Source organism: Eurosta solidaginis, chromosome 3, assembly GCF_040869045.1.
Source record: "Eurosta solidaginis isolate ZX-2024a chromosome 3, ASM4086904v1, whole genome shotgun sequence".
NCBI classification, from domain to species: domain Eukaryota; kingdom Metazoa; phylum Arthropoda; class Insecta; order Diptera; family Tephritidae; genus Eurosta; species Eurosta solidaginis.
The window spans coordinates 228,671,170-229,824,602 of record NC_090321.1 but is presented as its reverse complement, the minus strand read 5'-3'; the positions used below and the strand labels follow the sequence as shown (position 1 = coordinate 229,824,602).

The 1,153,433-nt window shown below is 36.0% G+C and overlaps 5 protein-coding genes across 12 annotated transcripts; 3 read left to right on the top strand and 2 right to left on the bottom strand.

The window, feature by feature from the left end:
• Positions 1 to 27,902: 27,902 nt before the first annotated feature.
• On the top strand, positions 27,903 to 132,835 carry LOC137245184 (uncharacterized). Of its 2 annotated transcripts, none has more exons than XM_067775439.1 (5): positions 27,903 to 28,034; positions 28,626 to 28,758; positions 114,114 to 114,501; positions 114,570 to 117,906; positions 131,675 to 132,835. In XM_067775439.1, the coding sequence occupies exons 2-5, from the start codon at positions 28,738 to 28,740 to the stop codon at positions 131,868 to 131,870; spliced, it is 3,942 nt and encodes a 1,313-aa protein (XP_067631540.1). In that variant the 5' UTR covers positions 27,903 to 28,034; positions 28,626 to 28,737; the 3' UTR covers positions 131,871 to 132,835. The 2 variants fall into 2 exon arrangements, with proteins under 2 accessions (XP_067631540.1, XP_067631541.1); XM_067775440.1 differs by having other exon boundaries at positions 27,954 to 28,169.
• Positions 121,986 to 123,238, bottom strand: LOC137243626 (uncharacterized). The gene is made up of 2 exons (XM_067771515.1): positions 123,164 to 123,238; positions 121,986 to 123,112 (listed from the first exon to the last, which is right to left on the bottom strand). The coding sequence occupies exons 1-2, from the start codon at positions 123,219 to 123,221 to the stop codon at positions 121,986 to 121,988; spliced, it is 1,185 nt and encodes a 394-aa protein (XP_067627616.1). The 5' UTR covers positions 123,222 to 123,238.
• Positions 132,836 to 190,498: 57,663 nt separating the features above from the next.
• On the top strand, positions 190,499 to 308,586 carry LOC137245182 (uncharacterized). 7 transcript variants are annotated; one of them, XM_067775436.1, is made up of 6 exons: positions 190,499 to 191,702; positions 270,761 to 271,233; positions 303,446 to 303,666; positions 303,741 to 303,862; positions 303,917 to 304,291; positions 305,418 to 308,586. In XM_067775436.1, the coding sequence occupies exons 1-6, from the start codon at positions 191,423 to 191,425 to the stop codon at positions 305,897 to 305,899; spliced, it is 1,953 nt and encodes a 650-aa protein (XP_067631537.1). In that variant the 5' UTR covers positions 190,499 to 191,422; the 3' UTR covers positions 305,900 to 308,586. The 7 variants fall into 7 exon arrangements, with proteins under 7 accessions (XP_067631537.1, XP_067631535.1, XP_067631534.1 ...); XM_067775434.1 differs by having other exon boundaries at positions 190,500 to 190,729; positions 191,078 to 191,702; positions 303,741 to 304,291; XM_067775433.1 differs by having other exon boundaries at positions 190,500 to 190,729; positions 191,013 to 191,702; positions 303,741 to 304,291.
• Positions 308,587 to 317,719: 9,133 nt separating this feature from the next.
• On the bottom strand, positions 317,720 to 1,083,469 carry Stacl (Stac-like). The gene is given in 21 exon segments (XM_067775429.1): positions 317,720 to 336,439; positions 336,525 to 336,719; positions 352,686 to 352,781; positions 354,188 to 354,321; positions 361,589 to 361,810; positions 427,523 to 427,981; positions 450,430 to 450,585; positions 453,820 to 453,944; positions 528,522 to 528,667; positions 814,678 to 814,824; positions 817,493 to 817,618; positions 818,908 to 819,090; positions 825,960 to 826,205; positions 850,033 to 850,149; positions 850,715 to 850,820; positions 854,382 to 854,490; positions 951,266 to 951,457; positions 987,938 to 989,959; positions 990,142 to 990,249; positions 1,067,791 to 1,068,318; positions 1,083,155 to 1,083,469. Coding segments are annotated over 18 exon segments (6,924 nt in total). The 5' UTR covers positions 989,487 to 989,959; positions 990,142 to 990,249; positions 1,067,791 to 1,068,318; positions 1,083,155 to 1,083,469; the 3' UTR covers positions 317,720 to 333,823.
• Positions 388,497 to 389,439, top strand: LOC137245183 (uncharacterized). Its single transcript, XM_067775437.1, has 4 exons — positions 388,497 to 388,736; positions 388,810 to 389,032; positions 389,098 to 389,251; positions 389,307 to 389,439. Exons 2-4 carry the CDS (start codon positions 388,988 to 388,990, stop codon positions 389,423 to 389,425), a joined length of 318 nt encoding a protein of 105 aa, XP_067631538.1. The 5' UTR covers positions 388,497 to 388,736; positions 388,810 to 388,987; the 3' UTR covers positions 389,426 to 389,439.
• Positions 1,083,470 to 1,153,433: the final 69,964 nt, after the last annotated feature.

The window sequence follows — 1,153,433 nt, the reverse complement described above, 5'->3', positions numbered from 1 at the left end:
AAAGCTCACAAAAAAATGTCAAAACTGACAAACCAATGCCAGTGCCATATAAAACCCACAAGAAGTGAAAATTTTTCAAGTCAAGTTGTTTCATTCTATTATTGTTGAAATTTCCTCTCGTATTATTTAACTTTCCAGCCATAACCAGATCTTGATAGATTTGTTCATTCCATAAATTTGTTATACCTGCACTTTGCAAATTAAAAATCATGTCATTGAAGGCACTTTTAAAATTTGAATTAAGTTGTAACGGTATTGCCATTGGACAATGTTTTGTTAAATACATATTTTCGCTAATATAAAAGAGTGGTTGTGGTAAATTCGATTGATATTTAACTAAAATGGACCACATTGAACTCAATACAACATAAGCATAATTTGTATCCAATGAAATGCGTGCGGCTTGTACTTCACCAAATGTTGATGAAAATTTTATAATTTTACTAAGTGTTGCTAGTTCCTGTGGGCTTATAAAACGCATTAGTGTTACATATTCATCATGGCTAATTTTTAAAATTGTATCAGAGTTTATGAGTTCTTCAAAGGTTTCAATGCGTGGATAACGTATTGGACTAGTAAAATAAGATTGAAAATAACCGCTAAATAATGTTGTCATAATTATGCCACTTAAAAATAGTAATGTAAGTAAACCACGTTTAACATATTTAGTTTGTATATAAATATGTATGCAGGATGATTGCCCGATAACACTACGAAATACAATATTTGTAAGTATCCATAGGGCGGAGTAAACTGGACATGATAACACTATATCACGACTTAATCTATAACCAAGAGTAAGTGCGAATGTAAAACCGCATAAAAGTAAAATTATAAGTACACCAAACACTGAATTGAGTAAAAACCAAAGTAAATCACTACCGGATATAATGCATGGCAATGGTATCATAATTGTCCAATCTAAATATATTATTATTGTTGAAATGTCCACATCAGTTACTTTCTCTGTGGTCGTTATGCCACTTAATATATCAATGGTTTCATTTTGTAAAAGGCCCAACCAATAAGGTACACTTGGTACATCGTTCGGATCAACTTTTATTGGATAAGTAAGTGAGGCATTGTGACGTTGTGCAAATTCATTTAAAAATTTTGTTACAAAACCGCCGATTTGTAAACGACCCTCAGCATCATGCCATACCAGTGACCATGGTTCCAATTGATTTGGCAACGTTCTAAGAGCATATCCATTTAAATTCCTTATGCGATCAGGAAAATAAACTTCATTTAAACGCTTACGTTCCAATTGAATTTCAGGAAAGGATGTGTAGGTATAGAAATGTCCATCGATTTCGAAATCTTTATATATAGCGATAGCATTAAGTAAACATTTACGCTGACAATAATGAAAAAGTAATTGTTGTTGTGCTTCAAACATTTTAAGTTCTTTTATAGAAGCATTCGTTTTTCCTATATTATTTACGAAGATAATTGGCATCGAACGCTTGACTTTAATGCAAGGCATAATTAAATCCAATGTTTCTGGTCGCAAATTATAACTCGATAAACAGCGTACCATGAGTACCTTTTCTGAAAAATTAGCAATATTTTTGCAAGACGTATTCGATCCTATTATCTTAATTGTACTATTCATGGTAATTTCTTTAATATCTTCATCGCACAAACAACTTCGGTTTGCACCATAAGCATTTAATATGATTATTTCTTCAATAGTTTTTTCCAATCGAATTCTTTTAATGATTGTGCTTATCTTACAACAATCGGATTTATTCCAATTTAAAATTAAAGAAGCGCATAGTAGTGGTAAAAAGATGATGAAAAATTTAATGCTTTTCAAAAACATTTTTTTCTTTTGTAATTCAACTGCACTTGATCGTTAGACTTCTATAACTGTTGGAATTTATTGACATGAAATCCCTATATATTTGTTTTAGTTTTGATTTTTGCATACTAAATGCAAAATCATCGTCCACTCACAATTGTTTTCTTAAAAGAATGAACATTAGACTGATAAAAAAAAATTTATTAGATTTTGATAGACAACCTGCAGATTCTAGAAAATAAACGGAAAAAGACCCTCCGTTGTGGGACTTTCAAATTCTTGAAAGTCTTGACAAGCGCACACATGTTCAGAGGAGATTTTTATTTTGTGGACGCCTTTTCGAGATATGACCATAAAGGTGCACCAGGGGTGACTCTTGAATATGTTTGTACGATAGGGGAATCAAATGAAAGGTGTTAAAGAGTATTATAAAAGGGAGTGGGCCTTAGGTCTATAGGTGGACGCCTTTTCTAGATATCGCCATAAAGGTGGACCAGGGGTGAATCTAGAATGTGTTTGTACGATATGGGTATCAAATGAAAGGTGTTAGTGAGCATTTTAAGAGGGAGTGGGCCTTAGGTCTATAGGTGGATGCCTTTTCGAGATATCCCAATAAAAATGGACCAGGAGTGACTCTATAATGTGTTTGTACAATAGGGGAATCAAATGAAAGGTGTTAAAGAGTATTATAAAAGGGAGTGGGCCCTAGGTCTATAGGTGGACGCCTTTTCGAGATATCGCCATAAAGGTGGACCAGGGGTGACTCTAGAATGTGTTTGTACGATACGGGTATCAAACGGAAGGTGGCAATGAGTATTTTCAAAGGGAGTGATCCTTAGTTCCGTAGGTGGACGCCGTTTCGAGATACCGCCATAAAGGTAGACCAGAGGTGACTCTAGAATGTGTTTGTACGATATGGCTATGAAATGACTGGTGTTAGTGAGTATTTTAAAAGGGAGTGGGCCTTAGTTCTATATGTGGACGTCTTTTCCAGATATCGCCATAAAGGTGGACCAGGGGGCCTCTATAATGCGTTTGTACGATATGGGTATCAAATTGAAGGTATTAATGAGGGTTTTAAAAGCGAGTGGCCCTTAGTTGTATATGCGAAGGCGTTTTCGACCAAAATTTGGACCAGGGTGACCCAGAACATCATCTGTCGGGTATCGCTAATTTATTTATATAGGTAATACCATAACAGTATTCCTGCCAAGATTCCAAGGGCTGTTGATTTCGCCCTGCGGAACTTTTTCATTTTCTTCTACTTAATATGGTAGGTGTCACACCCATTTTGTAAAGTTTTTTCTAAAGTTATATTTTGCGTCAATAAACCAACCAAATTACCATGTTTCATCCCTTTTTTCGTATTTGGTATAGAATTATGTCATTTTTTTAATTTTTCGTAATTTTCGATATCGAGAAAGTGGGCGTGGTTATTGTCGGATTTCGGCCATTTTTTATACCAAGATAAGGCGAGTTCAAATAAGTACGTGGACTAAGTTTAGTAATCTGTTTTTGCTCTAGTTATCGTATTAACGGCCAAGCGGAAGGACAGACGGTGGACTGTGTATAAAAACTGGGCGTGGCTTCAACCGATTTCGCCAATTTTCACAGAAAACAGTTGACGTCATAGAATATATGCCCCACCAAATTTCAGAAGGATTGGTAAATTTTTGTTCGACTTATGGCATTAAAAGTATTCTAGACAAATTAAATGAAAAAGGGCGGAGCCACGCCCATTTTGAAATTTTCTTTTATTTTTGTATTTTGTTGCACCAAATCATTACTGGAGTTGAATATTGACATAATTTTCTTATATACAGTAAGGATATTTTTTGTTAAAATGTGACTTTTAAAAAATTTTTTTTTAAAAAGTGGACGTGTTTTTCTTCTGATTTTACTAATTTTTATTTAGCATATATACAGTAATAGTAGTAACGTTCCTGCCAAATTTCATCACGATATCTTCAATGACTGCCAAATTACGGCTTGCAAAACTTACAAATTACATTCTTTTAAAAGTGGGTGGTGCCACGCCCATTGTCCAAGATCTTACCAATTTTCTATTCTGCGTCATAAGCTCAACCTGCATACCAAGTTTCATCGCTTTATCCGTCTTTGGCAATGAATTATCGCATTTTTTCGGTTTTTCGAAATTTTCGATATCGAAAAATGGGGCGTGGTTATAGTCCGATATCGTTCATTTTGAATAGAGATCTGAGATGAGTTCCCAGGAACCTACATACCAAATTTCATAACGATACCTCAAAATTTACTCAAGTTATCGTGTTAACGGACAGACGGACGGTCGGACGGACATGACTCAATCAAATTTTTTTTTCGATACTTGATGATTTTGATATATGGAAGTCTATATCTATCTCGATTCCTTTATACCTGTACAACCAACCGTTATCCAATCAAAGTTAATATACTCTGTGAGCTCTGCTCAACTGTATATAAAAATCGGCGCCAGGTGGCGCAAGGATCGAGATATTCACAAAAATCGTATTTGCGGTCCGATTTGGCTCATATTTGGAACACATAATACATGCAAGAATAAAAAGCGACCTATGAAAAAAATCGCCGCTAGGTGGCGCAAGGATCGAGATATTCACAAAAATCGTATTTGCGGTCCGATTTGTCTCATATTTGGAACACATAATACATAAATGAATAGAAAGCGACCTATGAAAAAAATCGCCACTAGGTGGCGCAAGGAACGAGATATTAAAAAAAATCGTATTTGTGGTCCGATTTGGTCCATATTTGGAAAAAATATTACATACAGTCCGGCAGAAGTGACATCAAAATATTTTGGAGTTGGAGCAGGGACAAGCATACGTGGCGCAGAGTCGAGTAAAGTCTTTGGAAGGATTATGTATTGAGGACTTTAACAACTTTGTAACAAATTGTAATTTGTAACAAATTTTCAGGAAGGGTCCTTGTAATAATGAGTCACTAATAATAGGCAATTAAATAAAGACTAAAATTTTAAAATAACTAAAAAAAATTTTAAGTTAAACGGTTTTATTGAAAGCAATACTTACATGAAGTAATAATAATAATAAAAGCTATAAAATAATTTGGTAGGTTCTAGGTACTAGTAATCATACTCCTCATCAATCTAGGGCGTTGATCAGACAATTAAATAAAAGCGTTGGGCGCGTTTAATAAGCGTTGGACCGTTTAACTTAAACAATTTTTTTTTAAATTATTTTATCTTGTATCACCCTAACATAAGGTCATAAACAGCAGCGAACAAAAAATTAGCAGTGGCATTTTTTATCGAATTTCGTGAGTAAAATTCTTTTTGATGTATCTTAGTTAACTGTATGGGGGAGTCCTGAATGTAAACATAAGATGTAAGTGTAAGCGTAAGCGTGGTCTTTGTAAGGGGCATGCTATATGGGCGAATTATTAAATTTTTTCTTATTATTTAAGAATTCATGAGCTTAACACCGGCGTATAATAATTGAATATTCAATATAGAGACAGAATGTCTCAATTGTGTTGATGGTGTAGAAATGAGATAAACTGAATTAAGCAAGGAAACAAGTACAATCATGGTGGTTAAGGCAACTGCAGTTTCACCGTGTGATTCGCAGCTCGAATCTCGGTGAAACATTTGATAACATTACGAAATTGCCGTATAATGATAACGTGACTGTTTTCGAAATGGTACATCGCAATGCGCCAGTAAATGTTTCTTTTTTTCTTCTTAGTTTCTCTTAGAAAAACATAATAATTGAATATTCAACACTTACAAAATTAATGAAAATTTTTTCTTGAATTATAAAATATTGGGCCTTGACCTGGAATTCAAACCAAAAATCAATTACTATAGAAAATAAAAAAAGAAGAATTTAATTAACGAAATTTGATAATAGTGCCCCTGCTATTTTCATGTTCGTTGCTGTATTCAGCCATGTAAAGTTTGTTAATACCGCTTTTGGTCTGTGTTGTCTTTAATGAAAGCGTGTAATTAATTTCTATGAAATTACTAAATTAAAGAACATGAAGTCTATTGGCTAATTACAAAGTTACCAGGCACAAGTAAGTGGTTGTTATCGTTAACATGCGCTTAAACGCTTAGGTGATTTTTAAAGGCATGAGAAATTACAAGAAGTTCGTCAAATATGACAAGCCGAAAATAAGTAATTATTAATTAAATTATACCGAATCATATAATACAAAGTGTAATTAGAAGCTTTCTATATACACGTTACCCTCCTTATTTAAGCACCAAGCTTTTGTTTAAAACGATTCAATTGCAATAATTAATTTTATCCCATTTAGTACACGGACCACATGTGCTTTGGTTGTACTGACAGCGTAAGAAAGAACTTAATACAAACTTTAATATATGTATCTGTAGAAAATTTGTTAAAAAAGTTCGAAATGGCGTACCAAAAACCCAATTTAACCAAATTTTAGTATGTCTAAAGTTAGAGGTAACTTCACCATTGAAGGGATTTTTTAAAATATCCAACTGGCGGATATTATTTGTTTATATTCAATCGGGTTGCGGCCTTAACGGATCGACCGATCATAACCAAATTTTAAATACCCACCAGAGACTTTCCAAGGATGATCATATGCTGAAAATTTTTATACTCAGTTGAGCAGAGCTCACAGAGTATATTAACTTTGATTGGATAACGGTTGCTTGTACAGGTATAAAGGAATCGAGATAGGATCAGGATCGAAAAACAATTTGATTGAGCTATGTCCGTCCGTCCGTCTGTTCGTTAACACGATAACTTGCGTAAATTTTGAGGTATCTTTATGAAATTTGGTATGTAGATTCCTAGGCACTCATCTCAGATCGCTGTTTAAAATGAACGATATCGGACTATAACCACGCCCACTTTTTCGATATCAAAAATTTCGAAAAACCGAAAAAATGCGATAATTCATTGCCAAAGGCGGATACAGCGATGAAACTTGGTAGATGAGTTGACGCTATGACGCAGAATAGAAAATTAGTAAGATTTTGGACAATGGGCGTGGCACCGCCCACTTTTATAAGAAGGTAATTTAAAAGTTTTGCAAGCTGTAATTTGGCAGTCGTTGAAGATATCATGATGAAATTTGGCAGAAACGTTACTATTATTACTATATATGTGCTGAATAAAAATTAGCAAAATAGGATGAAGAACACGCCCACTTTTTATAAAAAAATATTTTAAAAGTCAAATTTTAACAAAAAATTTAATATCTTTACTGTATATAAGTAAATTAAGTCAAAATTCAACTCCAGTAATGACATGATGCAACAAAATACAAAAATAAGAGAAAATTTCAAAATGGGCGTGGCTCCGCCCATTTTCATTTAGTTTGCCTAGAATACTTTTAATGCCATAAGTCGAACAAAAATTTCCCAATCCTTCTTAAATTTGGTAGGGACATAGATTCTATGACGATAACTGTTTTCTGTGAAAATGGGCGAAATCGGTGGAAGCTACGCCCAGTTTTTATACACAGTCCAACGTCTGTCCTTCCGATCGGCCTTTAACACGATAACTTGAGCCCAAACCGATATATCTTTATTAAACTTAGTCCACGTACTTACCTGAACTTACTTTATCTTGGTATAAAAAACGGCTGAAATCCGACTATAACCACGCCCACTTTTTCGATATCGAAAATTACGAGAAATGAAAAAAATGCCATAATTCTATACCAAATACGAAAAAAGGGATGAAACATGGTAATTGGATTGGTTTATTGATGCAAAATATAACTTTAGAAAAAACTTTGTAAAATGGGTGTGACACCTACCATATTAAGTAGAAGAAAATGAAAAAGTTCTACAAAGCGAAATCAACAGCAGGAATACTGTCCGTGGTATTGCATATATAAATAAATTAGCAGTACCCGACAGATGATTTTCTGGATCACCCTGGTCCACATTTTGGTCGATATCGCAAAAACGCCTTCACATTTACATCTAAGGGCCACTCGCTTTTAAAACCCTTATCAATACCTTTAATTTGATATCCATATCGTACAAACACATTCTAGAGTCACCCCTGGCCCACCCTAATGGCGATATCTCGAAAAGGCGTCCACCTATAGACCTAATGCCCACTCCCTCTTAAAATGCTCAGTAACACCTTTCGTTTGATACCCATATCGTACAAACATTGTAGAGTCACCCTTGGTCCACCTTTATGGCGATATCTAGAAAAGGCGTCCACCTATAGAACTAAGGATTACTCCCTTTTAAAGTACTCATTACCACCTTTCATTTGATACCCATATCGTACAAACACATTCTAGAGTCACCCCTGGCCCACCCTAATGGCGATATCTCGAAAAGGCGTCCACCTATAGACGTAATGCCCACTCCATCTTAAAATGCTCAGTAACACCTTTCATTTGATACCCATATCGTACAAACATTCTAGAGTCACCCTTGGTCCATCTATATGGCGACATCTGGAAAAGGCGTCCACCTATAGAACTAAGGATTACTCCCTTTTAAAATACTCATTACCACCTTTCATTTGATACCCATATCGTACAAACACATTCTAGAGTCACCCCTGGCCCACCCTAATGGCGATATTTCTAAAAGGCGTCCACCTATAGACCTAATGCAAGCTCCCTCTTAAAATGCTCAGTAACACCTTTAGTTTGATACCCATATCGTACAAACACATTCTAGAGTCACCCCTGGCCCACCTTAATGGCGATATCTCGAAAAGGCGTCCACCGATAGACCTAAGGCCCACTCCCTCTTAAAATACTCATTAACGCCTTTCATTTGATACCCATATCATACAAACATATTCTAGAGTCACCCCTGGTCCACCTTTATGGCGATTTCTCGAAAAGGTGTTCACCTATAGAACTAAAGCCCATTCCCTTTTAAAATACTCATTACCACCTTTCATTTGATACCCATATCGTACAAACACATTCTAGAGTCACCCCTGGACCACCTTAATGGCGATATCTCGAAAAGGCGTCCGCCGATAGACCTAAGGCCCACTCCCTCTTAAAATGCTCAGTAACACCTTTCATTTGATACCCATATCGTACAAACAAAGTCTAGAGTCAGCCCTGGTCCACCTTTATGGCGATATCCCTAAATGGCGTCTATCCATAGAACTATGGCCTACTCTCTCTTAAAATACTCTTTAATACCTTCCATTTGATACCCAGTTCATACAACCACATTCCAGGGTTACCCTAGGTTCATTTTCCTACATGGTGATTTTCCTTATTTTGTCTCCATAGCTCTCAACTGAGTATGTAATGTTCGGGTACACCCGAACTTAGCTTTCCTTACTTGTTATATGTAAAACAGGCGTGGCATCTCCCATACAAATGGAATTTTTGATACCGCATAACTGTGGAAGTATTAATGCTAGAACCTTGAAATTCAGTAAAGGGTTATATGAGATCAATCCCTAGGTTAGGTTAGGTTGAACTGACCGGCTCTTAAAGATCTCTCTGGAGTGAATGTGTCCATCATCTTACCAGAATTCCTTTTAAGGACAAAATGGAAGATTCCAAATCAGGTGCCAGAACTTATGTTATAAAACGACTCTGTTCTCTTGGAAAATACTAGGTTCTAGCTTAAATGCAGCCTCGAGATCTGGCAACTCTGCAGCCCCTTATAGCTGGAGCCTGGACCTGGCGAGCGTAAGACACGAACACATGCTCAACCGTTTCTTCCTACAGCTTGCACTTCCTTCATCTGCTGTTACTGACGTAGCCTAGCTTATAGGCATCTGCCGCCAGAAGGTGTCTAGTTAAAATGCCCATCGTGAGCTATAAGTCTTCTCTTTTTAGAGATATTTAGTCACTTTTTGAATCTAAAATCGTAGGCCTTACCCATGACTTTAGACATTTTGCATCCCCGCGCTGCTGTCCACGCTTTTCCTGCTTGATGGATAATATGCTCCTGCCCCCTTTTGATTTCTACCGAACGAACTGTGCCGTCTTTTGTCGACTCAGCGAGTGCTGCACCCTCCTTTGCCAACTGATCGGCTTTTTCGTTACCTTATATCCCTATATGGCCGGGAACCCAGTATAGACGCTTCCTCCAGAATCTCTGCTGATTTCTTCATCGCTATAATTTCGGCCTGAAAGATGCTGCAGCAATATGACAGCTTGTAGGATCTACTTATTTCTGGATCGACACAGTAAACAGCAGCCCAACCCCTTCCATAAATTTGGAACCATCCTTATACACGTGTATAATATGTTCTTCTATTTCTGCACCCTTCCGGCTCAATTGTGGACCCAATATTTTTTTAATTTTAAACCTCCGTACTAGTAAAGGTTGACTTATTGCTGACAAAAAATATATTTCAATAGCGAGGACATTGAACGATAACTAAACGTCAAAAATAACAGGTAGTAGCAATTAATAATTTTAGAACAAAACACTTTTTGGCTGCAGTTTGATGGTTGTGTCATTTTCATGTTTGTGTGTCACGGCATTGCCTGGTGCCAATTACGTGCTCTACATAGATGTCCCGAGTTCAGCGGATGATATCGCTTATCATGAGCCACCTCATCAGGCGCAAGAAGGTTTATCATTTGTTCGTTTGCGGGTTCCATCCGCACAATGCTCACTATAAACGCCTCCACTATGACTTCGTAGCCAGGTGTCGTCAGCTGGTCAGCAAGAAGCTGATATTTATGTAGCTTTTGTTTCCGAGCTTCCTTGGAAGCATCGCGTCTATTTTCGAACGGATTAGCCACGTCGACAAGGGTGATGCGTCGGCTTACTTCGTCCCGTATGACGATGTCCGGTCTTAGGATACCAGTAGTACCGTGGAAGCCCCCTACTATTATATTCACTCTCACGTTGCCGGGGCAACTCAGAGTTCTTAGGAGTGTGCCTTGGACGTCGTTGTGGCGCCGCTGTCGTGCCGAGGAGTGGGGGTGCAGCGGTTAAGCACATAGGGCAAGGTCTCAAGGTTCCTTCCGCATTTGCAACAGCGCTTATCTGGGCCTATAAGCCCCAGAAGAACATCCGCAGATTTGAAAGGGTAGGAAATTTTATCCTTGACAATACTTTCAAAGATTTTAGAAACTTTAGTTAATTTAAAGAAAGATATGATTGTTTCATTGTTCCAGTCATTAATAACAAGTAAGGAAGGCTAAGTTCGGGTGTAATGGAACATCACATACTCGGCTGAGAGCTTTGGAGACAAAATAAGGGAAAATCGCCATGTAGGAAAATTAACCTAGGGTGACCCTAGAATGTGTTTGTATGACATGTGTATCAAATGGAAGGTATTAAAGAGTATTTTAAGAGGGAGTGGACATTAGTTCTATAGGTGGACGACTTTTCGAGATATCGCCATAAAGGTGGACCAGGGGCGACTCTAGAATTTGTTTGTACCATATCGGCATCAAATGAAAGGTGTTGATGAGTATTTCAAAAGGGAGTGGGCCATAGTTCTATAGGTGGACGAGATTTCGGGATATCGCCATAAAGGTGGACCAGGGGTGACTATAATGTGTTTATACAATATGGGTATCAAATTAAAGGTATTAATGAGGGGTTTAAAAGGGAGTGGTGGTAGTTGTACATGTGAAGAAGTTTTCGAGATATCGACCAAAATGTGGACCAGGGTAACCCAAACATCATCTGTCGGGTACCGCTAATTTATTTATATATTTAATACCACGAACAGAATTCCTGCCAAGATTCCAAGGGCTTTTGATTTCGCCCTGCAAACGTTTTCATTTTCTTATACTTAATATGGTAGGTGTCACACCCATTTTACAAAGTTTTTTCTAAAGTTATATTTTGCGTCAATAAACCAATCCAATTACCATGTTTCATCCTTTTTTTCGTATTTGGTATAGAACTATGGCATTTTTTTCATTTTTCGTAATTTTCGATATCGAAAAAGTGGGCGTGGTCATAGTCGTCTTTCGGCCTTTTTTATACCAATACAAAGGGAGTTCAGATAAGTACGTAAAGATATATCGATTTTTGCTCAAGTTATCGTGTTAACGGCCGAGCGGAAGGACAGACCGCCGACTTTATATAAAAACTGGGCGTGGCTTCAACGGACTACGCCCTTTTTCATAGAAAACAGAATCTAAGCCCCTACCAATTTTCACAGGGATTATTAAATTTTTGTTCGACTTATGGCATTTAAAGTATCCTATGCAAATTAAATGAAAAAGGGCGCCGCGCCCATTTTGAAATTTTCTTTTATTTTTGTATTTTGTTGTACCATATCATTACTGGAGTTGATGTTGACATAATTTACTTATATACTGTAAATATATTAAATTTTTTATTAAAATTTTACTTAAAAATTCTTTTTTTTTTTAAGTGGGCGTGGTCGTTCTCCGATTTTGCAAATTTTTATTGAGCATACATATAGTAATAGGAGTAACGTTCCTGCCAAATTTCATAATGATATCTTCAACGACTGCCAAATTACAGCTTGCAAAACTCTTAAAATACCTTCTTTTAAAAGTGGGCAGTGCCACGCCCATTGAATTTTACTAATTTTCTATTCTGCGTCATAAATTCAACTCACCTACCAAGTTTCATCGCTTTATCCGTCTTTGGTAATGAATTATCGCACTTTTTCGGTTTTTCGAAATTTTCGATATCGAAAAAGTGGTCGTGGTTATAGTCCGATATCGTTCATTTTAAATAGCGATCTGAGATGATTGCCCAGGAATCTACATTCCAGATACAAGATACCCCAAAATTTACTCAAGTTATCGTGTTAACCGACGTACGGACGGACATGGCTCAATCTAATTTTTTTCGATACTGATGATTTTGATATATGGAAGTCTATATCTATCTCGGTCCTTTATACCTGTACAACCAACCGTTATCCAATCAAAGTTAATATACTCTGTGAACTCTGCTCAACTGAGTATAAAAATATCCCAGGAGAGAGATTTATTGACAATTAAATGCAAAGGATATGACAACACTGGACGCATTTCGATTGAAGTAGCTGTCGGTCCATCAGCGTATGATTGCGAAGATGGCTGCAGGGAAAGCATTGCGCTTAAAACTTCATCCGAAGAAATCTGCAAGGTCAGCAAATTAACCGACGATGAAATTTCAGATGCAAAATCCGGATAATATAAGACATCTTCCGGGGAACTTTTTTCTTCAACATTCCAAGAGCCATATCATCTTTTATCGACACAGTCTATGATTCCGAGTCATACATTAGGACAGGTAAGATGAGCGACTTTTAGAGCGTGTTTTTGTTCGCCAGGAGAGGACTTTACTTTTCCAATGCCTCCTTAGTCCAAAGTAGCACTTATTGGTAACGGTAATTCTTCGTTTCGGATTCATATCGAACTCCTAAATTAATATGAGGATGTTTGGAGAAGGGTAGGATTTCAATTCGATTTACAATCGATTTAATCGATTTTTTTCTAGAATCGTTCGATTTTTTCAGCCTTTAAAGTTTTGATCATCTTACAGTTACAGTAGGTACAATCGATTGGGGCTTAGCCGCCTAGGCGATTTTGACGTTGCACAAAAATCACGCCAGCTATCCCCAAAACACTATAACTGACACCAAGGGAGATCAACTCTTCTTGATGAAGGTCTCCTCCTTCGTATGCTTTCAAGTACGGGTGCTGATAAGAATACTATCTTTATTAGCTGTCATCACGAAGAGAACCATAAATCATCGACAGGACTTTTCTCTTTTACACTGTGGCAACCCATTGTTTCTCGACAGGGTCCATGATTCCAACCCATACACCAGAAGAGCTAGGTTGAGTTATTTATAGAGCGTTATTGACAAGAGTTATTCTCTATTTGATTTTTAAGCTAACATTGCAGAGAAGGCAGAACTTTCTGAACAAATTTCTGCGCTGAGAATTGGAATATCTGAAACAAAAATTGTTAATGCTTTTTGGTACCCGTGTCCGGCTTCTCTATCTCTGCTAGAAATAAATTAAAATAAAAAAACATAAAAATTATGATAATCCAGTATCAAATACACAAATAAGCCCACTCCGATTGGAGGACCAAGTGAAGAACCATGTGGTACCCCTTTATTACGAATTAGCGCTAGTTAACCAAACGAGGAAGAAACTGCACACGGGATGTATCCTTAGGACACCTGAACACCACCTACACAGTGAGGCCAAAGAGCTCATCATTAAAAAGCACAACGAAATGCTGAACAGGCAGTTTTTGCTAAATTGTCACAAACCAGGACACTCTAGCAGACAACTGCTTGTTCTAGCCTCGCCTCCGCGCTGGTTAAGGGAATATATCCACTAAGCACACATGAGCGCTTTAATGAGATATGACATCTGCAAACACAGTCGTTTGATCCAAATAAGCATTAGGAGGATCTAGGCAAAATACACGTTGAGTCGGTAACCGCCTTTGTCAGGACACGCCCGGTGAACCGTTATCAATATAAAATATATAACACTTGCAAAAGAAGGGAGCCACTTCCAAGTGATACACGTGACACCCAGGTGCAACTTCGTTGTGGATACTGCAACAGGTTATACCCTTACTTTTTCAGCATCAACCCCGACATACGTAATATATATGTCTTGCGTGCGATGTGTCCGCACGTGACACCAACCATCTTTTCAATTGTTATGTGGAAACTACGCCTCTGACACCAATCTGGCTATGGTCCGCCCCTGTTGAAACTGCAAGTTTCCTTGGACTCTCGTTAGAGGGATGATGACAAATTGCGAGTGGTCGTGCCAATTGAATGGGGCGAAGGACTTTAGACACAACAACAATAGGAAGAAAATGCCGAGCATTTTTAGACGATTAAAATCATGTAAACAATTAAGCAGCAATCAGTTTTTTTCGACTCGATTTAATCGACTTTTTTTTTCAAAAAATTGTATCGCCTCCAGTTATAGTTTGAGGTGTAATAATAATTTTATTCTTGAATTATCTAACATATTTTCGATAAAAAGAAAATAGAAAATAAATTTTAACACATTTAATTTTAATACTTAGGGTTAAATTATGTATAAGGCAACAAGTAATTTTTTCTCGAGTGAACTAAAACTTCTATCATATACTTCACTGAGTGACTGCGGCGCAAATTGTCACGGCGTCTTACATAATCTGACCCTAAAACTCAGTTTAAGGTTTCTTAACAAAATGCTAGTGTTTGCGCAGTTGGTGTCTAATGTTGTTGGCATTATTTTGCACTGAAAAGTTTACTTCTTTGAATTTTCGTTGCCACTTTTTCTATTGCCCATTTGTAATAACAAAATTCTAGGAAAAATACAAAAACTGATATACCAATACCAATGCACCACAACCACCAAGCTACTAGAAAGTCTGCCAATTTCAATTGTTCATTTTTCTCAATTTTTATTTTTGTTGTTTTATTATACTTGTCTGCTCTCAACATATCATTAAAACCTTGGCTATACCATAAGGAAATCAAGCCGAAGCTTTCTATTTTGCGAATATCTTTTTCGACTGCATATTTGAATATTGAAAATTTTTGCATTGGTAGTGATTGTAAATGACCTTTGGCTAGGTAAACATTTTCGTTAACATAGAAGTGTGGCTGCATGCGATATAACTGATATTTTGAGATAACATTCCAAGCAAGACTTGTGGCTGGGTAAGCGTAACGTGCACGCAATGAATTACGTTCTGATTGCATATCATGCAATGAATTGACTATTACGGCTACTTTTTTAATTATTTTCATGCTATTATCATCAAGATATGTTGATAGAGAATTAAATTCAGGTTGAGTTAGTTTTAAATTGATATTTGATGTTAACATTTCATTTATAGTTTTTATGCGTGGATGACGCATTTGACTGGTTAAATATGATTGTAAATTTGCTGATATTAATGTGCCCATCCAAATACCAGTTAGAAAGAGTATTATGTGTATGAAACGATTTATCAATCTAGTTGTTGCACATATATTAATGCATGATGATAAACCAATTACACTGCGAAATACAACATTTATTAAAATTGCTGAAAAATTATTCAATATGTTGCTACTAGTATGTAGAGTCATATTTGATTCATCATTTGTTTGACGTCGCTGTTGATTTAGTATAACGTGATACAGTTTTCTTTCCATTATTAATAAAATAGTTAAAATTAGACAAATTATGAATAAAGATAGTCCCAATAACGAACTAAGCATGTGCACTAATATTTCACCCATAGACAATTTATCTGGCAAAGGCAATAATATCAGCCAATCTGATATGAACAATACTGCACCAGATGAATTGAATTTTTGTAATTCTGTCATGCCAATTATTACATCGATTGTGTCATTTTCCAATACAGCTTTCAATTCTTGTTCGATATATCGTTTATGTGGTTCAACAGCTATTGGATAAGTAACAGTGGCATTATGTTTTTCAACAAATACGTTCAAAATTTTTGCGGGCAATCCTGTGATGTGTACACGTTTACGCTGATCGCGCCAAACAAGAGTCCAAGGTTCGTAGCCATCTGGTAATACTCGCATGGCATACCCTTTTAAATCTCTTAAGCGGTCAGGAAATAAAACTTCATTAAGCGTCTTACTCTCCAAGTGAAATTCAGGAAAAAAGCTGAATGTATAAAAATGTCCATCTCTAATAAAGTCTCTATAAATCCCAATTACATTTATTAAACGCTTTCTTGCACAATATGCGAAGAGCAATCGCTGCTGTCGTTTAAGCTCTAGACGTTCGCTGTAATTTGCTTTTGCAAATGCGTCATTCCAGATGAATACGATGCTTGTTTCACGTTTTGTTTGTAGCCCAAGTACCATGTTATCTAAGGTTTCATTCGTAAACAATTTTGGTAGGCAACGTATTAATATAATATTGACGCCAATATTGGTGTAATTGTACTCGAAATCTCCTTGTAGCAACATAATTGAATGTTTGGCGCTGAGAATTTTTATTTCTTCATCAAGGAGACAGTTTTGTGTAATACTATGCTCATTTAAAACCACAATTTTTTCAAATTTAATATTCAAATGCACTTTGCTTATGAGTAAGCTCATGTCCATAGTATTCGTGTTGTCCTCAGCGAGTCCCACACGCAGTTGTGCGAAAATGCTATAAACTAAAGCTGCTATGCCGATTTGAAGCATTATGCCACGAAATATAAAAATGCACTTTACAACAATGCGTTGACAACTGTTATGATACATAAAGGGAGTTTTCTTTTGAATTTATATTACAATTCTTTGATTAGCGTTCGAATGGTAGGCCAATAATTTTTATTTGTCAAGCAAGGGTTTTCCAATAAGAGCGCGATGACTATTTGATAGTTCGGCATGAGTAAAGTTGACCAGAATAATGCAGATACAAATGCATACCATAGCATTCGAATGCTTATAAGATAGGTGAGATTTTCTTTACTTTATTTAAGGCATGGAGAGAGGATTAACAGAATTTTATTACGGCGCTGAAAAGGGAGGTCCACAGCTTGCCCTGGTTATTTCTCTATCTCCCATCTATATATACATACATATCTATACATATTGTGACTAAAAGTATCACATTTTTAGAAGTTGTAAAATCGAACACTACTTAAGGTATTGAGCTGCAATTTTCTTGAAAAATATCCTTAAATTCAGCTCTACAAAGATAGCTTTGAAAAATTTAAGTTTTCCCATCTATTTCTAAAATATAGAAGTGTCAAATTTAAAATTTTTTTACACCACGCACAGCATTGCTACGAACCAATGCAACCCAGTGCTGTAGCGGCAAGAAGTGTGATTGCGTGAGTCGTCAATCAACTGCCTTTCGTTTTTTGGTTAATGAATTGATTTTTCGTATGTGTTGGTGATGCATTGAGCCCCTTACAGCTGTTAAAGTAAGGAGGTATTGTGGCTATCATATACATATGTATGGAGAATTTTTTTTAAACGGAAACCCAGCGGCCGCCGTGGTATGGTGTTAGCGTGATCCGCCTACCACACCAAAGGCCATGGCTTTCAGTTCTGCGCAAAATAACATAAACAATAAGAAGAAAGTATTTCCAAGCGTATTCGCATCTCAGCAGTGGCAAACTCTTTGAGTTTATTTCTGTTAAGAAACTTTTCTCAGTGAAAGTTCATCTCTCTTGCAGCTGCTATTCGGAGTTGGCATAAAAAATATAGTGCTGGGCCCAAGAAAAAATGAGCAAATTTAAAAAGAGCACGACGCAATAATTAAATTTAAACATGTTACAGTAAAATATTTGTACTTGGAATGGAATAGTAATGGAATACGAGGTCGAGTTGTGTTGCGGTGGGAGCTTGGACAGACTCCATATCATAGAAAGGTAAGACCATGTGATCGAAACACCCGATTTCTAACTAATTTTGTACCAATGATTCCGCTATGAAGTGTTTAGGATAAGGAGCATGGTACCGATAGTTGGGCCCATTCATCATACAATTAGATCTGTGTTTGAAATCGTCAGGTTGTGTCTTCCCTTGACAGGTACTCACGTTAAAGTATATTGAATAATCTTTTCGGAGGTTAAATCACGCCAAGTATTTTTTTTGATATGCTTAGAGCAAAATAGCCGAACAACTGTGTCGATTTTTCTAATTAAAGTTCTAAAATGGCCCATGTGTGCCCCAGAATAAAATTAGGCCCTTTTTAAAAAAAATAAATATAAGTAATTTTAAAATAATTTTTTAGGTTAACAATAGGGCCAAGCACTACGTAAACTGCTAGCCATGCCCTTGGTCATGCTAGAAGAAAACAATCATACGACATTTTACTCTCTTACCGTTCAATTTTAGTCGGCAAAAAGTTTTATTTCATTTAAAAAAGTAAAAGAGTAGGGAGCTGGGCAGAGGGAGTGATAAACTGAGCGCTATGAAGAAAGAGAGATAAAAGGAAAGGGGGTTTTAAAGATATTAGGTCACGAAGAGGGACAGGAAAAGGCAGAGGTAGATCCAAATGATACAAAAATCCTGGTCAGGGGTAAAGTTCTAAACACCCTGTCCAATGTTTCACAGAGTTTTTCAGAGCTTTCTTCCTACTCTGAATGTGTACATTGGTTTTCGAGACCTCACAAAACGGAAATAGTTCTTGTTAATTTCCGAAGCACTATACACAAAAATTAATATTAGTTGCTATTGCTAAGCGGTGAGTGTGCTTATTGCCTAATATAAGAAAACTGTTTTAAACCAATTTTTAATTTTTAATTTTCTTAATGTTTTGAGAAAAATGGAAAGGAGGATGATTCCTTGTAGATCTCTTCAAAGCCCTTTCTCCCAGGAGTGAGAATTAGTCCCATTTGCGAGGAAATCTAAGATAGCTTAAAGCCTTCCTGAAAAGAAAACTGTATTGAAAACCTAATATCGAGAGTCGCCTTTCGGTAGTGGTTTGGCAGACACACTGAGTGTATTTCTGACATGCTGGCAAAGCTTCACAGTGAAAACTCATCTGCCTTGCAACTGACTTTCGGAGTCGGCATAAGACACGTAGGTCCCGCCTGCCCAATTTTCAGGAAAAATTGAACGAGCATGACGAAAATTTGATGAGAAGCTCGGTGCTAAATCGCATCAATTATTTTTGTTTAACTGCAGTCCTAGTCTGAAACATAACACTGCCAAATGGGTAACGACAACTCTCATTATAACAGGGATCGATCAAGGTGGGTGAACAAAGTCGTTAATCTAACCGTATGTATTAGCATACAATGTCCAATCGCTCAAAATAAAACACCCTTAATTGGAAATTTTGTTCGGATATCCTATTCAAAGTGCGTATGCTGGCCCTTGTATGCGGGAGAAAGAAATAAAATATTCTTAAGGAAGGGAAGGAAATAAGTAATCGATAATTACTTCATAAAATATCAGGTATACCTACTTAATGAATTTAACCTAAGCAGATAAGTGCTTCCAACAAATTAGGCGCTAATTAAAACGGTTGAGCAATATATTTACATAAATATAATTGAATATCAAGAAAACAGGCAGTGGGTAATTTAAATTTAATTAAAAAACTATTTCATAGATTAACTAATTAATTAATATTAGGTATAAAATTTCTACTTGTAGGCATAGATTTGGTACTCCATTTTTAGATTGACATAAAAGTTTGGAGTTCGCAAAACTATCTTACAAAAATGACTCGATACATAAAATACAGTTTAAATGTATGTATATTTTCCAAAGGTGTTTTCCCAAATTCGGCTTAGAAAATCTTTTTGCATTTTTGCAGCCAGTGAAAGTTTAGTGTCCAGAAGATACTTACGCAATATTCGATTGATAGATGAAGATGAATTTAATGATGTAAGTTGGCATTGGAAACATATGTTTATCTCACTCTGCACCACTTTTAATGATGTTACAAAGTGGCAAGTGGAGCGGAGGGAAAAACAAAGCCTAAACCGAAATAAGAACACCAAATTTATCCTTCATTGGCTAGCTTCTCGGGAGCTGAGAATTGAAGTCGAAATCTCCAACATTCATACTTTATACTAGTATAAAGGCAGATGCTTTTAACCATTCATCCATATGAATGCCCCGCTGCTCGCTTTGTTATTGGTCTCTAAGTATTGCCTCTTTCTATTCCTTTATTCACCAATTCTATATGTTATTTAATCCTAATTGTGTGGAATGTTTTAGGATCGCTTAAGAGCTTAGTAACAATGAATTTTGACAGTTATGCCTTTTTATTAGCAGAACTTCCGCTGTTAACTATTATATCAATAGGGGGACTCATGAAAGCATATAAACTTATAAGGTGTAAAATTATATCCATTTACACACGCGGTTATATGAACGCACCTAGTAATACTCTTGATAAACTTGATTGTTTATCAGCTGTATTATTGCGAAAAAAAATTTGTTTGATTGTTATACAAATTAAAAAATGCCAAGATTAAGTGAAAAATCAAAACTAAAACGCCTTTACTTGCTGATGTTGGAGATTTCTGATGAAAATGCCTGCTGTAATGTCTGCAAGGTTGCATTTCTTTGAGTTTACCGCGTTTACACAATGAAATGTGCGCGTAAATTTATACAAATTGTGTAAATGATTTTTCATACAAAATTTGACAGCTCGTGCGTAAACTAGATAAATTTATACGTTTACACACTTTATAAGGCATTTATACGGTTATATGAGTCCCCCTAATATTATCATCTGTATTTAATTAGCAAGACATGCTCATGTCTATATATATATAAAATGAATCGTGGTGAGTGTATGTTTGGATGCTTAAAACTTGAAAACTACTTGACCGACTTTTATAAAATTTTGTAGGTATATTATCTAGGTACCCGAATAGGATATAGGCTACATTTCATACCGCTGGGTGGCTACTGTCCTGAGACCAAAACGTGGACCCGGGTAACACTAGAATGTGTTTATACAATATTGATATTAAATGAAAGCTGTTGGTAAGGGCATTCGTCAAGAGTATTTTTTATACCGTTAGGTGTCTAGAAGTAACAAGAAGGTTCAAGACATGCTATGAAGCAATATTTCATGCCATTATTTCGCCGGTATGGTATTAACCATGCTATTTTATATGAGAAAAATTTCTTTCCACGTGGTGAATCTCATGCTCGCGTATTACGCACAGTGTTGAATAGCTGCAACTCTCGATTACAGATGTCGCCCGCTCATGCTATAATATTCGTAGGTGGCATTATATGACTAGCAGCAAATACTCTTTAAACATAAGATGGTACATTGTAGAGTTCTAAAACTTTGTGGAAGTTGTACGACGGCTGTAAGAGGAATTCACTATACCTTTTGCTATGCTATCCGCCTGATTTTTTAAGGCTGTATAACTCTGTAATTTATTTTGCCTTTGGAAAAATTACCTATTTGAAAATAAGCTGGCTGAAAAATATTGGCATAACAGCGTAAGTTAAATCAACAATTGAAAATTTCAAACAGCGGTTTGTAAAAAAAGCTAATTTGTCTTTTTGTTTCTTATTTGCTCGATATAGGGTGTGTTCGAGCTGCAGCAGTGTTACTTTTTATGACAGCGCATAACGTTCTTCAGCAAAATTTGAGCGCGTTCTTTGAACGAAATGTTGACAATTTATTCATCATCGCTAAGAAATTAGCGTTATTCCATCAAGTAAGCAGCACTTTAGCTATATTAATGTTATTATTTGGCTGCTCAAACACATCCATATTAATTGTGCATTAAATCTAAAATATAAAACTCAAAAATGACTGCGGTTGTTATGTAAGCAGGATTTATTTGGTTCAAAGTCACAGCCAATAATAGCCAAAGCCATAATAATTAACATGGGTCATCAATTCTTTCTCTGATTCAAAAGCTGGACTACCAGCGCTACCGTCATCACCTCAGTGTCATCATTGCCAGTAGCGCCAATAACACCAAACTCGTGCGTGACACACAAAAACCGTTTCACCCAATAGCGCAAGTGAAATGTACTAAGCACTCACTACTGAGTAGCGTCAACAATTCGCTTGAAGTCATTGAGCTACCATTGAGCTGGCACCGGCATTGGCGCTGGCGCCATGCTATTTATATCACTAAAATTGCGCGAATGGCCAGGCTTATGACTTTTGTAATCCAGATGGTGAAAATGAAGCAGGGCAAACCTTATGGTGAATTTCTCTCGCAGCCGTCCCACTTTGTGGCGAATGAACGACTCTACAGTGCTCCCTCTTATTAATCTACTCTCTTTGATGAAAACTATCTTAACCTAACTTGGTTGAGTGAACGCGCAATTTTAACAGCCAAAAATAGTGATGTTAATGAGTTAAATTGGACGATCCAAAACCAAATTCCAGGAGAATTATAATCCTACATATCAATCGAACGAATTGATAATGAGGAGGATATAGTAAATTATCCTACAGAATTTTTAAATTCTTTAGATTTGCCTGGAATGCCCTCATCATTTGCGTCTCAAAGTTGGATCCGTAATCTGCATGCACCAAAACTGTGTAATGGAACAATGTTGATTGTAATCAAGCTTATGAGAAATTTGATAATGGCATAGCTTTTAAAAAGACCCTTCAAGGGAGAGCCAATGCCTGATTCCGAGAATACACTTGACCTCAAATGATTTGCCGTTTTAGTTTAGGCGCATTCAGTTTCCAGTGAAACTTGCATATGCGATGACCACTAACAAGTCACAAGGACAGCCGTTCCAAGTCTGTGGCATAAATTTAGAGATGCCATGCTTTTCAGACGGCCAACTATATGTAGCGTGTTCCCGAGTTGGGAAACCATCAACACTTTTTATTTACGCTCGAGATCAGAAAACTAAAAAATGTTGTGTATCGTGCAGCTTTGAATTGAGCAATTTGATTACTCTGCCCTTTTTATAGGATTCAATAATATGAATGAAATTCAATGATACAATATTTAATTTAATTTTATTTCATGAAACAAATACACTTAGCGTTGTGAATATAATTCAAATCATAATTTTAATAAATTTATAACCTAAGTTATTAGCAATCACAAATTTCTAACCAAAACTAGAAGGCTTGAAATTGATTCATTAAAACAATATATTTTGGGAAAAACGAAGTTTGCCGGGGTCAGCTAGTCTATAATATAAAAATAAGTCGGATTTTCCTTCCTGACGCTATAACTCCAGATCGCACGAACCGATTTCCACGCTTTTGCATTCGTTGGAAAGGTCTCCGTGAGGTTGGTAGCAAAGAAAATTCATGGTCGACGCAGAGGATCTCGAGATATAGGCCAAAACGTGGACCAGGGTACCCCTAGAATGTGTTTATAGAATAAGGATAACATGGATAACAAATGAAAGTTGTTAATGAGTGCTTTAGTGGAGGGTAATTTTCATACCCCTGGGTGACTAGGGTCTCGAAATATAGGCCAAAACGTGGGCCCGTGAACGCCTAGATAGTGTTTTTACATTATAGGTATCAAATTGAAGCTGTTGATGTGTGCTTTAGTACAGAGTAAGTTTTACACCGATGCGTGACTAGGGTCTCGAGATATAGGCCAAAACATGGACCCGTATACCCCTAGAATGTGTGTATTATGGATATCAAATGAAAGCTGTTGCTGCCAGCTTTAAAGTAATTTTTATTGTGATATTCGATTTAGTCGCATAAACCTGGAAAAACTGATAAATATGCATGCGAAGCGGAAATAAAGACATGAATTAATAATACCCACATACCTACTTACATACGTCCTATTCGATTTGCCTGAAATTTGGTATATAAATTTGCCTATATTAGTACTTACGATGCTTTTTTCCGGGAAGTAGACGAGAGACGAACTGGGACTAGGATTATGATTAGGACTGGGACTGAGACTGAGACTCTGAGTGGGACTGGAACTGAGACTCGGGATGGGACTGCAACAAAATACATACCACCCTCTGTGACGGGCAATAAGATATGAAGAAGAATGAGAAAAAATTGAGGGAAGAGAAAAGAGAGAAGGAGACTGAGAAAGAGGTAGAATGAGACGAAGATGGAGAGAGATGAAGCGAAAGATACGGAGGGAGGAGTGAATACAAAGATTAAGAAAAAGTGTAGAGGGGCGAGGGCAGAGTTATACGGAAAAAGCTTATTAAAATGTATGCAGCTAGACCAAATTTAGGGCAGAACAACGTCTGCGGGTCTGCTAATTGCTTTATATAATTGTTTTGTTATTGATATTAGAAAAAAATTTACAAAAAACAAAAGTTTACAAACGGCGATGGTTACTAGGACATGTTTCTGAATTTCACTTCTCCTCGGTAGCTGAGTATTGAACTCGAATCTACGATATTCATACTGGTGTAAAGGCAAATGCCTTTAACCACTCAGCCATATGAATGCCCCGCTGCTCGCTTTGTAATTGGTCTCTAACAATTGTCTAAAGCAATATGAGGATGTCTCGCTATTTAAATACATAAAGTTCAGTCGCAAACGAAAGTGGAACCCAGACGCGGAACAAACGCCAATACAGAAAGCGACCCGAACCAAGACCTGGTCCAAAGCCAACTGCTGGTGTAGCGTTCCTACCAAAGGAGGTGAAGATCAGTCATTTGTATCCCAGGCCCATTAGCTTAATAGAATTTCTGCTCAAAACCTAGATGTGTACATAAGTCCAAAGTGGATGAAAACTGCCAAAAGGAAGTCGGTAAAAACTACACACTAGGGGCTTTCTAAGACATTTCCGGGGCTTTCAACAATAATTCTAAACGGGAGATCATGGATGGTTTTAACTACACTAAAATACATCCAACCATAACCAGATGTAACGACTGCTTGTTATATTACAGAAAGATTACTTTGCAATGATATTGCATGAGGCCTCGAAATCAGTAGATATGGGCCACAGGGTGGGGTGTTATCTCCTCCGCTGTGGACACTGGTCATCAACCAACTGCTCCGGCGGTTCGATGGGGGACCCGTAAAACTTGCGGCTTACAAAGATTACGATGGAATTGTCATAATTGAAAAGTGATTTCTAACGGTTATTTTTAGATGGATTGGGCGCTTCGGGATATTTAACCTGAGCATTTAATGTCGCGTTGACAGCCAACCCAGAGAAGGATATGGTTATCATTACTAAGTGGTTCAAGGTCCCAAATTGGACCAGGCCAGAGTTAAGAGAGGTGACCTTGCAGGAGAACCCTTGCACAAAATATCTAGGAATCATTCTAGACAGTAAGTTGTCGTGGAAGCTCAACGTGGAGAATAGAGTGAAGAAGGCCTCGATGGTATTTTATGCATGTATAAGAATGCTCGGGTGGACGTGGGGCTTATCGCCCTCTCTCTTTCTTATTGGGTATTTTCAGTGATTGTAAGCCCTATCCTATACTATGGAGTGATTGTTTGGTGGACAGCCACACAAAAAAGAACCTATGTCAAAAAATTAGAGGAGTATGTAGGCTATCAATGCTTAGCATTACGGGAGCCCTGTAAACAATCCCCGACTGCTTCCCTATATGCCATTCCGCCCATGGCAAATAACATAGCGTTAACAACTGCAACGAGGCTCAGTGCTTCTGGGTAGCTTGATCGCTGATCATACGGCCATAATAGCATATCGTCATCAATTACAGGGCAAACATACTACCTGATCCCCTATCTGCGCTCCGAAGGGGCTCTTAAAGCCACAATAGAGGTGGATGGTTGGCGCAAGGGTGTCCAAATGGCGGAAGAGTTGATACGTGTATACACCAATGGGTTCAAAGTAGTGTAAAGAGTAGGGTCTGCGGTAAACTGTGCTGATCCGAAAAAAACAGATCCTGTAGCTGTAGATCACTGTAGCGTTTTCAAAAGGATAGGTTAGCCCTAATCAAAGCAGTAGAAACATTGGAAGAAATTAGCTTAAATTGCCGCTGTGCCCAATTTTATATTGACAGCTAAGCAACAATGAAAACCTTCGTAGACGTCCCAATTGGATTGGGCGAGATTAAGAGAAGGCGAGTGGTGCACATGATCGACCAAGTGGTAAAGGCGCGGGTCCAAGAGCTGGGCTGCATCGAAGATTATGTGTAGGCCTTACAACCTTAGACTAACAAAGTTGCTTCTATCATTAAAATGAGAGGACTGTAAACCCACGACGGGAATTCTGGCTGGGGACTGCCTTCTGGAGTCACATATCTTTAAATTAGGCTTGGTCAATGATAGCAGATGTAGGAAGTGCGGGTTGGAGGAGGAAAATATCGAGCAATTCCTGTGTACATGCCCTGCGCTTGCCAAGCTAAGATTTCAGCTATTAGGAGTGATACAGCTGTCAGATCTAGAAGAAGCAAGTTGCAAACTTATAGAAAGCTTCTAGTATTTGCCAGGTGGACGGAGGTATTTTATAACAAATATCCAGGTTTTTGAAAGAGTTTTTCAGTTTGCTCGTTAAACAAACTTCTGGTAACACTACGGACTCATTCAGTCGATGTGAGGTCCTCATGGACCGGCCAGTTCAACCTTACTTAACCTAACATGAATTAAGAGCAGTAAGTAAAGGTAAGTCCACCTTTCACTTCCTTTCCCAACTAAGTGTAGGTGTCGCCATTCTTCCACCTCCAATTTGTTTAGCTAGCGAAGCCTGTTGGTTTCTATTCGCTGAAATATCTTTATATCTATGTAAAGCTTGGTTGAACTGGCCGGTCCATGAGGACCTCACATAGACTGATTGAGTCCGTAGTGTTCTATGTAAAGCTTACAAAGCTCATCATTATACCTCCTTCGATTCACACAGTCGGTGTAAGGGACTTGATCATAAATCTTGCGGATAACTTTTTTTGATACACTCTAAGAGCCGTCTCATTTTCTCTTGGCATCGGCCATGATTCCAAGCCATACATTAGGAAGGTATGAGTGACTACTTGTAGAGCGTGATTTGTTTTTCGTCGAAAAATGATTTTACTTTTCAATTACCTCCTCAGTCTATTTAGCAACATGTATCGGCAAGAGACATTCACTCAAATCGTATTCAAACAGTTTTCCGGGATTCGAAAATTGGAGCATGGCCGATAAACTTTAAAAAATTTGAATTGCTGTGCTTTAGCAAATGTAGGCACTTCCATATTGTAATGAATACTCCCGGATAAACAAAACTTTTTATCATGGTGGGTTGCTTTTGCGCCCAATCTGCACTTCTACAACAATACAAACTCCATTGAGTAATCAGCGTTCAATGGTCAACAGAGAAGATGCTCAAAGCTTGACCGCCTCAATGCTATGTTAACTCAATTGCTTGTGCGCCAACACTCAATTGCTTGAGTTCGCTACTATACCAAGGGAGTGGGTAAAGCTGCAGTGGTAACACCAAGCGAAAAATTTGCTAAAATTTATGCCTTCACTAATGTTTTGCTCAGTTGGAGTCATTCATGAAAGCGCCAGTCGTTCCAAAACCATTGCAGATCCATTTCACTCAAATATGGTAAGCACACTTTGAGTTGGTTTTAACGCATCATATGAGGCTTTGTATGCGCATGCGTAACCTACTGCTGATTGCGCTTTTTCACTTTTTACTTTGTTTTTGCTTTTTTTTTTGTCTGAAGCTTAACACCTATTTCTTTATTTATTAATTTTTGTTGTCTTTTTTGGCTTACTTTACATAGATGTGGTGATGGTGACTGTCTCTTTTGGCGCTTTGACGTTGACCGTGCGGTGGTGGTTTTGTTGTCGTCGTCTTTTCGTTGTCGTCGGTGAAACAAAAGTGGCAACATATCTTCATGTACAGCCTGACTAAAATTTTAATTTCAGTGAATTCAGTTCAACATTAACCATAAAGTTGTGCGGTTCGGTTGTGCGCTGTGAAAACCCCCAGCGATCGAGTGACAGCCGTTCGTAGCGCACCTATTTTTTACAAATTGTATGTGTATATTAAATGTAACTGTGCATGGGTATTTACATACCGAAACAAAAAAAATATTAACCAGTGGAAAATAAAAAAACCAAAAAAATACTTTCTGCATTTGGTTGCTAAAAAGGATATTTTATTTTCAGTGTATGTGTGTTAGTGTTTTTAATTTGTGTTAGTGTTTTTAACCACATTAAATTCGTTGCAATTTAAATGAATTTTTATTGTTGTTTTTTTTTCAACACTTTTACTTTCTTTGCAATTTGAGTGAGCACTGCGCAAGCGCGCTTGTATGGGAAACTCATTTGACTCACTCTATGATTTATTTGATTCATTCGTCATTCATTTTAATTTATGTGACACCCAGTGAAACTTTCTTCATTGTGCAGTTAATGCAAAATTTAATATTGCATAAGAAACATATAAAATATTTCCCAAAAAAATACTGACTAATCAAAGACGTTAAGTTAGTTTTGTATTTAAATTGCAAATTTTGTATTTTAGTGCTTTTTTTTAGTTATGAGTTTTTTTGTTTAGTCTTGCTTACTGTGTCATTATAATTTAATTAAGTTTTCTCTTTATTTTATTTTCATTTGCGAAAAGGTGTAAAAAATTGTAAAATAATATAAGTACAACGCAGCATCCATAAAAAGTGAAAATTTTATTGGAAATAAATTTTTATTCGCATTTGGATTAAGCAATTTCGAGTGCAGCCATGAGGATTCAAATTTTGTTGGTGAGTTTAAAATTTAAGCAAAACAGAAACTAAGGCGAAAATTATGTAAAGCCCAGCAAGTCAATTTTTCTCGTGCGCTACAAAATTTGTATGATATTAGTGCATTTAATCACTTCAGTAAACCTGAGCGCATTTGTGAAATTTTTGGTGTATATGAATGTGAGTGACTTCGACGCAAAATTTTTCGGCGTCATACATAATCTGGCCTTGATATCATAATATTAAATTAGGTTGAACTAGCTAAAAGTAATAGAAGTAGAAAACAAATGTAGCCTACAAGAAATTGATTAAACAAAACAAAAAATGACACGGACACCGTAGCAGTAACGATGACTGTTTGAAACCGTTTAAGTTTTCAAAACTGAAATCGTGATCTTTCTTTCGATTTAGACGAAAACAAAATGGAAATTATTTCAATCACAGGAACCGTTGTTTATTTAATTTTTTAAATTTAAAGAACCAAGTTTTTTAACTGAAACTATGATAACCAATTTCAAAAAAGTCTTCGAAAAAGTTCGACTTTTTTTAGAGTAGTCTGAATTTTATTTGAGTATGCAGTTTTGTAACCAAATTTATTTTGTACAATCAAAATGCAAGTTATATGTTAAAATATTTATAGAAGTTTTTTTGTAAATTACCGAAAATATAAAAATAGGAGCTTAATTGGCGAAATTTGATTTTGAAAATGCCAATGCTCTTCTTCTGTTTGCTGCTGCATATACCATCAGTAAATTTTCGATGAGTGCTCCTTTTTGTATGGCGAAGCATTAGCAGGGAATGTGAACCGACGTTTCATCCTCCATCTCACAGAAGCGACAAATTTGGGTATCGCATAGATTTAACTTATTTAGGTGATATCGTATATCACAGTGTCCCCTATAGTACCCTGTGGGAGTCCTTAAGTCCTCCCTGCTTAGATTAATGAGTTTGGCTGATATTTTCGTTGCCGGAAGTATAAACAGTTTGACCTATCTTTGCACTGGGCAGTCAATCCAGTGACGTCTGGATTGTCTAGTTTCCCAGTTACTTATTTTTTCCTTGGTGTGTGCTTTTGTAAGTCTATAAAAGTGCTCTGTACCATAGAATGATGATATAGCACCCTGCTTTGCTACGTAATCTGCATATTCATTACCTTCATTTCCCTCATGTCCGGGAAACCATCCTAACAAAACCTTGTTTTTGGCTCCTAGGTCATTAAGGATTTCAGCGCAGTCATCCACTAGCTTAAATGTAAATGTGTAGGATTGCAAGGCACGCAGGGCCGCCTGGCTCTCCGACATAATGTAGATTGTTGTTGCTAAGTGGCAAGTGTACTTGTTGGTTAAGGAGTGAATACGTTTCGAAGAGTTTTTGGGCTGTTGTTGCATTGTTTAAATTTGTATTTATCCTAACCAATAATTTTGTTTAAAAAGGGTACACGCTATAGACCGAAATGTGGACCAAGTAGTCGTTTGTTTGTGCATATAGTTATAGGATTAAAAGAGTAAAATGAAAAAGGCCCAACAAATCCTAATGACATTAATAAACTGCCATTTGAATGAGATAAACCACTAGCTTGTGCTGGTAATAATACCAATTACACAACCTGCAAAGTCACTTTGGGCGAAAAAAACTTCATATAAAACCGTTATATGAAGAAATTTATTTGCATAGTCGCCATAGTCGCATGTGTGAAATTGCTTCCGGCAACCTTTTTTTGCAAAAAATAAGAAAAGAAGTACAAAATAAAAGACAAATGAAAATAAAATAGTAAAAATGTGAACTCAGCGTAACACAGAAGAATGCATTCCAGTCTCTTTGCCTTGGTTTGCGTTATTAGTGTGTGTGTGTTAGTAAAATTATGCACGGATGTGTGATATGGCTAGTTTAGTAACTTTACTTTTAAGTTTTTTGTTATTTATTTATTTATTTATTTACTTGTGTAAGTGTGCCGGCGTGTGACAACAATGGGTTGCACGAAGTCTCGTGGTAAGACGATACTCGAAACCGCATGGGCTAAATGCCGCAGCGTAAATTCGTGACAGTAGGTGCAAGTGAAATATGACAAAATTTTTAGTTTTTTTAAGGCGCTCACAGAACACAGTGTGTTGAGAATATAAATTAAGTTGAATAATAAAACTAAAGAAAAAAAAAAACTTTCTTAAAAATAAGCTTTTATTATTGGTTAATAAAATTAACTAAAAAACTAAAAAGTAAAAAATAAATTGACTGTAAAGAAATATAACACTTTATAAGTTCAACGATAATTAGGCTTCTTCCTCTGCGACAAAAACAAAATCCATATTGTACATAATTGTACAACTTTTAGCATTAAAACTTTAAAACAAAATTATTAAATCTTACAGTTTATATCACAGTCCTAATTGATCTAATAAAAGGGTGTTACATTGTGATAGCCAGAAAAGGAGGTCCTAAATGTTCTTAGTTATATCATCAAAATTTAACACGGTTTTATTAGAGCAATTAGGACTGTGATATAAACTGTAAGATTTAATAATTTAGGTGTAAAGTTTTAATGATAAAAGTTGTACAATTATGTACAATATGGAGTTTTTATGTCGCAGACGAAGAAGCCTAATTATCGTTGAACTTATAAAGTGGTATATTTCTTTACAGTCAATTTATTTTTTACTTTTTAGTTTTTTAGTTAATTTTATTAACCAATAATAAAAGCTTATTTTTAAAAAAGTTTTTTTTTAAAATTTTATTTTCTACATTTTAGTTCGTTTTATTAACAAGTAATAAAAGCTTGTTCTTAGAATAGCTTTTTCTTAAATTTAATTTAAATATCATTTTTTTTTTAATTTTTAATAGGGTAAAATATTGTTTAAATTAGTTATGTAATCTTTACTTAGTTATTTGTAACGTTTCTCAACCTATCCATTTCTTTTAATGTATCAACATTACAAGGTTTATTCGAAGTCAACTTTGAACAGTCAAGTTCTTCGATACGAAGACCTGCTAAAGACCTAACTCGGCTTAAAGCCACATAAGCTTGACCAGCAGCAAATAATTTGCAACCTAGATAAACAACAGCAAGATCTACGGTAGTTCCCTGCATTTTGTGCATAGTTGAAGCCCACGACAACACAATCGGGAACATTCTGCTTTCAACTGTGCCGTGATTAAATTTGGAAGGAAATTGAACTGTTTTAGGCTGTATTATGTGAACAACATCGTTACCAAAGTCTACGTGAACCGATGGTATATCGTTATGGTATAGTTGAGCACATCTGTAATTTGGCCATATAATTTCAGTGATGTGACCTATTGCTCCATTTCCATGTCCCTTAGCAACGTCAACGTTAGATCTCAACATAACTTTAGCACCAACAAATATTTATAGTTCTTTTGGAAGACCTCCTGTTTTGTTAATGTCTGAGTGTATTATATTATTAACATTAATCTAATCATTGTTTTTTGTTCCATCAATTTATTGATCTAGCTAATAATCAGTTATCAGCTGAGTGAAAGAAATTGTGCTTTTGAAACGATACGTTGAGCCAACTGTCAACAACCAATCGATAAAAACGTTGAGTGAATAGAGCGGAACATTTTTATGCTCATTAATTTGTCGTAAAGTTGCAACTGTGCGTTTCAAGAAGTTATCACTTATCAACTTCCCCAGCAGTTGTGCTTTTGGAATGCGCCCCATGCTTTGTTCAACTCATTCAAATGAATTTGTATATATGTGTATACACATGTTCGTGTGTTCTTGCAACAACAAAATGTTAAATACATACATACATACATATGAATATACAGATTTTCGAGAAAACATATCGTATGTGTTTGCCAAAAGTGGCTTCACTTCGGATGTCAGCATCCTCGGTTGTCAGATCTTTCGCGTTTAACGCTAACGCGGTGTCAGGATGAAAAAGACTCTCAACCAAATTACTGATACGAATCGCTACGCTTAAATAACCCTGACTGATTATGAGTACACGATTTTTTATATCATGATGCGAATATATTGGGGGGCGTATTCATAATCGAAATAAGATATGACTAAGTTAGTTGAAGCATTTTTGACAGAGAGCACATATAAAATTGTTTCAAACAGTGCTAACTAACTTAAAATCATATTTTATTGTGACTATGTCTATGTCGCGTTCAGTTTACAACTACTCATTGCAGATCTCTGCTCTGTGGGTTAAATCTGTAAAACGAAATCAAGTGCGCAGAAAACTATGCAAAATTGAGGAATAACAGCCTAACTTCTATGTTCGATGTATACACAAACAAACCGAAGTTACCACGTTTTTGAGCAGCTGTAGATTATTCACTAGGGCGGGTCGATTAGTGGGGAGGCAAAAAAATCGCCCATTGCTCTGTGAAAATCATATTCTAGGGATCAAAATAAGAAACTTTGCCGAAGGAACCATACCTCACCATACAAACATTTAAAAAAATTGCCGGTTTTGCACTTTACATGCACTTTACCCCCAGGAGTTCCAGGGGGTGTGCCACTGGTATCGGTGGGTCGGGCCTCCAAAGTTAGTGGGGGTCGGTCATACATTTGGACTCGATTGGAGCACTCTAAATGGGTCAAAGTGGGATTTTTCAAAATTTACCCCTACCTGGGGGGGGGGGGGCGGAAATGAGAATTCTTTTTAGAGGTATGGTTCCTTCGGCAAAGTTTCTCATTTTGATCCCTAGAATACGATTTTCACAGAGAAATGATCGATTTTTAAATCGACCTGCCCTATTATTCACCTTCTTTTGTTTGGAGGTGTAAGGCTTTTATTCCCTTGTGAACACAAATCTTTACCGATAACTCTGTTATCGATTAATTTATCGAATTCTCGCAAGGTGATATTACATTGTCATCGGAGTTATACATGTGTGCAAAATTTCAGCTCAATCCGACACCGTGAAGTGTATCAAATTTAATTTGCAAAATTTGATTACAGACAACAGCTAAGTGAAAGTAAATAAAAGCTTATAAAAATTTGGATTGTCAGATTAACTTTGGACCACTTCGTCATTGGTTTCGCAATTGATGCGGAACTTCTTTGCAGTTCCGTAATGATCCGTAAGATAATTCTGTATTAGTTCGAAACGTCCCAAAAATGTTTTCGAATTGGTGCCGTAAATAGTCTTCAAAATAATCACTTACTGAAGCGAATTTATTTGAAAAACAAGTATTACACATGTGACTGAAGTAATACCGACATGGTCTCAAAATTATACTCTAGCTATTAGACAAAAAGTAAAAATGATCCAAAAGACCTCAGTCATTACACTAGTAGAAAATCTATTTGGTTCAGGAGTGGTGCCGGAAAGATTCTACTTCAAAACATTTCCGATGACGGCCATCCCTTCATGTTATTTTGTAGTAGGTTTTGTAGCGCATCTATTTAAAGGGGTTGGTAGTGCATACCTTTTCCAACCCAATTGTCAATCTGAACTACCCAAGCCTCTGGCGATACTAAGTTCTACACGGAAGGAGGGCTTGGATAGCCTAGAAGGTTCAGCTTGATCACATAAAATTGTTTCCGATCAATATCCAGCAAAAGATTATGGACATTGATACATTTCTCCAAAACTTTCTGGAAGTCTCCTCATAGCTAGAAGAAGAAGATACCGGGCCATCTCGGGATATAACAATGAATTTACTAAAACAAGGATCGGAACGGATTTTGTTGTTAGTTATTTTTCCTAAATTTCATATTAGACTTATGCACCCACTTTTTTGGTCGCTTTTTCTTAAAATTTATATTACAGTTATCAACCCGCTTTTTGGTCGTTAGCAAGAAAGCTTTTAATGACGATAAGCAAGGCCTGGGAAGTGCTGCTTACCTTGAGCACATGGTAAGTGTGAAATAACTGAGGTGGGGCAAAAAAAATATAGTTGAGCACTAAACGAGACGAAGAGGCGAAAAGAACCTACATCCAATATCGGGAATTATGTAGAATTGTTCAATGCTTTTCTGCCGTACTCTGCTTAACCAACCGCATTAACGAGGGCTTAGCGTGGGTAACGTAAGAAAAGCAGTTCATAGACAAAAACTTTGCGGGGAACAATTATCATTTTCGCAAACGGCGGAATAACAAGATGTGGATCTTAAAATGAGGCACCGATCGACAATCCGACAAGATTTTTTTTAAAACCGTAACAAAGGATAAATGACCATAAAATCTTGAAGACAATCACCTATTTCGATAGCTGCAAGACAGAGAGAGGGCAGTATGCCAAAAAGAGACAATGCGGTTGATAAGCTAACACGTTGTAATGGGGAGTATTATTATAAGGCTCGATATACTGCGACATCTATTAAGAAATATTGTGCTCATACTTTCTGCATATTACCGTATATGAAGGCTTTTAATGTACCTAGGTACCTCTATAGGCTTTTGACTCTATATCGCGAGGGGATTACGAGACACACCACCTAGCTGGAGAGTCTCCGCTTGCCAGAGCGACGCATTTGCGAAGATTGTTAACCGGCATATCATCCTACAGCTCACAAAAGCAACAGATTTATGTATAAGATAGATTTAACTCACTTAGATAATATATTATCCCGTATAGTACCCAGTGAAAATCCGTAGGTCCTCTCTGCTAAAATTCATTAGTGTTATTGATACTCTCTTTACTCAAGCCAATATTTTCTGAACTGCATTGTTTTCCATTTACTTATGGTCTCCCTAGTATACGCTTTCGTGAGTCCACGAAAGGGCTCTGGATTATAGAATGCTGCTATACCGCCCTGCTTACAAACGTTGTCTAGCCTGTTCATTACATTCATGACTGTGATGCCCGGAATCCATCCCACAAAACCTAGTTTTTACCTTCCAAATTACTTGGGACTCAGATGCATTCATCCACTAACTTAGAGGTAGTTGTGTAAGATTGCAGGGCACGCAAAGCTGCCTGCCTGTCTGACCTAATGAGGATACTCCTCGAGCCACTTCGTAGACATCCTTCACAACAAATTTCTATTGCATGCATTTCTGCCTGGTATCGATTTCTTGAATGTCGGGCTTATAGATACCAGCTGTAATTTTTCCGCCATCACATTTCGATCAACGCGTGAACAAGACCTCTGAGTCAGGGTTAGTGCATGGGTTCCTTGTTTCGCAAAGAGTTCTGTCTGCAATGGACTCCTCGAAGATCAGTGAGATTCTGAATGTAGGGCCATCTCTGTCGTGCTTATTAATTCGAACTTGATGTATAATGGAACGATTTCCGTCATCCCTTGTCAAATTTGGTTTTGAGACAAACCGGTTTCGGCGTTGTGCCATCGTCAGTGTCGATTTTCGTTCTGATCTGTTGTTGTCGTTTGTCCTGTATTTATAGTTCGTAGGTATATGAGCAGGTATTGTCAAATTGATGCTTGTGTATATTTAGTTATTTGTATGTGCTGTGTGTTCATTTAGAACCGAGGGTGGTTTACTAATTGATTTGTGTGGCTGACTGGGGTAGGTAGAAATCTGTGAATTTAGTCGTTTGACCTTCTTTGTCGGTTTTTTGTTTTGGTGTGTTAATTGTTTTGTGTTTATTTGTTGTTGTGTGTTTGTCTGCTGTACCTGTGTGATTAAATTGTTTCCTGTAAACAAGTTTTAAAGGCTCAAATATTGTGTCAGAAATTGTGTTTATCTGTTCGTTTATTATTCTACCGTCGAATGTTTTCTGTTTGTAGATTTCCATGTTTTCGAGTACGTTGAGACGTCGGCCCTTTTCCTGTATGTGAAGAACCCTAACTGTTTTATTGATGTTTGCTGGGGAACATTCATTCTCGACCATGTGATTCGCGAAGTTAGACTCGGGTATAATGTTTGGATTCCGTATTTTTTTGTTGTAATTTCTAATATGTTCTCTGAACCTTGTTCTTATTTGCCGTCCTGTTTGTCCTATGTAACTATGCTGGCATCCGCAGGTGAGCTTGTATACGCCGTGGCTGCTAAACCGATCCTCTGAGTTAATGTTAGTTCTTAGTTTTCGCCCTAGATTGTTCGATGTTTTGAATGCTGTGTTAATGTTGTATTTTTTAAAGAAGTTTGCCAATTTATATGTTGCTTTTCCAGTATATGTCATAGTCGTCCAGCTATTATTTTCCTTTTCATTATTTCTTTTTGGTTCTCCATTTGTTCTTCTGAGCTTATCTACTAGTGCTTTTTTATATCCGTTGTTCGCAGCGATATTATATATGACCTCAAGTTCTCTCTTATATGCCTCTTGTGTAAGCGGTGTTCTTTCAAGTCTATGTACCAAGTGCCATAATGCTGCATTTTTATGCTGTTGAGGGTGATTTGAGGTATTGTGTATTATTGTATCGGTGGCCGTTGACTTTCGAACTTATTATTCGATGCGTTTGGAATTTGTATAGGGTGGTACGAGAAGGGGTTGCAGAAAGAAAACTAAAAAATGTCTTAAGTTATGCACCAAAGCTCGAGTATTTTAACCACTTATGGGTCTGCTAATATTAAATAAACTACTAGACGTACTAAACAAATATTTATTTAATTGTATTGTCGTTAAATATTAAATAGCTGAGTACATATAAACACACATTAATATATATTTACATACAAGTAAACATACTCGCCGTTGCCACATAATTATTTAACACTTGGCTGTCAAATTAACACCTCAAAGGGTGTAGAAATATTTGTACACATTTACATGTGTGTATATATGTAAATATCTATTTACATATGTATGTTTGTAAATAGTACGACATGCTGCGGACAATTACAATTCAATTGTTTGCTTTGCATTGTTGACGGTACTGATGATGGTGGCAAAGACAAGTGGAACTCATTTTGACAAAAAGAAAATAAGTAATAAAACTTCGTTATAATACGAAAGTTCAACAGCAAAAGTAAATAAAATCAAAAACAAATAAAAAATTGCAATTTATATACAAAGAAGTAGTACTTGCTAACAAAATATTTGCACCACAGTCTACTGATTTCCATTAGGTCAGTTATATGGCGAGTGTTTGCTGAAGCTCATTGTGAAAATATTTATGTTACAGCTAAATTAGATACAAAAGCAGTCAATTCAGTTAGTATATTCTTGTAAGAGTAGTTACACATGTATGTATGTACGTAGTTAGTAAAATTAATATTTTAAAGGTGTAGTGCATAACCTTGTTTATAAACTTTCTATATATGACCATAAAATATATTTATAATAAACACACAAGAGAATAAAGTGCAGAGAAAAGTATGTAGAGCTAATAAGTATAAATATTTTCACTAGACTCGATGAATGGTTGAAAGTTTGCATGCCACCTGAATATTAAAATAAGTTAATAAGAAACTTTTGTATAGATACGAAGTATGAGAATACGTTGGTGGTAATAACTTAGTTACATCCATGAACAGCATAGCTTGTGGTGCAAGATATATTTGAGGAAAGATAATGGAGCAAGAACTTTTGACTGCCAGGCCTTCGTCGTTTTCTCAAAGCTGAAATTTCGTCAGCGCATTCCCTCAACTGAAGTAGGAAAGATGTTATATAATGAGCCTTAAGACATAGTGGCTTTAGCGGATATCATGAAAAAAATGTAGAAAAATTAGTCTTAATATCGTCATGATATAAAACCTTTCTTCATATTGTAACGAACTTTGGGAGTTCCTGATAATTTTGCACCTTCTGCTAGCGTTCGAATCGTTGAACTGTCCAATAAATAGCTCCAATATTCATTATTGCAAACTGGTCGTGATTTAGACTACTTTGGGAGTAGTACTTCACAATTATACTTCACAAGTAGCGTGCTTAAATCAAATTAATTGATTACTGCTTGCACCGCGCTGCTTTTATACTCTCAGTTAGCCATGTTAACCTATTTCCGTTAAGTTCCTAACTTTTCACAAGCATGCCTTCTGGAACAGTTGTATCTCATACTTGGTTATTTAGCTATGTGCATACATGTATAGCTGTAGTTTATGTTTTTCTTCTAGCTATATGCGTGTGTATGTGTGAGTAACAGCTTCTGCTCCTAGCTGATGATAACGTGATGTGTGATTATTTCTCTTTCTTCTTCGCTCTTATCTGCTGACTACATACATATGTGTGTGTGAAATAATCTCTTCGCTTCGAGCTGCATATAAGTGTGGCTGCTTGCTTTTTTTGTTGTTGTGTTTATTTACTAACAGCATAGTGATGTAAGAAATGCTAATATTCGCCAAAATATATTCAGGCCTGTTCTAAATTCCGACTCGGAATGAAAAGTAAAACGACATTGATTTCGACTCGGTTTCTATTTGGTGTTCTCAATTCCGATTGTAAAAAATCGATTCGAAGTCGATTTCGAATCGTTTTCATTCCGATTCGGTAACCAGTTTAATCAGCTGTTTTCGTTTATGTGTTTTGGTTTAAGTATCATAAAATTTTATTTTAATTAAAAAATGCCTGCAGATATGGTTTTTGATGCGCAGACGCAAGAATACGTGCTATTGTGCGTGCGAATCATAAAAATGCGCTGGATCGGAATTCAGAACAGGTCGACTTCATTTCGATCAGCATCGATTTGTTTGCCTAATAGATTTCTTGATAGAAGTTTTTAAAGAAAGATTTATTATGCCAATTTAACTCAAATTTAAACAAAAAATACACACAACTCTTCCAAATAAAATGAAGAATTTAAAAAAAAATATTTGAAAGACAAATATCGCAACATTTGTGTATAATCTGCCAATTAATTTTCATTCCGACTGCTCAGAGGCAATACTTTTCAAACCGATAATTTTGAGAACACCAATCCATTTCGATTCCGAAAAAATTGATCGGAATCGGAATCCAGAACAGGCCTGATTGTCTTCTCCACAATATAGGAAGTCACAAGCCTGATTACCAACCACCTTCTATAGTGGCTTAGTCCAGCAAGACAGTGTTTGTAATATGAAATTGTACTTTTTATTCTTACATTTTATTTCCTGCACACAAAGGCTTAAGTTTTTTCTTGAAGAACTATATTCGAGCTCCATTACAAAATTGCTTGAAATTTGTTACAAGATAATGTTATGATAATCGGCCTTTATTTTGCGAAATGGCGAAACTTATGTCCTTTTTGCAAATTTTCTACATGATATTTGCTAAATCCACTATGACTCAAGCTTCATTGTATACCACCACTCCTACTTCAGTTTAAAGAATGAGCGGACGAAATTTTAGTTTTTTAATGAATGCCTTATAAGGTGCGTCAGGCAAATTTTGGCAGTTACCCTAAAAGGGAACTTGAACTGGGAAATAAGGCGCGCATTACCACTCTTTCCACTACCATGAGTCGTTCTAAGAGTGGGTCCATATTCAGCAGATTTCTTCGGCTTGCAGAAGAGTTGCCTTTATTTTCCTGATTGCTTCGGTTTTCGGCTTACCTCATTAGATCTGTTACAATTTCATGGATATTGAATCTTTAAAAGCTTTTGGTATCCCTGAAACTACAGTAAAATAAAAACCTGTTAAATTCAAACGAACAATGAAAATTTCATAAAATGTAAGCCACAGTTTTATAAAAAAAGGTACAAGTAAAAACGTTTTTCTAAAGTCTTTGATGTTGTTTTTCCAAGCCTTTTGGTGTCGTAGGTATAGCGCGCTACCATCACACTACGTTGGGCGTTTACAATGTCAACACAACAATACCAATATAACTGCTGATATTGCAACGATTTCTAGATCAACAGTGAAATCAGTTAAATTTGCTGAGGATTTGTCGTTTTTGCAGAATATTGTTAACTTGAGATCAGAACAGTTTCCCTTTTGTTGAAGTTACAACAAACTAGGTTGAATTAATCATAGTGCGATCAGTTTTACTGAATACGGGTTATTTTAAGAATAATAAACCCAATTTTGTTGATTTTATTAGCTTCATTTATGGCGGTGAAAATATTTGTAAAAGAAAGCATACTATCCAAAAACACACAAGTTCACAAAAAATCTGAGTACAAAAACTTGATTTTTAAATTTTTATATTAAAATTATACATGGAAAAATTATATCTATTTTTATATTTCTATATATTTTAGACTACCGTTAAGTTTGCCGTTACTAAAATAATCTCGAAATTGTCCAGTAATAGTTTCAAAATAGGTAAAAATTACACCAAAAAAACTCGAAAATAATTCGGAAATAATCCTTAAATAACTTCGTGCTAACTTTAAACTATGCAAAAAAGTTTCTTAAATGATCACGAAACTATTCGAAACAACCCTGAATTTATGCCAAACATTCAGTAATGATCTAGGATTAGCCCTGAATATTAGCTTGAAATGGTTCTTGGAAGCGCCAGAAACTACACGAAAATACTTAATGTACAAAAAATCAAAAATGTTTTATGGCAAAATGGTTTTTTTAATTTGGGTATGGAAACGGCGGTCCCTTTTGCTTGTAGGGGTTAGTTGTTATACTTTTCATTAAAATGAAAAGGTATATTAAGTTTGGTTTGCATCTACGAAATTGTAAGTCCTAAAAAGAGAAGAGATAGGCAGATCAATAGGTGAACCGGCAGTAGAGGACACCATATCATATAACTCTCTCAGGTGTAACGAATTTTAAAATTTCATTAACTTCTGTTCAGCTGCGAAAGCTGTGTGTATGAAAGCTCACGGCCTTACTTGTTCAATATAAAGTTATGCAATGGCAAATTTGGTAAGTCCTACTCCCTTAAACATTTCTATTCAACACAATTTACAGTAAGTAAGACCTTTTCCGTTAGTGATGATTTACACCGTATAGTAAGAATATGTTTTTGAAATTTTCAAATTAGGTATAGAGACAGGCAAAAAAAAAGGTTTGTATACCGCAATCAATACAAATAAAGATTTGTACTTATGTATTAAACTCGACTCTTTCCCATTTCTGCATCACCAAGTACCAAGAAATTGAGGCAGTACACCTCTTTAAATACTAAATAGGAGGAAACAAAAAAGTGCAATCATTTCCTTGTATAACAAAAATTACGCGACTTTATTCGGCTAAAATTTGGCATGGGAAATCACAAAGTTTTCCAAACTGAGCCCAAAAGCATTTCTTTGAGACGCGTTTTGTAGTTTTTTATTAACAAAAAAAAAAAAACTTAAAAGGGGCATACCCTAGTGACGGGAGGCATATTTTCACTAAAATTTAGCGCTAACTTTAAGTTATTCTCCTTAAATTCAAGTTTTGAAACTGTATCACTTAAAGTAGTATATTCATTTCATACGAAGCTAATGAAATATAAAACTAAGGCCCTAAGAACTTGCTCTATTTGTTTCCTCCTCCAACCCGCACTTTCTACATCTGCTATCACTGACCTAGCCTAATTTGAAGGCATGTGACGCCAGATGGCAGTGTTCAGTCAGAATAACCTTCATAAGTCTACAGTCTTCTCTTTTTAATGATAAAATCAAATATTAAAAATACAAAAGAAATTTCTGAAAATATAGTACCCCAACAAATGTTAAGTTATTGTTGATCCCTTGTAAATTGTCAAACCACAAATTGTGTTATGATTTTGAAAAGAAAACAAAAAATATAAATGTTTCTAGCTCTACTTTCAAATGTGTTTGAAAGACCTAATTCAATATATATATAAAAAAATTTTTTGTATAAAGTTTAACTCAACCATTATCGCTAATTGTGAACATATATATAGTATATCGACCAGCTATGTTGAAAGTTTCATTCAAGTATCTTCTGTTTTATTTGTCATGCCAAGAATATTGATGAGCGCTAAAAAATATAAACTTCTTACATTACGCTTCACATTATTTTAAACATTGATTTTGCTAATAAATGCTATGCACATAATTTATGCATTCAAATCACACATTTGCTGTTGCACTTTAAAGATTTCTGGGTCGATTGCGTACTTCTTTGCAATTCTTTTACGATACTCTTTATATTTATAAAAAAGTTTTGCTACTTTCAAAAATCACATGAACACTTAAAGCAGTGGCGTAATGGGGGACATCTTGCACAGGGCGCTACTCACATGGGGGCGCCAACTGCCAGAACTACCTGGATAATTTGTATTTTTATTGTAACTGATGTCTGGAAAGAACTTTCTATACTAAAAATGCATGCATATATATGGAACACTTGAAAGCATATATCTTTTTTTCTCACTTTTAACGTTACGATGGGAATTATTATAAAATGCTTTAAAAAAACTGTCAAACGTGAATCTGAAACAGGATGGAGCGCCAGAATACAAGCGATTAGCATTATCGTCGATGGGCTAGAAAAATTAGCAGAGAACACTGGCTTCACAAGTGACACCAGAAGCAAAGGTAAAATTCTGTTGCAAAATATACCAAATTTTAGTTTCATAACGTTAGTTCTTTTCTGGTATGAAATCTTAAGGAGGATTGATCGCGTATAGCTTAGATTACAAAATCCGGAGATGAAGTTTAGAGAAGCGTATCATGATCTTAAATCATTAGCAACTGAACTATCCGAAATTCGAGACACTCTCTGTGAAGAAGCAATAGAAAAAGCGAAGTCTCTTTGTGAAAAATGGCATATTCGTATAGTAAAACGTGTAAAAAGGCGCTGCAAAATTCCCGAAGAATCGGATAGAAATGTTAGTCTTTCCGCAAAATATGAAATTTCGCGCGTTATGAAAAGTGTTCTTGATCGTCTCCAACAAGAAATACGTACAATATTTACACAACTAAATGCCCTTAATTATAAATTTTGATTTCACTTAGGCGTTGAAAATTTCTTAAACAAGAATAATATCGACATAGAAAAAAATTTTAAGAACTTGGGTGAATTTTGTAACATATATTTCGATGGAACGGAACTTTTTATCGAAATATGTGACTGCAAAATGTTACTTGCCAGTGGAAACGAAATTGAACCTAAAACTCTGGTAGAATTATGGAGAGGATGTTTTTCCGAACGTGCGAGTGGCACTTCAAATATTCTTGACTATCTCAGTATTCATTTGCTAACTGCGAACATTCATTCAGCAAATTAAAATTGATTTTGACATATTTACGATCAACGATGGGGCAAGATCGCCTAAGGACCCAACATTATTAAGTGTGGAAAAAGAAAAATCGGATATGAAAAAATATTTTTCCCCAGGCGCAAGAAAATCTCACTACGCCACTAGATTAAAGCAATAGCAAGATAAGTGATTTAAACAAAAATCTACAAAAAGATGCATTGCATACAGAAAACTTATTTTAGTTTTAATACATATTTTGTACAACTAACTAAACATAGTCAATTTTGCATTCGTACGCGTTGTATACTCATTTCCTAGCCCTCCTCTGCACATACGTTTTATTGATTCGAAAAGTTGAGGTAGTCCGACTCCTTCTTCTTGTTCAAATACTCAATTGCTAGTTCAAAAAGCTTCTGCTTGCATTCAATAACATCCATTTGCCACTTGTTTAGCCTTCATCAATTTCATCGACTACTAAGTTTTGCTTAGTCTTTAATGTTTTTTGGATGTCTTTAATTGGGGTCATCGTTTGCTTTCAATTTCTGTAATTGGAATGTAGTGATATTTGTTGCTAATTTAGCAGTTGTTTCAAGTATTCAAGCTTTAATATTCGAGCTTTAGCTGCTGATTGAAATAATTAAAAGGTATTGGTATTGTTAGCTTTTGATTCGGTGCTGAAGTGAAAGAGAGTATATATACCAAGGTGTCGATAGTTAATTACATTAAATAATTTCAAAATCAACTGTGTATATTTTTATACCCTACAGTCCCTACAGTCAAAAGCCCAAGTATCCAGCAAATATTGTAGTTCATTGATTAGAATTTTGTGGGAAGAAATTTTCGAGGCTATTCATACTAGCCAGTTTTTGAATAGTTTATCGAGTAGAATTTTGTGGAGTTATTCATACTAGTAAGCATTTCATTTGGATTTTGTCTGTCCAACTCGACTAAATGCGATAAAGCTTTCTGCTGGTAATTTGCAATATATACTTCAGTAAACAAGGCTAGATTTCATACAAATCAACGGGCACATAAACTCAAGCACGCGCACATACCACCTCACCGTTACTTCTACAGATTAAAGAAGCCATTAAAAGGGTCAGTTATTATAAATCGATAGTAATAGCTCTGTCGATACTAAAACACTTTGACATAAGGGTATCAGCTAACTAACGCATGTTTTGTACTTGTCTTTTAAGCCTTTGTCATTCCAGAATATTAAATGATGGCAAAAATAATCCCAATGCAAAAGCTCGGAAACTCAGTTAACGATGGTGAGTCATATCTACCGATGTCATTCATTTGAAGATAAATATTCTGTTAGCCAGCCATCAGCATGGCCCCAGATATATTACGGACTGAATAAACCAAAACTCATCCACCTCTTGAAAATTGATCTGTCAAAAGCTTTTGACACAGTCATCTACCGCGCACTAATCTAAGAGGAATTAGGAAACAACTCCGTAAGCCCTAAAAAATCATCAGGTTGATCCAGATTAAAAGAGGAGGTCCTAATCCTAGTCCACACTAGTTCAGGAAGTAACATCGCAAGGTCGAGACCGGAGAACGCTGTTATCAATAACTATTGCTTAAACTAAGTAGTATGCCATCTATTATAATTCTGACGAGGGGCTAGCTAGTGCATTAATTGGTACGAAGTAGTATGTCATCTGGTTCGATTCTAGTGCATACAGTGACTAGTTTTTCAACAGGTATGATGCTCATCCAGAGACTGGTAATTGGTATTTCGTAGGACATCGCCGTGTACAATTAACATCACTATCATTATGGAACTTAAAGGATCAGGGATCCTTACACTAAAAAAATTAATGGGCCAACTTGCCCTGGACATTAAATAAGAAAAGAAGCTTTATTAGATTTAAGATTTAACACTTTATTCAGTATTCTATAACTAAGTATGATAGCGGTTAGTATGAAAGCCCCGACGCAACTGCCCTCTGCGTGGACTGTTGCTTCCTTTTATAATATTTTTTGCAGCTACATTCTGTAGCTAGATATATGCGATGTCTGGGTGTGAGTATGGCCTTGACTTCCCGCAGGTGTCTTTCTTGGCTGGCATGTGCAATGCAAAAGTCTCACAACATTGTGAAATAGAAATATGCTGATTCCGCTGCAATGTGCATAGGTACTGACTTGGTTCCCATAGATTTGATAACGTTGCGCAATATTGTCATTGCGCGATATGATGAAATGCACTTGCCCTTGAAGCGGGTGTTGGGTTGCAATTATGTTGCTTACAATGATTATGTTAGCGCAGCTGCAGGTGGTCCATCGAAAGTGGGAAGAACAATTATGCGGACACAGCTGCAGGTGGTCCATGGGACTGTGGGAGTAATGATTATGCTGACACAGCGGCAGCTGGCTATGGGATTGTGGGAAGAATGATTATGCTAACACAGCTGCACGTGTAAACTTTGAATCCAACATGTTGGGGAGCCGCCAGTGTGTTAACTTGGATTTCTAAAAGAAAATGATATAAATTTGAAAAAAAAAAAAATAATTTAGATATGTAAGAAACGAATTTTTCTGAATGTAAAATGGCACTGCAAGGTTGTAATCTTTGTCCGATGTTGTCATTAGCAAGAAAGGGGTATGAAGTGCTTCGTACTGCACGTATATATTCCTATGTATGTATACTGCGAAGATTAAGGTATGGAAAGAAGCAGGTGAGATCCATGGCTACTCTCACGCTAAGGGACTAGATATTCAACTTCTTGTTTGCTGAGAAGTATATGCTTCATATATGTGCTGAGCAGAGCTCATGATTTCTTCTCGTACACAAGCGAGATTTTCGAGATCTAAGAAATCGAGAACTCGAATTCTCGCGAGATTATTGTGTCTCGAAGTACTCGTAAATCTCGCGAGCTTCTCAACACATACTCAATTGCTGTATGGACAGTATTTATACACTTGGTTTGTTTTACTTGTGATTTTTTTTTATTATATTGCTTTTCAATAACATTTAACTCAAAACATATTTTTTATACATATTTTGACGAATATTAGTTTCACTAAGCGATACTACAATCACTAAGCCGATACATAAACCGATACATAGCCGATGTACATAAACAAATCAATCATCATCTACGCACATACATATAAGGCAACAGAGAGATACTCATAAACCCATGTCATCATCAGCAGAAGTACTACTCACATATACACACGCATATGTATACAAATTACAAATATACGTGTATATAGCTGGTAAACAAGCATCAAGTTCACGAAATTACTAGACCTTTGGAGAAATGGGTGAACGAGGAAACCGAAGAGTATAAAAGCAGCACAAGCTGAGGCATGACTAATCAGTTTGATTTAAACACGCAATTAGTTGTGAAGTAAGAGTTATTGTGAAGTACATTCAAAGTAGTCTAATAAAAACCATTTTGCATTATTGAATATTGGGGTTATTTATTCAACAGTTTAAAGATTCGAACGTTTGCAGAAGGTGTAAAATAAGCGGAGTTTCACTAAATTCGTTACAATATAATTTTGTTTAAAATATTTAATTTTTTTTAACGAGATACCGAGAACACGGCCTCGAAATACTCGTAATACTCGCGAGCTTCTCGACTTTAAATTCAGTTGCTGCATTGGCAGTATTCTACACATTTCGGTGTTTCTTAGTTGTGGTTTTGTGGAAATTTTCACTCGTGCTCCAGAAGAAATCGTAAGCTCTATATAAAATAGCCAAAGAATCGATTAAATTGAATGTCGAGAAGCTTGCAAGCCTTACGAGTCTCGCCTTCTCGCGAGAAATTTCGCTCTAGTTCTGAGCGTATCCTATCTGTCGCTTCGGCAGATCATGTTACTGCTGACACTGACTGGGGATAGGTCGCCAAATATTTCTTCTATCCTCCCCAGCGTTTCAACAAAGTGCCCGCATTCGAAGAAAATGCGGCATACATCGTCTAATTTTTCACAGCACAAGTAGTTCGGGGTTTCAGCTTAACCCATTCTGTGGAGATATTTGCGGAAGTAACCGTGTCCGATTAGAAATTGAGTTAGATAAATGTTGACATCTCCGTGTGGTAATTTCATCTATGTGTTCAGGTCAAGAAATAGTTCCCTACTACACTTACTTGTGGTGTTTTGCTCTACTATTGTTGTCAGAGACCGACTGATTTTTCTCGATTGACATTGCATATCTTTCCTGAGCGGGAAAATATATCGATATGCTTCCCTCAACGACCAGGATAGCTTCTACTGAGACCCTTCGGTAAGCCGAAGCTACTCGCAGCGTCCGTCATTGTCGATCCGGCTCTTCCCATATTTCGTTGCATCCGCGCAGATCTCTGCACCTTATAGGAGTACAGCATACGACACTGATGCAAGCAGATTCTTTGTATATGGTTTGGACCACCTATATTTGCCATTAATCTACTCAGATTCGCTACTGTGTGCACAGCTCTTTCGTAGGTTCTTCGGACGTTCTCTAAACAAGTGATATTGTGTAGCTTTACCTACAGATATATCGTTGAAGTGAGTGCTTCTATTTGATGTTCCTCAACCGTCATATTAATGATAGTGGGATACGCCTAATCACAAGGATGGCAATCTCCGTGCTTGTTGTTGCAAGCTGAAAGCCCTGATCGGTAAGTCATATGGTTGCACTACACATGACCTGATTTAGTTTAAGCTATGCCAACTCCCGGCTTGGCGCTCGTATGGCAGATGCCATATAGCCTGCGAAATCAATTAGGAATTTACATTCTGGTATGTCCAATAGAAGAAAAATGTTGTTAGTATTGTTCTAGAGATCGACGCCTAGTACCGAGCCCTGGGATGCTCCATTTGATATCTTCACCTTTCTTTGATCGTGGGTAGTTTCGTTCGTTAGATTCCGATATCTCAAGTAGTCCCTCAGAATTTCTAGCAGGTGTTGGCGTACCTCGAAATTCCATTCAAATACTTCATGCATATCCTTTCGCCTGGCTGATCCGATCTTGTTCGGTAGGACGCAGTGTTGGCTTTCTTAACTGCGTGTGTCATTTCTGCAATGCCATCTATTGTAGAGTGACCTCTCCGGAAGCCTATGTTACTCTAGTGAGGATTTGCCTCAGGAGGCTCTACATCAGTTTTTCTGCGGTATATAGTATACATAGTGGGCGGAAAGGCGATGAAATATTGACATCTTTTTTGCCCCCTAGCCGTGCTGTTTTCCATATGGTGGGAAAAATGCTCGAGACATTTGTTGTACATATGCAACAAAAGTCCTGAAAAGATATTTGCCTAATTGCCTCCGAGGGTGTTCCGTCAAGGTTTGGGGCGTTCCAAGGTTACATGCAGCGTAGGGCAGTTTTGAGCTCTTCTTCGTGAAATGGTGCAATTTTGCAGTCTTCTTCGGTGACGTGCCCATCCTCTCTGAGTGTTTGAGTGGGAAACAGAACTTCCATAATTTGTCTCATGTGTTCCTCGTCCATCATCTGATTTGGTGGGCGGAATTCATTATTAATTACTATAGTGCTTTCTGTTTCCTTACCCCCGGAGATCTCGATGCACTTCCTCGCAAAACGCTTTCCAGCATATAAGTCTACTTTACTTTATGGCAGCGCAGGGAGCTTTCTTGGCTCTTTTCTGCGCTTCGGACTTTTCGAGGGCATCAGGCCTGACACGCACACGAGTTTCTAGCATCAGCGTTCTTCCTCTTCCTTCCTTCCACATTCCCTTCCGTGGCATAGGAACATTGCAAGTGTGACGCAGTCATCGCATTGTTTGTTCAATCGTCTCCCTAGGTACGTTGGTACTATTCTTTATCCGTCGGCAATCCTCCAGTGTTGTGTTGTTTTTACGCTATCTTGTGTTATGTGATGTGCTGTTATGTTGTTTAATGTTTTTTATGTTACATTAAGTAAATCAAAGTAATTTTTGTTCGGGTAAGTGAGGTTTAATGTTATGTTATGCCATGTTACATAGCGTTGCAGTGTAAAGTTGAGGCATTGTTATATTATATTGTGCTATGTTATGTTATGTTACGTTAGGTTATGTTATGTTATGTTATGTTATGTTGTTTTAGTAAAGTGCGTTTATATTACGACGAGCCAAAAATGAATACAAATATTACACCATCCAGTACTAATGTTTATTATTATCACCCCATATAAACATTTGCATCATTCCTCCACTCCATTTTTCTTTAATTTTCTTCTAATCAACTACGCACAATCGACTCAATAAAAATAAATATCCCAACGTGTTCCAAATGCACCAAAACTTGTGCTGTCCATGTTAGTATGTAGTTTATGTAATCTTGAACTTTCCACGCTCAGTAAGCTCAGTTTCAATGTTTTCAAAATCGCTCACAAACATTAGACTTAAGACACAAACTTGTACGCCGGTTTTTAAGCCATTTGACCAAGCAGAGCAACTTCTTACTATTTTGGCTATTGTATTACTGATTTCTGCTGCATTTTACCCTTGGCAGCTGTTGTAGTAATGTGCTGTACTTGTTTAGCCATAAATGGGAGTATTAACATGATTTGTATCAACACAAAATGAGTAAACACAAAGAAGAAGAAGCACCAAAAAATTATAACACGATTATTAATGAGATTAGAAATTAGAGGTCAGAATAAGGGTTAGAGTATGTAATGATAATTTTATTGTTATATTAAATGCGCCTAGGAAAATAAAACAACAAAAAGTAATTAAATTAATGCTAAGCGAGGCCATTAAATGTTATAAAATTAATTTAGGTAATTAATTAGCCAAGTACGCTACAATTAGGTGGACATTATGAACAAAGTTGGTGCAACTGTAGAAGCTGAACTTAACGTTAAACGGAAGCACTTTAAAAGGGTTACAAAAAATCAAAGGTAATTTAAACGTGTAACTTATTTTCAATGTTGTAATAATGAGTGATGTGCAACTGAATAATTTAAAATTTGAGAGCTGATTGAAGATTTGTTGGTAATTTGATGGTTTGATATCTTAATTGGAACATACTAGCAAATCGATAGGAATATCATGTGACTTAAGAAAATCGTATAAACGAAAATTGTGTAAATGAAAGAATTGAGCAATAAATACCAAATACAATAACCTCGTATAAAAACAAAACAGAAAATAATCGACACCAAAATGGAAATGCTGACAATGCAGACTTTAAGGAATGCCTTTCACTTTTCAATTGATTGTTGTCGGTGGTTATAGTCATTGGTGACGGCATATTTTGTGGCTACTAAGTGACCGCAATATGCTTGGCCCATGCAGATGCAACTTCTGCTTATGGCCAGTCGATACGTGTTTATTTGCTTTTTTTTGTATGGCTGCAGCAAAGATGATGATGACTGCGTAGATATAAAAGTAAATAAATTTATTTGAATTTTTTTCGTAGCAGTTTATTGTTACTACTGCCTGATTTTGGGGTATTTTCGGCGCTAAGGCTCAATATTAATAATATGCGTATGTATATCAAATAATATTATGAAGAGCGAAGTAAATTATCTTAGGCTATGCTACGTAAAGCTTCATAAAATTGATGGAAAGAAAGCTCAGTTGTTTCCGTTATATTGTTCCGCTAATTCGGAAGCTATGTAACTTAACATTTTGAGAAAATAGTAATGTTATGTTATGTTTTTCTATGTTATGTTGTGTTATTTTATGTTACGTTTGTTTAAGTTATGTTACATTGCGTTTGTTTAAGTCATGTTTAAATTTGTTATGTTAAATTATGTTGTTTTATGATATGTTAAGTTATAGTATGTTAATGTTATCGTGTGTGATGTTATGTAATGTTAAATTACGATATATGTTACTTAATGCTATGTTATTTAGTGCCATGTTATATCATATAACATTATTTTATATTATATTATGTATATTACACTTTTTGGTGTGATATTATATCATTCCCATTCAGCAAGTGATTCTTGAATCTTTAGCAATGGCAGGCATCACTCTGTATGGAAGCCTATTTGTTAGCTGTACTAGTCTCACGGACCAGAAAGTATTTTTCCTACCTAACACCAAACTAAATATTTCCGATTTTTTCTTTCTCACTAGCCCAATCAGTATCTCATCGTTGGTGTTATAACCGACTAAGCGACTGCCTAAATTACGCATACGGGTTAACTTCTTCAGGGCCTGATGTGGGAATCACAGCATATACATATGTATATTGCAAACGCAGGTCCTTTTTTACCCCTATTTCAAGTAAAGAAGCCGTTTTTTCCTAACATCTGTTGTTTCCGAAACATTTAGTGATACAGTTTTTAGTAAAAGTTTTTTTACTTAGGTAACTTATTGTTTCCTTAACAGTTTTTTTCAACCCTAATGACCTCGTCCCATGTAAATTTTGCAGGTGCGTTTAGTGAACTCTGGATCACAAAATAGCTTTCCCATCTGAAGGCCATCGAAAAAAGGCTCACCAGTCGATAAAATCAAAATCATTGCTAACATCTTGATCACTGCTGCTCGATGCATTCTGCTGAATTAAATTCTCTAAATGATGCCATGATGAATTTGATTCAAGTTCTTATGAATGTCTAGCACTAAAGACTGGTCAAACAGAAGTCAGTTGGATGGGATATATCCATTTAGAGTAATTTCTGTTGATTACTTCTGTTTCGTTATGAGAGATCCTTTTTTATTGCCCATAAGTATAATGATTTAACACAACTTTAAGATGTCTCATCACAATTTTGCGATACCAAATTTGAAATTCAGAGTGTGTTATTAATTTCATACAAATAAGTCCACATAAGCTCGTTTCACAAGGCCTCGTGTTTTCGCAAGAAAACAAAATTATTTTGATTGTTTACACACATTATTTTTGATGAACTGAAACAAATAACGCAATGGATTTCAACAAATATCTACTACACCTACTATGGTAATATGTCAACTGAGAAATGTTTCTTGTACTATGATACCAGTATTTCAAAAACTCGAGCCCCTAAAAGAAATTTGAGGGCACATTTGAATTAAGCGACCCCAAATAAGTGAGGAACAAAAGAATAACTCCCAGCAACAGACAAAAAATGCTATTTCGTTCACCGGTGTAATGGTGTGGTCGCAGGCAATTTCAGGCGCCTTTTCCATAGAACTTAGGCGTTTATTACTCATGAACACAAATATGACTATCATTTTGTACACATCGATAACAAATAACTCAACTATGTATAAATTTGCAATCAAATTATCTCTGATTGCGCATTCTTTCAAAAATCTTGCTCCTGGGTACTGATTTGTTTAAGATTTCAAGTTCGTTTCTTAAGTCTTTCGTAAGCTAAGTAGTGCTTTGCAAGTAAGCAGTGAATTTGTATTATGTGTATAAAATTTTTTACATCTGTTATTTTTGCATTGGGTTAATAAGTTAACAGTTACACAACTTACACGCCTTATATATACGTACCTGTGGGAAAATATATAATTATTAAGCATCACAAATTAAATTTCGCATCTATTGTTCAAGAGAAAAAATGTCTGACTAATTACAACTAGTTTGAACTACTTTCAACGCCAACTTTATTTATGAACTTTAACACCATTCGCGTAAAGCATCATCAAAACATTGACAAATAACATTAACATAAAACTAAATTAATATACGACATTAGTAAAGTCTGATTTTCTCGCTGATAATTAATTAGTTTGCTATTGTGTTCAAATTAACAATAAAAAGCTGAACTTATTTATTTAATTTTATTTCGTTTATATGAGCTTGTTTTAACTAATATATTTGGATGTTGTTAGCCTGCATTTGAAACAAGAGAAATTCAAGTAGACATCATAATGACCTTGTTGTTGATTTTACAACTTTGGACAATATATATTAGTTTTACCAGCTGTAATGTTGATGGGATATTTGGATATTTAGTCATTTAAAATACAGTGGGCTTTACAAGCACTGACCTTTTTAACAATATTGAAGCAATGGGACTGCTGTGTAGGTTTTATAGAAGATTGTATTTTATTTTGTTTAAAAGGGGTGGTCATAGGTCTGAATTTGCACTCCGTTAAGTAAAAACAGTGGTTCGAGATAAAACTCTATAGGCTTTGGATGTAAATGTTTGAAAAATTTTGAATCTTGTGTTTATTTTTAAATTTTAGATACAAACATTATTCAATTACTACCACATTGCAACTACCACCAAGCAGCAATTAAGGTAATAATCGCACATTGCAGAACATCCAAAAGTGTGTTTGAATGTAAGAAATCCCTGGAAGGAATCGTGACGGGGAAAAGCATACATTTATACTAGGTCCCAGGGCATATGGGAATAAATACGAATGAAAAATCGGATGAACTAGCTAAAAAGATCGCATTCCTTAACTCTTGCTCTGTAGACGTCCCAATTAGACTGGGCGATATTAAGAGAAGACGAGAGCTACATATGATTGACCAAGCCGGAAAGGTGTGGACACAAGATCAGAGCTGTAAAATTTCGAAGATCATATATAGGTATTACAACCTTAGACTAACAAAGTTGCTTTTATCATTGAAAAGAAAGGACTGTAGAATGATAGGTATTCTGATTGGGCACGGAAATTTGGCGTCAATTGCTTCTAATTTAGGCTTTTTCAGTGATAGTAGATATATAAAATGAAGGTTTGAGCGGGAACCTATTGAGCACGTTTTGTGATCATGCCCTGCGCCTGCCAGGATAACACTCCAGCAATTAGCAGTGTTACAACTGTCAGATCTAGAAGCAGGAAGTGCCATATTTCCTATAGAGCCTCTAATATTTGCCAAGTGGACGGAGTTATTTTATAACATAGAGCCTAGTTTAGGGTAGGGTTTTTAGTTTGGTCGTTAAGCAAACGGACTCATTCAGTCTATGTGAGGACCTCACTTACCAGTCAGTTCAACCTTACCTTGCCTACCCATTACAAGTTTGTATAGGTAAGCTGAATATTTATTTAGCGATAAGGAGTTAAATACGGGAATGAATGTAATCGTTTTATGTGTTAACTTGGTCTTATTTATTTAAATAAAATAATTTTGAACTGTACATCGGTAGAAAAAACTGAATAAAGATTTCGCAGTTATCCGCATCATTGCGTTTATTTGCTAGACAGCTTCAAACATCGAATTCGACGCCAAACTTTTCTATTTAATACTGAAAGTAATTTACTAAAACGTATCTAAATATCCGCATTCCCCTCCTGCCGCTTGGCTAAATCTCTTTTCATCTCTTTAAAAAATGTCCAACAATTACTGTCAACATTTGTAGCTTGATTGCTACAAATTACATATGTAATTACGAAAAGTGAGAATTGCATGTCGCTGAGGGCGTTTAATTATTTAACAAGCTATGCAAGCTTACGTACTTTTGAGCTTAGGTTTCACTAAACGGTTGAACGCATGCAAGTTTGCCTGTACAAACTACAAACAGTCTACAATAAATGTAATCAATCAAGCAGAGGTGAACTTGATTGGGTGAAGTCATACAATCAATCGGCTAGCAGTTATTCGGTGCACCAAGGGTCATCAAATATCTCTCTTCTTATCTTTTCCAGCTTCAAGGAAGTCTCGAATTTCTCTACTTCTAAATGCGGCTGTCGAGCGGATTACATTCTGAAGGGAATGCGTTTTCCACTGTCAGGAATAAGGGTATCGAGATTTGTTTCTCCCTTGCTGTTCAGCAACGAGTATGTGTATTTCCTTCATAACTTAAGAATACAAGTTCCATGGTGTTGTTGTTGTTGTATTAACGATAGGAGTGTCTTTGTCGTTAATACAGTAACAACGTCCCGAAGGCTTTGTGGAGTGTTATCGATGTTGATAGTCCTTTGTCGGATATGATTCAGTACGTTCCGCTAACAAAGTACTATTAAGTTACTAGCCCGACCATCTCGGGAACGTTTAAGTATGACCACATTAAACCTTCTAGGCCATACCGCCCTCCCCACCCTCTACCTCCATGAGGAACTTGGGGTCGCCGGAAACTCGCCTGCTAAATATGTATGATCCATTAATATTTGTAACAGGATTCCCCTCGCGTAATTTACAATTGGGTTGCGGAAGCATAGAAGCTATAAAGCTTTGTATTGCGCTTATCAACCCCTTGAATACCCAGGTTCCATGAAGGTTTCTAACCCCTTTCGTCTTCCATATAATAGAAATACTTTAAGCGCGCCTGTTGTTGTAGCGATAAAAAGACTCTCCGAAGATTATCAACATTGATGGGCCTTTGACGGATATAGATCCGGTACGTTCCGGTAACAACCACAATTTAGGTACAAGCCCGACTATCTCGAGAAAGATACAATATGACCACATTGAAACTTCTGGCCCTCCCGTCTCCGTCTCAAAGTTTCATGAGGAGCTTGGTGTAGCCAGTGCCTCGGATGCTAAAGAAACGGGACTCGCCGCGAATAGGTGTGGTTGAAAGTTGAATTTTAGAAGCTATAAACTGCGCAGGTAACCCCTTGGTCTCCTTTAATCATATGGGTATTTGCGTGGGCTCTTGCAACCGGCATGCCTGCCATGGGTATATTCTAAAACCCTTAGCCGCTGTAGGTACTTTCTATGGGGTCATTCGTATGTGTGCTTTTTTTTTTGAAGCTTCTTTCAAACATAATTTCAAAATTTATATAACAAAACAGCATATTGAAAATAACCACTTTGTATTATTTAATACAATCCAATACACAATAATGATAATGAGGGAAGAGAAATGGAAAGTGACCAAACTAGTAAAATATTGCCATAAATTTGGTCGTCACAAAAAAGCAAAAATAAAAAAGAAGTGAAAATTAATCTGCATAATTTGTTTCGCTTGTAAATTTCATAATTTTCAATGTGAAGGCTGTTTTTGATGTTTTTTTTTTCTTTGTTTTGTAAGACACTGTTACCGCATTCTCGTAAAAGATATGACCGTGGGCGTTGCGCTGAATTAATAGCGCGGAGTTTGTGGTTATTTGCGTTAACAGGAGATGGTAAAAATATATGTACTATGTTAAAATTTTGAAAGGTTAAATTTCTTTTATTTAATGAAATTTTTATTTTTTATGTGCATTGGTAGTTATATTTTTCTATTAGAAAAAAGTTTTTATAAGCGGGTTTAACACGCAGCAGTGATTTGGCAAATATTGTGAGTGTGCTTCTGACATGAAAAGCCTCTCAGTGAAAACTCATTGATTAGTTACAGTCAATTAATTTTCGAAGGGAAGGAAGAGATTTTGCGCTTTGTAATTATTTGTTTAATTTTATTATCTAAAACCAGTGGTGTTATCACAAAAGTTCTCCGAAAGATTTACGGACCTCACGCCATGGCGAGTATTGAAGGAGGTACAATGATGAGCTGTATGAGATCCCAGCAGGTTAGGGGGTCAGAATATTCCCGCAGTAGGTATGCCTGTCGTAAGAGGCGACTAAAATACCAGATTCAAGGGGCTGTGTAGCGCAACCCTTCAGGTTTCCAGCGCAATATATAGCTTCTCCTAACCCAATTGTCAACCTCACCTATCCGCGGCGAATCCTGTTTCACTAATAGACGAGGCTCTGGCGACCCCAAGCTCCTCATGGAACTTGGTGGGTGGGGAGGGAGGGAATGACCTGAAGGTTTAATGTGGCCAGATAAATCATCCCCGAAATGGTCGGGCTAGCACCTTAATGGTGCTGTGGTACCAGACCGTACCGGATCTGTATCCGGCAAAGGACCATTACATCGATAACAAAGCCTTCGGGGAGCAACCTTATCGCTACAGCAACAACAACAACAATGAGCTGTATGTGTTTTACGCAGATGTGACGATAGTAAACGAATAAAAACCCAAAGGCTTCACTGGGTAGGTCAGGTTATGCAAATAGACGAAGAGGTTCCGGTCAAGAAAGAATCTCTGTCGACAACGCAGTTTGGAAGCAGGAAAAGAGGCCCCACTTCACCTCCACTGAATTGGGAAAGGCAGATGGAGGAAAACTTGACCTACCTTGGCTCCCAATTGGCGTCAGATTTCGTGAAACAGGTATAGCGCGTCTTGTTACGAAACGGCCAAAATCGCTTGAGCGGTTGATGTTAATCTCGCACAAAATATTAAATGAAAATAGGTCATGTATTTTCTGTAATTAAATCATATATATTTTTTTTTAATTTAAACATTAACAAATACCAACGAAGAATCAAAGTAATAATTTCCCATTACATGTGTCCACAGCAAATTACTAACGTGTTTAATTTAGTACATTTCCTTATGCGAACAGCTCAATTTAAACCAATTTATTTTGACGGTTTCTTATGTTGTTGGCGTCGAAATTGCGTCACGCTGTAAATATGTATGTACAAGAAAAACGGTTTCATATTTGAAGCATCCAATCAAATTAATTGCACACTCTGTTTCGTTTTTCTGATTAATTGGAAATAAAACATGAACTGGTTTACATTTGGAATTTGAGGCACAAAATACAACAAAGTACATCAGCGCACAGAAAAATAGCAGTGTCAATTTGTTTTTTAAATTGAGATATTTGAACTTCCGTGAATTTTGTAACTGAAACTAAGCACACCTCACTAAAAGTGTTTTCGAATAAGTACTAAAATTCGAACGATTTTTTTTTTTTAATTTCGAACCTTTTATTCGAAGGTCTCTGACTTTTTTGACTTCATAGTTTTATAGCCCAATCAATTTTAATCCCACCAAGTACAAGTTATAGGCTTTTCGAAACTCGAATTGAGTTTTGAACATTTTTTTACGATTTCTGATTTTTTTCCGTATAAAAAAAGCATCGCACTTCGTTTCAAGGAAAATCTGAAAGATCCCTTATGAGAAAAAATATTTGAAATATTTTCAAATTAAATTGCGAAATTTTCGTAAATTTTTCTCGAATTCTCGATGTAGTGTATTCCAGGCAGAAGTAGCAGCCATTTTTAAAACCGAATGTAGGAAAATAATACAATGTCGGCAAAAAAATCTTTATTTTCAGCAATATATAGGGGACTGTCAAAACTCTTGGCTGTTACTCGTTCTGTTCCCCATATCTTCCAGAGATGGCCCATTAAAAGCGTGTACACCTCATATGAGTTTCGGGGCACAGGGACATCGACGGAACTGCGATCTTGCTAGGCAAATACGAGCAGGCAGACTCATGCCGATAAAGAAAGCTTATTTATGCCCCTTGCCACATGAATGCTCATATTAAAAGAGTTCATCTATAGTCACGACGACGATATATGGCTACTTACACTTGGGTGTCGGACATTTAAGCAAACATTGTCAAAATCTCTACATTAGTATGAGTGCTAACTGAACACTGCCTTATATGTAGACATGCATAAAAGCTAAGAGCGGCTTAACACCGGTGCTGTAGAAGTTATAAGGAGGGTGAATAGGAAGAAATGGTGATTCACCTCATCTGCAACTGGCAGCCACTTGGTAGCTTTTATCGGCTCGCAAAATGGTTCGAAGAGGAATGGTAAAGGTGTGTTCTCGTGGTATCACAAGGGGCCTAATTGCCACCGTCTAATGTGTGCCCTCGGGCAGCCACTTCAACCAAACTTTTCATCGAAAATGAAAATGAATGAATGATTTAATTGACGAAATTTGATAAAAATTGATGCTGCTGTATTTTGTTCGCTGCTGTAAATGTTCAGAAAAAACTTTATGGCGAATAACCTCCCAAGAGATTTTAGGCCGAGCTTCTGTTCCAATTCACGTCGTGCTCCTTTTAATTTTTCCTACAAATTTGTGAGACGGGACCTACATGTTTTATGACGACTGCGAATGGCATCTGCAAGGCAGAAATACAATCGGGAGTATTTATTAAATCTCTGCCGAGTAATTTTTTCTTTATATATTATGGTAATCTACGATTAAAATGACTCGCTTTCGCTGTCCAGCAACTGCGTTAGGCCGGTATACACATACATTTGTATTCAGTACTTATCTACGTTAATCAAAAATCATTTTCTTACATTTTTTGGTTATAAAAATAAAATTGATAAAAAAAAATTTTATTTTTGAAAATTTTTTTTTCAATTAAATAAAAAAAATATAAAAAAAATCGGCCCACTCCGGGATTAGTGGGGATGATTGCAGAATTGATTGAAGCTTTTTATGAGAAAAAAAATGGCGAAATTCAAAAAATATCGAAAAACTGAAAAATTAAAAAAAAAAACTTATATTTTTTTGTATTTTTTCCGAAAAGTACATTTAAAAACAAATTGAAAAAAAAAATCCCCAACGGGCAATTTGTGAAAAAGTTATATCATTTTGAAAACAAAAACGGTGTATTTTTAAAAATTCATAACTTTTTTTGAGTTGGATGAAAAAATTTGAAAAAATTCTAAAAAACGCCTTTCGTAAGCTAGAAAAAGAAGAAAAACTTTTAGCCAATTCTAAAGGGATCGGGTTCAAAATTGGTCGAAATGGGATGGAATACCCCAAATATTATTTTATTTTCGTGAAAATACTGTAGTATGGAATCTTACATACGAGTCCAGTTAATGAACCACAAGTTGGGTTTATTCAACTCAACTAATAGAATTTTTTGCTTTATAAAAAATTCCTGAGTACGCTATGATTCTCGAGATGAGCCACTGTTTCGAAACAACTCTTGAGATTTTAGAAGTATGCCTGGTAGGGCGGGTCGATTTAAAAATCGCCCATTGCTCTGGGAAAATCATATTCTAGGGATCAAAATAAGAAACTTTGCCGAAGGAACCATACCTCTAAAACGAATTCTGGTGTCCCTCAATTTGGGTCGAACTTTTGGGTAGGGGCAAATTTTGAAAAATCCCACTTTGACCCATTTAGAGTGCTCCAATCGAGTTCAAATGTATGACCGACACCCACTAACTTTGGAAGCCCGACCTTCCGATGCCAGTGGCACACCTCCTGGAACCCCCCTGGGGGTTCACCATACAAAGATTTCAAAAAATCGCCGGTTTTGCACTTTACATGTAAAAATCAGCTAAATGGCTATGTTTTTTCTTAATTTTTATTTATTTATTTATAATAATATTTATTATTTATTTATAATAATATCTATTTTTTCTCTTAAGAAATTTATTTAGTCAGAACATATGTAAATGAAAAAATTAATTTAAGTGAGTTATAGAAAAGAAACTAAAAAAAATTATTGTTTGAAGTCTATTTGACTTTCAAGTCTGGGCAATTTCGCACGGCTCTCTAATGTCGTCGCCATAACAGCCTCTACATTTTCCGGTATAACCCGTTTGGAAACGCTAGCTAGCAATTGAACATGTCGTTCTGTTCCTTGTATGTGTGATGGAATTTTTGGATCATTAAACGGTGGATCATCTTGATTTAAATATTATTTCAATGTATCTTACGGAATGCTTCGCGTGAATGGTGGTTCAAATACGATATTTATATCATTCATATTGATCATTTCCGTATACCTTGTGCAATTAAAGTTTATATCTGGTTTTTTGTAAACTATAAGTTCCATTGGCTCGTCAACATCGGTTCGATAGCGTAGAATTTTCTTGATGGCACAGTCGCGCTTTTCTTTGCTATCATAAAACAACACTGATAACAAGATATTTCCCGAATGCGCAAAATATGAATTATCTTTAATTACTTGATTGACAATTTTGCGTAAACGAGGTTCTAGAAATCGTGGCCTACCAATGAACTTGAAAAATAATGCACTGCCGTACACGACAGAGCTGTAATACTTGATATTGAAGTACATTGACACATAACATTTAATTATAAATTCAACCAGAATTCTTAAATTTGCATCTGGATTTACCGTTGTCACATATAATCGCAATAATCTATCGACCTTGGTGAGCCACCGAGAATGTACAATTTTCTCTGGTTTGATGTTAGCCAGATCCGGAACCACGCCGTTAGAAATTGCATGGGCCATGTCGTATAAGTACTTCGAATCGGTGGAAAATTCAATTTTTTCTGGAGCAGGGGGCATATTTTGCAACTCAATTTTCTGGAAGCCATCCACCACCTGAAAATATATAATATAAAATAATTAAAAATGGTTGACAATTATAATAAATGACTGGTAGCAATAACTTACCGGAAGAGTTTCACAAGTTTCGATTTGACGGCTCAGTTTTCCGGTTGCCGATCTTGGTCCAGTGCTGGTTGATTTATCCAAAGCTTCAAACAAATGCCGAAACGGAAGTTCGTTGAAGTGTAGAAGGCAAACGAACCAATGCAATGGTCTTTTTAACAGCAATTCAAATCGTCGTATAATTCCACCGTGTGGGCCAGTGTTTGTTGGCTCACCGTCAGTGCATATTCCAATTAATGCATCCAGTGATATATTTTTATCGTTGAAAAATCCATTTAATTTGGTTGTTTTGTATTCAGCGGTTTCATGTTCCCGTCTTACGTAACCAATCAATTCAGAATTGAGTTCTCTCAAAATAACAAGATGAGGTTCTTTTACCATCCTAGTATGATACTTCTCATCAATTTTATCTATCGTTAAAGTATCATCTTTTCTGCCATCGAATGAAAACGCTAATAAATTGGTATCATCTAATCGTTTGCGAAGCACTTCTTGTCTGCATTTCTCTTTTTCTCGGCGAACTTTCGATTTATCCATGATGAGAGGTTTCGCATGCTTATCTTTAATTTTAAAATCTTGCAAAAGAACGGTTCCCAATGCTGATGCTACTCTGTCAGGCACACCAAATCTGTCACATACCAAGGCAAAGTTAAAACAATCGTATATCTCTGTGTATTGTGAACTTGTGCTTCTATCCATATCTTCTTGAACCGGTGGCGGTGCGTATGTTGAATCATCGGGATCTTGGTATGTTGGCATTGATGACATAGACGTCGCTCCTCGCTCTTCAGTTTCCATCATAAATGCATCCATTGTTAGTCTTCTCTTATTATGTTGATCATGCATGAACACTTTGAGGCGTTCGGGAACCCAGCCGCATGCACATGGAACTGCCTTCAAATCGCATTTACATGTTCCAATGTAAACAATTGTTTCCAGAGATTTTACATACTCTGTAAATTGTTGGGTGTTGTTTCTTCTCTTGATTTGCTCTTGATACTTGTCAAGCAATTTATTCAATTTATTAAATACACTTTCTTCAGCATTATTTCCATACCAAGTTTTTCCCAAATTCCAACCAACTTATCTTATACTTGAATAGTGAATGATTTATCGGAAAACTTTTATTGTTCTGTTTTAGCACGTTCGCTTAAGTAAAAATAATATTTCAAGATATCCAGATGGGTTGGTAAATTAAGATCAGTTAAATCAGTAGACAAACCAAAAACAGTAACATCATGCTTGGGTATATGACTCATTGGGCTTTCGATAGTTGTTGATGCAGTTGCTTCATCTTGCGGTGTAGAGGATGGTGGATTCATTGTAAACTTTTTGATTTGGAATGGTCACTTCACTTATTATTTTTTTTGAAATATTTTTTTATCTGAAATAAGCACTTCACACTTTGAGTTCTTCACAACGACTTAATGCATTCACAAAAACTGTTGCGTTATATATGGTATACGAGACGAGGTAATAAGAATGAAATAGTAATTTCAATTCTACCTGCTGTGTCTTGTGGTGGCTTAAAAAAAACAACACAAGCAATTTTACGATCTGCAATTGTGTCACAATGATACCTTCATTTTTTAAAACGATTGAATAAAAAACCCACACAACTATGTTTACGACATGCAAATGCATCACAGTGATGCCTTGGTTTTAAAAGGGGGTTGTAAAAACGCTAATTTCTACAATTTTTTTTTAATCTCTTTTATATTACTAAGTTAAATTCATTTTTTCATTTACATATGTTCTGACTAATTAAATTTCTAAAGAGAAAAATAAACTCCAAAAAGAAAAAACATAGGCATTTCGCTGATTTTTTCATGTAAAGGCCAAAACCGGCGATTTTTTGAAATGTGTGTATGGTGAACCCTCAGGGGGGTTCAGGGGGTGTGCCACTGGCATCGGTGGGTCGGGCCTCCAAAGTTAGTGGGGGTCGGTCATACATTTGGACTCGATTGGAGCACTCTAAATGGGTCAAAGTGGGATTTTTCAAAACTTGCCCCCTACCCAAAAGTTCGACCCAAATTGGGGGACACCAGAATTCGTTTTAGAGGTACGATTTCTTCGCCAAAGTTTCTTATTTTGATCCCCAGAATATGATTTCTACAGAGCAATAGGCGATTTTTAAATCGACCCGCCCTACCAGGCATACTTCTAAAATCTCAAGAGTTGTTTCGAAACAGTGGCTCATCTCGAGAATCATAGCGTACTCAGCAAAAGGGGGAATTTTTTATAAAGCAAAAAAAATGCTATTAGTTGAGTTGAATAAACCCAACTTGTGGTTTTTTAACTGGACTCATATGTAAGATTCCATACTACAGTATTTTCACGAAAATAAAATAATATATGGGGTATTCCATCCCATTTCGACCAATTTTGAACCCGACCCCTTTAGAATTGGCTGAAAGTTTTTCTTCTTTTTCTAGCTTACGAAAGAGGTTTTTCAGAATTTTTTCATCCAACTCAAGAAAGGTAAAAATTTAAAAAAAAAACACCGTTTTTGTTTTCGAAATGCTATACCTTTTTCAAAAATTGACCGTTTGGGATCTTTTTTTTAATTTGTTTTTAAATGTACTTTTCGGAAAAAATACAAAAAAATGTTTAAAGTTTTTTTTAATTTTTCAGTTTTTCGAGATTTTTCGAATTTCGCCATTTTTTTCTCATAAAAAACTTCAATCAATTCTGCAATCATCCCCACTAATCCCGGAGTGGGCCGATTTTTTTTTATATTTACACCTGGTTGCAGTCATAAGTTCCTGAAGATGACTTCAGATTGAAGTCGAAATATTGGCAAGACAAACCATTCGACAAATAAATATACATTGTTTAAACACATTTGCTGTATTTTAATAAACATATGTGTTGTGGTTAATACTTCGTTAAGACTGTTTATTTGATGCTCTGATGATATTATATATACATGTTTTACTTTACAGAGTAACGGAATGTATACTTATGAGTAATTGATAAGGGAAAATAATAGATAACTGAGAATCTCTTATACAAATATGAGAACACAGAGATGTGTGTATGTACATATGCATGAAGAATATGTAAAGAATGTAACAACATATCATCTCTCTCTCCCCTTAAAATTTACTGATTCTTGTTCTTTTTTTTTTTTTTTTGTTTGCTATGTATAATTTTCAGTGCTCTTAAAATTAAATGTGAAACATTATGAAAATGAAGAAAATGAAGAGTTTAATATTTGTGTACAAGATGTAAATGAAATGATTTAAGAAATAAATATTTGTATTGTTCTGTTTTTTCATAAACGCTCTGATTTTTTGCGCTGTCGCTGCGAACGTCGCAACTGAGGGTTTTGCTCTGCGTCAGTGGCTGGTGTCTGCTGAACTTCGGCCACATCTTTATTGGCCGATGTTGTTGCCAATTCTTTCGGCTCCGTGGTTTCTTTAGCATCTGAAATATGAGATGAGTTGTCGCATTGGTGTGAATGTTGGTTGGTTTTCGAGTAGTGTATTTTCATTTGGCGTTACTGTTTTGCTTGTTATCTGTCTTTCGTCTGAAGTTGTTGCTTGCTCTCTGAGCCCTACTCCCGATTTTCTCACCTGATCTGTATGTCTTGTCCAAACGCGACCATCGTCAAGTCTCACGTTGTAGTGCGCATCGCCTTTGCACGATTCGATTACTCCGAACTACCACTTGTTTTTGAGAGGTAATCTCGTACTGCAACTCTATCACCATTCGACATTCTCTTTTGTGTCGACCTCATAACTTTATGGTAGTTTCTGGGTTTATTATGCGGTAATAGTAAGTCTAATCTCGTTTGAATTTGTCTCCCTAGCATCAGCATCGACGGTGATTTGCTCGTTACTGGATGAATGGTACGCCTATAAGCTAGTAATATTTTTGATAATTCCGCCTTGAGTGAATGTGCAGTGCATTTCGCTGCAATGAGCTTGTTTTTGATTGTCTGCACATAACGTTCAGCTTGACCATTTGTAGCTGGGTGGTATGGTGCACCTTGTTTGTGGATAATTCCATTTTCCTTCAAAAAATTTTGGAACTCGTTGGAATTAAATTGCCGCCCGTGCTCACTCACCAGAATGTTCGGAATGCCGAATTGCGAAAATATTTCACGATATTTTTCTATCTTAGTTTCTGTGGTCATACTGGGAGTCACATGTACCTCTGGCCACTTGCTGTAGGCATCGATTAGTACGAATAAATATTTACCCATTATTGGACCGGCATAATCTACATGGACCCGCTCGAATGCTTTAGTAGGCGTTTTCCAACTGTGTGAGTTTGGCTCCTTTTTGGGGTTAGGTCTTGTAATTTGACACGATACACATTTCTGTACTAGCTCCTCGATATCTTTGTCTAATTGGTTCCACCAAACATAAGCTCTGGCTAGACTTTTCATTCGAACTATGCCGAAATGTGCTGTATGCAATTCCTCAAGTACCCTTGGTTTAAGGCTCTTAGGAATATAGACACGCATTCCACGTAATAAACATCCATTATGTAGCGTAAATTCGTGCTGGTCGATACCAAAACGATATTTAGGTTCACAGACTCGGCCATACTTCAAACCTTCTACTAACGATTTAATTGCTTTGTCCAACTTTGTTTCTTGTTGCAGGTCAGTAACTGTTATTGGTAATTCCTGTAACAATTCTTCTTCAACCATATAAACCTCCTCTATGGAATTGCGCTCATCCATAATTGGCAACCTTGACAGTGCATCCGCGTTACCATTGTCTTTTGAGCGCTTGCACTTAATGACATAATCATACTGTTCGAGAAATAATGCGTAATGTTGCATGCGAGTTGCTGAGTGGATAGGTATCCCTTTACTTGGTGAAAATATTTGAGATATTGCCCTGTTACCTGTAACAAGAATAAACTTTCTACCGTACAGGTATTGGTAAAACTTACGTATGCCAAATATTATTGCGTAGGCCTCTTTGTCCAGCTGTGAGTAGCGTTGTTGTACCTTGCTTAAAGTCTGTGAAGCAAACTGAATCGGCCTCTCAGAACCATCATCATATACGTGACTTAGTACTGCACCGACTCCAATGGGGCTAGCATCAACTGCTAAGGTTACAGGTAACTTTGAGTCATAGTGTGTTAGTATAACATCCGATTGCATATGTTCCTTTATAGCATTAAACGCTCTTAAGCACTTGCTATCGAAAACGAATTTCACATTGTTTTGCAGTAGCTGGTTAATCGGGTACACTATGTCGCTCAAATTTTTCACAAATCTGCCGTAATAGTTAACGAGGCCCATAAAAGCTCTGACCTCCTCTCGATTCGCAGGCACTTTCATGTTTTGAATCACCTGAATCTTACTTTTCATTCTCCGAATGCCCTCTTTACTTATTATATATCCACAGTATTCTATGCTCTCCTTGAAGAACTCAGACTTTTCAAGATTAACCCGCATGTTGCAGCGATCCAGTCTACTTAGTACTTCTTCAACGCGCTGTAATTGCGTACCATCATCGGGTGCCGTAATTTTAATATCATCTAAAAATACGGATACACCGGGTATATCGCCTAGTAGTTGTTCCATCAGTCGCTTCCATTTTGCAGGAGCGCTAGCAATTCCGTACATCATTCTCGTTGGTTCATATAACCCCTTGTGGGTGCTCAATGTTAATAGATGCCGATCTTCCGGATGAATTTCCAATTGTAAATATGCTGTGGACAAGTCGATTTTCGAAAACTTTTTGCCTCCAGCCATCTTGCTAAATAGTTCCTCAACTGTCGGTAATGGATGTTCGTCAACGAGGAGTACTGGATTGAGGGTTACCTTATAATCCCCGCATATTCGAATGTTGCCGCCTTTCTTACGTACAACGACAATAGGTGTAGTCCATTCGCTGGTTTCCACTTTCTTTTTTGGAAAACAAGTTCGGATATCTCTTAATAAAATTATCTATCTTGCACAAGTTCTTGTTGTCTTCAATTTGATTAACACGCGACATGCTGTGTGATTCACTACCCAGAATCTCATTCCAATCGAGTTTTATTTCACGGAGCCATTCCCTGCCCAAAAGTGGCGATTTGATCGTACTATATACAATTTCAGTGTTTTCTCATTCATCTTATTCGCAACACTTACCCAGAGATAACCCAAGCATTCCAATGGTGTGCCACAATAGCTCACCAGCTGTATTTTAGTCTCTTTCACCTGCGATTTCGCGAAATGCCTTTTGGCATCTTCCAAATTGATAATCGAAGCTGGGGACCCCGTGTCCACTTCAAATAATATTGGTACATTGTTCACTGACAATTTGCATTCGATTTTTCTTGCTATGCTATGGACTTCACCGTGCATATCTACTTGAAATAGTTCTTCGACCAACTGTACGTTGTCTTCCTCATCAATTTGGTTCACGCGCTTTTTCTGTGATTTCTGTTTTAAGCACATTTTCTTTAGGTGACCCTTTTTGTTGCAAAAATGACAGGTGAACTCTTTGTGTTTGCATTTGTCTGCGAGATGTGTGGAATTGCCACACCGAAAACATTTTTTATTATCACCCTTCTGTTTCTCTTTCTTTTCTTTCTTCTCTATTTTGCTCTTATAACCTACTTTATTCACACTTTCTCTGTCATTTCCACCTTGCAATTCTACACCCCCTTTTTCTGCCAATTCGTATGCTGTAGCCATAGTGATCGCTTCACTAACGCTTAACGACTTCTTTTTTAGTAAATTACTCTGAATGTTCTTGTCTAGCAAACCAAATACGAATTGATTTCGCAAAGCCTTTTCTAGGTGCAATCCAAAGTTACAGCATACCGCCAATCGTCGTAGTGACACAGCAAATTCGGAACATGTTTCGCCTGCTTTCTGCTTGCGCATGTTAAACCGAAAATTTTCCAAGATCTCATTTGGAGTGGGGTCGAAGTGCTCGTGCAATGCGGCTGCTATTCGCTCGTATGTCATCTCCTCCGGCCTCAACGGCATGACTTTATCGCACAATAAATTGTATGTAGCTGATCCCATAAAATGAAGGAGCAGTTTTGCATGTTTCTCCGTCTCGCAATCGTATAAATCCAATGCGGTTTTGAAACGTTCAGCCCAACGTGACCATGATGTTTTATTTGCATCGAAAGGCTCGAAATTAAAAAATGGAGCAGCAGCCATTGCCTTTAGTTACGTGAGTCGTTTTAGCTCTCGTCGCCAATATGTTGTGTTTAATACTTCGTTAAGACTGTTTATTTGATGCTCTGATGATATTATATATACATGTTTTACTTTACAGAGTAACGGAATGTATACTTATGAGTAATTGATAAGGGAAAATAATAGATAACTGAGAATCTCTTATACAAATATGAGAACACAGAGATGTGTGTATGTACTTATGCATGAAGAATATGTAAAGAATGTAACAACATATCAATATGTATATATTGGCCTAGAGCTCAAACATACTTTGAATATATTAACTAAAATGCCGGAATACAAGACATTTTTTATTTAATTGAAAACAAAATTTTCAAAAATAAAATCTTTTTTTTATCAATTTTATTTATATAACAAAAAAATGTAAGAAAATGATTTTTGATAAACGTAGATAAGTATTGAATACGAATGTATGTGTATACCGACCTAATGCGGTTGCTGGACAGCGAAAGCGAGTCATTTTAGTCGTAGATTACCATAATATATAAAGAAAAGGATACTTAAAAATCATTTTCTTAAATTTTTTTTTATATAAATAAAATTGATAAAAAAAATTTTTTTTTCAATTAAAAAAAAAAAAATATAAAAAAAAATCGGCCCACTCCGGGATTAGTGGGGATGATTGCAGAATGGATTGAGGTTTTTTATGAGTAAAAAAATAATGGCGAAATTCGAAAAATCTCGAAAAACTGAAAAATTAAAAAAAAAACTTTTAAAATTTTTTTGTATTTTTACCGAAAAGTACATTTAAAAACAAATTAAAAAAAAAAGATCCCAAACGGTCAATTTTTGAAAAAGTTATAGCATTTTGAAAACAAAAACGGTGTTTTTTTTAAAAATTCATAACTTTTTTTGAGTTGGATGAAAAAATTCTGAAAAACGTCTTTCGTAAGCTAGAAAAAGAAGAAAAACTTTCAGCCAATTCTAAAGGGGTCGGGTTCAAAATTGGTCCAAATGGGATGGAATACCCCGTATATACTAACACATACATACAAAGTTTAACTTTACTAACTTCCTTTCACTTGACAAGCTTTAACAAAAATTTAATTTTGACAATTTTAAAAATGAATATATGAAAACTATTTCGCAAAAAACTATAGCAAAACAAAAATATATTAAAAGTAAACCAAAATGTTGCTGTAACACCTGTACAACAATGTTGACAATATAAATCACAAAATATACATATTTTTGCCACTTACACAAAGACGTCTGCTGCTTCATAATTTTTATAAAAATGCTTACACAGCTGCACTAAAAGTAATAACAAGCAAATGAAATAACATAAACCCGCTGAAAATCATTTAAACTGCACTTGCAAGTCATTGGTGTTGTTGTTGTTTATGTTATTATAAAGATTGCAGCATCTTCAACATTCAAAATGTTGCATGCCGAAAAATATTATAACTACTTCTTCAACTACTTCTTTGTGTGTATTTATGTGAGCGCAACGCTTAAGAGACGACTCTTAAGTAAGAAAGTAGTATGGCCGGTCAAATGCTTGTCATTGCTGATTGCTGAAATCGTATATAGCGCAGATAGGTAAAGGTATTTGTAAACTTTGGTAGTAGTAATATGTGTGCAAGATACTACTACCCGGAAAAAAGTGTTTAGTTGTGTAGACTGACTGAAAAAAAGGCGTTCTGATATAATCGCATAACCAAAAATGCTTTTGCTGATTCACGTAAATGGCGTTGGTAATATGTAGAAAAAAGGTCACAGTAGCGACGTCTGCAAGAGGTTTGTAACTTAAGTCTTTCGTTTTTAGTAGATTAATGGGCAGTAAATAATTTTTGGCTATTTGTGAGCTCAGGTATGAGAATGAATGCATTGAAACGATTGTATGTTGATATACATAAATATGTTATGTAAAATGTGTTTGGTTTTATTATGCAATTCTCTAGCTCATAAAACTAGATACTTTTTTGGTGAAACAATTTTGTTTAATATTTAGTACTATTCACTAATGTCTAGTTTTTATATTCAGCTGAGCATAGCTCACAAATTTGTTCGCATAACGCTGTCCCGTAACGGCATGAACTAATCGAGATGGATATAAACTGCTATAAATCAAAATGATCTGGGCGAAAAAAGAAATTCATTTAGACATGGCCGTCCGTCCGTCCGTCTGTCTGTCCGTAAACACGATAACTTGAGTAAATTTTGAGGTATCTTAATGAAATTTGGTATGTAAGTTCCTGGGGACTCATCTCAGATCGCTATATAAAATGAACGTAATCGGAAAATAACCACGCCCACTTTTTCGATATTGAAAATTTCGAAAGCCGGAAAAAAGTGCGATATTTCACTACCAAAGACGGATAAAACGATACAACTTGGTAGCTGGGTTGACCTTATGACGCAGAATAGAAAATTACTAAAGTTTTGGGCAATGGGCGTGGTACCGTCTACTTTTAAAAGAACGTAATTTAAAAGTTTTGCAAGCTGTAATTCGGCACCTGAGTATGTAATGGTCAGTTTCACCCGAACTTAGACTTCCTTACTTGTTTTTACTAAATGCGAGAAATATCTGATTTTTTTTAAGGAAATTCCTGTACTATAACTGAAGCCTTTGCAGCAACCGTGTGCCCGTGGATTAAAAGCCATCCCATTTGAAACCGTCGCCCACCTCGGGACCACTTTTGAATAGCTTCAGGGCAGCGTTCTAATTTCTCATTTTTTAAGGGCCGTATATTGTTCCTGCGATCAGGTCCCATTTTTTTTGCTTCAAGTATTATTTCTAAGTACAACGAACGGTCCTGGTTGGTATCAGCGGCGCTCTTAGAACAACACCTACCTTTGGCATTGAATACCATGCTGAACTAACATCCTCTAGATATTGCGGGAATGTTGGCCGTGACCCAGTCGCTGTTCAGGCTTCATGATATGGGCTATGGGTTTTCTGACTTCGAACACTCTACCCTTCTTGCCAGGCTCGACTTTATCCCTGACAGGACGGATTATTGTATGACGGTAAATGATTCCCGTGCAATATGCACCCCGGTCATTCGCCCGAGAGGGTAATGAGGAAGAGGACTCACTTTGGGAAGGAGACCATTTAACTTTTTCACGGATGGGTCGAATTTGGACGGATAAGTTGGTAGAGGGGTCATTTATCAAGAGCTATATGTAAGCCGTAAATTTAAGTTAGCTGATCGCTGCATCGTCTTCCAAGCGGAATTTGCTGAGATTAAGGATACGGTGGATGAAATGCTATCAAGTGCTACTGCGGTTAGTGAATTTAACATCTACTCTGATAGCCGAGTGGCTATCAAGGCTTTGAGTTCAACTATAGTGCGATCGAGGGTGGTCTGGGAGTGCCTGACTTCGCTTGCGAGTGCATCGAACTATTTTATAATTAAGATTATCTGGATCCCAGGCCATAGTGATATTCCGGCAACAGTTAAGCGCATCTCTTATTCCGAATCGGACAACTGAACCGGGTGAAGATGGCTGTAGGGATTTAGGGATTCCTCTGACCACCTGTGGTTTGCTTCTACATAGATGGGCCTCGAATCAGCTCAGCAATCGTTGGGCAGATACCACCTCTTGCAGGGTCATTGGGGTTTTGCCAATGCACTGTCCAATGGGAATAAATGCGGTACATCTCAATATACTGGAAACCCCATCCTGCTGCAGCTGTATGGAGGATGATTAAGTGGAATCATTGAATAACTTTATGCGTGGTTGCCCAGCTTTTACAGGAACAAGGTGGAAGCACATCGGTTGCGACTCGTTTGGATCTCCGGTTGAGATCGGTCCCATTCGTAACTATATCATTGCTACACAATGATTTTCTAAGTAGTTTTAACTTTGTCACCGTTATTTTATTGTATGCGGTATGACAACAGACCTTCATGTTGTCCAAATGAGCTTCACCTAGCAGGGGACTACCACCTAACCTAATCTAACATAATTTCTAGGAAGTAACTGATTTATTGCCACTCTTCTAGGCAACTCAGCATTTTTGCTGTAACATTGTTGATAGTGTTTTGGCCGACTCTTTCTTCGAGCCATTGTGGGTTCCGGCTAAATCGCGAGCATTACAGCATAAACGGTTTTATTGAAAACAATACTTACACCAAGTAATAATAATACTAATAGCTAGAAAATAATCAGGTACGTCCTAGGTACTAGTCATCACACTCCTCATTAATAAAGGGCGTTGATCAGACAATTAAATAAAAGCATTGGATGCGTTAAATATCTATTGATAGTCATATATAAGACCAACTGAACCTTAATAATGCTACGCCTCACACTTTTAGAAATTTCACGTACACAACGCTTTTATTTAATTGTCTGATCAACGCCCTAGATTGATGAGGAGTGTGATGACTAGCACCTAGGACGTACCTGATTATTTTCTAGCTATTAGTATTATTATTACTTCGTGTAAGTATTGTTATCAATAAAACCATTTAATTTAAATTTTTTTTTAAATTATTTTATCTGGCTTACGATGAATATTGATGATTGTACTTTAAACGGGCTATTTCTGTTTTTCGGCATGTAATGACAGCAGCAATTTCGTCTGCGTATCAAACTAAGGATGAATTATCAAACATTTCGAGAGAGAAAATTTCATGTTAACTGGATTCAGAACCAAGAATTGATATTTTTGCTGCTCCGCATGTGACTTCCCATGGTACGCCAACCCTCTGATGTTTCATATATAATTGTGCGATTACTGTGGTAGCTTCTGATGACTTGCTGTAGGTAACATGGTATTTTCAATCGCTGCTCTAATTCGGCTAGCATATCTTCTCATCTCATGCTGTTGAGAGCGTTGATTATGTCTAAGGTTGCAAGAAGAATATCTTCAATTGCATTTTCCGGGCCAGAAGCTATGCTGCGTGGACAATACCAACGAAAGAGATAAAATGTTCTATCCATTCAAATTTGACATTGTTAAACACTTCTTATATTCACAGGAACGCATCCAATGTAACTTGTCCGCCTTTAACTGATGACTTGAACTTGCGAATCAAAATGATAGCTTTTCAATCACAATCACAACTTTCTAGTGATTTGGTTCAAGCGTTCGAACGCACTGTTTGACCTATATTTTCGAAATCGATTGAGTTTTTTTCCTGATATTCATTTTGTTTTAAAGCCCTTATCTAAGACCTCGATTCGACTGCCATATATGTAGTCAAACGCATTCTAGAGTTATTATTGATAAAAACTTAGGTTTATTCGCAATGGAAGTTATAAAAATGTTTTAAGGCTGTGGCTATATCGATCAGATATTGATCTTAAACTTTATTCAGGTCGATTATACCATTTTCAAGCTTTAATCATTATAACAATTCGGCCCAATATAGTTGTTATCCATATTTCACAATATGAAGGTGACTAAATGAAACTTTCAATTCCCTCCACGCTTATACTATTTTTTTTTATTTTAAATGTTATGTAATCAAGTTTAAATATATATATTTTTTTTTGAAATAACAAACAAGCTACTGGCACTTCCTACTTTTGATATTTACAAGTCTGCATGCGGATTTGCATATTATGCGTAATAATGTCCAATTTTCCGCATGTGACATGAAACATTTTATGTGACATATTTAACACATTGTAACATCTTATTCAAATAAATATGTATGAATATCATATTTCTACTACGAAAACGAAAGTGGAAATATTGCACTGCATTCAAGTTTCGCAAGTGCTCTTATATATATTTAAAAGTCTACTAGCGTCTTCAACAAAATTTGACTTTCAACTCAAAAGCTCCTTGTACACGCAATATCACTCGATTATGCATTCGGTGCTTCAAGCATCCGATTACCCTTTTTTTATTTTATTTATTTATTTTTGTGAAGACGCTGCTTGGCAACTTGCCACATGTCTTTTGATACAAAAAAAAAAAAAAATTACGACAACTTGCCAATCTACTTTAAAACAAATAAATGTTACTCGACCAAACGAGTAAATGGAACTGGCTTTGGCTATGTCTCGGTCTCCTTAGGCTTTTTGCTGTCGTTATTTTTTTTTTTTTGTTTTTTTACTGACTGCTTAGCTTATGATGATGATTGTTTGTTAGTCTCTTCTTCATTTTGTTGTGGCTTTTGCTGACAAGGAGCTGACCGCCGTCAATGGGTGAAGAACATATACATAGACATATCTATAAATGTAAATATATTGTACCGAATTTACTGCAATTCCTCTTATTTCAAATTCTTTGCTCACGTTCGTATCGCTAAACTGTTGAATAAATAACTCCACTTTTCAATAATGCAAAATGGCCTTTATTAAAGCACTTCACAATAAATACTATTGCTCGCCAGGTGGCTTCTTAAATCAAACTGATTTTCGCGCCTCTACTGTTGCTGCTTTTATACTGTGTGATTTCCTCGTTGCATCTTCTAGGCACTTCCAGAATTTACTTAGTTACTGGTATATAATTATAACTACAGATGCACGTGTGTAGCTCTCATATGCGCGTGTATTTGTGAGCGACACTTCCACAATTACAATTGCATACTTTTGGGAGCATCTCAGATAAGATATCTGCATGTGTTTGTGCGTTGCTTCTCCGCTGCGTGTACGTACATATGTGCAGATATAATGATTGATTCGTTTATGTAGACACATAATGATTGATTTATGGATGTGCATACAAGTCACTCTTAACGTCGGGTTAGAAATGATAGTATCCCTTAGTTTTGCTAATATTCGTCACACTGCCCTCCACCTAAGTCTGATCGTCCCCATCAGACAAATCTCTCGATCTAAACGCTGCCAGCCTTTCCAAATGCACCACTTTCATTTTGGTTCGTGGTTTGCCAATGGTTTGTATGCGGTACACTACATCGTTTATCCGTTTTACAACTTTGTATGGGCCTTCGCAATTACACTGCCATTTCGGGGACAAACCTTTTTTTCGTTGTGGGTTGTACAACAGCACCAAATCTCCTTCCTGAAACCCTTCCGAATTAATTGCTTTATCGTACCTCGCTTTCATCTTGTCGCTCATAATCTTTGATCGTTGCCTTACAAGATCGTGTATCTCTCTCAGCTCTTCTTCCAAGACACCAGCGGATTTCTTGACATTTCTATCCGCATCGGCATCTATCCCAAACTTCAAATCAGCTGAAAGTCGAAGGTCATTGTCAAAAATTACCTTTGCGAGAGTTTGGCCCGTTGTATCATGCACTGCCGATTGGTAAGCCATCAAGAATAATGATATATGTGTATCCCTCTCCTTATGGTACTTGCCTACTACTTTCCTTAAAAGCTCCTCCAATGTTCTACTGAATCGTTCCACCATACCATCGGACAGAGGATGAAATGCAGTTGTCCTTATTTTTAAAATTCCCAATGATTTACACATTTCCCAGAATACAGCTGATTCGAAATTCCTGCCTTGGTCAGAATGTAACTAAATTGGTACACCATACCCAACCCAATTGTTTATAAACACTTCTGCTATGCTACTGTTTCCGCTTCTTGATTTGGGATTGGGTATACCTCTGGCCATTTGGTGAAATAATCCATAACCACCAGTACATATTTGTTTCCGCAGTTTCAAGTAGGAAATGGACCTGCGACATCCTTTCAAATGGCGCACCTGAGTTATATTGCTTCATCTTGCTATAACTTCGGGTTTTTGGCCCTTCCGCTCTGCTGCAAACCTCGAAGTTCGCAATCCACTCAGTGACCGGCTGACGACAACCAACCCAATAGAATCTCTGTTTAATCTTCCCGAGCTTCTTGGTGATTCCAAGATGACCTTCGCTTGGACCATTATGCAACTCGCTGAGCACGTCAGGAATTCTCTTCCTGTGGACAACTATCAGTTTCTTCTTGCATTGACCACCCTCACTCTCCCATACTCGATGCAAGCAACCGGACATCAATTCTAAACTGTTCCACTGTGCCCAATATGACTTCGCAATGGGACTCTCTGCTGACATCTCCTATTTGGTCTTTCGTTTCGTTCGAGCCCTTGCATAACATGAGACAGATCGGTATCTTCTAGCTGACACTTCCTTAGTTGTTCCTTGTCCCATTCATCTGTACATGTTATAGTCATTAGCCGGACATCTATAATGTCTTCTTTAGCCTCGGCTTGCATTCAAAACTACACGGTCTTCGTGAAATTGCATCAGAATTTCCATGGGTACTACCTTTTCGATGCTCAGTGGAAAAGTTATAGCTTTGTAGTCGCTCGATCCACCGTGCCAATTGTCCTTCCGGGTTACGGAACTGCAGAAGCCATTTCAACGTTGCGTAATCTGTCCTGACGCGGAATCGCTGGCCGTAGAGGTATTTGTGAAAATGTTTAATGCACTCTACCAATGCCAACAGCTCTCTCCTGGCAACGCAGTAGTTCCTCTCTGTTTTTCCAATTGAATGGCTGTAATATGCAACTACCTTCTCCTGTCCATCAACCAGTTGCGACAAAACGCCTCCTATAGCATATACACTCGCATCAGTATCTAGAATAAATGTTGCTCCTGGAATCGGATATGCCAACATTGGCGCAGTGCACAAAAGCTCCTTCAATGTTTGGAAAGCCACCGATTGCTCCTTTTTCCATTCAAAAGCTTTATTTTTTCTTGTAAGCTCATGGAGGCTGTGGGCTATGCTGGAAAAGTTTGCTACAATTCGGCGGTAATATGTGCACAGCCCAAGGAAACTTCTCAATTCATGCAGGTTCAGCGGTCTTGGCCAATCCTTTACTGCCTCTGTCTTTTCATTCGCAATACAGATGCCTTCTGTCGTTACCTTATGGCCAAAATAATTTACTTCCTTTTTAAACAGCGAACACTTTTTGGGACTTAGTTTCAGACCAGCACCAGCTATTCTTTGGAAAACCTCCTCCGTCTAGGTACACTAAGCATGTTTTCCAATGTAGTCCTTTCAGTACCTTATCCATGAGTCTTCCAAAAGTAGCTGGTGCATTACATAGTCCAAAAGGCATCACTGTAAATTGCCAAAGACCATCACCGACACTGAAGACTGTTTTCTCTTTGTCTTCCTCTTTCACTTCCACTTGCCAGTAACCGCTTTTCAAGTCCAGTGTGGAAAACCATTTCGTACCAGAGAGCGAGTCCCGAGTGTCATCAATTCTTGGCAATGGGTAGCTATCATTTTTCGTAACATGATTTAACTTCCGATAGTCCACGCAAAACCTCATTTTTCCATCCTTCTTCTTTACAAGTACTAGCGGTGAGCTCCATGGACTAGCTGATGGTTCGATGACGCCGCTGTCGCTCATTTCTTGTACGATTTGACTCACAACTTCCCGCTTCGCCAGCGGATCACTACGTGGAGCTTGACGGATCGGCCTCGAATCTCCAGTGTCAATTTGATGTTTCACAACGTTGGTGCGCCCTGGTTTGGAGCCATCTTGGTCGAATATGTTCGCGTATTTTAGAAGCAGATCTTTTGCCTTACTTTGATAGTCTTCCTCTAGTCCCTCCGTACATGCCATGACGTCATCTGAAAGATCCAATTTGCTAGTTGAAACCTCCTCGTGGAGCTGTTCACAATTGATTATTACTTCAGCCTCTTGGCATCGTCCAAAAATAGCTCCTCTGGTCAGTTTGAGTGGTGACTTGATCTCATTGAGTACTCTTACCGGGATACGACCATCTTGTTTTGGCATAGCCAGGGTTTTTCCTACAAGTATGTTCAGTGCTGATTTGTTTGCTACCTCGACAACCCACAATTTGTTTGCCCCACAATCTCCATCAACCTTTGCCTAGATGACTCCTTCGGATTTTGGTGGTATTTGCTGACTCTCTTCTACCAGCACTCGTTTACTGCTGTAGCCTCTCTCGAAGCCGAAATTAAGTGGCACATCGATGTTCTTATATCGCATCGTCTTGCTTTGCATATCGATCTTGATGCCTTGGTCGGTTAAGAAATCCACTCCAATTATGATTTCATCAACAATATTAGTTACTGGTATATAATTATAACTACAGATGCACGTGTGAAGCTCTCATATGCGCGTGTATTTGTGAGCGACACTTCCACAATTACAAATGCATACTTTTGGGAGCATCTCAGATAAGATATATGCATGTGTTTGTGCGTTGCTTCTCCGCTGCTTGTACGTACATATGTGTAGATATAATGATTGGTTCGTTTATGTAGATACATAATGATTGGTTTATGGATGTGCATACAAGTCACTCTTAGCGTCGGCTTAGATATGATAGTATCCCTTAGTGCTGCTAATATTCGTCACAATATATTATATTTAATCAAAAAAATACTCTAATCTATATCTATTTCGTAAATATTTTGGGAAAAGTTGAAACAACTCGACATCATCACGAACAAAGCGGCAACTGTTTCGATTATACCTTATTCATTTCTTGCAAGCCTTTTATCCTGGCAGTAGGATTAGAACCCGCACTCCTATGATGATCGATATGTTTGCAAAGAGACTGGACCAAAACATGTCTTGTTGTTGTACCACTTTTTCCCAATTTCCTTTGGCAGCATATATTTTTACTTTCGTGCACAAAATAGTTTATGTATCTGCAAGTATCGTCAGTGGAATGAAGGCATACTTGTAAAAGTCGCAAAAAAGAGAGATACCTCTGATTGTAACAACTACAGAGGTATCACCTTACTCTCGATTCCGAGCAAAGTGTTCTCCATGATCTTACTGTCCCGAATTCAAGAGGCGGTGCACGGAACTCTAAGAGAAAATCAGTTTGGCTTTAGACAAAACCGATCCTGTGTTGACCTAATAAATACCGTCCGAATCATTGTTGTACAATGCTGTGAATACAGAACATCAGCTTATTTACTTTTTATCGACTTTAAAAAGGCTTTTGATAGTCTCGACAGGAAATATATTTGGGAAATACTACGAAACCGAGGGATGCCTAATAAAATAATCAACATTATAAAGGCAATGTATGCCGAATTTAAGTACCGGGTCAGTCACAATGGGTGCCTCACAGAACGCTTCGAAATTTAAAGCGGGGTGCGACAGGGATGCATACTCTCGCCGCTCTTGTTTATCTTGGCATTAGACGAGATTATGAGGAACGCAGAAAATGGGGGACACGGTGTACAGTGCACGCCTTTCACTCAGCTAGGGGATTTAGAATATGCAGACGATGTCTGTCTGCTAAGCCACAGAAGTACTGACCTTCAACACAATTTAGAAGCTGTCGACACACATGCAAAGGAGGCCGGACTAAGCATCAAAACAGCGAAAACCAAAGTCATAAGATGTGGCTGTAGTATTTCATCAAAGCCATTGATGCTTACGGTTGACGAAAATGAAATCGAAGGTGTAGAGTCCGTTGTTTATCTTGGTAGTATTGTCTCAAATAAGAGCGGTGCAGATGAGGACGTTCAGTCTCGCATAAACAAAGCAAGAATGGTTTTTGGGCAACTGGCAAACGTGTGGAGGTCCAGCCAAATATCTTTAAAAACGAAGCTTTGACTGTTTAATTCGAATGTTAAATCAGTACTGTTTTATGCTTGCGAGACGTGGAAAAGCTCAACTTCAATTCAGAAACGTCTACAAGTTTTTATTAATAAATGTCTGCGCCGAATCCTGAAAATTGGATGGCCGGAAAGAATTTCAAATGACGTCTTATGGTCTAGAACAAATCAACCTAAGGCTGCCACAGAAATAACCAAGCGTAAATGGTCGTGGATTGGTCAAACTCTCAGAAGACCTCCAGTAAATATAGCCAGACAAGCATTGCGATGGAATCCACAAGGAAGCCGACGACCTGGTGCACCTGCGAAAACTTGGCGCAGAACTGTGGATAAAGAACTTGAAGACGCAGGATATACGTGGAATGACACCACAAGAACTGCACCTAACAGAATAAGATTTAAGTCGGTGGTCGAGGCCCTATGCTCCAATAGGAGTTGAGGAGGATGATGATGATGATGATGCAAGTAACGAAAGCTATACTGTTGTTGTTGGCTTGTTCTTTATGAACAGATTTTTGCATTATATTATTTTATATTGCACAATAACTAACCACGAGTGTTGTTTGGTATTGTTTAGGGGAGATACTTACATGCGCTGCACTGTAGCACTGTAACAGTAATACCCTCCAGGATTTATTAATTAACTAATTGGGCAAATCGGTTATATGTAAATATATTTGCTCACGGTATGAGGGAATCCTGAACGTAAGGGTAAGGTGAAAATCCCAAGCGAAAGCATAGGCTTTGTAAGTGGTACCCTGTATGTGGGATACATTTAGAATGTATGATCCCTATACTGTTATGGAATGTGGAAAAAATGGACGTGTACAGGAAATAAAAGCAAGGCAACGAAAAGAAAGCAACGGAACGGAAAGAAAAAAAGAAAAGAAGAGAAAAGAAAAGAAAAGTAAAGAAAAGAAAAGAAAAGAAATGAAAAGGAAACGAAAGGAAAGGAAAGAAAAGAAAACCTAAAGGGAAAGGAAGATATAAAAGGAAAAAAAGGATAGAATTAGAAGGCAAGGAAAGGAAATTTTAGAAATCAAAAACGAATCCTGGACAGGACAGTGTATTATGAAATTATTACAGAAGTGTTAACGGTTTCTTGTCGACGAGTTTTTGGTAATCGATGACTAACCGGTAATCGATGAATATGGACAAAATATGATTGGTTTATCCATTTATTGTCGACGACTTATCGGTTTGTAAATGGTATGTTACTGTCAAGGTATAAACGAGTTTTTTCGACCTGTTTTAAAAAATGTATCCAACTGTTATCTTCGTGGTATCAGTTTGTTATAGAAAAGTTATCGATCTATTGTGCAAGTGGGTACAGCCTAATTTTGTATCTGGAGACCTTTAATGTATCCCTTCAGGCTTTTTGCTCCATATCACATAGGGATTAAGAGTCCCACCAAATAGGTGGGATAGTCTCTGCCTAGCTAGAGCTACGCATTCGCAGAGAATGTGAACCGGCGTTTCATCATCCAGCTGACAGAAACTACAAATTTGGGCATCGGATAGATTTAATTTACTTAGGTGATATCGTAGACCGTAGTGTCCCGAATAGTACACAGTGAGAGTTCTTAGATCCTCCTTGCTTAGATTAATGAATTTGGCTGATACTTTCGTTGCCGGAAGTATAAACAGTTTGGCCTACCTTTGCCCTGGGCAGCCAATCCAGTGACGTCTGAGTTGTTTAGTTTCTCAGTTACTAACAGTTTCCCTAGTGTGTGCTTTTGTAAGTCCATAAAAGGGCTCTGGACCATACAATGCTGTTGTAGCACCCCGCTTGGCTAGGTAATCTGCTAGTTCATTACCTTCATGCCCTCGATGTCCGGGAACCCATCCTAACAAAACCTTGTTTTTGGCTCCCAGGGCATTTCAGGGCATTCATCCACTAGCTTAGATGTAACTATGTAGGATTGCAAGGCACGCAGGGCTACCTGGCTGTCCGACATAATGTAGATACTCTTCGATATTGAGCCTCTCCGCAGAAATTCTCTACCACAGACTTCTATAGCATGAATTTCTTCCTAAAATATGGTGGGGTAGCATCCCATTGGTATCGATTTCTTGAAGTTCGGACCATAGATGCCGGCTGCCGTTCTTGCGTCATCGAATTTCGATCCATCCGTGAACCAGATCTCTGATTCAGCGTCTTTATAAGGATTCCCTATTTCCCAATGGGTCATGTCCACAATGGATACTTCAAAGTTCCGTGAGATTCTGAGCTTAGGGGACATTGCGTAACGCAGTTGTAATGAGGGATTTCCTATGAACGTCCTTATTACTTTCATATGCCCTATCATACTTCCTTGCTTCAATTCAGAAATGTTTGGAAGTCTTAGTGCGCTTAGTGTTGCCTCTTTCTCTAGGAGAATAGGGAAGGGAGGTATTCCAACTAAACACTAAGTGCATCAGCAAGGGCGGTTCTCATCGCACCCGTTATTCCAACGCAAGCTAGTCGATGTAGTTTTCCTAGTTTAGCTGTTGCCGTTCTTTGCGTGGCCTTCTGCCACCAAACTAGGGAAGCATAGAAGCATAAATGTCCAATATATCATTTTTGGGCAAATCCCCCATGTTTTGCCGTAGAGATGAGTACAGACGAAGAAAGCTCTTGTTGCCTTGTTTAGGATACCATCCAAATTAGCATTCCAGGTGAGGGTTCTATCCAGTGTGACCCCTAGATATTTAGCTTCCATTGAGGATTGTATATTTGTACCACCCATGGATGGTTCTGGGATGGATACTTTCCTTCTCCGGGTGAAAGGCACTATAACCGTTTTGTTAGGATTGATAGATAATGCTTTGGTATCACACCACGTATCTATGATGTAAAGAGCTTGTTGCATGCGATCTGTTTTTATATCTTCGTGCATCCCTTTGATGCAAATGACTAGAACATCTGCATATCCTTGTGTGTCAAATCCCTTGGTTTTCATCAGGAGGTCATCTATGACCAGGGTCCACAGGAGAGGGGAGAGCACATCTCCTTGTGGGCACCCTATCGTGGTCACAATTGATTCAGTTGTCCCTCCCAGTTCCAAATGGATTTTTCTTCTCTTTAATATGGACAGCACCCATCGAATTATTACAGGGCTTATGTCTTTCTCAATCATATTTTGTTCGATAGCTTGATGTGTTGTGTTATCGAAAGCCCCTGATATATCAATATAAGCGCAGATGGCTATAGTTTTAGACTCTAGAGCCTTTTCGATTTTTACCGTGAGACCTTGAATAGCCGCCTCCGTGGATTTCCTGATGGGTAGGTGAACTGATTCCTACACAGAGGGAGTCTATTTAGATTGACCTTCCTGATATGCTGATCTAAGATTTTCTCCATACCGTTTAGGAGAAACGAGCTCAGACTTATTGGTGGATACGACGAGGGCAATCGCTCGGGTTTCCCTGGCTTTAGTAGAAATACTACCCCAACCTCTGCCCACCTGTTTGGGATATGACCGGGCAGTAGTGATGCCTTATATAAAGTGGATATGAATGGGCCTATAAGATTTATCCCTTGCTGTAACATACAAGGGTAGACCCCATCCGGTCCTGTTGACTTGAACGGCCTGAAATTAGCAGAGCCCATTGCACTCGTTTCACAATGGTGAGCTTTGTTGCTAGGCTTTTTTCATTACCGCTGATGGTTGGCAAATCTGCCATTATGGGTGGTAATTGATAGCCTGGCATGCTGTCGGGAAAGTGTGTTTCGAGTAGTAGTTTACTCGTCACTTCCGGCCGCGTGGTGTAGCTGCCATCTGTTTTTTCAACGTGCCAATTACATTTCTGTGATCTCTAGCAAGGGCTTTTTGTAGTCGAATCGCCACCAAGGCACATCGAATTGTGTACGTATGTTTCCTTGGGGGCAACTCTCATTGAAAGCTGCTTTAATGTCTGATTGGAGCTGTTCAGCTTCCTTCTCAAGCTCCTGCACGGTGGATATGGGTCGCTCTAAGCAATTACCAGCTTCCTCAACAATAAAACTGAAACCCTCCCAGTTCGTTTTCCTGGGATTTCTAAAAGCTGGCACGTGTTCCGGAAAGTGACCAATGTCGAACACATGTCGAAATCAATGTGCGTGTTGTCCGACATTGACTCCTCTCCTGAAACATGACAGTTATTGACGGTGCTGGCCATATTATGGCTGCACAGAGTAAGATCTAAAGCTTCCCCACTAATAGCATTTACAAAGGTGGGTTCATTGCCCGGGTTGATAATGCTTATATTGTTACTACTGATAAACCTTAGGAGGTACTGAACCCTGTTGTTGATGTTCGTGCTACCCCATGTTGTATCGTGGGAATTCGCGTCACAGCAGAGGATCCATGGTGTGCCACTCTGCTCACAGTATTTGACGAGGGCTATTGCTTCGGTTATTGGGGCCGTTTCTTCCTCCCCCGGAAAGTAAGCAGAGGCCAAAATTGCCTCTTGTTCGCCTCTTGGGGTTAGAATTTTAGCCCAAACTGCTACCAGATCGGCCGTCATAAACTGTAAAAGTGGAAGAAATATTAGTTTGTTGTTTAAAAGCATCGCCGCATATGGGCGAGAACTGGTGGCATAAATTAACTTAGCATCAGTCCGGTTCAAGCCTTTAACGGCACCGTGTTGAATCCAGGGCTCCTGGATGGCTCTTGACGTAACGCAGTACCAAGAACTTCTCCAAGCCATTGGAAATCAAACGAGGCTTTAGGAAAGGTGACTTCCTTTCGTGCAATTTCTTTAACATAATGCTGGATAAGATAATTCTAGCACCTAACTAAACCGTGACAGTATGATTTCTAGTGTCTGCTGATAAAATTGATATAATTAGCCTTAACGAACGTTCCAAGAGTTCTGCATTCTCTCGAATAGATAAAGAGGCAAAAAAGTGGGACTTACGGTAAATCATAATAAGACGAAGTACTTGCTACCATCAAAGAAATAATCGACCCATTCGTGCCTTGGCAGCTACGCCACTGTTGACGGATGTAAATTCGAGACTGTGAAGTATTTCGTCTATTTGGGAATCAGCATTTAACGCTTGCCAAAAATGCTCATTTGGACTGAGTAGTAAAGTCCTATCTCGAAAATCAAAAATTACACTCTACAAGTCGCTCATCATAAGTACCTGTCCAGACGTATGGCTCGGAATCATGGACGGTATCTAGAAAAGATGGGATGGCCTTGGAGTATTCGAGAGAAAAGTTCTCCGGAAGATTTATGGCTCTGAACGTGATGCCGATGGGGAGTATCAAAAAAGGTATATTGATGAACTTTATGGGATTTACGCAGATATGAACCTGGTTAGGTCATGTTGTGCGAATGGACGAAGACGCTTCGGCCAAGAAGATTTTTCATTTTGCGACGCAGTTTCGAAGCAGAGAAAGGGAAGAACACCACTGAGTTAGGAGAGGCAGGTGAAGGAAGATTTGACATCACATGGTTTTCCGTGGTATTTCCATACACACATACATAATATGTACTTTAACAATATCGAAATTTTAAGCTATGGTATATAATATGGGAACTGCATATATTTTACGTGAGGTGTAGCTCCGATACGTACTGACCAATGGATTATCGAAACATTTCATAGAATTTGCTATAACGTTCACCGCTAAATAACAAACCACATTAACGGTGTATATAGCAAAACAACCGTCAACAACAACTACAGCAACGATGCACATAATAATATTATTAGCTAAAGCATTAACAGCAAGCGAATTCGTGCAAGAAAATGAATTGAAGATGAAAACAACTAAAGTCTAAAATAAATTTACCATTCAGCAGCCACACGACATCGCGGTGTCAGCAAGCGGTAGCTAATTGTTACAAACAGACAATGTAATTGCTTAGTACTCGTAATTATATTACTTACATATTGACTACCTGTGAATGCAGTTGATAAAACCAACACAATCCGCTAGACAGACAAAGCTACAAAGATGTGGTTGAAATAGTTATTATGGAAAACTTTAATGCTAGAATACTCTCCCTCATGCAATAGTTGTTGCATAAACATTTCGACAACATATCATAATTGTACGAGTGTACACGTACTATAATAACAAGTAAGGAAGGTTAAATTCGGGTGTAACCGAAAATTACATACTGAGCTGAGAACTTAGCTGCGTTGGTTTCGTAATGTTTCGTAGATGGTTTATATGTGGTTTTTAATTCCATATCACATACGTTTGGGAAATATCGACCAAATTTGAGACCAAGAGTAACGTTTTTTGGAACGATTTTCGTTCATCCTTTGTCAAATAAGGGAAAATCATCATGTAGGAAAATGAACCTAGGGTAACCCCGGAATGTGTTTGTATGACATTGGTATCAAATGAAAGGTATTAAAGAGTATTTTCAAAGGGAGTGTACCTTAGTTCTATAGGTGGACGTCTTTTCGAGATATCGCCATAAAGGTGGACCAGGGGTGACTCTATAATGTGTTTGTACGATATGGGTATTAAATTAAAGGTATTAATGATGGTTTTAAAAGGGGTGGCCCTTAGCTGTTTATGTGAAGCCGTTTTTGAGATATCGGCCAAAATTTGGACCAGGGTGACCCAGAACATCATCTGTCGGGTACCGCTAATTTATTTATATATGTAATACCACGATTCCATGATTCAAAGGCCTTTTGATTTCGCCTTGCAGAACATTTTCATTTCCTTCTACTTAATATGGTAGACGTCACACTCATTTTACAAAGTTTTTTTATACTCGGCGTGCTTTGCACACAGAGTATATCAACTTTGATTGGATAACGGTTGGTTGTACAGGTATAAAGGAATGGAGATAGATATAGACTTCCATATATCAAAATCATCAGTATCGAAAAAAAAGTGATAGAGCCATGTCCGTCCGACCATCCGTCGGTCCATCCGTTAACACTATAACTTAAGTAAATATTGAGAATAGATTGGTATTGAAAATGAGCGAAATCGGATTATAACCACGCCCACTTTTTATACACAAAAAGCGTGATAATTTAGTAAATAATACACCTAGAATGTTGAAATTTGACATGTGGATTGTCATTGAGACTCTTGATAAACATATGGAAAAATCTTTCAAACTGGGCGTGGCACCGCCCACTTATGATAAAATCAATTTTACAAATATTATTAATCATAAATCAAAAATCGTTAAACCTATCGTAACAAAATTCGACAGAGAGGTTGCCTGTATTATAAGGAATGATTTGAAGAAAACATAACGAAATCGGTTATGGAACACGCCCACTTTTATATAAAAGATTTTAAAAAGGGTCGTGGACGAATAAAATAAGCTATATCTTAGCGAAAAAGAGCTTTGTATCAATAGAATTTTACTTTCTAAATTGAAATATTACATTAAATTGGAAAACATTAAAATTTTTGAAAATGGGTGTGGCACCGCCCCTTTTATGACTAAGCAATTTTCTATGTTTCTGGACCCATAACTTGAAGAAAAATTAATGAAAGTGTGTACACATATTTTCCTTATAGCAGAAATATTTCTAGTAAAAATGGACGGAATCGGTTAAAGACCACAACAACTTAGATATAAAACAAGCTTAAAAGGGTCGTAGACTAGAATAATAAACCATAACTTAGCAAAAAATTGTTTTGAATCAATGATATTTCACTTATCAAGTTTTATTGTAAGAGGAAATGGGGAGATATTTTTTTTAAACGGGCGGTGCCACGTGTTCTGTAGAATAGTAATTTATCTGAAATGAAATGTACAATTGAAGCTCACGCTGAGTATATAATGTTCGGTAACACCCGAACTTAAACACCTTTACTTGTTTTAAGTTATATATTGCTGCCACCGTTGTATCCACCGTGGTGTAATGGTAGCTTGCTCCGCCTACCACACCGTATGCCCTGGGTTCACACCCCGGGCAAAGCAATTTCAAAATTTTAGAAATAAGGTTTTTCAATAAGAAGACAATTTTTCTAAGCGGGGTCGCCCCTCGGCAGTGTTTGGCAAGCGCTCCGGGTGTATTTCTGCCATGAAAATCTCTCAGAGGAAACTCATCTGCCTTGCAGATGCCGTTCGGAGTCGGCATAAGACATGTAGGTCCCGTCCGGCCAATTTATAGGGAAAATCAAGAGGATAACGACGCAGATTGGAAGAGAAGCTCGGCCTTAGATCTCTTCGGAGGTTATCGCGCCTTATATATATATTTTTTTTTTTAAATTTTTTTTTGCATTTTTTTAAATTTTTCTAAATTGTTGATATCGAAAAGTGGGCGTGGTCATAGTCGGATTTCGCCCATTTTTAATACCAAGATAAAGTGAGCGCAGAACTAAGTTTAGTAAAGATATATCGATTTCTGCTCAAGTTATCGTGTTAACGGCCGAGCGAAAGGACAGACGGTCGACAGTGTATAAAAACTGGGCGTGGCTTCAACCGATTTCACCCATTTTCACAGAAAACAGTTAGCGTCATAGAATCTAAGCCTTTGCCAAATTTCACAAGGATTGGTAAATTTTTGTTCGACTTATGGCATTAAAAGTATTCTAGGCAAATTAAATGAAAAAGGGCAGACCCACGCCCATTTTGAATTTTTTTTGTATTTTGTTGCGCCATATCATTACTGGAGTTGAATGTTGACATAATTTACTTATATATTGTAAATATATTAAATTTTTTGTTGAATTTTGACTTTAAATTTTTTTTTATCGTCATCCGATTTTGTTAATTTTTATTTAGAACACATATAGTAATAGGAGTAACGTCCCTGCCAAATTTCAACATGATATCTTCAACGACTGCAAAATTACAGTTTGCAAAACTTTTTAATTACCTTGTCCAAAATTTTTCTAATTTTCTATTTTGCGTCATAAGGTCAACGCACCAACCAAGTTTCATCGCTTTATCCGTCTTTGGTAATGAATTATCGAACTTTTTCAGTTTTTCGAAATTTTCGATATCGAGAAAGTGGGCGTGGTTGTAGTCCGATTTCGTTCATTTTAAATAGCGATCTGAGATGAGCGCCCAGAAACCCACATACCCAAATTTCATCAAGATACCTCAAAATTTACTTAAGTTATCGTGTTTACAGACGGACGGACATGGTTATATGAATTTCTTTTTTCGCCCAGATCATTTTGATGTACAGAAGTCTATATCTATCTCGATAAGTTTATGCCGTTACGGAGTACCACTACCCCAATAAAATTGATATACTATGAGAGCTCTGCTAGCGAAGTATAAAAAAGTAAACAACAAGAATTGATGTGAACTGAAATTGTGTCTGAAATAATGAAAAACACATAAAGATGCAAAAGCTTCAACGTTCAACGGTTATGTGACCGATCGACTATTGCATACAACAAATGACATACCTTTCATTGTTTACCGTTATGTGGCAGGAACATATATCATAACTACTAGGTAGACACATATATGAATAAACAAAAAGTAGGCAGTTCAAAAGAGACTTCGGACGACAACTGATTTTAATTGTCGGTGTGCGAGACGCGCAAAATGTTGTTGACATCTGATATCAGCTATGTTTTGATGCTAATTTTTGTGGCAGTAGTCAGTAATTGTTGTAGGTAATTGTTTAGACATTTGCTTATTGTTTTGAGGTACGGATTTTTCAGTAAGTCATCAAATGTTACAATTTTAATACGTACACATATTTTACACAATACTTAATATTTATGTTTACAGGGTGATTTAAAGTAATTCTTACGGTATTCGTGGCAGCCCAACATCGACTCGTCTGCTCGCAAATTATTTGTACACAGTGTATTTTATTTTTGTAAAGTGTGCTAATAAGATCAGCTAATAACTGGAGTCTTGTGAATAACCCAGCTGTATTGTTAATCAAAATTGACTTGAACCGTAACTAAACAAAATTTTTTGAATTAATAACACCCGTAACAATAATCTATATATTAATACGCTAACAAACTTTCCATACAATAAATTGACAGGCTCTTTCTCATAGTTAGCATACGTAAAATCATATAAGAATTACATGAATCGATGCGTATGGATCAGCCGCAGTGCATAGCCCTTCTTTTGCAAACAAATGTTACTCTATTTGTTTATAATTAATAGAAAAAGTTTTTTGCAAATTCGAACAATTTCGGCAAATATCGAATTGCCATCTGTAGGACCCTTTATGTTTGTGCTCTAAGACACAAACCTACATATTATTTACCTAACCCCGCTGAATTCGAAATTCCAAAAGCTGCATTGTCGTGTTGCTCAAATGTTTCATCTACATACATATTCGTACGCGCCAAACGGTGAGAGAACTACTGCCTCACTCATTTTCATTCGAATAAAATATTGTTTCCCATTGTTGCCACTTACCTATATTGGTCTGTACCAAAATCCTAAAAAAATTGTTCCAAAATAATTGTTAGCGCACAAAAAAACTTTAAAGAGAAGTAATAATTTAACCGGCCCATCTTTTTGGACAAATTTTACTTACACGTATATGCATAGGTCTTTATTTAATAGATTTTTTTTTTAGTTTTTTAGTTGCTTTCAAAAAAAAAGAAGAAAAAAACATGAAATCACAAATAATGAGTTAACTTTGGTCAAACTCAATAAATTTATTTATGACAATTAATTGCAAATTTGCCGCAAAATGTTTTTTGCATTTCCAGATTTTATGCTCATTTTAGATATAGCACATTTGATACTGAACAAAAAATAGATAAATTTGCTATAAAGATATAACATTAAAATTTGTATATTGGCTTTTATGCCAATTTATTTTGATATTTCTTATTTTGTTTTATTATATTATCTTTTATTTCACCTAAGTTTATTATTTTTTAAATGCAACTTGATTGAATCGGAAAATTTCATATTAAACGAAAATCGACCGAAGTTTCGTTTAGTTGGCATACGTAAAATCATATAAAAGTTATATGAATCGATTCGTATGGATCAGCCGCAGTGCATAGACCTATTTTTGTTCACAAATATTACTTTATTTGTTTATAATTCATTGAAAAAGTTTTTTGTAAATTGGACCAATATCTGCAAATATCGAAATTTACTTTCCTGCCCAAAAGTGCGCTATCTGTAGGACGAATTATGTTAGTGCTCCAAGACAAAAACCAACACATGTAACCCCGCTGAATTCTGATTTTTTAGGCTATCTAACTCTGTAATATATTTTGCTTTTGGAAAAATGGCCTATTTGAAAAAAATAAGCTGGCTGAAAAATAGTGGCATAACAGCTTAAGTTAAATAAACAATTGAAAATCTCAACCAAGCGATTTATAAAAAAAGCTAATTTGTATATTTGTTTCTCATTTGCTCGATAAAGGCAACCGGCATCATAGCGGCGGTATTGCATAGGCCGTATATTACCTACTATATTTATTATCAGGCTAACTTGGCTGCATTATATGCCCATTAACCGGATGCTTAGATACCATAACTCTAATTTGTTAATGTCGCTTAAAGTTATGAAATTAATTTTATTTTAGTAAATATGTTTGCGTGAATAATATCAATATTTTTGTTTCTTCTTCTTTTCTTTCCAATTTATTCTGCTTTGTTATATCTTAGTTTTATATCGTTCACAGACGATATTTTATCGGTAGCGCGCCAACGGCGACCTTCTGGGTGGTGTGAAAAAAGCTATTTTTCAATTCAATTTCAAGTAATTTCATCATAATTCTATGTCAATTTCGTTTGATTTTACATATTTTTTATATTTTTGTTTAGGGAGCTCCATAACAAAACTTTATAATTACATTTGAAAAGTTTGTAGAAAATTTAAGAAAATACAATCAAAAAGTACTACGTCTTAGATCAAATTCAAAATTTTAATGAAAAATTTAAGTAAGCTAGACCAGTTTGCTATATTTCCAACACTGGACGCATGGACTGAGTTGAAAAAATACAAGTTGGTCGATTTTCGACCACAGGCGATACTAGTATTTATTAAAGCATTTTATGCAAAGTAAATTTGACCCTTCAATATATATATATTTATATGAAAAATTTGATTTCTTTTGTTCAAAACGTGAAATATATATATAATATATATATGTACATTTTTTTTCACGTTTTGAACAAAAGAAATCAAATTTTTCATCATTCCTCGTCATTAATTGGCGCTTTACTGTCTAGGCTATTTTGAACGTTTCGTAAAAAATCACCCTGTTTCGCGCTAAATGAACGCATTTGGGAGCACAGAAAGTTAAAAGTTAAAGTCTTCCTCCACCTGCCTCTGCCAACTCAGTGGAGGTATACCCCTTCCTCTGCTTCCAAACTGCGGTGTCGACTGAAATACTTTCTTGGCCGGTGCGTCTTTGTCCATTTGCATAACATGACCTAGCCAGGACAGAACCATAAATCTTCTCCAAACACCGTCCATGATTCCGAGCATAAGGACAGGTATAACGAGCGACTTCTAAACCGTGATTTTTGTTCGTCGAGAGATGACTTTACTTTTCAGTTGCCTGTTCAGTCCACGTGGCTGCCAAGGCCAGAAAGTGCCGAATTTTTCTTGGCTGACAGCAAGTATTTCATCTTGTTCTCATTTACCGTAATAGCAACAAAAGAGTGTCGCCTTGTCTGAAGCCGCGTTTGATTTTGAAAAGATCGAAGAAGTCCTTCCCAATCCTCACAGAGCAGATGGTGTTGTTCAACGTCATTTGGCAGAGCCTTATTAACTTTTCAGGGAAATTAAGCCCAGATATAGCAGCATACAAGCAGCTTATTTTCCATTCTGTTATGGTGAGTCTTTTCCAGGATCTGGCGAATCGTGAATATCTGGTCGAGAGGAGTAGTAATAGCGGTCTTACTAATAAAGTCCAAGCAGTTCGTTAACGACTATCATTTCCTTGACTATCGCTATTAGGAAAGAGCCTCATCGCAATATTAAGCATGCTGATTCCGCGATTAATGGGGCGTTTTACGGCATACCTTTTTTGTGGATTGGGCAGATTACACTTAAATTCCAGTCTACAGGAAAGCGCTCATCCATATTTTGCAAAGGAGTTTATTAATGCTCGTTTCTAACGTTTATATCACTGTCATCAGCGTACCAATCTCTACGACAATTATACAGTATGTGACACATACAATAGTATATGGTGAAGTTTGAAGCTTTAATCTGACAAATTAAGAAGATCTAACAAAAATCCTCTTTTCTTAAAAATTCGATTGTATCGAGTATATGTATATGGTCCGATCCAGTAGGTTCAGACAAATATCTAGTCGGATACCAAAATATACCTGCTTACCAAATTTCTTTAAGATATCAAAAAAATTGAGGCTAAATCAATTCAAATTGTCTTCCGGATCATTTCATTATACTTATTAGTGGACAAACAATTTTGAGATTCGAGACGAACTTAATTACCATTTCATTTTCATAAAAAGTTCCAAAATCTTTCTTGGTTCAAGAGATATTGAGACTTTATTGTATTGTGTCATTTGTGTTTATTCCGGCTATTTAAGGGTTAATATAGAACCGTTGTCATGATTTTCAATTGATCTGCAAGTTAATTAGAATATGGTAAAAAAAAAATTGATGTTTCCTAAAATTGAGTTATCATCCCACAACTCTCATAATAAAATTGCTTTTTAACAATTCAGAAAATAAGTTAGCAATGTTTTTGCAAGATAAATCATGTAAATCTAAATATATACACATGCACGTATGTATGTAGAGAACTTAATAAAACTTAAAATTAATTTCATAACGTTAAAACGTATAAGGAACGAGGGGAGAGTGCATTTGATTGATGAGTTTTTAATCACTTGTTTTTAACAAGTAACTAAACGATATACTCATGCACAATATCTGTACATAGATATGAATGCATGTATGTAACACGGAGCAAGCTTCAAGCAAATGAGGGGATGAAGCATTTGTGTTTACCAATTATATTGTCACAAAAACACAGTTCTTATGGTATTGTAATGATTTTGGGGATTCCTATTATTTTCCAGCTTCTGCTGAAGTTCGAATCTCTGAGCTGTCGTATAATAATCTCAAATATTCAGTATAGGTTAGGTTGAACTGGCCGGTCAGTAAAGACCTCACATAGACTGAATGTGTCCATAGTGTTATCAGAATTTGTTTGACGGCCAAACGAAAGAATCCCAATCAGCCAGGACATATGTTATAGGATAACTCTGTCCTCTTTGCAAATACTAGCAGTTTTCTAGGACGCAGTTTAATTGCTGCCTCGAGATTATGGCAACCTGCCGCCCCTAATAGCTGTAGCCTTGACCTGACAAGCGCACGTCCCGAACCCAGAACGTGCTCAACCGTTTCTTCCTGCAGCTCACACTTCCTACACTGTTACTGACGAAGCGTAACTTATAAGCATGTGACGCTAGAAGGCAGTATAAGAAAACGTTCTTCATTTAGACTACTTTGTTATTAGTACTTCACAATTACAATTATCGCGTACTTCACTAAAGCCTGTTAAAATGAAACTGTTTGATTATCGCTTTCACCGCTCTGCTTTTAGACTATCAGTTGCCTCGTTCCCATATTTCTCCTAAGGTCTAGACTTTTCACGAATACCCTTCTGGTTATTTAGCTATGTGCGTGTGCATGTGTTAGTAACAACTTCTGCTCTTAGCTGATGATAAGGTGATGTGTGATTGTTTCTCTTTCTTCATGTTGCTGGTTATGTGTATGCATGGCTGCTTGCTTTGACTTGTACATATACATAAGTGTTGCTGCTTGCTTTATTGCATTTATTTAGTAGCAGCATAGTGATGTATAGAAGTGCTAATACTTCTAGCTTACCAGCTTAGCCATATAATCCTAAATAACATCACACTGAAATTTATCTCTGCCTACGATGGCCAAGTTATGTAAGTCAACTAAATTTCGTCAAAGTTGATAATACTTCTGGTAAGATTTAGATACATGGCATGCGATAAAAGTAAATAAAACAGAGTATTTGTGTACAAATCCCTTATCGGGAGAAAATTCGCGTTGTTTCAATTATCCCAAAATTATTTAATAAAAACAAAATTAACTTGTAGAATTCACCCGTTTATCACATACTACTTATTTCAAAATCTGAACGAGTTCTTGAAATGTAGTAGGTACGGGTAAATTCATACACTAACGTGATAATATGATAATCAGAAACTTGAGCTCATCAAAACTTGTTCATGCATCGTCTAAAGCCCTAATAGTTCTGGCTTTTCCGTCATATAGTGACAGCAATTATGTCGTTTCCCCTAAGCTACGTTTGCTTATTCGCATTTTCATTGATGAAGTCTGCGTACCCAGATATTTTAACAAAACGTAATTTGTCACTTAGCACGAATTGTTGCCTAGTTGACAGTAAAATGAAAACGTTTAAAAGTGATATAATACCAACACAAACCCCAGTGTTATATGCGTCACTTTTTACTTCAACATAAATGACATAAAAGTGGTAGTGGCACACGCTTAATTGCTTAATATAAACATTAGGGCAGCTTAGCAGGTCATACAATCAATTATCACTTAGTGTTTGTCATAGTTGGGCAGAGTGCTATAAATTGGAGGTATTACTTAAAAAAGTACTACTTATTAAAATTTCGCAAAAGTTCCGTAATCTTCTTTGTTATCAACAATTGTATGTATTTGTTTGAGTTGATTTTCAGGTAAAATTTGGTGAAAGAGGTAGGGCTATTTTCGCTTCTATTTACTGCGCTAAAATGAGCTTAAGTTGCCAATTGTACACTTTGGTGCCAAAGTATTTATCGTGAGTTTGTGCGATGTGAGGAGGTATACGGAAACAAAGCCTTCAATGAAATGTTAAAGCCATTTATATTTAGCAAATAATTTTATTTGAATAAAAAAAATTTAATAAAATGTATATTTTATTAGAGCAGTGCCGAACTGTTCCAAAAAAATTTAATTTATTACGATATGTAAGTTTTTTCACGTTATGGCTCCCGAAATAAAGAAAATGTTTGTGTAAATAAAGAGGCAGTATCACGCCCACTTTCAAAAATTTCAGTTTTTTCCTATTTCTTACTATAACTTCACTTGGGAAAAGAAATACCACTGATATAAAGATCTTTTTTGCAAAGATATAGCTTATTTTATTCATCCACGACCCTTTCAAGATAGTATTTTTATACCTTTCATGAACATGAAATGGTATATTAACTTTGGTCCGATGTTTGTAACGTTGAGAAATATAGAAGATAGACTCACCATTAAGTATACCGAATTGATCAGGGCGACGAACTGAGTTGATATAGCCATGTCCGTCTGTTCGTCCATCTGTCTGTTTGAACGCAAACTAGTTCCTCAAATTTTGATATATCTCAATGAAATTAGGCACAAGGATGTATTTTTGTATTATATTAGACATTTGTCGGATCCGGTAGGATCGGGCAACTATAACATATATCTCCCATACAACCGATCGTTCAGATAAGACGATTTTGGTCATTCCTGACGTAATTTAGAAAGTATAAACGTGAAACTCGGTGATATATATTCTAATACATCTTAGAAGATATGCTGAAAAAATCACTTTGATCGGAGCTATATATAGTATATATCCCATACAACCGATCGTTCAGATAGAAAGATTTTTGGCAATTTCTCCCTTAATTTCCCATATAAAAACGTTATACTTGGTGATATTTATTCTAATATGTCATAGAAGATTTCATGAAAAAATCATTTCGATCGGAGCTATATATAATATATATCCCATACAACTGATCGTTCAGATAGAAAGATGTTTGGCCATTTCTCCCGTAATTTAGAAAGTATAAACGTGAAACTAGGTGATGTATATTTTAATATATCATAGAAGATTTTCTGAAAAAATCACTTTGATCGAAGCTATATATAGCATATATCCCATACAACCGATCGTTCAGATAGAAAATTTTTTGGCAATTTCTCCCTTAATTTCCAATATAAAAACGGTAAACTTTGTGATATTTATTCTAATATTTTAAAAATATTTTTATTTGCCTTCAAATATTATAATTTATTAAATTTTGATGAGCTCGAGGCAGTTTAAAAAATTGAAACACAGTTTAAATGTTTATATTTCAATTTTATTTGGTCGATATTTCAGTCTCGTTCTCAGATCATCCTCAGGAACTGTGGACAAAAACAACAATTAGTTAACATGTAAACAATTTTCAAACCCTAACCATAATACCACTTACACAAATGAATATATTTTACCGACAAACAAGATGTCCGAAAAAAGAAAGCGTAGAAGTCAAATAAATATGAAAATATAAACAATTTAAAACACCGTAAGTATAAACAAAAATCAGCAAAAACAACAATACATAGATTGACGAACAAAAAGACATAATCATTTGCATTAACATACAAATGTACATATGTACATATATATTGGTCATCCCACTGTATTTGTTGTGTTGAGCTGAATTCTAACTAGAACAGTGTTGTTGTCTTAAAACTAAGTCGCGGTAAACGCGCGCCAGCTGATCATTGTCTATTTTATAATTCATTTTCGTGTCATTAGGGGTGTTCGTAATGTGCAGCATTTCTAAAGTATATCTTTTGCCGTAATTTTTCCCCTCGTGTAAAATGGATACATTATCGAAATCGGGATAATGCCCGGTATCTTTGCAATGTGATGACAATGCCGTCTTATTGTCCGAAAAACTGCTTCTTAATTTCACATTTGACCTGTGAGCGGAAATCGTTGTCTTGAGTTTCATTTTTGTTGTCCCCACATATACCTTATCGCATAAGTGGGACCCGTCACCATTACACGGAATCCTGTAAACTACATCAGACTTCTCTTGTTTGGGAATTCTATCCTTTGTATTGCTGTAGAGTTTTCTTAGCGTGTGTTTATAATTTGACGCGATCTGATATTTATCTCTGTCATAGAGCTTTGAAAATTTTATTCTTTCCGATATTCCTGGAACAAGAACTACTGATTTGTATATTTTTCCCTCTCCTTTGGCTATGTTGGTTCTCTCCTTATTTTTGGTAAAGTATGTTCGAAGTAATTGATTTACGGTTGTCACAGGGAAGCCATTCTTTGTCAAGGTTACTTTTATTTCGTCAATATTCTTTTCGTGAAAAATCTTGTCGCTCATCGAGAGAACTCTTCTAATGAAATTGCTTGCGGTGTTTATAATTGTTTTTTTGTCATGTTTTGAATTAAAATTAATAAGTCTTCCAGATGCCGTGGGCTTTTTACACCAGTCAATCAACAATTTGTTATTCTTTCTGATAATAAGAGTGTCTAAGTAGGGTAGCTCTCCATCTTTTTCCGTTTCTATTGTAAATTGAATTGATTCATTGAAGTTGTTAAGATCCTTGAGCATCTTGTCGACATCTTGTGTCCTAACAATCGCGAACTAGTCGTCAACGTACTTAGTTAATAAGCGCGGTTTGTTGGCAGTTTCCATCATGAATTTGGATAGTAGTTCTTCCATGACTATATCCGCTACGACATACCTGATCGTTGCTCATATATTTTTTCATTATATTTGAAGTAACGATTTTCCATTATGCAAAATTTAACTATGTTTAAAAACAGCTCTTGCCTTAACTTTGTATGGTCTTTTAATTCATTCCATTTTGAGGATATCATCTTTAATGCCAAGTCTACTGGAATGCTCGGAAATAAGGACACTACATCAAAAGACACTAGAATCTCATCATCATAGATATAGGTATTATTTATTTTTCGTTTGAATTCAATCGCATCTTTAACATTAAATTTAGACGACTTAGTTATATTTTCCAATATGTTAACAACATATTTGCATAATTCATACGACGGTGCGCTAATAGAGGAATAAATAGGTCGAAGTGGCGCCTCTTCTTTGTGAATTTTAGGCAAACCGTAAATTCTAGGTGGGTTGGCAGTTTTGCTTAAAAGTCGTTGTTTTTCTATTTCATTGATAATACCGTTATCGAGCATTTTTTGTACTAACGCGTTGTTCTTCTCTTGTAATTTACTAGTAAGGTCTCGTTTTAACACTCTATATGTTGAAATATTGTTAACAATCGTTTGCATCTTTCTATCATATTCGGCTTTTTCCAACGCTGCCGTTACATGACCCTTATCTGCATTTAGAATCAGTATATCTTTATTCTTTTTCAGAAATGTTTTTGTGGCGAGTACCGTTTTGTTTATAAATTTATCCCTTGCAGAAATTTTATTCCTATTAAGATGCTCGTGTGTAAGTTTAGTAAAATTACTTCTTCCTATTTCTTGTTTTCCTTTGTCTCAATAGTGCGAATAACATTCTCCCCGTCTGCTATAAGTTGGAATAAAGGAAACTCTTTATCTTGAATTGGAAGGGCATATTTCGGACACAGAGAAAAGAGCCAACGAATGTCCGTGGGAAAATCTATAGAGGAAATATTATGAAACCATTCTGGGACCACCCTAATATTTAAATTTTCCCTTTGTCTACTTTTGAGATTTTCGTATTTCTTAATTTGATTGGTTTTAATCTGCGCCGTTTGTTTGGTCGCTAACAATTCCTCACTTTGAAAAAATTTAGTGGAATGTGTTGCTTCAAGAGATTCAGTTATCAGTGCTCTCAATATATTTTCCTCTTTTTTGTTGTGTCTTAAAAGTTCATGCTTGATGTTGATTAGAAGGTTGATGAGTTTACTTTTCACATTATTTATAAATGTGGCCACCACTTCGGAAAATTGTTTGGGTATTTTGTTGCCGCTGGTATTATTAGTAATTACGTACATTATATTTTTTGTTGCATTATCAATAAAATTAGGAGTAAAGCCATCTCTTCTGCACCTTTCCAAAAATTTACTCAAGACAAGGATTTCCGCTCACAGGTCAAATGTGAAATTAAGAAGCAGTTTTTCGGACAATATGACGGCATTGTCATCACATTGCAAAGATACCGGGCATTATCCCGATTTCGATAATGTATCCATTTTACACGAGGAGAAAAATTACGGCAAAAGATATACTTTAGAAATGCTGCACATTACGAACACCCCTAGTGACACGAAAATGAATTATAAAGTAGACAATGATCAGCTCGCGCGCGTTTACCGCGAATTAAGGCTCCATTACTGATACTTGACTTGGCTTGCGAACTGTCACTTACAGTTCTGTTAAATGAACATTGCATGTTACTGATTACTCAAAACTTAACTTGACTTAGAAGTCTGTTGAATTTTGATTTTCTATGTAAGTTCTAAGTGACGTTCACATTTTGAGATGCCATTTGTTTGTTTCCATTTCATTTTGACATTTTGTCATACAAATTGACATTTATTTAAAAATAAATTTCAACGCTGATTATGATGCCAGATTATATGCGCCAAGTGGAGTATAATCGTGGCTAATTTGCCAAGTTTACGCCAAGTCAAGTCAAGTCTATGCTAAGTATCAGTAATGGGGGCTTTAGTTTTAAGACAACAACACTGTTCTAGTTAGAATTGCAGCTCAACACAACCAATGCAGTGGGATGACCAATATATATGTACATTTGTATGTTAATGCAAATGATTATGTCTTTTTGTACGTCATTCTATGTATTGTTGTTTTTGCAGATTTTTGTTTATACTTACGGTGTTTTAAATTGTTTATATTTTCGTATTTATTTGACTTCTACGCTTTCTTTTTTCGTACATCTTGTTAGTCGGTAAAACATATTCAATTGTGTAAGTGGTATTATGTTTAGGGTTTGAAAATTGTTTACATGTTAACTAATTGTTGTTTTTGTCCACAGTTCCTGAGGATGATCTCAGAATGAGATCGAAATATCGATCAAATAAAATTGAAATATAAACATTTAAACTGAGTTTCAATTTTTTAAACTGCCTCGAGCTCATCAAAATTTAATAAATTATTTATTCTAATATATCATAGGAGATTTCCTGAAAAAATCACTTTGATCGGAGCTATATATATATATAGTATATACCTATCCCATACAACCGATCATTCAGATTGAACGATTTTTGGCCATTTTTCCCTTAGTTTCGAATATAAAAACGTGAAACTTGGTGATATATTCTAATATATCATAGAAGATTTCCTGTAAAAATCATTTCGATCGGAGCTATATTAATATATATCCCATACCGATCGTTCAGATAAGGGGTTTTCTGCCATTTTTTATTTTATATTTATCTTTAAAATCGTTTAGGTATGCATATCTTTTCACTATATATTTCTTATCTCATACATTCGATTATTTGGAGATTGCAAACGGGATAAGATTATTGTTCAGCCCCATTCATGAAAGGTATGAAGTCTTCGGCACAGCCGAAAACAGTCCCGTCCTTACTTGTTAAAATTGATTTTATCACAAGCGGGCGGTGCCGCGCCCACTTTCAAAAATTTCTACCAGGAGTCTCAATATCTGTCCGCAGACTAACTTTCAACATTCTAGGTGTATTATTTACTAAATATATAAATAACAAGTAAAGAAGGCTAAGTTCGGGTGCAACCGAACATTACATACTCAGTTGAGAGCTGTGAGACAAAATAAGGGAAAATCACCATGTAGTAAAAAGAACCCAGGGTAACCCTAGAATGTGTTTGTATGACATGTGTATCAATATCTATAGGTGGACGGCTTTTCGAGATATCGCCATAAAGGTGGACCAGGGGTGACTCTAGAATTTGTTTGTACGATATGGGTACCAAATGAAAGGTACTAATGAATATTTTAAAAGGGCGTGGGCCTAAGTTCTATAGGTGGACACCTTTTCGAGATATCGCCATAAATGCGGACCAGGGGTGACTCTAGAATTTGTTTGTGCGATATGGGTATCAAACGAAAGGTGTTAATACGTATTTGAAAAGGGAATGGGCCTTAGTTCTATTCGTGGACGCCTTTTCGGGATATCAACATAAACGTGGACCAGGGGTGACTCTAGAATGCGTTTGTGCAATATGGGTATCAAATGAAAGGTGTTAATAAGTATTTTAAAAGGGCGTGGGCCTTAGTTCTGTAGGTGGACGCCTTTTCGAGATATCGCCATAAAGATGGACCAGGGGTGACTCTAGAATTTGTTTATACGATATGGGTATCAAATGAAAGGTGTTAATGAGTATTTTAAAAGGGAGTGGGCCTACATATATATAAAGTCATGTTGGCATCAAGGTACGGTTACTTCAGAATAATTTGTAAACACATGCCGATTTTTAAGAGTCGACGCTCTTAAAGACCGGCTGTGCAAAACACACTTAAAATTCTGATATGTAAAAACAAATGTCAATAACACTTGTTGCAAAACATTATTAATAATCACAAGCACTCAACCATAGAAAATTCATACAAAGAAAAATGTACAAGCAAAAGAACAATAGAAAGAAAAAAAAATGTCAGCAAAAAGCACACATGTCCAGCAAATGTAAACGGATATAAAAATAAATAAACTCAGCTCATCAAAATTTAATAAATTATTTATTCTAATATATCATAGGAGATTTCCTGAAAAAATCACTTTGATCGGAGCTATATATATAGTATATACCTATCCCATACAACAGATCATTCAGATTGAACGATTTTTGGCCATTTTTCCCTTAGTTTCGAATATAAAAACGTGAAACTTGGTGATATATTCTAATATATCATAGAAGATTTCCTGTAAAAATCATTTCGATCGGAGCTATATATAATATATATCCCATACCGATCGTTCAGATAAGGGGTTTTTTGCCATTTTTTATTTTATATTTATCTTTAAAATCGTTTAGGTATGCAGATATTTTCACTATATATTTCTTATCTTATACATTCGATTATTTGGAGATTACAAACGGGATAAGATTATTGTTCAGCCCCATTCATGAAAGGTATGAAGTCTTCGGCACAGCCGAAAACAGTCCCGTCCTTGCTTGTTAAAATTGATTTTATCACAAGTGGGCGGTGCCGCGCCCATTTTCAAAAATTTCTACCAGGAGTCTCAATATCTGTCCGCAGACTAACTTTCAACATTCTAGGTGTATTATTTACTAAATATATAAATAACAAGTAAGGAAGGCTAAGTTCGGGTGCAACCGAACATTGCATACTCAGTTGAGAGCTGTGAGACAAAATAAGGGAAAATCACCATGTAGTAAAAAGAACCTAGGGTAACCCTAGAATGTGTTTGTATGGCATGTGTATCAATATCTATAGGTGGACGGCTTTTCGAGATATCGCCATAAAGGTGGACCAGGGGTGACTCTAGAATTTGTTTGTACGATATGGGTACCAAATGGAAGGTATTAGTGAATATTTTAAAAGGGCGTGGGCCTAAGTTCTATAGGTGGACACCTTTTCGAGATATCACCATAAATGTGGACCAGGGGTGACTCTAGAATTTGTTTGTACGATATGGGTATCAAACGAAAGGTGTTAATACGTATTTGAAAATGGAATGGGCCTTAGTTCTATTCGTGGACGCCTTTTCGGGATATCAACATAAACGTGGACCAGGGGTGACTCTAGAATGCGTTTGTACAATATGGATATCAAATGAAAAGTGTTAATGAGTATTTTAAAACGGAGTGGGCCTTAGTTCTATAGGTGGACGCCTTTTCGGGATATCGCCATAAACGTGGACGAGGGGTGACTCTAGAATGCGTTTGTACAATATGAGTATCAAATGAAAGGTGTTAATAAGTATTTTAAAAGGGCGTGGGCCTTAGTTCTATAGGTGGACGCCTTTTCGATATATCGCCATAAAGATGGACCAGGGGTGACTCTAGAATTTGTTTATACGATATGGGTATCAAATGAAAGGTGTTAATGAGTATTTTAAAAGGACGTGGGCCTTAGTTCTATATGTGGACGCGTTTTCGAGATATCGCCATAAAGGTGGATCAGGGGTGACTCTAGAATTTTTTGTAGGATATGGGTATCAAATGAAAGGTGTTAATGAGTATTTTAAAAGGGAGTGGGCCTACATATATATAAAGTCATGTTGGCATCCAGGTACGGTTACTTCAGAATAATTTGTAAACACATGCAGATTTTTAAGTGAGTCGACGCTCTTAAAGACCGGCTGTGCTAAACACACTTAAAATTCTGATATGTAAAAACAAATGTCAATAACACTTGATGCAAAACATTATTCATAATCACAAGCACTCAACCATAGAAAATTCATACAAAGAAAAATGTACAAGCAAAAGAACAATAGAAAGAAAAAAAAAATGTCAGCAAAAATCACACATGTCCAGCAAATGTAAACGGATATAAAAATAAATAAACTCTTCATGCTCAATATCAAGTTACCGCAATCCAATAAATTACAATAGAAAACTAAAAGCAATTAAAATTTTGTAAACTCTAAATGAGTCATTAGGTCACTTTAAGGATAACATAAAATTGTTCTCAAGTGTATGTGACCCTTCTTAAAGGTGGATGGTGTGGCATTACCACAATACAAGATATTTGTATTTATGTAAATTCCAGAATAATTCCATCTTGTAGTGCACAAGCAAATGAATTTCACTTTCGACCACACACGAATAACTCATAGCGACATAGAAAAGTTATATTGAACCCAGCAGGGAGCCCTATCAGTTTACAGTTGTTTAATCCATAAGAGTCACACTCACCAACCCATGTATCGATCAAAATGCCTGATCGACAGCGTCGGTTGTCAGCGTGACCGACCAAACATTATTACATAGCTAGGTAATGAGAATATTATACTGACTAGGTATATAGAAATAGAATGTAGTTATTTTTAGTGTGTAAGTATTGTATGTAAATATTGTAATAGCATTGTAAGTAATTTCTCTATAAAAGAGAAAATATTCAGTAATAAAGAACATTCAGATATCAGCGCTGAACATTCGCGCACAACCAAAATCATTTGTATTTTATTCTAAATAGAAGTTATTACAGACCCAAACAAAGCAACATCAAAATTTTTTGAGTGATGCCATCCCTCGGGAGTGATTTGGCAAAACTCCAAGTGTATTTCTACCATAAAGAGCTTCTCATCTAAAATGCCCATGCCTTGCAGAAGTCATTCAGAGTCGGCATAAAACACTAAAGTCCTGTCACGTTAATTTTTAGGAAAAATTAAAAAGGAGTAAAATGCAAATGGGAAGAGAAGCTTGGTCTCTTTGGCGGTATGTCGCCCCTTGCGTTCATTTGCTTTCAAAGTTGTTTGAAAATGGAACTTTTTGTATGGTTTCGAAACGTGTGAAGCGTAAATATTGGCTGGCTATTCTGAAGACTTAATATTTTCTATACCTTTCGTGAACATGAAATGGTATATTAACTTTGGTCCGATGTTTGTAACGTTGAGAAATATAGAAGATAGACTCACCATTAAGTATACCGAATTGATCAGGGCGACGAACTGAGTTGATATACCCATGTCCGTCTGTCCGTCCGTCTGTCCGCCCGTCTGTCTGTTTGAACGCAAACTACTCCCTCAAATTTTAAGATATGTCAATGAAATTTGGCACAAGGATGTATTTTTGTATTATATTAGACATTTGTTGGCTCCGGTAATATAACATATATCTCCCATACAACCGATTGTTCAGATAAGACGATTTTGGTCATTCCTGCCGCAATTTAGACAGTATAAACGTGAAACTCGGTGATATATATTCTAATACATCTTAGAAGATATGCTAAAAAAATCAATTTAATCAGAGCTATATATAATATATATCCCATACAACCGATCGTTCAGATAGAAAGATTTTTGGCAATTTCTCCCTTAATTTCCAATATAAAAACGTTAAACTTGGTGATATTTATTCTAATATGTCATAGAAGATTTCATGAAAAAATCATTTCGATCGGAGCTATATATAATATATATCCCATACAACCGATAGTTCAGATAGAAAGATTTTTGGCCATTTCTCCCTTAATTTAGAAAGTATAAACGTGAAACTAGGTGATGTATATTTTAATATATCATAGAAGATTTTCTGAAAAAATCACTTTAATCGAAGCTATATATAGTATATATCCCATACAACCGATCGTTCAGATAGAAAGATTTTTGGCAATTTCTCCCTTAATTTAGAAAGTATAAACGTCAAACTGGGTGATGTATATTTTAATATATCATAGAAGATTTTCTGAAAAAATCACTTTGATCGGAGCTATATATAGTATATATCCCATACAACCGATCGTTCAGATAGAAAGATTTTTGGCAATTTCTCCCTTAATTTAGAAAATATAAACGTGAAACTAGGTGATGTATATTTTAATATATCATAGAAGATTTTCTGAAAAAATCACTTTGATCGAAGCTATATATAATATATATCCCATTCAACCGATCGTTCAGATAGAAAGATTTTTGGCAATTTCTCCCTTAATTTAGAAAGTATAAACGTGAAACTAGGTGATGTATATTTTAATATATCATAGAAGATTTTCTGAAAAAATCACTTTGATCGGAGCTATATATAGTATATATCCCATACAACCGATCGTTCAGATAGAAAGATTTTTGGCAATTTCTCAATTAATTTTTAATATAAAAGCGTTAAACTTGGTGACATTTATTCCAATATATCATAGAAGATTTCCTGAAAAAATCACTTTGATCGAAGCTATATATAGTATATATCCCATTCAACCGATCGTTCAGATAGAAAGATTTTTGGCAATTTCTCCCTTAATTTAGAAAGTATAAACGTCAAACTGGGTGATGTATATTTTAATATATCATAGAAGATTTTCTGAAAAAATCACTTTGATCGGAGCTATATATAGTATATATCCCATTCAACCGATCGTTCAGATAGAAAGATTTTTGGCAATTTCTCCCTTAATTTAGAAAATATAAACGTGAAACTAGGTGATGTATATTTTAATATATCATAGAAGATTTTCTGAAAAAATCACTTTGATCGAAGCTATATATAATATATATCCCATACAACCGATCATTCAGTAGAAATATTTTTGGCATTAGTTTCGAATATAAAAACGTGAAACTTGGTGATATATTCTAATATATCATAGAATATTTCCGGTAAAAATCATTCCGATCGGAGCTATATATAATATATATCCCATACAACCGATCGTTCAGATAGAAATATTTTTGGCCATTTCTCCCTTAATTTAGAAAGTATAAACGTAAAACTTGGTGATGTATATTTTAATATATCATAGAAGATTTTTTGAAAAAATCACTTTGCTCGGAGCTATATATAGTATATATCCCATACAACCGATCATTCAGATAGAAAGATTTTTGGCCTTAGTTTCGAATATAAAAACGTGAAACTTGGTGATATATTCTAATATATCATAGAATATTTCCGGTAAAAATTATATCGATCGGCGCTATACATAATATATATCCCATACCGATCGTTCAGATAAGGGGGTTTTTTTGCCACTTTTTATTTTATATTTATCTTTAAAATCGTTTAGGTTTGTAGATCTTTTCACTATATATTTCTTATCTTATACATCCGATTATTTGGAGATTACAAACGGGATAAGATTATTATTCAGCCCCATTCATAAAAGGTATGAAGTCTTCGGCACAGCCGAAGACAGTCCCATCCTTACTTGTTTTTTTTTTTAAATTTTGCAATATATCTAAGTGAAAAATGCCCCGCGAAATTAAGAAGATACAAGATTTTCTAAACAAGGCTCGTCGTGCCGATGCGCGTGCTGTGAAATTTGAAAAAAGTACAACCAACTCCAATTTCAAGATTCGCTGTTCGCGTTTCTTGTATACTTTAGTTGTGCAGCTGGAAATAAAAAGATTAATGGTTGGAAGAAGCTAATTTTCATTCAGTAAAATTTTATGTTTATTTTGTGTTTCATTCAATATAGTCTTACCCGAAGCAATTGCAAACTTAAAGATATTTTCAAGCATACTTATACATAAAACGGCAAACTTTGTTGAGACCAGCCTTCGCACTTCTTTCTCCCACTTTCTACTGCGCCCCCTTTCACCTCCTTTTTCCATTTTTTCCCCTTCTCCTTTTCTTGGCCAGTCTCTTTAATTTTTTCCCTCTCTTTGTAAATCTTGCTCCGTCACCAGCTTTTTCCCACCATTTCTCTATCAGACCAATTCTAAATATTCTCGCGGAATTTTGTTCTCGCGGATTTTTATATTCCCGCGGAAAAATTCCTCCAATTCTGTTCTCCTAGGGAGAACAATAATTGGGGAACAGGAATTTCGAATTTTCGAAGTCAGCTGTTTTGTCAATTGAAATTTCGTTGCACATTTCTTATTTTGTTTAAAAGATTGAAAAGTTTAATTATTGTTGCAAATTTGTTGGAAATTGAGAAATAAAATATAAACAATGCACAGTATTAATTGCATTTCATGTGGTATTCACTGAAATTAGTAATGAATTGGTTCCACAGCAACATCAACAGCGGAACATAAGAAGAAGACGGCCGCATAACACAAATCTGCCGGAGTTGCCTGCTTTCGTTCAGCAAAGCAATTTTCTGGTGGCCAAGTTGAGTTGAATTCCTACTTCTTCATATGCCAAAATCTATTTAAGCCTTATTAAAAAATCCTTGCACAATTTCTGGATGGCTGCATCAAATATGTATACCAAGAGCTCTACCGTTGCTTATGATATACTTTTCGACTTAAAATAAATATTGTGGTTGTTGTTGTTGTTGTTGTTGTTGTATTAACAGTGAGAATATTGGGGTAGAATGTAAATACATATTTTAGCACAAGTTTGTACAAATAAGTGTTCTTTCTTAAAAGAACCAATTTCCTTTAACTATTTTGATGCATTCCCTTTAATTTAACTAGTGAAAAAACTCCTATGAAATGGTAGAGAAATCTCCCTCTCCCTCACATTCATAATACCTACTTTTCTCCCATAACCGGTTTCCGCTTTTTCGAACATTGTTCAGAATAGGAGGAAAGGGAGGAGTGAAAAAACTCACAAGGAATTTTTATTTAGAATACGAGGAATAGGAGAAGGGAAAAAACTCGCACGGAATTTTCGTTTAAAATTGGGCTGTATATCTCTGTCTCTATCCACAAAACAGCTCCCACCGCGCTCTCTCTATCTCTATGTATCAATCTTTGTCTAACTCTACCTACTTTTCGTCTCTATTTTTATCCCCTACCCTAATTTTTTCTTTCTTTCGTTTTCTCGATCCAAATTTCTATGTTAATTGCGAAAAATCGCACCATAAATAAAGAGATCCCTAGTAAAAACCCGTAAAAATAGTGACCTACCCCACAATATGGGCAAGAAGCTATCAATGGACACAGCTACATCCTAGCTATGATTTTTTAGAACTGTTCGTACGCTGACCGACTTTCCGAAAAAGGAGGAAAGAGGAACCTATCTGGGTTTTTGTGCAGCTATAGAAAGACATATAACTATATATTCATTTGTTTAAAGATTTTAATGGTTGATTATGTTTCAAAGTGTATGCGGCCTTAATCTGTTTTGTGGCATATCCGACTGGAGTGCTCTCGCTTAACGTGTGCTGAAACGTGTGGTTTGATTCACAGCGAACACACAAACAAAATAAAATAAAATAAAATAAAATAAAGACCGGAAATGAAAGCAAAGGAAAAGAAAGCAAAGGAAGGGAAAAGAAAGGAAAGGTAAAGAAAGGAAAATAAAGGAGAGGAAGGGAAAAGATAGGAACGGGAAAGAGATGAAAGAAAAGAAAAGAAAATAAAAGAAAAGGATAGGAAAGGAAAGGAAAGGAAAGGAAAGGAAAGGAAAGGAAAGGAAGAGATAGGCAAGGAAAGGAAAAGAAGGAATGGAAAGGAGAGGAAGGGAAAAGAGATGAAGGGATAGAAAAGAAAAGGAAAGTAAAGCAAAGGAAAGGAAAGGAAAGGAAACCCAGGAAAGGGAAGGGATGGAAAGAAAATTAAGGAAAACAAAAGAAAATGAAAGGATGGCAAGAAGAGATAAAGTAAAAGTATAGTTCCGAAGGTAGTGGTTGAATATCAATCACTGGGCGAACTATATTCAAGATTAAGTGGCAATATATGCCCATCGAGCCCATGGCTTAATACAAATATATATATATATATATAGCAATATATATGTATATAATAATATATATGTATATTAATTTAATTATATCGATTTTTATATTAAAACTATAAAACAATAAAATTTGGCAACATATTAGTGTTCTTCTTATATAGGTGGTAGTAACCCTTCATCGTAATAATTTTAATATTAATGGACCTTCCAATAATTTTTGCCCCTATGGCTATATAACAATCGCTAATACGTTTATCTGAACATTTTTGTTTGGCTGTGTAGATGACTTTTGTGTAAACAGCTTAACTGAAATTTTTTGATTAATGATCGTCAAAAGATTTCATTTAATTTGTGGATTAAATGGTAATTATTTTCTTTAAAGTTTAATTTAATTTAATTGCTATTACAATTAACGAATTGAGCCATTGGCCGCTATTTTCTGGAATTTAGTTTTGCGGTTTGTAGGTATTTAGTGTATTTTTTTTTTAAATGTGTTTACTCTGCCGTGTCTGACTGCTTGCAAAGGGGAATATGTGAAGTAGGGTAGTTATTGTAATCAATTAAAATTTTTTTATCCAGTAAGATCCAGGGCCGCGGAGAGGGGGGGGGGGGGGAAGCCAGGGTAATTGCCCTGGGGCCCGGAAGGTTTTTGGGGGTCCTGCAAGGCAAAGCAGAATTGGCAGTACTCTAACTAGGATTTCATAGATACATACATACTTAGTTGCGATTAAAAAATTGTTTTAAAATTGAAAATCACTAAACTAAAATCAATACCTATGGGGCATAGTCATAGTCGAAATAAAATGTGGTTTTAAGTTAGATAAACGTTTTTGACACAATTTTATCAGCGCTATCTGTCAAAAATGATTCAACTAACTTAAAATCACATTTTATTTCGATTATAACTATGCCCCTATCGGTCTGGTCGTATTGCTTTTTCATTTTTGTAAAAGCCAGCGACATCTGTAAATACAGGCTGATAATAAACTAGAGCGTTAATTTGATAAAATTAGTACACTTGACTTGTTTTGCGAAGCGCAAATTTGTCCAAACATATGAGTATGCCTTGGATAAGCTTACATAAGTAGGTCAGTTTCGCGTTAATTGTTGCAAGCTTCGTATTTCTTTTGTCAGTGGTGCATATGGTCTGCTCGTGTGGATAGTGCGAATCCTTTCGCAACTCACATTCCCCAAATATTGAAACCTATTGATGAAATCAAGCTTTTGAATCTGAGTTCAGAAACAGTAACAGATTTGAAAGGTATTGAAGTATATATGGGGAAATTTGAGTGTATCCTCTTAGCCTCCATTTGGCTCAAATCAACCATCGAAATCTGGTACTGCAAGCCAGAAATGCCACACTGGACGTGGAAACAGAAAATATATGTAGCCTGATTGATGAGTTGAAGAAGTTCAGGGATCAATGGTCGCTCATACTTCAAGAATTTAAGGTTCTGGCAGGGAGTATAGGAGTTGTGAATACCTTCGCAGAGAAAGAAGTAAGATAAAAAGCGCCAGTTCGATGAATTACCTGGCGAATCACCTGAGTGTGATTCCGAAACTCAATTCAAACAGCAAGTTTTTTACGTTCTTTTGGACTACTTGATTGATAACATGACAAGGCGTTTCGAAGCCGTAAATGACATTGCGATTAAATTTAGTTTTTTGTGGAAGTATCAGGATCTGACGGAAGAAGAGCTCAGCGAAAAGGCAGCGGCATTCTGCACGATTTATTGTATCGTTATTTCTACGGATCTAATAGATGAAATCATTCATCCCAAAGCCATCCACTTAGCAAATATGGGATGTTATTCGCTGCCACCATCCCAACTTCTGAACAAATTTCATGACTTGAAGATGGAAGTATTATTTCCGAACATTTGCATAGCATTAAGAATATTTTGCACACTTCCAGTCAGTGTGGCTGAAGGTGCGAATTCTTTTAGTCTATTGTCTCGCGTGAAAAATTTTTTACGTTCTACTGTGAGCCAAAATAGCTTGACAAGCCTTGGAACATTGGCGTTGGAGTCCAGTCTTGCTCGCAGCATTAGTTTTGAATCGGTAATTTCCATATTCGCAGATCAAAAAGCACGGAAGGTTTTCCTTGGCTGATTGAAGCTCTTAAAATGTACATACATATTTAGAAAAAGTTAATGTAAGCAAATCAAACAATGAAATCTAACATTTCATTTATGTAAGTGCTCCAGTAAATCTTATTTTATATGAAATAAATCTGACAATGTGAATTGAAAAATTTATGTATGTTATGTTATTTTTTTTACTGGATTGAGTTTATTTTTTAGGGGGGCCCGTAAACGCGAACTGTCCCAGGGGCCCGGCTCGGCTCTCTGCGGCCTTGGTAAGATCCCCTCAGACGGTAATGCATAGGTCAAAAGTATCACATATACATTTTTTGTAACAGAAGTCATTTTTATTAAACACAGTCTCAAAATGGCAATCAGAGCTTGACTCTCTGTACAAAACGCCTGAGTTTTTTCGCATCAACCAAGATTTATATATCGACTGCTGAGTGGAATAACACGGCTGCCATTATAAAAACGCCCTGTCTCGGAAAACATATGAATAACGCCCTATTTCAGAATTTGTTTCAAAAACTCTGAGTTTTATTCAAAAACGCAAAGAAATATGCGAACATAGCCAATTTTGGTCTCCTTATTGAGTTGAAGTGATCCTTTTGTTTGAGCATGTCATATGAAGAGTTCAATTGGACCTCTTAATGACTGAACACGTACTGTACGGTTTCTGTCGGACAGGTATTTTTTCTTCCCTCCTTAATGCCGTTATTAAGTGATCAGCACGAAACATGGTTTCAGGCAAAATGCAAGTAAATGCTGCAGCATTTCGTTCGTTAAGAAATTGCCTAAACCTCAAGTACGTTAACTTCTCAAATATCTTATCGACTCTTTCATTTAAGCAAAATGATTCCGCTCAAAAAACTAGCAAAAACACGTGTTACACTCTTCGGCAACCAACCATTTTGGTACATCTAGAGAATCAGAGCGAATACCGGCCTTACGGTCAGCAACGCACCTCGTTTCTTTTACTACTTGGAACTCTTTCATAACCAGTACACACGGATAAAAATCTCATCAAATAATAAGCGTTGTTAGACAAGCGAAATTTTTTTTCATATTTCATATATCTTAATTAAGTCAAATGGTAACAACCTTACTGACTAGGTTAAGGGTTGACCTAGTACTAGTTGAACAATTTTAAAGTAAGATTTACTGAGATAAGTAATAATACTCAATTCGTGCCTTAAACAGAGACTTTGGCATGGCAAAGTCCCGGTCAAGGCTTCTGGATAGGCGATTAAATTGTACAAGACCTCTTAGAATTACGTCATGCTTACTGGTCGATAACGTTTAATGGCGCTAAAATAAGCTCTGTAGGCGGTGCCACGCCCCAGACAACATGAGGTAACTTCTTTCGCTTAACTTACGCATCAATCTCAATTAGATAATAAAATTTTTTTTAAAAAAATCGGTAGCAAATTGATAATACTTCGATAAAAAATCGATAATTTTCGATAGCATATTGACGACTTTTCGAAAGAATCGATATCTTTTTTAAAGCAAATCAATAACTTTTTAACGAAGAATTGGGAAAAATTCAAAAATGTTTCAGCAACAAACCGATAGCTTTTTGATAATATATCTATTAGTTTTTGATCAATAACCGATAACTTTTCGATAACTAGCTGATTCATTTTTTTTTTTTTTAAATCGATAGCTTTTCGATAACTTTTCAATAAGTTATTAAGAGCATTGCAATAATGAATCGTTCTGTTCTGTTTTAATTTTTTATTTGAATGCCCAGCAACTTTTAAATGTTTTTTTAGCCAAATTTGTTATAATTTTAGTTTCAATTTCCTACTGAACTGCTTCGTGATTTTCTTAAACTTACTTTAATTGTATGTGTTACAATGTCGAATGGATGTTGCTGTTTTTCTACTCATATCATTTGATCCTTCCAAATTTTGAAATACTTGCATGTTCTTTTTTCAGTTGATTGTGATTTCAATATCCCTAGCAACAGCGCTAGCAACAGCCGTCAAGGAATCTAAAACGCGACAGAAGAAAACAGCTACAGTTAAACCAACAATAACTGCAAAGACCACAGAAAAAAGCAGCACCAGCATTGAGAAAGGAGCATATAAAAAGTCAGGTGTGAACACGACAACAACGACTAGTCTAAAACATAGCGGCAAACCTGCAAAGCCAGAAACCGCCGAAGCTACAACTGGCAAAGACAAACGAGGAAAGCGAACTCTTTATGACTTTGGTAATGCTGGCTATCTATATCCACAAATAGCGAGTAGGCGAGCTGGCTACGATAGTGAGGGGCAATCGTATTATCCACAACAAGGGTATTACAATGGACAAGATGCAGTGGGTGAGTGCAGCAAACTCTTAAGTCTTTTCTGTAGATGATTTGATAATTTTTATCTTTTATTATTCTAGCACAATTCCCTAACAACTATATTGGTGCACAATATTATCCACAATATGTGGAGGCACCGGAACCAATTATCGAAATCATTATTAAGGATTCAAATGAAACGCTACCCGAACCCGAGCCACCGCAATCGATTATTACAAAGAAAAGGAAGGAAAAGGTTCATGTATTCTATGTTAATTATAAGAAAGATAAAAATAACAAACTACACTTGGAAAGTCCCATTGCCTCCCTGAATAATGATGATAATGAAGAAGAAGAGGAAGAAGAAATTGTACATTATCCAGTACCAGCGACCCCAGCGCCACCTGTCAAGAGCACCACATTGCGCACGATTATACATCCGGATTCAGAGAAATATCACAGTAATAGTGGTATACATGTCACCTTTGGTTCGGAGGACAAAGCGCAAGAAGGTCATCAAATTGAAGAGAGCGATGCAGAGAGCATACAAAATCAAGTGGTCGCCATACCAGTCGATGGGAATATACAAGGCGCAGCTAGTTTCAGGTCGAATGAGTATAATACACGCGCAGATTTTGGAGCAAGTGGACATGGTTCTTATGAGCAAACGCAATATCAACAGCAACAACAATTACAAGCGCAATATCAGAAGCAACAATTGCCCCCACAGCAGACTGGTGGCAATTATTTCCGTCCACCAGCTGCTTTGGTACAACAAAAACAGCAACAAGCACAATACCAACAGCAGTCACAGCATACGCAACCACAGCAGACGCAACAGCAACATCAGTCGGTACAGCAACCCTCCGCACAGCAGCAACAACCGCGACCACAATTTAATGCAGAATTTAATAAATTGGCTGCCCCACCTCCAACGTTACCCGCACCACAATCGCTTCCCTTTCTCCAACAGCTAACACAATTCCGCAAAACCTTTGGCGCTTCCAATGCGGCACAGAGCCCCTTTTTCTTCAATCACAATCAGCAATATCAAACACAGCCGAGCAATCAACAGCAGACGTACTTCAACCAAAATGTGGTGCTGAAAAGTACACCATCACCTTCAAAGCAGTCGGTCTTCTTTCCCACAGAGCCTCCAAAAACACATCAAGAATTGCCTGCACGCCAAGCAGGTCTGGCATATCAGCCTGTGAAGTTCCGACCCACTCTGGCACCATCGCAGTCACACGTCAAACAAGTTGCTTTACCAACAAAACTAGAAAACACAAATTATCAACAACAACAACAATACTATCAGCAGCAGCAGCAGCAACAACAACAACAACACCACAACAATGTGAAACAACAACAGCCATATCAACCCTTCCAATTTAATCGTCAACCACAATTCGTAAAACAGCCTACCTTCACGGTAACATCGCCACAGCAAGGTGGCGCATCGGCTGCGCATAGCGCAAGCACTCACAACAACTACTACAAGCAAACGCAGCAAGCGCATTCGCATACTCAATTACTGAGTCAAAAATTAGCATCCAGTCGTTACCAGCTGCAGTCTCAGAACCAGTATCAAACGCAATACCCTCAACAGCAACAAACAAATAACCAGCAACATGTCGCACAACAACAATCATATCAAGCACAGCAAAAGCTACAGCAACAAAGTACGAAGCCAGCTTACCCGATTCAGAAACAGAACGCACCCACAGCAGCTGCGCTACAGTCACCGATCGATCCTCTCAAATCTCTACACAACTACTTTGGCGTGCAGTCTTCGAAAGAAACTGAGCTGCTTAAGTCCATACCTAAATATGAACAACATATAACTGAGACAATAGAGACGCCAGTTGAGGGTAGCGCTGTTGGAAGTGGAAGCAGCAGTGGGCAGTATAATAATTTCAGCAACTTTGGATATCAAGCCCAAAATCAGGTATTGCATGATATACCTGCACCACATTTAGGACCAACGCCAGCTCCTAATCGCAATCAACAGTCTTATCAACGACAGAAACAACAACAACAGCAGCAAACACAAAATCACGCGAACCCTAATTATGCCAGTGAAGGCGACGGCCAATCAGCACACGCCTCCTCAAATGGTCATTATATAACTGCAGAAGCTCTACAAAACCAGAGACAACAGCAAAAGCAGCAGCAACAACAGTTTAGCAATTTTGTTACAATACACAGCAATCAGCCATCTGCGTATCCAAGCACAACGTCAGCACCTCCACAATATGCACAGACTACAGATGGCGAGAGAGTGATGATTGTGACACCAATGCCACCGAATGCCTATAATCAATATCACTCCAGTCAATATCAAACACTATCCACCTCTGCACAACAAGTTCTGGCCAGTTCGTCAGCACAACCTACGGGACATTTTCCGGTACAGCAACCAAGGCAGTCTGCGGGTAGTATAATCTCTGCAACTGTGCCCAATGCTTCTTCCAGCAACTCAGCGCAGTACAGCGTCTCTAATTATCATTCAGACGTATTTAGAGAACTTGAACAACGTCGCACAAATAACGCTCCGTCAAATGAGAAACCTTCCCTTCCAGCAACGCAATATAGCGCCAGTTCGTACACAAGTCAAAGTTCATCGGCGAGTAGTAGCACCAAGCATGAGAGCGCGCCGGCAAGTGCCAGCGCAGATACTGAAAAGAACACAAAAGCGACGCAAACGCTTCTACAATTACCCGACGAGGTACCCGATGATTTGCGACAGCAATTACTCTCATCGGGAATTTTGAATAACGCAGACATCTCCATATTAGATTATGATAAAGTTGGAGATGTTGCTTTAGAAAATTTACCCGCCGAGCACTTGCAACATTTCTATGGCGCTGGTGGTGCTGCACAGATTTCCGCATCTAAGAAAATCGTCTCTGTGGTCAAACCAAATGGTGACAAAGTCGCTCTGAGCGAAAACGATATTGATCGGGTTAAGCAATCAAATTCGTTGCCACATAAACAGGGTGTCGATGTAAAAGTGGTACATTTTAATGCTAAGAATGAGAAAAGTATATCAGAAAAATATATCAAATCAGATGCAACTGTTGTACCACCTGTTGATTTAGCGGAACGTCAGTATAATCGTTATTTGCCATTAAAAATTAATGGCGCTCAATTTCCGTTGCCAGATAGTGAAGAGTTGAAGGGCAAGAAAGTGGTTAGTGTTGTAGTTTTAGCACCTGTAGAAGCACAAGCACCTACCAACGTACCAGCGAGTACTTCGAGTGAGAGACGCAGTGAACGTGGTACATCAGATGTGGAGGATAAAGAAGTCAAATTTGTGGGTGGTGATATCATCAAGACTTTAGTTAAGAAACCTACGAAAGAGAATTTCAAGCGTTGGTTGGAGAAGGAAGCACGAACTGACGTTGAGCAGCAATCAGTGATTTTGTTGGTTGCAAAGTGAGTACTTATCTCAAGATGTATGAATATTAAGTCAACCTCATGCCTGAGATTAGAGAGTGCGAGGTAGACGCACATAAAACGCTCAGCCGTATCATTTCTCTTAAGGCAAGAAGAAAGGAGTGGGTTGTAAATTTCTTTGTGTTTCACTTCTCTGTTAAAGCATAGATGCTTGCAGAGCTGTGAGGCAAGTTAAACCTGAACTCATACAGGTTTTCCTTCAAAAATTTCCATGCTCAACCCACAGCTAACATCGAGACCCCAACGAGTACGCACACTAAGAATTCAGTACACCCAGGTATTAGCACTCTGTGATATTAACCCAAATTTTTTGATTTCACCAAGTCGAACATTCCTGGTCATTTAACTACTCAAAACATTTAACAGCCGAACCATTTTTAAAGTATTTGCTAGCACCCAAACCCCAAATCATAAATTAGCTATCAATTAAAACCTTATATATTTAACTGCTTAAACCTAAGTATACTATACCCATGCAGAATTCCGAATACCTCACTTAGAATAAGGCAGGACACTTCTCACTAGAGACATTAGGTCCAGGATTGTAGTAATATCTTTATCTTTTCATAATTTTGCTAATGCGCGTGTGAGTGTCACTGAACTCCTCCTAAACGAGTGAACTTCTTTTGATGACATTTTTTTGTGGGTTTAAATAGACTTGAGAATGGCTAGGCACACAATTTAGTCTTTTTTAGAATGCGGCATTTTTCCGGATCCGGGTAGTTTTTTGGAACGGAACACGTTTTTAAAACATCGTAGTTTTTTTGGCTCCTGGTACTATTTCAGAACCACTTACTTTTTAAAAGCCGGCTACATTTTAAAAACCTGTACTTATTTTTGGATACCGGCACTTTTCCTAATCCGGGCACTTCTTTAGAATCGTGCCATTTTTCAGATCCTGGTGCTATTTCTAAATAGAATATCTTCAAAAACCGGATCTGTGTACTTTTTAATAGGGATAATGTTTCGAATATGGGTAAATGCTTATTGAAAACCGGATACTTTTTTGGATTCGGGTACTTTTCAGAAAAGGATTCTTTTTAAAACCATGCACTACTGCGGATACGGGTACTTTTTAAAAACCGGGTACTTTTCGGAATAGGTTCTTATTTAGACTCGAGCAACCGTGTTAACTTTTATATTGACAATCAAGCAGCAATTAAGGCAATAAACTCGCACAGCACAGCATCTAAATGCGTGCTGGAGTGTAAGCAGTCTCTGGAGAGAATTGGGACAGGGAGAAGCATACATCTATATTGGGTCCCAGGGCATATGGGAATAGACGGGAATGAAAAAGCGGATGAACTAGCTAAAAAGCGCGCATCTCTTGAAGCTTGCTCCGTAGAGGTCCCAATTAGACTGCGCGAGATTAAGCGAAGGCGAGAGGTGCACATGATCGGCCAAGCGTGAAAGGCCTGGGTTCTAGCGCGGGGCTGTAAAGTGTCGAAGATTATGTGTAGGTCTTACAACCTTAGACTAACAAAGTTGCTTCTATCATTAAAAAGAGAGGACTGTAGACTCATGACGGGTATTCTGACTGGGCACTGCCTTCTGGCGTCACATGCCTTTAAATTAGGCTTGGTCAGTGATAGCAGATGTAGGAAGTGCGGGTTGGAGGAGGAAACGATCGAGCACATTCTGTGCTCGTGCCCTGCACTTGCCAGACTAAGACTCCAGCTATTAGGAGTGATACAGCTGTCAGATCTAGAAGTAGCAAATGGCTTCAGTCCTTGGAAGCTTCTAGTATTTTCCAAGAGGACGGAGTTATCTTATAACATAGATCCTGGTTTTTGATAGGGTTTTTCAGTTTGTTCGTTAAAACAAACTTCTGGCAACACCTCGGGCTCAAACAGTCTATGTGAGGTCCTCATGGACCGGCTAGTTCAACCTAACCTAACCTAAACTCGAGTACTTTTAAAACCGGATACTTTTTTGAACCGGACACTTTTTTAAGCTTTGTCCTTTTTAAGCCGGCTACATTTTAAGAAGCTGGTGTTTTTTCAAAACCGGCTGCTACTCGAGTACTTTTAAAACTGCATACTTTTTTGAGCCGGGCTCTTTCAAAAAGCTGGATATTTTTTTGAACCGAGAATTTTTTTGAATTTGTTACTTTTTTGGACCGGCTACATTTCAACCTTTTACTTTGATTTACCTACGACGGGATTAGGTTCCAACTTCTTATCCAATTGCGTCGTGCTTATTTTAGTTTTTACCACGAATTGGCGCCACGGAAACTATATGTTTTAGGCCGACTCCGAAAGGCATACCCAAGGCAGATGAATTTTCACTGAAAAGCTTTTCATAGCAGAAATACACTCGGAATTTTTATTAAATCACAGCCGAGGGCCGACACCGCTTAGAAAAACTTTTTTTTTACTAATTGAGACAATTTTTTTCTGAATTTTTAATGTTGCAATGCCTAGTACGTGATCCCAGGAACTTAGCTGTGTAGGCTGAGACTAACTAGCATCAGATGTCCTTAATTACATATACGGCTTTGCATATAATAGCAGCCTAAATCACGGCTTCATTTGCTCACATTGTTTCAGTAAGCAGGACCTCTTTGCATAGCCCCCTAAGTACCTGTGAAATTTTGTGCAGTTAAGTCACAGGAAAATTAGCTTTTATTATCACAGTCCATTGTTCCTATGACCAGACCTGTGATAAGGCCTGTGTCATTATTAGTAAAATTTATTGTGAGCGAGATGAAGATTCCTTCATAGACAGTCAGTGACGGTGTTTGAATCTGTCACAGCGCTTCACTTGACAAACGGAGCCACTTTGCATAGCCAGTTTATGTCATCGGGCGTTACTTTTTTGCAGCCCGAATCACGATCTTATTATCTTATTCCTACTATCACTGTTAATTTTTCCTGTGACGGGCGCTGTGATTGGGCTTTTGTTTGCCAATATGTGTTAAAATAATAGCAAGTGAGACGCAGATGCTATCACAAATAGTTAGTCAAAGAGATTCAAAGCTGTCAGTGCACCTAACTGTGATTTTAAGTCGCTCTCACAAGCGGTACGCGTTTGAATTAGGGCCAAAATATCAATTTATGTTATATTGTGCTACTTAGTAGCAGCGCGAATCCTATGGGTGCGTGTCTGCCATTATTAATAAAAGTACATAATTGCAAGTCAGATGCAGCCACCTCCACAAACAGTCGGTCACGCCGATTCGAATTTGTCACTACCTGTTGAGTTCGAATTTTCAAGCATGAGACATATGTATTTATTTATTACTACAAGGGTTAATACACAATCATGCTTCCTGTATTTATTGACATTTGCATTATCTCTATTCCTTTTGTACACAATTCTTTGTTACATTCTGGCATACAGTCCATTTTTTCTTATATATACCGCTCGCTATCGAATAATTGTTTTGCTAATACTTGCCAATATTTTTGAGTACATTAATTTGAATTAATAAAATTATTTGTTGTTAAGAATTAAAGTATTCTCGAGTGTTGATTGATTTCGTTTTGGAAACCGCCGCATCAGAGCAGCAGAAGCATTTCTTGCCGTACTGACAACCCGCTACAGGTATTAGCCGCAAAAGGTAAATCTACAAGAGAAGGTAATAATCCGCAACATTTTTTGGTCCTTCGAGCCGGATCTGCTGAGCTGTGCAAGTATATATAAAGAAAAATATTCGCATTTAAATATATTTGCAAACCGCATACAAATCGTCGCATCGGAAATATTTCGATCTACGTTTTTTTCATCTTTTTTATGCTGTAATTCGTATCGCCCTTTAGTTGCCCTCCGCAAGCAGCAGCAAACAAACCGCCGGAGAAATATATACATAGTACATAAATTACATACGTACATTAGACCCTTCCATTTTTATAATTTTTTTTTTTGTAATGAATCGAAATATATCAATACTGCTTTTATGATCGGAAAATAAATGAAAATAAATACTATTGCATTTCTACTAACCTAATAACATAGGTACCGTATTTAGCAAAATGCGAAACCATCGAAACAAAACTTAATGCTAAGAGTAGTATGTTGTCTTAAACTTCAAAGACTGTTATCGTCACAATGTACATCTATCCAGAGCTGTCGTTCTCTTGATCGCTTTTGATAGTATTGACGATGTTGAACAAATTACGCATTTGTAATTTGTACATCTTACTTTCTTGCTGCAAGCTTATACGGCGGTCTCTTTCGTGTTCAAGTTTCTTTTGAAGCTCCTGCGCAGTACAATGTAAGGTTTTATATTGCTGCCCTTCTTTGATAAATGTACTTGAAAGTAGACGTCTACATGCTGGGCATAATTTTCTCTGCTTGCTTTGTAAAACTAAAGCCCCTTTATAGTTATTTCCCTTGTAATTTTCTTCTTTATGGCATAATTGATGATAATAACCTTTGCATTCTGTACACTGCTCAAAGCAACCTCCATTCTTCAGGCACTCGTTGCAATAACGTTTTTCATCTGGAGAACTAGAACTAGATCGTGATGGTATGGCATCTTCATTTTTTTCAGCATTGCCACGTTTAGGGCGCCTGGATTGGAGAACCCGTTTAACTTCGGGCGATAGTAAAAATTCCTTTCGTTTTTTTTCTGGGGGGGGGGGGGGGGGGGGGGGGGGATAGGTGCCATACTCAATCCGACCATAATGGAAGTCAGCCCGTTCATTGCTGTGCACATTACGACGTTTTCTCTTTGAACGACGTTGTTGCATCTGAACAAGCACATTGGGAGTAAAAAGTTGAAAAATACGTAAAAACATTTCTTGGCCATAGTGTTCAGGCAACGTCCGCTGTTCGTCAACCTCCATAAAACCCAAAAAGGTTTGAGGCGGTGTTGGCAGGCGTTCGGGATTAGAGTCCTCAGATGATGAATTTAATTCTGATACATTGCGCTCTTTTGATATGGCCATAGCAGCATTATGTTTTGCTATTCGTGGCCTGATATCATATTTTTTTCCAACATGTGAATTGACTGTTCTGTCAATAGTTTGGGTTACTGATGTTGACGTAGTCGAGCGTGCTAAAAGGCTTGCCGCTGCTTTTGCTACCATATTTTCAGTACGTGCTTTGTTAAGAGCTTGTCTCAAATTCAACCGGCTAATTTTAACATTTTTCGATACAGGTATATTAATTTGTTGTTCCAGACTGCTAGAGAAGACATCGGCGCAATTCGTTTCTAATTTACCAACAACATTTTTATCTTCTACAAGATTCATTTGTAAAAATTTAGAAGCATCTTCAAGGCTATCATTACCTTGAACAGCTCCACTATTTTGTACTATTCTTTGAGAAATTGGTTTCAACAAAGACATTTGAGACAAACAGTTGATATTTCCTTCAGAATTTTCGTAATCGGCCGTTTGAATTCGCCATTAGGGGTCTTTACCGTGACGACCCTTGTGCGACCGTCAGCTCCCGGATGACATCGAACTACCCTCGCTAGTGTCCACTTTGTGGGAGGGGTAGCTTCGTCGAATACAGCCACAACGTCTCCATCTTCAAAGTTACGCGTCGGTCTAAACCACTTGGCGCGGCGTTGTAAACTCACGAGATACTCGTCTCTCCAACGACGCCAGAAATGCTGTCTTATGGATGATATCAACTGCCACCTTTGCCGGAGATTTCCCCGGAACCCTTGACCCTCAGGTTCCGGGATAGACTTAAGCGGTTCGCCGATAATAAAGTGCCCCGGTGTTAGAGCTTCGAGGTCGAGTGCATTCGTAGAAACCTCGCACAATGGACGGGAGTTTACGCAAGCTTCCACTTCCGTTAATAGCGTGCTGAATTCCTCGTAAGACAAGAGGGTTCCACCTAAAACGCGTTTCAGGTGGTACTTGATCCGTTTTATACCGGTTTCCCAGTATCCGCCCATGTGATGCGCGGTCGGTGGATTGAAGCGCCATTCTATGTGCGAATCAGCGAAGAAATTCTGCAGCGTATCGTCTTCCATACATTTTTCGTACATGACACGAAGCTCCTTCTCGGCTCCGACGAAATTCGTGCCATTATCGGAAAACATGGTCTTGCAGTATCCTCTACGATTAATAAAACGCTTGAACGCGTTGAGGAATGCAGGGGTCGACAGATCTCCTACGAACTCCAGATGCATCGCACCCGTGCACATACAAATAAAAGAACAAATATATCCCTTAATGGATTTCGCTCCTCTTCCATGGGTAAACTTATACGAATAGGGACCGGCGAAGTCGACCGCAGTGCGCGTGAAGCAGCGAGAGTAAGTCGTACGAAACGCTGGAAGGTCACCCATGGACTGTTTGGAGGCGTTGCGATTGATGCAAGTGTACTTAACACACTTTTGATAAATGCTACGGATTAAACTGCGGACGCCAATTATCCAGTAGCGACGTTGCAATACGACCTGCATTATGCGCGGCCCAGCATGTAATGTAAAACGGTGAATATCAGAAATTATTAATCGAGATAGCGGGGAATTTTTAGCCAAAATTATTGGATGCCTGACATCATTCGTGACCTCTGCGGATTTTAGTCGTCCACCTACCCGAAGGATACCGTTCGGGTCGAGAAAGGGCTGCAAGCGCAACAAGCTACTGCGTACCGGGATCGGCCGATTTGCGGTGCAACAGGAGATCTCGTTAGCAAAGTAAAGGGTTTGGGAATACTTTATTAAGCAGCGTTCAGCTTCCATTAACTCCAGACCGCTTAAAGACCCAGCTCGTTTTTCATCGAGGCGTTTGACAGCAGCACGAGAGTTTGATATAAACCTTAATATGTAAGCGATGACACGACGCAACTTGGAAAACGACGAATATTTCCTAATGACTGGCCAGTGGTCATCCGAGTTGATCACGTGGGCTACGACCTTGTTTCGGACGCCTAGGTCGGTTGTGTGCGGCTTCAAGGAACCTTCCTTCCAGAACTGGTTTGTACCCTTCAAAAAATCAGGACCGTTCCACCACAGCTGTTGTCCAAGCAAATCAGAAGGCGATATACCCCTTGAAGCACAATCAGCAGGATTCAATGCTGTACGCACATGATTCCAACACTCGGGAGGCAAGATTTCTTGAACGTCGGCAACTCGGTTTGCTATGAAGGTCATCCATCTGCTAGGGTGTGCTTGCAGCCAAGCTAGCGTGATCGTCGAATCCGTCCAAGCGTACAGCGGGTAACGAATATCGCACCAACTGTTCAACACGCTACGAACTAACTTTGAAGCTAAATGCGCCGCACAAAGTTCTAGACGCGGCAGTGTGGTCGTTTTGAGCGGTGCCACCTTAGTTTTCGACGAAATGATAGAAACCGTGACCGTGCCGTCGTATTGCAAGGTGCGAGCGTAGATAACAGCAGCATAAGCGCGTTCCGAAGCGTCAGCAAAAACATGTAGCTCGGTGAGTGCCCCGGTTGTTCCAGATCCAAGCCAGCGATTCACCCTCAATTCTCTCAGTTTCTGCAGCTGAAACCGGTGATCGAGCCACGCCCTGGAGATCGAGTCTGGGATCAGGTCGTCCCATCCAACTGCAGAGCGCCAAACGTCTTGGAACCACATCTTCGATTTGATTGTTACCGGAGCGAGTAAGCCCAAAGGGTCGAACAATGTGCTGGCATCGGCCAAGAACGATCTTTTAGTCAAACGTGTAGGTTCCTCCTTCAGGTTGACTGCAAAGGTGAAATGATCTTGCTCGGTATCCCACATTAAACCAAGCGCATGTGCGTCCTTACCATCCACCACGTAGTGTGATATACTTCCTGATGACTCGGAGATACTTTCGTTCAGTTCTTTGCAATTCGTTGCCCACTTTCGCAGTTCGAAACCACCTTCCTTCAAAATCTCCGACACGTTCCGTTGTAGTGATTGCAAATGAGTTTTACAGGATGCGCCAGTGAGCAAATCGTCCATATAAAAATCATTAAGAATCGCTGAAACGGATCTTTCGCAGCTGTTCGACGAATCTATAGCAGTTTGTTGTAGGGCTTTTACAGCTAAATGAGACGCGGCCGCCACACCATAGGTTACTCGTAGCATGCGGTAGTCTTGAATAGGCAAAGATGGGTCAGAACGCCAAACGATGCGTTGCAAATCCACGTGCTTCGACGATACGCATACCTGACGATACATCTTAGCAACATCCGCTGTTACAGCATAGCGATGAGTTCGAAAGCGTAATAGTATGGAATACAGATCCTGTTGCAGTTGCGGTCCAACACACAGCCCGTCGTTTAGCGAATTTCCGGACGAAGTTTTGGCGGAAGCGTTGAAAACGACTCTTAGCTTCGTCGTGATGCTGGACTCCTTCAACACTGCATGATGCGGCATGTAATAGACAGCATTATTCGTTGCTCCCGTTACGGCTTCCATATGTCCCATTTCCATAAGCTCTTGCATGAACTCGTTGTAATGTGCCTGCAACTTGGTGTCACGAGTCATCCTCCGTTCCATATGCAGCAGACTGCGAACTGCGAAGTCGCGAGAGTCACCCAATGGCACATCAACTTTCAGCGGTAACTCCACTAGAAAGCGACCATCAGGCAACCGGCAGTGCGTAGATGCGAAGTTATCTTCACAGAAGCGCTCTTCGAACGTCAAATGCTGTTTACGTGGAGACTCTTCAAGTTCCCACAGCCTAGTCAGAGCTCGATCGATTTGCACATAACAGTGCAGCGTTTGTACTTGTTGGTTTGACGACGGCGAAGTATCAACATTTCCGCACAAAGTCCAACCGAATACTGTTTTTTGCGCTATCGGTGTGCCAGGTGGTCCTTTGCGAAGTTCGGTACAGATGAGACGGCCCATGACATCCATTCCAACCAAAATGTCGATGCGTCCGGGTTTCATGAAGTCCGGATCTGCCAGAACCAACCCCCGAATATGTGGCCATTCAGGGATGTCCAGCTTTTGCGATGGCGAGTCGCCTGTAATTTTTTGTAAAATCAAGGCATCTATTGAGTAGCAGTCATCCGAAAAACTCGATGAGAGTAAAAGTGATGTCTCACCCTTACAGCGACCTCCTTGGGATGAACCGATCCCAGTGACCACTACGGAAGCCGATGTTCGGGGTAGTCCTAAACGCTGCACACACGCCTCGGTTACGAACGTCGCATGTGAACCCGAATCAAATAACAGACGAGCTGTCTGCCATCTATTGGAACTATCGCGAACCTTCACGGCAGCGGTTGAAAGCAAAACGGCATGTTGCCTTATGGCTAGCGGGTCAGCCTTAGAGCTCAGGCATGACGAAACAGATGTGGAAGCGGAAGTTAATGGTGGTTTAACGATAGTGGATGCGGTACTAGTCGAGAAAGTTGTAAGGGGGATAGCAGATGGAGCAGTCGTTGCATTGCAGTCAGCCTCAGCGATGAAATGAGCTGTTGTAGTGCTAGCGGTTGATACTCCCATACCATGAAGCAGTGTGTGATGCCGTTGGTGGCATATACGGCATGCGGAGGTACTGTTACAGCGGTCTTTGAAATGTCCAGGACTCAAACAGTTAAGACAGGCTTTTGATTCTTTAAGGAATTTCGATTTGGCGGTGGCATCTAGATTGCGGAACTTCTCACAAGCATAAATCCTGTGACTTGCATTGCAGTATAGACATCGCGTATTGGCTCGTTCCGAGATCGCGTGCAAAACTTTTGTTGACTTTCCAGCTGATTTTGACGGGGTTACCTTCCCTACTGTGGTCTGGGCATCAGGCGTAGTTAGCATCGATAACGAGCGGCATCGTATTTCTAAAAAGGTAGTCAACTGATCAAGGGTTGGTGGCTCATCGCTTACCAGCGACAACTCCCACTGCTTCCGGGTCTCGAACGCTAGTTTGTTAACGATCTCGTGGACTAGCCAATCGTCCCAAAACTCGACCGGCCTACCTAACGCTTTGAGCTCTCGAATGTGCTGATGAAATGCATTAAGAACGCTTTTGATGGCATCAGCAGAGTCATTAGTGACCTTTTTAATGTCACCTAAGGCCCTAATATGCGCTTCAACGATGACGCGCATAACCTTGTAACGCGCCTTGAGCAGGTTCCACGCCTCAGTATAGTTTGCGTCGCTTATCTTAAAGCCACTTATTATGCTAAGGGCGTCTCCTTTTAAACAACTACGCAGATAGTACAACTTTTGCCCGCCCGACAAGGTAGGATTGTTTTCGACTAGCGAACAAAAACCATCGTAAAACGCAATCCATTCAGTTGAATCGCCGGCGAATGTTGGAAGATCCATTTTGGGCAGTCGAATGGATGCAGACACAGTTGCTGACGACGAAATTGGTTGCGACACAGATTCAGCTCTACATTTCTGCACGCGCTTAAAATTTACCAACGCCGTGCAATACCAGGTTTCGGCCTGTATGCGAGCATTTTCCTCCACCTCAATATTGTCGGCTCCACACGAAACCTCTACTGCATCTTGCGCGGTGTTGAAACGAGCCCATTGCTCACTCAACAATGTCAGATAGCTTTCAACATTATCGACATCCAAAATAAAATCGTCGTCCTTACTTTTCGTCATGTACCGCTTAATGGCGTTGAGGGCAGAGTCACGCGTTTTGACGAAAGTAGACATTGTACTTCGCAGCAAAAAAAAATTATAAAAATGGAAGGGTCTAATGTACGTATGTAATTTATGTACTATGTATATATTTCTCCGGCGGTTTGTTTGCTGCTGCTTGCGGAGGGCAACTAAAGGTCGATACGAATTACAGCATAAAAAAGATGAAAAAAACGTAGATCGAAATATTTCCGATGCGACGATTTGTATGCGGTTTGCAAATATATTTAAATGTCGGGCGGGAAAAAGTTGTACTATCTGCGTAGTTGTTTAAAAGGAGACGCCCTTAGCATAATAAGTGGCTTTAAGATAAGCGACGCAAACTATACTGAGGCGTGGAACCTGCTCAAGGCGCGTTACAAGGTTATGCGCGTCATCGTTGAAGCGCATATTAGGGCCTTAGGTGACATTAAAAAGGTCACTAATGACTCTGCTGATGCCATCAAAAGCGTTCTTAATGCATCATTATTTATTTGAACATCATTTCTTTTAAGCATTTTGTAGAATTCGTCCATAATCCGACGCAAACGAAGAAACAAGAAATGTTGTTCGGCGTTGATCTCGTAAATCTCCGATTCGATTTCGTCTAAAATGCGCTGTTTCTGTACTGGATCTGCGTCTTCCTCCTGTTGAAACACGTCGATAACCATCTGATGCATTAAATGCTTTGATATCTCGGGAAGTCGTACCGCTTATAAATGATCTTACAATTGAAGTACTACCTGCTACTGTACTCTTTCGAAACACTGAACAAAAGCTTATTGAAAAATATTTTGAAGTGCAAAACGAAAAGACTGTTTATGAAATTGAAGATTCAGAAGAGGAGACCAATTTGTTTTCACTTAATGAAGAAGTTAAAGAAATACCATGGACTAAAAGCAAAAACGAGTACAGCAGTCTCAACGAAGAATTAAAATTGAATGAAACGCGCAGTAGCTTGTTGCGCTTGCAGCCCTTTCTCGACCCGAACGGTATCCTTCGGGTAGGTGGACGACTAAAATCCGCAGAGGTCACGAATGATGTCAGGCATCCAATAATTTTGGCTAAAAATTCCCCGCTATCTCGATTAATAATTTCTGATATTCACCGTTTTACATTACATGCTGGGCCGCGCATAATGCAGGTCGTATTGCAACGTCGCTACTGGATAATTGGCGTCCGCAGTTTAATCCGTAGCATTTATCATAAGTGTGTTAAGTGCACTTGCATCAATCGCAACGCCTCCAAACAGTCCATGGGTGACCTTCCAGCGTTTCGTACGACTTACTCTCGCTGCTTCACGCGCACTGCGGTCGACTTCGCCGGTCCCTATTCGTATAAGTTTACCCATGGAAGAGGAGCGAAATCCATTAAGGGATATATTTGTTCTTTTATTTGTATGTGCACGGGTGCGATGCATCTGGAGTTCGTAGGAGATCTGTCGACCCCTGCATTCCTCAACGCGTTCAAGCGTTTTATTAATCGTAGAGGATACTGCAAGACCATGTTTTCCGATAATGGCACGAATTTCGTCGGAGCCGAGAAGGAGCTTCGTGTCATGTACGAAAAATGTATGGAAGACGATACGCTGCAGAATTTCTTCGCTGATTCGCACATAGAATGGCGCTTCAATCCACCGACCGCGCCTCACATGGGCGGATACTGGGAAACCGGTATAAAACGGATCAAGTACCACCTGAAACGCGTTTTAGGTGGAACCCTCTTGTCTTACGAGGAATTCAGCACGCTATTAACGGAAGTGGAAGCTTGCGTAAACTCCCGTCCATTGTGCGAGGTTTCTACGAATGCACTCGACCTCGAAGCTCTAACACCGGGGCACTTTATTATCGGCGAACCGCTTAAGTCTATCCCGGAACCTGAGGGTCAAGGGTTCCGGGGAAATCTCCGGCAAAGGTGGCAGTTGATATCATCCATAAGACAGCATTTCTGGCGTCGTTGGAGAGACGAGTATCTCGTGAGTTTACAACGCCGCACCAAGTGGTTTAGACCGACGCGTAACTTTGAAGATGGAGACGTTGTGGCTGTATTCGACGAAGCTACCCCTCCCACAAAGTGGACACTAGCGAGGGTAGTTCGATGTCATCCGGGAGCTGACGGTCGCACAAGGGTCGTCACGGTAAAGACCCCTAATGGCGAATTCAAACGGCCGATTACGAAAATATGCCTTCTACCTACGAAAGGTGATTTATTTTGCGAGAACGAAGAACCATGAAGACACATTTTTTAACCATGTTAAAATTGCTCACATTTTTTATATTTTAAACATTGTTTTGTTAACAGTCGAATCTGAACATAATAATCTAATTCTGTTAAACCTTTTTTTTATATAATGATTAAATTCTGTTAAGTTTATTTTTCTATTTTGTAAACATAAGAAATGTAAAATCAAATGTAATTTAAAGTTGAACGTATCATACGTAACTAGATAGTTCAAGGGCGGCGGTATGTTGAGTTCGAATTTTCAAGCATGAGACATATGTATTTATTTATTACTACAAGGGTTAATACACAATCATGCTTCCTGTATTTATTGACATTTGCATTATCTCTATTCCTTTTGTACACAATTCTTTGTTACATTCTGGCATACAGTCCATTTTTTCTTATATATACCGCTCGCTATCGAATAATTGTTTTGCTAATACTTGCCAATATTTTTGAGTACATTAATTTGAATTAATAAAATTATTTGTTGTTAAGAATTAAAGTATTCTCGAGTGTTGATTGATTTCGTTTTGGAAACCGCCGCATCAGAGCAGCAGAAGCATTTCTTGCCGTACTGACAACCCGCTACAGGTATTAGCCGCAAAAGGTAAATCTACAAGAGAAGGTAATAATCCGCAACACTACCCTTGACCGCGACTTTCAGTTGCTGCGGGTGCATGAATATTTTTCTACGTTATTTCCGTAGTCAGTAAAAGGGGCTGCGGGAGCAGTACGTCTTTCAAGGAAAATGGGGCAAATACGATCCAGTTGACATTTTCAGAATTTAAAGGGACCAGGGACTAGGACTGGGACTGGTACTAAATAAACGGATAAGGAAAAGGGGGAAGAGAGCGAGAAAGGGGGGGGGGGTGTTTGGGAGTACGAGATATAAACTTCTTAAAAGTTATGCAGACAGACCAAAGTTAGGGCGCAACAACGCCTGCCGGGTCTGCTAGTGTTTATATAATTTGTCAAAATATATTCTCCTTTTTTATTTTTACAAGTTTTAATTCATTTTACCGCATCTTCTCACCACAGATCCAGCGACGATGCTGAGCAAGAGATTTTCATGTATGACATCTCCACGGGTGCTGTTAATAGATTGAATGGCGAACTATCGAGCGCTTTTGTAAATGTGGCAGAAGAGAATGCAAGTTCTGAAGACTTTGAGCATGCTTCAACATTAGATCCCAGCGTATTGGAGACAATGATGCAAAAAAATCGGCGAAGATGAGCAATGTACGCTACAATCAAATGTGCCACTCGAATGTGCAAATTACAGCCATTTTTAGAGATAAACCCGAATCGCAAGTTCTAAAAGAAGAGAAAAAAAAATTCAATATCTTCATAAAGTATGCACATATTTATTTATTTGTATATGTGTATTGAGGTTTTTTAAAGAGCAGCAGTATAAGTTGAGAGTAGAATTACATTTTACATAAGAAATTCGAAAATAGTACGGAAATACAGTAGCGAGCATCAAAATAGCAGTGGGAGTTTTTATGAAATTTCTTTCTTCTTCTTTTTATTATTTTCGATAATTTAAGAAAAAATTTATTCAAATTTTGTAACTGTAACTATTCAAACCAATTTCAAACACATTTTCGAAGAGAGTTCGAATATTCGAGAAAATCTTACATTTGTTACGAAATTTTTATTTAAAGATTTCTGACTTATTTGAATAAAGAGTTTTTCAAAAAAACTTACTAAAAATTAATGCGAATTTTGAGAGAAACACTTTTTCCGAATCTTCGAATTTCTTTGAAAACGTTTTTGAAATGCTTTTTTATGCTCCAGTAAGTTGTAGTAATTTTTTTTTACATTATCGAAATGCATTATAGAAAAAGAAGAATTTAACTGACAAAACTTTTACAAAAAGTGCCACTGCTATTTTCGTGTTCACTGCTGTACATATTTTGTGCCCACGAAAAAATTTTTATTTTGGAATTTTTCAAATATTTTTCTAGCATAAATGAATTTAGAAACCACTTGTTTACCTTTTACCATTATTTTCGAAATTATTTCGAAAATACTTTAAACAAAAAAGTGAGAGAAATATTCGCTTCACCATTTCTTGGCTGCTCTCAAAACTATTGTATAGATTTTATTTTTTTTAAATTTAGTTAATATTACATACCTATTTTTTTATGAAATTGTTGTTTTTGTATATATCAGAATATTTCAAGAGAAGAAGCAGTGAGTTTTTACTATAGCCTTTAAAAATCTAATAAAATATTGAAAAAAATAAAAACCGTTTTGATTACTGTGGTGTGATTCCCTTCATTACTGGAGCTCATACAAAGCTGTGGCGAATATTAGTAGTTTCGATACGTCACTATGCAGCTAGTAATAATTGCTGGACACGAGCAACAGCAAGGCCTGCAGGTGGAATTGAAAACAGCCACACATACATGTAAACAACTACAACGAGCTCATATTACCAGAGAGAGATATAATAAGAGACGTCATTTCATACTTTTTGCGAAATTTATTTGTAATGGCCCATTTGAGGGGTAATTTTACAATGCTTCTATACATTTTCATGAGGTATTTTTGATTATTTTAAAGGATCGTATTAATTAAGCAATTCATCCTCTTTCCAACAATCACAATATATATTAATATAAACTTCTTAAAAATGTGTAGAAGGTAATTTTCTAATACCCGCCAAACAGGTACATTACAAGTAAAAATTGAAATGATTTCTCTTATTCTATCTATCCTCTCTGATATTACATGCCAACCTAATAAAACCGCACTGGGTTTTTTTAGCGCACGCAAACAACCGGCGTTTTTTTGTCCTAACCCAAATAAGCATGCATTGCGACAATGTAAAGCATGTGTGGAAACGTCAAATCTAAATGTCACGCAGAAAAAAATTGGAAATCGAGTTATACTAATTTCACACAGACGGCTTATTGAATAATAAATGCAATTTTCTACATTAAGACGCTTATTGAGCTCAATCTTCCCTACAAAATTCGAATCTATTATTATTTCATTAGTAGCTAATCGAATGCCTAATGAAGTCAAAAGCACAATGCAACTCTGTTGGCAGCGTTCCGCTTCCGTTTCCGCTTCTTAATTTTTAAAGCAAATGTCATTGTCTGCATGGCGGAACGATACAAGGTGGCCGCATCGAACAGCTGATTATAACCTTTTTTATTTGATTTGATACATCAACTACCGGCGCAGTACGATTTTGACATTTGTCCATCGAATTTACAAGTACATAGCATTTTTTTTGTTTATAGGTATGTCACCATGCTCCCACCTTGTATCGTTCCGCCATGATTGTCTGTCTCATCCTTCATACTAATCAAGCAGTTACTTCTGTGTGAAAGCAAAAAATCTACGATTTCATTAGCAGGTGAAATGAGATCATTAAGTTTCTGTGTGAAAACGTATTAGGCTTTCACGGAGCAAATTCAGTTTGGGTTGCTCTCATACCAGTTGTATGTGCATGAGACATTTTTGACAGAATATGTCTTGCGTGCGTTTATATTAGGTTGGCATGTTACTCAGAATTTCAAACACATATACATAGAAGGAAAACAAAATAAGAGATGCAGAGATGTACAGCGCATATTACTCAAACATCTACACACACATATAAAATACTTGTACACACATATACACAAATGGCTACAGACAATTTAAGATACAGAAACGAGAAATAAATAAGCAACTATGAGATACAGAAGTTAGAAATAAATAAGCAACTATTCGAGAAGGGTTTTCGCGAAAGGTCTAGATGCTGTGAGAAATAGGCGAACGATGGTGAATAAGCATGATTATAGCACCGTTAGTAAGGAGTACTTTATTTACAGAGCACTTGCCATTATTTATTTGACAGTTCAGTGATAACGATAACAGAAGGGCAGAATGATAGACAATTTCCTAAAATTCGCTCCAATACTAACTCCAAGCCTTAGCGAAGTTGATAAAGAGTGTGCTTTCAGTGTCCACAATAGGCTTCCTGAGCGTGCTATTGAATGAGAGATCGGTGTTATTATGGCAACAGGTTGACTAAGAGTGGAGTTGAATGGTACATTAGGGTGGGCCAAAAAAAAGATAGCTTTTAAAAAATGCAGCTTTTATTTTATTGCATAGCGGTGCCTCATCGCGGCATAAGTTTCTCTATTCAAATTGTATGAGGAATCTGAAACATTTTGAGGTTGAACTTTATCCAAAATAACTACTAAAGGAGCCAAGTTAGCAAAACATATTTCTTGAGATTTTTTCAGTTTCTTTTCAGTGTATGTATATCGACCGATTTGGGTACAAAGGGTTACGGGTCTTGAAAATTCCACATATGATTTGTATGGAACAACGGTTGAAAGAAAATCGTTGGATTTGCTACACCACAAGTGTTTTTCAGCCCAACGGTGGGCCGCTCTGAATAAATTATTATTTAAAAGAACACAATTGCTTATTAAGTCAATTTGAAGGCGAAATAACATATTTCTCCTTCTTTAAGTAGCCTGGAATATTGAATAAAATTGTCGTTATTATATCACCGATTAATGCATAATCAGTACGTTCATGTACCACAGTATCAAGCACATGTGATGTGAATAGTAAGCGTGTACTTCTGAGGCTTTCTTTTTAGGTGCATCAAAAAATAAAAATCTTAATAATTTACCTTCGAAGAGATTAGATTTTCTAAGGCAGATGCATGTTTTACTAAGAAGATTTTCTGGATAGAAATATCCCCGATGGATTTTAAAAAACCACTAACTAGTGAGGACTTCGTGAGGAACTGGGTATTGCCATCGCATATCATACATTGCATGTACAAAGCAGTCATTCGACTGATACTAACGTATAGAGTTCTTGCTTGGTGGAAGGCGATAAACGAAAAGAGCAATCAACAGAAAATTTGGAAGGTGTAAAACTAGCTTGCTGTGAAAATCAGGCATAGTAAGCAGAGCTCTTCAGAAAATCTTTAATGTAACTTTTCAGTTGTGGCGTCTACAAGAGTTCGTGCACGGTATGGCCGTGAAAGGGGTTCCACTATTATGACAGTATGCGATGTGGCAAAGAGGAGGACTTAGCCGGTGGAATTTGACCTCCTTGTTCAGCAGATCAGATATCCTTCAAGGGGGGGGGGGGGGGATGGCAGAAATAATAGGGGTCTTAAAATCCACTGGAACTGAAGCTGCATTCAAAGTATCTGCATCCTGACTCATGCAGTGTTTTGTAGGCGGAGGTCTATGCAGAGAGCTGACAGGACAGTACGGTATTTGACAGCATCCAGGCTGCGTTAAGATAATTTGAATCCTACGTAATTAATTCGGATATCGTGCGGAGGTGTCGAACCTTGCTGACGTCCAAATCACATCTCAATATCTGCTTTTGCTTTTGCTGTACACAGCGAAAGTTGCCGAAAGGACTTAAGCGAGGCGAACAGCTTCGAAGGACCGGCGCAGTGTTACCTCCTGCGTTTTTGTGACCAACCGTGGTGATTGCGAGGTCTCAAACTACTTGTGGCTATGTCTTAATAGTTCCTATCTTCCGCTTCAAGCTAAACAAATCGGCTATGGAAGTACTTACGCGTGTCATCACAAGCGATTGCGCTCTTGCACCAATGCAAGCGGTCCGTTGAGGACTACGAGCACGTAATCTTATTAGGCGAATGTATCGTCACTCTAACATTGCTGGTTCCATTAACATTGTACGAAAATGTCTCCTAGTGAAAGTGTGTGAAGCTGCCGTGCATACCCTCTCAACTAACGTAACCTAGTTGTCCCGGCTGTTTGTGCGTTTTACGTTTTATTTCTAGTTCAAATTCAATATTTTTCGAAATTTCCTAGAACTGCAATTTAGAAACCTTTTGTTGTGTATACAATAGCAGCACGCCAAATGTTCGGTCAACGACAAATGGACAAAATGAATTATAAACAAATTTTAATATGGTCGATATTAGATTGTTGAGACTAGTAGACTTAACCGAATTTTCCAGCAATCAGAATGAGAATCAGTATTAGTTCAAAACCAAAATTGCTAGGTAAGCTATTACAGCGCCAACACCTGGCAGCGAGCCATCAATATGCAACTATCACCCACTACCTGACTCTCACCCGTCACCTGTTAACAAATTAACGATATTCTAACTCAAGTGCTACAGTCATTTTACATCGATGGAAAATAATAAAAATGAATTTCACTGCAATAAAGAGCCTCTACTGCAATCTAATTTCAAAGTGCCACCAGTGTATGCTTTTGGGAAAACAAATATATTCCATCGACGCATTACCTAAACCAATTTTTTGCGCAATAAAATGATTGTAATGTGCCATATACATTTTGATGTTAAGTTACCATAAATCATCATAAAATATATATGTATTCCCGATATGCATGCACCATTGGGATAGCTTAATGTATATACCTTACCAAAATTACACACTTGCCGATTGTTTATTTTTATGTGAAATGTGTAGGACAATGCCAAGTTTCCTCATCAAAATTAAACACCGTAAATATAAGCCTCAATACATACTTACTGTAATAAGTAGTAACCAACCCCTTTTAAAACAACTCCACCCCAATCACATACCAACACCACTTCCGAATATTTCTTTTACGCCCTTATTCAAAGTCTAATCGTTGTTATTTTAAAACGATAAATTTCGTTACCGTAGCTATCTTTTATTGATGTGTTAACATATTTTCTCACTGTTCCTCCATACCGAATATAAGCATAAGGTAAGTGTAAATTTTTTATCGATAGCAATCTATATCGATAAGTTGTCGTTTTTTATAGACAAGTTTTCGGTGGTTTGTTATCGGAGTTTTATAAATTTCCTATCGATAATAGTCATTTTCGATGAGTTGTCGATATTTTATAAAGAAGTTATCGATATTTTATAAATTTGCAATAGTTATATATATTTCATTGGCGATTTATTGTGCGTTATCGAAAAGTTATCAATTTATTATCAAAAAACCATTGATTATCTATTAGAAAACTATCGATATTTTATTAAAAAGTTATCGATTTGGTGTCGGAATGGTAGTAGTTTAATATCGGTGTGTTATCGATTTGGTAACGAAGATTTATCAAAAAAGTATCGATTTGATATCGATAATAATATATCGATAACAAGAGCTATGACATTTTTATCGGCGATTTATTGGTGTGTTGTCGAAAAATAATCGATTTTGTTATCAATTTGCTATCTCACTGTTAGCGAATTGTTTTCGGCGTGTGCTTTTTTTTTTATAAAAAATATATCGATTAATTATCCAAAATTCACCAATTTGTTATCAAAAAGTTATTGATTTCTTATCGGCAGGTTGTCGATTCTTCAAAATCTACACATCGGTTTGTTACAAAGCAGATACCAATAAAACTTCAATATCAGTTGCATGTTACATCTGTAGCCCTTCGATACCAAGCCGGTAAGAAAGCAATAAGAAGCCGATCTTAGTAACAAGCCACTACCGAACCGATGGCATGACGATAACAATTCGCTCTCCATAATAAGACGATAGTAAAACAATAGCTTGTTGTGCTCAGAATTGGGCATATGAGCCAATAATACCTTCGGAATAAGATCTGAAATCAATTTAGCATTATTTTATTATCATTCGGAACTAAATATTTCAGTACGATTCTAGGGGTACCTGCAAAATTAATAAGTTTGATTTGACTACAACCAGGAAAGAACGGAGTTTCTACTGAATATGTTTAGGAAAGATATGTTCAGGATCACATCCACACATTCACCATTACAAGACTCAGGCCTGCCATTCGGCCCACAAGCAGGGAGAATGGGAGTCCCGTTTAATGACAGGTGCAAGAGCTGTAGTGTGAACGGTCATCCATTTTCTCTGCTTGTACCCAGCTCTGGCATGAACATATTTCATGATCAGGAGAGATCATTTTCCTATGACAAATGTACGTGTATATGTTGATATGTATTTGTTCAACAAATACCCTACAAGAAATGCGATTACGCTAGGATAAGTCCGGGATGAGTCGCAAAGGAGTATGCGACTAATGCCAGTTTTGATCTCTTTGCATGCGTTGAACTATTCCCTTTTGTTTGAGCATGTCCTATGAAGAGACTAATTGTACGCATTTATACTCGAACGGGCACAATAGGACCAATCCCCTTTGTACCCATATAGGAACGAATGAAGACTGATCACTTTTCTCATTAAAAAGTGTCAGTTTTGTATGGTACGAAGTTATTTAAATTTTAAATGCAATATTAAAACTTGCAAGAAATTGTTATATACATCTATGTAAAAAATTGACTAAATCGCCAAGTCATTCCAAGAGATATGGGTCGACGATAATTGAACATATGGTCCAAGTCATTTAGGATCGGTATAGGGCTCCTCTTTTCTCCTAAATACATCTAATCAATCACCTTTAATATTTTTTATTCAACTCAATTCGTTGCCGCTTTCTTTTATGTTTCTTAAAATAGGCTACATAGATTTCAACCTGACTAATCCTAACTTTACCCTAAAGGAACCAGAGGGGATCAATTATGCCCTAATGTAGACAAAAGATATCAATCCGAGACCTCTCTCTTTAGGGATTAGTCACACTATTTTTTGCAGGGTAGTCATAACATTTTGTCTATGACGTTAGACCGTTTTCGAAATAAAAGCGGGTAGCAAAGAAATTATCCTGAAAGTGTCTTAAAGAGATTCAGCAATAAGGCCGAATTCAGATACTTACTATAAAATCGGCTTATAAGTCTATTCAATTAGCTTGGTAACAACATTCTTATTACTGGTTACTAGCAACTTTTATGAGCCGAATATTAGGAGTGTGTAATATCTGTTTGCCATTTTCATTGCTTATGATAAGAATGTAAGAAACCAGACTAGAATAAAGGCATGAATGTCAATTTATTACAAAATTATATACTTAATTTGGTGTATTTTTGATGGGTTCATTCCATTACACATAACATTTTGTGCCTAACGGATACGCGTACTTCTACTTCATTAGTTAGATATTGACGTTTTGCGCGTTAACAACTTTAAGCGGATAAAAGTCTCCTTTGATTACGTCAAAAAAAAAAAAACGTTACTAAATAGAATAAATTAAAAATATCAGTGTAACGAAAATTCATATTCTTGTTCAGCAATGTCAGTTTTGTCTTTGTCGTTGCGCACATTTCGTTCTAATTTACTTGGCAATTTTCATTGCAATGAGTTCGGCTACATCGTATATCCTGTCGGGCGTATTTATAAACTGTTAGGTTTTGCACCAATTAAATTACAGTGTACTGAAAATTTGCGTGATGCAGGCTGTAAAGAGTTTCAATGGGATAAGAAAGCTTGGACGTGGACCTTCATCAACTTATTTTTATATACACGTGAATATATGAAACGAGATAAAGAATTGTATTTTTGATGTATATTGGAACTATTTTCCATAATCCTTTTTCCATTTTGATTAGGAGATAAACAGGTTTCAGCGTTATGCCATCTTCAGTGAAATTTTTCGTTCAGGTTGACAGAAGATCTTTCCAGTGTACACCACTTATCCACCCAGTCGGAAAACTAACAAAACAAAATTAACAAGTGTTTTTTTTCTTAAGCAGCGAAGAATCAATAGCATTGGCAATGTTTTTCAGGTTTCGTCATTATATTCTTATTTTTTAATTTGCATTTCATAAATGTGTAGAAAATTTAGAGAAAATTTCAAACCATTTATTTGGAGCTCTCTGCATTTTTTGGAGTACGCAATTTTGTGGCTTAATCTTTTACAGTAGAACAAAGTCCCAAAAAATTTGTACTGATTTTGGGAAATGGTTTTCCCCTTGAGTGTTTCAGATTTCCTTCGAAAAAAGAAAAATTCACACTTTGTTAGAAGGAAAACCCAAAATACATTTCAAAAAAAAAAAAAAAAAACAAAAAAACAAAAATGGTCAAAAATCAACGCGAGCTTCGAGAGACCTATAATTTGTATCTTGTTAGACTTAAACTCATTGGGCTACAAAACTGCTTACTCGACAAGTAAGGAAGTTTAAGTTCGTGTGAAACCGAACATTATATACCCAGATGTACACTTGAAGTGCTGTTGTTGTTTCTTTTGTGTGCTTAATAGTGTTATTAGGCTGCGCAATAATAAATATACATATGGTTCTATTCCGAAATAATTTTCGTTTAAAAGAAGAAAAAAGTATATTGATGCTAACACCAATAACCTTGATCGAGTAATAATGCAGTTTTCCTTCAGATATGGGGATTTCTGTTTTTCGCTAAGATGTAAATTATTATTTTTGCCTACGACCCTTTTTAAAGAAATTTATATATATAAGTGGGCGTGGTCCTTAACCAATCTTATCCATTTTTTCTAGAAATATTTCCTGTTATAAGGAAAATATGTGTACCCGATTTTGTTACGATATGTGCATTTTTCTTCGAGTTATGGCTCCCAAACATTGAAAATTGCTTAGTCATAAAAGAAGCGGTGCACGTCAATTTTTTGAAATTTGAAGTTTTTCCTTTTTATTGTTATAAATGCACTTGGGAAATGAAATACCATTGATATAAAGCTCTTTTGTGCAAAGATATAGCTTATTTTATTCGTCCACGACCCTTTTAAAAATCTTTAGTGTAAAAGTTAGCGTGGTCCTTAACCGATTTTGTTAATTTTTCTTCAAAGCATTCCTTATAGTAAAGGCAACCTCTCTGCCGAATTTTATTACGTTAGGTTTAACGATTTTTGGTTTATGATTAATAATATTTGTAAAATTGTTTTTATCACAAGTGGGCGGTGCCACGCCCATATAAATTTTTATTTATTTTTTTTCAAATTTTTATCAAGAGCCTCAAGTTCAATCAACGCGTCAAATATTAACATTCTAGGTGTATTATTTACTAAATAATCAGGTTTTTTGTTTTTTCCAAAATGTAATATATATAAAAAGTGGGCGTGTTTATCATCTGATTTCGCTCATTTTCAATACGAACCTATTATGGGTCCAGATAAACTCGTGTACCAAATTTGGTGAAGATATTTCAATATTTATTCAAGTTATCATGTTAACGAACAGACGGACGGATACTGATGATTTTCATATATGTAAGTCTATATCTATCTCGATTCCATTATACCTTTACAACCAACAGTTATCCAATCAAAGTTATAATACCCTGTGTACAAGTACAGCGGGTATACAAATTCATATAACTCTAAATAAAAAGTTCGAGAATTCAATAAATTTTTCTCGACCTGCGATTATTTTGAAAACGCTTCTCAGATTGGTTTGTTTCAGTTACAAATTGCATTGAAATTTTTATACTCAGTTGAGCAGAGCTCACAGAGTATATTAAGTTTGATTGGATAACGGTTGGTTGTACATATATAAAGGAATCGAGATAGATATAGACTTCCATATATCAAAATAATCAGGATCGAAAAAAATTTGATTGAGCCATGTCCGTCCGTCCGTCCGTCCGTCCGTTAACACGATAACTTGAGTAAATTTTGAGGTATCTTGATGAAATTTGGTACGTAGGTTCCTGAGCACTCATCTCAGATCGCTATTTAAAATGAACGATATCGGACTATAACCACGCCCACTTTTTCGATATCGAAAATTTCGAAAAACCGAAAAAATGCGATAATTCATTGCCAAAGGTGGTTAAAGCGATGAAATTTGGTAGATGGGTTGACGTTACGACGCAGAAGAGAAAATTAGTAAGATTTTGGACAATGGGCGTGGCACCGCCCACTTTTACAAGAAGGTAATTTAAAAGTTTTGCAAGCTGTAATTTGGCAGCCGTTGCAGATATCATGATGAAATTTGGCAGGAACGTTACTACTATTACTATATATGTGCTAAATAAAAATTAGCAAAATTGGATGAAGAACACGCCCACTTTTTAAAAAAAATTTTTTTTAAATTCAAATTTTAACAAAAAATTTAATATCTTTACTGTATATAAGTAAATTAAGTCAAAATTCAACTCCAGTAATGATATGATGCAACAAAATACAAAAATAAAAGAAAATTTTAAAATGGGCGTGGCTCCGCCCATTTTCATTTAGTTTGTCTAGAATACTTTTAATGCTATAAGTCGAACAAAAATTTACCAATCCTTCTCAAATTTGGTAGAAGCATAGATTCTGTGACGGTAACTGTTCTCTGTGAAAATGGGCGAAATCGGTGGAAGCCACGCCCAGTTTTTATACACAGTCCACCGTCTGTCCTTCCGCTCGGCCGTTAACACAATAACTTGAGCAAAAACCGATATATCTTTACTAAACTTAGCCCACATACTTATCTGAACTCACTTTATCTTGGTATAAAAACTGGCCGAAATCCGACCATAACCACGCCCACTTTATCGATATCGAAAATTACGAAAAATGAAAAAAATGCCATAATTCTATACCAACTACGAAAAAAGGGATGAAACATGGTAACTGGATTGGTTTATTGACGCAAAATATAACTTTGGAAAAAACTTTGTAAAATGGGTGTGACACCTACCATATTAAGTAGAAGAAAATGAAAAAGTTCTACAAGGCGAAATCAACAGCCCTTGGAATCTTGGCAGGAATACTGTTAGTGGTATTGCATATATAAATAAATTAGCAGTACCCGACAGATGATTTTCTGGATCACCTGGTCCACATTTTGGTCGATATCGCGAGAACGCCTTCGCATATACATCTAAGGGCCAGTCGCTTTTAAAACCCTCACTAATACTTTTAATTTGATATCCATATCGTACAAATACATTCTAGAGTCACCCTGGCCCACCCTAATGGCGATATCTCGAAAATGCGTCCACCTATAGACCTAATGCCCACTCCCTCTTAAAATGCTCAGTAACACCTTTCGTTTGATACCCATATCGTACAAACATTCTAGAGTCACCCCTGGCCCACCCTAATGGCGATATCTCGAAAAGGCGTCCACCTATAGACCTAAAGCCCACTCCCTCTTAAAATGCTCAGTAACACCTTTCGTTTGATACCCATATCGTACAATCATTTTAGAGTCACCCCTGGCCCACCCTAATGGCGATATCTCGAAAAGGCGTCCACCTATAGACCTAATGTCCACTCCCTCTTAAAATGCTCAGTAACACCTTTCGTTTGATACCCATATCGTACAAACATTCTAGATTCACCCCTGGCCCACCCTAATGGCGATATCTCGAAAAGGCGTCCACCTATAGACCTAATGCCCACTCCCTCTTAAAATGCTCAGTAACACCTTTCGTTTGATACCCATATCGTACAATCATTCTAGAGTCACCCCTGGCCCACCCTAAAGACGATATCTCGAAAAGGCGTCCACCTATAGACCTAATGCCCACTCCCTCTTAAAATGCTCAGTAACACCTTTCGTTTGATACCCATATCGTACAAACATTCTAGAGTCACCCCTGGCCCACCCTAATGGCGATATCTCGAAAAGGCGTCCACCTATAGACCTAATGCCCACTCCCTCTTAAAATGCTCAGTAACACCTTTCGTTTGATACCCATATCGTACAAACATTCTAGAGTCACCCCTGGCCCACCCTAATGGCGATATCTCGAAAAGGCGTCCACCTATAGACCTAATGCCCACTCCCTCTTAAAATGCTCAGTAACACCTTTCGTTTGATACCCATATCGTACAATCATTCTAGAGTCACCCCTGGCCCACCCTAAAGGCGATATCTCGAAAAGGCGTCCACCTATAGACCTAATGCCCACTCCCTCTTAAAATGCTCAGTAACACCTTTCGTTTGATACCCATATCGTACAAACATTCTAGAGTCACCCCTGGCCCACCCTAATGGCGATATCTCGAAAAGGCGTCCACCTATAGACCTAATGCCCACTCCCTCTTAAAATGCTCAGTAACACCTTTCGTTTGATACCCATATCGTACAAACATTCTAGAGTCACCCTTGGTCCACCTTTATGGCGATATCTCGAAAAGGCGTCCACCTATAGAACTAAGGATTACTCCCTTTTAAAATACTCATTACCACCTTTCATTTGATACCCATATCGTACAAAAACATTCTAGAGTCACCCCTGGCCCACCCTAATGGCGATATCTCGAAAAGGCGTCCACCTATAGACCTAATGCCCACTCCCTCTTAAAATGCTCAGTAACACCTTTCGTTTGATACCCATATCGTACAAACACATTCTAGAGTCACCCCTGGCCCACCCTAATGACGATATCTCGAAAAGGCGTCCACCTATAGACCTCATGCCCACTCCCTCTTAAAATGCTCAGTAACACCTTTCGTTTGATACCCATATCGTACAAACATTCTAGAGTCACCCTTGGTCCACCTTTATGGCGATATCTCGAAAAGGCGTCCACCTATAGAACTAAGGATTACTCCCTTTTAAAATACTTATTACCATCTTTCATTTGATACCCATATCATACAAACACATTCTAGAGTCACCCCTGGCCCACCCTAATGGCGACATTTCGAAAAGGCGTCCACCTATAGACCTAATGCCCACTCCCTCTTAAAATGCTCATTATCACCTTTCATTTGATACCCATATCGTAACACATTCTAGAGTCAGCCCTGGTCCATCCATAGAACTATGGCCTACTCTCTCTTAAAATACTCTTTAATACCTTCCATTTGATACACATGTCATACAACCACATTCCAGGGTTACCCTAAGTTCATTTTCCTACATGGTGATTTTCCTTATTTTGTCTCCATAGCTCTCAACTGAGTATGTAATGTTCGGTTACACCCGAACTTAGCCTTCCTTACTTGTTTTTTTTAATATCCCAAACAAAAGCGAACGGAACTTATTTGACGAAATCTTATCAAATTTGTCACTGCTATTTTTATGTTCGCTGCTGTAGTTCTGAAAATCGTTGGATGCTATTTTTTTTTTAATTATTTACAAAAATTGAGTTTACCCAGCAGTACATTTTTTGTGCAGTTAAAAAAAAAAATATGCTATTCCGCCATCCATATGAAAAAGGTAGTAAAGTTTACATTCTGTTAGGGATTTCGCTGCTAGGAAATTTGTGCGTTTATAATTTAGTCATCAACTAAACACATTCTTCTTTTTTTTTTGTTAAATGTTTGGAAAAAATTAAAACACCTCGACATCAGCACGTACAAGGCGACAGCTGCTTCGACAATACCTTGTAAAACTCTTCAAAGGTGGGATTTGAACCGCGATAATCGGACTATTTACAAATATTAATCCGACCATCACCACGTCGTGCTGTTATACAGCTTTTTACCAATTGCCCTCTGGTTCATTTATTTTTACTTCCATATATGTCGCGCCGCCGTGGTGTGATGGTAGCGTGCTCCGCCTACCACACCGTATGCCCTGGGTTCACACCCCGGACAAAGCAACATCAAAATTTTAGAAATACGGTTTTTGAATTAGAAGAAATTTTTTCTAAGCGCGGTCGCCCCTCGCCACTGTTTGGCAAGCGCTCCGGGTGTATTTCTGCCAAGAAAAGCTCTCAGTGAAAACTTGCATGCCGTTCGGAGTCGGCATAAAACATGTAGATCCCGTCCGGCCAATTTGTAGGGAAAATCAAGAGGAGCACGACGCAAATTGGAAGAGAAGCTAGGCCTTAGATCTCTTCGGAGGATATCGCGCCTTACATTTTTTTTATGTCATTTCTTTCATTAAGCAGGGCTGTTCAAAAATATTTAAATTAAAGTGCAAATCACAATCTTAATATATAAAAAACACGTGTCACACAATTGAGGCCAATGGACTCCTAAACTGCTGAACCGATTTTGAATTTGTTTTGCACCCCGTGTGTACTTTGATCTAACTTGAAATATAGGATAGGTGACTGGGTGACTAGGGTCTCGAGATATAGACCAAAACGTGGACCCGGGTACCCCTAGAGTGTGTTTATAGAATATGGATATCAAATGAAAGCTGTTGATGAGTGCTTTAGGAGAGGGTAATTTTCGTACCCCTGGGTGACTAGGGTTTCGAGATATAGGCCAAAACGTGGACCCGGGAAACCCTAGAGTGTGTTTATAGAATATGGATATCAAATGAAAGCTGTTGATGAGTGCTTTAGTAGAGGGTAAATTTCATACTCCTGGGTGACTAGGGTCTCGAGATATAGGGAAAAACGTGGACCCGGTTACCCCTAGAATGTGTGTATAGAATATGGATATCAAATGAAAGCTGTTGATGAGTGCTTTAGTACAGAGTAATATATTATCCAGAGAGAGACTGGGACTAGGATTAGGACTAGGACTGGGACTGAGACTCGGGGTGGGACTGGGACTGGGACTGGAATAAAATACATACCACCTTCTGGGACAGGCAATAAGGGATGCAGAAGAATGAGAAGAAATTGAGAGAAGAGAAAAGAGAGAAGGAGATTGAGAAAGAGATAGAATGAGACGAAGATGGAGATAGATGAAGCGAAAAATATGGAGGGAGGAGTGAATAAAAGGATTAGGAAAATGTGAAGGGGGAGGGAGGGCAGAGTCACACGGAAAAAGCTTATTAAAATGTATGCAGATTGGCCAAATTTAGGGCAGGACAACGTCTTCCGGGTCTTCAAGTACATATTGTTACGAATATTAGCAAAACTAAGGGGTGCTGCTATCTCTAAGCCGATGCTAAGCAGTGACGTGAATTCACATCAATAATCCAATAATTATGTATCTACATAAACGAAACAATAATTGCGTCTACACATATGCACCATGTACGTATACGAGCAGCGGAGAGTCAATGCACAAACATATGCATATATCTGAGATACTCCTGAAATTATGCAATGAGAGAAGCTATAAAATCGTGCAATTGTAGTTACAGCTGAGAAGTTTGAGAGCTGATGGACTAGAAGATTCTGGAAATGGAAGCGTCTAGAAGAAGAAGAACGTTGAAATCAGAGACTATAAAAGGCAGCAAATGTAGAGGTGCTGGAATTCAGTTTGAGTTGAGCTATCAAGCAGTTATTGACTAAGCACGCAATCTGGCGGGCAATAGTAGAGTTTCATTTGAGCTATCAATCAGTTTGGTTATTAAGCAAGCTATTCGTTGCAAAGTTTGAGTGTTATTGTGAAGTACTTGAATGAAGGCATTTTGCATTATTAAATATTGGATTTATTTATTCAACAGCTTAGTGATTCGAACTTAGCAGAGGGTTGCAAATAAGAGTATTTGAAAGTAAATTCGTTACAATATATAAAATTATATGTGCACTGAAACTTTTTAAATTGAAAAAAATAAAAAATAAAATAATGTTAAATGTTTAAAGAATTTTGAAGATGGTGCTCTTAGTGAATACATTTTGAATTAAAATTTTTCTTAGAGTTACAATATTTTTGAAAAATGTTTTGTTGTCATTTGTTAGTGTAAATTTGAACATCATACAGGAGCACCTTGGATTCATATTTTAACGAGTTTTGGGAAATTCCTGATAGTTATTTTACACTTTCTGTTAACGTTCGAATATCTGAACTATCAAATATTCAGTATAACAGAACGTTCTTTATTTAAACTATTTTGGGCGTAGTACTTCACAATTACAATTATCGCGTACTTCACTAAAGCGTTTTGAAATAAAACTGATTAATTATCTCTTGCACCGACCTGCTTTTATACTCTCAATTCACGGCGTTTTCCTATTTCTCCTAAGGTCTGCAATTTTCACGAACTTGCCTTCTGGAACAATTCTATATCATACTTGGCTATTATACTTGGATATTAGACTGCGTCGATTTATTAACCGATATCGCGCCATCGATTTTTCGATAGGATTTGGGCTCAGAAAAAAAAGTTCCTCTACGCGTACCCAAAAAAATAATTTAAGAGCCTGCGAAATTTCATTTTTTTGACTTTTTTCGACTTTGATTTTTAAGGCTTTTTTCATGACCTAGTAAAAAATTTTCATTTGATTGTAAAATATTCATGTATAATCTGTCCGACCCAAAAATGTACGCTAAAAACATTGGCGATGAAATTTTTTTTTTCAAAAAACTTCTTTTCAAAAACTGTTATCGCCAAAGTTTTTAGCGGATATTTTGGGTCGGACAGGATATATATATGAAAATTTTTTTGGTAGGTCATGAAAAAAACCTTAAAAATCAAAGTTTGGGTATGCGTAGTGGAACTTTTTTTCCTGAGCCTAAATTCTATCGAAAAATCGATGGCGCGATATCGGTTAACTATCGTCCACACAAATCGACCCAACCAAATATACATGTATAACTCTAGTTTATGTCTTTCTTCCAGTTATATGCATGTGCATAGCAGCTTCTGCTCTTAGCCGATGATAACGTGATGTGTGATTGTTTCCATTCCTCCATCGCGCTTACCTGTTGACTACATATGTATATGTGAAATAATCTCTTCATTTCAAACTGATGGTTATGTGTGTAAAATATTCCTTCTTGCCTTCTATGAATGTGTGTGTATGGCTCACGGTCGTTGTGTTTGTTTAGTAGCAGCATAGTGATGTTAGAAATGCTAATATTCGCCACAATATGGAAGTGCGTTTCTTTGCTTTTTTATATGAAATTAAAGGCACTTCATATGAACAAAATTTAGTATATGTGAGGACATATGAGAGTTCTATGGAATTTTTTTTTTATATTCATTTTTTTCAAGATCCACTTGAAGGGAATTAGACGTTATGACAACTGTCAAACTTAGTTCTGGCGTGTGATTATCTGATGACGGAGCCATACCACTGTGACTATACTGCTCCGGGTTCCAATAGCTAGGCTCTTGAAATCTTAGTAACAAGCAAGATGTAATTTCACTTATGTATGTAAAGTTTCGGAAGTGGTTGGTTTGAGAGTACATTTAATTTAGCAGTTGGAAACGACCTTAATGCACCTGTTACTTCTCCAAAGGCTGATAGCCGTACTCTATCCATCTTTTAACCCGGTTTTATTTAGCTTGACTTGACAGGCCGGCCGGCCGTTGTGAACGAATTTTGTAATAACAAGTAAGGAAGGTTAAGTTCGGGTGTAACCGAACATTACATACTCAGTTGAGAGCTACGGTGACAACATAAGGGAAAATAACCATGTAGGAAAATGAACCGAGGGAAACCCTGGAATGTGTTTGTATGACATTTGTATCAAACGAAAGGCATTAAAAAGTATTTTATGTGGGAGTGGGCCATATTTCTATAGGTGGACGCCATTTAGGGATATAGCCATAAAAGTGGATCAGGGTTGATTCTAGAATGTGTTTGTACGATATGGGTATCAAATTAAAAGTACTAATGAGGGTTTTAAAAGGGAGTGGTGGTTGTTGTATAGGTGGTCGCCTTTTCGAGATATCGCAATAAAGGTGGACCAGGGGTGACTCTAGAATGAGTATCAAATGAAAGGTGTTAATAAGTATTTTAAAAGGGAGTAATACTTAGTTCCATAGGTGGAGGCCGTTTCGAGATATCGCCATAAAGGTGGACCAGGGGTGACCCTAGAATTTGTTTGTACAATATGGGTATCAAAAAAAAGGCGTTAATGAGTATTTTAAAAGGGAGTAATCCTTAGTTCCATAGGTGGACGCCGTTTCGAGATATCGCTACATAGGTGGACCAGGGGTGACCCTAGAATTTGTTTGGACAATATGGGCATCAAACAAAAGGCGTTATTGAATATTTTAAAAGGGAGTGGGCCTTAGTTCTATAGGTGGACCCCGTTTCGAAATATCGCCATAAAGGTGGACCAGGGGTGACTCTAGAATGTGTTTGTACGATATGGGTATCAAATTAAAGGTATTAATGAGGGTTTTAAAAGGAAGTGGTGGTTGTTGAATAGGTGGTCGAATTTTCGAGATATCGCCATAAAGGTGGACCAGAGGTGACCCTAGAATTTGTTTGTACAATATGGGTATCAAAAGAAAGGTGTTAATGAGTATTTTAAAAGGGACTAATCCTTAGTTCCATAGGTGGACGCCGTTTCGAGATATCGCCATAAAGGTGGGCCAGGGGTGACTCTAGAATTCGTTTGTGCAATATGTGTATCAAACGAAAGGATTTAATGAGTATTTTAAAAGGGAGTGGGCCTTAGTTCTATAGGTGGACGCCTTTTCGAGGTATCGCAATAAAGGTGGACCAGGGGTGACTCTAGACTTTGTTTGTACGATATGGGTATCAAATGAAAGGTGTTAATGAGTATTTTTAAAAGGGAGTGGGCCTTCGTTCTATAGGTGTTCGCCTTTTCGAGATATCGCCATAAAGGTGGACCAGGGGTGACTTTAGAATATGTTTGTACGATATGGGTATCAAATGAAAGGTGTTAATGAGTATTTTAAAAGGGCGTGGGGCTTAGTTCTATAGGCGGACGCCTTTTCGAGATATCGCCATAAAGGTGGCCCAGGGGTGACTCTGGAATGAGTTTGTACGATATGGGTATCAAATTAAAGGTATTAATGAGAGTTTTAAAAGGGAGTGGTGGTAGTTATATATGTGAAGGCGTTTTCCAGATATCGACCAAAATGTGGACCAGGGTGACCCAGAACATCATCTGTTGGATACCGCTAATTTATTTATATATGTAATACCTGCCAAGCTTTTAAGGGTTTTTTATTTCGCCCTGCAGAACTTTTTCATTTTCTTCTACTTAATATGGTAAGTGTCACAACCATTTTATAAAGTTTTTTCTGAAGTTATATTTCGCGTCAATAAAACAATCCAATTACTTTACCATGTTTCATCCATTTTTTCGTATTTGGTATAGAATTATGGCATTTTTTCATTTTTCGTAATTTTCGATATCGAAAAAGTGGGCGTGGTCATAGTCGGATTTCGTTCATTTTTCATACCAAGATAAAGTGAGTTCAAGTAAGCACGTGAACTAAGTTCATTAAAGATATGTCGATTTATGCTCAAGATATCGTGTTAACGGCCATGCGGAAGGACAGACGGACGACTGTGTATAAAAACTGGGCGTGGCATTAACCGATTTCGCCCATTTTCACAGAAAACAGTTAAAGTCAAAAAATATATGCCCCTACCAAATTTCAAAAGTATTGGTTAATTTTTATTCGACTTATGGCGTTAAAAGTATCCTAGACAAATTGAATGAAAAAGGGCGGAGCCACGCCCATTTTGAAATTTGCTTTTATTTTTGTATTTTGTTGCACCATATCATTACTGGAGTTGAATGTTGACATAATTTACTTATATACTCTAAAGATATTAAATTTTTTGTTAAAATTTTACTTTAAAAAAATTTTGCTAATTTTTATTAAGCGTACATATAGTAATAGCAGTAACGTTCCTGCCAAATTTCATCATGATATCTTCAACGACTGCCAAATTACAGCTTGCAAAAATTTTAAATTACCTACTTTTAAAAGTGGGCGGTGCCACGCCCATTGTCCAAAATTTTACTAATTTTCTATTCTGCGTCATAAGTTCAACTCATCTGCCAAGTTTCTTCGCTTTATCTGTCTTTTGTAATGAATTATCGCACTTTTTCGGTTTTTCGAAATTTTCGATATCGAAAAAGTGGGCGTGGTTATAGTCCGATATCGTTCATTTTAAATAGCGATCTGAGATGAGTGCTCAGGAACCTACATACCAAATTTCATCAAGATACCTCAAAATTTACTCAAGTTATCGTGTTAACGGACGGACGGACGGACGGACGGACGTACGGACGGACATGGCTCAATCAAATTCTTTTTCGATCCTGATTATTTTGATATATGGAAGTCTATATCTATCTCGAATCCTTTATATATGTACAACCAACCGTTATCCAATCAAACTTAATATTCTCTGTGAGCTCTGCCCAACTGAGTATAAAAATTTAAGTAACTTCCTAACCTACAAGCTTGAAACTTGGAATATAGTTCAGAAACCGATGAAATTGCAATAATAAGATAAAAAAAACTCGGATAGGTGGCGCATGGATAGAAATATTTCAAAAAATCGTATTTGTGGTCTGATTTGGCTCATATTTGGAACAAATATTACATACAGTCCGGTAGAAGTGATATCAAAATACTTTGGAGATCGAGGAGCGACAAGCCATACGTTGCGCCGAGTCGAATAAAGTCTTTGTGCGAATTATGTATTGAGGAATTAGATTGTAACAAATTGTCAGGAAAGAGTACTTGTAACAATGAGACACTAAATGAACCAAATAGAATGAGAAATAGTAGGCAATTTAACAAAGACTAAAAACTTGAAAATGAAATAATTAAAAAAAATGTTTAAGTTAAACGGTTTTGCTGAAAACAATACTAACATTTGGTAATAATGATACTAACAGCTGGAAGATAATTAGGTAGGTACTAGTCATCACACTCCTCATCAATCTAGGGCGTTGATCACACAATTAAATAAAAGCGTTGGGCGCGTAAATATTCTAAAAATGTGAGGCTTAACATAATCTGCTTAAGGCTCAGTTGGTCTTACTTATGACTATCAATAGCAATTTGATGCGCCCAATGCTTTTATTTAATTGTCTGATCAACACCCTAGTGTAGGACTCTTAAATTATATTGACTCAATTATTTCTATTTAATTTTGTGTTTAAGTTACTTTGAATTTTGTAATTTTAATATATTTTATTTTTTATTTTATAAAATTTTCAATAAAAATTACAAAATTCAAAGTAACTTAAACACAAAATTAAATAAAAAAAATTGAGTCAATATAATTTAAGAACCCTATGACCTACCTAATTATTTTCTAGTTTTTATCATTATTATTACTTAATTTAGGTATTGTTTTCAATAAAACCGTTTAACTTAAACAATTTTTTTTTAATTATTTTATTTGATTTGAGTTGAACACGCCCGTGTATCGCTACATCATGATTTTCGGTTCTAGACTTCGAATATTTGAATGTTGAAGACTATGCGCGTTTTTGGGACACAAACTTCGATATTGGTTTTACAGCTGAACTCACTGCCTAACTCGGCGCCCATATACTTTATTCTCGTGGAGAGTGTGATGGCAGTAAAATTTATAGAGGGAGGTCGAAGCTGTGGTATTTTGAACTTGTTAGTGAACAGTATTAGTTTTATGCTACCAAGGCTAAAAATTTATTATTTATTTATTTGCCATTATTATTAATATTACATATCTCTTCTTTTCTTCTTAAGATTTACCTCTGGCTATATAAAATTTGGCTTCTACCGAACTTGGACTTCCATAGTTGTTTTTATCCATAAGAGTTCAGATGTACATTTAATACTTATCCAGTCAGCTTTGTTGCAAATTTCTAACTCACACAACAAAACACATAATTTTTTTACTCAAAAATTTAGTTGGCTTCGCCTATGCCATCTATAAACTGCACGCAACAGCATTCAATCATGGCGATGGCATATCACACCTGCCGAGTTGGGTGCAACTCTTTACATTATTTATACTCCGCATTGTCGCTTTGATAACATCCTGGACACGCATGGAAGAGTAATACCAATTATGTGCGCTCATCTCAAAAATTGATCAACGACTTCGTGAAATCGACGAAATTGAGTTCGACTATAAATTGCTACGCAAACAACTTTTCTATCAATTGGGTTTGAAATTACTAATAGCCTTTCCCTAATCAATGGTCAATTGCATAATTATACAACCAACAACGATTCGTTTTCTACCAATAACAGCCTGCTTCTGGTTCATTTCTTTTACGTCAATCTTATTGTTGATCTTCAAACAATTTCAATTTTATAATTTAATGTTTATATTGAAAACGAAATTTGAATTGACTAATCGTAAATTGGCGAAATTCAATCAAGATAAACTTGCCACAGCAACGCGCAGGCGTGCCCTAACAATGCCTTAAATCAACTCAGTTTGTGAGTTGCCATTGACAGGTGCAGCAAAATCTGAAGTGCTGGCAGAGGAGCCAAATGTGGATATCTCACAGAAATTGCTAACAATCTATTCGAGTATTAGTTATGCCATTGATTTGGTGTTGCACATTTTTGCATGACATTTGTTATTCATCACCGCTGTCTCCTTTGCCGTTATCACCATACAAAGCTATAATTTATTTGCGCTTATCAGTCATTCTTTGGTGATACCCACAATTCATGTTTTCTTTATAAGCGCTTGGATATTTGTCCAAATCACCGCTATTTCGGTTAATGTGAGCATATGTAGTAAAACTTCGAGAACGGTGAGCTGAAATAAATACGTATCCAGAACGATTTAACGTCATAACTTCTCAGTTTGGTTTGGGTTTCGGCCTTATGCCGTATACAACCCTGCAGTCAATCGCCAAAGTACTCAGCAAACATTCTAGTTCATTGACTATAATTTTGTGGTGTTATTCATACTAGTTAGTGTATGAGTAGTTAATTGACTAGAATTTTGTGGCTTTCATCATACTAGTCAGTTTTGGAAGAGTTTATTGACTATAACTTTGTGGTGTTATTCATACTACTTAGTATTTGAATAATTTATTCGACTAGAATTTCGCTGTCGGACTCGAGGAAATGCGCGAGTGCTTTCTGTAACCAATATGCAATGCATACTTCATTTGACACTGCTAGATATCGTCCAAATCAACGGGCACATAAACAGAAGCATGACGAGTCACACCTCACCGTTACCTCAACAGAGGTTAAAGAAGCCATTGAAAAGACGCAGCCTCCCATATCAATAGTCTCAAAGGGAAAACCTATACCGATGCCACAACACCTTGGCCATGAGGGCATCAGCAGCCTAGCACATTTTTTCTACTTGTCGTTAAAAGCCTTTGCCATTCCAGAATAACGGAGAAAGGCAAAGATAAACCCACTACCAAAGACCGGAAAACCACCCAGAATCTACCCATATTAGTCCTTTAGTGAGTAACGAAAACGTTCAAAGAAGTTATGATTCCCTCATTTAAACGAAATTATTCGGTTTCGAACTCCATTAACAATCATTATAGGACAGTGCTGGTGCAGCTTGGCTCGTTTCTTCGCCGTTAGATAGATAGATAATTATCTATAAATTATAATTTACTGAGGATTGCACTGCGACCATTGGTCTATTGTGCCCTCACCTCCTTTACAGCACATCATCCAAGTCGGCCTAGCAGTTCTCTTGGCTTGAGGGATTTAATTTGGGAACGTTCTGGTCACAGTGAGCCCATAAACTTAGCCCTGCGTTTTGATATTGCATCACATTCCAGGCGGACTGCGGACCATAGTCTGCGCTGATCGATCACAAAATCGGCATGTGTTATTCCGTTACTTTTTAGTTTTTATATATATGTACGTAAATAAATAAATAAATGTAAGGCGCGATAACCTCCGAAGAGATCTAAAGCCGAGCTTCTCTTCCAATTTGCGTCGTGCTCCTCTTGGTTTTCCCTACAAATTGACCGGACAGGACCTACGTGATTTTATGCCGACCCCGAACGGCATCTGCAAAGCAGATGAGTTTTCACTGAGAGCATTTCATGGCAGAAAAACCTTATTTCTAAAATTTTTGAAGTTGCTTTGCCCGGGGTTTGAACACAGGGCATCCGGTGTGGTAGGCGGAGCACGCTACCATCACACCACAGTGGCCGGCAATATATGTACGTATTTTTATTAAAATTTATTCCAAAATATAATGTATTGAAGTGACAAATTTCAAAGTGATATATGTATATATAGACATACTTTTTATATATATGAAATATAATAGGACTAGTATATTAACTAGTTGGATGCTGACGCAAATATCGACTAGTATGGCAGCCGGTGTTACAATGATGCATAGACTGAGTAGTATGCCAACTGGTATATTGAGGCTGAATACACTAACTAGTAAGCCAATTGGTATGATATTGATGTATATAATAACTAGTATTTCATCTGGTATAATGCTGGCGCAAAGGCTGCCTAGTGTGTTAATTGGTATGACCCTGATGGGTATGCTGACTAGTATGGCATCTGGTACGATTTTAGTGTATGTATATAATGTCTAGTTTGTCAATTGGTATGATGCTGATGTAGAGACTAGCAATTGATATTTCGTAGGAAAACGCCCTATTAAAAATACCTGTTGCTAATATGGAAAAATTACAAAACTCATACTAGTTGAGATTTTCGGCAAACTAGTTTTCGTCTAGTATACAACTAGGTGGTTTGACTGCAGGGAATGTACCCGTACTATCGTAATTGGAAAGGGATGGCGGAGATATGTTAGGAATTAATTTACCATTTAAGTTTTTATTTTATTTAAATTTAATATTATTTTTCAGATGGATGCAACAGTTTCGCTCCTGCATAAAATGCGTGTTTGCTCTAAGGAAGCGTATAAAGCTTGCATTTTTTTTATCAAATTCTGCAGCTTTTTTCAATGAAAGTCATGCAAAGGAAACGAAGCTTCAATGCTGCTGGATTTTTTGACATGGCCTATAAGCTGATTACTTCGGCTTGTTGAATTATAATTTGTTGAGCTTTTAATAGACTTAGTACGCTGCTTTCCTTACTCTAGTAGAAAAAGAGGCAATACTTCAAAATATTTCTGACCTTGTCATCGGAAATATGACAGGGCATATGAAAGTATCTACTAAAAACATTCACAGAGCCTCCCATATTGCAACTCCGTAATGCAATTGCTTTGAATCTCACGAAATTTTTAGGTGTCTCTTTTTGGGATATAGAAAATCCATAAACTGATCCTGAATGAGGTCTGATGGATCCAAATTTGACGAAAGAAATTGGAGTTGTTATCCATAACTGCAAGAAATCTATACCAATGGGATGCTTCCCCATGATTTTTTAGGCAGAAATCCATGCAATATAAGGCTGTTGTAGAAAATGTCTACGTAGCGGCTTATCATCGGGAAGTATCCGCATTATATCGGACAGGCAGGCAGCCTTGCACACCGTTTGTATTTTATGACCAGTTTGGTATTAATGTGTGGACCTTCTGTGCTCATTTCAAGCACTATTTGAGGTTGATTTAAGATTTTTCGTTCTCACGCTTCGAACGACTTGTGGTTTTTCGGTCTCAATTCAAGAACGGTTTGTGCACAGCCCGGGCAAAGCAACGTCAAAAATTTTAGAAATAAGGTTTTTCGATTAGAAGAAAAATTTTCTAAGCGGGGTCGCCCATCGGCAGTGTTTGGCAAGCGGTCCGGGTGTATTTTTGCCATGAAAAGCTCTCAGTGAAAGCTCATCTGGCTTGCAGATGCCGTTCGTAGTCGGCATAAAACGTGTAGGTCCCGTCCGGCCAATTTGTAGGGAAAATCAAGAGGAGCACCACGCACATTAGAAGAGAAGCTCGGCCTTAGATCTCTTCGGAGGTTATCGCGCCTTAAATTTATTTTTATTTTGTGCTTGATCTTTGGGGGATTTTTTTTTATTAATAATAATTTTTTTGTCATTAATAAAAAATATTAATAACAAGAAACTCTTATTAACATCCAAAAGATTAAAAAATATTTATATGCATTTTTTCATGTATTTCTCTTTTTGAGAAATTCTTCTTTTTATTGATGCAATCTGAATATATATTGGGAGCATGGTGACATACCTACAAACAAAAAAAATTCCATGTACTTGTAAATTCGATGGACAAATATCAAAATCGTACTGCGCCGGTAGTTGATGCATCAAATCAAATAAAAAAGGTTATAATCAGCTGTTCGATGCGGCCACCTTGTATCGTTCCGCCATGCAGACAATGACATATGCTTTGAAAACCAAGAAACGGAAGCGGAACGCTGCCAACAGAGTTGTGTTGTGCTTTTGACTTCATTAGCTACTAATGAAATAATAATAGATTCGAATTTTGTAGGGAAGATTGAGCTCAATAAGCGTCTTAATGTAGAAAACTGCCTTTATTATTCAATAAGCCGTCTATGTGAAAACAGTATAACACTGCTACTGCTCGACAGATGGAATGCTTAAATCAAACTGATTGTCGCGCCTCTACTGTTCCTGCCTTTAATACTCTGAGATTTCCACGTTGCATCTTCTAGATGCTTCCAGAATTTACTTAGTTTCTGCTATATAATTATAACTACAGACGTACGTGTATAGCTCTCATATGCGCGTGTATTTGTGAGCGACACTTCCACAATTATAATTGCATACTTTTGGGAGTATCTGAGATAAGATATCTACATGTGTTTGTGCGTTGCTTCTCCGCTGCGTATGCGTACATATGTGTAGACATAATGATTGAATTATTGATGTGCATACAAGTCACTGCTTAGCATCGGCTTAGATATGATAGTATCCCTTAGTGCTTCTAATATTCGTTACAATATTTAAAACATTTCATAGCAAAAACCGAACGAAAATAGGAGTTAAAAAAATAGAACTTAAAAAAATTGTTTTAAAACACTTTAGGTCTTGAGGTTATCGTACTCGCGACACAGGATCGCAACCGCAACACCATAGCCGCTGAGCCACTACAACTGCTTGATACCTTGTGCCAAATGTTGTATTTAACATTGTAGTGCACACAAATTGTTCCGTTTCTTTTTTCTTGAACTTGATTTAAGAACATCGTTTCATTAACAGATCATCGGTTCATATTTTAAGACCAGCCGTTCTCTCTGCAATAAAATGGTGTCAGTTCAAGAACAAGGTGGTTGCTTTAAGAACAGTTCATTCGTTTTTCAAGAACACAAAAGTAAGAACATGAAAAACCTGAATTGAGTCCCGTTGTGCTGGATTTTAGAACGGCGTTTTCTCTGAGTGTAAATGATCTTGGAATCAAAACTAAGAAAACAATGAATAGGCGGACTGCCCATTATATGATCCAGAGCTCTTCTGTGGGCTCACAAAGGCACATAAATTTTGGTTCTCAGTTCAGGTCAAATAAATTTTGGTAACGCTATGGACACATTAAGTCCATGTGAGGTCTTTATTGATGGAGTCCGCGATTTCAAGTTCATGTAGATAGACTAGAGTCAATAAAAAAGCAATTTTCTCTTTAAGCAATTTTTATGGAGACTCATCCGATTTCGCTCATTTTAAATAGCGATCAGAGATGAGTGGCAAATTTTAATAAGACATCTCAATATCTATTCAAGTTATCGTGTGCACAGACAGACGACGGGTAGACGGACATGGCTAAATCAATTCATTTTTTCATCCAGAGCATTTTTTATGGAAGTCTATATTTATCTCGTTTCGTTTATGCAGTTACGATCAACCGTTATGTTACCAAAGTTAATATACTCTGTGTGCAAAGCACGTTGGGTATAATAAATAAGCAACTACTTACATTTTTAAGAAATTCTGAACTTTTAATTAGCTTTAAAACTAAAATTGCCAACAGATGTTTAAATTTACCAGCACCTGTGGAATTATCTACAAAGTGGCAACGGTGAATACACACACTTTTGAGCGCTCCTTCTCTTTCACGCTTTGACAGCGCTGTATGATAAGTTGTCATTTCCCGTTCCAATGAAACGTGATCTAGATACGGACAGAGATTTATCATGCAAATGCAACAACAATGTGATCCATAAATTTGTTGTTGCATTGGCATGTTAAATTTATACCTGTATCTGGATCACGCTTCATTGGAACGCAAGAATTGATAACAATGAAACGCCTTATCGCTTTCTGTGCTTTGAAACATCCAAAGCGTCTATGTATACCTGCCTTTATTGTGATATATTTCAAGTTTGAGAGCTATGGTAAGCGACAGCAACACTTTGAGTAACTCTGCAATTGCGTGTTATAAACTATAGTAAGGTTTTAGGCCCAACTAAAAAAAAGTTTTGTACCTGCGCAGAGCTTGAGCTTTTATGTATAGATATGCTTCCATGTTCAAATTTGTTATAACAGTCAACTTTTAAATGGTAACGACTAAAGCTCTCAAACTGCAGAGAAGGTCGAATAATTTGATTTTCTCTGCTTCAGTCAGACTTTGCTTATTGGATACAAATTAAGGTTGCTGCATTGGCTTATTAAACAGTGCGATATCAAAGCTAAAACAAGGTAAGTACTGTCTTGGACTGTGCCAAAGCCTTTATACGATTCTTAAATATAATATGATTTTATTTTTTGTTGCTACATGAGTATATCTGCAGTATCAACTTTATCCAGCAGAGTTTTCTTGTATGTGCTAAAGAACACCCACAGAAAGCACGGGATTTTGAAAGCTTAAAATTTTATCGCCCTACATTCTGAGAGGTTTGGTATAAAAACTAAGTCCTGTATAAAAGAAAGAAATTCTACAAAAAAAAAAAATAAAATCAGTAAGCCGATTTCTCAACCCTGTTCAACACAACTCATCTTGGTTGCACAAATGCATAAGACCTTTATATCCTAAAAAAGAAGTTATGTCTGTGTGTTTCTCTACATCAAGTTGCTTACTTTAAATGCAATAGAAGATGCATTTAATGTTACTCATACGCCCCGTACCATTGATTTGTGACAGTTTTTGTTGAGGAATCAAGAATGTACGAGTAAGGTAAATGTAAACGTAAACGTAGTCTTTGGAAGTAGTATGCTATTTGAAGGAATGCAGAATTTAAGCGTACGTGTAGTCACTATACTTCGGCGTTAAGTGGGAACAATGTCAAGTCAAGTAAATAAAATAAAAAAGTAGATTAATGAAGAGAAAAGGAAAACGAAGGAAAATCTTGTTATACGTATGTTATCGATGAGGCATAGTTAAGCTATTGCTTTTTTATAAACGTATTTCAAATTGGCTATCGATGACCTTTGTTTGAGTTGTCGGTTTTTTGTCGACCCTTTGTCGTTTTGTTATAGAAATGTTATCAATATACATGCGCGGTTCCAGGTGGGGGGAACTGTATTTTGTATTGACTGTGTTGCGGTCACCCTGCGGGGTTAAGCCAGAAGACGATCTGGCAACTTCTCCACTTTCGGGCGTGTCACAAATGACATATATCATTCACCAAGCACAGCCAACTCTCGGTCATCGCTATTTCCGCCTTTTTTATCGTGGGATTCAGGCAGCGCGGTCACTATAAACCTAATAGAAAGCCAAGAGTGCGATAATAAATCCAGCGGCATCCAATAAAGGACGCGGCAATTTCAGACACACCAGAGACTTACCGGGAACAGCAACCAGAGACATAGGAGTTCATGCGATCATTTCAGATCGCAGTCATACCGAGAGTTAAATTGGTAGCTGGTAGATAAACACCTTGTGAGCAAGGCAAATAGAAATAACTAAGATATCGTTGTTAGGAAGTCTCGGGTGACGTCCTCAGCGGGACAGTGGCGCCACACCGACGATTTTAGCGGTTGGCAGCGTAGGGGTGCGCAACTAAGCAAACGCGCCCACGCCATCCGTAAGCACAGGCAGCAACATCGTCTTCATAAGGGAGGCCGCTACACCAATATAAGTCCACCACACCAATGCAATGCCACCTGTGACGTGGCGCGACAGCCCACTACACTGCGACAGAGATCTCCATTGCACACCATATTGCTGCGACTGTAATCATCTAAGCGAAGGCGCAGAGCATATCGCCATTTATCGCCACCACCGTCACAACCACCTGTATGACTAAAACCCCATGATCGCCACGAACAAGAACACCAAACACACCAGGACAACAGTGGATGACACAACCCGCATCTCTAGGTGCCAGCGCAGCGGACTCGGCAAACTTAAGGAATCAGGTTTCGTTAGGTTAAGCGCCAAATACACGACACGAACATTTCCGCGAACATTCCCGTTATGTCATGTTTCTGCGATCTTTTCTGCCGTGTATGGTGGTGTTTGCCAGTTGGCGCAAATGTTCGCCAAAAATCAAAATATATTAATTTTTGGCGAACATTTGCGCGAACTGTTCGTGCGTGTATGGCGAAATAGCTCATAATCGTAGTAATTTCTGAACGGAACGGGGGGGGGGGGGGGGGGAATAAGCCCATTTTACTTCGGAGGGAGCATAAATACAGTTTATGAAACTTATTTAAAGGGGTTGCGGAAACGTACACACTAGGGCGGGTCGATTTAAAAATCGCTCATTGCTCTGTGGAAATCGTATTCTAGGGATCAAAATAAGAAGCTTTGCCGAAGGAACCATACCTCTAAAACGAATTCTGATGTTCCCCCCTTTGGGTCTAACTTTTGGGTAGGGGCAATTTCAATACTACCTGCTGTGTCTTGTGGTTGCTTAAAAAAAACAACACAAGCAATTTTACGATCTGCAATTGTGTCACAGTGATACCTTCATTTTTTAAAACGGTTGAATAAAAAACCCACACAACTATGTTTACGACATGCAAATGCATCACAGTGATGCCCTGGTTTTAAAAGGGGGTTGTAAAAACGCTAATTTCTAATAATTTTTTTTAATTTCTTTTCATTTACATATGTTCTGATTAATAAGTTTCTAAAGAGAAAAATAAACTCCAAAAAGAAAAAAACATAGGCATTTCAAAGTGGGATTTTTCAAAATTTGCCCCTACGACCCAAAGGGGGGACATCAGAATTCGTTTTAGAGGTATGGTTCCTTCGCCAAAGTTTCTTATTTTGATCCCTAGAATATAATTTTCACAGAGCAATGGGCGATTTTTTTGCCTCCCCACAAATCGACCCGGCCTAGTACACACCCATGCACGCACTAGGTTCGTATCGACGCACTAGTCACACCAAAGTATACGCGCAGGTTAAAGAAGCATATACAGATACGTTGCTTGAACACAGGGTTTATTGTTATTAGACGTAAGAGGATCAAGGGCAGACGACTTAAATTAATGGATTATAAATTGAAATGTTTATGTTTGACCCAGGTAACCGATATCGTATAAACAATTTTTTTTAATCATTTTGATGTTGACGCTCTGCTGCATCGAAGCTAAGGGCAAGCGCACCTAAACAGCAAATCTCGTACAAATTATCTATGTTAACACTTATTTTAAGAATGAGGCAATAAAACTATAATGCATTGTTGAATTTAATATTGAAAATGGTTGACTTCTTATTTCAGATGCGATGGGGACGGACGGGCATGGGCGAGACATTGGCGGGAGATGATTAAAAGGGGAAGGGGGGGAGGTTAATTTAGGATCGGCAACAACAACAACAACATTGCCACTGCCGACCAAGGAAGGGTGGGTACAGAGTGGCCGGCCGAACAACATCTATGGTCAAGTGCGGATTCAGGGGGCGGACCACTGGAGGGAATCGGGGCAGTGAGGGAAAATAAGGGGGCACCAAGTTGAGGCGACATCCCTGGAGTGTGAAATAAGTGGAGAGATCGGTACGATTTTTTTTCCTGTATGGTGCGGCGCGTTGTACGGGGCGGCGCAAGCTAGCTCGTGCAAAAATGCAAGCGTACAGGCGCTGGCCCTGACATGCCGAGTGGGTTGGATTGAGGGAGCAGGATAGTGTGAGATTTTGGATTCGCTCCACCACTGGATGAAAACCCGTATGTAACAACTGTAATGAAATAAATAATATTAATCTACATAGTAGTTTTTTATCACAAAACGGATTTTTATTAATTTTTAATTTTTCTTGCTTTTTAACGTTATCACGATATATATTTTTTTCGATTAGTTACCAAAATATTATCGATTTGTTGAAAAGTTGTCGATTTTCAATCAAAAAGCCAATGATTTATTATCGAAAAACTATAAATTATTTATGTAAATATATTAAAATGAAGTTATTTTAAAAGAAGAAAACGAAGTGGAGGAAAGCAAAGGAAAAGAAAGGAGAGAAGATATGTTATCGACGAGGTATAGACGAATTATCGACTTGCTCGAATCATTTTCAATATTCTATCGATACAAAGGTTTACAATGAGTTATCGATTTTTCGTCGAAGGGTTATCGGTTTATTATAAGAAAGGTTATCGGTTTATCGTCTGAAATTTATAAACTATTTTCGAAAAGTTTTCGATATGCCATCAAAAAGTTATTGATTTTTTATCGGAATTTTACCAATTTGTTGTCGGAGTGTTATCTATTTTTACAGATATGTTATCGAAAAATAATCGATTTGTTATCGAGCAGTTATCAATTCGTTATACATATATTATTAAAAAGTTATCGAAAAGCAATCTATTTCTTAGTGATTTGCTATTGAAAATTAGCCGATAGTAAAACAAATACTTGTCGGTAATGGTTTTAACAGAAAAGAAGCCGACGAAGCTCTGCACAAAAGGCCCAAATTAATTTGCTTTTCATAAGGTTACGTCAGTTCCGGTTTAAATTCAACAAGCTGTAGTTACTTTGAAATTTTTAATTATCAAGACGTACAAGGGTATGTTCAAATAGGGAACCTCACGAGTACTTGATCCTTTAATTTTGTTTCCAAAATTAAGAGTGGTGGCGAGAGAAGTTTTATAAGACCTAACAGAAAGAGAGTGAGAAAGAGAGGAGCGGGGAAAACTTTAAAATTAATGAAAAATATAATTCGGTCAGATCGAAAGATTTCGGGTGCGCTGGTGTCAACCGCAAGTAGCATTTAAAATAAATGTATTTCTTAGCCGCTAAAGCCCATATCGGATCCATACGGGGTATTCTTGTGACACTGGTTATCAACTTATATGCTTATTTGAGTAAATTTTGTAAACGGTTTGCAAAAACCAAAACCACTGGAGACAAATAATTTTGAGGCAGGTTAGTTGATAGCGAGCGGCCGTATATAGCACAATAGCATATACAAAATTAGGAAATTCACAATATCTCCTAATCGCCGTATGTGCTATGTTTATCTCCAATTTTATATTGGAAAATATGGAAACAACTCAAATCTTTAACTTTCTTTAATCTCTTGTGAATTGCACAAATGAAAAAAGAAATATTGAATCAAATATTTAATCGCATCCAAACCTTTCAAATATTATTAAATTAGAGTAGAGAATACATTTATTTTATGAATAGTATGTGAGCTCCCACCAAAAATTCTCAAAAACGAAGCAACAAAAATAAAGTCAACCAACATGTTTTATTCATGTTTCAACCCAGTTTCGAAGAGACGTGACTGATGACGCGTGTTTTGAATTGATTTCAGCATACACACATGCAGCCACATACATCTACATACATATGTACTAGGGTGGGTCGATTTTTATGGACGAAAGTTAACCGATATCGCGCCATCGATTTTTCGATAGGATTTGCGCTCAGGAAAAAAGTTGCACTATGCGTACCCAAAAAAATAATTTTCGAGCCTGCCAAATTCCATTATTTGACATTTTTTCAACTTTGATTTTTAAGATTTTTTTCATGAACTACTAAAAAATGTCCATTTGATTGTAAAATTTTCATGTATACCCTGTCCGACAGGGTCACACAAATGAAATTTGACGCTTCCAACGCTTTTATTTAATTGTCTGATCAACGCCCTATATTGATGAGGAGTGTGATGACTAGTACCTTGGACCTACCTAATTATTTTCTAGGTTTTAGTATTATTATTACTTCATGTAATTATTGTTTTCAATTAAACCGTTTAACTTAAAAACTTTTTATTTAATTATTTTATTTTCAAGTTTTTAGTTTTATTTAATTGCCTATTATTTCTTATTCTATTTAGTGACTCATTATTACACGGACTCTTTCCTGACAATTTGTTACAATCTAAGTCCTCAATACATAATCATTCCAAAGACTTTACTCGACTCTGCGCCACGTATGCTTGTCCCTCCTCGAACTCCAAAATATTTCGATGTCACTTCTACCGGACTGTGGGTGTCATTGATGGGGTGTTGCGTTTTGCCACCCCCCGGGGTAGGGGGAGCCTCTCGTGGTGACCCCTGGTAACGCTTCGGCGGCGAATTCGAGCGGCGACCTCTTTCCCCCAGAACCTATTTCCTGTCTTTTTCCCATCTCGGCCCATACGCTACTCCACCACCCTAAGCCAAGGTGTTGAGGTACCCGTGCCGAGGGCTGAATGGCCAGCGGGTGGATATTGAGTATCTGGTCTCGAACGGTCCCCTCCGATGCCCGGGCAACGTCGGAGGTATAAGTGCCTTCTCTACGCATGCCGGCTCTGCGGACGAATGAGCAACCCTTTGCGTGCATAGTCGTGGGACCAAAATATGAACATTTTACAAAAAAATGATGACAAAACCAAAAAAGACAACAAAGACACGGACGACAATATGACTAAGACGGTATCGACAACGACGTCACTGACTTTAACAAGGACGGACTCTAAAACAGGTGTAGGGTACGGAAAAACTGACGGACCTAGACTAGGAGAGAGGGACTCCTCGGATGTGGAGTTCCTATCTTCAAGTCAAGAGACTGACGCAACACGTGGCGGGAACAGAACTGTGGGCAACGGTACTCCGCCACGCAATAAACAACTTTCGACCGCTGGGAGAAGGCGGTATCAGCTAGCTCTGACTTTGTTATGGCCAACCCGGAGGGTAATCTCCCCTCCTTCGACTCGGCGGAGGTTGTTGGTGGGTACCGGGTGGTCAAATCCTAGGACCAGCAGTCCAAGGACTTCTTGGAGAAGTGCGTGCTGGCGCTGGGGTAGGTCTGGGAGGGCTTAAGTATTAAGCTCATCCCGACCGCCGATATACCAAAAGATTCCGAACTCGGGTATGGATCCCGAGAATGAAAATAGACAGCGGGACGCTGTTGAAGTATTTGCGGGCTCACAACCGCGATGTGCCCATGGAGGACTGTGTAGTCAAGGCAGAGGAATCGCGAGGGAACAGCCTCTCTTTCGTGCTCCTCATATCAGAGGATAGCATTACTCCGCTTGAAAAAGCGGAATTCACCCTCCGTTTTGGCGTGCGGCGCGGCAAGGTGAAAATCCTACGGTCCCCTCAAGAGGAGGAGGAAAACCCGGATGAAGTCGACGAGCCTGGAGGACTTGCAGCTCACTGATCAAGAACCTGGACCCTAATAGCTCCAACGGGTCTAAAGGTTGTCCAAATTAACCTCCAGCACTCTAGGCTGGCCTTGGATAACCTTGCCGTTTTCCTACTTGAGGAAGACGTTGATATAGCCCTTGTTCAGGAGCCGTGGGTGTGGAACACCTAGGTGAAAGGGCTCTCAATAAAAGGATACTCTACGTTGTACAAGCGCGAGGACGGTAAGCCTAGGACGTACGTTTTGGTAAAATATTACTACAATGTTTTTCTTGTTTCTTCTCACAGCTATTGGATCTGACAAAGATTTCGCTAGAGACATCTGACGGAGTCAGCATAATAATTGCTTCTTGCTACATGCCGCACGACAAGGACGCTCCACCGGAGGAGGTCCGAGCCTTGATGCAGGATTGAAGATCTGCAAACATTGTGCTGGGATATGATGCCAATTCCAGGTACTCCCTTTGGGGAAGTAAGGAAATCAACACTCGGGTGAGCCACTTTTCGATTTTATCATTAATACTGACCTAGTAGTATGCAATCGGGGAAACACACCCACCTTTGTATTTCCAACCAAGGGACATATTCAACGGGTGGGATGAGGTGTTAGATGTCACGATACTAAGCGGAAACAGCAATATTCGGGTAGACAGCTGGAGGGTATCAGATAGTCAGTCGTTTTCTGACCACAGGAGGATACTATTCAATATCTGCCTTAATGTAGAAATTCCTATTCCCTATCGTAATCCAAAGAGGACCAATTGGCGAAAGTCCGTCATTAATCGACTAGTTCAAATTAACGTAACACATACTCTAACGGTGAAATTGGCTTCCAGTTTTTGTTAAGTAAATCGCTGCGTGACAAAGATGAATCTTTAAATAAGGCACACGTCGATCTTGGAAATTAGAGAGAGGAGAGAGGACTTTACTTACTTTTCAATTGCCTACTCGGTCCAAAGTCGCACCTGTTGGCAAGAGTTATTCTCTACGTGATTTCGGCAGACTAAAACTCCAGCTATTTCAAGTGCCACAGCTACCAAATCTTGCAGCAGCGAGTAGAATAAGTACAAGAAAGCTCCTAGTATTTTTCAAGAGGACGTAGTTGGGTTTTAAGTTTGGTCACTGAGCAAACTTCTAGCAACACTAGTTCTACATAACCTAACTTTTGACATATAGCAATTCTTGACAAAAACGATTATCTGTTGGATACTGGTGCTCTAACGAAAAAGGCAAAAGGTGAGTTTTAAGAAACGTATTAAAAAATGTAAAGGCGTTAAAATTTGGTATGGACATTATAAAAATAAACCAAAAATTTCACTTCATCAACCCACGACAGAGTTTATAACGTAAATAAAATTAAAAACGCTCACTCAAACATTCATGAGCTAATGTACATAAAGATACATGACACTAATAACAACAAAAATATTATTGAACTGTCAAACCGGTTGACAAACGAACCCAAGTTGACCGGTTGGTTTATAAGCTTTTTGGTTGTTTATGTTATTTGTTCCAACCAGCAATTGTCAAAAACAAATCAACGATATTAACAAAAGCAAAAAATATTAATAATATAAACGTAAACAAAAACCAAAACAACATCCGAAGCAAATGAAGTAATGCCGCGTTTACAATAAATAAGTTAAAAAAAGTATAAATTGTTTTTTTTTTTTATTGTTTGGCTGATACCTATTTAAAACTTGTATGCTGCAACAGCAGATAAACATGAATAAGAAGAAGAAGTAAATAGTAAAAGAGTTAGACGCACCAGTAAAGTAGTCAACTCATAAACAACTCGACAACTCAACAACCTAAAATGGTCAAACACACAAAAATAGTAGGCTCAGTTTATTTATAGAATTATCATCAACATAACAACAACAACATCTAATAATAAACACTCGGTTGCAGAAAAACAACATTTTGCTTAAATTTATAGCTCACGTCAACGCTTATGCACTTTAAAGTAAATAGACAAGGAATGAGTAAAGGTGCAGCTACAACAAAAGTTGCTAAAAAACAATCAAATTTACTACAATATTGACAATAACAACAACATATTTAGATTTTAATACATATTTTTTTTTACAGTGGGTTCAAATATTACAGATATAAGTAAGGTTAAGTTGAACCCCAGCGGGTTAGTGGGTTAGAATATACCACGTATGTATGCCTGTCGAAAGAAGCGACTAAAATACCAAATTGATTCAACGGGTTGTGTAACGCAACCATTTCAGGTTGCCAGCGCAATATATAGCTTCTCCAGACCCAATTGTCAGTCTCACCTATTCATGTCGAATCCTGTTTCATTAACAGCCGAGGCTCTGGCGACTCCGAGATTCTCATGGATCTAGGCCATGGTTTAATTAGGGTTGGTGTCGAAATTCTGTATGTACAAATTTCTAAAAACAAAATTCTGTTTTTTTAAAATTCTGCTTTCTAAAATTCTGCTTTCAAAATTCTGTATTACAAAATTTTGTATTAAAACATAATGTTAGCAATGTTAAAGAGGTCATGTAATTATGTTGAAAAAGTGCGCCATGCACAGTAATTCTGCGTAGAACACCTTTCTGCATAGGCGGCTTTCGGCCGCGCTTATAAAAAATAACCCTGGGCTACGCCATGCCAAGTCCGTGTGTGGTATAACCGTGGCTAGCGCCACGGTGATGTCCTTCTGCGTAGGCGGCCTTCGGCTGCACTTTAAAAAAATAACCCTTAGCCGATCCAAAACCGGCTACGCCATGCCATGATTCCAGAATTTTGACTTCCAGAATTAAACATGCAGAATTTTGAAAAAGCAGAATTTAGAAAGCAAAATTTTAGAAAGCAGAATTTTAAAAAGCAGAATTTTGTTCAGGCAGAATTTTTTTGCAATTTACAGAATTTTGTCACACAGGATTTTGTAATACAGAATAATGACACGCTCCCGTTTAATTATTAAAGCTTACCCATGTACTGAAAGTTTTACGTTTTTAGTTTTGATAGTTTCTTTTGATAACATTCGTGAAAAATTGAATAATTTTGTTGTAAATTTTTGAGTAAATTACTAATAAAAACGCCATTTTGTAACAATGTTGTGTACTTGAACTTTGTAATTCTTTTTCAGATGCCACAAATAAACTCAAATCCTGGTTGCTGTGCTGCCCGTATGCTAATGACCCACAAGTGCTCTGTTGATGCACTTTCTTGCTGCTGTCAAAAGGATGTTAGGCGCCCTTTTCAAAACATTTGGCTCGGCTGTTTGTTTTTCCAGATCTCGTTTACGAAGTACTAAGCAACTTCTGAAAGTTCCGGCTGTGTATAACTGCCAATAGTTTTAAACCTAGCGTGTGCTGAAGCTGGCAAAGCTAAAAGCAGTGCGTGACCCTTTCTTTGCAGCTCTCCTCGACGCAGTTCATTTCAATGCTCTAAAAAGGTATCAGTTCTTTCTTCATCAGGCCAGTTACCAGTGATTGTGGCAATGATCCTAAAGATTTATTTTCTTAAATGATGCATCTCGACTACCTATGATGCATCCATCGGTGCCTGTTGCGTAGTTAGCTGCAGCCCAAAGCGACCTCTTGCAGCTGCTGACGATCTTAGACGAAAATTTTTTGTTTATTTGAAAGCTTTTGAAATGGATTTTTCTTCGAATATAGCTACAGGATAAGACCCCGGGACTTCTGCTTGGAAAATACTAGCCGCGTTTGAAAGACGGGCTGACAGCGACAGCTAAAATTGCTGAGAAGCTTTCAGCTCCTAAACCTCAGTCCATATATCCATCTTAGGATTTATCTAAGACGCGTTATGTACACCATCATTTTCTTTCAGTCAAATGTGACCAACAGGTTGTTTATTATGGCCTGAATGGATCTATCGTGGTGCCAGCACTAGCTTGACGACCAGATGGGAAAACCCGATCAGTCACCAGGACTTATGTCAAAAAGTCAGTGATTGCATTTAACGGTTAATCAGAAAAGATAATTCGGTTAATAAAGGATATCAATCGATTTCCAAGAAGAGGAAAAGACTTCCTTAGGGAGATATGTTTATTTGTTTTTATTTTTTCGGCTTTTCATAGTGATTAATTTGTATTCTCAAATGTTCTCTCACTGTCACCGGGATCGTTAAGTGTGATTTATTGCCGAATTTTTTTATACTCAGTTGAGCAGAGCTCACAGAGTATATTAAGTTTGATTGGATAACGGTTGGTTGTACATATATAAAGCAATCGAGATAGATATAGACTTCCATATATCAAAATAATCAGGATCGAAAAAAAATTTGATTGAGCCATGTCCGTCCGTCCGTCCGTCCGTCCGTCCGTCCGTTAACACGATAACTTGAGTAAATTTTGAGGTAACTTGATGAAATTTGGTACGTAGGTTCCTGAGAACTCATCTCAGATCGCTATTTAAAATGAACGATATCGGACTATAACCACGCCCACTTTTTCGATATCGAAAATTTCGTAAAACCGAAAAAGTGCGATAATTCATTACCAAAGACAGATAAAGCGACGAAACTTGGTAGATGAGTTGAATTTATCACGTAGAATAGAAAATTAGTAAAATTTTGGACAATGGGCGTGGCACCGCCCACTTTTGAAAGAAGGTAATTTATAAATTTTGCAAGCTGTAATTTGTCAGTCGTTGAAGATATCATGGTGAAATTTGGCAGGGACGTTACTCCTATTACTATATGTACGCCTAATAAAAATTAGCAAAATCGGAGAAGGACCACGCCCACTTTTAAAAAAAAATTTGTTTTAAAGTAAAATTTTAACAAAAAATTTAATATCTGTACAGTATATAAGTAAATTATGTCAACATTCAACTCCAGTAATGACATGGTGCAACAAAATACAAAAATAAAAGAAAATTTCAAAATGGGCGTGGCTCCGCCCTTTTTCATTTAATTTGTCTAGGATACTTTTAACGCCATAAGTCGAACAAAAATTAACCAATCCTTTTGAAATTTGGTAGGGGCATAGATTTTAAGATGATAACTGTTTTCTGTGAAAACGGGCGAAATCGGTTGATGCCACGCCCAGTTTTTATACACAGTCATCCGTCTGTCCTTCCGCATGCCGTTAACACGATAACTTGAGTAAATTTTGAGGTAACTTGATGAAATTTGGTACGTAGGTTCCTGAGCACTCATCTCAGATCACTATTTAAAATGAACAATATCGGACTATAACCACGCCCACTTTTTCGATATCGAAAACTTCGTAAAACCGAAAAAGTGCGATAATTCATTACCAAAAACAGATAAAGCGACGAAACTTGGTAGATGAGTTGAATTTATGACGCAGAATAGAAAATTAGTAAAATTTTGGACAATGGGCATGGCACCGCCCACTTTTAAAAGAAGGTAATTTAAAACTTTTGCAAGCTGTAATTTGTCAGTCGTTGAAGATATCATGATGAAATTTGGCAGGGACGTTACCCCTATTACTATATGTACGTCTAATAAAAATTAGCAAAATCGGAGAAGGACCACGCCCACTTAAAAAAAAAAATTTTTTTAAAGTAAAATTTTAACAAAAAATTTAATATCTTTACAGTATATAAGTAAATTATGTCAACATTCAACTCCAGTAATGACATGGTACAACAAAATACAAAAATAAAAGAAAATTTCAAAATGGGCGTGGCTCCGCCCTTTTTCATTTAATTTGTCTAGGATACTTTTAACGCCATAAGTCGAACAAAAATTAACCGATCCTTTTGAAATTTGGTAGGGGCATAGATTATATGATGCTAACTGTTTTCTGTGAAAACGGGCGAAATCGGTTTATGCCACGCCCAGTTTTTATACACAGTCGTTCGTCTGTCCTTCCGCATGGCCGTTAACACGATAACTTGAGCAAAAATCGACATATCTTTAATGAACTTAGTTCACGTACTTACTTGAACTCACTTTATTTTGGTATGAAAAATGAACGAAATCCGACAATAACCACGCCCACTTTTTCGATATCGAAAATTACGAAAAATGAAAAAAATGCCATAATTCTATACCAAATACGAAAAAAGGGATGAAACATGGTGAGGTAATTGGATTGGTTTATTGACACGAAATATAACTTTAGAAAAAACTTTATAAAATGGTTGTGACACCTACCATATTAAGTAGAAGAAAATGAAAAAGTTCCGCAGGGCGAAATAAAAAACCCTTAAAATCTTGGCAGGTATTACATATGTAAATAAATTAGCGGTATCCAACAGATGATGTTCTGTGTCACCCTGGTCCACATTTTGGTCGCGATCTGGAAAACGCCTTCACATATACAACTACCACCGCTCCCTTTTAAAACCCTCATTAATACCTTTAATTTGATGCCCATATTGTACAAACACATTCTAGGGTCACCCTGGTCCACCTTTATGGCGGTATCTCGAAACGGCGTCCACCTATGGAACTAAGGATTACTCACTTTTAAAATACTCATTAACACCTTTCATTTGATACCCATATCGTACAAACGCATTCTAGAGTCAACCCTGATCCACCCTTATGGCTATATCACTAAATGGCGTCCACCTATAGAACTATGGTCCACTCCCTCATAAAATACTCTTTAACACCTTTCATTTGATACCCATATCGTACAAACGCATTCTAGAGTCACCCCTGGTCCACCTTTATGGCGATATCTCGAAAAGGCGACCACCTATACAACAACCACCACTCCCTTTTAAAACCCTCATTAATACCTTTAATTTGCTACCCATATCGTACAAACACATTCTAGAGTCACCCCTGGTCCACCTTTATGGCGGTATTTGGAAACGGCGTCCACCTATAGAACTAAGGCCCACTCCCTTTTAAAATACTCATTAACACCATTCGTTTGATGCCCATATTGTACAAACAAATTCTAGGGTCACTCCTGGTCCACCTTTGTGGCGATATCTCGAAACGGCGTCCACCTGTGGAACTAAGCATCACTCCCTTTTAAAATACCCATTAACACCTTTCTTTTGATACCAATATTGTACAAACAAATTCTAGGGTCACACCTGGTCCACCTTTGTGGCGATATCTCGAAACGGCGTCTACCAGTGGAACTAAGGATTACTCCCTTTTAAAATACTCATTAACACCTTTCATTTGATACCCATATCGTACAAACGCATTCTAGAGTCACCCCTGGTCCACCTTTAAGGCGATATCTCGAAAAGGCGACCACCTATACAACTACCACCTCTCCCTTTTAAAACCCTCATTAATACCTTTAATTTGATACCCATATCGTACAAACAAATTCTAGGGTCACACCTGGTCCACCTTTATGGCGATATCTCGAAACGGTGTCCACCTCTGGAACTAAGCATCACTCCCTTTTAAAATACTCATTAACACCTTTCTTTTGATACCCATATTGTACAAACAAATTCTAGGGTCACCCCTGGTCCACCTTTATGGCGATATCTCGAAACGACGCCCACCTATGGAACTAAGGATTATTCCCTTTTAAAATACTCATTAACATCTTTCGTTTGATACCCATATTGTACAAACGCATTCTAGGGTCACACCTGGTCCACCTTTATGGGGATATCTCGAAACGGCGTCCACCTGTGGAACTAAGCATTACTCCCTTTTAAAATACTCATTAACACCTTTCTTTTGATACCACTATTGTACAAACAAATTCTAGGGTCACACCTGGTCCACCTATGTGGCGATATCTCGAAACGGCGTCTACCTGTGGAACTAAGGATTACTCCCTTTTAAAATACTCATTAACACCTTTCATTTGATACCCATATCGTACAAACGAATTCTAGAGTCACCCCTGGTCCACCTTTATGGCGATATCTCGAAAAGGCGACCACCTATACAACTACCACCACTCCGTTTTAAAACCCTCCTTAATACCTTTAATTTGATACCCATATCGTACAAACAAATTCTAGGGTCACACCTGGTCCACCTTTATGGCGATATCTCGAAACGGCGTCCACCTGTGGAACTAAGCATCACTCCCTTTTAAAATACTCATTAACACCTTTCTTTTGATACCCATATTGTACAAACAAATTCTAGGGTACCCCTGGTCCACCTTTATGGCGGTATCTCGAAACGGCGTCCACCTATGGAACTAAGGATTACTCCCTTTTAAAATACTCATTAACACCTTTCATTTGATACCCATATCGTACAAACACATTCTACAGTCAACCTGATCCACCTTTATGGCTATATCTCAAAAAGGCGACCACTTATACAACTACCACCACTCTCTTTTAAAACCCTCATTAATACCGTTAATTTGATACCCATATCGTACAAACAAATTCTAGGGTCACACCTGGTCCATCTTTATGGCGATATCTCGAAACGGCGTCCACCTGTGGAACTAAGCATCACTCCCTTTTAAAATACTCATTAACACCTTTCTTTTGATACCCATATTGTACAAACAAATTCTAGGGTCACCCCTGGTCCACCTTTATGGCGATATCTCGAAACGGCGTCCACCTATGGAACTAAGGATTACTGCCTTTTAAAATACTCGTTAACACCTTTCTTTTGATACCCATATCGTACAAACGCATTCTAGAGTCAACCTGATCCACCTTTATGGCTATATCCCTAAATGGCGTCCACCTATAGAACTATGGCGCGCTCCCTCATAAAATACTCTTTAATGCCTTTCATTTGATACACATGTCATCCAAACACATTTCAGGGTTTCCCTCGGTTCATTTTCCTACATGGTTATTTTCCCTTATGTTGTCACCATAGCTCTCAACTGAGTATGTAATGTTCGGTTACACCCGAACTTAACCTTCCTTACTTGTTTTTTTTTTTAACTGTGACTTTGCGACCGAAATGGTTGCGCAAAATTTATTTCCTGACCAATTTGAGAACAATTTTTCATAATTCCAATACTTATTTGTAATAATGTTGGAATAAGTGCGGGATTACTTTAAGATAATTTCGAGATTATTGTGAATTTTTTTCGATACTATTTCGTTATCGTTTTAGAAATGTGTTCGAAACATTTCGGGACTATTTTGAAATTGTCAAAAAATCATATTAGAATCATTCGGAAGGCATTTAGAGTAGATTTATAGAGAAAATTTTGGAATTATTTTGGCAATCGCCTAGTTATCGGCATGTTATTGTTTTGTTATCGACATGTTATGGATAGCTACTTATAAAGAAGAATTACCAGATTTTTATCGACGAACCATAGTTGTGTTTTGGACTTAATATAAATTTGTTATGGAAAATATATCGATTTTTTACACAAGGGATATTAATTTACTATCGCAAAGCTATGGCTCAATTATATGGTTGGCCCATCTCATCAGCTGATTTTATTTTTGTCATTGCATGGTCGATGGGATTGTCAAAAGGAGATGTCAAACTCAAAATGAAACCAACACAGTCATTAAAAAGCTATTGATTGTTTTCGTAAAATTTACTAATTTTCAAGAAACAACCTATATTTTTTCGATAAATTGATCCGGGACCTTGAGAGTACGAAGGGCCAAGTGATAACTTATATCGACGTTCTGCCAATTCCTGCCAGATTGAAATTTCTGTATACACTGAGTGACGTTTTACAGCATTAGCTGTGCGTCGTGAACAGGTGGTTCGAATTAAGTGGATTTGCAGTCCACCCTAACAAACCAGAGATCGGTTTGACAACGTCGAGGTAATAGATGGTGCCGCTGCCGAAGTTGGAACATTGGCTTTACAACATGCTGGTCAAGCTGATTTTTTTCTATAGCGTTCTGGATTGGTGTAGAGCAATATATACTCCTTTCATTGTCAAAAGGTTGCAAGCAATTCAGCGATTGGCAATAATTGATATAAACGGGGTCCTTCATGCAACACCTACACTGTTAGTAAACGCAGTGTTGAATCTATACCCATTGACATTGTGAGCAAAATGGCCACAGGTAGGGCGGCAATACGGCTCCATGACGCGGATTATAAGCACGTAAATAACGTGCACTCCAGCATTCTGACCGGGTTCGACAGCATCTTGTAAAGACAAACTTCGGAACAGAGCCTCCACAGCTGTTACCACAGGCTAGGACCGATCCGATTCTCCGAAGAAAATTTCCAAGATCGGTTTGTGACAAGTTTTATGAATCTCTACGCGTTGGTGTCGTTGTGTATGAAGATGAAGGTCCTGCGCCACTGAAAGTATTTTTATATGGAATCAGCAGAGGATGGAGTAGACACTAAGTTGGAAATACATATAGTGAAATGATTCGAGATCCTTTGGTTGAGGTCGAAAAAGTAAATAAGTAAAAGTATACCATCTGAGCCAAAACGTTTCACCAAACGAATTATTTTTCCACACTCATGTCAAATGAACCACAGTACTTGTCCAGACTACGGTTTATCTCGAGTCGAGTTCCATAATACAAACCGCGTAATTGGCTTTTTACTAGTATTTTGTTGGCGACTGCTTGCCTTGCTAGACTGCTTCACATCTGTCCATTTGAAGGTACGGTGGTTGGCCACCAATGCATTTGTAGCCGCTGCAAGCTGCCAGCTGCGTACGTCTATATACCCAAATGCATACATATAACCAATTCAGAAAATATATGTTTCAGCATTTATATAATTTTTTTACTTTAAATATTTTTACTTACTTTATGTAAGGTCCGTTATATGTTTGTACGCAATCTTGCAATTCATTTTTAAGTACCTACCCATTGAGCTATAAGTTTAATACCTTAAACAAGGTTTATAACCCGATTAGAAAGCATTAAAAGAGGGAAAAATCCGATGCGCGCCTGTCCAAAGCAAGATTTTTTGAAATTTTCAGAAATTCATGGAAAGCTGGGGGCGATAAATTTTAAACGGATTTCTGTAGCCAAAGGAAACCTTTAGAAAATAGTATGGAAGGAGTTAATCTTAAGATAAAATTTTAAGAGACTTGCCATTGAGCTACAAAAATGAAACGTACACAAATGTTGTTCAGAGCACCGAAACGTTGCAATCAAAGCTCCGCTAGATGGCTACGTGTCGAAATAATTATAAATTTCATACGTCTTGCAGTCTTTATGCCCTTTTCACACAGAAACTTAATCGAATCACAATTATATTTAATGAAATAATTAAGTTTCCCTTTTCATACAGGGCCTTTTACTTCATTAAGGGAACATCTGTCAGCAGCCCCAAAAAATATTTCGTTTTTACAAAAAATAGCTAAAATGGAAAGCAGCCGTTTCCTTCTTAACCAGGGACGGAAAATAATAATAATTTTTTTTCGGAGTCGAAAAAGTCCGGGTCAAAAAATTGTCCTAGGTGAAAATGTTTGAGTTCGCAGGTATCCCTATAGCGATATCATGTCCAATCATGCATCCTTTTTATTTTTCGAACGTTTTCCATAAAAGTCCACATATAAAAGTAAAATCTGTATTTTTATTTTTTGAGTCTGATAGAGCTAGTTAAACTCGGACCTTTAAAAATAAAAGTCTGGAAATTTTAATTTTAAGCTGTTTAAAATAAAAAAAAAAAAAATTATTTCGTGTAAGCCGTTTCTTTGTTATCAAGCCGGACTTTTATTTTAGCCTTAAAAAATATAAGTCCGGGGATTTAACTTTTATTTCTGGACTTTTATTTTTAAAAGTCCGGGTTTAACTAGTTCTATCGCACTCAGGTAATAAAAATCGGAAAATAATTTTTATCTTGATACAAATATATTAAAAGTCCAAAATTAATAGCCTTGCAAGGAATTATATTATAAAAGGTGTAATAGTTTCCGTCCCTGTTCTTAATTATAAATACAATCAAAATAAAATGCATGCGCAACTACCCATAGATGTTGTACCTAACCAAATATGTGTATATTTTCGAAAAAAGCCATATTATCATTTGCAGCAAATGCAGCGAAAATTTAATTTTGAATTTTTTCGGGTTTTTATATTTTTCGTAAATTATTGGAAATAACTTATTTTTGATTGTCATTTGTTACATTGACAATAAAATTCGAAGCACCAAGCAAAATCGAATGGATTTTTCACTCGATTAGGCATTCAATGCAGCAATAATGATATAATTAAGAATTTGTATTTTGTATGGAATAGTGAGGTCAATTAGGGCTTTAATGTAGAAAACTTGACTAATTATTTCACTAAGCCTCTCTTAAATTGGTATTAGATCGATTTTGAGGTATCTTCAAAGAAAGCTATTTTAAACATATTTCAGATGCATGGGCTGATGTATATAGAAAAATTATTCGTAAGGAGAGGGGGCCGTGCGAACAATTTTTGAGAGCCTGCCATTGAAAAAAATTTGCAATTTCTAAAACTTTTTTGAACTTCCAAAGTAGATCAAAAAAGATTGGAAGGTAAACTTTTACTTTTTTTTCATTTTAAGAAAAAAATATTATTGAGAAAATCTCAGCTAAACTGAAAAAAGTTTCGAAATAAAAAAAAAATGTTTATTCAAATAAATTTTGTTTTTATACTTATTATTAAGAACTCATGAGCTTAACACCAGCTTATAATGGTACTATCGCAATATGCCAGTAAATGTTTCTTTCTTTCTTTTCAGTTTCTCTCAGGAAAACATAAGAATTGAACATTCAGTTATTATAAGCCGGTGTTAAGCTCATGAATTCCTAATAATAAGCATAAATTGAACACACCAATAAAACAAACAAACATAAGTTTTGTTTTATTCAATAAAAAACCTTTTTTAGACTCCCACATATGAGGAACTATGTTGGGAAGGAATTATTATTTTTAATTTAAAGTAAGAAAAAAATATTCAGAAACAAGTAAGGACGGGACTGTGTTCGGCTGTGCCGAAGATTTCATACCTTTCATGAATGGGGCTGAACAATAATCTTATCCCGTTCGTAATCTCCAAATAATGTATAAGATAAGAAATATATAGTGAACAGATGTACATACCTAAACGATTTTTAAGATAAATATAAAATAAAAAATGGCAAAAAACCCCTTATCTGAACGATCGGTTGTATGGGATATATATTATATATAGCTCCAATAGAAATAATTTTTTCATGAAATCTTCTGATATATTAGAATAAATATCACCAAATTTAACGTTTTTATATTAGAAATTAAGGGAGAAATTGCCAAAAATCTTTCCATCTGAACGATCGGTTGATGGGATATATAATATATATAGCTCCGATCAAAGTGATTTTTTCAGGATATCTTCTATGATACATTAGAATATATATCACCGAGTTTCACGTTTATACTTTCTAAATTGCGGCAGGAATGACCAAAATCGTCTTATCTAAACGATCGCTGGTATGGGAGATATATGTTATAGTGGTCCGATCCTACCGGATCCGACAAATGTCTAATATAATACAAAAATACATCCTTGTGCCAACTTTCATTGAGATATCTCAAAATTTGAGGGACTAGTTTGCGTTAAAACAGACAGACGGACAGACAGACGGACATGGCTATATCAACTCAGTTCGTCGCCCTGATCAATTCGGTATACTTACTGGTGAGTCTATGTTCTATATTTCTCAACGTTATAAACATCGGACCAAAGTTAATATACCATTTCATGTTCATGAAAGGTATAAAAAGAGCTAAACGAAAAAAAAAATCATTCATATAAGGATGATGAACAAAGTTGGGAAGGTAAATTTTTTTCATTTAAAGCAAAAAAAGTAAAATTAAGAAAAATAGCTAAGCTGAAAATAGTTTCGAAATTAAAAAAAAAAATTAATTCAATTAATTTTTACTTTTATTCAATAAAAAAATTGTTTGCACTCCCACAGATAATAGTAATAAATAATAAAAAAAGTTGGAATGGTAGATTTTTTTATTTAATCTAAAAAAAAAAAATATTAAGAAAAAAATAGCTAAACTGAAAAAATTTTCGAAATAAAAAAAAAAATTATTCAAAGAAATTTTATTTTTATTTAATAGAAAAACTTTACAACAAATTTATTTGATTTTTGAAAAATTTCCTAAAGCTTATAGACGAAGGTTGGATGGCGAATTTTTAAGTTTTTTATTTGAAGTAAACACTTTTTTATATTTTACTTATTGATTTTTTTACATTTTCAGAAGCTTTTTTAACTCTTGAAAGCGATAAACAAAGCTGGGAAGGAAAATTTATGCTACTTACTAACATTATATAGAAAAATGTTGACGTAAAAAAACTACACAAACGATTAAAACATGGCAATTCTGAGTGGATTGAAAATATGGATTTCGGTATATGTATATATGTATTTGTATGTGTGTATGCGAGTATTTCTAGTGTTTGGATATTTTGCAACTTTTACGTGAATTTAAGTTTACAATGAGCTCAGCTGTCGACGTTATTAACCACAAAACTACTTTGCACTTTTTTCATGTTGTTTTGCTTATTTTCCATTGGGTATATTTATACTCAGCGTGCTTTGCACACAGAGTATACTAACGTTGATTGGATAACGGTTGGTTGTACAGGCATAAAGGAATCGAGATAGATGTAAGCTTCCATATATCAAAATCGTCAGTATCGAAAAAAAATTTGATTGAGCCATGTCCGTTCATCTGTCCGTCCGTCCGTGTGTCCTATAACACGATAAATTCAGTAAATATTGAGCTATCTTCACAAAATTTGATACACGTGCTTATCTGGACCAGAATAGATTGGAATTGAAAATGAGCGAAATCGGATGACAACCACGCCCACTTTTTATATATATAACATTTTGGAAAACACAAAAAACCTGATTATTTAGTAAATAATACACCTAGAATATTGAAATTCAACGTGTGGACTGGTATTGAGACTCTTGATAAAAATAAAATTTTTTTTAAATGGGCGTAGCAGCTCCCACTTGCGATAAAATTAATTTTACAAATATTATTAATCATAATCAAAAATCGCTAATCCTATTGTAACAAAATTCGGCAGAGAGGTTGCCTTTACTTTAAGGTATGCTTTGAAGAAAAATTAACGAAATCGGTTAAGGACCACGCCCACTTTTATATAAAAGATTTTTAAAAGGGTCGTGGACGAATAAAATAAGCCATATCTTTGCAAAAAATTGCTTTATATCAACGGTATTTCATTTCCCAAGTGGATTTATAACAGTAAATAGGAAAAACTTCAAATTTAAGAAAATCGGCGTGGCACCGCCCTAAGCAATTTTCTATGTATCGGGAGCCATAACTCGAAGAAAAATTAACGGATCGTAATAAAATTGAGTACACAAATTTTCCCTATTGCAGGAAATATTTCTAGAAAAATGGACGAGATCGGTTAAGGACTACGGCAACTTTTATATAAAATAAGTTTAAAAGGGTCGTAGACTAGAATAATAAGCTATAACTTAGCAAAAAATAGTTCTGAATCAATGATATTTCACTTATCAAGTTTTATTGTAAGAGGAAATGGGGAGACATTTGTTTTTAAACGGGCGGTGCCACGTATTATGTAAAAAGTAATTTATCTGAAATGAAATGTAGAATTGAAGCTCACGCTGAGTATATAATATTCGGTTACACCCGAACTTAGACACCTTTACTTGTTATTTTTGGATTTTGTATTTGGTAATTTGTTTACGAGTTTTCGTATTTTGGCATTTTCAATTTGTTGATGTTGCGTGCAACCGGAATGCATCGTAATGCGCTTTGATTGTTGCTAAGTGTGATTTTTTTAAAGTCGAAAATCCCGCGAATGAGGTGTTTTGTAAATGTAATTTATTTTTAGTTACAAACGATTGTCACGTACGTTAGTGAGTGTGTGTTGGTGTGATGTGTAACCAAACCAAAACTACAGTTAGCCCAGTCTTGCATTTTAAAAGTCTGCTCGAAATGCCACTCTTTAGCGGTTTCGTGTTGTGTGACTGTGTGTATGAGTGTATGCAGGGGTATGTGTGCGAGTGCTTGCAGTGAGTTCGCTTCATTCATTCCCCTTCTTGCTTCTGAACACGCCTTTCGTTGCATTTTGGGCTGGTTTTTGGGCCATGTTTTCGGCTTGACATTCGTTTATAGGTTAAATAAATTTAAGCAGAATTAAAAAAAAAATAATAATAATCGCACCAAAACAACAACGCATACCGTTAATAAGTCACTGCCTGACAGGCTGCCGCAAAGTTATTCTTAATCTCAGTAGAAGTAAAATAATTTTGAAAATTATGAAATCAAGTAGGAAGGAAAATTGATATAAAAGTGGGCTACTTGAAGTAAGCTCAGCTTATTTAACTCATTTAATATCGAATTTTTTTTTTTTATTTATGACCACATTTTTCTCCGTTTGCCTGAGGTAATCAATTAATGACGTCATAGCCTTTATTAGCTTGTCTGTTTACTTGGATGAATATGTAGAACGCATACGCAGCTGTATGGTAATCTTTCTACAGTGAAGTCTTATCCTTGGGGCGAATACATTGTTTGACTCTGGGCAATGAGTAAAAGGACACAGGCAGTAGGGCCCAAACCAATATCATGCGTTTAATTATTTTAGCAGCTTCTGAGGTTTGATATCAGTGAGTTATAAGAGTGGCTCCCGCGGAGAAATTGAAATTGAAATTGTTAGCCTTCACCGTATTATTAATTAGCCGATGGTATGAATGAAAACATCATAAAGTACATGGAGAAAAATTAAGCACATACGCGTTTAGCATTTTGTGCTCTTTGATGAGAAAAATCTCCATATAAAGCCCTCTCACCCGCTCATAATTAAAACTAGATTAAATATGGAAAATTGTACATAATATATGTAATTATTTCTCTATGTTAATTATCATTATGCTACCCACTAGGAAAGCAGATTCGATAAAGCGCTTAGCTTAGAAACATTTTTCAAAGCTCGAATCATATGCTATTTATTTTCAAAATTTGGTTTCATGTGCTGTTCTTTTACATAAAAATTTTGTTTATATTGTCAATTTTAGATTAATTTGCTTTATTTCAACAATAAACAATAAAAGTAATGTTTAAGCGACTTAAACTATAAACATTTTTCGTTCGTTTGTTTCAGTAGCCATTGAGTGTGCTTGTAATTCTCAACTGGTTAGTGAAATATTCTAAAGACATAGTTTGAGTTTTTTAATTAAAATCGAGGTTCTTCGGATGGTGTGCTAATACATCAGAGCCCAGTGCTCGCCTCCATATCACACTTTGAAGGGGTTCTTCAAATAGAAGATGAGGTGGCTCATTAGAGCGAAACCTCAGAGTGCCCAACGCTCGCCCCAAATTAAATAAGTAGAGGTTTTTCTTGTAGAAAATGGGGTGCCAATACCTCAGAGCCGTCCCGTGCTCGCCTCCATATCACATTTTAAAGGGTTCTTCAAATAGAGGATGAGGTGGCTCAGTAGAGCGAAGCCTCAGAGCCCCCAGTGCTCGCCCCCAAATTAAATAAATAAAAGGTGTACTGATGCTATGCATCCTCCCATGACTTAAACACACCAATAACACTAAAACTACCCAACTTAATAAACTGAATTCCTTAAAATAAACACAAATAAATAAATAAAGGTGTACTGATGCTATGCATCCTCCCATGACTTAAATACACCAATAACACTAAAACTACCCAACTCAATAAATTGAATACATTAAATCAAAAACCCCATAAACTCTATACAGTCCATTAGTAATAATAATTTATAAATTTAAAAAAAAGGAATGCTTGGTGGGAGTTGAACCCGCAACCGCGGGCGTTTGGTCGGGTACGTCAGCCACTGTGCCACGACTCATACGTTTACAAGCACATAAAATTACTCATTTATAACTCTTATTAAACTGCTCGCCCTCAATTGCCCAAATCTTAGACAAGTTATATTATACATTGAAAAAAAAAAAAAAATTTATTAAACTAAATAAAGACATCAACCAGTCATTAACGCACGACTAGTTGTCAAATATGGCCAGCACTGAATATAGCAGCTTTTCATTGCTATTATATTTAAATAAGGGAAGAGCATTCAGCGATGGATGGGGCAGAAGCATGGACCATGACATCAGCAGATGAAGCGGCTTTGGGCGTGTTCGAGAGAAAAGTTCTTCGAAAGATTTATGGACATCTACCCGTTGGCGATGGCGAGTACCGAAGAAGATTTAATGATGAGCTGTACGAGATATACGCAGACATCAACATAGTCCAGCGAATTAAAACGCAGCTGCTGCGCTGGCTAGGCCATGTTATGTGAATGAAAGATGATGCTCCGGCCAAGAAAGTGTTTCTATCGGAACCCGCCTATGGAAGCAGATGTAGAGGGCGGTCCCCACTCCGTTGAAAGGACCAGGTGGAAAACGATTTAAACTCTCTTGGTGTGACCAATTGGCGCCGGTTGACGGAGCGAAGGAGCGACCGGCGCGCCTTGTTGGACGGCCATAACTGTTTAGACGGTTAAGCGCCAATTAAGTAAGCAAGTAAGGGATGAGCATAAACTGACTAATATACATGTAGGTTTATTATGAACAATTACTTATTAAAATGTTTCATTTAATGACACGTGCCTGCCAATACTGCAATTTAAGATTTTTGGATATTAACATTCTGGACTTCTCAAATTAACACCTGAAGTCGTTAATTTAAGATATTCACAATGAAATTCAACGTTTGGCCATCAAAGCTATCTTAATTAGCAAAATAAATTTTAGGCCACTAGTATGACCATCTTTCGATCTTCGATCCTCGCTGGCTACCGAACAGCAAAATCGAATTTCAAATTCGTATTATGACAGCTCATTGCTGTCGAAATTTTCGTTGTGTATCTAATTTTGAATCCAAAATTGCTGTATTGACTTAGAAGAAAATTGTTTGAAATGTAAGTTGTGTGTGTTTATCTTCTACTTTTTTGCTACCTAATAGTAATTTCCAACTATATAAATCCAAGGTAGTGAATACATAACAACAGCTTAGAAGTTTGGTTTCTAAAATGGGACGAACCCGTTCAGGTGGCGCAAAATTCCGAGTACATTCTCGTTCCCGATTATCAGTTGAGTGTCATAATACCGAATGAATATTCGTTCGATTAGCTCTTTCGACGACAGTCGAAGATTGAATTTGTATCATAATAGGGGCCTTAGCCATATCAAGTTAAATACAAAATTTACTAATTAAGGATTATGCTACAAAATTACTATTGCTGGGCCGTATACCCGCTTAATGATGAAGCATTTTAATGATAATGTGTCGAACATCACTATTATTGTATTTGTTGAAGTCAGCCAGATATTTTCTAAACATTCTGCAGAGATATTAGTTTCAGAGATATGATTTTTTAAGCCATTATTTGCCATTACAAGTCGCTTTGAAAAGCAAAGTTTCGCGTGCAAGTAAAATTATCGGTTATCCTTTGAAGCGACTACAACTTAATGAATAGAGGGACTTGAGAATATTTTAAATTATTTCTCAATCAAAAATCAAATTTTCCAAAAAGCTTGATAACTCTGTTTTTGATAAATGCACATTGCCATTTTAACTTTAATTTCCTGCTGGAAATACACTCAAATTTAAAAAAATTGCCGACCACTGCCTTATAGCAGAATTTATTCACCCCTATTATGCATTTTGATAACGTTACCATTCTACCCTCCGCTTTAATCGAAGTTGGGTATTCTGCATTACGACGGAATTGTAAGGAGAAGAGGAAGAGCAAATGATTTTTCGAAATCAGCTGTTTGTACGGAATGTGTGAACAGTGGAACAAAATAAATTAAAGAAAATTTGTAAAAAACACTGAAAAACGTTTATATTTCATTATCCACACCATTTTGTACAAAAAAAAAAAGCAATAGAATATATTGCCGCACTGCTATATTTTTTTGATTGTAAGTGTGTTTTTGTCGTTCTTTTGGCAATTCCCTGCCGTGGCCACCAAGTTTTGTTAAAATGGATTCCTGCATGAATATAGCTGACATTTTCTGAATTTTGTGGATGCACTGGCCTAAAACACTTTATGGAGATTTATTTATTCTTTCCGCAAGGATTGTTTACGTTTTCGCTTCACCTTCCTCTACTCCGGCAGCTTGCTTGGGCATATAACTGGATCCAACAAAAAGATACAAATTATAGCGTTGTATTCTGCATGGGCGGTGCCCATTTTTTCTCTCATATTTGTATACAGATTACGTTTGATGTAGCACTTCCAGTCTGTCCAAACCTGTAACCAAACGTTAGATTAAAAAATTACTTTTAAATAATACTCTACTTTTCTCCATGTATTGCCATCTTTTGATGGTGGACCAAGTGCATTTAAAGCGCGTGCAACTTCCTCCCAAAATGCCTGCACTTCTTCCTTCGGGCGCCTGGTTAGTCCCTGTGCGATATCCCGCTTTGTTGCCATTAAATTAGCCAACATCTCATACTGCACTTTTGTTGTTATTTTTGACCTGGAAACATATAAAAAACAATCATCATCAAGCCTTTTACGTTTCTCAACAAGTTTTACTTAAATTTTTGTTAAAATTCCGTTATAAATTAATAACAGAAGAAAAAGAAAACATTTTTCCGCCAACAAATTTGCAACTTAGAAAAACGGAACTACGATCGGAATGCAGAATAAACAAAATCGAATGATTCGAAGTTGGATCGAAAGCGATTGGAACACAGAATACCAAAGTTGCCAAATAGAAAAAATTCCAATCCAAGTCGAAATGCAGAATAGGGCTGATTATTCACCCATATGCACGCATATTACTAGAAGACAAATGAGAATATCAGATACAGAAATGAGAAATAAATAAGCAGGTCCGTAAATGCTGTTCGCGAAAGGTCTAGACCCTAGGAGAAATAGTCCTACGAGGTAAATGACAGTATAAAAGCACGAAAGCTGAGGAATAGTCAATAAGTTTGACTTTAGCATGCTGTTAGTGAAGTACGCAGTTAAATAAGGTGTGAAGTACTACTAACAAAGTAGTGTTGTCAATAAAGAACATTTTATAAATAAAAAATAAATAAATGTAAGGCGCGATAACCTCCGAAGAGATCTAAGGCCGAGCTTCTCTTCCAATTTGCGTCTCCCGCCCATTTGCTCCTCTTGCTTTTCCCTACAAATTGGCCGGACGGGACCTACATGTTTTAATGCCGACTCCAAACGGCATCTGCAAGGCAGATGAGTTTTCACGGTGAGCTTTTCATAGCAGAAATACAGCCGGAGCGCTTGCCAAACACTGCCGAGGGGCGACCCCGCTTAGAAAAATTTTCTTCTAATTGAAAAACCTTATTTCTAAAATTTTGATGTTGCTTTGCCCGGGGTGTGAACCCAGGGCATACGGTGTGGTAGGCGGATCACGCTACCATCACACCACGGTGGCCGCCATTTTGGTATACTGAATAATTGAGTTACTTAATCGACAGCTCAGCGATTTGAACTATAACAAAACAGTTGGTAGTGTACGTTATCAAAAATGATGCAATATAATATTAATTATGTAGAGACTGAGAAGATGGCGAAGTTCACCTTAACGTAAAAAAGCAGCAGGGCATACAATTTTACGGCCGTCATGACGGTATTTTTGCCGTCAATACCGTTTTTCCCACTTCTATTGTCAAAACGGTGAACATTTTGTTAACCCTAGTGAGACAACGTACGTCTGTGAGACGTATGTCGTTTTAATTTTGCCCTCAGTCTCCCACAATCGTAAAGAGAGAACATTCCCATTCTTAGTTTTCTCAGATACCATTATCAGCTTGTCAGTGGGGGTGTTTTTCAGTAGTAAAGGCCGTGACACAATGACATTTTTCATAAAGATGCGCTTAACACAAGCTTATGCATTCCAAAAACATCGCCACAATCAACCAAGATGTTGCATTTGTAAATATGAAGGAACTTCAAACTTCGCAATTGAAGTTTACTTCGCCTTGCCCATTCACATAAAAAATTTCACAAAGCACTGGTATAAACATTATCCCTATACAACAAAAATACTTGCTAACATATTTTGTGTCATATTCATTTGTTATATTACAGTTTTTACTTGCGAAAAATTTTAGAAAATTTACCAACCAGTGGAAAAAATAATTTCACTTGCAAAGTGTGTAAACACCCTTAACCAAAACAAATGTCACATTCTTCTTCTTATGCTTTGCTTGTAACAAAATTTGGGAGATGGATACTTTTCAATATCAGATGGCGTCAGTGTCTCTCATTCTACCGTTCTCCATAAAAATGAGGGCAATCTACTCATAATGCATAAGCTTGTGTTAAACTCATCTATATGAAAAAGTGCTTATGTGTCGGGGCTTTAACCTTTTTGTTTGCTGAAATATATACGATTGTTTTTTAAAAATACGCCTAAGAGACGTATCTTTATCTTTTACGTGACTACAAATTTTATATGCAATTTTTGCCTAAAATGGTAATTTTAGCTATTATTTTTTTTAAGTATAGTTTAAAACAGTTAATTGATACAAATGAAGTACAAAAAAATAAATTTTATTTTAATTTTTTTGCTATAAACTGAGGTCCTTCGAAAGAGACTAATTTTTGTAAGGACAAGTCTAAGATAAGTCAATATTTTTCTTTAAAAAACATTTAAAACAAGTGAATATATATCAAATAAATGATTAAAAAAAAAAACAAAAATAATGCAGGTTTTTTTTTATATCTTTATGGTCCTTAAACTTGAACACGTCTCTCAGAAGTACGTTATCTTAAAAATAACGTTATCTTTCTAGGGTTAAATGATTAAAATTATTTATAAAATAAACAACATTATTGAATTTAAATTTATTTATTTAATAAAATAGAAAAAAAAAACAAAAAAGATCACGCAAAATGCTAAATTAAATTTTGCGAATCGTCTGCACCGGCCGCTCTTTGGCGGTCGTAACATAGCGGCACCGCTGGAGGAAACCAAGTACGCTATTTTGAAGAACAGAATGCTCTCGAGAAAGAAGAAGCATGTTCTATAAGACCTTTAACCTACCAGGCGGTGAATATTGAAACCTATTCCGAAATCTTTTACACTGCACATTTTTATGGCAAATATTTCTGTAGTGCCTGGTCGGTTTTGATTTGTAGTTCGAAGTTGCAAAATAAGCCACACCCTAATGTTCATAAATAGCAAAGTGATGATCATTATTACTTATAACGTTTCTGCGAGACAACGATTGGCGATCTGCGTTAAGCACATATGCCCGTCAGAGCACGAGTTGAGGAGCGTAAGCAGACACGTTTATCTCTACATTTACCTTTGAGTAGGTAGGTGTGTTTGTGTATGGATACCTGTCGTACGGGTAATATGAAACGAACGATTGTCAGTTGTTGGTAGCCCACATGAAATGTTGGCAACAAATTGATGATCGCACAAAACGAGGTTAGCTCAGTTTGAATCTGATACTCGGCGTAAATGAACGTTGAGCGGAGGCGAAATACGTTGTAAAGGGAAACGAAGGCAGCGACGAATCGTTCCAATAATAGCGATTCCGGCTTTAAGACAAAAATAGCATGCTGAACGCTTTTACTTTAATTAGAAAAAAGCCAGTTAAAATTTTTCAAAAAAACCAAAATTGTATTCAAGCGGTGTGTAGCTATAAATAAGAAACTTAAATGTTTGCAAAGTAAAAAATTTTGAAAAAAGTTTAATGAAAATTGCTTGCTAATCTCTGGTTGCGTGTTTATATGTGCTTAGAAATTTATTTTTCATGCAAATTTATGTCAATAAATTTTTGTGCAAATTTTACTTTGTGTTCGGTTTCTGTGTTGTTTGTTGAAAAAATGCGAAATTTTTAATTTCTTAATTGGTTCGTTTGTTAAGAAAGCAATAAAGTATAAAACAAAAGAAATTTGCAACTAATAAAAATAGTAACGGGAATAGCAAACAAAAACAACTACACTGACGAGTTTTACATTTTTAATTGCTAATCAAAGCAAAAGCGAGTAAAAATTTTTAATGAGACCCAACAAAAACAGCAAAAAAAATTTTACCAAGAGTAATTTAGAAAACGCAAAAATTTTTAAATTTTTTGTTAAAAGAAACAGCAAATAATTGGCAATTTCAATAACCTGACAGATCAAAGAAGAAATAAAACAAAAATCAAATAAAACCCCATTAAAAATAGCAGTGCAAATAAAAATAAATCAAATAATAAATATTTTAAAATAGCAGCAGATGTGCACATTAATAAATCAAATAATAGCGCAAAAAAAAAAATTTAATAAACAGCGCAAGTAAATAAGAAAAGTAAATACCAAACAAACAAATAGGCAAAAAAAATGGTTACCCGACATTTTGCATTTGCTGACGACGACAACTGTTGCAAGCGCAGCAGTAGTTACCAAAACAACAACAACAAGCCTAAAAACCTAGTGTTCCCTAGCAACAACAAACAACGCATACAAATTTTTAATGAAAAACGTGCAAAAAATATACCAAATTGTGAAATGGAAAATCCATTTAAATTATCAATATTTCATGTAACATTGATTGGCTTTGTGTTATTTTCAGTCGTGGCTCAGATGTTTGTAGCGGTGCAGGGTGCTGCTGTTTACTCGAGTAAGTTTTACGAAATTATATATTATTGGAGCGTATTTTAGAAATTAGTGCATAATGCTTCCTACTTATTTGAAAAATTTACATATAAAAATTTCAAGAATTTAAAATTTTTTTCTTTGGACACCCTGTATTAAAAAGAGCAAAAATAAATTTTTCGTGTATTTTATTTTTATGGTTGTACATATTTACGTAATTTAAATTTCAATTCATTAAACATATTTTTTTTTAAACAACACCCTGTACTAAAAATACGCTTTGAAATAAGCATTTTTTTTGCAAAAAAAATATTTAAACGAAATTTGTATTTGACTGTAGGTATAAAGTATTAAAAAATCTAAAGAAAATTTATTAGAAAAAGTGTTCGCTGTTTTTACAGGGTGACAAAAAAATCGCATCCCAGAGTAAGTTTATCATAATAATTAGAAATTTGTACAAAAGAGTGTAGCACACAAACAATTTCAAAATGCTTCCTACTTAATTGAAACATTTTCTGAAGAGTTAAAAAAATTGCGAATTAAGCACAGGGTGTCGAGAATATTTAGTAGCCCCCACTTTAAAAATTTTTCATTAATTCTATACATTTCGGGTACTTTCATTTTCGAAGAAATTTCTAATTACTTTATGCATTGTTGTGAGCCATAGCGGTGCATTGTGCTGCTGTTTACTTGAGTAAGTTTATCGAAATTATTAGAAGTTTTCGCATTGAAGCGTATAACTATAAATATAAATAACTAGTTTTAAATATTCCTTAGTCAACTAAAAAAATGTTACTTTCAAAAATTGTAAAAATTATAAAATAATTTTTTGGCACCCTGTATAAAAAAGGCGAAGCTGAAAATTTAAAAGAAACGACTGAAATTCATATCGTATATATTTTTTTTAAACAACATCCTGTACTAAAAATACGCAATTGAAATATTGGGCTTAAATAAAGTGTATTTTTGAACGAGTTTTTAAATGAAATGTGTATCTGGATGTGTATAAAGTGCTTAATAAAATCGACAACAAAACTTATAGGAAAAAAGTGTTCGCTGTTTGTAGAGGGTGACAAAAAAATTGGATCCTACTGGATAATTTTGAACATTTTTATTCTCCATATATCTATTTTGTGTATTATCATTTTCAAAGGAATTTTCAATTCCTTGATGCTTTTTATTGTTAGCTATAAAAGCGGGACCGTATTAAGCGAATGGCAAACTGGGCATGACCACTATTTCCTACAAACACACCAACTTTTTCTTAACATTATCCTGACATAAAGTATAATTTTGTTTAACAGCTTTTTGGCTCGTTCATATGACTAAATCCTATTCTGCCGTCCTAAAGAGAACGTCTAATACGTTTGGAGCTAAGAGAGGGCTTTTATAAAAACAATTCTGGGATAGGATGCTCCTCAAACAAATTCTGAGATATAAAGTTTTCGAACTGGCAGCCAAGATAGTGTGATATTCTACTTTCAATCTTCTGTTAAAAATATCAATAACAAAGTTAGGGCGGCCCCCGTATGTGCCTCATATAGACCGAAATGTTCATTAGAAACAACTCCTTATATTCTCCCTCGCTCAATGTGTGGACTTTGTTACTACGTCTGCTGCTGTTGGGATGACTTTAGAACTCCCGTTGTACTGATCATTGGTAACCCTTGCTAGTTATTTAACGAAGGTACTATTTTGAGTGATTGTCTACAAAACAAGGGCTTCGTCGCAGAGGATACTCTTCATTATCGCTACGAGTACCCAAAAAGAGAGAGTTTTGGCGACCTGTTGTCATGTATTAATTTAAATACATACAGATCCGTAGAGGCCTTCCTCACTCTATCCTTCACATTGAGCTTCCACGAAAACTTGTTTTTTATAACAGTTCGCAGCTATATTTTATTTGGGAAATTACAGCCCATACACAACAGCTCCACAATCCCTGCGTTACTGATACGTCATATGCATTGAACAGACGGGGCAGGTGATTTACGATTAGCGTTCTTTGCATAAGTGATAAACGCTCGCTCTGTTATGGGCAATCTTTTGGCAACTTAACAGACTGGCCAAGAAAACTTCCTTCGTCTAAAAGGCGCTCGCACTGTAGATTGTTTATGCGGGACATGCCTATTAAGTACTGGAAAATGCTTAGTGCATCACTATAAAGCTAAGTTCCTCTCTCTCTTTGTTGCGTCTAATTCCTTACTTGCTCGTTTCATTCGAGCTACGCGATAATATTATATGCAGCACCAGTGTGGCAGTGACCTAAAACGCCACATCAAAGGATATACCCGTAGCTTATCGAATTACTGCTACACGAATAGCAATTGCTTTTCGGGCGGTGTCCGGCGACACGATCTTTGTTTTATCTCGGAAAACTCTAGTAGATCTACTGTCAAGGGAAACAGCCAATCGGTATGATTATTGGAATCAGGCGACCCTCTAAAGATCCCAAGATAGGCGCAAGATTACGAACAATAGCTATGTGACGAGTACGGTGGGAAGAATCGAGGACGCTGGACTTTTACGCTAGGTTCGAATAATAGCGGAATGGTAAGAGCGGAAGCACGGCGAACTAAACTACCACCTCACACAGTTATTGTGTGGGCACGGCGGTTTTAAGGAGTTTTTACATAAGCTTAAAAAAGGGGAGGATCCTTTCTGTCCACACTGTTACCACGAGTTCGAAAACGCAGAGCACTTAATTATACTGAGCGTGCTTTACACACAGAGCATATTAACTTCGATTGGATAACGGTTGGTTGTACAGGTATTAAGGAATCGAGATAGATATAGACTTCCATATATTAAAGCCATCAGTATCGAAAAAAAAAATTTATTGGACCATGTCCGTCCGTCCGTCTGTCCGCTAACACGATAACTTGAGTAAATATTGAGATATCTTTACCAGTAAATTATTTTTCTGAAATGAAATGTATATTTGAAGCTCACGCTGAGTATATAATGTTCGAGCTTAAACACCTAGTCATAAAAGGGGCGGTGCCACACCCACTTTCAAAAAAATTTTTGATTGATGATTAATAATATTTGTAAAATTGATTTTATCACAAGTTCTGGGTCCAGATAAGCTCGTGTACCAAATTTGGTGAAGATATCTCAATATTTACTCAAGTTAACGTGTTAACGGGAAGACGGACGGAGGGACGGACGGGCATGGTTCAATCAATTTTTTTTTTTCGATACTGATGATTTGAAGTCTATCTATCTCGATTCCTTTATACCTGTACAACCAACCATTATCCAATCAAAGATAATATACTCTGTGTGCAAAGCACGCTGAGTATAAAAAACAAGTATGACGACGCATCCGGCAGGCAATTTGTTCGGAGGGTTTGAGAAAGACGCATTATGAGGCCAAAATAGTAGCTTTAAGGGATAGGTGACCACAGCTGATAGTCTGATATTCACAATTATGCCAAACATTCAGATTCTACTCCAAGCCGATCTACTAACTAGTTTTATTTAAGTGCTATTGTTTACCCACTCTATGGTTGCTAATTCGCAACCGGTTCATACAATGCGGCATTGACAATTGCACATCGAAAAATAGCAACACCAAAACAAACACATCATAAAGCAACAATGATAATAACAACAAATACAAATTGACCGCAATTGACCGTCGATTCACTGTGAACAAATGAGTGTTAATGTTAACTTTGTAAATAATTACACACATCCATTTAAATACATACAGTTGAGTATATCTTTTGAGTTTAATATATTCATACATACTCACATAAAGATTCTTCTATGTGATAGCACAGCATAATTTCCCTCTATTGCACTTGTGTCAATAAACACGAAACAAAAAAAAAATCACAGAATGTATTCTCAAATTTTCCCAGACTTTCAAGATATGCTCTTTTACATGAAATCTTTTCATTTAAATGGTGTCGTGAATTATTTAGACAAACAATCGACGATAACAAGACTGAAACGATTGTCTATTGTAAATACGAGTAAATCGTTTTTTAGGTTAAGCTTTGTAAATAGTAAATTTCATTGTGGCAAAGATAAGTGTTCATGTGAAAATAACTATCAGTTGTAGTCAACTGTTCTTCAAATTTATTAGCTTGGTCTCATCCTACCATCTTTTTTTTGTCATTCGTAGAAGACAGCCGTCCTCTTTTACTCCATACAATTCTTGAATTCAATTCATCCGAGACTTAGGCGAAGGAGATGGGAAGAGAGGGAAGAGTACAACAGCATCCGTACCGTCAAGTCGTTTAAATATTTCTTGCTATCTCTTCCTCTCTCTGCTTATATACCATTTTTTATTCCACAGTTGCTTTCAAGAAAAATTGATAAAAATAAAAGCGAATAGAAAACACAAAAGAAGAATTGTATGGTGTGCCATGTTTCTAGTAGCTCTTCCGAATCCAAGAATGACTGCAAATCTACTGTAAGATGGCATCACCTTTCAGCAATGTTTACTTATGTCTTCTTTGTTACACTGTGTAATTTATGAAATAGCGAACACGGAAGATATTCTCTTGTCTTTGCCTACATTTAAAAGGTGGTCTTCCATTTATGCTACCACTCTCTACCTCATCCTTTACCCATCTGTTTTCTATTTCTCCTTCTTATTCTTGTACTTCTCTTACTCCATTTTTCCCTTCATCTCCATAAATGCTCATTCCTCTTCTCCAACTCACACCTACTCTGACTGCCACTTCTACGCCTCCGCCCAACAAAACTCCCACTCTTACTCCAACTCCCTCTTCCACACACACTTCTAATCTCACTTCTACTTCACCTACCACTCCTACTCCTGCTACTACTTCCACTCAAACTCTCACTGACACTTCCAGTTTCTCTCCTTTTTCCAACCTTGCCCACCACGATTTTATTATATCTTTACACTGGGAAGTGCGGGCTGGAGGAGAAAACGATCGAGCACATTCTGTGCTCGCGCCCTGCGCTTGCCAGGCAAAAATCCAGCAATTAAGAGTGATATGGCTGTCAGATCTAGAAAAAGCAAGTGGCTTAAGTCCTAGGAAGGTTCTAGTATTTGCCAAGAGGACGGAGTTATTTTATAACATAGGTCCTGGTTTTTGATAGGCTTCTTCAGTTTGGTCGTTAAAACAAACTTCTGGTAACACTACGGACTTATTCAGGCTATGTGAGGTCCTCATGAACCGGTCAGTTCAACCTAACCTTACTTACACTGGTATTGGATACCGCTTCAAATAATTGCGAAGATATTAGAATTTAAGTTTTCCCTAGTAGGTGTTAAGATTGATAGATATTGTTACGAATTTACTGAAATTCCGCTTGTTCCAAATCTTCTGCTAACGTTCGAATCACTAAAATGTTGAATAAATAACTCCACTATTCAATAATGCAAAATGGCCTTTATTCAAGTACTTCACAATACTACTACTTCTCGACAGATAGCGTGCTTAAATCAAACTCATTGCTGATTCTCAGCTTTACCTCCTTTTATACTCTGCAATGTCTCATTCGCATACTTCTAGGCGCTTCTATTTCTTGAATTTACTCGTTCACCAGCTATAAATTTCCAGCTATAACTACAGATGCGCATGTATATGTGAGTGATACTTGCACAAATTATTGAATACTTTTGTGAGCATCTCAGATAAGATATATGCATGTGTTTGTGCGTTTTCTCTCCGCTGCGTGTACTTACATATGTGTAGATATAATGATTGATTCGTTTATGTAAATACAAGTGACTGCTTGCTTTATTGTTGTTGTGTCTTCATTTGATTGGCATCAGACTAGTGATGTGAGTATCACTTAGTGTCACTAATATTCGTGACAATATATAAAGAACATAAATAAAAAAGTTAATAGTTTGAGCTAGACTCGAATTTCTGGGAAAATAAGATTTAAATTATCTGGGGGCATGGTTCCGCCCACTTATCCAATAATCTTTATAGTTAGAACAATACCGATTGCCCACGAAAGCCTACTGTTAAAAATTTCGCCTTGATCGGTTTATAAACTTTGAGCGGCCAAAGGTAACACACATATGCACACACACACAGACAAAATTTGATTATAGCATGGCACAAACGACAAATATGAGACCTTGTGATATCCAACTATAAAGGAGCACGACTTATGGACAATTTTCGGAGGTTTTTTAGAATAAGAACAAGAAAAAGAAAACTTTTGTTTTGAAATTGTATTATTTTTAATACATTTTGTTAGTTTCTCAATATTTTCTGAATGCCGAAAAAGTGCGAATGCAGATTAAATTCAGAGTTATTAAGTTTTTAGCCGCTCGGATGGACAAATCGACCACTGTGCGTTGCATGAAACTTCCGTATAAGGCCATATTTATACACATAAATTTGTTTCTAATATATCCACATATACCTTTATAGTTACAAGCAAAAAAATAGCAGTTGAAATTTTCTTGGGTATGCAGTTTTGTTGCCCCATCAGTTTTGATAATTTTCTTTCGAAGGATGATTTACCATTTCCTCCATACAAATTGTGAATAATTTTTTTCAAGTTATTTTTTAGAAAAATCTGAAACACCTTACGGAAGATAAAATTTTAAAAATTAATGTGAGTTTTGAGAGACCAACAACTTGTTCTCGTATTAGACTAAAATTGATGGGGCTTCAAAACTGCTTACTGAAAAAATTTCAGAAAACAAAAAGTTCGTTTGGGATTCAAGGCGTTGATAGGCGCAATACAAACCTTTATAGCTTCATAGCTTCCGCAACCCAATTTTCAACTTCACCTACGAGAGGGGAATCCTGTTAAAAATATAAATATATCATACACATATTTAGCAGGCGAGGTCCTAGCGACCCCAAATTCCTCATGGTACTAGGGGAGGGGAGGGGGGCGTGATGGCCTAGAAGGTTTAATGTGGTCATATAAATCGTTCCCGAGATTTTCGCGCTACTACTTTAATAATACTTTGTTGTAGCAACGTACAGGATCATATCCGGCAAAGGACCGTCAACATCTTTGTCGTTAATGCAACAACAACATTTCGTAAATTTTTTCTCAACGTTTCTTCAAAAACGTTTTTGCAGTTGGCTTGTACAGTTTCAGTTACAAAATTAATAGAGATTTGATCTTAAAATATGGAAATTGAAAATAAAAAAGTTGAACCATAGAAATTTTATAAAAATTGTGACTGCAATTTTTGTGTTTGCTGCTGCATTCCTCATTTGAGTTAATATCAAAGTGTGCTTTATGAGCACAAAAAGATAACTAAAATATACTTACATACATACGTTCATGCACACATTCTACGCTATCAACAATTATCAATTTTATCTCCCTTCACTTTAAACGTAATCTTCTTTAAGCTAGTTGCTTAACTGGAATACTTTATATGGCTGTATAGCGATGAGAAAAGCTTATGTTCGATGCTCTGTTGCGTCTTCGAAAAACGATCCGGTTCTGCCTACATAATCACATAGCCATTTGGTGAAATACAATTAATAACAACAAGTAAGGAAGGGTAAGTTCGGGTGTAACCGAACATTACATACTCGGCTGAGAGCTTAGCTGCGTTGGTTTCGTAGGGTTTCGTAGATGGTTTATAATTGGTTTTTAATTCCATATCACATACGTTTGGGAAATATCGACCAAGGGTAACGTTTTTTGGAACGATTTTCCTTCATCCTTTGTAAAATAAGGGAAAATCACCATGTAGGAAAATGAACCTAGGGTAACCCTGGAATGTGTTTGTATGACATTGGTATCAAATGAAAGTATTAAAGAGTATTTTAAAACGGAGTGGGCCTTAGTTGGTGAACGACTTTGCGAGATATCAACATAAAGGTGGAGAGGGTGACTCTGTAATGTGTTTGTACGATATGGGTATCAAATTAAAGGTATAAATGAGGATTTTAAAGGGGAGAAATTCTTAGTTGTATATGTGAAGGAGTTTTCGAGATATCGACCTAAATGTTGACCAGGGTAACCCAGAACGTCATCTGTCGGGTACCGCTAATTTATTTATATATGTAATACCACGAACAGTATTACTGCCATGATACCAAAGGCCTTTGATTTCGCCCTGCAGAAATTTTTCATTTTCTTCTACTTAATATGGTAGGTGTCACACCCATTTTACAAAGTTTTTTCCAAAGTTATATTCTGGGTCAAAAAACCAATCCAATCGCCATGTTTCATTCCTTTTTGCGTACATGGTATAAAATTATGGCATCACAAGGATTGGTAAATTTTTATTCGACTTATGGCAGTAAAAGTATCCTAGACAAATTAAATGAAAAAGGGCGGAGCCACGCCCATTTTGAAATTTTCTTTTATTTTTGTATTTTGTGGCACCATATCATTACTGGAGTTGAATGTTGACATAATTTACTTATATACTGTAAAGATATTAAATTTTTTTTTAAATTTGTTTTTAAAATTTTTTTTTAAAGTGGGCGTGGTCGTTCTCCGATTTTGCTAATTTTTATTAAGCATACATATAGTAATAGGAGTAACGTTCCTGCCAAATTTCATCATGATGTCTTCAACGACGGCCTAATTACAGCTTGCAAAACTTCTAAATTACCTTCTTTTAAAAGTGAGCGGTGCCACGCCCATTGTCCAAAATTTTACTATTCAATTCTGCGCCATAAGTGTAACTCACCTACCAAGTTTCATCGCTTTATCCGTCTTTGGTAATGAATTATCGCACTTTTTCGATTTTTCGAAATTTTCGATATCGAAAAAGTGGGCGTGGTTATATATCGATATCGTTCATTTTAAGTAGTGATCTGAGATGAGTGTCCAGGAACCTACATACCAAATTTCAACAAGATACCTCAAAATTTACTCAAGTTATCGTGTTAACGGACGGACATGGCTCAATAAAATTTTTTTTCGATACTGATGATTTTGATATATGGAAGTCTATATCTATCTCGATTCCTTTATACCTTTAATGTTTGTATGTATGTCATCGATTAACTCAAAAACTACTAGACCGATTATTATGAAAATTGGTATATATATGTATTTTTCCACGGGGAGGGTTTGTAGAATGAGTACTTTGATACCGGGTGAGTAGGGTCTCGATATATAGGCCAAAACATGGACCCGCATACACCTAGAATGTGTATGTATTACAGATATCAAACGAAAGCTGTTGCTGAGAGCTTTTAAGTAATTTTCATTGTGAAATTCGATTTAGTCGCATCAACCTGGCAAAACTGATAAATATGCATGCGAAGCCGAAATAAAGAATTGAATTAATAATATCCACATACCTATTTACATAAGTCCTATTCGATTTGCCTGAAATTTGGTATATAAATTTGCCTATATTAGTATTAACATTCTTTTTTCCGGGAAGTAGACCAGAGACGGACTGGGACTGGGATTAGGACTGGGACTGAGATCGAGACTCGGAGTGGGACTGAGACTCGGAATGGGACTGGAACAAAATACATACCACCCTCTGGGACTGGCAATAAGATATGAAGAAGAATGAGAAAAACTTGAGAGAATAGAAAAGAGAGAAGGAGACTGATAAACAGGTAGGGTGAGAAGAAGATGGAGATAGATGAAGCCAAAAATACGGAGGGAGGAGTGAATACAAAGATTAGGAAAAAGTGTAGAGGGGCGAGCGCAGAGTTAGACGGAAAAAGCTTATTAAAATGTATGCAGATATGCCAAATTTAGGGCAGAACAACGTCTGCCGGGTATGCTATCAAGGAAAAAAATATAGCAGTAGAGTGCAATAAATATACTTTTGATATAATCTTTACCTAAGTCCGGCAATGTGGAGCGCACCTTTATATTTTTGTTCCTTGTAAAATTTTGTACAGGGGTTATGTTAAAATTTGAATATCAAAGTTCACCAAGGTTATGTATTTCTTTAAAGAAACATGTTATCTTTCTTCTGGTCTGGATGTTCTTAAAATTTTTTTACCTTCTTTTTATACTCAGCGTGATTTGCACACAGAGAATATATACTTTGATTGGATAACGGTTGGTTGTACAGGTATAAAGTAATCGAGATAGATATAGACTTCCATATATCAAAATCATCAGTATCGAAAAAAATGTGATTGAGCCACGTCCGTCCGTCCAACCGTTAACACTATAACTTAAGTAAAATTTTGTACAGGGGTTATGTTAAAATTTGAATATCAAAGTTCACCAAGGTTATGTATTTCTTTAAAGAAACATGTTATCTTTCTTCTGGTCTGGATGTTCTTAAAATTTTTTTACCTTCTTTTTATACTCAGCGTGATTTGCACACAGAGAATATATACTTTGATTGGATAACGGTTGGTTGTACAGGTATAAAGTAATCGAGATAGATATAGACTTCCATATATCAAAATCATCAGTATCGAAAAAAATGTGATTGAGCCACGTCCGTCCGTCCAACCGTTAACACTATAACTTAAGTAAATATTGAGATATCTTCACCAAATTTGGTACACGGGCTTACCTGGACCCAGAATAGTTTGGTATTGAAAATGAGGGAAATCGAATGGTAACCACGCCCACTTTTTATATATATAACATTTTGGAAAACACAAAAAACCTGATTATTTAGTAAATAATACACCTAGAATGTTGAAATTTAACGTGTGAACTGACTGATATTGTGACTCTTGATAAATATTTGAAAAACAATTTTAAAATGGGCGTGGCACCGCCCACTTGTCATAAAATCAATTTTACAAATATTATTAATCATCAATTAAAAATCGTTAAACCTATCGTAACAAAATTCGGCAGAGAGGTTGCCTTTACTATAGGAAATGCTTCGAAGAAAAATTTACGAAATCGGTCAAGGACCACGCCCACTTTTATGTAAAAGATTTTTAAAAGGGTCGTGGACGAATAAAATAAGCTATATCTTTGCAAAAAAGAGCTTTATACCAATAGTATTTCATTTTCCAAGTGGTTTTATAACAATAAATAGGAAAAACTTCAAATTTAAAAAAATGGGAGTGGCACCGCCCCTTTCATGACTAAGCAATATTCTATGTTTCGGGAGCCATAAATCGAAGAAAATTTACATGTCGTAACAAAATTGGGTACATATATTTTCCTTATAGCACGAAACATTTTTAGAAAAAATGGACGGGATCGGTTAAAGACTACCTCAACTTAGATATAAAACAAGTTTAGAAGGGTCGTAGACTAGAATAATAAGTTAAAATTAGCAAAAATAGTTTTGGATCAATGATATTTCACTTATAAAGTTTTATTGTAAGAGGAAATGGGGAGACATTTTTTTTTTTCAAACGGGCGGTGCCACGTGTTATGTAGACAAGTAATTTATCTGAAATGAAATGTATAATTTAAGCTCACGCTGAGTATATAATGTTCGGTTACACCCGAACTTATACACCTTTATATGTTATTTTCTTCTTTTTTGTTGCATTGTCATGGCGATCTGAACTATATGTAAGGTTTCATATATCTAGCATAATGAGTAGTTATTTAAAAATCGATCGCATGATTCCAGAATTCTAAATGAAATTTTTAATACCTCAAAATATCCCGATCCTGTCCCATATAGAAAACTCTTTTCTTCCTAATGGTACAACTTAATAGAGACCAAAGTTTCGTTCAAAGTTTCAGTTCTCAGGATTATCGGGAAGTTCCTGAAAGCTCGAAAGCAAAATTTCCAAGTTCGGATGATTTTTTTCATTTTCACAATCCCTGAACCACCTAGCAAAATGTCTTTTCCATCATGTTTCATTGTCATGGGGTTTTAATGTATGATCTTAGTTTCAACAATGTATATCTCCAGGAAGTTACTTTAAAATGGATTACAAGATTCTCCAATTTTGTTTGTTATAGGTTATAATTTAATGTTATATATATGCTCCCTGAAGAGGGTGCAAAATAGCACCGAAATGCATAGGAGTTTGCCTTAGGGTTTAGCCTTATAATTTGAAATCGGCCGTAAAGCTCAATAAATATCAACACATAACTAATTTTGATTAGCAAAGTCACCTGGGGTTTAAAACAAACCACTCTGCTCTCTTCTGTGTCACAGGTGAATAAAGTTTTGTTTCCCATTATATATTACACATTTTAAAAAATAATCCGTTCTCATATCGTATTCGAAAAACAATCACTTGATATTTTTGTAGACGTAGGTATGCTCATTAGCCAAGCCAGTGAAAACAAAGCTGGCGGCGCAGATGTTAATACTTTGAGATGAATATAAAATAGATGCATGTCAAACCAATGGAGTTATTTCTAAACAACCATAAACGTTTTAAAATCACTCAATTTTCAAGAGTTCTTTGACGTTGGTGTTAATGTTGTTTCATTAGTATATGAAAGCTATTGAAAGCACTTGGTGCCTGTTGGGTGGGCAGTTTATGTATATCTGCGGATTAGGTTGTCTCCTTCAGCATCAAGTTAAACGATTGGCAATCTTTTATAAAAGTAGGCAGTTTTCGAGGAAAGTTCGGAATAATTTCAGGATCATCTCTGGATCGTTGCAGTTATTTCTTTATATTATTATTTGGCCACTATTTGGTATAACGAACTTTTTTTCAGTTTCCAGTGTATTAAAATATTGTAACGAATTATGGGAAATTCTGATTATTATGCTCCTTCTACTAACATTCGAATCACTGAACTGTCCAATAAGTAACTCCAATATTCAGTATTCCAAAATGGTCTTTACTTAGACTACTTTGGGGTAGGACTTCAAAACGAATATTTAAATCGAACTGATGCTGCGCTGCTTTTTTACTCTCTGTTACCTCATTCGCATATTTCTCCTAAGGTCTATACTTTTGATGTATATTGGAACGATTTTCCGTCATTCCTTGTCAAATTTGCTTTCGAGACAAACCGATTTCGGCGTTTAGCCATCATCAGTGGCGATCTTCGTTCGGATGACGGAAAATCGTTCCAATATACATAATTTATCCACCCTGTCGGAAAATCAACAAAAAAAAATAAGTCTATACTTTTCACGAACGTGGAACAGTTGTATCGCATACTTGATTATTCAGTTATATGCGTGAGTATGTGTGAGTAACAACTTCTGATCTTAGCTAATGACTACGGATGTGTATGTGGGATAAACTTTAAGCTGCTGGTTATGTGTGTAATATATTCTATGTAAGTGTGGCTGCTTGCTTTAATATGTACTTGTATAGAAGTGTGGCTGCTTGCTCTTTTTGTTGTTGTGATTATATACTAACAGCATAGTGATGCTTATATTTGCCACAATATATTCCGCATACCTTTTTTGATAATGTGGTGCCATTTTTCCTCTATTTAAGCATCAATACTGAATGATTTCAGTACTATTAAAGATTAATTTTTGGATTGTTTTCTCGATAATTTCGATTTAATTTGAGTTCATTTCTATCTATTTATGACTTCGGTTTCATTTTATTTCACGTTATCATATCGGCATCGTATCGGAACTGTTTTAAAACTATTTTCAGCACTCTTACGGAAGTATTCTAAATATCATAGCGGGGCTAAATCGAAAACATTTTATGTTCTATTTTCTGAATACGGATAGAGTTGTGGGTAAAAATTAGTAGTAAAGATAACTCGCATGTCTTAAGCAGTGTTAATCGCAGTTTTCAAAAGTTTTTGTAAGTTGAACGATAATTATGAAAGTGAAGCTTAAGTTAGTTTGAACTAAGCGGTCCGTGAGGACCTCACATAGACTAAATGAAACCGTAGTTTTACCAAAACTGAAAACACCTATCGAAAACCAAGACCATGTATGTTATAAAATAACTCCAGTCTTTTGAAAATTACGAAAAGCCTTCTAGAACCTTTGTTACTTGCTGCTTTGAGACCTGACAGCTGTGTCACTCCTAATAGGTAGAGTCTTAGCCTAGCAAGCGCAGGGCATGAGCAAAAAACGTGTTCGATCGTTTCATCCACCAAACAACACTTCCAACAACTGCTGTCACTGACGAAGCCTAATTTAAAGGCCTGTGCCACCAGAAGGCAGTGTACGGTCAGCATACGTGTCATTAGTCTACAGTCCTCACTTTCTAATGATAGGAGTAACTTTGTTATTCTAAAGTGAAGCTTACTTTAGTTTAGTTTCTTGGCCAGTAGTGGAAGACAAACTCGTCAAGAAAATACATTTGATGTTGTCTTATCCGCTTTTAAAATTAACATACATGCACACGACAAAACGTGATTAAAAAAAAACTTTCAAAACCACCAAATGCGGCACGAGTAGGTGACACCGCTTTATGAAGTTTGTTAAAAATCATAATTAACACCTAATAAAGAATATTAATTGAAATTAAACTATATTTGAGTAAATCGCAAACAATGCAATATTTAATGACTTTTAAAAATTTATATTTGTATTCAAGCTATTCAACAAGTTTCTGTCAACACATTTGTGAGAATGTGACTTTTGTTTCTAAATATGCCAATCGCTGTGTCAACCAACAGTCAGTCCAGTCACGCCAGTCATGCGCACATCAACAAAACAAATTTTACTTATTATATTAATTAAAAAGTAAAAGTATGAATTTTTCAAATATGAAAATATAAATGCTTTCATAACCTTTTGTGAGGCCTGAATATCCGTTTTTTTATAAATACTGAGTTGGAGCTTTATTTTCAATATTCCTTTTCTCTCCTACGCGTTTCTATGCTTCCTCGTCTTCTTCAGGGAGTCTAGTTTTTATCCAAAAGAAAGTTACTGGCTTATAACAATTCACGTAACAACCAGTTATTTTAAATTCAGTAAGAAAATTCTCCTTCCTCTCCAAATGTAAAACAACTTTTTAGTGACTTAGCAAATTATTAACCATTAAAATATAAAATTAAAAATTTTCTAAAACTCATTCCGAAGCACATTTTGTGAAATGCGCTAATCTCCACTTTTATATAATATTAATGTAATATTTTTATATAAACCGTAATTAATTTAACGTAACGAAGGATTAGTGCAAATATCAAAATTAACCCTAATAATTTGTAATTAGCGATTTTGGAAAAAGTCATTAATAATTAATTTTCTAGCGAAATCCTGAGCGCAGGAATCTTTTCTTCCATTGATGTGCTACCCACAAAAACTTAACTTTCAAACGGATCACGTATTTTGCGCACCCGTCAACGCGTTTTTATTACTTCTTGCATGCAAGCGCAGTACTTTGGCTAGTCTCACGTTATTGGGCTAAGCGAGCATCTTGCCATTTCGCGAGTAGAATATTCCTCACGTATCTCTTGGCCATATGCCATCTGTTACTTCCGCATGTCATCTTATGGATGAGACTGTCCGGTGGCAGATCACTAAATGTTACTTCCATCCTTGTCCATGGCTGTGCGAAGTGATTGCATTTAAAAAGTAGTGACGTGCGTCGTTTAAAAGCCCACAATATAGCCACTTCGGATTTTCAACCTAACCCATTCTGTTTAGATACTTCCGGAAGTAGGCATGGCAGGTAAAATAACTGTGCCAGGTAGAAGTATACTTCTCTATGTGGCCACTCCAGCCATGGCTCCAGCTCGGGAATCAGCTCCGTGGTGCACTTACCTATAGCTTAGTTGCTGTTACCAGCATTGCTGTTACAGATTTCTTTCATCACTACCCACTTAACCTTGGAGGTGATAAATTAATTTCCTCTCCTCATCAAGAAGACGTATCGGTATGTAAGTAAGTTTATGACTTTGAAATAAAGGAAACTTGTAGATAAGTACTACAGATTTGCCGGCTGCCGGTATTTCATGTGGCACTATGCTTTTTTTTGTAACTATATCTTTGAATGGCTACAATGCCTAATAGAACAGTGTTCTAATTCCCTCTGAAAGGTTGATTAAGAAACAGAAAGTGGGTAATGCTTTCCATTTTCCTTGTCCATCTAGAGCCTACAATTCTTGTCGATGACTTATCGATCTTCTATCGACGAATTATCGATATGTTATCAAAATACTTTCGATCTGTCATCAATTTGTTATCAGAAAATTATCGATTTCTTATCGAAAGTTTATCAGTGGGCTATCGGAAAGCTATCAATTACTTAGCGAGAAGTTATTGATATATTATTAAAAAGTTATCGATATATTATATTATCAAAAAGTTAAAGATATAATATAAAAATTGAACGATTTTTTATCTTAAAGTTAACGATACATATGTCATCAAAATGCTATCGATCTGTTAAGTAATAGTTTATGTAAAGCTTTCAGATTTTTTATTAAAAAATTATCAATATTTTATCGAAAGTTTATCTACTATTTACGAAATTTTACTAACATTTTATCAAAAATTATCGATTTTTTATAAACGATTTATCGTTTGTTTTCGAAAAGCTATCGGTATTTTGTCAAAATTGTATCGAAAAGTTGTTGATTCTGTTTCGTGGTATTACCAATTTATTATCGGCGTGTTATCAGTTTGTTATCGAAAAATTATTCATATGTTATCGAAACTGTATCGAAAAGTTATTTATTTGTATTCAAAGTGTTACCAACTTATTATCTGTGTGTTATCGTAAAATAAAAGTTATCGATTGCTATCTAAAAGCTATCGATTTGCGATATCGAATAATTGGCGAAAAGTTATCGATATATTATTAAAAAGTTATAGATTTGCCTCCGAAAAGTTATCGATTTGTTGTCGTTGTCGAAGTGTGACCAGTTTGCTATGGGCGTGTTGTTGAAAAGTTATCAATGTTCCTTATGTCACTTGGTCTTATGGCCTTATTTATCAAGTCACCCCACCGTAAAAGTCATGGGCATGCGCCTAAAGAGATTGGCATCAAGTATTCCTACTGCTTTGGTTACGGCTACCTCTTCTGCCTGAAAGGCGTTGTATAAATCTGGCAACTTGCTGGAACTTATTATAACCAGACCAGCATAGTATTCCGCATACTGTAGCTCTTCCATTTGTTTGGAAGCATTATTGTACAAGAAGATAAAACCACTAAAACTGTTGCATAGTGTAAACGTTGGTCTTATATGCTACTCAGAAATCACCACAAACACGTAACACCAAACGGCAAATGGCAAACGGCAAGCGATTGTAAGTATGTAACACGCGCATGCGCACTTGATTTATGCGTTCATTAGAGCGCTAACTTCGGTACTCCTATTTGATCTCGCATTACGATAACCGTTGTTTTAAGCAACAATCATTGCTGCATCTTTTTTCGTGCCTTAAAACACATTTCACGATATTTTTTTATTTATAAAAGCAGTCAGCACTCAAGTCTATTTGGAGTTTCACAGTTTCCGTTAGCATCTTATGTGTGCAACTTGAATAAATTGTTGCAACGAAGCGGTAAGGTAAATACGAGTTCATTTCATGCAATCAGACAACGGCAGTTACAGCGGTAAATATGTATGCTTGTGCTGTAAGTCCATAAGCCATGGTGGGTTGTCTTCGTTAGCTTTTGCTGCTGCAGTCTTGCTTAGCGTATAGTTGTTTGAAGCGAGATGACTTATTCGCTCATTCATTATTTTTCCGGTCGCTAGTCGCGTGGTTGTTAGCTTATCTAACTTCTTCTTTTGAACTGGTTGTGCACCTTTTATGCGTTTTGTTTCTTGAAAGCCATGCAACAATTTAACCCACTCTAAGTCTAGAATTCTTAATTTTATTCACTTGTCACAATCCACACAAGCATGTCCTATTTTCAAAATATTGCACGACGTACAGATGATTTTATATTGGGGTGGCACATAATGGCGTACCATAACGACCTGCCCTGAAAGATATATAGTAACTTAAATGTTTTCTTAACATCGACTTATCTCACCGAAGTAGGTAAGGCTAGATGTGATTAAACGTTTTTTGTCCATTGTGAATACCCTCAATAAGTGCCGGGTGGCTGCACATTTGTCCAACCTGATCATTTCCTAGCACTACTCAACCCACCATTTACTTTCTCTGCTAAACTAAAAAAAGGAGCGAAAGATCCAACTTCCGACTTCTACTAAATTGTTGAATAACCGTGCACCCAGATATCTAAGCCGTCTAGTTTCCAGTCCTGGATATCAAAAGAGAAAGCTATGAATCGACTCCTGTTCCTCCTCATCCTGGCTTCTGCAGAGGGTGTTTGTTGGTATACGCCATCGTCGGAGCACCGATGCAATCGCGCAATGATTTCTTATGACAACTGTACGAGCTCTCACTGCAGATTTGTTAAATTTGAGAAAAAGCTAATTTCTTTTCTACTCGAACTTCGAATCCTCGTAATCATCGCAGTTGGTCCTCAGCAAGTTCATTGCCCTAAACTTATATTCCTGGATTTTCCTCAGAAGATATTCCTACGGTAGTCGTACGGAGCTTTCCGCCTCGTTTATGTACATTTCGGAACTTTTCTCGATCATCTCATCTGCAAGCTTATTCGCTTCAATATCGCTGTGCTCAGGGATCCATAAAAAGGATATATTGAGATGCCTGCGAGACTGGGTATTTCCGCACGATTTAAGGTAGCCATGGTGTCGATAAAGATAGTAACATTTGTGTATGAGACCGTACTGTTCTGGGGCAGTCTGGCTGCTCTCTCTATGCCATCCACCTGAAAGATACCGCATGAATCTTAAAGTCAATTCGAGTTAGAAGTTGGTACAGCTCCAGTTAAATAAAATAAATGCAAAGCGCGACAGCTCCAGTTACCTTCTCTATTTTCGAGCCGCCTGTGGAGATTGTAATGTCCTTCCACTTCCTCCCATACTTACCTCTAAGAATATCTTATGTTTTCCACCTGGAAGTGCCATGTAATTTTATGTTGTAGCGTGACCGTATTGAGTTGATTTAAATATGTTGGATTTTCTAAGTCGTAGAGCCCCTTTCGCAATCAAAACCTGTACGTACACTGGTAGAGGCAGAGATAATACATTTAACCCATGCTGAGGGGTGCTGCTCACTGTGCCGGATGTTCCCAGGCATGCTAGTATCCTCACCCTTCCAAGCCTCCGTTGATGGCTCTTTTTGTCCAGCGTCTTCCACCAGTCAAGAGCTCTGTACGTTAATACCGGTCGAAGGATTTTGTTGCACATAAAACGAATGGTACGCGACCTTAATACCCAATTCATCCTGAAAACCGTTTTACAAGTGTAGTATGCTGCCAGAGAATTCTTTAATCGTTCCTTTTCTAGTTTAGTTTGGTGTCGATAATCATGCAAAGATATTGGGCTTCAGAAAGGAGATTTATTGTGCCGTTCAATTCAGCCTCCGTAAGTTTCCGGACAGACCTTTCGTTATCCTTATGAACAGGAAATGTTCCGTTTTTTTGGACCTACCCCCCGTTTTGCCCTACATGTGACCAGAATTACTAAGACGCCAACCACGGGTAGCTTGTAATTCGCCAAATCGTCATCTATGACTTCCCAGGTATCGATTTCACTAACCACCGGTTGCTTGGGAATATATGCACCGATTCGCCATTGCTTCCACCAACCGCTTCCCAAACCATCGTAGACTCCCTCTGCTTATCGATAAGACACAGGTCCACTGCAAACTCGTCACCGTCAACTGACACACCCTTCACCAAAACCCGACTACCGTTTCCGATAGTACCAGCAGCCGTATGTTGTCCGTAAGTAACGAGTATTAATTTAGAAAGAAAATAGGTGCTTTCTCGACTATGTATTGAGTGAGTGATAACCTAGCCTTCGACGAAACCCTCGACAGTAAGTTCTCCAGGTCATTTGAAAATGATTTTTATATTCAACACTTTTCCTTCCCTTGCACGAATCACAGATTTTTTCGTACCACCCTAATATGTATATGAATATATTTTGTTAGATCTTGCTCTGCCTGCGGTCGCAAAAAGCCAACATTCAACTGTTTTTATTAGAAAGTTGACGGGTCGCGATTTTTAGCTTTGCAAAAAAACAAAAACAAATTACCAAAGATCTTGACAGTCTGACACTTTGGCCCATTTCCCCTACTTTTCATTGCGGAAAACTGAAATTTTCTAGATAAGTTACAAATATTGTTACATAGTGCAAGGTGTTTAATTTAATTTAAACTGTTAATTTGCTTTGTCGTACATATCAAGTAGGATATGCGGATATGCGGAGTATTTACTGAACTGTAAGTAATTGGTTTGGCATTTGGTGTTAGAGAGTTGAATAAGTCTTAGCTTGTAGTGCAATATCAAAAGAGCAACGATCGTTGTCGCTAAAAGCGTATAATACAAAATACTTAGCCAAATACCTTGTAAGATGGGTTTCGCCGAAGGTTGGAGTAGCACTCAGTCAATCCAGAGTCGAGAAGGCATCGCTTTGCTTTCTAAATGAGTATTATTGTGGCGAACCTATGCAAGATAAATGAATTACATCCGGTCAGGTAAAGTGTTTGCGGTTCAGACGTTCCTTATCGTAGGTCGCGCCTTCAATGGTCTATCAAATGCAAACTGTTTTAACTTAAGTATGAGTCCTAAGTAAACAGTTTGAGAAGTTTTCGCGGTTTTCCGACTGTCGCACGAATGAAATGCTTGCAGGTGATTACTTGCATTTTGCTTGTGCATTCTCATTCGCTTGTTGAACGCTGTTACAGTGGGGCCGTATTTAGTAGTAACTATATGAATGTGGGGTGGTAGTGCTACTGAATAAGGTGTGATGGTGCTGAAAGCAGAATTACAGCTCACTCAGCATAGTATTGATAAATGGATGTCATCAATTTCGAAGAGTCTTTTTTCGAAAACTTCGTTAAGGTTGGTTTGATTAGTTTCAGTAACAAAATTGATGAGATTTTTGCTAAAAATATCGGAAACAAAAAAAAGAGGAATATAATTGATGAGATTTGCTAAAATATGACACTGCTATTTTCGTGTTCGCAGTTGTATATGAGCGATTGATTACTGTTCAAGTACACTGTGATATATAACGATTTAAAGAAACAGTTCCAAGCGGGGAGATGGTTCTGCTCCTTTCCATAATTGCTTATTCGTTGATCTAAGATATGGTCTAGTTCATACATTCAGACTCAGAGCTGTAAGCATTTAAAACAACTGATCGGTGTGAAAAGGGTTAGGTTAGGCTAGGTTAAATACATAGATTTATCAAATACCAGGATCTGTGTTATAAAAACCTCTGTCCTCTTTGCAAATACTAGAAGCTTTCGGGAACCTATATCAATTGCAGCTTCCAGATCTGATAGCTGTATCACTCCTAAAATCTGGAGTCTTAGGCTGGCAAGCGAAGGGCAAGAGCACAAAACTCAATCGAAAGGGTTAGCACTATTCATTTTACTAAAATTGTCTACACCTGTGTAGAACTATATGACCTCGGGCTGAGTCTCTTTTAGTAGAAGATTATTTAAAAGTTGAATGTTTTTTTTTTTTAATCGTATCACTACGGCTTTGTTTAAGGGCTCATATTCGAACTTTTTCGAGCTTATTTTGTATTTGTTTTTGTGATACTTTCGAAATCATTTTACGACTATGTTGTCATATTCTTCATATTTCGAACCCACTACGTAATGGTATTTAAAATAATAATAGAGCTATTTCGGAATCATAATCGAATCTTTTCAGCATCATTTCAGGAATATTTTGGGATCATTTTTGAAACAGTCTTGAAATGAATCCGACATATATAGTCCCGTACTTATGTATTTTGAAAAGAGGTAGATAATTATCTCAAACTAGCTCCGAATGAACTACGAAATGATTCTGAAATCAAACCGAAAATAATCCTAAAATGGTCAAAAGAAAAAAAAATCCCGAAATAAACTAGAATCTCATCAATATAATTACGCAGAGTTTCCTTCATCAAACTGAGAAGTAACAAGTAAAGGTGTCTAAGTTCGGTTGTAACAGAAAATTATACACTCAGCGTGAGATTCAATTGCACATTTCATTTAAGATAAATGAATTTTCTACATAACACGTGGCACCGCCCGCTTAAAAACAAATGTCTCCTCATATCCTCTTACAATAAAACTTGATAAGTGAAATATCATTGATTCAAAACTATTTTTTGCTAAGTTATAGGTTATTATTCTAGTCTACGACCCTTTTAGACTTGTTTTATATCTAAGTTGCCGTGGTCTTTAACCAATCCCGACCATTTTTACTAGAAATATTTTCTGCTATAAGGAAAATATGTGTACCCAATTTTGTTACGATGTGTAAATTTTTCATCGAGTTATGGCTCCCGAAATATTGAAAATTGCTTAAACAAAAAAGGGGCGGTGCCACACCCATTTTTTCAAATTTAAGTGTTTTCCAATTTAATGTTATAATTCAATTTAGCAAGTAAAATTCTATTAATACATACATTTTTTTCGCTAAAATATAGCTTATTATTTTTGTATACGACCCTTTTAAAAATCTTGTATATAAAAGTGGGCGTGGTCTTTAACCGATCTCGTCTTGCTGTAGGGAAAATTTGTGTACCCAATTTTATTAAGATCCGTTAAATTTTCTTCGAGTTATGGCCCCCGAAAATTGCTTAGTCATAAAAGGGGCGGTGCCACGCCCATTTTTTAAAATTTGAAGTTTTTGCTATTTATTGGTATAAATCCACTTGGGAAATGAAATACCATTGTTATAATGATCTTTTTTGCACAGATATAGCTTGGCGGACAGACGGACGGCTGGACATGGCTTAATCAATTTTTTTTTTCGATACTGATGATTTTGATATATGGAATCTATATCTATCTCGATTCATTTATACTTGTACAACCAACCGTTATCCAATCAAAGTTAATATACTCTGTGTTCAAAGCACGCTGGGTATAAAAAGGTAATGAGAATTACAATAAATCAACAAACTTTTTCAAAGCATTTTTAGTAAAAGTTCAAAAATAATGCTATCGACATTTACCGCGTGGTTTTATGTAGGTAATTCCTACAGCAAATATAGTGCTTATACGAAGCTCCGACTATGATTTCGAATGTTCAGATTAAGACCTCTCTTTTCAGTTCTGATTATTTTGTATCGTGTTTATAATGATGTCAATATGCGATCTACTACTTTGATCAGTTGCTTTTTTGTTTAGTCACACGACGTCAAGAAACTCCATTAGAACTGCCCTTGACCTGCGGGTTTGAGGTAGTTCCATTAATATGTATTAATGGACCATCTTCTTATTTCAAAATTTATATTTAAGGCAATTTGAGAAACTGTTACTGATTGGACGACGACACGTAATTTAAAGCCCTGTCACATAAGCCGTTTTCCATATAGATGAGTTTAACGCAATCTTATGCAAAATGAGTAGATTGCACGTATTTTTATGGAGAACGGCAGATCGAGGAACACTGGCGCCATCTGACCTGAAAAAGTAGCTAACTCCCAACTTTTGTTGCAAGCAAAACATAAAAAGAAGAATTCGATATTTGGTTTGGCTAAAGGTTCTTTCACAGTTTGCAAGTGAAATTATTTTTCCCACTCGTTAGTACTTTTCTAACATATTTCACAGTTAAAATCTGCAATTCAACAAGTAAGGAAAGCTAAGTTCGGGTGTAACCGAACATTACATACTCAGCTGAGAGCTTTGGAGACAAAATAAGGGAAAATCACCATTTAGCAAAATGAACCCAGGGTAACCCTGGAATGTGTTTGTATGACATGGGTTTCAAATGGAAGGTGTTAATGATTATTTAAAACATAGTGGGCCATAGTTCTATAGGTGGACGCCTTTTCGAGATATAGCAATAAGGGTGGACTAGGGGTGACTCTAGAATGTGTTTGTACGATATGTGTATCAAATTAAAAGTATTAATGAGGGTTTTAAAAGAGAGTAGCCCTTAGTTGTATATGTGAAGACGTTTTCGAGATATCGTCCAAAATGTGGACCAGGGTGATCCAGAACATCATCTGTCGGGTACCGCTAATTTATTTATATATGTCATACCACGAACAGTATTCCTGCCAAGATTCCAAGGGCTTTTGCATAACTTTTTCATTATCTTTTACTTAATATGTTAGGTGTCACTCCCATTTTACAAAGTTTTTTCTAAATTTATATTTTGCGTCAATAAACCAATCAATTACCTTACCATGTTTCATCCCCTTTTTCATATTTGATATAGAATTATGGCATTTTTTCATTTTTCGTAATTTTCGATATCGTAAAAGTGGGCGTGGTCATAGTCGGATTTCGGCCATTTTTTATACCAAGATAAAGTGAGTTCAGACAAGTACGTGAACTAAGTTTAGTAAAGATACATCGATTTTTGTTCAAGTGTTCGTGTTAGCGGCCGAGCGGAAGGGCAGAAGGTCGACTGTGTATAAAAAATGGGCGTGGCTTCAACCGATTTCGCCCATTTTTACAGAAAACAGTTATCGTCATAGAATCTATGCTCCTAACAAATTTCACAAGGATTGGTAAATTTTTGTTCGACTTATGGCATTAAAAGTATTATAGACGAATTAAATGAAAAAGGGCGGAGCCACGCCCATTTTGAAATTTTCTTTAATTTTTGTATTTTGTTGCACCATATCATTACTGGAGTTGAATGTTGACATAATTTACGTATATACTGTAAAAATATAAAATTTTTTGTTAAAATTTGACTTCAAAAAAAATTTTTTTATTAAAAATGGGCGTGTTCGTCATACGATTTTGCTAATTTTTATTTAGCATATATATAGTAATAGGTGTAACGTGCCTGCCAAATTTCATCATGATATCTTCAACGACTGCCAAATTACAGCTTGCAAAACTTTCAAATAACCTTCTTTTAAAAGTGGGCGGGGCCACTCCCATTGTCCAAAATCTTACTAGTCTTCTATTTTGCGTCATAAGGTCAACGCACCTTCCAAGTTTATCGCTTTATCCGCCTTTAGTAATGAATTATCGCACTTTTTCGGTTTTTCGAAATTTTCGACATCGAAAAGTGGGCGTGGTTGTAGTCCGATTTCGTTCATTTTCAATAGCGATCTGAGATGAGCGCCCAGGAACCTACATACCAAATTTCATCAAGATACCCAAAATTTACTGCAGTTATCGTGTTTAGGGACGGACGGGCGGACATGGCTAGATGAATTTCTTTTTTCGCCCAGATCATTTTGATATATAGAAGTCTATATCTATCTCGATTAGTTTATGCCGTTACGGATTACCGTTATGCGAACAAAGTTAATATACTCTGTGAGCTCTGCTCACCTGAGTATAAAAATGAATACGACACAAAATATGTAAACAAGCATTTTTCTTGTAAAGTGAGAATGTTTATAACAGTGCTTCGCGAAATTTTCTATATAAATGGGCAAAGCGGAATAAACTTTAATTGCGAAGTCTGAAGTTCCTTTATTTTAACAAATGAAATTTTGCTTTATTATGGCGATGTTACTGGCATGCATAAGATTGCGTTGAACGCATCTATTTGAAAACCTTCATTGTGACTCGGCCTTTAGTGAGATATGTGCTTCCCGTACCCTACTCCTTTTTTATACTCAGCTGAGCAGAGCTCACAGAGTATATTAACTACGTAACGGCATAAACTAATTGAGATAGATATAGACTTCTATAAACTAAAATCATCTGGGCGAAAAAAGAAATTCATTTAGCCATGAACACGATAACTTGAGTAAATTTTGAGGTATCTTGATGAAATCTGGTATGTGGGTTCCTGGGCGCTCATCTCAGATCGCTATTTAAACGAAACGAACGAAATCGGACTATAACCACGCCCACTTTTCCGATATCGAAAATTTCGAAAAACCGAAAAAGTGCAATAATTCATTACCAAAGACGGACAAAGCGATGTAACTTGGTAGGTGGGTTGACCTAATGACGCAGAATAGAAAATTAGTAAAATTTGGGCAATGGGCACCGCCCACTTTTAAAAGATGGTAATTAAAAAATTTTTCTAGCTGTAATTTGGCAGCTTAGTACATAATGTTGAGCTACACCCGAATTTAGCCTTACTTACTTGTTTAGTGATGGTTTCGGGGCTTAGGGTCTTAGAATGTAACCGCGGCAGGTAAAATATCAAAATACAAGGGGTTGCCAAAGCAATTTATAACTTCTCAAACCGAATTGCCAACCTCACCTATTTGTGAGGAGTCCTGTTTCTTTATCAGGCGAGGCTTTGGCGCCACAAGTATCTTATGGAACTAGGGGGTGGGGGCGGTATGGCCTAGAAAATTCAATGTTGTCTTATTAAATCGTTGCCGAGGTGGTTGGGCGTGTATACCTTAATGGTGCTTGTTACCGGAACGTTCTAAAAGAGTTGATCTATATCCCACAAAGGACTATCAACATCGATAACAAATCCCAAAACTTTCGGGAGTGTCTTTATCGCTGCAACAACAACAATAAAATTAAAAAGTTCAATTTGAAAAATCATTCTATTTCCGGCTAACGTTTCGAAACATCTCTAATGTGAACTTATAAACATATGTACATATAGGTATGAAATTAAATTAATTTTTTTGCCTTTTAATTTTAGAAAGTAAGGTAAAAATAAAACTATTCACATCAGACATAAATTCGTATGTATGTATGCATGTAGGTCAGTAAACATCACTTCTTACTGTAGTATTTGACTTATTTAACCAACAAGCGATAACTGTACAAAACACGGTGAACTAACGGTGCAGAACGACACAGAAGGGTTGAATGCAGAAAAATATCACTCTGCGATTGGCCTTATAAAATAAAATTATGAGTGATTGAAATTGAAAAAGTCAGCGTATAGAAAAAGACGGAAGCAGAAACGAAAGCTGGTTTGAAAGAACATACATTAGTTCGGAAAATAAAACAAAGCGTTTGTAATTGGCTTACATAGAGTGCGTAGGCTTAGTTATATCTATAATGAAAAAGTAATAGTTGCGACAATTGGCATAGAATATTAAAAAAACAGTTTATATATATATGCATAAATGTAAATATAAAGCTCAAAGTTTACTTTGAATTTTACACTTTTGAAAATAACTGGACAGCGTACCAAATATATACCAAGCAGCACATGAGCGCTTTAAGTAGGGTTGCCAGGTCCCCCTGGGGCAAAACCGGCATACTTTGAAAATTCAATATATATACGTGCCCCTTTTAATTTATCCTACAAATTGGCGGGACGTGGCCTACTTGTTTTATGCCGACTCAACAGCATCTGCAATGCAGATCAGTTTTCATTGAGAGCTTTTCATGGAAGAAATACACTCGGAGTGCTTGCCAAACACTGCCGAGTGGCGACCCAGCTTTGAAAAATTTATAAATACAGGACAAACGACAACAACAGATCAGAACGAAAATCGACACTGATGATGGCACAACGCCGAAACCGGTTTGTCTCAAAACCAAATTTGACAAGGGATGACGGAAAATCGTTCCAATATACATCATTTATCCACCCTGTCGGAAAATCAACAAAACAAAATAAGTCAATATTGTCTAAGGTACTGATATTCAACGAATTTCTTTCTTTTATCCATTGAGATGAAATAAGAGAAAAAATTTGTTCCGCATTAGCATTATGACCATGTATCGCACATAAATATTGAACTATTTTAAGTAAATTCTTTTTCCCTCCTTTTCTTTAATTATGTTAGCTAATTAGGAAGAACACTTTACATCGATAATCGATATAAATATGTGTACTATGCAGTGTGCAACTATCTAGCGATGCTAGAATTTTTAATGTCGGTCGTTGGTACTTGCATTCAGACTACTTGGAACGCACATTATAAGCAAACCAAATAGTTAGTAGATTTCATGGCTATTTAAAATCGATTAGATTTAAAAACCGGGACATCTAAACGAAAACCGGGACATTTTAGGGTTGGCCCAGGACACCGGGACAAATGGCCTAAAACTGGGACATTCCCCGCAAAACCGGGACGTCTGGCAGTCCTAGCTTTAAGCATAATTTGAAATATTTATACAACTATATAAAAAATTCATTTGTATATGCACTAATCGCCCTAAGAATATAGAATATGTTGGTTGAAAAAGTTTAAAATAAAAGTTTTAGTAACATAGGTGTTAAGTGGAACTTATTTATGTATGCGTTGCATACAAGTACTCACCATCAGTCAAGTTTTGTCCTTCCAAAAGAGGCGGAACGTTCATATATTGCAGTTTGCATACAAATTAGTACATATAGATAGCACCAAAGTTGGCAAAACCCAAAAAAAAATTTAAAAAAAAAACTGCTTCATTGGAAAAATTTACACAGTTTTATTAATTTTTCCGAATTGGTATGTATATCGTTGAAAAGGTCAAAGTCGATTCTTAAATGAAGTAAAATGAGAATCGGCTTATAACCAACAAAGTTGTATGTGCTTAGATTTCAAAAGTACGAAAGGCCGGTTTATTTAACCGTAACTCACGAAAAATGGTAAACACAGTGTTATAACTCCTTGAATATAATATTTTTAAAATTGATAGTTAAAATTTTGTTCCTGAAAAGCTTACCATCTTGCTTCCTTATTTTTGAGCTTTGAAGTTGTTTTCAAATACATTTTGTTTGCTTAGAGCTAGACGGAACTTTTCCAGACCAATCAAGAACATAACGTGGTCATTCTAAAAATTAAATGCTAAATAATAAATTTACAATAAAAAAAAAATCGGCTGTATGCACAAAAAAAAAAAAAAATGTTTATACCCTCCTTGGTATAGTGAAAACATTGCAGATCACATCCAAAATATAGCCGGTGAGAATTTCAGCTTTGTTTTTATATGCTCAAAGGTGCTCCATCACAATTTTAGTTTTTATACTCAGCTGAGCAGAGCTCACAGAGTATATTAACTTTGTTCGTATAACGGCAGTCCCTAACGGCATAAACTAATCGAGATAGATATAGACTTCTATATATCAAAATGATCTGTGTGAAAAAAGAAATTCATTTAGCCATGCCCGTCCGTCTCTCCATCCGTGCGTATGCCGTGAACACGATAACTTGAGTAAATTTTGAGGCATCTTGATGAAATTTGGTATATGGATTCCTGGGCGCTCATCTCAGATTGCTGCTTAAAATGAATGAAATCGTACTGCAACCACGCCCACTTTTTCGAAATCGAAAATTTCGAAAAACAGAAAAAGTGCGATAATTCATTACCAAAGACGGATAAAGCGATGCAACTTGGTAGGTGGGTTAACCCTAAGACGCAGAATAGAAAATTAGTAAAATTTTGGACAATGGGCGTGGCACCGCAAGGTAATTTAAAGGTTTTGCAAGCTGTAATTTGGCAGTCGTTGAAGATATCATGATGCAATTTGGCAAAAACATTACTCATATTACTAGTTGTGTGATAAATAAAAATTAGCAAAATCGGATGGCGACGCCCACTTTTAAAAAAAATTTTTAAAATCAAATTTTAACAAAAAATTAGATATTTTTACAGTATATAAGTAAATTATGCCAACATTCAACTCCAGTAACGATATGGTGCAAAAAATACAAAAATAAAAGAAAATTTCAAAATGGGCGTGGCTCCGCCCCTTTTCATTTAATTCGTCTAGATTACTTTTGATGCCATAAGTCGAAAAAAAAATTTACCAATCCTAGTGAAATTTGGTAGGGGCATAGATTCTATGACGATAACTGTTTTATGTGAAAATGGGCGAAATCGGTTGAAGCCACGCCCAGTTTTTATACACAGTCGACCGTCTGTCCTTCCGCTTGGCCGTTAACATGATAAATTGAGCAAAAATCGATATATATTTACTAAAGTTAGTTCACGAACTTATATGAACTCACTTTATCTTGGTATAAAAAATTGCCGAAATCGGACTATAACCACGCCCACTTTTTTCATATCAAAAATTTCGAAAAATGAAAAAAATGCCATAATTCCACCACCGTGGTGTGATAATAGCGTTCCGTCCGGCCAATTTGTAGGGAAAATCAAGAGGAGCACGAGGCAAATTGGAAGACAAGCTCGGCCTTAGATCTTTTCGGAGGTTATCGCGCCTTCCTTTTTTTTTTTAATTCCATATCAAATATGAAAAAATGGATGAAACATGGTAATTGGATTGGTTTATTAACGCAAAATATAACATATTGCTGATTTTTGATAGCCTTGTAAGTACTTATTATTGTAAAAAAATTTAATGAGCTGATAGGCCTTAGTTAAATAAAACACAATATTTAAAGTTGTGTTTTAGTTTTACTTCGTCGATATTTCGATTTCAGTCTGAAATCATCTTCAGGAACATATGACTATGTTTGAGTCGATCAAACATAGTCATATGTTCCTGAAGATGATTTCAGACTGAAATCGAAATATCGACGAAGTAAAACTAAAACACAACTTTAAATATTGTGTTTTATTTAACTAAGGCCTATCAGCTCATTAAATTTTTTTACAATAGCAAAATATAACTTTAGAAGAAACTTTGTAAATGGGTGTGACGCCTACCATATTAAGTATAAGATAATGAAAAAGTTATGCAGGGCCAAATCAAAAGCCCTTGGAATCTTGGCAGGAATACTCTTCGTAGTATTACTTACATATATAAATAAACTAGCTTTATCCGGCTTACGTTGTAACACCCGAGATCGAATGAATGTTGCGTTATTTTTTCTGTTTTGTTTGTTGATAATTTAGGTTATTGTTCTGTAAATTGAATTGAATTTTGTACGGATATTTGGTGAAATTTTCTTTTAAAACATTTTATTATTGTATGTTATTGTACGCATGTGGGTACACAATAGTTTTGGTTTTTTCGTCCGGTGCAAAGGTGCAAAAATAAACAACAGCTGGCCATGGGAAAAGCACGGACTCTCTAAATTGTCTTTGTGCTTTGTTGATTGTAATTGCAAATGCAAGGCATACAGGAAAATGTGAGAGCTTAAAATGGAATGGCAAAACTGTAGGAATCATTGGGATGCGTGGTATGAGCACATTTTCACCTTTGCTTTAATCGCTGATGATTGTTGCTTCGATTACATTAATTTCTTAACGCAAAGCCTGGTTCCATTGCACAATTTTGGTGGGTCTAAATTCCGCAGAAGCATTATTGGTGAGCCAATTTTCAAGGTTAATATATGCGCAGAGCCATTCCAGGTGGCTCTAAAGAGTTTAGAAATTCAATTGGATAATTCGCAATTTGATCTTCATATGTAAAAGTGTCGTTCGATTTATATTCCGTCACTTCACCAGGAATTTGGTTTTGAATGCGATCATTGATTTTGTTAACATGATCATTTTTGGGAGCTAAGATTGCTCGTTCGCACAGCCAAAAAAATTTTATTTAAAATTCTTAATTCTAAAATATGAAAAACATTCGTCGTGATCGAGGGACCCTATAGCAAAATTTTGGTGATGATTGTAGTGTGGGAAATACCTTTCCATAGGGAACACACACACATAATTTGATTTTTGTAGAAGATGTAGATAGACTGAAGCTAACACATTTAACGACGGCAGATTACTAAACGTCCAAAAGGAATATCAGCCAAACTCAACAATGTAGTAAAACTTTAGGCGTTAAAATAACCTAAGTTTGTATGGCCGCCATAGTTCTGAAAAACCCCTTTTGTAGGGAAGGTGCCACGCCCCTTTATTTCCAATTCCACATTTTACTGGAGGTGTTAGGACTTAACGTCATATAGTTCCTTACCAATTTTCATTGTCCTACCTTTACTGCATCCAGGGATATGCAGTATGATATATTCCATTTGTATGGGAGGTGCACCGCCCCCTTTTCCCAATTCCACATTTTCTTTCATTAATAACTTTAATTTGATACCCATAACGTACAAACACTTTCTAGAGTCACCCCTGGTCCACCTTTATGGTGATATCTCGAAAAGGCGTCCACCTATAGAACGAAGGATCACTCCCTTCTTAAATACTCATTACCGCCTTTCATTTGATACCCATATCGTACAAACTTGTGCCTTACAAATTGCATGAGGAGTTTTCATGAAACAAAACTGAACGGTCTACAAAAAGTCTAGAAAAATGTTATGTTAACTGACTTGTTAGGTAGTTATTCAACAAAAAAAAATTAAAATTTAGACACTCCTTTTGGTTATTCTGAGCAATCCCAAAAGGAAATTCTTATATACGAGGTGTGCTCAGAAAATAACAGGAGTTTTTTAATTTCGCGGGTTTGTGTGTCTAATTGTAAAATTTTTTTTTTCCTAATGTTGAAAGACATGTCCCTGAAGTATGATAAAATTTTCGGCTGAATTCATTGTTTAGTTTGTCAGTGACAGCTGCTAAGGTTAAACGCGTCTTTATGAGCTCGGCGATTTTCGTTTGTTAAAAAAAGTTGACCAAAGAATTTGTATAAAATTTTGCGTAAAGAATGAAATAAAGTGTAACACTGCGTGCGAAATGTTAACAAAGGCCTAGGGTGAGACTGCAATGAGTAAAACAGTGGAGGCACTCTGGATCGCCAAGACCGAAAAAGGCTCGACAAGTGCGGTCGAACGTGAAAGTTATGCTCACAGTATTCTTCGATTTTAATGGCATAGTGCATCACTAATTCTTGCCACGAGGTCAAACGGTCAATAAAGAGTACTACCTACAAGCTCACCGTCGTTTACGTGAAGCAATCCGAAAGAAACGCCTGAATTTGTGGAAAAACAATTCATGGCTTTTGCACCACGATAATGCACCTAGTTCATTGATTGTTCGGGAATGTTTGGCCAAATACACTAACGATGCCCCAGCCTCCATATTCGCCAGACATGGCTCCGTGTGATTCCTTATATTTCCAAAAATAAAGAGAACCTTGAAGGGCCGTCGAAAGAGCTGAAGGCTATCCGAAAGATCGAGTTTGAGAATTGTTTCAAGGATTGGAAGAAGCGCTGGCACAAGTACATAATATCTAATGGGGACTATTTTGAGGGCAACAACATCAATGTAGATGAATAAATAAATATCGTTTTCACCTCGTATATACTCTCCAAGACTCGAGTGATTCCGAACCGATTCCCACGGTTATTATTGAGAAATTTTTTATCATTGCGGAGGTTTTGCTAAGTTTATATACTTTCGAGTTAGGAAATCTGAGTCCGCTGTGTTAAGATACTGGTAAAATTACATGGTCTATTTTTGTGAAAATATCCAAAAAGTTAATGAAATGTGAAACTTACATTGCATTGCATATTTCTCGGAAGAAAATGAGCAATAAACGAATAATGATTGAGAGCATATTTGGGCAAAGTGCTAATTTTTTGCCTCTTACATTTTTTTCTATAGCCTTCATTAATCGAAGTCTTTTTTAATTGTATTTTGGAATAAATTTTAATATGTACGGCACCCGCTTCTATTAAAGACTTTCTAATTTCTTCTGAGAGTATGCAGACTGCTAAGCATATTTTCTCATTAAAAATATTTGACATTCTACTTAGGTACTTTTTTGCTAGTTTCCATTTTGCATTTGAGCAATGTGAAGGATGGGCATTTCAATCTACACAGACGGCTCGAAAATTAAACTGAAGCTAGACAGTACTGAAAGCATCTGCAGGTAAACCAATCGTATCGACTTCCTGATTCATGCAGAGTTTTCCAGGCTGAGGTTTATACTTTAGAAAAATCAGCCAGACTGCTGCAGTACACTATGGCATTACAGGCAACTATGGCAACGTTATAAAGTTGATTATCGAATGGATGTATCGAGCCTTGCTGTCATATATAAGGTATCTCAGGGAACCAGGTACAGCGATGTTGAAGGGATTGAATTTGGCAATTAGACTGCCAAGAAAGGTTCCGAAATGGACCTAAGCGAGGCGTATAGCTCCATACGTTCACCGCTGGGTTACCTTCTGAGGTAAATCGAGGAATACAAGATTAGGGCAACGGACTTGCTGAGGAGGACGAGGAGTCAATTCCTAACTTTCTTTTCCGATATCCAGAGCTGCAGCAAAGACGACTCAGTTTTCTTGGCGAAACGTTTTTCGGCATTCTAGCAGAGGTTGGGAAGGTCGATCTTTCGCTCATACTTAATTTCATCATAGAAAGCAAGAGGCTCATTGAGGGCAACTATGAAACAATCTGGTTGGCCAAATGTGCCTCCACCCGGCACTTACTGAGTGTATCAAAATGGACAAAAACCATATGCCAAGTATCCTTCAATTGCCCAGAACCCTGGACAGTTTGGTGGATTTGCTTTAGGAAGCGTCAACAGCTTATATCGGAAACCTTTGACTGTCGTGAAAGAACCTTCAAAATGTTCTCAAGCATTTATTTGCTTTCTAAACAAGTTTATTTTATTTTTTTTGATAACACAAGATTGGCTTCCTTCGCCTACTTGATGATGGTTTGGTGCAATTTGGATTTCCGAGGCAATTGTTGCTGTGGTTGGAAATATCTTTCCAGTGTATTTCAGCCTACCTGATCATTGTAGTTTTTCCCTGAGAAGTATCAGCTATAATAGAAACAGCGGTTTGGATAGAAATATACACCATGGCGCCAAAAAACACTAAACTGTCGCCGATCTCTTTAACAGAACCGTGTGCACCTCACATGGGCTTCGGTACACAAGGACTTTAAGAGAAACTGTCCTGCAGATTTAATTTCTAGGCAAGGCAATTAAAAGCATATGTTTGTTCCTGACAAGTACATAATGCTTAGGTATATCTGTCGGAAAATTAAGAAAACAAAATAAGTCGTTAAAAGAGTAGATCTAAATTTTCGATTTAATACCGATAACGTTTTGATAGCAAATCGATATTTTTTCGACAATAAACCGATAATACACCGACTTCAAATTATTTGTAGTATTACCATAACAAACCGAAAACTTTTGGATAACAAATCTTTGTCGATTTCTTTTCGATAAATAATCGATAGCTTTTCCATAATATACCTATAATGTTCAGTAAAATATCAATAATTTTTTAGAAGAAAATTTGTAACAAATAGACAGTAAATCGATAATAAACTGCTAGAACTCTAAAAAACAACTTTTTGATGATATATGGAGAACTATTCGAAATATATTTGATAACTTTATAAAAAATAATTCGCTGAAAACTTTAGCTCCCATAGCAATTCGTTAACCCGTTCAAAACTCGTCGATAACACACCTATAACAAACCGATAATCCGTCGATAAAAAGCCGATAATTAATTGATAGCAAACCATTATCAAACCGATTCTCTCATATCAACTTTACCACGTACACTTTTCCCACATTACTCTACAGTGTAGTGACTACACTTACGCTTACATCCTGTATTCCCCCATATGTTATACCAACAGCACACACTACGCCTACGCTTAGATATATTATGTATGTCCGCATAGCATACCACTTCCATTGACCACATTTAAGAAACAGTTTTGGAAAATATATATGTAGATGATATTTTGTTCGAAGGTATTACTTAAGTGTTTCATATGCCAGGCGACGTATGCATTCGAAGATCACCAACTAAAGATTTTTCCTACATGGAACTTTTTTATGATTGTTAATTTGTCACACAGCTATTTTAGCACACTAACTGCAGCAATTGACCTAATTCGTGCTTTAGACAAAAAACTTTGTTTGTTTTGGTAATGAAAACATTCTACATATGAATTTAATGTAATTATATATTTAACAATAGAATAGCATGCTGCATATACTCACATACATATATATATGTATATGTTAGTACTTAAATAAGTTACTAAGCACTTAAATGTTTATGTTGTAAGGTTGTATGAATAAGTAAAATGGATGTTTTTAGCGGGCGCCTTCGAATTGGGTTATTATTGAAAAAAAAAAAAAAAAAAACAAGTAAGGAAGGCTAAGTTCGGGTGTAACCGAACATCACATACTCAGCTGAGAGCTTTGGAGACAAAATAAGGGAAAATCAACATTTAGGAAAATGAACCCAGGGTAACCCCGGAATGTGTTTGTATGACATGGGTATCAAATGGAAGGTATTAAAGAGAAAAAGGGAGTGGGCCATAGTTCTATAGGTGGACGCCATAAAGGTGGACCAGGGGTGACTCTAGAATGTGTTTGTACGATATGGGTATAAAATGAAAGGTGGTAATGAGTAATTTGAAAGGGAATGGGCCTTAGTTCTATAGATGGACGCCTTTTCGAGATATCGCCATAAAGGTGGAGGTGACTCTAGAATGTGTGTACGTTATGGGTATCAAATTAAAGGTATTAATGAGGGTTCTAAAAGGGAGTAGCCCTTAGTTGTATATGTGAAGGCGTTTTCTTGATATCGACCCAAATGTGGACCAGGGTGACCCAGAACATCATATGTCGGGTACCACTAATTTATTTATATATGTAATACCACGAACAGTATTCCTGCCAAGATTCCAAGGGCTTTTGATTTCGCCCTGGAGAACTTTGTCATTATCTTCTACTTAATATGGTAGGTGTCCCACCCGCGTTACAAAGTATTTTCTAAGGTTATATTTTGCGTCAATAAATCTATCCAATTACCATGTTTCATCCCTTTTTTCATATTTGATATAGAATTATGGAATTTTTTTTTAATTTTTCGTAATTTTCGATATCGAAAAAGTGGCCGTGGTTATAGTACGATTTCGGCCAGTTTTTATACCAAGTTAAAGTGAGTTCAGATAAGTACGTGAACAAAGATTAGTAGATACATATATATCGATTTTTGCCCAAGTTATCATGTTAACGGCCAAGCGGAAGGACAGGCGGCCGACTGTGTATTAAAACTGGGCGTGGCTTCAACCGATTTCGCTCACACAAAACAGTTATCGTCATAGAATCTACGCCCCTACCAAATTTCACAAGGTTTGGTCAATTTTTGTTCGACATATGGCATTAAAAGTAATCTAGACAAATTAAATGAAAAAGGGCGGACCCACGCCCATTTTGAAATTTTTTTTTGTTTTTGTATTTTGTTGCACCATATAATTACTGGAGTTGAATGTTGGCATAATTTCCTTATATACTGTAAAGATATCAAATTTTTTGTTAAAATTTTATTAAAAAAAATTTTTTTTTTTTTAAAAGTGGGCGTCGCCATCCGATTTTGCTAATTTTTATTTAGCACACAAATAGTAATATGAGTAACGTTTCTGCCAAATTTCATCATGATGCCTTCAACGACTGCCAAATTACAGCTTGCAAAACCTTTAAATTACCTTATTCTAAAAGTGGGCGGTGCCACGCCCGTTGTCCAAAGTTTTACTAATTTTCTATTCTGCGTCATAAGGGCAACCCACCTACCAAGTTTCATCGCTTTATCCGTCTTTGGTAATAAATTATCGCACTTTTTCTGTTTTTCGAAATTTTCGATATCGAAAAAGTGGGCGTGGTTGCAGTCTGATTTCGTTCATTTTAAATAGCGATCTGAGATGAGTATCGCAGGAACCCACATACCAAATTTCATTAAGATACATCAAAATTTACTCAAGTTATCGTGTTTGCAGACGGACGGACGGACATGGCTAAATGAATTTCTTTTTTCGTCCAGATCATTTTGATATATAGAAGTCTATATCTATCTCGATTAGTTTATGCCGTTACGGACTGCCGTTATGCGAACAAAGTTAATATACTCTGTGAACTCTGCTCAGCTGAGTATAATAAATAAAAATGTGATTGGATGATAACTAATGTTGACACTAACATTCAGAACAAAAACGTATCATTCACGCTAAAAACTTGACCTTAGAAAACTTCAAAGAAACACTGCTTTATAATAAACAATACTAGATGATGATGAAAGATCACTTGATATCACAGTAAATCTCATAGCTTATGTGAATAATATTACAAAGCAGCTTAAAAGCGAAAGTAGTTTTATTTGAAATTCGACATTGGAGGCCAACTATACGGCTACTTTGTTCTCAGATTTGCTTTCCGCTTGTAATAAGATTTTGTCTTGCGCTGATAACAGTACTAGATTAGTTTGAATTCTTCGATCAATAAAGACCGCACATAGACTGAATGTGTCTATAGTTTTTACAGAATTTGTTTGACGACCAACAGAGAAAACTTATATTATGTTATAGAAAAACTCTGTTCCCTTGGCAAAGTTTTCAAGGATTAAGCTTAAAAGCTGCGTAGAGATCTGGCAACTCTGCCATCCCTAGTAGCTGGACCTTGGCCTGACGGGCTCAGAACACGAAAACAGAATGTGATCAACCGTTTATTTCTGCAGCGCGCACATCCTCCAAATCTGCTGTTATTGACTAGGCCTAAATTCTAAGTATGTGACGCCAGAAGACAGTTTCCAGTGTCCCCATCGTGAGTATTAAATATTCTGTCCTTAGAGATATGAGCAACTTTATCAGTCTAACCTCGTAGGATTTTCTCATGAAAGGAAGACACTTCTTCCACCCATCGGTTTCGTCCACGCCTTTTCTGCCTAACGGATCAAGCTTCATCAGTATTGATAGCATTGAAAATTTGTGCACGATAATTTTTGAAATAACTTTTCATAAAATTTTCTAATAACTTCAGCACATGTTTATCTGATTGTCATATTGGCCTCATGTGTGAAAATTATTTTCTTTTTAGTGGTAAATTGGCTTAATGACTTTGCTAACCTTCGCATATTCTCACTGAGAAGCAACAGCTGTTAATTGGCTCATTCTTAAAGTTACACGCACAACAAACCCAATTAGCCTCTTATTAATCATACGCAGCATATCTAGATCTGGGAGCGAACGTTCCAGGTGCATGCTCTCAATTCATTGTCGTCATCAATAAAGAGTGTTCTTTTTATCCGAGGCTTGTTGCTGTTTTTCATTGGAGTATGGTTTGACGTGGCGGGTTCCAAGCCCAGAGCACAACCCGCTCAGCGGGGTTGAAAATATTACTTCCAAGTTTATATAGCGAGCCGCTTGTTCCAAGACAGACGCCCGCTTGCAGCCGAACCTAGTGGTGAACAGACGCTGCCGATGGGAGATCCCCCAGCTAGCTCTTAAACCGATTATGTCAGAGTGGCCTAGTCAGGCGTTCGCCTTCTCACGTTAGCTCACTACCCAGAGGATATTTGGCCGCAAGCGACCGGAAATAGTGAGCTGTTTGAACCGCATCCGAAAGAATCGCTCTGGCCATTCCCAGGTGAATGGCGGTCAAAAGCTATCCCCACTCTCGTGGACTTCTACACACGGCTCCACCCTCCTCCCAACACATTAGGGGAACTAACTTCTTTACGGAAGGCTTATTTCCAAATACTCTGTGTATAGAGTCTTTCGCCGTGAAAACGAGGAAAATGAAATATTACGTGTTCTGCGTTTTCCAATTCGGTGGGAAAGTATGGATATAAAGGATCCTCGCCTATCTTGTGCTTATATAGATTCTCCTTGAAATCGCCTTGCCCACTCAATATTTGCGTACGGTTATAGTTTAGTTCGCCGTGCTTCAGCTCGTAGCATTCGGCTATATTTCGAGCTAACACTCAAGTCTAGCGCCCTTTCCTCTGAGCTTTCCACTGTTGTTGCCAACTAACTATTGTTCGTGGCCTTCCGATTTTCTTGGCAACTTCATATGTCGGCCGATTTGAATGTCATATAGATGTGCAATTTCACTTGACAAGGATCGCTTCGTCGGACATCGTCCTATAAGCACTTGCTATTCACATAGCAGTAATACGGCAGGTTGCTAGTATATCTTTTTGGTGGGTAATTTTAGATCCATGCTATGCTGCTGCTGTGGCGGCCGCTGATGGTAGCGTGCTCCGCCTACCACACCGTATGCCCTGAGTTTACACCCCGGGCAAAGCAACATCAAAAAAATTTTAGAAATAAGGTTTTTCAATTAGAAGAAAATTTTTCTAACCGGGGTCGCCCCTCGGCAGTGTTTGGCAAACGCTCCTTGTGTATTTCTGCCATGAAAAGCTCTCAATGAAAACTCATCTGCCTTGCAGATGCCGTTCAGAGTCGGCATAAAACATGTAGGTCCCATCCGGCCAATTTGTAGGGAAAATCAAGGCGAACACGACGCAGATTGGAAGAGAAGCTCGGCCTTAGACCTCTTCGGAGGTTATCGCGCCTTACATTTTTTGTATACTGCTGCTGCATATAATACTAACGAGCTGGTTACTTAGGTTAATATCTGGCGGTAGTAGCTTCGCGTGGGCCACCGTTGTTGGGCATTATTCGCATTAGGGCTCCACTAACTTTAGAAACTTTCCCTCCCACCACCCTGAAGTACTCCTTTAAAATTTGTTTTGAGTCAATGTTCACTCCTAAATATTGCAATTAAGGCTTTGAATTTATTTGATAATCTCCTATGGTCCAGAATAACTCATCTACAGTCCGCTTTGGCTCACCAAAACCATTTATGTCTTATTACTAGCCATCTCCAGCCCTATGTTCATCAGACCTTCCTTTATTCTTCCTTCTGCGTCGTTACGTAATGCTGGGAGCAAATCCAGTGTCTTGGCCACTGTTAATTCGACAAGATCACCTGCATAACCGACAATTTACATGCCTCTGGGAATATCGATTTGCAGTAAACCAACATATATCACATTCCATGCCCTAGAATACATCATTGAGGGAAATCGCTGTCGATGTTGTGCTTCTTGGTTCCTCATTCGTATCAAAAAGGGGTATTCTGTCACTATAATAGCTACCAAATATTCTGAGCAGGTAAGCAGGTGTGCCAAAGTTGCGCAGCGTCGTCAATGTATGCAGTTTGCAGTGTTAAAAGCATTTATAATATCCAAAGTAATCACTGCATATAGCTTCGTTTTATTTTGACCTCCGGTTATGTTTTCACGGGCTATATTGACAACTGTTTGTATTGCATGTATGGTGAATCATGGTTTTCAAAAGTCGCTCTGGCTATTTGACAAGAAACTTGGACTTTACAGGATCTTCTGCAGATGCTTACTAATAATACTGTTCCTATCGAATCAAATATGCAATAGGACCTATATGAGGATGGATGGTTGGGCATCAGCAAAAAACAAGAAAACAGTCTTTGTCATTTCCATGAGTGAGGGAAGACGCCTTCTTGGGTACAGGCGTTGAAGAGATCCGTAAATACTATATTCTAAATTCAAAATCTTATCGCTGATTTAAGGGCTATATCTGGCACTATATCCGGTCCTGGTGACTTATTATATGCAACTCTATATGTTGCATCCAATATTTTTTGCTTTGTTATTGGTAGGACTTTTATATCTTCGAGGTTCTCGCTTTGATAGAACCAGTAATCTTTTGTCGGAAAAAGAGTTTCATCAATTCTCCTCATTAGTATTGGGCATGTAGATTACTCTGCTTTCTGCCCTTTAATTTTAGCCATCACCATTCTGTAAGCTAATCCCCAATAATCAAGATCGGCACTTTATATTAGTTCCCTGAAGCATGCACGCATTGGCTATAAGAAACAAGTAAAACCTTGGTGTATCAAAAATTCAAGTACTATCACAGTTTTCGTGTCTTTTGTGCCATTTAGTACGTATTTCCATTTAATTAAAGGTGAATACGTGTTTTCAATCCATTATACGGGTGCCAAACGATTTCGAGATATCACGCGTTAGTTCCATTTTACGCAATATTTCGCACATACATATGTACATACATAGATATTAGAGCGGGTCAAATTTTTTTCCATCTGGAGTATAGCAAAAACGTAATCTACAGATGATTATAAGAACAATTACTGAAGACACCATAGCTCTAAGTCCGACTTCGAGTCCCACACTTTTGCAAAATTAGATATTTGCCATATGAATGAAGGGTTTGGCCATAAAATCTTCATAGCTTCTGATAGAATTATAGGAAATATATCTTATTGGGCTTACTTTAAAGGTATATATAGTGTTTTTGAATTTTAGTAGAGCTATCAGGCTCAAATTATGAGAAATTTGTCTAAAATGAACTTCTAACTACTACATTATCATTTTTAACCAATTTCTTATGGAACATTTTTTTTCTTTACAGCTTTTTGTATTTAAATTTAAAATGGATGAACCAAATCCTTTTACATCATCTGAATCCACTTTATCACATATAGTTGAACACGATATTATTGCATTTGGTTTATCAAGTGAATTAAACAATCGGAATTTACGGTCTAGTCGTAACATTTTAAGATTTAATTTTGTTTTAAGTGATCATGCTAAAATTCAAATTAAAATGTTTTCGCATAAAAATTTAACTCCTCATGTGATTGATAAATTAGTTGAAAATTGAAATAAATTTAATATTTAACTAATTGATTACTTACTTACTTACTTAATTGGCGCTTAACCGTCTAAACGGTTATGGCCGTCCAACAAGGCGCGCCAGTCGCTCCTTCGCTCCGCCAACCGGCGCCAATTGGTCACACCAAGGGAGTTTAAATCGTTTTCCACCTGGTCCTTCCAACGGAGTGGGGGCCGCCCTCTACATCTGCTTCCATAGGCGGTTTCCGGTAAAAACACTTTCGTGGCCGGAGCATCATCTTTCATTCGCATAACATGGCCTAGCCAGCGCAGCCGCTGCGTTTTAATTCGCTGGACTATGTTGATGTCTGCGTATAACTCGTACAGCTCATCATTAAATCTTCTTCGGTACTCGCCATCGCCAACGCGTAGAGGTCCATAAATTTTTCGAAGAAATTTTCTCTCGAACACTCCCAAAGCCGCTTCATCTGCTGTTGTCATGTTCCATGCTTCTGCCCCATATAGCAGGACGGGTACGATAAGTGATTTTCGTTCGCCGAGAGAGGACTTTACTTTTCAATTGCCTACATAGTCCAAAGTAGCATTTATTGGCAAGATTGATTCTTCACTGGAGTTCAGTGCTGATGTTGTTGCTAGTGTGGATGCTGGTTCCCAAATAAACGAAGTCTTTTACTATTTCGAAATTATGGCGGTCAACTGTAGCGTGGTTGCCAAAGCGCGTATGCGCTCACTCTTTGCTCGATGACAGCAGGTACTTCGTATTGTCCTCATTCACCATCAAACCCATCTTTACCGCTTCTTTTTCCAGTTTGGAGTAAGCAGAACTAACAGCGCGGGTGTTTAGGCCGATGATATCAACGTCATCATCATATGCCAGTAACTGCACGCTTTTATAGAATATTGTTCTAGTGCGGTTAAGTTCTGCAGGTAGTATAATGTTCTCCAGCATAAAATTAAAGAAATCGCACGATAGGAGGTCACCCTGTCTGAAACCTCCTTTAGTTTCGAACGGTTCGGAGAGGTCCTTCCCAATTCTGACTGAGCTGATGGTGTTGCTCAACGTCATTTTGCACAGCCGTATAAGTTTTGCGGGGAAACCAAATTCAGAAATAGCGGCATATAGGCAGCTCCTTTTCGTGCTGTCGAAGGCGGCTTTAAAGTCGACGAAGAGGTGATGTGTATCCATTCTCTTTTCACGGGTTTTTCCCAAGATTTGGCGCATTGTAAAAATCTGGTTGATGGTAGATTTAGCAGGTCTGAAGCCGCACTGATAAGGTCCAATCAGCCGGTTCACGGTGGGCTTCAATCTTTCGCACAATACACTTGAAAGGACCTTATATGCGATATTAAGAAGACTGATTCCACGATAGTTGGTGCATTTTACAGTATCCCCCTTCTTGTGGACTGGGCAAAGAACACTTAGATTCCAATCGTTGGGCATGCACTAATTGATAGACGTAGTATTCTAAGAAAACTAAATATTCTAACTGAAAAATATCACGAAAGCATTAAACACAGAAAAAAGTTCAGGAACTTACAGCATTCGTACAATCAACAAATGAATTACTTTATATTGGAAAATGTAAATGCAAGTTAAAAACAACAAAATGCTTATATGGTTTAACCCAAATATTTAAAAGAATTTATCATGGACCAACATAATGGTAGAAAATTCACAATACCTGAATATATGGATGACATTGTAGAAGAAACACCTACAACAATGCCAACAGTTAGTGATGATGCAACATACGTACCACTTGGAACAGATATGGAAATAGGTGAAGCACAAATTGCAAATGAAGCAGTTGCAGAAGTATCTGTTACAATGAAACGAGGACATTATACTCAACGATACCATGCTATAAATTGTGCAATGATGTGTGACAGATTCGGTGTTTCAGATAGAGTTCCATCATGTTTAGCAACAGCACTTTTCGAAGATATAAATTTTCGAGATGTTCGTGGTGATCTTGTCATAATGGATAAATCTAAAGTTGTAACAGAAAAAACTAAAGCTAGAGAGTGCTTCGTAAACGATATATAGATTCCAACATAACTGCATTTTCTTTCGATGGCAGAAAAAATTATTCATTGAGTTGAGAGAAAATTTGGCTAATTTCTCATGATTTAAGCCTGATATCTCAATTAAAATTCAAAACACTTTAGATATTAATACAAATTGTGAAATATACGTAAAGTACCTTTAAAGTAAGCCCAATATGATATTTTTCCTATAATTCCATCAGAAGCTATGAATATTGCTTGACCAAACCTTACATTCATATGGCAAAATATCTATTTTGCAAAAGTGGGTGACTCGAAATCGAACTTGAGCTATGGTGTCTTCAGCAATTTTTCTTAGAATCATCTGTAGATTACGTTTTTGCTACACTCCTGATGGAAAGAATCCATCCATACAATTTGACCCGCTCTAATTGATATATATCCAGTGTAAGGTTAAACGAAAATTATGAAATCAGGCATTTTAATTGAATTTCTAAATCAAGGCGTTTGATGATCTTTTCTATAGAATTTAAGCAGAAAAACTGGTTTCAACAAGAATTAAAATTTTTATGTATAAAAACACGTCTATGTATGTGTGTGTGCTATTTCGTTTCGCAAAATTTGCTAAATTTTATTGATTTATAATTCTTTGTGATTTTTTGTTTATCTATTTTAAGTCCTAGTATTGTTTTTATCAAACAGCACTTCACAAACGCAAATACTTCTAGAAATGTAAACAAATTCAAGAGATAAAATAACTGTTTATCGTTTCATCTTCATCCAAAATGTGCATTAGGGCGGGTCGTTTTGAAAATCACTCATTGCTCAGTGAAAATCGTAATCTAGGGATCAAAATAAAAAACTTTGCCGAAGGAACCATACCCCTAAAACGAATTCTGATGTCCCCCCCCCCAATTTGGCTCGAACTTTTGGGTAGGGGCAAATCTTGAAAAATTCCACCTTGACCCATTTAGAGTGCTCCAATCGAGTCCAAATGTATGACCGACCCCCACTAACTTTGGAGGCCCGACCAACCGATGCCAGTGGCACACCCCCTGGAACCTCACTGGGGGTTCACCATACAAACAAAATCCCACTTTGACCCATTTGGAGTGCTCCAATTGAGTCCAAATGTATGACCGACCCCCACTAATTTTGGAGGCCCGACCCACTGATGCCAGTGGTACACCCCCTGGAACCTCCCTGGGGGCTCATCATACAAACATTTATGGTGAACCCCCTGGGGTTCCAGGGGGTGAGCCACTGGCATCGGTGGATCGGGCCTCCAAAACTAGTGGGGGTCGGTCATACATTTGGAATCGATTGGAGCACTCTAAATGGGTCAAAGTGGGATTTTTCAAAATTTGCCCCTACCCAAAAGTTCGGCCCAAATTGGGGTGGGGGGACATCAGAATTCGTTTTAGAGGTATGGTTCCTTCGGCAAAGTTTCTTATTTTGATCCCTAGAATATGATTTTCACAGAGCAATGGGTGATTTTTTTGCCTCCCCACAAATCGACCCGCCCTAATGTGCATACATATATTACATATGGGGTATTCCATCCCATTTCGACCAATTTTGAAACCGACCCCTTTAGAATTGGCTGAAAGTTTTTCTTATTTTTCTAGCTTACGAAAGACGTTTTTCAGAAGTTTTTCAAATTTTTTCAACCAACTCAAATAAAGTTATGAATTAAAAAAAAAACACCGTTTTTGTTTTCTAAATGCTATAACTTTTTCAAAAATTGACCGTTTGGGATCTTTTTTTTTTAATTTTTTTTTTTTAATGTACTTTTCGGAAAAAATTCAAAAAAATTTTTTAAATTTTTTTTTGTACTTTTTCAGTTTTTCTAGATTTTTCGAATTTCGCCCTTTTAAAAACTTCAATCAATTCTGCAATCATCCCCACTAATCCCGGAGTGGGGCGAGAATTTTTTTTTTATTTAATTGAAAAGAAACAAGTAAGAACGGGACTGTCTTCGGCTGTGCCGAAGACTTCATACCTTTCATGAATGGGGCTGAACAATAATCTTATCCCGTTCGTAATCTCCGAATAATCGGATGTATAAGATAAGAAATATATAGTGAACAGATCTGCATACCTTAACGATTTTTAAGATAAATATAAAATAAAAACAGGTAGGTACTTTGTGTGAGGATGCAAAGTTTCTGGTTTTTTGTGGTCTGGGTGTAAAAACTATGACTGCGAATCACGTATTTCAACAATATATGACGTAAACGTAACTATTTGATGAAATTTGATGAATTTTGAAGCTTCTAGCCGTAAAAAGGGGGGCAAAAATTGAGTTTATATGGGGTATATAATATATATACCACCGATCTCTATGATTTTTTCAGACAACAATATATGCTATACACGTAAGCATTTGGTGAAATTTGAAGCTTCTAGCTGTTAAAATGGGGAAGAAATTGCGCAAAGTTTCTTATCTGAACAATCGGTTGTATGGGATATATACTATATATACCACCGATCTCTATGATTTTCTCAGACAACAATATATGCTATACACGTAAGCATTTAGTGAAATTTGAACATATCTAAACGATTTTTAAGATAAATATAAAATAAAAAATAGGTAGGTAATCTGTGTGAGGATGCAAAGCTTCACGTTTTTTGTGGTCTGCATGTAAAAACTATGACTACGAATCACGTATTTCAAAAATATATGACGTAAACGTAACTATTTGATGAAATTTGATGAATTTTGAAGCTTCTAGCCGTAAAAAAGGGGCAAAAATGAGAGTTTATATGAAGTATATAATATATATACCACCGATCTCCATGATTTTTTCAGACAACAATATATGCTATATACGTAAGCATTTTGTGAAATTTGAAGCTTCTAGCTGTTAAAATGGGGTAGAAATTGCGCAAAGTTTCTTATCTGAACATTCGGTTGTATGAGATATATACTATATATACAACCGATCTCTATGATTTTTTCAGACAACAATATATCCTATATACTTAAGCATTTGGTGAAAGTTGAAGCTTCTAGCTGTTAAAATGGGGTAGAAATTGCGAAAAGTTTCTTATCTGAACAATCGGTTGTATGAGATATATACTATATATACAACCGATCTCTATGATTTTTTCAGACAACAATATATGCTATATACGTAAGCAATCGGTGAAATTTGAAGCTTATAGCTGTTAAAATGGGGAAGAAATTGCGCAAAGTTTCTTATCTGAACAATCGGTTGTATGGGATATATACTATATATACCACCGATCTCTATGATTTTCTCAGACAACAATATATGCTATACACGTAAGCATTTAGTGAAATTTGAACATATCTAAACGATTTTTAAGATAAATATAAAATAAAAAATAGGTAGGTAATCTGTGTGAGGATGCAAAGCTTCACGTTTTTTGTGGTCTGCATGTAAAAACTATGACTACGAATCACGTATTTCAAAAATATATGACGTAAACGTAACTATTTGATGAAATTTGATGAATTTTGAAGCTTCTAGCCGTAAAAAAGGGGCAAAAATGAGAGTTTATATGAAGTATATAATATATATACCACCGATCTCCATGATTTTTTCAGACAACAATATATGCTATATACGTAAGCATTTTGTGAAATTTGAAGCTTCTAGCTGTTAAAATGGGGTAGAAATTGCGCAAAGTTTCTTATCTGAACATTCGGTTGTATGAGATATATACTATATATACAACCGATCTCTATGATTTTTTCAGACAACAATATATCCTATATACTTAAGCATTTGGTGAAAGTTGAAGCTTCTAGCTGTTAAAATGGGGTAGAAATTGCGAAAATTTTCTTATCTGAACAATCGGTTGTATGAGATATATACTATATATACAACCGATCTCTATGATTTTTTCAGACAACAATATATGCTATATACGTAAGCAATCGGTGAAATTTGAAGCTTATAGCTGTTAAAATGGGGTAGAAATTGCGAAAAGTTTCTTATCTGAACAATCGGTTGTATGATATATATACTATATATACAACCGATCTCTATGATTTTTTCAGACAACAATATATGCTATATACGTAAGCAATCGGTGAAATTTGAAGCTTATAGCTGTTAAAATGGGGTAGAAATTGCGAAAAGTTTCTTATCTGAACAATCGGTTGTATGAGATATATACTATATATACAACCGATCTCTATGATTTTTTCAGACAACAATATATGCTATATGCGTAAGTATTCGGTGAAATTTGAATCTTCTAGCTGTTAAAATGGGGCCAAAATTTGCGCAAATATATATATATATATATATATACTATATATACCACCATATATATACTATATATACCACCGATCTTTATGATTTTTTCAGACAACAATATATGCTATATACCTAAGCATTCGTTGAAATTTGAAGCCTCTAGCTCTTAAAATGGGGCAGTAATTACGAAAAGTTCCTTATCTGAACAATCGGTTGTGGGTGATATATACTATATATACGACCGATCTCATCAATTTTTTCAGGCAACAATATGTGCAATATACGAAAGTATATGGTGAAGTTTGAAGCTTCAATCTGTTAAATTGGGTAAGATATTACAAAAATCCTCTTTTTCTGAAAAATCGGTTGTATGGAGGATATATGCTATAGTGGTCCGATCCGGTCGGTTCCGACAAATGTCTAATCGGACACCCAAATACACACGCTCACCAAATTTTATCAAGATATCTCAAAAATTGAGGGACTAGTTTGCATACAAACAGACAGACGGACAGACGGACATGGCTAAATCAACTCAGCTCTTCATCGTGATTATTTCGGTATACTTAATAGTGGGTCTATCTATTTTCCTTTAAGGACTTACAATTTTCGGTTTCGTGACGAAATTAATATACCATTTCATTTTCATGAAAGGTATAAAAATAGGTAGGTAATCTGTGTGAGGATGCAAAGCTTCACGTTTTCTGTGGTCTGCATGTAAAAACTATGACTACGAATCACGTATTTCAAAAATATATGACGTAAGCGTAACCATTTGATGAAATTTGATGAATTTTGAAGCTTCTAGCCGTAAAAAAGGGGCAAAAATGAGAGTTTATATGAAGTATATAATATATATACAACCGATCTCTATGATTTTTTCAGACAACAATATATGCTATATACGTAAGCATTTTGTGAAATTTGAAGCTTCTAGCTGTTAAAACGGGGCAGAAATTGCGCAAAGTTTCTTATCTGAACAATCGGTTGTATGAGATATATACTATATATACAACCGATCTCTATGATTTTTTCAGACAACAATATATGCTATATACGTAAGCAATCGGTGAAATTTGAAGCTTATAGCTGTTAAAATGGGGTAGAAATTGCGAAAAGTTTCTTATCTGAACAATCGGTTGTATGAGATATATACTATATATACAACCGATCTCTATGATTTTTTCAGACAACAATATATGCTATATGCGTAAGTATTCGGTGAAATTTGAAGCTTCTAGCTGTTAAAATGGGGCCAAAATTTGCGCAAATATATATATATATATATATATACTATATATACCACCATATATATACTATATATACCACCGATCTTTATGATTTTTTCAGACAACAATATATGCTATATACCTAAGCATTCGTTGAAATTTGAAGCCTCTAGCTCTTAAAATGGGGCAGTAATTACGAAAAGTTCCTTATCTGAACAATCGGTTGTGGGTGATATATACTATATATACGACCGATCTCATCAATTTTTTCAGGCAACAATATGTGCAATATACGAAAGTATATGGTGAAGTTTGAAGCTTCAATCTGTTAAATTGGGTAAGATATTACAAAAATCCTCTTTTTCTGAAAAATCGGTTGTATGGAGGATATATGCTATAGTGGTCCGATACGGTCGGTTTCGACAAATGTCTATTCGGACACCCAAATACACTCGCTCACCAAATTTTATCAAGATATCTCAAAAATTGAGGGACTAGTTTGCATACAAACAGACAGACGGACATGGCTAAATCAACTCAGCTCTTCAACCTGATTATTTCGATATACTTAATGGTGGGTCTATCTATTTTCCTTTAAGGACTTACAATATTCGGTTTCGTGACGAAATTAATATACCATTTCATTTTCATGAAAGGTATAAAAAAAACTTTTTTCCGAAAAGTACATTTAAAAATATATTAAAACAAAAAAATGATCCCAAACGGTCAATTTTTGGAAAAGTTATAGCATTTTGGAAAAACCACCGTTTTCCAACTCAAAATAAGTTTTAAATATTAAAAAAAAAACGGTGTTTTTTCCAAAATGCTGTAACTTTTTCAAAAATTGACCGTTTGGCATAATTTTTTTTTTTTTTTTTTAATATGTTTTTAAATGTACTTTTCGGAAAAAAATTTTTTTTCTTTTCAATTAAATAAAAAAAAAATATTCTCGCCCCACTCCGGGATTAGTGGGGATGATTGCAGAATTGATTGAAGGTTTTTATGAAAAAATGGGCAAAATTCGAAAAATCTCGAAAAACTGAAAAATTACAAAAAAAAAAAATTAAAAAATTTTTTTTAATTTTTTCCGAAAGCACATTCAGTTTTTTATGAGAAAAAAAGGGGCGAAATTCAGAAAATCTCGAAAAACTGAAAAATTACAAAAAAAAAACAACTTTAAAAATTTTTTTGAATTTTTTCCAAAAAGTACATTTAAAAACAAATTTAAAAAAAAAAAAAAGATCCCAAACGATCAATTTTTGAAAAAGTTATAGCATTTTAAAAACAAAAACGCTGTTTTTTTTTTAAATTCATAACTTTTTTTGAGTTGGATGAAAAAATTTGAAAAACTTCTGAAAAACGTCTTTCGTAAGCTAGAAAAAGAAGAAAAACTTTCAGCCAATTCTAAAAGGGGGCGGGTTCAAAATTGGTCGAAATGGGATGGAATACCCCATATAAAAACAAGAATTAATATATATATGTGCATGTGTACAGTTGTGAACAAGAACAAAATCACTTTATGATATTTAAATAAATGAATCAGCAATTAGGTGATTGGAGGGCAAGGCTTTCCCCAAAAGTCACATTTAATTGCCAGCTTTGGCGCAATTTAATAAACACTCTTCAATTGTATTAAAATAACGAAATTTACAAAAACAAGAAAAAACAATTTAATTCTTATTGAAATACTCGTTAAATTGAGAACTGGTTAATACTACTAAGTCACTTAGCAACAAGTTTTGAGGATTATTGATACGCTTCAACTTTTGTTGTATAAAATTTGCTTGTTTGATTACTCTTCTTTCACTCTTTTCGATTTACTGTGTAAGCAATATTTGCTTTTAAAATTGGGTGGGTTGACGTGAGGTCAACGGTCGTATCGCCAATTGACCTTATTACCACTTCAATGGGCCACAACTTTAATTAAAGTTATGACCATATGAAATGGTCACAACGTAAATTTCAAATGGTTGCAATGTCGATGGTATTGACCTTATGACCAGCTTGCTTTTTCGAAATGGACATAAAGTCAACTTTTTTTTTATGTGGCCATAAAGTCAATTATTAACAAAAAGATAGCCAAAACACTATAATTAGTCAATTATTTTGTTTCTCCCCTCCATATATTATAATGTTTACAATTGTTGAATTATGTACATATATTGACGTTGTTTTGGTTACGCTATATTTTGAATAAAAAGAGAATTTTTTTATTCAAAATTTTCGAAGCCGGCGTTCTTTTTGCAATATTTAGGTTACATTCTAGTGAAAAATCGTATGAAAACTGACCAAATGAGGTCTTCTCTGATATAAGAAAAACTTATTCGGCTAAAATTTTTAACAAAATTTGTAATAATATATGTACATGAAGTCAAATTAAGAAGGGACATGAATTCAATTCACCTTATGATCATTTACAGTAGTCCTAAATCAATTAACCTCATGGCCATTTAAAGTGATTATAAAGCCAACTGACCTTTTCGGCGTTGACCTAATGTCACCACAATCAAAAGCCATTATAAGATCCCATAAGATAAAGCTCTGTAAGCTTTGGCTACTTAGAAATTAGAAAAATAATCTTGAGCCTTGGTAAGTCGTCCGTGAGAAATATTTTCGACAATTCTGGAAAAGCTGACAGAAAGTAATTTGCAATCACTACTTCCATGTTATCATCCCCAATGCAACTGCAGCAGGAAGGGTTTTCTCGGTATATTAAGACGCACCTTATGGACTATCATTGGACAATGACAAGTCATTGCCTCAATCGCCCTTGTTCGATGGGCTTTGGTAAATCCACTTCCGTCTAGGATCTCGCTATTCTGCAAGAGAAAGTGCCCGCCTAGCGCCTTTCTGACTCGGGGAACATCTGTCCAGGAGCAGAACATACTAATCCAGTCCGCTTTCAAGGGAATGACAGTGTTGAAGTTTGCAGAGAAATAATGTCGGAATTGATGGGACAGAACTAACTAAAGTAGGATTGCAGGAGAAGTATATTCAAAGGGCAACTCTCATTCAGACGACTAAAGTGTTTGCAAGGCAGAGCCATAACCTATCAAGGAAGCTGCGCTAGGGATAAGAAAACAAACGGTTGGCAAGGAAACCTTTATTTTCAGCGTCAGCTAATCAGAAATCAAATCTCTTGGCAGTTAGTCCTTCAATTCTGGACTCACACTAGTCTGTAGCACATTTCTTCCGGATATGGCCCAACAAAACCGAGTACACTGACCAAGGAGGAATTAGCGGAGGTGTAATGTAAATGTTATGTATAACACTGGGTGGGAGTACCGAGCTAACCCAACTGCTGTAGTGAGACTTTTTAAGCCCTTTTCTCGACATTGGACAGGATAGTTTTCCATTCATAGTCCCAGAAAGTACCAACAGTACGCCCCAATTGGGGTAATACGGAGGAAGAGGAGCATGTAAACCAAAATCAAAAACGTTTTCAAAAATTCGAGTACTCGAGAAAGTTTTCGAAAATGATTGAAAATTCTAAAAAATTTTAAAAATATTTTTATTTGCCTTCAAATATTATAATTTATTAAATTTTGATGAGCTCAAGGCAGTTTAAAAAATTTAAACTGTGTTTCAATTTTTTATCCAAATAAAGTTAGAAATACCAACATTTAAACTGTGTTTAAATTTTTTAAACTACCTTGAGCTCATCAAAATTTAATTAATTCTACAAAATGTTACGAAAATTTTGAACTTTTTATTTCTAGTTCTCTGTATTTTTTCTGTACCCCAATCAATTACAATCTAGTAGAACAAGTATAGGTCTCTCAAAAGTCGCATAGCTTTTTAAAAGTTTGATTTTGAAAAGTGTTTCTGATTTTCTTCCATATAAAAGAATGGTTAAACTTTGTATGGAAGAAAATCTAAAACACACTATGGATAAAATTTGACAATAATAACACCAATTTAAAATTGATTGGGCTACAAAACTGCATAACATAAAAAATTTAGACAACTTTAAATAAAAGGTTCGAAATTTTCAAAAAATTTTCTCGTATTTTCAAATATTTCCGAAAACGTTTTTGAAATTGGTTTGCATAGTCTTAACTACAAAATTACTAGAAAAACTTCTTACAACTACGAAAACAAAAAAGGATAAAATTTTTCGAATATACATATTTTGGTAAACTTTTTTGACATTGGTTTGCATAGTTTCAATTTTAATTAAGAGGATTTCAAATAAGAACTTCGAAATTTTGGCAAAATTTTCTTAAGTTTTCGATTCTTTGAAAACTTTCCATGATTGGTTTGCATTGTTCCTGCAAAATGCATAGATGTTTCTTCATGGAATTTCGAAAAAAGAAATTTATTTTTCCAAATTCTCAAAGTTGTTGTGGGACTATTGATTTTTCCCGGAACGTTTTTGTGATTGGATTGCATAGATTTAGCTTCAAAAACCTCAGAAGTTTATTCAGAATATCGAAGATTTTTTCGAAGATTCGAATTTTTTGAAAACTTTTTTGAAATTGATTTGCATATTTTAAATTTAATTCAGAGAACTCCAAATAAAAACTTCGAAATACTCGTAAAATTTTCTCGAGTTTTTTAGTCTTTCGAAAATTTGTTTAAGAGTGGTTTGCATAGTTTCAGTTATAAAATTCAGAGAAGTTTATTAATAGGAGTTCGAAAAAAAATTTAATTTTCCCGAACTTACGAATTGTTTCACAGATGTTTTGGGACTATTAACATTTTCGTAAACGTTTGCAAGATTGATTTGCATAGATTTAGCTACAAGATTTTCAAAAGTTTTTTCTTCTAATATTAAATATAAACAGGAAGAATATATTTTTTTCGTATATTTAAAATTTTCGAAAATTTGTTGAGATTTGTTTGCATAGTTTGAATTTTATTTCAGAGAAAGAAAATTAAAAACTTTGTAAAATTTTCCCGTTTTTTTCGAAAACTTTTTTAAGACTGGTTTGCATAGTTTCAGTTACAAAATTCATAAAGGTTTCTTCATAGAATTTCGAAAAAACACTAATTTTCCCAAACTTGCGATTCTTTTTGACTATTGGGACTACTGATTTTCTCGAGAACGTCTTTGAGTTTGGATTGCTAGATTTTGCTTCAAAACCCTTAGAAGTTTATTCAGAATATCGAAAAAAAAAACGATAATTTGGATTTTTTTGAATATTCGAATTTTTCGAAAAATTTCTTGAGTTTAGTTTGCATAGTTTAAATTTAATGTTTCAGTTAGAAAATTCAGAGAAGTTTATTTATAGAACTTCGAAAAAAAATTTTATTTTTTATTTATAATTTTCATAACATTTAGTAGTTAAGAATACAGGAAAAATTGTGCAAAAACCGAAACTAGCGCAACCTGAATGAAGAAAGCAACAGCATGAATGCCGAAATTCGAAGATACCTAAAAAGATTTAAACTAATTTGAATTTCAACTTAAACAGTAAAAAACTTGGTAAAATTGCCCGACAAAAAACGTAATATCGGGAAATAAGAAATAAGCAAATTTACGTAACTAAAAGTAAGATTGCCAAAAGTGCGGATTCAGTTTTTTAATTAATAATTTTCTAAGAAATAAACGATTGCTCATAAGAACACAAAAACGCTGAAAAACAAAAACAAATAATAATAACATAGGTTAACAATTTTATGAATATGAAGACCATGTTGATGATGAAATTAAAAAAAAAAACAAAAGAAAAACGTGGTAAAAAGATAATAATGTTGGTTGTGAGAAAGAAATCACAAAAAAAATAAAAAAAAAATTTTACAATAAAAACTTTTGTAAAGTTGCGTTAAAAAGTTGAAAAAAAGAGGAACTAAATTCATTATGTTGATGATGAGTTTGTTACGGATGCGGCAATCGTAGCGTAAGAACATAGTATGTATGAATGAAAGAACAACCGAATGGGCAAACTGACTGAGAGATGTCTATATGTAAATAGGTACGCGTGTGTATTAAATAACTTTTGTATGTCAGTTGCTGAGCTCCGATGGGGAAATTTAATTAATGTTGACCCGGTTGAGACTTTAGTCGTAATGCGGGCACGATGTGGTATTGCACGATGGAAGAGTAAAAACCTACGAAAGAAGTTTTTAACACTCACATATCTACATATGTACCCATCCACATCTTCGTTGTGGATTGCAAAATAAACTGAAATGTAAATTATAATTCATAAGCTGATAATTTCATGCCACTAATTGGATTAGATTTATTGTTTCACAGGGTCGTAACTAAAAGTAGAAAAAAATACAAACTTTCTTTTGTGGATCGACGAAATGCCTAACGCAGCATAATTGTTGACGTCGCAACAAAAAATATTTAGTTTTAATTTTTTGATTCCATTTACAGAAAAGTCCTAACTTTAATCCCTCAGCGACATCTTACAACTGCTTGCCAAAATGCCAGCTGGTCTCTTAATTTCTGAGTTATCTCCCTCAAATTATTTATAATTTTACGACTTTTGCAGAATAAACTTTTTTGGAAAAAATCATAAAGATTGTTCAAACATTTCTTGAGATAATTAGAATCGTAAAGTTTTTTTCAGCCTTTCAATTAAATATTTGAAAAAAAAACCTTTTTGTTGGATTCGAATATACAATACAATTATCTGCACTGTTTACAGCTTAGACTTAGATCGTTTTGAAATTTTTTTGTATGAAGCCGGAAGGCAAAGCCTTAGTAGTAAAAGGAATAAATTATTGCTTCAGTTCGTGAAAAAAAATTTATTTAAGACTAGCGTATTATTTTGATAACCTGGCGCCCGAGTAACACAAGCAAGCAATTGTAGTAAAAAAAAAAACAAAAAACGAGCGTGCGTAGCAAGTAATCGCGAAAATCGATGTGTAAACATATCAAGAAAACAAATATTTAAAAAAAAGTGTAATCGGTATTTGTCTTGTATTACATGGATTGGTGGTCGATAAAAATGTTATCTACAAAAAATTAATAGTAAAAAAAATTTAAAACGCGATAACCTACGAAGAGATTTTAGGCCGAGCTTCTCTTCCAATTTGCGTTGTATAATGTTTATTAAAAATTGGCGGGACGGGACCTACTTGTTTTAAACCGACTCTGAACAGCATTTGCAAGGCAGACGATTTTCACTGAGATTTTTTCATAACAAAAATACACTTGTAGTGCTTGCTAAACACTGTCGAGGGGCGACCCCGCTTAGACAATTTTTTTTTAATTGAAACAAATTTTTTATACAATTTTGATGTTTCTTTGCCATTGCCATCACCGTCAAACCAATAATAAACCGTCAATAATACAACGATAATACTTCGATAACGAACCGATAACTCGTCGATAACAAATTGGTTACACTCCGACAACAATCGGTAGCTTTTCGATATGAAATCGTCAATCTTTCGATAAAATATCAATAATTTTTTGATAGTCTATCGCTATCTTTTTATAGCAAACCGATAACTTATCGATAACAATGCGATACATTTTTCTTTAAAAAACGATAACTGTTGGACAACAAATCGAGTGCTTTTCGATAACTTTTGATTAAAATTCGATAACTTTTTGAAAGTAATATTATTATTAGGTCTCAAGCACTGCGACCTTTATTAAGTCTATTGTACTTGACATTTCAGCCTATTACTTTATGTGGATACTTTCAATAAATCTAAGCTCCTCTCCAGGCTTTTTACTATATATCACGATGGGATTAAAAGTTACCCTACTGATATGAACCAATCCCTTGGCAGCGCGACGCATTCGCAAAAAACATGACCGGCTTTTAATCCTTCAGCGAAACCGGCTTTTAATAGGAAAGATTTAAGTAGCGTACGTGATATCGTAGGCTATATGTCTTCGTATAGTACACAGTGAGAGCTGGTAGATCACTTTGCCTAAATTCATGAGCTTGGCTGATACTTTCGTTGATGGGAGTATAAAAAATTTGGCCTAGGAGTACAAACAATTTGGCCTTTGTTGTTGCTTCTGGTTTTCCTAACGTGTGCTTTTGTGAATCCACAGAAAAAAATGTGGACCATAGAATGCTGCTATAGAGATCGTGTTGGCTAGATAGTCTGCCTGTTTATTACGTTCGTGTGCCTGATGACCGGGAAGCTATCCTAACAAAACCTTGTATGTGGCTATGAGCTCACTTAGGACTTCATTGCATTAATCCATTAGCTAAGAAGTAATTGGGTAAAACAGAAAAGTACGCACTGCTGTCTGATATAATAAGAATAAGCCTTTCCGTAGACATTCTATACCACACGCTTCTATTACATAGATTTCCGCGTGAAACATAGTGGGTACAATCCATTACTTTCGTTTCCTTAAATTTCGACCGACAGATACCAGCTCCCGCTTTTCCTTCATCAAATTTTGACTCATCCTTTAACCATGCCTCATGGTCAGTATATGGATTTCCTGTTTCCCACAGAGTTTTGCCTATAATGGTTACCACAAAGTTTCGTGAGATTCTGCGCACATGAGCATCACATAGTTGCGATATGGGATTTGCTAAGAATTTTCTTATTTCTTTCATATTACATGTCATATTTTCAAGTTATCGATAACAATTAAATATCTTTTCGATAAAAGTCGATAGTATTTCGATAACAAACCAATAATCCGTTAATGAAAAACTGAAAAGACAAAAGCAATTCGTAAGGCAGGATGTTTCAAACAAGCAGTATTATATTTCCCAAACTCTTAACTTACCCTAATTTACATATCCCAAACCTTCATTCTTCAAATATTGGTCTGGAATTGTTTCTATCACACTATTATTAATTAAATACGTATAAGCTTTTTATTATTTTTAATCAAAATTTTGTACTCATTCTTTATTAAGTTTATTTATATGTAACTTCAATTTTTTGGTGTGATTGATGTACTACCTAAAAGACAGTGTCTTACTTGTACAAATAAGTTTTAAATAAAAATAAAATAAAACTCGTCGATGAAAAATCGATGGTCCGCTGATAAAAACCGATAACTCAAAAACAACTCAATTTATAATATAATAAAATGTCCAAGTGATCCGATTACTTATCGATAACCCGTCCATACCTCGTCGATAAGAATCAATAAATAACACTCTCATAATCCGGCTTCGGCAGAGCTGAATAGAGTCCGGTCCTTACCAAGTTACTTTACCCAACGTAAAATTTGATTCTTTAAAGTAAACAAAAAAAAATAATAATAATAGTGATGTCGAAAAATCGTAGAGTTATTATATGCACAGCTGATTCAAAACTCGCTTATCTCACATATTAATTACTTATGTAAAATGAGGTATTTAAATTTTTTATATGTATGAACTCCATCTTGAAATCAATCGTATGCGTTAACCCACTCCATAGTTAATAATGAAGTAATCTACAATTAGTGCTGTCAATAACCTCACATAACCTTAAGCCATTAATTAATTGCAGTGAGAAAATTTTCCTCATCAATTAGTTTGTACATATAACTACGCACCGGAAAATTACGTAGGTACTTAAGCATGTTGCAATTTAATTTGATCTACTGAAGTTAGGAGAATGTCATTGTATGGAAAAGTTCGAGTTATCTTCCTATTTTAATAACCCAAAAGTGGTATGTAGGATTATGATGTAGAACCATCACTTCGAATCAGTTTATGCTTGATTGCCCAGCTTTTTCCAGTACTAGGAGGAAGGACTTCAGTCGCGACTCACTTGGATCTCTGGAGGATTTATCTAAGGTTGAAATTGGTCTCATCGTGGCCACGCAACGATTCTCTAAGTAGCTATAGCCATGTCACCGTTACTTTATTTAATGTTGTATAAAAACGGACCTTTTTCCAAGTGAGCTTCCCCCATCAGGGTAGCTACCACTTTATCTAACCTAACTAATGTAACCCACTATGTAGTAAGACTAGGATTTTCTAAATATTCCCGTCAGATTTTATCATTAAAATACACTCCTGCACCATAAAGCACGCTTTAAACGACTTCATTAAGGTTTTTATTTAAATGACAAATATTTCTTTAGCAACTTTTTATACCTTTCATGAAAATGAAATGGTATATTAATTTCGTCACGAAACCCAAAATTGTAAGTCCTTAATGGAAAATAGATAGACCCACCATTAAGTATACCGAAATAATCACGATGAAGAGCTGAGTTGATTTAGCCATGTCCGTCTGTCCGTCTGTCTGTTTGTATGCAAACTAGTCCCTCAATTTTTGAGATATCTTGATAAAATTTGGTGAGCGGGTGTATTAGGGTGTCCGATTAGACATTTGTCGGAACCGGCCGGATCGGACCACTATAGCATATATCCTACATACAACCGATTTTTCAGAAAAAGAGGATTTTTGTCATATCTTCCTCAATTTAACAGATTCAAGCTTCAAACTTCACCATGTACTTTCGAATATTGCACATATTGTTGTCTGAAAAAATTGATGAGATCGGTCGTATATATAGTATCCCCCACAACCGATTGTTCAGACAAGAAACTTTTCGTAATTACTGCCCTATTTTAAGAGTTAGAAGCTTCAAATTTCAACGAATGCTTACGTATATAGCATATATTGTTTTCCGAAAAAATTATAAAGATCGGTGGTATACATAGTATATATCTCATACAACCGATTTTTCAGACAAGAAACTTTACGCAATTTCTGCCCCGTTTTAACAGCTAGAAGCAGAAGAAGAATTTCACCAAATGCTTACGTATATAGCATATATTGTTGTCTGAAAAAATCATAGAAATCGGTGGTATATATATTATATACCCCATATAAACTGTAATTTTTGCCCCTTTTTTACGGCTAGAAGCTTCAAAATTCATCAAATTTCATCAAATAGTTACACATACGTCATATATTGTTGAAATACGTGATTCGTAGTCATAGTTTTTAAACGCAGACCACAAAAAACCTGAAACTTTGCATCCTCACACAAGGTACCTACCTAGTTTGTATTTTATATTTATCTTAAAAATATTTTAGGTATGTACATCTGTTCACTATATATTTCTTATCTTATACATCTGATTATTTGGAGATTACGAACGGGATAAGATTATTGTTCAGCCCTATTCATGAAAGGTATGAAGTCTTCGGCACAGCCGAAGACAGTCCCGTCCTTACTTGTTTTAAATACATATATTACATATTTTATATGTGAAGGTATGAACGAAATCTACCGGAAAAATGGTTTTCAGAAATTTGTCGATGGAAATTATCCCTTACTGGATAGAAATGAAGATATTGCACTAAAAACGGTTCCATGAGAAAGCCGTTGCTCTGATCTTCCGCTTGCTAGCTTTATCCTAAAACACGTTCTAGTGATAACCTTGGTGAACATTTTAATCAATATCTCCCAAAGAAAGTAAGATATTGCAATAAAAAGAATATAAGTTAAAACAGCCCTGAATACCTTTTGTTTGATACCTGTTATGGTAAAAAATTTTTCTGGGGCACCCTTGATCCACATTTCGGTCGGCCTATATATCTAAAACGTGTTGTGATATCATAAAAATTTGCATTTTCGTTAAGGCTCATGAGCATCTTTAATTTGGCATCTATATTATGCAAACATATTCGAATTATACTCCGGTCCATATATGAGGTCTAACGGCTTAAGGGACCTAGGGTTTAAAAATGGTTCCTTGACTGTAAGCTAGACCTCGTCTGAAGCAACAGTGGAAGCTGCACTAAATTCTATGCAATGGTTTTTGAATGATGCGAGTTTAAACACACAGCTAGACAAAGAGGCAAATTATAAATATAAAACCAGTTGATTTGGGTTCAGGGGGTAAATTTTTATAAATTTTTCTTAAATTTCTGCAATGTACAGACATTATAACAATTTCATTATATGCATAGATAACAACTAACTTTTCTAGCAATTTTTTATACAAACATCTGGTGGTTATAATATATTGAATAAAAAAAATATGAACGCAATCAAACGGAAAATACAATTTTCAGAAATAACGTAAAATTTTCAAATAAAAGTAATTATTTGTTAATACATCCGTGAATACTTTTCATTTGATACCTATGTATGTTAGGCCCGGTCGATTTGTGGGGAGGCAAAAAAATCGCCCATTGCTCTGTGAAAATCATATTCTAGGGATCAAAATAAGAAACTTTGCCGTAGGAACCATACCTCTAAAACGAATTCTGATGTCCCCCCCCCCCCCCCTTTGGGTCGTAGGGGCAAATTTTGAAAAATCGCACTTTGAAATGCCTATGTTTTTTCTTTTTGGAGTTTATTTTTCTCTTTAGAAATTTTTTAAGCCAGAACATATGTAAATGAAAAAATGAATTTAACTTAGTAATAGAAAAGAAATAAAAAAAAAATTATTAGAAATTAGCGTTTTTACAACCCCCTTTTAAAACCAAGGCATCACTCTGATGCATTTGCATGTCGTAAACATAGTTGTGTGGGTTTTTAATTCAACCATTTTAAAAAAATGAAGGTATCACTGTAACACAATTGCAGATCGTAAAATTGCTTGTGTTGTTTTTTTAAACCACCACAAGACACAGCAGGTAGAATTGAAATTGCCCCTACACAAAAGTTCGACCCAAAGGGGGGGGGGGGACATCAGAATTCATTTTAGAGGTATGGTTCCTTCGCCAAAGTTTCTTATTTTGATACCTGGATACGATTTTCACAGAGCAATGAGCGATTTTTAAATCGACCCGCCCTAATGTATGTCCTATGGATACATTCAGGGGTACCCCTTATCGAAATTTTAGTATATCTCTTGTAAACAGGTTGAGTTAGCCAAAAAGTTGTCATTATTATAAAGATCTCATCAGCAACTTTAATTTTATATCCATAATGTACAAATAAATTTACAAGATACCAGGGTTCATGTTTTGGGTTTTAAGACCATAGGGGTGTAGGGATTTGAATTGTATCCTTACTGTAGGAAGTTTTATTTGCTAAGTATATTTTTTATGATGTAATATTGAAATCTAATGTTAAATTATGAAAATATAAAAATCAATATTGAAAACTAAAATATTGTAAACATATAAAAATTACAAAGTTCAAAGTAACATAATAACAAAGTTAAATAAAAGTAATTGAGTCAATATAATTTAAGAACCCTACACTTCTTACATGTAAGACCGCGCATGAAGCAGCAGATTACAAACATACATACAGAAAAATATTCCAAAAACTTCTGATTTGGATGCAGGGCGTCTAACAAGGATCCCTTCTATAATTAAATTTTTTTATTTCCACAATGTACAGAAACCGACTTACTAGAGTTTTGTTATATGTAGAGATTTGATTAAATAATATTAATTTAATAACCTGGCGCTCGAGCAGAGACAAGTGAGCGAATGTAATAAATTACACAGAAAAAAATGGGGTCACGCGAATAACATTCAACAAAAAACAAGAGTTAGCCATTTGGCAAGCAAGTAAGAATAGAGAAAATGTTTATTTTGCACACATTTACTTACTGGCGAACGAAATTCTCTAAAAGCCGAACACCAAAGGGTTCTTTACAAGAAATTCAAAGAATTTTTTTTATGGAGGAAGCATTTAGCTGACCACTGCTGTACCTTCATATGTGTCTATCAATGGAAAATACAATTTTACATAAAAAGATCAGACCAATTGTTGATGGTGTGTTTTTTTTTTTTTAATATTATTATGTACGAGTTCATATCATTTTATTTACACTATTAAATACGCGAGCGTAGTGTTTGATTAATTTACTTACATATGCATTAACCTTTAACTCGAATATCGTCAACCGCCGGCAACTGAAGCCGTAAACAATTAAAATTGCTGCAATAATAAAAATAACAAAACAAAAAATAAATAATTCAAAAATAGCAAACAATGAAAGCGCGCAAATAGGCACATGCATGAAAGTATTCACTTGTGTACCGCAATTGGATATCTTTATGAGCGATTGATTGACGAACAGTTACAGTTACGGCCGAATGCTATGAATGGATACGTGCCAATTAAAAATCTACTTCTACGAGTGCCTATCGAACACAGGCGATATTAATTAATTAGATTCAGTTAAAATATGCTTGTGTAAGTATATGTGAACAAGAGTAGAAAAATTGTGTGATTTAAAGCACGATTACACTGTGAACCAGTCGAGATGGTTTAAGGGCATGGAGTCAATTTAAACAAGTAAGGACGCAACTGTCTTCGGCTTTCAATAACAATAATCTTATCCCATTCGTAATCTTCAAGTAATGCGCTCTATACGATAAGAAATATATAGTGAACAGATGTACATACCTAAACGATTTTAATATAAATATAAAATAAAAATGACTAAAAACCCCCTTATCTGAACGATCGGTTGTATGGGATATATATTATACAATGCTCCGATCGAAATGGGTTTTACAGGAAATCTGCTACGATATATTAAAATATATATCACCAAGTTTCACCTTTTTATATTGGAAACTAAGGGAGAAATTGCCAAAAATCTTTCTATCTGAACGATCGGTTGTATGGGATATATACTATATATAGTTCCGGTCAAAGTGATTTTTTCAGAAAATCTTCTATGATATATTAAAATATATATCACCGAGTTTCACGTTTATACTTTCTAAATAAAGGGAGAAATGGCCAAAAATCTTTCTATCTGAACGATCTGTTGAATGGGATATATACTATATATAGCTCCGATCAAAGTGCTTTTTTCAGGATATCTTCTATGATATATTAGAATATATATCACCGAGTTTCACGTTTATACTTTCTAAAGTGCGGCAGGAATGACCAAAATTGTCTTATCTGAACGATCGGTTATATGGGAGATATATATTATAGGGGTCCGATCCCACCGGATCCGACAAATGTCTAATATAATACAAAAACACATCCTTGTGCCAAATTTCATTGAGATATCTCAAAATTTGAGGGACTAGTTTGCGTTCAAACAGACAGACGGACATGGCTATATCAACTCAGTTCGTCGCCCTTATCAATTCGGTATACTTAATGGTGAGTCTATCTTCTATATTTCTCAACGTTACAAACATCGGACCAAAGTTAATATACCATTTCATGTTCATGAAAGGTATAAATAGGCGTTAGTACTAGGTTCTCAAGTAAGACAATTTCATACTTTAGAGAGACTGAAGGAGCAGACTCCACTGAACGAACTTCCAAGGATTGTCACGAGGAAGTTGTTTTACTTTTAGAAGCGTTTCAAAAAAGAGCTGCGAAAGAAATGTACGTGAGACACTTTTAGAATGGAAACTCTCTACCAGGATCATACTCTCATATGGTACGGCATCGAAGCGGGGAACTTCCGCCACAGAATCAAAGTTTCCATACCAATCGGTAAATATCACAAATACATAAATGAAAGAATGTTATACTCACCGACGGTCAGGCCGCGCTAAAGGCGATATCTTCAGTTGAGATTAAATCACCAGGGCGTAGATTCAGTAACTTAGAGTTTAAAAATGTACACTTTTTCTTTATATATATTTTTGATAGAAATATTTACATTTCAAAACTCACTTACTCAGTACAGCCCCAGTAGTCCTTTAGTGTGTGAAGATGTTAAATCATTTAGATGCTAATAACACCATTCGCTTGGCTTGGGAACCTGCCCACGAAGGATGGATTGAAACAATATAAGGGAATAATTTAGGCAAAAGGAGGCATGCTGCAGATAACATCATTGGTACGAAAGTCCATGACTGCGGTAGCCAAAGGTACTTTAAGGAAGATAGAACAAAAAGCAGCTTTAGAATTTTACCAGGCATACTCATTGCTCATTGCATACTAAACAGCCACATGCTCAAACTGGATATATTGTCTAACAGCTAGCCTCTGTCGTTTCAATGACAGTGAGGATGAGACACTTCCTGCACGAATGCGCGCGTGATCCTTCGGAAAAGTCGTAAGGACTTCACCGTATTGCTAGATAAACAATTTTTGTTTACTATTAGGTACTAAAAACTTGTTAAGGTGAGTTATGAAACGCAATGAAGAGCTTTTCATTGTAATTTTCTCGCTAAAAAATCTAAAAAGTTGTAACTTAAGTACTGTAGACAACAATCACTTCATTTAGAGTGGCACTGTGGGTGTGAACCAGTAGGCTGAATATTTACTCACATACATTTATATATGTATTTGTGTATCTACCTTTATTTATTTATGTTCAATTATATGGGTAAACATTTAATTGAAAGCCAAGCCCTTCCGCATTTTTCGCTACATATATAATTGATTCACCACACATTAAATTGTAGCAACTTCCTGATGAGATGCATTAATGAGCTAAGGCTATGTTCATACTACAGAATAAATTATCAAGTGCGCTCATTTTCGATATCTTGCAATATTATTTTGATTACAGTGCGAAATTAATAAAAATTAACCAACTAGCTTTACCCGGCGTACGTTGTAATGCGCGAGATCGAATGAATGTTGCGTTATTTTTTCTGTTTTGTCTGTTGATAATTTAGTTTATTGTTCTGCTAATTGAATTGAATTTGGTATGCATATTTGGTGAAATTTTAGTTTAAAACCTTTTTGTTATTGCATCTTATTGTAATGCAAGTGGGTACAAAATATTTTTGGTTTTTTTCGTTCGGTGCAAAGATAAGCAAATTTTTTGAGGTTCCACCAGGACCCTATAGAGAAAATCCGGGCCCGGGACTAAACAATTTACGAGCCCCTATAAAAAATCCACTAATTAATCTCATTAACTTGAATTAATGACGTCTCATTCATGAATCATTATTTATGGATTACATCAAACAAAATTTTTGCCACATCAACTAAATAATTTTTGGACTAGGTTAAGTTAGGTTGAACTGGCCGGTCCATGAGGACCTCACATAGACTAATTGAGTCCGTAGTGTTACCAGAAGTTTGTTTTTACGACCAAACTGAAAAACCCTATCAAAAACCATGACCTATTTTATAAAATAACTCCGTCCTCTTGGCAAACACTAGAAGCTCTCCAGGACTTAAGCCACTTGCTGCTTCTAGATCTGACAGCTTTATCACTCCTAATAGCTGGAGTCTTAGCCTGGCAAATGCAGGGCACGAGCACAGAACGTGCTCGATCGTTTCCTCCTCCAACCCGCACTTCCTACATCTGTTATCACTGACCAAGCCTAATTTAAAGTCATGTGACGCCAGAAGGCAGTGTCCAGTCAGAATACCCGTCATCAGTCTACAGTCCTCTCTTTTTAATGATAGAAGCAACTGTGTTAGTCTAAGGTTGAAAGATCTGCACTTAATCTTCGACACTTTACAGCCCTGCGCTTGAACCCACGCCTTTCCCGCTTGGGCGATCATGTGCACCTCTCGCCTTCGCTTAATCTCGCCCAATCGAATTGGGCCGTCTACGGGGCAAGCATCAAGGGATGCGCCCTTTTTAGCTAGTTCGTCCGCTTTTTAATTCCCATCTAGTCCCATATGCCCTGGGACCCAATATAGATGCATGTTTCTCCCTGTCTCGATTCTCTCCAGAGACTGCTTACACTCGAACACGCATTTAGATGCTGTGCTATGCGAGATTATTGCCTTAATTGCTGCTTCTGTGTCAATATAAAAGTTAACACGGTTGTAGCTTAAGCTATTTTCTTCCAGGGTTTCTACTGCTTTGGTTACGGCTAATATTTCCGCTTGGAAAACGCTACAGTAATCCGGCAGCCTGTAGGATCTGCTTATTTCCAGATCAGCGCAGTATACCGCAGACCCTACTCCTTCCACTACTCTGGAACCATCGGTGTACACATGTATCGCCTCGTCCGCCTCGTTTGGACTAAGAGCAGATAATAAAATTAACACAGAATATTTACTATTTATACTTATTATATTTTATTGTAACGTAGAAATAAAATTCTCTTTTAACAGCCACATATTGTTTCAAATTATCTTTTCTAGTTATTTGGTAATATTCTAATAAATTTTTTGAAAATTTAATGATGATTATAAATTTTAATTATTCAACATAGAAAGTTCGGATATCAAAGAGTGGCTTTACTTGCTTTTGTCGCTGCAAATTTTTAAATTAATAATATCAAAATTTAACTGTCTTGCCAAAACGGATTCAACACAAAGCGTGGCAAGTCCTGAAACTCGCTCCTGATACGAACACGATCCATGAAGTTTTTGATTCTTGAAAGGACGCTGAAGGAACGTTCTGCACTAGCTACAGTGACAGGTATAGTGCAAAAGATACGTAAAGCAATACAAATGTTGGGGAAAATCGTATATAGATTTACATGTATTTTTCGACCAATTTTGCTGCGCTCGCCAGAACTGTAGTTTCATCCATGTCTTTAATTGCCACAAAAAGGAAAACATCTCGCTAAAATTTCTCATAGCTGCAAATCGTTCAGTAATGAGAGTGATTACCAAATCAACGATCACCAGGAATGTATTGTTTTTAAAATCAGACTCTGAATCACCCGCAATTATCTCATTTAAATTATCTTCAGAACGTGTTTTGGGTTTTCTCTTTCGAATGTCCGGAAATTTGGAGAGATGTTCAATTGAATAGCAACTGTTTTGCATTCGTTTAAAATTGTTTCCCATTGGTTCCTGGTCAACTTCAAATCAGCTAATAAGGCATCTAGATGTCGGACCTCAACATCTATGGTGGCGTCTCTAGCTTGGAGGACCACGTTTCTTTCATTAATGGTAGTCAGTATTTTAACCAAATTGAGGAGAGCAAGATACATTCGCACTTGTTGATGTACTTGAGAATGCCGGTAACATCTCCATATGCTTGCGCAGTCAAATTTGGATTCTGTATGAAAGACTATGAAAAGAGCTCGGCACATTTTTTTTTTTGAGGATGTCCCATCGTTGTGGACTGTTGTTGAAAATACTAAAACATTTTTGTACTACTCCGATGAAAGTAATTGCAGCCGTATACCATTCTGCAGTATCAACACCACATAAATTGAGACTGTGGGTTGTACAAGGCGAGTAATCAGCATTCGAGTTTTTGTCGAGAATGTGACGTAGTGCTCTGTTGTAAGCTCCTTTCATATTGGCGCCGTTATCGTAACCTTGTGCACGACAATCTTTTAATGGGATTTCATGTTTACCTAGACGATGGCAAATTAGATCAGCGATTTTCTGACAAGTTTTTTGGTTACAATTCACGAAACCCAAAACCGTTCGTGAATTTTATAATTTGTTGCTTTCGAATTGAAATGGAGTTAGCGCAAAATGAACGTAGTCAACGTGACTAGCATCAGGCATAGCATCAACGATAATAGCAAAATAATTGGCTTTCTTGCCTTGATCTAATTTAGTTTTCCTCACGTGCTCTGCACAAATTTCTATAAACTCGTTCTGGTTGTCTGGGGAAAGATAGTGAACTTGTAAACGTTTGTGCTGCTGTTGTGAAATCCTAATTTTCTCCAAATGATCTCTAATATTGGATCATATTGGCTTGTGAGATCCTAGATGCCCAAAAAATGTTCATCGTTTCGTTCACCAAGATATGTGCTTTCGCCTTTGAAATCTAGGCCTCTTTAACCCAAAAATAAAATAGTTTCCAAAATTCTATATAAAATTTCTTTCCACTTTTGAGTTTCAGTGATTAGCTGGTCATTGATAAGTGTATCAACTCTAGCCTCCTTTTGAATAAGATTTTGCAAAGATCGCCATTGAATATAACATTTAATGTGATCTTTAGTATTTTCGTGTGATGTTAGTTTATCGTATAACTTCTTCAATATCTGGAATTTCGAATATCCGCAGAACAAATTTTAGGTCGATTTAATGTATTGGAGCTTAATAGACGACATGGTTGGCAATAAAAAGCATTGCTACTGGCACTCCACACTAACCAGACATGCTCCACTTTCTCTCCATTTGGCTAGATTCTGTTTAACAACGAAGTAGGAAATGCCTCGTCATAACAATCGCGTGGAAAAATAACAGCACACTTTTGATGACCTCGACGAATTATTTCGTTGACTTCTTCAGATCGCAAAAACTCATCATTCACGGTACCGATATCGAAGTCGTTTAAATAATTTGGACTTTGGTACAGAGTTGGTGGTATTGTTGGAAGACTTTTTGAAGATGAACCTTCATCAGTGTCACCACGAAAATTTTACGATTTCGGATTCATGTAAACATATATTGCTGTTTGATGTCCTCAGGCCCAGGCAAAAAATCATTATAAATATTCGTTGCTTTTGAAATTCGGCTTAAAATTTGCACATGGAATAACTAAAGACTCTGCTGAATTAAAAAAAATGTCTTAGTACCTCTAAATCGCGGGCACCCTGAGAAACCCTGGACCCGGGGTGAATCTAAGATCACGGGCTTACTTACGTACGTTTTGGCTGGCGGTAAGTGTCCGCGCAAGGGAGGTTTCACTGTGTATGTAAATGTATATGAACGTATAAGTATTTGAGACAAAACATGTCACTATGCATTAATTTTTGACATATTAAATTAGCCAAGTGTAAAAAATTACTTACAGAGCTGGAATAGCCCTTAAACACAAAGCATGTAAGCTCTTTACTCATAATCATAGTAGGAGTTTCACATATATAAAACGAAAGACAATATCTTGCAACATAAAAGCGGGGTTATTTACCTTCTTTAAGCAACCGGTTGCCAAAGCCATACGTAATATTTTTTAATTTTTTTGTTAGAAGCAACAAAATGGGAGTACATTCGCATACATGTAGATAGTCTGAAAGACCGAAACAGCTGCCGCTATTGTATGAAAATAAGGAACAAGATGATAAAAAAAAGTATTAAATGAAATAAAAACATTTTAGGCTTTATAATGCGGCAAAATTTCCTGTTCCTTTCACAGAAAAATATTTGCCCACTCGCTTCTGCAAATTAATGTACTATACATGAAATTTTGCAGCAGAAAATTCTCTGTAAGGTCAATAAACCTTTGCGGTATAACCACGGCGTTGGAGTACAGCAATTTTATGATGAGCTGTACGAAGTTTATGCTGTATGAACGAATTTACTTTGTAAATCTAAAACCTTATTTCTCTATTGGTTCTGATGAGCTCCTAGAAGATACTCGAGAAACGTTGCCAGCACAACGAAACCTTGCCGAGCAAAGCTCGGTCGCCCATGTACTATAAATAAATTAGCGGTACCCGCCAGGTGATGTTCTGGGTCACCCTGGTCCACATTTTGGTCGACCTCTCTAAAACACCTTCACATATATAACTTAGGGCTACCCCCTTTTAAAATACTCATTAACACCTTTCATGTGATACTCATATCGTACAAACACATTTCAGGGTTACTCTAGTTTCATTTTCCTACATGATTAATTCCCTTATTTTGTCTCCAAAGCTCTCAGCTGAGTATGTAATGCTCGGTTACACCCGAACTTTGCCTTCCTTATTTGTTGTTTTTGTATTCAATAATCGAATGTACCTAAATTTAAATTTTTTCTTGTCACATTTATGCTGCTACAATCACAAAAATTTGTATAAGCTGTCTCGTTTTGATTTCGAATTCAAAACACATTGCGATCATTTTCTATAAGCAATATAGGAGTATTAAATACATAGCGAGCCATAACCGCACAAAGGGCTTAACCGACATTATTTTAAATTTTTTGTTTTTGATAGAAACCGAAAGGCCATTACCATATGCACCAGCTCCAAAAAAATTAAAGTCCTACGAAGTACCGATAGGAAGTTATAGATAAAGCAATTTTGGCTCAAGTGTACAAAACAGTTTGTTTATATTTTTTTGTGCTCGCAATGTGTAGGTTAAGCCTTTTTTCCCAGAAATTTTGTCATTTTAATACAAAGTTTTTACATTTTGGTGTGCATGTTTCGTAATTTTCGTGTTTTTTAACCCTATAAAGATAACGGTATTTTTTTACCCTAGAAAGATAACGTTCGTCTGAGAGACGTGTTCAAGTTTAAGGACCCTAAAGATAAAAAAAAAATTTTAATTTTTTTGTTTTTTTTTTTTTTTTTATCATTTTTTTCATATATATTCACTTGTTTTAAATGTTTTTTAAAGAAAAATATTGTTTTTTTAATATATTAAAAAATAAGTTTGACTTGTCTTGGACTTGTCCTTACAAAAATCAGTCTTTTTCGAAGGACCTCAGTTTATAGCAAAAAAATTAAAATAAAATACATTTTTTTGTACTTCAATTGAATGAATTAACTGTTCTAAACTATACTTAAAAAAATATTAGCTAAAATTATCATTTTAGGCAAAAATTACATTTAAAATTTGTAGTCATGTAAAAGATAACGATATGTCTCTTAGCCGTATTTTTAAAAAACAATATATATATATATTTCAGCAAACAAAAAAGCTACTACTGAAAAACAACCCCACTGACAAGCTGGTAATGGTAGCTGATAATGAGAATGTTCTCTCTTTACGATTGTGGGAGACTGAGAGCAAAATTAAAACGACGTACAGACGTACGTTATCTCTTACTTACTTACTTAATTGGCGCTTAACCGTCTAAACGGTTATGGCCGTCCAACAAGGCGCGCCAGTCGCTCCTTCGCTCCGCCAACCGGCGCCAATTGGTCACACCAAGGGAATTTAAATCGTTTTCCAACTGGTCCTTCCAACGGAGTGGGGGCCACCCTCTACCTCTGCTTCCATAGGCGGGTTCCGATAGAAACACTTTCTTGGCCGGAGCATCATCTTTCATTCGCATAACATGGCCTAGCCAGCGCAGCCGCTGCGTTTTAATTCGCTGGGCTATGTTGATGTCTGCGTATAGCTCGTACAGCTAATCATTAAATCTTCTTCGGTACTCGCCATCGCCAACGCGTAGAGGTCCATAAATTTTTCGAAGAACTTTTCTCTCGAACACTCCTAGAGCCGCTTCATCTGCTGTTGTCATGGTCCATGCTTCTGCCCTATATAGCAGGACGGGTACGATAAGTGACTTGTAGAGTATGATTTTCGTTCGCCGAGAGAGTACTTTACTTTTCAATTGCCTACCTAGTCCAAAGTAGCATTTATTGACAAGATTAATTCTTCGCTGGATTTCAGTGCTGATGTTGTTGCTAGTGTTAATGCTGGTTCCCAAATAAACGAAGTCTTTTACCATTTCGAAATTATGACTGACCACAGTAGTGTGGTTGCCAAGGCGCATATGCGCTGACACTTTGCTCGATGGCAGCAGGTACTTCGTGTTGTCCTTATTCACCATCAAACCAATCTTTACCGCTTCTTTTTCCAGTTTGGAGTAAGCAGAACTAACAGCGCGGTTGTTTAGCCCGATGATATCAATGTCATCATCATATGTCAGTAATTGCACGCTTTTATAGAATATTTTTCCAGTGCGGTTAAGTTCTGCAACTAGTATAATCGTACGTTATCTGACTAGGGCTAATTTAAATATGGACTTCTTGCAAACACAGGCGATTATTTTTTAGATTAAGATTTTTCTTAATAAGGATTATAATAAATATAGCCAAATTATTGTTGCAGATTTCAAACAAAGTTGCACTAGTTCCATACAGATACACCGATTCTTCAGAGGATATAGTTGAAGAAGATACTTGTGTTGGGAAGCGAGGTAGGAAGATTCCGAAACCACTACCCACAAGACTTCTACGAAAGAAGAGACCTTCTACTTCAGTGTATACAGGAGCTTACAAAGAATTTCATCGTTAAATTGTTCAGATTTAAAATCACTTTGTGATAAAAATATAATTCCGGAAATTTTCCACAGAGAGTACCTCAACTCAAACACAACTCTTTTATCACAGATACATTACCAGATACTGATGTAGAAGACGGCAATATGAAATTAATAGATTGTACCTTAGTTATATAGTTTTTATTTAAAAATTCTTCGTTTAGTTGTAAATTCAAAATATTTGTTAATCAGTCTGCATGTCTAAATCTAAATAAATATGAATTCCGTCTTGAAATCTGAATAAAAACATTGATCTGGATCACCAACCGCTGTTTTTAATGTTTTCAAATGCGTATTTTTAATATTTTAATTTTGGCTTAACCGACACTTTCGAGTAATGAAATCTTTTCTTTGGAAAGCGAAAAGGGCGTAAGCGAGAATGGGCCATTATTATTAAAGAAATGTAAAAAAATCCCACATCAGTATACGTCAATTATATAGTCTTATATACACACCAACTTTCACGTTACTAACTAAAGTAATCGCAATATTAATACAAAAAAAGCGTCTACTGAATGATTTTGTTTATGTCGGTTAAGCCCTTTCTGCGGTTATGGCTCGATATATGCCTACACCTATACCTTTAATTGAAATCAGTTTTATAATTTAAATCTTGACACCTCGATTGATAAATAAATTACAAAATTCAATTATCAATTATTCATGCAGCATACTAATACATGTAAACAACATAAAATAAACATTATTCAATGCACCTTTAAATTGTTGTGCATTTATATGTATGTGTACACTACGTTTGTATGTACATATATAATTATAATTTATCTAACACGTAATCAAATAATTCTTCTCTGGTGATTTGGTTGATTTAAATTTTTTATTATCTGGGACACATATTAATATTAATTTTGATATTTAATGCAGATTGTGGCTAAAGTGATGAGAATTTTGTAAAATTATATCACATATACATATGTATGTACATACATAGCTACGTATGTACATGTCAATATTGTTACATCTACAATTACACGTTTACATAAAAAATAAAAATGTAAGGCGCGATAACCTCCGAAGAGATCTAAGGCCGAGCTTCTCTTCCAATTTGCATCGTGCTTCTAATTTTTTTCCTACAAATTGGCGGAATGGGACCCACTTGTTTAATGCCGACTCCGAACGGCATCTGCAAGGCATATGAGTTTTCACGGACAGCTTTTCATGGCAGAAGTACACTCGGAGTGCTTGCCAAACACTACCGAGGGGCGACCCCGCTTAGAAAAATTTGCTTCTAATTGAAAAAACTTGTTTCTAAAGTTTTTGATGTTGCTTTTTCCGGGGCGTGAACCCAGGATCTTCGGTGTAGTAGGCGGTGTACGCTACCATCACACCACGGCAGCCGCCCACGTTTACATACATTCTTGTAAAAATATTTTAAAACCATAATTGATATGCAATTGATTAAATTGTAATTGCTGGCAACGAACTGTGTTAATTGCACGTGAATATTAAAACAAATTAAAGCTCATAAAAAAGTGTAATTATTTTTTATTCAAACCATATGCGGTAGGATGACCCAGAAACAAAAAAAAAGGTGCGTGTACTTATGTACCTACCTGCGCGCGTCAGAAGTTATACTTCTTTGTCATTAAAAAATATTGTTTTATTGCATGCAGATAATTAATTACAATAACACAATTAAAATTCTGTAAAAAGATAGTCAATAAAGTGCAGTTCAAATTTAAAAAATTATAAAAAAAATTTACATTTTAGCGAATTTGGGAAATTCCGTTTATTTTGCACCTTCTGCTATTGTTCGACTCGCTGAACTGTTGAATTAATAACTCAAATGTTGAACATAGCAATAACTCCTTTATATACAACTCTACTGAAATAGTAGTGCTTCACAATTACAATACTCGCGTACTTCGTTAAAAGCATGTTAAAATCAAAAATGATTCCTTATCGCTTGCACCACGCTGCTTCTATACTCTCTGTTAGCAATGTTCACCTGTTTATATTAAGGTCTAGACTTTTCGCGAACATGCCTTCCGGAATAGTATACAACTACTCAAACTTTATTATTCACCTATATACGTCTGTATGTGTGAGTAACAGCTTCTACTCTTAGCTGATGATAACATGATGTGTGATTGTTTTTCTTTCTTCTTCGCTCTTATCTGCTGACTACATATGTGTTTGTGAAATAATCTCACCGCTACAAGCTGCTGGTTATGTGTGTGAAATATTCTTCGTTGACTTCTATCTATGCGTGTAAATGGCTTAAAGCCCTGTCACAAAGCAGTTTTTCATATAGATGCGTTTATGAGTTATGAGTAGATTGCACGTGTTTTTATGGGGAACGGTAGATTGAGCGACACTGACGCCATCTGACATGAAAAAGTGGCCAACTTGCAAACTTTTGTTGCAAGCAAAACATAAGAAAAAGAATTTGATATTTCAGGCGTAGCGAACCATTAATACAACTTGTTAGAATAGGCAAGTCCCTGGTCTACTTCCAGAAAAAAAAACGTATCGAAAATATTAATCTAGGCAAAGGGCACTTAATAGAACTCGATCGAATAAATCGGTCCCAAGTCCACTTTTTGGAAAGAAATTTCACAGGAACACTCTCCGTGTTCGCACAATAAATACGATTTATTACAATAGATCAGACCGTGGTCCATTTTCCGAAAAGAAACGAATTACCTACCACGTTACAAAATTTCAAGCCAATCTTATTATGAGCTGTTTTCTTAAGAATAGGTGGGCCCCTGGTCCACTTACCGGAATTAAAATTTCTTAGATATTGTCTCAAAGAAGCATACCTGTGCCGAATTTCAAGCGAATCGCGCCATACATTAAATTATTTTAAATTTCGCTCTCATCAATTTTCCATAACGCGCCTATAGAAGTATTAATTCAAAAATTAATATTGTGCACAAACTAATGCGTGCAATAATAATAATGAAATGAGTAATTAATTTATGAGTATGGCAATTTATTGCACATTTAAATATGTTGATATTATGAGACATAATTTATTGTGGAGAGTTAATTATGGAGAGTGTGTTTAAAAGAAAGGGGTATATGAAAAAAAAAACATAAAAAAACTATCAAATAAGCCCAATAAAAAGAAAATTGCTTAAATATATTTTCAGAATACTAAAATGCTCCTAGTACGCGTACCCAGAACTTTATCTAAGTCAGCCTAGTATTAAAATGATATGCCTGCTAACGTTGTGTTAAGTTAAGCTAGATTATTAACGATATGTTATACAATACTAGCAGAGTTGGCAGACGTTGGTCCTTCCCAGCTTTTGTCTATATGCATTACTTTTAAGACGTTCGTATCTCTTAGTCTCTCCTTTTCCTCTATTTTTGCATCTCTTGTGCGATCTCCGTCTCTCTCTCACCCTACCTCTCTCTGTGGCTCCATGTCTCTATTACTCCCTCTCCTTCTCCATTTCTCGCTGCCTCAATCATTATCTCTCTTTTTTCTTCTAACTCAGTCTCTTCCTCTGTCAAAATTGACTTTTTTGAATTGATCGGTCTCTTGGTGTAGTGGACAGAGGACATATATTTAATTTTGTCTTTGCCTTCTTCAACGATGTACCTCTCAATCCTCCAATTTCGCTCACGAAAAGATTGAGCAATTGTTTTTATATTGTATTTTATTTTCCAATTTTTTGGCGCATGCTATACATAACTTCGAAATGGAGTGCTCTCGTATATTGCATATTTCATTGTAGGATATAAACAATCCGTGCACCTTGCAAGACAAAGCGAGTCGTCTTAAAATGATATTTGGCCTGATATACATATGTATGGCTCGGCCACGGTGCAGATGTGGTGAAGGTATTTCTATTGAAGGCCGACTTTGGTCAAAAAGGAAGGGGCGAGAGGTAAGAGGAGAAGCGAGAGGGTAACGGTAAAGTCAGTGGACGGTCTCAAAGATTCGTTGATCAGGAGTCTGATACCGAATACAAAGTGGGTTAATGGTGAATCGATTTACAGATACCTAAAACTATCGTTTGATGGAAAAAGAGTGAATCGGTGGACGGTGCAAAGGGTGAGTGAAAAATCGGCTAAACGATACTTAAAATTACCAGTGAATTGTTGAAACGGTAAGTGGGCTAGTGAAACCCAAAATCCATAAGTATGATAACGGAGCACGAACCAGTGCCTTGCAGATGAAGGAGCTACCAAATGTGGATTGCATTCACCGACATAACAAAAATAGTTAATACACACGTTACCAACAGTTCTTTTTTCATAAGTGGGGGACTTGTACGAAAACTATTCTTATACCTTTGTTAGGCTCCCCAATGAAAAGGTAATACAAGTTCATAAGCAAAAACACGTTCGGTCCGATTTGGCACTTGCCATTGCGTGGGACATCTCGATGTTAAACGATGTTTGAGGGCACTGAGAAGGGCAGAATTAGATCTAGTACCGTACTTAATGCGACAGTTCTGCATTACTGTGAGTCGCTGCAGGGCAATTAAGGTTTGGTATCAACTAAAGAAGTTAAGAACAAGAAGAATGTTGCGAAACGTAATCAGGTAAGACTAAAAATGGTTTTCTAAGCATTATTTTCAAATATCTGTCGGCAGTTGATGGAATTTTTTTTTGTTCTTCAATAAAAAAATGTTTTTATCAATAAATATTCAATTGAAAATAAAATAAAAATTATAAAACAAAAATACTGAATTTTACTTACTAACATTGAAAACCGCAATTACATGGTCTGGATAAATTTGACCATGAAATTAAATTGTCTTGAATTAACATAACTTAAAAAAATCAAGATAAAAAAATTTATTCAATACCACCCTGAAGAAAAATATCAGAATCCGTAGCCCAATTATAAAAATGCTAAAATTTCGCAAAAATTTAAGCGTAAGGACGGCCATTTAGCTGCCAACTTGGTAAGGTTAATGTTTGTGCATATTGATACTGCAATTCAATAATCAGCCTCACATTTATAATTATCCAATAAAAATTTGTTATCAGCGAAAATGTATTAAGGTTGCTTATCTTATGAAACTCAAGGTTTTTACTTATTAACTGAAAACGGTAATCAGATGATTTTGAGAGAATTTATGCAGAAAACATAAAACGGGTCCCACGCCAACAAGTATGTATAATAGACTAGTGTACCCGACAGAATTTGTTCTGCCTGAAAATTCGTTTGGCTAAACTCGGAAAGTGAGCCTCTCTTCTTTCTCTCTATACTATTTTCGTCGACTTTATCCTCCACTTTTTTCTTATTCTTGTCCCTTTCTTATTCCATTTATCTCCCTACCACTCCTAGTCCCACTAAGACTCCACTACCACTCTCACTGCCATTTTCACTCCCACTAACAGTCGTATTCTCACTATAACTTTCACTTCAACTCGCACTCCCGATCTCACTACGACTCTAACTCCCTACCGCTTTCACCCCCACTCCAACCCTCGCTCCTACTCCAACTCCCACTCCTACGCCCAATCTCACTTCCACTCCCCCTGCACCACTCATATATAGAATATCTTTAATAAATTTTGGGTGTCTTCTTCAAATAATTGCTGAGATAAAGCGAATTAAAATTTTTCCTTACATGGCACCGCCTGCTTTTCCGAAATATTTTGTTTCTTCGAAACCATTCCTGAAAAACAGCAAATTATTTTTATATGAATAGATAAATAACTGGATCATTAAAAAGGGAGGACTGTAGACTCATGACGGGTATTCTGACAGAACACTGCCACTGGCGTCACAAGCCTTTATATTAGGCATGGCCAATGATAGGAGATGTTGGAAGTTCGAGTTGGAGAAGGAAACTATTTTGCGTTCGTGACCTGCCTCTGCCAGGCTATGACTCCTGCTGTTATTAGTGTTACAGCTGTCAGACCTAGAAGCAGCAAGTGACATAAGTCCTACAAAGCTTCTAGTATATGCCAAGAGGACGGAGTTATTTTATAACGTAGGTCCTGGTTTTTGGTAGGTGTTTTCAGTTTGGTCGTTAGATAAGCTTGTGGTAACACTACAGACTCATTCAGTCTATGTGAGGTCCTCATTGACCGATCAGTTCAACCTAACCTAATCTCACGTGGAACGCCACCTTTTATAAAAATATAGCACCTTTTTGGATCCTCATTTTAAATTATTAAATTTAACCACTTTTTCTATTTTTTTTTTACTTGCAGACATTAATTTCCTAACAAATCCAAATTTCGAACAAATTTGCAATCCCCAACAAGAGCATTACATCGAGAGTGATGGCAAAGAATCTAGTCTAATACTCGAATTCTCGCCCGGCGTTTTAGCCGAGAAACGAAAATTGTGTACGCGCATCTTAAGCGCACCCACCAACTATGGCTTCATTGTACGCTTGATTTTACCAAAGATACGACGAAATCGTCATGGCGTTACGGTGGCTAGTAGTCCTAGTGCTGAAAGTGCTATCGGTTTGGCGGCAACTACGGTGATCACATCAACCACAACGACGACAGTACCAGCGACAGCGGTGAACGAATCTGCTACACAGTCTGTAGCAGATATTAATGTAGCTAAAAGAAAAGGTGCACCGATTCTAAGTAAAAGAACGTCATTGATTGATAAGCATAATACAACAGCGAGCAAACAAACAAAATCATCGCGATCTTGTCCACTGTCAGTTGTGAGTATTGTACTTTTGTGTATGTTTTTAAGGTTTATATATAATTTTTAGGAACTAATAATATCATTTAAGACTCATGAGCTGAGAATTCGTGGATCGAGCTATACAATAGTTAGGAAACTTAAAAGCAATTTGTAATTGTAGTCTAAGAATATACCCCCAGCGGGTTAGGAGGCTTTGAATATACCCGCGGCAGGTATGCCTGTCGCAAGAGGTGACTAAAAAACCAAATTGATTCAAGGTGTTGCCAGCGCAAAATATAGCTTCTCCAACCCAATTGTTATCCTTACCTACTCGTGGCGAATCCTGCTACTTTAACAGCCGAGGCTCTGGCGACTCCAAGTTCCTCATGGATCTAGGGGGTGGGAGGGCTGCATGGCCTTGAAGGTTTCATGTGGTCATAATAAATCGTTCCCTAGATGGTCGGGCTCGTGCCTTAATGGTGCTTGTTACCGAACGTAGCGGATCTGCATCCGGAAAAGGAACATGAGCATCGATAATATTGCCCGAGGCCTTCGGGAAGTGTCCTTATCGCTACAACAACAAGATATCTTGATAAGATAAAAAGCATTTAACTTAATTTCACCATATCGAACTGATTGTCATGACACACTTTCATTATACAGTCTGGCAGCTACAATTGCCTTATCCAGAAGCCTCGATACCTAAATCATGTATCTAACAATCATTTATTTTTATATTAAAGAACCTATTTACCTATTACTACTTGCGCCCAAATCTATACATCCCGTTTGGTATGCTACACTTGATCGAATGCTATCTGTCGATTCGGTATTCATTTCAAGTATCGCTCTACAAATATCGTTTACCCGTCTGAATGTGAATGAAATTAAAATTCTTTTAGTTGGTCATGAAAACAACCTTAAAAATCAAAGTCGAAACAAAGTCAAAAAAATGAAATTTCGCAGGCTCGAAAATTATTATTTTTGGGTATGCGTAGTGGAACTTTTTTTCCTGAGCCCAAATCCTATCGAAAAATCGATGGTGCGATATCGGTTAATAAATCGACCCAGTCTAGTGCGTATACAGACAAGTAGTATTTCGGACTCCCCAATATTGCCCTCTGAAGGACTTAAGCATGTTTAATACGAATTGTCTCAAATACAAGTTGTTTGTCATTGTCAAAACGTACTCTTTAGAATTGATGCTGAATCAATTTGGTGGAGCCCTTTTCCTGCCGATTCACTCACCTATATATTATGCAATATACTACGTCAGGCAAAGAAGTTTAGGTGTAGCGAAGGAAGGCACACTCATAGCTCGGAGCTTTTAAAAGCCAGTAGCTGTTTTTTTCTCAAATAAATATGTATTAGGTTTTATAAAATATGTTTTACGTGAAATCATAGGTGAGAAAGTACCTAACAAAAGCATAAGTACTTCACGGGCATAAAAGCTGTAACTAAAGCATGGGCGCTTAGAAAAATTTTGTATGACAGCACCTTCTTCACTACCATCTCTCTTGGTAATGATATATTTAGAGTTCAGCTAATTTGTGCGGTAGGTATAATTAGCATGCCACTAATTGAAATTTCCAATTGACTTTTTCATTCATATATTTATATTTCAAAAATCGTCATAATTACTAACATAGTTTAAAAATTTATTTAAAACAAGTAAGGAAGGCTAAGTTCGGGTGTAACCGAACATTACATACTCAGTTGAGAGCTTTGGAGACAAAATAAGGGAAAATCACCATGTAGGAAAATGAACCTAGGGTAACCCTGGAATAAGTTTGTATGACATGTGTATCAAATGAAACGTTTTAATGATTATTTAAGACGTAGTCGGCCTTAGTTCTATAGGTGGACGCCTTTTTGAGATATCGCAATAAGGATGGACCAGGATGACTCTAGAATGTGTTTGTACGATATGGGTGTCAAATTAAAGGTATTAATGAGGGTTTTAAAAGGGAGTGGCCCTTAGTTTTATATGTGAAGGCGTTTTCGAAATATCGACCAATATGTGGATCAGGGTGACCCAGAACATCTTCTGTCCGGTACCGCTAGTTAATTTATATATGTCATACCACGAACAGTATTCCTGCCAAGATTCCAAGGGCTTTTGATTTCGCCCTGCAGAACTTTTTCGTTTTCTTCTACTTAATATGGTAGGTGTCACACCCATTTTACAAAGTTTTTTCTAAAGTTATATTTTGCGTCAATAAACCAATCCAATTACCATATTTCATCTCTTTTTTAATATTTGGTACAGAATTATGCATTTTTTTTATTTTTCGATATCGGAAGAGTGGGCGTGGTCATAGTCGGATTTCGGCCATATTTTATACCAAGATAAAGTGACTTCTGATAAGTACGAGAACTAAGTTTAGTTAAGATATATCGTTTTTTTGCTCAAGTTATCGTCTTAACGGCCGAGCGGAAGGACAGACGGTAGACTGTATATAAAAACTGGGCGTGGCTTCAAACCAATTTTCGCAGAAAACAGTTATCGTCATAGAATCTATGTCCCTACCAAATTTCACAAGGATTGCTAAATTTTTGTTCTACTTATGGCATTAAAAGTATTCTAGACGAATTAAATGAAAAAGGGCGGAGTTACGCCCATTTTGAAATTTTCTTTTATTTTTGTATTTTGTTGCACCATATCTTTACTGGAGTTGAATGTTGACATAATTTACTTATATACTGTAAATATTTAAAATTTTTTGTTAAAATTTGGCTTTATAATCTTTTTTTTTTTTAAAAAAAGAGGGCGTGTTCGTCATCTGATTTTGCAAATTTTTATTTAGCATACATATAGTAATAGAAGTAACGTGTCTGCCAAACATCGTTATGATATCTTCAACGACTGCGAAATTACAGCTTGCAAAACTTTTAAATTACCTTCTTTTAAAAGTGGGTGGTGCCACGCCCATTGTCCAAAAGTGTACTATTTTTCTATTTTGCGCCATAAAGTCAACGCACCTACCAAGTTTTATAGCTTTATCCTTCTTCGGTAATGAATTATCGCACTTTTGCGGTTTTTCGAAATTTTCGATATCGAAAAAGTGGGCGTGGTTGTAGTGCGATTTCGTTCATTTTAAATAGCGATTTGAAATGAGCGTCCAGGAACCTACATACCAAATTTCATCAAGATACCTCAAAGTTTACTCAAGTTATCGTGTTTAAAGGCGGACGGACAGACGAACCGACGGACGGACGGGCATGGCTAAATGAATTTCTTTTTTCACCCAGATCAGTTTGATATATAGAAGTCTATATCTATCTCGATTAGTTTATGCCGTTACGGATTACCGTTATGCGAACAAAGTTAATATACTCTGTGAGCTCTGCTCAGCTGAGTATAAAAATGTAGAAGCAAGAAGAGTAAAATGTTCTGAAGTTGCTACAGAATGTGTATTTATAATACCGTGCGCTATGCAATGCTTGTGATGTTTAATTAATTAAATTATTCGAGTGCTCAATCTTAAGCGTTCGATTACCTGATATCGAATAGTCGTACATCATCGATTATTCGAATAAGTACTCGTTGCCGATAATTCGAATAATCGCTGTTTAACGATTAATCGGTAAACCTGAATCCAAAAAAATTTTATAGTTTTCGTTTTAATTAAACTGTTAAGAACTTTTAATTATACAAAGAGTTTGTATTCATATTCAATTTATAAAGTTTCATCAATATCTTTCATGAGCGGATGTCAGCGTTTTGTGGTGTCAAAGAACTTGTTGACGTTGACTTCCAGTATTTGAGCTTATTAAGGAGAAACCTCGTTCAGATTGTGCTGACGTAGCTGGTATACACAAATACTACATATATGACTTATGAACTGAAGTGTCCGGTTTATCTTGCCACTATTTTCGCAATTATTTAATGATAGGTCAAAACTGTTTATAGAAACATTTCAGGCGGAACTGAAAATTTTCGGAAAAGTTTCAAAACGGTTTGAAATATATAATGGTTCTTAATACAGTTTACGAATTCTCGATTTTGTTCGAAAAAAAAAATTCTACCGAGTCTCGGCTTCTCGCGAGATTCTCGAATCAGTTTTATTGCTGCACTGGCAGTTTCATAGAGCTTAGCTTTTCTTCTCGAGCACAAACGAAAATTTCCACAAAAAAACAAATAAAATAAGTAAGGAAGGCTAAGTTCGGGTGTAACCGAACATTACATACTCAGCTGCCAAATTACAACTTGCAAAACTTTTAAATTACCTTCTTTTAAAAGTGGGTAGTGCCACGCCCATTACTCAAAATTTTACTAATTTCTATTCTTCGTCATAAGGACAACCAACCCACCAAGTTTCATCACTGTATCCGTCTTTGGTAATGAATTATCGCACTTTTTAGGTTTTTCGAAATTTTCGAAATATCGAAAAAGTGGGCGTGGTTATAGTCCGCTTTCGTTCATTTTAAATGGCGATCTGAGATGAGTGCCCAGGAACTTACATACCAAATTTCATTAAGATACCTCAAAATTTACTCAAGTTATCGTGTTTACGGGTAGACGCTTGCTAAATGAATTTCTTTTTTCGCCCAGATCATTTTTATATATAGAAGTCTATATCTATCTCGATTAGTTAATGCCGTTACGGGGTACCGTTATGCGAACAAAATTAATATACTGTGTGGGCTCTGCTTAGCTGAGTATAAAAACACAGGAAGACATGGAATACAATTAATACAGTGACTAAATTGCACGTCGAGAGGCTCACGAGACTAACGAGTATTGCGAGAAACGAGAATCTCGCGGCAAGCCGAGTTTTCGATTTTTCGGGTTTAGAAATTTTCGCGTGTGTTCAAAAAGAAATCGAGAAATTCTCTGAAAGCAGTTACGAACTAGAGTTGACATGTCTCTGAAACAAAAGGCATTGGTGATACTGGGACATTTAGTTTCTTTTCACTCAAGTATGTATTCTAATTAATTAGGTGGATTTAATTTTAATCCAATTTCTTATATTCAAAGTAATACAAAATTGCATTTAAATATTTTGCACACGTATTCCTGGAGCAAAGACGGGCATAAATATAAGGTGAATTTTTTTGAGTTTATATAACTTTTTCGAGAAATCGTCGCTCAAAGCTCTCATAGCAGCCGATTGTTTTCGAGCATACTTTACATCGGAATTGGAAAAGTATAAACCTTCTCCTGTTGTTGTTATTGTTGTAGCAATGCTTCGCCCAATGGGTGTTACCTCTCACAAATTGTCCTTAGTATCTTTTAACGGGAGTCCAAAGAAACTTGCGCAGTTTCAACTGGGGTGGACCAGAGTGAGAAGTGTGTTAGAGGCGTTTGTGCCACATTGCAATTAAAGAGACGCGCGTCCCCTCGGGAGAATGCTTTCCTCTTCTGCAAGTTGAGGGTATTTATCTTTAAAAACGTGGCTCACCGGGCAATTCCTGGCATAGAGGCCCGGCGCTTTTTGAGGATATAACTGAAGTTCTGTTTGTTCCTGGCATAAAGACCCGGCGCTTTTTTGGATATAACTGAAGTTCTGTTTGTGTTTTTTTTTTTCATATATGGCTGTGTTCCCAGGTACCGTAATTCAGCATAGTTCTTGCGGAGATGACTTCTTAAGTCACTGGGAGGTGGGGCCTCTTAAATCAGATGTCTGTTGTGATGCACAGGTTTCTGTTATTCACAAACGATAAGCATCTACTTGTCACCATTTACATTCAGGATACACCGAACAATTTAGGGATGTTTTCAACCTTTTCTTCGACTTTGAAAAATTAAGAAATTAAGAAAGGCTGCTTTGTGCGCGATCTAAGGGAAAACTTTACTACCACCTTTCCGACGAAGAGGACCGCATTACTCCGTAGAGAATACTTCTTATTGCCAACTTCAGTGAAGAAGATACTGAATAGCTAAGCTAAGTATGCTTTATTATCAACTACCCCAAAAATGAACTCCCCCGAAAAAAAAGGAAGAACAAAACGTGCGAGATGCAACCACAGCGTACCCTGAATCTGCCACGAGGGATGACTAGGACAGAAGATGACACCTGTATACAAGTAGCATGCATAACATCATATCGGCTCACATACTGGTATTCCTGCTCCCCACGGTACATTTTTTTTCGACCATGTGCCCGTTTTGCTCCCTTTCGAGTTATCAACAACCAGGATTAGATTAGATAGGCTCGGTATTTTGCTCGGCTTTTACGATCAGTATAGCATTCTGTAGGCATACTCTACTACCCGTTGCCCGCAGGGAGAAACTATTCGAATATTAAAATTCGTTTAATTAACGTACAAAAATCTAAAAACGAATACTCAATTAACCAATTATTCGAAAATTTCTAAAAGCACTAACGCTATGTTTTGTACGCTGTTAGATCTTTTTAAACATATGCTAGTTTTGTGTATACCAAAAAAAATTATAATAATATGATAATTTGAAGTGCTTAATTGTTTTTGTGTCCATTTTGGCTTAGCGGCTACCCGCGCTTTAAAGCAGTTTTTAATTACCTGCACAGCTAATGAAATCTGTTGATATCAAAAAGAAAAACGCCTCACTTACATATGAACAAACATATGTTTTTAAAGGAATTAAATAGACAACAACTTAATTATTGTATTCTGAATAAATATATATATATATATATATATGAACATATGTTTTAAGGTATATATGTACGTGTGTACCTAAATTGCCTTATTGTACATCAACTTTGCGCATGCTCACATGAATTTCGCACGGTTTCATGAACAATCAGTCAAGCATTTGACAAAGCCACATTTCAACCCGTCTGATTTTCCGTACGGTATCTAAGTACTTAGCTTTGTCAGAATACAATACAATACATTTTGGGTCACGCATGCGCAGTTGACCATAGATACAAGTTTTTAATATTGCTGGTGAATCATCATATTGAATTTTGAGCCACATAAGCAGGATTTTATGCGAATTTAAGTATGAATTCACGCTCATTTGTATATAAGTCGTTACTGTGGACATACAGCGTTACCAGGTTGAGAGTAGTTATTATTAAAATACTTGAAAATGCCCATAAAATGTTTATCAAATATAATAATTTTGCTGAGCGAAATTATGCGCTAGCAACATTTAAAATGTGACTACTGTAGGAAGGATAGTCGATGGCGTTAATAGTTCCCATTCCCTTCTTGGTTGCTGTGCCGCCCTTATACCAAAGAATCGAGCTCATGTAACAACAGAGCGCCATTTTGGTGCACATTCTTATGGAATGAATTGGTTCCGTTTAAACCAATTGTTGTGGACATTGAATCTGCTGATATCATTTACAGAGCATTTGGCTACTTCCCGAAGTTCCGACAGTACTTAACTACCCATAGTTATAAGCCTAGTGTGAGCTATGCATAAGCCTAGTGTGAGCTAGGCATTCACACAAGTGATGCGCGACCATTTATTTGCTGCCTTTCTCGCCGCAGCTCCTGAATTTGCTGTTGAAAGGGAAAACTATTCTCTCAGCATGCAGCCCGAGCGGATTGTGTCAACTAATTGTAGCAGTGATCCTAAAAATTGCGTTCTTTGACCTAGTTAGAAGCTCCTCTCTTACTATCCTAATTTTGCTAGGTTTGCTTGGTTATCTTGTAGGTGTTCGAAATGTACAAGTTGGAAACTGCAAACTCCTTGAATCTGCCATCTATGTTGCTTTTGATTGATCGCCTCCACAGCGTCTAGCAGAGCCACTGACATTGCAAGTTCGGCTGTCTTCTCGTTCCCTCAATATTCCTGTCACCAAGTATCCACATAAGTGTTGTGTTTTTGCAATTATCTGCGGCTTAAAACGACTTCTTGAGGCTGCTAACGGCTCCAGACGAAGTTATGGAGGAGTTAAGCGCAACTAACGCTGCATGCTATGTCAGTAAATGCACAGGAGCGTACACGTCCTCTCTTTACTCAGAACTTCCGCTCGGAAGATACTGAAAAACGTTGGAAAGACGGACTGACGGCGAGACCTAAAAATGCTCACAAAAGACACACGCTTCCACGTGGAGCATTTCTTAAAAATGTGGCAACGTAGTTTCCTTCATGCAGCGCTTTTTTATTTATTTGAAATCGCATGGTCTAATGACATCAACATTACGGAAGGAAGACATTCAATACAATGTAGATGGTCATATGTATGTTGTTGTTGTTGTTGTTGTAGCGATAAGTTTGCTCCCCGAAGGATTTGGGGAGTGTTATCGATGTGATGGTTCTTTGCCGGATACAAATCCGGTACGCTCCGGTACCATAGCACCATTAAGGTGCTAGCCCGCCCATCTCGGGAACGATTTATGTGGCCACATTAAACCTTCAGACCATTCCCTCCCTCCCTACCCCAAGTTCCATGAGGAGCTAGGGGTCGCCAGAGCCTCGTCTGTTAGTGAAACAGGATTCGCCGCGGATAAGTGAGGTTGACAATTGGGTTTGGAGAAGCTATATAGTGCGCTGGCAACCTGAAAGGTTGCGCTACACAGCCCCTTGAATCTGGTATTTTAGTCGCCTCTTACGACATGCATACCTACCGCGGGTATATTCTGATCCCCTAACCCGCTGGGGTTGGTCATATGTATGATGAACGTGTATATGGTTTAAAGGTTTTTTCAACGTCTAATGCATGTAATTTCTTTTTTTAACAGATAACCGAGTAGGCTAATAAAAATGCCAACTGTTTTTTTTTATTTTTCAATGCTATTGTGCATTTTTTACTTTTATTTGAGGGTTTGGACGTGTAGATATAAACTTTTGTACGTTTTTATTTGGGAGGATCGATTTTTGCAGAGCGAATATTAATCATATTAAGAAGTTCCCTTATGTATGTGTCGAGTAATTTCTCAGGTGTTTTAACATGGTCTGAAATCTTTGGACAGCTTATGCTAGCTTCTGCCTAACTTTGGGAATAAAATCAACATTTTTTTCTTAAACCAGATCGGAATGTTACTTCTTAAACGAATGCATGCAGTAAAGATATCTTTAAGCTGCTTAACCAAAGATTGTTTAGTCTTCTGCAGCATAATGGGAAGAACGCCATCTATCCGCGGTTATTTATATGGCTAGCAGCTGCTGCACCATTTCTACAATTTGCGCTGCCTCTCCAGGGCCATACAGAAAGTGAGCATATATAAGGATGTCCATGGTTTCAGCTCCTCCTAATTAAGGCAGACAGCTCCTACAAGCGGTACACACACTTGTTGTTTCTGTGAACTTCTTGATGAAACGGTGGCTCGCATGCGCTGCTCTAATAATTGAGATACTATACTCTCTAAGTAGTGGAACTCTTGATCGATGCGCATATAGAGTAAAAAATACATAATAAGTTTATACGTAAAGTAATACGCTGAAAGCTCTGATTTAAAGCTCAGATGCCAACAAAGCCTTCAAATAAAAATTGTAATAATACGAGAAACATTTTAAGAGTTTATTATAATAAAACTTATTTCGTTACCTAGTAAAAGTGTATGGCAATCAGAACCTGCAACTGAGTATATAAAGCTAAAGGCACTAGAACAACAATTTTAAATAAGTAGCGTTTATTTATTGTATTTATTTAACATAGTTACTTATGCATGCACATCTATATTTAGATGCATGTAAACGATGTTTTTACAACTGGTTGACATCTTTCAAAAAATAAAATAATAAAAAATTGTTGACGCCAAAAAAAATTAGCTCATTCTTACCTTGAGTTCTTTTAGATTAACAACTGATAATTATAATTTGTAATTATTCGGTGGTTCATATTTTTTAAGAGTTGCACATTAACGAATTTAATAAGGAGCTTAATAATATTCGTATATTAATTTTGTCAGGAATCTCAAAATTGTAAGTCCTTAAAGGAAAAGAGCTAGACCCACCAATAAGTATATATAAAATGATTAGGATGAAGAGCTGAGTTGATTTAGCCATGTCTGTCTGTCCATCTGTCTGTTTGTATGCAAACTAGTAGTGGCTACCCTTGAGTGATTAATTTTAATTGATAAAGCTCAGACTTAAGCGATGTTGGTACAAGTGTGGCCACCAAGTGTGCCGATCTGCATCCTATTAGCACCAGTTCGGAAGTAGTCAATAAACCTGTAGTGTGAAACTGGTGTTTAATATAACTGTCTCCAATTTTTCGCTGTAGTATTGTCATACAACTTATTCATGAACGTTTCCATACAGTGGCAGAGGAAGAGGGCGGCCCTCACCCCGTTGGAAGCACCAGGTGAAAACAAATTTAAATTCTCTTGGTGTGACCAATTGGCGCCAGTTGGAAGAGCGAATAAGCGACTGGCATGCCTTGTTGGACAGCCATAACCATTTAAACGGTTAAGCACCAATTGTGCAAGAAACTAAGAACGATGATAGGAGTCCATCAGAACCACTAGAGAATAGAGTTGTAGATTTCGTTCGTACAGCTCATCCTAAAATTTCCGCTGTGGTTATCACAGAAAGGTCTAAAGGCCCTACAGAGAATTTTCACCTCCATAATTTCATATACAATAAATTATTTTGCAGCAGCGAACGGGTAAATATTTTTCTACGGATGGAACAGGAAATTTTGCTGCATGATAAAGCCTAAAATATTTTTATTTCATTTAATACTTTTTTTTATCATTTTGTTCCTTATTTGCATACAATAGCGGCAGCTGTTTCGGTCTTTAAGACTATCTACAATGTGTGCGAACGTTTCCCATATTGGTTGTTGTATAATAAAAAAAATAAAAATATTACGAATGGCTTTTTAGTCGTTGGCGTTGGCAACCGGTTGATTAAAGAAGGTAAATAACCCCGCTTTTATGTCGCAAGATATTGTCTTTCGTTTTATCTATGTGAAACTCCTACTATGATTATGAGTAAAGAGCTTACATGCTTTGTGTTTAAGGGCTATTCCAGCTCTGTAAGTAATTTTTTACACATGGCACAATTGATATGTTTAAATTAATGCGTAGTGACATGTTTTGTCTCAAATACGTTCATATACATTTACATACACAGTGAAACCTCCCTTGGGCGAACACTAACCGCCAGCCAACTTTAGTTCGCCCAAGGGCGAAGTACGTTAAACGGAATGGGGGAGCTATTTTACCTTTTTTTTTAAAGGCTAATTTTTATATTATTGTGTTCTAAAACTTAAGTAAGCCAGTGCTCCGCTTGAGATCTTAGCACCTTAATAAAGTTTGAAGGCTTGGACAAGGGCGCCAAAATGTCAAAATACGAGAATGGAACAAAACTAATTGATCCCGTATGGTGTATGGCATACTATGCCGATTAAGTAACAACAAGATCCTGCAAATCGACAGAGATATTGGAAAAAAGGAGCAAGCTGCAGCCGCGTAACCTTCGTATTGAAAACCAGACGGTTATATCAATAAGCTCGCATAGCATAAAAACGAGAAATGCTTTAGGCTGCAAAAAAGCACTTGGCAGAGTTGCAACAGGGAAAGCATACTATTATTGTAGGGCCCGGTGATATAGCCATAGATGGCAACTAGGAGACGGATGAACTGAGAAAGAAGACAATAGCTGTAAATGACCAACCAAGTAAGTAAGTTGCTGTTGTCAGGCGAAGCAGTGGCGACTAAATTGACACTCAGAGCAAATATCGGGAACCTGGATGCAGGGACAACAGTAGGCTCTTAAAAAATTAGAAATATGGATCGCCAACCTGAAGTAATGCGAAAGTGGTACGGGGGTGGGCGACGGTTCCAAAACTGGGGCTGTTTTTTAGTCTACGGACACACGGACGGCAGCAATTATGGTGCAGGCATTTTTCAGCCCTCCCGAAAAAAAAAAACAAAACGTAAGTTGTGCAACTAAGCATAGGACTGCAAGGTGTCAAAGATTACGTCAAATCAAATTTTTAGGTCTTGAAGCCACTTTGGGGTGGGCCCTAGGTAACTTCTAGTATTTTCCAGGAGGACGTAGTTATTTCATAACATAGGTCATGGTTCTTCAGAACTTTTTTCAGTTTGGTCGTCGAGTAAGCTTCTGCTGGCGCTATGGACACATTCAGTTTATGTGAAGTACTTAAGGACCGATTAGTTCTACTTAACGTAACTTCGAGCAAGAAGAGGTTTTTGATTAAATTGTTATGGAAGTTGTCTTAGTGTCCGCCGATGATTCGTGTCCTCTTAGTAGAGGTTCCTCTTGCCATTTTGTATCAAATAACTGTCCGATAGGTGTCCACCTAACAGAGGCGCCAGTTATGGGGGTTTTCGCTGTAAATGCACAAGTCAACAGTAGTAAAGTCGTTGGCGGTACAAAAAAATTATTTTATTACATTGTCGTAAGAGTAAGCTTAACTTAGGAGTTAACTTAGGAAGCTAGTTTTGTAAATTTTTTCCAAATATTGGAGGCGTTGGCTCATTTAAATGTGGAGATTTTGTAAATAATATAATCTCGTGCTTTTACAAATTACCAACAAATAAATATGTATATTCGTATAAAACTGTTTATTGCTTACTTACATAACAGAATATTATTATTATTATATGTAATATACATAGGTACAGTAGCGAACATAAAAACAGTAGAGAAAATTGTTATTAAAGTTAAATTAAATTGTTTTTTATTCTCAATATTTTATGAAATTTTGCAAACCAATCTCAAAAGAGTTATCGAAATTTTTATTTGGAGTTCTCTAAATTTTTGTAAATATGCAGTTAGTAGGCCAACAAATTTTAATCTAACAAAGTAAAAGTTAAAGTCCTGTCGAAATTCGCATTGGTTTTCGAAATATTTTTTTTTTCGAAAGAGCCTTTTAGATTTTTTTCATAAAAAAAATATTCACTCGTTGTGTAAGGGAGAATCTAAAACACAGTTCAGAAAAAAAAACTGTCAAAAATCAATGAGAATTTTCAGAGACCTATTGGGGTACAAAACTGCACACTCAAAAGAGTTCAGAGAACAACAAATAAAAAGTTCGAAATTTTCGTAAACTTTTTTTGAATTTCCGAATTTTTTCGAAAACTTTTTTGAAATTCCATAGTTTTAGCTACAAAATTTATAGAAAGTTTTTCTTATAATGTCGAAAGAAAAAATAATTAAATTGGCGAAATTTGAAACTGCTATTTTTCTGTTCAATGCTGTATATGTACGCTAAAGGTCTTATATAACTCGTATTAACAGTAGTGAATGACAATTTCTTTGGGTTGCGCGGGATGTGAAGTAGTATTTTTTATATGAGGGCACAGCCCACAAATAAATAGAGACCTACATATTTTCCAATGACGGTTTCTTTTATGAAAAATAAGTTGCCCTGTGACACAACAACAATTGATTTATATTACTTTGGTCTGTAAAATAACTGGATGCGTGGACAACAAATGCTGCCATTTTGTTACATACAGACGGCAATACTTTGTAAAATGAAATGAGAAAACTGAATAGAAATATCTTTTTCCAGAAACACAAAACGTTATAAATACTCGAAATTTTTTTGCAAAGCTCCAAGAACTCAACTTCAGCTTCTTTTGAAGCTATGCTTCATACAGAGAGGAAAATACCTCAAAGTGAATGCTGGCATGAATAATCTTATACTATGCACCATATTTTTAGCCCACCACTCTAAAATGGAGAGAGGCTTGAATTTACATCGGCTCTTAAACAATTCGGATTTATTTTGTAAGTAGTATAGAAAGTAAAAGTTTAAAGTGCTCGTTGGTTAGAGCTTGAAAAAAAGAAAGATATACTTAGCAAAATTTTATGCGTAATTTGATTTTTACATTTTACTAGCAGGTCCGGCAGGTGTAGTTCTGCTCTACTTTGCAGAGTTTTTAATTCTTTATTCCTCCTCTCTCTCTCTTTCTCCCCCTCTCACTCTCGCGTTCCCCAACTCTCTCTCTCCCTCCACCGCTTCCCTTCTCTCCCCCAATATCCCTGTTTTTAATTTCCTCTGGCCACACTCTGTGTTTTTTTCTCTCCTCGTCTCTTTATGTCTCCATTGCCCTCAGGTTTTCCATACCCGCTCTTTTATATTTTCACCTTTGTCTAACTTTATCTCTTCCTCTTCTTTTGCTTCACCTTTCTTTTTCCTTCGTTTTCTCTTCCTCTCCATTCTAGAATTTCGCTTCCCAAAAAAGAGTATGCGAAATATTAATGCTGACACAATATAAATTCAATTTTTTTCGCATTGATGCGTCCTTGGTCCACTACCGGGCTAGACAGTGTCCTATATACCAGATAATTTAGATAACGAGGTACCAATGTAGGCAGTGGCATCCTAAGTACGATTAATTTTTATATATACAGCTTTCTTGCGAGTTTGAACAACATCAGCTGAGTGGTGTTCGAGAACGTTGACTTAATTTTGTCTTAACAAATTAGTTTTAATTTTAGAATTCTTTATCGTCCAGAATGAAGTAAAATGGAGGAAAATGACAAAAAATAAAAAACACGGAAAACAATTTTGGAAACTTTTGTACTGAATTTTACTCCTAATATATTTTGGAGGATTCCATCTATCATAAAGCAAAATATTATGTATATTTACATACGAATATACAAAAATATATAAATTTTGTTTAAAACTTTGAATAAAAAAATATGTCTCAAAAAAGTTATACTTAAATTGGGTTTGTTGCGTAAATATGTACACTCAGAGAAAAACGCCGTTCTAAAATCTAGCACCACCGGACTCAATTCAAACTTTTCATGTTCTTACTTTTTTGTTCTTGAAAAGCGAACGACCTGTTCTTAAAACAACAATCTTGTTCTTGAACTGACACCATCTACTTGAAAAGAGAACGGCTGGTCTTAAAATATGAACAAATGTTCTATTAATGAGAACGTTGTTCTTAAATTAAGCCCAAGAAAAAAGAAACGGTACAATTCGTGCGCACTACAATGTTAAATACAACATTTGGCGCAAGCTATCAAACATTCGTAGTGGCCCAACGGCTATGATGTTGCGGTTGCGATTGTGTGGCGCGAGTTCGAACGCCGTCAAACTCTGAAATTTTTTTAAACGATTTTTTTATGTTATATTTTTTTAACTCATATTTTTCTTTCATTTCCATTCACATATGCACGGGTAATTCTCAAACTTGTTATGAAATGTTTTAAGTATATATTCAGATTACATCAATAAAAACAAGAATTCCTCAATAAGAGAAGGCCATAAAAAGTGCATATTATGATTTTTTTTTAATTTTTGGACTTTAATAATATTTTTTTGTTATTAATATTTTTATTAATGACAAAAAAATTATTATTAATAAAAAAAATAAATAAATTGGTACTAGTTGTAAAATTTTTTACCCCCCCCCCCCCCCTCGCCCCCAAAAGATAAAGCACAATCCGTTCTTGAATTGAGACCGGAGAATGTTAAATCCATCACAAATCGTTCTCAAAGCGTGAGAACGAAAGATCTTAAATCAAGCCCAAGTAGTGCTTGAAATGAGCACAGAAGGTTCACGCATCAATACCAAACTAGTCATAAAATACGAACGGTGTGCTTGGAAAAACCGTTCTTAAAACAAGCCCATCGGTCACGAGTTAAGAAAAAACGTACTTAACAGACTTTTGTCAACGAATGTTCTTAATTTTGAACTTGTTTCGTTCGTTTTAGAACGATTTTTTCTCTGAGTGTATGTGATGCCGGAATTATAATGCAATGAAATAACTAAAAAGGTCACACTCACATACTGACATGCATAATTAGATACGCTACAGAGAGCTAATGTCGTGAAATGATCTCGCTAAACGCGTGTTCTAACGTTTGGTTCACAGCGAGCAAACACACAACCTTCTTTTTTTAAACTATGTGTTTTTGTTGCGCGTATTTTATTTACAGCTATGACAACAAACATTTTATGATTTTTCGCGTCAATTTAGCAAACTTCCACGTCGTATTTTTTGTTAACATTATATTAAAAAATAACCATCCCACATAGCTCAACTTAAAAATGCAAAAATCCGTTCCCAAATAGGAGATTTCTGTGCGGAGTTATTTAATACGATGTAGATTAGCGAACCCGACAGATTTTGCTCTGCCCAAACATTGGCCTTCATGTACTTGAAAATAAAATTATGTCTCTCCTTTTTATTGTTCCACATATCCATTGTGACTATTTACTTCAAAGAGATATATACTATACAAAATTCTATTTGGATAGCAGATGCCATAACCAATTTTCCCTTATCCCCCGATTTTCTGGAGGTATTGAGAATAACCTTCATATAAACAGTGTTCCAAAATGAATACCATCAAAGAATTGAGTATGAAAGTTCACATGTTTATGGGAGTGGTCATGCCCTTTTTCTCTTACGACACGTTTGTTTGAGGAATTGTAGTATATATAGTATATATAGGCAATTAATGTTCAATTTTTCATTATACTTATTCTTATTCTTATTCGTTTTCTGATATCGTTTTATGTGGCCACGTGTAACTTTCTTGATCATTGGCTCCAAGTCGCTTCTTACAGGCACGTCTACCGCGGGAGTATTCAAAGCCACTTAGCTCTCTGGAAAACTTGATACGCTCTAATATACATACATATATACATACATACATTCATAATAGTTGTCATCAAGTTATATATTTTCATATCAGATTCAATATGCAAATGAGATGTGCAGTGTGCGCATAACCTTGAAGTGAGAATGTCAATTAAAACATTTACGCCTTTATAAAACTGGAGAAAAAATAGAATACACTGCAGTATTAAAATAAATAAACAACTTAAAACAAATTGGAGATATTAATAAAATTAGCAAAATAAATAAAATGCTAAATATAGTCTGAATTGTTAATAAAAACAAACAAAGAGCATTTACATATTTACATAAATAGCCCCATCTATTAAATATGACATAATGAAAATTATAAATAATAATAATATGGGTTGTGTAAATCTACATACTATACATACACATGTATGTATGTACAGGCAAACTGCCACTTCTGTAAATATTAGGCAGACAGTTTAGATTAGCACTGAGTTTGAATTTGTCAAGCGCGAAGTCATGTATATATATATATATGTATATAAATTTTCATGCTTCATATTAAGTAACGTATTTCCACAAGAATCATTTTCTGGTCAAAATCTTGGAGAGATTAATAAATGGATATATTAAATCAAACATGAATAAAGTATTATTCTCTTCGGAACAACCGAAACGAGCAATGATCGACAGTCTCGATTGAAGCACATCCGGCCTTAGTTAATTGGACCGGCTCTATTATTAAGCTACAGAATGATCACGTCGCAATGGGGTGTACGTGAGGCCACAAAATCTGTTTACAAAGGAACGCCGCTGGGTGAAGAATTGTCACCAATGCTGTGGACGCTGGTCATTAAACAATAGCTTAGGCGGTTTGACATAGGACTAGTCACGGCGTATGTAGATTACGTTTCAGTCTTCAAAGCGGCAGATTATTCAGCTCCCTAATGGATCAGACGTTTAGGGATGTACACACCTGGGCATCTGGAGTCAGGTTAATAGCCAGTGCGGAAAAAAACGATTTAATTGAATTAAACCTTAGCTAGAACGGGTAGCCTACAAGAAAAGGACAGCACAAAATGTATAGGCATTATAATAGATACTAAATTGCCGCGGAAAGTCCATGTGTATGCAAGAAGGTGCTAGGATAGACGTGGGCCCTATCGCCTTAATTTTTTCTTTGGGTATTTACTACAATTGGCAAGCCCAAACTTTACTATGGGGTTCTAGATTGGTGAAGAGCCACTAAACCATCACTCCCGTGCCTGAGCTTCGAGAGAGATCTGAGGGCCACGAAAGAGATGGAGGGTTGGCGCAAGGGTACGAAAATGACAGAACATAATATATACGTTTGTATAACGGAAGTGATCGGATACGCTGTTAACTATTTCGAAACAGAAATAAGTAGATAGTTCAGGTTACCCGATCACTGTTGTGTACTTCAGGTGGAAATTGTAGCCATGAAGAAAGCAGCAGAAATTCTGAAGGAAGCGTGTTTAAGCTGCAGTCACGTCAATGTATAAACTAACAGTTAGACGGCAGAAGTATCCTGGAATGCAAGCAAGCATTGCAAAGACTTCGCTCAGACTAAACCATATATCTTACTGGTTTCCCTGTCATAAAGGGATATAAAGTAAGAAGAAGGCGCCAGCACTCCATGAATCGACGGTAGATGCCCCAATCCGTGTGCAAAACCAAAAGAAGACCAAAGGGGCATATATCCGTTAAGCAGGAAAGGGGTAGACAGAAGCATGGGGCTGCAAAGTTTCTTAGACCCTAGGCATACAATATACATATATCTAAATAGAGGAGATGTAAGGCTCACGATGGGAATACTAACTGAACATTGCTTCTGGCGTCGCCTGCTTATAAGTTGTGCCTCGTCAGTTACAGCTTATTTTGGAAATGCGAGCTCGCGAGGTCAAGATTCTTGCTACTGAGGGCAGAGTTGACAGATATCGAGGCAGCAATTAAGCTAAGACCTAGAAAACTTCTAGTATTTACCAAAATGGACGGAGTTATTTTATGACGTATTTTATGGTACCTAAATGGGGTTTTTCGTTTGGTCCTCAATCAAATTCTGATAACACTATGGACACCTTTAATCTATATGAGCTCTTTATAAATACTAAAATTTCTACTTTAATCACGGTTCGATACCCTTCATCCATTTGCTTTTGGGGCAAAGCTTTTGATATTTTTTACCTATTTATTTGTTTTCTAATGACCACCCTAATGCACATATATGTCTCATGGGCAGGTACCTATCTAATATGATCTACATGCCCCGAGTGTTGAGACGCCTGTTCGCTATTTACAAATTGTCATGTTATCAATGATTTAGAAAATTTGCATGCAATGAATGAAATTTTTTAGTTATTCGGTTTTAACTTCGTTTTGCTTGGCACACGTCGAGTAGGTGGATGGGTTGTACTACGTGTAGTGAATGGGAATGCGCAAAATTCTTAACATATACATATGCGCCCACTAGGAAAATAAGGTAAACTTAAGTTGGCATCATCCCAAGTTTTTATTACCATAATGGTACAATTGATGTAATATCCTTTCTTTAAAGATCGAAATACTGATGTCTGGAACAAACCAGAGATCGCAAATAACTGTTCGCGAAACCGATATTTTCAATTAAAACAGTTTTTCAATGACTTAAATGCCGGTACTGCTAGTTACGGAACTAACGGAGAAAGACCGCTTTCCAAGCAAGATAAAGAGATTGGTCAGTGAGCGGGAACAACTGATTACGAAAATAAATCACGCTCAGTTAAGACATACCAATATGTTAGCCAACATAGTCACTGAGAAAGAAAAGAAATGAAAAAGAAAGGAAAGTAAAGAAAAGGAGAGGAGAGGAAAAACGGAAGTAAAAAAGAAAATTATGGGAAATTAAAGTGAGGAAAGAAATGAAAAAAAGAAAAATTACCGTTATCGGCGGCATGTTATGCATTTATTTTGGATGAGTTATCGGGTTGTTATCTATTTGTTATTAGTGAGGTTTACACGAGTTAGCGATTTGTAATAGAAATGTTATACATTTGTTATCGATAGCAAACGATGCTACTGACTTATCTGTTTATTATCAAAAAAAAATGTTAATTCAATACAGAAGAAATATCGATTTGCTATTGAAAAAGTATCGACTTGTTATCGAAAAAACATCGTTTTGTTATCAAACAAATTTTTTTTGCTATCGAAAAATTTGGAAAGGGGTCGAAAAAGTTATAGATATTTTTCGATAGCAAATAGAAAACTTTTATTAACAAATCGATATGTTTTCCAGAACAAATCAATAACTTTCGATAATAAGCCGATAACAAACCAGAAACATGCCGATAACAATCCGACAGTAATAACAGCCCGATAAATTTTGGTATTCATAAGAATTTTCCCCATTTGTCCCAAAATTATCGCTAACATAGCCACAGAATTATATAGAAATGGCTCCAAAATGATCCCATTACGATCTCAAAATCGACTCGACATAATACCGAAATTATCCCGAAGTATTCGTGCAAATATTCCCGAACTGTTTCTTGTGGTACTACAAGATCTCAAATAGTCCCTTAATGATCCCAGTATTACTAGAAACGTGTCTAGAAATGATCACATGACTCCAACAAAAAAAAAAAAAAAATACTTGCGGAACATAGTATGATATTTCTGAGGAATACCAATTATTTGCAGACCGGCCACCGTGGTGTGGTGGTAGCGTGCCCCGCCTAACACGCCGAATATCCTGGATTCCCGATCTGAGAAAAGCAACGTCTAAAGCTTAGAAACCAGTTTTTTCAATTAGACGAAAGTTTTTTTAAGCAGGGTTGCCCCTCAGCAGTGATTTAGCAAACACTCCGAGTGTATTTCTGCCATGAAAAAGTTATCAGTGTAAACTAATCTGCCTTGCAGATGCCGTTCGTAGTCGGCATAAACATGTATATTCCGTCCCGACAAGAAGCTCAGCTTAAAGCTCTTCTGAGATATACGACGCCCTGAATTTATTTGTTTAATAATAACATAATGTTAAGTTAATATGTAAAGTTAACAGTATGTTAATTATAACAGACAGGGACTTACCATTCCCGAAATTTTTCCGGCCGGAAAAGTATTGAAAAAAACCTTTATTTCTTAAGCTTTATCAGTAATAATGAGAAAATATTTGAAAAAAAAAAAATGTATTACTGTGAAGGACCGATTTTGGTTCTTGGTTGCTATTCGTGTTAAACGCAATAGCTTTTTCTGATTAACTGTTAAATGCATTATCTGCTTCCAACTAAAGGTAAACCAAATATTATTTTTATTCTGGATGGTTGAAAACAAATTTATATTGTTCCATATTTTTGACAAGCTTATACATATTTGTTTAACTTGTATATTTGTATGTATGTAACTCTTTTTTACAAAAACGTACTACGCCAGAAGTAGAAATGTCAAAGCTGCTAAAAAAGTACCAATTAGCTGATTTACTTTCACCACCTGTATGGTACGGCCATGATGAATCTACATATTTGTCTAGTTGTAGTGTTTTTTCAAGCTCGCTTGCAAGAAAAAGCAGGTAATTATTCATACAAAAATGTTACGTATACGCACCGGTACCCGTATTTTCAGTTGGTATTTGCGTGTAATTGGTTAGTTTGTAATAAAATAATTTGCTTATTTTGAAAATTTTTAAGCCGAAAATTCTATTAAAACCAGCGTGAAGAAACACAAATTCTCGCTTGAAAGTGAGGTCTGCTTTGGGGTTCCAAAAAATCGTCAATTATAAGCAAGTTTGTGTTTACCAATTGCTATTTTTTCTGTGCATGGTGTTTATAAAAATGTATGCATTTATATGTAAAAATATATAAAAATAGTTTTGTATTATAACGTTCTTTAAATTTGATTTGCAAATAAAATTTTAATTTATTTCAGTCGCGTGGCCATAAATTAGACTTACCGAAAAAATTGCCAAATATTGCTGACATTTTTCTAAGCTTTTTTCGTTTGCTTTCAAAAGCTTTTGCCTCTTTTATTATATAGTTAAACATTCGAAACACGTTTGAAAAAAAAATGGCGAAATGACAGTTCTAAAATATATACGAGCAACATGTCGCTTTAGAAATTACATATGAATTGAATGACAGAATCATTCCAACACGTTTTAATTATTTCGCATCCGTGAAACGTAAATTCTCTGACTATTACAAACCTCATTTTGTATAGATTTAAAATAAATATAAAAATAACCTCCGAAGAGATTTTAGGCGGAGCTTCTTTTCCGATTTGTGTCGTGCTCCTTTTAATTTTTCCTACAAATTGGCGGCACCGGTCCTACTTGTTTTATGCCGGCATCTGCAAGGCAAATGAGTTTTCACAGCTTTTCATGGCAGAAATTCACTCGAAGTGCTTGGCAAACACTGCCGAGAGGCGACTCCATTCAGAAAATTTTCTTCTAATTAAAAAAAAGAATTTCTAAAATTTTGATGTTGCTTTTCTCGGGCCATGAACCCAGGATATTCAGTGTGGATGGTGGAGAACGCTACCATCACACCACGGCTTCGTTGTGGAAGAGGGGGCGAAGAAAGCCTTGCGCCAAGGTATGTATGCAAGAGGGTGCTAGGCTGCACGTGGCGCCTATCACCCAAACTCTCTCATGGGGTATTTACGGCAATTGTCTAACCCCTATTTTACTTAGGGGTCCTTGTTTAATGGACAGCCACACAAAAAATTACGAATACCAAAAAACTTGAAGGGGTATGTAGAGTATCAATGATAAGCATAACGGGAGACCTGAAAACTACCCCGACAGCAGCATTGCGTGCCAATATACGCTCCCTCCTGCAGACCTAATGGCCAAAAATATCGCGCTAGCAACTGCAACAAGGCTTAAGGCCTCGGAGTAGCTAGAGTGCATGCTTATAGCAATATGGCGCCATCAATATCGGGCAAGCGAAATAAATGGTCCCGTGCCTGAGTTTCGAAAGATATCTTGGGGCCATGATTGAGCCGGGCGGTTGGCGCCAGGGTGCAGAAATATCAGAAAATACTTCACAGAAATAAGTAGAACCTACAGGCTGCCAGATTAATGCAGCATCTTTCAGGAGAGAGAAAGCAGCAGATATTCTAGAGGAAACGTGCCTAAGCTGCAGTTCCGTCAAGCGGCGATTAAGGCAATAATCTTACACAGTACTTCATCAAGACGTATTCTGGAATGCAAAGAAGCATTGGATAAATCTGTCTCAGGCCGGACCATACATCATAATTGAGTTTCCGGTCATTAAGGGACAGAAGGTAACAAAAAGGATGATAAGTTGGCAAAAGGTGTTGCAACACTCGCTGAATCGACGATTGGCGTCCCAATCCGTTTGTTGGAAATCAAAAGGAGACAGGAGTTGCATATGATCTATAAAGTAAGAAAGGCGTGAGCTTCACTTGTCACTCAAATGTCTGAGATAATTTGCAAAGCTTACGACATTAGAGTCACAAAGTGGCTCATATCTCTGCAGAAAGGACACTTAAGCCTCTCGATGGACACACACACTGAAAACTGTTTTTTGGCGTCACGTGCCTAGAAGTTAGGACCCGTCACTAACAGCAGATGTAGGAAGTAGATGTAGAATTGTAGAAAATTGTTCCTTAAAATTAAGGAAATTAGAGACTCTCGCTCATGAAATTGAAATTCACTCAATTGAAAAAAAAATTGTTTATAATTTACGGTAAGTGTTTTCTTCTGTGAAGAACAAAAAACCCGATTTGTTGATTTAACTCTATTGGTTTTTTCTCAAGATTATTTTCTAGCCTTGAGCCCGAAAAAGATAGAAATTATAATGTCACTATCCGCAGTGATAAGCAAATTGTTTTCCGTTGATATATTCAGATTTAACGATTTTGAAATCGCTCGAGGGCAGATCCAAAAAGGTCATAAATGCCCTCTACCCCTCTAAAGCGATCGTATATTAAATGAGGGGCTTGAAGCACAGTCAGCACGTTAACCAGCATACAGCGGTCAGCTGCAATACTTTTATCAGGGACACTACCTTCCGTACCTACAAAGACTTCAGAGGTTATGCTAAACCTCTACTCAATTGACCAGGGAACCATAGTGGAATTCGTTCGTCAACTGTTTATACCACTCAAACCCTTCCTCTAGACAACAAATTCTCTATCAGAATTCTAAAGTGACACTAATAGGTGCAGAATTCATGGCAATTTTCATGGATGACTTCAACCTGGATAACAATCTGGTCTGTCGTGTCTACTCAACAAATCTTTCGTTCTCCTTAAGTATAAGGCCGAACCGAACCGTTACATCGTCTTTCAGGCAGAACTAACATCCATAAAGAAGGCTATCCGATGAATATTATCTATGAATCTCACAATCCTTGCAATTTACTCTGACATTCAGGCAGAGCTCGAAGCTCTTCAAGGCAGGAACATTTTGTCAAAGGTTGCAAAAGAATACTTAACGAACTAGCCTCTCGGTGCATCAAAATGGTGATGTGATTCCCAGGCGAAGTAAATCAGGTAAGGCATATCGCTCCTCCCTACTTTCTCGTGTCTACATTTACCGAAAAATCCAATGTCGGATTAACACTAGAATCCATCTGTGATGTGTATCGACAAACTACGTTCATTGATCGTGATAACAACGGGAAAATATCTGATGGGAATGCACCGCGAATGCATGCGTATCCCAATGAATACCATCTGCTGAAGCTGTAGGGACGAAGTGGCGATGGAAGGTGTTAAACTCTTCCGCTGCAGTTGACCCTCGTATTGGCTACTTAGCAGAGCTTGGTTTCTCTGAAGTTGAATGCACGCTTTATTAGATGTACAAAGTTGTTATATGTAAAAGAGAAATTGCATAAGTTCAATCATTACTATTTTGCATATAATTCCAATTATCAGATCTGTATATAAACGACTCAAATATGTTAATTCTGAATGAACACTTACTTAGCGCTGGACACAAAAATATCAGCGGTAATTTCCGTCAATCAAATTTTTCTTTTTCTGTTCTATCTAACGTATTTAGAATTTTTTGGAGTATGCAGCTTTGTAGCCCAATCTATTTTAGTCTAACAAAGTACCCGTAATAGGTCCCTCAAAACCTAAAAATTTTAAGTTAAACGGTTTTATTTAAAACAATACTTACAAGAAGTAATAATAATAATAAAAGCTAGAAAATAAGTAGGTAGGCCCTAGGTACTAGTCATCACACTTCTCATCAATCTAGGGCATTGATCAGACAATTAAAAAAGCATTGGACACGTAAAATTTTATATTTTTGATAGTCATAATTAAGACCAACTGAACCTTAATCAGGTTATGCTACGCCTCACATTTTTAGAAATTTCACGCGCCCAACGCTTTTATTTAAATGTCTGATCAAACTAATTATTTATTTAATAGTATTATTATTACTTAATGCTTATGTAAGTATTGTTTTCAATAAAACCGTACAACTTAAATTTTTTATTATTATTTTTTTTTTTCAAGTTTTTAGTCTTTATTAATTGCCTATTATTTCTCATTCTGTTTAGTTCATTTAGTGACTCATTATTACAAGGACTCTTTTCTGACAATTTTGTTACAATCTAAGCCCTCAATACATAATCCTTTCAAAGACTTTACTCGACTCGGCGCAACGTATGCTTGTCCCTCTTCGAACTCCAAAGTATTTTGATGTCATTTTTACCAGACTTTATGTAATATTTGTTCCAAATATGAGCCAAATCGGACCACAAATACAACTTTTTTGTAATATCTCGATCCTTTCGCCACCTGGCGGCGATTTTTTTCCTATGTCGCTTTCTATTCAAATATGGAATATGTGTTCCAAATATGAACCTAATCGGAGCATAAATACGGTTTTTTTAAAATCTCGATCCTTGCGCCACCTAGCGGCATTTTTTCTTATTATTGCATTGTCATCGTATTCTGAACTATATTCTAAGTTTCAAGCTTGTAGCTTATCGGGAAGTTACTTAAATTTCAATTACAAAATTCTGTTCGCTACACAGAGACTAGCTAAATAAAACCGTTTAAAGATCATTGAAAATGTTTCTTGAATTATTAAAAATAGGAATAAAAGATTTTTATTCACGAAATTTAATAAAAATTGCCATTATTTTCGAGCTCGCTATTGGATACGAACAATCGCTTTAGCTTTTTTTCATACGCGTGGCAAACATATTTTTATACCCAGCTGTACTTGTGCACAGGGTATTATAACTTTGATGGGATAACGGTTGGTAGTACAGGTATAAAGGAAACGAGGTAGGTATAGACTTCCATACATCAAAATCATCAATATCGAAAAAAATGTCCTTAAGCCATGTCCGTCCGTTAACACGATAATTTTAGCAAATATTGAAATATCTTCACCATATTCTGTATACGGGCTTATCTGGGCTTAGAATATATTGTTAAAAATGAGCGAAATGGGACGATAACCACGCCCAATTTTTCTATATCGAAAATTCATAAAATGGTAAAAACGAGATAATTCAAACCGAATACCGCTAAGCTAATGAAATTTGATGTAGGTGGATTGGTTTTATGACGAAACAAGGTAGGAAGGCTAAGTTTGGGTGTAACCGAACATTACATACTCAGTTGAGAGCTATGGAGACAAAATAAGGGAAAATCACAATGCAGTAAAATGAACCTAGGGTAACCATGGAATGTGTTTGTATGACATGTGTATCAAATGGAAGGTATTAAAGAGTATTTTAAGAGGGAGTGAGCCATAGTTCTATAGGTGGACGCCATTTAGGGATATCGCCATAAAGGTGGAGCAGGGGTGACTCTAGAATGCCTTTGTACAATATGGGTATCAAACGAAAGGTGTTAATGAGTATTTTAAAAGGGCGTGGGCCTTAGTTCTATAGGTGGACGCCTTTTCGAGATATCGCCATAAAGGTGGACCAGGGGGACTCTAGCATTTGTTTGTACGATATGGGTATCAAATAAAAGGTGTTAGTGAGTATTTTAAAATGGGTGGGCGCCTTTTCGAGATATCGGCATACACGTGGACCAGGGGTGACTCTAGAATTCGTTTATACAATATGGGTATCAAATGAAAGGTGTTAGTGAGTATTTTAAAAGGGAGTGGGCCTTAGTTCTACAGGTAGACGCCTTTTCGAGATATCGCCATAAAGGTGGACCAGGGGGACTCTAGCATTTGTTTGTACGATATGGATATCAAATGAAAGGTGTTAATGAGTGTTTTAAAATGGCGTGGGCCTTAGTTCTATAGGTGGACGCCTTTTCGAGATATCGCCATAAAGGTGGACCAGGAGTGACTCTAGAATTTGTTTGTACGATATGGGTATCAAATGAAAGGTGTTAATGAGTATTTTAAAAGGGAGTGGGCCTTAGTGCTATGGGTGGACGCCATTTCGAGATATCGCCATAAAGGTGGACCAGGGGTGACTTTAGAATTTGTTTGTACGATATGGGTATCAAATGAAAGGTGTTAATGAATATTTTAAATGGGAGTGGGCCTTAGTTCTATAAGTGGACGCCTTTTCGAGATATCGCCATAAAGGTGGACCAGGGGGACTCTAGCATTTGTTTGTACGATATGGATATCAAATGAAAGGTATTAATGAGTATTTTAAAATGGCGTGGGCCTTAGTTCTATAGGTGGACGCCTTTTCGAGATATCGCCATAAAGGTGGACCAGGAGTGACTCTAGAATTTGTTTGTACGATACGGGTATCAAACGAAAGGTGTTAATGAGTATTTTAAAACTGAGTGGCACTTAGTTCTATGGGTGGACGCCTTTTCGAGATATCGTTCCAAAGGTGGACCAGGGTTGACTCTAGAATTTGTTTGTACGATATGGGTATCAAATGAAAGGGGTTAATGAGTATTTTAAAAGGGAGTGGGCCTTAGTTCTATAGGTGGACGCCTTTTCCAGATATCGCCATAAAGGTGGACCAGGGGTGACTCTATAATGTGTTTGTAAGATATGGGTATCAAATTAAAGGTATTAATGAAGGTTTGAAAAGGGAGTGGTGGCAGTTGTATATGTGAAAGCGTTTTCGAGATATCGACCAAAATGTGGACCAGGGTGACCCAGAACATCATCTGTCGGGTACCGCTAATTTATTTATATATGTAATACCACGAACAGTATTCCTTCCAAGATTCCAAGAGCTTTTTATTCCGCCCTGCAGAACTTTTTCATTTTCTTCTACTTAATATGGTAGGTGTCACACCCATTTTACAAAGTTTTTTTCTAAAGTTATATTTTGCGTCAATAGACCAATCCAATTACCATGTTTCATCCCTTTTTTCGTATTTGGTATATAATTATGGCATTTTTTTAATTTTTTGTAATTTTCGATATCGAAAAAGTGGGCGTGGTCATAGTCGGATTTCGAGCATTTTTTGCACCAATACAAAGTGAGTTCAGATAAGTACGTGAACTGAGTTTAGAAAAGATATATTGATTTTTGCTCAAGTTATCGTGTTAACGGCCGAGCGGAAGGACAGGCGGTCGACTGTGTATAAAAACTGGGCGTGACTTCAACGGATTTCGCTCTTTTTCACAGAGAACAGTTATCGTCCTAGAATCTAAGCGTCTACCAAATTTCACAAGGATCGGTAAATTTTTGTTCGACTTAAAAAAAAAAAAATAAATGTAAGGCGCGATAACCTCCGAAGAGATCTAAGGCCGAGCTTCTCTTCCAATTTGCGTCGTGCTCCTCTTGATTTTTCCCTACAAATTGGCCGGACGGGACCTACATGTTTTATGACGACTCCGAACGGCATCTGCAAGGCAGATGAGTTTTCACTGAGAGCTTTTCATGGCAGAAATACAATCGGAGCGCTTGCCAGACACTGCCTTTTGTTCGACTTATGGCATTAAAATTATCCTAGAAAAATTAAATGAAAAAGGGCGAAGGCACGTCCATTTTGAAATTTTCTTTTATTTTTGTATTTTGTTGCACTATATCATTACTGGAGTTGAATGTTGGCATAATTTAGTTATATACTGTAAAGATATTAACTTTTCTTTTAAAATTTGACTTAAAATTTTTTTTTTAAAAAGTGGGCGTGGTCGTTCTCCGATTTTGCTAATTTTTTTTAAGCATACATATAATAATAAGAGTAACGTTACTGCCAAATTTCATCATGTTATCTTCAACGACTGCCAAATTACGGCTTGAAAAACTTCTAAATTACCTTCTTTTAAAAGTGGGCGGTGCCACGCCCATTGTCAAAAATTTTACTAATTTTCTACTCAGTGTCATAACTCAACTCACCTACCGAGTTTCATCGCTTTATCCGTCTTTTGTAATGAATTATAGCACTTTTTCAATTTTTCGAAATTTTCGATATCAAAAAAGTGGGCGTGGTTATAGTCCGATATCGTTCATTTTAAATAGCGATCGGAGATGAGTGCCCAGGAACCTACATACCAAATTTTGTTAAGATACCCTAAAACGTTACTCAAGTTATCTTGTTAACGGACGGACGGACGGACGGACATGGCTCAATCAAATTTTTTTTCGATACTGATGATTTTGATATATGGAAGTCTATATCTATCTCGATTCCTTTATACCTGTACAACCAACCATTATTCAATCAAAGTTAATATACTCTGTGAGCTCTGCTCAACTGAATATAAAAATATATACTCCAAAAAAAATTTTAATATGGGCCACCCACATTTAGAAGAAGAAAAGTTGGAAGTTTAACTAGCCGTAAATCAAAATGCGTTAAAAATATTACATTGAAATTTGGCAGAAAGAAATTATAAAGACTTTTCTTAAAGGTCTAGCCTTAACAAAGTTTGAAATAACTTTATGGTATTTAACTACATTTACTGATATTCTACCTCCGTAGTGTTATGGTTGAGCTAAGAAGAAAACTTGAACAAATTTTGGAAATGGGCGTGAGCCACCCCCTTTTTCTGTTATACTCATTCCAAAATAATTTTAATGCCATACGTCGAACATTTCTTTCATAGCTACAACTGTCTGCGCTGATAAACTGCATTTTTACCCGCTCAAGTTCATTAGTGGTAGCCTCGGTATCCTTTTTGCTGTTGTACCTGTCATTTCTTGTATAATGAGCAGCAAGACAAGAACGCGCTACAATGAGGTGTTTTACGAAATTCATCGACTGGCCTGTAACCATAATGTAAACCTTAATCCGGATATTATTATTAACGATTTCGAAAAAGTTTTAATATCGGTTACCAAATTATATTGTCACGGATATTAGCATCACTAAGCTATACCATCACTAAAGCGATGCTAAGGCATGCTAAGCGATATTTACGTCAATAATCAAATCATGTATACACATATATAAGGCAGCCGAAAGATGTCACACACAGATGCATTTACTTATACGCCTATATGTGCGCGAGAGACTGTAAACTACAAACATTCACATCAATAATTCAATCATTATGTATCTACATAAACGAATAAATAATTGCGTCTACATATATGTACCATGTACGTATACGAGCAGCGGAGAGTCAATGCACTAACACATGCATATATCTGAGAAGGTTGAGAGCTACTGGACTAGTAGATTCTGGAAGCGCCTAAAAGATGTATAAAATTGTGCAATTTTAGTTATAGCTGAGAAGTTTGAGAGCTCATGGACAATGCTAGTAGATTCTAGAAAAATGCGAACGAGAAAACCAAAGAGTATAAAAGGCGACAGATGTAGAGGCGCTGTAATTCAGTTTGAGTTGAGCTATCAATCAGTTTGATTAAGCACGCGATCTGGCGGCCAATATTAGAGTTTCATTTGAGTTATCAATCAGTTCGGTTATTAAGCCAGCGAGTAGCAAAGTATAAGTGTTATTGTGAAGTACTTTAATAAAGGCCATTTCTCCATTGTTCAATATTGGAGTTATTTATTCAACAGTTTAGTGATTCGAACTTAGCGGAGGATTGCAAATAAGAGGATTTGCAAGTAAATTCGTTACAATATTTTCCTAGTACAGCCAATAAAGGATGTTTCTTGCATTTCGGGCAGATCATGTGGCGTAAGATTCAAAATCAGGAACTTGCCTTGATATATGGCACAGACGAATACTTCTCCTTACAACTGCGTATGTTAAAAAGTTTAGCATTTTTGAATCTAGATGATATATCAGAATATTACAATGAACTCAAGCCACACATGGATAATGACTGCTCGGAAATTTTAAAACGGTTCAAAAAGAACTATTTTACAGGAATTTCAAGAAAACGACAATCATCTGGAGTAAACGCAACAAGTAACCTAAGCTCTCCACCTACATTTTGGTCAATATCTAGTGGAAACACGGCACAGAAGACTACAAATAATAATAAATTTGTGTATTTAATTTGAAATTAATGAATTTAATTTGAAAAAATTCAACATGCCAGTAATGTCCATGTATGTATGAATATACAATAGGGCGGGTCGATTTAAAAATCGATCATTGCTCTGTGAAAATCGTATTCCAGGGATCAAAATAAGAAACTTTGCCGAAGGAACCATACCTCTATAACGAATTCTGATGTCCCACCTTTGGGTCGAACTTTTGGGTAGGGGCAATTTCAATTCTACCTGCTGTGTCTTGTGGTGGCTTAAAAAAACAACACAAGCAATTTTACGATCTGCAATTGTGTCACAGTGATACCTTCATTTTTTAAAACGGTTGAATAAAAAACCCACACAACTATGTTTACGACATGCAAGTGCATCACGGTGATGCCTTGGTTTTAAAAGGGGGTTGTAAAAACGCTAATTTCTAATAATTTTTTTTAATTTCTTTTCTATTACTAAGTTAAATTCATTTTTTCATTTACATATGTTCTGACTAAATAAATTTCTAAAGAGAAAAATAAACTCCAAAAAGAAAAAAACATAGGCATTTCAAAGTGGGATTTTTCAAAATTTGCCCCTACGACCCAAAGGGGTGGGGGGGGCATCAGAATTCATTTTAGAGGTATGGTTCCTTCGGCAAAGTTTCTTATTTTGATCCCTAGAATATGATTTTCACAGAGCAATGGGCGATTTTTTTGCCTCCCCACAAATCGACCCGGCCTAATATACAACCATAATAAGAAAACACTGCCTTAAAATTTTATTTTTGGAGTTTTGCTTTAAGTATACCAGTTTCGACATTTTTCAGCCATTTGCGGTCATTATTCTTTTTTCGATATTTTTTAATTCGATAAAAAAAGTTTTCTGTATAATGCGCTTTTTAACGATTCGGCCTTTTGTGTTTTGACAATTGTTTTTTTCGACATATCGTACAGATCCCATTGGGTATGTAATCTGCGGTTCACCCAAGCTTAGACTTTCTTACTTGTTAATATTAATTTAACAAACTAAAATGAAACATGCACTTTTATTGGTGTTCAACTAATATTTTGAATAGAATAAAATAAAATATTCATCTGCGCATGCGCGAAAGCGCAGCCCACATTTTTGGTCCATTCAGTAATTTATTATGATCACGTAGTTATGACATCTAGTATAATTGATAACAACAAATAGTAATCTAACAAACTTTGCTTATATAATTAAGTAATATTATGTGATTGCTATATACCGATATGTGTATATTGTTGTACATATATTTTATAAACGTGCCTAATGAAATCAAATCAAGTCATTTAATATTCCATTTTTTTTATTTATGTACATATACATTTCGTGTTTTTATTTCCATCATTGTCGATAGAGGGATCGTCGACTACGTATTCAGACTTACTTTAAATAAGTACTTTCCTATTTTATCATTGTGATGTAAATTTATTGTATTTAAAAACTATGTTGTAAAATAATAATTATTAATCATATTTTTGTCTGTTCTGCTTGCTTACAGTTTAGCTCTTTGGATTTTCACACGCCACAATGGCGACTCGATCCCTGCGCATTAGAAGACACCGCACCGGAAATGGAGGATCCCGTGCGACTGTTTCATGGGCGCGTGCGCATTGTTTGGGAGCATGGACATCACGCGCTACATTCCAAATTAATGGTTACCGCTTTGGGTAAAGGTGAACAGTGTCGCAGTGAAAATAAGCATCAATGTTTAAAAATTGGGTAAACCTTTAGATTAAAACGCAAGCATGCTGATGTATTCTTTAATATCCCCCTCTTTTACTCTTCTACTTTAGCGATGAACCGATTTTATGCATTTCCAAAGAACTCGTTTGTGATGGCATACGTCATTGTCCCATTAGTAATGAATACGATAGTGATGAGGATTATGAAATGTGTTGGAGGCGTCGTCGCTTTGGTGAGCCTATCCCACCCGCAATGGAAACGGATATTTTTGAACATTTTGCTTTAGAAGTTTTTCGTAATTTATTTGCATTTGATGTGCCGAGCTATGGTGAGACGACGACTGTGGGAGGTAGTGCTTTGGATCCTACAGCAATGGTAGATGATGTTAATGGCAGTAATGGTGTGGTAAATAGTACGACATTACGTAAAATGTATACTAAACATATGGATCCAAAAATGATTGATGAAGGAAAAGTTGGAAATAGTAACGGTACTGCCATTGAGCAAGCCGACAACACTACTGGGAGCTTTTTTGGTCATCATCGTCGTAATTCAACACGTTCGGGTCTCAACTCAGATCTGTCGAAATATGGTCCATGGGGTTATCTTATGTTGGGCATGTTGCTTTGTGGCGGCGCTCTGTTAATTTGTGGACTATGGGGTAGGTTTTTGTAATGATTTATGTTAGTATATCATCAGAGAACATATACTTAATGAGAAGGCGTGTTTGCTAGACTCAAAAAAATTGGAATCTAGCAAAAACACCTTCTCGTTAAGTATATGTTCTCTGATATCATGTAGTGCTCTTACTTACAATCGATTATTCGACTAATGGACTAGTCGAGTAGCAACTGTTGCATTGATTGAAAATCGACTAGCTGCTAATCGATTTTAACAAAGGCAACAATAACTCCACAACGTTCTTATGAATACCATAACTCAAAAATTACAACTTAAAAATTTCAAAAAGAAAAAAACACAAAAAGTCCTAATAGTCGGATCTCTCATTAGTCGCTTGCAAATAACTACTCATTTGGCGAAAACCAATTATTTTACCAAACAACTTGTCTTAGTCAAATAATCTGCGATTAAACCAATATCAGGAGCTCTAATTTCTTCCTTATCCCGCATTTAGTTGCTTAATTAATTGTAATTTTTCATTATTTTTTTTTACTCAATTCATTCATCACATCAAATTAACCAATATTTTTTACACGCTACATTCTAATTTATCCACACACGATACTCTCTTCCTTCTACCTGAATCATTCCTCCAACCAATGCAAATGGAATTTCCTAAATTTGTAAATGACATCTGCCGAAACCCAATTCACATTCCGCATAATCCACAAACCATTAAAATTATAATCCACTTAATATAATCCACAAAATATAATCCATGAAATACAATCTCAAAATTTAATCCACTAAATGCAATCCACAAATCCACAAAATACAATTTTCGAAAAAATTACTTCAACTCAATATTCCCAATACGCTTTGTATGCATTTAACATCCGCATATTGTATGTGGAATATGAACGTAACTGCATTCCACATTATGTAAATTGCATACTCACATTTTTTAATTTCTACGATGTATATATTGATTTCATATATGTAAATTCTTTTTTACTTCCACATAAAAATAATCCGACAAACTTGCACAAAATAAAAAAAAAACGCTCAACCTATTAACCCCTCCACACGCATCACAATCCCATTCAACTTGTAAATTAATTTTACCATCTGCTCCTTGAATTTCTCACCTTCCTTCCTTCTTCCAGTTTGCTGTTGTCGCTTAAGCTATCACATTCAATCCATCCGTTCACTTTCAGCTTCAGCTTCCCAACATGCGGCTAACAATGAACGCGAAGCAACAATACAAGTCAGTGGTGCTGGTTCGGGTAATGATCTGCAATCGACAAATGTACAACCACCAAATTATGAAGAGCTTGATCCCCCACCTGCATATTCAGTACTTTTCCCCAATCAAAAAGCAGCGTCTAGCACAACTTTAAGTTCATTGGGTGCAGCAGCACTAATGCCACCAACAATTGCTGTTGTTGCTGTAAGTGCGCCTAATGGCACTGCAGTAATGAGTCCTGTAGTAGCAGCAGCATCAGCATCTTCAACATCAGTAACAGTACCAGCAACACCGCCAACAACAACAATGGCAGCGGCGGCAGCAGCAGCAGCGGCAGCCGCTTCATCTATAAGTCGTTTGAATATGGAAAATGTAGCGTGCAGTTCACATCAAGCTCACTGATAGCTTAAAGCTTTAGTGTGGACGTGTTATAAGATTTGCAAGGCGACGTCGCTCTAATTATATAAATATATAGCGTAGAGAAGAAGTTTTTCTAATTTTTTGAAAAAACGACTGACTTTTTAAATACGATTTAAGGTAAATAATATTAATGAGCTGCTTAATTAAGCTAGATTTTCTACAATTTTTTCGCATACTATCTAATTCTATTTCTTACTAATTTTACATATAACTTTTACTTTAAGCTTTCTGTGTATGTATGCGTGATTGACGACAGGATTGATCAATTTAACCTGAAAGTATTAATATAAATTATTTTGAAAATAAATATTCCCTTAATTAGAACCGGTGAAAGGCTTTCAAGAACGCAGAGCGTATTTGCTTTCAAAGCTCTTCGAACAGAAACTCCCTTTAAGCTTCAAAACCAAAAAAAAAAAAAGGTCAACACTAATTTTTACTCTGGTATGGTAATTTGTATATGAGGTGGCAGAAAAAATTGCTGAATACGTGGAAAGCGTTAAAAAGCTCCAACAACATAGAAAACATGGTTTATTAGCTGCACAGACAAAAGTGCTAAAAGCATTCAAAAGTGTACTAGATTTTAAGAGATTTTCTACTATAAAGCTATTTAAACAGAAATCCTCTAAAAGCTTCAAAAGCAGAAAAAAGGCCAAATGCAATTTTGTACTCTGATAATGTAATTTTATTATGCGGTGCAAATGCTGAATGCTGAAAGCCGAGGAAAGAGCTTAAAAGCTGCAATAGCTAATAAAAGCTTTAGCGTTAAGTTACTTCGGTAAAAATTCTATTTATGAATTAGAAAAGAGCACAGTGCTGAAAGCTTTTAAACCTTCCAGTTGCAAAATTAGTTTGACAACGAAAAACTTGAAAGCTACATATTGCCACTAAAGCTTACACATCATCAGTGCTAAAAAGTTTTTAAAAGTTTCCATGAGTGTGGAAAATAGTATTTTAAATATGCGGGGTGTAAACTTATGAAAAAGAGGACATTCCCTAAAATCTGTCAAAGATTTGAAAGCTCAATCGCATATTTTTGTACTCAAACTAGTTTTCTTTACACGAGCGCAAGAAAAACAAAGGAAGTAATTCTATTTAGTATGAATTAAGCTAGAACAGTTAAGAATGCAGAAAATACTCAGAGATTCTAATTCATGATTTCAAATCTATTTTCTAAAAAAAAAAAATCAAAAAAATTACAATGGCAATTTAGAAAGCAACATACAAAAGCTTGTATATGAGCATTTTTTGAAAGACCAAGATACTTTGAATCCTTGAGCACTGCTTGAGGTTGTTCAGAAAAGTTTCCGTATGTATTTATCAAAAGCTTTTCATGAAGGGGCATTGAGAAAGTTTTGCTGTGATGCATCAACAGCTTTTTAACCACATTTCACAGCTTTTTTCTTGTTTTGATAATATTTATTAATATTAGTGGCACTTTAGTACAAAGTGCAATAATTTGCTCTTCTAGTATGTTCTTTAGAGCTTCAACAATGCTGAAAGCTTTTTAAAGCTCAAATTGGCTATTTTGAATTTATTTCTTACACTTGGATAAACAAAACTGAAATCGGAACTTGCAAAAATTGAGATCAAAAATATTTTTTTTATTTAAATTTCATGATTGTGCTTTTCCATGAAAGCCAAAAATATTTTTAGACATCAAAGACGTTAAAATGTTCTTAAATTAGGTCCTGTAATTATTTCTATATGTTTTTATATATATTTGGACTTATTGGAATTGTTTAATTTTATAGGGAGAGCTTTTTTTTTTTTGGTTGAAAGCATTTAGAAATAAAAACCTTTTGAAAAGTAAAGTAAAAGCCTTTTGAAAGTAGAAATAGAGTAAAAGCTTTTGGACTATAGATTCCTTTTTTCTGATATTATTTGGTTATATCACTGTAAGTGAAAATAACGAAAAACGATTTTTTTAAGCTTTAGCGAAAGCTTTCAAGCGCCTAGTACTCTTAATAACATCAAGGTGATTATATCTTGTGACCACGACTATGTGAATAGTTCTCAGCTACATTATTTATTTGAATTTTTGACAAATTTCTTAAAATAAACATTCAAAAAAAATATCTATCTTAAATTTTTTTTTTTGTAAGTTTATTTATTTACATATATTTGAACTTTAAATTTTTTTTATCCGTCCTTATGGCTTTTAAAGTCTCTCAGAAAGCTTTGCGTGTGAGTTTAGTAATTGTATTTTTCGCAAAACAAATTACAGTTGAAAGAAATTGTTTGCAAAAAACCTGAATTAATTATATAAAGCAAAAACAAAAATGACACCAACAACAACAACCCAAATGTTTACTAGGCAAATAAGTGTTTGTATGTATGTAATAATATAAAGTGCAATTTAATGTAAAATAATTTTTTCTTTTGTCTAGAAAATGCTGAAATGCATAAAAATTTTAGTTAACAAAAAAAAAAAAAAAAAAAAAAAACAAAAAGAAAAGAAAAAAAATTACTACTTAAAATTATAAATTAATATTAGTTTATTCTAATGTGATATAAGTTAGTGGTTCGATAGTTAAAGCTTATAGTGAAAAAAGAAACATAAATAATTATTTAAATTTATATAAGGAAAAGTAATTAATTTGTACTAAAACGAAAATTGAAAAAGAGAGATAATGACGAAAATAACCCTTAATATTTTAAATAAAAATTGAAAAAATTGTAATTGTATGTGTTTTACAAATGTTAAAAGAACAGCCAATGGGTGAGTATATTCTTGTTGTAAGTATGCTAAGCTCTCAAGTCATAGGCACAGTGTTGGCTAGAGTATTAGGCATCCTGTAATTTGCTTGTTAATACTCAGTAACTGAAGAGAGCTCATAGGCCGCGGGTGCTGATGGATTACTTGCTGAGCTATTCAGATACGGCGACGAAGCGTTGATAAGGCGCATGCATCAGCTTCTTTGCAAAATATAGTCGGACGAGTGCACGCCCGACGATTGGAATCTAAGTGTTCTTTGCCTAGTCCATAAGAAATGGGATACTGCAAACTGTGCCAACTATCTCGTAATCAATCTCCTTAATATCGCATTTAAGATCTGGTCAAAGGTATTGCGCGAAAGATTGAAGCCTACCGTGAATGTATTGATTGGAACTTATCAGTGCAGCTGCATACATGGTTAATCTGCGTCGACGAGATTTTTAACAATGCACCAAATCGCTAACAAAAAAAAAACCGGGAAAAAAGTATTAATATATATCAAATCTTAGTCCATTTTATAGCCGCCTCCAAGAGCACGGAAAGGAGATGCCTATGTATATGTCGCTATGTCTGAATTTGGTTCCGCGCAAAACTTATACGGCTGTGCAAAGTGACGTTGAGCAACACCAACAGCTCATTCAGAATTGCAAAAAACGCCTCCGAGTCGTGCCAAACGAAGCGAGCTTTCAGACAGGGTGACCCCCTATCGTGCGATTTCTTTAATTTAATGGTGGAGAACTTCTGCTTACTCCAAACTGAGGAACGTGTTTGATGGTGAATGAGGACAAATCCAAGTACCTGCTGTCATCAAGCAAAAAGACAGCCCATGTGGCAATTACGTCACTTTTGGCAGCCATAATTAGGAAATAGTAAGGGAGTTGATTTCTTCGGGAACTAGTATTTGCCTCTGTGATACAAAATGCATTGGTAGCATGAGTTGACGTGAGAAGAATTATAGAAAATACACAATTTATATTTGAAAGTATTTTGTATATGCATGATTTGGAGTTGATACGCTGCAAAAACTTGTGTAACTACTCTCTAAAAAGGGTTACTGCAGATCGATCTCTTTTTACAGTCACTACCAACTCTGGCTGCCAACACTCTGGTTTTCGCCTGGAGTCTCCGGGGTTTAGGTGGCTTCTCGGGTCTCCTAGTTTCGAACGTCAATCTCCGGGTCTAAAAGTGTGATCGTCAAAACTTAATACTTGCACCTACATTGAAGCTTAACGTAGGCAATTTGAAGTAAAATGTGAGATTTTGGAACCTTAACATAATATTACAGATCGAAGTTTGAGGTTTTTATTACTTTGCACTCGATTTTGGCAGGGACATTATGACATCAATAGTAGAGAACAGAAAATTTTTTAACTCAGAGACAAACTCTAATTTAATATAAATAATGTAACGAATTTACTTGCAAATCCTCTTATTTGCAATCCTCTGCTAAGTTCGAATCACTAAACCGTTGAATAAATAACTCCAATATTGAATAATGGAAAAATGGCCTTTATTAAAGTACTTCACAATACCACTTATACTTTGCTACTCGCTGGCTTAATAACCAAACTGATTGATAACTCAAATGAAACTGAATTACTTCTTACTCGCCTGCCCCGCTTTTATAGTTTACGCTGCATACTTCTAGGCTCTTCGATTTCCAGAAGTTACTAGTTAGTTTCGGCTACAAAATCGCCAGCCACAACTACGTGCACAAATTATTGCTCTCTCTTGTGACAACTCAGATAAGATATATGCATGTGTTAGTGCATTGACTCTCCGCTGCTCGTATACGTACATGGTACATATATGTAGACGCAATTATTTATTCGTTTATGTAGATACATAATGATTGAATTATTTATGTGAATGTTTGTAGTTTACAGTCTCTCGCACATACATAGGCGTATAAGTAAATGCATCTGTGTGTGACATCTTTCGGCTGCCTTATATACGTGTATACATGATTTGATTATTGACGTAAATACTGCTTATCGTGGCCTTGGCATCGCCTTAGTGATGGTATAACTTAGTGATGGTAATATCCGTGACAATAATATGCTAGGCTGGCGGCCACCGTGGTGTGATGGTAGCGTGCTCCGCCTACCACACCGTATGCACTGGGTTTGCACCCCGGGCAAAGCAACATCAAAATTTTAGAAATAAGGTTTTTCAATTAGAAGAAAATTTTTGTAAGCGGGGTCGCCCCTCGGCAGTGTTTGGCAAGCGATCCGAGTGTATTTGTGCCATGAAAAGCTCTCAGTGAAAACTCATCTGCCTTGCAGATGCCGTTCGGAGTCGGCATAAAACATGTAGGTGCCGTTCGGCCACTTTGCAGGGAAAATCAAGAGGAGCACGACGCAAATTGGAAAAGAAGCTTGGCCTTAGATCTCTTCGGAGGTTATCGCGCCTTACATTTATTTTATTTAATATGCTAGTTATTAGAATCGACGCTGTTAAGACAAAAGTTGTAACAGTATGGCGATATTTGATATAAAGACTTCAAACGGGAGAAATCAAATTACGAAACGTACTGGTTCCGCTGCCTGTGGAAGAATATTCTTCAAAAAATAGTTAACTTCTCTGTCAAATTTTTATTATAAAAATAAGCTATTATATAAACTAAACTTGCAGACGCAGTCGATTATACTACAAAGAAGAACCGTTTGGTAGAAAAACAACCCTAAATAATACTCAAAGCTAACAAATTATCTTTTGGGCATCAAGAAGTTTATACCTATTCATATTATACGTTGACCCAGTAATCAGGCGCGAATCCCATTAAGACCCTTGTTGGGCTATAAAAATGGAGTGTTCTTAGTTAAAGACTATGTGTCATGAAACCGTAACCCCCCTGAATCATAAATGGTGAGTGACAGCTGAAGTCACTACTCGAAACCCGATCATTAATTCAGGTTGCAAAAGTACTTACCTATTCAAAAAGAAAGGCCCGTTTTCAAAGACAATGACAACATTGTTCTTGCACACTCACATACATTTTTTACTTATGTAGGGAAGCACATTGAAGCGAGACATAACATTATTTCCAGTGATTTTTAAAACTATCTTTCTCGCGATATTAGAAAAAATTACTTCCAAGGAGGAAAATAAAACATTTACCATTCCTAATGAAACAGTCTAATGTACATACCTAAATACATACTCGCTTACACGCGCATATATTTTTTTAGCACTTCCTTCAACCGGCACTTGTTGAACTATTGCGTCTTGTGAATTTTAAAGGCTTGTTATTAAAATAACATACACTGAAACTTCTTATATAATTTTTATTAAGTTTATTTGATAATAATTATTTCATATTTTTTTAACAAACTAACTTTTAATTTATTCAATTCCCGGGAAATTTAGTTATCACTTCGCGATTGAACTCACGTGTTTAAGGCTCGGCGTCGAACTTGCAACTGCGGAAAGCCGGAGTCATTGGTGCCGTATGTCGTATCGCTGTATCCGTATCCCTAACGTAATCAGCTGTTTATCGTTACGACGGTAAACCAAAAACCAATTGGTTGGCTACGTTACGGTTACGACCTTAGCGGCACCAATAATCGATTGCATTGATTCTCATAAGGTTGGTCGAATCAGCTGTTAAAAGGTTACCGATACGGTTACCGATAAAGCACCAATGTCTCCAGCTGAAACCAGCATCTCGAATATTGAGCGGCTTCATTGCGCATTTTGTTTAGGTTGCCGAATTCGAGGTGCCATAATCGGTAAATCTCCTATAATATATGATAATATAATTTGGTTGAGTTTTATATTGCATACTTTTAGGCAAAAATCAGTATTATCACAGTGTTCGGACCACAGCTACCACTTTTGGTGCATTTGGCATTTTGTTCGCTCGTCTCATTTTTTTCAATTATGGGACGTTCAAGTAAGTGGCCAAGAATTTGATACACCACGCTGCCCAACAAGTGTTCGGACCACAGCTACCACTTTTGGTGCATTTGGGCATTTTGTCCGCTCGTCTAATTTTTTTCAATTATGGGACGATTAAGTAAGTGGCCAAGAATTTGGTACACCACGCTGCCACAAATTTTACACACTTTCTCAAACCGAAATATAATTTTCAGTTTACTTCAATAGATTTTTTAACACAAATATCGCTTAATCATAAATGTAGCAGAATAATGGCATTCCATCCAGCAGATAATTTGGCAAAACATTAAAAATAAAAGTGGTGGATATTGTCATTAGTGCCGTATGTCGTATCGCTGTAGTCGTATCCCTAACGTAATCAGCTGTTTATCGTTACGACGGTAAACCAAAAACCAATTGGTTGGCGACGATACGGTTACGACCTTAGCGGCACCAATAATCGATTGCGTTGATTCTCATAAGGTTGGTCGAATCAGCTGTTATAAGGTTACCGATACGGTTACCGATAAAGCACCAATGTCTGCAGCTTTAGACTGTTTCATTAGGAATGATAAATATTTTATTCTCCTCCTTGGAAGTAATTTTTTCTAATATCGCAAGAAAGATAGTTTTCAAAATCATTGGAAATAATGTTATGTCTCGCTTCAATGCGGGTCCCTTCGTATATACTTGTCAGTATATTATTATTATTATTCCATTCTCCATTAGGAGCTTAAGGATTCAACAAAACTTTTCCAATTATCCCTATTTCGTGCTATTTGCCTTAATTCGTTAAACGATTTGCCAGTTTCCTGAAGAACCGTTATCCTCCAAGTCATCTTTGGTCGGCCCCTGCATCGTGTCCCTTGAGGATTCGAGGTAAAGGCAGCATGTGCAACATCATCGTGTGGCTTTCGTAATGTGTGGCCTATCTAGCCAAATTTACGCTTCCGTATTTGAATATGTACACTGGTTTTCTTGGTCAGCCTCCATAACTCTTCGTTCGATATCGTTCTAGGCCACCGTATCTGCTTTATATTTCTCAAGCAGCGGTTAATGAAGGACTGTAGCTTGGCTTTAGTTTCAGCAATTACGAGCCAAGTTTCCGAGCCGTACAACAAAATAAACCTCTCACATGCGTTACAATTTTTTATTTTTGTTTCAGTTCCAAGGTTGTTAGCGCGTCATACACCACGAAGTCTGGCAAAAGCCCCGGGCTTTTTGGATTCGAGCATTTATATATCTTTTTGCACCACCATCTAGTATACCTTCAGTATATAAAATAGCTCAAATGCTGTTAAAAAGTGTTTTAGTGTAAATTTAGAAAATAATGTGGTTAAACGTGTTCTTTTAAAATAAAATATTATCCAAGCAATAGTGCAGTCAATTTATTCAAGATAGCGATGTATGGAAGTGTGTATGTACAATGTTGTACAAAACAAATTTATAGAAAATTTATAATAGTCATTGACTTTGAAAACGGGTCTTTCTTTCCTTTTAATGCGTAAGTACTTCTGTAACCTGAATAAATGATCGAGCTTCGAGTAGTGATTTCAGCTACCACTCCCTATATATGATTCATAGCGGTGAGTAACGGTTTCTACGGTCTACATATAACTGAATATGATAAACTTGTTGATTCCTAAAAGATAATTTATTAGTTTCGAGTATTATTTAGAGTTGTTTTTGTACTGAACTTCTTTGTAGCATGATCCACTTCGACTGCAAGCTTGTTTTGGTTAACATCTTATTTTTATAACAAAAATCGGGCAAAGATGGCCACTAGTTTTTTAAAAAAGTTCTCTCACAGGCAGATGTATCAGTTCGTTTAGTTATTTCATTTTCCCCGTTTGAAATCTCTATTTTAAAGACAATCATATTATGGTGACTCTTGTCTTATTATCTTATATCATACCTAAGGCTCTGTCACTGAGTAAAAGCTTTTGCTCTTCTTGATCTCATAATGTCCCTACTAAAATCAAGTGCAAATGTATGGAATAATTCAAATTTCGGACGGTAATCTTAACTATATAATTAGCCACCCGGATCAACGTTGTTATGGCAGCCGTTGGTGGTGAGGTTTTACACATTTAACTTCAAAAAGCCTACGTTAAACTTCATTATAGGTGCAGCTTTAAGGTTTTGAACGATGACGTCTCTAGAACCTGAACATTGACGTCTGAAACCTGGAGACCGGAGAAGCCACCCTAAAACCCATAGAGAATAGACTTCCACCGAGAACCGGATGGTTGACAGCCCTAGTTGTGTGTCACTATAGAGCTATTGTATCCGAAAAGAGATCAATTCCCGGCAGCAGTATTTAAGAAATAGGTACACAATTTTAATCAGGGATCAACATACCACCATACAAATACAAAATACATACGAATTTTGCATTATTATATGGGTTTTCGCATAGCAAATCAGCTTACTAATGGATTTTGTATCACGGATTTCGCTGAAATTCAGACAACATTTTCTTAGTAGGTAGGTGAAGTGGCTGCGACCCTGGTCGCCCAAGTAGCTATTTAAGGCTGTTTTTATGCCATGTAAATCGTCTAAAAACCTACGGAATGTTACTGTCAATGTATTACAACCAGCTAGGGTTGTTGATAAAATTAAGAATATTCGGGATTGCTATCACAGATAAACCTCTGAGGTCTTCTTGAAACGGGGTTCCAAGGAACCTAAGTCTGGCTCTAGCTAGAGCCGGGCATTTACGCTAAAAGCGTTCTACTGTTTTTCTGGCATTTGGATCTTTGCAGCTTCTGCAGTAGTCGTTATACGGAATGCCCATTTTTTCCGCATGCGTACCCACTGCCCAATGACCGGTGCAGACTGCTATCAGTTTGGGGTGTTTGCCCTGGATTTGTTCAGAAGACTTCTCGTCCTCTTTCCATCATAGTTTGGCCAAAAGGATTTTGATATTGCACAGGTGGTGATGTTATTCCACTTTGTTTGTGCTTTCTTCAAGTAGAAGCTTTGGATATTATGACTACTTCGACAATGGGTATTTCCTCGTTCATCTTCGATGAGCCCCTGCGTGCCAGCTCGTCAGCCTTCTCGTTACCATCTATCCCCCTATGACCCGGGACCTAGATAACGTATAGCTCTAGATTGGTGGATAACTGGGATATGAGTAGCTTACAAGCCCACACTAATTTTGAGTTAATGTGTGGCGAGGAAAGCGCTTTTATCGCTGCTTGGCTATCCGACAGGATGCAAACTTTACCACCTAATTTCAAGCCCTCCACTGATTTACAGGCTTCCCATATCGCGAGGATTTCTGCTTGAAACACGCTGCAGTGCGATGGGAGTCTGAATAAAGCAGACAAATCTAGGTACTCAGTGTAGACTCCGGCCCCCACTCCCGATTCCATCTGGGAGCCGTCAGTGTAGATTTGGATGTCGTCGACCCTTATGCCCGGGTTTCCTTCCACTCGCTCCTGCTTGGAATGGCGGTATTACAACCGTACTCAAACTTCAGTTTGCGAGGGTAGTAATCTGTCTCGGTACATGTACCATCCGGAAGTTTCTTTAGGATACTACTATGCCCTTGCTGAGTATCCTTCCAATACCCAGACTCCCTGAGTCTCAGTGCTCTTTGTGACGATGTACAACGTATATGCAAGTCGATCGGTAGCAGGAGCAAAATGGGATCTAAAGCAGCTGTAGGGCAAGTGCGTACGGCCCCTATGGCACCAACACACGCAGTGCGCTGGACATTTTGCAGGCTGGTGAGATTGTAGCTCTTACTTAGAGCTTCCCACTAGACTATGGAATCATAGGTAAGCACCGGTCGCACCACCGCCTCGTACATCCAAAGCACCATGCTTGGCTTGAGTCCTTATTTCTTACCAAACATTGATTTGCAGGAATAGAAGGCGATGCAGGCCTTCCGTACCCGCTCTTCGATGGGTACTTTCCAATTCAACTTACAGTCAATTGTTAGTCCCAGATACTACTTTTTCTTACCCTACCAAAAATATTTCTGTAATATTTTTGAAATTAATATTTTGGCAAAGTAAGGTATGACGAAATTTTGAAAAAGGTAAGGTGCAGATTTGTTTTTTTTTTATACTTTTTGACAGAAAGCATATTTTTATGTTATGTTTGTGATTTTAATAAAGAGGTCACAGTATGTATAAGCGCACATTAACGACTATTCAGCTTTGCATACTTACTGGCGCCAAGTGTCGTTCAATATACAGTGCTCGATAGAATAAAAAACCTCCCAGGTTAGGTTGTACTGGCCGGTCCATGAGGAGTACACATAGACCGAATGATTCCGTAGTGTTACCAAAAGTGTTTTTTAACGTCAAAACTTAGGAGCCCTATCAAAAAACAGGAGCTGTGTAAAACAACTACGCCCTCTTGTCTAGAAGCTTTCTAGGACTTACTGCTCCAAGATCTGACAGCTGTATCACTCAATATTGTTGAAGGCATAAGTGCAGGACAAGAGCACAAAACGTGCTCCATCGTTTCCTTCCCCCGCTCTTCCTACATCTTTTTGTAGGAACTGTATATTTTTGGATGAGTAAGGTATACCGCAGACCCTATTCCTTCCACTACTTTGGAACCATCGGTGTACACGTGTATACCGTTGCGCCAACCATCCACCCCTAAGTTGAGAACGAATTTAAAACTCTACCATTTCGCTATTGCATAATAATTTATTATCAATATTGGTTTTTTCTTGGTTTGGTTGCATCAATATATTTTCAATTATTTCAATGCAATGGTATGCAATAGAAACTATACATTATTTTTTCATTTTTCGTTCATAACTTACTTTTAATTACACTTAAGATTCTTGCACACACATGAAATTCACAAATATTATTAAATATCTATTTTTTATTTTATTTGTTTACTATGCAATTTATGAATTTTTATTTTTCTGCATCATAGTGATGTATTATTGTAGATGTTGTTGTAACAAATATACTTCTTTGTTTTTGCTTTTATTAATAATTTAACCAGTTTAAAAATATACAAATGTTATTAAATGACAAATATGTAACAGTGATATGAATATTTAATGATAATAAAAAATTTATTTAGGTACTTTTGATGTGTTGTGAAGTAGGGGAGAATGGGTCCAAAATGTAACAAAAAACATGCACTTCGGCCAGTACACACTTATGAATATATGTTTGTTTATTTTAATATATGTGTTGGTGGTAAATCGGTTTTTTTCTTAAAAGTAAAACTTCAGCGTTTTGATGAAAAAATAATAATTTAATTTTGCTAATTTTTTAACACGAGACAGATCGCAGCCTCTGTGTTATTCTAAGTTTTCAGTAGCAAATTAAATTATTGTTGTGATTCACTATAAGAATTTTAAAATATTTTTATTGGAATTCTTAGCAACGATATAAGAAGCCAATAATAACTGATGCTTGTTAGGTCATTCGTTTAGCATTTGTACAATTGGTTTTCTTTTCTCATAACATCTTATACATGACGATATTGCTTATAGAATTTTTAATCCAAATTTGAACTTAATCCGAGTTATTTGATCTTACTATGATGATCAACCGAAATAACTCATAAAACAACTTTTGATTTCGCCGCTGTTCCATCATCAGTGTCAATTTTCGTTCCAGAATGAACCCGGTTTGACTTGAAATCAAATTTAACAAGAGATGACAGAAAATCATCCCATTATACATCACTTTAAGCTTCTTTAGCTGATTCTAGTGCAAATGCATCGATTAAAAAATGGACTACACCCAAAAACGGTCTTTTTTTCCTAATTTTTTCCTCAAAACAGACATTTTTCTAAAAACATGGATATTTTATTCACTGTTACGAGATTCGTGGAATAAATTTCTACAGCAAATAGTCAATCCCATTCTTATGTTCTGAGGTTGCTGTACTGCACGAAGCCAAGTAGCGATCTAGGGGCCATTTTTCTTCTGGAATCAATTAGTAATCATGTGTATTAAATACCTGTACAAACAGCTTGTTTCACTCGAGCCATTTTGTTAGTTCAATAAACCTGTTGATATCATATATGGAAAATTGGTATGGTATCAACTCTCACGAAACCAGCTAAACTTCGGTATTTGATCCATTTCCTTACAACCTTCTTGGTTTCAATTTCTGCTAATATCGTTGAAAGGCAATCCCATTCTTTCTGCGTATGGGCCAAATAAGCAGTGACATGAATGGGGTTATTGTGACTTTTATTTTCAGTTGTAGTTGTTGTTCCGGTAACAAGCACCATTAAGGACCATCTCGGGAACGATTTAGTATGACCACATGAAATCCTCAAGGCCATACCGCCCTCCCACCCCCTAGATCCATGAGGAACTTGGGGTCGCCAGACCCTCGGCTGTTAAAGTAACAGGATTCACCACGGGTAGGTGCTGTTCACAGTTGGGTTGGAGAAGCTATAAATAAACCCCTTGTAAAGGTTGTGCTACACAAGCCCTTGAATAAATTTGATATTTTAGTTGCCTTTTACGATAGGCATACCTACCGCGGCTGTATTCTAAGCCCCCTAACCCGCTGGGTTTTCAGTTACTTTAGAGCTCTGCTGTCACAAAAAATAAATTATTAAAATAATGTAATCATATTTTATGCGATCTCACTGTTAATTTAAACATTTTGTGAAATCTGCTTTTAGGCGCTACTTTTAAAATAATAAATGCAGTAGGCTCATTCCATTTCAAGACACCCGGTTCGCGCAGGACAGGATTTTTGATTTCGATGAAATTTTAATATGTTGTTCTTTGGTCAAAATTATGAAACATGTGTTTTTTTGCCTCAAAAATTTTTTTTTCGAATTAATAGTAATAACGAACATTTCAAAGAAAAAATCATGAGTATCGGTTAATTTTTGACAAAGTTATTTACAGTTGAAAAAATAGGTGAACAAAATATCGATTGCATTTTATCGAATTCAATTGCCCATCAATCCGAAAAACAAATTTTTGAGAAAAAAAAACACGTGTTTCATAATTTTGCCCAAAGAACAACATATTAAAATTTCATCGAAATCAAAAATTATGTCCTGCGCGGATCGGGTGTCTTGAAATGGAATGAGCCAGTAGTAGTGATGAAAAATGTTTAGCTTTTGTGCTGCATTTTTTCTGATTTTCATTATGTTGTAATTTCTATGTGTTTATAATTTTTTATTATAATGTGTGATCTTTAAACTTACATTTTGTTTTATGTTTTTACTTTCTTAGCACTAAACTTCAATTTTATACATATATTCATAATGTAAATTGTTTTCACTTTTCTCTTTCATTTTGCTACATACTACACCATAAGCGTCGCACACTGGGGTAAGTTCAAAAAAATTCTGCCAAAGTCATTGAACTGAACAGCCAGTGGAATTAGCGCAATAAATCGTAAATTAAACAAATAAATATTAAAACAGAAGAGATAAAGAAACGTTTTTGAAAAATATTAGTTGATTGTTAGTAAAAAATCAGAAATATAGAATATTGGAACACAAAAATCTATAATATTTAAATTTTTTAATTAGAATTAGCAAAGCATGCATTGCAATCTGCAAAAAAAAGCGAATTTAAGTAACGCACGTATCATAATATGAACTATAAAACTATGTTTCCACTTCTGAGTGGAATATCACTCTGTCACACCCTATCTGTGAAGACGTTTGTATAACGGCCTAGCTAAGAGTTTGTTTTAAAAGAATTTGGTTGAGGAACGCCCTATATCAGAACTTAATTTAAAAACGTTCAATTCAATATACTTTTCCATTGTCAGGGGCGTTTCTGAAAACAATTTTGAAATAGGGAGTTTTTGAAAAATATCCTCAGATAGGGCGTTTTTGTTATGGCAGCTAAGATAAGGTGACATTCTACTCAGTCGTGAATATTTGAAATTAAAAAAAAAAAAAATTGGAAAAAACAGGTATTTGAAATAATATATTTATATGAAAAATTGGTTTAATTAGTTCTGCTTATATTTTTTTTACAGAAAAAGTAAGCTTTAAATACATTTTTTTATTAAATAAATTTTAAGACAAATATTTCACAATTTCCCAGTGTGCCCAATTTTTTTTTACTTCAAACATTTTATAATAAGTACAAGATTCATATTTATTTTTTTATTGCTAGCACTCTATTCATCCTTGTTGCCCGCTGTCGCAGTTCAACTCCGTACATCCCAATCACATACAGCTGCGAACACGAAAATAGCAGTTAAGATATTAAGTAAATGTCATCAGTTTTTTCTACTTATTTTTTTCAAAATTTTAAGATAAATATTTCAAGAATTATGTAAGCGAAAATATGCAAACCAATTTCAAAAACGTTTTGGAAGATTCGAAAAACTCGTTTCTTTCCATAAAATTTTTTTTTGAATATGCAGTTTCGTAGTCCATTAAACTTAAGTCAGAACTCCCATTAATTTTTGACAGTGTGAGAAGTGTTTTTTTTTTTTTTTTTTTGATATTTTCCATCTGAAAAGTGAGATTTTATACTAAAAAAATTTAGTTCCAAATAAAAAAGTTCGAAATTTTCGAAACATTTTATCGAATTTTTTCCAAAACATTTTTGATATTGATTTGCAAAGTGTCTATTACAAAATTCATAGAAGTTTTTCTTTAGATTATCGCAAATCAGAAAATGGAGAATAAAATTGACGAAATTTGCTAAAAATTGTCACTGTCAACTGTATGTACGTGGCAGGTGAATGAGTTAACGACTGTTGGGCGCGACAAACAAGGTGAAATGTGTTTTTTAAAAAAGTTTTCATTCATAAGAATTGGGCGTTTCATTTGTTTCTTTGTTCATAAAATTGTCTTCATTTATTTTTTTTTAGTATATATTTAAATATTTTACATACATACATACAGTCAACAACAACATCTTGTATATTTTCATAAGATGGTAAGAGGTCTCAGAACGATTGAAAATTACAATAAAAAAATTGAAAAAAGTAGTGAAAGAAAAGTTCTTTTGTACGGGTTACAAGCTTTTCTTAATTATTCCTACACATATTTGCACTCTATTATAAAAAAATTATTGGAGACTTGTTAGGGTGATGCACTGCGAATAATCATTATGTGGTAAACAACTTAATAGAATTAAAAAACAAAAAACAAATTTATTTTTTAGGCTCATTTCATTTCAAGACATCCGGTCCGCGCAGGACATGATTTTTGATTTCGATGAAATTTTAATATTTTGTTCTTTGGTCAAAATAATGAAACACGTGTTTTTTTTTGTCTCGAACATTTTTTTCTCGGATTTATCGGCAATTGAATTCGGTGAAGTGCAATAGATATTTCATTCACCTATTTGTTCAACTGTCAATAACTTTGTCAAAAATTGAACGATTCTCATGATTTCGATATGTTCGTTATTACTTGTAATTTTATATAAATTTATAAACAAAAGCATATAGTTTAAAACAATTTTTTTTAGTATTTAGTAAAAATTTATGACTTTTTAAAAAAATTAATTTCTCAAAAAAGGTTATCTTTTTCTGTTTAAACTTTTTCTATATCGAGTGAACAGTTTATATTTCAACTTGGGTAAATATCTATTAGCCAAAACACGTAGTCTTCGAAATGTGAATTTTTGAATTAAACTTTTTTTCGCCATATATTGATGGAATACATAGCAGCATAAAGGGCGATTAATGCCAAATGCTTAAAATTAATTAAAATATCACATTTATTATTGAGAACATTCATTTGTTGTTATTTTTCAGAATATGGCAAAACATTTCACTAAACCTTCAATGCCGCCACAAAAGCCTTTGTCAGGTCCTGCTACAAAATCGCTGTAATTCAGAAAAATAATAAAAAATGAACATTTTCAATAATAAATATGACATTTTCATTAATTTTAAGCATTTGGCATTAATCGCCTTGTATGCTGATATGTATTGCATCAATATATGGCGAAAAAAAAGTTTAATATTCAAAAATTCATATTTCGAAAACAAAGAGTTTTGGCTAATGGCTATTTACCCAAGTTGAAACATAAACTGCTCACTCAATATATAAAAAGTTTAAACAAAAAACAATAAACGTTATTTGAAATATTAATTTTTGAAATAAAAAGTCGTAAGTTTTTACTAAATTCCAAAAAATATATTTTTTTTGTAACTATATGCAATTGTTTATAAATTTATATTAAACTAAAAGTAATAACGAACATTTCAACGAAAAAATCATGAGAATCCGTTAATTTTTGACAAAGTTATTGTATGCTTTAATGCTTTGCATCAATGGCATTTGGCAAAGTTGGAATATGAACTGTTCCCTCGATATAGAAAAAGTTTAAACAAAAAAAAAATTACCTTTTTTAAGAAATTAATTTAAAAAAAAAGTCATAAACTTTTACTAAATACTAAAAAAAATTCTTTTAAACTATACGCTATTTTTTATAAATTTATATAAAAGCAAAAGTAATAACGAACATTTCTAAGAGAAAATCATGAGAATCGGTCGATTTTTGACAAAGTTATTGACAATTGAAAAAATAGGTGAATAAAATATCGATTGCATTTTATCGAATTCAATTGCCGATAAATCCGAAAAAAAATTTTTTTGAGGCAAAAAAACACGTTTATAATTATTTTGACCAAAGAACAACATATTAAAATTTCATCGAAATCAAAAATCATGTCTTGCGCGGAACGGGTGTCTTGAAATGGAATGAGCCTGTAGTAAATACTTACTCTAGAAAAACATGCACAAAAAAATATTTTTTGTTGACAAATTATATACAACTTGAACTAATAAAGGGAGAAGCAAAAAGTTGGAAAACAATTTGGCAAAAATATTTGCTAAAGCTTTTACAGTGACAACTAGCACTACCAACAAAAGCTCGATTCGCTCAAATCCTGAAATTTATGAAAGTTTTCCTTATAAACGCTTATAACAGCAGCTGATGAATCTGCCAACAAACACACTTCTTCAAAAGCTAGCTTCAGGAAGCTTCCATAGGAAAGCTCCAGTAAAAATTTGGTCAACCAAAAATTAATAAAACTCTCTTCCCAAAATCTCTCGTATGCTTTCATAGAAAACCTCCAAGCGGAGTTCAATCACACAAATAATTAAAAAATCTCGCTTCTTGAACTTCTTCGTGAGCTTTCACAGTAAAACTCCTGTCGCAGTTTAATCAACCAAAAACTAAAAAAGCTCGCTTCCTGAAATTTCTCGTAAGTATTTATTAAAAAGTTTGTAATAGAGTTAAGTTAGCAAAAAAAATGAAAACCAAGTAACTTGTAAAAACACTTATGACCAATTATTTTACGCTTGCTTTTTTATGTAGATATGTAGATCGCCATGGCAAATAAAACAACAAAAATATTTCTCAATACACATGCAAAAATTTCATGATAAAAGCTTTTAGTATTAGGGTTTCAGATTAAAACTTTCTTTTAATTATGATTTTTAACTTACCTTATATCTTTGAATGAAGCAAACATACTAAGGCACTAACAACTAAATTTAGCCTCTCCATTCAATCTCATTGAGTAACTGTGATTTTTGTTTAAATTTTTCATACAATTTACAAATATTAAAAAGTTGAACAGGGAAGAAAGTACACAAAAGACTAAGAAACATTATGTAGAAAAGGATCTTTTCCGTGTCTACTCTTAATATTTTGTGAATTATTTTAACCCTTAAAGTAATATTAAAATCATTAATTTTTATCGAAATATTAAAAAGCTATTTTTTGCAGGCTGAAGGTCCAAACTAGAAATAGCATCAAAACCTTTAATATTAAAAAAATTTTATGATTTTTTTTTTTTTTTTTTTTTTGAAAATTCTTGAATTTATTTGAAATTTTGATAAAGTACTATACTTGATTTTTTTAATGACATTGCATAAAAGAGCGTTATGAACTCCAAATCAAAAAAAAAGTAAGAGAAAACAGTTTGAAAACCTTATAAAAGCTCGTTTTCTTATTAAAAACCACCCAATAACTCTCAACCATAACTGTTGGTCCCATCCGTGTGGGAATTTTTTTATTATATTTTAAAAATTTAGAAAATCGACAGTTCTGTGGTTGCCAGAGGGTTTAACTGTTCAAACGTTTTAACCTTTTCTAGCCTTCAGATAGCTCCATTTGGTATTTATGTTTTCATCAACATATTTTGAATACATACAAATTATCAGAATAGCTGTATTTGGTTTTCCTTGTCATTAACTGACAGTCGATGTTTCAGTTAGCATGGAGAAAATGACAATTTCGATAGCTTATGGATAAGTTCCTAACTGCAGAAAGTGAAAATGTACGGATTCCCATAGGACACTGCCGCTTCAAAACTCAGTCACCATTGAGAGATGAGTCTTATTTAAAAAATTTCAACCATGATGACTTTACCATGGGCAGCAAAAATATTTTGTTCAAAATTTCTGTTTTTGGTTTTAAAATTAAAAGAAAAAAATCGGACCTTAAGCCGGCAAAATAAAATTCTTTGCAAATTTATATTAAGATTTTTCTCATCAAGTTTCCAGATACTACACCTTTTCCAGCTGTATTTGACAAAACGGAAAATGCATTTGAAAAATGTATTTTAAAAAAGCTCAAGCGTATTTGAGAAATATGCAAATGAAATTGAGAAGAGGTCAAATATATTTGAGAAAAAGACAAAGGTCTTAGAGAAAAAGGCAAATGTATTTGTGAAAAAGGCAGATGAAATTGAGAGAAAGTGAAATGTATTTGAAAAATGGGCAAATGGGATTGAGAAGAGGACAAATATATTTGAGAAAAAGGCAGATGTATTTGAGAAAAGGGTAAATGTATTTGAGGAATTGGCAAATTTATTTGAAAAAAGGGTGAATGTATTTGGGAAATGTATTAAATACATTTTTTCTGAAATACGTTTGTACTTTGCTCAAATTAATTTACCGATTTCTAAAAAACATTTGCCCTTTTCCCAAATTTAATTGCGCTTTTCTTAAATTCATTTGCTTATTTCTCAAACACATTTGCCGGTTTCTCAAATACACTTTAATATTTCTCAAACACATTTACCCGTTTCTAAAATACGTTTTTCCTGTTCTCAAAAACAACTATTGTGTTGAGATTATCTTTGTATTTATACATGTTTTCTTGTCGATTGTGCTGCACATTTGCTTCCAGATATTGAATATAAACTAAGAAGAAAAATATGGAACACTTTCGAAAACAAAATTCGGTAGTCTTTACTTTAAGTCAGAGCAAATTTCTTGCGGGTGAGAGCTTTACTGAGCTTTTCATATACATAGCTTTCGTATAGCTTTGGATGCTAGAAGTCTTTAAAAGCAAAAAAAGAAGTAGCCTATAAGTGAAAGATTAATTAATAATATAAGAAAAAAAGATAAAGCATTACCGCATTCTTCTTAAATTTTTTTTTTAGCTAAAGATTAAGTTATAAAGGCTTATGACATACTAAGAAGAAATAAAATTTAAACTTTAAAATTTATTTAACACTTAATTAAACACTTTTGTTTTTTTTATTTAAACATTTTACATTTTGTGTTTCATCATTAATTTTTGTAATTTGCTTGCTGAAAAATAAGGCCCGTGGATACACTATAAAAAAGCGAATACCTAGTACTAAGTTCTTCATTATGTTTCATAATATTTCGTTAAATGTCAGCAATTAGATTTGCAATAAGATTTGCTAAAATGCGTTGTTTTTTTCTTAGTTTTATAAAATACATTTTAATTTGCATTTTTAATTTTATTTATAGATTTTACTTACTTAAATTTCTAATTATGCACTGAAATAGCTTTGCAGCCGTTCAATACTATTTTTCGCGTCCTAAAATATTTTTGAAGTGCTTATATTAAAATTTTCGTTACATTATTTGCTTTTTTTAGTGATTTATTTGTTTTTGAATTTGTAATTTATTGATAATTTTTTTTAACACTAAACATTCAGCTGTGCTAAAAATTACTAAGTGCTGCAAGTTTCTTCTGTTGGTTGAATTAGTACCATATTTTGGGTTAAGTTTTCACTTCGTACGCTATTTAAGCATTTGTTTATGCAGTATTCATCAATATAAATCTTATTTCGTTATACTTCTTTTAATATGCGCTTGATGAAAATTCATACACAAAGCTTTCGCACTCAATACCGAAGCTTTCATATTTTGTTCAAAGCTTTCAACATAAAATTTGTTAGCTTCCACAAAGCATCATATCTATTGCTGTGTGAAATATCACCCTATCTAGGCTGCCGTTTCAGAAACGACCTATCTCAAATAACTTTTGAATAACGCCCCATTTCAGAGTTTATTTCAAAAATGCTCTATCTCAGAATTCGGTTGAAGAACACTTTGTTTTAGAATTTGTTTCAAAAACGCTCTATCTAAACTTAAATTCAATCCACTGCCAAACTAGCTGGGGCGTTTTTGAAAACAAATTTGAAAAGGGGTGTTATTAGAATGTTATCTGAGATAGGGTGTTTTCAAAACGCCACCTGAGATAGGGTGATATTCCACTCAACAGTCGTATGCTATACAATTTTTTTTTTATTTTGTTATTCATTACATCTATTGAGTTTATGTACATTTTTTTTTATTTTCAAATCCATATGCTTACATATACATATTTCAATACTCAATACTATTTCAAAAGTTATTCATATTCAATAGACGCAGTTAATACTTACATCGTTTTTTGGAAAATCCTATTAGTTTTTATTTGGAAAAAATATGTTAAGTTATATATATGAAAGTCTCCCAAAAATATTAAAATATCAAATTGTTGTTGTATTTTATTGTATAGAAAATAGAAAAAGTTTATAAATATTTGTTCTACGTATTGAGAAATAAAAAAAAATTGATTTTTATGCCTTTTCTTCATTATTGATGTTAAGTTTTATTAAATAATTTGTTTTGCTCCTGCATAAAGGTATTTTAAATCTTGGGTTTAGATCAGTGGTGCAAAACGCCGGCAGAGCTTCGAATACAAACGCAACATTTTTTTTGTAATAGTATGTGTGTATTAGAAGAATGTGGAATAAAATTTTAGCATAAAATTAACGCATGAGTTCTTTACGCTAGAAGTATAAGCGAAAACTGATTGAATGCTCGCGTAACTGAATCTCTATCGGTGCGCGCAAATGACATGTAGGTGAACGCCGAATAGTTTTCCGAAGCTCTGCGAAGCTTTCGAGTGCACCATAGGTCTATATACTACTTTTTGTTCTTCTACCGCTTGCAGCCTTCTACTAGAAATTCATATGACTACAGTTTTTTTTTTCCTTTAACCCTTCGTTTTGCACTAAGTAAATATGTTCACTGCTTATGCTTTAATCTAACATTTATTAAATATTTCGCTTTGTTTGTTATTAGTTTTATTATCTCTTCCTTAAGTGTATATGTATTTTTGTTTGTTTGCTAAGTAGGAATTTTTGGATATGACTCATGGTTTTCATAGATTTTTTTTTTCATTTAAATATGTATGTTTGTATAGCTTTGTGTAAATATATTTTTGTATATATTTTATGATTGTTTACCAATATTTCTTTATTGTTTTGTTTATACATTTTTTTCTTTGAAGAATTATTTTCTTTTTTACTTTTACATTTTTTTTGGTAATTGAGAGATTTTTGAGCGCATTGTTACGGAGTCTGAGTAAGGTTTTTTTATTGAATTGGATTTGAAAAGGTTGTATAAAAGAAGACCAACTCGAATTTTAGTATTTTTTATTTATTTATTAAGTTTTGTCAACTAAATTGCATTTTCAAATAATCTTGTTGTTAAAAGTAAGCAAATAAATTAATAATAAATAAATAAAATATATGAAAAAAAATTGTTTTGAAAAAAAAAAAAAAAAATCATATTTCGAGAGCAAACCAAGTAAATAAATACAAAATGTGATTAGAAACACTGTGAAACAGTAGTCCTTCAGATAACTTTCCATTTGCACCAACACAGGGTGAACATATCTCAATTACTTAAACATAATTGTGAATATATTATAGTGCCAATTACAAAAATCTATTGTGAATACACAAACATAAAAAAAACAGCTGGCTTTTGTTTAAAATTTTGTCTTGCACTAAACTGACAGTAGATGCCTCCGTTAACGCGGATAAAACGAAAGTTTTGTCAACTTAGGCCCGGTTTTTCAGTAGATGATTAAGCTAAGCTTAAACTAAGTTTACTTAAACTTTAGTCAAATTAAACTCTAGTTAAACTACTGAGCAACTTTTCAGTCACAGTTTACGGCCGCCTTTGGGGTAAGATTTTTTGTACGGCAACATCGATTTTTTATTACCTAGATAATTTGTAGATACCGCAACAGCTGGATTTTGTTTACCCAACAAATATGGAAAAAATATTTCTCCAGCAAAATTTATATTTAGCTCCGTAGGTGATATCCAACATCATTATTTAATTACTCTTGAACCAGATAGTTCTCGAGTTGATATCCAAATTCATTCCCTCAATCACTATCCAACCTTTCAAAAATTTTATAAAATTTAGAGTTCTAGAGTTGATTATCATTATCATATTATTATCCAAACTTTGAGATATTTTGGGAAATGTACAGTTGTCATATGAATATCCAACATATTTCTGCTGTTGATATCCTACAATGGATATAAAGTTGAAAAAAATCTCCAAGGTGGTACCACCAAAAGCAGCAGCTGTTTATTGTGAGAAATAAACACCTGGTTGATAGCAGTAATGAAACATGAATCTTATATTTGAGTTCAGTTAGAGAACAGCAAGTTGGGAATTAAATTTTTTCAACTTAAGTAATAGAAGTTTTTGCTTTATAAAAAATCCCTCTTTTGCTGAGTACGCTATGATTCTCAAGTTGAGCCATTGTTTCAAAACAGCTCTTGAGATTTTAGAAGTATGCCTACTTATCAACATGAGCTATAATGGTACTCAAGCCCAAATGCTTGTTGGGTATATTACACGCCATGTCGAACGAACGCAAATAACTAGACTGTAACCCTGCCAGGACGGCCGCTTAAGCTCAGCTTTAACTGCAGTTAAACTAGACTGAAGAACTGCAGAATAAGTTTAAGCGTGGTTTAACTGACAAGCTGAGTTGAACTTTTACTGAAAAACTGGGCCTTATTGATAAGTGATCAACTAAAGAAGTTGGAAGCCACGCTTAGGGCCGTTTCAACAATGTTCAGGTAGTGTGTTATTTTACATTTCCGTTTGCTCCATGCTAATTGAAGTGTAAAGTAAAGTCAGCTGTTTGGCTACTTTCGTGTATTAATAATAGATTTCTCCGATCGGTTCTACAAAATAGTCAAAATTATTGATTTAACCGGTGATGGGTCACTCTCTGTTGGTGAAAAAGAAAATGTCAAATGAAGATATATTATAGATTGCTATATTCCAAGTAAATTCTAACATAACTGAATATGGAGAAACGGCCTTTGGTAGACAAAATTAAAAAAAATTTAAACAACATAGTAAAACAAAAGTTGATCAGATAATCAAACAACAGGTAATAATCGCAACGTGACATTATGGTCTCATAATCGACCTGAATTCTAGTGAAGGAACTCTATATTATAGTGTCAGAGAAAAGATTAAATGAAGATCACGATGCCAAATGTCTAAAATTTTATCAAATTTATTTTTGAAAATGAAATTTAGCTTTACGCAGATACCCTACTTTTCTCTTTATGTATATACCACACCATTTTCTATGCGGGACGTCACTTTATCGAAATAAAAAATAAAACACAGTTTAAAGGTGGAATATGGGTCGACTTTCAGAAAACTTTTGAGAATGTGGGGGATATACACAGATCTAAAAAAAAATGTCGAAATAGAAACAGTATTTTTTATGAGGTCTAAAGAAGTATGAACTCGTGAGAAAGCAGCGAATATCATCGTAAACAAGACCTATTCTACAGCTCAAACAGCTGAACTAAAGATATATTTTGGAAGCTACTTAAACCATGCATACGATTTAAAATGCTAAAATCACGAAACTCCGTCCTGCAGATTTAAGATTTGATGGATCCCTGGGATTGAGCTGATGGATCAAAGGGCTTTTGAAAACTCAGGTGGTGGAAGCGGGGGCTATAACAAAACGCTTCGTTGATGAGCATGAAATTAGATCTACAGAAAACTGGATCAAGTAATTAATTTTTGCGCTGAAAACGTGGCGCACTTAAAACTTGAGCGATATCTACTTTAACTTGACACCCTTCTTATTGAACTGGACTACTTCTGGTATCATTAAAACGGCATGGGAAATGTAAAAGGAATATATTCTGGCTGTATTACATTTTCTCGAATGCGTTCACTATGGAAATCTACTATGCCCAACTATGTGATCCATTTACAGATATAGGAAAAATACCTAAAATTATACGAAGTCTTGTGTTTTGTCAGTTCAATATATCTTTTCTGGACAAAAACCTCTATGTACTTAGTTGATAGTATATTGTAGTACTAGCCCACAGCGCTTAAAACCATTAACTCACAAATAAATTGCAAATTTAACCAAACACCAGTACTTGACGTATATTAAAAGCTTTTGACGCAGTCAATCACAACACGTGACTGTAAGACTTGGAATAGTCTACTCTTCAGGCAAGCATCAGTTCACTTCGGGAACGTAACTTCATAACCAAGAACAAGTAAACGAGGGGTGCCACAGGGTGGTGCCCTATTCCCACTGTAAAAGCATCGCGCTCAGAACTGCCATGGGATGTATTTTTATGTCGATAGAACATAATCTATAAAGTAAGTCGAAAATACTCCCCATAAAGGAGTGAAACGAAATGTTGAACAAACGGTTTCTGTGAATAACTCAGAAACCTGAGCATTTTAATAGATATTTGATTGAAGAGACCTCGCTTTGCGCGGAAATAAGGAGTTAAGTTTGAAAAGAACTATGCAAAAATCCGTTTGAACAAAAACGAAGCATTAAAAGGGCCTTCAGAAGGCATACACGAAGAGTCGGTAAAGTCGTACGCCGATAAATATCCGGCAAACCCCATTATTCAGGGAGATGCTGGTCACTCTAGCACAATTTTGATATGGATACTGTAATAAGTTAAGTTCTTCATCATCATTCATCATTATTAATGGCGCTTGACCGCCTATTTTGGCCGTTTCGTAACAAGTCACGCCAACTATCCCCGTTTCGCTGACGCCAATTAACTCACACAAGTTAAACTCTTACTTATCTAGTATCGGCTCCGATATACGCAATATGACACCAGCCGTATTTTCAATTACAATGTGGAACCAACGTCTCTACTCTTTATACGCTCAATTTCCAGAGAGTCTCCACCACTAAAGCCATGCTGAATGCAATTTCAAACGCATACGCCGTTTTTAGATTTTAGCAACTATACATAAAAGAGGACGCGATTCGTACACTGGGAAAGTCCAGTATTTATAACTATATCTTGTATAGAGATCTTTGGAGAACAACACATTCTCTTATGTTAAAAAGCAACAAAAAACAGGTAAGGACGGGACTGTCTTCGGCTGTGCCGAAAACTTCATACCTTTCATGCTGAACAATAATCTTATCCCATCCGTAACCTTCAAATAATCGGTTGTATAACATAAAAAATATATAGTGAACAGATGTACATACCTAAGCGATTTTTAAGGTAAATATAAAATAAAAAATGGCAAAAAACACCCTTATCTTAACGATCGGTTGTATGATATATATATTATATATAGCTCCGATCGAAATGATTTTTTCATGAAATCTTCTATGATATATTAGAATAAATAAATACCACCAAGTTTAACGTTTTTATATTGGAAATTAAGGGAGAAATTGCCAAAAATCTTTCTATCTGAATGATCGGTTGTATGGGATATATATTATATACAGCTCCGATTGAAATGATTTTTTCATGAAATCTTTTATGATATATTAGAATATATATCATCGAGTTTCACGTTTATACTTTATAAATTGCGGCAGGAATGACCAAAATCGTTTTTTCTGAACGAACAGTTGTATGGGAGATATATGTTATAGTGGTCCGATCCTACGGGATCCGACAAATGTTAATATAATACAAAAATACATCCTTGTGCCGAATTTCATTGAGATATCTTAAAATTTGAGGGACTAGTTTGCGTTCAAACAGATAGACGGACAGACGAACATGGCTATAACAACTCAGTTCGTCGCCCTGATCAATACGGTATACTTAATGGTGAGTCTATCTTATATATTTCTCAACATTACAAACATCGGACCAAAGTTAATATTCCATTTGTACATGAAAGGTATAATTAGAGAGAAGAGTAAAACAGGTCGCATTAGGAAGTCATAAAAATATTAGAAAATATAAAAACTTAAGCGAAAGAATAAAACATAACATAATATAACACGTAAAGTGACATAAAATGACATAACATAAATTAACGTAACATTAATTAATATAAGATAACATAAAATTTTCTATCAAATATAAAATAACATAGCATAACATGATATAACATAACAAAACACCACTAAACGTCACGCAAGTTAACAAAACATAAAATTGGATAAGGTTGGTCTTCATTTATTCACTACTTTTTCAAGTTGAAAGCTTTCGAATATTTACCGCTAATGCCTGGAGATCGAAATGCGATATTATGGAGCAGCTCCAGCGTTCAAAATATTGGGTTGCTTCTGTTGAACTTTTACTAAACTTTCCGTTCAAGACTTCTTCTGTTATTTTTTTCTGTCATTATTTACCGCTTATTCATTTTTGTCATATATACATACATATATTTATCACATCAATTTCATAGTGTATATTTTCCAATGGTATGATATCGCTTATCTCTTTTCGGTGTTCACTTTTCCTCTTTTATTTTGGAGCTGTATGAAGCTAACTAAACCGAAACTGAAACCGAAATATGCTAAATGCGAACGGAGGTGACACGAGTAATAGTAAAGTGTCATGAAATTCGACGAATCGATCGCGAAGATGAACGAAGGTGGCACGTGCGTTAATATGTGGTGGCTATGGTAGCTACATTCATGTATTTATATGCTTTGTGGTTGTTGTGGTGACATTACTCAAAATCAAAAAGTAAAGTATGATTGTTGCCCTTATGTCTAAGAGTACGTTTCCGTTATAATAGTTTTTAAGCTTCCTGTGGTAGGGATGGTTATAAAAGCTATTTGTGCGTTTATCACTGCCAAAAATTGTTTGTGCCTATCGGCCGTTATCTGTAACTGCACGCTATTACCGCTACTAGGACACACATACTAATTACGTCTTCGGGACTTTGTAGTGCCTTACGCCATGCTTGATGTTTAAGCTCTATACACCTACTTCAGTTTAAAACTAACTTCAACAGCCCCTGCCATTTCATTTGTCTAACAACCGCCATACCATGGAAAGGTCCAGCACCATCAGTGAGGAGGCACCACCGGACGCTGCATTACTCCAAATTTCTGTCTAGTTTGTGGCTTCTCAACATAAAAATCTTCATAACTATAGAGCGGCGTTATTTTAAGACCCGTCTTTTCGGGTATGATCTTGAATTGCGGCTGATCGGTGCTAACCAACATTGGGCGTTTCATGGAATGCATGTAATCTGCGTACGATGCACCCAAATGTGAACGACGTGTTGTTGACACATTAATCTTTTTGCAAGGCTCGGGTTTCGCTTCAACATTCATTTGGCAGTTTTGAGCTGAATACTTATTCGGTTTGTATATAGAGAATATGTTATTTATAAGACTAAGAGCAGAATGGCCACTGGCGGAAGGATGTGGACCCACAGATGTGGGTTGTTTAGTCTGTACTTCATGATCGGTATAGAAATTATTATATTTATATGAGGGTAAACTGTCGGCCACTGGATAAATTTTGTGACCGTAATTGTAGGCACGATGCAGAGGCGAGCCCGTTGAATCAAAAAAATTAAAATCAGTAGAATTATTGGCGCCATGATGTATTGTGGAGCCATCTGGCACTGACGACGACTCCACTTGCGGCGGAGAGGGCATACTTTCGAGTAGCGATTTTTTTATCAGCATACGTTCCTGTTCACGATCGTGCATATCGATTGGCTGCCCGTTGTTATAGCAACCAACATTCACATTTTTCGCTTTCAGATTACTTTGCATATTACGGCGTTGCATATCCAAATCCACAGGACTTGGCGGTTTATCCAACTCAGCCCAATATTTCTCCAAATCAACATTAAAATCTTCCAAATCCATTTCGGTGGAATCAGAGCAGCTATCATCATCAAAACGACTAGGTGGTTGTACTTCCAGCAAAGATTTACTGCGCGCCGGGCGACGATATTGTGACGTCGGATAGTGATGCCGACTTGGGCCAGCGGCATTGCATAGATAACGTTCATCTTCGTCGAGAAATTTATCTTGCATAAGTAAACGTTCGCGTTCGTCGCGTATAAAATGATCGAGATCGGTGTCATAGGTCATTGTGTTGGCGGTACGGCAGTGTAAATGTTCTTCCTCCTCGGCTGCCGGATGGTGGCCAGGACAATGTAGACGCGTTCCCGACCTGGCAATATGGCGCTGTTGCCGGTGGTGGTAGCAATAGTTATCGGCGGCACAACAACAAATAACCGTTGGTGGCGGCGGCGGAGGTTGCTCACACTCGTGATTGCTGTGACGATTACGTTTCACATGATCGCGACTGCGTCCCGAGTCTATCGAGTAGCGTGAAGCCGCTGCCACACGATGGCTGCTACCGCGTTCCCTATCTTCAGTCCAATCAACCGAAGTGGAAGCGGTATGTAGGTTCCTGTTGCTACCACCGCTGGCTCCAGCGCCATAAATACCCACGGGCGTGCCGCGAGTGTGCCAAGTATAATGTCCGGTCGCCGCCGGGTAGCTTGGATGGATTTCGTCAAGCAAGCAATTAGAGCTTGTACAGTGCTCGCGTACGCAACATGAATGTGACGGTGCCGGTGGTGGCGGTGACGTCGTCGCCTCAGCCGATGTTGCTTCGTGAGCACCATACACCAGCGTATTTTCATCAAGGCTGCTACTAAAATAGTAGCCCGCTGACTTGCGGAAGGCTTCTTGTTTTTCTCGTCTTGTTATACTACATGTTTGCGGCAATTCATAATCCATGACATCGAACGGTGTCGTTTTGGACGTTGTGGCACTAAATGAATACGATTTGGGCACATTGGTTTTTTTTAATATCGATGTGGTACCACTACCGCGGTCATAAGCTGCTGCTGCTGTACCCATACCACCTCCTTCACCCATCACATAACAACTTTGTGATTTTGGATATTGAAATTCTTTACAACTAATTGAACGATGCAAACCATAGCCGGGAGAACCTTCACCTTCGCCACGTTTCCCCTTACCACTCATATCGGGTATTGCGCCGTCGTACTCATCCTCTGCAAAAAACTCATCCTGTTCGCGTATGTTGCGCAATTTACGATAAGTACCATACTTCAAACAATCTGGCACGTAATCTTCCTCGAGATCTTCAGAATGATTGGAATATATATTGTCAGTATACCAAGTTGGATCAAGTTGTTTCGGTTTCGGTTTAGCTTGTTGCATGCGATCTCGTTTCGATTGACGATAACTTTCAAAGCAAATATTTTTCATTTTCTCTAATTTTTGCTCTCTAATGCGCTCCCAATTCTCCCAATTTTTATCATTTTTACTTCTACCATTGTTGGTGGCATCAAAACTTCCATCAAAATACTCATAACTTGTTGCACCGTAATCTCCATTGTAACCAATATTCATATTCTTGGTTGCGTGCTCAGGTGGCGGTGCGCTGGGTTCACCACTCAAATTGTTGTAACTCGTACTGCTACCACCATTCTCGGAGACTACAATTCTTATTCTACGTTTTGTTTTATCTAATAGTTTTGATGACATCGAAGATTTCTGCGGCTTTTCGCGTTCTGTTGGCGGCTCTTTTGGTTGTCACACCTCTTGCAGGTACTTGACGGGGCAGTAGCCCTGACGATTGTCTGCTGAGCGCACCATCACCATACCGTTTACCTCATCGCCAGTCTGGAATGTAACGTAATGTAAAAATTTAATTAAATTTTATGTATAAAAACTTTGGAAGTATTGTGAAAGAATCGTTAGCTCGTACCTGTATAACTATTTGATCTCTGAGAAGCGTCATATTTTCTCCCCGTTCGCCGTCGGACACTTGTAGATTGTGTGTAACCTGTAAGGGCTTTTCATTGGCACTCAAGCGTACACAATATTTGGATGGAAAATAGCCGACACGCCCAAGTAATTTGCCCTGCCACCAGTCGGGATCCGAAGTATCAATGACTGTGACCTATTTGGATGAAAAAAAGTTGACAATTTGATTAACGCTTAGATTTTCCTTATTCTTACACAAAACACATTTTGGCAAAGCCTTAAAACCTGTTATTCAATCTAGATATTCTCCTTTCGGTAACAAACTACGTTGATGTGACATAAAGTCAACGGCCATAAAGTCAATTGGAATTGTGAGCAATTCAAAATGCAATAAGATCAATTGGTCTTACGATCACTTCATATGGTAATAAGGTCAATTGACATTTTGACCTTTCTTAATTTGAATTTATAGCCAATAATAAAATGTCTGGTTGTTCTTACGACAATGTCCGGAAAAAGACCCAAAACCACATACAGCCACATGCTTATAATTTAGGCCTGGGCAGTAACAGCAGGCGTAGGAAGTGCGAGATGCAATAAAAGACGGGCTCGTTCTGTTTTCGTGTCCTGCGCTCGGCAGTAATTATGCTAAGTACTAAAACATTTCTAGTATATGCCCAGAGGTTATTGTATAATACAAAGTCCTGGTACCTGATTGTGGTTCTGCCGTTTGATCGTCAAGTAAAATCCGAGAAAAATATAGACATATTTGGTTTATGTGAGGCCTTTAGTGACTGACCAATTCAACCTAACTTAACCTTTCCCAATAAGTTATTATAATTACAATTAGTCCTCGATGCATTGAGAGCTTTATTTATATCCTCCGCGCGCAACCTTTCAGTCTTTATCGGGGATCAAGAGTCACGTCACCTAAATGGGAGAGTCTCTGCCTTGCCAGAGCTACCCAACCGCAGAGAATGTGTACCGGCATTTCATACTCCAACACGCAAACTATTGATATATTTAATTTACGTCGCAGACTTCAATGTCCTGTATGGTACATAGGAAGAGTTCGTAGGCCTTATCTGCTTGAATTGATGAGTTATAGGTTGATACTCTCATTACTGGGAGTAAAATTAATTTCATTTGTCTTTGCCCTGGTCATTCACTCCAGTGTTTTTTGAACTTACTTCTTTACTTGTTACTTATGTTTTCCCTAGTGTGTCTTCGTGAGTCCACAGAAGTGCCCTGACCTGTGAAATGCTGCCATAGTACCCTCCTTGGCGAGCTAGTATGTATGTTCATTACCATTATGCCCTTAATGCCCAGGAACTCATCCTCACTAAACCTTGGTTTTAGCCCCCAGACCATTTAGGACTCATATGCAGTCATATAATATCTTAAACGTAATTATGTAAGAGTGGAAGGCACGCAAGGCTGCCGCAAACTTTTATTACATGGGTTTTGCCTGAAAAATTGTAGGGTAGCATCACATTCGTTTCGATTTCTTGAAGTTCGGCTTATAGATGCCAGCTCCCGTTTTTCGTCAGCAAATTTTAAACCATCCTTGAACCAGACCTCTGAGTCAGGATAAGTATATGGATTCCCTCTTGTCTAAAGAGTTCTATTCACAAAAGCTACCTCGAAACTCTATGAGATTCTGAGCGTGCGAGGGCCGTTAGATCACGTAATTGCAATACGGGATTTCTTATAAATTTTCTTATTACTTTCATATTCCCTGTTATGCTTCTGCTCTTAAGTTCACAGATATAGGGCTCATTACATTTAACCGTTATGTAAAGAGACCCACCAGAATCAGAAAGTAGCAAAGTTGCCACGTTAACATAAATAAAATGAGTTAAACCCAAAAAGCGAGTTCTTACCAGCTACACAAAAAAAATGTGCAATGAAAACTTATAAATTTGCTTTTTAAAAATGACATAAGTATACTTTCAGAAAAAATATTTTAAAAAGCAAGTTCACTGGGAGGGTTATTTGCATCTACATAAATCACTTTTAAACTTTGCTTGCATCATTTACAAAAAAAGGATTTAATTAATAATATTTCAAATATTTATTTTGATGTCAAAATGGCTTATGGACGCCAGTAGAATATTTATGCCAAAAAGCTCAAATTTAATCCGTTTCGTGGCTTGATAAAAACAAATCGATGAAGCCTCAGTATAGACATAAAGAGATGTAAAGCCGCCGCACTATAAATGGCCAGTTATATGCAAGTTGAAGTTGAAAAGCCTATGTACTACCTAAATGTGAGTATATTTTGGTATATACCCCGTAGTAAAATTTTTGATTAATTTAAAAATTGAAATCAAACTAATGCGAAAAGATGAAACTATTTCTAATAAAAATTTAAAGTTTCGGAATGTTCAGAATAGGGAAAACGACAGTAGATATTGTAATTTTTATTAAAAGCTTGGGAAAAAATATAAACAACTAGCCCTCAGGACGGACATATTCAACATAGAAGGAAGTATAAATAAATGAAGCAGAAGGAAATTGATAAAATAAAACAAGTAAGGAAGGCTAAGTTCGGGTGTAACCGAACATTACATACTCAGCTGAGAGCTTTGGAGACAAAATAAGGGAAAATCACCATTTAGCAAAATGAACCTAGGGTAACCCTGGAATGTGTTTGTATGACATGTGTATCAAATGAAAGGTGTTAATGATTATCTAAAACGTAGTGGGCCTTTGTTCTATAGGTGGACGCCTTTTCGAGATATCGCAATAAGGGTGGACCAGGGGTGACTCTAGAATGTGTTTGTACGATATGGGTATCAAATTAAAAGTATTAATGGGGGTTTTAAAAGGGAGTAGCCCTTAATTGTATATGTGAAGGCGTTTTCGAGATATCGAACAAAATATGTACCAGGGTGACCCAGAACATCTTCTGTCGGGTACCGCTAATTTATTTATATATGTCATACCACGAACAGTATTCCTGCCAAGATTCCAAGGGCTTTTGATTTCGCCCTGCAGAACTTTTTCATTTTCTTCTACTTAATATGGTAGGTGTCACACCCATTTTACAAAGTTTTTTCTAAAGTTATATTTTGCGTCAATAAACCAATCCAATTACCATGTTTCATCTCTTTTTTCATATTTGGTACAGAACTATGGCATTTTTTTATTTTTCGTAATTTTCAATATCGGAAAAGTGGGCGTGGTTATAGACGGATTTCGGCCATATTTTATACCAAGATAAAGTGACTTCAGATAAGTACGTGAACTAAGTTTAGTTAAGATATATCGATTTTTGCTCAAGTTATCGTGTTAACGGCCTAGCGGAAGGACAGACGGTCGACTGTGTATAAAAACTGGGCGTGGCTTCAACCGATTTCATTTCATTTTCACAGAAAACAGTTATCGTCATAGAATCTATATCCCTACCAAATTTCACAAGGATTGGTAAATTTTTGTTCGACTTATGGCATTAAAAGTATTCTAGACGAATTAAATGTAAAAGGGTGGAGTTACGCCCATTTTGAAATTTTCTTTTATCTTTGTATTTTGTTGTTTTATACTGTAAAGATATTAAATTTTTTGTTAAAATTCGATTAAAAAATTTTTTTTTTTTTAAGTGGGCGTGTTCGTTATCCAATTTCGCAAATTTTTATTTAACACACATATAGTAATAGGTGTAACATGCCTACCAAATTTCATCATGATATCTTCAACGGCTGCCAAATTACAGATTGCAAAACTTTTAAATTACCTTCTTTTAAAAGTGGGCGGTGCTACGCCCATTGTCCAAAATTTTTCTAATTTTCTATTTTGCGTCATAAGTTCAACGCACCTACCAAGTTTCATCGCTTTATTCGCCTTTGGTAATGAATTATCGCACTTTTTCGGTTTTTCGAAATTTTCGATATCGAAAAAGTGGCCGTGGTTGTAGACCGATTTCATTCATTTTTAAATAGCGATCTGAAATGAGCGCCTAGGAACCTACATACCAAATTTCATCAAGATACCTCAAAATTTACTCAAGTTATCGTATTTACAGACGGACGGACAGACAGACGGACATGGCTAAATGAATTTTTTTTCACCCAGATCATTTTGATATATATTGAAGTATATATCTATTTCGATTAGTTTATGCCGTTACGGATTACCGTTATGCGAACAAAGTTAATATACTCTGTGAGCTCTGCTCAGCTGAGTATAAAAAATTACCAATCTCCGATCTGCAATACTCGTAACAACCAACTACCATAGTTAGTTGTTGTTGCTCGCACTAATTTTAATTTTAAATTAAATGTTGCTGTTTCAGGCAGTTGTTCAAGAACCCGTCTGCCATGCGATCAGATTGTTTGTCTCTTATATTTGACGGCATTCAAATTATTTATCAGTTCTGTACATACCCTGCAGAGAAAATGAAAGACAGTCACACAAAGCATCAGCTTCGTACAGTAGATTTAATGACTACCTCCGAATTGATGCTAATCGGAGCGGGACAGTTGGTGGTCACACTTGTACCAACAGCGCTTAGGTCTGATCTATATGAACTTACACAGCAGATGACATTGATTAAATAAAGAAGCAAAAATAGTAGGTCTTGCTGTAAATGTAGACAAGGCGAAGTACCTGCTGTCATTCAAGAAAGAATCAGCGCATTCACGCCTTCGTAGGTATGTCACTGCTGACGGATTTAAATTCGACGCTTTGAAAGATTTCGTCTATTTGTGAACCAACATTTACAGCAAAAACAATGTCAGCTTAGAAATCAAACGGAGAATAACTCTTGCCCGCAAGTGCTACATTGGACTGAGTAGTCAATTGAAAAGTGAATTCCTCCATTGACGAGCAAAAATTATGCTCTACAAGTCCCTTATCATACCTGTCCTGATGTATGGCTCAGGATCATGGACGGTGTCGAGAGAAGATGAAATGGCTCTTGGAGTGTTCAGGAGAAAAGCTGCCCCGAAGATTTATGGTTCTGTCCGTGATGCCGATGGCGAGTATCGTGGGAGTTACGATGATGAGCTGTATGAGCTTTACGCTGATATGACGATAGTGCAGCGAATAAAACCCAAAGGACTTATTTTGTTTTGTTGGTTTTCCGGCAGGGTGGATAAATGATGTATATTGGAACGATTTTCCGTCATCCTTTGTCAAATTTCGCTTAGAGACAAACCGGCTTCGGCATTGTGCCATCATCAATGTCTATTTTCGTTCTGATCTGTTGTTGTCGTTTGTCTTGTATTTATAGTTCGTAGATATGTACATGAGCATTTATTGTCAAAATTGATGCTTGTGTACCAAGGTTGTTTTTTACTGATCGATTTATGTAGCTGACTTAGGCAGGTAAACGTCAGTAATTCTAGTCGTTTGACCTTCCTTGTGGGTTTATTGCTTTGGTGTGTTTATTGTTTTGCGTTTATTTGTTGTTGTGTGTTTGTCTGTTGTAGCTGCGTGATTACTTTGTTTCTTGTTAATAAGTTTTAAACGCAACTAGGTGGTTCAACTGCATGGTATATATACCCCGTAGAGAGGTTAATAACTAGTGACACCAATTTCTGGTGCATAGCTAAACCGAAAGTACCAAATAAGTACTAATTCGATAGTAACTAGGTTTTCGCTCGTTCAAAAATCGGCAGTTTGGGTCTTTATATTTCATATTAAATATATATTTGATAAATATATCTCCAAAAAAATAATGCCAGCATCGAGGAGCATCGAATTTGGGTATGCCTTCTTTCCCCATACCTTGAAAGCTTTCCCTTACGTAAACTCTATAGCATATATTTCGCTATAGATCCAACATAGTAGACTTATACAATGACCAGCAACTTTAACCAGAGTCAACTAATATTAAACATACCTAAGTCCTTCAGAGGGTGATTTCGGGGAATCTGAAACATTGCATAGAAACTCGAAACGGATTGTGTTATATAGACTGTGGAAATAGGTAACAGTTTAAATTTTCGACTGGATCAGAACTAACTTAAAATGGGAGTAGATATTTCCATTGCAGATATTTGTGGAGTGGTTCGGAACTATTGAAAAAAAGGATAAAATAATAATGCAGCTATACTCGTGTGTAGAATTTTGGTAAGGTTTGAAACATCGAAAAAGTATCAACAATACAACTAGATCGAAACTGTAAGTTTGTACACTAGTTCGGAACTATCGAAAAAGTGTCAATAAAAGAACTATTTCTAAAGTGGAAATCTGTATCAATACAAGTCCAATGCTTTCTTAACAGATAGAAGACCTTCATATTCATGTATTAAATTATTAGCTCTAACATTTACCATCTTACATACTCTTATTTCCATTGCATGAATGACAAAACTCCTGACAAACTTTCTGAACTTGAATTGTATTTTTCTGAAATTGAAATGTAGTTTTATGAACTTTAATTATAATTTTCTGAAATTAAATTATAATTTCTGCACTTGAATTGTAACTTTCTGAGTTCGAATTGTAAATTTCTGAGTTTAAATTGCAACTTTCTGAATATGAATTGTAATTTTCTGAACATGAATTGGAAACTCTGAACTTGAATTGTAAATTTCTGAACTTGAATTGTAATTTTCTGAACTTAAACTTGAAAAGGTGTAAAGGGCAAACTAGTAGTGGTTCCGAATGCACCAGAAGCGCGAACTAGAGATTGTCTATATAGGGTATATACAAATGTTTGTAGTATACAGAAATCTTTGTGAATGTATGAATAGTTTATGAGAATTACTTTGTTAACCGCAATAAAAGCAAAACAATCAACAAAGTATTAAAAAACTCATTGAAATAAAAACCATTTAATAAGATATGCAACCAACCAAAAGTTTAATAAATTTACATATTTATGCACATTCCTATTATACGAAAGAAAGGAATTTACGCAAGACCGCCTTTTAAGTCTCGCTCCTCTTATTATGGTTAATCAAATATCGAAAATTTCTTCGCCTCGGCTTTAATTAGGAAACGAGATCAATTGTGTCAGATTTAATTAAATTATGTACTTGATCGAAGATGTGAAGGGAGCGCACTTAAAAGATGGGTCTCCGAAAATTGGAAGTGATTGCTCTTTCGCATACGCAATGAGAGCAGGGTTGGGCATAGTGCACTAAAAATTTAGCGCATCAGTGAAAAGACCGCATAAAAATTTAGTGCACTAAGCTTTGCACCAACCACTAATACTTTAGTCATAGCGGATACAAATTTTCACTATCAGGGACGATTCAAGTATGATTTTCAGAACATTTATCCAACGGTTTCAGGACTATTTCGAAAGAGTTTCAGCACCTCAAAAAATAAATTTGAAAAAAATCACTGATAAGAATTTGCCTTGCCTTCTATTCATTATTTTAGCAAAAGGAAAATCTGAGGCAGACGGAAGAAAAGTTGTATTGTATTTAAAAAACGTATTGTTTACAGTAGGAAAATACTGAAAATCATTAAGGCCTTTATCATCGTCAGACAAGTACAGAAGTACCTGTGTTGCTGTAGCTTTGTTTTTAGTGCGATTGCATTGAATAATCTAAGAGAAAAAAATCATTCCCAGTATTCCGTACAAGTAAGATCGGCTATCACTTCTCGGAACGCCCCCGTTACTAATATTACTCCGTTATCAACGTTACTAGTTTCGCCGTCGCCACTCTCTGGTGAGGACCAGCGTTTTTAATATCCTCTCTCTGAGCGTCTTCATTCTCTCTCTCTCTCTCTCTCTCTCTATCTCAACTGTACTTAAGATTGTGAGTATTCTTGTTTAAAAGCCGCCTTTGAACAAAGCCACCTCACCTGGTTTTTGAAAGCTAGTTTTTAAATTAATTTGATGTGCCATAGTCTTTGTCTTGAGAATTTCTCTAATTGCTTCCTATGTCATTTTGAATTTTTAAGTCGGTTTCTGTAATGTTTTGACTGATAAACCAGTTGTAGTTCCTTAAAGAATTATTTTCTTTTTACTAAACTATGAAAAGCGCAATATGCGAAACTAGCCGCTAAGCTCTAAAGGACAATAAAAGTTTTGCATCTAAAGGCAAAAATAATCAACACAAATTTTAAGTTTTGGGATGTTCTTCTGTAACTTTTTTATTTTGTATGGGCACCAACCCACCCGAATGGGCAGTGATATCTCGTCTCTCTAAGTATAACATTTATTTCTTCTAAAGTAATGTCAATAAAAAGGCTTGTTTGATGACCACTATTTAAAATTCTAGCAGCTCTGTGAATTAGTTGTAACAGTCAATCAGCTATAAATTGCGATTTTCGACATAAAATTTTATCCAAGGTAGAAATCGAGAGCAGACTGTCCCTAAAGGTAATGGTCACGATGTACATCACACCATTGGTAAGGGCCCATTGACTTCGCTATTAACCTGCTTTCCTAATGATAAACTGCACTGACTGAGATTGACTACTAGAGAAACACAGCTGAGAGCTTTTATGGTATAGTTCGTTTAGCTTACTAATCGATTTTGCCTGCTTTTAAGAGAAATATACCTATTAATGAATGAAATAAGTGTATCGAGTTTTTTCGCGATAAGTAAATACTTCCTCCACTTATGGCTCTTTAAGGGTAAAAGAATGATTGCTCAAAAAAGATATAAATTAATTTTTTGGATAGCTATAGCCGATTATATTCAGCTTCCTACGTGACAGAATCGTAGAGAGATGGTAGGTGTGTTATTTTTAGTAACGCTTATTAGAGGGTTGGTAAATAGCCCGTTTTGCTTGGTGAAATTTTATATAATGTTCCCTTTAGTCCATCTGGACATTTTCAACCGCTTAGTATGCAGAAAGAACTTTGAAATGCACGCACTTCTTCGTTGGCTGTGTACTGATTTCAATAAGCACTACAAATACATTGATACGTGTGACTTACTCCTCGTAATCTCTAATATCTACTGACTACCTTAAATACGCAATTTTTTTGGTCGCTGTCTTAGAATTACGTCCTTTCCAACCTCCCACACATCGCATCCCTACTTATTGTGTGTTAAATATACATCAGCTACTCGAAATCATGTCCATTCCGACAGCACTAATAATCAATTTCCGTGGCTGGCATCACAGTCCATCCCAACAACTGATTTAATGATTTATGTAGATACATACATACTTTATAATATTGTTACGAATATTAGCAACACTAAGGGGTACTGCCATCTCTAAGTCGATGCTAAGCAGTGACGTGAATGCACATCAATAATTCAATCATTATGTCTACATATATGTACGTACACGTGCAGAGAAGCAGCGCACAAACATATGCAGATATCTTATCTGAGATATGCAATTATAATTGTGGAAGTGTCGCTCAAAAATACACGCGCATATCTGTAGTTATAATTATAACAGATAACCAACTAGTAGATTCTAGAACAGAAGCGCCTAGAAGATGAAACGAGGAAATCAAAGAGTATAAAAGGCCTCAGCAATAGAGGCGCTACAATCAGTTTTTGATTAAGCACGCAATCTGTCGGGCAATAGTAGATTTATTTATTGTGAAGTACTTTAATAAAGGCCATTTTGCGTTATTAAATATTGGAGCTATTTATTCAACAGTTTAGTGATTCGAACTTAGCAGAAGGTTGCATATAAGAGGATTTGCAATACATTCGTTACAATATAAATTTTGTTCACCTTGTATCACCTTGCATCTGTACAGTAAATCCGTAACTACATTTAGTCTGATTAATTGTTAAATTTGTAGACTAATAAATAAATAAATAAAATATTCACCTACAGCCTTTTTAAACCACTTTGATATAAAAGTGGGCTGGTGCTTATCTCATTTTTTCTAATATTGTCTGAGGTTATACGAAAAGTATCTGTATCGATTGTTGTCGAGATAAATCACCTGATATTCGAGTTTCGACTCCGGAAACGTGAGAAAATGCCTAGTCAAGAATAAGCCCATTTCCAAAAAAAAACTATTAGCTTAGTTTCTTGTTATAAATACATGTTGGGAGTAAAATTGCACTAATATAAAGCTTTTTACGAAAAAAGATATTGTCTTTGATATTTGCCTGAGATTCCTTTAGAAACCTTTTTTATGAAATGGGGTATGGGGTATGGCCCTTAACCGATTTCTTTCTTTTTTTCACATTCACTCTTTATTACAAGAGTAATTTGATTGCCGAGTTTTGTGATGAGATCTTAAATCGTTTTAGATATATGAACAATAATTTTTAAAAGATTGATTTTGTCAGAAGTGTGCGGTGCCACGCTGCGCTGTTTACTGAAAAATCGAGTTTTTTTGGTTTTCCATAATTAAATATATGCAAATAAAAAGTGGGTGTGGTTATCTTCCGATTTCGCCCATATTAAGTAGCGATGGAAAATGAGTACAAAGAAATCCAAATACCAAATTCAATATATCTCAAAATTTTCTCAAGTTGACGTGTTCACAGGCGGACGTACCGACGGAAGGGCATGGCTAAATGAATTTCTTTTTTCACCCTGAGCATTTTAATATATGCAAGTCTATATTTTTCTTAATAAGTTGATGCCGTTACAAAGTATAGTTATGTCATAAAAGTTAATATACTGTGTTAGCTTTGCTCAGTTGAGCCGAAGCAAGCTTTTTGTAAATAATTGTAGTGTTTTTTTCTAAGTTTCTTTGCAAGGGTATTCATAGGGCATCACTATATGCCAGTATGGGTGTCGGCTCACTGAGAAACTGGCTGAAGAAGGTTGTGGAACTGTCGGTGTTCTGCACTCAATAACTGCAACGATATATCTCCCTATACCGAGACGCATCGTTGTAGGTACTTTGAAGGGACCCGGCAACATATAACATGGCGGCCTCATTCTAGGAATATAAATAAGACCGCAATTTCATCCATTTAATTCGTTCCTTCGGAGTCACTACTCTGACTTAACTTTAATGTGAACGTTGGAAGAGGTTAAGATCTTTACTTATCCAGACTGAATACTGCTATACGCGATGTAAGTCCATGATGGCATGTATTCCAACAAGAAATATGTAATGGAAAAGTAGAAGGAAAAGGAAGAAATCAAGGCTAACATATTAAGCAGATAGCAACCAGCTATACACTAGTTAAATTACGTTGCCATTCCGATAAACCGCCAAAGAAAAATATTTAGTACAGAAACCCTAACACAACTTTTTCGTTTAAAATTGCAATTTAAAAGACAAGGCAATTCCAGAAATATATCACGAAAGCACATGTGCCAACTTCAATAGCCATTTGGATACCTTTGCTGGTAATAGCTGTAACCAAGGGCTGTTTACTTGTTTATTTATGTTATTTGTTACTTCTATAGCAATGGAAATGTTTCTTTATGGTGTTTCCAGAGGCACTTTTGATTAGAATTAAAAGCACGTTCAGTTCATTGGTTGGTATTATTAAAAATACCAAGATATGTATGTACTAGTATGTATGTATGTATGTATATACAGCCAACATGCCAAAGCAACATCAATGCAGACAACAGCAACATATACGTTGATAGGCAAAAAAATGGAACCACATTTCAATGTTGATATGAAAACTGTGTTTATTACTTATTTTATTAAATTGTAATTAAGAAAAATATAACGTAGTTCACTAGCACTATAATATAGAAAGAATTGGTTTACATTTTCTATTTAGAGTTTATTAAAAAGAATGAATCTTTAGAAAAATAAATGTTGAGTCAAAGGCAAGTCAAAGTTAAATCAAAGTCAAGTCAAATTCAACTCAAAGGCAAGTCAATGTCACGTCAAAATCAAGTTAAGTCAAAGTTAGGTCAAAGCAAAGACAAAGTAAGGTAAAAGTCAAACCAAAATCAAGACAAAGTTAGTTCAAAATCAAGTCAAAGTAAAGTCAATGTCAAGTCAAAGTTAAGTCAAAGTAAAGTCAATGTAAGGTCAAAGCCAATCCAAAATCAAGTCAGATACAAAAAAGTCAAATCAAATCAAGTCGAGTCAAAGTCAAAGTCAAATCAAAGTCAAGACAAATTCAAACCAAAGTAAATTCAAAATCAAATCAAAGCCAGGTCAAAGTCCAACCAAAGTCAAGTCGAATTGAAGTCAAGGAAATTTCAAGTTAAAGTTGAACAAAAAGTCAAGCCAAATCAAGTGAAAGTCAGGTCGAACTCAAGTCAAAGTCATGCCGAAATCGAATCAAATCAATGAAATTAAGTCAAAATCAACCCAAAGTCAAGCCAAATTCAAAGTCAAGTCAAAGTCAAAGTTAAGTCAAAGTCAAAGTCAAGTGAATGTCAAGTCTAAGACAAATTGAAGTCATGTGAAACCTTTGTCAGAGTTGAACTAAAGTAGAGTCAAAGTAAAGAAAAAATTCGGGTCACCATTACGACAAACTTCTAGTCAAAGTCGATTCAAAATTGAGGCAGGATCAACTCAAAGCCGAGGAAAAGTTCATTCAAAGTCAAGTCAAGGTCTAATAAATGTCGAGGCAAAGTCGACTCTAGGTAGGGTTAAAGACGATTCCAAGTCAAGTCAAATCTGAGTAAAAGTTAAATTCTGTACCTTAACAAAGGTTTTGTTAAAAACTAAACGCTCTCCTACGAATGATATTTTTGACACATTAACGGGTAGATCAGATTTCATTAAAAAAAATAAAAAATAAAAAATTCTGCGCATTCATCTTATTAGGGTTTTAAAGAAAGTCCTAAACTTTAATTGAGCATTGCTTCCTCATGGGTCAACACAGGCAACAAAAAATATTTAAAAAAAAAACATTGAAATATGTCCCTCAATTACGGTGCTTCTATTATTTTTCCAGAGAACGTCTGTGTAATTCAAATGCATTGCACTTTTGTGGGGCACGCGATTGATAGCGAATCAACCAACCAACGCTTCAATTGGCACGCTCTTCAATCCCAACTATTCATTACATGGATTTATTTCTGTGTGAGTGCTTTTATTACAAAACCTTTTGTTGTAAACGAGAAGCGCATAAGGTAACCGACAGCAGCAGTGATGCCAAAATCAGATATTTTCCCTTGTAATAAAAAAATTCAAACAGTAAAAATATCATTTAATAAAAAAGGCGTGAGTACCAAGATTTATGGACTCATTTAAACTATATAAGGTCCTCACGGATCGGCCCGTTCAACCTATCCAACGTAAATGTGTAGAAAATGAATGATTTTAAGCTAACTAGAGCTCGCCAAGGAGTTGAATTTGACTACAATAGGGGCAGCTTTACCAGAAAAAAATAATTTCGTGTTTTATGAGAAGAGCTCAGTCGGCTTTTTATCTGTAACAACCGATACCGATTCGTTATTTATTTTCGGCTTTTTATTGACAGCAAATATTTTCGCCGTGCTATCGGTTTGTTGATGGAATGTTATTGCCGAGTCATTGGCTTCTTAGTGGTTTCTTATCGGCTTGTTATTAGATGTGTTATCGAGTGAAGTTTCGTCGTTATCTGTTTCATAATAAACCGATGAACAATCCATAACAAAACAATAACACGCTGATAACAAATTAGTAACACTCTGATAAAAAATTGATAAATTTGCGATTACAAACCAATAACTTTTCAATAAAAATCGATAAGTCTTCGACTAAAATTGATGAAATTTCGATTACAAATCGACACACACCGATAAACATTTCGAAATACTCCGATAACAAGTTGAAACGTTTTCGATAACAAATAAATAGTTTTTTGTAACTTGACGATATATTTTGCGATAGTAAATCGATTACTTTTCGAGAACAATCCTATAAAAATCTTTAACTCTAGATGGAATTTGTTGTTGATAGCTAATTTATACACTTATATTAAAACTCGATAACTCGTCTATACCTTTCCGATAATACAGTTATAAAAAACGGATAACTCATCGAAAACAAACCGAAAACTCTGCGATAACAAATTGATAACATGTCATTCAGTTTCGTTTTCATAATAAGGACTGCATGAGTAAGCATTATTGGACTTTTCATTGATAAGGGGATTTTTCAGAAAAATGTGAAAAAATTTTTTAGATTTGATGGCATCACTGAACAGCAACGTGTGATGTGGCTTTCTTTCAAAGATTAAGTGGCCTTCATGGCTTTGCATTCAAATGCTTCTTCTTCATGTTTTTCTCTTAACTTCACCATATAATATTAGATAAAGGTTTCACTCCTTTGATGTGAAGCGGTGCTTGGCCCTCGGTTCAGTTCAACAATACCGGAAAAATGTGAAAATAGAATCCCTCAAGTTTTTTCGTTAATTAGAGACTACGATTCAGCTTTAAAAATCTTTCTTGGAATTATTTGGTCCATCAGTAACACCTACACTTACAGCGACCACAAAGCAATTAGCTTAGACCTAGTTTAAACTTCACCAAGGATGGTATTTAAGGAACTACAAAGAAGGATATGGATATGGCACCTTTTTGTACCAGAAACACTTGATGTTGTACGGAATGATGCTACAAAAGGAATTAAGTATGACATGTGATGCTGTTATGCTCAGAAGTCGCGCATATGTTAAACGGACTCCTGTATACTGGTGGAACGATCAAATAACGAAAGAGCATAGCAAATATCACTAAGTATCATGAAGAGTAGAGAGGGCACGCTCATCACCACGATATACACAAGCTACAAAATACCTACATAGCCCAAAGAACATAGCTTAAAACTGCTATAAAAAAAGTCACGAGAACATGTTTCGACAAAGGAAAGGAGGGCGCCGATATTGATCCTTGAGAATTGGTCTACACAACGGTGATGGTTAAAATTAAAGGGCAGAAATCAGAGTCCGATACAAATGAGAACAATTTTCGAACACTCTTTTTTCGACAAAAGATTACTGATCCAGTCAAAGCGATGACCTAGAAGGTATGCAAATCCCACGAATAACACAGCACGAAGTATTGAATGAAACATATAGATTTGCAGAGAGAGAGATTATCGAGCGTATTATTAGTGAGCGTCTGCAACAGATCCTTGAATGGCCAGTTAGTTTATCGTAGAGTCAGATTTCAAAGATATAGATCCACGACAGACGCAATACTAACAGCCTTCCCATAAAGCCAAACTCCATGTAGAGCGCTGCAAAACTTTGGCACACCTGCTAACTGGCGCAGAATAATTCGTAGCTATTTTGGCGACAGAGTACTCCTCTTTAATATGGATGAGGGACCAAGAAAACACGGCATCACGGGCGGCGTCCCTCAGGGATCTGTTTTAGGGCCAAGGCTACGGAATGTGATGTATGACGGTGTGCTACGACCCTCGAAAGAAGTACGCACATTGTCGGCTATGCAGATGATTTTATGGTAGAAGCAGTGGGTCTGCTCGAAGGAGTATGTAACGACGCTAACGGGTTAAACTATCCATCAGTTGTTGTCCACCGTAACCAGCTCGATAATATTTTACGCTGCACCCGTGTGGCATGGATCTAAAATGACCCACCAAAAAGATATACTTCCGAATTAATAACTACTATACATAGAGCGAGTGCTTATCAGATGGTGTCCGCCTACGCGATCCTTTTTTTTATCTCGGAAAATTCTAGTAGGTCTTTTATCAAAGGAAAAGGCCGATTGGAATCGAGGTATAATCTAAAGGTGCCAAGAAAAATGCAAGGTCAATAACTATGTTAGTTTGGAATTTAATGGAATGTTATGAGCAGAAGCACTGCCAACTAGAAACTACCACATCGCACAGATACTGAGTGGACACGAAGGCCTTGGGGGATGTTAGCGATGTAGATTGTCATTTGCCGGATGCAGATCCGGTACGATCCGGTAACAAGCACCATAAAGGTACTAGACCGACCATCTCGGGAACGATTAAATATGCCTTCAATGCCATCCCGCTTTCCAACCCCCTAGATCCATGATGAACTTGTGGTCGCCAGAGCTTCGGCTGTTGAAGAAACAGGATTCGCCACGGGTAGGTGAGGCTGACCATTGGGTTGAAGAAGCTACGTATTGCGCTGGCAACCCTTGAAAGGGTTGCGCTAAACAACCCCTTGAAACAATCTAGTATATTCGTCGTCTCTTACGAGAGGCGTACTTGCCATTCGTTTTTGCTGCTTTATCCCCGCTGATAAGAAAAAGGCTTAATAACTTTTGATTCCTAAAAATGGCGACCAATGTTTGGCCTAAAATAATTATTTGCAATTGTGACATTTGAATTGATGTTTATTATTAACGAAATGTTTATATATTGTCATTAAGTGAGCTTTTTCATTAAGTATGTGTTAAGATTTGTACTCACCTTATAACCAGCTTTAAGATCCAATTCATCAGCGTGGCGTGCTTTGAAGTTATATAAAATGACATACAAATTCGTTGGCAACAAGCGGTGAGATTTCTGTTATGAAGATTATAAAAATAATAAAATGTTATATATTATTTACTTGCCTATAAGTATTTTTTAAGAAAAAACTAAGCAAAAGATTATTCGAATAGCAAAATAAAATTTCCTTCACTTTAATTAGAAAAAAAAAATCTGTGGAAAAAACAAATGTTTGCAGAAAATTTTCAAAACTAACAAACAATAAAGATAAAAAAAATTTGGATTAAAAAAAAAACTTTGCGGAAACACAATGGTAATAAATATTTTAAGGCTTATTACACAGCATAAAAAAAAATTCGAAGCAAAGTTGGACCAAAATTGAGTTAAAATCAAGTCTATGCTGAGGGAATGCCAAGTCAAGTCGAGCCAAATTCAAGTCAAAGAAGAGTAAAAGTTGAGGCAAAGTCAAGGCAAGGCCGACTCAAAGTCGGATCAAAGTCGAGTCAAAGTCGAGCCAAAGTCGTAGCAGTGTCAAGCCTATGAAGTCTTTTTATTCAAAAAAATATCTCATATATATATATATATATATATATATGGTATTCGCGTGACCCTAGTTATCAAATTATCTGCTTATGTGTGTGCTTAAAGCCAAGCCAAAGTCGATTTAAATTCGAACAAAATGGAGTCCAATTCGAATCAAATTCGAAGCAAAGTCGGGTAGAATTCGGTTCAAAATTGAATTAAAGTCGAGTTAAAGTGGAAGCAAATTCGGGTCAAAGTATTTCAAAGTCAGGTTTGCCTCGAATTTTACTCGACCTAGCCTCGACTTTGACACGATTTTGATTTGCCTTAGCTCCGAGTTTGACTTGACTATGACTTGACTATGACATGACTGTGACTTGACTATGACTTTACTGTGACTTGACTTTGACTTGACTTTGCGTTGACTTTTACTTGACATTGACTTGAGTTTGATTCGTATTTGACTTGATTTCACTTGAATTTGCCTTGACATTGACTTGACTTTGACTCGACTCTGACTTGATTTAGACCTTGACTTTGTCTCGACTTTGCCGCAACTTTGACTCGATTTTTACTGGAATTTGCTTCAAATTTGGCTTGAGTTTAAATTAACTTTGACTTAACTTTAGATCAAGTTTTTTTTACTTTAACTTGACTTTAATTTGACCTTGGCTTGCCTTTTACTTGATTTCTCTTCAATTTTGGCATGCACGTTTTTGTGTACTCCTTTAATAAGTCTGCTATCAATTTTTGCGTTGGCACAAGCTTATTAAAAAATATATATATTTGTTGTATAAAAATGTAAATTTTTTTGCTTGCCGGAGATTTATGGATATCCATAAGTAACACCATTTTCCAAAAAAAAAAAAACCCAAAAAAATCAATTAAAATTGTACACCAAACTGAGCAATACAAAATTTGAATTGAACACAATAACAAAATACCTGAATTTGTCTTACTGGTGAGGGGCATGGTGATGTGCTCGCCGATGATTGTGATTTCTCTACTTCGTCTGGCAAATCGACGCTGCCGCCGCGCATGCCACGCGTTGCATATAGCAATTTGCGGCCGGGATGTGAAGGGCTGGAAGGCGCTGTAAATGCACGTTTGAATGCTGCATTAAATTTGTTTCAAAGGAAAATGAATAGTGAATGGTGGTGAGCGATTTGTTGAGTGGTGAGTGTCGTAGGAGGAGCATGTAAAAAGTATGCGTTGTGGGGTAAAAGGAGGAGCGCACAATATATTTTTGATAAGTGTTGTTGTTGTTATGATGCGAGCGCATGAAATTTGAATTTAGTTTGGTGTTATATTGGTTTTTTGCACATTTTGTTGTTGTTGTTCATATTAATGTTGTTGTTGTTGTGCGATAGTGGCAGATGTAGGCGTTGAGTGAAGATATGTTTATATGTATTTGTTAATACGCGCGTTTGTAGAGTGGCATGCAGATAGAAACGTTTTTATGTTTTTTTTTTTTGTGTTGGGAAAAGAGAGAAGAACAAAAAATTAAAAAAACCAGAAACAAATTAAAAGAAATATGCGCAAAAGTGCAAAACATTTTTAAAAATTTTTTCATGTGATTAAAATTTTTGTTTTTAAGTATTCTTAGTATCTTATGAACTTATGCCTAATTAAAAGTTGTCTTTTTTTCTTTTTTTGGTTTACTAATTATTTATGCCAATGCTACAAAAAACATAAAAAACAAGAAATAAAGAAGCGCAAATGTACAAATGAGTGATCGCAATGAATGCAAACCAAAAAATGTATTGATTTCATGAAAATATTGAATATATTTAGTTTAACTAGACTACTAGCGTTATAACTAATAAAAACTTTTATCGAATACAAATTTGTAACGAGATCAATTGTTTAATTATTTATGTTATGTAACGCAACTATTCAACAAGAAACTGAGTAAGCAAGTTTGTATGTATATGTTTTGCTATTGGTTATATATTAATTGTTATAAGCATAGTTTCTATATAAATTCTACAAGTTTATGTATCAGTAACTGAATTTAAGTAATTTGAAAGTAGAGTAGTTTTACACAAATCACAACTACAAACAAAGATAGACTCTCCGGTAACATGAAAATATTTTGTTGAAGAAAGACGTATAGTCAAAATAAAACAAGTAAGATAATCTAAGTTTGGGTGAAACCGAAAATTACATACCCAGTTGTGCTTTTGAAAAGCTGTTGTTGTTTGGTTTGTGTGGCTAATAGTGTTATAAGGCTGTGCAATAATATATATATGGTTCTATTATGAAATAATTTTCGTTCAAAGAAAGCAAAAAGGATATAGAGGCTACCACTAATGAACTTGAGCGGATGAAATTGCAGTTTATCAGAGCAACCAGTTGTAGCTATGAAATAAATGTTTATAGCAAATTTCGTTCGGATTGGGAGATTGTTGTTCGAATTATGGTATTAAAAGAATTTTGGAAAGAGTAGCAAAAACAGGGGTGCGTCACGCCCATTTTCAAAATTTGTTTAAGTTTTGTGCTTAGCTCAACCATATCACTTCCGACGTAGAATATCAGTCAAATGTAGTTAAATACCATAGAGTTATTGCAAACTTTGCCAAGGTTAGACCTTTTAGGAAAAGTGAGCGTGGTCTTCAGCCGATTTGGATTATTTTCACTCAGTCTATATATTTTAATTTATGAACACTATCCTTATTGTCTCTGCCAAATTTCAATGATATATCCATAAAGGCTTTTGATTTACGGCTTGTTAACTTTCCAAATTTTCTTCTTCTAAAAAATCAATCTACCTACCAAATTTCATTAGCTTAGCGGTATTCGTTTTTGAATTATCTAATTTTTTCCATTTTTCTAAAATTTCGAAATCGAAAAAGTGGGCGGTTATACTTCGATTTCCCTCATTTTCAATACCAATCTATACTGAGTCCAGATAAGCCCGTACACCGAATTTCGTGAAGATATCTCAATATTTGCACAAGTTATAGTGTTAATGGGCGGACAGACGGACGGACATGGCTTAAGCAGTTTTTTTTTCGATACTGATGATTTTGATATATCTCGATTCTGTTGTACCTGTACAACCAACCGTTATCTATGCAAAGTTATAATACCCTATGCATAAGTACAGCTGGGTATAAATATAAAAATCGTTGATATTAGTGCACAGCACGAGTAAATTTGTGAATTTGGAATAGTGTTAATGTGGCATAATGTTATAATATAATAACTTATATTGTTTCTTTTGTGTTGAAGTTCGATGTAAAAACATACCAGTGTTCGTTTAGAGAATGTGTTTTTTAATTAAATAGGGCTCATTCAGTGGTTGAGAAGTGCTTCGTCGGCTTCTTTTTAATAAAAACCTGTGCTGACAAGTTTCACTCTCGAATTATTACTGAAAAAATGATTGCCAACGTATCGGTTTGTTATCGCTGAATCACCGAATTATTGGAGATTTCTTCTCGTTTTTTATCGGGTTACAGGTGACTACAGGTAAAAGTGTTGGCAGCCACGTCACCGTTGATGGATAAAAATTCGAGATTTGGTCTATTTGGGAGCCAACTTAGAAATGAAACGGAGAAGAGCTCTTGCCAACTAGATCTACTTTGGACTGAGTAGGCAATTGGAAAGTAAATTCCTCTCTCGACGAAAAAAAATCACGCTCTACTAGTCACTCATCATAGCTGTCCTTATGTCAAGGACGGTGTCGAGAAAAAATGAGATGTCTCTTGGAGTGTTCGAGAGAAAAGCTTTTGGGAAGATGTATGATCCTGTCCATGATGCCGATAGAAAGTATGGAAAGAGGTATAATGATGAGCCGTATGAGCTTTACGCAGACATGACGGTAGTGCAGCGAATAAAACCCCAAAGGTTTTGCTGGCTAGGTAAAATTTGACCTTCCGTCTTACTCCAAATTGGCGTCGCGTTATCGCGAAACAGGGACAGTTGACGTGACTTTTTACGAAATGGCTAAAACCGCTCAGGCGGGTAAACTCTAATATATGATAATAATGGTGGCAGGTGTCCAATCGACTTTGTACTGAAGTTTAATCGGTACCTGAGAGATAACAAGCCGATAAGTATTCGAAAACAAATCGAAAGCAAGCTGATAAAAAGTTGTTAGCACTGCAGTAACAAATAGATAACTTTGCGGTAACTAATCGTTAACATTCTGATTACAAATCAATAACTTTGATACATTTTTAGTAAATAACCGACAAATTTATCGGTCGATAGATATTCGATAGATTTTCGATTATAAATCAATAAAAATCCGATAAATCGTAATACGCTGATAAATTACCGATAAATTTTCGATTGCAAATATAATGGGAATGGGCAATTTTTTATAGGATGTGTCCTCAAAGGGCACTCACAAAGGACAAACGTGTCTACGAAAAGAACGCTCTTCAAACCTTACCTATCTCAACAAAACTTGGAAGTACGTAGTAGGCCGCGAGCTTAGAATTACTCAAGACCGTTGTTTTAATAAACAAATTGTACATGGCTGAATAAGCATGCAAATATAGAGATCAAAGACCTTAAATAGTCCTGAGAATTTAAAAGCCCTTAAGGTAACTATAGAAGACGAATTATCTAAAAGTTTATGCAGAGCTCGTTTTATGACAGGCGTACTCGATGAATATTGCAAAAAAAAAAAAAAAACAAATAAAACCTAACAAAAAGCTTTAGCATCTTACGTCCTAGAACTTAACCTTCGGTAGACACACCTTTTTGTTTTCATAAACGACATACTGGGCTAAGTTTCACCCCAATTAATTAACATGTTTCCACAAACAAAGTTAACGTTTTTATTTCCATTTTTTTTTGCAAGTATTTAGATAAAATAAATTTAAAATGAATTGTTTAATTTAATTAATGGAAGGACATCAAATAATATAATAAAAAAAAAATAAATGTAAGGCGCGATAACCTCCGAAGAGATCTAAGGCCGAGCTTCTCTTCCAATTTGCGTCGTGCTCCTCTTGATTTTTCCCTACAAATTGGCCGGACGGGACCTACATGTTTTATGCCGACTCCGAACGGCATCTGCAAGGCAGATGAGTTTTCACTGAGAGCTTTTCATGGCAGAAATACAATCGGAGCGCTTGCCAGACACTGCCGAGGGGCGACCCCGCTTAGAAAAATTTTCTTCTAATTGAAAAATCTTATTTGTAAAATTTTGATGTTGCTTTGCCCGGGAGTTGAACCCAGGGCATACGGTGTGATAGGCGGAGCACGCTACCATCACACCACGGTGGCCGCCATTGTAATGACATAAAGAAAATTTCTATCAGAAATAGGTTTTGCACTCTAAAGAAAACAAGTAAGGAAGGCTAAGTTCGGGTGTAACCGAACATTACATACTCAGTTGAGAGCTGTGGAGACAAAGTAAGGGAAATCACCATGTTGTAAAAGGAACCTAGGGTAACCCTGGAATTTGTTTGTATGACATGTGTATTAAATGGAAGGTATTAAAGAGTATTTTAAGAGGAAGTGGGCCATAGATCTATAGATGGACGCCATTTAGGGATATCGCCATAAAGGTGGACCAGGCCTGACTCGAGAATTTGTTTGTACGATATGGGTATCAAAAGAAAGTCGTATATGAGTATTTTAAAAGGGCGTGGGTCTTAGTTCTATAGGTGGACGCCTTTTCGAGATATCGCCATAAAGGTGGACCAGGGGTGACACTAGAATTTGTTTATACGATATGGGTATCAAATGAAAAGTGTTAAAGAGTATTTTAAAAGGGAGTGGGCCTTAGTTCTATAGGTGGATGCCTTTTCGAGATATCGCCATAAAGGTGGGCCAGGGGTGTCTCTAGAATTTTTTTGTACGATATGGGTATCAAATGGAAGGTGTTAATGAGTATTTTAAAAAGGCGTGGGCCTTAGTTCTATAGGTGGACGCCTTTTCGAGATATCGACATAAAGGTGGACCAGGGGTGACTCTAGAATTTATTTGTACGATATGGGTATCAAAGGAAAGGTGTTAATGGGTATTTTAAAAAGGAGTGGGCCTTAGTTCTATATGTGGACGCCTTTTCGAGATATCGCCATAAACGTGGACCAGGGGTGACTCTAGAATGTGTTTGTACGATATGGGTATCAAATTAAAGGTATTAATGAGGGTTTTAAAAGGGAGTGGCCCTTAGTTGTATATGTGAAGGCGTTTTCGAGATATCTACCAAAATGTGGACCAGGGTGATCCAGAACATCATCTGTCGGGTACCGCTAATTTATTTATATATGTATACCACGTACAGTATTCCTTCCAAGATTCCAAGGGCTTTTGATTTCGCCCTGCAAAACTTTTTCATTTTCTTCTACTTAATATGGTAGGTGTCACACCCATTTTATCATGTTTTTTTCTAAAGTTATATTTTGCGTCAATAGACCAATACAATTACCATGTTTCATCCCTTTTTTCGTATTTGGTATATAATTATGGCATTTTTTTCATTTTTCGTAATTTTCGATATCGAAAAAGTGGGCGTGGTCATAGTCGGATTTCGTTCATTTTTCATACCAAGATAAAGTGAGTTCAGATAAGTACCTGAACTGAGTTTAGTAAAGATATATCGATTTTTGCTCAAGTTATCGTGTTAACGGCCGAGCGGAAGGACAGACGGTCGACTATGTATAAAAACTGGGCGTGGCTTCAACCGATTTCGCCCTTTTTAACAGAAAACAGTTATCGTCCTAGAAGCTAAGCCTGTACCAAATTTCACAAGGATTGGTTAATTTTTGTTCGACTTATGGCATTAAAAGCATCCTAAACAAATTAAATGAAAAAGGGCGGAGCCACGCCCATTTTGAAATTTTCTTTTATTTTTGTATTTTGTTGCACCATATCATTACTGGAGTTGAATGTTGGCATAATTTACTTACATGCTGTAAAGATATTAACTTTTCTTTTAAAATTTGAATTAAAAAAATTTTTTTTTTAAAAAGTGGGCGTGGTCGTTTTCCGATTTTGCTAATTTTTATTAAGCAGACATAAAGTAATAAGAGTAACGTTCCTGCCAAATTTCATCATGATATCTTCAACGACTGCCAAATTACAGCTTGCAAAACTTCTAAATTACCTTCATTTAAAAGTGGGCGGTGCCACGCCCATTGTCCAAAATTTTACTAGTTTTCTATTCCGCGTCATAAGCACAACTCACCCACCAAGTTTCATCGCTTAATGCGTATTTGGTAATGAATAATCGCACTTTTTCGATTTTTCGAAATTTTCGATATCGAAAAAGTGGGCGTGGTTATTGTCCGATATCGTTCATGTTAAATAGCGATCTGAGATGAGTGCCCAGGAACCTACATACCAAATTTCATCAAGATACCTCAAAATTTACTCAAATTATCGTGTTAACGGACGGACGGACGGACATGGCTCAATCGAATTTTTTTTCGATACTGATGATTTTGATATATGGAAGTCTATATCTATCTCGATTCCTTTATACCTGTACAACCAACCGTTATGCAATCAAAGTTAATATACTCTGTGAGCTCTGCTCAACTGAGTATAAAAACAATATCAGGAAACTCTCTTGGACTTCAAAAAACTATGTAATTTAGAAATAAATAAGTAAATATACGAAAGAATAGCGAACTCATAAAAATTAGTAAATTTACTTAGCTTAGCTAAACATTCTAACAAGTATGACAATTTGAAGTTATAAAATTTATTCAATCTTCTTCCGCGCATTGATAGGAAATCACAGCTCTATGTTTCTCACACATAGGTAAGTTGCAGCTTGCACAGGCCTTGGACATCTTCCCTTCTTTTTTTCTGTCACAAAATTTACATCTAACAGGTTTTGGAAATCTTGTGTCACGAGTTGCGCAAGTGTCCTGCACTGATAATATTTGCTGTATTTGAATACGCAGGTTTCGTCTAATATGCGTAGACCCTAAGCGCTCTGTTAAAAGTGGTTCGATAAGACTGAAGGCTAAATCATTTAATCGTCTTATGGAAATCGTTCTTATAGAAATGGAATTGAAAAAAGATAAAAATTCGCCTTATGGAAAAAAGTACGCGAACTACACACTGGTGTAAATTTCACCCACTCACTTTTTTAGATCTGCATAAATTTGGTGCTCACCAACTTCTGACGGCTAACTGCCTGAATTCGAAGAGTAAAATCTGCGTTGCTAAAATACAACTAACGATGTATTTCCAGATGTTAAAAATAAAGAAACAACAACCCAGCAAACATTTTGTGGGGTGACTCACACCCCAGTGTGTCTACCGAAGGTTAAATACTTATGTGTGTAAAGCAATGAAAAAACACATTTGTTTGCTATTGTTTGTGTGCGTTAGTGTAGCTTTATTTTGTCTGCGAATTCGTTTTGAAATGTGTCTAAATTACTTACAATGCAAACGGCTATTATTTGATGGCGGTGTACTGTGCTCTAAATGCCCACCAGAACCGCCATGATAATATCCACTAACGCCACCACCAACAGCAGTTGTTTGACCAATGACCGGCTGTTGTCTTCGACGTATTTGACCATGAAGTTCTGTTGATTCTGGCGAGTCCAAGCTTAGCGATTTCATGCGTAAATTCAACTTTTGACGGCGTGGCGAATGGGGAGCTGCTTTTTTTGTGATTGTTGTTTGTAGTTATTGTATAAAGATGTTTTTTTTTTTCATATAATATTTGTTATATATTTTGTTTTATTTTGATGTTGTTGGTGTACGATGAATTATTGATGATGGTTGTATAATAAATTGATGAATAATTAATTAAATTGTTATATCAAAGCGATGAAATTGCGATAGGCGAACGACGTTGTGTTGTATTTGTTTTTATTTTGTACAACATGCCGTATGATGAATATTTTTGGTATGATGAGTTGATTTTGAAAGTTTTTTATTTAAGTTTTTGTATGTTTTTTTTTTGCATATTGAATGAAACCAATTTTGTAGAAAAAATAATAATTAAAAATTCCATTAATTATTAATAATTAACAATGCAACTTTATATTTTATATATGTATATATCTAAATATTAAGAAAATTAAGTATGTAATAAGCATTGCTATATATAACATTTTTGTTTTAGTATGAAAATAAAAAAAAAAAAAAAACATTTAAAAAGGCAAAACAAATAGAAAATTTTTAATTTCACAAATATTTGTGTCGTGTCCATTGGGTGGTTAGTAAGTTTTTGTGTACACGCAAGAGACAGGACACACACACATACAGTGGCGAAGGAAAATTTCCGCAGGATTTTGGTGTTAAGCATTTTGTCCAATCAGTGAGTAAGACTTAAGCAGTTGTTTTGAGAAATTTTTTATAGAAATAATGTTTAAAAAAATTTTTTTAACCATAATTAAAAAAACAATGATAATGTTCGAAAAAATCGTAAAAAAATAAAATCGGCGACGGGTATACTGTATGCCAATTATAAAAATTGTTACAGTTCTAGCGACGTTTTGTTGTTTAACGTAAATTTTTTATGGTGCATGGAGTATTTAATTGTGGGTGGTATACATTATTTAAAAAATCTTTGCTCGTTGAGCCAAATTCATACTTAACTATTTGCTTTGATTGAGATTTACGTGCGAGAAATGAGAAGTCAAAGCGCTATTTTCTTTCTTGCCATCTACGCCTTTCGACACTCTCAGCAAGTCTAATATTTATTTTTAAACAGTTCATTCACAACAAACAAAAATACAATTAAATAGCCAAAAATTAGGCACTTACACTATTCTATTACCACGCTCCATGAGGAAGACGTGAGAGCGTCAAAACGCGTTGCAGGGAAACAAATTTAACTTTGCCTTCTAATTAATTGCTCGGCCGTAAAGCTCCATCAAAGTAACCATTATTTTAAAAGCCACTTATACGATTAAAGCTGCATTCTAGTGATTATGATCAGTTTTAATATCGAAATAGTTTTTATCGAACATTTTAACCCATTATTTACCACCTGCATCTCCAAAAAGACGAGAAACAAAACTGTGTCAACCCAAAGAGGTTGCCAATGTGGAGTAAATGGAGGAATCCAATGACTTCCTATCAAAGACGTTTATGACTACGTACAACAGAGCTGCTCTTTAAGAATATTAAATGTAAATCAAAGCCGTCATCGCGAAGCGAGAAGCTGTATCTTCTTGGAAGACAGTAAAAAATAGTTAAGTTTGGAAAAGTCATGGAAAGCTAGGCATGCAGGGGCGAGTATATAAGTCTGTTGAGGATAAACGAGCGCGAAATTTACAGAAAGCAGAGAGCCTCATTTCTATGCAGACATTGATTGCTTCAGCGAGACAGCGCGGTTGAGGCGAAATAGAATAGTCCCAATAAAGAAAGTGAACGGCGAATGGTACCGTAGTAGTAAAGCGTCCCTTGAAGCCCTTATCGACGTATATTTTCCAAGGGGTATGAATCAGAAGAGCCAACAGAGAGCACTTACACCTCGATTAAGGAACGGGTCTAATGGGCGGTGAAGACTTTCGTTAAGTTTAAATCACCAGGTAGAAATGGTATCCTCCTTGCCATGCTACAAATCTCGAGTAGAGCGATCGCGGAATGGTTAAAAATAATATTTGGTGTGTGCATGAGACTTAACACCAAGTCCTGGAAAGCTGCTCGTATTTTTTTTGCTTTTTTTTGATGTTTAGATATAGATGAAATATTCAAAACAAAACATGCGTACACCAATGCCTTATCTCTACATTGAAGTAAATACAGCTTAAATATATTGATCGGCTGCATGCTGAATTGCGAGAAGGTTACTTCACAGTGTGGAGTATATTAGGCCACAAGATCGGTAGAAAATAGCACAGCGCGGGGTATTATCAGCACTACCGTAAATGCTGGCTCTAGACAAATGAATAGGGCAATTCGATGAGGGAATCGTAAAATTTACGGCTTACTCAGACGACGTGTCATTTGTCATAAGTGGAAAGTGCCTTCCAACAATCAGCTCCTTGATGGGTCATGCTTTTCGAAATACACATACCTGGGCATCTGATATCGGATTGACCGCCAATGCAAAACAGATACGGCCTTTTTGACTAAGCAGTGCAAGTTCCCAGACCGGACCAGGCCTAAGCTAGGAGTGATTACCTCACACGAGAAACATTGCGCAATATATCTGGGAATCATTCTATATAGTAAGTTGTCGTGGAAACTCAACATGAAGGAGAAAGTTCTTCACTCTCTGCCTCTACTGCACTTAGTGCATGCAAACGAATGCTGGGTTATACGTCAAGTCTAATAAAGCCTTGGAAACAATCCCTACGTCTACACGTGTAAACCTGGTGGCGAAAAATGTAACGCTAACAGCTGCAACGAGAATTAATACTTGAGCGCAGTCCGTACGGCCATAGTACAGCGCCATCAAATATTTGACGAATACGCTAACTTGTTTCTTTCCTGCGCTTTGATAGATCTCTTGGAGTCACAATAGAGGTAAAAGGCTTATCAGCCAGGGCGCTCATATGGCAGAATTGGCGATACACGTAAAATAAATTAATGCTGCAAGCTGCCAGACAAATGTAGTGTTTTTACGGCGGAAGTTGGAGTCGTAACAAAAGTAATAGTAACACTCGAGTTTAAGCTGCAGCTGCGTCAATATTTGCATTTACTTGAGGCTATAATCCATCCATACAACGTTTAAAAGTGTGTTAGTGTGTAAGCAATCCCTGGATGGAAGTCGATATAGTGAGAAACATACATCCACCTGGGTATATGGGAAAATATGGAGAGGAAGAGGCGATTGAGTTAGCTAAAAAGGGCGCAACCCTCGAAATTTGTTCCGTAGGCATCCAATCAGTCTTGGTGAGAAAATGATCGACCAGCGACTAAGGCGTTCAATCAAGAGCGGGTGTGCAAATTGCCGAAGATCATGTTAAGATCTTACAACCTTAGACTAACAAAGTTATTCCTATAATTTAAAAGGGGAGGTTGTAGGTGTATGATGGCAATTCTGTCTAGACTTTGCCTTCTGGCATACCATGCTCTTAAATTATGCTCGTGCCCCAAGCTAAGGCTCCAGCTATTCTGAGTGACAAAGCTAGCAGATCTAGAAGCAGCAAGTACCGTATGTCTAGAATGCATTTGGAATTTGCCAAATGAACAAAGTTTTTTGTAATAAAGTTTTGATTTCTGGTAGGGGTTTTTAGTTTGGTCATTGAGCAAACTTCTGGTAATACTAAGGGCTCATTCAGACGATCCGCACGGACCAGCCAGCCAGTTTAACCTAACCTAACTTAACCTCGAAATCAGTGATGGTTTGATCTTTTAACAAAACGTATTTTGCAAAACGCATCGGCCACAAAAGTTTTATTTGCAAATATTTGTTAAAAAAATGTTCAAAACTTTACGTTTCAATTTGGGCAGCTATGGGTTAAATTTGATTAAAAAGTATGGAACTGCTTTTTAAATCACAAATTAAGATGACCAGAAACAATTTATGTAGCAAAAAAAATTTTGTTTGTTTTAAATAAATATTTGGTCTGTAAACCCTATATAATGAGAAGGAATATTTTGGGAAACTTTAAACGGCATTGAAGGGTTAAGATGCTCAAAAGAAGCAATTCGCAAAATACGTAAAAAACTGCATATCACTTTTCTGATATTTTTAAGTTTTTCAAATATTTGGTCTGATATGGCCGACCTATATTGTTGGAGCATATATTAGGTTAAAATAATTCAAGTCAAGTGCCCTTTTATTTTTCTTTAATTTAATATAAAGAATAACAGTAGTTCTTCAAAACTAGATTATGTTGTAATTAGATAAAATTGAAATAAATTTTAAAAATGTTTAATAGACCGCACAAAATAAGTTTGCCGTTATGCTACAAAACATTGCACTATGGGCCATTTCAAAGAAATTTGCTATGAAATCAAGCGGAGGTCCTTATCAGCCAATCAGAATTAGTTTTAAAGCTACAGTACTTTGTAATATGTTTATAAAATATAATTTTGTGAAAGAAGGCGGTGTCACACTTGTTTTAATTGTAGAGGCTCCATTTATGAGTGTGCAGTGGGAGTGCCAGGGAGAGTGGGAGTGAGAGTTGGAATGGGAGTGGGGGTTGGAGTGAAAGGGAGTGATAGTGGGAGGATTTTTTCTAAGCTGTGAAGTTTTTGTTAATTTTAGTAACCTTGCGCTTTCACTACATCAAACTCAGCTCTCACAATCTACAAAATTGAATTGGCAAATTAAAATAAAATTTTCAAATAACTCTCGAAAATGTTTTTCAGTTTTCTCAATTTGAATCAAATGTCTTTGAATGCACCATAGTGTGGCGCTCAAATTGATGCTCTTTTAATTTCAAAAATACTGCTACGTCGGGATTGGCTACTACAAAGTATAATTAAAAAAAAAAAAAATAATAATAATAATAAAATAAATAAAAATAACAAAAAACTCAGTAAATGGTAAACAAAATTGGAGACCAATTGTGCAAAAAAAAAAAAAAAACCAAAATAAAAACGAAACTTGTAACTGCTTTTTATCGGCTTCGACTAATTTCTAGGTGCATTTGCTAATTTGTATAATGCATTTTTGTTTATTTTTTTTCATGCTCATTTCTAAATCGTGCTTTAAACATTTAATTTCGTGCAATTTTGTGGTTGCTTTGTATGTTTACACGTACAATGCTTATTTGTTTCTAAAGTGCAATAAAAATTTCATTCAGCTATAAAATTCATTTGTGCTACTTTTGTTTTCGAATAAAACTTGTTTGGTACAGATAATAATAACTAGGAAAAAAAATTATAAAAAAGAAGAAAGAAATTTAAAAAAGACATTCCAGCTATAAATCTAAAATTGCAATAGTGAAAATGCAATAATTGCACTAACAAAAACAAAAATATAAAAACACATAAGCAACATCAGTAAATACTAACAATTTACAGCATATCTGTAATGGGTCCCATATAAAAATTTTACCAGGAATTTTTTATAATCATAATTTTCTTGAGTATCACTTGAGATATTTGATTTAGTGGTAACAGTTGTTACGCCCCTTATTTGTTTTATCTATTCCATTTTTTTATTGCACTTATTGGCTTATTTTGGTAGACAAAAGTCAAAACAGCCTAACTCCGCAATCACGCCATCGAACGACAAATACATTTGAGCAACGTAATATCTCAACATAGACGATTATAACTTGTGGCCACAGATTTTGGGAGACGCCTTAAAAGTTTCTAATTTAAGAATTAGAACGAATTAACACGACAAAATTTAAGAAAAAACCCTCAACGAACCACTTGCTTTCCCTGAAGATCCCAAGAAGAAGCGATACGTGCACCTTCCCAACCTCTGCCAGACTGTCGAAGAATCGTGAGCCCAGAAATCTGAGCCTTCTTCTTTGAAGCGCCGGACATCGGCAGAGAAAGTGGTAGATCGACTCCTCTTCCTCCTCATCCTGAGAGCTTCTGCTGTGGGAGCTTGTTGATATTCGCCACCGTCAGAGCATTGGTGCGATAACAAAATGACCTGTGATGACATCGCAGATTTGTTCAGTTTGAGAAGGAAGCTGATGTCTTTCCTATCCCAGCATCGCGATAAGGACCCTGAGACTTCGGGGTCAGCCCTTTTGGTCCATAGCAAGTCCCTTGCCCTGTTGGTTTGACTACAAACCGGTTACAGCATTGTGTTATCTTCAGTACAATTTTTCTTTCTCGATGCATACTGGAATGATTTTTCCCTATATTTTGCAAATATTTGTTTGGAGAAAAAACAGTTTCGACTTTGTGCCATCTCCGGTGTCATTTTGCATTATCGATGTACATTGGAATGATTTTTCGTCATACCTTGTCAGATTTGGTTTGGTAAGTAACTAGTTGTAGCGTTGTGCCATTTTCAGTGTAATTTTTCGTTCCCGGAATATAGTACTGAAGATGGCACAACGGGAAATTGATTTGTTTCTAAACCAATTTTATGAAGGAATGACGGGAAATCGTTTGAATAGACTTATATAACGAACTAATTCGTTTCGTTTTAATTTATGTATATTGGATCACTTGGTGCTATGCCATCTTCAGTGACATATTACTTTTCTATTCGTTCATACCTAAGCCAATTTTAACAATTAATGACGGAAAATCGGTCCAATATACGTCAATTACCCACCCTGTCGGAAAATAAACAAAACAGTTTCGAACTTAATTCAATTAAAGCCTTTCACTTTGCATTTTCGATGTTTTTCGACCTAAACGTTTCATTCTTTATTGCGCGACGAGCGTTTGTTTCAATTCTAAGATAAACCCTACGCATATTTAAATTATGTCAGATGATAATATCAACAAATGAGCCTTATGATTCTTACGTGCTGAAAAAGTAAGTAGCACATTTCCCAAGAGGTGATGAAATTAGCTCTTTGGTGGATCGGGCGCTTCGGGATATTCATATTTCGGCATGTAATTTCGGGTTGAAAGTCAACGCGGAGAAGACGGATATGGTCTTGTTTACAAAGAGGTACAAGGTCCCGAATTGGACCAGGCCTAAGTTAGGAGAGATGACCCTACAGAAGAAACCTTGCACAAAATATCTAGGAATCATCCTAGACAATAAGCTGTCATGGAAGCTCAACGTGGAGGAGAGAGTGAAGAAGGCCTCAATGCACTTTATGCATGCAAAAGAATGCTGGAGTGTACGTGGGGCTTATCGCCATTTCTTTCTCATTGGGTTTTTACAGCGATTGTAAGCCCTATTCTATACTATGGAGTTCTTGTTTGGTGAAAAGCCACAAAAAAAACAACATACCTCAAAATATTAGAGGGGGTATGCAGACTATCGATGCTTAGCATTAGAGGAGCCCTGAAAACAACCCCTACGGCTGCACTGTATGCCATTCTGCACATTCCACCTGTAGACCTGGTAGCAAAGAACATAGCGTTAATAACCGCAACCAGGCTCGGTGTCTCGGGGCAGCTTGAGCGCCGACCATATGGCCATAGTAGTATAGCGTCATCAATCACAAGACGAACAGACTACATGATTCCCTATCTGCGCTCTGAGGGAGATCTTAAGGCCACAATAGAGGTGGATGGTTGGCGCAAGGATGCGCAAATGGCGGAAAAGGCGATACATGTGTACACAGATGGTTTCAAAGTAATGGAAGGAGTAGGGTCTGCGGTATACTGTGCTGAAATATTAGCCGTAACCAAAGCAGTAGAAACCCTTAAAGAGAATAGATTAAGCTGCAATCGTGTTAACTTTTATATTGACAATCAAGCAGGAATTAAGGCAATAATTTCGCATATCACAGCATCTAAATGCGTGTTAGAGTTTAAGCAGTCTCTGGAGAGAATCGGGACAAGGAGAAGCATACATCTATATTGGGTCCCAGGGCATATGGGAATAGATGGGAATGAAAAAGCAGACAATGCTAGCTAAAAAGGGCGCATCCCTTGAAGCTTGCTCCGTATACGTCCCAATTAGACTGGGCGAGATTAAGCGAAGGCGAGAGGTGCACATGATCGACCAAGCGGGAAAGGCGTCGGTTCAAGCGCGGGGCTGTAAAGTGTCGAAGATTATGTGTAGGTCTTACAACCTTAGACTAACATGGTTGCTTCTATCATTAAAAAGAGAGGACTGTAGACTCATGACGGGTATTCTGACTGGACACTGCCTTCTGGCGTCACATGCCTTTAAATTAGGCTTGGTCAGTGATAGCAGATGTAGGAAGAGCGGGTTGGAGGAGGAAACGATCGAGCACGTTCTGTGCTCGTGCCTGCACTTGCCAGGCTAAGACTCCAGCTATTAGGAGTGACACAGCTCTAAGATCTAGAAGCAGCAAGTGGCTTAAATCCTAGGAAGCTTCTAGTATTTGCCAAGAGAACGGAGTTATTTTATAACATAGGTCCTGGTTTTTGATAGGGTTTTTCAGTTTGGTCGTTAAAACAAACTTCTGGTAAAAGTATGGTATGTGGGGTCCTCATGGACCGGCCAGTTCAACCTAACTTAACCTAGGAGATGAAATAGTCGACATAATTCCTTTTAACTTAATTGCTTGATTTTATTAGTTTAAAATAATTTCACTTCGAGCATCCGTGGTCTGCATAATCTACTTAGGTGCAGTCATTAAGTGACTTTGTGCCTAAAAGTATACTACAAACTTGTGAAAACACTTTTGTTTGAAGAAAATATCGCAAAGATAATACAGGTTAAAGAACAATATCTCAAATCGCAAGGATAGGCTTGGAAAATAGAAAACTACATTTCCAAGTAAAAGAATTGCACTATAAAATGTTGTATGCTGCCTTTGTTATACAATGAAGGTTTGGTTCCGAAATAACGAGTCAATATTTCGAATACCAGAACCAATAAAAAAAGTTTTTTCTAAACACTCGATAAGTTTACTTAATCAGAAGTTATCCGAAGTAAAGCATGGACCTTTTACGCAGGAGTCACAATTAATATAGTTTTGACATTCAAAGTTCTTAATTGCACTTGTGCGAAATATCTAGATCTAATTTCAAAAAACCTTTTCCTTTGATAATTTCCTTTGCATCGTAAACTAAAACTTTAGAGAGCGTCTCGTAAAAGAACACAATCTTGTTAAGTAATGAGCACTCTGGCGTACGTAGTTCTGTCAAGGAGCTTGTTTTCATATATATTAGAAAATTCGGTTTTAGACAAACCGGTTACAGCTTTCTACAGTGAAATTTTTCCTTCTCGATGCATATTGGAATGATTTTGTCCTATCTTTTGCAAATATTTGTTGGAGACAAAACAGTTTCGGATTTGTTCCATATTCAGTGCCATTTTGCATTATCGATGTACATTGGAATGATCTTTTGTCATACCTTGTCAAATTTGGTTTGGTAACAAACTAGTTGCGGCATTTTGCATTTTCAGCGTAATTTTTCATTCTCGGAATATTGCACTGAAGATTGCACAACGCGAAACAGATTTGTCTCTAAACCAATTTTATGACGGAATAACGGAAAATCGTTTAAATAGACTTATATTACGAACTGATTAATTTCGTTTTAATAGATGTATATTGGATGACTTGGCGCTGTGCCATCTTCAGTGATATCTTTCTTTTTTATTCGTTCATATCTAAGCCAATTTCGACAAGTAACGACGGAAAATTGTTCAATATACATCAATTACCCACCCTGTCGGAAAATCAACAAAACATAATCGAACTTACTTCTACTAAAGCCTTTCACTTTGCATTTTCGATGTTTTTCGACCTAAACGTTTCATTCTTTATTGCGCGACGAGCGTTTGTTTTAATTCTAAGATAAACCATACGCATATTTAAATTATGTCAGATGATAACATCAACAAATGAACCTTATGGTTCTTACGTGCTGAAAAAGTTAGGAGTACATTTTCTATGAGTTTATGAATAAGTTGACACAGGTATTATAAATTTTATATACATTTTTGCTTAGGTTGGAGTGAACTTTATCGAAACCAGATCAGATTTAATCGCAGAACGAGACTATATCCTTGTATAATTTCATTCCAAAGTAGGTGCTGTGCATGGAGCTCAAATTCAGACTAAGCAGCATGCACAAAACTGATTTTTGCACGTCAAAATCTTATCTTATCTGCTTTCTTACAATTTCCCTAGGATTTGTCGGATTGTTTACATCTGTTCGAAACTGGTATTGACCTTAACCTTGTATGACTTCATTTGGAAAATCAGTCGAAGCTTTGCATGTAGCCCAAATTGTCGCAGTCAAAAGCTTCCCTTTTCTTCTTTGTTAAAACTGGTCTTGACTAATGTCTTGTTTGATTTCATTTGCAAAGGCAGTAGATGCTTTGAGTGAAGCCCTAATTTAGACTGAGCAGCATTCATACAACTACTTTTCGCACCATAAAAACTACCATTTTCTTCTTCCATATCATCTTCTCTAGCTTTTGCTGTACAAAAACTGCTCCGAGGGGTCTAAAGCTAATTTAGCAGGTTGGTTCAGTGATAATTAGTACGGTGTTTGTGTTCGCTTTTGTCATAGATTAGAAATAGCACATAAACAACCAATCTGCTAGCATGCGCTCTTGGAATCTTGTTTTGTACTAAAAGTGTTCCACCGGGAGTTCTGCAATTCTCACTCCACCAAAGTCGGTAAGTGGAAAGAATTAAATCAATCGTCAGGGACTGAGTATTCGTCATCTCATTAACACTAAGTGATCGCTACTGAGGAAGCCTTGTACTACATAAGGGAATTTATTTAGCCGAGGAGAATTCGGTAAACCTCTATCGGATGCACGATCTAACATCGTTAAAACTGAATTTTTTGACTTTACGACCAGGTCTTTCGATTGCCTTTTGAAAATTGGCTTTCATAACTTTTTTAAAGGTTGCTGAAAAAGCGAGTGCTTAATTTTCCCACCTTGCATCTTGATATCATCTAGATGTAGTTTATATAAGAAATACCATAAAAGAGTTGAGCATTTCCCAATAAGAGCAGCTATAATAAAAAATAAAATCTTTTTGCTTTGTACGTGCACTAGCGCTTACTTTATTAACTCGTAAAGTTTTATTTCTATGGCTTTTTATGTTCAACGTAAATCAGCGCACTTATACAAGCATACAGTATTATCTGTATGATTAATAATTGACTTCAAACATTTAAATAAATTTTTACTAAATATAAAAAAAAAAACAATAGGAAATAAGAAAGCATAGCTATGGGAACAAATAAGAACAATTAAAAATATATGAATAATAAAAAGTAATAAATAAAAGAAAGCAAATTATTCATTTACTCATACATAGGGTATCATAGATGTTGGGATACGTTTGAAGTTGTTGTTAATCTATTGTGAGGAGAAAGGTACACCGTTTCACATAATCATATGAAAATTGGTAGTTACTTTACTGTTTTTGGCGAATATTTACGTATTTTTGTATAAATTTTCGCAGTAATATAAATTAAATTAACTTAAATCGCTTATAGATAAGCAATACTGTTTCTTTTTTTTCGAAAATTATCAGTTATTTTTGATATCAATAACAAATTTTAAAAATTCACAAGTTTACGTATAAAAAACAGTAGTCGAATATTCCCCAGTATACCCTAGCAAAAATATTTTTTTTTTGGATATTCGGTAATTTAATTTATGAAACATTTTTTAAAAAATTATTATTGGCCTTCAATCTTTAAAATTTATTAAACAATTTAATGAGCTCAAGGCTTTATCCAAATAAAAAAGGCAGTATAAAGATTTATATTTGTAATTTTATTTTATATTCGATATTTCGACTTCAGTCTGAAGTCATCATCAGGACTGTGAAACAAAACAAAACAAAAACAAAAATTATAACATTTTCAAAAATCAACCATAAAACAATACCACTTACACAATTGAGTATATCATATAGACTAGCATACTCAATTGTGTAAGTGGTATTTGTTTTATGGTTGATTTTTGAAAATGTTATACTTTTTGTTTTTGTTTTTGTTTTGTTTTGTTTCACAGTCCTGATGATGACTTCAGACTGAAGTCGAAATATCGAATATAAAATAAAAATACAAATATGAAAAATTTATACTACCTTTTTTATTTGGATAAAGCCTCGAGCTCATAAAATAGTTTAATAAATTTGAATTTATGAAAAATTCCGAAAATTTTGTAACTGAAACTATGTAAAGCAATAACAAACGGGTTTTTTTATATAGAACTTGCTAACTTTTTTCAAGTATGCAATTTTAAAGCACAATCAATTTTAGTATAGCAAAGCAAAAGTGGTAGGTTTCTCAAATTCGCATGGATTTTTGTAAATTTTTTTTGCAATACTAGAAGACCCGGCAGACGTTCTCCTGCCCTAAATTTGGCCAATCTGCATACATTTTAATAAGCTTTTTCCGTCTGACCACATTTTGGCCTATATCCCGAGACCATAGTCACCCAGGGGTATGAAAATTACCCTCTAATAAAGCACTCATCAACAGCTTACATTTGATATCCACATTTTATAAACACATTTTAGGGGTACCCGGGTCCTCGTTTTCGCCTATATATCGAGACCCTAGTCACCCAGGGGTATGAAAATTACCCCCTACTAAAGCACTCGTCAACAGCTTTCATCTGATAGCCATATTCTATACACACATTCTAGGGGTACCCATGTCCACGTTTTGGCCTATATCTCGAGACCCGAGTCACCCAGGGGTATCCCTCTACTAAAGCACTCATCAAGAGCTTTCATTTGATATGCATATTCTAGGGGTACCCGGGTCCACGTTTTGGCCTATATCTCGGGACCCTAGTCACCCAGGGGTATGAAAATTACCCTCTACTAAAGCACTCACCAACAGCTTTTATTTGATATCCATATTCTATAAACACACCCTATTGGTACCCGGGTCCACGTTTTGGCCTATATCTCGAGACCCTAGTCACCCAGGGGTATGAAAATTACCCTCTACTAAAGCACTCATCAACAGCTTTTATTTGATATCCATATTATATAAACACACCCTAGGGGTACCCGGGTCCACGTTTTGGCCTATATCTCGAGACCGTAGTCACCCAGGGGTATGAAAATTACCCTATACTAAAGCACTCATCAACAGCTTTCATATGATATCCATATTCTATAAACACACTCTAGGGGTACCCGGGTCCACGTTTTGGCCTATATCTCGAGGAAATATGCTGTTTTGAGTATTTTCCCGGCAAGTATTAGAATTTTTCTCACCTTTTAAACCTTCCCTAGACCTCCACGTATAATTCAAGACCAAGATAAGATAAATCCGTTCAGCCGTTCTCGAGTTTTAGCGAGACTAACGAACAGCAATTCATTTTTATATACATATATAGATAAAAAATAAAGCTACGAGCTTTTCGCATGCAGCAAAATATAAAATACGCTTCGGTAAAAAAATCATCTAAAATCAATATAATTGTTGAGAAGACTTTGTACTTTGTTAGATTAAAACTGGATACTCAAAAAAATTAGAAAGCTCTAAATAAAAACTTTTGCGAACGTTTTTCGGTTTCTTTCGTTATTGATATTACAGAAAAATTACAAAAACGGCAATGGTTACTAGGACATGTTTCTGAATTTTTTTTCGTCATCAGCTACCTTTTCAGGAGCTAAGTATTGAACTCGAAATCTCCAACATTCATACTTCATACGGGTATACTTAAAGGCAGATGCCTCTATCTGCTCAGTAAAATGAATGCCTCGCTGCACGCTTTGAAATTTGTCCCTAGGTATTGCCTTCTGTTGCTGTCCCTGTTATATACATACTAGACTGGGTCGATTTATTAATCAACATCGCGCCATCGATTTTTCGATAGGATTTGGGCTCAGGAAAAAAAAGCTCCACTACGCATACCTAAAAAAATAATTTTTGAGCCTGCGAAATTTCATTTTTTTAACTTTTTTCGACTTTTATTTTTAAGGTTTTTTCATGACCTACTAAAAAAATTTTCATTTGATTGTAAAATTTTCATTTGATTGTAAACTTTTCATGTATACCCTGTCCGACCCAAAAATATTTTTTTTTTTAAAAACTGTTATCGCCAACGTTTTTAGCGTACATTTATGGGTCGGACAGGGTATGAAATTTTTTTTAGTAGGTCATGAAAAAAAAACATTAAAATCAAAGCCGAATAAAATCGACCCACCCTAAAACATACTCAATGTTTCTTAATCCAAATTGTGTGGAATAATTTTAGGCTCGTTCAACAGAACTTTGATTAGTGACATTGAATTATAAAACAGTGCTTTATTATCGATGCTTCCGGTATTCACTATTATTTTAGGTGTATTTAACTGGTTTTTCTATTTCGTTTGCATACTTTCAGTTAAAAATTCATAGAAGTGGTAAGTGACGGTCTGTTTTCTGAAAGAAATGTTACCCTTATGTTGCACTCTTAGATTCCTACTTTTGAAACAGGTCTATTTAAAATGGCCCTTTTGGTTGGTAATACGACCCCTTTTGTTATTTAGTGAAAAATATTTTGTAGAAGGCACACATAAGCTCACGAAGCAACTGCGATGAGCCAACAGGGTGACACTAATTTCAGAAAAGAAAATGCCATAAGTTTATTATTTTATTTTTAATAAAACAGTTTAACATTACTAACAGATTTTAGTATTGTATAGAGATTTGAACTAAAGTCTGCTTGAAGTTTCAAAAATTAAATATATGAATCATAATAAAATTCTTTAAAAAATAAGAAGTTATTCAAATATCACTGAGGGTAAAAGTTTTATCAAACAATTTTTTTAATAACCCTACAATTACTTTCGCTGTGCATTTACGAAAAAATGGTATGATTTCTGAATACTTATGAGGATGATTATGTACATGTCATACACTTAAAAAACTATTATAAATTTATTTTTTTTTATTATAATTATTTATTGTAAACATTCTTACTATAATTCATCAACAATAAAATTATAAAGGTTTCGTTTATTTATTTTCCTAGTTTCTCGCGTAAATTCATTCTAGTTTATATACATTTATTTATTTATTTCAAATGTTTCGATATTGTTAACACTATGTAACGAAATGAACGACCCCAATATTATTTCAAAAGGTATAAAGTACTAAGAATATTTGTTCTCGTACGCTGCCAATAACTTTCATGCTTTATTCAACAAGTGGCTTCTGGTTGCACTGTAGACTCATTGGGTCTAAGTGAGGTCCTCGTGAAATGGTCAGTTCAGCACAATCTCACCAAATAGCATTTGAATAAACACATAACTAACATCCAATTTCAGAACGAAAAATAACATTGAAGATGACACAACGCCGAAACCGGTTTGTCTGCAACCCAGATTTGACAAGGGATGACGGAAATCGTTCCAATTTACATCAACTGGCTTAACTTTGGCACATATTTTTTGCAGCAGCATTTCTCGAGCATAACTAAAGTTTGTTGAAAAACAGTTCAGCCTTATAAAAGTGATTAGTGAGTGCGGTTTTTTAGAGAGGCACATTGACCAAAAATTTTGAAGATTCCAAGAAAGATCTTTTTATAAAAGTTCAATTTTCGCTCATCTGTGGCAATGAAGTCATTATATCTGCTTCTGGAAAACCTTGTATGCCTCCAGTGATGATGTTTATATGTAAAATAGGACGAGTTTTGCCTCAAAAGCATATCCAATGAAGTTATAGAGCTTCCCAGAATCAAAGTATAAGAAAGAAGGTAATTGCATTATCATTTGTCGGTCGCCATATAAACTACCTGACAGTTCGAGTACAATATTTGTGTTAAAACAACAGAGCTTAAAGAAAGTGAATTATCTTACCAAAATTACAAATATAGCATGTGCAACTGGTTGAAATGCTGGGACCAGAAAAGGTTATATTGACCGACATATTCCCTCTCGCCGTAAACCGAGAAGAGCAGCGGAGAAAGACAAGTAAAAAAAGCAACACCATAGACGATAGTGAAATACAGACAGGGAGATAGTGAAACAGGAATAGGTGAAAGCAAAAAGTGAGTGGAAAGCGAAATAAAGAGGAACCCTACCGACAGCCCCTTTTTAGGACAAACGGCTTCCTTTGGCGGATATAATTTTTAAAACAAATTACGCTCCTTAAAGCGAAAAATTACGCTTTCTTGGGAGGACGCGGATGACAGAGTACCAATTTTCAATTGCTCCTTTCTTTAGGTTTTCTCATTAAATTGGTCTATGCACCGTGACTGCCTTGGAGGTGTCTAACGATGTAGTGAACAAACTCCTCCGCTTTTCCATTGCCGTCAATATTCCTGAGATCGAGTCTCCAAGTAAGCGTGATGGGCGCAAAATTTGCTACTTGGCGTAACGCCCTCTTACAGTTTTTGACGGCCTTGGAGTATGTATATGGCCAATGTAATGCTTTGACCGGTGCTTGGAATTCGGAGTCTATGCGTATCTCACCGTTGCTTACTCCATTCTCTAACAGAAAAAACAGGCTCTTTCTACGCCTACTATATCTGGTTGGAAGATACTAGCTGAGTTTAGAGGATGCACCAAGACCGCGTCCCTTTTTCATATATTAGTGTAGAGTGAGGTTACGCCCTCTTTTTAAACTTTGTCAGCTGACTAATACGTTGAGGGAAACTCACATTTTGTTGGTGTAAATATAAAAGTAAACTGCAGAGCGAGTTTGAGAGAGAGATGGAGAACTAGTTGCAGAAAAAGAAGCAGAGGAACAGGGATGGATAAGGGTGTGAGTTAGGGAAAATAGATTTATAAGGAAAGAAGTTGCATAGGAAGATGGAGTGGGAGAGGGAGAAAAAGAGGGAGTAGGAGAAAGAGGGGGAATAGTAGTGTAATAGGAAGAGAAAGAGGGGAAACAGAGAAAGGGTGGGAAGAAGGGCAGAATTTCAAATATCGTTCATTTGTTACATAGTGTTCCCTAAATCATATTTTATTTCCTAAAATACAACCCTTAAATTTATAAAAAAATTACGAAATTCAAAGTTTTAAAAAAATTTTGTTTTCATGGTCCTTAAAACGTATCTTTAACTACTTAACTTTCAAAAAATTTTAAATTTATATTTTTCAGAGGCATTTCTTGTTGAAATTTTGTGGTTTTGTGACTAAGAGAAAATCAATTATTTTCAATAGGAAATAATGGCAGGTTAATAGTTTAAATAGGCTTACATATACATATGTAAATACATCTAGGGTAAAATAAAAACATAATAAAATTATCTAAGAGAGAGAGAGGTATAGGAATAACAAACAATGTGGACAGGAGCACAAAACTGAACGTAGCGATTGCTCCTCCGATTCTCATTCGGTTTGAATGCCTTTCGGTAGGCGTGGCAATGCAGAGAGGATTATTTTATTTTTTATTTTAAAAGCACAAACATTGTTTATCAAACACGCTGTTCGATGCATACAAACATATATATACTTATGTGCATATATATTATCTAATGTCTACATCTGCGTTTTTGAACATACATTATATGCCTCTTTATATATAATCCCTCAACAAATTCAAAGTTCGCTTCGTATATCGGAAAATGTTCAGTCATCCGCAATAATTTGTACTACTTTTATTTCCTTTGCACACAGTTAAGTGCACTCTGGATGCACTTCACGTTTATTACTCTTCTAATTTCAATGTTGTAGTGGTTACAGCCATCATTAGCGCGTAGATTTTTTAGAATCGTACGGAATTCTTTGAACGCATCTCAACTGCTTTTCAACTTTTTTTTATTCTTTCTCGCTGCTCTCTGCTGGTCCTCTTTCTTATTCCAGATTTTGCTTTATACTATGGATTAACACCACATTTTGCATCCAACAATTTCTTCATTTATTTCCCCTTTGTGGCACTCGTAGTTTTCCAGCTTTGTTAGATTTTGTTACACTTTTACCGCCTTCACTGGGCGCCGGCGTTGTTGCTCGACTGTTTGTGCCGATTGAGGTTGAACCTCTACTTGCGCTCGCCAAATTGCTCAATGCTGAAACATCGCAGTATGTTTGATTACTATTTAAACTGGTGTTGTTGTTCCTTTTAAGGATTTTCTTTTGTAGTAGGAGCGGCTCGCCAGGTAAGCGCGCTAGATTTGAGTTGGTGTCTGCAACTAAATAAAATTATTGAAGAATTGTATGAGACAGTTTTTCATTTGAGTTTTGTGTTACAACATTGTTAGTGCCTTGTTAGTATGTTTGTTAGGTTATCCAAAAAAATTCCATCAGCATCGCCTTTCCCCGTCGTACATATGTATTTCGGTTTGTTTTTTTGTATGCATAAGTAATATTTTATTTAAATTTGTTAGTTCAATAGTACAAATAAAGCTAAATTTTTGAATAATATCATATTACATCACGCTTCTACTTGTTTTATAAAAACAAATTATTTATTTTAAATGAAACTTATTTTGTTCGAAATAAAATTGTTTAATAAATTTGTATATTTTTTGTTGTTAAATTCAGCTAATCCTTTTGTTAATGGCATTCCAAAATATAATCTTATATACATTACAAAAAATGCTAAGTAGACACACATGTTCATAGTACACTCAGAAAAAAAAACATCTACCCAAAATTAGAAAAATGTTTCCTTAACATATTTGAGAAAAATTTAAACCTGATGAGTACGAATTTTCAGTTTTTGTTTAAATCTATTAAAAAAAGACATGTACTCGTGAAGTTCGATGTGCAAACATACGTCTAGTAAAATAATTTTTTCAAGTTATCTAGAACTCACCCAGGGTTTGAAATAAAAGGGAGCAACTTTACCATAAACAAATAGTTTCGGTCTGTTTGTATGAACTTTGTCGGCTCCTAACCGGTGACAATCAATACAAACCCGATTTCGTTTGTTATCAGCCTTTCATTGTGTTTTGGTTGGTTTCTGACCGACTTGCTATCAACCGAACGGTTATATGTATATCATCGATTTCATTTTGAAGTTATAAAAGTATTTATCGGTTTCTTATTAAAAAACGCAACCACCTAAATGGTTAATGACATGTTATCGTTTTTTTAATGTCGACTTATCGGTTTCTTATGAAAAAATACAGTACCCAACGGGTTAGATATTTAGAATATACCCGCGGCAGATATGCCTGTCGTAACAGGCGACTAAACTACCAAACTGATTCAAGGGATTGCCAGCGCAATATATATTTTCTTCAACCCAATTGTCAAACACACCTACACGTGCGAATCTTGTTTCTTTATCAGCCGAAACTCTGGCGACCCCAAGTTCCTCATGAATGTAGGGGTTGGAAGGGCGATGGCCTAGATGTGGTCGCACTAAATAGTGCTTGTTACCGGAAAGTACCGGATTTATATCCAGCAAAGGACAATCAACACCACATTAATTTAATTTAATATACAGTAATTGAATTTAATTTAAATTAATATAACTGAATTTATTTAATAATTTGGGAAATTTTAAACAACGTGACATCAGCGGCGGAAGCTGCAAATCTCTTCAAAGCCTCTTCTCCCGGGAGTGGGACTCGAACGCGAACTTCAACGACGGGAATTAATTAATTCAATCAATTAAATGGGTTTTAGTTAAACTGTGTTAAATTTAATAAATATTTTATTTTCATAAAATTTTTTAAATTTAATTTTTTAATATTGTGTTTTAATTTTTATTTTATTATATTTTATTTTACCTTATTTTCCTTTATACCATTTTAATTTAATAAAATTTTTTTATTATATTTTATTTTACGTTTTTTTTTAATTTTTTCTCCTTTTTATATTTTTTTAATTTAATTTTATATGCTTGTATTTTATTTTATTTTTACTGTTTTATTTTTTTTTTGTATTTTATTTTATTTTTATTTTATTTTGTATGTTTGTTTAATGGTGTGTTCAGTTTATACTTATATTTAAGAATTCATGTGTTACTATTCTACTTTTTTGTTTTGTTTTTAGTTTATTTTATTAAATTTTTTTGTCACTATATTTAATTATTATTAATGTTATATTGTTTTATTTGTTTTTTTCTTGTATTTTGTTTAGTTTGATTTAATTGAAAAAACAAAAATTTTTTATGCAATTATCATTTCATATAAATCTTACCAAATAATGTACAAATATGTTACATTCAACAAAACCCTAAAAAGAAACATAGCCTTGTTCCACATTAACTTACAGTGAAGGGATTGCACTCACGCTCTCATTCTTTGTCACTCGATACAGCATGCAAACACCATGCGACGATGTCTGAACTTACACATTAGCTTGTACTACACACAGTACATTTAACAACATTACACATTACGCCTACATTTACATTCTACATATGTATATATTGCCCATATAGCACACAATTAAAAAAACTAATTTTACGCTTACGCTTACACTTACACCTTACGCTTATACTCAAGGTTTTCCCATACCGTAAGCAAAAATGTTTATACATCAATAATTTTTCTTAAATTTTTTCAATCAAGAAAACTTCATTGAGAATTTCGTACAATATTTACGAGTATGAGTTAGATCAATGAATAAAAGCACTCGACTGTAAAGTTGCGCACCGGACTAGAAATCCAGGGCTGTGACAGTTGAATAGCAAAATTTTTTGATTTTTTTTTATAAAGCTTTCTGTATTTTTAGAAAAAAGAAAACAAGAAAAAAATAGTTTTCAATTTTATGAAAATTATTTGTTCAGATTAAGGAAAGGATTTGTATGGCGAAATATCATACACCGTTTTCTTTATTTTAACAGCTATTTTCTTCATGTTTAGGAATTCTTGTTTGAGTGCAGTCGTAATACCTATGTATATACTAATTATATTATATTTTACGTTAGCTAAATATATATATTTGCTTATAATTTATTAATGCTTATGAAAACTATGTGGAAATGCAAAAAGTTATTTAAAGCTTTATTTATTTAGATACTTGCAAAAAGCTAACAAAACAGCGAATAATAAATCCAACCATTTTAAATAGCTTAACAAATAAAATTTTTATAAATAAGTGAACAAAATTTTATATTTAATTTAAAGTTCGCGGGTTTGAATCGAGCTCAAGCCCTAACAATAATTATTTTATCATTATTATTGTTATGATACATATTTCTGAATTGGAAAAATGTATCATAACAATAATAATGATAAAATAATTATTGTTAGGCCTCGAGCTCGATTCAAACCCGCGATCTTACAAATAAGTAGGCCGATATAACAACACAAATTTTTAATTTAAAGTTTCAAAAATTTCATAATGAAAACCAATATTTACTTATGGAAATCTCTGTGGAATCAGACAATAATATATAAAGCTGAGATCGAACAGAAGCCAGTCATTGCCAGCATTGTCTTCTGCATGCTCAAATCGAAGTAGAATTTTGTATTTGTTTAGATCTGACTGCATAATAGCAATGGTAATAGAAATTCGCCCTTTTTTTGCAGTGCAGTATAATTTTTTGTATAATAACTGCGATATCGCTTTGACTTAAAACCACTATTGAAATGACGACTGCGAACGACTGCCATAGTCTTGTGCAATAGCTAAGCAGTTTCTGCTGAAAACTCAGAAACCGGGGCATCCCAAAAGGCATCTTAGAGAGAAGTTTGCCATGTCTCTCAGAGATCATATATGCAAGCATTCTATGGAAATACCTGAGCCAGCCGTATGAAAGAAAAGAAAAGCACAAAAGGGCCCTCAGATATATTCACCAAAACGCGTCGAACTTGTGTGCCACGAATTGCCCAGCGAACCCCGTTCTTAACACCAAATACCCTTAACTCGCAGTAGAGGAAAGCTACCTCCCCCGGGAAATGCGCATAATTCTAGCTCAACTGCGATCTGGACACTGTGATGGGTTTAACTGTTCCTATCCAGAATCAAACTCATATGTCCAGCTGACAATGTGTTCCAACATTACACGAACTACCTTATCAATTGCAATGTGAAACCAACGTCTTTAACAACCCTTTCTGTCTGGTGCACCCCTGTTGAAACTGCGAGTATGCTTCGACTCCCGTTAGAGGATATTGATGACAATTTGCGTGTAGTTGCATCTATTGGATGGGGCAAAGCACTGTTACTACAATAAACTAGAGACTTGAAATCTTGAACGTATTTGAGAGGCCAAAGAAAGTGGAAAACCAGCAGCAAAAGTTTCCGCCAGGAGGCGCTCAAATCGATATACTTAAAAGAATTGTACTGAAGAGAAGGAAAGAAGAGATAATAGGAGATTGATTATATTCTAAAGCAATGCCCTTCTTCGGATGGAATTCATCTTTATGCGCCCTCAACTGCTGAGTTGATGGATTGTTGATTACAAGCTTGAGCATGGGTCTAAAAAACCTAAAATTTCCAACAAATTTATAATAATATTAAATCTCCCAACAAACAAATAAATTAAAAAGAAAAACGTTGAAATTGGTAATTTAGTTTGATAGAAAAATTAATTTTTTTTATATATCCGCTATCAAAGTAATAACCACAAACAACGTACAAAGCAGAAAAGCAAAAAAAAAAAAAACATAAATAAAAAAGCGGAAGTATTTAGGAAACGAGTTGCGGAAATGTATAAAAACAACTGTGGCAGCGTTAATGTTCTAGTGGCATGAATAAAACTGGTTAGGCTTAGAAAAAAATTGTAACCACATTTATGAATATTTATTTTTGAAAGTAAAGAGGAAACTAGTGCTGACTAGCTGTGGTATATCAAATTTATTTGCGAAACATAAATTTGACTGAAAATTAGATTGGCTTGATTTTCGTGTCTTGACGAGGCCCACGACAGTCTGATCCAGTAATATATTTTTCTTACAATGAGTCGATTGTTTGAACAATTATACCCAGCTGTTACTTTAAGATAATGTGATATCACAAGAGACGATGATGACATTTCGGAACTCTGGATTGCTTCCAGAAATCGCTAGCTATTTCCTATCATTGTCAGCAGTGCTGTCTGATTGATATTGATTTAGTTTTTGTTTTTGGATATATATTAAGATTAGGTTAAATATTTAGATCTTAACTAAGATTTAGATTATATTAGAGATTAGATATATTAGATTTAAATTTAGATCTTGATTTAGACTTGGAACTAGATTTAGATTTAGAAGAAGATTTGTATTAAAGCTAAGATTCGGATTTAGATTTAGAATAAGGTTTAGATTTAGAAATAGATATAGATCTAGTTTTAGATTTGGACTAAGCTAGATTCGGCTTTGGATGTAGATTTAGATTTACACGAATTCTAATTTAGATAAAGATTCAGATCACATCTAATTTAGATTTCGCATTGGATTTAGATTGTAATATGTCTAGGCTTAGATTAAGGTTAATATTAAGATTAAGATTAAGATAAAGATTAAGAATACGATTTGGATTTATATTTCGAGTTAGATTCAGATTTATATTTAGATGTAGCTTTAGATTTAGTTTAAGTTTTAGATTTAGAGTTAGATTTAGATTGAGGTTAATATTTTGAATTTAGATTTAGATAAAGATTAAGATTCGGACAAAGATTTAGATTTATATTTTGATTTAGATATAGGTTTAGTTCTTAGTTAAGTGTTAATTGGTAAAGGCAAGGGGGTTCTGAATTTGCCATCAGCATACCGGCCGTAATGCATGCTCGACAAAGCCGGTAAACTGCTTGAAAGGCTCCTCAAACCACGTATCACAGACGCCGTAGAGCAACTTTCATCCAGGCACCATGTTGAGCGCAAATTCAATATGCGACTGAGAAGGCATCTGAAAAGGTGTCGTTGCTAAGTAGGCTGATGGCAAATATTGGAGGATCTACAGGAAACAAATAAAGCTGTTAATGGACATCATCCTATCCATGATATTGCACGGTTCTCAACTGTGAGCAAACACACTTCATAAGAAGCCAACAAGCTTATAACAGTTCAACAGCGAACAGCAGCTGTGAGAGTAGCCTGCGCTTATCGCACTGCATAAGGACAAACCGTTTAAGCTATTAGCGAAATAATCTTCATCGACCTATTAACGATTGAAAGAAGAAGGTAGTGGGGAAAAAAGAAAGCAGACAGATCAAAAGTGTATGAAAGTCGTTAGAAAAGAGAGAAAGGAAGAAATATTTAGGTTGTTGCAAGAACGATGGGAAAATCAACAACGAGACAAATGGCGAGGTAAATTACTACGTTAACCAAATTCCCTCTGCGCACTCGTGTTTTCAAAAATATTTGCAAAGGATAGAAAAATACGAGTATCTCAAGTGCGTTTACGGTGATTCAGACGAGGATGTTGCTGAACAATGCTATCTTCAAATGCTCCCGGTGAAGCCAGAACCGACAAATGCTCGAGGAAAGAGTCGATAAAATTACTGTTGATAATGTTACAGCAAAAATGCTGAGCGGCGCAGAAGAAAGGCAGCTTCGTAGAAACCACACTCAGAGAAAAAACGAGGACGCAAGAATATCAGAAGGTTCTGAAGATACAAGAGATATGGAACGCCACCTCGAAGTTGTACCAAAGCTGTACCGGGGTGGACAACGATTCCAAATAAGGTAGTTTTTAGTTCACGGACGCATGGTTGCGACGGCAGCATTTTCGGTGAATTAAGGGAAACATTTTTTTTTTAATTAAATTAAATTCTCTTTTATTTGAATTTAATGCATTCATACGTTTTTATGAGTTCTCATTCATCTTAGCTTCCATATGCCGCGTATGCCTGTAGAAAAGGTGGTTTCACTTGAGTGTTTATGCTTTCGTTTAACCCTTGAGCACTTCTGCATGCAACGAATGTTAAACTTATTAAAATATTTAATAAAAACAAGTACGTGGAATTTATGGAGGCGTAAAGAAAACCGAAGGTAATATGTAAATTGCGAGACTGTATATTAACCTAAAGCGCATAGCATGGTTGCCCTGAACAATTTAAATTAAACAAAAAAAAAAAATAAAAATAAATAAACAAAGAATCTGAATGAATTATAAAAATAAAAGCGAGTACTTGCAATGTAATAAAAGGCGACATTACCAACAATTTTTGTAAGTTTTTATTGCGTAAATTATGATGTGGTTATATTGTATGTTTACATTATGTCAAGGAGACACCCACGCTCAGTTACACACACACAGCTATGGAAAATTTTATTGTGTGAAAGTTGTGCGAACTTTTGCAAACAAGGTGCAATGTCCTGCCTACAATAACAAAAAGTATATGAACATTCATGAGCACGTTTCCATAGACACAAAGACACACAACCCTCCAAGTAGACATGTATAACAACAACAAAAGCAAAAACACATAGATATTTATTTGCTTAAAAATGGACAATGCGGCCTGTTGCACATTGTTTTTCAGCGCTCATAACCCAGTAGAAAATATCTCGAGCGCTTCCTTGATTAACAGGAAAAGAGCGATCTTTCTAAGCAACAGGGGATCAGCTATAGAGCAGCACATTAGCGTGTGATATCCTATTATTTTTCTGGGAGCAGAATGCGATCATTGTTTTTTTAACCGTTATATGTGTTCCATTTCTGTTTTTTTGGAGCAAAGTGGGATATTTGCGTCAAACATAATACATCCATCGAAAATAACTGTATTTAAAATAACTGTTGTTTTCTCAAAATAAAAGAATTTGTCATTCTTAAATAGTCAGTGAAAGTGTTACGTGGTCTAATTTAAACGTTTCTAAAAAGGTAAACGAGTGAAATATAAAAATAAGAAATTACAATGACCACAAAATTTGTTTGTAAGAGACATATAAGACGCTTAGTTAAAAGAAAACTAGAAAACTTAAGTGAAGAAACTGCTAAAAAACAAAAACCTGATACTAACAGTAGTGGAAATAATATAGAATTTGAAATAAATGAAATATATTGCGAAAAAAAAAATTATCTGTGTGAAAGAAGTGATAGTGGTGAAGATTGTGTCTATAATGAATCTGAATCGGGTTTTAAACACATAGAAAAGAAGGTTTTTTAATAGGAGACAAGCTCTTTAAACCAGAAATTAGACTTTTCGTGTGTGATACTCCCGCAAGGTCATTTTTAACGGGTACTGTTGGTCATAACTCTTGTGATGGTTGTTCCAAATGTGAACAAAAAGCTTTTAAGATAAACCAAAGACTTACCTATAGCACCAAATTATTTCCCATCAGAACAGATGAAGACTTTTTAGATCGCAAAAATAAACCATACCATCTCAAAAACTTTCAAGCTGATGTGCATCCTCTCGAAAAATGTGGCGTAAAAATGGTGACTCAATTTCCTTTAGATGTTATGCATCTCTTAGATTTGGGTGTTGTAAAGAAAAGTGTGCTTTTGATTATGAAAAATATCCATACCAAAACTAAACTTACATTGTCTCGAAAAGATAAACTTAATAGAAGGATTTTAGCAATAAATAAGTTCATGCCGAAAGAATTCGCTCGCAGGGGTAGGGTTTTTGAAGAGGTTCCCCGCTGGAAAGCCATTGAGTTTCGGCAGCTGGCTTTGTATACAGGTATTGTAATTTTCAAAGGGCTGATTGATCTGGTTCTATATGAACACTTTTTACTTTTAGTCTCCGCTTATCGTTTCGTTTCATGTCCATCTAGTTGCCAAAATAACTTGAATTGTGTTCAGCAATTGTTTCAAGCGTACGTAGAAGATTTCGGAAAGTTATATGGCGGCGATAGGGTAAGTTATAATGTCCATAACTTGCCACACCTATCGAAATGCGTTGAACAATTTGGAAATGTTGATTCTCGTCGTATAAGTTTGAAAATTTTTTACAAGTTTTGAAAAAAGATTGCAAGAATGGTGAATTTTTCTTGTCCGGGAAAAGTCCTAACAATTTTTGTCTCACTAAGGATAAAAAGCCCATGCAAATATCTAGTTTTATAATTAAAAACAAGCTTGAGTACGTTGTTGGACACATTTTCACAGACATAACACCATATTTTAAATATCCTGTAGATTCAGAAATCGCTTTGGGAATTTCAAAAGGCAGTAAGCTATCTAATGAGGAGGCAATTTTAGAAATAAACGATATTGCTTGTAAGCTTTTTGCTATACCAGAAGGTTGTTTTAAGGTTTTTATTCCAATTCTTCACCAATGTTAGATATCGTTTCCATCCATGCTTTTACCAATTTCGATTATCATTTTTTTTTTCTTATAGCAGTAGCAGCTTTGCCTTCACAATGTCCAGACGCGTCTTTGATGTTAACGCCCCATATGCCATCGATGGTGAATATACACATTCTTACAATGTCTTTTACAATTATATAATGTTTTTACCCTTATTATTTATTTTTTGTAGGTTCCGATAGCATTGACCGCATTTCACGGATTGAAAATCGTCTAGATGACATGGAGTCCTAAATAAAAAAAAATACTGCACTTCTATGCGAAAATAATGTTATATTGGAGGAAATTTTAAAAAAGTTGAGCCCCCGAGGTTTTCTCTTGATGTTTTGCCAATAAATTCAGTAGCGGAAATGCAACAGGCGAATAATATTGCCAAAACTGAGGAAGAAGCTGTGGTAAGAATTATTTTGATCATTATGTTCAATCTCCATTTTAATGCATATTTTTTTATTTATTGCAGATAAAATTTTTAAAATCAAAATTTGCAAACCGAAATTTGAAAGAGATCTTGTGCGAAATTTTCGACGAACGCTTTATTTTAAGCGTGAATTGGACGGGGGGCCAAAGTAAAATCGCAGTTAGGGACTACAAGATATTTAGCTATCATTTATTTGGTAAGTTTTTGAGTATGTTTGAATTTCTTCTTATGAATTTTATTTTGCATTGCAGAAGCCGTCAAAGACAAGTATCAAAACTATTCGGAGTTTGAGGATAAAGTTAAGGATGCCTTTAGAGAAGCAAAACTGAAATTTTACCGGAAAACTTATAAATTGAAAGCTGCAAATTAAATATTTACTAATTGAAAACTTAAAGTAAATAAAAGAAGACTCAATTTCCTTTTTTTTATTATTTTTAGGGAACTATTTTTTTGTCTCGCTCTAGTTTTGTACATTTTGATGCTATGGGGAGAACTCCTTTTTTATTGTTTTTGATCATTTGGAGAGCGCTCTGATTTTGTTTTCTTATTTTCATTTGGAGAGCACTCCTTTTTTGTATATATGGATCATTTAGAGAGCGCTCTAGTTCCACGTTTCTCAACCGTTTACAGAGCGCTCGCCCTCCTAGGACATGCAATGTTAAAAGGGAGCATGTTTTGTTTGACGTCTTGGACAGTGCGGGAGCACTCCCACGCTCCCTATTTAGCGATCCATAATCGCTCATAGTATGATCCCCTTTTCTACTGGGAAGCTACTTTTATTTGTTTGTGTTTGCATAGGTCTACAGCTTCCACACACCCACACACACACACACTCACACTGTTCAATGTATAGCATTGTTTTGGGAAATACTTTCCGCCTTTTATTTGAAAGCTATATTGTGTTACCGCCACTACTGATATTTGTTTATATTTTGCCATATATAAGTACATGGATGGTTACACATTAAGAGCTCTCTTCAGCATGCATTCCTATGTATGCATGTTTGTATGTATATGCGTTCATACCCTTAAAACATACGATTAGTCTAGGATGAATACGGAAAGAGTCGCAGAGGAATATGACTCTATAACCAGTTTTCATCTCTTTATATGGGTTGGAGTGATCTCCTTTGTTTGACCATATCATATCCAGGATAAATTGTACCCTTATATTCCTGAGGGGTTAGTGTCGGACGGTTCTTTTTTATACCCATACGGGTGCACTGTTCATTACGTTCCCCTTTTACCCCTACGGATAAAATCCTCTACGCACCCCTGTTGGTACTTTCGGAGAGATCCTCTTCGTTCGCCTATGGGTATGGTGAGACAGATCTATTTTCACCTGTAATACTTACGGACAAAAGGTTACATAGATGGCACTGAAATGATCTCGAAATATTCCGAAATTAATATGAAAACAGTTCAAAAATTAACCGGTCATAGTCCTGAAAACCTACCGAAAAATTTTCAAACTTACCGCAGAATTGTTTTTGTTTTTATCGGCCTATTGATAAATGACTCAAGGTTCGATTCGACCTCAAGGCCAGAACAATAATTTTTTTCTAATGATAATTATTGTTATTTTTTAATTTTTCTAAATTTGAAAAATTGTATTTTGTTTTTGGAAGTAGTAAGTAGAAAATTTTTCAGACAACCTGTCATAGCTGCGCAGATAGATCCATTTCGAAGGGTGCTAAGCCTTCATCATCAAAAACAAAATACAATTTTTCAAATTTAGAGAAATTAAAAAATAACAATAATTATCATTAGAAAAAAATTATTGTTCTGGCCTTGAGCTCGAATCGAACCTTGAGTCATTACCGCAGAATTTTATCTAAAACAATCCCAAAATCATACGAAAAGTATACCGAAATGGTCACGAAGTGGCCTTAGCGATATTATTACGAAAACAAACTAGAAACTGCCCCGAAACAGTTCCGACAAAGATCACGATCACAATCTCTAAACGGTACCGAAATAGTCCTAAAAATTCTTGCAATATCCCCTTAAATTTGAGTGAAAAAGAATTGAGGCGGCCCTGAAATAAATGCTCAAATAGATACGAAACCAGTCCGAACACCATATAGAAACCAGGGAGAGCTCTGAAATCGCGAGGAGCACAATCCCAAAAGGCCTCAAACTGTTCCGAACCTATGTATCGAAAATCATCCCGAAATGGTCGAAAACTTCGAAAAATATCCTGAAATGGACGAAAAATGATCCTGAACTGGTTCCGTAATGATCCCGAAACTATACTTCAATTATCCCGAAATTCACCACTTTTTCAAATATATTTAGACCAAAAATTATACGAACCATGAAACATACATATATGGAAAGCTCTGCAAGAAAAGACACCTAGTTCGAAAAATATTAATTTTTTTAGGACTCTTAAAAAATGAAAGAAACTTGCAAACCTGCAGATCGATATCTCTATTAGTTTTGAATTATGAGCAATCAAACTCTGCAGTAAATGTGGCGGTATGTGTGCCATCATGCAAAAGCTAGCGCGCAAGACCCACTGTACCTGCGTACTATATACAATTAACGGCTTCCCATTTAGGAACATTTTCTCGCTGAGCGTCACATTTGATGAATTTGAAAGTTTGGATGTTGCTTTTGTGACTTAATCAAACCAGAGCGGCTCAACTTATTTCGATGAAACTTGACTTACAGGTAGCCCCTTTTTTAAAGGTAGAGTAACCTGAAGTTAACACAAAGCCAATTTTTTTCCGAAACCAATCCTATAGTTATTTGGACATGGTCCCGAAATGTTCGAAACCATTTTGAAATAGTCCTGAACCGAAACAATCTGAAATGGCGAAGAGAACAATGCCGAAAATATCCATATAGTTTAATAAAAATGGTTACATATATTTCAGACATATTAATCGAAGCAAGAGAGGAATCAATTATATCCCAATTTAAACAAGTGAGATCAATCAGAGACCACTCTCTTTAGGGACTAGTCGTACGAGTTTTCCAGGGTATGTACGACCTATATAGTTGAAGCTCTGAAGTAGTGCCACACAGGCTACACATTCTCCTAATTTATTTATAGCATTCATACGCACCGTAAACCACTAATGTAAAGCGGTAATATTTTGGTTTCCACATTTGTGAACGAGTACTTCACGGCATTTGCTAATGTTGGCTGATTTTCGTTTTATAAATATTTTTAATTTAATTTCTGTGCTTGATTTTTTCTTTTGCCACACTCAGCATATTAAAAGTATTTGTTAGCGTATACACATATGTATGTACATTAGGTCGACCCTTATTTTCCAAAGTATGCTGATTCTCGTTCTCACCCTAACTTACAAATGGGATATTTCAAATGTAGTAATATTAGAATAATGAAATGACTAAGTCTTAACGGCACCAGTAAAAAATGGGATTTCAGAACTATGACTGCCATACAAACTTAGGTTATTTTAACACTAAAGTTTGACAGCAAAACTGAGTTAGGCTATAATTCCTTTTGGACGTTTAGTAATCTCTTGGGGTTTGTATTTTTTAGGGTTGGTATTCTTGGATACGTCTGGAGGAACTGAAAAAAAATAAACTACTCTGCTAAGTTTGATTTTGGCTGATGTAAAAGCAAAGAGAGAAACCGCTATGGCAGTTGCTTCCTCAGAAATCGCGGCAACACATTTGTGTGGTGGACGCACAGTTCACTTCGCATTTAAGTAATCACTGACTCTGCAAACATCTGATACATCGGTAGGCAATATATGCAAAAGCTCAGACCAAAATGAGGTTCTATAGACTGGTAAGCTTATCGTGTGTTATGAGTTCACTATGGCTATGGGCGGCCGCCGTGGTGTGATGGTAGCGTGCTCCGTCTTTCACACCGAACCTTCTGGCTTTACGCCCGGGTAAAAGCAACATCAAAATTTTAGAAACAAGTTTTTTCAATTAGAAGAAAAATTCTCTAAACAGGGTCGCCGCTCGGCAGTATTTGGCAAGTACTCCGAGCGTATTTCTGCCATGAAAATCTCTAAGTGAAAACTCATCTCTCTTGCAGATGCCATTCAGAGTCTGCATAAAACAAGTAGGTTCCATCAGGCCAATTTGTAGGAAAAATCGAGAAGAGCACGATGCAAGTTGGAAAAGAAACTCGGCCTAAAATCTCTTTGGAAATCATCGTGCCTTACATTTGTTTATTTATGGCTCATAAACCTGGCCTGGAAGCCTTAGATTGAACCCTCAAGGACTTGAGGGATAACAATAATTCCATGGGTGGTGCTTTACTCTAGTTCGTTTGGAGATTTCCGACAAATCTGGGAATGCGTGCTTAAAAGCGTTATATTTATGGCATTTGGGCGAAGATACAATAGCAGAAGTTTTTGCACTACAACTAGGGTCCATAATGATTATGCTTCGTAATTGGGATCCTCCGCGCTTATGTAATGGGACAAGGCTTATAATCACAAAACTTTAAACGTTGGAACAATGATTTGATCGGGAAGTTTCGAAAACAACCAAGTTTTCATACCAAGGATTCTGTTGATACAGACAGATATGCCTATCCATTTTAAACGCCTCAAAATTTCTATTAGGTTGGCTTGTCCATTAATAAAGCTCAAGGACAGTTATTGGGTGTAGCAGGAGTCAATCGTACTAACTCATGTTTCAACTATGGTAAATTATACGTAGAATGCAACAGAGTTTGCTCTTCGAAAAATCTTTTTATTTATATTCCAAATAATATTACAAAAATATATCGTACATCCTATGATTTTCAGCAATGCCTAAAATTGAAAATACACAACCTTAAAAGACGTTTAAAATTTGTTTTTACTTCGTTTTATGCATTTCCGACAATTTTCATACGAAATTGGAGACTCTTGCAATGCATTTGTAACTAGAGTTTAGAGAGCTAGAGTATTGAAACATGGAAAACACATCGCAACCCGGTGAAAATTTAAAGTGTGGGGGTAAAAATTGGTAGGTGATCCAGTGAACGTGAAAATTCTAAAATAAATTTCCGAGCTTTAAAATTTTGTTTTCGATTCTTAAAGAAATTCCCAAAAACTAAGAGATCTAAAACTTTGGGCTCTACTAGATTGTAATATATTTTTAGAAACTCCACTTACAAAATGTAGAATTTTGCTACCGCTATTCGAGTATCTTCCGGTATAGGTAGATTTTTGAAACTAAAAATATACTTCAGAACCCGCTAACAATGCAACATGAGGATGATGCAGGGATCGTGAAAATTAAAGAAATTAAAAAAATAGTGTTTATTTACAGAAAAGTTAGTTTAAATTGGAAAATAACATATTTTTAAAACTTCGACGAGATATGGAAAAATCAATACAATAATTATTATAGATTGAGTTGATAGCAATTAGAGCGCGAGTGATCGGGCCATTAAGTGCGTAGTTAGACCTAAACATAGTCAGTTGCAAACATAGTATGTTGGCGCAAAGTCCGTGATGGAACATAAAAGTTAAAAGGCTCTAAAAGTATTGGGCAATCAATATTGCACCGTGATAGTTCAACATAAGGAAAAAAATTCGATATGTGGTCCAGGGGTCGAGGAAATTCTAAAACAGGTAAGAACTTGGAAATTTTCTTTCGAGCTTTATGGAACTTCCCGATAACTCAGAGATCTGAAAACTTAAAGGGCTCGACTGGGCGGTAATATTTGAGATAAAAGAGTTTTCCAGATGTGACAGGGATCAAGATATCTAGAAAGTCCATTTACAACGTGTGGACTCTTGTGACCGCTATTTGAGTAACTTTCCGTAGACGTATGTAGATTCTTGAAACTAAGAACATATTGTCACGGATATTAGCATCACTAAGCTATAACATCACTAAGGCGATGCTAAGGCCATGCTAAGCCGTAATTACGTCAATAATCAAATCATGTATACACATATATAAGGCAGCCGAGAGATGCCACACACAGATGCATTTACTTATACGCTTATGTGTGTGCGAGAGACTGTAAACTACAAACTCACATACATCTGAGAGACGCTGAAAAGTAGATAATTGTAGATAAATAGAAACTATATGAGAACTATAAACACATGAAATAGTTGGTAAGTTCTGGAAATAGAAGAGCCTAGATGTATGCAGCGTAAACTATAAAAGCGGCGCAAGCGAGTAAGAAGGAATTCAGTTTGATTTGAGCTATCAAGCAATTTCGATTAAGCGCTATCTAGCGAGCTATAGCAGTATTATTTTGAATAGTAGAATTTCATTTGAGCTATCAATCAGTGTGGTTGTTAAGCAAAGTATAAGTGTTATTGTGAAGTACTTTAATAAAGGCCATTTTTCCATTATTCAATATTGGAGTTATTTATTCAACAGTTTAGTGATTCGAACTTAGCAGAGGACTGCAAATAAGAGGATTTGCAAGTAAATTCGTTACAATATTTTAAATCTTGTTGACAATGAAAGGTGCAGGAATTTCCGCTAGATGGTTCAGGGATCGTGAAAATTCAAAAAATCTTTCGAGTTTGGACATTTCCAAAGACCAAGGAACTTCTCTATAAACCATTGACCTCGAACTCTTAACAAAGCTTTCGGCTCTATTGGGCTATATTGTCTAGGATAAACGAGTTTTCAAGATGATCAGGGATCGCGGTACTTAGAGATAGTAATTCTATTTACAAGTTGTGGAATTTTGCCACCGCTTTTTGAGTAACTTCCCGTAGAGCTAGATTTTCGAGACTAAAAACTCATTCATTGGTCATTTCATTTATACAATGAACGAAAAAAAAACTACTTTTATTTATAACCAAATATGTTGTATATATCGTAAGTACAGATATAAAAATTGCTTCGAAAAGGAGTAAGCCTTTGGATAAAGGAACATGGACACGTGAATTGGTTAAAATTCGTCCTTTTTCAGGACTTCAAGTTCCTTGCGCAGCTTCTCGATCGTTCTAAATTTGTTTATAATCGTTACTGCATTATTTGTAGATTTCTATGGGCTGAGATCGAAAATCGAAAGACTTTTTTCTCTCCATACAAGCAAGAGCCACCGTAATGTGTAACATCGTACACTTGTTAATGGAATAAATTTCACTAAATACAACATATACGTTTTTTGCTAACAAGCATACATAAATAGGAAAATTACCAGTTTTTTGCGATTTCGCGCTGTATTAAAAAATTTTTTTTTTTTTTTTGTTTTGTATTCACTTTTTTTACTGCTTCACTCCTTTTATGCTATATTCTCTTAATTAAAAGCAACTTTTTTTTACACTTGTAACCACGTTTGTGCACCCCTTTTGGCGTATTTATTTCAATTAAAAGCATTCTACTTATTTATGGTCATAGAATCCCACTAGCAAAATATTAGAGAACTTTATAAGCATAAGTAAATAAAAACATATAAAAGTACTTAAGAACTTTAACGGTTATGTAGCAACTTATGTGAATTTACTAACAAGACTGCACCGACTGCAATTGGAGGCATCAAGTTAAATCAAGTCTTCCTCCTTCTGAACGCTCCCAACTAAGTAGAGATCGCTCCTCTCCTCCTTTTCCAAAGACGGATGTCGAAGAGAAAGTATTTTCTCTATTTTCTCCAGCATCAGATTAAAGAAATTGTATTGTATGAGGCCTCGTTTAATTTTTAATTTCTCAGAGAGGTGTTTCATATAGACCTAATTGATGTACTCAACATTGTTTGGCACGGCTATGCGGGGTACTTAAATTCAAGGAGGATTTGGTACCCCTTTTGCGATTTCAGAAGCTTTGGTTGTATGTAGAGAATTGTATACGAGGTTGAGGTACAAGGCCAGGCTTATCGTGAAGAAGTACTGATCAGTCCTTTGATTTACATATTGAAGACTTTCAGTCTTGCGAAAATTACCTCATATGTATTTATTCTAATAGTATTCTGATATTTATCCTATCAGTCAGCATATGAAGCTCCCCGCACTTACGCTTACTTCATAAAACTAGACTCTTGCCACACCCCCCATGCTGACCGTACATAATTTCAAAGCCCTGAAGGTAGCGTTCTTCTTTTCCGATTCGGCACAACACTTCCAAATAATAAAAAAGTAGTTTTCTAGGATCGTTTTAAATTTATTACGTTCACAGTAGTAAAAGAGGAATGCCTTGGTTAGACCGTGAAGTAAAATAATGCTCTCACTGAGGTTGTATTACAGTCGAAGAAAAAAACTACGTAGAACCGGTTATGCTTGCAGCATCTTCGCATACATCTTCTCTAAGACGCATCGAAGCGTTTGAGTTCCTCAGCTATATCAAGGTAATAGCTTGAGTCGTCATACCTTGCCTATTCATCGTTTATATTGTAGCGAAGTATAGTTAGAATTCAAAGTGACGAGGAAATCAAGTAGGGGGTACATTCTCTTTGAATATTTCGGGTATTCTAGGTTGGGTAAGTTTAAGTTAGTTGGGCAATGTCCAGTTAAGTAACAGCTAACTTGGGCACTTTTATATGTGCCACCTTTTCTAACGGTGAAACTGGCCTCCGGTTATTTAGCGAATCGCTGTGTGGCAATGATAACGCTAAAAGCAAGGTACTCATTTATATTTGAAATTTCGTTTGAAGAATCGAATACATATTAACGTAGATATTGAAACTTTTTCGTAGCGAATGCTAGACATCTGAACATGAAATTACTGGATGATTCCAACTCGTTATCCTCCATACAGCTAACTCAGCTGCGGTTGTCCTCTATATTAAGGCGCATTGCATGGACTCTCATCGGGCAGTGCCACATTCACAATGCAACAACCATGGACAAATGAGCTCTTATTAACCCTAATAGCTTCGCCGAGCTCTTGGAGTTAAATATGGACCAGAAGGGCCTCGGCACACGGCAAGAGATGATATTAGTCCAGCGTTGGCTTAGCTGTCTCGATGAGGACTACCAAATTTTCTTCTGACAGTCACGTACAGCTCACCAGTGCTTGCGCGAACTAAGAGATCAGCCTGACAGTTGTCACGGATATCCTTATAGACTAGAACCTAAATAATTTTTATCGAAAAGTAGTTAGATGTCACCGCAAGTGAGGTGAAGTAATCCTCTATAGCTCTTGTCCTCACGGTGGTAAAATTTAGCATTTTGTTTGCCGCCTTACTATCTGAGTTGATGTTAAATTTCCAAACAGCGGACAGCATTTCATCTACAGTATTCTTTATACTGACGACATCCGCCTGGAAGACGCTACAGTAATGGGAAAGCCTAAATTTCTGGCTTAACTCGAGCGCGTGGTACTTGGTGAATAGTGACACATTTAATATTGGCTACTTTACTGACTTTTGGGCTATCAGACTTGCATACATAAATATATTTAAAGTCTCGGCTCACAAATCCCAAAAAATATATATATTAAATTTTTTTTATTTTAAGTTTACTTCAATAGACATACATTGATTGGACTAAAAAAGTCCACAGTGTAAAAAGTGCAGAATATTTTATATAAAAATTCGAAAATTTTTATAAAAATGAGCTTGTCTCTCTTATCAAATAAAAGTAAAAAAATATGGATAAATGGTGAACAATTGAAGCATTGCTAAAAGCGCAGTGCTATATATCCAATATCAGTGATCAAGCTCCGCTGAACGCGCCGAAAAATATTCCACACAATTTGGGACAAAAAACAATTAGTATATAAGCACCAAAGTATACATGAAACGAATATCAATAAAATGGCAAAAATTAGAGATAAATAACAAAACGTGCGGCAGGGCAATGAAATGGCTGTTTAGATAGAGGAATCTGTCCAGTATACCAGTATGAATGCAGGTTGCAGTTCAAAAACTAAGCACACGAAAATTTAGCTGATGAAGAAGCTTCATTTATGAATTTTAAAAAAATATTACAACCAAGAATATATTTATATACAAAAACCATCGACTGCTGGGTCAAAATAATGGTGGAAAGGGCCACATCTTCGTCGAAGAAGAGCAAAGCGGAGTAAGTCGCATTTTACTGAGTTTGTGCTTGCGTCATTTTTGCTATAAAATCTTTATTTTTGAATAAAAAAAAAAAAATATTGCATCCAAAAATATATTTATTCACAAAAAATATCGATTGCTGAGGGGATATTCCATCACCCTGAGCTCAATTTCAGTACAATTAGACGGCGTTTTTGAAACCAATTCTCCGATAGGGTAAGATAGGGTGACATTCCACTCATCAATCAATATGATAAACACATAAAAGTAAAATAAACGCGTACGTTGAGACACTGAAACACTCTTCAATACATATGTTCATACATATTTATGTAGCTCAGTGGTGCACTCAAGAACTTCGTAGAGCTTCAAAAAAACTATTTGGCGTTCACCTACGTGTCGTGTGAGCGCAGCGACAGAGACTCAGCGAAGCAAGCAGTTTTAGCTTGTACGTCAAGCCATAGTACAGGTCTACAAGTAGGATATGTAGCAGCAAGCACATACACAGCCACGCTCACCTGATAAAATGCTTGTTTCTGTTCGTTTTTTTTCGTGGATGCTATTTGGCACTGTTGTACTTCTTAGGTCCAAGAAAGGTGTAGTAGCTGCTAACGAAAACTGCGTAAACTTTTTATCATAAAATTACAAAGAAATATCGTTATTTACTTTCAAACGAACACTTGATTACATCTCTCTTTAAAATCTATATGTTTTGAACAATTTTAATTAACAAATTGTGATGCTTTATTACCGGGGACGATTGCTAAAAACGACTAAAACCGTTGGGGGAGTATTAGTAGACGCGTTTTTGCCTCGCTTCCAATAATTCGAATACTTTTTCGCCTTTGGAATATTCATAACAGGACAAAACGCGTCTTTTCATTTCTCTTTCCACATTTTTGGACGGTTTATTGCAGTCGACCTCGGTTTCAAACTGTTTTTCGCGGAGAACTTTTGATAACTTAGCACCCGTGTTTGTATTCTTGATACTGGAATAACTACGCGTCCTCAGATACCCCAATTCAAGACTTTTGTATAATTTTCTGTAGTACCCATATAGGTGTACTACATTTTCATACTAAATTCGTTCAAAAAAATTTACCATCCCAGCAACCCATTTCTGATATTCCGCTCCTTTTTTTGTTTCCCTGCGTGGCTTTCCTCGACAGCAACCACGTTAATTTTGACACTTCGTTCAGTGTCAAACGTATGTTCCACGCAGGTTCCACTGAGTTCCACAATAGTTTGACACTGACCGATGTGTCAAACGGTAGTGTGTTAGAAAGAGAAAGGAATTGTTTCCTTCGCATACATATCAAACTTGTAAACGTCAAGCAGTAAACCACTAATGCGGGCATTCTATGCTCAAACATTCTCTATGTAAACACATACTACTGCGAAAAAATTGCATTCGTGCTCTTATTCTTCTTAATTTTCTGATTAAGATAATAAAAAACATAAACATTTTAATTAACAGCAGATAAAGCCATACTAAAAACTAAAACTAGTGTTGCCACAGCCTGATAGTGCAATCATTGTACTCAAATAATTGAGCTGACATATATTCATACATACATAAACATTTATAGGAAAAAATCACAGCTTAAAATTAATATAAAAAAAAAAAAAAAAATAATTATTTTTGAAAGCCATCAAACAAATTGAGTAAAAGAGTGTATACTAATTAAAATAGTACAACCACTTAAATACATAAGTAGGCAAAAGTACGTCGAGCATAAGATGTAGTCGGTATGCGAAAAATATAAACACACACACATACACACACATCTATACATATATTGCTTTGCAAGTGTAAGTGAGACAGCAAGTTTCTTAAGTAATTAAAATTTTAATTATAGCATTTTAGTTAATTGACACGCTGTTATTTTTGTATTTACTTTCAGGCAATGATATCGAGCGATTTTGTGATGAACGCAAACGCAAACGTCCGAATCCTGATAACGGCCGGAATCCAGCAAATAAACGACGACGCAAACCCGAATCAGCGGCTGCTGCCGTTGCAGCGGCAATTTGTTGTTGTTGAGTTTGTGTGAGCTGTGCATGTTTACTCACCACTGCTGCTGTTTGTTGTGGCGGCAACTGTTGCTGCTGCGGTGGTTGTGTTGTTTGTTGCCGTTGTTGTAGTAGTAACTGTTGTTGCTGATAGGCCAAGACATTGTTTTTAAGCGACGCCTGCGTTGCGGTATAATAGTTAATGCCAATGCCGCCGCTAATATAAGATGATGTTGGCAAATTTGCCATAGATGGAGGCGGCGGCATTTGGGGTAAGCGATAATCTATTTTTTTTTTTAGCCAAAGTGTGGTGATAGTTAAATATTTTTTATTTTGCAGCATTAGCAGCACATTTCAGTTTGGTGCAGTAAGTGATTTTGATTTGGTAAAAGTTATAAATATTTGAAAAGAGAAATATGAAGAGAGGGAAGAGTGCAGCAGATAAGTGTGAGGTTTGGATTAATGAACCTTGCATTAAAAATCTTAGCTTTGTATGTAAAATAGTGCAAGCCTAGATGCAGTGAATTCAGTTTACTTATTTTTCTAATTTATTCTTAATTTATATTAAATATACATACATAAATACGAAGCCCCCAAATTTTTATTGAAAATTTTGTAAAGATTTTCTTAAAATCATACCATTTTTCGTTTAAACCGAAATTGATGAAAGCAGAAGCATAATAATTGATTGAAGGAGTTAGAAGAGACCAAAGTAAAGATGTTTCATTGGTCATAAATCTTTGGTAACAAGTACTTAAAACGAGACTTCTGTAATGTTGCAGCTTACCGGCCTCCTTCAACCACTTTCTACACTCGCCAAGATATTTAATATGCAGAACGAGATGCGAACTTTTTAATTTTAACCTTCATGTAACCAATAGTCTACACTTCTAGCAAGTTTGGAAGAAAAGTCAAATAAAATAAAAATTTCCTGAGCAGCAGGCCACAAGATTGTCAGTACTTCTTAATTACCCATTCCAAGTCGATTTAGTTTATAAAAATTTAATACATAATTTTCCTGACCCCTAGATTATACGACACTATATACAATTGATGGAAAATTTCACTCCAACTTGTCGAGATCATTTATTATTTCAGAAAGCTTACTCAATGCTTCTACTAGGGTGGGCACCGTGTCGATAGTGTGATTGTTTAACCGAACTCCATAGCTCCCGACCATGTGTCTGGGAGCTTTTAATAATTCTATCTACGTTATTCTGTTTCATAGGAGAGCGACGTAATTTTGGTGACTAAGAACTGTGTCTGTTGGAAGAGAGGGTATATCCGGCTGTATTTCAATGCAAACTTAACGATACCCTGTGTTTATAACAAGAAGGAGATAAGTACAATGTAATCACAAGCGATATTAACCTAAGCCTCATAAGGCAGATCTTCATGATGGAAAAGCTAGTGAATCCAACCATAAAAGAAAATTAAAAAAGGGTACGGATTAAATGAAATAAGAGAGTCCCCCCACAGCACCGTGTAGCACAAAGAATTGTCTAGGACTTAGATAGAGTGGTTAGGCAGGGTTGAACTGGCTGGTATATGAGTACATCGCATAGACTGAATGAGTTCGTAGTATTACCAGAAGTTTGTTTAACGATCAAACTGAAAATTCCTGTGAAAAACCAGGAACTATGTTATAAAATAACTCCGTACACTTGGCCAAATAATAGAGGCTTTCCAGGACCTATGCGGTTTGCTGCTTCTAGTTCTGCCAGCTGTATGAATCCTTATAGCTGTAGTAAAATCCTGGCAGGACATGTGCACAGAACGTGCTCGATCGTTTACTCCTTCAACCCCAATTTCCTACAACTACTATCACTGAACAATCCTAATTTAAAGGCATGTGACACCAGAAGGCATTGTTCAGTCAGAATACCCGTTATGAGTCAACAGTCCTAACTTTTAAAGTATAGGATTCAATTTGTTAATCTAAGGTTGTAAGACGTATACATGATCTTTCCAACTTAGCGTTGGATACACGTATTTTCCGCTTGGTCAATCATGTGCACCTCTCGCATTCTCTTAATACCGGCCAATTTAAGTATGGCGTCTAATTCATCCTCGTTTTCATTCCCATATATTCCCATATGCCCTGAGACTCAATATACATAAATGTCCCGATTCTTTAAAGTGCGATATTATTGCCTTAATTGTTGCGTGGCTGTCAGTATAAAATTTGACACGGCCGCAGTTTAAGCTATTTTCTTTCAGTGTTTCCTCTGCTTTGGTTGCGGCTTCAAATTCCGTTTAAAAACGCTACGGTTATCTGGCAGCTTGTTGGATCTAATTATCTCCGGACCAACGCAGCATGCCGCACATCCTACTCTATCCACTTCTTTGGAACCATCGGTGTACACGTGTATCACCTCATCCAACATTTGGGTACTCTTGGGCGAATTATCAATCTCTTTTGTGGCTTTAAAAGCACCCTTGATAAACATTGTAGCTATGGGAGTTGTTTTCAATCATATGGGAGATATACAGCGATAGACCCCACCTCCAACCCCGCATAATTTTACACCCCAATGTTCCTTTAAATGCATGCCGTCGAGGCCTCTTTTACTTCCTCCTCCACGTTGAGCTTCCACGGCAACTTGGACTTTGTCGAAAGAAGATTAAATGGCCTTTGGTGTATTCGGGTAAAAATTTCTACACAAATATTTATGTATACTTCTTTCCATGATGCCGAAGGCGCGTACTGAAAGAAATAAGATGATGAGCAGTCTATGCTTAACACAGTGTAACGAACTAGAGCGTAAAGGCTTTCCTGGCTATATCATGCTATATAAAGGGATCATCTCCACTGAGGTGCGAGGAAGGGGTGGAGAAACATTTGTTCACCCTTGGGAATTCCAATCCGCAATATGTTATATCAAGGTAGAAATTTCTGTATTGACTTACTATCTAACGGTCAAAGGCGTCTAGGCGGGGATGCGCTGAGTAATGACCATAAGGTGCTTGATTTTTCTAACTAAAAGTTGTCTAGTGCCATTGGAAGTGCAGCTTTGAAGGAAGTGCAGCTTTAAAGGAGCCCAGTGATGTGCTCGCATTACCTTGGAGATAGACGTCCTTATATGCATACTTTTAAGAGCACAAAAAAATAGCCTCAGCAATACAATAAAATTTAATACTTTGCTATTAAATTTAAACTACAGAAGTGCGTTTTCTATTTCATAACATTTAGTGGTATTCGAGTACATTTTTAATGGCGCGAAAATTGTCGAAAATTGCTAATATCCCCCAAAGAGTGTCCCTATATTTTTATGCGATCTCAAGCATTTCTAAGTGTATACATACGCATATACATACCAACAAAGTTTTTTTGTGTATGCCCATTCACACATTTTCATGTACGCAATAAAATTTAATCATAAAAAAAAAAAACAAGAAAAAAGAACCCATTCACCAAATCAAATTTATACAAAGTGTTATTATGGCGGTGCGAAAATGAGCCACAAGTACGTCATAAACTGAAGTGTAGTAGTATTAAGTATTAAACGCATTATAAACATAGCAACACTTGTGAACATTAAGAAGTGCCTACACAAAACCATTATGCTATTATGGCTATGAAAAAGTAAGTAACTAACCAACTCGACCAGACTAAATAAATATGAGTGGAATGTACAGAGAGGGGGACGAAATAGCTAGCGGCTAAATATAGCCCCGAGGTGCCAACACTAGTGCCATCAAGCTAAGAAACCACAAATTTATTGAAAGTCATACAGAAAACTAACAACAAAAGCAAGTAGAGCAAATTTAGCGACACCATCAAGAATAGAAACAAGTAAGGACGGGACTGTCTTCGGCTGTGCCGAAGACTTCATAACTTTCATGAATGGGGCTGAACAATAATCTTATTCCGTTCGTAATCTCCAAATAATCGGATGTATAAGATAAGAAATATATAGTGAACAGATGTACATACCTAAACAATTTTTAAGATAAATATAAAATAAAAAATGGAAAAAACTCCCTTATCTGAACGATCGGTTATATGGGATATATATTATATATAGCTCCGATCGAAATGATTTTTTCATGAAATCTTATATGATATATTAGAATAATTAACGTTTTTATATTGGAAATTAAGGGAGAAATTGCTAAAAATCTTTCTATCTGAACGATCGGTTGTATGGGATATATACTATATATAGCTCCGATCAAAGTGATTTTTTCAGGATATCTTCTATGATATATTAAAATATATACCACCGAGCTTCACGTTCATACTTTCTAAGTTAAGGGAGAAATGGCTATAAATATTTCTATCTGAACGATCGGTTGTATGGTATATATACTATATATAGCTCCGATCAAAGTGATTTTTTCAGAAAATCTTCTATGATATATTAAAATATATATTACCGTGTTTCACGTTTATACTTTCTAAATTAAGGGAGAAATGGCCAAAAATCTTTCTATCTGAACGATCGGTTGTATGGAATATAACTATATATAGCTCCGATCAAAGTGATTTTTTCATAAACTCTTCTATGATATATTAAAATATATACCACCGAGTTTCACGTTTATACTTTCTAAATTAAGGGAGAAATGGCCATAAATCTTTCTATCTGAACGATCGGTTGTATGGGATATATACTATATATAGCTCCGATCAAAGTGATTTTTTCATAAAATCTTCTATGATATATTAAAATATATACCACCGAGTTTCACGTTTATACTTTCTAAATTAAGGGAGAAATGGCCATATATCTTTCTATCTGAACGATCGGTTGTATGGGATATATACTATATATAGCTCCGATTAAAGTGATTTTTTCAGAAAATCTTCTATGATATATTAAAATATATATCACCGTGTTTCACGTTTATACTTTCTAAATTGCGTCAAGAATGACCAAAATCGTCTTATCTGTACGATCGGTTGTGTGGGAGATATATGTTATAGTTTTCCGATCCTACCGGATCCGACAAATGTCTAATATAATACATCTTTGTGCCAAATTTCATTGAGATATCTCAAAATTTTAAGGACTAGTTTGCGTTCAAACAGATAGACGGGCGGACAGACGGACGGACGTGGCTATATCAACCCAGTTCGTCGCCCTGATCAATTCGGTATACTTAATGGTGAGTCTATCTTCTATATTTCTCAACGTTACAAACATCGGACCAAAGTTAATATACCATTTCATGTTCATGAAAGGTATAAAAATAGCAACAAAAATGTCAACTACAGTTATTCAGCGAAAATGTGTTATAGCCAGCAATGTAAAGAAGTAAGCAAAAACATGAAGCTACGAGTAAACCAAAAGGGAAAGGATCAGACAACCCAACAAACATGCGGTGATGCTAACCAGTTTTTAAAAAATCCTGTACATGCTCCTTGTTTTACTAGTCGAAACCGACAACCACTGTTGATCCACCTTCGTGACAGTTAAAAGGAGTAGAAATGATGACAAGCTGAGATTCCGGGAATACGACTAACCGAACAGCCCTCGTCGTGGGAAGCTACTGAATTCGAATCAGCAGACATATTTAGAAGAATAATTTCGATGGTTGGGGGAGGCATGGAATGAGGTCGCGAATTGGAGAGCTCTTCACAGAGAGAAGTTTTCTAATACATAATTGGAGGGTCCTCATAGTTAATGGAGCCATTGTCATTTTTTCTCTGTAAAGAGAGGGTTGTCTATATATTTGGGATAAACGAAGGTAGTTTCAGCGGACGTGGCTGCTGTAAACAGAGGCTGATGTGGAAGCGATGGTGAACATCTACTGGTCAGTTTCTGTAATTGCGGTTACTGATCCTGTCAATTGCGACAGCAAAGACAAACATTGTTGACATCTATTCAGCGGCGCGATCAGTCATCTGTGTTGGTTGTATGTGCTATAGGATGAATAAGTAGATTTTGACTACAGATGACGATTCCGCATTGGGAAGGGGTTTTAAGACAACTGCCACAGCAAAGTGGAGAAGAGCCTGCCTGATTATTGTTGCAAATGAGGCCGAGTGCTAAAAAATATCTATGGTAGCACGGAATTCAATGCACCGGATGAATCCTTATATATTTGTTTTGTAGATCAGGGACTTGTATTGGCGGAGGAATAAATTTTTATGACGGCGGAAATAACGGTGAGCTTGTGAGCTGAATCAATCGGTTTGTTATCGCATACATACTATTTTTTTTTTTTATTTTTTGTTTTTTTTTTTTTTTTTGTATGCTAATTCTTATTTGTTCACAGTCTTATGAGAAATTAATACCTTTTCTATAACAAATCGACAGCTTAATGTTAAGATATCGATAAGTTATGGATGAACGTTCTATAGAACTCCGATAACAAACCGATAACTTTTCGATAACAAATCGAAAAACTTTTGAAAACTCATCGATAACAAATAGATATTAAATCTATAATTTTCGAAAACGAATCGAACGATTATTGATAGGAAATAGATAACATTTCGATAACTTTTCCATTACATTCCAGTAACAAAACGATACATTTTCTGTAACAAATAGATAATTTTCAATAACATGTCGATAAGTTTTTGATAAGAAATCAATAAATTTTCGATAAAACGCCGATCACTCGAAGAAAAACCATCGATAACTCACAGACAAACCTTGTTATCGATAGAGAATTTATAACCTTCCGATAACGAATCGATAACTATTCTATTACACTCCAGTAAAAAAACGATACATTTTCTGTAACAAATCGATAATTTTCAATAACATATCGATAAGTTTCCGATAAGAAATTAATAAATTTTTGGTAAAAACCCGATCACTTGACGACAAACAATCAACAACTTACAGATAACCTTTGTTATCTACAGAAAATTTATAACAATTCGATAACAAATCGATAACTCGTTTATACCTATTATGCCTCTGAATGTTTGCTGGTATTTAAGTCTCTTGCTCTTTCTTTGCGTGTGTATGTGTAAGTTACCCCGTGGAAGTACTAGTCGCATAATTGACTAGAAAATTACGACTGCCACGCTTTTGTCGCTAGCCAATGTTATGGCCTTAGTTATTAGAAATGTTGGCTTTAGTAGTTTGTTTTTGTTGTTGTTGTTGTTGATTTTATTGGTGTTGGCTTTGTTATTCTTGTATCGTATATTGTGGACACTGAGAATGCTGTGCAACCTTGCAAGGGAAAATACTGCTTTTGATGTTATTCTTAACTTTGTTGTTGCACTGTAAGTGATGCCAGTGGAACCGTTCAGGATGGAAACGCAAATAAATAGTTGGCCAAAAACTTGAATCGAAATGCAATTTTAGTCACATTTAATCGTAGCATCTACAACGAATTAATGTTATCGAATTGCTTGTAAAGTAGTGCTAAAGTAACATGAGACACGTTTTGATTGCCAACTAAATTTATTGTTAGTGTAAAGGCGTAACCGCGTGGCTTACAGTATGTATTGCATTTTCCAACTCTATAGAAAGCCATGAAGAATATGCCAAACCAGTAGAGTTCATTATATTCAAGGCTAGTTGAAATTGTAATCAAGTATAACATAGAGCTTTTGGTGGGTAATACTTTTACCAGCCTTGAAACTAACATAATATTTATTTACAAGTAGAAGACCCGGCAGAAGTTGTCCTGCCCTAAATTTCGCTTATCTGCATACATATTAATAAGCTTTTTCCATCTGACTGCCCATAAACACTGTCTAGGAATTCACTGGCCCACGTTTTGGCCTATATCTCGAGACCCTGCACGTCGATCGCAACCAAACCTATGTAGTAACCACCGTGTGAGGTTTACGCAACTTGTGTGAAAGTTTGAAGAAAATCGACTGACGCATCTCCTCAAACACCGGCGACCAACTAACCCACATTTTAGCCTTTCTTTTTATATATATATAGATTTTTATTTTTCACACTTCACTATAATATAAAAACGAAATGCAGATTTTCGTTGCTTTTGAAATTCGGCTTAAAATTGCATATGGAACAACTAAAGACTCTCCTAAATTAAAAAAAAATCATACTACCTCTAAATCGCGGGCCTCCCTTGGAAACAAATAAAAAAATTGCAATAAAATAATATTGCGTCTATAAAATGAGATATAACCTATCCTATGTTTCAAGTTAGATCAAACTACACACGGGGTGAAAAACAAATTCAAAATCGTTTCAGTAGTTTAGGAGTCCATCGCGGCCGAAAAGGGTGTGACACGTGTTTTTTATATATTAAGATTAAAACTTTTCTTGTTGTTTAGTTTTATTGAATAAAATCGATTACATGGTTATAAACTTATGCTGTAATAACTTGCGATCACAAATGTATCCAGCTGTATTTCAACGAAGCTTTCACGATACCTGACACCTTTGAAGAGGTAGAGAGAAAAGCATTACAAGAAAAGGAAGATGATATCGCTATAAGTGAAAGCGTTTAAGAGAAAGAAAGGAAGACCCAGTCGCAATACTTTGCGACAGGCTAGCCACAACGACAAAAAAGAAGAGGTAATATGCGAGTTACAAGCCAAATAGAACTAATAAACCGACTGCAGCTTTTTCATAGAACACAAAATGAGGTAAAGATGAGATTTCCGGTGTTACCGAGAGGATAAGTATCTTACGTGGAGAAGTAGTTCCTAACTGTGGCACTGATTGATCATAGCAGTCCTTTCGGACGTATATCTACCGAAAAGTGGAGATCTGTAGAAAATATGTTTCTTGGCTTCATGATAATTGACGAATTGGAGAGCAGCTCAATGATGCTGTAGCTCTTACAAAGAAACAACTCCTTCTAATCCAAACGTTTGTTTGAAGTGGCGGTACTCCATGAGCCATGTTTTCATCGGGACGAAAGGGATGGCAGGATGAGAGGTGAAGGCAAAAACTAAAGTCATTTTTACTATCAAACTTCGGCACTGAAAATCTTGCGCTAGTAGTCGTCGAAAGGAAGTAAGAATAGACCCTTAATTTTGGGTCTTCCCAGATTCGTCACAGTGGGGAGCTCCACCAGACGAATTTTAGATGATGTATGAAATAGCAAGAACACATCAGCATATGATTGGAGAGAGATCATCATAATCCGACCAAACATACATATGTATATCAGTTTCAGCACTCACTTTAAGAGGGTAGGGACAAACATTTGAAACGCCATAGCAGCAGACTGGGCTAGATATTGTATTTTTTGTGATAAGAATCTTTGGCAGGCTAAGGAGGTAACTACTGTAGCCAAGACCTTAAAATTGGTTACAATAAATGCTGCACTCTAAGGAGGTTAAGAAAAGGCCTAAGCCGCCACGTTGGAGCAAGGAGCTTGTACGTCTTTAAAATCGTTTAGTGGAGAGCTATGCGAGTAGAAATTCGAGGGGTTGTGTTGCGCAACTCTTGGCAAATCGCGATTACTTAGCACAGAGTCTCTAGAAGATTCTGCTTTTGGTAAAAAAGAAAAAAAAATCGATAACTTTTGTAAATCAATAACCCTGCTAAAAAAAATAAATCCTTGACAGAAAATGGATAACTTTTCGGTAATAAATCGAAACGAAAAATTTTTTGATGACTTATCGGTAATAAGTCGATAACTTTTTTAAAAGAAAATTGATAACTTTTCGATAGCATTTCGCTAATTTTTTATAACATTTCATTTTCGATAATTTTTTGATAAAATAATTTTTCAAGAAATATTCGACAGCTTTTTGAAAACAAATCTTTGTTAACGATGGAACCTATCTAACACGTCTATAAAAAATTCATAGCTTGCATATAACTCGTCGACAACAAATCTTTCGTTCCGTTGCTTGCCTTGCCTTCCCTTGGATTGTTCCTTATTATGCAACAGTTTATTGGAAGTCGGCCCGAATCGCCCAATAGATGTCGCGAGTTATTAAGTAAACTAAAGTTTCTTCTGTACGTAGTTTAATTAATGAAATTAGTTTAACGAAAAAATACAGGAAATTGCACAAAACTTAAATGATTTTGTTCCTGACAAGCACGAGCACTTTGCAAGGGCTGTGGCGTATGAGTGTAACCAAATGATTGAGTAGCGACGAAATTCGCTCTCATTAGGCACGGAAATTTCAACTTTAAACTTCCGTTTTCTGTTTGCACTAAATTGCTAAACCCAATGTTAAAGTCTGCTTTAGTTGGTGCAAGTTCGCTGTACTCATCGCCTTGCAATTGTAATCAGTTGTTAAAAGCACTGTTGTTGTCGTCGCTTTTACTGTAGTGCCACACCAAACACACACACACACACACATTCTGGTGTGTGTATAAGTCAAGTAACAACCTTTTTATTATAAAATATTTCTGTGTAACCTTAAATATCTGCTTTTAAACGACGCCTTCGTTAAGGCATTTTACACATTTGGCACCACTTTGCAATTACTTTCGCTGCACTGTTGTTGCACATATGCATACACATACACAGATACCAACATAAAAATTTATCAGCAACATTTTATTACTTACATTTTATGCCTTGGCTGGTTTATGTAGAAAATTGGATTGCACGCTGCTGCCTTGTGTGTTATGCGAGTATGTGCATGGAAGTGTATGTGGCGGTATGTGTGTGTGTACTCATATGCCCCCGTAAAGGCAGAATGGCTCTGTAACAAAGTTAAATAATGATGACCTTATCAAAAGTTGTTGCCATTGCAATGGAAAATTTTCTTGTTGCATGCCGCTATGGTAAAGTGAAGTAAAATTTAAGTCAAACTTTTTGTTGTTGCTATTGTTGCAATAAAGCAACTTGGTATATCGAGCCTGCTAATGTGCGACATATCAGCAACTTACTATCGTAGTTGCTCATTTACTGTTATGCGTATTTGGTAGAACGCAGGTACAAAATTAATAATGGCTGGGGAAAAATACGACTGTTTGCTGGTAGAAGTTCGTTATTGAACAGAAAATCCTTTTTGTTGTTGTCGTTTTAATGCTTTTTGAATTTATTTCTCTTACTTTTACTTGGATATTAAATGGCGCGAGGATGCGGAAAGAGTAAAACATCTTAAACACGTGTATATCGATGGTTCATCAGATCTTGCATGCTGCCAAATCACTGCAGTAACTTTACGATGGAAATTGGCGCGTCAATATATATATCGTCAGGTGGCGATGAAGGCAATAACCTTAAACAGTACTACATGAAGAAGTGTGCTGGAATGCGAATAATCTTTGGTATGACTTCGATCAGGCCGGACCACATATCTTTACTGGCTTCTTATTCATAAAGGGATAGTAGGTAACGAAAGGTCCGACGAATTGCCAAAGAATAGTCCTGCGAACACGAGGTAAAGGCTGCAAAGGGGCTGCATAGTTGCCAGATCTTGAGGCAGCAATTAATCCAGATCCAAGAAAACTTAAATATTTACCGATTGCTGTCTGTCATGACATTCAAAACATCATCGGTGATCCCAATGACGTCTTTGATTTTATAATCAGAACACTAAATCTCACCACATAATATCTACGAAAGCGGAGGATGGATCGACCACGGGATTCAAGGGGTTACTAAGCGCAATAGAATACTTCTTGGCTTCATAGCTGCTCCAACGCAGTTGTCAACCTAACTGAGGCGACTTCTGTTACAAATATGAATACATTCTATACATATTTATCAGGCGAGCATTTCGCAGCTCCAAGTTACAAGCGAGATGGCCTGTTGTCATACTAAGTCAATTGTTCTCAAGATGGTCGAGTTAGTATGAAAAATGACTACTTGTCTTATGAAAAGGAGACATACTCAAAAATTCCCACTACGTTCCTGCATTTGTTCTCCATAAGCAATATTCGTCTTAATGATGTAGTCGAGGAATGGAGCGATATTGCTACTAACTACGCTGAGCTCCTCTCTATATTACATGACTGTATCCCTGATCGTTGGGTATAAGTAGCCGTTATGTGTGGGCTTGGTCTGCTGTAAGAGCATATATGTAAGTATAGTCACTACACTGTAGCTTATGTGGCAGCAAAGTATGAGGTAGATATGAAATTTGCGAAATCAGATAGCAAATTAAGCCAAGGTAGTTTGTTATCAAAGAGTTACCGGTTTGGGATGAATATGGGCCTGTTGCCATTTTTTATCGACGAGTTATCGTGTAATCGATGGAGCATAAACAAGTTACCTATTGTATATATAGAAAGGTTATAAATTTGCGAATGTTGGAAATGTTTATAAATTTGCTGGCGATTTTTAACAAAGGTTATCGAAAAGTTATCGATTATTTATCAAAAGATCATTGAAATATTATTAAAATATTATTGATTCATTATCAAATATTCTTCGATTAAAAAGAAAATTGTTGATATTTTCTAGAAAATTTATCGACTCATCGGGGAACAGGAATGAATTATTTAACGAAAAATTATCGATATTTTATTAAAAATTATTCGAATGTCATAGATTAATTGCCGATCGATATATTATTCCAGATTATGGAAAAATTTGCGATTTACTGTTAAAAAGTTCTCGATTTGTTATGAATAGTTATCGGATCGATATCAAAAAGTTATCGATGTTTTGTTGGAATGTGGGTGTCCCTACAGGAGAAACCTTGCACAAAGTATCTAGGAATCATCCTAGACAGTAAACTGTTATGGAAGCTCAACGTGGGGGAGAGGGTGAAGAAGGCTTCAACGGCACTTTATGCATGTAAAATAATGTTGGGGTGTACGTGGGGCTTATCGCCCTCCCTTTCTCATTGGGTTCTTACAGCAATTGTACGCCATATCCTGTACTATGGAGTTCTTGTTTGGTAGAAAGCCACACAAAAAGCAACCTACCTCAAAAAATTAGGGGGGGTATGCAGACTATAAATGCTTAGCATTACGGGAGCCCTGAAAACAACCCCGACAGCTGCACTGTATGCCATTCTGCATATTCCACCTGTAGACCTGGTAGCAAAGAACATAGCGTTAACAACTGCAACCAGGCTCGGTGCCTCAGTATAGTAGTATAGCGTCATCAGTCACAAGACGAACAGACTACCTGATACCCTATCTGCTCTTCGAGGGCGATATTAAGGCCACAATAGAGGTGAACGCTTGGCGCAAGAGTGCTCAAATGACGGACGAGGCGATACATGTATACACAGATGGTTCCAAAGTAGTGGAGGGAGTAGGGTCTGCGGTATACTGTGCTGTTCCGGAAAAAAACAGATCCTACAGGCTGACGGATTACTGTAGCATTTTCCAAGCGGAAATAGTAGCCGTAACCAAAGCAGTAGAAACCCTGGAAGAAAATAGCCCAAGATGCCACCGTGTTAACTTTTATACTTACAACCAAGCAGAAATTAAGGCAATAATCTCGCATACCACAGCATTTAAATGCATCTTAGAGTGTAAGCAGTCCTTGGAGGGAATCGGGATAGGGAGAAGCATACATCTGTATTGGGTTCCAGGGCATATGGGAATAGATGGGAATGAAAAAGCGGATGAACTAGCTAGAAAGGGCGCATCACTTGAAGCTTGCTAAGTGGACGTCTCAATTAGTCTGGCGAAATTAAGCGAAGGCGAAAGGTGTACGTGATCGACCAAGCAGGAAAGGCGTGGGCTCAAGCGCGGGGCTGTAAAGCGTCGAATATTATGTTCATGTCTTACAATCTTAGACTAACAAAGTTGCTTCTATCATTAAAAAGATAGGACTGTAGACTCATGATGGGTATTCTGACTGGACACTGCCTTCTGGCGTCACATGCCTTTAAATTTGGCTTGGTCAGTGATAGCATATGTAGGAAGTGCGGGCTGGAGGAGGAAACGATCGAGTACGTTCTGTGCTCTTGCCCTGCGCTTGCCAGGCAAAGATTCCAGCTATTAGGAGTGATACAGCTGTCAGATCTAGAAAGAGGAAGTGGCTTAAATCCTAGGAAGCTTTGCCAAGAGGACGGAGCTATTTTATAATGTAGGTCCTGGTTTTTGACATGAATGGGTATTATGTCTGATTGCGGCTGTCGCCCTGCCTTCCAATCACATAATAAATTCCAACCCATGTTCATTAAAACCAAAAACCGTTTCCCTGGAAATGACAACCATGCTCCTGCTTCAGCGGCATATCGAACGTAACTTCCTCATGAGTCAATTAGAGTACGCTCGCTGAGACTTTACCATGTTGGGAGTTTATCTGTCACCTATGCTAAATAATCCATACCCCCTGCATATTACTTTGGAGTAAAAATTCAGTTGGCAGTCGTTAGTACGGACATTACGACGCCCTCTTATTTGTCGGAATAACATAGATGCAGGTTCCAGCGGGCGCTTTATAGCTCGAATAATTCCTCACACCTGACACCGATGCCTGATGACAAGGTGCTTCCACTGAAATCAACATCGACATGATTCCACTGACACTCCCTGCTATACCAAAAAAAAAACACACAGTAACTGTGCATTTTAAGTGCAGTTATATTTCCTTGAAAAATAGCACAGAATGAAATTCGAAGTCAACAGGAAATTGCCGGTCTCTTTTTTCGCTATCTTGATTGCGGAGAAATTTTTTGTCAAGTCATGGATGAAAATTAATGCCACCAACCATGAGTGTGACCATAAATACATCAACACAATGATTGGACGAAAAAAACAACATTGTTCAAGGCGTTAAAGAAGATTGCCAACAAAAAATATAGTTCTAAAAAACTTGAAAAATTTCACATCTTTATTTTCATTTCAATTTCCTTGAATCCTGTTTTAGGCTCACAAATGAATGCCTAACTTATGGCGAGCGTTTTAATCGTTTCATTTTTTTTGCTGCGGTAAAACGTTATGTCTTCGCAAAGGCCACATGCTCGTGTAGTTGGGGCTTTTACACTACACAGTGGGATGTTTTTTTATAGAAATTTTGCAAAATTATATCAGAAGCGGCAAAGTTTGAGTGGAAAGCAACAATCGGGATACGAACCAGAAGGAATTGTCCCTGCTGAACTTACTTTGAAGATAGCTGCGACACACTCATACGAGCCAAAGATCTACACTCTTATTTATTTTTTATCCTAGAGAGTATAATTAGCAACTTCCTCACTACTTCTATTGAAAGCAACCTCACTTTTTGCTAACAACACGCAAACACCAAGTGCAATTCTACGAAGACTGTGCTACTCAGCCTACTCTCTATTACTGAAATATCTTTGTTCGAAAAGGATTACTGTTTTTTGTCTTCCTAGATATAGAAGATTAATAATGTCCTAACTAATTCGATTGTATATAGGCCTCTATTGAGACTGACTGATCAAGTTGTCAAGGGTAGCAAAGTATTTTCTTTACTGGAGAAGATTGATATAGCGCGCTATGTCACAAGGGACACACCGGTGGTGTTATTTACCCACTTCTATGGAACCTAATTGTATATTAAGAGATACAAAGTAGGAGTGCGGTAAAATTGTGGCAATACTGTTGATCTATCTGTTGCTTACAGAGGCAAGTTACCTCAAAATTTATGCCACCTGATGTGGGTAGCATTGTGAAAGGTTCCTTTTCGCGCCTTCAGATGCGTTCCCAGCTTAAATTGGGGCTCAATCCTTATTTATGCCAGGAATAGTCGCGTGATGATCTGTTTTGAGCGTCAGAACTAAATTATTTTAGTAAATTTAGCATGATCGGTATTATTGTCGCTTTGAAAACAACGACTAACAAAGCTCTTCATATCATTCTTCTTCACATCCTACTATTTCACGTCAGCCCTGTGTTTAAGGGAGTTACCCAATTGGAACAATAAAACCATAGGGACTAAACTGAGTAAATAAAGTTTTTTCCTACTAGCTCGGATGATTGGACGGAGTCGGATAGGTTCATTGCCTTTGACGGTAGCATCTTCATATACACCATCGGTTCCAAGCTAAATTGTAGAGTTGAAGTTTGAGTTTATTCAACGGTGCTAGACTTCTATGTATCGTACAGACTACCCGATCATTATAGTACCTTCCAGGCAGAAGTAAAAGCCATCATGAATGTTAGGATAGGGATATACAATATCCGCAAAGAAATCTTTATTTTTAGCGACATCCAGCCTGCTTTCAAATCTATTGGCTGATACTCTTGAACTAACGCTAGACAGTCGCCGATCTCTTTAAGAGAAGGCCCATCAGAACCGTGTACACCACATATGAGTCCTCATGACCGATACGGACATCGAGGGAAACTGCATTGCTGATTAACTCGCCAGGCAGGGTACGAACAGGCATATTTTTCCTGACCAAAAACGCTTAGGTATGCAAGTTGCTCTATGCAAGCTAATGCTTAAGAAGCACATCTACATTGAAGCCTGGTCAAAATGGGATCCTGAAAGATCACGTGACGCGTATGCGCTAAGCAGAGATACAATTTCCACTCTTCTACAAAGGTTAGCGGCGCTTTATCGTCGTTGTTCAGGAATAGAGAATAAGGAGGAGGACACGGTATTTTATCTTATCTGCAGCTGCCCGGTGCTAACAATATCTATAACTTGTACTTTGTAAGACTAAAATTGATTGGTCTACAAAACTATTAGTTGCATTTTTGCAATACCAAATATTAATAATAATTCCAATACCAAATAATAAAAAAAATGTTACGTATACGCAACGGTGTCCGTCTTTTCTGGTGGCACGGATATGTTTGCGTGTAATTGTGAGATTTAAGTAAGTACTCCTTCCCGGACTGGAATATATACTTTCGCATATATAAAATATACTCAATTTTATGATTCAACTTTTGTCTGTTGCACAATTTGTGACCAACTTTTTTGAAACAAATTTCTTCAAAACACTCCACTGTGCAACTAAGGCGCGTAGCCCTGCAAACAGCAAAGTATTAACATCACAATTTTTCAAGCAATACACTACCACAGTTAGTATTTCTAGTAGGCTTTGAAAAAAACGATGAATGAAGATTTAAGAACGGCATTAAAGAAAAAGACGCATAAAGAGCCCAAAAAAAATATTGTGCAAACGCAATAATTTCTTGCTTTGATTAAGAAGTCTTGAATGCTTATACGTGTGAATGTGTGCATTTTCCCAAAGTCCCATGAATTTTTTCCCCTATTTCTCACTTTTATAAAGCAATATAAAATGTAAGCCTGTAAATCTTTGTGGTAATATAGCCAAGCTGCTGATATATTAAAATATATGTACGTAGGTTGAAGCGAAAAGCAATTTTTTGAGTCGCTTTATCCAAATTTTGTTTCAGCGATCTCCGAAGTAAAACTTGAAAACTAAAAAAAAAGCGCAAAAATCTTACTAAGTTAAAGCTCATTTATAAACTCCTGATTTCTTATCGGCCTGTTATTGAAGGGCTATCGATGAGTTATCATCTTAGATTAAAGTGTTATTTACATGTGTCTGATTCATAACAAAACAATGATTCGTCGGAAAAGTTGTTATCGAATACAAACTGATAAAAAGTCTATAACTTATCGGTAAGGAATCGACACATTTTTGATATCAAATCGATCACTTTTCGATTGCAGATTAAGAGATCTATGAATTTTCGACAAAAATCGATAATATTTCGATAAAAAATCAATGAATTTTCGCTTGAGTGTATATTTTTCAACTTTTCGGAAGTAAATGGACACATTTTTGATAACAAATCAATCACTTTTCTATTGCAGACTTATAAACTATGATTATAGATCTATGATTTTTCGGTAACAAATCGATAATATTCGATAACAAATCGATGAATTTATGCTTGCAAGTCTATATTTTTCGATACTAAAGAGACAAATTTTCGATAACAAACCGATAGCCGATACGGATACCGATAAAGAAATCGATAATCCGTATATGCAAAATCGATAATTCACCGACAATCTTTTTTAAGTTATTTTTCTTAGTAAAGAGTTCACTAAAATTAAATTTGAGTTTCTTAAAAAAAAATTAAACAAACACTTCAGCCCTCCATATAAAGCTGACTCTCAGTTTAAATGTTCCTTTCCCGTTCTGCGAGATGTATGCCTTGCGAAAATTGAGATTAAATTAGGATGAATCCAGAATTACGCGCTCCCTGAGTTTTGCTCCCCTTAATGGGATGGAGTGATCCCTTTTGTTTGAACGTGTCTTATGAAGAGATCAATTGTACCTGTTTTTGGCTGAAAAGGTAGTGGTGAACGGTACTGTCAGACATATCTTCTTTCTACCCCTTACGGTACTATTGAAGAGCTCCGCTTTGTTCGCCTATGGGTGTGGTTGGACAGGACTTTTTACCGGGTGTTTGAAGAAACGTGCACTACGAAACAAAGAACTATACACTTTCTAATGAAGGCACATACTTTATTTCTTACTCATTCATAAACAACTCTTCTTTTTCTTCGTATGTATGGAACTTGCGGCAATATTTTGGATTTATTTTGCTTTTTGTTTCTTCCATACTCGCATATTTTCTTTTCTATATATAATACACTTAATTAAATCATACATACACACACACACTTATTTGAAAAATTTTCTAAAGCCAAGCAATTCGCAGCAATTCAAAATGTGCGCTCTTCCATTAATTACCAGCGCTTAGGAATTAAAGCTCATAAGTTAGCTCGTCTGAAAAGAATTAAATACACACAGACAAATAGAAATGTTCTAAATATTTTTGAGAGAAAAGCTGGTTAGTTAATTATTTTTAGTTTACGGTGTTTGAATTCTAGTTAAGACAAAACAGTTAAATTAAAGCAGCATTTTTTAATTTGTTGTAAAATGTTTCCAAAGGAAGAGAGGAAGCAGAAAATTGAGAAAGATTAAATTAAATTTTCTTTAGTCTGAATTTTATTTAATTAGTTGGAAAAGGTTTGTGCATTATTATTTTAATGGAACAATTAATAGAGAGAATAAAAATTAAGTGCATGTATTTTTTTTTTTTTTTTGCAGTGATATTATTTTTTAAATATACAAGAAAAAGCAACGTTTGGAAGAGCTTGTGCTCTACAAAGTTCGATCCAGTCTAGCTATTGGTGAAAGATAAAAAGTTAAAAAAAAAATTCAAACACACCTAAGAATGTAGATTAATTGCATGTGCATGTAATTTCGTTACATCTCTGCACTGAGTTGATATTTATGCTTTCGACATGGTTTAAGCCTACAAAATTTCGCCAACTATGTATATGTTATGTTTGACCTTCTTGAACAACGCACTCGACAAACAAAAAAGTTTGCAAAATTAACAAAATGTAGTTGATTTACGACTCACACAATTATACTTCTTGCCGCTACAGCACATAATTTATATTTGTTCGTAGCAACGTTGTGCGTAGTGTAAATAAGAGTGTTATTCTTAAATCTGTCATGTATTTTATTTTATGTAGCTATCTTTCTAGAGCCAAATATAAGAATTTATTTAATAAAAGAATTAAGACTTTCATTTCTAATATGTGTAGACCCATTCCTTGGGTGACGCCAAACGATCTTAACAATCTTGGTAATCTCGAAACAATTTATACATTTTTTTGTCCAATCAATTTTAAATTCTGCGTTCTTTATCAAGTTTCAAGTAGTAAGTGTTAAATGGTCAAAAAATATAGTTTTTTAGAACAGTGAAAAAATGGAAAATAAGTCAGTGTCACCTCATACACTTCTCAAAAAGTAAATAAATTTAGCCTTCTTATATGGTTTCTATAGTCTTCAATAAAAATCAATACCAAAAATTAAATGAGTACTTATTAATAATTTCTCTAAACTTCAAGGTATCCCGCCATAGATGTTAAAATCATACGTACAAATTTACGGCGCAAGTTCGTTGACATTTTCCTTATCTCTCAGCGTGATGTCACATTATCGATATCATTGTTAGGCTCTCTCTCTCTCAGAATTATAATTGATTTGTAATTTACAATTTAAGCCGCATTGAAATTTGTTTACCATTTTCTATCTAAGGCTACATAACGACATTCACTTTCAAACTCTATATAACTGACAATTGATCAAGAGGCAACCAAGTCATTCTATTAGCTGAGAGGAAAAAAAAAACACACACGCACGAATGCACATTTTAAGCAAAAATGGCCATGCCATAGCTCAATTGAGCCAATCTTGTTGCATAGATATTGTTACACCCATCACTTAAACGTTGACGATATATCAACGAATTAAGATCGCGCTCAGTTGTCGCGCAAATGTTAAGATGCCCTATTAGAAATATTATGATAAGGAAACGGTATAATTTTTATATATATTATAATTGGTAAGACGGCCTCTCAGTAATTAAGTTAGCACGCTTAAATTGTTTTTGCCACATTATGAAACTCACAATAGCTTGCAAGACAACCAAGCATTGTTATTAAATGCATAAATGAAAGGTGCGATATCCTCTGAAGAGGTTTTAGTCGGCTTCTACTTCAATTTACCGGCAGCCGTGGTGTGATTGTAACGTGCTCCGCCTATCACACCGAAGATCCTGTTTGACGCCTCGGGCAAAGCAACATAAAAATTTTAGAAACAAGTTTTTTCAATTAGAAGAACATTTTTTTAAGCGTGGTCGCCACTCGACAGTGTTTGGCAAGCACTACTATTTCTGCCACGAAATGCCCTCAGTGAATGCCTTGCAGATGCCGGCATAAAATAAGTAGGTCCCGTCCCGCCAATTTGTTGGAAGAATTAAAAGGAACGCGACGCAAATTGTAAGAGAAGCTCGCCCTAAAATCTCTTTCGAGGTTATCGCACCTTACATTCTCTTTCAATTTTTGTCGTGCTCCATTAAATTTTCAATACAAATTAGTGAGATGCGACCTACATGTTTAATACCGGCTTCGAGCGGCATCTGCAAGACAAGTGAGTTTTCACTGAGAAGCTTTTCATGGCAGAAATACATTCGGTGTGTTTGTCAAATCACTAATCACTGCCAGAGGGGTGCCTCCACATATAAAAACTGTTTTCTAATTGAAAAAAAATTTTTCTGAACTTTTGATATTCCTTTGCCCTGATTTGAAGCCAGAACCTTCGGTATGGTAGGCGGAACACGCTGCCACTACACCTCGGTGGCCGCCTACTATTGGCTGAGCGAAAAAACATGCAGACATGGGCCCGCTTATTCGTTTGCGTTTCATATCAACGAATTAAGACAGCGCTCAAATGTCTCGCAAATGTTAGGATTCCCTATGGAAAATAGTGAATCGCTATTGTGATGAAAACGGCTTTTGAATAATTAGGTCAACACCTAAATAGCTTCTGTATTTGATTTTGTTCACTTGTGGACATGTTGAAGGTTTTTATTTTTCAGTGAGTTTTCTTTCAAGAAAATAGTTATAAAAAAACTTGTAGAAATTTCGTTTTTGGGGAATACATTTTTCTGAGAAAAAGTTCGAATATATTTACTACAGCTTACGATCTCTTGAATTTGTTCGAGACGAATTTCTCGCGAGTATCAGCTTCTCACGAGATTCTCGAACCACAAAACACAAGTAAAGCTCTTGTGCATCTCGAAACTGAAATCGTTTTATGCACAGGCAGTATTATCCAGGGTTTACGATTTATTTTTGACACAGCGAACATTTTCATAAAACCATTAGTAATAAATAATGCATACTCGTATGTGAATGTAGTTTCATTGGAAAGGCAATATATTGAATAAAGTTAAGTATGCAATTGAGATTAAGTAAAATAAAAAACAGAGTAGATCAATACTGCCAATATAAAGACTAAATTCAATGTTGAAAATTTCCCTTGAACTCAGGTGTTCTTGATTTATCAAGCCTCGTTTTTCTCGCTTGTTTTCGAGAAGAAATTTAATGAAAAAAATTTTCTTTACAAAGAAATGCTATAGAATGATTAAAGTAACCCCGAATGTATTATTTTGCCAAATTTTTTTAAAAGTGTATTTAGTAAATACGCCATTTGCATATTTGCCATTTTAGCTTAAACTTCCTACTGGGTAGAACATGCGCTCATTCTCACCAACATATGTTTTTAATTTTGCCCAAAATGGCTATATGCCATGACGGAACCATATACAGGTGTTGGCCGGAAGTTAGCTGGTTGTTGCTTTTTAGTATGATTTGACACTTCAACTTCCGGCGTATTACAATTTTGACATCGAATTACAAATACAAAGTACATAGAATTTTAAGTTATGTTTGTATGTGTGTTACCGTGCTGCCATCTTGATTGGTTTCGCCATGCTATTTGTGAAACACCATCGCGAGAGAGCACACAGCAATGATACTTTTGAAGAAGAAGAAAAGTAACAAGAAGTTGAGCTAATTCCCAAATAAGAAATCTTTATTTGCAATTTTGCATCACAAGTGAGTCTGTTATAGGACGTGTTTGCGCATAATTATGTTCTGTGTGCTTGCGATATTTAAGGAAGTAAGCAGCAAAATTTTCCAAACATAAACATAGCCTAAAAGCATTGTCAGAGTGGCAGCACTTAATCAAAAAATTGTTAGTTTTTGCGAAAGTTTATAACATTTCCGCTATTCCCATAAATATAAGAAATTTTATATGCATTTTTTTTTTTTAATTTAAAAATATTTACGATTAATGTGCTTCTCCTGTAAGTATAATAGCTCAAATTGCAAACGCTTGATTTTAATTCCGCTTTTCCTATCATATTGTTAATAAATTTTAAACACTTCAGCAATTAGCAGTTTTGTTGTTGGGTTGTGTTTTATGAAATTGAATTTTTATTTTTTTGGTTTTTAAATTAAATAGATTTTCTTTTAATTTGCTAAATAATGTCATTTGGGTATAAGAACCCAGTTGAGAGAAAACGTTTTTGAACCGAAACGACCAAATTAAGTAGCTAAAGAAAATAAAATCTGAAGCAAACGTTGTAAAATAATAAGCAACCGCTGCGAAATAAGCAACACTGTTAAAATAATTGATAAGCGTAAAGTCAGAAAATTTGTTATGGTAAGTATATATAAAGTTTATATAAAAATAAGTTAACAACGAAATTATATTTACTAAACAAAGGCTACTACTATTAAAGAATACAACGCTGTATTTAAAATTGTATGAAGGTATCTATATAGTAAGCAGTTTTTAATTTAAATGTATGCAAAAGTTTTTTGCATATACAAATTTTGTTTTCAAGTCATGTCTAATAACATTTGAATTTGACAATAAAATAAAAATCAGCAGCCAAAAAATCGATAACTCATAACAGAGCTGCACTTTAAAGTAGCCATTCACAAAACCAATCCCATATTCTTGATAACGTAGGTATTAATCTTCAGCTAACAAGCGGCGAGTAAGCACTAACTCATACAATGAAAAAGGCACAAAATAGTACTTTTTTTGCGCAAAGCAAAGCCATAATATAGGAATATAGTAGGAAATAATATATGTAATGCATTTTAAGTAGTAAAATCTATTGATTATCTATTGCTACTTAATTTTATTGACGCGTTAAATATATACGATTGAATGGTGAAATGAGTGAAGCGACGGAAATGGAATGGGTAATGAAAGAAACAGAAAAGAAAGAAAATGTATATTAGTGTGCGCATACGAGAGTGAGTTTGTGAGAGTTGTTGGTATTAACGTGGCGCAGCACAGCGCAGAGCAGTTTTTGTTAAATCTCAATTTAAGGTGGATTTAAGATAGGGCTCTTCATTTCATAGCACAATTTTGCCCTCTCAGTTCACACGTATATGATTCGCTCTGTCGTCGTTAATTCAGTTAGTCACCGCTTGGCTCTTGGCGTAGCAACATCTGTGATTGGTATCGGCTGATCGGTATCAAAATATGTATGAATAATTATTAATTACGCACGATCATCGCGATGATTGTGCTCTCACTAATACAGGTGCACTTTCAATTTTGAAGAGCCCTGATTTAAGAATAAACTTGATTCGCAAATATCTATCGTCAGTTATCAAATGCACCCTTAATGCTTATATTATCACATAAATCATTTAAATAACATTTTTATTAATGTGAAAAAGTGAGGGATTTTCTCAATCTAATAAAGGAAAAAATGGGAGAATTGATATAATTCGTGATATTTTTTTCTTTATTGTCTGTAACAAGCCAACCTAATAAAACTGCACTGCGTTTTTTAGCGCACGCAAACAATAGGCGTTTTTTGTCCTAACCCAAATAAGAATGCGTTGCGACAATGCAAAGCATGTGTGCAAACGTCAAATCTAAATGTCGCGCAGAACAAAAATTGGAAATCAAGTTAGATTTTCACGCAGAAAATTCAATTTCGGTTGCTCTCATTAAGTTGTATATGCACGAGACATTTGTGATAGAAAATGACTTGCGTGCGTTTGTATTAGGTTGGCTTGTAAGCCTTCACCAATATAGTGAGAGCGAATATGAGAGTGCATTTATCTCTCGGAGAAAAACTGAGTATATGTTGGTGGTAGTATCTACGCTTTTCAGCGCAATGAAATAAGAAAGCATGTGTTATTATACGATTTTGGTTCAAATATGTGCAAATGCAAATGCGGAAAAATATTTTTCAGGATATCGAAAAAGTTAGTTTATAAAAATTCAGATTACGAGGCTAAGTGGACACGGGTTTTGTTTTCCGAACAAATTCTTTTGGGAGTTTTTGAATATTTATTATTATGCTTTAACGCGTAGTACCCAAGTTTCTAGAAAAAAAAATGGTTTCTATTGATTTTTTGTTAAGTTATATGTTTAAACGTTATTCGAGAATAACGTTTTTGTATGCGAAGATTCGCACAGTTTTTGTTTTCAATTTTATAACGAATAATAGGCGATTCAAAAATTTAGTTTGGCAAAAAATCTGAAAACACTTGATAATGAAAGCTTAGGTTCAGATTTGTAGAGTCGCACGCACATAGGGTATTTGAGTCTAAAAGCTGGCCAAAAGTCGTAACTACAAAATTCAATATAAAGATTATCTGAGTAGTTTTTATGCGTAAGAAAACCCCACTTAATCATACTGGAGAACATTTGATCAAAGGTACCTTCGGATCGCCTGTCACATGAGTTCAACCTTGTACGTTGTGAAAATATTGTTTTTTTTTTTGAAAAAAAAAAAAAAACTAAATAAAGATCAGACCATTGTGGATAAACAAGTGTGATATCTTATCCGTCCACTTCTTGACAGGATATTCAAGATGGCTACTTTTTAGCGTTTTGATAGGTTGTTCAATGTGACGGCGCATAGGCCGGCTGTTTTGGGTTTGATGGTGAATGAGGACAAAACGAAGTACCTGCTGTCATCGAGCAAAGAGTCAGCGCATACCCGCCTTGGCAACCACACTACTGTTGGCAGCCATAATTTCGAAATAGTAAAATACTTCGTTTATTTTGACAATCTCTTGAACGCAAATACCCCAATGGGGGTCGTGCTAATATTGCTTTGGAAAAAACACATTTCTAAATATTTTAGCAATGTCTGGGAACCATAGACGGGAATTGAAATTTAAGCGGTAAACTCATAAAACAATTTATGGTATTGAAACAAAATTTTTATTGTCTCTTGTGTCGTCCTAGTGAGTTTGTTGCTCTGAGCAATATTTTCGCTATATCAAAAGGGAATCAAGATTTTTTTATTTGGCCCACCCTTATCCGTATGCATCTATCGGCTTCGTTGACACTTGACGATCAAGTTTCTTACTTGCAAAGGCTGAAAACTGAAACTGTGATTGTGGTTGTAAGAGTAGAAAATCCCCTAGCGAGCTGGAAATCTGAATTTATAAATCAATGCGCATAAAAAATTTACTGTCAAGCACGATTTGTAATTTGTTTAATACTGATCTCGCTAAATGAAGTATAATCAGTGCGCCACCCGCTGCACTGTGCTGCAAATATTACTGTACCCTAAGAGTGTTGATAGCTTGAAAGTGTGAGTATCTGGGATGTGAAGTGGAGTAATTGGTGTAAAAATTTGGTATTTAGTGGCTAAGGAGCGCGAAAATTGTGGTTTATAAAAAGAGCAGGAAAATTTATCAAAAATGCTTGGAAAAATTGTTTATTTTTGCTTTTGTAAAACAGCTATAATTCTTATAAAACTTCAAGCACTTAACAAATAAAAAAAAGAAATTCATACGCAAAATATACTACAAACTAAAATTCATTAAAATTCAGAAAAGTATGGGGCGAATTTCTCTAAACAGATAAATTAATCTAGGCTTATTTAGTATGTACATAATATAAAAATTTCTATGAGGGAAATGCTTAATGAAGGCAATGTGTGTGAAGAAGAGGAAGCATAGAATATCTCAATACAAACAAAAACGAGCAAACTAGTAGATAAAAAAAGAGAGAGAGAAAGAAAAAAGGGACAAGCGAAAGACATATTTTATTGAGAGTAAAATAATACAAATCCATATAAATTGGCGGGAACAGAGAGGAAAGTAGGCAAAAATATGACTTCCTGTTATTGAGTCTTAATTTGGAATGTAATTTGGTTTTTGAGAGTAAAACGTAAATTTTTCACTCAAAGCGAATAAGTGAAATTGAAGTGAGAAAGAGAACTTAACTCTCCTATTTATAAAGAGAGTAATGTGTGATGAGTTATTTTTTTAAAAATGTTTATGTAACGCAATAGAAAAAGAGGGAATCGGGATAAAAACGGCACAAGGTGAAGGTATTATTTAAAAATTCGTAGACGAAACGACTTAAACGCAAAATTGTAACTGCAAAATTTAAATGCAAAAACGTGTGAAACGCAAAACACAAAACTATGTAACTTAATAAGAGCGAAATTGTATTTAAACATAGCGGACCTGAACTACTCGATATATCTTGCTGCGGCACCGGTAAACCTCCAATACCACTACGTTGTTGCGCCAATTCTTGTTGTTGCAATTGTACACCCAATATCGGCACTGGCACTGGTGGTGGTCGTACACCACGACCGGCACGTTGAGCTGCTGCAACAGCTGTTGCTGCTATCGCTGAAAGGCCACCCGTACTACTGCTACTACCCGGACCGGGACCAGCACCAACACCTGAATTTGCTACATTGCCAATAATACCAGTACGTTCTGGATAGTCGGGCACATTTATTATATTGATATCGGGTTGTTGATCCGTTTTTGTATTACTGCTGCTACTGCCTTGGACGGATTTATCGGCACCGGCGACAATAACACCGGGGCCCGTCGTTGTTGCTGTAATATTCGTGGATTTAATTTCACCAGCTTGTTTGAGTACACGATAAATTTGATCGAAATCGGTAAATTCTGGATGGAAATTATTTGAATTGACAAGGATGAAAGGGTGTGTAGGTAGGTAAATCAAACATTATGAATTTATTGCCAATGCAAGTTGAATTTTGCAAAACAGTTGTGGTGATGTATGATTGATGGTGGGAAGATTTTTCAATACATTTTTTTTTTTTTTTTTTTTGTTTAGACGCAGGTCATGGTTTTTATTGTCGTCGTTTGCCCATGAAGGTAAGCCGAATTTTCGTTGATTTTTGATCAATTGATGGCATGCAGATTTTGAACACGTCATAGAATTTGGTTTAGTAAAATTATTTTGCGTCGATTTTTATGTATAAACCAAAAATGAAATGAACATAAATAGATGAAAATGTTAACACTCTTATAAAATATATATTACAAAATTTAGATGATATACTTTAAATTTCTCTATTTGAATTTTTCCACTTTTGAAGGAATTTTGTTCGGTTTGGGAGAACGTTTGATATTAAGGACATGTTAAAGAAGTTTTATTTTGGCGTATTTTTAATTGTTCAACGAGATTTAAGTTTAATAATTTTAATCTAAAAACTTTATATGGATTATGAAATAAAATAAGTAGAAAGCTAGTTATTTTTGTCAATCTATGTGTTTTTTTCTATTAGAACTAAGTATGACTTGCTATTTATCTCGAGGAAAATAGGAAACGTCTCACTCTAAGCTATAAATAAACCTGAAAAAACTTAGATACTTTGCATAGAGATATATTCATAGATAGTTTTCAACTAATTATTTGGCTTGCTTAAATAAAATGTCAATTGGTAACCTTCAATGATGTGTTTAAGGCCTATGTGGGAACAGCGTCAATTTTTAACCCCTAAAAGTTTTTGAATGTGACATACAAAAGTACATAATGTAATTGTCTATAAAATAAGGTGATTGTACAAATTGCCGTCTAATGTTTAAAATAAAATTATAATTGTTTCTATATTTATAAGGTAAATAAAATTTTTTTATGTCTTCTATTTCGCAGTTGCCCTAAAGTATTAGTACTACTTTTAATAAAACTGTACAAGGAATAATTTGAACTCTCAAACCATGGTATTTTAGCGAATCACTGAACTATCGAATAAACAAACGTAAATGTTCTGCTTTTATGCTCACAGATGTCTATGGCCTATACTAAGCAGGATCTAGACATTTTGCGATCAACTTTCTCGATTGTTTGCTTACTTATTGCTCGTTTCTGTATCTCATATTGAGTATTCCCTTCTATGTATATGTGTGTATTTGGTTGAGTAATATGCGCTGTTCATCTCTACATCTCATATTCTCTGTTTTCTTATACGTATATGTGTGCGTGACTGTTTTCTATTTAGTCCGTTTGCTTTACTGTTGCTGTTGTCTAGCATTAATTATTAGCGGCATAGTGACGTATCGAAACTGCTAATATTCATATATTCAACATCGTATCTGCTAGGCTCAATGGAAGCATGGTATGCCAAACTCTGTTTTTCCGCAATCATTTTTCCAAGTTTTCAAGAAAATTTCTTAATTCAAGAAAATTTCTTAATTTTTTCTTCGATAATCCGTAAATAAGAAAATATTTTTGAAATGCGGATTTTTTTTCGAGTCCTAGAACTATCTCTAGGGGTTCAGGACAAGATGAAAGCAGGTAATAAAAGAAAAACTTGAAAATTTAAGAGCCAAGAGTGTAGTTGTGAAGATCTAAATGATCTATTGCGGATTTATTGTAGATTAGTGCATGTGTAAAAGTGGTATAAGAACACAAAAAATCAAAACATCGAACTTGGGTTGTTCGACTTAGGAACGCCAGTTTACTCTGAGTTTACTAGTGGATGTTATATGAAAAGCTTCGGAAGGGCTTAACGTGCAGAAAGAAGTTCAACTAGGAAATTTGAAGCGCTTATTAGGAGAAATATATCCTAGAGCACCAAATTGAAGATTTCGTGTTAAGGCCAATAAGTGTTAGTTAGCGTTAATTTGACAATGTTAAAAAGACCATTTATGTTGCCGGATTCTTTAGCTGCATATTTTGAACCTTCATTCAAAATGTCTCATAACTATACTTGAAGATAATAAGTTCAATAAACATTGTTTACAGAAATACTGACGTATTTCTTTGGGCTAGTATCGACCAAATAGCCTGCTGACCTCTCCCTGGAGTACTATTTTAATTTTTCTTTTGTCGATGGACAAAAAGACCAACTATGATAACATCATCGCCCTTTTGATGTGAAAATTGTAAATCCCGAAAGTGACCTCGTTTGTTTGAAAATATTATTCCATGAATTATTTTAGGTCTGCTTATTTTAGTCGCTTAATTTATTCATGTTTTACCATCGCTTTAAGTGGCGAAGACGAATTTATCTATTCAAAACCTCGGTGAGCAAAATTCCACAGAAAACGATGACAAAGTGCGGCAACCCACTGTGGTGACATCATTTCATATCAGATGTTATAGTGTCAGCAAAAGTCAAGCAGTTAATATGGCAACAAAGCTCACGGTGTTTGACAAATTTGGTGACTAGATGTCTAGTTTAGACTTTTGACTCTAGATTGCATTCACCCTACATTAAAACGAATGTTTAAGTGATATCACATCGTCATATCACGTTGTGCTATGTCACATCTGTACCTATACACGTTGCATTACTTACATTTTTGGCACCCGATTATGAGGCCAGCTATCGCAAATATCACAAACTGAAGTTACTATGCATAAATTTTTAAAATTGGCATAGCATTAAATAATGAACTTTCTCTTAACTTGATTTTACATTTTTTGTTCTTGTAAATTGACTGATAAAAATCAGAGTACACAATAGGTTTAACATCTATGTCAGATTTTTGAGTCTAATTTCTTAAGCTTTCGAAACTCAAATCGTTGGATATGTCATTCCTAGGGTGTTCGAGTAAGACCTTTACTTATTGGGACTCTGAACTTAGCCTGTAATTAACTCCAAAGTCTCATAGGATTATCGCAAAGTACGTAGCATATTTTTATCATTTAAGAATGGAATGGAATACCATGCATTTTCACAGAGAGATTGCATTCTTAAAAATTCGCTCATGCTTAAGGGCAAGCAAGTAGTGGCAATAGTGTGCTCTTCTTCACATAAATGTATACCATATGATATACTACTGCATATATTTTTAGTTTTACGCTTTTCTCTCTCAATAAGCTACATGGTAAAAGAATTAACAAAGGGGTTCTATGATAATTTTGGAAGTTTTAAATTTGTAAATAGTATCATCTGACTAAAGGTGCATTCATGTCGAAGTTTTATGCTAGCATCACTAGTTGTGTTCCGTGACACTCAAGGATTACACCACAGCTTCAATGTAAACACTAGACGCTGTTAGCATTCATTATTATGACTTTAACATGAGCACACCCTTATGTTTATGTAATGTACGAGTATGTGTATATCTAATCTGGATTAGTTCCCAACTATTTCGTTTTGCCTTGTAAAGTGCCTTCGAGCTTAGTAACGTGAAAGTCTTATAAACCAAGCAATATTATAGATTTGTTCTAACAACTTTTATTAATATTTACAAACAGTCAGGGTAACATCATATCTAAATTCTTAAGCAACAATTTCAAATTAATAACCTTCAATTAATGATCACAGTAGAACAATTAGTTTCTAAATTAACCCAGACTATTTGGGGTTTTCCTTCAAGTTTTTAGGAGTATATAAATTATATTTGATAGATTGTATGCATTTTTGTTATTGTACTGTTTTTGTTCCTAATTGTGTGCACTCCGTATTGCATAATCAATGAATACAATAGCGAAAATAATAACGTGTTAAAAAAGGAACAATACAAAAGTTTATAAAATGGCGCTTATTAAACGAAACCCAGTAAGAAAGAAAAGCCGCAAGTATTTACAGTTTTTACTGTATTTCTCTGTAGTGTGAGATTGATTTTCCAAAGCTATACAGAGTGGAATAGCTTTGGATAGTTTATTGCTGAAAATTATCAGCACTACAAACTTCTTCTTTATGACAAAGATTGAGAAATAATAGTCAGTTTAAAGGCACACAAAGCAAAGATAAAACACTGAAAGAACGAGGCTGGGTATATTAACTGAAAGTTCTGTTAATGTTTATCCAACGCAAATAGCTGCTGAAACAACTTCGCACAAATTGTTGGTTTAATAGAAAAATTGTCATCACAAGTTATAGATCTTTGAACTCCATCATTGCTACTGTCAATATAAATATATTTACAAAAACTGTTCAAATAACAGATTTCTGTCAATATTAGATTAACAGTGATCAGAGATTTCTGTTATACCATGTTCATAAAAGCAAAGCAGTAAGGGCCGTGAGCGTAAGTTTCCCTTTAAAATTAGCTGATGCATTTGCTCAATATTAACAATTGCTCATTGTTCAAATGACAATCAAAATTAGTTCTTTTAACAGAAAAGTCAGTGGATTGATTGATATTTTGTAATTTTTACAGAATATCGTTAGCTTGAGACCAACAGTTTCTGCTCTGCGTAAATGGCAAATTTCTTCTCTTGAAAAAATATTCGGTTGAATTAATGATAATGCGAACAATTTTTATGAATATCGGTTAATTCAAAAGCTTTAAAGCCGGATAGTTGATTTTACTAGCGTAATTTCATTCAGTGTAATTTTAAATTAGTGATACGCAAATATAGTGTTAAGAACTTCATTTAAGTAAGCAAGTACACACAACGTTATTCATTTAAAACAAATTTTATTCAATAGCCATAAAGCGATCCCTTTTTTATTTCTTAAATATAGCCTCAATGAGTTTCATTTCAGTGACTCTCAGAGCTATTTAGGAAAGTGGTTACCAAATGGTTCAAACGTTTCAAAAACGGAAACATGCTATAATTTATCTTGCCATAATTGCAAAAGCTTGTGCTACAACAACAACAACAACAGCAACACACATGCCGCATCACTTTAAAAGTCACAACAGACAAAATATAAAAGCATAAGGTCACAAAATTTTATAAAAGTCGAGAAATCTCGAAGTCATGGCAGCTTCGGGTATTAAATTCCTCATTTTTTTTTTTTCAAAACTGTTTACTCAAAAAATTCAGAAAATTGTATGTTCCAAATTATCGATTTTGAGATTTGTATGAATTAAGCGGAGATTGCCCTCACTGCTCTTGAAAGTATTAAAACATTTATTTGAAGTAATTTTTAATTTTTAAAATTTATTTCATTATTTGGGAAAATTTTAAACAACGTGACATCAGGACGGACAAGGCGACAGCTGTTTCGAGTTTAACCCTAGTGAGATAACGCACGTCTGTAACACGTACGTCGTTTTAATTTTGCTCTCAGTCTCCCACAATCGTAATGAGAAAACAATCTCATTCTCAGTTTTCTTAGCTTCCATTACCGGCTTGTCTGTGGGTTGTGTTTTTCAGTAGTAACATTTTTGTTTGCTGAAATATATACGATTGTTTTTCAAAAATATGTCTAAGAGAAGTATAGTTATCTTTTAAGTGACTACAAATTTTATATGTAATTTTTGCGTAAAATGGTAATTTTAGCTAATATTTATTTAAGTATAGTTTAAAACTGTTAATTCATTCAATTGAAGTACAAAAAATGTATTTTTTTTATTTATTTTTTTTTGCTATAAACTGAGGTCCTTCGAAAAAGACTGATTTTTGTAAAGTCCAAGACAAGTCAAACTTAATTTTTAATATATTAAAAAAACAATATTTTTCTTCAAAAACCATTTAAAACAAGTGAATATATATCAATTAAATGATTAAAAAAAAAAACAAAAAAATGAAGGTTTTGTATATCTTTAGGGTTCTTAAACTTGAACATGTCTCTCAGACGTACGTTATCTTTATAGGGTAAAAAATAGCGTTATCTTTCTAGGGTTAAGTTTTTTTTTTCAAAATTATTAAAAGTAGCAAAAACAGGATTTGATAATACAATGGATTTCGCCGAGTGGTTGAAATTCAACCACTGCTGACGGTATTAAATCTTCACTTTCTTTTAATTTTACCTCCCTTCCTTACTTTTACAATCCTTTCCTCTTTCTAAATTATTAAACTTGCATTTCTCGTTTTTTTTTTTTGTAAACAATTTGTATATCAGCAAAGAAATTACACATTTACTCATATTGGCTGACTCTCGCGCTATACTTCCGACAAAATATCTAATAGCTGTGTAGTACCACATTCTTCGTTCATTTGCTCGCGAGAGCACATCTGAGTTCATTTGCATGAAGCCTGCTGCAATATCAAACTCATGTAACGTCCATAGTGTGAGTCTAAACATTCTCATAGTTTAAATACGTGTTTGCCATTGGTGGAGGTACCATTTTTAAAATAATTTGTCTAGCGAATATGTCTAACGCTATGTCTAACATTTTTGAAATGTGTTATTGGCACGCACTTCTTCCTGAGAGGACCTGTCGATCCATATGCGATTCTTTATACCTTAGATTAAAGGTTTAGCTTTAAAAGAAGAGCGAAAATTAAATTTTTTTTGTCTACTTGCAGAGAGTTTGCGGCTCCTCTAATTGTTCTTCTTTTAGGCTATAAGATAGTAAGCTTTGTAATTGGGTTAACTGTGTTTGTAGTAAGCGTACTTTTCGATTTTACTAGGAGTTAAATAAATAACAAATAACAAGCTACAAATAAATGCTTGATTATGAGATGAGTTTAGCAACATAATAAATATAACAAAGATGTACTAATTTTTGGTCATTGTCATTTAAACATGCTAAATATGTAAAACGGAATATATGAAAGATAAAAAACAAAAAAAAACAAAAAACATTGCAATCTAGCCTTCAATCGTTATAGCCAATATTTGGTAAACATATTCGATTTTCGCACCAAAATTGAAAAAAAAAAAAGAAAAAAAAAAACAGTTAGGTTTAAATATTAACTATTTAAACATAAGCACAAACATATAAATATATTTAATTAATGCCAACTAAAACAAGCACATGATTGCATTTAATATGCATTTATATATTAATTAATTCTATAAACATTTGCTTATTTATGTGGCTATAGATTAATTTGTTGTCATGTGTTTGTATAAATATTTTATATTTTACATTTACAAACTAATTTTGTGATTATGTTGGAATAAATACTTTTTTTAATATTTTATTCATTCCTTGTTTAAACCAATTCATTTACTATATTTGCCATTTGTGTAATAAGTACCTAGGCAGCATAACAACAAAAACAAAGCCAAAAAAATATACTAATTGCAATTATTCACTATAGATAATTATGTATATATATATATATAGAGGATTTTGTATTTTTTTTTTCAAACTTTTTTTTTTATTTCGTATATACCTAATTGTGCAATGCGATCGATGAATGGCACTTTTTGGCGAAATTTTCTATTTCCTATTAATTGATTTGAGTTTGGTGATGCACACATTGCATCTTTTTCATCAGGTGACGTTTGATGTTGTTGTTGTAATTTTGATTTTGTTACAAGTGGCGGTGGCGGCGTTGGTGCCCTTATGCCATCCTCAGTAGATCCTTGAATTATGCAATTTTGGAGTTTGTTGTTCAAATATATTTTTTTGTAAGAAATACGCCCAGTTTTAAAGAAAATTATTTCGGTGGATGAGTGGAATATCTTTCTTGTTTGCCAGCTCGAATATGTCCTAACTCAGAGTTTAATTGAAAAATACCTGTTTTAAGAAATCGGTTTTTCTAGCAGTTAGATTGAGAGATTGCATTTAACAGTAAACCAGAGAAAGCATCTCGGTTTATCCCGCGGATAGCAACCGATTTCCAAAAACCAAAGAGGGCTTTGTTTGTTTTTGTATTTTTTCGTCTTTATCTGTGATTAATTTTCTTTTCAAATGTTTTCTTACAATCACAGGGATCACAGTATGGCTACACTCGGTGTATGTGAGATTTTATTGACGGCCCAGTTCAACCTATCACCGAGTTCATGAGTGTGATTTATTGTCTATGGGTTTTTAAAAAATTTTCTTTTGCGACCATAAAAGGTTTTGGGATGTGTTACTCTCTATTTTTGTTGTTGTTGTTATAGCGGGGAGGGATCTTTCCTTAGTTGTAGGTCTTCTCACTGGTCATGTTTGTATTGGACCGCTTGCGGAAACGATTGGCGCTCCACTTAATGATTATTGTAGAAGCTGCGGCAACGAAGAGGAGCCTGAAACTGTTAGGCATCTACTCTGTGAATGTCCAGCGCTCGGTAGAAGAAGGCAACGTTTTATTGCAAAATGTTTCTCGTAGATCTGACTGATATAGCTGAGGTCAATGCACGACGCTTAGTTAGCTTCACAAACTCAACGAAGTGGTTTGATTAGGAGAGTAGGAACAAATCCGTGTGGTTTCACAATGGGCCTATAAAGGCCTAAGTGTGCCACTCCGATGTGGACGGCAGCCAGTTGAACCTAACCTAACCTAACATATAGCGTTAAAGACCTACCCCACAGGCTTTGGGGAGTTTTGGTGACGTTGATGGTCCGTTGCGGATATAGGTCCGGTATGTTCCAGTAGCCAGCATCCATATCTATGGTACAAGCCCGACCATCTTGAGAACGATTTAGTATGACCAAATTTAAACTGCTGAGCCATACCGCCTCCACCCCCTATTTCCATGAACTTGCGGTCGTCAGATCTTCACCAACTAGAGAAGAAGATTCGCCAAGAGTGAGGTTGTCGACAGGGATGGAGAAGATATAAATTGCGCTACACAACCCCTTAATAATTTGGGTAGTTTATTCGCCTCTTGCAACAGGCATACATGCCGAAAGTACATTCTAAGGCCCGTAAACCATCTTTTGATCTGTTAGAATTAACATGATGTAAATTTAACTTAAAATTTATAAAAAGGTCTGCAAATAATTGTTATTCCACAAAATTTAAGCCAGAAACACTATACTACGTCCGGGCTTTATATCTTTGAGACCATGCGGGACTATTTCTAGAAAGTAATTTGAAAGTTTTTGACGACCTTTGTTATATATAATTTGCTGTTGTTCTGCTGGCTCGAGGTCTTAATAAAATGCCATTGTTTTTTTATACCAACATATTTCGGTTACTCCACGGTAACCATCTTCAGGGTAAAATTCAATTTCACGTCCTTCCTGGTTTAAACTCCGCGTCACAAAGGAAGGACGTGAAATTGAATTTTACCCCGAAGATGGTTACCGTGGTGTAACCGAAATATATTGGTATTAAAAACAATTGCATTTTATTAAGACCTGGAGCCAGCAGAACAACAGCAAATTATATTTCTAAAAAGTTTTTAAGATCATTTCTAGACTGTTCGGGGAAAGGTTGAACTGGCCGGCTAATAAGGAGCACACATAGACTGAACATAGTGTTCGGGGATAATTTTCCAATTATTTTCTCAATCAAATTTTTTGTGTTACTGCTGGAATCATTCCGAGACTATATTGGGGAAATTTCGTGAATATTTTGTATCATTTAGTTCTTTTCTAGGTACTAGTTCGATATGATTTTGGGAAGGTGTTTGTTAACATTTCGAAACTATTTTGGGAATATGTCGAAACCAATTTCAACATCATTGAATCATTCCGGATCCATTTCGAAATAATTTAAAGATCAAGCTAGCACTTATATCAGGATCATTTGGAAACTATTTTGGAATCATTTGGCAGGGTTTGTAGAAATATATTCATGAATATGAAAAGTTTTGGGGCTGTTATTAAAATCGAATTGGTATAGTATTATCGACGTGAAATCGACTTGTTATCGATTAAAACCCTTATCGAAGAGTTATCTGTAAACTATGGGCGAATAATCGACGTGCTATTGGTTTATAATCAAGAATTTAAAGAATATTTATATATAGAATCTATATTTGTTTTCAAAAAATATGAAAATATGAAAAATATGTCGATTTATAATCCATGCTTTCGAAATCGTTGTTTTTCGGCAACTTTACGATAACAAATGGATTTTCGATAGATATATTTCGATAAAAAATCGATACTTTTTCTATATTTTTTGAACTAAGAAAAAATATATCGTAACTAATTACAAAAAGCTGTTGTTAAGGCCTTGAGCTCGATCCGAACCCACTATCTTACAAATCAATAAGCTGAGAAAACAACACATAATTGTTTTTATTTGGACAACAAAACGATAGTTTTTCGGTGATATATCGATGTTTTTTTCGATAAATTTTTGATATAATTCGATTAGCCATCGATAGCGTTTGCTATAGATAACAGATTTATAGCTCTTCGATAACAAATCGCTAATTCCCCTATACGTCGCCGATAACACAACGAAAGAAAATTAAGAACAACCCGATAAAATGATAAATGCAAGGCGCGATCACCGCCGAAAACATTTTTCTTTGTGGGAAGCTTTTCATGGCAGAAATGTACTCGGAGTGCTTGCCAAATCAGCCAAATGAGAGTTCATTAAATAGCTGTTTGAAAAAATTGCTTTTGCGAACTATTTTGCGATGTCCTGTATGAACTGAAATTAACGGAAATTGTACTTAGCTACAGCGTTTAAAAAAATGTAAGCTAGAACGTTTTTCAGCTAAAATCTGAGTTAGGCTATTATTCGATAAGTGGGCTGTGTTAAAAAAAAAATTAAAAAAAAAAACTTTATTAAATCTAATGTAATGTAATTCTTCAAACATATTCTTATATAGAAAGTTTTTTCAAAGTTTGTCAATATATTTTCCACTCAGCCATCTATTCGTAACCATACACCAATGTATAACAAAACAAAAGAAAAAATATATCGTTTGTTGTTTGGTTTGTCTTTTAAAATATTTTAATGTTTTTCCGTTTTATTATTGTAAAAAGCAAAAATAAGAAAGTAAAAAAAGATAAAAAATAATGATGAAAATCTATTTGGTTTGCATTTCGAACAAAAATTACTATCAAACACAATCCCAAGAAACGATATACAAATAGTGTATTATATATTGCCCTTTTCCTATATCTTTTTTATCGAATTTTTACGAGTAATTTCTACGAAACTTATATGAGAATCTAGCGTAGCTGCCCCAAATGCACTCCAAAAATGTCCAGTCACATCAATCAATGCCAAATTAAACTGCCAAAATTGATTTGTTTCCTATTCGTCAAGCTACACTCAATTCATTGCTGTGCAAAATGCATAAATGTAAGTACATCTTATATGTATGTATTGTAGTGTATATGGCGCCCTGGATGTACAAAAATATGAAATAAAAAGAGTAAAAAAACAAAATTTGCTAAAGAGCAAAGTTTGTGTATGCAGGAAAATGGCAATCAACTAAAGAAACACAACACAAAACTCAATCAAAGTTGTAAAGAAGGAATTCGTAGAATCATCGCATTTATATTACAGCCTTTCGTGAATAGATCAATTTATTTTTTATTATTTATGATTGATAGGCTGCTTGGCTTACATTTGTGTTGAGTTTTTACAAGATTTCATTCTGGATTATTAAAGTCTTTTTTAACAAGATATATTTAAGTCTTTCCAATTCAAATCAACCAATGATAAGTATTAAGTATCGACATAAGTTGTAACCACAACGGCCAAAAGATCAATTGGCGTTGTGAGCACTTCAAATGGCCATAAGATCAGTTGGCCTTATGGAAATATAAAATGAGCATAGGTTGAACTGGCCGGTCCATGAGGACCTCACATAGACTGATTGAGTCCGTAGTGAGCATAAAATCAATTATAATTTATGTTTGTGTTTCTGACGATTTTGGGTAAAAGACCATAATTATGTACAGCAATTTAACGTCAGCACAAAAACATTAAAAATGCGTAAGATGGTTTGGAAGTTAAGTTGAATACGTGCTCCTTGTTTCAAAGGAAACCTAACCGCCCCAAATTTTAATACAATTTTTGAACAAGTTTAAAAAGTTAATTGAATTTATGGCCTTATAAAATGGTCATAGCTCCAATTGACCTTGTGCTCATTTTAAGTCAATCGACTTTATGATTGTTGCCCAAATTTAACCCTACCATTTTCACTCAAACTATTTAGTTGACTCAATATATCTGCTTATGTCATTCATGGAACATTTTGATACCACTAAAAAAACTCCACCGGGTTAAGGGGCTTAGAATATATTCTAGGTAGGTATGTCTGTCGTAAGAGGCAACTAAATGCCAACTTGATTCAAGGGGTTATGTAGTTCAACACTTTCAAAAGGTTTCCAGCGCAATCTATAGCTTTTCAACCCCAATTGCCAACCTCATGTACTCGTGGTGAATCTTACTTCTTTAGCAGCCGAGGCTCTGCGGCCCCAATTTTCTCATGGATCTAGAGGGTGGGTGGACGTTATGGCCTAGAAAGTTTGATGTGGCCATACTAAATCGTTCCCGAAATGGTCGGTGCTTGTTACCAGAACGTACCTGATCTGTATCCGCCAAAGACCATCAACATTGATAATACTCCCCAAAATTTTCGGGGAGTGTTCTTACCGCTACAAAAACAACACCATACCACCCATAAACATCACAAATATTTTATTTCATCATTATCGTCAGTAATTGACGCTTAACCGCCTAAGCGATTTTGGCCGTTCGCGATAACTGTTTCGGAGTACCAAGGACCAAGGCTTCCTACACACCAAGGGGAGTCAGGTCTCCTTCCCTTCTCTACTTCGAACCAGTGGTATCAACTGAAATATTTTATTGGCCGGAGCGTCTTCATCAATTCGCATAACATGACCTAGCCAGCGAAGCTTTTGGTTTTTTATTCGCTGTATTATCATCATATGTGCGTAAAGCTTATGCAGCTTATCATTATAACTTCTTCAATATGCGCCGTCGGCATCACATAGGCCCACAAATCTTATGTGGAAGTTTTTTCTCGGGAACTCTAAGTACTGTGCCTTCTTCTCTCAACGCCGTCCATGATTACGAGCCGCAGATTAGGACAGGTATGATAAGCGACTTGTAGTGCTTGATTTTGGTACTACTTCTAAATTGTCTAATTAGTTCAAAGTAGCACTTGTTGGCAAAAGTTATTCTCTTTTTGATTTCTAAGTTGAAATTATTTTTGCTGGCTTCCAAATAGATGAAATCCTTCACAGTCTCGAATTTATATCTGCCACCAGTGACGTGGCTGCCTCAACCCAGCGGGTCAGGGGGTTAGAATATACCCGCGGTAGGTATGCCTGTCGTAAGAGGCGACTAAAATACCGGATTGGCCAGAAGGTTTAATGTGGCCATATAAATCGCTCCCGAGATGGTCGGGCCAGCACCTTAATGATGCTGTGTTACCGGAGCGTACCGGATCTGTAAACGGCAAAGGACCATCACATCGATCACTCCCTAACCCTTCGGAGAGCAACCGTATCTCTACAACAACAACAACAACGTGGCTGCCTAGGCACGAATACGCCGATTTTTTCTTGAATGCCAGAAAGTGCTTCATCTTGTGTTCATTTACCGCAAGACTCACTTTATTTTCTTGCCCCTCTGTTTCAATAAATAAAAGAAAAGTAGGTAAACATTTTTAAATAATCTATTTATTAAAAAAAATGTTTGTTTTTCGCAGACATTTGTTTTGTCCTTCGCACCAGTGATCGATTTGAGTTGGATTGACTCGTAATTTTTAAGTGTTTTCCTATAAAATATTTTTTATCGGTATATCTCAACCCAATACGCCGTAATATGTATTGAGTATGGCCAATGCAATTTCTTTAATGACACTTAAACACAGTAAATAAAGCAAACGACGAACAAAAGCAAGAAGGCTTAGAAGGAATTGAAGAAGGAATTGAAATGAAATATGTGCATTAAGCTGGGTTGATGTGCATGGACGAAAGTTAAACCATATCGCGCCATCGATTTTTGATAGGTTTTGGGCTCAGGAAAAAAAAGTTCCACTAAGCATACCCAAAAAAATAATTTTCGAGCCTGCAAAATTTGAGTTTTTTGACTTTTTTTCTTTGATTTTTAAGGTTTTTTCATGACCTACTTAAAAAATTTTCATTTGATTTTAAAATTTTCATGTATACCCTGTCCAACTCCAAATTGTCCTCTAAAAACTTTGACGATAACAGTTTTTTGAAAAAGAAAAATATTTTTTGGGTTTTGAGGAGTGTTTGGTGAAAAAATTTATTTTTTCACCATTTTTTTTTAAGAGTTTATTCAGAAACGTGCAAAAGTGTTGCCGATGAAAACGAATTTGTCCGTAGCTCCTATCCCACTTAAAATTATGCGATAAAAACGTTGGCATTAACAGTTTAAAAAAAAATTTTTTTTTTGTTTATTGGGACTTGTTTTGGTCGAAATCGATTTTTTTCATTTTCAAGGCTCCAAATCATTTGTTATGTATATCTTTCCATTAGACCCACCAATAAGTATACCAAAATGATCAGGGGACGAGCTGAGTTGATTTAGCCATTTTCGTCTGTCCGTTTGTTTTAACGCAAACTAGTCCCTCAATTTTTGAGATATTTTGATGTTAGAATTAGGCAGAAATAGGGCAGAAATGACGAAAACCCTCTTACTGAATAATGGGTTGTATGGGAGGTGTATGCTATAGTGGGCCCATCCGGTTGATTCCGCCAAATGTCAAATCCCCCATCAAAATATGCCTGCTTACCAAATTTCATCAAGATATCTCAAAAATATAGGGATTAATTTGCGTTCAAACAAACGGACAGACGGAAAGACGGACGGACAGACGGACATGGCTAAATAAACTCAGCTCGGCCCCTGATCATTTTGGTATACTTATTATTTACGTATACATAAAAAATGATTTGGAGCCTTGAAAATGAAAAAAATCGATTTCGACCAAAACAAGTCCCAAACACCAAAAAATTTTTTTGTTTTAAAAACTGTTAATGCCAGCGTTTTTATACTCAGTTGAGCAGAGCTCACGGAGTATATTAACTTTGATTGGATAACGGTTGGTTGTACAGGTATAAAGGAATCGAGATAGATATAGACTTCCATATATCAAAATCATCAGTTTCGAAAAAAAATTTGATTGAGCCATGTCCGTCCGTCCGTCCGTCCGTCTGCCCGTTAACACGATAACTTGAGTAAATTTTGAGGTATCTTGATGAAATTTGGTACGTGGATTCCTGGGCACTTATCTCAGATTGCTATTTAAAATGAACGATATCGGACTATAACCACGCCCACTTTTTCGATATCGAAAATTTCGAAAAACCGAAAAAATGCGATAATTCATTGCCAAATGCGGTTAAAGCGATGAAACTTGGTAGATGTGTTGACGTTATGACGCAGAATAGAAAACTAGTAAGATTTTGGACAATGGGCGTGGCACCGCCCACTTTTACAAGAAGGTAATTTAAAAGTTTTGCAAGCTGTAATTTGGCAGTCGTTGAAGATATCATGATGAAATTTGGCAGGAACGTTACTACTATTACTATATATGTGCTAAATAAAAATTAGCAAAATTGGATGAAGAACACGCCCACTTTTTAAACAAAATTTTTTTAAAATTCAAATTTTAACAAAAAATTTTATATCTTTACTGTATATCAGTAAATTAAGTCAAAATTCAACTCCAGTAATGATATGATGCAACAAAATACAAAAATAAAAGAAAATTTTAAAATGGGCGTGGCTCCGCCCATTTTCATTTAGTTTGTCTAGAATACTTTTAATGCCATAAGTCGAACAAAAATTTACCACTCCTTCTCAAATTTGGTAGGGGCATAGATTCTATGACGGTAACTGTTCTCTGTGAAAATGGGCGAAATCGGTAGAAGCCACGCCCAGTTTTTATACACAGTCCACCGTCTGTCCTTCCGCTTTGCCGTTAACACAATAACTTGAGCAAAAACCGATATATCTTTACTAAACTTAGCCCACGTACTTATCAGAACTCACTTTATCTTGGTATAAAAAATGGCCAAAATCCGGCCATAACCACACCCACTTTATCGATATCGAAAATTTCGAAAAATGAAAAAAATGACATAATTCTATACCAAATACGAAAAAAGGGATGAAACATGGTAACTGGATGTGTTTATTGACGCAGAATATAACTTTGGAAAAAACTTTGTAAAATGGGTGTGACACCTACCATATTAAGTAGAAGAAAATGAAAAAGTTCTACAAGCCGAAATCAACAGCCCTTGGAATCTTGGCAGGAATACTGTTGGTGGTATTGCATATATAAATAAATTAGCAGTACCCGACAGATGATTTTCTGGATCACTTGGTCCACATTTTGGTCGATATCGCGAGAACGCCTTCACATATACATCTATGGGCCACTCGCTTTTAAAACCCTCATATCGTACAAACACATTCTAGAGTCACCCCTGGCCCACCCTAATGGCGATATCTCGAAAAGGCGTCCACCTATAGACCGAATGCCCACTCCCTCTTAAAATGCTCAGTAACACCTTTCGTTTGATACCCATATCGTACAGACATTCTAGAGTCACCCCTGGCCCACCATAATGGCGATATCTCGAACAGGCGTCCACCTATAGACCTAATGTCCACTCCCTCTTAAAATGCTCAGTAGCACCTTTCGTTTGATACCCATATCGTACAAACACATTCTAGAGTCACCCCTGGCCAACCCTAATGACGATATCTCGAAAAGGTGTCCACCTATAGACCTCATACCCACTCCCTCTTAAAATGCTCAGTAACACATTTCGTTTGATACCCATATCGTACAAACATTCTAGAGTCACCCTTGGTCCACCTTTATGGCGATATCTCGAAAAGGCGTCCACCTATAGAACTAAGGATTACTCCCCTTTAAAATACTCATTACCACCTTTCATTTGATACCCATATCGTACAAACACATTCTAGAGTCACCCTGGCCCACCCTAATGGCGATATCTCGAAAAGGCGTCCACCTATAGACCTAATGCCCACTCCCTCTTAAAATGCTCAGTAACACCTTTCGTTTGATACCCATATCGTACAAACATTCTAGAGTCACCCTTGGTCCACCTTTATGGCGATATCTCGAAAAGGCGTCCACCTATAGAACTAAGGATTACTCCCTTTTAAAATACTCATTACCACCTTTCATTTGATACCCATATCGTACAAACACATTCTAGAGTCACCCCTGGCCCACCCTAATGACGATATCTCGAAAAGGCGTCCACCTATAGACCTAATGCCCACTCCCTCTTAAAATGCTCAGTAACACCTTTCGTTTGATACCCATATCGTACAAACATTCTAGAGTCACCCCTGGCCCACCCTAATGGCAATATCTCGAAAAGGCGTCCACCTATAGACCTAATGCCCGCTCCCTCTTAAAATGCTCAGTAACACCTTTCGTTTGATACCCATATCGTACAAACACATTCTAGAGTCACCCCTGGCCAACCCTAATGACGATATCTCGAAAAGGCGTCCACCTATAGACCTCATACCCACTCCCTCTTAAAATGCTCAGTAACACCTTTCGTTTGATACCCATATCGTACAAACATTCTAGAGTCACCCTTGGTCCACCTTAATGGCGATATCTCGAAAGGGCGTCCACCGATAGACCTAAGGCCCACTCCCTCTTAAAATGCTCAGTAACACCTTTCATTTGATACCCATATCGTACAAACAAATTCTAGAGTCAGCCCTGGTCACCTTTATGGCATTATCCCTAAATGGCGTCCATCCATAGAACTATGGCCTACTCTCTCTTAAAATACTCTTTAATACCTTCCATTTGATACACATGTCATACAACCACATTCCAGGGTTACCCTAGGTTCATTTTCCTACATGGTGATTTTCCTTATTTTGTCTCCATAGCTCTCAACTGAGTATGTAATGTTCGGTTACACCCGAACTTAGCCTTCCTTACTTGTTATCGCATGATTTTAAGTGGGATAGGAACTATGAGACAAATTTGTTTTTATCGGTAACACTTTTGCACGTTTCTGAAGAAACCCTTAAAAAAATGGCGAAAAAATAAATTTTTTCACCTAAACACTCCTCAAAACCCAAAAAATATTTTTTTTTTTTTCAAAAAACTGTTATCGCCACAGTTTTTAGCGGACAATTTTGAGTCGGGCAGGGTATACATGAAAATTGTATAATCAAATGAAAATTTTTTAGTAGATCATGAAAAAAACCTTAAAAATCAAAAGAAAAAAAGTCAAAAAACTCAAATTTTGCAGGCTCGAAAGTTGTTTTTTTGGGTATGCTTAGTGGAACTTTTTTTTTCCTGAGCTTAAAACCTATCGAAAAATCGATGGCGCGATATAGGTTAATAAATCGACCTAGCTTAGCGTGCATAGCCAATGTCAATTGCATTCATTCGACTCTAATACCCTCTTAATACAACTCAATATGTATACAACTTTCAATGCCCTATAAACTATGTAGGTATGTGAATGTATATGAACGAGTGTAGGTATGTATGTAAGTACAATGTGGAAAAATACTCAACAATCAATTCAAAACTTAAATGTGTTCACTCTAGTGGGAGATTTGGGTAGTTGAGCGTCTTCTTTATAAGAATAAGTATTAAGAACACAATCAAGACGGCAGATAAAGGAGCTATGATAAATTGTAAAAAAAAATTGCAAAAAAAGGAGAAATAAAATCGCAATACCAAATTTCAACTGCTTATAGAACAAGAAAAAAATGTATATATATATATTTCTGGGTTTGATTACATTGCTGTTTCTATGCAAGAATATGCGCCTAAGTAAACAAAGGAGAAAGAATTGTTTATTTTTTTCCTATTATTTCATGTAGTAACACAATCGAAATCAGTGTGCAAGATCTTTTTGTATTTCTTGTTAAAAGTTTTTCATTTGTTGTTTTTGTTATTTCTATACTTGCCGCTCTTGTTTGTTCCTATAGCTGTAAGTTGCTCCAACAGATAACAAGATTTAATATTAAATATTGCCAGCACAAAGCAATGGAAATATACATAAAAGAGTGAAAAATAATAGGACTTGAAGAAAATAGTGGAGGGAAGGGATACAACTGATACGTGTATGAAAGAAGGGGCATTCTAGTTGTGTATGTACTCAAAACTCAATTGGAAATGCTGGCAGGAAACACGAAATGGAGTTGTGGACTGAAGTTGTTTAGATTGATTCGATTGATTCGATTGCATGAGAACACAATAAATCATAAGTTTGAAAATAAAGTTTTGCAAATCGCTCTTCTTTTCAATGGGTGTGTAAGCATATGTGGCTATGTGTGTTTGTGTAGGTATGACGCATTGAAAAGAAAAGTCTGCAACCAGATGCAATTAAGAATGAATTGATTTATTTAAAAACGTTTAAAAAACTGAAAGATTTTTTATTTCACTTGCCCTAATTTCCATAAAAGTTCTAATTTCCTTGTTGTCTTTACCTAAGGGCTTAGACAAAACAATATTGTTTAAAGAGCCTCTAAATTGTTTGACTAGGACATACAGTTTTGGAAACCCCATTGAAATGAGCAAAGAATTCCTTTAAGTAATAAAATACTCATGGCTATTTATTCCAAAAACTTGCGAATCACAAATCAATGTCCATTTTCACAACCATTCACCTGAAACTGTTCTACGTGAAGAAGTCTACAAGGTGGGCGAAGATATATAAATGTATGGGCATTGAGTTATTTTTTAGTGGATGTAATAGAAAATTTGTTCCTTGCTTTTTGTAGGGCCACGTTTGCTTACTAGAACCAAAACGAAGACAGAGCAGTTCAATAGAATGAGGACCCCCAAGGCGATGTTTAATTACCACTAATCAAACTTGAAGTAGAAAGGTAGGCTTATGATCTTGGCCAGCTACATCCCATATATTAAACCTCAACCTTTTTATTGTGCAAATGTTATCGCTGCTCAATAAAGAGCGTAGAAGTGGGGTCTCAAAACGTGGCATGCTACACAAATACATGATTTTTTGGTCCTAGCCTTCATTAATCTTGGTGGTAGAATATAGAAAAATTGAGCTCCTTCAATATGGTTCAATTAAAACGTTCCGAGATGGTCGGACTTGTTATCCGGAAAAGGACCATCAGCATCGTTAAGAATTTGGGGAGTGTTTTTAATGCCACAACAACACCTGGAAATCTTTGAAGAAGAAGCATTTTTATTTTAGTATATAGGTGACCGCTGCTAGTTAAAAGGGCACCTCAGTCGGGTAGTGCTTTTGGGTACTAGTACCGGGGCGTTCCTTATCAATATCGGATAAGAAAATTCATGCCGGCAACACTCCACTAAACCTTCGGAGAGTATCATTGCCATTTAAAAAGCTGCAAAATGCGTATGGTGACTTTACGTCCTAGCAGCAATCACATTTTCCTTATAAATTTGTTAAGCCAATATTGAGTTAGTAAAGCCAATATTGGCAGCCGACCTGTCCAAAGCCTTTGACATGATAATACCGTATTTGTGTAATAGCTTTCTACGCCCATGACTATAAAATATTGGATATAGATCCGAACTCTTTGCATAGACTATCTGCTCTTCGAGTGATTGGGCATTGCCATAGACCAACTTCTTACTAAACATATTTTGCTGCTTTCATTCCTGGTTTCAACTGCTGATGCTGCTCCAATTAGCAAACTCCGCGACATAAAACAGTGTAGGAAAAATGCTTTGTCAACATACGATCGTAGAACCCATTTATCATAGCCAAATCTGCATATATATAACATGCACAAAGCGGACTAATCTGGGAGAAATGTACAATCTGGCTTAACTTAACCTAATCTGAGGGATACTATATGACATTTTCAGTTTTAATGCGGAAATGAAGTCCCCACGAGCTTCTTCGTTATAACCTTTCGCTATCTAACTCAGGAACGGTTTAAAGGATAACGAAATATTACGGAGAAAATTGTGAGAGTATGCCACCGACCCTGCAATGGACCAAAAATGCGGTAAGGTTTTGAAAGCAAGTTTGAAAAGAAAACTGATATCTTTGGCCCTACTAAATTTTCGGCATACATCGTGAGAACTTTTGACGGTTTATTTCATATAGTGGCTCCCTGTGTTTATAATTCTATAACATAACTCAGAATTACTTAATTTTTTGTTCCTGAAATTCTTTGTGTTATTTTTAACGTATAAAATTTATGTTTGAAATTGGTGGTGTTACTAAAATTTCCAAAGTTATGCCAAATTAGTTTTTTTTTCCATTTTGGTGCACGCTGTACAATTTTATGCACACATCGATTAAAACTTTCGACACCTTATTCCATACAGTGTACCCTATGTCTAAAATAAAACATAACTTAAACATTTTTTGATTATGGAGCACCCTGTGAAATTTGTAGCACAAATCGATGGAAACTTTTTACAACTTATCTGTGATAGTGCACCATATAAGCTTAACTTTACCTCCATTGGAATAACTTAAATAAATTTAAAGTCTTAATTTTTTGGTGTTAATTTTAACCCTAAATATTGATGTATGAAATCTGTAGTGTCAATTTAAAAAATTATGCGAATTTTAACAAATTTTGTTTCCGGGGCACCCCGTTAAACTTAAGTTGTCATGCCTGTGATATTTGTGTCATGAAACTTGGAGATGATTTTATTTTTCTTAGCTGTATAATCTATTAAATAGTATAAAAATATGGTTGAGGCATTTATTCGTTCACTTACGACTATTTACCACGGCTGCTTAGAAATAGCTAATACTATTTAATAAAAATAAGATATTTAGATAGTAACACATACTCTTACGTAGTTAGCTAAGGACCATTTTCAACATCTCCAGTTGAGTAAGATTTTAGCTGGAGGATAGCAAGCTATCAGATAGCTTCATTGGATATTTTCTTTTTCACCAATACAGGGTGACAAACCTACGGTTAAATCGAAAATTGTGAATGTTCTGAAAACATGAAAACTGGCCAAACAGTCAACTTTTGTCTAAACTGAGACTCGAAGCTTTAGCAGGCATGGAGAAAACGAAAATTTCGAGAGCTTATAGATAAGTGACTAACTGAAGATGCTGGAAGTGGCCTTAAGAGTAGTTAGAAATTTGTAAAAAAAGGAAAGAGAAACAGATAAAATATGTACAATTTTCAATTACTCAATTTAAGAAGCACCAATAAGAGATTTTGTAGAAAAGAAACCAAATACTTTCTAACTAATTAATTTTCTTAAAAATATAGTGAGTATCTTTGTTATACAAAATTTTGAACAGGCAATACAGTTTAAAACTAATAAAAAAAAATAATTGTAAGAATTCATAGCTTTAAAAATATAAAAAATAAATTCAATACATTGACACACAATTAAAAATATTAAAAAATTTTGCTCAAAAAAAATTTTTTTTAAGTAAATCCGTAGTATTGTTAAATATAAGTACGCTCTAAAAGGTTCACATTTTTTAATTAAAAACCCAACCGTTGCTTTATATCCCTTACTTATTTTTTGTTTTTAAACCTAAGTTTTTATTTTAATATTTTCTGCCATTTCGTGTCCCACCCACGGCTACATTCAAGCAAATATTAGTGCATTATATTAGTGTTGTTAAAATAGTTATGAAATATAAATTAAAATTGGGAACGTTTAAAAACTCACTTTCATCCTCGACATCGACTCGATTCTCCAGCTCCGAGGTGCTTTTTTGTCTACGCAATAATTTTTGTTTCGGCTGGCAGCGTGGCAGTTGTGATGCGCAATCGCCATGCGCATTTAATTTACATATGCGACAACGTAGTCCCTGACGTGTGTGACCTGAGTGGGGAGAAAGTTGGGAATGATTTTAATTTATTTTTTGTACGATTTATTTTTGTAACTAACTAATCAACTAGTCGTATTAATTATTTTTTTTTTTTGACCATCGAATTAATTCGATAATGAATTACTAAATTCCGTAAAATTTAGTTGAATAAATAATAAGAAAATTATATTTGAAATTTAGTTATTTAATCCATGGCCCGTAACAATTTGATTTGCTGAGACATTTTTTTACAAATAGTTGTCAAATGAAAAAGATACAAAAATTTAGTCAGCCAATGACTATTAATTGAAAACTATAAAAATGAAGCTACTAAATGATTAATTTCATTTAATGCGTTAAATGGGATTCAGTTAGACAAATAATAACAAAAGAAACGAAAAGGCTTAACAATGACAACGAAAAATAGTTTGTGGAATGAAAAAACATGCGATGTTAGATTATAAATCTAAATTTAATACTAACTAGAAGACCCGGCAGACGTTATTCTGCCCAAGATTTGGCTTATCTGCATACATTTTAATAAGCTTTTTCCGTCTGACTCTGCCCTTCCCCCCTCTTCACTTTTTCCTAATCCTTTTATTCACTCCTCCCTCCGTCTTTTTCGCTTCATCTATCTCCATCTTCGTCTCATTCTATCTCTTTCTCAATCTCCTCCTCCTTCTCTCTTTTCTCCTCTCTCAATTCCTTCTCATTCTTCTGCATCCCTTATTGCCTGTCCCAGAGGGTGGTATGCATTTTATTCCAGTCCCAGTCCCAGTCCCACTCCAAGTCTCAGTCCCAGTCGCACTCCGAGTCTCAGTCCCAGTCCTAGTGCTAATCCCAGTCCCAGTCCGTCTCTGGATAATATATTACTCTGTATCAAAGCACTCATCAAAAGCTTTCATTTGATATCAATATTGTATAAACCCTGTCTCGACATTCACTGGCCCACGTTTTGGCCTATATCTCGAGACCCTGTACCTGTAGTAACCACCGCGCGAGGTTTACGCAACTTGTCTGAAAGTTTGAACAAAATCGACTAACGCACCTCTTCAAACACCGGCGACCAACTAATACACATTTTAGCCTTTCTTTTTATATATATAGATTTTTATTTTTCACACTTCACTATAATATTAAAACGAAATGCAATTTTCGTTGTTTTTGAAATTCGGCTTAAAAATTACACAGGAACAACTAAAGACTCTGAGGTATTAAAAAAAAATGTCATAGTACCTCTAAATCGCGGGCCCCTCAGAACCCCCCCCCCCCCCCCCCCCCCCCCCCCCCTCCCCTCCTCTCGGCGGGCCTGGTGATGTGCTATACTTGATATCATTCGCTATAATATTTTTTATTTATAAGCAGGTTGTTAAATTAAACACCAAGCAATTACACGGAAGTATATCCGCACCACCTGAAAATATGAGTGCCACTGCGTATACGTAATATTTTAATATTACGTGTAAACAAATAAAAAAGTGCATTAAACAGGCATGCTTAACGAACGAAACGATATCATTTCGTTACGATAATCAATTAACGTTAATTTGACGTTCTTAACGTTAATAAACGAAACGAAGTGACTGCGTTTCGTTTATTAGCGTTGATTATCGTAACGAAATGATATCGTTTCGTTCGTTAAGCATGCCTGGCATTAAAATAATATTGCGACTGTAAACTGAGATATAACCTATCCTATATTTCAAGCATACATGTTAAATTCCAATTAGAATTAGCAATTGATGCAATTGGTTTATATTCTCTAATTCATTAAACAATTAGAAATAGTTCAACTAATTCCCATTAGATAATTGAAATTTTTATTCTAATCGTAAATTTAATTGCAATTAGTTGCCATTAGCAAAAAAAAATTGGTTTACCTTTACAATTAGAAATCTAATTGACTTCTGCTAATGCAATTAGATAATTAATTAACTCCAATTAGAATCTGTTATTTTTATTTATTTACATTAATATTCGTTCACTTCAATAATTCTTTGAAAACAAAAAAAAAATATTTTTATCAAAATAATTGATTCTAATTCGAGCTAATTGAATATGTAATGGCATTAGCAGAAGTCAATTAGATTTATAGTTGTAAAGGTAAACCTATTTTTGTGCTAATGGCAACTAATTGCAATTAGATATACCATTACAATAAAAATTTCAATTTTCCAATGGGAATTAGTTGAACTAATTCTAATTATTTAATGAATTAGAGAATTTCGCAAATGAAGGTTAATTAGCAATCATTAGCATTATCTAATCATTACTTAACATCTATGATTTCAAGTTAGATCAAACTACAGACGGGGTGCAAAACAAATTCAAAATCGGTTCAGTAGTTTATGAGTCCACTGGCCTCAAATTTTAGACACATGTTTTTTATATATTAAGATTAGTAATAAAAATAATTAAAAGGATAAGGGTATTAATGTATTAATATATTTAGTGATTAATTAATTAGTGATTACATATTAACAATAGAAATATTTTGTAAAATAAAATATAATCAGATATTCAATGGATAAATCAAATTTATTTAATGATTAGAATTAAGTGAGCGAAGTGTAATAAGAGATTTGTAATAATTAAAAAAATGACTTTCAAATGAAACCAATCAAATATTTGATGACTAATTTGATTTATTGCATTAACTTGCATTAGTTTAGCCAAAAAAACTTGTCTGGAAAAAACAGAGTCGCAGGAAAACAAAATTTGTATTGATTAAAAAAATTTTTCAATTATTTGTGATTTTTTTTTCATTAAATATAATTGTTTCCTCAATGCAATTATTATCAAGACTAAAATCAACATTTTTGATTGTTTCTGGTAAATTCTGCAGTGGACTGCTTTTTGGTTACTACTTTTTGTAATCCTTTAGCTTTGATTGATTGAATAACTATCACGATTGCAGTAATCTTTGTTTAAGTTGAATTGATTATGTTAATCATAGCCGCAGATTGCGAAAAACTTTCGGATTACAATTTTCGTGCTTAAATTAAATTAATTAAATATATAATGCATTTGTAATGATAATAACACGAATTTTGTATTAACTTAGCAATAATAATTTGAGATAAAAAAATTAATTTGTAATTATTCCAATTCTCATTTATTAGAGATGGCGAACATAAACTAATTTTAATTTTCCCAAGCTAGTAATTTGGATAAAAACTTGTCCAAGTTGTTACACTAACAATATTTAATATTTAAATTCTTTACAACTCATTTATTTAATAACTCACCTCTCAATATTTGTGAGCAAACATCACAGGCAGTTATCTTTTTGTATGTGTACTCCTGTAAGTGATGACTGCCATCCTCGTTGGGACGCACTGGTTGTGATGATGAACCGGCAGCTCCATTGCGCCTACAGTTTTTTTAAAGAGAAAATTATAAAAAAATCAATGCGTTTAGTGAAAGCGGAAAATAAAATTTCTTTCTTTTCTGCGCTAATACAATGATGTTGATTTATGGTCTATTCTATGGGGACTACAATGAAGTGAAGCAGTGAGTATAAGTATGATAAGAAAAAAAATTATTTATAAATTAAATAAAATTTCGGTAAATGTACAAAAAGTATTGTGCAACTAAGAAAACGGACAAGTAGATTTTCTAAGCTTTGATTTGTAAAACAAAAATTTGATGAAATACAATTTTAGTACTGAGAATTAATTCAAAAGGCCACAAGAACTACAACGAGGTGTTTAGTTTTTTAAATATAAAGTGATATGTGTAAATGCGGCAATCGAGCTTGACGAAAGAAAGGTTCAAGTGAGGTTCAAGTGGTCATAAAGTATTGTAACGAATTTTGGGAATTCCTCGTTGTTATGCACCTTTTGCAAATGTTCGAATCTCTGCACTGTCGAATATACATATAACTCAAATATTCAGGATTGCAAAATTGTCTTTATTTAGTACTTCACAGTACCATTCTCTGCTGCCTCGCTCGCATATTTCTCCTAAGGTGTAGGCTTTTCACGAACATGTCTTTTGGAGCAGTTGTATCTCATAATTTGTTATTTAGCTATATACTTGCGTATGTGTGAGTAAAAACTTCTGCTCTTAGCTGATGATAACGTGATGTGTGATTGTTTCTCTTTTTTCAAGCTGCTGGTTATGTGCATGTTTGGCTGCTTTCTTTAATGTGTACATGTACCTAAGTGTGGCTGCTTGCTATATTGTTGTTGTGCATTAATTTCGTAGCAGCATATTGATGTATAGAACTGCTAATATTCGCCACAGTATGTTTATGGCTAAATATATATAAGACTTTGCAAAAGTGGGCGGTGCAACGCCCTTAGGCAATTTGCAAGTATGTAAGACTGAAGCTATTGAGAATTAAGCTTATCGGTGCTATATATTAATCTATATAGAATTAAGGAAAAGTGTGCGTTTCCACATCTACTTATACATATAGGGATGTGTGTGCTCCATTTATAGACATATTTTGCATAAGATGGCGAAGAGGTGCAATATATGTTTTGCAAAGATATTAAAGAGCAATGAAGAAATTAAAACCTAATCGATAGTTGATTAATTAGGTCTCAGGTTGTACTGGTAAGTTCCATCAGGTTCATGGTGAGGACCAATATTTCGCACAGTATACATGAGAGTTTCTCAATGAGAGTTTTTCAATTAGAAGAAACTTTTTCTAAGCGGGGTTGCCCCTTGGCAGTGTTTGCAAGCGCTTCGAGTATATTTCTGCCATGAAAAGCTCTCAGTGAAAACCCATCTGCTTTGCAGATGCCGGTCGGAGTCGGCATAAAACAAGTAGGTCCCGTCCGGCCAATTTGTAGGAAAAATCAAGAGGAGCACGACGCAAATTGGAAGAGAAGCTCGGCTTAAAATCTCTTCGGAGGTTATCGCGCCTTATGTTTATTTTTTATTTTATTTTATACATGAGAGTATCTTAAATGAGATACTTGAAGTTGATGCATGCACTCTGTCAACTTCTAGCCACCGTATTTGAAAAGCTTCACAGGCAATCGATTTGCACTTGCGAATATTTTACCATAACGTTAAGAATTGATTCACTAAGCCCATTATAATAGGCTGGGCGAAGCCAATTGCATATTCATGGATGGTGGGTCCGGGTCCATCTACTTAGTGGGAAGCGTCAGAGGAGAGAGAATTATACTCTCCGTAATAAATGTCCCCTCTGGACAATAATTATCAGCTCCCCGATTTCGTTCTTACAGAAGTTTTTCCAGGGTTTGAAACCTTCTGTCAGTTGTTGAATATTTGCATTAAAATTTTTGTGCGTTTTTCGCTTTTCGGATTTTAGTTATTTTCTCCTAAAAAGATGTCCCCCTTTCCGCGACTGCGGCACAGCGAGCAGTTCCTGAAGGGCCCAAAATCATACCAGACTGTTCCCAAAATAGTTAGTACAGATGTTAGCCCAAATTTTTTTCAAGATAAACTAAAAATAAATTGTAATATTACTCTTGCAATAATATGGAAAAAATCTCGAAAACGACACTGAAAAAATCCAGAATCTATTTGGAAGTAGTCTCCAGATCATCAAGAAAAAATAGTGAGTACCAAATACTCGTGAAGTTCGATGTGTAAACATAGATGTTAGCATCTCTTATCGGCTAATGAAAGTATGGGTTACAGATGTATACTAGATTTTATATAGAAGTTTTATCGGTATCTGTTTCATAACAAACTGATGAGTCATCAACAAAAAACCGATAACACGCCGAAAGCAAATTGATGATAGCTTATCGATACCGATATTTGACTTTTTGATAACAAATCAATAATTTTGAGATAAATTTTCTTTTACAATCGGTAACTTTTCAATAATATGTTGCTAACACATCGATAACTTTTGGATGACAAATCAATAATTTTGCAATAAATTTTCGTTAACAATCGATAATATTTTGCTTACAAATCGATAACTTTTCGGTAACATATGTAAGGCGCGATAAACTCCGAAGAGATCTAAGGCCGATCTTCTCTTCAAATTTGCGTCGTGCTCCTCCTGATTTTCCCTACAAATTGGCCGGACGGCATCTGCAAGGCAGATGAATTTTCACTCAGAGCTTTTCATGGCAGAAATACACCCGGAGCACTTGCCAAACACTGCCGAGGGGCGACCCCGCTTAGAAAAATTTTCTTCTAATTGAAAAACTTTATTTCTAAAATTTTGATGTTGCTTTGCCCGGGGTGTGAACCCAGGGCATACGGTGTGGTAGGCGGAGCACGCTACCATCACACCACGGTGGCCGCAACATATAGATAAGGCTTTTCCACAAAATTGATATGTTTTTTTGTAACCAATCGGTAATTTTCCGATAACTTTCTGATTACATATTGATAGCTTTTCATTAAATAATCCGTAACAACTCGAAAGTTAATTCACAAATTTTGGATAACAAAGCAATAACCTTTAGCTGACACATCGATAGCTTTTGATAATTAATCGATAATTTTTTGCTATCAAATTCAGAACATTTTGATAAGAATTTCAAACGTTTTCGATAGCATGTCGCTAAGCTTTCGCCAACAAATCGATAACTTTTGGGTCACAAATCTATAATTTTTCGATATCAAATCCATTACTTTGTGATAACATATCGATAGCTTTTCAGGGAGTATGATGCAACTTTTTGATGGCAAAGCGAAAATTTTACGGTAACTTTACAATATAAATCGTTAACCGAAAAACAGGTAACACTTTAATAACATTTTCAATCGATACATTCCCATTACACATCGATTTTTCGTCTAGACCTGGCTGACGGGACATCTATAGCAAACCGCTTGCCTTATCTTTCTGTCTGATTTCGCTCATATCAACTCCACCAATATACATTGTTCCCACTTTTACAGATAGAAGTTCGATTAATTTAATTTGTTTTTTAATACACTTATATTAGCTTCCTTTTTATGTTGGTGTGTATGAAACTGTATTAAAAAAAATTAATTTATGCTTCAAGCATTCCCCCACTTTCTATCTTTTTTATTGATATTTAATTTCCAGCTTCCTCTACAAAACTCAAAATTAATAAAACACGAAGTTCACCCAAAACAAAATAAATACTTTTTAAACTGAAATTATTCATTAATCATACTAACTGCTCCTAAAATAAGAAAGTATGTGTGCGTTTGAATGCCTTAGGGAGAGCTCACCCATAACTGTTGTATAACTAAAAAGATATGCATTTACATTTCTGGCAACTGGTTGTCACAGTTGATCGATCAATTAGCTTGTAAAATTAAAGAGAATATTTAAAACAACGAATGTATAAGAAACAAGTAAAGAAGGTTAAGTTCGGGTGTAACCGAACATTACATGCTCAGTTGAGAGCTATGGTGACAACATAAGGGAAAACAACCATTTAGGAAAATGAACCGAGGGAAACCCTGGAATGTGTTTGTATGACATGTCTATCAAATGAAAGGCACTAAAGAGTATTTTATGAGGGAGTGGGCCATAGTTCTATAGGTGGACGCCATTTAGGGATACCGCCATAAAGGTGGATCAGATTTGACTCTAGAATTTGTTTGCACGATATGGGTATCAAATGAAATGTTTAATGAGTATTTTAAAAGGGAGTAATCCTTAGTTCCATAGATGGACGCCGTTTCGAGATATCGCCATAAAGGTGGATCAGGGGTGACCTTAGAATTTGTTTGTACAATATGGGTATCAAAAGAAATGTGTTAATGAGTATTTTAAAGGGAGTGGTCCTTAGTTCCATAGGTGGACGCCGTTTCGAGATATCACCATAAAGGTGGACCAGGCGTGACCCTAGAATTTGTTTGTACGATATGGTTATAAAATTAAAGGTATGGATGAGGGTTTTAAAAAAGGAGTGGTGGTCCAGATATCGCCATAAAAGTGGACCAGGGGTGTCTCTAGAATGGGTTTGTACAATATGGGTATCAAACGAAAGGTGTTAATGAGTATTTTAAAAGGGAGTGGGACTTAATTCTATAGGTGGAAGCCGTTTCGAAATATCGCCATAAATGTGGACCAGGGGTGACTCTAGAACGTGTTTGTATGATATGGTTATAAAATTAAAGGTATTGATGAGGGTTTTAAAAGGGAGTGGTGGTCCAGATATCGCCATAAAAGTGGACCAGGGGTGACTCTAGAATGCATTTGTACAATATGGGTATCAAATGAAAGGTGTTAATGAGTATTTTTAAAAGGGAGTGGGTCTTCGTTCTATAGGTGGTCGCTTTTTCGAGATATCGCCATAAAGGTGGATGAGGGGTGACTCTAGAATGTGTTTGTACGATATGGTTATAAAATTAAAGGTATTGATGAGGATTTTAAAAGGGAGTGGTGGTCCAGATATCGCCATAAAGGTGGATCAGGGGTGACTCTAGAATGTGTTTGTACGATATGGTTATAAAATTAAAGGTATTGGTGAGGATTTTAAAAGGGAGTGGTGGTCCAGATATCGCCATAAAAGTGGACCAGGGGTGACTCTAGAATGCATTTGTACAATATGGGTATCAAATGAAAGGTGTTAATGAGTATTTTTAAAAGGGAGTGGGTCTTCGTTCTATAGGTGGTCGCTTTTTCGAGATATCGCCATAAAGGTGGATCAGGGGTGACTCTGACGATATGGTTATAAAATTAAAGGTATGGATGAGGGTTTTAAAAAAGGAGTGGTGGTCCAGATATCGCCATAAAAGTGGACCAGGGGTGACTCTAGAATGCATTTGTACAATATGGGTATCAAACGAAAGGTGTTAATGAGTATTTTAAAAGGGAGTGGGACTTAATTCTATAGGTGGAAGCCGTTTCGAAATATCGCCATAAAGGTGGATCAGGGGTGACTCTAGAATGTGTTTGTACGATATGGTTATAAAATTAAAGGTATTGATGAGGATTTTAAAAGGGAGTGGTGGTCCAGATATCGCCATAAAGGTGGACCAGGGGTGACTCTAGAATGAATTTGTACAATACGGGTATCAAATGAAAGGTGTTAATGAGTATTTTTAAAAGAGAGTGGGTCTTCGTTCTATAGGTGGTCGCCTTTTCGAGATATCGCCATAAAGTTGGACCAGGGATGGCTCTAGAATATGTTTCTACGATATGGGTATCAAATGAAAGGTGTTAGTGAGTATTTTAAAAGGGCGTGGGGCTTAGTTCTATAGGTGGACACCTTTTTGAGATATCGCCATAAAGGTGGACCAGGGGTGACTCTAGATTGTGTTTGTACGATACTGCTATCAAATCAAAAGTATTAATGGGAGTTTTGAAAGGGAGTGGTGGTAGTTGTATATGTGAAGGCGTTTTCCAGATATCGACCAAAATGTCGAAAAGGTGACCCAGAACATCATCTGTTGGATACCGCTAATTTATTTATATATATAATACGACGAACAGTATACCTACCAAGATTTCAAGGGTTTTTTATTTCGCAGTGGAGAACTTTTTCATTTTCTTCTACTTAATATGGTAGGTGTCACAACCATTTTACAAAGTTTTTTCCAAAGTTATATTCTGCGTCAATAAACCAATCCAATTACCATGTTCATCCCTTTCTTCGTATTTGGTATAGAATTATGGCATTTTTCGTAATTTTCGATATCGAAAAAGTGGGCGTGGTCATAGTCGGATTTCATTCATTTTTTATACCAAGATAAAGTGAGTTCAGATAAGTACGTGAACTAAGTTCAGTAAAGATATGTCGATTTTTGCTCAAGTTATCGTGGTAAGGGCCATGCGGAAGGACAGACGGACGACACAGAAAAGAGTTAGCGTCATAAAATTTATGCCTCTACCAAATTTCAAAATGATTGGTAAATTTTTGTGCGACTTATGGCATTAAAAGTATCCTAGACAAATTAAATGAAAAAGGGCGGAGCCACGCCCATTTTGAAATTTTCTTTTATTTTTGTATTTTGTTGCACCATATCATTACTGGAGCTTAATGTTAACATGATTTACTTGTATACTGTGAAGATATTAAATTTTTTGTTAAAATTTTACTTTAAAAAAAAATTTTTTTTAAAGTGGGCGTGGTCCTTCTCCGATTTTGCTAATTTTTATTAAGCGTACATATGGTAATAGGAGTAACGTTCCTGCTAAATTTCATCATGATATCTTCAACGATTGCAAAATTACAGCTTGCAAAATTTTTAAATTACCTTCTTTTAAAAGTGGGCGGTGCCACGCCCATTGTCCAAAATCTAACTAATTTTCTATTCTGCGTCACAACGCCAACCCATCTACCAAGTTTCATCGCTTTAACCGCCTTTGGCAATGAATTATCGCATTTTTTCGGTTTTTCGAAATTTTCGATATCGAAAAGTGGGCGTGGTTATAGTCCGATATCGTTCATTTTAAATAGCGATCTGAGATGAGTGCCCAGGAATATACATACCAAATTTCATCAAGATACCTCAAAATTTACTCAAGTTATCGTGTTAACGGACAGACGGACGGACGGACGGACGGACGGACGGACATGGCTCAATCAAATTTTTTTCGATACTGATGATTTTGATATATGGAAGTCTATATCTATCTCGATTCCTTTATACCTGTACAACTAACCGTTATCCAATCAAAGTTAATATACTCTGTGAGCTCTGCTCAACTGAGTATAAAAAAAGACTACTGACATAAATTTAATTGAAAAATGGCACGAGATACAATAAATGTAAATACAACAAGTGAAATGGAATAAGAAACGAGCATTAATGCGAAAAAGTAAAAGCGAAATTAAATAAAAAATAAAAAACAAACAACAACACTGAGAGAAAAGAGTACTATTAAAACTTGACAACAACGACAAGAATACTAAAAACAATAATAATAATAACAGTATCATTAACATTGTTGGCAATGATAATTGTTAAACCGGCAAATTGGCCATCAAATTGTTAAATAAAAACCAAAAACAAAAAGTCGAAATATGGTACATTGCCACCAATATCAAGTAACACCACCAGCTTATCTACAAACCAGCAGCGCCATAAGTACTGACTGAATGGCACCCCGCAACAACATAACCATTACAATGACCAACGCAGCGAACATTTTTGTTTTCAGTAAACGAGCAACAAAAACGACTGAGGCCAATGTATCTGGTGCCTGCATAAATACGTTTCCGTCAGCAGCAGTTCACAGCGTTGCGTTATTGTCAGTGTGAAACAAAAGACACCAAGCAATAATTGTACGAACATGAGATTTGTTGATTGTATGTGAAGTGTGATGTGCGTTTATGTTTGTAGATGCCTGTCATGTGATTGTACAATTTCCAATTATGGATTGCATTGTCTATGGTGCGATGGGTATATATGTATGGGTATACGGTTTTTTTGTACGTTGAATGAAGGGCTTTCTTCATATGTGCGCAAGATGCGTGTATAGAGTTGAATGTTTACTTGTCTGTGGCTTTTGTGTTTCTCTCAGATTCAGAAACAGTGTTACCATACGATGTTATTATTTATTTGTTTAAACATATCACTTGCTTTGTATCTTGATCATAAGGCTTGGTTATAAAATATAGACATTGTGGTCTCATAAACATACAGATTGGTGGATGAGCATGGGTATAGTACAGGTTTAAGTAAAGACCTCACATTGATTGTTCATAGTGCCAGCAGTTGGCGACCAAACGAAAGAGCCCCTAGCAGTTACCAGGACCTATGTTATAGAATTACTCCGTATTCTTTTGTAAATACTAGAAGTTTTCTAGGACTCAGCTTGATCTCTGCCTTGAGATATGGCAACTCTGCCGAACCTAATAACTGGATATTTGGCCTGGCTAGCGCAAGATATGAACTCAGAACGTACTTGAGGCCTCACTAATAAGCATGTGACGCCTGAAGACAGTGTCCAGTTAGTATGCACTTCGTGAGCCTTAAGTCTTCTCTCTTCAGAGATAAGAGCCACTTTGTGGGTCCTTCGTGAACCCTCTGCAGAAGAATCGCTTTACCCTTGAGGCTGATCAAGGGAAAAGTTTATCGCCAACCTTCTAAGAAAGAAAATGCTTTATCATCAACTTGGATAGCTGAAGAGACGTATTACTAAGAATAAAATGCTTTATTGTCAATTTCAGCGGGTAAGATACTGCATAGCTTCATTAACAATGCTTTATTGTCAACTTCCACAAAAGTGAGCTCCCTCGCATTGGGAGGCCATCAAAAGATATTTATGTACAGGTCAAATCTGGCTTTTTCTACTCCCCGCGGTACAGTTTTCAACAAACGTGCTAGAGTAGCGCAAGTCATATACCCATCCACATTGCTCTTCTTACGGTCGGCCTACATACTGGCGGCATATTTTACTACACGGCGTCGATTTAATATTTAAGTTTTAACGGTATCTGTTTCATAAAAAAAACCAATGAGTGGTCGAATACAGATCGATAGCACCGAGAACAAATTGGTGAAATCTCATTAAGAATGCGATCGCTTTCCATTGATAGTATATTAACTATTGGATAATATATCGATAAAAATTTGATGGCTTTCCGATAGTAAATAGATAATTTTTGGATAACACAAGATAACTTCCTGATGACTTTATCCAAATAATATGCTATCGAAAACTTATCAATAATTTATAAAATATGTCAATGTTTATTTTATTACTTTTCGATATAAGTCGATTAATTTTTGTTAACTAATCAATAATTTTTCGACAACATATCGATATGTTTTTAATAACGATTCTACATATAAAAACAATTCTATAAACTTGTATATGGGGTATTCCATCCCAACTCGACCAATTTTGAACCCGACCTCTTTAGAATTGGCTGAAAGTTTTTCTTCTTTTTCTAGCTTACGAAAGACGTTTTTCAGAATTTTTTCAAATTTTTTCATCCAACTCAAAAAGAGTTATGAATTTTTAAAAAATACCGTTTTTGTTTTCAAAATGCAATAACTTTTTCAAAAATTGCCCGTTTGGGATCTTTTTTTTTTTTTAAATTTGTTTTTAAATGTACTTTTCGGAAAAAATACAAAAAAATTTTTAAAGTTTTTTTTACAATGGTTTTTGTAATTGATATTAGAGAAAAATTGTAAGTTTACAAACGGCGATGGTTACTAGGACATGTTTCTTAATTTCACTTCTTCATCAGCTAGCTTTTCGGGAGCTGAGCGTTGAACTCGAATCTCCAACATTCATACCAGTGCAAAGGTAGATGCCTTTAGCTGCTAAGCTATATGAAAGTCCGTTTTTTTTTAAATTTTTCAGTTTTTCGAGATTTTTCGAATTTCGCAATTTTTTTTTCTCATAAAAAACTTCAATCAATTCTGCAATCATCCTCACTAATCCCGGAGTGGGCCGATTTTTTTTTATATTTTTTTTTATTTAATTGAAAAAAAAAATTTTTATTTTTGAAAAAAAATTTTATTTTTGAAAATTTTTTTTTTTCAATTTTATTTATATAACAAAAAAATTTAAGAAAATGATTTTTAAGTATTCTTTTCTTTATATATTATGGTAAAACTTACATGTTTACTGTGTCAGTCATTAATCCTGGTTATTTTAATCGTATATTACCATAATATATAAAGAAAAGAATACTCAAAACTCATTTTCTTACTTTTTTGTTATATAAATAAAATTGATAAAGAAGAAATTTTTATTTTTGAAAATTTTTTTTTCAATTAAATAAAAAAAAAAATATAAAAAAAAATCGGCCCACTCCGGGATTAGTGAGGATGATTCCAGAATTGATTGAAGTTTTTTATGATAAAAAAAAAAATGGCGAAATTCGAAAAACTGAGAAATTAAAAAAAAAAAACTTTAAAAATGTGTTTGTATTTTTTCCGAAAAGTACATTTAAAAACAAATAAAAAAAAAAAACAGATCCCAAACGGTAAGTTTTTGAAAAAGTTAGAGCATTTTGAAAACAAAAACGGTGTTTTTTTTTAATTCATAACTTTTTTTGAGTTGAATGAAAAAATTTGAAAAAATTCTGAAAAACGTCTTTCGTAAGCTAGAAAAAGAAGAAAAACTTTCAGCCAATTCTAAAGGGATCGGGTTCAAAATTGGTCGAAATGGGATTGAATACCCCAAATACATTTTCCGTTAATAGTTGATAAATCTTCGATAAAACACCGATAGTTTTTCGATAAATACTCAGAAGTTTTCAATAACAACCCGATAACTCTTCAAATAAAAAATCGGCATATTAATAATAACCTTTGTTTTCGATTGGAAATTTATAAAACTTTGCTACAACTCGGTAATTCGTCATCCAAAACTCCGTCTCGTAGGGGCTAGCACCCTTACCTCAATTTGGGGTGAAGCCAACTTGTGGTACCTGGTAACGCGATGAATTTGAGCGGCGACCTTTTCTTCCCCTCTATAACCTGATTTTCATTCCTCTCTCAACTCCCATCGGTACTTATTTCCTCTTTAACTCAGGAAAAAATTTTTCATGGAGCAAGAGCTATTATTTAGCCCGTTAAAGACTACATGTGAAAAGAGCAACACACAGCATAAGGAGCCAATGCTACCTTTTTGTTGAATTTGGTGGATCTGGAGATAAAAAATCTGTAAAACTCTTACCTCTGAGTCTTATCTGCACCGTGTTCATAAGATGAAAGGCACTATGTTAGTGTGTCTTATTTCGGTGGCCTCCAGATACCTCACGTCAAGGGTGGAAAATAAAAATGTATATAAAAAATCTGAAGCTGAGAAGTTGTCTGGAAAAAATATCGATTCCGGCCTTTGAGCAAAGACCGCAAATAGTTTCTTTCCTGTTAGTAAACACATCAGACAACCAATGCGAGAAGCTCATTCCACGTTTCTTTCACCTTTAAAGTTCACAACGGCTGACTTGTGGCCATGTGGCAATGTGGACAAGAAGTTCAGCCCCAAGAGGTAAAGAAGAGGGACGCCTGGCCTTCACAAACTTCCTGGGTAAGGCCCCGACAACTGAATTATAAGCCCTTAATGTAGTTTAAGTGAGAGCTGCGCTTCAGGAAAGATACGTATACAACGTCAAATGCCTTGGTGGAATAAAATAAACGGACAGCTGAGAAGCCAGGTAGGAAGATTTAAAATAGTGCAAGAGTAGCGTTATCGATAACACACCTATAACAAGCCGATAAATTATCGATATTAAATTGATTACACACCTTTCCTTGACCTTTTCTTAATTTGCAGTCTGACTTCGCTCATATCAACCTTCACACTTACATTAATGCCACAATAAGCTAGAGTATAGGGACTATGCTCTCGATTACCTTCTGTATTCCCTTATATTTATAGCATGCCGCATTCACGGCTTGCGCTTATGCTTACACTTGCCTTACGTTTTTTCTGTGAACTCTTTAGTACCGTGACCAAATATATTTACGGAACGAAAATTCATAATAATTAAGGAACATTTTAACAGTTTATTATATTTTTTTATTTTCCACAAAGTTAATGTATAATATAATAAAAAAGAAAAACTATTAAAATTTAAATTAAACTGGAAACAAGTGAAATTATATAGCTGCTTTTGTTTCCATACCCTAGAAACTCCCTTGAATCATTATATACTCGCATACATAAATATTCAACCAAATGTGAAGAATATTAAGTTCTACATACATTCACACATACATATATATATGTATATGAACTTTCATAAATTCTGCATCTCAATATGAGATCTCATTTTCATTACCAATTAAGCTCATACGCTTCCGTTTATTTGAGTCATAACAATTTATATGACCATAAAATTTATACGCTTGCACATATTTTATATACATATGTACGTGCGAATACATATTTATGCATATGTAGATATGCAGCTCACTTATTACCAATGTAAACACAACACACTGACATGAGTGGCCACACGTGCTTACCTCCTAAAGTCGTATACATATGTCTTTGCATTTACATACGCAGATATGTTGTTTGCTCACAGCTATTTAATATGTAAATATGTACTCAGCATAATATTTATTGCGCAAATAAATAATGGTAAACACAAATATACAAGTATACATTCATGTATATTTGCATCACTGTTTGTTTATCATTATTATACTCAGCGTGCTTTGCACACAGAATTTATTAACTTTGATTGGATAACCGTTGGTTGCACAGGTATAAAGGAATCGAGATAAATATAGACTACCAAATATCAAAATCATCAGTGTTGAAAAAAAAAATATGTTTGATCCATGTCCGTCCGTTCGTCCGTCTGTCCGTTAACACGATAACTTGAGTAAATATTGAGATATCTTCATCAAATACACGGGCTTATATGGACTCAGAATATATTGGCGTTGAAAATGAGCGAAATTTGATGAAAACCACGCCCACTTTTCATATATATAACAATTTGGAAAACACAAAAAACCTGATTATTTAGTAATTAATACACCTAGAATGTTGAAATTTGACGTGTGGACTGATATTGAGACTCTTGATAAAATTAAAAAAAAAAATTTTTTAATGGGCGTGGCACCGCCCACTTGTGATAAAATGAATTTTACAAATATTATTAATCATAAATCAAAAGTCCTTAAACCCATCGGAACAAAATTCGGCAAAGAGAATGCCTTTACTATAAGGAACGCTTCGAAGAAAAATTATCGAAACTGGTTAAGGACCACGCCCACTTTTAAATATAAAAAAATTTAAAAGGGTCATGGGCGAATAAAAGAAGCTATATCTTTGCAAAAAAGAGCTTTATATCAATGGTAGCTATAAATCTTATAAAATAAAGTCGCTAAATGCCATGTATGCACATAACTTCACACAGAATGCTCCGATTTTAAAACGGTTTTTTGCATTTGAAAGCTTAGCTACGTGAGATGGTACAGTTAATATAATATGAAGGTATATATTATAGGGGCGTGGCAAATTGCCAAAATGTAGTCAAAAATCATAAAATTTTTGTTTACACAGCTATAACCCATAAACGGATAGATGGATTTAAAAGATTCTACTTTTCAGTAAAACTTTGAACTATTTACTTTCGATCTGCATCAAAAAAAATACTTGATTCCTTTCTTATGTCAGCCATATTGTTTAAACAAAAGTAAAATTTTTATCAAAAAATGCGTATGTGTGTTTGTTCGCTGTGAACTGTCCGCGCTAATTGCTTTTGAGTGAGGCTTGATGCGACACATACATACGTACATATATAGTTTTCGCTGCGTTATTTAACTTCGGGCGTAGGTTTGTAGGTATGTATGGATGTACATCACTACATAGTATAAAACAAAGTCACTTTTTCTGTCCCTATGTCCCTTTGAATGCTTAAACCTTTAAAAATACGCATCAGATTTTGATGCGCTTTTTTTAATAGATAAAGAGTGATTAAAGATGAAGTAACGGATGAACATATTTGGCTGAAAATTTGTTGGAGGGGTAGCTTAGAACCAGGAGACAGACATAGGATAATTTTTATCCTATTCTGGATAGGGTCTTGAGATGAAAACGTGGACCTGGGTAATCCTGGGATATGTTTGTACAATATGGCTATCGAATGTAAGCTGTTTATGAGTACTTTGATACGGGGTATTTTTCGTACCCGCGGGTAACTAAGGTCTCGAGATATAAGCGAAAACGTGGACGCGGGTATCCCTAGAATGTGTTTATAGAATATGGATAACAAATGTAAGCTGTTGATGAGTGCTTTAAAGGAATTTTCATTGTGGTATTCGATTTAGTTGCATTAACTTGGCAAAACTGATAAATGTGCATGCGAAGCCGAAATAAAGACATTAATTAATAATACCCACCTAACTATTTACATACGTCCTATTCGATTTGCCTGGCAATAAGGGATGAAGAAGAATGGGAAAAACTTTAGAGAAGAGAAAAGAGGGAAGGAGAAGGAGACTGAGAAAGAGATAGAGTGAGACGAAAATAGATATAGATGAAGCGAAAAGACGGAGGGAGGAGTGAATAAAAGGATTAAGAAGAAGTGAGAAGGGGAGGGGGGGGCAGAGTTAGATGGAAAAAGCTTATTAAAATGTATGGAGATAGACCAAATTTAGGGCAGAACAACGTCTGACGTGTCTGCTAGTCTCATTATAAATAGGAAAAACTTCAAATTTTAGAAAATGGGCGTGGAACCGCCCCTTTTATGACTAAGCAATTTTTAATGTTTCGGGAGCCATGACTCGAAGAAAAACTAACGGATCGTAACAAAATTTGGTACACAGATTTTCCCTATAGCAGGAAATATTTCTATAAAATTGGACGAAATCGGTTAAATACCACGGCAACTTAGATATAAAACAAGTTTGAGAGGGTCGCAGACTAGAATAATAAGCTATAAATTAGCAAAAAATAGTTTTGAATCAATGATATTTCGCTTATCAAGTTTTATTGTAAGAGGAAATGGGAAGACATTTTTTTTTAAACGGGCAGTGCCACGTGTTATGTAGAAAAGTAATTTATCTGAAATGAAATGTGCAATTGAAGCTCACGCTGAGTATATAATGTGCGGTTACACCCGAACTTAGACACCTTTACTTGCTTTTATTATACTCAGTTGAGCAGAGCTCACAGAGTATATTAACTTTGATTGGATAACGGTTGGTTGTACAGGTATAAAGGAATCGAGATAGATATAGACTTCCATATATCAAAATCATCAGTATCGAAAAAAAATTTGATTGTGCCATGTCCGTCCGTCCGTCCGTCTGTCCGTTAACACGATAACTTGAGTAAATTTTGAGGTATCTTGATGAAATTTGGTATATAGATTCCAGGGTACTCATCTCAGATCGCCCACTTTTTCGATATCGAAAATTTCGAAAAACCGAAAAATGCGATAATTCATTGCCAAAGGCGGTTAAAGCTATGAAACTTGGTAGATAGGTTGAAGTTATGACGCAGAATAGAAAATTAGTAAGAATTTGGACAACGGGCGTGGCACCGCCCACTTGTACAAGAAGGTAATTTAAAAGTTTTGCAAGCTGTAATTTGGCAGTCGTTGAAGGTATCATGATGAAATTTGGCAGGAACGTTACTACTATTACTATATACGTGCTAAACAAAAATTAGCAAAATTGGATGAAGAACACGCCCACTTTTTAAAAAAAAATTTTTTTAAATTCAAATTTTAACAAAAAGTTTAATATCTTTACTGTATATAAGTAAATTAAGACAAAATTCAACTCCAGTAATGATATGATATAACAAAATACAAAAATAAAAGAAAATTTCAAAATGGGCGTGGCTCCGCCCATTTGCATTTAGTTTCTCTAGAATACTTTTAATGCCATAAGTCGAACAAAAATTTACCAATCCTTCTCAAATTTGGTATGGGCATAGACTCTATGACGGTAACTGTTCTCTGTGAAAATGGGTGAAATCGGTGGAACTCACGCCCAGTTTTTATACACAGTCCACCGTCTGTCCTTCCGCCGGCCGTTAACACAATAACTTGATCAAAAACCGATATATCTTTACTAAGCTTAGCCCACGTACTTATCTGAACTCACTTTATCTTGGTATAAAAAACGGCAGAAATCCGACCATAACCACGCCCACTTTATCGATATCGAAAATTACGAAAAATGAAAAAAATGCCATAATTCTATACCAAATACGAAAAAAGGGATGAAACATTGTAAATGGATTGTTTTATTGACGCAAAATATAACTTTGGAAAAAACTTTGTAAAATGGGTGTGACACCTACCATATTAGGTAGAAGAAGATGAAAAAGTTTTACAAGGCGAAATCAACAGCCCTTGGAATCTTGGCAGGAATCGTGTTAGTGGTATTGCATATATAAATAAATTAGCAGTACCCTACAGATGATTTTCTGGATCACCTGGTCCACATTTTGGTCGATATCGCCAGAACGCCTTCACATATACATCTAAGGGCCACTCGCTTTTAAAACCCTCATTAATACCTTTAATTTGATATCCATATCGTACAAACACATTCTAGAGTCACCCATGGCCCACCCTAATGGCGATATCTGGAAAAGGCGTCCACCTATAGACCTAATGCCCACTCCCTCTTAAAATGCTCAGTAACACCTTTCGTTTGATACCCATATCGTATAAACACATTCTAGAGTTACCCCTGGCCCACCCTAATGACGATATCTCGAAAAGGCGTCCACCTATTGACCTCATGCCCACTCCCTCTTAAAATGCTCAGTAACACCTTTCGTTTGATACCCATATCGTACAAACATTCTAGAGTCACCCCTGGCGCACCCTAATGACGATATCTCGAAAAGGCGTCCACCTATAGACCCAATGTCCACTCCCTCTTAAAATGCTAAGTAACACCTTTCGTTTGATACCCATATCGTACAAACAATACAATACAATACAATACAATACATTCTAGAGTCACCCCTGGCCCACCCTAATGGCGATATCTCGAAAAGGCGTCCACCTATAGACCTAATGCCCACTCCCTCTTAAAATGCTCAGTAACACCTTTCGTTTGATACCCATATCGTACAAACATTCTAGACTCACCCCTGGCCCACCCTAATGGCGATATCTCGAAAAGGCGTCCACCTATAGACCTAATGCCCACTCCCTCTTAAAATGCTCAGTAACACCTTTCGTTTGATACCCATATCGTACAAACACAATCTAGAGTTACCCCTGGCCCACCCTAATGATGATATCTCGAAAAGGCGTCCACCTATAGACCTCATGCCCACTCCCTCTTAAAATGCTCAGTAACACCTTTCGTTTGATACCCATATCGTACAAACACATTCTAGAGTCACCCTGGCCCACCCTAATGGCAATATCTCGAAAAGGCGTCCACCTATAGAACTAAGGATTACTCCCTTTTAAAATACTCATTACCATCTTTCATTTGATACCCATATCATACAAACACATTCTGGAGTCACCCCTGGCCCACCCTAATGGCGACATTTTGAAAAGGCATCCACTTATAGACCTAATGCCCACTCCCTCTTAAAATGCTCAGTAACACCTTTCGTTTGATACCCATATCGTACAAACACATTCTAGAGTTACCCCTGGCCCACCCTAATGACGATATCTCGAAAAGGCGTCCACCTATAGACCTCATGCCCACTCTCTCTTAAAATGCTCAGTAACACCTTTCATTTGATACCCATATCGTACAAACATTCTAGAGTCACCCTTGGTCCACCTTTATGGCGATATATCGAAAAGGCGTCCACCTATAGAACTAAGGATTACTCCCTTTTAAAATACTCATTACCATCTTTCATTTGATACCCATATCATACAAACACATTCTAGAGTCACCCCTGGCCCACCCTAATGGCGACATTTCGAAAAGGCGTCCACTTATAGACCTAATGCCCACTCCCTCTTAAAATGCTCAGTAACAGTTTTCGTTTGATATCCGTATCGTACAAACATTCTAGAGTCACCCCTGGCCCACCCTAATGGCGATATCTCGAAAAGGCGTCCACCTATAGACCTAATGCTCACTCCCTCTTAAAATGCTCGGTAACACCTTTCGTTTGATACCCATATCGTACAAACATTCTAGAGTCACCCCTGGCGCACCCTAATGACGATATCTCGAAAAGGCGTCCACCTATAGACCCAATGTCCACTCCCTCTTAAAATGCTAAGTAACACCTTTCGTTTGATACCCATATCGTACAAGCAATACAATACAATACAATACATTCTAGAGTCACCCCTGGCCCACCCTAATGGCGATATCTCGAAAAGGCGTCCACCTATAGACCTAATGCCCACTCCCTCTTAAAATGCTCAGTAACACCTTTCGTTTGATACCCATATCGTACAAACATTCTAGACTCACCCCTGGCCCACCCTAATGGCGATATCTCGAAAAGGCGTCCACCTATAGACCTAATGCCCACTCCCTCTTAAAATGCTCAGTAACGCCTTTCGTTTGATACCCATATCGTACAAACACATTCTAGAGTTACCCCTGGCCCACCCTAATGACGATATCTCGAAAAGGCGTCCACCTATAGACCTCATGCCCACTCCCTCTTAAAATGCTCAGTAACACCTTTCGTTTGATACCCATATCGTACAAACACATTCTAGAGTCACCCTGGCCCACCCTAATGGCGATATCTCGAAAAGGCGTCCACCTATAGACCGAATGCCCACTCCCTCTTAAAATGCTCAGTAACACCTTTCGTTTGATACCCATATCGTACAAACATTTTAGAGTCACTCTTGGTCCACCTTTATGGCGATATATCGAAAAGACGTCCACCTATAGAACTAAGGATTACTCCCTTTTAAAATACTCATTACCATCTTTCATTTGATACCCATATCATACAAACATATTCTAGAGTCACCCCTGGCCCACCCTAATGGCGACATTTCGAAAAGGCGTCCACCTATAGACCTAATGCCCACTCCCTCTTAAAATGCTCAGTAACAGTTTTCGTTTGATATCCATATCGTACAAACATTCTAGAGTCACCCCTGGCCCACCCTAATGGCGATATCCCGAAAAGGCGTCCACCAATAGACCTAATGCCCACTCCCTCTTAAAATGCTCAGTAAAACCTTTCATTTGATTCCCATATCGTGCAAACTCATTCTAGAGACACCCCTGGTCCACCTTTATGGCGATATCTCGAAACGGCGTCCACCTATGGAACTAAGGATCACTCCTTTTCAAAATACTCATTAACAGCTTTCATTAGATACCCATATCGTACAAACACATTCTAGAGTCACCCCTGGTCCACCTTAATGGCGATATCTCGAAAAGGCGTCCACCGATAGACCTAAGGCCCACTCCCTCCTAAAATGCTCAGTAACACCTTTTATCTGATACCCATATCGTACAAACAAATTCTAGAGTCAGCCCTGGTCCACCTTTATGGCGATATCCCTAAATGGCGTCCATCAATAGAACTATGGCCTACTCTCTCTTAAAATACTCTTTAATACCTTCCATTTGATACACATGTCATACAACCACATTCCAGGGTTACCCTAGGTTCATTTTCTACATGGTGATTTTCCTTATTTTGTCTCCATAGCTCTCAACTGAGTATGTAATGTTCGGTTACACCCGAACTTAGCCTTCGTTACTTGTTTTTTTATTGTTAATGTGTAGGTATGCCATGGCGTATACGTAATATATTTAATTCAATTTGTATACAGTTTACACTCACTGCATACATACATAAATACACGCATATCCTTCCGTTGTTGGCACGTGTTTACTATTGGCCTTATTTTTTGTTTTCGTATCATTGTTATGCTTTGGTTTTTCATTCATGGCATAATTTCGATTAAGTTTAAACAAAAGCCTACCCTTGTGTGGTGTAAGCTATGTTTTGAGCTGTTTTTGTTCTAATTGCTCTATATTAGAATCTTTCTCACACGGTCTCGTGCTTATGTCATTGGTAACACATGCTTTTTCTGTAGATTCAAAATTTTTTCACGAAAATCCATAAAATGTTTTTTATTAAAAAGTTGTTTGTATATTTTGTTGGTGTATAACAATAAATCTCAACATAGTTAGCATTTTTTTATCGTTAAATATATATGCCTATGCCTTAACGGAAGTTCAGAAAAATAACCCGACAGCAGCATTGCATGGCATTCTGCACATACCACCTGAACACCTAACGGCCAAACTAAAAGCGGCAGCAACTGCAACAAGTCTTTAGACCTCGGGCCAGTTTGTGTGCTGTCAGCAGTTTGGCGCCATTAAAAATAATACAAAAGAATTATACGATCGCTCGTCTGAGCTTAAAAAGAGATCTTGGGGCCGCAATAGAGCCAAAGGATTGGCGCAAGTATGCCGAAATGGCAGAACACACGTGTATACCGATCGCTCGAAATTACTGTTTTAGATCCTATAGGCTGCCAGATCTCTACAATGTCTTGCAGGTGGAAATTGTAGCCATGAAGGAAGCAGCAGAAATTACTTATCCGTTTTAATGGTACGTCAAGCAGGAAAGGCGTGCACAGACGCGCGTGGCAGTAAATTTCTAAGATCATGTCAGATCTGTAAGAATAGAAGACTTAAGGTTCACGATGAGCATACTAGCTGGACACCACCTGCTGCCGTCACATGCTTATTAACTCGGCCTTTTCAGTATCAGCAGATGCGGACAGTATGAGCTGCAGTAAGAAACCTTTGAGCACGTTCTATTATTATGTCCTGTGTTCGCTAACGAGATATGTACACAGCCAACAACAAAATATGTATTTATTTAGACATTCCAACAATATCTGTTAGAAAAAGCGCATGCCTATTAACCAAGAAGTGAATAAGTAAACTTTTTAGAAAAGCACTATTTCATATTTGATCCAAATCGACTTCAAGCACCCAAATTTTATTATAAATGCAGCAAGTATCGAAATGTTTCAAGACCATGCAAATTCCTGCACGAAGAATATGACGACTTAGTAGCCGATTTAGAAAGTATGCTTAAGTTATAAAGGGAATCCAGCTATGAACCATAGTGAAAGGCGCTATTAATATAAAAAAGGAATATAGCGCCCGAAATCGATATTCCATTAGACCGTGTGACCAAATAAAGATCACGCAGAACTTCTTCTACAAAATATGATTAGATAAACGCATAGCCCTATATAGCTGTGTGCTCTGCACCGCTAACAAGAAGGGATTCTGCAAACGATGTCAATTATCTAATGTATCACGTATACAATATTATGTGTTTTTTTGGCAAGCGAGCTTGAAAAAAACGCTTCAACTAGCTAAACAGTTTCATTGTGGCAAAACCATACAGATGGTTACTTTTTTTTAGCTGCTTTGACATTTCTACTTCTAGCGTAGTATGTTTTTGACACTCAACCAGAGAATTACCAAAACAAAATACATGAAATGCGTGTGTTTGTTTGTATGTATGTCACCCTGCCACCACGCTGTTATTTTGTTATTTTTGTTTATCTGCACATTCGTATGTTCATTTCATTCGCTCGTTCACAATAGTGCCCCATTTTTGAATATGCAACACTATTCAACGCTATCAATCAGGTCCACAATTACCTAAGCGGCTTCAGTTGAAACCGCTTAGCCAACTCAACTCGATTACTTTTTATTGTTGCTTTCCATGCAATTCAGTAAACAAGCTAGTGTTTTAATTGTAATAGTTTGCAACGAAATACAGCTATTATCAAGTGTATGGTGCGAAAGGCTATATTCCAAAGTCAATGAAAGAATTGGATCTTATCAGCGCGGGTGTAGCAATTAGACTTTCATGATGTACTGAGGCCTAGAAAATATGCACTATAAGAAAATCATATACACGAAGTCTCCTTGTCGACTTCGAAACAGTTCTATGTTGGATAAAGAGCCAAAGGCAGTAGGTGTTGCAGTGAGCTTAGGTAAGACGAAGAACAGAGTCGTCAAAATATGGAATGTGGCTTGGAGTACCTTATCAAGCTTAAACTTCTCAACCAATAATTTTGAAATTTTGTGCACTTACTTTTATGAGCTTGGAAAGGAACACCGGGTAAATGTTGCTGGTAAAGTTGTCATTACTACCTGCCAGCTATTCCCGTTTATTTTTGATTATACTGTAACGATTTTACTTGCAAATCCTATTCTATGCAACCTTCCGCTAAGTTCGAATCACTAAACTATTGAATAAATAACTCCAATATTTAATAATGCAAAATGGTCTTTATTAAAGTACTTCACAATAAATAACTCTACTATTGCCCAACAGATAGCGTGCTTAATCGAAAACTGATTCCAGCGCCTTTACATTTGCTGCCTTTTATACTCTCTGATTTCCTCGTTCACATCCTCTAGGCGCTTCCATTTCCAGAATCCACTAGTTGGCCATCAGCTATCAAATTTCTCAGTTGTAACTAAAATTGCACGATTTTGTAGCTTCTCTCATTGCATACTTTCGGGAGTATCTCAGATATATGCATGTGGTTGTGCGTTGCTTTCAGCTGCGTGTACCTACATATGTGTAGACATAATGATTGATTCGTTTATGTAGATACATAATGATTGATTTATTGATGTGCATTCACGTCACTGCTTAGCATCGGCTTAGAGATGGCAGTACGCCTAAGTGTTGCTAATATTCGTAATAATACGATAACTGCAAACATGGGTATTATGGAAAGGTATTTTGTGGCATATTTCAATACGAACAACATGCGTGAAGTTACAAAAAAACCACCTAAAACCACCATTATATATATATTTTTTTTTTTTTTATCGCTGTAGAAGAACGTATGTAATGCACATAGAAAAAATTATAAAATGAGTGAAAACGGCCTGAATAGGGTACCACCGTCCAAGGCTGGTGTGGCGTGAAGGCACCAAATGCTTTTGAAAGAATGTAAGCAATAGAGTGTTTTAGTTGCTATTGATCCGAGTACGTGATCCTACTAGTTTACATGCCATTACAGATGTTGATGGGCAAAACAAAGGTTTCCTCAGAGATGCGTGCGAAGTGATTAGAATTCTAAAAATTTGCGAAAGAAGCTGTATTGTGCAATTCAGACTTTTAAAGTTAAGAGTGCTCCCCGTCTTAATAATAATTACTGACGGAGCAAGTGAAAAACGGACATATCAGTAGATATTGAAGAAATACTAAATGAAGCATTTTAAATAATTGATAATACAGTTTTCTCCATGAACAGTAAACGGACGTTCACGAAGATCCCACGTTCGCATACACTCTCCGCAGCTTACCGTAGAGCTTAGTAATAAAGTTCCCAGAGAGCTAAACTATAGAACAGCTGCCTTGGCTGTCGTAATAATACATGCAGATACTTTATTATTTACAGAACAAAAATTGAACTAAACACAAGTAAGGAAGGCTAAGTTCGGGTGAAACCGAACATTACATACTCAGCTGAGAGCTATGGATACAAAATAAGGGAAAATCACAATGTAGGAAAATGAACCTATGGTAACCCTGGAATGCGTTTGTATGACATGTGTATCAAACGAAAGGTGTTAATGAGTATTTTAAAAGGGCGTGGACACCTTTTCGAGATATCGCCATAAAGGTGGACCAGGGGTGACTCTAGAATTTGTTTGTACGATATATGTATCAAATGAAAGGTGTTAATGAGTATTTTTTGGTAGTAAAGTTTTGGTAGTTGTATATGTGGGGCCGTTTTCGAGATATTGAACAAAATGTGGGTGACCCAGAACATCATCTGTCGGGTACCGCTAATTTATTTATATATGTAATACCACGAACGGTATTCCTGCCAAGATCCCAAGCGCTTTTGATTTCGCCCTGCAGAACTTTTTCATTTTCTTCTACTTAATATGGTAGGTGTCACACTCATTTTACCAAGTTTTCTTCTAAAGTTATATTTTGCGTCAATAAACCAATTCAATTACCATGTTTCATCCCTTTTTTCGTATTTGGTATAGAATTATTGCATTTTTCGTAACTTTCGATATCGAAAAATTGGGTGTGGTGAACTGAGTTTAATAAAGATATATCGATTTTTGCTCCAGTTATCGTGTTAAGGGCCGAGCGGAAGGACAAACGGTCGACTGTATATAAAAACTGGGCGTGGCTTCAAACCGAGTTCGCCCTTTTTCACAAAAAACAGTTACCGTCCTAGAATCTAAGCCCCTACCAAATTTCACAAGGATTGGTAAATTTTTGCTCGACTTATGGTATTAAAAGTATCCTAGACAAATTTAATGAAAAAGGGCGGAGCCACGCCCATTTTGAAATTTTTTTTTTCATTTTTGTATTTTATTGCACCATATCATTACTAGAGTCGAAGGTTGACATAATTTACTTATATATTGTAAAGATATTAAATTTTTTGTTAAAATTAGACTTTAAAAATTTTTTTTTTAACGTGGGAGTGGTCGTTCTCCGATTGTTGCAACTTTTATTAAGCATACACATAGTAATAGGAGTAACGTTCCTGCCAAATTTCATCATGATATCTTCAACGACTGCCAAATTACAGCTTGGAAAACTTTTAAATTACCTTCTTTTAAAAGTGGGCGGTGCCACACCCATTGTCCAAAATTTTACTAATTTTCTATTCTGAGTCATAATTTCAATTCACCTAGCAAGTTTCATCGTTTTATCCGTCTTTGGTAACGAATTATCGCACTTTTCGGTTTTTCGATATTTTCGATACCGGAGGAGTGGGCGTGGTTATAGTCCGATATAGTTCATTTTAAATAGCGATCTGAAATGAGTGCACAGGAACCTACATACCGAATTTCATCAAGAGACCTCAAAATTTACTCAAGTTATCGTGTTAACGGACGGACGGACATGGCTCAATCAAATTTTTTTCGATACTGATGATTTTGATATATGGAAGTCTATATCTATCTCGATTCCTTTATACCTGTACAACCAACCGTTATCCAATCAAAATTAATATACTCTGTGAGCTCTGCTCAACTGAGTATAAAAAAGTGTTGATCAGTTCAATGGTGTTCTATCCTTCTTAGATGTTCTAGGGGCATCTGGCAAGACTTTTCTCTTGAACTCGCTATTGACGCAGTTCCGCAAGTATAAAAATGTTGCTTTCATTGTTGCTTAGTTAATTAACTAGCATTAATTTCTGTTAAATTATTTTTACGAACAGAGCAGTGGGTGAGCCGGACACAATTTTTCTAAAATTTGTGGTATTTTCGAAGCTTCCTGCGTTATTTTTCGAAAAAAAAAACGAAAGATGGAATTATGTTGTTGCTGTTGTTGTTGTAGCGATAAAGATATTCCCTGAAGGTTAATATGGCGGCCACCGTGGTGTGATGGTAGCGTGCTCCGCCTATCACACCGTATGCCCCGGGTTCAACTCCCGGGCAAAGCAACATCAAAATTTTAGGAATAAGATTTTTCAATTAGAAGAAAATTTTTCTAAGCGGGGTCGCCCCTCGGCAGTGTCTGGCAAGCGCTCCGATTGTATTTCTGCCATGAAAAGCTCTCAGTGAAAACTCATCTGCCTTGCATATGCCGTTCGGGGTCGGCATAAAACATGTAGGTCCCGTCCGGCCAATTTTAGGGAAAATCAAGAGGAGCACGACGCAAATTGGAAGAGAAGCTCGGCCTTAGATCTCTTCGGAGGTTATCGCGCCTTACATATATTTTTGTTTTTTTAATATGGAAGGTGAATATTGACGATATTGACAAATCGCCAGATATTAGTCCAGCAAGTTCTGGTAACAAGCACGATAATGGTACTAGCACGACCACTTCGGAGTCGATTTAATATGAACCCATAGAACTTTCGAGGCCCCTTATGATTTTTACTGGTTAAGAGATAGTTTCGAACTAGTTTGTGTTTTGGCAATCTATAAGCAAACTATATTATTTAGAAACGCACATGCATAGACAGACACACCCATATTTACTATGACTAAATTTATGTTTGGTTCGTGCACTCGTATATTACCTATGTATGTGTGAGTAGTTATGTAGCGATTGGTCTGTTTAGGCGGCTTGTGCGCACACATTTCCATGCAAAGGAGTTGTTTGTTTACCCTGAAACATTGTTTGTTCTTTTTGTTGTTGCTCGTGTAGTTTATTTGTTTAGATTGTATTGTTTACTTGCTGAATTGCTACTTTAAAAACGAAATATGACTCAAATTGCAACAATTGCTGGCTGCTACATATGGCAATGTCCATTTTACGTCTGTATATAAGGCATAATAGATTTAGTGTTCTTTTTGTTTTCACCAATTATGTAGTCATGTATTTCAGGTTAGTCAAATATTTACAAGCATTGTATGCCTATTTAAATTCAACTTTTATTTGTTCATAAACATAACATTCGAAAAACGTGCACAAATGTCTATATAATTACTTTAGAAGAAAACATCAGCTATTTTCTGTAATATTTACATTCACAGTAATTGCCCAATTAAAATAGTCACACAACCAGTAGCATAATAACAGTAATAATAGTCGTGTTTTTTAACACGCGCGTATACGTTTCGTTTGCGCGTGTAAAAAAATGCCTATCCTCGCTTAGATAATGCTTAGGAGACCCATCTAGCGGCTGTGGTTAAACAAATAGCTACAGCAACAGGGTGTACCGAAAAGCGGAGACGCAACGCTCTGATGGCCATAGGGTATAACATATAGCTGAATCAGTTGCGATGAATTGTAGACACACATAGAATACATAGAATTAGTGTTGAGGGTGAAACAACGACACATATTTCAGTTACATCTGAGTATAATGCGTATTGAAATTTAGTAGGACAAATTTTATGCGCAGCAATTTCAGAGGTGTATTTAAAGTTTGTCGCTTAGCAGTCCATGTAAAGTTTAAGCGTAAACGGATATACGCGTGTTAAAAAACACGGCTAATATTTCGAAGATATTCAGTCCATTGATATTTAAAATATTATTTTGATTCAGAATTTCGAAGAGCTGCCACAGTCACAAGTACACACTTACTCGCTAGCGTGACATTGTCGAATTTTCTAAAATGGTATAGAAATAGGTAAATAGGACACTGAATCCAAAAAAATAGGTACGATTAGTCACTGGATATTCAAATCACAGGAATAGTATGAATAAGGAACAAAATGTTCAATTTCAATATTAATATAATACTGCTCAGCCTTCCCGATACCGGGCCACCTCGGGAAGAATTGATGGTCTTACCAAAGTAAGGGGCGCTGCTGTGGCGGACGGTTATTTCCCCGTATATAATACTGGACCGCTGAGCCCGCCCTGTCGGCTAGGTGGTCGCATGACCAAGATGAACGACTCATTACCTAATTCTAATAAAAAGCCAAGGACGACAGATACGCATTAAGCAATGCGACGGACTCGGCGAGCGAGAGTAGTGCTGATCAGTGAACTCCGTGTTGGAGAAGCACACAAATGAAAACGGAGTAGAAGAGTGGAGAAGGGTACGGAGCAGAGGAAGTAAAAGAGCTCTCTCGGAGTACCGTGCACCACTAAGAATTGTACAATGCTTGGGAGCATTGGTCGACCCAACAGAAGTGGAGATAGAGCGCTTGGAATGGGCCCATGAGGTGGTAGAAGTAGGTTGAAGGCAGTTCAAAAGGTTTGCTGCGAGAAACTCTCGATTTTGCAACCGGTACGAGGAGGAAGAAGCGTCGGATGGCAGAATGAAGAGGCAACGTTCGGCGGAAGGCGAAAAGCCAGCTTCCAAGAGGCAGAAAGGACACAGTCCCAGAGCCGCGAGGTGGGGCAGTCGCATAGACAAGACAAGTAGGCCCAACGCTGTAAGACAGATGGGCCCCAATAGCGAGGTAACAACTACCTCGAAAGCTGCGAGTCAGAGGGAGTTCCAACTATGGAAGTAGGAGATAAGCCAAAGAGAGATAACGCTAAAACTCCGGCTTTCTCGGAGGTGCTAAAGGAAGTTAACGCTAAGACTCCGGCTTTCTCGGAGGTGCCAAAGAATGATAACACTAAGACGCCGGCTTTTCCCGAGAAGATGAGTGACGTGGCAAACCAGTCACTGACTGTGGCGCTGGTTGATCGTAGCAGTCCTTTCGGACAGATGACTACTGAAAGGTGGAGATCTGTAGAAAGGGAGCTTATTAGCTTAATGCTTAAGATGATGCGAGAACAACCAAGTAAGCCCCTTCCAACCTTTGATTCGGGGGATGGTATAATGGAATGAAGATGAGAGCGTGCGAAAACATCGCGTGCTTGCGGTGGCTGGAGGAAGTGATTCCAAACCTCCAAACGCGCGGTTTGAGGTGGTGGATAAAGCCCAAATCCACACGGTATCAAAAGTTAATGTATGGATACCATGCGTGATGAAGTCGGAGGATACACTGCGAATTCTGCAGAATCCGAATCCGAACATACTGATACAGGATTGGAAAGTACTTTACTGTAAAGAAATATGAAATATGAAAAGGGCGCATCCCTCGAAGCTTGCTCCGTAGACGTCCCAATTAGACTGGGCGAGATTAAGCGAAGGCGAGAAGTTCACATGACCGACCAGGCGGGAAATGCGTGGGTTCAAGCGCGGTGCTGTAGAGTATCGAGGATTATGTGTAGGTCTTACAACCTTAGACTAACAAAGTTTCTTCTAAAAAGAGAGGACTCTATACTCATGACGGGTATTCTGTCTGGACACTGCCTTCTAGCGATACATGCTTTAAATTAGGCTTGGTCAGTGATAGGTGAGGGAGATGCAGGAAGTGCGGGTTGGAGGAGGAAACGATCGAGCACTTGCCAGGCTAAGACTCCAGCTATTAGGAGTGATACAGCTGTCAGTATTTGCTAAGAGGACGGAGTTATTTTATAACATAGGTCCTGGTATTTTGACGGGGTTTTTCACTTTGGTATTTAAGATAAACTTCTGGTAACACTACGGACTCAATCAGTCTATGTGAGGTACTAATGGACCGACCAGTTCAACCTAACCTAACAGCTCAGCGGAAACTGCAACTATTAGCTTATTTCGGGGTATATTATTTAAATCATCCCAGTTTAATTAGGAACACATATTCCAACGATGAAGTCTTAAGGCTTAGAATATACCCGCGGCAGGTAAACCTGTCGTAAGAGGCGACTAAAATTATATAGCTCCTCTCAAATAGCCGAGGCTCAGGCGAACCCAAAATTCCTCATAGATCTAGTAGATGTGGCGCTATGAACTTGAAAATTTCATGTGGTCACACTAAATCGTTCCCGCAATGGTCGGGCTTGTACCTGGATGGTGCTTGCATTAAGATCGATAACTCACCCAAAGGCCTTCTCGTGTGTTCTTATCGCTAAAACAACAACAACAACATCAATTCTGTATGACATCAAAATCGGTGAGTAGGCACATAATAAGGGAATCAGGGTGCGGAACTTCTTTTAAGACTTCAAAGCAGCCTCCGATACCAAGATGAAACCTTGTATAGTGTTGCATCTGAATTTGATTTCGATATGCAAAGCATATGCGTATTTGCCTAACTGATGGTGGAGAAAAAAGTTTAACATGCCCTATTAAGATTTTTAGAATGACCCATATACTTGTTGGCCAAGCATACATAAAACAATGCTTCACAGGAATAAGTTTTCAAAAAAATAATATATTTCATTCGTTACCAGCTGGCTACGGTTGCGCGAGGCTTCGCCATGCACTTTTGCACATTTCCATGTGTGTAGAAGTTACCTACAATTATTTAATTTGGTTTCGGAATATTTTTATTTTCAATTTAAGATTATTTAAAATATAAAAGCTCATATTCTAACCAAGTATAGATTAATGAGCATCCGATATCTCAACAGCGTATTAAGTGGGTGTTATCTGACACTCATATGCACTCTCCGGGGACGGAATTGATTTCTGCAATATTTATCGCATATAAATCTTCTTCCACACACATAAAACTAAGTAGTACTGTCACACTACTGGAGAGCTTCAAATATCCTATTAAATTGCTGCCGGAATATGGGAACTGCTTCTTCAGCAATTCGGCCAATTGGTGCCCTATCGGCGTTGAAAACAACACTGAAGTCCGCTACGTTTTGGGGTGCGATATCAATAGTCGCCTGAAAGACTGCATATATGTACTGCATACCCACAGCTTGTCTTCCAATTGTATTACTAAAACTATCTATAGATTTGCCAGAACTATAACATTGCGTAGTGTATCGCTCTTCGGGATTTTAAATAAACTAAATACAAATTTGATTCATTTGGTTGAAAAAGAAAATTATCCACTGAATAATACAATTGTCTTGTATTTTAAAACTTGGCATGAAGCATCGTTCAACCACTTGATTACTCATAAAAGATGTCATCTGAAACGAATTGTTATAAGCATATTTGTGTCAAACAAAATTTATTTTTTGCATAATCAACTAAACAGCTTTAGAGGCTATTTCCACTCATGTCATGGATGTATAAGGCAGTTATTCGACCAATTCTGACATATGGGGCACTCGTATGGTGGAAGGCGGTAAAGGTGAAGTACATAACTAACATGCTAGGGAAAGTTCAACGATCTGCCTACGGACCGATCACGGGGGCAATTAGGTCGTGTCTCTCGGAAGCTTTAAACGTGATTTGCAATGGTCCACCGTTAGAACTATTTATCAAGGAAACGGCATCTCAAGGGGCCCTAAGGATTCGGGAGTTGGGCCTTTGGAGGGAGCGCACATACGAGCACGGCCGTATCCTGCTCAATATTAACGACTCCCGAATCTTGTCGAAAACGGACTACATATGTCCAAGGAAAGTCTTCGACACAAACTACACAATTCTCTTCCCCACAAGGAGAGATTGGAAAGATGGGGGGATCACTCAGAGTTTCGACATCTCGGTTTTCACGGACGGATCGAAAATGGCTTGCGGAGTGGGAACGGGAGTATTTGCGACTTCCCGCCCACGTCCTTATGTATGCGGATTCCCGACTCGGCAAATTTGTTTCAAGCTGAGATTTTCGCTATCCGAGGGGCGTGCAAAGCGTTAATGGATATCAAAGGTAACGGTAACAGGGTAGCCATTTTCTCCGATAGCCAGGCGGCTCTTGGGACACTCGGGTCAGAGACGATATCATCAGGCCTGGTTGGGCAGTGCAGGGAGAGCGCCATGATTCTGGCGAGCCGGCAGATCGTTACCCTGATATTGGTGCCGGGGCATCGAAAATCACAGGATAACGAGATGGCGGATGACCTGGCAGGGCGTGGAGTGGCTCTTGATGTCTCAGGAGCGAAGGAGGTCCTTGCACCCCTGAGAATCATCAAGGGTCGCATATCTCAGCACTGGTTTGGTGAAGCCAAAAATAGGTGGAATCGGTTGCGGACCTGTAGGGTTTCCAAGAGCATGTGGCCACTATATAACAAACAAAGATCGGCAGCTGTCCTTAAGATGAACAGAAGGGATATATCCAGAGTAGTTGCGGTGCTCACGAGGCATTGGACAATTGGGGTACATGCGGCATGGATGGGACTGGACCACAATACCTCCTGTCGCAGCTGCAAGCGTCCGAAGGCGGAGGAAACGGTTGAGCATCTGCTGTGCGAATACCCAGCACACTGTCGAAGCAGAATAAAGTTTCTTGGAAAGCCCTTTCTCGAAAGCCTCCCAGAACGGATGTTAGGGCGGGAGAGCTTCTCAAATTCATAAATTCCACGGGATGGACATAGGGGGACGGGTTTTTCTCTGAGGCGCGTGAAAATGTTCATTAGTATTCTTACAACACCCTTTCATTGGATAACTTACGAGTTTGTGCTATTAAAACGGCGCAAGAGCGCTAATTGTAGTCAATTTGAACTCGCCACTCCAACCAACCAACCAATATTTTTGTGATAGCGTCAGAAATTTTTTTCATAAAAATACCTTTGAATGTGGTTTCCCAGTACTAACTTTAAATTAAAACTTCTACAAGAAATATTAAAAAATATAAAAGCAAATATAAAATTTTAAATTCAAAACAAATTATTAAAGAATGTAAGCATGAGTTCAATGCAAGTGATATTCTTTTATGTACAAGTGATGCTACTTGGAATTTTTGGATAACTTCCTAAGGAATTTTGTAAAAACTATCATACGAAATATGTACGAAATATGCGGCAAATCTAAATGGCTTTCCATATGAATGTTTGTAGCTGTATATATGTAGCTATATTAGCCCAACCTACTATCAACTCTCAAAGGTAACTCAAAGGTAACATTTCTTTAGATTCGCTTGAATTTTTATAATTTTTACATTAAAATATTAAGCAGTTCAGATCAGTATATGTTAGGCCGGGTCGATTTGTGGGGAGGCGAAAAAATCGCCCATTGCTCTGTGAAAATCGTATTCTAGGGATCAAAGTAAGAAACTTTGCCGAAGGAACTATACCTCTAAAACGAATTCTGATGTCCCCCCCCCCCCCTTTGGGTCGTAGGGGCAAGTTTTTAAAAATCCCACTTTGAAATGCCTATGTTTTTCCTTTTTGGAGTTTATTTTTCTCTTTAGAAATTTATTTAGTCAGAACATATGTAAATGAAAAAATGAATTTAACTTAGTAATAGAAAAGGAATTAAAAAAAATTATTAGAAATTAGCGTTTTTACAACCCCCTTTTAAAACCAAGGCATCACTGTGATGCATTTGTATGTCGTAAACATAGTTGTGTGGGTTTTTTTATTCAACCGTTTTAAAAATTGAAGGTATCACTGCGACACAACTGCAGATCGTAAAATTGCTTGTGTTGTTTTTTTTTAAGCCACCACAAGACACAGCAGGTAGAATTGAAATTACCCCTACCCAAAAGTTCGACCCAAAGGGGGGACATCAGAATTCGTTTTAGAGGTATGGTTCCTTCGGCAAAGTTTCTTATTTTGATCCTTAGAATACGATTTTCACAGAGCAATGAGCGATTTTTAAATCGACCCACCCTAGTATATATATTTATCATAAAATGTGTCTAAATTTGTGAAAATACCAAAATAATGAGCCCAACAAAGTCCAACTTTTTATTTCTGGAAAATGTCTCATGAATTTTCACCAATTTGTCCTTGCCAAATGATCTTGCCTTGTACGAAAAAGATTTGATCAGAAAATATTCAAAATTTTCAAGTTAACTTTTAAGGCCTTCCGCAGATGACTCTGTTCGCCATCGTATCGTACTCGTATTGTTCTATCACGCTTACAGATCCACAAGCAATACGATTAACGATAGTCAAAGTACGAGTTATCACAATGTTGAGTCGTATGGAATAATATCAAGATCGGCACGAGAGAAACTTTCACCATTTTTATGAAGCCAATGGCATTCTAGCATCATAGGCAGACGTATTGAAAATTGTTGAGTGTGTCATTTATTCGGGCTACCAAACTGGTGATGCGTAACGTGAACTGATCAATTGCTAGTAATATTTCTTCATATTTTACATTTGTGGTTGTATGTGAATGGAAGCTAAAAGAATTTCGATACATAGTAATTGGGTAAAGTTCGGCGGTTTCAATGATTTTTCCATTGCATACGAAAAATCTATCCCTATCCATCTACTTAATCCCGATATTATTCTCTCACAATGAAATATTTCCTAGGTTTTCCCGCCCTTTTCCATATTTCAGATATACCAAAGAAAGACAAAGGTTCAAACCATGCTTGTGGTAGCTGAATCACTCATCGCCGAGGTCTATTAACAACGGAATGAGTATATTATCTGGGCCAACAGTCTTAGCGTATTTTGAATGGCTCTGCAACTTCTTTGGTCACCAGTCGTGTGATTTTCATGAGGAAGTCTTTTAAATACAGATGCTGTGAACTCAAGGACCGCATTAGTTCGTGCTCTTCCGCAGTTGATAAGCTCTGCGCTGACGATTGATATATTGATACATCTCTTCTTTTGTTTTGTCCACTACCAACGTTTAAAAAATATCAAAAGACATGGTGTTGGTGAAAGTTTCTTCAGATTTTTAAATTTTCGCCCTGAGCACTAATACAAAAGTGGGAACCACTTGGCAATATATAAATTGCTTTCGTATAAGTATGTCCGCTTTACGCAAGGACGAGTCGACTTATCTACGGAGCCTCTATGTTGTTTAAAATGTATAAATTGCTAGACATAAGGGGCTACAAAACTGAAACTTCTTTTTTTTAAGTTGAAGGATTTGAAAAATTTTAATTTTTTTAACATTTTTTTAAACATTAATACAATTTTATTATGTGGACTTATACTGCTTTAAACAAACTTTTTGATACTAAATATAATAAAATTCAAACGCATTAAATAAATGTTGCTTCAGAACGTCGCTTGCTTTACGATATAATTATGGAATGGGCTATATATATATGTCTGCTCAAAGAAACCTAAGAACAAAGAAACTCAAGAGAAATGTCAAAAAACTGGTATAAAATTTTTGATATAAATCTAATCTTTATAAATATTTTGGCAATAAAATATACATAAATATAAAAAGTAGCTGCACACCCTTGTAAAGGGCAGACGTTTTTTAAAAATGGTAAATAACTGTAATCTAAGGGCATAAAATATAAATAAACTTTTGTAAATACGTTTTTCATGTAGATATGAGGTTTAGAACCTAATATGCATAAACAACAGAATTTTTTGATTTTAAAGAAATGATAAATATACGTAGATATGTACATGTGTACCAGAAACTGTACGAAACTATGTATATACATATGTAAGCTAGTATGTATGTAGATATGTATGTATTTTTTGGGGGTAAGTGGAATTTAATTCATAGCTTTTAGTGATACAAGTGCAACTAAAAGGATATACGCACATAAAACGCAAACTTGGTTTTAAGGAACTTATGCATATTTACATTCATAAAACTAAAGGATATTTTAAAATATGTATGCAGGAGTTTTTAAGTTATACCGATGTTATTCTTATGTGACGTTGTTGTTCTCAATAGACTTTGAAATATAATAACCGATTTACTTGGAATTTAAATAGCTTAGAGCACAATGAAAAAGATAAGAATAAGGATGAGGATATGGATAATGGTAATGATAACCATAAGGATAAGGATAAGGATAAGGGTAAGAATAAGGATGAGGATATGGATAATGGTAATGATAAGCATAATGATAAGGATAATGATAAAGATAAGGATAAAGATAAGGATAAGGATAAGGATAAAGATAAAAATAAGGATAAGGATAAGGATAAGAATGAGGATAAGGATAAGGACAACGATAAGGATAAGAATAAGGATGATGATATGGATAATGGTAATGATAAGGATAAGGATAAGCATAAGGATAAGCATAAGTCTAAGGATTAGGATAAGGATAAGGATAAGGATAAGCATAGGGATAAGGATAAGGATAAGTATAAGGATAAGGATAAGGATAAGGATAAGAAAAAAGGTAAAAATGAATCCGTCAAATCAACTTCTCAAATTTAATTGGATTTCAATGCTAAAGCTTCTGTATACTATAACTTCAATATCTATGTGGAAATCCTCACCACTTCTTTAAACTGGGAGCATGTCCAGAGAGCTGGGCACTAATAATTCTTATATATTTCTTTGAGCGCTAATGCTTCACAAAAAAACAAACAAAGATAGCAAGTAAGAAAGCTAAGTTCGGGTGTAACCGAACATTACATGATCAGCTGCCAAATTACAGCTTGCAAAACTTTTAAATTACGTTCTTTTAAAAGTGGGTGATGCCACGCCTATTGTCCAAATTTTACTAATTTCTATTCTGCGTCACAAGGTCAACCCACCTACCAAGTTTCATCGTTTTATCCGTCTTTGGTAATTAATTATCGCACTTTTTCGGTTTTTCGAAATTTCTGATATCGAAAAACTGGGCGTGGTTATAGTCCGATTTCGCTCATTTTAAATTGCGATCTGAGATGAGTGCCTAGGATCTTACATACTAAAATTTAATTAAGATACCTTAAAATTTACTCAAGTTATTGTGTTTACGTACAGACGAATGGACGGACGGACATAGCTAAATGAATTCCTTTTTTACTCAGATCATTTTGATATATAGAAGTCTATATCTATCTCGATTAGTTTATGCCGTTACGGGGTACTGTTATGCGAACAAAATTAACATACTCTGTGGGTTCTGCTCAGCTGAGTATAAAAACGAACTGAAAAGGGTACATAAATATATGCACATAAGCATGACATGTTTATTAGAGTCTACACCCTAAAAACATAAAAGAAAAGAAATTTAAAAAACAACTTTCTCATAAGATATAAAAACGTTTGTGATTTACTCTTGGTTGTTGACTTTGCGTGCTTCCTCCTTTTGTTAGCCACTCCTTCAACTACACGCAAGCAAAGCTATTTTCTGAGTGCCACGAACTATGTTCATAAGAGTATATTTTTTTATATTTTTAAAATTTTGTGTTTTTTTTGTCTGCTGAAATGAGCTTTGTACGAAATATTTGTTCAACCTTTTTCCGGAATTTATTTTAACAATAGAGCATGAGATATGCAAGTGAGCATGTCAGTCTTGCGTATTCATGTACGGGAAGAGTCATGCCAGGGTATGAATGTATATGTACTCATATATTTATATACTTATGCAAGCGTTTTCATATTTTTAAATTTTTATCTCTATTAATATGCCACTTTATTTTAGTTGGTGCTTTTTGTACTTAAATGCATTTTAGGTTTTGTTTATAGTTGCGAGACTGCACGAATTTAGCTGTTTCGTTTAAAGATAAAATTATGTCTTTATATAAATTTCAGCCGAGGTAATGTTTATTGTGTATCATTAAGCATCTTACAGCCAATATTTTTGTACTCAGCTGAGCAGAGCTCACAGCGTATATTAATTCTGTTCGCATAACGTGGAGTACCGTCGGTATAAACTAATCGAAATAGATATAGACTTCTATATATCAAAATGATCTGAGCGAAAAAAGAAATTCATTTAGCGGTCCGTCTCTCCGTCCGTCCGTCTGCCTCCGAACACGATAACTTCAGTACATTTTGAGGTATCTCATTGGAATTTGGTGTGCAAGTTCCTGAGCACCCGTCACAGATCGCCGTTTAAAATGAAAGAACTCGGACTATAATCACGCCCACTTTTTCGATATCGAAAATTTCGAAAAACCGAAAAAGTAATTCTTTACAAAAGATGGACAAAGCAATGAAATTTGGTAGGTCGGTTGACCTTATGTTGCACAATAGAAAATAAGTAAAATTTTGGACAATGGGCGTGACACCGCCCACTTTTAAAAGAAGGTAATTTAAAAGTTTGCAAGCTGTAATTTGGCAGTCGTTGAAGATACCATGATGAAATTTGGCAGGGTATACTGACTGTAGATACGGGCGCATCTCATTCTTTAATCCGATCCGAATTGGTCAACAGGAGAGTAAAGCCATTATATGGAGCAAGATTGCGTACGATTACTGGCGAGTATAACCAAGTCCAGGGAGAAGTGGTATGTGAAGTCTTAATTGGGGAGGCCATGGTTCTACACAAATTCATTGTGGCAGAGATTGTTGATGAAGTCATATTGGGAGTGGACTTCTTAGTTGACCATAACAACAAGATCGATATGCAGAGAAGTGTTATGCGTTATGAGAACCAGGACGTGCCACTTAGCTTCAGTTTTGAAAAAGGGTTTAGCAGTAATCGAGTACTGGTGGAGAAGAGTCGACAAAGACCACAAAAGTTAAAAGCAGCAGATCGGGCGAGGGTTGATGGAACGAATGGGCCAAACAAATCAAAACCAAAGGTACCTGCGAGAAAAACACTGGCATTGACAAAACCCTAATGGACTAACTAGAACGACTGAATGAATTTTCCAGAAAAAATGCAACGGTGGTTTCAAGCCAGCGCGCACTTCTTTTGGGAAACATCGGAACGATACTGATTATGTGAAGCCAATCCGTCAAGAGCAAGCTCTACAAAGTAATTCATTGGCCAAACAACAGATCAAGGATAATGAGTACTAAGACGAAACTCAGGTACGATGAGAACAATAATTCGGAAGGTTTCTTGGAGGGAGATTTGGTACTGCTATACAACACTCACCGGCGGAAAGGTGTTCCATCCAAATATCGGTGCAGTTGGGAAGGCCCGTACAGAATTACGAAGAAGATCAGTGATGTCATCTACCGCATACAAACAATCGGGAAACCACGAAATAGAAGCGTGGTTCATTTGGAGAGACTAACAGCGGTTAGATCGAGAGATTTGTCACATCGGGACGACCAGACTTAGGTGGAGGGCAGTGTTACGAATATTAGCAACACTAACGGGTACTGTCATCTCTAAGCGATGCTAAGCAGTGACTTGTACGCACATAACCAAATTAATCATTATGTCTACACATATGTACGTACACGCAGCGGAGAAGCAGCGCACAACCACATGCATATATCAGAGATACTCCCGAAAGTATGCAATGAGAGAACCAACTAGTAGATTCTAGACATGGAAGCGCCTCGAAAATGCGAATGAGGAATCACACAGTATAAAAGCAGCAACAGTAGAGGCGCGAGAATCAGTTTGATTTGAGAAGCCACCTGGCGAGCACTAGTAGAGTTATTTATTGTGAAGAACTTTAATAAAGGCCATTTTACATTATTGAATAGTGGAGTTATCTATTGAACAGTTTAGCGATACGTACGTTAGCAGAGGATTTAAAATAAGGGGAATTGCAGTAAATTCGTTACAACATTATATAAATGAAAACTGGTTTCCTTCAGTGGTTAGGGGGCTTAGAATATACTCGCGGGCTGTCGTTAGAAGTGACTAAAACTCCAAATTGATTCAAGGGTTTGCCAGCGTAATTTATAGTTTCTCCAACCCAATTGTCAGCCTCACCTATCCGTCGCGAATCCTTTCCTCAAGCCTTATTTATGTTTCTATTTATATGAAACAGAATTGAGCGATATTTTTTCGTCTTGTTTTCAATATATATTATTTTAATGGGTTTGAGGTCAACTTTCCCACCGATTTTGAATTGAAACAATGATCGTTTTTTTTTTTCAAAGCTTCAAATTTCTTTTCCGGCTTTTGATTTTTTTAGCCAGGTTGTGACCATTCTCACTTCGCAATTTTCGGGTGCCTCAACGTGTTTACCATCATAGGCGATTGAGAAATCGGGTTCCTCCTCTCCTTCGGTAGCTAGCAATCAGGTGAATTGTTCCCTCCAAAATTTAAGCACACTCTGTAAGTCGGTAACCAGGTCGCCATTATCATTCCTGCAAGAATCTACTCCGGTTTGAAACGCTCCATCACCCGCTGGATTTTCCAGCATTATTCCTATCAGCCAGCATCTGAAGCTGCTTGCACTCCCGCCGTCCTCCGTCCCGTTTTTTTCCTTTTAAATAGGTGTGTCTCTTCCTTCTTCACCTCACGATAACGCTAAAATAAACTGAGCGTTGCCGCGCCCGCACGCTGCGTGGCTCCCTTTTCCGACGCAGCGCGACATTCCTCATTATACTAGTTGTTTTTTGCAGTCTCGTTGGAAACCTGTTGGTGTCAGCAGCGACGGTACTTGAGGAGAGAGCAATATGCTCGCAATTCTCGGTCACATCGTCAGGTCGAAGATTGCTCTCAGTGAGCAGATTTAATAAAACCGAGCGGAGTCATCATCAGTTGTCTGTTTCGTAAGCAGCTTTTCGACTGCAAGCTTTCGCTGTGTTGCTGCGCTCTTTTTCTTTGCTGCACAGAGGCTGCATATCTTGGCTGCCACAAGGTAATGCTTCGAGTCGATATTTGGAGCTCGTAGAGTGCGCACATCCGGGGCACTGGAACTTTGTCTGCCGTCGATCACTAAGTGATCGGTTTGGTTTTATGTTATTCGATCATGAGATAACCAAGTAGCTTGGTGTATCTTTTTATACTTGAACCTGATACTGTAGATGACGCGAGCATATGTCAATCTGCTCCCATTCGTTGTAAGATTTTCATAATTTTTTTGCAACTTTTGCATCAAAGACCTCTTCGTGCTCTGTGTCAAAGTAATCCGTTCATATTTTAGTCACTCCTTTTGCACAGGTGATGGACCCTACCATGGCAACATTTTCACCAATTGGTGAATTTAGGAGATATTAAATGTGAACACTTGACGTGAAAAGCCCCATTTATGATTTATGTTTTTTTGGTTTTAGAAACCAAGGACAACAAAAAGAATGGCTTTGACACATGATCACATACAAAGAATGTACTGTACTTAAGAATTAAATATGCAAGGAATTTTATTTACACAAATTTGGGCATTCCATGGGAAAGGCACAGGAATGGAAGCTATTATGGCTTGACGGCTAGAACTACTTTAATGTGGAAAAGGCACTACTTGACTTGATAGGTATGTATAAATTGGGTTAGGGTTCATTCCACAAATAATTAGCTCTTCGTATATTTTTAATCTACATGAAAATCATTAACTTTTACTAGGGGAACTACATAAATAGCTCAAATATCTTTTAATACGACATGCGTAATTGGTGCATTTAACATAAACATAAAATATTTGATTTTACATTACACTAACATAGTTTTGATGTAATTCGCAGAGGACAATAATTACAAAAGCTCTTTCTAATATTTCTAATGATTCACAGATTTTTATGTTTTACATTTTTTCATCTTCCTTTTCTTTACCTTAGGGTTAAAACAGTTGATACGGCGTGATACATTTGATTTGGACGTTGTGGTTGACTGGGTTGTGGTAAGATTTTGCAACAAAATGTTTTGCCGAATTTTCGAATTTTTTTTTTTTTTTTTTTTTGAAGTGATTTTTATAATCAAACGAAAATATGGTTGCGCATAACAGAAATAATTCATAAACCATTTTGATGGTTTTTTTGTCGTTTTGATAGTTCAATTAGTAGGCGGTTTATGCAAAGTTGATATAAAAAATATATAATTTAGTTCAAATTTTCGATGTGCGAAAATAATTATATTTTAGTTAATGTTAGCAATTAAAAATTGATTGATTGAATATAATAAGAGTACTGGTGATAAGTTAATGTGGCGTTTGTGCATGCATACAAATTAAATAGTTTCAACTTAGTTTACTGTTATGACATACACAGGTGTAGTGCAAATTTAATGCTTAGATCCTATTATTATTTTTAATTTTTGCTTACTTTTTGTACGTTTCTTATTATATTTTATTATATTTACGTTCGAGTGCATCAAACTAAATCTTATTGTAATTAATATTGCAATAAAATAACTTAATTAATTAATCTAATTTATTTTAATTAATATCAATAATATATTTTTTCTTCTGCATTAAAGTTATGCCTATCACTGGAGCAAGGGAAATATGCGATGGTACTTGGGATTTTCGAAAAGACGAAGTCTAAGCCTTACTCCTGTAATTAAATTGATCTTATAAACTACCGAACTGTACTTAACAATCTGGCTAATGCCATCCAGGGATGCTGTATTAGCACTTTATTTGTATTTAATTATTATCCAATACAACAACCGTTGCTTTCATTTCAGCAGAGCATACATTAATATACATATTTCATGAAAACATTAATGAGAAGAAGAAAGTTGTAGATACAGTATTTTAGTGTTAGCACATCTCATTCAGCACAATCTATTTGTAATTCCTTTTTGAAACGCGAAAGGTTTCTGATTTATCTTGTATTGGCTGTTCCGAAGACGAAAGGCATAGCCGAAAAATTGGCGTTCAGATATTTTTGAGTTGCATCTTGTATGCAGAAGATGTTGCGAACAAGCTGGTTGAGTATATGGATACTCTTTTTTAAAAATAAGGACTTTATGAAGCATGGTGAGACACTTAAGCTTCACCAGGTTATCGAAAGACAATGAGCATAATCTGGAAGCATAGTATGTAATGTCGTACGATTTATACCATATATGTATCGCGTGATGTTGTTGTACATTACATTTAATTTTCTTTTACAAGCACTATCGCTGTTTGCAAACAATTTGCAACCATATGAAAGAGTAGGTAGTATATAAGCCTTAGCTAAAGTATTCGACTCTTCATTGGAGTAAAGTACTGCTTGCTCCAATGAGTTCAAAACATGCCATAGGCTTTTCTTATCGCACTTAAAATATTATGATTGTTCCAAGTCAGTGCTCTATTAAATATCACACCTAAGTTTTTTACGGAGTCCACATAATGAATTAAATAAAAAAATAAATATAAGGCGCGATAACCTCCGAAGAGATCTAGATTACAAAAATGCTCCAGTTGATAAGAAAGAGGTTAGATTTGATTAGGGAAAAATTTCAGTTAATAAAAAGGCTCTATTTGGATTTCAAAAAAATTTCAATTGACTTTAAAACAGGTCTCTTTTCAATTTGAAAAACGTTTTGCTTTTTTAATAAGCGTTTTTCTTTTATTGAGAGAAATTATAAAATTTCAACACGGCAATGGTTACTAGGACATGTTTCTCAATTTCACTCGCGAGCTGAGTTTTGAACTCGAAATCTTCAATATTCGTTCTTCACACAAGGTGTATAGGTTGGTGTCTTTATTTAACCCCGCGGCACGCTTTGTAATTGCTCTCTTTTTTTGAAGGTTTTTATTTGTTAAAAAAAAGGTATCGTTTGAGTTTGGAAAGACTTAAATTGATTTGAACACCATTTAACTTGATCTTACCGTGCTAAAAAAACTCACTAAATCCAAGGTGAAAAGGTTACCTCATAAATAACCAAGAACATTATTCTGTATTACGACGAATAGCTCGGAGGAACGAATGATTTCGTAACGATCGCATTTTCTTTTATTATCATTCGTTTCTTATGTAATAAATTTAGAAATTCGAGATATTGTACAATATCCGAATGTTGATGTACGTTAAGAGACAATAGTCTCACTTGTACAAATTTATTAATGAACTTGAAACTTGAAACTTATGTATGTCAAACAGAAAAGCCAAAGCAATTGTCAAATGACTTGTTGATATCGGTTAACGTAAATGGTTCGCCTGTGAGTCCAAACGAATGTTCCTTTCTTAATACCGAATGAAGCCTCAACTCTCATTTGGTTGGTTTGTGTGAGATCGTACGTCTTGGGGATGTGCAGATCACAGAGAGAAGTCGTTCTGTGGTATATTCCTCTCTGGAATTAGTTTGCTTTGAAAAAAGAAATGTTACTTGCTTAAATTTCTGTTTGCAATAGAATTCTGTCTGAAGTTCGCAAATGCTCTAAAAAAAGAGCAGTACAAAATTTTAAGTGACTATAGCAGTCACAAAAATTTAACATATTGTCTTTCAAAACTCAGTCGTACCAGCTTAGTATTAAAACATATATCTGAGTTGCTATTAGTTATATTGATTACTCATATTTTAATACAGGAAAACAAAATATTGGACATTATGCGCTATACGACTTCAAGTCAATTTATCAGCTAGATAACTTAATTTATCTTGTATATACTCTAAATATCACTTTTAATAAAATACTTATAGAAAACTTTTTAAAAATGTTAAAAAATTTCGTTTTTTCAATTTAATTTATTTATATTTTACATTTTAAATTTAGTTAAAATAATAAACTGCATTTAAAATACTCAAGTTTGTGGTATACGAAAATAAAAGGCATTACTTATTTCGTATCAAACTGACAATTTTTCTCCTTTAGAAACCAACAATCTTGTATATTATTTCTAATTGCTGTTTTTATGTACAGGTCCCATTTTTGCTCTTATTTGGAGGAATCCAAATCTATAAAGTTTTGGTTGTGAGATGGGGGGGATTCGTGCTATTAGAGAACTTTGGGCATTATTAGGCGTAGTGCTTTTGTTTAGCTATATTTTATTAAAATGATTTTTTAAAATAAGCGATTGTGAGCACACAAAGGAATCTATTTGTACTATGGCCCTTTGGTGAATATTTAATTAGAACTAACGCTGCATTACCGGTAGTTTCTTACATTCGCCAGATGGCAGCGCAAGCGCATGTAAGTTTATAGATGTTGAATTGATAGAACAGTTGATTTCTGTTGATATTTCATATAAGATTTTTATATTTGTTGCGCAAGATGCACACGGGTTCAGCTCATGGAAATAAATCGTCTGATATGTAACTTTGCTTGAGTGCAAGGCAAATTTCACTAAAATGGCTCAAAGGTTCGCTAAGCTTCTAAGCTTCGTCAGGGGTAAATGTTGTTGATGACGTGTTAAAAAAATAAAATAAAGCTGTCTTATACTTCTAAGAAGCTTAGAGAAATGTAAAGTCATAAAGTCATAAGTCACATTGAAGTGTTTCTTGCACTAGCCTCTCCCAAAACAGTTGAGATACATCTTTTGCTTTGCATCCAATTACGGGTATCTATACAAGTATTTTCTTTCCTTCGGCGTCTTCATCCATTTGTGTGCTTTGCACACAGAGTATATTAACTGTGATTGGATAACGGTTAGTTGTACAGGTATAAAAGAATCGAGATAGATTAGACTTCAATATATCAAAATTATCAGTATCGAAAAAAATTTGATTGAGCCATGTCCGTCCGTCCATCCGTCTGTCCGTTAACACGATAACTTGAGCAAATTTTGAGGTATCTTGCTGAAATTTGTTATGTAGGTTCCTGGGCACTCATCTCAGATCGCTATTTAAAATGAACGATATCCGACTATAACCAAGCCCACTTTTTTGATATCGAAAATTTCGAAAAACCGAAAAAGTGCGATAATTCATTACCAAAGACGGATAAAGCGATGAAACCTGGTAGGTGGGTTGATCTTACAACACAGAATGGAAAATTTGCAAAATTTTGGACAATGGGGGTGGCACTGAAAAGTTTTGCAAGCTGTAATTTGGCAGTCGTTGAAGATATCATGATGAAATTTTGCAGGAACGTTACTACTATTTCTATATGTGTGCTAAATAAAAATTGTCTAGAATACTTTTAATGCCACAAGTCACACAAAAATTTACCAATCCTCGTAAAATTTGGTAGGGGCATAGAATCTATGACGGTAACTGGGAAAATGGGTGAAATCGGTTGAAGCTACGACCAGTTTTTATACACAGTCTACCGTCTGTCCTTCCACCTAACCTTAGTTCACATACTTATCTGAACTCACTTTATCTTGGTGTAAAAAATGACCGAAATCCGATTATGACCACGCCCACTTTTTGGATATCGAAAATTACGAAAAAAAAAAAAAAAAATTCCATAATTCTATACCAAATATGAGAAAAGGGATAAAACATGGTAATTGGATTGGTTTATTGACGCAAAATATAACTTTAGAAAAAACTTTGTAAAATGGGGGTGACACCTACCATATTGAGTAGAAGAAAATGAGAAAGTTCTTCAAGGCGAAATCAAAAGCCCTTGGAACTTTGGCGGGAATACTGTTCGTGGTATTACATATACAAATAAATTAGCGGTACCCGACAGATGAAGTTCTGGGTCACCCTGCTCCACATTTTGTTCGATATCTCGAAAACGCCTTCACATATACAACTAAGGGCGAATCCCTTTTAAAACCCTCATTAATACCTTTAATTTGATACCCTTTTATACTCACTAACACCTTTCTTTGATACCCATATCGTACAAATACATTCTAGAGTCACCCCTGGTCCAACTTTATGGCGATATATCGAAAAGGCCTCCACCTATAGAACTAAGGCCTTCTCACTTTTAAATAATAATTAACACCTTTCGTTTCATACCCATATCGTACAAACCTATTCTAGAGTCGCCCTGTTCCACCTGTATGGCGATATCTCGGAAAGGTTTCTACCTATAGAACTAAGGATCACTCCCTTTTAAAATTCTCATTACCAACTTTCATTTGATACCCATATCGTACAAACATATTCTAGAGTCACCCCTGGTCCACCTCCATGGCGATATCCCGAAATGGCGTCCCCTATAAAACTATGGCCCACTCCCTTTTAAAATGCTCTTTATACTTTCCATTTGATAGCAATGTCATATGGCGTCCCCTATAGAACTATGGCCCACTCCCTTTTAAAATGCTCTTTAATACTTTCCATTTGATAGCAATGTCATATAAACACATTCTAGGGTTACCCTAGGTTCATTTTCCTAAATGGTGATTTTCCCTTATTTTGTCTCCAAAGCTCTCAGCTGAGTATGCAATGTTCGGTTACACCCGAACTTAGCCTTCCTTACTTGTTTACACTCTATTTATTATCTTTTAATTAAGTAAAACATTATAACGTCTTAATCTCCAATTTTGAAAAATGTTGTTAAAACATTTCAAATATTCTTATTTGAAATGTCAGTGTTATATATTTTCGAGCTTTAATAATCATTAGTATGCAAACAAGCATTGGTGCGCATTGTTCTTGCTTTCATATTTCACAGTTGCCTTAATTAAGCTTAATGGCAAATCTGTTACACGAAATACTTTATAATTGCAACCCTCAAATTAACTAATAAACCGTTATTAGACGTACATGGCTAAGTCAATTAGTTGATAGTGCTTAAGTGGCTAAATGCGTTGTTCATTTCATTGTTAAGCATTTATAACTAGCTCGAATAAAAAAAACAAAGATTCCTACATATATGTTTAGATGTATATATGTTAAGAAATGGAAACTTCTCTTCACAATAATCGAAAAAAGGTGGTAATGAGGTTAACTATCTGTCATTTATCAGTACTTTTATAAGAACTTGAGTGCACAGCAGAGTTTGTTCTACCCTTAAATTGGTGTACCTACATTTATAAATTGAGCCCCGCTTTCCGTTTTCGCTATTTTACCGATACTCTTCTGCTTTATCTTCCATTTTTATATGATTCTCCTCTGCCAAACTCTTTCCCAATCCCACTCCAACACCAACTGCTATTATTACACCCAATTTCACTCCCGCTCCCACTTACCTCCCCAATCCCACTTCCACTAATAGTCCATCTCTCTTTCTCGCACCCACTCCCACTCCTAATCCTACCCTCACTCCTTCTCCCACTTTCACTTCCATTCCAACATCCACTCTCACTTCCACTCACATGATTTAAACTATGAAAATAACTTATTTTGTTAAACTGAGTTACACCTCTCCTTTATCGATGTCTTTTGAGTGTTTTCATATAAAAACCCGTTTTTTTATGTGTAGTTACGTTTTAACTAATAAACGGATGATAAATAGGATGAAAATAATTACCCGATAATATTCACCTCTACGATGTTCCTACACTTCCAATATACAGTAGGATTTATCGTACTGTAGTTTCTACAAAAAAAAAAAGAAATTTATATCTTCTTCATTTCCCTACATCTCTCTATTTTTTGTGCCTCCCTCTACTCTACATCTTCCCCTTTTCAAACTCTTTATTTTTGTCTCTTCTTCTCCGCCATTTTTTCCTCTCCCTCGTCGTGCCTTTAGTTTTCGACAGGAGCAGAGAAAGAGAAATCAATCAATCAAATCATACTCTACAAGTCACTTATCGTACCCGTCCTGCTATATGGAGCAGAAGCATGGACCATGACAACAGCAGATGAAGCGGCTTTGGTAGTATTCGAGAGAAAAGTTCTTCGAAAGATTTATGGACCTCTATGCGTTGGCGATGGCGAGTACCGAATAAGATTTAATGATGAGCTGTACGAGCCATACGCAGACATCAACATAGTCCAGCGAACTAAAACGCAGCGGCTGCGCTGGCTAGGCCATGTTATTCGAATGAAAGATGATGCTCCGGCCAAGAAAGTGTTTCTATCGGAAGCCGCCTATGGAAGCAGAGGTAGAGGACGGCCCACACTCCGATGGAAGGACCAGGTGGAAAACCAATTGGCGCCGGTGGGCGGAGCGAAGGAGCGACTGGCGCGCCTTGTTTGATGACCATAACCGTTTAGACGGTTAAGCGCCAATTAAGTAAGTAAGTAAGTAAGAAAAAGAGGAATTTGGATGTGAAGACTGAGATAAAGAAGTAAAGAGAATAATCACCTATGATTCCTATGCCTTATTTGTATTGCCATAGCGGGTGCTAGAAGAACGACTCCTGCTTAAAGAATTTGCGCCTTAGTGAGAATATCTGGTACCTACTATGTTCTAATAGGGTAAAATTTGCTTCACTCGGGCTTTTAGTGTGAGTTTAAACTCTAGTTAAAGTAGAGTTTAATCCTGGCACTTTGGCCGCTTAACCTGAGATGAACATCAAATCGTATGTTGTCGAATAAAGTGGCAAGATTAAACTCTATAAAGTAAACTGTATTTGGAGTTTTAGCTCGCACTGAAAAACTGGGTCTAAAACTTCAAAATATTTCTGAGCCAAAGGTCGGAAACATGGCAGAGCATATGAACGTAATAAGAAAATTTATAGAAAACCCCATATTGCAGCAACGTCGTACAATGCAGAAGGCAATTTGAGGTATCCATTGTGTACAGAGCACTTTGTGAAAGCAGGGCAAGATAAACGGGAGTAGATATATATGTGACGAGCTTTCAGATCGATTTTATTGGGATCGGTAGGAAGAGGATGCTCCAGCTAAGGAAGTATTTTTTATCGTAGCGCGCCTACGGTAGAAGAGAAAGAGGGTTGCCTCCACTCGGCTGGAAGGACCTGGTAGAAAAAGATTTAAATGTGCTTGGTTGTTTAATGAGCTTGGTGTTACCAATTGCCGTTAGTTAGCACAGCGAATACGCGACTGGCGCACCTCGCTGGACGGCCATAACCGTTTAACAAAACAATATCATATCGGTAACGCTTCCATAAGTAGTAGATAACGTTACGATAGATAATTAATAAGCTTTGATAATCGATTACTTTTTGAAATCGAGTTTGCGATAACAGATTGCCAACTTTTCGATAATATATCGATAACACGCCGATAACGAAGTTAAAACACATCGTTGTATTCTCCATGACTGATCGATAATGTTTTTATCCTTATATATAAATAATCGATTAATTTTCGTTAATATTTGTTATCGATTGCAAATTTATAATACTTCGATAACAAATCGATAGCTAGTCTATATCGCCTCGGTAACACTCCTATAGCAAAAACGCTCGTAACTCATAGGCGACCAAATAAATTTCATAAATAAATGAGCTTCATTTTGTAAGCTTCAATTAGGATAATCAAAACTTCATGGGTCACCCTAGTCGTATACGTAACATTTATGTACTTTCGTTGTGATAAGGCTTGTCATACAGATTGATTGAATCGCTAAATTCATGTTAGATTGCTGGTTAATTTGACCTTAAAGCACGAGCGCGGTAAGCGTACAATGATATAACAACTTATGCAATTGTATGAGTATTAACCTGGGTCGATTTGTATGGACAAAAGTTAACCTATATCGCGCCAAAGCCAGCTCGAAAATAATTTTTTTTGGGTATGCGTAGTGGAACTTTTTTTCCCTGAGCCCACATCCTATCGAAAAATCGATGGCGCGATATACGTTAATAACTCAACCCAGTCTAATGAGTATGCGTGCTTAATATGTCTTGTAAAATATTTACAATGCTCAGCGTGACAGGTGTCATATATTGTAACATGCTATTATGTATTTATTCAGAACCAAGTGAGTGCAAACTTAACTTAATGTGATTTAATATGCGCATATTCATTTATGAAAATATATTTGTTTCGTGACACTAAAGGTACTCATTTTATTCGCGAAGGGCAAATGACTACCCGTGGTTATATGCTTGGTGTATTTGAGTGAGAATGGCAGTCTTTTATTTAGGTTGATCGGTGCACACACAAACACCTACCAAATTAATATGAGCATGGCCAACTGGAACTCGAATAACGATGATGACCCACTTCGAGGCCTATAGGTCATTGTATATAGCTTCGAGCCTTGTGGTCGTCCAGTGGATAATATGAAAGCCATCCTGGTGCTAAAAAGATGCAAGTGTTGACTCTAGTAACATATTAGGAAAGCGTCTTATCTACTTAAGTTAAAGTATTGTAACGAATCTTGGGGAATTCCGCTTATATGAAACCTTCTGCTAACGTTCGTATCGCTAAAATGTTGAAAAAATAACTCCAATATTCAGTATTGCAAAATGGTTTTTACTTTCAATACTTTGCGAGTAGTACTACACAACTATACTTCACAACCAATAGCGTGCTTAAATCAAAACTGATTGATTATTACGCAGCTTGCGCTGCTTTTATACTCTCGGTTTCCTCGTTCACCCAATTCTCCTAAGGTTTAGTAATATCGCGAACAGTTGTACCTCATGCGTGGTTAGTTACCAGCTATATACATGACTATCTGTAATCCACGCCTCTCCCATAGCCATATGCGTGTGTATGTGTGAGCACCTATTTCAGCTGATGGCTACATATTTGTGTGTGTGAGATATTTCTTCGTCGCCTTCTACAGAAGAGTGACAGCTTTATTGCTGTTGTACATTTGTTTAGTAGCAGCTTAGCAATGGCAATATTCGTCACAATAACATTAATTGTGTTCAAAGGTCAAATCTAGAGAATATTTTCATTGAACAGACCATGGTAAACCAATTTAGACCAATTTGTGCTCCTCTGACCGTGTTCAATCACCCAATCCAGACAGGAAGAGAAGCTGAGCCCAAATATCATCGAAAGTATATTACGCCTTGTTAAAAAAAAATTTTTTATTGAAGTTTCTTTTAAACCTTTTTGTTTCTCAAAATAACAAAATATAGTTTCGTGATTTGCAAAATTTAATGTTGTGGGTGAACATTATACAAAATCGCAAACTACAAAGCTTCTGGCTTCAAATAAAAACTGTTAAACTATTGCCTGCCTAGTTTCGGCCTCTGACATGAAAAAGTGAAACATTTTTTTATTTTACTGTTTTCGCCAACAATTTTTACTATACGCCAAATCAAATTAACTGCTTTGGACTTCTCATTAGCTAAATGGAATATTTTATAATATTTCTGATTTTGCTTCTCTTAGCAATTTCCATTTTTCTCCTCGCCAATGCCAAACAACTTGTTAAGTCATCACTGACACATTTCAGCTAAACGGACGTGAATGTTATATAAAATATTAAGTGCAGGAAAGCGAATTGCAATAAAAAAATAAAACATTGCAGCAAATAAGCTAACACAATTGCAAGTTATATAAACACATACATACATGCATGCAAATAGAGTAGTAAAAATTTACCTACTAAAGTGTTTATATATGAGGCTAGGTATTGATTTAAAAAAGGTAACTTTTTTTGATATTTGCTTTATTTGTTTGCATGCTGACAGCAAAAGGGATAGTTGGCGATAACTTTTTTTGTTTTTTTTTTTTTTGCTTTTGGCTGTAGCTGCCACAAAGTTTCATATTTCAATGCAGTGCAAATCAGAAATTTTATTTGGAATTCTTTTTTACCACTTTCGTGTAAATATTTAATTGTTTTTACTTTGATCTTTATGCTTTGTGCAAACGTGTAGCTTTGTCCGCATACAAAATGCAACGCTGATATTCAATATGTGGTGTAAAGTAAAAAAATAGCACTCGCTGATGCTAGTCAACAGATGCAAATACTAACAAAAACAAACATGAGATTACTTATTCGACTAGCTTAAGCTTTGTTGCTTTATTGATTAGCTTTCAGTGCCATTCACATCAAGAGGAGCGTGTTGCCAAATTTGTAATCTGCACTTTCATATACAAGTCCGAACTGTAGTGCATCATCAATCTTTGCCGCGAACTCTTTCTGCCGGCAACATAGATTGCATTCTCCGGTCGAACAGCGCGTCTGCCATTACCGTCACCAACACAGAAGTTAAAGAACCCAAAAGACCATGCTAAAACGTCTAAAGCAGCAGGTCCGCACAGGATTGCCATGTCAATGCTTAAAAATCTTGGTTATGAGAGATTAAAATATGTGACGCTCGTCTTCATCCAGTCATTGTCCACTTTTATCATCACTGAAAAATGGAAAATGGCGAAGATGGTACCGTTGCTAAATCCCGTGAAACCAGGCTGTTTATGTAAGTGCTTATGCCCAAATAAACATTACAAAAATAATTTGCCTTGGTGCGTCTCGCTGCGAGACGTTCGTTTACAGGTTTGTAACCATTTCTAAGACCGCGTGTTATGCTCTTCATTTCCTAACGACTATTGAAGATTTAGCGAAGGCTTTTTGCTTGCATGCCCTTACCAATTATTTTCATTGAGTGAGGTTTGCGTGGCGTATCCCAAGCAATGCAAACGGCTTTTGTTCTGGATTTGTAAACTGAAAGCGAACAACAAATGAGTGTATGTGTGGAACACTTCACGAAAGTATTAAATAATTCTGTAGGTGAAGCGGCTTTAAATTCCAACACTAGTGCTGCAAACTACAACAACCAACCCCACTTCAATGGAGTAAACAGCGCGCCTCCTTAAAAAAGGACAAGGCCCTAGGAACTGATGACATATATGCTGAATACCTCATAGCAGATCTAGATATCGCAGCTGAAACCTTACTTCCAATCTTCCGCCAGGTATGGGAAGAAGAATCCTACCCTCGTCAGTGGAATGAAGGCATACTTGTAAAAGTCGCAAAAAAGGGAGATACCACTGATTGTAACAATTATAAAGGTATCACCTTACTCTCGATTCTTAGCAAAGTGTTCTCCACGATCTTACTGTCCCAAATTCAAGAAGCGGTGCACAGAACTCTAAGAAAAAATCAGTTTGGCTTTAGACAAAACCGATCTTGTGTTGATCTAATAAATATCGTCCGAATCATTGTAGAACAATGCTGTGAATAGAGAACATCAGCTTATTTACTTTTTATTGCCTTTAAAAAAACTATTTATAGTCTCGACAAGGAAATACATTTGGGAAATACTACGAAAACGAGGGATGCCCTATAAAATAGTTAACATTATAAAGGCAATGTATGCCGAATTTAAGTGACGGGTCAGTCACGATGGGTGCCTCTCAGAACCCTTCGAATTTAAAAGCGTTGTACGACAGGGATGCATACTCTCGCCACTCTTGTTTATCTTGGTATTAGACGAGATCATGAGGAACGCAGAAAATGGTGGACACGGTGTACAGTGGATGCCTTTCACTTAGCTAGGGGATTTGTATATGCAGACGATGTCTGCCTGCTAAGTCACAGAAGTACTGACCTGCAACACAATTTAGAAGCTGTCAACACACCTGCAAAGGAGGCCGGACTAAGCATCAATACAGCGAAAATGAAAGTGATAAGATGCGGCTATAGTATTTCATCAAGGCCATTAATGCTTACGGTTGACGAAAATGAAATGGAAGGTGTAGAGTCCGTTGTTTATCTTGCTAGTATTGTCTCAAATAAGAGCGGTGCAGATGAGGACCTTCAGTCTCGCATAAACAAAGCAAGAATGGTTTTTGGGCAACTGGCAAACGTGTGGAGGTCCAGCCAAATATCTTTAAAAACGAAGCTTCGACTGTTTAATTCGAATGTTAAATCAGTACTGTTTTATGCTTGCGAGACGTGGAAAAGCTCAACTTTAATTCAAAAACGTCTACAATTTTTATTAATGAATGTCTGCGCCGAATCCTGAAAATTCGATGGCCGGAAAGAATTTCAAATGACGAATTATGGTCTAGAACAAATCAACCTAAGGCTGCCACAGAAATAACCAAGCGTAAATGGTCGTGGATTGGTCACATTCTCAGAAGACCTCCAGTAAATATAGCCAGACAAGCATTGCGATGGAATCCACAAGGAAGCCGATGACCTCGTGCACCTGCGAAAACTTGGCGAAGAACTGTGCATAAAGAACTCGAAAACGCAGGATACACGTGGGATGATTTCATCAGAACTGCACCTAACAGAATAAGATTTAAGTCAGTGGTAGAGGTCCTATGCTCCAATAGGAGTTGAGGAAGATGATGATGATGATGACAAAATCTATAACTTTTGCATAGCAAAGCTATTACATATCGATAAAATCTTGATAAAATTTCGGTAGTAAATCGATAACTCTTTGATACAAAATCTTTTAATTTTCGATAACAGTTCGCTTATAAATTGATAACTCGTCGATAAAAAACCGATATTCCGTGGATAACACTTGTTGCCTCTAACTAACTTGTAATTATTCGATAAAAAATAGATAACTCGTCTATACCTTGTCGATAACACAACCATAACAAATAAATAATAAGCCGATAACTCGTTGAATAGTCATAAACATTAAGGTTTTCTTCGAAGCCAAGCCGTCAATATTTGATAGCAAATAGATAACATATTATCTAGTGTTTGGTCCGGTTTTGGCATCTTATACTGCTTACCACTTTCAAAATAAAGCAAAAGAAGTAAGGACGAGACAGTATACAGCGCAAAAAAAAAATACCTCGTTGCATTCATGAACTGAGCAATGATCTGATAAAATTTCTAAAATTGTACTGTCTTGAGCAATGTGCAGAATGGCATATATATGGTGCAACCGTGGGGTTTTTTTTATTGATGTAGATTATTTTTCCTGTGGCTGTCCACCAAACAAGGATTAGTATAGAATATGCTTTCAATCGCCGTAAATACCCAAAAAGAGAGAGAGGGAGATATAGAGTCAAATAAATCCCATTTACACCCCAGCACTCTTACATACGTTTAGTGCCATCAAGATCTTCTTCATTCCCTCTTAGACGTTCTATTTGTGAAAGGTTTCTCCTGCAAGGTAACGCCTCCTTGCTATGGCCTTCAACCTTGTACCTCTTAGTAAATAAGACCATATCCGTCTTCTCCGCGTTGGCGGACTGTAGAAAGGCACTTTCCATTTATGACAACTGCAACGATATTTGCGTACGCCGCACAGTGGCGCCTTTTGAATTTTTTTTTTGCAGAAATCATAACTTGCATAAAATGCAAATGAAAGCTAATTATTTGAAGTTTTATTGTGTGAAAGCTGAGAATGTCACAGATACAGGGTGCTTCAAAAAAATTCGTCAAGTTCGAAAATTTTTAGAAAAATGCAAAAACAAAATTTTTTTAGGAAAAAATTAAAAAAATTAAATGAGATTTGTCTTATAATGACGTATTTAAGCATTAAATAAGATAAACTAATGATTTTGATAAGATAGCGTGGCGCTGCCCACTTATGATAAAAAGTTGTATCTAAGTAGTCACGTAATCAATAACTACCAAAATCGATAGACGTATTGTTTGTTTTAAATGGCAATACTCTTATAAAACTCAAATGTCCGTTTTTGGTGCCACAATAACAAGGTGCTTCAAAATTCATCGTACAATTTTACATGTTTTTTTTTTTTTTAATTAACAAGCCAAATATGTATTTTATTAATAACAAAAAGTTATTGAAAGTGGTTCAATGAAATTTTATTTGAGCTAAAGATTAAACAGCCAAGGAATTTTGGAAAAGGGGCGAGGCACTGCCCATTTATGCTAAAAATTTTGATCTTATTACCAATTTGTACCAAACTCGATAGACGTATTGATTTCTATAAAAATTTAATACTCGTTTGAACGCGAAATGTCTAAGCTTTAAAATAAATTTGATAAACTTTAGAGAAATACAATAACGAAAAGTATATATTTATAAAAAACTAAATTAATTCTTTTGTTTTGAAATAAAAAATTAACTTGTACATAGATATCTTATTTTTCAGTAAAGTAACAAAATTGATTAGTAAATCTCTTTTTCATTGTTGTGATAAGAAGTGGGAAACTTATTTTATCTTAACATAATCATCGTCACTGGAACCATTTCTGAGCTATACGCATCTGTAAGATCTTTCTATGTTCTTACATACCTCATAGATGATATGTTTGGCTCAGAAGAGATAGCTAACATGTTGAAAAGGTCTTCGTTTTGTTTAACTCGTGATACTTTGCAGGTGTTCATACATCTATATCTTTTGTAGTCCTTGTTCTTAGATTCTTGAACTTCTTCAAATAATTCTCCTAATGGTAAGCACTGGTACTCTATTAAATCTTTTCCATGTGCTAAAATTTTATGTACCGTTGGTGTAAGTTTCTTCTCAGGTTACTTTTGATGCAGCAACTCTGCAGTTTTAGATGCATATTCTCCAAATTAACTGATTCATGGTAGTTTAAAATATTTAAAATTACTCGCAATCTTTTCACAATATCTCTATCAACTCCTGTTATGCGAGCAGTCACTTCATCGTTTTCAAAAAATTTTCTTGAGGAGTTACCATCATTTGTATTTCCGTATCCATACTTTGGATAGTCAACTCTAAGGCCAATCTCTTTATAGAATGCATCTTGAATTATTCTTTTTTTCTCCTGTTTTGTTTCTTCTTACATGTTGTATTGTCGTCGAAAACTTCTCCTTGTTGTGGTAGTGTATAAGCCAGCTTCAAAGCAAATTCCATACATCTTATCCTAGCATGCAAAGGAAATATTCCATACTCATAACTTAGTTCGTCAGTTATTGAATCATCAAGATTTTCAAAACTCCTTCTCGTATTTAAATAATATCGGGCAGCACAATATATTTGATGACGGACATGGATTTTTTCAATATTCTGAAGCTTCATCTTTTAGTCGTGATGGAACAATAGAAGCCATAAATATATTACTATCTGTAATTGTTTCATCGTCTACATTTATTCTTTGTTTATATGCGCTTTGTCCTGATGATCCATCACAACCCCACTTAGTTATCAATGCTAGCTTCTTTGGCAGTGATTTCAACTTTTCTTCAGTAAAACTTTGAAGGAGTTGTGTAGACGTATGATCCATTAGGTTTTGTAACTCAATTTCAGCTGATAATTCGATTATTTTGGGACTTGGAGGAACTGCTTCTTTCTTGGCTTGAGTAATTTTTTTGTACCCAGGTAAAATATCGGCATTACGTTGCAATAATGACTTACGCAATATAAAAAATTGTTTCTTCGTTAAACCGATATCTATAAACAGCGCCAAAACTTCTTCGGGAGTGTATTTCCTAGGTAGCGCATTTGGTGGTGTGGGAATGCTGTTTTTGATCCACGTCAGTCGCACTGGACTTGCTACCGCAACTGCTTCTGTTATATGAGACTTCACGTTTTCTTCGTCTTTTTTATATTTAATAGCCAGTGCTTCTGAAAGATGAGTCGTGGCCATAGCTTTTGTGGTATCAGACAGCTTCCTTTTCCTTGTGTAGGTAGAACACTCTTCTATGGGTTTTGTTGGTCTCCCTCTAGTTGGATTGGTTGACGTGCTAGGCGTTTCTTCATCCAAATAAGTTTTGTCAGCTAACAACTTTTCATGCTTACTTAGAAATTTTAAATTGTTACGATAGACGTCCTTCCATTTTCTTTCTATCATAATGTATTGTAAACCAATTTTTTCTTCCAGGCCTTCCTTTCCTTTAATGCTTGTTTCACTCCTAATTCTCTCATATAGCCTCAACGAAGTCCCTTCTTGACTTTGTAGATTTAAACACCGCAAATAGTTTCTAGTTTTCTAGATACATTTTAGAATTGGATTCGAGTGTATCTGACTAAATAGTAATCTGTGAACTATATTTAAAAATACTATTCACTTTATTTAAGTAAACAGAATACTTAGTTCCTTAATCTCCAAAAGGCGAATGATAATGTGCATTGTATGATGGATAGCTTTATATACCTACTCAAATTATTAAAATGAATTTCAGTTATACAATTCATAACTAAAAAAACGTATGTTGTTAACAAGTTCCAATAACAAAAACGACCTTACGGCCGTACTGAATTATATATACCTGCACAGGCGCGTACTTATGCCCAAGGTTTTTTAACTTTATTTGATGTAAAAAGTGAAGTTGCAGCTGGACGCAGGTAGACTTTGTGAATTTAGGTAACCGAATATTTCATAAATAACTACTGTTAATTTAACGGAACACATACTTCAACTTTTTTTTTTTTTCATCAACGTTTTAAAAAGGGCCTGAAAACAGGCATTTCGAAAAACAGGTATATCCGCCAACTTAAAAAAAAAAACAATTTTTTTTTTTTGTTTCAATCCTAAATTAAATTATCTTTAATTGCTGTACAAGAAAACGACAAATTTAAAAGTTTTCCCAATATTGAAAATGGGTCAACTTTGAGCGGCTCTACCTGGTAAACTATAATTTTCTGTGAAAAAAAGTTGTATATTCTTGATCCCTGGAAAATTCTCTATTAGAAACCTGTATTAGATTTAGCCATTACATTTTAGCTATTGATTTTTGCCATGCTTTAACGGTAGAGGCGCCACTGTGCGCCGTAAATTTGACGGGACCCTCGCCGAACCATCTGAGCAGTTGTTTCATAACCAGTCTCTACTTCGCCCTGCGGACTCATATTACCTTCATTGTGAAGTAATCTTCCTGTAATTTAACATGCAGACAACCCATTTTGTTATGGATAGATATACTTTAGTGTAGTTTGGATTCTCCTAAAGCATTCGCCTTATAATCCAGGGGCTTCTCCATATTTATAACCATCCTATTCCGCGTATACCGACCTTTACATTATTTAGATCGAAGTTGAAATAGAGTGACGCGCGTTTCCCCGGGAATGTTGTTTTCCCTACTGCGAGTTTAGAGTATTTGACTTTAAGAAAGGTGCTCGCCAGGCAACACCTGGCATAGATGTTTGAAATTTTATGGTGGATATCTCCGAAGATCTCCTTGTGCTTTGTTTCTACATATGGTGGAGTTTTAAGGCTCCGTGTTTCATCATAACGCACGCGGAGATGACCTCTTAAGCCCGTTGACCGATATGACCGATGTTCTCCGCCTTGGTAAGAAAGCTACCTGAGCAGTTATCCAAGAGTGTGGTACATGATTCAGTCTTTTGCACCCATCGAAAAATAAACTATTTCGCGATCGCTCTACTCGGACTTTGTATTATGACTGGGAATATAGCATCACAGCCCGGCGATTCAAATTTAGAGAGGGTTTTCACCGCCCATGCGATTTTGGTATTGGGTATTTTTAATTAGGCGATGCCATACGAAATTTCAAATGCCTGTAAGGATAAAATCCCCCAAATTAACTTTTTAATAATCATCTGGCAACATCTCAACATTGTTGCTCACAATAATATTTAATTGTGAATGTTACAAATAAAATGAATACAACACAACACATTATGGCATGGTCCATTGTAATATAGTATGTAAGAGAGAATAAGATATATGTGGGGTGAAACATGAAAAACGACATGCAAGAGTGACATCGGCATTTTTCATGTTTCACCGCGATCAATATAATTTCGACTACTCAGTGAATTGGACGTTTTTAGAATTGGTCATTTAAATAAAGTATTGCTAAAATCTAAAAGTTTTTCCTTTCTTTAAATCCATGAGTTTCTGGCGGAGAAGACCGCCACGCGATTAATATAAACGCGATTAATGTAAAACGGGGCGAAGAAGCAGGTAACCTAACCTAGGTGAAATGTATGGGTTGGCTAGCGAAGCCGCAACCTTACATTATATGGCGACCGTGACAGGACGGCATTTTTTTATTTTAACATCGGAACGAGCCGGACGTCTAGTAAGTGGTGAGTGAGAATTTTTTTTCAAGTGGACAGAAGGCAAAAGTGTGTGTGTGGTGCGATAAACGTGCAAAATTAAAAATACAATTTTCTAATAAATTTCAATACTTAAATTGCTAATTAAAATTCTAACCTACGGCTTAATTTTCTAAATAAATTCAACTAAATTTCTTCTAAATAAATTTCCAATAAATTACAACACAATTTTCTAATTAAAATTCAACAAAAAATCAACACACAATTTTCTAAAATAAAATTTCACTAATCTACGATATATTTTTCTAAACGGAATTCAACTAATTTTTAACACATAATTTTCTAAATACATTTTTAATAAACTACCGTGCAATTTCCTAATTAAAACTCAATAAAACCTCAATATGCAATTTTCTATTATAAAATTCTACTAAAGTACGATATAATTTCCTACATAATTTTCTATCTAAAATCTACAAAACTACGATATAATTCCTTAAAATAAAATTTAACAAACCTAAAATATACTCTTCTAATACAAATTCAAACAATTCTACGATTCAATTTTACATATTAAATGTACAAACGACAATACAAATTTTCTACATTGAGTCTAATAAACCACAAAGACAATTCTACTAATCAAATTCAACAAAACTAAAATACAATTTAATAAATAAAATTTAACGGAAAACTTTATAAATTCCATAAATTTCCATAACGGCACTCGCACCACGCCACGCATAACGGCGAAGGTAACGGCACCCAGAAGCATACAAAATTCTCCACCACCAACTTTAAGCATAAAACAACAACATCGAAGACACATACATCGAAGACAACACCAGCAGTAACAACACCAGCAGCGATTCAGGTCGGCCAGCGCAGCAGCCGCAGTGACAAAAATAAGTATACATATATGTATTAAACATTCTTTTGCCTACGGGTACTTTTCTTTAAAATTATATATGTATGTATATTAAAAATTAAAATTTCATATTAAATATCTCCGTATTCCAACTAAATTAACTTCTCATTAAATATAAATTTTGGATTTTTTGACAATACATAAGTGGTTTTCGGAAAAACCAATCAATTTTTCGGTGCATGCGGTGGTTCCGTTAAAAACCAAATTTTTTTTATTACACGCGGTGGTTCCGAGAAAAACCAAACTGAGATATTTTTGAATAAAGCGGTGCGTCCGTGAGTACATTTTAAGATTTTTACCTATTCATATACATAATTTTGAGCCATTTTAATATCAATTACTTTCATAGATCTTTCATAAAAATTCACTGCAGTTTCAATTAATTCCTCTACTAAATTGTTAAATATTTCCTTAATTTTTTTTTTCTTTCTTCGCTCTTTTTCCTCAACAATTTAACTTCGAATATAAATTCAACATTCAAGCAAGTGCTTTAGTAATTTCATATGTACAACCTTAGAAGTGGTAGACAAGTGAAAAAAACTTCAGATTCAGAATCCGATTCAGACAAATCAGGCTCAAGCTACGAAAGTTTAGCCTCATCTTCGACCGAAAAAGTCACAAACCAGGAAAATAGATTTTCTTTATCAACAGATTTTCCAGGCTTCGAAAATTCTTCCATTAAAAATTCAACTTCTAATTTAGCTCCAAATCTTAACGATTCAAATAGTGAAATTTTAACTTCTTCTACTTTAAAACAAAATCCTAACGACCCAAATAGTGCAAACTTAGTTAATCCTTCTTCCAACGAAAACCCAGATCTTAACGATCCAATTAGTACAAACGTGGCCTCATCTTCTGCTAATTCAGCTCCAGATCTTAACGATCAAATAATGGCAACTCCAGAGGAAAAAAGAATTTTTATTAACACATGTGCTAATTCTATTAAAGAAAACTACAGTGGTGATCCACTAGCACTTGATTCTTTTATAGACAAAATTGAATTACTCGAACTATTCGCTACTGCAGATTTAACCGATACTTTTATAGCGTTCTTGAAATCAAAATTAGAGGGTAAAGCTCGTGAAGCAATCCCAACACAAGTAGCTTCAGTCAACGAAATTAAAACAGCTCTACGTAATAGGATCAAACCAGACAACTCGAAAGTTGTAGCAGGGAGAATTGCAGCGTTGCACGTTAGCGGTAATAACTATACAGACTTTGCCAAAAAAGTAGAAGATTTAGCTGACTCACTTGAGCGGTCTCTTATTATTGAAGGGATCACTCAAACGAAAGCTCATGAAATGGCAGTCGAACAAACTGTTAACGTGTGTCGTCTAAATGCAAAATCCAATTTAGTAAAAACCATTTTAGCCTCAACGGCATTTACTGATCCGAAAGACGTAGTAGCAAAATTAATTGTAGAACAAAACAACGAAGTAACTGAGCGTCAGGTTTTAGCTTTTCGATCACGTGGTAACAGTACATTTAGAAATTCACGTGGTAGTTATCGAGGTTTTTACCCAAACCGCGGCTATACTGGTTACAGAAATAATAACAGTTCATTTTCACACCACAGTAATTATAACGGTAATAATAATCAAAGGTACAGGAATTATCACGGAAATAGATATCAAAATAATCACAATAATAACGCGCGTCCAAATACCAACTCTAATCCAAACAATAGTAACAATAGAAACAGCAATTCGAGATCAGCCAATGGTAGAGGTCGAAACGCAAACGTTCGCGCTTTAAACGCCAGTGCCCCTCAGGAGCGAACACTGAGGGAGGACGAATTAAGCGAGTAAGCGAACTTCCCTCACCAAAAGCCATCTATTGTTTAAATTTAAATTACTCTGATTTTATAGAATTACAACTAAACGAGTCACAAAAATTTTGTTCTTTCCTAGTAGACACTCAAGCCGACATTTCCTTAATAAAAATATCATGTCTAGACAGAAATATTCCCTTAAATACGAACGACATTATTAACATTACCGGTGTCACTTCTAATTCAGTTTCTACTTTAGGTAAAATTACCGCAAATTTAAATTTTTCAAACTTTTCTATTAAATATACTTTACACGTAGTAAATGAAGACTTTAATATTCCATCCGATGGCATACTGGGTAAAGATTTTCTGAAAATTAACAAATGCATTATTAATTATGAAAGAAATAGTATTTCCTTTTGGGTAGGTAATAAAAAAGTCGCGATACCAATCATACACGGAACAGAAAGCGACAGTTGTATCATTCCACCAAGATGCGAAATATTCAGACTTTTTGATTTAGGAAATTCACCCGAGCCACTTTTCGTGGACTCGCAGGAAATCGAAAAAGGTGTTTTCACAGCTAGGTGCATTGTTAATTGCAGTAACCCAATTATTAAAGTTATAAATACCACGGATGATATAAAGTGTGTCAAAAGAAAAAGTATTCAGACAGAAAAACTTTCAAACTACAATGTTTATACAATTAACAAGACAGAAACAGAAGACAAACGTACGAAAAAACTAACTTCGATTTTAAAAAATCAAATACCTCAACATGCTTATAGTAAATTAATTGACCTTTGCATAGATTATGCTGACATTTTCGCTCTTGACACGGACAAAATGACTTTAAATAACTTTTACGAGCAAAAACTAAGATTGACAGACAACGATCCGGTATATGTTAAAAACTATAGATTGCCATATTCTCAACGCGAAGAAATAAATCGCCAAGTAAATAAATTATTAGACAACGATTTGATTGAACCTAGTTATTCGAATTACAATAGTCCTTTGATTGTAGTCCCAAAGAAAGATACAAATGGTCAAAAAGCATATCGTATGTGCGTAGATTTTCGCGCAGTAAACAAAAAACTCATTGCTGATAAATTTCCACTAGCTAGAGTTGACGATATTTTAGACAATCTCGGTAGAGCAAAATATTTTTCCACATTAGATCTTTTTTCAGTATTTCATCAAATCCCCTTGCATCCTGACTCTCGTGACATTACGTCATTCAGCACTGATCGTGGCGCATTTAGATGGAAAGTGCTTCCATTCGGCTTAAATATAGCACCAAACTCATTTTCGCGAATGATGACCATAGCTTTTTCGGGTATACCACCCAATGTCGCATTCTTATACGTCGACGATATTATCGTCATAGGGTGTAGCGAAGCACACCACATTAAAAATCTTTCAAAAGTTTTCAATACTTGTAGATCTTTCAATCTCAAACTTAACCCAAATAAATGCAACTTTTTACGACCAGAAGTTACATTTTTAGGTCATAAATGCTCAGCCAAAGGTTTGTTGCCAGACGACTCTAAGATAAACGCAATTAAAAAATATACAAAACCGACTGACAAAGACGCGGTACGACGATTCGTCGCGTTTGCAAACTATTACAGACGGTTTATACCTAATTTTGCGTCTCTGGCAGCGCCTTTAAATCGATTAAGCAGAAAAAGAGTTGAATTTGTATGGGATGTAGAGTGCGAAAGAGCATTTTTATCTTTGAAAGCAGCGTTACTTTCACCAAAATTACTTCAATATCCAGATTTTACTAAACAATTCATTATTACAGTTGATGCTTCCACAACTGGATGTGGCGCTATTTTAAGTCAAGAACAGCAAGGTAGTGATTTACCAATTTGTTTCGCTTCTAAAGCATTTAATAAAGCAGAACAGAAAAAACCTATTATAGAATTAGAGCTTTTAGCTATTTACTTTGCAATCAAGCAATTTCGACCATATGTGTATGGTACCCATTTCATTGTAAAATCAGACCATAGACCTCTAGTATACTTATTCAACATGAAAGACCCATCTTCAAAACTTTCAAGAATAAGACTGGAACTATCTGAATATAACTTTACTATTGTATATATAAATGGTAAATCAAACGTTTGTGCTGATGCACTATCGCGTATAACAATCGATGAGATTAAAGAAGCTAATAAACAAATTTTGGCAGTACAGACAAGAGCCATGACAAAAAAGGCAAACGACAAAAATTTACATAGGAAAACAGACAAAAACGACGAAAAACAACTTACTTTACATGTCTACGACAAATTTTCATTTAATTTTTCGAAAAAAGTCCCACGAATAAGATCTGCAATTACGTACGATAAAAATAATAAAACAACAAATTTAAGAATTTTTGCGCATATTAAACATAAGAAACTCGAGTTACTTAGTTTTGAACTTGTTAACGAAATAATGACTTTAGAGAAATTATTTTCGAGGCTTGAATCAGAAGCCGGCAAACACAAAATTAAGCAGATTGAATGGCCCAAAAACGATATTATGTTCGAACATTATACAATTACGAATTTCAAAAATATTGGAAATAAAATTTTAAAATCATTAGAAATTATACTGACAGATCCAGTGGAGACAGTAACAGACGAAGATACAAAATTAAAACTTATGAAAATTTACCATAATGATCCCATTTCCGGTGGACATTGCGGAATGAAAAGGCTTTACGCAAAATTGCGAACAAAATTTTATTGGAAGAACATGACTCGCGATATATCGAAATATATCAAAAATTGAAAGGATTGTCTGTTAAACAAGGTTAAACCTAAAACAAAAGAAAAACTTGTTTTAACACCAACTCCTTGTAAACCATTTGATATACTAGTAATTGACACAATAGGACCCCTACCTGAGTCCAAATATGGTAACAAGTTCGCACTTACCATGATTTGCGACATGACTAAATATCTGGTAACAGTCGCTGTACCAGACAAATCGGCAAAAACAATCGCTTCAGCTATTTTTGAAGGATTCATTTTAACTTACGGCACAATGAATGCCATAAAATCAGATTTAGGTACTGAATTTAAAAACGAATTATTTGAAGAATTAACTAAACTTTTAAATATCCAACATAATTTTTCAACTGCATACCATCATGAAACTGTTGGCACGATTGAACGTAATCATAGAGTTTTTAATGAATACTTACGTGCATATCTAAAAGACAATTTTTCTGATTGGGATGTTTATTTAAAATATTTTACCTTCCTACACAACACTACGAGTAGCACAGTTTTCGACAATCAATTTTCGCCTTACGAATTAGTTTTTGGAAAAAAGGCAACTTTGCCTAATGAAATGACAAAAGAAAAAATTGACCCGATCTATAACGTCGAAAACTATGCCAAAGAAGTTAAGTTTAGGATGCAGAAAACGCACAAAATGGCGCAAAACCTAATTAACAAAAATAAATTACAAAGTAAAAATTTGTACGATAAAACGGCACGACCTTTAATTGTAAAAATCGGAGATAGAGTGCTTTTACAAAAAGAACCACATCATAAACACGAAAAAATTTATCAAGGTCCGTTCATCATAACCAAAATTAACGAACCCAACGTAACTATTTTCGATGAAGTCAAAAACAAAGAAAAAGTGGTACATAAAAACCGACTTAGTAAAGTAAATTAATATTACCTTAATAGTCTCACTAAACTTTAAATTTGATTAAAAAGCAAATCCAAAATTTACTTACTATCATTTAAGCAGCCACGAAGGCGTAAAAATTGTTAAAAAAAAAAAAAAAAAAAACAAAAAAAAAAAAAGCACAAATTTTGTATATTTCAAATAAACCTTTTTATAAAATGGTCCGAAAAAAAAATACATATTTAGTATCTATACAAAATATAAAACTTTAAATTAAATATGTAAAACACAAATATTTACAAAAAAAAAGAGAAACATTCAACATATTTTGTCATAAATTAAAAAAAAAAAAAAAAAAAATAAAAAAAAAAATTTATTAATATTTATACCTTTCATTTAAGTTACAATGAACTATAAAATTTAACTAAAATCTAACTACTCGATGTATAAAATCTTTTTTTTTTCAATTATTAATAAAAATGGTTCCGAACCAACGAAAAAAAAAGGGAAGGTACACCCTAATATAAATATATATTCGTTTGTTCGCAACAATTTTTATAAGTTTTTGGCCAAAGAAGAATGTGACAAAATTGATCACTTTGTCAATTCTTCTTTTCCCCAAAAAGGGTGATGTAAGGATAAAATCCCCCAAATTAACTTTTTAATAATCATCTGGCAACATCTCAACATTGTTGCTCACAATAATATTTAATTGTGAATGTTACAAATAAAATGAATACAACACAACACATTATGGCATGGTCCATTGTAATATAGTATGTAAGAGAGAATAAGATATATGTGGGGTGAAACATGAAAAACGACATGCAAGAGTGACATCGGCATTTTTCATGTTTCACCGCGATCAATATAATTTCGACTACTCAGTGAATTGGACGTTTTTAGAATTGGTCATTTAAATAAAGTATTGCTAAAATCTAAAAGTTTTTCCTTTCTTTAAATCCATGAGTTTCTGGCGGAGAAGACCGCCACGCGATTAATATAAACGCGATTAATGTAAAACGGGGCGAAGAAGCAGGTAACCTAACCTAGGTGAAATGTATGGGTTGGCTAGCGAAGCCGCAACCTTACATTATATGCCGGTCTTTGCATCAGCATCGCACCCGTTGACGAACTAGTCAGTATATGCACCAGTGTCTTACCCATTAATATAGTAGTCAGCCTCTCGCCAGAATTATACCAGATTGCATACTAGTTATCACATACATCAATGTTATAACAATCGACATTCTAGCTAGTTTAAATAAGAGTATATTGATAACAGCTTTCTCCGGATGCGACCTCGCTATGCCGACTTAGTGTGGATTAGGATTAGGACCTGCTTATGTTAATCTGCATCAACGGGCTGAGCTGGAAGGTGCCGTATCTCATCGTAGTGCTTACGGAGATATTTCCTTATTCCTTTTGGAATAGTGCGCAGTGGTTGACTGTGCCAAAAATTTTGGCAGGTTAAGTTCCACGAGCACCGTTCCGTAATAGAGTTTTGCTTGGTTCAGTGCGCAATATATCTGGGTGTTGATGGCATTTGACGCGGTCGTAGTGATATGCATTTTACGGGAGCCATGCTATTGGCTGGCTAACAAAATATTTGTCTTTGAATGAAAGATATCGGTAGATACGACTTACCATCGTCAGCTGAGTTTTCCGGCTTTGGTATTGGGATTTTTCTTGCCATTCTCTACTATTCTGAAATGACAAGGTCTTAAATGAAAAGCAAAAAACATGCCTTAGGAAGCTGATACCTTTATGATCAAGGTGTTTTAGCATCGGTTAAGGTATCCCGTCTAGGCCTATCAATTCAAAAAGCTTGAATTCTAGCATTGTTGACTAAAATATGAAAGCATGAGCGCATTTCATCCAGCGCGACAGAGAAAATCCAAACGAAATACTAACAAGTATGAATAACGCCACAAAATTCTAGTCAATGAGCTAGAATGTTTGCTAACTAATTGGGCTTTTGACTGCAGGGATACTGAAAATTTTAAAAACTCACACCACAGACTGTGATCCACAGTACAGAAGTAGTTGTAATCTATGCATCTGCTTTCGAAGGCAGCATCAGCAAACAGCTCAAGTGCATTACATTGATTCGTCTGTTTGTATTCACTGGTAAAAAGAAAATATGAATTTTTCATACATTTTACATTTTTTTCCAACTTTTCCGATTTTTTAATTTTTCATTTTTAATATTTTATTTACCTACTTTTGTTGCTTCCAACAAAATTGACTTCACCACTAAGCCAAGCAATTTTTAATTTTTTTTTCAAATTCCCTGACGTTGCTATAATCAACCACAATCACTGCAAGTGCTCTGCCATAGTCCTTGGGGCAGGCATCATTTATAGGAAAATCTATTTACATACACACATATATTTGTATACTAAAATGCACTACCGCTTGCATAAAAGATGCGCTTGTGTGTGTGTGTTTGTTATCTGCTTGCTGTAGCTTAAGTTGCACTGAGCCTAAAAGTTTAGTTTGCCGATTTTCACTTTATGAATTATTAAAATTTTGCATGGATTTGTGTGCAATTTGTAATTTTGCTATAAAATAAACAATTTCTATGCAAAAAGCTTAATTTAGGCGTACAAGCCCAAATAGTACATTGTTTTTGGAGAGTTTAAAAGCAAGGATTTCTATCGATCTAGTCCAATATGTGATTTTCTGTGACCTAATTGAATGTTCCGACTCTGCTCCGGCTTTGGGTAGCGTCTGGAAGTAGCATAGAGGAGTTTGTTTTTAATTTCTTGATTTCTTGTAAGTAATCAACTTTTGAAAAGCTAAATTGTTTACAACAATAAGAGAGATATTCATGTTGGGCTGGCTATATGTTTGACGGTTAACTTTCTCTTGTCAACGTCGTTTCCATAAATGCAGCACAGATCCAAAACAATTTCAGCTGCTTTGTACTTTCAAATGGCTACCGCAACAGAAGGGACTAACTGTCGTCTCAAAGCGCTGAATATGTTCATTTCATCAATATATTCAGCTGAGCAAAGTTGAGGGAGTATATTAACATTGTTGATATAAGGGGAGCTAGTAACGGCATAAATTTACTAACGCTGTGTTAGCTGGCGCCAATTGGTAACACCAAAGGAACCTACATCGCTTTCCATTTGGTCTCTCCAGCGGAGTGGTTGCCGCTCTCTTCCTCTGCTTTCACAGGCGGTTGCGATGAAAATGCTTTCTTAGCCGGAGCATCACCTTCCACACGCATAACATGACCTTGCCAGCGAAGCCGCTGTGTTTTAATTCGTTGAACTATATTTATATCTGCGTAAAGCTCGTAAAGTTCATCTTTGAATCTTCTTTTGTTTTCGCCGTTGCCAACGCCTAGAGTTTCGTTTATATTTCAAAGAACTTTCACTCTCGATCATCACCTCAACTGATGCCGTTATGGTCCATGCTTCGGCACTATAGAGCAGGACGGCTACTATAAGTGACTTGTAGAGTATGATCTTCGTTTGCCGAGAGAGGACTTCACTTTGCAATTGCCTACCTTGTCCAAAGTAGCATTTAATGGCAAGAGTGATTCTTCGCTGGATTTTAATACTGATGTTGCTGTTTGTGTTAATGCTGGTTCCCAAGGAAACGAAGTATTTTACTATTTTGGAATTACGATTGCCAAAGGTAACATGGTTTCCAAGGAAAAATGCTCTTTGCTTGATGAAAGCAGATACTTTTTTTTGTCCTCATTCACCACCAAGTCCATATTTTCCGCTCCTCATGCAAGTTTGGAGTAAGCCGAGCTTATTGCACGGGTGTTCAAACCGACGATTTCAATATCGTCAGCATATGCCAGTAATTGCACGCACTTTTTGAATATTGTTCACCCTCCCTGAAACCCTGTTTAGATTCGAACGGCTCAAAGAAGCTATTCTTGTTGTTGTTGTAGCGATAAGAACACTCTCCGAAGGCCTGGCGATGTGTTATAGATGTTGATTGTCCTTTGCCGGATGCAAATACGGTACGTTCCGGTAACAAGCACCACTAAGCTACTAGCCCGACCATCGCGGAAAGATTTGGTATGACCATATAAAACCTTCTAGGCCATACCGCCCTCCCACTCCGTAGATCCTTGAGGAACTTGGAATCGCCAGAGCCTCGGCTGTTAAAGAAACAGGATTCACGGCCGGTAGATGAGTTTCACAATAGGGTAGACGAAGCTGCACAACCCCTTGAATCAATTTGGTATTTCAGTCGCCTCTTACGACAGGCATACCTGCCGCGGGTTATTCTAAGTCCGTCCCACTTTTGACTGAGCTGATGGTGTCATTTTCCACAGTCGTATAAGTGAAACCAAACTCGGACATGTTGTTGTTGTTGTAGCAGTGCTTCGCCCCACCTAACAGACGCGACCGATCACAAACTGTCATCAATATCCTCTAACGGGAGTCCAAGGAAACTTGCTGTTTCAACAGGGGTGGACCATAGGGAAAGGGGTGTTAGAGGCGTTGGTTCCACATTACAATTAAAGAGATGGTTGGTGTCATGTGGGGACACATTGCAAGCGGGGCATACATTTTGTATGTCGGGGTTGATTCTGGATAGGTAAGAGTTTAAGCTGTTACAGTATCCAGAACGAAGTTGAGCCAGAGTGACACGCGTTTCCCTGGGGAGTATGCGTTCCTCTTCCGCAAGTTTTGGATACTTTACTTTGAGTACTGGGTTCACCGGGCAATTCCCGGCATAAAGGTCCGACGCCTGTTTGTGGAGTTCACCAAGGACCTGCTTATGTTTTTTCGCTTCATACGGCTGTGTTCTCAGATGCCGTATTTCCTCAAAATGCTTACGGAGATGACTCCTTAAGCCCCTAGGCGGTGCTGGCTCGTCAATCAGATGTCTGTTGGGATGCCCAGGTTTCTGGGTATTCAACAGGAACTGTTTGGTCAGCATCTCGTTTCTTTCCCTGATGGGGAGTATTCTCGCCTCATTATGTAGATGGTGTTCTGGGGACATAAGAAGACAGCCCGTGGCAATTCTGAGAGCAGTATTTTGGCAGGCCTGTAGCTTCTTCCAGTGGGTAATTTTTAGGCTTGGCGACCATATGGGTGACGCGTAGCACGTAATCGGCTGGCTAATTGCTTTGTATGTAGTCATGAGCGTTTCTTTATCTTTTCCCCAGGTACTGCCAGCAAGGGATTTGAGGATTTTGTTACGGCTCTGAATTCTCGGAACAATTGCGGCTGCGTGCTCACCAAAATGTAGATCCTGATCAAACGTCACACCCAAGATTTTGGGGTGTAGGACAGTCGGTAGCGTAGAGCCGTCGACGTGGATGTTCAAAATGGTCGACATTTGGGACGTCCATGTTGTAAATAAGGTCGCGGAAGATTTAGTCGGTGGTAATGCCAGGTTTCGCGATGCGAAAAAACTGGAGAGATCAGGGAGGTAACCGTTTATTTTATTGCATAGCTCATCGATCTGTGGGCCTGGGCCTGTGGCCATTACTGTGCAGTTATCGGCGTAGGAAACGATTGTGACTCCTTCCGGTGGTGAAGGTAGCTTAGATATGTAGAAATTAAACAAAAGTGGGGATAGGACACCACCCTGTGGCACCCCTTGTTTAATTCTCCTTGGCTTTGATGTTTCGTTTCTAAATAGCACCGATGCCTGCCGACCACCCAGATAATTTGCGGTCCACCTTTTAAGACATGGGGGAAGGGTAGACCCTTCCAGGTCTTGCAGTAACGAGCCATGGTTGACCGTATCAAAAGCTTTTGATAGGTCTAGCGCTACGAGTACTGTTCTATGGTGGGGGTTTTGATTTAAACCGCAATTTATCTGGGTGCTGATGGCATTTAGCGCGGAGGTAGTGCTATGGAGTTTTCTGAAGCCATGCTGATGGGAGGCTAGTTGCAAATTTGCTTGGAAATAAGGGAGCAAAATGGCTTCGAGCGTCTTTGCTACTGGCGATAGGAGAGATATCGGACGATACGACTCTCCTATGTTAGCTGGTTTACCAGGCTTTAGTAGCGGGACCACCTTGGCCATTCTCCATTTCTCGGGTATGACAAAGGTGGAAAGAGACAGGTTGAAGACCTGCGCTAAATATTTGAAACCCTCTTTCCCTAGGCTTTTAAGCATCGGCATGGCTATGCCGTCTGGGCCCACTGCTTTGGATGGTTTAGCGCGACCAATGGCGTCCTCAACCTCTTTAGCGGTGATGGTGATTGGTGACGCGCTGAAACTCGGACATAGCGGCATATAGTCAGCTCTTTTTCGAGCTATCTAAGACGGCTTTAAAATCGACGAAGAGGCGAAGTGTAAACAATTTTTCGCGGGTTTTTTCTATTGTGAAAATCTTAGCGATGGAAGATTTACGAGTCTGAAGCGGCACTGTCAAAATCCAATCAGCCGATTCACGGTGAGCTTCAATATTTCGCATAATAAACTTGATAGGACCTTATATGCGATATTCAGAAGGGTGATTTCCCAATATTTGGAGCATTTGCAGGATCCTCTTTCTTGTGTACTGGGCAAAGAATACTTAAGTTCCAATTGTCGGGCATGCACTTGTCCGACCATATTTTGCACAGAATATGATGCATGCGCCTTATCAACCCTTCGTCGCCGTAATTTAATAACCCCGCAGGCAACATCTCAGCGCCCGCGATCTTATTTATTAATTTGTTGTTTGATATTCTGACTTCGACATTATCGGGTGGGGGTACATTATTTCCATCATAATCGATTGTGGAATCAGGTTCATAATCTCTGTGCGGTACATAGCTGTCCCCATTTAAGAGAGCGGAAAGGTATACCCTTCGTACTCTAAGTACTCTCTGGCCGCCGGTTACAAGGTCGGGGTTTTCGTTTTGAAATTAGTTTTCCCCGAACTCAAAACTTAAGGTTTGTCGCCGATTTTTTTTTTTTTTGTTGAACTTTTGATCATTTTTCTTAGTGGCTAGCAGCTCAAGCTCCTCGCACTTACAACTTTCTGAAACTGCTTTTTCTTCTTGTAATTCGAATTAGCGTCCATACCTTCTTCTTGTTGTTCTCGCTTTTAACGAAGGTCTGTAGATAGTTGCAACGCGGAATTTTTCTTCATGGTGCCAGTTTTTTCCGTGGTTGCCGGTAATGAGAACTTTTTCGTCGGCGGAGGTACGAAAAGCGTTAGAGTTATGTCTTTAAGAGACACCATTCTTTTTAGGAAATATTCCACATGCTTTTATCGTTATTCAAACAGGTTTTGAAAAACTTTAGCCAAGTGACTTATAGCCCAATTAATCCTACGTCTTTTTAATCTGGATTTAAAAGCTGGGCTAGTCATAAGGACTTTGGGCCATGTTTTCAGAATCCCCAAGAGTTTAAGCTGAAGTGCGCAGTAAGATACTGGTTCCTAAAATACGAGTAAACCCAAAAGTGTTATAAATCAGGATAAAACCACAAACAATATATAATAACGCCGTAGAAAGCATAAAGAAGTGGCTTACAAATGAGAGGCTGGGGATAGCTAAAACTAAATCAGAAGTAGATTGTGGATGACTTAGTTCTAACCATCGGAGACTGTTAAACTAATTTAAAGCGCTACTTGAAATATATACTTATACAAATTGACTGAAAACTAATTTTTATGGAAAACTTCAGGGCGGTGGCAAATAAAGTTTCTAAAGGTAGCAATGCTACGCATCAACTATTGTGCAATTTAACCAGATCGCAAATTAAAAGAAATGTTCGAGGAAATTCATGTTAATTTGGAATATGTTATGATCGGCAGCACGCTGAACTAAAATACCAGCTCACGTCAAGTTTCAGTGGGCGCGGCGTTTTCAGGAAAATAATTTCTATGCGCACTGCCCCACTAGTTAAAAAGTGCATGTCACGGCGAAATAGTCACTGTTTAAACAGTTTTTGGATAGGAACCTTGAGCTAAGTTTCACTTTTGTGCCGGCTTAAAGATTGAAAGACAGCTGCATATAGAAAAGAGGCGCAGAGAATTCCGCTACTAGTGGCTTGAATCGCCTGTTGTTGTTGTTGTTGTAGCGATAAGGTTGCTCCGCGAAGGCTTTGGGAAGTTTTAGCGATGTGATGGTCGTTTGCCGGATACAAATCCGGTACGCTCCGGTACCATTGCACCATTAAGGTGCTAACCCGACCATCTCGGGAACGATTTATGTGGCCACATTAAACCTTCAGGCCATTCCCTCTCTCCCTACCCCCAAGTTCCATGAGGAGCTTGGGGTCGCCAGAGCCTCGTCTGTTAGTGAAACAGGATTCGCCGCGGATAGGCGAGGTTGACAATTGGGTTTGGGGAAGCTATATATTGCGCTGGCAACCTGACAGGTTGCGCTACACAGCCCCTTGAATCTGGTATTTTAGTCGCCTCATACGACAGGCATACCTACCGCGGGTATATTCTGATCCCCTAACCCGCTGGGGTAGCTTGAATCGCCTAACCCTCTTTTATGAGAGCAGTGTACTGCTGCAACGAGCAAGATAAGAAAATGTCATAAATGACTCAGGAAGAAGTCCTAAAGTAAGCGATTTGTGAGCTTTTTATGAACATTTTAGGAATCGTATCGCAATCTTACTAAGAATCTTAAGATGTATGAATTAGATGACAATGGCAATCATAAATGAGATCATATTAAGCGGAACTTATCCGATTGATTACTCCTTTTTGACTCTTTAGTTAATACGAATGTTTCGTTCGTTAGAGTAAAACTTGAGTATTTTAAATGCAGTCGTTTTGATCTAAGTCTTAAAGTTTATATGTTGATACTAAGTGCTATTATATGCTATTGTATTCTGTACTATTGTAATAATCATAAATATTAAAAAAAAAAATTATAAGTATACAGCTGATATCTATAATACTTATAAGTCTAGCTGTGATACCTTTGGAACTCTTAATTCTTACTTAGTTATTCATAGGCTGACTTTAGCCAAGTTCACTGTGATTGTTTCTTATGAAATTATAACTGTATACATATAAATTAGTGTGTAATAATAATATATATATGTATTACGTATGTGTCTGTGCTAATCAAGCAACTTTGGAAATAAAGAAAAAATGTACTCACCTATCGGCTGGTGCTGAACCTGAAGCCGGCTTGAGGCTTTTAAATGCTTTCAGCCACTTTGTTTTCATCGATGGTGCGATCGCGGCTGAAAGCTTACGCTCGGCGCGTGGCGAACCCGGGTCAACTTTACTCACGTATAGGTCTTTCTGCAATGATAAACGATAGAAACGAATTTAAATAAAATATTTTAAATGATCGGTAATGTATAAACATAGGATAGAGTGAAGGAGACCTGGATGGCACTTTTTGCATGTACAATTATTCTGAGGTTTACATACGTGGCTATACCAGCCCGCTCTCTCTTATTGAATATTTGCACATCCTATATTGTGGAGCCCTTGTTTGGTAGATGGGCATGCAAAAAAGAACATACCTCAAAATGTTAGAGGGCGAATGAAGGCTGTCGATGCTTAGCATAAAGGGAGACCTGGAAGCAACCACGACAGCTGCACCGAACATTCCATCTGTAGACCTGCTGGCAAAGAACATAGCGTTAACAACTGCATACGGTTAAAGTAGTAAGCCGTCATCAAATAGTTGACAGACTACCTATTTCGCTACCTGGTCTTCAAAAAGGGCTCTAGGAGTCACAATAGAGGTGGATGGTTTGCGCAGGTGTACCTAAACGAGGCGATACACGTCCCCTCAAATGTTTCCAAAGTAGTTGGAGGAGAAGGGTCTACAATCTGATCATACAAGATCCAACAATCTGGCAGAACACTGTAGCGTTTTTCAGGAGAAAGTAGTAGCCATAACCAAAGCACCAAAAAGACTGAAGGAAAGCAGCATTAATTAAGGCAAAGAGCTCACATTGCACAATTTCTTAAAGTGTGTGTCTGGAAAGAATCGGGATAGGAAGAAATGTATACCTGTATTGGATTCCTGGGCATACTGGAATATATGGGAATGAAAAAACGGACGAGCTAGCTCAAACGGGCGTATCCCTCGGGACGCTGAGCGTCCCAATCAGAACATATGTTCGCCCAAGCAGAAAGGCGTGGCCATAAGCGCGGGGCTGTAAAGTGACGAAGATCATGTGTAGGCCTTGCAAACTCAGATGTTGGAAGTGGTGGTTGGAGGGGGGAACGATGGAGATTTTGCGCTATAACAAGTGGCAGAGCTATCAGATCTAGAAGCAGCATATAGCATATACCCTAGAGTGCTTCTAGTGTTTGCCAGGGGACTGGTTTTGATAGAGTTTTTCAGTTTGATTATTCCACAAACCTCTGGTAAAACTGTTGACTCATACAGTATATTTAAGCTTTTTATGGACCAGCTGATTCAAGCTGACCTAATGTATAAAATTTAGTATGAAATCGAGTACAAACTCTACTCGCTCATACAGTAGCGGACAGAAAAATGGAAGTGGCAATTTTTTAAAATTTCGTCAATGAAATGCTTTTATTTTTATTTCCGACTATTTAAGAAAAAACTTGCATTACGCTAGTAATTGACACTATGCAAAGCAATTCCTAAAACATTTTCGAAAAAGTTCAAAATTTCGGGAAAATTTTACGAAATCTTCGAACTTTGAACTAGGGGCTATCTGAGCTTTATTCGTATGCAGTTTTGAGTGGAAATCTATTTTTAGTCTAGTTTTGACACTTTATTTTGCGAAGAGTGTTTAGGTTTTTACCCATACGAAGTGTGAAACAGTTTTTGTAAATGAAAAAAGTTTTAAACACACTTAAAAAAAAAAATCTAAAATAAATACGAATCTTGAGAGACTTATATCGTTATCCATTTTGGAATAGAATTGGTTGGGCCACAAAACTGCATAATTGAAAACAATCTGAGAAATTCAAATAATAATAATTGTAAACATTGCCACTGCTATATTTCCTTTCACTGCTGTAAGTATGAAAAATCTTATTAAAATTTAAATTTAAGTACGTGTGCTCAAGATTAGGAAACACACCAAATCGACCATGCACTTTTATTGCAATAAAAAACAAAATATTTATTTATTTATGTGAGACACTCTAATGTTCATACATCCATCAATTTGCATTTGAATGTTGCCTTGCATGAAAGCGGCCAATCTCGTTTCTCTTGAAACATCATTGCAACTTTTAATATCCTGTCACTTCGCTGAAGACTGTAAGCTCTGTAAATCATTGTCAGTAACCAAGTAGTAGATTTTCAACATACATACAAACATATATACATACCAAAAGGTAATGAGTGCAGACTCACGACAATACGTTTGTAAATGAAATCCACTCAGCATATCGAAAAGGCGACGCCGAGTGACAGCTGTGACAATAAAACGATACTAACGAATAAATGCAAGAAAAACAAGTAAGGAAGGCTAAGTTCGGGTGCAACCGAACATTACATACTCAGCTGAGAGCTTTGGAGACAAAATAAGGGAAAATCACCATTTAAAAAAATGAACCTAGGGTAACCCTGGGATGTGTTTGTATGACATGGGTTTCAAATGGAAGGTACTAAAGAGTATTTTAAAAGGGAGTGCGCCATAGTTCTATAGGTGGACGCAATTTAGGGATATCGCCTAAAGGTGGACCAGAAGTGACTCTAGAATGTGTGTTCTACGATATGGGTACCTAATGAAAGTTGTTAATGATTATTTAAAACGTAGTGGGCCTTAGTTCTATAGGTGGACGCCTTTTCGAGATATCGCAATAAGGGTGGACCACGGGTGACTCTAGAATGTGACTGTACGATATGGGTATCAAATTAAAGGTATTAATGAGGGTTTTAAAAGGGAGTGGCACTTAGTTGTATATTTGAAGGCGTTATCGAGGTATCGACCAAAATGTGGACCAGGGTCACCTAGAACCTTATCTGTAGGGTACCGCTAATTTATTTATATATGTAATACGACGAAGAGTATTCCTTCCAAGATTCCAAAGGCTTTTGATTTCGCCCTGCAGAACTTTTTCAGTTTCTTCTACTTAATATGGTAGGTGTCACACCCATTTTACAAAGTTTTTTCTAAAGTTATATTTTTCTTCAATAAACCAATACAATTACCATGTTTCATCTCTTTTTTCATATTTGGTACAGAATTTTGGCATTTTTTTCATTTTTCGTAATTTTCGATATCGAAAAAGTGGGCGTGGTCATAGTCGGAATTCGGCCATTTTTTATACCAAGATAAAGTGAGTTCAGGTAAGTACGTGAACTAAGTTTAGTTAAGATATATCATTTTTTGCGCAATGTATCGTGTTAACGGCCAGCGCAAGGACAGACTGTCGACTGTGTATAAAAACTGGGAGCCCCGCCCATTTTGAATTTTTTTTTATTTTTGTATTTTGTTGCACCATATCATTACTGGAGTTGAATATTGACACAATTTACTTATATACTGTAAAGATATAAAATTTTTTGTTAAAATTTTACTTTAAAAAGTTTTTTTTTACAGTGTGCGTGTTCGTCAACCGATTTTACTAATGTTTATCTAGGACGCATATAGTAATAGGAGTAACGTGCCTGTCAAATTTCATCATGCTATCTTCAACGACTGCGAAATTACAGCTTGCAAAACTTTTAAATTACCTTCTTTTAAAAGTGGGCGGTGCTACGCCCATCGTCTAAAATTTTACTAATAATCTATTCTGCCTCATAAGGTCAATCCACCTACCAAGTTTCATCGCTTTATTCGTCTTTGGTAATGAATTATCGCACTTTTTCTGTTTTTCGAAATTTTCGATATCGAAAAAGTGGGCGTTTTTGCAGCGCGATTTCGTTCATTCTAAATATTGATCTGAGATGAGTGCCCAGGAACATACATACCAAATTTCATCAAGATACCTCAAAATTTACTCCAGTTATCGTGTTTACGGACGGACGGACGGACATGGCTAAATGAATTTCTTTTTTCGCCCAGATCATTTTGATATATAGATGTCTATATCTATCTCAATTAGTTTATGCCGTTACGGATTGCCGTTATGCGAACAAAGTTAATATACTCTGTGAGCTCTGCTCAGCTGAGTATAAAAAAGGAAAAAAGAAGCAAATCAAACTGACTGGCGATTATTTACGAGAGAGAAATTAACAGCGAAATTCTTGAGCAAGTGAAACGAAGTGAAGTGAAAAGTAAAACTAAAGACATAAAAAATAAATCAACATTTCCAACTGACACGGAAGTTAGCCACACCATCGCATCGGTGCACTCAAGTGTAGCCGAATTCGCGAAAAATATATATGTTTGTTCACTTGGGGTCACTGAATGATTTAAGCGAATTTGGGGCACAATTTAGCCGATTACTTGAGTGTTGATGCATACTTTGTTTGTTATGTCAATGGTGAGTTGAATAATTTAATTTTGGCAAAAAAATTTCAACTTAGAGATGAGAGTTACGATGGATAATTTTTCACGAATTTCCCAGTGTACTTAGGAAATAAGTTCATCTTGTTGCGATGAATCATCACAAAAGCACTGCATATTGCTGATTAAGTTACTTAAGTTACAATCGTAGATCGCTACGACAGGAAAGATATAATCGTAGAAAACTCTCAATTGCAATTGAAGGAATCATATTCACCCGATTTTTGATCACTGGGACTATTGTCTTGAAGCTGGTAGCTTGAGCATTGCGGCTTTCATCGAGCCTATAAATGAAAACCCCGCCACCGGCATTCACTTCCTTTATCGACCCATCCCGATGTTCCTCTCGAGGGAATGAAGGTGCTAAGTCACCGCAGGCGGTTGTTGGCCCACAACATCCATTCTGCTTGGAATAAATTAGAAAATATCAAATGGGCAAAAGTGATCGAGGACACTATGCCCATCGATAGATAGGTAGATTGCTGTGATTCATATTCACTATGCACTGTGACCTATATACCGTCAATCTGTCACCCAATTCTCTACACAGGACGTCGTCTAAGCCGAGGTCCCTGCGAAAGCTAAGAATGGAGCTCGGAATAAGAGAATATGTGTGCCTATTTTCTTATTCCAGGGGTATAACTATCGAACGGGGGTTTCTTCGCATCGGCATTACAGGAGGATATGTTTCTCAGTCTTATTCTCTCTACCGCAGAACAGAGAAGTCGCAACTGACACCAGGGCCCTTGATAAGGTGGCTTTCAACCCCCTCCTCAGTAAACAATTTCTAATGCAGCTTCATATACTGCACATTGCTAGATATTTAATGCTGTCGCAAGTAACCAGGGGTATAATTCCCATCCAGGGAGACCTGAAAGCATCAGTCATATATCTCCGTTAGTGCGTAAGTTGGAGGCCAATCGATATGACTCCGCCAACCAATCCGCTCTGCCCAGACAGCTCTGCCTAGGCAAGGTTGGTTAGAATCCCTTGATTGTATTCGTACACACACCGCTGTACCAACGCCCTATACAGAAGTCTGTCAACCAGATCTTTTTTTGCTATTGAGTCAACAGGAGTTATTTCAAAAGCCCAAATAAAGACAATGCTGAGCGACCCTTTGCTGTCTAGTAACACAGAAAGTGTAAATTTTTGCTATTGTGGGGAGACCTGTCTGAGTTCCATTTCAAATCGCAAGCTTGAAAATACAATTAGTCTCTGCCTTTAGTAGCCATAGCAGGGAAAACAGCAAAAACTTATTTCAAAATTTGACCTCCTACTAACTACCATTTATGCAACGAAAGGAGATCCACACTTTCTTTTGGAAACCGCACAAGAGACAGAAAAATAGGCCATAGTGATACAGCGAATAAAGAAGTAGAAAGGTTTTGAAGCTAGTTTATAAATCTTTCCCGATAATCTAACCCAAATGCTGGGCATTGTTCAAAGTATTACAGAGAAGACATGCAAGCTGGTATGGTTGTTAAGACCACGAGCAAAAATATCTCCCAAAATCTTAGATTAATGTAACAAAGGTCTGGAAATATTAATAATGAGAGAAAAGTTCGTAGATCAGCTATCCAGTTGTACTCAATGTAATGTTATGTTATGCAATATTATGTTACGTAATGGTATGATATGTTATGTTCTGATTTGCGATGTTACGTTACATTATGTTATGAAATGTTATGTTATGTTATATTTATTATGTCATTTTATGCTATGTTATGTTAGATATATTATGTTATGTTATGGTATGTTATTTCTAGTCCATTAGCATGAGAGTAGCCATAGCGCACGACCCTTAAGAAATGCTAAATGCGGTCCCAGGTACGGTGAGTTGTGCAAACCGTGGTAGATTGGGTTCTGGTAGGTAACCCATCGTGTAAGAAGGGAGCCTTACACTCCAAAAATTTTTATGTTATGTTATGTTATATTATCTTATAAAATGAAATCTCAATCTTTATTCTGTTCTGTATACCTTCGAAAAGTTTATTTATACTTTCCTGTTTTATATTATGCAAAGTACTGTTATGTTATATTATGTTATGAAACGTTAGGTTATGTCGTGCTATGTTATGTTATGTTATGTAATGTCTAGCCCATTAGCGTGTCAGTTGCCATAGAGATCACGCCCAATGCAAACGTACCCGAAGTAATGCTAAATCGGTGCTCTTTACTCGTAGATTATGGCAGTGGGGCTTGAACCCGGTTAGTGCATAAATCATTTTCTTCTTCGACAAAACTAAAAAAAAATATGTTATTTGATATGATGTTTTGTTATGTTATGTTATGTTATGCTATGTTATGTTATTTTATGTTATGTTATGTTATATTATGTTATGAAATTTTATGTTATGTCGTTCTATGATATGTTATGCTATGTTATGTTATGTAATGTCTAGCCCATTAGCGTGTCAGTAGCCATAGAGATCACGCCCAATGCAAACGTACCCGAAGTAATGCTAAATTCGGGCCCAGGTATGGGGAGTTGCGCTAGCCGTTGTGGGCTACGTTCTAGTGGGTAGCTTTTCGCGCAAGAAGGGTGCTCTTTACTCGTAGAGTATGGCAGTGGGGCTTGAACCCGGTTAGTGCATAAATCATTTTCTTTTTCGACAAAACTAAAAAAAAAAATATGCTATTTGATGTAATGTTTTGTTATGTTATGTTATTCTATGTTATGTTATGTAATGTTATGTTATTTAATGTTATGTTATGCCATATTATGTTATGAAATTTTATGTTATGTCGTGCTATGATATGTTATGCTATGTTATGTTATGTAATGTCTAGCCCATTAGCGTGTCAGTAGCCATAGAGATCACGCCCAATGCAAACGTACCCGAAGTAATGCTAAGTTCGGTCCCAGGTATGGGGAGTTGCGCTAGCCGTTGTGGGCTACGTTCTAGTGGGTAGCTTTTCATGCAAGAAGGGTGCTTTTTACTCGTAGAGTATGGCAGTGGGGATTAAACCCGGTCAGTGCATAGATCATTTTCTTTTTCGACAAAACAAAAAAAAAATATGCTATTTGATGTAATGTTTTGTTATGTTATGTTATTCTATGTTATTTTATGTTATGTTATGTTATGTTATTTTTAATGTTGTGATATTTTGTAAAATGATTCCTCAATTTTGTTCTATTTTTTATACCCCCGTAAAGGTTATTTGTTCTTTCGCACAAATAATTGTTTGCAGATAATTTTTATGATAAATAAATAACTAACATTTCAAAGACCTGTTTTATGTGCCAAAGGATACCAAAACACAAAATCATAAAACGTTAAAAACACCACTACAACAGATTTCATCTAACACAGCTTTCCTTAAATTCAATACATTTCCAAATGAATGCATTTCAATTGTCTAGTCGTGCGTACATTCCATTACATTTCTGCACTTCAAATATGTTCATCCATATGTACCATAATGGAATGAAACCACATAACAACAAGCATATTTAAAAACATCAATATTCAACTCACCAACACTTAGCGCCAGTATCAGTCCTAACGTCCGCTCCCTCGCTCGCTTGCTCAATCAATAGGAATACCGCAACGAACATTTTTATACAAGGAAATTGAAAAGGTGCTCAAGTGAAAATAATTTGGTTACATTACAAATTCAATCAGTTGCAATTGTGGCAAATCGTATATACAAAAGTATGTGAGTGAGAGTATGAAAGTGCAAAACGGTATAGCCGATATTTGTGTAAAAATATCTTGAAGTGCTTGTCATTAGAACCTCGTAATTAAGGTTTAACAAACTATGAACTCAGCGAGTGTTTAGACGTACATACTTTTTAAAAATGTTCAAAATTATTGAAGGTTTTGTTTTTCCAGGATTAAACAGTTTAAGTAGTAGTTAAGCATAATCAACTTACGTGGCAATGGAATTTGCTGTATTGCATTCAAAGCATTTGAGTGTAGTTGTGCAATTCTAAAATTTCCAAATACTTTTCATTGGTTCTTAAATTAAATTTATATGAATTAAGAGAATTCTGTTTATTGAATTACAAAAAATGCGGGTAGCTTTTAGGATTGGTGATAGTGCTATTTTAAGCTTCGTTTTAGTTGTGAGTGGGTTTCGGAAAGAATTTAGGATGGAAAATCTTATAAAGTTGTAGAAAGTAAGAATAGGATTGGCGGCTGATAGGAATGCTACTTGCTTCAGACGACTTTAACCAGAACAGTTAATCCTAGAGATGGCATCCAAGCTCGGTTTGACCATAATAGATTCTGTCAGAAGCTCAATATATCGATTGTAAGGCTTAGGAAAATCGAACCACGATATAACATGTCAACAGGTTTTTGTGACTTTATGTAAAATTACCTATATTATGTTGTGTTGTGTAATGCTCAGTTCTGTTATGTTATGTTATGAAATGCTATGTTATATTATATTATGTTATGTAATGTTTTGATATGGTAAGCTAATCTTAACTAGTTATTTGATGTTATGTTATGACATGTAATGTTATGTTATGTTATAGTATGCTATGTTATATTATGGCAATTCATATTATGTTATGTTACATTTTTTTTTTCTCGAAGCAAAATTTCCCAAACATATGCAAGACAGGACAAGGAGTTTTTAATCAAAAGGACAAAGAAGATCCCAACTCTTCATTGTGTTTCCGCCCACATTGTACGCTGAAACCTGAAGGAAACTGATAGAGAGAGAGCGCTAGGCCCTGATTTCTTGAACAATACATACGACAGCCTTGTTCGGTTGGATATTCCAGAAAGTACATTCCCATATCTTTTCACGGACGAAGTTGCAGCTATTATTGAAGTACGAAGCTGCGAGCTGGGGACAGCTTAAACTAAACAAGGTCGTGCGCATTTTAAACCAATGAAAAGCAGATCACAAATGAAGCAAATTCCCATTATCAGGTATATAGCGATTGGAACCAGCACATAGAAACCCGCACTTCAATGAGATATCTCGGGTTTGGCTATACAGGGGGCTCACATTATCGAAACACATGCGAGGTTCTTTGGAAAGGGCTGCTCATAAAATAGCGAATCTTAGTCGATTAGTGCTTCCTGCAGGAACCTTGTACGTTATCCAGCCCATATTTCCGTTGGAAAGCCTCGCTTGCCAAATGAAAAAGTTTTGCCATTGGCAGTAAATGTTGACAATGTGTCTAGAGAAGCCATAAACCTTAGTATGTTTACTCTACCCAAACTCTTGAATCCCAATGTTATATTATATTGCGACACGTAAATCTATTTCACCTAGTTATTTGGCTAATTTATGTTGTTATGCTTATGCTATAGAATTAAGCGACGCAGTTTTTGTAATAACCGGTACTAATACTAGGTACAAACACGCGCCAAATTGGCAATTTATACGATTTGGGCAATTTATTACGCAATTTATCATATAATAAATTGCAATAACAAATTGCCAATTTAAAAAAATTGCGTAATAAATTGTTTCAGACTGTAAATACAACCTTGTAAAGTGTGTTTATTGAGTAGATTTAAACGTCACTTGCGCATGGCTCAATTATATGGTTGGCTCATCTCATCAGTTGATATTATTTTTTTCATTTCACTGGAGTAGGAATTGTCAAAAGAGGATGGCAAACTCAAAATTAAACCAAAACATTGAACACATTATCTTACAACACGCACAAATTTCAAAGTTTTATGTTTTCATTCCATTCCATTCACCTAATTCCAACACGCACATTTTGACATTCTGAACACAGGTATGTTGTTGCTGTAGAGATGAGCCAACCGGCCATCAAATTACTATTGTGTAAGCTACATTGAGTTGTATGAACACCACTCAATTTGAATTGATATTGCCTCAATTTATTTTTCTGTTTGAACATAGTATAAACTGGGAGTCAATGTGTTGCTGTGATTTTTTATTCTGACTATTTATATGAGGTTGTACTATGATATATTTTGTTATGTAATGTTATATTGATTAATCGTCTGTTATACTATGTTTTGTAACGTTATGTTAGGTTGTGTGACGTTATGTTATGTTATGTTATGTTATGTTATGTTATGTTATGTTATATTATGTTAAGTTATGTTAAGATATGTTATGTAAATGTTATGTTAAGAAATGTTATGTTATGTAAATATTACATTCTATTAGGTTATGCTTTGTAATCTCAACGTTATGCTATGATTCGTTTACGCTTTGTTTTTTTTTGGGGTACTATGATTGTTACGCTATATTGTTTTGCATAATATTATTTAATGAGAGAGCTTTCAGGGTTATGTTAAGCAACGATTTGTTAATTCACTGAATTAAGGTCTACTAATTTGTATGTTTTTGTTCCTCTCTTCTCGTTTAAGATAATTGTTAAGAGAATGACGATAACCAACTAATGATTCCAGTAATTAGCAATTCTTATAGTCACTTTATCTTCTCGTTTAACTTTTGATTTATTTTCCTTTAAATACCAGGCAACAATGTTTTGATTAACTTCGGTAAAAATCTAATAATTTTCATAAGAAAGAAGATTTAACAATATGCTGATATCATATTCAAGATTATATTTGTACGTTTTTGTGTAAATAAATACATTAGGCTGGAGCGAAATATACCAAAAAATTTAATATTAATTTGAAATTTAAAGCGAAACTGAATAAAGTATTTATTATATTCTTAGATATTATTTCTTTATTTAGATGGTTAGGTGTACGATTGTTTTGAAAAATTGAGGAGAAAAGTTTATTGTTTTATAAAAAACTGACATACCTATATGTTAAACAAGCTTGAGATTTTGTAAGCATCTTAAATATAAGGCAGTCGTAAATTGCCAAATACCAGAAGTAATTTTTTGGCCCTCACCGCTGGTGGGGGCACCAAAGATTGCTTTAAAGAAGCAAAACAATTGTTGTTTGTTCTAAATGACAAGTTAAATGACGTTTGCTTGGTTTGAGAGTTCAAATAATTCTGATTTCATTCACTCTTCTACTCCTTTTTCTACTTTCTGTTTAAATCCAATCTAAATTATCTCATATATGGAATCTATATACCAAACCTCTGATACACCCTTCAAATAATTACGGAGATATAACGAATTTAAATATTTGTTTTACTTCCACACTCATTCGTCCTACCACCCCTAACTCAACCGCAACTCCAACGCCTCTTCCTCCTGAATTACCTCATATATAGAATTTATATGTATATCAAAATTTTGTATACTCTTTTCAGGTAATTAAATTATTTAGCTAATTAAAATTTTTGTTTCATTCCCACTTCCACTCTTTCTACCCCTCCCACCCAAATTACTAATATATGGAGTAAATATACTAAATGTAGCGAAATAATTTTTTTTTTTTCACTCCCACTCCCACCTCCATTTCCTGCTCCTAATTCCACTCTCATTTCTATCCCTTCTACCCCTACAACCTAATTTTTTTGATATTGGGAATTTCTATAACTATATTCTATTGGATAACTGCTCCTCAAGGCTCAAAATAGATAAATAGCACATACCCATATATGAGGACGCGGCACCGCCGACTTTTTCAAATTCACATTAGAATGGGGTCAAAAAAAGCAGAAAAAGTCGGCCTCCAGATTTCATGTTGAGAGCATATCCGAAATATTTTTTTCGTTGTTTTTGATCCTTGCAAATACTACCAAAATTGTTTCTTGTTGTAAATTTATCGATTGACATCTGATTTTTTAATTGATATATCATAACTAAATCTTTCTTGAAAATGAAATGGTATGTTAAGTTTGTCACGAATCTGAAAATTGTAAGTTTTTAAGGGAGAAGAGGTAGGTCCAGCAATAAGTATACCGAATCGATCAGGATGGAGATCTGAGTTTATTTAGCCATGCCCGTCTGTCTCCTTGAACTCAAAGTAATTCCTCAATTTTGGAGATATATTGATAAGGTTTGTTCAGCGGGTATATTTTGGGGTCGGATCGACCGGATCGAACCACTATAGCATATATCCGCCATACAACGGATTTTTCAGAAAATGGTTTTTTTTTTTAATATCTTCTCAGTTTATCAGTTAGAAACTTTAAATTTTAGCCAAAACTTACTAACATATATGTCATATGTATATTGTTCAAATAAGTGACTCATGATCATAGCTATCTCAGACCACAAAAACAGTGAGACTTTGTATCATCACACAAAGTAACGATCTATTCTTATTTTACATTTATTGAAAATCTGTTCTCTTTGTATTACATATTGTAACGAATTTACTTGCAAATCCTCTTATTTGCAATCCTCTGCTAAGTTCGAATCACTAAACTGTTGAATAAATAACTCCAATATTGAATAACGGAAAAATGGCCTTTATTAAAATACTTCACAATAACACTCAAACTGTGCAACGAATAGCTTAATAACCAAACTGATATCTTAAAGGAAACTGACTTTCAAAATAATAGTGCTATTGCTCGCTAGATATCGTCTTACTCGTAACTGCTTGACAATTCAAATCAAACTGAATTACATTTTACTCGCTTGTGCCGCTTTTATAGTTTACGCTGCATACATCTAGGCTCTTCTATTTCCAGAACTTACCAACTATTTCGAGTGTTTATAGTTCTCATATAGTTTCTACTTGTTTACAATTTTCTACTTTTCAGCGTCTCTCAGATGTATGTGAGTTTGTAGTTTACAGTCTCTCGCACACACATAGGCGTATAAGTAAATGCATCTGTGTGTGACATCTCTCGGCTGCCTTATATATGTGTATACATGATTTGATTATTGACGTGAACATCGCTTAGCATCGCCTTAGTGATGGTATAGCTTAGGGATGCTAATATCCGTGACACTGCCCTCCACCTAAGTCTGATCGTCCCGATCAGACAAATCTCTCGATCTAAACGCTGCTAGCATCGCCAAATGTACCACTCTTCTACTCCGCGGTTTCTCAATGCTTTGTATGCGGTAGATGGTATCACTGATCTTCTTCACAACCTTGTACGGGCCTTCCCAACTGCACCGAAATTTGGATGGAACACCTTTCCGCCGGTGGGGGTTGTATAACAGTACCAAATCTCCATTCCGGAAACCTTCCGAATTATTTTCCCTGTCGTACCTGTGTTCCATCTTACTACTCATTATTCTGGATCGTTCCCTCGCAATCTGTTTCTTGGCCAATGAAGAATTACTTCGCAGAGCTTGCGCTGGACGGATTTCCTTTGCATAATCAGTATCGTTCCGACGCTTCACAACAGTAGTGTGCCTTGGTTTGAAACCACCATTGCATTCTTTCTTGGTTTTAGTACGTCCGTTAGGGCTTTTCAATGCCAGTGTTTCTCTCGCAGGTACTTTTGATTTTGATTTATTTGGCCCTTTCGATCTATCAACCTTTACCTTTGAATTTCGTGGCCTTCGTTGAGTATTCTCCACCAGTACCCGATTACTGCTGAACCCTTTTTCCAAACTAAAGTTAAGTGGCACATCTTGGTTCTCATAAACATCACCCTTCTCTGCATATCGATCTTGATGTCATGGTCAACCAAGAAATCCACTCCCAATATAACTTCATCAACAATCTCCGCCACAACAAATTTGTGTAGGACCATGACCTTCCCAATCAATACTTCACATATCACTTCTCCCTGAACTTGGTTATACTCGCCAGTGACCGTACGCAACTTTGCTCCAGGTAACGGTTTTACTCTCCTGTTGACCAAGTCAGATCGGATCAAGGAATGAGATGCGCCCGTATCTACAGTCAGTATTCGTTCTTTGCCATCCACATTCCCTCTGACGGTAAGACTGCTCGATTTTCTACCAATTTGCGACACAGATATCACAGGGCATTCAATAGCTGGATCTAGCTCTCTACCTCTTACTCGCTCTTGCTCATCTCCTCCAGCTTTGCGTTTACGGCCACCCACATTGTTAGAACTATTAAGACCAACATCGCAATGACGTGCTATGTGACCGGACTTCCCGCATTTGAAGCATTTGATAACTTTTTCACTTCGCTTTTGCGATCCTTTCAGTGCCTCCAATATTGCGTCTACCCACTCTGGCCTTTCTACTTCCACACGGCGTGCTTTGAAAACTGGCTTACACAGAAGCGACGCCGTTTCCTGAATCAGAGCTTGTGACACCGTTTCTGCGAATGTTGGCTTTGGGTTCGCGTATGTGGCTCGCTTCGTTTCCACGTCTCGTATGCCATTTATAAAACTCTGGATTTTTACCCTCTCGGTGTATTCCACGGGTGCGTCCGCATTTGCGAGATGAGCCAACCTTTCAACATCTGAAGCAAACTCTTGCAATGTCTCATTTGCTTTTTGGTAGCGGTTTTGCAACTCAATTTGGAATATCTGTTTTCTATGTTCGCTTCCATAACGTCGTTCTACAGCAGCCATCAATGCTTCATAATTGTTCCGCTCTCCTTCGGGAATCGTCTGTAGAATTTCCGCTGCTGACCCCTTCAATGCCACGAACAGTGCAGCAACTTTATCTTCCGCATTCCAGTTGTTTACTGCTGCGGTCTTCTCAAACTGTAGCTTAAAGACCTGGAAAGGAACAGAACCGTCAAAGGATGGTGTTTTTACCTTTGAATTACTCGCTGAAACTGCTGGACGATTTAATTGTAACTGCTCCATACGACCCTTCAAATCATCGACTTCTGCCTGAAATTGAGCGATTTTTGCATCCTGCGCTTCCAGCTTTGATGTTACCCTTGCTTCCTGTGCTTCTAACTGTGAAGACATTTGTGCCACCTGCAATGATAAGCGCTCCTCTTGTTCTTCCATCTTTGATGTTATGCGTGTCTCCTGCGATTCCAGTTGGGATGCCATATATGTCTTCTGTTCTTCCAATTGCGTTTCCATCTTGGATGTAATCTGTGTCGACATTTCTGACATTCGCGTTTCTTGTGCTTCAATCTTCGATGTTATTCGTGTCTCTTGGGATTCCATCTGTGATGACATATACGTTTTCTGTTCTTCTAGTTGAGATGACATATACGTTTTCTGTTCTTCTAGTTGAGATGCCAGTTGAGATGTTATATCTGTCTTTTGCGATTCCAGTTGAGAAGCCACTGTCGATGTTTGAGCAGATATTGCAGCCAAAATCATGTTCAAATCTGTGCTGGTAACCGTCTGCGATGTTTCGTTTTTCTCTTCAATTTTTGTTGTCTCCTCCCCATCAAGGTGAAAGACATACTCTTCCACATCAATTCCTTCTGCTTCCATTGCCTCTCGTAGCCGTGCCTGAAGTTCAAGTTTAACGCCGCTTGTATTCAATCCACGGCTCTCCAACTCCTTCTTTAGTTGCTGGATCTTCAATTCACTGAACTTTGCCATGTCCTTGTTGTCCTCCGGAATTTATTCAACAATTCCTCTTCTGACACCAATTGTAACGAATTTACTTGCAAATCCTCTTATTTGCAATCCTCTGCTAAGTTCGAATCACTAAACTGTTGAATAAATAACTCCAATATTGAATAACGGAAAAATGGCCTTTATTAAAATACTTCACAATAACACTCAAACTGTGCAACGAATAGCTTAATAACCAAACTGATATCTTAAAGGAAACTGACTTTCAAAATAATAGTGCTATTGCTCGCTAGATATCGTCTTACTCGTAACTGCTTGACAATTCAAATCAAACTGAATTACATTTTACTCGCTTGTGCCGCTTTTATAGTTTACGCTGCATACATCTAGGCTCTTCTATTTCCAGAACTTACCAACTATTTCGAGTGTTTATAGTTCTCATATAGTTTCTACTTGTTTACAATTTTCTACTTTTCAGCGTCTCTCAGATGTATGTGAGTTTGTAGTTTACAGTCTCTCGCACACACATAGGCGTATAAGTAAATGCATCTGTGTGTGACATCTCTCGGCTGCCTTATATATGTGTATACATGATTTGATTATTGACGTGAACATCGCTTAGCATCGCCTTAGTGATGGTATAGCTTAGGGATGCTAATATCCGTGACAATATATTATACAGCCGATTATTCGGATATCATGATTCGGAAAAGATCATTGCTCAGCTTCATTCATGAAAGGTCCATCCTTACTTGTTTTTATCTTGAGAATACCTATAATTCCTTCTTATGTCTTTTTGCTTTATTAAGCCATTTTTCTATAGATGCTTGCACAAACACACATATCCATGGTTATTTAAAGGAGTATATTTATAAATTTTCGCTTTTTATTCTAAACAACACGTCGACACAATTCTCTATATTCGAGCAGTTTCTTCACATCACGCATCCACCCTAATACGTATTAGAAAGACAGCAGCCGCGAAGTGAACGAAACGAACATTACATAAAGGCTTTAATGAGGTTTCCGTTCATTTTTGTTGTTTGGTGGTGCAACTAAAAGCGCTTATCTTTGCAGCAAATTAGCTCGGAAAATTTACTGGAAGAAATAAATGAACTATGTAAATCACACCGCGTAGGCTCCTTATTTCTTTCCCTCGACCCCTTTTTTTCAGACACACTTTCATTGTCTTCTCTTAACGTTTTTTTTTTCTTTCTTTATTTTTCATATTCTAAATCTTGCCTATACAAACTTTCAGACAATTATTGTCGTTGTTCACCACATAGCTGCTTTTACTGCTGCTGCCATTATTACTATTGTTCGTGTTGTTGTTAAATCAATGTCTCTTTTTCCTTCTAGCTAATGGCATAATTTGCATTCATGATATTCGTTTAATTGCTGTAATTAGGCACTGTGTTACGTTTTTTTACATTACATTCATTCATTTCTGCCAAACCGATTTTTTTTGCTCTTCGCGTGTCGTCTGCTAGCTGTCGGCTGAAGCTGAAATTGCGGTGCTGCCACCAACGTGAATTCTCTATGATGTGGAAAATGTGCTGATGAACTTAAGTGTTGTACGTACATGGCGTATGAGCAATATTTTTAGGCATGGCTATATTCTTGCAGTAATGTTAATTTGTTGATTATTTCATACATGACTAAGTTTTGATTGGTATTTTTACGAAAGCCAGGGAAACACGAGCAACTGACCTCGTCGTATCGACCAATAAACCTGAGCTCGTTTCTCCTAAAGCGTATGGAGAAAATCTTAGATCAGCATATCAGGGAGGTCAATCTAAATAAACCCCCTGCGTGTAGAAATCAGCTCGCCTACCAGTCAGGGAAATCCACGGAGACGGCTATTCATGGTATCGCGGTAAAAATCGAAAAGGCTCTAGAATCAAAATACAGCCCTCTGCGCTTTTATTGATATATCAGGGGCTTTCGATAACACAACACATCAAGCTATCGAACAAGCGATGATTGACAAGGGCATAAGACCTATAATAATTCGGGGGGTGCTGTACATGTTTAAGGGTAGAAAAATCCATTTGGAACTGGGAGTTACGACTGAATCAATTGCGGCCATAAAAGGATGCCTACAAAGAGGGGTTCTCTCCCCTCTGCTGTGGACCCTGGTCATAGATGACTTCCTTCAGTTAATGAAAACCAAGGGACTTGACACACAAGGGTATGCAGATGACCTAGTTATTTGCAGTACAGGGATGCACGAGGAAACAATATCAGATCGCATGCAACAAGCCCTTTTCATCATAGAGAGGTGGTGCGATACCAAAGGATTTTCTATCAATTCTAACAAAACTGTCATAGTGCCTTTCACCCGGAGAAGGAAAGCATCCATCCCAGAACCATCCCTGGGTGGTACAAAAATACAATTCTCAATGGGGCTAAATACCTAGGGGTCACACTGGATTGAACCCCCACGTGGAATGCTCATTTCGATGCTCTCCTAAACAAAGCAACAAGAGCTTTCTTCGCTTCTACTTGACTCTACAGCAAAACATGGAGGATATCTCCAAAAATGGTAAACTGGATATTAAACACTGTTGTAAGGCCAATTGTCACCTATGCTTCTCTAGTTTAGCGCCAGAAGGCCACGCAAAGAACGGCAACAGCAAAACTAAGCAAACTGCATCGACTAGTTTGCACTGGCATAACGGGTGCGATGAGAACGGCCCCTGCTGTTGAAGTTAGTGCTTTAGTGGGAACATCTCCCTTCCCTATTCTGATAGAGAAAGAGGTAAGACTAGGCGCACTAAAACTTCCAAATATTTCTGAGGTGAAGCAAGGAAATATGATAGGGCATATGAAAGTAATAAGGCAATTTATAGGAAATCCCACATTACAACTACGTGACGTAATGTCCCCTAAGTTCACAATCTCACGGATCTTTGAAGTGTCCATTGTGAACAGCACCCACTGAAAAATAGGGAATCCCTGTAATGACCCTGAATCTGGTCTGGTTCACGGATGGATCGAAATTCGATGAGGGAAGAACGGGAGCTGGCATCTATGGGCCGAACTTCAAGAACCCACCATATTTCAGGTAGAAATCCATGCAACAGAAGTGTGGGGTAGAGAATGTCTGCGGAGGGCCTCAGCATCTATATTATGTCGGACAGTCGGTCGGTCCTGCGTGCCTTGCAATCCTACAAAGTTACATTTAAGCTAATGGATGATTGCACTGGAATCCTTAATGATATGGGAGCCAAGAGAAGATTTGGTTAGGATGGGTTCCCGGATATCAGGGACATGAAGGTAATGAACATGAAGATTACCTAGCAAAGCAGGGTACTATAACAGCATTCTATGGTCCAGATCCCCTTTGTGGACTTACAAAGGCACACATCAGGGAAACTTTAAGTAATTGGGAAACCAAACAATTCAGACGTCACTGGATGGACTGCCCAGGGCAAATACAGGCCAAACTGTTTATACCTCCAGCAACGAAATTATCAGCCGAACTCATTAATCTAAGCAGGTGGGACGTAAGAACCCCTACTGGGTACTATACGGGACACTGTGGTTTACGCTATCACCTAAGTATGGTAAATCTATCCGATATCCAAATTTGTCGTTTCTGTGAGCTGGAGGATGAAACGCCGGTCACTTTCTTTGCTAATGCGTCGATCTGGCTAGGCAGAGACTCTCCCGCCTAGGTTGTGTGACTCTTGATCCTTATGTGATATGGAGTAAAAAGCCTGAAGAGGTACTTAGATACATCAAAAGCCTGCAGATACAAAATTAGGCCTAAAGGTCATGCACAATAGATCTGCACAAAAGTCGCAGTGCTTCCAAGCCTAGTAATATTAATAACAATACATAGTTTTCATTGCTTTTATTTTAATTACTATATATTATTGAACAAATTCTTACACAAAACAAACTTGTTTACTATATTTAAATTATCGAAAAACACTGTGACAAATATAATATGGCGGCTTTAACAAACCGCTAATGAGATAGAACCTATAAACGATACATACATATAAATTAAATGTTTTTCTGAATGACTAGATTAGACTATATTAGAGTCGCAAAAAGTATTTAGAGACCGTTTTAAATGGCTTAGAACGCACGCTCGAAAAGCTACCATAAGATAGTGCTGTGTCCCGCTTCGCTTTTCCCTTAACACTATTTATTTATCTTATCTATTCCATTTACAATATTATTGTTGATGTTTTCAAAATAATAAGAGCTCGCCCAGGGGCTTAAGTTTAACCAAAACAGAGCAACTTTACCAGAAAAAAAATGTCGGGATTCTTGAGAAGAGCTTCTTCGGCTTCTTATCGGTAACAACAGCTTGACAAGTCATCGTTGTCAGCTTATAATCGATAGCGAATTATCATCGGCTTGTTAGCGACGCGTTGCAGACCTGTGGCATTCTGTTATATAAAAAACCGATTAGTTGTCAATAAGAAACCGATAACTTTTCGATATCAATTTAATAATTTTTTGATAAAAAATTGAAAACTATTCAATAATTCACCGACAAAAAATGTTTCAATCTTTGAAAAGAAGTTGATAACTTTCTTATAACACATCGATAATTATTCAATAAAATATCGAAATTGTTTTGACAAACTGAAAAATGATTAGACAAAGTGATTTTTGATAGACATCCATAACAATTTTTTTATAAAAAATCTATAACATTTTGATAAAAAATCGATATTGAATAACAGTTTGTTAATAAATTTGATAGAACCGATTTTGTAGCAACACTCCTATAACAAACTAAGTTCAAATCGATAACAATTTGATTACACATCGATAACTTTTTGATAAATATTCCCTTACTTTTCGATAACAAATCGATCAATTTTCAATTAAGTATTGATAAATTTTCGATAAAAAGTCGATAACACGCCGATAAATATTGGTAACTGTCCGATAAAAAATCGATAACTCTCTATACGTTGCCGATAGCAAATTTATCCATTTTTAGTATTTTTTTTTTTTTTTTTGCTTTTATTACAAATACAAGTCAACTCAACATTTGTTTAGCATGTGGGTGAAGGTGAATAAAATCTCATTCAAGTTTACCGACATTTATTGTAGTTAATGTTCTTTCACATTCATTTATTATCTACCTTGTTTTAGTTTTTATATTCTTCTGTTAAGTCAAAAATAAAACAGCTATCAGCATCTGAAAAAACATTACACAAAAAACCATTAACTTTGTAGTAAACTCTTTGTAAATAAACAAAGTGACAGAGATGACGAAGCAGGGGGAAATGCTTACAGGTGGACTTTGCAGAAAATAGGTTAATGTAATGTTATTCATTTGTTCCTTTCTACTTGAATAAATTGCACAATTTTTTAAACATTTTATTTTGATGCAAGTAAAGCAAAATTTGGATCGTTAGTTTGCTGACCAGTCTCTATTTCTCAGGTGAGGCTCATTGTTTGTTGCATGGTTCTTTTGTGTACTTATATTTAAAATGATAATGCAGAAAATGTGAACGAAACTTGTCTTCTCAAATGTCATCTTATAAACTTGTTGCTGTAGTGTTAGCTTTTGTAATGGAAACTCATAATAGTTACTTTGTAGACAATCAGGAACAACGTAACCATCGGTGTCAGTCCCTATGGAGTATTCACGCCGGTATTGTTATCACGTTAGCTATTTTACAATTATTTATCTTCAATTTATTGATGTATGAAAACCTTTGTTCACGGTATGGGAGAATCATGAATGTAGGGTAAGCGTTGTACGTAGTACCCTATATGGGAAATATAATCATGTAGAATGTCAGTGCAGGCATAGTCTGGGGTAATGGTGTGCTGAGGTATTGGAGTAACAGAGAATAAAAGCGTAAGTGTAGCTACCATGCTGTAGCGTTATGTGGAAACAAGGTACGTGATAGAGTTTGTATGAGCGAAATCACATAGCAACTTAAGATAAACAAGACATCTACATTTAAATTAAAGTCTCTAGCATATACACTATTTTTATGCATGCAATTGTACGAAGAGATTTATACTCCGCTGTTTTTTTGGAAATTTAAAGCCAGAGACATATGGAAAACATGAGCAACTGAAAACGGAGGTAACACTGCCGACCTTGATGTACGTGACGCTATAACCAGAACTAGATAATATATGGGTCGTTCCTTATTGCCCTATGCTCCTGCGGTGCTTTTCAGCTCATATAAATGTTGAATACTGTCATTTGATTAAATCTATTAGATACGTATGCATATATGTAAACAAGTGCACAGATCAGGCTATATTTGTCTTCCAAAACAATTCTGATAAAATTCAAAACTATCTCAACGGTCGTTATATTAGCACTTCGGAGTCCTTCTGGCGTTTTTTTTTTTTTTTTTGTTGATTTTCCCATTCATGAGCAATTTCCAACTTTTGTGCACTTAGAGAACGGACAACGAGTTTACTTTCCAGAAGACAATGTACACCAAGTTCTTGAAAATCCGCATAAAACTACATTAAAAGCGTTTTTTGAATTATGCGCCACCGATTGATTTTCAAAAAAGCTTCATTATCACGAAGTGCCGTCTTATTATACGTGGAGAAATCATAAGTTTTCCAGAAGGAAGCGCGGAGTTGCTGTTGAAGGTAACCCCGATATCAAAAAGGATTCGGCACTTGGAAGAGTTTATAATGTCTACCCCAATCAAACTGAATGCTTTATATACGTTCATTGCTACACAATATTCGGGGCCCCACTTCTTTAGAAAGCTTGAGGACTGTATAATTTTTAATACTATTCAAGCCGCTTGCCGAGAGCTTAACCTTTTGGAAAATGACGATAATTGGAAACGTGCATTAGCTGAGGCATCTGTTTTACATTCACGGTCAAAGCTGAGAGAGTTATTCTACATTATAATAGTTTGTGGACAGCCTTCAAGAGCTGAATTGCTATGGAACACTTTCAAGAATGACTTCTGTGAAGACTTTCTTTTCAATGAGCGCAGAAGACGTAACGATCCCGATCTACTAATTTCTGAAGATTTGATAAACCAAGGTTTGATAAAAATTAACAATTTTGTAACGTTTAAGTAAGTTAGTTTACTTTTTTTTTTTAGTTTAATTGACATCGAAAACAAAGTAATAGGACTATGCGAAAAAGAGTTATCAAGTTTTGGGCTGCCTTCTAAAAATCGGAATATTCAACGAACTGAATGGCCTTTTGATACCGCATTGAGGCGTCCATGTGAAGTTAGCATTTTAATTGACTACCTTGCAACTAATGTACCAAAAATGGTTTCGGTTCAGCAACTAACATATGGCAAAGTTGTCAACAGCATAGACAACAAAGCTGGTCAAGCATTTTTCCTAGATGCTCTTGGTGGTTTTGAAAAACCTTTTTACTTAATCTTCTTCTGGCTTATGCCAGATCTAAAGGCCACGTGGCGCTGGAAGTAGCGCCGTCGGGATCGCAGCAACTCTATTATCCGCTGACCGAACAGCCCATTCTACTTTTAAGTTGCCCCCAAGCGTGTTCGTCCAAGAACAACAGATTTTCTAAATTCGAATAAACGGGTCACTGGCCAAAATTTTACAAGAAGCTGTACTGATAGTGTGGGATGAGTCTACAATGACCAATCGAGCGCATATTGAAGCAGTAGATCGCACACTAAAAGACATACGATCTAACGACAAACCCTTTGGTGGAATAACAATCCTTTTTTTAGGACATTTTCGTCAGACTTTGCTTGTAGTGGCGAACGGAACTCGAGCTGATATTGTCAAATCATGCTTCAAGGCATATTTATTATGGAATCACGTAGAGAAATTGTGTCTGCGAACCAACATTAGAGCACATCTTAACGGAAATGTTGGTACATTTCCCCAGGATTTACTCGATATGAGAACGCTTACTTTATAATTGATTCAAGGCTTGGTAATGTGGTGCATAACGTGGACGAATTAATATTGCAAATTTACCCAAAAGTTGAACATCTTTGCAGTAAGCCATATTCGAGAGGGCTATCGTTTCACCAAGAAATAAAACGGTAGACGAAAATAACAACATAATTATAGATAAAATTCACAGCGAAACTAGAGTGTATTTATCAACTGACTCTGTCCTTAATAGAGAAGAGGCCGCACATTACCCTACTGAGTTTTTAAATTCAATCCCCTCATAAATTAAAGTTAAAAGGTAACATTCCAGTTATTTTACTGTGCAACTTAAAGCCACCCGCGTTATGCCATGGAACGAGATTACAAATAAAACGAATGCATAACAATATCCTAGACGTAACAATCCTTAGAGGTCCAGCTGCAGGAGAAACATCAGTGAAAGTTTCCTTCGCAGTGACAATAAACAAATCGCAGGGACAAACGTTCAACTATGTTGGTATTGACTTACGGGCAGAGTGTTTTACACTTGGGCAATTGTTTGTTACAATGTCCAGAACTGGGGACCCTCAGAATCAAGATATACTACTGTCTTCAGATAATAAAACTAAAAATATTCTGAAGTACTTTGAAATTTAGTATTATGTGCCTTTCTAATAATCGAATGTAAATATAAAACAAATTAATATTCATATTTAAGTGGATATCGAAACCAATATTTATTTATTTTTATTTATTTATTTATTTATTATTTAAAGTCGACGACAAACTATGGTCGACTGCATAATATAAAAGATATATAAATATACAACTCAAAAGATAAAATTTAAGATATATCGAGCTTTCAGCAATGTTATATTACAAACAAAGAAATATTAATGAACATTACTATTTAATTTCAGAATATAATAATAATAAGAAATATGAGCAGAAATAAGATATGATGCCGAAATCTTATACTGGCGGAATGCATCAGATTCCGCTCAGCATGATTTCGGAATGCAGTGGATTCCAATCTCCCTGTTGGAATGCAACAAGATTCCAATCAGCATGTCATGGGAATCCGGCAGTGCTAAGAGTAGTGTAATGAGGATACGCCATCACAAGGCATAAAAAAGTAACATGACCTGTGTTGTTGGAATGCACCGGATTCCAATCAGCTCGATGCCTGACCCATAAGATTATACTGCCGGAATGCATACGATTCCGGTCAGTGACTCTTGAAAAAGCATGTTTTTTACGTTGTTGGAATGCACCAGATTCCAATCAACACAGTACTGTCTTGTTCCTTCTTAATGAGACATGTTGATAAATGTTCCTCCATCCTTAAGCGAGATAGTTCCTGTTTTTTTATCGAAGGAATAAAATGTCGGCAAATTAAATTAGCTTGTATCTCTTAAATTAGATAGGCAAGTATTGCATTACGTATAGTGGCAAAAGTACATTCAAGACTGATGCAGCTATACAAGTCATTGTAGTGCGCGCACCAGATAAGAAGAGGATTATTTTTAGCAAAGTTTCGTCGACAAAGGGGTAAATAGAAAGGAACGTAGTGTCTGGATACTCTAGGGGAACCGCAAAAAACAAGCGGCTGAGGAGGTCCGCGGAATCAATTTCTCCAATAATGAGCTTATGAATGAACAATACCCCCAGTAATATTCTCCGATTTTCCGATTGTGCTTATTTCAAAATATTGTGTATTTAATAGTAAAGCATCTTTAAAAAATGTAAAAACTGAACTTGTGAACAACGTCGCATACGGGCTGCTAGTACGTTATAAAATACTAACCAATTACTTATCATAGAGTAACGAAAGGTTATCGGGTTTGTTATCATAATTGTACCGTCTTGTTATCGAAAAGCAATCAATTTCTTATCGTAGTATTAGCAATGTTTAATCGGCATGTTAGCTATTTACTAATGACCACTCATTGGTACACATCAACACTTCGATAGTAAAGCAATAAGAAACCAATCAAAGGATGATGACAAGCTTAAAGCAAATCCGACTAATCTCTTCTCAGAAAGCCCGAAAGGACTTAAAAAATAAATAATTGAAAGGCGCGATAACCTCCAGAGAGAGTTAAGGCCGAGCTTCTCATCCAATTTGCGTCGTGCTTCTTTAAATTTTTCCTACAAATTGGCGGGACGAGACCTACTCGTTTTACGCCGACTCCGAACGCCAACTGCAAGGTAGATGACTTTTCAATGAGAGCTTTTCATGGCGGAAATACACTCGGAGGGCTTGCCAAACACTCCCGAGGGTCACCCCGCTTAGAAAAATTTTCTTTTAATTGAAAACACTTGTTTCTAAAATTTTGATGTCGCTTTGCCCGAGCGTGAACTCAACATATTCGGTGTGGGAGGCGGAGCACGCTACCATCACACCACGGCGGCCGCTCCCAAAGCGACCTGTTTCTGGTAAATTTTCCGTTGTTGTGGTTTAACTTCTTACTCTGGGGAAGTTTTAGGTAAAAACATAAGCTTCCTGTTTTGAACTTCACCAGTACTTGTTACCTGCGTTTTTTTTTTAAATAAAAAATATAAAAGCATAATCAGTTAGCTTGTCAACCATGCCATGTTAATAGTTCAATTTTATTTTTATTCAAAAGTAAAAAAAAATCCTTCGAAACGAAATGCCCAACTTCATTTCAAGCTTCAGTGCAAATAACATTTTCGGTCTGACATCTTTTACATGTGCATTTACTTTGATTTGCTTTGAAACTGGCTCAGTTCTTGTCATGCATGAAGCAGAAGTCGATTCGTTCAACATGGAGTATAATTAACATGTCATTGAATGGAATCGCTGTTGTTGTAAATAGACCAACAAACAGCATACATATTATACGTCTATTTTGATACGAATTTAATTACACATCGACTTTCCTATTTGTTTTAGTTTGGGTTGCGGAGAGTTGTTCGTTTCAGAATATCGGGGCACTCCCTTGCGTTGAAAGTGTTGGCTTTCATTCACCGAAACTTTTAGTTCGGATCTTAATTTCTTGGTTTTATAGGACAATATACTTTCTGGGAAGTGGGCTAGCTACCGTTCTATGAAAAAACCGATTTATCACTTGAAACTTGTTACTAAGGTAGCATAAGTTAATATTTGGGATGCTTTTCACTTGTTCGTTAAACCATTATTGCAGATGCAGTTTGCTAAATTAATATTGGAAGTACTTGCCAGAGGGATAGGCCTGTTTAAAATAAATTTATATGTGGTTGATAAGGGAGAGTGCGGCGGCCACCGTGGTGTGATGGTAGCGTGCTCCGCCTACCACACCGGATGCCCTGGGTTCAAACCCCGGGCAAAGCAACATCAAAATTTTTAGAAATAAGATTTTTCAATTAGAAGAACATTTTTCTAAGCGGGGTCGCCCCTCGGCAGTGTTTGGCAAGCGCTCCGGGTGTATTTCTGCCATGAAAAGTTCTCAGTGAAAACTCATATGCCTTGCAGATGCCGTTCGGAGTCGGCATAAAATCATGTAGGTCCCATCCGGCTAATTTGTAGGGAAAATGAGGCGACGAAGTATAGGAAGAGGCGAGGAAAATATAACTCTCTACTGTTACAGTGCATAAACGAAAAGTGGAAGAGGAGAGTAGGAGTGAGATAAAAGTATTCAACATAAGCAACCCTAAACAAAGAAGGACTGCATCAGCATCATAAGATACCCACAGACGATTTCCCACACAGCAAATCATTTAAGAACCGTCGGTATGAAGTCAAAGTGCGTCATTTTTTTTATACGCATCTATGCTATAGTCCCCTCTTTAGGGGAACTTAATCTAATAACACCTTGCAAAAATTGCTCATGGCGTGTGATAATCTGATGATGCCGCCACACCGGGAAACCTTCTGAGGATACTCCTTCGGTCATACTGCCGCTTGTTCCAATGGTTATACTCTCGATGTCTTACTGCCGAACAAGTTGCAGTTTCACGTATGTTGTGAAGTCCAGAATCCAGGATCATATTGAGTGCGTAAGTTGGACACGACTTTAGTGCACCTTTTACCCTTCCGAAGGCTACCCCCGCTATACTCTTTTCATCTTTTTGATGTTGTACTGCTTTTCCATGGCCGACCACCATTTTTTAGCACCAGATCCTAGTACGGGTCTGATGTTGGCCGTATATAGCCATATCACAAGTTTGAGTTTTAGACCCTAAATTTTTTTACACTATAAGAAGGCTATATAAGCTTATTTGATCTTAAGTCCAATAAAAGTTTTCCAGCTAAGCTTGCTAAATATATCGACGCCCAAAAACTTAAACCTCGTATATAGCGTGAAGGCAATACCCCTTAACTAGGGCAGTCGAAGCTGTAGTATTTTATACTTGTTAGTAAACAGTATCAGCTCCGTTCTACCAGGGTTTGGGTTAAGCTCGCTTTTGGCTTCCCAGACGTAAATGATTCGAAGTGCCCCTTTAAGTATTTCTCTTGCACACGTAAGTAAAAGTTTTGTTCAACATCAATATTTAAATGTAGGTTTTGTTTTATATGCAGTCTACTGGAATATTCATACGTTTATTTACAAATATACGAAATTTAAGTTATATTTCTTTAACGTTGCAAATCTTCATAAAGATATATACCTGGCCTTGGACTTTGTGCCAGGCAGTTGTTGATTGCTAACTGTTGCTTTAATGTATCTCCCACTTTTCCAAGAATGCCTCCCTGCCAACTTCAAATCGTACCAAGGTAAAGCAAAGGGCAGAAGAGAAATACTAACGCACAAATGCACGCACACTCACGCATATGAAAGCTTATTTCAGTGAAATAATATTTTGTTGTGTAATCAGAGATGACATATTCCTAAGTAGCCAAGTGCGTCGCAAATAAAAGTGAATGAGCAGCGCGTAAGCAACAAACAATGCTGACAGTCAGTCTGTAGAGCAAATACTGAGTGAGAAATCTGCCATTGAAGTGCAGCCAAAAGGCAATCTGACAGATTATGACTTGAGCCACTTGATTATTGTGATTATCTGTTAAGCTTGGTTTTGGATATAGATTTGCAGCGAAAATGCCTATAATAAAAAGTACAACTTAATAAACTTTTTATGTCCACTCGACCTGAATTTTATGTGAAGTAGATACAATATTGCACATACCAACTGGCTTAGTGCGACATGTTCATCAAGCTCTTAGTAAATATGTACATATGCTTTGGTTTTGTTATCATGCCTGGGATAAGTTAGGCTAAGCTCCCTGGCTAATAGATATAACCCAAAGCGCTTTCTGATATTGTTGCTTTTATTATTGGGTTATATATCAATTTTCATTAGGAAACTTATAAGGTAAATTTAAGCAGAGCCCATCCCTTTCAGAGACACAAAGTTTTTTCTCTTCAAATATACATAGTACGGCCGGAACTGCTTTTTTTAAATTGAAAGTGTTGGCTTAAAGTTTCTGGTGCGTTTGTTTGACCAACAGAAATAAAACAATTGCTGTCATCGAATAAACTGTCCACCCATGTGTGACGTTGTCTCAATAGGAATAAGATTCCTTGAACTAAATAAGCGATTAAGAGGTATTGAAAGGAAGTTTTAACTGCGTAACAATAGAGAATGGTGAGATTTCCGGTCATGTCGAGTAAAGAATCACAGTGCCTCAATAAATAATTTAAATTACTCTCTCTTTATATTTCTGGCTGTCGTTTACCGTAAAACGTCTGGCGTTCCCTATTTACGTATGTCCGTACCATCAGGACAATTGAGCAGCACTCAGCTATTGAACTAATTATTCGCGATTATTTTACACATATTTTTATTCTCTTTGGCTAAGCCGTTGCTGAACGAGCAGAGTAGCAACAACGAAATCAGATATTGCCATTTCAAAAAATTTATTCTGCAACAAAACGCTCATAGTTAGAATGTTAAATTTAAAAAAAAATATTTTTTAGCATATATACAAATTGATATGTAAGCTAAAACAACTATTCGTGCATACGTCTTGCTTCGATGCAAAGCAATCAACGACTAAATCATCTACTATAATATTACTCTAACCAATACAGCCACAGTTTAAATTTTGGTGAGCACTTGCTTACACGTAGTATGAAAAGCAACGATGCGTAACTACGTATTCACCACAAAAAGGTAGAGCTCAGAAATTCATTGAATTAGACTAAATTATTGATCGCCTAATGATAGCAAATTATAAAATGCAGACTGGTACTTAAATCTGATTTGTTCTTTTCAATACTATTTACTTTTAAGTTGATTAAAAGTTCATTTCTCCAAAATGCAATTCCCGCATTTCTAAAATATATTAAAGTCCCTAGCCGAAAGAACTCTGGATATTCCCTGCTCCTCTACTCATATGATACTGCAGTAATCAGACTCAAGATACACGAAGCTCAGGACGCATAGCGGAAAGTCAAATTATTTGAAATGGTCCCTCATGAGATAGTCAGTATCATCTAGAAATCATTAATCCAAGAACAGAATTAAGGCTGCATTCAACAACGTTCAAACGTAGGCCAACTTCAAGGAACTTATATGAAATGAAAGCCAAGTCTCTTACTCATGGCTCGATTCTATGCCCAGGCGTACTAAAGGAGCTGGCTCAGTATGTAAAATGGCTACCAGAGGTATATCAAAGAGGACTGAAAAGGGATAAACCAATCAAATGTGAGGAAATTTACCAAACAGGGGTATGCTACGATATTAGATAACACAGCGAGGGGACGACTGAACGGCATCACAACTGACCTAAGGTACGATACCGACCATATCACTGCCGCTTTTTGCTTCCGTTTGCAGCTCAAAATATATCCTTCCTAGGAGAAATGCAAGAAAAATCTAGGCTATGGTGTGAGCACATTACAGTCGACACAGACGGCTTGGAAAGGGAATTTGAGCTGAAATGTACTCAAAACATCTGAAGACTATTCAATCGTACCGAATTCCTGACTCATGCAGTGCCTTCTAATCGAAGATCTCTGTCATAAGATAGCAGCTAGACTACTCCCGGACAGTACGCTCCCAGAGACAAATGTAACAATCTTTGAAGATAGCCGATCCACTTTAAAGACTTTAAAATCCAAGGTAATCGAGTCCTATAACGTGCGGCTGTGTCGAGCCTCGCTAGCATTCATAAGGCATCTCAATCTTTCCCTTTGCTGGTTCCAGGGGTAAAGCGATATTGGAGAGAATGAGTTGCCAAATTAGATGGCCAGGAAAGTTCCAAAATGGAACAGCGCTGGGCTGTCTTCGGAGGAAAGTGAAGGAATATAAGATTAATGTAACGGACTTAGTGTCAAGCACCCGTATTGATTGCGAGGTTTCAAAGTCCTTATGGCCATGTTTGAGTAGAAAAGGAACTAGCTCCTTTTCACGCCAAACAAATATTCAATGTGAGTACTTACGATTGTCATCACACGTCTTTCTGCTAATACGCCGATGCTCCGACGGCAGCTCTTGCCAACAAGCGCACCCTGCAGAAGCTGTCAGGATAAATAGAAAGATAAGTGGACTCACTTCCTTTGCACACTGTCCAAACAAGATTACTCAGATTTCTAGCCACACGGTTTTTCGATTATCTCATAGGGCTTGCAAAGGTGGATATTCCACTGCTACTCAAGTTCGTGAGAGAAAGCATGTGGTTCGTGTAGGGTCGCTAGGAAGTACTCTGATTGAACGAAGTTTAAACCACCTGGCACTTATTGAGGGCATTCACAATGGACACAAATGTCTTCGAGTGGAAGTTAGGGAAATTCGCATGCGCGCCCTCTTAACCCAATCCAACTTTGGTTTAATCCAATAAATTTTATTGTAATTTTATAAAAAAATTCAATTGGACTGCAATACCAAGAAAAGGTAATTTTTTCTTAAAATCCAAATAGAGCATTGAAACCCGACAAGTTAACAAATGCAAAATAATATTTTAAAACTTTAGCAAAATGCAGTTTCGCAGTATAATTAAAAAAGATTACACCTAACAGTCAGACACTGCAGGCTCTAACAATCACAATTTCAATTAATGTTTTTGTGCTAAGTTCGGGTATAACGGAACATTACATACTGCCAAATTACAGCTTGAAAACTTTTAAAGTAGGCGGTGCCACGCCCATTGGCCAAAATTTTACTAATTTTCTATTCTTCGTCATAAGTTCAACCCACATGCAAGTTTCATCGCTTTATCCGTATTTGGCAATGAATTTTCGATATCAAATAGTGGGCATGGTTATAGCCCGATTTGGTTCATTTTAAATAGCGATCTGAGATGAGTGCCCAGGAACTTATATACTAAATTTCATTAAGATACCTCAAAAATTTACTCAAGTTATCATGTTTACCGACGGACAGACGGACGGACATGGCTAAATTAATGTCTTCTTTTACCAAGAGCATTTTGATATATAGAAGTCTATATCTATATCGATTAGTTTATGCCGTTATGGGGTACCGTAATGCGAACAAAATTAATATACTCTGTGAGCTCGGATCAGCTGAGTATAAAAAGATTACAGGTGATTGAATCGAATTATGTACCAAACCTAACGACTATGGTTAATATTTCGAAGAATATTATATATTGTTTCTAATTTCTGAATTTATGTGCAGGTACCTTTTTTGCTGTTATTGGGAATCCAAATTTATAAATAAATTTTTGATTGTAAAGATGGAGATTCGTGCTATTAGCGAACTTTGGGCATTGTTGATCGTAGTGCTTTTGTTTAGCTATATTTTATTAAAATAATTTGTTAGAAATAAACGATTATGAACACATACAGAAATCTATTTGTTCTATGGCACTACTATGAATATTTGATTAGAACCAAAACTGCATTACCGGCAGTTGCTTAGATTCGCCAGATGGCAACGCAAGCGCTTGTAAGTTTTAGTTGATAGACTAGCAGTACCCGGCGTTGCTCGGGTTGGGCAGATACTAATCTAAATAAGAAAGTGTATTTTAACGCATTCATTCCCTTTACTCAAAGTCAAGCAATCAGTACATAGGATTTTATTGATCTTCTTCAAAATATATCTCCCAATTTTTCGCATTCTTACCATTTATAATTTCCTTATTCTTTTTTACACCCTCTACCTCTCTCCTTCTTTTTTCATAGATCCCTCATTCCTCTAATTTATCATTCTTTGCTTTATTTTTAAAATTTAATTTGTCACACACAATTTATATTTAAAATCTCATAACTTAATGAAAATATTTTAGCTGCACAATTTTTGTCTATCATGTCATATAGGCAGCTATTTTTACAATGGCATGCCTAAATTTAATAAAAATTTTAAATCACTCAATGCAGTCGTTTTAACGTTTTGCGAATTCAATGCTTTTACCAAACAAAAGTTCTGTACTTAAGTGCGTACATGGCGTATGAGTAACTTTTGCTGACATACACTATTTGTAGCACCACCCAGTGGCGCACGTAAAATTTGAAAAACAAAAAATGTAAATGTAAAATTCTTAGTTCTGAAATATGAAAAACCTTCGTCTTGGTCGAAGGAACCTATAGTCAAAGTTTGGTGATGATTGAGGTCTGGGAAATACTTTTCCATAGAGAATACACGCACACACACAGAATTTGATTTATATATATATATATATATATAGATAGATGACTGCTTGATAGAACAGCTGATTTCTGCTGATATTTGACTTTTGTATTTTTTTGCGCAAGATGTGCACGGGTTCGGGTAGTATTTTTTTTTTTCTTTTTGAAATCGGCCAAACAACTTACATCAAATAGATTTGGCAAACCCTCGACTGTGTTTCTCATGGCAGACAATTGTACTGGACCCTATTTGAGTCCTTATTGAACCGAAAAGGGACTAGGCTCCATATGTTCCCGTACGGGTACAAAGGAGATTGGTCCTATCGATCCCTTTGAGGTATACATCGGTACAATTAGTCTCTTCATAGGACGTGCTTAAACAAAAGGTAACAGTTCAACTCATACAAGGAGATCGAAACTTGTATTGGTCGCATACTCCTTTGCGACTAAGCCCGGATTCATCCTAAACTAATGGAATTTTTTGCAGGGTACATACTAAAGTATGTAGAATGCACATGTAAAGATAAAATAGAAAATTCAACTAAAATTCCACAGTTAGCTCACCAATGCTTCTTATCAATGAATGCAAGTGCATTAAATATGTACGTGGTGGTGATATGCTTGCATAACATCCATATACTTATGCACATGCAAATATATGTATGTATGTATATATGTATTGCATGTTTGAAATCTAAGTCATATTCCATTCAAGGAATAATAAATATTCAATTTTGCAATCACATAAGTTTTTGCATATTAAAAAATGTTTCGAATTTTTTCGCTCTTAACATTTTGTTATATTTGAAAGTATGTATTTGAGCATGAAAACAAATACAAGCAGGATAGCCTAGTGGTTGAGGGACTCCCCAGAGGGTTCGGGGTTAGAATATATCCGCGGTAAGTATGCCTGTCCTAATAGGCGGCTAAGATACCAAATAGTTTCAAGGGGTTGTGTAGCGCAACCCTTTCAAAGGGATGCCAACGCAATATATGGCTTCTCCAACCCAATTGTCAACCTCACCTATCCGTGGCGAATCCTATTTCATTAACACCTGACGCTCTGGGGATCGCGAACTTCTAATGGATGTAGGGGGTGGGAGTGCAGCATGGCCTAGAAGGTCGCACGTGGTCATACCAAATCGTTCGCGAGATGGTCGAGCCTGGTACCGGAACTTATCGTCAACCAACAACATCCAAGGCCTAAGAGGAGTGTCCTGTTTGAATCTCACTGAAACCATTGTTAACATTACGAAATGGCCTGATGATGATTACTTGGCGGTTTTCGATATGGTCCCATCGCAATATCCAGTAAATGCTTGTTTCTTTTCAGTTTCTCTTAAACAAATGTCATAAATTAATATTCAGTTATTAAAAACCGGTTTTACTCTTAAACATTAAGAACAGTTTTGTTTTATTGGTATAGAAAAATAATACATTTAAGTCAACTACCGTAGCTCGTTGTATAGGTCCATTTCATGAGCTACTGAACTCTTCCTTTATACTGATTTGAGTAGTTTCATTATCAGCATTAGTTGCCGCTTAACCACCTTAGAGAATTTGGTCGTTTCGTAACAAGTCACGCCAGCTATCTCCGTTTTGCGATAACTGATCCCTATTGGAAGCACTAATTGAGTTCAGGACTTCTTCCACCTTACCCTTTTCCTAATTTCAAACAACTTTGTCGACTGAAATACTTTCTTGGCCGGAGAGACTTTGTCCATTCGCACTTAATGTCCTAGCCAGCAAAGCTTTTAGATTTTTATTCACTGCACTATCTTCACACCTGCGCAAAGCTCATACAGCTTGTCATTATACCTCTTTCGAAGCCATTGGTATCACGGACGGAATCATAAATCTTCCAAAAATTATTTTCCTCAAACACCCTAACAGCCACCTCATCTTCTCTGGACACCGTCTGTGATTCCGAGTCATTCAGCAAGGCAGGCAAGTTGAGCGACTTGAAGAGCATAATTTTTTTTTGTCGAGAGAGAACATTTCTTTTCAATTTCCTACCAAGTCAAAGTATTACTTGTTGGCAAGAGTTATTCTCCGTTTTATTTCCCAACCTGGCATTTTTTTGGCTGATTATGCTGATTTTAAAGTAGAAGAAATCCTTCACAGTCTCGGATAGACTTGGCTGCCAAGGATCTAGTGTCGCGCTTATCTCGTGGATGAAGGCAAGCGCTTCGTCTGCCTTCATTTTCAACAAGATCCACTTGTTGTGCCTCTTTATCTTATCCAAAAGAGCCTTTTGAAAACCATCGTGGTGTGTCGTTATCGTGCTTTACCTACCACACCGAAGATCCTGGGTTCAACCCCGAGGTAAATCAACGTAACAAATTAAGAAATAAGTGTTTTCAATTACAATAAAGTTTTTCTAAGCGGGGTCGCCCCTCGGCAGTGATTTGGCTTACACTCCGAGTGTATTTCTGCCTTCCATGAAAAGCTTCTCAGTGAGAAGTCATCTGCCTTGCTGATAACGTTCGGAGTCGGTGTTAAACATGCAGGTCCGCGTCCCACCAATTTGTAAGAAAAAGTTAAAAGTGGGGACGACGTAAATTGGTAGAGTTTTATCGTGCATTGTAATAATTTCATTATAAGATTCATATCATCAGCATACACCAGTTAATTGTACGCTCTTTTATTGGTAATGTACCATCACGACTTAGTTCTGTTGCTCGAATTATCTTCTCCAGCATTATGTTAAAAAATCGCACGAAAAAGAGCGGCTTTGTGTGACGTTTTGCTTGCTTTCGAATGGCCAACTCTTACGGAGCTGGCGGTATTTCTCATCATCATTTGGAAGAGCTTTATTAACTTTGCAGGTAACTTACATTTAGTCATAGCAACATACGAGCAACGATCATTCTCTTATCATGAGTCTTCTTCGGGATACGGCGCATCGTGAAAGTCTGGTCCATAGTGGATTGACGACGTCTGAAACCGAACTGATAAGGTTCAATCGGTATGCTAGATAGAACCTTAAACGCTACATTAAACAGGCTGATTCCGCGCGTTAGTCGCATTTTCGCCAACTGGCCCCAATCGGTCACACCAAGGGAACTTAAATCGTTTTCTACCTGGTCCTTCCAGCGGAGTGGGTGCCAGTCTCTTCTTCTGCTTCCAAAAGCGGGTTCCAATAAACATAGCCACAACGTCGTCTTTGATTCGCATGACATGAAAGTTGACCATGCTTAGATAATCGATAGCAATAGTTGAATTTCGGTCTTTCATAACCTTAATGACTGGAGCTGAACAATAATCTTATCCCATTCGTAATATCCAAATAAGCGACTGTATAAGATATGAAATATATAGTGAACAGATGTACATACTCAAGCGACTTTTAAGATAAATATAAAATTAAAAAAAAGGAAAGTAGTTTGTGTGAGGTTGCAAAGTTTCACGTTTTTTTTGGTCTGCATGAACTAGCTATGACAATAAATCACTTATTCGGTGAAGTTTGAAGCTTCAGTCTGATAAATTGAGGAAGGTATACGACGAAAATCGTATTTTTTGAAAAATCGGTTATTTGGGGGATATATGCTATAGTCGTCCGATCCGATCGGTTCCGACAAATGTCTAATCGGACACCTGAATATACCCGCTCACCAAATTTTATCAAGATATCTCAAAAATTGAAGGACTAGTTTGCATACAGACAGACGGAGAGCCGGACAGGGCTAAATCAACACTGCTCTTCTTCCTGATCATTTCGGTATACTTACTGGTGGGTTTATCTATTTTCCTTTAAGAACTTACAATTTTGAGATTCGTGACGAAGTTAGTATACCATTTCATTTTCCTGAAAGGTTAAAAAAAAGCCGCGCTTTTAAGCCGCATACATCAACTTCAATTCAAATTGTATAAACACATCCGTCACGTCACGCCTTTCTCTTGCGAAACAAAGTAACAATTTTAAGTGCCTAAACACATGCTCGCACTGCACTTGACTTCAACCTACAAATCTTTGTTGGGGAAACTAACAAATTACCGTAAAAACAAATATTGGCTGTTGACTGACCCGATTGCCATTTTTTCTCACCCATTTCATGCGCTTTTTGCAATGACACACACACACAGTCGCATAAGCACTAGCATAAACATTTTTATATACATTTAACACTTATAGAACACGTTTTTATTTTACTTTAACAAACACAAAATAAGTAAGAAAGTTTAACTTCGATTGAGATGACCATTTTATATGTAGTTGTGGAGAATTCATATAAGTAGAAGTAAAGCTGTTTCTCTATTAAAAACAAACCAACTACACGCAAACATTACCCTACCATCCAAAAAAACGTGTACTGGTGTGTATGTGTAACTTTTTTCTATTGTTTGGTATGAAAGAGTTAAATACATATCGGAAAATAAGTGCTGCTAATACGGAGAGTGTTAAAATGCCTTTTTTATACTCAGCGTGCTTTCCACACACATTCCACATTTTGATTGTATAACGGTTGGTTGTACAGCTATAAAGGAATCGAGATAGATATAGACTTCCATATATCAAAATCATCAGTATCGAAAAAAAAATTGATTGAGCCATGTCCGTCCGTCCGCCCGGCCGTTAACACGATAAATTTAGTAAATATTGAGATATCTTCACCAAATTTGGCACACCAGCTTATCTTGACCCAGAATAGATTGGTATCGAAAATGAGTGAAATCGGATGATAATCACACCCACTTTTTATATATATAAAATTTTGGAAAACACAAAAAACCTGATTATTTAGTAAATAATACACCTAGAATGTTGAAATTTGACATGTGGACTGATATTGAGACTCTTGATCAAAATTTGAAAAAATTTTGTAAAATGGGCGTGGCACCGCCTACTTGTGATAAAAACGATTTTACAAATATTATTAACCATAAATCAAAAATCCTTAAACCTATCGTGACAAAATTTGTCAGAGAGATTGCCTTTACTATAAGGAGAAGAAAAATTAACGAAATCGGTTAAAGACCACGCCTACTTTTATATAAAAGATTTCTAAAATGGTCGTGAACTACGAATAAAATAAGCTATATCTTTGCAAAAAAGAACTTTATATCAATAGTATTTCATTTCCAAAGTGGACTTATAACAATAAATAGGAAAAACTTCAAATTTCAAAAAATGGGCGTCGCACCGCCCCTTTTATGACCAAGCAATTTTCTGTGTTACGGGAGCCATAACTCGAAGAAAAATTAACGTATCGTAATTAAAATTTTGTACACAAAGTTTCCATATATTAGAAAAAATATACTAGTAAAAATGGACGGGATCTGTTAAAGACCACGGCAACTTAGATATAAAATAATTTTTAAAGGGTATACTAGAATAATAAGCTATACCTTAGCAAAAAATAGTTTTGAATCAATGATATTTCACTTATCATGTTTTATTGTAAAAGGAAATTGGGAGACATTCTTTTTAAACGGGCGGTGCCACGTGTTATGTAGAAAAGTAATGTATCTGAAATGAAATGTGCAATTGAAGCTCACGCTGAGCATATAATGTTCGGCTACACCCGAACTTAGACACCTTTACTTGTTCTTTGAGACATTTTGTTTTTTTCGTGAATGGCTGCTTGTCATTTTCTGGACGCTCTGTGGTATTTATTAGCGTATATTATACGACGCTCCTAAATACTCCTAAAATACCGCATGATATCAAAGAAACTCATTCCAATTAGACCAAAAATTTTAATTTTTCAAATGCCTGTTAATGTGCGAGTTAAAATATTTTCATATTTGTACTCAGCACAAATATACTAAGAACCTGTGTCAATCGGTAGCAAAGCACCTGGACTTTTCCACATTCCCTCGGTACTACTTGACATTGCCACAAAATATGTTGTATATTACTGTAGTTGTGCTTTCAGTCTTTTTTTGCATGTTACCCGCTAGTCCTAGGTGCAGACAAATACACGTGATGGCAGGATTTCAAATATAAGTATGTTTATCTTTTTCCAAGGTTACGGAGATAATTGAAAATAATTTGTGAAATGTTTTTAATTTGTTGTTGTCGTAGCGATAAAGACACTCTCCAAAGAGGCAGTGTTATCGATTTTAATTATCCTTTGCCGGAAATACTTATATTCCGTACGTTCCGGTAACAAGCATCAGTAAGCTACAAGCCGTACCATCTCGGGAACGATTTAGTATGAGCACATTGAAGCTTCTAGGCCATACCGCTCTCATTCTCTAATTCCATAAATCTTGTGGTCGCCAGAGCCTGGGCTGCTTAAGAAGCAGGACTCGCCACAGGTAGGTGACGTTGACAATTAGAAGCTATAAATTGCGCAGACAACTCGCTTGATATAAAAGATTCACTTTTTACTATAAGGAAAACTGTCCTATCCTATCTTAACTCGTAACAAAATAAAAAAAAAAAATAAAAATTGTATATAAAATGTTCACTTGTTTAACATTGTAGTATATGTATTATCTCAAACTGTTATGTATAATACTCAACTGATGATATTTATTCTGTAGTTAAGCAGTTTTATATCTCAACGCCTAACAAACCTCCGCCTATAAACAACTCGACAAAAACAAAATCCGTGCGTTATGCGGATGCTCCCCTCGTATCGGTTGGATGGGCTTTGGAGGGTATTTATCCATTGGGTTTATTATTATTATTATTAAAATGCTGAGCTATATAACCTCTTGAATCATTTGGGTGTTATAGTCGCCTTTTAGGACAGGCACACCGACCAGGGCGGATATATTCTAAGCCACGTAACCCACTGGTGTACGTTTCTTATTCCATCTCGCGCAGTTCCTGAACCGTGGTCAGAGCTTTATTAAAGTCCGTAGTCTCGCAATTGCTGTGTCACTGAATATATGTATTTTCGCAGCGTTTTTAATTGTTTCTGTTGGATTGCTGCCTTTACCACTTATTATCCTTCGCTCCATTTTCTTTCTCTTCTTTTTCATCTGTAAATCTCTTTCTGTCCTGCACCCCCGCATCATAGATCAGCTTTTTAGAACAAGCCGGCATATGTCAAGTTCTTGGAAGGAAAGGTATTTTAAAAATACACAACAGCCTAAACCAAAGTTCACGTAAATACTGATTTTCAAGCAAATCGCACCAAAAATTGTTTTTTTTTAGACATTCTCTACTGCAAGGACACGCAAGGCTACCTAGATACCTACCTGATACAGTGACGCTACTCCTCGAGTATAAGCCTCTCGGCAGGCATCCATTTGGTATCGATTTCTTTAGGTATTCTGTGAAGCAGGCCTCTGAGTCATTATATGCATTTCTTTTCTCCCAAAAAGTTGTGCCCACAATGAACACCTCAGAGATCCATGCAATTCTATGCGTCGTTTTCGGTCACCAAGCTATTGAAGCAAAGGTGGCTATTGACTTCACAACTGTACTAACGTTCCAGTATACCGCTTTTGAAGGTAGCCCTCATGCTGTTTTGCCACAAAGTTCAGTGGAGGTGAAGAAAACTATTTTTGCAATTAGATGAGCATTCCTCGCAAGGGTTCTGCCCAGTGTTATCTTATATATATCTCATGCATTAAGAATCAATTTATGGTGCCACCCAGTGATGTTTCTGTCAGGAATAGTCTTCTTTTCCATGGCACTAATTAAGTTTTGTTAGGATGTATGGAGAGCCCTTTGGTATCACACCACTTTTCTATGATGGACAGGGCTTTCTCAAAGTGATTGTACTATTTTGCCTCTTAAGGAAAATATAATGCAAGAATCTGCGCATTAAAAGCATGCTTGTTGGCTTGTAAATTAAGAGACTATGTACAATATGAAAGTATATGCAATTGATAAAAAAGTTTTACATCAACAAGACGGGATCGAGTATCCTTTTCAACAGATGGATCCTAGCAGTAATGAAGGTTTAAATCCTACCACCGTGAGTAAAGGCAAAAATGGAAGTTTGAAATCCGAGAGTAAAGAGTTTTTAAACACGTACAAGATATAATCGAAACAGCTGTCACATTTTCCGTCCTGATGTCACATTGAATTTTATTCTCATTAAGTACTTATTGTTTCTCCCGTCACATTCTAGATATTACACGTTGATTGAAATACTCACAACTGGGTATAAAAACCCATATGGTTAACCTAGCGAACGCTATTGGAAACTTTAATGCACTTCTGAGAACAAACAACAACTAATTAGACACTACTTTTTTGTGCTTACACACTTACATATACATTCATATATACTATATAACACACACAAGTTTAACACCGACTTAAGTTTCAAAAAAATTTCACGCTCCACATATTTTTTGAAACGAATTTTTACCATTGAAAATATATAGACTTACTTATATGGAGCTGTGCATGTAGTTGTATGCGTGTGTAGTGAATGAGCTTTTAAAATCATTTACTTTCACTTCTTTTTCTCAATATATATGTGTGTATGTGTAAATCTTTGTTTACATAAGTATTTTAGCTAAAATAATGCACTCGCTGAATGATACTTTAGCTTGTGGCAGTACAATAAGTTCACTTGACGCAATGTTATTGGCTGGCACTTGTTTTTTTGTTTTTTTCTTTGCATTGCTGTTGTTGTATACTTCGTTCACAGTGATATGTGTCTTTCTTATGTTTGGTATTTGTTTTTTTTTTCTTTAAAATTATTTATTCTTTTTTGTGTTCGTTAAATTATATGCACAGCAAAGTGTAAACGTCTACCATTGAAGCGTAGCAACTTTCCAAAAGCACTTTTAAATTTTCTCCCACATCACCCACCTCTCTACAATGAGGTTTTAATTCTAACCCCCATTTTCCTTTTTTCGTTAAAAAAAAAAAAAACAAATAAATATAAAACATAAAAGCAATCCCTTCAATCGCTTGTTTAACACACATTTGCCTTGAAATTGCAAGTATATTTGACATATATTTTGTGTGAAAAGCTACATTGAGCCGAAAAATGAAAAGTAGAGAAAAGTAAAAAAGTAAAATAGAGCTAAAAGAATTGTTTAGTAAAATAAAATTTTGTTTTCGCGCAATATTTTAAGCAATGTAGAAGCAGCGAAAACATTAAAAAAAGCGGGTTAAGATGTTCTGTATTGGAAAACTTGAGCTTGAGAAAAAAATAAAATAAAATAAAATAAAATAAAAACTAAAAACAAAATGAAGAATACCAGCAGTGGGGGTAGCTTATAGTAAGAACTAGATAATTTACAATCATTTCAGGGAAAGGAAAATAATAATGTTATGTATGATAAAAATATGAAGTTGGGTTTCGATATAAATGTGTGTGCGCAGTGTTGCTGCGAAAATTAGCATAAATTACATTCTTTTTTATCCTCATCATAAAATGTAGCTTTGACAGGGCAGATTATCATTTCTCAGAAACCTTTTGTGACGTAGCAAATGCTATACTACAATATCCACATATCACTCCCTCGCACTACATACATTTCCGTATCAACATATTGTGACGAAAATTAGTGACGCTAAGTGCTCGCATCACTAGTCTGATGCTAAGTAAATGAAGCCACAACAACAATAAAGCAGACAGTCACTTGTATCTACATAAACGAATCAATCATTATGTCTACCCAAATGTTCGTACACGCAGCGGAGAAGCCACGCACAACCACATGCATATATCTGAGATACTCCCGAAAGTATGCAATAATTGTGCAAGTATCACTCACATATACACGCGCATGAGGTATGAGAGAAGCTATAAAATCGTGCACCAGTAGTTATAGCTGAGAAATTTATAGCTGATAACTAACTAGTAAGTTCTGGAAATAGAAGCGCGAGGAAACCGGACAGTATAAAAGCGGCAGCAGTTGAGGCACGACAAGTCAGTTTGATTTAAGCACGCTATCTGTCGAGCAATATAAGTGTTATTTTGAAAGTAGTCTAATAAAGACAATTTTGCATTATCGAATATTGGAGTTATTTATTGAAGAGTTTATTGATTCGAACGTTAGCAGAAGGTTGCAAATAACCGGAATTGCAGTAAATTAGTTACAATATAAATGCACTAACTTTTAAGTACCGTACATACGAACATACACATCAATATTTTCGTTTCTGATTCTGCATCGTTCAGGTTCGGCCTCATTCTAGTTACTTCTTCGTTCCTGTTTTATTGTTATGCAACATTCTGCATTGTTCACAATTCAGTTTCGTTCAGGATAGATATTTCCCGGTTTCGGCTTCCTTCCAGTCTCAGTTTTGTTTCTATTTCAGTTTTGTTCAGGTTGCGGTTTAGGTCCGGTTTTGGCTTCGAACTAGACTCGGGTTCATTTTAGTTTGAGTTTTGTTAAGGTTACAACTTTGTACTAATTTTGGCTGTGATCCACTCTCGGTTTCGTCTCGGTTGTACCTTCAATCCGGTTTTGATTTCGTTTCAATTCTGGCTTCGTTGTGGTTTCGGTTTCACTTCCGTTTCACAATCATTTTCGTTTTAACTTTCATTCAAATTTCACCTCTATTTCTGGTTCAAGTTACATTCCAATTTGACTTCACTCCAATTTCGGCTTCGCTCCACTCAATACAACTCCGGTTTTAGTTTCATTCTGTTTTCGGCGCAGTTTCACATTTGGCTTCGTTCAAATTTCGTCTTTATTCGGATTACTTATCGGTCTCGCTATCCTTCAGATATCGGTTTTTGTTCGTCAAAGTTAATTGGACAGTTAATATATAATGGAACTGTTTTTTGTCATACCTTGTTAAATTTGGTTTCGAGAAAAACCGGGTTCGGCGTTGTGCTTCATCAGTGTCGTTCTTCGTCCTCCGCGTGAACAAGGGGTGGTGGAAAATCGCTTCCTATACATCAATTATCCAACCTGTCAGAAAATCGCCAAAAAAAGCTTGGACCGCTTGAAATGAAATAATATCACACTTCAGAGGTGAGTTTATTTAAAGTTTCGATATGATAAAATATTAACCCACACAGGGTCTTGGATTAAGCAGAATGTTTATCAAGTACTAATAAGTATCAGCCACCGTGGTATGTGTGTAGCGTGCTCCGCCTACCACACCGAAGATTCTTGTTCGCTTTCCGGGAAAAGCAATCAAAAAAAAAAAAACAAACACTGTCCCTAGCAATAGGGGCGCACCATGTTACCATGTTAAGAAATGCAAGGGCTTAATAAGTGCTTTATAGCTTCACAGCTCCACCAATTCAATTGTCAACGTGACATACCAGAGGGTAATCCTATTACAAATATGAATGTATGATACTGTGGCCAATATTAGCATCACTATGCTGTTAGTAAATAATCACAACAAAAAAAACACCAAGCAGGAAAACTTACATAGAAGGCGACGAAGAATATCTTACATACACATATGTAGTCATCAGCTAAGATCAGAAGTTGATACTCACGCATACACAAGCATGTGGCTAGAAGAAAATCATAAACTACAAATACACATGTATATAGCTGGACACCAAGAATGAGTTGCAGCTGTTCTGGAACACAGGTTCGCGAAACTACTAAACCTTAGGAGAAATTGCGAACGAGATAACCGAGAATATAAAAGCAGCTGAAGCCGAGGAATCAGTAATCAGTTTGATTAAAACACTCTTTTGTAAAGTACGTGATATTGAAGTATAATTGTACTACTCCAAAAGTAGTTTAAATAAATACCATTTTGCAAAATTCGTTACAATACAAATATTAAACCGTTGAGTCTCTGGCAAACTGGTCGCTTCAGTTTTATTTCGCCCCAAAATTGTTATAATATTATTTTTCTCACGTTACAAATTTTTTACAATTTTAGCTATTTGCAATTTCAACAGCGATCTACGTCTTGACCATTTGTTAAAACAATAAGAGAATCTGCAATATTGCCCCATCCTTTGTCTCGCTTCGTTATGCTTATGTAGCATAAGTCATAAAGTTGCATCTGCACTTACTATCCAGTCACACACATACATTTTATGTGGCTGAATACTGGGCTACTTAAACAAAGGCATAAAACAAAAAGTGAAAACAAAAATAACAACTACCGATGGCTTAACTCAGACACTCTAGTGCCTGCTCTGGCATTAAGAATCAGTTGATTTTTGTGACAGCATCAACACCAAAAATATTGTAGTTATTGTTGGTTTTAATTTTTTTATGTGACTACAGTCTTGCTGTCATTGTCCATTATTTTTGAAATCTTGCATTGCAATGAAGTACTTTATGGTAGTTTTTTTTGTTGAATTCAAAAACAAGTATACTTATAATGTAAATATAAAGTAACCGCGGTGGTGTGATGATAGAGTTCGCCGCCTACCACACCACAAATCCAGGGCTCAAGTCCCGGAAAATGTGACATACAAAATTTACAAACAAGTTTTGTACAATAAGAATAAAAAGGGTTTCTAAGCCCCTCGGCAGTGATTAAGCAAGTACTCCGAGTGTGTTTCTGCCATAAAAAGCTTCTAAGTGGAAACACATCTGCTCGCAGATGCCGTTCAAAGTTGGCATAAAACATGTAGGTTGGGTGCTGCTAGTTTGTAAGGAATATTAAAAAAGGAGCACGACGTGAATTGGAAGGGAAGCTCGGCCTAAATTATCTTCGCAAATTGTGGAGCCTCATATTTATTTATTTTAAATGTGAACAAACGAAAATTGCGAAAGAGATTTGTATGAAATACTCACTTATAATTTTTCTTTTAGCAGTTATGATTACCATTGCTTATTTTAACTCTTGCGGCATTAATATATGATGGTGACTCTTGCATATACAAATATATCTACAAGTGCTCTCAACTAAGAAAGCACAACATCACGGGCGGTGTCCCTCAGAGATGTGTTCTAGGTACAACGCTATGGTATGCGATGATGACGATGTGCTTCAAATCGACCTTCCCGGAGGCACCGAAATTGTCGGCTATGCAAATGATTTTGTCGTAGTTACAGTGGCCAAGAAACTTGATCTGCTAAAAGCATTATGTAATGAGTCCAGCTCAAAGCGGACTGTGGATGAGTTAGTCCTAACCATAGAAGATTATCGAAGAAATTCAAAGCTTTTCTTAAAATATCTAGGAGTGTTCATTGACCCAAAACTAACTTTTAAGGAGGACTCCAGGGCGGTGGGGGAGAAAGTGTCTAGAGTTAGTGGAGCCCTAACGCGAATAATGCCCAACCTCGGCGACCAAGGCGAAGCTACACGTCAGCTATTATCCAACGTAACCAGCTCTATAATATTATATGCAGCATCAGTATGGCACGGAGCTAAAATGGTCCACCAAAAAGACAGACTAGCAGCCTACCGTATTACTGCTACATGAATAGCATGTGCATATCGGACGGTGTCCGACGACGTGACCTATGTTTTATCAGGAAATCCCAGTAGATTAGCTCTCTGCGGTGATTTTTTATAAAATTTTCGTTCACTAATTTTTTACTTCACGTCCACACCCTTGTCTTTCTCAATTCAGCTTACACTTCCATTTTATGAAGAGCTTAAAATCTTCATTCAAATCATAGGCATTACCATATTTGTAGCGTAACCTTGAAGTGATAGTCTTTAAGAATTTGCGTTTGGTTTTAAATTTTAGTCAAACTAAGACTACAATACTCTTTAATTTAAAATCCTTTCCACCTTGTTATGTCGTAATGTACTTCATTCTAGTTAAGGCCATACATGATCGCCTATTTAGAAACATTTTCGAAAGACTCGGCAATACCTAAGAAGACTACTGGGGTATACCCCATTTATTCCTGGTCTTTTTCTATGTTTATCACCACCCTATGCAGGGCAATGTATAACGACTTGCCTTTGTTGTACGCATGTTGTGTTGTGGAGAGCAGTTTTTTACCCAAGTTGGATTTATGTAAACATCTATTAACCTCCTAAAGGTTTTGGGCAGAAATGATGTAAAGTTAATGGGTCTGTAGTCTTTGAAATACATATTACCGATCTTCCCCGCCTTTAATAGGAAGCTACACAATGATTCAGTCATTCCACAACCGGTCTGCTTGAAATTTGTGGTAATATACCATCTGACTCAAGCGATTTAAATTAAGAGAGCTTCTTCTCCGTCCATTCGATCTTGGTATCGGTACACACTCCATAATCGAAATATAAGTGCTGTCTATTTGCTCTTCTAAATCATCTACTTATAGGAAAGCACCTTAAAGGACTTCTTAGTACTACGTAAATATTCCCCGTTCTCTTTTTTTAATTTACCCTGAACTATATTTTCGCTAGATAGAACATTACTCAACCGCACCGCTGATGCACTGTTAAACGCAGTCATAAGAGTATCTCCTATTAAGTCATTAGACTGATCCAGCTTCTGCACATTGTCAACATCTTTGGGTTGTTCTAGTCCCATTTTCAAATGTTTATGGAATTTTGTCCAATTACTTGACTTAGGGTTTTTAAAGGTTCCTTCCTTGTCTTTCCGTTTCAGGCGGATGATGAAGCTGATATACGCATGGTAGGAGAAGGACGATCTAGCAAGAACCAACCAATCATACCTTGATATTTCATGTTCAGAGCTCAGTGATATTTGCTTAGAAGACGGAGTTTTTTTTATAAAATAGTCTTGGTTTTTGATGTTATTGTTATTGTTGTTGTAGCAGCGCTGTGCCCCATTCCATAGGCGTGATCAATCACAAGTACCATCAATATGCTCTAATGGTAATCCAAGGATACTTTTATTTTCAACAGGGGTGGACCATAATGAGAGGGGTTTTAATGGCGTTGGTTCCACAACGCAGTTAAAGAGATGGTTGGTGTCACGTGTGAACACTTTGCAAGCAGTACATACATTATATATGTCGGGGTTTATTCTGAATAGGTAACCTGTTACAGTGCCCAGATGGAAGTTGAGCTAGAGTGGCGTGCGTCTCTTCTGCGAGTTATGGGTATTTTCTCTAAGAACTGGATTTGCCTGGCAATTCCTGACACAGAGGCCCGATGCCTGTTTGTCGATATCACTAAGCACTTGTTTGTCTTTTCTTACTTCATACGGCTTTGTTCTCAGGTTGCTTATTTCCACATAATGGATACGGAGATGTCTTCTTAAGCTCCGGGGAGGTATGGCATCTTCAATAAGATATCTGTTGAGTACCAAGAAATCTGGGACAGTGCCCTCTCAAAACCCCAATGATCATTGATAGGTGAGCCTTAATGAACCAAATTGTTTCGGCAGACCTCCTGCCATCCACTTTCGGCCAGAAAAATCTTACTACTCCGCAAGAAGTGGTATCCGCCCAACTTTTGCTGAGCTGACTCGAGACACAGATATGGAGGAGCAAACCACAGGTGGCCAGCGGAATCCCAAAATCCCTACAGCCATTTTCATCCGGTTCAACTGTACGGAGGGGGGGGGGCTAATAGATCCGCTTGACAAATGCTCGGGATATCACTATGGCCCGGGACCTAGATAATCTTAATAATAAAATAGTTTGATGCAATCGCAAGCGAGGCCAGGCACTCCCAGACCGTTCTCGTTCGAACTGTAGTTGAACTCAAGGCCTTGATAGCCGTAGAGCAGATGTTAAATTCCCTACACGTAGTAGCACTGAATAGCAATTCATCTACCGCATCCTTAATCGCAGCAACTTCCGCTTGGAATACACTGCAGTGATCAGCCAACTCAAACTTGCGGTTTACATTTGACAAAAGACCCCCACCTACCTTTCCACCCAACTTCGACCCGTCAGTGAATAAGCTAACCATCGCCTGCTACAGATGATTCCTCTTCCCCACTCCTCTCTCGGGGCAATGACTGGGTGAAGGTTTATAAGGAGTAGTTATCGGCATACAATAGTCCGCCCTATCCGGGATAAAGTCAAACATGGTAAGAAGGCTAGAATGTCCGAGGTCAGAAAGCCCATAGCCCATATCACGATGCCTGACCAACGACCGGACCGCGGCTGCCTTGCCCGCAATATCTACTGGATGTATGTTCAGCATGACATTCAGTGTCAAGGTAGGTGTTGTTCTGAGAGCACCACGGATCAACGCCGTCCGCTGCACTCACACTAAGCTGCCCGTCGTGTCCAGTGCTTTCCACCAGACCAGCACCCCATATAGTAGAATCGGTAGGCCTAATAGAGAGTAGCCTTGCCTCATTCTCTAGGTGGTATTCTGGGCACATATAGAGACAGCTTGTAGCGCTTCCCAAGGGAGCCGTTTCTATGTACCAGAGCGACGCGGGATTTTTCCCGACCAAGGGCTACCATTTCAGTGTAACCCCATTTAATTTGTTTTTAGTAGGGTTTTTCAGTTTTTCAGTTTGGTCGTTGAGTGAGGTGCTCAAGATATTGCTAGTTCAACCTAACCTTACCTGTCAACTGGTACTGTTAATGCATAACTCTTCATTAGCGCTTTAACCTTTATGTCAACAGCAGAACTTTTTTACGCACGTCAACAGCAACACACCCGGGTATGTACATACATTTTGTATGGCAAATGGCATGCCGTTATAACCCGGCAGGTACACATCTCTGAAAAAATCGATAGTATCTGCGTTAATCACTTGCGCTAAAAAGTATAAAATAGGGTTTACCAGTATTACGGATTTTATCATGCACGTATGATTCGAAGTGAAAGGACGTTTCTGTTTATTTTGTGGAAATAAAAAAATAAAATCAAAGTGAAATGGCAGATGGTAAATGGTTTACTCCACGACAACTAAGCGCACTTTCGTACGAAGAACAGCAAGCATATATTCGTCAAACGCTAGAAGAGATCCAAGAAGAAATAAGTGACCACGATTCAGTAGTTGGTGACGAGGCTTTAGATGAATGTGTAGGTGATATTGGTGGTGATGACTCAGACTTAGAAGAGCCCACGTTACCAGAATATGACCCAGAGGACGGCAGTGATTCAGATGAAGAACTTGAAGATGCACCAACTGAAACTGGGGAATATTTTACTGCCAGAGATGGTAATGTTTGGTCTTCGATACAACCACAACCTGTAAGATTCCGTACGCACAACATTCTAAGAAGTGCACAATCTGGACCAGTACGGGCAACGCAAGGTTTGACCATTTCAGAAACGTTCAAATTGATAACGTCAGACGAAATATGCGACATAATTATTCGTGAATCAAATCGAAAGGCAAGGCAATTCTTTGATGATGACAATGCAAAACATCCAACAAGAGAACCGAGATCATGGATTCCCATAACAGAAAGTGAATTTGATGCATATTTGGGCGTACTTTTGCTAAGTGGCGTTACACATTCTGGTTACGTGCATACGAAAGATTTGTGGAATACTAAATCACATCCATTATATCGTGCTGCAATGAGTTTACGACGATTTTGGGAAATTAGCCGCTTCATTCGTTTTGATAATGGAAACACACGCCAGCAACGCAAACAAACTGACAAAGCAGCAGCAATATCGAACGTTTTTTTGATGCTAAACAACTGTCTTCGTAGATATTACGTGGCAGGAGCCAACGTCACCGTAGATGAACAATTGTATGCTTATCGTGGTGGAACTGGCTTCACGCAATACATACCATCAAAACCTGCCAAATATGGGATAAAAGTGTGGTGGGTGTGCGACTCCATTTCGTTCTATCCATTGCAGGTACTATCAATATTGTTGAAAATTGTTGAAAGTATAAATAACTAAATTGAATTTAATTTTTCAATGCAGGGACAAATCTATACAGGAATGGCACCGTATGGTGAACGTGAAAGAAACGTTGGTGAAAGAATAGTCAAAGATTTATGTATCAACCTTTTCGATGGAAGTGGAAGAAATATTGTATGTGACAACTTTTTCACTAGCTACAACTTGGCAAAATCTTTGATGATAGACAATAATTTATCTATATTGGGTACTTGCAACAAAAGGCGTACATTCGTGCCAGCAGCATTTGCCAACCCCAATGGACGTGAAGCTGAATCGTCAATGTTTGGGTTCTATAATCACGTTACGATGTGCTCGTACGTGCCCAAGAAAAACAAGGCAGTTGTATTATTGTCCACTTTTCATTATACAACAGAAACGTCCGGTCCTAAGAAGAAGCCATTGCTTATATTGGACTAAAACAAAACCAAAGTTGGAGTTGATAGCATGGACATGTGCTTGTCCGAATATAGTACCAAGCGGCGCACAAATAGATGGCCTTTGGCTTTCTTTTATAATATTGTGGACGTTGCTGCGTTTGCTGCATACATAATATACGTTGACAACAACACTCACCTGAAGTCATATACAAGCCGCCGTAGGATGTTTCTCCATCAGCTAAGTGAGCAACTATGCATGCCAGAAATAGAGAGAAGGGCGAATAACAGCAGAATATCCTGAGTTTTTTCAACGCGCAACGCCATCGAAGCCATGATAGGTAGGCCCATCCGAGTTGTGGATGCTGGAGCACATGAAGCGGAGGAGCGTGATAGTACGGGACGCCTAAAAGTAAAGGGGAATTGCTACATCTGCTCGAAACGACGCCCTACTCGTAAAACATGCACATTATGCAACAAACCAGTGTGCGCAGAGCATTCCAAAGACTTGCCGCAATGCGATAGATGTAATTGAATTTCAATAATTTTAAATTTTTTCGTAGTTTTTTTAATATTTTTTTCATAAGTATTTTATAATTTATAATAATTTTTATGCCATAAGTATTTTTTTCACTCAAAATAAACTATACTTTTCAAATATTATCATATTTGCATGCGATTTACTATACATATGGTATGGTATACCCAGGTATGTATGCTGTTGACGTAAGGGTGCAACTTTGTAAATGGGCTTTATCTACCAAACGGATAATCCAATCCTAACCAAAATTGGGACTATTGCGTAGAACAGTTTTCGCTAGGATATCACGAAATTTCAAGTCGATCCGATTATCCAGTTCAGAGCTACAGCGTTTTGAAAACGCAAAACATACCCAGGTATGTTGCCGTTGACATAAGGGTTAATTGAAGCTGCAATTTTCATTCATCTTTTATTGAACTACATCTATCCAGACCAATTTATCTCACAATTGCATTAATTATATGCCAAAAAAGAAGGACGCAAATTGGATTTCAAACTGTCAGGATTGCTTATGACAAATATATACACACACATGTATACACATAAGTGCAAAGCACGTCAGGATATACATATAATATAAATCAATTTTGTGAAAGGAAATCCCTTATTTAGATTACTCATACGCCACGTACGCCCACATTTCGCTGATATTATGATAATTATATTTTATGGACAGTAATTGGGTTAAAAATGTGCATGCAAATGGCATGCCATAATTTTAAAGGACTGACAACTACAACAAAAACAACAGCAACCACAAATAAAGTATTCCAACAACAAATACGCGAAAAAACCAACAACTTTTCTGTTACTGACGTACACTCAAGTAAAAGTTCTACGCATTTGGCGTACTGCATTTGAATGCCCTGCATTACATCGTGCACTACAATCAACAGCAGGCCATATGAAAAATGAACGCATGTACTACTAATGGTGTGATTTACATGCCACAAATTACATTTTTCCAAACTAACGAACGCTCCCAGTGAGCACATTAATCATAACAGCTCATAAAGAAAAAAAGCGGTTTCACTTTCAAGCATATGGAATATAAAAAGAAATATGTAGACAGGCGCCATAAAGTAGGTAATGCATAAAGAAAATTGTTGTAGGAGTATAAATGAATGTGTAATAGGAAGGAAGGCAGGAAGGAAGTGTCAATATCTTCATTAAAATGCAAAACAAATTCAGTAAGATTTTAATGAATATCTTTTAGTTACGCTCGCCATTATATAAAATAGAACAACCACATAACAGACCATAACCCATGAAACATGGGAAGAGGTGATTCCCAAATTTGTTAAATATTAAAGTAAGCATCATCATCATTAATTTGCGCTTAATCCTCTAAGGCCGTTTCGTAACAAGTCATGCCAGATATTCCTGTTCAGCTATAACTAACTCCAATTTGAGGCACCGAGGGAGGTAAATTCTTCGTCCATCTTCATCTGCAAACTAAGTGAAAATATCTTCGTTCCTCTCCTTACAAACTGTGGTGGAAATACTTCCTTGGCTGGAGCGTCTTCGTTCATACACTTAACATAACCTTGCCTTGCAATATCTTCATATCTATGTAAAGCTCTCACAGACCATCAGTAAACCTTATTCTATACTCACTGTTGGCATCACGGATAGGATCATAAATCTTCTGCAGCACTTTCCTCTCGAACACATCAAGAGCCATTTTATCTTTTCTTGATACCGTCCATGATTCCGAGCCATATATCAGGATAGGTATGTTGAGCGACTGGTAGGGGAAGGTTTTTTGTTCGTCGAGAGATGACTTTGCTTTTCAATTGCCTATTCAGTCCCAAGTAGCACTTCTTGGCAGGAGTTATTCTCCGTTTGGTTTCTAAGCTGACATTATTTTTGCTGTTAATACTGTTTTTCAAATAGACTTCACAGTCTCGAATTTCCCCCAACGGGTTAGGGAGTTATATACACGCGGTGGGTATGCCTGTCATAAGAGGCGACTAAAATACCAAATAGGGGGTTGTGTAGCGCAACCCTTTCAAGGGGTTGCCAGCGCAATATATAGCTTCTCCAACCCAATTTTCAACTTCACCTATCCGTGGCGAATCCTGTTTCAGCCGAGGGTCTGGCGACCCCGAACTCCTCTTGGATCTAGGTCGCCATAAAGGTGGACCAGGGGTGACTCTAGAATATGTTTGTACGATATGGGTATCAAATGAAAGGTATTAATGAGAGTTTTAAAAGGGAGTGGTGGTAGTTGTATAGGTGGTCGCCTTTTCAGAGATATCGCCATAAAGGTGGACCAGGGGTGACCCTAGAATTTCTTTACACGATATGGGTATCAAATGAAAGGTATTAATGAGAGTTTTAAAAGGGAGTGGTGGTAGTTGTATAGGTGGTCGCCTTTTCAGAGATATCGCCATAAAGGTGGACCAGGAGTGACTCTAGAATATGTTTGTACGATATGGGTATCAAACTAAAGGTATTAATGAGGGTTTAAAAAGGGAGTGGTGGTAGTTGTATAGGTGGTCGCCTTTTCAGAGATATCGCCATAAAGGTGGACCGGGGGTGACCCTGGAATATGTTTGCACGATATGGGTATCAAATGAAAAGTGTTAATGAGTATTTTAAAAGGTCGTGGGGCTTAGTTCTATAGGTGGACGCCTTTTCGAGATATCGCCTTAAAGGTGGACCAGGGGTGATCAAATGAAAAGTGTTAATGAGTATTTTAAAAGGGCGTGGGGCTTACTTCTATAGGTGAACGCCTTTTCGAGGTATCGCAACTTAGACTTTGTTTGTATAGTTCTATAGGTGGACGCCATTTAGGGATATCGCCATAAAGGTGGATCAGGGTTGACTCTAGAATTTTTTTGCACGGTATGGGTATCAAAAGAATGGTGTTAATGAGTATTTTAAAAGGAGTGATCCTTAGTTCCATAGGTGGACGCCGTTTCGAGATATCGCCATAAAGGTGGACCAGGAGTGACCCTAGAATTTGTTTGCACGCTATGGGTATCAAATTAAAGGTATTAATTAGGGTTTTAAAAGGGTGTGGTGGTAGTTGTATAGGTGGTCGCCTTTTCAGAGATATCGCCATAAAGGTGGACCAGGGGTGACTCTAGAACATTTTTGTACGATATGGGTATCAAATGAAAGGTATTAATGAGAATTTTAAAAGGGAGTGGTGGTAGTTGTATATGTGAAGGCGTTTTCCAGTTATAAACCAAAATGTGGACCAGTGTGACCCAGAACATCATCTGTTGGACACCGCTAATTTATTTATATATGAAATACCTGCCAAGATTTCAAGGACTTTTTATTTCGCACTGCAGAACTTTTTCATTTCCTTCTACTTAATATGGTAGGTGTCACACCCATTTTACAAAGTTTTTTTCTAAAGTTATATTTCGCGTCAATAAACCAATCCAATTACCATGTTTCATCCCTTTTTTCGTATTTGGTATAGAATTATGGCATTTTTCGTAATTTTCGATATCGAAAAAGTAGGCGTGGTCATAGTCGGATTTCGTTCATTTTTTATAGCAAGATAAAGTGAGTTCAGATAAGTACGTGAACTAAGTTCAGTAAAGATATGTCGATTTTTGCTCAAGTTATCTTGTTAAGGGCCATGCGGAAAGACAGATGGACGACTGTGTATAAAAACTGGGCGTGGCTTCAACCGATTTCGCCCATTTTCACAAAAAAGAGTTATCGTCATAAAGTCTATGCCCCTACCAAATTTCAAAAGGATTGGTAAATTTTTGTTCGACTTATGGCATTAAAAGTATCCTAGACAAATTAAATGAACAAGGGCGGAGCCACGCCCATTTTGAAATTTTCTTTTATTTTTGTATTTTGTTGCACCATGTCATTACTGGAGTTGAATGTTGACATAATTTACTTATATACTGTAAAGAGATTAACTTTTTTGTTAAAATTTTACTTTAAAAAAATTTTTTTTTTAAAGTGGGCGTGGTCCTTCTCCGATTTTGCTAATTTTTATTAAGCGTACATATATTAATAGGAGTAACGTTCCTGCCAAATTTCATCATGATATCTTCAAGGACTGCCAAATTACAGTTTGAAAAATTTTAAATTACCTTCTTTTAAAAGTGGTCGTTGCCACGCCCATTGTCCAAAATTTTACTCATTTTCTATTCTGCGTTATAAGTTCAACCCATGTACCAAGTTTCATGAGGGAGTGGGCCATAGTTCTATAGGTGGACGCCATTTAGGGATATCGCCATAAAGGTGGACCAGGGGTGACCCTAGAATTTGTTTGTACGATATGGGTATCAAATTAAAGATATTAATGAGGGTTTTAAAAGGGAGTGGTGGTAGTTGTATAGGTGGTCGCCTTTTCAGAGATATCGCCATAAAGGTGGACCAGGGGTGACTCTAGAATGCGTTTGTACAATATGGGTATCAAAAGAAAGGTGTTAATGAGTATTTTAAAAAGGAGTGGGCCTTAGTTCTATAGGTGGACGCCGTTTCGAGATATCGCCATAAAGGTGGACCAGGGGTGACCCTAGAATTTCTTTACACGATATGGGTATCAAATTAAAGATATTAATGAGGGTTTTAAAAGGGTGTGGTGGTAGTTGTATAGGTGGTCGCCTTTTCAGAGATATCGCCATAAAGGTGGACCAGGGGTGACTCTAGAATATGTTTGTACGATATGGGTATCAAATGAAAAGTGTTAATGAGAGTTTTAAAAGGGAGTGGTGGTAGTTGTATAGGTGGTCGCCTTTTCAGATATATCGCCATAAAGGTGGACCAGGGGTGACTCTAGAATATGTTTGTACGATATGGGTATCAAATGAAAGGTATTAATGAGAGTTTTAAAAGGGAGTGGTGGTAGTTGTATAGGTGGTCGCCTTTTCAGAGATATCGCCATAAAGGTGGACCAGGGGTGACTCTAGAATATGTTTGTACGATATGGGTATCAAACTAAAGGTATTAATGAGGGTTTTAAAAGGGAGTGGTGGCAGTTGACTCTAGAATATGTTTGTACGATATGGGTATCAAATGAAAGGTATTAATGAGAGTTTTAAAAGGGAGTGGTGGTAGTTGTATAGGTGGTCGCCTTTTCAGAGATATCGCCATAAAGGTGGACCAGGGGTGACTCTAGAATATGTTTGTACGATATGGGTATCAAACTAAAGGTATTAATGAGGGTTTTAAAAGGGAGTGGTGGCAGTTGTATAGGTGGTCGCCTTTTCAGATATATCGCCATAAAGGTGGACCAGGGGTGACTCTAGAATATGTTTGTACGATATGGGTATCAAATGAAAGGTATTAATGAGAGTTTTAAAAGGGAGTGGTGGTAGTTGTATAGGTGGTCGCCTTTTCAGAGATATCGCCATAAAGGTGGACCAGGGGTGACTCTAGAATATGTTTGTACGATATGGGTATGAAATGAAAGGTATTAATGAGAGTTTTAAAAGGGATTGGTGGTAGTTGTATAGGTGGTCGCCTTTTCAGATATATCGCCATAAAGGTGGACCAGGGGTGACTCTAGAATATGTTTGTACGATATGGGTATCAAATGAAAGGTATTAATGAGAGTTTTAAAAGGGAGTGGTGGCAGTTGTATAGGTGGTCCCTTTTCAGAGATATCGCCATAAAGGTGGACCAGGGGTGACTCTAGAATATGTTTGTACGATATGGGTATCAAATGAAAGGTATTAATGAGGGTTTTAAAAGGGTGTGGTGGTAGTTGTATAGGTGGTCGCCTTTTCAGAGATATCGCCATAAAGGTGGACCAGGAGTGACTCTAGAATATGTTTGTACGATATGGGTATCAAATGAAAGGTATTAATGAGGGTTTTAAAAGGGTGTGGTGGTAGTTGTATAGGTGGTCGCCTTTTCAGAGATATCGCCATAAAGGTGGACCAGGGGTGACTCTAGAATATGTTTGTACGATATGGGTATCAAATGAAAGGTATTAATGAGGGTTTTAAAAGGGTGTGGTGGTAGTTGTATAGGTGGTCGCCTTTTCAGAGATATCGCCATAAAGGTGGACCAGGGGTGACTCTAGAATATGTTTGTACGATGTGGGTATCAAATGAAAGGTATTAATGAGGGTTTTAAAAGGGTGTGGTGTTAGTTGTATAGGTGGTCGCCTTTTCAGAGATATCGCCATAAAGGTGGACCAGGGGTGACTCTAGAATATGTTTGTACGATATGGGTATCAAATGAAAGGTATTAATGAGGGTTTTAAAAGGGATTGGTGGTAGTTGTATAGGTGGTCGCCTTTTCAGAGATATCGCCATAAAGGTGGACCAGGGGTGACTCTGGAATACGTTTGTACGATATGGGTATCAAATGAAAGGTATTAATGAGGGTTTTAAAAGGGTGTGGTGGTAGTTGTATAGGTGGTCGCCTTTTCAGAGATATCGCCATAAAGGTGGACCAGGGGTGACTCTAGAATATGTTTGTACGATATGGGTATCAAATGAAAGGTATTAATGAGAGTTTTAAAAGGGAGTGGTGGTAGTTGTATAGGTGGTCGCCTTTTCAGAGATATCGCCATAAAGGTGGACCAGGGGTGACCCTAGAATTTCTTTACACGATATGGGTATCAAATGAAAGGTATTAATGAGAGTTTTAAAAGGGAGTGGTGGTAGTTGTATAGGTGGTCGCCTTTTCAGAGATATCGCCATAAAGGTGGACCAGGGGTGACCCTAGAATTTCTTTACACGATATGGGTATCAAATGAAAGGTATTAATGAGAGTTTTAAAAGGGAGTGGTGGTAGTTGTATAGGTGGTCGCCTTTTCAGAGATATCGCCATAAAGGTGGACCAGGAGTGACTCTAGAATATGTTTGTACGATATGGGTATCAAACTAAAGGTATTAATGAGGGTTTAAAAAGGGAGTGGTGGTAGTTGTATAGGTGGTCGCCTTTTCAGAGATATCGCCATAAAGGTGGACCAGGGGTGACCCTAGAATTTCTTTACACGATATGGGTATCAAATGAAATATATTAATGAGAGTTTTAAAAGGGAGTGGTGGTAGTTGTATAGGTGGTCGCCTTTTCAGAGATAGCGCCATAAAGGTGGACCAGGGGTGACCCTAGAATTTCTTTACACGATATGGGTATCAAATGAAAGGTATTAATGAGAGTTTTAAAAGGGAGTGGTGGTAGTTGTATAGGTGGTCGCCTTTTCAGAGATATCGCCATAAAGGTGGACCAGGGGTGACCCTAGAATTTCTTTACACGATATGGGTATCAAATGAAAGGTATTAATGAGAGTTTTAAAAGGGAGTGGTGGTAGTTGTATAGGTGGTCGCCTTTTCAGAGATATCGCCATAAAGGTGGACCAGGAGTGACTCTAGAATATGTTTGTACGATATGGGTATCAACTAAAGGTATTAATGAGGGTTTAAAAAGGGAGTGGTGGTAGTTGTATAGGTGGTCGCCTTTTCAGAGATATCGCCATAAAGGTGGACCGGGGGGTGACTGTAGAATATGTTTGTACGATATGGGTATCAAATGAAAGGTATTAATGAGAGTTTTAAAAGGGAGTGGTGGCAGTTGTATAGGTGGTCCCTTTTCAGAGATATCGCCATAAAGGTGGACCAGGGGTGACTCTAGAATATGTTTGTACGATATGGGTATCAAACTAAAGGTATTAATGAGGGTTTTAAAAGGGAGTGGTGGCAGTTGTATAGGTGGTCGCCTTTTCAGATATATCGCCATAAAGGTGGACCAGGGGTGACTCTAGAACATGTTTGTACGATATGGGTATCAAACTAAAGGTATTAATGAGGGTTTTAAAAGGGAGTGGTGGCAGTTGTATAGGTGGTCGCCTTTTCAGATATATCGCCATAAAGGTGGACCATGGGTGACTCTAGAATATGTTTGTACGATATGGGTATCAAATGAAAGGTATTAATGAGAGTTTTAAAGGGAGTGGTGGTAGTTGTATAGGTGGTCGCCTTTTCAGAGATATCGCCATAAAGGTGGACCAGGGGTGACTCTAGAATATGTTTGTACGATATGGGTATGAAATGAAAGGTATTAATGAGAGTTTTAAAAGGGATTGGTGGTAGTTGTATAGGTGGTCGCCTTTTCAGATATATCGCCATAAAGGTGGACCAGGGGTGACTCTAGAATATGTTTGTACGATATGGGTATCAAATGAAAGGTATTAATGAGAGTTTTAAAAGGGAGTGGTGGCAGTTGTATAGGTGGTCCCTTTTCAGAGATATCGCCATAAAGGTGGACCAGGGGTGACTCTAGAATATGTTTGTACGATATGGGTATCAAATGAAAGGTATTAATGAGGGTTTTAAAAGGGTGTGGTGGTAGTTGTATAGGTGGTCGCCTTTTCAGAGATATCGCCATAAAGGTGGACCAGGAGTGACTCTAGAATATGTTTGTACGATATGGGTATCAAATGAAAGGTATTAATGAGGGTTTTAAAAGGGTGTGGTGGTAGTTGTATAGGTGGTCGCCTTTTCAGAGATATCGCCATAAAGGTGGACCAGGGGTGACTCTAGAATATGTTTGTACGATATGGGTATCAAATGAAAGGTATTAATGAGGGTTTTAAAAGGGTGTGGTGGTAGTTGTATAGGTGGTCGCCTTTTCAGAGATATCGCCATAAAGGTGGACCAGGAGTGACTCTAGAATATGTTTGTACGATATGGGTATCAAACTAAAGGTATTAATGAGGGTTTTAAAAGGGTGTGGTGGTAGTTGTATAGGTGGTCGCCTTTTCAGAGATATCGCCATAAAGGTGGACCAGGGGTGACCCTAGAATTTCTTTACACGATATGGGTATCAAATGAAAGGTATTAATGAGAGTTTTAAAAGGGAGTGGGTGGTAGTTGTATAGGTGGTCGCCTTTTCAGAGATATCGCCATAAAGGTGGACCAGGAGTGACTCTAGAATATGTTTGTACGATATGGGTATCAAACTAAAGGTATTAATGAGGGTTTAAAAAGGGAGTGGTGGTAGTTGTATAGGTGGTCGCCTTTTCAGAGATATCGCCATAAAGGTGGACCGGGGGTGACTGTAGAATATGTTTGTACGATATGGGTATCAAATGAAAGGTATTAATGAGAATTTTAAAAGGGAGTGGTGGTAGTTGTATAGGTGGTCGCCTTTTCAGAGATATCGCCATAAAGGTGGACCAGGGGTGACCCTAGAATTTCTTTACACGATATGGGTATCAAATGAAAGGTATTAATGAGAGTTTTAAAAGGGAGTGGTGGTAGTTGTATAGGTGGTCGCCTTTTCAGAGATATCGCCATAAAGGTTGACCAGGGGTGACTCTAGAATATGTTTGTACGATATGGGTATCAAATGAAAGATATTAATGAGAATTTTAAAAGGGAGTGGTGGTAGTTGTATAGGTGGTCGCCTTTTCAGAGATATCGCCATAAAGGTGGACCAGGGGTGACCCTAGAATTTCTTTACACGATATGGGTATCAAATGAAAGGTATTAATGAGAGTTTTAAAAGGGAGTGGTGGTAGTTGTATAGGTGGTCGCCTTTTCAGAGATATCGCCATAAAGGTGGACCAGGGGTGACTCTAGAATATGTTTGTACGATATGGGTATCAAATGAAAGGTATTAATGAGAGTTTTAAAAGGGAGTGGTGGTAGTTGTATAGGTGGTCGCCTTTTCAGAGATATCGCCATAAAGGTGGACCAGGGGTGACCCTAGAATTTCTTTACACGATATGGGTATCAAATGAAAGGTATTAATGAGAGTTTTAAAAGGGAGTGGTGGTAGTTGTATAGGTGGTCGCCTTTTCAGAGATATCGCCATAAAGGTGGACCAGGGGTGACTCTAGAATATGTTTGTACGATATGGGTATCAAATGAAAGGTATTAATGAGGGTTTTAAAAGGGTGTGGTGGTAGTTGTATAGGTGGTCGCCTTTTCAGAGATATCGCCATAAAGGTGGACCAGGGGTGACTCTAGAATATGTTTGTACGATGTGGGTATCAAATGAAAGGTATTAATGAGGGTTTTAAAAGGGTGTGGTGGTAGTTGTATAGGTGGTCGCCTTTTCAGAGATATCGCCATAAAGGTGGACCAGGGGTGACCCTAGAATTTCTTTACACGATATGGGTATCAAATGAAAGGTATTAATGAGAGTTTTAAAAGGGAGTGGTGGTAGTTGTATAGGTGGTCGCCTTTTCAGAGATATCGCCATAAAGGTGGACCAGGGGTGACTCTAGAATATGTTTGTACGATATGGGTATCAAATGAAAGGTATTAATGAGGGTTTTAAAAGGGTGTGGTGGTAGTTGTATAGGTGGTCGCCTTTTCAGAGATATCGCCATAAAGGTGGACCAGGGGTGACTCTAGAATATGTTTGTACGATGTGGGTATCAAATGAAAGGTATTAATGAGGGTTTTAAAAGGGTGTGGTGGTAGTTGTATAGGTGGTCGCCTTTTCAGAGATATCGCCATAAAGGTGGACCAGGGGTGACTCTAGAATATGTTTGTACGATATGGGTATCAAATGAAAGGTATTAATGAGGGTTTTAAAAGGGTGTGGTGGTAGTTGTATAGGTGGTCGCCTTTTCAGAGATATCGCCATAAAGGTGGACCAGGGGTGACTCTAGAATATGTTTGTACGATATGGGTATCAAACTAAAGGTATTAATGAGAGTTTTAAAAGGGAGTGGTGGTAGTTGTATAGGTGGTCGCCTTTTCAGAGATATCGCCATAAAGGTGGACCAGGGGTGACTCTAGAATACGTTTGTACGATATGGGTATCAAATGAAAGGTATTAATGAGAGCTTTAAAAGGGAGTGGTGGTAGTTGTATAGGTGGTCGCCTTTTCAGAGATATCGCCATAAAGGTGGACCAGGGGTGACCCTAGAATTTCTTTACACGATATGGGTATCAAATGAAAGGTATTAATGAGAGTTTTAAAAGGGAGTGGTGGTAGTTGTATAGGTGGTCGCCTTTTCAGAGATATCGCCATAAAGGTAGACCAGGAGTGACTCTAGAATATGTTTGTACGATATGGGTATCAAACTAAAGGTGTTAATGAGGGTTTTAAAAGGGAGTGGTGGTAGTTGTATAGGTGGTCGCCTTTTCAGAGATATCGCCATAAAGGTGGACCGGGGGTGACCCTGGAATATGTTTGTACGATATGGGTATCAAATGAAAAGTGTTAATGAGTATTTTAAAAGGTCGTGGGGCTTAGTTCTATAGGTGGACGCCTTTTCGAGATATCGCCTTAAAGGTGGACCAGGGGTGATCAAATGAAAAGTGTTAATGAGTATTTTAAAAGGGTGTGGGGCTTAGTTCTATAGGTGAACGCCTTTCGAGGTATCGCAACTTAGACTTTGTTTGTATAGTTCTATAGGTGGACGCCATTTAGGGATATCGCCATAAAGGTGGATCAGGGTTGACTCTAGAATTTGTTTGCACGGTATGGGTATCAAAAGAAAGGTGTTAATGAGTATTTTAAAGGGAGTGATCCTTAGTTCCATAGGTGGACGCCGTTTCGAGATATCGCCATAAAGGTGGACCAGGAGTGACCCTAGAATTTGTTTGCACGCTATGGGTATCAAATTAAAGGTATTAATTAGGGTTTTAAAAGGGTGTGGTGGTATTTGTATAGGTGGTCGCCTTTTCAGAGATATCGCCATAAAGGTGGACCAGGGGTGACTGGAGAATATGTTTGTACGATATGGGTATCAAATGAAAGGTATTAATGAGAATTTTAAAAGGGAGTGGTGGTAGTTGTATATGTGAAGGCGTTTTCCAGTTATAAACCAAAATGTGGACCAGTGTGACCCAGAACATCATCTGTTGGACACCGCTAATTTATTTATATATGAAATACCTGTCAAGATTTCAAGGACTTTTTATTTCGCACTGCAGAACTTTTTCATTTCCTTCTACTTAATATGGAGGTGTCACACCCATTTTACAAAATTTTTTTCTAAAGTTATATTTCGCGTCAATAAACCAATCCAATTACCATGTTTCATCCCTTTTTTCGTATTTGGTATAGAATTATGGCATTTTTCGTAATTTTCGATATCGAAAAAGTAGGCGTGGTCATAGTCGGATTTCGTTCATTTTTTATAGCAAGATAAAGTGAGTTCAGATAAGTACGTGAACTAAGTTCAGTAAAGATATGTCGATTTTTGCTCAAGTTATCTTGTTAAGGGCCATGCGGAAAGACAGACGGACGACTGTGTATAAAAACTGGGCGTGGCTTCAACCGATTTCGCCCATTTTCACAAAAAAGAGTTATCGTCATAAAGTCTATGCCCCTACCAAATTTCAAAAGGATTGGTAAATTTTTGTTCGACTTATGGCATTAAAAGTATCCTAGACAAATTAAATGAACAAGGGCGGAGCCACGCCCATTTTGAAATTTTCTTTTATTTTTGTATTTTGTTGCACCATGTCATTACTGGAGTTGAATGTTGACATAATTTACTTATATACTGTAAAGAGATTAACTTTTTTGTTAAAATTTTACTTTAAAAAAAATTTTTTTTTAAAGTGGGCGTGGTCCTTCTCCGATTTTGCTAATTTTTATTAAGCGTACATATAGTAATAGGAGTAACGTTCCTGCCAAATTTCATCATGATATCTTCAAGGACTGCCAAATTACAGTTTGAAAAATTTTAAATTACCTTCTTTTAAAAGTGGTCGTTGCCACGCCCATTGTCCAAAATTTTACTCATTTTCTATTCTGCGTTATAAGTTCAACCCATGTACCAAGTTTCATCGCTTTATCTGTCTTTGGTAATGAATTATCGCACTTTTTCGGTTTTTCGAAATTTTCGATATCGAAAAAGTGGGCGTGGTTATAGTCCGATATCGTTCATTTTAAATAGCAATCTGAGATGAGTGCTCTGGAACCGACATACCAAATTTCATCAAGATACCTCAAAATTTACTCAAGTTATCGTGTTAACGGACGGACGGACGGACGGACGGATGGACGGACATGGCTCAATAAAATTTTTTTTCGATCCTGATGATTTTGATATATGGAAGTCTATATCTATCTCGATTCCTTTATACCTGTACAACCAACCGTTATCCAATCAAACTTAATATACTCTGTGAGCTCTGCTCAACTGAGTATAAACAAGTAAGGAAGGTTCAGTTCGGGTGTAACCGAACATTACATACTCAGTTGAGAGCTATGGTGACAACATAAGGGAAAATAACCATGTAGGAAAATGAACCTAGGGAAACCCTGGAATGTGTTTGTATGCATGCGTATCAATTGAAAGGCATTAAAGAGTATTTAATGAGGGAGTGGGCCATAGTTCTATAGGTGGACGCCATTTAGGGATATAGCCATAAAGGTGGATCAGGGTTGACTCTAGAATGCGTTTGTACGATATGGGTATCAAATGAAAGGTATTAATGAGGGTTTTAAAAGGGTGTGGTGGTAGTTGTATAGGTGGTCGCCTTTTCAGAGATATCGCCATAAAGGTGGACAAGGGGTGACTCTAGAATATGTTTGTACGATATGGGTATCAAATGAAAGGTGCTAATGAGTATTTTAAAAGGGAGTAATCCTTAGTTCCATAGGTGGACGCCGTTTCGAGATATCGCCATAAAGGTGGAGCAGGGGTGACCCTAGAATTTGTTTGTACAATATGGGCATCAAACGAATGGTGTTAATGAGTATTTTAAAAGGGAGTGGGCCTTAGTTCTATAGGTGGATGCCGTTTCGAAATATCGCCATAAAAGTGGACCAGGGGTGACTCTAAAATGTGTTTGTACGATATGGGTATCAAATGAAAGGTATTAATGAGGGTTTTAAAAGGGTGTGGTGGTAGTTGTATAGGTGGTCGCCTTTTCAGAGATATCGCCATAAAGGTGGACCAGGGGTGACTCTAGAATATGTTTGTACGATATGGGTATCAAATGAAAGGTATTAATGAGGGTTTTAAAAGGGTGTGGTGGTAGTTGTATAGGTGGTCGCCTTTTCAGAGATATCGCCATAAAGGTGGACCAGGGGTGACTCTAGAATATGTTTGTACGATATGGGTATCAAATGAAAGGTATTAATGAGGGTTTTAAAAGGGTGTGGTGGTAGTTGTATAGGTGGTCGCCTTTTCAGAGATATCGCCATAAAGGTGGACCAGGGGTGACTCTAGAATATGTTTGTACGATGTGGGTATCAAATGAAAGGTATTAATGAGGGTTTTAAAAGGGTGTGGTGGTAGTTGTATAGGTGGTCGCCTTTTCAGAGATACCGCCATAAAGGTGGACCAGTGGTGACTCTAGAATATGTTTGTACGATATGGGTATCAAATGAAAGGTATTAGTGAGGGTTTTAAAAGGGTGTGGTGGTAGTTGTATAGGTGGTCGCCTTTTCAGAGATATCGCCATAAAGGTGGACCAGGGGTGACTCTAGAATATGTTTGTACGATATGGGTATCAAACTAAAGGTATTAATGAGAGTTTTAAAAGGGAGTGGTGGTAGTTGTATAGGTGGTCGCCTTTTCAGAGATATCGCCATAAAGGTGGACCAGGGGTGACTCTAGAATACGTTTGTACGATATGGGTATCAAATGAAAGGTATTAATGAGGGTTTTAAAAGGGTGTGGTGGTAGTTGTATAGGTGGTCGCCTTTTCAGAGATATCGCCATAAAGGTGGACCAGGGGTGACTCTAGAATATGTTTGTACGATATGGGTATCAAACTAAAGGTATTAATGAGGGTTTTAAAAGGGAGTGGTGGTAGTTGTATAGGTGGTCGCCTTTTCAGAGATATCGCCATAAAGGTGGACCAGGGGTGACCCTAGAATTTCTTTACACGATATGGGTATCAAATGAAAGGTATTAATGAGAGTTTTAAAAGGGAGTGGTGGTAGTTGTATAGGTGGTCGCCTTTTCAGAGATATCGCCATAAAGGTGGACCAGGGGTGACCCTAGAATTTCTTTACACGATATGGGTATCAAATGAAAGGTATTAATGAGAGTTTTAAAAGGGAGTGGTGGTAGTTGTATAGGTGGTCGCCTTTTCAGAGATATCGCCATAAAGGTGGACCAGGAGTGACTCTAGAATATGTTTGTACGATATGGGTATCAAACTAAAGGTATTAATGAGGGTTTTAAAAGGGAGTGGTGGTAGTTGTATAGGTGGTCGCCTTTTCAGAGATATCGCCATAAAGGTGGACCGGGGGTGACCCTGGAATATGTTTGTACGATATGGGTATCAAATGAAAAGTGTTAATGAGTATTTTAAAAGGTCGTGGGGCATAGTTCTATAGGTGGACGCCTTTTCGAGATATCGCCTTAAAGGTGGACCAGGGGTGATCAAATGAAAAGTGTTAATGAGTATTTTAAAAGGGTGTGGGGCTTGGTTCTATAGGTGAACGCCTTTTCGAGGTATCGCAACTTAGACTTTGTTTGTATAGTTCTATAGGTGGACGCCATTTAGGGATATCGCCATAAAGGTGGATCAGGGTTGACTCTAGAATTTGTTTACACGGTATGGGTATCAAATTAAAGGTATTAATTAGGGTTTTAAAAGGGTGTGGTGGTAGTTGTATAGGTGGTCGCCTTTTCAGAGATATCGCCATAAAGGTGGACCAGGGGTGACTCTAGAATATGTTTGTACGATATGGGTATCAAATGAAAGGTATTAATGAGAGTTTTAAAAGGGAGTGGTGGTAGTTGTATATGTGAAGGCGTTTTCCAGTTATAAACCAAGATGTGGACCAGGGTGACCCAGAACATCATCTGTTGGACACCGCTAATTTATTTATATATGAAATACCTGCCAAGATTTCAAGGACTTTTTATTTCGCACTGCAGAACTTTTTCATTTCTTTCTACTTAATATGGTAGGTGTCACAACCATTTTACAAAGTTTTTTTCTAAAGTTATATTTCGCGTCAATAAACCAATCCAATTACCATGTTTCATCCCTTTTTTCGTATTTGGTATAGAATTATGGCATTTTTCGTAATTTTCGATATCGAAAAAGTAGGCGTGGTCATAGTCGGATTTCGTTCATTTTTTATAGCAAGATAAAGTGATTTCAGATAAGTACGTGAACTAAGTTCAGTAAAGATATGTCGATTTTTGCTCAAGTTATCTTGTTAAGGGCCATGCAGAAAGACGGACGGACGACTGTGAATAAAAACTGGGCGTGGCTTCAACCGATTTCGCCCCTTTTCACAAAAAAGATTTATCGTCATAAAGTCTATGCCCCTACCAAATTTCAAAAGGATTGGTAAATTTTTGTTCGACTTATGGCATTAAAAGTATCCTAGACAAATTAAATTAACAAGGGCGGAGCCACGCCCATTTTGAAATTTTCTTTTATTTTTGTATTTTGTTGCACCTTGTCATTACTGGAGTTGAATGTTGACATAATTTACTTATATACTGTATAGAGATTAAATTTTTTGTTAAAATTTTACTTTAAAAAAATTTTTTTTTAAAGTTTCATGTTTCATCCCTTTTTTCGTATTTGGTATAGAATTATGGCATTTTTTTCATTTTTCGTAATTTTCGATATCGAAAAAGTGGGCGTGGTCATAGTCGGATTTCGTTCGTTTTTCATACCAAGATAAAGTGAGTTCAAGTAAGCACGTGAACCAAGTTCATTAAAGATATGTCGATTTTTGCTCAAGTTATCGTGTTAACGGCCATGCGGAAGGACAGACGGACGACTGTGTATAAAAACTGGGCGTGGCATCAACCGATTCTGCCCATTTTCACAGAAAACAGTTAACGTCATAAAATCTATGCCTGTACCAAATTTTAAAAGGATTGGTTAATTTTTGTTCGACTTATGGCGTTAAAAGTATCCTAGACTAATTAATTGAAAAAGGGCGGAGCCACGCCCATTTTGAAATTTTCTTTTATTATTGCATTTTGTGGCACCACATCATTACTGGAGTTGAATGTTGACATAATTTACTTGTATACTCTAAAGATATTAAATTTATTGTAAAAATTTTACTTTAAAAAAAATTTTTTTTAAAGTGGGCGTGGTCCTTCTCCGATTTTGCTAATTTTTATTAAGCGTATATATAGTAATAGGAGTAACGTTCCTGCCAAATTTTGTCATGATATCTTCAACGACTGCCAAATTACAACTTGCAAAACTTTTAAATTACCTTCTTTTAAAAGTGGGCGGTGCACGCCCATTGTCCAAAATTTTACTAATTTTCTATTCTGCGTCATAAGTTCAACTCATCTACCAAGTTTCGTCGCTTTATCTGTCTTTTGTAATGAATTATCGCACTTTTCGGTTTTTCGAAATTTTCGATATCGAAAAAGTGGGCGTGGTTACAGTCCGATATCGTTCATTTTAAATAGCGATCTGAGATGAGTGCTCAGGAACCTACATACCAAATTTCATCAAGATACCTCAAATTTACTCAAGTTATCGTGTTAACGGACGGACGGACGGACGGACGGACATGGCTCAATCAAATTTTTTTTCGATCCTGATTATTTTGATATATGGAAGTCTATATGTATCTCGATTCCTTTATATATGTACAACCAACCGTTATCCAATCAAACTTAATATACTCTGTGAGCTCTGCTCAACTGAGTATAAAAAGAAAAAAATCCTCTGTCAATAAACATTTTAAGTGTCATTCGAAATAATTGTTAACACATTTTAAAATAAAAAAGTATTCCGCGAATTAGCAACCGCTGATGCGGCTTAACCACGCTGCTAGCCTACTTAGTTAATTTAAAATTTCATGCCCGACATATTAAGCTTCTCGACTTACATATACATATATACACGTTCAGTACATAAAACGTAGCCGGTTGGTTACCTTAACTAAAGCGCTCACATAAGTGGCAGCGACATAATTACACTGCCACATCACTCTAGATGCGCAATGACATGCCATTTTAATTAAATGCGGCCGAAATGTGCACACAGCACACAGCACACTTAACACTCACAAAACCCACATACATAAACTTACGCAAACACAAACACTTGAATAGTAAATGTATATTGATGTATATGCAAGCTCATAAACTTTGTACTTTGCTCATTTTAATACCAAATTCTCTATGCGCGAAGCTGCTTTTGCTGTAGATTTGTGATTGCGCTTAGTCACTTTATGATAAAAGCTTATAATTATTCAGACTAAATTCTTTTAGCCCTCTCATTCCCTTGTGAATCAATACAGCCACTTAATTATTTGATTATTCGCACTCGACTTGATTCGCTGTAGGAAATTATGCAAAGTTTAAACTAATTTTAAATGGGTTTGAAACTCAAGATACATAAAGTAACTGAAAAACTAGTTTCGTCGAGAAATATGATTTAAATGGCAGCCTTGCTTAATATTTGAATCTATGAAAAAAGTATAAATATGGATGCTTTTACAAAACTCCTGCCAAACTCGCAATAATGCCTGCCTCTTTGAGTTAGGCCCACAGGGACTCGTTTTTTGAAAACCAATATTTAAAGCCGGAGTCGTAGAAGTATAATACTAATATCACGGTTGATGATTACTTCGTTTAGATCTGCAATCACAATTCGGCTTCATTCGTTCATTCAATCTCAATATTACAATAACGATTATGTTTCGTTCTTTCGAAGTCACTAATTTCAGAGTCACTAGTTGGTTTCGTCCCTTTTCGGATCAATATTGCAGCAGCGCTTCTCTCACTATCTCTTTATCAGATCAATATTACAGTAAGAGTTCCGTTTCATTCTGAAGTACAAGCGGTATCTCTTTCATAATTAATCGATTAGACGTCGATAACGAATCCAAAAAACACTCCGATAACAAAATGGAAAGGTAAATCAATACATTTTCGAAAAAAGATTGAAAAAATTTCGGATTGTCGAATCCGATAAGAAATCGATAACTCTTCAAAATCAATTTAAATCGAATATGATAAAGTAGGATACCGTGTATAGGTGTCGAGACTCGCTGACGTTAAAACGGCCACTCAATGTCTCCCTTTGTTGAGTCCCGGGCACAGAGATATTGAAGGTAATGAATTTGTAGATGAGATGGACAGGAAATATTTCGAAGTGGACATAAGTGAGGCGGACAGCTCCGTACGACCACCACTGTCCAAAGAATAGGAGATAAAAGCAACGAACTTGCTGCGGTCCAATAGGGACATTTGTGAGGTGTCAAAGTTCTTAAACCAAGTTTTGGATAGGAAGGGAACTTGTTGTCTTTTTCAAGCTAAACTTATATGCACTGCGAGTACTTACGACCTGTGATGATAGTCATTGCGCTATTGTATAAATGCTCTGACGTTGGAGCATACCAATAAGCTACTTATGCAGAAACTATGAGGACGACGAGGAAGAGGACTGAGTGTCTTTATTGATACAACAACAACACCAAAAATAAAAACAGAGGAAAGACGACTGGGATTTCTAGGCCTACGTTTTATCGACAATGTTGCTGAGTTCGGGAAGGTGGATCTTTAACTTCTTACTTAATTACATCAGAGGAAGCAAGTGGCTTCTTACACACCATCAAAAATTAATCTGTTTAGATTTGTTTCCCGACACCTGGCACTCAATGAGGGCATTCATAATTGACAAAATTGGCTCCGAGTAGAGGTGTGGAAAATTCCCTCGCACACCCTCTTAACCTAACCTTACATTCAAAATTAAATGGCCAACTTTTGAAAGGTAAATCAATACATTTTTGAAAAAAGATTGAAAAAATTTCGATAGCAAATCTTTTTCATCATAAATTGATGAAAAACCATTCACTTTTTGATAATTTATCAATAACTTTTCAATAAATAATCAATAGCTTTTTGATAAGTAGTAAACCGTTTTTTGACAAAACATCTATAAGCTTTCGAACGCAAATTGATACTTTTTGATAATTTATCAACAAACTTTAGTTAAATAGCCGATAAATTTTTAGTCGGTGACAACCTTCAGTAATATTTAGGCAAAGAATCGATAAACTTTTGATAATAATTTGATAAATTTTCGATGACCAACCGTTAATTTGTCGATAAAAAACTGGACAGTTATTCACAACCATTACTATCGATAGCAAATTAATAGCACCTCGATAACAAGTCGATAGCTCATCTACGCGTCGTTTATAACACCCATAACAAACGAATAGCTTTTCGATAAGAAGTGGGTAACACACCAATTACCCTTCGATAAAAAACCCACAACTGGACGATAACAAACGGTTAACATCACGATAACCAATTATCATTTGACTTGCTTTACCTCGCTCATATTAGCTATGTAGTGAGTACACTAAGCTTTTATTTAGTTTCACTTGGCTGTTGTATGTAATGAAATCTTGCATAAAATTAGAAATCTTGCAAGTTAAATTTGATACACTTCCCGGGGTCCGATTGAGCTGAAATTTTGCACACATGTATAGCTCCAATGACAATGCAATATTGCCTTGAGATAATTCGATAAATTAATCGATAACAGAGTTATCGGTAAAGTTTTGTGTTCACAAGGGAATAAAAGCCTAAGTCCTTTGTTTAGAGGGATGGTGAATAACATACAGAGGCTCAAGAACGAAGTAACTTCGTTTTATTTGTGTACACAACGAACGTAGAAGTTAGGTTGTTATTCCTCAAAGTTGCGAGAAGGAGATTTTGCTAAATTTCAATTTTTTTCCATGTGAACACGTCTCGCGACTCATCACACACCATCCAATTTCAATGTTAACATGTTAACAGTTTGAACTGGTGTTAACATTTTTTGATTATTTTCTCTTACGTCCCGATTCTAGTGTGGTAACAACATTCTTCACCACTGTAACGAAATCATGTGGAAACTTTTACACCCTTTTGGTATTCTATCCGCGAAAGTAGCCGGATAATTTTTTACCCACAAAAGTAGGTGGTTACATCGAAATAACCACACAACAGCTGTTGTTTAGAAAAAAGCAAAACTGAAAAATAAAGAATTGTAAGCGGAAATAAATAAAGATAATAGTAAAAAAGTGCTGCCTCTTGCTATATATTATATATTTGTTTACATTATGTTCTTTTACAGAATAAATTACAATATCACTATGTAAAATCTTATGCATGTATGTACATATATACACATCGTCTCGTTTATTCGTTAACCTTGTATCTACGAGTGACACATTTTTGGTAAAGCCATGGCGGAACAATACAAGGTGGTAGCATGGTGATATACCTACAAACATAAATAAAAATTGCATGTACTTTGTTTTTGTAAATTCGATGGACGAATGTCAAGATCGTACTGCGCCGGAAGTTGATGTATCAAATCAATTAAAAAAGTTTATATTCAGCTGTAGCATGCTGCCACTTTGTATCGTTCCGCCATGGATAAAGCGAAGAAAACCAACTTTTAAATTTCAACACAGACATTGGTGAGTTCTTCGGTGATGACAGCGTTTCCACTTTGGCCAGAATCGCGAATAAAAGAACTGGTAACGATTTTCGGTTACATAATGTTCTGGGTACTATTCTACCGGTAACGCTCAGAATTGGCCGTTAAGATGATTTCTTTGTAGGAATATAGGTATTTAGTAGGATTAATATATTAAAAGTTTTATTATTTGTAGCAAAATGTTTGCATGTTTTATGTTTTAATATGATTTTCTGTAATGTCTGGCGCATGTTAAGTTAACATGCATTTGGGAAAAGTGGTGAGTCGAAAGACGTTTCACATGCAAATGGATCGTAAGCAGTGGATGTCAAAAAACCCCTTCTCATTTGTAAATGCCTTATAGAGAGGGTAAACGTATAAATTTGTCTACATCTTTTCAAGTTTAAAGTGCGAGAATGCAAGTTTATATTGAGAAAATATAAATCGATATTGAGAAATATGAGTTTATATTGAGAAAATAAAAATTTATAATGAAAAATGTAATTTTATAATGAGATTATATAAAAAGACAATGAGAAATGTAACTTCATATTGAGCAAATATAAATTGATAATGAGAAACGGTACTTCATATTGAGAAAAAATAAGTTGGTAATGAGAAAATGTAAGTTCACATTGAGAAATAAAAATAGTTAGGTTTTATTTGTACCTGTTTTTACTTAAGTGGACTTGTATTGAAAGGTGTTCATAGATTAAAAATGTCTGTTGTGGATGGCGAAATCGACGGTAGTGGTTATAACTTAAAAATTTTTACTTGAGTAAGGGAGCAAATAAGGTAGTACCTTAAAAGAGCAGTGGATGCACCAAAAAAGTTTTAAGGGGATGGGAATGTGCGGGAGCAATACCGCAGATACCTACATTTTAAACAGATGTTTTATTTTAGTTGATATGCAAGTGGAGACTTGAATGTACAGTGAAGTTTGTCATTTAGATGCATTCAACGCAATCTTATGCATTCCAGTAACACCGCCACCCAAAAAATCTGTACAATATAATTTTCGTATTTGACCTCAAACTTTTAAAATATATCCGAGTGCTTTAAACAACGCTATATTTTAATTGTCTTTATGCTGTATCCTCGAAATGTTGCAGAATTGGCTCACCGACTCCAGATCAGATTAATTGCAACTTTAATTCTTAAAATTTTATATATTCTCATTATTAAATTATCTTTTCTCATTATCAATTGATATTTCTCATTATCAATTTATGTATTCTCAACATGAAGTAACATTTCTCACTATCAATTCATATTTTCTAAATAAGAAGATACGCTTCTCCTTATCATATTTTATTTTCTCATTATAAAGATGGATTTCCCTTTATCGATTTGCGTTTTCTCAATATAAACTTATATTTCTCAATACAAAGTTATATATTCTCATTATAAACTGGAAAAGATGTAGTGCGTAAACGAACTTTCAAATTTTGTATGAAAAATCATTTACACAATTTGATAAATTTACGCGCATATTTCATGGTGTAAACGCGATAAACTTAAAGGAATGCAACCTTGCAAACATAACAGCCGTCATTTTCATGTGTAAAAATTCTCTGATACAACGAACTCTAATGCGGTTAGGCTGCTATCGCTAAGTGTTGCATACTTTTCTGCGCACTTGATTTTGTTTTACAGATTTTTGGCGATGGAATTTTAGCTAAGCGAAAGTTGGAATTTTATTTTTTAAAACAGATTTAACCCACAGAGCAGAGATCTGCAATGAGTAGTTGTAAACTGAACGCGACATAGGCAAAGTCACAATAAAATATAATTTTTAGTTGGTTAACAGCCGAATAGAAGTACTTGACTGTTCAAAGTTGACTTTGAAGAAACCTTGTAATGTTGGCACATTAAAAGAAATGGATAGGATGAGAAACGTTAAAAATAACCAAGTAAAGTAACTAATTTAAACAACATTTTACCGTACAAAAATTTAAAAAAATTCATATTTAAATTAAATTTAAGAAAAAAGCTTTTCTAACAAACAAGCTTCAATTACTTGTTAATAAAACGAACTATAAAGTAAAAAATAAAATTAAAAAAAAAGAAGTGAAATTCAGAATCATGTCCTAGTTACCATCGCCGTTTGTACACTTGCAATTTTTCTCTAATATCAATTAAAAAAACCATTGTATAAAACAATATAAGCAAAGCTCGCTAATTAAATACATATAATCATATTGATATAATAGTAACAGCGGAAGTATTAAAAACAAATACTGTAAAAATCCGAACAAATGTTACTAAGCTTTCAAAAAGCACGCCTAAAAATCATATCCACACCATTAGGAATAAACTATATACAGAGTGTATGTGCCTACATGGTAATCAAAAGGAATATAAACAAAAAAGGCAACTCTCAGAGACCAATTGTACAGCGAACAACGGGACATTCATATGGCTCAGCAGCTAAAGGCATCAGCCTTTGCACTGATATGAATGTTGGAGATTCGAGTTCAACGCTTAGCTCCCGAAAAGCTAGCTGATGAAGAAGTGAAATTCAGAAACATGTCCTAGTAACCATCGCCGTTTGTAAACTTAAAATTTTTCTCTAATATCAATTAAAAAAAAAAATTTTTTTTTAAATAAGCTTTTATTATTGGTTAATAAAATTAACTAAAGAGTAAAAAATAAATTGGCTGTAAAGAAATATAACACTTTATAAGTTCACTGTAACCTTTAATGATAATTAGGCTTTTTCTTCTGCGACAAAAAAATTCTATATTGTACATAATTATATATTTTTAACATTAACAGATTCCTAGTTGTTCTAATAAAAGCGTGCTACATTGTGATAGCAAGAAAAGGAGGTCCTAAATGTTCTTAATTATACCACCAAAATTTAACACGCTTTTTATTAGAACAATTAGGATTGTGATATAAAATGTAAGATTTAGTAATTTAGGTGTAAAGTTTTAATGTTAAAAATATATAATTATGTACAATAAATTTTGATTTTGGCGACCTTTTTGTTAACTAATCACTTTTTTTTTTTCTAGCTGGCTTGAGGTCTGAGTTGAAATAAAAACACAAAGGTTTTTTATATATTACCAATATATTTCGATTACACACGGTAATCGTCGTTCAGGGACGTAGATAACTCTGCTAGCTTCTATAGATATTTGTTGACAAACAAACGATCAGTGATAAACTCCACGTCAAGTGATACACACGTGTAAAAAATGTATGTTATAATTTTTTAAATTTGTATGTTAGAAAATTTTTATTTATTTATTTATTTTGTTGTTTTTATGTTTTGTGGTGTTCACCCTGAAGACGATTACCGTGTGTAATCGAAATATATTGGTAATATATAAAAAACCCTTGTGTTTTTATTTCAACTCAAACCTCAAGCCAGCTAGAAAAAAAAAAAAGTGATTATGTACAATATAGAATTTTTTTTTCGCAGAAGAAAAAGCCTAATTATCGTTAAAGGTTACAAAGGACTTATAAAGTGTTATATTTCTTTACAGTCAATTTATTTTTTACTTTTTATTTAATTTTATTAACCAATAATAAAGGCTTATTTTTAAAAAGGTTTTTTTTTTCTTTAATTTTTTTTATTCTCCCCTATATCATACCACTTCAAAGACGTAAGGTATGTGTAAGCGTACACAAATCTTAATCTTACTTTCTTGATTCTCCCATACCACAACCACACAATTTTTACACATCAAAAATATTTGGTATTTTATTATTTGTAAATTTTTTCTCCAGGGTCACATATGTGTAATCATGTTTGTAGTTGTAGTACCTTGTTAGTGGTATGCATATAATTTGCATTAAGTTGAGCACTTAGCCAGGAATATGGTATAATGTAAACAAAATCTTAATGCATAAAGCCGTACACATACATATCTAAATACATAAATATATTTACTGCAAAATCTATAGAATAGCAGGTTTAGAGTGGCTTACTACCATACCTACGCATATACAAACATGTATTATATACTCAGGTTAACATAGATAAAGAACATTTTGTGCTCAGCTTGCTTAGATGCACTTTGGTGATCGCGTTTTAAACAAAATTTGTATGCTCCAAATACCTTCACTTACAATGTGATAGTACTTTTATTCATGTGAGCCCATCTACATATTTATGCATACTAATAAACTTACATATATGTATCTTTAACAGACTATATGTAGAATGCATTAAAATTTTGTTCGTACTCGAGTGCTTCTGTATGAGTATGCGCTTGCATACTCACTTAAATCAACCTCAATAGCAATTAAGTAGATGCATGAGAATATGTAATTTTTTAGTATAATGTGTAATAGTACTATTATGTGTACTTCGTAAATTAGGTAGCTAGACTTGTATACAAATTTCATCTGTCTACTAAAATGAAAATAAAATAATTAGCAGTCGTCATAATACGAATTGAAACTTTGTTTTCGTATCGCTGGTAATGATATTATATTAACTAATTTTTCAAATTAATTTACTACAAACAAGTTGGAAAAAATAATCAAAACTACATCAGTTATTAGGTGCTTATAAATTTCTGCTCGTAACCCTGGAGAGATTAATATGTGTATATACCTAAGAAAACACGAGTGAAGCCTTATTTTCTTCAGCACAACGTGCTTAAATCAAAGGTAAGTCAGTCGATATGGCATTGCATAGGGTGGTTATGATTACAGAGAAAGCCCTCGAACAACTGGTACATGCCTATGAAACTTTTTAAACATTGAAGGGGCTTTCAAAATGTCTTGACGTGAGCAATCATCGACAGTCCTAACTCGATTAAGGTACATCTGGCCATAACAAATAGGTTAAATTGCAGAATAATAATGTCGCAATGGGGTCTATGTAAGACCATAAAATCTTTAAACAGAGGATAGACATAGGGTGACGCATGGGTTTGTTATTTTCGATTGCCTAGTCGTTGAAAGGCGGATGTTTGTTAAGCGTCGAGATCTTAAACTGATCAGCTGCAGAGAAAGACTCATGAGCTAAGAAAAATACATGTAACATTGTAAAATGAAGAAAAAAATTTGTTTATATCTATATATATTTGCTTTTTTTTTGTGAAGAGCTCTGAAGAGCTACTAATTATAATTAGTTTTATTAATATATAATAATATAATAATTATTAAGTTACGAAAGAACAGTTTTGTTAATGATGAAAGGTGAGTCCAATATATCAAATGTGGCATAGTGAGAGTTAAAATACTGACACAAACAGCGAAGAGGATCATTTAATTCAAAATTAGTTCGAAGTTTGTGATAATTATATACATTCTGCTAACGTTCGAAAAGCTGAACTGCTGAATAAATAATTCCAATATTCAGTATTGCAAAATGATCTTTATTTAGACTAATTTGGGAGTATTACTTCAAAATTACGAATATACTTCACTAATAGCGTGTTCAAATCAAACTGATTGTTAGTTATGAGCTTGCGCTCTAAGCTTACTCTTTGTTGCCTCGTTCACATATTTCTCCCGAGGTCTAGACTTTTCTGAACATGCCTTCTGGAAAAGTTCTATCTCATTCTTGGTTATTTAGGTATATACGTGTGTATGTGTGAGTAACAAATTCTGCTCTTAGCTGGTGGTGTGTATGTATAATAACCTCTTTTCTTCAAGTTGCTGGTTATGTGTGGCCTATCCCGATTTTAGCCTGCTCACATAAGCCCACCACCAAAAGAATATTCTGTGGCTACCTTAAAGATACTTTGGCCGCAATCGACCGGAAGTAGTGAGCTAAACCGCATGCAAAAAACAAAACCTTGGCCATCCCGTTGTTAATGGTGATCAGAAGTTTTCCAAAATTACATTGACTTCTAACTCAAACTCCCTACTGTTTACCAGTCACATTGATAATACTTCATACGCCTTCATGATACAGTGTTTATTTTATATTTCCACTACAAGTTTACATATATGTATGATATCGCATAAAGCTGTATACAATTGTAAACGACACCTTTATAATATTGCAATGCAAGTTGAGCATTTAGGTCATACGATTTTTCAGCAACATTTCTCGCTTTTCTGCCAACACTATGCAATTCAAAAAAAAAAAAAAAAAAAAACAAAAAAAAAATATGTATAGATAAAAAAGCTAGTTCCAAACATCTGTCACAATGAATACCTGAAAAATTCATAAAATTGCCAAATATAGAACATATGGAATTGTGAAAGTATGCATGCAACAACATTACTTATGTTTATGTACACCCTGTAGGAAAAATCTGAAGCTCAATACTAGTGCGCTACTAGAACATTCGAAACCAGCACTAGTTCACTCGTTATCTCTTTCAATTGGCGAATTTAATATGGCGATGTCCTAGGCGGTCAATATTGTCCGCGCTGGATTACCTTTTCTGTAGCTCTAAACTATAAACAAATTTCCACTTTAGAACCAGTTAATTTATTGGCGCTGTTCGGTAGTTCCCAACTAGTTAAAAAAATCGTTGGTATAGATAAAGTCCACTTATTGACCGCTTATTTACAGTTAAGATCTAGTTCTTTTGTTGCTATTGTTACGTATTTCCTGGTCAGAACGCTGAGTAGCAGACGTTCCCGTGCAGAACCCCCATATAGGTCAAGAGGCTCTATGAAAAATTCTCGAAAAGCTATTTCTTTCACATAAATTAGCGCTTTCGTGAAATTTGTTTTATTAAAGCTGGTAATTGGCACAGTGTTAGGAGTTATGTAAAATATTAACCAAGATATGAATGATCACTGTGATCAAGCGAGAAAATCACGATCATGACCTTTTTGTAGTCGACGAGTCGCACAAACAAAAACATTTTTAAATAGTCTTTCATCAGCCTGAGGTTGCATTTAATAATAGAAAGTTGGTTTGGCGTCCTTTGGTACCGCAGCTTTAGGAATGCTTTCATACAATTTGAATGCGTCCTCTTGGAATGTAAAGAATTAACATCAGAGTATTCAGAATACACTGAAAGAAAAATACTGGTAAAATCAACGGAAATGCGGGTCAATTCAACCAAAATTTCTATTAATTTTTCTCCATCGCAACAAGATGTTGAATCAACTGCGCACAAATCGTTGATTCGTAATTGACCGTTTTAGTAGTCAAATGAACAAAAAAAGTTTTTGCGACAGCTTTGTACGAAAGTACCTATGTTACCATATAAATAAATAAATGTAAGGCGCGATAACCTCTGAAGAGATCTAAAGCCGAACTTCTCTTCAAATTTGCGTCGTGCTCCTCTTGATTTTTCCCTAAAAATTGGCCGGACGGGACCTGCATATTTTATGCCGACTCGGAACGGCATCAGCAAGGCAGATGTGTCTTCACTTTTCATGGCAGAGATACACTCGGAGCGCTTGCTAAACACTGCCGAGGGGCGACCCCGCTTAGAAAAATTGTTTCCTAATCAAATTGAATATTAATCAAATATGCTGGCACACATTGAACATTATACACTTTATTATTTGGTTTTATTAAACTCACTTTCATCAAATTTTATATTTTATAATTTATTTAATATATAGTTTTGAACTTCGCTTTGCAAATAGAAATGAATATAGTAGTCACAAAACTGATTCTCAATTCTTTCAGTTGCAGCTCAGCTCATTCTCAATTTCTTCCTTCGCATGTAGTTGCCACACTTGATTGTTTCTAACAAAATTTGTATAAATCTTCGACATAACATTTTAAATAGAGAACTTGTAAGTTATAGAAAAGTAAAGAATCAAATCGCTAGAAGGTAACTCACCTTGGAACCACTGGAATAATTTTACATGTAATTCGGCAAGTTTAATTTTCGTAACACTTTAAGTTGACACGATGCCAAAACAACTCAAACTTTTATGTTGTGGGAAACATCAACATTAAAAAAGGATGTTTTTTATTATCTCATTAAATTCGTTCGCGTGAGTGAAAATTCGTAAAAACTTGAACTAAATGTTACTAACTTTGAAAAAATCCTGTTCGTTCAAACAAAACTTTTGCAACAAGAGGGCGCAATTTTGCATTTCGCTTGGAGTAGAAGTTACAAAATTGGACCCGATAAATAGGTGTCCCGGTATCTCATAATTTTTTGCACAGTAAATTTAAAAAAGGGATTTTCGTTTTGTATTGGTAACTGAAAAACTAGTTTTTTGTTGTTTTCCCATTTTGTGTGTTTTTTCGATTTGGTGGTTTTTTTATTTTGGAATTTTTTTTTTTAACAAGTGGCACCATCGTCATAAGTACAAAGTAGAGAGCGCAGTGAGCGTAAAATTCTCTCTGAAATTTTCTCATCTTTTGACTGTTGATCGCTGTTGAAATGACCAGTGAGATCAGTTGTGCTAACAGAAAAATCAGTTAGATTGACAAGGAATCCTTTAATTTTACAGAATTTTGTTAACTTAAGAGCGACAATTTCTCTTCTGTTGAAATTACTAAACTAATTTGTTCGTCTGACAAAGAACTCGGTCGAATTAACCGTTATTCGATAAATTTCACCGAATCTCCCTTTAGTCAAGAACAACAGAACCGAATTTTTGATTTTACTAGCACCACTTTTTTCAGTGTATTCAATTTTCAATAACTACTTAATTTATATCCATAAAACGAAAAAAAAAAATCGGTTTTTTATTCAATAAAAAAATTTTATTTTTAAACTTAGAAAATAAAGTGCAATATCTCACATTGAAAATCATTTTAGGGTTCGAGCTAGTTATCGTATTAGACGCACGTATTATTATCTAATTTCTGCATCTCAAAATCATTAGAACCCTAATCCTTTTGTCTCTTTTAGTTAACCAAATACTTATTGGCAAGTAATTGGAAAACATTTTAAGCATTTGCAATAAGCGAATTGAAAAAAGTATATTGATTACCGAGTACCAGTATTAAGTAGGGCTAACGATTTCTCGAACATGTACGAGAAAAGATTTCTCGCAAGTATCGCCTTCTCGCGAGATTCTCAAATCTCGAATTACTCGTAAGGCTCGCAAGATTTTCGAATCTCGAATTACTCGTAAGGCTCGCGAGCTTCTCGACATTCAACTTAATCGTTTCATTGGCTGTTTTATATAGAGCTTTCAATTTCTTCTGGAGCAAAAGACAAAATGTCCGCAAAACCAAAAGTAAAAAACTCGAAATGTATAGAATATTGCCAATGGAGCGACTAAATTGAAAGTCGAGAAAATCACGAGTATTACGAATAATTCGAAATTTGAGAATCACGTGAGCCTTACGAGTAATTCGAGATTCGACAATCTCGCAAGCCTCACGAGTAATTAGAAATTCGAGAATCTCTCGAGAAGCGGTGTTCTTGATGTCTCGTTGAAAAATAAAATATTTGTACAAAATTATATGCATAATAAATATGTTTTGAATTAAATGTCATTGAAGCAATATAATCAACCAAAAAGGCACAAGTAAAAAAAAACCAAGTGTATAAAAACTGTCCGTACAGCGATTAAGTAAGTATGTCGAGAAGATCGCGAGATTTACGAGTATTTCGAGACACGAGAATCTCGCGAAAAGTCGAGTTCTCGATTTCCCTGGTCTCCAAAATCTCGCTTGTGTTCGAGAAGAATTCATAAGCTCTAGTATTGAGCAACTGTACTGCACAATTAACTTTTAGTTACCAAAAAATTGTAATTAAACTATTACCATTACCAAGAATATTCATTACTGCAAAGTTTTGTTTCTTGGTATTTTAGGTCTATTTCTGAAGTAGACATTTTTATCACTAGTTACTGACTACAACTGAACCGGTTGAAGATGGCTGTAGGGACTTCGGAATTCCGCTAGCCACCTGTGGATTGCTCTTCCATAGCTGGGCTTCGAGTCAGCTCAGCAAACGTTGGGCGGACACTACGTCTTGCAGGGTATCAAGATCTTTCTGGCCGAAAGTGGATGACAGGAGGTCTGCTGAAATAATTGGGTTCACTAAGGCTCACCTATCAATGGTCATTGGGGTTTTGACAGGGCACTGTCCCATGGGTATCCATGCGGTACGTCTCAATATATTGGAAACTCCATCCTGCTGCAGCTGTATGGAGGATGATGAGGTGGAATCACCAAATCACTTTATGCTTGACTGCCCAGCTTTTGCCAGAACTAGGCGAAAGTATTTCGGTCGTGACTCACTTGGATCTCCCGAGGAGCCATCCAAGGTTGAGATCGGGATCATTCGGAATTTTATCATTGCTACCCAACGATTCTCTAAGTAATTATATCTACGTCGCCGTTAGTTTAGTTTATTGTATGTGGTATCACAAAGGACCGTCATGTTGTCCAAGTGAGCTTGCCCTATCAGGGAATCTACCACCCAACCTAACCTAACCTACTGACTTCTCTATATGGCATATGTGGCTATATTAAAAACAATGCACACAAAAAATTCAATACACAATACCTATTGGAATATCTCACATACTCAAATTCCATAGCAAAAAATGCAGCTACAATTGAATTCTATGCGCGGCAGAGCTTGCACTTCTGTAAAAATATAAGTGAGAAAACTCCCAAAAGGTGCAAGAACACGATATAGATTGTCATTTTGTGTAAATTATTTTGCATTCTGGGAATTGTATATTAAAATTTATTGCACTTTATTGAATAATATTTTGCAAAAAATTTAGGTGGCAAATATGGAGGGAAAGCAATTTTGGGAACAAATTTTATGAATTTGTAATTCTCGTTCAAGATATGCTGGTCATAGAAAATTCAAAAGAAATGCTCAGAGATGAAAAAAGGAATGATCAGAAATGATTATTTGTATTTCGTTTTAATTCATCGTTCATTGAAATTTTTCCTTCGCAATGCATTCATATACATATGTCTGGGAGATCGCATGACTGTACAAATTGACCCATTTAATAAAATAATTTAAAACAAATGTTCTTAAGATAAACGATTTTATTGAATACAATACTTACATTAAGTAATACTTAATAATACTAAAATTTAGAAAATAATTAGGTAGGTCCTAGGTACTAGTCATCACACTCCTCGTCAATCTAGGGCGATAACGGGAAGATTTACGGAAGAATTAAAGGGATAGGAAAATTTAATGAACCAATTAAAGGAAACTAGAAAATGCCGATTGTAAAGGAAATAAGGAGAGGTTTAGACAGATAAGAAGCAGGTTAATATATAAAGTTTGAACGATGTCTGTGTGGTTTGATTATAAAGCTGAAAGTACTCATGTTCATCAAAACGTTTCCAGGGTACGGCAGAGCTGTTTAAAATGCGGTTGTGATAAGCCATCGTTTTTTTTTTTTTTTTGCCTCATGTAAGTCTATAAGCTCTGATTTGTTGAAGTATCGTTGCTTTAAAACCTCTTCTGCTATATACTTTTACACCAGCCCCCTCTTTATGGTTTACATAGATAGATGTTGGCTCTTGGGTCCGTATATGGTCAATCTCTTGTTTTCATATTACAAGCCTACCAGGGAAATAAGCGCTCCCACAAAATGATACAAAGAACACACGATTTATTTTCTGGCATTAATCTAGTATTTTTTTATGATACCTAAAAAATAATGCTGCAGATAAATCAAGAAGCAACAATTACATTTATGAGGGCGAGTTTTGTTGAATGTGACTCTTTTTTTGTAAAATAATGGAATTATAAAAACTATGCTCCTGCACACTTTTCCAGGAACATTTATTTTTATGGCTTTTACTACATTTTTTCCTTTGAGTAAAATAGTAGCTTGGAAAGAGGCAAATTGAATTCTTGAGAGGAAGCTCAATATGGCGATTGGGAAATAGAAGCTGCCAACATCAATCACCTGTAGTAACTGTGTTATAGAATAAATCAAATTCAAAAAACAATTAGCTGCCTAATATAAATTGTATAAGCTTAACACAATGGTATGAACACCAACCTCAGCGACACAATTAAACAAAAAATGGCTCAATTTAATTTACTGTTTCTGTTTGAGGCATATTTGTCCGTACGTATTATGTGACTACTGGTATGCCTGAGAAATTTGCAAGAGCCTTCTAAAACAAAACATTTGATTAGCCGATGAATGTCGCAATTCGCGTGCAGAGTCATCAACAAACAACTCTCATCACCGACACCCGTCAAAAATTTGATCATCGAAAATCATTCAAGTTGCTAAAAGCAGTTAATGACAGCAGCCATGGCGTATGAGTAACCACTTGCATATAAACTCAAGTGAGCGAAATTTTCAATAAAAAAGTGATATTAATATGGAAATGCGTAAACAAAGAAGAAAGCCAAAAACGAGTATTTGAAAAGGAAAGGGCAAATTGAAGTTTGCTTTAAAAAAGCGTAGGAGAAGTAAACGAAAGTATGAGGCACTCCGTAGACGAGTCAGCTCGTTATAGATCGTACTCGTAAAAAACGCCATATGGCAAACGCCTTTGTACCCCGGCATGTTTTTAAATGGAGAACCTCATAAGACTCATACGCTTCTCATACTCATACAAAATGTTTGCTTCACTACGAATATCGCACAGCACGCTTGTCATTTCCCTCACGTACGTTTGCACACTTTTTGCTCATTAAATTTTTTGAAATTTAAAAACAAATTTTAATAATGAATAAAGATGCTTTGCCCATCCTCACATTATGTTCCGATCCCAATTATTGTAAAGTCGAACATCTCTTCCATGAAATCGGCCAGCATTGCCAAGATATTTCTAAGAGTTTGGACAGGAAACGTAGAGCCAAATTAGGCGAAACTTAAAAACATAACAAAATAACGAAGGAACTGACAGTCAAGGCGCGCGAAAACCTTGCTTAGGTAGTTGAGCCGATCAATGATATAATAAAATCTTACGGCCACGAAGTTTGAACTTAAGTTCAATCATAGCAACATACAAGCAACTTCTTTTCGTGCTGCCAAGGGCTTCTTTTAAGTCGAAAAGAAGGTGATTATAGTGAAGCTTCTAGCGGAACGTGATGATCTGGTAGTTAGCAGATTTACCAGGTCTGAATCTGCACTGAAATGGTACAATATATCAGTTGACTTTAAGCTGTTGTCTTATGACACATTGAATCTTCTAGGCCTATACCGTTGTTGTTGTTGTTGTTGTAGCAATGCTCGCCCCACCTAATAGCCGCGACCGATCACAAATTGTCATCAATAGGCCTATACCGTCCCAGCCCCCAGTTCCATAAGGAACTTGGGGTCGCCTAATAGATATGTGTATGATACATCCATATTTGTTACAGGATTCGCCTCGCGTAGGTGAGGTTGACAATTGTATTGCAGAAGCTATCAATTGTGCTTATTAACTCTGTGAATCCAACTTAGGCAGTCACCGCGGTTTGTGCGGGACCGATCTCACTTAAATTTTAATTCGAAGGCATGTTCGCATCTGACCATATTATAGGTAGAAGCTCAGGGATGCTTTTAACCAGCTCTTCGCTTCTGTGTTCGTCTGTGTTTACTTTTCGCCTTGTTATTCTTTAGCAGAGATAATCCAATTCTCATTTAGTCACAATTGGTTGGCGGAAAGTAATATATTTCGGCACCAGTGACTGAGGGGTACAAGGTCACGGTTATCATACCTGTAGGAATCTGCCTCGTTTTCTTCTCAATTCAACGCTCAAACAGCTTCTTCACATCAGAAGGAAGATTCGGATATGACAAACCCAGCGCTCCACGGGTTCCACGGTACCTCTCTCTATGATATTGATATTGTAAAATGCGACCTCTGCATTAAACTGTCGCATGTTCTGGATGTGAACTATCTTAGCAATTCCCAAACCATCTCATCTACTGTATTGTAAGACCAATGCACCCCATACTTTCCTTTTATTGTTTCAAAAAAATTTAGCAAAATAAATTCTTCATCGCTCTACATTTTGACAAATCATATTTTTACGTTTGTTTAGCGCTTGATGTGTAGATCTGTAAGCGTATCGTCAACGTCGCTTTATGAAAACACAAGTGCGATACAATTCGAAGAACATCTCATGAAATATTTCCACAATTTAGCAGAAAACAATATTTCATCACAAAAACAATGCGTCCTAACATCTGGCGCTCAAGTGCTATTATATTTCGAAACGGAAGCGAACAAAGATTCCTTATATGAATGCATTTATATATGCAAATATACAAAAAAGAAAAAATACAAAAACAAGTAAGGAAGTCTAAGTTCGGGTGAAACCGAACATTACATACCCACCTGTACATTTGAAATGCTGTTGTTGTTTGTTTTGTGTACTTAATAGTGTTAGAAGGCTGCGTAATAATACATATGGGGTATTCCATTCCATTTCGACCAATTTTGAACCCGACCCCTTTAGAATTGGCTGAAAGTTTTTCTTCTTTTTCTAGCTTACGAAAGGCGTTTTTCAGAAGTTTCTCAAATTTTTTCATCCAACTCAACAAAAGTTATGAATTTTTAAAAAAACACCGTTTATGTTTTCAAAATGCTATTACTTTTGCAAAAATTTACCGTTTGGGATCAATTTTTTTTTAATATGTTTTTAAATGTACTTTTCGGAAAAAAAAACAAAAAAAAAATTAAAAAAAAATTGTGGGATTAGTGGGGATGATTGCAGAATTGATTGAAGTCTTTTATGAGAAAAAAAGGGCGAAATTCGAAAAATCTCGAAAAACTGAAAAGTTACAAAAAAAAAACTTTAAAAATTTTTTTGAATTTTTTCAGAAAAGTACATTTAAAATAAAATTAAAAAAAAAAAGATCCCAAACGGTAAATTTTTGATAAAGTTATAGCATTTTGAAAACAAAAACGGTGTTCTTTTAAATTCATAACTTTCTTTGAGTTGGATGAAAAAATTTGAAGAACTTCTGAAAAACGTCTTTCGTAAGCTAGAAAAAGAAGAAAAACTTTCAGCCAATTCTAAAGGGGTCGGGTTCAAAATTGGTCGAAATGGGATGGAATACCCCATATATATATGGATCTATTCTGAACTAATTTTTCTTCGAGTTATGGCTCCCAAAACATAGAAAATTGCTCAGTCATAAAAGGGGCGGTGCCACGACCATTTTTTAAAATTTGAGGTTTTTCCTATTTATTGTTATAAGTCCACTTGGGAAATGAAATACCATTGATATAAAGCTCTTTTTTGCAAAGATATAGCTTATTTTATTCGTCGACGAACCTTTTAAAAATCTTTTATATAAAAGTGGGCGTAGTTTTTAACCGATTTCGTTAATTTTTTTTTCGAAGCGTTCTTTAGTAAACCCAACCTCTCTGCCGGATTTTCTTACGATAGGTTTAACGATTTTTGATTTATATTTGTAAAATTGATTTTATGACAGGTGGGCAGTGCCACGCCCATTTAAATCTTTTTTTTTTAAATTTTTATCAAGTGTCTCAATTTCAGTCCACACGTCAAATTTCAACATTCTAGGTGTATTATTTACTAAATAATCAGGTTTTAGGTGTTTTCCAAAATGTTATATAAGTTAATTTACTAAAGGTTATTTAGTTGAAAAAAAATGTTTTTATTGGGAGCTATGGCTCCTTTATTACTCAATGTCAGAATTAGAACTAACTTTTACAAATATTATTTTCTTACAACTAACTTATTTTGTCGCCGCTCTACCGACTGCGCTGCTGTTGCCGCTTTGTGAATTCGCTGACGATGCGCTTCCCACCGCTTGCTGCATTTCTGCTTATTTTCGTGATGTTATGACTTGGTTGAAATGTTGACGATGCATTTCTCACCGCTTGCTGCATTCTTAGTTATTTTCGTGGTGTTATGTTTCGTTATGGAGTTTTGTTTACCAGCTTGTGCAACAAGTGTCTTCTTGCTTTACTATTTGGCGTGCGTCGTGCTAACAGCTCCCCCCCTGAAATTCAAACGTCCGCGTTTGAGGTGCTGGGATTTTGAAATATTTGATTTAGCCCCTCTATTGCAGCCTCTATCAGTTCGATGGGCTGCTGCTGGTTAACCTTTTTGAAGGGTAATCTTGACCTTGTAATGGATATAATAATGATTATAGCTACCAGTGCGATACTGATATTAGTGGCATAGTTGAAATGATTTGCGGATTTTGTGTATTCTATTAGTTTCGTGTTATTTATGTTTATCTGCTTTAGCATTTTTAGGGACAATATTTCTTCGGTTGTATTTGATTCTGAAAATGGTTGAAGTACAGCGGGTAGGGGCTTGCTTGTGCGCTTTTCTGTATTGGAAAATTTTTTCCCGTTGATTATAATTGTAGCGTTGTTGTAGTGTATTATAAATGTGCCGTTAAGGGATGTAGTTTCTTCGTTTATTACGATTTCTCCTTTAAAGTCGTTCAAAAATAGGATGTCTGTTGAGAGTGCTTCAACTTCAGGTATGTGTTGACTGTTGGTCACTGTGCAGTTCGGCAAGCGGCTGTTTAGGAGATTACTTATACAATAGTCCCTACTTAAATCTAACAAATTATTTTTTGAACATACTTGAATTGAGTTGTATTGTTTACATTCTTTTTGTATGCCAAAGGTTTCTTTCACAGGTAAGTATTGATTCGAAATTAATTTTATTAATCTTATTGTTTTTCTTTATTGCTCTAATGTCTATTGTTATACAAGTTTGTTCTTCTACCGTGGGTAGACTTATGATATAAATGATAATTTTGCCATTTGTTGCTATTTTAATTTGTGAAAATTCTAAAGCTTCATCCAAATTTATAAACGGAATATTATCTTTTTCGAAAATCTGTTTGGCAATGTCTACTTCTTCACTTGACATAATATATGAGTTTACTATATTGGCTTTCGCCCAATGAATAGCATATGCTATATTTATGGTTTCTTCCTTTAAAATTTCTAATTTGTATTTCAGTTTCAAATATGCTTCTATTTCCCTGATTTTGTCATTTTGCAATTCCTTGGTAATATTGTTTGTAATATTTGTAATTTCATTTATATTTTTTATTGTTAGTTTGTTAATAATAACCTGATTTACACATCGTTTAATTAGTTGCGTATCCTACTTTTGTGTACTATTTGTCCCTTTTCGGTAATTACTGTACTATTTCGATCCTCCTTAACTATTTCCTTAGTATATGGCTTACTTAATTTAGTCCCTAACCTCCTGTTGTTCTTGACGTAAATGATTTGACCTGGTAAATATGATTTTACGTTATGTTTCTTTCTGTTGTGGTCTTCTATGTCCTTTCTCTGCTTAAGTGCCAGTTTCTCTAAGTTACTTTGCCTACTTCTTTCTATATCTTCTGGAGTAAACGTAACGTTTCTACCGAAATATAAATCTACTGGCCTCTTTTTAGTCACAGAATGGATAGTATGATTGTATTCCGACACAGCTCTTTCTAGGAGCTCGTCAAAGTTCCTGTGTCCTCCATTCTCTTTGAGGCAACGCATTATTTCCACCAGAGTAGAATGGAACCTTTCTACTTGCCCGTTTGCCTGGCTTTTGTATGGTGGTGTTGTAAAAACTTCTATTCCCAACTCGTCCGTCATCATAAATTTAATTGAACTAGAATTCAACGAAGGTTCGTTGTCGATTACAATCAGTTTTGGCACTCCGAAATAGAAAATCAAGTCTCTTAAAGGACCTCTAACTTCTACTATTGCCCTGCTTGCAAGCTTCCTTGTTTGTACGTATTTCGTAAATTTGTCCAGGGCAGTCATAATTACTTTACCTTTTGTTAAAAAAATGTCTATGTGGACCGTGTGTCCGGGATATGTGGGTAATGGCGTCTCGCCAATTTTGGGTTGGTTGGGATGGCGTTCGTATTTGTTTTCTTTGCAAGTTGTGCAATTAGTTACAATTCTTTTTATTTTGCTGAGCATTCCTGGGAAATAGCTTTTTTCCAGAATCTGTACTTTGTTTTCAACTGCATTTCTGTGTGCGCGTTTATGGATGTCTAAAATGGTGTTTTCCTGGTCCTGTTCGTTGGTGATGTCGTCAACTAATTTTTGGGTATAGCGTATCTTATAGTTACTAAAATGTAGTGGATAGATGTTTTGGATCATGCCCATTATCCTTTCATCTGTGTTGATTCCGTTGATGACGGAGGGGTTAAGGTATCGTTTTAGGTGCGTAGTGAGAATTTGATCGTCATATTAGGGTTCTGTAATTATGTGGCGATGGATTTTTGGAAATATTATTTTAAATTGATATGAAGATGTTTCGTCTTGCTTGAAAAATATTTGATTTTTAAAAACGTTTATTGGGGCCTCTGTACATGGTATGAGGTTATGGCTTGAGCTCTCGTCACTGTGGATTGTGGGAGTGAGGGAATTTATTTGGGGAGGTATCCTTGATAAGGCGTCTGCGACCACGTTGGAGTACCCTGGTTTATACTTCAGTTCGTAATTATATTCCTCCAGGATTGATTTCCATCGTTTCATTTTGCTATTCGTATTCCTTGTACTTAAAGCGTATGTAAGCGGTTGGTGGTCGGTAAATATATTTACTTTTCTTGACCCGTACAAGTAGTTCCTTAAGGAGCTTAAGGACCATATAATGGCCAGCATCTCCTTCTCATTGGTTGCATAAGATTCTTCAGTTTTGTTGAGGGTTCTGGATATGTATGTTACGGGTTTTTTATTTTGTGATAGTACGGCGCCTATTGCGAAGTCGGATGCGTCCGTGGTCAGTTCGAAGTCCTTTTCAAAATTCGGATGGGACAGAACGATGTCCGGTGAAGTAAGGGTGTTTTTTATTTTGTCGAATGCATTTAATGCTTCCTGATCTAGGGTAATGAATTGCTTCCTTGATGCGTTTTTGGAAATATTTCCAAATTCCCCTCGCAAAATGGCCGTAAGTGGCTTGGCGATCTTGGCAAAGTCCTGAATAAATCTTCTATAATAGCCTGCCATGCCAAGGAACGAACGAAGTTCCTTAAGATTTTTAGGAGGAATCATATTAACTATGGCTTCTACCTTTTTTGGGTTTGTTTTTATTCCTTCCGGGGTAACAACGTACCCCAGGAATTCTACTTCCTGTTTGGCAAACTCGCACTTGTCTAGCTGTATTTTCATGTTTGCACTCTCTAGGGTTCTGAACACTAATTCAATATTTTTTAAGTGTTCCTCTTCGTTTTTCCCAAATATTATTACATCATCGATGTAGACGTAACATCTTACACCGATATGTTGCCGGAGGATATCATCCAGTGCCCGTTGAAATGTGGAAGGGGCATTCTTAAGCCCAAATGGCAATCGGAGAAATTCGTACTTTCCGTTATTTACGGAAAATGCCGTTTTCTCGATATCGAACTCACGAAGTGGAATCTGATGAAATCCGCTTTTAAGATCAACAACGGTAAATAGTGAATTATTTCCGAGGTTTGCAAGAACCTCATTTATTTCTGGTATAGGGTACTTATCGGGGATTGTAATTGAATTGAGCTTTCGATAGTCGATCACCATCCGGTATTTCTTTTTACCAGAGGCGTCCAACTTTTTGTCGACTATCCAGACTGGTGAGTTATAGGGGGATTTTTATCTCCTAATTATCCCGTTATCTAGGAGTTCCTCTATTTGCCTTTCTATTTCCTCTTTAAGCGCCATTGGATAAGGATAAGGCTTGGAATATACGGGTGTGTCGCTGGTAGTGCGGATTTCGCCCTTTACTAAAGTAGTATATGTTAGTTTTTCGTCGGGATCCGAGAACAGATTGGGACATTTCCCAATTATGCCATTAATTTTTGATTGAATTTCGGTAGAAAGATGTGGTATTTTTATTCCTACATTATTCACTTCTTGTGAAACCCTTTGTTTTAGAGGGATAACTATATTTTCAAAAATTGTCATCATATTTTTATCAGTGTGGATTGTTGCTTGCAGTTGTTTGAGCGTGTCGTTACCTATTATTCCGTGAAAGGAGTTTAATGTTGGTAAAATGAAAATTTTAATTTTGCCTACGCCGTGTCCGAAAATATCCACGTACGTGTGGTGAGTGATCTCTATGTCTCCTGCGACAGAGTTAACTTTAAAAGTATGCTCATTAGGAATTGGATTTCTCGAGGATTGTACGTAATTTTTATTCGAGCCGGTATCTATTAGAAAGTCTAGTCCATCTCCGCTCCTAGCAATGAACTCGTAATAGGGGAGTGAAGATGGAGTTAGTCTAAAAAATGAATAGTATCTAGTTCGGTGCAATCCTGCCCGTTCAGGGCCGGATTATTGTTTGTGATTAAATTGAGGTTACTTTTTGGTATGTGGTCTGGTTGATTTTCATTTCCATAATTAGTTAGGATGGGATTATTCTCGTAGATTTGGTGAGGATCTACCTGATCGTAGTATTCATCCGGTTTAGTGTAGTCCGCATTGGCGTAAAAAGTTCTTTGCATTTTATTTGGTGCGTGAGGATGTTGGGTAGAAAGGGGACGCTTCTGCGCGAAGTTGCTTTGGTTATTCTGCGCCCGGTTTTGATAGTTGACCTGCCTGGAATGTATGGACTGGTCTACATCCATTGGTACTGGTGGTTTTGGTGGTAGATTATTTCTGTTATTATTGGAGTAATTATTTTGATTGTTGTATCCTGTTGGGTTCGAACGGAAATTTGGGTTATACTGGGGATAATTGGTTTGGCCGTAGTATCCCGTGCGGAATCCTTGTTCATATCCGGGGTAATTGTAGTTGCTAGGACGATTTGTCTGTGGAATGAATGGATTATTTGGGTACCTATTTGGTTGTCGATTAAACTGTTGCAACCTCGGTGCAAAACTAGGTTTTGGTGCTAAGGAATAAGTCAGCTCGGGATAGAAGGGTCTGTTATTGTTATAATTTGTGGTGTTTCGTGGTAGTCGTGTCGGTCCATTGATAATTGATCTATTCACAGTGTTCGCGTGGTTCATTCGGAAGGACATGTTATCAAGTTTTTGACACAGGTGCAATGCCTGTGGCAGGGTGGTTGGTTCACGGATACTGAGGAGACGGGGTAGGTCCCCATTAAGCCCGCGAATAAACGTATCCAGAGCTTTCTCTCTGTAGGAATTTGTCATGGCTCTGATGGACTCTTCGCCCAAGTCGAGAGAGGAAATTTTGTCAAGGATTAGTGAAAGATGTTGATAGACCTTCTGATAGAAGGTAGAGATATCATCGTGGCGCTGGGCCAGTGTGGTCATTTGGTATTCTAAAGTACCAATATCTCTCTTGTCGGAATAGTGCATCATAAGGCACTTTCTAATATGCATCCAATCTAGTGGAGTACTATAGGATTCGAGAGCCGTGTCGGCATCGCCCACAATTTTGTGTCTGATTGTATGTAGTATGGCGAAATATTTAGGTGTGTCTTTCAAAGATTCATATGCTTTTAGTATTCTGTCGACACTTTTTCTCCAGGAGCTAAATTCACCTGGTCGTCCTGAGAATTCTCTCAGGCATTTTACCATATCTGGTACCCTATCTAGATCGTTTATATTTTGCGCATTTAATGTAACACTATGGTCTGGTGGAAAATCATTAGGGGAAGTCCTATTCATTCTATCTAACGCTGCTATAGCTGCTGATTCTACTGCCGTCGTATTACCGACGGGAGGGTTTCCCTGATGGGTATTTCCGTATTCCAACCTAAGTTGGTTCAATTGATCAACGAGTTCCTCCGCGGATTCTGGCATTTTCCTAAAGATTTTTTTTTTTTTATTTGTTTGATTGCTAATTTCTTTTAATTCTTCTTTTATTTCACAAGGCACAACTCAGTTTACTTTTCAAAATGATTTCTGTATAATATTTTCTTCAGATTTTATGGATTTCTTTCCTAATTTCTAGTTAATTTTTCTTTCACAAAAACAATTAAATTTACTTATCACAATAATTTCCTTCTCTTTTTTGATTCACAAGCGCAACTCAATTTACTTTCTCGCAATGATTTCTGTGTAACTTTTATATTTGATTTTATGGATTTGTATGATAATTTCTCTTTTAATTTTTCTTTTCTTTCACAAAGCGCAATTAGATCTACTTTTCATAATAATTTCTTTTTCTCTTTTTTTTCAATTGTTATTATTATTTTTGTTTTCAATTATTTACTTATTACTATTTAATCTTACGCTAGTATCATGTCCAACGCTGGATGTGGGGTTTTCGCCGCTTCGGTGTTCGTCCTTTTCCCTCCTGGTACTTGGGTACCTCGGTCGTACTGCTTATTCCACTTCCCGGTGCCGCTGTAGACGCGTGGCCTTACTTGTTATTTTTCAGGCACTTTTAACGTTTTTTTTTTTATTACGTCACTCGCGTGGCCTTACTTTTTGATTTTCAGGCACTACTACTTTCCGACACTCGCGCTGGTCCCTGCTCGGGCGCCAGTTAATTTACTAAAGGTTATTTAGTTGAAAAAAAATGTTTTTATTGGGAGCTATGGCTCCTTTATTACTCAATGTCAGAATTAGAACTAACTTTTACAAATATTATTTTCTTACAACTAACTTATTTTGTCGCCGCTCTACCGACTGCGCTGCTGTTGCCGCTTTGTGAATTCGCTGACGATGCGCTTCCCACCGCTTGCTGCATTTCTGCTTATTTTCGTGATGTTATGACTTGGTTGAAATGTTGACGATGCATTTCTCACCGCTTGCTGCATTCTTAGTTATTTTCGTAGTGTTATGTTTCGTTATGGAATTTTGTTTACCAGCTTGTGCAACAAGTGTCTTCTTGCTTTACTATTTGGCGTGCGTCGTGCTAACATATATAGTTATAAACAGTCGGCGTAGTTATCATCCGATTTCACTCATTTTCAATACCAATCTATTCTGGGTCCAGATAAGCTCGTGTGCCAAATTTGCTGAAGATATCTCAATATTTACACAAGTTATCGTGTTAATGGACAGACGGACGGACATGGCTCATTCAAATTTTTTTTCGATACTGATGATTTTGATATATGTAAGTCTATATCTATCTCGATTCCTTTATACCTGTACAACCAGCCGTTATCCAATCAAAGTTTAATACCCTGTGTACAAGTACAGCTGGGTATAAAAAACTAGTGAAAACCCTTACATATTTTAAGTCACGTAAATTTAAAAAAAAATCAGGTAACATTGACTGAATAACAAATTGCCAAGCCCACGAGTGGAAAGCGCCGCCATTAAAGCAATATAAAAGAGTTAAAATTTGGAACAGCTTTGGCAAGCAACGGCACTTTAGCATTGAACGTGTAAACGCACGCCAATGGAATTACAAGTAAGCAAAATGCAAATAGGTTAAGAAAATACAACGAAATGCGTAGTGCAATGGCACGAAAGTCACAAATAATGTTGCAATATTCATGAAAATCGACTCGACTCAGTGCAACACTCAATAATGCACACAATTGCACGTGCAAAATGCTGAACGAAGTTAGTGGTACAAGTTAAAATGTCATTACCATATACTTATGCACATATGTGATGTATGTGAGTGCACTGGACTGGGTTGGTCCCCATACAAAAAAAAGTTGCTAATGTCCGCCTCTAAATTTAAAGACTATGATGAGAGGGTTTCATGAAAATTTTTATTTTTATTTTTTTTTGATCCTTCAAAATACAGCCGAAAAGGTTTTTTCGTTGTTGGTTATTTGACGTCCGATTTTTAAAATTGATATGTCATTATTTTGGCTTTGAGAAGCTTCACATTTCCGTTTAATGCCCTTTTAATCTATGAAGTCGTTTTCACATGATTAGGTCGGCTAACAACGTAAAAATCGGACGTCAAATAACCAAGTAACAACGAAAAAACCTTTTCGGTTGTACTTCGAAAAATCAAAAAAAAAAAAAATATAATTTCCGAAACCCTCTCAATATAATCTTTAAATTTAGGGGCGGACATTAGCAACTTTTTTTTTCGACCCAGTCTAGAGTGCACGTAATAACCAGAATATATATAGTGTTGAGCAATATATTACCAATTTGTAAAGTAAATTTTTAGAAAAGTAATTTTGAACAACGACAGTTTTACTTCCAAAGTTCTGGTTGTGTAACAGAAAGTATAACTAACTTGTTGGTCGATACTTTACAGGTGGCAACTTCGGGAAAATTGTATGTAGTGGCAATGAGTTAAGAGAGTTTAGAATGAAGTGTTGCAAATAATTTTAATATGTTCGCAGACTCAGGCACTTTATAAAATTGGAAACTTTTTAAGAGCGGAAGTTTCTTTTCCAAACCTGGTGTTTTTAAGGAACTGAGTACTTTTTAGGCTCGGTGTACTTTTAAACAACATGGTAGTTTTTAATAACTAAGTACTTTTTTAGAACTGCGAAGTTGTTCAAACCCGGATACTTTTTCGAATTCGAGTACATTTTCTGGTACGGATATTTTTTTGAACCGGGTGCCTTCACGGATCCGGGTCAATTTCGGAACTGGGTATTATTTCGGACACGTATACTTACGTAAGAACCGGGTACTTTGAAGGATACGGGTCTTTTTCAGAACCTGGTATTCGTTTTTTTTTTTTGTAAAACCGGTACTCTTGCGCAAGCTGGGTACTGTTGTAAGAACCAGTCTTGTTTGAAAGAACCGGGTACTTTTGTGTAACCGGTTATTTTTCGGATACGGCAACTTTTTCTATAGCGGGTACTCTTTCGAAATTAGGTACTGCTTTAACAACCAGTCTCGGTTGAAAGAACCGGGTACTTTTGTGTAACCGGTTATTTTTCGGATCCGGCAACTTTTTTTAGCAACAATTTGTTTGTTAGAGGCAGGTACCTTTCTTAAATTGCATAACGTTTAGGCTCCATTTACTACTCCCAAAATGGCCCCGAAAACAATTTTAAATGCGCTCGCACTTAACGTGTTGTGATCTACTAACAGTAGTTACCTTGCGGCGAATAGCATTAGCGCAGAACCCTATCCCAAAAACCTCTGGACAGTGTCTTTATCGCTACCATAACAACAACAACGAATTTTTTTCTTGTGAACAGGACAAGGTCCATCTTTGTAGGACTAACGCCGCTAGATGCAGTTTCCTTGAGCTCGTCAATTATTGGCAGGAATATACCTGTGATCGGAGTCACTAGCTGGTCGGGGTATGCGACTACACTCGTTCTTTCTGCCCTGAAGACTTCGAGAATTTCATTTACTTCCAGGGTGCATAGAAGAGACGATAGCACTGCTCCATCAGTGTATTTACCTCGTTTTTCGAATGAAGATGAATCAGTCAATAAATTTACCACACCAGCGCCTCGAAAGACATATTTTTGTGGAGATGACAATTGATTCCATAAAAACCACTCTGACTTTTAAATATATTTGTATTAAAATTCGTCTACATTTAATAAAAAAATAAATTTTGAACAATACTGTACATCTTATATTCAAAATAGAGCTGGCATGGACCAAACTCGTTTTCATACCAAACTTTAAGCTTGAACAAAGCACATGAATCTGTGCACACACACACACACACACGCACAAACTAAAGCATGCATACAACTAAACTAATAACCTTTGCTATGTTTGCTGAAATTTGTAGAAATATAAACATATACACACTTAATCTATATACATACCTTCACATAAATATGGACAAAGCATATGTGTTCTTTTGCGTTAGTTATCCAACCAAGCGTTTTGCAAGTATGTCGTTGGCGGGTGTTACCCAAACTGTGAAAATGTCCTGTGGATTGGACACTTCAGGGCTTTAACACGAATTATGCAACGCCCCACACATACAAGAGGTGCAAGACATATGTGATAGCGTGTGTGTGTGTTCTATACGGGATACTTTCGTTTGTATAAACGCACACATATGCACATACCCATGCAACAATTGCAATTGCTTGTGCATTACAATAGAAGGTATGTGAACGCTTTTGAATAAAAAAACGATTTATGATCATCACATTTGTCAACTTGTACTTTAGATGGATTTGTGGGGCCTTTTGCTCGTATCACTCTTGATTTGATTACAAAAATTGCATGAACTTTAAAGTGATGAGCTTTGCATATAAATAAAGAGCATGAAAGTGTGTTCATGAAGTGCAATAAACGCAAATTGTTTTTGTCTAGATTAAATTCGCTTCATTGGATTTTGTGGTAGGGGACACCAAAGGTATGAGCAGTACTGAAGTTTTCAACGGACCAAGGATGTAAATTTTCTTTTTTTAATACGGATCATCGAAATCTTTAACCGAGCTTTTGTCAAATCTAAGTACACCCAACGCTTTGTTGGGGATCAACGACACATTTAGGGTTTGTTGAATTGGCCAGTCAGTAAAGACTTGACGTAAACTAAATTTGTGCATAGATTTGCAGTAATTTGTTTGACGGCCAAACGGAAAACCCACAATTAGGTAACAGGTTTTATGTCATTAAATAACTCTGTCCTCTTGGCAAATACTTAAAAGCTTGCTATGACGCAGCTCTCGGATTATCCTTGTAACTGGAGCATAGACGACGCGACTACACAGGTAAATTGACAAAAATTAAAAATACATTTTTGGGAAGAGCTTCGTCGGCTTCTTAGCGGTTGCAACCGACAAGGACAAGATGTTATTTTATAATCCCCTTTTTGTCGATAGCGCCGATAGTAAGAATTATAAACAGGTTACAGAAGTTAAATCCATTTGACATTGAAATTTTATCTGTGTATGTTACGCAACAAACCGATAAGTAGTCGATTACGAATTGGCAATACACCGAAAGCAAATCCGTGAGGCTCCGAAGCGAAGTGCATAGCTTTTTGTTACAGAACCGAGAACTTTTTGATAGAAAATCAAATAATATTCGATAACAAATCGATAACTTTTCGAAAAAATGTATACAACACGCCGATACCAGATGACAATTCGGAAAATGTCTGAAATATTTTAATTACTTCGATAAATTATCGATAATCGAGCGATAATAACTCAACATACCAATTAATTTTTGAAAGCAAATTTCCAATTTTTTTAATAAGATGCCGATAATAAATTGGTGACACGCCGATAATAAGTCGATAACGAATCGATACCTTTTTGGTAAGAACCCCATAACTCTCCCTTAAAAATTGATAGTCCCTAAATTTTTCCCTCTCGCTTACATTCTATATCACCCATTTGGAATACAATTTCCAAAGAATACACCTGCGTCGACATTTTTTTAGCGCTTACATTCTGGATTCTTTCATTCCAAGAGCAAAGATATTTACACACCAAAACGAGCTGAGGTTCAAAATGACTATCCTGAGGCACACAGGAGCATACTTCTATCGACTCAGAAAGACCAGATTTGTACAGGACTTGGTTAGCTACGTATGGCAGCTTGACAGACGCGTTAAAAGGCGATATGGAAGTCAAGGTAATAAAGCTAATAAATTAGTAGCTCAGTATTGAGGAAATCGAATGCGTTACTGGGCCACAAAAGCAAATAATACTGTAATGAATTCTGAGGATTTCTGATAATTATGCATATTTTGTTAACGCTCGATTCGCGGAGCTGTCGAATAATTAACTCCAATTATCAGATCGTATAATGGTCTTTACTAAGACTACTTTGGGAGTAGTACAATTATACTTCAATAGCACGTACTTCACAAAAGCGTTTTTTAATCAAACTGATTTCTGATACCTCACTCTGGGTTTTTTCGTTCACCCATTTCCCTAAAGTCTAGTCATTTCGCGAAAATGAGTTCGAGAACAGTTGTATCTCATGCTTGGTTACCAGCTATATACATGTAAATTTGTAGTTTATGCTTTTCTTCTAGCCATATGCGTGTGTATGTGTGAGTATCAACGTCTGCTCTTAGCTGATGACTACATATGTATATGTGAGATATTCTTTGTCGCCTTCTGTGTAAGTTTGGCTGCTTGCTGTTGTTGTGATTATTAACTAACTGTATAGTGATGCTAATATTCGCCACAGTACTTAAGAATTGGTCTATGTATGGAAATAATATACACGGCAGAACCGAAATCATACAAATGAAGGCCAGGCAAGGAAAGATGAGCTATTAATTTTTTATCGAAGTGTTATAAATTTGCTATCGACAACGTAGATTTTCAATGAGTTACCGAATTTTAGACAAGCTTGTTATCGTATTTGTTAACGAAAAGTTATCGAATATTTGTAAAAAAATTTTATTTGTTATTAAAAGTTATCGATTTGTTATGAAATATATATAAATTTTACATTAAAAAGAAGTCAATTTGGAGTATTTATCGAAAGGTTATCGATATATTATCAAAAACTTATTGGTTTTCTTTCGAAAAGATATCGGCTTGTTATCGCCTGTTGTCAAAATAATCGGCGTGTTATCGTGTTATTAAAATAGATGCAGATTCAGCTGAAATAGAAAATCGATAACGCAACTGCATTCCGTCGTTTATAATCCAATAAGAAGCCAATAATTGAGCGATAACAAACAATAAATAAATAAAATAAATACAAGGCGCGATAACATCCAAAGAGAGTTTAGGCCTGGCTTTTCTTCCATTTTGCGTCGTACTCCTTTTAATCTTCGGCGGTGTTGTATACGGAGCACGCTACCACCACACCACGGCGGCCGCTTGGTGGTAATAATTCTATAACTTCATGGTAATAATTCAATTTCGCTTGCAGGCCTTTAATAAAACAATAACTTTTTGTTGTTGTTGTTGTTGTAATAGCAGTGCTTCGCCGGATCCAATAGGTGCACCAGTCACAAATTGTGATCAATGTCCTCTAATGGGAGTCCAAGGAAACTTGCTGCTTGCTGTTTCAACAGGGTGGACTATAATGAGGGGGGTGTAGAGACGTTGGTTCCACAACAGAGTTACATTTTGTATGCCGGGGTGGATTCTGGATAGGTACAGTATCCAGATCGAAGTTGAGCTAGAGTGACGCGGGTTCCCAAGGGAGAGTGCCTTCCTCCTCTGCTAGTTCTAGGTATTTTTGTTTAGTACCGCATTTGCCGAGCAATTCCAGGTAACGCCTGTTGGTGGATATCACTGAGCACCTGCTTGAACTTTTTGCTTTATACGGCTGTGTTCCCAGGTGCCGTATTTCCTCATAATGCTTACGGAGATGACCGTATAATGACCCATTTCACATCTTCTTTTTTCTTTACTTCTCTCCCGAATGGGGTGTACTCCCGCCTCATTGTGTAGATGGTATTCTGGGGATATAAGGGAACAGACCGTAGCGGTTCTGGGGCAGTAATTTGGCAGGCCGGTATTTTCTTCTAGTGAATACCATTTAGGCTTGGCGACCATATCGGGGGCGCGTAGCATGTAATTTCTTTATCCCTACCACAAAGACTGTTGGCAAGAGATTTGGGCATTTTATTACAGCTCTGGATTTTCGGTACAATTGCGGCTGCATGCTCTCCAAAATGTAGATCCTGATCGAACGTCACACCTAAGATTTTATGGTGGAAGGCAGTCGGTAGCGTGGTGCCATCGACGTGGATGTTCAATATTGTCTGTGTTATAAATAAGGTCGCCGAAAATTTGGTCGGTGACAATGTCAGGTTTGGCGAGGCGAAGAAACTGTATTGGTTCTTACCGATAAAAAACCGAATAAACTCCTCTCAAAAGGCCTGAAATGATTTGTTTTTGGTAAAGTAACCTTTGTTATGGTTTAACTTCAAACCTTGGGCGAGCATTAGTTGACTAGCAGTACCGTTACACACCGAACTTTTTAGCTAAAGATGGGAAAAACGTATTAAAGATTCTTATAAATTTTTGAATCAGGACTTCGAAAATCCACAGCAAGCCCACAAAAGAGAATGTAAAACTTACATGCTTCTGCTTTATCGTGGACGTGTCTGATTATTAGCCATGGCATGAAAACCTCAAAGTTGCTGACTAAATAAAAAAACGTAGGAAACACAACGTGCGTACCCTCGATCCAAAGCATCGTTATATTTTATTATTTGTTATTTATGTTAAATTTTATAATTTCCTCTTACTGTATGCGCCGCGGTGGCGTATAATTAATATGTATGTATGTTTGTAAATATATAAAATAAAAAATTTAATATCCCTATACCATTATTTTACTGTACATTATTTTATATATTCCAACCGAATTCTTTATTTACTTTCATTTCCGTTTTATTGTAAGCAATTTATTACACTCACTTCTGTCTACATATGCAGTGCGTATTTGTGTACGCACATTCGCATGAGTCATATCAACGCATAGCTTAACACTTTATACTTGTTAATCGCATAATTTACTATTATATCATAACAACTAACTGAAGAGCTTTAAATATTTTATATTCTTACTACAAAAAATATTTATGCAGATTTATTACATTGCCATACTTATTGTTTAATCCTTTTGTGTGCAGACTAGAATCATAAGGGAGTATTTAAGTTATATTTTAAATTCAATTGGAATTTAGCACTTTTAAGGCTTTTGTAATTTTGCAAAGAATTTAAAGTATTTCTATGAGTTGCACTCTAAGTAGTACAATATATAATTTAACGGCTTTCTAGAAAACGCAAATTGGGTTATTGCCATTTCCAGAACCCTTTTTGAACCATTTGTTGTTGTTGTAGCAATAAGGACGCTCCCCAAAGAGCGTGGGGAGTGTTATCGATGTGGATGGTCCTTTGCTGGATGCAGATCCGGTTCATTCCAGTAACAAGGACCATTAAGGTACTAGCCCGACTCTCTCGTGGACGATTTAGTATGACCACATGACACTTTCTAGGCCATACCGCCCTCCCACCCACTAGATCCATAGCGAAATTGGGATGGCTAGAGCCTCGGCTGTTAACTAAATAAAAGGCATTCGCCACTGCTAGGTGAGGCTGGCAATTGGGTTGGAGAAGCTATATAGTGCGCTGGCTACCCCTTCAAAAGGTTGCGCTACACAACGCCTTGAATCAATTTGGTACTTTAGTCGCCTCTTGCGACAAACATACATGCCGTGGGTATGTTCTAAACTTCCTAACCCGCAGGGGTTATCTCAAATCATTTCAAGACTGTTCGTGAATAGTTTTGGTATAGCTTAGAATTTTTTGTAGTAATACTGGGATAGTTCCGGGAACATTTTGCGATAATTTCGGTTTTAGTTTGGGTTTTTTTCTGATTTTGTGGCGGTATTTCAAGATGCTTTTGATAACGCATTATGGAGCGTTTCGTGTCTCTGTCAGGATTGTGTCGGCACTACTTTAAGATCGTTGTGGAACCATTTCGCAGCTATTTGGTGATTCAGTAGGCAGCAACTCTTATCGTAGTCAGTTTATTTTTAGTAAATAACCGATATACTGTCGGCTTATTATCAAAAACTTCCAGATTTTCTAACGGTTTTCTATCGAAAAGTAAATTTTTGATAAAAAATTATTTTTTCGACAACTAGTCAATATTTTTTCGATAATAAATCGATAAAAATCGATATTTTTTTGTAAAAAACTAGACAAATTTTCGTAAAAGATTAATATTTTTTTGATACTGAACCGACAATTTTTCGATAACAAATCGATAACTTAAGGATAACCGATACAAATTCTTTTTTTCGATAAATTGTCGATTTTAAACTGACAAGCTGTAGATAACGGTTGCTATCGAAAACAAATCAATAACTCGTCAATAACAAATCGCTAACTAGTCTATACAACGCCGATAACATGCCGATGACAAACCGATAAAAAATTAAAAAACAAACCGATTACTAATCATAAATAATTGCATAACAAGCATACAAACCGCCAATTATAATCCAATAACCCGTTGCTGTTAATGTTGTAGCTGTGCTTCTCGACCATTACCTAATTATCATCAGTGCCGTTTAACGGGATTCAGAGGAATTCAATAGGATTAAACTAGAGAGATAAAGGTGTTAGAGGAATTTCTTCCACAATTTAGTTAAAGAATTTGTTGATGTCATATGGGGACACATTACAAACGGAACAAATACTGGGTATGTCGAATTTGATTTTGGATAAATAAGAGTTTAACTTATTACAGTATACATATCGAAGTTAAGGTAGATTGAGGTTGCTTTCCACAACTGCAAGTTCAGGGTATATGTTTTCGAGGACGACACTAACCGGGAAATTGTTGGCATATCATTACGATGCCTTCATTTTTATGGATGTTTCTGAGGGCCTTATCATGCTCCTTTTTTTATACGGCCTAATTTTTTTGTAACGCATTTCTTCGTAATGCTTACGGAAATGACTTCCTAAGTTCCCGGTATGCGGAGTATCTTCAATCAGGTATCTGTTGGATGCCCGGTTTCTGGGTATACAACAGAACCTGTCTGTTCAGCATTTCGTTTCCTTCTTAATGGGGTGTATTCTTGACTTACTGTGTAGGTCGAGCTCTACGGACAGAAGACATCTCGTGACAGTTCTAAGCGCGTGAATAGTATGTAAGCGGCTGATCAATTGCTTTATAGGTGATTATGAATGTGCATCTTAACAGAGTGTGATTGATATTTTTACGTTAAACGATTTTTCTCGTGCACTGATAATTTATTGTGAAATCGGTAAAGGGAACTATTATTTACGATATCTAATACATAGCCATATATATGAATGTGTATGTATTTCTTAACACGCATATGTATGCATACTTGTATTCTTGCTCCTTATAAAGCAGCTATATAATCTAACTTAATATGTCAAGTGCTTCACTTTCACTTTGAATGAATGTTAGAGGTCATAAATCATAAATGGGTTAAGTTTAAGTCAACTGCATGTACGCGTTATATATTAGTCAAGTAAAGCTTGTATGTTGATTTTGTATTCATTCTTTATAAATATTTACAAACTGTGTTAAAGCTCCCCTTGTTTCTAGCCCATCTTACATTAAACTTCAGTTATACAAAGTAAGTTAAACTAAATATATTCACATTTACATACTTACGTAATACAACAACAACTTAATCTCATTAATATGCTTTGATATTTAATATCTTAAATATTTAAATAGCGTAAATATGTCGCCTCGACTTTTGCAATTAGTGCTATCCTAAGTCAGCAAGTCAAGGCGTCAGCTGCAGCAAACAGCAGCAAAGGGCAGCAAAAACCTTAAAATATATACCCAATTAGGGTTAAAGTAGAAAATGTTTAAAGAAGAAGAAGAAGTATTCTAAATGTCTTCGCAGCACGTTTAATCATTTTATTGCTTACTTAACAAACCTCAACAGCTTCCTTCACACTTGGTCCTCAACTCTGAGGCTGTCTGTGGTTAAAATGTGTGTAACGAAAATATGTATGTATGTAGTCTATAAGGTAACTAAATATATTTACAATCATGACCAAGTTACACGGCTAATATTCCAACTTTCGCTTAGCTGAAATTCCATCGCCAAAAATCTGTAAAACAAAATCAAGTGCGCAGAAAAGTATGCAACACTTACCGATAAGAGCCTAACCGCGTTAGCGTTCGTTGTATCACAGAATTTTTACACTTTGAAAATGACGGCTGTTGTTTGCAAGGTTGCATTCCTTTCAGTGTTCGTTTTCACCATCTGGATTAACAAAGTCATGAGCCTGGGCATTCGCGCAATTTTAGTGATGTAAATTACATGGCGCCAGCGCCAATGCGGTGCCAGCTCAATGGTAGCTCATTGACGAAATGACTCCAAGCGAATTTTTGACGCTAGTTAGTAGTGAGTGCGTAGTACATTTTACTTGCGCTATTGAGTGAAACGACTTTTTTGTGTCAGGCACGAGTTTGGTGTTATTGGCGCTACTGGCAGTGATGACACTGAGCTGTTGACGGTAGCGCTGGTAGATCAGATTTTGAATCAGAGAAAGAATTGATGACCCGTGTAAATTATTGTGGCTTTGGCCGTGTAAATTATTATGGTGTATTTGTATATTTTAGATTTAATGCACAATTAATATGTGTGTGTTTGAGCGGCCAAATAATAACAGTAGTACTGCTAAAGTCCTGCTTAGTTGATGGAATGTCGCTAATTTCCTAGCGATGATCAGCAGATTGTCAATATTTCGTTCAACGGACGCGTGAAATTGCCACATCTGCTCAAATTTTCCAAGATTTTCCATTCTTGATTTAACTTAAGCTGTTATGCCAATATTTTTCAGCCAGCTTTTTTCAAATAGGTAATTTTTCCAAAAGCAAAATAAATTACAGAAAAGATTACAGAGTTAAACAGCCTTAAAAATTTAGCTATGTTGGTTTTACACAGAAATACAACAGAGGGTTGTGTATCCGCTTTTCGCAAGCGTTGAGATTCACCACGCGTGACACGCGTGATTCATCACGTCCAAATATCACAATCCACGGATAGGTACCGGCGAGTTTGTATGGGACTTAGGCTGTTATGCCAAAGTAAATACAAATCTTTACCGATAACTGTGTTATCGATTAATTTATCGAATTCTAACAAAGTAATATTGCATTGTCATCGGAGTTATACATGTGTGCAAAATTTCAGCTCAATCGGACATCGGGAAGTGTATCAAATTTAACTTGCAAAATTCCATTGCAGACAACAAAAGTGAAACTAAATAAAAGCTTATAAAAATAGCGCAATTTCCTATAGGGCTCACATTTCTATATGTATTTTTAACAGCGTCTTTCATCTGACAGTGATTAATGAATTTTTTATAGCGTACTTACAAACCAGACATATCTACGAGCTTAGTTGAACTAACATACATATGTATACTTATTAGATATATTTATACACGCACACGGCTAATCTTAAACACGGAGCAAAAATTCCTATACTTACTAAAGCTTACTCAATACATGTCATGATACACACAGATATGATTGACAAAAAAGGGTGAATTCCAAGTGACCTTGGAACTCGAAGTGAATCAAATTAACCAAAGCTTGCCCAGGGGTTGAAGTTAAGTCACAATATAGGTATCGGTTTCTTGTCGGTTAAAGCCAAATACCAAGAAGTTATTATTTTGCCAGTAGTTTATTATCTAACTCGAAATTATAGACTAGTTATCGATTTATGGCACCCGCCATGGCGTGGTGGTGGCATGCTCCGTCTACCACACCAAAGAACCTGGGTTCAAACTCTGGCAAAGCAACATCGAAAATTTATAAAAAAAAAAAGTTTTTCTAACCAGAGTCGCCCCTCGGCAGTGGTTTGGCAAACACTACGAGTGTATCTGTGCCATGAAAAGATTATCAGTGAAAGCTCATCTACCTTGCAGATAACGTTCGGAGTAGGCATAAAACAAGTAGCTCCCATCCTGCAGGAAAACTTTAAAGGAGTACCACTCAAAATGGAAGAGAACCTCTACCTTAAAATATCTTCGGAGGATATCGCGTCTTGCATTTATTCATTTATTTATTTATGGGCTTATTATCGGTTTGTTATCTTCAAGTCATCAGCTTCTCTTTTATCGATTACGTGTCGGATTATAATCGAAATTATATTGGTATTCTCTTCATAATAAACCGAGGAGGAGTCAAAAACAAATCAATAACATGCCAATAACAAAAAAGGTTTGTATTTCGTTAAAAAATTGATAGCACGAAGAAAACAAATCGATCACTTTTACAACTTTTCGAGAACAAATTAATAACACACCGATAATAACAGGGATAACAACAGCGATAGGTTTTCGACAAAAAACCGACTAACCGCCTGCGCTTGGTTGACATATTAATAAATCGAGTATACAGCTCGTTGGACTTTGAATTGGTCGGAGTTACTCATGGCCAGAACTGCTCAACCCCTATATACTTATAGCATATTTGGTTTTGTTTTGCCCTAAATCATAGAAAGAAATATTGAAAGCATTCCCGTATGCCCTCACATATAAATGAAATTCATATGGAAGTTTTTTGATTTTCATATGTAAATGCAAATCATATGATGAACAAGCGCTTCGGCATTAAAAGCAATTTTACACTAACTAATTGACAAATACAAATTATTCAAAAATATTATGGCGATAAAAAAAATGTGTATTCAAAATAGATTCATTAAGAAAATTAAAATTACTCCAGTCATTAAAGGGTTTGACCTGGGAACTTGAGATAAGACTTGAAAACGTGCATACGCCTTTATTTTGATATTATGTTAGGTTAGGTTAGGTTGAATAAGTTCGTAGAGTTACCAGTAGTTTGATTTAACGACCAAACTAAAAAAACCCAAATAAAACCAGGACCTATGTAATAAAATAACTCCGTTCTCTTGGCAAATACAAGAAGCTTCCTAGGATTTAAGCCACTTGCTGCTTGTAGATCTGACAATTGTATTACTCCTAATAGCTGGAGTCTTAACCTGGCAAGCGCAGGGCACGAGCACAGAACGTGCTGGATCGTTTCCTTTTCCAGCCCGCACTTCCTATATCCGCTATCACTGACCAAGCCTAATTTAAAGGCATGTGAAGCCAGAAGACAGTGTCCAGTCAGAACACCCGTCATGATTCTACAGTCCTCTCTCTTTAATGATAGAAGCACCTTTGTTAGTTTAAGGTTGTAAGACCTACACATAATCTTCCACACTTTACAGCCCCGCGCTTGAACCCACGCCTTGCCTGCTTGGTCGATCATGTGCACCTCTCGCCTTCGCTTAATCTCGCCCAGTCTAATTGGGACGTCTACGGGGCAAGCTCCAAGGGATGCGCCCATTTTAGCTAGTTCATCCGCTTTTTCATTCCCATCTATTCCCATATGCCCTGGGACCCAATATAGATGTATACTTCTCCCTTTCCCAATTCTCTCCAGGGACTGCTTACACTCTAACTCGCTTTTGGATGCTGTGCTATGCGTTATTATTGCCCTAATTGCTGCTTGACTGTCAATATAAAAGTTAACACGATTACAGCTGATATTTATTATGATATTATGTTAATGATTGCAAAATTTAGTACTACCGAAATATCTGGCTTCCCATGTCTTTCTCAAGTTTCGCGCTCAGTTCGAAGTTGAACATTATGAAATTATGCACAGGTCCAGCCTGAACTACCTTTTCGTCGTCTTAGCCACTTCTGACTTAATGCGCGAGCAGTTGATGTAGGTTTGCATAGACCTAGATTAGATGTTAGTGAAGCGAATTATACAGATATTGTATTTGGATTAACAATTGGGTCGCCAGCAACATCGATTCAAATTTTTAGAAAGAGGCGTGGATCCTTCCTTTTTAGGCTCATTTTTTCACCACAATTCTAAAGTTGAAACTCACCTTAAAAAAAATAATGAATGTCTTATTAATGACAATAAAAAATAAAATAAATACCAAACGGTGCTGAATGAAGTTGTTGTTGACTTATTTTGTTTAATGGATTTTCCGACAGGGTGGATAAATGATGTACATTGGAACGATTTTCCGTCATCCCTTGTCAAATTTTGGGTCGAGACAAACGGAGGGCGCTGTGCCATCATCAGTGTGGATGTTCGTTCTGATCTGTTGTTGTCGTTTGTCCTGTATTTATAGTTCGTAGGTACATGATCAGGTATTGCCAAATTAATGCTTGTGCATATTTATGTGTCTGTGCTGTGTGTTCATTCAGAACCGAGGGCGGTTTTTACTGATCGATATGTGTGGCTGACTGAGGCAGGTTAAAGTCAATAATTCTAGTTGCTTGACCTTCTTTGTGTGTTTGTTGTTTTGCTGCATTTGTTGCTTTGTATTTAGTTGTTATTGTGTGTATGTCTGTTTTACTTGTGTGGTTTCTTTTTTTCTTGTAAACAAGTTTTAAAGGCTCAAATATTGTGTCAGAAATTGTGTTTATCTGTTCGTTTATTATTTTACCGGCGATAGTTTTCTGTTTGTAGATTTCAATGTTTTGGAGTAAGTTGATACTTCGGACTTTTGCTTGAATGTGAAGAACCTTATCTGTTTTATTGATGTTTGCTGGGAACATTTATTTTCGGCCATGTGATTCGCGTAGTTAGATTCTGGCATAATGTTTGAATTCTCTGTTCTTTTGTTGTACTCTCTAATGTGTTCTCTGAACCTTGTTATTATTTGTCATCCTGTTTGTCCTATGTAACTCTGTTGGCATCCGCAGCTTGTATACGCCTTGGCTGCAACAGACCTTCTGAGTTAGTGCTAGTTCTTAGTTTTCGCCCCAGATTGTTCGATGATTTGAACGCTGTATTAATGTTGTATTTCTTAAATAAGTTTGCCAATTTATAAGTTGCTTTTCCATAGTCTTCCAGGTGTTATTATTTTCCTTTTCATTCTTTCTTTTTGGTTCCCCATGCGTCCCCCTGAGCTTATCTACTAGTAGTTTTTTATATCCGTTATTTGCAGCAATTTTATATATAACTTTAAATTATCTCTTATGTGCTTCTTGTGTAAGAGGGGTTCTTTCAAGTCTATATACCAAAGGCCTTAAATCTGCATTTTTATGCTGTTGGGGGTGATTTGAGGTATTATGTATTATTGTGCCGGTGACCGTTGGATTTCTATATATGTTGAAGCTAAATATTTTAGCAATTTAATCAATATTTGTCGTGAAGTCTAGATAGTTGATTCCTCCTTTTTTTCTGTCTACATTGTGAATTTTATATTTCCGTGCTTCTTGTTGAGGTACTCCAGTACAAGCCCTTCGTTATTAAAATGCGTATTATGCCATCCACGTATCTAGCATAAAATGACACACCTCATTTGGACTTCAGCTCCTGTATGTACTTTTCTGGCTTCCCATTCCAAGATCGTTTGTTTGTCTATATATTTTAGTATTGAATTGAAAATAGTTTTGACTTAAAGTAGTTCTTACCGTATTTGTGATTTGCATACTTTTAACTTGATGTTGTTTAATTGCTCTTAAAAATTGTGACGATATAGTGGTTTACGTAATGTTTTAAGGAATCGATTTATTAAAATTTTTGAGCATTTTGGTCATTTAAAAATTTAATTTGTATATAAACAGAGTGCTTTGCACACAGAGTATATTAACTTTGATGGGATAACGGTTGGTTGTACAGGTATAAAGAAATCGAGATAGATGTCAAAATATCAGTATCAGTATCGAAAAAAATCTGATTGGACCATGTGCATCGGTCCTGTTAACACGATAAGTTGAGTAAATATTGAGATATCTTCACCAACTTTGGTACGCGAGCTTTTGGAGAATATACTGGTATTGAAAATGTGCGAAATCGGATGATATCCGCGCCCACTTTTCATATATATAACATTTTGGAAAACACAAAAAACCTGATTATTTAGTAAATAATACACCTAGAATGATGAAATTTGACATGAGGACTGATCCACGTGTTATGTAGATAAGTAATTTATCTGAAATGAAATGTACAATTGAAACTCACGCTGAGTATATAATGTTCGGTTACACCCGAACTTCGACACCTTTACTTGTCTTTTAATTAATGTCAATGTATATTCAATTTTGTACATTTATTGTGATTTGCACTTTATTATAAAAAATTTTGAGCGGCACTGCTCAGAGCTTTCAAATCTCAGATTGTTGCGTTAACTACATATAAAAAAAAAACAAAATAAATAAATGTAAGGCGCGATAACCTCCGAAGAGATCTAAGGCCGAGCTTCTCTTCCAATTTGCACCGTGCTCCTCTTGATTTTCCCTACAAATTGGCCGGACGGGACCTACATGATTTTTTTATGCCGACTCCGAACGGCATCTGCAAGGTAGATGAGTTTTCACTGAGAGCTTTTCATGGCAGAAATATACCCGAAGCGCTTGCCAAACACTGCCGAGGGGCGACCCCGCTTATAAAAATTTTTTTCTAATTGAAAAACCTTATTTCTAAAATTTTTTATGTTGCTTTGCCCGGGGTTTGAACCCAGGGCATCCGGTGTGGTAGGCGGAGCACGCTACCATCACACCACGGTGGCCGCAAAAAAGTTTTACAAACATTAATTTAAATAAAGTTTACAACTAAACAACACTCAATTTGAATGGAAATTTATTTCCAAAAAAATGTCTGTAATAAAAATTACTCGTACCACCTCACAGTGTACATTTTTTTACTTTTAGGATGCCAAAAGTCCAAAAAACAATGTCCTCCAATCTCAAAAATGTTTTGACATGCAACAGATTAATAACCAAAGTTAAGAAAATGTATACACAGAAAAGTAAAAAACCCACGATCACCATGATAAGCATTATGAAACTTGGATAATTGAAACAAGTGTAAAAATCATTTCACAGTCCAAAATTGTTGACCAACTTTGTGGCCACGTGGTGAATTTTTCGATAACTATTTTCATACTATTTTATTTAAAATACGTGGGTAGTTTATAACAGCATTGTTAAGTTTCAGCCACGTAGGCAGTTTTTTTTAAATTTTTTTTTGTTTTTTTGTACAGCCACTAAAAGTTTGGTAAGATTAGAAAATGTTTCGTTTTCGTTACAATAAAACTTGCCTGATTCCGCCCAATTCCATTGAACGAATACATACACATTAAAAGGAATTTCATATAGTTTCAGATAAAAAAAAAAAAAAACATTGCGAAATTTTGCGTTTTTCTTTGTAATCGCCAACTTAAGGTCTCTATGCCCTCGCTCACGTATGAAGCGCAGTGACCTAACAATGGAATGTCCTCAATTCAATACTAGATCCCAAAAAAGACTGTTATACCTGAAATGGTAAAAATCCAGAAAAAGGAAACTTTTGAATTGAATAGCCTTCATTGTTTGTCATATTAGTTTTCCCATAGTTAACGAGTTGTGCACTTATCCCATCAACTTATGTTATGTATACACGCCTACCTGTATATGAGGGCAAGGAGAAAAAGTGGGCGGATCACGCCTATTTTTATTCTCAAATCAGATTTAGGTATCTGCAACCACACTGCAAAATTTCAAATGAATTGCTCTATTGGTTTGGCTGTTATAACTTTTGGCATCCTAAAAATGAAAAAAGTTACACTGTGCACCCACCTGTACGGCACATATATTACAAGTTTAGGCAACTACTTCCTACAACTAGCACATAAATTCACTTCACTTGTGCGTTGCAGCCATATTCGGAACTGTAGAAAATAGTTAACTGCAACAACAGCAAATACCTACAAGTGTTTATAACAAAGTAAGCCATTTTTAAATAAACAGAATTTATTGCATTTGTTAGTTTTTCCAATTTGAAGTGAAAGTTATAGAAATTGATGTTAGACAAAATGTTTAAAGCCTTGCACTTTACAACACGGCAAGCATTACATAAACATTTTCAATGCTTATTGCGTTCGTATTTCATATAACTGTACCGCACACACACAAACATACACACACACGCACAGTCAAAACACAATCATTTGTGTAATCTTATCTACACCAACACATTTAAGACAATAATGCACAAATAATTTCACCAGTCACTCATGCAAATGCACACACCTCAGGATATATTTTGCATTACAGTAGTGTTAAGTGTTTATGCACAACGCAAGGGGAAGAGAGAGTAAGTAATGTGAAAAATACAAAAGAAACAATGTTTAAAGGTTACGTTGCAAGATTGCTTGCATTTCGGTTGATACATGGAGCTCAAGCTATGCAAAATATGTCAACCACAATAGAACACAGTTGCTTAGTTGTCGTTCTCAGTGCTGTTCAATTGAGGGGGGGACTAACTACAGTTCGCTTAGTAGAGCAGAAAATATTTTTTGCAAGAAGGGTATATACTTTTGTTTTGAAGGGATAGGCTTTAAACAAACTGATCTTTATTTGGGCATTTGGCCATTAGTAGATTCTTTCTACTGGTTTATACTAGGCACTCAGCTTAAGCAGCAGGGTTCACTGAGACTCATTTATCTCTAATTTTCGGTTTTGGTCTGAGAAGCCTTTTTCCAATGGCTTTACAAGCGGTGCGTGTGATCACAAAGTGAAAATTTATCTGTTGCAAACTGCAGATCTTTCTTATAAGTTAATGAAACCCGATTGTGCTGCTAATAAAAAAGGGATAACATGCATAATTCAAGCAAACGTAAACCAGCTAGGGAGGAAGAGGAAGGGATCATAATGTTGCTGGCGTGGAAAGAATATAGCCATAAGAAGGATATGTTGCATGCAAATCAAAGAGGGCACATGTTCATTGAGCTCAATAAGAGAGAAGAGATGATAGCAAGGTCGGTCAAAGAAACCCAGAAGAGAGTCTTATCACAATACAGGCATTAAAACTCTCCAAAATATCTGAAGACTGTTCACCGCAACCAACAGGGAGAGTGAGCGAATAGCACGGCCTCATAAGACCATGAAAACTCCTCTTCTTCTTGTAGCAATAAAAAAGACTATCCGAAGGTTTCCTGGAGTTTTATCGACGTTGCTTGTCTTTTGATGGATGTCAAAGAACTAGCTCGATGGTTTCAGGAAAGATCTGATACGACCCCGTTAAATCATTTTGATCAACTTCTCACATCATTTTCTGAGCCGCTTCTCTGTTTAATAAACAGCATTCATCACGAGTGGGTGAGGTAGACAATTAACTTGAAGAAGCTGTGGCTTGTGCTGCTAACCCTTTGAACAAATTTTGATACACACCCCCTCGCATTCAACCTTAAGCTAGTAAAGATCAGGTGACAATAATGATGATGGAAGACAGAGTATGAAAACTACAGTTCTAGAGCCGCGATCACCAATAGCACCAGCATTTGGGGCCATGGGCAATTGACACATAATACTAAGCATGCGCCCATATTAAGCTGAAGGCGAATCGATTGCAGTTTACGGACAAGAACTTTTCAGCGAGAAACAATTGATAATACAGAAGTTTAAGATAAACGAGACCATAGAGAAAACAGGGGCAGCCATAGTCAAATGAGACAAGCCTTTTCTCAAAGAGCGGAAGGGATTCCCTATCCAGTAAAGTCCTCTTACGGTGGAAGACGGGAGCTAAAAAAGCGATAGAAACTGCCAGTAAGCGAAGTTCTTCGAACACTGTAAGAAAAAAGAGGAAATATATAATGGTTGGGTTCAATAATAAGATACAGGCATGGAGATAGTAAGTTATAAGCTAAAGCAAGCTGAGGCCAGCTCAGTTTTCATTACGTTAAAATTCGATTACTGATAATAGTGATACTTGTGAGCGCCATGGCCGAGATGTGTAGATGTATAACATGGTTGAAGAGTGCTGCTTTAAGGCTCAAAGAACTACGCATAAGTGTGGTGGTAGTTGATACAGCACTGATCCCATCACGGAAAAAACCGTGTTTCAGATTACAAGTCGAAGACCGAACAAGTCATGCTGGAACTCCTCAATGTGAGTACAACAACACAGAATGTAACGTTTTTCGTGTATTCCGATCCATGAAGGATAGTTAGCACTACATTCGCTTACTAGGCTGGAAAGCAGATGATATGCTACATATATTCATAATTTCCCGGAGCAAAACCAGAATAAATTTGCGCATCGGAAACAGAGATTCTAAACAAACAAGCAAAATACGCTTCCTATGTTGGAAATCAGCCTATATTTTGAGCGAAAAGTATAAGGACCAAAGGCAGAGCCCTTTTGAATTGTGCTGCACGCCACTTTATGTTCATATATTAACTTGTTTTCTCTACAATTTTACTAACATTTGTTGCATCGCATACAACATCGCTTTTCAAAACACAAATTTCTTGCTTTCTCCTTACTTTTATTGCCCCTTATCTTCTTGCTCTTGTACTTTATTGTTACTTGTCAGTTGTTAAAATTTAGGTGCCCCTGTCTTGAGCTACAAACACTCATTCACCTACATTTTGATCAGCTTGTTAGCTTTTCACCCCAAGCCTATTAAACCCCTAGATTGGTTACATATGTATGTAAATTACACTGGCCAAGCAGACCGTAAAGTTGTTAGATACATTTGCATCTCTCATTGACTTTCTTATTATCGCCCCATAGGCTAGAGTAAGTTAGCTTATCAAATGCGTAAGGCGGCAGCAAAGAGGAAAATTTATTGCAGTTGAGTGAAGTGTTGATGTCTGCGAGTACAAGAAACGGTAGTAGTTGAAACTGTGTGTGCTGCAGGAGGAAATGTGAAGTTTTCATGCGCAAATTTGACTCGGTTGATATTATTCTTTAGCCTTATTTTTTTTTATATTAAGGGTTATTTACTTGCTTATGTTCAAACTACTAAGGTGTCAATAAAAGAATCTTATTCCTTATGCAATGCCAAAAAAATCTACAGACAAACCAATCATCTCTGAATCTCAGCTTGATTTTTTAGGCTTTGTGAGTTAGGCAGAGGACTAGCAGCTTTTTTGTTTGATGCGCACGAGCTTAAGATGTGAACTCAAGCTTTAATACTTACTAATCACTGTTTTGAATAAAAAAAAAAATTTTCTTACTACCACACAAAAGTAACAAAAAACTATGGGCGAATTCAGTCTATGTGGGGATGTTGCAGGCCAGCCATTTCAACCCCAAGTAAGAAGCGAGTATGGGGGTCAGGGGTACCCATCCCAAAGAGCATATTATTCACTGCGATATCTTGAAATCCACGCGCAGAATACGGGGTAATTCGTGTCAACACTTTTCGCAGCCTGGTGGATAATTTGTTAGCCACGTAACCTTTATTGCAAATCAGACATCAACTCTTCCTTGATACCTTATGCACACCGACTAAGTTATAAGAATTTGTTTTGTTACAGATATTGTTGTATCTATTGGAATACCTGACATCTCCTGCGTGTAAGCTAATTTACGTGAGATATTCTCCCATTAAAGTTCCCAAGCTTTAGAAGCCTACAAGATCATTGGCCACAATCTACACTATTTTCCTTAAACTTGTATACGTACCAAAGCCTTCGAACATTGTCTACAATATCTTTACTCTAAAGGCCGGTATGAGCTCACACGTACTAGTTAAGGATATCAGTTTTCAGTTCTCTTAAATACACTTAAGCGCCAAGTTGATCTATTTATATGATATAGTTATTTCCAAACGAGGTAAAATCAAGTAAACGAAGGCCTTCCTGTCATAGAAGGAGCGAAGAGGCCTCGGACTATCCAAAGGGTACATTGTTGTGAAGGAGTCGATGGGATCTGGTTTAATTCATTGTCAAAATATTGTGCAACAGAGCCCTCACAGCGGGTAGAGGACACCATGAAATGAAATAAAATTAAGGGTGTTCGGTCTTCTCTACTCTATATTGTTGTAATGCACGCATGTCTGATAAAACTAGAAGCTAGCTGCTGTCGAGCGGCTGCCTAGATAGATGATCAGGCAATGCTGGTAAGTTTATGAATACCTTGCGTGATGTTTGGCAGGTCTCTTTTCGCCTTCTTATTTCTTTTATTCTTTCCTTCTTTCCGTGAGTAGCTTGGGGTCACAAAAGCATCACCGGCTTAATATAAATTGTATTCTCCACGGATAGGTAATGTTTGCAATTGGGTTAGTCAAGCAAAATATTGTGATAGCAACTCCTTACCCCAGCGGGTTAGGTGGCTTAGAATATACTCGCGGTAAGTATGCCTGTCGTAAGAGGCAACTAAAATATCAAATTGATTCAAGGGGTTGCCAGCGCAATATATAGCTTCTCCAAACAAATTGTCAACCTCACCTACGCGTGCCGAATCCTGTTTCCTTAACAGCGGAGGCTCTGGCGACCTGGAACTCCTGATAGATCTGGGAGTTGGGAAGGCGGTATGGCTTAGAAGTTTTCATGTGGTCATACCAAATCGTTCCCGAGATGGTCAGGCTATTGCCTTTATGGTGCTCCCCAGTAACACTACCCAAGGCATTCGGGGAATGTCCTGACCGCTACAACAACAACGACATGGCAACCCCTTACACAGTACCTACGTAGGTTAGGTCATGTGTATTGACTGTTGAAATCAAGGAGAAGTCAAAAGATCCTCGTTTTCTAATTCCCTTAATGGAAGAGAAGTACATTGAGATTGCAATGTCGAAATTACTTTGAATCGCGATTCTATGCAAACCCAATTTTAAGAATAAAGTTAAGAAAGCCTCATTAGCCTTTCAGGGGTTCACGACGCAATAAATATGAGCTAAGTACTCTGGAAAAGCCTTTCGTATGGGTTTTATGAGATACATTAGGCGTATATTTCAAGCAAGGTGACTGCTCCTGCATTATCAATCAGACTGTGGGATATCGGTTGTAAACGTTTTTACTACGGAAAGTAAATCGCTGTTAACGACTTCGTCTTTTTCTCAAGCGGGACGGATTGCTGACTCACTTATAAGACACAACAATGTTATTCTCACAAAGGACGACTGGTAACTGGATTCTGGATGCGACGAAGCTGTGAGGGAAGGTTTGTAATAAGTTTTGTGTAAGTAACTGAGTGGAATCTGTATAGTGAAACTGTACCTTATGCGTAGTGGAGCGACTTTAGGCACAGTGCTACTTAAGCTAAAAAATTAACATCTGCCATGATAGCTTATCTGCAGTTAATGCCTTGAAATTATGCTAATTAGAGGTAGGGGATAATGGGCGTTAACATACAAACAAACTTTGGATTGTGCTGAACAATTATAAGACTGGGTACCATTGAGCAAGAAGTAGACCATTGCAGGAAAATCGGAGTTTTGCTGGCACATTCTTATCTGTAGTACAAATGGGCGTTAAGTCAGCTAACTTAGCGAGATGTTATCGATTATTTATTGAAAATATATCGATGTGTTATTTATCGACATAATATTTTATCGATAAATTATCATAAAAGTTATCTGAATGTTATCATAAAGTTATCGATTTAATATCTTACAAGTTTTTTAACGACGTATTTGCGATATGTTGTCGATTTGCTACCAAAATGTTTCAAACTTGCTATCAATAACAAAGTCAATTGGTTTCTTATCAAAAAATTATTGATTTATTGGCGAAAAGTTATCGATTACTTATTGATAATTTTTCCAAATTTTTCGATTTATTGTCAAAATAGTCATTGTTTTTCGATTTGTCATCTGAAAACTATCGATTTTTTATAAGTAATTTGTCGATTATATACCGAAAAGTCCATCGAAAAGTCCATTTGTTATTTGCTATAGCCGTATTCTAGATTTTCTATTGGCAACTCATCGGATTGTTATGAAACATACATCGATAAGACGTAACTATAAAATTGATAACTCATCCATAACCCAGCTGTAGTAAGCCGAATGTTGTCTTACTAATATGGAGGGCATGACTCGGTGATAACAAGCCGACAAAGACTAATAGCTTGACGATAATGGCTCGCTGTCGATTGTAAGCCAATTATAAAATATTGTAACGAATTTACTGCAATTCCCCTTATTTGCAATCGTCTGCTAACGTTCGAATCACTAAACTGTTGAATAAATAACACCACTATTCAATAATGCAAAATGTCCTCTATTAAAGTACTTTCAAAAATAACACTGCTACTGCTCGACAGATGGAATGCTTAAATCAAAGTTATTGTCGCGCCTCCACTATTGCTGCCTTTTATACTCTGAGATTTCCTCGTTGCATCTTCTAGGCGCTTCCAGAATTTACTTAGTTACTGTTATATAATTATAACTACAGATGTACGTGTATAGCTGTCATATGCGCGTGTATTTGTGAGCGACACTTCCACAATTATAATTGCATAATTTTGGGAGCATCTCAGATAAGATATCTGCATGATTGAATTATTGATGTGCATACAAGTCACTGATTAGCATCGGCTTCGAGATGATAGTATCCCTTAGTGCTGCTAATATTCGTTACAATAATAACTTGTATAGGCAATTCATTAAGTTAAAATAGACTTATTTTTACTGTATTTTTTATAATATAAAATTATCTTTTTAAAATTAAAAATTAAAACTCATTATAAAATAAATTGGGTTTTTTTTTTGTATACTAAAAGTTTAAATTAAATTATGCGAAATTTATTTTAAACATATAATATATTAAATAATAAAAATTATTTTAAACATATAATATATTAAATAATTAAAATTATATTAAATAATTAAAATTACAGATTTTTTTCTTATTTAGATAACAAAAAATTACAATATATATAGGTATGAGAGTTAAAATTACAACTTTAATACAGATATATATATATCGGTTGTTATCGATAAAATACCAAGTAGGCACTTCTCAAAATTACGAATCTATTTTTTGCTGGCAAAATGGTTTAATTTTAACTCGTGGGTAAACTGAAGTTAACTCAAAAACATTAGCTTTCGAGACGTACATCTGAATAATTTACTTATCCAACTTCACGAATACTTCATACTCACGCCTTTTTTTGTGTAAACGCCTTACCTTACGCTGTAATTTTTCAAGCGAAACTTAAAATGACTAAATGGCGTTTTTGTCCAATTTTCTGCGAAACTAACAAAATTATTTCAGTTTTTGGTATTATCCTATAATAGTGCATCAAAGTCCGCTTTAATTCAGTTAACCAATACCTTAGCAACACCCTACTATTGTTAATTCCCGTCCAAAAATATTTCAACTTAATCAAACCCATTTATCATTATTGCTTGTAAAATTCGCCATTAAACTGCCAAATTGAAGCATCATAAATTATTGCAAAAAAAGGACGTTTTAATTAATTTTCGATGCTCCAAGAAGATGTTGCCCACGATTGAATGCAAGCCAAATAAAAGTAGAGATGAAAGCATAACCCAAACCAAATAGATTGCTAGCATAAAAAGCTATACTAACACGCAGCTACATACATATACACCAATAGCAGCAGTGTGTAGCATTAAATTTGTGGGTATTTGTTTTAATTTTTTGCTTGACTTTGTTTAACGAACTTCGTTGAGTATTGATTGCATAAGTGAGAAATACTTTTGTGAAATATTTTTTTCGGAAAAACTTTGGTACAAAACTACATCAAAGCTGTGTGGTACAGTGTCTGCTGTGCTTAGAGCTCCACAGAACTTTGAGGTATCCATTGTGGGCAGAACTCTTTGAGAAAAATATAATCAATACTCTGCTCCTGACTTAGAGGTTTGTTTCAAAGATGGATCCGAAAGGGAAAGTTCAAGAAGTCGATATCAATATGATGCTAACTCACTACAAAATACATGCAATAGAAATTTGCGTCAGGGAATGGCTAATTATATCAGAGAGTTATCAGTGGCATAAGGGTAATGAACAGACATACTACGTAGCCAAGCAGGCAGTTATAGAAGAATTCTCTGGTCTAGAGGCCTTCGGTGGACTCACAAAGACAGACTCTGGGGGAACTTTACGTAGCTGGGAATTGAAACAGTTCACAACACACTGAACTGACCGCCGCCGGACAAAGACAGACTTAACTTTGTCTCTTGTTTATACTTTTTATAAATGACTTTGGCTCATGCTTCTCGTTTGCGGAATGTCTGCTGTATGCGGATGATCTAAAAGTGTTTGCTGTTACAGATATTTCTGGTGACACTGCACATCTGCAATCAGACCTTAATAATGTCGAAAACTGATGTAGTTTGAATCGTTTATCGTTAAATATTAAAAAATTCTTTCATGTGACTTTTTCAAAATCACTTAATACACTTCGTACTTGCTATATCATCGCTGACTATACATTGCAATCTGTTGAAAAAATCAAAGATCTGGGGGGTGTATATTGACACTAAATTTAATTTCTCTAGCCCCTACACCATAAAGTCACTATATTGTGCCTTTATCAGATCGAGGTTGGAGTATGCGGCTGTCATTTGGAGACCCTACCAAATTGGCATCTCTAATCGGCTTGAGCGTGTTCAGAAAGTTTTTTTATGATTTGCTCTTCGATCTTTAAACCGTTCTGAACCAATGCCATCGCATGAATCTCGATACCTTTTAATTACACTAATCACGCTTGAAAATAGATGCTCCATTCTATCTTGCTGATTTGTCATTGGCATAATTTCAGGGACCGTTGATTGTCCATCACTTCCTGATAAAATTCAGTTTAATGTACCATGCAAAAACCTCCGACAGTATGAACCCTTAAAACTTAGGTTTTCCAGAACTATTTATGGTGTAAATGCTCCTATTTCTAGGGCTTGTGCTGATTTGAATACGTTTTTTAACTCCTCAGTTGCTGACTACACTTTTCCATACGCTGCCTTAATTAACAATTTAATATCGTATTTTTCTTAGGATTAAGTTAGTGTAAACATTTGCATAATATAGTCTGTAAGAATCTATAAATTCAAATACTCAGCTTAAATAAATAAATAATTAAATAAAAAACTTTGTATACTCTCTGTTCGAGAGTATAAGCTAAACCAATGCAATGCCTGCTTTTCTCGGTAAGAAACAAAATTCAGCTGAGTAAATCGAACGACATTTTTCCTCCAAGACTTTTAGAAATTTGTACAGTTCATCAGATATACTTAAGCAGGGCAGGTGTGTTCAGCGCCAATTGGGAGCACCAAGGGAAGTAAAGTCTTCTTCTACCTGCTTCTCCCAACTCAGTGGAGGTTTCTCCTTCCTCTGCTTCCAAACTGTGGTGTCGACTAACCAGCGAAGTCTTTGGGTTTTTGCTCGCTACACTGTCTTTATACCTGCCAGCGCTACTTCTAGAAATAATTTTCTCCCCGAAGCTAGGTCAAAGTCAACTAGGCTGACGGGCACTGCCGGGCTCCTTCCTGACCTTTACTGCTAAACATCGAAAAATTTTGAGACCATCCGAAGACTTTCCTCACCTACGCAGAAGCAGGAAAGCCAGATAACAAGATATGTTATCCAGGCGAGTTGGTCATGTGTCAAAGTCAGAAGAATCATATCACCCGACATCGAGTGGTATCTGGGATACCTGAGTACGTTGGCTACATTCTGTGGACTATCTGTAAGCCCTTGTAAATTTGATCTCCCTATATTACTATTATTATTATTACTATTATTATTATTATTATTATTATTATTATTATTATTATTATTATATTTAGGAAATATTAGTACAATAAGACCTGACTGCAGTATTTTTTAGTACAACTATTATTACATAACTCTTACTCAATAATATTTTAATTTTTTTAATTTTTTAAATTTTTTAACAAAAACTGTTTAATTTAAAAATTATATCAAAACTAAACATCCAGATAGGAGTGTACAATATTATACTATTCACAGAAATAATTATATATAAAACAGATACAGAAAAGTAAATTAATAAAAGGTAATACAATCTAAGATAAGTAAGTAATTAATAGTTTTATAGGTGGCCAATTTAAGCAAATTATGTTGAAAAATATTTGATAAATAATTTGTCTATAGTTGCTTTGGTTTATACGGTTCTTTGTGGCAGCCGGTATGGAATTCCAAGTGCGTATAGTATTTACAAAAAAGAGTCTTATTGATGCCACAAAGTTGAAACTCGGAACGATTAAATCATTCAAATGACTAGACCTAGGAAAAACAAGATTTTCATATAGATAGGAGGGCGCTTTTGTTGCAATCAGCTGAACGAGAAAAATACAACTTCTCGCTTTCAAATAAGCTTGGATATCACAACCAAGAAGCTTAGTTCTCCTAGCAGAAATATGGTCAAACTTATATAGGCCATACACATATCGCGTTATGTGGTTGAACGCAACATCAATTTTATGAGAGGAACAGGAATCTAATTTATTGTATACCAACTCTGAATAGGTTGTTATAGGCAAGAATAGTTGAGCTGCAAGTTTTTTACGTATGGCAACTGGCGTAAATATTGACGACTGTCCTAGATTTCGGAGTGTGCAGTATACCCTCCCTACCATGAAATTAATATGATCAACGCAAGTAAGACTAGACTTTACAACAAATCCCAGGTTTTTAACCTTTTTAAAAATTTTAATCACGTTGCTATCAATATTTATGATAGGTAGATTACCAATAACGATCTTTTTCCTTGATATCGGTAATACAGAAGACTTACTTGCGTTGAGGCAGAGAGCATTTTTGCTAGCCCAGTGTGACACTTTCAACAAATCTCCATATCCATCAGCATAGGCATGTATTCTAACGTGACTGCACTCTAGAAAAATCTCACTTAGAAACAGGCTGAATAATAGGGGTGCAAGGATGGAACCTTGTGGAACTCCCAGAGTTAAAAATTTTGACTGCGATATTTCGTAGCCCGTGCTTACTTGCTGGCATTTACCAGTCAGATAGCTATCCATAATCTTCACTGCATTTCCACTGAATCCAAAATATTTTCTGAATTTCTTTCAAAGCAACTGATGATTGATAGAGTCAAAAGCTTTCGAAAAATCTAATAGACAGAGCAACGTGAACTGAATTTTATCAAAAGGCACCCTTATATCGCCCATTATTTTCAACAACGCAGTTGAGCAGCTGTGCTTGGCTCTAAATCACGATTGAAAGGGTGAAAGTAGTTTATTATTTTGGATATGGTAATTTGCTCCGTTAGAAATCTTTCAAAAACTTTCGACAACGCAGGTAAAATACTAATAGGGCGAAAATCATTTGGTGAGCTTGCAAGTCTATTTTTGGGCACAGGCTTAACTATGGCATTTTTCCAGAAATCATGGAAGAATGATATTATGATACAATGATTAATAACATGGGTAAAGCAACTTGGCGGCCACCGTGGTGTGATGGTAGCGTGCTCCGCCTGTCACACCGTATGCCCTGGGTTCAACTACCGGGCAAAGCAACATCAAAATTTTAGAAATAAGATTTTTCAATTAGAAGAAAATTTTTCTAAGCGGAGTCGCCCCTCGGCAGTTTCGGGCAAGCGCTCCGATTGTATTTCTGCCATGAAAAGCTCTCAGTGAAAACTCATCTGCCTTGCAGATGCCGTTCGGAGTCGGCATAAAACATGTAGGTCCCGTCCGGCCAATTTGTAGGGAAAAATCAAGAGGAGCACGACACAAATTGGAAGAGAAGCTCGGCCTTAGATCTCTTCGGAGGTTATCGCGCCTTACATTTATTTTTTTTTTTTTTTTTTAAAGCAACTCAATATATATGGTAGTATAATTTTCACGAATTTTAGCGAAATCCCATCTCCACCCACTGCGTTGAATTTTATTTTAAAAACGCATTTCGTGACATCATTTTCAGACATAGCTGAAAATTCAAACGATGTGCGCGAGTAATACGCATTTGAAAAAGCTGGAAAATGATCAATGGGTACACTGATTTGTGGACGCTTTTGAGCTCGAATAATTTTTGTCGCTGTATTTCTGGTAACTTTAAATAAGTTCCAACAATGTTCAGTCCGATGTTTTTTCCATTCCCGGTATGCCTTGTTGCGTTTCATCATTGCCACAATAAGTGCACTGTTATACCACGCACAGGATTAGGACTTTGACTTGGACTTTACCACACGTTCAGGAACATGATTATTAAAATCTTCTTCTTCTTGCGCTATTCAGGAAACAAAGCTTTTCATTAGCTGTGATAAGATTCCAACATTGACACCAATTTACATTATACAGATCAGTAAAAAATGTTTTATGATCCAAGAAACGGTAATCTCTAAATGTATATGAATTACTTGTATGACATTGGCCAAAAGGTAGGTCAAGGATACAGAACAATAAGTCATGGTCGTATATAAAGGAACTTTGGTCAAATTTCAAAACAGCCGAGGGGTCAGATGTGATAAAATAGTCAAGTAAACTCGGAGAGCATCTCGTAGGAGAATGCATATTGACAACATTTAAACCCACACCCGATATCTCATCCAGCAAACTAACTGTACGCATATCCCTTAAAAGAATATTCACATTAAAATCACCACAAACAAAAAGGTTATCATAGTTCACCAGGTAGGAGAACAAAGTATCAAAAAATGGATCAAGACTAATAATTGTATGAGGGTTGTACACACAGAAAATAAGACATTTTGTGGAATTATCTTACACCTCCGCCAACAGGTATTCCACATTACTACCTAAGCTACCAGACATGGTAATAGGCCTAATGTGTATGTTTTCTAGATAGATAGCCACTCCTCCTCCTTTTTTTTTTTGTTGTTCTGTCATTTCTGATCAGCTTATAATTGGCAATATTAAAGTGAGTATCCTTCAAACTCTTAAGAAACCAGGTTTCTGTAACTCATATAACATCAACCCCTGATGACTCAAATAAATATCTAATGAAGTCCATTTTCTCAACGTTCAAACTCCTGGCATTAAAGTGCACAATCTTTTGCTGACACAAGACTTTAACCATAATACAGCTTTATCGCCAGCCCCACCTAATCTATTATCACGAGTCATTTATAAAAGTAAAATTTATGGACAAAAAGATAAACTTAAATGGGCCATCTTTACATAGGACGAAAAATTTATGGTTGTGACAACAATATGTATGGGCTACTTTACATGTTTAGACTAAAGCTATGTACTGGCTTGTATATATTTGCATAGTTCGTTGAGCTCAGCAATATTTGTCGGGGGAGAATTTCTTGAGTCTATAAGACCCTTTTATTCAGACCACTCAAATTTTGAGTGACGCTGATACTGTCACATAGCGTTAAATTTCATGGAATAATACTTGACGCCAATCTGTCATCGAAGCTTAATATAGTGCACAGAGCTTTAATAGAGCTCAGTGGCCTCATATTACTGCCGATTAGTAGAACTGCTTAGCTATTATCCCTAATTAGAAATGGAATAAGAGGAGTTCTTCGTACAACTCCAACTTTGGATTTTAATGCAATGTAAAGTACATATGAAACCATTGTTAAATTGACAACAGCAGCACGGGCTGATATTAGTCTTAGAGTCGTTGATATAAGCAACGTGTATTCCGGCATACCTTACTGGATCACCGCACTCCACAGCAAGTAAGATTATGTGCTTTAATTTCCACCTTGGCCGTTCACCTCACAACTAATTTATCCTACAAGCAGGAGTGGAAAAGGAGATTCATCTGAAACAGAGGTATATTGAGCCTGTTTACTTATGAACGCAAGCTGGATTAAGAGGCCGAAAGAAGGGTGTTTTTTCAGGAACTCACAACTCATACGTCACCGAAAAAGGAATAGGATGAGGATCTTATATGAGACAGGGGACTTTTTAACTTCTTAGTGGATTGGAAGAGCATTTTCTATCAGGAAATTAAAGTAATCCTGAAGAATATACTGCTTAACTTCAGCAGTATATTTCGAAATTAGCTGCGCTAGACGGCACATCCAGTGCGGCTATTAAGAGGTGTTTTTTTTGGGGGGGGGGGGGGGGGGGGGTTGATTTGGGATTAATGGCAGGGTTCTATGACCACAGCGCCAGGTACAAACTCAAAATGGTATTTCTAAATTATCGTTTCACAACAGCTCCGTTATTCAGTTATATTTAAATTCTGTTTTTTCTCTTAACAATGTTAAGTTTTTGGTTTTTAAATGACACCACGCCAGGCACAAAATCAGTAATATGTATCTCAAAACTATTTGTCACTTCATGTTAGGAGGCCAAAAGCTATCCCTAGGACAATCCCAAGGATGCTCTGACCATCCCAACCTCCCACGTTCACAAACGAGCATCAAAAAATCCCTACAGCCTGTTTTTTTATTTCCAGCTCAATCATAAAAATATTTTTAGCTGAGCTATGGATAGCTGACGCCTTCCAGTTGAAACCCAAAATCGAACTGCTCTCAAGACGTTGGGATCGATAAAAATTGTGAAACGATGTTCCCCTGACAGTATAGCTGGAAGTTTTTTGGTAAAAGGTATTGGTGCCTTAGATAGACGACCTCCAGCTCTTAAAATGGGAATCGTAAGATCGCCCATTTTCATTTCATGTATGAATGGGGTTAGCTTTTGCAAAAACGATTTCAACTGTTCCTGTTTGCGAAGATATTCGACCTCTTGCGCGAACTCCTTTTGTTGAATTTGTGATACAATTATCCATACAATTGCTATTTATATGAAAGGGTATAGATTTTCTATCGACAATTTATCGGTTTTTATAGAAAAAAAATTTTTTTTTTTCAAAAAATTATAGAAGTGTTACCAAAAATTTATCCAGTGTTTGAAATTTGAAAATTTTCTTTTAAAAAATTATCGATATTTTATCGAAATATTCCCGATTTGTTTTCGAAAATATATCTATTTTTAATTGAAAAGTTTTCGATTTTCAGAATTCCTACTGCCAGAAAGTAAGAGGATTAAAGACAAAACTTACTAACCCTAACTAACTAAAAACCACGAACTCACTTACAAAGTTTTGGTTTTCACTGAAACCTGACTTGAAACACACGAACTTTTCTCTGAAATCTTTTTCATTAATCATAAGGCTTTTTGATCGTCAAAATAGAGTCGTCGGAGGTGTTTTATTTCCTACAGATCTCAGCTTTTCCGCTGAAATTCTCATCTATGAAGCTGATATATATATATATTTTCTTTGTTTCCGAATTAATCACTTAGCCAATCACCTATGCATATATACAGTTAGATACGTCCCACCGCAATTATACCTGCAGATGAACTGAACATATACAAACGTCAGCTATAAATTTAGTATCTGGTTTAGCTAACGCTTCCAATTTAAGTATTCATGACAGCTTGTTGATTCCTTATTCATCTCAAGACTTTTAAATAAGTTTGGATTTTTTTTTTTTTGAACCTAGTTTATGTTAGTGACGTTTCTAAACTCTCTGTAATTTGAAGATCTATATCACCCAGCATTGGAGCCTATTGCTGAAACACCCCGTCAACAAAAACATACCGTCACCAATAAAAATGATTTGTCTTCTGTTCGATTTTTTAATTGGAAAAGCTGGCTTCGAAATTTTAAAGGTACGGGGTATTCAATATAATTTCACCTCAATATGACGGAGATGTTGAAGAAAGCGGACTTCATTTTACTAATGCCTTACACTTGGTATTTCGTACATGCGTCGCCCTAGCACACTACTTAACTGCTAATCGCACTTTGTATCAAATGTGATACATTTCATGTTTAGAAAAAATTGAACAAGTAGGGCATGAGAAAACCAAAAACTTCATAATTCAAGCTATGTATCATATTTGATATATGCGGTATTTCATATGTGTTTTTGCTAAGTTGCTTATCATTCGCGACGCGTTTTTTGAAAATTTCGTTGTGATTCAGTTATTGTGGTGTTTTCGCAGTTTTTGCAAAATATTTAGTGAGTATCAATAAAAATTAATGTCTCGTGCAAAGTTTTTAACTCTTGAAGAGCTAGTAAGTGAAGTACTAGATGAAAGTGAAGAAGATGACGATGTTTCTGGCCCTGGTGCACAATCCAAAGGAAAATGTGACTATAGATTAGCCGTTGTTAGGATTTCGTGGTCGATGTAAATTTCGTCACCGGAGAGATATGGTTTGAAATTTTTGCTACTTGTGGATTCCCGAACCTGTTACGTATAGAAAAAACATCCATATTTGGGAAAAAATTTGACAGGTATTGTCAACAAAAAACATGACTATGGTTGGAACCATGCGTAGAAATAAAAGGTTTATTCCTCCAAAACTTTTGCTCTGTAAAAATATCGATCGTTGTGAAACAACGTTTGCATTTACGCCTGACACCAATCTCGTTTCGTACATTACTCACAAAACTAAATGTACCATTGTTATGAGTACAATGCATCACACACCTAATGTTGCAAATGACTTCAAAAGTTGCCTGAAATAATCTCTTACTATTACTCAACGAAGGGAGGTGTAGATACAGATGACAAAATGATGAGCAGCTGCAGCTGCAGACGCAAAAATAATCGACGGAGTATGGCTGTATTTTCTAACATAATCGATATATCTGCTTTGAATACACATATATATTATATATAACGAAATAGATCCGAATTGGATGCTTACTCAAAAACATACAAAGCGTAAATGCTTTTTGCATGCACTAGCAATGTTATTGGAAATCACGTATGTACATAGAAAAACGAAATAGAGGTCCTAAAAACGAACTATCTGCCACGTTACTTTCGAAAATTAATCGAATAACATCCCCACCAATGATGGTAGAGATGCTGGTCCATCCAAGAAACGAAAAATTGATACGCCAAAAACAAACCGTACAAGATGTCAAAGTTGCTATTATTCCGGAGAAAATAAAAATAAATGGACATCATCATTCTGCTACTTATGTAAATAATCATGTTTAAATGATAAACATAACGAAAATACTTCCGTAGAATGTATTGGTCATATTTAGAATTGTCAATATTTAAAAAAAAATATTTTCAATAAAGGAGTTAATAATAATAATAGTATACTCCTTCTCTATAAATTCCAGTGTGTATCATATATGATACATAGGCAGATTTATGAATTTTTATTACAGCTCTATCTGCGGTTAAAACGGGTAGGTACACAAAGGTATTGAACTGTTTAAAAACAAACTAATACAAATTGTTTCAGTACACAAAAGACTAGCGACCACACCTTGACTTTGGTGATTGCTATATCTGACATTGGCTAGCAAGATTACTGAGCAAAATGCCTACAACTCCCAATAATATGTTTAAGAATTTTAGTTGCGTGATCTAAAGTTTTTACCTATTTATTTTTTTTTTGCACAACTACTCCTGTCCCTTCACTTACGTTTATAACAAAACCACACAAATTATCATTACCAAAAAAATGTAGAAACACATATCTGCAACTTTCTAAAACTCTAAAGAAGAGTTTCAACAAAATTATTTTGTGCCAACGACTCACGAGAAACATGTGGCGGTGACGTTAACATTGCGGTAGCGCGTCTCGATTGTGGCTGCGAAGTTGAACTCGTATGTTGTGCCACATACATTCTTTATGAGTATAGATTTTACTTGCACACAAGTCACACGAGTCCTTGCATATGTGTGTATGTATGTGTGTGTATGCTATCATATAAGCAAATGCAATTTTTCTGTCGCCACCACATCAACAGCGGCAACTTTTCACGCAGATTCAAAGGCAACCCACTTATTTAACAGTCAACTTAAGTGGCATAAGGTTACGTAATAATGTGGGCGTGTAACTAAGTAGGGCAGATACAGAGATATAAATGGTTAAGTATATTTATATATATATTAGGAATGTACAGCAGCGAAGATAAAAATAGTAGTTGCCTTTTTATTAAATATCGTCAATTAAGGTATTTCTTTTATTTTCAATACTTTGAGAAAAAACTCATATAAATTTTGTGACTGAAACTTTGCAAAGAAATCTCAAAGTCTTGTTTGAGAATGCAAGAAAATTGTGCGAATATTTCGAATATTTTATTTTGATTTTCTTGATTATTATTATTTTTTTTGTTTTTAGTAAATAGTTTTATAGCGCAATCAAATTTAGTCGAACAAAGTAGTACTTGTAGGTCTTCCAGAATTTGCATTGATTTCTGGCAATTACTTTTCTGAAAGGTGATTCAGATTTTCTTCCATATACAAAAAAAAAAATTTCACACTTTTTATGTAGGTAAATCTAAAACACAGTTAGGATAAAAAGCTGTCAAAAATCAACGCGAATTTCGAAAGACCTACATGTTGTACTTTGTTATACTAAAATTGATAGGGCTACAAAACTGTATAATCAAACAAATTCTGAGAACTACAAATGAAAACATCCTAAATTTTCGTAAAGATTTCTCGAATTTTCGACGTTTTTGAGATTGGTTGGCATAATTTTAGTTACAACATTATGGGCTACAAAGAGAGGACTGTAGACTCATGACGAGTATTCTGACTGGACACTGCCTTCTGGCGTCACATGCCTTTAAATTAGGCTTGGGTAGTGATAGCAGATGTAGTAGGTGGTGGTTGGAGGAGGAAACGATCGAGCACGTTCTGTGCTGATGCCCTGCACTTGCCACGCTAAGATTCCAGCTATTAGGAGTGATACAGCTGTCAGATCTAGAAGCAGCAAGTGGCTTAAGTCCTAGGAAGCTTCTAGTATTTGCCAAGAGGACGGAGTTATTTTATAACATAGTTCCTGGTTTTTGATACGGTTTTTCAGCTTGGTCGTTAAAACAAACTTCTGGTAACACTACGAACTCAATCAGTCTATGTGAGGTCCTGATGGACCTAACCTAACCATGGGCTACAAAACTGCATACCCTGAAAATTCAGAAAATAAAAAGCTCGAAATTTTCATAAAATTTGCTCCAATTTTTTCGAAAATGTTTTTGAGATTTGCTGGCATAATTTTTGGATTCGAAATTCAGAAGACTACAAAACTGCATATACAAAAAATTCAGTGAACTCCAAATAAAAGTTCGAAATTTTCGTAAAATTTTCTTGAATTTCCGAACTTTTGAATTTTTTCGAAAATATTTTAGATATTATTTTGCATCTCATTTACATAATTCATGCAAGATTTTAATAAATATATAAAAAAAAATTAAAAATTCATATGGCAATTTTTTATTTTTTTTAATATAGCTATTTTTCTATTCGCTGCTGTAAGTCTCTGTTAAAACTGCATATGTGTCATTCAGCTATACTAAAGTCTGTTTTACATATTTGTACAATTCTACAAATGTACCCAGCATAGCCATAGTATTTAAGTTGTTATATAAATGCAAATATATATTTCCAAAAATTTATTTTGTGACTTAACGCTTTTTTTGCTCTGATATTTTCAACTCGTTTCAAGGTTTTCCACGATTTGCAGAAAAGTGGTTTGATAAGTAAATCAAATATGAAGAGCAGAGTGCACGTTATGTATGCAAACAATGTTCCCAAATGCATAAGTATATTTATTTTGAATATAATGCTTGAATTTATGAGTATCTTCTACTTAATCTTACATAACATATGCATGCTCATTAGGGTGGAACAAAAAAATTTTTTTTTCCCTATTAGAATAGTGAAAACTTCGCTCAGGACAAAGAAAGGGATAGGCTGTAAACTTCTTAGTTTTGTTTTCGTGTTTCTCGACGCCGTTTTAGTTTTTCCATACAAATTGGATGGGGAATTTGTAAGTTTTTATGAAAAGTGTACCAAAGCTCTAACTTGCACTACCCATATCACAAGCTATACATATTCTTAGGCTGATGAGTGAAAGCGAGAAGCGTTGCTTAATTATAAAGATCGGAAGCTACGAACAATATTTCATATGGAAATCCTAAAAGAGAGTGCCAGAAACGTTTCAAGCTCGTAAACTATATGAAAATAAAAATAGCTTCTCGCCCATGGCTTAAAGCGAGCACTCTGTCCTCAGCCTTATAGAAAATTGAATGGTATAAAAAGGTTCTGAAAATTTTCTTTTTTTTTGCGAAGCTTAGTAGTTGTTCGAAATTAAAGCTTTTTTCTATTCCCCAAGATGGAATCACACCTTAGGGGTATTCATCATGGCAGCGTATAGAAAGTCCAAGAAATTGTAGCAGTGGTGCTAAATGGGCTCACTTCAGATGGCTACCAATCTTGGGAGAAACATTGCAATCAGGGTAAAGAGTTAGAGGGAGACTATTGTGACGGTTGAGAGTAAAGTTTTTCCCAAAAGTTTTAATTAATTTTTTTCAACGTACTAACGCGGATGTTGTTCTGCCTAACTTTGGTTTATTGCCTAACATTTAAGAGCTTTTTGCCTCTAACTCTCCCTCTCGTCTCTCCTCCATTTCTGTATTCTTTATTTTACTCATCCTCTTCTTTTCATTCTTTTTAGGTTTCTTTCTTCCTCTCCGTATTTTCCCTCCTTTCTTTTCTCTCTAGCTCCCCCCAACCATTCCATCTTTCCCTATCTCTCTATCTTCGTCTAAGTCTAACTCTTCTCAGGCCGTTTGTTCTTCCCTTACCAGCACCCTAATGCTGTTGTAGCGTGCTCCGCTTAACACACCGGAGATCGAGCCCCGAGCAAAGTAACATCAACAACAATTAACAAGTGTTTCAATTATAAATTTTTATTTTTTTTTTGTGTTTTAATAACCAGTCCATGAAAAGCTTCTCAGTTAAAATTCAGAAGTTCGGCTAAATTTCTTTTCCGAGGTAAATCGCGCCAAGTATTTATTTTCTTTTTTTACTTTCAAAGTGTATTACGTCAGTCCTATCGAAGACTAACACGTTTAAATTCCCACGTGGAAGACTTGCAGATCCTGTTCGGAGTCGGTGTAAAACATGGGACCTACATGCCAATTCTAGGAAATATTAAAAATGTATAGGAAAGATTAAAAATAAGCATGATTAAATTGAAACGAAGCTCGGCCTAATACTTGTTCCGAGCTATCGCGCCTTGTATTTATTTATTTTTTAATTATTCTTATATTTCTCTATCCCTTACTCCCAGTCTCCGTCCCCGTCCCAGTCTCAGTTCCAATTCCAGACCCAGTCCCAGTTTCAGTCAATGTCACAATCCAAGTTCCAGTTCCATTTCATCGTTAAAGTGTGAAAAATCAAGCGATGTATACATTTTTATTCTCTAAGTTATAGCAAAATAAAAAATAAAAATTGTATGTTTAAAAAATAAAGACAAAAAGTTTGTCTAAAAACCAAAAAAAAAAAGCAGTAATAAAGGGGTGGACCACCCTTACCATTTTGAGGTAAGGAGATGAATACGCACACGAAATTTTACGAGGATCGTTCGATCCGTTTCGAAGGAATTTAACTGCAAACGAACAAAATAGCGACGACCTTACCGACGGTGCTGGTTTCAAATACCGAGCAAAGCAGCACCAACAAATTTTGAGAATTTTTCTAGGCAGTGTCGCTCCCCGGCTGTGGTATGGCAAACACGCCAGGTGTATCCCTGCCATGAAAAGCTTCTCAATTAAAATTGATCTGTATTGTAGATGTCGTTAGGGGTCGACATAAAACATGTAGGTCCTGACCCGCCGATTTGTAGAAAAAAACCTTAAACGAGAACCATTTAAAACTAAAAGAGAAGTTTGGCCTCAATCTCCTCGGAGTTTAATCGCACCCAGTATCTGTTTTCCTTTTTTTTTTGCTTACAAAGTGTATATAAAACAGTTACCAATAGCGGTTAATTCCAATTTTTCTTTTGAATACAGAATACACCAACCAATCGCACTTTATGCCACCAGCTCGTTAGTTTTTTACATCAAACCTTATTGTGCACTTAGCGGTGAATCCTAGAGTTTCGCTTAATCATATCTTTTTCCAACCTTTCACACACTCATATTGTGCTATTCGTTGATTTTTTAGACCAACTGCTCATTCACAGTTAGATTCTTCTCACTTTGTCCGTTTTCTACTCGATAGCCTTCTGTAACAACTTTTACTTTTACCTACAATTTATGCTTTAGCCTTTGATTGTTTGAATAAAGAGCTGTTAGGTGAAATCAAAAATCTAAGAACCACTCGAGCGCACAACGAACACTGTAATGCACGCTCAACACACATACATACATGTATTCGTATATTCAAGTACGATGACAGACTGATTTAAAGATTGTGGCATTATGCGATATTCATCAGAAGTGGGTACTCAACCGAGAGACCACACTGATAACGGTATGTACAAAAGCGTTCAATGCTACAACTGCTTGCTGATTTTTTCATTCTTGTGTGTACACTTTTGATGTAGCCTAAATTATAGAATAGTTGTTGCACTTACTACAATACATTATAGCAACAACAACTACAAAAAAATTGCACTATTGTTTGGCTAAAAAGGTGACAGTGTGTATTAGTACTGTGTTGTTGCTATTGGCGGTATTCATTGTTGTAGGCATCGGCCTTTGTTGTTCAGTGGTATGGCAGTTGCAATTGACTTCTTCTTAGCTCTACAGATATGTTGGCATGATTATAATAAATCTTTTGTTGTTGCCTTTTGCCAACATTTTAGCTCTTCTTTGCATAAGTCAAGTATTCTTAAAGAACTAAGAACATATTAAAAGATTATTATAAATTTATTTTCTTAATTGTTTCCATACATGTTGCTGTTTTTCATAGATTTTTCTTTGAAGAGTGTTTTCCGAGATAACATTATTTTAAGTAAGCCGATTATCATAAACCGAAAAAGCTCTTTCATAAATCGTATTAAAGCTTAAAAAAGGGAAAAATTTGTTTAAAATTATAATAAAATGGAGATTCTTCAACAAGTTGCCTGTGTGCAGCGAAGAAAGTGCGCTTTGTGAAACAGGAAATTTTTGCCGTCTTGAATGCTAAAACTGCACCCAACTTATGAATTCTCCGCCTGGCTTTCCATCTCCTTTTTAGAAGTGTTCTTCTAGTTAACACTCGATATAAGCAGAGAGGATAGATAGAATAAGAGACATCATTTCAATTTTTATTTGTAATGTACCTGATTGGCGGGTATTAGAAAATTACCTTCTACACATTTTTAAGAAGTTTATATTAATATATATTGTGATTGTTGGAAAGAGGATGAATTGCTTAATTAATGCGATCCTTTAAAATAATCAAAAATACCTCATGAAAATGTATAGAAGCATTGTAAAATTACCCCTTAAATGGGACATTACAAATAAATTTCGCAAAAAGTATGAAATGACGTCTCTAATTATATCTATCCTCTCTGATATAAGCAAGCAGTAAAGAGAGCATATCGCATCCATAACAAACCATCACTCTGAGCATTATAAATTATTGTGGCGAATATTAGCAGTTCCATACATAACTATATATAAATAAATGCACAAGAACAATAAAGCAAGCAGTCACACTTGTGTACATGAGCACATCATAGTAAGCTATTTACACACCTACACAGAAGGCAACGAAGAAAATTTCACACACAAAACGAGCAGCTTAAAGCAAAGAGATTATTTCACATACACATATGTAGTCAGCAGCTAAGATCAGAAGTTGTAACTCACACCCACACACGCATATAGCTAAATAACCAAGTACGCAATACAACTGGCCATGTTCGTGAAAAGTCTAGACCTTAGGAGAAAGATGCGAACGAGGCAACAGAGATTATAAAAGCAGCTCAAGCTGCGGAATAACTAATAAGTTTGATTTGTGAAGTATAATTGTACTACTCCTAAAGTAGTCTAAATAAAGACTATTTAGCAATACTGAATATTGGAGTTATTTATTCGACAGATCGGCGATTCGAACGCTAGTAGAAGGTGCATAATTATCAGAAATCACCAGAATCGTTACAATATGTTTCAAGTCGTTACAGCGGTTTAAAGTGTAAAGAATATTCTCGTAAGACCCGACTCTAATTGATATCTATACGTGCATGTGATAATATTAAGTCAGGTTATGGGCCATATATATGGCGATTCAATATAGAACTTCTCTGAACTAGGTACCCGAATACATTAGTGGTCGCTGCAATGTATTTCTAGTCAAAGTTCACAACTTTGCAGTACAGTACTCTTGTTGGCTGAGCTAACTCGACCGCCGTGGTGTGATGCTATCGTGTTCCGCCTACCAAGCCGAAGATCCTGAGTTCACGCCCTGGGAAAAGCAACATAAAAATTTTAGAAATTGATTTTTTCAATTAGGAGAACATTTTTCTAAGCGGGGTCGCCCCTCGGTAGTGTTTGGCAAGCACTTCAAGTGTATTTCTGCCATGAAAAGCTCTCAGTGAAATATGAAAGTCTGTCTTGTAGATGCCGTTCGCACTCGGCATTAAACAAGTAAGTCGCGACACGCCAAATTGTTGGAAAAATTAAAAGGAGCAAGACGAAAATTGGAAAAGAAGCTCGGCCCAAAATCACTGCGGAGGTTATCGCGCCTAACATTTATTTATTTTTTCAACTCGTAACAGAGAGAGAAGAGAGGTGATTCTCGACTCTGTTTGTATAGAAAAGTCTTTGCACCCCTAGAACTCATCAGGAGTTGTATCTGCCAACTCTGTAGGAAGGAGGAATATAATCGAATATTAAGGTAAGTTACGATATTGTCGGTATGTTATACATCACGGTGAATATATAATACTGTAGCACAATATTTCATGATGCATCCATGACACAACGCAGTCCGGAAAAACGACGGAACACCACCTAAGAGTCTGTTCAGCTCATTATACAACTAGGGAACCAGGGATTACCCTTCTTCTATAGCCTCACAAAATTCAAAGATGAAAGGTCAATTAAGCTTTCCAAATAATAAGGTTCAATGGCATGACTGCGGAGGATATAAAAAAAACAGCAATCACAATGAAATAAATCACATCTTCATGAAACGTCAGAAGCTTAAGAAGACTCACCACCAGCTCCATCTTTTTGTCGTTTTCAAAACAACCTTTAACAGGGCAAAAAGCTTGTATGTTTATGCTGCTTTGTATAATTTAAGTTTCTTTTAAAGCTAATAAAGCTTTGAAAAATAATTTTGAGTAATGCCACCAGCTCAGTAAGGTTTGGGATCTTGTTGTTCTAGCAGTTGTAAGATATCAAACGTATCATCTACAATTTTCTAGTCTCTTCGGTGGATATCTCGTATGGAATTTAGTCTGCAATGTTTCGAAGAAAGTGTACCAAAAATCCTGGTGTAGGATGGCATTGATGTGATATTTGTCAAGGTCTTAGCTTTGCTATGAGTCGCAGAAATTCACTTCAAATAACATGCAAATGTTGAAACTCCTTACAATAAAGAATGGGAAGAGAGTGAAAAGGCATCGACGGAACTTTATGCATGTAAAAGAATGACGGGGTGTACGTGGTGTCTGTCGCCATCTCACTCATCGAGTATTAACAGCTATTTTAAGGCCTGTCCTATGCTATGTAGCCCATATGCCCATAGTAGTATAGCGTCAACAGTTACAGGACGAACAGACTACTTGGTCCCGTATTACCTTTTACGATCAGCGATAGAAACTCATTTGCTAAATCACAATAGCTATGAAATGGTGTCTCGAATTAATGCAATTTGTAAACTAGCGACAAACAGTACTCGTAGAATATTATAATTTTTAGAAACAATTTGATAGTTACATATCTTAGAGCTGCAATAGAGGAGGATGATTGGCCCAAGAATGCCCAAATAATGGATGAGCCGATCAAAGTTTACACCGATGCCTCCAAAGTAGTAAGATGAGTAGGGTATGCGGTAAACTGTGCGGTTTGGAAACAACAAAGCCCACAAGCTACAAGATCATTGTGGCGTATTTGACGCGGAATTAGTAGACGTAACCAAAGAATTGGAAACACCGGAAGAAAAAAGCCTAAGTTGAAGCCGCGTCAACTTATTTATTAATAACAGAGCAGCAATGAAGGCAATAGTCTTACAGATCACAGCCCCTTCATATGTGTGAGAGTGTAAGGAATACCTCGAAAGGATAGAGATAGGGATAAGCATACATCTATTTTGGGTCCTAGGGCATATGGGAATAGACAGGAATGAAATAGCGGATGAACTAGCCAAAAAAGGCATCCCTTTGAGCTTCTTCCGCCGACCACCTAATGAGAATGGGCTAAGTAAATAGAAAGCGAGAGTTGCACATGATCGACCAAGCGGGAAAAACATGGACCCAAGCGTGGGGCTTTTAAGTGTCGAACATCATATGTAAAACTTACAACCAACAAAGTTTCTCTTATCATTAACAAGTAAGGAAGGCTAAGTTCTGGTATAACTGAACATTACATACTCAGCTGAGAGCTTTGGAGACAAAATAAGGGAAAATCACCATGTAAGAAAATTAACATAGGGTAATCCTGGAATGTGTTTATATGGCATGGGTATCAAATGGAAGGTATTAAAGAGTGACCCTTAGTTCTATAGGTGGATGCCTTTTTGAGATATTGCCATAAAGGTGAACCAGGGGTGACTCTAGAATGTGTTTTTACGATATGGGTATCAAATTAAAGGTACTAATGAGGCTTTTAAAAGGGAGTATCCTTTAGTTGTATACGTAAAGGCATTTTCGAGATATCGACCAAAATGTGGACTAGGGTGACCCAGAACATCATCTGTCGGGTACCGCTAATTTATTTATATATGTAATACACGAGCATTATTCCTGCCATGATCCCAAGGACTTTTGATTTCGCCCTGCAGAACTTTTTCATTTTCTTCTAATTAATATGGTAAGTGTCACACCCATTTTACCAAGTTTTTTTCTAAAGTTATATTTTGCGTCAATAGACCAATACAATTACCATGTTTCATTCCTTTTTTCGTATTTGGTATAGAATTATGGCATTTCTTTCATTTTTCGTAATTTTCGATATCGAAAAATTGGGCGTGGTCACAGTCAGATTTCTGCCATTTTTTATACCAATACAAAGTGAGTTCAGGTAAGTACGTGAACTGAGTTTAGTAAAGATATATCGATTTTTGCTGAAGTTATCGTGTTAAGAGCCGAGCGGAAGGACAGACGGTCGACTGTGTATAAAAATTGGGCGTGGCTTCAACCGATTTCGCCCATTTTCACAAAAAACAGTTATCGTCCTAGAATCTAAGCCTATACCAAATTTCACAAGGATTGGTAAATTTTTGTTCGACTTATGACATTAAAGGTATTCTAGACAAATTAAATGAAAATTTAATTTTGAAATTTTCTTTTATTTTTGCATTTTGTTGCACCATAGCAATACTGCAGTTTAATGTTGACACAATTTACTTATATACTCTAAACATATTAAATTTTTTGTTAGAATTTGATTTAAAAAAAAATTTTTTTTTAAGGGTGCGCGTTCTTCATCTGAGTTTGCTAATTTTTATTTAACGCACATATAGTAATAAATTTCATCATGATGTCTTCAACGGCTGCCAAATTACAGCTTGCAAAACTATTAAATTACCTTCTTTTAAAGGTAGGCGGTGCCACGCCCATTGTCCACAATTTTACTAATTTTCTATTCTTCGTCATAAGGCCGACCCTCCTACCAAGTTTGATCGCTTTTTCCGTGTTTGGTAAGGAATTATCGCATTTTTTTTTGGTTTTTCGAAATTTTCGATATCGAAAAAGTAGGCGTGGGTCTCATATCGTTCATTTTAAATGTCAATCTGAGATGAGTGCCTAGGAACCTACATACCATATTTCATCAAGATACCTCAAAATTTAGCCAACAGACGGACATGGCTCAATCAAATTTTTTTCGATATTGATGATTTTGATATATGGAACTCTATATCTATCTCGATTCCTTTATACCTGTACAACCAACCGTCATCCAATCAAAGTTAATATACTATTTGTGCAAAGCACGCTGAGTATAAAAATAGAGGACATATGCCGGGTGTACTAACTGGACACTGCCTTCTAGCGTCACGTGCCTTAAAATCAATTGTGAGCATTTATAGCAGATGTAGGAAACGCAGGAGAAACGATCGAACACCTTTTGTACTCCTTTTCTTTGTTTGCCATGCTAAGACTTCAGTCATAAGGAATGATACAGCTGGTTTTTGATAGGGTTTTTCAGTTTGGGTGTTTAGTAAACTTCTGAAAACACTATGGGCTCATTCAGTCTATGTGAGCAAAAAATTTCTGGCGTTCGCTGCTGACATTGATATCATAAGCTTTGCAAACACGCCGTAATTTCTACTTTTTTTGACCAAAATGTAGGTCTTGCGTTCAATCAGAGCAGGAGTGGGTGGCAGGTATGGACTTTGTCTATTAAGGAATCAGCATTAACAGCGAAAATAATGTCAGCGTGGACGGCAATTTCAGAATAATTTTTGCTAGAAAGCAATTCTTTGAACTGTGTAGGAAATTGGAAAGTAAAGTCCCCCATCGATGAAAAAAAAATAATTTTTTACAAGTCACTCATATCTGTTCAAACTTATGGCTCGGAATGATGTACGGTATCGAGAGAAGAACAATCGGCACTTGGAGTAAAATAGAGAAAAGCTCTGCGTTGAATCAAAGAAGGTATAATGTTAAGCTTAACGCAGTTGTTAAAGATAATGCAACAAATTAACGCCCAAAGGCTGCGTTAGCTATAATGTGTTATGCGAATGGACGTAAATGATTCGGCCAAGAAAGTACTTTTATCTACACCCGCTTTTGGAAGTAGAGAAAGGGTATTACCTCCACTGAGTTTGGAGAGTCAGGTGGAAGAAGACTTAGTCTTTCTTGGTGCCGCCAATTGGTGTCAGTTATCGCATTATATAATGAAAGTGGTGCACAAAGCAATTAGCATTATATTTTGATAGCATTTTTTTAAATTTATTTAATTTTGTTCTAATTTCTAATTTGGATCAGTCAAACGTAATTCCGCTTTGCTAAAGTCACATCCATAATCTTCATATCTATCAAATATCTATCAAAATCACTTGGTATTCCTCGCCACTATGTTCCTTCAATCAATACTGAAGCCCAATTAAATTCTTTCGACTTTTTCACTTTGCTTTTTTTTTCTTGTTATTCTCTAAGCTTAGCCTTTGACTGATATTTAAGTGAATTAATTTCATTAATGCCCTGTGCTGGTCGCTATAATCAACGTTTTAGCTTTCTTTTCATCAATCACATCAGTCAATATCGTATTTGGCTAATTCCAACAAATCTTCGTATTTACGCTCGTAGTAGATACATAGATACTGGCATATATTAGCGTGATCCTGAAAAAAAAAATTAAGTAGAATTTTCACAAACGGGTCACAGAAAATTTGTGACCTTGGAACGTATAAGCTCAACACAGTATTTTTTGATGAGCAATCATCTCTGCTCACGCTTTCCCCATGTCGATGTGTTTTTAGTTTGTTTAATATGGGTGTTTTATCGACGAGTTAAAGATGAGTTATCGATTTTTTATTGAAATATTATATATCTGTTATTGAGACGCAGGTAAAGCGAACTACCAACTCTTAACTTTCGTTTTTCTATTAAAAATTTATCGATTTAGTATCATAGTGTTAACGACTATTTGTCAGGAATTTATCAAAAACCTATCGACTCGCTATCGAAAACTATCTATTTATTTATCGATTTGCTTTCGATTATTTATTAAAAAGACATCGATAACTTATTTTATTAAAAATGTGTCGCTTTTTTATCGAAATTTGTAGAATGGTTAAAGAGAAATCTTCGACTTTCTTCCCAAAATTTAAGGGTTTCTTATTGGGGTGCTACTTCCAAGAGATACCGATAAATAAAAACATGTATGCAAGGTGCGATATACCTTCAAAGAGAATTTAGGCCAAGCTTGTCTTCCAATTTGCATCGTGCTCCTTTTTTAATATTTCTTGCAAACTGGCAGGGCGGGACCAAAATGTTTTACGCTGACACAGAACGGCATCTACAAGGAAGATGAGTTATCACTGATAAGCTTTGCATGGCAGAAATAAACCCGGAATATAAGACCGATGACACATCTGTAACCCGTCAGTAGCAAGGTGATAAGAAACCAACAAGAAGCCGATGACTCGGCAAAAACAAGCCGATAGCAAACCGATAGTTCAGCGATAATAATTCGATATCAATAATAAGCCTCCTCATCCTGACAACTTTTCTAGAGGAAGCTTATTGGTATAGGCTATCGTCAGAGCATTCATGCAATAGCGCAATGACTATCCGTGATTCGGTCGGTGTGGGACCTTAAGTCAGTCGTGATTGTCCCCTTGTCATGTCATCTAATATCGTCTTTACACATATTTTTTGATTTTCATATTTTGTATTGTCTTAGGCATGGAGCGCCTTTCGCAGCCAATCCCTGCACGAACAGTTGTAGAAGCATCAACTAAAAAAGTGAGTTTAGCCTTTCCTATTGTGCACCGCTCACTACCTCTGCCCCTTCCTAAGCCTGTTTTGATTGTTTTTGCTTTTCAAGCACATTCCACCAGGCAAGAGCTCCATACGTTAGTATCGTTCGGATGACTGTGCTGTATATGCCATGGATGGGGTGAGGTTTTTGTTTCACCCCAAAATCCCTTTTTCAGGTTTGCTGCCATAGCCTCCTTTCATCCCAAATCAATGCTCCTTAATTTGGAGTCAAGTATCATGCCAAAATATTTGGTTTCAGAAGAGAGATTTATCGTTGTGCCTAGGTAGGTCAAAGGGGGGATTCTTGTTTACTTTTCCATCAGGGAAAATTTATTTTTTTGGATTCTACCCCGACCTGTTGCCTGTTCATCGCGAAAGGTGCTGTGTCTATGAGCTCCTCAATCGTTGGCACGAATTTACCTATGATTAGGATCACTTAGTCGCTAAGTTAACTAAATACACTACTTTTTCAGACGTGGAGCTGTATATATTAAATATATGTTGATAAACTTGTTAATGTCATCTTTATATGATAAATTATTATGACTTTCATGTAAGCCTTGAGTGTAAATCAAAAAAATTTATGAACATCACGTACTCTTTCAGCATATTCTATGTAATTCTAACTTACAACTAGGTTTGCTGTGAATCATTCCGGAAAATCGAGCGTCATTTTTTTTAAACCCACCCCAGTATTCAAGTTGGTATAGAAATATGTAAAGGAACTCATAAGGAAATACAAATAGCAAAAATACGGCTGAAATTAAGAATTAAAATCCACAAAATTAATGATTTGATAGGTCAGTGACTTTGCTCGTCTTACCAATATACAACAAATAGATAAAGAGCAATTTAATGTTATGCAACCAAGAGGGAAATTAAAAAACACCAAGTTTTCCATAACAGAAAATTATAGGAAAAAAACACGTAAGCTGCATTCTTTTGTGTCACAAAGTAAATATGACTGGCATGAAAAATTATAAAACAACCATTGGGTAAAAAAAGGAAGTGGAATTTCTCACAAATTTTGTAAAAAAAAAGTACTTGTTGGAAAATCCCATTGCGCGCTGTCGTGAATTACGTGAGAAATCCGCTAGCTGTCACGCACTTCAACATCAACTCAATTCCTTTGGCGTGAAATTCCAAATGCATAAGTATTAGAAACTTAAAGTTCTACGAAGTGACTGCTTGTTGTGTCGTTGTTCGTAAACATTATTTTTTTCGCTTCTATTAAAATGTAGTATTTCAGGCGTCAGGTGATATTAAGGCTTGTAGCGAACATTTCAGACGGTAGCTTTTACAGTTTTTTTCTATTTTTTTCGTATTCTGTTACATACACTTGGTTTTATTGCATACTTAGGGGCGACCCATTGTCCTTGCTCAACATAAACTGAAGTGTGTTTGCTGTTTTTATACTCAGCTGAGCAGAGCTCACAAAGTATATTAACTTCGTTGGCATAACCGCAATCAGTAACGGCATAAACTAATTGAGATAGATATAGACTTCTATATATCAAAATGATATGGGCGAAAAAAGAAATTTATTTAGCCATGTCCGTCCGTCGGTCCGTCCGTCCGTAAACACGATAACTTGAGTAAATTTTGAGGTATCTTGATGAAATTTGGTGTGTAGGTTCCTGAGCACTCATCTCAGATCGCTATTTAAACTGAACGAAATCGGATTATAACCACGACCACTTTTTCGATATCGAAAATTTCGAAAAATCCAAAAAGTGCGATAATTCATTACAAAAGATGGATGAAGCGATGAAACTTGGTAGGTGGATTGACCTTATGACATAGAATAGAAAATTAGTAAAGTTTTTGACAATGGGCGTGGCATCGACCACTTTTGAAAGAAGGTAATTTGAAAGTTTTGCAAGCCGTAATTTGACAGTCGTTGAAGATAACATGATGAAATTTGGCAAGAACGTTACTACTATTACTATATATGTGCCAAATAAAAATTAGCTAAATCGGATGAAGAACACGCCCACTTAAAAAAAAAAATTTTTTTAAGTAAAATTTTAACAAAAAATTGATTATCTTTACAGTATATAAGTAAATTATGTCAACATTCAACTCCAGTAATTATATGGTGCAACAAAATACAAAAATAAAATAAAATTTCAAAATGGGCGTGGCTCCACCCTTTTTCATTTAATTTGTCTAGAATACGTTTAATGCCATAAGTCGAACAAAAATTAACCAATCCTTATCAAATCTGGTAGAAGCATAGATTCCCTGACGGTAATTCTTCCCTGTGAAAATGGGCGAAATCGGTTGAAGCCACGCCAAGTTTTTATACACAGTCAACCATCTGTCCTTCCGCTCAGCCCTTAACATTAAAACTTGAGCAAAAATCGATATATCTTTACTAAACTTAGTTCACATACTTATCTGCACTCACTTTATCTTTGCACTAATAATTGCCGAAATCCGACTATGACCACGCCCACTTTTTCGATATCGAAAATTACGAAAAATTAAAAAATACCATAATTCTATACCAAATATGAAAAAAGGGATGAAACGTTGTAATTCGATTGCTTTATTGACGCAAAATATAACTTTAGAAAAAACTTTGTAAAATGGATACGACACTCCCATATTAAGTAGAATAAAATGAAAAAGTTCTGCAGGGCTAAATCAAAAGCCCTTGGAATCTTAGCAGGAATACTGTTCGTGGTACTAAATATATAAATAAATTAGCGGAACCCGACAGATGATGTTCTGGGTCACCCTGGTCCACATTTTAGTTGATATCTCGAAAACGCCTTCACATGTACAACTAGGGATCATTCCCTATTAAAACCCTCATTAATACCTTTAATTTGATACCAATATCGTACAAACACATTCTAGAGTCACCACTTTTATTGCTATATCCCGAAATGGCGTCCACCGTATGGCCCACTCCCTTTTAAAATACTCTTTAATACCTTCCATTTGATACCAATTTCATACAAACACATTCCAGGGTTACCCTAGATTAATTTTCCTACATGGTGATTTTCCCTTATTTTATCTCCAAAGCTCTCAGCTGAGTATGTAATGTTCGGTTACACCCGAATTTAGCCTTCCTTACTTGTTTCTTTTTTTGTTGTTTACTCACTGTGAGTAAATATGCAAATAAATGTAAATATTTTTACTAAAATATATGTAAATATGTTTACTTAAATACCTACTAACAGCGGACATTTTACTCGCACATATTTAGCATACATCCAGGCGTTTGCACAAATGATTTTATTATTTCAATGCCCATGCTCAGTGCGCACCTTGAGTTGAACCACTTTTGTTTTTTTTTTTTTTTATTATTGTAATCGCTGATTTAAATCTGTATACCTTTCTTAAGAAAAATATGCTGATTTCCGCTGATTTGGAATATTTGTTTTAGTAGTTTTGTAGTCGAGTTGTTGTTGTACTTACCTAAAAATGGAAGAAAGAGAGATAAAAATAAAATATGAATAATGCTGCTTAAATAATGGCTAGAAAATTGCTAAATAAATGCTAGGCATTCAACGAAACTTGAAAAAATATTGCATAACAATTTCGCAAACATGCTGAGAGTTAAGAAAATAATCAAAAGTAAAAATCTTGTTCAGTATGCATTAAAAGCGTATAAATATTTATTTTTTTGTTCAAATAGACAATTACATAGGTAAACACTTAACATGCGCTGTTTGCATACAACTCTGACATTTTAATATTTTTCTGTCGTCTTAACAGATTTTATTGTTACAATTGCCAATTATAATACATGAATAAGCACTCATTTGCATGAACAAATAATTTTGAATATGTTATTGGTATGACGTACAAATAGGAAAATTTTGAAAGAGAGACCGAGAATATGGCAAAATATTGATTTGATGTATTTTGAAAATCTGTTTATTAAACAGAAAAAACTTTGCAGGTTAAGTTTGAAAAACACGAACTTAAAGCTAATAGATAATAGGGCTTTTAAAAATATTCGAGAAATTCGAGCAAATCGAATAATCGAATATACGACTTAAGATTTTTGTACGTTCATTAATCGAATTTCACTATTCGAATAGTTTATTTATTTAAATTATTTGAATAATAGCAACCAAATGATTATTCGGTTTTCAAAACCCAAATTCGGATTTTGTATGAAGTGCGTTCCTTATGCGGTGCTGGTCTGGTGAAAGGCACTGGACACGGCGAGCACCTCTAATATATTAGCGTCAGTGCAACGGCCCTCTCAGAGCAACACCTACCTTGACACTGAATGTCCTGCTGAACATGCATCCAGGGAAAGGCGGCCGCGGCCCGGTCGTTGGCCAGGCTTCGTGATATGGGCTAGGGCTTTCTGCCTTCGGACACTCTAGCCTTCATTCTATGTTCGACTTTATCTCGGACAGGACGGACTATTGTATGCCGATAACTATATATAACTATACAACCTTCACCCCAGTCATTTCCCCGAGAGAGCAGTGGTGAAGAGGATTCATGTGTGGCAGGGGCCTGTTAACCTGTTAACTCACGAATGGGTCGAAGTTGGACGGAAATATTGGTGGGGGGTCTTTTGTCAAGAACTAAATGTAAGCCGCAAGTTTAAGTTGGCTGATCACTGCAGTTTATTCCAAGTGGAAGTTTCTGCAATTAAGGATGCGGTGTATGCTTTTTGTGTATGATTTTTATCAATATGCTTTTAATTTACAAATTTTACTGTCAAATCACTTAGACATATTGCGTCGTACCGAGTTTAGCTTGCCATTTTATGTTAGTGAAATGATGATAATATTGTGACGAATATGACTGACACTAAGTGATACTCACATCCCTAGTCTGATGCTAAGTAAATGAAGTCACAACAACAATAAAGCAGACAGTCACTTGTATCTAGATAAACGAATCAATCATTATGTCTGTACATATGTACGTACACGCAGTTGAGAAGCAACGCACAAATATATGCATATATCTGAGATACTTCCGAAAGTATGCAATGAGAGAAGCTATAAAATCATGCAATCATGTTACAGCTGAGAAATTTGATAGCTTATGGCCAACTAGTAGATTATGGAAATGGAAGCGCCTAGAAGATGCGAACGAGGAAATCAGAGAGTATAAAAGGCGATACCAGTAGAGGCGCTACAAGCAGTTTTGATTAAAACGCTATCTGGCGAGTAATAGCAGTATTATTTATTGTGAAGTACTTTAATAAAGGCCATTTTTCCATTATTCAATACTGGAGTTATTTATTCAACAGTTTAGTGATTCGAACTTAGCAGAAGGTTGCAAATAAGAGGAATTTCAGTAAATTCGTTACAATATTAAAAAATAATACATGCAAAGAAAACAAGCGAATATAATAAAAGAAAGTGCGAAGGGAAGCGTTTCTGTTTTGTTTTGTTTTTTTGTTTTTAAAATTGATTACTTCAATTAATCAAGATTATCACTTTGCTTAAAGAAGGATTGAACATTAGTTTAAGGATATATTTGTTAAGTGAATATTTTATATTATTCAAAGTCTATGTTTTGTTAATGACGTAAATTTCTAGGACCCCACCATTAAATTACACAATTCATAAACATTTATCAAAATATGTAAAGCATAATCATCGAGTTAACGACTTGTAAGTTTTCAATTGACAATTTTAAAAGCTTTGATTTTCCATTAATTTACATAGCAATTTGTTAAAACGCGTTAAAATATATCAATATATAAATTACTGCTAATTACAGCAACAAAATTAATTCCAAGAAATTTAGAAGTCTTTTCAAAATACACAAACAATATCAACCGACAATGTAAGTGCAGGAAGTGTATAAGTAAACAAACAAACGGACTTTTCTAAAGCAAAGAAAATCTGACGACAGCTTAAATATTAAATTATAATTAATTTTGAGAAAAGTCGATCGTTGCTATTAAAACTCTTTAGACACATCTGCTATTGGAAATCTCAAACTTTATTTCAGTTGGCAGCGCGAATAATAGAGATACAAATTTTTAACTGCTTTACAAGTTGCAATGCAGTGGGGTTGGATTTGGCGACAGGATTTTCATTTTGTGACACAAACATCGAATTAAAGCAAATGCAAAACGAAAATAAAAAACAATCACAATTAATAAAACAATTACTACTTGCGATTGCGTACAACAATTTCAGATTCGTGGTTAACTCATTTCATCGCATTGCCTAATCCAAGTAACTCAACCTTGAAAAGTCGAGCCATTAGCTCGAGCAGCGATGAATTTAGCTTTTTAAGCGGTTCTATTTAGCTCGGCTCTATGTAGCAAGCGTTAAGAATTTTGTAATTGAAATTAAAGTAACTTCCCGATAAGTTACAAGCTTGAAACTTGGAATATAGTTCAGAACCCGATGACAATGCAATAATAAGAAAAAACTCTGATAGGCGGCGCATGCAACGAAATATTTAAAAAAAAATCGTATTTGTGGTCCGATTTGGCTCATATTTGGAACACATATTACACATATGAATTGAAAGCAATGTATGAAAAAAATCGCCGCCAAGTGGAGCAGGGTTCGAGATAACAACATTATAATAACACTTAAAAATAAAATAATAAAAAAAAATAAGTTAAACGATTTTATTGAAAACATTACTTACATTTAGTAATAATAATACTAGAGATTACTAGTCTAGTAGTACTAATCATCACACGCCTTATCAATCAAGGGCGTTGATCAGACAAATAAATAAAAACGTTTGGCGCGTGAAATTTCTAAAAACGTGAGGCGTAGCATAATCTGATTAAGATTCAGTTGGTCTTACTTATACATATATGAAAATATCATATCATTGTGAAGATATGAGCGGTTGACTATCAATAGAAATTTGACACGTCCCACGTTTATATTTATTTTTCTGATCAACGCCCTTGATCGATCAGGAGTGTGAGGAACGAGCTAATTATTTTCTATATTTTAGTATTATCATTACTTAATTTTAGTACTGTTTTCAATAAAATCGTTTAACTTAACAATTTTTTTTATCTATTTTTGTTTTGGTTTATATTCTGCTGGTGTTTTACCAGTTAAATGAAGATTATATCCTGCAGTGTCTTTTTCTCCTATAATTCCAGAAGCGACATAACACTTCTTACATCCGAGTGCGCCAAAAAAATGTTGGTTCCTTTTGGTTTGTTATTAAAATACTAAAAAGTGCTTTATTGCGGCTTATGTTTTCACTTAGACGCAAATTGTATTGAAATTTTTATGTTTTTATAAAATGAGTACATATTCCAAGAGGAAATCAAACGGTCTACGAAAAAGGTACAAGAGGATTTTTTTCTAAGCTGAAACGTTTAGTAGCTATTCGAGATTAAATATGAACCTAAATTGCATATTATAAGTTACTTTTGGCATCTCTAAGCAATAAAGTAAATAGCGGACATGGTCAATATTTTCACTGTACCAATAGAAAAACTGATGATTTTTGACTCACCCCCATATGTTTGTTTACCTAGTTCATATATGCATATGCCTTTCAGGTTTACAGTATCATATATCTGATGAGCTCTAGCATCAGAACATGTTACAGCGAAATGTTTGTTATTTGTATGGAACGGTATCGGTATTCAAGGTAGAGTTGTCTTACAACCGGATGCCATTATCCTTAAAATGGTTGGAGGTTAGGCAGACTCCATATCGAGTTCAGTTTTATACTAGCAGCAATACGGACGTGTTTAAGAATCGCTCGTATGTGCCTTTTTTTAATTTTCTAAGTATTTGTATACTCTCCTACAGCTAGTGATTCGATTAAATCATACTTCAAATGCCGTGTAGTTAAGGTTGATTGCACTCAACCAAAGGTTCAATGTGCTAAGTGCTGCAATTTTTTTAATATGGCTTGTGTGGGTATGTTGCAGACCGATCTCGATTTTTTAAACGAATCCCAGAGTGCTTTTTATTGTAGTTATTGTGCATGTGAGTATCGCAGTTCTATTCGCTCACCGCCTTGTGATTGAAACATCCGATTACAAGCTAATTTGATAACAATTATTCGGCTATGAAGTGTTGAGGAAGGCAACATGAAGCCGATATTTTGGTCACTGATCATGCAATTAAATCCGTGTTTGGCACCATGGGGTTAGATCTACCAAACACAATTACACACATAAAATATATATCGTAATATGGCTCTCAGGGGGCAATGTCACATGACCAGTTCTTAAGTTTAACAAAGCTCTCCTCTTTTCATTTTGTCTATTCTGTTTTAAGGTAACACTAATGACTTTTTTATGGCTTAACCCTTTCCGTTGTTGTTGTTTTAGCGATACACATATTCCCCGAAGGTTTTTGTAAGTGTTATTTATGGTGATAGTCCTTTGCCGGATATAGACCCGTGAATTCCAGTAACAAGCACCACTGAGGTATACGCCCGATCATGTCTGGATCAATTTAATATGACCACATCTTATATTCTAGGCCATCCTCTAGCCACTAGTTCCATGATCAACTTAGGGTTGCCAGAGCCATGGCCGCTAATTAAACAGTACTCGCCACAGGAAGGTGAGGTTGGCAATTGGGTTCGAAAAGCTATAAAGTGCGCTGGCATTCTTTTGAAAGGGATTCGCTATAGAACATCTTGAATTTATTTAGTATTTGAGTCGCTTCTTATGACAGGCATAGATGCTGCGGCTATATTCTAGGCCCCCTAACCCGCTGAATTAGTGGTCTTTTCAGCTGATGTTTTTTTAGTCCCTTGACGAGTACCAACTTGAATTCGAATAAATTCGTGCGTGATGTTTCATACACTTCCTTTCCTAAACTTCTCCATCTGCTGTGCGATTAGATTTTCATTCTTTTTCACTTTTATTTTTCTTATTGTTTTTTCTTTTCTATTTTCTTTTCCTTTCACTTCCCATTTTGTTTCCCTCTTTTCCTTTCGTTTTCCATTTCACTTCGCTTTCATCGCCTTTTTCTATTCCCTTTCCATATCCCTTTCTCACTCATTTGCCTTCCGCTTTCCCTTTCCTTTCGTATTTGCGACTGTTTTACTACTCCCTTTACCGTGTGTTTGTCTTTTCATATGCTTTTGCCTTTCCCTCACCCATTTCTCTTCTTTTCCCTTTATTTTAACATTGCATTTTCCCTTACCTTTCCACGCTCCTTTCCCTTTCCCTGTCCCTTACCATTCCCTGTCCCTTCACTTTCGTACATTCCCTATCCCCCTCCCTTTTCCATTTTCATTCCCTTCATCTTCATCTTTCCGTAAGTCTATCCTTACTCCCGGTAATTTTGTTTTTTTTTTTTTTATAAGAGAAAAGACTCCTCGAAGGTTTGAGGAGGTGTTCTGGTATGAGTCCGATACGATCTGGTACTAGTGGATTTCGGTACTAACCCTAATGCGTTAAAACGATTTCTTTTCAACCGCCGAACTCTGTGGTCATTGGACTTAAATCGCTTCAAATTGTTGATGTGGAAGTTATTTTAAGGACCATTCTCCTAACTCAGCCTTCCTTCGCATAAACTCCCCGACTCCACCTCTCTTAACATCTTCGCTATATCTTCCCTTTTTCTCCTTTTCTCAGTCTCTTACTCCCGTTCCAACTCAATTTCTTCTCTTTATCGCCTCCGCTGCAATAAAAGAGGTCATCGAACAAACGAACATACAGTTCGTACACACCCAGATAAAATAACGGTAAGTTGAACTGGCATGTTCATGGGGTACTCCCACATACTGAAAATGTATATAGTCTTAGTATAAGACTATTCGACGATCGTAATCAAAAACCAGGTCCTACAATTTAGAAAAGCTCCGTCGCCTTGGCAAATATATCAAGTTTCAAGGATCCACCCAATTGCACTTCCGATATCGGACTGCTATATCACTTATTATAGTTGGAGTCTTAGCCTTCCGAGCGCAGAACACGAGCACAGTACGTTCTCAATATTTTCCTTCTGCAACCCGCTATTCTTTGATCTGCTGTCACTGACAAGGCCTAATTCAAAAGTTCGTTATATGTTTATGCATATAGTGTTCCAGGCATAAGCTCACACCTCTGCTTGGTCGGTCATATGCAATTCTTACCTGCTTCTTTTTATCATCCAATTAAGATTGGAACATCTACAGAAAAAGCTTTGTGGGATGCACCCAAATACACTTAATATGAAAAAAAATATCTTAAGATACACGAAAACCAGAACTTTACCTCGCCTCGCGACGAGGTCTATAAACTCATTTAAAATTATGTAAAACTATTCTGTACTCTGCGCTTATGAATCTTATTGGAAAATTGCACATTTACTCCTATCTTCCATTAGCATTTACAATCTTAAATGAGTTACAATCACCTAACCTGACCTAACAATTACCTGCACATATCTAAATCGCATTAACGGAGTTAAACCAAAGAAATTGAAATTATAAGAAGGTTGAACTCGCTGCCTCAAAATTCAGCGAGAAAACAAAAATTTTCTGAAAGAGCAGGTTAGTGGAGTTCACCATACTCTTTGGCTCGTCTTTCGCACCGCGCGGCGAAAACGAATTCTAATTGAATTTTCGTGATTTTTGTGTAGTTTTGTTTTGGATTTGGTCGGTCGCGTAGTTTTTGGTTTTATTTAAATAATTATTTATCAGTGAATAATTATTTAAATAAGTTCTAAAGTGTTGTTAAAAAGTGAAGTGCTTTAAAGGATTAAAAAAGAAATTGTGATTAAAAAGTGAAGTAACAAAAGAAACTGTGTGAAGTGCAAATTTAAGCAATGTCGGCCATTGCTGAAAATGATAAGAAAAGAAATACGAAGTAATTCTTTCAAAAATGAATTAATAAGTGGTGGTCGGTTTAGTAAAATTAAAGTAATCAAAGTAAAAAACCGTTCTGAGTGAAATAAAGAAATACAAAATAGTGTAAATAATATCAAAAAGTGGTCTGAAAGAAAAAATATTTGTATATTTGTGAAATTTGTGTTGTGTTGTTGATTTAAATGTCGGCCATTGCTGAAAGATGTAGCAAAACAAAAATGTGCAAGAGGAAGAAGTGTGAAAGTGTAAAGAAGTGTTTGTATTTTAATTTTGAAATAATTGCCAAAATAAGTGTTTATATTATATTTAAGTTGCATTAGTTGTATTTGAAAACTGTGCAACAATATATAAATAAGCAAGTGTTTTGGTTTCAATCAAACAAAATCAAAAGTGAATTGAGTATTAGGTGGTATAGTGAAGCAGTATCTAGCAAGGTCAACAACCGAGAATATAGCAAAACAAAGACAAGTGATGTGTTTACAAACAAATAACATATTGCCAAAATAGGAGTTTAATTATATTTAAGTTGCATTAATTGTATTTGAAAGCTATGCAACAATATATAAATAAGCAATTGTTTTGATTACATTTCAAACTTGTGTTTGTGTTGGATTGAGCTTGCTTTGTCTAATTGGCAACCTGCAACCTGCAACGGTATATCTGATTAAAGATAAGGAAAGATGCGCCAAAAATGATGACAACTTTAAAAAAAATTCTAACGAACTTCAATTGTTCGCCAAGAGTGAATGCGTTTAGGAGTGATTAAAAGTGCTAAAGTATTTTAATAAGCAAAAAAAAAATGCCAAGTGATAGAAGGTGCGTGGTTTTGGGATGCGGTCGTACATCCGTATCCGACCGCAAAGTGAAGTTCTTCCTTATGCCGAAGAACATGAAGGAGCAGTGGTTTGCCAACTTAAGGCTGCAGGAGCACCAAAACGTACTGGTGTACGTTTGCAGCCTTCACTTCCCAAAGGAAGCCTATGGAGATAGGCTTAAAAAGAATGCTGTACCCACAATTAATTTGGGTAAGTATATTTAATTACAATATTCTTGTATATAAAAGTGAATGTGTTGAGTGAAGTGACTACATACATAGTTGGGCACATTGCAATGTCAACCTTGGCCAAAAGGCAGAAAAGTGCTTGAAGCTTATGTTTATCTTTTGCTTGCTTCATCATTTTAAGTGAAGTTTACTTGACTTTTTGCTAAGGACGGCATTGCAAAATTTTTTTAAATTTTTAGTTTAATTTTATTTTAATTTAATTTTTTTTCATTTATTTTATTTGGTTTTACTTTACTTGATTTTATTTACTTCATTTTATTAAATTCAATTTTATAATTTTTTTTTTTTAAATTAGTTTACTTTGCTAAATTTTATTAGAATTTTTTGTTTGTTTATTTTTGTGCGAGTGAATGGTATCTTTAATATTAAATTGGATCAACCATACCCCATCTCATTACCCCCAATCGCCTAGCCCTCGACCCTTAATCTGTTATCTACTGGCTAAACAGTTTTCGGGACTATTCCGGGACCTTTTTTAGACCCTTCCGAAAACATTTCTGAATGGTTTTCGGATTATTTGGGGATCCCAGCTCATTTAGTTCTTTTTTAATACAAAAATAAAATACGTTAGTCAGATTGGTTTATTGACGCAAAATATAACTCTAGAAAAAACTATGTAAAATAGGTGTGACATCTACCATATTAAGTAGAAGAAAATGAAATACCATGATACCCATGTCATACAAACACATTCCAGGGTTACCATAGGTTCACTTTCCTACATGGTGATTTTCCCTTTTTTATCTCCAAAGCTCTCAGCTGAGTATGTAATGTTCGGTTACACCCGAACTTAGCCTTCCTTACTTGTTGTTTTTGATTTCAAAATTTGATTTTTCAAAAAGTATTAGGAGACAATCAGTTTACAAATACTCGATAAGTATTGAACTGCACAATTCATTGGAGCATTTTTTAATTTTATGATGAATTTATTAACTATGTCATGATCTATTAGTGTGGATGAACATAGTTTTTATGAAAAGTACGGACACTAAGGAATCGTACAATTTCGTAAACCTATGAACATACGAAACCTAAACTAATTTTAAATTCTGTCTGCTGCACTTAGTAATAGGTAATTTTTGCAATTTTAAGGTTATGATGGAGAACCTCCGTACAAATACATTGACCAAATATCACAGCGTAGAGCTTGTTGTATGGGATGTAGGCCAGATAAGCGCCTTATTATATACGAATTCCCGAAAACAGAAGTAGCCCGTCATATGTGGATAAAAGCTTGTAATTTAAAGCTGTCTGACGTAGCCAATAAGACGCTATATATTTGCCAACGTCACTTCGCCGGTAAATATATTTCCACAAAGCGATTGCTTGACGGAGCTTTCCCAACATTGCTTTTAGCACCACAGACAACAACAGAACAAACCTTCCCCATTCAAAATGTGACGCCCGCTAAAGCCCCAGCTCCAACCCTAAATTTAACACCAGGGCCAAGCGTCGAACAAAACGTCCAAACTTGTTATACCGAAAAAGAGCGAACCGTTGATTCTCCTCCGTTAAAAGAAAATATTGTAAAGTCGCCTATAGTTTTAAATTATCAAAGCGATTCGTCAAACAATTTGATAGTGCCACCCATCAAACGTTCGTTTAAGGCACCAGGCGAAATGACGTTAGAGGAATTTGAGCTATTCTCTGATCTTGAAGAGAAGCGACAACGTTTGGACGTACGCTACAGTTGGGAAGGGTTAGATGAGAATGTTGAGCTAGTATGCGACCATGAACGATTTGCAAAAAATGCTCGAAGGCACATAAGAGTTAACGGCAAACTACGCAAAATGATTCAAAAATTGAAAAAAGAAAATGCCGCTCTTAAATTGCAAATCAAACAACTTAAGCATTCACAATTCACGCCTGCGGGCGGGGCAAGCAGCGATGCCATAATATTCGCGCAGATGATAACCGGAGCTAAAGGTAAAACGTATTTACCAGAACAAAAAGAGTTGGCTCAAAATGTATATTATATGTCAACGAAATCATATAATTTTATGCGGCAAGAGTTAGGTTTCCACCTACCATCTAAAACCACTCTGCTTCAGGCGAGACCAATACGCTCCGTTCGCCCTGGTAACGATCCGCAAGTTATCGAAAATTTGAAATTAATCATACAACAAATGTCAGAAACTGATCGGCTTTGCGTAATAATGTGGGACGAAGTCGCAATAAAAAAGGACCTGCAATATAACAATACCATCGACGTTATTGATGGTTTTGTTGATTATGGTGACGATAACAGAGAACCAGTTGTAGCCGACAAGTGCCTATTTTTTATGGTGAAGGGCATAACATCTAAGTGGAAGTACATACTATCGTACTATCCAACAAAAACAGCGGCCAGCCAAAAGCAAATAATAGAGTTGTTGTACAAAAATATAGATGTCGCACAAAGCATTGGGCTAAAGGTGAAAGCAGCCTTATGCGATCTAGGCTCGGGGAATACAGCAGCATACTCAACCCTTAACGTCGACAAAAACAACACCCATTTCATTTACAAAGGCATGAAAATACATTTTATGTTTGATTACTGCCACTTGATTAAAGCGGTCCGAAATAATTTCTTAAGTAATAAAGAAATAGGATCTGCTGATGGCATAGTAAGGCACGAACTTGTTAAAGAGCTTTATAACATTGACAAAAAAAATAGTAATTTTAAAGTGTGCCCGAAATAAACCGATGCTCATGTTGAGCCGAGTCCATTTGAAAAAATGAATGTGTCCAGAGCCGTCCAATTGTTAAGCCACTCTGTATATGCGGGTATAAAAATGTTTGCAGAAACAAATCTGTTTGGTAATGATCCCAACATTTTAGCATCCATTGAGCCGACTCAAAATTTTATAAAGCATTTTAATGATTTGTTTGACGAGCTCGACTGTCGATTTATTGGGAATAAAAATCCACTTAAGTGGCCCTTGCGGAAAAATGACGAGTGCAAAATTTCCCGGCTACTCGATCACATAACTTACCTGGAGTCGCTAAAGTTCAAGCGTAAGATATATTGCATTGATGGATTTATATTAACGATTCGCTCAATGATAAATTTATCACAAGGTCTATTTGAAACGCAACCAGAAATAAAGTGCGAGCGAGTCAAGGAATAAACATGCATCCATCAGCATATCAAATGCAGTATATTGTATCCAGGTTGGTGTCGATGAACATTTTGCGACACCGCTTTAAAGGCAAAGGCACAAACTGCGAAGATGATGATGATGTGTTCCTGGAATGGATTGATGACAAGTCCACTAATCCAGATGAGCTGGAAAAGGATCCAGATGAGCTGACAAGTAGTCTGGATCAAACCCAAAACGATCCGGATGAAGAGGCAGCCGTGGATAGCGAAGAACCAGCCGTGGATAAAGAAATCGCGGACATTATAATAGAACATGTTGTTAAATTCGATTGCTCAACAGAGATTCCGGTTCAAAGATATTATGCCGGTTATACAATAGGCAAACAAGTAGCCAACAAAATTAGATGCGAAATGTGTTATATGGCTATGACGAAAGATAACGTTGATCTCACAAGCTCAGAAGCCTTAATAAGAGCCAAAAGCTTTGTGGAAGAGAACCGATTAGTGAACCCATCCCAGTTCGTGTTCGAAATATGCACTAAACACATGAAATGGTTTGTTGACGTATTTACTAAAATGGCCCATTTTTCGAACATTAAAGCCAGTATATTGTCTTATATCAAACGTAAGACTGACGAAATTTTGCCAGATTGGTTCGGAGAAGATACAGAGTGCGCTAACCATCGGATTCAGTTGCTGGAGTTTATGATAAAAGTTTTGCTATATAAAAACGCTAAATGGCAAATTCGCAACGACGATCACAATAGACGTCAAAAAGCCAGGGACAAAGCCAAAACATATTAATGTATAGTATATCAAGCCATAGCAGAATGCCGCTAAAAGGATGCACGCAGGACTGACATTTAGCAACCAGGTTAAATAATCTTTTATTTCTTTATTTATTTACATTACTCTTTACTTTTATGTTTTTCAGATATGTTGGCGACGTAACCGTACATACAAATATAATAATATATACATACATACATATATAGGTATATAAATATTATTCATATTTTGTTGTTTTTTACTAATTTCCAATTTATTTCATTTATATTATTCATATTTTGTTGTTTTTTACTAATTTCCAATTTATTTCATTTATTGATTTCAATTTTCCAGATGTCGCACTAAAAAAGGAGGAGTGCTGGAACAGGACAAGTTTTGGAACAGGAGTGCTGGAACAAGAGGAGTGCTGGAACAGGACGAGTGTTGGAACAGGAGGAGTGCTGGAACAGGACGAGTGTTGGAACAGGACGAGTGTTGGGTGCTGGAACAGGACGAATGTTGGAACAGGACGAGTGATGGAATCCACTTTTTTTTTAGTTTTTTCTTTTCAGCTTTTCTCTTGTATTTCAGTTTTTTTTCTTTTCAGCTTTTCTCTTATATTTCAGCCAAGTAGTTGTTGCGTACTACTTTTCTTTTTTCCCCTTCAGGTGCATCTGAGCTTAGCTTTTTGAAGATTTGGTTTTGTCGAAGTGGATGAAGCCAGGTTTTCAAGAGGCAAGTAAATAAGATTCGGTGCATATTTGAAAAAACTTCATACTTTAGTCAAACTATTATGGTGCTTTTTTAAATATGCACAGAATTGATTGGGTCAGAAATGACGAAATCGTGTGAGAAGTTGCCATTATATGGCAGTAAGCAAGCTTCGCAATTCTTGTTAAAAAAATTGTCATGTGTTTGTTTAATATAAGCTTTAAGTTAAAAAAAAAAAGAAAAATAAAAAAAAAATTTAATTGAATTAAATAAGAAATATATGTATATTAAAAACGGAATGTTTTTCAATTATTACTTTGTTGTTAATAGTTCGGTAGGTAAGTATAAAACATTTATTTCTTAGGAAATTTACATTAAATACGTTGAATAAAACGTCTTAATACAAATCCAATTTTTGTTATACATGCATACTAAATTGCTTCTGATATATGTATATATGTACATATGTGTTTATGTTCATAAGTTCAATGTACTTTGCTAACATCGCAAATCTATTTTTATCTCCATCTCCATCATATGTAGATACAAAAGTGTGTCAAATAACATACGTGTATGAATGTATGTATGTATGTATGTATGTATGATTTTCAACCAACCCTCCACCAAAAAAACCACATAAGCAACAAATGATAAAATTGATAAGCGCTTCCAAGTGCATACATACGTATGTACGTACATGCCAAGACAAGTGCATATGTACCAAAGTATTTCTTTTATTTTCTGTCTGACAAGTGCATGTGCACCTCGTTAGTAAATCAACTTTGCCAAAAAAATGAAAAAATCCAATCCATTTCGGATTTTGTTATGTTGCATATTGCTTTGTGACGTAGTACGCGGGACGAAGACTTAATAAATGGAATTAAGCAAGAAAAATAATTTTTTGCAAAACACTCCGATTTCGGCATAGGTTTTCCAAAAGAGTAACAAAGTAGACAAGATCCTAGACAAGATCATTTTTATTCATTCTATTTATTTGTATTTTGACATTTCTCATATTCTATTTTGTTTGTGGATCAGACGAAGGCGAGAACGGAAGAAGATCTTTTTATATTATTTCTTAAGTCTGAAATATGAGATGGCTATACTCACCCTCGTGCGTAAAATTCTTTGCGTAAAAGGAGTTGCATACATGTGTCCGCACGACCCCCAAAAAATTCGTTTAATATTTTTGACGGACACGCGCTAGTTTTTATGAGCGCCTGGTGAAGTAAAAATTTCCCTACAAATAATCTTCTTCCTAGATAGAGGAAGAAAAGCAACAAACAAAATAAATTCGCGAAATTTGCTTTATGACGAGAAGTAGGAGGGAATGGAAGTTTTCCTCGCCTAAGTTATAAGATTGTGTTAGTTTTGGCCTATACGTACGAGGCCAGACAAAAAGTGTGCATGTATTAGTAGCAAGAATCGAAATAAAATGAAATTTTAAATTTTGTCTGACTGCTCTGCCATCGATTTCTTGTTCTTCCTTTTATGGCTGTTGATCAGACGTAGGCGGGAATGTAAGATTTCCTCGCCAAAATGTTAGATTGTGTTTGTTTTGGCCTATATGTACGAGGCCGGACGAAAGGTTTGAATGTGTTGGTAATAAGAAACGGCACAAAATAAAAATTTAGGATTTTGTTTCTGGTTTATTTTTGTGCTTGTGGATGAGGAGAAGGCGGGTATGGAAGTTAGGAAAAACGTTTGCATAATTTTAGTGACATATGCTATTTTATATGGTTGCCTATTACCATGCCAGCTTTCGATGGTCTCTTCTTTTACCTCTTGTTTTTGAATATTCTTGAAAAAAATTTTCCTTTGATATTTTATCGGCAAAATTTTGCTATTTTGGCGCATTTATCAGCATTTTTATAATTTCAGCTAAAAAAAAAACTAAGAATTAATTTAAGCGGGCTTCGAACCCACAAAAACCTACAATATTTCAGCAACCTATACAGCTGTGCCATAATAGCTGATAATATCCCGTAGCCTAACAGGCAGTTATATGAATGATGCATAAGTTTTAGTCTAGTGAGGGTTGAGTGAATGCGTAGGATATACATACTAACTAACGATAATTTCTGGCTTCAAACATATTTACATGTTGTACAAAGAAGATAGCTCTATTATCCTTTGGTTTGTATATTACTTTTTCTTTTCATTCATTTATGGATGAGTATTTAATTTACATTTTTCTAACATACTCCAATACTCCAGTAACCCTACATATTTTTCTGATGGCCTGGTGTATTGGGCTGTTTTATACATTTTCGGGCTTCCTCTGTTGTGGCCTTGTGAAACAACAACTTTTTTGATGATTTTGGTTGTTGATTCATTGTGATGATTTAAAGAAGAAAAAATATAAAAATAAATAAAATGTTGGTATTCGAAACCTAGAATCATTAAAAGTTGCGCGCGCAGCGGGGCGAGGACATTATGAATTATGAATGAAAGTTTGTTAATTGCCACTCACCTAAGAATTTAAGGCCACCACGGTTAAAATCAATTGGTGGAAGTGAACAAGTACCATAATTGCTTGCCAAAAAGCACCCCAATTTCGGCATAGATTGTACCGAAAGAGAAACAAAGTAAGCAAGACCAGATAATTTTTATTCAATTTATTTGTATTTTGACATTTCTCTCATTATCAAACATTACGAATGAAAGTTTGTTAATTGCCTCACACCTAAGGATTTAAAGGCCGCCGCGGTTAAAATCAATTGGCAGAAGTAAACAAGGAATATAATTTTTTGCCGAAAAGCACCCCAATTTCGGCATACATTTTACCGAAAGAGTAACAAAGTAGACAAGATTCTAGGCAATATCATTTTTATTCATTCCTTTTATTTGTATTTTGACACTTCTCATATTTTACGCGGCGAAAATATGCTCGCCGCGGCTTGCATTTGGTGAATTTGGCAAACACGAAAAATAATGTGTGGCATGTGGTGAACTCCACTAATTTGTTCTTCTGGACTCAACTCGCCAAAAAAAACTGTTATACCGACGTGTTCAACCTTCTTATAATTTCAATTTCTTTGGTTAAACCAGCAAAGACGGAAGCCCACTAATTTAGCTTGCTTTAATGTTGAAAGTGTTTTTACGAATTTAAGTTGAATCTCGCTGTTATACACACACATACACTTATATAAAGTAAGGGCTATGCATGTGCGTTACATAAGTGTGTGTATGAAACACATTTGTCCCAATTACGGTTTCTCTTCAATCTCTAAATTTAGCTACATATCTTTCCGTAGTTGCTATCCTGTGGGATAAAACCTCATTCTGGTTCGCAGAGCACCGAGTGTATACTCTTGCGCTAATCTAACGTGTGCTTAGCTTCAACTTAATGAAATAATATCCCACCACAAACACTCACACAAAATATACAAACGAAATCTGCATGTGTGTTTTGCAAAAGTAGAGTAGATAAATACAAAGCACAGGATACATGGCGTATGAGTAACTAAATACTCACGCATGTATATTCATTAGGCTGGGTCGATTTGTGGGGAGGCAAAAAAATCGCCCATTGCTCTGTGAAAATCATATTCTAGGGATCAAAATAAGAAACTTTGCCGAAGGAACCATAAAACGAATTCTGATGTCCCCCCTGCAAATTTTGAACTTGCAAATTTTGAAAAATCCCACTTTGAAATGCCTATGTTTTTTCTTTTTGGAGTTTATTTTTCTCTTTAGAAATTTATTTAGTCAGAACATATGTAATTGAAAAAATGAATTTAACTTGGTAATAGAAAAGAAATTAAAAAAAAATTATTAGAAATTAGCGTTTTTACAACCCCCTTTTAAAACCAAGGCATCACTGTGATGCATTTGCATGTCGTAAACATAGTTCTGTGGGTTTTTTATTCAACCGTTTTAAAAAATGAAGGTATCACTGTGACACAATTGCAGATCGTAAAATTGCTTGTGTTGTTTTTTTTAAGCCACCACAACACACAGCAGGTAGAATTGAAATTGCCCCTACCCAAAAGTTCGGCCCAAAGGGGGGGGGGGGGGGGGGACATCAGAATTCGTTTTAGAGGTATGGCTCCTTCGGCAAAGTTTCTTATTGTGATCCCTAGAATACGATTTTCACAGAGCAATGAGTGATTTTTAAATCGACCCGCCCTAATATTCATATATTTTGTTGCATATTTTGTGGCGCTTATAAAGCTTTACATCTACAACTTTATACAGACACCCATTACATTACCTTAAAATCACTTTATCTATGCTAAACATTTTCAGCTATATTTACTTGCGTAAACTTTTGTTTTTATTTTAGCTTCCTAGCTTCACCAGTTCCTTGATATTACTTAGTACTTATAAAGCGTTGAGTTTGAGTAAGGTCTGTTTGGCTAGCATTCGCTTGTAATCTTGACAATTTATTCTATAGCATGCATACTTTCGCTCTTATTTTCCCTAGACGGTAGTGGTACTTTTAAAATTTTTAGTTTTTGTTGCTTTCTTTGCTTTTTATAAATTTCATGAAAATGAAACGGTATATTACATTTGTCACGAATCTCAAAATTATAAGTCCTTAACCCTTCTCTTACATTAAGACTTAAAACTTACACACGTGTTGTTAAAAGAAAATAAATTAAATAAATGTAAGGCGCGACAACTTCCGAAGAGATTTTAGGCCGAGCTTCTCTTCCAATTTGCGTCGTGATCCTCTTGATTTTCCTACAAATTGGCCGGATGGGACCTACACGTTCTATGCCGACTCCGAACAGCATCTGCGAGGCAGATGAGTTTTCACTGAGACCTTTTCATGGCACAAATGCACTCGGAGCGCTTGCCAAACACTGTCGAGGGGCGACCCCGCTTAAAAAATTTTCTTCTAATTGAAAAACCATATTTCGCAAATTGTGATGTTGCTTTGCCCGGGGTTTGTACCCAGGGCATACGGTGTGGTAGGCGAAGCATGCTAACATACCACCACGGTGGCCACCACACGCGAGTTGTTAAGGTCACGAAATGACCAGCCCTATGTTTTCTATGTATATCGGCTAAAAGGTTTATAATCTCAGATGCAGTTTTCAACATTTATAAATTTTATTGATCATTCTTAGGTTTATAGACAGTTTAGGTTTATGTACATAATAGCTCTTACGATACATGCCAAATTGTTACGCTCAAAACAGTACTGTGTAATATTGTGGCTCACATACGTGTTTCTTGTTGCGACTTTCAATGTTTATTGGTAAAAACTCCAAAATGTCTTATGCAGTTGGTAAGATTTATTGGTTAAATTGATTATATATCGTTATTCATGCAGTAAGAAGGACGTGGTATATACACAGGATGCTGGCCTACCATACCGAAGGCCCTTAGTTCAGTCAATAGAGAAATTAATATCAAAACGCTTTCAGAATGGTTTTTTAAGCAGGGTCGCTTACTAGAAGTGATCTGACATACCTTCCGAGTGTATTCTGCAATGGAAGGGTTTCCATATTATAATACCACTCCTTAGGCAGTTATCATTTGAAGTCAGCATAGAAAATATAGGTCTTCATAAATTTTTAGGAAAAAAATGACCACCTATCACCAATTGCAAAAAAAAAAAAAAATACTTTGCCTTAATGTTCTAAAAGATCTATGGTATTCAATTACAATCATACTTATTATTTTTTATCCGATAATTTCTTTTTATGCTTAGAACAACAGCTCTGGTCGCGGAATGACCTTATAGTGCGACCACGTAAGTTTGTTTATTATCAGTCATTGGAATACGCTAAATTTTGCTTTTTAGGCTTTTTAAAAGGAATTTTTGTTAATACACAAAGTCATGAAAGGAAATTCGACATTTTTTCTCATATCCAAGATATATCAGGAAAACAACACAAAAAAGGCCACCAAATGAAAGTAACGTAACACAGGGTTAAAGGAAAAGACATAGACCCATATACCCAATTGAACTCCGATCGGAGTTGATTTAGCCATGCCCGTCAGTCCGTCTGTTTGTTTGAACGCAAACTAGTCCCTCAATTGTTGAGATATCTTGATAAAATTTTGTCAATGGATATATATTGTTGTCGGATATATGCTTTCGTAAATAGCATTTATTATTGTCTGAAAAAATTATAAATATCGATCGCATACATAGCATATATGGGGTATTCGATCCCATTTCGACCAATTTTGAACCCAACCCCTTTAGAATTGGCTGAAAGTTTTTCTTCTTTTTCTAGCTTACAAAAGACGTTTTTCAGAATTTTTTCATCCAACTCAAAAAAAGTTATGAATTTTAAAAAAACCACCGTTTTTGTTTTCAAAATGCTATAACTTTTTCAAAAATTGACCGTTTGGGATCTTTTTTTTTTTAATTTGCTTTTAAATGTACTTTTTGGAAAAAATACAAAAAAATGTTTAAAGTTTTTTTTTTAATTTTTCAGTTTTTCGAGATTTTTCGAATTTCGCCTGTTTTTTTTTTTTCTCATAAAAAACTTCAATCAATTCTGCAATCATCCCCACTAATCCCGGAATGGGCCGATCTTTTTTTATATTTTTTTTATTTAATTGAAAAAAAATTTCAAAAATAAAAATTTTTTTATCAATTTTATTTATATAACAAAAAAATGTTAGAAAATGATTTTTACGTATTCTTTTCTTTATATATTATGGTAATCTACGATTAATATAAGCAGGATTAATGACTGACACAGTAAACATGATATAAACATATATATAAACATAATATATTAAAAATCATTTTCTTACATTTTTTTGTTATATAAATAAATTGATAAAAAAGAATTGTTTATTTTTGAAATTTTTTTTTTCAATTAAATAAAAAAAAAAAAAATTTAAAAATCGGGTCACTCCGGGATTAGTGGGGATGATTGCAGAATTGATTGAAGTTTTTTGTGGGAAAAAAAATGGCGAAATTCGAAAAATCTCGAAAAACTGAAAAATTTAAAAATAAAACTTTAAAAATGTTTTTATATTTTTTCCGAAAAGTACATTTAAAAACAAATTTAAAAAAAAAAATAAAAGATCCCAAACGGTCAATTTTTGAAAAAGTTATAGCATTTTGAAAACAAAAACGGTGTTTTTTTTAAAATTCATAACTTTTTTTGAGTTAGATGAAAAAATTTGAAAAAATTCTGAAAAACATCTTTCGTAAGCTAGAAAAAGTAGAAAAACTTTAAGCCAATTCTAAAGGGTTCGGGTTCAAAATTGGTCGAAATGGGATGGAATACCCCATATATAACAAGTAAGGAAGGTTAAGTTCGGGTGTAACCGAACATTACATACTCAGTTGAGAGCTATGGTGACAACATAAGGGAAAATAACCATGTAGGAAAATGAACCGAGGGAAACCCTGGAATGTGTTTGTATGACATGTGTATCAAATGAAAGGCATTAAAGAGTATTTTATGAGGGAGTGGGCCATAGTTCTATAGGTGGACGCCATTTAGGGATATCGCCGTAAAGATGGACCAGGGGTGACTCTAGAATGCGTTTGCACAATATGGGCATCAAACGAAAGGTGTTAATGAGTATTTTAAAAGGGAGTGGGCCTTAGTTCTATAGGTGGACGCCGTTTCGAGATATCGTCATAAAGGTGGACCAGGGGTGACTCTAGAATGCGTTTGTACGATATGGGTATCAAATGAAAGGTGTTAATGAGTATTTTAAAAGGGAGTAATCCTTAGTTCCATAGGTGGACGCCGTTTCGAGATATCGCCATAAAGGTGGAGCAGGGGTGACCCTAGAATTTGTTTGTACAATATGGGCATCAAACGAATGGTATTAATGAGTATTTTAAAAGGGAGTGGGCCTTAGTTCTATAGGTGGTCGCCTTTTCGAAATATCGCCATAAATGTGGACCAGGGGTGATTCTAGAATGCGTTTGTACGATATGGGTATCAAATGAAAGGTGTTAATGAGTATTTTAAAAGGGAGTAATCCTTAGTTCCATAGGTGGACGCCGTTTCGAGATATCGCCATAAAGGTGGACCAGGGGTGACCCTAGAATTTGTTTGTACAATATGGGTATCAAAAGAAAGGTGTTAATGAGTATTTTAAAAGGGTGTGGGGCTTAGTTCTATAGGTGGACACCTTTTCGGAATATCGCCACAAAGGTGGACCAGGGGTGACTCTAGAATGAGTTTGTACGATTTGGGTATCAAATTAAAGGTATTAATGAGAGTTTTAAAAGGGAGTTGTGGTAGTTGTATATGTGAAGGCGTTTTCCAGATATCGACCAAAATGTGGACTAGGGTGACCCAGAACATTATCGGTTGGATACCGCTAATTTATTTATATATGTAATACCTGGCAAGATTTTAAGGGTGTTTTATTTCGCCCTGCAGAACTTTTTCATTTTCTTCTACTTAATATGGCAGGTGTCACAACCATTTTATAAAGTTTTTTCTAAAGTTATATTTCGCGTCAATAAAACAATCCAATTACCTTACCATGTTTCATCCCTTTTTTCGTATTTGGTATAGAATTATGGCATTTTTTTCATTTTTCGCAATTTTCGATATCGAAAAAGTGGGCGTGGTCATAGTCGGATTTCGTTCATTTTTCATACCAAGGTAAAGTGGGTTCAGATAAGTACGTGAACTGAGTTTAGTAAAGATATATCGATTTTTGCTCAAGTTATCCTGTTAACGGCCATGCGGAAGGACAGACGGACGACTGTGTATAAAAACTGGGCGTGGCATCAACGGATTTCGCCCATTTTCACAGAAAACAGTTAGCGCCATAAAATCTATGCCCCTACCAAATTTCAAAAGGATTGGTTAATTTTTGTTCGATTTATGGCATTAAAAGTATCCTAGACAAATTAAATGAAAAAGGGCGGAGCCACCCCCATTTTTAAATTTTCTTTTATTTTTGTATTTTGTTGCACCATATCATTACTGGAGTTGAATCTTGACATAATTTACTTATATACTGTAAAGATATTAAATTTTTTGTTAAAATTTTACTTTAAAAAAATTTTTTTTTTAAAAGTGGGCGTGGTCCTTCTCCGATTTTGCTAATTTTTATTAAGCGTACATGCAGTAATAAGAGTAACGTTCCTGCCAAATTTCATCATGATATCTTCAACGACTGCCAAATTACAGCTTGCAAAAGTTTTAAATTACCTTCTTTAAAAAGTGGGCGGTGCCAGCCCATTGTCCAAAATTTTACTAATTTTATATTTTGCGTCATAAGTTCAACTCATCTACCAAGCTTCGTCGCTTTATCGGTCTTTTTTAATGAATTATCGCACTTTTTCGGTTTTTCGAAATTTTCGATATCGAAAAAGTGGGCGTGGTTATAGTCCGATATCGTTCATTTTAAATAGCGATCTGAGATGAGTGCTCAGGAACCTACATACCAAATTTCATCAAGATACCTCAAAATTTACTCAAGTTATCGTGTTAACGGACGGACGGACGGACGGACGGACGGACATGGCTCAATCAAATTTTTTTTCGATCCTGATTATTTTGATATATGGAAGTCTATATCTATCTCGATTCCTTTATATATGTACAACCAACCGTTATCCAATCAAACTTAATATACTCTGTGAGCTCTGCTCAACTGAGTATAAAAATCAAATTCTGTGTGTGCGTCTGTTCGTTATGGAAACGTATTTCCCACACTTCAATCATCACCAAATTTGGCTATAGGTTCCTTCGATCAACAGGAAGGTTTTAGGCTAAAAATAATTTCGATATCTAAAAAGGGCGTGGCACCTCCCATACAAATGAAATCTTTGGTACTGCATAACTCTGAAGGTGTACATGCCAGAAAATTTAAATTAACTAAGTAGTTATATGAAATCAATCCCTAAGACCATCAAGAAAATGTGAAATTGTGAAAAAGGGGGCGTGTCAACTCCCATACAAATGGAATATATCATACTGCATATCTCTGGATGTAGTATTGGTAGGATAATGAAAATTGGTAAGGAACTATGGACGTTAAGTCCTAACCCCTCCAGTAAAATGTGGAATTGGGAAAAAAGGGGTGTGGTACCTTCCCTATAAATGGGATTTTCAGAGCTACGGCTGCCGTACAAAAATAAGTCATTTTAACACCTAAAATTTGACTGCATTGTTGAGTTTGGCTGTTGTTCCTTTTGCACGTTTAGTAATCTGCCCCCGTTAAAAAAATTTGTTCGCTTCAGTCTATCTATATCTTCTATAAAAGTCAAATGCTGTGTGTGTTCTCCCTATGGAAACGTATTTCTCACACTTCAATCATCACAAAATTTTGGCTATAGGTTCCTTCATATTTTCATATTCCAGAATTAAGAATTTTAAATTTACATTTTTTTTGCTATGCGAACGAGCAATCTTGGATCCCAAAAATGATCATGTTAACAAAATCAATGATCGCATTCAAAACTAAATTCAATATAAATCTATCGACACAGTTACAGATGAATAACAAATTGTGAATTATCCAATTGAATTTCTAAACTCTTTAGAACTAACTGCGCATATATTAACTTTGAAAATTGGATCACCAATCATGCTTCTTCGGAATTTAGACCCACCAAAATTGTGCAATGGAACCAGACTTTGCGTTAAGGAATTAATGCCCAATGTAATCGAAGCAACAGTCATCAGCGGCAAAAGCTACGGCGAAGGTGTTCTCATATCACGGATACCAATGATTCCTGTAGATTTGCCATTAAATTTTAAGCGCTTACAGTTCCCTGTACGTCTTGCTTTTCCAATTAAAATCAACAAAGCACAAGGACAATCGCTCACTGTTGCAGGCTTAAATTTAAAGAGTCCAGGCTTTTCCAATTGCCAGCTATATGTTGCTTGATCTAGATTAGGAACGCCAAAAAATTTGTTTATCTTTGCACCGAACCAAAAAACCAGAAATATTGTGTTCCCACTTGCATTACAATAAGATACAATAACAAAATGTTTTAAACGAAAATTTCACCAAATATTCGTAAAACATTCAATTCAATTAACAGAACAAAAAACTAAATTATGAACAAACAAAATAGAAAAAATAATGCAACATTCATTCGATCTCGGGCGTTACAACGTACGCCGGGTAAAGCTTGTATCCCAAAAAATTTATTGTTCAGATAAAAAAATTTCGCAATATCCATACCATTTTAACAGCTATATATATGCTTAAAATATCACCAAACGATTACGTATATAATTTTTATTGTTGCCTGAAAAAATCGTAGTGATCGGCCATATATATATTATATACCCCATAAAAAAAAACAATTTTCCAGTCAAGGAGCTTTTTGGCATTTCTGACCCATTTTAACAGCCAAAAGCTTCAGATTTTATCAAGTACTAAGTAAACGTCACATATTGTTCAGATAATTGATTCATGGTCACAGCAATCACATGCAAACCACAAGAAATGTGTATCCTCACACAAAGTACCTACCTAGTTTTTTGTTTTATATTTATCTTAAAAGTCGCTTCAGAATGTAAATCAGTTCACTATATATTACATATCTTATACAGTCGATTATTTGGATGTTAGATTATTGTTTAGCTCTATTCAAGAAAGACAGTCCCGTCCTTACTTTTTATTTCTTCTTTGGTACTAAGTATTTATTTGTTTTCTATTTCTTATAGGCGCAGTTGGACATTTTGCTCATTTTTGTTAAAACCCACTTAAACTTTTTAAATTCCTTTTGTTTTTGTATCTGGCCTCTTGTTTCTTATATGTCTATACTTGTATTCTTCACCGCATCTTACATTAAATATTCTTACTACAAGCAGCAACCATTTATTTAATTTGTTTTCATTCCGTTCTTTTCGCAATTTATTCGCTTTTTTATTTCTACTTCTACTTTCAAATTAGAAGAATGTTCTTTGCTGAAACTCAATGCCGTTTGCTTTGTTTTAAATATTTTTTTTCTTTTTTTTTTTCTTTGAGTAGAAACCTTAAAAACACGTACATACATACACTACTCTTTAAAAGCTGGTCATTTTTGTGTCTCTTTGTGCACACTCAAAATTTCATTGTGGAGTTGCGAAACTTTTATTTGCAAAAAATTAAATGATGATGGTTGTACCACTTCATTGCTAGAACCTGTAGAAAATGTTTTAGTTATAGCTTAATCTAGCTTAAAACGCCTCGGCACTCATTCACATGTGCATTCAAATCAGAGTATGACATATGTATGTGTGTGATGTAGTATAATACACATTAATTTGATTCCCTATTTGGACAAAATTTGTAAAGCGGGCCACCTAGAACAACTTTTCGAATTACTAAAATAGTTAGATATAATGGTCACGCAGGTTCAAACATTAGCATTTTCTGTTTCCTTTTTTTTTTTTTTTTTGTTTAATTGGATACTTTGCAAAAAATTACGAATTTAGGGGCGAATTATATACAATGCAACGAGTAATCTTTTTTCGTGTGAGCTGTAATTCCTACCATATAAGAACAACCATTTCAGTGGGTGACAGCAAACGTGAATGCCTTAATAAAATGTTTGGTATTATATGTTGGTGCCTGTGAATGTGAGTGACTGCGATACAAAGTGTCACGGCGTCATACATACTCTAAACCTTTAATTATTTTTTAATTTTTATTTAATTATTTTATTTAATTATTTTCTTGCGGCACCTAACGTGATTTTTTTTACTAAAGCGGTTTCTATTTTTGTATGTCATATATGTTTTCCAAATGTGAGCCAAATCGGACCCCAAATACGATTTTTTTGAATATCGCGATCTTTGCGCCGCCTGGCGGTGATTTTTTCATGTATCGCTTTCTATTCATTTATGCATTATGTGTTCCAAATATGAACCAAATCGGACCATAAATAATATTTCGATCCATGCGCCACCTATCGGAATTTTGTTGTTGTTATTTTTGCATTGTCATCGGTTTCTGCACTATATTCCAAATTTCAAGCTTGTAGATTATCGGGAAGTTACTTAAATTTCAATTACAAAATTCTATTTGGCCGGCCGCTCAAGTCAAGCTAAATAAACCGTCAAAAAAATAGCATTATTTCAGAATTTATTTCAAAAATGGTTGCATAATGTCCACTCTCAGATAGAGCAATTTAAAAATGTCTGTAGTAGGAATTTGAATAAAAATCTGCAGTAGTGAGCTTTCAAACAAGAACTAAAATGGATTTTCAAAAAGCTTTTGAGATATGGCATTTGCGAGTCAGGAGCAGAGATAAGGTGACAATGGAATTCAAGAGGTTAATAAGCGCAATACAAAGCTTTATAGCTTCAAAGCTTCTGCAACCCAATTGTCAATCTCACCTCAGCGATGGGAATCCTGTATAAGTGTTAATACATATATTTAGCAGGCGAGGCTCTGGCGACCCCAAGTTCCTCATGGAACTAGGGGGTGGGAGGGCGGTATGGCCAAGAAGTTCAATTTGGTCATATTAATCGTTTCCGATATGGTCGGGCTAGTGCATTGATGGTGCTTTGTTAGCGGAACGTACCGGATATATATCTGGCAAAAGACCATCAACATCGATAACACTCCCCAAAGCCTTCTGTGAGTGTCTTTATCGTTAATAGAACAAAAACAACAACATAAGGTGACAGTACGCTTTTAATGGAACAATCGTTTTTGGGTGTATGGGCAAAGCCCAAAGTCTATGGATAAGCCATAAATTAGAAATGGAAGGAAGGTTGAACCCTCGCATAGACTGAATGTGTCCGTAGTGTTGAATACGATCCAAGGTAAATTTCGAAAGTATTTTTGGCAGAGTAAGATTCCAAAGTATTTTACAATATTTGTGCCAATTAAAAGTCTCAAAACGGAATAAATTTTGACAAATTATACCGGTTTGTTATCGAAAAGTGATGGATTTGTTTATAGTTTGTTAACGATTTGTTTGTGGTTGATTTTTATACAAAAATTATGGATGATCTTCAAAAACATATCGACTTGTTATCAAATATATACAGATTTATATTCCGAATTTTATCAATTTTTTATCTATGAGCTATCGATTTGTTATCAAAAATTTTTCGATAATTCATTTAAAAGTTATCGATCACTTATCCAGAAGTTATCGAAATCGTTTCAAAAATCTTTCGATTTGTTATCGAAAAGTTATTGACTTATTATCCCAGCGTTATATATTTGTCAACGGCGAGTTATCGAAAATTTATAGAAACATTCGATTTGTCATGAAAATTTATATATTTGTTATCGAGTTTAGTTTAAACTGGCCGCTCCGTGAGAATCTCACACAGACTGAATGAGCAAATAGAGTTGATATGATATCGAAAAATTATTGGTATTTTGCGAGAATCTATCGATTTTTAATCAAAAATGTATCAACACCTTATCGAAAATGTATCGATATTCTTGTGGGAGTGTTACTTGTGGGAGTGTTTGTTATGAAATATGTAGGTAACGACCAAATAAAGATAAATAAAATCGATCACACATCCGTGTCCCGTCGGTAGGAAGCCGATAAGAAACAAATAAGAACCCAATGACTCGGCTTTAACAATCCAATAACTCTATGATAATAATCCCCTTTAGAAATACTAATCAAATAACTTGTTCTTACCGATAAGAAATCGACAAAGCCATTCTCATCGAACCCGAAATTATTCGTTTCTAGTAAATTTACCTCTGTTGTGGCTTAACTTCAATCACTGGGCTAGCTCTAAGTTTTGTAGAGGAACGAAAATTTGCCATTATTTCGTATTTCATATTTCATATATCTTTATTAAGTCAAATATGATAAACTGATTAGATTACAGGTTAACTTAGTACTTGCTTAACAATTTTAGACTCAATGCGTGCCTTAAACAGAGACCTTATCATGGCAAAGTCCAGAAGGGATATGCGACTAAATTCTACAAGACCTCTTAGAAAAGGTGCGAAGTAATTCGTATACAGCACTTCAACGCGGAATATACTGTGGAACCGGAGAGCTATGTTAGGTACATTGAAAGTCAACTGCCCAAGTAGTTCTGAACAGTCAAAGGCGGGGATTAACAAAAAGTAGAGGTTGACGAGCAAATCGTATGAACTTGCGCTGAATTCTTTCAATCCTTAAAGAGTGTGAAGAGTGTATCGGATTCCAGATGATTGAAGCATACTCTAGCTTTAAACGCACTAAGATATTGTATAGGTTATTTCTGGTATAGGGGTAATTGAAATACTTAGCATATCGTCGCAAGAAAGCCAAGTTGGTATAAGTCTTTGGTATGAGAAAGTTTACGTGATTACCAAAAGTAAAAGTTGAGTCAAAAATTACGACAAGTTCACGAAACTGATTAACTGACGCAAGAGTTACATTATAAATCGAATATATGAAAGAAAACATATTCATTGACTTAGTATACGTTATATGACTGCATTTACGAATATTGAGTCGCAGATTATTTTGAAAGGCCCAATTATTATTAGCATTCAGATCTTCTTGCAAACGCAATGCATCAGAAGTACAGGAGATCCTCCGAAAGAGTTTTAAGTCGTCAGCATGAAGCAAATAATTCGAATTGCTTATGCATGAGCCAACATCATTAATAAACATTAAGAACAAAGTAGGACCAAAGATACTACCTTGCGGTATACCCGAGATTGCTGAGAATTCATATAACTTCGTTTTCTCGATTTCAAGAAAAGTGATTCTATTTTCCAAACAGGGTTTCATCCACGAAAGAAAGCTTGAGTGAAAGCCCATGTTTTCGAGTTTCCGCAAAAGTAATTTGCGTGAAAATATGTCAAGAGCCTTAGAAAAATTCGTATATATGGTGTAAACTTGACATCCATCCTTACTTGAAAGGAAGCCAGTAGCTAGTGATGAAAATTTCTACTTCAGAACTAGACCAGAAGTACTAAATAGATACTAGTGCGATACTAACTAGATTTTCTCTAGCATGAAAATCGACAGTATTGGTTTTTATTACATTTTGAACAAGTATTTGACAAAAAAAAAAAAAAAACACTGTAATTAGCTTTGTGGCGCTTCGACTATGAGTATAGTTCCTATAGAAAAAATGCAAACAAATCAAATTTTTCAAAAGTGGAAATATGTATCTTAATCGGAAATATAGAAAAGGTACTGCAGCGGGGACAATACATAACGCCTAGCACGTCGCCATATTAAGTTCTCCAGTTAAAAGCATTTAAAAGAGATAGAGGCGGCGGTTAGGTTAGGTTGATCTGGCCGGTCCATGAGGATCTCAAGTAGACTGGTTAAGTCCCTAGTGTTACCAGAAGATTGTTTTAACGTCCAAACTGAAAACCCTATCAAAAACCAGAAAAAAAAAAATAAATAAATGTAAGGCGCGATAACCTCCGAAGAGATCTAAGGCCGAGCTTCTCTTCCAATTTGCGTCGTGCTCCTCTTGATTTTCCCTACAAATTGGCCGGACGGGACCTACATGTTTTATGCCGACTCCGAACGGCATCTGCAAAGCAGATGAGTTTTCACTGAGAGCTTTTCATGGCAGAAATACACCCGGAGTGCTTGCCAAACACTGCCGAGGGGCGACCCCGCTTAGCAAAATTTTCTTCTAATTGAAAAATCTTATTTCTAAAATTTTGATGTTGCTTTGCCCGGGAGTTGAACCCAGGGCATACGGTGTGATAGGCGGAGCACGCTACCCATCACACCACGGTGGCCGCCAAAAACCAGAACCTATGTTATAAAATAACTCCGTCTTCTTGGCTAATGCTAGAAGCTTCCTAGGACTTAAGCCACTTTCTGCTTCTATATCTGACAGCTGTATCACTCCTAATAGCTGGAGTCTTAGCCTGTGCAGAGGATGAGCACAGAACATGCTAGATCATGTCCTCCTCCAACCCGCACCTCCTACATCTGCTATCACTGACCAAGCCTAATTTAAAAGCATGTGACGCCAGAAGGCAGTGTCCAGTCAGAATACCCGTCATGAGTCTACAATCCTCTCTTTTTAATGATAGAAGCAACTTTGTTAGTCTAAGGTTGTAAGACCTACACATAATATTCGACACTTTACAGCCCCGCGATTGAACCCACGGCTTTTCCGCTTGGTCGATCGTGTGCACATCTCACCTTCTCTTAATCTCGCCCAGTCTAATTGGGACGTCTACGAAGCAAGCTTCAGGGGATGCGCCCTTTTTAGCTAGTTCGTCCGCTTTTTCATTCCCAGCTATTCCCATATGCCCTGGGGCTCAATATAGATGTATGCTTCTCCCTGTCCCGATTCACTCCAGAGATTGCTTACACTATAACAGGCATTTAGATGTTGTGCTATGAGAGATTATTGCCTTAGTTGCTGCTTCACTGTCAATATAAAAGTGAACGCGGTTGCAGCTAAGCTATTCCCTTCCAGGGTTTCTACTGCTTTGGTTACGGCTAATAATTCCGCTTGAGAAACGCTACAATAATCCGGCAGCCGGTAGGATCTGCTTATTTCGGGATCAGCACAGTATACCGCAGACCCTACTCCTTCCACTACTTTGGAACCGTCTGTATACACATGTAATAGAGGGGTTCCAAATAGTAGTGGTTCCAAATGCACTAAAAGCGCACCAGTTTTGAACTAGGGATTTTCCCAACAAGGCTATTATGTTAGAGTTGAGATATCCTCATCTTTTTTTAAAGGGTCGAACTTGACACTATGTCTGTTAGAGCTCCAATTGGTAATGCATAAAAATAATTGTTGGCTATGCGATCTAACATTAAGTACTTCCATAACAAACAGCTAGAATAAAGCAGGGTATTTTGGAAAAGGTCTACAGTTAGCAGATTGTTTGCTGAGAAATTAACATTCTGCTACCGCTTATCTAGTGGAATTCGGCAATAAAATTTCTTTAAATAATAGGAAATTCCTTAAATAGATGCGGTCGTGAAGCCTGAGAAGAAGTTTTTGTATCCCCCGAAATAACTACCAGTTTTTTTTTACGGCGAAAATGTTATGAGTTTTCCACGATAGTGTGTCACTAATACAACTAGGGCGAACTATTTTTCAAAAGGAAAGCTCTGAAAGATTTTTTGTTATTAAATACAAGTAAAACCTTAAATTTTGCATTTAGCTAGAGGAGATATTGTAGAAAAAAATCAAGACACACCTCACACTTTTCTACAAAGAAACCAAATTTTTAACTTCACATTATTTTGGTTATAGATTTTAAGAAAATCATCGAAGATGTGCAGATAGAAAATATTTACGATACTTGAGTGATTTATAAATTCAAAATGTTTTCTGTTTTAGCCTCCCTACACCTCTTCTCAACTCCTCCTAGCTACGCTCATGAACTTATCAAATCATTGCTTCATAATGGGTCTTTAAGTCAACAAAACTTTTGAACTTAATCTTACAGACTTATTTCTTACTTCCTTCGCAGCTCTACCTGGCTACGGGCTGCAGCGTTTAAAGTCAATCGATTGTACTATACCGAGCTTGATCAACGAACTTATCAAACTATTGTGTTGTCATCGATCCTTAATAAGTCAATATTGTTTAAGTAAAACAAGTAAGGATGACTAAGTTCGGGTGCAACCGAACATTACATACCTAGCAGAGAGCTTCGGAGACAAAATTGTCGTTTTCATGGATACATAAAATGGTAATACTAAAAAGTGGAGCAACTTGCTTTTGCTATCATTCTTCGAAATGTTCGATATGGAAAAAGTGGGCGTGGTCATAGTCGGATTTCGCCCATTTTTAATATCAAGATAAAGTGATTTCAGGTAAGTTCGTAAACTAAGTTTAGTAAAGATATACAATTAATGAAAAATGGCGGAACCACGCCCATTTTGAAATTTTCTTTTATTTTTGTATTTTGTTGTATCATATCATTACGGAAATTGAATGTTGACATAATTTACTTATATCCTGTAAAAATATTCAATTTTTTGTTAAAAATTTACTTTTAATATTTTTGTTTTAAAGTGGGCGTGTTCGTCATCCGATTTTCCTTATTTTTATTAAGAACACATATAGTAATAGGAATAACGTTCCTGCCAAATTTCATCCTACTAATATTTTCAACGACTGCCAAGTTACAGCTTGCAAAACTTTTAAATTACCTTCTTTTAAAAGTGGGCGGTGCCACGCCCATTGTCGACCATTGGTAATGATTTATCTCACTTTTTCGGTTTTTCGAAATTTTCGATTTCGCAAAAGTTGGCGTGGTTATAGTCCGATTTCGTTCATTTTAAATAGCGATCTGAGATGGGTGCCCAGGAACTTATATACCAAATTTCATTAAGATACCTCAACATTTACTCAAGTTATCGTGTTTATGGACAGACGGACGAACATGGCTAAATGAATTTCTTTTTACACCCAGATCATTGTGATATATAGAAGTCTATATCTACCGTTATGCGAACAAAATTAATATACTCTGTGAACCCTGTTCAGCTGAGTACAATTATATAATAGAAAATAAAGAAGCCTTCCTTCTATTAAACGACATCCAAAAAAGCGATTTCCGCCACTTCATAAGCAGCGCCGTAACTCAGTTGTGTACTTACGCACATCAGCATGCAAGTATTGCAAGTTTTACAAAATTCAAAAAACTATGCCTACATATATATTTGCATCGCCATTCTGTTCTGCATCTTTAAGCAATATACAGTTACAAAAAAACTTCCACCGCTCGTTCTCCTTCGTTTTTGCCTTCTCTTTATTCATATTTCTTAACTTTCAACGTTAATGAACAAAACTTTATACTTGCTTACCACTTTATGTTACCATAGCAATGAGCAAAACTATTTTTCTGCAAAAGAAATTATTAACCAAACTAACAGCACCTACGCTTTAAATTGGAGGGAAAATGTTTTTATCGAGCGACTCGGAAGCAGCTCATTTTCACATTTAAGGCGCTATTTATGCATACCTTGTGGTATTTTCAACATTTTAGCACTTTGCTGCTTGGAAAGTTTTGTGCGTAATATTTCCTTACGTTGTCATAAAATTTGAAATTCCATTGCACAAGAAAAATAACAACAATGCCAACCACCTACTCAAAATTGAGCAAATTTCTCAATTGTAGCTATTTCCTTGTTTCTATAAATGATGATATCTTTTTGTATGTACTTTTACTTCATCATTGGGGACTAAACCCATTTTTTGAAACGTGCCACAAAAAGAGAAGCCATACCGCTTCAGAACACTCTCAAACATAAATGCAACGACACCTTGTTCCTAGCCAGACCGTCTTAAATGCATTTGAATCCAACTTGATAAAATCGTATTTCGTGTTGGGCATAGCTACATTTAAGATATTGAGTTTGCAGATGAGATGGCAATGAAAGGTTACGCAATGGACATGAGGATGGCTGAGAGCTCTGTACGAACCACCGCGTGGTTATCGGCTCAGGAAAATTGAGGTACACACACTTCCTGTGAATCAGCCTGGCCGATTGCAAGGTCTAATGGTTTTTATGTCCTTGTTTGGGTAGGAAAGGAATAACCTTCATTCTCAAGCTAAAATAACTTCATAGAAAGTGTAGCATACAAATAAGCTCTATCTACAGCAGCTTGTATAACGAACAGGAAGAGGGGCAGTGTCTTTATGGCTACAAGAACTACAGAAATTTCCCTTCTAAAGTCCACGATTACAAAGAAGATAGATCAAGTTTCTAGGCACACGGTTTTTCGACAATTTGGTAGAGGTGGGTGAGGCGAAAATTTTATTTCTACTTAAGTTCGTCACAGAAAGAAAGGGGTTCGTATAAGACTTATAGGAAGTATTAAGGCTGGACACTCCCTGAAGGCACAAGAAATGTATAAAAATACCACTGAGTGGAAGTGTGGGAGGCTCTCGTGCACATTCTCTTAATCTAACTTAACCTACCCTATCATTCGTCAATTATTTTCTTTGGAGATCGTCAGCTAATCTTCATTCACTGAAAATGTTGAGTTAAATTCGAAAACAAATTAAAACACGCTCAAAATTTTTCCATTCATTAAAAAGGGAAAAGTTCGAAATTTCTAAAAAAAAAAAGATCTTACAAAAGCGAGTTTATATTTGCGTCGTGCTACTTTTAATATTTCCACCAATTTGGCGCCACGGGACATAAATGTTTTATGTCTGCTCCTAACGGCATTTGCAAAGGCAGATGAGTTTTCACTGAGAACTTTTTATGGCAGAAATACACTCGGGGTGCTTACCAAATACTGCGAGAGGGGTCGCCCGCTTATAAAAATTTCCCTTTAATTTAAAAACGGTGTGCCTAAAATTTTAATGCTGCTTTGCCCACGGCGTGAACCCAGGATCTTCGGTGTGGTAGGCGGAGCACGCTGCGATCACACCATGGCGGACACCACAATATTTATTTATAACTTTTTTCATTCGTCTTCTTCTTCTTATTATTATTTTTTATAAACAGAGTGCTTTGCACACAGATTATATTAACTTTGATTGGGTAACGGTTGGTTGTACAGGTATAAAGGAATCGAAATAGATATAGATTTCCATATATCAAAATCATCAGTACCGAAAAAAAAATTTGATTGAGCCATGTCCGTCCGTCACCAAATTTGGCACACGAGCTTATCTGGACCCAGACTAGATTGGTATTGAAAATGAGCGAAATCGGATGTTAACCACGCCCACTTTTTATATATATAACATTTTGGAAAACACAAAAAACCTGATTATTTAGTAAATAATACACCTAGAATGTTGAAATTTGACGTGTGAACTGATACTGACACTCTTAATAAAAATTTGAAAAAAAAATTTAAAATGGGCGTGGCACCGCCACTTGTGATAAAATCAATTATATTATTAATCATAAATCAAAAACCGTTAAAGCTATTGTAACAAAATTCTGAAGAGAGGTTGCCTTTACTATAAGGAATGCTTTGAAGAAAAATTAACGAAATCGGTTAAGGACCACACCCACTTTTATATAAAAGATTTTTAGAAGGGTCGTGGACGAATAAAATAAGCTATATCTTTGCAAAAAAGAGCTTTATATCAATGGTATTTCATTTCCCATGTGTATTTAAAACAGTAAATAGGAAAAACTTCAAATTTTAAAAAATTGGTGTAACACCGCCCCTTTTATGACGAAGCAATTTTCTATGTTTTGGGAGACATAACTCGGAGAAAAATCAACGGATCGTAGTAAAATTTGGTACAAAAATTTTCCCTATCGCAGGAAATATTTCTAGTAAAAATGGACGCGATCGGTTAAAGACCACGACAACTTAGATATAAAACCAGTTTAAAAGGGTCGTAGGCTAGAATTTTAAGGTATAACTTAACAAGAAATAGTTTTAAGTCAATGATATTTCACTTATAGAGTTTTATTGTAAGAGGAAATGGGGAGAAATTTTTTTTAAACGGGCAGTGCCACGTGTTATGTAGAAGAGTAATTTATCTGAAATGAAATGTACAATTGAAGCTCACGCTGAGTACATAATGTTCGGTTATACCCGAATTTAGACACCTTTACTTGTTCACGCTGAGTATATAATGTTCGGTTACACCCGAACTTAGACACCTTTACTTGTTTTCCTATTTTGCTTCCTTTTCCTCTCCTTTTTCTCTTCTTTTTTTTCTTCTTCTTATTCCTATTCTTTTTCTTCTTCTTTTCATCTTCTTATTGATCTCCTTTTTCGCCTTTTTCCACTTTCTTTACTTTTTCTTCTTCTTCCTTTTCGACTTGTTGCTCTTCTTCTTTTTTTGTTGTTCTACTTTTTCCCCTTTTTCTTTTTCATCCTTTTCTTCTTCTTTTTCGTATTTCTCTTCTGCTTCCATTTCCTTTGAGCCATCTTTTTTTCTATTTCTTCTTCTTCCTTTCTTTCTACTTCTCGTTCTTCTTATTTTTCTTCTTCTTCGTCCTCTTTCCTTTTTCTGCGTCTTTTTTCTCTTCTTCTTTTTCTTTAGCCAACTTTTTCTCCATCTATGTGATCATTGTAAATTTTTCGTTTTCTTCCATTTGCTCACACTTTTAATTCTTCCTTTTATTTCCTATCGGTTCTCTTTTCCCCGTTTTTCTTTTCCATATTCTTTAATAACTAGTATTAATTTTTACTCATACTGATTTTTTGTATGTTCACCACACAACCTTTCCCCTCTTTGCAACTCCTCTCATGTCTACTTAGCCTTTCTTCTTAGAACTTCTAATTACATTCGAAGCTGAAAACGTCGATAAATCGATATTTCTTTCTATCTATTCCAAAACCACTATCTCTAGCAAAGATATTTTTCAGCACATCGCTTCATCTACTTTTCTGCGACACACATTTTGCTTTGGTATGTTAGCAACCTGCCAACTATTCAAATGAAACAAAAAGAAAAATTAACAATAATAATAATAACACTTCATAACAAGGAAGTGAATTGTAAAGAAAATTCAAAAACTTTTGTTGACATGATCCCTATCTCCTTCCCTCTACTGGAATACCAGCAAATATCGTTGTCTTGTTTATATGAGTTGAATAAAGATATTTGTTGTTGTTATGGAAGCTGTCATTGCATGTTGTTGTTAATTTGTTGTTGTAAAATACCAATAATGTGACATAAAATATGGATTTTTTGTTGTTGGTAATGCTTTGTTGTGCAGCAAATGCAAATAGTTTTTCGAGTTTACAAAAATTTAATACTAGAATTGAAAGGGATGTAGGGACGTAATTATTTGGAAAATTACAAAATAATATTGCATACTTATACTCATATATGTGCGTACATCTATAGCACATGTATGCAAAGCTTTGTATTTTGTTTGTCAAACTAGGCACAAGGTCTGTAACCAAAGTATGTAGCTAATGCATTTTAATTAAATAAAATATTTTTCCTTTGTTAATGAAATTGCTTATAAAACTGTACAACAGCATTTTCGCAGCAAAGTAACCATGGGTCCAATAAGTCACCCGTTATACCATCCGGATCCTCTCGGTTCAACTGCAACACACTGTCGAACATACCAAGCCATGGTTGGGCGTTTTATTTTTAAGCTGACTTGAAGGCTTAATTATGAAGGGAGGTTGCGGTGGTTTTGTGCCAAAGGCGGCGGATGCGATTAATGTAGTGATATAGATCGACCTATCGCTTCTTACGCAAGTTCAAAACGCATTTAGTGAAGGCAGTTCAGCCGAAGCTGCTCTTCACTCCAAGGTATCTGTAATTGATAGTTCGCTCGACCTTAAGGTATACACACTAGTAGCCATTTTGGGTAAAGTAGGAGCCCTTCGAATTGGTTCTTCCGGAGGAAAACCCTTCGGCCTTGACGAGCCTGCAAATCGGCTCATACCTACCTTTTTATACACAAACTACTTAATCGCAGAGGAAATACCACCAAGATATATTGAGGCATCAAGCAAGGGGGTGTTCTCTTCCGCTTCATTGGTTAAGCGTGACCGGTAAATTGGAGGGGGGAGGTGGGGGGCGGGATGACATAGTAGGTTTTATTTGATCACGCAAATTGTTCCCAGGATGGTCGGTCTGGTATCTTAGTGGCGATTTGTTACCGAACGAACCGAATATATATTCGGCAAAGGACCATCAACACCGATAACACTCCCCAAAACCTTCGTTAGTGCAACAACCGCAGTTACCGTTAATGAACTATTAGCACTCATGGAGGTGGATGGCCATAAGACGATTGCATGGGTTAATAATTGTTGTGATACTATGCAGAGCTAATTCCTTAAAAAACTCTGCAGCCTAATGGAGGTAGCATTATCCATAAGATGTAAATGAGCGAGAATTTCGGGACTCTGTGTAAGCCCAGAAAAAAGGTACCAAATGCGGCAACTTATACTACCAAGGTTGGTAAACCTGGTTTTTAGCGATAAAGCTAGGTATCTGGGATAGATTTTGTATAGGAAGCTATTCTGGAGTGACAGTGAAGGGATAAAAAAAAACAAAAATTGCATTGTTCTCCTGTAAAACAGCAATTTTTGTCCCAGGGGTTGTTCTCCCAAAACAGTACAATGGATCTATACAGCCGTTGTACGCCTATTTTTACTATCTATTGTTCAAGCTTCCTGGCCGACGCTTACAAAGACACCGAATATCAAACGCTTGCGAAAAGTTCGGTGGTGCTAAGAGCACGGCATAGCGACGCTGTTGCCTTTAATTGGACAGAAGCAGCCAACACAATCCTGCACCAACCCTATCGAATTTGTTTGTCAAGCAAAAGTCCTTGCAAATAGGAGAAAACGGCTTATGGAAAAATGAAGGAAGTGGTAGTACTATGATTTTGTGCACCAGTGCCATAGTTTTAATGCCAGTATTCACTGATTATTACGCTCCTAGGAAATCACCCGGAATTGTACAGTGTGCATTCCCACACGACAAGGATAGGCAAATATGCAACACGCTTCAGGGTGCCATCTACATGTTTATAAATGGCTCTAAGCGCGATGCGAAGGTATATTTTCACCGAATCGAAGACTAGACATCTTCTATCATCATCCCGATCATTTTACTGCATATCAAGCGGAGATTTTAGCAAAACGTATTCGTGAAATTCATTTAGCATCTGTGACTAAATACGGGCAAGGGTTGTTTAGGCCCAATGCCTAAATGCATTTCTCAGACAGCCAGGCTGAAATAGCCCAGCACTACAGTATCAGCCTTTAATGCTTACCTGGACACTGGAAGATGGCAGATACTAGCAGATCTGAACAGCCGGCCATTGAGTGTACGACCGCCTTGCCTAAAATGATTCGTTAGGTATACCTATGGCCTCTTTGGAATTCCGTACGCTCTGGTCAGCACTTACTCAAGCTAATATGATGGGCATCAAATCTAACGACTACTACGAGTATCACAATTATAACATATTTCTAGTCATATCCCCTTAAATATTAAAATGGCATGTAAAATTCATTTTCTCTACTTGACTTCATAAACAAGGTATACAAATTGATTAAATCATTCTCTCATTCAATACACTTGACCACTTTTGTATATTTTTTTTTATTCATCCCCTTCTAACATACATAAACATTATGCGAATTGGAATACCAACGAGCACCATTAGCTATCCTTTGACATTTGGCATTCATATCCTGTCTTAAAGCGCCGATTGACTCTCTCTCTCTTATTGCTTTACATTGCTCAATAATGCGCCGCTTCTAACACTACATTCACTTCATTTAATAATTTTGATTTATATTTTTTCATATTCTTTTCTTATGTCTGTGTTGAGCTTTACATACATACATATGTATATGCCTGTTGGGAAAATGTTATAAAGCTTTAGAAAATAAATTTACTTTCATTGATTTTTGACCCATTGAATAGCTCTTGCTGCTATTGATTATATGTGTAAAAGGATGTAGATAGGGATTTGAGGTATCGGATTGAGTTACAAAATTTGTGCTGGTCAAATTTAGGTAACATAATATCTTAATAATTGAATAGGCATTTTGTAAGGTAATACGACGTTTCCACTTATAGATTTATTAGATATTTAGGCCTCTAGAAGAATGAAGCATTGGTCTCTTCAGCGCAATATGCTTACAATGCTTCTAACACCTCTCCCACTATGGCACCTCGCAACCCCCCCCCCCCCCCCCCCTTGTTGAAACTGCCAGTTTCCTTGAAATCCCGTTAGAGGATACTGATGACAATTTGTGAGTGGGCGCATCTATTGGATATACAACAACAACAACCAAACGCTAGTCATTCGGTACTGCACTGAATATAGAGAAAGCCTTGAAACACATCATAGAGGTTTTTCTGAACGTTGCTGGGGCTTTCAACATGGTATCGAAATGCGGCATCATCGACAGTCTCAACACAATTAAAGTACAATTGGCCTAAGCAAATTGGATCGGCTCCATATTTATCAACAGAACGATCCACCACAGTGGGTAACTGTGTGGCCACAATCTCTGGAAACAAAGAAACGCCGCCATGCGGGGTTTTATCACCAATTCAGTAGATGCGGTTCATTATGAAATTGCTTAGGCAGCCCGACAGAGGAGCAGTGAAACTCACGGCGTATGTAGTTTTTGTCAACATAAGTGGCAGGTGCCCTCCACGAATCAGCTCTCTGATTGATCGGGCGCTTCGGGGTAGACATGCCCGAACTACTCGAGTCAAGTTAACTGTCAACGTCGAAAAAAGCGATCTAATACTATTTATTAGGAAATATAAGGTTTATTATTGTACTTAGCGGACGCTTCGAGGGATAACCCAAGAAGTCAAATACAGCACAAAATATCTTAGAATTATGGGAGATAGTGGATGTAGAGGAGAGAGAGAGAAGAAAGGCTCCGCGGCACTCTATGCATTCAAGAGGATGCTAGGATTCACGTGGGGCCTATCGTCTAAACTCTCTCGTTGGATATTTATGGCAACTATCGAGACCATACTTTACTATGGGTTAACTTTATGATGGACACTAACAAACTAAGTATGCATATCAAAATGCATTGCATGCTATTCTGTATATCTCGCCTTATAGCCAAACATATAGCACTAGCAGCTGCAAAAAGGCTAAAAGCCTCGAGGAAGCTTGAATGCAATATAGCGCCATGTCATATAGGGCAACCGAACTACGTGCGTCAATGTCAGAGCTTCACAAAGGATCATGTTGCCACAAGAGAGCCGGAGGATTTACAGAAGAGTGCAGAAATGGCAGGATATACCATACGTAAGGAGTAAGGAATGCTGCTGAGCTTATTCACTCAGATATATGAAGATTCTACAGGCTTTAAGTTTATTTCACTGAACCTACTACAGGCAAAAATTGTAGCATTACAGAAGGCACAGATTTTTTGGGGGAACAAGTTCAAGCTTTATTTGCGTCAATATATATATTGATTGTCAAGTGGCGATTGAGGCAATAATCTCAAACAATACTTCATCAAGATGTGTCTCGAAATGCAACAAAGTATTGGAAGGACTTCACTCAGGCCAGATCATATATTTTTACTGTGTTCCCCTTCATAAAGTAAGGAAGGTAACGCAAATGCCGATAAGTTGGCAAAAAAGGGTGCAATACTTGATGATCAATTGAAAGTGGACGTTCCAATCCGTTCGTGAGGAATCTAAACAAGAGTGGTCTTGCATATTATTCATCAAGCGGAAAAGGCGTTGACAGAGAAAATGGGCTGCACAATTTCTAAAATCATGTGCAAATCCCGCGATGTTAGACTCACAAAGTTGCTCATATCTCCTAAAAGAGTAGATTTAGGGCTTACGAAGGGCATACTGAATGGGCAGCACCTTCTGGCGTCACACACTTACTAGGGACAGCAGAGTTGCCAGAACTAAAGGCAGCAATTAAGCTGCCTTCCAGAGAACTTCTAGTACTTACCAAGAGGACGCAGTTGTTATAAAATATACAAAAGTCCTAGTACCTTGCTAAGATTTTTCGGTTTGGTCATTAAATTGACCAGTTCAACCTTACCTAGTTTAATTGTAACAAAAACAATTCACAATCGGCGAAATTCCTTTTTTAACAGAGACAATGCTTATGTTAAATATTAGCTCATATTTCAGCAAAAGCACTTATAGACTTCTATCTCATTCCCGTATCACTTAAAGATGTACTTAACAGCCATTTAAATCGCATTAATGGAAAATGCTTTGTTTTATTTAATTGTACTTTATAAAGAGTCTGTGCTTGTATGTGTGCACGTTTAGTATGTGTAATTGGAAACCATCTCGAGCATCAAGATTCATTCCCAATCAAAGGTTAAAATAGTGTAGTAAATTTTGAAAAGGGAATGTGTTAATATATATGAATGCTTTTTGTAAGACGTAGTGTTAGGTAACGCCAAAAGGACGAAACACGTTCATTAACAATCATTTTTGAAAGCTTTCAGATATTTACTTATGTATAATAAATGCTGTTTCGACGTTCATTAAATTGTTGTTTTTTACTCCGTTCGCTTTGCTTTTCCTTTCAGCTATTTAGTTTCAAATTGGTTCTAGATGTCCATTAGCAAGTTATCAGGCGGCTAAGTGCCCAACGCTGATTTGAGGTAACTCCATGTTGTTATTATGTGAGTAGGTAATGTAAGCTTGAGATGGTTGTTCAGTAAAGACCTCAGATAGACTGAATGTGTCCATAATTTTACCAAAATTTGTTTGACGACCAAACAGAGAAACCTTAATTAGGTACCAGGACTTATGTTATAAAATAGTTTCGTCCTCTTGAGAAATACTAGAAATTTTCTAAGATTACGCTTAATTCATGCCTCAAGATTTGGCAACTCTGCTGACGCTAGCAGCCGTATCTGCGACCTCGCGATCGCAGGAAATAAAAACAGAACCTGTTCACCCTCTCTTCCTGCAGCTTGCATTTTCTACATCTGATTTTACTGACTTGGCCCAACTTAAAAATATGTGATGCCTAAAAAATGTGTCCAGTTGTAAAGCCCATGATGAGCCTTAGGTATTCTCTCTTCAGAGATATGAGAAATTTTGTTAGTATATCGTTGCAGGATTTGCACATGATCTTAAAAGTTTTTCAGTCTCGCGCTTCTACACACACATTTTCTGCTTGACGGATCATATCGTTATTGGCTGCAACGTCGTCATAACTTAAAAAACACAATTTTCCAGGAGAGCCATTCAAAGATTTTAACTGCCATATGTTGCGTATATAAAGGCATATTTTCATGTTTATACCACGTGCTAAATTTTTAACTGATCACGAAGAGTTTTTTATACAACATATTTCATGATATTGGGTACATTTGTATGTTATTAACTCAAAAGTCATGTTTTTTGAGTTATGACGACGTTGCAGCAAATGAGCGATATGCAGCGCATCGTCGATTTGAGGCGTATTTGCCTTGCGCAAGTTTTCAATGCCAGCGATTGAAGTTGCATATGGAAATTGAAGATGTTCTGGTGCATCTTTCTGTACATAAGCAAGGATTGTATAAGCAAAGGAATCCAGTTTCATTTTAAGTACACAGAGAGAAAAGAAAGTAAATGCTTTTAAATGCAAACAGAGGCCCATAAAAAAGGAGCGAAAGGAACATTAAATATTTAAAGAGTATATGGATTCCACCCAAACCATACAACAGCATTAGCATGTATGGATGCGTTATCTGCTGTCACCGAAAGAAGATGTGGGTATCACTGGGGCTATTCCTAAAAATGTTTCAAGTAGAAGTCTGCACGCAAGAAATAAGCTTAATTATATTTTTAATGGGACATGAGTTCGCGTAGAGATTCAGTCATAGAGAGGCTAGTAACAACATTAGTTGAGCCTATGTCCATCAGGGTTGATTCCCAAGAGCATCTGCATGCCCATTCATAAAATTGGGTACAATAAAAGAAGAGCATAAGATGGAGGATGAGCATTTCATACAAAAGTGGCTATTGCAAGTAACAGAGTTGTGATGGAGGTAAGTCGATTTTAGACTACATACTACCGCCTCCAACTAAGTATTTTTCTAAAATTAGTCTAACGACTTTAAAAGACAAGGTTTGTCTCTTTCATGCTTTTGTGAAAAAAAGGCTGTGCGAAAATGTTGGGGAATGTTTAAGATACTAGCCCCATAATCTCGGAAAATAATTGATTTATTCACGGTGAACCCTCTAAGTAATCCAGCCTAATCTTTTTGTGAAAAATTTGGTGTGGCCAGAGTCTCGCCTGCAAAATGGACAGAATTTATGGCGAGTAGGGGAAAATGAAAAATAGGTTGGAGAAGCCCAAAGTTGCGTTCTTTACCCCATAAAAAGATTACGGTACACGAACCCTTGAATATCTACTCACAGGCCACTGCAGACCCAAATACGGCATGCACAAATTAAGCGTATAACTTTGCGGTTTTGGGGAGCTTTTTAGACGATAGCATTTAGAGAAAAAGGCTTATGATCTCACTGTTTGAGCAAGAACTGTTCCTCAGTAAAATAAGAATACGATTCGATGCTATTCAGATTCAACGATGTACCGACCAGTATACACAACTTAAGCTCTTTTTCCTAACAGTATTAAAGAAAATACGAAACCTGCACAGTAATGGGCATTACTCGGCGATAACACCGACTTTGATACTGATATCGGCAGTTGTTGTTGTTGTTGAATTAACGATATAAACACTTCCCAGGGGTTTTGGGGAGTGTTATCGATGTTGATGGTCCTATGGCGGAATATATCCAGTACGTTCCGGTAACAAAAATAAAAATAAATGTAAGGCACGATAACCTCCGAAGAGATCTAAGGCCGAGCTTCTCTTCCAATTTGCGTCGTGCTCCTCTTGATTTTCCCTACAAATTGTCCGGACGGGACCTACATCTTTTATGCCGACTCCGAACGGCATCTGCAAGGCCGATGAGTTTTCACTGAGAGCTTTTCATGGCAGAAATACACCCGGAGCGCTTGCCAAACACTGCCGAGGGGCGAACCCGCTTAGAAAAATTTTCTTCTAATTGAAAAACCTTATTTGTAAAATTTTGATGTTGCTTTGCCTGGGGTGTGAACCCAGGGCATACGGTGTGGTAGGCGGAGCACACTACCATCACACCACGGTGGCCGCCGGTAACAAAGTAAAGGATTAAAATGACCACATTAAACTTTCTAAGCCATCCCGCTCTCCAATCTCTAGTTACATGAGAACCTTGGGGTCGCCAGGGCCTCGCCTGTTTATGATACATTCATATTTGTAACAGGATTCTCCCCGCGTAGGTGAGTTTGACAATTGGATTGCGGAAACCCTGAAGCTTTGTATTGCGCTTATCAACCCCCTTGAATTCCCATGTGAGCAGTCCAGACACGATGTAGCTCTTCACATGCTTCATCAAACCAATTAATCTATCTTCGAGGTCACCCTCGCCTTCCTAAATTGAAGTGCCCCTTTTCCTAGGTAACATTTCTTAACTGGCTATGTCGACTAAGACGCCTGACCAACAAGTGCTACTACAGAAATTTCCTGGGCAGTGCAAAAACCCAATAAATTTTTGATAAAATATCGATAACTTTTGTGTAACAACCCGATAACACGCCAATAAAACTGGGTATACTCGGATAACAAATCGATAAATTTTAATGAAAAATCGATTACTTTCGATAAAATCGATAAAATGTCGATGACAAATCGATCAATTTTTGGGGAAAAAATCGGTAACACGCCATCAACAAACTGGTAACACTCCGACAACAAACCGATAATTTTAATCAAAAATCGATTACTTTTAATGAAATCGATGCAATCATTTTTGTCGCGTCCTAGGGCTTGTTAAATTAATTTAAGGCTGGGTGCGAGTTTGCCTAAATTGCTACCTAAATACACAAAACACCCAAATAACTGGAAATTGTCGGCAATTGTTTTTTGAGCATACTTTTCAACCTAAATTGAAATGTCAAACTTGAACAAAAAAATAAAACTAGATTTTTATTTTTATTAATTTTTGTCGATATGCGCTTATGCATGTACCATGGTATATACCGTATTGTTCAGTGGACAATGGCTAGTGCTTTAGTTGGTGTGGCCACTGGGCTTCCAGTATAGTGTGGTGCTGTTGGCGGAGTCTCCAAATGGTTTCTTGTGGACGCTGGATTTAGAAGACTGCAAAATTAGGATCAAGCGCGCATCACAATCTTCTCACAATGACCAGCTATGCCGAGTGTGAGCAATATCATGTGGCCAACTTCTCCGGAACCGCTGAACTTTCTTGTTTTCTATCTGAAGGTTATTTACCTGTCATGGATCATATCGCTCCTTACTCTGTGCATGCATAAATATTGCGAACGTGAAAAATTTAAAATTTTCTTATCATTTTCCTAGCATAAAAAATAATTTAGGTTGTTAATTTAACTCGCACAGTTCTGACAGCTTTTTAACTAAATTATTGCAGTGCTGGAAAACTCCAGTGGAATATCAGTTTAGGCACCTAAAATTTAGGCGAACTTGGACCCAGCCTAAATTACATAAAAATAATTATATTGAAATAATAATGAACAGTGAAAATACTGCTTACAAGAGGAATGCTATCAAAAACACAATGTTATTAAAGCCGTAGAGCGCGCCTAAAACTATTCCACACTATTTAGATTTAAAAAAAAGCATATAGAATTAGTGTATAGTGTACCTCAATGGTGAATAAAGGAATCGCCAAAAATAGGCAACACATAGAGACCGAGAAGCTAGCTGATGAAGAAGTGAAATTCAGAAACATGTCCTAGAAACCATCGCCGTTTGTAAACTTTATAATTTTTCTCTAATACCAATAGCAAAACAATTGTATAAAGCAATTTGAGCATGTCTTGCTAATTAACTACAGTTAGTCGATATCTTTTGGATAATTAGTCGATAACTTTTTGATCAAAAAGTGATAAATTTAGATAAAAACAAGTAAGGACGGGACTGTCTTCCGCTGTGCCGAAGACTTCATACCTTTAATGAATGGGACTGAAATAATCTTATCCCATTCGTAATCTCCAAATAATGCGCTGTATAAGATATGAAATATATAGTGAAGTACATACCTAAACGATTTTAAGATGAATATAAAAAAATGGCAAAAAACCCCCTTATCTGAACGATCGATTGTATGGGATATATATTATATATAGCTCCCGTCGAAATAATTTTTACAGGAAATCTTCTATGATATATTAAAATATATATCACGGAGGTTCATGTTTATACTTTCTAAATTAAGGGAGAAATGGCCAAAAATCTTTCTATCTGAACGATCGGTTGTATGGGATATAACTATATAGAGCTCTGATCAAAGTGATTTTTTCAGAATACCTTCTATGATATATTGGAATATATATCACCGAGTTTCACGTTTATACTTTCTAAATTGTGGCAGGAATGACCAAAATTGTCTTATCTGAACGATAGATTGCATGGGAGATATATGTTGTAGTGGTCCGATCCAACCGGATCCGACAAATTTCTAATATAATACAAAAATACATCCTTGTGTCAAATTTCATCGAGATATCTCAAAATTTGAGGAACTAGTTTGCGTTCAAACAGACGGACATGGCTATATCAACTCAGTTCGTCGCCCTGATCAATTCGGTATACTTAATGGTGTGTCTATCTTCTATATTTCTCAACGTTACAAACATCGGACCAAAGTTAGTATACCATTTCATGTTCCTGAAAGGTATAAAAAATATATTTTTAATAAAATATCGTTAGCCTTTAACGTTGCCCTGAGCAAAGATGTTTTTAAATAAAAATATTAAATCTTTCGAAAAAACTATTAAGTGCAGCTTACCGGACATCGGTTGGCTGTCCCGATACTGAAAGTGCCAATTCTGGGGTCATTATGTGTTACAAATAAAACAAGCTTTGGAAATTTTGAAAATAATTTTACTAAAATTTGAATTCAAATCTAAATATATTGGAAATGTCACGTTTTTCATTAAGAAATGCTTAAACTTTCAAAGCTACTTTCCTAATCCCCGCACAATTTACACATGTTTTGGTGGGATTAAAACTACTTCGCGCTAAAATAGACAATCATATCTCTGACATACAAACTTTGGCTTAACTCGCATTCGCCGAATACCGCGCGCAAGGGCGTAGGTATACCTATATGTGTATATCTGTCAATATATATGAACATTAGGCAAGGTCGATTTGTGGGGACGCAAAAAATTCGGCAATTGCTCTGTGAAAATCGTATTCTAGGGATCAAAGTAAGAAACTTTGCCGAAGGAACCATACCTCTAAAACGAAATCTAATGTCCCCCCCTTTGGGTCGTAGGGGCAAATTTTGAAAAATCCCACTTTGAAATGCCTATGTTTTTTATACTCAGTTGAGCAGAGCTCACAGAGTATATTAAGTTTGATTGGATAACGGTTGGTTGTACATATATAAAGGAATCGAGATAGATATAGACTTCCATATATCCAAATAATCAGGATCGAAAAAAAATTTGATTGAGCCATGTCCGTCCGTCCGTCCGTCCGTCCGTCCGTCCGTCCGTCCGTCCGTCCGTCCGTCCGTCCGTTAACACGATAACTTGAGTAAATTTTGAGGTATCTTGATGAAATTTGGTATGTAGGTTCCTGAGCACTCATCTCAGATCGCTATTTAAAATGAACGATATCGGACTATAACCACGCCCACTTTTTCGATATCGAAAATTTCGAAAAACCGAAAAAGTGCGATAACTCATTACAAAAGACAGATAAAGCGACGAAACTTGGTAGATGGGTTGAACTTATGACGCAGAATAGAAAATTAGTAAGATTTTGGACAACGGGCGTGGCACCGCCCACTTTTACAAGAAGGTAATTTAAAAGTTTTGCAAGCTGTAATTTGGCAGTCGTTGAAGATATCATGATGAAATTTGGCAGGGACGTTACTACTATTACTCTATATGTGCTAAATAAAAATTAGCAAAATTGGATGAAGAACACGCCCACTTTTTAAAAAAAAATTTTTTAAAATTCAAATTTTAACAAAAAATTTAATATCTTTACTGTATATAAGTAAATTAAGTCAAAATTCAACTCCAGTAATGATATGATGCAACAAAATACAAAAATAAAAGAAAATTTCAAAATGGGCGTGGCTCCGCCCATTTTCATTTAGTTTGTCTAGAATACTTTTATTGCCATAAGTCGAACAAAAATTTACCAATCCTTCTCAAATTTGGTAGGAGCATAGATTCTATGACGGTAACTGTTCTCTGTGAAAATGGGCGAAATCGGTGGAAGCCACGCCCAGTTTTTATACACAGACCACCGTCTGTCCTTCCGCTCGGCCATTAACACAATAACTTGAGCAAAATCCGATATATCTTTACTAAACTTATCCCACGTACTTACCTGAGCTCACTTTTTCTTGGTATAAAAAATGGGCGAAATCTGACCATAACCACGCCCACTTTATCGATATCGAAAATTACGAAAAATGAAAAAAATGCCATAATTCTATACCAAACACGAAAAAAGGGATGAAACATGGTAACTGGATTGGTTTATTGACGCAAAATATAACTTTGGAAAAACCTTTGTAAAATGGGTGTGACACCTACCATATTAAGTAGAAGAAAATGAAAAAGTTCTACAAGGCGAAATCAACAGCCCTTGGAATCTTGGCAGGAATACTGTTAGTGGTATTGCATATATAAATAAATTAGCAGTACCCGACAGATGATTTTCTGGATCACCTGGTCCACATTTTGGTCGATATCGCGAGAACGCCTTCACATATACATCTAAGGGCCACTCGCTTTTAAAACCCTCATTAATACCTTTAATTTGATATCCATATCGTACAAAAACATACCAGAGTCCCCCCTGTCCCACCCTAATGGCGATATCTCGAAAAGGCGTCCACCTATAGACCTAATGCCCCCTCCCTCTTAAAATGCTCAGTAACACCTTTCGTTTGATACCCATACCGTACAAACATTCTAGAGTCACCCCTGGCCCACCCTAATGGCGATATCTCGAAAAGGCGTCCACCTATAGACCTAGTGTCCACTCCCTCTTAAAATGCTCAGTAACACCTTTCGTTTGATACCCATATCGTACAAACATTCTAGAGTCACCCCTGGCCCACCCTAATGGCGATATCTCGAAAAGGCGTCCACCTATAGACCTAATGCCCACTCCCTCTTAAAATGCTCAGTAACAGCTTTCGTTTGATACCCATATCGTACAAACCTTCTAGAGTCACACCTGGCCCACCCTAATGGCGATATTTCGAAAAGGCGTCCACCTATAGAACTAAGGATTACTCCCTTTTAAAATACTCATTACCACCTTTCATTTGATACCCATATCGTACAAACACATTCTAGAGTCACCCTGGCCCACCCTAATGGCGATATCTCGAAAAGGCGTCCACCTATAAACCTAATGTCCACTCCCTCTTAAAATGCTCAGTAACACCTTTCGTTTGATACCCATATCGTACAAACATTCTAGAGTCACCCCTGGCCCACCCTAATGGCGATATCTCGAAAAGGCGTCCACCTATAGACCTAATGTCCACTCCCTCTTAAAATGCTCAGTAACACCTTTCGTTTGATACCCATATCGTACAAACATTCTAGAGTCACCCCTGTCCCACCCTAATGGCGATATCTCGAAAAGGCGTCCACCTATAGACCTAATGCCCACTCCCTCTTAAAATGCTCAGTAACACCTTTCGTTTGATACCCATATCGTACAAACATTCTAGAGTCACACCTGGCCCACCCTAATGGCAATATCTCGAAAAGGCGTCCACCTATAGAACTAAGGATTACTCCCTTTTAAAATACTCATTACCACCTTTCATTTGATACCCATATCGTACAAACACATTCTAGAGTCACCCCTGGCCCACCCTAATGGCGATATCTCGAAAAGGCGTCCACCTATAGACCTAATGCCCACTCCCTCTTAAAATGCTCAGTAACACCTTTCGTTTGATACCCATATCGTACAAACATTCTAGAGTTACCCCTGGCCCACCCTAATGGCGATATCTCGAAAGGGCGTCCACCTATAGACCTAATGCCCACTCCCTCTTAAAATGCTCAGTAACACCTTTCGTTTGATGCACATATCGTACAGACACCCCTGGTGGAACACCCCCTATGGAACTAAGGATCACTCCTTTTCAAAATACTCATTAACAGCTTTCATTTGATACCCATATCGTACAAACACATTATAGAATCACCCCTGGTCCACCTTAATGGGGACATCTCGAAAAGGCGTCCACCGATAGACCTAAGGCCCACTCCCTCTTAAAATGCTCAGTAACACCTTTCATTTGATACCCATATCGTACAAACAAATTCTAGAGTCAGCCCTGGTCTACCTTTATGGCGATATCCCTAAATGGCGTTCATCCATAGAACTATGGCCTACTCTCTCTGAAAATACTCTTTAATACATTTCATTTGATACACATGTTATACAACCACATTCCAGGGTTACCCCAGATTGATTTTCCTTATTTTGTCTCCATAGCTCTCAACTGAGTATGTTATGTTCGGTTACACCCGAACTTAGCCTTCCTTACTTGTTTCTTTTTGGAGTTTATTTTTCTCTTTAGAAATGTATTTAGTCAGAACATATGTAAATGAAAAAATGAATTTAACTTAGTAATAGAAAAGAAATTAAAAAAAATTATTAGAAATTAGCGTTTTACAACCCACTTTTAAAACCAAGGCATCACTGTGATGCATTTGCATGTCGTAAACATAGTTGTGTGGGTTTTTTTATTCAACCGTTTTAAAAATTGAAGGTATCACTGTGACACAATTGCAGATCGTAAAATTGCGTGTGTTGTTTTTTTTTAAGCCACCACAAGACACAGCAGGTAGAATTGAAACTGCCCCTACCCAAAAGTTCGACCCAAAGGTGTGGGGGGGAGGGGGGACATCAGAATTCGTTTTAGAGGTATGGTTCCTTCGGCAAAGTTTCTTATTCTGATCCCTAGAATACGATTTTCGCAGAGCAATGAGCGATTTTTAAATCGACCCGCCCTAATGAACATATATATATGCATGTATCTTCTACTCAATTTAAGAAATTATTCGCTGCATAAAATTTGATACGTGCGGGAATCAAAATTTCCCACCATATTCGTCTGTCACTTCTCTGTTCTCGCTCACCCCAGAGCGCACCGCAATCACAAGTCAACAAGGCGTGAATATAACATATTAACAGCGTCTTTTAGCACGCACACGACTTTTGAATCACGCACGTTTATGACGGCATATACATATTTATGTTCGTATGTGTTTATGTACATATCCTGCATTTGAAGAGAATATAACAATAACTCGAACGCAGATGGTAAAGTTGCTATGATGAAATAAAGGCAGAATCAGTAAATGCTATTACTGCTCGTATTATTGATAGTTGGAAAGTTTTATGTTTCACTTTGCTCTGAATTTCAACACTACTCGGTTAGTTACAATCATTTATTTGCTATTTTTAGGCTTTTATTGGGTGTGTATGTGTGTGTGTGTGTGTGTGTGTGTGTGTGCGTGTGTGTGGAAGATAGCACTAGGCGTGAGGGTCATTAGGAAAGAGAATTTCACATTTCTAACCGTACTCCATTACTATGAAGAATTCTCAATAGGTTTCTCATTTATACAGATGGAAAACTGTAACTTAAAATTAAAGCTACCAAAGAAGCAGTTTAAACTTTGTAGATTCTGCTAAACTAACGTCATTAAAGATCAGATTCTGCACAGGTAGTAAATTTGGCTCATAAAACTGATATACCAAAATATTTTATTACAGACGGACTTGAAAAGTTGTATCCCAGCCAGACACTTACGTCACCAATTGTCCCAATTTGTGATGCCCTTAACAATAGGCATCCTTTACTGTACCAACTGCTGCGAATCGAAACACCTTGTGGAATCAAGAAAATTTAAGTAGCACCATAACCTGTTGACGGAGATCAACCGAACTCCGTTTAATTAGTTCCAGAGAGTAGCGCTAATTAGCTGATGCATGCTTTTCTTATATTCAATACATTTGCCGCTGCGGAAGTAATCATAAAGTTCGATGCCCATTTTAGAGACATTTGTATCTATCAAACAGTGACTAGTGAGAAACCTTACCAGGTACGAAAGCCTTGACTTATTCAGGGCAAAAAGATGTAAGTGTGTCGTTTTCCATGGAACGGCCAATCTGCAGTGATTACTCGCATATAGGAAGGGTCAGAGCATATTTGCCCCGCTATAGTTGTGGCAAGAGAAAGCATATGTGCCGACGTACCCTTCCTTGCCAACTGCTTGCAATATTCTTGTGTCTAAGTACCCATATAAGGCCGTTTTTTGGCAAAGCAAAGCAAGCGGCTACCGTGGTGTGATGGCAGCGTGCTCCGCCTACCACACCGTATGCCCTGGGTTCACACCCCGGGCGAAGCAACATCAAAATTTTAGAAATAAGTTTTTTCAATTAGAAGAAAATTTTTCTAAGCGGGGTCGCCTCTCGGCAGTGTTTGGCGAGCGCTCCGAGTGTATTTCTGCCATGAAAAGCTCTCAGTGAAAAGTCGTCTGCCTTGCAGATGCCGTTCGGAGTCGGCATAAAACATGTAGGTCCCGTCCGGCCAATTTGTAAGGAAAATCCAGAGGAGCACGATGCAAATTGGAAGAGAAGCTCGGCCTTAGATCTCTTCGGAGGTTATCGCGCCTTACGTTTATTTATTTAATTATATGATTAACAGCAAAGGGTAATGGTAAAATTTCCGCTTAGTAAGCGTCACAATGGTCGAAAAGTTCCGATGAAATGATACCACTGCCCATCTTCCAGTCAAGCTTACATGCATTAGTAAATATAATCATATCACCCTTTACAGCATGTAATCTTTAACTTTTCAATAACAAGTCAAATACAGTTTTGATTACAAATCTATAACTTTATCTGCTCTTAGGTGAAATGACCGATCTGTGTGATGTTGTAATGGGGCGACCATCTGAAGATGCTAATAAATGAGCAGAGTCGCGTACCATAGTTAGGTGGTTAGAACGGTGGGAAAATTTAAGAAAAGGGCGCTGGACCTTAATGCTAGTTCAGAATGAAGAGGAATGTATTGAGCGGAAGCACGAAAAACTAAGTAGATATTAGTGGACACTGTGATTTCTGTGATTTCCATAAGCGAAGGATAGAAGAGGTTTTGCTGAGGAACCTTCCTTATAGGATTAAGTTCCCTTAATGTGCAGTTAGATAGATTGTTTGCTTGCTAGGAGCAAAATGACGTTTTTGTTATGACGCGAAAGCAAGCGTTGGAAGGGGGCTGAGGGAAATTAGCCTGGTGTGATTGGCCCACTCAAGGGCAATGCGCTGCCCCAACGTCTTACATTCAAGCAAAAGAAAAAAAGCTTGCCCTCAGTCAAAGAGATAACCTCTCATTTTGCAAGTAGACCTCAAAGGTGAATTTATCATTGAGACAAAATTAATGAAACATAAAACTTCATTACAAATTCTTAAAAAAAAAAAGATTATTTTTTACAATGTTGGCTTTATTTGAATTAATATTTTTTTTTTTTTTTCATTTATATACCTCAATATCAGCACTAGCTCATAAAAGCGCCCCACTGAGAAACTCCTGCTCACGTACCTGGGCAATGAAATGCTGGCAAAGTCCCTTTGTTTAGACACACGCAGAACCAAATACCAAGCACGAATATTTGCAGAAAAATATTTCCGTTAAAAGCAACTATTTTTAGTTCATTGAAGTGAATGGCGGCAAAAATTCTCCCTAAGCGTGGTTCTTTGAAAGCGCATACCACGAGTCTCAACATATTTGCAAGCGTATTTGTTGGAGCTTATATACTTAAGTACAATTAAAAATGAAACTGTTCATTTTATTAAAACCGAAGTGCCGGGTCTAAAGTTGTTTTTTCTTTGGCGGAACTGATAAGTTCTAGGTATTATTTTCTAGCGTAGACTAAGTTTTTTTTACAATTTTACGAGTACGGAGTTACATTCAAGTTCGCAGATCGATTTTGCTGCAGTTAAATTTTACAGTAGTTCCTTATGGAACTATGGAGTGGGGCGGAATAACCAAAGAGTTTAAAAGCGGTCATATTAATCGTTTGCGAGATTGTCGGAGTAGTACTTTAATGGTGCTTGTTACTGGAGCGTACAGGATCTATATCTAGCAAAGGACCATCAATATCGAGAATAGTCTCCAAAACCTTCAGGACGTGTCCTTATAGGTTAGGTTAGGTAAGACTGAACTGACCGGTTCGAGAGCACCTCGCATAGACTGAATGAGTCCGTAGTATTATCAGAAGTTTAACTAACGACCAATCTATTATAAAATAACACCGTCCTCTTTTGCAAATACTATAATCTTTCTAGGACCTATGTCACTTGCTGCTTCTTTATCTCACAGCTTTGTCACTCCTAATAGCTGCAGTCTTAGCCTGGCAAGCACAGAACATGCGCAAAAAACGTGCTCGATCGTTTCCTTCTCCAACCCGCACTTTCTACATCTGCTATCACTGACCAAGCCTAATTTAAAGCCATGTGACGCCAGAAGGCAGTGTCGGGTCAGAATGTCATGAGTCTACAGTCCTCTCTTTTTAGTGATAAAAGCAACTTTGTTAGTCTAAGGTTAAAAGACCTAAACATAATCTTCGACACTTTACTTTACAGCGATCTGGTAGCTTGTTAGATATGTTTATTTCCGCATCAGCACAGTTTACAGCAGACAATACTCCTTCCACTACTTTGAAACCATCTGTGTACACATGTATCACCTCGTCCACCTGCTCAAATGCAGCCTTGCGCCAACCATCCACCGTTATTGTGGCTTTAAGATTTCCCTCGAAGCGCATATTAGTAATCAGGTAGCCTGTTCGTCCTGTAATTGACGGCGCTATACTACTATGGCCGGCTGCCCCGAGGCACTGAGCTTGGCTGCAATTGTTAACGCTATATTCTTTACTACCAGGTGCAGAATAGCATACTGTGCCGGAGTGTGCTTCTAGCTACAACTATAACGGCTACATATTGTCAGCGTATATTCAACACCTTCTAACAGCAAGAACTCAGTTTTTCAAGAGAAAAAAAAAAACGCTTTGATAGCTATATTGAAAATTGCTAATTATACGAAGTACACCAACAGCCGACGAAAAGTCCCGTTGCATATACAATTCTGTTCTAAACTCAGCTCAGTTCAAGTAAAAAGTCAGCCTATTCATGCCGGCTCGACTAGTGTCATTAAAAAAAAATAAACCAAAGCTTCCTATACCCCCCGGATAAGGTTCGGCTAAACTGCCTGGTCAATAAAGACCTCACATAGACTGAATGTATTCAAGATGTTATCAGAATTTGTTAACGACCAAACAGAAAAATCTCATTTATGCTATAAAAACACTTCGTCCTTTTGGCAAATACTAGGAGTTTTCCAGGACCCAACTTAAAGGCTTCCTCGTGATTTGGCAACTATGACGCCCCCTAGTAGCTGGAGCCTGGTCTCGCACCTTGTACATCTGCTGTTATTGACGCTGATAAAATGTGACTCAACGAGGCAGTCCAGTTTTCTCTTTCTAGAGTTATCAGCAACTACGTGAGTCTAACGCCGTAGGATATACACATCTTCTTAGAAATTTTGCTTCTCTGCACATTTGTCCACGGTTTTCCTGCTTTCTGTATCATATGCAACTTCTGTCCCATTTTGACTGCTCCCAAACGAATTTGGACGTCTCGTGTCCAATCGAGTGCTGCACTTCCCAACTTATCAGCATTTTCGTTACTTTCTATCCCTTTGTGACGGGGAATTCAATACAGATGTATGATGGAGCCTGAGTGAAGTCTATCCAATGCTTCTTCGCGTTCCTTTACACTTCTTTATAAAATTCTATATGATATTATTGTCATGATATTGTAACGAATTCTGGGGAGTTCCGATTATTTATACACTTTCTGCTAACGTTCGAATTGCTAAACTGCTGAATAAATCACTCCAATATTCAGTATTGCAAACTGGCCTTTATTTAGATTACTTTGAGAGTACTTCACAATTATACTTCACTTCACACCTAATAGCGTGTTTAAATCAAACTGATTAGTCATTCCTCAGCTTGCGCTGCTTTTATACTCTCGCTTTTCTCGTTCGCCAATTTCTCCTAAGGTGTAGTCGTTTCGTGAAAAACAGTTCGAGAACAGTTGTATCTCATGCTTGTTTATCAGCTATATACATGACTATTTGTAGTTTATGCTTTTCTTATGGCTATATGCATGTGTATGTGTGAGTAGCTACTTCGGCTGATGACTGTGTGTAAGATATCTCTTCGTTGCCTATTACGTATGTGTCGCTGCTTGCTGTGTTTGGTTGTTGCGATTATTTACTGACATCACTAGATTTCAACATTCGCCACAATATATATGTATTGACGCGACTTCAGCTTAAACACACTTCCTCTAGAATTTCTGCCAATACAACAACAAAAAATCGAAATTTTTTCTCTCCAACTATCACAAACAATTTCTTGCATACCAAAGTGCAGGTAACAATAAATTATACATCTTCCATCAATATAGCCGATGAGAATAGAGATGCGAGCGGAGCCTTAGCCAACTAACTGATTTGCCAACAAGTAGTAAGTATACCAGTGATGCTATTAATGCTGGTTGTAGTTGCTGGGCTAGTCGTTGCAATGTTGACAACGACAATATAAACACAATGCAACTGACAGTATCAATTACAAAAATAGCAACAAAAAATGCCTTATCTAATGGCAAAATGGAAAACGACACAGCAAAATGTGGCAAAATAAGAAAACATAAACGTTTCAAAACTGCATTTTTCATCATGTTTATCGCTCATTTGTTCGTAAAATAGCTTGAAGTTTAGTTTGAGCATAAAGACATATATAGGTTGACATTGATGATGTCTTGATTGCGCTGCTACATATATCTAAACACATACCTACAAACTTCATTGCATTGGCAATTTTTCAGTTGAATGGCAAGCAGAACGAACGAATAGCACAATGTAAAGTTACAAGTTTAAAATGAAGTGGCGCGTGCGTAGAGCAGTGAGGTGTGTGACAGAGTTTGATGGTTGATTGAAATCGAAATTTTGAGTTGCGTAAATCAACATTTAACTAAATGTTTTTGTCAACTCTGACAATGACAGGCTGCTGAGTAAAAGTACAACGATGATGCAGAGCTTCTTTGTATGTATGTGTGTGTAGCGCATAATTGTGCACAACTCTGGAAAATTGATTCTAAAGGTACATATGTTCACATGGACATACAAACACACGTATATATTTTTGATGTGTATTGTGCTAGCAAACTTTGGTAAAAGACATGACAACGTGGCGTATGAGTGACATTTACTAGAATTTTCCACTTATATAATTGCAAGTGATGAAGTCATTGTTCGCTAACATAATTGCGTGTTCTTTCTTTCAATCAAAATTGTAGTTGTTGTTTTGGGGACACATAAATTGAAATGAAGAAAACGGCCCTTAGCAAACATTTTACTTGATGACAAAACAAAATTGTAATTTAAAACAAGTAAGGAAGGTTAAGTTCGGGTGTAACGGAACATTACATACTCAGCTGAGAGCTTTGAGACAAAATAAGAAAAGATCACCATGTAGGAAAATGAACCTAGGGTAACCCTGGAATGTGTTTCTATGACATTGGCATCAAATGGATGATAATAAAGAGCATTTTAAAAGGGAGTGGACCATAGTTATACAGGTGGACGCCTTTTCCAGAAATCGCCATAAAGGTGGACCAGGGGTGAATCTAGAATGTGTTTGTGCGATATCGGTATCAAATTAAAGGTATTAATGAGGGTTTTAAAAGGGAGTGGCCTTAGTTGTACATGTGAAGGCGTTTTCGAGATATCGACCAAAATGTGGACCAGGGTGACCCAGAACATCATCTGTCGGGTACCGTTAATTTATTTATATATGTAATACCACGAACCGTATTCCTGTCATGAATACAAGGGCTTTGGATTTCGCCCGGCAGAACTTTTTCATTTTCTTCTACTTAATATAGCAGATTCCAAACCCATTTTACAAAGTTTTTTCTAAAGTTATATTTTTCGTCAAAAAACCAATCCAATCACTATGTTTTATCCCTTTTTTCGTATTTGGTATGTAATTATGGCATTTTTTTTCATTTTTCGAAATTTTCGATATCGAAAAAGTGGGCATGGTCACAGTCGGATTTCGCCCATTTTTAATACCAAGATAAAGTGAGTTCAGATTAGTACGTGAACTAAGTTAGTAAAGATATATCGATGTTTGGTCAAGTTATCGTGTTAACGGGCGAGCGGAAGGACAGACGGTCGACTGTGTATAAAAACTGGGCGTGGCTTCCACTGATTTCGTTCGTTTTCACAGAGAAGAGTTGTCGTCATAGAGGCTATGACCTTACCAAATTTCACAAGGATTGGTAAATTTTTGTTCGACTTATGGCATTAAAAGTATTCTAGACAAATTAAATTAAAAAGGGCGGAGCCACGCCCATTTTGAAATTTTCTTTTATATTTGTATTTTGTTGCACCATATCATTACTGGAGTTGAATGTTGACATGAATGTTGACACGCCCATTGTCCAAGATCTTACTAATTTTCTATTCTGCGTCATAAAATCAACCCACCTACCAGGTTTCATTGCTTTGCCCGCGCTTGGTAATGAATTATCGCAGTTTTTCGGTTTTTCGAAATTTTCGATATGGAAAAAGTGGGCGTGGTTATAGTCCGATTTCGTTCATTTTAAATAGCGATCTGAGATGAGTGCCCAGGAACGTACGTACCAAATTTCATCAAGATACCTCAAAATTTACTCAAGTTATCGTGTTTACGGGCGGACGGACGGACGAACGGACATGGCTAAATGAATTTCTTTTTACGCCCAGATCATTTTGATATATAGAAGTCTATATCAATCTCGATTAGTTTATGCAGTTACAGGGTACCGTTATGCCAACAAAATTAATATAGTCTGTGAGCTCTGCTCTTGCTTCTCAGAATTTGGTGGAAATAGAATGCGAAGGTCGTACGATACGAAGTAGTGGCATTAGCAGACCCTGTTTAAATTAATAAATAAACTTACATTAAAAATTAGATAAATTATTTCAATTTATACAAGTAAAGTTACTCTAGTTAACGCACTTTTATAACAACAAACTTGTTTTACAAAAAAAAAAAAAAACAAAAAAAAAAACAAAAAAAAATGCAAAGACTTTTTATTTTTCTAGTTTCAACACTCATCAGAAAAATATCAATCATTTTGGTGATAAACAATGAACAACACACTGCAAACAATTTATGCAAGTAAACTTTGCTTAAATGCAATAAGCTCGTATATATGTACATTTTTACATACCCCTTTAAAATATTCTCGCATTCAAGTATGTGCTAGCTTTTTTCAACGCAAGAGCCCTATCCCCATTCACAGGGATTGTCATTGCATTTTAAAAAGAAGCAAATATGCACAAAATCCTCAGCTCACTTCACTTTGATGTGATCCTTTTGTTTGAGAGCGCAGCTGTTGCATAAAACCACACACTTGCGACATATTGCATGTTTGCAAAACACTTTTAGTGCACCCGCATCGATTGACCGCAACTTTTGTTGTTACATTTTTATACTCAGTTGAGCAGAGCTCACAGAGTATATTAAGTTTGATTGGATAACGGTTGGTTGTACATATATAAAGGAATCGAGATAGATATAGACTTCCATATATCAAAATAATCAGGATCGAAAAAAAATTTGATTGAGCCATGTCCGTCCGTCCGTCCGTCCGTCCGTCCGTCCGTCCGTCCGTCCGTCCGTCCGTCCGTCCGTTAACACGATAACTTGAGTAAATTTTGAGGTATCTTGATGAAATTTGGTATGTAGGTTCCTGAGCACTCATCTCAGATCGCTATTTAAAATGAACGATATCGGACTATAACCACGCCCACTTTTTCGATATCGAAAATTTCGAAAAACCGAAAAAGTGCGATAACTCATTACAAAAGACAGATAAAGCGACGAAACTTGGTAGATGGGTTGAACTTATGACGCAGAATAGAAAATTAGTAAGATTTTGGACAACGGGCGTGGCACCGCCCACTTTTACAAGAAGGTAATTTAAAAGTTTTGCAAGCTGTAATTTGGCAGTCGTTGAAGATATCATGATGAAATTTGGCAGGGACGTTACTACTATTACTCTATATGTGCTAAATAAAAATTAGCAAAATTGGATGAAGAACACGCCCACTTTTTAAAAAAAAATTTTTTAAAATTCAAATTTTAACAAAAAATTTAATATCTTTACTGTATATAAGTAAATTAAGTCAAAATTCAACTCCAGTAATGATATGATGCAACAAAATACAAAAATAAAAGAAAATTTCAAAATGGGCGTGGCTCCGCCCATTTTCATTTAGTTTGTCTAGAATACTTTTATTGCCATAAGTCGAACAAAAATTTACCAATCCTTCTCAAATTTGGTAGGAGCATAGATTCTATGACGGTAACTGTTCTCTGTGAAAATGGGCGAAATCGGTGGAAGCCACGCCCAGTTTTTATACACAGACCACCGTCTGTCCTTCCGCTCGGCCATTAACACAATAACTTGAGCAAAATCCGATATATCTTTACTAAACTTATCCCACGTACTTACCTGAGCTCACTTTTTCTTGGTATAAAAAATGGGCGAAATCTGACCATAACCACGCCCACTTTATCGATATCGAAAATTACGAAAAATGAAAAAAATGCCATAATTCTATACCAAACACGAAAAAAGGGATGAAACATGGTAACTGGATTGGTTTATTGACGCAAAATATAACTTTGGAAAAACCTTTGTAAAATGGGTGTGACACCTACCATATTAAGTAGAAGAAAATGAAAAAGTTCTACAAGGCGAAATCAACAGCCCTTGGAATCTTGGCAGGAATACTGTTAGTGGTATTGCATATATAAATAAATTAGCAGTACCCGACAGATGATTTTCTGGATCACCTGGTCCACATTTTGGTCGATATCGCGAGAACGCCTTCACATATACATCTAAGGGCCACTCGCTTTTAAAACCCTCATTAATACCTTTAATTTGATATCCATATCGTACAAAAACATACCAGAGTCCCCCCTGTCCCACCCTAATGGCGATATCTCGAAAAGGCGTCCACCTATAGACCTAATGCCCCCTCCCTCTTAAAATGCTCAGTAACACCTTTCGTTTGATACCCATACCGTACAAACATTCTAGAGTCACCCCTGGCCCACCCTAATGGCGATATCTCGAAAAGGCGTCCACCTATAGACCTAGTGTCCACTCCCTCTTAAAATGCTCAGTAACACCTTTCGTTTGATACCCATATCGTACAAACATTCTAGAGTCACCCCTGGCCCACCCTAATGGCGATATCTCGAAAAGGCGTCCACCTATAGACCTAATGCCCACTCCCTCTTAAAATGCTCAGTAACAGCTTTCGTTTGATACCCATATCGTACAAACATTCTAGAGTCACACCTGGCCCACCCTAATGGCGATATTTCGAAAAGGCGTCCACCTATAGAACTAAGGATTACTCCCTTTTAAAATACTCATTACCACCTTTCATTTGATACCCATATCGTACAAACACATTCTAGAGTCACCCTGGCCCACCCTAATGGCGATATCTCGAAAAGGCGTCCACCTATAAACCTAATGTCCACTCCCTCTTAAAATGCTCAGTAACACCTTTCGTTTGATACCCATATCGTACAAACATTCTAGAGTCACCCCTGGCCCACCCTAATGGCGATATCTCGAAAAGGCGTCCACCTATAGACCTAATGTCCACTCCCTCTTAAAATGCTCAGTAACACCTTTCGTTTGATACCCATATCGTACAAACATTCTAGAGTCACCCCTGTCCCACCCTAATGGCGATATCTCGAAAAGGCGTCCACCTATAGACCTAATGCCCACTCCCTCTTAAAATGCTCAGTAACACCTTTCGTTTGATACCCATATCGTACAAACATTCTAGAGTCACACCTGGCCCACCCTAATGGCAATATCTCGAAAAGGCGTCCACCTATAGAACTAAGGATTACTCCCTTTTAAAATACTCATTACCACCTTTCATTTGATACCCATATCGTACAAACACATTCTAGAGTCACCCCTGGCCCACCCTAATGGCGATATCTCGAAAAGGCGTCCACCTATAGACCTAATGCCCACTCCCTCTTAAAATGCTCAGTAACACCTTTCGTTTGATACCCATATCGTACAAACATTCTAGAGTTACCCCTGGCCCACCCTAATGGCGATATCTCGAAAGGGCGTCCACCTATAGACCTAATGCCCACTCCCTCTTAAAATGCTCAGTAACACCTTTCGTTTGATGCACATATCGTACAGACACCCCTGGTGGAACACCCCCTATGGAACTAAGGATCACTCCTTTTCAAAATACTCATTAACAGCTTTCATTTGATACCCATATCGTACAAACACATTATAGAATCACCCCTGGTCCACCTTAATGGGGACATCTCGAAAAGGCGTCCACCGATAGACCTAAGGCCCACTCCCTCTTAAAATGCTCAGTAACACCTTTCATTTGATACCCATATCGTACAAACAAATTCTAGAGTCAGCCCTGGTCTACCTTTATGGCGATATCCCTAAATGGCGTTCATCCATAGAACTATGGCCTACTCTCTCTGAAAATACTCTTTAATACATTTCATTTGATACACATGTTATACAACCACATTCCAGGGTTACCCCAGATTGATTTTCCTTATTTTGTCTCCATAGCTCTCAACTGAGTATGTTATGTTCGGTTACACCCGAACTTAGCCTTCCTTACTTGTTTTTGTTTTTGCTTTAGCTTTGGTTCCAGTTTTGTTGTCTTTATTTTGTTGGCACTTTGACAATATTTCCTGTGGTTTTACTGACCATCGTTTGGAGACCAACTTGTTATTTGTTGTTGATCTATTTTCATTTGCCATTCAAAACCTTAATTGATGCCAGTAAGCCACTTTTAGTGACATACTTTTACTTGACATACACTAACAAAATGTATTGATTTTTAAAAGAGTGGAGTCCAGCAAAAATTCCAAGTCAAAAAATTGTGATTAAGGACACCAAAACCGGAGTGATTGCACTCATTTTGAGGTCATTTAAGAACCTGAAAATAGTGTATGAATATGAACCAGTGCGACTTGATCCCTGTAATTTAGTTCTTATATGACTATTTTTGGAGTCATTTATATGCACTATATAAAAGACTTAGGATTGGCCGTTCACGGCGGTTTCTGACGCTAAGCATTTAAGTAGGGCGCCATAGCATAGCCTTCTTAACAAGCAAGGAATTTGGGAGGAAAAGTTTAAAGGTGAGGCATATCAACGTCAGCGCTAATCTAAGTCATTCGAAGGGACGACTCAGCAACCAGTATTTATTGCCGAGAAAATTTGTAGTTGCGATCAAATTTTCCAATTTTCAGAGGGAACAGCAAAAAAGTTATGTTAACATTCAAATTTAATGGATTCAAGGTCCGAAACGAGCTCAAGACCAGAATAATAATTTTTATTAATTATTATTTTGTAAATTTTTCTATAATTGAAAAATTTTATTTTATTTTTGGAATAGTAAGTAGAAAATTTTTCAGACGACCTGGCATAGCTGCGCAGATAAATCCATTTCGAAGGGTGCTACGCCTTCATCATCAGTACGCAATAGGCACGCTACGCTAACCATTTAGTTATACAGCGGTGTTTGGTTTGACTCATGAATTTCTCAATTCGAACCTTGAATCCTTTATCAATAGGCCGATAAAACAAAAACAATTGTTATTCAAATTTAGTTTGAAAGAAATTTTTTTCAAAATAAAATACAAATCTGTACCCTCATGCAATAACCGCGTAAGTCGCCACATATTTGTGTCCAACTAGTATCCTTCTAAGTAAACTAATATAGAAATTATTAGCAAGTGCATAATCGCCGATCTCGAAATTGTACAAATTTAAATTTGCATAAATAGCTTATGCATTCTTAAGAAGAATTGTAACCATTTATTAGTGTTGCATAATACGTCTGTCTCGAGATAAGCGGTTATTGCAAACATATTTTCTTAACAAAGCGGCACATTTTAGTATAAAGTAGTAATAGCTTAAGTCGTAGTAAGCGATTATTGCAAAAAGGAAAACTTACAATGTGGAGCGATAAATAGAATTAGGTTTTTTTTTTTTAAATTTTTTATATCGCGAATAACGGGCCTGTATCGAGATAAGCGGTTATTGCACCCATTGTGTAATACATTTGAGGTCTTAGATCTACTTAAGTTTTTTTAGCACACATCAAATGTACTTATCACAAACTTTCATAGCAGATGTTTCGTTAAAAAATATATAAATTAATAAAAACCTTTTCTTTCCCTGGATCGCAAGAAAGTCACTTCACTCGTCCGCCAAAGGCTGTTCTCGAGCTACGACGACAATTTGCATAATATGTAGCGTAACTTTAAAATTATCGGTATTCGAAAATGAAAGCTGTAAATTTGTAGCAAAATACTTATTGATTAGGCAAATTGGCTTTTGTTTGGGCAGAAGTAAAAATGTACTTATTTGCGAGTTCTAGAAACGTTACACTTTTTTCATAGCAGAGCGAGGGGAGTTAAAATAAGGTTAGGTGCTTTAACTGCGTTGGTTGGAGTTGAAGTACTTCATCTGCTTATGATTTCTTTAATGGAAAAGTTACGCACTAAGTATGAACGCATTAGTAAATTAAATTCAAAAGTGTAGTGTGAAATGTTTTTAATTTGGCGAGATCCTTAAATTTCAGAAGAGATCTAAACAGTTGTGTATTTTTCAATACACGAATCAATAAAAAATGGATTTGCCGAATTCGAAGTGTTTGCCTTTGATAATGATGATCGTTAGTTAGTGACTTTGAATCTGAAATAATCAAATTAGTATCATTGAGTCAGAAGTGGTTCACCAAGCAATCGATTAAACTATATCTAGCAGAAGGTTCCTTCTCGCGCTAAAACTCCAAGTTATACAGAATATTGGTAAAAGTTACGTTAACTCCAAAGGAAAGCAGAAGGAGTTATCCACCGTATGAATTACGAATGCCGCAGAAAATATAGGACTAAAATATCACCTTCTCTCCACAAAAAAGTATTTGATAGCTTTTGTGCACTTGGTTCTCGCAACGAGTTTTGTTTATTGGAGCGTGGTATAGTCACGTGCGTGTAATGTGAATGAAGGCAGAAAATATATTTAAGTATTTAATTAACGGGCTCCGCAGCTGGATGCTCCCTAAAGATAGAACAAGCAAAATTAAAAAACACATTAACAGCTTTCTAAGCTATGAGAGGCACTACACAAGGAGTGGCCTAAGCTGCAAATACCTTCACACCGAGTTAACGCTTTAGAAAATGTATGCAATATTTTGTGAAAATATCCATCCGAAGCAGTGAGCTTGTTTTCATATAGGGAGGGTTTTAAATGTACAGAGTTATTGTATTAATTTTTAACTCGGTACGTTTATTTTTAGCAAAGAAAATTAAACTAGATACTTGTAAAACATGTGATAAATTGGAGACAAAAATAGTTATTGTTAATCAAGTCAACAATCAAGATCTAGTTCAATAATTGCAGAATGAGCGGTCAGTGTACCAAGAAACAGCGGAGTTGGCTTATAACTCCTAATGCGTAGATAGCGGAACTACTGGTATAAGAAGTTTTACCTTCGACCTACATCAATGTTTGCCAACTCCTTCCCAACAACTCCCTAAGTTTTTATAAAAGCAATTGTGGAGTTTTAATTTAAGAGTCAACGATTACTCAACAAGATCTAAATGAATGAATATCATAGAGTGGTGAAAATCAGACCGCTTCTTGTTTATTCGAACTTAAGAACCTTCAGGGGGTAAACCATGTTGTGTTCCACAGTGATAATTTCGCTGATTTGTGTCCGCAATGTTCACATCAGCAAATCACATTCCCAGTACTATTTATATTACTTATTATTTAGAAAATCACAAATGCTACAATACATCATCCCCATGATTGGTATAATTTTGTTGGGTGTGCAGGTACAAAAAACGCCTTTATTGTTACAGAAATGTATACAGATAATTTTTAGATCAGTATATTAAATACAAACATAGATATGAAAGCAATGACCCCGAATTTTTCTTTTCAGTGTTTTTAATTTATGAAGGTGGGTTTAATGTTAAAAATTTTATTTATTGTTAAATAAAACTATCAAATGAAATATCTATCTCGAGACTGTATATTTCCGTTTTGAGTTAAGTCGTTAGGTCGTATGTTTACTGTTTGCAATAAACACCTGTGTCGATAGAAGTAAAGATGAAATTTAAATCAAAATCTGCAATAAAGGCTTAAGTCGATGTAAGATGTAAATGTACATATTTTAAAATTTGCAATTAACCACTAAGTTATTTAAGTGCAAAAATTCCTTGTAATACACATACGTTTTAAAAAAGAGTTGGTGGCCTTTATTAACCTTACTTTAAGCCATCTGATTCACGAAGTTTCGATTGAGTACCTGTTTTAAATTTTTTCAAATATGCATTTAAACTTTAAATATCAATTTGCTGCAAACTAAAAAATAAGACTTAAGCGATTATTGCAAAAAAGCACTGAAATATCGCTCCTAAAATTGCTTCGTTTGCTGAACACTCTCTGTATGAGGCTTATATTTTTTATCATATCAGATTCAAAGAGAACTTCTATATGATCAAATTCCTAATGCTCATATTTTCCACATATTTCGGACCCATATAGGGTTCCTAAATTATGAGCGCTCCTAGAATGCTTGAAATAAGCCAAAAACACACATTATTTTGCGACGACATAGAAACAAATTTGTTAAGTTTATGCTTGTGTTATTTTCAGATGTATTGTATACTTGTGGAAATAATTTTCGTCCAATTTACGCGAACTTTTTGACCATAAATATGTGTTTACCACACTTTTTCAAAGTCTGATTAATTCCCTCTTAATATTATATTTCCTCGCCCTGCACCAATTCTCAGCCTTCTAGAACAATTCCCTTTTCCGGTTAATTTCGCAGCTTCGTGGGCTCAATGTTAGTTGTTTCAGAACTGAGACAGCTGAGTTCAGACATCGCTCCCACAACTAAAATTCACACTTATCTGGAAAAATCAGCTTTCTGAAACAAGTTAACATTCCCATGGCACGCTCTCTGACTATCATAAGTTTTGTAGCGACAAATTATTGATTGGTAATCGATTATTAATCGACTAGCTACCAAAAATTTATCAAAAATGTATTGATTTGCTATCGAAAAGATATTAATTTGTTTTTGAAAAATTATCGATATGGTACCGAAAAATGTTCGATTTATTTTCGAAAATTTATAGATTATTTATAGAAGATATATCGATTAATTTTCATAAAAATATCTATACGTTATCTATAACTTATTCTGTGCAGATTGGTTATCACTACAGACGGAAAAACTCTCATTTCCTTAACTATACTCTTCAGGATATAAAAAAGCTTTATGGAGGGAACATTTTTTAAATTGGAAGACTGAAGCATTCTCCGTTACTTTACGTAGAGGTGCCTGATTCATAGCCTGTTCCTATGTCAAGAAGGGCATCTGAAGAAGGAAGCCTTAAGTCAATAAGGCTCGAAAAAGACTTTATTGTCACGACGAAGGTAATGAAAGGGAATAAACAGCTCTTTTGGCCTGCGAGTCGTAAAAATAACCTCCAAAACAGTAAAGTGGAACTGAGCGAACTCTATCTTGAAGAGGGCTCGTTTGACGTGCTGCTAATCCAAAATACATGGCTTTTATCGGAAGAAAACATTTCTGCGGTCAGCGTGGGCTGTGTGTCCAATATCCTGAAATATCATATTGTATTCAGAACGTGATATATCATGATATGATTGAAGATACTCCTCAAGCCATCATTCTCAGATAATACTTTTATCAGCTTCAGCATCACCGGTGAGATGTTAGGGAAAGGAAAGACATTTAGAAACTTTAGGTCAATCCTTTGAACAGAATTTTAAAAACATTTAAAAACAAAACTGGGACAACCCAGTTCACATTGACGAGGTTGAAGATTTAGTACCTACTTTCGGAAATAGCGAAATCAAAATAAAAAGATCTAGTCCAGTTTTTGCAGCTCCAGACATTCCACAATTTGGCAAAGCTCTGTATTAAGCTTGCTACAAATTTGGCCATTTTTGCCCTAGTTATATATTAGCCTTCTCTGCAGGTATTAAATTCGGAAGAAGTTTGACTTTGTGTTGTGATACCTAAGACATGACTCGTCCAGAACAACATTGATGACATAAAACCATAAAAAGTGAACGAATGGTCTAATATCATGCATAAGTAATTTTTTAGCAGTAGAAAAAGGGCTCGTTGTGCCTCATTGCCCTATATATGATCAAGATCATACTGAAATTTTGTAGAAACATTTTTTTTATACACACTGCCGTCAAAATTTTGCAGCTGGGTATATAAATTTCTCATTAATCTAAGTGTCTGTGTCCCTACTTATTTTTATTTAAATAATAATATTTGTAATAACCTTCATCACTTATAGCTTGCATAAGCACTAAATCCCTTTGATCAATTTTAGTTTTGATTAATTGCATTCAAATACATCCTCAGGGATCCCAAATTAATTACAATTAAAATCCATACTTTATATATTAGTATTAACAAGTTGTCACACAAAACTATAATTCAACTCAATTCAACTGCAGAATGGTAGATAAACCAAACAGGTAGAGCAAAGATACACGCATACTAACACACACAAAATACACGCAATTGCTTGGCTTTCAATGAACGTGAACAGCAATTTTGACAAACACGAACAACAGAAACAAAAGCAAAACTAAATTGACAAAAACAAAAACCAATGCAAAAAGAAAATCAAATAACAAAACTCAGCTTCCGATCACAACAAAAATATCCCAAGTGGTAGTGGCAATGACAGCAAAAAACTGAATAGCTACATATATATTTATGCAAATCGAAGAATGTAGTCAGCCAATTGGGCGAAGTTTAACGAGCTGACATAACTTCAAATTCGATATTTCAGTGTCGTTTGCTTAACAAACAAAGACGATTAAGATTTGTGTTGGCACGCATACGTAAGTGAATTTGCGACAAATATAAAGTTGGTAATAAAATGTGTACAAAAACACCTCAGCCAGACACATATATGTAAGTATGTGTGTGTGTTTGTTTTTGTTTGAAATCGTAACAACAAAAGCACAAAATGCTCAAACGATGCTATGCCTTATAGCACTTGGTTCAGACTACTGCACAATCAAAATTTTACATACATACGTTATAGGTAATCAAATGAAAAATGCAACAACATAAACCAAGCCTTAGAACACACTTGCAATTCAAATGCAAATTCGATGATATATTACACAATCAGTGTTGTCACTTTGGTACTTTTGAAGTGTATAGATAAAGATCTTTTTAGTATTCAACTGTAAAAATTCGGATTTCAAATGGGTATTAGGGTGACTTTTTAGTGAACCATCTCATAGGTTGCTTTTGTTTTATACTATGAACAAAATTTTAGAAAAGGTTTGGTACTTCATATATTGTAACGAATATTAGCAGCACTAAGGGATACTATCATCTCTAAGCCGATGCTAAGCAGTGACTTTTATGCACATCAATAATTGAGTCATTATGTCTACACATATGTACGTACACGCAGCGGAGAAGCAACGCACAACCGCATGCATAAGTCTGAGATACTCCCGAAAGTATGCAATGGTTGTGCAACTGTCGCTCACACATACAAGAGCATGGGGTTTGAGAGAAGCTATAAAATCATGCATCTGTAGTTACAGCTGAGTAATTTTATAGCTGATAACTAACTAGTAAGTTTTGGAAATAGAAAAGCCTAGAAATATGCAACGAGGAAATCAGACAGTATAAAAGGCTGCAGCTGTAGAGGCACGAAAATCAGTTTGATTTAAGCATGCTATCAATCAATTGCGAAGTATAACTGTTTATTGTGAAGTATTTTAATAAAGGCCATTTAGCATTTTTGAATAGTGGAGTTATTTATTCAACAGTTTAGTGATTCGAACGTTAGTAGAAGGTTGCAAATAAGAGGAATTGCACTAAATTCGTTACAATATATGCTAGTCGGTACGAAACCGCACCTTTCAATCTACCGAAAGTAAATAATGTGCACCTTAATTTCAGTGAAACACTTGAGCGTAGTTTTAAACAAAGAAGCTGAGCTGGAAAGATAGAGCCCCCATCGTCAAAAGATAACACATATTGTATTTCACACCTGTAAAATAGTCATTGGAAAAAATTAAGACTGAATCCATTTATTTGCAGGTGGATTTATAACACGTTACTTAGACTTATATTGCTCAGCTCCTGAGCAAAGCGTCAAACTTAAATTTGTTTGAAAAATTTCACAGATCTAGTATGATTAGCATAACGCCAAGCGAAGATCTTCGGATCATTCTTGTTGCTCTACCCTTGGATCAAGCAAGCTCCAACTTTCTTTCAGACTGATTGATGAAATATAAGCTCTTAATTAAACAACTCTGAACTAACACTAAACTGTCACCCATCTCTTCAAGAGAACAAAACCATGTACACCTGGAGACTGTACCGCAGATAAACTTGCTAGGTATGCCAAGCCAAAGCAGACTCTTCTTGATAAAGGACAGGGTCCATTGCAACAAAGCATTGAAGTTCACTTACTGCCTTTTAGGTAATTTGCTGCCAAATAAATTTCTGTGATTATAATTTAGTTATTAAGGGTCATATTATGTATGCCGCTGTGACACTTTTTGTTGCAATCACTCACAATCACATTCGCCACTATGGTCTTATACCAAAGGTTTAATAAAGGCATTCAGGTTTAGTGTCACTCACTGAGGTAAATAAATGCTCTTATAGGATAGAAATTTTGGTTCGCATGAGAATAAAAGCGCTACACGTAAAACTTTAATTTCCAAAACAAAAAATAAATTTTCTCTTACGCTTTACTTACTTGTTTCTGTGAATAGCAGTATATCCTATAGCCATACTCATACTAATACCGTCAAGTCCACCAGAGATGACTACAAGTCCCAGAGTCTTGGACGTCTAAGAAATCCCTGCCAAAATGGGATATAAATAAATCCCATCTCGTTTACGCCCTAACAAGGGATCAATTTATGACATTAATACGAGCACTTATTGACCACAGCGTTATTGATAAGCTTGCAGAAAGGTGGCTTCTCAGTGAAAACTCCTCTGCCTTGCAGATGACGTTCGGAGTTAGCATAAAATAGTTAGATCCAGTCCTGCCAAGTCGTTGGAAAAATTTAAAAGGAGCACGATATAAATTGGAAGAGAAGCTCGGCCTAAAATTTCTTCGGAGGATATCGCGCTTTACATTTGTTTATCTATGGCGACCACCGTGGTGTGATGGTAGCGTGCTCCACCTAACACACCGTGTGCCCTGTGTTCACACCCCGGGCAAAGCAACATCAAAATTTTAGAAATAAGGTTTTTCAATTAGAAGAAAATTTTTCTAAGCGGGGTCGCCCCTCGGCAGTGTTTGGCAAGCGCTCCGGGTGTATTTCTGCCATGAAAAGCTCTCTGTGAAAACTCATCTGCCTTGCAGATGCCGTTCGGAGTCGGAATTAAACATGTAGGTCCCGTCCGGCCAATTTGTAGGGAAAAGCAAGAGGAGCACGACGCAAATTTGAAGAGAAGCTCGGCCTTAGATCTATTCGGAGGTTATCGCGCCTTACATTTATTTATTTTTATTTATTTATTTATTTAATGAACCTAAAGAGGAACTTTTGAAATTGCTGGGTTTCAGTATTCGTAAATCGTTTCTTCGTGAAAATTTACACTATCCATTATTTGCGCGCTGCTTGAGCATGAACAATGTCGCTCAGTGGATTTAAGTCGGTTCGGCCTTTGACTTTCTTCTCTGACAGCGGCAAAGTTCACAAGTACACCTTATTGATTTAGGACACATATCACCACTGCTATTTTTTACCGAAAGGCTATTTCAAATAGCGATTGTCTTTCCTTCGATAAAGTGTTCCTTCTCAGGAGGACTTTCGCCCAACGAAACCCTCAGGCAATTTGTAGCCGAATATTTTTTTTTACAACAACCTAACCCTTTAACAAACTCTTAAACAATTTTTTTTTTTAATAAAAGAAAATAATTAAATAGTTCCTTTTACCAGAACACTTAAGAAGGCCTTTCTCCAAATTTCTGTTAAGGACATCTTATTACAAAATGTGGTTCAAATAAGTCTTCAGAATACCCAACTTTATTAAAAAATGATTGTAAACAAAACTCTGATGTTTACCGTTTTTTAAATAAATTGGAAATTTTAGAGCAAACAATGGAGTAAAAAATTGTCGAATCAAAAGCCGATATAGGCTGTTTTTTCACCATACCGTTAATAAAACAATAAAACTATAAAACAATCTGCTCAGTCCTGGAACCACGAAAACTCTTTTATTAGTGAAACTTAGTGTTGGCGGCCGCCGTGGTTTGGTAAATACTCCAAGTGTATTTCTATCATGAAAAGCTTCCATTGCTGTCTGCCAGCCAGCAACCGGCATCTTTTCCTCTGTCTTCCTCGCTGATTATAACACATCTACGCTCCTTTCCTTTAATAGTTGCGTCAGGGGTGCGTTTAGAAAATAGATAGAGGTATGTAAAATACAAAAAAGCGAAGCACAGGAAAAATGCAAATCAATTCAGCGCGCGCGATTCATGCAACCAAAGCCTAGCGAATAGCCAAATAGCCAATAATTCAATGTGGCTAGAAGAGAACTTTCAAACCCGTTTCTGATTTTTTTATTATTATTACCTTTATATTAAGTCACTTTCATGTTTGTCCCCTCATTTCCATACGAATTTTTGACCCACGGAAAAGTCTTTTTCGGTAACTTCCCGTTGAGCTAGACACTTGATATTTGGAGAATAGTTCAGATCTTGGCGACATTACAATGCAAGTGAAAAAAAAATCTGCTAGGTGGCGCACGGATCGAGATATACGGAAAATTTATTTTAAAATGGAAATTTTGCGATCGACTTTTAACTAACTTCTTGGTGATCCAGAAACTTGAAACTTAGCACATAGTTTGCGTGTCGATGGCGTTACAATTCGCGGAAAACAAAATGCCGCCAGGTGGCAGATGAAACGAGATAAACGAAAATCTCTAAAAAATGCAGGGAATCTTGCGATCGATTTTTAAGCAACCTCCCGGTGAGCTAGAGACCTGAAGCTTGGGCCGTGAGTCAGAACCCGGTAACAGTGCAATTTGTGATCAAAAACATTTCGCTAGGTGGCGCATGGATCGAGATATTAAGAAAATTAATTTTGATTTAGGAATCTTTCAATCCATTTTTAACTAAATTCCCGGTGACCTAGATACTTGAAACTTGGCACACAGTTCGAGGCTTGATGACAGTACAATTTATAGAAAACAAAGTTCCGCTAGGTGGCGCGCTAGTTGAGATAACTACAAATCCATGAAAAAGGTGGGGAATCTTGCGATCAATTTTTGAGTAACTTGCCGTTAAGCTAGAGACTTGGAACTTGGGCCGTGGGTCAGAACCCGGTGACAGTGCAACACTAGATAAAAAAAAAATTCGCTTGGTGGCGCACGCGGATCGAGATGGTAAGAAAAAAAATTTTAATGTAGGAATATTTCAGTCCATATTTAACTAACTTCCCGGTTACCTAGAGACTTGAAACTTGGCACTTAGTTAGAGGCCTAGTGACAACACAACCTCTAGAAAACAAATTTCCGCTAGGTAGCGGGCTAGCCAAGATAACTGCAAATCCTTAAAAAACGAGGGTAATCTTGCAATCGATTTTTAAGTAACTTCCCGGTGAGCTAGAGACTTGAAACTTGTGCCATGAGTCAGAACCCAAATACCAAATGCCTTTTTGTGGACGGCACTAAAAAAGTTAAAATAAAAAGAAAGTAAAAAAATTTTAAGGACTACCTTTATATAAAGGCAATTTTTCCTTTAATACAGACATAATCTTGATGAATTCTGACTAAAAAACTTTACCAAAACTCTTGTAAAAGGATTTTGGGATTTAAAATTATAAAAGTGGAGCGCCTGCTGAAATTTTAAATAATGATTTAGTTAATTCCAAGTACATGGTTTGCCTTAAATTGAAAGATTGCGCTCCACCTTTATAGTTTTAAATCCCAAAGTTTTTTTACAAGAGCCATTGATAAAGTTTTTTAGTCAGAATTCAACAAGATTATGTCTGTATTAAAGGAAAAATTGCCTTCTCTTTTTTTTTGGTCTATTTATATAAAGGTAGTCTTTAAAATTTTTTTATTTTCTTTTTTTCCTCTACAGTAACAACAATTTGAACGCTGTCAAATTTTCATTGATTTACGCTTCAAATTGGTATAAGTTGGCGCGTGTCTGCTAACCGTTGGCTGGACTTTGTAGTTGGTTGGTTGGTTTTAGTTTGGTTTTGGTTTTGTTGTTGAGTGAGTTTTAGCCTTTGCTCTACTGGCAGAGGGTAGGCCGAACAATAAGGGCATAGAGTTGGTTGCGGTGCCGCATATAAATTAATTTTGACAATTTGTCGTGCACCACTTACCCACATTACACTTACATACAGCGTTGTAGTTACGCACAAGTGCCGGGCTGGGCAGATACTTCAATAGTCATTGGAATGCGTGCACACTGGCATTTTTAGCTAATAATTTATGCAAAACTAATATGCATAAAACTAATAAAATTGCACGAGCTTTGCCATAAATTATTTTTCTGGTAGACATATATGTATGTAGGAACGCATAAGGGACGTACCAGAAGTGGACGTACTTACAGTGACGTAAAACCCTCATAGCGACTAACAACCCAGACGTAAAAATGCAACCCAGATGTACAAATACAACCCTGACTTTTAAAACCTAAACGAAACGGACGAGTAAAAACCGAAAAGACGACAAGTTAGTTTACGTACGAATTTCAACGAAGTAACACGCCAATATACAGTTTAATTCATCTAACACATATTCTAATCATCAAATACTTCATTTAACTCATTATCATTATAAATGTAACAATCAATGTACTTTGGAAAATAAATAAATGAATTCACATCCTACAAATTGGGGGATCAACCGGGATCGTTCCATAAAACGTGTATTGTGCTGTGTGTGAATGTCGCCAAACGCTGAAAAGTTGAACTTGTGAACGTCTTCAAGCGCAAAATAATTAACAAGCGTCATCAAACTCAGTGCAATATTTGTGCGACTTCATTCGTACGTGAAAAAGCTCATAACGAACAAGCGTCTCCAAGCGCTACATAAATTTTCAACGCCGACAGACACAAAAGCGTCGTCAAACGCTGTGCAGTTGATCGCAGCATACAATTTTGAAATTAAGCAAGCGTCATCAAAAGCTCGTGAAAAGTGGCAACGAAGCCAAAAAAATTTTAAACTGCGTAACGTTCAAAACGCGACGAATACAATTTGTGTAGACAAATCGTTGGCACGAAAACAGCGAATTCGTATAGAGACAGAACAAATATAACGACAACGAGCAAGAGAGAACGCAAGAGTTGTTAAGCAGAATATAAGAAGACATCAGAGGAAGCAGTGCAGAAAAAACGTAGAAACACAAGCAGCGATACAATAAAACGATGCGAAGTTGTGCATCATCAAATGAATAGAAGACATCAGAAAGAAAGCAGAGCAGAGAGAACGTAGCAATACAAGCAACAAGAAAATAAAATGATGCGAAGTTGTGCAGCATCAAATGAAGTAATGAAATCAACACCAAAACATAGCTAAGCGAAGTCAATAGTACAATACATCAGAAGGAAAGCAGAGCAGAGAAAACGTAGCAACACAAGCAGCGAGAAAATAGAACTACTGACACAAGCAGAAACAAATCCAAGTTGTGCAGCATCAAATGAAGTAAAGGAGACACCAAAAACAAAACAAAGTAAAGCGAAGACAAAGGAAAGTAATAAATTCGAGACATCAAAGGAAGAAGAGCAAAGAATAGACAGCAAATGAGAAGAAAGCAATAATAAAATAAAGTCAAATTGAAGTAAAAGAACTAAACAAAGCGATACGGAACATTGAATAAGCTGAAGCAAAGGAGAAACAACAGATAAGTGGAAATCAATATCATAACAAAGCGAGGAAAAGAACTTACATATATTCATACAATCTTATGTATTTCATTCAAAGTTGTTTGTTTAAGTGATCTTTTATTTTATTATTCGAATATTTTTTCTTACTGGTAAACATACAATTTCATTTATAACATAATACCTACTTTAAATACTACAAAAGCGTAGCGTAAAAAATGGACAGACAGACAATACTTACATTTAATTTAAAGGAGTTGCAGCAAGCACTCCGTGAACTTGACCAATCTACTGCGGTACGTAAAGCGGAGTTACAACAAAGATTATTGTCACACTACGGACACGAGATAAGTAACAACGATGACAATGACGAATCGGGTAGTACGTATGAAGACGCACCAGAAACAAATTCCGCTGCCGCCGTCGCACCGGCTGGTAGATCAATGTTTACCTTTAAAGACATACAGGAAAGTCTAACACAATTCAATGGCGATGATAACGTTGATGTACAGCTATGGATAAATGAATTTGAAGAGAATGCCTTGGTAATGGGGTGGAATACTGTGCAGAAATTCATATATGGAAAACAGTTGCTAAGAGGGGCAGCGAAATTATTTATTAGAAGTCAGAGAGGTTTAGTCAGTTGGGAGTTATTAAAAGATGCACTTATCGAAGAATTTGGAAAAAAATTTTCTTCATCTGAAGTACATAGCAAATTAAGAAACCGTAAAAAGAAAGCAAGCGAAACGTTTCGTGAGTATTTGTATGTACTTACTGAAATTGGTAAACCAATAAATATTGACACTGAAAGTTTGATATCATACTTTATAGAGGGCATAGTAGACACCAGGCTAAACAAAACGGTTTTGTATGAGGCAAAGACCGTTGGTGAGCTTAAAGAAAAAATTAAAATATATGAGAAAATTCATTGCAAAACGATCAGTCAAAACCCTAGGCCAATCCAGAGTTCAGCAAGTACCTCTAGCGCTCAAAAGGTGTCAAGGCCATGTTTTAGATTTGGAAGTAGCACAAATCTCATTCGTGACTGCACCAGTCAACAAACTAAATGCTTTAAGTGCAACGGCATTGGACACAAGTCTTTTGAGTGTAAGAGTACTGAAAGCGTGAAAGTTAAAAAAGAGTCTGACAAAATTAATGTTGTAGATATGGAAAAAGAAAAAATACAGTTCCCAGTGAAAATTGTAAAGGTGGGTGGGTTAGAAACTGATGCTTTGGTCGATACAGGGTGTTGTTTATACCTAATCCGGCGTGATGTGTTCAACCAAATTAATTTCAGCGGTGAGGTTACCAACGACAAGCGAACCTTGCACGGCGCTTGTGCAAAAGAGTTTTCGAAGTGCGGTAGTTTCGTCACAGAGCTTGAAGTAGATGACTTGAAGTTCTTACAAAAATTTCACATTACTAGTGAAAACGCGATTCCGTATTCAGTATTTATAGGTACATCGTTACTCGATAAAGTGAATATTAGTGTAAAGCCAGAAGGTACAAAATTCGAGAAGAGGATTATTACGCTATCAGAATCAAAAGAAAGTAGTGAGGGAAAAAAGATGGAGTTATTAGAAGAGTTTGCAAAGTTATGTATGACTGCATGAGTCTACAGCGAAAACACAATTATTCAAGAGTTAATACAAAGGTACAAGCCACAACGTATCGAAAAGTGCCAAACTGAAATGAAGATACTTTTGAGTGATGAAGTACCTGTATTTCAGCGTCCACGCAGATTGGCCTTGGATGATACAAATTTTGTGAGCAAACAAGTTGAAGAATGGTTGAAAGCAGATATTATCCAGCCAAGCTTTTCAAACTACGCATCTCCCATCGTAATAGTATGGAAAAAAGACGGTTCAAAAAGATTATGTTGTGATTACCGATTGTTAAACAAAAAAATTATCCGAGATAATTTTCCCATGGCGCGCATCGATGACGTGCTGGACAGGTTGCAAAGAGGTAAGGTTTTCACAACATTGGATTTGGAAGATGGGTTCTTCCATGTTCCAGTCGCCAAAGATTCAAGGAAGTACACATCTTTTGTGACACCCGATGGACAATACGAATTTAAATACGTTCCGTTTGGTATATGCAACTCGCCGGCGGTTTTCTGTAGGTTTATAAGCTTTGTGTTCAGAGAACTAATACAAGATGAGACTATTGCGATGTATATGGATGGCATCATCATTCCATCGCAAGATGTTGACGAGGGTTTGCTAAAATTTAAACGCGTTTTAGAAGTAGGGTCGCGGTATGGTGTTGTTATCAAATGGAAGAAATGCCAATATTTAGAGAAAAGAGTTAAAAGAGGACAGCTGTCGCCTTGTCCGTCCTGATGTCACGTTGTTTAAATTTTTCCCAAATTATTAAATAAATTAGAAAAGAGTTAACTTTCTGGGCTACATCATTGAGGCAGGTACAATTAGGCCATCTGAAGAAAAGATCCAAGCGATTGAGTCCTACCCAATGCCGAGGGATAAGAAAACTCTCGAACGTTTCCTTGGACTAACTTCATACTTTAGGCGGTTCATAAACAAATATGCAATTTTAGCAAGACCTTTATCTGACTTGTTAAAAAAAGAGAGTATTTTTAAAGTAGGAGAAGAGCAAGTAGCTTCTTTCGAAAAGTTAAAAAGCATTTTAACCACTTCACCAGTTCTTCGGTTATATAACCCTAACGCAATGACGGAGATTTACACGGATGCGTCAAAATTTGGTTATGGGGCGATCTTCATGCAAAAATGGAGTGAAGACCAAAATTTTCATCCCGTTCAGTTTTTAAGTAGAAAAACCAGTCACGCAGAAGACAACTACAGTTCATATGAATTGGAGGTTTTGGCAGTAATTGCTGCTCTTAAAAAGTAGCGAATTTATTTGAAAGGTGTTAAGTTCACCATCGTTACCGACTGTAACGCTTTCGCACTTACGATGCGCAAAGAAGACGTGCCGCCTCGTATTGTAAGATGGGCGATTTTCTTACAAGAATTTGACTATCAAATTGTACACAGATCTGGAACTCAGATGAGGCATGTAGATGCCTTAAGCAGAATGCATTGCTTACAGATGGAAGATACCTTAAGGCATCGGTTGTTGCAATCTCAGTTGAACGATGATTGGATAAAAGCTGTTAGGACGATTCTTGAAATGGGACCCTATGAAGATTTTTATATATCCCATGGCATATTATGTAAAGACCCTTCCAAAGAGCTTTTGGTTGTGCCTTGTCAGATGGAAGAGGATATAATAAAAACCGTGCATAGGCAGGGTCATTGTGCTGCGCGGAAAACGCAGGAGTTAATAGAAAGGTCATACTATATTTCACAGCTTAGTCAGAAGGTAGCCAAGATTGTAACCAGTTGCATAGAGTGTATTGTGGCAAATGCCAAAATGGGTAAGAAAGTGGGGTTTCTCACACCAATTCCCAAAGATGATCAACCGTTATTCACGTACAACAAAGTGTTATAACCATATTTTGACAGTCGTAGATGCATTCTCCAAGTTTGTTTGGTTATACCAAACAAAAGATACGGGAGCATCAGCAGTAGTTGACAGGTTGAGCAAACTAGCCACCGTTTTTGGAAACCCAAAACGAATTGTAACTGACAGAGGTGCAGCGTTTACTTCACAAGCCTTTAAAGACTACTGTAGTGAGCAAGGTATACAACACCTCTATATAGCGACAGGAGTTCCGAGGGGTAACGGTCAAGTGGAGCGTATCCACCGAACCGTAATTCCAATGTTGACGAAACTTTCTTTGAACAATCCGGACTAGTGGTACAAAAACGTGGGGAATGTACACAGTTTTTAAATAATTATCCCGGTCGTAGCACGAAAGTATCCCCATTTAAACTTTTAACAGGTCTTAATATGCGTTTAACAAAAGATATAGATTTAAATGAGTTTATTGTGGATGACGCAATAAAAGGAATTGGAGACAGAGCGCGAACGCATTAGGGAAACAGCAAGGGATAGCATTCAGGCAATTCAAGAAGAGAATCAGAAAAGTTTTAATGCAAAACGAAAAGCGGAACAAACGTATGAAGAAAACGAGCTAGTAGCTATAAAGCGTACACAGTATGGTCCCGCTCTGAAAATTAAGAAAAAATTCCTAGGTCCTTATAAAGTTGTCCGCAAATTAAATCACGGTCGGTATGATGTCGAAAAGGTAGGCGAGCACGAAGGGCCAAACCGGACGACGACAGTAGCGGAATTTATGAAAAAATGGCAAGCTTCGTTCGGGGACGAACGAATGTCAGGACGGCCGATTGTAGGAACGGATAAGGGACGTACCAGAAGTGGACGTACTTACGGTGACGTAAAACCCTCATAGCGACTAACAACCCAGACGTAAAAATGCAACCCAGATGTACAAATACAACCCTGACTTTTAAAACCTAAACGAAACGGACGAGTAAAAACCGAAAAGACGACAAGTTAGTTTACGTACGAATTTCAACGAAGTAACACGCCAATATACAGTTTAATTCATCTAACACATATTTTAATCATCAAATACTTCATTTAACTCATTATCATTATAAATGTAACAATCAATGTACTTTGGAAAATAAATAAATGAATTCACATCCTACATGTATATATATCACAAGTGGCGCCGTGGTGTGATGGTGGCGTGCTCCGCCTACCACACCGAAGATCCCGGGTTCACGTCCCGGGCAAAGCAACATCAAAATTTAATATACAAGTTGTTTCAAATAGAAGAAAGCTTTTCTAAGTGGGTTCGCCTTCCGGAAACGCTTGAAAAGCACTCAGAGTATATTGCTGTCATGAAAAGCTCTTAGGGAAAACTCATCTACCTTGCGAATGCCATTCGGAGTCGCCATAAAACAAGCAGGTCCCATCCCACCAATTGGTAGGAAAAATTAAATGTAGCATGACGCTTATTGGAAGAGAAACTCGGTCTAAAATATATTCTAGGGTTATTGCGCCTTACATTTGTTTTATTTTATATCACAAGCCTATGGTATATGTTTAATCAAGAGTAAATGTGAATAGTTTGAGATGTGACCAATATTAATCTTGTTCATGTAGTAATTTATTACTTGTTCATTGCCGGTATAAAGTTGAACTATTCGTTTTCTATCTACAAGTCCTTTAGGCTCCCAAGAAACATACTATCTTTGACCTAAGTATCATTTTAAAATCTCTAAAAAACAAACATGAGGTATATTCTTATTATTATTATAGGCCTGGATGCACTGCGAGCTTTATTAAAATCTATCCTGCCGTCCTAAACATGAATATGTGCTTCGCTCTTTTTTGAAAGATACATAAGTCATTTAAAAAAGCGTCAAATTTGCTTTTAAGGAGTTCAAATCACAGCATTTTTTTCATGCTTCTCAATATCGTTGTGCACAGGGATACAGCAATGGGATATATTAAGATGTCCTATGGATAGCGACGAGGTTTAATACCTCCACATGATATCCAACTTTATCAAGTTGAATTTTTATGCCTTCAAGCCGGGCTGTCGGCAAAGATCGTTAAACTGAAGCCTGGAACTGTGCTGTCATTGGGCAGTCTGGCGGCATATAACTAGGCCTGAATACACTGCATTGGTCAGGAAGTTGTTACGACTGATTTATCCAGGTCCCTCTTTTATTTTAGGACGGGAGTGTTATGCTTGACCTTTCAGCCTATTACTGTATGCAGTTTTAGTGTATTTATGAACCACTTCATGCTTTTTTTCTATATCACGAATGGACAAAGAACCACACCACATTGACGGGAGAAACTCTGCCTTGCGAGAGCCACGAATTCGCAGAGAATGTGAACCAGCGTTTCATCCTCCATCTCACAAAAGCGATAAATTTGTGCGTCGCGTGGATTTTACTCACTTAGGTGATATAGTAGACTACAGCGTTGCGTATAGTTCACAGAGAGAGTTCGTAGGTTATATGTGCTTAGATTAATGCGTTTGGCTGATAAGTTCTCCCGTGGTTGGGAGTATTAAAAATTTAGCCTATCTTTGCTCTGGGCATTCAATCCAGTATTGTCTAAATTGCTTTGCTTCCCAGTTGCTAGGTTTCCCTAGTGTGTGCCTTTGTAATTCCACAGCAGGCCTCTGGACCAAAAAATGGTGCTATTGCACCCTGTTTGGTTAGATAGTATGCATGTTCATTACTTTCTTGTCCCTTATACTCGCGAACCTATCCTAACAAAACCTTGTTTATGGCTTTCAGATCATCTGGGACTCTTATGAATTTATTCACTTGAAGTGGATTAGAAATAAATATGAAAGACTGCTCATGAGGCTGTCTGACTGTATGAAAAAATGAGTATCCTCCTGGAGGATAAGACCCTTTGAAGATAGTCTTTACGCATGTATCTCTGGCTGTAAAATGGTGGGGTAGCATGCCATTGGTATCAATTTCTTAAAGTACAGCCCCTAAATGCCAACTCTCCCGAGTCTTAAGTACTCGTAAAGTTGGATGTTTTACAATACAGGTGCACGTTTAGAAAGCAAATGTTTTAAATTATCTAAAGCTCTCCCAGGAGTTGAAGTTAAACCACAACAGTGGCAAATTTAGCAAAAGCAAACAGTTGCGTGCCTTTTGGGAAGAGCTTCACCGGCTTCTTATCTCTAACAGCCGATACCGACAAGAAATTGCTTTATTGTCGGCTTACTACCGACAGAGATTTTTTATCGTAGAGCTATCGGTTTGCTATCGGTTTGCTATCGGCTTGTTATCACAGAGACATCGGCTATTGGTTTCATTTCGGCTTGTAATAGCCGGGTTTCAAATGTGCCGTCGGCGCAATTTTATCGGTATCCGTTTCATAAAAAAAAGCAGAGTAGTTTATAGCAAATTGATAATTTTTCGATATCATACCGATATTTTTTTATAAAAAAAACGATAATCTTTCAATAAAAAATCGATTGAAAACTAACAATGAATCGCAAATTGATTACAAGTAGATAACTAACTGTTTATACTTCGATTATATATCAATAACTTTTTGATAACGAATCCATAAGTTGCGAAGATGATTTTTTTAGGTTACACGCGAACTTTTCGATAAACATTCAATAAACATTCAAAACGTTTTCGATAATAAACCGAGAACAAACTCATCGATAAAAATCTTTAACAGACTGTAAACATTTGTTGTAAATAGCAAATTTACAACCTTTCGATAACACACCTTAAACAAACCGATAACAAAATTTACAGTAAAACTCAACAGCACAGTGTCCAAACGTCCGCCGCTTTCGTGTACTTTAAATTCAAATTCGAGTTAAGTACAAAGGGTAGTTTTTTTTCCTTTATCCCAACAGAAAAGTTTACATACCCGTTTCCACCCATGAGTGGTACCTACAGCAACTAGCAGTTTGTACTGTTAATTTTACTATCGATAATTTATTTATTTGGACAAGATTGACCGTTCTTGGTGGATTCTTTATAAATCCCCCGTCAAAACTGATAATGGGCATATTGTATAAGTGTATTTAATGGTAGTAGGTATATAGAAATTTATATGTATGTAAAAAAGGCTACCACGTCTTTCGTCCTGAGCTCAAGGCCCGATAAAAGCGATGTCAAAATTTTTAGAAAAGTCCGGGTTATCAAGTCCATGCAGACAGTCTCGAATCAATACAAAAACAATTTTTACTATTTGCCTTAAGAAATTTCCAATGGGACTTTTTAACTAATTTTCCACCTTATACTAATCGATTAAAGCTTATCAATCTTCCAACTCTTGCTAGTCGGAGGGAAATGCTTGGTGTAATATTTATGACAAAACTTTTAAATGGATCAATTTCGAGCCCATTCCTTCTGAATGAAGTGAACTTTTGCGTTCCCTCTCGGACATCGAGACACTTCAAACCTCTTCTGCTGAAACAATGTAGAACGAATTTCGAACAAAATGAACCTTTTCGGCGTTTATGCCAAGATTATAACTCTCACTCAAACACATTTGATAGCTCGGACTCCCTTTTTTCTATAAAAAAGATTGTTCTCACCTCTCTAAATTAATGTATAATACGTTTGCTTCTGTTCTCTTTAAGTATTACGCTTGACTGATGAAATTTCTTCTGTAGCTGAGCAGTCTCAGATCGTGACGCTTGACAAACCGCTGCCCATCAAAGACTAGGCACAAAAAAAAAAAAAAAAAAAATAAAAGTTATTATATATATATATAAATCGATCACATGAACAGGATCAGCCTGGTTTCATTGGGCCACTTGAGGGCAGCGCGCTGCCACAACGTCCATTAAAAAAGAAAAAAAGAAAAAAAACAGTCGGAAATTTTTTGGAAAAATTAGAAAGTAAAATGACGCAAATTGGAAGTAAAGCTCGGCCTTAATATCTTCGTAAGTATAAAGTTTATTCGCGATATTCCCTTTACCGTACTGCTCTCCTCAAATTTTGAAATATAATAATTTTTTTAATAGTATTATTTTAAAGCACAAAACGCTAAAGATAGTAGTTCAATTTAATAAATAACATTAACACAATTAACTGACACTAATAAACCAATAAAAGCAGTCGCACATTCATACAAATGCCTGAAGTCTCCTCACTGAAAGATGTCTTTAACTAACACTCAACCAAACAAAAGCCATATTATTATCATCCAAACATACACAATAATGTTCTCCCTTTCCATTTAGCAACGGGTATGAAAAAATTTATTGTTATAATAAAAAATGAATGGTAAATCTGATTTCAGCATAAATGTCAATAATAAAAAGCTGAATGGAAATGTTTTTTTTTCAGTATTTGCACGAGAACAATAGCAGAAATATGAATCAAAATAGTCAATATACTTGTGAACAGATTACAGAAAAAATGGAATGCTTCATCTTGTTGGTATTCACCTACGTCGGAGCAACAGTTCAAAGCGCAATAGCCTGTGATGACATCCGTAAGTACACTCACAGCAGATTTGTTTAGAGTGAGAAGGAAGCTAGTTGCTTTCCTTTTCATAGATGCCTATATGAACTATGACACCTCGATATCATACCGGTTGATCTGCAGCAAGTCTACTGCTCTAATACTCTATTATCCTCAGGAGATTAAACAGCGGTGGTGGTACGTCACTTTTAGCCATTTTTGAACATTACCTGGCCATTTCATCTAAAAGTTCATTTTCCTCAATATTATTGTAACCCGCACCCAAACAATGGGAGATATCGAGATGCCTTATGAATGGCAACGTGGGTCGACACCACCGCACGATATCCGACACTATCAATTTGAGTAATTTTGCCTTTATGGCGGGCTTTCGACAAATATCGTTAAATTAGAGAATAGAACCGGGTTGTCCTTGAGAAATCTGGCCCATACACCTTAGTACGATTAATTTACCTGCAAATGCCTTGAGTGGAGTCAAGCCCTTCCTCACATTCCTGCATGATGATACATTTCTTCAATGATATACTGTGACAGTCCCCCCTTCCTCTGTCAAGCCCCTTCGCAGGTGTAGTATGCTGCAGAGCTTTATTTTATCTTAGTTATTTTAGTTTAGTTTGGAGGTGGGCATCATGCCATTGTGCCGTTTAGCCTGGCATACCTCAGGGATACATTTTTTCTTTCTTCTGAAAAAAACAAGTTTAGTTTTTGATGGGACTTCCTTCAGTGCTTTTTACTTTACCAATGGCAAAATGCCGAATAGTGCCCTTTTCATTAGCTCTCCTTATGCTGGAATAAATTTACCTTAGATCGAAACCACTACGCCTTGTTTTTTTTTTTTTTTTTTTTGAAGATTTCCAAAATTTCATTTACTAACCGTATACATAACAGAGGCGATAGCTTACCTCCATGAGGCTTGCCTCACATACCGATTTTACATACTGGTGAAGCTCCAAATTTTGCGTTGACACCCCTACTCCTGAGCATATAATCGATAAATGCAACTATAGAGACTTGGACTCGATCTCTTACAAGTGATCCGCAGATGGCCTCCGTTTGAACAAGTTTTAAGGCATTCTCAATGTTGAGATAGCTTGTGCAATTCAGTGAGTTCTCTATGATGCCGACTACCTCATGATGGGAGCTACCTCTGCTAAATTTAAACTAGTAATAGGAAGAAGTACTACAAAGAGGATACGTAGGCCAACTGTTAATTTCCATTTTATTCTGTTTGCGATATAGGTATCAATTTTTAAGAGACCATTAGGTAGTCGGGTTAAGACATGATCAATCTATCGAATCGTGATTATGAATTCCGCCTCTGATTATTACTGAAACTAATAAGAGTAGTTGTAATCTGTGCTTCAAACAACTGTCAAAGAATAATGAAATTTATTTGTTCAAGTTTGAGCTGGTCACCAGCATAGAATTGTAAAGAGTTTTCACGCCAGATTACCAGGTTTTACATTATGCTGGATTCTCTAATGATCTGTAACCCAGAAAAGGTATATTTCAAGAGTGTCTGTCAGCGCAGATAAAACTTGCAGCTACATAATTAAGGCTATACCTCTTATGTTGACTTGAGAGTCTTCAAGTGTTTTGCGGGCTTTGCAAAATCGTGAAACACACATCCTTTTGGCGAGAGTTTAAATTACACACTGAAAGAAGACCCACACCTTTGACCTGTCGAACACTCCGACAGCATTATTAGTCAAGTTAATCTGACTTAGTGCTGCTCGATATCGCATCCGTTGCGACATTATATTCAATAATATACCAAATTAATAAAATTGAAATTTAAATTAATCACGTATGCTATTTCTTGCATGTTGAAAATATCCAACTACAAGAAAGGTAAGATATATAGAAGAGTAATAATTTCCAAACTGACAACAAACTTCTGCTATGGTCTTCGGAGTCCGTTCATCCCAACATCGTCAGCAATTCGACTCTGTTTTTTCTAACCACGAGAAAGGAATGATAGACTGAAAACTTATAATATCGAACCTGTCCACAAACTTCGTTTGGGGTTCTCGGTATCACGTCCATCCCAATATCATCAACACTACAATACTTCTTCCCACTACATAAAAAGGATTGATAGATTACAAACTAATTTATTCGCACCTGTTCACAAATATTTATAACTAATCATTTCGAAACTGTAAAAAAATTCCTACTATGGAGCTCAGAGTCCCGTCCATACCGATATAATAAACAATATAATATTCTTTTTTCCAACTACGAAACAGCTTTAATAGATCAATGATTAATTATTTAGAACCTGTTCACTAACTTCTACTCAGATGCTCGAAGTTCCATTTATCCTGACACAACAACAATGAAAAAGGAATGATGGATTGAAAATCACTACGAACCTTTCCGAAAACTTCGATCAATCCCGACCTCATCAACGTAACAATATGATTTTTTCGAACAACAAGGAACGAATGGAATTTTTCAAATTAATAATTTCGAACCTGTCCAAAACTCTCTACAATGGTGTTCGGAATACCGTTCATCCCGACATCGCCAACAATACCATTCTGTTATTGCAACTAAGAGAAATTGATGATAGATTGATATTGAATCTTCACAGTTGCATTGAGTTTGCTGGAAAAGAAAATTATGTATGTGGCAACTGTTACACGAACTACTACTTCCCTCAGCCTAGGTAATATCAACCAGTGAGGAAGTAGAGAATGGGTTGTTTGTATGACATCAACTCTATCTTTGGAGAAAGCCCCTCATATCAAAAAACCTGGCCTTTTTCCCGGTGAAACAGACTTTTCTTTGCGCTGTGTCACCGTAACAATCTGGGAAGAAATCAAGGTCTCGGTGACTCGTGTTTTGTGTCTTCATTGTCCTAAAGGCGCTCAGAATCCAAAAAAACTGTATATACATTTAAAGCAATTTTTTGCAATTAGCGGTTCAAACTGAACAAAACCAATCACTGTCATTCAGTTTGGTTTTTTTATACTCAGCTGAGCAGAGCTCACAGAGTATATTAACTTTGATTGGATAACGGTTGGTTGTACAGGCATAAAGGAATCGGGATAGATATAGACTTCCATATATCAAACTCATCAGTATCGAAAAACAATTTGATTGACCCATGGCCGTCCGTCCGTCTGTCCATTAACAGGATATCTTGAGTAAATTTTGAGGTATCTTGAAGAAATTTGGTATGTAGGTTTATGGGCACTCATCTCAGACCGATATTTAAAATGAACGATATCGGACTACAATCACGCCCACTTTTTCGATATCGAAAATTTCGAAAAATCGAAAAAGTGCGATAATTCATTACTAAAGACCGAAAAAGCGTTGAAACTTGGTAGGTGAGTTGACCTTATGGCGCAAAATAGAAAATTAGAAAAATTTTGGACAATGGGCGTGGCACCGCCAACTTTTAAAAGAAAGTAATTTAAAAGTTTTGCAAGCTGTAATTTGGCAGTCGTTGAAGATATCATGATGAAATTTGGCAGAAACGTTACTCCTATTACTATATGTATGCTTAATACAAATTTGCAAAATCGGAGGACGACCACGCCCACTTTAAAAAAAATTTTTTTAAAGTCAAATTTTAACTCAAAAGTTAATATATTTACAGTATATAAATAAATTATGTCAACATTCAACTCCAGTAATGATATAGTGCAACAAAATACAAAAATAAAAGAATATTTTAAAATGGGCGTGGCTCCGCCCTTTTTCATTTAATTTGTCTAGAATACTTTTAATGCCATAAGTCTAACAAAAATTAACCAATCCTCGTGAAATTTGGTAGGGGTAGATTCTATGGCGATAACTGTTTTCTGTGAAAATGGGCGAAATCGGTTGAAGCCACGCCCAGTTTTTATACACAGTCCTTGGCCGTTAACACGATTGAGCAAAAATCGATATATCTTTACTAAACTCAGTTCACGTACTTATCTGAACTCACTCTGTATTGGTATAAAAAATGGCCGAAATCCGACTATGACCACGCCCACTTTTTCGATATCGAAAATTACGAAAAATGAAAAAAATACCATAATTCTAAACCAAATACGAAAAAAGGGATGAAACATGGTAATTGTATTATTTTATTGACGCAAAGTATACATAACTTTAGAAAAAACTTTATTAATTGGGTGTGACACCTACCATACTAAGTAGAAGAAACTGAAAAAGTTCTGCAGGGCGAAATCAAAAGCCCTTGGAATCTTGGCAGGAATATTGTCCGTGGTGTTACATATATAAATAAATTAGCGGTACCCGACAGATGATGTTCTGGGTCCCCCTGGTCCACATTTTGTTCGATATCTCGAAAACGCCTTCACATATACAACTACCACCACTCCCTTTTAAAACCCTCAATAATACCTTTAATTTGATACCCATATCGTACAAACACATTACAGAGTCACCCCTGGTCCACCTTTATGGCGATATCTCGAAAAGGCGTCCACCTATAGAACTAAGGCCCACTCCCTTTTAAAATACTCATTATTACCTTTCATTTGATACCCATATTGTACAAACGCATTCTAGAGCCAACCCTGGTCCACCTTTATAACGATATCTCGAAAAGACGTCCACCTATAGCACTAAGGCCCACGCCCTTTTAAAATACCCATTAACACGTTACATTTGATACCCATATCGTACAAACAAATTCTAGAGAGAACTATGGCCCTCTCCCTCATAAAATACTCTTTAATGCCTTTCATTTGATACACATGTCATACAAACACATTCCAGGGTTACCCTAGGTTCATTTTCCAACATGGTTATATTCTCTTATTTTGCCTCCATAGCTTCCAGCTGAGTACGTAATGTTCGGTTACACCCGAACTTAGCCTTCCTTACTTGTTTTTACTTTCTATCAACCCCAAATGGGTCACTCCGCAATATAGAGATTTCACCTTTCAATAAATCTTAATTAATTTGTAATGAGGTACTGTTCATTTTCATAAGCCCTAAAGAGATGAACGTACATAAATTGACCAGCAATTTAATCTCCATCTTTCATCCCCCCCCCCCCCCCCCCCCACTCCAATTTTCGCTCACGCAAAAAACGGCCACCTACTCAAATTAGATCACAACCAGCTAACACTGACTGATAGTGTTGCGCTTTTAAAATCAAATTTTTAATTAATATTCATTTTTTCTCCAATCAAAGCAGTTTGATGCTGGTGCTGATAAAGATGTTTATGATGAGCAGCGCAAATCAAGCCAGCTTTTCAAAGCTTTTTAATTGCGTTAATTCACTTACAATATTCCTTGCTGCTGGTTCATTGTTGGCAAGGTTGGTAACAATTTTTCGCGTCTTTGCGTAACTAATATTTTTGATATAGTTGATAATCAATTTTTGTGTGCTCTATTTTTATCAAGCAAGCACTTTGTTGCCTTTGGCTTTTAAATTAAAATTGAAAAAAAAAAAAAAAATCATAAAAAATCATAGTCAACAAAAAAAATATACCTGCCTGCGCGCTAAAAATTGACTCGCACAAAATTCAACATCAATCAAAAAAAAAGGAGTGAAAAATGTTTTAATTAAATTTTAATTATGCTGTTTGAGCGAAAACAAAGTGAGCAACTGACAACTGTGTTACAACAAAGCTTAGGTTTGTGAGTATGTGTATGTGTGTGTGATTGAAAGGAAATGTAGCGGATAAGATCTTTGTATGATGATGGAAAACTTTTACGTTTTCCGTTACAAAGCAAAAGAAGGTACTAATGCGGCAGATGGTGGTGGGGTTTTGTTTTAACTTTGACTAGTTCTATTTTGTTTTTTTATGTGCCTTAAGTTTTTTTTTCTCTACGTTGTCATGGGAAATATGTTGTTTAATTAAAATGAATATATGACGAAATTTTATTTAATTCATACTTATACTATATATTTGGTTCACAGTAAAAGGAACAAAATTATAATAAAATTAGTTTGCTAAAATTGGTCGAAAATACTTATATATAGTGAAATATTTTATAAACATAACTGGAGTACAGAACAGATTCCTTTTGTCCGAAAAGTAGTTTTGTCTACGTTTCAAAAAAGTGCTCGTTTCCGCTCTTCAATCTCATTCCTATTCCCTTTTTTCCTTTATTCTTATTATTCCTGTCCATCCCTTATTCCATTTAATTTCTCCTCCCATGCTCAATCCCGATTCCACACTCATTTGCACTCCTACTCCCACTCTGACTCCCACTCCCAAAGCTTCTCTAACTCCGAAGCTTAGCTCCACTTCCACTCCCATGCCTACTTCCACACTCCTATAAAATATGGTACACCTGGCTCAACTTACTGGCCGATTTAAATAATTTTATTTTTATAAACTGCTACGAAACTACTTGTGTATTGTAACGATTTCTGGGGATTTCTGATATTTATGCCTGTTGCTAATGGTCGATTGGCTAAATTGTTGAATGAATCACTCCAATATTATGTATTGCAAAATGGTCTTTATTAGACTATTTTGGCAGTTGTACAATTATACTTCACAATTATATTTTACTTCGCCACTGATAGCGTGTTTAAATTAAACCGATTACTGATTACTCATGATGATAATGACCACATCTGTGTGTTTGAGATAGCTCTTCGTCGCCTTCTACATAAGTGTTGCTAGCTTTAATATGTACATGTACATAAGAGTGGCTGCTCCATCACCCAGCGGGTTAGGGGATCAGAATATACCCGCTGTAGGTATGACTGTCGTAAGAGGCAACTAAAATACCAGATTCAAGGGCTGTGTAGCGCAACCCTTCAGGTTGCCAGCGCAATATATAGCTTCTACAAACCCAATTGTCAACCTCACCTTTCCGCGGCGAATCCTGCTTCACTAACAGACGAAGCTCTGGCGACCCCAATCTTCTCATAGAACTTGGGGTGGGGAGGGAGGGATGGCCTGAAGTTTTAATGTGGCCACATAAATCGTTCCCGAGATGGTGGAGCTAGCACCTTAATGGTGCTGTATTACCGGAGCGTACCGGATCTGTATCCGGCAAAGGACCATCACATCGATAACACTCCCCAAAGCCTTCGGGGAGCAACCTTATCGCTACAAGGACAACAACAACAACAGTGGCTGCTTCATGTTTTTTTATTGAGAAAGGGTTCCGAATATTGAACTTGTCAACCCTATATCAAATTTCAGGCAAACCGCTCCATAAACGGGCTTTTTTCCAAAAGGTCGACCGCGGGTTCACTTGCCGAAAAAAATTGTTCAAATATTAAGCTTGATACCGAGTTTCCAGTTAGATTTTTCTTAAAGGTCGGTTCTGATCCTCTTCACGGAAAAAAATTTTCTCAAACTTTAACTTGGTCATAGAATTTCCTCTGGACCTTATTTCAGTAAATAGCACCATAACTCTATTTCTTGGGATAGATCGGTTCGTGGTCCTTTTTCAGGAAATATGTCAACTTGCAGTTTAATCGCGCCCTAAATACTATATCCTCGAATAGCTCAATTCTCTTGTCGCATCTCGGAAAGATAGGTACGAAAACGGGTTAAGAATAAGCACACGAAATTTCATCAAAATCAAGTGAGTCGTTTAGGAAAAGTCCAAACACAAACACATGTACAGAAAAAAATAAATATTAAAATTATATTTTCAAACTAATAATTTCATAGCTAGGAATTTTTGCTAAATCATAAGACCGAAACATGCAAATATCTATAAAAGTTTATTCCTTTTGGTTTCCTTGAGTGCTTTTCTTTCTTTACAGCATTTAGCATTGCCAAACTTGCAATTGACCACAAAAAAATAATTTTTATAAAATTTTTTTCTTCTTTTTCATTAAAACTCATTCAGTTAAAGCTCATTAAAAGTTTCTCTGAATAAAAACTAAAATTAACAAAAATGTTGGCTTAAGTATTGAGATCAAAAACAAGTTCAACTTGTTTTCCTCTACTAATGATGCCATAATTAAACGACGAAAAGCTTCCAAAACTATTGTGATGCAATTATAAAACCAAGATTTAACCACGTGGACTTTTGATGCTGAGTTGACAGCAAAACGAGCAGCAGCTACAAAAGACAAATTCGGACATTTTTAGCTAAGCATTGAGGTTATATGAAAAGAAATTTTTCTTAAGCTTGAATTATATATTTCTGCTATTTTTGTTGACGTTTTTAATAGGTAAACCCATTAATATTGCTTTTCATCAAAAATTAAGTTTTCCACCATGAAAGCTAATGTAATGAAAATCGCCCTACCTAAGCTGAACATAAAAATTTTAGATTTTCTCTTGATATAAATAAGAGGCTTTTAGCCACATCCACACTGGGATTAAGAACTTTTTAAAACAATCTAGAGACTTTGATTTGCTTGTGTTTCGATGGTTCATAAAAATGTTGCTCATACGACATGGTGCACAGTGTTCGCTTCGGCCACGCTAGCGCATCAATTTACCCTGAAGTTAAAGGGACTGTTACCTCATTTACCACTTTCAGACCAGCAACCGTATAGAGATTATGGGGGCAGAAATTTGATGGTTGGAAAGAACTGGAATTTAAACAAGACAGTGGTGGTAGATCTGTGATTGGTAACTAGAACTTGTCCTTTAGCAAGAACTTAAATCTGTCAGATGTTGTATATTAACTTTGCATGTTGACAGGTACACATTTTTGCTTACGGTTTGGGGTAGTCTACATACAAATATTTTGCATGGTTGAGTTCCGGATTGTTTCAAACCCGTTTTTGTTTCATTTTGTATTGCTTTCGTGGTAATTTTAGGTTAATTCTAGGGCTAATTCTGTAGTATCTCCGTATTGATTCGGAATCTAATTAGAAGTATTTCAAACAATGTTTCGTGATAGATTCAGGGCTTATTCGGGATCAGTTTAGCATTACATTGGTTATCATTTCGTGGTCTTTTGGTGTTATTTCATGAGAGTTTGAAATTATTCCGAAACTATTTCGGAAATATTTTTGGGCTAATGACGAGATAACTATAGCAACATTTTGGTAAACTGACCTGTACCCCAGGTTAGATTTTCGGCATATTCGAAGAAATTCCCGTATTTCGTTGTTTATATAAATTTTGTATTATTATAAAAGTTCTAAATTCAGGCTTATCTCCACGTATATACGTGAAATATTTTTTATACACATATTTCCACTGAAACTTCCCAGTTTTTGCAATGAAAACTACCGTTTTGCATTTAATACTCTTTCCGTTCTAAAGTTATGTATTACTCATAAGACATGGCGTATTCAATGTCGAAAGCTTTATGTGTAATCAAATCCTGCAGTCACTCAGAGCAACAGGTTCGCACTACAGATATAATGACAACCTCCGAGGTGGTGCTAGTCGGATTCTCTGCGCAACAGCTGGTAGCCAAACTTTTACCAGGTTATGTAGGGTGGTAGATCCCCTGATAGGGGAAGCTCACTTGGACAACATGAAGGTTTGTTGTGATACCACATATAATAACCTAAAATAATGGTGACGCAGATATAAATACTTAGAGAATCGTGGGGTAGCAACGATAAAGTTCCGAATGATCCCGATCTCAACCTTGGATAGCTGCTCGGGAGATCCAAGTGAGTCGCGACCGAAATACTTTCGCCTAGTTCTAGCAAAAGCTGGGCAATGATGCATAAGGTGACTTGGTGATTCCACATCATCATCTTCCATACAGCTGCAGCAGGATGGAGTTTCCAATATATTGAGACGTACCGCATGGATATCCATGGGACAGTGCCCTATCAAAGCCCCAATGACCATTGATAGGTGAGTTTTAGTGAACCCAATTATTTCAGCAGACCTCCTACCATCCGCTTTCGGTCAGAAAGATCTTGCTACCCTACTAGACGTAGTGTCTGCCCAACGTTTGCTGAGCTGACTCGTGGCCCAGCTATGGAAGAGCAATCCACAGGTGGCTGGCGGAATTCCGAAATCCCTACAGCCAACTTGTACCAACAGCGCTTAAAAATTAACTGTATGAATTGAAATTAATCACTCAAAGCCAGCGAGTATTTCATAATCACCTATAACTGAACCCGTTGAGAATGCATTAAAAGGTATGGAATTAGGTACAGTTGTCATTTCGTAGGACATCACAATGCTTAATGAAGGGGGCAGAATTAGAAGTAGTACCGTCTTTTAATTATGTAACTCTGCCCTGATGTGGAACTAGTGCGACTCGCTGTTGGAATTGCATTTCAGCGGTATAAGTTAAGGACAAATTTGGTTGAAAATAAGTTATTACTATTGCTGAATGGAGTACATTTTTAGATCTAGTATCACACAAATTTCACAAATATTTGTTACCAGAACCTATGTATGTAAGGAAAGACGGATCAGATACCCCAATCGCCAATGATGGAAAAAACGTTCTGGCACCCGACTATGAAGCACCAGGTAATGACGGAATACCCGCCGGGCTGCTCAAACACGGGGGCATAGATATAAAAACATCCACAAAAAGGGTGATCCTGCAAACCACGTCAATAACCGCGGGTACAGCCTGATTAATAGTAGGGTTCTATCTAGCGTATTGTGAGAAAGACTGAAGGCCATGGTCAGCAAACTGACTTGTCCTTATCAGTGCGGCTTCAGACCTGGTAAATCTAACATCGACCATTGCTCACGATTTGGCAGATCCTGAAGAAGACTTGTAATAAAAGAATCGCCGCTCACCATCTTTTCATCGACTTCAAAGCAACTTTTGATAACGAGAAAGCTGTTTGTATACCAATAAGTCTGAATTTAAGTTGCGTGCAATTTTAATAAGGCCCTGCCAAATGACGCTGAGCAACAACACCAGCGTTCTAAGGATTAGGAAAGATCTCTCCTAGTCATTTGTAATCAAACGAGGCTTCAGAAAAAAAGACTCCCTTTCGTGCGATTTCTTAAAAATTATGCTGGAAGAAATAGTTCTAGCAGCAGAACTAAACTGTGATTGTATAGTCTATTGTAAGGAATATTGTGCAATTCCGCTTATTTGCAACCTTTACTAACATCCGAATCACTAAACTGTTGAATAAATAACTCCACTACTCAATAATGCAAAATGGCCTTTATTAAAGTACTTCACAACAACACTTATACTTCGCAACTGATAGCTTGCTGAAATCAAACTGACTTGTTGCGCCTCAACTGTTGCTACTTTTATACTGTTTAATTTCCTCGTTGGCATATTTCTAGGCGCTTCTATTTCTAGAATTTACTAGTTAGTTACCAGCTATAAAATTGCTAGCCATAACTACGTTTATAGCTTCATATATGCGCGTGTATATGTGAGTGATATTTGCACAAATTATTGCCTACTTTTGGGAGTATCTCAGATATATGCATGTGTTTGTGCGTTGCTCTCCACTGCTTGTATGGACATATGTATATACATAATGATTGATCTTGTTGTAATAAAGCCAAGACGAAGTACTTGCTGCCATCCAAGAAAGAATGCTGTTAGGCGGCCACTCAATGATGATGATGGTGATAAAGCTTTGTAAACTTTCGAATGGCATGGAGAGATTCTTTCCAAAAACAGCTGAGCTGATGAAGTTTTATTTAATATGCAAACATGCATGGGTAAACAATTCCAACGCACAAAATTTTATTCAATAAAAATTAAGTTAAACTAAAATAAAATAATACCAGAAGATTGAAAAAAATTAACCCCCAAATATAGAAAACCCGGTTTTCAGTACAAGTTCAACGCAGTTTGTCAGTTAGACTAGCCTTAAACTTATTCTACAGTTCTTCAGTCTACCTTAACTGAAGTTTAAACTGAGCTTAAGCGGCCTATCTAACAGTGTTAAACTCTAGTTAACGTATCAGCTATTTGCGTTCGTTGCAAATAGCGTCGAATATACCCAACACGCATTTGCGCTTAAGTACCACTCTAGCGCATGTTGATGACAACCCATACTTCTAAAATCTCAAACTTGTTTCGAAACAGTGACTCAACTTGAGAATCATAGCGCTCTGAGGAAAAGAGGAAAATTTTTAAAAGCAACAAAATTGCTATTACTTAAGTAAAAAAAGGTAGATCACTACTTATATTTATGTGTGGTTCTCTCACTGGACTCAAATATAATATAACAATGCTGCAGTATTTTCACGAGAATAAAATAAAATATTGTAACGAATTTACTGAAATTCCTCTTATTTGCAACCTTCTACTAACGTTCGAATCACTAAGCTGTTGAATAAATAACTCCACTATTCAATAATGCAAAATGGCCTTCATTAAAGTACTTCACAATTAACACTTATACTTCGCAACTGATTGCTTAAATCAAACTGATTGTCGTGCCTCTACTGTTGCTGCCTTTTATACTGTCTGGTTTCCTCGTTGCATATTTCTGGGCCTTTCTATTCTAGATATACACACACACATACATATACATGTCGCAATAAATATAGCTCAAAATGGATATACGTTCATTAGCACTTGACTGTGCTGCGTAGCAGAAAACTGAAAACTAGTCACTGTTAAAATGACAATAGCAATGGATTGTATGCCATTATTTTAGCCTTCGTAAAGATTACTGGTAAGAAATGACATAACATTCAGCTGTTGACTTTTGTGTATATGTGTATATATGTTTCTATTTGTTCTTCATTTTTATATTATACTGCCAAATTGTTATTTTCAATGTGATTGTAAGTGAATGTTGAAAGCTAAAATAAATATAAAGACAGAAGAGCTCATGCTTTGTCACTATGAGAGCCTCTCATCACTTCATTGTTGCCAGTTGACATGCAGCCTCAACGGCGGACACACTTTGAATTTCGAAAGATAGCAGCCAATTATATAAAATTAAAATGACAATTGTGCACTGGATTGTCGTCAAAATACGACTATTTTCAGACCCCTCAACCAGGAATGTTTCCAAAATTTGAACTGTTAAAACAACTTTGTTGGTAGAAGATTTGCACTGATAACGTCCAATTGATTTTTCAACCTCTAATATCAATGTTTCGTGTAGTATGCCAGCCGGAGCTTACAAGCTTTATTATCCAGGCTGTTTCCATGGTAACTGGCGCGGTTTGCAATTAAAGCTCCAATCAAAAAATATTCTTCCTTTTGACTGTATTTTGCTTTGGATTTTTTGCATACGCGTTACTAACTTTTCGCTTGCGTGATTGAATAGCTTTCGTCAATGTCCATCAGTTTTGGGAGCTTTGCAAGTTATGAGCCACACATGCAGATTATGACGAGGAGCAATGAACAATTCAAGGATTTGTGAATTCAACGCCAAGCAATCGTGGTGAATCCAACTTATTTATCAGGGCAGGGTCTTGTGACCGAAATTTACTGACGGAAGGAGGGTGCTAGATGATATAGAAGGTTCAACGTGGTCCCATGAAATCGTTTGGTTAGTACCTTAGTGGTGTTATTTTTCGGAAAAAAACGGATAAATGCTTAGCAAAGATCCATCAAAGAATACTAAACTCCGCACAAACTTATGGCAGGGGGATTTTCGTGTATTCTTCGTAATCTTCCACATTATGCTCACAATGAAGAGATTCGATAAATTAAGAACTAAATTGGTTATCTTTTATACAAGAATTTGACACAATTTTAAACCTTCTGTTATCATCCAGATCTTCTCCATCAGCCTACCTCCAGCTCCATGAAAAGCACAAGCGGAAAATGTATCTGTGGCAGTTAGACTTGTACCACACGGTCTTAGTACCGAAGCGCACCCAAATGACATCCGGAAAAAGAGTGCCCACATCCACTGAAACGTAAACTGTTGGCGATTGTTTTTGAAGCAACAAACAAGTGACCCTACAGGAGAAACCTAGCACAAAATATGTAGGAATCATCCTAGACAGTTAGCTGTAATGGAAGCTCAACGTGGAGGGGATGGCGAAGAAGGTCCCAATGGCACTTTATGCAGACTTTAGCTATTAGGAGTTATATAGCTGTCAGATCTGGAAGATGCGATTGACTTAAATCCTAGAAAGCTTCTAGTATTTTCCAAGAGGATGGAGTTATTTTATAACATAGGTCCTGGTTTTTGACATGCTTTTTCATTTTGATCGTTAAAACAACAATACGGATTCATTCAGTCTATGTGAGGTCCTCATGGACCGGCCAGTTCAACCCAACCTAACAAAACCAACTAAAGGTTGGGTGGGTGCTGTGCTACTCAGTGCAACTATTACTAGCGGGTGTTACGCCCACTCTTGTGGTCAAGTGACTACCAAAGCCGAGTTCAGCCGTTATGCGATCAATGTTAGCCTGAAAGTGACTGGCATATTTGGCTTATGCATCGTATGAGGAAAACAAGTGTCCCGGTCCATAGAAGATTGTTGCGAGAATTACAGACAATATATGGTGACAACCAAGTGAGACGTATAAGACTGTTGGAATTTCGAAGTTCCATTTCGTAGTTTGGGAATTCGATGTGCTCCTTGACATATGGGATTTGAGCTAGCTTAACCGATTTGTGGTGCATGATTGTGACCGTGAAGGTTCATATTTTAATTCCACTTAGAAAAATTATCCTTTTTCAATGGTAGGCCATTCACTACATCTTAGTAAATAGTAAACTTTTTCCTTCTGCGGTTACATCGCCGATGTTGAAATCGTTTCATAAGCTCAATTCACACATATCTGCTCTTTTTGATCGAAGAAGATCTATAAAGTTTTGATATTGGTCTTATTAGAAACTTGGAAGAATTTGTACATGGATTTTTTAAGAAGCTTTGGTTAGCCTGATGAAATCTGGTGTGGTATCGCGAGGGATCTTCATACCATGCAATTGATTTTCTCTTACCCTGAATGCTGCCACACTCACGCCACTCGGCCTGGGATTTCTATTCTTCACATCCGCATCACGATAACGCTCACACACCCCCCCCCCCCCCCCCACATTACAAAAATCAATTTTTCGAAGAACCGTGACAACGCTAGTAGTTTCAGTGATTTTTCCGGTCTTACTTTAATCCTATAATTTTAGCAGTAGTGGTACCCAGAGAGAATATTCCCTCACTGTTCGGATACTTCGTCTTGATAGCAAACCTTCTTATTCTTCTTGTAGCAATGCGATCATTCATAAATTGCCATCGATATCACAGAACGGAAATCCAAGAAAACTTGCAGATTCTATAGGGTCCGACCAAGGAGATATGAGAGTATGAGGCGTTGGTTTTACTTTTCAATCGAAAAACTGGTGGGTGTCATAACAAGACACATTATTATGGATAAGAAGAACTTTGACATTTTACAGTATCCAGATTGAAGTTGTGTCAGAGTGACGCGCATTTTTCTGATAAGTCTGAATACTTTAATTGCCAACTTCAATTACGACACTATGAGAACGAAGGTTGTCGAAGTTTATGGTCACAAGACTTTGCCGACCCTTCGTGGAAGAGGCCGCAGACCTCTTTATGCTCATTTGGTTCATATGGCTGAAATCTTCTGTATCTTATTTTATTCTTGCGCTTGCGAAGATGACGCCTTAAATACGTGAGAGCTGATACTGTTTTTCCAGCATTTTATTTCTCTTCTCTCATCACTTTGCAGATGATGTTCTGTCGACATAAGATACTCTGTGTCATTTTTGAACGCGGTATTTTGACAAGCCTGCAGATTCTTGCAGTGTGTGTTTCTTTTAAGTTCCGAGATCATATCAACGACCAGGAGCACATGGCAAATCGTCTGTCCTCGCTGTTAACATTTAATACCCCAAAAGAGTTTACGTATTTCGATAGCCACAATGTCTATGTCAATATTTTCATTTCATAGGGTGCACACATCCAGGTTCTAAGACGGAGTTGAAAACCGGCCAACCTCAAGATATATTACTTCGAGTATGTTAAGTTATCTAAATTTTTGACCAAATACTTCAATCTTAAAAATTAATTAATTTGATTTGACTGTGCTGCTATCAAATGAAAAACTGATTAAAAATCCTTGCCCCAATTTAATGCTGAGCTCAAATTTATTTAATCAAATCAAATTGATGTTTGATTTTCCCAAAAAATAAAAAAATCTAAATAATCCAAGCTATGCAAACTTTTCGAACCACCCACTTTCTCAAAATTAAATATTTCATCATTTCGATATTTTCAGCACTGGCTTCGCATAATCTTCATTCTAACTACTTTACCCTTCATTCATATCAACAAAAGAGGTAAAGTAATAAAGAAATAAAGTCAAATATGTAAATTTGTTGTTTTATTCTTACCAGCCAGTCAGCCAGCCAGCTGTCATCAGGTGATTGTTGACGACTGGGAAATCGCTTAAGTTTTTGAATTTTGGCCTTCACTTGGCCCACTGACCCAGCAGTCAATAGCAATTGTAGATGTGTTTTTTTGTTTTTTTTTTTTTGTAAATTTTTTTTATTTTGCTTGTTTGCTAAGCAATGCTGTTTATATTTGTATGCCAATGGATAACTTAAAGTCAAGTCTTGTCAACAACAACAGCTTGGGGCTAGGCAGGTAGAATATCAAATATGTCGGAATGAATCTTTATTGTGTTGTTTTAAGACTTTTATAACTAGCGTGAAGATTCAAAACAAACTGGCAGATACAGTCAAAGGTGATTGTTAACATGACATCTAAATGTTTTTAAGACCCAAATCTTATTTGAAAAGGATCAGTAGAAATGATTGCTGACCAAAGAAAAGAATGTGTCTGGGGCGTGAAAATATTTCTAGTCATTAGTCAACACCTGCCATAAGAGGCGTGTTAACGTTATTGGATATCAATAGTACCGGTAACAGGATAGCCTTTTTTCATAGCTTGTTGGCTCTTGGGGCCCTCGGGTTAGCGAAGATAATATCAAACCTGGTTGGGCAACGTATGGAGAGCGCCATGATTCTGGCGAGCCGAGGCATCGAAACATAGAGGGTAACGAGATTGCGGATGAGCTGGCAGGGCGTGGAGCGGTGGCCCTTGATGTCTCAGGACCGAAAGAGGTCCTTCCACCCCTGGGATTCATCAAGGGTCGCATATCCCAGCACTGGTTGAGCGAGGTCAGTAATAGGTGGAAACGGTTGCGGCCCTGTAGATTTTCCAAGAGCATGTGGCGACTATATAACGAAAAACGATCTAGAGCTGTCCTTAAGATGAACAGAAGGGATATATACAGAGCAGTTGCGGTGATCACGGGCACTGGACAATTGGGGTACACGCGGCACGGATGGGACTGGAACAAAATACCTCCTGTTGCGGCTGCAAGCGTCCGGAGGCGGGAGAAACGGTTGAGCATCTGCTGTGCGAATGCCCAACACACTGTCGAAGCAGAATAAAGCTTCTTGGAAAGCCCTTTTTCGAAAGCCTCCCAGAACTAAATGTTGCTAAGCCGGGAGAGCTTCTCAAATTTATAAACTTCACGGAGTGGATATAGGCAAGCGGGTTTCCCTGAGACGCTTTAAAGCTCTTATAGGTCTTCTTACAATACCCATTAATTGGTTAACTCACGAGTGGTGGTATCAAAACGGCGCATGAGCGCTAATTGGAGTCAATTGGGATTCGTCATTCCAACCAACCAACACCTGTCACATTATTTGCAGGTATATCAGTTTGTACAAGTAACAGCAAATATTACGAGGACAGTGTTTATCATTTCGGGAGGTAGGTTCGATCTTTATGTCGACCGCTGGTAACGCACGGCGAATTAGAGATCGCCACCATTACTCAGAAAATTTCATCAAGGACGAACATTTCCAAGAAATCAAGAATTTTTCCCGACTTAAGTTGTTGTCTAATTTGATAGCCCGAAAATGTGTTATCTCCTTCTCGAAATAGCGTGTAGTAAAGAATGATGTGCTCCGCGAGTTGCAACCTCCTACTCTAGGTTTTTCATAGCCCTGCCGGATAATCTGGTTTCAATTATAATTTAATTATTTGTGTATCTTCCGTCGTTAGCACCTCTGTTATAGTGAGGAACCTTATGACTACGTAAAAATCAAGCGTTGTGGGCTTTTAAGCTCCAGTTTCTCTGGTAATTCTACTTTCCGCATTTCGCTGACCACGTATGGTATAGAAGCTAGACTAGCTGCAATTCGGTGAGTCATGACAAAGTGTTAAGTTTTCCACGTACTTGGGAATCACACAAGAAGATACGGCCTTGGTCCGGTCGACTATCATCCATTGTTTAATGTTCTTACTAAAATATGCGCTATAGATATTTAGAAATCTGCAAATATATTAATTGAAGGTTGGAGGCTACTTTCGCTTGAAAGCTATTTGTAAACTTCCAGTTATAGGTAGCTTCTGATTCTAAAGCTAAATATTTTCACTTAAATCATCCTCCCTGGAGTCATTGAGCAGCCCATAAACTACATTACTTATGTCTCTATTAGATACATATAATTTTGGGGGTCCACCAAGCTGCTTTATTTCAAAGTTCCATATTGAAATTTTTAAGTTTAAAATTAACCATCTTAAGGATGTTGTCTCAGGAAACATGGGATGGAAGATTCAAACCAATCGCTGGCTGCTGCTCTGGAAATACCCTTTTTATACTCAGTTGACCAGAGCTCACAGAGTATATTAACTTTGATTGGATAACGGTTGGTTATACAGGTATAAAGGAATCGAGATAGATATAGACTTCCATATATCAAAATCATCAGGATCGAAAAAAAATTTGATTGAGCCATGTCCGTCCGTCCATCCGTCCGTCCGTCTGTCCGTTAACATGATAACTTGAGTAAATTTTGAGGTATCTTGATGAAATTTGGTATGTAGGTTCCTGAGCACTCATCTCAGATCGCTATTTAAAATGAACAATATCGGACTATAACCACGATAATTCATTACCAAAGACGAATAAAGCGATGAAACTTGGTAGGTGAGTTGAACTTATGACGCAGAATAGAAAATTAGTAAAATTTTGGACAATGGGCGTGGTATCGCCCACTTTTAAAAGAAGGTAATTTAAAAGTTTTACAAACTGTAATTTGGCAGTCGTTGAAGATATCATGATGAAATTTGGCAGGAACGTTACTCTTATTACTACATGTGTGCTTAATAAAAATTAGCAAAATCGGAGAACGACCACGCCCACTTTACAAAAAAAAACTTTTTTTTTAAGTAAAATTTTAACAATAAATGTAATATCTTTACAGTATATAAGTAAATTATGTCAACATTAAACTCCAATAATGATATGGTGAAACAAAATGCAAAAATAAAAGAAAATTTCAAAATGGGCGTGGCTCCGCCTTTTTTCATTTAATTTGTCTAGGATACTTTCAATGCCATAAGTCGAACAAAAATTTACCAATCCGGGTGAAATTTTACAGGGGCTTAGATTCTGGGACGATAACTTATTTCTGGGAAAAAGGGCGAAATCGGTTGAAGCCATACACAGTTTTTATACACAGTCGACCGTCTGTCCTTCCGCTGGGCCGTTAACACGATAACTTGAGCAAAAATCGATATATCTTTACTAAACTCAGTTCACGTACTTATCTGAACTCACTTTGTATTGGTGTAAAAAATGGCCGAAATCGGAATATGACCACGCCCACTTTTTCGGTATCGAAAATTACGAAAAACGAAAAAGTGGCATAATTCTATACCAAATACGAAAAAAGGGATGAAACATGGTATTTGGATTAGTTTATTGACGCAAAATATAACTTTAGAAAAAAACTTTGTAAAATGGGTGTGATACCTACCATATTAAGTAGAATGAAATGAAAAAGTTCTGCAGGGCGAAATAAAAAACCCTTGAAATCTTGGCAGGAATGCTGTTCGTGGTATTATATATATAAATAAATTAGCGGTATCCAACAGATTATGTTCTGGGTCACCCTGGTCTACATTTTCGTCGATATCTGGAAAACGCCTTCACATATACAACTACCACCACTCCCTTTTAAAAGCCTCATTAATACCTCTAATTTGATACCCATATCGTACAAACAAAATCTAGAGTCAACCCTGATCCACCTTTATGGCGATATCCCTACATGGCAGCCACTAATAGAACTATGGCCCACTCCCTCTGAAAATACTCTTTAATACCTTTCATTTGATACACATGTCATACAAACATATTCCAGGGTTACCCTCGGTTCATTTTCCCACATGGTTATTTTCCCTTATGTTGCCACCATAGCTCTGAACTGAGTATGTAATGTTCGGTTACACCCGAACTTAACCTTCCTTATTTGTTCGTTATATTTTTATTTTTTTTTTGGTCGCGTAAACTATTACTAAATCAAATGTTACGTCACGGTAGACAAGGGAAGGATCTTTGGCGCTACGATGTAATATTTTACAATGGGCTGAAATTGGCCGGTTGCATTGTGCCCGAAATGGTACCGTTCATGGTATGAAGTTTTAGTACAAAATCCGCTTTCGAGGTATATGACTATCTCCGGCTAATAGCAACGCTAATCCAAATTGATAACATCGTATCTGGAAGCAGACAAATTGTTAGTTTTCTAGATTTTCGGAATCCAAGAAGTCAAAACATCGACTAAACCTATTTTCAACATACCAACAGGCAATGAAGCAACGAGATTATCATACGACACAAGGAATGCTTGACGGATAGAAAGCAAAATATACAGCTGACGCTTTCTCCAGTTGGCCATCAAAACGCACAACGAGAGCAGTCTTTGACCTAAACGATCTATGTAAACACATTTTTCACTCAGTTAAGGGCCACCGATGGTGTCAGGGGTTCTACAAAAATTACGAGAAAAGTGTGGTAAAAGAAAGCGTTATCTTCACGCCGACTTAGAAGAAGGTAACGATCAGAATGCGCGAGTGCAAGGAGATTCAAATGAAGGCTAATAGAAATAATGCTAGAAAGGACGGCTGAGGAGGCTAAATAAGTGGTACAAAGGAAAAGACGAAGTACTTGCTGTCAACAAAAAAGGGCTTGAGTACCGAATAGTTATTGTTTTATTATAGGCTTACTAGCAGACCCGGCAGACGTTGTTCTGCCCTAAATTTGGCCTATCTGCATACATTTTAATAAGCTTTTTGTGTCTAACTCTGCCCTATCCCTCTACACTTTTTCCTAATCTTTTTATTCACTCCTTCCTCCGTCTTTTTCGCTTCATTTCCATCTTCCTTTCATTATATCTCGTTCTCAGTCTCTCTTTTCTCTTCTATGAAGTTTTTCTCCTTCTTCTTCATCTCTTATTGCCAGTCACAGAGGGTGGTATGTATTTTGTTCCAGTCCCATTCCGAGTCTCAGTCCCAGTCCCACCCCGAGTCTCAGTTTCAGTCCCAGCCCTAGTCCTAATCCCAGTCCCGGTGCGTCTCTGGTATACTTCCCCGAAAAAAGCATCGTAAATACTAATATAGGCAAATTTATATACGAAATTTCAGGCAAATCGAATAGGACGTATGTAAATAGGTATGTGGGTATTATTAATTCTTGTTTTTATTTCAGGTTCGCATGCATATTTATCAGTTTTGCCAGGTCGATGCGACTAAATCGAATAGCACAATGAACTTTAGAGCTCTCAGCAACAGCTTTCATTTGATATCCATAATACACACAAATTCTAGGGGTATCCGAGTCCATGTTTTGGCCTATATCTCGAGACCCTAGTCACTCAGCGGTGTAAAACTTACTCTGTATTATAGCACGCATCAACAGCTTCAATTTGATACCCATAATGTAAAAACACATTCTAGGTGTATCCGGGTCCACGTTTTGGGCTATATCACGAGACCCTAACCCCCCAGGTGTATGAAAATTATCGTGTACTATAGCACTCATCAACAGCTTTCATTTGACATCCATATTGTATAAACACATTCTAGGGGTACCCGGGTCCACGTTTTGGGCTATATATCGAGACCCTAGCCTCCCAGTTGTATAAGAATTATCCCGTACTATAGCACTCATCAAAAGCTTTCATTTGATATCCATATTGTATAAACACATTCTAGGGGTACCCGGGTCCACGTTTTGGGCTATATCTCGAGACCCTAGCCTCCCAGTTGTATGAAAATTATCCTGTACTATAGCACTCATCAGCAGTTTTCATTAGATATCCATATTGTATAAACACATTGTAAGGGTACCCGGGTCCATGTTTTGATCTCAAGAACCTAGGCATGTAGCGAAAAAAAAGGTAGACGTTGGCCGATTCTCAGACCTACCCAATATTCTCACAAAATTTAATGAGAATTGGATCAGCCGTTTCGGAGGAGTTCAGCCTCTAAAACCGTGACAGAAGAATTTTATATATTAGATTATCCCCGGATTATCGACTTGTTATCGTTTTCTACTGATGACGCGCCGTTTTTTTTATTGGTTTGTTATTGCTTCGTTATCGGTAGTTTACGGATATGTAATCAATCTTATAATGAAGTTTTATCAAAGCAAACCAATGAGTCGAAGAAAACAAATCGATAAAAACCAATAACGAATTGAGGACAATCTAAGATGAAATCGTAAATTTTCTCATATAAAATAAGTAGCTTTTGATTGCAAGATGACAATAGTCGATAACTTTTCGACAAGAAACCGATAACATGCCGATAACAAATCGATAGTTTTTCAATAACAAATCGATAGATTTTGACAACATATAAACCGATAACGATAACCGATATGTTAATATAGATAACTATTGGAAAATGAATTGATAACTTCTCGATATAAAACCGAAAACTCGTTGACAAAAAGCCAATCACAAATAACAAGCCCTATGAGTCGCTCATTTTTCTTGTTCTTATACTTGACTGGGTATCATTGCCGGTATCGTGAGTATAGATGTGCGCATTTGAGAGAAAATTTAATGTCATTCCTTTGTTCTCAACATAATTTTCGAAGGAACTTAATGTCATATTATGCGGTTCAAGGCATGCACGTTTGCCAACACTTGTACTCCGTAGCACAATAATACAGGTGAAAAAATACTTGATCTCCTTGGTAGTCCCAATTCACCCTCGTATTGACAAAATAGTAATGACTGGCTGAACTTGCTAGGAAACGGCCATCGCCCATAAGGTTAAGGGTTCAAAATAAATAAATGAATGGTAATATGTGAGTCTATGTGTAACTTAAACACAATTTCTAGCTCTCACGTAACCCATTGTGCCACAAAACATATAACATACGCAACAAGTTTTGAATATTTAACTATCTGCCTAATGGCTTTAACATATGCACGTGCACACACTTAACACAGGAAACAAAAGCCCTTAACAGCAATAACAATGCCAATAACAAATTGTGCGTAACGAACTTTATAGTACCCCATAAGTATTATAAAAGAGAGATTGCCTGCTCTGCTACGAAAGCACTCGTAGACAGCCAAGGAATTGAAAGAAAAGATGAAAAATAGCCAAAGATGACTAGGCACAAGCAAGTAATCGCTCAGAATAATGTAACCGAAACATTTGCACACACACATGCAAATGTTAGCCAAGAGCGAAGGGTAAGCTACTTTGCGAATTGAAGGCCGAAGGCAACTTTTTGGGTCTAACCAAACAGTCAACCTCAATAACCTTCTACGCAGCTGAGAATTGTCGTTATGTTTTTTTTTTTTTTCAAGATTTCCAGCATGTTGCTGTGCTTTGTTAATGTTGCAAATATACAGCAGAGATCATAAAAACACCAGCAGGAATTTTTATCACATCTCGTCAACTAAATGCTACTTTTTTTGTAACTGAACTACCTTCAAAAACGTTTGCGAAAAAATTCGAAAATCCAAAAAATTTCGAATAATTTTACGGTAATCTCGAAGTTTTTTAAATTTTTTGAATATGCAGTTTTGTAACACAACCAATTTTAATCTCACAAACTGCAAGTTATAAGTCTCTCAAAATTCGCACTGATTTTGGCCATTTTTTTCCAAAGGGGATATTTATCCATACAAACTGTAAAATTTTATTTTAAATGAGACACACTTCCGGAAAAAAACTTTTCAAAAATCAGTGGCTGCTTTGACAAATGAAGTGTGAGGAGCGACAACCTCCTAAGAGATTTTGCACTGATCCGCTCTTCCAATTTGCATCGAGCTCCTTTTCTTTTTCTTACAAATTGGGGAATTCCAAACGACACCGGCAAGAACAGAGGAGTTTTCACTGAGAAGCTTTTCATGGCAAAAATGCACAAAGTTCTTGTCAAATCACTGCCGAGGGGTGACCCCGCTTAAAAAAACTTTCTTCTTATTGAAAAAATTTGTTGCTAACATTTTGATGTTGCCTTGCACGGGGCATAACCCAGGATCTTCGGTGTAGTAGGTGGAGTACGTTACAACCACACCACGGCGGCTGCCAACTTGTACTTTGTTAGACTAAAATTTATTGGGCTGCAAAACTGCATACTCAAAAAGATTCGGGAAATTCTTAATACATTGCTCAAAACTTTCTCGAGTTTTTTGGAAGAAGTTTTCGATAATGTCTTGCATAGATTCAAGTGCAAAATTCACAGAGGTTTTTTCTTAAACTATTGAAAATAAAAATAATATTATAACTGACGAAATCTGATAATAAAAAAAAAATTGTCAGTGCTATTTTGGTGCTCGCTGCTGCACATTGTATGCAAGTTGATTCAACTGTTCAGGCTATTTTGTGAAGTGAATAAATACATATGCGTACAAGGCATAGTTTGTATGTATGTACATATGTATAAGTGCGTATGAGTATGACGGTAATATTGAGGAGACAAAAATTCAAGGGCACTTGCTAACTTGGCAACATACAAATTTTAATTTACGCAAAACGGCATATAGAATGAGGTAAAATATGTTACCTGCTCACACTCACAAACACTGAAACACACGGACTTTAAGACGTTGTGCTATGAGAGCTATAGCCTTATTTGCTGTTTGGCTCTCAGTGTCAAAATTTACGGAGCTGCAGTGTTGCTACCGCTTTAGTAACGTCTAGTGCTTTTGCCTAAAAAACACTACAGTGGTCTGGAAGCTTGTAGGATTTGTTTATTTCCTGATCTAAGCAGTAAACAGCCGTCCCTACTCCTTCGATTTTTTGGAATCATAAGTGAATACGGTTAGCGCCACTTCTGCTATATTAGCGTCAACTTTTTACATCCATTATTGCTTTAGGAGACCTATTGAAGCGCGAGTTGATAACTACGTAGTTTGTCCTTCCAATATAAGACAGCGTTCAAGCTGCCCCGAGGCATTTAGTCTCCTTGCTGCTGATAACGCTTTGCTCTTCGACAAGTCTACAGATGGAATGTGCAGAATAGCATACAACGCAGCAATAGGAGTTGTTTTCAGGAGAGCAATGCCAAGCATGTTTTGTTCACGAGCCCCCCTTAATTTTTTGTGGTACGTTTTTTTTAGTTACCGTTCATCAAAAAAGAACTCCATAGTAAAAGATAGGCTTTGAATCGCTGTAAATACTTACATGAATCTTTGATCTAATAAATAGTGGGGACACACTATTGCAACGAATTTTGGGGAGCTCCAAGTAATTATACAGCTTCTGCTAACGTTCGAATCGCTGAACTGTCGAATTAATAACTCCAATATTCAGTATTTCAAAATGGTCTTTATTACACTACTTTGGGAGCAGTACTTCACATTTACAATTACACTTCACTAATAGCATATTTGAATAAAACTGATTACTGATTCTTCAGCTTGCGCTGCTTTTATACCCCCAGTTACCTCGTTCGCCCATTTCTCTTGAGGTTTCACGAATATGCCTTCTAGAACAGTTTTATCTCATGCTTGGTTATTTAGATATGTACATATATATCTGTAGTTTATGTTTTTCTTCTAGCCATATGCGTGTGTATGTGTGAGTAACAACTTCTGATCTCAGCTGCCGGCTACATATATGTATGTGAAATAATCTCTCTGTTTCAATCTGCTGGTTATATGCATGTAATATTCTTCGTTGCCTTGCGTGCGGCTGCTTGCTTTAATGTGTACATGTACATAAGTGTGGCGGCTTGCCGTTTTTTGTTGTGACTATTTACTAACAGCATAGTGATGCTAATATTCTTCACTCTATTCAAAAATATCTTTTACTATGTGGTACGTTGTCAAATTTAAAGTAGGTACTTTGACCTAACCCCGAAATTTGGGAAAAAAGTGAAGAAGTGTTATGAATTTTATATCGACTAATTATCGGTCTTTAATCGAAACTTTATCGAGTTACTATCGAAATGTTATCGATTATTTACCAAGAAATTATATATAAATTTCCAAAAATTTTTGATTTGCAATCGAAAAGATGCCGATTGTTTATTTGAGTGCTTCCGATTTGCCATTGGCATTTTATCGATATGTTATCAAAACGTTATCGATTTAATATGATATCGGAGTGTTAAAAATATTAAAATTAAATCAATTGCTCATCTTTTTTGATAAGTTATCGAAAACTTGGCGATTTCGAATCGGAATGTTTTCAATCTGTTATCGGAATGTTATCAATCTGTTATCTATATGTTATCAATTTGTTATAAAAAATGTATCTTTATCGCTTTATTATCGAAAATTTTCTTATCGGCATGTTACCATCTTGCTATCGCTGAATTATATTGTTATTGACGACTAATCGGTGTGTTATGAAACAGATACCGATATTTCGCATATACTATAAGAACTACAAGCCATGATTGCAAAATATGAAGCCAATTCACAAGATCTCCTATTAACCGTATGTAGTATGCTTTAATCAAATTTTATATTGGAAACAACAATAACAACTTAAATCGTAAAATTGTACGTATTTATGTACACTCTTGTGAATTGCGCAAATGAGTAATTTTTTTAAATTCGTCTTTTAGCTTTATAAGTCTTCTAATCAAAATTTGGTGTTCAGTACACACAAAAAAAAAAAAAAAAAAAACCAATCTGCTAAAGGTTTGGAGCTTTTTATCACCCAGGCCTAGCTATAATGTATACATATACTACATACGCATATTTGAGACTACTTTATGGTTTATTGTCCTGCATAAAGCAATAAATTTCAAATTAACCCTTTTTTCTTTATTGTGTGCAAGTGACAAGGGGTCGTCACAGTATCATTAACTATCAGTGATATACGACTGGCTTCCACATATCAGTGGTTGTCACTACAACTGTGCTTGAGTTTTTTACAATTGTTTTAGAAAATACGACACACACGATCTTCGGTATGGTAGACGGAGCACGCTACAACCCACCACGGCGGTCGCATTGTTATAAAAATACAAATTATGTAAAAAGGAAATCCTATCTACATATTTAAGATTTGTATATGAAGAACCAAAAAAAAAAAATGCTACTCATACGCAATGGAGTCCCAATGTTTTACTCGTATGTTAGTTACACTAGCTTATGTCAGTGGGTTTCAACGCACATTTCTATAAAAATATGGAAAATAAATAAAACAAATTGCAAACTTCTTTTAAGGTTGTGTATTTGCAAATTTACAGTAGAGTCGGAAAGTATTAGAATAAGATAAATAAATATGTTGATGTTGAAATAGCCTCAGAATTGTGTTTTTCCAGATTGAAAATGGTAAAGTGAAAGGAAATATCCGTCGAAATACGAGCCCACATCATTATTTTGCAAAAAAACTGAGAAATACTATCGAAAATAGCCAAACTTTTGAAAATATCTCTGTGATCAGTTCATACGGCCATTAGAAGATATCGGGAAACTGGACAAAATACTAACAGAAAACGATCTAGTAGACCAAGAAAGACAAATCAAATAATCGACAACAAAATATATGCTATAAGGATGGAAATCTGCATCATAAATTCGTGCTGAAATGAATGAATGCTTGGATTCACCAATATCGCTCGCGACAGTCAAAGGCCGGCTTAAGAAAGAAGGTATGATTGGCGCATTGCTGTCAGAAAGCCACTTCTACGGCCAATAAATAAACAGAAAAGACTGAAGTTGACTTAAGAACATCTTGACTGGAGGATAGATCAGTGGAAATCAATTTTATGGTCAAGCAAATCAAAATTCGATCTTTTCGGTGGCCATAGGCGTCAATATGTGCGCAGCAACGTCAATGAAAGACTCAAAGCAGATTGCATAGTGCCAACTGTGAAATATGGCGGTGGCTCAGTAATGTTTTGGCGCTGTTTCGGCAACGCTGGCGTTGGTCAACTAAAAAAAGTTGAAGGAATTATGAAAAAAGAGCAGTATCATAGTATACTCCAACGCCAAGCAATACCATCTGGCATTGATTTGGTTGGTCGTGGATTCATTTAAGAACAATATAATAATCCGAAACATACACCAAAACATAGTACTTCTTACTTAGAACGAAAAAGAGATGGAGGTGACCTTGGTACAATGGAGTGGCCACCAAATGAGAGATCTAATGCCAATAAGCCTTTCTGGCCTCTGGGATTGTTTGAACGAAGAGTGGGGTAATATTCCAATATCGAAATTGTGCTCTGCAGTCATCCAAGCAAAAGGTGACCATCTTCAAAAAAATCGCTTAAAATAACATACTCAATGTTTTCTTATAAATTTTTATGGAACTTTTAGTAAAATTCACTAAAAATGTCTTCAGATCATAGAACTATGTTGAATGCACAAAACTACTGCTAATATGTGAATAATATTTTAATAAAAGATGCCTTAAACTGACAAAAATAACTCTTTTCATCTTGTTCTAATATTTTCCGATTATACTGTAGCTATTGCTGAAAACCATAGGATAAATGATATTTTTATTCTGACCGTGCTTTGCACACAGAGTATATTAACTTTGATTGAATAACGGTTGATTGTAAAGGTATAAAGGAGTCGAGATAGATATAGACTTCCATATATCAAAATCATCAGTACCGACAAAAAATTTGATTGAGCCATGTCCGTCCGTCCGTCCGTCCGTTAGCACGATAACTTGAGTAAATATTGAGATATTTTAACTAAATTGGGTACACTATCTTATCTGGACCCAGAATACATTGGTAGCGAAAATGAGCGAAATCGGATGATAACAACGCCCACTTTTTATATGGTATTTCATTTCCGAAGTAGATTTATAACAATAAATAGGAAAAACTTAAAATTTAAGGGGCGTGGCACCGCCCCTTTTATGACTAAGCAATTTCCTATGTTTCGGGAGCAATAACTCGAATAAAAATTAACGGATCGTAATAAAATTTGGTACACAAATTTTCCCTATAGCAGGAAATATTCCTAGGGAAAATGGACCAGATCGGTTAAAGACCACGCCCACTTTTAAACAAAAGATTTTTAAAATGGTCGTGGACGAATAAAATAAGCTATATCTTTGCAAAAAAATACTTTATATCAATGGTATTTCATTTCCCAAGTGGATTTATAGCAATAAATATGAAAAACTTCAAATTTAAAAAATGGGCGTGGCACCGCCCCCTTTTATGACTAAGCAATTTTCTATGTTTCGGGAGCCATAACTCGAAGAAAAATTAACGGATCTTAATTAAATTGTGTACACATATTTTCCTTATAGCGGAAAATATTTCTAGGGAAAATGGACCAGATCGGTTAAAGACCACGCCCACTTTAAGATTTTTAAAATAGTCGTGGACGAAAAAAATAAGCTATATCTTAGCGAAAAAGAGCTTTGTGTCAATAGAATTTTACTTTCTAAATTAAATTATAACATTAAATTGGAAAACATTAAAATTTTTGAAAATGGGTGTGGCACCGCCCCTTTTATCTAAGCAATTTTCTATGTTTCGGGAGCCATAACTCGAAGAAAAATTAACGGATCTTAATTAAATTGTGTACACATATTTTCCTTATAGCGGAAAATATTTCTAGTAAAAATGGACGGGATCGGTTAAAGACTACGGCGACTTAGATATAAAACAAGTTTAAGGATCGTAGACTAGAATAATAAGCTATAACTTGTAAAAAATAGTTTTAAATCAATGATATTTCACTTGTTAAGTTTTATTGTAAGAGGAAATGGGAGAAATTTTTTTTTTAACGGGCGTTGCCACGTGTTGTGTAGAAAATTATTTTATCTGAAATCAAATTTACAATCGAAACCCACGCTGAGTATATAATGTTCGGTTACACCCGAACTTAGACACCTTTACTTGTTTGTAATAGGAATGCAAAATGAATTTAGATGTGATGATGTAAATTCTTTATCCTTCTTTATAATGAGCAGTAGATCCCCCTTCTCCGGATTTAGCTCAACGCCACAGTCGTATGCCCACCTACATAGTTTTTTTCATATTCTTTACATAATTTCACTTATCACTGATTGGATTGTACCCGAAATCAAGATCGCCACATCATCAGCGTATGCCACAATCTTCACACTAATAAATATTTAAGTTATATATTTTCTTTTAATAGTAAGAAATAAATGTGTAGCGTCAGCTAAACTACAACAAGCATACCCCCTTCACTCAATTGTCTGCTAAGTGCTTTTAGCTTTTAACAGATGCAGCACTTTCGAGTAACTAAAACTTATTCGCCAATGCAAGTTCAATGCTTCGGTATTAATTATCCGTTGCACAGAGCACTTTAATTTACTAAAATATAAGCACGGTGAGACACATACATACATACAAATTTAGTGACTAACATGCAACTTTGTTGCGCTAGCATCTTTTTTACTCCCCCGCAAAAAGTCATCGTCGCGCAATAACACCAAAGCCCATCTTAACCACGAAAATCTCTTAAAGACTGATTGAAAGTGCTTTAAGTGTAGCCGTGAGTGTTTTCATCGAAGATTGATTTTATATTGGCATTGACTTAAATTGTGGCCACAATTTTGCTTTAAGGACATAAATGGGCACACATTTCGATTGGCAATTTACAAATTGATTTTGTATTGTAAATTTTAAGAACTTAGGACTGCATCAAACTGAAATTTGTGATAAACTTTAGTCACTCCAATCCAGTTGGTCAGTTTTGATGGGAAAGCCATTTACATACTTTTTATTGGCTTCGAAGATAGCTTTTCGTTTTCACTTGTGATAAAAAGTTCTTCGTTTGCGTTATTTCGTAATATTCTTAAATCCTACTATTTATTTAAAACTTGTAACGTCCAGTGTCGAAAACTCGACCAATCTAATTTCTCAGATAGAGGATATCAAAACTAAAGCCCTTATGGAGGTTTCTATACATGGCACCTACAATTTTTTCATTAGTTGAAATTTTTCACAGTCCCTTTCGCATAATTTCTACACCTTTGTGCAACACGGTGTAATGTGAAGTAGCTCCAAACTAAATTTTACTAACCAGGCCTTTTGGTATTCCAGCTCTTTGTACAAGAAAAATTGTACTTTCTAAACTCAAAGTCGAAAATGGGATAATAGGATTCTATAAGTGCACACTTTCTTTTGCAAGGCTTCCCATATAAGCAATATCTAACAAGTACCCGTGACTCAGATTTCGTGGTTACGGATACACTTTGACTTTGTATGGTAGGTACCACGCCTTTCTTTTCAACCTAGGCCAATTTCATTAAAGCTTTTGATATTATCAATATTTACAGCTATGCCAAGTTTGAGTAGTATAAATAAATAGGCACAGAAGATATTCGTTATGGTAATCAAACTTCTATGGGAGGTACCACACTCCCCTTTTCAATTGCTCCTCTGATACACTATCAATGTTGCACATCTGCCAGCTAAGTATCGCTGCAGTAGCAATACTACCCTCAGAGATATTATTAATTTTTCATTTATTGCGTTTTATATCAGCTGCCACGCCCCTACATACCAAACTTATCCCCTTTACACTGAAGAACTCTGTTTCCTACAAATTGATGCATATTTCATTTAAATCGGCCAAACGTTGCGTACAGAAATGGGGTTGTAAAAATTTGGATATTAGAGTTCCGTTGGGTAAATTTTGCACTTTTCATTAAAGGTTTGATGTAATGATGAAAGGCATTGGAACCAAATTACAGTGATATAGATGAAATAGTTACGAATATTTTTATAGAGAAATTTGAGTATTTAGGGGATATACCACGCCCCTTTTTCCAATAAAATCCATATTTCTAGGGCTTTAAGCACAAGCTATGTAATATAGAAAGATAAATGTATATGGGAGATAAAACATCTTCTACAATTCGTCCCTCTTTTCTCCACTAATACTTCATTGTTATATTTCTATCCTCAAAAATATTTGAGTTTTCATATGTTGGTATATATATGTATCAGATTTTACGCCTTCCACATACCAATAATTCCCGCTATGCACTGAAGAAATCTATTTCCAACACATTGGTGTATATTTCATCCAAATCAGCCAAACGGTGCGTTTGAAACAGGTGTTGAAAAATTTTCGTATGGCGTATTTATATATGTTAAATGCTACGGCAAGTGTTTAATCTGAAGCTTAACAAGAATTTACGGTATTTGCGATGAGATAACAAACTTTATTTGCCATGAGGCATAAAGGCCAATTGAAATTGCTTTGACAGCGTTAGGCATTTAGCAAATTTGATTGCTGCTTTTCATTACACTCGAAGTTTGATGATGGAGAAGATGGTAATGTTACAGTACAGTACATTCCAAACTTTTAACTCAGTTTCCATTACCTTTTGATAGCTTATAACAGTTAGCTCATAGAAGCAAAAATCTTGAAACGTACAGCAGCGAATAAAAAAACAGGAGTGTCTGTTGAATTTTTATCAAATACCACATAATCTAAACCTTTTTTTATGTTCGTGGATTTGAATTGAGCTCAAAGCCTAACAATAATTGTTTTATCTTATTATTGTTATTTTAAATTTTTTCTTAAATGAAAAAATTGTGTAAATTAGAATAGAAGAAAAAAATAATTTAGAGAGTTTCCAGAGCTCGCTGTATAGATCGATTTCGGAAACTGCTAAATTTCTTCATCGGAAACCATTCAGATTTCATAGCGGTTGTTCGTTTGTCTTCATTATTTCTATACTTCTATCCTGTTTCTTGCCAATTGATTTACAAGCGACATCTGTTCCAGAAACGATGTGAAAATTGGACTTGTTTTGTGGCAATGATGCCATAGTATTATATTCACTGACACTTTTTCCCCGTGCTCTGGGATGTGCTACCAATTTTTGTTGTCATATCAGCCTACTGATTTGTAAGATCACGGGTTCGAATAGATCTCAATGCTTGGCAAGGCCTAACAGCGACGATAGCTAAATGCTTATGGCAACAGTTGCCTAGCTTTAGCAGTTGTCTGAATTTTATCCTTCTTCTATTCTAATTTAAAAAAATTTCTTTTAAGAAAAAATGTATCATAACAATAATAAGATAAAATAATTATCTATGGTTAGGTCTTGAGCTCAATTCCAGCCAGCGATCTTACAAGTCAGTAGGCGGATATAATAACAAATCTTGTAGGTTTTTTTATGTTTCTCCTAATTGAAGTACAATTTCAACATTACTACTTGGCGCTTAAACGCCTAAATGCTGTTGGACATTTCGTAACAAGTTACGCTACCTCTCCTTGCTTTCGATATCTGACGCCAATGGGAGCGACAAGGGAGTTCAACTCTTACTTCACCTTCCTATCCCAATTAAGTGGAGGTCTGCCCTCCCTCTGTTTCCAAACTGTAGTGTTGACTGAAATAATATCTTAACCGGAGCGTCTTCATCCATAGTTAAAAAAATTTTTGTTAGGAAACATTTTGCGCATTTAAGTAATTTTTTTTTTCTTTTTTCAGAATGTTTTCTGAATCAGAAAGTTAACTAAAAATAATTTATATAAAATTTAAGCAATGAGTGCTAAATATGTACGTGCATAACAAGTTATGTAAAATAATTAATTGAAGTTGAACATATGAATTATTAATAAAAAAATAACAATAATTTGATGCTAAAAGTCTACTCAAAAATAAACTATTTATTTACACTAATTGTAATTTTCTATATTTTACAAGAGATTAATAATTCTTTATTATTCGCTAAAATATTAAGAATATTTTAAAGGAAAATATGAAGAAGGAAATAAGAAAACTAAATTATTTTAATTATATTTACAAAGGCAAATGCATTCATTTTAACTTTAATTATTTGTTTTTTTAATTTTTGTATTTTTGTTTTTTGGGCATCCCACTACAACCAATTTCTGAGTCAGTTATGCACTAGAGAAACACTTTTCTGCTACAAAAAAAAAAAAAAAAACTAAACACTTGCATCCATGACGAAAGTTGTAAATAAGTTATTAAACTTCTTATTTTAAAATATTTTTATATATCTTATTATATTTTATTTTTTTTTTATTTAGTAAGATTTGATTTTTATTTTATTTCAAAAATTTTATCTTGTTTGGCTCGTTAACAACTATACAAAAAGTGTTTTCTCTTCGAGAAAATTCAGGCATAAACAATTTTTAAAACTAATGTATTTGTTTTTCTTTCTTTTTTGTCTTGTTTCTACATGATAAGGGACGCTAAGAAAATAAAATTGGTGATTCCTCTGATACAAATTTAGAGAGTTTGTTCCACTACTTCTTCTTGATTGCCATTTCTCGCATTTGACATAAACTGTGTTTTGACATTCCCTTTCGAAACAGCGTTATCATATTAAAAAAAAATATTTATGTTCCAAAATAATATTGCAGTATGCAATTCTACTTGCTTTTTCTGAAACTAATGCTGCCTTATTGAGTCTAATGTCTCCCTCGAGATTATGTGCTTCTTTCACAAAATATTTTCCACTGAATAAGAAAAAGCAATGAGACCCGCATACAAATAACAACATTTTGCAAAGGTGAGTTTATTCAAGAGTAAGAGTTTTACAGTGATACATGAAGGTAACATTTTTTCCAGAAAACAAAACGTCATTATGTTGATACGAAGCGCAAAATATGTGAAGTATTGATGGGTTATGTGAAGTACCGGGATAGTTACTACGTAAGCCCTAGTATCTCTCTAAGCGAGACACATTTTTGGCATATTTTTTCACGTTTAACAAGCTGTTTCGTACGTACGAACATAAGGCGACAGCTTAACAGACTTGATACCATCGGAAACAGACATCATAGCTTCTTTTCCACTATAGGATCTTAAGCCTTTGCTAGGACAGGCGGCTTGTAACTTATGTGACGTTTAACCTTACTATGTAAATTAGTGGCTTAGGCGCTTGCAATCCTGAATTTCGCTGTATTTTGGCACAGCCTCTCCTTGCTGGGTCGCTTTCGAAGTAACGGTAGCCTTGTTGCACCAAAGAGCGCTGCTGCTACGAAGTGATGGATAAGCTAAAGTGTTGGTGATACAGAAACTGTGATAAACGGTACGTCAAATTCCTGAAGGCGACACTAATAAATGGCAGCAATTACTATGGGCAGATGTCTAACGAGACTTCGAAAACTGAAGAAAGGAAGCTGGTTCATTTTATGGTCAGATTAATGTGGGAGCAATCAAATAAACGTTTACCACTATTCGATTCAGCAGCTACAATTAAGTAAAGCTAATAACAATACATACATTTGAAATAGTTTGAGGGAGTTTTTTCAAACATCCAAAGGCAGGTCATCAACACAATGTGTGGTGAATTTTAAGGATGTACCGAAACTGTTGCAAAATTAATCCTCTAATATATTAACACGTGATTAAAAAGTACTCAGGGTATACTCTTAATCCTAATAAGCAAAGAGACGGAGTATAAATATGTTACACCTACCCAGAGTAAAAAGTGCAGTGGCAATGACTAAAATATTAGAGGGGAAAATAAATTGCATGGTAATGGTTTGCAATGTAATTTTGCCGCTAAAGAGGTCGTTGTTTAAGAAGCACTCCTCCTTTATGAAGTATACAGATTTTGTTTTACTTTCTGGGTGCGGCAGTTCAGTTGTATTACACTTTTTAACAGCTCTGTAAATATTTGTCCTTAATTATTGATAATTGAATAAAAGTACCCCTAAAAATTTAAAATTTCCAAAATATATATATTTTTTTTTTAATTGATATTAGATATTTTTTTTTAGTTGGCAATGCTTTAAGAGCTTTTGACAAACTGTAGCTCTCGAAACAAAAATAGTTTATGTCAAATACGTTGAAGTGGAATTGACTTGTTTTCTTGTATCATGGAAACTCAATTTTCGCAAAAAAAAGTAGTAAAATTTATAAAACAAAATAAAATTTTGTTTGACTAATTAGCATGCAGCATCCTCTAATTATTTCTGGGTTTCAAGAAAAAAATAAAAATTCTATCCATTGCAACTATCATTTTAGGTAATCTATTTAATTTATTTAAGCGTACTTAGGGAAATATTTAAATGTAGAGACTACATGCCTCTGCTGCTTCTACGATCCGTAGTATGACACAACAAATGTGCTTAGATGTGATTCAACCAAGTGACAGCGCTACGCCTGCGCATTAAGCTCCACGCACTGCTAGTTTTACTCGCTAACTCAAGATGGTTGTTAGATCTTCCTCAGTAACATAGCAGCAAAAAGTAAAACGGTAAATTAGAAAATTATTTTTCTATATTTCCATGTTACCTCACCTCAAAAATTGATTGCATTTGGATGCAGTGTAAATTCTTTTTCTCTTTTTTTTTTTTTTTTTTGTTTGTAGAAAAAGTTTTTTTATTAATATGTTTGTTTTTATTTCTCAACAACGAACAAGAAGTGAACAAAAATAATACTTTTTTTTATAAACTTTTTTTTCTTATTGTCTTAAAACAACAACGACAACAACAACAACGAATTGGTGCTGAATTTTCTTACTTTGAGCAGTGACTTTTTGGGTATGTCACGTGTAGCCGGTGCGGTTGTGGGTGTGCCGCGTTTATTGCTGCGATTTTTCTTTAACACGATAACACGCATTGCGACGACAACACAAAATTACGACGCGAAGAGTTTAGAATTTGTGTGAAAGCGAGCGAAAATAATATGTTTATTTTTTTTTTTTTGTTTATTTGCGTATTAGAAGTAGCGGTGAGTTTGCTTGCAATTTAGTGAATCAAGCGTGCAAATTTATTTGAATATTTTTTTTTTTATCTAATGATTTTTTTTTTTAGATAGGTTAAGACTAATTTCAAATTTTAAAAATTAACGAAATTTTTTTGTGCTATGTAGTATTTTATTCAAATTTTTTTAATTTTTTTATTTTTGATTTTAATTTTTCTGTAGCTCATTAATTTTCTCTCAGCTAAGTTGCTGTTTTCGAAATATTAGCACAAAATTTTTTTAACTTAAATTTTTTTTATTGAAGCTTTTTTTTGTTCTTTATTTTACCATATTACAATTTTGAAAAAACAAATCATATTTTTCATTCAAATTTTTTTTGAAATTCATAAAATTTTTTTTATCTTAACTTCTTTAAAATGTTTCTTTGTATCACTTTTTATACTTTTTTACTTTACTTTTATGTTTATTCAAGTTGAATTACTACAACACTATACATTTTATTTTAAGCTAATTTTTGTTTTTTTTTTTTTTTTGTTCTTTTCTGCATTTGAATGTTAAATTGATGTTTTAAGTAGTTTACAGTTGCTATTGTTTTTTTTTTTTCTTTAATACTTTAAAATTTTAAATGCTTTTAATGTGTTAATAACTTTTGTGCGTATGTTGTTGATTTTTTGTAAGGTATAGCCTGTTTTGAAGGATATCTTAATAATTTAAAATACTCATAAAAACCAAATAGTTAAATTTTTTTTGTAATATTTTTTTTTTGTTATTTACAGCAGCAAACAGAAAATGAGCTTTAGCTATTTTCATAAACTTTTAGAAAAACGTATTATGATTTTGACAACTTTTTTTCCGAAGAGTGCCTTAGGCTATCCGACGACAGAGAGCGAGTTTTAAGCCCGGGGAAAACTTCTGTTAAAACGTAAACGGCAAACAGGTAAACCTACCGTCGAGACTTATACTATGCGCCAAATCTTAGAAAAACCCTCGAAAACATAATTGACATGCATCAACTTTTCGTCAATTTTAAAGCCGCCTTTTAGCGCACGAAAGAAACTGCCAAAACGCCGTTATATTCGAATCTGGGGTTTATGAAAAATTAAGGCGGCTGTGCACATTGATGTTGAGCAGCACGATCAGCTGAGACAAAATTTGGAAGGACCTCTCCGCGCCCCTCAAAACTAAACGAGGTTTGAGAGAGCGTGATCGTTTCTCGTGCGATTGCCTTAATTTGATGCTGCAGAGATTAAAACTAGCTGAAGAACTTAATCGCGCTGGAACATAATTCAATAAAAGCCTGCAATTACTGGCGTATGCTGATGAAATTGATATCATCTGCTTGAACACCCGCGATGTAAGTTTTGTTTACCTAAAAATGAAGAAGAAGCGAAAAAAGTGGGTTTTTCGGTGAATGAGGACATTACGAACTACCTACTGTCATCAAGCAAAGAGTCAGTGCATTTGCGCATTGGAAGTCATGCCACTGTTGACGGACATTATTTTAAAATATTTAAAGACTTCGTTCATTTGGGAGCCAGCATTAATGCAAAGAACACCATCCGCTTTTAAATACAGCGGAGAATCATTCGTGCCGATAAGTGCAACGTTAGACTTGGTGGGTAAATGAAAAGTAAAGTCTCACCTCGCCAAAGGAAGATCATGCAGCTCTACGAGTCACTTATCGTACCCGCTATATGCTGCAGAAGCATGGAACATCAGATGAGTCGGCTCAAGAAGTGTTCGAGCGTGCGGGCGAAGGCGACTACCTAACAGGATTACATGATGAGCTATACGAGAGCTTTAAGTAGATACAAGCATCATGCAGCAAATTGGAAAGATATTAAAAAAAAGTGTTTTTGTCGGAACCCGCCTATGGTAGCGGAGGAAGAAGGCGGTCCACACTCCGCTAGAAGGATCATGTGCAAGACGATTTAAGCTCCCATAGTTTGAACAATTGTCGCCAGTTAAGCCTCCGATGAACCTTTTCAACGGTTAAGTGCCAAGTAAATATGTAAGTAGATTTTAGGTTCTCTTTTTGATAAAAAGTGTGATTGGTTTCTTTTTTTGGTACAAAATCTGAAACGCTCTTCGGAAATAAAATTGTGAAAAATCAATATGAATTTCGAAAGACCTCTTACTTTTACTTTGCTCGAACATATTCGACATTTGCGTCGTTTTGGCGCTTGCGTTACTTTGAAAGAACGCATGCTGAAAATTTTGGACGCAGAAGAAAAACTCAAATTTTGATTTTTTGTCATTCTAAAAATGTTAGTACAAATTTTTTAGTTGAAAAAAAGAAATTTTTTTGTAAATTGAACCTAATTAATTAAAAGTAGCATAAAATCGAGCAAAATTAGAAGACTGCAAGGAAATTTTCTGAAAACTCCAGCAAAACGTAGTTTTTGAATACATTTTGCTTTACTTTGATGTTTCCGTTGCATTATTTGTAGATTGTGAACATAGCTACGGAGATCTTTTCGTTCAAAGTCAGCTTTTGGCGCAGCGTAAGCGCCAAATCAACGCAAATATCGAATCTGTCTGTACCTTAAAATTTTTTGCGCTACGAAATAAAATAGCGAAAAAAATTCGGAAAATTCTAGAGCTTCGCAGTAGCTCTTTCTTAATATATAGAATAAAAAGGGAACACATTTAGTTAAGAAATTTGATAAAACCCGACAATGTTATTCTTCTGTTCGCTGCTGTAACTGCAATATTAAATAATAATTAAATAATAATATAAACTAACAGTGCCTTGAGTAAGCTTGTGCAAAAGCTATTAATTTAATGCAAGTATAACTGGTCTTTCTTTGTAATTACATTTTTTTTAAGATTTGAAAAGAATTTTGACATCATTTACAAGAATTTGCGCCGCTGTCTGGGGACAAAGTTTTTTAAATGACATAAGCAGCATAAGATTTGCTATTGTTTTGCTCTGTTTTGATAAAAAGTTAAGTGAATAGTGACTGAAAGCTACGTAGAGCAGTGAACTGAAAAGTAGCAGTGGCAATTTCCTTCGAATTTCGTAGATTAAATTCTTCTTTAAGTAAATTTATCGTTTTTTAAATAAAACACATCAATGAGATTTGTAACTGGCACTGTGCAAATCAATGACAAAAGCGTTTTCGAAAAAATTCGAGAAAATGTTACGAACTACTTTTTACTTGGAGTTCCCTTTTTTTTTGGAGTGTAGAGATGTGTAGCCTAATAAATTTTAGTCTTACCGAGTACAAGTTATAGGTCTTTCAAATTAGTATTGATTTAAATTTTTCTTTTTTTTTCCAAAGGTTGTTCGAGTTTTTCTTCCATACAAAGTGCGACATTTTTTTGTGTTGTATATCCGAAACTCAGAAAAACCTTGCGCAGAAAAAGGTGTCACAAATCAAAACGAATCTCCAAAGACTTATAACTTGTAATTTTGGAGACTAAAACTGATTGGTTTACAAAACTGCATGCACAAACAAATTCAGAGAACTTCATATATACAATTTAAAAATGTTCGTACAATATTTTCTAATTCTCGTATTTTTCGAAAACATTTTTGAGATAGATTTGCATAGTCTCATTCATAAAACTCATAGAAATTTTATCATAAAACATTGAAAATAAACAACTGAAGAAGTTAAATGACGATTTTTTTTTAAATTTACCACTGTCATTTTTCTGTTCGTTGCATTATCTATTTCTTCAGTTAAAAAAAATTACTTTAGTTAAAGCAAAAAGCAGTGCCAAAATACGAAAGCTAATTAAGTGATTTCTAGAAAAAAAAAATGTGGGTTACTTACATCAAAGGAATTATATGTGATTATTTTTATTCAAGCACATATTTCTACACAATTTTTAAGCATTGATTTACTGTAATTTAAATGTTTTTATTATTTAATTGTTACTAGTTGCTATGAATTTTTGAAATAACATACTTTACAACCTCAAATATCTTGAGTCTGAAGATAACGCTTATTTTAGGTAAACTTGTTTTCTATTCTTATTAGAAATCTATGAACTTGAGCGATTATATTAATTCAGCTCATATCAACATTTCTATGTGTAAACCTGCACTTAATGCAAAAATATGCCTAAAAATATGCTTTCCATGATTCTTCAAAATATGGCGCGGCGGCGTATCTTGGAAGCAAAAAACTCAAAAATTTTATTTCTATGAAAAATAGAAATGCAGCCAATTGCATAGTTTCATGATGGAGGATCTCGCTTGCTTGGCTATAAATCAATTCTTCTTTTCATCCTGAGAATTTTGATTTATGGAAGTCTGTATTTATCTCGATCTGTTTAAGCCGTGGTGATCAACCATTATGTTACCAAAGTTATTATATAAGTTTCTAAGTTCGGGTGTAACCGAACATTATATACTCAGCGTAAGCTTCAGTTGTACATTTCATTTCAGATAAATTACTTTTCAACATAACACGTGGCACCGCCCGTTTAAAAAAAATGTCTCCCCATTTCCCCTTACAATAACACTTGATAACTGAAATATCCTTGGTTCAAAACTATATTTTGCTGATATATAGTTTACTATTCTAATCTGCGACCCTTTCAAATTTGTTTTATATCTAAGTTGCCGTGGTGTTTGACCGATTCCGTCCATTTTTACTAGAAATATTTTCGCTATAGGGAAAATTTGTGTAAGCAATTTTATTACGACCCGTTAATGTTTCTTCGAGTTATGGCTCCCGAAACATAGAAAATTTCTTAGTCATAAAAGGAGCGCTGCCACGTCCATTTTTTTATATTTGAAGTTTTTCTTATTTATTGTTATAATCCACTATTTAACTGAAATACCATTGATATAAAACTCTTTTTTGCAAAGATATAGCTTATTTTATCCGTCCACGATACTTTTTAAAATCTTTTATATAAAGGTGGGCGTGGTCCTTAACCGATTTCGTTATTTTTTCTTCAAATCATTTCTTATAGTAAAGGCAAACTCTCTGCCGAATTTTGTTACGATAGGTTTAACGATTTTTGATTTATGATTAATAATATTTGTAAAATTGATTTTATCGTAAGTGGGCTGTGCCACGCCAATTTTGAAACATTTTTGCAAATTTTTATCAAGAGTTAATATCATATCTCACATGTCAAATTTCAACATTCTAGGTTATTTACTAAATTATCAGGTTTTTTGTGCTTTCTAAAATTTTATATATATAAAAAGTGTGCGTGGTTATCATCAGATTTCGCTAATTTTCAATACCAATCCATTATAGGTCCAGATAACAAATTTGGTGAAGTTATCGCAATATTTACTCAAGTTATCGTGCTAACGGACGGACGGACAGACGGACATGGATCAATAAAATTTTTTTTCGATAATTATGATTTTGATATATGGAAGTTTATATCTATCTCGATTCCTTTATACCTGTACAACCAACCGTTATCCAGTCAAAGTGTGAAAAGCACGCTGAGTATAAAAATTATATCGGCTACTCCAACCGCTGCACAACTCCAAATGTAGTATAGAAAAGTCTGCCTAAAAGTGTACTTCAAGTACTGTTTTCCTTTGCAGCATTCAATATGTTAAAAAATAAATATAGGGAAAATTAAACGTAATTTGTATGTGAAATGATCAGGCTTTCAAGAGGCGTATCTAAACTTTTTGAGAAAATTTGTTTTTGTGCCAAAATTTCGTCGTACATGCACCGTAAAGGAAAATTTTCCTACTTTCATGAACAAATATCTTGAAAACTTTATTATTTATCGATAAGTTCCACTAATATATGTAGAGAATTATATCTTCCTACAGATTTAGTTATATTACAATATATTATCTCCTCCAAATATTTTTTAATACATCGTAAAAGTTAAAGAAAAAATTTCTTTAATCTGAAAGTCTTTTCAACGGATTTAAAAATCATCGGAAAAGTTTTAAAAAATAATCGTTTCCAGCTAAACATTTTTTGAAACGATTTCTATGAAAGTTTTTAAACTTCAACTAGCATTGGACTTACTAAATTAGGACATAAGCTTTTTTTACATATATCGAAAATAATTTAGCTGAAGCGCAACTTTTTGTTAATTGCCGGTTTGATTGACTGCATTTATCTTTATTTACATTACATACGATTTCAATTGACTTCCTTACCGCATTTTTAAGACTTTTGTTCACTTAGACTAGCGCCAAAGCCACGCAAGAACTAAATCCCTAAAACCGAGGGAACATTTGCATATGCGCTAGCGGTTCTTTAAAACGAAACAAAAATCCCCGCATAGTTTTAGGCGCGTTGTATTGATTTAGATATGAAGTCTAGCAACTAGGCTTCCAAAATTATTCTGTCAAGAGGTAAGCTCATACTGTTTAAAATTATTTATTTTCTAAATTTTAAATATTTAACGAGCTCGAGGCCATATACATATATATTCAGATTAAACCCCGGATAGATTTTATATATATGTATATATTTCAAATTTTATTTAGTCGATACTTCGACTTCAATCTGAGGTCATTCTCAAGAACTCTTGGGTGTAGCTTGTCGAAATATCGACTAAATAAAATTTAAAATATATAAATATATATAAAATCTATCCGGGTTTTAATCTGAATATATATGTATATGGCCTCGAGCTCGTTAATATTTAAAATTTATAAATCTAAGGCCGACAATAATCAGAAGATAATTATTTATTTTCAATATAAATTTTTTTTGCAATAACATATATTCTTAAAAAAAAACACCACAAGTGTGCACCTAATCCTAAAAACGTGTTTGCAAATTTGTATTATTGAGAATTGGTAACCTATTTTAAGTTTGTTTACCGACCATGATTAATTCGTTAATTAATTATATTTTTTATACACTTTTCTAGCTACACATTAGTACATTAAAATTTTTGTTGCAATCACCACAGCTTCAAACTACAACTTTTCTTATATTTTTTTAATCTAAAGTATTTTTCACAGTACATATTTCTGCAACAATTTATCGGCAGCCATTCAACTGCAATTGATTAAAATAACGATGAAATAATCAACGAGGCGCCTAAAAGCAGACTAAACGTCAAATGCTACAAATAATGAATTGACCGTCGCGACAATTAAATCAGCAATGAATTCACTGCACTAAAAATCGTATCACAGTGACAGCATCAAAACTTTTTCATTCACAAAATCTGCACAACTTCCGCCCACAAAATTTTAGTTGTTGTTGTTGATGTAGAGCAATTACAGAATGCAAATCTAATTTTAGATGTTGAGCGAATCTTGTGTTAGCATGGAGCCAGCTGCCATTCGCCGTATTTTACCGTTTTTTATTCCGTTCGAATTACACTCGAAATGTCGGAGCACGTGACTAACCGTGCCTCCAGTAATGTCATACAACTTTATATAAACGAACTCAAACATTTGTTTGTGGGTATGTTCACGATTGCTGCAAAATGCATTCGGCAATTGCTATTTTTATCGGTTGTTACGATTGCCTACTCCTCTTTTTTTTGGTGGAAATACTTTTGCATTGGGCGAGAGTACTCACTTATTTGTTGGTGTAGATTGAATTGGGTGCAACTCCATCCACATTGAAGTAGTGCGCCACTATGGCAAGTGAGTGCTCTCTTTTCTCTCATAACAAACAAAAAGTGTCAGCATAGATTTAGGCGCATTCTCTGTACTCTAACTCTCAGATTTAATTTTCACTCTCTCTAAATTTGTGCTCACACCTTTGCCTCACTAGACATCACTGCGCCATCTAGTTGACAGGAGGTTTTGTCACTTAACTTTAACACTTGCAATTTTTATACCCAGTTGTTCTTATAAGGCAGGATAAATTTTTCGAGTATATTATAGCAATACATTTTCGGGACAGTGAATGTACTAATTAGCACAAATTACTATGCAAACTGTGGCCTGCCCGTTTACTGATCTGATCGCCTTTGTATGTCAATATGTACGATAACTTCAAAATTGATACTTTCCAAGAAAAGTTTTAAAGTAAATTGTCTTGAACCAGCAATATATTTATATTACAAATTGGGACTTCAAGCAATTTCTCTCCAATAATATATTAAAAATAAAAACAAAAACAAATTCAAGGTGCGATAACCTCCGAGGAGATTTTACGCAGAGCTTCTCTTCCAATTTGCGTTGTGCTTTTTTTATTTTTCCTTCAAATTGGTGGGACCGGACTTACATGTTTTTACGCCGCTTCCGAGCGGCATCTGCAGGGCAGTGGAGTTGTCACTAACACGCTTTTCATAGCAGAAATATACTCGGAGTGTTTACCAAAGGAGCGCCTCTGATTAGAATTATTTTTTTTTTTAATGTCACTTTTCGCGGGAACTGAACCTCTGACCCTCGGTGTAGTAGGCGGAATACATGCCTATGCGCACATTTATGCAAATAAATTTCAAGTTTCAATACACAAAAGATCTGAAACTCTTACCAACCGGTAAAGAATATACCTTGGCGCGTCGAAAATTATACAACCGAAAATTTGGGAGCTTAATTGCTTGCTATTTATTCTAATCACCCCGCAAGAGCTGATCCCTTCCCAGTTCTCAGATTAAGTAGAAATTTATCTTTACCTTACTCGCGAATTCCCAGAACAAGTTTCGTTTGGAGTCAGTAGAGTACAAGCTCTCGAACAATGCTTTTGAACTAGTGGTAGTAGAGTCACTTCAGTTTTCTTTGCCGCAATGCCTCGAAATCGTGCTATACGGGCATTTGGGCGGCAGTATATATGTAATACCTTGCATAGAATAACGCACGTCAGGGAACTTACAAAAAATCGCTTACCAATTTAGAACATCGAAGTAGTACTTTGGCTTTTAGGTGTCGTACTACTGCTGTTAGGAATAACACAGGCCTGTAAGGTTTTTTTGTTTCGGATCAAGAAGTCATTTCTGATGTATTTCTGCGTGCTGAGGCCGAATCCGTCCTCAGATTTGGTCCAGCACGTCAGGTTTTTGAAATATCATAACCTAAATTTGCGAAAAATGCTGTTTTTAGCATTTTTTGAGTTTATATTTTAATAATAGGAAATTTTTTTTTGCATATTTGCTTACAGTATCTTTGAGAAAAACTCTTTCCCACGAAATCCATTTTCAAACATCTCATGATATGTGACTTCGACAACAGACCCCAACTTGAATTGGCCATATCTCCGGAAAAAAAATCGAACCGAGGCGTTCGAAAATGAATTTTGTGGGGAAAGAGTTGTTCTCAAAGATACTGTAAGCAGATTTGCACAAAAAAATTTCCTATTATTAAAATATAAACTCAAAAATGCTAACAACAGCATCCATCAAAGCCCTCCTAGTAACTAAAGGCGCTAGTACAGCAGCGTCTAGATATATAAAGGACGTTCCCGTGAGCAATACTCCCTTAAACCATCTGCGGAATTTTATCGACGCTCTACGGGAAGTATGTTTCTGTTAAATTTAACCGTACATTTCACTATTAAAATGGTCGATTTGAAAAACCAAACTAAATTATAAGATTGCTACATATTATAATCTTATTCATAGGCGGATTCCAAGTTTTCCGCATTGTTATATCCAAGCCGTTTTCCTACGGAGCTCAGTATCACTTTGCATTCGTATTTGTACAACTATTATTCCATCAACACCTCACCAATTGTCCAGTCTACCGATATAAGTTTGACACATACTCAAAACTGAAAAATCGCCTTACTAGGACTATTTTACCTAAAGTCAGCCTCGACCAAAATCCCAAGCTTAATTCTCACACCAAGGAATGTCTATATGTCTCAGCTCTAGGGAATTTCTCAGTACGCCTTGTGCAAACCATGATTGGGGGTTGATGAAGAATGCTGTTTAAGCAAGCTCATCCTCACTGTTCCAGTTCGTTGAAGGCCCTTTCATAGACTTGCTCACGAGTTTGTGGTACTTGCGGTGTTACAAGTTATTCGCATTTTGAGTGCAGATTTTGGTGCAGTAGGTCCTTTCATATACTTCATCTGAACGATATAATAATCGCATAAATAATAGATGAAATATATAGCATTCTATATAGAAGAAAGATATCCAAGTTTAAACATACGGAAGCATTTACTTTATGTGCTGACTATTAAAGATAATCTAACGTAGTATTTAAAAGTCAATTGCTGATAAAAACTTAACAAATAACTTTTTCTTCTTAATTTTTTTGAATATTGAAGCGATCGCAGCGCGATGATAGTAATAAATAGAGATATCCGCCTGTTATAAAGGATGTATGATCTATATTTTCCTCGTACAGAATACGTCTGCCAACCATTTTTTCTGACGATAGAGTTTATATAGAGATTATTTACAGCTTGGAAACTGAACGGTTTAGTTTAGAGCAAACAGAAAGAGGAACGTAAAAAAAATAAAACTTTGAAACTTTACATGAGTAAAAACGCCATGCCTTTGCTAGGTACATAAGCAACAGCATAGCATTATTTTTGGTGCTGGGGTGATGTACTGTAGAGAAGGCCATCATGAAAATATAACCCACTTCTGCCGTCAATATATGAAGTCGAGTCAGCGGGATCAACCGTGGCCCTACAGTCGGTAGGCTATCAAGTTTCCAAAACATGTATGGATTTAGCAGAGCCTCCTCTCTTGAAAAAAAACTAAGCTGCCAGAACACTGAAACTATTTTGTTTTCAAACTATATTTGACAAGGGAGAACAAATGGTTAGTTAATAATATATTGGACGGTCAATAAACTAGGACATATCACGCATCTACTTCAATAGGGAGCTAAGTCAAATCAACAAAATTTTGAAGTTATGCATACTACCATATTCTATAACTCATCGATCTTTATACACGTTTAAATAGTACTCATCGTTTGTTAAAAATTAAAAACGCATTGGCGCATATGAAAAAGTCAATCATTTTTTTGTATTTTCTGCACATTTTCATTTTTTGAGTTGATCGTTGATATAAAATACCACTGTCCTCTTGGCAAATACTATTAGTTTCCCAGGACTTAGCTTTATTGCTGGATCGCTCGAGATCTGGCAACTTTACCAGAGCAGACCAACACAGAACATGTTACATCGTTTCTTCCTGCAGCCTGCACATCCTACGCCTCTTTTTACTGACAGAGCAAGGACATTTTACGCCAGACGGCAGTGTCCCGTTAGTATGCCTATTATGAGCCTTAAGTTTTCCCTCTTTAAAAATATGAGCAACTTTGCGAGTATATTATCGTAGGATTTTCACATGATTTTAGAATATTTTGCAGTCCCGCTCATCTCACCTTACTTTTCCTCTTTGCATCATCATATGCAAGGGAATCACGTCTAACATACTGAAACTCATAACTAAATTCATGTCCTTACACTCTTGGAATTATTAGCATTAAAAAATTATATTTTGTGGTGTCATGGTACACGGTACACCGCCTATCACACCGAGGATCCTGGGCTCCAACTCCCCCACAAAGTAACACCAAAAATTCAGGAAAATTTTTTTCTATAAAAAACAAAATGTTTCTAATCGCGGTCGTCTTTCGGAATGAATAGCTTCTCAATGAAAATGCATCTGCTTTGCAGGCGACGTTCGAAGTCAGCATAAACATGGGACCTACAATTTGTAGGGAAAATTAAAAGTAGCATGACGCAAATTGGAAGAAAAGCTCGGCCTTAATATTCTTGGAGGTGAACCCCGCCAAGAATTTTTTTTAATTAAACTTACAACTGGGTATAAAAAGTTCGATTTAAACCGAACTTAGCTAACTATTGTTTTGATTTCTTTCATATTTGCTGTGAACAGGTTTGCCTTTTCAGATATCCTCTATCTTACATTCTACTCGCCTCGCACACTCCTTCGCGCTGCTTTGATGTTTTTTTTTTCTATTTATAATTTTTCAGTGAAGTTTTTTTGTGCCATGAATATGAGTTATCTTGGTGATATTTTCTGTTTTTTATTTTATTTTATTTTTTAACCATCTTCCGCTACACACGTCGTTTTACCTTTCCACGTCTAGTTCATTTGCAGATATTTGTCATAATTGTGATCTTTTTGTTTTTATCTCATCAACTTTACCTCGTTACGCAAAAAGCAGCCACGCAATCTCGAATGAAATTTTATTGTAAGCTGTTATTATTATTTACTTTCACTTTCTAGAATTTCTTACTTCTGTCGGATATTTTAGCATACTTTTCCTAAGTAACTTTTATTTTATGTTATTGCTTGAATTAAAAAGCCAACACTTAAAGCCTCACGGCATTTGTTACACAAAAACTTTACCCCCTCCCCTGTTACCGTACACAAATACAATTTATGCATTCCTTCTTTCACTTGTCAACTTAATTTTGTTAGCATTTATTTATTTGAAATTTTTTTCAACTAATAACTACAGACAAAAGCTGCTCTTACTTTTTTCAACATTTTCTATGAAGTATTTGTTTCTTTATCAAATATTTTAAATTTACATTTATCAGCTAAGTACACTACAGTTATGTATTAATTTATTCGACTACGCTGTGATGTACTGTAAAAAGCACAAAACGACCACGCGCTCATTCGCTCACCACTTGACTGACATAAGCAGGAGTTGCGTTTGACAGCTGAAGCGCAACACAACACAAAGTAAAGTAGAGATTGAGACTTCATTACATAGCAGCTACAAAGTGAAGGATGAGTAGCTAACATGCGCAATGCTTATACTGTCAAAATTACAGCTGTTTTCATGCACATGCACACACTCACATTTGTGCACACTTGTATACACGCTCACACTCACGGATTTATAGCAATACTTTCGCTAACCACCTTATAAAAGAATTACTTGTATTACTTTTTCTATTTTCCTTTTTCTCTCTTACGAAAGTAGGTCAATGTCAATTCTTATTTTCCTGAACTTCAACTTAATGGTAGGTTTGCTCTGGTTACTAAAGCTCTACAGCTTTTAACGAAATTGTTGCGTAGCAACTTATCGCACTGAAAAAATAACATTTTTTCCACTTGTTGCTTCACAAGACTGTTAGAAGAACCGCAAAAGCTATCAAAGCGCTGAGCTTACAAAACTTTTAGTAGCAAAGCTACAAGGAGGATTATAGCATAATTATATAAGTACAAAGAGACATGTATTGTTAATGAATTCTTTAACTCTAAACTTTTTCGAAAATAAAAGTTCGCTGCTACAAACATCTTACAGAAACTCAGGAAAGCTTTCTAGTTCTAGCAGAACTATACATGAACAAAAAATTTATGTAAAAATGTTTACGGATGCTTTTTAAATGAACCAAAGTTTCAACCAGCGGAAATTTACCGATATTTTCAGTGATGTAAATAACAGATACTTTGCGGATATTGGCTTCGCAACTTTCAGCTCAGTCACTGTTTAAGCTCAAATCAAAAATGCGTGGTGTCGCAATTGTGCTCCGAGAATTTGTCAATAAAAATTAAGAAAATTAAGTTTTAAGAAAAATTTTAACATTGGCCTTTTACAATGGTCTTCATCTAACCCTACACACTGATGTTAGCGTTTTTTCCAATAAAAAGAAGCACCTTTGGTAGTAGTCCATAGCAAGCACATTTATCACCACGGTTAGAGCTTCCTGGACCTTCTATATGCTGACATGATGTGCTCCCTTGGAGAGCCACTTCACAGGGGAGCAATATAGGGACTACATGGTGTCTCTGGCATTGTTTCAATAATTGTTTTTTTTTTTTTAAACAACTGGGCGGATGCATAGTAGTGATGCATTATCTGGTCATCCTTGGCGAATTCAGGTCACACCCGAACAACTGTGCCCGCAACCTCTTCAAAACGCCAAAATGTTTTATTATCGACAGCGAGTTATTGTCGTCGAGTTATCGGTTTGCTATCGGCCTGATTTTGCCAGGCTTCTTATTGATTTTTTATCGGCTTGTCAAATGGCATGTTACAGATATGTCATAGATTGTTATTGAAACTTTATCTTTATCTGTTTCATAATAACACTATGAGTTATCGAAAATCAATCAACAACACGCCAGTAAAGTAGGTAAAGATCTATAAAAAATCGAAGGCTTTTCAATATTAAATCGATACATTTTTATATCAAATCAATAACTTTAAAATAAATTTTTGTTAGCGTTCCAATCGCAAATCGATAACTATGTGTTAACATATCGAAAGAATTTTGCGAAAGAACCGAAAAGGTTTTGGCAGTTAATCGATAACTTTTCGATAATATAGCTATAAATTTCTAATAGGAAACCGATATTTTTTTAAAAACATATTGCTTGTTTTTTGATAAAAAGTCTATAACAAATCAAAAACTTTTTGATAAAATATGAGTAACATTCCATCAGTAATTGAAAAATTGCGATATTAAATCGATTACTTTTCGATAATGTATAGTTAAATTTAAGATAATGAACTGATATTTAAAAAAAATTTAAGGCTTTTGATAACAAATCGAGAACTTTTTAATAAAATATATGTAAATAAATAATAAATATAATAATAAATAATTTATAAATTGCGATAATAAATTGATAACTTGGCGATGATATATCAATAAACTTCTGACAACAAATTGATAACTTTTTAAGAACAAATCGATAACTTTCTTAAGAAAAAATCTTTTTATAACAAGTCGATGACAAATCAATAACTTTTGTTAAAATATCAAAAACATTCCTAAAATACTTGGTTACTTTGCTATAGTAAATCGATAACTTTCGATAACAAACCGACAAATCATTGCTAAAAATAAGTAGCTAACATATAACCTTTGTTATCTTTAGCAAATGTATAACATTCCGATACTTTATCTAAATCTCATCGATAACTCAAAAACAGACCAATAATTCAACGACGAGAAATGGATAGTACTTCCAAGTTAACACGCTGACGGCCCCCAACATGTTGGATTCCCACAAGCTGAAGTTTACACGTGCAGCTGTGTCAGCATAATCATTCTTCCCACAATCCCATATCCACATGCCGCTGTGTCAGCATAATCATTCTTCCCACAATCCCATGGACCACCTGCAGCTTCCCACCTTTGATGGGCCACCTGCAGCTGCGCTAGCATAATTATTGTAAGCAGCATAATTGCAACCCAACATACATTTAGAAAAAGCAAAGCAAAGCAATACGGGCAATCCCCGATTAAATCATACAAACAGACAACACCCGCTTCAAGGCCAAGTGCATTTCATCAAATCGCGCAATGACAATATGGCGCAACGTTATCAAACCTATGGGAACCAAGTCAGTACCTATGCGCATTGCAGCGGAGTAAGCATATTTCTATTTCACAATGTTGTGAGACTTTTCCATTGCACATGCCAGCCAAGTAAGACACCTGCTGGAAGTCAAGGCCACACTCACACCAAGACGTCGCATATGTCTTGCTACAGAATGTAGCTGCACGAAATATTATAAAAGGAAGTAGCAGTCCACGCAGAGGGCAGTTCCGTTGGGCTTTCATACTAACCACTATCGTATTTAATTATCTAATATTAAATAAAGTTGTCAAAAGTTAAAAGTGAAAAAGCTTCTTTTCTTATTTAGTATCCAGGGCAAGTTGGCCCTTTAATTTTTTTCAGTGTAAGGATAACAGATCCTTTAACTTCCATAATCCGTCAATACCAAATGGTTAACTCATAGTTAATAAATTGAAAACACGTCTTTCCTTTCCAACACGAGCTTACATTCTGGTTTCCTAATACCTAAGCAAAGATGTAAATACATCGAAAGACTCTTCTTGAACATTCCACGGCACATACCGCACAAATCGTACGCATTTAATCAGTTTTTTTACCTTAACTAAAGACAAACAATTAGCCCATTTCTAAACAAAAATTCCTTGCGAGTTTATTCCCTCCTCCCATTCCTAGTATTCTAAATAGAAATTCCTTGTGAGTTTTTTCACTTCTCCCTTTCCTCTTTTTCTGAACAATATTCCAAAAAGCGGAAACCGGTTAAGGGAAAAAAGTAGGTATTATGAATGTGAGTGAGAGCGAGATCACTCTGCCATTTCTTAGTAGTTTTTTCACTTGTTAAATTAAAGGCAATCCATCAAAATAGTTAAAGTAAATTGGTTCTTTTACACAAGAACTCTTATTTGTACAAATTTGTGCTAAAATATGTACATTCTACCACAATATTCTTTATTTTAAGTTGAAAAGTATATCATAATCAACGAAAGACCTCTTGGTATATTTGATGCAGTCATCCAGAAATTGCGCAAGGATTTTTTAAGAAGGCTTAAATAGATTTTGGCATATGACGAATGACGAATTCAACTCGACTTGGCCGCCAGAATATTGTTTTTCTGAATGGAAGCAGGCAACTCCAGCGGATTTGTGTTATCCCGCTGTCTTCTTCTTCTTATGCGCCTCTGTTGATGTTACTGTGGCACCAATTCATTGCTCGTTTCAATGAATACCATATGAAATGTAATACTGTGCATTGTTTATACTTTATCAATTTCAAACAAATTCGCAAAAATAATTAATCTTTTAAACTTTTTAAACAAAATAAATGCACAACGAAATTTCAATTGACAAAGCAGCCGACTTCGAAAATTCGAAATTCCTACTCCCCAATTATTATTCTAACTAGGAGAAAAGAATTCGAGGAATTTTTCCGCGGGAATGAAAAAATCCACGAGAACATAATTCCGAGGGAATATTTAGAATTGGGCTGATTAACTTCATATGGCAAGCTATTAAGTACATTAATTTTATGTGGCACATGCCCAAATAAAAAAAAAAAAATACTTCTGTAATTGAGTGAAAAGTCCAAAATAAGCCAAACAATATTTTCTCAAAATTATATAGAAATTTTGAGATATGAAAATCTTAAATTTCAAATAGCTGAGTTCCCAGGCTTCAATGTTGAACTGGCTGATGAAAAGTGGCCTCACATACACTACGACGTATTTAAAATCTTTGATTCTCAAGCTTATAAATATTTAAATTTTTGTCTTTTTGTAATATTCCGAAATAAAAACTGAGCACTTTGATCTTTTGTTATAGTCATTTCAAATTGTCTCGTATATATTCGGAAGTATTTGCATCACATTTTTGTATATTCTTGTTAGGAGTAAATCAGTTTTCTTTTGAACAGGTGCAGCTGATACTAATTGTACTAACTCTTAATTTAAAAAAAATCATTAGTTAATTGGTTGCAATATTTTTTCAAGTAACGCTTTGTTTTCTAGAATAGCAACACCAATTTTTTTTGTCACTTACCTGTGCTTTAATAGCAGCAAAATGCAATTGCTTAGCACGCAGATCGAACTTCTTCAAAGACAATTCCTCCTGTAACTCATTCACTTTGTTGAATAACTGTCCCTCGATGCCTCTTTGTTGGGTACGATTCAAACCATCCACAGTTTCCTTGAAAAGAGATTAAGCTATTAGGGTATTCTAGCCCTTTTTTTTATTTATAATTAAATATTATATTTGTATTGTAAGTGATTATAATTTTTTTTTTGATTAACTGCTCTAATTTACTCAAAGTAAAATTACCTTTAGTAAAATTTAGGCTTTTAGCGGAAAAATCAAATTAAAAGTGAAAAGCGTGGGGTTCATCTTACTATGTTTTCATAATAGTTGAAAACAGAACAATTTTATTATTTAATATATCATAACTCTGTTAATAACTAAAATTTTATTTTGAGTAAAATATTTATGACAAATCGCTTCACATTTTATTAATGTAACATAAAACCCTTTTTGTGATTAAAAATTATTTTCTAATATTTAATTCGTATAGCTATAAAAGCGTAATATTTTAGTTTTTTTTTTAATCATAATTTAATTTTAACTTTTTAGTTCGATGTATTTCGTTTTTAGATTTTCATGTTTAAGGTTGCGCTCAGACGTCGACCATTTGCTTTCACGGAAAGGACCTGTTTGCTGGTTGATGTATGCGAAGGCCCCGGGGAGTGTTATCGATGTTGATGGTCCTTTGCCGGATATAAATCCGGTATTTTACGGTAACAAAGCACCATTAAGGTACTGGCGCGACCATCTCGGTAACGATTTATATGAACATATTAAACCTTCTGGGCCATCCCGCCCTCCCCACACCCTAGTTACATGAAGAACTTGGGGTCGCCAGAACCTCGGCTCTTAATGAAGCAGGATTCGCCACGGGTAGGTGAGATTGAAAATTGGGTTCGAGAAGCTATATATTGCGATGGCAACCCCTTGAGAGGGTTGCGCTACACAACCCCTTGAATGGTCATATATTCAAACGGAAATTTCCAAAATGGTCACTACACCAAACTTTGAAGGGACTTGAAGTCAATTGGTCCTATGGCCAGTTTAAATGGCCAATTGTCCATATGACCCCTTTTAAGAGGTCATAAGTTTAACTGAACTTTTGTTCGCCGAACCTATGTCACCCTACCATGAATTTATTACATTGACATCGATCATTGATACGTGCCCAAAGTTTTAATTAAAATTAAGGTCATTTAAAGTGGTGATAAGGGCAAATTACGATATTTCCTCGGTATGCGTCTCCAGATATTTATAAAAAAATTCGTTTCATATCCAATAAATTTTTTTTTTTTTCATTTTTACAAAAGTCGCATAAATTGCTAAAAATAATTATAAAATAAAAAAATTTTAAGCACTTCCTTTATATAAATGGACAAAAATCAGCGAAAAATGTTTCCTTATGTAAACACATATTCTTGCTAATCTTTGATTTTTATATTTTGACGTAGAAATTGCAAAAACATTTATGAGAAGTAAAAATATAAAAGGGGAGCACACATTACTTGGATTGGATAGTTGGTAGGAAAGGGGATATTATTAGTCAATCAATTGCTCCACCCTTATATTTTTACTTCTCATAAATATTTTTGCTATTTCTATGTCAAAATTTAAAAATTAAAGTTTAGCAAGAATATATCTTTATATAAGGATACATTTTTCGCTGATTTTTGTCCATTTATATAAAGGAAGTGCTTAAGATTTTTTTATTTTATTTTTATTTTCCCCTTTTCTTACATTTTCTCGGTGTCATAACCTATCTGTTAAGTTTTGCGCATGTAGCTCAATGAGAACTTACATCAATCCCAAAATTCTCTCCGTTCTGTTTGATTTTTCTAAATATCTCACCCTAGCGAAACGTTTTGTATTGTGCCATCGGCTGCCATCAACCTCTGAATTAAGCTGTAATTTTTTGCCTCTACCTCATCGAGAAATTATTTAAAACCCGGTTTCAAATTTCCAAATTATTATATAAATTTTTCGATCCGTGCGCCACCTAATGGAATTATTTTCTCCTTTTGTTCCTTTGTCACGGTGTCTTAACCTGTCTCTGAGCTTTCGTGTTTGTAGATCAATGAGAAGTTAATATTTCGATCCGTGCGCCACTTAACGGGATTTTTTCTCCGTTTCTTAAATTGTCTCGGCATCTTATCCTATCTGTGAAGTTCTACAGCTTTAGCTCAATGAGAACTTTCATAAAAATCAATCCCATATTCCCTCCGTTTCGTACGATTTTTCTAAATATCTCATCCCGTGCTCCTCTTAGTGAATATTTTTGTACCGTTTCATTGGCCTCTGAAATAAGTTTAAAATTTCAAGTCTCTAGCTCATCGGGAAGTTAATTAAAAGCTGGTTTTAAAATTTTCAAATTTTTATCTAATTATTTAGATCCGTGCGCCACCTAACGGATTTTTTTCCTTTTGTTGCATTGTCACGGTGTTCTAACCTATATGTAAAGTTTCACCTTTGTAGCTGAATGAGAAGTCACTTAAAAATGGATTTCAAGATTTGTACGAAAAGCGGACAAACATTCAACCGACCTAATATAAAGGAAGTAATAAGCTTTCAACAAACAAATTATTTGATTCTATGGTTATTATAAAATTACCATTAATTTAATTTATGTAATACGTTTGTAGTTTACAAATTTTTATAAACTATTTTTTATTATTATATCATATAAGCATTAAACTATTTGCACATGAACTTAACGACTTAGGTATGAACATACTTACATACATACACACATACACATATACATACTTGTGAGCGTATTTACCTGCAATAAACGTATTTGCATTTCCAAATCATTTGCTTCACGCTTCAATGATTCCAGTGCCGGACGCAATGCCAATGTTGAATGACGATCGAAGACCAACTCGTTACGTAATAATGGAGCCATTTCCTAAATAAATAAATAAAAATATTCATTAATATCTCTTTCACTCGATTAGGTTAATAGTATCATTATGCCACTACTGGATTTTAATCTATATTTGCAAAATAAGTCCTGGGGGAGGACCAGGTTAAGAAAATCGACATGCACTAATCTCTAGATATCAAATCAGCCTTTGATACCACGAGAAATAGTGCTTGTATGCTCATTATATTAACACCAGTTCACTGAAAAAGCAATGTTAGTGATTTTGGTCGTTTCATATCAAGTGACGCCAGCTATCACTGTTTCGCTATAACTAACGCTTATTGGGAGCACCAAGGAAGGCCAAGTCTTTCTCTACCTGCCTATCCCAGCTCAGTGTAGCTCTTGCTCCTCCTCTGCTTCTAAATTGTGGTGTCAACTGAAATACTTTCTTAGCTGGAGCGTCCTCATCCATTGGCATATCATGACCTAGCCAGCAAGGTCTTTGTGTTTTTACTCGCTGCATTTTCTTCATATCTCCGTACAGCTCATACAATTCATCATTTAAACCTCATTCTATACTCGCCATCAGCATTACGGACAGTATCATAAATTTTTCGAAGAACTTGTGTCTTGGACATTCCAAGAACCTTCTCATCTTCAGTCGATACCGTCAATGATTCCGAGCCATACATCAGGACAGGTATGATGAGCGACTTGCAGAGCGTGATTTTTGTTAATCGAGAGAGGACTTTACTTTTGAATGCCTACTCAGTCCAAGAGTTATTTTCCGTTTAATTTTTAATTTTGGTGCTAATGCTCGTTCCTAAATAAACTAAATCCTTCACAGTCTCAAATTCTTATCCACCAACAGTGACTGGCTGCCAAGGCGCGAATGCGGATGACAGCAAGTACTTTGTCTTGTCCTCGTTTACTACAAGGCCCTCTATTTTGCTTCTGTTTTGAGAAAGCAGAACTCTTAGAGCGTTTTTTCAAGTCAATAATATCAATATTATTAGCATACGCCAGTGATTGTACGCTCTTATAATAGATTGTACCATCAGGGTTTAGTTCTGTTGCTAGAACTATTTTCTCTAGCACTATGTTTAGCAAATTGCATAAAAGAGAGTCGCCTTGTCTAAAGCCAGGTATGGGTTCGAATAGCTTTAAGAGGTTCTGTCCAATCTTTACGGAGCTGATGGTGTTGCTTAACGTCATTTGGCGGAGCCTTATTAACTTTGCAGGGAACTTAATTTCAGACGAAAAGATTGTGAATGTCGATTCTTTTATCGTGCAGTGGGTCTAATAAAGTTATTATTAATTTTCATACTCACATTAAAATCGCCCGTATCATCAACTTCGCCGGGTGGCTGCGGCGGTGCAAAAATACGCTTAGGAACTTTTTGCGCCTGCGATGGCAACGGCAGAATGCGCACAAAATTTGTGAGATCTTGGATTGCTGATACCGAATTGCATTGCATTGTAAGTGAGCCATAACGTTTCGCTTGATCTGAGGCCTATAATAAAATTTATATAAAACGATAATGGAAATAACAATTAAATTTTAATTAAAAAGAATAATTTTACTAAATTTAAAATTATGAATACAACAAGTTTTTGCACACATGGCACATGCACACACACAAGTAAACACAGATAAATATATGGCAAAATATATATATATTCGTATAGATATCTCAAGTATCATGGCATAAATGTGTTAATTAAATTAAAATTCATATCAATTCCGTTTAAATACTCATTGAGTTGGCATATTTTCCATTTGCAATTTTTTCTCTTTTCTTTTCTCTTCAAATGAAAATATTTGCATTTGTTTGTGTGGTTTTATCTTATTATTTTGTCATGGTTAACCAAATATTGCATACGTCAATAATTTACTTTTACCATCGTTTTGCGTCAACAATGTGGTTAAACGTAAGCTTTTACATGTACATTAGGGTGGGTCTATTTTTGATGTATGAATTAAAGCAAGGAAAGAAAAAAAGGAGAAGAATAGTAGGGAAGATGAAAACAAAAGATATGAAGTCAAAACCTCATATACGGACGGCATATTATCAATTATTTTTGAATTTTTGTTATCGTCGAGTGTTTGCTTTATGTATATATAACAAGGATTATCAATAAGTTACCAATTTTTATCAACGAGTTATCGGTTGTTTATCAAGTAACTCTCAATGTCTTATCGAAAATTTATCGACTTATAACGAAAACTTATAAATACGTTATCAAAAACGTATCTATTATACTGTTATATATATCGTTAGCTTAATGTGAAAATGTGCTAAGTCACTTTTTTTGAAAAATTGCATTTTAAGGCAGTTTTAAAACTGAATTCAAAATACATCGATCACAAGAAAAAAATATTTAAATTTTTAATTTTTACGTGCTGGTTGATATGATGTGTAAATGTGTTAAGTCAACCAGTCAATGATATCAATCTAAATTATTAGTCATTTCTTTGTGCGCCCATTTTATTTACTTATTTAATTCATTCAGTCTAAAAGTACATGCTTTGTTGTTGTTGTAGTGTTAATGATAAAGACATTCCCCGAAGGCTTTGGGCCGATGTTGATGGTCCTTTGCCGCATACGTTGCGGTAACAAAGCACTATTAAGGTACTAGTCCGACTATCTCGGGAACGATTTATATGACCACATTACACCTTCTAGGCCATCCCGTACTCCCCACCACCCAGTTCCATGAGGATATTGGGGTCGCCAGGGCCTTGGCTGTCAATGAAACAGAATTCACCACGTGTAGGCGAGGTTGACATTTGGGTTAGATAAGCTATATATTGCGCTGGGAACCCCTTAAGAGAGTAGCCTACACAACCCCTTTTAATTGGATTCACCCAATTGAGACATACCTTTGGTGTTTGATAAATGCTTTGCGCTGGCCATAATCTACTTCCATTCTTACATGTCGATAACTACATACTTTGTTACAGACTAGTTAAAAATAGAAAACAATTCAAGCTTAAACTTATATAGGCTGTTATTAAAATTAATAACACTACTGAATCGATTTGCTAGATGTATGTATAGTCCTAGTTATAGGTTCATTCATAGCATAATTCGTTTTACTAGTTATTTAGATAAAGAATCTATTATGCCGAAGATCACGCATTGGAATATATGGAATGAACAAATCAGATAAATCAGAGCAATTCGTGCTAAAGTCAAGCATGAGTGAGATAAAAGTTCTTCTGTCATGCAAAGCCTGAAGACCAAGCAATTTGTGCCTGCTGGTATATGATGGGAGGCCGCCTGTCCAGTGAGGTATACGTAAAGCAATTTTTATAAAATTTTTTGAACTTTCTTAATTTTATAGGAGTTAGATTCATAAAAAGGATTCCATATTTTTGAGTAATATTCAAGACGACTTCTGACCAAGGATATATAAAGGGATTTCAACGTCATAGGGTCCTTAAAATCACTGATGTTACGTCTACTGAACAAAACCATTCCAACAAATTTTGAAACAACGAATTCAATGGTACTAGAGAAAGTTTGGAGTTAAAAATTACTCAAGTCTTTACTCCTTTGACAACGTTTAAAAGATTTAGTATTTAGTTTGTAGTAGAGGTATGTGACAGTTTTCTTTTTGGAATAAGATACACACAGCATTTGTTTGAATTAAATATAAATTATTGTCCGCGCACCATCCGCCAAAAGAGTTCAGATCAGAACCGTTAGAAACAGTTTGACAAATAAATAGTTTTTTTTTTTGTGAAATATATAGTTTTAGTGTTTTATTTCAATCATTAAAGGTGAGGAGTGATGGGAAAACATATTGAGTAAAAAGTGCTAAGCCAGGAAAAAAAAATTTGTTATGACTGCGGAAATTGTGCTAAGTCATAAAATAGCTGCTGGGTTGGCAGATATGATTTTTATTTATATTTTTCAAAGCTTCTACACTCAAAATCATTGCAATTAAAGTATCCCCGTTCACAGTTTTGAACAAAAAGGTTATTTCAAAAGTTATTCATTTTTTTCGTCTCCTGTAAAATTCGTAAAAGTTGACTTAGCACATTTTCACATTAAGCTAACGATATATGTATATATATTTATATATATATATACATATATCGTTAGCTTAATGTGAATATGTTACAGAATACTTTTATATATACTATAGTATACTTAATGAAAAGTTGTCGATACCTTATCACAAAGCCCTCGTTTTTTTGTAAAAAAGTAGTCGATCTTTTAAAGGGTTGTTACCAGCTTATTATCGGCGTGTTATCGTTTGCGATTTGATATCGAAAAGTTATCGATTTCTCCTAATAATTAAATCAGTTTCTTATCGGAGTGTTATCGATTTGCTAGCGACGGCAAATACCGATACAATTTCAATATAAAATCGATGACACATCTGCAACCCGTCAACAGCAGGGCGATAAGAAACCTGTAAGAAGCCGTTTACTCGGTCACAACAAGCCGATAACAAAACAATACTTTTAGATGCATTTGTTTGCAATATTTTTCCTCGAAATCGCCGCCGATCATATAAGGATTAATATTTCAAGGTAAAAAGAAATCATTAACTCATGGGTGTAATGTCAAATAATAACCTTCAAAATTAGGAAAGAAGCCAACCTTCTAGGGTCCAATACTTATCGATATCCGGAAATTCTTTCAATATTTCGAAGCTACTAATATTTTTTGCTCTTTGTTCTGCCATAAGCTCCATATCAACCAGAAATTAGGCTGCCCAATCACTGCAGCGTATTCCAACCGCAATTGGGACGCGGTGGATGGAACTAAATAAGTCTGCCAGTGAGGCTTTGGGGTGCCTTTCACAACTTTAGCTCCGCTTCTGCACCAAGTAATTTATATATACTTTTTCATAGCTCGATGAGAAGGATACACTCAAATCGGTGCAGTTCTTCTTTTTTTTCTTTTTGTTTTTTTTTTTTTGAGGCATGTTTTCCCACAATTCAAAATTGTACAGTAACGCGGATAGGATGACATCTATCAGCAGCTTCCTTTTGCTTTATGCTGGTGTTTGACAGCAACTTTAGCAAAGAAATCTATATAGGTGCCTTCTCATTCCCTAAAAAACCTCTATTTTACTAAGTGTTCTTCTATCCCTTAATAAAACTGACCTCAAAAATAAGCAAAGAGTATCAAGTGCATCCCAAAATTCGGTTACTAAAAGAGTTCAGTAGATCATGCTTAAATCATTTAAATAAATGAAACTAATTAAGTTCACCCACAAGGCTTACTTTTTTAGCTCAGCGTTAATTTAAAATATTTTTCAAAAATTTATAAGTTTACTCCTTCATGTGTGGGGGTTAAGATGCTTAGCTTGGATATCATACGTGGTTCCGGGCACTGACTCAGGGACTGATATCAGTCTTAGACCGGCCATAGTGACGAATTGTCACACGCGATTAGTTATCCCTTACCCATAAGGTAATGCGTCAAGCCTCGCGTAGCCTCCCTGCGCAGCATAGATAACCACTTCTTAGAATGGACACGACCATAAATAAAAAGGAGGGTAGGAGTGACGGCGAAGGTCATCATGGTGCGGAGGACGCGAGAGGGGTGGAGAGCGCTCCGAAGCAGGTCGCTGGCAGCCGGGAAAGCTCCCGGCGGATCAAAAGGGCCGATCAGACGGATCAGCGTAGGGGTTTGGTTTCAAACACCGTAGCTACTGGCAGTTCGGATAGTGGAGGGGTCGAAACAGACACCCAATGCAGACCCATATGGGGCTGTGACTGAGAAAGGACGAGGTCCGGCGAATGCGACGAGGAGCTTTCCCAACGTGAGCCCTGTGGTCGAAGCCTACCTGGAAAGGTAGGCGATCGGCGCCGCGTAGGAAATCTCTGGGTGATCGGCGTCCGGCTGAGAAGATCTTGGAGAGCTACGACGGAAGGGATGCAGCTCAGATTTCGGAGAAGCATTCCCGGACGCTGGAGTGGGCCAGCAGAGTCGTAGCTTGCGAGGACCACACACCGGTGTCAAACGATGCAGGTGAGCAGCAGGGTCTGGGGCTAGAAAGCGGCAAAGGTCGGATGGGCGGAATACCTCAACGACAAAAAGGGCCCGAGGGGGTGGGGAAGCACTTGCGTTTAGCGAAATCGCTAAACGAGCGGGCTCCATCACCCTGGGTGTCTTGGATAGGAGTAGGGAGGATGGTGCAATCTCCCGAGAGGAGTGGCCGTTCGTCGCCAGCGCCATATCAGCGGCCTATATGACCGCTGTTATGGAGAGCCCAGGTCCGCGGCCATGCTTCGAATACTCGGGGTGGCACCATGGATTTAGGCTGATTACTTGTGCAGTCGAGCGGTCGGCCACTTTAAGAGAATAATTTCTTTGGTTGGGGAGGTCTGGAGGTGACCCAGGCTCGAGTCCGTGGAACGGAGGGATCTTCCCCTTAGACCGAGGGTTCCAGTGTGGTTGCCTGCCGAACCCTCTCAGCCGGATAAAGTATTGCAGTTTATGTGTTACTGCAACCCGAACCTTCCGACGCACAACTGGAGGGTACTCAGAGTAGAGGAGGCTGTTGGGCCACGTCAGCAAGTCCCGATTCTGCTAAACGCAGAGTCCACCGGTACTCTCTATGACATGAGGGGGGTTACCTCCAATGGTCTCGAGCGTGTGGTTCTCAAAATCTGCCACGTCGATTCCAGGGGAGATGGTTCCCCTCCCCCGTAGAATGTTCGGGAGGTAGAGGCGTCCGCAAGGGAGCCAATACCCATGGCTGTGGATGCTGACCCCGCTAATTTCGATAGCGAAAGCATGTTTGACGTCCCGTTAATAGCGGGATCTCTCATCAGTGCTAGTCGTCTGGCTTATAGGGCAGAGGAGGAGCTCCTAGCCTCCGAGGGCGAATCATCTATGGCGGGATCCCTCATCAGTGTAAGCCGTCTGTTTGGGGGTGAGGAGGATCTCCTAGGCTCCGCGAGCGAATCCGCCAAGAATGGGGTGCAGAAGAAGAGTAGTGTTGATGGAAATCCGTCAAATCAATTTTCAGCACTCTAAGGTTGCTTCCGCAAACTTGTTGCTATGTCTTGAAAAAAGCGGAGTGGATATAGTCCTTGTCCAGGAGCCGTGGCTGAGTAGTAATGGCGGTAAATTTTCTGGATTAAGGACGGGAAAATCAACACCTTGTTGAATGGGGAGGCAGGTAGGCCTAGATCCTGTGTGCTTATTAAAAAGGAATTTGAAGCTGTTATTCTCTCTAATTTCAGCAATGCTGACGTAATCACGGTCTGCCTCAAGCGAGGCAGTAACGAAATGTGGGTGGTCTCAGCGTATATGCCCCATGAGGACATAACGGGACCACCACCTGTGATACTGGGCGAAATCACCGCTGAAGCAAGGTGGAGAGGTATTGGCGTAATCATAGGTGCCGATACTAATGCCCACCATAGCATATGGGTAGCTCGGATACGAACACCAAAGGTGAGTCTTTATTTACTTTTATTGTAGATGAGGGACTTTGTATATGTAATAGGGGGAATGACCCGACTTTTATTACTGCGGTAAGAGAGGAGGTCCTGGACCTCAGCCTGGTTAGCAGAGAACTGGAAGATCGGATATCTGGCTGGAGGGTTCTCATCGAGCACTCCTTCTCTGATCACCGATATATTCAGTTCTCGGTGAACGAAGAACGTCCGAGAACTTTTAGGAACCCTAAAAATACCAACTGGGACGTATATTGTAGGAAGCTGGGAGAGCTATTGCCTGCGGCGCCTATCGTTGGTTCGGACCTGTCCGAATCTGAGATAGACGTTCTGGTGGAAAACTTCACCTCACCAAGCAATAGCGCCTTTCAACTGTCCTGTTCATTGAAAACTTACAGGGGGAAGAGCAAGCCGCCCTGGTGGTCTCATTCTCTTGACGACCTAAGAGCGTCCACTAGCTGGCTCTTTAACAGAGCCAGGAGGAGTAAATTACCCTCAGACTGGGAGCTCTATAAGGTGAGTCTGGGGATTTATAAATATGAAATAAGGATAGCCAAGCGAGATTCATGGCGAAGCTTCTGCGAAAACGTAGAAGGCTGCAATGAATCCGCGAGGCTTAGAAAAATACTATCTAGGGATCTGGTCAATGAGTAGCGAAATCAAAGTCGAAAAAATGTTAAAAAATTTAAATTTCGCAGGCTCGAAAATTATTTTTTTGCGTATGCGTAGTGGAACCTTTTTCCTCAGCCCAAATCCTATCGAAAAATTGAGGGCGTGATATCGGCTAATAAATTGACCCAGTCTAATATGTATGTATGTATATATAAAAGTTTAACTGCATATGTGTGCATATATTTTGTTCTGCATTTTAACTTCATACCTACTTTTCCATTCACAAATGCATTCATTCATTCATCAACGGTATTTTTTCAATGTATTTAACTCACTTACCTTATTTGCAATTACATCGGCACCCTGTAATATCGATTCGGCAATAATACTGCATAAATCATTATGTATCTCTTCCAATTCTTGCATCAATTGTGGTACAGTTTCACAATGATAAGTCTCCAACATGGCATTGGTTGCATGCAATTGTTGCACATACGAATTATGCGCATCAATGTATTCGGTGAGTGAGAGCTGTGTGGGATTTTGACGATGTGACATGTAACATTGTTTATAATCCAAACGGCACTGCATTGATAAAAGCGAGAAATACACAAACAACAATAAGTTGTGGTTGTAAATGGGTGAGAATTTGTAAGTTGACTTCAATAGAACTCAATGAATGCACAAATGAAAATTCTTTCTGAGAAAACAAGAAGGCAATAATTTTTTTTGCTGAAAGAACAAAACATTTTTGAATATGACACTTAATTATTTTTGATTCGTTTATATTGACAATTAGTAATATAAACAGATTAACCCTCCGATAGATTGTGGCGTCTGGCCAGACGAGAAGGCTTTATTTTCGTGAATAACTTTAGTGACTTTCTAAGTTTAGAGGCGGTCTTTATAATAATTCCCAAATCGATATTTTTTCTTTATATTTTATCTGTCTTTTTGTGCCAAAGTTGATTATGTCACATTTTGGCATTGTGGTCTGGCTAGACAAGCATAGCCTAAAAGACCTCATAGATCGAATTCATTTCAAAATTTATCAATAAAAATTCAAGCTTGTCACAGTGTGCGACGAGTTTTCTTCAAAATTTAAATAAAAATTCAAATATTTGTGGATAAAGTTCAAAGTGTAAAATTTTGTCTGGCCAGACGACAACGGTAATATGTGTTGAATTTATTCACCGCTAATCGGAGGGTTACGAGATATTTTTAAGGGACTTTTAAATTTATAGTCACTGAAAGTAGGAAGAAGGCATGACATATAGATATTGTTTACTAGTGCAATTCAGTACACCGCGGCGTATGAGTAATAAGGCAAGCAAGTCAGATAAAAGAATTGTAATAAGTTTATCGAAAGTTGTTTTAAAATATTTACTATTTGGTTTTTTCTTTCTAAATTTGGAGGAAAAACCCATCCTCTTTGTTTAATCAGGTTGCACGTGGTCTTGCAGGGAGACCCTACAATGGGGCAGCATACTTGCCATTACCAGCACACTGATAAAAGGGACACCTTTTTCCATTTTGGCGCTCAGTCGAAAAACCTGATCTTAATGTCAAGCAGATAACAGCGCTCGAATGACATCAAACAATATGCTTAAGAAGCTTTCATTCAAGCTTTGTAATGGTTAAGTAAATTAGCAGTTGCAATGAGGCCATAAGAATTGATTTTTTTTATCACATCACCCTTGAATAGACCCTTTACCTTTACGTCATATGGGGATAATCCGCACAGGGGCTGCTCTAGTCGAGGCAAGACGACAGACGTCTTCTTAGGAAGTGCGCTTTCTTCAGCAATGCCTGGAAAGGTTCACCGAGCATAACATTTTTGAGGAAGCCATTGAGGTTGTGTGCATACATTTGCGAGCTAGATCCTGTTCTGTTCTAGTTCATATGACTGTCCTTTACATTTGTGGCCTTATGTTAACTCTGCAAGAGTGCAGGCTGCTAGCGGGAATGCAAGTGAGCTTTTTGTAAATCTGGTCCCCGTATCAGTGCACAGGCCGCCGTACAAAACCATGCCCTTCGTTAAAAGCTAAGCATTATACTCGAATTGGGTGGTGGCCTTTTAATTTGTTTGTGAAGAAGTTCGCTTTCTGCCGCCCTTGCACCACGTTGCTTATATTTCGCATAGTGCAGGGCGGATTCTGCATTGCACATGATCGCTATGGTAGCTTTCCCAACTAAAATAATTACAAAAAAAAACCAAAAGCTGCAAGTAAAAATGTTTTATATAATAAAGTTAAATCAAAAAAAAAATTTTTTATGTTTGATTTTTTTTATGAAAAACATACAATCAAAACAAAAAATAAAAAAGTGAGAGCGGTGAGAAATTAAAAATTTGGTTAAACGCAATTTCGGCTCTCACCGGTTTTACTTTGTAATATTTGTATCATGGTACAGGCCAGTCTAATATTAAGCAACTCGCAGTGCGATAAGCTTAAAGAAAGGTTGGGTTGGTTATTTTAAAATTTTGCACTCGAGTTTCTGGCAATAGCAATGGGTATTGAAGAGCATATCTACATATTTCGAGGTAAATGCATTATATGGCTGCTTCAATGCAGATAAATTATGGCATCCACCACTCCAATACTCATGTCAACATCTGCTGGAGCAGTAAATGCATTTTAAGCCATCTTAAGCTGCACTCGAGCGATAGCAGACATGCATTTCGTTTGAATGGCGCACAAACATTAACACAAACAACTAAACATATGCATCTGCGTGCGTTTATAGCTAAAAGCAAAATATAGTAGCATTGTGCGGACGAGCTGATAAGCATTTCCATTTTATCACGTCACATTTGCATGATGCGCTCACACTTTAAAGAAAGTTTGCAGTTTTTTATAAATTTATTTAAATTGTGTTTTTTCTTTGCTTTTGTAATGCGCATATTGACTTTCCAGCAACACTTCTCGATGTTTGTTTGTAACGTTGAGAAATATAGAAGATAGACTCACCATTAAGTATACCGAATTGATCAGGGCGACGAACTGAGTTGATATAGCCATGTCCGTCTGTCCGTCCGTCTGTCTGTTTGAATGCAAATTAGTCCCTCAAATTTCGAGATATCTCAATGAAATTTGGCACAAGGATGTATTTTTGTATTATATTAGACATTGATCGGACCACTGAAACATATATCTCCCATACAACCGAGCGTTCAGATAAGACGATTTTGGTCATTCCTACCGCAATTTAGAAAGTATAAACGTGAAACTCTGTGATATATTTCTAATATATCATAGAAGATATCCTGAAAAAATCACTTTGATCAGATCTATATATAATATATATCCCATACAATCGATCGTTCAGATAGAAAGGTTTTTGGCCATTTCTAGCTTAATTTAGAAAGTATAAACGTGAAATTCTGTGATATATATTTTAATATATCATAGAAGCTTTTTTGAAAAAATCACTTTGATCGGAGCTATATATAGTATATATCCCATACAACCGATCTTTCAGATAGAAAGATTTTTGGCAATTTATCCCTTAATTTCCAATATAAAAACGTTAACTTGGTGATATTTATTCTAATATATCATAGAAGATTTCCTGAAGAAATCATTTCGATCAGAGCTATATATAATATATATCCCATACAACCGATCGTTCAGATAAGGGAGTTTTTTTTTATATTTATATTAAAAATCGTTTAGGTATGTACATCTGTTCACTATATATTTCTTATCTTACACATCCGATTATTTGGAGATTACGAACGGGATAAGATTATTGTTCAGCACCATTCATGAAAGGTATGAAGTCTTCGGCACAGCCGAAGATAGTCCCGTCCTTACTTGTTTTTTTTAACCTTAACATACATATGTAGATATTTACAGTGTTGTTATGCACACGAAGCAGGTAAAAAAAATGGTTGGAATCATGTGGGAAGAAAATGCCCAACACATTCCAGAAAAAAGGATATGCGATAAGCACAAGCATGAATGCAGTAAACAATGCAACAACTACATACAAAAATTCTCAGAAACTATAAATACAAAACTATATGTATATGCAGAAACGTGAATATTTTTTTATGTATATGTGAGTGAGCAGGTTGAGTGCATTTCTGTGGAATTTTGACAAAACAACTTATTTCAAATCTGACAACTTTTCAGGAGAGCTAAATATGTGATTTGAATAAAACTGAAAGATATTTAAGGCAAAGTATACAGCGGATATAATAAAAGGAAATTTGCTCCGCATTTTAAAATGTATTTCTTAATTTTTAATGCAGTACTTTTCTTTAAAATGCCTTTAAAATTATATATGTTGTTATGTCAAAATTTTTTTATGTAAAACCTGTACTTATTTCAATTAAGTTGTTTTGTCAAAACTATTTTCTACATAAAATAGATAAAAATTTCCACCTATTTTAAAATATGTTGTTTTGTAAGACTTAGCCAAGCAAACAAGTGTGAAATAAGGTGAAACGTAAAAAAAACATAGTATATTTTTATGGAAATCCAATAACTTTTATGAATAGTTACATATGCATTTATTTAAAATATTAAATTTTATTATTATTATTAAAATCTCGTTATTAATTTTCTTCGATTTCATCAATATCTGAGTCTACTTCCACTTCGGAATCGCCTTCAACTTTTAAATTTTTGTAGTAACAGTGGAACTCTGTATTTATAAAAGGTAACACATCCAACAAGTCTTTCTTCTTGCTGGAAGAAATAGCCAGGAGTCCTGCGTAGCACTTATTTAACGAAAAATTCAAATTTTTTCGTCGTCTTTGATTAATATTTAACTCCTTGAAACTTTCATTACAGTCAAAGGAATTCTTATAATGCAATACGCCTGGTGTAGACTTTTTATACCGCAACCAGCGTATCTTTTCCATTCGAATTTCTCGCCTGTGGGAAAACATAATTTAAAAGTGAATAAATGAAGTATATATTTATACATATCATCAAAAGTTTAAAATGCTGCCTCCGGGTTTGAAAACTTCTCTTTATGAATATTTCAAAAAGAGATTTTTGCAGTGTGCTGCTTATTCCATTTTTAAATCCATTTTTGACAACTTGTGAACCCGGGGAAAATATTTTCTACTATAAATTATGATAATATGATAATGCTTAACAGATTTGTAAAAGTAAAACGACTTCGCATAGTTTTACAGATATTATCGAAGTTGAACGTATTATCAATCTATCTTCGCAGCAAGTTCGAAAACGATAAATCTAAGAAAAACGTTTAATAACGCTCTATCTCATAATTTTTCTATTAATCCCATATTTTCGTGGATAATGATTTGAGCTTATGCTGAAACAAATAAGGTGTTATTAAAAAAATATTGGCATAGGGCGCTAAGAAAATTCTTATAAAGTCCTTCAAAGATATACAGTTATAGTATAGTAGATTACTGAGACAGGGCCTTCTCGAAACGTCATCGCACCTAAAATGATTTTTCACTCAGACTTTGATAAAATAAAGTATGTGTGTACCTGAGCTATTTGTTGTTTTCCAATTAAAGTTATTTTTTAACAAGCTGGAAAAATCAAAGAAGTCGTTTTGTTTTAGTACGTGAACGATATACTTTTTGTTCGCAGCTGCGATAAGGTTTGCCCAATCATGTGGATGTTGGATAGATCCTGAAGAATTTTTTTTCTTTTTTTCGATTTGGGCATGTACTGTGTCACATTCCATATGGGTGTGACCAACTACAAGAAATTTGTGGTCAATAGTTTCAATAGTTGTGCTTTTTAAAACCATTTGGAACATTGCACAGATATTGGCTTTGCGATTTTGCCCAGGGCATGAGTCACTATATAAAATAATGTGTTTGACCATCGGAGGTACCGTTGAAAGGCATTTAAAAATTCACGACCCTATATCATTTTATCCCCTCTTTGCGATTGTCTCATTCCAAATGAAACAATGGGCTTTGTTTGTAGATTCCTCATGCATTGTAAAATTATATGTCCATAACGGACGCTTGTAAAAAAAACATTGATGCATTTATATGTGGAGTCGGCAAACATTGTTGTAAATCCATTGAAAACATCATGACAGTTTTGTCGGCTACAGATAGTTGTTTATCGGCTTTCTTACAACAATAGGCAAGGTCTGCTCTTTTTGTAGTGACTTAAGACTAGATTTTTCTTCGGCGTCCAAAGAATTTTGTATTTGCAATATAAACTTCTCGCAAGTGTTGCACAAATCAAGCTGCGGCTTTTTGAATTTGATATTCAATGAACGAAAAATTTCACAATATTTCGATTTTGAAACTGGATCATCAAATTTTTCCGCATACAGATTGTATAACTTCGAAATATTGAGATCACTTTGGAAGTACAACATGTTGGTGTGTCTACGACTATAATGACTTTGATATTTTGGTATGCTGCTTATGTGCTCCGAAACTTCATTATGCTTTTCGATTGAGAGTTTGTGTGATGGAGCGTGTTTTCCGCGGCGATCTCGCTTAATAAGTCCACCACACTCCAGCTGGACTTTGTATTTGTTTACTGTTTTGATCATTTGTTCGGTTTCCCCAAATATTTTTAAGAAACACATTTTACATACCCAATGTCTTGCGGAACTGATCTCAAGGTGATACAAATAGTTATATTTTCGATCTCGAGAATTTGCTGATTTTCGAAATTTTTCAGAATGTTTCGCCTCAACTTCAATTAAACTTGATACAAATTGCCGGCGTTTAGTGTAGTCCCCAAACTCCAATAATTTTTAAAAAGGGTTTTCTGCTGGTCAAAGTTTAGTTTTAAGTGACAGTTCCTGCGGCATTTTTTTAACCTTTCAATTTGTTTAGCTGGCATTTTTTTATTTTTATTAGTATAGTACTCTTTACCCAAATTTTTGTTTTGCTTATTAAGTTTTTTCATTTCCTTCATTCTTGGGGGAGAATCATTTTCTTCGGGTAGATCCCAATTAGTACTATAACTTGCGACTACTGATCTGTCTTCGACATTCTCCGAAGTAGAACTCAATTTCGACAGAGTAGATGGTTCTCATAAAAAATATCTTCATTATCACAAGATTCTGGACTTTATGTATCACTTTCACGGTTTTTCGTATTTTTTGTTGCACGTTATATGAATTTAGTATATCAATAACACCAGTGTCAAGAGATGTCATTGTCTCATTAGGTAGTGGCTCTAACACTAATCCATCATCATGAAAATATGGCTTTGACACACTTGGTTCTGATAAATTAACTAGATTTGTATTTTTAGACACTTTCCTAGCCATATATGCCATCTGGCGTCCCCTTTGCATATTTAGTTTTAATGGTTTTATTGTAACCGAAATCACTTATTTTTGAAATTTATTCAATACAGCACTTGGCAAAAGCACTTATTTATAGATAAAAAATATATTGAACACTCTTTTAACTTTTACAAAAGCACGTATTTCAAAATAAGACGTCTTGTTTTTTCAAAATTACCCCGATACTAATTTCACAAAACAAACTATTTCAATATAAGTTGCCAAAAAAATTAATTGTAATTTGACATAACAATTTATTTGGAAAAAGGTTGCTTTGTGAAATACGATTTTTATTTTCATGGCCGCCTTAAATCGAAATAAGTTGTTATAGAAAAACTACAATGATTACAATTATTTGAAGTTTTTTGAATTTTTCGACTTAACTGAGAAAAGTTGTTTTCACCGACGCAGTTTCGAAAAAAAATGAGTTAAGTTGATTTTTCGGATACTGTAACTTTCTAACTAAATATCATAGAAATAAACCAGTAAGACCAAAATATGCATACCAATTGACAAAATTACATGCAATTAATATCTAAAATATTTCCTATCTTGAGATAAGTTGTTTTGTCAAAACTCCACAGATTTGTTCGCATTAATATTTCAGTAGAGCATAAAAATTACACAAGCAATTCTACTTTTTCTTTTTTATTTACTGAGTTTTGCGTGGCCATAACTTTTTTTTATAAAATTACAAGAATTTAATCATCTTAAGCAAATTTTTTTATCTCTAAAAGTTTTTCGATTTTTCATCGCTAGCGGCACGAAATTAATAACATGAATCGTTATATATCTTGAACCATTTTTTTTTTCGAATCTCTTGGAACAAATCTAAGAATTAATAAAACTTAAAAAAGAAAAAAAAACTCGCAGTTGGAAATTATAGGACGGGTACCGGTGCGTATAAGTAATTTTTTTATCTATTTATACAAAAATGCATTTTTATGCATTGGTACGTATAAAACTCAATAGGTTCTTTATATATATACATATACATAACTGTCAAGTTTGAAATATAGTTTTAGTAATTTTATCCAAATAATAATTGCAGGTGGCTCCGTGGTGGTGTGATGACGCCTGCTCCACCTACCACACCAAAGATACCGGATTCACGCGCCGGGAAAAGCAACATCTCAATTTTAGAAATAAGTTTTTCAATTAGAAGAAAATTTTTCTAAGAAAGGTCGCCCCTGGGAAGTGGTTTGCAAGCACTCCGAGTATATTTCTGCATATACAACTCCTCAGTGAAGTAAAGTTCTCTCTGACCGAACAAAAATCACGCTCAACAGGTCCCTCAAAACACCTGTCCGGATGTAAAACTCGAAATTATGGACGGTATAGACAGAAGGTGAGGTGGCTCTTGAGTATTTGAGAGAATATTTCTCCGACAAATTTATGGTTCTATCCTTTATGCTGACGGCTAATATAAAAAGAAGTATATAATGAGGAGCATGATCTTTTCTCAGATATGCCAATTGTGTGGCGAATAAAAAAACAAAGGCTTCGCTGGTAATCATATAGTGAGGGAGTGGAAGTGATAGTGGGAGTTGGATTGGGAGTGGGAGAGGGAGTGATGAGAAGGCATTGCCGGAAGGAGGAAACTTCTTAAATGCAAGCAAACCCATTTTCGGGCAAGACAACGTCTGTCGGATACCCTATTCTAGTATTAAAGAGGGGAGTTCCATACTAACAAACATGCAAGTGAAGCTATTACATATAAACGTGTTAGTTACACCTTTTTTTCTTTTATGGGTATGAACATTTATTTTCCAAACAAAATTTTAAAATAAATTTATACTAAAAACAAGTAAAGGTGTCTAAGTTCGGGTGTAACTGAACATTATATACTCAGCGTGAGCTTCAATTGCACATTTTATTTCAGATAAATTACTTTTCTACATAACACGTGGCACCGCCCGTTTAAAATAAACATGTTTCCCCATTTCCTCTTACAGTAAAACTTGATAAGTGAAATATCATTGATACGAAACTATTTTTTGCTAAGTTATAGCTTATTATTCTAGTCTACGAACATTTTAAACTTGTTTTATATCTATCTTGCCATGGTCTTTAACGGATCCCGCCCATTTTTACTAGAAATAGTTTCTACTATAAGGAAAATTTGTGTAACCTATTTTATTACGATGCGTTAATTTTTCTTCGAATATGGCCCCGAGACATAGAAAATTGCTTAGTCATAAAAGAGGCGGTGCCACACCCATTTTAAAGTTTGAGTGTTTTCAAATTTAATGTTACAAAGTTAAATTCTATTGATACAAAGCTCTTTTTCGCTAAGATATAGCTTATTATTTTCATCTACCACCCTTTTAAAAATCTTTTATATAAAAGTGGGCGTAATTTTCAATATCAATCTATTCTGGGTCCTGATAAGCTCGTGTACCAAATTTTGTGAAGATATCTCATATTTACTCAAGTTATCGTGTTAACGGATGGACATACGGACGGACGGATATGTCTCAATCAAATTTTTTTTCGATACTGATGATTTTGATATATGGAAGTCTATATCTATCTCGATTCCTTTATACCTGTACAACCAACCATTATACAATCAAAGTTAAATTCTAAAAATGAAATTTCTAAAAATGTGAGGCGCAGCATAACCTACTTAAGGTTCAGTTGGTCTTATATATGACTATCAATAGAAATTTGACACGTCCATCGCTTTTATTTAATTGTCTGATCAACGCCCTAGATTGATGAAGAATGTGATGATTAGTACCTAGGACCTATCTAATTATTTCCAAGCTTTTAGTATTATTATTACTTCAAGTAAGTATTGTTTCCAACAAAACCGTTTAACTAAAATTTTTTTTAATTATTTTATTTTCAAGTTTTTAGTATTTATTTAATTGCCTATTATTTCTCATTTTATTTAGCTCATTTCGTGACTCATTATTACAAGCACTCTTTCTTGGCAATGTGTTACAATCCACGTCCTCAATACCTAATCCTTCCAAAGACTTTACTCGACTCTGTGCCACGTATGCTTGTCCTCCCTTGAACTCCAAAATATTTGGATGTCACTTCTACCGGACTGTTTGTTCCAAATATGAACCAAATCGGACCATAAATACCTATCGGAGTTTTTTTCTTATTATTGCATTGTCATCGGGTTCTGAACTATATTCCAAGTTTCAAGCTTGTAGCTTATTGGGAAGTTACTTAAATTTCAATTACAAAATTCGTGCTGCCCGGCCGTCCACCCTGTCAAGTCAAGCTAAATAAAACCAATTACAAGCAATTATATCCGTACCTAATAAGACGGGTACCAGTGCGTACACGTAATATTTTGTTTTTTATCTTTTTTACAAAAATGTATTTTTGTGCGTTAGTACGTATAAAACTCGATAGGATCTCTATATATATATATATATACATACCTGACAAGTTTGAAATATATTTATATTCATTTTATCATTTTAGCCACATAATGATTGCAGGTGGTGCCCGCCGAGGTATGATGGAAGCCTATTCCGTCTATCACACCAAAGAAACTGGATTCACGCGCCGGGAAAAGCAACATCAAAATTTTAGAAAGAAGTTTCTTCAATAAGAAAAAAATTTCTAAGCAAGGTGGCCCGGGGAAGTGGTTTAGCAAGCACTCTGAGTATATTTCTGCCATGTACAGCTTCTCAGTGAAAACTCATCTACCTTGCAGATGCCGTTTGGGGTCGGCATACAACAAATAAGTCCCGTCCCGCTATTTTATTGGAAAATTTAAAAGAAGCATGACGCAAACGGAAATAAATCTTGCCAACAGGTTCTACTTTGGACTGACTGGGCAATGAAAAGTAAAGTTCTCTCTGACCTAACAAAAATCACTCTCAACAAGTCGCTCATCATATCTGTCCTTATGTGTGGCTCGGAATAATAGACAGTGTCGAAAGAATGTGAGGTGGCCCTTGAGTATTCGAGAGAAAATTTCTCCGAAAGATTCATGGTTCTATCCATTATGCTGACGGATAGTATCAAAGAAGGTATATGATGAGGTGAATGAGCTTTACGCAGATATGGCGATAGCGCGGCGAATAAAAAGCCAAATGCTTCACTGATGATGAGGTATTGAGGGAGGGGATGTGATAGTTGGATTGGGAGTGAAAGGATGAATTAAGATGAGAAGGCATTACTGGAAGGGGGGAGTTCTTAAATGCAAGCTAATCCATTTTAGGGCAGGACAACGTCTGCCGGATACCCTATTCTAGTATTTAAGAGGGGAGTTCCATACTAACAAACATGCAAGTGAAGCCATTACATATAAACGTGACTAATACTTTTTTTCTTTTATGGGTACGAACATTTATTTTCGAAATAAAATTAAAACAAGTAAGGAAGGCTAAGCTCGGGTGTAACCGAACATTGCATACTCAGTTGAGAGCTATGGAGACAAAATAAGGAAAATCACCATGTAGGAAAATGAACCTAGGGTAACCCTGGAATGTGGTTGTATGACATGTGTATCAAATGGAAGGTATTAAAGAGTATTTTAAGAGAGAGTAGGCCATAGTTCTATGGATGGACGCCATTTAGGGATATCGCCATAAAGGTGGACCAGGGCTGACTCTAGAATTTGTTTGTACGATATGGGTATCAAATGAAAGGTGCTACTGAGCATGGAATGGAATGGGCCTTAGGTCTATCGGTGGACGCCTTTTCGAGATATCGCCATTAAAGTGGACAAGGGGTGACTCTAGAATGTGTTTGTACGATATGGGTATCAAATGAAAGCTGTTAATGAGTATTTTGAAAAGGAGTGATCCTTAGTTCCATAGGTGGACGCCGTTTCGAGATATCACCATAAAGGTGGACCAGGGGTGTCTCTAGAATGTGTTTGTACGATATGGGAATCAAATGAAAGGTGTTACTGAGCATTTTAAGAGGGAGTGGGCATTAGGTCTATAGGTGGACGCCTTTTCGAGATATCGCCATTAGGGTAAGCCAGGGGTGACTCTAGAATGTTTGTACGATATGGGTATCAAACGAAAAGTGTTACTGAGCATTTTAAGAGGGAGTGGGCATTAGGTCTATAGGTGGACGCCTTTTCGAAATGTCGCCATTAGGGCGGGCCAGGGGTGACTCTAGAATGTGTTTGTATGATATGGGTATCAAATGAAAGGTGGTAATGAGTATTTTAAAAGGGAATGGGCTTTAGTTCTATAGGTGAACGCCTTTTCGAGAAATCGCCATAAAGGTGGACCAGGGGTGACTCTAGAATATGTTTGTACGATATGGGTATCAAATGAAAGCTGTTAATGAGTATTTTGAAAAGGAGTGATCCTTAGTTCCATAGGTGGACGCCGTTTCGAGATATCACCATAAAGGTGGACCAGGGGTGTCTCTAGAATGTGTTTGTACGATATGGGAATCAAATGAAAGGTGTTACTGAGCATTTTAAGAGGGAGTGGGCATTAGGTCTATAGGTGGACGCCTTTTCGAGATATCGCCATTAGGGTAAGCCAGGGGTGACTCTAGAATGTTTGTACGATATGGGTATCAAACGAAAAGTGTTACTGAGCATTTTAAGAGGGAGTGGGCATTAGGTCTATAGGTGGACGCCTTTTCGAAATGTCGCCATTAGGGCGGGCCAGGGGTGACTCTAGAATGTGTTTGTATGATATGGGTATCAAATGAAAGATAGTAATGAGTATTTTAAAAGGGAGTAATCCTTAGTTCTATAGGTGGAAGCCTTTTCGAGATATCGCCATAAAGGTGGACAAAGGGTGACTCTAGAATGTTTGTACGATATGGGTATCAAACGAAAGGTGTTACTGAGCATTTTAAGAGGGAGTGGGCATGAGGCCTTTTCGAGTAATCGTCATTAGGGTGGGCCAGGGGTGACTCTAGAATGTGTTTGTACGATATGGGTATCAAACGAAAGGTGTTACTGAGCATTTTAAGAGGGAGTGGGCATTAGGTCTATAGGTGGACGAACTTTTCGAGATATCGCCATTAGGGTGGGCCAGGGGTGACTTTAGAATGTTTGTACGATATGGGTATCAAACGAAAGGTGTTACTGAGCATTTTAAGAGGGAGTGGGCATTAGGTCTATAGGTGGATGCCTTTCCGAGATTCGCCATTAGGGTGGGCCAGGGGTGACTCTAGAATGTGTTTGTACGATATGGGTATCAAATGAAAGGTGGATAGAGTATTTTAAAAGGGAGTAATCCTTAGTTCTATAGGTGGACGCCTTTTCGAGATATCGCCATAAAGGTGGACCAAGGGTGACATTAGAATGTTTGTACGATATGGGTATCAAACGAAAGGTGTTACTGAGCATTTTAAGAGAGAGTGGGCATTAGTGGGCGCCTTTTCGAGATATCGCCATAAAGGTGGACCAAGGGTGACATTAGAATGTTTGTACGATATGGGTATCAAACGAAAGGTGTTACTGAGCATTTTAAGAGGGAGTGGGCATGAGGCCTTTTCGAGATATCGTCATTAGGGTGGGCCAGGGGTGACTCTAGAATGTGTTTGTACGATATGGGTATCAAACGAAAGGTGTTACTGAGCATTTTAAGAGGGAGTGGGCATTAGGTCTATAGGTGGACGAACTTTTCGAGATATCGCCATTAGGGTGGGCCAGGGGTGACTCTAGAATGTTTGTACGATATGGGTATCAAACGAAAGGTGTTACTGAGCATTTTAAGAGGGAGTGGGCATTAGGTCTATAGGTGGACGCCTTTTCGAGATATCGCCATTAGGGTGGGCCAGGGGTGACTCTAGAATGTGTTTGTACGATATGGGTATCAAATGAAAGGTGGATAGAGTATTTTAAAAGGGAGTAATCCTTAGTTCTATAGGTGGACGCCTTTTCGAGATATCGCCATAAAGGTGGACCAAGGGTGACTCTAGAATGTTTGTACGATATGGGTATCAAACGAAAGGTGTTACTGAGCATTTTAAGAGAGAGTGGGCATTAGTGGGCGCCTTTTCGAGATATCGCCATAAAGGTGGACCAAGGGTGACATTAGAATGTTTGTACGATATGGGTATCAAACGAAAGGTGTTACTGAGCATTTTAAGAGGGAGTGGGCATGAGGCCTTTTCGAGATATCGTCATTAGGGTGGGCCAGGGGTGACTCTAGAATGTGTTTGTACGATATGGGTATCAAACGAAAGGTGTTACTGAGCATTTTAAGAGGGAGTGGGCATTAGGTCTATAGGTGGACGAACTTTTCGAGATATCGCCATTAGGGTGGGCCAGGGGTGACTCTAGAATGTTTGTACGATATGGGTATCAAACGAAAGGTGTTACTGAGCATTTTAAGAGGGAGTGGGCATTAGGTCTATAGGTGGACGCCTTTTCGAGATATCGCCATTAGGGTGGGCCAGGGGTGACTCTAGAATGTGTTTGTACGATATGGGTATCAAATTAAAGGTGGATAGAGTATTTTAAAAGGGAGTAATCCTTAGTTCTATAGGTGGACGCCTTTTCGAGATATCGCCATAAAGGTGGACCAAGGGTGACTCTAGAATGTTTGTATGATATGGGTATCAAACGAAAGGTGTTACTGAGCATTTTAAGAGGGAGTGGGCATTAGGTCTATAGGTGGACGCCTTTTCGAGATATCGCCATTAGGTGGGGCAGGGGTGACTCTAGAATGTTTATACGATATGGGTTATCAAACGAAAGGTGTTACTGAGCATTTTAAGAGGGAGTGGGCATTAGGTCTATAGGTGGACGCCTTTCCGAGATTCGCCATTAGGGCGGGCCAGGGGTGACTCTAGAATGTGTTTGTACGATATGGGTATCAAATGAAAGGTGGATAGAGTATTTTAAAAGGGAGTAATCCTTAGTTCTATAGGTGGACGCCTTTTCGAGATATCGCCATAAAGGTGGACCAAGGGTGACTCTAGAATGTTTGTACGATATGGGTATCAAACGAAAGGTGTTACTGAGCATTTTAAGAGAGAGTGGGCATTAGTGGGCGCCTTTTCGAGATATCGCCATAAAGGTGGACCAAGGGTGACATTAGAATGTTTGTACGATATGGGTATCAAACGAAAGGTGTTACTGAGCATTTTAAGAGGGAGTGGGCATGAGGCCTTTTCGAGATATCGTCATTAGGGTGGGCCAGGGGTGACTCTAGAATGTGTTTGTACGATATGGGTATCAAACGAAAGGTGTTACTGAGCATTTTAAGAGGGAGTGGGCATTAGGTCTATAGGTGGACGAACTTTTCGAGATATCGCCATTAGGGTGGGCCAGGGGTGACTCTAGAATGTTTGTACGATATGGGTATCAAACGAAAGGTGTTACTGAGCATTTTAAGAGGGAGTGGGCATTAGGTCTATAGGTGGACGCCTTTTCGAGATATCGCCATTAGGGTGGGCCAGGGGTGACTCTAGAATGTGTTTGTACGATATGGGTATCAAATTAAAGGTGGATAGAGTATTTTAAAAGGGAGTAATCCTTAGTTCTATAGGTGGACGCCTTTTCGAGATATCGCCATAAAGGTGGACCAAGGGTGACTCTAGAATGTTTGTATGATATGGGTATCAAACGAAAGGTGTTACTGAGCATTTTAAGAGGGAGTGGGCATTAGGTCTATAGGTGGACGCCTTTCCGAGATTCGCCATTAGGGTGGGCCAGGGGTGACTCTAGAATGTGTTTGTACGATATGGGTATCAAATGAAAGGTGGATAGAGTATTTTAAAAGGGAGTAATCCTTAGTTCTATAGGTGGACGCCTTTTCGAGATATCGCCATAAAGGTGGACCAAGGGTGACTCTAGAATGTTTGTACGATATGGGTATCAAACGAAAGGTGTTACTGAGCATTTTAAGAGGGAGTGGGCATTAGGTCTATAGGTGGACGCCTTTCCGAGATTCGCCATTAGGGTGGGCCAGGGGTGACTCTAGAATGTGTTTGTACGATATGGGTATCAAATGAAAGGTGGATAGAGTATTTTAAAAGGGAGTAATCCTTAGTTCTATAGGTGGACGCCTTTTCGAGATATCGCCATAAAGGTGGACCAAGGGTGACTCTAGAATGTTTGTACGATATGGGTATCAAACGAAAGGTGTTACTGAGCATTTTAAGAGGGAGTGGGCATTAGGTCTATAGGTGGACGCCTTTCCCAGATTCGCCATTAGGGTGGGCCAGGGGTGACTCTAGAATGTGTTTGTACGATATGGGTATCAAATGAAAGGTGGATAGAGTATTTTAAAAGGGAGTAATCCTTAGTTCTATAGGTGGACGCCTTTTCGAGATATCGCCATAAAGGTGGACCAAGGGTGACTTTAGAATGTTTGTACGATATGGATATCAAACGAAAGGTGTTACTGAGCATTTTAAGAGGGAGTGGGCATTAGGTTTATAGGTGGACGTCTTTTCGAGATATCGCCATTAGGGTGGGCCAGGGGTGACTCTAGAATGTGTTTGTACGATATGGGTATCAAACGAAAGGTGGATAGAGTATTTTAAAAGGGAGTAATCCTTAGTCCTATAGGTGGACGCCTTTTCGAGATATCGCCATAAAGGTAGACCAAGGGTGACTCTAGAATGTTTGTACGATATGGGTATCAAACGAAAGGTGTTACTGAACATTTTAAGAGGGAGTGGGCATTAGGTCTATAGGTGGACGCCTTTTCGAGATATCGCCATTAGGGTGGGCCAGGGGTGACTCTAGAATGTTCGTACGATATGGGTATCAAACGAAAGGTGTTACTGAGCATTTTAAGAGGGAGTGGGCATTAGGTCTATAGGTGGACGCCTTTTCGAGATATCGCCATTAGGGTGGGCCAGGGGTGACTCTAGAATGTGTTTGTACGATATGGGTATCAAACGAAAGGTGGATAGAGTATTTTAAAAGGCAGTAATCCTTAGTTCTATAGGTGGACGCCTTTTCGAGATGTCGCCATAAAGGTGGACTAGGGGTGACTCTAGAATGTTGTACGATATGGGTATCAAACGAAAAGTGTTACTGAGCATTTTAATAGGGAGTGGGCATTAGGTCTATAGGTGGACGCCTTTTCGAAATGTCGCCATTAGGGCGGGCCAGTGGTGACTCTAGAATGTTTTTGTATGATATGGGTATCAAATGAAAGATGGTAATGAATATTTTAAAAGGCAGTAATCCTTAGTTCTCTAGGTGGACGCCTTTTCGAGATATCGCCATAAAGGTGGAGCAAGGGTGATTCTAGAATGTTTGTACGATATGGGTATTAAACGAAAGGTGTTACTGAGCGTTTTAAGAGGGAGTGGGCATTAGGTCTATAGGTGGACGTCTTTTCGAGATATCGCCATTAGGATGGGCCAGGGGTGACTCTAGAATGTGTTTGTACGATATGGGTATCAAACGAAAGGTGTTACTGAGCATTTTAAGAGGGAGTGGGCATGAGGCCTTTTCAAGATATCGTCATTAGGGTGGGCCAGGGGTGACTCTAGAATGTGTTTGTACGATATGGGTATCAAACGAAAGGTGTTACTGAGCATTTTAAGAGGGAGTGGGCATGAGGCCTTTTCAAGATATCGTCATTAGGGTGGGCCAGGGGTGACTCTAGAATGTGTTTGTACGATATGGGTATCAAACGAAAGGTGTTACTGAGCATTTTAAGAGGGAGTGGGCATTAGGTCTACAGGTGGACGTCTTTTCGAGATATCGCCATTAGGGTGGGCCAGGGGTGACTCTAGAATGTGTTTGTACGATATGGGTATCAAACGAAAGGTGGATAGAGTATTTTAAAAGGGAGTAATCCTTAGTTCTATAGGTGGACGCCTTTTCGAGATATCGCCATAAAGGTGGACCAAGGGTGACTCTAGAATGTTTGTACGATATGGGTATCAAACGAAAGGTGTTACTGAGCATTTTAAGAGGGAGTGGGCATTAGGTCTATAGGTGGACGCCTTTTCGAGATATCGCCATTAGGGTGGGCCAGGGGTGACTCTAGAATGTTCGTACGATATGGGTATCAAACGAAAGGTGTTACTGAGCATTCTAAGAGGGAGTGGGCATTAGGTCTATAGGTGGACGCCTTTTCAAAATATCGCAATTAGGGTGGGCCAGAGGTGACTCTAGAATGTGTTTGTATGATATGGGTATCAAATGAAAGGTAGATAGAGTATTTTAAAAGGGAGTAATCCTTAGTTCTATAGGTGGACGCCTTTTCGAGATATCGCCATAGAGGTGGACCAAGGGTGACTCTAGAATGTTTGTACGATATGGGTATCAATCGAAAGGTGTTATTGAGCATTTTAAGAGGGAGTGGGCATTAGGTCTATAGGTGGACGCCTTTTCGAGATATCGCCATTAGGGTGGGCCAGGGGTGACTCTAGAATGTTTGTACGATATGGGTATCAAACGAAAGGTGTTACTGAGCATTTTAAGAGGGAGTGGGCTTTAGGTCTATAGGTGGGCGCCTTTTCGTGATATCGCCATTAGAGTGGGCCAGGGGTGACTCTAGAATGTGTTTGTACGATATGGATATCAAATTAAAGGTATTAATGAGGGTTTTAAAAGCGAGTGGCCCTTAGATGTATATGTGAAGGCGTTCTCGCGATATCGACCAAAATGTGGACCAGGTGATCCATAAAATCATCTGTCGGGTACTGCTAATTTATTTATATAAGCAATACCACTAACAGTATTCCTGCCAAGATTCCAAGGGCTGTTGATTTCGCCTTGTAGAACTTTTTCATTTTCTTCTACTTAATATGGTAGGTGTCACACCCATTTTACAAAGTTTTTTCCAAAGTTATATTTTGCGTCAATAAACCAATCCAGTTACCATGTTTCATCCCTTTTTTCGTATTTGGTATAGAATTATGGCTTTTTTTTTCATTTTTCGTAATTTTCGATATCGATAAAGTGGGCGTGGTTATGGTCGGATTTCGGTCATTTTTTACACCAAGATAAAGTGAGTTCAGGTAAGTACGAGGGCTAAGTTTAGTAAAGATATATCGGTTTTTGCTCAAGTTATTGTGTTAACGGCCGAGTGGAAGGACAGACGGTGGACTGTGTATAAAAACTGGGCGTGGCTTCCACCGATTTCGCAGAATCTATGCCCCTACCAAATTTGAGAAGGATTGGTAAATTTTTGTTCGACTTATGGCATTAAAAGTATTCTAGACAAAACTAAATGAAAATGGGCGGAGCCACGCCCATTTTGAAATTTTCTTTTATTTTTGTATTTTGTTGCATCATATCATTACTGGAGTTGAATTTTGACTTAATTTACTTATATACAGTAAAGATATTAAATTTTTTGTTAAAATTTGAATTTTAAAAAAAATTTTTTTAAAAAGTGGGCGTGTTCTTCATCCAATTTTGCTAATTTTTATTTAGCACACATATAGTAAAGTAGTAACGTTCCTGCCAAATTTTATCATGATATCTTCAACGACTGCCAAATTACAGCTTGCAAAACTTTTAAATTACCTTCTTGTAAAAGTGGGCGGTGCCACGCCCATTGTCCAAAATCTTACTAATTTTTACTGCGTCATAACGTCAACCCATCTACCAAGTTTCATCGCTTTAACCGCCTTTGGCAATGAATTATCGCATTTTTTCGGTTTTTCGAAATTTTCGATATCGAAAAAGTGGGCGTGGTTATAGTCCGATATCGTTCATTTTAAATAGTGATCTGAGATGAGTGCCCAGGAATCTACATACCAAATTTCATCAAGATACCTCAAAATTTACTCAAGTTATCGTGTTAGCGGACAGACGGACGGACGGACGGACATGGCTCAATCAAATTTTTTTTCGATACTGATGATTTTGATATATGGAAGTCTATATCTATCTCGATTCCTTTATACCTGTACAACCAACCGTTATCCAATCAAAGTTAATATACTCTGTGAGCTCTGCTCAACTGAGTATAAAAAAGCAAACAATTATGTATTAATAGAGCTATCATTGGTTAAAAAAGCAAAATGTTTACATAAGCCTTTCTTCAAAATGCATGAACTGGAAGTTTAGCTATTTTTTCGAGACCCAAAAAAAATTAAGATCTGAAAAAATTTCAAATAAGACTATATCTCAACGTATACGCACCACAAGGAAATAGGGCTACCGGGGCGTATATGTAACATTATACATAACATACATACATTCAAGAGAATCTTATATAACGGTGTTGAAAAGAACATTATCTTAATTTTCAAAAGCAACAATTTCGAAATAATTTCGGGACCGCTTCCGGACTATATCGAATCCACTTTCATAATATTTTTCCAGCTTTTTCGGGATAACTGCCGAGACATTATGCAATTTTGCCAAATTTATCTTGAAAACTATCGCACAAAATGTCCGACTTGATTCTGAAGTGATTACAACGCAGTCAAGAAATAATCGAGAAAAGTGTCAAATGTATTCAAAATTTTCCTGAAATAACCAAATTGATCCCCACATAAATCCAGGAATCGGCCTTACTTGGTGACGGAATGTTTGTGACTTACGGAATGTTCTCAACTAACCCTGCTTATGCTGCTTGTAACGTTTTGCCATTTCCGAGTTATCAATAATAATTTGTAGCTGAGTTATTAGTGCCTGATAAATATAGTAAATTTAAGGATGTTTCTACTAACTTTTTATATTTTTACCTTTTTTATTTATTTGAAATCACCCCAAAAGTATTCAGCCCAATTTTAAATATTCCCTCGGAACTTAGTTCCCGCGGATTTCTTTATTCTCGCGGAAAAAATCTTCCAATTCTTTTCTCCTATGGAGAATAATAATTGGGGACTAGGAATTTCGAATTTTCAAAGTCAGCTGTTGCGAGTTTGTTTGAAATTAAGTAATAAGGTATCAACAGTATAATAAATAATAAAATATTCTCTGAAATGGGTAATGAGTTGGTGCCAGAGCAATATCAACAGAGGCGTACAAGAAGAGGAAGACGGCGGGATAACACAAATCCGCCGGAGTTGCCTGCTTCCATTCAGCAAAGGAATTTTCTGGCGGCCAAGACGAGTTGAATTCATCTTACGTCATATGCCAAAATTTATTTAAGCCTTCTTAAAAAATCCTTGCGCAATTTCTGGATGGCTGCTTCAAATATATCAAGAGATCTTCCGTTGCTTATGATATACTTTTCGACTTAAAATAAAGAACATTGTGGTATAATGTACATATTTTAGCACATATTTGTACAGTTAAGTGTTCTTTCATAAAAGTACCAATTTACTTTAACTATTTTGAAGCATTCCCTTAAATTTAACAAGTGAAAGAACTCCTACGGAATGGCAGAAAAATCTCCCTCTCACTCACATTCATAATACCTACATTTCTCCCATAACCGCTTTCCGCATTTTCGAACATTGTTCAGAATAGGAGGAAAGGAGAAGTGAAAAAACTTACAAGGAATTTTTATTTAGAATATGAGGAATGGGAGAAGGGAAAAAACTTGCACGGAATTTTTGTTACAATTAGGCTGCTTATCTTTCATAACGATAGTTTTTTTTTTCAAGGTATTTTTTCGTCACACCATGTACTAAACTTAGCCTTGCCACTGATGGAATTGTCCTACAAAATAAAATAAATTATAGAGTAGCGGCTAATTCCAACTCGAAATATAGATCGAGTTGTCCAATGTTGAGCTGTCTGTTCCGTAAGAACTAACTTCACTGTTTCAGAAACATTTAAAATTACTCCCTATTTCAGTATTTGCTTCAAAAATGCCCTATCTGTAGAGATGGGAAAGTGATAAATACCCAAATGGTAAATACCCGGTAAATTGGTTATATATGGTAAAAATTGGTAAATACCCAAATATTTACCCAAAATAAGGTTAAAAACAATCGTTTGGATAATATGGGAAACAAACACACAAATTCAATAAAAAAAAGTACCCAATTTGTCCTATATTGGTGGGTTATCCATTACGCTATCGGTTGAATTAGTTCTAATCTGTAATCCAATGTTTTTCAAAAATATTTAGCCAATAATGCATGCCGTTGCAAAAATTTAAGTTTACCCAGTAAACATTTTAAGACAAAAAAAGTCGGAAAAAATATCTAAATTGGAGCGTCTACTGTCGGCATGCGCTCATTTGGGAGGTCGAATCTAATGTATTAGCATTCTTGCAATGGTCGACCTATATGAGCCTATTAACGCACATATCTCATTTGAGCCTAAATAAGTGTCCGAATATGGTCTGTTTATTAGGTACCGTCAGCGTTTATTGAGGGCATATACATATAGTTCGACACACCAGAACAGAGTGTGGTAGCTTTGCAGTCACATTAAAAATATCGAGAAGCGTCCATGAGCGGAAAAACGTCGATGCTTATACAAAAAAGAATAACAAGGGTAACAATAATGTACAAATGTAATTCACTTTGTAGTAAAATAAAAATTGTCGTAACAAAGTTTCAATAATTGTTCAAACTCGCTTTGACGAACATAAATATTTTAAAAATTATAATTTTTGCATGCTAGGTTAGGAGCTTTTAGGCCGTTAAATTAAATGAAAAATTTAGTTTTCTTTGACCCTCCTACGCGCATCGACGCTTTTCTGATTCCTACATTGCCCACTTATTTTGGACTCGTTTCGGATTCTTAAATTATGAGCGTCATGAGCATGTTTGAGGTGTAGCTTTGTTTGAATAAATATGTGTACCCTATAAACATTCTCGAAGCGCTTACAGTTCTGGAGTTCAATATGGGTCCGAAATACGTGCAAAAGATCAGCCTCAAAAATGCTACCACCTAAGAGCCTTTTATGACTCCAATTTGATGAAATTATGAACAAAGGAAAAATATTAAAATCAGTAAACAAGGCAACCCCGGAATAAAAACTCAGAAATTGTTCTGCGAAAATTTATTCTAAATAAATAATTCAGCTAATACTTATTTCAATTCTATCTTATCCTAATGGGAGTTTTATCACAACAATTTTCTCCCCTATGTTTTCGGCTTTGGATGTATGTCAAAAATTCTTCCTCAAAGTCATAAAGTAGTGTCATTAAAGAACTCAAAATCAGCAGCATATGACGCCAATACGGCTCATGTACGATATCGGAAGGAGGCCTGTATAATACTTATCAGGCTCCTAAATGAGCTAATAACGAGTGCAAACGTACCAAAGCTTGGACTCCTTGCAGGCCAATTGTTGACTCCGGGTGTTTGCTGGGTTGTTTGTTTAAAACCAAAACGAAATTTTTTTAATTTCAAATGACGTATAGATTTAATTGCTGAATTTTAATTCCAAGCAGCCTCGATTCAAATAAATTTTACATACCCAAAAAAAAGATACAAAAAAGGAATATTCCGAGTATTTTCGTTGTATTTACCCATAAAAATGGTAAATACCCGGTAGAATCCCAACTCTACCTATCTGGGTTTAATTCCGTACATTTTGACTTTAAAAATGGCGGTTTCATAACAAATCCTTAAATTTAGGGTTTTTGAAAAATATTCTTAGAAAGGGCGTTTTGGATCAGGTAGCTAAGAAAGGGTGATATTCCGATTACTCACTCGTCGATATTCTCAATAATCATATTTTTTTACCAGCTTTAGAAGTTTTCTAATTGTTCGAAAAGCCCGAATGAAAATACCGAATAAGAAAACTTAAAATATGAAATCTACGACGAAGAAAGAATTTTTTAAAATTTTGAATTTTTAGACACTGTTAGCTGAAAAATTTCTCATTGAGAAAAACAATTTTTAAAAATAAATTTTCATTGAAAAAAAAAATATTTTTTTTTTTTTTTGTTTTCTGATATTTTATAAATTCTTGATGTTTTCCCCGCATTTCGGAAAATATCACAAAGGAAAGTAAAGAATAAACCCGAACAAAAGTTTGTGTTTAAATCTTACCGATGAAAGAATTTAGCTGTTCCCGAAATGGATCTATACAACGACCTTTGGCAGTTGTCAAATTTTTTCTTTCTTCTCTTCTAATTTAAAATTTTTTCAATTCAAAAAAATATATCATAAAAATAATAATGATAAAATAATTATTCTTAGGCCTAGAGCTCGATTCAAACTCGCGATCTTACAAATCAAAAGGCCGATATAACAACTAAAATTGTTTGTGTTTATAGCGCAGAGAAATTTCAAAACTTACATTAGAGAATTGCCCTTAATGAAATAAATTTTACTATTTCTTCTTGTTTTCTCTTAGATTCATCTATGCATCTAGTAATTTCTCTAAACTTATTTCGTTTACTTCAAACGACTACTTACTTTCGACAGCTTCTCTTCAGTCTTTGCGATAATAGTCTCAAAAGATTCCCTGTGTGTGAAAATTTTCCGACTTTGAACTTTACGATGAAATGATTTATCGAGCATTGGACGTGACACCTATTAAAAGAAAATATGAAAACATATAGTAATGACAATTAAAAGAAGAAGAGTTAAAACAACTCATTAAATAAGACAACCAGTTTGGTATTTTTAGGCAACAGTGTAAAAAAGAGCTTCAACTATATTTAATTTCATAAATTTTTATTAACCATCAAATGAGCCAATGAGATTCTTTGAATCTGTGGTCACAAGACATAGCAAGCCAAATCTAAAATTGCGCAATCGAAAAGTTTGTATAAAACGCTTCAAATCTCGAATATAAAAGTCATACATACAAAAATATCGTTCAAAATCAATAGTCAGAATATAGATGAATATCCATTTATAAAATATTCATTTGGTAGCTATAAAATGCTATCAAAGATAAATATTGCGAATCGTCTTATGTCGACTTAGGCGGTTATGACTAGTGACCACAGAAATGTATGTGTAAATATATTTTGAAACAACTTATCGTTTAGACCGTTTTTCATTCGATTGCTCTTCTATTCTCAGTTTTATGTTTTCAAACACACCAAATACTGGATATACAAATCTTTAAATTTGTTGCTGTGGAACTTACTTGACGTGAGAGCACGTTCGCCACATCGTTTGATGCCTGAGAATCGGATTCGACCTCCTGTAGGAATGTTTCCCATGCTTGGAAAATTGCCAAATGGCAGGCGGGTCTAAAGGATTAAAAAAAAAATTTATAGGTAGTACTTATAAATAAATTTAAGTTGATTATTTAAGAAGTAAGAAATAAATGTAAGGCGCGATAACTTCCGGCGGGAGGGGACCTACTTGTTTTTATGCCGACTCCGAATGGCATCCACAGGTCAGATGAGTTTTCACTGAGAAGCAAAACTACACTCGGAGTGCTTGCCAAACTCTGCCTCTTAGAAAAATTTTCTTCTAATTGAAAAAACTTTTTTCTAAAATTTTAATATTTTTCTGCCCGGGGCGTGAACACGGGATCTTCGGTGTGGTAAGCGGAGCACTCTACCATTACACCGCGGCGGTCGCCAATTTTATTTAATTATTTAATAAAGGTATTATTATTATTAGGCCTGGAAGCACTGCGACTTTTGTGTAGCTCTATTGTGCATGACCCTTCAACCTAATATTGTATGTGGAGGCTTTTAATGTATCTAAGTACCTCTTTAGCCTTTTTACTCCATATGATTTGGAGATTAAGAGTAGCACCACCTAGATTAAAGAGTACCTGCCTGGCCATAGCGACGCAATCACAGAGAATGTAAACCGGCGTTTCATCCTCCAGCTCATAGAAACGACAAATTTGAGTATCGGATAGATTCAACTTACTTATATTTAACAGTTGTTTTTGCCCTGGGCAATCAATTCAGTGACGTCTGAATTGTTTTGTTTCCCAGTTACTTATGATTTCCCTAGTGTGTGCTTTTGTGAGTCCACAAAGGGCTCTGGACCATAGAGAGCTGCTGTAGCACCCTGCTTTTGTAGGTCATTTGCATATTCATTACTTTCCTGATCTTGATGTACGAGAACCCATCCTAACAAAACCTTGTTTTTGGCTGCCAGGTCATTAAGGATTTCAATGCAGTCATCCACTATCTTAGATATAACTGTGTAGGATTGCAAGGCTCGTAGGTCCGCCTGTCTGCCCGACATAATATAGATGCTCTTCGAGGATGAATCTCCCGTAGACAACAACTACCGCAAACCTCTATTGGATTTTTTTGGGATAGCATCCCATTGGTATCGATTTCTTGAAGTTCCGCCCATAGACGCCAGCTGCCGTTCTTCCGTCATCGAATTTCAATACATCCGCGAATCAGATTTCTGGATCAGGGTCATTATAAGGATTCCCTGTTTCCCAGAGAGTTCTGTCGACAATGGATACTTCAAAGTTCCGTGAGATTCTGATCTTAGGGGACATGCCGTCACCCAGTTGTTATGTGGGATTTCCTTTAAATTTTCTTATTACTTTGATATATTCATTATTCTTAAATGAAAAAAATATTAACTCATTCAATATAAATGTTTTTGTTTTTGGAAATTTAAAAAGTTTGATATAAAAAGTAATAATATTACTTTTTGAAATACAACAAAAACTGATAACGCATCCATTCTAGGAGCGCGGGACGAATTGCCGCCTCGAGCTCATCAAAGTAGAACGCCAAGTGTCGATAACCTTCGGACGCTACTTTTGCTACTTTGGCTCTTTAAAAATTCACTGAAGTTTCGTTGCAATAGTTCATTATTCTGGTCGTAGGTTCAATAGTTAGCGAACACAGATTCGACATGCCTGGAACATTAAGGAGAGTATAACTGATATGGGCAGTATTCCACCTTAATGAACCTGGTGCCCTCCGAGACTAGAAGCTTCTATTACTAGTCCGACTGCAGTGGGAACAATTTTGTTTCGACCCAGGAAAGTTTGGTTCTGTGGATTTTATGATAGCCTCTAACGAACATGATGAAGAGCTCCTAGCTGTCTTCTCTATCACTTGAACCCAAATTGTAATAAATATTTTTCGAATCTTTTTGGGGTATGAAAAGTGCTGACAGGCTTGTGCTCACTGAACCTTGTCAAGAAAGAATTACACATCTACGATAAATAGCACTCTGAATGTCGACTAGTGGCACCACATTTTTCTGGTAGGAGATATGGTCGCCGATCTATGCAATGCATTCAGTGTCTACGTTCGAGTCAAAGTTAATAGAACTAGAACCGGAAATTTACTGAAAAGGGCTTGCTAGCGCAATCTTGCAGCAATACGAACGTCAACTTGATCTACGTGAGGGGAATACTTTGACAAATATTAATACTAAGCAGATGAGGCTCTGGGAACCCAAGTCCTTTCCGGAAGAACTGAGAGGAATGCGCTAGAAGATGCAATGTGGACATACCAAAACATTTCCGAAATGATTGGGCTAGTAACTTAGCGGTTCTTCTTCCGGAACGTAGAAAGATCTAAATCCCTCGAAAAAGAAGAAGAAGAACTACAGCTTGCAACTTATGTATTTAAAAAAAGTGGTGAGAGCTTGATAACTTCCTGGGGAAAATCGAAAATTTGACGGAGTGCTATGGAATCCCTCACGGCTCATAGGCTTTACGCAGCATCTGCAAGTTTGCACAAGAATACTGAAATCACAGCAACGAACAGAAAAATAGAAGTGGAAGGCTAGGTTGCGTGGAGCTGGCTGGTCCGCGAGTACCTAGACTGAATGAGTCCGTAGTATTACTAGAAATTGATTTAGCGACCAAACTGAAAAACCCTATCAAAAACCAGCAACTAAGTTATAAAATAACTTCGTTCTCTTGACAAATACTAAAAGCTTTCTAGGACCCATGCCACTTGCTGCTTCCAGATCTGATAGCTGTATCACTCCTTATAGCTGGTATCTTATTGCGGGGCACGAGAACAAAACCTGCTCGATCGTTTCCTCCTCCAACTCGCATTTCCTACATCTGCTATCACTGACCAAGCCTAGTCTAAAGGTACGTTACGCCAGAAAGTATTAACCAATCAGAATACTCGCCAGAAGTCTACAGTCCTCTCTTTTTAATTATTTTTGACACTTTACAGCCTCGCGCTTGGGTCCACGCTTTTCCCTCTTAGTCATTTGTTTGCAACTCTCGCCTTCACTTAATCATGCCCAATTTAATTGGTATGTCTACTGATAGAGCTTCGATAGATGCGCCCTTTTAAGCTATTAAATCGCCTTTATATTCCAATCTATTACCAGATACCTTGGGACCAAATATATACATAGGCTTCTCCCTGCCCTGATTCCTTCCAGCGATTTCTTACACTCTGACACACTTATAGCAGCGGCAATTTTTAATAAATTTGACCAATTAAGTTCTTCCTTTGGTTTATTTCCGATATTTAAAGAAAAACGTATTTGTTTTTTGTAACTAAAACTATCCAAACCAATCTCAAAAAGGTTTTCAAAAACATTCGAAAATTCGAGAAAATTTCGAACCTTTTCGATGTTCGAATTTTTTCGAAAACTTTTTAGAAGCTTTAGAATATTGAAAATAAAAACAAAAGAACTTAATTGACCAAATTTTAGGCTTTTGATTACATATGTATATAAAAACATATTTTCTCTGGAAAAATATCAGCAGTATTTCTTTCTTAAGTGTAAATTTTTTAATCAAAAAACTAAAAACAAGAAAAATTTTGGTGTAATAGAAAACACAATTTAAATAGAAAAGCTGGTACAGCTAAAAAAAATAAACAACAAATATTTCGAATTACCTTTCTTTGCGAAGTTCAGCATTCTTTTTACGAAAATTGGAGACTAAAGTTTGTAGGGCAGTTGCATGTTCCTCGTATAAATGGGAAAGGGTTTCGGTAAAATCAGATACTGCAATGAAAAGAAAATATTTTTCAACGATCAGTTATGCTTATAGTCAGAGCTGCTCAACCCCTATACACTTGCAGCACTTTTGTTATTGTTTTGCCCTGAATCATAGGCGCAGATTCAAATTCACACTTTGAGTATAAAAAGAATTTCATAGCACTCCCATATGCCCTCAAATATAATTTCGAGTCATATGAAAATGCTTGAATTTCTTATGAAAATGCCAAGAAAAAGCACTCCCGTTTGAAGCTCAGGCACTTGCGTATGATAAAAATATTTACTCTAACAATTGAACAACTAAAAATTATTCAAAAACATTATAGCACTGAAAAAATTTTGTAATCAAATTTGATTCATAAATAAAATTAAAATAGATACTTGACCGCGGAGCTGAAATATATGGGGCATAGGACCAAAGAATGTAAGCAAAGCTGTACCAAAACAAGTGGAGCCTATTCTAACTTCATATGATATTAGTTAATTACCCTAAAGGGAAGTCGGTAACTAGTGATACAAAATTCTGGCTCAGAACTAGACTAGAGTGCCAAATAAATACTAGTTCGTTAATAGCTAGATTTTTAGTTATAAAATCGACTAAAGAACTGTTACCAGCTTTAACGAGCTACCGCTGCAAATGAGTATGCCTCTTTCTTAACACTATTCCACCAGTACGCAACTATCGAAAAAGTACAAAAAAGAAATTTGTATATACATATTTAGGAACTAGTGAAAAGTTAAAGCAGCGGGAACAATTTCCACCTTCTAGGACATCGCCATGTTAAATTCGCCAGTTAAAAACATGTAAAAGAGATAGATGGCGAACTACTAATGATTCGGATTTCAGTGCAAATGCACTTATTTTGAAATATAGATTCTCCATACGGTGTAGTTTCTGTGAATTTTTATTTCAATTCTGTATATTATCTTTCTTGGTTATGAGACATTTTTTGACTGGAAGTGGGAGGAACCGTAAAGTAAGCATGCCTATCAATTATTTGTTAAACATTTTATTAAATTCAAATGATATTACAGCGCCTCAGTAATCTTTGTTGCTAATATATTTATGTAAATTTGAACCCAAATTTAAAACAAACCACGCGGAGCCTTCTAATTAAGCATTTCAAAAGTTTGCAAATTCAATTTCCAATGCAACATTCGCGGAAATCTCTACAGCCAATTTTAGTATGATTATTGAAACCCAAATTCCGACGATATATGTACATATATAGGATATGTTCCCATAAAACCTTAGCCTAGAGGTCAATGAAATGTTTCGCTACTTTCAGAATTAAATTTATTGGCTCTTGTATAATGGTGCTATAGTTATTGACGTAATACACTGAAAGAAAAAGACTGTTAAAATCAACCGAAATACAAGTCAATTCAACCGAAATTTCTGTAAATTTTTATCCATCGCAACAAGATGTTGAACCAACTGCGCACAAATCGTTGATTCGTAATTAACCGTTTTAGTGGTCAAATGAACAAAAAAGTTGCGACAGCTTTGTATGAAAGTACCTACATATGTTGCCATATAAATAAACAAATGTAAGGCGCGATAACCTCCGAAGAGATTTTAGGCCGAACTTCTCTTCCAATTTGCGTCGTGCTCCTTTTAAATTTTTCTTACAAATTGGCGGGACGGGCCATACTTGTTTTATGCCGACTCCCAACGGCATCTGCAAGGCGAGATTTCACTTAGAGCAATTCATGGCAGAAATACACTCGGAGTACTTGCCGAACACTGCCGAGGGGCGACCCCGCTTAGAAAATGTTTCTTCTAATTGAAAAAGCTTGTTTCTAAAATTTTGATGTTGCTTTGCCCGGGGTGTGAACCCAGGGTCTTCGGTGTGGTAGGCGGAGCATGCTACCATCACACCACGGCGGCCTCCATATAAATACGTAAATATGTGAATACATAAATACGCATGCTTACTACATATACATACATATGAATATAGAAATGAAAATAGTACGCACAAAACTGATTCTCAATTCTTTCAGTTGCAGCTCAGCTCATTCTCACATTCTTCTCTCGCATGTAGTTGCCACACTTGATTTTTGCGAACAAAACTTGTAGTATAAATGTTTGACGTCGCATTTTAAAAAGAGAACTTCTAAGTTATAGAAAAAGTAAAGAATCAAATCGCGGGAAGGTAATTCACCACTGTAATAACTTTACATGTAATTCGGCAAGTTAAATTTTCGTAACACTTTAAGTTGAAACGTTTCCAAAACAACTCAAACTTTTATTTTGTCGGAAACATCAACATTAAAAAAGGATGTTTTTTTATTACCTTACTATATTCATTCGCGTGAGTGAAAATTCATAAAAACTTGATCAAAATGGTACTAACTTTGGAAAAATCCTGTTCGTTCAAGCAAAACTTTTGCAACAAGAGGGCGCAATTTTGCATTTCGCTTGGACGAGAAGTTGCAAAATTGTACCCTATAAATAGGTGTCCCGGTATCTCATAATTTTTTGCACAGTAAATTTAAAAAAGGGTTTTTTCGTTTTGTATTGATAAGTGAAAAACTAGTTTTTTGTTGTTTTCCAATTTTGTGTGTTTTTTCGATTTGATGGTTTTCTTATTTTGGTGTTTTTTTTTAACAAGTGGCACCATCGTCATAAGCACAAAGCAGAGAGCGGAGTCAGCGTAAAATTCTCTTTAAAATTTGTTCATATATTGATAGTTGATGGCCGTTGAAATGACCTGCAAGATCAGTTGTGTCAACAGAAAATTCAGTTAGATTGATTAGGAATCTGTCAATTTTACAAAATTTTGTTAACTTAAGAGCGACAATTTCTCTTCTGTTGAAATGACTAAACTAATTTGTTCGCTTGACAAAGAACTCGGTCGAATTAACCATAATTCGATCAATTTCACCGAATCTCCGTTAAGTCAAGAACAACAGAACCGATTTGTTGATTTTACTAGCACCATTTCTTTCAGTGTATTTTAAGCAAATATTTTGTAACTTGAACCCAAATATTCAACTTTTATCAACCTCAAACAATTAAAAATTTTTAAATATATTTTTTTAAATACAAAAAATTTTCAGTGCACATAAAATTTTGTACATGTATTGTTATTCGCACTTCCATATAAAACATCCTGAGCAGCACTGCTTATAATAAACATTATAAAATATTTAATTGATAATTCATGTTTTTATTTAATAGTCAACTACACCAGAAGTAACAACTTTTCAGACGCCGCACAGTAAAACTTTGCAGGCAAAAAGGCAAATTTTTCTCACTTCAACCTGCTCTGCAAATAATTCAGAATTGTCTACAAGTGAGTTGCCTAAGTTGGAGAAAACTTTGAAAATGTATGTACCTCATAACGTTACGCAATATAAAGCTATAAGTGAAAAAGAGACAGAAGTACATGTGTATGTGAACTCAGCCTAGTGCCTTGTATTTGCTTTGCTAGGTCATTAAAAGTTTTGTGATTAAATTTGATCAACTGTTGACGAAGGAAATTTGGCTTTATAGGCAGAGAGGCGTGTTGACGGTAGATAAGATTACAAAAATTTATTAACTTTCAAAATTAATTAGTCAAGCGAAGTTACCAAAAGTTAGCGAGCGCATAGGCCTTGCCCAAGTGTGAACTTCCATAACAGTTTTTGTTGTTGTTGCTGTAGCGATAAGGTTACTCCCCGAAGGCTTTGGGGAGTGTTATCGATGTGATGGTCCTTTGCCGGATACAGATCCGGTACGCTCCGGTAACACAGCACCATTAAGGTGCTAGCCCAACCATCCCCGGAACGATTTATATGGCCAAATTAAACTTTCAGGCTATCCCTCCCTCCCCACCTCCAAGTTCCATGAAGAGCTTGGGGTCGCTAGAGCCTCGTCTGTTAGTAAAACAGGATTCGCACGGATAGGTGAGATTGACAATTGGGTTTGGAGAAGCTATATATTGCGCTGGCAACATGAAGGCGTTCGCTACACAGCCCCTTGAATCTGGTATTTTAGTCGCTTGTTACGATAGGCATACCTACCGCGGGTATATTCTGACCCCCTAACCCGCTGGAGGTAACCAGCATAGTCGTGGTAATATGTTGTGTCTCGAGACCGTATCCAGCCAATGCCAGATGTCTCCTCTCTCGCTTTCCAGAGGCTAGAGGATATTAAAGAATTCATAATTTTAGGCAAAACCAAACAAAAAGGTGGACAAACGCCCCTCAGTAAGCAGTTGCAGGGTCAAGACCTGTCCGATGCTGCTGGCTCCTTGCTCCCACTTCGTTTAGACTTTAGCCAGTCTCCAGATAAATTCGAAAACCACGTTGTCTTTAATTGTGTGGAACAGAATCAACTGAGATACGACCGAGCATTCCGGCTATGGGTACGGAGTTATATAAAGACCTGTGTCAAAAAACATCTGCAATACTCTCTATGGTGCAGAGATACTTGCAATGTATCTATCTATTCAATGTGAAAAATTGTTGAGAAAAAAGATCGTCGACATCGCGAAGCCACATAATGCTGAGGCCAGCAACTCGAACGCATGGCAGATCTAAGGCTCTAGAAAATTCGGAAGCATAGAAAAGGGCGAAGACATCTCTCAGCGCTGTCGTTAAGCAAAGCAAACTTAGATGCTGGGAAACGCATTGCGAGTAAATACCAGATGATGGACGAAGATAAAATGAGATACATTGTGGACATTATTTTTGCAGCCGACCACTCACAGAATATGGTTATATTACCGGAGAAGACCGCACCGTGGAACCGTTTCACGATGAAGAACTAAAAACGGCCCTGCATGGCATAAACCCTCGAAAAGTCCTTGGGCCCGAATACCAACGTAGGCTTATAGGCTAGCTGCTAGATGGAAGACAGCAAGGCTAGTTCTTACTACAAAAGGGAAGGATGATACCAACTCACCATCACCTTAACACCCACTGTACACGCAAGCAAATTGGTGGAGAGCGTCCTGAAGTTCCCTGAAGCAATACCTCACGGGAGCAAAAAGGAGGACTGTCTCACCGACAGAAAGGCTTCCCTAGAGCTTACCCCACCACAGATGCCTTCGGAAAATCGATAAAAGAGACCGGTATATAACATATGAAACCAACTTCGGTCAAAGGAAGGTAAAGATAACATGCAGAGTAGTCCATGGTTGGGTATTAGGTCCCATTCTCTGGAATACAACTTCCACAATCTTCTTCGATTGGATATTCCAAAAAGCACCCTCTTCGTGGCTCTGGCCGATAACGTGACAGATGTCACAACTACACGAAGATGCGAGCTGGCATAGCTTAAACTAATCCAAGTCATGTGCAGTGTATAGCATGAGTCCCCAGAAATCTAAAGTGATTGCCTGCGAAAGGTCCGCGCATCCACTAGCAAATCTTAGTCTATTAATGGCAAACACAGGTGGTCCAAAGCCATGTGCAAGAAAGCTGCTTATATCGGACTCTAAGCTATACTCATACAGGGCGTAGAAACTTGGGTGGATGTAATGAAATAGCGGAATCACCGAACAGCCCTCACGTTAGTCCAAAGCAGAGGGGCACTTTAAATTGCTTCGGTTTACCGCGCGTTCTCTGCAGAGGCTGTCCTGCGCGTTGTGGTAACCACACCAAAATATCTCTTCGACTTTTCGCTGGCAAGAACAATGGAGCAAAATCACCGTAGGAAAGTGAACCAGGGAACAAATTCCTGAACTGAACCCATGGTTGAGGCAACTTTTACCTGACTCAGTTCCTAACCGGACACTGTTACCTTCGCAAATAACGGCATAGAATGGGCAAAGTTGAAAACCCAAACTGCCTCTACTGTGGAAAATTAGACGATGTACACCACACCTTCTCCGAATGTGAGCACTTCGCCGAACAGCGAATCAGGGTAGAAGATATACTTGAATACCTATTCTCAGCGTGAATCATCAATAATCTGGCCTGCCAAAGCATAGGGTTAGCACATATGCAAGGCATATACTTCTCAGCAAACGAGAAGACGATATGGCTGCGTCGAATCTTCTAGGTCTGAGTGTCATTCTAAAAACACATAAGAAGGTTTCAACTTTTGTAATTGTTACATATGCTATTGAATTGGCAGAAAAGAGTCCTGCTTATCCCCGGAACACGATCTCTCCGGCAGCCAACATTTACTATAACCATCGGTTTACACCATGCAAACTTTTCAAACGTCAGCAGCGCGCTTGTCGGGATTGGCAAACTACCCATAACACCCATAACTGGCTCAATGCCATAAACAAGCGTCAAAAGGAGGAATTAGCACGATCTGCTAGAGTCTTCGGTATCGCTGCAGTGCGAGATGCAGTCAGCAACCCTCAGATAGAAGATCGCATCGAAAAACATAAAGACAAAGTTGAACTGAATAGGCTCTTGAAATATGTTAAGTGTTGTTATTTTACATTATGCTAAATAAATGCTCTTATGTTGTTCTATGACATGATTTGGTATGTTTTGTTGTGTTATATTTTGTCATGTAATGTAATGCTAGGTAAGGTTATGTTATGTTATGATATGTGATGTTTTATTTTATTTTTTAATGTTATGTTATGTTGTGTTATGCTATGGTATATTATGTTTTGTTATGCTAAGCTATCTTATGTTATGTTATGTTATGTTATGTTATGTTATGGTGTGGTATTTTATGTTATGTTATGTTATTTTATATTATGTTATGTTATGTTACGTTTTGTTTTGTTTTGTTATGTTATGTTATTATATGTTATGTTATATTATGATTTGTTATGTTATATTATGGTTTGCTATGGTATGTTATGTTATGTTATGTTATGTTATGCTATGTTATGTTATGCTATGTTATGTCATATTATGTTATGTTATGTTATGTTCTGGCACGATATGTATGCTATGTTATGTGATGCTTTGGTTTGTTGTATTATGCTATGTTAGGTTGACTAAATTTTAGTTTTATGTTATAGATTTAAATGAAAATTTATGTTATCGATCACAGGTATATGGATTGATTTGAACCAAAGAAAATGATGCTATCCAGCGGGTTAGGGGATTAGAATATACCCGCGGTAGGTATGCCTGTCGTAAGAGGCGACTGAAATACCGGATTTAAGGGGTTTGTGTAGCGCAGCCTTTTCAGGTTACAACATCACCTATCCGTGGCGAATCCTGTTTCATTAACAGTCGAGGCTCTGGCGACCTCGAACTCCTCATGGATCTAAGGGGTGGGAGCGCGGGATGGCCTAGAAGGTCGCATGTGGTCATAACAAATCGTACCGGAACGTACCGGATCTGCATCCGCAAAGGACCATCAAATCGATAAAACTCCCAAGGCCTTCGGGGAGTGTTCTTATTGCTACAACAACAACAACAACAACAACATGCTACGTCATGTGAATTACTCTCAATGGAACATAAATTCCTTAGATGGTATAATAATACACAAGATTTAAAACTCCGAGAACATTTCTATAAATAAGTTAGCTTTAAGTCAAACTGAATCGATATATCAAATTAAATTTAACATCCACCCCAATCATTAGTATAACAATAAGCAAAACTTCAATATTCTATAACCAAAATGGAAGAATAAATAGATCAACAGATAAATAAAGAAATAAAAATTTGCACTGTTGTTATCAAACATGTAATCGGAAAATCTCTTTACGCTTCGTTTATATTTATACAACCAATTTTTCTAAACGTGGAACACAATTGAATAAAACCACTTGAAAATCAATTTAGCTATTACTATGGAGGGTTATTTTGTTTATGTTATTCTATGTGTGCGTATGTGTGTGTTGGTAAACGTTTGCTGATTCTTTCATTTATTTACGTATTTATTGTGAAGACTGATTTCATTTGGCTCGGGCTGATTTTACGGTTCGTTTTATTTCACTACAAACTGTTTTTATTATACTCAGTTGAGCAGAGCTCACAGAGTATATTAAGTTTGATTGGATAACGGTTGGTTGTACATATATAAAGGAATCGAGATAGATATAGACTTCCATATATCAAAATAATCAGGATCGAAAAAAAATTTGATTGAGCCATGTCCGTCCGTCCGCCCGTTAACACGATAACTTGAGTAAATTTTGAGGTATCTCGATGAAATTTGGAATGTAGGTTCCTGAGCACTCACCTCAGATCGCTATTTAAAATGAACGATATCGGACTATAACCACGCCCACTTTTTCGATATCGAAAATTTCGAAAAATCGTAAAAGTGCGATAATTCATTACAAAAGACAGATAAAGCGACGAAACTTGGCAGATAAGTTGAACTTATGACGCAGAATAGAAAATTAGTAAAATTTTGGACAATGGGCGTGGCACCGCCCACTTTTAAAAGAAGGTAATTTAAAACTTTTGCAAGCTGTAATTTGGCAGTCGTTGAAGATATCATGATGAAATTTGGCAGGAACGTTACTCCTATTACTATATGTACGCTTAATAAAAATTAGGAAAATCGGAGAAGGACAACGCCCACTTTTAAAAAAAAAAATTTTTTAAAGTAAAATTTTAACAAAAAATTTAATACCTTTACAGTGTATAAGTGAATTATGTCAACATTCAACTCCAGTAATGATGTGGTGCAACAAAATACAAAAATAAAAGAAAATTTCAAAATGGGCGTGGCTCCGCCCTTTTTCATTTAATTTGTCTAGGATACTTTTAACGCCATAAGTCGAACAAAAATTAACCAATCCTTTTGAAATTTGGTAGGGGCATAGATTTTATGACGTTAACTGTTTTCTGTGAAAATGGGCGGAATCGGTTGATGCCACGCCCAGTTTTTATACACAGTCGTCCGTCTGTCCTTCCGCATGGCCGTTAACACGATAACTTGAGCAAAAATCGACATATCTTTAATGAACTTAGTTCACGTGCTTACTTGAACTCACTTTATCTTGGTATAAAAAATGAACGAAATCCGACTATGACCACGCCCACTTTTTCGATATCGAAAATTACGAAAAATGAAAAAAATGCCATAATTCTATACCAAATACAAAAAAGGGATGAAACATGGTAAGGTAATTGGATTGTTTTATTGACGCGAAATATAACTTTAGAAAAAACTTCATAAAATGGTTGTGACACCTACAATATTATGTAGTAGAAAATGAAAAAGTTCTGCAGGGCGAAATAAAAAACCCTTAAAATCTTGGCAGGTATTACATATATAAATAAATTAGCGGTATCCAACAGATAATGTTCTGGGTCACCCTGGTCCACATTTTGGTCGATATCTGGAAAACGCCTTCACATATACAACTACCACCACTCCCTTTTAAAACTCTCATTAATGCCTTTAATTTGATACCCATATCGTACAAACTCATTCTAGAGTCACCCCTGGTCCACCTTAATGGCGATACCTCGAAAAGGCGTCCACCTATAGAACTAAGCCCCACGTCCTTTTAAAATACTCATTAACACCTTTCATTTGATACCCATATCGTAAAAACATATTCTAAAGTCACCCCTGGTCCACCTTTATGGCGATATCTCGAAAAGGCGAACACCTATAGAACGAAGGCCCACTCCCTTTTAAAAATACTCATTAACACCTTTCATTTGATACCCATATCGCACAAACAAAGTCGAGTCACCCCTGGTTCACCTTTATTGCGATACCTCGAAAAGGCGTCCACCTATAGAACTAAGGCCCACTTCCTTTTAAAATACTCATTAACCCCTTTCGTTTGATACCCATATTGTACAAACAAATTCTAGGGTCACCCCTGCTCCACCTTTATGGCGATATCACGAAACGGCGTCCACCTATGGAACTAAGGATTACTCCCTTTTAAAAAACTCATTAACACCTTTCTTTTGATACCCATATTGTACAAACGAATTCTAGAGTCACCCCTGGCCCACCTTTATGGCGATATCTCGAAACGGCGTCCACCTATGGAACTAAGGATTACTCCCTTTTAAAATACTCATTAACTCCTTTCGTTTGATACCCATATTGTACAAACGAATTCTAGAGTCACCCCTGGCCCACCTTTATGGCGATATCTCGAAACGGCGTCCACCTATGGAACTAAGGATTACTCCCTTTTAAAATACTCATTAACTCCTTTCGTTTGATACCCATATTGTACAAACGAATTCTAGAGTCACCCCTGGCCCACCTTTATGGCGATATCTCGAAACGGCGTCCACCTATGGAACTAAGGATTACTCCCTTTTAAAAAACTCATTAACACCTTTAATTTGATACCCATATTGTACAAACAAATTCTAGGGTCACCCCTGCTCCACCTTTATGGCGATATTTCGAAACGGCGTCCACCTATGGAACTAAGGATTACTCCCTTTTAAAATACTCATTAACTCCTTTCGTTTGATACCCATATTGTACAAACGAATTCTAGAGTCACCCCTGGCCCACCTTTATGGCGATATCTCGAAACGGCGTCCACCTATGGAACTAAGGATTACTCCCTTTTAAAAAACTCATTAACACCTTTTTTTTGATACCCATATTGTACAAACAAATTCTAGGGTCACCCCTGCTCCACCTTTATGGCGATATTTCGAAACGGCATCCACCTATGGAACTAAGGATTACTCCCTTTTAAAATACTCATTAACACCTTTCATTTGATACCCATATCGTACAAACACATTCTAGAGTCAACCCTGATCCACCTTTATGGCTATATCCCTAAATTGCGTCCATCTATAGAACTATGGTCCACTCCCTCATAAAATACTCTTTAATGCCTTTCATTTGATACACATGTCATACAAACACATTCCAGGGTTTCCCTCGGTTCATTTTCCTACATGGTTATTTTCCCTTATGTTGTCACCATAGCTCTCAACTGAGTATGTAATGTTCGGTTACACCCGAACTTAACCTTCCTTACTTGTTACAAATAAAACTGGTTGAAGTCAAACTGGAAAGGAAGTATGCAGTAATAAGGTTATTTGGTTAAGGGGCAGCATAGAGATACGTAAAAAATGGTTCTATATAAATAACCTAAGAAAACATTTTAAGTAGCATTGATTTGAGTGTCCCACTGAGATTGAAATTACATGACAATCATTTAATGGGCGTTTTAAATTACTGTCATCGGCAAACATAAATAAACACAGCTGTTTAAAAGTGATTTTGTCATATAAACCGAAAAGCCCTTCACTACAACACACTTACTTTTTCCTTATCGTTAAATAAGATGACGTCAAATGAAAGTTTTAATGGAAGGCTGAATACGATGCACGAAGTATCGGGTTTGTTATACCCAGCTGTACTTGTACACAGGGTACTATAACTTTCATTGAATAACGGTTGGTTGTACAGCTATAAAGGAATCGAGATAGACATAGACTTCCATATATCAAAATCATCAATATCGAAAAAAAAATTGATTGAGCCATGTCCGTCCATCTGCCCGTTAACACGATAACTTGAGTAAATATTGAGATATCTCCACCAAATTTGGCACACGAGCTTATCTGTATCCAGAATAGATTGGTATTTAAAATGAGCGAAATCGGATGATAGTGGGCGTGGTACTTCTTATATATATAACATTTTGGAAAACACAAAAAATCTGAATATTTAGTGTATTGTAGAATGTTGAAATTTGACGTGTGGACTGATATTGAGACTCTTGATACGAATTTGAAAAAAAATCTAAAATGGGTGTGGCACCGCCCACTTGTTATAAAATCAATTTTACAAATATTATTTATCATAAATCAAAAATCGCGGAGAGGTTGCCTTTACTATAAGGAATACCCTGAAGAAAAATTAACGAAATCGGAAAAGGACCCCGTCTACTTTTATATAAAATATGTTTAAAAGGGTCGTGGACGGATAAAATAAGCTACATCTTTGCAAAATAGAACTTCATATCAATGGTATTTCATTTCCCAAGTCGATTTATAGCAATAAATAGGAAAAAAAACTAAAATTAAAGAAATGGGCGTGGCACCACCCCTTTAATGTCTAAGGAATTTTCTATGTTTCGGGAGCCATAACTCGAAGAAAAATTAGTTCAGAATAGAACCATATGCATATGTATTATTGCGCAGCCTTGTAAAACTACTAAGCACACTAAACAAACAACAACAGCATTTCAAGTGTACAGCTGGGTATGTAATGTTCGGTTTCACCCGAACTTAGACTTCTTTACATGTTTTTGTTTGAATTTAAAATATAATTGGGCATTATTAACAGCGACATTTATACAAAGATACATTCTTCTTTTATTTCTATCTAAACATTTCACGGTAAGTCATATTCATATATGTATTTAAAATTATTAATCAATTGATGACCCTTATCAATCAGTCAAAGTAGCTATTAGCAACGCATACACTGAGAAATTGTTCAAATCAGCCCAAAGTTTTTATTCTCCTTAAGTTTTCTTTTGAATTATTCACAAAACTTTGTATACAGATTCATTGAAAATGCCAGCATGAAAAGCAATAATTTTAAATTATTTTAATTTGATAATTGGTTGACGGATAATAATTTTAAATTTACAATATCAATCATGCATACATTAATCATGTTGGCTGTGGTTGTTGGTTGTAGCCGTAAAAACTCTATGTAAAGGGCGAATTAATGGTGACTTATATCCATAAAGCCATAACCAAATAAAACAGCTGATCACACCTACCTTATGGAAATTAATGTAATCGAGTTAGCGTTATGGTATGGCACCATTAATCGATTACATAGATTTCCATAAGGTAGGTTCGATCAGCTGTTTTATCTGGTTATGGCCTTACGGTTATAAGTCACCATTAATTCGCCCTTAAGGCTTCGTGATAGTGCTACGTTTATGTGCTGTGTTTTGCCGTATACGATTTTGGTATGGTCTGGTATTATAACGTGCTAGCACTAGCCTAACAACCGAGGGTTTTGTAATCCCTCGAAACATTGCAACTATGGAAATTCGTCATCTTCAAACACAGGCATGCCTTACGGCGCCAATATTATAGACATCTTGACTTGCTGGTCGGCCGTCAATTCTCAGGCACAGCAACATCAAAAATTAAGGAAAGAGGTTTTTCAATTAAAAAAATGTCTGAGTAGAGTCGCCGTCCCTGGGCAAACCACTGCAAATACTCCAAGTATATTTCTGCTATGAAAAGCATATAAGTTAATGTGTCTTGTAGCTGCCGTCCGGAGTTGCCACAAAACATGTAGGTCCCGCTCCATCAATTTGTAGAAAAAGTTAATAAGGAGAACGAAGGAATTCGGAAAAGAAGTTTGGTCGTAAGCTTCTCAGAGGTAAATCGCGCCAGGAATTTTTTTATTTGTTGACCCAAAAGGCGAAGTTTGTGTTGGTAGATTCCTGGAATCAGTGCTTTTATACCTTTCATGAAAACGAAATGGTATATTAAATTCGCCACGAATCTCAAAATTGTAAGTCCATCATGAAGAAGATATAGACCCATCAATAAGTATACCCTAAGGATCAGGATGAAGAGTTGAGTTGATTTAGACATGTCCGTCTTTCTGTCCATCTGTTTGTATGCAAACTAGTCCCTAAATTTTCGAGATATCTTGTTAAAATTTGGTGAGCGGGTATATTTAGGTGTCCGATAAGACATTTGTCGGAACCGGCCGGATCGGACCACTATATCATACATATATCCCCCATACAACAGATTTTTCAGAAAAGATGATTTTTGTTATATCTTCCTCAATTCATCAGATTGAAGCTTCAATGCTTTCATATACTGCACATATTTTTGTCTGAAAAAATGGATGAGATCAGTCGTATGTATAGTATATATCCTATACAACCGATTGTTCAGATGAGAAACATTTCCTAACTTCCGCCCCATTCTAACAGCTAGAAGCTCAAATTTCACCAAATTCTTATGTGTATAGCATATATAGTTGTCTGAAAAAATCATAAAGATCGGTCGTATATATGGTATGTATCTCATAAAACCTATTAACATCTTTTTTATTTAGCCCCACAAAGTATGCATATCTTAACAGTAAAATTTGTTTTTTAATTTATTAATAGGCAACATACGGTCGCAAGGACCGCAACTCACTCTTTTGACGTTATAACAATTTGATATTACATCTAATGACCTACGAATTTGCACGAAAATCGTTTGGGCAAGAAAATCGTATATATAATGTTAATCAACATATGTACGTACATACTCAACGCAATGAATTATTTCAAATAGCTCTCGTATAATGTCATAAATACATTTAATTCCCTTTATTAGAAGAAATTCAAGGTAAATTGGGAATACGCAATTAAAATCAGTTGCCATAAGCAATCTAGGATAACAACCTGTTCAAGGCACAGGAGCGACATGAAGAGCTTTCAAATGGTTTTCAAGGTGATGTTAATATTATGAAATTAATACATTCATTTCAACTTTATTACTTCTGCCGTTGCCGTTTTCCATTTGAGGGCGTTTGAGTTAAAAGTTGCTTAAATTATTACCGCTTTTTTATTTCCTTCATGTTTGTTTCGTTGCATGTATTTCCGCCAACTTCAGTGTAAAATTTAGGAATTTAAAATCCATACTTGAGCAACTTCCTATGGAGCTATAGTCTTAATAACATTTTAACAGGAGGCAGAACAAGTTATGCTAGGTTGTCCAGGAAATGTGCAAGTTCAAAAATTGGAAATTTTGTTTCGAGTTTTAAGGGGCTATGCGATTACCAGAGACCTTAAACTTTGAACAAAGCTTTAGGCTGTATAAGGCTGTAATATTTAGGACAAACGAATAGCAGCAAAAAGGCAATTCTTAGAGACGAATTGCAAAGCGAGCAGCGGGGCATTCATATGGCTGAGTGGTTAAAGGCATCTGCCTTTACGCCAGTATGAAGTATGAATGTTGGTGATTCGAGTTCAATACTCAGCTCCCGAGAAGCTAGCTGATGATGAGATGTTTTGAAAATTTGTGACCGCTATTTGAGTAACGTCCAATAGAGCTTCTCATACTCTTGAATCAAAGAGCGTATTTCGAAACCTAATGACAATGCAAAAACTTTCGCTGGGTGGTTTCAAACAAGAAAGGAAGGCTAAGTTCGGGTGAAACCGAACATTACATACCCAGCTGTACACTTGAAATGCTGTTGTTGTTTGTTTAGTGTGCTTAGTAGTTTTACAAGGCTATGCAATTATACATATACATATGGTTCTATTCTGAATGAATTTTTCTTCGAGTTTTGGCTCCCGAAACATAGAAAATTGTTTAGTCATAAAAGGGACGGTGCCACGCCCATTTTTTTTAATTTTAATTTGATCCTATTTATTGCTATGAATCCACTTGGGAAATGAAATACGATTGACATAAAGCTCTTTTTTGCAAAGATATAGCTTATCTTATTCGTCCACGACCCTTTTAAAAATCTTTTATATAAAAGTAGACGTGGTCCTTAATCGATTTCGTTAATTTTTCTTCAGAGTATTCCTTATAGTAAAGGCAACCTCTCTGTCTAATTTTGTTACGATAGTCTTAACGATTTTTGATTTATGATTAATAATATTTGTGAAATTGATTTTATCACAAGTGGCCGGTGCCACGCCCATTTCAAAAAAATGGTTTCAAATTTTTATCAAGAGTCTCAATGTCAGTCCACACGTCAAATTTCAACATTCTAGGTGTATTACTTACTAAATAATCACGTTTTTTGTGTTTTCCAAAATGTTTTATATATAAAAAGTGGGCGTGGTTATCATCCGATTTCGCTCATTTTCAATACCAATCTATTGTGGGTCCACATAATCTCGTGTACCAAATTTGGTGAAGATATCTCAATATTTATTCAAGTTAGCGTGTTAACGGACAGACGTACGGACGGATGGACGGACGGGCCTGGCTCAATCAAATTTTATTTCGTACTGATGATTTTGATATATGGAAGTCTATATCTATCTCGATTCCTTTCTACCTGTACAACCAACCGTTATCCAACAAAGTTATAATACCCTGTGTACAAGTACAGCTGGGTATAAAAACTTCGAACGAAGCTTAGAACTCTATTAGGTTCTAATATTTAGGATAATAGATTTTTCTATGTGCGACAGGGAAAAAGATATTTAGAAAAGCTGTTTAGAACAGGTGGAATCTTGCGACCAGTATTTGAGTAACTACCCGCAGGGCCATAATTTTAAAACGAAGAACGCTTCATAACCCTATGACAATGCAACATAGGAAAAACTTATTATCGCTTTATGGTCAAGGTATCGCGGAAATTAAAAAAATCGCCGCATTTAGAGATTTTGCTTTCGAGTTCTAAGGAGTTTCCCGATAACCTAGACTCATAAAACTATTTACGAAGCTTTCTACTCTAGTAAGTTTTAATATTAGATTAAAAAAATTCTCAACATGGGACAGGGATCGAGATATTAAGAGATTTTTAGAAAGGTCATTTAGAACATGTGGAATGTTTCGACAGCTATTTGAGTAATTTCCTCTATATCTAGATTTTTGAAACTAATAATATATTTCGAAACTCAACGACTATGCAACATAAGAAACAAAATGTTCGATATGTGGCCCAGGGATAGAGAAAATTCAAAAAATCATCCGAGCTTGGAAATTTTGTTTAAAAGTGTTAGGAACTGAGAACTGAAACTCTGAACTAAGCTTTGGGCTCTATAAAGTTGTAATATTGGATACAAGAGTTTGTTAGATGGGACAGGGATTGAGATATTTGGAGATGTTTAAGAAGTCATTTTTCAACATGTGGAGTCTTGCGACCCCTATTTGACAGGCCGCCGTGGTAGGGTGATGTTTCCGCAGTGAACTACTTCAAACGTAGGGCTTTTTATAATCTGTTATGTAAGTTTATGCCTTATTGGAGTATGTGAGTGATGCGCCGTCACTGCTTCAGTATTGTCTACTTAACGATGCCCCAGCTCATTCCATCTCGTTTACCTAACTGCTCGTGAGAGATGCCTGCTTCATCATATCAGTTGGTTTCGAATCCGTCTGTATAGATTGAGAAAATTCCCTTCTTACTTAATATGTAACCCCATCGTCGAAGACACTGAAATGTAAGCTGTTATCAGGTAGCATTTTTAAAATGCCCTTAGATTTTTTGAGTGCCATAGCTGAGCCCACACCTGTTAAACATATCCAAAGTCTAGTTCTTCTTCTTACCCTTACGCATTATAAGACTACTGAAAGGAAAGCAAAGTGAAGGAAAAACCTGTTATAATTATGTTATCGACGGGGTAGATACAAATTATCAATTTGATATCGAAGTGACAGTGATAAAGGCTATCAATGGGGTATCGATTTTTAACAGCGACTTATCGGTTTGTAATCGATTTATTTTCAATTAGTTATCGACTATTTATCGATATGTTATGAAAAAGATATCGATTGCGTTTCAACAAATTATTTTGCTATCGAGAAGGTATCAATTATTTCGGCACCACTTGATGCACTAAGATTTCAAGAAATCTCTGAGCTCAGCGGAAACATGAGCCATATGATAAATAACAGAAAATTCATAGGAAATCAAATAATACAACTATGTGATGCAATGGCACCTACATATGTGCTTTCAGAATCTCACGGAACTTTGAGGAGTCCCTTGCGGACAAAACTCTTTGAGAAACAAGAAATTCATGTACTGACCGTGACTCAGAGGTGTGGTTCACGGATGGGCCAAAAGTTGATGACGGAAAAGCGGGAGCTGACATCCGTAGACCGAAATTCAAGTAACCGATACCAAAGGTATGCTAACCCACTATTTTTCAGGCTGAAATTCTTACAATAGAAGTTTGCGTTGGGCTTATGTCCGAGGAGTATCCTCATTATGTCAGAGAGCCTCAAAGACCAACAAAATGTTTTAGCAGCATTATATGGCCCAGAGCCCTTTTATGAACTCACAAAGCTATACCCTAAATAAACCATAAGTAACTGGGAATCAAAGCAGTTCAGACTACACTGGTCCAGTTTATACTCTTAATAACGTGGGTATCAGCCAAACCCAATAATCTAAGCAGAGAGTACCTACCATACTGCAGTTTGCGATATCACTTTAGTAAGTTAAATCTATCCGCTACACAAATTTGTAGTTTTTTTGAGCTGCACCATGGAACGCCGGTACACATTCAATGTGAGTGCGTCCTGAAGAGTTATTTACATATACATATAAATTAAAAACTTTCACATACATTAACGGGGTGAATGGTCAAGCACAATAAATCTAAATAAAGGTTGCAGTACATCGAAGCTATAAAATAATAACAATTTAAATAATAACAGTTCTTATACGATGAGTAAATAAAATTGATGACATGTCTGTAACTCATGGATAACTCATTTAAGAAGTCGCTAACAAACCGATAACTTAACGATAATAATTCGCTATCGATAGCTAGCAGATGATGAAATAATAACTTGTCGACATCGGTTGTTAGCGCTAAAAATTCGACGAAGCTCTACTGAAAAACACTGAATTTAATTATTGCGGTTGTGATCGCACTTCGACCCCGGGGTGCGCTCTAGCTAATTCGAAAACCTCGACGTACCACTGTTTGCTTATACATCAATTTTCAAGAGTGCTACATAAGTCCTGAGCTATCCAACCAGTAGCGAGTTATAAATAAGCGGCACGTTTGTTGATCCTCCTTTTCCGAATTCTGACTATGCCACTGTTTTAGCACATGTTGTAACTCTAGACAAAGATAAATTCACTCGCCTTTGTTTTTGTTGTGGAAATTTATTGAATTAAGTTTCTATGGCAAGAGATTTTGAATCAATTTTCTTAGATGTATATAAGTAGAATACCTTAATACGTAAATGAACTGTCATATTAAAAATGCAAAGACGCCAGCGTGAATGATTGCTTCTGAATATTTTTCAGCATTTTTGAGATTTTAGGTTCACTACTTGCACACATATGTACATTGGAAGCATTCAAAGATGCGAAATTCATACATAGATATTAATGTATAATGGGAATTCACGTTGCAACATTATTTGATCCTTGTTGAGTAAAAGTATGATTATAAAGTAGAAAATTTATTATATACGTAGGTTATATCCCTGCAGTCAAATCAATATTTGTATACTAGAAGAATACTAGTTTACCAAAAATCCCAACTAGTATGAGTTCTGTAATTTTTCTATATTAGCAACTGGCATTTTTAAAACGGCGATGTCCTACAAAATATCAATTGCCAGTCTCGGAATCAGCATCATACCAATTGACAAACTAGTCATTATATACACCAAAATCGTACCAGCTGCCATGCTAGTCAGCATACTCATCAGGATCATACCAATTAACACACTAGTCAGCCTTTGCGCCGGCATTATACCAGATGGTATACTAGTTTTTACATACACCAATATCTTACCAAATTACATACTAGTTAGTGTATTCAACATCAACATACCAGTTGGCATACTACTCAGTCTATGCAACATTGTAATACCAGTTGACATAAAAGTCGATATTTGCATCAGCATCTTACTAGTTAATATACTAGTCCTAGTCGGGTTCAAAAATTACTTGAAAATTGATAAGTTAGCTCAAATTCATTTTATACATCTTCATATATAAAAATCACGTGTCACTATGTTTGGTTCCGATGGACTCCTAAACTACTAAACCAATTTTGAATTTGTTTTGCACCCCGTGTGCAATTCGATCTAACTTAAAATATAGGATAGCTTATATCTCAGTTTATGGTCGCAATATTATTTTATTGCACATTTTTTTATTTTTTTATTCATAATAATAAAATGTTACGTATACGCACCGGCACTCACATTTTCAGGTGGTGCGGATATACTTCCGTGTAATTGGTTGGTGTTTAATTAAACAACGTACTTATCAATAAAAAATATTATAGCGAATGATGTCAAGTATAGCACCAGCCCCCCCCCCCCCCCTCACTAAGTGTGTGTGGGGGGTGGGTTTAGCCCCGGCCCGGGGTTTCTGAGGGGGGCCGCGATTTAGAGATACTATGACGTTTTTTTTTTTCAATTCAGGAAAGTCTTTAGTTGTTCCATGTACAATTTTTAAGCCGAATTTCAAAAACAACGAAAATTTGCATTTCGTTTTAATATTATAGTGAAGTGTGAAAAATTAAAATCTATATATATATAAAAAGAAAGGCTAAAATGCGTGTTAGTTGGTCGCCGGTGTTTGAAGAGATGCGTCCGTCGATTTTGTTCAAATTTTAACACAAGTTGCGTAAACCTCACGCGGTGGTTACTACACATGCTTGGTTGCGATCGACGTACAGGGTCTCGAGATATAGGCCGAAACGTAGAACCGAGTACCCCTAGAATGTGTTTATAGAATATGGATAACAAAAGAAAGCTGTTGATGTGTGCTTTAGTACAGAGAAAAATATTATCCAGAGACGGACTGGGACCGGGATTAGGACTACGAGTGGGACCGAGACTCGGAGTGGGACTGGGACTGAGACTCGGAGTGGGACTGGGACTGGAATAAAATACATACCACCCTCTGGGACAGGCAATAAGGGATGCAGAAGAATGAGAAGAAATTGAGAGAAGAGAAGAGAGAGAAAGAGAAGGAGATTGAGAAAGAGATAGAATGAGACGAAGATGGAGATGGATGAAGCGAAAAAGACGGAGGTAGGAGTGAATAAAAGGATTAGGAAAAAGTGAAGTGGGGGGAGGGCAGAATCAGACGGAAAAAGCGTATTCAAATATATGCAGATAGGCCAAATTTAGGGCAGAACAACGTCTGCCGGGTCTTCTAGTATACATATATAAAGTATGTATATATACATAGATCACTTTAAAATGTATCACTTCAATACATTATACTTAAGAATAAATTTTAATAAAAATACAACATATATATAAAAAATTTAAAAAAAATATTATTCAAAATTGCCAAACTAGTTCAGATGCATTTTTGATTAATTATACCTTTCATGAAAATGAAATGGTATATTAATTGCGGCACGAAACCCAAAATTGTAAATCCTTAAAGGAAAATAGATAGACCCACCATTAAGTATACCGAAATAATCAGGATGAAGGGCTGAGTTGATTTAGCCATGTCCGTCTGTCCGTCTGTCTGTTTGTATGCAAACTAGTCCCTCAATTTTTGAGATATCTTGATAAAATTTGGTGATCGGGTGTATATTGGTGTCCGATTAGACATTTTTCGGAACCGGCCGGATCGGACAACTATAGCATATATCGCCCATACAACCGATTTTTCAGATAAAGAGGATTTTTGTCATATCTTCCTCAATTTAACAGATTGAAGCCTCAGACTTCACCACCTACTTTCATATATTGCACATATTGTTGTCTGAAACAATTGATGAGATCGGTCGTATATATAGTATATAACCCCTACAACCGATTGTTCAGATAAGAAACTTTTCGTGATTACTTCCTTATTTTAAGAGCTATAGGCTTCAAATTTCAACGAATACTTACGTATATAGCATATATTGTTGTCTGAAAAAATCATAGAGATATGTGGTATATATTTTATATACCCCATATAAACTGTCATTTTTGCCCCTTTTTTATGGCTAAAAGCTTCAAAATTCATCAAGTTTCATAAGGTAGTTACGTTTACGTCATATATTGTTGAAATACGTTATTCGTAGTCATAGCTTTTACATGCAGACCATAAAAAACCTGAAACTTTGCATCCTCACACAAAGTGCCTACCTATTTTTGTATTTTATATTTATCTTAAAAATCGTTTAGGTATGCACATCTTTTCACTATATATTTCTTATCTTATACATCCGATTATTTAGAGATTACGAACGGGATAAGATTATTGTTCAGCCCTATTCATGAAAGGTATGAAGTCTTCGGCACAGCCAAAGACAGTCCCGTACTTACTTGTTTTCAATTATAAAAGTATTTACGTATATGTATCACTTTATGGTACATCGTACTTATGCAACTAAATATTTACACCTTTTTTAGTTTTAGTTGAGAAAGTTGCAGATGAAATTCAGAATTTTCAATTTAAGCTCAGAAAACTGCAACTGAAGAAAGTTCAAATTTGGTGTTCAGAATTTTAAATTGGAATTTAGAAAATTACAATTGTAGCTCAGAATATATATTTGTAGTTAAACAAAATTTTAAGTTTCGTTCCTAAATTTTAACGGCGTTGGCCGGCCAGTAAAATAGTTCGCGGTCAATCTACTAAACCAATGAGAAGGAACGAGCCAGTCGTGGTTGACTATGTCGAAACAGGTCAAGATGCACGAGCACCATCCTATGATGAGTGTTAAAGGAGTTCAGTAAGATCGCAGTTATATGCAATTTGCGGAAGTCATGCTGATGGCTGGATAACCAAAGAATTTCGTTTAAATGCGGGAATCATAACAGCTTTAAAGGTTTTCGTTACAGACTAAAGGGATAATATCGGTAGATAATGGATGGGTTTCCGGACTTTGGTAGTGGGTTTATGCTTGCCATTCTCCGTTATTATGTAATAGCAACGGCTTTTAACGACAAGTAGAAAACATGTGCTAGGCTGCTGATGCCCTCATGGCCAAGGTGTTTTGGCATCGGTATAGGTATTCCGTCTGGGACTATTGACATGGAAGGCTTGGCCTCTTCAATAGCTTCTTTAGCCTCTGTTGAGGTAAAGCTTAGGTGCGACTCGTCATTCTTGTGTTTTTGTGTCCGTTGATTTGGACAATATCTAGCATTATCAACTGAAGTATGTATTGAAAATTGGCTGCAGAAAGCACTCGGGCATTTCCTCGGGTCTGAGGGACGAAATTGTAGAATAAATTATTCAAATACTAACTAGTATGAATAACACCACAAAGTTATAGTCAATAAACTATTCTAAAACTGACTAGTATAAATAACCCAACAAAATTATATTCAATGAACTAGAATGTTTGCTGACTACTTTGACTTTTGACTGCGGGGATATCACACATGAACATACATACATACATAAGTATATATCTTTCTGAGTCTTGAGTTAATAGTTGATATGAGTTATAAAGTACAAAATACAAAATTCAATTCAATATGTAAAATATTTATACGGATTTATTGCCAGCTTAAATTTCAAAAGGTGAATGTGTTAGTACCAAATTGCATTAAGCAAGCACCATGGAAGGTGGAGTTAAACATGAAGTAAAATAAATACAAACAAAATTAAATTGAACGACCAAAAAGCTCTTACAAATAAATAAATTCAAACAAATTTTCTGACATGTGCAATTTGAGAGCTATTACAAATGCATATAGAATTAATTATTTGAAATGTCGAAATCAACTACACATCGCCAAAATGGATCAAAGGAATGGGGGTGCTGAAACAGAAATTATAAACTGGAAGAAACATTTAATAAGATTTAATAAAAGGAGTTTTTATGCAAAATTTATTTCTGAATTGAATTATAATCCTATTATATAAAAGCCTTAACTAAAAAAGAACAAACAAAGAAAATATAAATAATTGGGCCTTACATACATGGTAAGCGCGTGGTTGGGGCTTATGTAATGGCTGAAGGGTGAGTCTATTAAGATTTCAGTTGCACCATATTGCTTTAGAGGGACAACTTGAAACCACTGAAGGCTCCGAAGATGGTATATTGACTGAATAATATGGTGCGATTATTTTCTCAAAACTTCTTCTTGTATAATGATGGTCTACTTAGACCAACAAACTGGGAAACGATTTGATATGACCTCGTCGATGACGACAGGCATACCTGCAACAAGAATATTATTAGCTCCTTAGCCCGCTGAAGGAAAGCGCTACGAATTCCTTTATAGGGACAATTTGAAACCACTGAGGGCTACAAAAATGGTGTATTGACTATATGATATGATAGCCAGGCCCATTATTTCTTAAAGTCCTCTTCTTGAAGTTATAAAAATACTTATTGAAAGCTTTTGGGATTATAATCGATGACGATGGTTCTTTGCGGAATATATATGGGGTATGAAATAAGACCCACTAGTCCGAACATCTCGGGAACGATTATATATGACCCCGTCGACGACGACGAAAATGCCCTCCGCAGGAATATTCTTAGGTCCTTAGCCCGCTGAAAGTATTTCTGTGATCTTCTGTATAGTGGTGAAATGAAAAAAAAAAAAAAAACTATTTGTTTTAAGTAAAAAACTATTCAAATGAACGATTTTTTGCATGAATTAAGCGGGATCGCTCATTGTTTTTAAATGTATGAAAACATTAATATTTTTAATTTATAATTTTATTTAATAATTTAGGAAAAATTTAAACAACGTGACATCAGGACGGACAAAGCTTTTTACTTAAACGTTTAACTGAACAAAAATTCTCTCCTAGTCTGGTTGACATCACTAGACAGTGGATGATGAGAACGATGATGGCGCTAGAAGAACTTGCCGAAATTAAACTACTTAACGCCGAACTATTGTCAGCTGTTAGTGCTTTGCAAGAAAACAATAGATGTTTGAGAGGAGATGTTGACACTCTTCAAGCTGAGATGCGCAATTTACGCTCAAAGCTAGATGAGAGGTGTAGTGTTGTTGGCGGCTACCAAACTCAATTGCAGAATATGAATAACAAAGCAGATAAACAAACAATATCACTGCCTACTGCTACTCATGACGGAACGATACAAGGTGGCAGCATGGTGACATACCTACAAACATAAATAAAAATTCCATGTATTTTGTTTTTGTAAATTCGATGGACAAATGTCAAAATCGTACTGCGGCGGAAGTTGATGTATCAAATCAAATAAAAAAGGTTATAATCAGCTGTCCCATGCTGCCACCTTGTATCGTTCCACCATGCTGCTACTGTTGGTGATATTAGCAATGCAAACGGGGCTGATAATGATGTGTATATATCTGCTGATACTCCTTCTGCCGCTCCGACTCAAATGACGCCGTCCTCTCATGATGCTGCTTCTACCACTAGCGCAGTTAATGCGACGCCAATGCTTTCTAATAAAACTGCAGCTACTGCTATCTCCAGTGAGTGGCACACTGTGTGTAACTGATACTGCTGATACTGCTTCTGCCGCTCCGACTCAAATGACGCCGTCCTCTCATGATGCTGCTTCTACCACTAGCGCAGTTAATGCGACGCCAATGCTTTCTAATAAAACTGCAGCTACTGCTAACTCCAGTGAGTGGCACACTGTGTGTAACAAAAAAGGACTAAGCAAAAAAAATAAAAATAATGCTGAAATCGTTTCTAATGCTGCCACCGAAAATGCAGCTATTCCGATTCCTATCAATCAGATGAATCAAACCAAAGCCGATGGCGCTTTTAATAACAACGGGAAAAGTTCAAACAAAAATAATTCTCGTAAATTAGCTCAACCTTTAGTTATTGGTTCGAGCAACAACACGGAATTACGCGCTGTTTCAAAAAGGAAGTGGTTGCACCTATCGCCGTTTTCGACTTCTGTGACGGCTGATCAGCTGAAAAAGTATATTGCTGAACATACAGGTTTAGAGGAAGCTTCCATAGTTTGCAGTAGCCTTGTTAAAAAAGATGTTGATCCCAGATCTCTGAGACATCTTAATTTCAAGATTGGCGTTGATGCTAATTCGTATCCGAAGATGCTATTGCCCGAGCTATGGCCAAAAAATATAGTTGTACGTCCGTTTAAGTTTACATCAAAAAACGCCGTTCTCCAACCGATGTTCGATGGCAATCGGTTGGATCAGATATAAACAGCAATTATTTTAGCATCTATATGCAAAACATGGCTGGAATTAGAACAAAATCTCAACTTGTGCGGTTATTTAGTTCACATCAAGAGTATGATGTTTTCGTCATCATAGAGACGTGGTTGAACAAAAACTTTTTCAACGAAGAATAGTTTGACTCCAACTTATACAATGTGTTTCGGAAAGATAGAAACTCTGACCTTACAGGACGTACAAGGGGTGGTGGAGTTCTCATCGCTGTTCATTGCAAACATCATTGCTCTGAGATAATATTGGATAATAACAATCCGTTGCTTGACCAAATTTGTGTTCACATTCAAGGTTTCTCGGACTCCGTGTTTATTTGTGCATCTTATATTCCACCGAATAGCATGCATGAGCTATATACCGCTCACGTCGACAATATTATGTCATTGTCTCTGAACAAAGTAGGTGGTGACCACCTCTGTGTGGTGGGTGATTTTAATCTCTCCAATGTTAGATGGTCACGGACTATTTCAAGCTCTGCCTTAATTGCATGTGAAGTCAATAGTTCTACGGAAATAAATTTAATCGATAGTTTCTTAACTATTGATATAAAACAAGTTAACTGTTTTCCTAACAGCCTTGGTCGAACTTTAGATTTGATATTTCTAAGTAACGACTTAAATTTCACGTTGCATGAATGCTCTTCACCTATTATTAAATCGGATATGCATCATGTTCCTCTAGCTCTTGATATTGAATTTTATAAATGCTCCGTAACTAGTAATGCTACATCTTCTTTGTCGTTTAATTTCAAGCGGTGTGATTGTTCGAATCTGAACAACCTGTTGCAGCAAGTAAATTGGCATAATTTGCTTTGTAATCTCGATACCACTAATAGTTTTGAGATATTTAGATCTACCGTCGTGGATGTATGTAAAAGCTGCATACCTGTGCTTTCAAAAAAAAAAAAAAATACAAAGTTCCTTGGCACAATGCTGCCCTGATGAAACTTCGCAATTTGAAAAATAAATTCTTCCGTAAATTTAAAAACAGTAAAAATAGGGCTTTTTACGATAAGTATAAAGAGTGTGAAAAGAAATTTGCTTGCCTTGATAAATTTTTACACAGAAATTACATTTAAAATTGTGAAAAAAACTTAAAATCAAATCCAAAATCATTTTGGAATTTCGTTAACTCAAAGAAGGCTGTATCTAATATTCCATCATCTATTTTCCTCGGCGACAAAGTGGTTGATACTCCTGTGGCTGCGGCAAATCTTTTTTCCGAATATTTTATTGCAAATTTTGTATCCGATTCTGGCAATTGTGACGACATTTGTTTTAACACACATCCTGCTTTTGATTTTGGGAACCTTGTGTTGTCTAATGACGATGTCGTTAGGGGCATTTCTCGACTTAAACCCTCGTCAAATACCGATGTTGATGGTTTGTCTGTAATTGTGTTCAAACTGTACGATACCCTAGCTTACCCACTCTTGTTAATTTTTAACAATTCCTTATCGTCGGGTACCTTTATTGACGCTTGGAAATTAGCTCTGATCTCACCTATTTTCAAGAGTGGCAATAAAAATGACGTTAGCAATTATAGGCCTATTTCCAAACTGTCCGCCACAGCAAAGCTCTTTGAATGCATTATTCAGGAGAAACTACTTTTCTTTGTCAAGAATATTGTATGTCCAGAACAGCATGGCTTTTTTCCGGGACGCTCAACTGTGTCTAACTTGGCTATTTTCTCTGATTACTGCATCGCAGCTTTTCAGTCAGGATGTCAAGTTGACACGGTGTATACTGACTTTTCTAAAGCATTTGATCGGATTGCACATTCAATTCTGACTAAAAAACTAGCCATGATGGGATTCCATTCTGTCTTCCTGAGATGGATTGAATCCTACTTATATAATCGTCACTGTATGGTGGTGGTTGACAATGTTAGGTCTCTCCCGTTCGTCGCCTGCTCCGGTGTTCCACAAGGAAGCATTCTGGGCCCAATTTTCTTTGTCTTGTTTATCAATGACATTTTCTCTTGCTTTTCTACAGTAAGATTTCTGCTGTACGCGGATGACCTTAAAATATATTCTATAATCAATAGCCTTCATGATTCCGAATTGATGCAATTAGATTTGGATAAATTAAGTAACTGGTGTAAAAATAATCGGCTAACACTCAACATAAGTAAGTGTTTTCATATTACTTTTTCGAAACGTATGAATATCATTGATACTTCATATCATATATCTAATACGCCTTTGTCGCGGGTAAGTGAAATTAAGGACTCAGGAGTAATTTTCGACTCGAAATTTACTTTTGCAAGCCATATTAATCTTTGCATTTCAAAATCGTATGCCATGCTGCCCTTTGTTAGGCGTCATAGCTTGGATTTTGCCGACCCTTATACACTTAAGCAGTTATTTTCGGTATTTGTGCGTTCCAAGCTTGAGTATGCCTGCTTCATTTGGTCGCCATACTACAGTTGCCACATTGTAAGAATTGAACGCATCCAAAAGGTATTTTTAAAATTTGCATTACGGAACTTACGTTTCTCGGAGCCTATTCCGACTTATGAAGCGCGATGCTTATTGATTAGTTTAAAATCAATGCAGAGCAGGAGAACAATTGTCGCTGTCATTCACATTTTGATTTGTTTCGGGGTGTTGTTGATTGTCCCGTGCTCCTTGAAAGGATTCTAATAAACATTCCAGCTAGAGCTCTGCGTAGCTCGGAGTTCTTCCATGTTTGTATTTCTAAAGCTCTTTATGTGAAAAATGCTCCAATTACTAGAGCTTTAATTGAGTTCAACAGAATTGCTAGATTTATCGAGGTAGATTTTTCAGGTTCGAAAGATCGCTTTTTAAGTTCTTTAACAACTCTTTATAAATAAAGTATTTGAAGTGTTAGAATTATTGTTTAATATATATATATATATATATATGTCTAAATAGCCTATAAGATTTGTATGCTGATTGGCTTAAATAAATAAATAAAATAAAATAAAAAAAAACACTTTGTTATAATTTTTGTAGCGATATAAAAACTACCCAAAGGATTAGGTGTGTGTTGTATATAGATTCGGCACGTTCCGGCAATAAGCACCATTAAGGGTACTGCACCACCGTCTCGGGGACAAGTTAAGATGACTGCATTTAACCTTATAACTGGTGACTTTGTGTTCAAAATGGCCGCAGTTTTGGCGTCAGCATTCGGACCGTTTCTTATCCACTTATATTTGTTTTCAAAGGGAGATTGGTGTGAGGAAATCACATGGATAAAGGCTGTTCGATGCTGTCCTCCGGCAGGTAATGTTGTAGTTGTTGTATTAATGTTGAAGATATTCCCCGAAGGTTTTGGGTAGTGTTATTGATGCTGGTGATCCTTTGCTGGATATAGATCCGGTATGTTCTGGTAACAAGCACAATAAGGTATTAGCCCGACCGAATCGGTTACGATTAATACGACCATATTAAATCTTCTTGGCCATGCCGCCATGAGGAACTTACGGTGGCCAGAGTTTCGTCTGCTTAATATGCGTATGATACATTAATATTTGTAAGAGGATTCCCCCCGCAAAGGTGAGGTTGACAAACAATTGAGTTGCGAAAGCTCTTAAGCTATAATTATTTGTATTGCGCTTATCAACCCCTTGAACACTCCAGCAGGCCACCGCGGTTATTAACGATGCTATGGCTGAGGTACCAAAATAGGTGAGATGCTGGTAAAATGTTTAGCTCAACCAATATTGGCTTTTTAATTAAAACTCTTTGGCAACCAAGGCTAAGGATGTCACTGATAATTTTCTTGCTGATCACGCTGTACTAGAGACTTAAGGCTTCCGATGGCATTTTCGCTTTTCTTCTGGAGATATCGTCCACAAATTAAATAGGAAATCTTTGTACTGATACCACTTCAAATAATAGGTCGAGGTATTTTTAGCCAGTGGTCGAACACTTGAAAAATTTTACCCAAATTCAACTGACTTAGATTATTGACATGCTAACATGAGACTGTCCGATGGGAGCCTATGCTGGCTTGCTTTTTTAATTCCAGCTTAGAAGCTTAAGTGATTTTGGACTTCTTCGCTGAACTAGCTCGCAACAATTGATAAACACAAGAAAACTTTTCTATTTGGTCCTTCCAGCTTAGTGGGGTCGGCCTCTTCCTCTGCTTTCATGGTAAGAGTATCTTGTGAGCCGGGGCCTCTCCTTACATTCACATTACATGGCCAAACTTTCGTAGCCCCTTTTTTTAGTTCGCCGAACTATGTCTGATGACTGCAAGTCCATTGTTCATTTGATTTTGGCGGTATGCAGCACCATATATACGGAAGTATCGGTAACCTAAAGAAGAATTAGTTCGGTGTTGAAGAAGTCAATGTTATCTAGCTTGAGTTATAGGTTGAAGTGAGGTAAATCTTAGTGTTACCCAACAGCATTGTCTGATTGTACTCTTGCAGAGTTCTACCAAACAGTCGTTTTCGTACACCAATATTAGATCTGAAGGCATTTCTAAAACAATTCTTAAAGAAAAGTTCAGATTTTCTTATATATTGACAGAGAAATGGCCTTTTGAAACCAACTTAGCATACAGATAATCGCAGACCCATATTTTGGGCAGCATTTCAAATCTTCTGTAAACTGACGAAACTATGAAGCCTAAAAATGTTTCAAATCCCAGACCCAAATACATTTTTTTAGGACCCAAACAAATCAAACTTTCTCTGGTTTCTGGATTATAATATTTCTTACATTCACTTAAAACATTCCCTTTCTTTCAATTCTTAATAAAACACAAAAAAAAAATTATTTCATTGTTACATACTCACACCCATTTGCCATCAAGTTTACTATTGCAACAAAGTTACGCACATTTTTATATTGTAAAATTCTCAAAATTTGATGAAGTAGCAAGCAAAACAATGACACGCGCGCTTTCACCAACTTAACTGCAATAAAAATCCCAAAAGGTCAAGTAAGTACTCCCGATCATATCACCATTATTGAAAAGTAGCCCCAAAGTGCATTTCAAGTATCCGCAATATAGTAAAAAAAAAAAATTGTACCGGAGTCCACACACAAAGATGCAGAAATGAAACGTGGGTACCACACATGCAACAATATCATAGTACAGTGGGCCCGAAACCCCCACAACCTCCAACAATGAAGCCAGTGTCGATGACATTTTAAGTAGTGAACATCAAGAAATGCTCCGCACAACCATCAAGCGAGCAATTCACTAACGCTTATGTGAAATAATGAAAGGCGAATAAAAATTGTAAGTTTGTACGTGACAGCATGTCAAGAGAAGAGTGACGTATGGTAGAGATCCAAGGAGTGAATGTGAAGTCGTTATGCCAAACATATAATAGTTTTGTAATAAAAATGTGATAAAATTGGCAGATATTCTGCAGACATCGAGAAAAAGGAGTATGTCAAATTTATATATTGCAGTAGACAAAATCAAAATTACAAAATTTTATTTTTCTTTAAATTTTATAAAAAAAAAAAAACAAAACTTGAGGCAAGAAGATTTAGATTTTCAACTATTTATACGTCTTATTGCAGATATCAATTATTTTATTTAAGATGCCTCCATAGACTCAGTTCTCTACGAAGAATAAAGGTCTCAGATATTCAACAAAAAGTGCAAAAAAAACAATGATATGCGATTAATTCTCTTCTCTTAGAACTAGCACTAGCGAGTACAAAACCCCCGGTCCACGGCGCAATAAAACCAGGCAAGTGATCTCAGTAGTATAACAAAAAAATGTTGACGGACTCATAATCCGGTCGTGAGTTTCAAACTTTTAACTTAACTTATTTTTAAAGTGAGCAGTGCCACGCCCATTGTGCAAAGTTTAACTAATTTTCTATTCTGCGTCATAAGGTCAACCCAACTACCAAGTTTCATAGCTTTTTCCGTCTTGGGTATTGAATTATCGCACTTTTGCGGTCTTTCGAAATTTTCGATATCGAAAAAGTGGGCGTCGTTATAGTCCGATTTCGTTCATTTTAAATAGCGATCTGAGATGAGTGCACAGGAACTTACGTACCAAATTTCATTAAGATACCTCAAAATTTACTCAAGTTATCGTGTTCACGGACAGACGGACGGACGGACGGACATGGCTAAATGTATTTCTTTTTTCGCCAAGACCAATTTGATACATAGAAGACTATTTGTATCTCGATTAGTTTATGCCGTTACGAGGTATCGTTATGCGAACAAAATTAATATACTCTGTGAGTCTGCTAAGCTGAGTATAAAAATGATGAGAAAACAGAGGCAATAGAAAAAAAAGTAAAAGAAGTTGGAGGGAAGTTGGAAAAGTAAAGAGATCAAGAGGAAGAAGGAGAGTGAGAGTAAAAGTAAGAATAAAGGTAATGGCTTGAGAGAAATTAACAAAAAGAGGTTTACGGGAAGACTAAGGATAATATAAGGATACGAGTAAGAGTAGTAGTGATATTTAGGACTTGGATAAGAGCAAGAAAAGGAAGAGTAAAAGGAAACATGGGAAGATTTGAGGAAGAATGCAAGGAAAAGGGAAGTTAAATGGGCCGATTAAGGTAAACTCTTAAATGCAGAGAGGAGAGAAAATAAGAGAGGATGAAAAGGGTTAGCCGGAGTAGACGAAGGTTGATAGCTAGAGAAAGTCCAAACATGTTTGTCGGGTTTGATCATACGGCTATTTCATGTTTGTATAAACATTTCTAGGGTCAGCTAGAGCCATTTAAAATAAAGATCTGATCTTTCTCTTTTGCCATCTATGAATTTCTATAAGCTCCAATTTTTTTAAACATCGTTGGTGTAAAACTTAACGCTTCATTTACAGAGATAAATTTTGTGTACCGTGTAACGCATATCCCTAGATTTCATACTACCTGCCTCTCACATATTCTTCCGCGATTCCATGACAATGTTCCAGATCGTCAATCATATTGACGTCAAAATTCTATTCCCATATTCCTTAATTGTGGACCATGGAATACCCTGAAGATCCATTTTATACAATTTCGTTCACTAAAACTTGTCCGTTTCCACTCAGGCAAAGGAAATACACCCTCGCACAAAAGGAAATATAGACCGCAGGCGCTGTTTTGCTGCACCTTGCTTCATATCTCAGAAATGCACTAAAGTAGTATTTTTTTGTGATATTGGAAAAAAGAGCAACACTTAGAATTATGAGGGCGAGTGTTGTCAAATGCCCACTCTATTTAATAAAAACTACTTCAACTCTGGTTTTATTGCGTCATGCCCCGGTCCCAACTGCAATCAAGCTCTTGTGCTCAATATATGAGACGCCCGTGAGAAATTGTCTCTAACTGGAATGTCGTTGATTTCAGACAGCGAGCATAATCTTTACTAAATAAATGGATTCGAATGGAATTGCTTTTGAAAGCTGTTATATATTTGTTTGAGTTTGTTTATTTGCACTTTTTGTTGAGCATGTGAGACCTTTTTGTATGTACAGTGGCTCATATCTTATTTCGTGCATAAACAGAACAAGGCTGTTAAACTATGTATGTAGAAAGAAAACTAACATCGGTTAACAAAAACAAAACAAACACAATTTAAATAAAAATAAGCTTTTATTTACACAAATACTTAATTTTCATAACTGTACACGTCTGTACTAATCTATATATGGGGTATTCCATCCCATTTCGACCAATTTTGAACCCGACCCCTTTAGAATTGGCTGAAAGTTTTTCTTCTTTTTCTAGCTTACGAAAGACGTTTTTCAGAAATTTTTCAAATTTTTTCATCCAACTCAAAAAAAGTTATGAATTTAAATAAAATGCTATAAGTTTTTCAAAAATTGACCGTTTGGGATCTGTTTTTTTTAATTTGTTTTTAAATGTACTTTTCGGAAAAAATACAAAAAAAAATTTAAAGTTTTTTTTTTTATGATTTTTAATAATCGGGGATTGCCCATATTGCTTTTTGTTAAATGTATGAAAACATTTATTTGAAGCAATTTTTTAATTTTATAATTTATTTAATAATTTGGGAAAAATTTAAACAACGTGACATCAGGACGGACAAGGCGACAGCTGTTTCGATTATACCTTGTAAATCTCTTCAAAGCCTTATCTCCCGGGAGTGGGAGTCGAACTCGCACCCCTACGATAGTTGAAATGGTTGTAAACGCATTCAGCTACGTCATGCCTGTTGTGAAGTCTTTCCCAATTGCCTTCTTTATGCATATTTTAATCTTTTACACATTGCATACTTCGTATGCAATTATGTGTTAAAGCTATGCTTGGTACGGCGGTTTTCAAAGAAACTTTGGTTTTTGTTGTTGTTTTCGTTCTATTTATAGAACTACAACGAATTAACCAATTTTGTCTGTTTGTATGATTTTTAATAATCGGGGATTGCCCATATTGCTTTTTTTTAAATGTATGAAAACATTTATTTGAAGCAATTTTTTAATTTTATAATTTATTTAATAATTTGGGAAAAATTTAAACAACGTGACATCAGGACGGACAAGGCGACAGCTGTTTCGATTATACCTTGTAAATCTCTTCAAAGCCTTATCTCCCGGGAGTGGGAGTCGAACTCGCACCCCTACGATAGTTGAAATGGTTGTAAACGCATTCAGCTACGTCATGCCTGTTGTGAAGTCTTTCCCAATTGCCTTCTTTATGCATATTTTAATCTTTTACACATTGCATACTTCGTATGCAATTATGTGTTAAAGCTATGCTTGGTACGGCGGTTTTCAAAGAAACTTTGGTTTTTGTTGTTGTTTTCGTTCTATTTATAGAACTACAACGAATTAACCAATTTTGTCTGTTTGTATGATTTTTAATAATCGGGGATTGCCCATATTGCTTTTTTTTAAATGTATGAAAACATTTATTTGAAGCAATTTTTTAATTTTATAATTTATTTAATAATTTGGGAAAAATTTAAACAACGTGATATCAGGACGGACAAGGCGACAGCTGTTTCGATTATACCTTGTAAATCTCTTCAAAGCCTTTTCTCCCGGGAGTGGGAGTCGAACTCGCACCCCTACGATAGTTGAAATGGTTGTAAACGCATTCAGCTACGTCATGCCTGTTGTGAAGTCTTTCCCAATTGCCTTCTTTATGCATATTTTAATCTTTTACACATTGCATACTTCGTATGCAATTATGTGTTAAAGCTATGCTTGGTACGGCGGTTTTCAAAGAAACTTTGGTTTTTGTTGTTGTTTTCGTTCTATTTATAGAACTACAACGAATTAACCAATTTTGTCTGTTTGTATGATTTTTAATAATCGGGGATTGCCCATATTGCTTTTTTTTAAATGTATGAAAACATTTATTTGAAGCAATTTTTTAATTTTATAATTTATTTAATAATTTGGGAAAAATTTAAACAACGTGACATCAGGACGGACAAGGCGACAGCTGTTTCGATTATACCTTGTAAATCTCTTCAAAGCCTTATCTCCCGGGAGTGGGAGTCGAACTCGCACCCCTACGATAGTTGAAATGGTTGTAAACGCATTCAGCTACGTCATGCCTGTTGTGAAGTCTTTCCCAATTGCCTTCTTTATGCATATTTTAATCTTTTACACATTGCATACTTCGTATGCAATTATGTGTTAAAGCTATGCTTGGTACGGCGGTTTTCAAAGAAACTTTGGTTTTTGTTGTTGTTTTCGTTCTATTTATAGAACTACAACGAATTAACCAATTTTGTCTGTTTGTATGATTTTTAATAATCGGGGATTGCCCATATTGCTTTTTTTTAAATGTATGAAAACATTTATTTGAAGCAATTTTTTAATTTTATAATTTATTTAATAATTTGGGAAAAATTTAAACAACGTGACATCAGGACGGACAAGGCGACAGCTGTTTCGATTATACCTTGTAAATCTCTTCAAAGCCTTATCTCCCGGGAGTGGGAGTCGAACTCGCACCCCTACGATAGTTGAAATGGTTGTAAACGCATTCAGCTACGTCATGCCTGTTGTGAAGTCTTTCCCAATTGCCTTCTTTATGCATATTTTAATCTTTTACACATTGCATACTTCGTATGCAATTATGTGTTAAAGCTATGCTTGGTACGGCGGTTTTCAAAGAAACTTTGGTTTTTGTTGTTGTTTTCGTTCTATTTATAGAACTACAACGAATTAACCAATTTTGTCTGTTTGTATGATTTTTAATAATCGGGGATTGCCCATATTGCTTTTTTTTAAATGTATGAAAACATTTATTTGAAGCAATTTTTTAATTTTATAATTTATTTAATAATTTGGGAAAAATTTAAACAACGTGACATCAGGACGGACAAGGCGACAGCTGTTTCGATTATACCTTGTAAATCTCTTCAAAGCCTTTTCTCCCGGGAGTGGGAGTCGAACTCGCACCCCTACGATAGTTGAAATGGTTGTAAACGCATTCAGCTACGTCATGCCTGTTGTGAAGTCTTTCCCAATTGCCTTCTTTATGCATATTTTAATCTTTTACACATTGCATACTTCGTATGCAATTATGTGTTAAAGCTATGCTTGGTACGGCGGTTTTCAAAGAAACTTTGGTTTTTGTTGTTGTTTTCGTTCTATTTATAGAACTACAACGAATTAACCAATTTTGTCTGTTTGTATGATTTTTAATAATCGGGGATTGCCCATATTGCTTTTTTTTAAATGTATGAAAACATTTATTTGAAGCAATTTTTTAATTTTATAATTTATTTAATAATTTGGGAAAAATTTAAACAACGTGATATCAGGACGGACAAGGCGACAGCTGTTTCGATTATACCTTGTAAATCTCTTCAAAGCCTTTTCTCCCGGGAGTGGGAGTCGAACTCGCACCCCTACGAAAGTTGAAATGGTTGTAAACGCATTCAGCTACCAAGCATAGCTTTAACACATAATTGCATACGAAGTATGCAATGTGTAAAAGATTAAAATATGCATAAAGAAGGCAATTGGGAAAGACTTCACAACAGGCATGACGTAGCTGAATGCGTTTACAACCATTTCAACTATCGTAGGGGTGCGAGTTCGACTCCCACTCCCGGGAGAAAAGGCTTTGAAGAGATTTACAAGGTATAATCGAAACAGCTGTCGCCTTGTCCGTCCTGATGTCACGTTGTTTAAATTTTTCCCAAATTATTAAATAAATTATAAAATTAAAAAATTGCTTCAAATAAATGTTTTCATACATTTAAAAAAAAAGCAATATGGGCAATCCCCGATTATTAAAAATCATACAAACAGACAAAATTGGTTAATTCGTTGTAGTTCTATAAATAGAACGAAAACAACAACAAAAACCAAAGTTTCTTTGAAAACCGCCGTACCAAGCATAGCTTTAACACATAATTGCATACGAAGTATGCAATGTGTAAAAGATTAAAATATGCATAAAGAAGGCAATTGGGAAAGACTTCACAACAGGCATGACGTAGCTGAATGCGTTTACAACCATTTCAACTATCGTAGGGGTGCGAGTTCGACTCCCACTCCCGGGAGAAAAGGCTTTGAAGAGATTTACAAGGTATAATCGAAACAGCTGTCGCCTTGTCCGTCCTGATGTCACGTTGTTTTTTTTTTTTAATTTTTCAGTTTTTCGAGATTTTTCGAATTTCGCCATTTTTTTTTTTTTTCTCATAAAAAACTTCAATCAATTCTGCAATCATCCACACTAATCCCGGATTGGGCCGATTTTTTTTTATATTTTTTTTATTTAATTGAAAAAAAAATTGTCAAAAATAAAATTTTGTTTTATCATTTTTTTTTTATATAACAAAAAAAATGTAAGAAAATGATATTTAAGTATTCTTTTCTTTATATACTATGGTAATCTACGATTAAAATAACCAGGATTAATAACTGACACAGTAAACATGTAAGTTTTCTATATATAAAGAATAATTAAATTAAAAAAAAATATAAAAAAAAATCGGCCCACTCCGGGATTAGTGGGGATGATTGCAGAATTTATTGAAGTTTTTCATGAGAAAAAAAAAAAAAATGGCGACGAAATTCGAAAAATCTCGAAAAACTGAAAAATTAAAAAAAAAACTTTAAACATTTTTTTGTATTTTTTCCGAAAAGTACATTTAAAAACAAATTTAAAAAAAAAACTGATCCCAAACGGTCAATTTTTGAAAAACTTATAGCATTTTGAAAACAAAAACGGTGTTTTTTATTTAAATTCATAATTTTTTTTGAGTTGGATGAAAAAATTTGTAAAAATTCTAAAAAACGTCTTTCGTAAGCTAGAAAAAGAAGAAAACTTTCATCCAATTCTAAAGGGGTCGGGTTCAAATCGGTCGAAATGGGATGGAATACCCCATATATAAAAATCAAAATCTATTTGTGTGTGTGTGTGAGTGTGTGTTCGCTATGGAAACGTATTTCCCACACTTCAATCATCACCAAGTTTTGGTTATGGGTTTCTTCTATCAACGGGAAGGTTTTAGGCTAAAAATAATTTCGATATATAAACGGGACGTGGCACCTTCCATACAAATGGAATCTTTGGTACTGCATAACTTTGAAGGTATACATGCCAGAACATTGAAATTCAGTAAGGAATTATACGAGGTCAATTCCTAACACCACCAAGAAAATATGGAATTGGGAAAAAGGGGGCGTGGCACCTCCCATACAAATGGAATATATTATACTGTATATATCTGGAAGTCCTAATGGTAGGATAATAAAAATTGGCAAGGAGCTATGTGACGTTAAGTCCTAACACCTCCAGTAAAATGTGGAATGGGGAAAAACTATGGCTGCGTACAAACTAAAGTTATTTTAACACCTAAAGTTTGACTGCATTGTTGAGTTTGGCTGTTATTTTTTTTGGACGTTTAGTAATCTGCCGCTGTTAATAAACTTGTTTAGCTTCAGTCTATCTACATCTTCTATAAAAATTAAATTCTGTGTGTGTTCCCTATGAAAACGTGTTTGCAATACTTCGATCATCACCAAATTTTGGCTCTAGGTTCCTTTAATCAAGACGAAAGTTTTTCATATTTCAGACTTAAGAATTTTAAATTTAAATGTTTTTGTTTTTTGGCTATGCGAACGAACTATCTTAGCTCCCAAAAGTGATCATGTTACAGAAATCAATGATCGCATTCAAAACCAATTTCCTGGTGAAGTGACGAAATATAAATCGATCGACACAGTTACAGATGAAGATAAAATTGTGAATTATCCAAATGAATTTCTATACTCCTTAGAACCAAAAGGAATGCCAGCGCATATATCAACTTTGAAAATTGGCTCACCAATCATGCTTCTTCGGAATTTAACCCCACCAAAATTGTACAATGGAACCAGAATTTTCGTTTAGAAATTAATTCCGAATGTAATCGAAGCAACAATCATCAGCGGTAAAAGCAAAGGTGAAGCTGTGCTCATATCACGGATCCCAATGGTTCCTACAGATTTGCCATTCAATTTTAAGCGCTTGCAGTTTCCTGTACGCCTTGCTTTTGCAATTACAATCAACAAAGCACAAGGACAATCGCTTACTGTTGCAGGCTTAAATTGAGAGTACATGCTTTTCCCATAGCCAGCAATATGTTGCTTGTTCTAGAGTTGGAACACCAAAAAATTTGTTTATCTTTGCACCGAACGAAAAGACCAAAAATATTGTGTTCCCACATGCATTACAATAAGATACAAGAATAAAATGTTTTAACAGAAAATTTCACTAAAAATGCCAACAAAATTCAATTCAATTTACAGAACAATAAACTAAATTATCAACAAACAAAACAGAAAAAAGAACGCAACATCCATTTGATCTCGGGCGTTAAAACGTACGCCGGGTAAAGCTAGTTATTTAATAAAAACTGTGTTTAGGCCCGAAACCTAAATTCTTATTAACTTGTGCCACCCTAATAGCACCATATTATCGACAACTAGTTCGTCCACATGCATGTATAAGTGTCCATAGGTAAGGTTATGTTGTCCGTACACATATACATACATGCCGGTACAACTGTGTGGTGAAGCTTCCCCTTAAAATCGAAGACTTCCCGCGGTTCAACAGTTGTCCTCGATAAGGCAACCGTCTACTTTTTCAGCGCTCGTTGAGCGAACTACAACCAGCCGTCCAGAGAAGCCCCGCCACATTTTAATATAAAAGGTAAATTGATGTTTTAATTATACTTTTCACTTAAATAAAATCACTATTATAACGAGAAATATCTCGCCTTTCTTTCCTTTCTTTTGGTTATTTAAACTATCGAAAACACAATTGTGGTGCCTATGAGCTACCTTCGAGTCACCTAATTTGTTCATGGTCCCTCGAGCCGGATATGAACCAGCGACCTATGGATTTACAGGGTAGGGTGGGCTTCGTGCGAGGAGTGTGCAAGGATGTAAGTATGATGATGATTGTTACATCCGCCCCGCATCAAGATGGACAAGGGTTAAGGGCCCCGACGTCTCGCCCTGAGTTAGCTGGGGGACATTCCACCTTGATTGCGCAAAGGGGCGGATTCACCTTCTAACAGGTGTACGTGACAATTATTATTAGATAATATAAATCAAAAACTAAGTCCACAGATTATTTCGGGCGCTGCCCCCTGCCTCAGCAAAAATTACGTTGGCTTATTTTATTTTGTTGATTTTCCGACAGCATGGTTTAAAAAAAAAATTTATTTGGAACAGTAGGCGGTGCCACGCCCCCTATTTGGAAAAAATTTAATTATTATTTGAAGGTGGTATCCAAAATGTATAAAAGAGATTCCATATATAAGTGTGGTGCAGTGGGAGTGAGAGCGGGAGTTGGAATTTGAGTGGGAGTGAGAGTAGGTGTGCAATGGCAATAAATGGAATAAATGATGGACAAAAATAAGAAGGTAAATAGAGGATAAAATTGGTTCGTTGCTGTGCTGCCCGGTTATGGAGCCAGGCCCAATTAGCGCTCTAGGCGCCATTTTGATGCACTTTCTCTGGAACCAATTATATTTTGGCTGATGTACCCTGCGTATTGTTTTACTCAAACACATTGGTTACAACAATAAACCTACTGGTGCCCTTGATGCGGCAGTTTGACACCGCCCTTAAGTCCGGAAACACAAAGCCGCCTAGAGTTCGGGACCGAAAATTCGCGAGGGCTGGGCACTCGCAGAGGAAGTGAGTAACCGATTCCTCGGTACCCTCCTGTATACAGCTCCTACACCTCTCATTGTAGGATACCCATTCTACTCGCCTGTTGGCCAAACGGCTAGTGCCCTGTATTAGTGGCCGTGATTCTGTATATTTCCTTCTAGGCCTTTTTAGTAGATCATTTGTTCTTTTCTGGTTCTGGTTGTTGTTTTAATTGATGTGAGTGGTAGATGCACCGCGACTGTTTCTAGTGATGTTCCTGCCTTTGCTTTTTCATCCGCTTTTTAGTTGCCCTCAATTTCCTGTAGCCGGGTACTCAGCTGAATGTGATAGCTGCTCGGTTACCTGCTTCACGTAGCACCTTTTACAGTTATCGATAGCTTTAGAGGATGTATACGGTGATTCTAGCGCTTTGAGCGCCGCTTGACTGGCGGAGTATATGACTACCTCGCCGTCTATCCTGTTCTGCAGCAGGAAGATGCAGGCCCTCTCTATTCCTTGCAGCTCTGCTTGGAAGATACTAGCTGCGTTTGGAAGGCGGATGGGGATTGCGACTTTCAGTTAGTTGCGCGCCGACGCCGCAGTCCATTTTGGATCCGTCAGTGTAGAGTGAGCTGACCCCCTCCCTGGCAACTCCGTTGGCTGATAAAGTAGACGAGAATGGTTTTAAGAGTCCTAGTACCTCCAGTCTTTATGGCGTCTTCATTAACAGACGAGCTCAACTTAAGCTTTTTTTGGATTGAAAAAAATACTTAAATTCAGACACCGCATACATATATACATATCGCTCAGCCAAACAGATCAATAGGGGGAGCAAAGTCAAAAATCTTCAGTTCTGAAATTATGCATATTATCGGGTTCGGAACAAGTGCAGTATACGGACAATGCTGATATAAAAAAAAACGAAAAAATGAGATCGATAGGTATTAATAAAAGAAACATAACGATATATTTTTTTTGTTGGGCAAACAACAACAACAAAAGTTATTAAAGGTCAAAGTTCATAATAAGCTTTTTTTTAAATCTAAATTACTTCTAAAGTATTGAACCGATTATCAACGTCGTTGGATAGCTATTTCCAATACCTTTTATTTGATGTATATCTTAAGTATATAACTGCAAAAAATTTCCTGAAATAATATAATTTTTTAAAAAACATATCAAAATTTTTAAAAACTTAATTTTTATACTCAGTTGAGCAGAGCTCACAGAGTATATTAAGTTTGATTGGATAACGGTTGGTTGTACATATATAAAGGAATCGAGATAGATATAGACTTCCATATATCAAAATAATCAGGATCGAAAAAAAATTTGATTGAGCCATGTCCGTCCGTCCGTCCGTCCGTTAACACGATAACTTGAGTAAATTTTGAGGTATCTTGATGAAATTTGGTATGTAGGTTCCTGAGCACTCATCTCAGATCGCTATTTAAAATGAACGATATCGGACTATAACCACGCCCACTTTTTCGATATCGAAAATTTCGAAAAACCGAAAAAGTGCGATAACTCATTACAAAAGACAGATAAAGCGACGAAACTTGGTAGATGGGTTGACGTTATGACGCAGAATAGAAAATTAGTAAGATTTTGGACAATGGGCGTGGCACCGCCCACTTTTACAAGAAGGTAATTTAAAAGTTTTGCAAGCTGTAATTTGGCAGTCGTTGAAGATATCATGATGAAATTTGGCAGGAACGTTACTACTATTACTCTATATGTGCTAAATAAAAATTAGCAAAATTGGATGAAGAACACGCCCACTTTTTAAAAAAAAAATTTTTTAAATTCAAATTTTAACAAAAAATTTAATATCTTTACTGTATATAAGTAAATTAAGTCAAAATTCAACTCCAGTAATGATATGATGCAACAAAATACAAAAATAAAAGAAAATTTCAAAATGGGCGTGGCTCCGCCCATTTTCATTTAGTTTGTCTAGAATACTTTTATTGCCATAAGTCGAACAAAAATTTACCAATCCTTCTCAAATTTGGTAAGAGCATAGATTCTATGACGGTAACTGTTCTCTGTGAAAATGGGCGAAATCGGTGGAAGCCACGCCCAGTTTTTATACACAGTCCACCGTCTGTCCTTCCGCTCGGCCATTAACACAATAACTTGAGCAAAATCCGATATATCTTTACTAAACTTAGCCGACGTACTTACCTGAGCTCACTCTTTCTTGGTATAAAAAATGGGCGAAATCTGACCATAACCACGCCCACTTTATCGATATCGAAAATTACGACAAATGAAAAAAATGCCATAATTCTATACCAAATACGAAAAAAGTGATGAAACATGGTAACTGGATTGGTTTATTGACGCAAAATATAACTTTAGAAAAAACTTTGTAAAATGGGTGTGACACCTACCATATTAAGTAGAAGAAAATGAAAAAGTTCTACAAGGCGAAATCAACAGCCCTTGGAATCTTGGCAGGAATACTGTTAGTGGTATTGCATATATAAATAAATTAGCAGTACCCGACAGATGATTTTCTGGATCACCTGGTCCACATTTTGGTCGATATCGCGAGAACGCCTTCACATATACATCTAAGGGCCACTCGCTTTTAAACACTCATTAATACCTTTAATTTGATATGCATATCGTACAAAAATATACCAGAGTCACCCCTGTCCCACCCTAATGGCGATATCTCGAAAAGGCGTCCACCTATAGACCTAATGCCCCCTCCCTCTTAAAATGCTCAGTAACACCTTTCGTTTGATACCCATATCGTACAAACATTCTAGAGTCACCCCTGGCCCACCCTAATGGCGATATCTCGAAAAGGCTTCCACCTATAGACCTAGTGTCCACTCCCTCTTAAAATGCTCAGTAACACCTTTCGTTTGATACCCATATCGTACAAACATTCTAGAGTCACCCCTGGCCCACCCTAATGGCGATATCTCGAAAAGGCGTCCACCTATAGACCTAATGCCCACTCCTTCTTAAAATGCTCAGTAACAGCTTTCGTTTGATACCCATATCGTACAAACATTCTAGAGTCATACCTGGCCCACCCTAATGGCGATATTTCGAAAAGGCGTCCACCTATAGAACTAAGGATTACTCCCTTTTAAAATACTCATTACCACCTTTCATTTGATACACATATCGTACAACACACATTCTAGAGTCACCCTGGCCCACCCTAATGGCGATATCTCGAAAAGGCGTCCACCTATAGACCTAATGTCCACTCCCTCTTAAAATGCTCAGTAACACCTTTCGTTTGATACCCATATCGTACAAACATTCTAGAGTCACCCCTGGCCCACCCTAATGGCGATATCTCGAAAAGGCGTCCACCTATAGACCTAATGTCCACTCCCTCTTAAAATGCTCAGTAACACCTTTTCTTTGATACCCATATCGTACAAACATTCTAGAGTCACCCCTGTCCCACCCTAATGGCGATATCTCGAAAAGGCGTCCACCTATAGACCTAATGCCCACTCCCTCTTAAAATGCTCAGTAACACCTTTCGTTTGATACCCATATCGTACAAACATTCTAGAGTCACACCTGGCCCACCCTAATGGCGATATCTCGAAAAGGCGTCCACCTATAGAACTAAGGATTACTCCCTTTTAAAATACTCATTACCACCTTTCATTTGATACCCATATCGTACAAACACATTCTAGAGTCACCCTGGCCCACCCTAATGGCGATATCTCGAAAAGGCGTCCACATATAGACCTAATGCCCACTCCCTCTTAAAATGCTCAGTAACACCTTTCGTTTGATACCCATACCGTACAAACATTCTAGAGTCACCCTTGGTCCAGCTTTATGGCGATATCTCGAAAAGGCGTCCACCTATAGAACTAAGGATTACTCCCTTTTAAAATACTCATTACCACCTTTCATTTGATACCCATATCGTACAAACACATTCTAGAGTCACCCTGGCCCACCCTAATGGCGATATCTCGAAAAGGCGTCCACCTATAGACCTAATGCCCACTCCCTCTTAAAATGCTCAGTAACACCTTTCGTTTGATACCCATATCGTACAAACATTCTAGAGTCACCCTTGGTCCACCTTTATGGCGATATCTCAAAAAGGCGTCCACCTATAGAACTAAGGATTACTCCCTTTTAAAATACTCCTTACCACCTTTCATGTGATACTCATATCGTACAAACACATTCTAGAGTCACCCCTGGCCCACCCTAATGGCGATATCTCGAAAAGGCGTCCACCTATAGACCTAATGCCCACTCCCTCTTAAAATGCTCAGTAACACCTTTCGTTTGATACCCATATCGTACAAACATTCTAGAGTCACCCCTGGCCCACCCTAATGGCGATATCTCGAAAGGGCGTCCACCTATAGACCTAATGCCCACTCCCTCTTAAAATGCTCAGTAACACCTTTCGTTTGATGCACATATCGTACAAACACATTCTAGAGTCACCCCTGGCCCACCCTAATGACGATATCTCGAAAAGGCGTCCACCTATAGACCTCATGCCCACTCCCTCTTAAAATGCTCAGTAACACCTTTCGTTTGATACCCATACCGTACAAACATTCTAGAGTCACCCCTGGCCCACCCTAATGGCGATATCTCGAAAAGGCGTCCACCTATAGACCTAATGCCCACTCCCTCTTAAAATGCTCAGTAACACCTTTCATTTGATTCCCATATCGTACAAACACATTCTAGAGACACCCCTGGTCCACCTTTATGGCGATATCTCGAAACGGCGTCCACCTATGGAACTAAGGATCACTCCTTTTCAAAATACTCATTAACAGCTTTCATTTGATACCCATATCGTACAAACACATTATAGAATCACCCCTGGTCCACCTTAATGGGGACATCTCGAAAAGGCGTCCACCGATAGACCTAAGGCCCACTCCCTCTTAAAATGCTCAGTAACACCTTTCATTTGATACCCATATCGTACAAACAAATTCTAGAGTCAGCCCTGGTCTACCTTTATGGCGATATCCCTAAATGGCGTTCATCCATAGAACTATGGCCTACTCTCTCTTAAAATACTCTTTAATACCTTTCATTTGATACACATGTTATACAACCACATTCCAGGGTTACCCCAGATTGATTTTCCTTATTTTGTCTCCATAGCTCTCAACTGAGTATGTTATGTTCGGTTACACCCGAACTTAGCCTTCCTTACTTGTTTTTATTTAATTGCTGTATTAAATATATGAAAATATAGTTTGGTAGATGGGAAATAATTTAAGCTTTCATTTAAAATTATATATAATATATTTAGTCCCAACATGCCACGGTACGCACTCTTTTGCGCGTTTTTAGGTACAGCATAATAAAATTACCACAACCATGTTTTGAAAATGGCAATAAGGCCATACTGGCTTCATTTCCATTAGCAATTGGAAATAAGGCCATATGGCTTTATTTCTCAAACTGATTGGAAACAAAGCCGTATGGCGTTATTGCGTATGGCTTTATTGCACCCCACCTTCATCCACAGTATTTCTGCGCAAAATACTTTCATACATACATAGCCCCTTAAAAAATAAGTATTTATTTTGTAACTTACGTTTAACTCACGCCGACATATCGACCTCATAATCATCTTCATCCTCTTCAAGTCATGGGTTGCATGGGTTGTAAAGGTTCCCAGCCATTTTAAAAAATGTTGTTAAAGGGTCAATATTAGTAGCCTTGCAATGCCGCAAAAAAATTAATTTTGCCAAATAGTCGCAAAAGAATTGCTTTTTGCGGTGGAATTGGGGCATAAAGACCTTGGCATGCCTCCATAACCCTTCGGTCGTATTTGTATGCTGGCCAGTTTCGGGGTCTTTAAAGTTGAGCGAGTGGTTCACTTTAAAATGTACATAACCCTCATCCTGTAAGCAATCATATGCTTATAAACGATATACATAAATGTATATTTATAAATGAATAAAATATATAATTATCAAATCAACGAACCTTCCAGAAATCGGTCACAAATATGCTACCGGGTAAAATCCATTCTTTTATGATTTGCAGCAAAGTATATTTGTCCCTTTTCTCCACAGGTACCATAAAACATCGGTTAGTTCCCCTCTCCACCCCCCCCCCCCCCCCCTCCGAACACCCATTGCCCTTCTACACGATGACCGCGGTGGTACTTCCGACGACCAAACTTACTTTCGTCGATTTCAACAATCACCCCGTCCCCGCCAATCTTAGTCTTATTTATGATCATACCATCAAACACCACCTCGCGAAAAAAGCTGCTCCAATCGACCGCCGTATTTTTTGCTATCGTGAGCTCATCCATAATGAAATCGAGGGTAGTGTTTTTAATCCATAACTACGCGAAAGCTACCATTTTGAAAATGGGAAGCTTTGATTTATCGAAAAATGTATTCTCTCTTAACGAGACTTAAACGTTACATCTACGTTTGCCCTTGCCCTTCTTGAGAGCACAACACCTAAATAATTTTAAAAATTAACTTATTACATACACATAATCACATGCTAGCATATATAAGCTAACCTCCAAGAGTAACCGTCACCGCTGACTCACTTATGGGACCACTTTCACAACACTCAAATATTTGACAAATTTGCAACAACTTTATATTTGCCATAATAATTTGCACTTCTTTTTAACAGTTTAAAGTAACACTTTTCAATAAATTGAAATAACGGTTATTTTCCAAACATCTGTTAAGGTCCAGCTAATCTTCCAACCAACCTTATAGAAATCAATAAAATCGATTAATGGCGCCTTAACATAACGCCATATCGAATACATTTGTTTCAATAAAATTGTTGGTTAACGCTATAGAAAATTAATTTAAGCTTTAAATACCAACGTATTAACGAAATATACATACACATACATACATATGTACAAATAAATATGCGTAATTTACATAGTAAATATAGCACTTTTAAACATCGAATTTTTTAAGTATTTTACGGGATAGGAATACAAACAGCATATCAAATGAAAGGTAATTTTACTACCTATACAACGAAAAAAAAATTTTGAAAATCGGTTCAACACTTAAAGAGAAATTTAGAAATTTAGATTATAGAATAGAAAATAATTAAAAAAATTTTTTAGGTTAAACGGTTTTATTGAAAACAATACTTACATGAAATAATAATAATACGAAAAGCTCGAAAATAATTAGGTATGTCCTAGGTACTAGTCATCACACTCCTTATCAATCTAGGGCGTTGATCAGACAATTAAATAAAAGCGTTGGGCGCGTGAAATTTCTAAAAATGTGACTGATTAAGGTTCAGTTAGTTTTACTTATGACTATCAGTAGAAATATGACGAGTCCATTGATAAGGAGTGTGATGGCTAGTACCTAGGACCTACCTAATTATTTTCTAGCTTTTCGTATTATTATTACTTCATGAAAGTATTGTTTTCAATAAAACCGTTTAACTTAAAAAAATTTTTTTTATTATTTTATTTTCAAGTTTTTAGTCTTTATTTAATTGCCTATTATTTCTCATTCTATTTAGTTCATTTAGTGACTCATTATTACAAGGACTCTTTCCTGACAATTTGTTACAACCTAAGTCCTCAGACATAATCCTTCCAAAGACTTTACTCGACTCTGCGCCACGTATGCTTGTCCCTCCTCCAACTCCAAAATATTTGGATGTCACTTCTACCGGACTGTATGCAATATTTGTTCCAAATATGAGCCAAATCGGGCATCATAGGTCGCTTTCTATTCATGTATCTATGTATTAGGTGTTCCAAATATGGGCAAAATCGGACCACAAATATGATTTTTATGAATATCTCGATCCTTCCGCCACCTAGCGGCGATTTTTTTGATAGGTCGCTTTCAATTCTTGTATGTATTAAGTGTTCCAAATATGAGCCAAATCGGTCCACAAATACGATTTTTGCGAATATCTCGATCCATGCGCCACCTAGCGGCGATTTTTTTCATAGGTCGCTTTCTATTCTTGTATGTATTATGTGTTCCAAACATGAGCCAAATCGGGCCACAAATACAATTTTTGTGAATATCTCGATCCATGCGCCACCTAGCGGCAATTTTTTTTCACAGGTCGATTTCTATTCTTGTATGTATTAAGTTTTTCAAATATGAGCTAAATCGGTCGACAAATACGATTTTTGCGAATATCTCGATCCATGCCCCACCTAGCGGCGATTTTTTTCTTATTATTGCATTGTCATCGGGTTCTGAACTATATTCCAAGTTTCATGCTTGTAGCTTATCGGGAAGTTACTTAAATTTAAATTACAAGATTCGTTCACAACGGCCGTGCAGCCGTGCATGCGGCCATGCGGCCTGTCAACTTAAGCTAAATAAAACCGTTTAAAAATGCTTCATATGAACTTTAACCCCTTAATAACTCGTGTTATTGTCATTTTCCCACAAAAAAAATTGTACAGTTATACTCACCTTGACCATGTCTATCAATCCTCATACTTCTTTTTTTGATTTTGGAATTGTCCGTATACTGCACTTAAGCCCCGGGTTCACCAACTCAAAGCCAATCAATTTGCATACTTCATTACGTATTAGTTTTACAACTTACACTTAAATTACGAATTAAATAAGTAGTTAGATACACTTTTATAAATTTATTCTTCCACAGCTTTTATTTTAGTAAACATTTTATAAAAAAAAAATATTGCAGCTACGTCCAACTTTATCATTTCGTTGATGATACAGAGTTTTATTACTTCAAATCCTTGACCTTGGTGCACGACTCAGCTCCACAGGTGTGCAAGGCCCATGATGTAACAGAGAAATCTTCTTCGACGACGTTAGCATTGCGCATTCTAATTCAAAACAATTTTCGTAGGTCTTTGGTTCGGTTGAGCAAACAGGTCCCCAAACATAATTACGATAGCAATCCTCATTGATGGCTAGGGTTTCCATACACCTCAAAACGCATAAAAATAATAAATTTAGGAAAATTATAGCAAACTTCATTTTGAGTCAAATTTTTATTCTTAGTAAGAGGCACAAGTGAACGTAAAAAAAATTTAAGAAAAATAAATGTGATCTGGCGAATAGTCGCAATCAAACTACAAACTTAATTGCGGAGTATATTATTATTATTCTCTTAAATTAAATTATATTTATTGTACGAGTACTTTGAAGTGATCAAAAAACATTTGCATTTGCTCGACTGAAAATACATTTTTGCACAATTAGCCAAACATTGTCACAAAAATTTATTCAGCTGGATTTATTAAACAAAAATATAAATTAAACAATAAAGCAATTACACCAGTCTACCAAAAATGTGATAATTATTAGGCAAACTCCATTTTAAAATTTAATATTTATCGGCTTACAGCCTAAAAAACATGTTTTAGAAATAACTAACAGACTCAGGAGATATTATTCTACCAGAAATTTGATTTATTGTAACATTTTAAAACGAATTTTCCCTCCTGACGATTACATCGACGTCGCATTCAGAGCACGAAGCGCTGAATCCATCACAGAGCTAATTGTTGGCAGGCATTTGATACTTATGATGACGGAAACGACAATTGTTTATAGCGGCCAGTTCTATTGATGCACTGTCGAAAAGTCTTAGCAGATGCTTGATAACACTGGTCGACGGCCAAAATTTACCAGAGACGCCGTTATGAAATTCGTATGTAATACCACCCCCTGATTTCGAAAATTGAGTTCATTTTTGATTCTATGGTACCGTTTTTGAGATATTTGCAATTCACCGTTATTCGAAAAAACCAAAAAGATGGCTCCATTTAATTACGTATATCTCACGAACGGGTCAAGCAATTGCAAATAAGTTTACAGAATCGGAAAGACGATAAAATTTGCTATAAATGCATCATACATTGTTTTTTGCTCAACCATATAGTTTTCGAGATATTAGCTCATCATTTCAAATTTTTGTTTTTTTTTTATGAAAAAATATGAAAAAAATTACTTTTGCGTGGGCAGCATTCCAAAACCACAACTTTTTTTCCAAATATTTTTTATTTACGTAAAGCTCTGTTTAATTAGAAAAAAGATAAGCTATCATCAAAGAAAATCAATGCAAAACTACGTAAGTTATAAGCGATCAAATAAAAATACCCAGGTTGCGCAATTTCAACGTATACCTCAAAACGTATGTATGGTATAAAGAAGAGTAAAATATCTAGCTATGCTCTGTTTCTATTTAGTTAAAAGTTCAATTTATGAATGAAACGACCCATATTTTTAACTTTTTTTTTTTAATTTATTTATGTTTGTACTATATTCTAACAATCTTTATCTTAATTTTATTTTACTATGTAGTCGAAAAATTATGTGTTCGACTTTGACGCTTATTCAGTTTAGGATCGGTTTCTCTTATGAGAAACCAGCAGTAATCACCCATCATTGCGACGTCCCAGAATCCTTGATATCGATTTTCAATTAATTTCATTTGCTGATGAAACCTTTCGCCATGTTCGTCACTTTCGTCGCGAAGATTTGCCGGAAAAAAGCTCAAATGTGAGTACAGAAAGTGAATTTTTAACGACATATTTATGCCTAGAAAGAAAATATTAGTTAGGTAAACAAGTTATAGAATTTTGGGAAATTAATTTTAATAGGACTTTAATATTTACCCATTTTCGCATAATTATTGATTAAGTCATTCACTATCTGCTCGTAGTTAGGGCTTTTGTGTCTACCGAGAAAAGAAGCAACGACCTTTTCAAAGGATTCCCACGCTGCTTGCATTTGCAATTGCTTGACCCGTTCGTGAGATATACGTAATTAAATGGAGCCATCTTTTTGGTTTTTTCGAATAACGGTAAATTGCAAATATCGCAAAAACGGTACCATAGAATCAAAAATGAACTCGATTTTCGAAATCAGGGGGTGGTTTTACATACGAATTTCATAACGGCGTTTCTGGTAAAGAGAAAAAGTTGAAATTCGAGGTCCAGTGTAATTAGTGTTAGCAGTAGAAAATGTGTTAATACAAATTCGGGCGGCTGTACTCAGAAAAAAAGAACACTTACTAAAATGAGGAACACATTCCCTAAAAAAAACGTCTTCAAATTGAGGAAATTTTCAATGTAATGAGCAAAAATTTCTTATTTTTATATAAAACTATTCACTTATTTAAGTGAACATTTTTCTTAATTTTTTTAAATCAAAAATTTGTATATAAAAATATAAAAATATAAAAATATGATGTAATATTAGTTTTCATTTCGGTTTTTACCACATGCTTTAATGTTTTTTGTTGTTTTTCCTAAATAAACAGATATCCCCCTGAAGAAGCTAGAGAGACTAGCGAAACGTCGGGTAGAAAGATGAAATAAAGTTTTTATTTTGCATCTAAAATACATTGGTCAAAAAAGCCTAACCAAAATTTAATTCTAAAAATAAATTGACCGGAAAAAGCCATTATCAAAAATACTTGATTAAATATCTCTCACGATGTTTACATATACGAGATAGCTCAGTGGTTAGAGCGATCAACTGTGAAATTGAGGGTCTTGACTCGATATCCGCTGCTATTCTTAAGAAAATTATTCCTATAATTAACGAAAAACACTAAATTTTTAATAAAATTACTTGCCAAATTTGAGAAGGATTTCTATGGAGTAAAATCAGTCTCATTTTTTCTCATTTTAATACATGTTTTTCTTATTTTAAAGAAACTTTTGTAGTGTGCACGCTAGGTTAGGTTGAACTGGCCCGTCAATAAAGATCTCAAATTAACTGAATATGTCCATAGTGTTACCAGAATTTGTTTGGCGTCCAATAGGAAGAACCCAATAAGGTACCAGGATATATGTTATTAATAAATCCTTCCTCTTGACAAGGGATGACAGAAAATCGTTCCGATATACATCAAAAATTACTTAAATTTTTAGTTTAGCACCTCAGTACATATAGGGTTGCCACATCACCTTATCTAATATATAAAATTCTTGTGTCACGATGTTAGAGGCTTAACTTCTCCGAAACGGCTGAACCGATTCTCATGACATTTTGTGAGCATATTGGGTAGGTCTGAGAATCAGCCAACGCCTACCTTTTTTTCGCTACGTGCCTTGGGTCTTGAGATCTAAACGTGGACCCGGGTACCCCTAGAATGTGTTTATACAATATGGACATCAAATGAAAGCCGTTGATGAGTGCTATAGTATAGGATAATTTTCATACAACTGGGAGGCTAGGGTCTCGAGGTATAGCCCAAAACGTGGACCCGGGTACCCCTAGAATGTGTTTATACAATATGGATTTCAAATGAAAACTGTTGATGAGTGCTATAGTGCAGGATAATTTTCATACAACTGAGAGGCTAGGGTCTCGAGATATATCCCAAAACGTGGACCCGGGTACACCTAGAATGTGTTTATACATTATGGATATCAAACGAAAGTTGTTGATGAGTGCTATAGTACAGGATAATTTTCATACAACTGGGAAGCTAGGGTCTCGAGATATAGCCCCAAATGTGGACCCGGGTACCCCTAGAATGTGTTTATACAATATGGATATCAAATGAAAGCTGTTGATGAGTGCTACCCTGTACTAGGGTCTCGAGATATAGCCCCAAACGTGGACCCGGGTACCCCTGGAATGTGTTTATACAATATGGATAACAAATGAAAGCTGTTGATGAGTGATTTAGTAGAGGATAATTTTCATACAACTGGGAAGCTAGGGTCTCGAGATATAGCCCCAAACGTGGACCCAGGTACCCCTAGAATGTGTTTATACAATATGGATATCAAACGAAATCTGTTGATGAGTGCTATAATAAAGGAGCATTTTCATACAACTGGGAGGCTAAGGTCTCGAGATATATCCCAAAACGTGCCCCGGGTACCCCTAGAATGTGTTTATACAATATGGATATCAAACGAAATATGGATATCAAATGAAAGCTGTTGATGGGTACCCCTAGACAATATGGATAACGAATGAAAGCTGTTGATGAGTGATTTAGTAGAGGTTTATTTGCATACCCCTTGGCGACTAGGGTCTGGAGATATAAGCCAAACGTGGGCCCGTGAACGCCTAGACAATGTTTTTACATTGTGGGTATCAAATGGAAGCTGTTGATGAGTGCTTTAGTACAGGGTAGTCTTCATACCTATTGGTGATTAGGGTCTCGAGATATAGGCCAAAACGTGGATCAGGGTAACACTAGGATGTGTTTTTACATTCTGGGTATCAAATTGAAGCTGTTGATGTGTGATTTAGTACAGAGTAAGTTTTATGCCGCTGGCTGACTAGAGTCTCGAGATATAAAACAAAACATGGACCCGGATACCCCTAGAATGTGTGTGCATTATGGATATCAAATTAAAGCTGTTGCTGAGAGCTCTAAAGTTCATTGTGATATACGACTTAGTCGCATCAACCTGGCAAAACTGATAAATATGCATGCGAAGCCGAAATAAAGACAAGAATTAATAATACCCACATACCTATTTACATACGTATTTACGATGCTTTTTTCCGGGAAGTATACCAGAGACGGACTGGGACTGGGATTAGGACTAGGACTGGGACTGAGGCTGAGACTCGGAGTGGCACTGGGACTGAGACTCGGAATGGGATTGGAACAAAATACATACCACCATCTGGGACTGGCAATAAGAGATGAAGAAGAATAAAAAAAAAAAAAGAGAAGAGAAAAGAGAGAAGGAGACTGAGAAAGAGATAGAATGAGACGAAGATGGAGATAGATGAAGCGAAAAAGACGGAGGGAGGAGTGAATCAAAAAAAGATTAGGAAAAAGTGTAGAGGGGTAGGGCAGAGTTAGACGGAAAAAGCTTATTAAAATGTATGCAGATAGTCCAAATTTAGAACAGTACATCATCTGCCGGGTCTGCTAGTTATTTATATAACTTTGTATATCCACGACTATCTCGGAAACGATTGAAATTTTGTACATCGAAAGAGATGTGGGTATTTTGTTTACTAAATAATAAGATTTTTTGTGATTTCCTAAATTTTATATGTATAAAAAGATCAACTATCAGTCGGTTTAGATATCTCAATATTTCGTCAAGTTATTGTGTTAACAGACGGACAGACGGACCGACGGACGTAGCTTAATCAAATGTTTGTTTCTGATATATGGGAGTCTATATCTATATCGATTCCTTTATACCTGTTCAATCAACCGTTATGTTATCAAAATGAATATGCTCCGTGTGCAAATCACGCTGAGTATAAATATATGGTTAAATAAAATAATTAAAAAATTGTTTAAGTTAAACGGTTTTATTGAATACAATACTTACATTAATCTAGAAAATAATTAGGTAGGTCCTAGGTACTAGTCATCACACTCCTCACCAATCTAGGACGTTGATCAGACAATTAAATAAAAGTGTTGAAAGCGTCAAATAATTATTGATAGTCATAAGTAAAACCAACTGAACCTAATCATGTTATGATACTCCTCACATTTTTAGAAATTTCTCACGCGAAACGCTTTTATTTAATTGTCTTATCAACGCCCAGGATTGATGGGGAGTGTGATGATTAGTACCTAGGACCTACCAATTATTATTTTCTAGCTTTTGGTATTATTATGCTCAGTTGAGCAGAGCTCACAGAGTATAATAACTTTGATTGGATAACGGTTGGTTGTACAGGTATAAAGGAATCGAGATAGATATAGGCTTCCATATATCAAAATCATCAGTATCAGAAAAAAATTGAAAAAGTTCCGCAGGGCGAAATCAAAAGCCCCTGGAATCATGGCAGGAATACTGTTCGTGATATTTCATATATAAATTAGCGGTACCCGAAAGATGATGTTCTGGGTCACCCTAGTCCACATTTTGGTCGATATCTCGAAAACGCCTTCACATATACAACTACCACCACTCCCTTTTAAAACCCTCAATAATACCTTTAATTTGATACTCGTATCGTACAAACGCATTCTAGAGTCACCCCTGGTCCACCTTTATAGCGGTATCTCGAAAAGGCGTCCACCTGTAGAAATAAGGTCCTCTCCCTTTTAAAATACTCATTAATACCTTTCGTTTGATACCCATATTGTACAAACGCATTCTAGAGTCACCCCTGGTCCACCTTTATGGCCATATCTCGAACAGGCGTCCACCTATAGAGCTATGGCCCACTCTCATTTAAAATACTCTTTAATACCTTCCATTTGGTACCCACGTTATACCTACACATTCCAAGGTTACCCTAGGTTCATTTTCCTACATGGTTATTTTCCTTTATTTTGTCTCCATAGCTCTCAGCTGAGTATGTAATATTGCTGGGCATCCCTGCGGTCAATTGCTTGATGCAGCATTTCAGTAACCGCAAAAAACGTACATTTCCTAAGGAGATGCGCATGGGACCATGGCTTTTTTCGATCTATATACTGTGGAGGACTAAACAGTTACTTATCCAGAACTATCCGCCTCATTGTTGTGTGTTCCTTTTTCGCTATGTCTAAACATGACACCAACCACTTATTCAACAAGGACCAATCAGCAACTTTTTATGGTCCAAATCTGTTTTAACTGGTAGTTTCTTTGCACTTGTCTTAAAGATATTTGAAGAAAATTATTTAAGTAATTGGAGCTAGTTGTGTGGGCGATGATTTGCCATAACAACAAGAACAACATGATCGACGCGCTGGAAATATACTGTGCCTCCAAGTTCACAGACGTCTTGTCGTAGGCGTGAGGGCTCAGTCGCACTCCATAGCGCCCGACTATTAGGCGGAGCTGTTTATGACTGACATCTACGCCGGTTCGCCTCATAGGAGGGCGGCGGGATGTCGGTGACCAATAACTGCCAACCCCCTCATCAAGGGTGTTATGCGGACCGTGCCTATTGGATGATTTGCAGCCAGGGGATAAATTCGGCTGTAGTAGAACGGAGCCTTCCCGATACCGGGCCACCTCGGGAAGTTTGATGGCCTTACCGCAGTAAGGGGCGCTGCTGTGGCGGACGGTTCTTTCTCCGTATATAATACTGGATCGCTGAGCCTGCCTTTTCGGCCAGATGGTCGTACGACCAAGACGCACGACACAATACCTAATTTTAATAAAGACGATGATAAGAGGAGAACTGAGTCGCAAGCCAAACACCACAAATACGCATTAAGCGATGCGTCGGACTCGGGGAGCGAGAGTAGTGCTGATTCAATGAACTCCGTTTTGGAGAAGCACACAAATGAAAACGGTGTAGAAGAGTGGAGAAGGGTACGGAGCAGAGGAAGTAAAAGATCTCTCTCGCAGTACCGTGCAGCACTAAGAATTGTTCAACGCTTGGGAGCAGTGGTCGACCCAACAGAAGTGGAGATCAAGCGCTTGGAATGGGCCCATGAGGCGGTAGAAGTAGATGGAAATCAACTCAAAAGGTTTACTGCGAGAAACCCTCGGTTCTGCAACCGGTATGAGGAGGAAGAAACGTCGTATAGCAGAATGAAAAGGCAACGTTCGGCGGAAGGCGACAAGCCTGCTTTCAAGGGGCACGCAGTCCGGGAAGTTGCATAGACAAGACAAGCAGGCCCAACGCTGTATGACAGATAGGCCCCAAAAACGAGGTAGCAAGTACCTCGAATACTGCGAGTCAGAGGGAAGTTCCAACTACGGAAATAAGAGATAAGCCAAAGGGAGATAACGCTAAGACTCCGGCTTTCTCGGAGGTGCTAAAGGGTGTTAACGCTAAGGCTTTGTAACCTAACCTTCCAACATCGGTTCTACCTGGGAAAGTAAGTGTCTTTAGTATCTCAGTTTAAACATTCAGCCTCAACGTACGAGGTGAATCGCTCATTGCAAAAATGTTTTAGGTCCTGTTGGTGATGAAAACAAAGCTGTCTTCTGACGTGGACAAATTATAGCCAACCGGGAAGGTCTGGTGCTACACGATTAAACAACAGAAAGGAAAGTGTTAGATGTGGGAGGTCCGTTATGTTGCACCGGTCAGAAAGATAAAGTTTTTACGGTCAGCATCATATTGTCTATTCCTCAAGGAATACTACCCAAAACGCGAATTATTAGGTACCCTAAATATATAAGCATACCTTGCCTTCACCATCAAAAGGTAAAAGAAGCTGCCGAGCATCCAAAGCCACAAAAAAGGCGGAAACCTGAGTGGCTAATAAATCACACAAGTTTTGATAAATTTTTTATAAATAATTTATTTGGTAAAAGACAAAAATTTTTTTTGTTTTTTTTATTTCATTCCCACACAGTTTTAGAGAGTGTAGTTTTAAAATTTGCTTATAAATCATAAAACCATTATGGCCGCCGAGAAGAAAGAATGATTTCACCTTGTAATCTTTTTATCATGATTGCAACAAATGGTAACGAAAATTTTTTTCAATTTCATAGCTCACAATTGAAACACAAGAAATTCGCTGACAAATAACGGAAAAATCAATTTCCGTTTTGGTATGAATATGAAATTATCGCTTCGTATGGATTTTTTTGGTTTGTATGCATATGTGTGTGTGTGTGTGGGTGTGTGGGTGTGTGTACGTTGGTTGAATGAACGAATGAAAAAATTCTCAAGAATAACCAGAAGAACTTGTTGGTTTGCTCTTTCACAATAACAATATCCATTGAGTTTCTGTTCAAAAATTTCCTGTAAAAAAGCAGATGACTTGATTGAAATCACTTGCATTGAATATAAGCCAAGATGAAAGAACAGCAGCTGTGCTATTTAAACTTTGTTTTAAACATGGTATAAAAATACGAGGTAAATTAACGCTTTGACGTAGGCAGCCATCTGAACCGTTCGACTTCAGCTGGCATGATGATATTTCATGCTACCAGAATCTGAACTGGTTAAATCTGAACTTAGATACATTTATTTGTTTTTCTAATTATTTAATTTATTGAACAAAAATTGTGTAAAAACACAAAATCAATAAATTAAATAATTAGAAAAACAAATAAAGGAATCTAAGTTCAGATTTAACCAGACATTATATACTCAGCGTGAGCTTCAATTGTACATTTCATTTCAGATAAATTACTTTTCTACACAACACGTGGCACCGCCCGCTTAAAAAAAAATTCTCCCCATTTCTTCTTATAATAAAACTTTATAAGCGAAATATCATTGAATCTGCTATAAGGAAAATATGTGTACCCAGTTTTGTTACATGTTAATTTTTCTTCGATTTATGGCTCCCGAAGCATAGAAATTTGCTCAGTCATAAAAGAGGCGGTGCCACACCTGTTTTAAAAATGTTTGTGTTTTCCAATTGAATGTTATATTTCAATTTAGAAAGTAAAATTCTATTGATCCCTAAGATATATCTTATTATTTTCGTCTATGACCCTTTTAAAAATCTTTTATATAAAAGTGCGCGTGATCTTTAACAGATCTCTTCCATTTCTAGAAATATTTCTTGCTATAGGGAAAATTTGGGTACCCAATTTTATTACGATCCCTTAACTTTTCTTCGAGTTATGGCTCCCGAAACATAGAAAAAATAGTCATCTTTTATGTAAAAGTATTTTATATAAAAGTAGCCGTGGCCCTTAACCGATATCGTTAATTTTTCTTGAAAGCATTCCTCATAGTAAAAGCAACCTCTCTACCGAATTTTGTTACGATAGGTTTAACGATTTTTGATTTATGATTAATAATATTTTTAAAATTAATTTTATCACAAGTGGGCGGTGCCACGCCCATTTTAAAAAATGTTTTCAAATTTTTATCAAGAGTCTCAATGTCAGTCCACGCGTCAAATTTAACATTTTAAGTGTATTATTTACTAAATAATCAGGTTTTTTGTGTTTCCTAAAATGTTATATATATAAAAAGTGGGCGTGGTTATCATCCAATTTCGCTCAGTACCAATCTATTCTGGGTGCAGATAAGCTGGTATACCAAATTTGGTGAAGATATCTCGATATTTACTCAAGTTATCGTGTTAACGGACAGACGGACGGACGGACGCATATGGCTCAATCAAATTTTTTTTCGATACTCATGATTTTGATGTATGGAAGTCTATATCTATCTCGATTCCTTTATACCTGTACAACCAACCCTTATCCAATCAAAGTTAATATAATCTGTGTGCAAAGCACGCTGAGTACAAAAACGGGGAGTCCAAGGAAATTTGCAGTTTTAACAAAACTGAATTGAAGAAAAGGTGTTAGAGGAGTTGGTTCCACATTACAATTGAAAAGAGGGGGCAGATTACATGCGCGACATATATAAATTGCGTATGTTCATTCAATTACAGTATCCAGATCAAAGTTCTACCAGGGCGACGCTCATCTCCCTGAGAGCCTACTGTCCTCAATTGCGAGTTCCGGATATTTTTTTTTATTACGGTGTTTAAGACCTAGTTTAGAATAAACAAAAATTTGTTTCATTACATGCTAAGTGTTTTACAATATATAAATCATTTTTCTTTGAACTTCTTAATATTTTCACAGTCTTTTATCGCAGTAGGTAATTCATTATACATTTTATACCCCATCTATTCTAGGGTCTTCTTTGCGAACTCAGTTCTTACTCTAGGCAGTCTTATATTTTTGCAGTACCTAGTTCCATGTTTATGTATCTCATGATTGTATTTTCTTTTATTACTAAGGTAGCTCGGTGACATTTCTAATCTTACATGGTATATAAACTTCAATGCAAAATAAGTAATTGACTGTTTTATACTGAACCAATTTAGCCTATTCAGCATTATAATTTTTGTTGTTCTAGGAGGGCATCGTAGAATTAATCGCATTGCTTTGTTTTGTTGTATTTGCAGTTTTTTAATTTGAATTTCATTCGCTAATAGAAGGATCGATCACACAGCTAGCTTGCCGTCCATAATTGGTGGTTCCCTTCCCAATCTTGCAGTGACTTGGTTGGATTCTGTTGTTGGATTCTTAGTTCAATCCGTAATTTATTTGAGTATTAATGCCTTGTAATTTTCGATGCTTGGTAACGTGCAGATTTGCAAGGATATAAGGGATCAGGACGACTTTCCTGTTGTTTAATATTGAAAAAGTAAAGCTCCCACAAAAATGGTTAAAAATTTCCACTTTTCAATGAAGCCAATACGACAAGGTTAGTCGTAATGTATACAAACAGCAAGACTTCCAAAATATTCTGTTTCTTTAAGAAATGTTCAAATGTTTTACCTTTAAATTATTATACCATGGTTTTAAACTTGTTTGAAAATCAAAAGTTGTTTTTATATATTAAAACTAAATAATAGGACCAAAATAGGATTTAAAGCTCAATTTTTTTAGCTTAGGTTCAATGTGAGGTAAGTCATCACAACAACAAAAACAGCAAGCAGGCCACACTTATATGCAAGGCAACGAAGAATATTCCACACATATAATCAGCAGCTCGAATGAAGATATATCTCACATACACACATGTAGTTATCAGCTAAAATAAAAGTTGTTACTCACACATACACACGCATACAGCTAAATAATCAAGTATGCGACACAAATGTTCCATCTTCGTAAAAAGTCTAGATCTCAGGAGAAATATTCGAACGAGGAAACAGAGAGTATAAAAGCAGAGCCAGCTGCGGAATAACTAATCAGTTTGATTTAAAAGCGCTAGTGTTTATAATATTGTGAGGGATATTAGCATCACTAAGCTGATACTAAATAAATAATAACGCAACAATAAAAAAACTTGAAGCAGCCACTAGTATATAAATGAACACACCGAACATCATTTACACACATATATAAAAGGCAACGAAGAGATAGCTCTTACACAGATGTAGTCATCAGCCGAAGTTGTTACTCACACATACACACGCATATATGTAGCTCAATTACCAAGCACGAGATATAGCAGTTCTAGAAGGCGAAACGTCTAGACTTTAGTAGAAATACGCGAATGAAGCAACGGAGAGTATAAAAGCAGCGCAAGCTGAGTAGTCAGTATTAAAAATAAATAAATAAATTAAAGGCGCGATAACCTTCGAGGAGATTTAAGGCCGAGCTTCTCTTCCAATTTGCGTCGTGCTGATTTTAATTTTTCCTACAAATTGGCGGGCCGGGACCTACTTGTTCTATGCCGATCTGCAAAGCAGATGAGTTTTTACTTAGAGCTTTTCATGGCGGAAATGCACTCGGAGTGCTTGCCAAACACTGCCGAGGGGCGAACCCGCTTCGAAAAATTTTCTTCTAATAGAAAAAACTTGTTTATAAAATTTTGATGTTGCTTTGCCCGGGACGTGAACCCAGGGTATTCGATGTGGTAGGCGGAGCACGCTACCATCACAACACGGCGGCCGCCATGTAGTCAGTATTCAGTTTGATTTAAACATGCTATCAGTTGCGAAGTGAAGTATAATTGTGAAGTATAGTGGTACTACCCCCAAAGTAGTCTAATAAAGACCATTTTGCAATACAGGATATTAGAGTGATTTATTCAACAATTTAGCGATTCGAACGTTTGCAGAAGGTTTCAAATAAGCGGAATTCCCCTAAGTTCGTTACAATATGTACGTTTTTTTTGGAAACTTGTTTGCGATTGCGTAGTTTTAAAGACAACACTCAAAGAAGAAGTTCAGCACTCTGTGTATCCCCTTTTCCTGGCAACATCCTTCAACTTTTTGCATTTATTGCACCGCCATTTTAAAAATATTTATCTTTAAAACTTGTTCAGCCATTCCTTCAGTATTTTTTTTTTACTCTCATCCCTAACAATATGCAAACAGAATCGACCCCAAAATCAATATTTACTCCTTCTCTTACAGATACGTACATTGGATGCTACTTAAAAGCATTATATGCGAGCTGGTGCATATAATGAATTGAATGAAAAAAATTGATTGTTGAAGCAATGAGCTAAATAAACCTCAGTGGAAGCAGCATTCAATTAAAATGTCAATATGGGATTTCATTAAGAGCTACGTATCTTCCCACTCTTAAGTATTGATATCCTATGAACAGATTACTTCTTTTCACACCTTAATTTTTGTTACTATTCCATCACTTTGCTACAAAGTTGATTTTTACCAGCTCGTTAATTTAAAATGTCCCTGCGAAGCACTAGAAGAAAAAATAATTGATTCAAACTCAAGAAAATGTCTCAATATTTGCCTTTGCAGCTCCGCAATCGCTTCATGCAAAAGGTCAATGAAAAAAAGTAGCACTTGATTATTGACACTGTTTCATTAGTATTTCAGATTTTAACGGTAACAGATTATTGTAATTTTCCTTTAGAAATTTGCTGATGAGGGATAGTTAGTAAGTAATTAGTTGTACAATTAAGTTAAGATTTCTTTTACATTATTATGTTCGGCTCATAAAGGGTAAGTGATTTTCAAACTTTCAAAGTATAAGTAATTATAAGTTAAATCGATTGCATTTATGAAATGCGTCAAAAATTAAAATAAAATGGGAACTTCCTTCTAACACCTCAAAATTTTTACTTTTACGCAGCGATAGTTGCCTTTTCATGTGGTACTGACCAGCGATTGCATTTGCTACTCCGCAGCAGCAATAGCAACGAAAAATATGATCTACTTCTGTTCTGGCTCTGAACTTGAACAGAGCATTGAGCAGAGCGGTAGCATAAAGAAGTGATAGCTTTTCTTATGCTATGCTACGAGCTACGTCGTATTTAAGAGCGGAGCAAATGGCAGAAAAAACTCAAAACGATATTCTCTTTGTAGTGGAGTGAGAGCAAACAAAGAAAGAATAAAATTAATGCTATTGACTTTGTTCAGTATTGTTATCATTGTGAATTCATACAAGTGAAAAATCTTTCTATTCCTCCATTGCCATACCTACTTGTCAAATAATACCTGACAGGGAGAACGGCTGTCGCGAATAGCCAGAGAATGGAAGAAAGGTTTGTTTTTTGCTCGCGGTTATTAAATTCAAGTGCCATGAATTGCCCATTTATGTTTCAAATCAGCTTTTCTTTTAAATATGTTTACAGAAAATCAGACTGCATATTATTATTCATTTCTAAAATCTAGTTAATAGATTAAATGTGAGCAGCCAGTTAAGCGAAAATTTTAAAATATTGTGACGAATATTAGCAACACTAAGGGATACTATCATCTCTAAGCTGATACTAAGCAGTGATTTGTATGCATATCAACAAATCAATCATTATGTCTACCCAAATGTCCATAGAAGCAGCGGAGAGTGATGTACAAACACATGCATATATCTGAGATACTCCCGAAGTATGCAATCATTTGTGCAAGTATCACTCACATATACACGCGCATATTACAAGCTATAATTGTGCAAGTATCACTCACAGATACACGCGAATATGAGAAGCTATAAACGTGGTTATAGCTGCTAATTTTATAGCTGGTAACTAACTAGTAAATTCTAGAAAAAGAAGCGCCTAGAAATATGTCAACGAGGAAACCAACAGTATAAAAAGCAGCAACAGTGAAGGCACGACTAACCAGTTTGATTTAAGCATGCTATCAGTTGCGAAGTATAAGTGTTATTGGGAAGTACCTTAATAAAGGCCATTTTGCATTATTGAATAGTGGAGTTATTTATTCAACAGTTTGGTGATTCGAACGTTAGTACATTAAAGTCGTTCCAATATGTAAATAATGCAATATACCAGTCGCCTACAAAAATGCTCAGTGATTGTTATACAGAACTTCGTTTTTCCTCTTATTTTCTAGGCTTGTGGTAATTTAATTTTTGTACTTATGGTTTTATTTTTGGAACTTTTAATTGTTGTTGTAGCATTTTTTATACCTTTCATGAAAAAGAAATGGTATATTAACACCGCCACGATTATCAAAATTGCAAGCCTTTAAGGGAAAATAGATAGACCCACCAATAAGTATACCGAAATCGTGAGGATGAAGAGCTGAGTTAATTCAGCCATGTCCGTCTGTCCGTCTGTCTGTTTGTATGCAAACTAGTCCCTCAATTTTTGAGATGTCTTGATAAAATTTTGTGAGCGGGTATATTTAGATGTACGAATAGGTATTTGTCGGAACCGGCCGGATCCGACCACTATAGCATATATCTCTCATACAACCGATTTTTCAGTAAAGAGGATTTTTGTCATATCTTCCTCAATTTATCAGATTTAAGTTTCAAACTTCACCGTATACTTTCGTATATTGTACACATAGTTGTCTGAAAAAGTGAATGAAATCGGTCGTGTATATAGCATATATCCCATACAACCGATAGTACAGATAAGAAAATTTTCGCAATTTCTACACCATTCTAACAAATAAAAGCTTCAGAGTTCACAAAGTATTTACGTATATAGCATGTATTGCTGTCTGAAAAAATCATAGAGATCGGTGGTATATACAGTGTATACCCCATATAAACTATAATTTCTGCCCCCGTTTTAACGGCTAGAAGCTCCAAATTTCACTAAATGCTTACGCTTGCGTCATATATTGTTGAAATAAGTGATTCATGGTTATAGTTTTATCATGCAGACCACAAAAAACGTGAAACTTTGCATCTTTACACAAAGACCTACCTATTTTTATACTCAGCATATACCAAAATCATCAGTATCGAAAAAAAATTTGATTGAGCCATATCCGTCCGCCCGTCTGTCCGTTAACACGACAACTTGAGTAAATATTGAGATATCTTCACCAAATTTAGTACACTAGCATATCTGGATCCAGAATAGATTGGTATTAAAAATCGGATAATAACCGGATGATAACCACGCCCACTTTTTATATATACAACATCTTGGAGAAAACAAAAAACCTTATTATTTAGTAAATAATACACCAAGAATGTTTGAATGAAATTTGACGCGTGGACTGATATTGACACCCTTGATAAAACTTAAAATAAAATTTTGAATGGACGTGGCACCGCCCACTTTTTATAAAATCAGTTTTACAAATATTATTAATCATAACTCAAAAATCGTTAAACCTATCAAAATTCGGTAGAGAGATTGCCTTTACTATAAGGACAGCTTTGAAGAAAAATTAACGAAATCGGTTAAGGACCTCGCCCACTTTTATATAAAAGATTTTTAAAAGGGTCGTGGACGAATAAAATAAGCTACATATTTGCAAAATAGAGCTTTATATCAATGGTATTTCATCTCTCAAGTGGATTTATAACAATAAATAGGAAAGCCACAACAGGAAGAAAAACAAGTAAGGAAGGCTAAGTTCGGGTGTAACCGAACATTACATACTCAGCTGAGAGCTTTGGAGACCAAATAAGGGAAAATTACCATTTAGCAAAATGAACCTAGGGTAACCCTGGGATGTGTTTGTATGACAAGGGCTTCAAATGGAAGGTACTAAAGAGTATTTTAAAAGGGAGTGGGCCATAGTTCTATAGGTGGACGCCATTTCGGGATATCGTTATAAAGGTGGACCAGGGTTGACCCTAGGATGTGTTTGTACGATACGGGTATCAAATGAAAGGTGTTAATGAGTATTTTAAAATGTAGTGGCCCTTAGTTGTATATGTGAAGGCGTTTTTGCGATATCGGCCAAGCTGTGGACCAGAGTGTCGGGTACCGCTAATTTATTTATATATATAATACCATGAACAGTATTCCTGCCAAGATTCCAAAAGCTTTTGATTTCGCCCTGCAGAACTTTTTCATTTTCTTCTACTTAATATGGTCGGTGTCACATCCATTTTACAAAGTTTTTTTTTAAGTTATATTTTGCGTCAATAAACCAATCCAATTACCATGTTTCATCGCTTTTTTCATATTTGGTATAGAATTATGGCATTTTTTAATTTTTCGTAATTTTCGATATCGAAAAAGTAGGCGTGGTCATAGTCGGATTTCGGCCATTTTGTATACCAAGATAAGGTTAGTTCAGATAAGTACGTGAACTAAGTTTAGTAAAGATATATCGATTTTTTTCTCAAGTTATCGTGTTAACGGCCGAGCGGAAGGACAGACGGTCGACTGTGAATAAAAACTGGGCGTGGCTTCAAGCGATTTCGCCCATTTTTACAGAAAACAGTTATCGTCATAGAAGCAATGCCCCTACCACAAGAATTGGTAAATTTTTGTTCGACTTATGGCATTAAAAGTATTCTAGACGAATTAAATGGAAAAGGGTGGTGCCACGCCCATTTTGAAATTTTCTTTTATTTTTGTATTTTGTCGCACCATATCATTACTGGACTTGAATGTTGACATAATTTACTTATATACTGTAAAGATATTAAAGTTTTTTTTTTAATTTGACTTTAAAAAAATTTTTTTTTAAAGTGGGCGTGTTCATCATCCGATTTCGCAAATTTTTATTTAACACACATATAGTAATAGGAGTAACGTGCCTGCCAAATTTCATCATGATATATTCAACGACTGCCAAATTACAGCTTGCAAAACATTTAAATTAACTTCTTTTAAAAGTGGGCGGTGCCACGCCCATTCCATGTGCAAAATTTTACTAATTTTCTATTTTGAGACATAAGATCAACGCACCTACCAAGTTTTATTGCTTTAGTCGTCTTCGGTAATGAATTATCGCACTTTTTCGGTTTTTCGAAATTTTCGATATCGCAAAAGTGGGCGTGGTTGTAGTGCGATTTCATTAATTTTAAATAGCGATCGGAGATGAGCGCCCAGGAATCTACATACCAAATTTCCTCAAGACACCTGAAAATTTACTCAAATTATCGTGTTAACAGACAGACGGATGGACGGACGGACAGAGGGACATGGTTAAATGAATTACTTTTTTCGCCCAGATGATTTTGATATATAGAAGTCTATATCTATCTCGATTAGTTTATGCTGTTACGGATTACCGTTATACGAACAAAGTTAATATACTCTGTGAGCTCTGATCAGCTGAGTATAATTAGTTCAGAAGAGAACCATATGTATATGTGTTATTGTGCAGCCTTGTAACATTATTAAGCACACAAAACAAACAACAACAGCATTTCAAGTGTACACCTGGGTATATAATGTTCGGTTTCACCCGAACTTTGACTTCCTTACTTGTTAAAAATTACTTCAAATGTCTGGTTTTATTTCGTCATACCCCGGTCCCTACTGTAATCAAGCAATATGCTCTTGTTCTCAATATATAAGACGGTCCGCGAAAAATGTTCTCTAACTCGAATGTCGTTGATTTCAGGCGGCAAGCAGAAGCCGTACTCAGTAATTGGATCCGAATGGAAAGCTATCATATATTTTTTTTTCTGTTTGGTTATTTGCACTTTTTGTTGAGCGTGTGAGACCTTGATGTATGTACAGTGGCTGATATCTTATTTCGTGCATAAACAGAAAAAGACTGTTAAACTATGTATGTAGAAAGAAAGCTAGCGTCGGTTTAACAAAAATTTTAAATATGCAATTCAAATAAAAATAAGCTTTTGTTGGCGCAAATAGTTAATTTTCATAAATTTACATATTGGTGCTAAGTTTACTAAGTCCATAGTTTATTTCGTGCACTGCCCCCTGCCTTAGCAAAAATTGCTTTGACTTATTTTGTTTTCTTGATTTTCCGACAGGGTAGATAAATGACGTATATTGGAACGAAAACAGGTGAAAGTATACTTTTAATCTTTGGAGACAAAAGTTATTGTAGAATTTTTGGTTCGTCCAGTAATGCTAACTGAGATCCCAGGCTTGCTTTGTTACACAACGTCTAAAAACGCTTAGGGGGTTACCGCTTATGACCAGCTGGTACGACCCACGGATTCCTTGGACGCGACACTGCTCGTGACTCCCAAAGCGCCTTCACCCACAGAAGCTTAACACCAACTTTTCTGCATCCCTTCCTCTATGCATCCTCGTATTTTCCTTAACACATCTACTGCCACATGTGATGTTCGGAGTAGGTCGATTACATCTCGGTAATCGATTATGTTATAGAACAAAATTGTATCTGTTTTAGAACCTTCTTCCAATTCTTTCGTTTGATGCACATATTGAAACATCTCCGAAACCAAACATCTCGGCTCTTACTATTAATCGTCGCCCATCCTTGGAAAGGGTTTGATATTATAATTTTTTTTCTCCTAATGTATAATATTCAAAGCAAGGTCTTATTTTGATATTTTTAAAGTCGCGCGAGAGCTTTTCATGGCAGAAATACACTTGCCAAGCACTGCAGAGGAGCGATCCCGCTTAGACAAATTTTCTTCTAATTGAAAAAATGTGTTTCTAAAATATTTATGTTGCTTTGCCCGGGGTCTGAACCCAGGATCTTCAGTGTGGATGGCTGAGTACGCTACCATCACACCACGGCGGCCGACAAAAAATTCTGAATCGTTTCGATAAAGTTAAATTTTTTTTTTAATTTTGTTATCATACAAATTTAAAAATTTCAGTCAGTTTTCCAAATAATTTATTTTTTGTTTCGTTTGCTATGGTTTAAGCATGGTTTGGAAAAAAAGTAGTTTGGAACAGTAGGCGGTGCCACCCACCCCTGTTAGGAAAAATGTTAATTATTATTTGAAGGTGGTAGTCCAAAGGTATTAAAGATATTCCTTATATAAGTGGGGGTGCAGTGGGAGTGAGAGTAGGAGTGCGATGGATAGAAATGGAAAAAATGTTGCACAAAAATAAGAAGAACAATAAGAGAGTCTAAGTTCAGGTGAAACCGAACATTATATGCCCAGCTGTACACTTGAAATGCTGTTGTTGTTTGATTTATGTGATTAAAAGTGTTACTAGGCTGCACATTAACACATATACATATGGTTCTATTCTCAACTAATTTTTCTTTGAGTTACGGCTCCCGAAACATATAATGCATAGTCATAAAAGGGGTAGTGTCACGCCCATTTTATAAAATTGCAAGTTATTCTTATTTATTGTTATAAATCTACTTGGGAAATGAAATGTAACTTTTTTGCAAACATATAGCTTATTTTATTCGTCCACGACCCCTTTAAAAATCTTATATATAAAAGTGGGCGTGGTCCTTAACCGATTACGTTAATTTTTCTTCAAACATTCCCTATAGTAAAGCCAACCTATCTGCAGAATTTTGTTACGGTAGGTTTAACGATTTTTGATTTATGAATAATAATATTTGTAAAATTGACACAAGTGGGCGGTGCAACGCCCATTTTAAACAATTTTTCCAAATTTTTATCAAGAGTCTCACTTTCACTCCACACGTCAAATTTCAAGATTCTAGGTCTATTATTTACTAAATAATCAGGTTTTTTGTGTTTTCCAAAATGTTATATCATCCGATCGATCCAATATCGCCCATTTTCAATACCAACCTATTCTGGGTCCAGATAAGCTTGTGTACCAAATTTGGTGAAGATATCTAAATATCAATAACATTTTTTTCGGTGCTGATGAGTTTGATATATAGATGTCTATATCTATCTCGATTCCTTTATACCTGTACAACCTATCGTTATCCAATCAAAGTTATAATACCCTGTGTACAAGTACAGCTTGGAATAAAAATGGAAGCTTAAGTAGACGAGAATGGTTTTAAGAGTCCTAGTACCTCCTGTCTATATGGCGTCTTCATTGACAGACCAGATAAACTCAAACAAACTTTGATTAGATTGAAAAAAAAACTTTAATTCAGACACTACATACATATGTACATATCGCTCAACTAAAGAGATCAATAGAGCAAATTCAAAAATCTTCAGTTCTGAAGCCCGGGTTCAACAAGTCAAAACCAACCCATCTGTATACTTCATTGAGTATTAGTTCCACAACTTACACTTAAATCACAAATTAAATAAGTAATTAGATACACTTTTATAATTTTATTCTTCCACAGCTTTTATTTTAGTAAACATTTTATAAAAAAAAAATATTGCAGCCACGTCCAACTTTATCATTTCGTTGATGATACAGAGTTTTATTACTTCAAATCCTTGACCTTGGTGCACGACTCAGCTCCACAGGAGTGCAAGGCCCATGATGTAACAGAGAAATTTTCTTCGACGACGTTAGCATTGCACATTCTAATTTAAAACAATTTTCGTAGGTCTTTGGTTCGGTTGAGCAAACAGGTCCCCAAACATAATTACGATAGCACTCCCCTTTGAGAGGCCGGGTTTCTATACACCCGAAAACACATAAAAATATTAAATTTAGGAAAATCATAGCAAAGTTCATTTTGAGTCAAATTTGTATCCTTAGTGAGATGCACAAGTGAACGTAAAATATATTAATGAAAAATAAATGTGATCTAGCGAATAGTCACAAACAAACTACAACGTTAATTGTGGAATATTTTATTATTATACTTTTAAGTTAAATTATGTTTATTGTACGACTACTTTGAAGTGATTAAAAAACATTTGCATTTGCTCGATTGAAAATACATATTTGCACAATTAGCCAAACATTGTCAAAAGAATTTATTCAGCTGGATTTATTAAACAAAAATATCCATTAAACAATAAAGCAATTACACCAGTCTACCAAAAATGTGACAATTATTAGGCAAACTCTATTTCAAAATTCAATATTTTTCGGTTTATGGCCTAAAAACATGTTTAAGAAATAACTTACAGACTCAGCAGTTATTGTTCTTCAAGAATTTTGATTTATTGTAACATTTTAAAAGGAATTTTCCCTCTTGACGGTTGGATCGAAGCTCCCCGGATCCATTAGAGGCTAATTCTGTGGTCACAAAGCTTTACAGCACAAGTCCATTTTTGGCCAAATTGAGTTATTACCATGGTTGAATTCTCTTAATTCAATTTCTTATTGTGTCAAAATTGTGTGAAGATCACTCCAGTAGTTAACGAGATAATATTAAGAAAATGTAAAGAGTTCAAGTCAAATTTATTGCAGTTTGCATAGGGAATAACAACACACCTCAGTTCTCTAATATCAGCTGATTCTCGCTTCAATTGTGTTCATGTGTCCTGTTGAAATTCAGCAAGCGAAGCGGCTAATTGTTATTTTTTTGTGTGCGGAAAAATAGCATATCTAAATTGTGCTTTTATTCCATTATCAATTTTTTGTTCGAAAACGTACATAAGTATACTTGTAATGTTTTATTCAATATATTTTCCTACAAATGCGTATCATTACTTAACTTATGCCGTTGTTATATGCTATATTTCCTATTATTTGTAAGCATAATAAGATATATGTTATTTTTCCAAAACGACTTATTTGTCTCAAATAAAGTAACTTGACTTACTTTTATATTCCTACTGCTAGTTTCAAGAAATCTTTGAATAGTGTTTTTATTGCAATACATATTTACATAAGTTAAAGTTAATAAACAATGGAAGAAAGAGGTAGGTTAAAGTTTATCCAACATCCATATTGCATTAAATAGGTTTTCTTTCGTTATGACACATCTTTGTCTCATTAAAAATCCGGAATTTCGTGAGCTGTACCAATGGTCCTTCCAAAAAGTTAATTTTCAGACGATCCCTCCATCCATAGGCGATAAATTTCTCTTAAATAAGTGTCATGCTCCCCTTGTACCGAAAGCAACATATTGTTGTGCTCTTTGCGTTTTATGCCGACTCCGACCGGCATCTGCAAGGCAGATGAGTTTTCCCTGAGATATTTCCATGACAGAAATACACTCGGAGTGCTTGCGGTTTATTTAGTTCATTTAGTGACTCATTATTACAAGGACTCTTTCCTGACAATTTGTTACAATCTAAGTCCGCAATAAGTAATAATTCCAAAGACTTTACTCGACTCTGCGCCACGTATGCTTGACCCCCCTCCAACTCCAAAATATTTTAATGTCACTTCTACCGCACTGTATGTAATAGCCGTGTCTTTTTTAACACGCGTATACGTTTACGTTTGCGCGTAAAAAAACGCTTCTCCTCGCTTAGATAATGCTTAGGAGATCCATCTAGCGGCAGTGGTTAAATAACTAGCTACAGCACAGGGTGTACCGGAAAGCGGAAACCCAATCCTCTGATGGCCATAGGGTATAACATATGGCTGAATCAGTTGCGATGAATTGTGGACACGCATGGAATACATAGAATTAGTGTAGAGGGTGAAACATAGACATATATTTCAGTTACATCTGAGTATAATGCGTATTTAGTAGGACAAATTTTATGCGCAGCAATTTCATAGGCGTATTTAAAGTTTGTCGCTTAGCAGTCCATATTAAGTTTAAGCGTAAACGTATATAGAAGTAAAAAAAAACACAGCTAATATTTGTTCGAAATATTAGCCAAATCGGACCACAAATACGATTTTTGAGAATATGTCGATCCTTATGTCACCTAGCGCAGATTTTTTTCATAGGTCGCTTTCTATTCTTGTATCTATTATGTGTTACAAATATGAGCCAAATCAGACCACTAATACGATTTTTGTGAATATCTCGATCCTTGCGCCACATAGCGGCGATTTTTTTCCAATTATTGCATTGTCATCGGGTTCTGTACTATATCCCAAGTTTCAAGCTTGTAGCTTATCGGGAAGTTACTTAAATTTCAATTACAAAATTCGTTCACAACGGCCATGCATGCGGCCGGCCTGTCAAGTCAAGCTAAATAAAATCGTTTAAAAATACCTCAGGATATAAAATACTGACTCAAAAACAGGCAATGCATCATAAAGATGCAGATAGAGCGTACAAATCTAAGAATTTGGCAAAGATCTGGCTAGAGAGCACAAAAATGTAAACACTTACACATTTGATTTGTAGCAAGTTTTGCCAACTCCTTACCTGAAAACCTCCATTTGCTACTATAAGAGGCAATTGAATACTTACAATCTTACCATATATGATTGTGAAACGAATAAAGCGTTTTGCTATATGTGGCATGAAGGAGTTGGCCAGAGAGGTGCTAACGAAATATTTTCTTGTATTTTTCAACACTTAAAGGCCTTGTCCGCAGTTAAATTATGTTGACTCTATAATTTTTTACAGCGATTCATGCGTCGGCCAAAATAAGAACTTATTCGTAAGCTGTATGTTTATAGCTTTCTTAGAGAGCAATCATCATATTAAAATGATTGAGCATAAGTTCCTTGAGCCAGGGCATACACATATGGAGTGTGATGTGACTCACGCCCTTATTGAACGAAAAAAGAAGAAGACTACTATGAAAATCCACCATCCACGTGATTGGTATCAATTTGTACTTTCAGTTGGTAACAGGAATACATATGAAGTAATTGGAATGGAAGACAAATTTTACAATTTTGGCTCAATTGCTGAAACTAAATTGAATTGGAGAAAAGTTAATGAAAAGGGAGGGAAGTTTAGAGATTAAAGAGAAAAATGAAGACTTGTTAAGCATTTTAAATTATACGGAATACTGATCAAGATATTGCCGATGTCTATACATCTACTGAAAATATTGAGAACGATTCCTCTCAATAGGATATGCTGTCATCATTATGTCAAATTGTTGAAATTCCTTTTAGATTCTTTACTTTCATATTTCATTATTTTTTTACTACTATATCATTTTTTTATGATAAAATTGGTTGAAGTTTCTTTGCTTCATATTATTTTTCGCATTACATTATTTACATACATTTACAAAAGGTTAATTTAATGAAATAAATGCACTTAACTGAGTTCAATAATATGACAACAGTTTTGACAAAACAGCACAAGTAGTCTTATACTGAAAACATTATATTTATTGTTACGGCATATCGGCATAACTTGAATTGTGTCACCAGATGGTAAGACCCTTAGTTCGGAATAATGGCATAAGTTTACTTACGTCTTTCGTCTATGTATAATTATTTTTAGGAAAATAAGTATAAATTACGTTTTTAAGCGTATTCGGAAAACTAATAGTATTTATGTAAGTTACCTGCCAGCACAAGATGCATATGATATCATCTGAGATATTCCAAAAAAAAGTTTGTTTGATTCCCTCGAAAACTTTTGTCAGATTATAATTTGAATCTTTAAAATGCTCTCTTGAAAAATGCAAAAAACACACTTGTGCTGTTAAGCCTTGTGACTACAGAATTGTTGGCAGGCATTTCATACTTATGATGCCGGCAACAACAATCTAATCTAATTGTAATATATACACTCCGTGACAAAACTTTAGCACACTACACATTTTTTATGACAACTTTTAAACATTTTTTTAGCTTATTAATTAAAGACGGTGAAAGAAGGTATTAATATAAATAATAGCAACAGACAGCTATTGCTTACGTATAGGGTCCGCGTAAAATCGTGGCGCCCAAACGACGCGACAAAACTATAGCACAATTAGGTAAAAAAACAACAAAAAAAAAAACGGATTAATATTTTTAATTTTTATTTCAATAATGGGTATATCGCCCGTTATTTTTTACAACTTTTATAAGTCTCTTTGGCCGTTTTTCATATAGGCTTTTAATATAATCTTGATCTAACTTTTCCCAAACATTGTTATATTGTTTACCATTTAAGTACACAGCACGTGCTAGTTTACCCCAACAATTTTCCATAATATTTAAATCAGGGGAGTGCGCTGGCCACTTTAAATTTGGAATATTATGTTCTGAAAAATAGTCTCTTACGAGTTTTGCAGTATGAACTGCAGCAATTGCCTAAAAATATAATTCTGACCACTAATTTGTGTTCCATATTTGGCTAATTGTTCGTCGATCAATGTAATGTAACTTTTACTATTTATTTTCCCAGAGATAAATTTTATTTCTGTCTTTCCTTCAAAGCCTATAGCAGACCAACACATATCACTTCCTCCACCAAACTGCCTGTGACTAAAAATTCTTTCGTTCTTGCTTAAATTATGATAGTAATACTTACAACCATCAGGGCCATATAAATTGAATTTCTTTTCATCCGAAAATATTACATGACGCCACTTTTTTTTCATGCGATATGTTCTTCGGCAAATTGTAAGCGTTCTCTCTTGTGTTTTTCACTTAAAGGTAGTTTCTTCAATATTTTGTTTCTGCTCAAATGCTTAGCATCATGAAGTAGACGTTGAACATTCCTTAAATTCGTCTTAACGCCAGCTGCTGAAGCAATTTGATTCGCTGTTAACGTAGAATTTGAAGCAACTCGCTGCTCGTCTATCTCTGTCACTTATAGCTCGTGGCCGACCTCCTGGAATTTTTATACTAAGTTGAGCAGAGCTCACAGAGTATAATAACTTTGATTGGATAACTGTTGGTTGTACAGGTATATAGGAATCGGGATAGATATAGACTTCCATATATCAAAATCATCAGTATCGAAAAAAAATTTGCTTGTCCGTCCGTTAACACGATAACTTGAGTAAATTTTGAGGTATCTTGATGAAATTTGATATTTAGATTCCTGGGCACTCATCTCAGAATGTTATTTAAAATGAACGAAATCGGACTATAACCATGGCCACTTTTTCGATATCGAAAATTTCGAAAAACACAAAAAGTGCGATAATTCATTACCAAAGACGGATAAAGTGATGAAAATTGATAGGTGAGTTGAACTTATGACGTAGAATAGAAAATTAGTAAAATTTTGGACAACGGGCGTGGTACCGCCCACTTTTAAAAGGAAGTAATTTAAAAGTTTTGCAAGCTGTAATTTGGCAGTTGTTGAAGATACCATGTTGAAATTTGGCAGGAACGTTACTCCTATTACTATATGTATGCTTAATAAAAATTAGCGAAATCGGAGAACGACCACACCCACTTTTAAAAAAAAAATTTTTTTTAAGTCAACAACATTCAACTCCAGTAATGATATGGTGCAACAAAATTCGAAAATAAAAGAAAATTTCAAAATGGGCGTGGCTCCGCCCTTTTTCATTTAGTTTGTCTAGGATAATTTTAATGTCATAAGTCGAACAAAACTTTACCAATCCTTGCGAAATTTGGTAGGGGGTTAGATTCTAGGACGGTAAATGTTTTCTGTGAAAAAGGGCGGAATCGGTTGAAGCAACGCCCAGTTTTTATACACATTTTACCGTCTGTCCTTCCGCTCGGCCGTTAACATGATAACTTGAGCAAAAATCAATATATCTTTACTAAACTCAGTTCGCGTACTTATCTGAACTCAATTCGTATTGATATAAAAAATGGTCGAAATCCAACTATGACCACGCAAATTTTTTCGATTTCGAAAATTACGAAAAATTACAAAAATGCCATAATTATATACCAACTATGAAAAAAGGGATGAAACATGGTAATTGGATTGGTTTATTGACGCAAAATATAACTTTAGAAAAAAACTTCGTAAAATGGGCGTGACACCTACCATATTAAGTAGAAGAAAATAAAAAAGTTCTGCAGGGCGAAATCAAAAGCCCTTGGAATCATGGCAGGAATACTCTTCGTGGTATTAAATATATAAATAAATTAGCGGTACCTTACAGATGATGTCCTGGGTCACCCTGGTCCACATTTTGGTCGATATCTCAAAAACGCATTCACATATACAACTACCACCACTCCCTTTTAAAACCCCCACTAATACCTTTAATTTGATACACGTATCTTACAAACATATTTTTGAGTCACCCCTGGTCCACCTTTATGGCGATATCTGGAAAAGGCGTTCACTTATAGATCTAAGGTCCACTCCTTTTTAAAATACTCATTATCACCTTTCGTTTGATACCCATATTGTACAAACGCATTCTAAAGTCAACCCTGGTCCACCTTTATAAAGACGTCCACCTATAGAACTAAGGCCCACTCACTTTTAAAATACTCATTAAGAGCTTTCTATCCTACGATACTTCGAAAAATTACTTTTTAATAATTTTTACACATTATAACTTTACGTTTACTGACCTTCACCAATATTACAAACTCAATAGGTCAAATAAATCGAGGTCTCCTCACTCAGCACCCACCCCCCCCCCTCGCCCTCTCCACCTTTGGTGCAAAATCTATAAATTGTTATAACTCAATGTAAATTTTCTCCTAAATCAACAATTTTTGGTATCTGGGTCATACAGATCGAGATCTAAACAATTTTGGAAAAACGATCAGTGGTGCTCTACTTCACCCACAGCCATCCGCCCTCCTTCAATTGTTTTTATTAGCACGCTTTTACTAGCATTACCTGTATGTTTGTTTGTTTGTAACTCTTGATTCGCAGCTGCCTTATTAACATGCTTTGTAATTACCTGCAACTTATTTGTAATCCCGTCAGGGTCCTACCCAGACCCTTCCGGGATATTTTAAGGATGGTCTTCGGGATCCGTCAGTGATCCCGTCGGGGTCATTTCGGGACTTTTTCAGGATCACTTTCTCTTCTGGGATAATTTCTGGATGGTTTTCGGGATCCCGACCACCAGTCGCTACCACGTATCGTGGCCCTTATACATATACCAGCACAGAAGCCATAGGACTGCGACTTCGAACTCATACCTTCGTCGACCTTACTTTCCTAGAAGCTCTAATTGTAGCTCCGCGTAACACATGGCTGAAAATTTTATAATCCTTGGCGTCGAGATATCTCACTAGTGTGCATACAAACAGACATGGTTAATCAACTCAGCCCTTTATCCTGATCATTTCGGTATTCTTATTGGTGGGTCTATCTCTTTTCCTCTAAGGACTTACAATTTTGTGATTCGTAACGAAATTAATATACCATTTAATTTTCATGAAAGCTATAAAAATTAATTATAATGACGACATACGCGATACATATTTGTTTAAACGCACTCTTAATTTTAAATTTACCCTTTGGCTTTCATTCGTTTATGCACTCATAACAACAAATTCTAGCCCTGTTCTTTGTTCATCTAACGGAAAATCGAATTGACTAAAAAACCAGTTTCCGTTGATGTTGTTGTACTCTTATCATCACGTATTCAAAAATACTACTACGAATAGGTGCATATTCGTTAAACACAGAAATTTTATTTTTAAATATTTATTCATTTATTAAATTTTTACGACTTAATTGGTCCTCCATTTTTATTAATGGCTTCATATGTTCAACTGGGTATCGACTTGGCTAAATTTTGCAGTAGCATACTGCTTAAATCTTTCCAATATTCTTTACTAGCCAAATGCAACTCTAATTTAGTTATGTAAAAGTGTCCGTGGACTTTTTGTCTATACATTTTACTCTACAAATTTCTTCTACCGGCTTCGAATCGGGACTGCATGCAGGTCACTTCATAAGTGGAATGTTGCGTTCTGCAAGCCATTTGAAACACACCTTTGAAACATGAATGGGAGCGTTAGCCTGTTGAAAAATGCTGTCTTCATAAATTTTATCATCTGAAAATCAAACGAGAGCATCGCCCAATAACTCCTTATAAACTCTGAAACTCATCTCAGGGGGCGCGAGCATTTTTTACTTTGCCTCTTAATAAAAATGCCGCCCACACCATAACGCAGTCACCGCCGAAGTGCTTTATTAACAAACGGGCATCATTGTTACGCACAATGGACTTGACAATTGAATTCATTTGAATTTGAATTCAGTTGGATTCATGATGTATTACTAATGTTACCAAGTTATTATTTACTAAAATATGTCAGGCGATAAAATAGCCCCATAGAACCAGAAGATGCTGAACCGATCGAGACGGATTCATATATTCTAAATTATAATCCATAACTGTAACATTCCTCTTATCTTAGTAATATGATTTTTAGTGCAAAACAACAACAGTGAGTTAAAATTTTTTCTAACTATATTTAGAAATCCATTTTTTTAATGAAGTTTTTTCATAAATAGCGTCTAGTAAGACAGTTTTGGTGTTCTTGATGCAGGAATGAAAAAAATATTTCCCTAAAGTCTTCAGTAGCGCTGCACCGGCGAACATCCTTTTTGGATATGAAGTGAATACAAATAGTTTGTTTAAAACAAAGACCTGTTGCATTTTATACATAATGGAAACATCAACAATATGAACGTGATATTTTAGCACGGCCTTAACTATGGAAGGCAACACCAAAGATACCCAAATGATGAATAAAAATAATAAAACTACCAAATTTTTCTCCTGCATAATGCAAAAAACAACACTTTTTTGGGGACAACATTGGTGAAAAATTGTCAGATGGCCGAATGACAGAACAAAGAAGAATTTAGAGCGAGGCAGTTGACGGCTTACTTCACCTGGTTATTCCACCATGATCGTAACCATGGCTCAAATATATGGTTGGCTCATCTGTACAGCAACAACATACCTTTGTCCAGATTGCCAAAAACTGTTTGTTGGTGTTAGGCGAATAGAATGGAGTTAAAACATAAAACATAGCAGTTCTTGTGTATTGTAAGAAAATGTTGTCAAAGTTTGGGTGTCGTTTTAAGTTTGCCATGTCCTTTTGACACTTCCTACTCCAGTGAAATGAAAAAAATAAAATCAGCTGATGAGCCAACCATATAGTTGAGCCATGAATCGTAACGAAAAATTTTTAAAATTTCATAGCTCACAATTGAAGCGCAACAAATTTGCTGACAAATAGCGGAAAAATCTATTTCCGTTTTGGTATGAATATGAAATTATCGCTTCGTATGTATTTTTGGGTTTTTGATGCATGTGTGTGTGTGTGGGTGTGTGTGTATGTTGGAGAATGTATGGCAAAATTCTCACGAATAACCAGAAGACAATGACGGTTTGATTGAAATCAATTCCTTTGAATATAAGCCAAGATGAGAGTACAGCAGCTGTGCTATTTAAACATTGTTTTAGACATGGTATAAGAATACAAGTTAAATTAACACTTTGATGTAGGCAGCCATGTGAACAGTCCGTTTGACTTTAGCTGGCATGATGACATTTCATGCTACCAGTTTAAATATGAACACATTAAATTTTATTAGTAAGCTGAACAAAAATTGTCAAACCACAAAATCAACAAATTAAATAATTAAAAAAAGAAAAAAACTGGAGTCCAAGGAAACTTGCAGTTTCAACAGAGTTAAATTAAAGAAAGTTTGTTAGATGAGTTCGTTTCACATTACAATTGAAAAGATGGTTACAGCCACATCATATGCGGGACAATGTAGATTGCGTATGTCGGGGTTCGTTCATTCTTTTACAGTATCAAGATCAAAGTTCTGTCAGAGTGTCGCTCAGAGAGTCTACTATGCTTTCTACACTTTGTATGCAAGGAAATTTAAGACATCATTCGCAAAAAAAATTTACAAAACTCAATACAAATTTGAAGCGACTTATCACTTATACTTCGTTAGATTAAAATGGATTGGACTGCATACTCGAAAAAGTTCATAGAACTCCGAATCGAATTTTCAAAATTGTCCCAAAATTTTTTTTAGTTTTCGTGTCGAAACTTGTTTGCGATTGCGTAGTTTAAATGGCAACATTCAAAAAAGAAGCTCAGTACACTGTGTATCCCCCTTTTCTGGCAACATACGTCAAGTTTGTCCATTTCATTACGGCACCACCATCTTAAAAATATTTATCTTTACACCTTCTTCAGCCTTTCTTTCAATATTTTTCTTTACTCTCATCTCTATCAATATGCAAACAGCATCGATCCCAAAATCTATATTTACTCCTTCTGTTACTGATACTTACATTGAAAGCTACTTAAAAGCATAATACGCAAGCTGGTGTAATAATGAATGTTGAAACAAAATTGATTGCTGAAGCAATGAGCTAAATAAACCTCAGTGACTGTAGCATTCAATTAAAATGTCAATATTGGATTTCATTAAGTGCTACGTATCTACCTACTCTTAAGTATTGATATCGTATGAACAGACTACTTCTATTCACACATTCATTTTTGTTACTACTCCATCACTTTGCTATAAAGTAGTTTTTTTACCAGCTCGTTAATTTAAAATTTCCCTGCAAATGTTAAAAAAATTACAAAGCACTAGAAGAAAAAATAATTGATTCAAACTCAAGAAAATTTCCCATCATTTACCTTTGCAGCTCCTCAATCGCTTTATGCAAAAGTTCAATGAAAACAAGTAAGGAAGGCTAAGTTCGGGTGTAACCGAACATTACATACTCAGCTGAGAGCTATGGTGACAAAATAAGGGAAAATCGCCAGGTAGGAAAATGAACCTAGGGTAACCATTGAATGGGTTTGTATGACATGGGTATCAAACGGAAGTTATTAAAGAGTATTTTAAAAGGGAGTGGGCCTTAGTTCTATAGGTAGACGCCTTTTGCGAAATATCGCCATAAAGGTGGACCAGGGGTGACTTTAGATTGTGTTTGTACGATATGGGTATCAAATGAAAGGTGTTAATGAGTATTTTAAAAAGAAGTGGGCCTTAGTTCTATAGGTGGATGCCTTTTCTAGATATCGCCACAAAGGTGGGCCAGGGGTGACTTTAGAATGTGTTTGTACGATATGGGTATCAAATTAAAGGTATAAATGAGGGTTTTAAAAGGGAGTGGCCCCTAGTCGTATATCGAGATATCGACCAAAATGTGGACCAGGGTGACCCAGAAAATCATCTGTCGGGTACCGCTTATTTATATATGTAACACCACGAACAGTATTCCTGCCATTTCCAAGGGCTGTTGTTTTCGCCCTGCAGAACTTTTTCATTTTCTTCTACTTAACATGGTAGATGTGACACCCATTTTACAATTTTTTTTCTAAATTTATGTATATGTTGCGTCAAAAAACCAGTCCAATCATCATGCTTTTTCCCTCCTTTGTATTTGGTATAGAACTATGGCATTTTTTCATTTTCAAATTTTTCGATATCGAAAAAGTGGGCGTGGCCATAGTCGGATTTCGCCCATTTTTAATACCAAGATAAAGTGAGTTCAGATAAGTACGTGAACTAAGTTTAGTAAAGATATATCAATGTTTGCTCAAGTTATCGTGTTAACGGCCGAGCGGTAGGACAGACTGTGTATAAAAATTGGGCGTGGCTTCTACCGATTTGGCCCATTTTCGCAGAAAACAGTTACCATCATATAAGCTATGCCTTTACCGAATTTCTCATGGATTGGTAAATTTTTGTTCGACATATGGCATTAAAAGTATTCTAGACGAATTAAATGAAAAAGGGCGGAGCCACGCCCATTTTGAAATTTTATCCTATTTTTGTACTTTGTTGCACCATATCATTATTGGAGTTGAATGTTGACATAATTTACTTATATACTGTAAAGATATTCAATTTTTTGTAAAAATTTGACTTAAAATTTTTTTATAAGTGGGCGTAATCCGACTTTGCTAATTTTATAAGCTTTTATTTACTTTCACTTTTGTTGTCTGTAATGGAATCTTGCAAGTTAAATTTGATACACTTCCGGTGTCCGATTGAGCTGAAATTTTGCACACATGTATAACTCCGATGACAATGCAATATTACTTTGTTAGAATTCGATAAATTAATCGATAACACAGTTATCGGTAAAGATTTGTATTTACTTTGGCATAACAGCCTAAGTCCCATACAAACACGCCGGTACCTATCCGTGGATTGTGATATTTGGACGTGGTGAATCACGTGTCACGCGTGGTGAATCTCATCGCTTGCGAAAAGCGGAGACACAACCCTCTGTTGTATTTCTGTGTATAACCAACATAGCTGAATTTTTAAGGCTGTTTAACCCTGTAATCTCTTCTGTAATTTATTTTGCTTTTGGAAAAATTACCTATTTGAAAAAAGCTGGCTGAAAAATATTGGCATAACAGCTTAAGTTAAATCAAGAATGGAAAATCTTTGGAAAATTTGAGTAGATGTGGCAATTTCGCGCGTCCGTTGAACGAAATATTGACAATCTGCTGATCATCGCTAAGAAATTAGCGACATTCCATCAACTAAGCAGCACTTTAGCAATACTACTGTTATTATTTGGCCGCTCAAACACACAAATATTAATTGTGCATTAAATCTAAAATATACAAATACACCATAATAATTTACACGGCCAAAGCCATAATAATTCACACGGGTCATCAATTCTTTCTCTGATTCAAAATCTGAACTACCAGCGCTACCGTCAACAGCTCAGTGTCATCACTGCCAGTAGCGCCAATAACACCAAACTCGTGCCTGACACACAAAAGTCGTTTCACTCAATAGCGCAAGTAAAATGTACTACGCACTCACTTCGCTTGGAGAAATTTCGTCAATGAGCTACCATTGAGCTGGAACCGCATTGGCGCTGGCGCCATGCAATTTACATCACTAAAATTGCGCGAATGCCCAGGCTCATGACTTCAATACTTATATTTACAATGCTTTAAACTTTAAATACACCTCTGAAGTTGCTGCGCATAAAATGTGTACTAATAAATTCCAATACGCATTATACGCAGATGTAACTGATATATGTGTTTTTGTTTCACCCCCTATACTTATATTTAAAGCTTTTATAAGAACAAGCTTCTATTACTTGTTAATAAAACGAACTAAAAAGTAAAAAATAAAATTAAAGAAAATAAAACTTTTTTAAAAATAAGCTTTTATTATTTTGGTTAATAAAATTAACTAAAAAGTAAACAATAAATTGACTCTAAAGAAATATAACACTTTATAAGTTCATTGTAAGCTTAAACGATAATTAGGCTTTTTCGTCTGCGACAAAAAAATTCTATATTGTACATAATTATATATTTTTAACATTAAAACTTTACACCTAAATTATTAAAGCTTACAGTATATATCACAGTCCTAATTGTTCTAATAAAAAACGTGTTAAATTTTGATGGTATAATTAAGAACATTTAGGATCTCATTTTCTCTTTTGGTCAGTCTGTCCCTCTGTCTGTTTGTATACAAACTAGTCCCTCAGTTTTTGAGATGTCTTGATAAAATTTGGTAAGCAAATATATTTAGGTTGTCGGAGCAGGTTCAAAATACACCAAATGCTTACGTATATGGCATATATTGTTGTCTGAAAAATCATAGAGATCGGTGAAATATATATTATATACCCCAATATAAACTGTCATTCCTGCCTCTTTCAAGGCAATACCAACCTCCCAAACCCTAGATACATGATGAAGTTGGGTTCGCCAGAGCCTCTGCTGTTAAAGAAACAGGAGGTGAAGTTGACAATTGGGTTGGAGGAGCTATATATTGCGCTGGCAACCCCTTGGAAGTGTTGCCCTATACAATACCTTGAATCAGTTTTATATTTTAGTCACCTCTTACGACAGGCATACCTGCCGCGGGTATATTCTAAGCCCCCAACTCCCTAAATAGCCCTAGAGTCAGCTCAGTAGGCTTGGGCTGGAAATTGCTGAAAGGAGGTCTGCCAAAATGATTTGATTCACTAAGGCTCATCTATCAATAGTCATTGGGGTTTTCACAGGGCACTGACCAATGGGCCAATATACTTAAAATCCCATTATGCTGCAGCTGCATGGAGAATGATGAGGTAGAACCATCGAGTCACTTTATGCTTGTTTGCACAGCATTTGGCAGAACTATGCGAAACTATATCGGTCGCGATTCACTTGGGTCTGCAGATGATTAATTTAAGTGTGATATCGGTCTCATTTGAAACTATATCGTTGCTACGCAACAACTCTCCCAGTAGTTCCCTCAAAGTTATTTTATGTGGTATCACAACATACCTTAATGCTGCCCAAGTGAGCTTCCCCTACCAGGTCAGCAACCACCTAACCTAACATAAGAAAAAGTTTCGCTTGACCTTAAAATGCTATACCCACATACGCGATATACATAAACGATTTCAAATTCAAATCAAAACTAAACTATCAAGATAGTTTCAGTACCCTAATGGATACGTTAGTATTTGTACATATACATAAATAAATAAAAATACATTTGTATCATTTCCAACTATTTATATCAATATCATAGCTGAATTAGACTAGATATTGGTATAACAATAAATTGTCTATTGTTTGAGCATTTAGGACATAACATAAAGCATATTCATCAATATTCAACCACATATTTGCTCCCCGAGTAATCGGTCTACTATTTCAACATACATAAATATCTACCCTATGTGCACATATGTGTGTGTGCTTATTATAAAATGATAACCAATTGTGTTGATTCCATTTGATTTATAAACAACAAAAGGGTGAATTAAGTTTTTGATGCACGTATTGTTCTAAGTTGACAGCAAAGTTTTGTTATTTTATAACTATTCGAACTGATTTATTGTGCAGTGTGTATGTATGTGTATAGCCTCACTCACACGCAAACAAACACAACAAATGAATCAAAAAGACAAAATACATAGATAAGCAAATAGTGATAAAAAGTGGATCAATAAAATTAATAAAAATAGCCCTAACAATCAAAATATTGAACCAAAATCCATACACACTTTTCATCAGACATATACATATGTACTTATATATACCCCTATAAAAGATAGTTACAAATAAAACATGCAACATAGCTTTTATTCGGACAGCGCTATTTCAGCTTATATCATTTCGCTTTAGTTATACAAAACAAAATTTCAAAAGCAAAGCCCTGTAACAAGTCAATTTCACGCACATGAATACATATATACATACTAGGGATGTAACGAAGTTTACCGGAACCGGTATCGAAACATAGAAATTTGCACAGTCGTAACCGTAATCAAAATCGGAAGTTCTGGCAGGGTAGATTGTATGCTAATCTGTGTTTCTATCGTTGCTTCTTCTCTTTCAATTGAAAACTTTTTCAAATTTTCTTTGCCAAATAAAAAACAATTAAGGACGGGATTGTCTTAGGCTGTGCAAAAGACTTCATACGTTTTATGAATGGGGCTGAACAATAATCGTATCCAATTCGTAATATTCAAATAATCGGCTGTATCAGATAAGAAATATATAGTGAACAGATGTACATAACTAAACGATTTTGAAGATAAATATAAAAGGAGTAAGGAAATCAAGTTCGGGTGAAACCGAACATTACATACCCAGCTATATACTTGAAATGCTGCTGCTGTTTGTTTTGTGTGCTTAGTAGTGTTACAAAGCTGTGCAATTATACATATATATATGGTTCTATTCTGAATGGCTCCCGAAACATAGAAAATTGCTTAGTGATAAAAGGGGCGATGCCACGCCCATTTTTTAGAATTTGAATTTTTTCCTATTTATTGTTATAAATCCACTTGGGAAATGAAATACCATTGATATAAAGCTCTTTTTGCAAAGATATAGCTTATTTTATTCGTCCACAACCCTTTTAAACATCTTTTATATAAAAGTGGGCGTGGTCCTTAACCGATTTCGTTAATTTTTCTTCAAACCATTCCTTATAGTTAATGCATCCTCTCTGCCAAATTTTGTTACGATAGGTTTAACGATTTTGGATTTATGATTAATAATATTTGTACAATAGGCGGTGCCAAGCCCATTTTAAAAAATGTTTTCAAATTTTTATCAAGAGGCTCAATATCAGTCCACACGTAAAATTTCAACATTCTAGGTGTATTATTTACTAAATAATCATGTTTTTTGTGTTTTCCAAAATGTTATATATATAAAAAGAGGGCGTGGTTATCATCCGATTTCGCTCATTTTAAACACCAATCTATTCTGGCTACAGATAAGCTCGTGTGCCAAATTTGGTGAAGACATCTCAATATTTACTCAAGTTATCGTGTTAACGGGCAGACTGGCAGACGGATGGACGGACGGACATGGCTCACTGAAATTTTTTTTTTTTTTTCTTACTGATGATTTTGATATATGGAAGTCTATATCTATCTCAATTCCTTAATACCTGTACAACCAACCGTTATCCAATCAAAGTTATAATACTCTGTGTACAAATACATCAGGGTATAATAAATATCAGGTAGGTACTTTGTGTGAGGATGCAAAGTTTCACGTTTTTTGTGGTCTGCATGAAAAAGCTATGACCATGAATCACTTATCTCAACAATATATGACGTAAACGTAAGTGTTTGATGAAATTTGAAGCTTCTAGTTGTTAAAAAGGGGGTAAAAATTACAGTTTATATGGTTTATATAATATATATACCACCGAACTCTATGATTTTTTCAGACAACAATATATGCTATACTCTTAAGCATTTGGTGAAATTGGAAGCTTCTAGCTATTAAAATGGGGCTAAAATTGCGAAAATATATATATATACTATATATACCACCGATCTTTATGATTATTTCAGCAAAAATATATGCTATATACGTAAGTATTTGGTGAAATTTGAAGCTGTTAAAATCGGGCAAAAATTACGCAAAATTTCTTATCTGAACAATCGAATGTGTTTGATATATACTATATATACGACCGATCTTATTCATTTTTCGAGACAACAACAGTATGTACATTATAGGAGAGCATATGGTGAAGTTTGAAGCTTCAATGTGAAAAATTGGGGAAGATATGTCAAAAATTCTCTTTTCTGAGAGATCGGTTGTGTGGGGGATATATGCTATAGTGGTCCGATCCGGCCGGTTCCGACAAATGTCTAATGACACCTAAATATACCCGCTCACCAAACTTTATCAAGATATCTCATAAATTGAGGGACTAGTTTGCATACAAACAGACAGACGGACATAGCAAAATCAACTCAGCTCTTCATCCTAATTATTTCCGCATACTTATTGGTGGGTCTTTTCCTTTAAGAACTTACAATTTTTAAATTCGTGACAAAATTAATATTCCATATCATTTTCATGAAAGGTATAAAAATATTTGCAACTGGCAAACCAAACACGACGCTACATAGACTCTATATGATTTTACATTTAACTTTATACTATTCGACTTCCATTACACATGCGCTTCCAATCAATCGGAATCGAATTCGCTATTGGAAGTCCAAATAAATCCGATGCATCGGAGCCGTAATTGCAGCTTTGTTACAACCGTAGCACAATCAAACAAACATACCCTAAGTATGCCTAACAAATGCGTATCTGTCTAGCACTCAACTACGATAATCAAGAGTCACATAGAAGTTCGAGTCACTTACTGAAATGAAATTGCCAAACCACTCATTTTGTTAGATCAGTGAATATCTATTGCGCTATTGAAGAAACATTTCAAACGTTTCTTGTCTACTTGTAATCGACACATCTGTAACCCATGTGTCAACGATATTGAAGTTTTATCGGTATCTGCTTCATAACATATCGATATGTCGTCAAAAACAAATCTATAGCATGCCGATAATAAAATTGCAACGCTCTAGTAAAAAATTAATCACTTTTCGATAGCAAATCGATAACTTGTTGCTTACAAATGGGCATATTTTCGATAAAAAAATCTAAAAATTTACGAAAGAAAATCGATAACTTTTCTATAACTAATTGATAAACTTTTCCATAACAAATATCGATAACAATATAATAACAACTTCGATAAGAAAACGACGCCCTTTGTATAATAAGTCGATAAGAACCCGATAGCAAATTGGTAACACTCCGATACCAATCTTTAACTTTTTGATGACATCGATGAATAGTCGATAAATTTTCGATAATTAATCGAGAAGTTTTCAATAATGCATCAATAATTTTTTTATAAAAAAATTATAACTTTTCGATTCATCACCGACAAAAAACCGTTAACTAATTGATACCGTTCTATACCGATACCAAATTTATCAAAATACGATAACAAATCAGTAAGTCGTATTTTTCCTCGTCGAGAACGCAATATTCCGCTTTGAAGAGAGAATCACTAAGCTTCGCCCTAAGTATAAGATTAAGATTATTTTCTTCCATACAACACTACGTGAATAAGGACTAATTGTATTAGAAACTAGGACAGAAAAGCAAAAGCCCATACTTGGGGTGAAGTTTTGTGATTCTCTCTTTAAAGCGGAATTTGCTAAATGTGGCTAACCTACGGAGTGCGCACAGTGGCATCAGGAAATTTCCGCATCGAGAAGCTGTTCAGATGTGCTCTCACAAATGGTCCATGAAAGCAAACTTAAGCCTACTTATGGAAACAATAACGAACCATGCATCGGTACTGGATTACCAGTCAATAAGGGATAGCAGGTAACGAAAAGGTGATGCGTTGGCAAAAGACTTTGCAGCGCTCGCTCAGTCGAAGGTAAACGTCGCATTCCATTCGGGGGAAATGCATATGATCCACCAAGCACGAAAGGCGTGGATAAAAGCGCGGGGCTGCAAAATTTCTAAGATCATGTGCAAATCCTACGATATAAAACTCACAAAGTGGCTCATATCTCTGAAGAGAAAATACTTAAGGATCAGTATGGGCATACTAACTGCACACTGCTTTCTGGCGTCACATGCTTAAATGTTGGCCCTCGCCAGTAACAGCAGATGCCTACGCAAGCATTATGAAGAAACGGTTGAGCACTTCTTGTGTTTTGGACTTGCCAGACCAGCTATTAGGGGCGGCAGAGTTGTCAAGTCTAGGGGCAGCAATTAGGCTAGGTCCCAGAAAACCTCTAGTAGTTGCCAAGTGGACAGAGTTATTATATAGCATAAGTACTGGCACCTGATTGGGGTTCTTACGTTACGTCAACACGGTAACGCTATGGACACATTCAGTACATTATTGGTAAGTAACTCGTAAAATTCGATCTTGAAAATATTTATATCCATATTCGGATTAAGCAGCAGGGGAGAGAGGAAACGTCCACTTACTTGAAAAAAAAAAGATGAAAAAGACTTGGCTAATGCTGATGCATTTTTAAGTATAATTTAAGAAACAAAAATTGCAAGCTTAAAAAAATTTGCGAAATTTTGGTAAAAATTAACTCCTCAACTTTTCGATGTCTGTTTTTATTTCTTTTTATTTTTAGGCCTAAAAAACTTATCATAATCTTTCAAGTTTGTTAAATATGTACATAGAAGAATTCCACGCTATCAGATCTTAGTACGCGTATTATAAAAACAAGCGCATCAAAGAGGCTCAAACTCTGTGGTAAGTTTCGCAACCCGACAAAAAGTGTCAAAACAAATGATAAACAAAACTGATGTGCCTCTAGCATACATTCGCTAACACATTTTAGTAGCGATCCCTTCAGGCAAATACAAACATTTCAAAAGTTTTGGCACTTCAAAACAATATTTTGGTCACATGGGGTTGCACCAACGAGCAGAAAGAACAATAAAAAGTTTGCAACCTCACTTCACACCCAAAATTTTAGAAACATCCCTGCAGTCAAACCAACTAGTTGCATACTAAAAGAATATTAGTTTGCCAAAATTCCCAACTAGTTAGAGTTCTGTCTTTTTTTCATATTAAATACCAGTTTTAACACGGCGATGTCCAACAAAATATCAATTTACATCAGGGTCATGCCATTTAAGTCGCTAGTCAGCCTCTGCGCCAGCATTGTATCAGATGGTGTACTAGTTATTATAAATACCAATAGCATACCAATTCACATACCAGTTAGTTTATGCAACAGTTTATTGATAACAGTGTTAACCGGGCGCGACCTAGCGAAGATATTTACCGGCTCCTTATGGTTATCTGGATTAACGGGCTAAATTGTTAGGTGCCGTATCTCATCGGCGTATCTACGGATATGTTTCTTTATCCCTCTGGGAAGCGGGGCTAGGTTAAGCAGTTGTTTGCAATTCAGCAAAAACTCCTTCAAGTTGAGCTCTTTTGCCTCTCTATATAGGCGGTGTTCAAGGGTCATAAGAAGACATGCCGTGGTAGTAACTGAGTGCAGTATTTGGCATTCCTGCGGCCTTCCAGTGTCTTACTTTTAAGTCAGGCCATCAAACCAGTGACGTGTATCACATATGCAATCGACTTATTGCTTTGTGAGCTGTGTTGTTGGGAAGTGAATTGATGATTTTTTTTTTTTTCTTTTGTGGTTTTGTACGATTTCGGAGGCATGCGTCTTGATGCTGGGACCGTTATCGAACGTCACCCTTGAGATCTTTGGGTGACTGGCTGTCGTTAACGTAACGCCATCGACGTGAATGTACAATATTTGCATCATCTGTTCCGCAAATGTCCTAAACAGAGTGGCTGGTCGGGAATAGTTGCAGATCGCGCGGGATGAAAAAAACACAAAGACTGGGTAGACAAATATTCATTTGGAAACGAATTCGCCTTTGAGGGGTCACGTTTTCGACAGGTCAAGTGCCACGAGTACCATCCTATGATGGAATTTTGGTTGGTTCAGTCCGTATTTTATCAGAATGTTAATGGCGTTAACCTTGATGGTAGCGATATACAATTTAAGGAAGCAATACAGATGACTGGCTGACCGAAGAATTGCGTTTAAAATGAAGGAGACACTATGGTTTCCAACGTCTTCACTACATACTAAAGGAAGTATAACGAATCACCCTCGTTAGCTGAGCTTTTGAGCTGTGGTGTTAGGATTATCCGTTTGATTTGTCATTATTCTGCAATGCAAAAGGCAAACACAACAAGTAGAAAACATGCGTCAGATAGCTCATGTTGTTGTTGTTGTTCTTGTATTAGCGATAAAGACACTCCCAAAGGCTTTGGGGAGTGTTATCGATGTTGATAGTCCTTGCCGGTTATAGAACCGGTACGTTTCGTTAACAAAGCACCATTAAGGTACAAGCCCGACCAGTGGCGGATCCAGGATCAGGCCAAGGGGGGGGGGGGGGGGGGGGGGGGGGGGGACTATAACTCAAAATATATATATATATAACAGAAAATTATGAGCAACGGTATAGGAACAACTAGCCAAGATCCAAAAAAAAGGTTAAAGAGATTGACATGAACAAAATTTGAAGGTGTAGCCAGGAGGTATACTAGGTTCGCAACTTTACTTCGTTTAAATCAAATCGAGTTGATTTAACCTAATCAACAGCATATTCTACTCATACATAGTATATTCAAATCGTTGCCGTAATACACAATTCTCATCACAAATGTAAGAAGTCTAATTTTTCAAATACTGCGCCAAAAAGGATCCAATGGCAGCACTGTCAGAAATTTCTCGAACTTTTCTTAGATAAGCCTGACAAGTGTCAATTTTCTTTAAAGTGTCATTAAGAAAAATTGCAATTTGAAAATTAAGGTCGTGTTCGAGTTGACCCAAATTGCAACCTAAATACACAAAAAACCTAAATCACGGGAAACTGTCGGCAAGGCAGTGCAATTAAGCAAATTTAGAATTTTTTTAGCATATTTTTCAACCTAAATTGAAATGTCAAATTAGTTATTTGAGGCATTGTGGTATTGTTTGTATAAACAACAACAAACAAAAGACATGACTGTATTGTTTGACAAACAACAATTAGTTACAAAAGGCATAATTGTATTGTTTGACAAACAACAGTTAGTTGCCAAATGAACTCACATAGTTTTGACAGTTTTTTCCTAAATTGTTGCAGTGCTGGAAGTGGAATATTACCAGTGGAATATTACTTTAGGTACCTAAAAATTAGATCAACTCGCACCCAGCCTACAATTATCAAGAGCCAGCATGAATTTCTTAACTTATGTTTAAACATAGTTTAATTCTTAAATATTTCTTTGAATCAGATGGAGGATTTGACACCGGAAAAGTTGGTCTCAGATTCCGTTTATACTTCCAATGGTGCAATGGTTCCCGATAATCAACAGATCTTGAAAAACTCATCGACTATTCTTCAAGACGATATTCTGCTTTTTCCTAAGAATGATATTGGAGTCATTGCTGATACACATCGAAACCCAAAAAACGCAATTGAAATACTTAAAGTGATCAATGAAACATGGTTACCAACGGCCACATTCAAATTTCCAAAATCAGGGGTGAAAAATTTGTCTTTCCAAACAAAATGGTTAGAAGAGTTCAGCTGGCTATCATATTCTGCCAAGAATGATGGTGGATATTGTAAATACTGCATAGCTTTTGGTGTGAAAAGTGCTGGAGTAGTTGATGCGAAGCTGGGGAAGCTAGTTAACAAGCCTTTCAATGTTTGGAAGCACGCAAAAGAAACCTTCCGAAATCACGAGAAAAATTAGTACCATAGAAAATCAATTTGGGAATTGAAAATTTACGCGATGTTGAGCTTGGAAAACGCAAAGCTATTGATCTGCAACTTGACCAGCAGAAAGAAAAAGCGAGAAAAGAAAATTATGAGAGATTGAAACCTATAGTTAAAACTATTGTTTTGTGTGGGCGACAAGGAATTGCTCTTCGAGGTCATAGGGACGACGGACCTTTGTTTCAAGAATGGCCAAACGCTAATAATGAAGCTGATGAAAGAGAAAACCTTCACGAAGGAAATTTTCGGGCTGTTCTGAAATATCGAGCTGAGAGTGATGAAATTTTTAAGGAAAATCTTTTGTCGATGCCAAAAAATGCAACATATTTGTGCAAAACTACTCAAAACGAAATAATTGAAATCTGTCACAAATTGATAAGAGGAAAAATTGTTGATAAAGTTAATAGATCCAAAGGATTCTCGGTTTTAGCAGATGAATCGACTGATATATCAAGCATAGAACAATTTTCCATTTGCATCCGATACTTGGACTCAAAATCGAATATCTGTGAAGATTTTCTTGGATTTGTGCCAGTTACCAACGTGTCTGGACGAGGCTTAGCAGATTCAATCAGGAATTATTTGCATGATGTTGGCATCGATTGCTCATATATGTATGGTCAAGGATACGATGGAGCTCCGGCAATGAGTGGCCAATTCAATGGTACGCAGGCTCATCTGAGATCTTATTTCTCCCTGGCAATTTATGTACATTGCGCTGCACATAGCTTCAGTTTGGCAGTGAATGCAGCATGCGAAGTATCAGGAATTAAAAAGGCGTTAGGAACTATCGGAGCGGTTGAAGCATTTTTTCACTGGCCTAAAAGACAAGACGTTCTACACCAAGAAATTTCAAAAATTACAAACAAAAGTGAGAAAAAAAAACAAAAGTTGAAGTCGGTTTGCCCTACCAGATGGGCTCAGTCTCACGAAGCAGCTGGAACGTACATAGAATTGCAACCTGCTGTTATTGAATCTTTGGAAGAAATCAAAACGTGGAAAGATCAAGATACTTCGCAAAAAGCATTGCAACTTTTGACTGCGATTTCCATGGTTGAATTCCAAATCGCCTGTCACATTATGGAGTCAGTTAATTCGATTGTTTTGCCTTTGAGTCGAGAATTACAATCTAAAAACCAAGATCTGGGTGAGGCAACTAAGCTAGGAGATGACGCTTTGAATGATTTCACGTACATACGAGAAGACGCAGATTCTACTTTCCACTTTATTTATGAAAATGTTGCTGGAATTTGTTCTGAATACGAAATCACAATGAAACTGCCACGCCGTTGCAATCAACAAAAAAATCGTTGCAACGTTCAAGCACAAAGTATTGAAGACTACTACAGAATTTCTTGATACGTTCATTTCCCAGCTCAAAAGTCGGTTCTCGGATCACAAATCAATTTTCCAAAGTTTCTGGCAACTGTTTCTCAAACAAGAATTCAACGAAAAGAAATGCGCTGACCTCTACACATTTTATGAAGATGTCTTGGATTGTTCAAAAGGAAATTTTCTATCTGAAGTCAAGATGTGGAGACACCGAATCCATGGCCAAAACATCCAAAATGCGCTTGATGCTTTACTGGTGAGTGTTTTTCGATCAAAAATCTACATGTAAAAAAGTTTATATAGGACGCGATCCGAGAAAGGCACCTACTAGGCAAAAGTGAAATCTTACACGGCACGCTCTGGAAAGTGTTGATTTACCATTCAAACCCATGTAAAGAATCTTTTCTATGTATTTATGTATGATTGCGCCTCTTGATTATTCAGTAAAAGAACTTGCGTAATCAATCATGATCCAACAATCGAGTTTTTGATGCCTAGTAGGTCCCTTTTCTCGGATCAAGTCAAAATTGTGCAAACACCAATCTGACGATATTTTTCAGGTAATCAATAGCAAGTCATTCAAGAATGTCGATAAAATTTTGCGAATCTTGGCAGTACTACCTGTAACTACAGCAACTCCAGAACGATCATTTTCGACTTTAAGGAGGATCAAAAATTACCTGAGAAATACGATGGGACAGGAACGACTGAATGGTCTTGCTTTTTAAATATCCATACCCATATTAAACTCACCGAGGACGAAATTCTAGCAGCATTTTTCTAAAAACCTCGAAAATTTACTAATGTTTGAATGTAGCCTCTTTACTTTTAAATGGAATGTAATAATAATTAATAAATTTCTTCAATTTTAAAGCAAAAATATTTATTCTATTTTATTTTTTTGTCTTGCTCATGTGACATTTTTTCGTTCCCTAACTAAATTTGGAATTTAGGAGCCGATAAAAATTAAAAAAAAATCTCTTATTTTCCTAATGGGGGGGGGGGGGGGGGGGGGGGGGGGGGGTCCGGACCCGAAAACCCCCCGTGGATCCACCACTGAGCCCGACCATCTCGGGAACGATTTATATGACCACATTAAACCTTCTAGGCCATCTCGCTCTCCACACCCCCTAGTACCATGAGAAACTTGTGGTCTCCAGAGCCTCGCCTGCTAAATATGTGTATGACACATTCATTATAACAGGATTCCCCTCGCGTAGGGTAGGGTGACAATTGGTTTGCGGAAGATTTTAAGCTATAAATCTTTGTATCCCCTAGAAGCCAGATAGCTGATGTGCTTATGCTCAGTGTTCTAGCATCAGCATAGCTATTCCATCTGGGCCTATTGATGTAGAAGGTTTGGCCTTTTTATTGGCTTCATTAATCTGCAGAAGTGGAGGAGAGATATTCTCTGATCATATTTTTGTTTCTGTGCCCGTTGAGTTGTACGACGTCTAGCTTTGTTAATTTAAGTATGCATTGCAAATTGCCGGCAGAAAGCGTTCGCTCATTTCACAGAGTTCGACTAACAAAAATCTTGTCAATAAACTATTCAAATACTAATTAGTATGAATAGCCTCACCAAATTCTTGTCAGTTTAGGGTGGGTCAAATTTATTGTTGAAAAGGCACATCCAGTTTCTTAATCTGTGGGCCATATTGAGTTATATTGTCCATGGGACGATAGGTCTGAAAGAATTTCGAGCCTCCCTAATTTTGTTAGAAAATTTTATATACCAATCCGAATAGCGGTTCTCACAAATAAAATACATGAAAATAAATGTCAAATTCGGATTCGGATTGGGATATAAAATTTTCTAACAAAATTAGGGAGGCCCGAAATTCATTTCAGATCTATGGTCCCATGGGCAATATTACTCAGTATGACCCATAGATTCAGAAACTGGATGTGCACCTGAAGTTTTTCCCTTATTTTTCCACATACAATTTGACCCGCCCTAATGTACAAAATATTTATAAATATGTTCAACACATAAATTATAAATTGATACATTTGTTCATATTATCATTATAAATAAAGTCTTTAAATTGAAGAATACGCGATAATTTTTTATAAATTAGCAGTACGCAAAATTATTTATATTGCTCTTAATTACCTCAAAAGAAAGAAGATATAAATATGTAGCTATAATATTTCGTACTCACCTGTTTTTATTAACTTAAAGTTGACATTATTTTGGGATTTGAATGCCTCATTCAAACTGCTATGTCCATAATCCTTTAGCACCCCATTATAGGAAGCCATACCGGCCCGTGGGCCAAGGGAACCACTACGTGGTCCCCTCCACCCAAAAAATCTACGACTTTTTCGACCACTTGAAGATTTTGCTGAAGAATCTGTTTACCCCAGCAAGTTGTTCAATTGAAGAATTCCAAATTAGAAGAGGTCATAAAGAAATAAATTGAAATATATTAGCTTGCAAAGTGGTTTGTAATTATGTATGTTTATAAAAAACTAACTTTAAACGAAATCAAATAAAAATTTCTATTAATATTATATAAATAAAAATTTGATTAAGCAATATAGCAGAAATATAAAAAAATCATGCATTTTTTAAAAACATATTTTAATCACACGCACAAAGAACTCAAACTTTCATGCTGGTTAGAAAAAACGGTAATAATATTCGTCCTAGTAAGTGGTCTTGGAAAAAAGCGAGAAACAGGAGCGCATCTACCTTTCTGATCTTCAGGATAAGAAAGCAAAACAAATTATTCACTTCCAGTTGGTTTTACAGTACGTAGGGTTTTGAGGAGTTTTTTCGATCTTGATGGTCCTTTACCGGTTATAAATGCCGCACGTTCCGGTAACAAGCACCATTAATATACTATCCCGAGGATGGGAAGGATTTAATATGGCCATACGGAACCTTCAAGGCCGTAACACCCTCCCTAGTTTAGTAAGCAAGAGTACGGTTACCATAAAAGGACGAAATAAGTTGTTACACTAGAGAAATTATCTTAAATTGGTTTTCTCGTAAAGCTACTAACCAGTTATTTTTGGTATTTGAGCCCAGGTGATTTTATGCTGAACTTCTTAAAATTCTCCTACATTATGCACATCTAGAAATTGTGCCCTACTTTTCTATACAATGGCGTTACCGACATACATATATACATACCACATCAGTACGTCATTGTATGGAAAAGATGGAGCTGTCTTCTTTAGCTAGATTTAAATAATTTAAAATGTTGGTATGGCGGTCGCCTTGGTGTGATGGTAACGTTCTCCTCCTACCACCCCGAACATCCTGTCTTCTCGCCCTGCGCAAAGCAACATCAAAATTTTTGAAACAAGGTTTTTCAATTAGAAGAAAATTTTTCCAAGCGTTGCAGATGCCGTTCGGAGTCGGCATAAAACAAGTAAGTCCTGTCCCGCCAATCTGTAGAAACAATCAATAGGATCATGACGCAAATTTGAAGAGAAGCTCGGCCTAAAATCTCTTCCGAGATTATAGCGCCTTACATAAATTTTTATTTTTTTTTTTTAAGTTTTATGATCAAAATACACTCTTGGTCGTTTATCAAATTTTCCCCGTAAAGGATTTTGTTGATGGAATCGAAAGCCAATTAGAGCTTACGATTTCTCGAATATGTTCGAGAAGAGATTTCTCGCGAGGCTCGCTTTCTCGTTAGATTCTCGAATCTTGAATTACTCGTAAGGCTCGTGAGCTTCTCGACATTCAACTTAATCGATTCATTGGCTGTTTTATATAGAGTTAACGATTTCTTCTGGAGCACAAGCCAAAATTCCCGCAAAACCACAAGTAAAAGATCCCGAAATGTGTAGAATATTGCCAATGCGGCGACTGAGTTGAAAGTCGAGAAGATCGCGAGTATTACGAGTAATTCGAGATTCGAGAATCTCGCGAGCCTTGCGAGTAATTCGAGATTCGATAATCTCCCGAGAAGCCGTGTTCTTGGTGTCGCGTTGAAAAGCAAAATATTGTGAACAAATTTATATGTATAATAAATATGTTTTGAGTTAAATCAACCAAAAAGTCACAAGTAAAAAAAAAAAAACAAGTATATAAATACAGTCCAAACAGCGCTTAAATCAGAATGTCGAGAAACTCGCGATATTTACGATGACAGCGAGACACGAGAATCTCGCGAGAATTCGAGTTCTCGATTCGAGAAGAAATCGTAAGCTCTAAAGCCAAGTAATATCGATACTTCTTCAGGCGTACTACTGTAGCGACATCATTTGTGGTTTCTTATACCGTTTTCACACAGAAACTTAATCTAATCACAATTTTATTTAATGAAATAATTAAGTTTCCTTTTTCATACGGGACCTTTTGTTTGATTAACCATGTGGCATTACCACAATACAAGATATTTGGACTTATGTACATGCCAGAATAGGTCTAGCTTGGAATGCACAAGCAAATGAATTTCACTGTCGACCACACACAAATTACTCATAGCGGCATAGATAAGTTATATTGAACCCAGCGGGGAGCCGTATCCGTTTACAGTTGTTTAATCCATAAGCGTCACACTCACTAGCTCAAGTGTTGATCAGCATGACTGATCGACAGCGTCGGTTTGTCGGTGCGACTGACCAAACATTATTACATAGTTAGGTAATAAGAATATTCTACTGAATAGGTATATAAAAATAGAATGTAGTTATTTTTAGTGTGTAAGTATTGTACAAAAATATTGTAATATTATTGTAAGTAAAATTCCTATAAAAGGGAAAGCATTTGTTAATAAAGAAGGAATCTGATGTCTGCGCTGAACATAAGCGCTACTCAACTTATATGTTCGTTTAACTTTATTTACAACACACTACAACCGTCCTGTTCATGAATAATTTTTCTTCTTAGTTCGCATGGCTGGGTACACGGGTACTACAAGGCAGTTCATACTTGAGAACTACGAGTGGTACCTAGGAATCCCAGCCATGACAACTAGTAATAAAAAGCTAATTTTAGTTATAAAAAACTAATTTATTAAAAAAACCATCTTTATGAAGGTACATATGTACATATATTTGAAAAAATTTTCTCACCTTTTTGTAGAAAACTTATTCCCATAGGATGCCACAAAATTTTAACTCATTTCTATATGTAGATTATTTAAAAATGGCTTTTGAATATGCAAAAGGTACCCGGGTACCCATCTATGCACAGGACTGTTAAGCGAACATCGGTCAGCAGCCCCAAAAAAATATTTCGTTTTTACAAAAAATATTTAAAATGGAAAGCAGCCGTTCCCTTCTTAACTATAAACATATTCAAAATAAAATGCCTGCGCAACTTTCCATAGATGTTGCACCTAACCCAGTATAGACCTATTTTCGCAAAAGCCATATTAACTTTTGCAGCAAATGCAGCGAAAATAAAATTTTTTATTTTTTCGTATTTTTCTTTTTTCATAAATTATTGAAAATAATTTATTTTTAATTGTCATTTGTTACATTGACAATAAAATTCGAAGCACCAAGCAAAGCCGACTGGATTTTTCACTCGATTAGGCATTCAATAAATCAATAATGAGATAAATAAGAATTTGTATTTTGTATGGAAGATTGAGTTTAATTAGGGCTTTAATGTAGAAAACTTGACTAATTTTTTCATTAAGACTCTGTGTGAAATTGGCATTATTCATAATATTTACTTTGAACCATATTTTGGTCTTGATCTCGGGAAAGAGGTGAAACAACTTTAAAAATTTGTGAAAGCCCGCGTCAACGGCTTTCATTTGATATCCATATTGTACAAATACATGTGCACACTACCAGGGTCCGAATTTTGTGTGTCACGACTGTAGAGATCTAGAGGTTTTTAACGTTTGCTTAGATTTCAGTTAGAACTCAGCTGATGCAACAGTGAAAATTGCACTCAATTCTGCGCAGTGGTTACTGAGTGATGTGAATAAAAACATACATACAGACAGGCAGACAAATATTTTAAAAACTGATAATTTGGATTTAGGGCGGTTAATAAGGACCCCTCTTGTGAGGTTGATGTTATAGGTGTCATATTTCGTGGATGTCATAAGGCGGCTCTGACATTACCGTCCGCTGTTCTACCTCAGCTCACCAAAATCGACGGCGTGGCGGCAAATGTCTCGCTGAAAACATTGAACAATTTTTGTAAACATGGCTCGAATTAATAATTGGCAATTTTTTTTTCTCCGCTTACTGATCCTAGTATCTTAACAAATGTACTTGAAAATTTTGCGTCCTTTGTAGGATGCAATGCGGTGTTTTAATTTATTTCTTGGTTTTTTATAACTATTTGGGGACCAGCAACAACAACAACAATATTGCCACTGTCGACCAAGGAAGGGTGGGTATATAGTGTGTAGCATGCCTTGAGATTCATTCATTTGTGCATACATATATTCTGACTCGCGCTACGACAGTCCACTCCATACGCTGTCTCGTAACTTGAAGCTTATTCTATTTCAGTTTAAAGCCGACTAAATGCTCACCAACCGGTTGTAAACTTACTATAAGTGGCTGGTAAAGCAACGTCCAAGGCCAAGCAACCTTCACGGCCAAGTCGGGTTTAAGCGGGTGGACCGATAGAGGTGTATTGAAGGGGGAGAAAGGGGAGAGGGGCCAAGATGGCGTGATATCCCTTGGTTATAAGAATAGATAGTAGCAGATATTGATTAATGATTAGCATTACTGGAGCCTTAAAAACTACCTCGATGGCAGCACTGCATGCCATTAAACACATCCCACCTGCAAACCCAATGGCCAAAAATATCCCGTTAGCAGCTGCAACAAGGCGTATGGTCATAGCAGTTTATCGCTATCTAATTTCCGACAAACGGAATATATCGTCTAATGCCTGAGTTTCGAAAGAAATCTGGTGACCACAATTGAGCTGGATTGTTTAAGTTCTTTTCATTAATATCGTTCAAAAACTGAATTTTTCTACATTTTCTTAAGCTAACTGAAATTATTTGCTCTTATTCTCATCAGTCGTTGGGTTTGACTTCCAGCAACGGAAATTTTTGTTTATTTTCCTCTTACTTCAAAATTAATGAGGCAGACATGAATGACAGAAAAAGTTGTTTAATTCAAGGTTTGATTTAACCTATAATAGTCCTTTTATCACTACGCACTCAATAAAAGGTTCAAATAGATTTGAGTGACTTTGCAAATTGAACAATAGTAACTCTTGAAAATATTTTTTAAGGATTTTAAAAATACCTTTATGCAAGTGTCAACGAACGAACAGTACTTTTGCCCTATTGCTCAACTTACATGCACAAACATACACTGTTTCCGCATTTAGCCAATCCTCAGAGCTTACAGCAATTACTTCCCCTGTCACACCGCGCCTGTGCTTACAATACTTCTCAAGTAGTGCAACAGTGGGACATTCAGCGAGAGTATCTTACATCATCAATTATTCATGAAAATCCCAATTGAGATGCAGACGCTTGTTTACAAGCTGTCAATCCAAATGATAGCAGCCAGTTGATAATTTAAGTAACGCTGAGCACTAATAAAATAAAACTCGGAAAAGGTAACTGTGTGAATAGGATAAAGACAATCAGTGGAAGCAGAAAAGCATATACTGTAAGTAAGCTGTGTATGCATAATTTATAATCAAGATAAGGGCTGTTGACCATTTATAAAGTGTTAATTTTATTTATTAAAAACATTTTTCTCAAAATTTCTTGAGGAAAGTCGAAAAGGCCGGTCAACAAAGACTCCACATAGATTGAATCTGTCCATAGTGTCAAAAATTTGCAGGTATAAGTCGGGATTCATTAAAATACGGGCTTTAAGATCCAAGCCATGAAATCCAGAATAATTCAATTACAATGTAAAGTCAAAATATATTGTCACGGATATTAGCATCACTAAGCTATACCATCACTAAGGCGATGCTAAGGCTATGCTAAGCGATATTTACGTCAATAATCAAATCATGTATACACATATATAAGGCAGCCGAGAGATATCACACACAGATGCATTTACTTATACGCCTATGTGTGCGCGAGAGACTGTAAACTACAAACATTCACATCAATAATTCAATCGTTATGCCCACACATATGTAGGTACACGCAGCTGAGAAGCAAGGCACAACCATATGCAGACATCTTATTTGAGATGCTCCTAAATGTAGGCAATTATAATTGTGGAAGTGTCGCTCACACATACAAGCATGGGGTATGAGAGAAGCTATAAAATCGTGCAGTTTTAGTTATAGCTGAGAAGTTTAAGAGCTCATGGACAATGCTAGTAGATTCTAGAAGATGCGAACGAGGAAACCAGAGAGTACAAAAGGCCGCAGATGTAGAGGCGCTGGAATTCAGTTTGATTTGAGTTGCCAAGCAGTTACGACTAAGACGATATCTAGCGAGCAATAGCAGTATTATTTTGAAAGTCAGTTTCATTTAAGCTACCAGTTTGGTTATTAAGCTATTCGTTGCACAATTTGAGTGTTATTGTGAAGTATTTTAATAAAGGCCATTTTTCCATTATTCAATATTGGAGTTATTTATTCAACAGTTTAGCGATACGAACCTAGCAAAAGGGCAAATAAGAGGATTTGCAGAAAATTCGTTACAATATTTATTAAAATCTATCAATTTGATCGATGTACCAGACCATTTCCCTAGGGGTTCTAAATATTTTCCTCCTCTATTCCCTCTTTAGGGAGAAGCTGTAGCTAAAATATGCATGGTCGGAGAAGGATGGCCTGTCAATGATCCTCCATTAATACCCCGATATATATCATGCTCAGAGCTCAATGCAATATCAAGCACATTGTTTGACGTTGGTCCAATATATGTAGGAACGCTATCCCAGCTAGCTACTTGTAGACTACTCTATAGTATATAGCAAGCAAAAAATTGAAAAGCGGTCGGTGCATTGTTGACTGAGGCAGCGATGGTACATCGACTACTCACATCAATAAGTAGATACTTCTCATGAAAACTGCAATTCGTAATTGGTATTCTACGAACCCCTGTAAAATAACCAAACAAACTTGGTCAGACTAAAACCAGAAATATAACCGAGAATTTTTCAAAAAGGTCTAGGAAAGAGATACTTAGAACTACGGCCACGTTGGCAGTGCATTGGTTGTTCGGCTTTCATGCCGTGGAGGGTTATAAGGGAACAGTCAAGCATTACGACTTTCGACAGTCCAGCACAGCGAACATCAGGACCTGCACTTTTGGTAACTTTGTGATGCACGATTTAAAGGACGTATTGAATTGTTTTATTAAGGGCATCAATAGATATATTAATTTAAGCAAATGGTTTGATTATAAAAATCACATTATACAGCAGTCTAATAATGAATTACTTTAAGGAGAAGTGCACCTAAATGTCGCCTCGAGCGCTAATTGGACCCGATCTCTCAGGATCAATCAACCAACCAGCTTCGCAGCTATATGATTCCGTTACTAAGGCTGCCCGCATTAAGCACCTCTTTATATCTTTCTGTTTGTATCGACATTTTTATTTTTCACTTCTTCTAACTTTGTCCTATCTTGAAAGTTTTCCTTCCTTTGATTCCATTTCTCCCTTATTATCTTTCTTAGTTTCTTTATCTCTGCCTTTATGCATCTCTTTATAGTCCTTTCAGCTTTGCTATCAATATTTCTCATCTGCTCTCTTTAATCTATCTCCCCATTAATTACTTTTCTACTCTTTCACTTTTTTGATAATTTCTATTGCGATATTAACTTCATATTTCAATCATATTGCGGCGAATATTAGCAGCTCCGATATGTCACTCTGAAGATAAAAGCTGGACAGAAACAACAGCAAGATAAGCAGATGAAACAGAAAACAGCCACACATACATATACACAGCAATGAATAGCGCACATTACTTACTCACTCACATAATTGGCGCTTAACCGTTTAAACGGTTATGGCCATCCAACAAGGCGCGCCAGTCGCTCCTTCTCTCTGCCAATCGGCGCCAATTGGTCACACCAAGTGAGTTTAAATCGTTTTCCACCTGGTTCTTCCAACGAAGTGGGGGCCGCCCTATACCTCTGCTCCCATAGGAGGGTTGCGATAGAAACACTTTCTTGGCCGAAGCGCCATCTTTCATTCGCATTTTGCGTTTTAATTCTCTGGACTATGTTGATGTCTGCATATAGCTCGCACAGCCCATCGTTAAATCTTCTTCGGTGTTCACCATCGCCAACGCGTAGAGGTCCATAAATCTTTCGAAGAACTTTTCTCTGGAACACTCTCAGAGCCGCTTCAGCTGCTGTTGTCGTGGTCCATGCTTCCATATAGCGGGACGTGTACGATAAGTGACTTGTAGAGTATGATTTTCGTTTGCCGAGAGAGGACTTTACTTTTCAATTGCCTACCTAGTCCAAGGTAGAATTTATTGGCAAGAGTGATTTGTCGCTGGATTTCAGACCTGATATTAATTCTAGTATTGATGCTGGTTCCCAAATAAACGAAGTCTTTTACAATTTCGAAATTATGGCTGCCAACTGTAGCGTGGTTGTCAAGGCGCATATGCGCTGACTCTTTGAGCGCACATTACTCCGACATATATGTATACAAATATATAAAATAGGCAACACTGAATATGAGAGAAGTAAATGAGCAACAAGTCGAGAAGGCTGTTTGCGACAATTCTTGACAGTGAAGGAAACAGGAAAGAGTATTAAAGCAGCGCAAGTCAATCAGTTGGACATGAATGTGGACATCTACTACCATAGTAGTGCTGTTAGCAAAATAAGAGCATTTTATATATAGAAAATAAGCGTTTATTTTTTTGACAGTTTATTGATTTGAATGATAACCAAAGGGCAGAATTATCAAGAATTTCTAAATACTCGCTTGTCAGTTGATACTTCTTAAAGTACTTACATATATATATATATATTAGATAAATAAACCAAAGTAAGAAAAATGTAAATTGATAGACTAATTTCCAATCCAAACAAATAAGTAAAGGGAGCTTGTCCAATCAATCCAAATTATCTTTACGCTCTTGAAACCAAAAATCAAATAACAAAAAACAACCATCATCAAATATCCGATACTCACAGTTAAATTGTAAGCTCAATCAACTATTCACAATACGTCGAAGTAAGCAAATAAATTCACGAATTTCGTTTATTCAGAATTGTATAAATAAAATAGCATTACAATGTTATCATTGTCGTTGTTATTGTTATTTTAGTATATTGAACAGCGCACATATTTCCAAACTCCATTCTTGGCGCTTAATAAAAAATTTAGTGCGTGATGGGAAAACGTTGCTCAAACCTTGTTTCCTTTATTTCTCACTGTTTTGCATTTCTGTGTAACTGTCAACAAACCTATACCCTATATATGTTAGTATTTGTGTATTTTTTTTTACACATTTACTGCTTGTTAAATAATAAAACAAAAAAATATTCTAATTCCTAAGTGAATACAATACGTGTGTATTGTGTATGAGTGAATGTATTCCCACGAAGCCTAGAGGTATGCTACATTGTAGGTATGTATGTGCTCCAGTGTTGCCAGGAAAAAAATTTCTTTGGGGCTAGATTCTAGAAAAAGCCAAATTTCTTCAAGAAAATCCAAAACCCGTTGCAAAAAGAGGTAGAAGAAAATGTATATTTTTCAATGTAAATTTTCTCGTTTATTTCAAATCAAACTTTAACAAAGTTATAAAAAGGTACAGTAAATCAACAAAAAACAAGTAAGAACCGGGCTGTGCCGAAGACTTCGTACCTTTCATGAATGGGGCTGAAAAATAATCTTATCCCGTTCGTAATCTCCAAATAATCGGATGTATAAGATAAGAAATATAATTAACAGATGTACATACCTAAATGATTTTAAAGATAAATATAAAATAAAAAATGGTAAAAAACCCCCTTATCTGAACGATCGGTTGTATGGGATATATATTATATATAGCTCCGATCGAAATGATTTTTACAGGAAATCTTCTATGATATATTAAAATATATATCACCAAGTTTCACGTTTTTTATATTGGAAACTAAGGGGGAAATGGTCAAAAATCTTTCTATCTGAACGATCGGTTGTATGGGATATAACTATATATAGATCCGATCAAAGTGATTTTTTCAGGATATCTTCTATGATATATTGGAATATATATCACCGAGTTTCACGTTTATACTTTCTAAATTGCGGCAGGAATGTCCAAAATCGTCTTATCTGAACGATCGGTTGTATGGGAGATATATGTTATAGTGGTCCGATCCTACCGGATCCGACAAATGTCTAATATAATACAAAAATACATCCTTGTGCAAAATTTCATTGAGATATCTCAAAATTTGAGGGACCAGCTTGCGTTCAAACAGACAGACGGACGGACAGGCGGACATGGCTATATCAACTCAGTTCGTCGCCCTGATCAATTCGGTATACTTAATGGTGGGTCCATCTTCTATATTTCTCAACTTTACAAACATCGGGCCAAAGTTAATATACCATTTCATGTTCATGAAAGGTATAAAAATAAGGTGAGGTACATAAGTAATACTGTTTTTATACTCAGCGTGCTTTGCACAAAGAGTACATTAACTTTGATTGGATAACGGTTGGTTGTACAGGTATAAAGGAATCGAGATAGATATAGAATTCCATATATCAAAATCATCAGTATGGGAAAAGAAATTTGATTGAGCCATGTCCGTCCGTCCGTCTGTCCGTTAACACGATAACTTGAGTAAATATTGAGCTATCTTCACCAAATTTGGTACACGAGCTTATCTGGAACCAGAATAGATTGGTATTGAAGCTGAGCGACATCTGATGATAACCACACCCACTTTTTATATGTATATAACACTTTGGAAAAAACAAAAAACCTGATTATTTAGTAACTAATACACCTTGAATGTTGAAATGTGACGCGTGGACTGATATTGATACTCTTGACAAAAATTTGATAAAAATTTTTAAAATGTGCATGAGGCCGCCCACTTGTGATAAAATCTGTTTTACAAATATTATAAATCATAAATCAAAAATCGTTAAACTTATCGTAACAAAATTCGGCAGAGAGGTTGCCTTTACTACAGGGGTCATCACTCCATAAGCGCTTTCACGCAATTGTTTTTGTAAAACGCTCAGGCAAGCGCACCGCATAGGCAAGCGCACCACACATCCCCCCGCGCACGCATTCTTTCATCTTGCCAACAACCGAATGTATTCTGCTGAACCCATTAGGAACTCAACTGTTATATTTTGTGTAAAACTATTTTTGAAGTAGTATTTTTGGGTGTATTTTTGTTTCACCTGTACGAAAACAATGAAGCTTTGTTTGATTTATTTAATAATTAAATTAATTTGATTTGAACGCATGTAGAAGTATTTTAAAATGCATTCAAGAAAACAATGCAATGCGTTAATTTTGAAAGCTACAAAGTCCGACTGGGTTTGTATACGTGTCAGCGCCATTTCTGTTCGCCGAATGGTTGTAGCCATTTTTTTAGAAAACAAAATGATGAAATGACGTGCACTGACAAAATTTTATTTCGTCTCACTTGACTTAAAAATTGAAAATGCAATATAAATATTAGTGATAAGTTTGAAGTACATGCATGCTTTGTTTCTCCATTATTAACCGGAGAAGATAATTTAAGATTATCACTCATTTATCTAATAGAATATAATAAATAATAGCCGGGTTTTTTTGTTAACGGTTTTATTTAGCTTGACTCTGTGTAGCGAACAGAATTTTGTAATCGAAATTTAAGCAACTTCCCGATAAGCTGCAAGCTTGAAACTTGGTATATAGTTCAGAACCCGATGATAGTCTCCTTTTCCTTTTCTCTTTTCTCTTCTCTCAAGTTCTTCTCATTCCTCTTCATCCCTTATTGCCAGTCCAGGAGGGTGGTGTGTCCCAGTACCACTCCGCGCCCCAGTACCAGTACCACTCCGCGTCTCAGTCCCAGTCCAAGTCCTAATCCCAGTCCCAGTCCGTCTCTGGTCTACTTCCCGGAAAAAAGGATCGTAAATACTAATATAGGTAAATTTATATACCACATTTCAAGCAAATCGAATAGGACGTATGTAAATAGTAAATGGTATTATTAATTCATGTTTTTATTTCGGCTTGCATGCATATTTATCAGTTTTGACAGGTTGATGCGACTAAAGCGAAAATCACATTGAAAATTACTTTAAAGCTCTCAGCAACAGGAAAATGTTACTAATTTTTTTATACCCATGACATGCGATGCAAATGAGTAGAGCCCAGAAATCCAAACGGAGCTATACGCCTTACAATGCGACTCTGAACTACAGTTACTAGATTTAAAAGGCATTGATTTTAGGAAAGTTGCAAGCAAGGAGAAATATCCCTTACTGCGTCAAGAAGTTTTAAAATTTTATTCAATGTTTAGTAGTACGTACATTTGTAAAAGTTCCTTTTCATTCCTTAAGCAAATAAAAACAAATAACAAAACTAGAATTACAAATCAGCATTTAGAAGCGCTTCTGAAATTATCAACCACAAACATCATAATAGATATAGAAAAATTAATTGCGGACAATTTACAGTAGGTTAATATCTCCACTTTAATCCTTCTTTCCGAAATACTCTTAAATAAAAAAATTAAAAACAAAACAAAAAAAAAGTTTTAAATATACGAAAAATAAAAACAAAACATATAAAAAATTAAATAAAATAATTAAATGAATTTTTCTTTTATCAGAATTACAAAATTATTATTATTTATATTATTTTGTTTCTAAAAAACAAAACAAGACAAAAAAATAAAAAACCTAAAAATATAAAAAAAATTTAAAAAATATAAAAAATAAAATTTAAAAAAATCTAATGAATTTACCTTCTATCAGAATTACAAAATGTATAATTTTCTTTCTAAAATAATACCATTTTATGAATTTTCGGAATGTTTACGGTGTACTTTTTACCAGCTCCGTCGCCATTTTTTTTTTTTTTTAAAGTAGGTGTGGTCACGCTTCCATAAGAAGCTTGTGGCGATCCCTGCTTTACTATAAGGAATGCTTAAAGAAAAATTAACGATATCGGTTAAGGACCACGCCCACTTTTATATTAAAGATTTTTAAAATGGTCGTAGACGAAAATAATAAGCTATATCTTATGAAAAAGAGTTTTGTGTCAATAGAATTTTACTTTCTAAATTGAATTATAACATTAAATTGGAAAACACTAAAATTTTTGAAAATGGTGTGGCACCGGCCTTTTATGACTAAGCAATTTTCTATGTTTCGGGATCCATACCTCGATGAAAAACTAACATATCGTAATGAAATTGTGTACACATATTTTCCTTATAGCAGAAAATATAAATAAAATAAAATAAATAAATGTAAGGCGCGATAACCTCCGAAGAGATCTAAGACCGAGCTTCTCTTCCAATTTGAGTCGTGCTCCTCTTGATTTTTCCCTACAAATTGGCCGGACGGGACCTACATGTTTTATGCCGACTCCGAACGGCATCTGCAAGGCAGATGAGTTTTCACTGAGCGCTTTTCATGGCAGAAATACACCCGGAGCGCTTGCCAGACACTGCCGAGGGGCGACCCCGCTTAGAAAAATTTTCTTCTAATTGAAAAATCTTATTTCTAAAATTTTGATGTTGCTTTGCCCGGGAGTTGAACCCAGGGCATACGGAGTGATAGGCGGAGCACGCTACCATCACACCACGGTGGCCGCCATAGAAAATATATCTAGTAAAAATGGACGGGATGGGTTAAAGATCACGGCAACTTAGATATAAAACAAGTCTAAAAGGGCCGTAGACGAAAATAATAAGTTATAACCTAACAAAAATTGTTTTGAATCAATGATATTTCACTTATCAAGTTTTATTGTAAGAGGAAATGGGGAGTATTTTTTTTAAAAGGGCGGTGCCACGTGTTATGTAGAAAAGTAATTTATGTGAAATGAAATATACAATTGAATCTCACGCTGAGTATATAACGTTCGGTTACACCCGAACTTTAGACACCTTTACTTTTTATATTTCATTTTATATTTTGTTTTTCCATTTGGCGGTAAAGTACCGCTAACAAATAGAAATTGTTTTTCACACTACTACAATGCTGGCACGGCTTAGGTTCGGCAAAAATACGACTTGCCAAAATGTTGACCGATGAAAATTAATCAAAATTTTTTCCAATTTTTTTATTCAATTTTTAACGCCCTACAGGTGTACGAATCACCATTAATATACACGTGTACGATATTCAAGCTTATGTTGTGACGAGATATATTTGAAAGGCCTTAGACTTCAAAATCTATGACTTCGTTCTCAGAAGATGAATTATTATTTTTAGTAAACTCATAAACATTCTTGGTGTTCATTAATTTTAAGGGATCGTTGTTTATTGCAAAGTCATGACAGCATTTTTTCAGCCGTTTAAAACCACTTCTTATTATCTAAAGTGAATTCAACATAACTGAACTCATATTGTTTCTGTGTTTTCTTTTAATCAATCTCATATTTGAAAACGTTCTTGCAATTTCAGCATTACTTAGCGGCAGCACAAAGTCGACAAGCTTTTTGAATGATACTGTTATACTGTTTAACATCAAACCAAAGACTAAATGTTGAAGTCACATTTTTCCAATTTTGGAGATAAATATTTTTCCACTGCATTTATAATCTCATTATTTCATCAGTACTAGAATTTTTTTTATCATTTGTGAAGTATGAAAACCTTCGAGGTTTTACACTTCTCAATGTGTTTTCAACCGAAAAGAAATCTATTTTGCTAAGCGCTTATATATTGTGCGGCAAGCGTTGCCTTAATTGCTCAATTAATTTAATTACGTAGTCGCGACAGATATTACGTATCTTTCTTTCAATGAGTTCGTCTATACATTTATCTTATTTTTAATTTGTATATGGGCAAATCCCCAAACTTTTACTTTTTCGGATACTCGGGTTTTACACACGGGAAAAAAACTTAACGCCAGAAAAAAGTACAAGAACATTAAGTTAGACCTTTTGACTATCCGATGTGATGATTTTAAAAATCAAGGAAGTTGATAGTAAGTTTTTGCAGAACTTCGAAACGTAAAAAACGTGGATTTTTACACTTTTTCAAGCGATACCCTTGAATTTTTTTTTTTTTTTTTGAATTTTTCGATAAAATTTTGAGGCATCGCTGAAACGTTATGGAATTTAAACTAAATGTTGTTTTTGAGACGGAGATTCTAAAAGTATGAGCAAAATTAATGTGCCCCTCCAATACTCAAAACTATCATCAATAAAATTAGCGATACTTTTTTTTGTCATTTTCAATATTGACAGTTTTTTGTCTGTAGCTTCTTGAGAGATTAAATTTTGGATTATGCACGATAATAGTCTTTCAGGGACTAAAAATACCTGGGACTTCAAATTCGATGTGCCCCTTTCAGTTTTGAAGGTAGAGGCTGAAAAGTGGAAGCACTTGGTTGCGTAAATTTTTTTCAGGAGCACGTTTTTTTGTGGGCCCAGCTACAATTTTACTTTTATCACTTCATACCCGTTTGTTAATTTTTTTTCTACACTACAGTGGTATACCATCAATTGCCTCAACTTGGAATATTCACGCAAAGAAAGTTATTCATGTTTGTACATGGGGAAAAAATACGAAATTTACGAAAAAAATTGACAATCGTCAAAAAGTGTAGAAAAAAAATTTTTTTTTAAACCAGGTTTTATTTAAAAGTAAATGAAAAAAAACACAAATTTGGTACAAAAATTTAAAAAAGAAAAAAAAAAATGTCTACACTATTTGACGATTGCCAATTTTTGGCGAAAATTTCGTATATTTGCCCCATGTACAAACATCAATAACTTTCCTTGCGTGAATATTCCAAGATGAGGCAATTGATGGTATACTACTGTGGTGTAGAGAAAAAATTAACAAACGGGTATGAAATATTTGACGGTTACCCGGTTTAATATTTTTGCCGATATCTCTAAAACCGAGTTTCGGGTATCAACAAAATTTTACCTAAATATACCACACATAGATATGTACATCCTGATAAAATTTCAACACAATCGGCTAAGAAGTGTTTAAGTAATTAAAAAAATTTAAGGTTTTCCGGGTTTATATTTTTATCAATATCTCCAAACCCGGATCTCGGGTACTAAAACTTCTTTACCTAAACATACTTCGTTCTCATATCTATATGCTTTTAAAGTTTCAAAAGAATCGGTAGCAAGGTGGTAAAATAAATGTGTTGCAAACTTTGCAGTAAAAAATATTTGGCGGTTATTCGGTTTTATATTTTTACCGATATCTACAAAACCGGGTCTCGTGTATCAAAAAAATTTTACATAGCTAACAGCTGCATATATCTCCATATTTTGTTAACATTTCGATATAATCGGTACAGAAGTGTTGAAATAAATATATATTTAACATTGCGACCTCAGTTTATATATATTTTGCTCGATCTGTTGACTATATCTTTTTGAGGCATTATGTAAGATGAGTAACGGCGAAGCACTATAGCTCCAATTTACCCCTCAATGTTCCTAACAAAAGGATATTTGCGTGATACCATGTTTCAAAAAAAAAAATTTTCTCCAAAAAAAACCAAAATTTGGCGGATTTCCCCATATATTCTTTAAAGGTATAATAAAAATAAAGAGACAAAAATTTATTATAATCTGAAGTTAAAGGGTTGAGACTCTTAGAAGCACGAGCTTGAAAGCAAATATACAACTTCATGGCACAGTTTATCGATTAAAGCCACATCATACATAACGAAACAAATAAAATAAAACGTCGACACACATAAAACACATTACAAATTTCACAATACGAAATAGGTTTGGAGCCAAAAAGGGGCAAATATTTTAAGAGCAAAACGCAAAAAAAAAAGGGCTAGATCTGGCTCCAAAAGCGCCAAAATGGCAACGCTGATGTGCTCCTTGCATATTCATGCATGATTGAAAACTTGATACTTTTTGTGTTGCTTAAACAATGCCGCTGGCAAATGTTATTCTAGTAACGACCTTTTTTAATGAAATATTAACAAACAAACAAAAATTGAGTTCATGCTGCTTTGTGTGATTTACCACACGCGAACTTATACCACCACAGGGCAAAAGTATGCACAAAGGGTCGTTCGACCTATTTGCTTGTCCGAGAGCTACGTCGTCTACATAATCTAATGCACGTTAGTGCAAATAAATGTACTAAAAAAGGTATATGAATTAACTTTTCCAAATATTTAGAAATTTATCTAGGCAAGTATTCAATGAGTATTCAGAGTTGAGCATTTAAGAAGAACCTTAAATTTTCACATTCTGTATTAAAAAACATCAGTTTTTGTTATTACAGTTAAAAAACAAGTTATTTTCGGATATACCTATGGTTTGGCTAAATACTGTAAACTGTAAAGGGATTGCTCAAATTACGATGAAATCATTTATCACAATCAAATGGCCTACTGCTAGATTTTTTTTTAACCCTTACAGTTTTCATTAGAGCAGATGGTTCGGTACCCGGAAATTTTTTAAACCAGTTCCCTTCCAGAAACACATTCTGTTTTGGAATAGATTCCTTGATAAAAACGTATTCGTTTCTGAAACCGCATTATTTTTGGATCCGCTCACTTTTTGGAACCGGTTGCTTTATAAGATGCGGTTACTTTCTAAACCAGTGTTTTTTAATAGTTACTTCTACGGAAGTGATGCTGCTTTGTTTGGACTTTTTAAAGCTGATTTTTTCATTTTTGAAACGGTTAGTTTTTTAGAACTTTTCATTTTCTTGAAGTTCTCTAATTTTTTAGAACCGAAAAATTTCTAAAACCCGCTTTTTTTTGTTTTTTAATAATTGGTAGCGTTTTTGAAACTGTAAGCTTTTTTAGAACTGTTATAGTATAACAGGTTTATCGGTAACTTCTTTGAAACCGATTAATTTTTTGGAAGCGGTTACTTTTTTTGAACTGGCTACTTTATTTCAACCGAATACATTTGTGTAAACGGTTCTTTCCTTATAAACAACTAGATTTTTGGTACCGGTTATATTTTGAAACCAGTTTGTTTTTAGAAGAAGTAATGTTTTGGAACCAGTTACGTTTTTAGGAAAGGGTCCTTTTTTGGAAGGTTTTTTTTTTAACGATAACTTTTTGATGTTTTTTTTAACCTTTTCCTTTTGAGAACTTGCATAGGTTACAGGTTTATCGATAATTTTTTTGGAAATGGTTTTTTTTGCACCTGATATTTTTCTGGAACCGGAAATTTTTTGGGAATCGATTACTTCATTGTGAACAATTACTTACAATTACCCAGTTATTTGCAACCGGGTATCTTTTTTGAACCGAATTTTTCTTTTCGAATCGTTTACTTTCTTGCAAGCAATTACGGTTTGGAACCGTTTTTGGAATTAGTTATTTTAAGACCAGATACATTTTTGAGAATGGGTGGTTTTTTAAATGGTTTTATTTAGCGAACTTTGTAATTGAAATTTAAATAACTTCCCGAAAAGCTGCAAGCTTTAACCTTCTAATATAGTATAGAATCCGATGGCAATGCAGTAAAAATAAGAAAAAACTCCGTTAAGTGCCGCATGGATCGTTATATTAAAAAAAAAAAATTATTTTTGGTCCCATTTGGCTCACCTTTGGAACACATATTACATCTATACTAATTATATAACAATGATTATATGGGCAGTGTTTGTAACAGCTAATCTCAAGAAGTACCAAACCGATTTTTATGATTTTTTTTTTAATAAAGTACTGAACTAAATAAATACTCTGCGGTTTGTATTTGTTCCATTTTCACAAATTAGAGCCCTTTATTTTTAGGAAAAAGTTGATGAAAACCCCCAAATAATGCAAGCATAACACTTTTCGATGACTAAACCCAAGCTACAATGGGCCACCAAAAACAACTTTGTGTTTGTGAAGAGGTACATATACTCACAGCCAAAGAGAGTGCGTCATTTCGCTCTTGGCAAATGCACAAGCTTCTTGCTCGCAACGGGTTAATGTATTGTAACGAATTTAGTGCAATTCGTCTCATTTGGAACCTTCTACTAAAGTTCGAATCACTAAACTGCTGAATAAATAACTCAAATATTGAATAATGCAAAAATGGTCTTTATTAGACAACTTGCAAATAAAACTTATACTTCGCAACTGATAGATTGCTTAAATCAAACTGATTGCTCAGATTGCGCTCTTTTATATTCTTCGATTTCTTCGTTCCATACTTCTAGGCGTTTCCAGAATTTTCTTAGTTACTGCTATAAAATTATAATTTCATATGCACGTGTATAGCTTCTCATATGCGCGTGTATATGGGAGTGACACTTCTACAGATAATTGCCTACTTTTCGGAGCATTTCAGATAAGATATATGCATGTGTTTGTGCGTCTCTTCTCCGCTCCGTGTACGTACATATGTGTAGACATAATGATTGATTCGTTTATGTAGATACAAGTGACTGCCTGCTTTATTGTTGTTGTGGCTTCATTTACTTAGCATAAGACTAGTGATGTGAGTATCACTTAGTGTCACTAATATTCGCCACAGTATGTACAATGTACATTGTACATACATATGAAAGCTAGCGCGCGAAAACCAAGGAACGTATGTATCTCGTTTTCAAACTTCATTTTATTTATAATTGAATGCTGCAAAACATTGCCAAGAAAAAAATGCATGGACAAGTGTACCATATTATTGGAAATTTTTTATTATCACCGCCCAACACTTACAATGAAAAAACGTCAGATGTAAATACGAAAGCGTTACATTTAAGTAAGAATAGTCAGATGAAAATGTCAAAGCATTATTTTGATACAGGAATAGTCACATTTTTCACCTGTAAATGAGGAAGCGTCAAATTAATTTGGAAAGGGCAAATTTTAATTGCGTCTGATCAATTGCCACGATCTAGATACTAAGGCGACATACATAGTCTCGTGCTTTTTTATACTCAGCTGAGCAGAGTTCACAGAGTGTATTCATTTTGTTCGCATAACGGTACCCCGTAACGTCATAAACTAATCGAGATAGATATAGACTTCTATATGTCAAAATGATCGGGGCGAAAAAATAAATTCATTTAGCCATGTCCATCCGTCCGTCGTTCCGTAAACACGATAACTTGAGTAAATTTTGCGTTATCTTAATGACATTGGGTGTGTGAATTCCTGGATACTAATCTCAGATCGCTATTTAAAATAAACGAAATCGGACTATAACCACGCCCACTTTTCCGATATCGAAAATTTCGAAAAACCGAAAAAGTACGATAACTCATTACCAAAGACGGATAAAGCGATGAAACTTGGTAGGTTGGTTGGCCTTATGACGCAGAATAGAATATTAGTAAAATTTTGGACAACGGGTGTGGCACCGCCCACTTTTAAAAGAAGGTAACTTAAAAGTTTTGCAAGCTGTAATTTAGCAGCTGAGTATGTAATGTTCGGTTACACCCGAACTTAGCCTTTCTTACTTGTTTCTATAAGACTAGATCGGGATTATTTCGGACCCAATTTTTCCAGAGTATAAACGGCGTAATTTCAGAATAATTCAATTATAATTTACTCATTGTTTAGGAATTCGGAATATTGCAAGACTATTTCGGAGACAATTCTGGGCTATCCCGGCATCAATTCGGAGTGATTTTCATAATGATTTCGAGACTAATAACGAAAACAGCATAATTCATGAATTAAAAAAAAGAAACTGCCACAAGTACTCTACTAGGGCGTTCCATAATTATGCAGATAGCAGTAATTCACACCTTTTGTTTTCCAATAGGTCGGTCTTGTAGTATGTTCATTTCCCTTTTGGTGCAGTTGCCACAGTTTTACTGAAGGCAAGTTTTTGGTTTTTTTTTTTTTGTCGAATAAACTTTAAGAAATATTTTTAACAGATTTTTGTTATATTAGCTGCTAACGACAAGTCAGCTGAGCCTAACCTAATTGCAGATCCTTGGATCAATCTATCCTAACCTACTCACCAAAATATATTGTAAACGAGCGTAATGCTTAACATATTATGTATATAATTTTAAACTTTCCACAAAAAAAAAAAAAAACTAATTTGTTTCTTGAAGCTCATAATTAAATACTGCAAAATCGACTCAATGCAACTCCCATTGATGCACAGTGCTCAGCTCACCATAAGTCTTGAGGTCAAAGCAAATCATCTCAAAGGGAAAATCACTTTCCGTTCCTGAAAGCAAATACACTTAACAACAATTCGTTACAACAACAAAATAACAATTGATGTTGCAAAAAGTTGAAAATTAATTTTCATCATGTTAGCAGTGTCAACAGGAAAAATACATCAGCCAAGAATACAAGAACAACCACAATAGCAATTATGAAACAAAATAAGCAAACAAAAGTCGTTGTAAAAGTAAACAAGTCAGCAAAGGATCAGGAAAGTGTAATTTTGTTGTGTGTTTACGTCGTTACTTTTATTTCATGCAAATTAGGCATGTTAAATTTATCACAATTTTAGCAAATCTGAAATGTGACATTTTAACAAAACTTCGCACTGTCCTAATCTTTAACGTTAGAGCTGGGACAGAAGATAAAAATTGGCTCGCTTCCAAACGCAGTAACGCTTTAGTTTTGCTGCTAGAATTACCTTCTCCAGCGGTATGTACATGAAATCACCCGGAAGGAGGTCGCCTTGTCTGAAGCCTCATTTGGTTTCGAATGGCTGAGAGAGGTCTTTCCAAATCCTTATGTAGCCGGTGATGTTGCTCGAAGCTTTACTAACTTTGCAGGGAGCTTATATTCAGACATAGCAGCATACAAGCAGCTTCTTTTCGCGCTGCAAAAGGCTGATTTGAAATAGAGAAGAAATTGGTGACTGTCGGTTCTCTTATCGCGAGTCTTTTCCAGGCTCTGGCGCTGGTTAAAAATCTAGTCGAGAGTAAATTTATCAAGTATGAAGCTACACTGAAAAAGTCCAATCATTTTGTTGAATATGGGCGCACAGTACCCCAGACAGAACCTTATGCGTGGTGTTAAGCAGGCTGGCTTCGCGGTTGTTGGTGCGGCTTGCGGGATCGCTTTTCTTCTGGTTTAGGCAGAGAATGCGTAAGTTCCAATCTGGAGGCCTGCGTTCATCCAACCACATTTTGCATAGGGGTTGATGCAAGCTCTTTATCTTCGCCTCCATGTTTGAACAGCTCGACGGATATTACGTCATTACCTGGCGCCTTTTTTTTTTTTAGCCGGCATAATGCCATGCTTACATTTTCATAGTCGGGTGCTGGAAAATGTTTTCCATTATCGCTGATTGGGGTATCAGATTCGTTCTCTTACTTGCTAGCAACGATGAGGAGAAGTATTTCCTCTACGATCTTAGCACAATCTGTACGTCAGTTACCAGGTCCATAATCTTTCCTGTAGGAATCTGCTGCGGTCCCGAAATCTTCCGTTATACATCGAAGATTTGGGTAGATTTTCATGCATTATTCCTATCAATCAGTGCCTCTTCGCGCTCAAGCCGTTCTGCCTCAGGTTCTCCCTTCCAGAGAGACATCTCTCTTCATTCTTCGCCGCACGAGAATGTAGTTAGACAGGGGCGGAAAATCTTTCCAATCTATAACAATTGAATGTTCTGCTTTTCCATGTTAATAGTACAATATGAAAGTCATCCATGGGACCGTGGAGTTATTTGAGTTTGTTCAGTCATTTCCACGATCCCAAAAGAGCAAAAAATTCGTTCATGTAAACATTTGCTTTTTTGTGGAAGTGCAAATATTTGCAACATCCCAGGTACATATGCGCTTACGTGCAATGCCTAACGTTCACACCCTATGACTGTGTGTATGCATAGCAACAATAACAATGCAAAACAACAAAAGCAATGTATATTGTACTAAAAATTTTGTATGCACAATGCAGTCACAACAAAAACCGAACATTCACACTTGACTGCTCTGCGGTTTGAGGTTGGGATGGCATTTTAGCTACCAAAGCAGTGTGTAGCATGGAGTGGTTTACCCGCAGCGGATGTGTGTTCAATATTGACACTAATGCTGCCACTCATCACCCCACATGTAGATATGTTTGGATTTACTTCCAGGAGTCATGCAGAATATTTTTGCAGGAAATAGGGCTTACTGTAATTTGACGAGCTTTGTTTGTTTTAATGGAACGTCATTTTGATGTGCGTGTGCAATCAGCACAAAAATCATAGGCTATAGGTTCGTTGCAAAGTTGTGAAAGAAATCATTTTTGAAAAGAAAAACGGGTTGAATATGAAGTACTCATTAAGTGTGATAAGTAAACAAGCAAGTTTACCTGTAGAGAAAGTAAACAACTCCTTTGTTCGGTTTGGTTAAATCCATCGTACAAAACCGATTGTAAAATAACAAAAGAGATTGTACAAAATTCGAAACAATTTTTATTGTTTATTGAAATGTGCAAAGCGGTGTAGTTTTTCGTTATTTTTATTGGCCTTCTTCGGTATTCGTTTAGGAGATCACTTAAGAGTATCTTTTGACCGCAACAAACCAATAACACTTGAATACGATAACACACCGATAACACGCCAAATACAAGATACATCGATAACAAGTCAATAGCACCCCGAGAGCAAGTTAACAACCTTTTGAGAAAAAAAGATAGATAGCTCGCCAATAACAAGCCGATAACAAATCGATATCTCACCAAAAAGAAATGGAAGCCCACAACTCATCGACAATAGTCTGAAAGCTCGTCGATAATGGTTGTTATCGAGAGCAACCCCTTTGTGATTTTGGTTCCATTGTTTCTTTTTTAATTATTTCTTGATTTCTTTAAGCTACGGGTTAACAAAATCTTAGAGACTAGTTGTGCAATAGCCTTTAAAGATGGGCGGAATGTGGGTGTGTATAGAGATATGTATAAGAATCTACAAATTAGATTAAGCTTTAACATATGACTTAGTTCATATGAATTTATAATCGAATTATCGGATGATGTTGGAATGGACGGGACTGCGAGCACCAAGGTTAGATTAAGTTCCAGCAACCAGTCCTAGATGGCTACCTTGCGGCACAGCAGACGTTACATTTACCAAGCGATATAGAAAGTTCTTAAAGCACACCTTTTGTGTTCTATTTTTCAGGCATGCGGTTAAGTTAAGACATTAGAATGGAGTGGGAAACTTTATGTTGCTATTATCCACACTTCCACTCGGAGACATTTTTGTCTATTGTGAGTGCCCTCAATAAGTGCAGGGTGGCGCCGCATTCGTTCAACCCTAATACCTACTTGTAGTCCATAACGAACCAGTTGCTTTTCCTGATGAACCCAAGAAGAAGAGAGGCGTCCACCATTCCAACCTCTGCTAGGCTATAGAAGAACCGTGAGCCCAGAAATCTTAGCCTTCTTATTTGACGCGCCGGACATCGGCAGAGAAAGTGGTAGATCGACTCCTCCTCATCCCGACAGCTCCTGCAGAGGGAGCTTGTTGGTGTTCGCCACCGTTGGAGCATTGGTGCGATAGCACAATGATCTGCGATGACACCCGTAAGTACCCTCACCGCAGATATGTTCGTTTTGACAATTTAGCTGGTGCCTTTCCTATCCAAGCATGACCATAAGGACCTTGAGACTTCGTAGTCAACCCATTTTGGTCCATAGCAAGTTCATTGCCCTGTTCTAATATTCTTCTATTATCCCCAGGAGATAACTCAGCGGTGGTCGGATGGAGTTATACGCCTCACTTATCTTTAAACCGGAATCTTTCCTGTGTAGATGACGTCAGTAGGCAGGCTATTCCTAAGTACGGTAGATACATGAGTAGTAAACTCCAACAAGTTCGACACATTGGATTTGAGGAAATCGAATAATCCAATCGATTCGTATTAATGGATGTTAAAAATTAGGGCATGGCACTGAGATATATTTACCTTTTCGTTAACTTCCGCTGACAATACCTACACGTTAATTCCACGCTAACAATCTAGCCGATTTTTTTGCAACCTTAAGGAGATAAAAGGCTGGGTAAATTGAGGAGATAAAACACTGGGTAGATTAAGGAATTGCTTATAAAGCAACAACGGAAAGTAAGCTGATTGAGTTGGCTAACCCTTTTGAGATGAAATCGCTTAAGAAACAGTCGACCAAAAAAAGAGCACTAACAATTGTAAACGAACGAATAAAATGTACATACGAATATGCAGATAAACGAAACTAAACAAAATAACAGAATGGCGGCAGAGGGACATATATACAGATAAACGCACGCATTTCATATATTTTGTATTTGTAATTATCTGGATCAGTCTCGAATGCGTACTGCGCCTGAAGTGGAAATGCCAGAGTTGTTAAAAAAAGTATGAATTAGCTGATATCCCTTCCACCACCTGTATTTTTCCCCGAAGGTGAAACTGTTTGGCCAGTTGAAGTGTTTTTTTCAAGCTCGCTTGGAAAAGAGAATGCAGCTACTATATCGCGATTTCCATGTATAGTCTCTTGTTACTTATAATAAGTGAATGTCGACACCTAGTATTAAGATAAACTATAAATTTCCCTAGTTTATCTGATTAAAATAATTGCTATTTAAATGGGTGTTCTTAGAGCAGGAATGTGAGTTTTCGACCACCTCAGTATGGTCCACTCTTTCAATGTCATTGCTGGCGGTAAGGCAGAACGTAGAGAAGTATTTACATAATCTGTGTCCGGTCTAAATAAAACCCTTTAATGGATAACTCTGCCAATGGTCAACAAAAACTCCAGTGTGGAAGTTAATTTTAGTCTATTTACGGCAGTGCCTGGTATATTATTCTCTAAAGGGCCTAGCTGGATTTTTGTATGTTTTGTACGCGAATAGCAAACTCTGTCTAGTGCCGTATGACATTTATTCAAATTTTTTCCCGATTTACTACATATTTTCATGGATGTTTCCCAGCTTACAGTTTATTTTATAATATAGTGTCGCGAATATTAGCGTTTCGATACAAGAATATGCTGCCAGTAAATAAATGCACAACAACAGCGAAGCAAGCAGCCACACATATGCGTAAACAGCGAGACTAAGAGCGAAGGGAAAATTTAACAAACATACATGTAGTCAACAGCTTAGAGCGAAGAATAAAAAGAGAAACAGTCACATGTCATAAAATCATCACCTAAGAGCAGAAGTTATTACTCACACTAGGAGACAAACAGGAATATCAGATATAGAAATTAGAAACAAACAAGCAGCTGCTCGAAGAGGGTTGTTGTGAAAAGTCCTAGACCCTATGAGGCATATGTGAACGAGGCAACTCTGAGTAGCAACACAAGCTGCGGAATAACGCATCAGTTTGATTTTAAAACGCTATTAGTAAAGTATGCGAGTATTGTAATTGTCTTGAGGTACTAGCACCAATGTAGTGTAAATAAAGAAAATTTTGGTATACTGAATATTTGAATATACTGAATATTTGAGTTATTTATACGACAGTTAAGAGGCTTGAATTCTAGCAGAAGTTCCAAAACAAAGCATTTTCTGTAATTCACTTATAAAGACTTAACTATCCGCCTAAACTTACCATCGCAGCCTAGAAGAAATAAGAAGGGAGTACATAACTAGATAGACAACACTACCTATAGTAATTCGAAGTAGGCACAAACAGACATTCTGGGGTCAGCTGAATTTTTTTGGCCGATATTAACATAGGAAGAAATTGATAAACAATACAAGTTGCTCTTAAATTTTTGCAAATCAACATCAACACTACGAATCAGCAAAATAAGCCATTTCCATATTTAAGTTCATAGATTTTGACAATACGATAATCTGGGCCTACAATAATATTGACTGTCAAGTGCTAAACTGCATGGTATTGTTTACTCTCATTTATCCTTTATCAAAATTCCCTCCTAACTAATCATTTGTTGGCATTTTTGCGTCACAGCACAGCCAAGTCATTGACTAAGTACCAACCAATTAGACTCACATCAGTAGGAATTCAAGGGGTTGTGTAGCGCAATATATAGCTTCTCCAACCCAATTGTCAACCTCACCTTCGAGCGGCGAATCCCGTTTCACTAACAGACGAGGCTCTGGCGACCCCAAGCTCCTCATGGAACTTGAGGGTGGGGAGGGAGGGATGGCCTGAAGGTTCAATGTGGCCATATAAATCGTTCCCGAGATGGTCGGGCCAGCACCTTAATGGTGCTGTGTTACCGGAGCGTATCGGATCTGTATCCGACAAAGGACCATCACATCGATAACACTCCCCAAAGCCTTCGGGGAGTAACCTAATCGCTACAACAACAACAACAACAACTCACATCAGTAGAAATTTTATTGTTTTTATAGCTTGTTTTTTTATTTTTTGTTTACTCTTAAGACTGTAAATTTACACTCTTTCAAATTATTGTCGTATGTATATAAATTTGTTTTCATGTGTGTCTTAGTGTGCTTGCGAATTTTTCGATGCATCATTTTAACGTTAAAATCGTTCTGTTGTTTTTGTGTCCTTTTGGGATTTTAGCAATTCGATTTGCTGTTTTTTTTTTTCATTCATAACAAATGAAAATATTGTGAAATTTCGGCATAGCACAATATTTGTAAACCACATCAATAACATAACATAAAATAACGTAACACTAAAGGCCTTTTTAAATAAAAAAAATTCCGTTTAAACCTACAACCTCAATTAATTTTATTTATCTTGGGAAATAAATTATACTCGGGTTTACGTACATACATGCAAGCGCAATAAACTCTATCAAAAAACAGTGAGTGAGCACCAAGTACTCATCAAGTTCGATGTGTAAACACACTGGTGAACGTCTAGAAAACTAACATTTTCAAATTAGTTAGAGCTCGCCAGAAGTTGGAGTTTAACCGTAACAGAGGTAGTTTTACCAGAAGCAAATAACTTTAGGCTTTTTGAGAAGAGCCTCGTCGGCTTCTTATTTGTAACAACACATACCGAGAAGTTCAAGTCGCAATAAACCTCCGAGAAGGCTAAGGCCTAGCTTCACTTTCAAATAGTGTAGTGTTACTTTTTAATTTTTCCTAAAAATTTTTAGGACGAGACCTATATTTTTGATGCCGACTTAGAACGATATCTGCAAGGAGACGAATTTTTGCTTGGAAGCTTTTAATGGCAGATATAAGCGGAGTGTTTTGCCAAACAACTGGCGATAAATTTTTATACTCAGTTGAGCAGAGCTCACAGAGTATATTAACTTTGATTGGATAACGGTTGGTTGTAAAAGTATAAAGGAATCGAGATAGATATAGACTTCCATATATCAAAATCATCAATATCGAAAAAAAATTTGATTGAGCCGTCCGTCCGTCCGTTAACATGATAACTTGAGTAAATATTGAGGTATCTTGATGAAATTTGGTATGTAGGTTCTAGGGCACCCATCTCAGATCGCTATTAAATATGAACGATATCGTACTATAACCACGCCCATATTTTCGATATCGAAAATTTCGAAAAATCGAAAAAGTGCGATAATTCATTACCAAAGACGGATAAAGCGGTGAAACTTGGTAAGAGAGTTGAACTTATGACGCAGAATAGAAAATTAGTAAAACTTTGGACAATGCGCGTGGCACCGCCACTTTTAAAAGAAAGTAATTTAGAAGTTTTGCAGGCTGTAATTTGGCAGTCGTTGAAGATATCATGATGAAAATTGACAGGAACGTTACTCCTATTACTATATGTACTCCTAATAAAAATTAGCAAAATCGGATAACGACCACGCCCACTTAAAAAAAAAAATTTTTTAAGTCAAATTTAAAAAAAAAAGTAATATCTTTACAGTATAAAAGTAAATTATGTCAACATTCAAATCCAGTAATTATATGGTGCAACAAAATACAAAAATAATAGAAAATTTCAAAATAGGCGTGTCTCCGCCCTTTTTCATTTAATTTGTCCAGGATACTTTTAATGCCATAAGTCGGACAAAAATTTATCAATCCTTGTGAAATTTGGTAGGGGCTTATACTCTTGGACGATAACCGGTCTCTGTGAAAAAAAGCGAAATCGGTTGAAGCCACGCCCAGTTTTTATACACAATCGACCGTCTGTCCTTCCGCTCGGCCTTAAAAGGATAATTTGAGCAAAAATCGATATATCTTTACTAAACTCAGTTCACGTACTTATCTGAAATAACTTTGTATTGGTGTAAAAAATGGCCGAAATCTGACAATGACCACACCCCCTTTTTCGATATCGAAATTTACGAAAAATTAAAAAATGCCATAATTCTATACCAAATACGAAAAAGGGATGAAACATGGTAATTGGATTGGTTTATTGACGCAAAATATAACTTTAGAAAAAAAACTTTGTAAAATGGGTGTGACACCTACCATATTAAGTAGAATGAAATGAAAAAGTTCCGCAGGGCGAAATTAAAAGCCCTTGGAATCTTGGCAGGAATATTGTTCGTGGTATTACATATATAAATAAATTAGCGGTACCCGACAGATGATGTTCTGGGTCACCTTGATCCTCAATTTGGTCGTTATCTCGAAACGCCTTCACATATACAACTACCACCACTCCCTTTTAAAACCCTCATTAACCTTTCATTTGATACCCACATCGTACAAACAAATTCTAGAGTCACCCCTGGTCCACCTTTATGGCGATATCTCGAAAAGGCGTCCACCTATAGAACTAAGCCCACGCCCTTTTAAAATACTCTTTAACACCGTTCATTTGATACCCATATCGTGCAAACAAATTCAAGTGTCAGCCCTGGTCCACCTTTATGGCGATATCCCGGCGTCCACCTATAGAACTATAGCCCACTCCCTCTTAAAATACTATTTAATGCCTTCCATTTGATACACATGTTATACAAACACATTCCAGGGTTACCCTAGGTTCATTTTCCTTCATTGTGATTTTCCCTTATTTTGTCTCCATATCTCTCAACTGGGTATGTAATGTTCGAACTTAGCCTTCCTTACTTGTTTCTAAATATGTTGATGTTGCCTTTCCCTGGTTTTGTACCCAGCACCTTCGATGAGGTAGGCTTAGCACAATACCATCACATCCAAACGTCCCCTGTCGGTCTTTAGTTATCGCTTTTTTGTCGGCTTATTTTTTCCGAGTCATCGTCCTCTTATTAGTTATTTTTTGGGTTGTAGATGTATCCTCGCCTTGATATCGAAGTTCTGTCGGTATCTTTTTCATAACAAACCAGTGGTACTTCGAAAACACGCCGACAAAGCATTGGTAATGTTCCTATGGCAAATCGCTGGTTTTCGATAAGATATCGATAATATTTCGATATATAATCGATGACTTTTCGACGATGAATTTATGAATTATTTATAACAAATCGATAACTTTTCCAGAAAAATTATAACACGTCCATAAAAAATTGTTAACATACCAATAACGAAGCGATAATTTTGGACAGTATACCGATATTTTTAGGAAAGTATTCGAAAACTTTTCCGTAATGAATCGACTAAATTTCGATAACATAGCAATAACTCTACAATAAAAAAAACCGATAGCCGTCCTTATCAGTGGATAGCATTTTTAGAAATCTTCAATTATACAACTCGTCTATATTCGTTCTATAACACCTACAACAAACCGATAACACTTCAATAACAAAGTGACATGCCGCTTTGCTTTTGAATTCTAACCCTTCGTTTCTACCCCTTTCTTCCTAAAGCACCGGCTGTAGGAAATTTGGTGTCTACTAGTCTCATATAAATAAATAAATAAATAAATGTAAGGCGCGATAATCTCGTAAGAGATTTTAGGCACAGCTGCTCTACCAATTTCCGGCGTGCTCCTTTTAATTTTTCCTACAAATTGGCCAGGTCGGATCTACGTGTTTTATGCCAAATCCGAACGGCATCTGCAAGGCAAATGAGTTTTAACTGAGAAGCTTTTCATGGCAAAAATACACACAGAGTGCTTGGCAAATCATTGCCGAGGGGCGACCGCGTTTGGAAAAACTTTATTTTAATTGAAAAACGTTGTTCTTTAAATTTTGATGTTGTTTTGACCGGGGCGTGAACTTGGGAACTTTACCGTAGTAGGCGGAGCACGTTAGGGAGCTTCGTTACACGCATCGGGTTTGGAGAATATCCGCAGCATCTTGGAGGTGAACTCAGACAGTTTTGTCCTAGTAGGCTCCACACAGTTATTTTATGTGATATCACAATGGATATGCTTGCAGTCCAACTGTGCTTCTCTGGTCTGCCAATCAACCTGATATTAACTGGCCAAATTATTACCGTAACTACTATCCTGACCACCCGTAAAATTAATTACCAACTAAATCATCACAAAGTAGTAATCCCCGATATAACCTTTTGAGTAGCTGATATGGGTTTCTTAAATGTAGCCGTGATCATAACCGTGGCCTTAGTGACAGTCTTAATCCCAGCCTTAAATGCACTCGATATTGCAACTGCTACAATGACGTCTTTTGAAAAAAGGCTTAAAATTTTATTCCCCAATTCGATGCTCCTTCTTCATTTCCATTCTTGTCGGCGTCAGCATTGATCTCGACGGCGTGAGCCTTATCATAACCATCATCCCAATTCTCCTTTTATCTTGCGTTTTCTTCTGTCACCAATTGTCTGTTTTATCTGATTTTTGTATTTCCCTCTCTACTTTCTCCCTCTCTTTGTTCACTATTTGCCTTATTGTCCCAAAACTACTTCGTGAACTGATAGCTTTCTCAAAACATAGTGTAGTCTAGTTCGCCTACGCAACGTCTAGTTGAACGCCTTTAGTCAACATATAAATTATTAACTGCGCGAAAAACCACTCCCTCATTTAATAACGCCAATTTGGTCTGTGGTTTTGGTAAACGAGTTTTTCGTAAAACCATGACAGAGATGGCTGGTATGTGGTGTCACAGCACTCAGAGAGTGATTGCTCTTAGTTAATTTACAATGCTGCTCATGTCACTCAATTTTGTCTGCAGTAGCTAACAAACGGCGTTAGACAAACTTCCGTCAAATGGACGTTTGATTCCTATCAATTTTATTTGTACATTAAATTAACTTACGTGAAACAGCCTAAGAACCTTTAATGACATCCGACAAGATTGTTGACAAATATCTAAATAAAATGTGACAGGAGGAGAAGGAAGCATCCGTCGATGATTTAAACTCAAATTAAATTATCTTTATATATAAAAATCACGTGTCACATTGTTTGTCCGCGATGGCCTGCTAAACTACTGAACCGCTGTTAAATTTGTTTTGCACCACGTGTGTAGTTTGATACAACTTGAAACATAGGATAGGCCTAGTTTATAGTCGCAATATTATTTTATTGCAAATTTTTATATATGTTTATACGTAATAATAAAATGTAACGTATACGCACCGGCACTCATATTTTCAGGTGCGGATATACTTCCGTGTAATTGCTTGGTGTTTAATTAAACAACGTGCATATCAACATAAAATGTTATCGCGAATAATATCAAGTATAGAACATCTCCAGGCCCGGCGATAGGGTGGGGGGATTAGCCCCGGGCGCGGAGATTCTGAGGGGGTCCGCGATTTAGAGGTACTATGCCATTTTTTTTTTAATTCAGGAGAGTCTTTAGCTGTTCCATGTGCAATTTTTAAGCCGAATTTCAAAAGCAACGAAAATCTGCATTTCGTTTTAATATTATAGTGAAGTGTGAAAAATAAAAATCTATATATGTGGACCGGCCTATGAAAAGGTGGCTTATGACTCAAAAAATAAATTGCGAGAAACAGCTGTTAAAGACCAACAATGCATTTCTTCAGTTTCTTAGTAGTAGTAATTTTTTTTGCGTCATAAGCCACCTTTTCATAGGCCGGCTCACATATATAAAAAGAAAGGCTAAAATGTGTGTTAGGCCGGTGTTTGAAGAGATGCGTCGTTCGATTTTGTTCAAACTTTCACACAAGTTGCGTAGACCTCACACGGGTGGTTACTACATAGGTTTAGTTGCGATCGACGTACAGGGTCTCGAGATATAGGCCAAAACGCGGACCCGTATACCCCTAGAATGTGTGGGTTATATGGATATCAAATGAAAGCTGTTGATGAGTGCTTTAGTACGCAGTAATACATTATACCGCTGAGTGATTAGGGTCTCGAGATATAGGCCAAAACGTGGACCCGGATACCCCTAGAATATGTAGGTAAATTGGATATCAAATGACAGCAGTTGTTGAGAGCTCTAAGGTAATTTTCATTGTGATATTCGATTTAGTCGCATCAACCTGGTAAAACTGATAAATATGCATGCGAAGCCGAAATAAAGACATGAATTAATAATACCCACATACCTATTTACATACGTCCTGTTCGATTTGTCTGAAATTTGGTATATAAATTTGGCTGTATTAGTATTTACGATCATTTTTTCCAGGAAGTAGACCAGAGAAGGACTGGCACTGGGATTAGGACTAGGACCGGCCCGGAGATTAGGATTGGGACTGGGACTGAGACTCGGAGTGTGACTGGGGCTGGGACTGGAACAAAATACATGCCACCTTCTGGGACAGGCAATAAGCGATGAATAAGAATGAGAAGAACTTGAGAGGAGATAAAATAGAGAAGAAGACTGAGAAAGAGATAGAATGAGACGAAGATGGAGATATATGAAGCGAAAAAGACGGAGGGAGGAGTGAATAAGAGGATTAGGAAAAAGTGAAGGGGGTGGGAGGGCAGAGTTAGACGGAAAAATATTGTTGAAATGTATGCCGGGTCTGCTAATATACATATATAATCTCAAATGCCACGCTAATTTGCCACTGAATGACACAGGAGGTAGGAAGAATAGCAAATATTCAACCAAACGCTCAGCAGATGTTTTGAGAATGACCTGCGGTTTTACCACTTTTATGGGCGGCCGTCGTGATGGGGTGATAGATGTCAGTGTTTCACATTCATTTCAAACAGCTCAACATAAGCTGTCATCTACCTCTCCGTATGTCATTCTCTTTATAAGCTCTCCTTCTCGTTCCCTCTCAATGTCCATCATCCTCTCCTTTCTCCCTCCCCCGCTCCCGCATCCCTATCATATCCCTCACAAGCATCCAAATCTTTGTTACCTTGCTTCACCATTTCGTTTTTATCAGCCCAATATCTTTCCTTTGTTCAATCCCTGCCTACTCTGCTCGCATTTTCTCAATATCTTTTCGCTTCACAAATCTCCACCCAAATTTTCGCCCTTTCCTTTCGTTTATATAATGTACATTTTCTATCTTCTCTTCCTACATTACTGGCATGCTGACATAGACATTCTTAAAAAGTCCTAGCAATTGTGGTGCTTCGACCTATTAGAACCTCAGTGCTCCTCCTGTTGCAAGCTAATTTGAATGCGTTAAGACATTCCCTACTAAAATTAAATAAAGGGATTTCTGGGCTTCGTTTAAATAAACAAAGCCTTACTTTATCAGTTGCAGAGCTCAAATTCATTAGAAAAGTCAGGTGCTTTTCCCATGGGTGGTCATTTTGCTCTGATTACAAGATTTGCCAACCACAAGTAGACAAAAACATTTACCGACTACTTTAGAATATGTTGGCTAATATCTCGAAATAAGGAGCTTTTCGCCTTAAAACTTCCCTTTGCACAATTCATAGACCATTTTATGGCTCCGGTGATCCAAATAATGTTCGTTATCTCCGATCCTTTCCGGCCGTCCTTATTTACTTTTCTTCGATCAATTTGAAGCTCTTTCTGAACTTTTGAAACTCTAAGAGATAAAGACAGATCACTTAGTATTTTGGTGGGTATGGCAGTATGTAAGGCAAAGTTACACACCATTGTTGTTCTTGTTTTGCAAGGAATTATTGTTGACCTACAATAAAGTAATACGGCAAACATCCTCTCGATAATCTATCAGTGAAACGGATAATTTTTCTTAAGGACAGCCTTGTCAGTAAATTGATGGAAATATGTCTCTAAATGGTTGGTTGGTTGGTTGGTTGATTTTTCTCTGACTCCAACTACCATCAATGACCTCCTCTTATTCGGATTGCAGGTGAATATCAAAAAACCCCCATGAAAAGGCGAGAACGCACTCCAAAAATGGGTTTCCGCTTCTGTCTGCCATGACAGTGAGCCTTAAAATCTGTGCTCCGCCATTTTCTACTCTCCTTGAATATAGCAGCTTGAAATACGGTATAGTATTTTATCACAGTCACTACAATAGCTCCCATTTATTGTTAGCCTCTTGAAAAGAGTGCTGTGAAATACGGGCCGCGATGAGTCCCAGTAGGTGCAAGGATCTCCTTCGAAACATTCAAGCTCAATCTTGTTCTACGTTAGGTTTGGTTTGGTTGGCTGGCAGTTGCCCAGTTGAAAAACAAATCACTTCGACACTTGTTTTGTCGGTCGTGTGAAGGACTCCCTCTAACGGTGAAACTAGCTTCCAAGAGTTAGCGAGTCTGAAATTGTCCAGGATATTGAGATGCTCTGCATGGACTCCCATTGGTCGGTATCCTTTGTACACTAAATCACGATAGACAGAAGAGCTTGAGTGAACCCTTATACCTACGCTGAGCGCCTAAGTTCATTAGCGGTGTTGACGGCTGGCAACCAGCGTTTGCTGAGCTCGCTCCATATCCAACTGTCCAGAAACATAGGGCAATTGAGTAGCGGAGTTCAAAACAATATACCGGTGCTACTTCATTCAGTTCGTAAGTGCCTGCTGAGGATAGGAAATCAAGGTCAAGCTGCCATGGATAAAGTGTACCCAATCCCTGACACCCAATCCCGACAGCCGTCGACCTCATATTGGCAGAGCTCAATTTTTGAGAAAATACTTAGCTCCCTTACAGTAAAAGCGACAGATAGGATTCCATCTACTGCATCCCTAATAGCGCCGACCTCCAGTGGAATGACGATGAAAATATTGCGCAGCATAAATATTAGTCTATGACTCCAACAATCCATGGAAGAAAATTGGCCTCATGTACCATTGAAGGTGCACAGGTCAACTAGTTATAAAATAATCCCCATAAACTTAAACCTGTCAGACGGAACCAGCACCCACTCTCCAAATTAAGGGTGGTCTTAATTCAGCAACCTTGAACCGCAGAGTAATATATGCAACTGCGTCACCCAGATACCCCCCCCCCCCCCTCCCACAGATAATTTTTCTCGGTACTTTTTAAGAATCGGGTTTTTTAATATCGGGTTCTTTTCAGAACCGGGTAGTTCTTCGGATTCTGCTACTTTTTCAGAGCCAGTTACTTTATTTTAAAGGAATACTTTCTCAGAAGCGGGTCCATATTTAAGTCTGAAGTTTTCATAAGACCGTGTACTTTTTCGGATTCGGATACTTTTTAGGATCCAAGTACTTATTGGGAACAGGATACTTTTAAAAATATGCATACTTTTTTGCAAAGTGGTACTTTTCAAAAGCGAGTACTTTTATGAAAACACGTAAATAAAACACCACCAAGCTCTTAGTTCAAAGAAAGATGACATACTAACAAACAAGCATAAAAGTGAAGGTTGGAGCTATAACACATAAAACAGATTTTCTTCTTAACGTACTAGAACTTCGTTTATCCCGAATTAAAATTGTGCTTTAATCACAAAAACAATAACAAACAACACATGCAACACCAAAAGCAAGCAAACAAAAGCTGTAAACTAAATAAAACAAAAACAAGACCAAACTCCGAAAGTACATAAATAAAAATAAAAAATTAACAAATTTTGAGGTTAGGTTCAGTTTTTACAAATTTCGTTCCAAATAACGTTTTAAACGCATTCACAGCATTCTCTTTTAGATACTTCATAATTTTGCAATTATTTTCTTTTGTCTTTCATCATCATAGCTTCGCTTTTTTTAAATTTTTTTTTTTTGCACGCTTTGCGTTTTAGAAAAGCCGTTTTTTAACTGCAAAATTGTAAATCTTAATTTGATTAGTTATTGTGAAAAAATTTTCGTTTTGGGGGCACCTGTCACCTTTCTGAGGCACAACACCACTACCAACAGACGCTGCACGCTTATCGCGACCCAACATCTCCGGCTGATGTGCGTGCGAGTTCATTGCTGCTTTTGCCTCCTTCGGTAGTGGCGCAAACAAATCACCGCCTCCGCTACCACTCGCCGTACTACGCGTATCTATTTGTGGTGAATACTGACTGCTGGCACTTGATAATGAACCTGTTGGTGCTGAACCCGGTGTTTTTGGTTGTAATTTATATTTGGGTTCACCCGATTCGAAGAACGCATCGAAATTACGTTGACGCAAGTTTTCACAGTTGAATACTGGATTATCGACAAGTAATTGTAAATCTTCTTTCAAGCGATTCGATTCACGTTGATCTGTTGAGGTAGAACGACCCAGTCTACCTAACGGCAGATGCAGTCTTGGACGCAGGCGTGATGATTTGCTTGGTGTTGGTGATTTGGGTCGCGGTTCTGGTGGTAATTCCATTGGTGACATTGGACGTCCCCAACCGGGACCATAATTCAATTGCGTGGGATCGGGTGAGGGTGGATTAAGATAAACGCTGGGGCTACTGTCGCGTCCGCTTATCAATTGAGCTCCATTGCCGCCGCCAGCACTGGCGCTTAGTGATGTAGCGCCTGCATTGCCTTCCATTTGATCGGATTCGCCGCTGCGCTGTGGAGTAACACCACGTTGTGGTGTCGCGCCACGTAAAGCAGTGCTACGTTCGAGTGCTGGTCGCCCCTGCATCGAACGTGAACTACCCGCTGCATAATTCTGCATTTGGTTTGGTGTTATTGTTGTTGTTGTGATGTATGCGGAACTACCGCTTGTGGCAATATGATTTTGCTTCTGCAGCTCCAAATGCTTCAAAAGCTGCTGCTGCTTCTGTTGTTGCTCTTGCAACAGTAATTTCTGTTGTTCCAACTGTTGCTGTTGCTTTTGTTGTAGTAAAATTAGTTGCTGTTGCTGTTGTTGTAGATTCGGCGATGGTGGCGGCGAGTGAGTATAGAGCACACTGCGGTTACTTCTTTCGCTGCGCACACTAGAACGCTGTGAATTGGATGCTTCAGGTGTAACCGCTGCTGATACCGAGCGTGTTTGTGATGTGCGTGAAGTGCGCGATGTACGCGAAGTGCTTCGTGTAGGTGTCGGTGGTAAAGAAGTATTCGATGCGTATGCAAGCTCTTCAGGTGGTGCTACCGGATCGTATGTAAAGGCAGTAGTAAAGACCGGCGCTGCTGTAGACGGCACGCCGCTGTTCAAAGCTTTGTGCACAATAGAACTCTCTGGTAGTTCAATGTTGTGATGGAAACGAAATGCTCCTTTTATTGCAGTACAACTGCTGTTGAAAGCGTTTGATATTCCGTGTCCCTGAGCTTTATCACTAGTAGATGTTAAGGCTGCAGCTGCTTTTGTAGTTGGTAATGAACGCGGTGGTATTACAATTGGTATTTCAGGTTCACGTAGACAATCGAGTGTTGGTCGTGGTGCAAGGCTTGGTATTGCGGGACCGTATGTCATCAAAATGAGTTCATCAGCTGGTAATATCACAAACATTCCTGGCCGACCCCATGTGACATGGTGATACGGCAAATTTCATATAATCCAGCTAATGCAGAGGTGAATTGGTAAAGTTGAATTATTAAGCTCGCAGAATGATGATTTAAGGTTAGTTTGGAACGTAAAGCTTCTGTAAGGGTGGATCCTTTGTCTTTTATTAGCTTTGTGGGATGTTATATTTTTTTTTTACTTTTCTATGTATAGAAATTCATTAATTATCACTACACGTTTTGTTTTTTTTTTTTTGTTATTTAATTAGAAAAATATTTATATATATTTATTTCTTTTAATAAAATGTTCATTATTAATAATAAAAAAATTTGTATCACATTATTTCCATTTCATTTGTTTGTATTTAATTTTCCTCAGATATATTTATGTAAGTTGTAAACCCTCTTGTTATTTCTTGTGAAGTCTTCTTTAGTTTGTGCTTTTCGTTTCATTTACGACTAAACTCAAAATTTGTTCAACTAAAAAATTTGAAAAAAAAATATTTATTTTGAAATTAATTTTTTAAATACAACAGTGAAATATGCCACAGATATAAATTTACTATAGAATATATACCATTAAGTTCATAAAATAATCACATCCATATATTTAATAGTCATAATAGGTTTAAAAAAATATATAAGTTTTTGAATTAACGTACTTTTTTAACCCAGAAAAAGTAAATATCACAAACTAAACTCAAACATCCCGCGCTATCCGTCGCTCAATCGTGTAGATGTCATTTAGAACGTTGCATATTGAACAAAACCTGAAAATAGAAGAAATAATAAATGGTTAGTAATTTATTGTAATATTCTAGAAATTGTACAATTTTCGAATGAAATTAAATATATACATAAGTAAGGCTAAGATGGCTTTTTACTGCATTTACTCCTGCTTTATTATTGGAACAGAATCTTTATCGCCAAGTCATCGGTTTCTAATTGACTTTGTTAAAGCGGGCTATATGTAGAAGTGTCATAGAATTTGTATTGAACTTTTATCGGTACATGTTTCATACGAAATCGGTGAGAAGTTGATAACGAAGCGAACGCGCTGATAATAAATTGATAACATTTCAATAAGGAGCGATAATTTTTCGATATCAAATCGAAAATTTTCAATATCAAAACGACAGCACATTGATAACAAATCGCTTACTTTTCGATTACTACTGATAATAACTTTTCGATAAACAATCAATAACTTTTTGATTAATAATCGATAACTTTTCGGTAATCTTAATATATATATTCCTCTATAAGTGTGTTTGTTATGGAAGTCCTCCCAAACGACACAACCGATTTGGATGAAAATGTATATGTGTGTGTTCAATGGGATGTGAGGATGCGGTAGATTCTCAATTTGTTTCGGCAAGTGGATCGGGGACCGAGCTTTTTTCAAGGAAACTTATTTATGGCGTGTTTCATTTGAAACTCAGTTCAGGGGTACTATTTTGACAAAGATTATATTGGAGCATTTTTTAATTCCGGCAAGTGTACCAAGGGTCGTCCTTTTCAAAAAAAGCAAGTAAGGAAGGCTAAGTTCGGGTATAACCGAACATCACATACTCAGTTGAGAGCTTTGGAGACAAAATAAGGGAAAACTACAATGTCGGAAAATGAACCTAAGGTAACCCTGGAATGTGTTTCTATGACATGGGTATCAAATGGAAGGTATTAAAGAGTATTTTAAAAGGGAGTGGCCCTTAGCTCTATAGGCCTTTTCGATACATCGCCATAAAAGTGGACCAGGGGTGACTGGAGAATGTGTTTGTACGATATTGGTATCAAATTAAAGGTATTAATTAGGGTTTTAAAAGGGAGTGGCCCTTAGTTTTATATATGAATGCGTTTTCGAGAAATCGACCCAAATGTGGACCAGGCTGACCCAGAACATCATCTGTCGGGTACCGCTAATTTATTTATATATGTAATACCACGAACAGTATTCCTGCCAAGATTCCAAAGGCTTTTGATTTCGCTCTGCAGAACTTTTTCATTTTCTTCTACTTAATATGGTAGGCGTCACACCCATTCTACAAAGATTTTTCTAAAGTTATATTTTGTGTCAATAAACCAATCCAATTAGCATGTTTCATCCCTTTTTTCATATTTGGTATAGAATTATAGCATTTTTTCATTTTTCGTAATTTTCGATATCGAAAAAGTGGGCGTGGTCATAGTCGGATTTGGGCCAATTTTTATACCAAGATAAAGTGAGTTCAAATAAGTAAGCGAACTAAGTTTAGTAAAGATATATCAATTTTTGCTCAAGTTATCGTGTTAACGGCCGAGCGGAAGGACAGGCGGTTGACTGTGTATAAAAACTGGGCGTGGCTTCAACCGATTTCGCCCATTTTCACAGAAAACAGTTATAGTCATAGACTTTATGCCCCTACCAAATTTGACAAGTAGTGGTAAGTTTTTCTTCGACTTATGGCATTAAAAGCATTCTAGACAAATTAAGTGAAAAAATGGCGAAGCGACGCAAATTTTTATATACTGTAAAGATATTCAATTTTTTGTTAAAATTTGACTTCAAAAAAAATTTTTTTTTAAGTGGGCGTGTTCGTCATCCGATTTTGCTTTTTTTTTTGTTACACATACAGTAATAGGAGTAACGTTGCTGCCAAATTTCATCATGATATCTTGAACGACTGCCAAATTACAGCTTGCAAAACTTTTAATTTACCTTCTTTTAAAAATGGGTGATGCCACTCCCGTTGTCCAAAATTTTACTAACTTTCTATTTTGCGTCATAAGGTCAACCCACCTACCAAGTTTCATAGCTCTATCCGTCTTTCGTAAAGAATTATCGCAATTTTTCGGTTTTTCGAAATTTTCGATATCGAAAAATTGGGCGTGGTCATAGTCCGATTTCGTTCATTTCAAATGATATGAGTGCCCAGGAACCTACATGCCAAATTTCATCAAAATTTACTCAAGTTATCGTGTTGACGGACGGACGAACGGACGGATGGGCATGGCTAAATGAATTTCTATATTCGCCCAGATCATTTTGATATATAGAAGTCTATATCTATCTGGATTAGTTTATGCCGTTACGGATTACCGTTATGCGAACAAAATTAATATACTCTGTGAGCTCTGCTCAGCTGAGTTTAAAAATTATGGGGCGATTTCATTGAAATTGGGTACAGCGGTACTTCCTCGCCAAGCTTATTATTTTAAAAACTATAGCAAAAAATCATTTATGGTTAAAGAGGAGCAGGAGGGGAAGATAAGAAGGGAAGATAAGAGAGCGGGCGAGGAAGAGCATAGAAAGTGGGAACGTTGAAGAGAGAGTGAGACTTAGAGGAGGGAGAGGCAGATGCATCAATATTTTTTTGCTGAAAACTTAATACGACAAATACCTCTATATACTGGGAGCATCAGGAAAGAATATAACGTCGCAACATCTATCCATATCTTACATATATAACTGATAGCGAAGTTAAAAATTGTTCTTGCGTTATTTTCATATAGCTTTGACGAAGTTTATTCAAGGGTAAGAGGAAAAGGTATTCAAAGCCTAGTATAGAGAATCCATAAATTAGGAATGAAATGAAAGAGTTGCTGGGAGTGTGAGTGAAAGATGAAGTATTAATGGAATTAGAATTGTGATAGGGACCGATAGTGGAATAGGAATGCGTGTTTGAGTGGAATTGGGATTTTAATTAGGTATGAAAAGGGAGTGGGAGTGGGAGTTGGAACTGAAGAGGGAGTGGTAATGGGAAAGGGAAGTGACAGCGGGAGTGAGGGTCGGAGTGAGAGTGGGACCGGGATCAGAATTCGGAATAGGTTGTGAAGTACGAGGCAGACAAACGAAATAAGTAATGGACAAAAATAAGATGAAAAATGGAAGATAAAAAGAAAAGAATGACATACAGAGTAAAAAGGGCGAGCCCCACATTTTAAATATAGGCAAACCAATTTTTGCCAGAGAAAAGTCTGCCGGGTACTCCAGAATATCTATAAGCCTTCATAAAAATGTCGTACACTTTTTGATAACAGATCAATAAGAAAATTATAAAAAATGTATTAGGTGCTTATCTCATAATCGATAATTCTTTGATAAATAATATAAAACACCATAATAGTCAATTGATAACACGCCATCCGATGCGGTTCCAGCATCGGTTTTTACTAAATTTTTCCTTTTATATTCCCTTTTTATTCTGTTCCTTTTTTTTCTTTATATTGCCTCATACGGCAAACACCACACACTACGCCTACACGTTCATTAATTTTTCCCTCCTATAGCATACTACTGCTAGGGATTACACTAACGCTTATCTCACGCTTAGTTACTGGATTATATTTAAACTTTTAATAAAAGTTTTGTTAAATTTTGACATAATTGAATAAAAAGTTACAGAAATTAAGTTAGTTAATGAAATTAAGAAAAGATGGTATGTTAATTTAATCGGTTGGGAGGGGGATGATAAAAATAGGGTAGGTAAAAAAGGAGTCAAGTGGCTGTTCAAGGATGGGTTAGATTTCGACGAGATGTATGCATGCATGTAAATAGTAAAGATGGTTGTAACATCCATCCTGCTCTCAGTTTGGCAATGGCCAGTGTCCTGTCAGCACTCCAAGTAATATTGATTCATGAACTTTTGTAAAAAGTACTTTTCTACCTGACAAGAAGTGAATGATGGAGCTAACCGATAAACGCGACAGTTTTCAGAGATATGCTTAATATATCCTTGATATCCTTAAATCCTTGCACCCAGGTAAGACGCTACAATTATTAGGCGAACATCGAACTCCTTGCAAATAGTAGGTATGAAGCCAAAGCCTATCCGATTTTGGACGGCTCGTGATTAACATGTATATTTCCCTTTTCTCATTCTTATTGTCGCCCACGCTGATGCTATTTAACCCACGCTGTCGACAGGCTTGACAAAAATAATATCAAGTAACTTAACCCTGTCACACAGCGCCATCAGTACAGCCTCATTTAAAGCTGGACTAGATTCAGTATTATTATAACTCCTTATAAGTAGACCCAGCTTTATTTTCGATAAGGTTCATAACTAATCCTTAATTCCGACCAACTGATCAAACCATGAACATATGTACGACTATAAAACATATTAGAGTGTATTCACAAACTTCCCCCTGACAAGGATTTCCAGGTCGGAATAGGGGACATCACCCCCCCAACAGGACGAGAAATTTTATTTTTCAAATACTTTACAGAACAAAAATGAAATATCCAAAGAAAAAAATATTCAAATATTCAATACTTAAAGTATTTGAAAATTAAACTTTGTATGGAAAATCTTTAAGTCCAAGGTGTGGAAATGAAAATATCTAGCATCAACACTGCGGACCATTTTTTCTCAACGGAATATCATACAGAGTAAAATTTTGCGTATGTGCTTTTCCTTGCGTGCAAAAATGTGCTCAAGAACAATTTTTTTTGCACGGTTTTAGCAACAATTTTAAAAATAGAAATTTATTTCACAGAAATAAAAAAATGTGCTCTTAAAGAGTTTTTAATTACAGGCAAATTGGTGTTTGAATTGTCGGTAAAAGTCTAGTTGAGGGGTCGACTGCTAATACGCTACCAAAAATATCGAGAGAGACGCATATTGACCTCGACAATAATAATGTGAAAAATAAACTCCATCCAGTAAAAAAATAACATAACATACATAAATTTTTCAATTCACATTGTCAGTTTTATTTCATATAAAATAAAATAATTAAAAAAAAATTTTTAGTTAAACGGTTTTATTGAAAACAATACTTACATGAAATAATAATAATACGAAAAGCTAGAAAGTAATTAGGTATGTCCTAGGTACTAGTCATCACACTCCTTATCAATCTAGGGCGTTGATCAGACAATTAAATAAAAGCGTTGGGCGCGTGAAATTTTTAAAAATGTGAGGGGTAGCATAACCTGATTAAGGTTCAGTTGGTTTTACTTATGACTATCAATAGAAATATGACGCGTCCAACGCTTTTATTTAATTGTCTGATCAACGCCCTAGATTGATAAGGAGTGTGATGACTAGTACCTAGGACATACCTAATTATTTTCTAGCTTTTCGTATTATTATTATTTCATGTAAGTATTGTTTTCAATAAAACCGTTTAACTAAAAATTTTTTTTTTAATTATTTTATTTTCAAGTTTTTAGTCTTTATTTAATTGCCTGTTATTTCTCATTCTATTTAGTTCATTTAGTGACTCAATACATAATCCTTCCAAAGACTTTACTCGACTCTGCGCCACGTATGCTTGTCCCTCATCCAACTCCAAAATACTTTGATGTCACTTCTACTGGAAGTAGAGTAGTATTTGTTCCAAATATGAGCCAAATCGGACCACAAATACGATTTTTGTGAATATCTCGATCCATGCGCCACCTAACGGCGATTTTTTTTCACAGGTCGATTTATATTCTTGCATGTATTATGTGTTCCAAATATGAGCCAAATCGGGCCACAAATGCGAATTTTGCGAATATCTCGATCCTTGCGCCACCTAGCGGCGATTTTTTTTTCACAAGTCGATTTCTATTCTTCCATGTATTATGTGTTCCAAATATGAGCCAAATCGGACCACAAATGAGAATTTTGCGAATATCTCGATCCTTGCGCCACCTAGCGGCGATTTTTTTTGGTCTGCCAATATGGAAATTACCGATTCAAAACTAATGCTGCGAGCAAGGCTGGACTCCAACGCCAATGTTCCAAGGCTTGTCAAGCGATTTTGGCTCATAGTACAACGTAAAAAATTTTTCACGCGAGACAATAGACTAAAAGAACGCTTCCCTTCAGCCACACTGACAGGAAGTTTGCAAAATATTCTTAATGCTATGTAGATGTTCGGAAATAATACTTCCATCTTCAAGTCATGAAATTTGTTCAGAAGTTGAAATGGTGGCAGCGAATGACATCCCAAATTCGCTAAGTGGATGGCTTTGAGATGAATGATTTCATCTATTAGATCCGTAGAAATATCGATACCGTAAATCGTGCAGAATGCCGCTGCCTTTTCTCTGAACTCTTCTTCCTTCAGATCCTGATACTTCAACAAAAAACTAAATTTAATCGCAATGTCATTTACGGCTTCGAAACGTCTTGTCATGTTACCAATCAAGCAGTCCAAAAGAACGTAAAAAACTTGCTGTTTGAATTGAGTTTCGGAATCACATTCAGGTGATTCGCAAGGTAATTCATCGAACTGGCGCTTCCTTATCTTCCTTCTTTTCGCTGCGAAGGTATTCACAACTCCTATACTCCCTGCCAGAACCTTACATTCTTAAAGTATGATCGACCGTTGATCCATAAACTTCTTCAACTCATCAATCAGGCTACGTATATTTTCTGTTTCCGCGTCCAGTGTGGCATTTCAAGCTTGCAGTACCAGATTTCGATTGTTGATTACCGTCTACACTTTGAGCCAAATGGAGGCTAAGAGGATACACTCAAATTTTCCCATATATGCTTCAATACCTTTCAAATCCGTTACTGTTTCTGGACTCAGATTCAAAAGCTTGATTTCATCAACAGCTTTCAATATTTGGGGAATGTGAGTTGCTAAAGGTTTCACACTATCCACACGAGCAGACCATCGTGTTTGTGACATGCTGTGGAAGGAGCAATTAATTTTTTCCTTGAGAATTTCCCTAATCTAATCTCCGAGGGCTTGCGCTAAAGATATTATACAATTTCTGCATAATACCGAAAAATGTGATGACTTCTGCACAACAATCAGCAGCTTGCACTCCACATAAATTTAAACTATGACAAGCACAAGGTGCAAATATTGCCAGGGAGTTATCTCTCAGGATATGACTCTGCGCTCCTTTGTAATGACCGCTCATATTACTGCCATTATCATACTCATGCCCACAGCAGTCATCCAGTGGAATATTGTACTTTTTTAGAGTGCTGCGGATCAGCTCAGCGATAGCTTCTCCTGTTTTTGTGTCACAATCGACAAACTCAACGAAGCGTTCTTGGATTTTCCATTTTCCGGAGTCCCTGTCTAATAAAACATAACGCAATATAAAACAAGTAAGGAAGGCTAAGTTCGGGTGTAACCGAACATAACATACTCAGTTGAGAGCTATGCAGACAAAATAAGGAAAATCAATCTGGGGTAACCCTGGAATGTGGTTGTATAACATGTGTATCAAATGAAAGGTATTAAAGAGTATTTTAAGAGAGAATAGGCCATAGTTCTATGGATGAACGCCATTTAGGGATATCGCCATAAAGGTAGACCAGGGCTGACTCTAGAATTTGTTTGTACGATATGGGTATCAAATGAAAGGTGTTACTGAGCATTTTAAGAGGGAGTGGGCCTTAGGTCTATCGGTGGACGCCTTTTCGAGATGTCCCCATTAAGGTGGACCAGGGGTGATTCTATAATGTGTTTGTACGATATGGGTATCAAATGAAAGCTGTTAATGAGTATTTTGAAAAGGAGTGATCCTTAGTTCCATAGGTGGACGCCGTTTCGAGATATCGCCATAAAGGTGGACCAGGGGTGTCTCTAGAATGTGTTTGTACGATATGGGAATCAAATGAAAGGTGTTACTGAGCATTTTAAGAGGGAGTGGGCATTAGGTCTATAGGTGGACGCCTTTTCGAGATATCGCCATTAGGGTGGGCCAGGGGTGACTCTAGAATGTTTGTACGGTATGGGTATCAAACGAAAGGTGTTACTGAGCATTTTAAGAGGGAGTGGGCATGAGGTCTATAGGTGGACGCCTTTTCGAGATATCGTCATTAGGGTGGGCCAGGGGTGACTCTAGAATGTGTTTGTACGATATGTGCATCAAACGAAAGGTGTTACTGAGCATTTTAAGAGGGAGTGGGCATTAGGTCTATAGGTGGACGCCCTTTCGAGATATCGCCATTAGGGTGGGCCAGGGGTGACTCTAGAATGTTTGTACGATATGGGTATCAAACGAAAGGTGTTACTGAGCATTTTAAGAGGGAGTGGGCATTAGGTCTATAGGTGGACGCCTTTTCGAGATATCGCCATTAGGGTGGGCCAGGTGTGACTCTAGAATGTTTGTACGATATGGGTATCAAACGAAAGGTGTTACTGAGCATTTTAAGAGGGAGTGGGCATTAGGTCTATAGGTGGACGCCTTTTCGAGATATCGTCATTAGGGTGGGCCAGGGGTGACTCTAGAATGTGTTTGTACTATATGTGCATCAAACGAAAGGTGTTACTGAGCATTTTAAGAGGGAGTGTGCATTAGGTCTATAGGTGGACGCCCTTTCGAGATATCGCCATTAGGGTGGGCCAGGGGTGACTCTAGAATGTTTGTACGATATGGGTATCAAACGAAAGGTGTTACTGAGCATTTTAAGAGGGAGTGGGCATTAGGTCTATAGGTGGACGCCTTTTCGAGATATCGCCATTAGGGTGGGCCAGGGGTGACTCTAGAATGTGTTTGTACGATATGGGTATCAAATGAAAGGTGGTAAGGAGTATTTTAAAAGGGAGTAATCCTTAGTTCTATAGGTGGACGCCTTTTCGAGATATCGCCATAAAGGTGGACCAAGGGTGACTCTAGAATGTTTGTACGATATGGGTATCAAACGAAAGGTGTTACTGAGCATTTTAAGAGGGAGTGGGCATTAGGTCTATAGGTGGACGCCTTTTCGAGATATCGCCATTAGGGTGGGCCAGGGTGACTCTAGAATGTGTTTGCACGATATGGGTATCAAATGAAAGGTGGTAATGAGTATTTTAAAAGGGAGTAATCCTTAGTTCTATAGGTGGACGCCTTTTCGAGATGTCGCCATAAAGCTGGACCAAGGGTGACTCTAGAATGTTTGTACGGTATGGGTATCAAACGAAAGGTGTTACTGAGCATTTTAAGAGGGAGTGGGCATTAGGTCTATAGGTGGACGCCTTTTCGAGATATCGCCATTAGGGTGGGCCAGGTGGACTCTAGAATGTGTTTGTACGATATGGGTATCAAATGAAAGGTGGTAATGAGTATTTTAAAAGGGAGTAATCCTTAGTTCTATAGGTGGACGCCTTTTCGAGATATCGCCATTAGGGTGGGCCAGGTGTGACTCTAGAATGTTTGTACGATATGGGTATCAAACGAAAGGTGTTACTGAGCATTTTAAGAGGGAGTGGGCATTAGGTCTATAGGTGGACGCCTTTTCGAGATATCGCCATTAGGGTGGGCCAGGGGTGACTCTAGAATGTTTGTAGGATATGGGTATCAAACGAAAGGTGTTACTGAGCATTTTAAGAGGGAGTGGACATTAGGTCTATAGGTGGACGCCTTTTCGAGATATCGTCATTAGGGTGGGCCAGGGGTGACTCTAGAATGTGTTTGTACTATATGTGCATCAAACGAAAGGTGTTACTGAGCATTTTAAGAGGGAGTGTGCATTAGGTCTATAGGTGGACGCCCTTTCGAGATATCGCCATTAGGGTGGGACAGGGGTGACTCTAGAATGTTTGTACGATATGGGTATCAAACGAAAGGTGTTACTGAGCATTTTAAGAGGGAGTGTACATTAGGTCTATAGGTGGACGCCTTTTCGAGATATCGCCATTAGGGTGGGCCAGGGGTGACTCTAGAATGTTTGTAGGATATGGGTATCAAACGAAAGGTGTTACTGAGCATTTTAAGAGGGAGTGGACATTAGGTCTATAGGTGGACGCCTTTTCGAGATATCGCCATTAGGGTGGGCCAGGGTGACTCTAGAATGTGTTTGTACGATATGGGTATCAAATGAAAGGTGGTAATGAGTATTTTAAAAGGGAGTAATCCTTAGTTCTATAGGTGGATGCCTTTTCGAAATATCGCCATTAGGGTGGGCCAGGTGTGACTCTAGAATGTTTGTACGATATGGGTATCAAACGAAAGCTGTTACTGAGCATTTTAAGAGGGAGTGGGCATTAGGTGTATAGGTGGACGCCTTTTCGAGATATTGCCATTAGGGTGGGCCAGGGGTGACTCTAGAATGTTTGTACGATATGGGTATCAAACGAAAGGTGTTACTGAGCATTTTAAGAGGGAGTGGACACTAGGTCTATAGGTGGACGCCTTTTCGAGATATCGCCATTAGGGTGGGCCAGGGGTTACTCTAGAATGTTTGTACGATATGGGTATCAAACGAAAGGTGTTACTAGCATTTTAAGAGAGAGGGGGCATTAGTTCTATAGGTGGGCTCCTTTTCGAGATATCGCCATTAGGGTGGGACAGGGGTGACTCTGGTATGTTTTTGTACGATATGGATATCAAATTAAAGGTATTAATGAGGGTTTTAAAAGCGAGTGGCCCTTAGATGTATATGTGAAGGCGTTCTCGTGATATCCACCAAAATGTGGACCAGGTGATCCAGAAAATCATCTGTCGGGTACTGCTAATTTATTTATATATGCAATACCACTAACAGTATTCCTGCCAAGATTCCAAGGGCTGTTGATTTCGCCTTGTAGAACTTTTTCATTTTCTTCTACTTAATATGGTAGGTGTCACACCCATTTTACAAAGATTTTTCCAAAGTTATATTTTGCGTCAACAAACCAATCCAGTTACCATGTTTCATCCCTTTTTTCGTATTTGGTATAGAATTATGGCATTTTTTTCATTTTTCGTAATTTTCGATATCGATAAAGTGGGCGTGGTTATGGCCAGATTTCGCCCATTTTTTATACCAAGAAAAAGTGAGCGCAGGTAAGTACGTGGGCTAAGTTTAGTAAAGATATATCGGATTTTGCTCAAGTTATTGTGTTAATGGCCGAGCGGAAGGACATACGGTGGACTGTGTATAAAAACTGGGCGTGGCTTCCACCGATTTCGCCCATTTTCACAGAGAACAGTTACCGTCATAGAATCTATGCTCCTACCAAATTTGAGAAGGATTGGTAAATTTTTGTTCGACTTATGGCAATAAAAGTATTCTAGACAAACTAAATGAAAATGGGCGGAGCCACGCCCATTTTGAAATTTTCTTTTATTTTTGTATTTTGTTGCATCATATCATTACTGGAGTTGAATTTTGACTTAATTTACTTATATACAGTAAAGATATTAAATTTTTTGTTAAAATTTGAATTTAAAAAAATTTTTTTTTAAAAAGCGGGCGTGTTCTTAATCCAATTTTGCTAATTTTTATTTAGCACATATAGAGTAATAGTAGTAACGTTCCTGCCAAATTTCATCATGATATCTTCAACGACTGCCAAATTACAGCTTGCAAAACTTTTAAATTACCTTCTTGTAAAAGTGGGCGGGGCCACGCCCATTGTCCAAAATCTTACTAATTTTCTATTCTGCGTCATAACGTCAACCCATCTACCAAGTTTCGTCGCTTTATCTGTCTTTTGTAATGAGTTATCGCACTTTTTCGGTTTTTCGAAATTTTCGATATCGAAAAAGTGGGCGTGGTTATAGTCCGATATCGTTCATTTTAAATAGCGATCTGAGATGAGTGCTCAGGAACCTACATACCAAATTTCATCAAGATACCTCAAAATTTACTCAAGTTATCGTGTTAACGGACGGACGGACGGACGGACGGACGGACGGACATGGCTCAATCAAATTTTTTTTCGATCCTGATTATTTTGATATATGGAAGTCTATATCTATCTCGATTCCTTTATATATGTACAACCAACCGTTATCCAATCAAACTTAATATACTCTGTGAGCTCTGCTCAACTGAGTATAAACAGTCTGCTCAATATGCGCCGAATCAGGGGTTGCATCCACTATTACTGTGTAATACTTGACGGACTTTCTCTCGCCTTCTATCTTTCTAATTACTTGATTTGCACAGATATCTATGAACTCATTTTGTGTTCCATCAGACAAATAATGTGCTTGGAGACGATTCTTTTTCGTTTGAATGTTCTCCAAATGTTCATGCAATAGGGGGTCATAATTGCTGATCAGTCCGAAATTACTCCAGCAAGCTGCTTCATTTTTAAGGGTTTCCGCTAAAAGAAAATCCACTGAACTTGCATTTCGAATTTTCATTTTATATTGGCGCCACTCTATATAGCAAGTTTTATGATTTTGACTACTTTCATGTTCAGGAATTTTGTCGTGTGACCTCTTCCAATCTTTTTCTTTAGAATAACCTGAAGATTTTGTCAAAACTGATCGGGTATTTCCGGAAATTTTGCTGAAAAGCCGGCATAGAAAACAAAACCGCTTCTTTTGTTGCACTCCAAAGGAGCCAATCACGCTTTACTTTTTCTCCGTTTTTTTAGAGTAGTGTGGAGTGTGATTTGAAGGAAATGGCGACCACTTAAGACGTTGGGAAGTCGAAACAAAATGTGATTTTAAATTAGTTGAAGCATTTTTGATAGATATCGCTTATAAAATTGTGTCAAAAACGTTCATTTAACTTAAAATCATCCCTCTCCGCGGCCCTGAAAGTATTTAAAAACAGAATACATACAGACTTTCGAAAATACTTTGAAATCGAAAGCTTACATTTTGGTATTATTAAGCGCTGTACGCAGATCAAAAAACATTCATGCATTTTTCTTGAGCATGAAAATAGCAGTAGGCACAAATTTTTGGCATTTCACGATGCATGGCAATTTATACATGAATACCGCTTTTATAAAAATAAAGCAAAATTTATGAAACTTTTTGATACCAATCCCCCCCCCCCCCTTCCCCCACAACCAAGCTCACGATCCGCCACTGTCTTGCCATCAAGTACCATCTTTGATTGAATAGGAAATTGAAAAAGTCCTCCCTCGCCAACAAATATCACGCCCTATAATTCACTTATGTTACCTCTCTTGATTTATGGCTCGTGTAATGTATCGAGAGAAAATGAAATAAGTGTTTGAAAGAAAAGTTCCGAAGAAGATCTATGGTTCTGTCTGTGATGACGACCAGTATCGAAGGACGTATATATAAAGATGGGGTTCAAACAAATATAATGATAATATAACAAAAAGACCAAAGCTTTCGCTGTATCACTAATATTATGCGGAGATACTCGAACCAAAAACCATTTCAATCGGCACTTGTGTTCGGAAGCAGGGGAGACTGCCACTATGTTGGCAGGTAGAAGAAATCTTGATCTCGGTTTGTGCTCCGAAGAGCTCGTAAAGCCAACTTAAAACATTATTTTTATATAAAATTTAAAAGACCAGCCTTTTCGGTTTCTAACGCCAAATTGCGCGACGTTCATTTCAGAAATCTTCGTAAAGGTTCTTAATTTCATTAAGACTTTAGTGTCAGTATTTTTATTTTCTGAAACAGTTAAGAACTACTGTGTGTGCCAAACTAAATAACTACAATTAATTTTTCGGTATTTAATTGCTCATAATTTCATCGTATGCCCGCCTCTGCTGCATGGTAATAAACATAACTAACAAGATTTAACTAAAGCATAAGCATGACATAAAAGTTTTGTAACTTCAGTTTGTGTGTTTGGTTGCACAATTTGTTTGAACTTTTTATGTCTAACTAAACAAGCCATGAACAAATTGTTGTAGCACAAATTTTTACGCTTATGGAATTTGCTAACTTTAAATGGGCAGATTTGTTCGCAGTTAACTTTTTACTTCTCTCTTCGTTATAGGTGTTTTAAACTTATTATCAAATTTACCAGAAATTGTATTTTAAATGAAATTCTAATGCCACTCCAGCATTATTTGTTAAAGTTTGTGGTAACAAGATGATATTGGTGTGAGACTAAAACTTTCACCAAGTATTCAATGCAAATAAAGTTTAAAGTTTTCAAAAAACTTAAGTTTGCAGAGGAAATTCGATTTGAAAGGTAATTATGTGTGAGGGCAGGTGCATTAGACCGTTTTAGAAAAAAAATATTTTCTTCTAATTAAAAGGATATGTTTTGTGTGTTAACCGCCTGATACATTGCGTTTTCACATTCTTTTTATTGTAGGAAAACTTCACGATTAATTGACGTCTTGCCGCCTAATCGATTCCACTTGCCTCTCCTAACTCACTGAAGGTCTCTCCCTTCCTTTGCTTTCAAACTGTGGAGTCGACAGAAACACCTCTTTGAACGAAGCGCCTTCTTCCTTTCACATATTATACCCTAGGCACCGAAGCCTTTGGTTTTTTGTTCGCAGCCCTATCATCATATCTTTGAAAAGCTCATAAAGCTCATCAACATACCTCCTTTGATACTCGCCATGGGGAACTCGGGCAGGACAACTAAACTTCCGGAGAACGTGCCTCTCGAATACTCCAAGAGCCATCTGATCTTCTCTCGACACCGTCCATGATTCCGAGTAATACATTAGGACAGGTATGAAGAGCAATATGTAGAGCGTGATTTGTGTTCGTCAAAAGAGTACTTTATTTTTTCTACTCAGGCCAACGTAATACTTGTTGGCAAGAGTTTTTCTGCGTTTAATTTCTAAGCTGGTACAGTTTTTATACTCAGCGTGCTTTGCACACTTTGATTGGATAACGGTTGGTTGTACAAGTATAAAGGAATCGAGATAGATATAGACTTCCGTATATCAAAATCATCAGTGTCGAAAAAAAATTTGATTGAGCGATGTCCGTCCGTCCGTCCGTTAGCACGATAACTTGAGTAAATACTGTTATATCTTCACCAAATTTGGTACACGAGCTTATCTGTACGCAGAATAGATTGGTATTGAAAATGAGCGAAATCGGATGATAACCACGCCCACTTTTTATATATATAAAATTTTGGAAAACACAAAAAACCTGATAATTTAGTAAATAATACACCTAGAATGTTGAAATGTGACACGTGGACTGATATTGAGACGTTCGATAAAAATTTTACAATTTTACAAATATTATTAATCATAAATAAAAAATATTTAAACCTATCGTAACAAAATTCGGCAGAGAGATTGCCTTTGCTACAAGGAATGATTTGAAAAAATAAATTAACGAAATCGATTAAGAACTACGCCCACTCTTATATAAAAGATTTTTAAAAGGGTCGTGGACGAAGAAAATAAGCTATATATTTGCAAAAAACAGCTTGATATTAAAGGTATTTCATTTCCTAAGTGGATTTATAACAAAAAATTGGAAAAACTTCAAATATAAAAAAATGGGCGTGGCACCGCCCCTTTTATGACTAAGAAATTTTCTAAATAGGTGTGGACGATATATATACTTATAACCGATAACAAACCGATAACCATTTTTTGATATTTTTTTAATAAATTATATATACATTTCCGATAACTTTTTTGAAAAATACTCAATACATTTTTGACAGTAACTCGATAACAACCGATATCTTTTCGATAAAAATAAATTTCACGTTTCGAGTTTCACTTTGATTTTGGCTTCCTTTTATTAAGCTTACGCTTACATTCTGGATTCCCCCATACCGTGAGCTGTAAGATGTTTGCACATCAACAATTACAGAGAAAGTCGACTCCCAGCTTCGTTAGCTATACCCCAGTAAATTACTTCAGTCACTCATTCAGCAATAGATGACTTCTAATGGGAATACAAAGGAAAAATTTTTTTGTTAAACTTCCTTTCTGAACTCATTGTAGAGCTCCCCTTCTTTCTGTCGTTATAAATAATTTTTTAACCAGAGCATTTTTCCTTTTTTTTTTCATAATTAACAAAACTTGTTTTTTTTTTTTGTATAGATGTACACTTAAATTATGTTATGTACGCATGGTCTGGCCCGACTGCGTATAAGACCGTATGTCCGACCTTTGCATAGGCTGCATAGGCGTTGACGTTCAACAAAGGGTTCGAGCTATTCGCCCGGTAGTTGTTCACTATCCGATGATTTTCTTTATTTAAGTAAGGATATTCTATGCCCACAACATCAAATTTGAGCCGTAGGACATATTTATTTGTAGTTATTGTTGTTGTAACTAAAAAGTACTTTTTCAATACGTTAGCCGGTTCAGTGTCCAGCAATTGTGATGTTCCGCTTCATTGAAAGCCGGCGGGATATCGGTGACCAACAACTGTCAATTCTCTAATCCATACCGGAAAGCATCGAGAAATAACAGTGGCCTTACCACAGCAAAAGACGCTGCTGTGGCAGGCGGTTACTTGTCCTCGCATTGTACACTAAACCGATCGTGAGCGTGGCAGTACGGTCAAGAATAACTCGATAAGTTTTAAAGAGAGGAAGTCATTTTATACTTCTTCAACCTTTGGATCACTCGCCTTCGTCGCCTTGTCTTTTTATCTACTGAGGTGAAATATTTGGACGTAGTTATTGTGGTGGGGAAAATTTTACCCCTTTATGATCTTTAAATCATTTTTTTAATTGGAATAATAAAACACATTTTTAAATGAATAAAATAACAAATTTAAAGAAATCGAACTTCTAGTTTAACAAAACAAGGACTTTGTTTCATAGCCACTTTTCTTAAAACTAAAAAAAAGCACAAACATAACTTAAAAAAAAATTGTAAAAAAAATCAAAAACACATAGACACTTTTCACAGCCAAATTTACAACATTAGAATCACAAAATGGAAAACAAAGAAAAATTATGTTATTTTATATATAAAACTAGCAGACCCGGCAGATGTTTTTCTGCACTAAATTTGGCCTATCTGCATACATTTTAATAAGCTTTCTCGTCTAACTCTGCCCTACCCCTCTACACTTTTTCCTAATCTTTTTATTCACTCCTCCCTCCGTCTTTTTCGCTTCATCTCCATCTTCGTCTCATTCTACCTCTTTCTCAGTCTCCTTCTCTATTTTCTCTTCTCTCAAGTTTTTCTCCTTCTTCTTCATCTATTATTTCCAGTCCCAGAGGGTGGTATGTATTTTGTTCCAGTCCCACTCCGAGTCTCAGTCTCAGTCCCACTCCGAGTCTCAGTCTCAGTCCTAGTTCTAATCCCAGTCCCAGTCTTCCCGGAAAAAATCCGGGTCCATGTTTTGGCCTATATCTCGAGGCCCTAGTCACTCAGCGGTGTAAAACTTACTCTGTATTATAGCACACATCAACAGCTTCAATTTGATACCCATAATATAAAAACACATTCGAGGTGTATCGGGTCCATGTTTTGGCCTATATCTCGAGACCGTAGTCACCCAGCGGTGTAAAACTTACTCTGTATTAAAGAACACATCAACAGCTTCAATTTGATACCCATAATGTAAAAACATATTCTACGTGTATCCGGGTCCACGTTTTGGACTATATCTCGAGACACTAGCCTCCCAGTTGTATGAAAATTATCCTGTACTATAGCACTCATCAACAGTTTTCATTTGATATCCATATTGTATAACACATTCTAGGGGTACCCGGGTCCACGTTTTGGGCTATTTCTCGAGACCCTAGCCTCCCAGTTGTATAAAAATTATCCTGTACTATAGCACTCATCAGCAACTTTCATTTGATATCCATATTGTACAAACACATTCTAGGGGTACCCGGGTCCCCGTTTTAGGTTATATCTCGAGACCCTAGCCTCCCAGTTGTATGAAAATTATCCTGTACTATAGCATACATCAACAGCTTTCATTTGATATCCATACTGTGCAAACACATTCCAGGGGTACCCGGGTCCACTTTTTGGGCTATATCTCGAGACCCTAGCCTCCCAGTTGTATGAAAATTATCCTGTACTATAGCACTCATCAACAGCTTTCGTGTGACATCCATATTGTATAAAAACATTCTAGGGGTATCCGGGTCCACGTTTTGGCCTATATCTCGAGACCCTAGTCACCCAGGGGTATGAAAATTCGCTTGTGCTATAGCACTCGTCAGCAGCTTTCATTTGATATCCATATTGTATAAACACATTCTAGGGGTACCCGGGTCCATGTTTTGATCTGAAGACCCTAGACACGTAGCGAAAAAAAAGGTAGACGTTGGCCGATTCTCAGACCTACCCAATATGCTCACAAAATTTCATGAGAATCGATTCAGCCGTTTCGGAGGAGTTCAGCCTCCAAAACCGTGACAGAAGAATTTTATATATTAGATTATGTAATACGTAACCCCAGACGAGTGGTAATTTTGACACCAGCCCTGGTGTATGTCCGTTTATACAATACCCACGACTGGCCAAACACAACTGAATAATATTTATATTGAATGTATGGGTGTACATATAAGACCAAATCTTTTAAAGTACAATACAAACTTGGAAATTCAAAAAATTTTAAAACTTAGATCTATTACAATTCGCAAGTAACTTACAACATAAACGTAGTATTTTAAATTCAAAACTGATTTAATATTAATATTATATTTGTAATTCTAAAGTTAGAATTTGAAAAATTTTGTAAAATGAAAAAGAAAGGAATGAAATATGTATAGAGCAAGTCAGATCGTAATCACTTTCACACTGTAGAAATAAAATAATTGTGAATTACCCTTCTGTAGTTACATCTACCCGTAACAGCTTTGACATCTTCTGGAATTGAATTCCAGAGCCTAGCAGCATTAACGAAGAAAAGCCGTGATGAGGACAGGTACTTATATTTAGGAATTATCTGAGTTTGATGCATTCTGGATCTTGTTAGTATTAATTTAACGTAAAGGTATTCCGGAGCTTTATATTCTAAAAGCTTATATATTAACATACAATTTCCAACATGAAGATAGTCGGAAATATTACACCCCAGAATTTTTGTCTTCCATGCAGTGATGTGATCATATCTCTTGAGTCCGTAGACGTAACGCGTAACAGTGTTAAACGGAACATCAATTTTGTGAGACGAAGCAGAATCTAGCTTGCTATATACAAGCTCAGAATAGGTGATGTGGGGTAGAATTAGTTGAAGAGCCGGTTTCTTTCTCGTCTCAAGAGGCGTAAATGAAGCTGTCATTCGTAATCTACGTAGAACAATATACACTTCGCTTATAACTTTGTTTATATGGTCTGAGCAAGTCATCGTAGAGTTTACAACAAATCCCAAATGTTTAACCTTTTCAGTAAATACTAAATCAGCGTTACCAATATACAATTTTGGAATATCTTCTACATGCACTACACTGCTACTTATAGGCAACACATATGACTTAACAGCATTCAAACAAAGACAATTAACAGTAGCCCATTGTGAAATAGATGACAGATCACAATTAATTTTATAGCACAAATTCTCAATTAATAAGATAAAGAGAAGATACCAAGAGAATTAAATTGATAGCGCTCAACTGAAGATAGTAAGAGAGAAAACAAACTACGAGGGGTAAAATTTACCACCACCTCAGTACTTAAAGGTTAAAAACACACATTGGAAAAATCTGCATGCCTGCCAAACTGCTGCACTCAGAATTTCCACGGTATGTCTCCTTATTATCACCGCTCATCACCTTCAAAGCGACGCCAAAGGCAAATAAAGAGCATAACGAAATGCTAAATGGACGGTTTTTTTAATTATCACAAACCTGGACACCCTAGCAAACACCTCCTTAATCTAGCCCTGCCTCCAAGAGGGTTGAATGAACATCTCCATAAGCACTATGATAAGATCCGACACCTGCCAAACAGCTGTTTGATGAAGAGGCAAAATCGACAAACGCCTTTGTCAAGTTGCGCCCGTTCAACCCCGTTATCAATATACACCATCCTACTCTTGCAAAAGAAGAAAGCACACTACCTAGGGAGCGCGACTCACCCTGGCCACACTTCGATTTCAATACTATAACAAGTTAGATTCTTACTTGTTCAAAATCAACCAAGATATACGTAATGTATATCCTGCATGTTATGTGCCTCTACATGACACCAACCATCTTTTTTATTGTAATATGGAATCTACGCCTCTAACACCAACTTCCCTATAGTCCACCCTGCTAGTTTCCTTGAACTCTTGTTAGAAGACTTTGATGACAATTTGTGAATGGTCGCAACCATTGAATGGGGCGAAACACTCTTAACTCAACAACAACGCTAACTTACCTGGCCTACCTTTTTCTCAAAATAAACGGAATAAGCAGTGCCACTTTACTTTAAGGAAGCAGGAGATAGACTGCACTTCATGGCTCGAAATTGCCTTAGTTATCACTCTTGTTCTTTAGTAATGAGGAGACATTTTTCCGAAGTAAAGATTTTTTCAGTTTTATTTCTCATAGGTACCTTAGTAAAACCGAATATTTGCTTAATATAAAGTTGCTTAACTTACTCAATTTTAGCGAAGCCCATTTGTTTATTTGGATTCCTTAGGACTCTGATGTTCCTCTATTCACGGCTTTTGAAACTATTCGAAACAATTTTATCCCTCTCACCTTGTTTCGCATATTCAATTCTTTGCATGCAACCTTTTGCAATATACAACAACAATAAAGTAATTAGTATGTAGCTCAGCAAAAATTATAGGCCGAGATTTACATCCTTTTGTAAAGCTTTCAGTGCTCAGCCAGTGCTTATACCAACTGCGAAGATTATTTCTCTAAGCAGAAATTGGTGATGTGGCATTGGGTAGGCTCTTTCGCTCACTTTTACGTATCCACCTTAGCAGTAACTCAAAGAACCTAAAAATAACTAAGTTTTCTTTAGTAATTTCAGTTGTATGTTTCATAATGGTATTCGAACCCATAACCGCTATATACACTGCTCTGCCAATGGACCAAGCAAGTATTTACAATATTATGTAAATGAAAATTTATGCCAACGGCCAACATTTAGTTACACTTGCCCGAATTGCAACTACACACATAAATACATACAACACACCAACACACATGAAACACTCCCACTCCCTGCCATTGAAAATGGAGCTACATTTTGCTTTTGCTGGTCTGTTCAGCGTGTGTATCGCTGTCTGGTTGTGTGTTTTCATTTTTTCCGTTTGTGCAATAATGTTTGACTGGCTTTTACCTCTCTTAGCATATGTTTTTATGTAGACGGAAAAAAAAAAATAACAAGTAAGGACGGGACTGTCTTCTTCACAGCCTTCATAACTTTCATGAATGGGGCTGAACAATAACCTTATCGCGTTCGTAACCTCCAAATAATCCGAGGTATAAGATAAGAAATATATAGTGAACAGGTTTACATACCTAAACGATTTTTAAGATAAATATGAAATAAAAAATGGTAAAAAAATACCTTATCTGAACGATCGGTTGCATGGGATATATATTATATATAGCTCCGGTCGAAATGATTTTTTCATGAAATCTTCTATGATGTATTAGAATATACCTCACCAAGTTTAACGTTTTTATATTGGAAATTAAGGGAGAAATTGGCAAAAATCTTTCTATCTGAACGATCGGTTGTATGGAATATATACTATATATAGCTCCGATCAAAGTGATTTTTTCAGGATATCTTCCATTATATATTAGAATATATGTCACCAAGTTTCACGTTTATACTATCTAAACAGCGGCAGGAATGACCAAAATCGTCTTATCAGAACGATCGGTTGTATGAAAGATATATGTTATAGTGGTCCGATCCTACCGGATCCGACAAATGTCTAATATAATACAAAAATACATCCTTGTGCCAAATTTCATTAAGATATCTCAAAATTTGAGGGACTAGTTTGCGTTCAAACAGACAGACGGACGGACGGACAGACGGACATGGCTATATCAACTCAGTTCGTCGTCCTTATCAATTCGGTATACTTAATGGTGAGTATATCTTTTATATTTCTCAACGTTACAAACATCGGACCAAAGTTAATATATCATTTCATGTTCACGAAAGGTATAAAAAGCTCATGTAGTTTGTGGCTAATTTGTAAATGTGTTTGTATGTTTTTATGAGTGTGTCTATGTTTATTTTAAGACTCTCAAAGTTCTGCTAAAGTTCCTTTGTGAGGGAAACCAATTTAAGTGAATTACCGCAAATATTTATGTTTGCTTTAGCAAATGTTGAAATAAGTAATTAATATTAGTCAATGGAGAATTGTTATTAATTAGGTATAATCGAGTACAATGCTGACTTCATGACCAAATTTTTTTAAAAGGCGCTGATTGATGAAGTTCTGTTTGAAATATAATTTAATTTAACCTGAGTAAAGTTTATTATACTAATTAGCCAATGAACAAAAGTTATTTCGTGTTTAGAACAAAAAATTTGATAGGTTGAAATTGTTTTTGTTTTTATCGGCCTATTTACTAGAGATTCATGGTTCGAATTCGAGCTCAGGGCCTATAACATTAATTTTTATGATAACTATTGCTTTTTTTCCGTTTTCCTGAAATTGAAAAATTATTTTTTAATTAGGAATAGAAGATACAATTTTTCAGAGACCTACCATAGCTGCACTGATATATCTATTTCGAAGGTTGTTAGGTCTTCATCATCAGTACGCTTTAGGTCCGCTGCGCTAGCCATTTAGCGTAACAACAGTGATTTATTTTACTCCCCGAAGGCCTTGAGGAGTGTTATCGATGTCGACCGCCCTCCTACCCCGTAAATCCATGAGGAGTTCGAGGTCGCCAAAGCCTCGGTTGTTAATGAATCAGGATTCGCCACGAATAGGTGAGGTTGCAACTGGGTTTGGAGAAGCTATATATTGCGCTGGCAACCTTAAAGGGTTACGCTACACAACCTTGAATCAGGTATTTTAGTCGCCTCTTACGACAGACATACCTACCGTATCTGTATTCTGACTCCCTAACCCGTCTGTCCATCTGTCTGCTTGTATGTAAACTAGTCCCTCATTTTTTTGAGATATCTTGACAAAATTTGGGGAGCAGTTAAGGTGTCCGATTAGAATTTTGTGAGAACCGGCCGGATTGGACCACAGAAAAGAGGATTTTTGTCATATCTTCAGATTCAATATACCTTCGTATGTTGCACATACTATTGTCTGAAAAAATCATAGAAATCGGTGGTATATATATTATATACTCCATATAAATCGTAATTTTTGCCCCTTTTTTACGGCTAGAAGTTGCAAATTTCATCAAATACTTACGTTTACGTCATATATTGTTGAAATACGTGATCCTTAGTCATAGCTTTTACATGCAGATCACAAAAAACGTGAAACTTTGCATCCTCACACAAGGTACCTACCTATTTTTGTATTTTATATTTATCTTAAAAATCGTTTAGGTATGTACATCTGTACACTATATATTTCTTGTTGTTTGTTGTGTATTTCGATCGGGCTATTGATAAAGGATTCTATCCGAAAATGTCTATCTTCTATTCCAAATGAAACAATAATTTTATAATTAAAAAAAAAAAGTTTATAAAAAAATTACTGTTATAGGCCTTGAGCTTGAAGTGGAACCAATGAAATATAAAAATATATCACATAATGGACAAACCAAAAATTCTCGAGAGCCATCATGCAAACGGAAGACAAGACGGGTGTACTTGACCAAATTAATTTCTTCGGGGATGTTAGTAATTATGATACTAAGAACTGCATAGAAATCGGTATAATTATACCTATATCTATATATATTTATTTAATCAACAAACAAGGTGTTTATAGACTGTTAATATACAAAACTTCAAGTTTACATAGATTATATAAAAAGTATAGTTAACTTTATGACAAGTATCTGATTATCAGGTTTTTAAATGTAAACTTACTACAACTAAAATCAAACGCCAAGAAAGAGGAATAGGCATTAAATTGAGAAAGTGTCCTCCTAAGGAGACCATTAATTGCATAAACCGTTCTAGGAACACCCATATAAAACAAATCGTTACAACGAAGCATACGACAGGGTACATTAACACGAATTTTCATGAGGAGGTAAGAACAGTCAATTGAGCACCAAACGATATCAAAGACAAGGCACATTGATAAAAGAGTTCGCCTGGATTCTAGTGACATAAGATTTATCATTAAACAGCGAGAGTGATATGATGCCACAGGGTCTAACAAGTTCATTGACCGCAACGCAAAGCGCACAAAAGCTCTCTGAACAGACTCCCACCTCTTAATATAAACAGCATGAAAAGGTCTCCAAAAAATACCGCATACTCCAACCTCGATCTAACTAAAGATGTGTACAATAGTTTGAGAGTATAAGGATCTGAAAATTATGAGCAGTTACGGCGGATAAAAGCCAACATCGCGTACGCTTTAGAAACTATATAGCTTATGTGAGTGGTGAAAGTCAGCTTGGTATCAAAATACACACCCAAATATTATACATCTGAGATACTATACAAATAGATATACCTTACAAAGTTCACGAGATCGTTAGAAGGATAACAAAATTTATTTGCTTTCAGCAAAATTTAAAAAAAAAAATGCGGACAAATTTTTAAAGCCTAAGTATTTGTATGAAGGTTAGGTTAGATGGTAGCTGCCAGGATAGAGAAAGCCCACTTGGACAGCAAGGACAAGAAGGTCCATTGTGATACCACATAAATTAACGTGACCTAGCTACAGCTACTTAGCGAATTGTACTGTACCAACGTTATAGTTTCTAATGGGACCGATGTCAACATTGGATACATCCTGCAGAGATCCAAGTGTGTTGCGGCAGTCAAGCATAAAGTGACCCAATGATTCAAACCCGACATCATCCATACATCTACAGCTGGATATTTGCAAATAATTACACTGAAATGAAATTCTCTACCCAACTACATAAAGAAAAGGTTTTTAGCATTGCAACTTAAATATTTTAAAACGTGAAGCAAATTTAAGGAACTTTGACAGCTTTTGCGAACAGATGATTACACTTTTTCAGATGTTTGTATATCGTTGACTGTGCGCAGCAAATTTATAATATTTTCTTTTCTGACAAAAATTGTTGCCTAAATAAATGGTAAAATCTTAATAGAGTACTCGTACCCTTGAAAAGTGTCAAATTTTACAGAGCATAGAACATAAATTCATAAGCAATTATGGCCTTCATTTAAATTTTCTTTCCAAAAAATTTGCGAACTTATGAAAATAAATTGTCACGATCAACTGCCTGTTTTTTTAGAATAGCTAGAACAAATTATATATACCCTTGCACAGCGTACACAGCATACGTGCCAGAAAAGAAAACGCTATTAGTTAGCTCAAACGCTTGTGACAGACTGTGAGTTTTCTTCAATTAAAATTGCTTTCCAGCTAAATTTAATTTTAATTAAATACCATCTTATCACAATTAGATAACTAATTGCATTTCGCTTGAAAGTGTCAAAACTTTACACTTGAAATAAAATAAAATGGTTAAATTAAATTACCGCAAATGCGTCAAGCAAATGGTCGCCATGGCGTATACATTATATTTGAGTTTTGATTGTTTTTTTTATTGAAGGCAAGTATGCACTATTTATTATTTTAGTCTTATTTCCTCAAAGAGCAAATTACATTAACAGGGGCGGATTCACGAAGGTATTTTGGGGAGGGGGGTTATTACTTCACGAAAAAACAAAATCGATTTTTTTTTGTAGCCACTGTCGACTTGATCGGTGGTAGCGCTTAGCGATTTTTTTTTTATACTCAGCGTGCTTTGCACACAGAGTATATTAACTTTGATTGGATAATGGTTGGTTGTACAGGTATAAAGGAATCGAGATAGATATAGACTTCCATATATCAAAATCATCAGTATCGAAAAAAAATTTGATTGAGCCATATCCGTGCGTCCGCCCGTCCGTCCCTTAGCACGATAATTTGAGTAAATATTGAGATATCTTCACCAAATTTGGTACACTAGCTTATCTGGACCCAGAATAGATTGGTATTGAAAATGAGCGAAATCGGATGATAACCACGCCCACTTTTTATATATATAAAATTTTGGAAAACACAAAAAACCTTTTAATTTAGTAAATAATACACCTAGAATGTTGAAATTTGACATGTGGACTGATATTGGGACTCTTGATAAAAATTTGGAAAATTTTTTCAAAATGGGCGTGACACCGTTTTTTTTTTTTTTTTTTCCTTGTTACGGCGTTTCTACAGTCACTACAGCTGCGTAACGAAACTTTTTAGTTATTGTATTCCTTAATTAATCATGTGGTATTTTACGGTGACAAAGTTAGAAAATCCTTAGCTGTTTTTGTAAAATCAACTCTGTTTCATATAAGTAATAATTTTATCCTTGAAGAAAAAATAAATATATTTGTCTAAAAAGAACAAATCACACAAAATATGGAAAGCGTGAGCGAAGAACATTATAGTGAATTATCCCTAAGAAGATTATGGATGAAATATATTGAATAGGTGAATTTATTCCCATGTTATTAAAGTGGACGACCACAAAAGGCCACTGAACGCGCTAATATAAATATCGTCAGAATAGCTCCTCTGAATACATTTAAAATTGTTCCAGAAACTTTCGCGGAATTGAAGGATGGTATAAACACGAAAACTATAATATTATTGGTCCGCCGTCACTTGAGGTAAAATAATTAGAGGGTTCCTGACTAGAAAAAAACCAGCTTCTTAGCAAAAAAATTCTTCCTCCCTACTAAGCTGTTTCTGCGCAAAAAGAAACTGGTCTCGTAGTGACTGGAGACGAGACGTATTCTCTCAATAGCGCAAAATTAATAAATTCAATCCAGTTTTGTAATGCGCGGTTAGCCCCAAAAATACAAAAATATGGATTCACAGATGCGTTCAGATTACTGTGCTCGAATAGCCCCAAATTCTTGGTGAGATGCCATCTTGAATACTGTCAATGTAGGCGGCGGAGTTAGCTTAACCCCCCGTTAACAAAATCTAAGCAACTATCACGGTTTTTAATGCGTTCCACCCCATTATATACGGATAATCCTTCACTGTTGCCTGAACGCAGTTTTGACTCAATCTTCCTGATTTTTGAGGCTTACTACGCATCGCGAACCTTAACTGAATAAAACTTATTTTGCAGTCATAAGAAAAAATTAATCATGACCAATCGTTACCTGTCCAATTTAAGTTTTTGTAAAACCAGGGAGCATGCGGGATCGCTTTTTTTGTGGTGGAAAATGGATTCTTTCTTTGAGAATGGGCCATCGAATTATTTTTTCTCCAGAGACAATGCGCCTTTGCTATTGTAGTTTTCATGTTTATATTATTCTTCAATTCCGCGGAAGTTTCTGGAGTAGTTTCAAATGTACTCAGAATAGCCATGATGACGATATGCCTATCAACGCGTGCATTGTGGTTTCGTGGTCGTCGACTTCGAAAATGAGAGAATAAAGTCACCTATTCAACATATTTCGTACATAATCTTTTTAAGCATATTTCATTGTGATGTACTCCGCCTACGATTTCCAAATTTGGCGTGATTTGCCTTTCGTAGGCAATTGTGTTAATTGTTTTCTTTTTCATAACTATAACTTTTATGAAACATTTTTAAAATAAATAAATGTAAAGCGCAATAACCTCCGAAGAGGTCTAAGGCCGAGCTTCTCTTCCAATTTGTGTCGTGCCTCTCTTGATTTTCCCTACAAATTGGCCGGACGGGACCTACATGTTTTATGCCGACCCCGAACGGCATCTGCAAGGATGAGTTTTCACTGAAAGCTTTTCGTAGCAGAAATACACCCGGAGCATTTGCCAAACACTGCCGAGGGGCGGCCCCGTTTAGAAAAATGTTCTTCTAATTTAAAAACCTTATTTCTAAAATTTTGATGTTGCTTTGCCCGGGGTGCGAACCCAGGGCATACGGTGTGGTAGGCGGAGCACGCTATAATCACACCACGGTGGCCGCCGTGAAACATTTTTGCTTTTACTAAAACTGCTAGGAACTTTCTAGCTTTTTCGCTTTAAGATATCACCTAATGAGTTAAGGAATTGTCGATGTTAATCACAATAACTAAAAAGTTTCGTTACGTAGCTGCAATGACCGTAGACACGATTTAAAAGAGGAACACATTGTCGTCGGCTGTAATTTGGCAGCTGAGTATTTAATGTTCGGTTACAACCGAACTTAGCCTTCCTTACTTGTTTTTTTTTTATTTCAATTTTGTTTACGGAAGACGTACGAAATTCAGATTTAAATTCCGCTTTTATCTTATGCTATATAGAAAAATGTATGCAGTGGTTAAGGAATGTTTATGCAAGTTTGCCTGTATTAAGCGAAACTTACATATTTAAGGTCTATTTCCAGATTGAACATTCAACATTTTTCCAGCTAATTCATATGAAGGAATAAAAAAATTGGTTGCTAAGTAGCCTAGGGTTTATGCTTATTTGATTTTCAATATTTTTATAACACTTTTTTTTTAACCTTCTTTTCTCCAGCTGATATCAATCTTTCAATCCTTTGTCCTTGGAACATTCAGATGTGATATATTAAAAAAAAAAAAAAATGCTTGCATTGACAAAAGGCAGTTTAATTTTCACCGAGAAACTTTTTGTTGCAGAAATACACTCACAGTGTTTGCCAAATCATTTCCGAGGGGGCATCCCGATAAGAAAACCTTTTTTTAATTAAAAAAAACTTTTTTCTAAATTTTTATGTTACTCCGCCAGCGGTCTCCATTTTTTTATGAATTATTATAATAATGAGAAACACTCTCCCCCAGCTCCCTCCGTGGATCCGCCACTGTATATGTATGTTACAAATATGTATACACATATACTAGTATACATGCAGTCAAACTCCTCATATAAAACAACATACATACATACATACATGCGTTTATAAAAGCAGACCGATATAAAATGCAACCACATGCTCGTTGTCTCTCATTCACATGCCACCACTGCAGTTTTGTATATTGTAAATTGAAATTGAATTATTGCGTGTGTAGATAGGTAGGTGAAATGGCTGCGACCCTGGTCGCCCAAGTAGCTATTTAAAGCCGTTTTGATGCCATGTAACTCGTCTAAAAACCTACGGAATGTTACGGTCAATGTATTACAACCAGCAAGAGTTGTTGATAAAATTAAGAATATTCGGGATTGCTTTCACAGATAACCCTCTGAGGTCTTCTAGAAACGGGGTTCCAAAGGAACCTTAGCCGGGCATTTACACATAAAGTGTTCTACTGTCTCCCTGGCATTTTGATCTTTGCAGCTTCTGCAGTAGTCGTTATACGGAATGCCCATTTTTTCCGCATGCGTACCTACTGCCCAATGACCGGTGCAGACTGCTACCAGTTTGCGTGTGTTAGCCCTGGATTTGTTCAGAAGACTTCTCGTCCTCTTTCCATCATAGTTTGGCCAAATTGATTTTGGTATTGCACAGGTGGTGATGTTATTCCACTTTGTTTGTGCTTTCTTCAAGTAGAAGCTTTGGATATTCCCCTTGGCTACTGCTAAGGGTATGCCTACTTCGACACTGGTTATTTCCTTGTTCATCTCCGATGAGCCCCTGCGTGCTAGCTCGTCGGCCTTCTCGCTACCCTCTATCCCCCCGTATGTACACTCAAGAAAAGCTTTCAAAAATTCCTGAAAGCGAAAAAAATTACATTGATTTTGCGCCATGATAACGCTTCTCTTAATCTATACAAGTAACTTTTTTATACATTAACATCTTTTTTTATTTGCTTTGTAATTGGAATAATTTTCTTAAAAACTGAGAAAATTATATATAAAAAAATTTAAAAATTAAAGTTTATAACTATCACGGTCATGAATTTCTAAGCGAATTTCTCAACTTTTAAGTCGAGTACTTTTATTCCTGAGCCAACCCGTAAATGAAAATATTGTGAGAAATATGCAATCAAGTATTATTGATCAAAGTTTGTATACAAAAATAAGAAGTTCTTCCTCATTCCCAGAGCTCCTCAACCACTTAACACTTGAAGCATTTTTGCTTTTATTTTGCCAAGTATTATTGGCAGATATACAAATTTACACTTCGAATATAAAAAAATGTTTTACTCGCACTCCTTCTATATGTCTTCACGTATCGACCTATCCTAAGAGAAAATCGTAACTTAAAAGTTTTGTTAAAAGGGATGTATCTCAGACATTGTGTTAAAAAAGCGAAGTCGTTATTTAAGTCATATCTCAGGAGGCAAGGAGGAAGAGATATGAAATTAATTTAGTTTTATTTCTTTTCTCAATTTATTTTCTGGCTCATCTATTTTAGTCCTTTGCGAGTTGTGATTGTAAATAAATTTAACTAAATTCGAAGCATTTAAAAAAAATTAATTTTTCAGTTGTAATCTTTTTACCCGGTCTCCTGAGATTCGACTTCATTAACGACTTTGCTGAGATACGGTCTTACTAACAGAGTGTCTGAAAAACATCGTTTTTATCAAAACTTTTAGGTTAGAATAGCTCATTCATTCATTTGAATGTGCCTCAGTTTCTTATGAAAGTGTAAAGAAAAACCACTTTCATATGACGCTCACGCACTTGGGTATGAAAAACAAATTGGCAATTAAAAGTTATTAAAAATTATTTTGGCACTGGAAAAAATTTGTTTATCAGAATAAATTCATAAAAAAACTAGAAACGAACATAACGAAAGAATCGTGAAACCGAAATATATCTAAAGGTTAAAACTATATATGCATATCCGCATATGTAACACTATACAAGAAAAGTTCCCTAACTCGATTATTGTGGAATTTGAATGCTCATTACTAAAAAAGTAAGAGAGATAACGACCGCCGGTTTTTTATTTGTATCTAGAACGATATATTGTTTTTTTTTTTTTTTTTTGTAATTTGTGTTTGGGGATCTCTAGAGGATCATAATTTTTACGTGATATTGAATTAAAAATCGGGATATTAATTTATGTGGTGATGAGAATTGGTTTTACCCAAAGTGAGAGACTCCTTTATGTAACCACGCATATCAATTACCTGCAGAACATTTTACTAAATTTAGATGGTATTTCGAAAGTTTTTATACACAATTTCAAATTCAATCTTCGCGGAAATATATACGTTGCATTTAATGAAATTCAGGTAAAACACCTATCAAACATTTAAAATGAAGTCATAGGTTTAAAATTTTACTATTTAAAATAATTTTTGTTTAATTTCAGTTGTACAAGTAATTGTAGACTAATTTACTCCCCCTCCTAACTGGTTATAAAAGACGGAGGAATCAACTATGTAGACCTCACGATAAATATTGATACAGTTGCCAAAAGATTTAACTACGAAATATATAGAAAACCAGCGGCGACCGACGCAATAATACATAATATTTCAAATCACTCGCAAGAGCGTAACAATGCAGCATTAAGGCATTTGGTACATAGAATTGAAAGAACTCCTCTTACACAAGAAGCATATAAGAGAGAGCTTGAAGTCATATATAACATTGCTGCAAACAACGGATATAAAACAGCACTAACAGACAAGTTCAGAAGGATGCATGGAGAACCAAAAAGAATTAATGAAAAGGAAAATAATAACACCTGGACGACAACGACATATACTGGAAAAGCAACACATTAATTGACAAACTTCTTCAAAAAATATACAACATCAACACAGCGTTCAAAACTTCGAACAATCTAGGGCGAAAACTAGGAACTAACACTAACTCAGAAGACCCGTTTAAGAGCTACGGCGTATACAAGCTTATCTGCGGACGCCAACACAGTTACAAAGGACAAACAGGACGGCAAATAAGAACGAGGTTCAGAGAACATATTAGCATAGCATAATTAACATATGTTCCCCAGCAAACATCAATAAAACAGTTAGGGTCCTTTCACATACAAGCAAAAACCCCCATCTCAAGGTTCCCGAAAACATTGATATCTACAAACAAACAACATTCGACACAATACTTAAGTCTTTAAAACTTCTTTACTAGAAACAAAGTAATCACACAGGTACAACCGACAAACACACAACAACAAATAAACACAAAACCATAAACTCACCAAAGCAACAAACCCACAAAGAATGTCAAACGACTAGAAATACTGACTTTTACCTGCCTCAGTTAGCCACGCAAATCGATCAGTAAAAACCATTCTCGGTTCTGAGGGTATCACATGTAGAAATGAGAAAAACTGAATTAAGCATGAAAACAAATACCAGCAGGATGGCCTAGTGGTTAAAGGCTACCGCAGTAAGCCGGTATTAAGCTCATGAATTCTTAAATATAAGTATAAACTGAACACACCATTAAACAAACATACATAAATATGTACAACTGAGCCTGAGTTTACAAAGCTTCTCATTCGCAACGAAGAAGAGCTTTACAAAAACAAATCTACATGGCACACAAATTCATATAGAGACAAAATGTCTCAATTGTGTTGTTAGTGTAGAAATGAGAAAAACTGAATTAAGCATGAAAACAAATAACAGCAGGTTGGCCCAGTGGTTAAAGGCTACTGCAGTTTCACCATGTGATTCACGGTTCGAATCCCGTTGAAACCTTTGACAACATTACAAAATTGCCTGATGATTATTACGTTGGCGGTTTTTGAAATGGTTCCAGAGCAATATGCCAGTAAATGTTTCATTCTTTTCAGCTTCTCTTAGAAAACATAATAATTGAAATTCAATTATTATAAGCCGGTGTTAAGCTCATGAATTCTTAAATATAAGTACAAGCATCCATTTTGACAAAACCTGCTCATGTGCCTACGAACTATAAATAAAAGACAAACAACAAAAACAAATCAGAACGAGAATCGACTGATGGTGGCACAACGCCGAAACCGATTTGTCTCAAAACCAAAATGGACAAGGGATGACGGAAAATCGTTCCAATATATATCAGAAGCTTCTTAAATGTTTACAATTTTAATTTGCATTTTTCAATACAATTGCATACAATTTTGTATTGCGATTTGCACTGCAATATAAAAAGCTTTGAGCTGCGCTGCTTATTACATTGAAATTTTCCTCAATTTAAATCCAATTTTTTTTTTTTTTTTTGTAAGTGTTTTTCTCAATTTTGTTGTTCTCAGTGTATGTATAGGTACGTATATACATTTATGCATTCTTCATAAATAACAACTTGATTAGAAGCATAAAGATTAAGATATGGGGAATTGTTATTTCCTTTGCAGTCATAGTCAAAAGCTATTAGAAGCATATGAACAAATATGCAAATGAGCGTTGAGGGTAGAATAAGGTTCATTGATGGCATTTGTATAAAAGGATAACAAGACAAGCAACTAGTGTTATGATTTGTTATTATAAGGAGGAAAGCATACATCAACAAACTAACGGTATGGTAGCTAAACCAATCGTCTTGCGTGTATATTTGAAGTACAACAGATTTGAGGGAAAGCAGAAAAGTTTTTCACGCTCAGCTTTATCAGAACATTTTATTTTTTAAATAAAAGGGTGTGCTACAATATTTCATAAACTACATACTTAAATTTAATAAAATCAGGAAATTATATGAAATCCGTTTTTTTGCTGCAAAGGCTGCGATGGCTGGGTTGTGATTTATATACGCCTACCTTCATCAAACAATTCATCTGCATATTTCAAAGTTTTCTATCAAATATTTGGCATTTTTATGTATGGCTGCCATTATTTTGACCAAAATAAATATTAAACCTTTTGGGTTATAAACAAGTTTGCATATCACTTACGGGTAGTAGATATCTGATAAGGGTAAAAAACACTTATCATTTAATTTAATTAAATTAAGTACATATATATATATTAGGGGGGGTAGGATTTGGGCTCAGGAAAAAAATTTTCACTACGCATACCGAAACAAATAATTTTGGAACCTTGCGAAAATTTCATTTTATTTTTTTCGACTTTGATATTTAAGGTTTTTTTCATGACCTACTAAAAAAAATGTTCATTTGATTGTAAAATTTTCATGTATACCCTGTCCGACCCAAAAATGTCCGCTAACATTTTTTTAGTAGCTCATGAAAAAAACCTTAAAAATCAAAGTCGAAAAAAGTCAAAACAATTCGTAGGCTCGAAAATTATTTTTTTGGGTATTCGTAGTGGAACTTTTTTTCCTGAGCCCAAATCCTATCGAAAAATCGATGGCGCGATATCGGATAATAAATCGACCAAGTCTAGTATATTTATATATACGTAAGCATTTCCACTTAAAATTACTTTTTGAAAAATAAACATTTTTGTAGTTAATTCAGCTTTTTATTTTATCTTCAAATTAATAATGTGCAAAGTATTGATAATAGAGATTAATGCTACAGGAAGTAAAGAGACTATTTCAGCAAAGGCTTAAGCATATTAACACAGTGCATAACAAGTAAGGGCAGGACTGCCTTTGGCTGTGCCGAAGACTTAATATCCTTTATGAATGGAGAAAAGAAATAATTGGTTATATCCGCATAGCAGGGTGTATAATATGTGTAATATATAGAGAAGCGATATACATAAGAACTGTTACAAAAAGTTTTGCAATTTGAAAAATTCTCATATAGCGCTAAAAGCTACTTTGTTTCTAATTTGTTTTTATAAGTATGAAAGTATAAATGTATGTCAATGACAGGTAAAAAAATTTTATCATTTTATTTGCTGCTTTCCATATGACCAGGGCTCTGCTCAACCCCTATACACTTATAGCACTTTAGTTTTTGCTTTGCCTTGAAGAATAGGCACAGGTACAAGTTCACGCTTTGAATATAAGAAAAAATGCATAGCACTCCCATATGCCCTCACATATAAATTCGATTTATATGAAAGTGCCTGAACTTCGGTGCCCCCCATAAATTCAGAAAGCAAAAATTCAGAAACACATTTTTTCAGAAAACATTAGTCAGATCCGTTTTTTCAGATAGACAAAATTCAGAGGTCAAAACTCAGAAGTCAAATTTCAGAAGTCAAATTGCAGAAGTCAAATTGCAGAAGTCAAACTTCAGAAGGCAAAATTCAGAAGTCAAAATTCAGAAAGTAATCAGACGACAGAAAAAACATAAAATTTTTCTCAAAATCCAAAACGTTTATTTATTTGGAAGGAATTATATATAAAGAAAAAGTAGTACAATCTAAAATTTTGAATTGTGTGCAATAGCAAGCATGTAATTAATTAATTTTTTTCGCGTTTTTCTTTTTCAAATGAACTTGCTTGCTTTTGTTGTTATATCGGCCTACTGATTTGTAAGATCGCGGGTTCGACTCGAGCTCAAGGCCTAACAATAAATGTTTTATCATTATTATTGTTCCGATACATTTTTTCTTAATTGAAAAAAATTTTAAATTAGAATAGAAGAAAACAAAAAATTTAGACAACTGCCAAAACTCTTTGTATAGATCCAATTCGGGAACTGCTAAATTCCTTCATCGGCAACGTTTAGGCGCCGCTGCTATAACCATTCAGCTAGCACAGCGGTTGTTTGTTTGTCTTCATCATTTCTACTTCTATTCTGGTTCTTGCCAATTGATATTCACAGCACTGCGATATCTGATGCAGAATGGATGTGAAAATTGGACTTGTTTCATGGCAATGATGCCATAGGGTCATATTTTATTGACACTTTTTCCCCTTGCTCTAGGATGTATTAACAATTTTTGTTGTTTCAATTAAGAAAAAAATGCATCATAACAATAATAATGATAAAATAATTATTTTTAGGCCTTTACAGTATTAAAAAAACGAAATTTTTATATTTTTTCTCGCGTTTCCGATATGGTTCGCCTCCAGCTGAAAATTACTGCAGTTTTGCTTCTATTATTGACTGTTCGTTTATTATTTTATTTATGCAATTAAATATGTTAGGGTGTGTCCAAAACGCACTTCGAATGACGTTGTGCCACCTTTCGATGGAATTATTTGTACGGACTTCACCCAATTTGGTGATATCATACATATTACATAATTCGATTGAATATAACGCCTTCCTTCGACGTTGCTGTGTTCCAGGCTGAAAAAAATTCAGAAATAAAATTTCAGAAGTCAAAATTCAGAAAATAATCAGACAGCAAAAACACATTAAATTGGGCGCAAAATTTTATGTTTTTTTTGCTGTCTGGTTACTTTCTGAATTTTGACTTCTGAAATTTGACTTCTGAAATTTGACTTCTGAAATTTGACTTCCGAATTTTGACTTCTGAAATTTGATTTCTGAATTTTTGTTTCTGAGTTTTGATTTCTGAATTTTGGCTTTCTGAAAAAAGGGTTCTGACTAATGTTTTCTGAAAAAATTTGTTTCTGAATTTTTGTTTTCTGAATTTATGGGGGAACCCTGAACTTCATATGAAAGTGCAAGGAAAAAGCAATTCCGTGTGAAGCCAAGGCACTTGCTTTACAAATTTACACTAACAAATTGACTTCAAAAAATGATTCAAAATTATTTTAGCACTGAGAAAATTTTTAATTCAAAATTTATTCATTAAGGGGATATTAAAAGGATTTGTTGTTTTTTTTTTATTTATTAATTTTTTTTTTTTTTTTTCAATTAAAAAATGTTTCAGTGTACTTATAATTTTGTGTATGTATCGTGATTTGCACTTCAATATAAAATTTTTTGAACAGCCCTGCGTATGACTGAACTTATCTGGAGAGTCAAGACAGATCAAGTTTTGTAAAACGGTTTTTTCACTTTTAGCTTCATTTTTCGCTACATTATTTTTACTTCTGTGACAGTTTTTGTTGGCCTCCCTTTCTCAAATATTTTGATTTTATTTGAGCCGGAACTAAGGCATGTTGGTTAGATTCAAGTTTTTTTCTAACATAGGTCTAGATTTTGTATGACGCCGTCACCCTTTGCGTGACTTTCACCTATATAGTGGTTAGTTCCAAAAATTGCATAAAGGCATTCAGGTTTACTGTCACTCACTGAAGAATGATTGAATGCTCTTATATGAAAGAAGTGTTGGTTGACAAAAAATGACTCGTTGCGTTAAACGTAATTCGCCCCTTAATGTACATTGTTATTTTCGAACCACTTTCATGTGACACGAGCGTAATTTTCTGAAGCCAAGTCCATCCAAAATATAGAGTAACCATATATGGTGACGTCAGAATGGCGGAATTCATTTGTGAAGACACTCTTTTACGTAAATTTCGGCGTCAATGGCTTCCATCGTAGAGAACGGTTTAGATTTATGCCCACATTTACAAATAGCTTGCCAAATCAGATCTTTCTGCCAAACTTTCCTATTAAAATGTTTTTTCCGAATATTAATGTTCCCTCCAGACTACAAGCAGTAGAACTAGATTCCTGATAACCATTTTAGGGTTTTAAAGACATTTCACCGTCCATAATAGCACAAAAACCTTGTTGGCCTATTTAGTCTCATAGAGTTTATGTGCAAGGGAAATACTTTTTGACGACTTTTTTTCTTTTTGAGGGTTTTAATACCGTTTATGTTCTTGATTCGTGGGACATACAAAAGTGGCTATTTTTGCAACATCTCTTGTTGACATGGATCGGGTTTTCCTAATTAGACATAGCACATTATTTTCCAACTGGCCATCCGATAATCTCTTTGAGCGGCCACTTCTTGGCTTATACAAAAACATTTGGGTTAACGTGAACCTTCTGTCTGATAAATTAAGGAAGATATGACAAAAGCAAATTTGTTCTGCATCCCCCGCTTCTGGTTTCCACTTCGGATCTTCGCTATGGTAAGCGGAGCACGCTACCATCACACTACGGTGGCCGCCATCTTTTCAATGGCAATGTGTAACCAACGCCTATAACAACCCTTTCTCTCTGGTCCACCCCTATTGAAACTGCAAGTTTCTTCAATCTCCTATTAAAAGATATTGATGACAATTTGTGAATGATCGAACTTTTCGATGTGGCGAAGCACTGCTACAACAACTAACACAATATGGTACCGCCTTCGAACAAAATCTTCTTTAAGATGGCACTACTCCAATATTAAAGTTTTTTTACAATAACATTAGGCTAAGTTTCTTCAAACAAAATTTTCACAATCTTTTGTTCTATTTATTTAAATTCTCATATATTTCAAAGGGTCATCACATAATGAAAGTCAAATGATGGCTACACAACAACAGCTACAATAAAGCAACAACAAATTTTTTTTCTCTTAACAAACACTTGATTTTACTACCAATTAAATTTCCATTATCTTCTACTATTTAGAAGGGCATATAATTATGTTGAAAAGTTTTAATTATTCGGTTTTCTCAGTAATTACTTACCAAGCTTCAAGAAGTGAAAAGAATAATCCTAGAAAAGCTTGCTGCTTATATATGAAGAAGCCCATATTGAAAGACCGATGCTTAGCACGAAAGAAAAGCACTTCAAACGTCATTGAAATATTGCACAAACTCAAACCAGAACAAGTAAGGATGGGACTGTCTTCGGCTATGCCGAAGACTTCATACCTTTCATGAATGGGGCTGAACAATAATCTTATCCCGCTCGAAATCTCCAAATAATTGGATGTATAAAATAAGAAATATATAGTGAACAGATGTACATACCTAAATGGTTTTTAAGATAAATATAAAATAAAAAATGGCAAAAACCCCCTTATCTGAACGATCGGTTGTATGGGATATATACTATATATAGCTCCGATCGAAATCATTTTTTCATGAAATCTTCTATGATATATTAGAATATATATCACCGAGTTTCACGTTTATACTTTGTAAATTGCGGCAGGAATGAATAAAATCGTCTTATCTGAACGATCGGTTGTATGGGAGATATATGTTATAGTGGTCCGGTCCTACCGGATCCGACAAATGTCTAATATAATACAAAAATACATCCTTGTGCCAAATTTCATTGAGATATCTCAAAATTTGAGGGACTAATTTGCGTTCAAACAGACAGACGGACGGACAGACGGACATATCAGTTCAGTTCGTCGCCCTGATCAATTCGGTATACTTAATGGTGAGTCTATCTTCTATATTTCTCAATATTACAATCATCGAACCAAAGTTAATATACCATTTCATGTTCATGAAAGGTATAAAAAAGGTTAGTAATGAACTTAAAATGAAGTGAAAGAAGAAGTACTTACAATATGCCAACCACAAAATTGAGCTTATGTCGATGGCAATGAAACTCGTACACCAAATTTAATGAAAATTTAACAAAATTTTCTTAAGTAAAAAGTTCATTTGGCTCATCCCAAATCTGCTTAGCTATGCACTTCAGGTTTTGTGAAGTTTCCAAACAAATTTGCTATGAGTTTATGTGAGGCCAACCGAAGACGCCTTCACATATGCACTAACCACAAATTAAGCTTGTTTTCACTTCAGATGGGTGTGATATTTAATCCACAAATACAATCAAACAAAATATAACATAGGTTTTATGTGTGTGTGTGTGTGTGTGTCTATTTATATGGCAGTTAGTCACAAAAGAAATGTTGAAGTAGAAGAATTTTCAATTGACTACAAAATGTTAACCAAAATAAAAGTTTTCCCAGCCAACAAGGCACCAACACTGACAACTACATACAACTAAAGTAATAAAACAAAAACAACTACAACATGAAGCTTTTTTAACAAGCAACAGAATTCCGCAACTGGACAGCTGTGACAACACTCATTCAGTAAGAATTACGAAAAACAGCTGTTCAAAGTATACAAAGCTTGCACAAACACGCGCGGACACACACAGACATACCAAGACAGAGCGTTAGAGAAGTCCAAGCACAAGTGAAAAGATGCAAATAAATGAATGAATGATTGCAAAAAACTTGAAAGCAAAACTTTTTGAAGATTTTCCAATTGTGCAGTTTTAGTAAAATGTCATTTCAATCAATTCGTGAAAGAGTAAATGGTAAACTAAAGCATTTGGTGATGATTGAAGTCAATTGTCTCGCATATCTAAAGGTCTGCTTAGAGCTATGTACACATAAATCAACTAACTGGATTTCACATGAACAAGTGTTGTAAATTTTGCAATTTAATGTAAGCCCGTAAAATATAAATATTTGAAGAAAGAAAGAATGAAATATACAGAACTTTTTCGCTAGCATGTATTTTTTTTTTTTTTAATTTACATTGATCGCACAAAATGTCAAAATGCTGCAATTAGAACTGCGACGGGATGTCTCCTTATGATCCCCGTATACCACCTATATAGTGAGACCAAAACGCTCAACATCAAAGAGACCAACGAAATGATGAACATGCAGTTTTTGCTAAATTTTCACACACTAGGACATCATAACAAATAACTGCTTGTTCTAGCCCCCTTTTCCGGGGTTTAAGGGAACATTTCCATAAGCACTTTGACGAGATCAGGCACTTGCCAACACAGCCGTTTGATCCAGACAAGCATAAGCAGTAATTTGTAACTGGCTGCTGGCGGAATCAGTGCGGCTTTAGACCTGTTAAATCTACCGTCGACCAAATTTTCACAATGAGTCAAATATTGGAAAAAATCGCAACAAAAAAGTGACACACATCACCTCTTCGTCGATTTTAAAGCCGCCTTCGACAAAACGAAAAGGAGCTGCCTATATGCCGCTATGTCTAAATTTGGTTTCACAGCAAAACTTATACGGCTGTGCAAAATAACGTTAAGCAACACCAGCAACTCAATCAGAATGGGGTAGGACCTCTCCGAGCCATTTGAAACTAAACGAGGTTTCAGATAGGATGACTGCCTACCATGCAATTTCTTTAATTTGATGTTGGAGACAATTATACTAGCTATAGAACTTAGCCGCTCTGGAACAATATTCTATAAAATCGTGCAATTACTGGCATATGATGACGACATGGACATCATTGGCTTAAGCACCCGCGCCGTAAGTTCTGCTTCCTCCAAACTGAAAAAATATGCCGAAAATGTGGGTTTGATGGTGAATGAGGATAAAACAAAGTACCTGATGTCATCGAGCAAAGATTCGGCGCAAATTCGCCTTCACAACCGCGCTACTGCAGCCATAATTTCAAAAAAGTATAAGACTTCGTTTATTTGGGAATCAGCACTAACACAAACAGCAGCATCATTCCTGAAATCCAGCAAAGAATCACTCTTGCCAATAAATGCTATGCAATTGAAAAGCTAATTCCGCTATCATCAAACGAAATTCATTCTCTATAAGTTACTTATAATAACCGGCCTGCTATATGGAGCAGAAACATGGACCATGAATAAATCAAAAAGATTTACGAACCTCTACGCGTAGACGATGGCGAGTACCGACGAAGGTTTCATGATGCGTTGCACCAGCTTTATGCAGACATAAACATAATACAGCAAATTAAAACGCAGCGGCTACGCTGGCTAGGCCATATTATGCAAACGAAAGATGAGGTTCGGGCTATAAAACTATTTTTATCGTAACCTGCCTATGGAAGCAGAGGAAGAGTGCGGACTCCACTCCGCTGGAAGAACCATACGGAAAAAATTGAAATTCTCATGATGTGAGCGATTGGTGGCAGTTTAGCCAACAAAGAAGCGAATGGGCCGGGCGCCTTGTTAGATGGCCATAGCGCTTTTAACGGTTGAGCGTCAATTAAATAAGTCCATCCATAAGATGAGTTCGCATGTTTAAATATTAAAAATATAATTCCAATATATATTATGGTTTATCCGTACGTTGTCTCGTCACACTAAAATTGAATTCATGTGAATTAATCATCCAAAATATTCATGTGATTATTTGCTAGTTTATGTTATTTATTTGCTGACGCTGCCCACATGCCAATTTGTTTCCGTTGTTGTTTTTTTGCAAAATTGTTGCCGTAAGCATTCAAACATACATGCAGACATACATACAGCCATGCACGTACAAATATTTCATTTATATGCCGCAAGCGGAAATTTTAGTTAATATAAATAATGCTGAGATCAGTGTAAACTTGTATGCGAAAAATCAATTTTAATTTACTTAATTAATTTCGTTGCAGTAATATGTTTATATGTTTAATTGTATGACTATTATACGTTCTATATGCAAAAATTGTCGGCGACAGACAACCACAAATTGTGTAATCAACACTGTTTTCAAATTTAATTCAAATTAGCCACCTTGTTTGCAAAACGGTTATTTTAAATAAACAAAATTAAATAAACAAAATTAATTAATAATTTAACCAGACTGATTTATTCAAAATTTACTACAGTCATTTGGTAAATAGTAAATATTTTGCTATTATTTTGCACTTAATGGTAATGAAAATTTTCAAATTTCCGCATTAGGTGCTGGATTAGGATTTTGGGGAAACTCCGTTTATTTCACACCTTCTACTAACGTTCGTATCGCTAAACTGTGGAATAAATAACTACAATATTCAATAATACAAAATATTATTTATTAAATTACTTCACAATAACACTTATACTTCGCAACCCATAGCGTGCTTAAATCAAACTGATTCTGCTTACTCAGCTTTTGCTCCTTTTATACTCTCTGCTGTGTCGGTCGCATACTTCTAGGCGTTTCTTCTTCTAGAATTTACTACTTGTTTACCAGCTATAAACTACAGATGCACGTTTATAGCTTCTCGGATAGCCCTATGCTCGTGTACATGTGAGTGATAATTCCACCGATGATTGCATACTTTTGTGAGTATCTCAGATATATACATGTGTTTGTGCATATCTCTCCGCTTCTTGTATGTACATATGTTTAGACATAATGATTGATTTGTTTATGTAGATACAAGTGACTGCTTAGTATCGGCTCAGAGATGATAGTATGCCTTAGTGTTGCTAATCTTCGTCACAATATGATTTTTCACAAAGTGATTAGGAAAAAGGCGAAGAACATATGACTTTATAATGCAAAAAAAACTACACTGCTAAATATTTTTTGATTTGTAAACAGCTCACGATATAGGAAACACTCGAATACAAACGATAGATTAGTCACTACACTCTAGCAAGTTGACATGAGCAAAAAGACCTCATTGCATGAATTATAGCTGAGTAATAACCTTATTCCTTTCATATTGGTTGAATAATCGGTTGTGTAGCAGATTTTTTTTAGAAAATTTTCGGTAATTCTGCCCTTCTGTAACATTCGAGTCACGGCGGCCACCGTGGTGTGATGGTAGCGTGCTCCGCCTATCACGCCGTATGCCCTGGGTTCAACTCCCGGGCAAAGCAACATCAAAATTTTAGAAATAAGATTTTTCAATTAGAAGAAAATTTTTCTAAGCGGGGTCGCCCCTCGGCAGTGTCTGGCAAGCGCTCCGATTGTATTTCTGCCATGAAAAGCTCTCAGTGAAAACTCATCTGCCTTGCAGATGCCGTTCGGAGTCGGCATAAAACATGTAGGTCCCGTCCGGCCAATTTGTAGGGAAAAATCAAGAGGAGCACGACGCAAATTGGAAGAGAAGCTCGGCCTTAGATCTCTTCGGAGGTTATCGCGCCTTACATTTATTTTTTTTTTATTTATAATTGTTTTATTTAAAAATAACTTTCATTCACAGCATTACTAAAGTGGTAGATATTTCCAATTTAATATATTCGCGTACTTCACTTATATCGTGTTAAAATTAAACTGAATCACTATCACGTTTACACTCTTGGTTTGCTACGTTCGCCTTTTTCTCTCAGTGACTCGACTGTTCTCGAACACTTCCTTATTTATTTCTCTTTTCTGTATCTCATAGTAGCTCTGGCTATATGCATATGTGTATGTCTGTAGTTTATGTAAAGCAATGGTCGGTAAAAATAAACTATAAGCGTATTAGTGAGAACGAGAGCATGAACATCCCAGTAGGAAATTAAAACTCAAATTGCAACATACAAATAGTGTACTAAAAAGAGTTATCTCAAAATATTTGGAAATATTCATTATTGAATCAGAAATAGTTTAAAATATTGCCAAGTGCCTTTATTAATAAAGAAGTAATCACTTCGAAGTAAATGCACAAGAAATTTGGTTGGTCAAAGCGGCTTAATAGGTCAACCTAATAAAAATGCATTCCGTTTGCAGAAAGCATGAACATTAGCGACTTTTTTTGGCTTAACCGAAACAAGTATGCGTTGCGACAATGTAAAACATGTAAGCAAATATCACGCACAACAAAAATTGGAAATCGATTTAGCTTTTTACGCAGTAAATACAGTTTCGATTGCTCTCATACAATTTCTATGTGCATAAGACTTTTTTGAAAGATAGCACAAAACGGTACCGTATTCGGAGAAGTACAAAGTGCTTTAAATATATGTGGACTTTAAAAAAACATAAAAATACCATCAGAAATTTTTTTTACTAATCCACCCATTTTTGCAGAGCAAATATTTAAGTTTATCATTTTTTTTTACTCAGAAAAAGTCTTCCCAGAATGAAAGTGCTACAACTTTTTGTTAAATGGTTTAAAAAGGACTCGCATTAATTTGAAAGGTTACCCTTAACATATCCGAAAGGTGAAAACACAAACCCAAACAGGTTTGGAATATAAGTTGATCATGGAAAAGCCGTCCATTTGGCGTAGCAACATGGATAATGTGTGTCGCACGCAATGTTGAGGAATGTTGTTTATGTGTTACTATTTTCCGTCCATTTATCACAAACGATCTTCGTTTGTTGCTTGCTAATAAGCGAATGAACAACACAAAACGATGCATAGAGTGATATGCGCGACCATTGCACTCTCACTAACACAGCTGCATTTTTATTTTGCCGACGTCTGATATACTCTGTCATATATACTCTGTTGCTGTGTACTTGTGTGTAAAATGTCATCGGCGCTCTTTTTTACTGTGCATGTGTGCATAGCTGCTGTTTACTTATATGTGTTTCTGTTTTCTATTTCTTCCGGTTGCTTTGCTGTTGTTGTACAGCATTTATTTACTATAGTAATTTATCGAAATTGCTAATATTCGCCACAATATTCTATATATACGACCGATCTCTTCGACTTGTCCAAAGAAAAACATATGCCGTGCAAATAAGCTTTTGGTGAAATTTGAAGCTTCCAGCTGTTAAAATAAATTAACTACGAAAATCTTGTTATTCGAGCAACCGCTTTTAAAGGATATAAACTATATGTACGAGTACAATGTTTTAGTAAAAATGTTTTCCAAAAAACTTTGAACAACAAATGTAAATGGGCAGAAAAAAGCATATTTCGCATTCGAGGTATCAAGAACAGCATAAGTCATTCGATTTTTATAAATTAAATGTATGTAAATATCACATCTTTTATTGTAAACTGATTCAACTCAAAATTTTGATCTTTTAAATTTTATGACAACCAAGAAAACCAACTTACCGGATCATGCTGGCATTTATGGAATACTCAAAACAACCAAAATAGGGGACATACATGCCTTTGAATCTCATTTTTATGATGGAAATGGTCAGTAAACAGTTTGATTTAAACACGCAATTAGTTGTGAAGTATAAGTGTTATTGTGAAGTACTCTCAAAGTAGTCTAATAAAGATAATTTTGCATTACTCAATATTGGAGTTATTTGTTCAATAGTTTAGCGATTCGAACGTTAGCAGAAGGTTTCAAATGAGCGGAGTTTCCCTAAATTCGTTACAGTATCTTCAATCTGTTCTTTTTTTCGAAATTCGGAGAGTTTAAGAAAACAAAAAATGTGTAAAAAATGTTTTTTTCAATAAAAAAAAGTTTAAAAAAAATAAAAGGACAAAAGTTAGAGGCAAATATAAAGCGTGCAATGGGCACTCAAATGGCAGAGTGAATAGAGCCATTTGCTTAAAACCAGAAAGGACACGAGTTCAAAGCTCATCACTCGAAAAGCTAGAAAAAGTGAAATTCAGAAACATGTCCTAACCATCGCCGTGTGAAAATTTTGAAATTTTTCTTTGCTACCAATAACACTACTCGACAAAAAAAAATCTCCAAAAATAAAATAGGGCTTTCCTAAAGTAAAATTTTCTCCTGATTCCGAATATGACTTCCATTTTCCTGTGGCAGGTCTAGTTTAGTGCAGAACACTACTTCATATGGGTAGGGCAAACATTTTTATTTTTAATTTTTTCGTTTTAAACAGTTAAATGATACATTATCCTTATTCCTATAAACATTTCTTGCTTTTATCTTCTTTCATTATCTTCAGTAGTTTGGCCACTATACCAAAAAACGTTGAAAAAATTTTGAGAAAAAGAAAGAAATTTTTTACAAAATTTCAGATTTAACAAATTTAAAATCGGAAAAATTCTATGAACGAAAAAAAGTTAGCCTTCCTATGTTATAGCTAATTTAAATACGAAAATTTTGAGCATACCGGTATAACAATCGGACATGTAGTTGAGACTATAACCCCGTTAACTTGCAAGCGTCTATCCTACAATTTCAGTATTCCTTTGATAAAATTGGCGAGACATTTCATTTGGTCACTCTACCTTAGGATCTAATAAATTTAAAAAGACATCAAGAATTTAATTGTCACTACTGTTTGTTGTAAATTTTGTTTTGCAAATTGAAGTGCAAATTTATACATACTATATCGGTAGGTGTGTTTACGATATTGCTTGTTGCAAAAGAGATTTTAAATGTAAAAATAATCCTAATGATTTTTGCTTTATTTGCGGACATTATATTTTCGGAAACTCAGCTCGGAAAATAACTAATTCTGTCAAAGAAAAATCTCGATAAATCTTGGACACCTCATTTTATTTGCGCCTACTCTAGATTAACTTTAATGAGATGGGTATCGGGTAAAGGTCATAACATGAAGTTTGGTGTTCCAATGATGTGGATTGAACCCTTTAACCACGAACAGTGCTACTTTTGCGTGATAGACCTTAAAAGTAAAACGAGAAAAAAGAGGAAATTAATAAGTTATCCAAATGTGGCATCAGCTAAAAAACCAAAACTACATGACTATACCTTACCCATACCTAGGTCGCCTATAAGTTTTGAAGCCTCAAGCGAAATTGACTCCGAAGCAGATAATTCAGAGAGTGAACAAGAAGGAGAGGTCCCACATCGAGTCTCACAAGCCGAATTTAATGACTTGGCCAGAGATTTGAAATTATCGAAATTATTGAGGGCTAACTTTTTTCTTTCATGGAATTTTTCCGATTTTAAAGTGGTTAAATCTGAAATTTTGAAAAAAAAAAATTTCCTTTTTTCTCGAAATTTTTGCAACGTTTTTGGCATAGTGGCAAAACTACTGAAAACACTGAAAGGCGGTGAAGGCAAGAAATGTTTATGGGAATTAGTATAATGTATAAATCAACAGTTTAAAACGAAAAAATGAAAAATACAAATTTTTGCCCTACCTATATGAAGTAGTGTTCTGCAAAAATGGGAATTTTCATATTTTCGCCGATATCTCGGAAACTAGATCTGCCACAGGAAACGGAATCATATTCGGAATCAGGAGAAAATTTCACTTTAAGAAAGGCCTTTTTTATTCTTGGAGACTAAAGTTGTTCAAAATTTGTTGAGTAGTGTAATCAATAACGAAAATTGAGAAAATTTATGTGAGCCCAATGTTTAAAAAAATTTATTGTTTGCTCGTTATTCGGAAATTTGAATTAAAAGTAAATATTTGGGCAAAGAACAATTTCTTTTTTTTCCAAAAAGAAAAGGCTTTTTAAATTTTTTTGTCATTTAATATCCTTTATGCGATCAATATTGTCTTTAATTAAACTTCCACATCATGCCAGCAACAACATCCAATGTCAAATTTAAGCGTATGGCTAAAAGCAACGCATTTCGAAAAAGCCTACAACGAAGCGTGACCGCTCTTGGCAATGACAATATAGATGAATAACCATGGCAATAATAACTAATTTAGCATTGAAGCTTTCAACCCAATTGTTAGTGGTCTCTAGGTAAAGTTTGCGCGCAAATATGTAAGTATGAATGCAGAAAATACAAATGTAAGAAAATTAATTATTCATCGCTTTTAGCATTGAAATGTAGCAAAATCAAGAAATTTGCTTGCAATATACAAACTGGCCTGAAGCCAAGGAAGATGCTTACTCATATTTACAGACTGCACAGAAAGCATAGACGAACACAAACCGACACATACATACATACATACATATGTACATGGATAAGTATATACAGATAATTTACGTTTAAGTTCACTTCTCTAAAAGAATTTTATACAAATAATTTATCTACCTTGATTTTACTTGAACAAACCCCAAACCAAACTTTGTATCGTGTGTATGATATTGTCTGCATCATATGATCTTTTTTCTTTTTGTTACTTTACATATATTTGTTACTTGTTTTGATATCACTTTTTTATTGCATTTACAATATTTGTAAGTGCATGCATTCATTTGATGTGTCTATTTATGTGTGCAAAGCAGTTTTTTGTGACTTGAGTTTCATTTTAGCCAAGTGTTGTTTTATAGTTTCAATGTATTTTATTGTGGTATTTCAGCCCATAAAATTGCTGCTAGTCGGTTTTTCACTTTTTTTCTTTTTTTTTTGGTAAAATTGCAATTTTCTTTGCTTTTATTTACTAAGATATTAAGCACCAAAGTTCATCTACATACAAATGTATGAAAATTGTTTGTGTCTTATGAATAAACAAAAACCATCAAACGGCATCAATTTTCTTTTCCAATTTGCATATGCCAAATTTTCCGTTTGAGTGTCTTTTGATTGCATCCGGGCAATCATAATATGTTTTATAGTTACTCTTGAGTGCTTTTCGTTTATAATACAAAGTGATTACTCAAATTTCGAATGTACTTAAGCGAGAAATTGGCAATATGCTTGCGTGTGGCTGTTGTTATGTGGTTTTATGATATGCTCATGTCATGCAGTTCACCATCGTCGTTAATTCGCGCCAAACCACCTAAGCGATGTTGGCCATTCCCTTACAAGTCACTGCCCTGCACCAAGCTGTCAGCTGTCCCTACACCAAGCCAGCTCAAGTCTTCATTCACGTGCCTCTCCCAACTCAGTGGTGGTATCCTCCTTCCTCTCAAACTGCGGTGTCGACCGAAATACTATCTTAACCGGAGCGCTTTTGCCCGTTCTCATAACATGACATAGCCAGTGAAGGCTTTGGGTTTTGATTCGCTTCACTATAGTCTTAACTGCGTAAAGCTCATTAAGCTTATAAACCTCTTCGATATTCGCCGTTGACATCACGGACAGGACCATAAATCTTACGGAGAACTTTTCTCTCGAACACTCTAAGAGCCATCTTCTCATCATCTCCTCTCAACACCGTCCGTGAATGTGAGTCATACATCAGTACAGCTTTGATTAGGTACTTGAAGAGCACAATTTTTGTTGGTCGTGAGCGAACATTATCTTTTATTTGCATACTCAGTACAAAGTATCACTTGTTGGCAAGAGTTATTTTAAGTTTGATTTCCTTATTGGCATTGTTTTTGCAGTTAATGCGGGCTTCCAATAGACGAAGTCCTTCACAGCAGGCACTTCGTTTTGCTCTCATTTACCACAAGACTCATTATTCTTGCTTCCTTATCTAACCCAGAGAAGGCAGAACTCACTGCGCGTTTGTCATGCAGACAGAAGATTAAAACACCATAAAAATTAGTGCATTCCTCCCATGTACTCTTCCAAAATAAATGTATAATACGCCCAAATACAGTCGATAATTTTCCTTTCTTTCCTTATCTTCCCTCTCCTTTCTCTTCCTTTCCTTTCCTTACCTTTTATTTTCTTTTCTTTTCTTTTCTTTCTATGACTGTTATCATATGTCATTATACCACAAATTCAAAATATCATCTTTCCCTTCTTTTCCTTTCCTTTTCTTTTCTTCTCTTCTCTTCTCTTCTCTTCTTTTCTTCTCTTTTCTTTTCTTTTCTTTTTTTTCTTTTCTTTTCTTTTCTTTTCTTTTCTTTTCTTTTCTTTTCTTTTCTTTCTTTCACTGTTATCATATATCATCATATCACAATATCAAAATATCATCACATCTTAATATCACAATATCAAAATATCATCACATCACCTAGATAATATCTAATAATGTCATATCATAATACCTCATAATATGATGTCATATTATCAAGGGTCGAGTGTTGATAGCAGTTTGTAGCTTCTTCAAATACATTTTTAGCAGACGATACTCTGTCGATTCTATATTACTCGCAGATAGTTAGTACCGGTGGAGGTCGGAATGACAAAGAAAATTAAATTTGGTCACTTCAAATAGTTCCCGTGATTGTCAGACAAGTACTTTAATGGTGCTCTTTGATTCACAAAAGACCATCAAAAATATTGAAAATCTTCGGAGAGTGAAGTAATCGTTAAAACAAGACCAATATAATGATATAGTAAAAAAAAATATCAATACATAATATCAGACCATTAAAAATTTGTTATGAACTCGGTAAATTAATATATATTTTTATTATAGCCTTTTCGTATTAAATTACAAATCATTAAATCCCATTGAAAGGAGTTTTTCAAATCACAACAAATTTTTACAAGCTCAAATTTATGTAAATAATAGCAACAGAAAAGATTTTCAAAGTGTCATTAGATGACTTTTAGTATAGTCACTGATTGACTATGATAAGCACAAATGACTGACAGTTTTATTGTGGTAAAAAGGATTACCATCTCAATGCCATTAAAATGTTTTTACACATGACATTTTTAAGGTGATGTTTTGTCTAATATCATTTGTAAACGAATTTAATTTTATAAAAACAAAATTTAAAAAGAATAAAAAATTATTCAAAAAAATAAAAATCATCATTGTCTGTATTTGCGATTTATTTGTTAATCCATACATAAGAATGAAGTAATTGAAATTGACATTTGACAAATAGCCGAATAAGTGCACTCTCACTGCACACTCACACATTTTCAAACATTCACCTCTTTGGCCATGTCAACAAACCAAGTACATAAATGACATTTCACTCATACGCATTGTTGCCTTTATCGTGATTGCTTCTGCCAATCTATCAGGTTAGCGTTTTCACGTTGTGTGATTTTTTGGGCTTTCTGTTTTGTTATGTGTTTTCACATTGACAAAATTACTTTACAAGCTTTTGTTGTAAATACTTTTCCACTTTCTACTGGATTTTTATTTTTATTTTTTTCATTCTTATATACGATCATTCTTTGTGTTGTTGCTACGTATTGGTTTTGAGCTGAGTTTGACTTGCCAATTTGAATTGTTGTTTGTATTTGGTAAAACTGAGAGCGGAGGAATGACGATGTATATATTTGTGTGTCTTACGGTACTTGACAACAAACTAGCATGCGGGATGAAACACAAATGGAACTGAGTATTCAAAAATCAATATTCACTTGGGCTAATGCATGCAAATTATCAGAAATTTCGGATATTTTTCAGATATTTGATTTCACTTCGAAAAATGTTTGGAAGTAATTTCGGAATCATGCCAGAACTATTTCGTTATCATTGCCGTATGGTTTTCGATCGGTCTATTTGGGAATTTCTTTCGGAGCTATGTGAAATTATTTCGGCATTGTTTTCGAGACTATTTGGCGTTCATTTTGTAATCGTTTTGTATCATCTGGTGACTAATTCCGCATCATTTTTGGAAGTATTCTGGATCGTTTTTAATATAATTTTGGGACTGTTTGTGATTACATATAGAAGCCATTTAAAGATTATGCTCGGATTAATATCGAAACAATTTCAAAACTATGTTGGAAATATTTCGGCAATATTTTAGAATTTTTTCTAGACTATTTCGAAATGAATTCTATACAATTTTTAAATCATTTAAAGATTATTTGGGATCTATTTCGAGATCATATCGGACTATCCTTGAATCACAATTATGCGATCAATTCAGGAACTATTCAAATTTTTTCCCGAATATTTCAATATGATTTCGGGACTATTTTGAAACTGAATAATATTTCAAGATCATTACAAGGTTATTCTAGAGATAATTTTGGAACTATTTCGGTACAATTTGGTTACTAATCTGGAATCATTTTGAAAGCATTCTCTCTCTGGCTATGTTGGAATCATTCGAGTGTCATTTTGAAATTGCTTTCGGGAATATTTCGGTATCAATTCTGCTTTTAACTCTTTTTAGGATTATACTGGGCCTCTTTCGAGGTCATTTCGAAAATATTGTGGATGCAACTTCCGACAATTTCGGATAATTTTAGATCTTTCAATATAATTTCGGAAATATTTTTGAGAAGCTTCGAGACCATATCAAATTTGTTTTTTGTTATTAACTCAATATGATTTTGGAACTATTTTGAAATTATTTCGGAATCACTGCGATGCTATTTCAATATTAAAGAAGAATTTTTACGGGATCTTTTTGAAATAATTTCGATATGATTTCTAGGTGTATTTAGGGGCAGTTTCGGAATAATGTGGGAATCATTTCGGCATGGTTTCGGAACTCTTTTAACATAACTTCCATATTACTTTCGAGATCATTCCGAGACTGTTTTCAGGACTTCTCTGTTTTTTTTTTTTTCAATCGTTTCGGAAATTTTTTCGTGGCTACTTTCGGACCATTTTAAATTTCTTTTCGCTACTATTTTAGCATTGATTTGGTACAAATTTTGAATTATTTTGGAATATTTTCGTGGTTAGCTCATACCCGTTTTACTATCTGTCGTAAGACAACTCGCATCTGATTACGAAAAGATCCCAAATGGATCTCCGAATGATCCAAATCACTAACCGGCAATATAAATTCTGCCATTATAATTCCCAAAAACTCATAAAGTTTTTCCAAGATATTTTCGGAAATATTAACTGCTTCACCTCAAAACTATACAACCTCATTCCAATATAAACAAAATCATTGTTGCAGTGATAAGGGAATTTCGATCTACAAGAGCCATATACCAAATATAGCTGCTCTGAGAAGGATGCCACAGCACAATTTACTAAAACTGAGTGGACAGCCAGTCATAATTCATATAAATTTTAAATAGTTGTGAAGTTGCATAACCCTCCCAATGCTGTTTGTGATATGGGCATTGCGGTCGAGCTTCCAGCAAGCAAATTTTTTTGAATAGTTTTCACTTTTTTGTCTTTATTTGATGTTACCTCTGCCATGATATTTGTTATAGATCTACTTAAGAAAACACCAACCTACCAGTTTTTGAAAAGATCTTTGTTTTGAAATCTTTTTAAGTACCGGCATCGCCATACCGTAATTTGGACAGTGCCAGCGTTCCTGTGTGGAAAGGGAGCGATGACAATCAAACAATTGTGACTGGTTCTTTGTCAATTAATTATTTATTACTCTAATTTCATTTGATTTAAACCAAACCTATTTTGTATAAAAATAACTTAGTTCGAGTTTCATGCAATTTTGGAAAGTTGGACAGTACCACCATTAATAAAACATTGTGACACTTGAATCAGCGAACAAGAGAATAACAGCGGCAATTTTTTTTTTTTTTTTTATCTTTTCAAATTTTTCTATTTGATAACTTGAGAAAAAATTAGTTTTGTAACTGATATAATGCAAAGTATTCTTAAAGCATTTTCGAAAATTTTAAAATTCGAAAAATTTTCAGACAATTTGAACATTTTTTTAAAGTTTTTGAATTGATTTGAGTGTACAATAGCCCAATCAATTTTAGTCTCCCAAAGTATAAGTAAAAGTAAAACGTCTATCTAAATTCCTATTCAATATTTAAAATCTTTTTTCTGTAAATTGTTTTAAACATTCCTTCGTATAAAAAATAAAGTTAAACGTCTATGGTAAGGAAGAAACCCTTAAACACCTTTCGCGAAAAAATTTCGAATATTCAAAACGAGTTTTCAGCGACTTATTACTTATGCGTTGTTAGACAAAAAATGATTGGAAATCGAACAACGTGCTCAATAAAAATCAGAAAACTCTAAATCAAAATTTCAAAATTTTCATAATATTTTCTCGATTTTTTTTTTTTTTTTTTTGTTTGCTGCTACCGATAAAAAAACAAGTAAGGAAGTCTAAGTTCGGGTGAAACCGAACATTACATGCCCAGCTGTACACTCGAAATTCTGTTGTTGTTTGTTTTGTGTGCTTAATAGTGGTACAAGGCTGCGCACTAACACATACGCATATGGTTCTATTCTGAACAAATTTTTCTTCGAGTTATGGCTCCCGAAACATAAAAAATTGCTTAGTCATAAAAGGGGCGGTGCCAGGCCCATTTTTTTAAATTTGAAGTTGTTCCTATTTATTATTATAAATACACTTGGGAAATGAAATACCATTGATATAAACCTCTCTTTTGCAAAGATATAGCTTATTTCATTCGTCCACGACCCTTTTTAAAATCGTTTATATAAAAGTGGGCGTGGTCCTTAACCGATTTCGTTAATTTTTCTTCAAAGCATTCTTTATAATAAAGGCAATCTCTCTGCCGAATTTTGTTCCGATGGGCTTAGCGATTTTTGATTATTGATTAATGATATTTTTTAAATTGATTTTATCACAAGTGGGCGGTGGCCACGCCCATTTTACAAAATGTTTTCAAATTTTTATCAAGAGTCTCAATATCAGTCCACACGTCAAATTTCAATATTCTAGGTGTGTTATTTATTAAATAATCAGGTTTTTTGTGTTTTCCAAAATGTTATATATATAAAAAGTGGGCGTGGTTATCATCCGATTTCGCTCATTTTCAATACCGATCTATTCTGGGTCCAGCTCGTGTACCAAATTTGGTGAAGATATCTCATTATTTACTCAATTTATCGTGTTAACGGACAGACGGACGGACATTGCTCAATCAAATTTGTTTTTCGATACTGATGATTTGAACTCTATATCTATCTCGATTCCTTTATATCTGTACAACCAACCGTTGTCCAATCAAAGTTATAATACCCTGTGTGCAAGTACAGCTGGGTATAAAAAGGTCATCATTTTTTATAGAGTGACCCTTTGTGTACACATTTTTAATATAATATAAGTGCAAAGAAACAAATATATAAAATGCCAATATGAAAAAGAAGCAAAATTTTAAATTATCAGTACATTGTACATATGTGATGTTGAGGGAAAAATGTAATGCAATAGAATGAAGGTTGTCTGCAATAAAGGAAAATTCAAGAAGAAAGAACAAGGCAAAGAAATATAAAAAAAAAAAAACATAAATTCAAGGCGCGATAGCCTGCGAAGGGATTTAAGGCTAAGGTTGTCGTGCAATTTTCGACGTGCTCCCTTTAATGTTTTAAACATACTACGAATGGCAACTGCAAGATAGATGCTTTTTCACAGAGAAGCTTTTCATAGCAGAAACACACTTGGAGTACTTACCAAATCACTGCCGAGGTGCGAAACCGCTTAGAGAAATGGGCTTCTTATTGAAATATTCTTCTAAATTTTTGACATTGCTTTGCCCGGGGCATGAAGCCTGGATCTTCGGTGAATGGATGGATTTTTGTTCATCAGGAATATAGCAAAAACGGAATCCACAGATGATTCTAAGAAGAATTGCTGAAGCCACCATAGCTCTAAGTCTGATTTCGAGTCCCCCACTTTTGCAAAATAGATATTTTTTGCCTTATGAATGTAGGGTTTGGCCAAAAAAACTTCATAGCTTCTGATAGAATTATAGGAAAAACATCATATTGGGCTTACTTTAAAGGTATTTTACGTACATTTCAGAATCTGTATTAATATCTGTAGTGTTTTTGAATTTTAGTAGAGATATCAGGCTTAAATTATGAGAAATTAGCCTAAAATTAACTTTTAAATATTACATTATCATTTTGAACAAATTTCTTATGGAAATTTTTTTTCTTTACAGTTAAAATAAGTTCAGAACATTTCCAACAACTTTCATTGGGACAGATTTTCTTTTTTCGAAATCGTTTTAGTAGAAAAAAATGTTCAAAAAAAACCTATATTCTCAAGTAATAATCAAAAAAACACAATTTTTATAATGTTAATGTAATTTTTTTAAAAAAAATATTTTTTTAATTAGAGTTGGCCATTTTAACTTATTTTTTTAAATAAAAGTAATGTTATGTTATTATTTATTAAAATCCTTTTTGCTCATCTTTCGTGGTTGTTTTTCACAACTTTCTGCTGTAACATCCATAACACCTTCACGTTTTTTTTTCTATAACACATTTGGAAACGGATGTTAACAACTGTACATATCTTCCTGTTCCTTGTATATGCATTGGAATATTAGGACCATCTAATGTTGGCTCATCATGATCTAAGAATTGTACGAAGTGATCATATTTCTTGTGAATGCCGGTTCAGATAGTATATTATCATCATTCAGATCAATCATATCAGTATAATCTGAAGCATTAAAATTGATATTATATTTTTTGTAAACTCTGAGACTATGAAAAATTTGAGGTATGCATTTGGTAAAACTATTTTATAATATTTTTTCAATCAAATTAAAATAGGAAAATTATAATAATTTTAATTAATCTAAAAAAATTTATTTTTCAGGTTGTAAGTAATTTTGAACCAATAGCATTGGAAAATATGCCTTGTGTGATGGATAAACAAGAACGACAATTGAAGAGGAGCTGCGAATAACGTTGTAAATGACAAAATCGTTTTTTTTTTACAGGAAAGAAAAAAAAACGTGTTTTGGAGTATTTGTGATTGTTTTTTGTTCCTGTATTGTTGGCGTGTCCAAAACAATGACATTAAGAACTTATATGAAAAAAATTGAGGAATTTCAATTTCGAGTTACAAGTAAGCGGTCATTTTAAAACTTTTTTCAGTGGAAAAACGTTTCATATCCCAAGCGCGATGGCTTTTAAAACGTTTTTCCATTATGCACAGCATCTCTACTGATGGCTTTTAAAACGTTGTTCCACTGAGCAATACGGTTTGAAGGAACGGATTTAAAATGTTACTATCGCAAAAAAAATATGTATTGGTTTGTTTTTTAAATAAAGAGTACATTATAGAATGCTTACAATTTATTTATTTCATACAAAAAGTTAATTCGGCATCAAAACAAAAATGTGTTCAAACCAGAAATGAAAATATTCCAAAAACTGTGAATAAAGCTTGGTTTGCTTTGAGCCCATTTACACAATAACTTTCCAACCTATCTTTTTTGTTTACTTTTGTTTTTAAATATTAATTTCCGAGTGTTTTCGCGCTCACTTTTACATAAAGAAGGCGAAAAACCATCGTGTAAGGGTGCTCTTTCAAGTAAGAGATTTATATACTATCTTTATTTACCGCAGATCGGTATATAGAACTCTGCGTACTTCTCAGGTCAATAGTCCTTCATTTGACCAACACTAAATTTTTGGCAATTGAAATAGCAACAACAATCACAAACCTAAATATAAACAATAAATAAAATAAAAATTACAGCAAGTGCACTTAAAACGTTTTTCCACATTACTTGTTCTGGAGCGTTTTTTTGAGGGATACTTTTATTTTTCCTGGTTGGATATGTATTTCCACTATTTCTTAACATTTTGTTTTTAATATCTTTCCAATTTTCGACATCACATTTCCTTTTTGTACCTCTGTTACACTTATCAATTACCTGCGACAACTGCGATCGTGTCATTTTGCTTGTAACTTACAACGTTCTTCCACGGACTGGCTTCTTCTAATTGCTTTTTAATTGCCCTTTAGTACGTAATTTTAACTTATTTGATGCCTTAGAGATGCAACAGAGTAACATTAACGGAAATCTGCAAAAAACACGTTTTGCAAAAATTGGCTTATAAAACGTTATTCGCGGCTCCGTTTCAATTATCTAAAGATGTTACATATTTACATTAAATGACCAAAGCAATTTCAAACGATGCTATTTCAGTTGACTTAGCTAACATAAAACCAGGACCAGTTGTACATCTCGATGGCTAACCAAAGCAAGCAGGGTATTACGTCTATATACAACAACTAATACACCATCGGAAAATTTTAAAACTCTAGCAGTTTATATTATTAGAATTTATGTCCCAATGTATTTCAATGTAAAATAGTATAATTCTGTTGTATACGGAAGTGTACCTCTTTCAAAGTTTATTCATTGGATACGATACCTACCACGTAATTTACTTAATATTTTAGATGGTGTAATCCAAAATAATTCATATTACGCTCATCCAGAAAACATTTTATTAACAATGTTATTTTATGATAGAAAAGCCATACGTGATAGAGCTATCAAAAAAATTGTATATTATCGAGAAAAAATACTTGATCCAACTAAACACAGATTTACAGAAAATATAATATCAATTTTAATGCTTCAGATTATACTGATAGGATTGATCTGAATGACGATAATTTACTATCTGAACTGGGATTCACAAGAAATATTCCATGGTACAATTCTTAGATTATGATGAGCCAACACTAGATGATCCTAATATTCCAATACATATACAAGGAACAGAAAGATATGTACAGTTGTTAACATCTGTTTCCAAATGTGGCTGTTCAGCAGAATGTCGTGAAAAACAACCACGAATGGAGAGCAAAAAATATTTTAAAAAATAATAACATAACATTACTTTTATTTTAAAAAATACGTTAAAATGATCAGTTCTAAGTAAAAAAATATTTTTTTAAATAAATTACATTAAAATTATAAAAATTGTGTTTTTTTTTTTTTTTGCTTTTTACTTGAAAATATAAGTTTTTTTTGAAAATATTTTCTACTGAAACGAATTCCAAAAAGGGAAACTGTGTGAATTAAAGTTGTTGGAAATGTTCTGAACTTATTTAAGCTGTAAAGAAAAAAATTTTCTTCGTTTGTATGATTTGTAATAATCGGGGATTGCCCATATTGCTTTTTTAAATGTATGAAAACATTTATTTGAAGCAATTTTTTTAATTTTATAATTTATTTAATAATTTGGGAAAAATTTAAACAACGTGACATCAGGACGGACAAGGCGACAGCTGTTTCGATTATACCTTGTAAATCTCTTCAAAGCCTTTTCTCCCGGCAGTGGGAGTCGAACTCGCACTCCTACGATAGTTGAAATGGTTATAAACGCATTCAGCTACGTCATGCCTGTTGTGAAGTTTTTCCCAATTGCCTTCTTTTTTGCATATTTTAATCTTTTACACATTGCATACTTCGTATGCAATTATGTGTTAAAGCTATGCTTGGTACGGCGGTTTTCAAAGAAACTTTGGTTTTTTTGTTGCTGTTTTCGTTCTATTTATAGAACTACAACGAATTAACCAATTTTGTCTGTTTGTATGATTTTTAATAATCGGGGATTGCCATATTCCTTTTTTAAATGTTTTCATACATGTTTTCATACATTTAAAAAAGCAATATGGGCAATCCCCGATTATTAAAAATCATACAAACAGACAAAATTGGTTAATTCGTTGTAGTTCTATAAATAGAACGAAAACAGCAACAAAAAAACCAAAGTTTCTTTGAAAACCGCCATACCAAGCATAGCTTTAACACATAATTGCATACGAAGTATGCAATGTGTAAAAGATTAAAATATGCAAAAAAGAAGGCAATTGGGAAAAACTTCACAACAGGCATGACGTAGCTGAATGCGTTTATAACCATTTCAACTATCGTAGGAGTGCGAGTTCGACTCCCACTCCCGGGAGAAAAGGCTTTGAAGAGATTTACAAGGTATAATCGAAACAGCTGTCGCCTTGTCCGTCCTGATGTCACGTTGTTTAAATTTTTCCCAAATTATTAAATAAATTAGAAAAAAATTTTCGATAAGAAATTTGTTGAAAATTATAATATAGTAGTTAAAAGTTCATTTTAGGCTAATTTCTCATAATTTAAGCATGATATCTCTACTAAAATTCAAAAACACTATGGATATTAATACAGATTCTGAAATATACGTAAAATACCTTCAAAGTAAGCGCAATATGATATTTTTCTTATAATTTTATCAGAAGTTATGAAGATTTTTGCAAAAGTGGGGGACTCGAAATCGGACTTAGAGCTATGGTGTCTTCAGCAATTCTTCTTAGAATCATCTGTAGATTTCGTTTTTGCTATACTCTTGATGAAAAAAATCCATCCCTACAATTTGGCCCGCTCTAATTTATATATATACTTTTATTTACATATATATATATATTTATGTAGATCTTCGACGTTGCTATTGCTTATTTCAATGCTGCTTTTCATGTTTTCGTCTTATGGATGGCAAAGGAGCTACTGCTATCGTGGGTGCTCATTTTTGCACGTCATTGAACTTAATGTTTGTTTTTTTGGTAGCTATGTATGTACAAAAGTATGAAAACGACATTAATTTGTTCGCTAATAAATCGCAAAGATATTGCACGCAATCATAATAAAATGTTATTTTTTAATTAATGATAGCATTCGAAGTCACTGAGAGTATAATGATTGTGGGGCACCATGGCGTATGAGTGATGTGTGCATGCAGATAAGTATGCTAATATATTGCAGCCATTCATTGACTTCCTCCTCCGCTAAGCACATAATAAAAGCAAAGTCAAAAAATTTACCGAAAATGAAAGTACAAGAAAAACGGCGTTGGTGCTGTTTTATTTTTTTTTTTATTTTTTTTTTTTAGTTTGTCAAATTATGTTGCCAAAAAAACACACCCAGAAATGACCAAAAAACACAAGCACAGGCCACACGAAAATGAAGCAAAGAAAATATGAAAGAAAAAAGAAACAACTTGTATGAAAGGTAAAGCGACGGCGACGGCGTCTTCGTCACTTAACCCTAATGTATGCAAATCTATAATTATTGTTGCTACTCAAGTACACTGCCAAGGCTTACAAGTGCAAAAATATGTAAACATAAACACAATAGCATATAAAAATGCTTACTAAGAATAACAAACTTGCATATATATATGTAAAAGTACTTTGTAGTTGTTTGCTTATGCCAAACAAATACAATTCACTTTTTTCAGTCTTTTGTATAGTCTGCTTTGGTGCAAATGTTTATATGTGCGAAAATGTAAAATGTGAGGGGGAATTTTCGTGTACATGCCAATGTGTTTATAATTTTTTATGTCTATATTTTCGAACATCAATGACTTCTAATTATTTACGAAAATATTTTTGCTATGTAGAGAATGTCGTTATAGTGATGGGCATTGCTGTTTTTTTTTTTTTTGGTGTCGATGATTTGCTTTATGTTGTCGTGGACAGTGCACTAATATAACCTATATTAGCTTTGCTTCTAGCAATGAGAAGATGAACTTGGGAAACAAGGGGTTGATAAGCGCAATTCATAGATTTCGCAACCCATATGCATGTAACATACACATATTGAGCAGGCGAAGCTCTGGCGACCCCAGGTTTCTCATGGAACTAGGCCGTAGGGCAGGATGGCCTAGATGGTTTATTGTGGTCATATTAAATCGTTACCGAGACCGAGATCGGGCTAGTACCTTAATGGCGCTTGTTACCGGAACGCACTGGATCTAAAACCGAGAAATTACCATCAAGATCAAAATTTGATCATGATGAACTTATCTTTAATTTAAGTATGCCAAATGTACAAATAATTTTAAACTGCTGTGTAGATGCTGATGATATTGATATTATTGACCTAAATAAACGCAAAAACCCGCTGTGAGCTCTTGTTTCTCGGGCTTGGATAAATAACCAAAGAGAGTGGGTCTTGCAGTAAATGAGGACAAGACAAAGTACTTGATGTCATCCAAGAAATAGTTGGCGCCTTGGCGGTCCAAACACTGTTGACGGATATATATTCCAGACTGAGGGATTTCATCTGTTGGACGCCAGCAATAAAAGCAAAAACAAAATTAGCTCTGATATAAAATGGAGTATAACTCTTGCCAAAAAGCGCTTCTTTGAACTGAGCAGGCAATCTAAAGTAAAATCCTTTCTCGACGAACAAAAATCACGCTGTACAATGCGTCCATCGCACCTGTCCTTATGTATGGCTCAGAAGAATGTACGGTGTCGAGAGAAGATGAGGTGGCTCTTGGAATGTTCGAGAGAAAAGCTCTCCGTAAAATTGATAGTGCTGTCCGTAATGCCAACGGTGAATATCGAAGGAGGTATAATAAAGAGCTGTATAAGCTTTACGCAAATACGACGATAGTGCAGCGAATAAAAACCCAAAGACTTCATTGGCCAGGTCATGTCTTTCGAATAGACGAAGACTCTCCGGCCAAAAAGTATACACCTTTACTGAGTTGGGAGAAGCTCTCACTTGGCGTCAGTTATCGCGAAAAAGGGAAAGCTTTCTTTGATGTGTACATTAATAACAACGAAAATTAACAAAAAATATTATAACTAATTTTTTAACTATTTAAATAATTCAATCATTATAACATTTTAGAAAAATTTTGGCAATTCCTACAGTTTTTGAAAATCTTGATTTAACTATCAAACCTAAGAAGCTTTTATAAGAAAAAAATATGGAACCGTTTTTCTGTGAAGTGGTGCATATGAAAAAATATTCATACATTTGAACTTTCTGTACAGAACTTGTGTCACTTCATCACTTCGCAAAGATTGTTCCAGTGAGATATGATGTGAAGGAACGGCTAGATAGCGCGTACATTTCAATAATGGAGTCAGTTAAGCCAGAAATATGTTTTCAGCTTTAAATCGCCCCTACGCAATAGTCCGTGCTATCTAGAAATATCGAAACGTTCACAGAATAGCTCAGACTGAACCATATTTTGGAGGATGGCTCACGCCTTCTTCTTAAAGATGTCGACCCAAATCATACTTTTGTTTAACAAAGACAATTTGTTCAAAAGCTTATTCTCTGTCCGTCTTGAGAAGCAAATAGATTTATGAAAAAAATTTAAAAACAAAATGCGGTATACCAACGAAAATATTGGGATTGAGCTTCTCGTCCAATTCACGTTGTGCTACTTTTTACTTTTTCATAGCAAGACGGGACCTACATATTTTATGTCGATATGTTTTCGTGGCAAAAAAAGAACTCGAGCTTTTGCCTAACCTATGTAGATGGGACAACGCCTGAGCACGGGATTTTCGGTGAAGAAGGCGAGCATCTAATTTATTTACTACATAATATTTAACAATTAGCTTACAATCATAGTGCTGCCAAAATCAAACCATGTGCTTCATATCACATTAATTTATGAGTATGTTATACCAAGGTATGACTGAAGATTATTTGAGACACCAACCTTCCCAGAATCAGCATATATCAATTTCAGCATTACTTCAAAAATAGCGCAAAAGGGTAAGAACATACAAAAGAGGTAGGGACTACGCAAATTTCGAAAAATTGTGGATATATTTGGGGAACCATTGTAATTACTACTTCCAAAGAAGTGGAGGACATGATGGACTAAAAATTTTGTGCTGCTGAGCAATGTTGTGGTGCATTTACGGATCTATAAAAAGTCCAAAAAACAGGAAGTTATCAAGTTAAAAAGCACCTTTCGGTAAAACTCCTATGCGAACAACGAATTCCCTTCAGAATACGTAAGGAGAAGGAAGACCCTATATATAGACCCAATATCCAAGGTAACGTTAAACAGGGATGATAAGGAATTGGCGGTTAGCTGGGTAGAGTCTCTTGAAATACTCATCAATTCAAATTTGTCACGGCAAAATTAGAAGAGCCGATACGCAGTTCTAACACTCCGATCACCTACCGCGGAAGCAGGAGAAGCCAGTGTGATCTGATGCACTGCATCGAACGATGCTTTGTACTCAGGTCTCACCTCCTGTCCTAGGATGGCCACCTTGTGGGAGCATCGCGGTGGCTTTGGTTTCAAATAAGAGTTCACTTTATGACACGGTCTGAGTAGACTTGTTTTCCCTTTGGGGGGCCAAGGACCCAAGGGAATTCGGTCTCTTGCTTGTCACAGTATACCCAATTTCATTGTGAAGTTGACCCTGAGGGGAAGATGAAAGGTTGGTCGCATCCCATAATTTTGGCAACCGGAGATGCCGGTAATATATGATGAAACACGGATGAAAGATGGTGAAGAAGAAACGTATGTCTACCGTCAGCCGAAAAACAATCGATAATTGTACGAGTGGGCCGGTGCTCATCTCGTCTTTTGAGATGTTTGAGGCTGCCTTAGACTGCGTAGCGAATTGGAGGCGTTCGCGGAATGGATGGCCACATCCAAAAATGTGGCAAGATTTGATGCTGTCAAATCACTGCAGTGTGGCCGACTGCTATGCGAAGATGTTGCTGGGGCAGGTACTCGGTACTTACAGGTCTGTGATCGGAAAAGGTTGGACACATCCCCTTAATTGTGGTAGGAGTGTAATTTGGAGTGTAAAATGGAGCATAATTGTTGCGTAATTGAGTGGAAATTGGAGTGAAATAATAGTAGCAAATATGGAAGCCAAATGTAGCACAATATGGCGCGCAATGTCAAGTCAACGAGTGTGGTCTTAAGCGATGTCGTGAGACATTGCTGAGGCGCGCACTCGCCACTCACAGGTCTGTTTGCGGAAAAGGTTGGTCACATCCTTTGGTTTTAATTGTGATGGAGTTTAATACGGAGCATAATAGGTGCCAAGCTCACTCTGTTTGTCAACGTAGTGCGGCCTTTAAGCAATATCTAAGCAAAACCAGCTCCGTCGTCAAAATGTTTTACATTGTTGTAACACTGCAGGACAGAAAAGGTTGGTCACATTCCTAAATTGCGACAAAAACACAAATCTCGATCTAATTGACCTGACAATCAGATACCCGAGATTATAAAATCAATGAAAGAGGGAAACTGAGGCAAGCACGGAACTCGCGGTGGAGTTGCCGTGCAACCGGGTGCCATTACCCGAAAATGGAAGAGGAGGGTGGATAGTCCTCCTCGGCCAAACCAAGGCTGGTGGACTTGAACACCCCAGCTCACCGATTGGTACCAACTTTTTGGGCCGAAGATCAACGGACATTGATCTGTTTTTTACACCGGAGGTAGGTCTACGAAGACAGGGACTCCTGTAAGCACTTATCGACTCAGATCACCTAGCGATTAGTTCGAGAATTGGTGGCTAATGCTAAGATCGAACGACTGGTGAAAATTCTCCAAATTTCTATCGCCTGCCTCACAAGCAATATTTTATGCTAAAAAATTCAATACTATGCTAAAAAGTCACGTAAAACAAAAAATAATAATAAATCCTTGGCGCAATTTAACTGCGAAGAGGTTTAGGCCGAGTTTCTCTTCCAACTTGCATCGTGTTCCTTTTAATTTTGCTACATGTCTTATGGCAACTCTGAACGACATTTTCAAGGCAGATGAATTTTCTCTCAGAAGCTTTTCAGGACCAAAATAAAATCCGAATGTTTGCCATTCCGCCAAGAAAAACTTTTTTGTATTCTTAATTTTCGATGCATATTTACCCGTGACTTAAGCTTAGGCATTCTGAGTGGTAGGCGGAACATGCTGACACTACACCACAGCGTTCAGGTAGAACTATTGGCAAATGTTTCCAGGTCATGTTTGAACTGTGCAAAAGATCAATTGCTTTTTTGCAATCTTCTTGTCAGCCAGCGTTGGAAGACACTCTCACTAACGTCGTCTGACTGCAGTTTTCTTTAATCTTACTTGGCGTTCCTCTTTTCTCTTCGCGTCATGAGTATGGTTAGCTAATTAATGATTCCATGGCTTTTGAGGACCTGTTCTACTTGGTGCTGCTATATCTGACAGATGTGTATCATAAATGCAGCCTTAGCCTAGCGGGTGCAGGATATGAGCACAAAATAGACTCGATATATGTATGCGTCAAGAGTATGCTCACATACACTTTTGGGGCCCGCCGGAACCCCTTAAGTGAAATAAAATTGCTCTTTGTATAATAGCGAAGTTGAGAAATCATCCGCCGTTTTCTTCGTGAGCTGTTGCATTTGTTAATTTTCCTTGTGTCACTGCATTCATTTTCTTTGCTAGCAGAGGCACCTGCTTATCTTATTTGCCCCAAGTTACTGGTTATAGTTGGACCTCGTAGAGAGTGTATACCTAGAACACAATTATTTTGTGTCCCTTAGTCTGAGGGCAGCCAAATATATGAGTTTGTCTTTTTGTGCTGGAACCTGGTGCAAAAAATTATAAATTCGAATTAAGTCGATCAACCTCAAGCCATTGAGAGATGATGATACATGGTGGAAGCTGTACTTCTCAACTGCACTATCGCATACCCGTTCATTGTCGAAGGTAGTAGGTGTAACAAAACTAGTTCCTGAAGCAGTGTATATAGTGAAGATGGTGCTAGTTCGGAAGTATACCGGAGCGTACCAGATTCATAGGCGACAGAGTACTTCTAACACCGCAACACTCCTTTAATCTTTCAGAAAAAGTTTTTATGACCACAAAAACAACAACAATGTCCCTATCGTCTGCCTTGAATATTAATAGCATAAAATTTCTTGTTCGAATGTTTAAATTCATTGTTTACAACGGTGACTGTTTTTCTCTTTATCTCATTTCTAAGTACGTTGTATTACAAGTTCTTTAATAGTGCACTAACTTCCAGTCACCTTTGTTGTTTGACCTCTGTAGTTGACATATTATTTCAAACCGCAAACCACGCTCTAATACCAATTGATATGCAAAACCGTTTTTACGTCTAAAGCAAGTTTTTATAACAAAATATGCTTCAATGACTTTCCAAAGAAATTCCTATTTGCATAAATTAACAAACAAATCATCTTGGAAATTTATTTTTAATCTTGAAGCAAATATCAAAATCAATGACAAAATTCAAATTGCCAAATACATATGCATTAAATTAAATGTCATTTCAATTTAAAGGAAAACTAACACACATATTTTCGATTTAAATTAAACCATCAGGTATGTATATTTTATTTCTATTGTTGCATATATTTTCATTGAGTTGTTATAGAAATCAAAAAGCACTTAAATGCGCGATCAAAATAAATAAAAATTACTCATACGCCCAGGCTGCTATTTTTGGAGCATAGAATTGCATTTTCATCGCAATATTGGCAGCGTTGAGGATGAGGCGGCTATCAAAACGAAAATAGGTACTTATAAATGCATATATGCGGCTTTTTTTTTTTTTGTTTATGAAAATCTGAGTAATAAATCCGTCGTGGCTATTTTAGTATAACGTAGCATTTTAAAACAAATAAAGACATACATAAATATTGGCATATATTTGTTTACTGAATACGCATTAGGGTATGAGTAATGTTAATGGGAAAGTTTTGGGATCATCTTCAATAAAAAAGGCGTGAAGTCCAAGTATGTTGTTACTTGTGAAGTTCTATATATAAATATACAGGCGGAAGCCTACAAAAGTAACGTTTTTAAATCAGGTGTTGTATGGTTAAACCACAAAAAGTAACTTAAGCAGGAACAAATCATTTCAGGCTTTTTAAGTAGAGCTTCGTTGTTGTTGTTGTTGTTGTTGTTATGTTTGTTGTTGTTGTAGAGATTAAAATACTCCCCGAAGGTTTTATCTTATGCTCCACTTCTCTTTAGGACGAAGAAAGCCCTGTAAGTGACACAAATAAAGCTTGTGTTAAGAAACTGCTTACGAGACAGACAGTATGATATAACCCTTACTTACTTAATTGGCGCTTAACCGTCTAAACGGTTATGGTCGTCCAACAAGGCGCGCGGGTCGCTCCTTCGCTCCGCCAACCGGCGCCAATTGGTCACACCAAGGGAGTTTAAATCGTTTTCCAACTGGTCCTTCCAACGGAGTGGGGGCCGCTCTCTACCTCTGATTCCATAGGCGAGTGCCTAATAAGAAGAAAAAATCGAACCACAGACACTGGTTGTAGGCAATCAAAAACTTCCGAAAAACTCGGCGGATGGCGAAGTGTTTTAAGACGGGGTACATTTTTCTTCTTCTTTGTAAATAATTAATGGTTACCAACGTACAGAGCAGACTTAATTTTGGGGAACAAAAAAATATTTTTTTCTTACATTAAATGTAATATAAATTCGCGGACTAATCGTTTGTTATTATTTTTAAATTATATCCACTGCCATAAAGTTATATTCAAACAGAAAAATAAATTAAGGCAAATTCGATTTAAATTCAGTGGTGTTCATACAACCCAATTTAGCTTGCAGAATAGTAATTTGATATCTAGTTGGCTCATCTCTACGGCAACAACATACCTTTGTTCAGACTGTCAAAATGTGCGTGTTGGTATTGGGCAAATATAATGTAATGAAAACATAAAACTTTGAAATTTTTGTGAGTTGTAAGAAAATGTGTTTAATCTTTGGATTTCATTTTGAGTTTGCCGTCTTCTTTTGACAAATCCCGCCCCAGTAAAATGAAAAAAAAAGAAAATCAGCTAATGAGTTGAGCCAACATTTAAATCAACTCAATAAACACACTTTACAAGGTTCCATTGGCAGTTTCAAAAAATTTATTGCGCAATTTTTTTTTTAAATTGGCTATTTATTATTAGAATTTATTATATGATAAATTGCGTAATAAATTGCCCAAATGATATAAATTGCCAATTTGGTGTGTGTATGTACATAGTATAACAATTCCGGTAATTACTGAATCGAAACTTCAGTTATTAGTGGCTTATGATATAAAGGGCTGCCTATATACCAAATTTCAAGAAAATCGAACAATGAATAGAATTTGTTCCAACAGATCGGTCCCTTGTCCAACTACCGTAAAGACACCTCACTGGAATACCCTCCGGGTTGCTGTGAAGCTATATTGGAAATTTTACTAAAATCAGCCGAGTAGTTCGGAGTTCATAAGCTGCATACAAACATATGTAAAGCCTTCTTTATACATATAGATAGATTAGATCTCCTTAGTGCAGCACAAACATTCACTTATATGTATGTACATTAACCTGGGCCGATTTGTATGAACGAAAGTCAGCCGATATCGCGCCATCGATTTTTCAACAGAATTTGGGCTCAGGAAAAAAGGTTCCACTACGCATACCCAAAAAAATAAATTTCGAACCTGCGAAAAAAAAAATGGCGGAAGGATAAATTTTTCGACCAAAACACTCCCCGAAACCTAAAGAATAAATTGGCAATTTATACCATTTCGGCAATTTATTTTGCAATTTGTCATATAATAAATTGTTATAATAAATTGCCAATTTAAAAAAAAAAATGCGTCATAAATTGTTTCAAACTGCAAATGCGACCTTGTAAAGTGTATTTATTGAGTAGATTTAAACGTCAGTTACGCATGGCTCAACTATATGGTTGGCTCATCTCATCAGCTGATTTTAGTTTTTTCGTTTCACTGGAGTAGGGATTGTCAAAAGAAGATGGCAAACTCAAAACGAAACCGAAACTTTGAACACATTTTCTTACAACACAGAAAAATTTCAAAGTTTTGTGTTTTCATTCCATTCCGTTCGCCTAATACCAACACTCACATTTGGACAGTCTGAACAAAGGTATGTTGTTGCTGTAGAGATGAGCAAACCAGCTATCAAACTACTCTTGTGTAAGCTAAATTGAGTCGTATGTATACCACTCAATTTAAATTGAAATTACCTCAATTTATTTTTCTGTTTGTACATTGTATAAAAAACGTTCTTTATTTGGACTATTTTCGGAGTAGTACTTCACAATTACAATTATCCCGTACTTCACTAAAGCATATTAGAATCAAACTGATGTGATTATTTCTCAGCTTGCGCTACTTTTATACTCTCTGGTGCCTCGTTCGCATATTTCTCCTAAGGTCAAGACTTTTCGCAAACAGCTGCTTATTTATTTCTCCTGTATGTGTCTGATATTCACGTTTTGTCTTCTATGTATGTGTGTATAAGGCTTACTGTTGTTTTATAGTATTAATTTACTAACCGCACAGTGACGCATCGAAATTGCTAACATTCGCCACAATACATACATACATATACACAAGCATACCAAAATAATATAGTATTTAACCGTAACGCATCGCATACAATTTTTAACGAAAGTGTATTTTTCAAGAGATATTTGCATTATTAACCATTTATATTCCATTAATTTGACAACACGCATAAATAGGTATGTCAAGCTGATACGGAATGAAAATACATACACCATACATGTATAGTACATTGTATACATACAAGCCTATAAATGTTCTCCTGAAATTGAATAACACTAGCGAATGCTGGCTTTTTTGACCATTAGATCTAATTAAACATGTGTATAAGTGACGCATAATGTGATGTTGTGAATGTCGCACTCAAAGCAAGTTTGCTCGTACAATTCACAGCGAACAGACACATGAATTGCGTTTTAAACATGTTACTTTTGTGTTACATTTTTTTTTTAATTTCATTCTCCTCATCTTTTCATATGGCGCCCAAAGAAGTATTACTTTTATTTTATATATTCGGGTATGATCTGACCATCGCACAAGATAAGCGATCACGGAAAGGGCGCGAACAAAAATTAGTTTCCCGTTAGCTTTCCCGTTGCAAAATGTTCGTGAACTTCTCAATTGGCCTAGAACAACATCATCAGCTATGCCAGAATAAAGAATGGTCCATTTCAACCTTCAACAATCTAACAATTTCGCATTTACCGAAATTTCCAATTATTTTCTTGTTACTGATTACCATAATGTACGCACATGTGTTTTGTTTTGGACAATTTAAATTTTTACAACTTATTTTATATATTTTGGTAAATAAATTGTGCTTAGCGCAGCTTTATGGAGCTTTTTATGGCCGCATCTTCATTCATAAAATACAAATTTAAATATATGTGCATACATGAAATGATATAATAAAACACAGCAGACACATGGGAATAAAAAACACAAGCACCTTGGAATGAAAATTGAATATAAACATAGCAAAACTCTCTGTCTTCCAAACTGATGAACAAAATCACAAGTCAGAAGACTTAAAATGCACTTTCATAGATAGGGAAAATTGAAAACAAATTCAAGCATGTGCTTTTAGGGCTACTGGTTGATTGAGAAAAGTTAATTGGTAAAGGGAAATATTTATATTACAAATTAAAAAAATTCTAGAGCTGAAAACTCCCCTTTGAGCTCATAAGCCATTGGCACTGCCTCCATCTAAAACGATTATTCATTTCGTTGCACCCTCAGGGAATTGTAATACTTTTTTTCTTAGTCCGGAATAATTAATTTGAATTCGGTCATTCCACAGAAGAATGCAAAGAGTGTAGTTAGTTCGGACTAAAAAAAGGGTATAATGACTAAAAAAAATGTATTCATTATTCCAAAAAAAGGAGTAAAGCTGCAATCCAAAAGTGTTAATTCAGAAACTGGAACGAATGGATTGCATATTTTAACAGCTCTCTAAAACGATCTACTATGTTGTTGTTGTTGTTCTTCTTGTTGTTGTTGTTCTTGTTGTTGTTGCTGTTTTGTTGTTGTTGTTGTTATAGTTGTCGTTGCTGACGAGATATAGACACTCTCCGCAGACCTTGGGATGTGCTATCGGTGTTAATGATCCTTTGCCGGATGCAAATCCGGTACGATCCGGTAACAAGCGCCATAAATTTACTAGCCCGACCATCTCGGGAACGATTTGGTATGACCAGATGCAATCTTCTAGGCCATTCCGCCCTATCACCCCCTAGATACATCAGTAGTTCGGGCTCGCCAGAGCCTCGGCTGATAATGAAACAGGATTCGCCATGGGTAAGTGAGGTCGGCAATTGGGTTGGGTGTTGGATATTGCGCTGGCAACCCATTGAGAGGGTTGCGCTACACAACCCCTTGAATCAATTTGGTATTTTAGTCACCTCTTACGACAGCCATACCTACCGCGGGTATCTTCTAAGCCCTCTAACCCGCTGGAGCTGTTGACAGTTTGTAGCTCGTCATGATGACGATATTAGAGGGTTCTTAAAATCTGGCCATAAATAAGGTAATAGCCAGGGAAAGTTTTGTGAACTTTTCATATCATCAAATTGGAAAAAGAAGATCGACAGAAAATAGAAAATAAAAATGAGAAACGGAGAAAGAAAAGTAGTTGAAGGAAAGTCAGAAAAGTAAAAAGAAGAGAGAAAAAGAGAGAGAGGGAGAGTGATAGTTAAAGTAATAATAAAGGCATTGGTTATCCTTTTCATATGTAAACTTAATGGAATCGCAATTTTGTTTGTGAAAAATTAAACAATTTTTCCTTTTCACACGGGCCACTTGCTTTGTTAACGAATATGCGGGAGCAACCCCAAAAAATATAACGCTTTTGACAAAAAATAGCCTTAACTTTAAAGACAACCAGAATAAAATGCATGTGCAAATATTTATAGATGTTGCACCTAACTAGATATGTACCATTTTTTTCTTAAAAAGCCATATTATCTTTTGCTGCTATTGTAAAATTTGCGCATTTTTATGTATTGCTATTTTTCGTGAATTATTGAAAATAATTAATTTTCGATTGGAAATTGTCACATTGGCAATAAAATCCCAAAAGCTATTAAAAAAATTGAAAAACTTCAGATTGGCAAATAAGAAAGGAAGAAGAGATTAAAGAAGTGGAGAAACAAGTGAATATCTAAAGAAATTCAAAACAGCGCTTGTCAGGATTGACCATAACACTTCAGGTATTACATGTTCTTCTTCATATTTCCAAGGTTGGCCAGTACTTCATTTTTTATTATAAGATATCTATAAGCTTTGGTTTTTTGAAGCATCATTGATTAAAAATCTGCCGCTGATTATTTTGACATGACTCACCTCCTTCTGTTTTATAAGCTTGAATCTTGACGCTCTGTCAGCCATTCAGTTTGATATTTCCTCTGGAAACTTAACAAGTAAGGAAAGCTAAGTTCGGGTGTAACCGAACATTACATACTCAGCTGAGACCTTTGGAGACAAAATAAGGTAAAATCACTATTTAGCAAAATGAAACTAGGGTAACCCTGAAATGTATTTGTATGACATGTGTATCAAATGAAAGGTGTTAATGAGTATTTTAAGAGGAAGTGGGCCATAGTTCTATAGGTGGACGCCTTTTCGAGATATCGCAATAAGGGTGGACCAGGGGTGACTCTAGAAAGTGTTTGTACGATAAGGGTATCAAATTAAAAGTATTAATGAGGGTTTTAAAAGGGAGTAGCCCTTAGTTGTATATGTGAAGACGTTTTCGAGATATCGACCAAAATCTGGACCAGGGTGACCCAGAACATCTTCTGTCGGGTACCGCTAATTTATTTATATATGTCATACCACGAACAGTCTTCCTGCCAAGATTCCAAGGGCTTTTGATTTCGCCCTGCAGAACATTTTTCATTTTCTTCTACCTACCTTTGTCACACCCATTTTACAAATTTTTTTCTAAAGTTATATTTTGCGTCAATAAACCAATCCAATTACCATGTTTCATCTTTTTTTTCATATTTGGTGCAGAATTATGGCATTTTTTTTTTTTTTTCATTTTTCGTAATTTTCGATATCGGAAAAATGGGCGTGATCATAGTCGGATTTCGGCCATATTTTATACCAAGATAAAGTGACTCCAGATAAGTACGTGAACTAAGCTTAGTTGAGCTATATCGGTTTTTGCGCAAGTTATCGTATTAACGGCCGAGCGGAAGGACAGACGGTCGACTCTGTATAAAAACTGGGCGTGGCTTTAACCGATTTCGTCCATTTTCACAGAAAACAGTTATCGCCATAGAATCTATGTCCCTACCAAATTTCACAAGGATTGGACATTTTTGTTCGACTTATGGCATTAAAAGTATTCTAGACGAATTAAATGAAAAAGCGCGGAGTTACGCCCATTTTGAAATTTTCTTTTATTTTATATACTGTAGTCGAATGCTGACATAATTTACTTTTATACTGTAAAGATATTACACTTTTTGTTAAAATTTGACTTAAAAAAAAAAAATTTTTTTTAAAAAGGGCGTGTTCGTCATCCGATTTCGCTAATTATTATTATGCATACATATAGTAATAGGAGTAACGTGCCTACCAAATTTCATCATGATATCTTCAACTACTGCCAACTTACAGCTTGCGAAACTTTTAAATTACCTTCTTTTAAAAGTGGGCGGTGCCACGCCCATTGTCCAAAATTTTTTTCATTTTCTATTTCGCGTCATAAGGTCAACGCACCTACCAAGTTTCATCGCTTTATAGCGTGGGCGTGGGCGTGGTTGTAGTCCGATTTCGTTCATTTTAAATAGCGATCTGAGATCTGCGCCGAGGAACCTACATACCAAATTTCATCAAGATACCTCAAAATTTACTCAAGTTATCGTGTTTACAGGCGGACGGACGGACATGGCTAAATGAATTTCTTTTTTCACCCAAATCATTTTGATATATAAAAGTCTATATCTATCTCGATTAGTTTATGCCGTTACGGATTACCGTTATGGGAACAAAGTTAATATACTCTGTGAGCTCTGCTCAGCTGAGTATAATAATTCTGATACAGTCAAAGAATACTTTCGGAATCACCGCACAAACGGGCACTTTCAGGAGACGAGTACCTGAGCTCATATCATAAGGTGGTTGTTTTCGAAAAGTTATAAATTTTTACAAAAAAGTATCGGTTATATATCGGAAAGCTATCGATTACATATCGAGGCCAAGAGAAAGTACTTCCTGCATTGGGTATCTTGCCACTTCTAGTACAAAAGGAAATTTTTAATTTTCAGGACATCTACCTGTATGTGTACTCATTGAACTTCGCCCTTTCTTCTCAAACTTGATAAAGTTTTCAGCCGAGTCTTCTCTATAAACTCGGTTGAAGTTGTTTTGATCTAGTTGACTTTTTGAACAAAGAAACTCGATAAAACCAAAATTTTTCTTTAAGTTTTTGAAGAGAAAATTTTGCATAAATATAAATCATATTACTTCTGCTCCGCTATAAACATCTGCTTATGTAGCTATGAACGGGACAGGTGAAGTCACTTTTACAAAATAAAGCCGTATTTGACAATACTGGCCCTCATAATTTTAAGTGTTTCTTGTTGACTTATTTGCAGTATTGATTTTTTCAGTAGCGAAACATGAAGCAACATGCAAAATAATAACGCCTGTGGTCTGTAATTCCTTTTATGGGAAGGTTTATTTTTTTCAACGGAATTATATGGCTAGATCTTCAGACTATCGAATCGTCCACAACTAAGAAATTAGCAAACAGACTGTTGACGTCAGTGAGATGATTGACAATCTTGAGCAATATCATGAAGTTGGGGATGAGTATCTGCCATGCTTGTAATACTCGGCTTTTCCAAGACCCAACAGCAATCTATGTAATTACGTAGGCTCAATGAGCAGAAAGAGGAGGCTAGTGCAAAATATATAGCGGCAGAGGTTTTGCAGCACCGATGCTTCAAAAAACCCGAAGCTTATAGATATTCGCTAATGGCAAAAAATAAATCTCTGACTTATCAGTACTTTATTTCAAACAGCTTTGGCTAACCCTGGAAACGTTTAGAAAAATACGTTACACTCCCAGTTTCATGGTCGAACCCAACAAATATTATTCTGACTATATATACAACTGCCTTTTATCTGTCTAACCCTCTTCTTCCTTTTATATTTCCTCTCCATTCTTCCATAAATCTTCCCGTTTTTTCTGCTCTTGATCTCATCCAAATCTAATTCCCACTATTACCCTTACTCTTATCCTTATGTTATTCTTACAATTTACGTCATCCTCTTTTTACTTCTTTCCTCCAAACTATTAATCTTATTTTTACCTTTGCCCTCCTTCCCCCTTTCCTATACTTTTCCCCTACTTTTACCACCCATTTCCTCTACTGACTCTTCACTTATTATACTCAGCTGAGCAGAGCTCACAGAGTACACTAATTGTGTGCGCATTACGGCACCCCGTAACGGCATGAACTAATCGCGATAGATATAGACTTATATATGTCAAAATGATCTGGGCGAAAAAAGAAATTCATTTAGCCATGTCTGTCCGTCCGTCCATCCGTCTGCCCGTAAACACGATAACTTGAGTAAATCGTGGTGTGATGGTAGCGTGCTCCGCCTACCACACCGAATGACCTGGGCTCACACCCCGGGCAAAGCAACATCAAAATTTTAGAAATAAGGTTTTTAATTAGAAAAAAATTTTTCTAAGCTGGGTCGCCCCTCGGCAATGTTTGGCAAGCACTCCGAGTGTATGTCTGCCATGAAAAGCTCTCAGAGAAAACTCATCTGCCTCGCAGATGCCGTTCGGAGTCGGCATAAAACAAGTAGGTCCCGTCCCGCTAATTTGTAGGAAAAATTAAAAAGGAGCACGACGCAAATTGGAAGAGAAGCTCGACCTAAAATCTCTTTGGAGGTTATCGCGCCTTACATTCGTTTATTTAATTAAAATTGGTATGTAAGTTTCTGGGAACTCATCTCAGATCGCTATTTAAAATGAACAAAAACAGACTATAACCACGCCCACTTTTTCGATACCGAAAATTTCGAAAAACCCAAAAAGTGCGATAATTCATTACCAAAGACGGATAAAGCGATGAAGCATGGTAGGTGGGTTGACCTTATGACGCAGAATATAAAATGGTAAATTTTGGGCAATGGGCATGGCACCGCCCACTTTTAAAAGAAGGTAATTTAAAAGTTTTTCAAGCTGTAATTTGGCAGGTGATTATATAGTGTTCATTTACACCCGAGCTTAGCCTTCCTTACTTGTTTTTAATTTCCTCGGTTCCAATTTGCATTTACATATATCGAGTTCGTCTTTTTCCGCTCATCACAATACTAAAGTAGCAAACAAGTATCAAAATAGTACTAATTATTTGCCCTTCCGACTACTATAAAATGCATATGGATTATGAGTACCGTCAAATCTTTGTTGTTGTGCCACTGACTTCACCTATCTGGTTTTATTTCGTCATGCATCAGCTAAAGAAGCAACAGAAGTCAAGTATTATGACAGCTGGGAGTGACAATAAAACAACTACCACCACATACATGGTGAAATGGCTGCCGTTTTGATACCACATACATACATATCGCTGATTTACTTCAATAGTGACATAACTCAAAATGGAGTGCCACGAAATCCCCAAAAAAAATACCCAAACACAAAATCCCCAAAGGAAAAGAAACACCCAAACATATAATCCCCAAATTCAAAATCCCCAAAATCAAAATCCCCAAACACAAAATCCCAGTGCTATGATAAACATCATGACCGTGTAAAAAGAAGCAATATCTCTTTCCTCTTTCATTCATATTTATGTATGTATAACTATATATTCACGTTTTGGCAATACATACTTTTACTTATCCATATATAGTACTGCTAGTCGCTCTAATTCGAACAAGCTAACAGAAGCGTGTACTACGCAGAAGGACATCACCGCGGCGGTAGCCAGGGTTATACTACACGCCCGGACCTCCCAGGGTGTATTCCAGGGTTATTTTTTATAAGCGCAGCCGAGGGCCGCCTATGCAGAAAGTTGGTATGGATCATTAGCCTTTTTTGGTGGCGGCGATTTTAAACCTAATTTGAATTTATTTCACACATAAAATGGGGATTTTATGTTGGGGATTATGAGTTTGGGGATTTTGATTTTGGGGATTTTGATTTGGGGATTTTGTTTTGGGGATTTTGATTTTGGGGATAACGTGGTAGACCCAACTCAAAAAACACAATTTTCCAGGAGAGCCATTCAAATATTTAACTGCCATATGTTGCGCATATAAAGGCATATTTTAATTTTTATAGCACGTGGTAAATTTTTAGCTGATCACAAAGATTTGTTTATACAACTTAGATCATGATATTGGGAACGTTTATATGTTATTAACTCAATAGTCATGTTTTTTGAGTTATGACTCTATTGAAGTAAATGAGCGATATATGCATACTGTGGGCATGCAAGTATGTATTCATCTCAACGTAAAAATACTAATAAATTTTTACTTTTATATGTAACTCGTGCATCTTTTTAATAACGCATTTGGGGCATTTACAATTTATTTCACTTTTCACCATTTTTCTTCATTTCCTTCTTTATATATAATTTTCGTAGTACAAATGAACAATTTTTTTTCCACTCACCATTTAATCCAGAGAAAAGTACTTAAAAGTAGATAAATTTCGCGTAGCTGACGTCAATGTCGCATTGGCAGATGACTGTAGACAATATATTTAATGTTGATTTTATTGTTGTTGTTGTTTTTGATGTTGTTATAGTGAAGCAGACAGCTGAGCGGCACATTTATGCGACAAGCGCAGGTATAAAATAAATTGCAGAATAATAATGATGAAGCAAAGAAGATGGACAAAAAACTATGAACGTGAATTTATAGAACTTTTTTTAAATATTTTTCTCCTCTGCTTTTATTTTGTTTACCTTATTTTATTTTATTTAAATTTATTCAATTTTTTTTTTTATATTTTATTATATTTTTTTATTTCAATCTTTTATTCTTCTCAACGTAATAAGCAACAGTTTGTCTCCCATATGCTTTCAGAACGATTTATTTATTACACATTTTAGCAAATAAGTAATCTTTGTTTAATTTTCACAGATTTTTGTATTTAAATCCCGTGCTGAGCGGATGCTGCTACTGCCCCACGCTAGCGCTAAAGAAAAATTATCTTAAATATTATAAAATGCAAAAGAGTTTCACTTACTGCTCTATTATTTTAAGTATTGTTGTAGCTGTTGTTGTTATATTTTATTGTTTACTTAGCACTCATCACGCACAGCTTGCGCAACACTTTTTGTTATTGATTTATTGTTACATATTTGCAAAAATATTTAAAAATTTTACGTTGAGTAGTTGACTTTGTGAGTGAAATATTTTATTTCACCAACTTAATATTTTTCTCGCACTTGGCAAGATTTTTCTTAGTTTTTAAAATTTTTTTTATTTTTTCATAAAACTAATTTTTCGACAATTTTCACCTTTAGCGCAAAAATATAACTAAGAATATTTAAAAAAAATTTATTTTGCATACCAACAACTCATTTGGGTTTTCATTACCGTGCTTTTTCAGCGACCCATGGACTAGAAAGTTAATTAACTCTTTGATTCTTTAAACACTTATTGTATTGGCATATTAATATAAATATCTATAAAAAATCGTATAAAATAAAGTCGCTAAATGACATGTATGCATATAACTTCACACAAAATGCTACGATTTTCGATTTTAAAACGGTTTTTGCATTTGAAAGCTTGGCTACGTGAGATGATACAGTTAATATAATTTGAAGATATATATTATAGGGGCGTGGAAAATTACCAAAATGTAGTAAAAAATCATAAAATTTTTGTTTACACAGCTATAACTCATAAACGGATGGATCTACCTTCGATCTTCATTAAAAAAATACTTGATTCATTTCTTATATCAGCCAAATTGTTTAAACAAAAGTAACATTTTTACCAAAAAATTTGTTTGTGTGGTTGTTCGCTGTAAACTGTGCGCGCTAATTGCTTTTGAGTGAGGCATGATACGACACATACATACGTACATATATAGGATTCCCTGCGTTATTTAACTTTGGGGCCTACGTTTATACGTATACATGTATGGATGTACACCACTACATAGTATAAAATAAAAGTCGCTTTGTCTGTCCCTATGTCCCTTTGAATGCTTAAACCTTTTAAAATACGCAACGGCTTTTGATGCGCTTTTTTTAATAGATAAAGAGTGATTGAAGAGGAAGGAACGGATGAACATATTTGGCCAAAAATTGGTGGAGGGATAGCTTAGAACCAGGAGACAGACCTAGGATAATTTGTATCCCATTCTTGCTAGGGTCTTGAGATCAAACCGTGAACCTGGGTAATCCTGGCAGATGTTTGTACAATATGGGTATCAAATGGAAGCTGTTATGAGTACTTCGATACTTTTCGTACCCGCGGGTAACTAGGGTGTCGAGATATAAGCGAAAACGTGGACGCGGGTACCCCTAGAATGTGTTTGTAGAATATGAATAACAAATGAAAGCTGTTGATGAGTGCTTTAGTACAGGGTAGTTTGCATACCTATTTGTGAAGGGTCTCGAGATATAGGCCAAAACGTGGATCACGGTAACACTAGGATCTGTTGGTTATAGGTTAGCGCTAATGCGCCGTTTTGATACCACGTGTGAATCCCTTTTTCACTATATCAATCTCACTAGGTTTAAAAGACTGAGCAGCTCACTAGAAAATGACCACACTTTTTTTTAGTGCAAGTCAAAGGACTCCACTATTCAAACCCTACGTTTCACTAATCTCCTTAGGTGCAGACTGCATTTATTAAATAATTGTATTACACACGAACAAAACATCGTTAAACATGAAAATAGAAAATTATAAGATTTAAACCTGCAGAACTTTTTGTGTAAATATCACATTAAGATAAAACTTTAAATTTATGTGTATAAATATGTAATTATAATTTACATAATGCACAATTGTCATTAATAAATAAATAAAATTCAAGTCAAACTTAAAAGGATTTAGATACCCTTCTTTTTAGGTTTGCTTGTCAAAGTGGAGTTCGGCTTCTGTTTCTGTAAACAGAAAAGAGGGCACTGATGACATTTCATTCGCTTATTTATTATGTTTATGATATCTTTTGTTTTTTCTACTTATGGATCAAAGTCCAAATTGACAAGCATACCTAATAGCGTTTTCTTTTCTGAAATAAATTGTTGCCTAAGTAAATGCTAAAGCCTTAATAGTTACTCTTACCCCAGAAAATTTTGAACATTTATAGTGCATGCAAAGAACATAAATCGCTACCCCGTGTATTAGCTAATTTTCACGAACGCGCGAGTTTCATCTTTATACCCACCCACTCTATTCTCTTCATCTATATTTACTCTTATTGCTAGATATGTTAACTTGCCTACATAATTTCTCTTTTAGGCTACTATTCGCATAAACAAATTTAACCTTTTCTCTTTGTTCTAAGTATTAGTACATAATTAGTGATAAACTTTAGTAAGTAAGATCAATCAAGTATATATACAAATGCATTTCTCTTTCTGAGCTCTGTTTTGGATATATCGTCAATAAAACGAGATCATCGAAGTTAATTGTTTTTACTTGATACTTATTAAAGTAAGTATGTTTGTGGCGCAGTCGGTAGGATACCTAAAAGAAAATTAAATTTCAAAATAAAAATTAAAAAAAAAATAAATGAACTCTTTTAAAAGAATTGTTTATTAAAACCAAGAAAAATACGAAAATTAATACTATTATAAAAAGTGAAGTGTGAAAATTCAAATCGCGAACGAACCCTATATATGTATTGTCACGGATATTAGCATCACTAAGCTATACCATCCCTAAGGCGATGCTAAGGCCATGCTAAGCGATATTTACGTCAATAATCAAATCATGTATACACATATATAAGGCAGCCGAGAGATGTCACACACAGATGCATTTACTTATACGCCTATGTGTGCGCGAGAGACTGTAAACTACAAACATTCACATCAATAATTCAGTCATTATGTATCTACATAAACGAATAAATAATTGCGTCTACACATATGTAACATGTACGAATACGAGCAGCGGAGAGTCAATGCGCAAACACATGCATATATCTGAGATACTCCTATAAGTATGCAATGAGAAAAACTATAAAATTGTGCAATTGTAGTTACAGCTGAGAAGTTTGAGAGCTGCTGGACCAGTAGATTCTGGAAGCGACTAGAAGATGCGAATGTTAAAATCAAAGAGTATAAAAGGCGACAGATGTAGAGGCGCTGAAATTCAGTTTGATTTGAGTTGTCAAGCAGTTACGACTAAGACGACTTCTAGCGAGCAATAGCAGTATTATTTTGAAAGTCAGTTTCATTTAAGCTATCAGTTTCGTTATTAAGCTATTCGTTGCACAGTTTGAGTGTTATTGTGAAGTATTTTAATAAAGGCCATTTTTCCATTATTCAATATTGGAGTTGTTTATTCAACAGTTTAGCGATACGAACCTAGCAAAAGGGAAAATAAGAGGATTTGCAGCAAATTCGTTACAGTATATATCAGACATTAATTAAAACCAAATATGGAGTAGGAGTTTTGTTGTAAAATTTCTCAAAAAAAAAAGAAAATCATATACCATTTATAAAAAAACGAATTTAATTTACCGAAGAAAATAAATTTGGAAAAACATTATAACAGAACCTATGAGTACCGTTATGACGCTCATAAATCAGTTACAAAAGTGGTGAAAAATAAATCATACGAGAAATTTTGGTTATGGCGCCACTTTTTACAGTTTGAAAACTTTTACAAAAAAAAGAAAAAAAAGAAAAAAATAATCGTTAATAAATAAAAGATAAATGTAAATATATAAAAAGGCTATTATAACTAAAATAATTATATTAAATTAAAATATAATTAAAAAAGTAAAATATAAAAATATGTATTGGGCGTGAATACGAACAAAACTAAATATATATAGACATATGCAAATATATAAAAACAATTAGGAATATTAAAGAAAAAAAATAGTTACGCACATACATATATATCTATATGTACATGATAAACAAAAACAATATTCAAGTTTTGAATTAACAAGCAAAGAGCGAATGAGAGAACAATTGGAGAGTGAAAAGCAATTAACTAGTGTACATTCATATTGCAAAAAAAGAAACAAACAACCAAACGATTTTAAGAAAGAAGAAGCAATATAGTTTTAAATTGAAGCAAGTGAAAAACGAATTGGCATATAGAAGTGAAAAATAAAATAAAAGAGAAATAACGATTGATGTAAAGAATTTAAATGAATAGACGACAAAATATATTTGACTAAAATAGACCGTTGATGAATATGGAGAACCTAGAAGCACTCAAACAAAGAATCGCTGAGTTGGAACAAGTTTTGCAACAACAAAATGAAGCCCTGGTGATCCAGCAACAACAAAATCAACAACTGCAGCAACAACAGAACCAACAACAGCAACAGCAAACAAATCAACTACAGCAGCAAATAGCAACAAACATGTCTCTTCACTTAAGTCCAAAAGATGTGTTAAGCCAGTTTCGGTATATACGTCTATTGGATGACTGCCAGAATGTTGGCGCTTTTTTCAGGTCAGTAGAAAAAACGTTTGAGCTTTGTGAGGGAAACATTCAATCAAAAGAATTTGGACTTCAAATAATAAAAAATTAAAAAGTTAAAGGAGATGCTGGAAAAACCATACAAGAGCTAGGAGAAAACGCTGGTTGGGAGGAAATTAAAACTAGTTTGAAGCAGTATTTTAGACCTCGTCACACTTATGGTGAAATATTTAATTTTTGTAGAATGGTTAAGATGTCTACCTTACGAGAACTTTTTTCAATTTTTGAGAAGGCAAAGTTCGATTTAAATGAAATATATGAATTTGATAGTAGACAGTCTTCACTTTATTCTCCTAACAGCGTAGTTAGAGATTTATTAGATATTTTGTTAGAGAAAATAGATGGCCCGATTCGAGCTCATATTGAAACGAATAGTACATTAAATGACATAATTTTAAGATACTCTAATTTAAAACTACTTGATGATTTAAGATGTATAGATTTTAGACATAGAAAGCAAGCAAACATATTTAAACCAAATGATATTAACTATAAAATAAATGCTCAAACTAGCACTAGTTATAATAATAAGATACTTTTATCGCGAAATAGCAATCAGGCGCTAACAAATAATAGTTACCAAGGATATTCTAAATATTTTAATGGACGACAAGTTGAGTATTTTAAAAATTCGCAACCATCTTCTCGACAAGCTGTAAGCAATCATCAGCCAAACAATAGATATAATTATTCAGCTCAGTCTCGAAACATTAATAAAACACGTAAGTCAGTTCCTATCGATAATACAGCTGAGCCTATGGATATTACAAACGTTGAACAGTCTGAAAATTTTTTAGAGGACTCGCTTACCAACGACTACCGGTGATTACAATCACCATTCAAAAGGAAAAAAATAGGTGTTTAATAGATATTGGTTCAACTACTAGTTTGATTGGACCAAATATTTTAAATAATTTTTCTGTAGAACGTCTGGAAAAAGAATTATACTTTAGAACAATAAATGGAATCAATCGAGTAACTAGTAAAATTATTACTCCACTCCCTGAAGAATTTAAATCTCAAGGGACTGTATCATGGAAAGTTGTCAATTTAAGAAATGAAAATTACAATGCCATTATTGGGCAAAACGTTTTAAAACCTTTCAAGGCGAAAATAGATTTCGAAAATGACTTCCTCGAGATAAATGGTAACAAGCTATTTTTTCATCAATATCCATTCGATATTCAAAATATTTCGACATTAAATCCGGTTCCAACGAATATAATAAAACAATTAAATTTGGAACATCTAAACACCGAAGAACGCATTAAAATTGAAAAATTACTTTTAGCTTATGAAGATTTATTTTATAAGGAAGGAGAAAAGCTTACAGCTACCCAAAACATTCAACATTAAATTGTAACGACAACAAATAATCCAATTTTTTCAAGAATTTATCGTTATCCTAAGATCCATGAACAAGAGATAAATCGACAAATAAACGAAATGTTAGAACAAAATATTATTACACCATCTTGTTCTCCCTATAATAGTATACTGTGGATTGTTCCTAAGAAAATAGACAGCTCAGGATCAAAACAGTGGCGGATAGTGATAGACTATAGGAAATTGAATGAAAACACAATTTCAGACAAGTTCCCAATTCCCAATATCGACGGGATATTAAACAAATTGGGTAAAGCAATTAACTTTACCACACTGGACCTTGCAAAAGGTTTACATCAGATTGTGGTAAAGCAGGAAGATCGTAGAAAAACCGCGTTTTCAACCCAACATGGGCACTTTGAGTTTGTTAGAATGCCGTTTGGACTCAAAAGCGCACCATCAACCTTCCAAAGGCTCATGAACTCAGTGCTTCAAAAGTATATTGATAGAATTTGTGTCGTTTATCTGGACGACATATTAGTGTTTAGCACCTCTTTAGAGGAACATTTAGTTAACTTAAAATTTATTTTTGAAACACTACGAAAAGCTCAACTTAAAATACAAATCAATAAGTGCAATTTCTTAGTTAAGGAAACCGAATATTTGGGTCATATCCTAACTCCCGAAGGAGTCAAACCAAATAGAAGTAAAGTTGATGTAATTCAAAAATTAAAATTACCAACAACGGATAAGGAAATAAGGTCTTTCTTAGGAATGACGGGATATTACCGGAAGTTTATAAGGGATTACGCAAAAATCGCCTATCCCATGATTTCTTATTTGAAAAAAGATAAAGTTGTGAATGTAAATGATCCAAAATATATATCATCATTTGAAAAATTAAAGTCATTAATAACCGATCATCCTAATTTGCGATATCCCAACTTTAATAAAAGATTCAAATTGACAACGGATGCTAGTAATTTTGCTTTAGGTGCTGTACTATCTCAAGATGGTCACCCTATATGCTTTGCTTCCAGAACACTGAACGACCATGAAAAAAACTATGCAACGGTCGAAAAAGAGCTTTTGGCCATTGTTTGGGCTGTTCACTATTTTAGGCCATATCTATACGGTACAGAATTCGATTTGCATATTGATCACCAACCACTTAAGTGGTTACAAGCAAAGTACAATGGGAAAAATATTAATCCCCGTCTTCAAAGATGGCTGATACAACTAGGGGAATACGAAGCCAAAATTGACTATATCCAGGGGAAGGATAATAAAATTGTCGACTTCCTAAGCCGAATCAATTCATATACGAACGAAATTAATACGTTAGAAGATCAGGATTGTTATATGTCAACTATGGCTACAATACATTCACAGAAAGAAGAATTCAATGACCATTTTCCAATATTAGATACTGTTGTTAATCGATTTAGGTCGCAATTATTTATTGTAGAGGAAAAAGTAAGAGAGAAGGAGAATGTATTAAGAACTCAAAGAATATATATTGAATCGAACGACATTCCTGATAACATAGCTGATATAGTAAGAAGAAAAATTAAACCTGGTAAGACCGCAATTATTCTGAATTGAGTGAATCACTTTATAATACCGTCCAAGAATCGATAATAAAACTATTTCAAAATAGCAAAAACATTAAATTTATTAAATGTGCTTATTTGGCCAAAGATTTGGCAAGCGAAAAAGAAGCCATCAAACAAATTTCTCTGTTTTACACTAGGGAATCTGGTCACTCCGGTATTATACCTAACTACTAACACCTTAAGCACAAAATTTATTATCCTAACCTTAAACAGATAATCAATAAAGTAATTAATAATTGCGATGTTTGCAGTGCAGCAAAATACGACAGGAACCCTATTAAAAAGATGTTTTCAACCACAGAAACACCATCCGATACAAATGAGATAGTTCACATTGATACTTATATCAATTCAAAACATTCATTTATTATATTTTTAGATAAATTTTCAAAGCATGCTGCGGCATTCTATTTAGAAGATAGAAAATAAATTGAAAAACTCAGATTGTATATCTCACTGTTTGGCAAAATGAAAAAAATAGTATGTAACAACGAGTTCAACTCTATTAATGTTAAAGAATTTTGTCGAGAGGAAGATATACACATTCACTTTTCAAAGCCAAATAGCCATACTGGCAACTGCGACGTGGAGAGATTAAACTATACAATAACTGAAAAAGTAAGAGCTTTAAATATAGAAAATAGGATACCTATTAGAGATCAAATTAGTAAAGCTATAGAATTATATAATAAGTCGTACCATTCAACAATTGAAAGTACTCCAAACAAAGTTCACAATCATATAGTTGATAAAAAATTAATTAAAAATAGAATTTAATTAAAAAAATTTAAAAGCATAGACAAAGCGAACGCAAACAGAGAAAATTATACCGAAAATAGATCTGAAGGTTTTATTAAGAACTATCTAAATGTAAGGCACAAAGAAAAACCCAAGTTTCGGAAAGCGAAACTGAATAACGTTCATGAATCCAATATTAAACGTCCATTAAAATTTTACAACATTAAACATCAAAAATAATTAAAATAAAAAAAAAAAACATTTAAATAAAAAAAATGAAAAAATATTAATATACCGATTAATAAAAAGCAAAACTGATGTATTTACTAGTAAAATAAATCTTAATGCAAAAACTAATCTTTGTATATTTCTTTTCTTTTTTTACTTTTAATCCATACTTTTAATCATAATTTATATTACTTAGATCAAATTGTCTTTTGAATTAAAAAAAAAAAAAATACAAAAAAAAATATATATTTTTTTAAGTATTCGGAATAACAACACACATACATACATAAGTCTAATTACACTAAATTTTAACCAATTAAATTTAAAATCCAGGAGTATTTTAAAAACCAGCGGTGGAGGAGTTACATCTTTATACCCACCCACTCTATCCTCTTCATCTATATTTACTCTTATTGCTAGATATGTTAACTTGCCTACATAATTTCTCTTTTAGGCTACTATTCGCATAAACAAATTTAACCTTTTCTCTTTGTTTAGTTAGTTTTGTTAGTACATAATTAGTGATAAACTTTAGTAAGTAAGATCAATCAAGTATATATACAAATGCATTTCTCTTTTTGAGCTCTGTTTTGGATATATCGTCAATAAAACGAGATCATCGTAGTTAATTGTTTTTACTTGATACTTATTAAAGTAAGTAAGTTTGTCGCGCTGATATTAAAAACTGATTAGCAATTGTTTCCTTCATTTCAATTTTCTTCACCTAAAAATATGTGAAGTTACGGAAAAAATTAATTGTCACCATCAGCTAGTTTAACAGAGTTGCACTGCCACACCGGCATTTTATGCAGGGTAAAAGTGTAACGCTTTTGCATTGCGAACAGGCAACAAGTTTCACAAAAGAACGAAATACCCCTTTACCTTTACCTGCTTTTTAGAATAGAACAAAATATATTTACAAACCTTGCGCGGCGTACAAAAGGCGTAACACTTTTGCCAGAAAAAAAACGCTATAAATAGAAGGGTATCTAAATCTTTTTAAGTTTGACTTGAATTTTGTTTATTTATTAATGACAATTGTGCATTATGTATATTATAATTACATATTTATACACATTGATTGTAAGTGTTTATCTTAATCTGATATTTACACAAAAAGTTCTGCAAATTTAAGTTTTATAATTTTCTGTTTTCATGTTTAACGTTGTTGTTTGTTGTTGTGTAATACAATTATTTAATAAATGCAGTCTGCCACTGAGGAAGCTTAGGAGATTAGCGAAACGTAGAGCTTGAATAATAGAGTCCTTTGAATTGCACTAAAGCAAAATTTTGGTCACTTTCAGCCTAATTCTATTACGTACATATACAAAAAGTATTGACCAGCTTAATCAAATCCAAAAATCTTTATGTTTTGGAAGGCTATCGATAAAAGGGTTTTGACGAAACTTTTATTTTACTTTGACTTTATGATTGTTTTTATCATTTCCTTCAGACGGCGATGTGAGCGGCGAAAGTACCATAATTGGTCTGCTAGTTCTGTCCTCTCTATAGTTAGTATCATCATGGTAATGCCGAGAGATATGGCACTCGCTTAGTCACGATGACCTCACGCTATAACAAGAGCTGCTTAATGGCGCATTAGCGCATCAGCCGTTTTCGTAAATGAGCTATGACGTGGCACCAAAATTAGAGAAACTCTATGTCGACTTACTATCATTATTCTTTTTTATCCAAAATTTCCAACATCCTTTTCTTCTCTCTTTCTTTCTCTCGTTTTCTTCCTCTTTTTTCGCTTCAACTATCACTCTTTCATGTTCAGTCTCCCTTTCTCGTTATTCCCTTCCACCTCTCTCTTAGAATTGTTCCATAAATATGATTTCTTCGCAAAGATCTGTCCCTTGAAGACTCGAATTTTCTGGAAAGTGGTCAATATTCTCGGAAGCAAAGAAAAATTTACAGTAACTTGGGATGTATATAAACGCCGAAATAATGGAATGGGTGAGAGGCTTGGAAAGGCTGACGCATATCATCAAGCACTGTGAAATTGAAGAAAAGTAATAAGTGGACTTGATAACATATCTATCCGATAAGAAAAATCTTAAGAAAGCGCGGATTGGAAACCACTATTTTCCATAGCAGCTTTCCGTAGAACGACTTTCTTGTGGTAACACGAGACCTTATTTAAAGCCATGTCCTGGCTGGTTTTCCTACATAACACATAAGTTCAGCATGTCTTTCAACTTTAAGGTGGATGCAGTTTAATAAACCGTTAAATAAGTTAAAATTAATTAGTCAAAAGCTGCGATTATTTCATAACCACCTATGACTGCACCAGTTAAGAACGCATTAAAAATGTCTACAAATGTGGGGAAGCTGCCATTTCGTAGGATATAATAATGTTAAAAGAGCCAGTTGAAAACACTGAGAGGGAAGAGAATTAGAATTAGTACCGTAGAGCTTCGCAGTAGTTTGAAACTAGTGCAATTCGCTTCAGGGTATATACTGGATAATTCCTTTAGTTTTCAGTAGTGTCGAAGATAACAAGCTAAGCTAGCAGGATTAATTAGAATTAATGTAAGATAAAAATCGGGTTTCTTAGATCACGGCAGAAAACTTTTCTAAAATACATCAGTTTTTTGCCTTCTCTAAACAAGATAAAGAATCGAAAATGTGGGTCTTACGGTATATGAGGACAAAATGAAGAACTGGCTGTCATCCAAGAAAAAATCAGCGCATTCCCACCTTTGCAGCCACGTCACTGTCAACGGATATAATTTCGAGACTATGAAGGATTTTGTCTATTTCAGAACCAGCATTAACAGCAAAAGCAATGTCAGCTTAGAAATCAAATGGAGAGTGCCAACGAGTGCTACTTTGGACTGAGTAGGCAATTGAAAAGTAAATTCCTCCCTCGACGAACAAAAATCACGTTTAGCAAGTCGCTCATCAAATTTATAAGATGAGATCGCTCTAGGATTGCTCCAGAGAAAGGCTCTTTGGAAGATATGTGATCATGTCCGTGAAGCCGACTGCGGGTATCGAATGAGATATAATGATAAGTTGTATGAGGTTTACGCAAATAACACAATAGTAGAGCGAATAAAACCCCAAAGCCTTCACTGGCTAGGGCATGTTTTGCAAATGGACGACACGCTGCCCTGAGATAGGAGAGGTAGTTAGAGGAAGACTTTATCTCACAATCGGCGACAATTATCGCGAAACAGGCATAGCTGACGTGACTTGTTATGAAACATCCAAAATCGCCTAGGCAATTAAGTTTGCAGGCTTATTACATTTTTATACTCAGTTGAGCAGAGCTCACAGAGTATATTAACTTTGATTGGATAACGGTTGGTTGTACAGGAATACAGGAAACGAGATAGATATAGACTTCCATATATCAAAATCATCAGTATCGAAAAAAAATTTGATTGAGCCATGTCCGTCCGTCTGCCCGTTAACACGATAACTTAAGTAAATTTTGAGGTATCTTGATGAAATTTGGTATGTAGGTTCCGGGCACCCATTTCAGATCGCTGTTTAAAATGAACGATATCGGACTATAACTACGCCCACTTTTTCGATATCGAAAATTTCGAAAAACCGAAAAATTCCATAATTCATTGCTAAAGACGGATAAAGCGATGACACTTGGTAGGTGGGTTGACCTTATGACGCAGAATGGAAAATTAGTAAGATTTTGGACAATGGGTGTGGCACCGCCCACTTTTAAAAGAATGTAATTTAAAAGTTTTGCAAGCTGTAATTTGGCAGTCGTGGAAGATATCATGATGAAATTTGGCAGGAACGTTACCACTATTACTACATATGTGCTAAATAAAAATTTGCAAAATCGGATGAAGAACACGCACACTTTTTAAAAAAAAATTTTTTTAAAGTCAAATTTTAACAAAAAATTTAATATCTTTTCTGTATATAAGTAAATTAAGCCAACATTCAACTCCAGTAACGATATGATGCAACCGAATACAAAAATAAAAGAAAATTTTAAAATGGGCGTGGCTCCGCAAAAATTTACTAATCCTTCTTAAATTTGGTAGAGGCATAGATTCTATAACGGTAACTGTTTTCTGTGAAAATGGGCGAAATGGGTTGAAGCCACGCCCAGTTTTTATACACAGTCCACCGTCTGTCCTTCCGCTCGGCTGGTAACAAGATAACTTGAGCAAAAACCGACATATTTTTACTAAACTTAGTCCACTTACTTATCTGAACTCACTTTATCTTGGTATAAAAATGATCGAAATCCGACTACAACCACGCCCACTTTTTCGGTATCGAAAATTATGAAAAATGAAAAAAATGCCATAATTCTATACCAAATACGAAAAAAGGGATGAAACATGGTAATTTGATTGGTTTATTGACGCAAAATATAACTTTAGAAAAAACTTTGTAAAATGGGTGTGACACCTACCATATTAAGTAGAAGAAAATGAAAAAGTTCAACAGGGCGAAATCAACAGCCCTTGGAATCTTGGCAGGAATATTGTTCGTGGTATTGCATATATAAATAAATTAGCGGTACCCGAGAGATGATTTTCTGGATCGCCCTGGTCCACATTTTGGTCGATATCGCGAAAACGCCTTCACATATACACCTAAGGGCCACCCGCTTTTAAAACCCTCATTAATACCTTTAATTTGATACCCATAAAATACTCATTACCACATTTCATCTGATACCCATATCGTACAAACACATTCTAGAGTCACCCCTGGTCCACCTTTATAACGATATCTCGAAAAGGCGTTCACCTATAGAACTAAAGCCCACGCCCTTTTAAAATACTCATCAACACCTTTCATTTTATGCCCATATCGTACAAACACATTTTAGAGTCGCCCCTGTTCCATCTTCATGGCGATATCTCGAAAAAGCGTTCACCTATAGAACTAAGGCCCATTCCCTTTTAAAATACTCATTAACTCTTTTCATTTGATACCGATATCGTACAAGCACATTCTAGAGTCACCCCTGGCTCACCTTTATGGCGATATCTCGAAAAGGCGTTCACCTATAGAACTAAAGCCCTTGCTCTTTTAAAATACTCATCAACACCTTTCGTTTGATACCGATATCGTACAAACACATTCTAGAGGCATCCCCGGTCCACTTTATGACGATATCTCGAAAAGGCGTTCACCTATAGAACTAAAGCACATTCCCTTCTAAAATACTCATCAACACCTTTCATTGATGCCCATATCGTACAAACATTCTAGAGTCACCCTTGGTCCACCTTTATGGCGATATCTCGAAAAGGTGTCTACCTATCCACCGAAGGCCCACTCGCTTTTAAAATACTCATTAACACGTTTCATTTGATTCCCATATCGTACAAACACATTCTAGAGTCACCCCTGTTCCACCTTTATGGCGATATCTCGAAAAGGCGTTCACCTATAAAACTAAGGCCCATTCCCTTTTAAAATACTCATTAACACCTTTCATTTGATACCGATATCGTACAAGCACATTCTAGAGTCATCCCTGGCCCACCTTTATGGCGATTTCTCGAAAAGGCTCCACCTATAGAACTAAGGATCACTCCCTTTTAAAATACTCATTACCACCTTTCATTTGATACCCATATGGTACAAACACATTCTAGAGTCACCCCTGGCCCACCTTAATGGCGATATCTCGAAAAGGCGTCCACCTATAGACCTAAGGACCACTCCCTCTTAAAATGCTCAGTAACAACTTTCATTTCATACCCATATCGTACAAACAAATTCTAGAGTCAGCCCTGGTCCACCTTTATGGCGATATCCCTAAATGGCGTCCACCCATAGAACTATGGCCTACTCTCTCTTAAAATACTCTTTAATGCTTTCCATTTGATACACATGTCATACAACCACATTACAGGGTTACCCTAGGTTCATTTTCCTACATGGTGATTTTCCCTTATTTTGTCTCCATACCTCTCAACTGAGTATGTAATGTTCGGTTACACCCGAACTTAGCCTTCCATACTTGTTTTTAGTTATTTTCAGATGACAGTCACACCTCAAATGCTTCTATTTTGATTGCAGTAAATAACGACTGAAGTCAATTTGGATATCTTATGTTGAACTTTTAATTTGTGACTCTTAGCAGAGAATTAGCTTCAGTGTACTCTTGTCATAGCCGATTAAAAAATAATTTATCTTTAATGTCACATGCCTTTAGCATGACTAAGGACATTTATTTTTGGGTCTCAGGTCTTTCAGAACATATACAAAACGTTTGGGAAAATAAAATTTCTTTAAATTTAGCTAGAAAATAGCTCACTATATTTTTTTTACATTTTTCACTCTACAGATGATTGATTAGCAGCAGCACTGGATAGTTTTTTATAAAATAAATCACTTCACTCAATTTTCTAGCAATACAAATTTTAATTTCGTTTTTTTTTTTTCAAATTTACATAACTGCACACAAATTCGCATATTGAATAATACCTTTTGATGACAGCAATTTTTTTCTAAACTTTGCTTTTGTTTTTTTCTCAAGATAGAAATATTAAAAGACAACTTCAGCGAAAAAGACGTGCACTCTCTTTCTTTGCTATTTTTCAGATTAATTTCAAGTGAAATATTTAAAAAATGTTCCGCCACACATACAAAAAAATCACATTAACCCAAATATTTGACTGCGGTTATCCCTACTACAATTTCACTTGACACTTAATTCGTGTTGTTTTTGTTATTTATGCCGGAAAATCGCGCTCGTTCGTTTTTCGTTCTAAGTGATCTCAACCGCGAATTTAGACTGAGCTAATTTGAAAAAATTTTATGACAATTTTCATTTGATGACTATCGCAATTTTTCTTTAAACACAAATACAAACGTATTACACATACATATACACTTAAGAATACGTATATGTATATATATACATTTGCTTTTTGGTCTTGATTAGTTGAAATTCCTTTAGTGAAAAACTGTGAATTTTTTTTTTCTATTTCTGCTTTTCTTTTTGCATTTTCTCATTCCACATTTGATTTTCTGCTATTTTCTCAACACTTTTTTTCGCAAAGCCTTTCTTTACACTTATTCTTTATCTTACTCATAATGCAATAAACTACACTAAAGGCTATTGACACCCCCGTGGCGTATAAGTAACCTTCACACCGCAACATCGTAAACTAAATTGTTTTTGTTTTTTTGTTGTTTTTTTTCCTCTTCCCGAGTGACGTTGTACACAATCATCAACATGACGTCACATAATTGCCTTAAAATGACCGCTGGCGTTTGTGCAAGTTTTTGTTTTTTTTTTTTTTTTTGTTCTTTTTTATTGTTGTTTATTTTTGTCTTAAGTTGACGACTCGACGACCGACGGCGCCCGCCGTGGTGTGATATTAGGGTGCTCCGCCTACCACACCAAAGATCCTGGGTTCACGCCCAAAGCAACATGAAAAACTTTAGAAAAAAGTTTCTGTCAATTAGAAGAAAATTTTTCTAGGCGTGGTCGCCCCTCGGCAGGCAAGCACTCCGAGTGTATTTCTGCCATGAAAAGCTCTCGGTGAAAACGCATCTGCCGTTCGGAGTCGGCATAAAGCAAGTAGGTCCTATCACGCCAATTTGTATGAAAAATAAGAGGAGCACTACATAAATTGGAAGAGCAGTTCGGCCCTAAATCTCTTCGGAGGATACCGCGCCTTTCATTTATTTATATTTTTTTTTAAGTTGACAACTCGCGCTCTTGTGATTATATACCCGGCAGAACGTAGCTATTTTATTTAAGAAATGAAAGCAGCTGTTTTTAAATATAAACCTACGTATCTCTCTACCCCTCTTCGTATGTAACTCGCACACTCTATTTTAATGCAGTTTTGTTTGTTGTTGTAGGCCCCTTCGGCTGCCGTGATTTGCTTATATATTTGATTTAGTTTTTGTTTCTCTTTTACACTTTTCTGGTACTCTTAACATCATTATTCGCTTATTGCATTGTTTTGCTGTTGTTTATATTTTCTTATTTGTTTTTCTTTATTAAGTTTTGTTTTGTTTTGCATTAATGTCGCGTTTGTTGTCATGATTGTCTCTTTAGTTTCTGGGTTCTATTTTTAAACAAATTTTGTTAGCTGTGTTTGCCTTCGCCTTGGCAGCGATATTTGTCAATTTTTTCGTTCTTGAGGGATAATTGAAAAAGTGCACAAGATCAATCTGAAAATAGAAGAAGAATACAGTGTGTTTAGAACGGTGGGTTAAAAAAATATTTCATAGAAATAGATTGAAAGTGTAAATGTCTATGTGTTACTCGAAAAACTTCATATTAACTATTTTACATTTTCAAATTCTAACGCAAGTATATAAATCCAAAATATTGGAATATTTTATTAGTTCAGAGCTTAAGATATATATATTTTCAAAAAAATTCAAAATATTTTCAACTTTTTTTCTAGAATTTTATTATTTTATCATATTCCAGATATGCTAAAATTTCGTTCGTGCTATAATCATGCGAACAAGAAAATATGGTTTACCAGATCAAGATTTCTAGGAAAATTATCACGTGTGACTTACGTAGCTATATCTTATTACGTTACGTTAATCAGCCATATCTTATTATTATATCTTAAACGTAAAACAAATGTTTAGCAATTTCGGATATGCTAAAATTTGTTTTTAGCATATTTTTAGAACGTAAATTATTAGATAATACAATTGTTGTATGGTAAAATGAAAGTTTCAAATCTTTACCAGTTTCAAAACAATTAACCTTGGGTCAAAAGGACCACAATGAAAAAATAATCATTTTGCATTCTATTGATTTTGGGGGCTTCCAACATAAAAATTTTTTGTACGACAACATTTTTTTCCAAGTTTGGGCTAGCGAAAAAAAAGAGTGAGCTATCCTTGGCCAAAGAGCCACAAAGGTTTTAAAAAAAGAATTCTGGTTTCAGGATGCCAGCATCACGCAGTTTGAAAATTGTTTTTTCCGGTCATTTTTCCAAGGCTGGGCTAGAAAAAATGGTGCGCTATCCGAGGCTTATTTTGGACAAAAACTGCAGTGAGAAAACAATAATTTTGAAATTTTTGGTTTTGTGGTTATTATAACTAGAATAATTTGTCTATGATAACATTTTTCCAATATTGGGCTAGCGAAAAAAGGTTGGGCTATCCTGGGACTTACTTATTTGGCGTTTCAAAGCTTAAACCGCTATGGCCGTCCAACAAGGCACGCCAGTCACTTCTTCGTTGGGTTAACTGGCGCCAATAGATCACAGCAATTAAACTAGTATTTGCTAAGAGGAGAGAGTTTTTCTATAACATAAGTCCTAGCGCCTGATTCTTACTTTTGGTCGTCAAACAAATTCTAGTAACATTCAGGCTATATGAGGTCTTTATTGACTGTCCAGGTGAACTTAACCTAACCTACTTTAAAAAACAAGTCTTAAAAGATCTACAAAATGTAAGACAACTTTATTTTAAAGTATTGTGTTACTTGGTACTTGGATAATAAATAATGAGCATACGGACTGCATTTTAATATTAAGAAAATATTTTCAATAATAGAGGTAAGTTTTTTGTCTGTCCTGAAAAATTAAACAAAATAGACTTAGCACGTTTGCTCAGGAAGCCAGCGATAAATAAAATCGCCTTTGCTTGCATCTCAAATTCACACGAATGTAGAAGTAAATTTTTAATTTATTCTTTTCATTCATAGAAATACATTCCCAATTACCTCGCTTATAAATTTCAGTGTCGCATATTTATAATATCGTGGCACTTCGTACTTTTCCCTAGAGCAAAAGATAATAGTATTTGCATACGTCTTCTTTCTTGGCTACTTAAAACTATGTCAATGGCGAAGGCTTTTTATACCTTTCATGAAAACCTTAATTTTCACTGTTTTGAAAAGCTAATTATTTTCAATATAGCAAATGTATAGAACATACGCTCTAGGTACTACATAAAAGGCGCGTCTAGATCAAAATAGAGCAAATTCAAAAATGTTAAACTTCGAAGTTATGTTACCCATGGACTTCCCAATTCAAACTCTTTCCTTAATAACGGAGATCCCAGTAGAGATGTATGGTCCGGCCTGACCCAAGTTTTTCCAATACATACTTCTCTGTATCCTACGACATTTCTTGACGAAGTACTGCAAGTAAAGCACGCTTCCGAATTTCTGCAGCTTTTTTTTCTTCCGCCGCAACGGTGCTGCAGTAATATTCCAGCCTATAGCATCTACTTATTTTTGGATCGACACAGTATACAGAAGACCCCCTTCCGTTAATTTAGAACAATTAGGTATATTTTGCCATTTCTGCACCCTGGCGCCAGCCACTCAAGTGTTGCCCGAAGATATTTTTCGAAGCTCAGGTACGGAATTATTTATTCCGTTTGTTCGATTTAAGATGGCCCTATTCAGCTATGGCCATACGTCCTGTACTCAAGTTGCCCCGAAGCCTTAAGCCTTGTTGCAGTTGCTGACGCAATATTTTTGGGCATTAGGTCTACGAGCGTCATGCAATGCTGCTGTCGGAGTACTTATTATTAGTGCTCCCGTTGTATTAACATGCATACCCCTGGAGTTTAGTTTGTGTGGCTGTCCACCAAATAAGGACCCCATTAAAAGTATGGCAATTGCCGTCAATATCATATGAGAAAGTTTGGGTGATAAGCCCCACGTTTAGCGGAGGCTCTCTTTGCTCTCTCTTTTCACGACAATTTAGTATCTAGCATAGCTCCTACATATTTTGTGCTATAATTTCCTTATAGGGCAACCCCTCCAAGTTTAAAATTAGTCCAGTTAGTTACCTTATATTTCCTAGTAATTAATGCTAGATCATTTTTTCCGAGTTGCCGGTTAACCCGACTCCATATTCCCACGCATGCATCAAAGAGCTGATTGTAGTTAGACATATGCGGGTTATGATGACTGAAACTGCATATGCAGTAAGTTTGCCTTGTCCTTCGTCGAACCGCCTAGGTAATTTGTTGATTATCAGCACCAACAGCATTGATGATAAAAACTCACCCCGCGGCATTCCTTTATTTTCAGATTTAGTTGCCTCGCATAGACCCCATTGTGACGTGACCATTCTTTAGCTTAGCATCTAGGAGATCCAATTTGTTTGGGCAGGGAACTTCAGTCTCGTTTCGAGACATTTTGGAAATGCAGTATTGACTGACTTTCCTTTGGTTTACGCACGTTGTACTTAAGAGAATAAATAATTCCCCATTCATATTTGATTTTATATATATATATCTATTAATCGCTCTAGGATTTTGAGCAGAAAATATGTCATACTAATAGGCCTGTCGGCTTTCGGGTCCATATGACTGGTTTTTCAGCTCTCAGTATGGAGACTATTCAAGTCGTTCTCCAAGATTGTGGGACGTAGTTCAGTTGCAGCATAGCAGGGAATATCCCATCTGGACTCCGCGATTTGAACTTGGGAAAAATATTAATTACTCATTAAAGTTTGGTATTCATCACCAACCCGGGAGGTTGGCAGCATAGCAGGGAATATCCCATCTGGACTCCGCGATTTGGACTTGGGAAAAATATTAATTACTCATTAAATTTTGGTATTCATCGCCAACCCGGGAGGTACCTGGGTTGGTGATGAATACCAAAATTTAATGAGTAATTAATATTTTTCCCCAAGTTCAAATCGCGGAGTCCAGATGGGATATTCCCTGCTATGCTGCAACTGAACTACGTCCCACAATCTTGGAGAACGACTTGAATAGTCTCCATACCGAGAGCTGAAAAACCACCTACACTTACGGTCAGAAAAACAAACCGACGAAAATTGTTTCTCTCTTCCAGGATTTCTACGGTCACAACAGCTACACAAAGAACGTGTTTATTCTTGTGGCCAATATTTATATGCCACAGCTCATTTGGTGATATATTACGACAATAAAGTTCGCAAGTCCCTAGCAGTTTTCGTAAAAGCAATGATATATAATAAAAATAATAGTGTTATCCTTAAGAAAGAAATTTGCATAAACCGCAAATAACCCGAAATATGAATATCGTAGGCCATGTACATTGCAATGAATTATCTTTAAGGAGATTCTGGATGAAATATGCAGAATCGGAGATTTTATCCCGTCATTTTGAAAACATATGACCAAGGAAGGCCACTGAACCCGTTGGTGATGATAACATCAAGATAGCTCTCCTGAACAGCAGAAATTTCCATTAAGTTGAAGGATAGTATAAACATGAGACTTGAAATCGCAAATGTCTAGCTCTCTTGAGAAAAAATAATTTGATGGCCCATGGCTAAAACAAAAAACGCGCTTTCCACCACAAAAAAGCAATCACGTGCGCTAACTGGTATTACGAAAACATATTCTCTTGTGAGTGCAAAATAAATTTTATGCAGTTAAATTTCGCGATATGTAATAAGTCCCAAAGATCAAGAAGATTGAGTCAAAACTGCGTTAAGGCAACAGTGAAGGATTTTCCGCATATAATAGTGTGGCACGCATTAAAAACCGTAATTTTTACTTAGATTTTGTTAATGAGGAGTTATGCGGAAGGAGTTAATTGGGAGGCTAATCGAGCACGGTAATCTAAACGTAGCTATGAATCCATATTTTTATATTTTTGGGGCTAACCATGCATTACAAAACTTAGTTGAATATATTTGTTTTGCGTTAATCAGAGAATATGACTCATATCCAGTCGCTCCAAGTCCAATTTCTTTTTTCGCAGAGCCAGCTTATAGGGGGAGGAAAGATTGTTGTGGTTAGAAGCTGGCTTTATTCTAGCCAGGAACAATCTAATTATTTTACATCAAGTAACGGCGGACCAACAATATTATAATTTTCATGTTTATACTATCCTTCTGAAATGTATTTGGAAGAGCTATAGTGACGATATTCCTATTAACGCCTTCAGTGGCATTTCGTAGTCGCCCACTTCGATAACGAGTGTATAAAGTCACCTATTCAATATATCTCTTCCAGAATCTCCTTAGGAATAATTGAATATAATGCTCTGTACAATCGCCTTCCATATTTTGCTTGACTTGCTCTTTTTAGACATTTATGTTAATTTTTTCTCCAAGGATAAAGCTATTACTTATATGAAATATAGTTGAGTTTACAAAAACTGCTAGGGACTTTCTAACTTTCTCGCCTTAGGTACCACATTATGAGTTAATGAATTATAGATGTTAACCACAATAACTAAAAATTTTCGTTACGCAGCTGTAGTGACTGTAGAAACTCCGTAGCAGGAACCGTATGGTACTTCCTATGAACAAATGTTAAATAACCCTTGGCTTCTTTTTTATAAAAATAATCGTATATAATGTATTCACTATATATTTTTTTTAATGCATTCACTATTTATTGCATTAACTCAAGAGCTAAAGGTTGAAAGCCGTTTCGTTTTTTCTTCTTCACACTTTTACTTATGAAAATCATAAATTATTTATTTCGCTTATAAAAGCCACCAACACAAAACAATATCCAATGTATGATCAGCAAAGGAACAAATCCAGTTAAGAAAACTGTCATTGCGCCATAAATCTACATCTTAGCATGTTCATACATCCATGCGTGTTACATGCCACAAAGCATGAAAAGCGATATATTTCTTAACAACTGTAGATACTACTAGCTGAGTAACAACACCAACAACAACAATAATCTATACCTTGATGCACATGTATTTATTATCGCTCTTACAATTTTCTGCTTGATATAATAAATTTAGTTTCTGCCTGTCTTGTTTTACTTCCTTTCAAGCTCACATACACACATATACATACAAACGCATTCATAAAAATTCAAGGCACTGCAGTCACATCTTCACACGAGTGCGGACAGTGAATGTGGCACATCCATTTGCACTATGTCTGCTCGTTACTTACCGCCAAACACCTTGAGCGTAATGCACTTTAGCCTTAAAGTTTAGTTTTTTTTTCTCATTTGTAAAAAATACTATTTTCATTTACAACACCAGTTGCGTTGCATTTGTTCATTTTCCAGTAGCGCTGCACAGCCATTCCGCAGCGTCGTGCCAGTGACAACAAATAAAAGTCAGCACTTATTACGTTGCACATAGACATAAGTTAGTTGCAACATGCGACAACGTGGCGCTGATATGGGCACCGTTGTGGGTTTTATATTATGCCACTATCAATAAGAAATGCAAAAACAACAACAATAACACCAATAGCAAAAACGATAAATAGTGTTAGCTTTAAGTGTCACAACGTGCCGCAACTGTTCTTTAACTTGTACAAATATATTTAAGCCATCAATTGAAATGGCTTAAGTGAGACTATGATGTGCATTGGATCGCTGTGGGGCAGTTGCAATATTGTTAACGGTATTGTGTTTTGTGACTAACTAATAGCTAGGAATCAAAAAGTTATTGTAGAAAACGCTATTAAATGAATGCCAAGAAACATTTAAGTGAAGTTTAGATACTTTTTGAACACTGGGGACACACTCAGTGCATGCGAGGTCTTTATTGACCGGTCGATCCAACATAGATGCTTTGACGCGTGCAGAGGATCCGTTTAGCAGCCACATCGTATACAAGCTTACCTGCGGCTGCTAACACGGTTACATAGGACAAACAGGACAGCAAATAAGACCGAGGTTCAGAGAACACATTACAGATTACAACAAAACAAGTAAGGAAGGCTAAGTTCGGGTGTAAACGAACATTACATACTCAGCTGAGAGCTTTGGAGACCAAATATGGGAAAACTAACATGTAGGAAAATGAACGTAGGGTAACCCTGGGATATGTTTGTATGACATGGGTATCAAATGGAAGGTATTAAAGAGTATTTTAGAAGAGAGTGAGCCATAGTTCTATCGCCATAAAGGTGGACCAGGAGTGACTCTAGAATGTGTTTTTACGATATGGGTATCAAATTAAAGGAATTAATAAAGTTTTTAAATAGGAATAGCCCTTGGTTGTATATGTGAAAGCGTTTTCGTGATATCGACCAAAATGTGAGCCAGCATGTCCCAGAACATCAACTGTCGGGTACCGCTAATTTATTTATATATGTAATACCACGAACAGTATTCGATGATTCCAAGGGCTTTTGATTTCACTCCACAGAACTTTTTCGTTTTGTTCTACTTAATTTGATAGATGTCATACGCATTTTACAAAGTTTTTTCCAAAGTTGTATTTTGCGTCAATAGACCAATCGAATCACCATGTTTCATCCCTTTTTCGTATTTGGTATAGAATTATGGCATTTTTTCCATTTTTCGAAACTTTCGATATCGAATAAGTCGGATTTCGCCCATTTTTAGTACCAAGATAAAGTGAGTAAATACGTGAACAGTGTTTAGTAAAGATATATCAATTTTTGCTCAAGTTATCGTGTTAACGGCAGAGCGGAAGTACAGATGGTCGACTGTGTATAAAAACTGGGCGTGGCTTCAACCGAGTTCGCCCATTTTTATAGAAAACAGTTACCGGTATATAATGGATTATAAAGGATTGGTAAATTTTTGTTCGACTTATGGCATTAAAAGTATTCGAAACAAATTGAATGAAAAAGGGCGGAGTCACGCCAATTTTGAAAACTTCTTTTATTTTTGTATTTTGTTGTATCATATCATTACTGGAGTTGAATTTTGACATAATTTACTTATATACTGTAAAGATATTAATTTTTTTCGTTAAAATTTTACTTTAAAAAATTTCTTTTTAAATTACCTTCTTTTAAAAGTGGGCGGTGCCAAGCCCATTGTCGAAAATTTTACTAATTTTCTATTCTGTGCCACAATGTCAACCTCCTACCAAGTTTCATCGCTTTATCCATCTTTGATAATGAATTATCGCACTTTTTCTGTTTTTCGAAATTTTCGATATCGAAAAAGTGGGCGTGGCTATAGTCCGATTTCGTTCATTTTAAATAGCGATCTGAGATGAGTGCTCAGGATCTTACATACCACATTTCATTAAGATACCTCGAAAGTTACTCAAGTTATCGTGTTTACGGACAGACGGACGGACGGACGGACATAGCTAAATGAATTTCTTTTATCCCCCAAATAATTTTGATATATAGAAGTCTATATATATCTCGATTAGTTTATGCCGTTACGGGGTACCATTATGCGAACAAAATTAATATAATATGTGAACTCAGCTCAGCTGAGTATAATAAGTTCAGAATAGAACCATATGTAAGTTCATTATTGTGCAGCCTTGTAACACTATTAAGCACACAAAACAAACAACAACAGCATTTCAAGTGCACAGCTGGGTATGTAATGGTCGGTTTCACCCGAACTTAGACTTCCTTACTTGTTGATCATCAAAAGTATTCAATTGTATGAGAAATCATTATTTAGTCAGAAAGAGTAATCAAATTGTGTTGATTTGTATGGAAATACAAAATTTAATCACCTAAATGTTGAGTGGAAAATATCTAATCAAATTCGCTTCAATGTATCTGTTACATCACTGACGTCATGAGTTCATACACATTATTTTAAAATAATAAAATTTCCAGGTTTCAATCACTAAATCATTTAAACGAGTTGAAAAGTGCGTATGTCTATTCATTACTTTACACGTGTTGACGTAGGTAATTTGCATACCCCACCATTTGACACATGTGTCAGTTTTTAAAAATACATGCTTGAATATCTAATGAAATTGGCAACCGAGTAAATAAGTACGCAATGCATACCAAATAGCCATTGCGCAAAACCAATCAACGCTGTGGGTGATAAATCAAACTATTTTCAATAAATGTGTGGGATGATAGACCGAACAAAGTCGCAAGATTCTTGTGAAGGTTGCAAAATGCGGAAGTTATTGACTTTCAAAAAATTTTGACTTTTAAAAACAAATTAATGTATGAAATATGTGTTGATTAATCAAGATAGCTGGAACGTATTACAAAAATTCAAAATAAATTAATTAAAGCCGCCTATTTCGGAATTTTCTTATCCATGTTTCTACTTAGGAGTGACTTCCGAAATACGAAAGCCCTCACCCGCTTTAAGGAGGCTAACTTCGAAAAACGGAAAACTTCAAATTAATATTTTTCGTATCCGCGCCCAGCCGGGTTAGCGGTTACTTTATTTAAAACGATTACTTTTTGGAAATAAATACTGTTTTTGAACCACTTACTTTAAGGCTGCCGTTGTTTTCTTTTTAGGGCCCTTTTTTTACTATTTGTTACTATGTGAAACTGGTTACATTTTGCAAAACATCATACCCTTTTTTTTAACCGGTTACGTTTTTGAAACTTTTTAATTTTTTTTTCTTGGAATCATTTCTTTTTTTGGAACCTTTTAATTTTTAGAAGAGAAACATTTTTTGAGAGCGGTAAGATTTTTTTGGAGCTGGTAAAAGATAACGAACTAGTGTTTTTTAAAACAGTTAACCGGTTATGTATTTAAAACATTTTCATTTGTTCATAACAGAAATATTTTTGGAATCCTAGTATCTACATGTTTTTAACCGATTACATTTTTGGAATAAGTTCTTTTTTGACAACCAGAAATAATTTTTGTACCATAGTTTTTGCTGTTTTTTGGAACCGTTATATTTTATTGAACCGGTTACACGGGTCAAATATTTCAATTTTAATAACAGAAATATTTTTTTTTTTGGAACCGATGCCATTTTTTATTCTTTTTTTGAATTTGTTACCCTTTGACAACCGACGTTTATTTAAATTTATTTGAACCGGTTACGGTGTTAAAACCTTTAAATTTTTTTTGAAATCAAATCATTTTCTTACGTTTTGCGAGCCGGTGTTTTTAAAATTGTTACCTTTTTTTGAACCGATTTTTAATATTTTCATTTTTTCAGAACAAACATCGTTTTTGAATCCTGTTATCTTAATGCTACCGTTTTTCTGGAGCTGTTTACTTTATTTGGGAGTTGCTTACTTTTTATGAACTGCTAATATTTTTTGCGTCAGCCACTTTCACTTTCCACTTAAGTTCATTTTTGACAACCAGTGTTTTTTGGTACCGTAAACTTTCTTTGAATCGATAAAGTTTATCAAACCTTTTCAATTTTATGGACCAGATATAAATTTGGAACCGTATTTTTTCTAACTCGTTTCAAACCTTTTACTTTTTTAGAATAGAAATAATTTTGCAGCACTTAACTTTTTTGAACCTGTTACGTTCTTGGAACCTTTAATTTTTTTTGAAATCAAATCGTTTTCGAAACCGGTTACTTTTGCTAACCACTGTTTTTGAAATTGTTACTTTTTTTTCTAACCGGTTACGTTTTTAAAACATTTTAATTTTTTCAGTATAGATATTTTTAAAACTGTTTACATTTTTGTAATTTGGTTACATGCTGTCGAAAGTTTTGCTTTTTTTTTTTTGCAACCCCTTACCTTAAGGCTGCTATTTTTTCAGGAGCCGCTTCATTTGGTTCGGAATTGTTTCTTTTTTTTAAACCGCTAACTTTTTTTGTACCGGTCACTCTTTTTGGAATAAGTTCATTTTTGAAATGCGATGTTTTTTGGAACCGTTAAAATTATTTATGCCAATTACTTTCTTTAAACTCGTTTGCAACCGGCGTTTTTTTTTTATTTATTTAAACCGGTTACGTTTTTGAAAGCTTCTGAATTTTTTAGAACACAAAGCTTTTCGGGACCGGTTATTTTATATCTATTTATTTTTAACTGGTTACCTTTTGTGATCCAAATGATTTGGAACAGTTACGTTGTTTAAATATTTTAATTTTTTCAGAATAGACATCGATTTAAAATCCTATTAACTATATCTTTTTGAACCGGTTACATTTATGTAATTTGTTAATTTCTGGAGAATATTTTTTTTTTTTTTGATTTTTTTTGATTTTTTCTAGCGCCATTTACTTTTTTTTGGAATTGTTTACTTTTTTGAAGCCGCTCATTGCAATAAGTTTTTTTTTTTTTGAAAACCAGTGTTTTCAGAATCGTTAACTTTTTTGAATCGGTTACGTTATTTTTTTTTTAACCAGTTACATTTTTCATACCTTTCTGGAATTCGTTACCTTTCGGCAACCGGTGTTTTTTTTTCTTTTCAATTTATTTGATCCGGTTTCGTTATTATTTTTTTGGACCTGAAATATTTTTGGAACAGTTAACTTTTTTTAACCGGTTTCGTTTTTGAAGCCTTTTCTTTTTTTTTTTTAGAACTCAAATCTTTTTTTGAACAAGTTTTTTGAACCACGACAAATTTTTTTTTTTGTAAAAAACAGCTTAACGTGTTTTATTTATATCCACACTACAATGTGTATCTTGATATATCACATGCCACATCAAATGAATGAATGAGAATCCATTTATCATGCCATTTTCACGCAAACAAAAAATAAACATAAATTTGAAGAATTAACTTCCAACTATTGACAGTTAGCTGACTTGCAAGAAAACAACAACAAAAGTCAAATGGTTTGTGAAAAGAGTATTTTGTTTTCAACGGCATGTCATGAGTGAGGCAGGCAAAATATGGTCATTAGCCGAAGATACATTACGATGTGTGCATCCGGCAGAAATTTATGAACATTAATTATATTTATTTACTGTATGATTAATAGGAAAGTGATAGGAAGTATAATAGTGTAGAACAAGAATTATTATTGCAGCAAATTTGTCTTTCAAAACCAAACTCGGAAACACGTTTAAAAGTGAGACAGCCGATAATTGATGATTAGAGACAAGGTAGTTGTTATCGCCAAGCTGTTTTGATGATAACTTGTTAATGTGTTGAAAGCTTTTTCTTCCTGGAGAGGCATTCAAATACACACTACAGTGATAATCGAATTGCTGAAAAACACGTGCGACGAAAGCCCCGTCTTGTTGTGGCACAACTATTCAATAATTGTCTTCAGTTTCATTTCAACATTAATACTTTCACAAGAGTACTCGACAGACTTTGTTTTGCCTGAAAATTGGTTTGCACACATTTAAAAATTGAGCCTCGTTTTCCTCTTCAGTATCTAACCCATTCTGTTATACTTTTTCATCCATTTTTCTTCTTATTCCTGTCCACACCTTATTCCATTTATCTTCCTCCCTATATCGAACCCATTACCACTCCAACTACCGCTTCACTGGCACTCCCACTTCGAGTTCTATTCTCGCTTCCACTCACCTTCATACTCTTACACCGACTCCGAATTACACTTCCATTGCCATTTGCAATCGTAGTCACAGTCCCACACCCACTACATCTACCACGTTTACCGCAATTTTGTCATATATGGAATCTCTATACCAAGCATGGAATACCTTCTTCATCTGCATCTTTGTTTTTTAAACAATACGAAACTAATGCTGTAAGAATTTTTAGAATCACAAAATAAATGTATAGATAATGGAGAAACTATCCTGCCCAATAATATTCCTCTCTGCGATGTAAAAAATCTACTTTGTGTGTAAACAGAGGCATTTGTCATATTGCAGCTTCTGCAAAAAAAAAACTGAGTCTTCTTGCTTCTTCCTCCTCCTCTCCATTGCTCGTCCCTGCCTCTCCTCCGTTTCTTCATCCTTTCATTTTCTCGAATATAACGCCCTTTTATCTCCATTTTGTACTCTTACTTTCTTTACTATCTCTCACCCTCTTTGTACTTTTCTTACTCTCATTATTTCTTTCTCACTGTCTCTGATTCCTAGTGCTAACTCTTATTTTCCTGCTTCTCTTTTTCGGAACATGAATTGTTATATAATTCTCCTTTTCTCTCTCGCACTTTCTTAACCACCAACCCGTGTGACAACACATTCTGGGATCACTGTGGTCTACATTTTGGTCTTTATCTGAAAAAGGAGTTCACCTATGAAATTAAGCCCCACTTGCGAACCATCTACGAAAGTTTGCGAAGATAACGAAGCCAGGATTTATAAAATAGGGATATCCTGTCTTGAGTAAAAAATTACCAACAGATTTTGCATTCGCTTTTATATATAAAATGAACCTATTCGGCCTTAAAAACAAATGTCAAACATATCGCACCATCATTGCCTACTTTCTTGAAAGTTCCTGAAATTTAAGCTTGGCAAGGAGGATTCTCAATACCAAATATCAAGCAAATCGCACCATATATGAAATTTTTCGGAAAAGGCCGGAAAGAAAAGTTTCCCAAATAATCAGCCAGTCAAGGAGTTACCACTGTGCCGAATTTCAAGCAAGCCGCACAATTATACGATTTTTTGAAATAGGTCGGCCCCTTGCCCACTTTCGGGAATGAAAAGTTACTCAAATATTAACTTGGCCAAAGTGAGTGGTACCACTTGAGCTGAGTTTCATGCAAATCGCACCATAAATTAGATTTTTTGGAAGAGGTCGGTCCCTGGTTCACTTCACGTAAAGAAAAGTTTTTAAAATATTTAACTAGTCAAGGAAGTACACCTGTATGAAGAAATTGCATTATAAATTATTTTTCTTAAAACAGTTCGGCCCTTGGTTCACATTACGGAAACATGAGAAAGAAAAGGACCAAATTGTGAGTTTAAGCATCCTCGAGTCCTCTTAAATACACACACGAAATTTCATCAAAAACGGTCTCGTCGTTTACGAGGAGTTCAGTCACAAATACATGTGCAAAAGACATATTAAGATTTATTTATTTCTTTTATTTTCTTTTATCCATTTTTTTCTTTTCTTATAATTTCGTTTCTTTAACTTTCCTCTTATTTTCATTATATTCATTTTATGTGTATTTCCATTATCTCCTTTTATCTATCTATCTTACTTATTCTTCACTCATTATCACAAAAACACAATAACCCGGCCGCTGCGGCTTGTCTTCTTATGTCCCCAGAACACCTACCACACGGTGTGGCGAGACTACTCCCCATAAGGAAAAGAAATGAAATATTGAACAAACAGTTTCTACTGAATACCAAGAAACCTGGGTATCTTAGCAGACATATAGTTGAAGAGACGCCGCCTCCCAGGGACTTAAGAAAACATCTCCGCACGCATTATGAGGAAATATGGCGGATTATCGTAGTATATACAAACAATTATACTTCAAAAGTTTTCTGTTTCCGTTCCAAAAAATCCAAATGAATATACCCTACAATGCTTATACCATAATGATCTTAGTAACGTGTAACTAGTAAACCAAATGTTCACGCAAATTGCAATTCGTCAATGTTTGTGATAGCGTGAACAAAGATTTTTACATTGCATTAGTTATAATAAGGGATATAATTCATTTTATTTGCCTATCTCTTCCGATTTCCTCTAAATCTTCATTTTCACCGCCCCTCTATCTTTCTCACTTCCTTTTTGGACTGCTTTACTTTTGTTATTTTCATTCGTGGTTATATGGTCTTTAAAAACATTTACTAAAAGTACCCCCTATCACACTTTGATCATCAAAGGGTTAACATAAATTATTCAAAAGCCCCATTTAAACAAACCAATTGTTTCAACAATCAAATACTTATTAATTATTCACGATGATGTAGCTAAATTTTTAATACTACAACTACAATTTTAATTATGCATTTTCTTTATTGGCCGCAATTTCATTCATTTGCTACGAGACGACGGACAGTTTTCATGCGACAAATAACTTGTATCATTAAACTCAACAGAGAATCCACCAGTCAGCTATGAAACAACATTATTTATGCATGTTATTGTTGCTGTAGTTGTTGTTGTTGCCGTTGTTGTTGTCGTGTGACAAAAAGTTGGAAAAGTCTGACAATGAAATTTGTACTTTTTATGATACATTCGGGAAATATTAAACAACATTGTACATAGCATATTAAATACAATGTTAAGCGCACAAATATACAGACAGACAGACACAAACATATAGACTGATTATTAAATTTGTTTGCATGTGCAATACATGTATGCACAAGAGTATAAATATAACGCGTACATTTGACAGAATGAGTAATATTTATTTAGTCTCAGTCGGCTTGTACGTGGACGAGTTGATGTTGCTATTTTAATTAAAGTTTGAAAACATAAAAAAACACTCCAATTTTTTTGTTGTTACTTAAGCAAGAAATTTTTTTAAGGATCTTTCTAAACGAAAACCTTTAGCGTTAAGTATTTTTGACTCAGACGAGTCTCAATCCAATATACTTCTTATATCACATAAGGACTTCAGATATAACGGTCATCAACGCATGAGCGCCAAAATTTAACTGTAACCAGCAAAAAATTGGCAGTGAGCCTTATGAATAAACTCTTTTATTTTTTTGGTTTTTATTATGTTTATTTTACGTATAAACAAAAAAGCATATAGTGAGCCAAATTAGCAGGTAAAACCTTTGGCAGTCATTTAAGCTATAATAGCAACAGTAATTGCCCATTATTTTCTTACAAAATAACTGTGCACTTAAACACGTAGAAGCTTTTGAAATGGACGGCAATCAAAATTGTACTAATAATAAGCAAGACTTCACGCTTTATATCACACATAAAGCGATAATAATCTATATATATAAAAAGAAGTGTACATTTTGATTGTCACTCCATAACTCGAGAACGGATAGAAAGATTGCCATGAAATTTTTAGGAAAGTCTAAATATATAAAAATGAATGTTTGTATGTATGTCATCGATGAACTCAAAAACTAATGAACCGATTATTATGAAAATTGGTATATATATGCATCTTTCCACGGGGAAGGTTTGTATAATGAGCACTTTGATACCGGGTGACTAGGGTCTCGAGATATAGGCCAAAACATGGACCCGGGTAACTTCTGGAAGTGTTTGTACAAAATGGGTATCAAATGGAAGCTGTTTATGAATACTTTGACACTGGGTATTTTTCGTACTCCTGGGTGACTAGGGTCTCGAGATATAGGCCAAAACGTGGACCCGGGCAACCCTAGAATGTGTTTATACAATATGGATATCAAATGAAAGCTGTTGATGAGTGCTTTTATACAGAGAAGTTTTCATACCTATTGGTGACTAGGGTCTCGAGATATAGGCCAAAACGTGGATCAGGGTAACACTAGGATGTGTTTTTATATTATGGGTATCAAATTGAAGCTGTTGATGTGTGCTCTACTACAGATAATTTTTTATACCGCTGGGTGTATTGGGTCTCGAGATACAGGCCAAAATGTGAACCCGGATACTCCTAGAATGTGCTTGTATTTCGGATTTCAAATGAAAGCTGTTGCTGTGAGCTTTTAAGTAATTTTCATTGTGATATTCGAGTTAGTCGCATCAACCTGGCAAAACTGATAAATATGCATGCGAAGCCGAAATAAAGACATGAATTAATAATAACCACATACCTATTTACATACGTCCTATTCGATTTGCCTAAAATTTGGTATATAAATTTGCCTATATGAGTATTTATGATGCTTTTTTCCGGGAAGTAGACCAGAGACGGACTGGGACTGGGATTAGGACTTGGACTGAGACTGAGAGTCGGAGTGGGACTGGGACTGAGACTGGGAATGGGACTGGAACAAAATACATACCACCCTCTGGGACTGGCAATAAGATATGAGAAAAACTTGCGAAAGGAGAAAATAGAGAAGGAGACTGAGAAAGAGATAGAATGACACGAAGATGGAGATAGATGAAGCGAAAAATACGGAGGGAGGAGTGAATACAAAGATTAGGAAAAAGTGTAGAGGGGCGAGGGCAGAGTTAGACGGAAAAAGCTTATTAAAATGTATGCAGATATAACAAATTTAGGGCAGAACAACGTCTGCCGGGTCTGCTAGTTTCTAATAATTTATTTGCAGTCAATGGAATAAATCCTTACAGACTAAATATATTAAATAGTTCTTAAATTCAATATAGAGCTAAAAGCATTAAACTTATATACATATATGGACCGGAGAACTTAAAATGCAGAGTTTAAAATAATTAAAAATTTAAACCTTGGTAGTGAAAAATCCAATGAAACCGTAACGCTCAGTGAGTTAAACTCACGTATAGCACGGGCAATAGGAGCATTAGAGGCATAATTAGTTCTAAGATTATCACCATAAAAGGGATAGAAATTTCGGAGAGAACGTTGAGGGACATTAAATCGAAATCGCTCCTGCAAGTACGGGCAGTCAATAAACCCATTAATAATATTATAAGCGAAACTTAAGCAGATAATAGGTCTACGATCCAACAAGGTCTTAAGGTTTAATAGCAAGAGACGAGAAGAATAAGGAGGCATAGGTTCAGAGAAGTTTAAAGGTCGAAGAGCATATTTAAGAAAGATCTTCTGTATACGCTCTATTCTATTTACAGCTGTCTGCTGGCTTGGCCTCCAAATAAGAACTGCATATTCCAAACGCGACCTAACAAAGGCCGTGAATAATAACTTGATCGTATACGGATCTGAGAATTTTATAGTATTACGCCTAAAGAAACCAAGCATAGAATATGATTTAGCAGTTATATAGTTTACGTGATTGTTAAACGAGAACTTACTATCAAAGATAATACCAAGATCTTTAATCTCATTAACACACTGAAGCTCACAATTTGAAATTCTGTAAATCGTATATAGTTAGTTAGTTAATGAAGTTCTTCTTTTTAATATTTTGGATTTTTTAAGAAAAAACTACTATGGATTTTACTACGGAAAATTTGCAAATCAAACCCAACCCAAAGAATCCGAAAATCTTACGGAACTTTTGAACTTTTTATTTGGAGTTTTCTGAATTCGAAATCTTCATCAGCATTCTTAAGCGGAATTTTTCTATTTTTATTTTCGATAATTTTTATAAATATTTCTTAAGAACTTGTTTTTTTTTTTTGGTTAACTTATTCTATAGATAACCCTAGAACAAAGTACCTTAATTTAAAAAAAACAATGATTCGTCTTTTTTAAGTGAGTCATTTCCACCGCAAAAAATTACTCCAATTTTTATACCCAGCTGTACTTGCACACAGAGCATTATAACTTTGATTGGATAACGGTTGGTTGTACAGATATAAAGGAATCGAGATAGATATAGACTTCCATATATCAAAATCATCAGTATCGAAAAAAAATTTGAGTGAGCCATGTCCGTCAGTCCGTTAACACGATAACTTCAGTAAATATTGAGGTATCTTCACCACGAGCCTATCTAAGCCCAGAAGAGATTAGTATTGAAAATAAGAGAATTCGGATGATAACCACGTCCACTTTTTATATATATAACATTTTGGAAAACACAAAAAACCTGATTATTTAGCAAATAACACACCTAGAATGTTGAAATTTGACGTGTGGGCTGATATTGGGTTTCTTGATAACAATTTGAAAACATTTTTTTAAAATGGGCGTGGCACCGCCCACTTGTGGTAAAATCAATTTTAAAAATATTATTAATCATAAATCAAAAATCCCTCAACCTATCTTAACAAAATTCGGCAGAGAGGTTGCCTTTACTATAAGGAATGCTTTGAAGAAAAATTTAGGAAATCGGTTAAGGACCACGCCCACTTTTATATACAGATTTTTAAAAGGGAGCTGGACGAATAAAATAAGCTATATCTTTGCAAAAAATAGCTTTATATCAATGGTGTTTCATTTCCCAAGTGGATAATAGGCGTGGCACCGCCCTTTAATGACTAAGCAAATTTTCTATGTTTCGGTAGTCATAACTGAAAGCAAAATTAATTCAGAATAGAACCATATGTATATGTAATATTGCGCAGCCTTGCAAAACTATTAAGCAAACAAAACAAACAACAACAGCATTTCAAGCTGGGTATGTAATGTTCGGTTTCACCCGAACTTAGACTTTCTTACTTGTTTTAAATCAATAGCTATTTTTCACAGATTTAGGACTTCTTTTTTGATATATATTAACAAAATTCGCAATGCGAAAGCATTGTTAATAACACAATGCTCAAAATCCAATATTACTAATCAAAGTTCTGCTGAACACGCCTAAAAATATTCCATACAACTTGGATTATGAACACATACATAGTATACATACGTACACAGCGTGGCATTAATATGGCTCATATTTTTCAAAGCAATATGAGCCTATCTCACCAAATATATAAATACAAATTCAAAAAAATTTTAAAAATCGATAAAATTTTAAAAAATTTTCGAAAATTTCCAATCTAATATTTAGAATTTTCAGAAATATTTTGAGTGCGCATTTTTTACCACAATCAATTTGGTTCGTATAAAGTAGAAATTTTGATTTTTTTAAAAACTGATTGGAACTTATTATATACGTTCAAAAGTTTCTTAAATATTTCGAAATTTATTATTGCATTTTCAGATTTTTTTTATATGCAGTTTCTTATTTCAATTGATTTTCGTCTCAAAAAGTAAAATTTTAAAATGCCGTATATGAAAGCATTTGGTATTATTTAAATCTTCTATCTGATATATCAAGGAAGATATTCTTTTCTATCAAATCGCTTGTATGGAAGATATACATATGTATGCTATAGTGATCCGATTCGGTTGGCTCTGACAAATTTCTAGTCGGACACCAAAATATAAATGCTGACCATTTTCATCAAGATATCTCAAAATTTTGGGAACACGTTTGCCCTCTACTAGACTGACGGACATGCCGATATGGCTAAATTAACTCAGATCGTCATGCTTATCATTTCTTTATACTTATTAGTGCGTCAATCTCTTCTCCTTTAAGCATTTTCAATTTCGAAATTGGTGACAATCATAATATACCATTTTTATAAGAGGTGTAAACATTAGAAAAATTGTTCAGGGTCAACAAATTGGGAAGTTCGACCTAAATCTCCTCAGAGGTAAATCCCGTTTAGTATATTCTGTTATTCATTTTTAAATATTAAAAAAAAAAAACAAAAAACAATTTATTGTGCATGTCGTTATTCAATTTATTCTAGTTTTTTTTTTTTCTAAAACTAACAAAAAAATTTTTTTCGTTACTTTTTGCTGCTCTTTTGTAATCACAACTGTACATTATTGCATCAAATACAGTTATATCTATCTTTTCCTAGGATTATTATTTTCGTGGAAAAGAAAATGTCTCTAACTGCTTGCTATAACATTTATAGTTTCTTTTTCATTTTTTTACAGTTGCGATGTCTTACATGGTAGATCTGTACATTAAGGTTTACCAAATTTTCAATGCGTGGTCAAAGTTTAAAATTAAGTTTATTTGTTGCTTTTCGATGTGAAAACATCTTTGTTCACGGTATGAGGGAATCCGAAATGTTAGCTTAAGGTAAGTGTAGGCGTAGGCGCACAGCTTTTAGAAGTGAGAGGTACAGTTCTTGTGGGCGCAATCAGACAGACAATCGAAATGTTAACGATTTTTATTGGCGCGTTAAGGGCGTGCTACCAATTTCTTATCACCGAGTTTATTTATCGATTTATTATCAAAAATTTGTCGGCTGTTTATCAAAAATTTATCGATTTGTTATCGTAAATTTACGTTAACGATTTATTATAGAAAAGCTATCTATAATTTTTAAAGAATTGATCTATATAATATCAAAAAGTAGCCGATTTGCTACCGAGATATTACTAATTTGTTTTGGAATGTAATCACTTTATTATAGACTTCTTATCGAAAAGCCGTGGATTTGTTATCGAAAATGTATAAATTTAGTATCAAAAAGTTAACTATTTCTTATCTGTGAGTCACCAATTTGTTAGCGACGTGTTATTGATTTGCTATAGACATCTCAATGGCTAGTTATGAAGTTATGAGATACTGATAAAACTTCAATATATAATCGATGACCCACCTCTAGCCCGTAATAAGCCGATAAAAACCAGTAAGAAGCAGATGACTCGACGATAACAAAACGACAACTCGACCATAATAATTCGCTTTTGATAGTGAGCAGATAACAAAAGATTAGCTTGCCAGTGTCGGTTATTATCGATAAGAAACCCACGGGGCACCCTTCAAAAGGCCCGAAATTATGTGTTTCTGAAAAAGTTACCTCTAACTTGGTTTAGCTTCAATCTCTGGGCGAACCCAAGTTAATTCTAAAACTCGTACACCTGTATGTTGCAAGATTTGTACCTCAGACAAATTTGTATATAAGTAAATTTAACACACTCCAGTCGCTCCTAATGTGACGCTCTCACGATTGGCTAGTGAACGTGCGTAAGCATGACGAGTACAGTGCATGGGAACCTTATACTTTAATTCAAAGCAACAGTTAGTGGCTATAGGCGCTTATGTCATGAAATTTCTTCCAACGCATTTTCAGAACAACTACGCTTCACACAGTTGTTAAACTTCAAATGCTTACATTACCTGTGAACAGAAGCTTACATGTTTACTAGCAAACAAGAGATTACGATGCTGGCGGGAAAATTTGCTGTATATATAAATTACTGATTGTAAGGCTCAAATTGAAAACAAACTTGTGTTGTGATTCTTGGCTGGGTGATTTGGCTCAATAAAGTTATATTTTTAATCAACAAAGATTAACATTACTATACTGGTGCCAAAGTGGGAGTGAACATGGTCGAAAATCATTCTTAAAATGTTTAGCACCGATATATTCAAAAACAGTTTCCAACCTATTTCTATTTTCTATTTTTGAAACCAGTCTATTATGGATATAGTTAAAGTTATACACTAAATCGATTTATATTCTAATGCTACACATTTTAATATATTTTAGTCTGAATTTTGCTCTGTTGACGTTTTAATTAGATTGGCCGAGACTAAGAGAAGGCGAGAGTTGCACATGATTTACCAAACGGGAAAGGCGTGAAACGAAGCACGGAGCTGCAAAGTATCGAGAATAATGTGTCGGTCTTACAACCTTAGACTAACAAAGCTTTTTCTATCTTCAAAATCAAGCAGAAAGGACTGCAGACTCATGACGGGTATTCTGACTGGACACTGCCTTTTGGCGTCATATGCCTTTAAATAAAGCTTGGTCCATGATAGCAGATGTATATAGTACGATTGGAGGAGGAAATTATCGAGAAGATTTTGTGCTAGTGGCCTGCGCTTGCCAGCCTAGCAGCAAGTGGCATAGGTCCCAGAAAGTTTCTAGTATTTGTTAAGAGGATGGAGTTATTTTAAAACATAGGACCTGTTTTTTCAAAGGGTTTTTCAATTCGTCGCTAAGAAGACTTCTGGTAACTCGACGGACTCATTCAGTCTATGTGAGGTCTTCCAAATTCAAAAGCAGGAGTTACAAATTATTCGCAAATTTTCAAATATCAAATGAAAACATCGAAAATATCTATCTAATAATTTGGATCAAGGTAATTAACGTCTGTAGCTACGTATATATAAGGTATTCCATCCCATTTCGACCAATTTTGAACCCGACCCCTTTAGAATTGGCGTACAGTTTTTCTTCTTTTTCTAGCTTACGAAAGACGTTTTTCAGAATTTTGTCAAATTTTTTCATCCAACTGAAAAAAAGTTATGAATTTTTAAAAAAAACCCCGATTTTGTTTTCAAAATGCTATAACTTTTTCAAAAATTGACCGTTTGGGATCTGTCTTTTTTTTTAATTTGTTTTTAAATGTACTTTTCGGAAAAAATTCAAAAAAATTTTTAAAGTTTTTTTTTTGTAATTTTTCAGTTTTTCGAGATTTTTTTTTTTTTCTCATAAAAAACTTCACTCAATTCTGCAATCATCCCCACTAATCCCGGAGTCGGCAGATTCTTTTTTTTTTTTTAATTGTAAAAAAAAAAACTTTAAAAACTTGTTTGTATTTTTTCCGAAAAGTACATTTAAAAACAAATTTTACAAAAAAAAAAGATCCCAAATGGTCAATTTTTGAAAAAGTTATAGCATTTTGAAAACAAAAACGGTGTCCAACTCAAAATAAGTTATGAATTTAAAAAAAAAAACGGTGTTTTTTTTAAAATGCTATAACTTTTTCAAAAATTGACCGTTTGGGATCTGTTTCTTTTTTTAATTTGTTTTTAAATGTACCTTTCGGAAAAAATTCAAAAAAATAAAATTTTTTTTTTTTTTTTTTTTTTTGTAATTTTTCAGTTTTTCGAGATTTTTTTTTTTCTCATAAAAAACTTCAATCAATTCTGCAATCACCCCCACTAATCCCGGAGTGGGCCAATTTTTTTTTTTTTTTTAATTGTAAAAAAAAAACTTTAAAAATTTGTTTGTATTTTTTCCGAAAAGTACATTTAAAAACAAATTGTTTTAAAAAAAAGATCCCAAACGGTCAATTTTTGAAAAAGTTATAGCATTTTGAAAACAAAAACGGTGTTTTTTTTAAATTCATAATTTTTTTTTTTTGAGTTGGATGAAAAAATTTGAAAAAATTCTGAAAAACGTCTTTCGTAAGCTAGAAAAAGAAGAAAAACTTTTAGCCAATTCTAAAGGGGTCGGGTTCATAATTGGTCGAAATGGGATGCAATACCCCATATATATCTGTGTTTTTTTTTTCATATCAACTGAGGTTTTTAAAAGATAATGCCTTGGCCAATCCATGCGTGGTTTATTATATACTAGCTTATGCCTCTTGGTTTCACCCCACGTTTCTATAAAAATACGCAAAATAAATAACACGCATTTTAAGGTTGTGTATTTGCGAATTTAGGTACTGCTAAAAACCATAGGATATACAATGTTTTATGTGATATTATTTGGGGTATAAATAAAAAGGTTTTTCGATGAGCTAACTCTGGAGCAGGCTACGTATAATTGGCCAGGGGTGAAACATGGGTTGGTAAGATTGACTCCTACTACAGCTAATGACTGTCCTTGAGCTTTATTGATAGGCATTGCGAAAGCCAACCGAAGAGGAAATTGGAGGCGTTTAAATTGAAAGGCATGTCTGTTGGTATTAATGGAATCCTTGGTATGAAAACTTTGTTGTTTTCGAAATTTCCCGATAAAATCGCTTGTCGGCCAATGGCTTAGATCAAAAGTGTAAAGTGTAATCATTGCTTACAAATTACGAAGCATAATTTTATGGACCCTTTTTAAGGATTAATCGATCAGGAGGACTTTCTGATGGCTTCAAGCAGTTAAGCAACTCATCCGGATAATGTACAGCTTGCGATTCTTTCACGACTATGTCAATGGATCTATAAGTTGTCTCTTTGTTTGAATTTATACAAATATAGAAGATGTAGACCGACTGAAGTTAACAAAAATTTTTAACGGCGGCTGATTACTAAACGCCCAAAAGGAACAACAGCAAAATTCAACTCTGTAGTCAAACTTTAGTTGTTAAAATAACTTAAGTTTGTACGGTAGCCACAGTTCTGAAAAATCCTGTTTGTAGGGAAGGTGCCACGCGCCCTTTTCCTCCATTCCATATTTACTTGAGGTGTGCAGTATGATATATTCCGGTTGCATGGGAGACGCCACGCCCGCTGCTCCCTCACCCCACATTTTTTTGGTGGTGTTTGGGATTGACCTCATATAAATTCTTACTGAATTTTAGTGTTCTAGCATGAATACCTTCAGAGTTATGCAGTACCAAACATTCCATTTGTATGGAAGGTTTCTAGTGGGTTGTGCAGATTTAGTTGTGATCGGTCGATCCGTTTAGGACGCAACCCGATCTATGCGTACATACATACATGCATCGTACAACATATTATGAAATTTAAATGAATAAAGTAAGGCTGTGTAACTCTGTGTGGTGTTGAATTATTGAGTTGATACCGAGCCTGCCCGCAAATTCCAATTTTCGCTTAGCTAAACTTCCATCGCCAAAAATCTCTAAAACAAAATCATGCGCGCAGAAAAGCATGCAATATTTAGTAACATGTGGTCGATAGCAAATACCATCTTAGTAATAGAGGTTAGGCTGTTAACGCTTATGACTACATGGTACTAAATGCTGCATACTTTTCTGCGCACTTGATTTATTTTTAGAGATTTTTGGCTACAGAATTTTAGCTTAGCGAAAGTTGGAATTTGGGGGCTGGTGTCGCTGAAGTTAGCACACTGTTTCGTCATATCGTAACGCAATGACGCCACTAACAGCAGTACCACTACAGACTCATCTTCGACATAACACCAATTCTCAACACTTCAACTCAATGCCGCCATTAACGCCAATAACTCTCCTGTGCCAATCTACTTAGTACTTAACACTGGTATTATGATCGGGCGATATCTGTAATTCGGTAATCGGAAGTTGCTGTTAGTCAAAACTTCACCACAAAGCCGCCAATAACACTGCTGTTGTGCCACCAATGACTGGTAATAAATAGCATTATGAGCGGGCGACATCTGTAGTTCGGTAATCGAAAGTTGCTCCTAGTCATAAGATGCCACCTACGAATATTATAACATGAGCGGGCGACATCTGTAATTCGGTAATCGGAAGTTGCTGTTAGTCAAAACTTCACCACAATGCCGCCAATAACACTGCTGTGACGCCACCTATGACAGGTAATAAATAGCGTTATGAGCGGGCGACATCTGTCATTCGGTAGTCGAAAGTTTCTGCTAGTCATATAATGCCACCTACGAATATTATAGCATGAGCGGGCAACATGTGTAATCGATAGTTGCTGCTATTCAACACTGTGCGTAATACGCGAGCATGGGATTCACCACGTGGAAAGCAATTTTTCTCATATAAAATAGCATGGTTAATCCCATACCCGCGAAGTAATGGCATGAAATATTGCTTGATAGCATGTCTTGAACCTTCTTGTTACTTCTAGTAACCCAGCGGTATAAAAAATAATCATTACGAAGGCCCTTATCAATAGATTTCATTTGATATACGTATTGTATAAACACATTCTAGTGGTAGCCGGGTCCACGTTTTGGGATATATCTCGAGACCCTACTCTCTCTGCAGTAAAGCACTCATCAACAGCTTTCATTTGATATCCATATTGTATAAACACATTCTAGTGGTACCCGGGTCCACGTTTTGGTCTCAAGACTCTAGCGACCCAACCGTATGAAATATAACCTATAGCCTATTCGGGTACCTAGATAATATACCTACAAAATTTTATAAAATTCGGTCCAGTAGTTTTCAAGTTTTAAGCATCTGAACATACACTCACAACGATTTATTTTTATATATGTGACCCGGCCTATGAAAAGGTGGCTTATGACTAAAAAAAAAAGAAGAGCACAAACGTCCTGAAGAAATGCATTGTTTATCTTTAACAGCTGTTTCTCGCAATTTCATTTTTAAGTCATAAGCCACCTTTTCATAGGCCGGGTCACATATATAGATTACAGGCATTTAATCAACTACAAACTTCCATCATATTAAGTTTAAAAAAGATAAATAAATTTAAGTCGAATTTAGCTGCAAGGAATTTTTATGTACCTTAGTGTATGTAAACATTTTCCTAGTGTTGCTGCTAGCAGTATCTGCGTAAATTTCAGATGACCCTCAGACTATCACGATACATATTCTTACCAGAAGCTTGAAGGAAAAAGCATCGTTCCTTTTTGTAACTTTTGTTTCTTAGCAGATAAACACATATACAAACTGTTCACCGACTGTTCATCGAGTAGAATAATATTTATTTTATATTTGAACCCACAAACTGAATGAATAATTCATGTGCGGCTGGACCGATATCAATCTGCTTCGGAACATCGATACTGCTATCTTAGGCCAAGAAAATTTGTGGAATAATTTATTAGAAATGTATTGGAAAGGAATAAAACGAAGTAGGAGGAAATAAGCAGCAGGGGAAAGTACAAATGTAGGCAAGTCAACTTTTGGGATAAGCCAAAGTCTGCGGATCTGCCGCAGCTAACAATTTAAATATCAGTTAAGAAAAATATTTCTTGCAGACATAAATTCGCGAAAATTTCAAATATAACCAGCACTTTGGACTTGCTGCTTACCAAGAACTCGTAATGTTGAATGTGGCAACATACAGACATCTAGAAAACTAAGGTCTTTAAGTTAGAGCACAACAGAGATTAATTTTACAGCAACGAATAATTTCGAAATCTCTCCGAAGGTGATCGCGTCTTGCGTTTTTAATTTTTATACCTTTCATGAACATGAAATGATATATTAACTTTGGTCCGATGTTTGTAACGTTGAGAAATATAGAAGATAGACTCACCATTAAGTATACCGAATTGATCAGGGCGACGAACTGAGTTGATATAGCCCTGTCCGTCTGTCCGTCCGTCTGTCTGTTTGAACGCAAACTAGTCCCTCAAATTTTGAGATATCTCAATGAAATTTGCTACAAGGATGTATTTTTGTATTATATTAGACATTTGTCGGATCCTGTAGGATCGTACCACTATAACATATATTTCCCATACAACCGATCGTTCAGATAAGACGATTTTGATCATTCCTGTCGCAATTTAGAAAGTACAAACGTGAGACTCGGTGATATATATTCTAATATATCATAGAAGATTTTCTGAAAAAATCACTTTGATCGGTGCTATATATATCACATAGAACGGTTTTTGGCAATTTCTCCCTTAATTTCCAATATAAAAACGTTGAACTTGGTGATATTTATTCTAATATATCAAAGAAGATTTCATGAAAAAATCATTTCGATCGGAGCAATATATAATATATATCCCATACAACCGATCGTTCAGATAGGAAGATTTTTAGCCATTTCTCCCTTAATTTCCAATGTAAAAACGTTAAACTTGGTGATGTTTATTCTAATATATCATAGAAGATTTCCTGAAGAAATCACTTTGATCGGAACTGTATGTAAGAGTAATTAGCGACAGCGAATTTTTATCAGCGAGTAATGTATTTGTTATCGGCTTCATTATTATTTCTCATCGCTGTACGGATGTGTCATACACTTTGTATTGAAGTTTCATCTCGATAACACTTTCATTGCAAGCCGATAAAAGAAGGAATCGAACCGAAATAAAATGATAACTCTTTCATATGTGGCATTTATTTGATAACGAAACGATAAGTTTTTGATAACAAGTCGCAAATAATTCCATAAAACGCCAGTAGCAAGCTGATAACATTCCGATTACAAATCGACAAATAATCGACCACTTTTGAATAGAATATATATAACTTTTCGCTGACATATCGGGAATGTTTTTATAAAGAACCGTTACTTATTCGATAGCTAATCGATAAAACATCGGAAACAAATCGATAAATAATCGACAAATAATCGATGCATTTTCGATAGGAAATGGTTAGGTTAGGTTGAACTGACCGGTCCATGAGGACCTCACATAGACTGAATAGGACCGTAGTGTTACCAGAAGTTTATTTTAACGACCAAACTTAAAACCCCTATCAACAACCAGGACCTATGTTATAAAATAACTCCGTCCTCTTAGCAGATACTTTCTAGGTCTTATACACTTGCTGCTTCTATGTCTGACAGCTGTGTCACTCCTAATAACTGGAGTCTTAGCCTGGCATGCGTAAGGCACGAGCACGAAACGTGATCGATCGTTTCCTCCTCCAATCAGCAGTTCCTACATCTTCTATCACTGACCAAGTCTAATTTAAAGGTCATGTTACGCCAGAAGGCAATGTTCGGTCAGAATACACGTCATGAGTTTACATTCCTCTCTTTTTAATGATAGGAGATACTTTGTTTTAATCTTAGGTTCTAAGACCTACGCATAATCTTCGACACTTTACAGACCCGCGCTGGGACCCACGACTTTCCCGCTTTGTCAATGGTGTGCACATCTCGCCTTTTCTTTATTTCGCTCAATGTATGTAATTGTGACGTCTACGGAGCAAGTAGGTCTGCGCGCAAGCTGCTCCGGATGCACTGATCATCGTAGCATTTGTTAATGCTATGTTGTTTGCTACCAGGTTTACAGGTGGAATGTGCAGATTGGCATACAGTGCAGGCATCTGGATTTTTCTCAAGGCTCCCGTAATGCTAAGCATTGATAGCCCCCTCTAAATTTTCTATAACATGTCGGTGAATTTCGGGATAAAAATCGATAACTTTCCGATAACAAACTTAATAAAACTACGATTAGCAAATTGGTAACAACCTGCAAAGAAACCGATTACTTTTTCATAGCAAGTCGACAACAAATCGATAACTTTATTATATCAAATCGCTAACTCGTCGATAAAAAATCAATAACTCACCAATAACTTTTATTATCGGAAGAAAATTTATAACACTTAGATAAATAAAAAAACAAAACAAAAATTCTTTACCTTTTCGATAACACATATGTACCAAATCGATAAGACGCCGATAAGAAATGATAACATGCCCATAAGCTGTCCACAACAAGCTGTTGGCAAACCATTTGGGGAGATCCATATCAAAACGCAATAATTGCACTTAAAAAATTTTGTTGATTTTGATACAATCGTGTTTTGCTTTTTACTATCTTCGTGAAAATTATAGGAATAATCGGTCTGACCTAAAATTATCATTAACAATTTGGATTTGTATTCATTGTACATGTTTTGTTTATATTTTCTCGATTTCCTCAAAACTGTTCGATTGTAATAATTGTGTTTTGATATGAAGCTCTTTATTTCTTTCAAAATTGCCACGTATGTACATTGTTCCGACATTACGCTACAATGTAATGATTACACTTAAGCTTACATTCTGTATTCACAGATTCAGTACACCAATCGCACATATATACCAGACCTACAATCACATTCCTTATTTCCGATATAGCATACTATTTCCAAAAACAAAGCCTACGGTTTCATTTACCTTACATTCGGCATGCTCTTACCACGTGAGCAAATATGTTCACACGTCATACATACATATACTAACTACATGTACATATTGCAAGCAATATTTTTACATAGATACCATCGTTATGTATTTCCAAGTATTACTCTCTTCTCCGCCTGCTAGTCCTTGTATCAGCTTAACAGTGATTTTCTCTTTCAAAGTGTTAATCTTTCTTCATTAAAATCGCTTAATGGCATTGCATCTTATTAATATTCCAATTACATTTAACCCAACCCCAAAAAACATACAGATACATACAAACCGTACATGTATTCGTCATTCTGTGTAAGCGACCACCTCAGTTAACAATTGCGTACTCACACATTGCGGATCTTCGTATAATAAAGTGATAAAAGGACGAAACACAACAGCAGTTTCTGCTTAGCTGGTAGTTGTCTTTAACAATTTCCCTAAGGCATATTGCGGTCGCTGATACTGATGGCTCGTTGATTTGCTAAATCGATTTTATATACAACAGCAATAACAATAATTACAGTAAGTTAGCTTAATCCATCAATGAACGCCACACCGCAATGAGATTAACGAGAAAAACTTCGAAGCCAAACTACGAAAAATAATTATAAACAAATGGTGCTGGTTAAGTTATACTCTTCACTTGACTTGGGTTTTTATATGACAGTAAAATGTTTTGCGTGCTTATAATTTTAACATCCCCACACAAAGTACGTAGGCACAAGTAGCCATACTTTCCTTGTTTAATATTTGTATTATTAGTAAATTAAACACAATATAGGACATGATTTTTTTCGATAGTCTTTTAAAAGTATATCGGCAACATTTCAATATATAATCGATAACTTTTCTATAGTAAATCGATAACTTTTAGACAATATGTCAATGCGTTTATTTTAAAACCGATAACTTTTGGATATAACCTTTCGATAAAATCGATAACATTCCGATAACAAATGTGGTAAAACACTGATTAAAAACCGATAGAATTTCGTTAATAAATCAATAACTTTTCGATAACATTTTGATAATTTTTTGATTACAAATAGATAGTTTTTCGATAACAAATCGATAAATTTTCTATAACAAATCGATAATTTTACTTTAACAAATCGATAATTCTTCGATAAAAAAAAGATAATCTTTATTAGCTTTACCAAATTTATAACACTTCGATAACAAAACGAAGGTATTATTGAGCGCAATACAAAGCTTTATAGCCTCAAAGATACCGCAAACCATTTGTTAACTACACCTACACGAGGCTAAACACGTTATAAATGCGAATGTATCACACGGACATTTAGCAGGCGATGCTTAGGCAACCCCAAGTTTCTCATAGAACTCGGGAGTGAGGGCTAGAAAGTCTAGAAGGTTCAATGCGGATACATTAATTCGTTCACGATATGATCGGCCTAGCACCTTAATGGTGTTTGTTAACGAAACGTACCAAATTTCCATCAGCAACCGATAACACTCGCCTAAACTTTCGGGGAGTCCCTTTATCGCTATAAGGATATAATTTCCTATTTTTTAAATAAAAAAAAAATGTTAAATAAATTCCTAATTTTTCAATTCTATTTCAGAAAGAGCGAATCACACTTTTGAATCGGCAAAGTTATTTTATAGAAAGCCCATCTCAAAAGCTGGCAGAATGACTGATTACCGAGATCATTGTGTGAGTTCTTACTCTTTTCGAAAAGTTTGCAACAAAGTCGAGTCTTTGCTCTGGTGCAATTTGTGAATTAGGTTCTTTCAGAAGTTGAAGTAGTGGCAGGTCAGTCCCGCGTCATACATATGTCCTAATATAAGTTAAAAGAAAAATCGAAGTATTTAAATGCCGTAATAGAATACGCACACATATGCATGACAGAAACTTTAAAAGGACAGCAGATTTTTGCAAAAAATAGAAATTTGCCTTCTCTAAGGAGAAGAGGTCTACCGATACGCTTGCAACTGCCTGACTATCTGATAGGTTGAGCGTATCACGGAGGATGAAAACTCCCTGATCATAAATCCCTTTCATTCAACTTGTCACTTTGTGCGATTGCATTTCCTCAACTAAAAAGACGAACTTGGTTTTCTGACTTACTTGGCTCTTGAAATAGCAACATCTTCAGATGGGTCACTTACTTAATTGGCGCTTAACCATTTAAACGGTTATGGTCGTCCAACAAGGCGCGCCACTCGCTCTTTCTCCCTTCCAATCGGCGCCAATTGGTCACACAAAGGAAGTTTGAATCGTTTTCCACCTGGTCCATCCAATGGAGTAGGGGCCGCCCTCTACCTCTGCTTCCATAGGCGGGCTCCGATAGAAACACTTTCTTGGCCGGAGTGTCATCTTTCATTTTAATTCGCTGGGCTATGTTGATGTCTCGTACAGCTGATCGTTAAATTTAAATTGTTTTATGAAACATTATTTCTCTCTTCTTAAATACTTTTGCCCACTTCTGGAATAATTTTAGCAATTATGACATAAATTTCCCTTTATCATAGGCTCATGTCATTTCATCACTATTTTCTTAATCAACTGATATTCCAATTATTTCAAATTAGTTACCACTGTGCGGTATTTCTTTTTTATGTCTTCGCCTTAATTGTTCAACAAAGTCAGCCACCAGCTTTCACTTGACAATCAGCTATTAAAATACTTTATGACACGGCAGTTATGTCAACTTTTCTATTCAATCTGCTTTGTTTTCTTTTTCACATGTCAATGTTAAGTCCATAAAACAGTCACTTATTGATTTGTAGTGTACTCTGCAACGCTAATAGCTGCCGCTGTCATAAACCGTTATTAGCATCAAGCTTATTAATATATAAGTACAATGGTGGAATATACCATGCTGGAAAAATAAGCGTATTGTAATGCATTGTACGCAGAAATATGATCAGTACTGACTAAGGCTGTGAACTGCATCCAGACTTTTCAACTATCCCGATAAACCGGATATTCGAATAACCGGATAGCTAAGCAAAAAAGTCCGGCTATCCGGATATCTGGATTCGTAAATAGGAAATCCAGATATCCGTATGTCCGGATACTGGAATATAAGAGTTGAATATCTGCATATCAGAATTGAACGAAGCAAACATCGAAAAATTATTCACAAAATATGTTTGTAGATTATTAAATTAACGTCAAAAATTAAAAAGCTACAATTTTACAACTAAGTGAAAATAAGAACAGTGCCATTTGTTTCTATTGTGAAAAAACGCTGTTAATTTATTTAAATGTCCCACGAATTTATTGTTATTAATGTTAGATAAACATATATGGTACATCAATTTGTTGCTTTCACTGGATATTCAAAAAAACGGTTATTAACCGGATCTTCATAAATCCGGATATCCGGATAGTTTCACAAACGAATATTAACCGGATATCCATGCCGTCCGGATTTTATCCTTGTCACGAATATCCGGATGGATATTCGCATATGCGGATATTCCCAGCCCTAGTACTGACGGTCATATGAATTTGTATTACTTTTCCAGTTCGTTGCAGTTACTACGCAAGTTTGAAAAAATTTAAATATCTCATTTGGATTTCTAAGGTGAGTATGAGAAAACTCACTATAGCACCTCAGTTTTTCTAATAAGGACTTGACCATCTCAAGCCTTTCAAGAGCAATATTTTATAACGCTGTTCCTTAAAACGAGCGGTCTCCAGTTATATTATACATATTTTTTTGTTGGGAATTAGGAAACGCCAGAAGTAAATGAAAAAGCGCCAAATGGAATTGAAAAGAGTAACCACTAAGAAAAAATATATTAATATAATAAGAAAATTATTTTAATAATTTGGGAAAAACTTAAACAACGTGACATCAGGACGGACAAGGCGACAGCTGTTTCGATTATACCTTGTAAATCTCTTCAAAGCCTTTTCTCCCGGGAGTGGGAGTCGAACCCGCACTCCTACGATAGTTGAGATGGTTATAAACGCATTCACCTACGTCATGCCTTAGTTGTTGTTGTAAAGAGTGATAGTTATACCATGGTAAGTGTAACTGCTAATTACTAGTAAAATGTTAATAACAATTAAAAACAAGTAAGGAAGGTTAAGTTCGGGTGTAACCGAACATTACATACTCAGTTGAGAGCTATGGTGACAACATAAGGGAAAATAACCATGTAGGAAAATGAACCGAGGGAAACCCTGGAATGTGTTTGTATGACATGTGTATCAAATGAAAGGCATTAAAGAGTATTTTATTAGGGAGTGGGCCATAGTTCTATAGGTGGACGCCTTTTAGGTATATAGCCATAAAGGTGGATCAGGGTTGACTCTAGAATGCGTTTGTACGATATGGGTATCAAATGAAAGGTGTTAATGAGTATTTTTAAAAGGGAGTGGGCCTTCGTTTTATAGGTGTTCGCCTTTTCGAGATATCGCCATAAAGGTGGACCAGGGGTGACTTTAGAATTTGTTTGTATGATATGGGTATCAAATGAAAGGTGTTAATGATTATTTTAAAAGGGCGTGGGGCTTAGTTCTATAGGTGGAACCCTTTTCGAGATATCGCCATAAAGGTGGACCAGGGGTGACTCTAGAATTCGTTTGTGCAATATGGGTATCAAACGAAAGGAGTTAATGAGTATTTTAAGAGGGAGTGGGCCTTAGTTCTATAGGTGGACGCCTTTTCGAGATATCGCCATAAAGATGTACCAGGTGTGACTCTAGAATGCGTTTGTACGATAAGGGTATCAAATGAAAGGTGTTAATGAGTATTTTAAAAGGGAGTAATCCTTAGTTCCATAGGTGGACGCCGTTTCGAGATATCGCCATAAAGGTGGGCCAGGGGTGACTCTAGAATTCGTTTGTGCAATATTTTATTTATTTATTTATTTATTTATTTATTTATTACAGCGTAAGCCTAGTTTGAACAATATTTATTAAATCACATTGTAGAACTTATCTTATAGGTAAGGTTTTACAATGTTCATATAGCCTGCTTTTAAATACATAAATTTCTTCACAATTTTTTATTTCATTAGGCAATTCATTAAAGTTTTTAAATCCTTTATGGAAAAGGTTTTGTTTGTCCACTTCAGTTCTATAGAGTGGCAGTTTAAAATCATTTTTTCTACGGGTATTAAAATGATGGGTTTCGTTAATATATACAACATTATTTGTTAAGTATTCAGGTACATTTCCCTTTCGTATATTGAAGATCATTTTCATAGTATAATAAAAAATAATTTGTTTGACACTTAACCATTTTAGTTTTATTAGCATGTCGCTTATCGACGCATCTGACTTTTCCCGTAACACAAATCTCAAACACCTATTTTGCAATATCTGAAGTCTATCTATTTTTGTATCTGGTATAATGAATAAGACTGATGGGCAATATTTAAAATGAGATTCAATCAATGTTTTGTATACAATATCCTTAAACTCTCTATTTATAAATTTACAGGTTCTTTGCATAAAACCGACTTGTTTAGCTATCTTTCCTACAGTGTATCGAATATGTTCATCAAATTTGAGTTTGTTGTCAATTACAATTCCAAGATATTTTGCTGATTTTATTTGCTCTAACATTTCATCTTTCACCCTGAGCTGAATACTCGCAACTTCGCTTTCGATTTTTCGGCTAATAACCATATATTTTGTTTTACTCACGTTAAGTTTAAGTCTGTTACCACATAGCCATTTATATAAATTATCTAAGTCACACTGCATTTTTGTCAATGCAGTTGTTAAACTACTTTCACTTATTCTAAGCAAAGCATCATCCGCAAACAGTTTTATGTTACAGTACTTTACAGCTTTAACAATATCATTAATATAAATCAAAAATAATAAAGGAGCCAATACAGAACCTTGCGGTAACCCTAATGGGACCGAAATTTCGTTCGATACTATGGGTATCAAACGAAAGGAGTTAATGAGTATTTTAAGAGGGAGTGGACCTTTCTGGACCAGGGGTGACTCTAGACTTTGTTTGTACGATATGGGTATCAAATGAAAGGTGTTAATGAGTATTTTAAAAGGGAGTAATCCTTAGTTCCATAGGTGGACGCCGTGTCGAGATATCGCCATAAAGGTGGGCCAGGGGTGACTCTAGAATTCGTTTGTGCAATATGGGTATCAAACGAAAGGAGTTAATGAGTATTTTAAGAGGGAGTAGGCCTTTCTGGACCAGGAGTGACTCTAGACTTTGTTTGTACGATATGGGTATCAAATGAAAGGTGTTAATGAGTATTTTAAAAGGGCGTGGGGCTTAGTTCTATAGGTGGATGCCTTTTCAAGATATCGCCATAAAGGTGGACCAGGGGTGACTCTAGAATGTGTTTGCACGATATTAGTATCAAATTAAAGGTATTAATGAGAGTTTTGAAAGGGAGTGGTGGTAGTTGTATATGTGAAGGCGTTTTCCAGATATCGACCAAAATGTGGACCAGGGGGACCCAGAACATCATCTGTTGGATACCGCTAATTTATTTATATATGTAATACCTGCCAAGATTTTAAGGGTTTTTTATTTCGCCCTGCAGAACCTTTTCATTTCCTTATACTTAATATGGTAGTTGTCACAACCATTTTATAAAGTTTTTTCAAAAGTTATATTTCGCGTCAATAATTATCCAATTACCTTACCATATTTCATCCCTTTTTTCGTATTTGGTATAGAATTATGGCATTTTTTTTATTTTTCGTAATTTTCGATATCGAAAAAGTGGGCGTGGTCATAGTCGGATTTCGTTCATTTTTCATACCAAGATAAAGTAAGTTCAGATAAGTACGTGAACTGAGTTTAGTAAAGATATATCGATTTTTGCTCAAGTTATCATGTTAACGGCCATGCGGAAGGACAGACGGACGACTGTGTATAAAAACTGGGCGTGACATCAACCGATTTCGCCCATTTTCACAGGAAACAGTTAGCACCATAAAATCTATGCCCCTACCAAATTTCAAAAGGATTGTTTAATTTTTGTTCGACTTATGGCGTTAAAAGTATCCTAGATAAATTAAATGAAAAAGGGCGGAGCCACGCCCATTTTTAAATTTTCTTTTATTTTTGTATTTGGTTGCACCATATCATTACTGGAGTTGAATCTTGACATAATTTACTTATATACTGTAAAGATATTAAATTTTTTGTTAAAATTTTACTTTAAAAAAATTTTTTTTTAAAATTGGGCGTGGTCCTTCTCCGATTTTGCTAATTTTTATTAAGCGTACATATAGTAATAAGACTAACGTTCCTGCCCAATTTGATCATGATATCTTCAACGACTGCCAAATTACAGCTTGCAAAAGTTTTAAATTACCTTCCTTTAAAAGTGGGCGGTGCCACGCCCATTGTCCAAAATTTTACTAATTTTCAATTCTGTGTCATAAGTTCAACTCATCTACCAAGTTTCGTCGCTTTATCGGTCTTTTGTAATGGATTATCGCACTTTTTCGGTTTTTCGAAATTTTCGATATCGAAAAAGTGCGCGTGGTTATAGTCCGATATCGTTCATTTTAAATAGCGATCTGAGATGAGCGCTCAGGAACATACATACCAAATTTCATCCAGATACCTCAAAATTTACTCAAGTTATCGTGTTAACGGACGGACGGACGGACGGACATGGCTCAATCAAATTTTTTTTCGATCCTGATTATTTTGATATATGGAAGTCTATATCTATCTCGATTCCTTTATATATGTACAACCAACCGTTATCCAATCAAACTTAATATACTCTGTGAGCTCTGCTCAACTGAGTATAATTACTTACTGATTCTCGTTGGGGAACTCCCTGAGAACATATGTGCAAAATTTCAAAGTTCAAACCCCTTTGGTTTACGAATAAAACCAATTGGTCCCTTAATGTATAGCCGACCCATAGAAACTGTTAGAAGAACGTCAAAGTTTGATAAAATTGTATTTTTAAGAAAATGAAATAACTCCCAACAAAAATGAAATAACTCCCAATGCCTGAATTACAAACAATAAGTAAGTCCCAACAAAAATGAAATAACTCCCAATGCCTGAATTACAAACAATGAAGTAAGTCCCAATAAAAATGAAATAGCTCCCAATCTCAGAAAATTATGAAATAACTCCCAAAGAAATTTTATTTGTGAGTTATTTCATAATGAAATAATTACCAGCAAAAATTATGAAATAAGTCCCAATTTGTATGGAAAATATTTGGGAATTATTTCATGTTTTTTTTTTGGAGTTATTGCATTTGGGAGTTATTTCACTGCACCGCCAAATTGCACCGCTTCATCCAAGAATTGTTCCAAATATTTGAGTGATTGCTCCACAACATACCGCCCGTTTGTTTGTGTGGTCGTACTATGTCCCTTCACAATCATTTTCACTTTTCCCCAAACACTCTTGATTTTGATTGGCACTGGCGAGCATGGTGCTAGACTCGGGACTTCCACCTGGCTACTGCTAACTCGATTCCAGTGGCATGGAGCGTTGTCGCACCATAAAACTAAATCCTTTAAATGGTTGATCTACACTTCCTAGCGTAGAAAGACAGGTCGTTGCCCAAGCAGGGCATGGGTAGATTGTATAGGAGCCTCTCAATCGATTAATCTACCCACGCCAAACCCTGATATCAAGCGAATCAAATAAACGTTTCGACCTCAATCAAAATGGCACTTTTGCATTTGCAATTGACGCTATTGCGTTCACTACATACTATGTTAAGTGGCAAATAATTAGAAGTCTTAAGGAATAAAAACAAAGAAAACCAATCCGGTATAGGGGTTGTACGATTTGAATCTAAGTGTTCTTTGCCAAGTCCACAAGGAAGGAGATACTGCAAACTGTCGCGGAATCAGCCTTCTTAATATAGTCGTGTCAATTATATTGTGCTAAAGATTGAAGCCCACAGTGAGTCGGTTTTCACAATGCGCTAAATCTTAGAAAATCCTCGCGAACACGTGATGCGTGTGTTCTCTTCGTAGATATTAGAGCCGCCTTCCACATCTGTGCAAAATGACGTTGAGCAACACCATCAGCTTAGTCAGAATTGGGAAGCACCTCTCCAAGCCGTTCGAAACTAAACGAGGTTTCAGACAGGGTGACCCCCTATCGTGCGATTTCTTTAATTTGATACTGGAGAAAATTATACTACTTGCAGAACTTAACCGCTCTGGAACAATATTCTATAAAAGCGTGCAGTTACTGGAGTATGCTGATGACATTGATATCATTGGCCTAAACACCCGCGCCGTTAGTTCTGCTTACTCCAAACTGGAAAAAGAAGCGGTAAGATGGGTTTGATGGTGAATGAGGACAAAGCGAAGTACTTGCTGTCATCAAGCAAAAAGTCAGCGCATACGCGCCTTAGCAACCACGCTACTGTTTGCAGCCATAACTTCGAAATAATAAAAGACTTCGTTTATTTGGGAACCAGCATCAACACTTTCAGCAATATCAGGTCTGAAATCTAGCGAAGTATCACTCTTGCCAATAAATGCTACTTTGAACTAGATAGGCAATTGAAAAGTTAAGTCCTCTCTAGGCAAAAGAAAATCATACTCCACAAGTCACTTATGGTACCCGTCCTGCTTGCCATATGATGCAGAAGCATGGACCATGACAACATCAGATGAAGCGGCTCTGGCAGTGTTGGAGAGAAAAGTTCTTCGAAAGATTTATGGACCTCTAAGCGTTTGAAATGGTGAGTATCGAAGAAGATTTAATGATGAGCTGTACGAGCCTTACATAGACATCAACAAAGCCCAGCGAATTAAAACGCGGCTTCTACGCTGGCTTGGCAATGTTATGCGAATGAAAGATGACGCTCCGGCTAAGAAACTGTTTTATGGGAACCCGCCTATGTAAGCAGATGAAGAGGACAACTTATGCGAGGGAAACGATTTAAACTCCCTTGGTATGACCAACTGGCGCCAGTTAGCAGAGAAAAGGAGCGAATTAAGAAGAAGCCAATTAAGTAAGTAAGTAAGATTTCCGAAAAAACTGCTCAGTAGTATAACTGGAGTTTAAATTTTACTAGAGTTTAAGCAAAGTTAGTTTAAGCTTATCTAAACCAACAACTTTAAAAACAACTTTTAAAGCCATGTTCGTCTGTCCGTCCGTTAACACGATAACTCTAGCAAATATTGAGATATCTCTACCAAATTCGGTATACAGGCTTATCTCGACCCAGAATAGATTGGTATTGAAAATGAAATCGAACGATAAACACGCCCATTTGTTCGATATCGAGACTTTAGAAAAATGGAAAAAATTAGATAATTCAAAAACGAATACCGCTGAGCTAATGAAATTTGGTAGGCGAACTGCTTTCATGACGCAAAACATATATTCCAAAAAACTTTAGAAAATTTAGAAGAAAAATATTTGGAAGTTCAAGAAGTAGTAGAATAGAAGCCGTTAAAGATATAACATTGAAATTTGGCAGAGGCACTACTTTAGCCAAATTATATAGACCGAGTGTTGATAAAAGGTTAAAGATCACGCCCAATTTTCTTAAACGCCTAACCATAACAAGGTTTGAAATAACTATATTATTTAACTACAATTAACTGATATTCTACCCACAATAGCGTTTCAAGTGCCAGCTGGGTATGTAATGCTCGGTTTCACCGGAACTTAACCTTTCTTACTTGTTTCATTTGCTTTTTGATTCTAGGCATATACACAAGCATTCGCCTCTAGTTATGCCTATGGATTTTTGGTTACATGCTAACCAGAAAATTTATGCTACATTATATACTATACAAAGTACATGTAAATTCATATACATATGTAAACGAAGAAACATATTTTCGCAGTAGATATTCAAGTTACTCACATACAAACCCTTTTGGCTAGGTCAAATTTTATGACCACTTAAAAGCATCGTTACAGGTGGCAATTCCTTATGTCATCACATCTCTCCTCAGATCGTAGCTTTGTTGTGTATGTTTATACCTATATATGCGAGTATATGTGTGTTTATATGTATATGAGCTATTTACCAATGCAGAGCAATAATTTACAATGACTTAACCTCAAACTTATGTCGTTTATATGCAGAATGGCCATTAATCTTTGCGATTTTATTACTGAACACTTAGAAGGCTTTCATCGCTGCATATTTGTAACTGTAACTATATATGTGCATATCAAATTTTATTATCGGTAACAAATGCAGCGATAGAGAGGCAAGAAAAAAATGTTATTGCTTGGAGATTTATTATACTCTACCTGTATGGATATAAAATATGATATATCATTATGCATGCAGATATACACTCGCGGAAGGGAAAATGGAATGATAAAATTAAAGGGAAAACAAAAGGGAGGGGGAAAGGGAAGGGAGAGAGATAGAGTGAGAGAAAAGGAGATGGAAACGATGAAAGAAAATAGGAAAGGGAAACGAAATTAAAAACGGAAAGGGAAAGGGAAGAGGAAATTGAGATGTTAAGGGGGAAAAAAACGAGCAAAAGGACTGGAAGAGGCAGAGAGGAGCGAGAGGGTAAGGCAAAAGGAATTTAACTAGAAAGAAAAAAGGGGGCGAAATAAAGGTAGAGGAAGACGGAAAGAGGGATGTATGTGAAGGCGAGTAAGAAGTGGACGTCGAAAAGAAGAAGTGAGTCGCTAAATTTTCTTAGAGCTACAGTCGCAGCTGCAGAACATTTCCCGCTACTGATAATTCTAATACATTTCAGTCGCCCGTCTGCGTTCAAGGCAACATTAGTTTTACAATTATTGTTACAGTTACGTTAAGGTTACGGTTACTAGTTTAGTGCTAATTAAATATTTAATTCAATTAAATTAAATTATTTGTGAGTGCTAAACTACTTTCGACACTGTAGAGAAAGTGAAACAACACCTTTTAGTCGTTTAGTGTTCCCAAGTTGAGGGTTATGACTACAGTAACGGTTATGTTATATATTGTGACGAATATTACCATCTCTAAGGTTATTAAATAAAGGCACAACAACAGAAACGTTAAGCAAGCTACATAAACACATTAATCATCATTTACCCACATACATACAAGGCAACGAAGAGATAACTCAGATACAGATGTAGTCATCGTTGGAAGTAGTAGTCACATATACACGCGCATATGATTTTGCGAGAAGCTATAAACGTGTATCTATAGTTTATATCTGGTAACGTATAGCTGGTAACCAAATAGAAAAATCTAGCAGAAGAAACGTTTAGACATTTGGGCACAGAGTATAAACGCAGCGAAAGCTGAGTAATCTGTAATCAGTTTGATTTAAGCACGCTATCAGTTGCGAAGTGAAGTTTAATTGCGAAGTACTCTTAAAGTATCCTAAAAAAGACCACTTTGTAATACAGAATATTCAACAGTTTAGCGATACGAATGTATGCAGAAGGTTGCAAATAAGCGGAGTTGCACTAAATTCGTTACAATAGACTATGTTATAACAAACGTGTCGGTGGCGTTTGTGGTTGCGATCATGATTGTGTATATCAACGAGGTCAGTTGCGATTGTGTTAGATGAGCTAAGCAGAATGTTTCGAATATGACTAATAACATAATAAATTCTTCGGGACTACAAGTACACTGAGACCATAATACTTTCGCTTTGTTCTGATAAAAGCGGTAGAGATAAGCATGCAGTCACTCGGTCATTTAGCTGGTTTTCAATATATTGAGATTGATCCCATGGACTCCTATTCAATATAGAAACGCCGAAGTCCGATTAACCAAGAGTAAATGAGCTTTAATAAATGCAGTAAGTCTACCCCCCAGAGTTTGCTTAGCTGACACGTGCGGCATCTGTACAAAACTAATTTACAGGCAGACAACGAGTTAAAGCGTATGGAGATTACACTCGTTCGTAGCACAATCGATTTTAGGATCTCGATTGCCGCATGACTTTTTGGCGATATGTTGGGTATATATATTTCGTAGCGTTCCACTACGCCAGATATCCATAGAGGACATATCGGTTTAGCTATAGTCTTGTGATATTATTATACTCAGCGTGTTTTGCACACAGAGTGTATGAACTTTGATTGGATAACGGTTGCTTGTACAGGTATAAAGGAATCGAGATAGATATAGACTTCCATATATCAAAATCATCAATATCGAAAAAAAATTTGATTGAGCCATGTCCGTCCGTCTGTCCGTTATCACGATAACTTGAGTAAATATTGAGATATCTTCACCAAATTTGGTACACGAGCTTACCTGGACCCAGAATATATTGGTATTGAAAATGAGCGAAATCGGATGATAACCACGCCCACTTTTTATACATATAACATTTTAGAAAACACAAAAAACCTGATTATTTATTGAATAATACACCTAGAATGTTGAAATTTTACGTGTAGACTGATATTGGACTCTTGATAAAAATTTGAAAAAAAATTTTAAAAGGGGCGTGGCATCGTCCACTTATGATAAAATCAATTTTACAAATATTATTAATCATAAATCAAAAATCGTTTAACCTATCGTAACAAAATACGGCAAAGAGGTTACCTTTACTATAGGGAATACTTTGAAGAAAAATGTACGCAATCGGTTAAGGACCACGCCCACTTTTATATAAAAGATTTTTAAAAGGGTCGTGGACGAAAAAAATAAGCTATATCTTTGCAAAAAAGAGCTTTATATCAATGGTTTTTCATTTCCCAAGTGGATTTATAACAATAAATAGGAAAATTTTCATATTTAAAAAATGGGCGTGGCACCGACCCTTTTAAGACTAAGCAATTTTCTATGTTTCGGGAGCCATTACTCGAATAAAAATTAACGGATCGTAATAAAATTGGCGGCCACCGTGGTGTGATGGTAGCGTGCTCCGCCTACCACACCGTATGCCCTGGGTTCACACCCCGGGCAAAGCAACATCTAAATATTAGAAATAAGGTTTTTCAATTAAAAGAAAATTTTTCTAAGCGGGGTCGCCCCTCGGCAGTGTTTGGCAAGCGCTCCGGATGTATTTCTGCCATGAAAAGCTCTCAGTGAAAACTTATCTGCCTCGCCATTCGGAGTCGGCATAAAACATATGTGTCCCGTCCGGCCAATTTGTAGTGAAAATCAAGAGGAGCACGACGCAAATTGGAAGAGAAGCTCGGCATTAGATCTCTTCGGAGGTTATTATTTTAATAAAATTGGGTACACAAATTTTCCCTATAGCAAGAAATATTTCTAGACAAAATGGACGAGATCGGTTAAAGACCACGCCCACTTTTATATAAAAGATTTTTAAAAGGGTCGTAGACGACAATAATAAGCTACATCTTAGCAAAAAAAAGAGCTTTGTATCAATAGAATTTTACTTTCTAAATTGAATTATAACATTAATTTGGAAAACACTAAAATTTTTGAAAATGGGAAAAGGGTCGTAGACTAGAATAATAAGCTATAACTTAGCAAAAAATAGTTTTGAATCAATGATATTTCACTTATCAAGTTTTAGTGTAAGAGGAAATGGGGAGAAATTTTTTTTAAACGGGCGGTGCCACGTGTTATGTACAAAAGTAATTTATCTGAAATGAAATGTACAATTGAAGCTCACGCTGAGTATATAATGTTCGGTTACACCCGAACTTAGACACCTTTACTTGTTATTCATATTCTCCTTTTTATTATCATTTTCATTTTGTTTTTATTTTTATTGGTACTCCACTATTATCATTATTCTTGTATATCCTTACAAATATTACTAGTGCCGCCTTACTTGAGCTGAATGCTAAACGACTAGACTGGACTCACCTTGGCTAGTGCAGGGTTTAAGGTTCAGAGGGAGGAGACAGTACATTCCTTGTGGCGAGCCTTTGCATATTATTTTCCCGATTCCCACTCCAATGTAACAGTTAATTCATGATTTCGACCACCATTTTTGACTTCTGAACCACATATTCTACAAAAGTCTAAAAATGTACATTGTTGAACGACCTTTCCATGCATGTAAAGGCACCCAGAGCAAATTCCTTATATTCTTGGTGTTAAAAATCGAGTGAAGAACCCCTTCCGTTCCCGGAAAAATTTTACACAAAGCAGCTCGAATTTCTTACATTACGCTAACTTGAAATCCGAATGCAGAGGAACGAGTTCCATACATTGATGAATCTTTAAGCTCATAAGAAAATCTCCCCCAATATACATATGCCATTCACAATGTATAAACGTAAATTAAATAACACGTCCCAAGTACATCTGTTGAAGTCTACAGAAACTGCTCTCCATTATCTTGTAGGTACCATAGGAAGGTCGCGACGGTAAAGTGAATATACTCTGGCGGCTTTCATATATATAGAGGGATAAGATCAATGAAAATGGAGTGAAAAAAGGCGCGAATGCACACGACGCCATAGAAACTGTATCAGATCCCTTTTCCGATGACTTCAAACGAGATATTGGGAGTGCAACTTGAAGAATTCAGCCAAAGACAGCCTTAACGTAAACCATAGTGAAACATATCTGGCACTGTTTACTGACCACAACAAAATACTACAGTTTCTTCTGCTCTCTTTAAAATAATCGCCAGCAGAAGCTGTTATCTGGTAAGGTTCTTCCCCACCATAGCTCTTGTATGGGTTACTTGTGACAGGAACATTGATGGCAACATGAAGGCATACAAACTTGCAAAGGCAGGGACACTGCTGGATACTGCGCAGGCAGCTGAGACGCACCATGCACTCACATCAGTCAAAAGTTACATGTGTAACAGTTCTCAGGAGATAGCGGTCTCCAGCAGATACCACTCAGATTCCTACAAAATAATCAGGCAAGCTTGGCCACCTTACGAAAATACATACTTAGCTATGCAAATGCCTAGCTCTATCTCACATTAGGTTTCATACTATGAGCACTTACATAATGTGAAACCTTCAGGAAGTTGCTAAATGCTCCGTAAAAGACATCAGCAAGTTTACTGACCGAAGGAGATGGTTCGAGCGAGGCACCTTACCCCCAGCGATTAAGGGGTTTCAGAATGTAATCGCGGCAGCTATGAATATCCTAAGAGGCGACTGAAATACCCATATGATTCAAGAGATTTGTGGCGCAACTCTCTCAAGGGGTTTCCAGTGCAATTTATTGCTTCTCCAGCTCAATTCTTAACCTCGCCTACCCGTAGTTAATCCTATTTCTTTAGCGGTCGAGGCTCTGGCAACCCCAAGTTCCTCATGGAACCACGGAGTGGGGGTGGGGTGGCCTATAAGGTTCAATGTGGTCATATTGAATTATTGCCGAGATGATCGGGCTTGTACTTTAATGGTGCTTCTTTTCAGAACGTATCGGATCTATAACCAGCAAAGGAATATCAACATCGATAACACTCCCCAAAACCTTCGGGCAGTATCTCTATCGCTACTGCAACAGCAAGCAATTGGTTTTAGGAGAAATTGCATCAAAATGGAGCCCCGTGCTCTATCTATTCTCGGGTCCTAAAATATTAGAAACGCGTTTTTTACAGTTAGAGAAAAATTCTTTTTAAGCGAGGTCACCGCGCGGCAGGATTTGGCAAACACTCCGAATGTATTTCTGTCATGAAAAGCTTCTCATTGAAAACTCATATGCTTTGCAGATGCTGTTCGGAGTCAGATTAAAACATGAAGGTCCCGTCACACCAGTTTGTTGGAGAAATTGAAAGAAGCAGGACGGAAATTGGAAAAGAAGCTAAGCCTAAAATCTCTTCGGAGGCTATCGCGCCTTGCTTTTATTTATTTTATTTTTATGCATGCCTTCCGCAAGAGCCGTCACTTAAAAAAGTGCGCCTAAAAGCATGGGCAATTTAGAATTCAAAGTATCAGTTGGTCAATTTAAGACGAAATTCAGTTATTACAAATATTATATCCTCAGCAATTAGATCTATTCAAACACAGATTTGCATGGCGTTTGTTCAAAACATGAAAGAAAGCAGGGGGAGCCCGTCAAGCTCTTAAAGCTATCTTCTAAAAAACTTAGAGTCTTGACTTCGGCTCTGGAAATTACCAAAAGTATTAGACGGCAAGCTACTTACTTACTTAATTGGCGCTCAACCGTCTAAACGGTTAACAAGGCACGCCAGTCGCTCCTTCGCTCCGCCAACCGGCGCCAATTGGTCACACCAAGGGAGTGTAAATCGTTGTCCACCTAGTCCTTCCAACGGAGTGGGGGCCGCCCTCTACCTCTGCTTCCATAGGCGAGTTCTGATAGAAACACTTTCTTGGCCGGAGCATCATCTTTCATTCGCATAACATGGCCTAGCCAGCGCAGCCGCTGCGTTTTAATTCGCTGGACTATGTTGATATCTGCGTATAGCTCGTACAGCTCATCATTAAATCTTCTTCGGTACTCGCCATCGCCAACGCGTAGAGGTGCATAAATCGTTCGAAGAACTTTTCTCTCGAACACTCCCAAAGCCGCTTCATCTGCTGTTGTCATGGTCCATGCTTTTGCCCCATATAGCAGGACGTGTACGATAAATGACTTGTAGAATATGATTTTTGTTCGCCGAGAGAGGACTTCAATTTTCAATTGCCTACCTAGTCCAAAGTAGCATTTATTGGTAAGATTGATTCTTCGCTGTATTTCAGTGCTGATGTTATTGCTAGTGTTGATGCTGGTTCCCAGACGGCAACATAACCTGCACAAATTTATAGTGTAAAACAAATTGCTCAACATAAAATTAAGTCATGCAAAGATTTTCAAATTCTATGGCGCTCCTTGAAACACTACGACATAATAAAGCTTGCTGAGTATTTCCATAATACATATATCATTAAAATAAAACTACCACAACACAAAATATCGCATAATTTTAGGCGCACGCAAAATGTTGCCAATTTATTTTGATTTTATCAGAGACAAGTTGACAAATTGGCACATAAGTTTATGCGTCAGAGGACATCAAAACGTTAATGCTACATATTTTAACAGAAAATAAATACATTGCAAAACAAAAACACACGATAATAGTGCATACCTTTAGGCATTTAACACTCAAGAATTTCCCCCATTTACGTAAAAATGTACAAACGAGTGTAACAATACAGTGAATGTATAAATACAAAGAACAAACCGCAACTAATACCGTTAACAATTTGCGGTGTACGTGCCCAAGTACAAAAAATGAGAAAAGTACGAATAAGTGAAAATTTCACAAAAAAAAAACCAAGCGCACCCAAAAGTAGGCAACTTACATATATTGAGGTACTTACAAAACTGTAAGGTTTAGCATTTAAGACCACCGGTGCAGGGGAAGTTTATGAAGATATTAATGTTTACGTTGGAAAAGCCACTAAAAATATACAGAAAAGACACAAACTTAAAAAACACATAAAAAACGAAAGAAATTAAGTTAAAAGAAGCACACATAACGAAAACTACAACAAGAGCGAACATTTTTAGTATGCCAGTATTACAACGGCAAGAGCAGGAAAACAAAATTTCGCTACTTTTCTTTTCTTGTGCGCTTTTTTCGTATGTTTATTTTTTTTTTACATTGTAGCAGAAAAATTATTTTTCTATTGTTTATCAACTAAATTAGGTTGAAAATTGCCACTGCCACGCATTGCTTGTGTCAGAGTTATTACATGCCCCGGTAGCTTGATCGACAAAGATATAACTTTTTACGACCTGAATAGGGCATAAAAAAACATTGTTAATTTCCTATAAAACCGCCGCTACTATGACAATAGACAAATTGCTTTAATTGTGTAATAGATGTCACAACAATGTCTGCCGTGCACACCGGACTTAAGTGATAAAGCGTAATTACAAAAGTCGAACTCGTTTCGCGGCGAAGTAGAGACGTTATGGTAATTGGATGGAAAATATGATTGTGAAACTTTTCTCAATAGACTACAGGAGTACTTTATAATTGCCTTTAAATAAAAAAACAAGTTTGACTTTTTTATTTAAGGTCATATTAAGGAAAGAAAAGCCCAGTATATATAAAAAGAAGCGTCAGCACAAAAACTCTTGATTTGATTTGAGTCACATAATTTGCACATGTTGCTTTGCAGTGAAATTTACAGTAACGGCAACCCTAAATTTGACCGTAACCGTAGCCATAACGTAACCGTAACCATAGCCATAGCCAATGCCGCAGTCTCAAACATATCCATACCTGAAAACGCAGGCGAATCTATTAATGTTGCCATAACAGTAACTCTTACCGTTATTTTAGCTATGACTGTAACCGTAGCATCAACCATGGCGGATGCCCTATCCGTAATGTATGTATATGTGTACGGAAAACATAACTCTTGTACACATATACATGCATGTGGGCGGACTAGTGGTCGATAACGCGGTGCTGTTAGGGTGGCGCAAGTTCATAGGACTTTAGGCTTCGAGCATAAACACTAACCTTAAACACTTTCGCCACTACAGTATTGGACATAACCATAATTAAAACCGTCAACAGCACTGAAATAATTTAGATAACAATATCAACTCCCACTACCGCAACATTTAGCGTTAAAGAAAAGGTTAATGTGGCCACCACTGTAACCTGGAATATAAATGTAACCGTAATATTAATCATAAGCGTTATCATAGTCTCAACCGTGACCATAAAGTAAACCGCAGCAACACTGTTATAATAATCATAACTGTTACTGTAAACGTGACTACAATTGTTACTGTTACCATAACCTTAACATACTTGACGACAATGCAGATAAGTTATCATAAACATGCCCGTAACTGAAACCGTAACAGTAAACAAAGTAATAATTTTAGCAGAGTCCGGATTTTTTCTGTAAACCTAACCATAATTGAGACGGTAATGCTAATATTAACGATCATAACAGCAGCCGTAACCAGAACTGAACTATATACAAAATGTTAGCCTGTACCAAAATCATAATCGTGTGATTTTTTTTTTTTTGCAATGGCTGCCGTGACCGTTATAGTAACTACTACACCAAATCTTAACGTAACAGATGCCATAACCGTAGGCTGACTCAAAACTGAATCGTAATAGCCGGAACCGTAAACCGTAGTAACTTTGTACGCCGGTATAAGCCAAAGTCGTAACTAAGGCCATACCTCTAACTGAAACCGTGACGCCACCTATAGCAAGCACAGCGGTAAATATTGTGACGAATATTAGCATCACTAAGCTGTGAGTAAATAATCACGCAACAACAAAAAACATGAAGCAGCCACTCTTATGTGCATGTACACTTTAAAGCTAGCAACACTTATGTAGAAGGCCACGAAGAGCTATTTCAAACACACAGATGTAGTCACTAGCCTAATTAGTTACTCACACGTACACACGCATATGGCTATGGGAGAGGCGTGGACTACAGGTATACGTGTATATAGCTGGTAACTAACCAAGCATGAGCTATAACTGTTCGCGAAATTACTAGACTTTTTGAGAAATTGGTGAACGAGGAAAACAAGAGTATAAAATCAGCGCAAGCTGAGTAATAACGAATCAGTTTGATTTAAACACGTTATTAGTTGCAAAGTGGATTATAATTGCACTACTCCCAAAGTAGGCTGATAAAGACCATTTTTCAATACACAATATTTGAGTTATTTATTTGACAGTTCAGCGATCGAACGTTAGCAGAAGGTTTCAAATAAGCAAAATTTCCCAAAATTCGTTACAATATTTTTAACTCTCCACTTTGCTCTCGTTCTCGCCTTTGTGTTTGTTTTCATTTGCATCTTCTACAGCCATAAAACTGATTCGGCGTAATCACAGCCAGAACAAAAGCCAAACCCTTAATTATAGCTGTGACCTTTAGTCAGGTTTAGAGGCATACTTCACCCACTATCGACTTTGTCCACATCTTCTTGGCCGTAAATGATCTGCACCTAGACTATTAATCTACATAGAGCATAGGCTTCAAAACAACTTAGCAAATGCAATGAGAGCAAAATTGTGCTATGGAATATAGACCCCTGCTCGAATACAAGATTGATAGGAAAGATAGGCAAAAGGTAGCCTACAGCCGTGAAATTAAATTTTCCTCTGATTGTAATTAAATTTGTATCTCTTTACTATCCATTTGCTATCTTTATACATACGCATACGCACTTTAATAAGGGATTGGAATTGGTAACTTTAAGGAAACAGCTAAGTATCCAAGCATGCTCTGGTGGTTCCTGGAAAGCATAAATATGATGAAAAGTGAAAATTTAAACACTCCACCCTTAGAAATAACCGAAAAGCTAATCTGACTGATATTAATGGTATAAAGGATGACAAATTAACGCTTCGTATCCAATATTACTGGAGTACTGGATGAACTGCTAATACCATACCTCCTCTGCTTTCGTAGAGGCGGCCTTAACTAAGGCCAGCAAGCTCTGGAGTAACACGTCTCCTGAAAGTTGGAGATATCCTTCTGATTAATTGTTTTAATTCGTTTGTCCATTTCGTTTGAAGAAATTTCTCAAGTCAATACGGTGTTCTCATTTGTACCCGGATATGAAAACAGAGAAAGAGGGAACCAATTTTCCCTTAAGAGGGAGCAACCCGAACAAAAATTAACCATTCCACGATTTAGACGTAGCTTATTTTTGACCTTTGCAAACTTAAAGGTAAGTAATTTTTCGGAAAAATAAATGGTTTTTATGAAGAAATTGAAAAGCTTCCGCTAGTTTTTACATCTTGGCTGTAGCAAGAAAGCCATTTTAATATCTTAACTAACATTCCCCCAAATTTTCTCAAATTAGAGCATTCCATGAAGCTTACTTGTCTCGTTTTGACGGTTCACATTCCCTCCACTACATAAAATTAAATGATTTGCGAGTTACGCATCAGTGTTCGCACAAAGCATGCGTAACATATTAATTTTTATACTCAGTTGAGCAGAGCTCACAGAGTATATTAAGTTTGATTGGATAACGGTTGGTTGTACATATATAAAGGAATCGAGATAGATATAGACTTCCATATATCAAAATAATCAGGATCCAGAAAAAATTTGATTGAGCCATGTCCGTCCGTCCGTCCGTCCGTCCGTCCGTTAACACGATAACTTGAGTAAATTTTGAGGTATCTTGATGAAATTTGATATGTAGGTTCCTGAGCACTCATCTCAGATCGCTATTTAAAATGAACGATATCGGACTATAACCACGCCCACTTTTTCGATATCGAAAATTTCGAAAAACCGAAAAAATGCGATAATTCATTGGCAAAGGCGGTTAAAGCGATGAAACTTGGTAGATGGATTGAAGTTATGACGCAGAATAGAAAATTAGTAAGATTTTGGACAATGGGCGTGGCACCGCCCACTTTTACAAGAAGGTAATTTAAAAGTTTTGCAAGCTGTAATTTGGCAGTCGTTGAAGATATCATGATGAAATTTGGCAGGAATGTTACTACTATTACTATATATGTGCTAAATAAAAATTAGCAAAATTGGATGAAGAACACGCCCACTTTTTAAAAAAATTTTTTTTTAAATTCAAATTTTAACAAAAAATTTAATATCTTTACTGTATATAAGTAAATTAAGTCAAAATTCAACTCCAGTAATGATATGATGCAACAAAATACAAAAATAAAAGAAAATTTCAAAATGGGCGTGGCTCCGCCCATTTTCATTTAGTGTGTCTAGAATACTTTTAATGCCATAAGTCGAACAAAAATTTACCAATCCTTTTGAAATTTGGTAGGAGCATAGATTCTACGACGTTAACTGTTTTCTGTGAAAATGGGCGAAATCGGTGGAAGCCACGCCCAGTTTTTATACACAGTCCACCGTCTGTCCTTCCGCTCGGCCGTTAACACAATAACTTGAGCAAAAACCGATATATCTTTACTAAACTTAGCCCACGTACTTATCTGAACTCACTTTATCTTGGTATAAAAAATGGCCGAAATCCGACCATAACCACGCCCACTTTATCGATATCGAAAATTACGAAAAATTAAAAAATGCCATAATTCTATACCAAATACGAAAAAAGGGATGAAACATGGTAACTGGATTGGTTTATTGACGCAAAATATAACTTTGGAAAAAACTTTGTAAAATGGGTGTGACACCTACCATATTAAGTAGAAGAAAATGAAAAAGTTCTACAAGGCGAAATCAACAGCCCTTGGAATCTTGGCAGGAATACTGTTAGTGTTATTGAATATATAAATAAATTAGCAGTACCCGATAGATGATTTTCGGGATCACCTGATCCACATTTGGTCGATATCGCGAGAACGCCTTCACATATACATCTAAGGGCCACTCGCTTTTAAAACCCTCATCAATACCTTTAATTTGATATCCATATCGTACAAACACATTCTAGAGTCAACCCTGGTCCACCCTAATGGCGATATCTTGAAAAGGCGTGCACATATAGACCTAATGCCCACTCCCTCTTAAAATGCTCAGTAACACCTTTCGTTTGATACCCATATCGTAAAAACATTCTAGAGTCACAATTGGCCCACCCTAATGGCGACATTTCGAAAAGGCGTCCACCTATAGACCTAATGCCCACTCCCTCTTAAAACGCTCAGTAACACCTTTCATTTGATTCCCATATCGTACAACTAGAGACACCCCTGGTCCACCTTTATGGCGATATCTCGAAACGGCGTCCACCTAGGGAACTAAGGATCACTCCTTTTCAAAATACTCATTAACAGCTTTCATTTGATACCCATATCGTACAAACATATTCTAGAGTCACCCCTGGTCCACCTTTATGGGGATTTCTCGAAAAGGCGTTCACCTATAGAACTAAAGCCCATTCCCTTTTAAAATACTCATTATCACCTTTCATTTGATACCCATATCGTACAAACACATTCTAGAGTCAGCCCTGGTCCACCTTTATGGCGATATCCCTAAATGGCGTCCATCCATAGAACTATGGCCTACTCTCTCTTAAAATACTCTTTAATACCTTCCATTTGATACACATGTCATACAACCACATTCCAGGGTTACCCTAGGTTCATTTTCCTACATTGGTATTTTCCTTATTTTGTCTCCATAGCTCTCAACTGAGTATGTAATGTTCGGTTACACCCGAACTTAGCCTTCCTTACTTGTTTTCTTTTCGTTTAATATCGTTTTTTAATTTTTTACACGCACAGCAAGTAAAGTCAAGCATTGAAATCCTCCAATCAACATTTTCATACATTTATGAAGGCCACCTGAAATGGTGCTTCGTAGCAGGAAAAAATGCCCGAAACTCCCAAAGTGAGTAACTAAAATGAAGAAGAGGAAGTGGGAGAAAGAGAAGAGATTAACAAAATAAAAATGAGCATGCATAAGGGGAAGGACCAGAAAAATGAGCATAATAATCAGTAGAAGTACAAATTAGTTCAATCCAGGGACCGTAATTTATTTGAATAAAGTGTACTATACTTTTTTATTATTGTGACATATGGCAATATCTTTTTTATTTTAATATCATATTTGACCCAAAAGTAAATTTAAATTTTTCGCTTACGATTGAAATAAGTTTTTTTTTAATTTTTGTGATAAGTTTTTTTTTTAATTTTTTCGGTAAACATTAATTTATACAAATCATTTTATCATTGATATGAAAATTAAAAATCAAATAAATGAATAAAAAAATACAAGGCGCGACATACATGGTTCTGAAAAAATTTGAGGCCGAGCTTCTCTTCCAATTTATGTCGTGCTCCTTTTAGCTTTCCCAACAAATTGGCGGGATGTGACCTACTTGATTAATACCGACTCCGAACGGCATCTGCCAGACAGATGAGTTTTCTCTGTGGAGATTTTCTAAGCAGAAATACACTCGGAATGTTTGCTGAGGGGCGATCTGGCCTAGAAAAACCCTTTTCCAACTGAAAAAACATCCTTCTAAATTTTAGATGGTGATTTGCCCCGGAATTGAACCCTTGATCTTTGGTGTGGTAGACGGAACATGCTACCACCACAAAAACTTTTATTATTGACTGGATATATTAAATTCAAATACAATTCTTTTTTGTATTAATTAAATAACTTTTATTAAAAAATTTACATTAATAATAACAAGTAAGGAAGGTTAAGTTCGGGTGTAACCGAACATTACATACTCAGTTGAGAGCTATGGTGACAACATAAGGGAAAATAACCATGTAGGGAAATGAACCGAGGGAAACCCTGGAATGTGTTTGTATGACATGTGTATCAAATGAAAGGCATTAAAGAGTATTTTATGAGGGAGTTGGCCATAGTTCTATAGGTGGACGGCCTTTCGAGATATCTCCATAAAGGTGGACCAGGGGTGACCCTAAAATTTGTTTGTACAGTATGGGTATCAAAAAAAAGGTGTTAATGAGTATTTTAAAAGGGAGTGATCCTTAGTTCCGTAGGTGGACGCCGTTTCGAGATATCGCCATAAAGGTGGACCAGGGGTGACTCTAGAATATGTTTGTACGATATGGGTATCAAATGGAAGGTGCTAATAAGTATTTTAAAAGGGAGTGGGCCTTAGTTCAATAGGTGGACGCCGTTTCGAAAAATCGCCATAAAGGTGGACCAGGGTTGACTCTAGAATGCGTTTGTACAATATGGGTATCAAACGAAAGGTGATAATGAGTATTTTAAAAGGGAGTGGGCCTTAGTTCTATAGGTGGACGCCGTTTCAAAGTATCGCCATAAAGGTGGACCAGGGGTGACTCTAGAATGTGTTTGTACGATATTGGTATCAAATTAAAAGTATTAATGAGAGTTTTAAAAGGGAGTGGTGGTAGTTGTATATGTGAAGGCGTTTTCCAGATATCGACCAAAATGTGGATCAGGGTGCCCCAGAACATCATCTGTTGGATACCGCTAATTTATTTATATGTATATGTAATACCTGCCAAGATTTCAAGGGTTTTTTATTTCGCCCCGCAGAACTTTTTCATTTTCTTCTACTTAATATGGTAGGTGTCACAACCATTTTACAAAGTTTTTTCTAAAGTTATATTTCGCGTCGATAAACCAATCCAATTACCATGTTTCATCCCTTTTTTCGTATTTGGTGTAGAATTATAGCATTTTTTCATTTTTCGTAATTTTCGATATCGAAAAAGTGGACGTGGTCATAGTCGGATTTCGTTAATTTTTTATACCAAGATAAAGTGCGTTCAGATATGTACGTGAACTAAGTTCAGTACAGATATGTCGATTTTTGCTCTAGTTATCGTGTTCACGGCCATGCGGAAGGACAGATGGACGACTGTGTATAAAAACTGGGCGTCATAAGTTCAACTCACCTACCAAATTTCATCGCTTTATCTGTCTTTGGTAATGAATTATTGCACTTTTTCGGTTTTTCGAAATTTTCGATATCGAAAAAGTGGGAGTCGTTATAGTCCCATATCGTTCATTTTAAATAGCGATCTGAGATGAGTGCTCAGGAACCTACATACTAAATTTTATCAAGATACCTCAAAATTTACTCAAGTTATCGTGTTAACGGACGGACGGACGGACGGATATGGCTCAAACAAAATTTTTTTCGATCCTGATGATTTTGATATATGGAAGTCTATATCTATCTCGATTCCTTTATACCTGTACAACCAACCGTTATCCAATCAAACTTAATATACTCTGTGAGCTCTGCTCAAATGAGTATACAAATTCAAGTCTTAGTTATTTTTTTTTTTTTTTTTTGAATAAATTAAAACATAACTTTTAACTTTGACTTAAAAACAAAAGTCAAACCTAAACTATTAAGTTAACCCTTAAACTAAAAAAACATTTAAGGATATAAAAACACAAAACAGTCAACTTTAAAGTTTTTTTTTACAGTAAAATAGAAGTCAAATATTAACTTTTATTTTTTACTTAAAAATTTAAATCAGGTATTTACTTTTATTTAAAAAAATTTACCTGAATAATCAAACTTATGTTTTCCATTTTTTTTTTTACTAGAATCAATCAATCTATAATCAATTAAAGAAAATAATAAAACTCACATTTAGGGTTTTATTTTTGACTCCAATGTTCAGTATTGCAATTGCGTATTTATTTAGTCCACTTGGGAGTAGTACAATTATACCTCAGTATCACGTACTTCACTACAGTGTGTTCAAATCAAACTGATTACTGACTGTTCAGCTTGCGCTGCTTTTATTCTCTCCGCTGCTTCGTTCGCATATTTCTCCAAAGGTCTAGACGTTTCACTTTCTAGAACTCTTGTATCTCCTCCTTGGTAATTAGTTATTTGAGTACAAGCATATTTGTAGTTTATAGCCATATGAGTATGTATGTGTGAGTAACTACTTCGGCTGATGACTACATCCGTGTGAGTGAGATAGCTCTTCGTCGCCTTCTACATAAGTGTTGCTAGCTCTAATGTGTACATGTACATAAGAGTGGCTGCTTCATGTATTTGTTGTTGTGTGATTATTTACTAACAGCTTAGTGACGCTAATATTAGTCACAATACTTTATACAATGTCAAGGGATATGCCTTTATCCACTCAGCCATATGAATGCCCCGCTGCCCGCTTTGCAATTGGTGTTTCCTTTTTGGTGCTATTCCTTTATTCACCATTTAGGGACATACTAATTCTATATGCTTCTTAATCCTAACTGTGTGGAATAATTATAGGCGCGCTCTAAGAGCTTAGTAATATTAGATTTATAGCAGTGCTTTTGTAAGCAGTACTTCTGCTGTTCACTATTATATCAATATTATTATCAATATTATTATAATTGTCTACCTACTAAAAAATTTTTCAATTATTGAAAAATTAAAAAAACAATGACTATCATAAAAATTAAAATCCGACACTATCAGTGATTTGCAAAAGATGGCGCAACGCTGATTAAATAAATCTGGTAAAGAGGAATAGGAGTAGCAATTTATCAGTCAAACAAATAATCACTTTATAGCAAAATGGTTAGCGTAGCGTGCTGAAGTTAGAAGCTTGGCAACTTTCGAAACGGATCTGTCTGAGCAGCTATGGCAGGTTGTGTGAAAAATTTTGTACCTACTTTCCAAAAATAAAAAACAATTTTTCAATTATTGAAAAATTTTAAAAAGTAATAATTATCATAAAACAAAAACAATTGTTAAACAAAATTTCTGTTTATTCTCCTCTTATCTTTTACTGAAAAAATATGTCAAATTTTAAGACTTTTACGAAAGAAATTTTTCAGAATTTTTTCAAATTTTTTCATCCAACTCAAAAAAAGTTATGAATTTAAAAAAAGAAACACCGTTTTTGTTTTCAAAATGCTATAAATTTTTCAAAAATTGACCGTTTGGGACATTTTTTTTTCCAAAAATTTGTTTTTAAGTGTACTTTTCGGAAAAAATACAAAAAAATTTTTAAAGTTTTCTTTTTTTTAATTTTTCAGTTTTTCGAGATTTTTCGAATTTCGCCTTTTTTTTCTCATAAAAACCTTCAATCAATTCTGCAATCATCGCCACTAATCCCGGAGTGGGCCGATTTTTTTTTATATTTTTTTTTTATTTAATTGAAAAAAAAAATTTGAAAAATAAAATAAATTTGAAAAATAAAATTTTTTTTTTACCAATTTTATTTATATAACAAAAATATGTAAGACAATGATTTTTAAGTATTCTTTTCTTTATATATTATGGAAATCTACGATTAAAATGACTCGCTTTCGCTGTCCAGCAACTGCATTAGGCCTTTACATTAGTAGATTACCATAATATATAAAGAACAGAATACTTAAAAATCATTTTCTTACATTTTTTTGTTATATAAATAAAATTGATAAAAAAAAAATTTATTTTTGAAAATTTTTTTTCAATTAATTAAAAAAAAATATAAAAAAAAATCGGCCCACTCCGGGATTAGTGGAGATGATTGCAGAATTGATTGAAGTTTTTTATGAGAAAAAAAAAAGAAAATGGCGAAATTCGAAAAATTTCGAAAAACTGAAAAATTAAAAAAAAAACTTTAAAATTTTTTTTGTATTTTTTCCGAAAAGTACATTTAAAAACAAATTTAAAAAAAAGGACCCAAACGGTCAATTTTTGAAAAAGTTATAGCATTTTGAAAACAAAAACGGTGTTTTTTTTTTAATTCATAACTTTTTTTGAGTTGGATGAAAAAATTTGAAAAAACTCTGAAAAACGTCTTTCATAAGCTACAAAAAGAAGAAAAACTTTCAGCCAATTCTAAAGGGGTCGGATTCAAAATTGGTCGAAATGGGATGGAATACGCCAGATATAAATATTGCTTACGATTGTGTTGGTTTGCCGAACTAAACGATACTAATTCTCGTGCTTTGATTTTATTCTCCGCTTGCCTTCGTTTGATCAATACTATCGTACGCAAAACCTGTTCGGTCGTTCGATCGCAATAATGCTAACAGAGTCTTGTAAAGACAGATGCTGAGTTTATTCAATTGCGAGTTTATTCAATTATGTATTTATTCAATTGTGAGTTCATTCAATATGAGTTTATTCGCATGATTTAATGTGAATGCAAGTTTTAGTGTTTGATTAAATCAAGAAAATTGCGATTTTTGCAGTTCTCTGATAGCTAGTTGTATTTATAACGTTCGCGTGCTCGCTCACTCGCCGCCATCATCACGTCCGACTTTCAAACGTAGCGTCACTTAAAGGAAATAAGTTCAACCATTGTTTAGCCTTACAGATTATCCGCTTTTGTTTGTTCAATTCATTGAATTTTATTTTAGTTTTCTTTTTTTGTTTTGCGACACGCTACGCTACACGGTCATTGGACTACGGCGCTTTGTAATGTCAATGCCATGCGCGGGGCGGGGGGCAGAGTGTGTATGGCATACAATTTTTTGGTAAAGCATAAGCAATACTTTTGATGAGCGTAATGATGAAAATTGTTAAAAGCACAAAAATGCATTGCCATAAGAATTTAAAGTATGTATGTTTACGGAAGTTAGTACACGAATAGGAGACAAGTAAATAAGAGGGAAACAATCAAAATTCCACTTACAATCTGGTTGCGATTCAACTTTACTAAGTTATTTAGTAAATGGAGTTGCTTTCATTAAATAGTTTAACGGAAATTGAAAGAACGCACTTATTGTGTGATAAAGCGCCCAAGTTTCTTGGTATTCAACAGAAACTGTTTGTTTAACATTTCATTTCTCTCCCTAATGGGGAGTACTATCGCCTCATTGTGTACGTGGTGTTCTGGGGACATAAGAAGACAGCCCGCCCGTAGCGGTTCAGAGGGCATTATTTTGGCAGGCCTGTATTTTCTTCCAGTGAGTAACCTTTAGGCTTGGCAACCATATTGGCGACGCGTAGCATGCAATCGGCCGGCCAATTGCTTCGTAAGTAGTAATGAGGGTTTCTTTGTCTTTACCCCAAGTACTGCCGGAAAGAGGTTTGAGGATTTTATTACGGCTCTGGATTTTCGGTACAATCCAAAATGTAGATCCTGATCGAACGCAAGAAACCACGACAAATTTATAAAAGTTAAGAGGACTTCGGGTTTTGGGGTCTAGCCCAGAACATCCTGTCCGATGCAATCATCCCTTGCACGTGACACACTGACAAGAGTGTGGCCGTCCTAAAAAGATTATTTTCCGACAAACGCAGCAAAACCATTTCTCTGGACCGGGGTCAGGTAAGGTCTTGAATTGGGTTCGATACCCTCCCTGAGCAGGAGAATATAGCGCAGTCACGCTGCAAGGATCTGCTGGGAGGATGACGATTTGTGGAAGGGACGCAACAAATTAAATGGGGTTACACTGAAATGACAGCTCTTGGTCGGAAAAAATCCCGAGTCGCTCCGGTTCATAGAACCGCCTGCCTTGAGAAGCGTGATGGTTTGTAATTATTTTTTACATTGAAATCAAAGCCAGCGATTAAAGAAAATTATAAGATAGTGAGTCACAAAAACATAACCGATTTTCAGGGTACTTCTAGTACTGTGAGCACATAGCAGTTTTCGATCAGTTCTAAACCAAAGGAGATATCAAAAACGGCATACGTAGAAATGTGGGGTCTATATAGTGATAATAAAATATGCAATAAAAAAAAAATTTCAAGAAAAACACATAACTGTTTTCGTTAGCGCAGCGACGATATGTATTCTTAAAAATGGATAGTGTCCGGGTCCAACCACCCAAATTTATCTATTGAAGGGCAGGCTAATTATTTTACAGTTGATTGTATATGACGTATATAATTAGATGGAGAAGCATCAACAAATTGAGTCCTGCGTTAAAGCATTCCGCTGCTTCAAATATGTAAATTTGACGCCCAATTTGTTTAATATTGAGAAATTTTTATACACACGCATATATATGGGGTATTCCATCCCATATCGACCAATTTTGAACCCGACCCCTTTAGAATTGGCTGAAAGTTTTTCTTCTTTTTCTATCTTACGAAAGACGTTTTTCAGAAATTTTTCAAATTTTTTCATCCAACTCAAAAAAAGTTATGAATTTTTAAAAAAACACCGTTTTTGTTTTCAAAATGCTATAACTTTTTCAAAAATTGACCGTTTGGGATCTTTTTTTTTAAATCTGTTTTTAAATGTACTTTTCGGAAAAAATACAAAAAAATTAAAAAAAAAAATTTTTTTTTATTGTTCAGTTTTTCGAGATTTTTCGAATTTCGCCTTTTTTTTCTCATAAAAAACTTCAATCAATTCTGCAATCATCCCCACTAATCCTGGAGTGGGCCGAGAATTTTTTTTTTATTTAATTGAAAAACAAAACTTAAATTTTTTTTGTATTTTTTCCGAAAAGTACCTTTAAAAACATATTTAAAAAAAAAATGATTCCAAACGGTTAATTTTTGAAAAAGTTATAGCATTTTGAAAAAACATCGTTTTCCAACTCAAAATAAGTTTTAAATATTTGGAAAAAAACGGTGTTTTTTCAAAATACTATAACTTTTTCAAAAATTGACCGTTTGGGATCATTTTTTTTTTTTTTAATATGTTTTTAAATGTACTTTTCGGAAAAAATACAAAAAAAATTTTAAGTTTTTTTTTTTTTCAATTAACTAAAAAAAAAAAAATTCGGCCCACTCCGGGATTAGTGGGGATGATTGCAGAATTGATTGAAGTTTTTTATGAGAAAAAAAGGGCGAAATTCGAAAAATCTCGAAAAACTGAAAAATTACAAAAATAAACTTAAAAATTTTTTTTGAATTTTTTCCGAAAAGTGCATTTAAAAACAAATTAAAAAAAAGATCCCAAACGGTCAATTTTTGAAAAAGTTATAGCATTTTGAAAACAAAAACGGTTTTTTTTTTTAAATTCATAACTTTTTTTGAGTTGGATGAAAAAATTTGAAAAAATTCTGAAAAACGTCTTTCGTAAGCTAGAAAAAGAAGAAAAACTTTCAGCCAATTCTAAAGGGGTAGGGTTCAAAATTGGTCGAAATGGAATGGAATACCCCATATACAGTTCTATAGTTGGTTCTAATTTGTTACTTAATTCTGCTAACTATGAACCCAAACCACAATATTTAAAGTAACTTGTGTTAAATATTTCTTTTTGTAGGCTGAAACCCCTCAAGAGCATATATAACATCATTTCCTCTGAGAATATTTAATTAAACCTTCAATGGTATTCACTTTCTGAGAATATTACCAACAACAAATAATTACGATATATAACAACAACGTTATTACATTTTATGTGAAGGTACATGGCACGTGTAAGATCGTTTGGCAACAGCGCTACTTGGATGCAATTTATGTATACAATTTCACTAATGTGCAGACACAGGTGGCTGAAAAAAAAAACTTTCCCACTTTTTTATGCTACTACAAATATTTTTATAGCACACCCTACCGGTGGGACTCATTAGCTTAAAGCTGGGAAGAGCGCTAATTGATGCGTACATGTAAACAAATATTCTTAGGCACATTTTTATATGTGCTTACATTAGAGTTTACGATTTATTCCCAAAGAGACTCGTGAAATTGGGAAATCGTCTTTCTGCGAGATTTTCGAATGTCCAAATACTCATAGACTCACGAGCTTCTCGACATAAAAAACTCGCGAGATTTACGAGTATTTCGAGACTCGAGAGTTATGGTTATCGTCATGGTTGCGAAGCCAGCGCAGGGAAAGTTAGATAGGGAAGGAGAGAAAGTTATCGATTTTAATTGACGAGTTATCGATTTTTGATCAAAAGTTCTCGATTTATTATCAAAAAATTGTCGATAAATATCAAAAATACATCGATATCTTATAAAAAAAAATAATTAATTACATATCGAAAGGTAATCGTAAAAGTTCTCGATTTGCTTTGAAAAAGCTATCGATTTGTTATTGAAAAGTTATCGATATGTAATCAAAAAGTTTCCACTTTTATCTGCGTGTTACCAATTTGTATTCCGTCTGTTACCGATTTATTACCAAAAAGCTATTGATTTTCTTCTATTTGGTGTCGATATATTTTCGGAAAGTTATCGATTTAATGTGTTTTGTGGTTAGTTTTTTATAGTTTTAGTTACGAAATTCAGAAAACTCAAGATAAAAGCTCCGAAATTTTCGAATTTTTTTGGAAAACGTGTTCGTGATTATTTTTTTTTTCAGCTACGAAATTCAAGAAAATTAGCAAAGCTTTAAATAAAGTTCGAAATTTCCTTAGAATTGTCTCGAATTTCCAATTCTTTAGAAAACGTGTTTGTGACTGTTTATTTTAACGTTTCAGTTGCGAAATTTAGAAAACTTTAAATAAAAACTTCGAAATTTTCCTATAAGTAAGATTTTTTCGAAAATATTTTTTAAGTTTTTTAAGTTTCAATTATGAAATTCAAGAAAATTCTGAAAACTCTAAATAAAAAGTACAAAGTTTTTTTAAAATTTTCTCGAATTTTCCTATTCTTTCGAAAACGAGTACGTAAATGGTTTTTTTTTTTTTATAATTTCAGTTACGAAATTCAGAAAACTCTAAATGAAAAGTTCAAAATTTTCTCAAGTTTTTTTAAAAGCGAGTTTGTGATTGTTTTGCTGTGTTTTAATTATCAAATTCCAAAAACTCGTAAAAGGTTCGAAATAAAACTTCGAAATTTTTGTAAAATTCTTTTCAAAACTTTTATGTGATTGGTTTTTGTATAGCTTCAGTAACGAAATACAGAAAACCCTAAATAAAAAGTTCGAAATTTTCTCAAAATTTTCTCGAATTTCTTGGAATATGTGTTTGTAACTAATTTTTTCTACATTCAGTTACGAACATCAAGAAAATTCCAAAAACTCTAAATAAAAATTTAGAAGTTTTCGTAAAATTTTCTCGCATTTTCTGGTTCTTTCACGTTTTGGTTATTTTATGATTTCAGTTACGAAAACCAGAAACTCTAAATAAAAGGTTCGAAATTTTCCTAAAACTTTCTCAAACTTTTTGGAAAACCTTTCTGTGATTTATTTGCAGTTTTAAATATGAAATTAAAAAAAAATTAAAAAACCTCGAAGTTTTAGTTATGAAATTCAAGAAAATTTAGACAAATCTAAATAAAAACTTCAAGATATTCGTAAAATTTTTCCAATTTTTAGAAAACTAGTTTGTGATTGGTCTTTTATAGTTTCTCTTATGAAATTCAGAAAAATCTAAATAACAATTTCAAAATTTTCTCAAATTTTTTGTGAAACGTTTTCTGATTGTTTTTCTTAGTTTTAACTAAAAACCTCGTAAAAGGTTCGAAATTTCTGTAGTTTTCTCGAATTTTCGAAAACGTGTTTTTATTGTTTTTTTTTTTAGTTTTAGTTTCAGTTGCGCAATTCAAAAAAGTTCAGAAAATTCTCAATAATAGTTCGAAATTTTCTCGAATTTTCCAATTCTTTCGTAAACTAGTTTGCGATTTGTCTTTTCAGTTTCAGTCACGAAATTCAGTGGAAATTTCTCGAGATTCGATTTTTTTCAAAAACCTGTTTGTAATCGCTTTGCATAGTCTCAAGTACGAAACTCAGAAAACTCTAAGTAAAAAATTCAAAAGTTTCCTACAACTGCCTCCAACTTTTTGAAAAACGTATTTGTGATGGATTTGTACAGTTTTAAATACGAAATTTCAAAAGATTTACAAGACTCAAAAAAATTCGAAATGTTTGCAGTTTTCTCCACATTTTGAATTTTTTCGAAAACGTGTTTTATATTAATTTTTTTAAGTTTTACTTAAGAAAATTCAGACAACTACATACAATATTCGAAACCGTTGTAAAATTTTCGGGAGGTTTAGAAATTTTTCGAAAACATTTTTGAGATGGATTTGCATAATTTCAATTTCAAATTCATAACAATTTTTGTTTAAATTATCAAAAATAAATTTAAAAAATTTTATAAAAAGGTCTCACTATTTATTTCTTGTTCGGTTCCCTGTGTGCCTGTTGGCATATTTGTATAAACATGTATACATAACTTCTCCCATATACGTATGTATCTACGTTGAAAAATAAGCTCACTAGATCCATTTATCAACGCTCGACGTGAGATATTGAAATGTTATGAATTCATTTTTCTCTTTTTTTACAAATTCTTTACTCATTTCGATTAAGATTTCTTTCATCTTTATTTTAATTGTTTATTTGAGTTAAACCTAAACAAAAGCGCTTAACGTGTAAAGCTAATTAAGCAAGAAATGTTTACGCATTAAAAGAAAAATTCATACAGAAATGTGAGCATAATGGTTACTTACCACTAATGGATAAATGGGTTGAGTTGGGCCGCAATCGCTGTGGGCCATTAAATAATGTGGCGCGTTCTAGAAGTTAGCATCTGCAGCGAATGTACATTGTAAGCAAAATAATTTATTTATGTTCACTTTTGAAAGTTTTGCGCAATAAATTAGCAAAGGAAATAATGTATTCAACTCTTTCACGCATCACATGAAAATACAGCGAAACACTTTTAAATGCTTCTGCTGCCTTTTCTTGTTCAATGATTCTATCCAACAGCTGAAAATTCCGCTGTCACATAAATTATTAAGTGGCGTTTATTTTATTTATTTAAATACCTTTATTGGCTTTTCTTTCGGGCTTCTTTTACTTTTTTAGTTAAATTGGCACACTTCCTTTCAAAAATTTCACAACAAAAACAATCTGTTTTGTCTAACAAAATTTCATTCCATACCTTTTTTGTTTATTTATTGCCTTTTTTTAATTGGAGGCCACCGTGGTGTGATGGTAGCGTGCTCCGCCTATCACACCGTATGCCCTGGGTTCACACCCCAAGCAACGCAACATCAAAATTTTAGAAATAAAGTTTTTCAATTAGAAGAAAATTTTTCTAAGCGCTACGAGTGTATTTTTGTCATTAAAGGCTCTCAGTGAAATCTCATCTGCCTTGCAGATGCCGTTCGGAGTCGGCATAAAACATGTAGGTCCCGTCCGGCCAATTTGTGGGGAAAATCAAGAGGAGCACGACGCAAGTTGGAAGAGAAGCTCGGCCTAAAATCTCTTCGGAGGTTATCGCGCCTTACATTTATTTTTATTTTAATTTTCGTAGACTTCTAAATTTTTCAAATTCAATATATGTAAATATTTTTGGAAATGAACTGTTTGCATTACTAATTTATTATATGTTACTTTATGAAATATGTCAATCGCATTTCTTGTTCTGGTATGTTAGGTTAATTTAGGGCAATACAAGTACAAATCATTCCATGCTATAAAAGTAATGGCGTTCTAGTACGTTTGGCACTCCCAGCACTAGACTAGCATACTCAAGGTCCACATATCCAAAATCAGAGAGTAAGCGGCCATGAAAAATCTATGCATCGGATAATTTCATCCTGTGCACCGCACCATTAATAGTCACATTTTCCGTCTGGAAGACGCTTCAGCTATCGGATGACCTAAATTTTCAGCAAATGATGATATCTTCGCATTTCTTTTCCTCTTACAACCCTTCCATCAAAGTGGGATTCCATTGTAAACAAGTCAACCAGACTCCAGCAAAACACTGGTTCTGGGAAGCTAAGTAGCAATTCGAAATCCATCTTTGCTGTTATGCAAAGACGGTCAGACAACTGGAGTGCCCAGGACTCTCAACCTTTTAATCCGCATCCCAAAGCCTAATTTTATAATACTTGTTAGACGATCAGTGATAGCAGATGTAAAAAGTGCTGATTTCAGAAATAAACGATTGAGATCGTTCTCTGGTTATATCCTATGTCGGATGAATACTCCAGCTATAGTGAACTACACATATATCAAAACAATAAGCAATAAATATCCCACTTGGAAAGCCTGTAGTATTTTCCAAAGATGATGGAAATATTATATAATATATATATACAAGTTCTTGATATGGTTAAAGAACTTTGTCCTTCTGTTGCAATATATTGCTCTCATTCATAATTGAAACGGTGAAACATCTTCCGAAGATTTGTGGGAGTTTTAGCGATGGTGGCAGTCATTTGCACGAAAATAATCGTTGTAGCTGTGTTTGGAATGCTGGCTGAGTTTCGAAGACAGAAAAAAACTTAGCTGTTCGGTAAAAATGCCTACCTCGACGCCGCAGTCAATTTTGGACCTGTCATTGTTATTTGAGGTGACTCGCTCCTTGCAAAACTATGTCGTCTGACCATACGCTCTCAAAGCGAGGTTCACCTTAATATTATAGACAAAGTTCAGAGTGGAATCCATATTAATATCCAGAACCTGCTGACTATTCTCTTGCGTTATTAGTATGCAATGTACGCCTAATCTTCTCTTATTTCAATATTGACATTCCAGTTTAGCTTGTTGTCTTTTTCGACGCCAAGGAACTTATTCCTCGTTGATAGCAATATTTCGGTGCCATTTAGTGAAGGCAATCGAAATACTGTTATTATATTATATATATATATGGTATATATATTATATATATTATATATTATACATATATATAATATATATATTATATTATTATATTTTGGTTCTGTTCTGCTTTTGCTGATATTTGCGCCACTCTTTGCGGCCCAGGTATTGAGTCTTCTAAGCACACTGTGTAGGATTTCGCTTAGCACTGAGCGGAACCACGATACTACGATCACAACGTCGTCTGCATAAGTCGCTCCCTTTACTACATACTTCTCGAGCTCTATTAGTATTTAGTTCTGTGCTACAACCCACAGTAGTGGGGAGAAAACTTCATCCTGATGTTATCCTCTTCCCACGTTACGGGTTATTGTCACCAGGGCCATATCCACCTGCATTATTCCCTTTTCAAGCATTGCTTGAGGCCATCTGCAAATATAGTTCTCTACTGCGGCCCCCTGGATGGCTTTGACAATAGTGCTAGTTCGTATACTATTGAAAGCGTCTTCTATGTAGGTCAAGGAAAGCTGCTACGGTAAAGTGTTTGAAGTGAAGTGATATTTCTGCAGAGCTAATGAGCTCATCAAGAGCCATACCTATTGACCTTACCTTTGATAGGTTTTTAATTTTAAGCTATATTACAGGGTTATTTAAAATCGTAGGTATTCTTGGTTCCTCGTATTTTCACATAATGGAATTAAAAACAACAACAATTATTGACCCATTTATAGGGACCACGTATACATTGTAAGGTCTCAAGTGTATAGTTGTTTCCATGGTCCCCTTTATATAATTTAATTTTACATAGTACATACAACGAGTAGGATACCTACTGAATTTCCTATATTTTTATTAACCATTTATCTACTATGCTGAGTAAATTAAGTGCACTTTCACCCAAAGCACGTACTTAAAATTCCTAATCTGAAGCTTAGTTTTTTTTTAATTGGTACTTGAACTTCTTTCAAAAAAAATGCTTGGATACTTTACTTTCAGCATCTAAAACCATGTAATTATATTGAATTATTCAGCTTAGAGCTTTCTTTAGCGAGTGCACATTCCCATACTTAATCCCAAAAAAATTCAATCAGCTTTTTACTCAGAACTACTTACGCATTTGCAATACTCGCTATTTTCTGCTTCAAAGCGGTTCAATCCTATGGAATAAGCTTCTTAATAATTTCCATTTTTAGCTTTGGTTGCAAAAAGGTACAATATTATTATTATTATTATTTTTTTTTTTTTTTTGTAAGTCTGGGAACAAGCTTATTTTTGGTAGGCATATGATACATTCATAAATATGAATGTACTACCCTGCAAAAAAAAGCAATTAGTATAGAATGAATCCAGAAATAGTCGCAAAGTAGTAAGGAGACTCATGCCGGTTTTGATCTCTTTGTATTATTTTAACTGTTCTCTTTTGTTTGAACATGTCCTATGTGGGACTAATTGTACCCATTTATACCCAAACGTGAACAATAGCACCAATCCCCTTTGTATCCATATGGGAACGAATGAAATCTAATCCCATTTCGTATTATATGTGCATTTTAAACGCAAGATTAAAAATTAAAAAAGGATGGTGAATACATCCAAGTAAAAATGATTTAGCCGTCAACTCATTCCAAAAGATATGGGTGTACGATAACACTATGCGACAAAATCAACTTTTTCTGGGTATTGACTAACTCCACTTTTT

What these genes read in the sequence shown, in the direction of transcription:
- LOC137245183 (XM_067775437.1), top strand. Translation starts at nt 388,988, where the DNA reads ATGCAACAGGCGAATAATATTGCCAAAACTGAGGAAGAAGCTGTG. An exon ending in AAACTGAGGAAGAAGCTGTG is followed by an intron (nt 389,033 to 389,097) that starts GTAAGAATTATT and finishes TATTTATTGCAG; the next exon opens with ATAAAATTTTTAAAATCAAA. An exon ending in ATTTAGCTATCATTTATTTG is followed by an intron (nt 389,252 to 389,306) that starts GTAAGTTTTTGA and finishes TTTGCATTGCAG; the next exon opens with AAGCCGTCAAAGACAAGTAT.
- LOC137245182 (XM_067775434.1), top strand. Translation starts at nt 191,423, where the DNA reads ATGGTTACCCGACATTTTGCATTTGCTGACGACGACAACTGTTGCAAG. An exon ending in GGGTGCTGCTGTTTACTCGA is followed by an intron (nt 191,703 to 270,760) that starts GTAAGTTTTACG and finishes TTTTACTTGCAG; the next exon opens with ACATTAATTTCCTAACAAAT. An exon ending in CATCAATGTTTAAAAATTGG is followed by an intron (nt 303,667 to 303,740) that starts GTAAACCTTTAG and finishes CTTCTACTTTAG; the next exon opens with CGATGAACCGATTTTATGCA.
- LOC137243626 (XM_067771515.1), bottom strand. Translation starts at nt 123,221, where the DNA reads ATGTCTTTGTTGAAACCAATTTCTCAAAGAATAGTACAAAATAGTGGA. An exon ending in AAATAGTGGAGCTGTTCAAG is followed by an intron (nt 123,113 to 123,163) that starts GTAATGATAGCC and finishes TGAATCTTGTAG; the next exon opens with AAGATAAAAATGTTGTTGGT.
- LOC137245184 (XM_067775439.1), top strand. Translation starts at nt 28,738, where the DNA reads ATGAGGATTCAAATTTTGTTG. An exon ending in CAATGGACAAGATGCAGTGG is followed by an intron (nt 114,502 to 114,569) that starts GTGAGTGCAGCA and finishes TTATTATTCTAG; the next exon opens with CACAATTCCCTAACAACTAT. An exon ending in GTGATTTTGTTGGTTGCAAA is followed by an intron (nt 117,907 to 131,674) that starts GTGAGTACTTAT and finishes TTCTCACCACAG; the next exon opens with ATCCAGCGACGATGCTGAGC.